We start from the raw sequence: 924,216 nt of genomic DNA, 5'->3' as shown, positions 1-924,216 counted from the left end.
CACTTGATAAATGTTCCTCTGCTTCAGCCGCCGACCTTCTCAGCCAACAGACGACGTGTTTCTGTTATATTAAAAACACTGAAGGTGATTCATAAAATCTACCGCTTTCCTTCTGCTTTAACTGCAATAACTAACATTAATCCACCACCCTAATTCGTGTAACATATTTATTTATTTGTTCCTCCCTGTCACAGTCATCTGACGCCCCGGGAGGATCTGTTGGCTGTAACGTGGCCTGGGGGAGCATTCAGAACAGACCAGAATAATCATGGCCAACACAGAGGTGGTTCTGTGAGGCCTTCTGAGGCCTCCTGGACCTCAGCCTGGACCTCCTGTTGGCCCGAGGTGCCCTGCAGCACCGTGGTTCTGCTTCATTAAATGCCTTCATACAGCGATTAGAACATTTACAGCCCCAGAGCCAAATCTACCAGACGTTTTTATATGGAACATCCTCTAATTATAAAGAAAAATACTTTAGGTGACCTTTACCGGTTCCATTTTTGTGTTTAAAACCTTCACTGAGAATGCGCTGCTGGAGATTCTGAACTGTCCATTTTACTTTCGGATTATAACATTTATTTTACTCCTTTGTTGGCTGTGAATCAGAAATGCACAGACATGCTTTCTCTATTTAATAATCTTAGCATGATAAACACCATCTTGCATACTCCGCGCACATATATTATCACTGCCGGTTCCCCTTCTGTGGAGGCTCCTCCATGTTTCTGCAGGAGGTCAAATCTCCGGTTCTGACACAACATTTGTACAAGAAATCTTTGGAAATATTTGCAGATGCGAGGGAAGAACAGGGAAGAACACCGAGGAAGAAAGAGCCGGGCTGGAGTCTAACCTAGACGACTGCGCTAATGCTAACCTGTTTTACTCTGACACGTCTGTTGTCTTTGGATCAATGAGCCAAATTAAAAACATCTCTAATCTTTAATGAAAGTGTTGCCCCAGAAATCCCCAAAACCCGGTAATCAGTGATGTTTGGTCTGTTGTGAGTTGGGAAAATAAAAATCCCAGTTTCTGTGTATCTTTAGATCAAAGCAGACCTCCTCTCTCAGTCCGCCCTGGCCCCTGTGCTCGACACAATACTGTGGACGCCACGTTTTGGCGATGGACCAGAGGGAGAAGAAAAAAGTCTTTTCAAAAAAGCACCCCTCTTCTTTCCCTCTCTCTCACTGTCACTGTCGAGGAAGCCGGCTCTAATCAGATTTTGCTGGGGCCCGGGGGGAGCGAGCCTCTGCGCGCGACTGCAATGTCAACAGCAGAGATTTGGAGCAGCAACAACCATTACTTTATTGGAAAAAGGCGCTAATTGTATTTAGGAAGCAGGATTCGCCGTCAAATCCCAATTAGGATTTGCGCCATTTACCGGCTCTGCAGAGCTCCATTAACTAAACAGATGATTACCGAGTCAACCAGGATGCAGCATCGCAATTCCGGCGCTCCGCGTGCTAACTTCAGATTACATAATGAGGTGTTCAATTTTAATATCTCAAGGAATTGGCCTGGGGGTAACGCCATATTCATCTCGTCTAAATTTAGACCTCAAAGCTGATGCTATCGGCCGCCCCATAAACGTTGCCCAACGGTTCAGGGATTCTTCCTGCAGTCGGGGGTGGGAATAATCGTTAGGTTTGTGCTGCGTTAATTGAACGGATAGCTATCTGTGATTGTGCTGCCCCTCGCCGCTCCTCTGGGCTCCAGAGGGCTCACGTTGGGAGTCGGTTGGCTCGATTCCGGCCTCCGTCTCTGACCTCATCTTCGCTTCCTGTCTTCAGGCGTGTGGCTTTTTTCCTGGGGCCCACGTCAGGCACGCTCGAGCGGCAACGCTAAATCGACGTCTGTGGGTTTATTGACTGTAAGAACCACACGAGCCATCCGAGCGCTCCAATTTAGGCCCCGGAGTAATTTCATTTATCCCACTGCAGGACGCAGAGAATCATTACTGCCTCGTAATACTGATATATATTTATGGAAGGAATTAGCTGTGGGATGTGATTCCGGCTCTTTCCGAGTAGTTTTTCTAAACCCATTCCAGGAACATGTACGCTGGGTTGACCGGAGACTCCGAGCTGCTCCGGGGTGCACGTGCGATCCACTAGTGGATGGATGTGTTTGTGTAGAGCTCAGATCACACGTTAGCTTCACCTGAAGAGCCGATAACTGGACCAGTGATGCTAAAGAAGACACAGCGGGAGCGTTGAGAATTGATGCTGATTAAAGAGCACATCAAAGCAGCACATCAAAGCAGCACATCAATGCTTCCTGTGTGTTTGTCAGTGAGGGAGCTGGAAACAAGTCCTGTCTTTCTCAAGCTTTCTGCCGAGTCATTGAAATTTGCTTCCTCCCCAAAGTTTCGGTTCCTAATTTTCCCGTCGGCGTGGGAGACGATTATCTGACTCACTGGGTTCTGATATCGAAGTGGTTCGCAGGTGGGCTGAAGACGAATTTCACTGAATATCCGGATTACAGTCGTCATAGTTACGTGAAATAAGTCCCCGCGTAATGAACGGCTCATTTATTTGAATTATGGCAGCTAACAGCTAGTGCTAATGCTACAGTTTTGTCCAAAAAAAACAAGTCCCCGTGTTTGTGCTGTATAAGAATAAATATTAAGCACAGAACTGCTGATCTCAGGTCAAATTGGGGGAAGATTAGAAGTCGAAATGTGAGGGTGGGTAATTAGCCGTCCTGATAAAAACCCTTTGAACTATATTGGAGGATCTAATGAGCGTGTTCTTCATAACGAAGCGGCTGTGACCTCGCAGAACATGCAGACGCGACCTGTGCAGCAGTGACATCCGACGCTCCACCTGCGCTGCTGGATCCTGGAGGAGTCTCGGCGTCTCCTCAGCGTTCCGCATTAGCCTCGCGGAGGGCCGGAAAACAGGTGATGCTCCAGGATCAGCGCCGGTTCCTGTCAACAACCGAGCAGCCGATAGGGAGCGTTGTGTTAGCGCACTAGCCGCATGCTACCTGCAAATAACGGATGTTTGCTTCATTTGCTTGTTGGGAAAACTGTAATTCCCAGGTTTTCTTTCAGAGTTCCCGCATCCTCTCCGTCCTGATCCATCACACACAATTGATTACAGGAGTCAGCGTTCTGTGCATCCAAGGCTAATGTTTCTCACCTCGTCGAAGCGGAGACAAATGAGCTTGTTTAGCGTGTGAGCCTCGCGCCGCCCATCGTTTCTCACTCATCTTTTACGGAGTTTGATGAGTTTGCGTCTCAAAAAAACTCGTCGCTTTGCAACTGTTCCGATCAGCTCCCAGCCGTCTCGTGTGATGGATGACGTCCTCAAAGTGCATCCGTTCACATTTCGCTTCGAGCTCAATAAACTTGATCCTGGGCAGGAAATCCAGCCCCCCCAACTCCCCTCCCCCCCCCACCCACTGCTGCCCACAGCTCAAACTACCGACCAGGTCCCCTCTGTTTACTGTATTATTTGGTATTTGGCTGTTCGACTCTGCTCTTCCTCCCTCCTCCTGGGCTGTCGCCTGATTGGATGAGGCCTCTCACCTGTGTCTCGTCACCTCCCACCTGTGTCTCTCCCGTCACCTCCCACCTGTGTCTCTCCCTCACCTCCCACCTGTGTCCCGTCACCTCCCACCTGCGTCTCTCCCGTCACCCCCCACCTGTGTCTCTCCCGTCACCTCCCACCTGTGTCCCGTCACCTCCCACCTGTGTCCCGTCACCTCCCACCTGCGTCTCTCCCGTCACCTCCCACCTGTGTCCCGTCACTCCCACCTGTGTCCCGTCACCTCCCACCTGTGTCTCGTCACTTCCCACCTGTGTCTCTCTCGTCACCTCCCACCTGTGTCTCTCTCGTCACCTCCCACCTGTCTCTCTCGTCACCTCCCACCTGTGTCCCGTCACCTCCCACCTGTGTCTCTCCCGTCACCCCCCACCTGTTCTCTCCCGTCACCTCCCACCTGTGTCCCGTCCCTCCCACCTGTGTCTCTCCCGTCACCTCCCACCTGTGTCCCGTCACCTCCCACCTGTGTCCCGTCACCTCCCACCTGTGTCTCTCTCGTCACCTCCCACCTGTGTCTCTCTCGTCACCTCCCACCTGTGTCCCGTCACCTCCCACCTGTGTCTCTCCCGTCACCCCCCACCTGTGTCTCTCCCGTCACCTCCCACCTGTGTCCCGTCACCTCCCACCTGTGTCTCTCCCGTCACCTCCCACCTGTGTCTCTCTCTCGTCACCCCTCTCCCACCTGTGTCTCTTCCCTCCCACCTGTGTCCCGTCACCCTCCCACCTGTTCTCTCTCCCGTCCCTCCCACCTGTTCCTCCCTCACCTCCCCTGTGTCCCGTCACCTCCCACCTGTGTCTCTCCCGTCACCTCCCACCTGTGTCCCGTCACCTCCCACCTGTGTCTCTCTCGTCACCTCCCACCTGTGTCCCGTCACCTCCCACCTGTGTCTTCCAGACAGTTCTGGGTCATTGAGTGGTCCTAATGTTCTCCGGACATTCCCGCCAACGCTCTCTGGATTCCTTGGATCACCTGGAGCTCCTTGGTAAGTCTGAACAGGTCGTTTGGTCTGGATTTGGGTCAGAACCTCGTCTGCTGTGGTGTTCAGGGGCAACAGCGGTTCCTTTGGATTGATTACCCACAGTAATCAGCTTAATTATTGTTATTTCACTTGAATGGGGTTTTTCTGGTGAACATTTAGTTTGCTGAACTTTTCAGCTGTAATTGGGCCTCCGAACACGTCTGGATCCAGATGGAAATTGAAATCTGGGATTAGAACTCTTTTCTTTTCCCTCACAAATTGAAATCCTTCCAAAAGTGCCTCTGTTCTCCATCTGCTGCGCGTTGTGGGAGCTGTAATTGAAGCTTAACGATGTTCTTGGATGCTCTTAGCTCACATGGACGAAGGAAAAAACCCAAACCCTGACCTGTGGGAGCTTCTGCTCACAAATTCCGAAATTTTATCCCAGTTTTTAAACGTCAGTGGGGAGAAAAAAGCATGTTAAATCAATTTCACTGCAGGTGTTCGCCAATTATGGCAAAAACACTAGTGAGGCTTTTTTTTTTTTTTGGAAGGACGACACAGAGTCAAATAATTTGCTTCCCCGTGTGAAATTAGAATGCTTTGATTATTAAGTGACGATTAAAGTTCAGTACCTGAACAGTCCCACAGAAGGGTGCGTTTATTCCTAATTTGAGCGGTGGTCTTGCTGCCTCTCCTTGTCTGGGCCCAAATCCACACGGGGAGCTTCACCTCACCGGTAAAGGGCCGATTAGGGAGTTTCTCATGTCACGTGACCATTTTCACTCCAAAAAGAGTGAGAAGATGTGGCGTTTGCTGTCCGGCTTCACCGCAAATGTAGCTTCAAATGTATTCGGTACCAGGACTCTGCACTGTGGACCAGACCGAGGTCAACGCCGGCTGACTCGCGTGTACGAGCGTCTGCTGGACACGCGTCTGCTGGACAGGCGTCTGCTGGACACGCGTCTGCTGGACACGCGTCTCCAACCTACTGAGCAGGATGACGATGGGCAAAAGCAGCGTTTAGCATGTTAGCAAGCGTGCTCTTGGATCACAGCACAGCGAATTTGTAGCTACTTTTCCCCCTGCTGAAAGTCAAAAAATAAATAAGGAAGAAGAACGACTATCAACAGAAAAGGAGGCTGCCTGCACTCGGGTCTGGCTCCGTCTCTGTTGATGCTGGAAGCTCTTCATATTAACAGGAAACCGGGCTGATGTTTACCTCCCCAACGCCGATCCTGCCAAACCTGCTGCGGGTACAGTTTTCCCGTGTGCGGGAGATTAACAGATCAGCCTTGGAGCTGAGGTTGTGCGCGTTGGGAGTGTTGTTGAGGTGTCGCCGTGGAAACGTGGGATAATCTGCCGTAGATGTCCTTGAATGCAACACAATGGGTTAATGAGACCTTTTTTTTTTAATTAAGATGAAAGACGGAAGGCTTCATTTCACGAGATAATGATGCTCTTATTCAGTTTCCTGTTAGTTTCAAGGTAAACATGTAAATTATACCATGAAATTAATCTTTAACATGAAGCCTGGAGTTAAAGGAAATGTAATTATGTTTTAATAGAGTTTGGAGCATCTAAGAATTTAGTTTGAAAGCGTGAAAGGTGTATTATTCGCCACGCAGGCCTGATGAGGCGAAGGATTTGAGACCCACTTGCAATATTCTAACGCATCAATTATTTGATATTGCCAAACAAATCCACCCTTCGTGATTAAAGGCCCAACGTTCTCCGAGCGCTTGGCTGCAGAGAACTTTAGGTTTCCGTGGTGCCTGAAATCAAAGCGGCTTTTAGATGTTTCCACTGAATAGCTGGAGCAGAAACTACCCAGATGTTGTGGAACGAGTTATAAAACCCTCTGGAGGGGCGGACCGGACCGGGAGGAGGTCTGCTCACGTCACTGTCGGGGGCACAGTTGGTGCACGTCCCCTGTAGCTGAACACCACCGGGAGGTTTCTGCACCGTCGGCAGAAAAGCTGTCGACCGATACGGCAAAGTTGTCCGGTTTTAGGCGTTGCCAGTCGGCATCAAAGCCCCTCCAGCGAGCATAATGGCCGTTTCCTCCTCGGTGTGGAGAGCTGGGCGCGTCACTGTGTTGCTGACAGGTTTCCACGGCAGCCAGAGGCAGCTGCGTTGATTCCTGATTCATTTTTTTAGAGCCACGCTGGTGTGCAGTGCTGACACATGCGCCCCGTTTAAAGGGACTCTTGTGACAGAACCCGGAATCACGCTTGAAAGGTACCGAGCTGTTGGCTTTGAAAGAGCCGGTTTAAGAGTTGTTGAAGGTTCAATCGAACCCACTCAGCATCCCGCCGCCAACGAGGATCACAAGACGCCACGTTGAGCTTAAACCTTTCAGCCTCAGGACATCCTTGAACAGAATGACTGTATTTGTCCCAGTAGCCACGGTGATGTTTATTATCCTGTCCACAGTGTATTCCTGCCTCTGGGACAGGCTGGATGGGGGGGGGAGGAGGCTCACCAACAGGAAGTGACATGGACGGTTATGGTCAGCTGGGGGGACGGTGTGAAAAAGTTGATGCGACTTGTAAGTTGCCACAGCAACCGCTTCTGTCAAAATGCATTTAGTCATGTGCGTAATTGTACTCGGATTTCCTCGCGCGCCACCTCGCCGTCCAATCGGGACGCGCTGCTGGCAGAGCGCCACGAGGAACCAGGCTGCCCCTTCATGAGTCAATGAAGCGGAAACTGAAATCAGCGGGTGCAGGAAGAAAAATCTGCAATCTGTTCACAGCACGCTAACTCTTCATTACTCCGCAGCAGCCTCGACAATAGCAGCTGAGTAAACACCCGTGCTGTTTGATACCTGCCTGCAGACACGAGCACGAGAGTGTTGCACGTTTAGAGCGTGGTTTATAACCGACACACACACATTTACAGCTGAATCTGCTCCACGTGGAGGAGCCGGGGTCATGTTTCGGGAAAACTGGATGCTCCTTCTGAGCCAAGTCAAAGCCAGTGCCGAGGTTCATGGGCCAGCGTGACACGCGGTCCCACATGACTTCTTTTGTTCTGTCGCATCCTCATTAAGGTGACAGAGCTTCCCATCTGTTCTCCGGCATCCCCAGGGCTCCCAAATAAAGCTCAACCTCATCATTTTCTTTCTGTGTGGACCAGAGTTGGAGATGCGTTAGAGCTGTCAACTGTCAACAGTGGATTTGGCTGCTGCAGAACCCAGAAGAGGCGAATGTTTTGACTGTGCTAACTAGCAGAAACACTGTGCTAACTAGCATACACACTGTGCTAACTAGCATACACACTGTGCTAACTCGTATGCATTAAAGAAACTTAAGATATGTTGTCTTGATTGTAGTTAAATGTTAATTATATAGTTAAACTATTGCAGGAGGTAGAAATGTGCCTCTGTCCAGCCGTCATGTGACTCCGCTCACATTATCTGCAGCCTGCAGGGTTTGGAACCACAGCGGCGCCGCGTTCAGGACTTGTGTTTTCTGCACATCACCACAGCTCAGGTTGGAAATTTAGTTGCTGCTGGCACCTTTTTTAGGCACATTCCTGGCAGCGTTTTGTTGGCAGTGGTTCCTGAGCGAGCTGAGCTTTAAACCGATTCAAAAATTCAGATTTTTGCATTTTGAACTCCAGACGGATGATTCGCATATCACAGATGAACAAAATGGCTGCACGGCAGGGCCTTCAGGGGTGGATCGGGAGTGCTGCGACCCTCTCAGTTGGTGTTTACAATTACAGGAGCGGAGGTCGGTTTGCATATCGATGAGCTGAGAAGGTGCTCTTTGGTTTTGCTGCGCTGAGATCTGTTTACTAAGCAAACGGGTTTAATTGGGAGGAGCGTTTTGCGGGTGCTCTGGGTTAAAGGGAGGAGGGGAGGGGTGTGTTAATATTACGTTCAAGTCTTCAAAATAATTTAAATTAAACAACAGGTTGTTATTAGCCCCAGCTTGTTTCAAGGCTCTAACGTGATAAGCCAAGGAACGGCGCTAGCACCCTTCACACGTGTCGGGATTCACTGCATGTGACAGCCGGCGCTCTCGGAACTAATTGAAGGAGCACAGAGAGCTCCTGACAAAGAGGAACCGGGGAGTTATCGACTAAATGTTGACGAGACCCGAATGGAAACATGCACGCTATCAGGCAGGAAGGGGCTCGGGACGATCAATGGTGTGTTAGTGGGAGCAATCTTTGGCTTTAACTCTTCATATTCTCTGTAAGGGAGTAAAATAATGTGGTTTTCTGTGACCAGCAGGGACCAAATAAGGTCCAAAAAGATGGTTCTACTGTCTGTGTTTTAATTATGCAAATGCTCACTTGAAGAACGGTCGTTTCCACTCAGAAGTGTTCCTGTGGACACATCCTGCACCAGTGCAGGAGGTGCACGCCTCCTTTTATTTCATTTTCGTGATCGTTTTATCCCTTTCGGGGTCACAGGAAGCTTGCTGGAGCCGATCACAGCTGGAGCCCTGCAAAAATACACCCCTGCGAGAGTTGTCAGCTCACTGCAGTGCCCTACGTGAGCAGTGGGGGGTTCGGTTCCCTTGAGCAAGGTACCATGAGCACACCTGATTTATTCATTTTAAGGAGACTTGCAAATGAAAATCTGGTTTATTTTTATGTTATACGGAGACTCATCCATTATTAATTGACAGATTAAGTCTAATATAAAACCATGAGCTACCATTAGCGCCCGGGGCAGGAACCGCTTTGCTGTGGATCTTTTTATCCCATTATTGGTTTTATTATTATAATAATCTTTGCTTTTTTTTATTGTGTTATATGCTATGTGATTGTTTTATTGGGCCTTTCATCTCTACAGGCTCAAATAGCAACCATCGTGGTTTTCATTATGCTTTCATTTTTAGAGGCAGGTGTTGTGCAGTGGCCATTTCAGACTTTTTCCTCAAAATTAAAATTGTGTTCTTCATATTGAGCTATTTTTAAAATTGTTAGGCCCCAAAGTTCTTGATTTCATTAGTTCCAGACCAGTTTTAGAACTATTAGATGGGTGGCTTGAAACATACAAAATAAAAGCACAAACAGAAGAGCAGAATCCAACCTGAGTGGGGGAGGAGTCAGTGCTGAGGGAGGGGTCAGTGATGGGGGAGGAGCCAGTACAGGGAGGAGTCAGCGCTGGGGAAGGAGTCCGTGCTGGGGGAGGGGTCAGTGCGGGGGGAGGAGTCACAGGAGAGGGACTTCAGGATGATCAGGCAGCAGTAAACCAGGAGGTCGCACAGCTGAAACACCAGACGGGAGAGAAACAAACTAAAATGAAAAAATACATCAAAATCCATTTTTCAGAACTTAATCAGTTTTGGTGTATCCCACAAGCGTGGCCCCATGTGGCTCCAACAACACAGAATATTGTTCACTGAGGAAGCTCGAACTGCCGGCTGAAGAAACCCCCCTTTGTGCCCTAATCCTACTTTGCTGAGTGTCCTCTCCTGTTCTCTGGGATTTACGGCCCATCTGCCCTCTGGGAGGCAATAATGAATAAGTGGATTGTGATATTTGATGACAGTTCCTCGTGTCCTGCACCAAAATGAGACTTCCTGTGCGATAGCCATCTTCCTGCTCTCGCTGGGTCAGATTTTACATTCAGAGCAGGTAGAAGAACCCCCCCCCACCCACACACACACACACACACACACTATTCTGTGCCTGATGCAATGTAATGCCAGCTGTTACCTGAGTCTGAGGTACAAGGACGACTGATATCGGAATTTAAACCTTGCCTTATCTATTCCTCGGCCAACTTTTAAATATCTAATGCAATTATTCTGCACACATTTACGCCACAATATTCAGACTAGAGGTTTGCTGGCATTTTTAAATGTGTCTAGACATTTGTTGCATGTCAGCCAAGCTCATCGCTCCAAATCCTACTTGTAATGACAGTCACACTGACCTCAAGTGATTGCACAAGTGTGTCCATCCTCTGGAACATACGGCCTCCACCAGCACGTGCCCATCTTTGTGGTGGCCCTTGTAGCTTAAAGGGCCACCAAGGAAATGAAAACTCCTTCCTGCAGTGCACAAATCACTGCATTTTAATTAAAAACCCTCTCTTTGTTTGTCTTGGTTCTCAAACCCAATAAGTGGGCCGGCAGGTTCTTCTTGGGTAAGTACTGAAAGTACTGAATCCTCCCATTGCATTGATTTTGAGCACCCTGTGCCCAAAGTATCCGCTGTCCATCCTCGGTTAAACGACTTGAATAGAGGGTGACATTTGCTCCTGAGCCGTGCACTTCCTGTCCGGGCGTTTGGAGCCGGGGAACGTGATAGTCAGGTGACCTGGTTGTGACCTGGTTGTCTCAATTCTTGATGGAGAAGGGTAATAACAGGCAGGATTGCTGCCAGCAGGCAATGATCCACGCCGGAAATGCGGCTTGGGGGGGCAACAGTGTGCAGTCGGGGTGCATATTGTCTTCCTGCTGCGCCCTGATGAGTAATAATGCAAATGCTGCGCTTTCTGCGCTCCAATAAGACGAATAACTTGGCCAATAAAGACTGTCTCGCCCAAAGAGAGGGCGGGGGTTTGGATGTTGAGCGAAAGTGGAGCTCATATCGAATTTATTGGGCAAATCTGGGGGGGGCTATCGGCGAGAGGGCAGGGGTGGTTAACAGTGTACACCCGATGCTACCCGGAGATTCAGAGATGAGTGAACAATCCAATTTTTTATAGCGCCTTACACCTTTTATTTTGAATTCCATTATATTTTTTTCCCTGGTGAGTAAACAGAATCCGATTTGAGCTTCGGTGTAACAGGCCCCCCAACGCTGAGGTGACATTACTGAGCTGTGAGACATGATCAGGACGCAGCAGGAGCCGCGGCGACGGGGGACCACAGGAGTTAACGTGGAGTAATCAAACTGCACCGAACGCAGCGGCTTTAATTGCATTTGCAGTTATTGTTGAGACGACGCACAAATAACTGTCGTCGTGGAGACGGCAGATACATCCAGAATCAGATTGCGCAGGCAGAAACTGCAACAGTCTGTGGGATCAAAGTATCACACTGGACCTGCCTTTAATCAATATAAAATAAAAGAAGGCCGACAAACAGTCCAGCTCGCGCTTTATTCTGATGCTTTGATGTATTTACAATATTTGCCGGAGACGTGTGAAGGAGTCAAACCCGCGCAGGAGGAAAGAACGGGCTCTTTATTCAGATATGAGGAGAATCCCTGAGATTATTTATTCTGCTGAACTTGGGTGGAGATGCAGAATGTTTGAACATGTGACCTTTATTCATGGAGCTGGTTTGCAAATCAGAGCTGCATTTTTAATTTGATAACACTTTTGTTAAAGATCGGGGGGGTTGGACACGACTGGCACGAGCTGCGACTGCTCAGGGACACAGTTTCAAATCAACTCAAGTCTCTCGGATCATCATCCACACTTTTGGAGCTTAAAAATATCCCCGTCTGCTGTTTGAGCCGACTCTCCTTCTGGACCACAGGACGTCTATTTATGGTCTGCATCAGTCTCCCGCATGAGGTGAGTGCAGCATCGACCTGCCCAGAGCTTTGATAACATCTCCACTCCATCCGCAACCACCAAATCTGAGGGAGGGTCATTGTAAATGGGAGAGAGAAACTTGACGTGTGCGCCCAATGGTGCTCTAACAATCAGTAAAAAATACTTTTGCTCGGAGAGCTTTTCTAAGCTGCTCTTGGAAGAGCTGCGACCCTTGTCCTGCTTAGGCAGTGTTGTTTTTTTTTTTTAGATCCCAGCATTTTGAAAAATCAATAGGCCGTGTTTAAACTCATCCACGTTCACAGTGACGTCGCACGTCTGAACCTGAGTTTGCGCAACATGCAGCCCGACTGCTGTCGCATGTGATCTGCAGAAACCAACGGGGACGATTTTCCGGTGGTGCCTTCAAGCCCAGCGGGGACTGTAAAGTGACGTAAACGGGCCTGACAGCGACGTCTCCGCGGCGACAACGTTAGTCTGCATATTTGAGTGAAGCGTACCAGACGGGCCAACCTTCCTCTGTGCTTACAGGTGGAAAACGGACATTTTTGGCTCTGTTTGGATATGCCTGGTGGATTAGCTGCACACCATTAGGCAATGACTTGACCCCAATCTGGCCTTCTCAAAGCTGCCCGCTCGCTTTAAGGTGTTTTAAAGGCCACACAAGTGATCAGACTAATGAAACACTTTCTGTTGTTGCTGAGGGGAATTCATGGATTCGGCTGTCGAGACGAAGCGTCGAGGGTTTGGAAGCACTCACACACGCCTCAGCCGTCACAAAGCTGGTCGATGGGGGAGAAGTGAAAGGAGAATTATTTGCAGATGTTGGTTTGCAGTTGGATGGTGTAAAAAGCTACCTTAAAAGGCTCAAATTGCTCAATTGTTATAGTTTTCCCAGCATGGATGGTTTTCCCCAGGAACAATGTGGTACCCAAGAGGAACAGAGCAGAATAACAACAAATTCAAACGTCTCCATCACACTCATGTTTCTTCATATATCGCAGAACCGGCAAACGCGTCCTCTTCATCCTCCTCCAATGTGCAGCGCTGAATCTGGATTCAGATGCAGTCTTTTCCACGGGTGCTGGAAGCCCTGCGGGCCCTCAGATTAGGAATGCAGCTCACTCGCCCGCTAATTACATGCAGATTTTTAATGGTTACTTTTGAAGAGCCAGCCATTCTTAATTAAGCCTAAGCTGATGCCGCCAAGCTTTGGATTGGAGTTCAATCCCTCATGTTTTAACACATTTCCACCCTTAAATTGAATTCGGATCATAATTCTGTTCAGTGAACTTTTTTTTATTGGCAACTAAACACAACATAATTCTAATTCTGATTATTAGACAAACAAAAGAGTAAAAACAGCTCAGCCGGTTCTCTGTTCTGTCTTCTTGGCTCCAGGACCTTTATACTACCTTCACCTCTGTGTCACGTTAAAAAACAACAACTTCACTCTGTTACTTACACGTGACCTTTTGTGCACTTGACCTGAGATGAGACCAGCAAAGCAAACGCTTCAGGTGTGTGTGTGTGTGTGTGTGGGTGGCTGTTGCTCTCTGGGTGACCATAACCGCCTCACACCTGAGGCCATCTGTTGCTGTCTTTATTGCGGATCTTCTCTAACTGCCTAAAAGCATTTTGTTCTTTGCCGTTTGCGTCACATCGTCGCGGTTTTGAAGAATTGATTGCAGCGCTGCAGTAAATAGTTTATAACCAGCAGCAGGTCAATAAACATAGTAACAGTAGTAAAACTATTATTAGTGATGGTAAAGGAGATGTAAAGATACCCCAATAGCTGTAAATGGCAGAACCGTGCACATGCAGGCTGAGAAACTCATTGCTGGAGTGAAGAATTGTGGACGTGACGGTGACACTTGGCTGGTTCTCTCTCACACCTCAGAATCTTTTTAAAATAATGCCTTCCAGCAGCTTTTCCTTCCTCCTCTTTCCACTTTCATCCCATCTTCCTTCTGCTCTGCTGGCAAACAGCAAGGAGAAACGTGGAACAGGCTAGCAGTCGCTCGCGCAGATATAATCTACACGTATCCCTCAAGAAGTGAAGCGAGAAACCGGTAAATCACCCATTTTCGTTTAGTTGGGAATATTAAGGAAGAAACTGGGAGATTTCACATGAAAGCAGCTTTTCAACTTTGTACGAGACCATGAAATGTCAACAACCGACTTTCTAAATGCCATCTGGCTTTGGGGTGATGTTAGCATTCATGTTTTCATGTTGGAAGCTTTGAGCCCTCACAGCTTTCATAGCGCAGTTGTTTGAAGCCGAGACATTTAGACAGTGCCGATACTTTTCATTCGCACTGATTTAAGTCACAGAGACAGACGTGCAACTGATAACGTTTCTTTCAGTGTTTATTACGTTTGATTTAAGATTGGGAGAAAAATGATATGAGGAAAACGGTTGAGAGCAATAGCTTCATCATAGTTATACTGGAAATGTTTGCAGCAAAACGGCAACTTCTCTGAGGGAAGCGTCGCCTCATACATGCGCCTCATCAATTATGGAGTTCGTTGGTGTAGTTTGAAGTGCAGCAGGAAGTGGAGGCTCCTCACGATTGTGCTGAACCCCCCCATCCTAAGTCAGGAGGGTGAGAAGGACATAGAAATCCAGTTCAGTGGCTCCATTGAACTAAACCCACGGACAATATCATCAGTGAGTAAATCACTGGTGCATTCTCTGAAAGAGCAGCATTGTTGTGCTGATTGGGAAACTTTGCTCACATTCAACCTGCTGTTTTAAAAATCAATTTTGTACACTGCGGACGTGCGGCAAAAGCAAACGGCGTTGTCTTGTTCCAAAGGTCAGGCGGGCAGGAATTATTGGCCGATTTCATGGTCAGCACACACACAATCCGGTACTTTTCTCCTTCTGCAGTCTCCCATCATGGAGAAATCACAAACCAGCTCCACAGAGGTTTGCGCTACTAATTTTTGGAATCATTCAAAACGACCTGCTGTTGCGTGACTTTGCCAGCGGTGCAAAGGTCATAGGTTTGTAAGCTAAAGAGTGTGTCTCCAGCCGTCCTGTGTTTGTGTGTGTTTGGAAGCAGCTGTTTGGATTCCTCAGGAAGCCTGCGGACGGGTCTCTCCTGCGTTTGACCCTGAGAAAAATCTAATCCTCATACCAGCTTTCTGTCCAATCGGGAAAGTGATTGGCTTTTTTCCCCCTTTCAGCCAGCTTTTAACCCTGATGATTAGCCTTCATCATCTCCCTGTGATGCCTCTTCAGGCATTTTTTTTGTCCATTTGTTGCTTTTGATTCGGGGTGTTGAAAGAAAGAAAGAAAGAAAAGAAAGCTCATCATTAGCTTGTGTCTTATCTGCTCTGTATTTTACCCCTGTGATGAGGCCTGTCCCTGGGATTTGGCTGATAATGATTGGTGCAGCAGTGTCGGCTTAATGGCTTCTCTTTATGTCCAGAGTCTTTGATTCCTCATTGTTGTCGCTTAGCAGACATTTAAGGGCTAAAGGCCTGATTGGTGCTGGATCCCTGCGAGTAGTTTTGAATGTACATAACAAGGCTTTAGCTCTGATCCGCCCAGGAACATAGATGTGCAATTTTTGCTTTTAGTTAGAAGCAATAACTCAACTTATAGGTGACATCCATCAAGCCTTATTCAGACTCAGCGCTTTCATCTGGACGTTATTCTTCTGAACTGATCCACGGTGTGATTGGCGGATCATTAGTGGAGGTCAGAGGTCAGCAACTTCCTGCGCTGGGAGTCAGTCTGAGTGTCCTGATATCAGAGGAGGATAAATGCATGTTTCCTGGATGAACCAGTACGTTGCCATGACTGTTTAATATGTCCTATTTGCATCTACATTAGTCTCCGTTCATTAATGGCTTTCAATATTTAGCAAGCAGTGATCAACCTAATTTATTTTTCCAGCATATTTAATGGCTCTGCCTCAGAAATGTTAGATTCCTACTTGATGAAGAGCAGAGTGATGATGTGAGGACCAGAGCAGTTGTTCAAGTCATTGATTTAGAACTAATAGACTCGTCAGACTCAACAGACTTGTTTATTTAAAAGATCATTAAACCAAATGTTATGACGTCTGTTCATTCAGCCTCCATAACGACAAGATCCACCTTCTTCTCAAACCCCGGCAGCTTTTTCCTTTAAAGTTAAAGAACAATCTCTCTAAAAATCCCGACGTTTGTCCCCACTAAGGGAAGGTGCACGTGTGTTTACGTTCCCTCTTAATTGAGCACCAAACGCAGTGTTAAAATAGCTTGTGTGAAACCAAATGTCTTAACTAATGATAACCCTAATTAGCGAGTGTAGGAAGCCTAATTGGCTCTCAGCTTGACTGGAAACTGAGAGCCAATTATCATCGGCTGTCATAGCCTGAGAGATCCTAATTGACTGTGATCTCCTTGATCTGGGGATATCAGAGTACTTGGCCGTGTGAGCCGGCGCTCCCTACACTTCAATTAAGGCCTGATGGTTTAAATCTCAGCAGCTCTTGTTCCTGTTCTGTCGCTGCAGGTTGAAGGAGGCTGAAGTCATCGTAGCTGACATGATATGAAGGCGGGTCACCCTTTCATTCAGTCTTTAATTATGACCCTGCAGGAACTTCAGCGGATGGCAAATCCACTTCCTATCGCTCGAGGGAGCGTAAATAGTGACCGGGCCTCTCTGGGATACGGATATCTGTGTGTTACAGCGAATAATGGAGCAGCACCCAAACCTGCCATCGTTAAAGAATTGATGCCGAAAATGTAATTATCGCTCGCTCGCCTGAAGATTAAAATGAATTCCTGCATTCCATCATCGCATTAAAAGAGGAATTATTGGATTTGATGGTAATGAAGCGGTCTCGGGTTCACCGGCGTGTTACAGGTCACAGCCAGGAAGGTCGGCTCAGTGTTTATTGGCTGTCTGTGGTTATTGGGATGTTGATTGAGACGTCGGCACCGGCTCGAACGGACCTTTTCTTTTCCACATCCTCCATCGGTCGCGCTACGCTACGCTGCCTTCAGCTGCATTGTGTTTCTGGAGCATCCTGGGCTCAGCGACTCCTCTGAGCCATGCAAATAAATTTGTTCCTGACTGATGTTCCATGCATTTTTCATATCAGGGCTGTGCAAGAAATGACTGAAAAGTTTCCTCCCCCCTCCAACCGTCCTCTGAATCCCCAGCAGCGCTCTGCCTTGCCTTCCCTGCACCCTCTGCCTTCACCTCCTGCTCATCTCTCCATGCACACCTTTCCAGCCTCTATCATTGAAATCAATGGAATTGATTCTCGCGGGGTTAATGGATTTTGCTGCCAAGGTGAGGAGGATGCACTTTAATCATGGAAGATCTTAAATATTTTATCAGTGAGAGCCAAAGGTTCAGAACTGCAGATGACTATGTGGAGGAGGAAGCAATGATATCGCAGAGGGGTTCACCGCACGCCGCTCCGGCGGCAGGCCCTAATTTTCATGGCGGAGAACACCGACACAATCGTATCGGCGGGCGGACCGAATCTAGTCTGACCCTGTATTATCGAGACATTCTGACAATGATCCTCACCATTAAATAAACATGATACAAACCCACTGTATCCTGGTTCAACCCACAAGTTTATTACGGGAGGCCAGAGTTCCTCCTGCTCCCCTCGTTCTGCTGAGCTGACGGCCTTCATCCCACATTCCATTTAGAATCCAGAATTTTCCCGACGCCCCAGGTCGACTCGGTACTTTCTGAGACTGTCCGCGTGGGGGATTATGGGATGAGTCGTTGAGAATCTTCTCCTGTTCTTCTTCAAGCTTAGACTGAAGATCGCATTATCTATCACAGCCGGTGATCGTACCTAGAGGAACCCCGTATATGATCAATCAGAAAACCAAAGTCATTATTTTTTCGTCTCTTGTGCAGACAAAGAAAAGCTAATTACACCTGGGAAATAGCTGGAACTCTAAATTATGCATCTTACATAAGGGATCTGAAGCTGTCTTCTGTTAGAACCTAATGAGTCCACAATCACACACTCCTGTTGACGGGAAACCCGTGTTTCCCTCCAGCGTGCAGGAGTCATGCTAAAGCTAAATGAATCCAACTTTCCAGCTCAAAGCATGACTTTTCCACAACCATTTGCACATGAATCATATATGACTTCCTCCAGGCGCATGCCGTCCCCACATGAGCAGAAACACACGGCTTTGCATCGGGGCTTAACTGACAGTGGGGAAGCGGCTCAGGCGTAACCCAGTCAGCAGAGGGTTTGGAGAAGACGTCTGCACCCCGAGACGTGCTCCGAAATCCCCCAGTAAAGATCACAACAGTGATGGCATCACTTTCTCCCAGCATGGTTCCCATAGGCTCGTTTCAGTTCCGTTGAAATCGGCACACACGCCAGACCTGAATGCACCAAAAGGATCTTTGTTGTTCAGAACTTCAGCTCAGCACTCATGCAGCCTCAATATTCTGAGATCTATTGAACTTACTGGTGTGGAGAATTAATGCTGTTCCCTCTCTGGAAGAAAAATAATTCACATTGTTGGCGTGCGGGTTGAGATGCAGGAGAATGTATGGCGGTCCCGCCACATCCCCTCTGCGCCTCATTTACCGAGCTCCACCATCAGAAGTTCTGTCTAATAAACTCGGACTAAATGAAGACTTATGGCCCTGTAGATGCAGTTAAAAGATGTATGTTGTTTTGAACTTTTCGCTCCTTGAGGAGACACAGAACATGGACAATTCCTCAGCGTTGGTAAATAATTAGCCTGTTTTTTCCCCGGCGACGGTCGCCTACGCTCTAGTTTTTGTGTTGATGCAGGGACGCGTGCTCGAGGGTTCCGTCTGAATTAGAAGGAATAAAGAGCTTAATGGTTGTTAAACGCTTTCTACAAATGTGCAAATCACACAGTGAAGTGTCTCTTCTATCTCCCTTGACTTGGAAAACAGAACCCTTTAAGAGACGCTAGCAGCACAGCTATTCTTCCCATTCATGAGTGTTGAACGCCCAAGAATTTGTGCCCGTTTAGAGCTGCAGATATGAACCTCTGCCACCAGAAATGGATATCCCCTCACCCAAAGCTCCTTTTTCCTTCCTCAGGGTTCCCTTTTTCTTCCATCCCATTTTTGACTGAAGAAATGAGCCTTTTTTTCCCCCAATCCCTCCCTGGGAAACAGATTTTTATTGACCCCTGATGTTTTGCTAGTTTTGAGACATCCTCTCAGTCCCATTAGTGTCAACAGTTCGCTTCATTTTTAGAGTTTGAAGGACTGAATTCCTTTTTATCCCCTTGCTGCCAAGCGGGGTCAGACCTGCATCCCGTCCAGTGTGATGACCCATCAGAGACTCTGCAAATCTGTCTTTTACTAATTAAAGCTGCCGTGAGGCGGCCATGCTCAGCTCTGCCCTCAGAACCCCACGAGCACGTGGTGCACGTGGAGCTGTGGATGCTGCCGTCCCGACAGCAGGCGTACTCGGCTGGATCAGAGGCCGCTCCTCTCAGCTGTCTTCTTCCTCCATTCTCGGTATCACGCTGGCACAGATCAGTGTGTGTGTTTTGTGCGTGTGTTTTAGTTTGCTGCTCATGCACGAGGCTCTCACCTCGCGTCCCCGCTGCGCCTCAGATGCCGACCAGCAGCAGCCGTTGAATCAAAGCTTTCCTCTATCTACAGGACAATCTCTCTGCTCCTCACCTTATCTGTCCTGGAAGCAGCCTGACCTTTGCAAATGAAACTCATCTCTGGGCTGAGCCCTCCTCCCTCTGCAGTTTCTTCCTGCCGCTGCCGGCAGTTTCCTGTGGAAAATGGCAAAAGACAGAAGCTCTCCCCCCATTAATGTTTAATCTGGAGGATGCAGGGATTGTTCTGCGTCAAGATCTTGCGTTGACGGATCAATCCCCTAATCTGCTCGGCCCTTTTTCTTTTTTTTTTGCCACTGGAGATCCGGCGAGAACCGGAGGCCGGTCTGTTGGGATCTCTAATCCCTCCTCGTGTGCTGACTGACATGTGAGTCACTGGCGTGTGGAATGAGAAGTGCCAGAAGATTTGAGGGAGCAGGTGTGGATTTTATGGCTTGTGGCTGACTTAATATTGTGCACAGCAGCAGATGACAGTATTTATGTTGTGTGACGCGAGATTTATGACTCCGCGGTCCGCTTGGAGATCTGACAACATCATCGCTTTTGAGATTCAATCCTTTTGATTTAATCTTGAATACATCCCCTGCCTATCTTAACTTGAGCTGCAGATTTATTGTTGTGAACACGGAGAGTGAAATATAACAGTTTACATGTTGATTTTTGTTAATCTAGTTTTTATACAGTAGTAACAGCAGTTTCTCCTGTCTGGGAAGCCTCCGCTCAAGCTTCATGCCTGAGTAGAACAATAAAAGGATGGACTTGTTTGTCCCTTTATTTGGAAAGCACCACAGCCTTAAACATTTCATAGTCAAGGAATATTTTGTTTGGAGACCACTTTGACTATTTTTTTGTCTGAAGTTGTGCAAAGACTCACTTCATCAGGAAGAAATCCTGCAGCGTGAGCTCCTCCTGCACACAGACCTCCGGATGTCTCGCCCTGTTTTTCTGTTGCTCATTCTCCATCACATGATAAACCGTTCCCTAAATTGCTCTTGTACGCTGAGGCACCCAAAGCCACTGACCTGGTGAAGAGAGATGACACACACAATACGACTGTATATAATAATTAATATCCGTCACCTAGCGCACAAGTTTGGAATTACAGCGACTGTAGGTCACCTTTTAAAATGACCAGTTTTCAGACATTGTTAAACTGTTGGCAGTCTCATGTATCCAGGTCCTCCACCTGAGCTGGAGCAATAGACATCTTGGGTCTGAAGTTGAGATGTATTTCAAGATGTTTGCAGCAAAAGTCAAGCAGCCTTGAGTGCTACTTTTCCCCCTGTGTCAAGAGACGGCTCTGAAACACTCGTTCCACAATGCATGGTTCTTGGAACAATCTTAAGAATAGAATAAAGGCATTTCTCAACAGACCGAACGTGCAGAATAGTGAATAATGGCGTGAGGTTCCATCAGGACCGACCTTTCCTGAGAAACATCTTTGCCGTGAATGCACTGTTGGAATGTAAAAAAAGAACACGCCCACTCTTTTAGTGCCAAGGTTACCTGAATATGTGAGCTTTCTTCAGAATGGTGAAAGATTAGAAATAATAATGGCTTTCTCAGCTTTTCCACAGCTTTGTTCCCAGCACTTTAGCTAAGAAGAGCACGATTTGAGCTTAGCCAGGTGAATTAGTGAATAAAGAGGACTCCTTCATGGAAATAACACGCAGGCTTGAGAGACAATCTAACGGCACGCTCCAAAAAGCTGCTTTTCCATCAGTCTTGTTTTCGTGTGTATGGTTTTAATTTGGCCTCAGGTTTGTCTGACTAAACACAAGCAGGCACGTCGAGCAGTCTTGCAGGTCCATTATGCGTGGAGCTTCCAACAAATCCTCCTCTTTCCAGCAGTTTTGTGTGCAATATTCTGGCTGCTTTAGATTCTCCACCTCCTCCGTGTTTCCTTCTTCACAGAACAGACATTTGTTCTCACTTTTATATTTTCGCTCATTTAAACAGTAGAAGACTTTAAAAGAAATGTTTAATTGGTTGGATTTAATTGTGATTAGGGTGTTTTTAAGCGATGTCGGGCCCATCCCGACCACAATTTCCTGCCCTTTTGTTTCTGTGTTAATCTGATAATGGGGCGATGGCGTACATTAACGGGGGCACGGTGGAGGAGAGCGCTGTGACCTGAGAAGAGGAAAGAAAAATCAATGGTTCCATCTTCCCTTCCTCTCTGACAGAACTGTCCAGACAGCCATGGTCCTCACCAGGCCCAGCAGAACCAGGCGCTGCCGTTGAAGAAAGACATTATCTTGAAGATGAATCACAGGAACCTGGAGAAGCTTACTTCAGCAGAAGTTCACATCTCCAAGTCCAGTTTTTTTTACTTGGAAAGACTTAAAGGTCTGAAGGTGTCTTCCCACAAATATGGAAACTTACTATGATGTGATGGAGGAGGCTGCATGTCCCTCCGTGATCGTGGAAGCGGGCTGAGAGTCTTCACCACGAGGGTGCGTGGGTGGAAGGTAAAGTTTGTCCCTCAGTGGTGGTCTGAGGGGGCAGAAACCATCACCGTCTCGATATGTTGAGAGGAGGAGGAGAACAGTCCCCAAATAGCTGACTGGATTAGAGCCAGGTGTGTGTGTGTGGGGGGGCAACCTCTGCTGTGAGCTCCAGCCTTCTCACTGATAACCAGATGACTAACCCTCACCCTCTTGCTGCACTAGCCTATATAGCTGCATGGTTGGCATAAATACATACCAAAACAAACCCACACAGCTGCTTTTTGTGCTGTTATTTATGTACATCACCCCCCCCCCCCCCCCCCCCCCCCCAGTCAGCAGTGAATCCCTCTGCTAATACTGGGGAGTTTATCACTGATTCTAATAGGCCTGAAGTGCTGCTTAAACGGGTAAATGTGAGGATTTCTTTTCCCAGGCTTTGGGGCCAAATAGCTTAAAATGGTTTGTTTTCTTCCATCCCTTCAGCAGACTTGTGCGATTTGCCGTCTCCAGTGCGTCGTCTATTGATTTCCTTTTCCCCGGCAGTCCCCATCAGTCAGGCCTTAATAAGACAACACGTGGCCCCTGTAAGAGAAACATATTAGAATGCTAATGGTCCACCCTAAAGCTCGGTCCACATCTGCGCGTGTGCCCGCCGCCACGCTCTCATTAAAGCAAGCAAAGACATTAATCCTGGTGGTTTTGAGGATTAAATGGAAACGGCAGGATGAAAGGATGGAAACTGCGGTAAAGCGGGAAGACGAAATGTTGTGAGTTCATCTTGTTGCTTCGCTGGGGACCAGTTTATCCTGGCTTAGTTTCTTACACCAACCCTGATCCCAATCAGGCGCCTGGACAAAAGACACCGGCGCATTACCTAAACCCCAAACTGAGTGGAAATAAACATTACCGACTGGTAATATCAAAGAGATCAAAGAGAGAGTATCAAGTGCCCGCTGCGTCTCAACAACTCGGTGGTGGTTCATCTGCACATGCAGCTTTGGAATCGAGTTCTGTGCTTGTTCGTCCTCTGCAGTGGCAGTGCAAATCCTCCCGGATGAGGATCGCTGCAGACTGGGAGCTTTGCTGCAGACGCACTATTTACAGCCGCATTTGTTTGTGATCCTCCGTGTTTGGCTCCAGCTGCCGAACCTCTGAGCGCTGTGGAGTCAAATGAGTGTAGAGAGCTGCTCGTGTTGTTAATGTGGGACCTCCTCAGCTCGGCATTTCTGTGTCTGGATCCAAAAACGGTCCAAATTTTGTTTTAAACCTTTTGGGTTTGAGGTCTTTTACATCACATTTACACACGCACACACATCCTCGCATTTCTATCTGTGTGGGGACTTTCATAGACAATACATTAACCAGCTGGTTACCCAAATCCCAACCATCAGAACTTTGACATAATCTCAAACTCCTTTGGAGCGGTGAGGACCAGTCAGACAAATTCTTGCTTTGCTAGTAGAACAAGTATTTTAGTATTCGATATGTAGCACTCTTGGAGTGTGGGAGGACACCAGAGGACATGGAGTAAACACACGCGGGGGCGAGGGAGAACGTGTCAACAGCAGTTTCAGATGTGCAGCTAAAGTTCCGGTGATTAGCATTTCCTCTTTAGCACGCCGCTCCCCTCAGACCAGACGACGGAAGGTGTTTGATGGACCCAGTGTTGTGGCTGGGAGGGGTTTCTGCACTCACACAGCAAACGCGCGTAAACGTCATTGAGTTTGCTTCTTTTTGTCCTTCATCAGTGACCTGTTGATTTAAACCAGAGAAGTTTCCTCATTCTGGAGAAACTCGAGGATGACATCATGCTGCACTAAAAATACTCGCTGCACTGTGAGCACCTTCCCTCCCTCCCTCCCTCTCCTCCCTCCCTCCTCCCTCTCCTCCCTCCCTTCCTCCCTCTCCTCCTCTTCTCACTCGTCTGCCATATGTAACTTCCAAAATCACATGCTGCGTGACGTGATGCTGGCCCCTGCCATGTGAGCCTCGGCAGTCGGGGGCTTGTTAATAGTTTTCCTCCTCGATTCAAAACAAAGACGGAAGGATTGATTGTGAGGTGAGAGAGGGGAAGAGGAAGACAGGTGTCAGAAATCAAAGGGAGCCCTGCTGGGATGACTGGATGCAGGAGTGGGGGGGTGGGGGGTGGGGTGGGGGGGGGGTCCTGTGTTGTGCTGTGCACTCGGTCCTGGTGCTGCATTGACATTCTGGGATTGATGGATAGAGCTGCGTATTGCACATAACATCAATTTTGTCCTGCTTTCTCTTTCATTCCAAGTCGCGCTCTCTCATCACTCCTCCCTGTCCCTATTCCTCTTCTTCCATCTTTCCCTCTCTCCTTGCTGCCGCCACTCCAGGTCCCCCCCCCCTGCTCGTCCCTCCCTTCCATATCGGTTTCCAAAAGGCAGCTTTAATGCTGCCAGAGAGCGAGCGCCGTGTGAGGCAGAGGGAAAGCGAGGCGAGTGCATCGCTTTCTTTCTGACAGCTTCTGTGCGCGGCGAGCCAGACTGGACCGGCGTTCTGTGGAGAAGGTGGGACAAGAGTGGCAGAAGCAGGTGGAGGAACTGAGGGCTGAGCTGGACAGATGGAGGACAGCAGCCAACACCTGGAACGCTGCGTGGTCGACATGAGAGAGCTGAGCGCCATCCCTGAAGGTGAGCTGACCACACCACATCTGTCTCTGTCTCTCTGTCCTCTGTCTCTGTCTCTGTCCACTCAGGTCCTCTCTCCTTTAAATACTAAAAAAGCTTTTTCAGCTTTTAGCAGATGTTTTGCCTATTTAGAATATCGCTCTGTAGTTTTGCAATGACTGTTTCCCCTCAATCCACCCATACACAGTGTGTGTGTACCTGTACACTGTGTGTGTACCTGTACACAGTGTGTGTGTACCTGTGTGCGTGCGGCTGCATGCACACGTGTGAGTGTGAGGGAGGATGGAGGTGCCGACGGGAGCAGGAGAGAAACTGTTTTAAATGCATGCTAATCAGGTGAGTGAAGTCCCAGCCAGTGGTGCCCAGCTCTCCTGACTCATGCTTGTGTTTTTGAAAGGGCTGCAAAAGAGAATTCAGTCTTTTCCCCCCACATTGTGGCCGAGAATATTAAGTTTTACATGCAAAACATCAAAGACGCGCCTCAGATTGTTTGTCCCAGACTGATTTGAGAGTATTAAATTTGCAGGTTTTAATTGAAGCATTCTTGTGACTGGCTGGGGAGAATAATGCGCTGCCCTTGAATGCAGCCTCCTTTTAGCCAGATTAGGCAGCAGTTGATTGAATTAAACAGCAAAGAAAAGTTTGAAAAGCATTTTGTTGACATGTCGGTCCGGGCGTGTGTGTGTGGTGGGGGGGTGTCGACTCACTGCAGCCGTAATTACTTATAGAATAAATGTCGCCACTAATGAGGACTGCTGGCCATCCCAGCAGGAGAATGCTAAAGGGATTAGCACATCACTGTAGCCACAAAACCCCTCTCTGCATGCGTAATGCCTCAGCTAACCAAAAGGACAGATGTTGCACGCGTGCAGCCCCGCTGAACATTTGCATTGGCGTGCAAGTTCAATACCAGCAGCTCCCCCACCGGGAGCCGCACAAAGAGGAATGAGAGTGCAAATTATGATGCCTTGTCTCCATTCACAGAGAGAACGCTCGGGACGGCTTTACCGCGCACACGCGTGCTCATAACGCACGCTCTCAACGCACGCTCTCGCAAACACGCGTGTCCCACGCAAGTGTCTCGGTGCTGGTGTGGTTTCTTCTGGCATCCTGTAGATAAAAAGAGCCAAATGCACGGCCGCCGCACTGGGATGTGCAGATGATCAGTCAGGAGGTGAAAGTGTTTGTCTGCTAATGTTGACAGGAAATGAAAGTGGAGCGACACACACGCGCGCACGCATGCACGCAGAGCGTGCACACCGTTGCGTTTTGTCAGTTTTAACATCACGGAATTGCGAAGAAAGCGTCTCCCTCCGTGGCCTCCTTGAACAATCACTATCCATCTCCCATCGACGCGACAGTTGAGACGTCCTCAGCACACCCAGCTGATTCACAACACTTCATTAAGCGCTGGCAACAAAACCATCTGTCGCCTCTCAATCTCCCGGGGCAGCGATGGGACGATAACTCACTCCCCCATTCAGCACCACTTGTCCTAATAGGCTGCCTGTTTGTGCAAACATCCGCCGAGTTAGTGGCGCCTTAACCTGTCTGATGGCTGAATCGTCAGAGGGGATTTGTAGGCTGCAGAGGAGAGAATTGAAAACTGGACAGATGGAGTTCTCCAGAAAGTTGGGGTGTGTGTGTGTGTGTGTGTGTGTGTGTGTGTGTGTGTGTGTGTGTGTTTAAGAACCAATGCGGGCCCTGCTCATGGTGGCATTGAACTGCACCGTAAAACAACCATATACGTAAATCATGGTATTATGTGGAAATCCAAAGTGAATAGCAATCCAAACACAAACATGATTTGGTCTTAGATCTCATATCTATTCATGAAAGAGATCAGGAGGACTGATTGGAGAACCTGTGCTACCTCCACTGCAGAGGGCCTTTATCTTTTTTGGGAATTGCTTGATTTCCTTTACTGAACTGGTGTTTGATGGCGGCCGGAGCAGCGACCAGGAGCCGCTTTGACTGCCCACCTCTCCCGCTTCAGCAGGAGTGAGCGGGCGTGCCGCGGGTGGGGAAACGGCGGAAATGGAAGCGAGTTAAACGATCAGGGGCAGGAGGGACCGTTTAAGTCCCTGCCCGTTAATTAACTTTGTCATTCCAGAAAAATTGCCACAGCCTAACAAATTACCCTCTCCTCTTGCTCAGAGCGTCTTTCCCCTCTATGATACCCCCCCTTCCTCAGATGGAGGGCAGGTAATAGATTGGAGGTGCACTCAGGCTGTGCCATTCTTTCTGGAGCCAGATGAAACTGCAGTGTAGCAGGCGCGCGCACCTCATTTGCAATGGCCCCTCTGTGAATTGCATCTGCATGCGCCGCCTTCCCGCCGCCTTGCCGAGCCCATTACCATATTCATAACACCATGGATATCGGTTTTAAATACCACACCTGTTCCACTTTTCTCCACGAGCAGCAAGTATCATCTGAGAGGAGACGCGCAGTCATTTCAGTGGACAAGGAGGGCGCTTGACCTCTTCCCGTGAGTGAGTTAGCATGGATTGTTGACAGGCACTCACTCCCGTTAGCATGATTTGCTGGTGATTTGAGGAAAACAGTTCCGCTCCTCTTCGCTCTTTCGCCAGTAAACTGCAGTACCCGATATTGTACCCCGCCAGTCAGCGGCAGAGCGCAGCAGGTTTCATCTTCTCTCTGTAGTTCAGGGGTTTTGCTATCGATGTGCTGGGTGAACTGGCTCATTCAGGCGCTTCCGAAGCGGCGAAGAGGAGACCCTGCAGCTGTCACTGTCCCAGCCCACCCAGCTCACGGACACTAGGAACTTTAGCTGCTGATCTAGTTTAGTTTGTGGACTCTGCACTTTTGGCTTGCTCGTATGCGCAAAGGTTGACAACAGTTTCACCCAGGCTGCATCAGCCCATTGTTAGCAACTCTGACGAGCGCAGTCGAAGACAGAAAAGAATCAATACAATTCCTTTTTTTTGATGTAGATATGGAATGCTCTACAAGTGGCTTCTGCTTTTTAAGCAGCTCCCGCAGCAAGTGTCTCTCAAGCTGCTACAGAGAAATTCTAATGATTCTGGGACTTGTGTGCATGTTATTCATTAGAAGTCCCACTAACATTGTTTGTTTTGCATGAATTCAAATGAACATTCTACAGAGACGCTACAAGACAACAGAAGTGAAACAAGGAAAGGGGAATTATTTCTGATTACGTGAGTTTAATAACAATCCAGCATCTTTAGTGGATGTTGTACAATGCCAATAAATTGTACATTCGTCCTAAAGGATGTTGTGAAAGCAATAGTGGAACTTTTTTTTTTTTTTTTATACCAAGGTGAGCCTAATTTGGCACAGCACTAATTACTATCCTCTATTATAATTGTCATCCACTTTCACTCTCTGCATTTAAATAACATCTTGGGCCTTAAATGGCTGGAAATTTCAAGGTGGGTTTGGAAATCCTATATTTTAATGATATCTTCATAAATGGTACTCAAAGGTCTGGTCAGAAGGCTTTGGTGGCATCTAGTGGTGAGAATGCACATTGCAGGAATAGAATATCTGTCCTGCAGGAGCTACAGAGGCTGCTAGGGAACAAAACACTGACCATCGGTGCAGTGGAGCAGATAAGTGGTCCGAAGAAAATGTCTTGGAAAATCAGTCAGCAAATTCATAAATAGAAATCTTTGAGGAAAAAATGGGTTTCAGTTTGGCCCGAAACGCTGTCTAAGATAATGGTGGAAGATGGCTGTGAGACAGGGCTGTCAGTCTGCTGTCAGAGGGAGAAGAAGATGCTTTGTCTGGGTTTGGGCCAGCTGAGGCAGCCTGAGCTCAATCCCAAATTTGTTCTGAACTTAAAGGGGGAAAAAAATCAAGTCTTGAAATCACAGCAGCATAATTTGAAGGCTCCTCATTATATGAAATAAAACCGCTAAAGTCGAAGCGCCATTACATTTGTAAGTATTGAAAAGTCACGGTTCATTACTGGAATTGATGAGCCTTGAAGGGGCCAATTGCACCCGAGTAACCCAAGACGAGGGAGAAAAAAAACGCTTTTTCAGGACTTTTTGAGCCCCTTAATATGTCGCACCGAAGTACGAGTGCTTGGCCTCCTCGGCGTTGGACCAGCGGCACGTCGGCGCGTGATGAATGAGTGACGGCGGTAATGACGGAGGATCCGAGCCATCATGGCGGCGCACGTCAGCGTGCGTTCAGGCCTCAAGGACAACCCGGACAGCTGTGGCAATGTGGCATGTTTGCATACTGTGGGACGCTGCAGGTAGAGACCGGAGGCACCAAAATAATACTTTCGTATCGGAGTATCGCCAGCATCGTCGGTCCCTGAAGGGTGTAAAACAGAAGTCACTGAGGTTTTGGAGTCTACCGTGTGCTTACTTGAATAATGAGCAGCGTGATAATCGTTTCCCGTTCCCGCTGTGTGGCGTCTTCAGTCTCATTACAATCTGCTTTGATATGGCAACAAACCCCTTTGATCCCTTTCAAATCTCAGCTTTGCGTCGACTCTGCTGAGCGATTTAACGAGTACTTCCTCTAACTACCCCGTTTCCTGTTTCTGAGGCGTCACGGCATTTTCCTTGATTCCCAAAAACATCGGCAACCGTGGGAAACCGATGGATGTGCCGCTCGACGCAGCCTCCGGCGAGACGCCGCACACGCTGAACGTGGAACACGCAAACGTCCAGGCGACAGATTAGCCGCGGCTGTCATGGCATAGCCGCATCACTGGGGATTAGAAACACGTCTGATTTGACATTGTGACGCAGAACAGGTGCAGCCCTTCTGCTTTGATGTGGGCGTCAAAGAGCCTTTGATTCCACTCTTTTGATTTCTCACCTTTTCTCAATTTTCTGTCAATATTTCTATTTCCTGTTCCGATCAGAGCAACAGTCTGAGGACCATGATACCTAATTTTCAATTTAAGCAGGTTAGTCTGAGGTACGTGTGAATATTCCCTCAGGTCGTCTCTTACGGCTTCATCTTCCCCTCTTTGTTCCCTCTTTGCAGGTGCGGGTCAAAGCCTGAACATGCCTCAAGTGGAGCTGAGCCTCGGTAAGTTCAAAAGTCTCGTAATCACGTTGTTTTGACGGTTTTAAACATCACATGGTGCTTCTGTAGTCAGCACACGGCTGCAGGTTGCTCACTGAGCATCGGCCTCCGTATTATTTCCCCCAAAAACACGTAAACATGGACGTGTTTTTAGTGGGTTTAGAGCTGCACAATGTTTCCCACCCAGAGTGGAGACAGAAGGAAGAAGCAGACACACTGGCAAAAGGGCAGCTTTTGAACTTTTCAATGACATGGCCTCATTCATTTTTAACCGACGTTTCAAGCCGGAATTCTATTTCCAGACAATTTAGAGTGGCTCAGGTTCTGAGAAACAAGTAAGGAACTGTTGTCTCCCTGGTGTTTGTCTTTTGGGATCGGTGCAACGAAACGTGCCCAAGATGTGGTGATACTGTGAGCAAATGAAACTCGTTGTTCAGAATACTTATTTTACTATCAAAGTGAGGACATTGTGCGACTTTACATCTTTAATGGGCCGGCTGAGGGTTAAGGTTTTCATTAGGTTGGCCAGTTAGTCAGGATGGTTGGGGTGAAGGTCTGGGAAATGCACCATGTCAGCGAGAGTCCTCATAAACACAGCAGTGCAAGTGTGTGTGTTCCAACTACATGTTGATAACCTCATCATTCCTAACACCCCCAGCTGCTCCACTGTCATTACATATAAATGGAAAAAATGACAGTGAGCCATAATGACATGTCAGAGTGTGTGTGTGTGTGTGTGTGTGTGTGTGTGTGTGTGTGTGTGTGTGTGTGTGTGTGTGTGTGTGTGTGTGTGTGTGTGTGTGTGGCACCAGACTGTTTTTATCTAGGCAAACATTCACACGCTCATAAAACGGGTTGTAGTTTCATGCGCAGCGATCCTGGCAGACCTACCTGCATTCTGTCTGCTTCCTTAAGCGTCTAAATATCGAGTCTGTTAAAAATGACACCCGTGGGTTGCCGCTGGCGAGCGTGCACGTTGGTGTAAAAGAGAATTTGAATGTAAATTCATTGTCATGGTGCAATTCAGTGCTGACATCTGTCAGGGAGCAATACCGTAACACCGCTTAAATTGGCCCATTTCAATGTTTGCCCTCTCATGCGCGCATAATATACACTCCGTCTGTCAAGGCTTCCTTTTCATTTTATATTTCTTTAAAATGCATCAAGATATGCACATATCTTATTAAAAACGATTGTTGACTTTGACAGAGGAATTAGGGTTAGGGTTAGGGTTAAATAAGGGTTAGGGTTAATAAGGTTAAATGAATCCGACCCCCTTCTACGTGATTCCATGTGCTCATTATGGAGTATTTCCAACTAAAAATGAGCTTTATTATCTCATTAATATAAATTGTAACCAAGCACTGGTGCCACAGTCAATGACAATGACATGCTGACAGCCACAGCGTAGAAATAGGACTTTCATCATTTCGCAGATTTCTTTTACACAGCAGGGGGGCGAGAGTGACTTAAATAAAAACACAGGACGGAGAGAGAGACTGTCTGCATCTGGCTGCCCACACAAACTGTTTAGTCGCTTGGAAACAACAATCGGGACGCAGCGAAGGGACGCAGTAAAACACATCAGTGTAACTAATGGCTGTTTTGAACGGGAACTACAAACTTGGTGGCTAAAAGCACAGCAGACGACCACGGGTCCAGATTATGGGCTCAACCTTCAGCGCAGACAGGCTGGATCTGGGAGGGTTGTGATGGTGCAGCACTGTGGTCGTGTGCAGAAGCAGCGCCAAAACTATTGGAGATAAACGCCACCGCTAATTAGCATGTGATTAGCCTAAGACTGTGGCTAAACATGGTATTCAGCTGAATAAGGATGTGGTAACGGTTACGGGGGCACTCCAGCACTTTCCATCACCACTCAGACAAACAGCTGTTTATGGCGCCCCAGAAAAAAAACAGTAGTTTAAAAAGAACAGATATAATTAGTTGTGAAATATTTGAAAATGTCAGCCGCTGTAAATGGCAACAAAGCACAGCACCTCAGACCAAATCCCCATGTTTTATTTACTCGTGTGCTTTTAAGCCAGTGTTAAATATGGAATGAGAGTCGATGTTTGTTCCCGTAAATGTTCTCCGATCGTGTCTACTGTTCACTGGGAGGAAGTTTGTGACCGCACTGACACCCTGAAACCCACTTAAAGAGAAACCGAGACGGTGCACAGGTATTATTAACACACGGGGAAGTGATGTCACCGCTGTAACCAAGACGGGCTGAACTTTGCGCATCACAGCAGCACCTTAGCTAACAGGTTGCAGGTCCATTTCCTCCTGCGTTTCCTGTTAGCGCTGCCCTGATAGGCATGCTGCAGGTACTGCGCTAATCTGACAGGTATTTCCAGGTCTCAGATATTTTGTCAGTGACTCACTGCTCGACGGTTTTTGTCTTAGTGTCAAATATGAGAGGCTCAAGTTGCAGATCTCTGCATACAGCAAATTAAAAGATGTTATCCCCCAGCTCTGCATGCAGCTTTAGCGACTAAAAAGATTGTAATGTTCGTTTGAAGCTGCTGAAGAAGAAAGACGGTGAAATGAAACTGCAACTACAACCAGAGCTGGCTTACACACACACACACACCCACCCACACACACACACGGAAATGCTTGCATTTGTTGAGCAGCTCATGCACTGAATGGTGAGGATTACCTGTGGTGTCGTCTGTGTGGAGTCTCAGGTGGAACCTGACCAAGCTTCATCATGTGGGAGCCGCGGTGGGTAGAATATAAAATGTTCCGTTTGTTTTCTGACAGATCGTCGGCGTAAATTGACGTAATCCCGCATTTTATTCCAAACCCTCAGGGCTCAGCATTTTAAAGGGCACATTTAGCATCAGCAATTAATGGCGATAATGTTCTATTTCTGCAGGAGTAGGAGCAACAGGGGCGCGTTTGCACAAGTGGCAGCTCGACAATGAATGTTTAACATAAATCCTCACAGTATGGAATCCCTTTACCTTTCGTATGAAATGACAAAAGCCTTTCACATGCTGCTTTTTAGTCTTGACGGTAATGAGTGCGACTTTTTCCACCACCTCCACTTGCAATGAGGCGTGAAATGCGGCGGCACGTGCAAATAATGTTGTCAAATTGACTGAAGCGTTGAAATGGATCCCACGATGAACGGCGAGCCTCCTCCCGTCTCCCGCGGAGCTTCCGGGACTCCCCTCACAATTGAATATAATTGAGGCTCATTCAGCGGCCCGGAGACCCGCTGCAGTTACCAGCCAGTTCTGCCTAATCCATCTCCAAAGAAGTCGACAGATTTCAATCAAACAAAATACATACAGCATAGCAGGTGAGGTCCCCCAGGATGGGCAAACATTACTGCCTCATTTTCTCAATTGTTATGGTAATTTAGGAGCCGCTCTCGTTACACTCTGACGGTTGAATCACTTGCGAGTCAAATCATTTTAAATACTCTTCTAATAAATGGCTACAGATTCATTCCTGCTCCCTCTGACAGACTTCCTTCCTCAACCTCTGAACGCCGCTCTGAGGGACTCCTCTGTCCTTTTCCTGTACCACCCTCTTTTATTGCCGTTCCCGACCCCCCGCTGCCACCGCCGTCACCAGCCTCGTAATGGCCCCGACCTTAGAGGATGGGAGGGGGCCAGGCAGGAGCTGCATGGCTGGGCAGTCCTGTTACACTCACCAGGGTCGCTGCGGTTACCCAGGAGGTGACCGACAATGGACGCAGGAGTATCACATCCTTTTTGTGGCTCTGCAGAGCCAAAATAATGATCGAACTTTAAAAAAAGAGACGCTCAGAACTCTTATGAGCATAGAGACCTGCACCTATGACATGAATGCATCAGTTGTGAGTAATAAGCCCACATTAGCGCCTCTGAGTGCGTATTTGCTTTTTTCCCACCGCGAGAACTCTTTTACCGCAGCCTTTCCTCGCGCATAAGCACGTCAGAGCTCCTTTAATGTCAGTCCAACAGACCCGGTGCCAGCGTCTCGCAGAGAAAAAGGGAATGCGGAATCAGAGTAGCTGCGGACGGATCACACATGCATGAGCTCGGCTGTGCTGCGAGACGTTCCGAGTCGGCCGTTTTTGAGGGCGGAAAAAAGTGGAAGCTGTGAAGAGAACCTGCGGCCCAGTGTTGCCACACTGTCAGATTGTGCTTTTGCAACCCCCCCACTCTGCCTTCACTCTAGAAAATACAATCATGTCCAACTTTAGGCGTAATTTGATCTTGTCAAGCGATTTCTTGGGGGGGCTCTACACATTCTGGACCGTTGGGAGGGTTGTTGTCGTGGAGGCGGCCACCGTTCTGACTATTTTACCAGTTCTATCAAAACTTCAGGGATCTGGACTGTCTGTTGCTAATATTTCCTGACTCTCTGGATCCGCCACCCGGCCACTACCATGTCGGGGCGTGCTGGTCACACCTGTGGGCACTTAGCAGTCTAAAAGTACAAGACACGCTTGTGTCAAACAAATGGTCGTTTAACCGTCTATACGATAGTGAAATGTTCAGAATCGACTTTAACATCCGAAAACCCGTCTCATCTCTACAGTAGCGACTCAACCCGGGTCCATGGAACCGGTCCCATGGACCCGAGAGGCGCCCGCAGTCTCTCGCGCTGCTGAAGCCTTTAGAGCGTTTGTGCTTTGGACAGTTGGAGTCAGTAAAAGCAATTCTGTTATTTGAATATGAATGAAATGATGCACGATGATGAACCTTCATTCGGACAGATGAGTCGGCGACGAGCATATTGCTTTTTCCAACGAGGACCTTTCAGTGCGGTCGAATGCAGACATCCATCACACTCACAACGAATTGCTCTTTAAATTGGCAAATAAATGACAGGACGCCCCCTTAAGCGAACATTTTTTAAAGATTACTCGCCGGCAGTCGACCTTCAGCTCTGTTTTCCCTCTCTCCTTCAGGCTCTTCATTGTCTCTCAAATATTCCAGAGAGGAAAGTCGGCATCTCTCAGCTTAATCCCAAATTCCTGCCTGCATCACAAAAAACAAACGTGAAGGACGGGGCATTTTCAAAAGGGCCTGACTCATTCAAACATACGTTTTAGACCGGAAATTTCATTTTAGCTTTTCCCCCTAAAAAACAAAACAAAACCATCAAACATGGAATAAATCACCTCTAAACTGGAGGAGAATGGAGATGTACATAATGTTTAATACCCTTCTTCTTGGCAGCTTTGTTCTGGCTTCTCGGTAAAACACCTCCCACATGAACCCCTTTCATCTCTGCTCGCCTGAACATTCAAATAAGGAATAAAAACCCCACCGAGATGCAGCAGGAATCATCTGCCCTCGTTCACCCCGAGTGAGATTGTTCCTCAGACGAATGTGCGAAGCTCAACAGGGATCAATCGCTGGTTGGTCCACGATGGCTGCAGAGGGCAACTCTTTCAAAGCGTCCATGTTTACACTGAAAATGTCGTGTTTTTGACATATTTATGTTCCAGAAATCGGTTTATCTGAGTCGGGAAGGTGAGCGTTTCCTGTTCAGGATGTGATGGTTTCCTACAAAGGAACCAAGCGTGAATCGCTTTCCTGTCCTTGAAGGAGCTGCTGCGACACCTTTGCTGCAGATTAAATGGCTTTCAGCTCTGCTCGCGCTCCTTTGTTGTCTTTGCGCTCCCAGATTGAGGGCGGTTGATTTAATATCAGGGCAAAAACGGTTTTAAATTATTTTACTTAATTCATAAACCAGTAACATGAAGAGGCTTCTGACCAGGTCTCCTCAGCCTCATCTGGGTGTCAGGAAACATAAATATTGGGGGGTGGGAAGTAACATCCGTCCCTCAGCCCAACTGCTCACCCTTTCTCCACTTCCTTTTTCTGTCTCTCCATCCTTCTTCACCTTCTTTCTCCTCTTCCAGCCTGTAATGATCTGGTGGCCTCAAGCAGAGACGGGAAGCCCAGCGCTTTGGTCCAGGTCTCTGTCATTGATCCCCGCAAGCAGCACGTCATCTGCCATGGCTGCACGGAGATAGTGGAGGTGAGGAACACACACACACACACACAACACACACACACACACACACACACACACACACACACACACACACACACACACACACACCCTTCTCTCTCTGGGTCATTGGGTCTTGATTCATGCTCTGTCCATCTCCGCCTGCACTCTTTTTCAACCTTTTCTTCCCCCCTCTGACCCACTGAAGTGGAAAAGACGGCGAGCGTTAACCTTCCGTTTCCTCCCCCGGTCACACATCTGCCGTGTGACTGTGACTCTCAGGCTAATCCGCCCGTGTGTTGGTGTCCGTCACTTTTAACTTTTTAACTGCTTCTTTTATCACCTCCAGCATGTCGGAGCTGTTGCAGCCACACAAGTGTTTCTTTTTGGGGTGGGGTGGGGGCACCAGCTGGCCCTTATCCTACCATGAATAGGCCCCCACCCTATCCCATCCCCAACACACACACGCACAGACACACACACTGAGACAGACTTCTTTCCGCAAATGAGGGCAGATTTTCCTCACACTCATGACTTTCTGGCGCTGAAGTTGAAGCACGTCGCTTTTCCCCCCTTCAGTCCTGTCATGGGAGCAGCGCAAGTGTGTGTGTCTGAGCGTGTGTGTGCAGGAACACAGGATGTGGTAGGACACAGTATGCTGGCTCAGCCAGCTCTGGAGACGCTCGGACTGCTGCTGGAAGTTTAAATTCATAACTGTAGTTCTGGATTTTGCAGCTGAGGATATGGAATGCTTTGGACTTCACAGGAACAGGGTAGGTGCTGGTTCAGTCTGGTTCTGGTGTGATATGTGCGTGTTATTGCTCTGGGTTGTGTTAGAAAGTTGGGTTGCAAGTTGATGGATGTGAATCACCCCTGAAGCTGGAGGGGCTCTGCGTGTCTGTGAGCACCGTCCATGCTTGCTGAGCCATTCCTCACATCTGGAGACAGACCTTTTGGGATTCTTCTGGCACCTTCCCACAATGTCAGCTTCCAAGATCCTCGCCTGGACTCCGTTGACGCCGTCTTTGGCTTCGGTCCTGCTGCACGTGTGCTATAATGATACCCACCGTGCATGAGTTTAATAGGGAGCATGAATGATGAAACGTGTCTGCCGCCGCTGTGAAGCTCTCGTTACCCCGACTCATGAATCACAACACTGGGATCAGATAAAAAGAGCAAGACGTGAAGCAGCAAGATGTCAGGAAGTTATTTATAGGAGAAGTCAAAGAATATTTCCAAAGGAACATGTCACTGGTATTAAGCACCTCTAGCTTATCGGTGCACACTGCTTCTCCCTTCACTGGTGCTGAAATAGCTTTAATATAAGAGATCCACTATATGAACAGTATAGATTTTCATTTAGTTCCAGTGTTGCTGTTATGCTCTTTCCTTTTCTTCTCTTAGGTGTTTTTTCCTCAAGACTATATTTCAGAGAAATGGAAAAAAGCAGAAACTTACTCTTTCTTTCAGTCTTCAAATTTTAAACGCTGCTCCGTTCACATTGAATTTGGGTTTTAAGGCTCCTTTGAAGCGCTTCATTTTGGGATGGATTTTTTTATTTGACTGGATTTCTCACCTAAAAATTCATAAATGTCTGTCGTGCTCTAGCAGCCCAGCTCTTACTTTTGTTCCATCTTCATTTTTTAGATACAGCTTGAGTGTCTTTTGTCAGACGAGTGGGTCTCACCTGCTAACCAGCTTCTACTGTAGCTTCAGCCTTCTTCAGAGCTGATCTGCTCAGTGTGACGCATGTCTAAAACCAGCTGACTGGCCGGGGAACGTTTCATTGTAACGATTCTTGAAGAAGTAATAACTAAATCATGGGAAAAGGGAAGACCATCCCGCCGGATGTATATTGAGATAAGGAACGTGGGATCAGCACCATCAACCGGGGTGAGGGGGCTTAAACCCCCTCGCACACCTGGGGCTGCGTCCTTCAAGGGGCGGCGGAGGATGGACGCACGTGTTTTTAGACATCACACTGAGCAGATGACGAGGGCTGAATGTTCAATCCGAAACTTGTTAGCAGGTAAGACGACATCTTTATTCACTCCTCCTGTCTGACACGAAAGAAACTGCAGCGATATCAGACGCATACTGCGGATGCTGTTCAAACAAAAGCTCGATTCTTTATCTCAGCAGAGAGTGTGTGTGTTTCTGCGTAGCTGCTGGATCTTAATCCACTGTCCATAAAACAGAAAAGAGCTGTGACAACATGAGTGGAAAATCGAAATCCCGCCAAAGCTCCGCAGTAGCAAGCATCTTTGAGTTGAAGATGGCAAGAAATGTCATCCAGCTTTTAGTGGGAAAATCCCCCTCCTAAAACGGGGGCGGTGGGTTCAGGAGCGGCGGCACTCTGGAGGATTTTCCACCGCCGGTCTGGTCCAGCAGAGGAGAACCAGACCTGGAAGGAGTCCAGGAAGTTAAGTTTGCTTGTTTGTATGTCTGAGTAATTATGAGTGGTCAGGAAAAAAAAAAAAAGTTGCCGGAGGAATCAACCCCCTCCCACACACACACACACACACACACACACACACACACACACACACACAGACGCCCTCTAATCGTTCAAACCGACCATTCCACTGAGGTTTGCCACCCGAACGCACTGAAAGAGAGAGTGAGCAGCTGTCTCCTGTAGCATGTGTCGGCCACTTGTATGACAGACGGCTTCTTTGCGTGTGCGTGTGTGTGTGTGTGGAGACTGGATCAGTATTTCAACTCAACCCATCAGTAACTCTAAGACAGCTGAGCCTGCCAAGCATGCTGGTAAGTCTGAATGAGGCCTATTCAACCCCCCTCTGTGTGTGTGTGTGTGTGTGTGTGTGTGTGTGTGCGTGTGTGTGTGTACCTGGTTCTGACACAGATCCACTGCTGCTGAATCAGACTGCGTTTTCGGGGGCCGTTGAACAGAACCCGCAGAGATTCGTCAGGCTCGGTTTCACCGTTTCAGTTCTTCGTCCTCCTCCGCCTCGCCTCGATCCCTGGGCGCGCACGGCCAGGATGCTTATGTATTCCGTGAGCTCGGCGCTTTGATTCCCAATCTCCTCGCTTCTCTTCATTATTGGCGAGAAAGCTCGGGGCTTGTTGATACACCGGTCTTACCTGAGCGACGGTTTTACAACCTTTCAGATTTTATCTATGAATAACAAAGCGCTGCGTTCAGGCAGCAATCAGCCGCCGTGCTGTTGTCGAGGGCACGTTGGTGATGAAAAGATTAATGCTAACACGCCGGCAAAATCGAAAGCCAATTTGAAATAAAGTGTGCTGTTCCAACCCAGGGTTTAATTGAGACCTTTAACAGGCATCCAAGGACTGACTGGGTAACTAATTTTGTGGTTTGGACCCGGTTGTTTCATCAATACTGAGTTCCAGCAGCCTTCGTGGCCCCTCTTTGGGTTATGACAGTTGTATGCAAACGTCAGGCAACCACTTCAGTTGCTCAGGCTCCTCTAGACTTATTAGAGTGGAGTCATTGTACATTTGGACATAAATGTTGGTATTTATGATCACAGCCGCAGACGTTTGACGGCGTCTTTCTAAATCAGGGGTGCGGCCGTCTGTATCTGCCAGCCCGTCTCTGCCGGTCTCATTATCACTCCCCAGCCTGTCCCCAAACCCTCCCACAGGGTAGCGTTCAAAAAAATAAATAAAAATCCACCCATCAGTGCAGAGGAAGAGGAAATCCCCAGTGTAAACACCAAGTCCTTTGATTCGCGGCGCCAAATAACTGAACAATCTGGCCAGAAATCCCCCCTCAGTGCACGTGGAGAGAAAAAAAGACTCGATTCTGGGAGATTGTTCAGAAGTGCAGGTTTGAAACAAACACATTTTTATGGAGTAAAAGGTTGGTTGTTATGCAGCTAATAGTGATCCTGCCTCTGACACTGCAGAGGTGCCTGACTGTTTCATATCCAAATACCATTAAAGCTCTTATAAGTGTGAACATTTATACAGCGTGATGGAAGCAAAGCCTCTGTGGGCCAAGTGCTTCAAATGGCTTCAAAACAACGGCGGGGTATTGTCATTCCAGGAATATCGCGCATTAATATTGGCAAACGTCGGCCTTTTTATTTATTTAAAGTCCAGCCAGTGGCGGACGTGAGTGCTGGTTTAGTCTCGGCATCGTCCTGCCAACCTGCCTAAATATCTGCTGCTGCCACGATTCCAAACAATAAAGAGGGCAATTGTGTCGCAGCTCCAGGCACAGCCACCGGTCCAGGAGGGCTCTATCCTGCGCAGCCAGGAGAGGCAGCGGGGAGGTCGGGGTCACGCCTGGGGGAGGGCGAGAACAGGCTGAGAACAGCTGTTTGCTCATTTACCACTTTTCTGCATTTGTCTTTCAGCTCTTCTTTCTGTTGAAATGTGTCGCAATGCAGATGCCCCCCCCCCCCCCCCCCCCCACACACACACACACACACACACACATACGTGTGTGATCATGAGTATCCCACTTTTTACATGTCCTTTTTCCTGACAGGCCAGTAAAGACCCCCTGTTCCTCACCGGAGTGACCTTCCCTTCTGACTATCCTGCCTGCCCAGAGACGCTCGTCAAGCTGACGGTCTTTGATGCGAAGGACAAGAACCAGGAACCAGTAAGCCAAGAACTCTTATGCCACCGTTGTGCACGTGAAATAACGAGGACCAAAATACACAGTTAATGGACATGCCTCACACTTTCAGTGGGCTGTTGGGGGGGGGGGACAACATCATCTGTGGAACATGTGAGAGGTTTGTGTCAGAACTGAGGGTTTTGAAGGAACTGCCAGGTGACCTCCATCATACAAAGTGCTGATGTAGCATAAATGTCGCTTCCATCGTGACGGTGGAGTTGTGAACTAAATCTTTTATAAATGTGGGGGAATTGAGGTTTCCTCTCACGCCACCTGAGTTCTTGTGCCATCTGTCCGTCTTGTGAGACCAGTTCATAACTCATCCTCTTCAAAGACTTTGTTTGTGACATTAACATAAGAGATGTCCCCTCAGCTGTATTAGTTGCCGTGTTGTTATTTGTGTGTGTGTGTGTGTTGTTGTCGTGTCTCGACACAACTCGCAGCAGAAGCTGATAAACCACACTGGGCTTTATCTTCCATCCAGCAGCAGGCGTCCGGTAGTGAGACTGATGACAGACCGAAGTGATGAGATTCTATGTTTAGCAACGCGACGGTGTTGTCAAGATGCCAAACACACACACGCACAGTTTGGAGTGTCAGTAAAATAAGTTTGGGACTTGATTTGGGTGCAACGCTAGCCTGAGGCAGCAGTCGGGGGAGAACTGAGACCCTACATTGTTCATAGCTACACTTTTTCATGTTAAATGGTCCTAGATTAAATTGCGTATTTGAAACGTTTAGCCAGAAATGGTTAGCGTTAGCGTTACTGGAACAGTCAACTGAAGTGCAAGGGTTTAGAACAAAGTGCCTCTTTGGACTGCAAAAATAACTTTCCTGGTTGAAAACAGTCATTTAAATTTTAATATACTGCAATTTTTTTCGCCCTGTATTTTATTTTCACACGAAATCAGAAAATTTGCATGAAATGATATTTTATCCAGCTTTTCCCAGAGTCAAGTTCCTGTTTATGCGTGAAAACTATGCTTGTCGGAAAGATGAAAGACATTAAAGAGAAAATTCGGCATCATCGTTAAGATCCCGGGCGGGCCATAAACGACATGCTCGTGATGAAACTGTGTTCATGGCAGTTTTGGTTCACTCTGACATGCAAACTTACCGCCTGTGATGGCTACAACCATAAACCCAGCTCAGCTCTTTCCTTAAAGGGATGGCGCTCTGACTGGTTAGTTGTCTATTACGCACCACCGGATATTGACTTGAAGCAGAACCGTTAAAAATCCTGGCACAGAACCCATTTTTTCACCGTAAAACCGAGTGGAACAGTGTGGAATCAAAATTATCATTAGCAAACAAGTGTTGTTGCTGTTTGGAGCGCCGGCAACCTGCCCTGAGACTGGAGCCGCTGCAGACAGCGCTCCCCCTGAAGCTGCTGGCCTCAGATCCTGTTTCCTGGTAACAAAGTTAAAGAGGGGAGATGAGGCCAAGACAAACTCTGCTGGCAGTTATAGACCGACACATTCATCCCGCTCCAGCTTCTTTCACAGATCACATTTGTTCACCAAACTCGGCTAAAACTGGCGCCGAGCACGTTCGGCACCACGGTCCTCATCAGTATCTACAAATTAAAGGTTTATTGGCGTGTGTCCTTTTATTAAGATGCGTTATTAGAGGTGCAGCTGGAACTCAGCCTCTTCTGTCGAGTAAAAAACGAAATTCCTTGACTTTATTTTTCTGACCACAGCAAAAAGCACTGTTTGACCTTTTTCAGGTTCAGCGGAGGAACCAATCCTGGAAAATTATGGAAATGATGATAAAAAGGCGGAACAAGAACAGACCTAATGAGTCAAAGCTGCAGAATTAAATTAAAGTCATTTGGAAGTTCTACGGGGGCGTACCTGGACTCTGTGCGTCCTCTTTGGAGATAAAGCTGGGTGAAATTAGCATGAAACCGCAACCCAGCAGTTCATTCTGAGGCGTGTACGTGTCCGTATAGAATATTTATGTTTCGGAACACCCCCGTGAGCTGATGCAGCCTAAATTATCAATTCCTTGCCCCGATCTTTCCTAGCAGTGTTTCCTGTGCTCTGCTGTGGGAGGTTTCAGTAAATTACGTGTGGTTAAGCGAGCTAATGATGCGAGGTCACACATTTACCACCAAAATAACCTTAACCTTTGCATTTAAACCGTCTCCTCAGTCTCACATTGTCCCTCTGCACTCGCTCTCTCTCTCTCACTCAATGTCTCTCAACCCACCTGGTGAAGGCCACCTGTGTGGAACCTGCCTTCTAACAGGGAGTCTACAAACAATTTAAAACGGTTCTTAATCAGCTGTAAATCTTTAAATCTGATACGAGCAGTCACCAGACCAGATGAAATGTCGCTGATGCTCAGTGTTTCATTCACATTTTCCAGAAAAAAGGACACCAAAGGTGACAAGGATGACCTTTTTGAAGGACATTTAGAAGTTGCCATTTGCCCCAGCAGAGCTTTTGTCATGAACTTGATATTCCTGTTGTTTTTATACGGGGTTCTTTTTAATTACTATCGTTATTTTTACCCAGTTAGCAGTGTTTGTCTGCAGCCTCGTTCGGCTGAACACGGCGTTCTTGTCTGGGCCTCATTAGAGCCCATAAATGACACAGACATGACCCCGAACATGACAGCCACTTAGCAGAGCAGGAATCGCTCAGCCGCATCACAATTATGCATGTGAACATGCTCCCACGGAGTGTGTGTGCACAGAAATGTGTGTTTAGAAAAATCCCCTTGCAATAGTTTAATCCCGTATCTGTGACTATCATTATAAAAGCTAACTGAGCCACACATCTGCCATCCACCAGCGTTCCGAGGATCACAGCCTCAACGAGAGACGCGTTTCCCCCCGCCTGGACTCTCCTCAGCTTAGATATTCTGAGACGACAATGGCTGCAGCGCCATGAATATTTGACAACACGCACAGGGCTACGATAAGTGAGAGCGCGGAGGTGTGAGTCAGAGTATGGCCAGGAGAGAGCTCTGGCGTCCACCCCCCCACCCCCTCACCACCACCCACCCCAAGCCCTTGTTGTCAGGGGATGACAGGCTCTGACATCTGACCTGGAGCTGAGCTGACGGTGGCTCCCAGGGGCCATAAACGCTCCAGCTTCCAGTCTGATTAGCGATTCTTCACTTCTCTTAAAGGTCCAGATTATAGCGAGCCTGTTTTTTTATCTTACTTTTTGCTCAAGTGAGCAAAATAACTTAAAAAAGAAGTAGCAAAAAGTAAAGATGGCATCTGCCTTTTAATGTGGTTAAAGGCTGAAGTAGAAAAGGGCATCTGCTTTCAAAGTGGTGGCTTTTATGGTTTCTAAACATGGTGGTTATTCTCATCAGCAGCAAGAATCTTGCTCTTTTTAGTCGGATCAAGACCTTGAGTGGGACTCAAAACCAGAAATTTTAGACATATTCGATGGTTGTAGGCTTCCTCCCTGATGATGGACACGTTTGTTTCTGTCTGCAGACGTGTATTTGCTGTTTAGAAGATTGAGACGGCGATCTGTGAGCTCCTCTCTCATCCTCCTTTACGTCGTCTGTAAAGTGAACGTGTCATTTCCTGTTGCGGCTTGGGTCATTGTGCGAAAATTGCCACTCCATTCCTCCATTTAAGGGAGGCCAACTCGGTCTGGACTCCAGTCTTAATTCCATGAGACGACGGTTTGACTCAGAAGGTCAAGGTTCAGGTGTCCTGATTAGGACCGGACCTCCTCTCGGGGTTCTATCGTGTCACAGAGCAAACGATAATAAAGTTAGCCGGACTGAGGGCAGGAATATCGAGCGCTGTGCAGTCGTGGGAACGGCGCGACGAGCGTGTTGCTGAGCCAAAATGTGTCGCGTCAATCAAAATGTTTGGGGATTAAAAACCCAACTGGAATAATCAACGTGCACCTTCTTGGCGCAGGTGCCACATGTTGAATGGCTGTGACGGCGTCTCTGAAAGATATTATCCAGAGATTAATTTATACCTCAGGAGGCCATTTGGGGTGGGGGGGGGGGGGGTGGCGACCGTCGCCCGCTGGATCGTCGCTCCACTTCTGAACTGCCGGAGTATGAAGACTCGCAGCCCGGGTTAATCCTGCCCCCGTCAGTAACCGCGATGCGGGAAAGGCAATGACTTGACGTTCTTTTGGCACGGCTGCTTGCTTTTAGCTGAATGCCTGTCAGCGTGGTGGGATTCTAACCCCCCACCCCCTCCCTTCAGTGCCAGAGTTGCCAAAAATGAAAAGGAAATGGAGGCAGTCAGAGCGGCGGCGCAGGCGGTGAGAGGCATTTAGGGGACACAGTGACCACACAAACACACGCGCAGGATCCAATCTCGGAGATATCCAAGAAAGGTCTCGCTAGTGATTTGGTGGATGGCTGAGCAGTGATAACCTGGGAGTAACGGTCCTCAGATAAGGACCGTCTCTTCTCTGATGGCTACTTTGCCCCCCCCCCACCTCCTCCTCGCCATCGCAGTGGCAATGTCATCCAATGTCAAAGTGCTCAAAGGAATGCCGTTAGGGTTGACGTAGTCAGATCAGTCAGGGGACCCTCTCCTCCTCCCGTCCCCCCCCTCCAGCAGGGCCGTCTCCTGATTTCATTATTTACCGTCCTCACCTGCTGCTCTCTGACAGCTTAACTGATGGGAAAAAGGGTTTTGATTGGCGGCTTTAATGGCGGCTTGTCTTTTATTGTCAAATCAAAGCGGTAAATGCAGAGCACGCTGATTATCAAAGGCAGAGATTAATTTATACCTTTTATTTGCCTTATTTTCCAGTTAATTGCGGAGCCTCGACGAGCTGTGACATTATTATCGCACCTGCGTGATGCAGAATACAGATGTAGCAAATGGACGTCAGCTCGTAGCTCTTTACAGAAAAGATGAAATTGGATGGATGGATGGATGAATATATCTGCCGGCTGCTGAGACACTCGAGTGGTTTAGTCGGGATTACGGAGCGCCGCCGTGGTGGGAATGAGGCAGGATAATATCTACTCTTCAAACTGCTCCACCAATATAGTCGCTGGTTGCCGGCCCAAAGGCAAATTCCCTTCTAAGATTAATGATGTAGGGAAAGCTGCAAATACAACATCTGGCTACGGGTCTCGGCTGCAAACAAGCAAACAAGCTCCCAAAACATCCACGGTAACGCCTGTCAGTCACAACGACAACAGGAAATATGTGTGTCACTGGCGGGGGGGGGGACACTTTGGCTGTAACTTCATAGAGCCGCTTGAGGATTAAGACTTGGTTTTAAGGACTAGAACTAGGTTTAGGTTAGGGTGAGGGGTTAGCATTGAGTTGGGATGTCTAGGAAGCATGGGAATGCATTAGGCCGGGCAAAGTCTTCACAAAGATAGAAGTTCAGGCCTGAGTTTGTGTATAATAACACCCTGACTTCCACCAAAGGGTTTACGATAACATGCAATGTACTCACATGGCTATAAACTATATTTATGTGCATTTAAATTCAGATTTCACCAAGCAAAAACAAGAAAAACCCACCCGATTGTGCGTTTGAGGAATTACAGTTCAACTCAAGTGAACCTCCAGCTGTTTTACCTCTTTATTTTCTGATTTATGATAATGCGGCCTAGAGCCGGGCAGTCTTTACAGCTGGTTACAGCACAGGATAAGGACAGTTTTTACACCACCCTGTGTAAATATACACTCCTGACAATAAAGAACTACACGGCATCTTCAACGTTAAAGCCTGAGATTGCCCTCAGCTCCACCCCCTTTATTACACGAGGAAAGGAATAAAGTTGCCCCAGTAAGGCCAAGTAAGAACGCCGCTCCACCTGCTGAGCAATGGGCTCCTGACGTTCCCCACTGGGATGATTTCACTTTGACAGGCTCCAAAAGCTTCAAACCACCTTTATGCCCTGTCGTATATTTCCGTCAAGCTGCTGCAACCGTGAATATTTACACATGTTGCAGAAATCCTCCCTGAGCGGAGCCGCAGACACAGTTGCCCAACGTTGTCTTTGCCTGTTGCAACTCTGGGTGTTGAGAGAGAGGAACAACAGCGCTGGACCCTTCCTGGGGTTACCCAGCAGCTCAGCAGCCCTCCCAAACACACCAGGAACTATTTGATATGGAAGTGCACCTTTTCCAGAAACTTGATCTACCCCCCCCCCCCCCACACACACACACACACACACACACACACCTCCCCAAGGTCATATTTCTCTGTAATCATTTCAAAATGTATTATTCATTTTAGACTTTAATCAAATAACCCTGACAATCCACCCCGTGGTATCCTTCCACCCCCTGGTATCCTTCCACCCCCTGGTATCCTTCCACTGAGTTAGCAGGTCACGGTTAAACGTGACGCTTTCCTGACTGTCTTTATCTGTTCTCCAAAAGTAGCTTATTATTTCTTGAATGGGTGGAGGTGAGAAATAATAAAGGTGGGTGGGGGGGTTACGTAAGAAAATCCCCTTTCTGCCTGGCTTACTGTGAGGTTTCGCAGTGTAATGGTTTCCTTTGAGAGCTGGTGGAAAGCGCTGATGTGTGTGTATGAGTGTTATTTTCCACAGCTAACTATGCTAACGATTAGCTTGCCAGCCCAGCCTGTGTCCTTTACAGTGTGTATAAGTGTTTGTGTGCAGATGTGTGAGTCCGTGGACAGACGCCATCCGTAGCCGTTGGCCCCATCTTTCCGCACAGACAGGGTGGAATTAAAACCCCAAAACCGATTGAGTAATTTATGCCCCCCCCCCCCCCCCCCCCCCCCGGTGACGGCCGCTAATCAACATTAAAGTAAATCATCATTGTGCATCAGTCTGCCTGTTTTTGTTGAAGAAAAGAATCAATCTTTACTTGCGTCTCCTCCTCTTTTCGCGGCAGATAAGGCAAACAAGTACGGGGCGGAGGAGTCCTTGTTGCCGCTTTGGAGTCGGGTTCTGTTGGAGTACATTGAATTTTATGATAATCAGAAAGCTTTTAAACATCTCAGAGGCATACATCCCCCCCTGGGATCTACCGATATATTTGTTTTGATCTCGTCCCCCCCCCCTCACCATTCATATGCACAAACAAAACAGCAAAAACAAATTCTAGATGTATTTATCTGCATCTTTTACCCACCAAGGACAGATTTGACTTCCAAGCCGTGCCGTCAGAGGGGCCCGTGTTGTGTTGGTAGCGTTCCACATCAGCTGGCAAACGTGTCTTTTAGGCAACAAATACGGCCGCTGGAGTGCTGAGGAACAGAAATGGCTGGCAGCTGTTGCACTTCTCCCACTCTTTCCTCCGTCGTCTTGTTAGCAGAGTCAAGGTGGTGCGAGCCGCCTGAGTGACCTCCTGTGTTTGGATTCAGCTGTGTACGTTAGAACAGAAGAGACGCCCGGGGTGGCTCCAGCCTCCCACGCTATGCAGTCGCCGTGCTCTGACACGACACAGCCGTGCATAATTGATCCCAACGGCGGCTCCGACTTCTGACGTGGTAGCCGGGGAGCGACCTTCATCTGATTAGCGTTAGATTAGCATGAGAGCGCTACCGTCCTGTGTCTCGTGTGGCCGCGTGAAGCGTTGATGGCTGAAGATGAGGCTGGAGCTCTGATGGATAAAGGCTCTGGTCCCTGCTTACCCCAAAGACGCTGGCCGAGGCGTACACCACATTTGAATGTACAGCTTATTTGGTTCCGACCCCAGTCTGTCTGGGACTGTTAACCACCTCTGGGCTGCACCACTGATCTCGGTAATTGTCTCGCACTCTTCAAAAGGAGCAGAGATTCGGTTTGATCTGCGCTGTTTACTTTCACAGCCCCTATAGCCCTGCTCTCTGAAGAAGAGGGCTATTAACCACTTCAGGCATGAGCTGGCATATTAGAGCGCTGCTCCTCCAGACGGGTGTGTTTGTGCGCTTCTAAAGGAAAGAAGATGTGGTCTAGACTCAGCCACAGCCTGCAGCCTCAGAGGCCTTGGGGCAAGCTAGCGGCTTCTTGCTATTACACAGGGATAGGGAATAACATCCCGCACATTCCCTGTTATCTGTCCATGGATATTCACCGTTGTTGTGTACATAACCACAGGTTTGTTTTAGCTGTTTTTCTTCCGCTGCCAAATGCTAGGAGCCTATAATGTGGAAAAACAGCTAAAATAGCGCGACAAACAGGATGTCAATGGATCACATGCTTCCTTCCTCCCTCGTCATGCAGCCCGTCGAGCTCGCTGCATTTGCGGGCTCTGAGAGGTGGACGCTACGAAAGCCACAACCTCCATCAGGGCCTCGGTGGGCTGAGCAGCTAAGAATGTAGGCCGTGATGCTAACAGAGGAGAGGAACTGAGATTCCACTTTGTCAATTCTGCCTCGACACTCACATCTGCAGAGGGGATTCCAGCCGGGGCAGAAAAGTCTGCGGCCCGTGTAGCAAACCGTGTTCAGAGTGGTTTAGGAAGCCTTGACAGGAGTCAGCAGCAGGATTAGCCATCAAAGTTTATGGACTAGCAAATAGCGTGCATGTGTGCGCACGTGTGTGTGGCTGTGAGGAGGCTGGAGCATATTTCCACTGTCAAAACTCCAGCCTCCAACAGCTCTCGCTCCCGTGTGCAGGTTTGTCTGTAGGCCCGGAGCCGAGCTCGAAGGCTCCTGCCAGAAACTCCGACTTTCTGAGTTGTCCGTGACTCGATGAGGCAAGCGCACGCTGCCAAAACATCATTAAAAGTCAGGAAGAGCCGGGACAGAGCGAGGACGATGACAGACGCCGGTGGGAGGAAGGGCTCCTTGTTTGGGGGCAAGCATTGACAAGCTGAAGAATGTTTGCCAGAGCAGGTAGGAAGCCTGTTTCCCTCCCTCCTGTCTGTCCACGCACGTGTCACGAAGAAAGAACATCCACTTCTTTACAATCCTGCAGCTCTGTTGCTACTTTTTAAGATAGACGTGATCTAAAGGGGCCCATCATTCAGTGAGTATTTACTCATCTTTTAGTCTTCTTTGTTCTCATCATCTTCAAAGCATTAAAAGGCACATTAGCCTGTGTGTTTTTGCTGAGGGTACATGAACGGCTCAAGCTATGAGGAAGGGGGAGGCTTCCACTTCAGGATTCTTTGTATTTTCTTCCAAATGTGTTTAGATGATGTGTCATTTATTGAGAGGAAAGGCTCCAGCTCCCCTAAAGTCCAGCGTGCGTTGAAAGCGACTGTGATGGTGATTAAGTGTGTCACTGGAGCTAATGTTTCATCACAGCTAGCTGTGTGTGTCCCACAGCTAGCTAATTAAAGAGGCGAATGCACGAAATATTGACAACACTGCACCAAAGTCCTCATTCTGATATAAAAGTATTGATTGTGTTTTTTAAAGCATTATGCATGCTAATGCGTCCCTTGTTGCCCCCCCACCCCTTTCATTTAGTTTCAATATGGATTCCTTTCTTCTCTCCACATGTTCTCCTGGAGATTTCCTCCTGATAAGACCTATCACTGAATTATAGAACTATAAATTTAAAAGATGGAAAACTACGCCTATAAAGAGCCCGCTTCAGAGATTTTACAGGCGGCAATCGCGCCGAGGCAGAAAAGGGTGATTTCAGTTTCACTCTAGCAGGATCTAAAAACAAACCACATGCTAGTTCTCCCTCAGAAAAAGATTAATCTGCCAACAAACAAAAAAAATCACACATCAGGGCATAAGATACAGAACTGGATCCTTCAGTACAGAAGCCGACGCTGCCGAGGGAGCCCCGATGATCTCCTGTCCCTGTTCTAATGATGCGCAACTGTCATCTATTATCCAGCTTCTCTGAGCCGACAACACGCAAATTCTCCGGCAGCAACTTTGGAATCGATAAAAGGAACACGAGGGGCCGTGACTACCATAACTACTGTAACTACCCAAGAAGCTTTCCTAGTGGTTGGGGGCCGGGAAACATATCGGCTACATTTTAGAGGAATTCTGACAAACCGTGCTCGATTCCAACAAAAGAGAAGCTGCTAGTGGCTCTTGTTCAGAGAGGTTTGCCTACGGATTGGCACAAGGTCCACCAATAATGTGTGTGAACACCAGATAATGCTCAACTGGCTGAGAGTGCTGGTTTGGTTTTTCAGGAAAAAAATGGAGGAATTTAAATGAGCTAAGCTTCTCCCTTCGCCAGCGCCAGCGTCGGCTTTATCTCACCGCGGGGAGCGTGCGCTGCCTTCATCGGGCGATCCTTCCTCCTGCTTGTTGGGAGCTTCAGGAATTTGAACTTGGAAGTACAACTTGACACGGAAAATGTAATTACAGTTAAATCTCATGCCAGAAAGACTCAAACGCTGTTTCTGAAACCCGTTTTCAGCCTTTTGTTATGGTCATTTTGCCCACATGACTTGCCTCCTCGTGCTAATGGCGGCGGCAGGAACGCTTAGGATCAACGTTTCCCACAGACTTCATTCCCCGCTGCGACCTCCAGGGTTCAGCGTGTGTGTGACGACCCCGACGGATCGCTCACACACACCATTACGGGTCTTCAATCAGCCCTGACGTGCATTTTTTCAGTCTGAGAGGAAAACTCCACAGAGAGACCCAGAACCTTGTTGTTACGGGTGACCGTTAACCACTGTGCGCTATCAAAGGCTTTTAATTGGTGCACGAGTGTGTGTGTTGTGTACCTGTTGTAGGTGATAAGAGTGTGATCTTTGTTCTCCCAGAATTACTCAGCCTCCCGCGTCAGCGCAGGTGAATTAAACCCTGCTAAATCTGGAGCTGCTGCCCGGTTAAAGCCCCCCTCTTATTGTCGCCGTCTGCCTCTGCCTCCATCCTTTCGGCGACGGCGTTGGTCTGCAAACGCACTGACGACCTGTTTCGAAATGGCCCTCGTGCACGTCCACACGCCGCTACACACCACACGTGGTTGGAGTTCATGTGGGCTCACTTTCCTGTAAGCTAACTGAGTCACAGGCTGAGGTGTGACACAAGTCTCTCACCCCGTCCTGCTCTTTTCCCTCCCTACAGCTCTGTCGTTCTATAGAGCCGTCACCCATTAATTGTTTGTCTTCCTTCCTTTCTGGCTCTGCAGGGGACTGCTGTGTTGTTCTAACCTCCTCCCTCCTCCTCCTTCCCTGCTCCACCTCATCTACTTGGATTTGTCTGCTCCCTTCCCTCTTGTGGTTTCTCTGTGTGTCTCTCTCACTGTGTTTGTGTGTGTCTCTCTCTCTGTGTGTCTCTCTCACTGTGTGTGTGTGTCTCTCTCTCTGTGTCTCTCTCACTGTGTTTGTGTGTCTCTCTCTCTCTCTGTGTCTCTCTCACTGTGTCTCTCTCACTGTGTTTGTGTGTCTCTCTCTCTCTGTGTCTCTCTCACTGTGTGTGTGTCTCTCTCTCACTGTGTGTGTGTCTCTCACTGTGTCTCCCTCACTGTGTTTGTGTGTCTCTCTCTCTGTGTCTCTCTCACTCTGTGTCTCCCTCACTGTGTGTGTGTCTCTCACTGTGTCTCTCTCTCACTGTGTTTGTGTGTCTCTCTCTCACTCTGTGTCTCCCTCACTGTGTTTGTGTCTCTCTCTCCTCTCTCTCTCTCTCTCTCTCTCTCTCTCTCTCTCCCCTCTCTCTCCCCTGTCTCTCTCCCTCTCTCTCTGTGTCTCTCTCACGGTGTTTGTGTGTCTCTCTCCCCTCTCTCTCTCTCCCCTGTCTCTCTCCCTCTCTCTCTGTCTCTCTCACCGTGTTTGTGTCTCTCTCTCCCTCTCTCTCCCCTGTCTCTCTCCATCTCTCTCTCTGTGTCTCTCTCACCGTGTTTGTGTGTCTCTCTCCCTCTCTCTCTCTGTCTCTCTCACCGTGTTTGTGTGTCTCTCTCCCTCTCTCTTTATCCCCCCCCCCCCTCTCTCTCTCCCAGCAGTAGCAACAGTGTCTCTCCGCAGCTCAGCCAGGTCTGAGCCACCGAGGCTGCGTCGCTCCTCCGGCTTTCACGTGTCTGCGTGTTTACAGTCTTGGCTGCTCCTCAAGGCGTGAATTTGTCGCGCCCGCTCGGAATTTCTCGAACCGAGTCCTGGAGTGGGGGGGGCTGTGCAGGAAGATCACTCCGGTGCCCGTTAAGAAGAGGACACAGCATCTCTTTACCTCCCTTTTCCCCTCGAATGTCAGCCCGTCTCTTTGGCTCAGCCTCACTTCATTTATGATGTCTGCGCCTCCTCTCGCGCTGTCTCGCTGGATTACCCGCCTGTGTTGCAAGGATTGTGTGCAGCAAAACTGTAAGTGGACTTCCTCATGTTTTTGCTTTCGCCGAGTGTCCCCCAGCCTTTCAAGTTCCTGCATCTGCGTTTTGCGCCTGAACGCGCGCGCGCTGGCACGTTGGTTTAAACGGCGCGTCGCGAGATCTCCGGTGACTTAATTAGGGCAGTTTGGAAAGTCCTAACTGGAGTGAAGCAGTAGCGCCTCTGTGGCGACCCACCGGCTTCCACGGTGCGAATCTGCCATGGATTTCTCGCCTAATGCGTGCGTTAAGGCGCGTGTCAGAACCCGAGCGTGCGTTCTTCTGATATCCTCCGCAGCCTGCGTGCGTGTGACAGATGAGGAGAGTTTTAGGGATTTAGTGTGTGTGCGTGTGTGTGTGTGTGTGGTGTGTGCGTGTGCGTGTGTGTGTGTGTGTGTGTGTGAGTGAGGAGAGAGAGAGAAAATACACCCACATCGGCCGTTTATCTCTGCCAAGTGTCATATCGAAACTGTGGCTCCTTGAGGTCCGCAGACAAGTGCACGTCAGCCCTGCGTGCTAACCGCAAGTGTGTGTGTGTGCGTGTGCGTGTGCGTGTGTGTGTGGTGAAATGCTGGCCAGCAACTGACACTTCATTTTAAAAGTGAGCGGAGGTGATCGTACATCAAAAGTCTCCCTTGTAGTTTGATGCCAACGTGTTCAGTGGCTCCAGTCGGGAGAATGAGCCAGAAGACGGATGGAAAAGGGAGAGAGTTATAGCATGTGGGGGGGGGGGACCATCGCAATCAATCCTCCATGATCCTGGAAGAGCATCATTTGTCTTTTGCACCCCCCCCCCCCGCGCCCCCTCCCCTCCACTCATTTGCGCAGCCAGTCCGGCCGGAGGACCGAGTCTCCAGAGCTTCATTACTTTTAAAGTGTTGGTGTTGAAGGGCCATAAAAAGATGCAAAGGGATGGATTTCCAGCACCATTTACAAGACGCTCTCCGCCGACGTGCGCGTAATGGCCACGCGGAGACACAACTTTACGCCGCAGCCTAATGGCCTTCTTTCCTGCTCCGAGGTTATCGGGGCGAGTCGGGATTGGCTGTGATGCATCAGTGCTGGGGAAGGATGCCGGGCTCCTCATCCTGCTTAATTCCTGCTCGGGGTTGTTCGTCTTGGTGAATTTGTGCTGCTTTGGAATTTCAACATGATGCATGATGTTGTTTTTGAACAATAACAGCCGTGTTTGCTCTCATCATTCTCTTTTTGTGTACATGCAGGCCCGAGTCTGTTTGCCTAATTATAACTGAGCCCAGACTGTCTCTGTGTGTGTGTGTGGTGTGTGTGCACGTGTGTGTGTGCGCGTGTGTGTTTGTGTGTGTGCGCGTGTGTGTGTGGTAAGAACGGCGGATTTTACTGTAAGTCTTTGGGCATTCATAGGAAGTGGCAGGAAATGCTAAGATAATAGAGGTTTGAGAGAAAAGGTCAGCAGACAGGATGACCTTTTTTGAATCTGATAGAGGGCGACGGCGAGTCGAGAGCAACACGGCGGCGGAGCCGACAAACGAGATGTTTTTAATCCAAATATTATCCATTAACTTGTCATTATGCTAAACAGCACATCGCTAATTTGTCATTCGGTGCACACCTGCCAGGTGGAGACGTGGCCCCCTGACACGCGTCACGTGTCCACGTGTCCCAGCTGACAGGTCGTCGCCTCGCATAAAGCGCACGTGAGAGTCCAACAAGAAGATTGAATGCGCTGTAGGTTAGCGTTAAATCCACCTCTGAAGTTGTTTCTTCCTAGAGTAGCTTTTTGTTTTCAGTGATTTGGACTCTGAGATAAGCTTGTCGCCTTTCACGCGTTTAAAAGTGATTCATAAAGCGAAAATAAATGATTCATGAGGGGAGTTACAGCAACAAAGTATTTGGCAATGCGAGATCAAAGCCGCATTACGCCGTATTACGCCAGCATAAATCTGCCTCCTGTCCACCGGCGGCCGTTCTGACGTTGGTAATGAGAGACATTTTTGGCATTTTGTAAACACGCAGGCTGGGATTGATGAGTTCGGAGCGTTCATCAGTCATTTCAAGTAATATCAATGGCGTGCAGTTCTGCTCGGATGTGCGACTGGAGCCGGGCGCCGTCGCCACATCTGATCGGGTGGACGCGTCTTGCTGTTGGTCCTGCAAGTGTCGAGCATCTGAAACATCTGACAACTTATTCCTGGGGTGTTTGGTGGGGTTTTCTGCCATCCTGACTAGAAAGAGGCTGTCGGAACACAAAAACCTCTGCTTTCACGTTCGCGGAACCATCACAGCCGCTTTCATCGCACGAATAAAAACAAATAAACGGGGCTGAGCTGTGCGAGCAAATGAAAGAAAAGGAACACATCTGAGGGACGCGTGCATGTGCACTTACTCTAATGCGTTTTCGTCCCTGTTCTGACACCGGAGCCACTCTGTTCCCGGTTGCCTACTTTCTCAGCTGGATGCAGGCGCAGGAATTCTCTGGGCGCGTTTGGCCTTGTGTCCGCCGCCCTGAGAGCCACTGTGTTGCATTGCAGCCTTTCTAAGAATGAGGCCCCTCGCTGTTATTGATGGGCTCCTCACCTTCTTCGCTCCGGATGACCCAGTTCTTACCCGCCGACACCCCGACGTTAACGCCGAGCCTGCAGCGTGCGGCAGGAGCGGCGAGGGCGGGAAGACGAGCCTTCAGCCAACCGAAGAAAACAGCAGCTTGGGAGTCTATTTTAACTTTTTATTTTCGATTTAGTGGAACACTGAAATTCCTCTTGAGGGGAACTCACCCAAAGCCCTTGAAGAGTGATCGGAGTAAAAACTTTTCTCTCAAATGCCAACCGTGTCCTTGTTGGCAGGATTAGCCTTGCAGATCAATTGTGCCGCTTCTTTTTCTGCATATCCGGAATTACCAATAATTGTCAACATACGATACAGCGCCCCCCTCTGGAGGGCTAAAAGTCAATGGGTCAACTAATTAAACACGGCAGTTTTAATATGGAAGGAAAACGGTGATACCCACCTTCAGTTTGCTGTCTTGTTTACAGAGCTGTTTCCTGGGCAGCGCCACGTTTGCCGTTAGTGATCTGCTGAGGGCCAAAGATGAACGCCTCGCCTTGAGTCTCAAGTAAGTACATGTTTTCGTTGCACTTGATTTGTCCTTCCAGACTCAGCAAAACTCTGACCTCACCGCCACACGAACGGGTCTTTTCACAAAACCGCCGTAAATATTAACACGTTTGGACGTTGCTGCCAGAAATATTAAAATAAATGAGAATAAAATCCATGTAATCTAAAGAAAACATGCACATTTCATTCAAATAGACGCCTCTCATTTGTCTCCCAAGGACATTTTAGAATATTCTGTACAAAATAATGTAATGCTGTAAATAATGGATGCTAATGCTAACTGTCAGATGCACCTGATGTCAAATTCAGACAATCAGCACCTTTAAAAAGCAGGATTATTCATTTTGCACAGCCAAGGTGATTTTCTTTTTAATTTCCTTTTCAAGGAGAGGTTATCAAACTCCTGACAAATCCGATGCGGCTTCCATCTTTGGAAGAACTTGACGTGATTGCAAGTTTGATGCAGGTCTATAAATACATGCCCGCCGAGGTTTAGCCAGCAGGAACCGGTATCTAATTATGGTTGTGTTCTTGTTTTTGCGGTGCTTTTTGCTGCAGAGCGTTCTTTAATTCGAGGTCAGGTGAGTCTTCATGCATTATTCAGCATGACAACACGGCAGCAACTCTTCACCTGAGTGATGGAGCTTAAATGGAAACTCGGCCCTCAGTTTTCATGCGACGTGAATGAAACCAATTATCGCCACCAGGAGGCGGCGCAGATCAGCCCGCCGTAAAAAAACAACAAAAAACAAACCCGCTGGTCTCATCGGAGGACGGGCTGTGATCTATAACCCTCCGTCCCGTCAACAGCCCCATCTGCGTGCATATAAACAAACGCATCAATATTTAACTGACGGGCAGGTGGTCTCCTGCAGCGGCCGCGTGGAGAAAAGGTGCGCAGCTCAGGAGCTAAAAGAGATGAATTGCTCGCAGATGGGCGGACTAATGCAACATCCTAATGGCTTCACCTCCTGACAGGAGCAGCAAGGAGCCCTTCCTCCCTTTCCTTTGGTTCCTTCGGCCCAGGTGCTGCAGAAGTGTAGCGTCGGAGGTTCCTCCCGGGTTTTTAATGGTCCCATAAAGGAGGTGTCAGTAAAACAGCCCGGACGGCACCAGGTTGAATCCCATCCCGCAGCGTTTCTGCACCACCCTAAAAGACAATCGGAATAAAAACTGAAGCCAGCAGGTGCAGAAACGAGAGATTGGTGAGAAGTTCCAGGAGAAATGTGGTGAAGATGAAGTCTGCTCCGGTTCTCCTGAGTCCTGCAGGTGATCCGGTCCTGTTGAGTGAGACCTCGTTTCCATGTCTGCCATGTTTGTGTCGTTGCACCACCCTCCGTCTTCTCCTGGTCCAGGTCACTGGTTAATTGGTTAATTGCGTGTTCACGGACACGCCGCCGCCGCCCCCGCCCGTGTGAGCGGGCTGCGGGTTATTTTTTTCCCCTCCGGTTGTCACGGCGCTCTGCTGCTTCTGCTTCATGTTGCCGCTCGGCTGTGGATTGTTTCCCCGGGATAATCTGATGTCCTCCACTCCACTTGTTTTTTAAATAACAGAAACATCAGTTTTTAAAATGTCAGCAGCGCTCCGGTGTCTCGGGGGCGCTCTTATCTATGTTCCAGCTCTCCCCCTTCAGATTGGGAATATTACACTTCCAGGAACATCTTGTACGGCGGCGGTTCCTAATTTAAGGGTTATCGATTTTGGGCTTTTTCATCGTGTGCGTAGAGCATTACGGGACACACACTCGGCGTTCAACTTTGGTTTGGGGCCCATAATGTTAGAAAAAGGATGCCGGGTCGATCGCGTTCATCTGTTTAATGACACGTGCACATTCTCCACTAACGCCCCAAGCTGCGCCACTTCCTCCGTCTGTCTCTCTGTTTTAGACGCCAAAGAAAAGCAGAACTCTCGTGTCTCACCTTGGCTGCAGCTGATGTCACCTCGTCAGCCTAATTAAGAGCTCCAGCTCATTTCTGACAGATCCGGTCCGAGCCAGATCTGAGGCAGACGCGCTTCAGCTGCAGAGGCGATGAGAATTAAGCTGGGTAAAATAGTTTATCCCGATTTAAACATACCGTCTATACATTTGAGGTGGGAGGGGGCGGGGTTACTGTTTAAACGGTACAGAGACGGGAGCGGGTCCTGATCCAGGGTGCTGCAGGGTGCAGAGCCGAGCGCGTTACTCATTGGTTTGTTGGACCTGTGGACGAGTTGTCGGGTCACAGCTGTCTGGTCAGCGCTGCAGCCCCGGCGGCCCTGAGGCTGCGGCGTTGATGCGGCGAGGTGCTTTCAGGCCGCGTTTTGTGGTCATTACAGTTGGATGCCGCAGAAAATGCTTTAATTTGACTTGACTTTGCTCGGCCGCGGGACTACTTTATCTCCAGGAGATGACGATTGATTGCCCAAAACCAATACAAACACGAGCGGCTCCTCATCACAAGCTTCACATTTATTTTCCTGCAAAGACCAGACAGAGAAAATTGGCCTTTGACCGCCGAGTGCTTGTGACTTTTTGCTCGTCCCTCCAATGAAGTCCGCTCACTCGTCTCTTATTGCCTTAAATTTGGCATTTCTCCGCTTTCCTCGCGACTCGCAGGCGTTTTCATCCAAGAACAGTTACGTTTATGACAGTTTATGTGTCTTGTTTATGATTTGATGGCGCCTGACACTTTGCAGCAAGATTAAATGAGTGTTGGACACGCGGACTTGGCCCCCGGGGAGGACCGGGGCTCGCTGGTATCAAGGTTACAAGAGAATTGACACTCTTACACGAGAGACATGCAGCAACATTAAATACGTCTTTGAAATTCGGAACCGCAAAGAGCTGATTTTGGTTTGAAAGGGAATAACTAACGACCCTTTGGGTTATTTCGTGTAGTTGGCTCAAGTTTGCCATAAATGAATATTGTCGCTCTGAATCGGCTGGAGACCGACCCTGCAAAAGATCTGGGCTTTTAATGATCTGCTGACCTGAGTAAAGTGGACTTTTACCCTGAAGATCCGGCACAACCTCACAGTGTGCACGTTTTGCTTTCCACAGTCGGGGGAGGGGGGGGGGCGGTAGAAACATACAAGACACGTTGTGTAGGTGTAGGTGGATGCAACAGGAAGGATGTGCTGCTGTGAGCATTTCCACGTCGGTGCCACTCTGCTGCCGCCTCGTGCGCTCCGCTCCGTCTGAACTGATGACACGTGCAGAAATTTGGAGCCACCTGGCGGTTTTTGCATGCGTGATGAAGAGCGCCGAGCGCTCCGGACACTCGGAGAGGAAGAGCGCAGCGGGCCGAATGGTGCCACTCAGTGCTCCCTCCGAACGAAACGAGCCGTCACAGCCTCCGAGTAGCCTTTGCCCTGCTACACACACACACACACACACACTGGCTGCAGTAAATCTCCGTTCCCGTGTTACATAAACTGACTCTTGACCTCTGACCCCCACGGTCATAACTCACAGGAGCTGCGATGATTTTCCGGTCGGGGCAAAATCTTGGCTGATCTATGACGAATGAGCGTGATATAAAAGTCAACACGACAGTCGCGCTTCTATTACGTGACGTTTAGAGTGTAGCTGTCCAGAGAGTTGCCTGTTCGGCTTCATCCTCATCCTCTCCCGCTGTTCCTCTCTCTTGCTATCTCTCAAACCTTCTCCACTCCGCTGGGCGAGGCCCTCCCCGACCCAGTTGGAGTGTTGATTTTGATATGAACTTATTTGCCGGCGCGCATGTTTGCGCACACACCCACCGCTGTGAGGCTCCATTATCTGATCCCAGTGCCCGTGCAGCCGGAGCGCCGTGGCTTTTTCCCTCTCACCCCCTCCGCCGTGGCATTTTACCACAGCGGAGTCCTCGCTCCTGCACGGCCCTAATTCCGAGATTGCTGACTCTCTGTCCCTTTTTTAGGGCCTTGCTAGACCCCCCCCCCCCCCACACACACACACACACACACACACTAAAGATCACCCCTCTGGTCCATTTAAACTGAACAAACACTGTTTTGTGTGTCTATAGTGGACCTTGTTCATGTAGAGTCAAGGTTGTATCCTTCCGCGCGCCCTCCGATGCCTTTTGCACGTGCAGTATCAACGCTACCACAGCAGTGGGCGGACGCCGCTTCACATCCCTCCGAAATCCTTGCGACAGTGACCGTTGCTCCTCTCTCCAGGACATCATTAACAAACTGGGACTGGTGAGCTTGTGCTGGGCTGATGATCGCGCACGTTGCGACCTATTTGTGGGCGTCGTGCCCCGTCGGAATTTACCTCGCGGCTCATAATGGCTAATGTCCCACATTTACAGTTTAACAGACAGGATTTATTGGCCCTCAATAAACGGCTCCGCTGGCTGTCAGCGGAGTCGGGCGGGAAAAGACATCCATCCGAAATGTCCAGCAGGAAATAAACAACATATTAAACGCACCACGCGCATATTCTTTTTAATTTATCTGGGGTGTTTGGCAGAATTTCTGAAGGGAGGACCTGAAAACTGAAGTGACATTTTTGTGGTCTGTACTGTTTTATGGCCTCTCTGCAGCGCTGGGATGTCGGAGGTATTTGGCTGATGGGCTTTAGTCATATTTGTTTCACAGCGTTTGCTGTATATCTCTTGTTTTTCAGGACGCATGGGAATAAATCTGAGGCATAAATTTGGCTTTCATGGGGCTATTGATGCTTCCTGCTACAAAACTGGAAGACTGTGGATTTGGAGGAGGGTAATTAATGAATGGAAATAAGAATTACACTATATTATTGACCCAAAAGGAATTTATCTCACACCTTAATCCAGAAAAAAATAAATGTAGATGACGACATTGGCAAAATGGTGACAATAAACCAAAATTGAGACACTTAAACACAGTTAAAGTGGTGTTGTTTGAAACATCTGATGCATGTGGACGAAAAAATAGTCACCTGATTGATTTTTATTCCTATATCTCAAACGATTACAGTTTCTTTGAGAGGTGGAAAAAACAATGATGGCGGTTTGTGTGTGACTCAGCGACGTCAAAGCTAGGCTAACGGCCCGGGCGACCATCTGCACGCTGGCGCATTTTAATGAAACGCTTTGCGTATTTTATCACACCCTCCCACTGATGCGATCTTTCCTCCGCCACTCTGAAGCTACTCAACAAGCCGCAAGGTCAAACTCTATACTTTAGCACAATTTCACACGAGTGTTTCTACCGTCGGATAATCAAACGCTGATGCGGTACTTATCGTCAATGGGTTCACCCTCGCACACGGGATCTTATACTCACGGACTGAATTACAACGCATGAAGTAGACGCACACCCCACATATGCTTTTAAATGAGCTTGGAAAGGCTGGGCTGCAATAAATGCACATTTGGCCTTTCTTGTTTTTCCTCCCTCGGTACTGAAAATGCTTTTTTTCCCCACACGGGTCTGCACAATCCGAGCGCTCCCCAGGCTCCACTGCTCACGGGCGGATATGAAAATAGCTGCAAAGTCGCATCAGAATGTAAGTCTGAGAAAATTAAAAGAAAAATGGGCAGTGGAGGAAATTGACAGGCCGCCTTAATTATGTATGTTATAACATCAGGGTTGGAGCCAATCCTGGGGTAATGCGGTTAGCTAAACATAGTAAGCTAACTGCACCACACAAAATCTATTAGTCTATGAGTCAATCATAGTTCATCTCTTTGCAGTACGACACATGCACACGGGTCAATAGGACGGGAAAATGAAATGTGTTAGGAGGCAAAGATGAGGGAGGGAAATTTAATAATCTGGCCCGACATGGTTCAGAGGCAGGCTGGAGGCGCGGATCGCTAAATGACAGGAGGGCGATAATGAAGGGGAGGACGAAAGCAGGTGTATGAAATGTGTCATCCTGTTTTTGTTTCTAAATTGTGCTCTATCACTGAAGCCCCCCCCCCCCCCCCGCCACTGTGGTGGGGCGAGAGGCAGAGAGAGCTGCATGAAAGATGGCTCCATCTATATTATGCTTATTGATGTCACCTTCATTGTCTTTAATAGACATGTTTACATTTCTTCCAAGTCCATTGATTTTCCTATAAGAGTAAAACTTGGACTGCTGCAGTCGGATGAGTTGGGACTCGATTATATGCGCAGGCAGATGTCGGAAAGGTTGGAAGAGCGGGATTTTGTCCGTTGACCTTGACATTCTGCAGCACGCCGATGCTCGACCCCAGCGATTGTAGCGTGATGACGATGTCAAAGATCCCCGGCTGGGCGCGCGTGCACGTGTGTGTGTAAGTTTATAAGTATTTGACTGCGGTTGCTCAGTGCTGCGGTGTTCCATCAGCAGGTATATCACAATAAAACCAGGGTGCAGATTCGCTTTTATGGCGCAGAAGGAAGTAAATGTCATCCCAGTGTGAGGGTGGAAAACCCCCGATGTTCTTCATAATCAAAATGAAACTATAGTTTTTCTGTGTACGTGCAGATCTGCAGCTGTAAACTGATGTTATCCTCATCGTCTCGTTACCCGCCCACGTCTTTGTCACAAACGAGGAGGCCGAAATGATGTTGTTCACCGTGTGACCTGCAGGTGGCGCTTCCGTTTAAAACGTTAGCTCATAATTACCTGCCTGTAAAAATCCCCCTTAGGGTCATTTTTCAAGGGGCGATGGTCCCGACCGCGACAGACGTACTCCGGGCGCATAATAAAGAGCCCCCGCCGATGGGGTCAGGGGTAAACTGGGGGTTGGGCTGTGCTGCGGGGAGCATTCCCATTATTTGGTTTGCTGCTATTTACATAAACAGTTGCAAAGGTCCGTTGTCTCCGCGCGTGTGTGAACGTTTAGTTTCTCTGGAAAATGTGGCCATTTCCTTTATTAAATAACCCTCATGTTTCTGTAATGATGTCCGACCGCTTTCATGGTCAAGGTCAAATGTTTGTTGTGTTCTTTTAACTACAGCACAGAATTCTGGGTTATTTAGCTCCCTAGACTATATTTTGTGTTACTTCGGAGACAGAAAGTGACAGGAAGAAACACCTCGGCTGAGAACAACCCAGAAACATTTCCTGCCTGAAGTTTGGGCTTATATTCGCTTCTGTTTTAGCGTCCAGGAAAAGATGAGGCACAGACTTTCTATTTTTATTACTGAAGACATACAGCACCGGGTACACAAAGGTTGTTTCTCCAAAATGGTTTGGAAATTTGCAGGAGTTAGAGAGCTGCACAGAACTCCCTGCCAGTGTTTGAAGCACATGAGTAGTGCAAATATTATGAGACTGAGGCCAGATTGAAATGTTTAACTACATTAATAACTGGCTAGTGTCGTCATGGTGCCACCAGTTCCCCCCTCAGGTCCCTTCCTGTTAGCACGCATGCTAATATATAGCTCCTAGTATAACCGTCTATTACTGACATCATTGGTAAATGAATGAATGGCAAAGAGGAGCTGCATTAAACCATGATCACACCGGTGCTCAAGAGCTCCTCAGAAGGGTAACTAGCACAAATGTTGTATTCCAACACACACCTGCTAACATCAGGTGAAGAGCGCCTCTGAGCCTGTTGTTTACTTATACAGCTCAATTAAACTGATTGATTTGCTTTTAGGCAGCGGAGGTTCGTAGCTCAACTCCTGTTTGACTCTTTTATGTCGGACCAGATGTTAGAATCCCATAGAATCCCACACGAGCAACCGACATTTCCCTCTGACTCGTGGAGAGGCTCATTAGCTCCAGGAGAAACTAAGCCCACACTAACCCCCCTGCCCCCTTGCACATGTTCTCCGTGTCTTTCCCTCTGCTGTTCTCCTCCTACAGCTACAGTCTGCATCCATCTCTGCCGTAACCTGTAACAGCGTGAGCGAGGATTCGATGCAAAGAAGGCTCGGCTGACTTTGTCTCCCTTCCGATAAATTCAGACTTTCTTCCTTCTGATTGATCTCAGGCTCCCTCAGAGCTCCGCTACGCTACAATGTCAATTCACTGACGTAATGCAGCTGTTGGCGTCCAACCTACACGCCGAGCAGCGGGGACACAAGCTGAATAAAGGCTCTAACATCTCGGGGTGAAGTCAACAACACTTGGTGGAAGCTCAGCTCCTGGTTGCTTGTCTCAGGTCTGTGATGGACGGGTGACCTGTCCAGGGTGGACAGTCTTTCAGTGGATAATGAACTTTCGGATGCTGCTGGACCGATTCCAACTCTCTTTCTAATTCCAGTCTCGTGTATTCACCCCTAAAGAGATGGAATCATGCCATCTTTGGCATTAGCAGTCGCTCTTACCTCCGGTAAGCACGTCAGTCGTTGGTGGTTTGGAGAGCTTGAAAAGAAGAAATTGTTGGAGAAAGATGAAAGAAAAGTCTCCCTCTTTGTTTGAAAAAATAATTAGGAAAGCTCACTGGCTCTTTGTTTGGGCGCCGGATACACTCCTGAATCATTTACACATAAAACAGACGCTCTCTACGCCCATCCGTTTCTGATTCTGACGCCTGTCTGCTAATGCTAATGCGGCCTGCGCGTCTACAGTTTAATCCCCAGCACCAACAATAAAGGATGATAATGCAGTATTGACGGAGGGAGCGGAGTCCAAGGTCATCGCCCGTATGTGCACACATTCGTCTTTGTGTCGCTGCCTGTCTGACCCTTCCCACTCAAATGTTGTCCTGCGCTCCTCCACTCCTTTGATTTTTCTCTTGTGCCTCGCGCTGTTTGCCACCCACGCTCATTGTCTGAATTGCCGAAGACAGAATAATTTCTCTATATTGTTCTCAGCGTCGTATTCCTGAACAACCCCAGCACACCTTTGGAGATGCACAGAAGAAATACATATTTAGACGTTACATAGGTGCCAAACCCTGATGAATGAACACGGCTGGAATATTTGAGTTCCGAAATTCCTTGTCCTTAATGGGTCGAGCTGTTACCAGTGAAGATCTACTGTACATCGATGTGACTGAAGACAAGTGCTGAGCGCATTTTTTGTGGTAACCACAGTCAGATGTGGCACCGCCTGGTCCTTGTTCTCCAGGTGTTTTGTGCTGGATTGTGTGGGAGATGTTTAGTTTTTGGCTTCATTCCCATTTCACGCACTTTTCCCTCCCTCGGTAAATTGTTATATGGCAAATCACCACAAATAGTTTGAGAAGACATCATCAGAAGACATCATCATTACAGTAGTGATTATTCTAGAAGCCAGTGGGCCAGAGGCAGAAGTACACCCAATTAGCCTAAAGGAATATTAATGATGAGAGAAGTTTTTGGGAAGTCCAAAAAGGCTTCCTCGTTTTCTCTTCCAGGTAGAAGCGCTCTAGAAAGGGAGGGATTGTGGCTTTCATCAACAAGTCAGGGCCGCAGCCCAAAAGTGAGGCCATTTCTTAAACATATCGCATCCTCCCACCTTGCTTCGAGTGTGAAAACAGCCGTTTCTGACACTGCGTAAGCCGCTAACATAAAAGCAAACGTAGCGTGAAGACGGCTCCTGTCACGGAGGAATATCCCAGTGTGTGTGTGACAAAAGTGGAACAAATGGGATGCATTAAAAGTCACAAATGGTGTGCAAGTATGTGTCCGGCCCCTGACACGGCTCCTATTATCACAAATGTGTTGTAGCAAACTGATTCCTACAACGGCTGCTGTAAAACCTTCGGTCCCACCGGTGTCGGCTGAATAAATCCAGTTTGGTTGAAGATTCGAGGTCAGGTTAAGCCCCCAGGCGAATGTTGGAAACGAGCCTGAACGAAACTATTTTCCTTAAATCGTAACTATGAATGTGCTTCAAATAAACACCCCCCCGCCCCCCCCCCCCGCCGCCTTCCCTTCCCCTCAATGCATATTTTTCAAAGTTAAAAAGAGGAGAAACATCCCGTGAATGTCTGCGGAAATGAGATTTAAGAAGAGCTTTAAAAGAATTCACTGACTTTGCTGAAGGCAGGATGTTCCGGAACCGAGAGGCCCCGACCGTAGAGAGCGGGATCGACTTAAAGACTCTTCGCAAGAAAGGACGCGTTTGTTTTTTCTGTCAAGGTGGCGAGCATAAAAACGAAGTCCGTTCTGCTGCGTCGACCTCGCGGGCCCTCCCACTGCACCACGCATCGCATTCTCTTTCCCACATTAATACCCCACCCCTGTGTCTTTTTACCCCCCGCTCTTCCATCAACAACGTTCAGAATATCCGCATCCCTGCCGCGTCGGGCGATGACATCACCCGCCAGCCATGGCTGCGTACGGCTGCTGAAGCGTCGCTCCGTTATTACGCTCCCGTCCCAACATCTGTCCTCAGTGAAAACTAGCCAGGCCTATATTTAGCGCACCGTCCAGCTTTATATAGGTCAACTGCCCCTGCTTCTCTTAAGGCGCGGTCTCGTTGCCCGTGTCGATTCCCGGCCGTTATCCCCCCCCCATCGCCACCACCACTCCCATTCCATCGACCTGTAGAGCTTCATAGTGTCCTGAAGGAATCCTAAAAGCTTAAATGCTGGAGGACCTTCCCTCTTCTTTTGTATTTATGGTGTTTTAAAGTGAAGCCGGGCGGCTGGTGGGAGCGTTTCAGGTGTGTTTTCTGCGCCTCTGTTGCGGTTCAGATTTTCTCCGCCCACGAGCAGTTGAACACAACCCTTTGAAGGCGTACATGAGGATGGCAGCTTGGTTATTTTCACTTTTGTTTAGTCTCTCTTTGACCGTTTGGCCATCTGCCGGAGCGTGTGCGTAATCACCATCATTACCGTAGATCCTTCTTTTTTCCTCCGTTGCTCAATGTGAGGTTGTGAACGTTTCACAGCTCTGCCTTTGTTTTTGTGGTCGATGTTTAACATCTTCTTGTCTGCGCTGATGTTCTTGACATTCATCTTTCTCCATAAATGCACTTTGTAGCTTTCTAAAATAGAGGTCTAATGCTACGTCAATAAAGTCAAGAGGACAAGCTAATAGAAGCCAGTGCTAAAAAACTATTGGATCGAAGTTGTTTGTTAAGGGGTCGTCCGATGAAAAACAAGTACTGTCTAAATTTCACAGTAAAGCTCCCCGTTGCTTTAAATGTGAATGTTGGCTGTTTTCAGGAAGTGTAAAATGATAGAGTACTTGATGGTTTACGGCCTCTGTGAGTTGTAAATTGCATGTTAGCGATCTGACAGAACCTTATCAGCTCATGCGCGTCAGGCTAAAGCTAGCTTTATTGTCTGAAGCCTGAGGCCCCCGACCTCCCTTCAATAATAATAATCCCAGGTATTGAAAACAAGGCTCACTTTTATCTCCCCCATGGGGGCAGCAATTTTAGGTGGAAGTGGAATTTTTGGAGGGTTTGTTGCATTGTGTCTTTCGGGTTTAATGAGCTGATATTCAGTAGAAGATACAGTTTCTGTGAAATAATCGCAGCATTTGAAAAGTGCATCAGTGTTCAGGGGCAAGTGTCCTCACATCAGCTCCACATCTGGAGGCTGCAACTGGTCCAGTCACCCTGGGATCTTTTATTCAGGCTTCTCTGTATTATTTGTCTTCGACTTAGTCGAATGCCCCAATTCTTAATTACAAGATGGACTGAAATTATTTAGAGCACAAATTTTAGCCTCTTCTCGGCTGGTTGTTGTCTTGATTCGAATCGCAATCACTTGATGCAGAGATCTAATTGGGATAAAGATTTTTAATGGATTGTTGGAATTTGTGGTACATTGCAGGGACATCATCAGTTGCTTTAGGCAAATTAGGGTTTATTATGTTCTCACATGAGAAAACATGCTTGCAAAGTGCAAACAGCCCTCCAAAAACATCAAATATCAGGCACTTCCCTGCTCACTAATTATTTTTCGCACACATTGCAGAGATTTTGAGCCAATTATCTTTGTCACTTTAACAAAGCCGCCTGATGAAGTGTCATTAAACTGATGCGTGGCCACAAAAATGGGGGCTTTGCGAGCCAAGAATGATCTGCAAATTTGCGTCTGTGCCGGAGCCAACAGGCGGTAAACAGGAGGTGAAGGAGGGACGGTTGTGCGTAGGAGTTGAGCTTATTTACCCTCCGCAACTCCGTTCCCAGCCTTACCAGGACGTAATTGCAGGTCATCTGCTTAAAACGGGACAAAAGTTCCGCAAGAGACCAGAAATGTTCCTTTTTCTCGAAATTCTTAGAAAGGCCGCACGTCGATCGCACCGCCAGATTGAGCCGCTGAAGAGTTCCTTTGAATCGAGGGTGGGGATGTGTCTGAGCAGGTGTATAGCAGGGTGTAAAAACACACAATACGCCTCACAAAGGTAGGAAGCTCTTGTGCCAGGGCAGTTTTAAGGCGCCCCCCCCTTTACTCTTTCAATGGGATTTCATTAGTGGATTGCAGCAGGCTAATCTAAAGAGTAGGAGGCCGCTGTAACCCCAGAGGTTTACTGACGGAAGACTATCACTAAATGTGACACTTGTTAATCTTCATTTCCGCAATTATGCGCGGGGCGCCGCTCGTTCAATGTCAGGGTGACTTTCTTCCGCCGCGCTCCAGCCCTCCACTGCAGGGAGATCGTGTCGAACGTGGGCGACAGGAGTGATGAGCACAGACGTAAACACGGAGACAGGTGTCTTGCGGCGGACGCTGATTAGATTTCTAAAACCAACCTATGTTATTCTCTTTGCTTTAGGACTGCAGCAAGACATTAGGTGCTAACTGATGCTCCCAGGACCCCCCCACCCCCACCCACACCCACACACTCACACCTTTCCACTCATTTTCCTCCCCATGTCTCTTCTACCCTTTCCCCGTATCCCTATGGTGCGATTAGATATACTCCCTCCTGTCCAACAAAGATGGAGCGCCCCCGAAAACATCCTTTTTTTATGTTACCTTCACTGTCTGTGCGTCCCTTCCCCCCTCCATCAGGGTGGTGTGTCACACCCCCCCCCCCCTCCACCACCACCACCACCACCACCTCTTTCTTCCCATCCAATATTTTCTCCAGCTGGAGTGGAACTGAGCACATTATGGATGGGTCTGTTAAGGTGATCATCTTGCCCGGGTGATGCCCAGAGACCATTTTTCTTCATTTCGGAGTGTCTGTCTCGCTGCCAATACTATGGATTTTCTATCAACTCCTTAATCATGGCTCCGCGATTGGAAAAGTGACTTGTCGGGCTCAGTGATATGAAAACCTGAGGGATCAGTCCTGTGCCTAGCAGGGCACACAGATATGAGGCAGGCACTTAAACGGCATGACGAAATGTTCCTTCATTCAACCCCACCAGCGCCCCTCTGGAGCAGGCTTGGCTTCATTCTCTATGCACACTCTGCCTCCAACAAGAAATAGCTGCAGCCCAAGAAGTCTGTCTCAGATTCCACTTTTTAGTCCAACAGCTTTATTTTTCCTCAAAATGGAGGGTTATCAGGCAACGAGAAAACGTAGAAAACTTTGTTCTTTACTCGCCGGTTCTCTGCAGATTTAATAATGACCAGGACTCGTGTTTCCACGCAGGTCATCTGATGGTGTGAGCACCGCGGGAACAGTGGTGGTGAGCCGACTGAAGATGGGAGAAATGGAGGAGGCTGACATTGACTACATCAGTACGGAGAAAACCTCTCATAAGGTAGGAAAAAGTCGGAGCAAAGAGGAAAAACAGGAGTCTCTCTGCTTCTTCAGACACCTGGTGCTAATGCAGGGATTAGACAGACACCGCTCCAGTCCTCCAATGGGATTAAATTAACTCAGTAGAACCTAATCAGGGTTTAGAGTGTGTGTCTGTGTGTGTCTGTGTCTGTGTGTATGTTGTATGTACAAAAGAACATGTGTTAGTCCTACAGCTTTGTCTTATTTGACCAAGTGGTAGATGTGGACACATGAAAATGCACAAACACACACACACACACACTAATCTCATGGCATACTCGACTCCAAAGTGACACATGTAATCAGCGTAGAGGAATGGAGGGCTTCTGGAGTATTCTTCCTCAGTCTCTGATAGGAAAGTGAAGATTGTGTCATCTGAAATGGGCTGCCGCCACACCAGAAATGAAGTTGTATGTACTTTGATTTCACTTGATTTTCCCTGCACTCCTAATGGAGCCGAATTTGTCAAGGCAAGGCGTGCTGGAGAGGCAGTGTGGGGTATTAAAGAGGAAAGGAGGACCTTTAATGATGTTTCTCATCTCTAAAAGGCTAGCACTGATTTTTCTGCTGCCGTACCGCAGCTCTGCATGTAGCACGGGGGCTGTGTGTGTGTGTGTGTGTGTGTGTGTACAAGTGAATCACTGTCTTTATATAATTGACCAAGAGCTTCTGCATGGCTGACTGGCTTTCTCTCCTGCCCGGCCTTGTCTCTGGTGCAGGGAGGTTTCCTGCTAGGCTCCAGAGTGTCACAGACAATCTGCCCATGTCGCCTTGATGAATGTGTTGCCCTGTCGGTGTGTGGGTGTGGGTGTTGTCACACAGCATTTCCCCCTGCGCGTGGTATTTCTGTAGTGGGAGATAAGGCGAGGAAGCAGAAGAAGGTGTATGACAGACATCAGTGAGGTCTCGCTGAAGACTGAAGAGTCGCTCACAGGAGAGTTCTTCAATTTAGTCGCGCTTGCCTCGTTCCCTCGGCACGAACGCGGCTGTGTGTTTTTGTGGGATGGTCCAAGGTGCTCGTTTGATCCTTCCCCGGTGGGTTATGAATATCCTGCCAACCTGGAGAGATAAAATCATGCGGCTGAAACAAGAAAGGGACTCCAGGCATCTTTGATCTGGTCTCTTGTAGTCATCAAAGACGGAGCGATTGAGCACATGCTGAGGACAATTACAATGGGACCCCTTCCACAGCTGCGGCCTCATTGTTAATACGTTGGCTTGCTTTTATTTTCCCACATAGCTGCCACATTCGGAGTTTTCCTGCCTGTCCTATTGAGCGGCGAGGGGAGCTGATGGAGGCATGCTAACAGGTTGTTGTTTTCTAGGGGTGTAAATGGCCCACAAGAGGACGTGGCTGAGCCGCGGCAGGCAAACGGACTATTATCTGTCAGAATTGTTTTGATGAGGACTCCCAGACGCAGGGCTTCAAGAGGCATTTATCATTTTCAGTCTCAAAGGCCTTCTTTTTTTTTTTTTCAGGCAGTCTTGCCTCACGAAGACACGCGTTTAAAAATGAAAATGTCTAAATATTGCAATAGATCTGTTGTTTGGGTTTTTTTCTTATATTGGAAAGCAGCAATTAGGAGTAAGAAGAGACAGAAGCTGAGTCCATCTATCTTACGATGGTGTGATAGCTTACTGTGTCTGTAGTTCATTAGCTGCAGCTGTGGGGGCCGTTTCTACCTTTTAACGTGTGTTTTATTGATCCGGCCGCAGGTCCAAGACAGCCTGAGCGTCTGTCAACAAAGTATCGGCAAATGAGTCCACACACCCACAACATCGCCCGACAAATGCAGACAAATGCTGCACATGTTTGCATACGAGCAGGAGTCTCAGGAACTGGAAGTGAAGTCCCGGCTGCTGTCTCTCTGTCCTCAGCCTTTATTCCCCCCCCCCCCCCCCCACACACACACAGAAAACATGCCCTCAGAAACACCCACAGACCAGCACAAAAAAAACAACTATTAAAGTTGGTGTTCAGAGGAGTCGCAACAATCTCCCACTGTGCCGCTACAACACCCAACTCTGTTAACGGTTTGCTGCAGAAAAAGAGCAAAGAAAGAGGGGAGGAGAGGAGAGAGGAGAGGAGAGGAGAGGAGAGGAGAGGAGAGGGGAGGGGAGGGGAGGGGAGGGGAGGGGAGGGGAGAGGAGAGGAGAGGAGAGGAGAGGAGAGGAGGGGAGGGGAGGGGAGGGGAGGGGAGGGGAGGAGAGGAGAGGAGGAGAGGAGAGGGGAGGGGAGGGGAGAGGAGAGGAGAGGAGAGGAGAGGAGAGGAGAGGAGAGGAGAGGAGAGGAGAGGAGAGGAGAGGAGAGGAGAGGAGAGGAGAGCCCAGCAGAGTGCTCGATGCAGTGGAAACTGCAGAATTTAAAGGATAAAAATAAATAAATCCGAAGGTCAGAAAATGTTATTTATTTATTTCAGAGTTGGAAAACATCATTATATAGACACACGGTGATGTAGATTTAAAAACTGGCTGTTAAAAGAGCTTTTTCTGTCATTTAAATAAAAACAGTGTCGTTTTAATGTCATCTTTCTGCACAAGCTCACATCACTGCAGTGTAATTTAAAACACATTATGAGAGAAGGATCCCCCCCAGGACATAAATGAAACCACAGGTAAATCCCAGCAGGTGTTTTCCTTGAAACGTCTCCTACTGGGACGCACGTGAACTCTGTCGGAGTTGAAAACCGGAGCTGATGGCATGAAGAACAACGCACTTTTTTTTTTAAAAAAACTGCCTACACTGTCGCAGAGCCCGAGAAGCCATCCGAACTTGTTACTGAGTCACTTCATCGCCGATCCACATCTGCAGTTCCTCAAAAACAAAATGTGGAAATGCTGCTGCCTGGAAAGTTTGCATTTACTGTTCTCCTGTGTGTCTCCTTTGTCTTTCTAGTGTCCCGTGGTTTGTGATTCAGCTTCTCATGCCTCCATCACCAGAGAGAATAACCCGCTAACAGGCCCAGGTATGGTTCTTGTTGTTTGAACAGAACAAGGAAAAGCCTAGAGTATAACCTCTGCTGCAGCACAAGGCTCCAAATGCTGTCGAACACCATTATAAATCCAGCTCGGGGGGGTGAGACAGATGGTGGCAGATATAAGGACAGGTTATAATAACACCTGCTGTGTTGAGACCTTGTTCTAACAGGCTTCTGTTTTTCTTCCCATGCTTCCTTCCTTCCTTCCTTCCTTCCTTCCTCTCTTTCTTCACATTTCAACACCTCCCTAGTGACCCCGCGCCTGTTGTCATGGCGTCGGTGTCGTTTAATGTCGCTTGCGTGATTAGCCCCGTGAGGTGGAGCCACTTTTGCAGGTGCACATCTGCAACCTGTCAGAACAATACCCTCCCCGCAGACCCCCGGGCTGACTAATGCATTTTAACCTTCCAAGTTTCAAACTGAGCATACAATGAGCAGGGAAACGAGGGGGCGGGGGGCGGGCGTCATTTTCCTGAGAGGTGTCAGGGAGGGAAATCGAGGCTTCTGATTGGTGGTCAAATTATTACGGCAGCTGGAGGGGGGGGGGGGTGTTTGGGGTTAATCTGCTTCTCCGATAGCAATCAAGTGGCAACTTTGGCTCTTTCCTTGAAGCTTTTATCATCGGCCTTCTTTCCTTCGTGTCTTCCTTCCAGATTTTTGCACTTCCTCCAATCCCAACATGAATCTATCAGTTCTGAGGAATCACTTGGTTCATAGCTGAGAAAAGGGATTATTTCAGCTTTATTTATCTTTAGCCACGGCCATAAACGTGAAAACAAGATCTTTTTTGTGATCTTTATTAAAGTGACCCGTTATCAGAATGAGCTCATGATACATTCAAGGAAATCAGTAATCAATCATCTTTGTGGTCCATTACATGCATGGATGTTGACACTATCACTGAGACAGAATATTTGGTTATGAATAGGCAAATATGCTTCATACTTAAACTGTGAAAATGAATATAATGTGACATTTCTATCAAATTCAACAGAATAGGACATTTTTGTTCTATTCACATATTTCACGGATGCCAAACTGGAAGCAGAAATGAAAAGTTGATAGTAAAAACAGCAGCGGGTGAATGCAGTATTAGTATACTTGACAGAAAATTGACTTTGTGGAATATTTAAAAGTGCTTTTATCAGTCCATAATATCCCGGGTTCGTGCCTCCGACCTGCCGCTGCAGCGAGGCTCCTTGACCCCGTCTGCACTGAAAAGCATCGCTAAACTCAAACCCTTGAGAACAAATAGTAGAGCAGTGGGATTAATGGCTTGAGCACCCACATAGATGACTTTGAAAGAAGGGACGATGTGGGGGGGGGGCAGGTGCCGCGCCGTCGCTCTGTCAGCAGGTGGCTCCGTCTTTCTGGATCTCAAGCAGGGAGATTTTGCCGGTGCCGTGCATGCTTGACTGCCTAAAGCGAGGCTGCCAGCGTTTCACTCCTGGTGCTAGAGCTCCTTCATGTTGAGTGACTTCCTTTATGACTGCAGCACTGGAAGAGAAAAGTGGTAGTAAACAGTGTTCAAGGCATTTTTTATTTTTTGCCCTCTGCTGCCAGCGTGCAGATAAGAGCATTAGAGCAGTTTTCCCTTTCCGGGTTTTGATTGTTGCTATTAGCTCCTCTGTGCAAGAATTTAGACGGAGCCGCATCTGACTCAGTTTAATAGGGTTTGGCGTTAGCATGCGAAGTTTCAGACGGATCTTCCCCCTTTTGTTTCCCAATAAACAAGTAATTAAAATGGAAATGGGGAAAACAATAAGGCAAAGATTAACGGCGAAAGTGTTCAGGGCTGCCGCTGGAGTGTGAAAGGAGAGAAGGCCTTGGAAAATGGAAAAGCTTCATCTCTGGCACAAAGCTTTATTGATCATCGCGTTCAATCTGCGCTTCACCTCGTGTGACTTTTGACTTTCATTGTGCTGTCCTGGGTACGGACCGCTGTCAAAGCTGCTCTGTTGTCTCTTTTGTTTAAAAAAGAAAATGTTAGTATCTTCTGTAACTGGGACCTGGGCCATTTTTAATCTGTCGGATGCACCTTTATTCTCTCCTCTCAGTATTCAAGAACCCGATATGCAAGGTCTACAGATTTCAAACGGCCGACAGCAAGTGGATGCTGGTGCGCGAGCAAATGGAGGAGTGCACGTTGTCCTTCAGCGTGCCCAAACAGCTGCTTTCGCTCTACATACAGGAAGACACCAGCAGGTATGTGACTGATCGGAAGGCGTCAAAGAACCGGCTCGTTTCCTGCGCTCGTTCGCTGCACCCTCCTGACCCAGTTCACCAAAGTAAATGATTATTTAAAGTTCTGACTGTGTTTGCAGAGGAGTAAATTATTCAGCTCCGCTTAACACTTCAAAAGCGCCTCCTCGGTCCGCGCATCCAAAAACGGCGTCACTGCAGACTCGTGCACACCTTTGCCGAATATCCCGCCGCTGTCACTGAATCAGACAGAACGGCTCTAGAGAGGTGATTTATTTCCGTCCTGCTGGAGCCGCGGTGCCAACAGTGGCGGCCTGAAGCGCAGAGACGCAAAGTGAATTTGTTGTGCTTGGTGTAAGCACTTTTCATCGCAGCTGCAGGTCGCTGTGATGTTGGCTGCTTTGCTGCAAAAGCCTGCAACTTTTGTGCCCCTGTTAACATCTCTCTCTCTCCCCTCCCCCCCTTTAATAATTAAAATTGATCCACCGCCTCCCCATCTCCTTGTTGTGGAGTGCAGCTTCATTAAACACATTAAATCCTGTTTAAACAGTGTTATGGAGAGAGTCCAGTCCATTGGAGGATGCAGGCTACAGTATTAATGCACGTGGGCCTCTGCTTGTGCATTAATGTGCGCAGCAATTCAGTCAAAGGCTCCTTATATCCTAGTTTTTCAAGGATGATCATGCCTCAAATGGCCCCTTGTTCTGGGTAACGCTCGCTCAAACACTCATGTGCACCCACAGATGTACTTTAAGGTATTTTTATAGTAGTTTAAGTCCCCTTTGGCACAAAAAGAGATTTTTACTCGGTTGGCAGGTTTAATTTTTAATCAGTGTGCACCTAATGGATCGAACAGAGCTTTAATGACTGGACGAAAAGACAAGATTTTCTGTTGGTTAACTGGCGTTCGGAGCTCAGTCACGTTTACAAATGATATTCTTTCAGTTTTTCTTTTTTTTTTACCTTCTTTTGGTTCGTTTAATTTACAATTAACTGTGCACAGTTAATGAAGGCACTACAGGCACTAAAACTCATCTTCCATATATAATGTTGGTTTATTATACTCATCGCAGTTCAGGCCCCCGTGAGCTCTGCTGTTGAATGTTTTTCGAATAGCAAATTGGTCTCGGGGGAGCGACCTGGCTGGTTCGGGGGAGGTCAACAAGCCTAAAGGAGAAAACCTGCAGACTTTTTAGGCTTTATGTGGTTGCCCAATCTTTGGAGTCTCACAAAACCGGGTATAAATAGCTGTACTTCACTCTGACCCTAAATCAGCCCCCTGCTGAGGCTTTTTTGTGCAGGATAAATTGATGCCATCAGCGAGGCTCGGCTCCAAACTGGCTCGATACCTGCTGGAACCGGGCCCCCCACCCCGGATCAACGTAAACACAGTTCGCTGAGCCCCATTGGCTCTGAGCGTCGTGTGGCAGTCGTGGCTACCACTGGGCGGAGGATGGATGAGGTCATTTAAGCAGCTCTTCAATAATCCCCTTTTAATGTTGTCCTTCTCTGCTCCGCCCTTTCATTTAGAGTAGTCCGCAGCCACGTCACAGCGGCGGCTTCATATCTGAACCGGACGCGGCAGCCGAAACAGCGGAAGATGGTCGGCTTGGCTATCTTTTTTCACCCCTGCGTTAATTTGGTTCTTCCCTCTGTTCGCTTTGAGATCTATAATCTAGGGCAGCTATAATCTTGCTCTAGAAACACAAGAGGCGCTTGTGCCTTTCAAGATATTTAAGGGCAGGCGGCTGGTTCGTCATTAATATGTATTCCAAGCACCCAGGTCCATTTCATGAATGCACATGTGTAATGATGCTAATAAAGAGAGAAAGGCCCAGGCCCGGTACTGATTCCAAACTGAATAGTGAGCTAGTGGGCGTACCGCGTTATCAGTTGCGTCTCCCAGGCACACGTGTGCGACACATTCTTAGTATTAAGATTAATAATCCAATCTGTGCCCCAACAGAACATCTGTTTCAGTCTGTTTCCTGTTTCCGTTTAAAGGCGCCATCTGATCGGTTTATTTGTGCCCCAGACACACACGTGCATGGCTGAAATACTCTGTGGACGCCCCAAAATCATTTTTTTACAGCCAAACCAGCAAAATCAGGCTTTATCCGCTACACATTGTATTATTTTGTATGTCCTGGATGATCCGCGAAGCTGATCAAAACAGGTATTTTGACGCCGTCCTCACTGTTCTTGATCTCTTTCCCGTAAGTACCGCAGTTGTCTAACGAGAATAATCGTTTTAGTATTCAAGGTCACTCTTTTGGATGGAGCAGTTTCTCAAAAACTCAAGGTTCCATTTCAGTCCTCTCAGATTTCATTAACCCACAAGATTTTTTGAATGGGCAGCAGAACTTAGCGCAAAATAAACATGTCAACATGACTGGTCGTCACTCTGAAGGAGCTGTTATTGGAATTCGAATTCTGTTTTTAGAATTGTTTCGCACAACAGCGCCCCCTGTTGTTTCTTCCCGTGACATTACATATCATTCCATAACGAATCAAACAATAAATCTGTTTCAGATTGAGTTGCCTCAAAATTGATTCAGAGCAGTGAAACAATTTCAAATAAAATAAGCAAATGGTTGTTTCTTTGTGACGGCGGCTGGCCTCGATTATCACGCTGAAAGAATGTCGGATATTTGAATCACGTGAATCAAAGTGAAAACACAATGTCACAAACATAAATAACTGCTTAGCATTTGTGCCATTACAAAAGGTTGTGAATTCATTTGACTATCACAATGACTAAAGACTATCGCAATGTTTCCATGCTAATTTCAATAGTTTTGCCTGGTTTTGTATAATAAATTCACCTAATCCTACTAAATTATCTCAACAATCAGATTCTTGGATGTTTGGGGAGGCCGCCTACTTAAGTCGAGCTTAAACGGTGGCGCAGTCCCCGCATAGCAAGAAGTTTAAGGACATGATGTTCAGTGTACCGAAGTGTTTGCTAATTAATGGAAAATCTCTTTAAACCTTTGTCGCAACAGTCGCATTTGTTTCATGAAAAACTTTTTTCTGCGTGATTTTACCTGGCTGCTCTGAGAAATTAAAGTTAATGGCCCAGGTGACCCTTTTACACACACATCTCCCCTTCCACTTCTGTGACCTTCACTCTCTCAATACAATAGCAGTCTGATTAAGGAGGTGATGCTATATCTCCCCCCTTTACTTAAAGAGAGCATCTGTTTCTCTGTTAGTTTATTCATTATCTGCCTTTAACACCAGGGTCATCCTCAGTGACCTCCACTCAGACTCTCTGGCTAAAATAACTTTCTGGAGACAAAAGAGCAGCTTGATACTGCAAGCTGCTATTAGCATTACCCGACAGGTGAGATTACCAGGTATAGATTCCTTTAATGCAGTCTTGTAGTGCACCACGTTGTGCCATTCTTTATCTGCCAGAAAATTGGCCCCTTTGATCGGGGGACCGTGATATGAGATTAGAAACAGCTTCCACTGAAGCATCTGAAGTGTAACATACGTTTTACTGATATCATCATATACATTTCTGGACTTAAATTAGACCCCAGTACGCAGGCGGCCACGTTTTCTTTCAAGAACTGACACCATTCTTTCTCTGCTTTATTTTTTATTTGCGGCGATGCTTCTCCCTATAGGGGAGATTTCAAGCACTCCTTAAAGTATAATTTCACAGAACCTTGAAAATACCCAGGCTGACTGGAAGCTGCCAGCAGGAAGCTAATTTCCCCCTTAAGATTAACTCACGCTGCAACCTTGTTTAGAAGCATAAGGAAATTGACAACAGATGGAAGGAATATGTGTTGTGTTTCCAATATCCTAGAGAAAACAGTAGCGTTCCAAGTTCGTTCTGTCTGTTCCCACGATAGCTCGAGTAAACACTTCCAGTCTGGATCCAACCACATCAACTTTCGCCGTTACCCAGACGACGCCCAACTCCACCTCACCCTCTGTGCTGCCTTCAGGTTGCACGAGTCAGAGCGGTCCTAAATGCATACTCGATAATTACCTTTCATATGTTACTGTTGCTGACTCTCTGGACGATTTCAACTGCAAACAGTTATAATCGGAACAATGTTTCATCCCAATAAATAGTCCCCGTGTCCCAGTACCGCGGGGCTCGGAACCGCTGGAGAATTCCAAGGTGTTTCTTTATTTGTGTGTAATTTGGCTAAGCCTCATTAACATACTGTTGTTTTGATTAGACACGTGACCTTGGATCAGTTTCTCCCCATTGTCGTCTCTGGCGCTGCTCTGTATTGAAAAACTTCAAAGGAATCTAAAAATAGCGTACTCACCTGACGGTACACGGTGAAAATAGATAAGGGGTTTCATCACCTTATATTTTGTTGTATCGGTTGAACTACAGCACAACAAAGAAGTAAATACTACATTATGCATTCGCGCAATTATGACCAGCCTCGCTAATAAGTTTTTTTTTTTTTTTTAACCGTGCCAGCTTCAGGTTGAATAGACGTATGAGGCCTAATCATTGCCAATTGGGCTTGTTATCATCATCAAAAGCGACACGTGATCGCGTATTTGTTGTTCTGAATATTGAACCTCCCTCCCGATCATTTCCAAGGTGTCACTGCAATTAGATTTTTAATGCCCGCTGAAGGGCTGGATTCTAAATGACGTCCGTCCATCTGATGCAGCTTTCATATGCAAATACCGGGCCAGCGCAACAGCTCGCTGCAGACATGTTCTCTCCTACAGGAGGAGGATTGAGATTATGGCCTCGAGCTGAACACCGTTCAGTAAGGGCGGGGGGGGGAGTAAATTGCCCCAGTGACAAAAGTAGATCCTATTTTTATGGAATGAATATTGGAGGAAGGTGCAGAGGACAGATCTGAGGTGACAGAATGCATAAGTGGGTACCAGAGACATGTTCAGGAACCTGTTTTGGGTTCAGCACCAGGACCTGTGGGACGTTGTCGTGCATGTCTGCTTCCTTAGACAAGCTTCAAGTTGTTTGGAGCAACTAGGCTGGGTTTCTTTCGTGCGGGGAAACTTGAGAGTTCAGGCAGTGCGGATGTCTGCGCCTGGAGAGGTCCAGAGGATGTTTGGAGGTGAGCAGGAGGAGTTGGTAGGAGACAGCTTGAAGGTTGATGGGGGCGAGAATTGTGGACAGGTTGGAGCCTTTTTCAAGGCTTTGCTGGAACTCTCAGACCGGATTTTGGTGCTCTCGTCCAGGCAGGAGGGGCTGAAGGTGGGTGATGTGAGACAGATGGTCAGTGTCTGGAGATGTTCTGAAGGTGAACGTTCTCCATGTTTTCTCCAGGCACCACGGTTTCCTCCCACATTTAGGGTCGATTATTTATTTTTATTTCTCTGTTGTGACTGATTGAAGAGTTATTGGTAGTTTAATGAACACAACATACTACAGACGGATGAGCCCGATGAGAACGTTTATTTGACAGCTTCATTATAATCACAGATTTCGAGGGTGAGAAAAATCAAATGAGGGCAGATTCGTGATGACTATCTGCGATAATTAGAAAACTGTTGTGTTTTATCTGCAGGGTGCAGGACCTGAGGGAGCTGGGGGAGCTGTCCCCTCACTGGGACAACCTTAGGAAGGAGGTGATGACACGATATGGAGGAATTATCAGCTCATACCAGGAGACTCTGACTGAACTGGACAAGATTACCGGTATGAGTGCTTCATTTGTCCCACGTGATGGTTCATATTCCCTTTTTCTTGCCTAGTAAAGAATTTAGTTATTTCATGTGGCCATTTGTCCTTAGATATTCAGAAATATACGTTCTATTGGGATATAATAGCCCCACTGAATATAGAAGTAGAAGAGCAGAACTAGAAGAGCAGAAACTGAGGGACTGCCTGTATTGTGATCAATCATCAGTCTTTTGTTTGTCGTTTTTCTCGACTGTCATTGGTCCGTCCTTCCACAAGATGGATCATTTAGCCTTGAAGTCACTTCTCACTATTTGTACAGAGGAACCTTCACACCCATGGCAACTATATGGTCCTGATTCTCCTTCAAAAGATTCACCAGGGAGACACTAAATATATTTAAGGTGTCTTTTCTCTTGTTGCGTCACGTTGCACTGTTACCTGGCTTTGACTTTTTGAGCTGTGATGCAGGAAATATCAGGAGAAACACTTTTAAATTGTAGCTAGAATAGAAAAAATCTTGATGAAGAGGGCGATGAAGGCAGAATCAGTGTGCAGGTTCAACCACCTCACTCAACCCGTTTAATCCATTTTTAATGATGACCTGACCTCAGCAAATGGTTCAGATTCTCTTAGAACTGTATTCCATTCAGAAATGAGTCATTGGTGTTCTGTTTACCAGCCAGAGAGCCAAAGGGAGGCAAAACCCACTCCCACTAGTCGCTCTTAAACTTTACAGATACCTGCAGCGTAAAGTCAAATATTATGGTTCATATCCCTTTAATGTCTGCGTCAGCTTCTGCAGGGTTGTCTCCGGGTAGTGATGGTCCAAACACGCATGTTTCAGGTTAGTGAACGTAGGAACACTGTGAAAGAGACCAGCTATTCTGTAACAAATTCCTCAGTGTCCACTGACAGTCGCGACACCTTTGTTCAGCTAGCTGCTCGCGCAGCATGTGTCCAATCATCCTCTCGCGCTACAACATATCTGTGAAGGGATTAAAGGCCCCCGCTGTGCCAGCACACGCTGAAGAGACTAGAATACGCTAAAGAAACCTGCTCTGACCTTATGAACATCATTTACGCGTCCATTTTTTCCCCTCTGGTGTGGAGTTCGTGGCCGTTTTTAATAGCAGGGCCCTGATGAAAACAAAGGAGGACGTTTCTCGGCCTCTGAACAACCCGTACGACGACATTAGAGTGGCGAGGAATGACAGGAAGTGTTTAGAAGAAGCAGATGTTGGCCAGCGCTGCCGCTGCGGCTGCCCTTCTGTCACACAGTTGGCCCACCTGGGCAAACAGATGGGGATCCGATATGACTAATTAATCTAATCGCAACGGTCACCAGCTCAATTAGCTCGGTCCCCTGAGCTCGACCACATCCACGAGAGCTCGCTGAGCAGGAATAACTGCCGAACGCCACAGACCATTTAAGGACTGGACTTGACCACATCAGCGATAGCAACGGTTGTCCCCTGGTGGCGTATTTGGTGAAGAATTGCACAGACTGTAACTAAAAAAATACTAATATAATTTCAAGGGTTGAAACTTGGCACTAAATATTACCTAATACATTGGAAATTCCAGTTTTCAGTTGTGAAACATAGCAGCCGATCCATTAACAGCTTTAAAGCTGACCGGATCTTTTTCTCTGAGGGTTTGGAAACAACAGACAGCTTCACTGTCAAAAGTGTTAGCTAACTAATGTGTGCCACGGCGCTTCAGCACATCAATACAGCAGCGTTTATATCTGACACACACAAATAAACGTTATCCTCTTTGACATTAATTGCTACGTGCTGCTCTGTCGATGCGTCAGTAATTAGGCTCAGACGTGTTGCAGACTTTGCTTTTAACACAAGGCAGATCTGTAAATACTGCAGAGTCAAGTACGTGACAAATGCCACCGCCACAAAATTTTAATTGGCCTGCTTGAGAAAAGATACAGCAGCAAATTAATGAAAGTCAAACCTGCTTAAAGTACTGTTTAGCCAGAATGTATCTGATTTCTATAGACAAGGCCAGAAAATGTCCCCCAGCCACTATTTTGATATGATTTATTTTCCATTTGAAAACCAAAGATAACCTTTCAACATCCTTCCGTTGCAGTGCTTCATGATTGAAAATCTGCTTTATTGTCATGCTGTAGGATCAGAGACTTCAGACTGGGTGTCATAACTGTTTTCTGGGTCCTGGTGTGTTTCAGGTCATTCATTCAAGCCGAGCTGCTGCAAAGCCCAGAAGTCTCTGGAGTTCATCCCGATAAACTTGCACACCCAGAGGATGAGGGTAACGTGCCCAAGGAAAACAGGTATTTCCCGACTTTTACAATGCCAACAAATCAACAGCGTTCAACCCTGCTGACGGTGGAGACGCACCGCCGCTGTGGCTCGTGACGTTTCGCCTGAAGGATGTTTATGACGATGCCTGCTGGCACCCAAACATGGCAGTCACTCGCTATTGCCGCTGAAAATGATGCTCTGTAACAGCGTGTGTTTCGTGTATTAAGCCCAAGCTGGATGAATATCAGCTGAACCAGTTTAAGCCAAATGAATTATGATAAATCCCTCATTTTTAATGGTGCTGGTAAAGCTTCTATATAAGCTAGCAGGAGTTAGGACTGGGGTCCCTGAGTTGCAATAGATGTGTACCAATTGTGCGAAGCTTAAGGTGGTGCTAATTATTTAATGAGCTGAGACTGGGAACGCGGGGCACGAGCGCGCCGCGGAAAGTTCCTGCACAGTTTCAGGACTCCACGGTAATACTCACTAAACATCCTGAATAATTAAAGGACAGCACTATTAATGGGGATTGTGCCATTCACAATGAGCTCAGCATTTACGGAAATGGGAAGTAAGACCGCGCTCACTGATACGAAAATGTGTAGAAGATAATAGCGAGGCGTGATGCCTGCATTTTAAAATGGACCTCCACCATTTTATGCCTCACTTATTGCACCCACCAGCAGAGTCTGCAGTTCACGCTCGGTGATGTGTTGGAATCACAGTGTCCCTGCGTAGCCCCAACAGCCTGACGCGTATTTATTTAGTCTGCGCAAATGAGTTTTTAAAAATAAGTCCTGGCCTGATGTTGTTCCTCATCAAAGAATTAGAGATCAGGTTCCTCTCATTTTAAGGCTACATTACATAAACACCTCACCCACATCGCCGTTTCCAAATAAAAATGTGGTAATGTGTCCTCAGAGGACATTATAGCCGAATCCAGACGTGTCTGAGTGCATATGTATGCTAGTATTTGCATCACTGTGGGTCTTAGCTCGCGTCTGCTGCATGTAAATAAAGCCCATGCTGCATTTCTGTTTGGAGCCAAAGATGCTTTAGTGGCTTTATTCGCTTTACCTCTTGCTCTTCGGCGAAGGTCACAAGTCCTTTGGACAAATTTTGATGTGATATAAAGGGTTGTGACACATTTTCTGAAGCTCTTCTTTTCTTTTGCTGCTGTTTGTGTGCTCAGCATAAACTCTCCGTGGGCTCCGACTAGTTGTTATTAGGTCATCGCCATGGCTTAAAGGTGAGACGTACCTTGGCCTGAGAATGACAGTCAGAACATTAATGAAGCCCTTTGTGTTGCAGCGCAGGGAGACGCCTCTGTGTCCTCGGCTGCGGCTCGCTCATTGGCCGAAGCTGTTGTTGCCCTGGAACTGTCTCACTCTGTTAAAGCAACAAAGTGCTGCCTCACTATCTGCGTGCAGGCTCCGTTTCATCCGTCTGCCGTGTGATTGACGGCAACCTGCGGAGAAACACCCTAACACGAACTGTAGTTCCTCCAGGAAAGGCCGATAAAACCAGGAAAGTCATTCCGCCATTAAACCTGGCAGGAAAAGAGAGAGAGAGATCAAGATAAAGCAAGCTTTAGAGGAGTTTGTCAACTCAATGATAGACACATCGATAATTACCCTCTGTGGGCCCAATTCACACCTTGAATCTGATCCAGGCAGCTTCAGTGTGTGTGTGTGTGTGTGTGTGAGTGTGTGTGTGTGTATGCTCTAGTATGGCTGCATGGTGAGGTCCATAATACAGAATGCTCAAAAATTCACTGTGTGAGGATTAAAAGTTGGTTTAAAAGGAAGGTTAGGTTGGGGAGAGTAGAGTAAGGGGCTGAAAGGTGGAATAGGTGTGTGTGTGTGTGTGTGTGTGTGTGTGTGTGTGTGTGTGTGTGTGTGTGTGTCTGAGCCAGAGAGAGAGAGATGCAGGACTCACCCTCCTGCAGGAAGCACAACCCTCTTGAGATTCCCGCTGTTAATTAAGAAAACAGCCTAATCTAAATTTATAGCAGGTTGACATCAAAGTCAACACCAGAGACAGAATCACGGCCTCACGTCCCGTGTTTCCTGTGTCCTCTGTTGTCCAGCGTGCGCTTGACTTTGCTCGTCATATCTGGCCCTCCCCCCCTTGATTGAATAGATTCATTTGCGTTGCATTTTCTTCCTCAAACATCAACCTGAACCAGATAGGAAGACTTTCTTAATTGACCTCTGTTGTGTCCTTGCTCAGTTTTACTCCTTTTGCTTCAACCACTTTACATGCGATACAAATACAGAACCTTTGTCTTTAAAAAATATGCATTACGTTCATACAAAGAGACATTTCTGTGGAATATCTGATACCTTTTGTTGACTGTGCTGGGGGAGAAAAGTGAAAGCTTCTATTTTTACGCACACGACTTGCCAAAAACTATAATTTCCAACAAAGTCAGTGTGAGGCAACCTCAGATAAAAGCAACTTTTAATTCTAAAAGCTCAATGGCTGCATCAGAATCACTGGCTTTTACTGGCTGATTCTGTGTTTGTGATTGCTGCAGGCCCCCGTCGACGCTCTAAAACGATCCCTTTCGCAACTTATTCCAAACACTTCTGTTTATTGTGCCATAACCTATATCACCCGGCAACGAGGACAACCTGATAACGAATGAAAGAAAGACTTTGAGCCCGCGTCGTTCATCTGTTTCCTGGAAACGGCCGTTGTTCGTCTCTAAAGTGACAACTGCAAAGTGTTTCCAGCTTTGAAACGCCCGTGCTGGCATCGGCGAGACGATTGTTTTCTTAAGCGCTCATTTGGATCAAATAAAAGGATGTTTTGTCATTGTTAAACAGGATTGTGTAATGGTTAAAGCATGAATTAGAGCCGCCACAAACAACAGCGTGATGGAGAGGCGGCCTCGGCCTCGGCTCTCTCTCTCCAAACAGCATCTTTAGTGTCTGCGGGGAGAGCGCGGCGTAATGGAAGGGCAGAGCAATCAAGCGCAAATTGGACATCGTACTTGATGTTCTCAAACCTGCCATTGTGTCTGAGTGCAGTGCCGCGCAGGTGAAAACCAATTAGGGGAATTTTGGACATCTGAAAACTCAACAGGCCAAATGTGTGCGGGGGAGGGGGATGCCGGGAGTGGAGGCAATTAACGGAAAAAGTGGTGGGTAGCCGCGAAGCCCTGCGTCTCCCCTCTGTGGTGCTGTGTGAAGAGACGGGCCACCACACTGCCAATCACCCCCCATCCCGCAACCCTCCGACCCAGGCTGCGCCATTGCTGTCTGTTCCTCAACCTTTTCTTTTTTCTCTTTTTAAAGCCGCGCTTTGCTTCAGATTTAGCTGCTCTCCCGGAGGTGTTCATTAACTGACCCAAACAAAAATATTCACCCCAACACCCTCCACACCCACCCCCACACCTCTGACTTCAGTGTCCGCTGCACCATTACCGAGTCCAAGCACGGCCTGGTGGACGCACCTCCACGCCTGACGAGCAGCCTGCAAAGGGCTTGTTTACTTTGGACGGCGAGGTGCAAACGAGATCGCCAGTCACTGACTGGTTCATTACCAGTGACCAGTGACGGAAGTGAAGTTGAATTAAATCTGAAATATATAATGTTTGTCCGCGTGTCTTGTTGTATAGTCGAGGCTAAAAGTCACTCTGACAACTAAATTGAGGTCGGTTTCTTAAGCATGACTTGATTGATGACGGCATTACCGTGAATCCTTCTGATTGGCTGATCAACTTTAGAGACTCTTTGCAGAAGGGGGAGATGTGGGGTAGCTGGCACATCTGGAAGCCACACGCTGTGTTTGAGTCTGCAGCGTTCTCACGCCAAGTTTCTCTCCTCTCTCCTCTCCAGACGCCTCCTATGACATTGTCACGGCCGGCGCCCCTGCGGCACATTTCCAGGGCTTCAAGTGCGGCGGTCTGCATCGCCTCCTCAGCCGATACGAGGCAGAGAAGAAGAGGTAGGAGCATCATCAATGTTTCCAGGCAGTGGTGGTAATTTAATAGATGGTGCAGGCTCAGGTGGAAACAGGCTTGTATTGACACAGGAATTTAAGTTGGGGATAATTGATTGTGACAATCACATCCGTCCTTGGCCCGGCGCCGTTCCCCCAGTGTTATACAGTTACTTACCGACAGCGAGGGCTCGCGCTGGACTCGACCACAGCTGACAGCTCAGTTTGACCGGAGGCAACAGCCTGATGGAGAAGCTCTGTTGATTCTGAAGCTCTCTGCTTCTTTTAGCTGGAAAGTGGGTTTTTTGGGGGGTTTTTGTTCTTGGAAAGCGTAGCAGATTAACTCATCACCAAACAGCTGCCAGCTAGCGCTCCCTCGGAAAACGCTTTCAGAATGTAAAATGCTTCCGGACCGTTATTATTTTTGCCAAATGGTAAGAGGGGTCGGGCCACGGGCAGCAGAGTTTAAACAAGTTTTATTATGGTGGCAACAGGATGAAAATGCAGCGGTCTTTCCACTACAGTAGTGGCGGAATCACACTCATTGATGCTGTATTTTCACTTGTGTTTGCTTGGTTATATCAACGTTTTATTGGGTTGTCTGTCCCTTCAACGTGTGGCCCCGTCTTTTCTTGTGATCTCCTCAGACAACCTGAATGGAACCGTTCAGACCAGCGTAGCCGCTAACATCCACACAGGCACACATTAATGCTATTGCTTTGCTTAATTATTTGGGCACGTGTCCTTACAGTCATCCGGTTGCAGACTTGCGTTGCCAGAACCTTTTCAAAGCTTCGATTGTAAGTATAAAAACAGCCTGAATCAGTCTGGCTTTGCTCCGATGTGCATTAACTCCCGTCTCTTTGTGCCCAGACTGGCAGGGAGCCTCTCACATTGATTTTTTAGTTGGATTGACTTCCGAGCAGCTGTGATTCAGCCACCTGATTCATTACTTTCCTTCTTCCATTGCCGACTGTAACCAGTAGGTGTGCAAGCACACAAGTGAGCAATATAAGAGGCACTGCTGTGATTCTGTTTTACAAAATGTACTCGAGCCCCAACCATATACAGCGTGAGCCGAGTAGCGTCCCACAAAATCGCCGCTGCCCTTTAGTTGCCCGGCAAGGGTACGTGTCACCGCAGTTCATACGGTCACTTGAGTGATGCTGGAAGAAATGAAAGGTGATTTTTCTCAAAGCTCCCCATAGAGCGCAAAGTCATTACAGAGCATGCCAGATCCAATTAGTTACAGAGTTTGCAGCCCTAAAAAGAGGGTAAGTAAAGCAGGATGGAGGAGGCTGTGGTCTGGGTATGACGTGGATAAGTTGATAAGGTTGATGGAAACTTTAAAAAAAACAGGGTCTTCTGCTGAGAAAAATCTCCTTTTTTTCATTCTTTTATGTTGAAGTGCACAAGTCAGTTTGCGGGAGATGAGCTTTATCTGCTGGCGTGAAGCCTAACATGGACTCAGTCACGTCTCTCGCCTTCAGGGAGGATTCTCAGGGGAGACGGAGCTTTTTTTGTTTCATATTTGACTTAGCAAATGACTTACTGTAGCTCAAATTTTCCAATTTTCCGCCTGACTAACTGGCGACGTCCTGCACTCTCACACATATTTGACCTGGACTACAGTCAGTCGACGTCAGAAATAGAAACACATATGAAGAAACGTATATAAAGAAATACATATGTGCAGAAGGTTTGTGATAAAAAGTAATTATTCCTCTTTGTGAACGTGCACTACTATAGAAGGGACTCCGTAAATCACTGTGACCCTGTGCACAGATCCACTCCAGCGGCGACAGAACCATTTGTAAGAGAGTGAGGTTAGACACAGAGACCCCCACTCATTATAATCCTCTCAGTGCATCTCCTCGCCCTATAGAAGACTGCCTGTAATCACATTTGATTAAAAGGGAACATCAGCGAGATGTGAGACTTGGCTTTTCAATGCTTTATTAATTTGTCAAAGAGAAGACGGAATGGGATTAAGAAGGCGGGTGGGATGGAAAAGGGAAACCTGAGGAAAGAGGTGTTACCGGGAGGGCAATGAAAGAACCATTCATCTTTGTTCCTTGGACACAAGATGAGAGCGAGAAGGGATTCTTTCCAGATCCATTAAAGCCTAGACTGGCCAAACTTGGCAATGACGGGACGAGACAATGCAGTTTATCTCTCGGGACGGGCCGGGAAAGAGTTTAATCGATATCTGCGCTTAGCATTCCCGCGGAAACCCTGCACATGTACAGACGGGGCAGGAGCATTTATCTTTCATTAATTCACGTGGTCCCACTTAAACGGCTGTTTCAGAAAGTCGCAGGATTTTTATCCCTTTTTAATTGGACCCCCGTAGACGGAGCCGCCAGATTTGCTGAGGTGGTCTATTCTTTCATCACCAGCCTTTCCCGAACGATCCTACTAATCTGCATGATGATGAAAGGCGCCGTTTGGGAGAGGGGCTAGCATCCTAGATGCCTGTTTGCGTAGCATGGGCGGAGGACTTCTGTCTTCTATCCGGTCTCCTGGGTCGGGCGGAGCCGCAGACGGACAGGAGACGGTTGAGACGACGTCACACTTTAGCCGCTTCTTTGGGCCAAAGCTACACGAGGCCGGTTGTCCAAGTGAATCAGTCTATCCAGGCGTTAGTGTGTCGGGACACTGGCATGTGGCTGGGACTTGTTAGCTGTTTGCCTGCTCCAGGTTGTATCAGTGATGAAGAGGGATGCTGGCAGTGGCCTTGAGGCTTATCTGCTCTCAGATCTGTCGAGCCTGTGTCTGAATCACCCAGGAAAAGGTTGGCTGTTACTCTGAGAACTGCTGGGAGATCAGTGCCTCGTGGAAGATTCAGCAGATGGAGTTGCCATTTGCAACAATCTGTGCAGCAGCAACTTCCAGCAGATTATACAGTGTTGCTGCTGCGTCCGCGTGGATGAAGTCCCGGACACAGAAGTCTGAATAAAGTGCTGTGACTTTGGCAGTCACCTGAAGAGCTGCAAGACTCCGCTGACTTTCACCCTGCTGGGCGGCGAGATCGCCATTAATTTCCTTTCCACTATTAATTAGACGTGCACTGAGATGTGCTGGTTTAATAAGGCCACTGGGCCCAGCGGTTTTCCTCCTCTCATTACTGCTTCAACCCATTTCTATTGATCACTCAGGAAAGCTGGGGAGAGCTTCATCCTAGCAACGTGTTGCTATCCTGGTGAAGTTCAAGCTTTACCTCCGCAGCACATACAGTATGTGTTGGTGACAGGCTTCTTCTTTCAGGCTGTTTTAGTAAAACCTTAAGGAGACGACAGGCGGTAATTTCAGGAGTCCCAGGACTCGGTGCCGAGGGAACGTTGGTGCACCTTTGGTATTTTCATGGCTGGAGGCACGTGGCGTACCCAGGGCGGACATGGAAATGAGATGGGATTAAGAGGAATCCATTATCATACATTATCAGGGAGTGTGTTGGGGTCTGACTGCAATTGCTCCTAAAAGCACCGCTCCCCTCACTGCAGCGCGCTGACGTCATGTAATGGAGTCTGGAGGAGCTTTGAGCGAAGCAACCCTTCTGACAGGGGTTATAAATGCAACTACATGCAATATAAATGCCCCACCGGAGCTACGGAACAGCTCAAGTAACATTCCTCTCAGACAAAAAGCACCAACTATGTGAATTATCTTATTTAAACCTTTATATGAGTAGGCAGTCCCACTTGAGACAGTCTCCTGTATATTTGACACAGTTAATTATACTTCTACTAAGTCAGACACACGAGTGTTTGACGGCAGCCATTGGCTGAAGGCTAAACTCAAGATAACTTGCCTAATATGGGGTAATTATTTAGATATAGGCTTTATCTTTATCAAAGGTCAGTGTTTTTTACATTTTTGTGAAAGCTCTGTCAACAATGCTGAACTGAGACCATAAAGAAACATGCAGCAGTTTGATTTATTTTATTATCCAGAGACATATAAATAAATACCCATTAAAATCTTTGATGGCCAGACGCATTGCATTACTCATTTTATGAATGTAATTAAAAATGTAGATGTCATTGTCTACACTCAGTTATACATAATCCAATGAAGGCATGACCTACATCACTGGTTCATGCATTTAACCAGTGAAAACCTTAAGTTCTTCTCCCTTTTTAAAGGATTTTCTGTTATGTTCAGGCTCAGTACAGATATATCTCGCTACACAGCAAAGGAATGTTATGATTACATGAAAGATTCAAGATGGTTTGATGAGAAAGAAAGACAGAATTCCTTTAAAGTTCAATAGTCTCTTCACAGTTTCAGCCCAAAGAGTAAATAACTTCCTATCTTGTGGTAGATTGAAAGGATTTTGGAACATGGAGGCTTTTTCACGCTTTTGTTTCCAGGGTTTTGTGTGAATCAGCTCCAGGCTGCTGATGTGAGACCTATTTCAGTGGGCAAATTATCAATTTTATTGTTGATTTATCAGTGTTTGTTGCACTTGGGTGGCCTCAATCCGAGGGTGAAGACGTTTGACAAAAATGCAATTTTAACATTGTTGGATTTTTATATAGTGGATTTCTTAAATTATTATTCTTCATCCATTTTACTTTAAACAATGACATTATGAATGGGAGACAGAGTCACACACACACACCTCCCCATATTCCTATCTTTGTGTGGACTCCTAAAGATATTACCCCCCAGACCCTAAGTCCTAACCCAATTTTAACCTCAACCTTAGAGCCTTGTCTTAACCCTCTATCTGTCATTTTGATGCTATGGGGAACACCTCAAATGGCATCATTTTGTAAAAATGTCCTCACTTTGCTAGTAGAATGAGAATTTTGGTACTCTAATGTAGCAAATACAAGATCACACAGGTGCACACAGAAGCAGCTCCATAATGTGTCTGCACGTTTATGCCGTTTTCTACTCTGTTGTGGGTTTAATAGCAACGCTGAGGACACAGTCAACTTTCCCTGCCTAAACCACCTTTAGTCTAGATCAATTTTGTCCTCTAGTAACAAGTGGCAGTTGTACCTGTTCATTATTGTCTGCACTGGGCCTGTAATGGGATTGGATTTGTACTTAAGAGTCAACAGGGCTTTTATCGAGTCTGAGTAGCTGAAGTAATTGTAAGTGCCCCACAACTTCTTCTTTTTTGCCCACTTTCTGAGGGATGTCTTATGTAAAAGGGCCATAAGATCATTTCCAATATGTAATGGGGATAATTGAAGCTTTTATGCAGTCAAAGGCTTTTTTATTCGAACAATAGATTAGCCGGGACCATTACAGGTGCAGCTATGAAAGCAAGCAAGAAAGGATTCGATACCTGGTCTTGGCATCTTGGAAAGTCTAAAGTGATTAAAGTGATTCTGTTTGGGGATGAAACGTCTGGTCCACCATCAGTGTTGCACTTCCAATGCAGGACAGCCTCCAAGCCCACCCCCCGGGTTTAAAAATGGTGCAACCCATTAAAATGGAGGCATCCGGAGATGGAGGGATTTATTTCACCGCCCCGGAACGCCACACCACCAACCCTAATGAGTCCTTGTGATTTTGAAAGAAATGGTGTTTGTAATTTAAACTGTAATGGAGCAGCGCTGTGTGTGTGTGTGTGTGTGTGTGTGTGTGTGTGTGTGTGTGTGTGTGGTGTGTGTGTGTGTGTGTGGTGTGTGTGTGTGTGTGGGTGTGTGGTGTGTGTGTGTGTGTGGTGGGTGTGTGTGTGTGGGTGGGTGTGTGTGTGTGTGGTGTGTGTGGTGTGTGTGTGTGTGTGTGTGTGTGGTGTGTGTGTGTGTGTGTGTGTGTGTGTGTGGGTGTGTGCGTGTGTGTGTGTGCGTGTGGGTGTGTGTGTGTGTGTGTGTGTGTGGTGTGTGTGTGTGTGGTGTGGTGTGTGTGTGGTGTGTGTGTGTGTGTGTGTGTGTGTGTGTGTGTGAGTGGTCCACAGTTTGCTGAGTATCGCTGTCTCACTTAGTGATTCCTTTGATTAGCTTTGTGCTCGTGGGTGGTTGTTCTCCAGGGGTCTAATTAGCTATGATGACAAGGCCAAGATTTTAACTTTGGCCAGTCAAAGATGTAGTTAGTGGCTAAAATAGTGTTTTTTGGGGGTTCTTTGGGCCGTCAGATTTCCTCCGTTTGGTGCGTCAGGTAGCTGCTGCCACACAGGGCGACTTCTACAGAAGTGCTCAACTCCCTCTCTGAAATATATTCAGAGGGCTGAAGAGAATTTCATATTATGCCAGCTCTTTGTATGTGCCCCTCCTGCCCCCCCCCCCTCTCTATCTCTTATGTCAATTATGCCTTAGGATCTGGCTCTGGGGTCTGGCCTACATAGAGGCTTGCAGAGCTGACTCTAAACTAGCTGAGAGGGTTGCAAATGACTGCCTCGCTCCTCGCCACATCTGATGGCAGGAAGTCAACAGCAGCTCATTGAAAGTCACTGGAACTTTACCCGAGGAGAATGTGTGGTTGGTGTGATTTGCCCCGAAACCAGGACCTGACAAAAGGTGTTTTTGTCTGAGATTAAATAGCTCACTGGAAACGTGGAGGGGGGGATTCATTATTCATGAGGCAGAAATGGGTTGACTGGACTGCAGGTTGAGTTTGATGATTCAGGCCGAGTACCTGGAGAGCACGGCTGCATCGTCAAGGCGACCAACTATCAACACGGGTTGGAAAACAGAGAGGGCGCTAGTCATCACCGCTCCGGAGGAGGATGGAGCTGAGGCTGAAGCTGCGGTGCTAAAGGTGCTCGTGTGTCCACTGTGGGGCATCTTTCTCTGCGTGGTGACCAAGTAAAACAGGCTCAACCCCAAGGCTGTTTGAAGCCGTGACGCCACGTTAACGACGAGCGAGTTTATGACAATTGATGGAAGCATTGAATTAGTTTTGGCAGCTCGTACCAGCATTCATCTCATAGGTTTTGGAACAAAAGGAGAGTGGCGTCTCCCCTGCCAGACGCGTTAAATGTATTGGAAAGTGCGGATTATCTCCGTTAATCTCATCAGGGCTCTTTATTTGAACTAAGCTTCACAGCGAATAAATAATCAGTTCTAATGGTATTATTGTCCAGAAAAGGCAGAAATGTTTAACAGCAGTTGAAGAAGATTTTCTGACTAAAATCTTCACTAATCTAAGCTGTTTGGGGGCGACCAGATCAGATGTACGTCTGCTACGTGCTCGTGCATGATGCCTGACTGGACGTGCGCTGTTGTCAGTATTAAGGTACCTTCTGCACAGGAGGTCATATGGGAATCTGATAGCTCCCACTTAATGAATGTAAACCATCAACTCTGATCCTGAGGCAATCAGAATTGAAGATTGAAGTGGTTCTTGTGGACTGTGAATGGAACCCAGCGATGTGGACGAGCACTAAATTACAGTTTCAATAAGATCCTTCATTTCTCTTTGATTAGAGCTCCAGGAAGACTCACAAACCTGATTTGATTCTATTTTCTCCTCCCGTTGCCACAGCTTCAGCACTGCCTACCAGTGCATCTACTACTCTCCGGAGCACACAGCCAAAGCCCAGGAGGTACTCGGCACCGTCGATCTCCTTCAGCCGCTCATCGTCTCCCTGGCGGACCAGCTCCTTCAGGCTGCCCAGGAACACTCTTCGCCTGGGCTCAAAGATGCTCTCAAGAACCTTTCTGACAAGGTGAGGCATCCCCCAAACCCTCCACCCACTCTCACTTTTATCCATCTCTCTTCACCTTGAGCGGTTGCAACTCTCAAACCCGCGTCTCTCGCGGGTTATCAGCCGCCATCAGGTCACGCCCCGTCTGATTAATCCCGAACCGGCTTTGGTTCAAACCCCAAATAAAGCGCAGCTCTGTAAAACCCACCAAGGTAGAGCTCTCTACCCAGCATGCACTGCAGGCAATACTGGCATTTCAAGAGGAATCCAAGATATCATAAAAATGCCACAGCAACAAAAGTGAATGGCAGCGTTGAGGCATTTTTATCAGGATAATTAATGAATTACATCTGGTGCTGTCAGATTGCAATCTGTTGTGGGAGAGATTGTTTTTGCCACAGTGGAATAGAGCGCAATCAGCCTGCTTAATTGGTACATTCGCTCTGTCACCACTTCCTCTCATCCTTGATTAGACACACACACACCTACGCTGAGATTTCAATCAGAGAGCGGCCCTGTTTGAGCTGACCCAGGCAGGGGTTCATTCGGCTAACGCGCGCCGCGCATGTGATGGAGGGCAGATCAGGTGATGCGACCCCCCCCACCACCACCACCACCACACCCAAAATGTGACAAAACACTGTCACAGTCAGAGCGCGCCATCTTGTTGTGTGTGTTAAGAGTCAAACCTTGAGAGAAACGGGTCAAAATGGGACGTCGCAGTCAAAATCCAGGCAATGGAAGAAAAAAGAAGTTCCAAATCATTTGCTGCCTCTTTCGTCCTCGGCTCAAGGTGCTCGGCTCGTGCAATTATTGATGCAACTTTCCTGTCCGGAATCTGATGCCTGATCTTCATATGATCTGGGGCAGACCATAAGCTCTCCATAAGCCCTACATGAGACGGTGGATCTGTCGAGGGCCGTAATAATAATTTCATTTCATTTCATTTTAAATGCACTGACGAGCTGAGAGTTTCACCATGTGTGACTGATTATGTTAAATTATACAGTGTGTAAAAAGCATGTACAAAAGAGCGCACGATGGAGCGGAGAAGTGCCGTTTTTCATCTGGAATCTATTCATCCAACCTTTCGCGTGAAGGATGACGGTTTAGAGCAAAGGCTCTATTTTTGACTCAAAATCCACTCGTCTGGGCTGAAACCAGTGGAAACCATTTGGGATGAATAGATTCCTTCGCTTTCAGATCCGATGTAACTTTGCCTCCCCGCTGCAGTCGAGCCCGCAGAGGAGTTTTCTGGCTCACATGCCTGTTTCCAGATCACATCAAGGAGGCCCAGCAAGAGGATCTATCCCGAAGGAGGCCCAGCGTTTCAGATCTGGGAGGCAGGTTGGTGTGGAGGAGTGTGGAGGAGGGCATTTGCTTTGGTTTAACCCCGGCTATGAAAATCAAGGCGTGTGTTCTCCTCCACCTGAAGGCGTGCTGTTGTTTCCAGATCCAGCAGTCATTAAACTGGCGGTTTTGTCAGGACTCCTGCGCGTTACTGGAATGGTTTTGATCCATACGCTTCCTTCTAAAGTTACCTTCCGGACACCTGTAGCGCCTCGCTGAGAAGTACAAATGACTTCAGACTGTTTTAAACATGACAACTACAACCCCAATCGTCTGGGGAGCGAAAATGAATAATATATGTTCTGGTAGATTGCTAATTAACACTGGGGTCAGATAAGCAGAGTTCAATTTGAATATGAATTTCCATTTTGATATCCCATGTTCCTTTTAAGTGGCATTTAGTTTAAGCACAGCTCCCCCCCACCCCTTCCCCAAGTCACTTAAACATTGTTATCTTTCAGAATGATGTTTACTTTGTGTACAATCGCATCAGAGAATAATAATTCTGCCACAAATGCTTTTCTCGGGCAATTACGCTTGTCAACTTATTCATAGATTTCAGCTCTCACGTTGCTAACTCACAGTAATGGCGCTCGTTTTCTCCCACGAATGGCAGTTAAAATGGATATGAATTTATCACAGCTGTGGTTTTAGTGTAGCTGTAATTTGCTATTTTTCAGCTGCTGCATTCATCAAAGGGGCCGTTTCCTACCGACCAATCGTCTTCCTATCGTTTGAGAGCTCCAGAGCAGAACACTTCAAGCAGAGTTTTGCTTCCTAAATGACAAAAACAGACGACGGGACAGGAGGAAAGTTGTAAAAATGAAAAGAAATGTAGTTTCTGTCATGTCCAGTGTGCAACATTATGAAAAATCTATTGTCACAAGCTGAATATGATCGCTTTTTAGCATGCCATAGCTGGAATTGGTGTTTTTATTCCTTAAGAAGAAATACACTAATCAGACATGTTCATGCAAGTCATAACAGCAGTAGCTCGGAACAAACAAACTTGGATATGAATTAGTAATAGGTATGCATATATGTGTGCGTGTGTGTAACCTCGCTGGCAGGAATTAGAGACATATATCTTGTCTCAGCACAGTCTAAGAGACCTCGTGTTGTAACGGTTTTCGTTTTAACGCACGGGATAAAGAAAACCGGGGGGGAAGAAATGCCACCTGTAATCTTTCATTATAGCTGACATGTTCTTTGAAAAATGCATCGGCTATTTCTGCTGACAAGCCCATTTCCCAAACACTCCCTGCAAGTTCATTATTCAGTCGGCCTCGGGGATCCGAGGGCAGAAGACGTGATTGCGTGATAAATATATGTATCCAGTGACCTCATAGGTTTCTTTTCGCAGATGACTCGGGCTGTTTTGTTTGCCGGGGTAATAAAATTGCTTATTGCAGCTCCAACTCAATTACTCTTGAGAGCCCTTATTCTTTCAGCGGCAGACGCGAGGCTCCTTAGAACCAGGTCCATCGGCGACATACAGTCGCTGGTGTGTTTGAGACCAAAAGAGGTGTGCTCCTCTGAGAGGCGCGCCAGAATTTAGAGGAGTAATTGAATTGTTTGTTGTTTGCTGCCATTTGCGTCGCTGCGATGCCGTAATGGAGACAGAGGCGGGTTTCTTTTTTTCCCTTCTCCTTTGTAAATACTCCCATCAAACAAGTATTTTCTTCCAGGCGCCACACGCTCACTAAAAAGAAAAAGAAAATCTCTCCCCATCTCCACCTAGGCGCAGTCTCTCTCCATCCACTCAACCTCTCACCTTTTCTTGGCCTCTCTCTCCTCCACAGACGGAACAATTCGTCCACACGCTTAAGGATGAACTGGTCAAGAGCGCGCTGCTAGCGCTGCACGCGGCGAGGCCGGGCTACGTTTCCAAGAGCCAGAAGCAAACCCCCTCGCAGGGAGGACAGCGACCAGGCCACAACCATCAGAGCAGCGGCCAGAATCAGAGCCCAGCTCAGGGGCTCCCTGGCCACAGCCCGACCACATCAATCAATGAGAGCGCCACGGTGTGTAACAACGTGGAGGGATCACAAACCACCGCTCGAGGAGAGGGTGGGCCCCTGAAACACCAAGACTCCATCCCTCATCATAAAGAATATGATGAAGAGGAGTGGGTGAGTGTGGATTTTACTTTTAATGAATTGAGTCTTTATGAAACCCAAGTACGTAGAGGCTTACAATGTCTCGACATGAGGAATGTAGGAGCAGAAGCTGATTTTTAGTGGTCTCCATGCCGATGAATGTATCCCGCGTTGCTTCTTTTCACTGCAACTGTTTGCTTCTGCCACACTGACAGCAGGAGATTACCATGATTTCTGCACAACGGCACCCAATTATCTCCTAAAATATTCCCCACTTTTATATTCAAACCATATGTCTGAAGCAACCAAAATACACCCAGCCACTTACAGGACGCAGGCGCGCAGATTCTCACATATGTACACACACACACACGCACACACACACTCACACACGCACACACACAGTGTAGAAGCATCAATGACATCAACAGATGGAGCTCAGGAACAGAAAGAGAAAGCTGGAAACCATCCAAACATTTTGTGAGTAATATTGGGCCATCCGAACGGCAATTTCCTGTCGACCTTTTGAAACATAAAGCCGAAAAAAAAAAACTTTCCGCCGTATGAAAATACTCTCTGAGGTGCTTGCACGTTTTCTTTTTGTTACAGTTGCAGCCTGGGAAACACATAATCAGCAGGAATCTAACTACTAATGATGCATTCTGCCCCTTTAGGACAGAGTGTGGGCCAGCGTGGCCAAACGGCTCAACTGCGTAATTGCCATGGTGGACCAACTGCGGGAGGAGGACAACAGCAAACCGGAGCCGGTCCCTGAGCAGCAGCTGGCTGATGTCATCACATCGCACAACCCTGGTAATTATTGAGTTTGTAATAAGGCTCGATTAGATATCAAGCACTGGGGGGGAAGACACCTGGCTGCAGGCATCTGAGCTCCTCCCAATGGGGAGGAGGACAGACAGTTTATGGTGCATCTACAGCGGCTGAAGTGGCACCATGGTGACCGTCCCGGGGCTGTTTGGTGGGCTGGTGTGAGATGGAGCAGCTCCTGTATCCGACTGCTGGTCCAGTTGTCCAAGACATTTCCTCAGAGAAGCACCTCCCCAGGGAGCCATGATGCAGTCAATCCGTCACCCACTTAATTTGAATGAATGAAGTGTTCCCTCATTTGCTTCGAGGAGACTTGGAGGAGTTTGTGTCTATGCAAATAAATTGATCACAACAGCCGAGGGAATAACAAACCTGCGGTTGTTGTAGCTTTGGCAAAAGAGAAGAGAAAGTTGATGAAAACACTGTTTGATATGCAGAGCCACTCACTGTCGACCACAATCTGCCCAGTCTTCCCTTCTGCCCAATGAAACCCTGCTGCAAGCTTGTGTCTAGACAAGTGTGCAGCCCGCTGCAGCTGCCAAGTGGCGCACAGAGAGGAGAGGCATCAGTCTGACCAGGCGACAAGGAGACGAGCTATGTGTGCGTCTGTGTGTGCTTGTTCTCACATACTTCATGTTTACAACCACAATTTGTATTTCACTAGAAAAATGGGGTTGGCGGTTAAGGTTGAGCAGTTAGTCATGATGGCATGCGTGCATGCAAGTGTGTGTGTGTGCATGACATCCTTTTTAAGACAATGAACAGGCTGCGACCAATTGTGATAATGCTTGTCTAAATACAAACAGACCGAATAATGACAAAGGCTTTATCTCCGTGTTAAAGCCAGCGAAGCGCTCTGTGAGCGCCCCTGTGTGTGTGTTGGGGGGGGTTAGACAGGTGGGCTGACAGAGATGACAGCTGGAGTCGTCCTCTGTGTAGAGGTGATATTTGCAGAAAGAGATAAGACATGATTTCTCTGGCAGGGAAAGTCTGATGTGCTTAACGTTCTTGGTCAGCCCTGATTTTGTATGTGCGTGTACGTGTGTGTGCATGTGTGCGCGTCTGTTTATCCATCTGTGTAGGTGTATTTCCACATTGAACACCCAAAACTTTTCAACAGATTGTCACTGGAGAGAACAAGTTGTGGTGGGGAACCAGATGCCCACATTTTTGACATTATTGGGCCAACACTGCCCCCTGTTGGCAGACAAAGAGATCAGTCTGTACGAAGAAAAGTGTAGACACCGTGAAGTCACACTTGTAGTGTGACCCAGTTCCGATATTCGTGAAAGCAGATTACGAGTATGTTGTGTGACCAGAAGATTTGCCTCTCAAGGGGTTGACTGTCAAGCCGGGCACAACCTGGGAATTTAATTTCAGAGAGATTTCTGTTCTGTTCGAAGCTTTTTAGTTGCTTGTCCATCTTTTTGGCATTTACCACAGTGCACATCTGCACACAGTTGCTTGCCAAGAAGCCACTCTCCTCGGCATCAATGAATCCTAGTTTTGTCAAGTCAATTCATCTAAAACCATCCAAAAATACGATTCTCCCGACTGGAGCAGACAGAAGAAGGAAGAAGGAGAATCTACTCTGTCAGGTCGTTAATCCCACGTAACAATCTAAATGGGTGGATGGGCTGATAAATGTGCAGCCTCTTATTTGACAGCTGCTCTCGCCCAGTATGACGTCACTGCACAGGACAGTTTGACAGTAGACCTCCGATTTATTATTTTATTATTAGATTTATAAGTACATGCAGATCACACACACACACACACACACACCACACACACACACACACACACACGTTCCGATCACAGCTATCGTCGCATGTCGTCCTGACGTCCTTCCACCTCTCTCCACAGGGGACTGGAGAGAACAGCTGCATCCTTTGGTGACCAAGTTGAAGGATTGTGTGACGGAGGTGGTGGAGAAGGCGAAAAGAGCCATGACCTTCGTTCTCCTGCAGGAGGCAGCCTGTAGCCTGCCGCAGGGCTGCCTCCTGCAGCAGAGGAGAGACGTGGTCTTCAGCCAGGCGGTAAGCGGCCGCAGCGAGGCGACGCGAGGTGATCTGGAAGTGCAGATGCGGTTTTACCGTCGACATTCCACCGCACCGCTCAATCGTTCACAACATGCCTCTTACAAAATCCTTTGAAATGTTTTAGAACTCTGCAACGTGTCGGTACTCATCGAATCACAAAACTGTGGTACAAAACATATGAGTCACACCTCTGTACGATGTGTGTTGCTACAGCTGGCAACCCTGGCCTGTGGCTTTGTCATGAGGCTTTACGCAGGAATGCAGGACAAAGGTTTCCTGAGGCAGCTTCACCAGGTTGGCCTGGTGGCCCAGTTCGAGAGCCTCCTGAGCACCTACAGTCAGTAGCATCTTTGTCGTGTGCTGCAGTCATCTGTGATGCAGTGCACATCTCACAGTTGCACTTTTGAATCTGTTTAAGGCGAAGAGATCGGGATGTTGGAGGACATGGAGGTTGGAATCGCGGACCTGCAGAAGGTCGTCTTTCAGATCACAGAGGCCCAGACGGATGACCTCGGTGACCTTGAACCTTTAGTTCGTGGCAGACGGTAAAATGCTTCTTTTTTGTTGCTTCTTTTTCACTTTTGGGGGTTTCTTTGTGTCATCATATTGAGCTTTTAGGCCATGTATAACTCCACAAGGGGTTTGTGACTACCTTACCTACTTTTCACATGACTTTTTCAACGATTAAACCCCCAGGAAGCAACAGGAAACCACAAAGTGAAGTGCCATGTAAGAGTTGCTTAAAAAAGGGATGTAAGAGTTGCTTAAGAAAAAAAGGAGTGTTGTCCCTGCATGTCAGCGTTTGTAAGGCTGACTTGACTTTAAAACCATCCGCCCGTAATTTATAAAGGTGCTGCTCACGCCAACATTATCTGAGCCGTTAGCAGCTGTCACCTCGTGTGCAGGTGTGAGATTTCTAGAAGAACAAGTGGAGTAAACCTCAAACCTCTGAAGCAGAACCGTCTTGAAAAATATCTCTTTCCTCTTTCCTCCCTCGAGTATCAAGTTGTCCAACTTGCCCGACTTGGAAAGACATGTTGAACTCCGTTCCTCTGTCCTTTTCCCACATTCAGAGACCATTTCACTGTACAAGTGCCATTACCACGGCTGGTATTCCAGGTCTTGCCAGAGGAGATCAGGGAGGGCAAGCCTCTAAGGGTATTTCCAGTGCTGTTCAACGTGGGCATTAACGAACAGCAAACCATTGCTGAGAGGTACGCACATCATTTAGTCTTAAAGTGGACATGATGCCAGATGTGATGGTGACATCTCTCTTCTCAGGTTCGGAGACATTTCCCTCCAAGAGAGAATAAACCAGAGGAATTTTGAAATTCTAGAGGCCTATTTTAAACTATTAAGCGAAAAGGTGCCAACCGAATGTGAGTTTTGTTCCCCTCCTCGTTCCTCATGTTTTCCCCCAAACTGTCGACTCTTCAGTCTAGGGGCTTCGCTTTTGTTCTGTTTAAGTCTAACTTGTGTTTTTGTTTTGACTTGGTCCTTTTCTGCGGGCAGGTCTGCCGTGTTTTCAGACGCAGACGGACATAAAAGAGTTACTTGAAACCCTGGGTCAGAATGTGGTTACGAAGAAAAGAAAGAATGTGGAGATTCTGTGGATTGCTGGAACGGTGAGATACGGTTAGATACTGAAGATGCACATTGAACAATGCACAAGCTAAACATTGTCAAACCATATCTGCCCAGGTATGTGCGATCATGGAGTTCGATATTGAAAAGAATCTAGATGAATGCATGGATAGGCTGCATTTTAGCTAATTTTGCTGTAAGTTAGCACGTAGCTTCTCACTGTTGGGATACATTCCTGTATGTTCCCATCCCAATAGTGGTTCCAGAAGGCCTTCACACTGCTCTCATACATCGTGACCTACCTGCAAACATCAAAATGTACGTATCCGGTGTCCCGGTGAATTGCTGATGCCTCCTCACTTCTCTCCAGATCTGCCGAAGGTTAAATGGCATCAGGTTTACTAGCTGCAAAAGTGCCAAAGACCGGACATCCATGTCTGTCACATTAGAGCAGTGCGCCCTCCTGCGTGACGAACACCAGCTCAGTAAGGATTTCTTCATCCGAGCTCTGGACTGTATGCGGAGGTAAGAGCGAGAACACGCAGCATCCGACTCTTCTGAATGTAAAGTTTTAAGATTTATCCCATTTATCTGTCACCGTGGATACTGCAAAGAAGGATAAAGCTCAGGGGTCTTGAACTCTCAGCTTGTCAACAGAGCTGCACATTAGATGCTTTAAATGGAGAATCCAGATTCAGAAACCCACATTTAATACCATTTAGCCATTTAATCTGTAGTGTGGTGAGTGGCTCACTTTTGGATATAATTGGTCCATGTTGATGCAACACTTCTAACAGAGATTTTAAACGTCAGATGCCTCAGGCCTGCACCACACGACCAGCAAGAATTATTTATTTCCACCCTTAAGATTCATGGGAAAATTCATCAGTTTCTCAGTTTCTCTACTGCCTTCAAAATAGAGCAAATCACACCAAAGTAACGTCAGCACGTAATTTAGGGAGTTTGTCTCTGATAAGTGTGAAACTCATCTGAACTCATAACCCTCTCATGAAACCTGGTGCTCGTGCAAAACATTTTCCACTTTATCACTGTACGATGTGTGATGCAAACATGTTTACACGACCTTCAACCATCCTCCGTCGTGGAGGCACGGGCACATGCACAGCTGGAAGTCTTCAGAGTGCAGAGAACTTGTCCAAATCACACAAGCTGATCAGATCAGAGAGGCTTGTGCTGCAGATGTGCACACACCCAGTGACTTCATCAGGTTAAAGCATCAGTCAGATATAAGGGCCTAAACAAAGCCACACAACATCCACTCAAACACACACTCTTGCACACACAGACACATACTTACGTACTTCTATCTTTGTGAGGACTTTTTTACCCAGCTCCCTACTCTAACCTTACCCATCCCCACACACCCCTGACCCCTAACCCCTAACCCAGTCCTAACCTCAGCCTCATTTTGATAGAAGATTGCATAATCTGGTGCTCAATATGTAGCAAGTAAAACAACAACAACACACACACACAACTTTTGAGGACCTTTTGGGAAATGAGGACAGTTTGGCTGGTCCTCAAAAAGATAGAGTTTCACTTTGTGTTTTTGGGTCCTCACTAACCTCCAAATGTAACACAAGCAGCTTTGCGCACTTGAACAAATATATCTTTGGCTGCTCTAAACCAGAAAGTTAAATCATGGATAGTTTTCTGGTGGAACGGAGTTGAAAGATGAGGAGGGAGGTGCATTTCTGGTGCACTCTCTGCTACAGAAACACTCTCACTGGAAAAGCTCTACAACCTTTTCACAATTAATTCAGGTCTAATTAAACCTCTTTGGGGTCAATTGATTTAATTTCAAGAAAAAAGTTCAAGCTTGAACTTCAAACCAATTACCTTTCATTCCTACTGACCAACAAGTTTTTACATGTTACTTGACTCAGTCTTGGAAGAACGCGCTTGTGTGTGTGTGTGTGCGTGCGCGCGTGCAGGTGAGAACAGTGGAAGTGGTCCTCAAAAATATAGAAGTAGAATCTGTGAGGGGAATGTCTAATTATGATTGCAACACTCATACATCCGGAACATGCGTAGCTAATGGCAACTAAAGTTCTAATGAATCAACTCTTCACCCACTAGCATGTATCTTTGCTTTGGACATGAATGAAAGCATTATCAGGCCGATCCGATCATAAGAGCTCGCATGCATCTCTTTCCCATCCTTTCCATCTCTTCCTCATCCTTGTGTGTATTTTCTCTCTGCACTCTGTGACTAAGTGGACCTTCTGGTGCCCCCCGCCCCCCGTCACGACCAGCGACGGGTCAGCTAGTGGCAGAAGTCCCACTTAGATGCTGTCTAACCTGTACTAACACCACAGTGTGTTTTATCTGTCTCTGTTGGTTCTGTTTCACTCTTTACGGGGGCCGCCCTGCAGTCGGCTCAACCAGGGGGACCTTGGGCAGTGGGAGGACCCCGAGGCTGGCGCCGTCACACAGAACAAACCAGCATCGCGACATTTTTACCCCATTGCCCTGCTGCTCGTCAGCTCCCATTTACTGGTTGTGTGGCTCATTTTAAGCCTTGTTTTTCTGCTCGCAAAATATCAATAAACTGCTGCCAATGCCATCTCTACTCACTGCTTATTTCCGTGTTTGCTGGTTATTTTAACCAAGGTGGTGGTGGAGGGGTGGTCTTTACCAGATGAGGTTAATCCCAGATTAAAGAGGGTGATCGGGACTACTAACTTTATTTTCCCTGTTGCAAGTGTAGACTATAAACATTTGAGGTCTGACTGATGCTCATGGATGGATGTGTTAAGTTACGCACACGTTATAACCGCCATTACAGCCTGAGGCACATCTTTAATTCTAAACTCATCAATATTTATAAATGTAAGAAAAAGGGCCTCCGTAGTTCCCAAAACAGACAGTGATATGGCTCAAATGCAGAAAAGATTAGGCTGGCACTAGGTTTTGCAGGTTTGGACCTGCTCACGCAGAGAATTTTTACACTTGGGAAGTAAGAGCTGAAGTATTTACTAAAAGCTATGTGCTATGTGGTGATTACTTTTTGATGTATTTTGTATAAAAACCAGAAAACTTGAAACATCTGATGCCATATCTCATAAAATGAAATACTTTTTAAAAAGACGGGGGGACAAATATATGTGTTTTTGCAAATTAAGTACTAATAGAATAAAAGTAAAGAAATGCCATTAAACATGAGAGAAGGCAGCGATGTATGGGTGATTATTATTTAATGTTCTGTTCTTGAAAAAGCCTAAACATTCTTGGAATAGTGCATTAAGTTCATTCTTCTTCCAAAGCCACTTTTTATTTAAGTGTTGCAATCATTGTCTCACATCACTCACTTCATTTCCTTTTTTTTTCATTTTTCTTTTCTTTCCTCCCTAATTCCTCTTCCATATTTGGTCACCAGAGAAGGATGTCGGATTGAAAACGTTGAAAAGAATATTAGATGCAGGAAATATGCCTTCAACATGTTGCAGCTGATGGCCTTTCCCAAGTGCTACCGACCACCTGAGGGGACTTACGGCAAAGTTGACTCTTGAAGACGTTTTACTGTCAAACCACAAACATATCAAATGTTTTGTTGCATCTAACTGCTGGACTTATAAGAATATAAATATTTTGCTGTCTGTTGAGGCTTCACTTGCCCCGTTTTGCTTAATCCTCGGCTCATTTATCGTTGAGTTAAAGCACCTTTTTTCTTTTTTGGCCCAATGATGGATAAACTTTACAACCATCCAAAATAAGCAGCTTGTAGCCATGTCGGGTGCAGGCTGGACGAATGCTTATTCCCACACCGAAATAATAATATCTGTGTAACGTTTAAGGACAACTGTAGCTTTCACATGACGGCATGTTCTCTGTCCCCAGGTCCTTCATATCTGCTGTAGACATTTTTATTTATCTGGGCCCAAATACTGGTGTCGAATCAGAAGCTGGCATTTCCATCCTGTTCTTTTTATATATCTCAAGATTCAGCCACATGAACTGAATTCATGCTGCTGGACTAAATAATTTATTTTTGTACTCATGAACGACTTTTATATTCCAGTGGTCATCTTGAACTGTAACGCATGAATTTGGAACTGTTTCGTTTTTGCCCGTGAGTGAAAGGTGGAAAGAGAATAAAATGGTTTAATCTGGGTATTTTTGACTGTTTCTCTCAAGGTGCGGAGGCACTTTATGATCCTAAACTGGCAGCGGCCTTCCTGAAAATCAAAGGTCACTGCAATAAAAATGTAACAATTCCGTGAATAATAAATTAGAACATCATCATCCTAGTTTTATTTTATTAGCAGATTCACATGGACAGAGATGAAGCCATCAGCTCCATGTTCATCACGTCCACTTGTTTCCTGTTTACAACGTCTGTTCCTGATCAGTATCACATGTTGACCAAATCCCGGTATTCACTGGGACAGAGGCAGGACACACACACACACACACACACACACACACACACACACACACACACTTGTAGTAGGAGCAATTTCAAGGACCTAGGGTGTGTAAATCTAGTTATGGATGACAATCCCTCAATGTTGTACAAGATTAAAACTATACAAAACTGCTCGAGTAAAACACAGTACAGTTAAAATCCATACAATAATAGTACAACATATAAGAAACAGACATGCTAAGAATCCTCCACAGCAGAGAACAGGTGGGTCTTTAGCTTTGATTTCAAGACATCGAGCGAGCACTCTAGTCTAATGTGTTCTGGACAGCATCGCTGCTCCGAATGAGGAAGGCCATCAGACGACATCTTCACCTACGGAACACAACAGTCCAGTCCCCTGGGAGTGCAGAGTGCACAGAAATTCACTAGTTCTGCTCAAACACAATGGTTCAAAGCCATCTTCTACTTTAGAAAGAAGCAACAGCACCTTGAAAACCGCCCAGACCTGCGCTGGAAGCCAGTGAAGTAAGTGTTTCCTTCGTTATCAACCTGTCTGTCTTACTCAAAAAGTTCTACACTGATTTCAGGAAATTATAATTTAAAATAAAAACCAACCTATTATGTTTAGTTATGTAACCTTGCTTATATACATATATATAGGCTGTAAGTCCCAATATGTGGGGAAATGTCGGAGGTCTGCGCTCTTTTATAAAGCTTTTATTACAAGCAGGATTGGCTCAAGCTTTATGACCTTTGAGCACCTCCACACAACAGCGGCAGAGAGTGCCGCGAGGGTGGTTTGAGGTTTTCTATAAAATGACTAAATAAAAGAGGAATGCGTCGGTTGACAAAAACATCGCAACAAAAAATACCAGAATATACAGATGAAAGGATGTGCTTACTGGACCGAGTGGGGTCGCTACAGAATTCCGAAGCAAATTCCAGAGTGTTTATTGGTGAGTTTAATAAAATAGCTCAGCAGCTCACAAATACATGAAACAAGAGTATAAAAATATATCATAAATATCCACAAATCTTACAAATACTTCTCATTTACATTATATTACGTGTTCTGTATTACATTCAATTCTTCCAAGAGGCTTTGTAATCTTCCCAAGAATATTGTAATATTTCTGATCGCGTACGCTTCGCACGGTGGACAGCCAACCTGGGGGGAGAAGAGAGGCAGCAGAACTTTACAATCAGGCTTAAAAACGCAAAGGGTACAAATGAAAATCAAAGGCCACTTTCTCTAGTATTACAAAAACACACATTTAATCACAGGCAAAGTCCACAGCTGTTAATTCTAATGCAAGAAGGCAATGGTGTCACTTCCAGCAGGACTTACGGAGTTGTCAGTCGGGAGGATTTCATTAAAGTCACTGATGCAGTTGGCGTTGTTGTCCATAATTTCCTCCTCACTGATGACCATTATCAACTCCAGCATGTAACATCTGAGCGACATATTTTTACATTGCTTCTGCAAGAGAGAGGAAAGCGCCTCAGCACAAAGGATAATAATGGACCGCTGGTCCTTTTTGGTGATCCACTTCAGACAGGTGCATATTTAACATTCTGATTCTCAGCTAAAAAAGACAAATGTTAAATGGTGTGACACTTCGTGTGTGTGTGTGTGTGTGCGTGTGTGTGCCTGTGTGGACTGGAGATCGGTCCAGAGTGCATGCATTTCACCCAGTGACTGCTGGGATAATATCCAGAATCCTACACAGGACTCTCATTAGGAAATGGGAGGATGGATGGAGGGATGACCCCAAATCTAAAACCCGAGGTACCCCCTAAGAAGGTCCATGAGGTGGTACCCCCCACCCAAGTCATGATGGGGGGGGTCACGAGAACATTTGCTCAAGAGCACCATGAAGACAGCAGGTCAGACAAAATGGCCTCCACAGGCTACTTCGGCACGCGGGTTCTGTTGTAACTGGCAGGACCAGTACTGCCAGTACAGCCCACCACGGCCCATCTGGGATCAGCCAGAGCTCAGCCCAGAGATGCTGGAGTGGAGCAGGGGAAGCGTCTGTCAGTCAGTCAGTCAGTCAGTCGTCGCGCTGGTGCAGCAGGTTATGGGTTCCTCCCAGAGCAGGTGATCCCTGGCATTGTGCCGACAGTTTTCTGGAACCACCGACTGAAAAGGAACTGAGCCTTTGAGTAGCCTGCACAACAGGTACCATCAGTCGGTGCCCCTGGCAGATTTAGAAAACTTAAACTGTGCAAACTATAGCCACCCTCCCAGCATTGTTGTGTTTTGGGTTTGTTTTTTTTTTATAAACTTGTCAGCTCCTCTAGATCAGGGACTTACTTTAACACTGTTGGCCGATGGTGCATACAGCATCGCGTCCGAGTTCTAAAAGAGAGCAAGAGGAGAGAAAGAGGAAATTAGCCGGACGTCGTCGCCACTCCAGGCAGAATTTAACGTACGTTAGTGGCGAATAAGCCAAAGCGTTATTTGATGTGGTACCTTCTCTCACCTCAATGGCGGGCCTCAGCGCCTTGACGCAAATTTGAACTCCCCTTGTTTCGGGTACGGAAGCAGCGCACGTGTACGGGCTCAAGAAGCTTGAAGACGGCAGCAAAACAAGGGTTATTGGAATGTGCTCAGTGTGAAGCTGACGTTCACCATTCCTATGACGTATTTACTTGGCCTCTCTGTTGCTGGGTAACCGGAAATGTTTTCCCATCACTGTCACAACATGCCGTTTATTGAGAATTACTGAGAATAAATCTAATATCTGTCCTTGTTTTAGTGGGACTGGCAAAGCTCTCTTACCACAGGACAAATAAATGAAACCAGACTTGAGCTTTGAGGATCTCTCTGCACAGATGACACGATGACTGGAAATGGACGCCTATCTGGAAACAATACAAAGGCGTGTTAGTATGTTGTCCTTCTGGTTGTGCGTCAAGTTTTATTGAGGCCATAGAAGACAAAAGCGTTGTTGCAAGATATCGCAGATGTATTTAATCATTTTGCCACAAGTGCTAAAAGTTTTCCCTCCTGCAAATTTGTCAAAAGGAAAAGGATTCTTTCTTTTTTTTTGCATCAAAGAGGCGGCTGAAGACAGAGAATTGCGGACAGGCAGCAGCCAGGAAGCTGCAGCCAAGATTTGGCTGCTTCTGTTGAGGGAACTCTTCCTGTCAGGCACAAAAATACATGGGGGAGATGTCCTCAGTTCAATCCTGCGGGTATTTTTCTACAAACCACTGAGGTGGAAATAAATGCATCTCAGCCACAGCCCTGAATGCCAGCTCTCAACTGCACAGAATCAGAATCAGAGTACTTTATTGATCCCTTTAGGGGATGTCCATTAGGGAAATTAGCACAGCTGCTCTGACATTGAGGTTTGCTTGATTGTTGTTAACATTTTTCAGATATTTGAGCTCTGAACCTCATCAAATAACAAGATGATTAACAGCTGTAGCAAAATACTGTTTATTACACGCCATTTGATTCTGGCGCAGCGTTGGCCATACAATTAAACTTTATTTGGAATGAAACTTTAGTTTAATGGCTTGTTTGAGAAAACAGCCAAGAAGAAAATGAGTGTAAGTCATATTTAACCCTACATTTAAACCACACATGTCAGTAAGACGGTTGATTCTGAATATCTGCCGAATCAATGCGCCTTTCATGCATTTAGGAATGAATCCCAACGTATGTTAATGCAGCCGCGGTTGTTTGGAAAGACGTGCGCATGTGCGTGTGTATGTGCAACGTGCGAATAATCTGTGCGGAGCGACACTTGGAAATGCCTTTAACCGCCTGCGCGCTGGAGGGGCAGACCCTTGCGTAAGACGACCTTTGACACAAAGGCACCAGCACCCAAAGTAAAAGCGAAACGACTTCTGCAGCACAATCCTGTTGCGTGATTTTGACCAAGAATAACCACGGAGTTCCTTTGCAATCACGTGGTTTTCCCAGAGCCCGCACCCGCACCGCTGATTCTGGAAGCGGCTCACCTGACATTCGCGAATTTTGACACCCGGCAAACGTATTCTCTCAGTCATGCCCCCTCCCTATCATGGACGTGCAGAGCTGCTGTGTCGTATGATAAAAGTTGGACTCACCGCTCGCTGCTCTCCGAGACATGTCTTCTGGACCATCATGAAGTCTCTCATCTGCGCAGCTGTGGGTCCACAACCCAGCGGGGGGGCAGGTGACCTTCACATCTTAGCATTTTACACAGTGCGTATGAAGCTCCTCGGACAGTCAAGATCGGACACCGGTGTGGCTGAACTCTAGACTGTTGTGCGCGGTGTGGTAGATCCAACACGCCCAAAGAGAGCGACGCAAAGAGAGAGGGGGGGGGGGCGCAGAGGGGGAGGGGGGAGAGACGCAAATAGAGAGGGAGGGTGGGAGGGGGGGCGGAGACGCCAATACTGTAGAGAGGGTGGGTGGGAGAGAGAGAGACGCAAAGGGGAGATAGTGCGAAGTATATGCATGTTTTATGGCAGCATCTTTTCCCTGTGCACATTACTGAAAGGCATTTCCGTTTCAGATGAGGACGCTGCGGAAATGTGTAACACAGATAAACAGTCTGACTTTTGGACCAATTGGAACTTCTTCAGACTGTGTGCAGGAGCCCCAAGATGATGTGCAGCAGTTAACTTTGCAGCTTAAGGACATAGTTAAACGTCATCATCCAGGATTGATCCTGACATTTGGCCCTCTCATCAGGTTATAGAACATGAGAGCAACAGGGTCACTTTTAAAGTTGTGCAAGGCAACTGAAGAGCTTCAAAAATGTCTTTGACCCTGATGATGCGAGTATGTGATGGTGAATTTCTTTCACAGGACCACGTGTACTCTGTCAAAAGGGAGCCTGGAAGATTAGAGTGCAAAACTGTAGGTGACCTTATTGTGGCCTTTATCATCCTATGTAATAGATGGATGGCTGATTGTTCCATTGAAGCACAGCATCTTGTCACACTAAAGACATTTATTTCAGTGCTTAAACTGTCTCATGTGTCTCTTAACAGGTGGCTGAACCACAAATACCAAAAAGATGAAGTTGTCAAGTCGGTATGGAGACGTTGAACACACTTGGAGCTGCAACGACAGATTAATTAAAGTACATTACAGGAGACTCTCTCACTGGCATTAAAACCCAAACAAGCCAGAAGACCGGTTCATGCTTTGGCCCATAATGGTGAGTCTAATCCAAATCTACCGGAGCAAACATGTCTGATATTATTTTTAAAGCAGCCATTTTGATCTAACTTCCTTTAACTCTTCAGTTGTCATCAATCTATTAATTTACAGAAAGTAAGGAGAAAAATAGTCAAAAAAATCATCACCTACAGGAAACCTTTATTCACCTGCACCAAACTGGGTAGACGACGCTCAGATACCCTGGCAGAAGCTCCCTGAAGAGTCGGTCCAGGATTTGAAAAGGATAAAATAGGCAGAGAAATGATACAAGTTGGTGGTCTCCGAGATGATGAACACTTGTAAGAACCCTAGCAGGCGCAGCACCACAGAGATAAAGATAAAGAAACGCCAGAAAAAAGAGGAAATGTTCAAGATACGTACGGCTGTGTCAACTGGCAGCCGAAACATTCGCCTTTTAATTCATGCCCGTCATTCTTAGGGTTCTCAGGCTTTGCAGTAGAGACACACATGTTGATGTTTGACCAGAAGGTTGTTAATGATCTCATCATTTCCTTCATATCTGCCATTTGCCTGATGTTTACATCCACAACCCTGCAGAACTGACATGGACACCAAGGTAAAATCTCTCCCTTTTATAGTATTAGAATATAAAAACCATTATTTTATCGCCAAATCAATGTTGCAGTTATACACAATGGTGTTTCTTCTTGATAAATCCGGAAGGAAGGAAGGAAGGAAGGAAGGAAGGAAGGAAGGAAGGAAGGAAGGAAGGAAGGACTTTATTGCCAAGTATGTTTTGACACATACGAAGACTTTGACTTGGCGTTTGTTGCGTGCAGTGCAGACAAAATAACAATAATACAGTAAAATAAGAATAAAGATAAGGAGATATAAAAAAAATCTGCATATTTACAATAAAATAAGCAAAACACATATTTAAAATCCAATATGAGGAACTGAAACGTGTCTTGTGCAGGGTGATGGTGGTGCATGGTGCTGCTGCATTGCAGCGGCCCCATAGAGTCTCTTACTCGGGGAGGGGGCGGGGGCAACGTCTGGGGGGGTCCTGGGCCTTGTTGAGGAGGCTTGGTTCATTCTTCACTAGGGGAACTTTTACTCGCCTCAGCATTGGTTTTCAAATTTTACTTTATTTTCCAACTGACGTTATTGTCGTAATAATAATCTGCTTTGAATATTTGAGAATTTTTAAATTTTTTGTCCTCCTCTACCTCTCCCAAAATGGTATTCTTTGATAAATTGTTTATAAATATTTCCTCCTCACTTCACTCCTCTCCCAGGCCTCCTGCTCCACCCTTATTACTCCTAAAGAGAACTTGAACGTCTTCCTTTCCGCCTCCAGCTGTGCTTGTCTGTCTGTGCATTACTTGGAAACATTTTAACCTTTTTGCAGGTCAGTCGAGCAGGTTCAAAGTGCACCTGACAGGTTTTTTCTTTTTCTCAGACACCCATTGGTGACCTTAAATGTCTCATACAACCTGTTTGTGCACCCGTTCCTTCCTGGACTTTGATCTTTTTTGCATTTTCTATGACTGATAAGAATTGTTAAATGGTCTAAGACTAAATGAGATTATAAATGGGCTCCTCAATGAGAGAAATTGTTTTGTTTTGAATAGCATTTCCTTCCACCTTTTGTTTACCACTTTTCTATCCACAAAAAACATGTCAAATGGGAAAGCTGCTCGATCTATGGCTCTCATTTGTTGCCTCGGCCTGTGTCGTTGACCTTTTATACCCCCATGATTAAAGGTCTGCTGTCAGGCCAACAGGCAATCTGATAACTATCTTCCTGACTGTAGCAGAAGCTAAACATGCCATCCAAATCATTCCATCAGTGATTTCAGTCACTTAAAAAAGTCATTTATTAACTTTAAAAAAACAAAACAAAACGTGTGTCTGGATGGTTAACACAGTGGAGATGTCACTAATGGAACCTTCTGTTATTCTGACCAAGATGGGAACAGTTCATTAAAACGGGAGAGACAGAAGAAAGCAGATGGATCAATGTTTAGACACAGGTCATGACGATGTGAAGGACTGGTTTTGTAAACAAAGCCTTTTAATTACGAGCTGCTACAGGTCTCTTAGCAACAGCACATGCACAAACACATTATCCATGGTGCATTTGTGCAGGAATCATCTGAACATTGACCGTGAACCTTTGTTACCTGCTTCTAAAAATCAGCTGCAGCAGCTTCAATAAAATCGCCCCTGAGAGCACCTGGCTAATAAATGCTGCTGTAGTTTCAGCTGAGAGCATTATGGGTAGTGAAGTCTTCAGACCCGTTGCCAAAAGAACTGAGCTGTAACAGAATTGGAGCATCACATTTTACTGCTGAGGGAAATAAACTGCAAATACATTCCTCCGATCTGTGTTCAGATTTATTTTCAACTGAATACAGTAACAGTATAGAAGTTTAGTTGCTATGGTGATCCACCTCACCCTCGTCACCCTCTTATTGACGATTTGAACCTACGTGACCGTATGTTCGGGCCTCTCTGCTCTCCATCTGAACTCAGCTGCTCTCACCCAGTTTAAGACCAGCCATGGAACCAGCAGTCTTTTCTTCGGCCCCTCCTCCTTCTTCCTCCTCTTCCTCCTCCTCTTCATCGTCATCATCATCTTCTTCTTCTTCCTCATCCTCCTCCTCATAGTCGTCGTCCTCGTCCTCATCTTCCTCTCTGTAGTCGTCCCTTTGGCCTCCAGATGCCAAGTTCTTCCAGTAGGCGTCGTATCCCGACGCCCCGTTGTCGTAATCGTCGTCGTATTCATCCGCACCCGCCTGGCGTCCGAACTTCAGCGTTCGGGCTGCAGAGGGAGCAGACGTGGCGTTAGCATCAAACCTCAACATCATCAAACGGTCATGGAAAAGCAAAAGTATGACACTCAAGCCTGTCTAAATGAATGGAATTTGAACAGTCAGCAATAAATTCTTTTTAGGATAAGTGCCGACACACTGGTGGTCTAACCTTGAATCACAAATAGAGATGTGCAGAGGGCAAACTCAAGTTATCTTTTTAATACTGATGGCGGAAGAGACGACTTGATATAAAAGGGCCTGTTCACAATGCCATTTTGGTGCAGGAAATATTTTGCCAAATAGTCTGAGCCTCCTTCAATTTCCACCAAACATCCTTTTAGCTGGAAAACAAAGGCTCGGCTCCATGTGTGCAGCTTACTGGACATGCTGAGGTCTTTGGTCTCCTGAGTCTCATGACCACATTTGGGGCAGGGAGGGGCTTTTCCTTTCTCCTGTTTGTAAACTTTACTCTTGGCGTGCTCATCGCAGAAGCAGGCCTACCGGAGCGACAGAAGCAAGTTAAAATTAAGTACATTTTAACAGAAAAACATGACAAAGGCAGAATTTGCACCTGCCAGGGAGCAAAATGGATTTTTCTTTCTTGTGACTGCAGTCCAAACATCTAACTATTAACACAGAAAGCTGCAATTTTCCTGACTGTGACTGTAGCACATTTGTTTGAACGAAACTCACTTGTCCCACATTATGTTGACATATATAGCAAACATTAAATGTAGGAATGTGCTACTACTACTGTTGTTATACAGTGACCCACTTCTGTATTTTATAAACAGGGCAAAAAAGGGGAAATGAGTTTATTTTGGATGGCAGCCACATCAGTCCACTGAACTGGTCTTTTAATATTGTTTAGTGAGATGATTTCCACTTTCAAATGTGTTTTTCTCTAGTTTCCAATTGAGGCGTGTCATCAGAAATGGACTGGATCCAAACTATGCAGCGAACTGCTGAGAAGTGTTTGTCTGCAAACACTGGAGGAGCAGATAAAATAACAAGAACTATAAATGCAATCCTTTCTCTGAACTGTGCTTTTTCCTCACCTTACAGCGCAGGCAGGAGTGTTGGCCCAGTCTGTTGCAGGAAACACCTAAAATAAATCACGCTCAGTCACTCAATTTCACATGCTAGAATTCCAAGTCTGAATGACATTGTTAATCACATGAGATTCACTCACATTTGAATGTTTCTGCCTGAAGGATTTGGCAGCTCGCCTGGTGCTCAAACTGATCGTCCTCACATAAGAAGTTCTGGCAAAAGGAACAGCGGAAGATCCGTCCCCCTGTACAGTAAATAAGGGAAGTCAGTGGTGAGTTTTACCAGTACAGTTATATAAACAGGTGTCCTTTAATGGAGGGAGGTGTGTTACCATGATCCCACACGCTCCTGTCACACTCGATACAGTCAGCATCAGTCAGCGGACACACGCAGGCGTGAGTGCTCAGGCACTTCCTGCTGTGACACACCCAGGCTTCACAAAAGTCACATACTGCCCCCTTATGGACACAAAAAGGATGACATGGTCAATAAATTACAGTCTGTAATTTCACATCCACAAAAACTCAGACATATTCCAGGGTTTAATAGTTAATCTGAACAAGTAAAATCATTTCATATATGAATAAAATACAATTTTGGGGCTTCAAAAGAAAATGTTAGAGCCTTATATTTGTTTGCTTGTTATTCTGATGAACTATTATACACTGGATTATCTACTTGGACTCTTCTTTTACAACATATTACTGGAACATAATGTTATCGCTGCCCAATGAAGTCAACATGCTGACAGTGGGATATGGGTTACCTTTATAACTTAATGAATTAATGATCAACTCGTGGTATAGTGCATTCAATAAACCGAAACCAAATAAACCAAAAGCAAACAAGTCAAATTATTATTTTATTTTCATGCTTGTAGAAATTATCTAAATACTGACAAAACCTACCTGATGACTGAATGCACAAATGAAAAGAGTTGTGTAAGACATGAATAAAAACTTACCACCATGGCCATTCCGGTGCTGTGGATCCCAGGATGTTTGATCACACAATCTGATGATTTCATGCACTTGGTTTTTCCTAATGATAAATCATTCAATGGTTCACATATATTTTAAAAGTGCTTTCAAAACCATTTTAATACCAAACATTGTGAAATATTCTTACTGTGTCATCCATTACTAAACCACTAGATGGCGGAAAAGAATAGCTAAAAATTATATTCTCAGCTCTCATTTTAAAATGTAAAAATTGGGAATTTGGTTTCTTTTGATCTAGGATATGAAATATGCCCTTCTGTTAAAGAAAAAGAGACTAACAGCAGACAATCTGGAACTTGAATTTTACATTCAAGCAATGTAGGACTATGATATTTAAGCTGCCCAGAATTACAAATAAAATCATTTTTTACAGGGTTTCACAATACTAACAACATTTGTCTTGGGAAACAACACAGCCCCATCACACATGTAACATATTTAAAATCAATGTCTGCTCACGAAATGGAACTAAATGTTCAAGGAAATAACCTGATGCTAAATTTACAAACAGCAAACAGAGAAAAACTAAGTGCTGAAGTGCTTCTAGCCACAAACAGCAGTTTACTCACCACAGTTAGCACAGATTGGCAGCTTCTGCACTGCATTGCAGAAGTAACAAAATGCTCTGTTCTTCTGTTTTCTACATTTCAAAAAGAATGTACTGCATTAATTGTAAAAGAATACAACCTATTACCATATTATGACCATCACAAGGAGATTATGTATTTTACTGTTGTATTATAGTAGCACTTTATGGTCCTATCAGCGCACGTATCAAAAATACAGTTTTGTACATGTTAAATATTGCAAAATAATGGCAAAACTACAGCAAAGTACACGTAATTTGTAGATATATCGCTTTCAAATTAACTCTTCATTGTGCACACTAGCATAGGTTTATGTAATGCAGGTTACTTACCGCTGACATTTGTCACAATCCTACAAAATAGAAGTATAAAAAATGTGTTTTTGCAGAGGACAATGATAATATCCCATGGGTGTGTATGTTATAAATATTAATGGCGGGCGTATTTCCATTAGCAGCTACAGAAGCGACATACCATATTAACGTTGCAGGGGTGTTTGGCCACTTCAACATGATCCCGGTTGGCTCGGACCTGTTTCTCTCGTTCTTTCCGATTCTCTGCTTTTTTACGAGCACCCGTTTTCTTTTTGGGCATCTCTGCTTCACCAGGAGGAGACCAAGAAAATTTGCTTTGTCGCTGCAAAACGCAGAACATTAAATGCGATTAGCTTGTGCTGAATATGCGTAGGTTGGGTTATCTTTACGAAAGGAAACGCCGCAGTAAGAAATTGTATTTTGAGTGCTATGCTATGTACACGGCAGCGTAATTCCATTATGTACACCACAACTGAAGCAGTAGAATCTGCCAATGTTATAAATCGCATTAAAATGTTGGTTTTTTGAGTGATGACATTCAATTTCTGTCAGGTGAGCATCAAGCTGAAACATATGAAAAACACAAGTTGTCTAGAAATTAACAAATAACTTTTGTCAAAGTGTCTTCACATCGTATTTAACCTTCAAACGCCTAATGTTTATCTTTCTGATCGCCACATTAAAATGTCATGAAAAATGTATAAGCGTCATTTGCAGGGTTGTTATTTTTACCTCAAAATACCAGCACGCCGACTTCCTTTCCGGCGTCCGCTTGACAAATCTGTTCGTCTGAAACGCATTATGGATATTATGTTCCGACTAGCATTTCCACAAAACCTATACTATTCGTAGTTTGTTGACGCTGTAAGGTTTGTGGACACTCGCGTTAAAATGTATTTCATTTCTTTTCTAACTTTGTTTTTGATTAAAATAAGGGAGTCCGTTTTCTCTAAATTTTGAATTTAAATGACGTGTTGAAAGCAAACATAACAATATTTTTAAGGAGCGATATTTTTAAGGAATATTTTTAAGGATGTGATGTGTTGATATTTTCATAACAGTAGATTTAATTCAAGTAAACACAGATTACATTTTAGCTATTATCTGCCCTTTATATTTACACAACTTCAATGTTATTTCAAAGCTTCTCTCCCCCCTCGTGCCACGGAGCGTCGGTCGTTTCGGCCCCGCCCAGATCACGTGATCCTGAGTATGGAGCCAATCAGAGCAGAGGACTGGAAAAAGATCAACAACACAAGAGGCTTGTCCTCTGCTGCTGGTGCGTGGTGGATCGTCTTTGCAGGGTCCAAACCCGGCACGCTTCGTCAGTGCAATCAGCTGGGTAGTATGAAAGCCGAACATTGTAACCCGCCAGTCTAATAGAAAGAAAGAAATGGGTCGACACTGTGGAGCAGACTAGGAGCTCATCGCCAACCCTCAACCAGCCGCACAACCACAATGGCACCATCCGTCGTCCGAGCGTGCCGCAGTCTGGCTCTCTCGACGTGGCTACTGTCATTTAGTTTCGTTCACTTACTGTGCCTGGACTTCACTGTTGCAGAAAAAGAAGAATGGTACACGGCTTTTGTCAACATGTCGTACCTGGATCCGGTCAGCTCTGAGGTCAGGATGGAGAAAACCGAGTGCGGTCGGTACGGCGAGCACTCGCCCAAGAAAGAAGTCAAGGGTTTGGTCCTGCTGCCGTCCCTTCCGCAGGACAGACAGGTTTGCGACCCAAACGTCAGGTTCCCCACGGTGCCCCAGAACACCGCCTGGGTGGCGCTGGTGGCCTCGGGGAACTGCACGTTTAAAGAGAAAATCCGGAACGTCGCAAATCTCAACGCCTCTGCAGTTGTCATCTATAATGTGGGCTCCAGCAGTGCCAACGACACTATAACAATGTCCCACCCAGGTAAGAGACACGAAATGCATGCAAAACCGACCCCGGACCTTATCTGGACAGGATTTATTCTATTCATTTTCTTTGGTTTAAATGAAAGTGTGTTATCAGTCCCGCGGGACCTCTTCCTCTCAGTGTCATTTCACTAACAAAAACTGCTTGAATTCCATCTGTTGGTGGTTTTAACAAAGTTAAACTGACGCCAAAACAGTATGGATGGACACTTGAATGATGAGCTCAACACCGCCTCCAGATTTTGGCTGAAATCTGGAGCAAAGTCAGAGTTGCTTGTTGGTGCATCCGTCTCTTTTCAGCAGCTAAAAGTTCCCTCTGTCGAGAACAAGACCATGGCATCGACTTGAAGAAATATCCATTACCTCCTCCCTCGAAGTTTTTCTCTTTGCATCTTTGGGAGGACAAAATCTCCCACTATTATGATGTTTCTGCCAGTGAATAATTTGATTTAAATAACGACCCCAAACCATGAAATCAGCCACTCCTAACATTTCTCCTGTTCTCCATTTATGAGTATTTATACTTCATCTGTTTGGGCTTGTTTCTGCTCAAGTTTCAGTTGAAAACATCGAAAATAAACGTCCACTCTACACCTGAAATCTCCAGCCCTTTGTCCTGCTTTGGGTGTCTCGTGTGACATGGATTCAGGTCACACTTAGGCAGGTTGCTTCTTGTTACACAACTGCCCAAACCCATTTTTATCCACTAAAAAGTGGTTTCTTTACATAAACGGTTGTCATTTTAAGTACAAATTGAATGAGCAATGTCCATTCTTGATCACCTAATGGCACAATGATCTATTGATTAGATAGTTACATCAAAATCTGGCCTTTTGGATTATTTGGATTTGTTTTAACCATTGCTTAATACATTAAACTGATATGTTAAACATTACCAGAAATATGAGATCAAACTGAAGAAACACAGAGGAGCTTGATAAGTTCACTGATTGGAAAACTGTAACTTAGAGACTCACAAATGGATACACGTGCGTCACTTTTTCCTGTCCTCCGGAAACACGATGTGTACTGGTGTTTTCACCTGTTCTGATTGAAGTTTTGCACGTAAGACCAGAAGATTGAGCTCATCTAAATCTCACAGATGGCTAATCTAAATTAAGGGAACCTTAAAACAAATCATTTCACTTTTAATACCCCTAATGTGTTGACTGGAAGTGAGTGAAAAGTTCAGAGAGGTGGTCCGAAGCAGCTAAAACACCGTCCTGTTGCTCCAAAGGCTTTTTTCACTTCAACAACTTATAAAAGTTGTAATAAACTACTTTAACAATGGGCCGAGGAGCAGTTGACAACCAATAATCTGTAATATTAATTAATCCATGTAATTATGTTTCTTTTTATAGAAGAAATCTGTGTGGAAATGAGGGGGGGATGAATTGTCCATTCGATGGAGCACATAAATCTTTTGTTATTTCTGTAACCGGACTGATCTGCTGGTTGCCAGGCAACAGCCTGTGACTCAGGCAAATCAGTTCTCTTTTAATTCTTCTGTGTCAGTTTTATTCCAAAACAACGTTCACCTCAGGCTTCTGTTTCCAGGCTTTGATGGATGCATCCACAAAAACTCAGAAATATTCCAGGGTTTAATAGTTAATCTGAAACATTTACACCCTCTGGATCCCCCGTGCACCATTTATTCCTCTCATCTTCGATCTTCTCAGTCATCCTATTTTAGCAGCAGCTATTTTTGGCCACTCTGACGGCATCACGGTGAGCAGGAGCCGCTAAAGCGTCGCGGCTCAGCCAAACCTCGCGTGTCTTCTCCTTTATTTCTGTTGGCTGAAGCTAAAGCGGTCCAAATTTACAGGGAGATTTGGATTAGTTACTTCTGGGCACAAGAAAATATGTTTTGTGTTTTCACAGAAAGGGAAAAGTCATATTCCAGGTTCAGGAATTTAACTTTTGGAGTGGAGTGACCTTAAAAACTATACTTTAGATACTTTTACTGGGCAAAACTGCCAACTAGTTAGTTTAAATATCATAACATATTCACACATGTACCAGCCGTCCATCCAGCCTCATTTACCCTTGACCTGGGTCACCCGGGAGCAGATCAATCCCAGTGGTGACCAGGGGGGAGGCAGGAGGCCACTCTGGATGGGTCACCGGCCCGTCACAGGACACACACAAACCAGTCAACCAGTCAGTCGAGTCTCTACTCTGTCATCAGTGTTTTGTTTTGTCGGGTTTTATTTAATCTTGCTAAAGCAAAATGACCCAGAAACTCTCCACCCTTATTACCATAAACAGACGGTTTAACTGTCAGTTTCAAGTTCTGCCGGTTCAAATTCTGAGGGTTTGCTTCTTTAAATGGTGATTTGTCTCTCCGGCTCTAACTCTCTAACCTCTTTTTTTCCAACATTCTCTCCTTCGATTCCTGCTTTTTGCAAGACAGGGTTAGATCAAAGAAAAGCAGAAAAGACTTAAACAACCTTCCTGATGGGAGTTTTGTTCAGTGCCGTGGAAGACAGGAAAGGATTTATGGTTTTATGGTACATGAAATAGTCCTCGGTCCTTTCGAACGTAAATTTGCTCTGACATCAGGGAGGGGGAGAGGCCTGCCGCCCTGTTCTGCAACATATTACATGCATGTTCAAACACAGCTCTTGTTTCCTCTGTCAATATTTGCAGACGGTTGGACTGCAGGGGATAGAAGCATTATCCTTCTGTTTCCGAGGGTACAGAAATATAAAGCTCAAACGGTGGCAGTACAGGGAAATTCAGCGATCAACCTCAACAGAATCTGCTGTATTCTGTTCTGGTACAGCCACAACATATTTCCTCAGATGGACATTTTGTGGGGAAACAAATTACCGCTGAGGAATTCCTCTGTAATGGCCGCATATTAACTTTGACCTTTGGCTGCACTTCTACCAGGTGGACAACCTCAACGCAAACCCCTCAGAGTGCTGCTCACAAGGCAATCAGGAGTTTGACTAAAGGCCTGAACTCTGAGTCATCCAGAGCACGAAACGGCACCAAACATCTGACACCCCCCTTCCCACCACCCCCACCCCCACCACCACCGATGTGTTTGGCTCCTTCAGAAGTCGAATAAATGTAACTGTAAATTGATCAGCTAATCAGAGAGTTGTTGCCCCGGTTCAGTTCAGAACTATAATTTATCTGATTTCATCAAATAAATCATTGAATGTTTTTAAGTGACACATATGAAACAATATTATGTAACGTTTCCAGGATCTCACCTGGATCTGTTCGGTGACTGCAATATTGCTTTTGTATTGTGACTACATAGGCTATGTTGATAGCAGCGGCATTGCCACAATCAGCTGCTCATCGATCAGACCTGGAGCTGCTCTGTCACCTTTGTTGCTTAGAGGCTTTAGCCGGGGGGGGAGTTAGAAGTATTAGTTAAGCTTAGCCCAGAAGCCCCAGATGGGAGTGTTCTGTAGTCTGACTGTTTTCCCTGTGGGTCTTTTTGTTGTTTCTGTTAGTCCTCTAATGCAAACAGCATCACCCTGCAAAGAAAACGGGAAGTTTCACCTCAGATACACAATCTTTAGAGCCCAAGTTTTAATAATCCCATGGCAGTTTAAATTCTGCCTCCTTATTTTCCCTAACATGCTTTTTGTCATTAGTGTGCTTAAGCTAATGCTACTTCTGTTACTGTTGCCACCTTTAATGTTGGCAAAGGTTTCAGTGGCTGTCAGAGACCATCACTCATCTCCTAGGCATCTATAATGCTCCCGGTGTGTGTGTGCAGGCACAGGCAGCATCGTGGCCATCATGATTCCAGAGCCAAAAGGTCGTGAGATCACGGCCTTGCTGGAGCGGAACGTCAGGATCACCCTGCACATCACCATCGGCACCCGCAACCTGCAGAAGTACGTGAGCAGGACGTCGGTCGTGTTCGTCTCCATCTCCTTCATCATCCTCATGATCATCTCCCTCGCCTGGCTCGTCTTCTACTACATCCAGAGGTTCCGCTACGCCAGCGCACGCAACCGCAACCAGGTACGAGCGAGATTCAGCAGAACAAACTTGGCCCTTGGTCTTTGTATTTTGTTTTTGTCCCTTCTGCTTCCTGTGAGGTTTTATGGTCAGAGGTAACCTGACAGCTGGCTGAACAGAAACAGGGTCGAACCGGACAACACATCAGCCGCCACAGCCGCCAGTGTAAATACGTTGTGTTGCCATGTTTTTATTAGTCCTGGCTGCACCTGACACTCTTGTGACGCCTGCAATCGCAGTTCATCAGCAGTTCTGTTATGATAGGAGCCAGCGCCATGACGACCATTGTTTGCCTCTTACTTTCAATTATTTTAATTTATCCTGGCCATATTGGCCTGGCGCTCCTCTCATTTATGCATCAGTTTGACTGGAAAGATTTTTTTTCCCCCTGTAAATTGTTGTAAAAATAAATAAAGGAGTGCAGTTTATTGCTGTTTGTATAAATAATCTCCAGGAAGCTGTGTTGAGACGATCAGCACCTCTGATGATGCACTTTCTTTCAGTCTTCCGGCACCCTTTGTGGAGGTCGGTCGACATCTGCCATCTCCTTTTTAAACTCGGCTCCCTTCAATGTTCCTTAGTTTACAGCCGTTGCAACAGTTTTCATGACTGTTGATGATTCGTTTCCCTTTAAAGACCGAAAACAAGTTCTCTGTTTTCTCTTTGTTGTTTTGTTAGAGACGTTTAGGTGATGCGGCCAAAAAGGCCATCAGTAAGCTGCAAGTGCGAACCATCAAGAAAGGGGACAAGGTACGTGAAGGTCACCGCAGAGCTTTTCACCCACAACATTCTTTGATATATGATTTGTGTCGTGTTTCAGGAGACAGAGTCAGACTTTGACAACTGTGCCGTCTGCATCGAAGGCTACAGGCCGAGCGATGTCGTGCGGATATTACCGTGCAGGTGAGGGTCGCTGGCGTGACCTTTGCCCCATGCAGAATAACATCAGGCTTTTTCCGCCATTAATGTTTTATTCGTGTGGCTGATGTTCAGGCATGTCTTCCATAAACACTGTGTTGACCCGTGGCTGCAGGACCACCGCACGTGCCCCATGTGTAAAATGAACATTCTCAAAGCTTTGGGAATCCCGGTGAGATCCGGATTGTGGTTGATACGTTTTAGGCTGTAGCCACTGGAACACGCCTAAAGCCCGGTTTGTCTGCTTCCAGCTCAGTGCAGACTGTTTAGACGATATTCCTCCAGACTACGAGACGTCCGTCGGGGGTCCGCCCACCAACCCCATCAGCGCGGCGAGCGAAATCACGGTGAACGAGAGCTCGGTGGTTCTGGATCCGGGGGTGAGAACGACAGGTTTCGAGCAGCTCTACGCAGATGCTCCTGCAGAAGAGGGGAGCCACATCATCGACAGCAGTAAGTCCAGACCAAACAAACACTCTTAACTCTTAGACAATAACTTCAAAAATGGTCTCTTTTAAGAAATTTAAATGTATGATAAAATGTTTGTTTCGTAAAAGTATTTAGAACACTGCTTGGCATGACAAATGGGTTCCAGGGACAAATAAACTTCATAGAAATTAGGATGTACTAGTTTTGTAGTTTACTAGTTTAAATTTGTCTTTGTACATTGTTAATGTTCTGTATTTATTTACGTACTTGTTAATAATGTAATAATGGTGTGTAATGGCCTTTTCTAATGTTTGTTTTGGGATTTTCTAGTTTAACACTGGTATTTGACACTTATTGAGTCAGTTGTATCAACATCACAGAAAGGCTATAAAACCGCAACGGCGGATGATAAATCAAGGAAAAATTCAGTCAAAGGATTAAAAAAGGTTTATTGAATTTGTGACTCTGGAGGTTCGGAGTCGGGTTTATCCAGTGATGAGGAAAGGTGATAGAAATGAGAATCATGTGTTATTTATGCTGCCATCACATTGGAATTCAGAGATTCATTGGAATGTTGTAGCCGGTCCCATAAAGACCTAATAAAACAGCCTGGTGTCCCCCCCTCCTCAGGTGAGCAGCAGCCTCCGCTCAGCAGCGACTCGGACATGTCCATCGTCATGGGAATGGAGGTGGACATGTCTGATTTGGGCCTGTCCCTGGAGCCTGAGAGCGAGGTTTTTGCTAAATCTTGAACCCCCTGAACCTTGGACGAGAAGGTTCATGCATACAGGACCCCCACCACCTCTGTCAACACCTGCTCATCTTCTCTCTGTCGACCCGACGGCTACTCACTCTTCCCAACATCAAAAATTCACATTAAAGTCGCCACTTAATCCGCACGGGCGCCGAAGCCCGCGGACGTGGTCAGAGGAGCAGCGTGGGTGCCAGCGTGCTGCTGTTACTCTCCCAACAAAACTGAGGCAGTTTGCTTTTGGTGCAAGATCACTGCCAACACGCGTAACTTTGATTGTTGCCATGGATACCAAGCACATGTGGAGTCAATATCAGCAGCTCCTGAGAATTGATGTGAACTCCTACCAGCAATTTTTCCAAATGTAGTCATCTGTAAATGCAGTCAGAGGTCTTTGAGATGCCGCTGTCGTGAGGTCGAAAGCTGTCGCTTCTGATATCTGTTTGTTTTAAGATTGTTGTTGAGAGGAAACAACCAAACACCAGGCGACTTTTCTGTCTTTACATTTGACAATCTCGTCATCCACGACTCGTTTGATGTCACCAGCTGCACTGCCCAAACTGCTGCTGCTGTTGTCCATCACTGCCTGTCCAAATCTAACGCCGGTGGAGCCGGGCCGGTAGCTCAGTCGGCTGATCAGCAAGGGTCAAATTCCACCGAAACCGTTGTGGTGACGCGCTTAAACGACAGTCGGAAAAACCAGAAGGGCTTTAACTTTGATCTCTACAGCTGCGGAGTGTTTGAGTGACACTGTTGTCTGGCCCAGTTCTGGCTCAGTTGGGTCCAGAGGAATTCAGGCCGTAAAACTTCTTTATGGTTACACGGAGATGCGATCAAAGCACAGGCCTTCAGGTTTCAGAGCTTCTCCATTTTCAGGTATTCCGACACGGTTTAGTCGCCATAAATGTCAGCGTAGTTTCCACTGCCGCGTTCTTCTGAGACTGGAGTTTGTGGACATCATCGGAGAACCTTATCCTCACTCAAATGCCCTAATTGTTTTCGAGACCCCCTAAAGGGCGCTGCCAATAACTGCCGAAGGTTCCACTTCACATGTTTGCGAGACTTGTAAAAGCTGAACGCGGCTTAAGTGCATCTGGATTTTCTGGTTTAGAGGGACAGTGCAGAAAACTGGACCTGACTGTAAGAAAATGTGCTGGGCACATGCACGATGGCCTTAAAGAAGGAAGTGTGTCTGAACAGAAAGCGATTGTGCCATTGATTAACACAATCTTTTTTTTGTTTAATAGAGCCACAAAAGCAGCTTTGCTACTCGTTTCCTCTCTGTTGCACACACAGATGGGGAGGCTCTCAGAGGCGGCCTTCAGTTATGTTAAACGTTTCCATGTGTGTGACAGGAAAAAGTGATCGGCTGTTGGTGGGAAGTATTAGGAAGCACATATTCTGGTAGTTAGATGCCTGACAGGACAGACAAATCCAAGTTTCACTGTTGATAATTTCGCTGGACAAGCATTAGGACTCACTGGTAATTTATATTGCTTCCTGACAGTGAAGGCAATATCTGCCAAATCTTCAGCAAGCAGAGGAACCAATCAGATGAGTGTGGATGAAAACCAGATTGCCTCGGTCCGTTCCACCAGTTTAATCGACTGGTAGACAGAGAGAGGCTGCCCCAGCGGAGAGCAACGCCCTCTGCAGGCCCACCTGGCTTTTTATGGGAATGGAAGACGAGCCCAAACTCTTTGCGCAGTACGTCCAAGTTTGGGCTGCGTGACTGAAAGCAGAGTCGGATGGAAGTCTCCTCCATGTTCTGGCCTCATGCACTTTAGATCATTCCATTTTGATTCTTTTATTTTGGTCAAAGATGGCATCTGAGGCCTGACCTTTTGTTCAACGGTGTCATCAGGTGGAGGTCACTCTGGGTGCTGAACCGACTGATGCGGCGGAGGTTCTGTCCTTCTCTATCACCTTCGCACCTTCGCCAGGACCCGTTGGCAGTTGTGGGGTCAGTAAATGTGTCTCCTCCCTTGACCCGCTGCGGTCCTCTGTCTAATCCCAGCCTTTAGAAACACTCCGTCCATCCCCACGTCCTTGCAGTGCTGCAAATGCATGAGGAACAGATCCTTCCGCTGGGCTGCCAGTAACTTTTTCCATCATGTCCTGGGAATGTGTTGCATAACACACACATGTGCACCAACACAACCACTGAAGGTTCATTGGAATTTAAAGGGATTTCCTTTATTTATTTATTTTTTAAATTTCCATCTTGGCTTCTTCCGCTGGAATTTAGAATATTTACATCTGGACAGCTTTGGTGCCACCTTTTTATATTTCATTACCAGCTTGCACCAACAGGCGTCGCTGCAGTGTGCGTGTGTGTGTGTGTGTGGTGTGTGTGTGTGTGTGTGTGTGTGTGTGTGTGTGTGTGTGTGTGTGTGTGTGTGTGTGTGTGTGTTCTAGGATCACTTACGAATGCATTGTCATTTCTCTCTATGGTGGCTTTGATGGTGGAGGACGATTGTAATACTTGCCAGCACATTTATAGGCACCAATAATCAAGTATCAGTCCTCCTGATCTGGTCTTTTGTTATCTTATTTTAACATAAATAAAAGGATGATACCTGCAGCAGAGCTCTTAACTCTGGCTCCAAACACATAAATCATTAATTTATTAATAATGATGTCACGGATAAAACAGTTTATCTTCCTTTGATTAATCCTTCATTTTACTTTAAATTGAGGGGTGTGTGGTTTTGGAAACTTTGCTGTATTTGCACTTTATCCCTGCAGAGAATGTAGAGCAACTATACAAGGAGATCTTAAAGGTACAGATTTGAGATTTGAGGGCTACAGTATATACATGATACACTGCTCGTTTGTTGCTTATTATGGGATTTTATTTGTTTTCTCTACTGTGTGTTTGTGGGGTGGTGGTGGGAATGTTACATTGTACACTTTACCCAACACAAATAACAGCATTGGTATTTTGTGATATAAAAGAATTCTACATTTACTCAAAGTCTCTGTGCTTTTCCTGGACAATGAAAAGTAAAGTGTATTGCCTGTCATTTTAGAACTACACAATTTAAAGTGGTTCCAATTGAGTAAACAATCTGTTTGAACACTGCAGAATGAAGCAGCCGCTGGTTTAAAAATGGCATGAAATCTGAATATTCATTTCAAGAACGATTGTATTACTTGAGCCACTATTCTATTCAACATTAGATTCAGGAGGATCATTAGGTTTAGTTTACATGGAAGCAACAAATGTAATTTTCTCATCTGGGGCAGTGCTACGTCACAGATTCTCTAATATGGAAAAGAAAATGTGAAGAAAATTGTGTTAAACTCCTTAAGTTAGGCATAAAGGGGGTGGGGCTGGATAAATGACTTTCTGTGAGACAGAAATATACAGGTTGAAATAGGAAATAAGTATTCCAGATAATATTACTGTTGAGAAAAATAACACCACAAGGGAGTGTTCTAAGTCTGTTGTTATTCTCTGTGATGATGTGTGTTCTAAGAAATCTGGGTTTTCTGTCTGCAGATGATGAAACAGGGAGCTGTAAAAATAGAAAAGTGGGCAAACAAGTTGGGTTTTCAGTCATTAGGATGAAGTCGATGCAAAGTTGGGAGGGGGGTTAAGTTAAAATTGAAGAATCAGACAAAACTGCAAAGAGTTACAAAAAAAATTATAATGGAGTTAAATGTTCGTAGGAACAAAGTCAAAGTATAAGTAAGCAAAAGTTAATGGGAAAGTGGCAAGACTCCTAACCAGACGGTGGCGTTAATGCGCCGAAACGTTGTTTTCTAACCGCTATAAACGGGACGAAGAAAGTTGTGTTTTGGAGAAGGTGATGATTTTATTTGGGAAATGGGGGGTGGTGAGCAGTTGAGTGAATTTCTGCGGGGCACAATTGTCGGTTGCCACATGTGTAACAAGTCGATCCGTGAGATCTCCACCATGCTGAACCTGCCGCGGTCGACCGTTGTCTCCGTCCTCCTGAGGTGGAAACGTGAAGGGTCAACCGTGGCTCTGCCCCGGAGTGGCCGACCACACAAGCTCGCAGAGGAGGGCCGACAAGTGCTGCAGGGAAAAGCGATGGAATCTGGCCGGGCACTCCCGGCCGAGTTTAAGACTGCCTCCGGAGCGAAGGTGAGCGTCAGGACAGCCCCCTGGGACCCCAACTGCAGTTAAAATGGCCGACAAGAGCGCCACCATATATTCCGTCTATAACGGAAGATCCTGGTCCTGGTTGACGTTAGATTAGCCAAAGAAGGTAGCCTTAGGCTGTTTCCGAAACCACACACTCGTTCCCTATTCACTACTCACAACATGGGGGACATGGATTAAGTGAACTACGTAGCGCACTCAATTCAAAGTTAGTTTTCGGACACTACGGCGCACGTAAAATGACGTAATGTTGTCGCATAATAATAAGAACCGGTAGCCGGGAAAAGTGGCCAGGTCCATTTGATTATTTTAACCCATCCGAAATACATTCAGCGGTCATTTTATGAAAATGCAATATTTTATCCGATTATTATCTTTATATAATAATAGATGAAAATATTAATGCAAATAATTAAATAACAATCTCTTATAATCTAAAATAATTAGTGTCCAGTGACATTGTCGGGCCATGAAATGATGGTACATTCTCAAGTCACTGTAGTGAAAACATTTCAAGAAAGGACATCATCATCATCACAAAATGGCTCCAGAAATAGTTTTTATCATCTTAAATATTCTTTTGCTGCGATCCCGTCGTCTGAGGAGGAACAGACAACTCCGAAGGACAATTTTGGCTCTATGTCAAACTGTAAGTGAGGGAGGGGGGTAGATGTGATGGTAGATTGATTGATTTTCACATTTATATTGTGATATTTTAAGATGATCATAGTGAAAACAATCATAAACTACACATCGAGTTCTTATTTCCCAGAAATCTCATCTAATTTATCAAACAGCACAGTGAAAATTTCCTTTAAAAAAAAAAAAAAAAAACTTTTTTCCCTCCAGAACGAGCACCCATCACATTATTGTGTGAGGAACAGGCATGTTCTACTTCTGACAATGTACACCGATGGCCAAGCTGACCTCCGCCCAGACTTCCGTCTCTCTCGGTCAACGGTGGTCAAACTCATCGATGTCCTGCGCTCGCCGTTTGACCATGGCTGGGGTCTGGAAGTGGAGGTTTTAGTTTTCCTTTTCTGGCTGGCAAGCGCAGCCTCCTACCGTGTGGTGTCAAGGGGATTTTCAATTCCACGCTCCACAGTGTATGACATTGTTCACAGGATGTCAGACAAAGTTCTGTCCCTAAAAAACCGGACCATCAAATTCCCAAGTCTGGTAGACATTCCGAATATCGCTGCTGGATTTGAGCGCCTGTCTGGATCACCGGCGCTTCAAAATGTGGTGGGCAGCATTGGCGGGTGCCACATTAGGATCAAGCGCCCAGTTGCAGATGCTCACTGTTATTTTAACAGGAAGCTTTTCTACTCCATCCAGCTCCAAGCAGTGTGTGACCACCAGGGCCTTTTCATAGACATTTTTACAGGTTACCCAGGCTCTGTCCGTGACACGCAAGTCCTGAGAAACAGCCCTCTCTATGTTCAGGGACTGTACCCACCTGAGGGGTATTGTATAGTTGGGGATGGTGGCTATCCCTGTATGTCCAGGCCTATAGCCCTGGTTACACCATACAGAGAGCCAGTGACGAATATGATGGTGGCCAGGTTTAACAGACATCATGCAAAAGCCCGTTCTGTGATAGAACGGGCTTTTGGCATTATGAAGACCAGATGGCGGGCAATATTTCTAAAACCTCTGGAGGTGAAGCCTGCATTTGCCACCAAAGTCTTTGCATGCTGCACCATTCTGCACAATGTGTGCTTGCAGAATGGTGACAGCATGGAACCCTCAGAAGAAGCACTTGGGCCAGATGACATTGATCAAATGCAGCCAGACCTACAATGTGGAGAGCAAATTAGGGACAGACTGGCTGCAGCCCTGTCAGCGCCAACCCATCTCCCACCAGCTCTCCAAGAGCATGATTACATTTAGGACTGGTCTTCATAATCCAGCGTTTCGGAGCATGATGTCTGTTCAACCTGGCTGCCATCATAAAGTCTTTTTTTTCTGGCTGGTTCCTTGTAATTTCTATCATTTTTGGGTTCCATTTTTATAAATACTTGTTTAAAAAATCCCAACAATAGGATAAATGCAACTTTTCTATGTGTGTGTGTGTGTGTGTGTGTGTTTATGTAAATAGTTCTTTTCAAAATCAAAAACTATCAATTAAATTTAAACTTTGAATAAAGCATTTGTTACCAAACATATGATGCCAAGAAAGCAATCTTTGATGGAAGTCGACTTGGTTTAAACACGTTAATATATTCTTTTTTACATTTTATCTATCAGTTTCTTCCACTTCAATGAATGGCTCTCCTCCCAGGCTGAGGCAATGAGGCATGGGGGCTGAATGGAGGGCCTGCCACCTATTGCCTCATCCATGAGAGAGAACTATTTCCATCTGTCAGCTGTGACCTCCCCAGATTCAGTGCCAGATCCTGTTGCTGGTCTCTGAAGGTCCTACAGATAGGGAATAAGCGAATAATTCAAACTGTAATGCAACATTTGCTATGATTATTAGTCTGTCACATTTAGACCAAATTTAAAACAATTATTACAAACCTTGTAGGTTTTTTTTAAGGTTCTCCCACTTCTTTGCTGCTCGTGCTGGAGTCACCATTCCAGTGAGGCCAAATTCCTTCAACACAACTCTACAAATTGGAATAAGGGCAGAAACAAATTGCAGAAGTCCATCAGTGTAGTTTCTGATGATAGTGTCATTTCTGATTGTGATCACACCAGATCCCAAGTTACAGCAATAAAATACAGTCCTTAATAACATTTTGCCACCACCCACTCCCATCCTGCTGCAGCAGAAAACCTCTTCCCAGAGAACAGGTGGTCCTTCTCCATCCGGCATCGGATCAACTTGCTAATGTCATCGTCACTCCCTTAAGAAATCAATTCAAGCCATCAGTCTGCGTTATATTAATTATGATATAATTATATCATTAATATATATATATTATATATTATTAATCGTTATATTATTAATCACTCCCACCTTAAATAAGTACCTTAAATTTCCCTTTGAAATGCACAAGCTCTAGCAACGTAGAATTATGTTCCGCTAAAGTGAGAGAATTTGACGCTTTAGTATGAAATGTTAAACAAACAGCGAACAATACATACATTTGTACATTTGTTTACCCGCCATCGATAGATTGCCACGTGATACCGTATTTTCCGAGTTAGGGTGCATCGCTTGTACACTACTTTTCGCAGTGCATTGTGGGATACATTGAGTGCACTACATAGGATACAGCGATGCTCACTAACATTTCGGACACTGTTTCAAAATGGCGTCCACACTATTGAGTGCACTATGTAGGGTATAGGGGGTGGTTTCGGAAACAGCCAAAAGGTTTTGTTTTTAAGGATTTGGCGATTTTGCATATTTGTGTTCCTCACACACATGCATATCTATATATCTCCCCCCACCAGATGGACATTACTGCAGTTGAGAGAGGCAACAGGCTGAGCTGCACCATGGCGTCGCCATCGGTGTTTGGGTGTCCTCTCTGCCCCAGATTCAGTACCAAAAGCCGAAGTGTCATCCAAAGGCACTTGCTAAATCATGGGGCAAAAGCAGTCCACTACAATGGTATGTTGATGTAAAGTGTCTTTTACTTGTAATTTTGAATGATTCTTGTGTGTTTGCACCACCTAAGATCATATTTTAACCATACTGTCATACTGGGTTGAGCTCATTGTGGATACGTTTAGCAGAGAACGCAAGTTACCAAGAGATCTCTACCTGTAGCACTTGGCAGGGTTGTTTCACTTCTTGAACTATACATGACTGTTTAAAATAAGGAAAATACATTGGTGGATGTTGAGAAAATATTAGTTTTTGCAGGTACTTCCTGAATTTTAAGACAAATTACTCTCCCTTTTTAGAAAAGATCGTCTGCAGATGCAATCTTCCCTGCATAGATGGAGGCCATTTTCACTGTCCATTTTGTGGAACTACAATAATCCGGAAAGACACCATTACAACACATCTTATAGAGTGCAAATATAAATGTGATATGGCCCAACTCCGGTCGGTTCCACCTTCTCCGCCCTCACCAGAGACCCACCCTACCATTTTCTCATCATTGAGTCTGGAACATTCATACTCGCTCCCACCTTCTGTATCAGCTGTGAAATTTGACCATTCCTACACACTACCAGCATCCCCCAAGACCTCCACAGTCACCGCAGATTTCAAAAAAGCACCAGGAGAGCCAGATCCAACCTCAGAGGATGCCATTGCTCCAGAGGAAGAAGTACAGTGGTATGAGAAAGTTTGGGCACCCCCTCTGAGGTTGTGTAATAATGGACTCTGACTTCACTCAAAATTATCTTGGTGGCATGTCCTTCATTTGCCCATAAGAGCCAAGTGTGAGCTTGATTTCCAAACACAGATTTTAAGTATTCATAGGATGCAATTGAATGAAATTAAATCAAATGTAGAAAATAGGCTGTGCAAAAATGTGGGAACCCTTGTCATTTTGTTGCTTTGATGGCCTGTAACTAATCATCACAAGATAAGTGGACACACAAAGTTGGTTTGGTGAGCTCGTTAGGCCTTGAACTTAATTGGCAGTTGCATCCGATAATGACAAAAGGTATTTAAGGTGGCCAAATGCCAGTGCTCATTCTGTTTGACTCCCCTCTGAAGAGCTGCAACATGGGAGCCTCAAAACAACTTTCTGATGACCTCAAAACCAAGATTATCCAGCATTATGGTTTAGGGGAAGGTTACAAAAAGCTGTCCAAAAGATTCCAGCTGTCAGTTTCCACTGTCAGGAACATTGTGAGGAAATGGAAGGCCACGGGCACAGTTCTTGTTAAGCCCAGAAGTGTTCGGCCAAGAAAAATTGCAGAGAGGCAAAGACGAAGGATGGTCATGCTGTGGGGCTGTGTGGCCAGTGCTGGTACTGGGAATCTTGTTAAAATTGAGGGTCTCATGGATTCCACTCAGTATCAGCAGATTCTTGAGAATGATGTTCAAGAGTCTGTCACAAAGTTGAAGTTGCACCAGTGTTTGTGTGTTTCAACAAGACAATGACCCCGAACATTGCTCAAAATCTACCCGAGCATTCATGCAGAGGAACAAGTACAATGTTTTGGAATGGCCATCCCATATGAATATCATCGAGAATCTGTGGGATGACTTGAAGCAGGCTGTCCATGCTCGGAATCCTTCAAACATCACTGAATTGCAGAGGTTTTGCCAGGTGGAATGGGCCAAAATACCATCATCCAGGATCCAGACACTCATCCAGGCTGTTATTTTTGCAAAAGGAGGCTCTACTAAACACTAATATGATTTTTCTATTAAGGTGCCCAAATTTATGCACAGGCCTTTTTTGTTTTGTGGCATATTGCACATTTTGTTAACCCAATAAACCTCATTTCACTGCTGAAATATGATTGCGTTCATCAGTTATTTGATATATCAAAATTAAGTTGTGAATTAAAACACCCAATGATTGGTGAATAAAAATAATGCCAATTGTCAAGGTGCCCAAACTTTCTCATACCACTGTATCTGGGGAAGTGCCTCCAACCCATCTGAAGTGTCCGCAGTGCCCAGTTGTTCTGTACAAGAGGAATTTATTTATACATATCCAAAGAAAACATGGCCAAGCAAAAGACATTAGAGTTTCACTTACAGCCAACATCTGTTGACTGAAGTAACAGCCTCTAGTTATTCTTTTGCCTTTATTTTCTGGGGGCTCGTCACAGTTTTCCAGCCCCGCACACTTGCTCACGTTGATTTAAACAAAATGTGATCAAAGCTGATGGACGCACAACAGATGCAGGTTATTTGATAAAAAATAAACCAGGTAAAATGTCCTTTCTCTGCTGGTTTGTCATTGAAAATAGCTCACTGGAGACGACTGCTTGTGATGTTAGTCACACTTTGACTGCTCTTCAACATGATCTTGGCTCATGTGATGTTTACGCCAAATCAGCCCAAGTAATCCCATAAATGTTACGTTGTTGTGTCTGGACTCGTCATAAAGGCTCATTTCTATCTCGCTTCAGGACAGAAACATGTGGGGCCAGGCAAGTCCGAGGCCGACGCGTCTCATCAGGCTCCCAGGACAGTGAGCGAGCTTGGCCAGCACATACCTGCAGACCAGGTGCAGTGTTTTTATTCCAGCAATCCTGTAAAGTCCATATTCCCTTTGAATGACTGCACAAACCCGCCTCTGGGACGCTCCCAACATGTGCCAGGATGTTGTCAGTGGAAAACCAGATTTGAATGGCTGCAGATTAGGAGTTAGTGCTGTTAGTGTATCATGTGGAAACTGGGTTCCACCCCCAAAAAAACCCCATTGGGCTACGCTACAAAAACAGCTCAGCGATGATCTTTTCCTGATTCACAAATTCCAGAATATGAATTAGTGCTTTAGGTCATTGGAAATGGTGAATTAATTGTGTTGGTATTCAAGGAAATGTATTTTACTATTGATAAACCAGCAGGAGTAAATTCTTTTTTCTTTTTTTTTTAAGAATCTTCTTTCTTTACTCCAGATGCAGAGCCATCTGGCTGTCCTGCTATGTAACCTGAAGCCCGCAGCATCATGTCTGGAGCTGTGATCACATGTGCCAGCTCGCCAGATGAGCGTGAAATCATCAATCCTCCCAGCGGAGCTCTGCTAGGAGCCAGAGTCCCTTTTCAAGGTTTTTCAGGTACAGAACCAACATGTAATGACCGTGACGACCTTTTAAACGAGGGTGTAAACCCATCATTTCGATAATCTGGTGTCAGTGTCTGAATAAGTGGGACCTTTACGATGTCAGCTGTGAGCTGCATTTGTTAAAGTTGAATGGAGAGCAAAGTCGGACCTTTAGCTTCATTTAGTCGATTTGTTTTTTCCAATTTACAGGTGAACCAGACAAAGAGCCGCATCCCTCGCACAGTGCGGGAGCAGGTTCAACCAGACCTCTTCTTTCAGCCAAGTGAAGACTGAGACGCCCTCTGCTGGTCAGACATGGACACTGCTGCCACAGAAGATCGGACGTGAGCGGGGTTCTGCCAGCAGGGGGCGCAAATACACTGTCGTGCTGAGGCACCTTTTACAGATTGGGGAAGCGTCTTAAACCTCTCTGCGCTTATTTCCATAAAAGCATTGACGGGATTCTTGAAAATCCCTTTAGAGAAGTGTACAATCTCCCCAGAAAGCGAAATCATGAGGTAGTTTTACCTAAACTGCATAAGAAATGTGTGTAAGAATAGGTCTTTGTTTCAAAATTTCCCAACATCTCGTATTTGCGTCAGATGAGTCAGTTTTCTGCATCTGTATAGACAACCAATGATAGGGTTTATCTTTTTGAGACATGTTTTCTGATCCAGTCTGCTACCGACCTTTGTTCTTTAGATTAGATTATAAAGTGGATGCATGCTGCTTTGTCAGATTTCTAATTCAAAAGTGTACTCGAACCGTTAGAAGGGGAAAATAAATGTCTCTCATATCAAGATGTCTCCCTGCCCCCCCCCCCCCCAGGCTTTTAAAGGTATTAGGGTTCCCTTCTTTATAAAGGCAGAACTGAAAAGTGCAGATAAAAACAGAACTGTTTGGGGGATTGTTGATGACAGTCAGGTGGTTTTAAAGGTTTCGTTTGTGATTCTACCACCCCTGCAGCAAAAGGTCCCTGCGTCTGATAGCAAACCACTCTGGAGGTTCTGTGGGAGGCAGAGTTCCCTGCAGGGGGGCGGTGAACCGACCACAGTGTTCCCCCACACCCTCATCTTGTTTTTGAAACTCATCAGAAACCCAACAAGACTTTCTCCCCCCAGCTGTCGGATAAAACCTCACGAAGGCTCTGTGGGCCAGCATCTCTGCTGTTGGAACCACCCTCAGGCTTTATTTTCTATACAGGATTAAACTCCCAGTATGAAGGGAATTAATACTAAAATAAACACCCAAGTGGCTGCAGAGCCCGTGTCAAACTGATACTGATCTACTTCTGCTTTATTGCGCAGGTTAAACCAGTTTTTTGAGCAATATTAAAAGGGAAACATGATGAGGGGTTTTTGTTCTTGCTGGAGGTCCCTTAGATAATCCGATTTACCTGGATTTTCCCGTTGCCATGGTTCCATCTTTTTCATAAGAACAGCTCGTTTCAATTACGCGCTTAAACCACAACTGAACCATGACTTGTTTTTAAATAACTATCCGTCCATGCGGCCCCACGCCTCCCGCACGCTGACGTTGCACGCACGCTGTATTTGTGCGTGCAGCGGCGGAGGAAGACGAGGAGGAGTGAGAGGAGACCGCAGCGTTCCTGTCGGGTTTATTCTTCAGCCGTCTTGTTTTCAGCGCGCACACACGACGCCTGACGCGGCACCGTGGAGCGCACACGCACACAGTCCGCTGCTGGTTCTGATCAGCTGTGAATCGGATTATTCGGAATAAAGGCCGTGCAAACAGTTGCACCTGCTCCGGAGCAAAACAAAGACGGATCCGCCGCTGTGTGACAACCGACGTCCAGCTGACTGTCCCGGGAGAAGCCGATTGTTTAAGAGCCGGGGGAGGAGGCCGAAGCTGCAGGAGGAAGCTGGCTTCGTGTGCGGGAGCTCGACATTGTTGGCCCAGTTCTGGACTGGCAGCCTCAATTTAAGCGACGCTTGACGCGCGTCTTATTTCGCCTCGGTCATCAAACAGGAGGAGAAACTCGGGCCTCTGTAGGTGTTTTACAACGCTAAATTAGCCAAAGTCACGCGCGAATCAGTGCTTTAGATCGGCGTCGACACTCCTGAGTGTTCAATGTTTCCCTAAAAACCGGAATTATGTGGATCAGTCCCGAGGATGTGTTGCTGGCGGGCGCGTTATGGATCACCGAGAGAGCCAATCCATACTTCATCCTTCAGAAGCGCAAAGGCCACGGAGAGGGAGGCGGGGGGCTGGCAGGTGAGTTAGATCAAGTGTCCGTGATGAATCAGAAATAATTAATGACTGTGATCAGGTTTGGTGGATCACGTGACCTGTCAACTGCCACACGTGGTTTGTCACCTGAATGGGCAACAGCGGTGTTTGTTTTGGTGTGTTGACACCTTTGAGCTGTCGCGCTGACGGGGGACAAACGCGCATGAGAGACGAAGTCCAAGAGATCCGCAGCCTGGCGGGTCAGAATGTGAGACATTGGACTGAGGTGACCCCTCATTTAAGGGGAAATGGCTTCCGCACGGCCATGCGAACAATTGCATTTGCGGTGCTTCTGCAGCCGCTAATGGCCAGACAACTGAGCACGGTCTGTTTCCCTGCTGAATCATTCCTCCTCTTCCCTTTCTCACTTCAGCTCCTCCCATTCTCTGCCTGGTTCTCCCAAAATGGGTCAGACAGCAAGCAGGGCAGAGGAAAGGCAGGTTGGAGCCAGTCTCACAGTGCGCCTTTCTGTTTTCTCCTGAAACTCGGACTTGTTGGAGCTGAACCACAGCTGGCTGCAAAACGGAAAGACTTCCTTTTTTTAACAGAAACTGCGTATGAAAGTCAAAATATTCATGTCCGAAGATGGGGTTTGTTCCAGAATTAAAATATAACCCAGCCCCTGCACGTGTTTTAGCTCCAGCATTAAATAACACCTACAAAATCTGTTTTATAGATGTAAATTTGGACATCTTCCACTTGTCTGTTATGGCCCTGGTGCAACATGCATTTGGAAGGTGATGTCACTGTTATTGAGCTTGCCGGTTGGCAGTGGGTGCCAGTTTGTGCCCAGTCACCCTGGCACGGTGCACATGCACTTCTGAGGAGCGGTGAAACCACCAGGAGCGTCGAACGCAGCAAATCTGCAGCTCAGCATCCGGTGTCGGTACTGGAAGAGGCTTTAGAAAAGTGCCGACACTGTGAAAATGCTGATAATTTTAGGAAGTTATGTAATTTTTCTCAAATTTCTGCTTCGTGCTCAGTATGCTAACATGTTTCCCTGCCCTCATCAGAGCTGTCTTGTCTGGAGACCTGAGGCCAGTGAACCGTCACCGTGGTGATCTGGGGTTGAACTGTGAAGCTCCTAAGGGGGGTTGATCTCGGCCCTTGTGGGACTGGGTTCGACACCGCTAAGGTAGCTGCACGAACTGCTAGCAGAGCAGCAGCTATAGCAACAGAGTAACATTAGCTAACATCTAGCAGACGTTGTGGTGGATGTTCTGCCCCCCTCGCGGTGGTTCTGAGTGTGTTGGGATCATTATCTATATTTTCCCACAAACAAAAGTGCAGAAAATGGAACAATAAAAAGTGTGTGTCGGTCATTTGAGTTGTTATGTAACCTGTAGCCGCGGTCCTGGGATCAGATTACACAATAATCCATATCAAACTCCGCATTTCACAATCAAGCAGGTCGTTACCGTTTGGAAGGGTGTCGGCCTGAAACAGCCGTAGATAATCTGTCAACGCATCAGCAGATCTGTTGGGATGTTCTGATGGTCTGAACCGCTCAGGTTGGACACTGGGCCTTTTGTCTGCATAGCAGCATCGAGCTGGTTTTGGTTGAAAGAGGATGTAAAAACAGCAAAACCGCTGTTTTTGTTCCCCCCTCTTGGATGTTCGGGAGATGCTGAAGCTGCCTCAAGTTTGGAGAAGTGAAGCTCATGAGCCTGTTTTGTTCTCACGGGAGGGTGAGATAATAAACGGAACCTTTGTTACGTGACAGCATGATGTTTGTTTGTTGGTTTGTGGCACCAGTACATGATGGCAGAGCCACCTGCAGTGTTACTGGTCTTACTGGAGGAGCAACGCTGGTGGTCTCACCTCAGTTTCCTGTTGAAACCATCACACAAGACTGTGTTAACAAAATGCTGGAGGTGAATTTCACGGCTGTTTTGCAATTCCCACATCAAACCCAATGTTGTTCGCGACCTCGTTACCTTTTGCGTTCCACTTTTGATTTTCGACCTTATTTTGTTTCTCTAAGAGGAAGTAGCGTTCACAGCCCACGCGGAGTGGTTTGTCTCTGTTACTGAACGCTGCATTGTCTCCTTAGTTCCATGATCGAAATCCAGATTACGAGACGTTTTTCATTGTTTTTAAATGTTTGCGGCGACAGTGAATGTGTTGTTCTCATGTGAGGAGACGGTCATAAGACAAGCGAGTGACGTTTGTTAGCAACTGGGATCATTTGACACGGCTGTCGCCATCGTTCCGGGCCTGGAAACAATATTCTTCTTGACTACATGGTGTAGAAAGCACCGATGATGCCAGCGAGGGTGATAATCCGAAGTCATGTCCCGAGTTTGTGTCCTCAAAGCACAATTTAGGAAACGGCTGATCTCGTCTCGCTTGTCTTTGCTCTCACCTCTCCACACCCACTCATCCTCTCGCTGTCTGACTCATAGGAAGTCTGTTCCAAAAAACAAAAATAACTCTGCTCAACATGAAGGTGCGGGCCTCCGAGCAGAACCACCTCAGAGAAGAATTTAAAAGTGGCTACAAGCGTCAACGGCCACTGCTCTTTGTAACGATTCTCAAAGAAACAGAAGGACGCACCTATGTTTTCCTGTAGGTAGGAGACAGAGCAGGTAAGCTCCAGCTGCAGGTGAGGGGCAGAGTGGAGGGACTGAGTAAGTTGTATTTATCATCGGAGGTGATCGCTGCTCATCCACGGGTTCAATGACACCTCAGTCATGAGTGTGAAACCAACAAAAAAAATACAGGAACCTTCTGGTGTAATGGGTCCTTTTTTGCAGGTTCTTTAAGGTGAATCATGTTTAAAACTGTCACAGGATGTTTTCACCCTTCCCCCCCCTTTGTTTAAAGCACCTAAGATATGCACTTGGGTATGAGCAGGGCCTCTGGTATGATTACATCTGGTTATTTGCTGTGACTGTGGTGCGTTTGGTGTCCAGGACACTCAGTCAGGAGTTCAGACTGTGAAGGTTTGTTGGTTTTGACCTGTAAAGGTGTCTACTGGTATCTTTTTTGAAACCAGAAGTGTTTCTCTGGACTCTTACAGGTCTACTGGTGGGAACCTTAGACGTGGTCTTGGACTCCAGCGCTCGTGTGGCACCATACAGGATCCTATACCAGACTCCAGACTCCCTGGTATATTGGACCATAGCTCATGGTGCGTATCACCTTATTGAGTAATAGATATGTGGCTTTCAAATAATTATCAAATTAAGTCAAATTTCAACTCGCAATAGCTTTATGCTGCTGAACACCACGAATTACATCATCTCCGTTAATCTGCGGGATTAAGAAATATGTAACACACCAAAATGTGTAAATCTGCTCCAGCCCTTTCTCTTTTTCCCTGCGTATTCGCGGCACCGTGCACCAGTACTAGGAAGTGCCTCCACTGTTCCTCTAATGAAGCCCTGAGTAGTTTCAGTGTCATGTGGCCAATGTCCTTCCAGAATGACCAAATATTCAGGTTCTATTTCAGTGTCCAACCTGAAACGCGAGTTATCCAACTTTTCAGGTCTTTTGACTTTCTGGTGTAAAAAATCTTCTCATGTTCTCCAGAGGTATTAAGTTAAATTAAGCCCTTAGATGTGCACGGCAATGCCCTTACATACCGTAATACATGTAATATGTCCCCTAAATTATGGCAATCCATAAAAATGAATGGCATTAACAGAACACTACTTCTTCACGTTATTCGCTTTGTAAAGATGTTCAAATGGGAGTACCGCTCCGCTCTTCTGACATACGTATGTGCCCCAGGCCAGAGCGGAGATGTTTGGCAGACGAGGATAATTCAGTGAGCGTGCACTTACTGCCATGCTGCTCATGGGATAATGGTACACAGCGCAGCAGGCGGTTTGAGCTCAAAAAAGAGCTTTAACATTGTTGATTACTGATGTTTGTTGCCATAGATCCATATTTGTGTTACCAACAGAAAAGACGTCACCCTGCTCAATGCTCTGACCCCGCCCACTCACTCCTGCCCATCCTCTAACCCCGCCCCCATTCATGCACAATGCTGGGACCCCGCCCCCTCATTCATGTTCAAGCTCTGACCCCGCCCCCTGCCCTTCTCAAGCACTGACCACACCTCCTCACTTTTGCTCAGTGCTCTGACCCCGCCCCCTCTCTGCTCTCCAGGAAGCTCTCGCAAGGAGATCACGGAGCACTGGGAGTGGCTGGAGCACAACCTGCTGCAGACCCTCTCCATCTTCGAGAACGAGAACGACATCACCACCTTCGTCAAAGGAAAAGTCCAGGTAAAACCGGAACAAACAAACTTCACAGTTTTCTGAGAGGACTGAGTTTCCACACGTCCGTCTGTGTCCACGCTGCCGCAGGGGATCATCGCGGAGTACAACAAGAACCATGACGTCAAAGAGGACGACGACACGGACAAGTTCAAGGAGGCCAGCGCCAAGTTCCGGAAGCTGTTTGGGATGCCGGATGAGGAGAAGCTGGTCAACTATTACTCCTGCAGCTACTGGAAGGGCAAAGTCCCGAGACAGGGCTGGTTGTACCTCAGCATCAACCACCTGTGCTTCTACTCCTACCTGCTGGGAAAAGAAGGTTGGATTTCTCGTATTTCACTCGTTTTATCCTCGTGTTTTTGGTTTTTTTCAAGAATTATTTTCTCTTTTTTTTTTTTTGAAACGCTCAGCCAAACTAGTGGTCCGTTGGGCGGAAATCACTCAGCTGGAGAAGAGCGCCACCCTCCTGCTGCCCGACGCCATCAAGGTCAACACCCGGGTGGAGGAGTACGTCTTCTCCGTCTTCCTGAACATCGGCGAGACCTTTAAGCTGGCCGAGCAGCTGGCTAACATCGCCATGCGGCAGCTCCTGGACAACAAGGGCTTCGAGCAGGATCGCTCGCTGCCCAAACTCAAGAAGAAGTCGCCCAAGAAAGTCTCGGCCCTCAAGCGGTAAGCAAAGAAACGTGTGTCAGGTGGGAAAACCTGGGCGGTTCCCTCATGAATGCTGAGTTAGCATGTTTAGAGCTAATGTGTTCACACCCCCTCCAAGGGTGCTAAAAATGTTGCTCAGCCATGTTGCTGCACCTTGTATTGAACTCTGGCATCTGCTTTTATTGCTTAGCGATACGTTTGCAGCACAACAAATTCCCAGTGCTAAAAGTATTTTGATACAACAGCTCTTTTGTTCCCCAGCTGTCACTGCAGTATTCTGGGAAGAGTTTGAGGACATCTCTCCGGTTCTCAGTTGTTGTTGTTGTTGTTGTTGTTGTTGAGCAGACCGTAAATAGAAGTTCTGATCTTTAACAATGAACTTTTACAACTTAAGTGAGCCTGATTGCAGGCTTACTGAATAGTATCAGTTCATCTTGGGCTGTTCTTACGTAAAAGCCACTACACAGATACTTTATTATGTAGATTAATCTATTTATCTTTATGACGTACCACCAGCGTGAATAATCCACTGTTGCCACGTACCCACAGACATGAAAGATAGATGAAAAGCTCAACTAAAGGTTTGTTGGTCACAATCAAACCTTGAACTGTGCCCCCCCACCTTTCTGCAGGGACCTGGATGCCAGAGCCAAGAGTGAGCGTTACCGGACGCTCTTCCGTCTGCCCAAAGACGAAAAACTGGACGGGCACACGGATTGCACCCTGTGGACTCCCTTTAACAAGATGCACATCCTGGGACAGATGTTTGTTTCCACCAACTACATCTGCTTCACCAGCAAAGAAGAGACGCTGTGCAGCCTCATCATCCCTCTACGAGAGGCAAGTCTGATCATTTTGAATAGAGGCTGCAGGTAGACAGCTAGCAGTTTAGCTGATGACAAGCTAATGACGGAGCCGACCTCTTCCTGTCCACCCTGTCATGTCATATGCTAAATATCTTTGTGCTAAAAAACGCAAGAATGCAATTTCCTTCGAAGAGCAGGACGTATTTGTTAAATGCACTGTGCTGGGTTGCCAAATAGTTCAGATACTCTTGATAAAATGATGAAAACTATAAGGAAATGACACCGCATTACTTGACTAACAGCATCATCCGTACTGCCAGTTAGCTTCACTGGTCAGCGTTCATACAGTTTAAAATTAGTCATCATGGTTCTTGTATCCATTCCTGTCTCAGACAGGGTTGATGCTGCTATAGTGACGTGTTTGTCGTGCTTGGATTTGTTGAATCTGGTCTCAGGTGACCATTGTGGAGAAGGCGGACAGCTCCAGCGTGCTGCCCAGCCCGCTTTCCATCAGCACCAAGAACCGCATGACCTTCCTGTTTGCCAACCTGAAGGACAGGGACTTCCTGGTCCAGCGGATATCCGACTTCCTGCAGCAGACCACCTCTAAGATCTACCTTGAGAGGGAACTGACCAGTAGCCTCAACAGCTCGGACGATGAGGTGAGCCATCGTCGGTCCCACCTCAAATCCACAGGAACGCCATCAGTGGAGATTGACACTAATCTGCCTCCAGCAGGTTTACTCCCAGCATGGATCTCTGCTCTCCAGCAGCCCACAGAACAGTTTGTGCTCCGAAGGGGAGCGCTCCTTCAACCTGAACGACAGCAGCGTGCCCACGGCCACGCAGGCCCTCATGACGATGTACCGCCGCCGCTCACCCGAGGAGTTCAACCCTAAACTGGTCGGTTTTACCGTGTCGAACTACAAATATTTAGTCCTAGTTAGCATTGGATTTCCTGTCGTGACCTCGGTGTGTCGTGACGTCTTCTGCTCAGGCTAAGGAGTTCCTGAAGGAGCAGGCGTGGAAGAACCACTTTGCCGAGTACGGACAGGGGGTGTGCATGTATCGGACCGAGAAGACAAAGGACCTGGTCCTCAAGGGGATTCCCGAGAGCATGAGAGGAGAGCTGTGGCTGCTCTTCTCTGGTGAGGAATTGGCCTTATGCAACGAGACAACAGCCACACAACCGCCTTATCTTTATTGACCCTGATAACGCGTCAGTCAAATGTCATCAGCCCTATTTTATTACCGTACTTACCTTACTGTACTCAATGTCTAGCTCAATTGTAAGAATTCTTTATGAAGTCACAACATTATGGCCACTCCACCTCCTTCCTGAAGTGCTAGTTGCACCTCAGATGACTGCTGTCAGGGCTGCACCTCCCTCGCTATAGTCGGTCACATGAGCTTTCCTTCTTTTCAGACTTTATCTGTGCTTTATTTTAAGAGCAAACGCCGGTGGGTAAAACCAGCTGACTGAGCTCCATCATGAACTGGTTTACTGAGGTTTTAGGGATGTTTGCCTGGAACAGGGGAAGGATAGACACAACAGTAGACACCAGAACAGGCCTGCCCGTCTAAGTGTATGGTCACATGTGGGTGTAAGGACTCGCACTGCCAGAAGAGGGAGACATAATTGGACTACAACTGTTGAATCTACAGATTTAATCCTCCGTAACAGTTTGATTTCTGCATCCAAGGTGCGATCAACGAGATGGCCACACACCCTGGCTATTACGAAGACCTGGTGGAGAAATCGATGGGCAAATACAACCTGGCAACGGAGGAGATAGAGCGGGACCTGCACCGCTCGCTCCCGGAGCACCCAGCCTTTCAGAATGAGATGGGCATCGCCGCCCTCCGACGGGTCCTCACCGCCTACGCCTTCAGAAACCCAAACATCGGATACTGTCAGGTATTAGCACTCGGAATTGCCAGACCCTCTGAGCCGGGCTTCATTTTCTGTTCTCCCTCCCTCAACGCTGCAGGCTATGAACATTGTAACATCTGTGCTGCTGCTCTACGCCAAAGAAGAGGAGGCTTTCTGGCTGCTGGTGGCGCTCTGTGAGAGGATGCTGCCCGACTACTACAACACCAGGGTCGTAGGTCTGTACACAAGCGTGTTTCTATGTTGGGGTCATTGCGATTACACCTTCTGACTGACCGTCTTCTGCTGTCCTGTCAGGAGCTCTGGTGGATCAGGGCGTGTTCGAGGAGCTGGCCCGCGAGCACGTCCCTCAGCTGTACGACTGTATGCAGGACCTCGGGGTCATCTCCACCATCTCGCTGTCGTGGTTCCTCACCATCTTCCTCTCCGTGATGCCGTTCGAGAGCGCCGTGGTGGTGGTGGACTGCTTCTTTTTCGACGGCATCAAGGTCATCTTCCAGCTGGCGCTGTCCGTGCTGCACGCCAGCATCCATCAGCTTCTGGGCTGCAAGGATGACGGCGAGGCCATGACGGTGCTGGGAAGGTAAGGGTGGAGGGACCAGAGGGATCAGAACTGCCACTCTGAGGGCAGGTATTAGCATTTCCGTGACGCTGTTGTGACGTTTGGTGTATGTTTAAGATACTTGGACAGTGTGACCAATAAGGACAGTACCCTGCCCCCCATCCCCCACCTTCACTCCCTGCTGACAGACAATGGGGAACCACACCCTGAGGTGGACATCTTCAAACTGGTGCGCAGCTCCTACGAGGTACTGTACCGACCCTCCCGAGACACTCGCACATTTCCCGTTAATCTGATTTGAAATGTTCTGGTTTTACTGGTTTAATGTCTCCGCCCTTCCCGTTTCCTCGACATTGCTCCAGAAATTCGGCTCCATCCGCGCAGACGTGATCGAGCAGATGCGTTTCAAACAGAGGCTGAGGGTCATTCAGACCATCGAGGACACGACTAAACGCAACGTGGTGAGAATTCGCCCGACGCTCCGCGTGAATGTGACGAAGGACGTTATCGGACACTGAGCTCTCTTCTTCGTATTAAACATTTTAGGTCAGAACTATCGTCACGGAGACCGCCTTCAGCATTGACGAACTGGAGGAGCTCTTTTTGCTCTTTAAGGTGAGAGTCTGCACGTTCACAATTTACACATCGGACGACAGAAAGGAGGGCAGCGGTCACGGCGCCGCTGAGCTCAAGCCACGCTAACGAGTTCTCGTCACGCCCCTCCTGTGGATCCAGGCGGAGCACCTGACCAGCTGCTACTGGGGCGGCAGCAGCAACCCAACAGAGCGCCACGACCCCAGCCTGCCGTACCTGGAGCAGTACCGCATCGACACGGAGCAGTTCAAAGGGCTCTTCAAGCAGCTGTTCCCCTGGGCCAACGGCGCCCAGTCGGACCTGCTGGCCGTGCGCTTCTTCCGTCTGCTCGACCAAAACTGCGACGGGCTCATCAATTTCCGAGAGTTCATCAATGGCCTGGGTAGGAGGAACGACGTGCTTTCGTCACTGTTAATCGGGGCCGTTGCTGCATCTCAGATGTTCTTCGCATCTTCTCAGGCGTTCTGTATCACGCGGACCTCATCGAGAAGCTGAAGCTCCTCTACAAGATGCACGTCGTGCCTGGTGGGTGCGCAGCAGAACCCACAGTGCTCGACAAGTTGACCTGCGGATTAACGCTCTTGTTTCTAGTGACTAAAATAAAAGAAATGAGGCTTTCATGAGACAGATTGGTTAAATCTTTGCTTTTTCCCCCTCCGCCCCCAGAAATCCCCCATGAACAGGAAGAGCCAGATTCTGCCTTTGAGGCCACGCAGTACTTCTTTGAAGATATCACCCCGGAAACGTCGATGGGTAAGGACCTGACCTTCCTGTTGCACAGTCTGATCAAGATAATGTGTGTCTAGATTGCAGAAACCAGACAAGTCTGTTGAATCCCCTCTGCTAAATCGTGGCCCCCTTCTCCTCTCTTCTCAGGTCAGGACTCAAAGTGCAGAAGTGAGAAGGATGACGGCTTCGTCAGAGTCACGTTCAAGACTGAAAAAGGTCGGCAGTTGTTTCAAAATGAATCAAATCAGATTATAGTGTCCTCATTCGCCAACAACAGATGAATCAAAATCCCAGTTTAATCCTGTTTTTGCCGGCTGTCATGGAAGCGCCGCATGAAACTTGATATGCACGTTGGGTTCTTTGCCCTTTTTACAGTGAAGAAGCTTAACACTCCTGAATATCGCCACTATCTGAAGCTGTGGAACGAAGAGACCAAACCTAAGCGAGAAAACACGAAAGATCTTCCAAAACTAAACCAGGTGAAGCTGTTTTTTTACACTTAACTTGAGAGAAGCAAACCAGTGATGGTAAAATCTGAGCGGTCGTGGTTTTTCTTTTTCACGCCCAGGCTCAGTTCATCGAACTCTGCAAGACCTTGTACAGCATGTTCAGCGAGGACGTTGCAGAGCAGGAGCTCTACCACGCCACGGCGACCGTCACCAGTCTGCTGCTGGAAATGGGAGAAGTGGGGAAGCTGTTTTCCTCATTAGGCAGGAAGGAGCACGACATGGGGGCCAAATTGGAGCCGAGGGTGTATCCCAGGAGCGCCCAGCAGGTGGTGTCTGATGACATGTTCCAACAGCGGGAACAGAGTGGCGACTTTATACCTACAGGCGAGAAAAGTCCCTGCGAGGAGGAGAAAGCGGACGACCTCCCGGCCATGCACGACATCAAGCTGGAGGACTCGTCTCCCAAAGACACGGGCACGTCGTCCGCCATGCTCATCTCAGACGACGACACCTCGGTGTCGTCCTACTCGGTGCTCAGCGCCGGCTCCCACGAGCTGGACGACAAGCTCCAGTGCGAGGACATCGCAGATGACACGGTGCTGGTGCGTCGCGACAGCGGGGTCGCCGGGGAAAGAATGAACCGCCCCACGGGAGGCGGAGCCCAGGATGGAGGGCTTCCTCACAGCGCCAGCATTGATAAAGACTGGGCCATCACCTTTGAGCAGTTCCTGGCCTCTGTGCTCACCGAACAAGCCCTGGTGCATTATTTCGAGAAGCCCGTGGAGGTGGCGGCAAGCATCACCAATGCCAAGAACATGTGTAAATCAGGGCGCCCCCTGCTGTCCATGAGTGACTATGAGATCTCTCTGTCCGGCTGATGACTTCATGTGAGGAAGTTGGACATTGTAAAAGCGAAAAATGATGATTGGTCCTTCCCGGGGGAGTTTTTAAGGACAATGAAGGTAAATGTAAACTGAGTGTATGATAGAATGAATCTTAGCAAAGTATTTTACCAAATGTGAAGGAGTTTTGTTATAACAGCCAGATTCCATCGGGAGGAAAACTGGACGTTAACGTTAAGATTTGCTCCTATGAAACCAGTGTGACCATGTGGTAGCCGTGCTTTTATGCATATGTCCATCTTGTAATCACGTTTTAAGCCACCTGTAGATTTAAGTCCACACAGATGCATAACAAATCCAATAGGGATGACTTGGTCCGCGACCGCTCGACACATCTGGACCAAATGTTGCTTGTTCACTTTACAGTTACTGCTGTTAATCACCAGTGTTTGTGTAGTGTAAAATCTCTTCTGAGCAAACTTGATGTAGTTCTAATCATAGATCGCTCATTTGTGACGGCCTGAGAACTTTGCGCGGAAACAATGTGATAATTACACTAAAACTAATCAGCTGAAATCAACAACCTGCACTTTATTTTTATTACCAGTTCATTTGCTTATTTTTCTCACCACTACCAGTTAAATTGTTTATTTTGCTTTTCTTTTTTTTAAAAAGTTTTTAGCTTTCTTGTGTACTGTTTTTATATTTTGATATCAGTTGACTGTAAATCTTTTTGTGTCCAGGTTATTTTACAAGTATGCATTCTCACCCATTCCGTCTAATAAAAGTACTGCATAAACTGAATCAGTGCAAGTCTTTGACTCATTTTTTTAGTCTCCAAGAAGTCTGGATTTTTGTTTGAAATGAATGGGAAGGGTAGGGTGGTCGGTAGCTCAGTTTGTTAGGAACCAAGCTGAGAAGCAGAAGGTTCTCAGTTCAAGCCCCGGTACAAAACCTGGAAGATGCTCTGGTAGAAGGGACGGGAGGCAGGCTCAGTTCCTGCAATCCCCCTCTTCACCACAAGGTGGCGGAAAACTACGTATTTCACACGCAACTCGGGATTTTGTCATATGTCATGAAACCTTTAGGTCACAGCCTCCAACCCAAACATAACAAGAGCAACAATAAAGAGGCAATAAGTAATTTAATTACTGTACACAAAATGTAGCACCAGAAAAGTCTTCAAAATCAAAACATTGACAGTACAATCAGTTCGACTTTCAATATAGTTTTGTCCTATCTAAGGTGCTCATCAAGTTTTGGAGCCTCACATGTGTGGAAACATTGATTGCAGCAAGACTGAGTATCACATCACCTCGTTGTCCCTTTGCAGATGTGCGTTTCTGCAGCATCGGTAAACGGCTGCTCAGGATTGAATCTTGGAAAACCCTGGAAGCACCGTTGTGAAATGGGCTCATCCCTGCTGCCAGACTGCCGAGGTCAAGTTCTTATCTGACCAGAGTGAACTTCAGTCCTTAACGCACGTCACTACTTTCACCCAATTGCTTTACGAGGTGTTTTTCAATAAATGTAACGGCTTTAAGAAAAGATTAAGGAATAACATTAAGTAGAACACATGAAGAAGAACGTGCTATACAGAAACGCCCCAACAGGACCTTACATGCAACCTGGTTCCGATCAGCCAATCAGCGGACAAGACTGTCTCAGGTCTTCACACGCCTCCTGGGTTCACTGGCAAAGCGCAAAACAAGGTCTTCCCCTGCCTCTTTTATGACCCGTGTTGCTGACACACACTGTAATTACGTAAGAGACAACACAGGATAACAGAAAAGTCAGGTTATTCTTTAATAAATCAGCCAGATCTGCACTGAGATCTCTCAAATCAGGAATTTGAGTTTTCCATTCACAATAATGTGGGAAATTGGAGGGGGTTTGTGTTGCAGAACAGTTGTTTTTCTGAAGAGTGTCTGCAAATTGAACATTGACTCTCTGACAGCCGTGGACTTTGATTTGACCCGTGTGTCCAGAAGCTCAAAGCAACGCCTCTCCTGGGATGTCATTAGAAAAAAAAAAAAAAAAAGCAAGCCAGCAGCTGTTCTATAAATGTGGAGCAAAAGATGCATCTTTCCTTTCAGTCCCGTCCTGTGTGGATTATAACCTGGCCTCTCAAAGTCTGCCCAGCAACTGAGGAGCTCCACAGCGTGAGTATATCCTCGCACGCCTCGCTCTGGACGTGTAATAAAACAGGAGTTATTGTGGCGCTGACGCTCGGGCTCCTAATCCCTGCGCGCATTTTGTACCTTGCTGCAGTAACGTCGACCATGGTGGGACTCAAGCCCTCGGACGTTCCCCCTCCGCTCGGGGTCAAGATGGCGAGTGCCGGGGCGGCGGCGTGTATCGCCGACATCGTCACTTTTCCTCTGGACACGGCCAAAGTCAGACTTCAGGTATCAGCTCACAAACGTCCGCCAGCGACTTGACTTTCAACTGGGGCCTCTTCACTGCCCCAAGTCAATACTGCCGGTGCAAACAATCAGATCACGCATGCAATGCTGATTTTGATCTTGACTGCAAACTGTGACCCCCCCCCCCCCCAGATTCAGGGAGAGAAGACGGCGGTGGAAGGCATCCGCTACAGAGGCGTGTTTGGGACCATCAGCACCATGATCCGGACAGAGGGGCCCAGGTCTCTGTACAACGGGCTGGTGGCGGGTCTGCAGAGGCAACTGTGCTTCGCCTCGGTCCGAATCGGCCTCTACGACACCGTCAGGGACTTCTACACCGGCGGCAAAGAAAGTGAGTCCATGTGTCCAGGAAGGAGAAAAAAAAAAAAAAAAAGCATCTCTTTAGGTTCAGGCGCCCAAGTGGTGCTGACCTCCATCAGGTTTAAGTCCAAATTGCAAAATCACACGTGATCCTGATGCAATTCATCCTCCCCTCCCCCCACTCAAATTCTGACAAAAATCAATGACCCTAAAGACCTCCTGCACCTACCAGAGGTGACAGCTGCTCATACAGAAGCCGAGCCAGAGTGTCACCTCTCACCCCTTCCTCCCTCAGACCCCAACGTCCTGATTCGGATCCTGGCTGGCTGCACCACGGGCGCCATGGCGGTGTCCTTCGCGCAGCCCACAGACGTGGTCAAGGTTCGATTCCAGGCGCAGATGAACCTGAACAGCGTGACGCGTCGCTACAGCGGCACCATGCAGGCCTACAAACACATCTACCAGAACGAGGGTTTCCGGGGACTCTGGAAAGGTGCCGCTGGAGAGCGTCTCTCACCCGAGCTCCGCCCCATCAACGCGGCCGCTGCGTCACGGTTGTCTTGTGGTTTCTCCAGGCACGCTGCCCAACATCACCAGGAACGCACTGGTCAACTGCACGGAGCTCGTGACCTACGACATGATCAAGGAGGCCATCCTGAGGCACAAACTCATGTCAGGTGTGACACACAAACACATCCTCACATTTCTATCTTTGTGGGGGCTTTTATGAACAAAATACCAGACTCCGTACCTAACCCCAACAACCAGCCTCTTAAAGCCGATTCTGACCTCAACCTTAAAACCCTTAAACAGCAACGTGGCCCCACTTTGGTGGTGGAGTATTTCGGTATCCGATGTGCAGTAAATGTGAGGACAGACACACCCTCCCACTGAGAAGGCTGAATGGGCAGACGTGGACAACACCTTCTCCCCCTTTCCCCCTCCACCACAGCTGATAACAGCATGTGCAGTAATGTTGATATATGGCTGTACCGGGCAGCATGTTGATGGGCGTTGCTGTGTCTGCTTAGGGGACAGGCATCTCCTGCTACCTGTGGTGGACCTCAGGGTACTGCTCTTGGCCCCCATCTTATTCCAGATAAACATTTACCCACATGAATATGTTCCACGACTACACTATAACTTTGGTTGCTTGTGAACACTTACAAATGAAGATGACTCCACTCCCTTTCCGCCGACAGATAATCTTCCGTGCCACTTCGTGTCGGCGTTTGGCGCCGGCTTCGTCACCACGGTGATCGCCTCCCCGGTAGACGTCGTCAAAACCAGGTACATGAACTCACCACCGGGCCAGTACAGGAGCGCCATCAACTGTGCCTGGACCATGATGACCAAAGAGGGGCCCACAGCTTTCTACAAAGGGTGAGTTCAGCCCACTGGGCACCTTTGGACTTTAATAAAAACTTCTTTTTTTTTTTTAAATCACTGTCTGTGTTTTGCTCTGTAGATTTGTGCCATCGTTTCTGAGGCTGGGGTCGTGGAACATCGTCATGTTTGTCTCCTTCGAACAAATCAAGAGAGCCATGATGGTCACGAAAAAGAAGATCGAAGCCAAAAACTGAGATTCCCTCAATATCGTGTTTAATGGAAAACTTGAAGCTAGTGGGCTGAATCAGATACATCAAACCTCAGCTCCTATTCTGTCACGATAAGGAGATTCCTTCAAGAGTTTGGACGTTCTTGTGTTGTATCAGTTTGACAACGAACCACTTCTGAACAGGAAAGTTGCACTTTAATGCAAATCTGCCATTTTGTCTCTATTTGGCAGGTTACAGTACGACCCCTGGTGGCCATAAAGAGAGGTAACAGGTCGAGGAAACGCTTTCATACACACGACTTGTTTACAGACCATGTGCCTTTTTTTAAAGCTCTTATTTCCACTACACAAAGTCCGCACTGGAATGTGTATTTATTAACTTTGAGGTGTTGAAAAATAAAGTTTGAAAAACCCCAACTCGTCCTGAAATATGCAGATCACAAAAAGCGGCAGACGACTGTTGGTGACAGAACACGGGACATATTAAAACGCTCATTCTCGACTAACACAAATCAAACTCCTGGTTCCTACGTCCTGAACGTGACGCCGACACATAGACCCGCTCACACAGCGACCCAAGATGTCACCAAGTGCTCAGAAAGTGCTTTTAACGGTCAAAGACGCCAGATTTTTGTCCATATCTCTTGGTTCTCCCTCCACAGAGATGAGACTGGAATATTCCTGATGTACGATGGAGGTGGATTTGCGCTCCACAGACTAAAAATATTTAACCATCAAGACAAATATTGTTCTTTTTTTGTTCCTCCTGCCTGGTCAAACAGTGACACTGTCAGCGGGGAGGTCGAGGAATGATTCTGAAGAGCGTTACTTTTTGCCAGACTGCACAGTCAGTCTGAGACCAACATCGGGATCCTGGAGGAGAGTCTTGATTTTATCGTGGAACTTTTCCCTGTACTGGTTGAAATGCATGATGCTCTCTGGTTCTTCAGCCAACCAGAATTTATCAAACTCGTACGCCAGATAGCCTAGGAGAATAGAAGCATTTTCTCTTTAAAGTCTCTTTAAAGGAAACGAGACAAAATAATTGAAAGGGAAGCTCTAAAGTGCTCACAGTAGAGCTGGTGAAAGTGCTGGAGCTCAGGTGTTCCCTCCACTGTGTTGTAGAAATGAGATTTCAGCGCTCCGCTTCTCAGGAGGCTGTAGGCCATCTCTGTCAGGTTAATCCCGACTATGGCGTACGAATACCTGTAACATGGAATGATTGATCTCAGCAGACGTGTGAGACCGAGTGTGTGGACATCACGGGGACAGATCTGATGGTTCACACAATATTGAGGTTCTTACCCCAGTTTAGGATGGTTGGCGTGGGACAACACCTGACGAGCCTCTTCTGTGTAGTTTTCACTGAAAAATCTGCAACGGAACCGAACCAACCAGTCTAATCAATGTGTGAACTCAGATGCGATCTCACTCCCGACCACTAGATGTCGCAAAAGAGACATTTAGACTTCAAAAATAGCAATTAACTCTCTTTCGTTTGTTATGAATTTCCAATGTGTTTCTGCTGCTTTAAAATGGTAAAAATTATATTAAATATTAATTATAACCCACACAAGGTTGATCAGGCCCAGCATGCCCATTCCTCTGAAATCAGTCTTGGGGTCATCTCCTTGGAAACCAATGTCTCCCCACTGTTTGGTCATCCTGGACTCCAGTTTGACCGTAGGCATCAACAATCCCCACAACTGTATTCAGAAATTAGGCGATGGTTACAAGCTTTTACCTCTTCAGGTGTTAATTAAAACACTGAATTCTTTTGGGGGTGGACTCACATTAAATAGCATGGCTTCATGATCTTGGTCTTCTGAGTCGAAAACCTTTTTCCTCAAGTCTTCTACAGACACACACAGGCTACTGTATCCTGTTATCTGCAGCAGACAGACATGCAGGCTTCCCTTGAACCTAGAAATGCAGAGGATCAACAAATAAAACCCATCACTTAAAACTCTGAATCAACAGAATTGGGGAAAATAAAAGAACGGTGGCGCACAAGAGCGATAGAACAGGAAGTAGCCTTACAGAGGATCTTTCTGGGGTTTGATATTCTTCACTTTGATGATTTCTTCCACACGCTGCTCTAATTTGTCCCGATTGGATTCCAAAGCTTCTCTGAGGACCTGGAGGAACAAGAGAAGAGATCGTGTCAGGATATTAAGAGTCAACTAACCACATATTGAATGACATTAAAGCCACATAATTTTGTTGTTGCCCAGCATATTTGAAGCGGCTGAAGTGGCTGAAACATGATTTGGTAATTCAAACGTTCCTCTGACTAATCCAGAGACCCAACACTAACACTTTCTTACCTTGCTCTTTGATGAACGGAGAGAATGCTCTACAAGGAGCACAGAAAGGCAGGTCAAAGTCATTCCACAGGGGGAAAAAAAAGCAGACAAATACAGACATTTGGGATTCTTGGACTCACCCGCCCTGGATGTCCTTGGTGCCCCTGGCTTGTAAGTGGAGCATATTCTCTGCAGCTCACATTGTCCCGTAACTTGTCTGATGAGCCATTTTAGCCAATGTCTCAGAAAGGATGAGTACACATAGTGCCAGATGTAGCCCAGCATTTTCAGACCCTGGAAAGAGAAAACAGACAAACCATTTAATGACCTGAGCAGAAACCTCATTCATACAATTACTCATACACATTTTACACCAACATTGAAGCATTAACAACTCACATTAATCATAAATATGCATAAATCTGTTGTTCATGTGGTATTTGTACATTTATATATATTTCTATATCATGACGATTGATAGATTTTGTAGTGTATATTTAAATACTACAATTGTGTTGATGTTAATGCAAAATTTAATCCTATATGAGCAGTAAAAGTCTTCACTTCTTCCAACTCCTTTTTTCGAAAGGCGCTTTTTAAAATACACGTTCAAAATAAATCAATCTCTTCGTGCAACCGTGTACAATCTACTACTTCTGCTCATATTTGGAACAAAACCGTTTACTCTCATTTAGAAAAGAGAACAAATAAAAAGAATGTCGGTATTTTCCTACGCAGAATTCGCCTTCGTCACTAGTTCCAACCGAGGGTCTTTGTTAGCATCACAATGGCCATTGTTCAACTGGGCCAACATATGCAATCCATTTATTTGTTGAAAGCAAATAAACGTATAATTTAGCCGCAAACACGTTTGACAATGACAAAAATATTTTATCAGGTAAACAGGTAGACGCCTACAGCACAAGTTAAGTAGTTTGATGCTAACGCTAATATCAGTGTAACGCGTCAGTTCAGTTTGTGACTGAAAGGTGAAGAGTTTATTGACGTTGAAGACTGTCCTATGGACTTTAAAGATTTGGCTGATTATGGCAGCTAACTTTAGTACCCGATAAACTCCCATTGACAGACAACAGGTTGGAATCCTCAATGCTAGCTAAATAAGCTAACGATTCATGGTACGAATAGGAATCTGACGAGCTCATCAACAAACAAGAGCCCCAAGATGAGGGTCAAACTATTGTTAAAGAGGCAATATGTCAAACAAAGCTGGTATTTTGTCCAAACTTACACTTACTCGCAATCTATCCGCCGTTAGGTGGAAGATAGCAACGCCTCCCCTGCCAACGAGCTCTTCTGCGTTGCGTTCACGGGCCCACCAGACATGTAGGTCATTTCACCGTCTCTACATTAATGTTGTATATCTAAGCTTTTAGAGTTGATGAATATGAAAAGTTTCATTCAATATATGTAATCACTTGATACAAATACCTTTTTTATAGAATATAACCTATATTTGAAAAACAAAAGCATCCCAGCCCTGAGTTGAATTGAAATCTGAAAATAAATTAACGTCATAAACGTAGCAGACGTCCGGCTGACACTGACAACCGCCGCAACAGCGCCGCCTAGTGGTCAAACATGAATCCAAGAATGGCTCGCAGTCAGTGAAACAAGAAAAAACAACAGGTCCAGACCTTTGGGTAAAAAGGTACATTTTCACTAAAAAGAATAGAATAGTTTCACCAGACAGACACAAAAATCGTGTTTGAAAATTATATTCTTGCTAACTGTTACCACACGATGGAGCCAGATCTACATATACACGAACTGCAGTGAAATCGAGCCTAGAGCACAGTGCAGAGATTAACAGGAAAAAGATCACATTTAAAATGTAGTGTTAAGGTAAAAAAAAATAAAATAAAATAAAAACAACAACAACATTTCGTAATTTACGCATTTTATGTATAGCTGCAATCGTTTAAATTTAAGACATTGTCTTTATAATATTTTACTAAGTTTCCCATTTTTACAAGCCTTTGTCCAGATTTTGAATTTGTTTTTGCATAGGAAAAACACGTCTGTCATCCACGAGAATCGTTTTATTTCCAGCCAAATTTCCCTTAATTGGATCAATCTGATGTAATGATTGTGCAGCTATTGTAAGACGCAGTAAGTCATTCTCCAAATGTACAAACACGTTAAACCTGACAAAACAGCTACTTGAACATCTTGATTACTAATGGTTGATTTCTTTGTTTTTGTTTTGTCTGGGGCGTTTTTTTTAATCAGATCCCGTAAAAGAGTCTTATTTTATCAAGTTTGTTTACAGTGGTAAACAGTTTCTCACTCATTGATTTCTACAGACAGGGCGGAGAACAGTAGCAACCCGTCCTGCTGTAGCGTACAATATTCCAAGCTGCTAGGAGACGAACGGACCAATCAATTCGCAAATTGATGCTCCTGAGGAGTCCTGCGGTTTATCCAGCGCTGCCTCCTCGCTCCTCTCTCATCTTCAGCACCTCCACCCCCCACCCGTTCATCCATTCATCGCTTTACGCTGCCGCACCACGTTGCCTGAAGCTGGACCAGCTCGGTCTGCGAGATCACACACACACACACACACACACCACACACACACACACACACACACACACACACACACACACACACACACAGAGCATGAGAGGTCCATTTTGTGAAGGCTGCACTTTTGCATTAAAGACCTCGGAGGGAGCCGATAGCGCCCGTGACTCATTGCGCACGGCCGGTGGCGCAAAGCGCTTGAATTTTTGCGCTCTTCTCCAGAGGATTGATATCCATACTCTGCTGGAAGGCGTGGCTTGGTGTCAGCGACACGGGCTTGATATTCCATATTCATTCCCAGCCTCGTCTCGCCGACACGGACGCGCAAATCTGCACCCCGAGCTTGCGGGTTCGTAGGGCGCCTTTCAAGGTAAGCCACCGGGCTGGATCCCACCAGACCGCGGATTCCTTTGTGTCAAATGTTGATTTTTTTTTCTTTTTACCCGCAAGGTCAAAGGAACTCGGCCGATATTAGTGGCCACCGGGGCTGGACAGGACTGGGAATATAGGCGATATGCATGACGCGGCTTAATTGGCCCCCGAACATCGCAGGCGTCCCTATCATGTGTGTAATGTTGCGCATGAATTGTCGCTGCTGCGTGCACTTTCAGGGCTTTCAGAACTGCTGCAGGCAAAGAAAAAGAAAAGAGAGAGAAAGGGGGAGAGGCAGCGATGGAAAGGCGTCAGTGCATTTGAATATGTCTAATTACGGACATGCTCCATAAATATTTACACTTTAACAACAGACTCGTGAATACATTGTGGGACAGCACACACGGGCCACACCTGCCCCTGACCCAAAACAAGAGGCCTCCAATTGAATTCATGCATCCAGGATTGCCTAAATAAGAGAGACGGGATGATCTGTGCTCCATTCCAAATGAGCTCAGACCCAGACATGACCTGATTAATCAACCCTAAAGAGAGATTATGGTGCTTATTTTTCTGGGAGAAATGAAACCAAAAGATGGGGCTTCAAAATTCAGTAGAGCTGCTCAGGGAGGCAGCAGCTCACTAAAAACAGCCGCGGGGGGAAAGATGTTTCTGTGTGGATGCTGAATGAATGAAGATCCACGGGAGCTTGTTTGGATGGAGCCGAGATCCCGTTTAATTCATGATAACTGATAACATAATTCATGATAACTCAGGCCTGCCATCAGGAGGTTGGTGAAAGTGCAGGTTAATGACTCCATCGTTGATTGCAGGATAAAACTCAAAACTCTTTACTCTGTTTTACTTGTAGAGCCTGGACTGAAAATGAGAATAAAATCAGGATGAGCTAGCGTCGTTTTTGAAGGCTCATCATTAGAATCTGTGTTCAATGTCGCACAGATTGTGATATTTACCTTTGCTCTGAAGTGGAGCATTTCAGTAACTTATCAGGATTCCACATATGAATGAGGCTTTTGGTGACACACTTGTAATAATAATCACAAATATTGTCTGCAAACACTTTAATCACATGAAGCCAAAGTCTCATTTTCACACTTTTCTTATGTTACTTCCTGATTTGCAAACTTTCTTTAATTGATGTTGTTTTTTTCTTGCCTCTGGGACTCCTCTCCTGTTTCAGTTAGCTGAGTGGTTCTCATTTGGAAATTGGCTCAGCACCGTAAAAGACACAAGTCGAATAGAGCGAGTTCCTCAAAAATGTTAATGCTGAACTCATTTACTTGGAGTCTCAGCCACTACACAGACTTGCAGCATTGTTCTAATTCATTAATTAGGTACAAAAATGTGCATGAATGCTATTTTATGTTTATTTTTCTGTTAGTTACATACATTTATGCTAATTTCTGTTTACAGAAACTAATTTGAATGCTGGTGCAGTTCCAGGCACCACCTGGTGTGATTAATTCCGTCATTAGAAGGATCTGAAAGCTGGAAAAGAGAAGCCCAACTAAATATCTCCATCTTCCTCTTTCAGGAAATTGCAACCGACATTTTGTTTTTGGTCTTTGGATTAGGACCATTTTTGAGAGAAGCGGAGTCGCTATCATGGGAAGTAACCCAAAAAGGACAGTGACGGTCCAGATGGTGCCTGTGGCGGACACGCTGGGCAATAAAGAACCGAATGCAAACTGGAGTAAAGAGTCCAACTCCAGACTTTCCCAAGTTTGCGTCAACCCCACGCTCACATCTCCTGACCTCCACCGCGACGGCGTGTCCCTGAACGCCTCTCCCACGGACGCAACCCCACACCCTCGTGTATCGACCTCCGCTGTGTCTGAATTGGGCGTCGGGGCTCTTTCCCAGAAACCAGGAGGTGAGACGGAATCGGAGCTTGTTACAGGTGGAGCGCAACAAATGTCTGTAACAAGCCAATCTGGGAGTGAGGCGGGAGGCGGCCCCAGGGATTCTAACGCTAATATGAAGATGTTACGCCTGGATGATGAAAAGGAAATCTGTGGGGCCGCAGTGCCGTCTGCTGTTTCAGCCTCAAAGGTCAACGAGCAGGGTAGAGACTGTAGCGTAAGTGCAGCGAAGGAAGAGCGTCTCCCAGTCAGGGAGGACAATAACAAGTACGTCTCTCCTAAAACTGGAAATCTTAATCAACCCCCTGAGTTACGGGACGCCCCGATTCAGCAACAGCGAGATGATGAAAAGAAAACCTCGGTCCCCGTAAACAAGGACTGCGCTGTTCCTCACATGCTTCGGGAGCCAGATCACATAAACAGCTGCCCGAAAATCAGCCCACGGGAGACACCTAACCGTATGGCGCATCCTGCAGCACCGCGGGGCTCCAGGACAGCCTCATCGGACGCCAAAGGGCCACAGACGGGGCTCGCAAATAAGAATTCAGTACCCCCAGAGACAAATTTACCGCCTGTTACGAAACCAACAGTCTCTTCAGATAAGACTCAGTCAGTGTCTCCACAGATGGACGCCTCTACTCCGCCGCCGGCTAAACAAAACATGGCGGCATGTGGACAGGTGGCTGCGGATGTCATCCAGCTGCACACGGCCGTCTCCAATGGGCAGCAGCACCATTGCAAGCAGTACAGGGAAGCGTCCACCATGACCTTTCCCGCATCATCCACCCCGGTCAAACAGCATCACGATATGGAGGTCCAGGCCGTGGCTAACACGTGCAGCAAAGCCGTGGCCACAAGTCCGAGCCTGTTGCCCTTCTCTTTGAGCCGCAGGCAGAGCGGCGGTGACACGACCAGGGAGGAGGAGCAGAGCGTGGCTGTGGTCTACCAGGCAGCCCCAGGCGAAGTTCAACATCAGTTGCACGTAAGATCCCCCGATACAAAGTCAGAGAGGATCAACGTTGAGGCCGAGATGTGCACGAAACAAAATATCAGCTCAGACGCTAAAGACTCCGCCACCAGTCGCTGCAACACTCAGCCTGTCTATCAAATCAGCATTGATCAGAGCAACCCGACGGAGCAAGGAGAGCCTGGCAGTAGTAGAGTAGAAGTTCAGGCCCCTGCAGTCAAAACAGTCACTACAGAAGCTCTCAGATCAGGAGCTCCTCAACAGACACCTGCTGCTACCAAGGCTTCATCTGCAGACAGCAACAAGGCAGCGGCGTGTCAGGCTGTAGCCGCCGTAGCTGGGCCCGAGCGGGCTAAGACAACTACGTCAACTACAACGGTAAATGCTGCTTCCAAGTCAGGCGTCCCGAAAAACAAGGCTGGACGTCCTGAAGAAAAATCTGGAGCTAAAGTCCTGCCGAAGGAGGCGAAGTCTGACAGGCGGAACGTTGAGCCGGAGCGAAAGGAGGAAGAGAATCAACAGTCGGGGAAGGAGGGAGGAAAGAGCGTCCACGACGTCGTCTGGGACGAGCAAGGGATGACCTGGGAGGTGTACGGCGCCTCCGTGGACCCGGAATCCCTCGGGTTTGCCATCCAGAGCCACCTGCAGTGCAAGATCAAGGAGCAGGAGAGGAAACTGATGGCCCAGACGTCCCTCCGCAAGTCGGTCCCTGGCGTCGACTCGCCGCGGCACCGCAGGAAGAGCAAGCGGCGACAGCCGAACATTTTCAGGTCAATGCTGCAAAATGTCAGGCGGCCCAACTGCTGCGCGAGGCCCCCGCCCTCCTCCGTCCTCGAGTAGCACATGACAGAACGAGCCAATGTCAGACTCTTCCCTTTTTCCTAGAGGTCAAACTATTTGTCCTCCCTTCGTCATGATCTCAGTGCCAAGTGAAAAATGACCAGGGTGGCGATCCCTGTGAGTATCCCGAAGTGTTGTAGCATAAAGAGTCAAAATACGTGTGATGTTTGTGATCAAAGAAGCTAGCAAATAGAAGTATAAAAAGAACAACCTGAGACTTATTTTCCAGATATAAAGTAGATATTATAAGAGATTTTTTTTGGATAACAAAGGCAATGATATGGCAGTGCATGTGTATTAGTTGCAGTGGCTGTTATAAAGGTCCTGGTTCTAGGGTAGACATTTTGCTTACCGTCAGAATATCCCTGCAAATATATTAAACTAATGTCAAATTATATTTGGTGCGTTTGTTATCTTTGAGAGGTATTTTTGGCACCCTTTATAACGGTCCTCTTTTATTTTACTTCATCGCAGTTCTTTACAGTGAATGATGCCACCCTGCATAAAAGGACTGTATTCGCTCATGCACCCTTTGATCTCTGTTCTTTGGTTTTCTATTAAAACTGCGAAGCTCTACAGTAAGTTGAGACGTTGACGTTCTTTAAAAAAATACATCACTGAGTTGCGGAAAAAATAAGCAAGTGAAGGAGATATTGTGTTGGGGGGGGGGGGGGTCGGGGTGATAGCACAGCATGTAGCATCGGCGCTGTCCGCAGGAGATGTGGCGCTGCGACGGGCAGCAGCTGCGCATGGAGGTACAGTAGAGGCACAGTGGGCCGCATAAATTAGTGTCAGGACTAACAAGATCTGTATCGAGGGAATCGAGTTGATTTAGAAGTGTTGGCCGAGAGGAGCGAGAAGCTTAGCTTCCTTTATGCAAATGGAAGATCAGAGTTCTGCTTTCTTCTATGCATCAAAGAGATGTTTTAGAAAATAAAAGGTGCAAAGTATAGTTAGAGTTATAGTTTAGTATGGTTTTCCCAGTATAACATCAGGAATTTCAGGATAATCGGCGATGATATCCAGTGATGTCTCGGGACAACCATCAAAGTTAATCCATCAAGGATAACGAGGGGTGAAACTAGAATAAAGGACACCAACATGCAGTTTAAACATTATTTGCAGCCTGAGCACCGCCGTCCTCTCCAGGAATCCCTCCATCACATCAAGTTTTTGGTGTTGCTGAGGTTGTCAGGGAAACACCTCTATTAAGAGTGACTGATAAAGACCCGACAGGTGTAGCAAAACATGCAGGAAATGCCGATCAATTCCGCACTCGACAACAGGCAATTAAGCCACACGAAATCCCTACATTTTGAAGCACCCTATAGAGTGGCTGGACTGTCCTCCAATCAATGCCATGTGACGCGGTGAGACGTCATGTTATTGATTATATTGTAACAGAATGTTCCAAATGGGCTTTTTGTGGTTCGTTTCACACCTGAAGGCCAGTCTTACATCTCAAATGAAAGCGAAATGCCCAAATGGTTACAGTAAGTGTGTAATAACAGTTTAATAACCCTCTTGATACTGTAATCAGCACTATCCGCGAGAGCCACAGTTTATGGGAAACACTTCAGTGGAATGGTTCTGCGCTGAGCTCATGTGACTGCTGTTATTGTCCTAACAGGCGTGTCACTTCCTGTTAATATCAGTGATAGTAGAGCGAGAAAAAGTCCTCTGTACTCTTAATCTCGCCGTTATGAGATGTCACAACCTGTAAAGTAGTTGCAGCCTGATGAGCCTAATCCCAACGCTAGCTTGCGCTACGTATACCCTGCACAGTTCCCACTGGACACACTCAGAGTAAGAGGTGATTCACGCTTCTACAGGTGCTTTACAAGGGCGACGGCGATGACGTTGGATGGGAAAGTGACCTAGGTTAATGACAGGTTAACATGGTTTTGTCCAGCCTTTTTTCTGCCTCTTCTCTTCTTCCTTATCTTCAATTAGCTGTGTTTCAGTCCTAATGACACCCTCCCCACCCACCTCCCCACCCAGTTCCCATTTGGACGTGCATATTTTATTTGGCCACAGGTGGCGGTTTGCGCAGAGGGAATCTTATTTCTCCGACATTAAACATGGAGAGAGGTTTCAAAGACACGGGGACAACCCCCCCGCTGTTACATCCTTCAGCTCGCCTTTCAAGATGTGCTAGCTCCACGCCTGGCGAGCGTATTTTAATTGAGTCATGTCTTGCACTTATATGGGAGAATATCTGACCGCTGCTGCGGGGCAAAAGCTTTTGGAGTGCATGGAAAACCACGCAACAGGAAGAAACCTTGAGCAGAACCCAACTCTTAGGGGAAGGTTTCCCTGCCTAAAGGCGGACGAGAGATAGATACAGGAAAGGGGGCTAGAGGAGAGGAAGGAAAGGAGAGGAATGGGAAAGGAAAGGAAAGGAAAGGAAAGGAAAGGAAAGGAAAGGAAAGGAAAGGAAAGGAAAGGAAAGGAAAGGAAAGGAAACCAATTCATTCTGTTTATTGAACAACATAAAGCCGAATAAAGTTTAGACTACTGGAGTGTAAATGTAGATCTGAAGATTTGGAGATATTCCCGCAATCCAAAGACATCCACATTGATGCGAGTGTGTGTGTGTGTGTGTGTGTGTGTGTGTGTGTGTGTGTGTGTGTGTGTGTGTGTGTCCTGTGATTGACTGGTGACCTGTGCAGAGTGTATTTCTGCCTCCCCCAGTGGCTGCTTGGAGTGGCATAGAGTGATGTGCTCATCCTGGCTGCAGTAAAAATGATTTAAACATGATTTTAAAAGCTATTTTATCGAGGTGTAAAGTATTTATGGGCTTTTAATGTATAAAATAATCAATGATGTAGCAATTTATTGCAAGGTTGAAGCAATGTTAGATTTTATCCAAGTCACAAAGATGCTAGCGCTATCATAAACCTGCGCCACCTGACCCTCTGAGCGTTTAAATCAGATTTATGAGACTCTTAACCAAAGTAGATGTTAATGAGTAGAAATCATTTTGCATCCCAAGCATAAGTTGACGTCCTGGTGCGAGATTCTGAGATCTAGTTGCAGTGACCCACTTAGCCTTCCAAGCACATTAGCATCCTCGGCTCACACCGACGCCCTGCAGGTGAGATGCACTCGACCCTACTGCGGTCGACAGAGCGAAATCTGTCCACATCGCAGATCATCTGCGGCACATCAGACGCCCTTCCGTCATGGGATTAAGTGTTAATTACTCAGTTCAGACGGCGCTCTGAGATAGTGGTTAATTAGCGATGGCTGGTGATCACAGAGCTGCCGCATCGTTCCACAGAACTCCGGAGATTTAACAGACAACTGGCTGTTCCCATTAAGTGGTCAGCTACGCCGCTCCTCCTCTCCCTCCATGCTCCTCTCTCTTTTGTTCATCCAAGCATTGTGTTAGCCCGATAGCTGGAAGTGAGGCGCGTCCTCTGGATGGCTGCCCTGGTCCCGGTGGAATATGTGGCCTACATTTGTTTGTGGTGCTGCACTAAGCTGCGAGAGTGTGTGTTCCTTTATCAAACCCTTCCACTCATTCAGCCCATTCCCATTGCTCCCACTTCCAGCCACATATGTCCTCACACTGTCCGTCATTCTGCGCATTCAAAATGTGCACATCCGTAGCATTTTGAAGCCCATCAACGATCGCATACATTCATCTCAACCCCACCCACCACCCATGTGCACAGATTTGGCACACACACAGCTCTACACACACTCCGTATGCTGTGCATACACAAAGGTCACCTTCCCTTGACTTCATTAGAGACTTCTTTATTATGGCGGCCAGATGTGCCCATAAATCACAGGTCCCCCGGTGGAGCAAGAAGATCCACAACAAACTGATAAGAGGTGAAGCAGCGAGGAAAGAGAGGAAGAGGCAGGCGTCGTCAGATGAGGGGAATAATTCGTGCACGGCATCACAGCGCCGTGACTACCGATAGCGTCTCTGCTCATCAAAGCCAAAGTAACGACGCTGTCTAAAAGAAAAGGAATTCTTCTCCACCGTTCCGGGTAGTGAGATAAGCAGCTTATTGCAGCATCGCTGGATATCTGAGGAAAAAAGTTAAATCTTTTGAAGTGAAACGGGGCTTTTCTCAGCTTTTCTCCCAGCTAATGGGCCGGTTCTGGTGCCTGGTGTGGAATTTTCTTACATTCTTACCGCCATCGTAGTTTATTAGCTGAAACCTGTAATTTTATTTGTGTTGGTTTGTCGAAAATCCACCCAGATGCCGTTTAATACAGTTTAGTCTGAAGCTGTTATCGTGAAGACGTCTGTTCAACCAAAGCTTAATGATAATAAATCACCTCCTGCCTGGTGTTGCACCTGCATCTTATTGTGTTTCCCGCTGAACTTTAACTGTAAATCAGTTCCGCGACCCCTCTCAGGTGGATTAATCCCCATTTACATCTGGAGCCGTTAGTGTCAGGGATGATCACCTCCATGGTGACAGTTATGGAGTTCCAACCTTTATTCTAGAGTACGAGGTTCCAAAATGAGGGCTAACAGGCAGCCACTGGCTGACAACAGCCAACATAAAACAAGCACATTTCTAACAATATTATTGCTTCCTTGCACATTATTGATATGACAATGTGTGTGATGTCTGTGTGATGGATCAGGCGTTGGACGCCGGAGGATAAATCACCCTGGTGTGAAATTTTTAATTTGTCCTGAAGCCATGGCCAAGTCGCAGTTGCAGGTTTTAGAAGGACAGGTAGTGCTTTAGAAAACTGGTGACGATGATTCCAACAATTTGAGCTAATAGATGAGAGCATAAATCTGCTGTTCTTCAGTGGATTAGCTCGTGAATCACCTTTGCTCCTCTGGAGATGGCAGGCATTAAAGGGAATAGCCAAATAAATGAGATAACATCTAATGGAGGTGTGCGAGAAAAAGGCCATTAAGTCTTTTTAGTAAATGATAAGGGTGTAAAGTCTTTGTCAGCGGTGACCTGCTGTGGCTGCTGCTGTCAACAGTAAAATGGCTGACTTTCCTTAATCTGTGCATTAATGCTGTGGGCATAGCTGGGAAAAGCACATCACGCAGCTCAACGCCGGTTCGGATTTCCACCAACCATCAGACGTGACGTTCTTTGGAGGTCTGGCGAAAAGACCCCTGATAAACCTAATTGGGACACCAGCGCTACTCATTAACCTGCTGTCGTGATACCGGATGATTTATGGCTCCGTCTTCTACCATCCACAGCAGAGAAGGGGCGCACGTGTGAAGGGGCTCAAGGTTCATCTCCTCAGTCAAAGTTCACCTGTGTTAACACGCCTCTGTGCCGGCGTTAAGTCGGAGCACCGTTGGATGAGACACAGTCTGGTGCACCGTTACTGGAAAAAAAATGAGCAACCGGGAGAAACTCCTCATATTCCTGTTTGTGCTCATGACCGGGGTCTGCGTCGGTCTGGTTGCCATCTACTTTACTAATGAAGCTAATGCCCCAACTAACGTCGAAGGTGAGTGTGAGACATGTGCAGTTTACCAGCGTGGTTGATGGCGCGCTCAAGCCTCCCAGATAACCCTAAAAGGTCCGAATATTACAGCAATCTCATTACACGGCTGCAACATTGTTATTTGGTCATCGAGGTGTAACCTGCATCCACAACCAGGTTATGATTGTTTTAATGGAGAGCAGAGAAGGACAGCGAGAGCGGGGAACGGAGAGGGAGAAAATCCAGCGAGAGATTCCCATCGGAGACTGCGCTGCTGACGGAAGTTGCTGTCATTTCGGCGTCGCAGGCTCTTTGGCTCAGAGATGAATTTCCCCTGTCGATGTTATTGACTGGGAGACTTGATTCATTGAAACAGGTTGTGGAGGATCAGCACACGTGTGTGAGGGCCCGCCTGTTGCTTTTAAAACCCAGCGAGAGTTTTTGTTAGCTGAGTGCATCCTGATGCACAGCGAAGTGGCGCTACACGGGTCATGCGATGGTACTGAACGGTTCCCTTATCTGTCACTTGAGGTTCTAAATACAGCATTCATCAAAATTGTTAGCATGCTAGCTCCTTTCCCCCCCAAATAACAAAAGAAATGATAAAAAAGTGAGTTGTATTATTAAGTATGCGCTCTTCATCGCATATTTCTTCACCTCTTCATTTAATATCAAAATAAACTCCACTTCACCCAGTTCTCACCAATTACAAACGAATTGCTCCCACGGTTTTAAGCCGTGAGGTTGTCGGTGACAGCAAACGCTCGCAGATATAGAACACGCTCGCATATGACGCTTACATTATTAAAGGGTTGGCCCTTCAGCTGCGTGAATAGAAGCGTGTCTTTGTGGAGAGGACGGTCGGAGGCTGCTGACACTTGATGAATGAGAGGATCTGCTGCACTTTTTGTTGTGGTTAAACACAGCTGAGCTCCAGAAGCTGCACCATTAGCAGCAGCCGGGGAGCACGATGCCACTGCAGACGAGGACGTTCCGTACCATCCCTGCGCCCTCTGAGCTGTCTGCATCGATTCAGGATCCTCCTAAAGGTCGTTTATGGGACCAAGATGTTTAATTCCAATGTAAAAAAAAAAAAAGGATAAACTCTTTCACCTTTGAGGGTAGAGTAGTCTTTTGATTAAAGACATTTGGATTTAACCAGTTTGTGCTTGAATACCCAGTTTACTCCTTCTTCTCCTGCTGTTTTATATTGTAATTGTTGTCTGATTATTCGTCAGCCGACAGCTCATGAGTTCATCAAATTGAGCCTTTTTTCTAAAAAAAAAAGTACAGACGTGGTCGTCGGCCCCCTTTAGCCTCAGCTAAATTAGAAAACCCTAGCATGCTAACGTGCTAAGCTCTGCGGCGACGATGATAATGGTGAAACCCCACCAGTAACGAGTCTTTCTCCTTCGTCACATCCTTCCAGGGACAGACTCGGGCTGTGGGAGCCCTCGGGATCTGTCTGCGGAGTCAGGAACCTTCAGCAGTGTGAACTATCCCAACAACTATGACAATGGCAAGAGTTGCTCCTGGCACATCACCGTGGACCCGGACAAGGTGACCAGAACCATCTCAGCCCTCCAGATGGTTACATTTGCCTCCAACGTTATTAGTACTACTATCATTATTATCAAGAATGGTGCTGTGGTTTTTACCAAGACGGAGAGAATGTGGTTCTTTGGTTCTTCTTCAGTTGGATAAGTCACATGATGTCAAAGGGGGCGTGGCCACAACTGAGTGACAATCCTAGACCAAATTAAATCAGGCTGCAGCTCAGACAGACGACAAAACCAACTGGCCAGAAAAAGACTCTTTTCTCAAGAAAAAGAGGGTTTTATTCTTACTCGTAATGTTAAAATGAACAGGCCACAATAAGAGTATTTCCTTAGAGTTAATGGGAACTGTCCTGTGTAGCAGCTTCCCCTTTGTCTTTAACTGTGTACAATCCTTACAGGTTGAGCCACACCAACCTTATCTCTCCTATCTGCCCCTGGGATCGAAAACAAAGAAGGATGAAGCACATCTGTGTCTTTTTGTTGCAGGTAATCCATCTGTGGTTTGAGGACTTTGCTCTGGAGGACACCCAGCTGTGCACGAGAGACTTCATCACACTTCAAGACTCTCTGGGAATCATCGGTAAATCTGGGATTAATTCCAACCTAATGGGAAAAGGAAGCGGCGCGGCTATTCAGCTTCCTGCTTTTGAGCCTCTGCGAACAGAGTCGCTCTTTAATTGCCTCTTCCTCTGGGCGCCAGGGTTGCACGCTTATGTCCCATGTGCTGTTTGCAGGTAAATACTGTGGCGGTGTCACACCGAGGCCGCTGGTCTCACTCTCGAACCGCCTGACGGTGTACTTCAACACCAACGACATGACAAACAGCAGAGGTTTCAAGGCTCATTACAGAGCCGTGGCTCCAGAGCTCACGTCAGGTAAATCCATTTCGGCGGGAAAATGACCTTCACCCCCGGAATAATGTGGTGGCTGTCCCAGAAAAATAAATGTGGGAATGAGGCGCAGGCAGAGGTGGATGTAGAGGGATTGTACCTATCCTTGAAGTGTGTGTGTGAAGCTGAAGTACCCTTCCTCCTTCCCGCTGCCAGAATTAGTCGGAGCTGGCGGCGCTCTCCAAGGTGACCAGGGGAGTGTGATGACCCCCGGCTTCCCCGGGCAGAACTATATGGACGGAGCTCTGTACCAGGTACACAGACACACACTCAAATCTGTTTGTTTTTCCTAAATGTAAAGTATAATTTAGGTTGACATTCAAGTTTCTATTCTATTCTGTTCTCTTCTATTCTGGGACAAGCAGCAACAATTAAAGGCCACTTTATTGTATTACCTGTTGCTCGTCTCTCCTGCTACTCAGTAGCAAACGCTAATAATGTTTTAGTGTATTTAAGCGCAAATGTTGATTCACCTCATAAATATACAGTTGTCTTTTCTGTCAATAAATATGTACAAACTCATGCATGAGAAAACTTTGTCAGACCTAACTTGGTTTATGTTTTTCCACCTGATTCCCTAAGCTAAGCTAAAGGACGCTAAGCTGTAACAGTGGGTTTTTATAGTTTTGGTTTACATTTTTCCCAAGAAGGCCTCATTAACAATGAGGATTTTAACTTTTTAATTTTTTTTAAATCCATCTAGCCTTGATTTCACTGCCAGGATTTGGTATCGTTTTATTTGTCTGTCATCATAATTTCATCACGCCGTGTGTTATTTTAGAGCACCTGTCCAAACAGGATCACCTGCTGTTGGAGTTAAACCGGGCTAAAATTCAAATATACACGTCTGCACATCAGACATGCCCCTTTGCTGTGTTTCTGCATGTAAAAGCAAATGTGAGGGGGAAATTAGCACGCGGGTTTACATGAATGTCGTCTGTCTGTGTTTGACCAGTGGAGAGTCACGGTCCCCAAAGGCGAAAGGGTTCGTCTGACATTTACCTCCTTTGACCTGGTCCCAGAGGTCTGCGGAGACTTTGTTCAGGTCTTTGACGGCTACACGGCTGGCTCCTCTTCGCTAGGTAAACATGACATTTCAGACCCACTCCCAGTATACAGAGAGGCACACGAGAGGAATCCCGAGGAGTTTAAAATGGGCCCTGGTACCATCGCACATCGGTATCACAGGGAGCCGTAACTGAGGGGGCGGAGAGATTTGTTCGAAGCGAAAAGGCCGCGGTTCCAGATAAAGATGAGCAGAAAGTGAAATACATAGAATGTCTGGAGTCTCTTTTAATCTTGTGATTCTTCCTTTTCTTTCTCCAAAGGTAAATTCTGTGGAAAGACGAAGCCGAAGCCGGTGGAGTCCAGCGGCAACACCATGGCGGTCCGCTTCAAATCAGACCACCGGCTGACTTCCAAAGGCTTCAGCGCAAACTTCACCAGTTTCAGCCCGAGTACCGGCACAACCACAGCCCGGCCGGCGACAACACCCTCCCCTACATCGTCTGGTGAGGAGTCTCTCCAAATACTTTGGCTCAAAGGGTCAAAGGTCATAGTGAATCAGTGACGGCTACATGCATGCTGAACTTTTAAAGAACCTTTCAGTCAACACAAGACAATCATGGATTGAAGGTCCCATCTTCTGGGCAGCGTAGATGATTATTCAGATTTTATGAGCCAGATTCTGATGAGAGCCGCTAGAACTGTTGTCATAAAATGCTGCTTGTTTGGTCTTCTGTGGAGTTTGCTTGTTCATGTAGGGTTCTATGAGTTCATATGGGATTTCTGTGGCCAGCCTCCATGACTAATAACACCAGATGTATGATGCCCTTCCAACATGTTGATTGCACATTTTCGCTGACATCACATTTTATTATCCGGCTGTCCGATTGTGCCCCGTTATCTCAGGAACCACCATAGTATCGGCAGTTATTGTCTTTAAGTTCGGGTTTTTCAAATGCAGCTTGCAGCTCTGACCACGTCACCATTCCTCCCTGTTTCAGCCAGCACGAGCTGTCTCCTGCTGACATCATGATTTCTTCTCTTATTTGCCAGGAAGCGGCGGCCCAGTTACCCTGACTGGGCGCAAAGGGGCGTTCCATTCCCCCGGTTTCCCGAATTCCTACCCCGCTCAGCTGAAAAGCTCCTGGAGGATCTCCGTGCCCAAAGGGTTTCTGGTGAAACTGCAGATCACCGACATGGCCGTCACAGGAAACACCGGCCAGTGCAAGGACGACAAGCTGGTCGTCTCAGATGGCTACGCCACATTAGGTCTCGTGCACTTTTTGAAGTTTAAGAAAATCTGCTGCGTGTTTACTGGATTTTAGCTGGTTACTCACTTCAGTAAACTGGGAATAACTTGTGATTGCGGTTCTGTACAGTGTTCCCTAAAGCTGCTTTATCTCTGGGGTAAAAGTACATCTTATCTGTGAATGCACGTCCATGAGGGCGATGAGCGCATTCGTTGTGTATCCTTTTACTTCAGGTGTCCTTTTTTATCTGCTAAAAGAAACTGTTAAAGATCTGAAATCAACACATTGTAAATCCTTCCTGATGCATCTGAAGGGTATTGTTAGTTTATATTAACTATTTTTATTGATATTGCTGTGCAACTATGTGTCTTTGTGCTGTTTTGTAGTAGATGTTTCTAGCTTTAGCTGAAATAGGCAATTAATCCCTGCTGGGAAGTGTTTTGATGCAGGCTTTCGTAGCTCCGACTGAGTTTGTGAAGCTGTTTTTGGTCGGTGGCTCATCTGCATAACCATCCATCAAACTGCACAGTATAATCAGCATAACAGCAGCTATTTATTAGCCTTATTTGTACAGCTGCATTATCTAAGTCCCGGCTCCATCGTCTCATCCATCTCCATCTTTCCCTTTTTTCCCTCCTGGCCCGTCTCCATCTCCAGGCACACTCTGCGGCTACATCCTCCCCCCCGTCCTAGTCAGCTCCGGCGACACGATATCTGTCGCATTTCAGTCCGACAGTCGCCTCACGGATCGAGGATTCTCTGCCAAATGGGAGGCTGTGTACCCTGAAGATATCGCAGGTACCAAGGACACCCACGTGCACGCGTACACTCTCCACCATAAAACTTTCCACGTTTTATTGTACTAAATTAAATTATATATGATCTACTCTCATGTACATTAAGTTAAGTTACAAATGGTTAAGAACAAATGGTATAAACGGAACCAATGAGTTCCTCTCTCTGTCGTCTGTTAGAAATCCAGGGCTGCGGCTTTTCTTCCAAGGAGGAAACGGGGGTGATCAAGTCCCAGTTCTGGCCCAAGAACTACAAAGGCCACTCTGAGTGCATGTGGAACATCGCTGTGCGCCCTGGGAAAAAAATCACTCTGAAGTTCACCCACTTTGACCTGGAAGCCAGAGATATGCTAACGTCCAGATGCTACGATAACGTCATGCTTTACGACATTAACGGCTTGACTAATGTGCTGAATAAAAAGCACGGTAGGTCATTTCTTGCACCCTGATATTTGCATCCGTGTAATTAAACATAATTATTTGCTTGTGATATTCACCAGTTTGCTCTGTGTTTACTAGGCCCATTTTGTGGGTCAAAGCTGCCGCCCACCATCCAGACCTCAGGCAGCAGGCTGCTGATCCGCTTCCACACTGACTTGTTTAATGAGGGCAAAGGATTCCGGGCCTACTGGACCACAGACCCCAGTCAGCCCGCTCCCACCGAGCCACCGGTTCCACCAAACCCCTGGGACGGCATCCCTATAGGTGGAGTATTCAAATCGTTTTGACTATAGTGTTTGCTGATGTTTTGAGCCATTAATGGTGCTTTTTCTACCTGTGATGCGGCGTGTTGAGGTGCGGTACCAGGCAGTGGGCGGGGCCAAACTGGCCCTTTAAAACGTGTGTAAAGTGAGAGAGGAGAGGAGCTGCTGTTTAAGCAGAGCTGCAGCCTCATTATTCCATCTGACATAATCTTCCTTCCACAACCCCCTCCTGTCCTCCTCCTGCCCCCCCACCCTTCTGCATCACTGTAAATCGGTGTTGTACTGAGAACATGAAACGGCTGTCACCTGATCCTAATTCTTCACCCGGCGACGAGCCCCAGGTGGCCCAGGCTCCTGCCAAGCCAATTGCTGAAATAGAGTTTTATAGATGGGCTGCTGCTGCCACTGGGGTTTATTTCCCCCCACCACCACCCACACAGGCTGTGACCAGAGGTGTTAGTCAACGAAAAGACGGAGCGGGACCCTTGGATGAGAATAAGTGGGGCAATTTAATGGCGACCTCTCAGGTGACCATTTCAGCTGCAGGATGGTTGCAGATCTGCAGGAATATGTTAATATGTTAATGCAGCAAAAAACAGTTATCTTGTAGCCGCAGATGTTCATATCCAGGCTCTGCGGATGCCGGAATGATCCAAACTCATACATGAGCAGACAGCCAGGTATGAGATTAAAGTTTAGTTCAACTCTCATTTCCCAGACTGGCCTAGCTCATGCGGGAAACCGGCCATCCCTCCTTCAATCATGTCACGCATCGTGAACGGGGAGCGGGCCAGGCCGCACTCCTGGCCCTGGCAGGTGTCCATGCAGGTCAGCAGAACCCCTGGGTAATATAGACATGCACGTAAATATCACATCTCTGCCTAACGCCTTGGATGTCTGTTGCAGGTCTGGCCCGAGAGCCGTCCAGAGCCCAGCTTCTCCCACATCTGCGGGGGTACCCTGATTCATAAGAACTGGGTCCTCACGGCCGCACACTGCTTCATCAGGTAAGCACAGCCCTGAACCTTGGAGCACAGGCACAATGGGAAAATGCACGGTGTCGTTGAGGAATGCGCTGATCTGCTGCCCAGATATGCTGATAAGCTGCAGCGGTGGAGCATGTGCCTCGGCAAGCACAACCTCACCTACACAGAGCCTAGCGAGCGCTGCTTCGGTGTGTCAGGCATCTACCGCCACGAGGATTTTAAATACCCCACGGTGCCCTCGGTGGAGTTCGACATCGCCCTGGTGAGGCTGGACAGAGATGTGATTCCCAGTGACCAGATCTCGTACGCCTGCCTTCCCTCCAAGGAGGAGGTGCTGCCTGGAGGCAAGAAGTGCTACGCGACAGGCTGGGGAGATGAGACTGGTACTGGAGATGCATTTACACTTCCATTTGATTCTTTAGCTGCCTGTTCAGTGGATACTTCAGTCTTTCATATATGTTTGGCGCCCCCTGCTGGACAGATTTGCTGTATATGAGTCTCAATATGTCACTCTCATTCAAAGATTTTGCCAACGATTCTTCTGCATTCATCAGGTAATTCTCAGGACCCTAAAGCTGCCGAGGCTCTCAACCAGGTCGCCTTGCCAGTTGTGCCATACGAGACCTGCAAAAGGATGGATTACTGGTGGTTCCAGGTCAAGACCTCCATGATCTGCTGTGGTTTTACCCTGCCTGATGATCTCAAGTCTGTGTGCCAGGTATGAAAATGGACATGCTAACAGACAGTTGTGATGGCAAAAGCTGTGTTTGTGATGATTCTACTCACGCTGGGGTTTTTACAGGGAGATTCAGGGGGTCCTCTGGTGTGCCAGGATACTCTCGGTGCCCCTTGGGAAGTTCATGGCATCACCAGCTTTGGTCCTGTTGGATGTATCATGAACAAGAAGCCGTCAGTATTCACACGCTTGTCCGCTTACATCCCCTGGATCGAGAATGTCATCCGCAAGGAGATGTACAATGAGCACAGTACGAACCCATTTTGCTCCAAAGTTAGATGGAATCCAGAAAATCTCTTGCTTCTTTTCACCTTCTGTCCTCTCTGCTGTAGCATCTGGCTGCGGGGGTCCGAAGGTTTTGAACGGCACAGGTGGCAGCCTGTCCTCTCTGGGCTACCCTGGCAGCTACAGCAACAGAGCCAGATGCCAGTGGATCATCCAGGCCCCCCCGGGAAAACTGGTCCACCTACGATTTCACAATTTCTCACTGGAGGAGAGCGAGCTCTGCATTAATGATAAAGTCAGCCTCTCGGACAGATTAGGAAGCCTGGGTACATAAAAATAGATTTGTATTGCGTCAAATACGTGCATTTATACCCCCATTCTTTCTTTTGTATACTATAAACTGATATAAAAGTGTTGAAAATGACATTTAAATGTCCTGTTTACGTGCAGATGTATCAGCACTGTGTTCATTTCTCTCCAGGAACACTCTGCAGTCATGTCCCACCTGAAGCCCTGGTGAGTGATGGAAACACACTCCACATCAGCTTCTCTTCCAATGACAAGGTGGTGGACACGGGCTTCACTGCTTCCTGGAAGGCAGTAGATCCAACAGAGGGTAAGGTGGGAGGAAAATGGGGCAAGAAAACCCACAGGGAAAAGCCTTCACTTACCATTCGTCTGTTTCTCTCTCTTCCCTGTGGCGCACGCACACACACGTCAGCTCCGTGTGGAGGCAGCTTCAGCAGCAGCCAGGGTGAACTCAGGTCTCCTAATTGGCCGAGCGACTACCAAGCTCAGTCTGTGTGCACGTGGCGTATCGAGATTCCTTCAGCCAAAAGCATCCATGTGGCCTTCACCCACTTTGAGTTGCAGGCGGCCAACCTGTTTGGCAACTGTCTGGACTATGTGGAGGTCTTCGATGGAAAAAACATGTCATCCTTGGGTTGGTAACCGTGACTCGGCTCTTCTTCTGTGAGTTTTAAGACCGTGGACACAAACCGTGTCCTTCTTGTGCTGCAGCGCGGTTCTGCGGATTCGCTCTTCCGCCCAACGTCACTGTTCCGAGCAACACGGCCGTCATCCGCTTCCTGAGCGACAGAAACAATCAGCAGAGCGGTTTTCGTGGTTACTGGACCACCGATGGCGGTTTGATCCCGACTCTACCACCTCCCCCCTCTAATCCGTGGGACAACATCACTATTGGTATGTGTAGCGCCTTTTTAATGACTCTTCTATCATCTGCACCTGCATTAATGAATGCAAGGGAGTCCATTTCTGACCTGGTTCTGTAGGCACTACATCTCTAAAGAGAGCTTACCACAGCAGTTTCCAGCTCAGGCACTCCCCCCTCCATGGGAGCTTCTTCACAGCTTATTTAATTGTGAATTCTCTCCTCACAGAGTGGCCATTAAATTGTGGAAACCCCGCAGTGAAGCCAAGAATAGCCACCCCGAGGGTGGTGAACGGGGAGGAGGCGGTCCCCCACTCGTGGCCCTGGCAGGTCTCCATGCAGGTACAGCCGTCTATTCTCATGTGCCTGAGATGGAAGAAAGTGTCCATTTTGATCAGATGTGTTCCTCTCTGCAGGTATCGGTGTTTTCTTTAACGCCTTACCTGCACAACTGTGGGGGTTCTCTGATTCACGAAGAGTGGGTCCTGACTGCGGCTCACTGTTTCATGGGGTAAGACGCGAACCGTCGCGCAAACATAGAGATAGCAGCACGATACGATCAAATATGTGTGAAAATGTGCTGACATTGCAAAACAATAAGATCATTTCCTCCATTTCACCTTTGATTGGATACTTTCTGGTGCCGTCCAGGCTGTTCAATAAATCCTCTGACTGGCGTATGTGTTTGGGAAAGCACCATATGAACTCCTCTATGGACGTTCCCTCCGCGGAGGAGTGCTACAAGGTGGACCGCATCATCAAGCACGCGGGGTTCGTCTACGAGCAGGACAAGAGCGACATCACCAACGACATCGCCTTGGTGCACCTGGTGAAGCCGGTCAATATGACCAGGGAGATCAGCCCCATCTGTCTGCCCAGCCCTGGGGCTGTGATGCCGGCCGGGACACCCTGCTTCGTCACTGGCTGGGGAGACGAGAAAGGTGGGAAAGTAATTTTCTCTGTTATCGCAGCACAAAAAAACGGATGGATGGATTTTTAAAAATGGAATTTATCTTTATTTTTGGCTTTTTTTTTAAGGTAACCTGGTCCCCATAGTGGCTGAGAAGCTCAACCAGGCGGCCCTCCCCATTGTTGACTTTCAGACCTGCAGTAAACCGGCCTATTGGTGGGACACCCTCAGACCCTCCATGATCTGTGCTGGGTACGAGTCCCCGGACGAGCTAAAATCAGCCTGCCAGGTGAGAAAACACAACCAAGAGAAGAAAATGATGTGGGTCATGTTGCTGGGTGGGGAACTCTTCCTCTGTCTTATGTAAGCACACGCATATCTAACTGATTTGTGCTTTACGTAACACCGAAGTGTTATTGTTTGTGATCAGTCAGCCTTGATTCAAGTTGGCTGCCTGTTTCTCAGCCATAATTCGACACAGACAGAAACATCGGCTGGACAGAATGAGCAATGGTGCGAAAGGCCTGTCGGGGAACAACAGACTTCAATACTGCTTGTGTCTCTGTCCTGCAGGGAGACTCCGGTGGTCCGTTCTCCTGCATGGATGCAGGAACTAACACCATTTGGGAGGTGCACGGAATCGTCAGCTTTGGGCCTTTCGGCTGCATCAGGGACAAAAAGCCCTCAGTCTTCACCCGAGTCTCTGCCTTTAACGAATGGATTAATGACAACATCAAGAAGTTCCTATACGAAAGCAAGGGAACCTTTTAAGACTCCTGGGTGGGAGTATAAGTAGGACATATTAACATATTCTTGCACCGCTTACATATCTATCAATCGGTAGAGTCACGTTGAGTGGGTCAGCGGGGTCGGAGGTCAGTATGCAGCTCTGAAGGCGGCGATACCTGTATCCAAGAATATATTTAATTTGTTGTATATTGTATTATAATTTAATAAAACTATACTACCCATAGAAATAAATGATTTTTTCTGTCTCCATCATGTTTTTCCCCCTTCAGACCTCTTCTCTTTAACTTATTTTCAGCTACTCAGCAAACATCTAATGCACCTGCTTTACATTATTATATGTTTTTGAAAATAGCCGTTTTTATTTACATTGACACCTTATAAATACAAATCTAAAAGTATTGTCTACAAAACCGTGCTCGGTAGAGGCCCAGTCAGATTTTAGTGACCTCTAGCGGCGAGAATGCGCATTACAACCAAATACATGACCGACAATCTGCAGCGGCTGCTGGGAAGCAAACCATAGTTTCCCGCGACAGTGTTTGTTTGTTTGTTTTATTATGCAGAGTTTGAAAATTCATCTGTAAACGAAACGTTTTATCTCTACATTGCAACACTGATTGCACATTGCTGTCTATTGATACGACCAAATATGTTTGTATTCAGGTGTGTTTGTCTGTTCTGGGCTTCTGTAGAAACATGGCAGAGCAGCGTTCTAGCAGCCACGGGGGCGCCTCAAAATCCACGTAAATGACTTACTCTTAAGTAGATCAATCCACCTATGGGTGCATTACTTATTTTATAGAATTAAAAAGCACGTATAGGTTTATCATAATCAATTCAAACAACCACAGATTACTAAAACTCTTACATACGTCAAATCAGTTGTTGGACGCGCTTCTGTAGTTCTTCAAATATTATTTACAATCTACAAAAAGCTCAATAAGAAAAAAGTAGGAAAGAAAACTACAGGGCTGAACACAGCCTGAGTGCAAGCGCACATTCAAAGTTTTTTGGAAGCCCCCAGGTCACATGACCAGACTCCTCAGCCAATGGGAGAGCTTGGCTCAAATTTCAGCTCAGGAGAAGAGAGGGGGAATAAAGAGGGAGGAAGAGAAAGAGAGACCAGCACTAATCTGTGCCCCTGCACCGGGCGGCATCTTTATGGTCTCCTGTGTGTGTAAGTGTGTGTGTGTATGCGTTTTAGATGGCAAGGGCTAAGGAAAAAGTGGATCCCACCACTGGGAGAAACCCAAAAATGTGTCCTGTGGGAGAGTGAGGAGAAGAGGAGAGACACCAGCAGTTTTCCACTCATCCCTCCTCCTGTGCGGAAGAAATGGGGGCCGGAGCTCTGACCATCTGTGTGAGTACAAACTCGGCCAAGTCTTCACAATCTCTCACGCCGTTTAAATGTCCCGAGGAGTCCAGCAAAGTTGGTCTTTGTTTAAAGGAGCTCTGTAAGGTTTTCCAGCCCCGGTGAGGTCACCTCCAACCGCCTTGTTTTTACTTGCACTGCTGGAAATCTGTGCTGGTTTCTCCTCACCGAGCAGCTGTTGCTCCTGGTCTTTGCTCCCAGTTGTTCCAGTGACCACCCACATGGGGACGGAGGAGGGGGAGGAGGTGGGGAAGTGGTGGCGGGGGAGGCATGCTTGGGCTTGCTATCTTCTTCATCAGCATGTGGAAACAGACAGGAAGATGGCCGTGCTTGTGCTTCAGGCTCTTTTTTTTTAAGTAAGGGCTGTGAACACACTCACACTCACAGTCTGACCACAGTTTCGAGGACTTGTCCCAAACCCTCAGGTCATCAGGAGTGTGAAAAAGTCTCCAAGGTGGAGGAAGGGGGCCAGTGTAACCAAATGGGCGACATTAACATTCATTTCCTTTGGCTCGCACTCACTTTCATTAAAAAGAAAATCCCCAGCAGAGCCATTAAATGTCCGTCCTAGTCATCCAGGAAATATCTGTCTTCTTCAGGAGCTCCGTGGTTGCTTGGTTTTTCTATGTTGTGGACGTTACCAGGGAGGACAATGAGCTGTCCTCAACAGATGATTACAAGTGGGGAAAAACACCAGTTGCCATCTTTTATCTCCATTTTTAGATACGAAGGAGAAGACTGACAGGAAGCCGTGAACGTGTGTGCGTGAGACAGACAGACTTAGGGGACATCTGTTCGGTATCACAACCATACTGAGCTCAGACTGGCTTACAACCAGCAGGAGTGCCATTAAGGGACAGATTGTAGAAGTTAATCAGTGTAAAACCATGACAGTGCATGATGGTGCTTCCTGGGGATTTCATCATGGTTCTGTAATTACAGGGAAATGCAGAATATGGTTGGATAAAACAAAACAGCTCTGCAGGTCTTAGGAAAGACGTTGTGCACCTCAGTTGTCTTGGAACAGTCATTAGGATGGTGCAGGGGGACTTTTTATGCACCCAATTAAGATTCCTGAGCCCTGAGCATTCACACCATCTGCGAGGGAGGGGGCCTTTCACCAGCCGACCCGACCTGACCGTGGTTCTGGCCCGTGTCCCCTGGAATACGTGCGCATTCCCATCGCACCGCTCACTTCTCCCAAACTGTAGACTTTATTGTGATGACGTCATAATCCGGGGGCCTCCAGCCTCTGTGTTCGGGTCAGTTCTCTCGTGTGATGCACTGGACTCCGGAATGACCGCAGGTCACATGACACGTCAGTCGCTATGGAGACAAGAGCAAAGACTCTGCTGATCATCCGGAAGTGTTTCCTGCCTCTCACACAAGACCAGGCCCAGGTTCAAAAGTGTGAAGTGGATTATATTTAAATGACAACTCTATGCGCGCGTGTGTGTGTGTGTGTGTGTGTGTGTGTGTGTGTGTGTGTGTGTGTGTGTGTGTGTGTGTGTGTGTGTGTGTGTGTGAACACTGTGTGTCTGTAAATCTATATAATCAAGTTTCTAATGTGTATTAAAATATGAAATATGTGATAGGTTTGTTTCATAGTTTGTATGTTTGTTTACTGACAGCCTAAACTTAGATTTAACACTGTAAGTCATCTAGTGCAGATTCTTTTTGATGCACCTCTTGAGCGCTTCCCCCATTCTTGATTCCCGACAGTGACGCAGGTGTTACACAGGCTGTTTTATGGACATCTGTTTTTTTCATATCTGCCAATCATGTTTGCACACTTCTACCCCTTAAAGCTGTATATGACTGCTGTATGATTGATACTACGTCCAGCCTTCCTGTCCTGTTTGTTCAGGTGTGCATGTGTGTGTGTGTGTGTGTGTGTGTGTGTGTGTGTGTGTGCGTGCGTGCGTGTGTGTGTGACTCTGCCTTTGACAAAACCTGTCGCATGGTAACCTGATATTTGTCGTAGCAACACACTTCACAGCTAAAGCCTTTAGCTCTCTGCACACACAGTATGTGACAGTATGGCTGCCGGAGGAGGTGTGTGTGTGGATGGACTCCTCACACACACCTCCACTAACTTACACTGTCTAATCTAGACAGCCAAGCGAGACTCCCTTCTGCAGGACGCTTTTGGGCACCTCACCTGATGGATTAGCACATGCTAATTGACAATATCTGCTTTTCTCCATCCAGCACAATAAGACAGCAGTGCTGGTCACAGAGGACATGAAGAAGATGGTCCAAATACCCATCCTCAGACCCAGGCCAGCCAAGAACACCAAGGTGTTTGGAGCACCCCTATCTGAGCTGCAGGACAGGGGCCTGGTGGAGGACGGGGTGCCCGTGGTGCTCAGGAGGCTGGTGGAGCACCTGCGCAGGCATGGTGAGAAAAGTTTGTGGAGATTTGTTAGCTGCTCCATGCTACCGTGTTTTTTATTCATTATCTGCCATTCAAGAAGAAGAACCCCACTCATCATAAATTTCAAATTAGACACAGTGATTCTGATTACAACATCTCTCTCAAAACTAGTACAGGAAAATCTGAAATTTAAAATAACATGATTGATTTAACATCTTAACAAGTGTCACACTTGACTAAGAGTCAAGTGTCACTCTGCACTCTATTTTCACGGGTTTTAACTATGTGGAAGAAATGGCTTTTTGTGGTCTTTCAGTAATGTTTTATCTACAATGTTTAAGAATTGGTCGAGCAATTTTAACTACTGTATCTCTAAATCGATGCCACAGTTTCCCTTGTGTTAGACGTTTTTTTATATACTGGGTCAAATCAATATACTTATTAAAATGTAGTTACCCAGTTTGACCGCAAGATGTCAGTACAATGAAGGGAAAATTCTTCTTCGTGGCCAGCGTTCAGTGGTTTATGGAGTTTTATTTAATTTCAAAATACTCTTTTTTTTAACCACAGAGGTTGGTGTGATGTTTAAAATTAAAACTACTACGGTTTCAATTGGACTGAAACAAAGTGTAAAAATTGACAACTTTGCCATTGTTAGATCATCCTCTTAACATTTGATATTGGAGATAAAGTTTCTTAAAATCCAGAGCAGAGGGTCATTAAAACAGTCAACACACAAACACTTCTGATGACCTGCCAGAGGCTGAGGGTTGATCACAGCTTTTATACTCGAGGGGGGAGGCGAGCAAGAAGAGGTGAGGAATAAGAGGTGAGAGCAATCTGGACAATCAGGAAAGAGAGAATAAAGATGCTTGAAGACACCATGGAAACAAATATATCTCAAACGAAAAATCAAAGTTGCAAAAAGGATTTGCATTAAGTTCATTTGATGTGATCCCTTCTAGAAAACAGCCCAAGCTGCACTAAACACAGAAGCCAAAACTGTATTAGAAACAATATAAAATCCCACGGAAGACAAACATCCGATAAAGACCAAAGATTGGTTGTTACGCTCAAAATTCTGAGCTGGACACAAGAATTTAGGTTAAGCAGAAAAAGAAATGCTGGAGGAAGAATGGGGGGGGAAATTCCATGAAAACTGATGTTTTGTTGAGACTGTTTCAAACTGTGACCTCAAAAACAGTTGCAGGACAAAGCAGAAACGGCAGGCGACTGACAGCAGGACCGTAGACAACAATCTGACACGTGTGATAATGAGTGGACGCACGTTCACCGCGCCTTTCTGTCACTGTGCAGCTCTGCGTCAGGAGGGTCTGTTCAGAGTGAATGGAAACGTTCGTGCTGTGGAGACCCTGAAACAGCAGCTGGAGGCCGGAGAGGACCTGGACCTGTCTGGATCTGATTCATGTGCAGTGGCCAGTTTGATCAAGCAGTTCCTCAGAGACCTTCCAGGGGGTCTAGTCAGCACAAGAGTCCAGCAAGCACTGATACACCGCTACCATGGTGAGGGGAACTACACCGTCTGGTGTGAGTCCCTAAAGTGTGTCTCTAAACTGTGTGTGTGTGTGTGTGTGTGCCTGTGCTTGCTGCATACTGAGTACCACAATTAACAATCTACTAGCGAAGTGAGGACACTTTTGGGAAGTGAGGACATTTTGGCTGGTCTTCACATCTTCAAAGGTTTGTTTGAGGGTTAAGACATGGTTTTAAGGTTGAGGCTAGAATTGCATCCTCACAAAGATAGGAATACAAGGATGTGTGTGTGAGTGTGTTTCTTTATATTGTCATTTCCTAACAGTTAACAAAGTTCATATTAGAAATTGAAGTGTTCTCGCCTCTGAAAATAAGACTTAGCATGTGTTCACAAATTCTACATCAAGAGAGCGGTTGTAACCTTACGTGCGCCCACTCACGTACGTGCACGCATCCTGATGGTTTGCGTCATTCATTCATCGGGGATCAGCGGCCATATCCGCTTATCCAACTGCGACCCAATTATGCAGTAATAGCATCAACATAGTTTCAGGTTCTTTGCTGATGCATTGCTAGTTACCACAACTCAAGATCAGTGACCACTCAACCCCCATCACCCAGATCAGTTGAGAGGCTTATCTATCATTTTTAGGTTTTGTCTGACAGAACCACTATATTTCCTGAGAGCCTGACCTTTGACCTGTCTCCATTATTTTGAATCTGAAGAGTGTGGCGATGACGTCACGTGCTCGGATGTGAGAGATCTGCTGCAGCCGCTTCCAGACATGCACTACCATCTCCTCAGCTACCTCTGCCGCTTCCTCACGCTGGTGGAGTCCAACCACAAGGAAAACCGCATGACCGCCTTCAACCTCGCCACGGTTTTCGGACCAACCGTCTTCCAGTGAGTTCCACCATTTAACCTGCTGTAAGATCAGCCAGCATTATTATATATGGTGTTTCTGTAAAGGTTCGCCATTAGTTGCGCTTGTTTTCTAGGCCAACAGGGGGCGATGTAGCTAGTTTAGCGCCAGTAAAACCATCGCTATAGTAAAGCATCGCTGGTGATGATAGTAGTTACTATGGTTTGTTGCTCATGTCTTACATTTGAGCTGACATTTGACATCAGTTTGGCTTCTGATATGATTACATTAAAACATAAAAATAAACTTCCTGACCCTCTGGCGTGGTGGCTCGAACGCATCACCAGGAATACACGGATGATGTTCTTAGGACGGAAAAAGATCTGACAGAATACAGAGGCTAAAATCTTTCCTATACTCTCTCATACATCCTGTTCTGTTCTTCCACGTGCATGTGTGTGTGGGTGTGTGTGTGTGTGTGTGTGTGGGTGGGTGCGTATGTGTCTATTATTAGGTGTACATTTAAGGCTCCATCGTAGCTTAGCACAGCTGTTCAGTGTCATCAGATATTCAAATACTGAGCCAAAAGAATTTGACTTGTTTCTCACATTCAAAAAAGCTTTTCAGTTCTTCCAGAATGTTGTAAAAAATATATATACAAACACCGCCCCCCCCCCCCACACACACACACACACACACACACAAACACACACATCCTGAAGTCCACCGGCTGAAGTCCAGTGATGCTGCAAGGGGAGCATCTGTAATGTTTAAATTTACAATAGTCTAATTTGTATTGTTCGACTCTGCTCTTTCTCTCCCAGTGTATCTCCAGGGATTGACGCCATGAAGGATCAAAACGTCTGTAACAAAATCATGGTCAAGCTGATCCAGAACTGCACAAGCATATTTGAGAGCAGCCCGGATGCAGAGAGCAGCCCAGAACGTTCCACCATCATAGTTGTGAAGGTGTTGTTCTTTTTATAAGATACATTTATTAGTGCTGTCTTCATGCCATGTCCAGCTACAGGTCACCTGTCGAACTCGGCAGGTAGCTCCGGTGGTTGAATGAATAATGCTTCTGTGGCTCTTTGCTGTATTTTGGTGATTTGTTGGGTCAAAGAAGGCCCAACACATCAGTTAGCCCCTTAAACTCCCTCTCTGATGGCCCTTCAGTGATGCCCTGCATGTTATAGGCCCTACAGAGGGACAGGCCGCTGAACCTGATCCACCCGTTTTGCTGGAACTCCTCCACCAGCTTAGCAGATCTGACCCTGTTCCTCTCATTGGACCCCTCAATGTGGTCCTCCCAGGGGACAGGTGGCTCCAGGGAAACAACCTGCTTGGAGTTTGCTGAGTTGAGGACCAAATCGGGCCTTCAGTCGGAACTTCAGTTGTTTTCCCAGGTCATCTCTGAGCGCCCAATCTGGAGGTGGTTCTGGCAGGAACTGGTGGCATCCTTTCCTTTCCCCAGCAGGACGTGAGGTACGATGGGCCTTGGCGTTCCACAGCTCATGAGGTTTTGCTCCCATCTCGTCCAAGCTCCCCGCTCCCCTCTGCCACATTCCAACATCTGGCTGGATCGCACCGCCTCCACTGCACAGCTTCGCTCCCGTTTCTCGTTCCTCCCACTCGTGGATCCCCGAGGGTGTCTCTCCATAGGCTGATCCGTAGCTTCAGGACGGTTCTTCCTCTCAGATGATCCAAGATGGGGCTGCTAACCCCACTGCCCCGTTGCCATCTCTCCAGCTGTCAACACTCTATTCTTGGTTGTCAACCAGTCTGGTGGAAACTGGTTGTTCTGGAATGCATACTGGGAAAAAAAACCCTCAATATACTGTATATTTTAACTTTTTTCAAAGCCGTCTTGAAAAACATTAAAGATTCTCCCTTTAGGATTTAACATCAGCATCAGTTGGTGAGAATCAGATGATAAAACCTGTCCTCGCGCTCATACTGGCAGGTTTATTCCAGTTTGTCCTCTCAGGGCTACTGTATGTCTATTTCTGGGAGGACAGCCTTCACCGGAGGGGGCAGCAAACATCTCCAGTTCTGATTGATGATTGTGTTATTGAAACATGACTTGGGCATTTGATGCCACACTGGGTGATGTTTAGGATTTATCTCCTGGCCCGTTTGACCTTTGGACTCTCTCTGACGTCATCAAACGCAGTCAAACTCTCCTCTGAAATCATGTTTACTGTGCAAACCATACATTTAAAAAAAATATATAATACATCCTGAATGTTATGGATCCGCTGTGTACAGCAAAAACTCTTTGGGAGATTATTTTTCGTAGTCTCGCATGTTTTGCAGCATCATGTAATGCTGACTGCATTGGAGAGGTCAGACTGTCCTGACCTGTGGGAAACTCACTGAAAGGGGATCCTGCTGCTCTTAAAGATGTCCAAGTATGCTTAAACACGGAGACGCATGCAGAGAAACACACGCCGGGGTCCCTGGACGCTGAATACAGTGCCGTTGAAAGCCATATAATCTGAGGTGTAGCCTTTAGCATCTCACAAAATACATATGAACAAGTGTTTATGTTGAGTACGTGTGTGTTTGAGGATGGCCGACCCCTCGGGACTATTCTGAACACTGTCGTTAAGGCTGACGGGAGAAAAGTAGAACACGCACCAGAATTGTTCTACAGTGAATCTAAAATCGTGTTTAGCTGCAAAAGTGGCTTTTAAAAAAGCCTTTTTTCCTTTTGTTGTGTTGACGATGTGGATTCTAAAGGTGTCCATTGTCTTTTGTCTCCTCTCTGGTGGCAGGAGGTGAACTGGACGGACACAAACAGGTTACCCAGCCAGGCCAGTGTAAACACAACCCCAGCAGACTCCAGGACAAAGATGCAAACTCAGGTTGACAGCAGCTTTTCTGCCTGTTGATGTTGTCACTGCGCGCGGCATTAACCGCACCAAAAAATGCGGGCGCCCCTCAGATTCCCCCCGCGCGGCCCTTAACACCAGCCATGTGATCCTGGTGACGTGCTCGACATAACGTGGTTGTGTTTTGGGAAAAAGCTGTTTTCCGCCGTCACAGTCGCTCTTCTGTGTTGTGCATTTCTCTGCAGGCTGGAGAAAACGTCCCCCCACAGGCTGCGGACCCTCTGAGCACATCCTGCGCAAACACTCTGCAGACAGGAAGGAGGACAGGAAAGGTACAGAAACCACCAACACCGCGTTTCATACCTTTTCCTCCGTCCTGCCGTAATGCTGCCGATTAGCCCGAATCTGTCGATCTGTCAGCCGGCCTGCATCCTCGGTCACATGACCTGATTTTATTAAAGGCCATCCGCTGCAGGAAACAACAGCTCTCCTATTTGGAGTCGGAGATAAACGCGCTCTGCCACCGTGTTGTGGTCTTAAAACAAACGACCTCTGCTGTGCGGAGCTGCAGCTGGTCACAAATTCAATTAAATTTGAGGCGAAGAAATTTCCTGTTTGTGCACATGGTGACGACTCCAGGCTACAACCACTGGCCACATCAATGAAGTAGACTTTATTAGATAAATGTTGAAACCAACGCCCATTTGAACGTTTAAGTCGGAGCTTGAGATCCTTTTCCTGCATTTGGCTTTAGCCCTGGACAGGTTGAAGTCTGATCACAGCAGTTATTACTTCTTTTTATCTGCTAAATGTATTTATGCTACATTCAATGTTTAGTTGATGGCTCTCGTGTTTTTATTTGACTCTCTGAATCTCGGCCTGACAGCCATAAACCAGTTATGAGACTGGGAGGACTGGGCCATAAATGACAACTGTTTGTTTGCAAACACTGAATGAACGGTGGATTATATCACATCTCTTGTTCTCTGCCAGTAGTTCCAACTTCTAAGATTATGACTTTAGTGATAATCTGATTGGTGCTGATAGTCTTCTTTTATTGGCCATAAATAACATGACAACAGAACAACCCCCCCTCCCAACCTGCGCTTCCTCCAGAATTCAAAAGGCAGCTCTGAAAGTTCTGACTTAATGATTCATCAAATGCTTCATCACAGGCCATTAATATTAACTTTTATTTCCCATAAAGAAGCTCATAAACAGCTTTAATCTCAAGGTGAAACACACCTCGGGCTCGGCGCTTGTTGCTTTCTAACGGAGTGTGTTTTCAACCGAGTTCCAATCAAACATCAGCACCTGAACTGTGGTGAGATATTAAAAGTCAATAGATTATCTTTATTAATCTGTCATTCAAGGATCCTGGACAAACAAGCCCAGTCAGGACGACCTAAAAACACTTATGATATCATAAAAACACAAGTATGAGAAGAGCTTATTTGTGTTAAGGATAACAGCCACGATGAGCTTTATAGGACCTTATTTTAACACTCCTCCTTCCCTTTGTTGTTTAATTATATACAATTATGATTGTATATGAACCTTAAATAGTTCTTGTAGTGGAAAAATGCTAAAGTTTTATATCTTAGTCCCACGTCAACGTTATAGACGCCCGTTTATTTCCTTATTTTGGCATTTCTGGTTACTTGACGTTGCGCCATTGGAGCTCTTTATTATGCAAGTGCGGATCCGCAGAAGAGGAGCGTAGAGGCAGCTTGATGGTTAACATGGCTGAGAAAGACCTCCAGCCAGTCCTGAAGCTATGGCTGGCTGAGTTTCCATGACTGGACGTGAAATCATTGACCACATACTGCCTCACTTCACGGCTTTAACCTCATTCCAGCGAAGCCCATTATACAGAACATTCTGGATTCTTCCAGCAACTCACGCCTGTCGTGAATGTATATACCTGTATTTGACGTGTGTTTTATTTCTCGCTAGTCTTAAATCTATAACGATTCTACGTGTTTTCCTATGATGCTGAAGTTCATTTAATTAAAAAGCCCTGAGGGATAAAATCTATACTGACCTTCACAAAGATGCTTTTGGGCGCCGAAAGTTCAGCCATCGAACGCATCACTGAGCTAACAGAGAGAGCATCTATAGATTTCAGAACAGGCCATTATGTTAAGAACTAAATGGAACCATTCTGCTGGTAATTGGTGTAAAAACTGAGTTTGGCCTTTTAGATCAACTGGTTTAGCTACAGATGAGCTGTTTTTTTTGCCCCAGTTGCTTTCACCTGTAATCCATAGAGGACCCGCTGACGTCAGCCTGGCTGCATCATTACTGCTGGTTTTCTGTTAGGTCTCACAGTTTATGAGCAACCATTACGGACGGCTTTGTGGAAATACTATTATTCTCTCTTTTTATTTGAACTCCACAAAAATGCAGAAGGAATCTGTTCACAATGTTGCTGTGGTTAAATTAAGGTTATTTTCTTACACTAAAATTAATGGCGTGCGCACTTTATATCCACTCGGGGTCAGTACGGTAAGAAAAAATGGCTGTTTGTTCAACCTTAACCTCTTTTTAACCAGCTCACCTGTTTTATGGCACCTTTATGGCTCCCTGATTGACCTCAGACAGCCACACCAGGGTTTTATAGTAATCGTAGGACGAGTTCAAAGTTTTTTGTGTGAGTTCGTGTGTAGTTATCAAGTTACCAGTTTGTGCTTTCCAGTGTTTCCCCTCACACTTTGCAACGTTCTCTGAAACAGGTGAGAAACGGGGAGACTGACGCCAGGGTTCAGGTTCCTCAGCCCCGCCGCTCTGCTGGGTGTCCCCGTGCAAGGACGCTGTCCATACCCATAGTCCTACCGCTGACCTCAGAGAGGAGGTGCCCTGGCACAGAGGCGGCTCCAATCTCGCCGACGCTCCCAGACACGCCAGACGCCGGCTCGGCCCTCGGCCACCCAAACACAGAGTCGCATGGCAGGTCTGTGTCTCCAGATGATTTTAAAATAATAACTCCATTCCAATGAAGGTCGCAAAGCAGACGTGCACTCCCGCAGCACTAACTCTGCCGTCACTATTTATGTTTCTAAAGGATATTAAATATTTCCTTGGCTTCATGCAGTTATGTCACGTTCAAAAAACGAGGTTGCGTTCCAGCCGTGCTAAACAGGTTATACCCACTGTTTGTGTAGGTGATGCAGTGGAGGGTGAAGGTGAAGAATCCTGACAGTGACGGGGGATCTAAAGCCCAGAAACCGCAGCAGCGCGCTCTCGGCATGCAGACATGCTTTTTATAAGACGTTGAAAGTGGAACCAGCCGGTGTCGAGTGTCCTCAGTCCTGGAATAGCGAGGCTACAGCTGTGTCTGTTGTTGAGGCTGAGGCCGCTTAGACCCATGCAGCGCTGAGGCGTAACTCTTAGCCGCGGCTACACCTGAGCAGTGTGGCTAAAAAACTCTTCGATGAATTACAAAGTGCGATAAAAAACAAAAGTTCCATTTAATGTGGATTCAGGAATAGAGATACCAGAGAGGGATTATGCTGTTTTGTGGGTGCTGGGACCTGCCGCAAAGACACACCGGTGACCTTTCAGAGTGTAAACCGTGTCAGCACCAGATCTATTAACACATTACATAGAAGTTTAACATGATATACCAGAGGTGCATGTTACCAATATATTAAGTTACAGCTTCACACATTAGAAACCACTCTTCTTAACTATATTATGCAATGCTCCTCGATTGACAGCTTGATTTATGGAAATAGGAATAAAAATATATTACAAATGTACTATTATGTCTTCACATTGTAGACATACAGCAATTAATGTTATAGAGGAATCTGCTATTGGTATTGTATGTGCTCTGCTGCCCATAGCAACAGACATGATGTGCACAGTGTCCATAATCAGTTTAGCGTCAGATGGGGAGCCCAGTGGTACAGACAGACCCCTGTAACTCTTCCTGTCAGGAATACTCCTGTCAGGAATATTGGGTAATTTGACCTGTCCGGATTGGAAACAGTCTCCACCGACGAACCGTGCTGATATTAATTCATTGAGATTTCTTTGCAAGAGCCAGCAGAGCCAATGAAATGTGAAACATCCAGCTTTCCCCACGCTGGCAGGACGGGTCAGGTCACCAGTAAATCTGGCAGGTGACAGATACATGAACAGCGAGACACGGCAGAGGGTGATCTCGCCTGGAAGGGAGGATAAAAAGGCTAAAACATAGCGACTGTGTCTGCACCGTTGTCTCGTAAATCTGTAAAACTGCTCAGTCAGGGCACGTGAATGCAGAAAACGGGTTTTAGCTCTTCTGTGTCACACGTGGATGTGCTCTCACCTGCGCCTCAGATGTGACACCGGCCCCTCTGGCCATGCAGGTGACATGTGCTAACATCGCGGCATCATGTGAATTTATTATATTCCCACGGCTGCATAGTGACCCAGCAAGGATGCATGCTGGCCTTTGTGTGGGGTTGCCATGGCTCGCTGGTTCTTGCGATGTAACCAGCAGGTTTCTTATGAGCCCGGTGGAAACAGATGGGAGTGAGGAATGTCGCGGTGTGGTGCGAGCGCAGGTTCCCCTGTGGGTATGACGCCGCTGCTGGCTACCTGTCAGCAAGTCTCAGCAATCAGCCCGAAGGTCTGGAGCCATTTTTACAAAGAACCTGATTGTTGGGTTAAAGTATTTGTTCACCGCTATTCCTGACAGGACGTCATTTCTTGCATTTGGATTTTTGTTCTATTAAGGTTCCATTTTGAAACAAAGTCCCTCTCAGCCCTCGTTTGAACCATCAACCAATTGAACACGCTGAACCAAATCGGCTGATCGATCACTGCCATCACTCAAGTTCCTTTCAGAATTTTGTGTTCCTTTGACATAGTGGATTCGCCAAAGTGTTACGGCGGTTTTCCGGTTACCTCTGAGAGATCCGGCTTTTTCCCGATTTTCCCCCGCAAAGCTTCTTGTTATTCCTTTAGTAAGGTAGTGGGTAAGCAGGATTTCCGCTTTTGCAATTCACAACAGCAGCGAGGCACACATGATATTAATACGCATGCCAGACTGTATAACACGACTTAAGAACCCCCCCCCCCCCGCCCCGCTGTGGTATTTTTATTTTAGTGTACTTTACCTGCAGACGTGATTCCTGAAGCTTGTGTAATAGAACAAAGCTTTGACTTCTTCTCCCCCTGAAACCTTAATCCTTTGTTATGATCGCGACGTAAAGAGCCGACGTAGCTTCCCGCCAACGCCGCGGCTCCTCGCGCCGAGCACGCCGTGTTCCAAAACACAGCTGAGAAGCAAATATCCAGCGATTGGTCAATAAGAAGCCTGTTTTTCTGTGGTTTCAGGAGAACCCCGGCCCAGCGTGTTTACAGCCTTTTGACCGAGGCACGTCGGACGAGCCTCATCCGTCGATGCGTCGATGAAACACTACATAAAATATCAGTTTGATTCAGGACAACCTCTTCAAAATATTGATCCAAAGCCAACCGGAGCCGGTGCAAAACCGCTCTAATCCCTTAACATACATAATCTGATTGATAGAGAGATGTATGTTTGGGTGCTTCGCAGGTCTGAGAAGACTCGTTGGTCAGCCAAGAAAATCAAAGCAACATTATTTATCCAAGAAAATAAGTCTTGAGCTGTCCGATTTGCTCGGGCTTTCCCGTTTCTGCCTTTAAGTGTCAGGATATGGAAATATGAAGCAACTTCTGCGCGCGCTGCCAAGCCCGAGTTCCTCTTATTGTTGCCTAATTACAGCTTGTGTTGCCGGCTGCTGTCCCGAGGCAGCAGATTGCCGATACTCTACAGCGGCGGCCTTTCCTGGTTCACAATAATCACCAGAGACAAGTTCCACAAAACCACTCAACTGTGGCGCAGCGTGGGTATTATTCTGCAGACAAAAGCCAGCCTTATGCTCCTATTTTGAGCCCATGTGACCCGCAGGGAGGGGGGGGGAGGGGTTGGGGGCCTGATGTTTTTAAAGACGTTTTAACCGAACACTTCCATTAATTATGTGTGTTTGTTTTCATCTCACAGCCCTCGAGGAGAAGAGAGGCCAATATCTCCTTTCTACGTGAGGTAGGTGCTCTCTGTTTGACCTGGTAGAAAACAGTCGGTTGGGTCAAGTTTGGGGGGGGGGTGGAAACAATAGAGCCAACCTTAGGATAAATGCTGCACTGGGTGCACATGCAACAGCGTGCTCGTCACATGTGCCTTTGTTGTGGCAAACTTGAATTCCAGGGGGGGGCTTCTGCATTCAGAACCTCCGAGCGCCTTCATTAATAATCATAATTATACATTAAATCAACCCCCACACAAGGCAGCACAGCAACCCTCACATTGGTGGTTAAAACACACGCCAAAATATCAGAGTTGCGAGGAAGAAACGGTGAAATCTCTGTCAGACAGCAGAACGTCAACGTCAAGCCAAAAACGACCCTTGGGTTTGTCAACAGTGGAGTCAATACGGGACATCGAGTGCATGTTGGAGACGCACACATCTGCGTTTTCTGGACAGGCGGTCATCAAAACCTCATCGCCTCATTTCATTTGATTTAAACAATAAGACGTGCAGCGGCGCAGCAGGATGCACCCGTGGCTATGAAGCCGGGCGGGACCATTAGGAATCCACGCACAGGGCGTGTTCTGTCTTAAGGAAGCGGGAGGCCTGGATTCACTCTGGGATGGAAGAATAATCATAAAATGAACAATAAACGGTGACTCTTATGACCAAGAAAGGGCCCACATGTGCATGGGGACAGTGTGTTTGATCATGTGACCGATGTGGGTCCACCCATAGTAATAACCCTTTAATCTAAATCTTTCTGTTGGTGTAACGGGCTGGTTCTTCAGTCGGGCTACTGAGTATTGATAAATGCTGAAGTGTTTGTTGACTAACCTGACAGGTTTCTGTCGTGTGTATTAAAAAGGTTCCTCAAAGGAACTGATAGGAAAGAAGGAAAACCTTCCCAGGATAGTTACAGGAACCAATGATTTGATTTAAATATTAACTCTTTTAAGTCGTCTATTCCCAGTTCAAACTGCATTGAACGTAAATGCAGTAATAACGGTGACTGAAATCCATGCTTGCAGTCGATCTACGCTTCCAGTGACTGGGTCAATACCCCAGTACACCCATCAGGCTGCTGTCGTGACTCCACAGCCTACGTGTTCTTGGTCACGCACGCGGGCAGATTTTCTCCTTGCACATTCTTTACGCACGCAGGGGTTTAATCTGAGTCCAGTCCATGGATAATAGATCAGCAGCCTGTTTTGAGCCTCAGTCAAGTTCTGGCTCAGATCTTATTCTAGATTACGTGAATGGATACCTTTGGGTGCACAGTCCAGGGGATTAAACCAGCACAAGCTTCCACTCTGGAGGTGTTGGCATAGTTTCCTTGCTTATTATGAAGAACTCTTGACTTTAAAATGCTAAAATGCGCAGTAAAAGCAAAGGCAGGCCATGTTGTCCCCGCCATTATTTACATTGTAACTGTCCAGGATGAAACCTATATAGACTTTAAGCTCTTAAACTAGCACAGACCACACAAACGGCGCCTTCGGAGGGCCTAGATCGACCAGTTCAACAGACTCTGGGGTCTTATGACCTGGAAATCATCAGTCAAATGGGTTTAAACCTCTGCACCTCCCCAGATCAGCGCTTCTCAGTTTATGATTTATGGGACGTTACGGTGACTTGACAGGAGCAACAGTTTTCCTTTTTAACGTGAAACTACTCTAAATGAGTCAAAACTGTCTCAAATCTTATTTTGGATTTGGATCTTCATCAAACCACTGTTTTGAATTTCCTTCTCTGAAATCTGACATTTATTTAACACTCAAGCCCCAGAGTGGGTTCAACCCCACCAGGTCTTTATGGTATAGAAGGAATTACGCAACAATGTAAATCCTGCAGAAGCTCACGGACCAGCCTGTGTGAGATTACGTACCTGGAAATTAGGACTTAAGTAAAACAACCGCGCATTGCTTTTATTTTGAAAGTATGTTTCATCCCAACCAGGCTCCTTCTAATGAAGAGAGAAAAGAAATGATACAGAATGGAGGGATTTTAACATTATCTGGACGTGAAAATCACTTGCCTTTACGGTGGCCACGTCATTTTGTCGCCATGGCGCCCTGGGAAGCCATCTTTATTGTCAGACCATCTGACACGGCCATGTTTTTAATACTGCGCTGAATTCACATTTAGAAGGATGAGCTGCTGTCAGGAGGTATTTATAGCTCACATACAGTTAAGTTTAGTGTGTTATTTGAGTGATGGTTTAAATGGAGGACAAGTGGACGCGCCAGCGCCATTACAGAGAACCGGAGTCTATATGAGGATTTAGTTTTACACATTAAGTCGGTCTTGGCCAAATTTGTTTATCAATTGTTGAAAAGAGACACCGATCCCTCAGGACCCGTAGTGGCAAGAACAAGTCTCTGGAACGGATGGAAGGTTGCGACTTTTCCACTCGTTCCTGTTACGCAATCGACATTTTCTTCACCTTCACACAAAGGTCTGTGGAGCCGTTCCACCTCCAGCCCCGCACGCCTCATAAATTTTAGGTATTATTGTCTTTAAAGGCCGCTCAACAACTGTAAGCTGTTAAACCATTTTCTGTAGCGTTAACCTGATGCATCCATTGCCAGGGTTATTATTAGGTGGGGGCAAGTATATCTACCAGTGTACCCAGAGATAATTGAGAGCTTCAGTCTGGTGCCTCCTCTGAGGACATACGCTGACATAACTTCTATTCTTATTTCACAGCTCCGTTTGTCAGCCTCACAGTCCCAAATGTGGCTCTGCTCTTTAAAACAAAATACCTGAACTCATCCCCTGTCAGCCCGCCTCCTGACAAACCCTCGCAGCTTAAGCTGTCAATATTCCCATTCCCATCGTCACGCCACTGTTATCTCTGACTTTATCGCTGCGGATTACGGAACCTCAGCCAGGTGATGCTTTGACCATCAACAACACTGTTTACAGAGTCCTCCGGGTCGCCCTCATACTGTAAATATGTGGAGGTAGCTGTATTCCAGGAAACAATGCCGGGATGTTTGTGAAAGTTGTAGAGATCTGTTGGGTAAATTACAAAATGACGTGGACACTGGACGGACGGACGGACGGACGGACAGATTGATTGATTGTAAATTGTCCTCTCTATAGTGGTTGTCATAGAAGCACGCTGGTTGGTGGGGGGGGGGGGCTATAGCATGCATGCTACACAGCTGAACATACCAGCCGCTCATGCACAGTACATGCTTTGATCACCTGGAGCCAGAACCGGAGCCCAAAGGGATATCCAGCGTTGCTTGGTGACCTGTCGTGACCACCTGTTTCTGCAGTGTCAACTAACCCTCTTGTTCTCCACTCCTCCAGTCCCCACCTGTCTCCTGCTCGCTCCAGACCAGATGTGGTGAAGTAAGTGGAATTTCTCGCCGCGTGCGACGCACAGTTGCGTCAGCAGATTTTAAAGGATTTGGTTCTTTGTGAATCATTACTCAACTGCGGGGTTTTTTGGGGGTATTTTTACTGTGAAAGGTTCCTGAACGGGACCATAAGTTCAGTCGTGGAGCAGCACCTCTTCAGCGTAAACCCCACCAGGGGTCAATGTTCGGGTGACTGTCAGTTGACCCCGCGCCCGCCAACTCCAGGTGTGAGCACGAGTGCACGACAGAGGCGTCGACAACGGAGGGAGCAACAGGAAGAGCTGCTCAGACGCAGGGAAAGAAGCAGGTACCGTCACGGTGTTGTTGCTAGGTGATGGTACCAGCATGCAACTGTTGGAGAAACACACAACGGATCTTGTCACCGCAACATAAAGTTTGAGCTTTTCTACCCACACATGTTAAAGGAAATTGTAGGTTGTTCACCCCCTGTTGACCTGTAACTCTGATCGCGACACGCAAGACGTACCTTCAAATTGGAGGCAAATAATAGGAATTTTGTTTGAATTCAATATTAAATCTTTATCTCGTCCCGCTACAACTCTGCGTTGTATGTACTCCATGTTGTAACCTTGTCCACAGAGACAGTCATAACAACTGGAGTCGTGGTGGGAAGAATCTAATCCTTGTTGATGGAGATTTGCTCCAGTCTGATTACTGGCTGACACATGGATTAGGGAAGCGCATCAAGTGAGATCAGACCATGTCAATAAGAGTGTTGACAGTAAATAGGAGCTAAATAGAATTAGCAGTGAAGCTAAACAGCTCATTAACTGCCAGAGAAAGTATAAATGACTGAGGTGGGAGGATGACCTTGGGGCTTTTTGGTTTGTTTGCAGCAATATTTCATCCAATGTCAGACTGATAAAGTGCAGAGGGAGTGTGGTTGAAGACGGTTTTCTCTTTCTTCCTAGTTTTCTATCCAGGAACAGAATCGCCCCAGAGCAGGCAGAACCCAACAAGGAGAACATCCCCTCCAGAGAGGCGAGGATTTGGGACTGCGCGGGGGACGAAGCGGGCGGCGACAGCGGCAGCATCAGCAACAGCAGCAGCGGCCACGAAGAACCGGCTCCCCAACCCAGGAAGCACAGTCCCACCTTGGTGCCGCTCAGCAACAACCAGGACGCCCGCGTGGTGAGTCCGTTTTTGCCACGCCGCCGGTCTACCTTTGACGGTCCCCAGGTGGGTTGCGAAAACCGGCACTGGATTATTGGTGCACCTTGATGAGTTTGTTATAAAATGAATGAGACTCTTCTTAAAATCTATTCTGCTGCACTGTTACAACAAGAATGAGGCCGAAATGGAAACTGAAATCAAAACCTATTGCAATTTTTGAAGAAATGAAAGTTAAAGAGCTCCAGAGCCAATGGGTTTAAATCCTCTGATATTCCCATCGGGATCCAGCAGTGACCATCCAGTCTCCATATATACATCTGATAGTTGGATCGTTGTGCACGCTGGGGTCATAAATTAGACACTCTTGGAATGATGTAAGGTTGAGGCACGCGTTCCAACCAGCCAACTGATGAAAGGAGTTTGATTGACTCTCGATCTGCGGTATCCCCATACTCACGTCCTTACATAACCGGTCAGATGAGTCACGATGCCTTGACACACATCGAGCGCTCGCCTGCCATCGCCGGCTCGGCCGCTATTGGCTGGAGTGTTTCCGCTGAGAGGTTGGCTCGTGGCGGTCTGTGTCTCGGGTGGTGCGAACAGCTGCCGCATGGAGTGTGAGCTTGTTAAGTTAAGGGAAGCTTCTGCCTTTGTTGCCCATATTCTGGAAAATGGGCATCAGTGCAGAATGAAATACAGCATTTCACAACCTTATTTTTGCTTGGTCATCGTCATCTTGTATTGTTGTTACATACTTGCTCTGAGCCGGTGTGGTGGTTGACCTGGCTCCATTTCTGAGCTGTTGAGGGAGAACATTACTGTTGATGTCTGGGGGTCATGTCGGCCTCCAGACGCCACCCGTAGTAAAGAGGAGGCTAATAAAGGGAATGGAGATTGTAATCGTTGCAGCCGCCAATCAAACGTGCAAATAAAGACAGCCCACTGTGACTTTTTAATCTTGTGGGTTGATCATTCCCCCTTTTTTCCAGGATGAGGACTGTGCTGGCGAGAGAACAGGGACAGATCCCATGGAGACATTCCAGAAAGGGCAAGTATCTTATTTTAATTCGGTAAAAGCCTTTTATTTACATTCATGCAACCACAGCATCACACTCTGGCAAAGGTCTTTCATCGACGGTGTCATTGTGTTTGACTTCCCAGAAGTTACACACCAAGGAAAGAAGGCCGCTCTTCTCAGCAGCAGGTACAGTTTTCTTCTGGTCTTTTGGGTTTTCTTATCATGTTTCCTCTTTTTATAAACTGGAGAGTCCTTATTTTACACAGGCGGAAGGAATTTTACAATGTTTTTATTCCTTCCTTTAGTAGTTTTATTCCCTATTTTATACTGCAAATTAAGTTGCTGGAGTGATCATTACTGCGAACTTTGACTCCAAGTAACTACAGAAGGCGACGCTCATATTTGGAATATTATATAATATAAGAGGAAGTAGAGACGTTTTGTCGCCATGAGCTTCCACGCGAAAATAGTATCAATAAGCTCACCTGCTAAGCAAATAGCCCACGGGCCCATTTTTATTTTAAATCAGGCTGTAGGTTAAACATCTCATTAGTTAGTTCTCCAGATACACACCTGCCTCCGTGTTTTATCACCTGTGCATCCTATCAGGATCGCAGTAGTCCCTGTAAAACAATAATTTACCTGATTTTATCTGTCACGCTTTTTACCTTCAACCCGAGGAAAACCGATAGCAGGAATTGCTGCATACGGCTGTAATTGTAACCCGCTCACGTGTGCAGGTTGCATTTTCTCTGCTCCCCCCCCCCCCGGCGTCTCAGATTTGCCCCACGTACTGTAAATAAAACTTTTAACTCTCTTTTGGGTGGGCAGGAGGAGCTGAGCACCACCACTTGCCCCTGACAGAGACCAGGCAAAGTGTGTGTGTGTGTGTGTGTGTGTGTGTGTGTGGGTGTGGGTGGGTGTGGGTGTGTGTGAGGACTAAAATATGCATTTTGATAGCGAGTGAGGACATTATTTTGGAAGCAAGGGCGTTTTACCTAGTGTTCACAACTTGAACGGTCTGTTTGGGGTGGTGGTTAGTATAAGAATAAAAGGCTGGTAAAACTGAAAGTCTTTACAAAGAAGTACACATTTGTGTGTGAATGCGCATGTGTGTGTGTTCTCGGTGTCTTGTACAATGCTATGCGTCGATATCGAATACACAGTTGTGATGGTTCGGGTTTGGGTTAGGAGAAGGGGGTGTATTGCTTCTTGAAAGTCCTCGCAAATATAGAAGTACAAGGATGTGTGTGAGAGGGAAAGCAAGCAAGAGAGGGACAAGTCATACTGCACACACACGAAGGGAGGAAGCTTACATCAGCACAAATCCTGCTTGTGTTTGTGTGTGTGTGTGTGTGTGGTGTGTGTGTGTGTGTGTGTGTGTGTGTCTGCCATAGAGTGAGGACCAGAATATGCTTATTTTGGGAAGTGAGGACATTTTGGCTGGTTGCTCACAACCATGTGTCTTTGATACCTGGTTCGAGGGTTTAGGTTAACGTTGAGGTTGAATTATGGTTAATGCCAATGTTTTATATCAGCAAGAGTCCTCACAGAGATAGAAATATAAGTGGATGTGTGTCACGCTGGACAATGATTCAGCTGTATTTGTGGGAATTACACAAAGTCCTTTCACCATCACACACACACACACACACACACGCACACATGGTGTCCCTCCCTTGCACCAGCTGGTCATCTCCTGATGACGTAATTGTGGATGGAGCGTGTTTTAAGGACACAGATGTACTGTAACATCTGTGCTGTTTAATCCGTCGAGCTTCTTCAGGGTCTGATGAAGTGGGCCTCTACTGAGCGCTAATCACCAGCTGTTCCTGCCGGTCATTGATCAGCGGATTGATCAATCAGTGAAATAATTAGGCGTCCGATCAAATTAAAATCCTTCAATGAGCCATTTGCACCTGAATGTTTAACAAGGGACAACTCGTCTTCATCATTGCTTCCTGCTCTAATTTGAAGTCTCACATACAGAAGAGTCTGTCTTCTTGACGGCCGATGATGCAATAGATCAGGACGTGCATGTTCCCAGAATGCACCAGGCTGAAACGGTACACCGATTACCGTCTGCTTTATTATAGGTTTGAGTCAGGTTGGCCGCTGGTTGGGCCCCCCTTTGAAGTGTTGGGAATTGTGATACACAGTCAGGGAGTGTTTGCTGATGGATTCGTTGCGGAATGTCCTCGCTCAGAAACAAGAGGGCGGGGCTTGATGGGTCCTGACGGGAAGGCCCCGGGGTAATTTCAACTGGTAGATTATTTTAGTCAGCACGTTCCCTTCGTGCTGCACGTTGTAATCTCTTACAAACCAGCCAAAAAGAACTGTACTCAAGAGCGAGCAGCTGTAACCAGATCCAAAATGCACCCCTTCCTGTAAGCTCCCAGTATGAGCTCCATTAGCGCCGAGTTTTTCCTAAAAATAGCCTGATCCCACACGCAGGAAGGAAAAGGGGACCCCAGTGTTAGATGTTTTATGGACACGTTCCGCGTATGGCCGGCTGAACACGTTCTTTCTCTAACAGGACTCTGATGATAACGTGGTTTGATAAGAGCGTTTTGGACGGGAGTTTCATAATAGTTGATAGAGCAGACAGACATGAGGGAGGCCGGGGGAGATTGTTGAGCAGAAGGTGGTTGTATTTTGGTTTTTAATCTGAAATACAGAATAACCAAACGAATGGAAAAGGTAACTGTACTGTGTGTGGTGCTTCATCTGTTGTTTTCCCTGTTGCTATCCATCACGACTATCAGATAAATATTATATTTCTATTACAATTTGAGGTTTATTTTATTATCTTCGTGCTGTTTTCCCACATCACCCCCCCAGCAAGGTGTCAAGTACAATTCTTTGCACATCTGGGAACACAATGGAATGAAATCCATTTTGAAAGATGAAATCAACAGATGAAACGTGTAACGGATCTCGAAGCTGTGTTTACCGGACGTGAGGCATGTGATACCTCTGTTTTAATCTGCATGTTTGCTTGCTTGCAAGGAGGGAAGGAACAGAACGGGGAAAGAAAAAAAAAACAGTCAGCCTACGTGTGCAGGCTCACATCCCCTCCCCACTGCCTCACCCCCCTCCTCCCATGTGCTCCTGCGAAACAAACAAGTCCAGGGCGGAGAACTGCATGTGTCAGGGAATTACAACTCCTATTTATTTTAATCGCCAAAAATGACTATGAATAAGTCGATAAAGTATAACCCGATTCCTTTTGTCATTTCTAGATGTTAGAGTCTCATAAATGCTGAAGGGTTGCTAAAGGAATCCGATTAAATTTGGGTATCGTCCGTGCAGAACGCGACGTTTATTGCGTAGAAATAAATAGTAGATTTAAGTTTTTAAAAAAAACTCGATCGGTAGTGAGAAGAAGGAAGGCGAGGAAAACTACTGTAAAGAAGGGGGGAAAAACAAGAGGAGGAGGGAGGGAGAGAAGGAGGGATCTCCTCGCTATTCCTCCCACGGTCGGAGGCGTGTGGGCGGAGGTTCTGGCCAGCGGCAGCAGCCAATGACAGCCGGGGACCAGCCCCCTGTGACGGGGCAGGCTCGGCCCCAGAGTGCGTGCCCCAACTTAAAGAGTGTGTTCACGGGCTCGTCCGTCGTTGCTGAGCGCTCTCTTCCTTCTGCTCATGGTTGTCCAGACGTTCAGGATGAAGATCCAGGAGCCGCCCGTCAGTTGCGACGCGGGGAGGGTCGGCGGCGGAGACCCGGACTGCGACAAGCCGAGCTGCGAGGACGTTCCCCGGCTGGACCTGACAGCGCTGACCGAGGAGAACCACTGGGGAGGTAGGCCGCCCCGCAGTCGCGCTCACCCTCGGGCCGCATGCTCCTCGCACATGCAGGACCATTTTTATTCCGAAACATGTTTTCCTTCGGACTAAAAGTGTTGAGCACCAGCTCTTCACATGGGTGTCCGGGCAGCTGCTGCACAAGCTCCGCTGCTCCGCCCCTCCGCGCACCTCCTCCTGTCTGCCCTGCAGGATTTAACTTGAAAAGATCCGCTTAGGACACCTATATCTGTAGGAGGAAGACGTGCGTGGCTTGCGTGGCTGGCGGTAGAAGTTGTTCTAGTTGTTCTCTGGATGTCTGCAGCTGTTTGCAGTGGTCAACCATTAACAGGCAGCGGTTGGGATGGTGCTTACAGTCGTGCAGCTCCAGAAAATGATTTGAAATGATTCCCACGTCTCCAGGGACAGTGCTGGGGTGGGGGGGGGGGGGATGTTGTCATCTATGTTGGCCCCTCCTCTCGGTCCCCCAGTGTGTTATTAATGTGTTTGTTTCCGCGCGCAGATGGAGAGGGTCACTCCTTTAGAGGGTTGTCACACATTAATGGAGGGTCAGAAATGAAATGTAAGCAGAAGAACTGGACACTGAAATCAAACAGGTTTCCAAGGAAACGCAGTTACAGAACGAACCTTGTTGCAACATGTCCTCACATATTTGGCCTGCAAACACTCCTTCCTCTATTGTTTCCTGTTCCCTGCCATGGCGGCGGGACTGAGGAGTCAATCTGCCTGTTTGGAAATTCTGAAGTCCGAGGGCCACCTCGGCCCTCCGCGTGTTTCCGTGGAGTTTTATAGTGGACAAATGTGATGGATGGGGGGGGGACAGGTTTGAGAAGGGGGGAAGTGTGTGTCAAAAAGTCACATGTTGTCACATGAACAGGAAGTCACTGATTTTGGCCTCAGTTTCAACCTCCTGGGAGGATGTAGCGGAGCGCCGTTTTTTTTTTTTTTTTTTTCCATGTTCTTCTGGAATGTCACGGTAGAGCCTGGCGTGTTTTTCTTGGTCGGTTGCCTCCATTGAAATTGTGCTCCTGTACATTCTGTACTGTACACACAGCTGAGCTGACGAGCATGCATGACTGGCAGTGACAGGTTGGTCCAGAATCCCCTCGGACCCGGTGCCAGCGACGGCTGGCGTGGAGGGTTCAAGCGAGTCATTGAGATGGTGAAGCAGACCTACAGTAAGGGGCTGGCGGGTGAGCAAGGTTGTCCCACAGTGGCGCACGACCTTTGTCCCAGTACACTCGGTGCGAGCGCCTGTCACAGTGACCCGGTGATGTTCAGTGGTGGCGAGGAGGGAAAAAGGCCCGCCGGGCTTTTTCTCTGTAACACCAGTTAATAGAGATTGAGAGAAAAGGGGAATTACGGCGCCATGCTTTCTTTTGCGGCGTGACAATGAGTCACGTTGCTTCGAGTGCGGGATGAGCCCAACTGTCTGGGCGACCTTTCCCACTGCCTGGCAACGTCCTCCAACTCGCAACAACCTTTCCAGAAACCGTTCCGGTCGTCTGTTTAATCCCTGACGGCCAGCGAGGGGGTTGATTTAGAAGATTAATTTTAAATGCCGGGGAGCCTCACGGGCTGCCACCAGGCCCGACTCGGCGATCCACCTGCCGCGGCGCGCTACTCGCTGCAGCGCACGTACGTGGAGGGGCAGGTGGTGGCCCCCTGGACTGGGATTGGAATCTCAGATGAGTTGTTTTAGGAGTTTAAGAACGGGGCGTGCGCGTTTTCTCGGGTTCTCTCCGGCAGCCTGGACGTTTGTTTTCTCTTCCTCCTCCGTGGCGGCTCCCTCCTTTTTCCAGGAGCTCTCCGTACTTCCCGCTGGGTTTGTTTTCCCCTTTTTCAGAGAGCCTGATATTCCTCCGTCGGGTCTCGCTCTCGTGCACGCGGAAGCCACAACCTCATCAGTGGGCTCCTCGGGAGTCCTCCACCCTGACCTTATCCCACAGAGCACTGGGGCATTATTAATAGCCCCTGGATTGTCCTGTTTTCACTCTGATGGCCAGTGGAAACCGCAGAGGTGGAGTTTGTGCACATCTCACCAGCAGTTGTGGGAAAGGAAAAGACCCCCGTAGGGAGGGGGGGGGATTGCCTTAAACATTTTGTAGAGCTGAATCAGGAAACAAAAGCTGCGTTCATTCAGGATTTGGATTTAGGTTTACGTATATCCTCCCTCCGCTAAGTTGTCTTTTTTTTTTTTTTAAACTCTGCTTTTGAGGTAAAAGGTGTCTATTTTTGTCCAGCAGAGCCGGTGCCGGCCTACTCTTCGCTGCAGAGGGAGAACACGGACCTCGAGGAGCCGCGACTGTCCCCTCACGCCGGCGGCTTTCTGATCCGCCAGCTGTTGGAGGAAGACAGCGACCCCATGGTATCGCCCCGCTTCTACGCCTACGGGCAGTGCCAGCAGTATGTGTCGGACACCGAAGTGCCCCCTTCGCCGCCGAACGCACACTCGTTCATCAGGTAGGACGCTTGCCGCGGTTTCGCCCGTCCTACGGCGCGTGCGGGCAAAATTAACGCCGCGACTCTCCGCAGCCGCCGGCGCAGCTCGTCTCTCGGCTCCTGCGACGACGAGAAAGAGGAGCTGACGACGGCCCAGCTCACGAAGAGGATCCACGTTCTGAAGAAAAAGATCCACAGGTTCGAGGAGAAGTTTGAGGAGGAGCACAAGTACAGGGTAGGTACATGAGATGTGGGAGTAGGGCATGAAAACGCCCGAGCTTGGCTTTAAATTCTGCTTTGACCGCTTTTCAGCCCTCACACGGCGATAAAGCTGCAAATCCAGAGGTGCTCAGATGGGTAAACGAACTCTCCAAGCTTCGCAAAGACCTGAAAGGTGAGCTTCTCCTCTCATGCAGGGCTAATGTCACCACTGTGTCTGTGTACGTCTGCTGTAAGGCTAATGGTGCTCAACAGAACACAAGCTGATGAAGTCGGAAGAGGACCTGCAGCCCCTGACCCGCCAACGCAGCAACACGCTGCCCAAGAGCTTCGGCTCGCAGCTGGAGAAGAAGCCAGCCCAGGAAAAAGTGCCCAAGCCTCCCGCGGAGACCACCCTGGAGACCATTTTAAAGAAGCTGCAGGAGAAGAGGGGGGAGGTGAACCGGCCAGAGGACATCAAGGTGAGCCAGCGACCACGTCTGCACGCTGCCGTGCAGTGGAGCTGCTGCAATATGCATGTGTGCTAGCTTGAGAACCTGATAGATTCAGGTCACTTCTGAAATCCACTGACGCATCGCCTGTCCCGCTCCTTGCAGGATATGACGCGAGAGCAGATCGGGGCAGAGAAAGTGGCCCTTCAGAAAGGGCTCCTCTACTACGAGAGCATCCACGGCCGTCCGGTGAGTGCTAACCCCCCCCCCAGAAGTCCTCATCTCCTCATAAATATTTTGGCTCCTCTGGCAGAATATTTTCTAACTTCAGCATGACCCAGATTGCAAGTCATGGGTGAATAACAGTGTTTCAAGTGCGATTAGCTTTAACGGGGCTAAAACTGAGCAGAATGGCGTGTTTCCGTCCTTGATTTTTAATCCCCGTTGCCAAATTAGATGTCCTCCCTGTGTGTGACCTTTGTTTCACCTCCGCCTGCCGAGTGCTCGCTCGGTTTGGGCCCAAGTGCCTTTGCCCTCGCCGTCGTGAGCCAGTTCATGTGCATTAGCGGTGTAGCCGGTGAGGCAGAAGGAGGCTAACAGTCTTTTTCCGCTGCAGGTCACCAAGAACGAGAGGCAGATCATGAAACCCCTGTACGACCGATACCGGCTGGTGAAGCAGATCCTGTGCAGAGCCTCCACCATCCCAGTCATAGTAAGTATCCAGAACCTTCCACCCCCCCCCCCCCCCCCCCCTTCCTTCTGCATTGATTGTCGCAACGTCCAGACGCTCGCGGGGTCGTAATCCCCAGCTCACGTTGGATTCAGTCCCTGTTGTTGGGCCCGGCGACGGTCGTGCCACAGGCGTTTTATCCACCTTTCAGGGACCTAAGTCCGGCTTTAGCAGCTCTGTGAACCCCTCCCCCGTTGTAAAGGAGCTCAAAAATGGCAAATTGAGTTCGCAGGACATAACGTCATGAACCGTTGAGGGTCGGAAATGATGAAATATCAATTTTATCAGACAACTGAGGATAGAATTAATGCCTCTTTGTTGCATTAGCAGTTGCGTAACGTAAATCTGCATTACGAACATGCAGTTTTTACATTATATAATCTGCTCTAATCCCTATTATGAAGCTGTCGCCCTGTAGTTTTGCCAGAAAGCACAAATTATGAGTATTAATGTCGCAGTTTCTTTTCTTTTTTTTGTATTAAGCTAGAAAAATGTCGGCAGTTAGATGGGAAATCAGTTTAGCTTTGGCTCAGGCAGCAGTTATCAGTCAGAATTGCCTGATAACGTGGGGGGGGGCCTTCGCCGCCGCCTCTGAAACCTGGCTCAGCGTGGCTAACGCCGCCTCCTCCTCCTCAACCGCAGGGCTCTCCCTCCAGCAAGCGCAGAGGACCCCTCCTTCAGCCCATTATCGAGGGCGAAACCGCCCTCTTCTTCGATGATATCAAGGTGAAGAGCTGCTGCTGGTAGCCAAGTGATCATTTGCCAGCCCCCCCCCCCCCCCCCCCCCGCTCACCTCTCCCCTCCAGTTGCTTCCTGTTGATTGGACCGCTGCCTGTTTCTTGTCACCAGCGCCTGCAGAGATGCTGAATCAATAGTCGAGCGGAGCTGCTGTTTGAGTCGCTCTGTGATTGTTCCTCCAGTGTTCGAGTTAAAGGGGTGGGCCGACCGTTGACCTCCTCCTTCCCCACTACCTGAAGGCAGACATCCTTGTTTCTCTCCGTCTGTTCAGTATTAGCTTGGAGCTATGCTAATTATCACTACGTGTGTGTTGTTAATGCACACAGCTGAAAGAAGGGGTGTGTCTTCACCAGTGGACTGGAGGAAGAAGGTCAGCAGTTGGCCCTTTCCTGTAATAACAGTGATTCTGTTTTCTTTCAACTTGGGTCTGCAGTGGCTCGCTATATTTAATATATTCCCCGAAATTCTGATGGCAAATTTAAACACGGAATTGTTTTATTTCCTAGTAGCTGCTGTGCTACATTTTTGCACAGATTCTATCCTCTAAAAGAGTCTACAGGACATTTTGGGTTAAATTTAGAAACAGGGTCTGGTGTAACCACGTAAACGAAACCCGAGTTGCAAATAAATCAGAATGCTCCACCAACTAATCTAATGAAATTGTATTTTTCAGCACAACCTGCCTGATGTTTAACATCTACATGTTCATTTTTGGTCTGATTCTAAGTTTTGTGAAGCAGCAGACTGTGTGAATTCCTTCATTAACTCTGCCTGTACATTAATAACCAGTGATGCATTATGGGGCTGCACAGTGATGATTCATAACCACTGGCGACTAACACCGATTCCCCCTGCTGGTAGCTGGACGCTAACGGTGCCGCGCCGAAGTCGCATTGGATGTTGTTGACGTCTTTCTTCTCCTGCAGGAGGAAGAGGACGGCTCCGAGGACGACGGGGACTCAAAGACGCAGTTTGCCGTGAGCGTCCACACCGACGTCAGCGTGCTCAGCTTCCTGGACCACATAGAGGAAGACGTGGACGGTTTCATTTCGCCCGTGGATGAGCTGTCCACGACGAAGACGACGGACATGAGACTGTCCAACCTGCACTCCGCCACCACGTAAGTCACCATTCCAAATCCAGGCGCTTCTGGCGCGCTACAAATGTGATCCAGACTGTCTTCCACCGCTGAATTACGCAATTGTCAGTCATCGTTATGTTCCCGAGAGGTTTTCAATGTTTTGTTTTTGCCTCTTTTTCACAGGCAGGAGCTGGTGGAGCAGCTCCAGGAGGCGCGAGAGGAGAAGAAGAGACTCCGCGAGAACCTGAAAGAGTTCGAGGACCAGTTCTTCAGACAAAACGGAAGGTAAAAAAAGACGTTCGGAAGTCTTCCTGTGCTGCTTTTCCATGGAAAATTGTGTCAGTGTAATTACACAGTTCTCATTGCTACCCGTCTTACCATTTGTGGTCTTGTTCCCATAGAAACGTGCAGAAGGAGGACCGCTCCCCACTGGCGGCGGAGTACAGCGAGTACAAGCACGTCAAAGCCAAACTGCGTCTGCTGGAGGTCCTCATCAGCAAAAGAGACTCAACAAAGTTCATCTGAGAACAGATTTAACAAACGGGACGGAGGACAGATCCAGGTTTCCATCCGTGCTGATTTCTTTTTATTATTTGGCTTGGAGGGATGACTCTGTTAATCCGATCCACTGAGCACTTAATGGATTTCTAGCCCGTCGGCGCCCACGGTGACACCCACTGCTCTCGAAGGAGAGCCAGGATTTTTGTTCTCAGTACTTGATAACGCACACGTTAGCCCAAATCACAATTTTCACCGCTAACGGTTCATGGAAAAAAAAGCTCTTTTTCACGTTTTTGCTGTAGAAGTCTTAAAAACGCAAGTAAATAGTTTGAAAAATGAAAATTATTGGTGAAGAACTTTGTGGTTAAAAGTTGTAAGTTTTTGAGGGAGATGTTACAAATTGTCTAACTTTAATCAGTAACAGTATTGAAGATGTTAATCTTTATAATTCGCCGATGATCTCGTGCTTTTCCTCTAAAAGTTGAGTATTTTCTCAATATTTTCAAACCTAAGCTGTTCAGAGGGCAGACTTTGACTTCTTTAAGACATTTAACTGGACATATGATGCACGGTTTTGTTTTTCTCCCTCTTTTGTGTCAAATAAGCTATCGCTCATCTTTGAGTCGTTGTTGGCTGCGTTCTTCTGTAAATATGGATGTTTGTATGTTTACATTTCTGCGAGTGAGTTCGTGTCCTTTTTCTCCATAGTGATCAGTGTAAAATTTTATTTTTACTGAATGTCAACACTGGCCAGGCTTAATGGATTTTGGAGTGTGTACATTTTAGTACATAAATTGTATTTGTATTTTGTATATATTATAAATGAAATCATATTTTTACTGAGTCTCTGGGTCACGTGGAGTTTGTTCCTTTTAGAAAATGTGCTCAATAGGTGATTTTGGAAAGCAACAGGAAGGAAAAGTGCCTTTTCCAAGTATAACTTTATTTTAAAAAAGCCTGCTGGAGCGGCGATCCTTGTCTAGACTCCCAACAAATATACAAAAATCACATTTTCAGTATTAAATCTGAGAGGGGGAAAGAAACCACAAACATTTGCATAGGAATGAAGAGAAGAAATCAACTAAGTGGGACTTAAACTGATCATGTGAGCACATGCCATCGGAACCAAACCGAAAAAGTCCAGGGAGACCTTCGGAAAAGCAACCACACTTTTTACACCATCAAAGACATTTAAAAAATATGTATTTTCATGTAAAGGATCATACATGTCATGCCAGTGCACACCCAGATTAAACATTCTGGAAACATTTTAATATCAGAACTTTTTTATCACCCGTCTTTTTCATCAGCTCATCCGTACATTTCACCAAACTGAGTACAATCACTAAATTTTGAACATATTCAGTTAAAAAAAAGCGTTAACCTCGACTCAGGATGCCACACTTGTTTAATATGTCACTACGAGCAGAAGCACGTTAGCTTTTCCCAGCAGAAATGCGACAAAATATTGGTTCGATTCCATTCAGACCAGTAACTTGGCCTATTTCCAGTGAAGGTTAAAAGTAAGAAATCCATCACGCGTGTTCAAACATTCCAAATGTGCAAAAACTATTCCTCACTGCTGCCAACCAGATGGTTCTTTAAAGGAAAATTTAACCTGAATATCAAAATCAGACTCTGAACCAAAATACTGCGATGGTGGTTTTTAATTGGTTCCAGTTGGACTCAGAGCAGAACTCAGTCGGGCCCTTTTAGCATTAATGCTAAGCTGAGCGGCCAACATTTAAACACAGAAACCCTATTTTTACACAGACGACGTCCATAAAATCCACCTGGTTTCGGATTTTCTGGTTTGTTGAAGGCAACAGCGTTGAATCTCTATTCTAGACAAATTCAGCTGCCGTCTGACTAAACAGCTCAAAGTAATATTGTTCTGATGTGCGGCGTCCTCCACCACGCAGGGCAGGACAGCCTCCGAACATAAAAGGATCAGTGGGATCAACACGCTTCTTAAAGACTAGATCTGGTTAAGGTGGTATGTACATACATACACTATATACACACACTATATACAATCCATGAGTCAAAAAATAACCGCTCTGTTTAATAAATTAACAATTGGGAGACAAATATCTCGACAACAACTGAATTATTTTAAAGGTGAAAAATAGAATTTAAAGACTTTAATATAAAATACACAGCTGTGCAAAAAGACAATAAAGAAACCAAAGAATAGTCACAGTTTCTCAACCTTATCTGGCCTTTGATGTTTCGGGTCTGCAGGGTTTTTTTTTTGTTTCATTCTGCCTGTAAAAGGTGAGAAACGTCCCAAAGTAATTAAAAACAACCAGGGGTCATAAAAGATTGGGTCTTCTGTGGCGCTGTATTGCTGTTAAAGTGCCCTCAGACGTGGGCACGGCTCTTCCCCTCAGACCAGGCTGAAGCCTTCGTACTGCTCCACGGCCTGGGTGAGGCGACAGCGGAGGATCTCTTTGGTCTGGTAGCGGGGCATGTCCAGCAGGTTGTAGCAGGTGTGGGCCACCGGCAGGTAGTGCTCCTCCGCCGTGGTGGACTGGATGATGATGCGCAGGCTCTCCATGCCGTGGATCGGAATCCGGTCGCTGCCGGTGAGGAACACTGCAGGAGGGACAACAGGACCGAAGCGGGAAATTCTGTCATTAGTTTGAGGAGTCTGTAAATAACCAAGCTGCAATTAAAAATGGTAAACAGCTGCTGCCAATAGGGTCAAGATTCTGCTTTTACAGTCCATCCCCTAGACGACCAAGGAGCAGCAGGCTCATCCATACAGTCTTTATAACATGGAGGGAGAGAGCGTGTGAGGTAACCTGTAATTACACTGTCACAGAGAGCGAATAATGAGGTGATGAGAGACTTACACAGGAACTGCTTCTTCTTCTCTAGTGAGAACTCATGGAAAACCTCCCAGAACAATCTGACTGTTGGATGAGTGGCTGTAAACTCGCCTTTGTAAACGGTGTTCTGAGAGGAGAGGAGAGGAGAGGAGAGGAGAGGAGAGGAGAGGAGAGAGAGGAGAGGAGAGGAGAGGAGAGGAGTGGTGAGGGGGGGAGGGGAGAGGAGAGGAGAGGAGAGGAGAGGAGAGGAGAGGAGAGGAGAGGAGAGGAGAGGAGAGGAGAGGAGAGGAGAGGGAGAGGAGAGGAGAGGAGAGGAGAGGAGAGGAGAGGAGAGGAGAGGAGGAGGAAAGGAGAGGAAAGGAGAGGAGAGGAGAGGAGAGGAGAGGATCCAGGGACAATAAGGACAGAGAAGATACGAGAAGAGATGAGAAAAAATGAGAAGGAAGGGGGGAGGGGACAGGGAGAAGGGGAGAGAAGAGACAAGAAGAGACCAGAAGAGGGGGAGGGGAGAGGAATTGTTAGTATAAAACATCCTGGCATCTCCGACGGCTTTGAGATAAAGACAATAAAATTACTGACACCAATCAGATTTAAGTAGTGCAAATGACTTAGAAATAGGTACAAAGTACAAACACACAACACCATTAACATAAAAAACAATCTCTAATCTTCTGTCGGGCTTTTCTCTTACACATCCATTCCAGGGAACCCAGTTCCTGTAACATGAAGGTGAACGATCATCATCCTTAACTGTTCTTTTCTGAAATTGTAAACTGATCCGCTTGTATGTGATGAAAATCTTGGGTTTGTAAAGGTGCGATTTAAACAACTTGTACTTCGGGGTAATTTAACAGGGGATGTTGGTGACGCCGTATCTAACCCAGACACAAACCTTCTCCATCACCTCCCAGTTGTAGTTGCTGTTGCCCACCACCATGGCCATCAGCTCACAAGGCTGGAAGAGCGACAGGATCTCCCCCCCGCACACCTTCAGGAAGCCGGTGGAGAAGGCGGTGTACTGCTCGCTGGCAGAGTCCCGGAAGATGTAGCGCAGGTAGGCCTCCACGAACTCCTTCCTGATACACAGACAGCACACGCCCGTTACAGGAGCGCTCTAGAGCGGCGCATCTCAACTGGTTCCTCCCAAAAACTCAACTTATAGAGGAAGAACTTGGGAATGAACCCCTCTTTTTTTCCCCAACAAGCTCATAGAAAAGGGAAAATGCTTGACTTTACTTCCAGCTCCATGAAACTGATGAGTGTCTGGAAAATCAGGAAGTAAGTTGATCTAAATTGAACTACTGATTTAAAAATGTAAACATGCAGGGGTACCTCAAAATGGCAGGTAATCTAGATCTATAGTGCAACAATCAGATCTTGTATTACTTTTGCAACTATTGTTTTATTTTAAGTGTGTGTGTGTGTGTGTGTGTGTGTGTAGGGGGGGTTGGTTGGCCTACAGCCATCTGGCACCAGCAGCATGCATGGCGTCCTGACAAGTCCTCTACACAAACACAGTAAACACGGCAGCGAAACAAGGACGATATCCGCGAGGAATAACAAAGCAAACCAAACAAAAAATAGGCTCTCGAGGCTTTTTAACTGTGAGTTTTCAACGCAAAACATGACCTTCAGTCGGGACACCGAGCCCAGGGCGGCAACAGCTGTGTGTGCGCACCCATGCTAATCTCAGAGCTGCGGCGGGACGCATTAAAAATGCATTTATCTCCCACAGAGAACAGTGTGTAACAGAACAAAGCATTTAAATGGCCTGAAGGACGGCTTGGTCAATTCATTTTCATAAATATGTAATTGCTACCTAAAACACCCAAACAGGTCACGCGATGGTTTTTCATACAGCGTCACCTGTTGTTTTTGTCCACGCCGATGCTTTCTCCTCCGGGAACAAGTTCCTTCACTTCAGTAATCCCGTAATTCTCTCGAGTGATCTAGAAAGGCAACACAACATGGAGTTTATTGCAATTGATTTTACATTTAAAGACTTACTTGCAAGATGCTCTTGGATATAACGCTGCTCTGTTATCCATTATTCAGGTCTGTAATGCATTACAAGATGCCTGCCCTTCATTTATAGAAATCTTCACACTTCTGTATAACGATGGTAAGAACCCCAGAGGGGTTGAACTAAATGAAGCTGTTTCCTCAGGCTCAGCTCCCAATTAAAGAATTACTTTAGGACAGTAGGATACACAAAACAAATATAATTAGTGAAAATTCCAGCTAAAAACCTTCCAAGTTAAAACAAACTGACAAATCATGTTATGACCATGTACAAATCTTCCACGCCAGTAGGGGGTGCTGGAGTGTTTAGAGGTGAAAGACTAACCAAAGCTTAAACAGATGATTGATTGATTGGTTGGAATTAGGGAGGGTGTTTCTTTTAAAGGTTGACACAATCAGAAAGTCCAATGAGAGGAATTACTTTGATTTAAAAAATTATTTAGAATAAGAAAAAAAAATATATATTACAGCAAAGGTGAGAAGAAATGCCTCCTCCACATCTTCTCTGTCATAGTCCATAAGTTGTTGCAGACTCCTGAACAAGAAAAAGGCAAATGTTAGATATAAAGCCAATAAAACGTTACGAGGTAGAGCAGTCGCTAAGAAGTACATTTAGGATAAAAACTACTAAATTGTACCATCATTGTGTGTATGAGATCGTGATGTTCGAATGATTCCTGAAATATCATCTGTTTCTTAATTTAAGGGAAAAGGAAGCACTTTAGGATTTGTTGTCAGCGTTGCCGTAGACGACGGGAGCGCAGGACGTGCGGCCCCACACGCAGCTTTCAGGGGACTAATCTTAAAATCAATACACGGCTGGACGCAATCAGCTGCTGAGGAAATGCTGACACTTCCTGTCTTGGTAATGAGGAACCCTTTCCCAGAGGCACCCTGCCGCCTCAGTAGGTGGAGGCGTTATGCAAGACAGCGACGTGCTGTTGCTACCTGACGGTGGACGTGCATTTGTGTGCCTGAACAGATAGGGACATTTTGTTTTACGCAAGTTCGAGAGACCTCTGGGGTCGGAACACTTGATTGCGATCTCATTATGAGGCTTCCGCTAGAATCAAAGCCGAGTTATTGAGCTGTCATTAGGTGTCTCGCTCTGAGAGGACACGTGACCTGGCCTCGGTGGGGGACAGCTCCTTCAAGTCCTCCAGCGTGGGCGACACATCCAGCAGCTTCTTGTAGAGAGCCAGGGGGAAGTGAAGGTCCACCACTGTGGAGTTGTAGATGGCCAGGCCGCAGATGATGCCGATCAGGTGGAACCATTTCTGCTCTACGAAGCACTGAGAATCATATAAACATCTCTGTAAGCTCCAAACCGCAACATTTTAACTTTAACATTCAATGTGTCTCTAAAAATAAACAGGTGACTCTGTGTACTGGATATGACCCACAGGTTCCAGTACACCAACACTGACTTTGAACAGATTGAGCCCTGATAACGATCAGTGTTTTGTCAACCTCCAAGGCCGCCTAACTATGCAGTTTTGAGCTGTGGACAATATTCCAAGGGCATCGTCTCAAATTCTGCATGGATGCTGATGTCAACAATACTCTTAATGTTGCTGCAAAGGTCTGAATTTAGGGCTCTGAATTTAGTCTTGGCATTATTCATCTAGTAACAATAATACTAATAATAGGTGGCACAGGAGGTGCTGGGGTCCATCCCAGCAGCCTGCAGGGCTCACCAGTTCACCACAGGACACACACCATTCACTCACACACTATAGTCTCCAAACCAGGTATCGCTCATGTTCTGTGACAGGAGGAGGAAACCGGGCCATGAAAACGGACTTACTTTGTCTGAGAACCACAGCAGGTTGGACTCAGTGTGAAAGGTGAACATGCCATAAACCGGATCCATGAGCTCCTTTAAGAGCAGCAGGAAGAACTCTTTTGTGACTCCTCCTGCATCCACGGCTTCCTCACCATCAAAGATCACCTGGGTGAAGAAGAACACGAGCAGGTCAGAAGAGCCCCCAGGCTTCCTTCCAAATGTTCGGGGCCCTTTAGATGGTTCCGTTCCGCTCTCACCTTCAGCGGTTTCTTGAGGTCCACGTCAGAATAGGAGGTGAGCTCGCGCAGCGTGTCACTAACCAAATGGTTTCTCCGCACGTGGAGCACTAAATAAGGGTTCCTGGCGAGCTGAGGTTCCAGGGTGAGCAGCATAAAGACATTGTGCAAGTTTGCACCGCTGACTGCCATCTTGGTGGAAAAAAGGATCCAAACTTAAATCGAAATTCATGAAACCAGAGGCGAAAAGTTGTCCTTTTAGGCCGGTACCTGCATTTGCAGTTCAGCATCTGTTTGCAGCATGGTTGTCTTGGCTTGAGCGTTCAGTAAGAACGGGTAGGCACACAGGTTCACTGAGGGAAAGTCGGTCTGCACAGAAAGATGTTAGCGTGCTGGGTGAGCCTCCTTTCAATCCTTAAGCTTTAAATCACGCCAGTTGTTAACGTCAAGTACCTGTGACGGAGAGGGGGATTCCACTTTCTACAAAGCACCGGAGAGAAAGCCGTTTGTGAATTTGGTTCAGATACACTTGAGTCAATAATAATCAAATAATAATTAATATTCGAAGCAGCAGCAACACTCACTATCTGAGCTTTACTCAGAAACCATTTGAGGTAGTCTTCCTGGATGTCCACCATGCTGGTGATGTCAGGGATATAAAAGTGGTTGTACTCCACGTGTTGGGCCTTTAAGTTTACCTGGATGCACGGGACAAACACCGGAATCACTCGAAGGTAGGGGGCTACTTTCAAAATAAAAGCACGATCGTCCTAAAAAAGAAAAGATGACGGCATTTACAGACGCTGTAGCTGAACTGCTAAATTACCTTGTGGAGTTTTTCCAGCAGCCTCAATGTGGCAACAAAATGGTTCTCATAAGAGACGGGGACAAGGAGTGTCTTGCCTCCTCTCAGCAAAAACACAACGATGCTCTTGTACATATCGACCATTCTGGTAAAAACACTGTCGTCCACGAAACACCACCAGTTATCTGCAGGGAAACAAAGGAATTCCAGCACCGCGATGAAGCAAAGCTGTCCGGATGAGACGTCCTCTTTAAACTCTGGAGGTCATTTTATCATCCAAAGAAAGAATTAATGGAAAATCCTATTTTCCCCAGTTATTGCTGTTCTCATTTGGGGGAATATCTGGAATATTCCTCACTGCGATAAGTCCATCAGAGGGGATTTATTTAAGGGGAAAGTGGGGAAACATTAGGTGTGATGTCACGTGGCGCCACAGACTTTTATATAAGTGTGTTACTTAACAACAGAGGCAATTTCTGATGGTTTGAGGAGTATAAATATAGCCTTCAGAGCAGGGTGTAGTGTAGCCAAGCACATGATTATTGTACCCAAGACTTTGCTGGGGTTGGCGTCCAGCCGCAGGATGGCCATTGCCAGGGGAATGGTGAGGCGGATGTAGTTCTTGGAGTCCTGCAGGGCTGGGTACTCAGACAGGATGAGGTAAATCCTCATGGCCTCAACATCGGGAGGGGATCGCGGTAGCTGGGGGATCAGCACGCTCTCAAAACTCTTGGTGGCCTAAACAGAGGATTCAACACAGTAATGAGGAGACAAATCAGAGAAAACATTAAAACGCTGCCAACACCGATTTTTTTTTATTTTAAAAAAAGCTTGTTTTGCTCTCCGCTCTGCTTGGATCAGGTTGGCAGCGACTGAATGTAGGGAGAAGGTTTTGGTGGTTTGGAGAGCTGCCTCGATATAATTGATGGGAACATTTGTGGGTCAGTTTGTCCGGGACTTTATGTTTTTTTTTTTTTAAATCCATGCTGTTTATTTCAATGAAAGACATGTTTTTCATCCGCAGCCACAAACTTTCCTCTCTGAACTGATTCCACAGAGGCAAGAACACAGAAAATGCTTTTTATTTTAAGGCAAATTCACATCTGAACTGTGTCCTTTTAGGGAATTCAGACAGTTTTGCTATAAACATTAATAGTCATACAGCAACTTCATTTTGCAGTGTTATGTGGCTGTTTATGCTCTTAGATCATTTTTGTCTGTCCAGATGTTGAAAAAGCTAATATTTACCTCTATAAACATTTGCACTTAGATCAACATTAGCAGAGAACTTCAGTCAAGATGCTAAAACACGACTGAGCGGACAGGTTTGTCCCTACAATAACTGCCTTTCCTGTTGCTGGGTTACATCCCTCGGCAGTGAGGAACAGAAGAAGCCTGAGCCGATACCTGCTCCAGTAGTGCAGAGAAAGCTGGTGTGCTGAGTGTAGCAAAGAACATTCTGACCGAGTTGAGATCGATGCCCGGGATCTTTGGGTTGGTACTAAAATGAGCATCATCGCTAAGAAGGCAAAAAAAAAAAGAAGAAAGAAACAAAACAGGGTCTTTAATACGAATCTTAATGCGTCAGAGATAAAGGAAGGTTCACATGAATCTCGCTGAACTCTAAACTGTCACTGTTGAATCCCTTATCACACACATGTTAGAGATAGTCTGGAACAGTTGTTATTATGCTTATTTTCATTAGGGTGGTGTGAGAAGACAGACAGGCTGGTCACTGGAGAGCAGTTTTGCCTGGTCAGATAAAATGAAATATCCTGATAGTTGGTGATTCACCTGTGAGGTTCCCACCACATCACTTCCCATGAGTCTGCATTACAATAGGGGCTGATTGTGGCCACTTAAATATAAACATTCCTTCTAAAATAGTTAAGCAGCTGGTTGTCATTTAAAATTTCTTTAACATGAAAACAAATCATACAAATCATAACGGAAATAAAATCACCCTCGATCCGTCTGTTTGTGTACTGTACTAAGGGTAAAGGTTATAGTCTCTTCGGTTGTTAAAGATCTGATTTAATTGTACTGAATGTAATCTCAATTTGTTTTTATTGCAACTTTATTGACCTTTATGGGTGCTGATGTTGGTATTTTTATTAAAATACCCCTTAAATTAAAGTCATTATTCTACCTTCTTTGTAAGAAACCTTCCTTTTAAGCAACTGAAATGAATACAACAGGAACTCCAGCACTGCTAATGTTCCCAAAAAAATGTAGTTTCCATACCTTTGGTCCAAGAAGCTGGCGTTCCAACAAGCTGTGGAGGAGAGCTGAATGTTGATGTCACTGTGGACAAAAAACGATCAAAGGATGTCGTCAGGTTGTATGAGATTAGTTTAACTCTACCAAATATTGTGATGCCAGCAGAACTAACCTATTCAATAATATGATGCATTGACACATTTGACTTACTTTGTGACACCAGAATCCTTGTTGCACATCATCTTTAACCTCCAGGAATTCAATCGCTCGTAATTGATCGGGGAGATTGCGTTGCTGATGTTGATCACTCTAAAATCTTCTGGATATTCAGAATTCTGCACAGAGAAAGCAAAACTAGACCGTCTGCACCCACACTGTGTGTGTGTGTTATTGTGTGTGTTCATTTATGGGGGACGCAATACACTTTTCACTGGTGACGTGAAGGCATTTTGTCTTCACAACTTCATGAGGTTAAGGCCAAGGTTGGATTATGTGCATTATATCCTCACAAACAGAGAGGTACCAACGTGTATATGAGTCAATATCAATGCACAGTGAATAATGTTGCGTGAGAAAAGAAGCGTTGACGCCAGCGCCCCCTGGTGGCAAATTATTACGCAGCATTACCAATGAGGATAAAAGAAAAAAGTGGCTATTTGGAGCACCTTGCTCAAATTTTGTTATTTGAAAACATTAACTGTTCATAAAAAGAATAAATCTAAGGAAAGACAACAGCAATATAGACATAATTACATACCTGATCATTAGAGTACAATAAAAAGCTATGGTCTCCTCCACAGGTGATTTTGGTCACTGAATATTTTTTGGAGTCTAATAAATACATAATGACAAGAAAAAATGGTAAGGTGTCCAACATTTAACTCAAGAATATTATTTATTTATCTAATGTTATTTTCCCCACAGAATTGAATATTTACAGTATAAATCAACCGCCCCCATCCCGCGTCCTATGTTTTATGGAAAACAAAGGGCCTTTAAGGTTAAGACATAATAGTTTCAAGTGACTGTACTATTTGTCCACAAAAGTTAGAGGATGGCTCATTAACACAATTTCCAGAATCAAGTTGCTGGAATCCGATATAAACGGAAAAGTCTTTGTCTTACCTGTTCCATGAATACTTCCCGACAGGAAGCTGGTCTTCAGAGGATAGGGGCTTTTGTCAGCACTCAGTACTCCTGTGCCGAGCTGACCATGGCTGTTACATCCAAATGCATAAACTCCACCAGAGGAAGGCGCAAAGGCCAGAGTGTGGTGCCTGACAAAAGCAGGATTTAGATGCAGGCCGAAATAAATCACGGCGCTCTGAGTTTAGAACAGCCGGTACCTGCCACAGGTGATCTGGGACACCTCAGTACCCATCAGCTCCAGCACTCGTCGGGGTAGAAGCTCATTGGCGGTGGAGCCGTGGCCCAGCTGGCCCCACGAGCCATCTCCAAAGGTAAACAAGCCTCCATCCTGTATAAGTGACAGCACACAAGAGCGGAGCATAAACCATTAACCTATAACCATTAATGTAAACACTCTGAAGCTGAGCTATATTCTCACCTTGGTGAGAGCTGCTGTGTGCTCCTCCCCACAGCTGATGTGAACGACTTTTTGAGATCTCAGAAACTTGATGTGGCACGGGACAGCCCGGTCTGACAAAATAGACCAGACGTCACGAATGACACTCAAATAAGGCAACAAACAGGGACTGAAACTTGTGAGGCAGCATTCAGTTTGCTAAATGTGCACATTCAACACATGGCAGTAATCATAGTGATGGAAAAAACAGTGGAGTTTAGATTTCTCTAATATTCTCATGAGGTATTTCCAAAAAAAAAAGATGGCCAATTAATCACTCAGCACCATTTCCTCCCAGCAGGGAACCCACATAATAAAACAATACGTTCACCGTAAACTGCTAGCCTTTTACTTGACACTACATATATTGTGCATAAAAAAATAAAACTGTATGCATTAAACATCCAATATTGATTGTCTTCCATTAATCTACGGTACCTTGAATATCATTGAGACCCAGTTGTCCAGCTTTGTTCTTGCCCCATCCAAACACAGCTCCGGACAGAGAGAGGGCAAAGCTGTGGTCTCCGCCCGCGGTGATCTTTGCCAGCGGGATCCCTGCCAGAGACTTGAGGGGCTGTGGAAACAGCTTGCTGGGCTCACCCTTCCCCAGTCCGAGCTGACCGCTGGTGTTCTGACCCCACGTGAACAGCTGGCCATCTCCAGGGAAAAGAACAGCACGGTTCATTCACGCACCGCAATCACTTCGGTCTCACGAAGAAAACCAAGCTGATGAAGTCTTTCCTACCTTTAGAAAGTGCAATGCAGTGCTGATTTCCACACATCACTTGAGCTATTCGGTGGTCGCACAGCCTTTTGATCAACCTTGGGGGGGGGGGGCGGGAATGATACAGACATTTACACTTATTAGGCCGTAAGATGCGTTGAAAAATAACTAAACACTTAAATATGTAGAATTTACTTTCACTTTCCTTCCCTCATCACACTAACATCCTCCAAGGCATGCTGCGGCGTTACCTTGGTATCCGAACTGCCGTCTCTGTGGTTCCTAATCCGAGTTGGCCCTCTTCACCTGCTCCCCAGGCAAACACCTGGCCCTGCTCATTCACGGCCAAAGAATGGGCCTGACCACACGACACTAGCGTGATCTTCTGAGTATCCAGAGCTCCAACAAACTCTGGTAAGAGGAGGAATATTAAAAAAAAACAGCACTATTCATAAGCAGCAAGGAAATGGTCAGAAATACATCCTTTAATAAGAAATACAATGATGCTGTAGGAGTCAAACAAATCACAAGCATACCTGGAGTTATCCCTGGTTTATTGTGGCCTAACTGTCCACAGCTGTTAGACCCACATGTGTACACGCTCCCATCATGCAACAGGAACACTGAATGTTGTCCTCCGCAGACTATTTCTTTCAGGCCCCTGCCAGTGAACACGTTACAGTTTCTTGGCTCAAACATGGGATCCCTCTCCACTCCAATACCCAACTGCCCATCTTTTGCTTTCCCCCAACACAGCATGCTGACAAACGGGGAGGGGATGAGCGCCAAACTATAAAGGCAGCAAGGCAGCGACACTCAGATGGAGGAAGACAGGTCTTCAGGATTGATTGCAGCCCCGTTTTCTCCTCTTTATGTAACATCCAACCCTAGAGGAATGAAAAATGAGTTAGGAATGAATTATAGTGCCATTACTCTGTAGTCCTGACATGTATTTGTCTACTGATTTTTAATGTGTGGACCCCTGCTCTTTAAGGATAAAGTAAAGCCAGTTTTAGAGGTGGGTGTGGCTGAGAATGATGCATGTAAGATAACACAGAAATAGACATCGCACAGACGGTTAAAGAACTTCTAGTTAATCCCATTTTACACAGCTCTGACCAGTCCAATCCACAAGTGACACATGTATGAGGCCGACTAAGTTAGCTTAGAACAATAAATGCACTTATACAAGACAGGTGACAACGAAAAACATATTCGTATCCTTGAGCTACACTTACAAAATGAACGCAATGGAGTCTGATAATAATTACATAACATGCACATAAAGGAACTTTAAATAGAACCAGTCACCGTGGTTTCTGTGTAAAGTCCAATATAGGCATATGGAATTAACGGGCACATAAAATTACTTATTTGATCACTTTGAGTCAAATAGTCACCAAAAGGTACGTCATAGCCCGGAAAAGAAAACGTACCTGTCTGTTTACAGGAATAAAAATTGCTTTGCGGGTGACTACAACAACACTGAAAGATGAGGGTAAAACATTGAAAGCTCTACAGCAGCTTATTGTAACACGCCATATTTAACGGTACTATCACTTTTGGTATTGACAGGAATGGACAGGAATTAGCTTGTTGCTAAATTAAGCTAGCTTCCTTATTCACTCGCGCATTGTTACGATGAGGAGACATGAATGAAAGAGAAGAAAGTACGTATACAACTATTGTTCATTGTTTAATTAAACCAGACTTCCAAGCAATCCAAAACAACAACATGAAAGCCAACATTAAACCGATACATGAAAACGTTAGCTTTTAACCTTAGCCATCTTTATCATCGGTGAATGTCATTCCGATCGCAACAAAAATACTCTGCTCAAACGGTATTTAAGCGTGACTAAAATCGCATCCTGGAATTTAACTGGTTCTGCAGAAAAACCGTGTTGTTTACCTGTAGAGATGCATAGTGAATCTGGGCGTTTGCTTTCGATACAGCTGGGAACCAAACCAGGAAGTCGCGATGCCTACGTCACTGCCCAGAAGTCATGTGACAGACACCTTTTCTTCTTCTCTAAATACCAGGCGTGTCCTTGTCCCATATATTCCACCAACCGTACTCATCCCTATTAATATCCCAACCTGCAGAACATTTGTATTCCTTCATATTGCTTTGGTATTCAAACGTAATAGCCGCTGTTGAATCTGGACAAAAAACACTTTCTTCCACCCAATATAAACCTAGAATAATGCTTTGAGTACTGATACTTGAACATATTTTACACCAAAGGTCAAGCTGTTTAACCCATGTTTAACCCATGACGGAATGCCCCTGCATAGTGTGTTCACTGTTGTGTTTATCCACCTGTTACTTATTGTTTATGCCCACGGGATTTAGTGTGCCCCGGTGGGCGTCCACATTTCCCGCGCCCTGATTGGGCGCCGACGTCACTGGTCCTGTTTGATAACAGCGAGGCTGCGTGCAGAGCGTGTGTTTTCATCCAGATTGCGCGTTTACAGCAACGCACCAAAAGAGGGGTCCATTTGTTTTAGACGCTACAGGTACGATACGCTTGACTGCCGTGCCAAGGTGACCGTTTTTGAAATCGTGGACTAATGCGATGTTCCTGCGCTAGCTACTGCTAACAAAGCAGCTAGTTGTCGTCCAGATAGCTAACTGTAACGTTGATGCTAATGCCGATAAAACGAAAAGGCGCAAACTCACGTCTGCGTGGGCTTATTGATTTAGTTGAAAACAGCGATTATGTGACATTGTACCTCCACGCTAGCCTGGGTTCTTCTGGCTCGTAGTATTGTTTTGTGTGGGTTCGATTGTAAACATGAAACAGGTTAGCGAAAGAAGCTAGCGCAAATATTGCATCATTCATTCACCAAAGGTGGATGTAAGGTTAATCGTTGTTCGTTTCCAATGATTCTTTTACTCAAACGGGTTTCACTTATCGTGTATTTGTTTTTGTGTTTTATGTATTTACAGAGATCTACTTTATCTTGATAGTAATCTTTAATCTTGATCGTTTGCAGATGAAAATAACCCACTGTTGAGCTAACGTCGTATTCATTTTGATCGTTTTAGCCCGCTTCGTCTTGATCCCCTTTTAATGGAATTCAATTTGTTTTCATTTCATTTGGGAAATAGGTTGTCTATTTATTCGGCATTAAGTTTATTCCATTGCTACGAGACCGTTTCGAAGCAATACAGAATACAAGACATTAAAATAAGCTGTGTCTCAATCAATCTCCCCAGCATTGTGACAAGGAGTCCTCCAGAATCCAGTGGTTCCACAGTGTTTTGGTGTCAGGGTGATGTCAGCGGCATGTCTCCTGCGCCTTGGAAGGTGCAGCGTTCTTTTGCAGAAAGTAGGAGGACCGTTTCAGCAGCACAACAGCATCCAGCTCACAGGCTTCCGGAGACCCCTTTACACCCCCTCTGACAAACGCCACAGCAACATGCGCTTTGATGCAGACGGCAGCGGCCGCCCCACTACTTGGGATTCCTTCGGCATCTGGGACAATCGCATTGACGAGCCCATCCTGCTGCCTCCCAGCATTCGCTACGGCAAGCCCATTCCGAAGGTCAGCCTGTCTAAAGTAGGCTGCGCTTCCCTCATTGGCCAACGCAAGGAGAACGAAGACCGCTTTCAGGTCTCACAGATGACTGACAATATTATGTACTTTGCTGTGTTTGACGGACACGGTGGGCCAGAAGCAGCCGACTTCTGTGAAAAATACATGGAAAAGTTCATCAAGTAAGGACACGGGGCAGTATTGCGTATCTGTCACGTGAAGTTCAGCATTCTGAATGTTTTCTCTTGTGTTTTTCCAGGGATCTAGTCACCGAGGAGTGTGACCTGCAGTTAATTTTAACTAAGGCTTTCCTTGAAGTCGACAAAGCTCTTGAAAAGCACTTGAACTACTCACCAAATGGTAAGTTGTTTTAGATGCAGATTAATAGTCTCTAAATGCTTTGTTTCTTTCATGTATTTCACAGTACAATCTCTTCACTTTAATATCTTTTATTTACTCATTTTCTTAACCCTTTTAAGGCGCCGAGAGTTTCGATTAACACGGCCAGACTGTCTTTTCTATGAGGCTGCACGATTAACAACGAAAACGCATGTTTACTCTCACTATTAAAAGAAGACGGTTCACAACCATCTAAGAGAATTCTGTACCCACTTTAGCCAAAATCCCACAGCTCATCCTTTCACTCTAAAGCAGAATAAACCAGCTAAGATTAAAAAAAACCCAGCTCATTAACGGAGATTTCAGATTCACAGAATGGTGGCAAATGAAAGGAAAAACACTGATATAAGGTTAAAGACCGTGCAGTTTCAGTTCTGTTGTGTAAAAAGGGCATTGATAGCCGTTCGGGGGCAGTTTGACATCATTTAAGCAAACTTTATCATGATTACGGTTATCTGGTGTCTCTGTTAGTGGCCGAGCATCGGCCACACTTTGAAATGTCCCAATATGCCTGTGTGTGTGTGTGCATGTTATCCACGGCAGCTGCTGACCCAGCTAAGAGCTGGAGGCCCTTGGCACCAATGTGGATGACCAGAGGCTAGAATATTGAAGGAGAGTCCAGCGGGTCCTAAATCCTGGACTACTGGAAGGTTCCCTATCTTTCTCTCACTCCTCTCTTTCTCTCTCCCCTCTCTTATCTTCTGTCACCAAGCGTATGCAAAGTTTCTTGTGAGACAGAGTGTTGGTTTGAAAACTTGTATGAGAGACATCTTTTTTTCCAGAATTAGATCGAGTCCCTGAGATGCAGCATGTTGCAAAACTCCTAGTTTTAGCATCCACTTTAAATCCACTCATTCATACATTTTAATAGAAATTCCATTACATTAAACATGTACAGTTAATAGGCTAATTAATCCACTGACTGGGACTCTTGGGATGGAACGGTTCACGTAAAGATGCTGGTTTGGTGTCTTGGTGTGCAAAACCTTTATGGGGGGGGGGGGGGGGGGGGATACAGGAATGATCAAGTGTTGGAATCCAAATGCAATCCTTCACATCATCCATACGATACTTGAGCGTTTTTTTAAACATCATTTCCTGTCTTTGCTTCACTCAGGGGATTAACTGGGGTGAATTTGCAAGTAAACTAAGAGCCACATTTGTGGATGACCATAGTTCACTTGTTTGGAGTTCAAAATGAGCTCTCACACCCACCCAAATGAAGCAGACTGTCCTGGGGAACTAAATCCGGGCCGTTTATACCAGAAAGCTCGGGCGTACAAATGCTACGACCAGCGAAGCCTGTAGACGGGAACCTCGAGGGAGACCAGTGAAAGACTACAGGGTAAAAAGCCCAGTAATGACATCACAGGCTGACTTCATATTCTGGAGCGTTTAAAAACGTCATTAACCACCTCAACCTTGATACAAACAAGACTCCGGACCTCGTGAGCTGTTCCACCCTCACCCGTCAGTCGTTACTTACCAATTTAAACATTCGTATCTTGAACCCGTTAAAGTAAATGATCATATTAACGTCCTTGCAGCACATTAGTAACCCTCCATCAGTGCATGCAAATGAGAAACAGCCATCTTTGTTGCATTTTAGACATCAGGATCATTGCTGGACATTATAAGGGTCACGTGTCATTGATGTCTTTAGGTTCTGCTGTCAGTAAACTCTGCTGAAACAGTGCAACCTGCATGTGTGCCCCCCCTTCCTGTTTACTCCTCCTTTAGTTCCCTCGGTTCGTGACTCCCCACCCCCTGTGTCGTTGTCCTAGCCCGTGTATGTGAGTGTGAGACGCACCGCGTGCTTGTTGATGTGGAGCTGTGTGTTTTCGCGGCACCTTCGTCCTCTCATGTCTTCGCTTATGTCTCTGTAGTACCTCGGATAAACCCGGGAACTACCTCCACCGTGGCGCTCCTGAGGGACGGCATCGAGCTGGTGGTGGGCAGCGTGGGGGACAGCCGCGCCATGCTGTGTCGGAAGGGCAAGGCTCTTAAACTGACTGTCGACCACACCCCCGAGAGGAAGGACGAGAAGGACAGGTAGTGAAAACAGAACAGGACAACATTATGGGGGTTCGTCAGTGGACGCAAGCTCATTCGTGTGTTTCCCTGCTCAAGAATAAAGAAAAGTGGCGGTTTCATCACCTGGAACAGTTTGGGACAGTCCAACGTCAACGGGAGGTTAGCCATGACGCGCAGTATCGGAGACTTTGACCTGAAGAAAATGGGGGTCATCGCTGAACCAGAGACGAAGAGAATAACGGTGAGTTTGTAAACCAGGAAGCAGCGTTTTAGACATCCTGACAGCACAGTGATGAATGTTGCCTCTTCTTCAGTTGCACCACTCCCACGACTCCTTCTTGGCGCTGACCACCGATGGCGTTAACTTCATCATGAACAGCCAGGAGATCTGCAACGTCATTAACCAGTGCCACGACCCCAAGGAAGCCGCCCAGAGAATATCGGACCAGGTGAGACAAAACCAAGCAAGGATGACTCCTGAAAACAAACCAACAGGTGGGCTAAGGTGCTCTCTGCTTCCCTCCCAGGCTCTTCACTACGGTTCAGAGGACAACAGCACAATTATCGTGGTGCCCTTCGGCGCCTGGGGGAAGCACGAGAATTTCGATTCCAGTTTCTCCTTCAGCAGAGGTTTCGTGTCCAGCGGACGTTGGGCCTAGACAGCCGAGGACGGACCGAATCCACGAGTGCAATACAATCAAATAGCCGTGCCCTTGGGGAAACAGTGCTTTGCCAAGAAAGTAATCACCGTTTGTGGGAGTTTTATTGATCGCTGCATGATATTTATCATTTATTCTGTGGGGACGAGGCAGCAGTGAATTCCTAATGTGCACTTAATGTAGAACATCTGTACTTACCAAGATTTGCACACTAGCGAGCCAATGATCTTTCAGGTGCTAATAGCCGAGTGTCTGACGTGATTTCCTGTCAGGAAACATGTTGCTTGTCCTGCAGAAGTTATTCTTCCAATTGACTTATTTAGGAAAAAAAGGCTCCTAGTGACGCCCAAGTTTGCACTTTTTATTTTTTAATGGATCACATTTTACCATTGCTTTAATTTTGGAAGTGCATACTGGAAATAGCTGTTAAAATGGATGACTTACTGTATGGGATTGAGAGGATGTTGCAGCTGCTAAAGCATCTGGATCAAGCGTCAGGGTAACCAGTTTAAAGTCTGTGCATCTACTGTGAAGGGAAGGAACGTCGTGATAGGAAACAACCAAATCTGTGGTCCGTAGCGTGGAGCCTCTCAGTATTTTTAACACCCTCAAAGGTAACATGGAAGTCTGGCTCCTAAGATTAAAGCTTAGGTTAATATTTCTGCCAATTGAATCATACCTGGCGATGATCTGTAGCGATCCTAAATGATCCACTCGAGGGGTCAGCATCTACGTTTTGTATATAATTCTATTTATGTCCATCGACGGTTGAGCTGATGTGTCTTTTCTTCCTATCTTTGTCTCACACACACACTCTTGGAGGAGTTTGCATTAACGTTGCGTCATTCATTGGTTGTCTTATGCGTCACTTCCTGAGAACAAAGCACACTTAATGCAGCGTTACGACGTGTTTCGCCCTGAGCCATGTACGACAGTGTGAATGTTTGCTTTTAATGCCCTCCATGACTAAAGAGCACTCTCGTACCCTGTCGGGTGTAAGCTGAAACTCTCCTCCCTCCCTGTTCTCTCACTCTTCCTTCATATTTATCAGTGTTGACTTGTCATAAACCGGTTGTGTATATATTGTCATCTTAATGTTTTTTGTGTGTTTTTTTTCCCCCACTCATCCGTCTCAACACTTCATTAATGTGTTTGGGACCCAACTGTGACTTTTTGGTTCAAACTGTTGAGGCACTTAAAATAAAAGTGAAATATATACATTTAAGTCAATGTGTCCTGTTTAATGTGTGAAACGATGCCAAACTTCAAAGTATACATTAATATATGCATTAAAGATATGGTACACAATGATTTTCAAGAAATGACTTCAGTTGACCGACACACACCACGGTACAAATAAAAATATGGTTTTATAAAGCTGTAATAACTCATGTTTCCTTTTAAGCCACTGTAGTCTGGGTTGGTTAGTAAAGAGTTACAACCAGTGTGATCCCAGTATCGTGTGTGTGGGGCCAGTGAGGCACCTGTCCCTGCTGTCATGAGCTTATGTTGGTCAGCCTGAACAGTTTCTCTGCTCTCAGGCGGCAGCAGCGTCTCTGCAGGCTGCTGATCGAGCACCAACCTGCAGCCTTCTCCCAGGTCACAACCAGGTAAACAAAAACAGCCTTTTTTCTGTTTTCTAGTTAATAGTTCTTTAAGTTTGACAGAACTCTGCAGGCAGATGATGGTGTGTGTCGAAAGAGGATTGTGAATATCAGTTGTGAGGTCAGAAATTAAATGCTTCCATTAAAATAGTGATCGCAGCTTTGTGGATTTTGGTTGAAAATCTTACCAGAGATACTTTTTAAAAAATGAGAAACGAGGTAAATGGTTTCGATATAAGACAGCATGATCAAAAAGAATCAAGTTATAATCAAACAGCATTTGCCTTTTTCCTTTGTCTTCAAGCTTTCAATTAAATGATATCAGTGGAGCACTGTTGCAGCTCATACTTAAACAAATCAAAGCTAAATTATGCTGATGAATATCCATTTTTTTAATTTCTGTACAACTTTAAAAAACAACAAGATAAAACTGAAGCTAAAATAGAATAGGATCTGCTTTATTTCTCATTAAACAATTGTATAAAAAAATGTCGAATCCAGATTAGTCCGCCATAATTATTTGGAAAATTAGCAAAGATCTTTAAGTTGAAGTTATGGCGTGTATTTGACTGTAAACACGTCAAGTTAAAACCTTGAAATATTGTCACATTTAATAAAGCCAAAATTCTACAGAATATTTTTTTACTATATATATATCTAAGAGAAATAATATTACAATAATGTCCTCTTTTAGATTAATATTAATTATCGTTTGACAATTTATTTATTTATTATTGTATTTGATTAAAGTTTATCCAGAAATGTAAAATACAAATTTCATAGTTGGGGTGAAATCTGTGGTTTTGGGTCGCGGTGACGTTAATTCACAAAGATTCTTGGTTCAACTTGGGTTGTGGCAGCAGGGACGATGATGGAGAGAGCCAATCACATCAACATCGCCATGATAGACAATATCGACATCAACGGGTCCGCCGGGTCAAAGGTCGCGGCGGCCGCGGACCGCGGCGGCCCGCCGCTCGGCTCCACCGTGAGCTTCCACGACATCCGGTACAAAGTGCAGCTGAGGGGTGGAATCCTCGGAAAAAAGGAAAGCAGCGGGAAGGAAATCCTCGCTGACCTCAAGTTAGTTCCATGTTTTGTTGGATCCAAAATTCCTGTTGTTGGTAGGATGTGGGCTCTTTCTTGCCCCTTCTCTCCACTTCCTGGTATTAAATACATCTGACATTTCCCATGGAAAGAAAAAAATACTAATTTCACACAAGTTTCTGTGCCTTTTCCTGCCTCGGGGTTAATTAGAAGATATTAATCATGGTTTCTTGCATATAATCTCTCTGATGCGCTGAAGAGCAACGTGCCAGAGAAACGAATTAACGCCGTCACGTGAGGCTCTGCCGGCGTTTCGTTAGCTCATAATTCTGTCTCGTATCATTTAATGGAAGAAAAAAGGTGCAACTTTGGTTCCTACATATTATTTTAATTGGGATAAGGGGGAAGGATTTGTGAGGGGAAACCTTGTGATGGGGCGATTACATTTTTTTTACGTTTAAAAAATGATCAAATCTTTCAACATTTGAATGAAACCACCTATGTCAGTTTGTTTGTTTGTTTGTTTGTTTGTTTGGTTTTTAAGTGGCATCATGAGACCGGGCCTCAATGCTATTCTTGGACCGACTGGAAGTGGGAAATCCTCGTAAGTGTCCCAACGATCTAAATTAAATGAATAAAAGTCACAATTATTGCATTTGTGGCGTTAACACCCCCCTCACCCCCAAGGTTCTTAGATATTCTGGCGGCCAGAAAAGACCCCGCAGGCCTCTCCGGGGAAGTCCTCGTTGACAGAGCGCCGCAGCCGCCAAACTTCAAGTGTCTCTCCGGCTACGTGGTTCAGGTCCCCGATTCCTGTCTTCCTTTGGAATTCTGTCACCTCTTTTACCTAAAACGCTGACTCCTATATTTCTGATTTGTCGATGTTCAACATTTTGATTTTAATTGTTTTGGCAAATTCTGATGCCGGAAAGCTAAAAGGGAAGTTTTGCAGGAGGACGTCGTCATGGGAACCCTGACGGTGAGGGAGAATCTACGTTTTTCTGCAGCGCTGCGGCTCCCCAGCTCCGTTCCTCAGAGCGAGAAGGAGGCCCGAGTGAACCACCTCATTAAAGAGCTGGGCCTCACCAAGGTGGCCGACTCCAAGGTGCGTCGTGGCAACGTCTCCTGTTGTCTCGCTCAGATTGAAACTGGGAGGAGGGACAAAGGGGAGATGAATGCAGCTTATAATCACCAAAATGACAACCAGTGAAATAAAGCTTCACCTGGGTGGATGTTGTGCCTCAGGTGGGCACTCAGGTGACCCGGGGGATCTCTGGAGGAGAGAGGAAGAGGACGAGCATCGGCATGGAGCTGATCATCGACCCCTCGGTGCTCTTTCTGGATGAACCCACCACGGGCCTGGATGCCAGCACCGCCAACTCCGTCCTGTTATTACTGAAAAGGTAGGAAAGACACGTCTCAGCTGCTAATGTTGTCAACTCTTAAATCAAAAGCATTTCTTTGAAAGGATCATCGGTACAGGTTGGCCCTAGAGGAAAGTGTCAGGGGTCTAACTGCATATTTTTGAGCAAAAGTACACATAGAATACACATTATGAACATGATTAGGATTACAACTGTAATTAAACATGCTTATCTTTTAAGGATGGCCAGTCAAGGCAGAACCATCATCATGTCCATCCACCAACCACGGTACTCCATCTACAGACTGTTTGACACCCTGACCCTGCTGGTCAGCGGGAAAATGGTGTACCACGGGCCGGCGCCGAATGCTCTGGACTACTTCGCCAACATCGGTGACTGCACAGGAGGTCAAAGGGCTTATTTTTCCATTGGTGTCTATTAAACATCCATCGTCTGCCCTGCGTTCAAGGCTATCTCTGCGAATCGCACAACAACCCGGCCGACTTCTTTCTGGACGTTATCAACGGAGACTCCATCAGCGCAACCATCCCCAAAACATCTGACGGTAGCTGCATCAATACTAACAATAAATCAGTCCAATGACACATTTGTAGGGAATGTTGAGCAGTTAATGAGAGACCATATCAGGTATCAGTGCACCTTTAGATAGGATCTCATGTTCATTTAATTATATTTAAATTATATGTTGTTTAAGGGGAAAGTTTGGACTTTGAGGAGCTCAGCAGTTCCAGGCAGAGCATCGAGGAGCGTCTGGTGGAGGAGTACAAGAACAGTAGCTACGCCAACAACACCAGAGACGAGCTGGACCGCATCCTCCAAGAAAAGGAGTGTTTCCCGTGCACAAAGTCCCGAACCATCACCTACAACAGCCCCTTCTTCCATCAGCTCCGTTGGGTGCTTAAGAGAACCTTCCAAAACCTCATGTTGAACCCCCAAACATCAGTGGCACAGGTGATTCCCACAGTAAATTGTGTTTAAATGCAGGAATATGGTTTTTGGAGGTGCACTATGACGGCTACATTTACAAAAAATTACAAAACAGTTACAGTCTTGGAAAGGAGAAGAAGAGTCTTAAAGGAGACATTTAGCCCTCTCATCAGCGCTGATAATAAGATAATTAGCCAGTTTAGCTTAGCATCGTTTCATTCCACTTCTTATTTATGACACTCAATTAGAACACAAATTTACTCTTTAAAACTGACTTTAAGTATTCAAAATACTCAAAATATTGTATAGTACACTTTCTTAGGTTCAAAGTTTCAAATTCAATGTTATACCTCTTGCACTTTATTAATTACATATCTTCTTACTTATTTATTACCGTTCCACTAGAAAATTGACACTAGAACATTGTCAGTGTTGCTGTGATCATGACTACAGACAAATAGAGACCAGAGAGGTCATCGGTCACCCCATGGCAGCAATTAGTCATTAGAAATCTCCTCACTTTAAGAATTATTAACAGCTAATTGGCCCTAAATAAGTCAAAATAATCCTACAAGAGGGTTTCTAGGTAGCGTGGGGGCCATAATCGGCTTTGGTGACTGCTCTGACCCTACTCTTGCCTCTTTGGGCCTGGATCTGAACTGATATCATATCTGAACAAAGCCCCTTGGCCCTGATCTGGGACTCATCACATGATGGCAGGATGACCTCTCGCTCGGCCGCAACGCTTTCACACGAGGGGGCCGCGGGGAATGAGGTGAACAGGGCTAAACCGTATCAGCTTATCCCCTCACCCTGGGAACCACTTGGTCCTGTCATAATCTGTTAATTGTTCAAATTGAACTTGTGTCACTTTCTCACTCTTTTCTGTCATCTCCCCCCTCCCACCGGCATCCTGTGATCTACTGATCACAGACCACCTTTAATTCAATAATCACGGCCCCCTGCAGGACCCCACCCTCGTTGTTCCTTCATCTCCAGATTATTTGTCCTTTTGTTCCAATTTTTGGTTTAAAAATGTGGTTTCGGCACCACTTTACGTAGAGAAGAAAACCGAATTTTAATAGTTTGTGTGTCGAAAAAGCCGATCCCGACATTTTAAACTTTATTCAATTCAGAGTTTATAAGCAGGGCTCGCTTCACGGTTGCTGCTGTTGTCCTTCTGTGCAGGTGGGAGTCCACATTTTCCTCGGCCTCGTTGTCGGAGCCATCTTTTTTGGAGTCCAGGACAATCAGAGCGGCATCCAGAACAGGTCAGAGTTCCTGAAAGTTCTCCCCTCATCTCCTCATTCTTATCAATGCTCGTCACAGAAGGTTGTTTATAGTTTTATTACTGTTTATTATATTTTTAGTACAAATTCTTTCCTTCCCTCTCCCCTAACTGTCTTTTTCCTACCTTGCTGACCATCAACAGGAGGGCCCCCCCTATATGAGCCAGGTCCTTCTCAAGGTTTCGTCCTGTTAAAAAGAGTTTCTCCTACCACCCTTGCTTGTTTGGTTGCATACATATTTAGATATTTTGTAGGCCCTCCTCTGTGGATGCAAGAATGCTGCTCCTCCACTTTAATATTTTGACCTATTTTGTTCCAGGGCACCGCAGGTCCAGTTACATATAAAAGTATAAACCTGTAATGTGCGCATGAAGGTTTGCTCCACACTGCTAATATCAAAGTGTGAAAAGTAGAGCAATTCCTGCACACATAATCCTCTTACCGCGTTATTATTGAGCAGAACCTGGTACACAATAGCCCAGTGAAGCCCATCAGAGGTCCCGATAGTCTCCTTCCTTGTTTCCGTGCATGCTTCAGTGGAATATGAGGCCCTAATGTCATTACATTCATGGTCAGTGCATTGGCAGCCAGGCAGACATCAGTGTGTTTGGCTTAAATGTCTGCAGTTTTCAACTCTCCCTCCTTTTCAGGAGGGTGGGGGGAACACGTTGGTGGGAGTCACCTTTTAAATCCCTGTTCTATACATCTATGGTGCCATAATCTGCACAGGGCTGGCTTTTTGGACAGACGATAATCTTGGGATGGGGGGGGATCGTTTTTATTTTTGTAAATCAATCAGTGTGACCACTCTTTCCTGATTAAGGTCACGGGGTGGGGGATTAGGGTAAATGGGTAAGAGGCAGGAATAAACTCTGGACAGGGCGCCAGTCCAGGACACGCACAATGCTGAGCAGTGCCCCCTGCTGGACAGACAGCGTAATTAATCCAATAGCCTAAACTGAATCGTAACATCTAACATATTAATGACTGAAAGACAAATTAGAGGAGGGTGTCACATTCATTGTCTTGTTTTTTATGTCTGCAGGATGGGTGCCCTCTTCTTCATCACGACAAACCAGTGTTTCAGCACCGTGTCCGCAGCTGAGCTCTTCATCATCGAGAGGAAGCTCTTTGTGTACGTAACAGGATGCTGATGAATTTATGCTGTTCATTCAGAATCTGTATGGATCACGTGGGTGCTGGTTGGGTTTTGCGTCTGTGACAGACACGAGTACATCAGCGGCTACTATAGGGTGTCCGTCTACTTCCTGGCTAAAATCCTGTCTGACATCACCATGCGTACCATCACCTCAGTCATCTTCAGCTCTATTGTCTACTTTCTGATCGGTATTATTGGCACCTATCTATAAATGAACAATATGCCGTATGACAGAGGTTTAATCGAATGCTGCGTGATTGTTTCTGCTCAGGTCTGAAGAGCACAGCCTCAGCCTTTTTAGTCTTCACGCTGACGGTGACCCTGGTGGCCTACACCGCCACGGCCATGACCATGGCCATTTCAGCTGACCAGAGCGTCGTGGGTCTCGCCAGCATCTTCATGACCATCACCTTCGTCTTCATGATGGTAAGACTCGAGACAAACACACATCCCGTTCAGGTTCGGATCTGCAAAGGTGAATTCCGCTTGCGTCTGCAGATTTTCTCGGGTCTCCTGGTCAACCTGCCCAGCATCAAGGACTGGCTGGCCTGGCTCAAGTACTTCAGCATTCCTCGCTACGGCCTCGCAGTAAGCCAAGGGACAGGAAGGGAAGAATTACAGTGTGGCAAATAAAGTGCAAATCAGCCAATTAAACCCAGACTGAACCAGTTGACATGAGTCACATAATGATACAGAAATCAGACCTTGTTTAATGTGTTCTTAGGAACTTTTCCATAGTACCAGTATGTACTGGTTGGTACTGGTCAGCCCTTTCTCTGATTCTGAGCACGTGTGATTTCTTTGTTCAGGCCGTAAAGGTCAACGAGTTTGTGGGTTTGACGTTTTGCAAGGAGGCCGTGACAGGAAACAGCAGCCTGGCGGCAGCGGCGAGCAACAGCATGAACCCGGCAGGCCTGACGTGAGAAAACCTGCTGCTTGTCGTATTTTTACAGATGAAAGCGTTTGATCAGCTTCGCTTAATGAGACGTAACCGCACGTCTGTTCCAGGTGCACCGGCGAGCAGTACCTTGAGTACCTGGGAATAGAGTACTCCACCTGGGGCCTGTGGGTGAACCACGTGGCCCTGACCGCCATGATGCTCGCTTTCCTCCTCATCGCCTACCTGAAACTACGATACATCAAGAAATTCTCTTAAAACTGCAACTCTAAATCTTCTGCCTTTCACAAGCTTGACTAAAACGTTTGCTCTAAAAAACGTGCATTACTTTTTACAGGCGTGCGTCTTTTGAGCGTATGTCAGCATTAAAAAATCAAAATCCCGTCCGAAACAACGCGCACGTGACATAAAACCCGATTACACAATCAAAACCGAACCAGTGTTGATACAGATTTGGAGGAACAGATTTAAGAGCATGAATATGCTTTTGGTCATTTTATTCATTAGAATTTTCTATCTTTGTACTTTTTCATTTCAGATCCAGACTTTTGTTTTTAGAATGATTATATCCATACTCACTCTTTTCAAAGAAAGAAACAATTTTCTATTTTCTCTATGTTGTATTTATCTATGAGCATATTCAATGATTTAAGACTGCTTGTTATGTTTTCAAGAGCTTCTTCTAATGCTGCAATAATAATAATTTAGTTTGTTGTTAATTGTATGCAGTCTGGTTATTAACACAATGATAACCAAATTACACTATTAAATCTTCACCTCATGTATTGAAGATTATATAAAACTATATTTTTGAAAAATCTCCGCCATGATTGACCCTGATTTAATCAAGATGAACCCTTGGTTATAATGGGACTTATATATAAAATAAGAATTACAAATACAACAAATTCATGTTTTATCAAAACTTTATTGTTGCCATAACAGATTAAAGAACAAGATTGTAAAAAAGAGGAAAAATTACCGTACAACAACAATAAATGCATGGGTTTCCCATGAACAGTATGCACTCCAAATTGAAGTTTGTTTAACGTTACAATATATATATACATATATATATATCATAAAACGATAATGAGATATTTAAATTGCATCCCTGTTGTAAAAATGATGAGTAAATATGACAGAATGTGCCACACTTGTACCTACTCTGCACTAAAATGTTGGAAATAATCAGCACTAGTGGTGGTTGTGGCCCAGCTGGTGATGGTGTAAATGCTAAAATGTGATTAAAGGTAATAAAAGCAGCTGGGGAATGTTTCTTGTGAAGTATTAAAATCACACGCGGTGTATTCTGAGCAGAGGTGAAGCGTCAGTTCGTCAAGTTTTTACAGTTTAGGGAGGAATTTGTGGCTGCTTCCTACTGGAGCCTTGTTCAGTAGGAACCTCAGCATTAGAGCTGAGGTGCGTTTGATTGTTTTCACACCCCTGTAATACTGAGTCTGAACACGCTGGCGCCTTTCTTTGGGGTTTGTCCTTTTCTGCTGAGAAAAACAGTCCAACATCTTCATTTATGTGTGCCGAAGTAAATGTCTGTCAGGAGTTGAACATCCTGTCTGAGGTCCTCACACGTGGCTGCTTCCGTTTGTGACCGTGTCGAGGCCGTCGGTGGACATGGATGAAGATGGACGGGGTCGGGGCCCAACGGGAGTGGCGGGCTGTGGGTGGCTGACCTGTGAGCCCATATCGTCACACTCCCATCGCTCCAGTTCCTCTCTCACCAGCCTCTCCATCTGCTCCCTGTGGGCGTCTGTGTCACGTCCCAGACGCTCATCCTGACAGCAGAAACATGTTACTGTTAATCTGGATTTACTGGAACCATAACACGCAACATTACTTATAATGTACACATGTAAAGCCAAAATTCCTACAGCTGCGATCACAGGATTGACCACATGGGGGCAGCATAAACAAACTGAAATAATAAAGTGAGTTCAATAATTATGGCTATTGTTTAGTTTACAAGTCTGAATCTACATGACTGTGTATTTATAATTTCGACAACACGATCAGATAATTTTTTTCAAAGTTTACTGACCTTTGTTATGTGAAATTATTGACACCATAGATGCATCAAAACGACCTCTCACCTCCATGACGCCATCCAGCAGCCTGCCCAGCACGTCTCTTCTCTTGACCTTGGCCCTCTCCATGGCTTCTAGCTTCACGATCACGGCATCGATCTTGGACACGATGCTGCCGATGGAGTGCTCCATCCTGTCCACACGTCTCACCAGCCTGCAAGACAGAGTGTCATGAAAGACATCGTACTGGCCTCATCCTTTAACATGTAAAATACAGTCCTGAGAGTACGTGAAAAGCAGTTGCTGTTTTCTTTTTCAACCACATTATTTATGACAGCAAAAGCTACATACACTTGAAATTCTTCATAGGAAACGCCGCCTGAGCTGCTGCCACGGCGACGAGAGCTGTGTCCGCTGTCCTCGTCGTCGTCCTCCTCCGAGTCCTCCTGCGTACGTGGGAAGCTCCGCCCACTGATGGGTCGAGTCAGCGAGTTGCGTTCCAGCTCCAAGTCCTCCTGCCATGAAGCACCCATGTCATGAAAAATGTGTGTTTCAGTCCAAACCGCGGAATTGTGACGTTGTCCCGTCACTCACTCTCTCTTTCTCCAGGTCGTCTCTCATTTGCTGGTGTTCGTGTTCCGTCAGCTCCTGATCGCCTTCCTGATCGTACTTAGCAAAGATGGCCTGAATCTCTGCATCCGTGTGGCCCTTCCTGAGGGCGAAGACACTCATGAAATATGAACATTTCCAAGGAAATATTGAGTGAGAGAATCAGAAGAGTTTCAGGTTTGTTTTACCCTTTCAGATCCTGACGGAGTTCGTCCAAATTCAATTTGCCGCCGGCCTGACGTAGACTGTCAGTGATGTCATCTACAGCTGTCTTCTTCAGCCTCAGCTTCATCAAAGCTTTGTTACATCCCTGAGAGAAACAGCGAGACCGATGCACCAAAGCCACATTAAAACTCCCCTTCAGATCCCAAACGATGGTGACTGAGATTACAAGAAGAGATTAACACCTTCTTAATGAAGTCGGTCATTTCCATCTCGGACCGTTGCTGCGACATGTCGGCCTTCACCTCCGAATAAGTGTCATTGATGATGGCGAGGAACATGTTCTGTATGGACAGAAGGCGAATCGTGAGGGGCATGCAGCAGATCCACACAAACTTGGTAGCTCGCAATGGTCCGGATAGTCCTACCTACCATGAGAATGAAGAAAATGAAGAAGACAAAGGTTGTGAAGTAGATGGGTCCAAGCACTGGATTGGCCTCTTCAATTTCTGAGAACTCAAAGTCTCCCAGAATGATCCGGAACTGAGTGAATCTGCAGACGGAAAACACAGTTTAACGACAGGAAGCAGGCTTTCGTGCATCTGTGCACTGTTGTTTTTATGGTCTCACATGCTGGCCTGGAAAGTGCTGAAATCATCGACTTGGGTTCCAAACACCAAATAGGCGAGCTGAGCGTAGGCCAGGAAGATGATGAAGAACATGATGGCGAAACCCACAAGGTCCTTGGCACAGCGAGACATAGTGGTGGTGAGCTGACTCATGGTCTTGTTGAGGTTGATGAACTTAAAAAGCTGAGAGGAAAAGAAGGGCTCGTCATCGTCAACACCAACTCTGCTCCAGTCAGATGGACTGTGAAGCAGATGCGACTTTATACCTTCACCCAAGAAAAAAAGACAATGATGGCAGCCACGTTGTTGAACTGGACCTGCAGGTGGGCTAAAGACCCAAAGCTGGGGTGAGCAGTGTGGTTCTCCAGCAGACCTTTGAGAAGTTTTCCAACCATGGCTGTTCTGGTGATGTTCATGATGATGGCAATGACACTCAGCTGCGAAAAGAGCAGGAATTTCTCACCTCAATCAATCGGGACTAAAAAAGTGATCCTATAATATGATGTCTGCTGCATACCACGATGATGAGAACATCCAGGCAGTTCCACAAGCTCCTGAAGTAATGGAGACGGTGGATACGGATCTCCAGCACTTCCTCCACTATGTAGTACAGGATGAATAAACTGAACGCCACCTCACACAGGCCCACAAAGTAGTCCCAGCTGGACATGTATCGAATCAGACGCACAGTCTGGAACTGCCAGGAGGTCAACACCCCCCCAGTAGCAGGAAACTCCACCAACAACCTGAGGCATGCAGCAAGTGTATCAGATTTTCATTCTTCTCCGGGATCTCTGTAAAACTGCGCTTTTGCTTCTCACCTGACAATACAAAATAGGTTGATGTTTCCGTTGTAGACGGAGAAATCCAGAAACACGGCTCTGGTTCCTCTGTCCAGCCACAGGTGCTCTCTGAGAAGCTGCAGCTTGGTCATCGATTCCTCTTTTGTTCGAGACAGATCTTGGTAGTAGCCCCCACCTCCGTACTTAGACACCTGTCCCCAGTAACTGCTCCCGTTGACCTCGGTCTCGCTTGCGTACACCCACCTATGACACAGCAGGAAGTAGAGCAGCACGTAGTCATCGGGAGTAAGTCAAATATTACACAATTATGCTTCTCTTGGACTTACGCGGTTCCATTCTTGGGGCCAAAGGAGGCAGTGTCCTCATTAGATGGGGTGTAGAGGTTGTAGCATTCCAGAACTTCTCCCTTCAGGTCTTGGTGGATGGAGCAGGACTCGTTGCGAACTTTGACCTGCCGCAGCCGCGGTACCCCAAGGAGGAGGTTCTCATAGTAGATGAGGCTCTGATTCTCCGGCAGGCTCTTGTTGTTGTACCATACTTCCCAGTACATGCCATTGAGGAAAGGCCCCTCTGTGAACTACAGCCCGAATGAGCATGCGAATGACGTCAGGCGATATTTTCATCATTTGCTTCTTAATACCGTCTCTTTTTTGGCTAACCTAAAAATGTATGAGCTTAACATGTAGATTATCATATAGATTATATTAACTAAATAGAGTTGAGGCAGTTGTCTTCTCTTTTCCTGGTTTTAGGCTAACTAGATGCTAAAGTTAACATTATATCCATCGAAAACTTAGGAGAGAAGAATTAAAGTTCTCAACAAGAAAGGAACTGGTACATCAGAAATTGTTCAATGGATCCTAGCTGAAAAACAAAAAAGCATCTGAAGCATTTTCACCTTCCAGAATTCCTCCATTGTTGCCAGGCTTCTGAAGGTGGCTGGATCCCCAGGAGACAGCGGCGTGTCCAGGAACAGCTGAGACATGACTTTGGTGTAATAGTACATATTAGCACTAACCATCCCATAGGTCACTGTAAAGGAAATGACAACATTGGGAACATTACAACTAAAGCGAATAGGTTGAAAACCAAATGAAACTTAATTTGGTTTCATTTGAGCGTTCTGTTCTTCATAGTATTGAATATCTACGAGGAAGTGCATATGGAAACTGCTTTTAAAAGACCAGCTCTGGCTGCCATAATCCACTCTGCTAGAAAGCCATTTCCTGATCCACCCAAAACCGTAATTTGGCTCTTTTGTAACTGCAGCAAAGAGGAAAGAGCCGAAACTTCCATTTCTCTGCATCCTGCGGATCCTAAATGTTTGTTTTTTTTTGCCGCCCCAGCATGCAGCCATCCCATTAATGAGTGAGAGGTTTGAATCCACTGTTATGGGTTCTAAACTCAGCTGCCAAAGGTCAGGTCAGGCTGGCTCAACGTTCAATATTTACCCACATATTCAATAAAAACTGTTTAGAAAGAGCAGAACAGGGTCAGGACTGCAAGATTAATATTGAAATAACAAAATATAAGGCAATGAAATGTGCAGACACATCAGTCCAAGGAACAATAATAATAATCAAGGACGTGGACTTATGTTAATACCGTAGGACACGTCAAAAGTTTACTTACAGATACAAATAGTGACGAGGAATGCGATGTACGTGATCATCTCCCTCAGTATGTTCCGGAGGTACCTTTCACGGCTGCTGTCCCTGTCCTCCATCAGCTCGGTGCCCCACAGAACTGCAGACAAGAAGTTCTCAGCTCGGTTGGCGACAAAACGGGAAACTATTTACATTACAGATGCCTGAGATGTTATCAATGTAACATGTAAATAACAATGAATTAATAAGACGTGGTGCATTTTGGATTTAAGAAATTGATCAGGTCGAAAATATGTCGTCTTTTATAAACATAAATAGTTAGAACTACCTTTTTAATAGTGAGTATTGTGCAAAGTAGTGGTTACATAACTATGCAGCCTCAAGTTGTTTATTTAATAAATATGTTTTAAAGACTTAATGTACAGATTAATGCATTTTTATGCGCAAAGATTGTTTTTCTTCTTTGGTTAAAAACGTATAAAGCATTAAAAAGCGACTGACTTCTGATCTTCTGGAGGATTTGCTTCATGCAGCTGCGTCGCTGGTGACTCTCCTGCTGTTGGGTGTCCACCGTCGGGGTCGGGTACAGTCCTCCTCGGGGAGCGTGGGTGCCGCCGCCGCCGCCGCCGCCGGTGAAGCTTCCCAGGCCGCTGCTGCAGCTGCTGCCGGAGGCCGTGGAAGCGGACCTCCTCCCGGGACTAGCCGGAGGCCAGTCTGCTTCCATGATCCCATCCTCGTGCTCAAACCCGGGGTTATCTCGGCTCCACGCTTGTCTGGATGGCGGAGACGGAGTGCCAATCACTCCCCCGAGACCCAGGTCTTGGTGCCGGATGTTTTCCATCTCTATCCCCTCGCCGGACTCGAGCCCGTGCGGCATCCTGGCGGCCGGGCTCTGCTGCGGTCGGACTCGGGATGAACTCATGGTCCAGTTGTGTGGGAAAGTTATCCGAGCATCTAAAGGCCTTCCCTGACTTAGAAAACTTTCATCCTGTTGGTGTTTGGGTGAAATTATACGCAAAATCAGCCAAATGGATCAGTGAAGTCGATGCTGCGCAATCAGGACTTTCCGTTAGTTATCCTGCTCGTCATAGCAGCACCAGTGGGTTTAAATCTCACCAAACTGCTGGAATTCTTTCCTTTCGTCTCCAAAATAGGCCCGGATATGTACAAAATGTCCTTATAGCGTTATGGCTGCGTCACAAATGCTATTTTATGGTGGCGGAGGCCAAATTGAGATGTTTAGGTGGAAGAAGAAGGAGCCTTTTCTCGCCTCGGGACAGCCATCTTGTTCCTGAAATGTTCTCCCCCAAAAAACCTCCTTCTCCAAAGTTCTGGACTCGAATTACATTAGAAGCCACGGCGTCGCATTAAATAATGGAAAAACCTTTTCTTTACCGACAAAACCAGTGGAAAAAAAAAAAACCTTTTATGACGTCTTTTCCTAAAACGAATAACTTCAATATTTCTGTTATTATATCGTCATAAAAGTCTCTGACGTGATTTTTAAATAATTGTATGAAAGCGATCAGAATAATAATAAAAGGTTTTAGACGGCATTTAAAGTACTATTAAATTGATTACGTCTTTTAAAGTCTATGTTTGGGTCGGGGTTGCTATGACAACGAGGAGGCGCTCCAAGGCCATCTTTTCAGCAACAGCGCATCGATTTTCTTTTGGTATTTCTGAAATTGTAACAATCCACGCTATTTCTCACGTTTTGTCTTTTTACACAAGCACAAGGATTTATAATGAAATTACATGTTGACTGTGAGTAATTTCTAGTTACACCTTTGTACCAAGAAAGAAATTGGTCAATTGTGTGGTAACATGTGCTAAAGACACGTTGCCATTTATAAATCCTTGAAAGATAAACTCAAAGAAACATTATTATTCCTAACAATAACGATAATTCTAATGAAACGATTTTTTTAAATTCAGAAACCGATTCAATGGTACGTGCTTTTTCCAAAAGGTGTAAATGCACCATTCGACCACTTGGTGGCGTCTTATGCCCGTGCATGATTAACGAGGATTGGTGCGCGATTTTGTTCCAAGGCAAAAATGCATGAATGAAGGGATTTCGTTGTGTTGGCAGCTGTCGACACTTTCAGCCCGTTCACACCATAGCAAACCAAATTCACACACAATTTGAAGCTTTAATTCAAATTTAGAGCCACAGACCAAACACGTATGTAACATATACTGTATTTGATTATGTGGTATAACGATGTAAATATGGCAAGATTGATTCTAGTAAGAAAAATACCTAAGTTTATTCTAGATCAGATCGACATTTATTCTGCTGCCCAATTTAAGTTCCAGTTAAATTCACTGCCAGACCAGAATGATACGCTGCATTTGAAAATTTAGAATCAAGACGGTCAATCAATAAGAGTTATTCTTCAAAATACGTCACTTTAAAATCCACATTTCGGTGTGTGCAAATTGCATGAAAGAAACAAGCAGACCATTAACCCACGTACTGTGGGTTCAACATATGCATATACATTAAACAGGTAGCTGTGATACAAGGCTACTAGGTAGGTCAAAGTCCCTCTGTCCTAGATCCGGAACGTCTCCATATGGAATCAGCTTTTCCTTTGCCCATTATCAACATTTCCGGAAAAAGTAATTAAAAAGTATTCCTAACTTGTTATTTTGCTAAAAGCCAATCAACAAACAAACAAACGCTTTCATCGCCATAGTCACAAGCGCGCAGTGCAATATGGGAAATATCATGCCCAGCGGTTCAATGTTTGGGGGCGTGGTCGCCATCCGACGTCATAATTTATGCTGCCCAGTGTAAAGATTTAATTGGCTGCTTTTCTGTGATGGGGGTTCCCTGCCCCAGATCGCAGGGGTAAAACAATAAATACAAGCTATCGTTACGAGTCTTCAATCGCTGGTACAGCGGAGATCCGAAACTGTTAGAGGAGGGGAAAGTACTACAATATACTTTTTGGCATACATTTCCAAACAATACATAAAAGATTATTTATTACATTCAAGGCTTTCTACGTAGCTAGGTCATTCATAAGGTAAGTTAGCCATTTTTGATGCTAAATTAGCCATGAGACTGCAGGGAGAGCTAGCGTAAACCATAGAAGTTGACGTTAGCTGTATTGTACAGCAAAACCACGATTAATTCGTAGATCGAAAAGATTAGTTAATTGATATTTGCTGTGGGTGGTGGCTATACACATTGTCCCTTGTGCCATCAGTTTTTCCAGTAACGTGCATTAGTAAGATGTCCCTTTGTTTAATACAAGATAGCATAGCACTTAACTCGTCTCATGACGGTTTTGACATTCGTGGGTAATTTGTGGGCAAAGTCCGAGTTAATGGCCGAACATATTTTTACGTGATGTTATGTTGCAGAAAGACAGATTAATGTCAATATATGAGCCACGATTGTATGATATCAATACACTATATTTGAAAACTACATTGCTTATCACCAGACCAATGGATTTACCCATCTATTGATGCCCTCCTCTATGAAAGCACTACAAAGTGACGCTGTCAAGTGTTTTTTCCAATGTCGACAAAACCACCGAAATGATAATCATGTGTGATAAATGTGCACATTGTGAAAAATGAGCGCCAGTGATCTGACAACACCGGGTGTAGGAATATCGACGACGCCACAAGTCGGCTAACGGTTGCTAGCTAACCAAAAGTGTCGCGAGCTTGGCGTTGCTTTCAAGTATGCTGGGCTAATATTAGCTTGTTAGCAAGATGAGGGCCGACGTTTAAATTCGTGTTTTTAACAGTGTAGACAAGGCAACCTTGCTGACAGTGTAAATACGCGATGTCCCGGAAATGAATATAAACTACGCATAAAATACACAAGGTGGAAAGCAACGGGATAAAAATGATCATGCGACAGATGTGGGGGGGTAAACGGCTAAAAGGTGTTAGCGTTGACATAAAAGGCTTTGTTGCTTTGTTGTTTACATCAAATCCTTTGGCCAGTTATTCACAGCGCAAAGGCGACGCGTGCCGCGTATAGAGGGAAAACTCCGAGGATCAAGGATTTCGGTTGGTTTTAAGTTTCTTTTCTCCTATCAAAACACCTGCACCATTCGCTCGTCCATCTACCCGTAGCCGGTTTCCCTCTTTGTCTCATTGGATGAACTTGATGGCGCAGTTAGCTTGTGTGGTAGCCAGATAGCTAAACCATCAGCTGTGGAGAACCTACAATAAGATTCACGATTAGAAGAAACCTTCGTCTGAAATGGTGCAACGACTTGGTGTTGATGCGAAAGTCGTGATCGACCCTTCAGATTCACTTTCTGTATTTGTTCCGTGAAAACGGAAGCTGCAGTGAACATGTGTTCTAATAATGATAATAATGAAGCTGCAATTGAAAGTGGTTTTTTTCCGTGTATATCTTTTATCAAATTATGACGTGGAACCTAAATGACCTGGCATCCAACAAAGGTTATGTGAAAATTTGCTTAGAATCCCCAGAATCTGCTCAGGCTCTTACTGAAACCTTTGTCTTCATTTTCACTTTTCTTCTTGGATTCCTGTCGAGCAATACGAGCTGCTTTGATGTTGCTACCATGTCTAAAAGGAGTCACATTTAGCACGATGCCAATAACTACGGTTATGTCTGCCTATATATTTCAGCACTTATAATTGTTTACCAAAGAAATGGTGATGGAGAAGCCAAGTCCCCTGCTTGTAGGGCGGGAGTTTGTGAGGCAGTATTACACACTGTTGAACAAGGCACCAGACTTCCTTCACAGGTAGGGAAGATACGGGATCACGGTTGATACTAAATGTATATGTGCTGCCAATAGGTTGACTGTCATATTGTGCCAACCAGGTTTTATGGAAGGAATTCCTCTTATGTCCACGGAGGTCTTGACTCAAGTGGAAAGCTGGCTGAAGCAGTGTATGGGCAGGCGGTAGGGGCAGAGATTTTAATAAATACTCTCAAAATGTGCATCATTTATTGAAAAAACACACAGATGTCAGACTATTTAAAGGGAATTTTGTTACAAAACCACATATGCTGTTGTTGTTGTCAGTGCAGTGTTTTGATTTTGTACTTTTTGCATCTCTTAGGAGATCCACAAGAAGGTTATGTCCTTGCAGTTTAATGAATGCCACACCAAAATCAGACATGTGGATGCTCATGCCACGCTCAATGATGGAGTTGTGGTGCAAGTCCTTGGAGAGCTGTCCAACAATGGTCAGCCCATGAGGAAGTTCATGCAAACCTTTGTTCTTGCTCCAGAGGTGAGTACTTCTGCATACATATATATTTATATAATGATGTATAACATATTTGGGGACATAAAATTGTGGTTTGCTTTAGATTTTTAAATATATTTTTCTTTTTTCACGACCTATTTCTGCAGGGTTCGGCGGCAAACAAGTTCTATGTCCATAACGACATCTTCCGTTATGAGGATGAGGTTTTTGAAGACTCTGAAGCTGAAATTGATGAGGGTGAGCTGATTACAACAAACTAGCACTTAGCCAATCTTTGTACTCAAGGAAATAGGCGTTTTGATGTATCATTTTAGAGGCAAAGATATGCTTTTCACAACCTGTGACTACAATAAACCGTACCCTTGTGTAGCTTGGTGGGTCAAAGCATGTGATGTCACATCTGATTAGTATTTATATCAACGCTAATGTTCATATATGACTCATGGGGTTGCTAATGCTGTTATCTTCTGTTTCATTTCCTTTAAGAATCAGAGGAAGAAGTTGAAGAAGAACCAGAAGAGAGACAGCCATCGCCTGAGCCCCTACAAGAAAGCCCCAACAGCACCACTTATTATGAACCTCACCCTGTCACGTAGGCTATAACATCATTGTCTGTTTTTTTAAAAATATTTTATAGTAATGGACTTTTGCCAACTGTAGAAGTAATTTGGTGCTGGTTTGTGTTCAATAGGAATGGAGTAGAGGAGCCCATGGAGGAGCCGGTCCCAGAGCCTGAGCCAGAACCTGAACCAGAACCCAAAGGGGAGGAGACAAAGCCCGAAGTGGAGGAGAAGGTTCTGGAGGAGATGGAGGAGAAAGCACCTTCCCCTGCACCTGTGGAGTCTCCACCAAACATCCAAGAGCCTCCCAAGGTAAAACGTGCTCATTAGCATCTATGAGCATAAATTCACTCAATATTTATCTTCCCCAAAAAAGGAAAAATTGAAGTCCACAGACCAGTTATTTATCTGCTTATCTGCCACTTAATCATGCAGAATTGACCCATCGACACTGCAGTATAATGGTGACTGGCTGCATTATTCTATTCCTCATCCAGGCTTTCTCGTGGGCATCTGTGACCAGCAAAAACCTGCCTCCTACTGGCACCGTCACCTCCTCTGGAATCTCACCCCATGTTGTGAAAGCTTCCAGCTCACAGGTAACCTTTGTTGTATGCTGATTACATTTTTTTTCCCCCAGAGAATCCTGCTGTCCACATGTGTGTAATAAGGAATGGCTTTTTAAATTAAATTACTGTGCTAGTTTTTGTTTTTGTGAAAGGATATAATAGATTGATTCATGCTTTATGCAGCCCAGAGCTGAAGCCAAGCCAGAGATGCAGAATGCTCCTCTACGGCCCAGAGACCAGCGCACTCGTGACAGATTGACTTTCACTCAGCGGGGTCCCAGACCTGGTAATGCTCCTGCTCATTTTCCACATAATGTTGCATCACTGTCGCTCAACTTTTCAAGTTAGTTTGTTTGTAACATCTGCAATTTTACCATTGTTAGATGGTGTTCAGTCTTCAGACTCACAAGCAGGAAAATCCCATTTAAGCTTTGTCAACAAAGGTAAATGTTTGTCACTCGTATGAATTCGACTCGTGCGTATTTCTTATTTTTTGAGTCTGTTTCGTGTGAGCTGATCTCTGGCTGTAATCCTGTCCTGCAGGTGGAAGGGGGGAGGCCGACTCTGGAGACCTGGACAACAGGCGAATTGTCCGCTACCCAGACAGCCAGCAGCTTTTTGTTGGCAACCTCCCGCATGACATTGATGAAAATGAGCTCAAAGATTTCTTCATGAGTGCGTTTTCCTTTAAATAATAATTAAAAAATGAATAATTTGCCAGTGCGAATCGATACCAGGTGAAATGATGCAATTTCTTTTCTTTCTTTTAAGCGTACGGAAATGTGTTGGAGCTTCGGATCAACACCAAGGGCGTTGGCGGGAAACTGCCCAACTTTGGATTTGTTGTCTTTGATGACCCTGAACCTGTGCAGAGAATTCTGGCAGCCAAGGTGGAGGCAACGTGCACACGCACTATTGTCCTAGATATTCTCTTGTTTCTTACGGAGCGATTTTGTCTTTTTCCTCTTCACAGCCCATCATGTTCCGAAACGAGGTGCGTCTCAACGTGGAGGAGAAGAAAACGAGAGCCATGCGTGAACGAGAAACCCGCAACGGAGACGAGCGCCGGGACATGAGGCGCGGCGCCGGCGGCTCGCGGAGCTTCGTGCCGAGTGGAATGATGCGTGACCGCGACGGAAGGGGACCCCCTCCCCGAGGCGGCATGGCCCCCAAAATGGGCGCAGGCTCAGGAAGAGGCTCCGGGATCCAAGGAGAGGGCCGCTTCACGACCCAGCGTCGCTGAGAAGTACTCCGCCTGCATTGTGGAAGTAGTACCGTGTTCTTCATCTTCAACCGTTCTCTGAAAGAAAAGAACTTTTCATGTATAGACATAACTTGATTTTGGTTTTGTTCTTTATTCCCTCTTTGCTTTGGAATGTGACACAGCCTGTCGACTGTTTGTGAAATAGACCAAACAAATAAGCAAATAACCAGTTTCGCTTATTGTGAGTTGAGCCTCCTTTCCAGGTTTCTTAAGAATTCACAAACTTAAATTTGTAAGCTCACGATAAAATGGCAAACCAACAGGAGTAGTCTGCCACATTAGGAGGGACTGATAAGACTTTAAACTTCGACAGTACAGCCCAATATTGGAAAAGAGATTACATGCCTCCACTTAAAGGGAGGCGCTGCTTCATGAAATCCCTATTGCACATTTGATGTGGTCGTTTTCTGCCCGTTACTGTTGAAGAGTGAGGTGCAACGTTTGTGCAGTTCCGAGGGAAAAGCTTGCCTTTAACTTTTTCCTTTGAAGAGACCACTGCTTCAAAATTGCATAATGCGCTCCTCAATATGCACCAATGGGTACTTTTGCCGTATTGCATTGATGTCCTCGCTCGGACCGCCGCCGGAGAGACCCATTTTGTCTCGGAGTGATACGGCTCCACCGGGTCAGGCCTGGATTCAAGCCTGTCAGCTGTGACCAATGTACTTTTCTCACCTTTGACCCAAAACAATTACTGCTGGATGGACATGACGACAAACAAATCTATGTTGTATTTTTTTTCCTCATTTCTAATTTACAAATGAAAATCTCCAGTCCTTGACTTTCCCAAACGAACGGGGGGGGGACAGAAGGATGTTCAAGATACAAAGTGGAACAATAGAAGAGTGGTGTTAAGGATGGCTGCTCGCTCTGTTTTTTTTGTTTTTGTTTTTCTCTCTAATTCCAGGTTTATTTTTCATCTTTTCTCTGCCGGCTAGACCATGAGACTGGGACGGACGATGCCTCCCTCTCGCCCCGTCTGAAGTGTGGAGGAACAGAGTAAATGTGCAGCATAAAGGATAGTTTACTGTATGTTTGTGTATATTTTTATTTCTCTGTTTAATAAGTGCATGATGGTGCCTTCTATCTCACCATTTCCAGTCTTACTGAAGTGTGGAGTGGTTCGGAGCTCGCCGCTCTTTCTGAGCTACTGTGTAAGGGCAGCGGGGACGGGGGGAGCAGTATTTACAAAATTGAACTTTGTTCAGGTGGTTACTTTATTTTTTCCATACTGTTTACTACCGACGTGGTCTGTTTTTGTTCCCAGTTTTGTACATTTGTTGTCTGGTCGCGGTGTCACAGAGACTTTTGGTGCCTCGGGTTCTGACATTAAATGGTTTAGGCATTCCTCCAAAAAGGTACATTAAAGATGGTGACGCAGAGTGTTTGATCCTTGGTTTTCATGCCATCGCTTTGTTGGTTATGGCGGGAGTCTGTCGGATATTTCCTGTTTGGGGTTGTCTCCATTGATGGCAGCAGTGCCAGGATGTTGAAAAGATCCATTTTCTGTTTTAATTCTCTCTCTGCAGCAGGTTGACGGGGGTGAAACTGACAATAGTTGTGCTCTTCAATAGCTGGTGCATTTCCATTGTTTGGATTTCTCTTTTCTTTTTGATGCATACATCCATGGCAGATTCCCTGTCTTGTTTTTTTTATTTTTTTACCACTTGGTAGGGAGGGAAGACCTTATGTGTTAAAGAAAAAGCATTTTTTTTTTTAATCATTACATTTTTCTTGCACTGATTTGGAAGTGAAAACGATGTAGCATTTTTCTGGACGGACAAAGCAACGAGGTCTTCCGTGTCTGGTAGTTTTGCACTAAACCCAACATTCCCGGGACAATCGTGCCAGTTTAAAGACAACCAACATTTTTGAAAAGAATAAAAAAAAAAAAAAAAAAAGATTATGAACTATTGGCACTGCGGACCTGTCCTGATATTCATACGAACCTGCCACACATTTTTCACTGGGCTGGTCATTATTCTGGGGGGGGGGGGGGTGCTTGGTAAAAACAGCTCTTCTGAATGTCTATCAGGTAATTTACCATGAGCACTTGACTGCAGTCACTTTTGAACAAAGGAAGTGAAGAGCCGACGTGCTTTGGAGCATTTCTCCGCTTTTACATGGTTGTGGGGTTAAAACTTTTGCGCATATCAATTTGGGTTCAGGTTGTCCAACTCGACCTTCCGCACGTTAAGGAAAACTCCCGCGGCTGAACACGCAGTAGAGTGGATCATCTGTTCTTTTTCTGAATCGGAAGTCCCTCCTCGGCTTTAGCAGGCGTAGTAAACAGTTGGCTGCCATCTTATTCTTTTAACTGTGTTTACTCTTGCTAGTACAAAAGTGTTGCAATTAGATTATTTTTTTTTTATTTGTTTTTATTTTTGGATGTGTTTCACATAACATACAATAAACTACTGATATCAGCACTGTTCCTATACATTTGTCATGTTTGCAGCTTCTTCGATGGGGTAATCTCAATAAGCAGCTGCTGTTGCACAGTGAAAGGGGAGAATAAAGGCTGCTGTTGCCCTGGGTGATGCCATCTGGCAAACACAGGAGCAACCATTTGTAGGAAGGTGGTTGGTGTAACAAACACGATTATAATTTGGGGCTTTGTGTGGGGTTTTTTGGGGTTTTCTTTTAGGTTTCTGTTCCAGACCTGTCAACTTGAATGTGGAGTAATGTATTACTGTAATATTAGTTGCAAAACATGCATTTGTTGTACAGTTTGCTCCCAGGTATGTTCATCAGTTATAATTTATACGATCAACTGTATGCCTTCAAATTGCATCACTGTCTTGTTGATATGATGAACAGTTGACATTCAGGAAAACGCCAGCCAGATAAGGTAAGGAACTCTGGAAAGAGACCCCTCCCCCCCCAGGCCTGGGACTCCCAAATCTCTCCCCAATAACTGATGTTAATGTTAATCTTTCTTACTGAGTCAACAAAATTCTACACCAGCCCAACTCTCTTGTACAGTCTGACACTGGCGTGCTGGATCTGCATCAAGGTGCCCATATGGCCTCTAACGTCTTCCTGACCCGTTATCTTGATATGTGCAAGAAGATGCTATCGCACTTAGAATTTGTCAAAAGGAATGTGCAGGCACATAAACCACTACTTTACCTGCTGAGCGCCTTGACATAGAGGTCCTTGACCTCTGCCCCAGTACCAAGCCAGTCATGAGGTATTGTAAAGAACATACAATTGCATTCTACCTCACACTTAATTCAGTATTATATATATTATAAATGATATCCGGCCTTTTCCTCTACACTTAAGTCGTAAAAATGGATGGTTTTGTGAAACTGATAGCGACTGTTGTGGCTTTCCTTCCCCTTTAAATAACTGCGCTCGCGCTTGCTGATAGGCCACGTATCGCCACGTCTGCGCGCATGCGCAGCACAAAACACTTGTTTTCCGGGGTCAGTCGGCTAGTACACAGCGAAAAAGGTGCTTTTCTTCATATTTTCTCTTGTAATTACGCAGACATTGTGCGGAGCACTGAGGGGACAGTCTGCTTTTCCTCAGGAGGAGAGTCGATTTGTGTTCCACACTGAGCGGACGTCTGTAAAGATGAACTTCTTCAGAGGAGTGATGGGTGGGCAGGCAGCCGGGCCGCAGCCGTCCGGAGCGGAGACGGTAAGGAACCAGCCCGGCTAGCTGCTGTTAGCTTCGCTTCTTACTATGAGGACGTGTGGAGACTCCTCACCAACGAAATCCAAGTGTTAGCGCAGACTGATTGTGGTTTATTTTGTTTATTAAGGTTCTAGAATGCTCTCCTGAAACTAGTTTAGCCTGCTAATCAGGAGGCTAATTGGGCTAACTCATGTAGCATAGCTGTCAGTCAGCAGCTGGGCTTTCTGGCACATTTGCTGTTTATTTTAATGCCTAGGAATTTAGGAAATCTAGGAAGTTAAAGGAGAAAAACAGACATTCACGATTAGCATTGGGGAGCCTTAGACAGTCAATTTAAATATACAAACAATTCACATCCTGCTTTGCAGGATTCCTGAGGGGCATTTAAACCTTGGGAAATCTGCAGCATTTTTCGTTTTGCCATTTTTCTTGTGGACATAAAAGAAGAAATTCCTGGGATTAAAAAGACCAGCCTGTTTACTTATTTGCAAATGTGTAATTCTTCCATTGACAGATCCAGAAGCTTTGTGACCGGGTGGCTTCTTCAACACTCCTAGAAGACCGCCGAGATGCTGTCCGTGCCCTTAAGTCCCTTTCTAAGGTGCAAAGACTATATTTAATATATACTATATACACACACACGCACACAGGTTCTGGGTTTTTATTTTGGAGTTTGCACCTTCTCTCTCTGCCTGTGTGTGGTTTTGTCTACCACAGTCCAAAAACATGAACATTAGGTTGATTTGACACTCTAATTTGCTCCTAGCTGTGACTGTAAATGGTATATATTCCTGTGATGGACTGCTGACCTGTACAGGGTTTATTCTTGCCTCTTACACGGTGATCTGTGCATTTTTGTGCAGAAATATCGCATGGAAGTTGGCACACAGGCAATGGATCACTTGATCAACATACTGCAAACTGACAGGTATGTCCATGTTATTACTATTTCATTGAGAAATTATTTCCTGCTGGTTGCTGTGTAAAAGTAAATGCAGCTTAAGATGCCTAATAAATATTCCTATAATAAGTTAATCTTCCTGTTGATTCATCAGGTCTGACTCTGAAATCATTGGTTATGCTTTGGACACATTGTACAACATCATCTGCAGTGATGAGGAGGAAGAACAAGGTACTGGCTGCTCGCAGTATCGATAAGGAGAATCATTTCAAATTATGAGAGCCAGCTTAAATTGGTTGTTGTGAATACTGCTAACTGCCTCAGTTGTTGCCCTTTTAAACGCGTCTAAATTCACCTCAGCTGGATGTTACACAGTTTCCTCTCTGAGCTGTGTTGTGTAAAGATTATCATCTCTCTTCTTTTCCATGTTTTTAACTACAGATGAATCAGAAGGTAAAACTCTTTCAGAACTGTGCATGACCACCCCCCCCCCCCCCCTCCCCAGCACAAAATCAAATCTTCACATTGGTTTTGTTGCAGAACAAGTGCACATTAACAACTTTGCTTTACAAGCTGATTGCAAAAATTGGAAAGGCTGATGTGTTCACCCTGCTCAGCCAGCTGGTTCTGCACTTTTTCTGTGAAGAATTATGCAAAAACTTCTGGGTCAATGTTTTGTTTTGTTTTTTAAAATCTTAACTGACACAGTTGCATTTGCACCCTTTCCTCCCTCGTAAAGGAATAGAAGTGTTTCTGTGGATGGGCAGTACTGGAACGATCCTTCGCTATCGTAGTTATTTCTGACAGTCTAGAGATGTTTGGCTGGTGATGACAATGCTTCACTAATCCCATCACATCCTCTCTGTATTCCATGTCTCATTCACCTTTTGTCTTCCTTACATTTTAATGGCTGGTTGGTTGCTCCTGTTCATTTTTCAAACCTCATTTTTACCAGAACCATTTCATTAAAATTATATTAGACCATCCTGCTCATTCTGCATCCTTTTGCAAACTGTTGTTTGTGAGTTACAAACAAATAACTACCAGTTTCATCATAGAATTTACTTTTATACCAATTAGCAGTACCTCTGAAATGTATTTCACTACAAGAGTGTTAAAGGTCTGCATCAGACGGGGAAAAGCTCAATCAAAGTTGGTTTATTGTGATCTATAGATTAAAGATATTAATGGCCGACATCCACCTCTATTTCCAAGTAGTATTGACAGTAAATTCCTTGAGGGGGATCCTGTTGTGTTTTCTGTGTATTGTTGAGTCCTGCTTCACTTGAAACATCCCTGACTCGAGCCTTTCTTCACAGATGAGAACACTCAGAAGCAGGTAGATGACCTGGGCGCCCAGTTTACAGACCACTTCATTCAGGACCCAGAACACCTGACTCTTCTTCTCACTCTTTTGGAGGTCTTGGACCTTTTCTATTCTCAGAAATATGTATGTTGTAACATTTCTGTAAATGGTGGCTTGATGTTGTTGTTTATTTTAGGAGTTTGACTTCCATGTGCGGTGGCCTGGGGTAAAGCTGTTGACTGCTCTGCTAAAGAACCAGGGGCCACAGGTCCAAGGTGTCATCCTGGTCAGCCCCATGGGTAAGTTTCTCCCTGCATGTTTACATCCGCTCGTTTACTTAGAACTGCAGGGAAACAATCCCATCAGTCCTTAAATGGATCGATGATTGAATCTGATAAGCTTTGAAACAATCAAAAAAAATTCCAATTTGAATGAAGGAGTCGTGATATGATCTTCATCTTGAGTATGTCTCTGTTCAGACTTTGGTGTGAATAGTTTGGCCAAAGTGAAACCAGTATTAGATCTCTGAAAATCCACCCTTGGGCTGGAAATTCTTGTACTTGGTTCTTTTTCCATCTCGGGGCTAAACTGCATTGTATGTGTCCACCTGTAGGTGTTTCCAGATTAATGGATCTACTGGCAGATTCCCGAGAAGTGATTCGAAATGACGTGAGTATTTGTGTTTGCCACTGAATGTTCTGTGAACCAGTGCAGTGTTTAGAGCATCTGTGTAAGTTTCATTCTCGCTTGTCTGTCGTTCCAAATGTGCCGTCCTCAGTGGTGTTTCCTGAAGATCTCTTTTCGTTCCCAACAGGGTCTGCTGCTACTTCAGCAGCTCACCAAAAGCAATGCTGCCATTCAGAAAATCGTGGCGTTTGAAAATGCTTTTGAGCGTCTCCTTGATATCATCACAGAGGAGGGCAGTAGTGACGGAGGTAGAAGGAGTTTCTGTTTCAGCCGGGGGGGGGGGGGGACACAGGCCCGCTTGTCTTTTGATGTAAACGTTCTCCGTGCAGGTATTGTGGTGGAGGATTGTTTGCTGCTGCTGCTCAACCTGCTGAAGAACAACAGCTCCAATCAGAACTTCTTCAAAGAGGGCTCTTACATCCAGAGAATGAAGCCGTGGTTCGAGGTGGGCGATGACAACTCGGGCTGGTCCGCACAAAAGGTCACCAACCTTCACCTCATGCTGCAGGTAAAGCAGAGCGGTCGTGTTTGTCCGCCTCCGAGGCTAAGCTTTAGATCCACCCAGCAGGGCAGCAGGTGTGGTTTCACTGAGCGTTCTCCTGTGCTCTCAGTTGGTTCGAGTCATGGTGTCCCCTGTGAATTCCCCCGGAGCTACAGCCAGCTGTCAGAAGTCTATGTATCAGTGTGGTCTGCTGCAGCAGCTCTGCACCATCCTCATGGCCACCGGAGTGCCAGCTGACATCCTCACTGAGGTAATTGCAGTTCTACAACCGTAGCTGTCGACGGTGAAGGCTCACGTGAGGCTGTCAAACCTGACCCAACCACTGTTTTCAGACCATCAACACCGTATCGGAGGTTATCAGAGGCTCACAGGTCAACCAGGACTACTTTGCTTCTGTCAACGCTCCCTCAAATCCGCCGCGGTAAGACGGGACGAGACCCCCGAGACATTAAACCTTCAGTATCCATCCGATGCTGCAATCTCTTTCCCCGACTTCCGCGTGTCCGTAGGCCGGCCATCGTGGTGCTGCTCATGTCCATGGTGAACGAGAGACAACCGTTTGTCCTTCGCTGTGCAGTCCTCTACTGTTTCCAGTGTTTCCTCTACAAGAACCAGAAAGGCCAGGGAGAGATTGTAGCCACGCTGCTGCCCTCCACCATTGATGGTAATTCCGCCTTTGAAATGGAATTATCAGCTGTGTGCAGATGGATCTTTGTCCCAGTAGACTCCACTGCAATGACCACTTAACTCCATTGTAGTTACTATTATTCCTTCCTCACAGCGAATTCCATCTCAGCGGGGCAGCTGCTGTGCGGAGGCCTCTTTTCAGCAGACTCTTTGTCTAACTGGTGTGCCGCCGTGGCCTTGGCTCACGCCCTGCAGGACAACCTCACCCAGAAGGAGCAGCTGCTGAGGGTCCAACTGGCCACCAGTCTGGGAAAGCCCCCCGTGTCTTTACTGCAGCAGTGCACCAACATCCTCTCCCAGGTAGGACGCTGCTCACGAGACGCTCGGCTCAGGCCACAGAGACGTTAACGGTGTCCGGGTGCACATGTGTAATCGCGCTTTTTTGCTGCAGTCTCCTCAACATCAGTGAATAGAACAGTGTCACATTGTTGTGGTTTTACAGGGAGATAAGATCGTCCGGCGGGTGAGTAACGTGTGTGTGCTGTGTCTGTGTGAGCTTTGAGCTCTTGGGCGTCACTTGTGCTGGTTTTTTGGCCTGGCATCTGCAGTAGGGGTCTTGTTGGCCCAGTGTTTTTGGGGGAAAGGAGGGGGTCAGGGGATTCTTGCTTTCCTTTAACTCTTTACCAGCACTAACGTAGCACTGTGATTCACTTGGTAATAAATAATGAACTTATGGACGCTGTCTTATGGATTCCACTGCTGTGAATGTTGGAAAATGAACGAGTGCAGGAGAGAAACAAGGTGTAGCTGCTGTTTTTTGGGTTTTTTTTTCAGATGTAATGGAAACAACTACCCTTGTTTGTAACCTTTAGCCGTTAGCCTTTAGCGTACAGCCTCTGATCCTCAGAAATATTTTAACTTGAGTTTAGTTGAGTTACATTATGATGAAGGTGTCTGAAAAGGGTTTAAACATCTGAGGGTTCCAAAACCCTTCTACTGAGATTGTGCAGATCTGTTGGATGATCATGGATGTTTAAATATTTGTCTATTTCATGTACATGCAGGAGGTGGATTATTCCAACAGATAGTACAATTTACATTTACCGAGGATCAAATTCTCCAGCTGAGGGTTTTTGGACTGGATTAGAGACTTTGGATCAGAACTAGGTTGGCTTTGAACATTGGTGTTTTGGATTTCTTGAATGGGGCATGCATATTATTCTGTTTTTTTTTTTTTTTTTAGTTTGATAATAGGTGAGTGTCTAGCCAATTAAAAGTTCATTGTCTTGTGTTTTCTTTTTAATTTTTCATGACATTCAATTTGGAGACTAAATCTGAAAAGGTGACTAAGTTTTTTAGTTTGGTATTTATTTATTTATTGTTACCTACACCTTTGTCGCTTGGGCCGGCATGCATTGTTGATTTGAGTAGAAGAAACGCGTCTGCTCCTGTTAAAGCATGTTGGTTCCTTTATATTTCACATTCCCATCAGACAGCTTAAGCCAGAGAGGAGAGATTAATTTCAATGCATTTCTGCAACAGCGCAAACTTCATGTCCATTAAATTCTGTTGCAATTTAATGAAAGTCACCCTGCGTTTTCTACAGCGAATTGAGATGATTTCATTTTTTTGCCGTTTCCTGTAAACGTTTAAACTGACATTTGTAGTCTGTTGTGCATCTGGATCTCTTATCGTTGCTCGACCTCCTTGTTTTCCACTTTGCATCAATGGAAGCTAATTTTCTTGCTTTGCATGTGCGGATAGCTGAAAAAACAGTGAAATACAGATTTTTAGAATGCTTTGAATGTCATCAGTCAGTCAAATGATATATTATAAAAGTTGTAACTAATGTAGAAACAAGTTTTGTAGCTTCTTTAAAGGCTTTATAGACAAATGTTGACTCATTCATGGAAACGCTGCTCGCTCTTTTCAACATAACTTTATTTGAATTTGAGTGTTTTTCCCATACCAGATTATTTTGTTATAACAACATTAACAACTAATGTTTAATGTGGTTGGACTGGATTGATTGTTTTCTCTATTTTTGGACCTTTTTTTCTGTATGGAAGAAAATCACTTCACATGCTGATAGAAACAACTGCTCCACTGGTGTTTTGATGCTTAGATTGCCTTCATTCAGCCATAGGGCTTCTTTAATTCCTTTTTTCCACCTCCTCATGTGCTCTGCAGGGCAGTAAAGTGCAGACCAGGGTTGGACTCCTCATGCTCCTGTGCACATGGATCAGCAACTGCCCCATAGCAGTCACACACTTTCTCCACAATCAGGAAAACGTTCCTTTTGTATCCTTGAAATGGCACGAGCCGCATTTTAAATATTTGAATGTCTTCAGCATGGTGTTACGTTACGTTACGTGAAATATCCGATCTGCGAAGGAACGAGAATCATGTTTCCAGCTGTTTTTGAATGCATCTTTGACCGACTCCTGCAGCTGACAGCACAGATCTCCGAGAACCTGGGGGAAGATGAGCGGCTGGTGCAGGGTCTGTGTGCGCTGCTTCTCGGCATCTGCATCTATTACAACGACAACTCGCTGGAAAACTACACCAAGTAGGCATTGACCCTCTCAAACACACCCGTTGTGTTTTCACAGGCCCGGATCTGACGGTTTCAGCAGTACCGCAAAATTCAGTATTGTCATCATCTCAGAGTGCCTCCTCTGTCCTCCTCAGAGAGAAGCTGAAGCAGCTGATTGAGAAGAGGATCGGGAAGGAAAACTTTGTGGAGAAGCTGGGTTTCATCACGAAACATGAACTTTATTCTCGAGCGGCTCAGAAGCCGCAGCCCATCTTTCCATCTCCAGAGCAGATGCTGTTTGACCACGAGTTCACCAAGCTGGTCAAAGAGCTGGAGGGTCAGTGGGAGGCACATCGGCGGCTCGTGACGATTTCCTGGTTGGGGTTGTCATTTACATTCCTGCTGCTTATCGTTGTTATAGGTATGATCACTAAAGCCGTTCACAAATCCAGTGAAGAGGAGAAGAAAGAAGAGGAGGTGAAGAAGACTTTAGAGCAACACGACAACATAGTAACTCAGTATAAAGAGCTGATCAGAGAGCAGGTAAACGCAGCAAAGAACTGTCTTTTTTTTTTTAATTGTCCAGGCGCGGGACGCTGGTGCTGATCATTTTATTTTGACTGTTCCATCTTCAGGATGCTCAGATCCAGGAGTTGAAGGAACAGTTGTCGTCCATGACGTCCCAGAACGAACAGATGCAGGCCACCATGACTCAGCAGCTGTCGCAGATCCAGCAGCACAAGGATCAGTACAACATCCTCAAGCTGAAATTAGGTGGGCTTCACCCATGCACCCCATGTAACTTTGGGCAGAAAGAGAGAAGTTGTACACAGGAACAGCACATTTTGACTGATATTGATAATCAGGATATTTATTTTAAATCAAAACCTTAAATTATGGTAAATGTCTTTAATATTTCTGCAATTGGTGGAATTATTTTACTGCCACCCTGGAAAAAGGTTCCAAATTTCTATTTGTGTACCAGATTTTTTAGAATTTAGACGCTGAACTGCGTTTTCCTGTCAACATGTGCGCTGCAGTGTGTCGCCCCCTGCTGTTTGGGAGACAGCATGACAACTTAAGTCGCATTCCATGAAATGCATAAACTAAACACAAAATTCTAATTAATGCGATTTTAAGAATCTCAAACATAAAAATTTCTTGGTTAGGCTGAGCTACACTTCTGTGTATATATAAAATAAGCACAATACCATGTCTTCAGGTAAGGAGAACCAGAATCAGGGAGAAGGTTCACAGGTGAACGGGATGCAGACAGAGGAGCTGACGCAGCTCAGAGAGGACGTTGAGGAGTTGCGCAAGCAGAACGCGCTCCTCCAAACACAACTTGACGACAAAGACGCTCTGATCAACAAACTGGTTAGCAAATATGAAATTAGACCAGTGGAGCGGGTCAAATCCATTCTGGATATGACCATCGAAGCAGTTTAGATCATTTGTGTGTTTGTTCTTTAGAGGTCAGAGGCGTCACAGACGGCTGAGGGCTCAGCGGGAGGCTCTGACGGCGCACAGCTACTGGAGGTGAGGAACCATTTGGAACAATGGATGTTTTGCCAGAAACCCAGTAAATGCTCATGTTTGACTGGAGATGAACTCATATTTTGTGGATTTGACACAGGAGCTGGAAGCTCTGAGGAGTCAGCTTCAGTCTCAGTCTGCAGAACTCAACCAGGTGAAGATGGAAAGACAGGAACTACTGAGAAGAGCTGAAGCTGGGGTGAATATCCTGCAAATCTGGCATTTTGTGTCACCCCCGTGATGTTTAGTGGACTAACACCCTCCTGGCTCGTGTCCCTCAGTCGTCTAATCCCGAGAATGATGGCTCCATGGACGGCGCCAAAATGGCAGAGCTGGAGAGCCGGCTCACCACACAGCTGACCGAGATGGAGCGACTCAAAGTTCGTGGAACGACTTAAATTTGGCGTTTGTCGTGTTCTGTTGTTATCGTCTCTGAGCTCTCGGCGTTCTGTCGACTCAGGCTGAAGCCAAGAGCTCGACGGAGAGCCGGGCGGAGCTGGAGCAGCAGCTGGCCTCGTCCACCAGCACGGTCGCCATCCTGCAGACGGAGAAGGCAAAGCTGGAAACGGCAGTGCAGGAGTCCAAGAAGGAGCAGGACGACCTGCTGATCCTGCTGTCCGACCAGGACCAGAAGATCTTCAGCTTGAAGCAGAGGCTCAAAGATCTGGGAGAATCGGTACGAGCGTAGACTCTGATCAAAAGTTAGAACCTTAATCAATCGTTCAAAGCTGATTGTGATCGTTGCACGTGCAGGTGGAAGACGAAGACGACCTGGATGCCAAGGATGACGACGAGGAAGAGGAGGATGATGACGAAGAGGAGGACTAGAGGGGGGCAAAAAGGCAGAATTAAAGATGGAAACTCATGTCAGCAGGGCAACAAAAAGAGAAGACTGCGCAGAAACCCAACTGTCACTTTCTCGCACCCGTCAGTTACGCAACATTTCCTCGTGTTCCGGATGTGACGGATAAACATGTGAACACGTCGGTGCGTTCATCTCCGCTGCCGTATTCCCGCTAGTGTGGGATGAGGTTCTTTTTTTTGAGGTTCATTCGCTGTAGTTTAATGTAGAGTTAAAGTTTCTTCTTCACACTGTGTAAAAAAAAAAAAAAACAACAAAACTGTAGCAACAACTACACGGAGACAGATTCGTTCCTAATCTGATTTTGTCATAAACACGCCGGCGACCAGTCCTGTTCTGCTGCTCACATCAGGAATTTTTACAGCGCCGCATCACTACCCCCCCCCACCTGAGTCTGCATACACACAAGGTCCATCTCACCTCCAAAACAATCTACTGGCTCTACAATATGCTGCAAAACACTGACTAAAAATGGCGAGAAGGTTATTTTTGCAACTTCTTTGCCCAGTTTTGGCATCCAGCTTGTGTATGATATTGTGTAACTTATCGATTTATGAGCCACCTTTAGATGAATAAAGAATCTATTGATCTGTATGCCTAGTAATTGTAAATTAAATTTTACTAAAACTGCGAGCACCTTTTTGCGTCTTATTTTTTTTTTTAACTTTTTGGCTCTCTGTGATATTAAAAGGGCCACAGCATAGAAATAATATGCAGTGACGTACTGTACGACAAGCTGAATAATCACCTGATTACATTCTGTCAGATGCTAGAGAACTTGTCTGCGCAGTTAAATTTCTGTTTGACTGTTTGGAGCCTTTGGGGCACAACAACACATAGCATAGCCCCACCCAGACAGGCTAGAGGACTTTTCAGTTTACCTTCTACTCCACCAGTTTTTGTGTAACTTACCTACTCTTGATTTCATGTAAATACAAAAAAACATTCCATCGCTCCCTTTCATAAACCAGACTGTAGTACCACTGTTCCAACACTAGGGGGCACCCTGAAACCTGGATCATCGTAAACGGCTGCAGGGGGATTTTATCCGCGTCACACGTTTACCTGTGCACACCTGCAGCAGCACACAAGCACGCGGACACCATACGTGAGCCACAAAAACGGCCCACTGAGCCTCATGTTCTAAAAACAGTGGCACCCTCAACCCCAACGATTTTAATACACGAACTAAAGCAAAAGTCTGGTTTTCCTCCTTTAGGAACGACAGGTCTGTTGGGCTGGACAGGTGAAAACGAGCACGCGCGTTTCCGCTTCACTTTCTACGATAACGACGGACTTTAAAAGTCAGCCTGGATGAGGATGCTCCACATGAACCTGCCTCCCCCTTCCCCCCTCACCCCTCCCGTGTTCCTTCGCATCCTGTCCTCGCATCCTCCCCCCTCCTCCTCCGGCTGCGCGTTTCCCAGTTCCCTCCCGTCCTCGCCCCTCCGCCCGCAGGAACCATATGATCCGTTTGTAACGCCGCAGGTTATTTATTTTTTATAGGGGGGAGAGTCTCCAGGTAGAGCCATGACTTCTAAATAACCAGCATGCAACAGACCCCGGTATTCTAACTCGACGCCGCCAGCCGCATCGCACCGCGCCGCCTCCACTTCCTCCATCAGCCGCTCCGCTCGCTCCTCTCCGGGGGGAAACTGCCACCACCTGCCGACGCATCGAGCGCCACATGACTGTCTCGAAGGTGAGTTCGCCTCGCCGCTCCTGCTCGCCTCTAGTCTCGCCCAACTAGAGCGTGTTTTCCCGGAGAGAGTTTCCCAGCGTGGGCCGGGGCTGCAGCTCTACCATGCGGCTTCCTTCCTCTGAGCGGGCGGCCAGGAAAACACCGCTCCAGGCTCCGCGTGGGTCCGGAAACCTGGCGGCAAATTTAGCGCCGCTGTGAGGACTCTCCTCTGGAGAAGTTTTTAATTTTATCTCACTAGCAGCAGAAGTGCTCTATTCTAAACATACTACAATGAAGTGAAACAGCGATTAGTCATGAAAACGTTGTGGGGTTTTTTGAGTCATGTTCTTTGCATATTTGCGTGTGTTTGAATGATCTTGTGAATTTGTGCAGACAGCAAATCTCCCACTGGTCTGTGAAGGTGTTCCTCAGCTGCCCATCTCCACAGAAGCACAATCTAGATATAAAATACTGCATTGGTGAATCCTCTTAGCCGACTTGGGAAGAGTTCTGATGCTGTAGTTCTCCAGGGAAAGTGTAAAGATGATTTTCTATTTCTCATTGTGGTCGTAATAATCCTGGGTGCATCGTTATCGAAGGCCACGCAGCCATTGTACCTTCCCAGGGTGTATCGTAGCCTCTCATTTGATGTCACATTCATGTCCCCAAACACATCAAGTCTTATGTGAAATCTATTATCTGGGCCCAGCGGGTGGTTGTCTGTCCTGCCCATCCAACAGTCCCACCAGATGATTTGGAGCTATTGTGCGGTCTCGATGGACATAAACAAACTAAAGACAAAGAAAATCAGTTTGAGGGTTCTGTGGTTAACGACCCGGGTTTAATGGTCACCGCATGCTGAACAGCGGGACACACGGAGGCTCCTCCACTGTGCACGGTGCGTTGGTGTACGCACATTTTCGCTATTGCAGATTATGTTTGCTGGAAATGATGTATCATTGCTGGCATTTTTCCATTTTAATATTTGGATATTTGTGTTTGAAACTGACCGTGGCTCACTAAAGTAGGTCTCTCGGAAAAAGACAAAGAAATGAGGAAATTTGTGATGGTTAAACAGCATTTTTTTCATATCAGCTGTACATTTTGTCTATGTTTCCTTATGTGTTGGGCGGTATAAAGATAGAGCCGTATCAGACTGTGCACACGTGCCTTTTGAATCGAGTTTGGGTTATTTAAACGCTCGGACATCTAAACCCTAAATCTGACACTTGGGAGAGCATAATCCCAATCCCCACTTCCTGTTTCCACCAGTGGATTCTGAGGGGAGGCTCCTCGTGATGCCACAGATAGAAATGAATTCTGTTTGGTTTTTGTTGTAAATATTTGGCCTTGGCTGGTACCTCTTGGCAGTGTTTCAGTGTGAGTCAGGGCGAGCCTACCTGGCCGGCCCACACTGGTTAAACCGCTTCTCCTTGCAGATATTTCTGATGCGTTTGTGATATTTAAAGGTCCTTCTCTTGCTTACTTTCATTTGTTCTCCTGTCGCCAGTAAAACCCGCTACGGGCGTGCCCCTCTGCCATAAAACGTTAACTTTAATCTCTGGTATGCCATCGCGCTGTAACACATGCCAGAGATTTCCCCGGTTTGTCCAGACGTGTGTCCATTGATGTGTAGAAGCTCGCCGCCGCTTTAAATCCGTTTTTCTGGTGGTATTTTTTTCCCCTCCGCAGAATTTGACGTGCAAAATGTGATATTACAGAACAAAGACCTGCGCTTGCTGCTGTTTCCAGGTATCAAAGTCCAACCTGCTGTAAAATCAGCGTGACGACATATAGGACGACGGTTCTCAGGAACCAGACTTACAAGTCAGAAATAACCCGACTTCCCTTCAGTCACAGTGAACTCTGTTTCTTAGGAATGCTTTGAGGAAATCAAATAATCAAAGGTTGCTGGGATTTATCTCGATCGTCCATTAATCTCCAGGTTCCCCCACACTAACATCAGCAAAGAGACCTCCTCCACTTTGGCTTAAAGCCTCTTCACTGCTCCCAATCAGGGTTTTGATTCCGCTATTTGTTGCATTTTGGATGAAGGTAAATCTGGTCAACCTGCTGTGGTGATGCTGGGAAACTGAGAAGAAGTTTCCAGTATAGTTAGTAGTGGCTTCAAGTTAGGCGTCCCCCAATAACACCTGCATTTATGAGTCTTTTTGGAGCCCCAAAATCTCCGATTCCCAGCGGGAGATCCTGCCACGCCCTCTCTGCTGCTTCACTTCATCATGGAGGCTGAATGAGCGATTCCCCTGAGGTAACAGTGGAGAAGCTGGTGAGGCATCATGGCTCATCCATGACAATACTTCCAGAACAAAGCCCACGGGGGTCTCCGGCGCCGACCGGCATCTCCTGATCGGGTGGAGTCTGCAGTGTTTGTCTGCCCTTTAATCTCATCTCTTTAATCTCATTGTCTCTTAAACTACGAACAAACCAGCCACTGCAGCTCTGCTGTGTGACTGGGGTTTTATAGAGAATCTAAAGGGCCGAGGCTGCCAGCTTTGATGTTTTGATGTTTCTTATGGATGATATCTGTTGACAGTTGCAGACTGTGAAGGTGGCGACCAAGCTGATTTGGACAAATGTCCTCATGTTTGAGTCGTCACGGGATTTAGTGGACAATCTGCTGCAGGGTGCTGAGGATGATGGTGATCACTGGCGTCCCCACGGTGGTTTAGAAAGCCTAAAATGCTCTTATGTAACGGGAGAGTCTGCACATGACAGCCGGACATGGTCACACACAGATGACCGCCCCCCCACTCACACACACACACACACACACACACACACACACACACACACACACACACACACACACTCACACACACACTTCAGCTCCTGGTTGCTCTTAAACGACACAGGTCGGCCTGAGAAGGTTTGCACGCGCGGTGACGTCGCTGTCACTCCCTCGCGCTCTCAGCGGGGTGCCTGGCACGTTTCTGACACGACAGCTGTCCGACCGTTGGAGGATTATCTGGGGCTGCTCACACGTGAGGGATGGAGGGGGATTACCTAAAGGGAGGGACGGGGAGAGGCAGGGACTGGATTTGCTCAATGTCACATCGGGATGCACATCGGGACACAGAAAAATCTATTTTGTTGCCCTCCGGAAAATCAGAGGGGCTTTATTTGTACTGTGTCTTTTACCACTAGATGTCGCCAAATCCCACACGCTGGAGCTGAGGTATCTACGTATGCCAGAGCTCATTATTATTTACAGGTTAATGAATGTTTATGGAAAACTTCGGCTTCTGTCGCCGCCCGTAGGAGAGAATTCTGACCGTCCAGCAGATGGACCAGCAGAGAGTTATTTATTATTCATGAGGACATCTTACGACGGTGCTGTCCATTGATTCCAGAAGCTTTTAAGTAGCTTTAATGGTTGAACTGGACAGAAAACAAAGAGCTGTCAGAGCAAATGAATTCATTTGCTTTACAAGCATCGCCGTGCACGCCAGCTCCAAATGACTCTGAAGGATTTCTTGCCCAGATATGCTCTGGCACATCATCTTCTTTGGCATCTTGTTGTTGTCAGCAGGATAGCATGCTGAGGTTAGCATTTAGCCCAATCTTAGCAATCACCTGCACACTGCGAGCACGCGCACAGCAGGTTAATGCAGCCAGCTGATGGGTTTGATCTAATTAGCGACGACCGTCCTCGGCTCTGTGGGGCAGGGATGCAGCAGTGCGTCGTCTGTGCATTGTTTACCAGAGAGGCCCAGCCTATATAAAGACGAGCTAATCCCCCTGTGTCACAGAAAGTGAAACTCACCTTGACTACTGTTACTATGGTTGGGATGGAAAGAAGGCTTTAGCCTCTGACCCTGTATATTAAGTGGTCCGTGAGCAGCTGAATGCCTTTTTTTTTTTTTTAAAAAGGGATCACTCAGGATTAGTTGTGTGCATTAAATTTGACTTTCTGCCATACATTTTGTCCCTTTACCGTACTATTTCCCAAGGCGTGTTCTTTACAGCTAATTTTAGACTATCTAACCCAGTTTTGTTGCCCTTCACTTTGATGCTGAATATATCTAACCGTAGAAGCCGTCCAAAACTAAGGCAGCATAATCAAAACCCTCTGCAGACACCTAAAAACAAGTGCTTATATACTAATTATACATATATCCTATGATATGAGGCAACATTTCTTTTTTTAGAGACTCATTCGTGGTTTAATATGTGACCTGTACACGCATCTCAGAGCTGATGTAAGCAGGTATTCAAGGCTTTAATATTACGAAATGGTAGCAGGTACCAACAACTGCGTTTCCACTGAGTCAGAAGTAAAGAATGAAGTGCCCTGCAGGAACACGCTAACCCGTGCTTCAGCGCTAACCTCAGCGCGTGTCAGGATCGCATTGTATTGTTCTGAAACGAGTTACTCATCTTTTGCTCAGCGCGTCGTTTCCCGTCTGATCCCGATCCACCTCAACAAACAACTTCCTGAAATGAAAAGACCCCTGCGTGGGACCTTCTCGCCCTCGGTGACCCGCTCAGCTCTGTTGCCACAACTGGAACCTGTCCAGACAGAGTAAATCATGATCTGTCGTTGCTCCGGGTGTAATATCCCATCAAAGCGCCACTGTTTTAACTTTACAATACTTTTAAAACATTAGGCTACATTTCGCCAGGATCTTTAACCTACAAACAACTTAAAAACTTTTGTGATGTGGTACAGGGGCAATAAAAGTAGGTAATTATGCGGCTTAGCAACGGTGCAAATCGATTTTCAAAATAAAAGCAATTCTGTCAGTAAAATGCAGCATGTTTGTTTTATTTTGATGTACAATATAACCATTTTGGTACCTATTAATCTGAATGAAAGAGCATTTTACGCAGGTATCTTTTCTGATGGGTTCCTGACCTCTGACCCATGATCCGGCTGAAAGAATCGGTGCTTTTATTTTTCAGATGTTTTATTTTTCTGACTTCTTCGTGGGTTTGTGGTATTTGTACTCGACCTCAGATCAACTTTTTAGCAGAAAACCTCACATTCCTCAGATCTTTTCTGTAACAATCCACCAAATCTGCAAATCTGCCCTGTTAATGTCACCCCCCCCCCCCCCCCCATTCCAGGAGTAAAAAGGTGTTTCCCACATGTTTAAACTTGAGCGGTTTAAATGAGCCTGTCCTTAACGAAGGGTTTTGTGTAGCTCCAGGCGACTTGTCTGCTTCTGTTCACGCGAGCAGCCGCTCGATTGAGGCTGAACCGTTTGCTTCGTTTTTGAACACTCACCTCTTAAAACCGAGTAGTGGGGAGGCCCAAACGGTCCTCCCGAGGACCCCCAGTGCGATCGTACTGTAACCAGGTGTTACGCAGCCAAAACACAGACGGATAATCGGTCCGAGGGAGGGAAGGACGCTACGAATCCCCCGAGTCAAAGGCTTGGGCCTATTTTCTCACAGCAGCCACCTATTAGCCGGCGACCGTGTGATCTGTGATTAAAGAGCCGACCTCGCGCTCCGAGTAATGAGCGCTTAGGTCTCCCTGCCCTGTCCTTACCAACACACACTCACACACTCACACACTCACAGAGGAGCACCACTGCTGAAGTGGTCAGAACCAAGAGCTGAATTAAGGAACCCCCCCCACCACCACCTACAGCCTTGCCTGTTAATCTAGCCATGACTCTGGGATTAAGAGGAGACTTGTAGAAAAAGATCTGACAGGGCTTATAACCCATAATTTCTAACACCTGCACCTGACCACTTCCACTTCCTGAGTGACCGTTGGACCCCGTTGTGTGTTTTAGGGATCCGGCTGTTATCAGGAGTGCAGATTTGTGAAGATCCAACCAGAACTAGTGCAGAGTGTTTTACTACGTATGTGGAAAAAAAATCGAATTCCGTTTCATTCACCTTTATTTTTTTCACTTATTCCAATTTCACTTTTGGTGTAACACAAGGTTTGAATCTCAAACGGGACTTTAAATCCAATCTATTAAAAAAAACACTGTTTTGATGGTAAAATTGTAACCTTATTTGACAAAACCAAGCCAAAGCATTGCCTCAGGAGTGGTAAATAGCCGCGTTAGCGAGAGTAGGTTAAAGCTGTGACGCGGGCGTGCGCGCTTACGCAATAACATTGATCACTCTCTGCACTCACATTCGACTGTTTGAGGGCCGATCGTCGGTCTCCGGCTGCTCTGCCTCGTCATTGATCCGGTCCCGCCGCGGCTTCTGACGCCAACATGTCATTACGTAAAGCGCCGCGTTGAACACGGCTTCATGCACGTCAAGTGTTTGGGCCGAAGACTTTAATGGAGACATGAGGACAGAGACAGTCCAACAACGTTGCCACCTCGGGATCGACTTCCTGTTGCTGTCAAATGTCCCCGTTTTTACTGAACTAGGATTTTCCAAGATAAGAGTAGACTAAATTAAACCAGTCGTGTAGAGGACACAGACTGGGACGTCCTTGGCTCCCAATCTCTTGCATTGGTTTTAATCTCTAAAGGGACATTCCGCCAACTTCAGGAATGCAGGATTTGACTCCGACGGCCATGAAGAGCCGAGGAGCGCGGATTGATGTTTGAGTTTAAAAGTGTATCTGAGCTGCAGCTCGTTACTTATTGAGCAACCAGGTTGTTGGAGGAGTATTATCTGGAAGTTGGATTGAGCAAACACTCCGGAGGAGTGAAGAGAGGGAGAGGCCATTGCAGATTACCTGCTTCCTTTCTCACTGGAGTCGCCACCCTCTGAGGGAGTGTCCTCACACACACACACACACACACACACACACTCCTGCGCTCGCCTCCTGCTTGTTCACACATGCGTTCTGCTTCATGCTGCACACACAGACACGCACACTCCGAGGCTCCTGTTTGGGATTGTGGACCTCAGAGGAGAAGCAGCTCTGGTTGGGACAGGACGGCGTGCTCGTGTGTCTGCCTGCGATGGTGCACGTGTTGAGCTCATCCATGAGATCTTAAAAGAACGGTGACATTCAGCTGCCTTGAGATTTTCTATTTTATTTTTTTCCATTTTGTCGTCCATTTTTTTTTGTTTTCCATTTTGGGGATTTCTCATTTCCCGGGACGCGGCGTCGGTCTTCTCACCTCCAGGACTCGCTGCCTCTCGTATCCGTGGCGATTCGCTCGACAGGGTGAGTTCGCTGAACCCGCAGTTTGACTCTATCACGGTCTCTTGCACAACTTCAGCCTGCTGTGTTGTTGCTCTCTGGGCTTCTTTTCGTGTCCCCCAGGGATCCGTCCCTGCAGGTGGACGTTCCTGTTGATTTACCTTTTTGACCTGTGTGTGTGTGTGTGTGTGTGTGTGTGTGTGTGTGTGGTTCTAAAGTCTGATATTTGCATGAGGAATATGATATAAAAACCTTTTGTGTCTGTTCAAATCAGGTTTATCTCACAGCTTTTTGAGCTGACACTATTGTTCAAAGTGCTGCAAACATCTGGACGCCCACATAGAACATAAAACCACAACGCAACTGCTCTCAAGGCAGAAATTCACCATTGTTGTTGGGTTTTATGCAACAGTATTCTACTTTTTGTAGTAAACACATCAGCATTTACTCACTGCACGTCCTCAGCTGTCACGTGATAAATGAGATCCCAGGGCAGCGACATCGTTTAGGATATTTGTCTGACCCCTTTCACCCATTTATCCTCCGACACCGACGTCTCAGTCAGCGTCAACCCTCTGTGGCTGCGGCCACCTCTGGCGAGGCTACGGTAGCTTGTACCGATCCCCTGTTCCGCTGCCAGGGTGATCCCCTGGGATCCCCGTGACCTTTCATCCATTTTGGTTGCCTGATAATTGGGCTGTGCTGCTGTATTTGCTCTGTCAGCTGTGTGGAAGGACCGGAACACATGTGGCCCTCCTCTGCGGTCTCGGTGAACGTCGGGATTTGCCAGGTGTTGAGCCGGTGTTCACTTTCCACCATTGTTTAGTCCCCCACCTTGTAATACGAGCTAAATGAGTCCCCTCAGTGTAAGGGGCACTTTTCCCCAATTAGGTTCCTGTTGGAGAACCCAGGTTTTTTTCACGCGTGGTCTGAGTCACGCGGCTTTCTTTTGCATCTGTCGGTTGGTTTTATTTGTATAATCCGCACCTCACCCCCCCAGGCTCCTGTACACGTTAATCATTAATTCGCTTTTATTCATGTTTTCGTAAAAGAAGCTTCCTGGAGCGAAGGACTACTGTAAGCCCAGCTGCTCTGCACCTCCAGCTTTCCAAATGTGCGCTCTAAAGCGCCAGAGCAGCTATCGGTTTACCGGTCATCCGATGACGAGTCATTTGTGTGTGGCGGTGTAAACCGAGGGGAAGTGCGCCTCGTCCACTCAGATTTGCTCCGTTATTCTCGTCGTGGAGATCTTGAGTTTCACTTTGGATGTTTGTAAAATATGATCCGCTGCTGCTTTTGGTTCGGGTGATTTTCGAGTCAGGTTGGGGGTTGACGAGGTCAGAGGTCAGAAGTCCTCGCAGGCGTATTGACGACAGGACCGTTATCATTTTAGAATAGGCAGATTTGATGCTCTGGGACCGGCGCTGGTTAAGTAACCCACATTGTGACACCAGTAATCTTTGAACTCTTCCTCCTCCGTCACAGAGCCCTCAGAAGTGGCCGCGAGCCTGATCGAATAAGGAATTAGAGATAAAGACCAGAAGTCCAGCGCCGCTATTTTTGTTTTTTTTAAATCTGCTTTTTCATTTAAGCTTTTTATAGCTCCGTTATTACGGTTCCAGCCGTGACTCACTGTTCCCAGACGACATGAAAAGAACTGTGCCACCTTTCTTTTTCTTTCTCTTTCTCTTTCTCTCTCTTTTATTTTGACAGGTGAAAAACCTTTGCGCATAAATCTTTTTTTTCTTGCTGTCACTGATGGGCTTTGATCAACGAGGAACCGGTGTAAAAATAGCAGAGCGCCACCGCTCTCCGTGACGAGATCTCTTATTTCTCTGTCTCTCTCCACCTTTATTTCTCCCCATCTGTCCACCTCCCCAGTTCCAGTCTAAAAGCAGGTTGCATTCTAACAGGGCTGATCCCAATCAGGGACAGATTTGGAGCCGCTGTTGCGACACGCGTGGTGTCCCAGTGTGAAAATATTGACAGTGACAACAGCAAACAACAGCCGGAGGAATGTGTGTGAGATAAGGAGCGCACGTCTCCTGACACTGGAATGACTGATGGATCCTTTTTCAGATGAAATGTGGAGGGGAAGTTGTCACAGTTGCAGCCTCTTCCTCTCCGGTTCTGGATGGTCATCAAGCACAGGGGTCGTTGTTTTAGCGACACAGACGCTACATATCAGCTTATTTTACATTTAGGCTGTAATCATTTTATGTTTTGTCTTCTGTGTCCTCACGTATGATTACGGAGCCTTGAGGAAAAACCTTCATCGTTCAGCAGCTTGTTTTCATACAAACTTCTACCCATTTTTTCTTTTGCAGTGTTCTGCCGAAAGCTGCTAATCCTCGACAGTAGAAGCTGTCGCCATGGTCACATCGATGTGTTAAATGATCTTGGTCTTGTAATGAAATATCCCAGTATGACGGGGCAGAAAGTGAGGGGGGGTGAGCCAGTGTGGATCTCCACCTGAGAAGCGCCGTCTCTTTTTAACCAGATTTCCTCCATCTCCCGCTGAGCTCCCAGCCACTCCCAACACCGCCGCCACACCCGTGGCGCCCTAACCACATGTTACTTTTGTCTTCTCGGCTCCGATTGTGCCTTGTGGTATTTTAAAAAGCTGTTTATTTCAATATTGGGTCATCATTTGGTGTCGATATTTCGGTTCCCCCCAGTTTGGCTGCACAGTTTCTGCATAAGTGTGTGCTCTAAATCCCATTTGAGTCCATTTGTTGTGTTAACATGTTGTCCATCAGCCTTCTCCACTAGTAATTCATAAGTAATGAGGCTACAGCAGGCGTGCTGGGAGCCAGGCGGAGCAGCAGGCCAGACACACTGGCTGACTGGGCATGCTCCCAGTGGACCAGCACCACTTATCTCTCACAGGAGTGATGAATGCATGTACACCAGTAACAGACGTGGAGGCGAGATGAGTGGATTTCAAAAATGAGTGATTGATCTCTCAAGCTTGAAAGAAGATCTGTGATCATCTTTTCTTTCCAGGAAATATTATTTTACATATGTAAAATATGGTTGGACTGATGTCACAGCCTCTTCTTAAAATCACCTTTGCATTGATTTGTCCATCAGGAGAACAACTAGAGGTGAAATGGAAGTTATATCTCCTCCTCCTGTGCCTTCTCCCCCCTCTTGCAGATGACATGGCGTCCTCAGTACCGCAGCTCCAAGTTCCGCCACGTGTTCGGTAAGGCCGCCACCAAGGAGAGCTGCTATGATGGCGTGCCGATCACACGCAGCGTCCAGGACAACACCTTCTGTGCCGTCAATCCACGTTTCCTGGCGGTCATCACCGAGTGCGCCGGGGGAGGGGCCTTCCTGGTCCTGTCCGTCCATCATGTGAGCACCTCTGTGATGTCACGGTTGTTCAGAAGTGCTTTTTTAAAGCGACACATCCGGTTTTACACTCAGCGGCCCGACTGCTCCTGCCATTCACCCGGTGACGAGGTCAGATCGGAAGGAGCCGGGTGTCCACCAGCAGGCATGGACGTTAAAGTTCCTGCTCTGATCGGCTAGCCGCTAACAGCTGGAATTCTGTCGATCCCAAACATGACCGTTATTGTGCAAAAGACAGACCCCAAGAGAGGGGGCAAAGCTCCAAAAAAATGGGTTAGGGCAGAGAGGGGGAACTTTTCCTTTTTCATGAAATTAAAAACACATCAAAATATGCGAAGACGTGAGGAAAAAATGAACTTAAAGCACAATAAAACGACATAGTTGGACAGAATTGTCTAGAGGTGAAGCGACACCTTTTCTTTTACTCCTGCACAGCCCTGCTCTCCGTTTATAAATAGAACTGGTGCAGCCAAGCCAAAAGAAACACCCCAAAATACCCCCCCAGCAGCCCATTTACTCAGTAGTCATGTGCTTTCTACTCTTCTGCCTCATTTTTCTGTCTTATCGTCCTCCTCATCCCCAGTTTGAACATGAATCACTTGCATTTATCGAGCTCACGAGATAATCGCGTGACATTTAAACGGGCTCTTGGTGGAAAAACGCCAGATCCATCATTCGTGGTGGCGGCGGGCGATCGCCAGGGTGGGTGGGAATTGCACACAAGCTCAGGAATGGCATAACTCACCGTGTGACCCCCGCCCTGCTCACCTCCCCCTCGCTTCACTGCCTCGAGAAGGTGCAACTTCGACCCTCGCCGCGCTCACTAATGCCGGCGGCGGCCGGACACACCTTAAACAGGCGGGGGCGTGGCCCACAGGTGAAGGAAGACGAGGATCCGCCAACATAATTAGCGCTCGTGTTGAGGCAGAAAGTCCCGTTGGCAGTGATACAAATCAAAGGTTCTATAGATTTAATGTAAATGTGCCTTAATTGATTGGCTCCTATCTCACTGTGGTCACGTTTTTCTCCCTCAGACGGGCAAAGTGGACCCCCACCACCCCAGAGTGTCGGGCCACAAAGGCAACGTGTTAGACATCAAGTGGAATCCCTTCGACGACCACTGCATCGCCTCCTGCTCCGAGGACGCCACGGTTTGTCTATTTCCAGGATGACCTGCTGACTTTTAAAAAATTTTTTTTTACAAGAGCATGTTGCAGCAGGGAGATAATTTTATTGCCTCTCCGTTCGACCTTCAGTAATAACCCTGAGTCATTCCACACATTCCTCAGCTGTGAGAGAAGAGAATAAATCTCCACACAGTAAGAGAAAAGAACAGGGGCTCCGGTGTTGGACCGGGGTGGCACTCGGTTTTTCCCGTGTAAAGCCAAGAGTCTGTGAAAGTGTGAAGGGAAAAGTTTAGGTTGTGTTTAAAGTGCACGGTGCCGTGAATGAGTAAGTGTGTTCTGCCGACAGGTAAAAGTGTGGGAAATCCCCCCTCATGGTTTACTGAAGAACCTGACGGTGCCGTGGAAGGAGCTCCAGGGTCACAGGCGCAGGGTGGGCCTCATCGAGTGGCACCCGACCGCCAACAACATCCTCTTCAGCACGGGCTACGACTACCAGGTGAGCTCAGGCGGCTCCCAGAAACCGCTGACACGTCACGGGTCATGTGTCTGCCGCGGCCCGACCTTCTTATCAGGTGATCGTAAACCTCGTTTACTGTTGCTGGGCAACGCAGCGGTTGTTGCTGCTTATTTTATGAAGCATTGTAAACAATGCGACCGCACCTTCACACTGGATTCATGATGGCCAGCTAGCTCGATATAAACGTGTTAAAAACTGTTATTCAGGCGTTATCTAATCATTTATTGTAGTTGTAGCACATCGGTCGTAATGATGAAACGCACTCGCAAGGCCTGTGGGTCCTAAATGTGTGTGTGATGTGTGTGAACAGGTGATGATCTGGAACCTGGACTGTCTGGAGCAGGTGATAAAGAACCCCGTGCGGACAATCAGCCACCACACAGACGTGGTCCTCTCCATGTCTTTCGGGACAGACGGCAGCCTCTTCGCCACCACCTGCAGGGACAGAAAGATCCGACTCATCGAGTCGCGCTCGGGAAACCTACTACAGGTGAGTGCACGTGGCTGTGTGTCCACGTACGATCCCAGACACAGATTATTCAGGCTCTGAAAGAGTTGAACAGTCGTCACAATATGGCGTAAGGGCAAAAAATTAGCATCCAGCATGTGAATGTATGGAAAAGCAGCTAATAGTGTTTAAGTGCTGCTCAGTCGGGGCTCTCGCCCAGAACCATCCGGCCAAAAGTGACACCTCTAGGTGCAGCAGGCCTGCTACATCACTTCACACACCTCTGAATTGCCAGCCAGTGACACACACATTCAATTAGCCCGCTCTGCTCTTTTCTCCTGCCAAACTGAAGCATTACATCACCACCGGTTAGCCGTCGAGCTAATAATTCGCTACGCTCTCGTAAAAATTGACGTATGGTGCTGTACCAGATATTTACCTCACTGTATGCCGCGACTTGCAGGAGGCCGGCTGCAAGACGCACAAAGCCAGCAAGGTGCTGATCCTGGGTAACATGAAGATGCTGCTCTCGACCGGAACGTCGCGCTGGAATGAGCGGCAGATGGTTCTGTGGGACCAGGTGAGACCCGCGGCATAATCGCTCTCGTCAGGGGCAGAGTCCTGTGACAAAATGATCCACTTTTCTTGCTTTTTGTTGTTTTTTCACCCCCGATTACTTTCATCCACACGGAGGTGGGTCAGGTGTCAGAGAGCGTCCCCCCTATGACAAGATGACGCCTGAACCTGCTGCGTTCACTCTGGGAAAGGCACAAATGATCTCAACCGAGTGAAAATGGCAAAGAAATGTCACTCGTTTTGAAAAATTAGCTCAAATTAGCCTCTTTTATGGAATCAGTTACTTTTCCAATGTGTCGCACAACTCTGCCCTCTGGTGGACACCCTGTCCGGGATCCCTGAGAGGAAGATCCAGCTTTTCTCCCCTTGATTGTGGTCAAGTCATGAGCGGTGACGTCCGCCAGTCTGTGGCCGGGCGGCACGTTGTGAAGGTTTATTGTGGGCGGGGGATTATGTCCGCAGCGTGGATTAGGGATTGAGAGCTCAGGTTTTTTATCCTTGATGCAGAGTGCTTTGAACAGATTTGAGTGAAGATTTTTATCAGTGATTTTTACCCATGTTTCTGAGTGTTTTGGTCGTTTGTGTATCTTCCTAGGATGATCTGTCTGCGCCTTTGGTACAGGAGAACCTGGATGGGTCGTCGGGAGTCCTCTTTCCCTTCTACGACCCTGACACCCACATGCTTTACATTGCTGGAAAGGTGTGTCTCTGAGAGCTCGATGAAGCGTCCCTGCATCCGTACACGAGACGATATAATGCCTCCTTATTGCTCCCGTCAGGGTGACGGAAACATACGGTACTACGAGATCAGCTCAGAGAAACCGTATATCCACTACCTTACAGAGTACCGCTCTAATTTACCTCAGAAAGGAATGGGTGAGACACACACACACACACACACACACACACACACACACCGTCTCACCTGTATAGAATGGTGACACCTCTCATCCAGCTGCAAACAAAGCGGCTGTTCAAATAACGTGGACAAGATTTGAATAGGCAAACGAGCCGCCCATAAATCATCGGGCAACACGTGCGCCTGCAGCTGCAGGTGTTTAAACACGGGCACCGTTCGAGACGTCTGATGCTACTATTGAATCCTTTATTCTGTGGCCTCGTGCTGACATCGTTGTCTAATGGCATCAACCACGCGGCTGATGAACGGCGTCTCAGACGGTGCGTCTCCCCTCAGGTGTGATGCCAAAGAGAGGGCTGGACGTCAGCTCCTGCGAGGTGTTCCGGTTCTACAAACTGGTCACCATCAAGAGCCTCATCGAGCCGCTCTCCATGATCGTGCCGCGCAGGGTGAGAGGCGCTGACTCCTTCACCGAGGAGCCGTTCGTGGCGACTCCAGTGTTCACTCTTCCTGCGTTTGCTTCCAGTCGGAGTCGTACCAGGAGGACATCTATCCGATGACAGCTGGGAACATGCCGGCCTTGACTGCAGGGGAGTGGCTCAGCGGTACCGACAAAGGTCAGTGTGTCTTTGTCTAAATATATCACAACACACAATGTATTTGTGTGTTGTGATATATTTTGTTGTTTTGTTTGTTTTTTTAAAAACGACTTTTCTTCCCGACTTTTCTTTTGTCTTCCAGGCCCAGTGATGATGTCGCTGAAGCCCGGAAGTCAAGTAGCGGAGTCGTACCCGGAGATGAACAAAGGGACGGACGGCTACAGGGGGCAGAGCAGGTCGGCCACGGCACAGCGCGGCTACATCCAGGACCAACTGCGAACCAAAGAGGGCGCCGAGGACGGCAACCGCGCGGCGGACGACGCGGGCCAGACGGCCGTCGTCAACGGAGACGGCTACTCGCTCTGCTCGCCCCCCAGGACGGAGAACGAGGTACGGGGACTGCTCAGGTTCGTCTGGGAGGGCGATGCCTCCACTTCTGGGTTTAAAACTTGCGTTTTTATTCTGTCCGCAGCTGCTCATGAAGTTCCACAAGCAGCAGGAGGAGATCCGCCGGCTGAGGGAGCTGCTCAACCACAGGGACGTGCACATCAGGCAGCTGGAGCTGGAGATTAAGAACATGAAAAACTCTCACAACTCACTTTAAAGCTCCACCACTGTCCAGCTTTAGCCCACCGCTCCCCTGGAGGTCCTGACCCACCTTCTCCCCCCCCACTGAGCCCACTCTCACTGCACAGGGGTGACTTTATTTTTCCAGGATTCACCTCAAACTTTCTTTCCTCCCTTTCTGTCCATTCCACAGTGCACATTCTGTTCTTGTACATACACTTAAACACTTTACCGACTAATTTGCACCCGATGTTTCCTTTCCCTTTTTGATTTTTACGCCGCACAGCTATGCAAGTTCATCGCTCTTTTTTTTTTTTTAAAGCTTTTTTAAAAATCCATTCTGGAATATCGGAGAAAGAAACGGATGACGGGAGCTACCTTGACTGAATGTCTCTGTTTGTAGATGCAAACATCCCATCTGATTGTAAAAACAGAGGCGGATTTCTGTTTTATTCCTAGTGTGATTCCTACTTCCTCCCCTCCGCTAATATTGAAGCTACTGTAAGTGAGGTTTTATTGTCTGCGTGGTTGGATGCGTTCCCCTGCTGCGTATCTGTTTGACTGCTGGACCTGAGGCCGCCTTTCTCTTTGTTTGTCCCAAATTATTGCGATCAAAGAAAACAACCTAATTATGTTCTTGAAATCCTTATTTTTAGAGCCACTGTGAAGAAAGATTTAAAGCCATAGCAGGGCCGTAGACCTGCACCCCTCAGCTAGATTTTAATGTTTTTTTAAAATAAATTATCTGGAGTTTTTGATCAAATTAAACAGTAGAAATTGAGCAATTTGAACAGAATAAAAAGTTGTAGTAAATGGTTAATTGTTTTTAGTGTCCGGGTGATAATAATGGGACAGAAGGCCAAAGAAGCTGCCGTCGGTCGTCCCCCTGAAAGCAGTCAGGAATGGGTTTTTCCCTCAGGGAAGTTCTGGCTGGTATTCCTGATTTTAGCCATATTGCAGTCAGATTATTTTGTCCTTTTTGCTGTTTTTAGTGACCCAGAACAGACGGCGTAAATGTGCTCGCTTTAAGACATTCCTCCTTTCACGTTTTCATGTTAAGAGAACTCGTTCAAACCAGTGCGTGATCGATAATTCCGGGATTGTCGATCATAAACTGCCAAAATCTCACGAGCTCAGTGACGACTGTCAACGCCGGGTGACCCTGCCACGCCGTCCTGCAGTTCAGAACGTCGGGCATCGACACCTTCCCTGCACACACGCTGCTTTTCTGACTGCATTAACACGCCCTGACCCCGTTTGCTCAGGAGATATTTCATGTTTGGCCTGATGCAGTTTCGTACTGTAAGTAAGTGTTGCGTAATCCATCATTTTAATCCAGGATTGTTGATTGTTGCCCCATTTGAACCACTTTTACCAGTCGGGTGTTATCTAAAATCACTCTTATGCGAGAAATCATATGAATAAACGGGAGGTTGTAGCTGATTTTTTTCCTCTTTTTAAAAAGGGGTTTAACAAGTGAGAACGTTTTTACACGAGTCGGCCGCTGCAAGACTGAAATAACAGTTATTGTGTCTTTATCATATTTAATCAAAGAGGTGTGTGGAGGATAAGTCGTTGATGTTATTTTAAGGTGTGTGTTTACGGAGGGCCTTATAGGTGCAACGGGCTGCCTCATGAGAACTTTAGATCTGCAGGGAATTTAAGTTTTTTCATCACACTGGACCAAAATCACAGATTCTGACCTCTTTATCAGCGTCACCTTCCCCGTCGTGTGAGAATTGTGTTTCCAGCGCTTGATTTCATGGCTTGTCCTCGTCGCCATGGTGCTCGCTGCAGACGATCAGGGTTTTTGTCGTTTCTTAATGAATCGCTGTGATTTGACTACAGAGGTCTCTGTATTCAACCAAGCTCACCTCTTATATCCCTGAGCCCCTTGTAGCGTTCCCCGACTCGCCCGGAGCGGTCATATATTTGTTTTAACTGTTAAAATCCTTTCTCTGTAAATGTAAAACATGCTCACAGCGCTTCCACAAGTGCTTTTTCTTTTTAAATCCCTTATTTGCCTCTGACAGAACACAATATTTACCTGCCTGTGATAAAATAAAGAGCATTTTCACACCGTTTGAAGGGCTGTGGCTGTCTGTGGGTCGTGTGCCTGTAGCTGAAGGGATCCTCTCTGGCCTGTAGGCTCATGCAAGCAGCAGGGAAGCAGTTTTACTAGTCTAGAATATTGAAACAATTGGAGCCAATGCAAGAAAACACAAAAAAAATGGGTTTCAGTCAACTTTGTGCTCAATAAATCTGATCTAAAACTGGACTCTGGTGGTTCAAATGGACCCGTTTAAAGACCAACCGACCAAAATTCCGCTCCTGAACACCAACCAGACCGAGAGCAAAGCACAAATTGTTAACATTTTATTTACAAAGTTGGCTTTTTTTTTTGTTTGTATTTTTTTTGTCATACAGAAAGTAAAAATGTAGCTACAACCTTGATTTGTGCAACAGGCAGCCACACTAAAAATCATGGCTCGCTGGTTGCACAGCTGCTATAGCAATAATTTTATTGGGAAAAAAAATAAGGGGGGGGGGGGGGGATAGACAAAAGAGAAATAATAAACTCAACAAAACAAAAAATCATTCAGCAAAATATTAAAAGCACAGACCCAAAAACTAGATACCAGTCCCAAAGTCCTCACACGAGATACATAACGAGGGGGTCAACAGTGAAATTGTGGAATGCTGAGTGCTGGGACGCCTGAGAACCTCGGGGCGGGTGGGGTGGGGGGGGTGGAGGGTTGTTGGGTGGCTCTCGGTTCCATGGGGAAGGGGGGGCTTGATGACAATGCAGCTCCACTTGGCCCACCCTTCCAGTACAGTCTTGCCCCAGTAAAAAGAGCTTAGAGCGGGAGGGGGGGTTACAAATGCGGTGCAAGCTGTAGGAGGGTGGAGGCCGGGGCTGGGTGGAGAAGGGAAACTCGGTAGAAGCTCGCTCCCAGCTTTGCTTTAGTTTAATCGTCGTCTTCATCGTCGTCCTCGTCGTCTTCGTCCTCGGGGTCCCGCTTTCTCTTCTCGCCCTTGCCGGCGTCTGCTTCTGGGGGGGCGGGGGGGGAGCAAAGCGGTTCGACGCACCCGTTAGACTCTTTATTGACGTCAGTTCAATATTAAATATTCCCCAGTCTTATCTGAGTGGTTTGAGTATGTTTAACTGGGCATTAACTGGTCAATGACATGACGCCTCTAAGTAACCAGCAGGGGTCAGTAAATTCTGTTAAATTCAAGACAATAAATCTGCTATTTGTTGGTCGTTGACCTTGAAATCTGAAGGTCAGGGAGCTTCCAGCAGCTTTCCCGATTAACAGGATATTAGCTTTGTGGAACTCTTCTACAGTCAACATTGGCTTGGTCTTGTGGACTGCTACATACCATCATCTTCGTCGTCGTCATCGTCGTCCTCTTCGTCCACCTCTCCATCCTGAGCGAAATCTTCCTCCTTCAGAACAAACCAGCCCGATCAGAAACGACTCCAACTTTAATCCAAAAGGCCGAGGACAAAATAGAGAGGCAGCGCATTACCTCATCTTCTCCGCTGACCTCATCATCGTCCTCCTCTCCTTCCACCTCCTCTTCGTCTTCCTCGTCGTCCTCTTCCTCGTCAAAGTCCTCTTCTTCTCCGTCCTCGTCGTCCTCCTCCTCTCCTTCTGCAACGCAAACAGAACCGTGGGTCACCGTGGCGGAGTTTCCCCCAGAGGGGCAAACCGGGGTCCTTACCTTCGTCTTCGTCATCGTCGGTGCCGTCTCCGTCGACCTCTCCGTCCGAGTCGGACGCTTCCCTGTCCTCTATGTCGTAACCATCCAGGTAGGTGAGCTGGGGCAGCAGCTTGAACACGCTCTCTCTGTAGTCGTTGAGGTTTGTCACTTCACAGTTAAACAGGTCCAAGCTCTTCAGGTTTTCCAGCTTTTTCTGCCACACGTAGCAGAGAACGGAGTATTTATTACAACAGAATATCACTTCAACACCCCACATTGCTGCATCCTTGTTGCTTCATTGAGTCATTTTAATAGTAAATACAGTCATTTCTGGCAAGTTTGAGCTCTTCCGAACCACTTCGCGCCTAAAAAAAGAGCTGTGAGATAAGCTAACAATAGAAAGACAGCGTGTCCGGCGGGTACATACCAAAGGTTCCAACGTGCTCATGTCTTTCAACTTGTTGCCACTCAGGTTTAGATGTCTGAGGTTGGGGAGTTTTTCTGCTAAAACATCAAGGCCGCTACTGATTCTGTTGTCGCTCAGCTCCAGCTGAAAGACAGCGAAACACGGTGGTTATTCCAGATTGGATCCACTGGATGCAACATGAGGACCAGGCACAAAAGGTGGTTACCTTTTTGAGTTTTGCTAGTTTGGGGAGGTTGGCGACTGACACTAAACCGACATTTATCAAACTGAGGAACTCCAGGTTGACAAACTCTTCTGTGAGGCCTTGGATTTTTCCTTCAGTTGATCGACAATTGTCCAGCACAAGTTCTCGTACCTAAAAAAAAAACCCAAACATTTATTTGATGAGGAGTCCCTTAAGTGTGACCATTCTCATTCATGCACATGTCACAATAATAACAGCCGACTGAATTTAGAATGTGCTTAAATTATCAAAGAAATAAAGTGATTGTGCGGACACGTGTGAAAGAAAGCAGCATTTCACAATGGTCTTTATTAGGGGGGGGGGGGCTCTGCAAAAATAATCAACACGTTGGGAAGTTGTCGCGAAACATTAGAAAACCCAGTGAAAAGGCGGAGTAAGACTGGCTCCATTAAAACCAGCACCGGTTGCGCAATCCAGCGCCGCACACGCACTTGGAACACGCACACAAAAAAAAAAGTTGTTGACAAACGGCAAAGAACACGACTTCTTGCTTTAAAAATCGCCTAAATGGACACCGTGTCTCCGCCTGAAACACTCGCGGGTCGTTGTGAACTTCCTCTGCGGACGGTGGCTGCGTGAAACAGCCCCTTTGTGCACACGCACGGAGCCGCGGCGGCACTAATGGTGGGCACTAATGACAAACGCAATGATTTTCGGCGCGCTAGCTTGCTACATGCTAGCCGTTGCCCCCTTTTAAACGCTGCCGTGCCGAGGAGCAGCCCGACGAGCCCGTCCGCCCGCCATTAGCAAACCCAACAGCAGCGGGAAGGATTGCGAATACACCCCTCGTAAAGATGTGACTTTTTTTCCCCTTAACGCCAGCTTTCAGTTTGGGAAGTGGAATATTCTTTGTCGTCGAGCGAACGGCCGATACCGCCCGTTTATCGCAGGGCTCGGCGTCGTTTTCGGGGCGAAATGGCGAAGGGAATATATTGAGAACGGAAATTTAGTAAAAACAAAGATGGAGACAGTTCCTTTCTCCCAGAGCTTCAAAGACGACAGAATGACAACATGGCGACTCCTGAGATACAGTATACAGTCCTCTGAACACTCCAGAGGCACACAGTGGTATTTGGAAAGCCGATTAACCGCTATTATACACCACCGAAGACGATTTTTTTCGTGTTAAATCAGGGTTTTATGCGTGCATGAGTCGAGCCGGGACGCCGGCGGTCGAGTGTTTGAGTGCCCACGCAGCAAGCGAGGCGCACCGGATCTCCGCGTCATTCGAGCAGCCTGGCCCGGTTATTGGAGCCGCCGGCCAACGAACCCATCTGTTCGGCTACAAATGCTCAGCTCCGCTCCGAGGGCGACAGATGACGGACAAAACTCGGTGTTTTGCGCGTTAGGAGGGGGTTATACATTTGGACATTTTGGCGTGTTTGGAGCAGCGTAGCCACGGGGGGAATATGGCGGGAACGAATGCGAAGTTAGGGGGGCTGCTGTCTGGTTGGGACCGCCGATCGTCGCGAACCGGGGCGGCTTATTGGGATAAATATGCGATGCTTGGACGGGGGGTCAAAACACTCTTTTGGATGGCGACACAGGTCGCCAGATATTTTAAGGGGAATTTGGCCGCGGCGCGCTCGACTCTAAACTTGCGATTTGTTGCAGCCGAAAGGCGGTTTTGGCCAAAACGCGGACGCCGGTTGTTGCTAGTTTATATTTTCGGCCGATCGGTGCTTAATTGTCACGGTGTGGATGACTCGTGAATCAAGTGACTTTTGTTGTCTCTGCTGGATCTGGTCGCTTCGGATCGCTGCTAATCTACTCCGCCAAAAAGAGAGAATCTTTCCACGGTTCCCCGGCGCACCTTTGACGCGTTTACGGTCGAAATCGGGCTCTCTCTTCTTTCTTTCTTTTTTTTTTTTTGCAGCCGAACGCATCGGAGTTGTAAAGAATAATCCGGAATTCAAAACGCGCCCCGTTATAGCAGTTAGGCTAGCAGCAAACATGGCTCCCAGTGTCTGTATTAAACGTACCGCTCGGGATGCCAGACGCGCTACGGTTCGAAATGGTCCCGATTTGGCGTTAAAAGAAGTTTACTAATTGTGTTCCGACGAAGGACCCGGGCTGGATCCTGCGTGCAGCGCTGAGCAAAGAGGCTACGAAACGGTTAAAGCGCCGCAATAATGCCAGCGAGCAGGGGAATCGCCGTCTCAAAGTAACGATTGAATTTTAGCTTTCCTCGTCTGGTTGCCACATACGCCCAAACCCGAACGGTTTGAAGAATAAGGCTGTTGTGCGAGTGTTTTCCGCCCTGCTACCAGCGCGAAAAGGGGGCAATGTAAAGCCCATGTGGTCACCATTGCGTTAGCCGCACAGGTCACTCGCAAAGCAGAAAAAGTAGCAAGCTGGCTAACGAGGCTAGCCAGAAAACTAAGGGATGGTTTTAAAAAGCACGACTCACATCAGACGGTGTCCTGTTTCTTAGCTCCAAGTGGATCCTCCTTTTCATTTCCATCTCGCCCTGGGAAAGTTAAACTTTTCTCTCTCGGGTTTTGGTGGGATCTTCAGTCCGAAGGCAGAGATGCCCTAACGGAGGGAGAATATAGGACTGTATAATGAACTGAGCCTAACGCTAAGTTAGTCGGAGAGAGGAGAAACCATGGAGGGAAACGGGACTGAAACAAAATATATGCTCAACAGCGCCATCTGCGGCCGCAGACGGCCATCGCAGCTACAAATGCATTGCAGTCACCAAACATGACGCTGCCCCTTAATGTGCTCTGGTGCAGTTTATTCCTGCAAGGAATGTGGTGTGTTGTGTTTGTTGTAGACGCGCTCGTTTGTGCGCGGGCGTGCGTGCGTGTGAAGCGAGTCGCCCGCTGAAATACACAAAACATTTGTAAAAAAAAAATATAATAATAATAATGTGAATGTGGGTTATGTGGTGAACTTTGTCCGATTAAAACTTAATAAAAGTTCAGTGACCTTTGGTGTGTCTTTTTTTTGTGTGTGTGCGCGTTTCGTTATGTTACAATGTGGAATGTGAGGCACGATTCTGAAACATTTCTTTTGTTTTTTCCCCAAAAACGGGTTATTGGTGCGATTATAACCTGTTGTCTAGCGGCCACAGGTGAGTTCGCTGCTTTGTTTGGGACGAATTTGATCAATAAAGGTCATGATGAATGAATCGAGTGGCCCCTTGGTTTCATTGATGCCAAATTCTTTCGGACACGTGTGTTTGCCATGCAGTAAAGAGAGCATTGTATATTCAGGGAGAGGGACGTTCCCTCCCACCCACCCCCTTACTTCCTGAGACACTAGACCCTTAAACGTGGAAGCCAAGGCCTTTATATTTATCAGTTTCCATTGGTGACGATTAGCTTTGCTTCTGAAATAAATTCTTTGTCAGTCTGCTGAAAGATTAGTTAAACAAGAGAAGTAATTCAAACTATAATCCCACCCATCTATAGCTGGGTCAGACGTATTAAATAATCCATATTTGGGTATTTAGGGAGTTAAATGTGAGCTACACAAGAACCATTTGGATAAGAGGGGAATTAAATCAGTGTCTAGCAATGTGGCGGTGTCGCCAGAAGAGGGCGCTGTAGCACCTGCTTTGACGCGGGTTCCATTGTTCGGCCGCAGGGGTGTGTGTGTGTGTGTGTGGTGTGTGTGGTGTGTGTGTGTGTGTGGTGTGTGGTGTGTGTGTGTGTGTGTGTGTGTGTGTGTGTGTGTGTGTGTGATAGAGAGAACAATCATCTGCTGCTGGCTGACTTTCACTGACTCCACAACTGACTCCATGTCGGAGCTGACGTGGGTGTGTTTGTCTACCATAGTTCCAGTTTCTATTCAAACATGACATCTGGAGGGTCGGCTCACGTCAACGCCATTATTGCAATGGGGAAAATAAAAATGAAAAACAGGCACACAACATGAGTAAACCCGAATAATTCTGACTGAACTTCAGTTCTGATATAATCCTCAAAGTGTGTGTTGCGGAATTCAAACGGCAGAACCTCCACACACCCCTCAAACCCCCACAGTGCTGCAGGCAACTGGCAGTTAAGTGTTATTTTCTCTGTTTGACAGGTTCTTTCTTCGCCAAATAGCTCCTTCACTTTCTTTCTCTCTCTCTCTCTCTCTCTCTCACACACACACACACACACACACACACAAAACGGGGCTCAATGTGTTGTGAGCAGATTGAGAACACACCCCAACTGAGCGTTTCCCCACCTGTGAGATAAGGCTCCTGGATTTAATGTTTTATCTAATCTCTCAGAAAGAACACTTTATTAGAAATAAATGCTGTTCAAGAACCCTGTTAGAACTTTATGAAGCTTTACTGGTTCCACACTTATCAACTCTCCAGCTTTGTCAGAGTCAATGTAATCACCATTTCTGTGCAGTTACTTTGACGCCATTCTGCACTCTTTGATGCCATTTTCTACATGTTTTTTTCCTTTTCTTTAATTACCGGCCCACATCTTCACTTTATTGCCCCCTTTTCTGGCACAGACAGTGTAGATATTTTCACCCACAGCAGCGTCAGCGGGCTGCTTTTCTGTCTCCGTCTGTGCCAACCCCTCCAGCTTTACAAATATGATAAGACCCAGACTGCAAGAACTCTCCCAACTCTATGGTAATGGTTAACCAGATAATTCATTTGGGGGTGGGAATAGAGAACAGTCAGACGTTAGTCTGTAGTCGCGCCATAAATGAGTTCAAGTCATTCATAGCCGGGACGCAGCATGGAGGATCCCTTTCAGCAGAAGAGAAAGGAGTCGCCATATAAAGACCAGAATGAGGAACAAGGTTAAATTTCATGTTCTTTTCTTGTTAATTGCCTTTTCTTTTAGTTTTTTCTGTTAAGTTCCTTTCGCTCCAAACGTCAAGGAGCTGGGTAATTCGTTTGCAAGCACTGGCAGTTCAGATATTTTAAAGCTGAAGAAAAGGTCCCTGAAGTGGTTTGATTGCGCCATTTGCCTCACGTTTCTGTTTCGCAGGTGGGATCCGGCGACGTCTGAGGGACAGGGACCTTCTCAGGAAGAGGAAGGCCGAAGCAGAAGAGAAGGAGACTAACCAGTGGGTTTATGGGTAAATTTATGGACAAAGTTAGTGCAGTGACCTACATTTACAGTGGCGCCCATCTGGATTTGCTCTCACAGGTTTACCAAATTCGGTGTCTTGTCTGTAGAAATGTCTCTCATCTGCTGTCCTGCATATTGTGTCAACCTTATCAGCCGCTTATCGTTGCTCTGCTTTAAACTCGCGGAGCAAAAGGAAGCCAAAGGTTGCTCTGGTGTTTAAGTTGACTGGTTCCCGGTCAAGGACTTTGTACTATTATGCTTTGCTCACAAGCGCTAATATCAACAGCCACTCTTGCTGAGCTTGTTCTGCACTTCCAGAGAGGAGAGCCCGACAAAGAGGCGCACGGGGAACAACGGCGGCGCGAAGAAGAGGGGGAGGCCCAGGAAGGCCGAGCCTGAGCAGGAGATATCTGCCGCTCAGGAAGAGGCGGCGGTGGCAGCAGGGCCTGCAGTGGTGGCGTCTGAACCTGTTCAGATCAACCCAGATCAGACCTTCTTCACCCTGACTGCCGTGGAGTCCCAGGCGGCATCTGTCACCGCTGCTCCCCTGCCAGTGTTTGGATCAGTCCAGAGCTTCACCCCTTCTACCAACCTGACTCAGGCGCCCTCAGTTCTTGCCGCAGCTCCCACCAAAGTTCCAGGCGAAGGTCAGTTCCCCGTCCAGGTAGAGACTCCAGCTTCAGCTCCAGATGATCCGGTCCTCATCCAAGCCCCTGCCCCAGCTGCACCTCCAGCTGCAGATGTCGGTCCTCCCGCAGCTCCCAATGAGATGCAGGAACAGGACAAGGAGGGCCAGGTCACCATTGAGGATGTGGGCCCAGATGAGGAGGAAGATCTCTCAGTCTCCCAAACCAAAAGAGCAGAGGAAGGTAACCAGGTGGAAATATAGACTTCCAGAAGATTGTCTGGTGCAAATGTTAAAATAGTAAAAGATCTTTCACCTTATCCGTATTGCTCCTTTTTATTTTTTATTTTTAGATGTGAAAGAAACAGCATCAGCTGACATGAATGAACAAAGCAAAATGCCCTCAGCTCCCAGCTTCTCCTCGCCACCTCCTCCACAAGAATATGTGTCGGAAAACTTGCTCTGATTCACTGTGTACAAGTGTAATTTTATTTAGAGGAACCAGCATTCGCAGTTTGAATAAGTACAACTGTGGTTAGCATGTTGAAAAGACCAAACATGTGGAGACTCACTTTACAAATGTATAGATTCATTATTTATGAATTATTTTATTTTGGTGTGTGCTTAAAAAGAAAGTCTATAAAGGTCTGTATGTTCCATTCTGTCTTTATTAGCATAAAAAAATAGATTTATTTGTTTAAAGTATATACATGCTAATAATCTCTGTTTCTCCTATATTTTAATCCTGGATTTATTTGATTGCATTATTGTAACTTTATAATATACAGTATGGAATTATGTGTTGAGTTTTCATTGTTATCTCTACCAGTCTCTCAAATACAGTTGAGAAATAGTGCAATTAATAATAGAGCATCAAAAACAAAATTATATTTCTCAATGTATAAAAAAGGGTGACTAGCTCAATATCTTCTTAGATGTATAATTTCTAGGGAATAAGAGCATTTTGACATTGAATATGTACATGAAGCTAAACTATATAGTTTAATAGCTTGTTAGTCCGGCATTCTGTTTCATTTGGTATGGCGTGCATATACACTATATAGTCAGTGTGAATTTGAAATTTTTGCAAAATGAAAATGATCTTGAAGTTCTGTTATTTGTAGCTGCTCCTTCAAGATATTTGAATACATCTTTTTTAATGTCATGAAGTACATTAAAGGGGTATTTAAACCTTGTATTAATTATAGTATTATTGGATTAGCAGTTTAAATGCTCCATAAACTGTTTTGTGATAAAATTCCGTACATGCAGGTTAAATGTACAGTATTTGTATCTTGAAGAATATTGGTTTATCTAAGCCTAAACCGAAACACTGCAAATAAATTTCTGTCAAAAAATACATTTAACAATGACTGACATCTGCTGGACACGTGTAGTATTACATTTATATAAATAATATAATGTTGGTAAATTAATTTCTGCGATTTAGGTATAAATGGGATTCGTAAGTACTAGAAACGGTGCAAGAGGCTAAACGAAATAATATTGGAATATTTCCAAGAAATGCATTTTATTTTTTCGTAATGTCACGTGAGACAGCCTCACCGGAAGTTCAACGCGTACTTCCGAACACACGTGAGGGGCTGTGTTCGTGTCAGTGCGGTGTATTCCTGCTTCCTAACACTTAACTTATTGAACAGCTGTCAGTTTCATTTTAAATCTGTTTCTTTAATCGCAAAAATGGGTCCCGCGGGTGATTGCTGCCGCGAAAACATCGACAAAGTGAACCAGCAAGTTTCTGTGATGAGAAAGGAAATCAAGAATCTCAGGTGTGTTTACGTTGCGTGCAATGATTTACTTAAAATTAATTGTGCCCCAAAACTTTGGCACTCTGTTCTTCTAAATAAATCCTAAGTGTTATTTTGATCAGCCATAATCGTTGGCAAAAAATTGTACTCATTTATATAGTTAGTAAGTATTGTTTATATATGCGGTGTGTTTTGAACAGGCAGATGTTGGACAGCGCAATCAGAGCTAACCGCAAACACATGATGGCCATTCAGTCCAGTGTGTCAACGAGTGGACTCAGACAGTCCTGGGGAGAGCAAACAACACCCTCACCTGCACCAGATCTATCACAGGCTGCATTAGAGAGGGGTAATCTTTAATCCGCAACACGTCCCACAATTTAGGCATATCCAAAACATTCAATATACATCACAGAATACAAAACACCCTTTCTCTTGTCATTTAGCAGATAGATATCCTTGTTAAAAACAGAATTTAACATAATTATTTTGTTTTCTTAAGTCAGTATAACTCCAACTAGCATATCTCATTTTCAAACAATGGTCAGTAATTTTAGAACATGTTTATTTTTTTAGCTGTGTAGCATATACATGTCTTTTTCCAGTAGTAGCCTTTTTGAAAAGTATTGATGAAATCATCTGCATTGTTGTAACATTACAGGAAACGTCCAGACAGTCCCCATCGGTTACATCAGTTCCTGTTTCTCTGTCAAAAACGCGACCCCGAGACAGCCGACCATCTGTGGGCCCTCCAGGGCCGAACTGCGCATCCAGCAGAGTGTCTTCAATAACCCTGAGCATTCTCTGTTCGGCCTGGAGCACTACTCCCACATCTGGTAGTACACATACAGTTGCTTCATTTAGTGCATGAAAGTATCCAAGGATGAATTGGTATGTGCTAAATTGCATTTTCGTCAACACATTCGGGATGATCGCGTGTTGCTTACATGACTGCCTCAATCCAACCGTCACTGGACAACTGAAGTGCATATGAATGGGATGGTGTTCTCCTCAGCCGACTAAGACACAAAGATAACGTGACTGGAAATCGATTCGTTCCGGCATGAATACGTCTTAATTGGAGTTAAAATAGGAAACGCACGTGTACGTGCTTCACAAACCCCGCGCTGGCATATGACCCTGGAACACAAGCATTCAAGAAAGCTGTGCATCTTATTAGTGAAGCATACATTACGTACGAGATGAGTAAATCTGTATGATTACCCATCTTCCTGTTGTTAGTAATGCCGGTTTGCAGCCTAACTCCAGTTGGTTATTATGTGGTGCAATATGTCAACTGTAAAGAGGACTGAATTAAGCAGCAGAAAGGATGCATATCGCCCCCTAGTGTTGAGGAGGAAGACATCTTCCTGTCTTCACATTCTCCGTCGCATGTAAACTGGGACAAGGGCCAAATTCTAACGAGATGCCAAATTCCAATCAGACTGCATTTAAGTGTTGGATTTCGCTTCACTTTAAGAGTTTTTAAAACTTCCTCCGTGTTCACATTTTCTATTCCCACTGATCATTTTCTGTTTTCTGGTCTGCAGGATTGTCTTTGTCTTCCACAAAAACGGACACCTCAGTTACAAAGCTAAAGTAAAACCTCCAAGACTCGATGGTAAGAAGGTTGGAGTATACTCAACACGCAGCCCTCATCGACCGAATGCCTTGGGCCTAACTTTAGCTAAACTTGATAAAGTTGTCGGTAAGTGACATCAACAAGGCAAAAACATCGGAGTAACTTCTGCTTGGCTGAAACAAGCTCATCTAAAATGTTATTTTACAGGTGATACTTTATATCTGTCTGACATTGACATGATCGATGGCACTCCAGTATTAGATGTCAAGCCCTACATCCCAGAGTACGACTCCCCCCACACCAGGAAGGACCTGGACCCACAGTTGCATGATTTACCGTCATGTTCTGCGTCAGTAGATCATAAATCAGATACAGAGCCTCTATGTGATTCTAAAAGCAAAGAATTTGGTGATGAACACATGGAGGATCTGTTTTCAGAAGGCGTCCGTGCCGTTGGTCCACTTTCATCTCAAGTGGCTCCTCGGTTTTCCCCCAGCAAAAGCTTAACAAACGTGCTGGAGGATGTCAAAATCTATTTGAACCAGAGTGACTGTTGTCAGGTGGGTCATGCGAGCGAAGATAAAGCTCCTGTCCCTCCCAAAACTGAACGGCTGGAGTCAACTGCGGGCGATCTAACCTTTGGAGAAGAGGCCTACAGCACCATCGCTGGCTGGATCAGAGCGCCCCCTGTTGGTAGTCTGGAAGTGCGATTCACACCAAACGCAGAGCGAGAGTTGGCGGAGTTCCTCCCCTCAGACTTTGCAGGTCAGTTAAAATTTACACTGAATCACAAACACGTGTATTATTTTTGTCCTCGAGAGGGCTTGATTATTAAAATGTCAAACATTTTTACTTGTACTTTACTGGCGTATTTTTATTCTGCTAAATTAATCTCAAAATGTGCTGTGATTTCAAGTATTTTACTTCTCTACTTCCATTTAATAATGTCACTTGTGACTGAAATATGTTTTTCTATTTACCGGTACACAGACTTTTCTGACTCAGAATTATGACATTAACCACACTATCTCGGTCCTCTTCTATAGGAAGCCACTAAAAATTTAATAGGAATTTATCCATAACCACAAATACAATGTCAACTATGCAATAAAGAATCATAAACGTCATCCCCTTTCCGTCTAACAATGCGACATGTCACACAGGGTCTGGAGAGACCAACAAACCCAAGTTCAAGTTTCTGCACAGCACAGAGGAGGCGGCTGCTGCCATCAGCGGGGTGCTGTCAGCTGATCCAAGGTCCGTCTATAGGAGGAATCGCTGCAGAGACAGACTCTTTTTCTTTACCTTGGACACAGCTCACGTCACCTGCTGGTTTGGAGACGGGTTTGCTGAAGTGCTACAGGTGCGACCTCTTCCTCAACACGATGTCTCAGGAGCCTCCCTGCAGATGGGTCTGGATCTGTCAGAGTCCTGAGAATTTATGTGTTCTCATCTGTCAAATGCGATTTTTGTGTTTGACCTTCTAGCATTTTTAAAGATCGATGATATAAATTGGAATATATTTTAAATGTTGTTCAGCTTAAAGATTTAATATCAACTGTATGTAGTTATAGTAGCATTTTAATTTAGTTTCAGTAATTTGCACATTTATTGATATACGTTTGATCAAGAGTTTTTCTTCCCTGGTGGTGTTTCTCTGAAGCAAATTATAGCTTTACTGGTCTACAAAAATGTTGAAATACTTGGTTGTATTCATATACTCTTACATTAAAATACATCATTTCCACCATCAAGTGCTCTTCATTTTGACCAAACCAAACTAATTATGGATGAGTAGATACTGGACTTTTGTTTTGGATCAGTTGTCTTTTTTTGAGTGCAAGATTAAAGTTCATTCGAATGCATCAAAAATAGATAAAAAATAAATCGAAATGTAAAAATAAATGTAGTTTTCATACAGTTTCACGCACCAAAATAAACTATCGTTGCCTCAAACCCAACTGTGCAGTACCAACGTCTTCCCTTAAGAGGGCGACAGTCTGTGAATTAAGGCATTTAACGCCCGCGTAATCCCTGAACCACAGAAGAAGAAAAGCCACCAATCAGAGGAGTGACATTTGTGTTTTGAATGAAACGCGGTTGATGGAAGCTCAAAGTTAAAAGTGATTATCTTCTCATTTTTGGAAATAACTTGTTATAACTGACTAGAAACTATTGTGGGGTAAGTGTCCCCTCTATTCTTCCTCAGTAGACCACCTTGTAAAATAGGTTCACGTCATTAATTTAACGCTGGTTATAATTTGAGTCAATATAGCTCCGAATGTGCATTACGATATTTATGACGTATATAATTTTGTTTGCTTTTTCATTTTGTTGGGCTGCATTATTAGATTAATTGAAACTATCGACATGAATGTGCTCCGGAATTAGCGCTGATAAATGTACAAATTAAGTTTTCCTGTCAGAACCCGCTATCCGAACAGCGTAGTTAGCCGAAGCGCATATCTTGTGTTTACATAATCTCAGTGTAATAACTCTAAAAGTAACAAACTATCTGTATTTACAGTTGCACGTTACTCCGTGGAAATGTCCTCCAGGATGTCAAGTTCCAGTGGGGACGCCTTTGTAAGACTTGTATCTTGTGTACGTAGAGAAGTGAGCAGTAAGTGATCTAAGCATTGGTTACTTGTGTTGATGCAGCCTTTAGGCAGAGATGGAGTCCGGACCCCCTTCAGGAGTCTGGAAAATGAAGCGATGCCAACTCAGTGGTCCAAACCCAAACCTGTGCTCGGTGCAGATGTCAATCTGATGAAGGTTAGTGAGGTGATCATATCTGGCAGTGTGCCTGTTCGTAACAGCCTGTGTGACACCTTTTATCATTTATTCTAATCACCAGGGAAACATGCCTTTGTCTGACCCAGAGTCTTTTTTAACCAACAAAGAAATACCAACAAGTGCTGCCAATACTGATTTGAAAAATGCTGAGATAACCTTTGAATGTGGAGATGTCACATATAAATCCTTCATCAGTGCTGGCGGGGAGGTTGAGATTAGAGACTTTTCATTATTGGCAGAAGCGAGTTTAATGTTGCCCCTGGATCAAGGAATGAACAACACTTGCGAGGCGGAAGATGTGGACAACTCTGGCTGTATGATAGATCAGTCATGCTGTGCTGACCATGTAGATCACCCTTATCACAACCCGGAGATGAAAGATGCTCTGCTCGTTGCTGACAAAGCAAGTGAAATCTCTAGCTCTCCAAAAGATTTGGGAAAATTGAAAGACGAAAGTGCCACAGAAGATTTTGCCGATGTAACTTGGAAATCTCTCGTCTGCGATGGTGGTGGAGTACAAATTTCGGACATGACTACGATCCCGGATGAGATAGTTCCCAAGCCACACCTGCTGTTTTCTCCACATTTAGAACGCAGCAGCTTAAATACAGCAAATTTGTCTGTTCTCAACCAACAATATGAAGTGGAACCTGTAGATCATCCCTACTGTGGTACAACCCATGATGCTGTTCCATCCAGTTCCTCTGCAAACGAAAGTGTTTTCGAAGAACGTTCCAGAAGGGTGAACGACATCACCTACAAATCCTTTAACTGCACCGGAGGTGAGATTCAGATTTCCGATGTCGCTACACTTGAGTCCGAGACTGTTCCTCTACCAGCTGGACAAACTTCAGCCTGCAGTGAGTCATGCATTTATGGAGCTGATCCAAGCATATCCACCACGGTACAAGATGTTCACAACCTTAGTGAACATTTAGATCATCCATACTGTAATATCGAAGCGGATCCATCTCCCTTGATTGACAGCTGCGTTCTTACTCATCAAACTCTTCCTGATGTCCCTGATGCTCCCGAAGAGGCGTACCGTAACAGCCCTGATTTATCAGGTGACCTGACTAAAAATCCAGCTTGTGTTAAATCGGTGCCTTTAAAGAGCTCTGGAAATGAGACCGAAGAGTCGGATGATATTCTGTTTACTCAGAAAGGTTCTGCTCGGCTGGAGGACCAGGTTCTCATCGTCCCGGGTCTGGATTACAACATTTTAAATCCTGCCAACAAAAAGGATCAAAATGGAGAAAACTCCGACAGATTGAGCAACAAAAACACTGACGTGTTCGATCCAGAACCTTCCGAACTCTCTAAACCTTCGCAGCCTCATAAATCCTGTAAACATTCGGTTCATAAAGCCTGTAACTCTCCAATGCTAGAAAAGGACACTGTGTTGTATCCATCACATCCTGAAGCAGAGTCATCTGGCTGCAGTCAGGATGCGGCGTCGGAGGGTAGTTCCATGCCTGTAGAAGAAAATCGGAAGTATATATCTGAGGAGCACGTGGACATCGGACCCCAACAAACCAGCGAAGCAAAAGACAGCGCTATTGGAGCATCGGCAAATGCTGCAGGTCTCTGTAGCTCTGCAGAAAAACCTGAGGCAGAAATCATCTCTGATGTTTTAAAGGTGCTCTCAGAGTGCCCCTCGGTGGCTTCAGCTCTGCAGCTGGGACAGCTCAGTCCTGTTGTGAGGAGAGCCTCTGTGTTTTTATTAGAGGCTAAAAACGCTCCATCCGTGGACCAGTTTTTGACTGATGACTCTGCCCTCGAGGCTGACAAGAGCCTACTGGCAAATGTTAACGTCAACCCTGCAGGATTATGGGCCGAGCAGCTGATGAGCCCGATGCCACATCCCCTGCTCAACTCTACAGCGGTAGCTGGCCAGTGCCAGCCAAGCCTGGTCACTGAACCGGTGCAGAAAGTGGCCCAGAAGCCACAGGTGCAGAATCCAGTTGTGGACGCTCCTTTGATTCCAGACGGCCCTCTTCAACAGCAGCTTCGACAGATGGCAGAATTCCTGCTTTTAGCGTCGGGAAAGATCAACCTTGGTCCTGGTTCTGCCACTGCACCACTTCTTCCTCCGACTGTCTCCGTAGTCCCGAAAACTCAAGCAACTCCAGTTGGATCCCACAGCATCTGCGTGGGCACCAGTCCTGTGAAATATAGAGAACACAGCGTCAACACATCTGGCCAGTTTGAGAGAAAGAGGGATTTCTCTGTGGTGGATACCTGCACTCTGACTGACCCACTCCTGTGGAAGTAGGTGTCATCTCTGGATTACCTGCCTCATCAGTATTTGACCCATCATTGTGAGATAACTCACCTGTATCTTCTTAAAACTTTTGTTTCTGTGCTGTCAGTGTACCACCCGGAAGTCTGGAGAGTCTTCCCAGAGAAGAGCTGGAGCAGAGGTTGAGGTCCAGCATGATCATGGTGGAGGCACTTGTTCAGCAGCTGGCAACAGCCAGAGCGTCTGTGTGCCCTGCCGGCCCTGCACCTTCGGACCTCAGAGAGAAACTAGTGCAGACGGACCACACTGAACTCAGTCAGGTGAACACACGGTGTAGATTCCTGCTTTTGTCTGTGGTCATCCGTTGATGTTGCAAGGTCAATGTGTCTCTGTTAATGGCTTATTTATTTTTATGTAGACAACAATGCACAGAGACCTGTACTTGGAGGCTCTGAGACGGATTGGTGAGCTGGAGTTGGATGGGAGGTCCTTACAGAACCTCACCGTCTGTATGGAGGACATGAAAGTCACAATGGTGCGAACATTATTTACAATTGTTTAGATGAATTTCTCTTCAGTGGTAAAATCTTTGCCCATAATCACAATGAATGTGTGTGTCTCCGTCCCAACAGACCTCTCTGACCTGTGACACAGAAGCTGCGCTCACGAGCATGAAGCAAATCGAAGATGTTTCCAGAGAAGATCATCAAAACCTGGTTACACACGTGTGTGAACGCGTCTAAATCCTGTGATGGCGCCGTGCCTTTGTGAGATTATGGTCTAATCGTGGAATGGTGTGGGTTTTTTTTCCTTTGTTGTTTAGTACGGTCAGATGAGGTCCGTGTTTGAGCGAACGAAACAGGTGCACATGGCAATGATGGAGAAGGCCAAAGGAGTTCTTCAGCAAAGGGATGACATGAGGATGCAGATGGAGGAAGCTTTCAGAGCCAAGGAGGCGGTACGTGCTGAGGCAAACCTGCTTAGTTGTTTATCTCTGTTATTAGGGAAACATTGCCCTCCTTATGTTGCTAATTTTATTTAGCATATGTTTGGTCTGATGGAAAATGTTAACAGGGTCTGTTCCTTTTTGGTTCATTGTTAATTTGCAGCATGTTTTCTAGTATTAGCATTGATTTCTGAAGTTGTGGCTTCTGTTTTTAGGCTTTTGGTGTGATGGAGCAACTGAGGACACACTGTGCCAAAGAAATCTCTGAGCTGGAGAGGAATTTGGGCTCTCAGCAAGAACTGTCTGCTGCCCTAGATCAGACTCACCCAGAGCTGGTAACAGATCAGGGAGACACAGAGGAGCTCTGTTTATCCAGCAAACAGTGCTCCTGTAATCATTTTCCATCTTTGACCCAAATATCCGACCAAATACCCGAACAACATTAATAATGTGGGTTGGATATTTGGAATTGTGTAAAAAGTGAATCAATGAGAAGAAGATTAAAATATTGTGGTCCATTTACGTTAAAAATCTCCTGAGCAGCAAAGCTATAACATGAATATCTGGAGGATGAGTTAAGTTTAGCAGGTCACAGTTCGATCAAGGGTTTAAGCTAGGTTTGAAAGAGAAATTTAAAGTGGTCTCCTTTCCTCCAGGTTGCATTAAACCAAGACTACAACGACACACTGAATTCTGCTTCGGACGTTTTGTCTGAAACCATGAAGGAACAGGCCGGTTTGACGGAAGAAGTAGGTTCGGCTCTTGTTCATTTGTGTAAATTCAACTGTGGCGATTGTGAGCAGGATGGTTTCTTATCCTTTGGCAGCTCTGCAGAGTCAGGGGCCTTCTGCAGAAGGCGGTCCCCATGCTCCAGCAGCTGAACGAGAAGGCGGCCGCCGCTCTGAAAGAGCGGGACGAGTGCACGTTGGCAAGAGATCAAGCTGTGGAAGACAGAGAGCAGGTCCCACTGCATCCTGGAACTGTGACCTGATGGTGCCTGGATAATTAGTGAAATTAACTTCAGTTCTGCTTGACAGATGGAAGACGAACTCAACCAGACTAATTTGAGTCTTCAAAGTGCCAGAGAACAGATCGGTGATTTGAATCTGCAGGTGACAATTTTGACAACAGGTAAAAAAAAAAAGAACTAAACTTGAAACATAAAAAAAGACTTTCTTCCATTTTCTAAGATGTATGAATTTAATGTAAATTTTCTATGAAAAATTTTCTTTGTAGAGATGGGAGTTCTGCGCCAGAAGCTAAATGAAAGGGAGGAGGAGCGGGGTCAGCTGGAGAGGAAGGCCACAGAGCTGTCGGCCACCGTTTCGTCCACTCTGGCGTCCTACGCCTTCCTGGAGCAGGCGCTCGCCGCAGAGACGACAAAGTAACCAACCCTTAGAGTTCACGCATTTCCTGTAACAACACAAGTCGCTACTTTTTAAACACACAGATTATTAAACGTTTCTGTGTTCAGGTTGCAGCAGTCATGGAAGGACATACAGGAGGCCAAAGAAAGAGCAAACCAGTAAGAATTAGTGAGAAGACTTGTTGGCAGTCGGTTTTATTTTTTTTAGAATGTAAAAAACAAGCTTGCATTTGATATCTTTATATCACATGCTGGTGTACTTTGAGAAGCATTTAATGCTGCCATGCGTTTGTGCTAATGCTAACTAATGTGTGTTGGCTGATTCCAGGTTGGAGACATCACTGGTTCAGTCAGAGCGGCGTGTGTGTGAGTTAAGTGGCGCTCTGGCTCAGAGAGAGGAGCAGCTCGGTCAGCTGCAGACCCTCTGGCAGTCTCAGAACACAGAGATCCAGCAGCTCCGCGATGTTTGCACACAACTCAGTGGCGTCCGGGAGATGAACGAGGTTGGTGTCTGAAACTGAAATCAGTGTTTAGTTCAAGATGAGTCATCATTTTAGGTGTTGCATTTAACCGTGTGTGTGTGTGTGTGTGTGTGTGTGTGAGGCAGTTCCTACAGATGGAGAATGAGTTGGCGAGGGAGCAGATGTCTGAAAGTGAGCGTGTGCTGAGGGCCAACCTGCAGGGGCTTCGGGAGAGGAACTTTGAGTGTGAGGACCTAAAAGGAGAGCTGACTCAACTTAAGTAAGTGCAAATGAAAACTAATCTGTAACAGAAAGCGTCGTTTTTCTTCCTCATTAAATGTGTGTGCATGCGCGTGTGCAGGCTCCACAATACAAGATTGCAGGCTGAGTTAGACACCACCAAGTCCAGGGCCGCCGCTGCAGAGCTGAAGCTAGTTGAGAAGCTGGAACAGGCCGGTACTGAAATCACTTTACTGCATCACACGCTGAGAGGACTGACCGATGAGCTCCATGCTGCCCTGAATGAGCAGGTAACGCCTCAATACCTACGAGACTTTCAGTCAAGCAGAATGCACTGTGTACAGCACGTTCCCCTTTGCCTTATTTACCTCGTCAGGGAGCGGAATCGCTGAGGGGCAAAGATACCGAAGGACCCCACAGCTCAGGGCGACGTCACCCCTCCAGCTCTTTTGTGGACAGAGTCATGGTTGCATTAACTGTGGAGGAGGAAGACAGAAACACGTCTCCAGCGGAAGCCACAGGTACAACAGTTCGTTTCCAATATGGTGGTGGAGCTACTGGACATGTCAGGCTGTTTATTGGTACCAGGTCAGTCTGAGTGAACTCTAAATACCAAGCTGTTTCTCTTAAGGTTCTTCGGACCTTCCCGAGCCTCCGCTTGGAGCTTTATTTAGCGAAATGAGCGCCTTCACCCGCATCACAGCCGTCACTCCGAAGAAACACGTAAACTCTCCGAGAGAGTTTGAACCTGAGGAAGACGAGCAGAGCAACTTAACTGAGCTGTTCACCGGGCTGGACGGCACCGTCACGGAGCTCATCAGCACGCTGAAGCTGGTACGGCAGCGTAAAGATGCTGAGCTGGAAGAACTCCGGAGCACCATGTAAGTGATGGAAATGTAATTCAGGCTTTTAATTCATTAATTCACTACACCGGTCTATTCTTTTTTAATCTAAGCTTATTTTTGTAATTGGCACATTTTAATGTTTCAACTCTTCACAACTCGGCAAACAAAACTCTGCTAAAATGAATCCTTTAATCATGTGTTGTTCCAGTCGTGGCCTGCAGGTGGAGCACGAGGCTGCAAACAGCAGGCAGCAGGCGGAGGTTGTGGAGCTGAGACATCAACTGAACCGCCTCAACAGCCTGGTTGAGAGGGGCAACCAGGCTCTACAGCAGAAAACTCAAGTCAGAAATGTTCCTCTTCACCTTAGAACTGTTTCATAGGAATTAAAATGTGTTTGAAAAATTGCTAATTATGCTGAGAAATCTGAGGAAACCACTCCTGAAAATGTTTCTTTTTGGACAGGATGAGAAAACTATTGGAAGGCTAATGTCTGACATCCAGGAAACCCAGGAAATTCTAAGTAAACACAAGGCTGAGAGTAACGTGAGGCACAAAGTTTATATATTTTTAAAGATAATTAGAAATACCGGTGGCTGCAAGTATGATTATTTACAGGAAGTACGGAAGGACGTGGTAGAGCTCCGTCGTTTGCTCCAGCAGGCACAGGTGGAGTGTCAGTTCCTGCGGGGGGAGTTGAAAAAAGCGGGAGGTCAGTTGGTTCTCCCAGCACATTTCATGGAGGAGAAGCTCCAATTACTGAAGGAGGTATGGCTGTTTAAAAGGCTGCCGCTGAGGAAAGTTCATTTTCTTTAATTTATCCAAATGAATAAAAAACAAATTCATCCTTCCGAAGGTGGAAAGACTGAAGTCCAATCTGCAGGAGGCCGAGCAGGCCAGAGTTAAACTGCTGGAACGAGCGAAAAGACACGTAAGTACAGAGTGTGTGTAGAGTATTGTGACCGTGAGGCGTCCCCTCGGTGATAGCTTTGTGTTTAGTGCATCTGGGTGAAGGTTTTGTTTCCTCTGACAGCAAATCATCCACCAGACCAACCAGCAGAAGAGTGAGAACGAGCTGCAGCTCCTGAACAGCATTCTCAACAAAGTCAGAGAGGTGAGCCATGCTCTCTCGCTCTTTTCTTTCTTACGGCCTGTGACGTGTCTGGGCTCACCGGCGTTTTCCTGCGCAGGCTCTGCTGTCTCTGCCAGACGTGGTGAAGAACAGCGAAACCCTCCAACAGCTCGTCGAATACCTCGGATAACCGCACAGGCCGTCGTTCCCTGTGATGTCTGTATTTATCTTAATGTTTGTTTCTCCTGACTTTAAGTGTTTGTACGTCAGTTTGGAATTAATTAAAAAAAAAAGTTTCTTTAACGGCTTTTCTGTCGTCTCAATGGTAAAATGCACTCTGATATTCACAGTTCAAAGGTTGCGACCCGTATTTGCTGCTGTCACTTTGATCTGCGTTGGTGGTCTCACATGAATCATTTTAAAATTGTTCAATTTCCACTCGCTAACTAGGTCGTCATTTAATCCATACAGATTTTCAGATTTCAGATGTACTCCAGATTAACTGGGACTCTTTGTTTAAAACAACACACATCAGGCCTCATCTGTCAACAAAGCTTCTCTCCATCGAGATGCGTCCTAACACAAGTCCCGTCCTGTCGTCCGAAGGGGGTTTCTGGTGCTGAGATAAAGGACTCTGACGAGTCGACTGTGGGCTGAAATATCGAGTTACGGCTCAATTCATTTTCCCGATTAGTAGAAGTGTGTGCTAGATTAACTGTGTCTGCTCAAGTGCTCTGTTGATGTCTGTGCACGATAATCAAGGCCCGGTCACGGTGGCTGGTATCAGCGTGGCTCCAAACAACACTTCAAACCAGCCAGGCTGAAGCAAAGAGGGTACCAAACAAAAAAGAGGGACTTTCCATGTTTTGAACCAGTATATATGGTTATATCCTGATAAATTATATTAATAAACTAGCTAATAACAGCATTGAAATGCCATCTTGGTGTTTTCTTAACCAGCAAAAGTGCTACACAATTCTGTTTATTTCCAAAAATGTCAAACAAAAGTTCTTCATACAAGCCATTTTTTTTAACATAACAATGCCGAAGACCACAAAGTACAATAATTTATTCACGTGTATTCAGCGATAATATCATGTGCAAGTTAAACTTGCACGTTCATAACAAAGCTCACAGCCAGACGAGGCCGAGGGAGAATTCCCACGCGATGTGAGGAGGTTGCTCAGAAATACACTGCGAACCTGTAACCACGTCGCTACGGTACCGGGTCGTGTTGTCAAATCACAGTCGTGTTGAGTCTCCTTTGATTTTTGTCTTTCACAAAAAAAAAAATCAAAACAAGGTGTTTTTTAAAAAAATAAATCGTGCATGTACATCAGTAAAATACTCATATCGCAGGCACAAATCTGTCCATATTTCCTGGGTAGGTGGGGTGTCTCAGGTAACCCCCTGTGCTGGCGATGGGACCCCCGCCAGCGGTGTACTGGGAGAAGGAGCCTAGCTGCACTGGGGAGACTCTGCCGTAGTGGTCTACGGAGTCCGTGGGTCCGTGGGACGACGAATGAAGGCGTCCCGCCACGGCGTACCCCTGGGTGTGGCCCTGTCCGTAGGAGCTCTGGTGCGTGTGGTGGTGCTGGTGGACATTTTGTCCAGAGTAGGTGAAACTGGGGTGCGCGGCCGAGCGGGACGATCCAGCGCCGCACGTTTGGCCCTGGAACGCGGGGCCCCCCAGGTTGCAGGGGTTGGATTCGTTGGGGTGGCCCTCTGGACTGAAGCTCCTGCTGCTCTGCTGCGCCGCCTCTGGCCCCTGACCTCCCATCATCCCGGCTGCGGCGGGATTCCCGATGATGTTGTTGATGCTGAACATTCGAGCCTGTCCGGGACTGAACCCCGAAGGCGAGGAAGACGGGTAATACGCCGAGGGCAGCTGCTGCCCGTAGGCCGGCCCGACCGCCATGTTGGGGTAGACAGAGTTGGCGTACGCGGCCGATCTAGCGATCTGGACGGGGGAGAAAACCGGGGGCTCGTGCATGTAAGAGGTGTAGGTGCTGAAGTCGCAGCGCTTGAAGCGCTTCCGGCGCCTCAGGAAGCTGCCGCTCTCGAACATGTCCTCCGCGTTGGGGTCCAGAGCCCAGTAGTTGCCCTTCCCCGGCCGGCCTGGTTCTCGAGGGATCTTGATGAAACAATCGTTGAGAGTCAAGTTGTGGCGGATGGAGTTCTGCCATTTCTTTGAATTGTCTCTGTAGAAAGGGAAGCGCTCCGTGATGAATTTGTAGATCCCCCCCAGAGTGAGCTTGCGGTCGGGGGAGTTGGCGATCGCCATGGAAATGAGCGCGATGTAGCTGTACGGGGGTTTCCCCTGCTGGAGAGGTCTCTTCCTCCTCCTGCCCCGGGACTGCTCCTCTGTCTGCTGTGGGAGGTTGGAGGCAGGCGGGGGGTTCTCTGCCGAAGACTCCTTCTCCACTTTGACCACCGGCATCGTCATGGACGGTTGAAAAATGTCCCGTGAAAGGAAAGAGAACTATGCCTCAGCACTTCCACAGCTAATGCGCCACAAACCAGGAGCAGAGTCCTGCAGGAAAGATCACACTCACTGTCTCCGGGTCCGGATCCAGCTGTTCTTCCAGCACCGGGGGCCAAAACTTTACAAAATTCTGCGCTTATTCCTCTTATTCCCTCCTTCTTTCAGGTCCGATTGAAGAGCTGCGATACGCAGAGCACCATGTTGTTTGAGGTGTGTGTGAGAATGAGTCACTCAATGTTACTTGAAGAGCCACTTACCTCCACAGGGCACCTGAAGGGCCACGCCCCCTCCAGCATCACATGTTCTCCACATACCTGAGCTTTATTGGCAACTATTGTTGGATAAAGTCTGCATGCGCTGTGGCGGAAAGATCAATGTCAATCCCACCGGAGATTTCAATTTAAGTTCACGCCGGGTTAAAACGCACCCAGAAAGTGATAATTGAAGGGGCAAATGTTAGGTTTGGGCAGTTTATGGGGAGGAGAGCAGAGTTTGCTTTTGTAGTTTCTCTGGGCAGAACTGTTTAAACAGATGCGGTTTCTTCTTATATTCAAATATTCCCTTGAATCTAACCTCAATTTATTTTGATAAGTCCAAAATGATCCAGCTTGTTTTGACGTTTCACACTAAAAGGCCTCTTTAGTGGCAACTTACCCGCCCTGTTGTTTTTCTACGCTGCTTCCTTGTTTGTTTTGTGCCAGTGGTTGTCCAAGCCAGCTGTTAAGAGATGTAAATGCTTTTCATACAAACGCCGTCCAGTGATTCCAGCATGCAAACTACGGCCCCTCGGCCCCAGAGACGGGAATAACCAACATGGAAATCTCTCCGATTTCGACTGTGGAAGTTTTAAAGGTGGAAGTCCACTGAGTCAAGCTACAAGCGCCGGGGTTTTATTTTGAAATCCGCACCTATTCTTGTGTGACCAGGCAGAGACCTCAGTGTGAGGAGCTCTGGTGGTGTACGCAGGTCTCAGGTTCACCCTCATAAGCGCTTAAACAAACAGAGGGTGGTGGGAGGGGGGGGGGCACTCAACACCAGGCAGGGTTAAAGCTGCAGGCGTGTGTCACAGCGGGGACTTGTTTGCCGTAAACCAGCCGATGAAAAGTTTAGTCCGGCGGTGAAGGAAGAGCCACGTCTCTCCTGGGTGGACCTGCAGCACGGCCTCACCTGACGGGTTCACGCGAAGGGCCACAAAGCTGCAAACCTCAGTCTCACGGATGAATTTGACTAATTTCATTAAATAAAAGTCAAACTCATCACGTCTCTTTTTGTTTGGTTGTTCTTTTTTTAAAATTTCTTCCTGTGTCGCTACATTTATTTTCATTTAATTCACCTTGTGTTTCCACATTTATTGGCTCTATTCTATGGCTCCAGAAAATATTTTTTCCAGCTGTTTGTTATTATTCTTTAAATCATGCTTTTACTTTTAAAGCATTTTGCAATCAGAACACTGCTGCACTGTTTAAATGTGAAATCTCTTACATTTCTCACAGGCTGAAAGATTCAACAACGCAATTCTGAAGGCTAAAATAAAATTCACAATCCAAAACCATTACAAATGAACACCAGAGCGCTTAAATAAGAGGATTCTTAGCTTCTGTCTGCCCAAAGGGATCAAATGTAGCATTTTTTGCACATGCGATCACTGGAAACGGATTCAAACTTGTTGCCTGTAACAGTAGACGCTCGTTGCGGCGCCTCGGTGTGACTCCGGCGTTATGTTGCTGCTCTCGCAATCATGTTTGATAATGTGCTTTCTTTGCTTCATTGCCTGACAGATGTGATGTGTTATTTGCATTAGGCCTCACCCTCGCTCCATGCCAGCTCCGTACGCTCTCTGACAGAGGACAATTAGTGGTGAGTACATTTGCAGGTAGCCGTTGTTGCTGCAGCTCGCCTCGTAGCCGCCATCGTTTCCACACGCATCATAACTGGCACTCAGACAGCATCTACTGTTAATATTTGTTCCCCAGCCTTTTATCTCCATGTTTGTGTGGCGGATTGAAAATATTAGCCGTGCTCCTCTGAGGTGACTCTGCTAACATTGACCGTGGATGGCGTGTGACGGCGTCTCGTCCCTCTAGCGTGCTCTGGGCTGACATGTGACATGTTTGGGCTCAAAGAAAACAACAGGGGGAAAAAAGGACGTCGAAACTAGCTCACTCCGGTGTCACTCTGAAGCGCTTGATTGCACGGTTTCGCATTGGCCGTAACTGTTATGGACGTAAAACCATCTCGGTTTCAAATATATTTGACTGTGTATTCGGTTAATTAATGCTACAGCTGTCTCCTCTGACCTCCGCCAGGACCTTCTAGGCCCAAAGACCTGACTGCGAGACACACTAATTGCATATTCAGACATTTTTGATGGAGGCGGACGCCAGGACTGACGCATGCGCCCGGGTAATTTGTAGAAAACGAGCCGACTTCGAGGAGAACAGTAAGGCCATGACACCGGCGCCGATTCTCCACGTCCGCTTTTCGTTTCTGAAGCGTACTCAGCTTAGCCTCAGCAGCCGAGGACCCGCGTTTGTGCCGCCACGAGGGGCCTCGAGCGAGCCGGCCGCTTCAGCCGAGGCAAATGAAGAGCTCTTCACTTTGTGTGGCGCGTACGCTCCCGGGAGAAACGGCTCTCTGCAAACAAAGACAAACAAATCAGCCATTTGAATGTGAACACTTGGCTTTAGCCATCAGGTGGCTGCATGTGTCCAGGTGTTGTTTAACACCCAAGGATTGACATCAGCCAATGGGACTCTCCGATATAAATATGTTGCGGGTTTGTTTCGTCAAAGATTTGTTCAAAATACCGGTCGAATTAATCAATGATAATATAAGTTTAATATTTTAAATAGTGGGGATGTGATATGAGGCTTGTTCATATTGTTCATATTTGAAATTTGTATTTATTATTGTGTGTGTGTGTGTGTGTGTGTGTGTGTGTGTGTGTGTGTTCTCATACGCGCTACATAGTGAGACCAACATTTGCATTTTCACCTGCTCCGTGAACCTTCTGGGTTTTGCTGGTCCTCAACTTCAGATGTCTCTGAGTATTAGGACTTGATTTAAACGTTACAATTGGGTTTGGGTTAAGGGCAATGGTTGGGGAAGGGGCTGGGGGTCGCATGCTGTCTGCGCAAGTCCTCACGGAGACAGAAGCGTGTGTGTGAGAGGGGTGTGTGACAGGGACCCAGAACGCTGACTCAGTCGGGGTCCAGGAGAAAATGCAGGTCTCTTGTTTGCATTTGCAGCTGCAGGCACTCGGGGAAGATGCAAAGTCTCGACGGTTGACTTGCTCCAAACCCAGAGCAGTTTACATAACTGAAGCACTGCAGTGGTCGGGGAGCCTGCCGTTAAATCAGAGAGTGTGTGTGTGTGTGTGTGTGTGTGAATTCTATAATGTGGTGCTTATTTTTTAAACTTCCAGGATCACTTTAATCTCAGTGCTCTCTAATATGTCACATTTGGCAGCCGGAGCAGCGCTCAAACCTCAACATTAACAACAAACATGGTGTTTAATTCAGCAGAACTCTCATCTGATAAACTGGTAGAGCGATGCTGATGTTGGAAGCCTCGTTTTCTTCTGCTGCCTCTTACACCTTATTTCCTTATTATAACAGCTCAACGGTTCATGTCTTCATTGGTGGGAATCAATCATATGACCTTTGTATAAACTCTATATCCGTTATTTGACTTACAGGTGTGAACAACTTTGTGTCAACCAGGTGGGACTGTTAGTGTAGCAATAAACCCTCATAGATAATCAGCGGGCTTAAAAAACCCCACTGTGGTTGGTTTAATTCCTGCTCACCGTTACAGGACATAATACTTACACACTTTGCATATTTGCAACCTTTGTAAACAGTCATTATTATAAGATTATTGGGAATCCTGCTTTTATTAAAAGAAACAGCCTGTATGGAAGAGCCGTCCCTGGCTGGCATCTGCTCTGCTGTTAGCTCACCTTTAAGATTCTTTTTAAAAAAGGGGATTAAAAGGCAGAGAAAGGGTTGAAAATCTGCCTTAAAAGGTTGTTTTTAGTTGTTTTAGGGAGGGAGGGATCCCACCGAGACAACCATGACGACTCAGAAGGTGGTTAAACCGTTTCGAGGTGACACAAGCGGATGCACGTGTGTTCAAATTACACATCATTCAAATCTTCACGCGAGGCTGTTGAAAAGACGGTACAACTAAAAACAAGTGGCAAACTGAACATCACCACCCCCAGGATCCGCCTTTGCGGCGGATCCTGGAGCTGTTGAGGTCAGAGGTCTCCAGGAGGATGCGAGAGCTCCTCGACTGGGGGAAACCACACAGGACGGAGACGTGCTAAAGTAGAGTTTGTGTTTATGGACTTGAAGGTCTGGAGAAAACCCACAGAGACACTGGGGGAACATGCAAATGAAAGAAAACCCTGAACAGGAGTCAAACCCAGAACCTTTCTGCTGCAGGGCAACTGTGCGAACCACCGCAGCGCAGTGCCTCCCGCTGTCATATTTATAAATTAGCAGTTTGTTGCCAAGAAACGTCAACACGGCCGGTTTGTAAACTAGTTTCCAGTTCGTGTCAGTTGCACCAGCAGTTTCTTTGGAAGGCGGCGCGTTTAATTGTGAGGAGATTGGCATCCATGCCCGCAATCAGTTGCAGATCAGGTTTTCTTTCGAATGACTCTGACTCACGCACGGAGTGAGTAAGCCGTCTTGATAGGGAAGATCTTTTTTTCTTTCCCAACACCGCTCACAATTAAAGTCAAGCTTGGCTGCGAATGTCAGCATATCTCTGTCAGTTGGGCCCTGTTAGGATCCGCGTGTCAACACCTCATAGATGTCTCAGCCTGCTCAGGGCCCAGGCAGCCACACATGAGCATTTTTACCCATGCCTGCACCTGAAAGGAGCCACAGTTGCACAATAGGGTTGCATGTAGCGCGGTTATGGCCGTTCAAGCAGCATCCTCCTTATTTTGTTCTACTTCATTAACACAGATTCAGTTCTGTCGGCGTGTTGGGGGGGGGCGTGTGAATGTGTGCAATCAGAACAAAAGCCCTGTTACTGACTTTCTATATTAGCATCAATGTTGCATGATGTCTTCTTGTCCATGCTTCAGGTTCATTTTGGGAGTTTTAGGGACTGTTCAAAGAATATTGATGCCATTCCTGACATCAGGAATTATATTTGTCCTCTGTGTGATATGATGGTGAATTTTCTCCCTCTGTTCTTGAGGAGAAACACACAATCACACACACTCGACCCCTTAATTCAGACACCGTCTTCGATTCCACCAGTTTGGGTTGGGAATCTTTCCAAATGTGAGGTGCAACATTTCTAACCTTCAACTATTGCAGCTGTTTAGCTAATGTTGGCTAAACTAGAGCTAATCTAAATGCATGCTGTGTGCACGGTGAGCTTGTCCAGATTACCTTTTTTCCCGATCTATCATTATTCGATCATAAACGACATTGCAGCCGTTCACCGATGCATGACGAGGCTTTTGTCTGGCGCTGCTGACAAGCTTTCACCGCCGCTCAAATCCGCCGATTCCTCGGACGGAAGATACAAGAATTCATTCATCCATCTTCCACCGATATCCTGGAGCACGCTGCTGTGTTTTCTCAGCTGCCAATCTGCTGACATGTCTTTCTAAAGGCGGGCAGGTGAAGCTCGCGGAGGGAGGCATCGGCGATCCAAAGAGCGCTTTTGTCGTTGGCCGACGCTCAATCTGTTGATTTTGCTGAATAAATATGGGAATCGTTTTAATTTTAAAGACTGATGAATAATTTTTTAAAAGCGCTTTGGTGAAAGAGTGGCTGATACCTCTGTGCGGTGGAATGCAGGCTTTTATAAAGAGCAGACACAGGTGTGACACAGAAAAATAATTTAGACATGATCAAGAATATGAACGATAAAGCTGGAGGCAGTGTAACAGGCTGCTGACATGTTTAAGCAGGTATATCACCCAAATGACTTTAGAACTAGCATCCAAATTTGAATGTTGCTCTCCAGTTTATGCTTCCCCCACCCCTACCCTGAGGATTGCCTCCTATCTCGGGGTTTTTAACATTTTTTGGGGGCGTTGCAAGTCTCTGACAGCCTGATTCATCCTTGTGAGGTGTCATGAACCCCAAAATATTTACAAGTCAAAAGATATGACCCTACTCGCAAATAAATGTTATTTCTCTGTCTTCTACGCGTGCGGAGCCAGCGAACTTCCAACAAACAGCAGCTCGCTGGATAATTGCAGCGCGTCTCTTGAGAGAGAAGCGACTCTGCGTGTCTGAGAGACGTTGGCGTGACCACTCAAACAGGATGTGGTGCAGAGCAGTCCACTTGTGTGTTTGTGTGCAGGAGAGAGGCAGAGGCTCACTGGGCGTCGCTGGTCTCACGCATACCTGTATGAGGGCTGTTCCAAGGAAGGCTGCCCTTCTGACTCAGCCTTTAGTGGTAGTTGGTCCTGCAAGACAGGCAGCAAAGGAACTCTAGACTGGTATGCAGCTCCTTTCCAGTGCCACCTGGGTGTCTGTTAATGTGGGATTTGTACCTCCTCAATCACTGACACACGTGGATTATCTGTACTTAGAGCAAAAAGCCGACACAAGCCACATCTTGTGGGGGAGCAATCAGGTGCACCAGCGCCGCAGAATGTTTCTCTGCGTTGACAGAAGCTGCAGCCAGAATAACTGCGGTAATTACACCCGGAAGCAGCGTTTGATCTTGTTCGTTATCACAAACATAGAGATGGTCAAAGCACACCAGCGCCCTGAAGTAGGTGTTCCTAACATTAGCAGGCCAGGGCGATGTCATGTGGGTGATGAGCGGGTGCGAGCCCGGGTTAGAGGTGGGTCAGCCGTTGTGGAAAGATTACGTGTGAGCGTCAGCCAGACAAAGAGGGAGAGAGCGAACACAATGTTGGTAATCTCTCCCGGCATCAGGAACCTCCTCGGCTGTGTTTGTCTGCGTACAGGTGCAGGTGGAGGTTTTGCCCCAAAGCAGGAACTTTCCTTTTCTTTGTGGAGGCTTTCGCAGACGTTTCCCGCTCCATTCATCTGTCTCGGCTTTACGTGACATTGCGAGGTTGAATTGTGTCGACGCACGCTCATCGCAAATTCGCTGTTTATTTTTCTTTTTCCCCCCACAAACTATCGTGCTTTGTCAGGGTTCGAGCAGCCAGACATCGGTGGGGAATCCGCGCAGGCGTTGGGGGCGGAAGCCTCAATCGTTTCAGGAGTCTGAACGGTTTGGTGGGGGTTCGTCTCTAATACCTCCCAAATGTCCGTTTTGAAACACTTAAAAACAAGCAAATAGCTGAAAACTTTGTTGGTTAATCTGCTGTAAATCATTAAAAAACAACACTTGGATGTTGATTTTCCTTTATTCCATTGATAAAATGTTGGTATGAATCACGATCAAAAATGGTGATTTGGATACTCAAACAGGTAAAAGTGAGCGTGGGTGATGAGCTGGGGGTCATGTTCAATGGCCCGGGTCACAAAGGTCACGAGGCTCAGTAAGACCTCAGAACACCGGAAACATGTTGCCATGGTCACAAACAGCCGCATCCAGCCCTGCATCAGGAAATATCTGGAATACTACAGAGACCCTGATGCAGATTGGATGGTGGCGTTTGGGTTTGTGGAGCTCAAACTGCCGGGTTTAAGGAACTTGAGGCCAAACAGGCCAGAACTTGACTGACATGGATAAAGTTCCAAAGCTTATTTTGGGTATTTTTGAGTTCTGCTTTCAGAATTCATTCAAGCTTGTTGTTCGATAATGACACGAACCATTTACCAAATCTGTTTTAGGGAGGCAGCGTGCTCGTGGGAACAGCGTTCCGACTCCTGACGAAATTCTGGAAATCTGCAGAGTTGGGCAACAGGTTCTCGGCGCTCCACATTCGTCGCATTATTCTAGCAATACTGTGCATGTAAGAATAAACCCGCATTGTTCATGAGGACAATGCGCTGCTGCCAGGCCAGTTTTTCTTGAAATTTACATTAAAAATATAACATAATTAGCATTTGTATCTGTCTTGCTGCATTCTAAAAGGCAAGGCATTTAGGATGGATAATAGATAGACAGAACGAGGCCTGACACACTAATCTGCAGCTATACATTAATAAGCAAGTGATCCAAGCATGTAAATGTAATTCAGGCGACATCTGAAGGCTAATAAACAGGGATCCGTCATGCATGCAGAGGCTTCAGCTGCACAAAAGCTGCGTGATGGGTGTGACCGTCTCTGGGATTAAAGCGGCAGAACAGATCCAGAAAGGGACAGGTTTCACCGCTCCTCCTTGGCACAAGGCAGACGGGCGATCCTTTGAGTCCACTTCTCAAGGCGCGCAGACTGAGCCTGTTGGAGCTGACGAACCTGTTTCCTTTTGCCTTTAATGCTTCTTTTAATCCTGGGAAATCATTTGATTTGTTTGTGCTTCAACTTATTATTTATCATTTGAATGGTGTGATGGATTTGCACAGCAAATGCTGTCGCACGGCGCTGTTTTGCATGTCCCGCGGCGTGCCCCGACCCCGGCCCCCGCTGGCGGCCAAAGCCCTGAACTCCGGGTCTCGTTTCACTCCTTCACAAGCGAATACCAGAGTGGAGCTCTCGCCTCCGTGAGGGAGTTTAGGCTGAGGTTGATGAGCGCCGTCGCCTGCCAAACCACCCGCGGGCCAAAAGCCTGTTGTTCACACGCCGCACGACTGTTGTGCGCTGCTGTTTAGGTGGATGCTGCACGTCACCAGTGACGGGTCCCGCCGCCGAAACAGCCGGCTGTTATTGCTTTATTCACCCGTCAGCTAAACGGAATGGTTTAACTTCAGCAAAATTGATGGACCTTTCACATTTTAAAAGTCTGCTTTTTTAAAAAAAAAAAAAAAATCATGTCACTTAATATTTTGTTGCCTTATTGAAGCAACCAGTGTGTGTTGCTCAAACATTCGACAGGCTGGAGACTCCACATGGAGCGTGTGTGTGTGTGTGTGTGTGTGTGTGTGTGTGTGTGTGTGTGTGTGGGTTCCCATTAGCTACTGGGAAAGTGTCCAGCATTCCATAACAAGTTAGCATTTAGCAATAATAGCAGCATGGCCGATTAAATACTGTCATTTACAAATTATACGCTCGAATTATTCGTGTAAATATAGTGAACTGGTGTAAATATAATTTACAAACAATAAACCAGCCACCATTAAACTTATTTTATATCCATGTGAAGGAGAGGTCTCTCTTCCTCACACCCTCCAGTCACTGATGCATCCGTCCGTATATTCACACACAGTCTGTTCTGACCCTCTAAGCCTGACTGACACTGACCCCGGTGGAAGGGGCGGAGCCGGAAACTCACAGCCTCGCAGACGAGCCTGGCGTCAGACCCCCGCAGACCCTTACACTGCCATCAACAAACACCCCCCCACACACACAAACACACACACACACACGCACACACGTGTTGACACTGACATATTTGTTTGAAGCCCCGCCCCCTCCATTGGCTCCCTCTCAGGGCTGCTGCGGCGGCCATATTCCTGCCTGACCTGTCTCGCAGCCTCATTTGTCATCTCCTCTCAGCGCCTGTGCGAGCGTCTCTGACAGACGGGGGAATTAGCTGCTTCTGTCTGGTGTTGAGAGCTGGGCTTTCCTGTTGAATAGAGAAACTATGTAAGAACACCACAGGAAAACATGTAATGACACACACTGGCATACTCCCACCACCAGCTGCGCCTCTGTGTGTGTGTGTGTGTGTGTGTGTGTGTGTGTGTGAGAGAGAGACCTCTTCTCTGGTTTGTCATTACTGTTATTGAACCGTGTTTGTTCTTCTTGAGGGGGTTTCTTTTTTCAGTTGAACTGAATGAAACACTGAATTCGATATTCCAGCCACTTGTTTTCTTTCTTCACCCTCATCCAGATTCGCTGCCACCTTCAGTTGCTGCACCCTTGTGGGTCTCCGTGGTGGTCATGTGACCGTCCTGAAGAGTGGCTCATGTGTCTGCCTGAGTGGGTTTATCAGAATTCCTCTCATCATGTAGTCACATGATCAATAGTGGCCAATGAGGTCATCAGTATTGTTTCTTCTCTGCCGTCATCCTGATGCCATTTTAACTTTATTTCATCTCCCCCGAGAGTCAGAACGAACCAAATTGTGGCTAATTCGACCAATGGCGGCTCGCTGATGGTGGAAGCGGTGACCTCACCTCACCTGAGTTCATTTTTGAGCTTAAGGCAACAGGTTCCGCTCCTGTTTGCTCTGGGCATAAATGTCCTTCTGCTGTCAAATGAATGTGGAGCCGCCAAATTTCCCTTTGCTCACAGATTTCTCTTCCAACTGCAAGGCTTTGAGATCAATTTGGGCATCTTTTCTAGTGTTTTTCAGCCGTTGGAGACAATGTTGGCTTCTGAATTTCCACTCGGCAGTGGCAGAACCAGTTCCGATCGCTGCTGGGAGGCGCCGAGGTTTAATAACTGCAGACTTGTTCCACGTACGCACCGTAACTGCGGGTGACTTGTGGTCCGCTGTGGTTGCAGGCTGGCGCAGATACACACGCAGCCTGCCATTCATGCGTTTAGCGCTGCGGCTAATTTAAGTGTCAAACATGATGGAGTGTCTGACAACCCCGCCTGTTTCAAATGTGTGTGTGTGTGTGTGTGTGTGTGTGTGTGTGTGCAGATATAAATGGCTTCTCACCCACAAAGTAAGGGAATTGCTGCATCCATCAGATGGACAGGCCAGTTTAGCTGCCTTTTGTAGGCTCAACCTTTGAGATCAAGGCTTCAGTAGCTCATCATCGGTGTATTAGCGAGTGTGTGTGGATGAATTGTGTGTGCAGACACACACACACACACACAGGCTGCAAAGGATCTGTGGGCCAGTGTCCAAGCAGCCCACCCACCAGGAGAGACGCTCCGAGGAATGCTTTTTACTGGATTGCCTGTCTCCTCACGCACCCTCCACGATCGAGTGTGTGTGTGTGTGTGTGTGTGTGTGTGTGTGTGTGTGTGTGTGTGTGTGTAAAATGGATGGTTTGAAGGCGTTTAAAAGGTCTCAAACCTTCAATATGAATTTTATGAATAGACTGCAACATTCCAAACTGGGAGCTGTGGGAGATGCCCAGTTGCATTGTGGGAGATGCCGACACCCGAGAAGCCTTGTGGTGACAGAAAAAATCAATTTCTGCAGGACAAGAGTGTCTAAATCATTATGGGCTTTCAATTATTTAGAAATGATTGACTTTGAGTGAATTACACTGATTCATACTGGACCTGCACACCAGTGTAAAATGGTTGTTTCAGAATATTAAAACAATCATCTTCTGCTACTAATAATATCAAACGCCTATATTATCTACAATGGGTCAGTCCATAGAGTCTTAAGTATATAGTGGATCTAATGAACCGACCACATTAGCAACACCAGTTTGTAGTTAATATCAGGCTGGAAGCATAAAAAAAGTCCCGTCAAATGAAAACAAATTTACCATTAAATTCAAACCTTTGATGGAGGCAATTGGGACTGTAGCATCATCATCTGGTGCATCTGGACGACCTCGATGACCCGCCACAGGCTGGATTCTTTCATCATGCAAATGTGTCCAGTGTCTCCAATGTACACGTCTGCTAATTCCAGAACACCGTAGTGCTTATTGTGTTTAGTTTTATCTCACCTGCACTATAACAAACAAAGCCCAGGCTGTGTCTATATTTGCAGTTCTTAGCGGAGTGCCAGGTCTCAGGGCGTGTGACCGTCACGACGACACGCTCTGATGCAGATCTAAAGACCCGAGAGGCTGCAGGATGTTCCAGCAGACCCCGCTGAACCGTCTGTATGTGCACGCGTGCTTAAGCCAGAATGACACGTGGAGCGTGGACGTGCACAGAAGTTGCAGCCTGATTGATGTTAAATGCTGCACACTTCTTTGCCCAAATCGTGCATCTTTGCACTCGTTTTATTTTGCACAAACTGGATCCTGGAATCTGTCTCACTGGTTTTTGAGTTGTTTCTAACTTAAAAATAATAAAAAACCTCATTTACACCTTGTCTAAAAAAAAAGACAGATACTCCTCATGAGAGTGAAAAACAAAAGATAGATAAATTAATTAAGCTGAATGAAGTTAGTGAATGTTGTTGATCGTTTTTTAGTATATTATTTAAAGTCCAGGGTTAAAACACGGTTATTGTGTTCACTTTTTGTTACTGCCCCCTTCTGGTCAAATCTGGTCATTACATCTCTAAAAGACACCAGTAAAAATATAGTGTATATACAGTATTTCTGCACATATTTAAATAAATGTGGAGAAACGTGCGGTTTGGCACGTTGTGTACCCACACTCCCTTTAAGATCTACGGGATAATTTAATCATAATTCCATCTGAATGTGTTTGGATTGTGGATCCCAGCTGATCCGTCTGGGATCAGTCGTGACTCTGCTGTTGTTGCACAGGATGATTCAGTCTTTGTGGCACAAAAAGAATCTTTTACCTGGCCTACTTTCCCCCCTCAGCTTGGACTGCTGCAAGATGAGTCCAGCGGGAAGGAAGGAGCGAGATGAATAATGCATCTGTTTTTCTGCTCCCTGCAGAGTTTAAACACAACAGCAGGAGACGTCAGCAGCAACTTAAATGATTCTATATTCAGATTCATTACCTCCAGAAACTGTCCTCTGCAGCCCGGAAATGAAAGCCGCGACAGACATAAACCAGTTCTTGGTATTTATTTGAATAAATTACACCGACTTGTCACATTTGTTTCTTTACATCAAGCATACAGTCTTAGAATCTGATGTGAGAATAACAGTAAACCCCGAACTGAAATCCAAATAAAACGGCGACAAAACCCCCCCAAACAATCATGTGCAGCACAGAGAATCGCTCTTGTCACAACGTTTCTAGATAATACACCGCATATATATGTACAGCTATACTGTATGTGTTTACTTCTGTCACAGTTACAAAAATAAGATACGTTACTGTCGATGCTCGACTATACACACAAGGTGAAAACAAAGCACAGAAAAGCTGTACAGTCCTCATTGAGGGCAAAGATACACACAATTGTTTAAAAAAAAGCGAAAGAGAATCAGAAGGAAGGAGTCGCGTCACCTTAAAAAATAAAGAAATACATAAATAACCTTCACACCGTAATTATTCTGTCTTGTGCTTCCCTTTAAAAAAACCCAAACACGCAGGATGTCGCTTGATTTTTGCATAATTTATTGTAATTATCCAGTATAACGAACAGGTCCAGTGATTAACGAGAGATCCGTGTTTTTGAACACTGTCAGAAAAATTGACCTCCTCAGAGGCCCTTCACCCCCCCCCCCCCCACACACACACCACCCCCCACACACAAAAGAGACATGCACGTGTCTAACAAGGTGTTTTTTGTCGCTTTTTTTGTTAGAAAAAAAGAAGAAGAAGAAGATATTAGTGCTGCACAGTTTTCTGCAGAGGTGTTAGTTACATCAGCAAGGCTGCAGAGAAGAACAGGCCGGGATGACGAGCACGCGGGACGGTTCCGGTTGGGGTCGGATCACCGACAAATAATACTGACAACTTTGTTTCTGAGGTCAAACCGCACATCAAGAGGATGAGACAGCAACAGAGGAAAAAGGGTTTTCAGCGCGGGTTTGCATATTTCCCATGATTAGAGCAGCTCGCTCCACACAACAGTAAATACTGGTTGGGTTCTGTTAGCGGTGCGGGCCCGACTACGGCTAAATGGGTCTGGATTGAGGCTCCAAAGCTAATCTACACAGTTCTAATGGGACTAGCGCGCCGCGGAAAGTGCTGCGCAACAGGAACGGCGCTCAGCCGAGCGGTCAAACCCTCCAGAATGATCATATCACAGACACATCAAGCAGTTTTCACGCCTCAACATCACAACAGTGTTTTGTTTTTTTAGGAAATCGCGTCACCACTCCACAAACCACTGGCTCAGGTACGTAAAGTCACACAGGTTAGTCTATAGACCCCCCCCCCCATGCAAATACCAAAAATACTCCACCCTGCTGCATTAAAACCCTGTTGGCCACTCCGACATCGGCGCCATTGCTGTTATTTATTCACTCATGTAGCAGGTAGCTTTGGTATCTAACTCACGTACGGGCGCTCGCGCCCAGGTGTTGCTAGGTAACGAAGAGAAATCAATAAATCTGTCGAAAAGAAATGAAGTCAAAGTAAGCTGAGAGAGGTTGCTGAGAAATGTTTGGGTTTTTTCTTTCTTTTGCAGAAAAAGCTCAGGAGGTGATTAAAATCAGCAGATTTTAGCTGCTGGAGCATCATGAAAAGCCTCTAAATGGTATTTTTTAATATATTTCCTAAGATTTAATGTTCCTTAAACTGCTGATGGACGTCTGATTTTCCCAGATTCCTAACGTAGAATATTTAGTTCAGCTGCTGCTCAGTCTCTGCTCGACTTGTTGCTGACGCGAGGCGGCGCTCAGGTGGGAGGGCGTTTGGGTCGACGGGTCGCTCTGAACACTGAGAGGCTGGAGGCTGGTGGCGGCGTCCTAGTGGGGCAGCGGCACCAGCGTATCCACGTAGTTGATGGGGAAAAAGCCGGAGTTTCCGTGCAGCATCCCCTCGAACCAGTTGTCATCGATCTTGTTGGTCAGGGTGATGATGTCGCCCTCCTTGAAGCCTAGCTCACCTTCGTTCTCGGGGTCGAAGTCGTAGAGGGCGCGGCAGCAGGGCTGATCCATCGGAGCTGAGCGGGAGACACCAGGAGAACGGTGAAGCGGGACGGGGCCGCCCAGACCCAGTCCTCGGGGGCCGCGATCCTCCAGGACTGGGTCTGGATATTAATGACCGGAATAAACGGGTGTGAGATGCTCACCTGGAGATCTGGCTGGAAGAGCGAACGCAGGCAGGAGGAGCAAAACAGAGACAAACGTGAGTTCCCGGAAGTCACAAAACGGCTCATTTAGCATTGAAGAAGATAGTTTAACATTTTGGGAAATCAATCGTTTCTTTCTGTTGAAAAATAGCGTTTCCTGTCGGAGAAGCTTCCCAGAATGCTGAACTGATCCTCAGACACCGAGTAAAGAAACGGGCGGAGGCAAAGGAGAAAGCAGAGATTAGACAGAAGCAGGACGGCGGCCACGGAAGCAGACTGAGGTCAACGCCCACAGATCCACTGAAAGAAGTAAGAAGGGCGGAGGAGAGAGTTTGCTCCTCTTCCCAAGCCGCCGGCGCTCACCTGGAGATCTCGCTGCAAAGGAGGGAGAAGAGAAACATCAAAGTGAACAAAGCGTTCGGAGGCAGCGTGTAAGACGGGCGAGTGATGAGGCGACGGATGAGAACAGAAGGTCACTGAACAAAAGCAGAATAAAACGCAGGTTAGACGACAAACGGCGGGCGGGGGGGGGGGGGGACGCTCGTCTGCCGTTGGCCGTTTCTGGAGGTCTGAGAGGACGGCGCCAACGGGAAAGAGCGAGTGACAGAGAATGAACCAAAACAGGTGGTGGTGGTGGTGGTGGTGGTGGTGGGGGGGGGGTGATGGAGAGATAACGTCGTATCTCTGGGGGGGTCACGTTTTTTTTTCTCACCTGGAGACCTTGCTGCAAAAGGGGGAGGAGGAGGGGCGGGAAGAGAGCAGCGGAGGAGGGTTTTAAAATGAGCGTAAAACGATAAGGAATGAGTGGAACGTCAACAGAGGGCGGAGCTGGCTCACCTGGAGACCGCGCACCTGAAATAACACAACGACAACCTTGACGTTAGGAGCCACGCGTGGGGATTCCATTCATTCACTCTTTCCCTCAACATCTCGGCTGAAGCCGCTTTATCCGAGCCCCTTTGCACGCGTATGTGTGGCGCTAACACATGCTAATGCTAATGCTACTGTTTAAATAAAAGTTGCCCTGCACGCCACTGGGGACAATCTGCCCCAGAACCAGTCTGAGTGCATGTTTGTGACACTGGGGTCGCGGGATCAGGGTCACACCTGGGGAGCGGGCGCCGTGGATCCCTCCGTTGTGGTTCTCGCTGATGGAGAAGTCCAGAGACGTGCGCGGTTTCGGAGCGAACTCCTTCCGTGGTTTGCCTGAGGCTTCTCTTATTCTGCGGAGTGTAAAACGTGATCCCTCAACAAACAAGTGGAATCATGAGAGAATTCTGCGTGTTATTGTAGCTAAACCAGCTAATCCGGGTAAACAGGAGCACTGACCGCTCATCGATCTTGCTGGAGAGCTGCGTGAGGATCTCAGCGGAGCGGCTGTGGTACTCCAGCTGAGCCTGGACCAGCGCGGCCAGCTGACTCACCTGCTCGATCTGAGGAAAACCGACACCGGGAGGTCCGTTACCGGCTCCGAGCACTCATATGCTAATGAGCTTTAGCTCCTGCGCCAAGGCTACATCAGCATTGTGTGTATGAGGGGATGAGGTGGGCTTACGTCACACTCCAGCAGGTTGAACATGCTCTGCTCAGCAATCTCTTTGGAGTCGTCGAACTTCTCCAGCGCCTGCTTGAGCTCGTCCTCGGTCACCTTCCCCTGACGCTTCTTCTTGTAATCAAAGTCCAGACGACGACCCTCCAGCTTCTTCAGGTGATGCTGCGACGGGACACCAAATCAAAGTCAATGAGAAAATCCTCCCCGGCCCACGTTCTTTCCTTCTCACCTGAATCTCTTTCAGGTCCTTTTCGTGGAGGTTCTGCAGCGGATCGATGAAGTTCTGCTTCACCTCCATGTCCAGGGCGTCCTTCACCTCCCCCAGCTCACGCATGGCTTCCCCGATGTCCACCAGAGCGAGACCTTGAAGGACAAAAGCGCGTTTAGCCTCCCGGCTGAGATTAGCGTCTGCGGCTTTCTCCTTTGTTTGAACTCGGTGCAAAACAAACTTCAGGCACCTTGTTAAAAATAGACCTGGACGCCCGCGAGGGAGTCACATGATCCCGCCTCGTTCTTGTGAGGCATAAAAGACGTCTCTTTGATAATCTGCCACAGCTCACCAAAGCTGGATTCTTCTCCGAGCTCCCGGCCGAACTTCTGCATGGACTCCCCGAGGATGGCCTCGGTCTGGGTGTAGCCGGGACCCTTCTCCTGACCCCTCATACGAGACATGGAGTTCATCATGCTCATCTTAGCTCGGGTGGCTGCGGGACAAAGACAGCGCGTTCGGGCTGGAGCTGGTTCTGTGGACGCATGTGTGTTTGTCCAAAGAGAGTTTTGTTTTGTCACCTGGGTTCGGCTGCAGGTACTCGGTGGTCTTGGTCATGATGTCCAACACTGCCCGAGACGTGGTGTCCACCCTCTGGAAGTGGGGAGACAGGAGAGCCGAGGTGAGAGCGGCAATGACTAGAGACGCATCTAAGAAGCAAATATTGAGACTTTTGTCCTCGGTGGGGACGATTCAGCCTTGCCTTTTCCATCTCAGTGAAGTCATCGTCGAGCTTCGTTCCCTCAGCCCCGCCGACCTTCTCGCTCACTTTCTGCAAAAGAGACCCCAAAAACAACACGTCAGCCTCGGAGTCTTCACCGTCTGTGACATGAAAAATTAGAGAAGAGTGAAAATCGGAGCGCCTATTTCTATTTTTAATCTATTGAATCTAATCTTTCATTTTCCCTCTGAGACCAAGTAAAACACGCTAACGTGAACGTGAGCTTGTGCAACTACTGTATGCGGACACTAGGGGGAGTATGAGCCGCTACATGCTAACAGTCCTCATTAGACTGGGAAAAGTTCTCCAAGCAGGGGCATTAAGAGCAAAATCCCCCTGGCTGCTGTCCTCTCTCTCTCTCTCTCTCTCTCTCTCTCCCTCACACACACAAACACGCACACACACACACGCACACACACACGCACACACACACACACACACACACACACACAATGATGCTAAAACAGTTACTTCCATCAACCAGCTCTTGGCGGCGATGCCACCAGATGGCTGGAGGGGGCAGCCTTCTGACACAATCAGGGCAGGCGGTGCCCTCGGAGGACGGGCCGAGGAGGACAACGAGGTTCTGGAGGATGTCAGGAGCAACAGAAGCAGCCCCTCCTCCAGCAAAACCATCAGGGTTTGCTCTCTTTGGGGCCACACGCCAGACTGTTCGTGAACTGGCGGCTGAAAAGGCGGCTGAGTGCGACCAGCAGCGGGTAAATGAACCAGTTAAAGCGAGATGTGCGGAGGCGTGACGTGATGATGTCAGCGTGGGCGGCGGCTTAAGCCTGAGCCCGTGACAGTAGTTTCTGCAATGTAAGACTTCCTGAGGATCGCTGCTCTGAGTCATCTAACAGCAAAGTCTCCTCTGATCCCACTTAGCAGGAAGCTCAAACATCGTGACAGCACACACACACACACACACACACACACACACACACACACACACACACACACCACACACACACACACTCAGAATCTGTAACTTTCAGTCCATGCTGCCATCTCAGCTTTGATCTTGAGAAACAAAGCCGGAATCAAAGACGTCTCCTAATTTGGCGTCCGAGCGCCATCGGAAACACGGGCTGTCATCGCCGCGCTCACACCTGGGACGCCAACGGCGCCGCACATCATTACGGCTATTTTTAGACGTTTGCAGAGCCAGAACGCTGCCTTTTAGACGCTAAATCTCCCACAGTCACGTCAGCCAAGCGAGGCCTGTGAATAATTGAGGAGCCCACCAACATCAAAGGGAGATGCTCAGTCAGATATAATTTATTCCACAGAATTCTCCAACCTGAGAGGTTCAATTCCAGAGACTTTTGATGAAAAGTGGAATTGCTGACCCACACTCACAGCCTCTGAGGCTGCTTTCTTTCTTTTTAGCTCAGAGAAAGTGCAATTTATTAAAGCTAAGTGAAGGCGTCGGACCCTGCGGGGGCACGTCTGGGTCCTGAGGGAGCGACGGTGATAAAAAGCAGGAAGGAAAAGGCGAGTTGGTGTCCGACAGCCGTCGCCGCGGCACCCTCTGGATGCTGGAGTGTGACGGCTGTACGTGATGAAGAGCTGGAGGAGAATCCTGTCATGACTGAATATGCAAGAGTGGAGGAAGGGCTAACCCCCCCCCCCAGAGAACCCATCTCCTCTCCTCATCTCCTCATTGCTCGTGCTTCATCTCCACCAACCCGTCCTCTCTTCCAGAGGACATCCCAAGGTGATCCGCGCAGAGGCGGCCAGAACTGAACCTTATATGGATTAAACAAAAAGGGAAAAAAAAAAACTGCTCCTGGCTGCCAGGAAGTGGTCACAGTGACGCTGGAGTGATGTCAGAGGCCTCTACGTCACCCCCAGAAGGCTGCGTGGACCTATTTTCAGCTTGTGACCCTCCCGAAGCTGCTTTTATATTCAAGGCTGCTTCTGAATCCTGGGTCCTGTTTCACCATCTGAGGAATAAACGGACGGAAGCCGACGGCTGAGCGTTAAGACGAGTGCTCGTCCTTCAAATGCCGTGTTTGCTCGCCGCTGGTCAGCGTCTGAGGGGGGAGCGTGCGCCGCCACCAGCCAGGGGACGCAGAGGACCTTCCGTTAGCCATGTCCAGGGGGCCACTTCTCGCCCCTCTGACTGCGAGACAGGAGAGATGCCCTCATGTTTCACCCTGACACGCCCAGCGAAACGGGGATCCAGAAAACAAACCTTTCAGGTCCGATTCACGGTTTCTCCCTTATTCCCCTTTTCTCTTCCACCCACAGCGGCACTAATGGAAGCGGATTAAAGAGATGTGCAGAAAATAGCCCTTGTCAAAGGCTGCAGGCCGTCCTCGCCGCTCATCCCCAACTCTCCCACATCATTCCAGGGGTCATCCTGTCCTCGCCTGCCCCCACCGGACCCTTTAAAAGCACCGACGGAGCCGCTGGAGAGCAACGCAGCTCTGATCCTGACATAACACCTGATGCTGTACATTCAGTTAATCACCTGTTAAAGAATTCAACCGCTTAAAATAGTCTGGAATGATCAGGGAAGCACAGCTACTGGTCTGCTCCAGTTTACATCCAACCAGGGGCTCAACCTCCCTTTACAAGGAAATTCCCTGAACCTTAATCTGTTTATCAGACTATCATAGCGCTGGAGGGGGGTTTAATCTGAAGAAACGATGCTGCCTCGGCAGAAACCCAACCTGAAATCGTGAGAGCGTAAAGACATCAGCGGCTAATGCTATTAAAGAGGTGAGGAAGAGACGCGCCCCAGACATAAAAAGTGTCTGATGTCCAGGATTAGAGCGCCCTCTCCAAGCCCAGAGCAGCAGAATCAATAATCCATCACGACTACACAGAGGCTGGAATCAGACACCTGTACCATTCGATGCAGTTATTTATACTCCTAAAATGTCGATGGAAAAGGTTTTTTTCCCAGTTAAAGTTCTTCTCCATCCCCTCTTCAGTGAAAACATGCTCGAATCGCACCTTCGGCAGTTAGATCAACACGCAATTTTTCCCGCCAGAGAAAGCAATTTCCAGGAAAATAAGGCCGGTTGATGCTGAGTGACGACGCGCTCTGGCCGGAGGCGATCATTTTAGTCGCCTCCTGCATCTAGAGCCCATCAGAGCGGTTAAAGTGTGATGCTAGCGCACGACGCTAACGTCCCCGGCGTGATCTCGTGCCACATCGTCCGCCGAGCGTTATTTTCTGTCACAAACGCACTGCTAGCTGTTAGCATCGGTCACATGGCGCCCAATGTGAGTCAGTGGAGGAGTTCGCTGCCTGCTGCCGATCTCCACCCCCCCCCCCCCCTCCTCCTCCTCTCTGGCTCACTGGCGTAATCCTGGCCGGGCACACGGAGGGCCGCGCTTTAAATACGCCCTGGGTGGAGGAGGGAGATTAAAAATGACAGGGGTGATTAGCGAGGCTATTAGGAGGACGGCTCCTGCTTCTGGACAATAACGGAAGGATCTGACTATTCCTGACGGCATTAAAACGTCCCTGCGCTGCACTTTAAGAGTCCACAATGTTAGCGTGTGGCGCTAGTCCTAAAAACAATGGTGGCAGAGGTCCTTGCGAGGGTTTTATTCCCATAATAGATCCCTGAATACCTTTTTAGGATTACACCTTCAGTATTAAATAAAGGTCCTCCGTTACTTAAGAAAGCATCCAGGAACACATCAGCTGATCCCGTCTGGCCGGATCACTGGAGCCTATTAAGGACAAAGGAACTACAAACCCTGACCTACCAGTGAGTTTATCACCCTGTCGGGACTTTCGTTTACATGTTTGTTTAACCACAAGGTGGCGATGTGGGTAGCTTTAGAACAACGGAATTTACCGACTTTTTGATATTTAGAGTTTGAATTTGATTAGATCAGACAAGCTCTCACGGGATCCTGGAAAAATGATTTATTTTGAACTCCTGGTGTCCAACGCATCATTCTGGCCCGACTGCAGCTGTAATCCCGTGGGTCATCCAGGTGGCGTCGGAGAGGACGGAGGACGTGGCGCCACCGAAGCGGTCGTGGATTTTAGCCCAGACGGGGACACATCAGACTGGATTAGCACCAGAGCGGGGTGGGGGTGCGTCCTCTGTCCTCACCAGCATCAGCCGACTGGTTGGCTATGCTGCTTCACTGACCTCTAATATCCCTGTGTGTCTGTGTGTGTGTGTGTGTGTGGGGGGGGGGGGCTGTGACCACCGTAATCTGTTTGGAAACCAGCTCTTATGTAACAGTGGAGTCTGCAGCCGAGCAGGAAGGTGAGGGGGACGCCAGCTGGCGTGTGTTTGCATTCAGGGATGGCGTGCACGGGACACAACATCAGTATTTTAACGAGGCATCGCAGCTCCTGTCCTCTTGGACGCTTCCTGAACGTTGTTCTGGTGGCACCTCCCGCGGTTCTCCTCAGGAACCACGAGAACGTGCGAAAGGCTCGTCAGCACCTCCCGCCTCCATCTTGTGTTCACTGTGCTGCTTTTGTTCGTGGTGGTTTTGGTGGGACTTTGTCCTCCTCCTTTAACTGCATAAGTGATCACTTTAACTGAAAATTTCGCCATTTAAACTGGAATTTTCTGCCATTTTACTGGACACTTAGACTTTCTTGTTGGCTTTGTTCGATCTGAATTCCAACTCTGCCCAACATTTTCCTTCAGGTTTAATCAAGTCATTGGTACGGTGCCAAATATCAGCTATCTAACATTAAACTTGAAATATATACTAAGAACAACACCCAAAAAAACCTCCTGGTTCACAATAAGCAACAGAAATATAGAAAGAACCCTCATAAATGTCGACCAGTGAAGCCTGGACTGTGGGGGAGGAACAGCACCTTCTGCATAAACTGAACGTCGGAGCGTTAACAGACCCTGAACTCAACACGCAGCCTCCAGCCGCACAAAAGCAGATTTATTATCTTTGCTGATGAAGACAAACGAGCCCCCCCCTCCCTCCAACCGCGGCCGCCGCGGCGCGACAGCGGAATAATGATTCGAGGGAATCGAACGGCCGAGCTTCCAGATCCAAATCAATACGGGGACACGGAAAAAAAGGAAAGCTGGACGCGCAGAGACCCAAAGACTGAATTTCCATCTTTAAATGAACGATATGGATGTATGCGAGCACGTGTGATGCGTCCAGAGAAGAATGAAGCGGCGCCACGTCCTCCAGCGGATATCGACTTCCTGCTTCACATCCCATAATACTGATGGATACCATTAAGCCTCATTTCTAAGGTGCAGAGTAAAGATCTGGATAGTAGGAGTGTGTTACCTGTACAGAACCAATATATACATCATTATAGTCTGATTATATGGGTTTAATGCATAAAAATCTATAACATGAACGAATGTCAAGTGTGGGTCACATGGTACGCGGTCACATGGCGGCGCGGTCACATGGTACGGTCCGGTGGCCTGCTCCGGCACATGCGGCACGTTTTGGAGATTAGTGATTCAGAGTCCACACGACTACGATATGATACGAAGTCACGGCGCTCCGATTAATCCCGGCGTAATCCCTGACGTGGCGCTCGGCCTGAGAGGAGCAGTCCCAGCGCGCCCCCTCACCCCCACCCCCCAGGCTGAGGACGCATCCGCCCCTTATCCCGCTTCATCCCCCGACCGTGCCAGTCCAGAAACTGGGAACGCTGGCGGGCGGGTCTGGAGGAAGCTCCAGCTCCCCCCTCTATGGGACTCTCACACCTCCCCGTCTCACTGCTCTGCCGCCTCTGCTCGGGGGTCAAAGGTCATGAGCGGAGGCGCAACCGTCCACATCCACCCTCACAAAGCGCCAGGTGAGGCCCACGAATCCCGATCCTCGGCTCTCTAGGTTCCGATTGGCCCGTGTCGCAGGATTCCGGGAAATGGATTTGAGTTGCACTGGTGTGACCTGATCTCCGAGCCCGTTTACCCGGCCATAAAAGTCCGATCCTTATCTGATTTCTGGGGTCATCGGGGGTTACGCAACAGCCGAAGGTGACACTGTTTTACCATCATCACTACGATGTGGAAAGATGATGGAAGGATCTACAACCGATCCGTTTGTCCGTCTGCACGACCTCTGAGATCTTAGAGTGAGATCATTTCTCCTGCTGCAGCTGCTGTGGAATGTGGCCAGAATATTTATATTATATATATTATATTTATATTATATTCTGTGTGCTGATTACTGGTGCTGGAAGGGACGGAGGGAGGAGGAAAAGCACAGCGGAGATCAAAGGATCAAAGCTCAATAAGCAAAAGGCTCAGACTATTCAAACAGAAACGCTGATTCCCGTCTCTTCTGGGTGAGGACGTTCCAATGAGTTCAGCTCAGCCCAGCTTTCATTCGTGTGGCGCCCACAGCGTCCGACCCAAAATAGTCCCGTCCGTCTGTCATTCACCCCTGACGTCCCAACGCAGACGGGGCAGTTTTCCAGCTCCCGTGCGCGCTCCCGGTGAGCAGGGAAACCAGGCATTAAAAATCAATCCTACAGTGGGAAATAACAACGGAGCCTTAGAAACAAACTTTCTGGGGTGATTCCGTCACACTCTCCTTCCTGCCGCCACCCCCCCCAACACACACACACACACACACACGCACACACGCACACACACCACACACACACACCACACACACACACACGTCTGTTATCTCCCAGCTGGATCTGCACTGCAGGCCTGCAGAGGATCTGTGCTGGATGAGTCACACACTCACAATCTGCTGCCCCCACCCCCACCCCCACCCCCCCGCCGGCATCCAGGAACCTCGCTGCTGACCACGCGCACGAAGGCACGCATGCACGCATGCACGCACGTGCACCTGCGGGACGCACACAGGGCTGTTTTCTGATGAAGTCTAAAGGTAGAGTTGCTTTTAAGAGCACACACACACACACACGCACACGCACACGCACACACACACACACACACACACACACACACACACACACACACACACACACACACACACCAGGGAGGTCTCTGCAGAAAGGGGGATTTACTTCAGTGAATCACGAGTCTGCATAAAGGAGAGAGGAACGTGAAGCGGATATTAGCATTCAGCACACACAGAGGGAACCCTCGGCTCACACCAAGGCCCACGACCAATAAAGGATCTCTGCTCCACTCTCAGACAACTAGAGAATCGAATCCGTTAACGCCTCTGCAGGAAGAAGCGATGGAAATCAAGATGGCTGCCAGGAAGTCCCTGCCGATCCTTCCTTGGGAGGAGACCCACGCAGGGAAAACAGACAAAAGGAGGAATTCTTGCAGCATCGTGGGTCAATTCTTCAATTTCCAGCTGCATTTTTACCAGAATAAGTCAAAAAAACAATCTCTTCACCCCCTGGAAATGTGTCTCCGCCAACAGCCTGTGTTTAATTAACGTTTCTGGATCCCCTCCGCCCAGATAAGTGAGGCTTCCTGCAGCTCTGGGATTGAGCACTGACTCTCGCCAGGGGAACAGAACCACAACGGAATCTGCTGTGCACGTGACTCATCTGCCTGGAGGTGTAAATGCATCACCTTTGACAGGACTGATCTTTACAGAAGTGTAAAAAAAAAGCTACGTGGGCATAAATAAAGAATTAAACTCATATTTATTTTAGTGGGTTCGCATGAACTTCGCCCTTCATGGTCTGTGCTTCCAGTTTTTTTATGAATAGACTGTTTATTAAGCCTCTCTATCACCCCAACGTCCTTGGTGGGGACACAGAGAGAGAGAGAGGGAGGGAGAGAGAGAGAGAGAGACATAGAGAGAGAGAGAGAGAGAGAGAGAGAGATGATGTCTATTAACTGAAATGTGACTGCACTCGGTTGCAATAAATTACATAAAATGTACATGAGGCTACACTGATGTTGTCAGAGCACGTGCGGGGGGCATGCGTGCGTGAGAATGTCCCCTCCCAGGTGTCCTGTGCTCCACACAAGGCTGCCCATGTTATCAGCAAAGAGAAACCCGAGGACGCGGATCGGTGCACCTGATATTCACGAGGCTGCAGCCTCTAATTTCAGAGGTTATCGGCTGCAGCACAACCTGCCTTTTACTTAAAAACTTCACTAAAACAGCCCAGGAAATGAGAAGTATAAATCCAAGAGAATTTGTTAGCACTGTCTCACCCCCTCTTCCTGTGTGTGCGCGTGCATGTGTGCGCGCATGCGTGTGTGGGTGCTGGTATTTGACAGCCAGATTGGTGTAAATCTGGACTCGGATTACAGGACTGTGGCACAAGAAGAGAGGGGTTAAAGGAGCCTTCTGCCACTGGGAGGTTGTATTTATGTGTGTGTGTGTGTGTGTGTGTGTGTGTGTGTGTGTGTGTGCTGAATGAATCACAACAGAAGGCTGCAAAGGCACGCGCGAGACCGTGCGCAGCTCCGACCACAGCGGAATAACTAAAGCTGCACAGCAGTGGCTGGTTCAGGCCTCCTGGCTGCATGTTCACACTCTCTTCATACGTGCACACCGGAAGTCACATCGCTGCACGCGTGATCACACGTACGAACGCTTGCGCAGCAGCGACTGTCACACACGGAGATGCATTTGAGGCAATGAGGAACATCTGCGGCGGGGGGGCTAATGGGCTTTAATAGTCTCATCATGCAGAATTAGCACAATCTGTGAGGCGAGCTAACTGTCCCCTGCTAACTGTCCCCTGCTAACTGTCCCCTGCTAACTGTCCCCTGCTAACTGTCCCCTGCTAACTGTCCCCTGCTAACTGCTGTCCACAATCTAAGCCTGATAAATCTGAGACGTTTGAGGTTTGGCCTGATTTTACATCCATGAGGGCGACTCTGCAGGAGTCCTGTAGTTGTTATGGTCGCGACCACATACGGGCACAGAAGTTAAAAGGCTTAGTAGCAATTTTGGATTCTGATTCTGGGTTGAAAATCCACATTTGCTGTTATTGTCCACGTGTCTTCCACCTCTGTTGTATTTTAACGGGTCTTTGGTGGTCTGACGGGGACGATGCCCCGTCGGCCTGACTGTCGGGGGTTAGATATTTAAATAAAGTGGATAAAGATGACCTTTAAGGATGTCAGTCGACGTATCCAGGAATTTAGCTCCGATGTTGCAAAACTGATGGATTATATAAGATGAGAATGAATAAAGTATGGCTTTGAAGCCTTTTTGTCTGTTCTAGGCTCCTGTAGAAACATGGCAGAGCCATGGAGGGGGGACCCCCGACTGTAAAAACAACTATTTTACACCTCATGAACAAACTGTCCCAAAATTATGCTTTTTTAAGATGATGATTTAAAAAAGCTGAATATTTAAACAAAATCCAACTAACTAAATTCCACACACTGACCACACCCATGACCAGGCACAAGGAGAGCAGAGGAATAACCCTTTTAACCACATTAAAGTGTATGTCTATGTGTATGTGTGTGTGTGGGGGGGGGGGGGGGGGTCGAGGTGGGCCCCCGCTAATAATTCATGAAACGTCACTTTCCTGGGCGGCCTCGGCCAGTTTGCGCGCATCACGTGGTCTCACCTCCACCGTGTGTCCTAACCTGACAGGCTTAAATCACCTGAATGCCCCCCCTCCCCCGCACCTTTGCGGGGCGGAGGGGCCACGATTTATTTAATCACCGATGTCCCGGGATGGGCGTTAAATGCGTTTAGAGGGCGGCGGGGTCATGGCGTGCGGTCCCTGCTCTGCTCGGAGAGGATTTCCGCACTTAACGATTGCATAACGGAGTTCCCGCTGAGGGAACCGCTGATTTAAATCTTCCTCCATTCCAGGGAACAACTTGCGCAGTCAGCGCGAGCGGCCGTCATGCTCTGCGGCTCGGTGGTTGTTTCCCCCCTCCTCGGAATGTCATCTGAAGGGTATGTGAGAGGAACTGACGTCCCCCTCCATCATGCCACCTGCCTCCCTGACACAGAAATACCCGCGATGCGGGAACGTCAGCGCGCTCCCGTCGCAGAGATGCTGTTGGTGCAGCGCTGCAGCACGACTCTGCACCGCGCGCCCGCAGGAAGTGATGCTCAGCCCATAAATCACCATCAACATCTTACAAACACCCCACGTCCGGTTGCCCCGCGACGAAAGGACCTCTTAGATCCGGTGCTGGTCGAGCTCTTACCTGAGTGGCTTTGTGGAATTGCTTCTTCAGCCCCGCTACAGACATGGTCGCTACACGGTGATTCGAGCCGAGAAAAGGAAACCGCTTCTGTCGGGGAGGGGGGGGACCTCGGTGCTGCTGGCTGCTGAAGGTGATCTACAGTCCTGCCTACGCTCGTCTTCACCGGAGGGATCTCCTGTGAGAGAGAGGCTGACTGCGGCTCCGGGCAGGCGATTGGATGATGGAGGCACATGTCTGCAGCGGCGCTGACGTCGGAGCCGTTAAAGTGTCCGCCTCCCCGGCTCAATCACGGGGGAGGGGGTTGAGAGGACGGGGACAGAGCTGGGGACAGAGCCGGGGACAGAGCTGGGGACAGAGCTGGGGACAGAGGGGACAGAGAGGGACAGAGGGTGTACAGAGCGGGGACAGAGCCGGGAGACAGAGATGGGGACAGAGCCGGGGACAGAGCCGGGGACAGAGCCGGACAGCCGGGACCAGAGCCGGGGACAGAGATGGGGACAGAGCTGGGGACAGAGCCGGGGACAGAGCGGGGTACAGAGCCGGGGAGGAGAGCGGGGACAGGACGAGACCCCGGGATCCCCTGGAATGGAAACAATACCTGATAAAGATGGAGAAGACGCGCGAGCGTTCCAGCACTCTGGACAGCTCCGGCTTTTCCTCGCGCAACAACACGCGCGCGCGCGCGGAACACTGGTGGCGTCACCACACATTTAAATATAAACGTTTTTCATTTTACTCAATAGTAACTTTAGTAATAAACAGGTCAAATTTCCGGATTTTGGTTCATAAACCAACTATGTCACTCATAGACACGCGTGTAAGGCATTGTGTGCTAAGTTTAGCATCCAAACGGATTCTTTAGTTCCCTTGATTTAAACTATGCATATAAATGTTGCGGCGGGGCCCCCTCCATCTTAGCTAGCCCCCTCCATCGTTAGCTAGCCCCCAACATAAACAGACCTGAGAGAGAACCTTGGCAACTCTCTGGTCAACTAATCCCGTTTGGGCATAGGAATTAAACTTGATTTCTACATGTAAAAACTCAGATGGATCGGAAACACTCGTGGGACACATTTATCCACATGTAGTTTCTCAGAACTAAAATGAACATATCCTTGAAAAACCCTGAAGAAATCCACCTTCCAATAGGCCTCTCGGTACATTTGCGCCGACAGAGACTCTTATTATGAACATAAACTCCACTTTTGAGCTTCAGACCAAAGTGAACATAAAACCAGTTCATAACACAAAGCTGCCGAAAAGCTTCCGCAGTGGGAAACATTTCAGTAGATATTTAATAGCACAGCTACTCAGACTGGGTCCAATCTGTCACTGATATTTTTTGGCTGGAGAGATTAGAGGCCTGCGCCAATCTGCAGGCCTAATGCGAGCAATGGCTCCGAGTTAAAGCTAAGAAGTCACCTGCAGACATTCCAACAGCTCAGCAGCAGCCCCTCCACGCCAGATGGTTGGTGCGATTGTGGGGGTGGGGGGGGGGGGTTACCGGCAGAGAAGTGTCCCATATGGCGACACGAGTGCCAAAGCTGTGGCTGTAAAACATCCACATCCAAAAAAGCCCAGGCTAATATGGCGCCGCAGGAAGGTCTGCATGTGTAGTTCTCGAACATCAGCTTTCATTCAAATACAAGACCTTTAAATTCATCGAGTTTATTCTGATCCCGAGAAGCTGTTTGTGGTTCGCTGCATTGATTTAATGCACATGTAGGAAGGGGCTGGTTGTCTACAGGGCTCATCTGATGACAACTAGTATAAAACCTGTAAATAAACGTGAATATCCCCGCTATGGTTTGTTAAATGTAGACAATCAGAAGCAGAACCTCGTAAAACAGTAAAGGATTAACACTTAAATACTGCACACATGACTCCTCTTTTGCAAATATGTTTTAAATACCTTTATAACATGGTCAACAGCAGATTATATAAGGCAGGTCATTCGAGCCAGACGCCTTTCATGTGTTCGTGGCGCCATCTTGTGGCTTGTTTTTCAAAGTTCAACCGTAACTAAAATTAATACGTACTTCAGACACTTATTCAGCTAGTTTAAATCCTCACAAAACGGAGGTAGAAATTATTTCCGTTGCTTACGCGAGACTTCTAAAATAGACCACAAAATCACGGGCTGAAAACGAAACGTCAGTTCATGATGGCAAAGAAAGACATGTTCAGGCAAAAATCCCATAAAAAAACTTGTAACATCTAAACCAAAATATAAAAACATATTTTATAAACTCCATTTGTACATATTAACAACCTTAACTCGGGACACACGCGTCTCAACATGCGGTATTTTACCCCCATCTAGTGGTGAGAAATGATACAGCACCCATGACTCTTGTGACCCGCTTCTGGTGAGCTCTGCCGTGGAGTCAAATATAATAATTATAGACATTACTTTAAAACCAACACAGGTTTAGTATTCTCTGAGCTGCTCTTATCGGACTTAATCAAATTAGCAGCGGATAATGACGTCACTGCAGTTATTGGAGCGCCTTTCCTGCTTGTTGACCTCGATGATAGAGTTCCTGCTCCCACAGCATAGAGTGATCTCTATGTGCTCCCGTGGCCTGAGGTGAGTGTCCACATGTATTAACCCACAAAACAATAAATCTCACCTGTTCTGTGCAGACAGACGGAGGAAGCCCTCCTGTGAAATATGAGTGCTGCCATCAGCCTTATTAGGCCGAGCGTGTGTTGAGAATTCACCCTCATTCCTTCGACAGCGCCCACCCAGGGAGTCCATGAAGGAAGAAATGGTGTTTATTTCATTCTCATTCTTTTTCACTGGCCACGTTCTGTAAACCAAGTGTTTTCATTGACCTCTAAGGCTCAGATCCTGAAGACACAGGCCTCACCTTCTTAGTAATCTTTAAAAAAAAAACAAAAAAAAACGCTAACAAGTGGTTGTGTTTTTATTCTGGCACATGTGTCACTGCAAATAAATATCTAGCGCATAACGGGCTGCGGTCGGGCGTTCCTGCGGCCCGCCGATCCCTCGAAACATCCAGCTCCACTCAAACATGCTAATATACCTGAGCTCTGGTCTAATTGGTCCCAGTGATGCTCACCCTGCTCCACCTGTGTTCACGGGAGGCCTCCAGCCAGTCCTGCAGTCAGGGCCCCCGCCACTGTGTGCCGGCGCTAATATTATGCAAACAAACACTTCTTTTGTTGTTTGGCACTTCTCGCTCCGACCCGCCGGTGTGGGAGAAAAGGAGAAAGTAGGGAAAGGGGTGAGTGCGATGGGAGGTGAGGGGTGCTTGAATTCATTAGCGTGATTACCTGAGGTGCGCTACTTTACAGGGGGTAATCTGCCGGCCCACTTCATACCCTCCAAACTTCAGCCGCTCCACTAATGAGCGCTTGGAAAAGTTAGTCAAGGTGGAGAGGTGCTTTCAGGAGGCCCAGGGAAGGTGTGATTATAGATGCTGGAGCGGAGAAACAAAGGACGGGCCTGTATTAGGATCATGGAAGCGCTTTCGCACCTTCGCTTTTGTGTCCACAGGAAAGTTTAAGACGGGCCGGCGCATTTGGAGAAGCAGTTATTTGACCAGAACGACGGATTGGCCACGTTTTCTGCTCCACCGGGAACTGCAGGGACGCACGGGAGTTCAGGCGGTGGCATCCAAAGAGCGGCTCCTGTCTGAGGTGATGCCGAGGACTCCAGCTTTCCTCCTACGCCGCGAAAGAAAGCGGATTAGAGGACAGATCTCCTCCTCTCTCGTTCCCTCTTTTGTTTTTCTTCCAGGCCGAGAGCTCAGGCCGTGGCTTTGCAGAGACAGCCGCCATGAGCAAGGCTTAGGACGGTCCGCCGGGACCGAGGAGACCGGGTGTCAAAGAACAAGAAGAGTGCAGGAACCGCTCGCTTTGCAGCGGACAAGAAAAGGAGGCGAGGAGGAGGAGGGAGAGGAGGATGCATACGTGCGGGGAACCCGGCGCTTCCTTTCGGCCTTCAAAACACAGCTTTAGTCCCCCGAGTGGCTGGCCTTTTTATCTGCTCCCTAGCTTCCCACGGTGGGCCGCATCCACCCATAATCTGCTGCCGTTTCATGTCTGGAGTGCTGTAGAGGAGGATGAGGGACTTGTTCAAGTGAAGATCAATGAGGTTGTATACATGGCATATGCGCGCCAGGAGACCGGGATTCCTTTCCTCTTTTTTTTTTTTTTTTCCTTCTAAGGTGGCATCCAAAATGATAAAAAAGAAAATTATGCATGCGTGTACCGGAGGAGCCGCAGCTGTGATCTCAAAGTTTAAGGGGGAAAAAAAAAAAAAAGACTCTTTATTAATCCGAGATTTCGGGAGGGTCTAACTTTTGTTTCTGATCCTGCTCCCGGTGGATCAAACACGAGGGGGAGACACAATGAAAGCGGTAAACATGTTGCATTATAGATTTGTCAAAAACAAATTTGGCTTAATGTCACAAGCACCTTGTTGTGGAGACGGTGCCAAGTGTCTCAGCGTGCGTGGAATCAAAGCCAGCCGACGTGTTGGCAGCGATCGCCGCAGAGAAACTGTGTCAGCGAAGGAGAAGAAGCCACCCGAGGCTCTTTTGCATCCACGCCGCAGCTGCTGACGAGCTCTGCGAGGCTAATTGAGCCTCCGCTTCTCCCTTTGTGCTCCGGCTCTCCTCTCCTCCTGCTCAGCAGCGATGCACAACAAAGCAGCGCAGCGACACGTGTCCGTGGGTCAAACCGTGACCCCCCCCACCCCAACCACCCCCCCCTACTGTCCTGGAAAAGACAGGGTGATGAAGAGGGATAAAGGAGGACGGAAATGTCAGGAGCTGCGAGTGTTGGAATGCATAAAAGGGGGAAAACTTTGCATTTGGAAGTATCAAAGGATCAAAGCTATTCCCCACAGGAACCGCCCCCCCCACCGCCTTCCTAATGAGAGCCGAGCGAGGGAAGAAGGGAGAGAGGCAAGGACAGTGAAAGAGAGGAAGAGAGGGTGCCACCTTGTTCCCGCACTGAAAAGAAAGAGATGACTCATAGAGGGGAGACATCAGGGGCGGGGGTCTCAGGATCACTGTAACGTCTTCACTGGGGGGGCCACAGAGGCAAGGCCAGGTTAATTAAACCCAGGGGAGCTGGCAGCCACGGTGGTGGTGGTGGGGGGGGGGGGGGGGGGGGGGTCTGAATATGTCACAGGAGCGGGTGCCGCGCCAGGCAAACATGTTGACTATGCAAGAGAGAGAGCGAGCGGGGGGGGTGGTGGTGTTGGGTGGGGGGGGGGGGTGATAACTGTGGCAGTGACGCTCCGCTCCTCTACACCCTGAACACCATCGGATTTCTCCCAGTTATTAATGTTTGTCATTAACTGCATTACGCTGGAGGACAGTGACGGCGGGGTGGGGGGGGGCAGGCATGTTATATGGGACAAATATTGACAATAGCTGGCTCCTGGGTATCAGAGAAGAAGAAAAGATGCAAACTATGTTAATGAATGGTAATTAACCACAAGGGCTCGTCTCTCCTGGATCTTTGCTAAATTGGTCCCCGAGTTGCAGCCAGAGACAGTCCTGGCCTAATCCTTTATTATAAAAAGATAAAGGAAAACGACGTCATTAGCATATACTTGAGAGGGGAGGGGGGGGGATTCAAAAGTGGAATTATTCCTTTTTAATTCCTGAACGTGGGATTCCTCACACTGTTAATTACACACAATAAAAAGGGAGAGAAGGCAGGAAAACAACAGGAAAAGGTAAAACTCCGGCGAGCGTGTGGTCTCTGGAGCGGGAGGCAACTCAAGGACAGGGGAGACCGCCGACGAGCTTTCGTATTCCGAAGGAATAATAAGAGGGAGACGGATGAAAGGGGCTGAGGTGGGTGGTGTGAGGGCCGGAGCCCCCGCCTCTGTCTGCCCGGACCCCCGTTAATGATGTCAACAGCAGGGGTCACATGTTACCAACAGGACCTCCGCTCCGACGGTCGGCTGTCAATCACGAGCAGGGGTGAGAGGGGGACGCCACCGCCCCCCCCCCCCGGTCCCCGATCATCACCGCTCGCTACAGACCGAAGAGGGGAAACGCTTCCTGAAAACAGCTTTTATTGTCAACACTCAAAGATATTTTTCAGGAAAATTCAAATTGAACACAAAATGGAGAACAGGTTCTGATGATGTCATCAATCCTCCGCGGCGACGTTACGTGGCTCCCGAGAGCGGCGGAACCAGGTCTGAGGAGCGGCTCCGCCCTCGTGCACGCTCAATATTCCGCTTCCTCAAAGTCCCGGCACCTTCAGGTTCCCGAGGTGCCAAATAAATTAGGGAGGTTTCAAATTTAAAAAAAAAAGAGAGAGAGAAACCTTAAAAATGAGTGTAAGCATTCGCCTCATCACCTCAGGCCTGTGCTGAGAAGCTGTGTGTGTGTGCGTGTGTGTGTGTGTGTGGTGTGTGTGTGTGTGTGTGTGTGTAAATTAGCCTGGTGTGAACGGGCCTGTCTGACAGACACCGATCGCGAACACAGATGTCGAGGGCTCGTTCTCGCACAAATGTTGGTGCTGCTGCCCTGGCCCGGCCCGGCCTGGCTCGGCTCGGCTCCCACAGAGAACGGACCCAGGAGGAAGGGAAGGGGGGGTGAAAGGGGGAGGATGACAGTTTTCCCAGCCTCAGCCCAGGGAGTCAAGCTTTTTCGCTGACTGGTGTTGCGAGCGCGGCCAGCTCTTCTGTCAGCACTTTCCTCTCCTTCATCTTCACACGCAGAGCCTCCATTAACTGGCCGACAGAGGGGATCTGCAGGGGGGGGGGAGCATGTGGGGGTGCCGGGTTAGAGAAAATGAGGAAAACATACAAATGCAACACCATTGCACAAAAAAAAAGAAAAAAAAAGGTTTTTTGACACTGCTGAAACTTCAGGAACTGAGCTTCCACCCAACTCTTCCTCGGATAAATCCTCCTGATTTAATCGTTTAGAAGAAGTCGACATTTCAGAAACAGACACTGAACGTGACGCACGTTCACGGTAGATTTGGCAAAGCCAGGATGAAGCTAATGAAGATTCCTGGATAGAAATAAGGAGGAATAACTCCTGCATTCCAGAGAGGCTGAAGTCATCCCAAAGCTCCAGCAAAGGCCGGAATATTCACTTCCACTCACTGGATTACTTTCCCGACTCGTCACCTGAATCTGGAATGGTGAATCAGTTTAAGGTGAATAAAGTAGCCTTTTTATTCTCGTACTTATTAAATATTGGAAGTAGGGCAGCAACTGTGACCATCTTATCAATGTCCGATGCATCTGGAGGACTGCCCCAGAAATCCTGAAAAATCCCCCCGGTGCCCCCTCCCCCGACACAGTCCTCTTCATTAAAAGGCACCACGAGCAAGAGCACCAGGCCCCGTGTGTGTGTGTGTGAGAGTGTGTGTGTGTGAGAGTGTGTGTGTGTGTGTTTGGGAGTCAGTTCCAGCAGCGGTGGATGCATCAAACACGCGCTGCTTTTCCTGAGAGAGCGACTGCACTCAAGTAACTGCTGAGACATCTCCCCCTGCGTCCGGGCCCCCGGGACGGCACACACTCGGTCTCACATGCACACGCACCAAACACACACCAACACACACCAACACACAAATGCACAATTTCCTAATCAGCTAATTGCACTGAGAGGGACTAGCTATGCAAACAAACCCACTAAAATAGAGACTTAGCCACAAGAGGAGGCTCCATGGGACAGCATGGAGACTGGATCATTAAAAATGCCGATATGAGAGTGCGGGTAAACATCGCAAACAGGTAAACATGAGCTAAATAAACTGATGATGAAACTGAAAGAATGCTCATCAAGTGTTTTCAAAGCAAAACCTTGGGGCCTATTTACGTGTAGAAGACCCGACAGGGTTTGGGTGAGTTCCGGACTTTGGTGCCGGCTTCCTCTCCTCTGGTCTGACGGGGTCATCGTCGCCAACTGGAGCCTCGAACTCCACAACAGGGAACCTCCGAGTCAGCGGAAAGACGTGAAAAATGGGAAATGACTGCGGAGAGAGGGAGTTTCCAGAACGTTTGCTTCTTGATGCGCGTCCTACAAACCACCCGTCATTCCGATTCATCAACAAATACAGCGTGATTCGCCCCGACCCACTCTGGCACAATGGAAGCTCACACGCAGGTTACAGACAGGACGGGCAGCACCATCACGGCCTTTCATCTACCCGCTGTGTTTGCTCGGGCCCAGTAACCCTCAGGACGGTTGTAGGTAAGCTATGATGCAGCTGCTCTCCTGGATCCCCTGGGCTCCTTAAGGCAGCGTTAGCAACGGGCCCTAATGTTATGCTACAGTTGATTTAACGGGGCCCCTGTCCCCTTTGGCTGAGCTAGCCAACACCAGCTACATAACTGTTATTTTGGAAGAGGCCCTGTCCCCTTTGGCAACGCTAAAAAAAAGCTACTGTTGCATTAAGTCATGCTAACTCGCATCTATTACTATTCAACAGGCCCCCCAGTGAAGACCTTTGGTCCAGGTATGATTTCATGAACATGTTTTAGAAGGGAACTGACACATGAAGCCACTAACACTGACAGGCGTGTGTGTGAGAGCGAGCTGGTGTGTGTGTGAAGACAAAGACAGGGGCTGCAAGCAAAAGGTGTTTTCATGAGCCAATTAAATGACATTGCTATTCTACAGCCTGGGGCAAACCTCAAGGCAAGCAGCGGCTCAAAGTTGAAGCACTCCAGTGACCATTGTCTCCATGTGGCACCGCACGCGCAACCTTTATGTTTAAATAAAGATTGATCATTCCAGCTCTTTTCTCCTCTCCCCCGAAACAAGTTAGTGCAATTAGCTCCGAGAGCCCAATTTGTGAGTGGCTGCGAAGCTCACGTTGAGCTGCCGAGGCTCCGAATCGTGACAGAGAGGCGTCACGAGAGGCAGAAACTACTGAAATCACTCAAGATTTAAGCCTTCATTTTTCCTCTTTTATTTACTCCGCGTAGCCCAGTATCACTTTGAACCAACCACTAAACGTCAGACACTGATGCTAAAGCTAACCCTGACATTTAGCATGTTATTTTAAGGAATTTAGCATGTTATAGCTGTTAAAAAGAGATGCTATTGCACCTTAACACGCAATCCTAAAGAAACACGATCAGATTTCGAGAGCAAGGATGTGAATAAATGAACAATAATAGTAGAATAAAATCCCAGAGCAGGATTTAGATTGTACCCACACGACAGCAGCGAAGGGTTCTTGCTGGTAATCTCTGTCCCAGGCTGCTGAGCGGATTCCCAATCTAGGCCACTTTTCAAGGTGAGCGAGAAGTAGTTATGCTAGTTTTATCAAAGAAGAAGAAAACAGCTCTTTGATCTTTGATCTTCTCACTTTTGTTTGAAAATCAAATTGATCAAACGGGGGAATAATAACAACAACAACAGCAGCATGATAGAAAAAAAAGGGAAAAGCACAAAGGCATCAGGCTAAAGTCTTGCATTTGATTATCTGATAATGACTCTGTCACATTTACAAAGAGGAGCTCAGGTAAGGAGATCACCACCAAGCCTATTCTCTCCCTCTCCTTCGTAATTACCCACCCCTGCCGTGGAGCAGATCCCTCTCTTTCCTCGCCGTTGGGCCACTAGAGACGGATATGAAAGGGAATTGGACACTTGGGGCCACAAATACCGTAATTAAAAATCTCTCCTTTTCCTGATACGTTGTTTGGGAACATCGTTACGTGCGTTTGTTAGGGATCTGACCCAAATACACCCGCGATTAAACACAGGGAGGCCCCGGGTCTTTGTTTCAGGTCCCTACTCATTAGGTGTGAAAATGAGGTGATGATGGGTGTATATAGTTAAAAAGGTGATCTCCATAGAGAAGAGGCGCATCCTTTAGGCAGGACCGGAGCGATCCGATCCGCCCCGGCTAAACGTGAGGCTCGCTAACGTAGCGGGAGGCGGCCGCGGTGGCAAAGGGCCAGGTCTGACAAACCAGCCCTGGCCGCCCTGTCAATCGCTAAATGAAATGAATAAATAATAAATAAATCAATCTCAACAGCAGCTTCCTCCGGGGAATGCCCCCCCCCCCCAACTCCAATGACATATTTACAGTACAAAGGCTCTGCTCCAGTCCCCCTCACGCTCATACAAACGCACACGCAGAGACAGAAAAAGAGTCGCTGATTTAATTAGCTCAATCATTAAATGGGGCTTAATTAGAGTCACTTTCCTTTGGAGAGGAGCGTGGGACTCGCAGACGTTCTCTGTCATTACGGAGGCATAATGAGCCAGGCGCAGACAACGAGCACCAACCGGAGCGAACTTTTGCACCGCCGGTCTGGTTGTTTGTTTCGCGCAGCACTTTTAACGACGAGACGCCTTTTTCTGGAAGCGCCACAGCGGCGACGAGAAGCTGCAGCAATAAGATCCACTGCTCCATGCAAATGAAGTCATTTAGCAGGAAAACGTCACTCCCCGAAGCTCAATAGAAGGTAGAAATTACAGGAAGGCTCTCGGCCCCGCGGTCCCCCGATAAAAACCTCTGATGTTTATAACCAGTCCGGTCCAGATTGGTCCGGCGGCTCTCCGCTGCCTTAATCTAATGTTCACCTGCTTGTTATAGTTTCCAGGCTGATAAGAAGTGATGCCTGTACGTCTCCCTCGGGCGTGATTGTGAAGTAAATATTAGCGGGCCCTCTGCGCCGCCGAGATACCAGTAAACCAAACCACTGTCCTCTCGTAAAGAAATCAACGCAGTCAATGACTTTTTAAATGTTTCTGTGCTGTCATGAGGCCTGAGATGAGTGTGTGCACGTACAAAATGAGTATGAAAAATGATCTGGGGGGAACGCTGTGTTTGCACGCGCACGCACGCACGCACGCCTGCGCGCTCGTGTTCATTATTGGCCAGCAGCAGAAGCCAGTCATTTCCCCGTCTTCATAAAGACTCGGCCCATTAAATTCTACCTCCAGTCAATAATTAGGACTCTACAAATAAACCAAAGGCAATTAAATCAATGCATCCCCGGGCCGGTGCCTGGACCCCCGTGGCCCTTGTGGACACTCCATCTTCTCCGCTGGCCCTGTGCACGGTGGGCTGCAGTGGAGCTAGACAACTCGCCCCCCGGCCTGCTCGTGATTATTAGACCGCGCCGTCCCTCGACCCCGGTTCTGCTCACGGTGGCTCTCCACCGAGATGCGCTCAGTTTGATATCGCTAACTCGGCGGTGTGGAGGTGCGGGAGGAAGTGGTTGATTCGGGTCCCGTGGACACGGCGGGGGGCCGCGAGGGACCTCCGGGAAGGGAAGGAGAACGCCACGTTTTCCCAATGACGCGTCTTCATTCCTGGCGGCAGTGTCGCGGACGTCTCTTTCTTGTTGTGTTGACATGTGACGGTGCACGACAGCGATGCCGTGCACGGAGACACTTGTTCGCAGGCGCGCGCTTCCACCCGGTGAATGATGGCTGTGCTATTGACAGGGCCACTGAGATAATAAAGTGCTGTCCCTCTGGCAGCTCCATTAGGCGCTGACAGTGACAAGATGAGGCTGCCGTGGGACCGCAGACGTGCGCTGGAACACTCTACACATGTAGCCAGACACGTGCACAGCTGGCTCATCCTCATCTCGGTGACAGCCAGCCTGTTAAGGACACGAAACTTGCTCTCAACTGTCCTTTGATTGAGTCTATTTCTGTCTCGCTGCCTTTTTAACCCGAATATCCAGTTATGTGTGCGTATGTGTGCGCGCGTGAGTGAGCGCAGCTCTGGGGTGAGATCATATCACTATTAAGGGAGTGTGTTATTAGTGTCATGGGCAGGGTGACGGGCCCGGTCACACGTGTTCTGCCTCTCGTAAAATAGTGGATCCTCTTCACATTAGAGTCTATAGTACAGGCATATTAAGACACTTATTAGGCCGACAGAGGTGTGCTAAAGGTGTATTAAAGGCCCTTCTTTAGTTGCTGTACACGCAGAATTATCAAAAACAGGCCGAGATCCACATCATGTGCCTCTTTGAAAGCGATATACTAAAAACTCGACAAGAGGAAAGGGTGAGAAGGAATAAAGAAAGTGGGGGTAAAGAAATAAATAACAAAAAAAGAGAACAAGATGGACTTGAAAGGGGATAGAAGGAATCTGCTGCAGTGAGTGGGGGGGACTGCGGAGGTCCCAGTGGTCCCCGCAGGGACCTAGGGGCAAGTCTCAGCCTTGTCATACCCTGCTCTCCTCCTCCTCCTCTCAACACAACGGCTCCCCCCTCCTTCCACCACCCCTGTTCTGCCCACGGAAAACGTCGATAGCAGGCTGCCGGTGCCGAGGTCTCTGGTGGACACTAGCTCATTCTCCTGGCATCGACAGGCCCACCAAATCAATATTTAGTTCCCCACTAACAAGCTGCCTCGGGGTCTGAGCCAGAGAGAGAGGGAGGGAGAGAGACGGAGAGAGATAAAGTGATGAATACAGGACAGTGGAAGATGGCAGAGAGACAGAACAGGAACTGAGAGCTGTCCAGCTAGAAGGGAAAAACATGGATTCACTACAGTGTATGTGTGTATATAAGTGTGGGAGGGGGAGAGTGAGGTGGAAAGGTCAGGAGAAGATCTGGGGAACGAGAACAGTGTCTGGTGTGTGTCGCGGTGCGGAGGCGACGCATGAGTGCCTGCGGCAGCCACTGACAAGAGCACAGATGAGACACACACACTCGACTCTCTCAATCATACACATATAACTGCAAGTGGATGTTGACAGCACTTGAGTAAAGCACCAGCACACACACACACAAACACACACACACGCTGGGAACACAAAGACTTTACACCCTCACAGTCAGGCTGGAGTATGTTTTCTTTGTTTTATCTCTCGATTCATTGCTTTTAAAATGTATTTGAGAGAAACCCGTGTCAACCATTTCTCACACAAAAATAACACTTAATACACAATAATCCGATTATTGGTGAAAATATGAGATCAGTAAGCCCGACCTTCTGATGGAGGATGTGCTTGAAGTGGTCCAGCCACTCCTGGTCTTTCACACTCTCTGAATGGGCTTCCGTTACCTGCAAGCATAACAGAAACTGAACATGAGTGGAACAGGATGACACACCGTCATCAGAAAAACTACTATTAGAATCCTGCTTGAGGGAAGTAGACCTGTCCACCATGAAGCTCTCAGAGGGAGGCTGCCGGGATGCTCTTGTATGAAACTCATGTCTAAATATCCAACAGAGTAGCCGCGCTTGTTACCTCTAATGACAGGCCGAAGAGCCACGGCGTGGCCAAGTTGGCCTTATTGCGGCTACAAATGATGCGACGTGCCTGGCACGGCCTCACAGGGACCCGGGGAGGGCAGGTGCATGGCTGTGCAGCAGCATCCTAAAGTACCGGCAGACTGGTGAACTAACAAGCACACAGACCGGAGGTGGCGAGAAATACGTCAAGGGAAACTTTATGAGGACTTTGACAGAGGCAGCTTAGGTGGCGACTTTCATCCAGAGCTCCGTAGAGATCAATGTGATACTGGAAGCAGGCGTAGCGACAGTTGCAGTATGAAAAGAATCGTTGTGGGTTGTTTATCATCCTCTTCAGTCTTGATTGGTGTTAAAGAAGGAATGAGAAAAGCATGAGTGATTTTAGCCACAGTCCTTTCAGCTCTGATTAGGAACATTTCGTGTCAAGTGAGAACTCTTCCTTGTCACCTCCTGGGCGGAGTCGAGCTGGAAAGGGCTAAAATTGGTTTCAAGTGTGAGTAAGTGCCCTGTGCAACCTCTCCCATCTTCTGATTGAAGGGAGAAAGTCCCAGAGGACGTGAGCTTGATTGTTCCAGGGAGGTGTTAAGTGATGACACGGCTGGGTTTGATCCAAGGCAGGGAAAGTTTTCTCCCGAGCTGGAAAAGTGAAAACTTTTAGTGAATCTTTCGTTTAATGGTTGTTTTCAGGAGAAAGAAACAAGTTGTGCCAACTCAATCAAAGCTGCGGAAATATTTGAGAGGAAGACCAGCGGCTGGGAACCTGAAGCGAAGACCTTCAGCCTTGTTTAAAGTGTGACAGGAGTGTCTTTGCTGGACCTGAAGTCAAACTTAAGTTGACCTTTTAAAAAAAATAAAAAACCCAAACCATCAGCCTCATGGTGGCAGAAGGCACAGCCCGTCGAGATCTACGGTAACCACATATAAATACGGGTCGATCTCTTGCCAGTCGTGCAATTTGTTTTCATGCTTCAACAATAAGATCCACAACCAAGACTGAGCCCACTTTTCTCCAGATCGTTATGTCTTGGTGCAGACAGGGGCTGACAGGAACAGGATTAAATATATTTGACCACACTGTTTCGTCCCGGCGGACAGTCCAAAGTTAAAGTAACTCCTTACACCTCATCTGGTCTCCAGTGACGAAGCAGATGCTGGAAGCAACAGTCCGATATTGACGTCCCCCCCACCCAATTCTCTGGTGCAAATCTGCCCAAAAATTTTAGGGATGTTTCAAATATTTCAGGACAGATAATCTATTCCAGGCATGTGAGTGTTCTGGACACAATCGTTAATGGATGTAGAGCCTCAATTTAGTGTTTGTATGGCACGCTGACCCCTACCTGGTCAGTGTCCATGATGTCTGCCAGATCGTTCTCAGACATGTTGAGAATGGAGGCAGCGATGGACTTGGCTCTGATCATAGACTTGGCTGAGAGGCCGCCCTTCGCAGCCACAGCACCGGCCTGCCTCTGCCTCCTCCTCCTCATCAAGTGCTGCTTGACCTCTTGAACGTCTAAGAGTATTTCACTGGCCAGGCCCTGAAGGGGGAGTGGAAGGAGAAGAAAAAGAGAAGAGAATGATGAAATGGATATAAAAAAACAAGGGGGATAACTCTGCCGATCAGATGAATAAATGAAATTGATCAAGCATGTGCCAGAGAGACCTAGTACATTATGGAGGAATATTGAGTTTGAAACGCTCAGATTCTCTTCGGTTTCGCCTCAAGCTTCCTTGCAGAAATGTGGACCTGAGGGTTTGCTGCTCTGTCGATTGAAAGCAGAGGGAACGCGGCTTTGATACCAAACGCATCCCAAAAGTTTGCTAAAATCTCCACAGACAGAATCATCGCATCAGAGAGTGAGAATGAGACGGGGTAATGAAAATACATTCATTTATTTATTTGCTTTCTCACAAGTCCAACCGTGCAGCACAACACTGTAAATAATTAAGCTATGAGGGGCAATTTTAAATGGTACCCGTGTGAGTGTCAAGCGAGAACGGGCAGACCTGGGATGGCACAATTGTCAGGCACTAAATGGGAGTTTGCTCTAAATACAGAGAGACAATTAAATGTTAAAACTGCCACTGTACACGAGGAAGTCAATAAAGTAAACTCCCCTTTGCTTCATTTTGAGCTTATTGATCGAGGCAATAATCTTCTGTATCATTCCCTTGTAAGCCTGCTGAAGAGCTGACCTTGGAATAGATGGTCAGATGAGGGAGAGCTGGAGACCAGAGAACTCACAAAACACAGAAACAAATTAAAAAAACGTATAACTCTGACAGCAAACAATTCAAACCAAGCAAGAAAAAGGTGTGTGCATCAATAGATACAGCAATATAGAAAAAAAACAATGAACTGTATTATGCAATGATGCATGGAAAAATCCTTTTTACCCAAAAAGAAAACCTATTATTTTACTTGTAGGGGTTACCAGAGTGACATTAAATTGACCTAAATCCCACAGTCCAGTAAGAAATTAAAGGGTTAATTTATCACTCATCTCAGTCCTGGGAGTGTCTGAAAGATCTGCAGGCATTCACACACTTTTGCGAGCAAATGCATGTTATTCATATAGAAAATGTACAGCATGTGTGTTGGGAGCTCTCAGCTGGGCTACGATCACTATCACTACCGCCAGAAGGACGATTTAAGCAGGGTGAGGATTAGGGCATAGAGATGAAGATCAAATCAGCAACAAAAATGTCTCCCCTTTAACAGCCAGCCACCTTTAAACCGCTCTACACACGGGGGCACAAGGGCTGCTGGAAGATATGAAGAGCAGATTGTGAGGGGAAACAACTTTATTTTTATTATGCAGCCACAACAAAATGTCCTTTTCTTTTCCCAATTAGCAATCATTTAATCAAGCACCTTCTTTCTTACAATGCAAATAATCAAATTAGTGTTAATTCAACCAGACTTTTAATAAGGCTTCATATCCCAGACAATAATGATTCCAACCAAAATTGCTCCAATATTGAAATTCTAGCAGGAGGGATACATGGCAAAATCTTTAATCTCAGGGTGTGTGTGTCTGTGTGTGTTTTGGAGTAGTCACTGCATGCAGGGTCACTGTTTAGCAGTTCAACAAGCAGTGCTTACAGCCTGGGGCATGCACAGGGGCCAAAAGGGTTTTCTGGCACACAAAGAAGACTCGTACACAAACACACACGACACATCAAGGCACAAAGAAAAAAACTAAACAACAACAAAAAAAACCCCAAGCTCATAAAGACACAGACTCAGACACACACACGGGCACACATGCAGCCCTCCGGTCCTGATCAATACATGACAAGAGTAAATCTCCTCCGGACGTCAGGCAGTCCAATCAAAGGGCTTGGTGTTCTTATGGAGAATCACAGGAGCCGGGGGAGACAAACAATGATGTGAATCTTCCACAACAACACAATGGCTGCACCACCCTAAGGTTATGGGAATGCTGGAGAGGTGATACATGAGCATGAACCGTGCTCCCCTACATGCGTATGCATGGAGGCTTTTAGAAGTCTCTACTTTAGGTCACATGTAAGTTGCATTGAAATGCCTTTTTGGTGTGAAGTTAAAGACCTGAAAAAGGCAAAAAAAATGTCTATTTATCAAGGCGATGGATTAAGCCTTCCACTTTTTGTTACAGTATAAATGAATAAAGCCTGGGCTAATTTTATTATCTGGTTTCTTGAAGCTTAATTACCATATCAGCCTAACCTGTATGAAGGAGTGAAGCTGCTCCAGCTGAGAGGTGGCCTGGCTTAACTGTCTCTGTAGCTTGTCCAAGGCATGAGAGCTCTGCTGTGCCAACCCTTCCATTCTGTCAGTGGCTGTCTTTTCCAGATCAGCTAACGCCTTTTCACCAGCTGCCAAACGAGCCAGTAAGGCCTGCACACGCTGCTCCTGTAAAGAAATGCATAGCTGTGTGAATGTAAACTGAAACGGAGCAGCAAAATACACATTCAAAATGATTGCAATTTTAGCGCCATCTCACCTTTTTTTCTACATCCTCCTTTAGCTTTGTGCAGGAGGCCTCATGCTGGCTCTTCTCAGTGGTAGCGACACTTAACCTCCTCTTTAAAGACTCAATGAGGGCTTTTCTGTTAGTGGCTTCCTCTGATAAAGTTTTAACCTACACAAACCCAAGACAATAATGTGCCACATTATCTGAGTATTCCCACAAAAAAGTAAAAACTTCTCCATGAAAGGAATTCTCCTAGCGTACCTTCTTCTCCAAGTCTTCCACCTGCCCGCGGTAACTTTTCTCCATCTCCTGCAGGAACTTCAGCCTCGTCTTCAAGTCCTCCACCAGCTGCCTTTTCATGTTAGCATCTCGCTCCGCGTGGCTCGTCCTGAAAGCATAATTGACGGACCTGAACAAGGACTCTACAGGCATATATGTGTCCACGTGCAGCTTCCACAGCTGGCAGGCACACTGTCCCTGTGCAGTGAATCAAGCGTGACAGCTTATTATGACAACTAAATACGCTGGCATGCTGTTTGGTTAAAGGAGGAGGGGGGAGTGAAATAAGGACGCATATATAATTCTGACGGGCACACGGTATATTAGAACAAGTGGCAGGGAACGCCACATTAGAAGTGACGGGGGAGTCTTTTATGACAAACAGCAATTTGAATCAGCACCGACGCTACTTGAAAGGCCGCAATCAATATTTAAATGTTTTTGTTTGTTTTTTTAGCTCAAAGCGCATTAATATAGTGGCTTGGGTAATTGTTACAAAATGAATAAACAGGAAATGCAAATCTAAAATGAAATGTTCTGTGATCTGCCATGCGCTGGTAAAGAGAGCCACACTTTGTGGCTTCGGTGCTAGAAACATGCGCCTCGGATCGCTTTCTACTTTAATCATCAACTGTATTGACATGATAAATACTCCAGCACGTGGCGCAGCCATATTCTAGTAAAGGCCCTGTGTTAAATGGGCTCAGTATGTTAGTATATTTTATTCCGTTTTCATAAAAGGCAAGTGTGAGGCATTTTTCATGGTTGTCTATGCCTCGGGGAATTAGAACAAATAGAATAAAGATCATAGGGATGCAGTTAATTAAAATGCTTTTTGCCTTTTTTTTATTTTAAAGCTGTAGTGGATCGCTGAACTCCCACACGCATCATGGCTTCTGTGTGTTAAATAAACAGATGATGCAACTCTTGAGCAAATGCTTTCCTGTAAGTAAATGTCCCTGCATCCCAAGGTGGATGAACGCCTGAGGGCGAACTGGCTAAATAAATGTGAGCTTGTCCTATCGGAGTGACATTAAATTAAATGAGAGTGGAGTCTAGCCAGGGGTCTTTGGGGGAAAGTTGCGCTGGCTGGTTACCCCATGGAATTGGCCATTAATGAGAAAACCCATATTGAACCTTTCAGATGACTGTCTAGTGTTGACTTAAAGACGGAGAGGAGCGATAATAGCACACAGCGGTTCCCTCTGCCTGAATGCTAATGGCAATTAGAGACAACATTTATTTTAGATGTTCTCTTCCCCTGAACCCCAAAAAGAATAGAGGATAAAAAAGAATGAGGGATACACTGTGCTCCTGCCGCCCTGTGTGATCTCTATTTATGAATGTTAGCGGGAAGAGAGGCACAGAGAGCCAATCGTCAGCAGGTTTGTTCTCTTTTTTCCATGCGTGTTGGCAATATTGTTCATCAAACATGCCTGTATTGTAATGATAACAGGCGGCGGTCTGAAGTTTTTGTGAATCTGAGAGTGAGAGCGCACTTTTCTGTGTATGTTGTTAGGCGCTGGTGGACGTTTCATGTGGCTGATAGACAACAGGGCTAAAGATGAAAGAGGCAGCTTCATAAATAAGGCAGGGCCATAGTGCCGGATATTGACTGAGGACATGCCGCTATACTTTGAAATTCATTTCTTTTTTTCCCCCCTTCTCTTCTTTAAGGGGCAAAGCAGGCTTGCTCCCCGCGCGTGTGTGTGCTGAGATGTATATTTCAGAAACGTCTAGACATGTCTTTCATTCTGAGAAGGGGTCCCTCCATGCAGGCAAAAGGAATGGGAGGATAGAGGAGATGGCGAGTCAGGTTGGAGACTGCGAGCGAAAGCGCGATGAGAGAATGAAGCCGTCGTTCAAACCTCATCTGAGGGGTGTTTCCTGCCGTCGGGCTGCGATCCACTGTGCTTTGGTCGCATACAAACACACCACATCCTCACTGCGGTTGTACACATGCCTGGGATGCATTATTGAGGACGGCAAGCAGAGGACACAGCGGACAAGACAAAGACAGCAAGGAGGAGAAAAGCAAAGTTGTTCTTTGTACATTTCTCTGGGTTCAGAGATGAGACCCTTATGCAGAAGGATAATGTCTGCCTTTCACAAGGCTGTTGAAATCCCAGCACTTTCTCTAAGTGAATATGTACATTCTGACTATCTAATGTAGCAGCAGCTACAGTGGGTGAAGCATGGAACTCATTAGGGCTTGTGGCCCACAGGCCAGTGTGATGCTGTGTGGGTTTAAGTGTCATGGGCCAAAACGGTCCCTCCTGCGGCACGAAAACAATCAATACGCTGCTTTGATCAGCACTGCTTCAGCTGCCCACATAAGTAACACCACACTACATGACACACAAGACACCCACACGTGCATGCGCATCCATTTCTCGAGTCGTTTCTATGCAGTCACTCATGAGAACGCGCATAATTTCGTAAATGATTCCCGCAAAGGGGAAGCGTGCATGAGCGGAGAGGAACAGACAGGATGCCGCCACATGGTGGATTCAAGCACTACAGATGAGAGGCGCAGGGGATGAGCCGAGAGAAGAGAGACGCGGGGAGATGGAGAGACAAAGACCAAAAGAAACGTAGAAAGGAAAAGGAAACGGCAGCGATCCCAAGCTGGGAAAAGAAAAATGTCACGAACAGAACCAACTAATTAAAAAAAAAAAAAAAAAAGAGTGAGAGACTGACTTGTCCTGCAGCTGGCGGAGCTGGTCCTCCTTCTCCTGGAGTTGGCCTCGCAGGGCTTTGTTAGCTGCCACCTGCTTTGTGACCTCTGCACTTGTACTCTGGGGGCAAAGCACAAGGCGCATGTGTTGGTTAATGTAGTTGGGTGTGTGTTTGCGCGCGTGTGTGTGTGTGTGTGTGTGTGTGGGGGGGAGGGTTTCACGACACGGTTGATGACAGGTCAGGCGCAGCATGCCTCCTCATTATAGCTACAGCGGGAGGGTGGAAGGTGCTAAAAGAGGTTAAGAGGAAAGCAATATTTTTCTAACTGGATGAGATATGGGTGGTAATTAGAGAAAATAACTACTTTAAAGATCTATACTCCTGAAGATGCTTTATCTGCGGCTTTGCATAAAAAGAGTCTGAAAATTCAGGAGCAAACATGGTGTTAATATTAATGACTGCCTTTTATAGTGTGTTTTTAATCTCCTGTAGCTCTACATTAAGCTTCACAGTGACAGGTTGGCTTCTGATCACAAGACTGATGGAGATTTCAATGTGCATGCACATTTTTGGAGTAAAGGGCCCCCGTGACCCTTGAGGGAACTATACAAGCACCACCCTTCGGTAACCACGTGCATTCACCCCTTCATTGCAGCCCTCTTGTCTGCTCCGCGCTGCCACCTGACATGAGTTCCGTTGCCGTGTGCAACGACAGCAGCAATCTGCTCGGTGACGCTGACGAGCAGACGCTGAAGAGGGTGATAATACTGTAACACCCCTCACATCTTATTCCCTATGATGTCGGGCACGTCTCTACTGCTGTTTCCCATTACTCGTCAATCTGACAGGGACGCTGTAATAAGATCAAATGACAAGAAATGCAAATTCATGTCCGAATCACAACTAATTTCAGGTGATCTGGATGTACATTTAATATTTTCTTTCAGGGGATTTTATTTAACTCATCGATTGTGCGCTTAAGCGATTGCGAAATTACATATCATAAAAGTGCATTGCCGCTCCAAAAGGATTGTGATGCTGTGATCATAATAGCAGCATAGTAAATTAATTTTAGAGCCAAACAGGATCAGAACTCCTTTCCTTGTTACTGATGGTGTTATTCACTCAAGCTTCGTAGTGCACAAAATTGGAAATGAACATAATTCCTAACAGCATAATCCTATTAAGAGATTTACCTAATAAGGCGTGCACAATAAGACAAAGGATATGGGCAAATCATTAACCCACGAGTTCTGCCTGTAACTCAAACACCAACCTTTACTTTAGCTTGGAGTTGTTTGACCTCAGCCTCCAGGGTCTGGGATGCAGCATTAGCTGGTGCGGGCGCGGCCCGGCCCTGACTGGAGCATTCTGGAGTTACTGATACTGTTGGCGCGGGCTGTTGGGGGAATGTGCTCTGCCTCCACTGCTTCAGCTCCATCTCCAGAACCTTCTTCTGCTGTTCCTTTCCCGTCAGGTCAGAGGTCAGCTTCTGTGGTTTGAGAGAGATGGATTTATTGGGCAAGGGGTCTGCTGAAGATATTAAAAACTGAAACAACAAAATAGGACACTTCATTGTAAGGTGTCTCTGCATTACTTGGGGAAAGTACAGCAAGCTGACTTTTAGTGTAATGTTGGTTTTTAAACAAATAAGAAGACAATATGTTTGAATGGTGTATGAGTTCGCCACAGGCGAGCCACACACTGCTTTACAATCTCAGACGTGATAAAGCTCCCTCTTTTATGCTAATTAGGAGAAAGATTATGCTGATGCCCAGTCAATAGGGTCTAATTCTCACTGTGATTGGCATGCATAATAAAGCCATCCTGCACAGTCCAAAGGCACTCTGGGACAGAAGGAATTCCACCTTTGGCGAGTTATTTATTTTGGTGTGATAAACACAACATCAAGCCATTGTGTAATATCTAAAATAAATATGTTTGACAGAGCTAAAAGCAGAATTCTGTGTGATTGTTGAGAGTCAACTTTGGGAGTAAACACACTCTCTTTCTATCTTTCTTTCTTTCTCTGAATCACTTTGAACATTAAGGATACTCAATGACATAAATATGAGACATGATATGTAAAGATGTATGCAACACACAGAGTAAAAGCTCACTCCCGCACACACAGACACACTCGAGTGAAACCACAGATTCCCAGGGGCTTGCTCTCTGCTCTGCATACAAGCAGGATATTGATATCTGGTTGCTGGCTGACACCTTTTAATAGAATCTTTCTTGTTTTAGGTTTCCTCTGTAATGTTGAAGACACACATGGCATATCCCCAAGAGGGGTGAGAAAGAGAGAGAAGTAGGTGAGGAAGAGGGGAGGATTGAGAGGGGAGGTGTAGAGAGCGAAAAGTGAGGCATTGGCTGCGGTGTGAGAATCAAGAGTGGCATTGATGGCACTTCCTGTAAGACAGGCTTTGATTTCACAGGCCATTTTCAGCCTGGCTGAGAGATGACACTGACACAGACTGATGTGCCGGTTGTCCATTAATCCCGAAGAAAGAACACCTCCCTCTCGGCTGGGTAGTGTTCCCACTGATAATTAGCAGGATAAAGAAAGAGGCCTCTGAAATAGCCACAAAACCAGAATGCATAGGCTGTTGTCACACATGTGCATATGCAAGTAAATTTGTTCTTATATTTCAGTCTAGTTAAACATAAACCCAAATGTATGTAGCGTTAAGGTGTATTCAGTTTTGCCAGATTTATCCCTAATCCAGTGATAATCCCATCAAGGTACATGTTAGAGGAGGGTAGGGAACCCTACAATAATGAGATAAAGTAAATATGCTTGCTGATGTCACAGAACACAGCAAAGCAAAGCAAACAGGACAAAATTACAGTCAAGAAGAAAATCCAAACAACAAAATGATCCTGTATTTAGATGACACGCATGACTAGCGCATTAAAGCAGGAGCTAGGCAGGGTAGAATTAGGAGTGCATGCTTCACCTGCCACCTGAATTTCACAAAGCTTCTCATGCAGCTTAAGAGGATGATTCTGGTTGATGACACCTGGAGTCTGAAGTCTGTGACAGCAGCGGTCTCGTTTCAGTAGTTTTTGGTCATCGGTAATAAAAAAAAACAACTTTAAAATACAGTATTACTATACAGCAATATAGCAACATGGCCAAATTCAGTTGTTACACAAACGTCTTCACGATAAAGATGGATGTGGGGTATAAAATACTTTACACACCTTTACTGAGGTTGCACAACACTCCCTTTGAGGTTTTACCAGCACATTCAAATGCTTGAAGTTGTCTGGTTTGCAATCCTCTCTTGTCAACTTGTCATTTTTTGGCCTATTTGCCGGGTAGTTAACTTTTCTAACGTACAGAATTACTTTGATGAAAATGACATCGTAAAGGATTGTGAATAAATTGTGACCTTTAAGGTCTACAAGGTTAAAACACTGAGAAACTAGTCGTATTCAGAAAAAACATGAATGCACCTGTGGGGATACGTTAAAAGTGTCACCATGCTGTTCAACACATGTTGCCTTTAGGCTGGAACACGGAGCGCTGAGTGCAGCATGAGAAAGCACTTTTAGCATCTCGACTGCATGTCTGTTTCACCAGCAGGGATTTAAGTAGCAGCAAAATGTCACTTCAAACGAAACTTTCATTGGCAGTTTAGGAACATACGAGTAACACTTAAAAACTGCGGAAACAACAAGAAAAAGAAGCGATGGGAAAGTAGGATGGGAAAAAATTGAATCAAAAAGGGAAAGGCAGAATGTCCGAAGGACCAGTAGCCACGGAAACGCAAACAAGTTTCTCTGAAACTGCCACACTACTTCTCACATGACGGCCCCTGTGCAGGCTGTCTTAAGCCAATTACAAATGGAGGTTTAGTTAGAGAGTTGGCAAGCAAGGACTGCTTGGAACAAGCCCAAAGTCCATCACCTTCTGCCCTTTCCAGAGGCCAACGGGATCTTACTTTGGTAAGTCAGTCAACACCAACTTTCTCTGATGGAGTGGTATTAATACTGCAAGAGGAAAGAGGAAACAAACAGGAAGACAACAATCTCCCCTCTTTTCACTCATCCAAGTTACAGTGTGTCTGTTTGTGTGTGTGCACATGTGGCTTTACTGCTGTGCCCGAGTCTAAGGTCTCGATGGGCCTCAGCAATCAGATGTCTTGTTGGGAGCACGAGGGCCACCTCCTAGGTAGCAACACTGAGAGGGCTACACTCTGACCTTTGAGCACAAGTCCAATATAAACTTTTGGCACTGTACACATCAGATGCACATGAATAATAAGGTGTGGAGTCAGCCACGGCTGGCTGTTGCTACAGACCAGTGAAATGATTGTTTCCTGCATTAATGACCATGTCTGTGTAGGATGTGTGTGTTATATGTGAGAAAACATACTGTTAAGTCATGCGGGTAGTGTTTTATTAATAGTTTATACTAAACAACCACGAGGAGAGGGAACAGACACATATATATGGCTCAGGACAATTAGTGTGACAGAGAACAGGCTTCTTGAAACATTCAATGGCACAAGACGACAGCAGTCAGACAAGAGGGATATATTCCTCCTCTCAGTGGGAGTGGGAGTGACCTCAGCAGACAAGGGTCGGCCTGTCAGCCACACTTGTTAAGCATGATAAGGGCAAAGGACCTGCTGCCGCCGCGCTCACAGCCCCGAGCAAACACCGAAAAAAGCCACAAAGATGGAATTATTCCCCCAAGTTACCTGTGTGAGCTGCTTACTGCTGCTGAGTTTTTCAGAGAGGGAGTTGAGCTGTGCTCTGATCCTCTCGTTGGCCCTGTGGAGCTCTTTGGCTGAAAGCACGGCATCTTCCTTTGCGCGCCGCAGTACGTCAATGTGACGCTGTTGAGACTCGATACGCTGCTGCAGAGAAGAGGAGGAGGCGGAGCGGTGCGGCGCCTTCATTAGCATCCTCTTCCTTCTCCACCTCCTTTTCGCTCCTTTTGTCCCATGCTCCCAGGACTCATGCTGTTCATGGTCTAACAGGAAGAAGTACATGCAGTAGCTTCAGATTTAACAAGGGCCAGGAAATAAAAATCCATATTTAGAAGCTACTGCTGAGAGTTAACAGTGGTACAGTATGTACATCGTCAGTGCTAAGATGTGAGCCTCAATATCAAATGTCAACTAAAACCTCTTAAACTCTGAATTGGTTGTTTTCATGCCGTATCAACAAGTGATGCCTTTTTTTCCCTTAAGTAAATTCATTTTTATTTAAAGTTAAAACGCATCCTACCTTGTGCAAAACCACTAGGTTGGTTCCTGTTGGATTCTCTCGCTGGGGCCTCTTTGCTCGACACCAGCGAGCATCTGTAGGACTGAATGAGCACACAAACCAGAGACCGAGATGAAAAGCAGCTGTTAAACCGAACACAACCGCTTGACATGTTGCGCTTCTTAAAACGCAGCTCATAATGACACTGTGATCACACGGGCTGCTCAGTTGGAAGCGACAGGACAAATCAGCCTTGGCTTTAATAATTCACCTGAGCACGTTAAACCGACTTTAGATTCGACGCTCCTCAGCTCGGATATAACTCCTGACAGATGCTTGCAAATGCCGCCTTTGTTCAATCACACCCTCAACACCCTGATTCACTCCTACAGCGTGACATGTGTGTGTGTGTGGAGTCATTTGAACTTATAGGTGTGTATGTGTGACAACTCCCAATTGCAAATCGTTTGTAGCGACATCAAAGAAGCCCCCCACCATCACTACATCCCTCCTTTGCTACCCGTTTCCTTTGTATATGGGGTCAGGTAGGATTTGATCAGTGCCAGGTTTGATCACACGGTGTCTTGCAGACAGCAGAGAGGAGATGAACCCTTTGGTTTGTGACATAGCGTGCCGCGAGGAACCCAGGCTGTCATAGAGATAAACCCAAGAGAAGCTGATGGGCGTACTTAGCAGATCTGGAGCCAGGGAAACTAAAGGGGATCTGAGGGTGAGCAGACTGACAGCTCCCTGGATATGTTAACAACTCTTTCTTCCTCTCCGTCTTCTGGAAAAGGGAAGCAAGGACAGGATACAGACTATCACCAAAGGTCCCCCTCTATACTCTCGACTTGACGGACATATCTCTTGCGGGTTTGGAGCTGCCATGTCCTGCCGTGAAGTGGTTTGACATGGACAACAGAAGGGTCTGGACCTATTGATTTTATGGCATGGAGACAGGGGAAAAAGATGCACCAACAACCACATTCTGAATAGCCTTTTTAAGATGGACTCATGCAGCTACAGCCCGCTTAACTACGGTTTTAATGTTTTATTAATCTGATCATAGTATTAATGTAGTCTGGGCCTCTCATATTGATGAACACATGAAAAACCAAATGTAATTTCTTTATGTTTTTCAAATCCCGTGAACACTACAGCTGCTGCATTCATTGTAGACAGCATCTGAGCCCTGGGGTGCTCAAATATCGCACTTTTTCTTTGGGTTGGAACTGCAGAGTGAGGAAGTGACTTCACGACATTCACATCCAGAACAATCTGCAAGGAAACCACTCCAATACGGGATTAAATATATGTAACAATGAACATTCGTGTGCAGACAAACCTTCATTTTTTGTCCGTGTGTTGTCCCCGAATGCACACTGTTGAGACTGTCCACAAAGCCTTCCCCACTGTCACTGCAGACAAAAGTGAGAGTGGTTAGTCCAGTCCAGAAGCCAAACCCCAAAGACACGGTCCTAATCTACCACTGCTGGACACAAACGCCAATTTACCTTTTATGGTTGATTTAGTTGACATCGGGGAGGAAATAAATAAATAAATAAATGTGCATTTTGACCCCACCCTTCTTCCAACAGAAAATCAATGTCCCGTCCAATTTCAGAGCTGGAAGTGTAAATGTGGGTGTAAATGAAGTAAAAGTGCAGCGTGTGATGCTGATGGTGAATGCATCAACATGTATGAGAGCGGCTGTGGCCTTCATTAGCCTGCTGTGTGTGACAGACGTGTGTGAGAGCCACGGCTGAGGGGAGCCAAGCAAAGTTGCATCTGATGGACGCACGGAGAGTGCTTCCTGACACACACACACACACTCTGTATCTCTCCTAAACACACACACACACGCGTGCACACACAGGTTTATTGACAGTGACCTTTGACGTGAAGGTGGAAGCCAGTGACATTTACGCTGGTGGGTTTATTAAGGTGGGGCCTGGGAGAAGCAGCAGAGGTAAAGACCACAGAGAGGGAATCCAGCCAGAACATGACAGGGCTGAGGGCTCATAGTTAGGGTTAAACCTGGTCTGGACGGGGGCACAGGGACTTGCTGGAGCTCACTTATCCTTGCCACTTTGAAGAGTTCTAAGAAAAACACTAGCTCTCTCATGCTGAACGTCTTTTTTGTCATCTGATATTCATTTCAAATTACCGGTCCTTTAATGGACTGTCAGCTCATATATTGATGAAATCCATTCACACGTGGAGGTCAAATAATGAAATCACTGACTAACTCAGAGGATCGAGAAGTTTGTCATGATTCTGCGCAATTAAAGAGGAAAGGAATGCCAAGAATCTGAAAGCCATTTAACCAAATTGTCACTGAACTAATGAGGACGGTGTAATTTCTCAATCAGATCAACCGATATGGATGTTGAACAACCTAATGACAAGGCTAAGGCATGTTCACATGGCTGTTAGTGACCTAAAACCAGTGTACTCACCATGCCTCCGCTCCATCCTGACTCTTAAACAAAAGTGCTGACCTACCAAAAATGGCCAACTGCCTCCAGCAGCACACAACTTGCGAGTGTGAGCCAGAGACAGGCATAAGAAAAAAACAAAAAAACAACCCAAGGAGCACCACAACTCTGACATCTTTATTTGGCATCTTCTCAGGCCAAACCTCCTAAGGCAGAAATACTGCATTTCCAAGAATGCCTACGCCAGATATTCCTTAATAAGACCACTGTGATATGAAAGACCCTGAAGGCTTTACAGTGACAAATCAGGTGGCCGCTGTTTAAATAAGACAAAATCTGAGTTAAGACCCCTTCCTCACAAATCCATTTAGATCCTTCTCTCAGGTAAAAGCTATATTAGATTGCTGCTTACTAGCCACATGGAGAGGGCATTAGGAAAACAGGACATAGCCTCACCGAGAGCCTGCAAAACGGCCTTGTGTGAATACCGATGGGGGTGGATTACAGCCTGATGAATCTGTCGACGAGTCGGACAGGGAAAACGCGAATAAAAGGAGGTATGCCGGGGAGAGAAATGGAAGGAAAATAAATATCAGTGATTGCTCTGAGTGCTCCAAATGAAATCATTCCAACCATCACTCAACCATTGCTGGCTCAGTGGCTTTTTTGCATAAAACATACATGAAATAATTACTGTCGATGGTTCTTAATTTATAGGGTGTTAAACAGCTTGTAGACATCTGGTACGGAGCCGAGTAGGGTCATTCAAAATTTATCCAACTAAATTAAGTCTAGCAGAGGGAAGAGGTGGGTGGGTGAGATGGGAAGGAGGTGTGTACGTGAGCGTGCTGATAGAGGGAGGGCTAAGGGTTGGGAAAACACACACTGGTGATCTGATGTGTCACAAAATAAATAACAGGACTGTACACAGGGTGAGCGCCCATAAATATATGGTTGTGAGTATCTAGCGGAGGTGGGTGGTGCTTGCACAGGAATCCTTAGCGCTGTCAGGAGGGGGGTGGGGGGTTGGTGAATATGCAAAGGCCTAGTAAATTAAATCAAACTGCCAAACTGTCAATTTTGGGTAACGTGACTAGTGCTTGAAAATGGCATCACTGGAAGGTATCAAGGCTTCTGCGGCCCCCTTTATCCCTGGGCTTTTCTGGCATGGGTTCAACTCCGTGTAGAGAGGTGGCTAATTTTGCATGCAAATTTCAGTCAATGAGCTCCAAGCAAGGCATCCCAGGATATTTCAAAGGATCTGACAGTGGTTTCCCCCCCTCCTCTCTTCTCCTCTCTATCATTCTTGCTCGCGATCTTCTCTTGGATTCTGAATACCAACTAGACACACAATGAAATTCAATCACCCATTTGGTTATGCTTTGCATACGCACGTTGTCCCCCCGATACTGCGTAGCCCCCCCATAATTCAGCCAGCCTACCCTCTCCACTGCAACCACATGAAAATAATGAGGCAGTGAGACTGAGCGTAAGAGTGTCGGTGTGTAAGTATCATTACCTATCTAGGCTTATGTCCTCCCACTCGTCCTTAGCAGGACTGGGGCTGCGGCCTTGGCAGCTGATAGCTTGATTGCGACTGACTCTTCGATGGCTTTTGAATTTGACCTTGCTGCTAATGTTGCTAGCGATCCCGCCTGCCCGTGCTTGTCCTGTTGCACGGTTTTTATAGAAATCCCTGGCTGCTCTCAGGATCCCCAGATCCTGTCTCAGTTTGAGCAACTGCCGTTGGAGCGGGGTAGCCTCCTTCTGTGCGGCAGCCAGCTGGACTTCTAGAGCTGCCGTCTCACGGCGATGCTGCTCCGCCTCAGATAAAGCTGCCTCTTCACGGACGGCTTCCCGGGTTCGCAGATGCTCCAAGGACGCCTTGAGTGTGCAGCAGGTTTTGGTCAAGTCTTCCCTCGCCTCAAGTAACTGCTCCTTCTCATCCCTTAGTAACTCAGCCTCCTCCTCCAGGGACATCATCCTTCGCTCCAGCTGTTCAATCTGAAGAAATCACAGATAGAAGGCCTCAGTGGTATAGCTTTTTTACCCCTGTATATTTAGCATTTTTACATTTAAAACACAGTAACTGTACTATTAAAATGGCATATGGACCTTCCACTTTCCCCACTGCTATATGGAATCAATGCATATATTCATTGGACTCAAAAAAGTAAATACAAAGCTGAAAGATAGTGGTGTGGGAATGTGCAGTAAAAGTAACACACATTAAATTGCTCTGAGATATTAAATTTGGAGTTTGCAGTTGATGGCTTCACCACAAACTAGTAGTTTAGGCAAGCATGCTAATGAAATCATTGAGGGCTGTGCAGAAACCACCTTGGGTACTCATAATTGGATTCACACTCCACAACAAGATGGTGAAATTCACATAAATTTTGCGATTACATGCACAAATTTTGAAGCAGAATGTTGAAACTCACAGTGGAGGTATGATTTGCTAGATGACATTTGATGTAGCAGCCATCAGGATTACCTGGCCATCATAGTGGCACACACTCAGCCTGGTCACCCTTAAGGAGGCAACAACTACGAGCCGTCAGACTTCCTGTTAGATCTTTGTTAGAGACTCTTTAACGGAACAGCTTCCTACTGGGTTCGTGCCTGGAGGCAATATTCCCTGTTATTTAGTCCTCACTGTGGCTGCTGCTGTGTCCTGTTGCCTTTCAGACAAAATCACATGCCCATCCCTGCTTTTGACTGCTTTTTTAAAAGGATATATGCATAAATATACGCAGACCCCTGACATCTCTGATCTATAACTTTAAATCACCCCCATGCTGTATTTGCTGAAGTACTTACATTCAGTACAGTAACAATTATTTCTTATTTCCATCTTGACTTTTAAAATGATGGCATGACCTTTCCTCTTAAGTCTAGCATTTTCCACAGTTATGATTCTGTCGGGTTTCTTTCATTGGCACTGACAAAGAACTTTTAATGGCGGTCTAGTGCTGTACCTTTTTAAATGACTGTTCCAGTCGCACAGAAGAAATAGAGGCTTTTTTTGGCGCGCTGCTCTTGACCTCACGCTTTCCCACTTTGTGCAGCAATTCTGCAGGCAGGAACAAAGCAGATTATTGTGACACAACCCATCAAACTTATGCTGCTCGTTCAAAAAAAAGAGAAACTCACGTCAGAGGGTACATTAAGTCAATTAGCATTATGAGGGTCCTGATCTTCCTCACAGGGACCCGGTTCCTTTTTCTTTTCATCAATCAACTCAAAGGGACCTGGAGCGAAATATTCCCTTTATTCGCTCATTTTAAAATCTTAACCTGTGTTCTTCCTTCAGCGGTCCACAAAGAGGAAATCAGCGTTCAAAAGCACACGCAGACACATGCAATGTGCAACCTCTCTCAGGGGAACCAAAACAAACAATGAAGAGCGCTGGAATCCCTCGCGACCACAAAGCCCCGGGCTGCACAGCTTTGTAGTCAACGGAGTTTCCCCAGTGCACAACTAATCTCTGTAGACTAGTATAATTCTTTAGTTGAGGAGTTCAAAAGTGGCCGTGGCAGACGTGTTGTATGTTTTGAGCTTTAGGATTACAACACCATGAATACAGCAGTGACTTGGGATGTGATGCACACATGTTGCACATTCAGAGTCCGACCGGTGTAAATGGGAATGTTGTGATGGATGAGGATGATGGAAAACACAAAAAAAAACACAGAACTTTGTTCCCTTCACTTTCACGCAAACGTGACGAAAATCATTTATAGGACGTGGCCGGAAATGCTGAGCATTCAGGACCTGATCTTCTCAGGTCAGCTCATCTTCTGGACGGTGAGTTAAGACAAAAAAAAAAAAAAAAGCGTGGAGAAAAAAAAAAAAGCGTGGAGGAAGCGTGGCTCCCCGTGCCTTGCGTTGGAAGTTTGTTACTCTGAATTAGCCGAGTCTTTTGTCTTCTCGGCGCGTCACACTGGATCAGACGCAGCACCAAATAGGACAGGAGGGCTGCCGGGCTCGATGGATACATAACCAGGTTGGGAGACAATTATCCCGCGCCGGTGCTGGTGGCATGGAAGTTGGCACCTCAGCGATTCCTTGATAAGAAGTCGCGGTGGCTCCCCAGTCACATGCTGTTGAAGGAGGTCCTGGCAGCGCAGCATATATTAACGTCCCTCCCACGTGCTCTCGCCGGCTGCAGTACGAGAGCTCCTATTCCTTTCATCTGCTGCCTTTTGTTAGCGTGATCTTGGCGTGAGCACTTCAAATCTCACTCCCTTTGATCGGGCCGCAGAGTTTCCTTTGCAGCAGATTTTCTGGCCATTAATAGCATTTTCTTAATATTGACATGAGTTTTTGGTGACCCCCCCCCACCCCCCAAAAAAGTGACAAACTCAAATGGCAGTTCAGACAGTTTCATGCCAATTTAAATACTGACAATATGGACAATTATCCTATTTTGAAACGAACCATTAAAACTGCTTTTTATACAGTGAATATTAAAATATACAATATATAAATATTTAAATAGAAGTAGTCGAAAAATATTGTACAAAGACAATTTCTGTTTCAATTCCACTGTGCATTGATTTACAGCAATGCACCGTGGGTATGTAAATGGGTTAGAATCAACCAGCAAACGACACCAGGATAAACTCGCCATTTTGAAGGATCTTACGTTGGAGCATTTCTCCTGACTTGGCTGTCAATAGGAAAGGATCTGCTATTTAAATTAGTGTCAGATACTTGTAGCTCCACCTGACACTTTATTGGTTGTGAGGTAAATTAAAGTGATCTAGAACAGATTTGTTATTGAACCAGTTAATTAAGACCGGTGGACTCAATGGACTTAGCCTGACAAAAGGTAGCAGATTGGATTAAAAGCAGCGCGTTACAACTGTGCGAAGGATATATGCAGGACAAGATGGATGCCACTTGAACTTCCAATCAACTTGCAAGGAGTTGATCAAGTCCTAATTGAATTGTCTTGTTGAATCCACCGGGAGTCATCTAATTAATTCTCCTCACACGTGCACATGGCCCAGAGGTAAAAGGGATACTTCACATGTGTCCTCTCGTTCTTTCTATCTTCTGTTACAGGTGAAATTTCTGATTACTAGTTTGGTACAGAATCATTCACTTTCTCTATTTACCCATGTGCTCATTAGCAAGACAGAGGTGGAGCTCCTTGACGGTGGCCCGGTCCACGGCAGCCTGGACTCGCAGCATGTCCAGCTCCTCCTCCAGGCTGGTTCTGCAGACACGATGTTCACACAGCATGTCAGATGTGTCTTTTTTTCCCCAAAAAGAATGGAATGAATATTTCAAGAGCTCACTGTGGACTCTTATGGCAAAAACTTGAAATCTGGCACGCTGGCTTTTTTAGCACCGACTTTGACTAATTAAAATGCTTTATAATTCATTAGGAAATCAAAGTGACAAGAAACATGAAAACAACAATGTAGTGTGTGTATATGTCGGTGAGAGACACACACAAAGAAAGAAAGAGAAACAGTCAGACTAGAAGGTGTGCACAATTACCTCCCTGCAATTAGCTTGATTCCTGCTAAAGGCTAATTATGTGGAGCCATGCTTGAGACTTTGCACTTTCAAGTTATTATTAGGACCCCAGCTAAAGTCTACAGAGGATACGCACAAGCCCGCTGAGACGAGCACACCTGAAACATACACCTAATTTCCCTCCCCTCTGCTCCAGAGAGTCAGAGAGAAGCGCTAAAAACAAGCTCCTTCTACTGTAGTGGCATTCTTCCCTGAATTAACCTCATTACAGGAGCAGGTCTTCTGTCCACTGGGAAGTGCAGCATGGCAGATACACTCCAAGTGTTTAAGGACATACAGGGCATTTGTGGCATGATGTCATTTTAATTTTACTTCATTTAAAATCGATCCATTTTTTTTTCCTGTCTACATTAACCAAGGCAGTTTCTTCCCCAAGTATTTGAAGAGAAAAATGATTTGGGAAAAGTTATCGCCATCGCACAGGGAAGAAAAGTAATTAGCTTTTCAGCCCACGCAGTCCAGCAGAGGCCCGGTCCGATGGCTGACCGCACGTTAAATAAGTCCAGAAATGACTCTCCCTCAGGGGGGTTGAGGAAGCAGATGGATATGTGTCGCTCCTCTATAGATTTTACTCCATAAATGAACTCAAGTCGATGAGGCACCGGCATTGCCTTATGTGTCCAGGCTGCTAATGGGACAAATGAGCTGAAATATGCAGTATGTGGAGGCTGCTGGTTCCATCTCGTGTTTCGCTTTTATGTCTTTTCACATGCTGATAGTATTGATGCCAAACTGAACTTTGCGTGCAAAACATTCAATTTTGTTGAAGGATGAGCTTCTATCACGGAGGGATGAAGGATACGATTGCATGTGGAGCTCGTTGGAGAGACGCCTCCAGTTTCCCATCAGAACGCTGTAGTAGAGATCATATAGTTCGTATAGTCGTACTCAGTGATTCTGTCCAGACAGAATTAGCAGAGGTTTTAAAAAATGCCAATGAATCAGATTAAAGATTTGTGTTTGGGCTCATCCTTATTTCATTTGGAAAGTTTTATAGATAATGATAGAAAAACTTTGAAAATATAACTTTTTAAAAAGCTGCAGACCTTTCACAAATGATTCCTTTTGCTTTAAATGTACATACTAAAGCAGAGAAGATGAAGAAAAAAGACTTTAACTGTGGGTGCAGGCAAGCACTAGTCCAAAAAAAGGGAGTTAAATGCAACTTATACTCCTCTGTAATGCTTCACGTCTGAGTGGTTCTGAGTACAACTGTAGCGCTGGGCAGCTCCAGGCCACCGCGAGGGTTGTAATAAAAGCAGGGCATGAACAGACTTCTGACAAATCCATGATGAAAATGATGGATTTGTATATAAACTGAGTCTGAATAAACTGTCCATTTTGGAATCCTCACACTGAAACCCACTGAGCATCCAGATAATAATCTGAAATTAAAAAACAGGCTCTCTGAGGAAAAACTCTATTCTCCACAGTTGTTCCTGACATTCAGTAAAACAAGGAAGCTAAATCCAATCAAGCTAGCATGCTAAATTTCAATCCCCTCGCCACTTGAGCAGCTTCACCTAAGGTAGAAAAACCCTCAGTTTGGATGAAGGTAGAGCAATTTTATTGAAGAAACTAAACTAACGGCAACAGACAGGTGTTCTGTTTGGTAATGAGGTGGTCTGAAATTTAAGCCTGCGCCTCATGCTGCTCCTTTGGCCTCATTTCTGAAAACATTTTATGTCTTGGGCAGCGCTAGAACTTCAGCCCAAAGCGATCCGCTCCGTGTCATTTGATCTCGACTCCACCTGCGTTGTGAGGAACACAGCTTAAAGCACAAACTGCCAGCCTCCATCCACTAGGGTTTACAACACAACATCATCTGCAGCCATTGTGTATTCACATCCCAGACTACTCTCGGGTTCTCGCGCGGCACATAAAAATACACTGGAAGATTAGGGAACGGGGTGAGGGAGTGAAAACACCTCTGGCATTTCTATCGCTGGGGAGAGAGTCTTGTTTTGCGGGGCTTTGGTGGGTGAGTCCCCGATGGTTAAATAAGGCTAGTGGGCTGTTCATTCATGGAGGGAGCTTGGGTGGATAAGTCACTGTGGTCAGCAGAAACGGGGACTCCCTGGAGGAGTTTAGAAGGCTCACAGCTATGTCTTGTCTGCAGGTGATGCAGCAGCGAGTCTTCAATGATACATTATGATATAGAATGATGGCAAGAAATAAATGGGCACCACACCTTGGTAGCACCAGGTGAAAAAACCCAATATTTCCAGAGCATCCGCTACAAATATCCACATAAATGAGCAATAATCTATTTAACGAGGAATGAATGGATCCAATATTTTATATTTCGGGAGATGTGTTTAAGGTATCTGCATTTTTGTGCTTTAAAAGCCTGTGGAGCATAACTAGCCAATCAATAATTATTTTACAAAGTAATTAATGAAGGAAGAAACTTGTGCCGTTTGGTTTAAAAACATGCATAAATCATTCTGTTTGTGTGTCCCTCCTCCAGCTAATTTCTGGTACATGGGGCAAAAGACTCTCATTACTTCTATTAGTTATTAGCGAATCGAGATGAAATGGAGGAAAAGACGAATGTGAAGGCCATCAGGGTAAACTTTATTAAAATTAATTAGAGTCAACGTCGTTTACTGGGGAGCACGACGTCCACGATAGTCACTCTCTATAGAGGAACTGCAACTGCTGCCACAGCGCAAATGATCTCGGAGGCTTTTTCCTCGAGTAATCGCTAACTAATTTATGCTTTGATGTCATCGGAGCAAAGCATCTTAAGGCCGAGAGCGCTCTGCATGTGTTTATTCTGTTTATGGGGCCTTAATAATCCCTGCCTCTTTTCAGCAACAGACCTTTAACAACAATTATCACACATGGACACGGAGTGCTGCAGACAGATGCATAATGAAGCAGATACTGTGGAATGATCCCACTGCGAATTTTATAGCCCACCCTGTCCACAGTTGCTTGCCAGTTATCTACATCAACCAGCAGCGGGACTGCCGAGCAAGTTTTAATGGGCTGACGAGGATGAGACGCGGATTTCTGTATCATTAATGTGTCTATCAACAAAATAATGATAATACATGCATCACCGGTGGTTTCCAAAGCTTTCACAGCTTACCGCTTTGTACTTTTGATCCCAAATGTCGTTCCTTCACAAGAAAAGAATATGAGTAAAACTATTTACAAAAGTAAACTTCACCCAAAGTCACCGTGCAGCAGTGGCGACTTGGAGAGGTTGGTTCGCCTCATTGAACTGCTAACTGGGAGGGAGTGCTCTATAACCTCTTAACATTGTGGGGACCCACTGTGCAGGAGTTATCCCAGCAATATTCATTCTTGACAAATGGTCATTGGGGGGGCAAGACGGTGCTGATTTGGACAAGGTGAGAGGGAGCATCTGTGCATCATATTATGACAGTGAAGAAGAGAATGGGGGATAAATTGAGAATTTTAGCACACACATTTAAACACTTCAACCATCAGCAATTTAAGGCTTCACAAAGGTGCCTCCATTTGGTCCTAAATGTTTCAGCTGCCGGGAGTTAAATCTAAATTAGCAATTAGTGGATAATGTTGCCTGGTGTAACCTTTCTTCTAACACGGTCAACAGAACAACAAGCAAAGACTACACGTCCCAAGAGTCTCCAGGCTGTTATGCCTTCATGATCTTGTTACTGCAACACAAAGACAAAAGCACTTTTGCTATTTCAGTTTCCTGACAGCAAAAATTTGCATTTTAGAGATGTTAAAACCGAGCCTATTCCCACAATAAATACTGAAGAAAGCCTGTGGTAAAATGAAGTTGGGCAGTGACTAAATGCGTAGCTTGTTGAGTAGAATTGAGGATGCAGATGAGTGATTTAAACCAAATTACACCCATCTGAATTTCCCAAACAACATGCTATGAGCTAGCCTAAAAATATTATGCAAAACTGTCTAATATTGCCAATGATTAACTTTAGACAATTAAATCTGCATGACATTTTGGTAATATTAAAATGTGAACTGCCAAAAGCTATGGGTGTCCTGGAAGATAATGTTGTCTTTACTTGAAGTTAGATGACTTCAGCTTAGTTTACTTTGAGTAAAGGGGGGAAGGGGGGGTGGGGGTGGAGGCGATAAGGTAGACCTGGTCAGGGGCACATGAAGGGGATCAACGCTAACCCTCCAGAGGACGGACCTTTTACACAGCTCAGACAAAGCCTGGCTGTCCGGCATCCCTTATGATTTCCCTTGCAGGTCAGTTTCAAGGACCCTGCATGTTCAGCGCAGCCCGTTAGCCCCACCTCTCTGCTCCACCCCTGCCCATCCGTTTCTCTCTTTTGCTGTACTCAGCCCCAGTCGTGGCCGGGCGGACCAGGCAGGCGGATGGACATCCCTTAACAACATCAGCGGCACTAGGGCTGCTAGTCTGTAATTAGCTCGGACAGCTCAGGCTTGGAGAGAGGCAGTCAGGCTATATCATAATGAGTTCAGCTGGGATTAGGAGGACAGGGCAGGGGGGAAAGTAGGAGAGGGAGTGGAGGGGGCAAGTACTAGAATTCTGGCCTCAACCCACCTCACTATCGCAGACGGCTGGGGGGTGGCAACAGGGAAGTCGGGTGGGAAAGGGGGAAGAGGAGGAGAGAGAAGAGTAGGCTGTCGGAGAGAAGAGGAGAAGGCGAAGGCTAGGAAAGGGAGGGGAGGGGAGGGCTGTGGCTCAAGGCCAAGCTTTGTGAAGCATCATAAAGGGTCAGTGTTAGCAGTTGGGTTAGAGGGGCTTCTCAAGATCAAACGAGACAATGGTCATACAACACCTAGAGAAAGACAGAGGAGGAAAGAAAGATGATGAAAAAAACAGAAACAGGCAACAATAAAACAAATGAACACAGAGAAGAAACCATGAAGGTGTCAGCATCTTAAGACATTACTATGTCATGTAAATCACATTCACACACGCTCCGATGGCGTGTGCGGACACGATGAAACATGGCACTTACTTCTCAACTGTGAGCTTCCTGGTGAGATTTTTGAAGTACGTCAATTCGTTCCACACGGCATCGCAGTTCTCTTGTCTCAGCTGCCAAGGTTCTGCACGCTGCATCTTTCCACCAGGCCTACAAACAAATGGAACAATGGAAGAACAATGGAAAAACACTGTACATACCCTTATACATTACCTTGGCATCTCTGGGTCAACTCACCTGGGACGACACGGCCCCTCACGCTCGCACTGTTTTTTATTATTCAGCCGTCATCAGTAGTATTTAAATGAGCAGCCTTGACTTTGACATTTCAGTGGCAAATCATGTACACGCATGTTTTTGAGAGCCCAGGGCACAGCCCGTGTGGCAGGGCGGTGGACCATTCCCCGTGTGCCATGGAAATGTAAATAATGGCAAAAACACACTCACAAACGAGGTCATTCAAATATCTACACCTCACTTATGAATACTTAATGGCACTTTGTGCTCAGTGGCTGTGCCCTCCATTGAATTTGCCTTCAATTCTCTAACACAGACACAGACACACACACACTCACAGTCCCTGCAGCATCCCTACACACCACAAACTCATCAATCATTTCAAGCCTAACGCATTCGATTCCAATTAGCCTTTAATTTGCAAACTGAAATGGCATTTAGTAAGAAATCAGAGATTGCCAATGCAGTAAATGAGAAGAGAATGACACCTTTTTCTTACACACTGACAGAGACTCAAACACTTAGGTGGAGCAGTAGTGGAGGGCTCTTTTTTCTCTGGTCATTATGGGTTATGTAGACACAGCCATGCTACGCTAATACTAGTTAAACCCCGAAGCCTGGGACTACCGAAGTTGCCGAGAAACGGCAAATGTTTTCATTTAATACTCCTGATGCCCCTGTGAGCAATTTAGAGCCCTTGAACTTATTCGCAGTGTATGTGTGTGAGTTGACTTTGGTTCCTTTCCCAGAGAGTGGAGCTACTTAAAGGATAATCTCACTTATATAGTCACAGATTGATAGATACACCTTGACTCATTCTATTGCAGGTACCTGTGAACATAGGAGCTGCGCCTGGAGAGGGAGATGAACATGATATTTTGCCCACACTCAGCTTCAATTGTCTCAAGGTGATTTGAGAAGTATGTAATTTACCAACAGCATTTTTTATGAAAAGTGTATGAAGCTTTATTAAGTCACGCTAACACTTTATACGTTTTAATTTGTTTACAGTGGGCCTGAAAGCTGTTGAACGCAGAGCCATGAGAGAGCGATCTTCTTCAGGCCTCAGAGCTTCCCCTCGATGATTTTCCTAGTTTCCATTATTAAGCGGGAGGAAATGGAGAGAACTTTTCCACGATGCTGTGGCTAATTGCTCTGATTCAGGGGGAATCTGTTTATGGGCGCAACTTTGATCTGAGTACGGATGCTTTAATAACCTTTAATTTTATTTGCTCACCCCCATCGTGCCTCGGCTGATTAAAAAACTTTTTCCCTTTTCGAATATAAATAAGACTTTGGCCTTTTTTCCCCTCCTCCCTCGTCCACATGGCATTTTGGGAAAATGTGGTGGTAATGGTGAATGGCAGGATCGCTGCACTGGACTGGCCAACTGTTTTCAATTTGCATACTAATGAGGCAACGGAAGCATCGTGTGCTTGACGACTGGACGATAGTTATCTCCTGGGTGTGGCGAGCAATCACAGTGACAGTGATCAAGGGTTTGTTATCCACAAACAGTTATTTACCGTTAATTTAATATTTGATTTTGGTGGCGAGAGAATATTTTTTTGACATGGTGTAAAATAAAAAGATGAAGGTATAGCAAATTTAAATGCAAATTAATTTTTGGTACAAAACAAAAAAGCTCTTCTAAGAACAGCAGGTATTTGCATCTGAGTCTGATCTTAGTCCTGTAAACAAAGGGGGTAACTAACCCCCGACCCCTTTCCAAAAAGGCAGCAGCAACGCAGCATGGAAGCTACAGGGGAATCCCTAACGAGCATGAAATGCAATGAGACTCGGTGCCTATCCCCGCTGACTTGTTAGGGCCCCGACTTCCCAGCACTAAAGGGAGTATTTAAGTCATTTTCTATTGTGTCTCATTCACACTGGCATTACCCCGATGGGTTCGGATCTATTTAGGACTGATGCTTGATGCAAAATGAATGCGGGATCATAACATTGAGTGACTGACTACCACCATAGAAGGCTGAGACTCAAAGGGCAGAGATGCCCTTTGAGTCAATATCACGTCAACTCGGTCTTATTAAAATGGACTTTTGGTCTTCGAAGCTTTCTTAACCAATTTTCTGTCATGGAATTTCTCAGAGTCAAGATGTTTCGTACAGATACTGTTTTCTAAAGAGCAGCTAAAACGTATAGGAGCGGCACAACTACTGTTGGGAGTTTACATCTCTCAGTCCTGTTCCCACTGTCTCAGACACATGCTGCTGAGCTGACATGAGCCGGGTCGAGCCTGGCACTGAAAGAGCTCCCCTTCTCACTCCACTTTCACGGACTCGTATTGCACAGTTGTTTTCTTTAATTAATCCGGAGAGAAAGGTTGAGGGGGTGGTCTCAATTGCTCCACATGGCCACCAAGCATATGTAAGTAGTTGATAGAATAAAATAATAAATGGGCCGATACTATTGGAGAAAAAAGGTGCAGGCTTGGAGGGTGAAGCAAACAAAACCTTCAAGTGAATGCAGCCTTTTTTTGAGTGAAAGTCATGTGGTTTCTTGTGAATAGAATGTGTTGAAACAGGAAATGCCCCTCTTCCCTCCACAGGGCTTCTCACACACCTTACACCCCCCAGGACCAGACACCTCCAGCCTATGACTCTCACATCCTAATGAACGCTGGGGGGGGAGAGAGATGTAGAAAAGCACACACAGACTTGGCACAAAATGGTCCATCCAGACGGGGCTTAAGACCTCAGAGCTTTACAAAGACAAAGGGAGGAATTTCATACATTTTCTCAAAACCTCGCATTCAGGGTTTTGTCTGGCAACATTTGAGCAGCAATGACATCCTAATACTACCTGTGAGAAATTTCTAACAGGTTAAGCTCTGAAACATCTCTTGCTGACGGTTGATGATGTTGTCCAAGTTCCTTTGTCGGGTTTTATGAACGCTACATAAAACCTGCATGAGTGTACATTATTTTCTTACAATTTCCACATCTATCACACAGCAAGACATAGTATACTCACAGGAAATTAGACTTTTCCAGCTCTCTCAGCTGTTCTCTGACAGTCTTGTAGTGGGTTTGAATAACACAAATACGTTCCCGGCGATTATCGTGAGCTCTTCTCAGCTCCTCATTTTCTTCCATCTGTAAGACACAGGGATCTTTATCAATTTCCCAATATATCTAAATCTGGCACACCCTTACCAACAGCATCAGAACTCTTTCTCTAATGATAAGGAGCTCGTGGACAACTGAAGCATCGCTCAAAGACAACGTATACACGGTGAGTAAATGGGCCAATGTAAGCCTGAGCAGAGTTACAGACACATCCTTTAACCAGCACGAGAGTTACTGATGACCAGCACGACTTACAGCAGTGGGGTGTGCACTGGTGGGCTCGTTACTGACACTTTTGTTGACAGCTATTACAAACACAGCGAGACTGGAATCTAGCTTTAAAGAAGGAGCACGAGAAGACAACATATAGATTTTTCTTGTCAGGGGCACCCCTCCTCCCCATCACATTGACCTTAACAGAGTGGGCGATGGAGAAAACACTTTCAAATAGGACAAACAGAGGTGGAGAGAGAGAAAACGACTGAGGGGGAGGTGAAAATAGGGGGAAGAAATAGAGTGAAGAGAGAGATGAGAGCAGAAAGAAAGCAAAAGGGAAAGTGGAAGGAAGAGTCCAGGACAGGTTTCTGCTTGAGTGGCCAGGGTTAGGGAGAGTTGTCGAGCGCTTTCTGAAGGGAAGGAGCTTGTTTACTGCTGATATGACACGGCTGCCCTGCAGAGAGGGAAATGCGAGCCCTCAGCCCTGTTATTATTAACAAGGACAAAGAGAACAGAGTGAGCACACAAACATGCACTGGTTACAAAATACACACAGACAATGCCCGTTCGGACTGCCAGTGTGACAAGTATAGATTTTCCCTGGCGTGGATTATTCACAGAGGACATCGACAAGACATCCTCGACCTCTTCAAGCTGCCCCAACCTCTCAAAAACAAGGCTCTAATGAAAGGGGCCAGACCGGGGCAGTGTTAACTGGTGGAACTAGGAGCCGGGGGAGGGAAAATAAAAGTTGAAACTGACTGATGGCAGGGAAGGAACGAAGGATCGAGCAAGTGGCAGGGAATTAGCCACATCATGGTTTTCTAGGCTCCTTATAGAGTTTCCCCTGGGTGACGCGGCTCTGGTCATCGAGCCGCAGACCCTTGCGTACCAATCAATACACCCCCTTACTTGGCCAGCATACGCATGTCTGGATGTTCTCAAGCTGAAAAATAATTACGCAGCAACAGATATTGTTTGCTTGAAAGTGTTCAGAAGGGGGGGGGGGGGGCTGTTGTAACGAGAAGTGTTTGTTTGTCTGCTGCTGTTAGTTACTAAGGTCAACATGTCAATGGGACAGGATGGTAAACCAATAGACAGGATCCACATGACAGCAATGAACTGGAAACACTGGAGTAATGGTGAGTTATTAAATGAAACTGATGAAAGGCCTCTTTCTCAAGTTCAGATCCAAACAATAAACCCTGCTCCTGACAAACCGCCTCATTAATACAGTCACAACTTTGAGCTGCCATTCACAGTCTCGCTCTCAATCTGTTGTTAAATGCCCCTCCAGCAGTAGACACGTAAATGGCTGGCACCATTAACCAGAACACTCATGCGTGTCATATAAATCTATGTTAAGCGTTACCTGACTACATTTCTGCCGGTGAAGTAACACTTTAGATCTGACAGGAAAATGATGCCTAATGTGCTCCTAGAACAGCGTTCTAAAGGAGATGACCTCTGCATAATTACATAGTTCCTGGTTGACCTGAAAGATGGCAAAGAAAAGGAAAGCTAACAAGGAGGGCAGGACAATGGCAAAGGAGGATATGCTCATTTACTCGAATGAAATGACATTTTCTAAACTCAAACACAGGCAATAAAAAACACGTTTTACCAATTTTGAGTGTTGATAGTGAACATGAAGTTTAAATACCAAATACAATCAATACTGTTCAACGGAAAGAAATCGCTGCCTCTGTCCAGCTTCAGTGTTTCACTGTCTGGACTCATTCTGTTTATGTGCACACGGGTGTAAGTGACTGTAAGAGAAGGTCATGTAAAAGGCAGCTGCGGCATTGGTGCAATTGACCCTGTGGAGACTATGACCATTACCGAGCTCCAGACCTCTGGACAGCTGATAGCAGCAATCTCATGTGAAATAATGGCCGTAGGAACAAGCTGTTATTATTAGTGGTTATTTAGCAATTTTGCTATGATGCAAGACAACTGCAGACAACGTCATGTGGAAAAATGGCTGTCAGAGGTTTAAGACAGAAAATGCAGAGGTAATGTGAAAAAGGGAAATACACATTATACAGTAAGACATAAAGAAGATCTGGGGATAAAGGGATTAAGTCTGATAAGAGAAGATGAGAGGATATTAGGAGTATTAACTAGTTACCTTCAATTGCAACAGCTCTTCAAGGTCTTGAATCCTCTGTTCTGCTTCTCTTCTCTTCCCACTACACAATTCCACACTGCTGGCTGGGGACAGAGACCTAGACCGCAGCACAGGTGCTTCCTAGGAGAGATAAGCGAAGGTGCATTGGCGTGGAACCTTGACTTATACAGAAGCTCACCTGTGAAATATTAAAGATCTGTAGAAACACTCTCTAATGCTAGTTTTGTAATTATCCACATCTGCTACATGGGTCTTTTATCTTGTGTAAAACATGAATATCATCTTCCTCAGTACACATTTGGAAACATAAAAAAATGCACAGTGGAGCAGCAGTCCACATGAACTGGAACCAAAGGGAAGGGAATCTGTGTATGTGTGTGTGCATTCGGAAACAGGAGTTGCAAGCTGAGAGCGCCAAAGGTTTCTCACTGCGACTGGCTAATGAGTATGTTCATTTCCATTTACATTGTTTCTTTGACAATAATGATGTCCCATTAGGGGAGACTAAAGGGGCTATAGATTCCAGAATGTGCTGGGCTTCATTACAAGAGGTGGGCAGGGAGGCTCCTCTAATTGCTCTACTAGGGGCCTCCAGGTTACACTTGATAGGACAACTGGAAGAGCCGACGATTGGGGAGGGGAGGCTGCTAGCCATCCTCTCCTGTAGAAATAAATAAAGAAGTGAAGAAGTGCTGGGCCCGCACTGTAGAGAAGCAGTGGGAACAATATGCTAGTGGAATATGAATATCAGAGGTTATGAGCCCCCCTGTGGTGCCAGGCAGAGCTGACCAGATGGCAGGCTAAAATATGCAAAGAGACTAAACATACACCACTACTTGGTTTTGAATAGATGAGAAGTATAAGCAAGGGAGTAAGTAGGTTTATAATAGAAAGCACCTCATACTAAAAACTCTGGTAGCTAAACAAGATATTTAGTACATTAAAGTTATGAAACTTTAGAATTTATCCCCCCTCTGCATAAACCACCTGTGGATTCCCGTATTATGTGTGTTAATAACACAGGCCTCCACATTCCATTCAACCTGACACAAAATACTAATTGCAGGAAGCATGTCTTCGGGGCCAACTCGGAGCAAAAGGACTTCACCACAAGTCTGATGTCAGCCGAGATCACCTTCAGCACCCCATAACCCCGCAAAGGACAAGCAATCCTAAATTCTGGTTTCATGGTCTATCTGGGTGTTTTGACCTCCCCACTGGCCTAACTGGTCTATTGATTTCTATGAACACCTTGATTCCAACTTTGAATCTTGCAGAGGAGAGGGGAACTAAAACTACGGAAAAACACAATTGCTATATGATAATTGGGAATCTGCCCTTGGGCTGCAGTTGACTTCGGTGACCTGTGGTGTCCGGCTGCTGTATCATGCCAGTATTAGTGCCAACCATGTGTTCAAACTCGGTCTTAATGACTCTATGTAGCTAATTAGGAGATGGATCTGCATATTTCTGATGAGCAGCGGTCCAGTTGGCTTAGTCTCTGTACATGAGGGAAAGAGTGAAACTAAAAGAAATTCTAATAATCTATACAGCACCACCGACCGACAGCAATGCGTGACTTTTTTGGGGGGAGGGACTTTATTGTTTGTCTGTGTGGGAGAACCAGACATGAGAAGCCATAGTGTAGTTTGTCTTTGAGGAAAACTGGTGATGATGGCAGGGTGACAGTGACAAATGACGGAGATTTTCTGCGGACGGTCTCAGTGGTGCAGCTGGACTGCTATCTCACAGAAATTCAGGAGAATAATCAAGCTATTCTCTATGTGTGGGAGGTGTTGTGACAATGTCGGTAATGTTTTCCAAAGTGAAACAAAAACTGGATAGTGGAAAGAAATTGATGACGTTGTGTCCGGGTTTAAATCAGCCCAGCAGCTAAATGACCGCCATGATCTAACCTGTGCATCACATCCTGAAATGGCTTCGTAAACATGAGGATATGAGGAGGGAGGAGGAACGTGTACTGTAGTGGGGATGGAGAGAGATGAAGAAAGCCTGGATGAAAGAAAGTCAAACATCTGTAACACTTAAAATATCAGACATGCATCCTCTTATGAGATTTACAGGATACACAGTGTGAAGATGATGAAAAGAGAAAATAATTAGTCACAGAGGTCAACTCCGTTTTTGAGGGCAAACGAGGAGTCTTGCTATGTTATGAGGGTTCACAGAAGTTCCACTGCGTTCTACTGAAATCAGCAGGCCACCTGTGATCCACCTCCGAACCAGCCATGCTGGTGTTTGATACTGTACACACAGCACAATGCCATCTACACTTCCACCCCTACTTTCATTTGCAAAGAGAGCTTTACACCAGTCACGGATCTGCTCCTTCTACAGCCAAACAGATGCTAACCCAGCTACATGGTGCATAACTGTTAGCACAGGTGCCAGTATTATCGGGCCAGCTTCTTTACAGCAAGCATGTACCACCTGTACGTCGAGAGAAACAGTGGAAAGTCATAAAATTAACAAGATTATTCTGTAGCACTTACAGTATATATCAGTGAGTGTCAAATGAGGCGAGTCTCCTTGACTGTTATGTGAATAGACCAATCAAACATATTCAAGCTGCTTTATAAATATTAATGGGAAAGGATTTTCAGGACAGACATTGCGAAAACACATATACAGGTACATGCAGTGATGAGTCCTGTTTCCTTAATTTCTTTAATAGTGCAGCCCTCAAATAGGGTTTGAGCTGGAATTTTACAGGTCTTGTGACTGAACTCAAACTCTTTCGTGCACAATAAATGACTTGGTCATGCACTGATGTAACATAGGCGCCTACACCTGAGGTCATGTGAGTCCTTTAGGATTTTTTTTTTTAATTTTGAGAAACATGGGAAATATTTGAAAAAGTTTCTGTTATTTAGATTCATTAGTATGTCAGCTCAAATGTGCCTGAAGGCAGCACAAGAGAGAAACCTGTAATTTGATTCCACCTCAGCCTTGATGACTCAGACTCGTGACATGGGCGAAAAATGTCGTATTGATGCTGATTTGTTTCTTACACATGCATTTTTCATCATCTTGGGTGAGCTGCTGAATCCTTAAAAAAAGCAACTGAATGCAAGATGATACATGAGGTTTAGGAAGCAAAAGGATGGAATCCATGTTTTGATTATTAATAAAAACAAAATAACAAGCATATTTGAGTTTGACTCAATATAAAAATATCTACATAGCAGAGCCTACTGAAAAGGGAAGGGGGCTGTTTGTGTTCTTAATTTATTATTTACATATTTATTATTACATTACGCGTATTAAGAGTACAAATTGCTAGAACAGAAACACCTGGATGGACGTTCTAATGAGGACAGTTGAAGAAATCCAACAATGTGTCTTCAAGCCAGATTCAGAACGAGTGAGGCCATCTAGAAAACATGTCCTGCCAAACTTATGAGAGGAATACTGAGAAGATCAAAAGCTTCTTTCTTGTTCATAATGTACTGCTGAAGCGGTAAATTAGCCAGTGCCTGAGCCTAAGGCATGCGTGAAACTAGCAGCACACGTCGGTCTGGTCACAGTAGGAGGGTGGTGTGTGTGTGTGTGTGTGTGTGTGTGTATGTGTGTGTTGAAGAGTTCAAGACAAAGGTTGGCAGAAACAGGGTCAGATAAATCACATGATTCTCAACAGACCATTTCCGTCATTTCCATTCTCTATAGCTTTGATCTAATCTGGGTGAACAGGAAACAGTGAGGTGTGTGTATGTTTATTCATCCCCCCCGCCCCCCCATGCTGTATTAGTCATTACTGGCTGTACAGTATATACTACGGTACTTTACCTGTCTTCGGACGGAACTATTGGCTCTACGATGAAGGATCTGATCCTCTTGTCTGAGATCTGGTCCTTGGGAACAGCTCCGGGGAGGGTCGGGCCAGGACGTCTCAACCTGCTCTGATGCTGCCGTCTGTGAGAAAAGCAACGCAGAGCGTATGTGAGCTGCAGCCCATCAGTTATATTTCATGGTGAAAATCACAAGTGAAAATTCGAAGCTTAAGCAACAGCGTGGAGATGATTTCATTGGGAGCAAATATAAACCGCTTACAGACCTTTCTGAGATGTGGGCAATTATTACAAATCCAATTACACCAACATTAAAAAAAACGAGAAACACCCAAAAATGATTCAGTCTGTGCTAAGACCAGCAGACGGGACATCACTGTAAATGGCTCATCACCATCTCTAAAGTTATCGAGATACAAATTGCCAGTGTTATACAAACATATGGCATCCATTTAGGTGAGGTGAAGGTTCTTCCCCCTCGCAATTCCCACGACAGCTACAAGATCATCGCTGGCATTACCATTGCTAATTCTTCCCTCCTTTTTTATATATAAATCGTACATCTTGCTGTTGGCCTGTCTTTACTCCATCCATGTAAAATTAAACCCAAACAAACCATCAAAACTCAAACTAAATCCCGTTGGCTCACGCGTTCTGCGGTTGTGTAGGAGGAAAGAATTCAGTAATAAAAGAAAAACTGTGAGGTTTAAGCTATGTTAAGCTTCAGAGGTTTCAGATTGAAAGAAGCAACATTGGATAAGGTGAACTTATCTTTATACCACTTGATTCTGTCACCTTAGTGCATAAATTGGCCCCAAATCTTAAAAAGTGTTAAACACTCGAATCCCTGTGTGCGCCCTCCAAATATCAAAAACGCCTCTAATCTAAACTGTGGACTCGGCATTTTCGGGAAAACGGTGTTTGGAGTAAAACTGCCGAGGAAGTCATCACCTTTTTGCCAACAAGTCCTGATTGCATTATCAGAAACCTGGCATCTGGGCGTGACCTTGTTAACTGCCAGGGTAATCAACTTTAACCAAAGGGGAGGAGAGGGGATGATAAATTATTAGTGAGGAAGATTTTGTTCATGTTTTATTAAATTGGCCTGTCAAAAGGGGTTGGTCAAATTATCTGGGGCCTCGTTTATTGGAGGCCGGCCATATTGGCACATCTGTTACAATTATTTATAATTTCCAGCGAGTCAGGAGGACGAACAGTTTTTTTCGGCATCATCTTTATAAAGTACTTTAAAAATGATCCTATTTAGGAGAGTCGGAGAATTTCTTTACTCACGAGCTCTCCCCTCCTGGTCCTGAGCTTATTCCAAAAACAGAAACTGACAAATAAAATCAGCAAAAGATTAAATGAAGTAAATCGAGCTTTTCAGATTTAAAGGTTTATTGAAATGAATGGACGCAGAATAAGCAGGGATGATTAAAGGAGCATGAGAAGGCATCCAGGTGCAAAGAAAAAAAGGGAAAGGATGGGGGGTGGGGGGAAAGCCAGTCTGGTAATTACTGAACACGATTAGGTTCTTGGGGGAACTTGTCTGGCACTCATCGCTCTCATTGGTGAGGATGCGGCAGGCAGGACCATATGGAGCGAGGCTTGTGATTGTGCTCCCTGAAGCTCGTGACCCGTCTGCTGCCGAGCCCTTGAGCTGAATGTGAAATGAGACTTGCCAGACCTAATGTTCTACACATGCACCATTTATGCCACAAAACAAATCTGATCAATTTTAATTATGTCACAGCTATAATCAGGAGGGGCCCTGCCGCGCAAACACGCACCACTACATCCGTGCACATACTCGCACAGGCTGAGAGGTCCGTGTTAGGGGGCACGCACCCCCACCCCACCCCACCCCACCCCACCAGACCAAGTGCACTTTGTAAACATCACAGTGATTCTTCAAAGAAAACATGCCACAATACACAGGAGTTCGGAATAACCGGGAAAGCGACTTTATAGAAGGACAAAGCGCGGTGGCTGGGATGTCAGGCACATGTGTGTTATTGTGCGTGCGTACATAGCCTGAGACCTCCCACACAGTCTCCTCGGGCCGAGTGTTTTACACTCGAATGTGTGAGCGGCCGTATCTGCCGCAGCGCACGGCTGTTCTTCATTAATGAGGTGAGCTGTGCAGCAAAGAGGTTCCCATCTAATGAGAGCAGTTGAGATGGAAAAAAAACACACACACAATGCTGGATCCTGTGTCATTAGTGTGGTCCTGGCCCTGGACATGGCCTGGTTCCAAACACACACAATCGTCTTGACAACACTTAGTGAAAAGAACAGTGGAGTGTCATTTTAAAGCAGTATTAAAAAACAGAACATGAGTTATCTCTAAAAATATTGCTCTGTGTGGACTGAAGAGGGATATAAACACACAAGCAGGGTACACTAACCGTTTAACTCCTGACGTTTAGGCTTGAGAATGGGGTTCCGAATGATAGGAAAAACAACGTGTAAAAGTATTTTAAAAAAATCCACAACAAGCTTTTCATCAGTTACCTGCGGGCTACAACAGTGCGTAAAACAGCACTGAAAATACATTGTACATAAAAACACACAGAAAACCCTCTGGTTGACCTCTTCCTCTTTGACGGGCTGTTGGTTGGAAATTATTTTCAGATTGTTGTTTTAATGATGACTATGATCAAAAGGAAAGCCTCACCTAAGCCAAACGCGACCCTGCAGAGAGGTGGGTGTATCCGTGCAGGCGTGTGTTTGCCACTACTACTTTAATTACACGTCTAAAAGTCCAAATTATAAAACAGAAGTTACGAACCGGTAGCGCATTTTAAAAACTGTATTAGCCTCCCCGCGCACTGTGATAAGCCACCATTTCTTCTGTGGAAAATACGGTGTAAAATAAAGAGTTTCAACAATGGCACCAAAGTCGCAGGGACTTTTATATTGATAGGAAACTTTGCTGGATTGAAAGAGCTTGCCTAATTTCCCCTTTCCAGTGCTGATGAGAGTGTAACCAGTGCTTTGAAAGAGCGCCCATTTGCCCGTACAATTACCAACTTACCACTCATTTACTGTGGGGCAGCCTCCAGAAAGCCTGGGGTCTGTTATGGATTATAATGCTGGTCTTTAATCACCGCAAAACTCCGACAATGGCCAAACACTGAACCGGTGTAAAATTTACTGATGCGGTTTGGAGACATCTGATGATTAAACGTTCATTTTAGCGAGTTTTTTGTGGACTAATGAGGGCTGTGCCTGCTCCAAGACTCGGATGGTGACTACCCAAACTGGCAATGCCATCCTCCCAACTTGGCTGTTTGTTTAGATTGTATCTCACTGCGCGTGGGGGTCATCCAGTTGCTGATAACTGTCCAGGCCCTGGAGCTGAAAGATTGGGGCGCAAGGCCATTTTTCCATCCGTGATTATGGAGGAACCATTTCACAATTTTTGTGCAGACATCTATATTATTTACTCTGAAAATGTTTCATATTTTCTGCACGTGTAGCCTTAGCAAATCGATTACTGAGGCTACAGACCAACTGACCAAAAAAAGGATGATTAAACTGGATAAACCTTTATTATTTGACATCCTGGCAGAATCTTTCATTATTCTCAACATTAAACATGTTAAGCTGGCAGTAAAGCCTTAACTTGATACAAGACTGGAAGACATACAACAGCACGGTGCGGAAATACAACACAATGGGTGTTATTCCTTTCACCCGCCCTACTCCTTTCTCCCCCCACCACCTTCCACAAAACCACCGTGGGAGGGGTGTTCAAAGCTGCTGCTCTGGTCCGTATTCAAATGAGTGCTGCGTTTCCCTTCGGTGCCCCCGTTGCGATCAACACTTTGATCACCTCCAATGGTAACTTCCACCATAACATTTAAAATTAAAATCAAATCTGCCCTAACAAGCTAAGCATTAGAATTTAACAGGTGTTCGGGAGGAAGTTGTTACAGAATTTGCGATTATGTGCTCAGATACACACACCTTCATTCAAACACACAAGCTCGCAGACACGTACCTGCACACAGACGCACAACCTGTCAGTGAAATTACAGAGCGGGAAACAGAAAGCCCTCCTGACTGAGCGCTATACCTTGGGATACCTGATCTGTTCACTTTGATGTCAGTCGGTAAGAAAGTTAAAGAAACAAATCAGCCAGAGAGCAGCTACATGTGCTCAGCAAACAAAACTTAATATTAATTCCAACATAGATTATTGTGCACCGAATTTCTGTAATTACACCTCAGGCCTACAAATATGATCCCCCCCCCCTCCCGTTCAGCCTGACCTAGCTGTAGAAAAGGCCCAGGGTAAAGGGTCAGTGCAGCATGCATGCACACTCGCACATATATGCAGCGTGCATACATACAAGCCCATCTTCTCTAAATGTCGTATTAATTACTGGGGGAACGCTGCAGCATTGTATTTAATTACTGGCTAAATGATGTATTTATATTTCGCTGCTGGTTAAATTAGGAGGGTTAAGTGAGGCAGCGTGATTGTAACTCATTTAACATTTGAGCTGATATCTTTTAACTTCCACAGTCTGGGAGCAGCGTTATCAGAAGTACCAACAAATTAAATAAAACCACTAGAGCCTACAAGGCCAAAGGAACTACTGCTTCTGCAATAATATCACCAGTAATTAGCATATTATAACATGTTCTGGAACTATATGAAGCACTTTAGGACCCAGTTGAGACAAACGTAAAGCCTGAAGCTAATGATTGATTGATGAACATAAGCTTGTATCAAAGAGTAGAAAATATGGATACGCACTTTGCCTCTCAGTCTTTGACACTCTGTAGTCCACACATCAATCAGCACATCCTATGAAGCTGTTAAACTGTGACAATTAAACTGTGGCAGCAGCATTAACCAGAGTCTCCACTGCCCTGAGGTGGCGATTCAAAGGCACTGAGCCGGAGCCCAAACGCCACATTGGCTGACAGAAGCACAAATGTAACTCCGACATCACCTTCAAGAACATTATTGGACTAAATCACCCCTCTCCACCTCTTACATATCTTTGCTATCTGACCGGTGTGTGATAAAAGGTTTCTCAGGTGGTTGGGTGGGCTGATAGAAAGTGTCGGTGAGGGTCCGGGACCGACATCAGAAAACTGACATGAAAGACTTGGCGCTCAGACATGAATAGGTTGAGGATGAAGTAGAGAGGTGTTAAAAGAGAAATACTTACAAAAAGAAAGCTGCTGGAGGCCACGCTGGTGCCTGCCAGTTCTTACTGTGCTTACTAATCAACCTCCATCCTGCCTTATATTTACAGTTACACTAAACATTTGACTGACAGATGGATCACAATGACACTTTTTATGGAACAACTTTAAAGCATCTGTTGCTGTAAGGATTAAGAAGGAAATCACTGTTTAAACTAAAAAAAAAATTCAAAGCACCTGATAAACTTTAAAGAGGCTTCTGTTGAGGACAAAGACTTGTAATTACCTTAAAGTTGGTTTGTTTGGCTGACGAGGGATGGATGGTGGTGGGTTCAGCCTGCTGCTGCAGCTGGATTTGTTGCTGCTGTAGCTGGGACCGAAGCTGCAAGGTGTCCTTGTCCCTCTGCGCCAGCAGAGCACACGTCTCCTGGTGACTTTGGCGGAGGTTGGCCTCGCTCGAGACGAGGGCCTGGTAGCACTGACTCAACTCTGTGTACAGCTACCCACCGAAATAAACATAAATAAAACAGTAGAAAAGGCAGGAGGACACCACAAGAAGATTCACATTCATTTCATAAAATTTAGGAACAGAGTAGGAAAAGTCCTTTCCCATTTAGATAGAGGCTATAGTGACTCAGCAGAGGGTATAATAATAGTAGCTGAAATGAGATTTGAGGCTCTACATGTGTACAAATGTGCGATTACCCTCTGATAGGACGAGGCGTCAGCAGTATGTGCTTCTTCTTGGTTCCTCAGGACTTTCTGTGTATCCAGGTTGAGTCCTTCCAGTTGCTTGATCAGTTGGCTCTGCTCAGCTGCATGTGCTGCACTCTGTCTGTAGAGCGTCTGCACCTCTGCATAGTCACGTCTACATTCACACATAGACAAAACAAGTTATATGAATTTATAAGATGCATCGTGATTGTGAGACATGATGTTTTCTCGTTTAAAAATCACAACATCAGAGTGAAACCTGTGCGCCCCAAGGAATCCGCACAAAGCGTTTTACTAACTTATAAGGACACCTTTAATCGCCGAGCTAAAACCTTAAGACCGGTCTCCAGCCCAGGTGTGACTGACACATCAGAGTGCCTCTGGCATTAAAACAGAAAAGTAGTTAAAAAAGGTTGAGCTTACCACTAAGACTCCTACAGTTCTCACAGTTTTTATCATATCGACTAAAGCTTAACCAAAGCCTGCCCCGTTTTCCCTTTTCTTCCTTTTTTAAAGCACATGCACTATGCAGGGCTTATCAAGTGGCTTTATGTGAGCCTGAGTGGGAGAAGCCTGTGACACCCACAAGCCTTAGTGCGGAGAGCGGCACGCATTTTGCTCTGATATAATATGCACATATAGGCTGTAAGCAGATAAAAAGAAAGAGAGAAAAGACTCTAAAGTGGGATGTTTTCACCGTACTGAAGTTGAATGAGTTGGGCCTCTGTTGCTGCTGCTTCCTTTTCTTTAGAGGAAAGCTGGTCTTCCAGGTCGCTGCAGTGGCTCTGCAAGCCGGACAGCTGTTGCCAAGAGTTGTGCAGTTCCTCTTCCAGTTGCTGATGGAGAAGAACAAAACAACAGATGCAGGTTCGATAAAATAAGTCAAAGTATCACGAACCATTGTCGATCAAATTCGATAACCGCGAGGACTCAAAAAGCACGTTTCGCAGGAGGCCATCAAACAAGGTGTTGGACAAGTTACAGACAAGTTTAATTAAGAAAGTAGACGAAGGTGAATACCCTAGCATGTCTAAAATGTGTTGCAAAGCATCATCACCACTATAACAAATGACAAAAGCTCATTCACTCATTCAACACTTAGGAACAAAAAGAACAATGATCCAGATCGTCTGGTAACTAATTAAAAAACAAACACCAAAAGGTGGTTTAAACAGCAATAACTCATTTAAATTTGGGAGAGCGCGAGACTGAAACGCCGTAACGCAGCAGGCATCGCTTCTCCATCTCTGCTAGTTAATTTTTCATCGCTGCGCAAAGCCTTTGCCGTGTCAAACAAATTGGCATGATGTATCCACAGCATCACCCATGTTCTCCATCTCCATATTTCAGAATTGAAGTGTGATACAAAAAAAAGAAAAGGAACAGGTGGAGTGTCTTAGGCTGTGATGGATGTGCATAGGTGAGTTCCTGGGCTTCATCCAATCCAAGTGTAATTACTCTGCAGCCCTGACTTATTCAAGACTTTCTGCCTGCCATCATTCAACTGGCGTACAAAGCGTTAGCTTACAAGGGAGGACGAGGGGTGTCTTGGAACTTGGGTTTTGAAAGGCAAATGACTGGTGTGAGGAGATGTCACCCAGTAGATTGATGAAATGTCAATTAGAATTCGAGGAAATTGGACTGTTTGAATGTTTGAAGAGCCACTTCGCTCTCATAGTTGTTTACAATCCCCGCAGAGGCTGAGGAAGGATACTCACAAAACTCCTTGGTTAAAGTTCAGGAGGAATTAATGACAGAAACATCTGTGATTCATTCAGCTACACACAAATGTTTTCACAAAAGTTCATTATAAGTTTTCAGCCATCTCAATTCATTTACCACCACATAAGTGTAACCTCCGCTCTCTCTCTCTGCTCGCTGAATTGTAATTTTTCTTTCCTTTGAATGTGAACTCCGCAAAATTAAATTATGCGTTTTTGATGCCTTTTCATATTCATATGCTGAGGAAGAAAAAGGATGAAGGATCAGACATCATCAGACAGTTCAAGGAATGCAAAAGAAAAAGATGGTGTGTTTTTTAATGGCGCCGTCTGTCCCCGCGCTCGTACCTTGACTTTGGTCTGGGCAGCATCAACCTGCTCTTGTTGCCTGTTGGCCTGCCTCTGTTTCTCCTCCAGGTCAGCTCGCAGGGTGGCACAGCAGGACGTTAATCCCTCTTTCTCCTTCTCCAGAGCCAGCACCACCTGCCGTTCCTCCTCCTCCTTCATCCTGCTCTCCTGCTTCAATTCCTAGATAACAGAAGAAGGAGAGCAGAGGGTCAGGAGGGCCAGATAAACAGTAGCGACTGACGGAGAGAAACAGAACAGGCAGGGCTTCAAACTGAGAGATTAAAAAAATGTAAGAGACAAATACAAAAGGAAAAAGCAACCTGTGGGGCTGAGACTGAGATGAATATGTAAACAGCAGACTGACTTGACTGCAGACGCCCCCTATATGGGCTGTTGATTAGCCAAGGTCACCTGGTGCTGCCGTATGACCGGGCCCACGTGGCCAGATGCTGGCGAGAGGCGAGTCGTGCCGCAAGAGTCGGGCTCACGCAGGTGCAGGGGCCAGTCTGTCGACTTTAATGACAGGCTCCTAATGAGAATGGTGAATGCTCCAAGACCCATTAGACTCAACCCAGGTCTCCTTTGATGCTGTCCCCTACAATTTCTCGCCATGAGACCTCGCCAAGACGGTATGAGGAGCATTCCTTTATCAATTAATCATACCCAGGTCCTATCTAAGCATAATTAGGGAGAAGCCACACTATTACATGCACACTTTTCACTTTCCCCCACTGAAGCAGTCATTAAGTATTAATCTGCAAGTTAACAACCAGCTTTCCTCCCTCTCCATCCTCCTCTTTCGTACACATACACAGGGACTTCTCAGCTGCCAAGAATTCTCTGTTGGAAATAAAAAGAAATAAGACTAAAGGGAGAATGGGATGGGACAGCTTGGTTAAAAAGACATAAGAGGAGGAAAGAATCCAAGACCCAGAGACACAATGCTCCCGGGATGACTCTTCTTCTATCCATTCTCAGTGATTCTAATGCCAGTGGTTAACGGCTCAGGGGACCTGTCGTGTTCAGTGGTACACAGAAAAAAAGGCTTTCCACCTCTGAGGCCCACACCCATCAATCCATCCATCTTCTCTTGCCCACCTCATATTTGTTCCACCAACCTTTAGTTCTTGACCGTTATTGAGCGTTTGTTCTCGGAGCGCCGTCAGCTCCTTCATCAGAGCGCTCTGATCGTCCACTGTCGTCTTCTTCGGCGCCAGGCGTTCCATCTCCTGCTGTTGCGCCACCACTTTCTGCGGGAGACGGCGAGAAAAGGCACAAACACAACGAAAAGGGAAACGGAGCCACAGGTTACATCATGCGTCCAAGTCTTGGAAAACTGGGTTTTGTTCTCTCCAGAGTCAAAATTAGGAAAAGTTAAGGAGTTCAAAGATGCCACTCATTAAAAGTAATTTAAAAAAATCTGTAACACTAAAAAGAGTGGTAATTACGAAAACTCCCAATAGGGTGTTATATTAAATGTCTTATTAACGTTGTACAAGAAAACGTTCAAAAATTAGGTTTTCATCGACTCAGGAGTTTCTTTGAATTTGCCGTTACATTGTGGTTACAGTCAAACTGATTTATTAAACGTGTGTCACAAAATATTATGCTGGCATTGCTTTGCTTCATGGTTTTTGGTAGCCTTTGTGGCCTTAGCGAGACAAGGCTGGCTTCTTAACACTGCATCAGCTGGGGTTTGACATTGGCCTGGTAATCCACAGCCTTCTGTGGGTACCCCCTCTTCTCAAATAACACTGTGCTCTGGGATGCAATTAATTGCCATGTTGAAGGGGGGGAATCACTCAGATATATCCAGATAGTGGATTTAGCGCTCCTCACTACTCTTAGCTTGCTGCACTAAGAACAGAGGGGCTTTAATAGAGATTTATACTGGAGAGCGGAAAATAAATTCAAACGTTGATAATGAGTTAGACAAGAACAATTTGAACCCCGCCAGTGCTCAATTGATAGAAAAGAAAAAAAGAGGGGTTCGGCCAAATTAAGAGGTCTCGGACAGAAAGATTAGCATTTGAAATTTCCCAGTGCAGTTCAAATATGAGAGCTAATTATGTTACAAAAATGGAAAGGTGTGGAAAAAAGGGGGGAAAAGAGCAGCAGATATATATAAAAAAAATCCTTATCAAAGTTGGACAGTGAAGATATTAAAAGGAGAGTAAGAGCCTCTGCGGATTCAGTGGACCGTGGTTCACAAGTCAAATCTCAATCTCGAATCCAATTATTCACTATTTGGGCATGTATGGCTCAAAAGTGCAGAAATGATGACCAGTGACACAGCACAGACCCATAAATGAGACTCCCATATAGGAAGTTTTCTCACTTGTATCATCATTGATCATTTGTATTGGAAAGCGCCTTGAAACAATTTTGATTGTATAAGACGCTATATAAATAAAGATTGATTTGATTTGATTTGATTTGATTTGATTGAGATAACAACTTTGGCTATTTCTTTGACAATTTTTTGTAAAAATAAATCTCGGGACTGATAATTATCAGTCCTGAGATTAACTTCGCAGCCCACATAAAGCAACACAATACTACAGGTCAACATATTTATAGCCGCTCAGGATCACTGATTTTTCCAAGAAGAAATTCTGTATCACTTTTTCTGATTACATGTGTGAAAACAACTTTATTGGCTTCAGTGATGAAAATCGCTTACATCTACATAGAAACGCGACGTGATGACGTGATCTGGTTTCATACAGGCGGTAACTATTGCTCGGCTGAGGGAGAAAAACCACCGGCTGATGACTCCATTGCAGCCAGTCTCATTAAGTATGAACATGACTCTCAGTGAGGGACACTAATGAAGGGGACTGACAGTTGATTCAATGAAGTGATGATGATGATGTAGAGAAAATTAGATTAGTGGCGTTATTATTGTCTGCCATCATCTGATCAAGGAATATTGTTCAGGTTGAAAAATGAATAAATGAGGAGACAAAAGAATTAAAATGATGGAGGTGTTTAGTTAAACATAGACGAGCTGTGCTGCTGATGAGCTTTTACATGTAATAAGTGAATTATTTTTGAGGATATATGCCACAAAGAAAAACCATACCATACCTGTTCCAGCTCCTCTATCATATGGTCTTTGAACTGGAGGATCTCCAACACTTTCCTGTCTCTCATCTCAGCTTTGTGCTTTTCACTAGTAAAAAGAGAGGAAACATATTAAGCAAGACAAGAGTTGCTGAACTTTTTTTCTCCAGCTCACAATCACCTCTTTTCTCATAATGAACTTTTAGGGGAGCCATATACAAGCTGTCATTTGGGGCCCCGTTTGTTTCAACTACCTCAGGCCACCAGGGGCCACCCATTCCCTCCACTCATCACTTGCTCTTCTGATCATCCCACTCCCCTGACAGACACTGAAATAAGTATGCAGCATCCCCGAAGGAGCCGTAATGCAGGCTGACCTCGGTACACTCCTCCTTCTTGTATACTGGGCTGTGTTCACCATGTCCTGAGCATCCAACCAATCACTCTACAAGATCCACACAGAAAGGGGAGGGCGCATGGCAGTTCCCAGCGGGCACCGGCGCTTGACTGGAGTCGACACAATTACCATGTCAATATCCTCCTGCGCATCAGGTGATACGATACACACACACACTCTCTGGGTGCATGTTATCCCCACCAGTCACAGGGGACCAGAACACTTTGATGGGTTTTCTTCTGGGCCGATAAAGAAACTGAAGAGGGTGTGGAAAAAGGAGGCCCTAGTATTGAAGAACTCTCTGCATGCTGCTGCACTGTGATTTACCCCATTAGTGCTCTAGTAACAACTCAGACTGAAAAAAGTTAACAGTGGAGATAAAATTCCAGAGGAAGCTGAGGCGGGATACTCCTTACATCAAAAGCTAATTGAAAGAAAATTGAAAGTAAAATATTACATATATCCGATGGTAAAAACACCTAAAGCTCTTATTTCCTTTCCAGAAATTTCCCATGCCACTGTGTTTGCTGTGGCTTAGCCACTCTGCCAAAGAGGTCATATTTTATCTCCCAATTTATCCGATAAAGGCGAGCGTTTGGCAAGAGTGTTTCAAGTGTCAGCGATGAGTGCAGCACAGGAAGAGTGTTTTCATTAAAGGGTTTCCATGGCTAAACTGCTAGACCGGGGATAAGACGGCTTAAATCAGCATCTGCACCAGATTCCGTCGTAACCCTAGTAGAATGGCCGAGGTGCCTTAAACACCCCTTCAACGACTTTCACACATATTTCCCTTCACTTGTGAGATAAAGGAATTTTCGGCTGTTGAGCCTTTCAGGTAGCAGTCTGAAAAAATAAAAAAAATCCACTCACCGCTCAACCACCAGGCTGACAGCCTGGGTCAAGTCTGGATTTGCCACTTGCAGGCGTTTCCACAGGGACCACACAAACTCCTTGTCTGCCTGCAAAATTAAAAATCAGCAAGTCAGCAGCACCACGGCCTAATACAGATAAATATCTTATGATTAATTTGTCTGAAAATACAGCCAAACATGGAAGGAAAGCAACAGCATGTGTCAGTGCTTTTTAATAGAAAACAAAAAAAAAAATGAATGGGACGCTCGACGACATTAGCATATGACAGAAGGGATATCCAATCAATAATTTAAATAGCCGGACTAAAATCAGTTTTGATCTGGCCTGCCTTCACTAATCATGATCTCTTAAGGGGAATCATCATCGCTGAGATGTGACCTTCGACTCAAGGGGAGCAAGCATTGACACTTGTCATAATGTACTATTTATGACTGGGGAGGGCCGGGATCCAAATCAAAACACAGCAGTCGAGCTTGTGTTTCCTTTATTAATCAGCTGCGCTCCGGATATGTTTTCCACTACAGCTCCAAAGTAACTAACCCCAAAGAAACTCAAAACTGATGACAGAGACAGTCATCTTCAAGTGTAGAAACCCAGCCAGGCCCTGACACATTTCCAATTCAAATTGTCTCACTGGTTTTTCAAACATTTTTAAGCTACATTACATTTAATGAGGGACATCTAAAAACTACATTTTCTGACATTAAAAGACAGAATTATACCAAATCGACCTAATACAAAATTATCTGATGAATTATGTTCACATCATCATAAGATAAAAGTCATCCCTCCCACTGGAATCTACTGGTCTCCAATTAGTACATGAATTTTAACCCCCCTCGCAAAAGTGTCTAATCAATTATTTACCAAAATGGCATAAGCAGACCTTGATAAGACCATGATCTGAACATATAAAGTGGAAGGACCGCAGATCTCTGTATGCATCACTGGGGTGTGTGTGTATACAGAGTGGGAGCTGGGTGGAAGGGGTAGAGTTCGTGCAAGATCAGCTCTGCGATGGAACTAACGATGAAATTAAAGACAGTGCGGTCGACTCGAAATAGGTGGTCTTCCTCCGCCTGGCCCGTGGCTGCTATTAGCAGTTCCACTGACAACTGATGGGCCTGATTCCTAATCAAGAGCACTCCGCCGTCATGTAGGTACTTAAACATGCACTGAATTTGTATTGGATTAAGGGTTAGTAATTAAACATGAATGTAGCCACTGCGATACCATGGGCTAAACATACCAAAGACAGCCACTGGAATTCAGCCACATATTAATAAAATTAGTGAGGTCTACGAGGAACATTTGCTGGCTGAGAGACGAGTCTTTGTAGTTAATGGTAGTCCTGAAGTACATCTTGCCAGAGACTTTAGACATCAATCGTATTCAAATGTTGCAATTTAAATGGTACACTGCAAGAGTAAAGGTCCCTATTAGATACACACTTTCTGATGTTCCACACAAGATCAGACCACCAAGGGTGGCCTCAATGTCGGTTCAGTGTCATTCAAGGACAGACATTCTGGAGTGAGGTTTTTAGCAACAATACAATTTATATTTCTTGGGAAAATGATGTGGATGCGACATACCGTAGATCACTTTTGGGAACACTCAAAACAGGCTCCAGAGAGATAATTATTTTATTTGTAAAACTGACATTATTCAAAATCAAGAGTATTTTTGGTGTCAAAATACGCTGGATGCTACAGCCGCAGTTGTGAGAAATGCTGTAAAAAGTTCCTTCATGTTATTAGGCACCACCTGGTGGTGAATACATATCAATAATCTCTCACATCCACTCGGTTACAGTTCAACAATAAGAGGCTAAAGGCATCTTAAAGGCATCTTGAAAATGCTAAATCTTATACTGCACTTACGCCCTGCATATTTAATTAATTCAGTGAGATAGAGAAACACAAAAACCAGCTGTGAAGCTATGTACTCTGGTGAAATTAAACTTATAATGATGAACAATATTGTAGGGATAATCATTGTGTAATAGAAATAATGGATATAGTCAACCACGGGGGGAGAGACACGTTGTAAATAAACAAGATCTAACTGTGGAAGCTGTACATGAGATTGTGTTACACTTAACTGCATCTCAGTTAATACACCATATGACCAGCTATCAAATCAGTGTTTTACACTGGTTTAAACAGTTTGTTATGGATCCCAATGAAACGCTGTGAAATGAAAACATATAGGAGGAAAAGTGAACAGGTAATCTTTAGTTAGTTCGTTTCTATGCATCAGCTAAATATCCTAACTAGTGTGCTAACCATGTGTCATTACTGCCTGATCTAAATGGTTGTAAATTTGACAATTTCACGCTATTGTGCTGTGTCTCTTAGAACGACTCATTGTCACATGTCCATACATACCTGACATTGCATTAATTCATCTGATAGAGACTTCACTTGTTCCTCCAAAGTCATGCTTCGATCTCCAGACATTTTGGGACTGAAAAGGGCGACATGGCATCTAACATTTAGAAGAATCTTAAGGATCCGTTAGCAGCATCTCTGTTCTTAAACACAGCTCGCCTGTCGTTAGCTACAAGAGACGACTTTAGCATACTTGCAGACATTTAAACACGCTGAATGCACCTTTAAAAGTAACTTCAAAACTCGTTGCCTCTTACCCGTGTCAATATGCTTCTAACAACGTAGTCAAACAGAGGTTTTGCTATTTCCCACTAGGCATGTTGTTGTGGCTATTCTAGCTAACTTTAGCCACGAAAGCACTCTCAGTTTCAGTTTCAAGTGGGCTGCTGCGTCTAGAGGGAGTTTAATGTCAAGAGCAACGTCAGAAGACACTACTAATATTTCTTAGTAGTTTGGGGATCTCACTAACTTCCTCATGTATGACAACGTTGTCAACAACTACAGAAACGCTCAGGTTCATCTGTTCCTCCCACGTCCACCTTATTTTCAAACATACCCGCCGTTTTCTGTTTTCTGTCGTAATCGCTTCGTTTTACGACAGCTACTAAAACATACGGCAGAACTGATGTTTGCATGAATATACAGTATAAAGTTCCACGGAAAAATACTTAACTGTGTTTAACGGAAACTTATCAAGAAAATACAAGGAGAAAAAAGTCTATAGTTTGGAGAAGAAAGTTTTATTGAATGCTATACTATATTGAATTTATTTTAAGAGGGGTTTATTTATACACCTAAAATGTAATAGTATTTAATTTTGCACCATGCACTATAGATTCAACCCATACTTGCACGTTTTTGCTGGTCAGTTATGAGTCACTGGATAGATTCATGATCAGATTTTGTGGTCAAATTTCTACATTATCAATAAAAATTTTAAAAAAGAAATAATCATTTATGAAAAGGACAGGAAACTATTTTATGATTAGAAATGCAACTGTAATTTTCCAATTTCAGATATGATTAGTCCAGTACACACATTTGGAAGGTCGCAACAGGATTATCAAACCTGTCGATATGTTTACACTCAAACCATTCAATACAATGTAAGAGAATACATTTGAGCAATTAGCCTATAATGTTTTTGCCTTACCCCAAAAAACATGTATTTGATTGAGATCTTTCATGGAAACAGACTGCAAATCCTTTAAATAAGAAAGATTAACTGTATTTGCAAAATAAATGATCTAACACTGTTTGTGTGTGGGAAAAACAGCTGAGGTGAATTTTCGAAAAATGACAAATACATATGATATCTATGAAAATGTGTAGTGTCGTGATTTTGATATTACAGACATCCGCTGGATAGATCATACATGCATGTGCTGTTTGATAGAGCTGCAATTCTTAAAGATCAGCACCCAAATGAATAATGGAGGTATGATATTGATCTTTATGTAGTGCTTTATCTTCAAAATGTTGTTGTTCTTTTAATAGACACACTTATAGCTTCCCCTGATACTTGCCTTGTTTTATATGCTTTTAATGATCTGTTGTAAGGTCAAAGGCATTATGCACATTGGGATCATGAATCCATAATGGGAGCTTTTGAGAACCTGATGCAAGCTGGAGAAAATGAACAAAGACATGAAGGCCCATTTGACATCTGTTGCTGGTGAGACAGGACAACTCCACATTGTGTGGTTAATGTAGTTATGTGTCTATCTAGACCTGCAGCGCTGGGTGAGGGAGGAAAATGAAGAAATATGAGGACTGGCACTCCCCTTCAGCCAGACAAATGTTTCATCTGCTCACTCTGTTATGAACACACACACATGCACTTGACACGATTAGGCTGTTCCTTGACCCACAGACACTGCCTCTCATTAAGATCCTCATTTGCAGAACAATTAAGAGCCAATGAACTGATACATGGTGCACAGCATCTGCCTATTTATTCAGACACAAAGACAAAAATGGGCAATGGCAAAATTACAGGTGCCATTTTCCATATAATGACCGTTGGAGAGTGAGTCATCGTGCCAGATCATGTGCTTCATATGAAATCACATTACCTCTCTTTACTGCAGACTTTCTGTGTAATCTGAGGGATCCCTATCTAACTGTTGCCTCTTCATGGCCAAATATGTGCAGCCTGGCCCCACAGACTTCCAGTGACTTGCATGTTCCAGAGACATGTCCCACCATGTTTTGACAGTGCCTGTTTATGCTCCTTTCAATGTGTGCACCACCCTCTTTTAAGTGTGTGTTGTCTGTCCCAACCTGCTGTCCCACTAATGACAGATTAATCCAGATCTGAGAGCATTTCATGTATGCATAAAAGAGACAGTACGCCCTTTCATATTGCCAATCACATACTTCAGGCGCCTTCCCCCTGACTCTCCTGAATGAGAAATACAAAAGTGGAATCCCTTTTTTCATCCTTTTTCTAAGTACAAGTAAATTATTATAGATTTAATCAGGAATCTTGCAAAAAAAAACCTCAAATATGTGGCCTAAAATCCATAGACATGTAGTGGGGAACAGTAATAAAATATTGTATGGATGCTAATTTCCCCAACACATCAGGTGGCACCATTATGAAATAAGAGGTAGATATCGAGACAATCTGACAATGCTGCTCTGTCAGACTCATGCTAAATTGAGATGAGAAAGAATCTGATATCTGCTGACATAAATCAGAGCTCTAACAATATTTTAAGCCACTGACTCCTGTGATCTGTGGAGGGTTTTGGGGAGAAACGCTTGAGTGATTACACCAACCCATCTGGCTACTTTTCTTGTCATAATAAATATCAGTAATATCATGCGGCATTCTGTTCACAGCTGGTTTTGTTTTCAATCTTCTGGGGTGCTCTCGAAAACGAACTAGGCTGGAGCTGCGATGGCACAGAAGTGGCTTTCATTTCTGTGAATGTAAATGAAACCAACCATCGTTTTATATTGGCCAGTGGTTAAAAATGTAACGGGCCAGCCCTTGAAACAAGACAGCTCTTGCATTGACAGTCCCAGCAAGCGCGCGTTTTTCACCTCTGTGTTGCCTCAGAGGAATGACATAGAACTTCCGAGGGCTGGGCCGCATTTAATCTAGCGCAGGAAGGAGTGACAGCGAGCTGTGATCATGCAAATGCGCCCGGCATGAAAAATTCAACAGCCAAATGACAAGCCCCGGTGTGCCGATGCTGACAGAGGAAGGAAGAGAGGCGCAACGTGACACTCCACAGAGAGTTGGGAAAGTGCAGTCTCCGCCCGCCGCCTCAGGTAAGTGAGGATATTGTCTGCATTAATGTGGCCCCGCTTTGATGCTGAGGGATGGCAAGAACCTGGGAAGTGCATGAGATGACAATAACTACTAAAGAGTCACAAGTCCCCCAGCTTTAAAGGAACATTGATTGTACAAATGCCAGTTGGGATGTCAAACCTGCACAGTGTTTAGTACAACATCACTCCCTCTGCATGGTAATGAGACACGTTCCAACATGTGAGAGTTACATTAAGTCTTTGAGCAATGAAGTCACCTCACAACGCGCTGTGATGGCTCTATTTGTCTCATGTCCTCTTGTTGAATCGGAGGCCTTTTGAATTGGACCTACCGGCCACAAAAACCATCTGAAATCAGCAAAACCGACATTTTCAAGCTTGTTTGTGAACATTGCTATTCAAGTGAGGCCCTATGGAGGGATGTTATATTGTGCCTGAGTCCGTGGGAGAATTATCAGTCACTCCTGACCTTGAGCACGAGCGTGCTCAATGGTGTGAGACCTTGGACTGCTTGAGAAAACCCCAGGACAGAGAAACCATTGATTAGCACTTTAATTCCTTATTTCCAACATTTAGAAATGTAATATCTGCGCACACAAATTGGAAAAGAACTGACTCAAAAACTCCTCTCATGGGACCCTTGGCACCGAGACATCACTGAACTCCCATAAATGCCCCCCCCCCCACACACACACACACCACCACCACCACCACCAAACTCACGTGCAGTATGTACAAGCCCCCTCGTTCATGTCAAATGTGGACCTTTGTTTGACTCCCATCTGATGACCTTCTGGTCGCGTCTTCAACAGACAAGAGCCCTCATAAAAGAGGAATTGATCCATGTTGGCCTCTGAGAAGGAGCAGTGTTTACGTATGTGTGTGTGATGGGAGAGTGTGTGTAGTACCATGAGGGCCACACTCACTCGTGCAGAGATAGTGTGCCATCTCAACCCCTGTCAGCTCCCCCTGGGTCTGTGGGAACAAGGAGTTGGGCTATTTCCCTGGAGCCCTCCACCGGGGAGCTTGTCCTTTGCTTTTCAAAAGGGTAAATTAAGGTGGTGAGTTCGTATTTAAGTTCATATTTCCCAGGAGTACAAGTGAGAAGAGCAAGGACATGGGACATTGATCGTCATGAGTAAATGTTGGAAAACTGCTTTTAGATGAGAAGTATTTGTCGTACTTCCAATGTCTTCACTCCCTCCAATTTAGAATCTCAGAAAATTCTCTGAATACAATTTTTGTTTGCATTTTTAAGAAAATTAACCCTTCTTATCTATTCAAATATGCGATGACTTAACCTAGTGACTGTCTTCACTATTATAGTAAACCTATCCTTAAAAACTCTCAGGGTTCACGTCGATGATCAAACTGACCCTGCAGGACCTCTAGTGGGAAGAACTTAATGAGGACAAGGACCTCTGTGGATTTGATGGATCCACGAATGCTGCATCTGATGGCCCTCCCAGGAGGGGGAACACTTCAGGAGCAGGTTCAATAGCTCATTATCAGGGGCCCTGCTGGATAATTAGTGAGCAGCGGGATCCTGTCACAGGGACAAATAAACATATACTCCACTTCCCTATTAGGCCGCCTTTAGTGGCAACTTCTACAGCACAAATTAATGTCAATGTCTACTTGATTACCAAGGTGGCGCAAGAAAATGTGCTCAGCTACACTGCAAGAACCAGGGAAGAAGGTGTGAATTATTATGCAGAAATCCTAAACTGATGTTGGTTCAGACTGTAATGCAGGTCGCCACATCAATACAGCTGGGCAGGATCCAGCCAGTGGGCCTCAGAGGCTGGTTGTGGAGGTGTTCCATGTTAAAATAAACATAATAAATATCGAATTTCTTTGCCATTTTGTGTTATTAAAAAGGTAGTAGCCTATCACTAACTGAAGGTTTTATGATTCTGTTAATGACATGTTTTTATATTTACAAAAATGCATTCACAAATTATATACTTTATATGTGACTTGCATTTAAAAAAAATAATTAAACGAAACTATCAGTTTTACCTGTAAAATTTTCATTGTGTTGGCTTTGAGAAGATTCTTTTGCTATTGTTACCTACAATAACCTGAAACGAGGAGACACACATCTGAGTCATTCCTAAATGGGATATGGGAATCTTAAAACTGAGTAAACCCCACATATGATTGAGATGAGAGTTGCAATCTTTTCATGTCAATGCATGCAAAAAAAATAAATAAAAAGAGTTGACCACCTGCGCAATCACTCAAATGATTTTTATTTTGTTGCAGACATATGTAATATCTCAGTTAATTAGCAGTTTAAGCCCTCCAACAGACAGGCATATGGTCCTCTGCTCTCCCATGGCCTTGGCCAAGGAATGAATATGCATATCCTGGGACCTCAGAAGCTTGTTACCCTGGAATGAATTCTACACAAGCCTAATCCCTGATCTATTATTTACCCCTTGACCAAACATGCAAGTGGGGCTTCCAGACGCTTGACTTGATAGAAATGACTGCTCTGGGACTCAGCAGCCCCCCTCACCCGAGCGGAGTCAGACTGAGGCAAGCAGCGACTCTGAGGAGCGCGGTATGTCTCTCTTTCTGCGCCACCCCCCCCACCCCCCAACCGCGCGCGCACAAACACGCACGCCTCCTTCAACTCTTCACTCTTGAGATGTCTCACTCAAATCTTGAGCAAATCTTCCTCGCAAAAACAAGCGCGCAATGAAACTTTAATGAGCGCGCCCACTTCTGACGGATCTTAGGGACACGGCCCCGAAAATCAGTGTCACATCATCCCCGACAACCCCTTGACTAATTGCGCGCAAGACGCGTGCGTGTGCGCAAACAAAGTTGAGAGAGAGTGAGGGAGAAAAGTGAAAGTTTGGAAAAGTGCGAAGCTGATCGCCGCTCAAATGCTGGTAGCGTGGAAAAGATGGCAGAAGAAATGTGAATTTAAGAGTTTTATGGCTGATATTTAAAGTTTATAGGCCCATTGTTAACACGCAAATCCCTCTCTGGGCTGAGATTTCGACCGCTGTATATCGGCAGTAAATACGCACGGGATAAATTTCCTCTCCTTGCGGGGGGTTTCGCACATTTTTCACCAGCAAAGACGCGACTCTTCCTCTTGACACAACTCACTTAAGCAGGAATTACGCTCAGGTTACAGAAACACTGGTTTCAACTCGGTGAGCCAAAGAGCGGCAGCCGCCCGGACCCGTCCGCAGACTCTCTTCGGCGCAGCGCGCTGACTCTGCAGAAGGAAACCACCGGGGGAGTGTAAGAAGGCGTTATTCAGCTTTTCTCTCAAGGTAGGACAAGCAGTTACACCCCAGCTTCTGGCTCTCAGCGATCCCCGCTGTCTCCGCTTGAAAAGAAGAGGGGACCGAGTGTCGCGGTGGCGTTCCTCTTCCTTTCCAAACGTCTTGACGCGCGTTTTTTTTTCGCCCCACAGCGACGCAGCTCGGACGCAGAGGTTCCAGGGGGATAAAAAGTCTGACTGTTCTCTCCCGTTCTACCTGAACCAGTCGTAAACGGCGATGATAACTTTGTGAAAGCGACGCCGACGGCGAATCACTGGCGACGCGTCTCGAAGAGGAGAAAGTTCCCCACTTGAGGGCGAAATCAGACTTTTCGGAGGACGCCAAGTTCGAAAAGCGCCAGCAGCCGCGGGGTCTGTCAAACACAACATGCAGCAATGGTAAATATGTAATTTCTGCCTCTTCTTATTTGAATAAATCAGGTAAATTTCCTAACTGTAGGCAATTATGGCTCTGGCAACTTTTTTTTCCTCCTCACAACTTCTGCGCTGTGAACTCATGAGGACATAAAGAAAGTTAGTCGAGGCATTTTCTTGAACAATTGTCGACTTTATAATTATATTTCCATACTCACGTGTCTTATACTTTCTTTACAAGACTGCGTTTAATATAAATAATCCCTACTAACCGAGCATTTTAGTTACTTTTAAGTTTTGTTCGCGCTCTTCTGCGTTTCTCATTAAATCTCTTCAAGACGAGGCCTGAAACAAATCTGAAAACTGAAGTGAAGGAGTCAATGTTCCATTTAAATAATACACGTTAATCGTATGTAACTTACATTTAATTCAGAGCTTTAAACTGTTGCCTAATTCTTTGCTTCTGACAGGACAAACAAGCGACGTTTTGCTTGATTTCTTTAGGAGGAAAATGTTGAAAGCAAATAATCAGGAGCAACTTAATTTACTTTAACTGAAAACTGGGCTGCATATGCAGATTCAGACCTTTTATACACTCATAATTCATTGTGAAGTGATTCATTAGCCTTTGTGTTTTTATATTCAGAAAAAACATTTTTATTTAATCTGGGCAATAAGTCAAATCCTCATTTTACTTTGTTATTTTCAGGTCTCAGACCACCTTTTTTTTACAGTTTCTTTTGCAGCAAAAGCTACATTATTACTTCTGCAAAGTTTTATTGATTACTTGAATGGTCTGTTGTCTTGCTTCAGTTGGATTCTGAAGTGTTTGCAGGGGCCTTTATCACGTCTGTTTGCCCCTGTCGGTGGAAATGGGAGATTTTTAGCAGTTTCTTTTTAATGGCGTAATCCAAGCTGAACAACAGTGTTTATTTGACAGCCTAAATCTATTTCCTCTTTATTTGACATGTCGTGGCCGTTCGGTGGGTAAACTGTGAAACAAGCAGGGGAACACGGTCGCATTTCATGCCAGACGCTGCTGTGTGGACATATCTGAATGCTTCAGGAGACATTCTAGATGCAGGGAGAGGATGGCAGAGAGACAGCGACACACAGAGAGAGAGAAAGAGAGAGGGCGCGATGAATTGCTTCACTTTAAAACACCACAATAGCACCTTCACACCTTCATCTGTAAAAATGTGCACGAGAAGGATGCCTGGTGAAGTATTTTGGCCTCCTCCGAGTGTGTGTCAGTGGTGTTTCATAAGCCTGCAACTCCAGCAAAGAATGCCAATTTACATTCCTGGAGTGTCATTTCATTACTTTTATCTCCACGTTGCTGTCTCCTGGCCAGGCTCGTCAGGGATATCTGTTTGCTTTAAGCGTCCTTTAGATCCCGACAAGTCACACGAGTTAAAGCGCTGATGCTCCTTTATGTCTGCATCTCTGCCTCTCTCACGTGTGTCCCATAATTATAGTGATTGGCAGAAAATAAGTGCCGGTGCGCTGCAGCAGGGAAACTACATAAACCATTACAGTATGTACACTTGAGACGCAGGGAAAAAAAAGAAAGGTGATCCATTTGAAATAATGGAGGAAAATGTCGAGGTAAATGGCTTCGTTATGCACTGAGCGGCGGGGCCGATTTGTCCTACGGCGCCGCGGCTACGTGAGGTTAAAGAAAAAAAGTTAAAGTTGTCAGCGAGGTCGTGATTCCTTTGGGTCTGCGAGAATCAAAGAGGAGAAAGTGGTGTGTGTGTGTGTGTTGGGGGAATGAGACACAGTTAGCCAGTTCAATAATCTGCTGGACAGGTAGGCCTGTGATGCCCCTCCCCCCCCCCTTAGAGAGGCCGCTAATGAAGAGAAAGGCTGCTTAGTGGTGGTCCGTCTCTGACCCCTCCAACCCTCTCTGTCCCCCCTGCTGGCTTCTGCTGATTACTGCTCACATCCAGACCTCTTCCCTGCTCCTCTCTGCCTACTCCATCCACTCCATTTACTCTCCTCCACTTGCTCTCTCATTCTCAGCCTCTTGATTCGAAAGGAATTGGTGTTAAGTGTGTAAAGGACATTTGATCGCCACTTGTGGGGCAGATTTGCACGTTTTCCCTTCTGACAGTGCCTTTTCTATTGAAAAAAGAAACAAAATGGCACGTTCCCAGGGCTGCATTGTCTGCTTTTGTGCATTTGAAGCTGCACGTTGTGTTTATTTACAGACTTTCGCTCGTACCAGGCATCCGGAACGCTTTGTTTCAGCGAGGCCTCGGCAGCATCGCCAACAACACCTCTGCAGCACTTTTACATTTGTCAGGAGTGGCTCATTTTTGTATGGGATGGTTCCGCTCCTCTTCATCTGTCTTCAGCCTCCATGATCTCTTGAGTGACTGATAGTGTGTCTTGGCAGTGATGGAAAAAGTAATATTTTTAAAAGGTTGGTGCCGGGACGGGGGGGTCATACATATGGTGGTGGCTTTGGGTTTTTGGACACTGTATTCTAAGCTGGAGGCTCCTTAACAGAGATGCTGTGAAATGTTAAAACAAATTGGATCGCAGAGCTTCTAATTTAATAAGGAGCACAGTGTGAGGCGTACTTTATTTAAAACAACATAAACACAGCAGATGTAATTACATTTTTCGTCCCTCAGTGCACAAAGTTAGAGACTAAACTGTGGCACACATAGCCAGGAGAACGCTCCGATGTCCTCCAAACACCGCAACTGGGTATTCTTGTGAGTCCTGCTTCCCAAATCTTACCAAGAGGTTCCTAATCTGTCAAACGATAGCGTGCTCTCGGTAGTCAAATGCTCAATCCAGGCCTCCTCTTGAAGATGGGAGGCCAATCAGATTCGGGTCTCGCTCGTGTTTAAACTGTAAGCAGATACTCGTACTTACATGTGCTCTTTTTTTTTTTTCCTTTCCCCTGCAAGCTTCGTTTCACATGCTAATCCAAACACGATCCTATTCCTTAAGGAAGGAATCGGGGGAAACTTTGGTCTCGGTGCATGAACACACCCTGTGTGTGCAGAAGCCACACGCCGCCTCGGCCCCTCCTTCCAAGATTCTTGCGTTTACGGTCGTAATCTGGGGTGGCCGTACGTTGAGAAAAAATTGCAGCAAACGGTGTAAAATGATCACCTCAGTGCCACCGGACGGCCGACATGATTCACGCCAGCGCTACGGAACAACGAGTGATACAGGACCTGTGTAACAACCAGGAGTACAGTTGTAACCAAATGGCTCAGTTGGGAGGTATAGAGTTATGTGGTATAATTTATATTTTATAGTCCCTCCCGCGCTGCAGAATAAAGCTGTTCGATTTTCTTCCATGAACAGTGAGTGAGAAAGTCTGAGATTTCACTTGTGATGGAAACTCCAGACGCTACTTTGTTCCCAGATTTCTCTTTGTGTTCTTTTCTTTTTTTCCCTGTTGAGTCTCATTTCTAGCTTTCAGTTTTCAGGCTTTTCTTTCTTCTTTTTTAAAAAAAAAATACACAGCATCTGGGTGTGCAGCGCCGCGTGTTAGTGGCTCATGCATCAGCGACTGAAGAGGCACGGAAAAAAGAAAAAACCTCCTCAGGCCATACAGACTGATTTGATTAAAAGAGAATAATTTGCCCTAAAGGTGCATTTTCTCTTTCCTCCAAAAAAGCTTGTGGAAGATATCTTATATGACAAGATAAGTGGTGGCTCATGAAAAATTCCTGAGGTGAGGGACGTACAGTAGCACGTAGACTTGTGAAATATGGCCCCGAGTGCAAATAACTGCACCTGACCGAGATCCGCCGTCCTGCTCCTGAATCCAGACTTTCACACTTAAAGCACGACACGGTTGGGTCGGAGAACAGTTTATTTATTTTTCAGTCATTCACTTACAAATGTCGTCTCCATCGTGGGAAAGTTCTTGGGAAACACAAGAGCCGCGTCTCTAGTGTAACCTGCGTTCAAAAGTAAACATTTATTTGAATTTATCTCAGTGCTGACCAAATAAAATCGAAGGTGGTTTTGATTTATGGGCCATAGTAGCCAGTTTCTGTCGATGTGATGGTAAATGAGTAACTCAATACGAGCAACACTCTCAATATTTTGAGGCCGCTCCTCAAAATAACTGTACTGTATGTCAACATTCCCCCTGAATGATTGGAAACTTTCTCAATATCCCGACCTAATATGTCAATATTTTGTGCCTGTGTCATTTTCTTTTTGACTCTACCTTCCAGTCGGCGTCCGGCTCCCCGACCGGCACTGTTGTTGTGATTGCTACCGTAGAGATTTAGCGGCTAGTGTCCAGATGCTCTTGCACGCATGTGGCGTGTTGTGATGTTTTGAGCTAACGTCAACACCGCTCTACATAAACTGGTGCAAGCGGTGCACGGCCAGTGGAAGGGAAATCTGACTGGCGTAGCCTGTTACCATCAAGACTCATGGATGCTTAATTTACTTCTGTAAACATGCTCTTACGGTGCATCGGGGTACTTTAAATCGGGGAGTTATAGCAGGAAAATGCTCCTGAACTCAACTGAACTATACAGCTAAGTTTGAATCTAACCATTTTGCCTGTAGCATCACAGGACAGCAATTTTTCCTCTGATTTGCAGGCAGCATTATGACGAAGAGAGCTGTAAAAGGCGTAACCATTTAGGACATGTCACAGCAATGATGCTGCGCTAATAAATCCCAACGAAGGAGAATCGCTCGGTCTCGGAGGATTTTGCGCGCATTTGCGTGCACTGTGGTGAATTTACACTACGGCCTCCGAGGAAGAGCGCTGGCATTATCAAATGCCGTAAAATAATGTTTTTGCGGGTAACAAAGAAAGCCCTCATCCGGCGATAGAGAAGATTAAGTCTAAGTACGCGGCGCAATGGGAGGAGGTCAAGTGGGGCTTCCCATTACTCCGTTTGCACACATGCTTTCAGAGTCGCACTACAAGAGGTTGCAAAACTGCAAGAAATTGAGAGGGATTTTTGGAGACTCACTTTAAATTTCGGTTAAAACAAAAAGACTCCATGAACCTGATATTTACAGGCTAATACTGATGCTGTCTACATCCCCATCATCAAGGCGTCGGCCGTCTTTCGTAGCTTATCCAGAATTTATCTATGGCACTGCAATACATCACACGCGGGAATGACACGTCGGCAGTCCAAACCCGTGATTGTTAGTGACAAAGTTGCTATTTATGGTGGTAATCATAGTAATTATCCAGCCGAAGGATAATGAGATTGTGCGTTTGTTTGTTTGATCTTCGCTCACTCTTCCTGTTTGAGGGAAACTTGATCCTTGTTCGCCGCGTGAGGAGACCACATCTGCACGTGTGTGTTAACCCGTGTGCTTACGATCGCATCTTTGTGTTTTCACTCGCATTTTATGTGTGTTTTTGGAGCTGAGGGTTAGTCTGCTGACAGGTAGTGTGTGTCAGGAGGGGGCAGGGGGGGACAGTGGCCCTTTTGAGACAGACATAAGATCCGAGTCTGAGAGCGAGGCAGCGAGAGAGAGGGCCTCTTTCATGTGACTCTGCATTCCACCAAGGCACAGGCAGGCAGAGGCACAAGACAAGACATGCGTCCCCACCCCCCCGTCACTCCCCCACACCCCCGCTACACCCTCCCCTCTGTACCCAGCCTCCACCCCTCCCCTCTGTCAGTGACCTTAACATTTATCAAAAAGCCCCATGCTGGAATTCCTCTCCAGCATCTGTGTGTCGGTGCCAGAGTCCAACGCGTCCATGTACAAGACACGGACGTGTGTCCTTGTGAGGACATGGCGTGGTGTTGACCTGCTTGTTTGAAATGACCTTGGACAAATTAGATGATGCAAATAAAAAACAAACAAACATTTTTTTGCCTTCATGAAACCAACTGTTGCTTGGAGCATTTTCCATAGATGTCCCCGGTAGGCATCATAAATGAGTGCACACACACACACACACACACACCCTCACACACACACCAACTCTCTCTCTTCCTTCTTGTTTCTTTATTGTACCTCCTGTCACTTTGTCCTATTCATTTAACCTTTCATTAGAGCGAGCAGACAGCCCTGTGTGTGTCTGCACAGCTTCAGGAACAATGCCAAAAAAGCCCCACTGTCACAGTTATTAGATTCCTCTGGCCACCTTTTACCCCGGCAACTCAATATTGAGAAAGCAAGGGGGGGCGGGGGGAGACGGGGGCACGAGGGAGGTGGGGGACACACGGGGGGATGAATAGGGGGTTGCATGGTTGATGCTGCCACCCAGCTCCTGCAGAGAAAGATCCTCTTGACTTGTCAAGGACATGTGGCACATGTTGATTGTAGGCGTCTCTCAGACAGAACAAGGGAGGGAATGTTTGTCACAGTGGAATAAGAAAGTGAGAGACAGGGGAAGAGAGGAAGAGGCGCAGTGTGACTGTCTTGTGCTGTGGTAAGCAGCACCCTGGAGGAGGTGAACTGAAAACACAAACTGTTTTTAATGGCCAACTTTGTCCCCGAGGAAGGACAGAAAGACCAGTGGCCTGTCCTACTTCCCTCATCGCATCGCTCTGTTTCCTTTAAGCCCTCCGAGGGGTCAAAATCAAAATATTTATAAAGTGAGTATTTATGGATCTATCTATAGAATAACTTGAAAGCTTCGCTCCATATCTAATGTTTTTAACCATTTAAATCAGAGCAAACAAAGGACATAAATGGATGTTAGCAGGGCTAAAAGGGATCAGTGCCAGGATATTATTATAGACATGATATAGACCTGAATATCACATTGATTAGGTTGAGTCTTTGAGGCTGGATTTCTTCTCGTCTATGCAGTGCACATTTACCAGTATGAATTAAAGCCAGTGAAACCTGATACACGCTTTAACTAGTCACGTTATGAGCTGTGATTGAAGGGAAGCGGAGACAGAGCGTGCGATATGGGACACAACAACATTTCCTGGAAGCCTTTTCTTTCAACTCTCCAAACGCAATCAAAGACAGAGAAATATAAAACCTGCACATAACTGATTCATACATTACTGTGCTTCTCCTGACCATCCACAACAGAAATGTAAACATCAAACTGAAACACCACGTAGATCTCAGTCCATGGAAACGTCAGGTTGGAATCTTAGCAGCTCTGCTCTGTCCTAGACGTTACTGGGAGGTAAAAATAAACTATAAACATTTCTGTGAGTTCCAGTCTGTAAAAGCACTTTTCAGGAGGGTTTTTGATGAGGTGACTGTTCACTGCGTAGTTTATGCGTAGTCAAATTGAGATGGTAATGCATTCTGAGTGGTGAAAGAAGAAGACATCATTACCTCTGTATTAATTCTGCACCCTCTTTTAATACTGAAGGACTGCAGACTCTTGAAGATCTCTGTGCAAGCGCGTTTCTTTTAGGAAACAACCCACACGATATATAGAATACAGTTTCTTTTCAACACCCTAACTTACCTGTAGAAATAACGATGGCGACTGCTTACCTCTTTGGAGACTGAGCCAGAACACCCAGGTGTCCCCTCCCCACACACACTCCTCACCTGCCCTGAGGAGGGAAGGCCAGTCAGTGTGAACTCTGACCATCAGGCGGCACTCTTGATGAAGTCCATCTCTCACTTCTGTCACCTCTTTGCTCCGAGATCTCCCCCTCCCTCTGAGGCCGCCGGTCGCTCCGTGTGACTGACTCTTTATTACCCTCATCCCGCTCACTTAGTTAGAGCAGCGACCAGCAGCAGTAGTCAGTCTTCCATCCTCCCTGTCACCCCCCTTTTCTTCCTCCACCTTTACCGCCTGCCTCCAGGCTGTCCATCCACCTGTCCTGTATCTCCCTGCTCCTCTGATTGGACTCGCCTACCTCCTCCCAGGGCTGTAATTGATGGTGGTGTTATTGTGTTCCTGTCTGTGACCCTCAAGGCTCCCTCCTGGTCAGGACTATTTCACCATCTAAGAAGCCTGAACGCCCATGTGCGTGTGCACTTCTCCCTTTTTCACGTGCGCAAATTTGAAACTAGGGTTATGCATTCACTTCCCCTATTTAAGCAATCAAAAGATCTGTGATTGGTTTTCAAGCTGCTCTTTAAAAAAAAATTCAAAACAATCTTGACATCCAGGCATGAACCATTTTGTCACATTGAATAAAGGACAATAATTCCTTAGAACTCCGCGTTCCCTCTTAAGTATAGTATCTGTCCTTGGCCGCCACAGAAATCTGCGTAGTGGCTTTGACTGTGTTCTTTGTTTGGTGGTCCTTTATTCAAGCACATTTCAATACAAATTTTAAACTATTTCTCAAAGTAATTACAAAGTGCAGGCTGGAGTAGTTTAAGTATCCGGAAAGAAAAGAAACTCACTGTTGTTGAGAAGTTCTGATTCTTTCATCACCTTCTTGGGTCTACTTGTCACCTGTAGAATATTCAAGGTACTTATCCTTGCAGATGGATTTGCGTATTCAATTTTGCATTCATTTTGAAAGAACTTGTCTTGACGATCTGGAGATGTTTGAAACCTTATGTTTGAATGTGAACGGTTGAGAAACCTGCCACTGAATTCACGCATGAATGTGACTTTGTGTTTGTCATTGATGTGACGCTCTTCTAAGTGCTCTCTTCCACAGAACAGGGTGGATTTCAGCTGCTAAATTAACAGATGTAGAATTTATTTTAACTAATGATTTAATTAACTTTATTTCTCTTTTGGTCTCTCTTTGTCCCAGCATCTGTCTTTTCCCAATCTGAGTCCCCGGTCTCTCCACAGCATGGGTGTTGTATTTATTACCCTCTAAGTAATCACTTTGCTTTCGCTTTTGATAGACTGTTATTGCTCTAACTAGCTAAGGTCCCTATAGGTATTTGGAGGCTTTCCAGTTTTATTAGACAAAGGCTTCATTATTCAAGGCCAGCATTAACTCTAACATTGGATCCATTTGCCCCCAGGTCACATGTATCTAGTTGCAGCCAATTCATATTATAGCTCTCGCACAATTAGTATTTACTACATAAACATCCTCCCTTGTCAAGAAGTAAAGAGTTTAAAAAGACAGGTGACCACATGGTTGTGTGATCCTGAAATGATCAAGTTTTCATCACTGTAACAATCTAATCTCTTTGATGGCACTTTTTATTATAGTGAATGTGTCCATCTAGTCCAACATGGCAGCGACGCTGATGGGCTAATGACCCCAAGCACTGTCTTTGTGAGTGAACTTAACAGTCTTCTTTTTGTGGTTGCAGATGTCTCTTCATCAGCAACAGTCTCATAGTAAAACTGGTTATGAATAACATGTCTGAATGAGCAAAGCAGCAAATTCCCCCATGAACTCACCCCTTTGCAGTGCCTGCAAGGACAGAATAGGTCAGATCTTTGATTTTTCCCAATTATTTTGGTAATCTTGCTGACAAATCAAGCAAAGCTCACCAACAGACCCTCCCTTTGCTGTGGTGGGCCGACAGGGCCTAATGGGAGTCTTAACTTTACCTGCACCTGCATTAAAACTACATGATTTTAAACTTTCCTCAGCTTCATAAGCACTTACTTCCTCCATCTAGCTAGGCAAACCGGCCTGCCATCCATTGAGATCCCCAAGCATCCCGAGGAACGGTGGATGCCAAAGTTGTGGCCCAGAGATTTCCCATTTTGATTTCTTCCATTTTGCTGTTGCGTGTTTTTTTTTTTTTTTTAATTTCTTTGTAGCCACCTGTGTCTCCAATATGGTGCTCATCACTCCTAATCGATGGCCCCTTATTGGGTTTCTGCGTTTGGTCAAATATCTTATCGCTCTTTCGCCCCTCAGGCAAGAGGATCCAAACTAATAAGAAATCTCCTCGGTCTCTCGGGTTGAGTCCGCAGATGAAAAAAAAAAAGATTAGTGCGAAGATGCTATGTACCTGTGACCCAAACTGGATTTTTAACAAGTTCACAAAGTTAAAATGAAAGCTTCCGACCAAGAAGTTAACTAGCATCGCATTAGCATCCATGCTCCCCGTTTTAATAGAGTCTTTACTCAGTTGCGTCAGAAGAGTAGCCGCGGTTTCGGCCTTTCCACTCCACCTAATTCCCAGCAACAGCAACATAATCCCAAGATGTTTGTTTGGTTTGCTTTGTTTATCCTTTTTCATTCCATCTAATCATGTGTGCTGTTTTTTATTGTCACAATTCCATGTTTTGCTGTTCCCAACTTAACCCTCTTTTAATTGGAAAAATACTGTATAACAGGATATTAAACAATGGTACATGAACCTCACATGTTTAAGTAAAAGTCCTATTTGTGTGTCCGTATGCCTAATAAGACCCTAAATCTGATTGGTCAGTGATAAACATGTAAACTGTGTAAGATTGTTCAGAAAGAGAGCGTGTGAAATAGATGGAGGAGAGTGTCTCTAAAGAAAAGTGAGGCCGACAGAAAGGAAGAAAGAGAGTGCCATTTTGGAATTAAGCTGTTATTACTCCGACTGGTGCACTGTTTCATGATTACTGATAGATGTTTTCAGCACCATAATTATTTGCCAACGCAGAAGCAGACGATGTGAGAGGACCGCGCTCTTTCATCCTTACTTATGTCTGAAGATGACGCTTGCTAAACCCTAGAATGGCAGAACTGTGGTCGTGGCCTTCAAAGTAAAAAAGGCGTAATTTTAGCAAAATGGAAAATGGAATTTCTCCGCTGGACCTTAATGGAGTTTTTTTTTTAAATTCATTTGTGCATATTGATGTTCCCGTATCTGCACGAATATCCACGTTTACAGCATTAACGTTGAAATTACCACTAATTCAAACATGTTTTTTTAATGTTTTAGCACATAATTGTGATTAATTGGCGACATCTGCAGGCATAAGGTGAAGATCTATGGACGATGAGACAGAACGCTGTCATTATTGTCATGTTGGGAAATCTGTGCACCTCTTTTGGTCCCAAACTGAGGATTATGCCACTGGTGTTTTTTAGTGTGAAAAACAGTGGCGGCACAGAGGAGCCACTTTGTTGTGGTGTTATTGCACCATCTGTTATCTGACTATACAGCTACATTCAATCATCTACTGACAGTCAGCATGGTTTCTTTTAAGCATGACAACCAAAATCTTTCCCAAATGTTAACGATGGACGGGGCTGATGGGAAAACAGATGTACTGTTTCTGTTATGAAAGGCGCAGATGAGCTGCATCTTGAACTAGTTTTCTTGTTTAAGTTATTTCTGACTTTCACCTTTAGCTGCCTCTTTGCTCTGTGGCTCTATGGTTTTCTGTGATATCCAGCAACGTGGCCTTTAGCCACAGAGTAAATACAAAAGCAACAATATGTTTATGGGACTTTTGTTAAGAAAGTTGCAACAGGCAACATTATAAAAATAATCAGAAACAACTGAAACCTCTGAAGAAGACCTGAAATCCCGAGCGATATGGAAGTCACTTGTGGAAAGCTCTGAACGGCACCGCTGCGTAATTTGCTTGTTTGTGTAAGGGACTGTGTGTTTGGAGCTTCCCTCGCTTCATTTTTACCAACAGGTTGACTGTGCGATCTCCTTAAAAGGTTTGGGAGTTCACCGCTCCAGCGCGGCCACATGAAGGGCCTCAGACACCCCTTCTGCTCCCGCTCAGAGCGAAGAAAAATCTCTTGACGCCGACCCAAGTAAAAAAAACAAACAAAAATGTCTTTTAAAAAGCAGTTATTTACACTGCGCTATATATCTGTTTCCGATGGGCCATCACCCTAATGGATGTCGGCTCTGTATGGGATGTCATCTTCCAACGCTGGCCATTACCCAGCATCCCTGATCATTTTAATAGTCCCTCCATACTGCTCGTTTCTGACTCCGCAGTCATTGGACAAACCCCGGTGTCCCTGGTGACCTGAGACGAATACATGGAGGAGCCGCTGTGGTTTTCTGTGGCCTCGCTCCGTATTGTTTACCGGGTCTGCTTGATTGCCCTCTGTCCAAATCAGAGGGTACAGGCAGGCAGGGCAAGGGTCTTCAGGGACACACTGCTGTGTTGTGCGCTGTCCCGACGTGCTGAGAATATTCACTCAACCCTCAGCTCTGAGTGGTGGTGGGGGGACCGATTCATAGCTCAGTAAACACAGGCAAACACACATAGTAGCAGTCATACATTTGCACACCGGGGACCATATGGTTGTGCATTAATGTCGGCGCACGCATGCGTGTGTGTGTGTGTGTGTGAGGACACCGTGGCTGTCTCCACGTCACAGATAATTACCCCCTGTGTGACTTCGCCTTTCATCGCCTTCCCCATTGACAGTGGCGCTTGGAGTTACAATACAAACAATGCTCTATTTAGCATTAAATAGCCAGATATCAAGTGTGAATATACACAAACCATGCACTCTTTCATTTGCTTTTTAATTACTTGTTTCCTCTCTCAACATCGCTGTAGGCCACATGGCTCGTTGCAGTTGGCAAACATTTCTGCGGTGAGAGAAAAAGAGAGCAACTTTTTCTTTTTCGTGCTGGTAATCTTTATCCACTTGTGCTATTAATCTGTTAATCCTCATAATTAGGCTAATTTGACCCTCTAACTTTATGCAATTGAACCTCGCCGGCCCGATAGTGTGAATATTCCGATAGCAAGGTTACATATCACAGCTAGAATTCAATAAATGATAAAAGCCAGCAAAGATGTTCAAGCTTTGAATACTTTCTGTAGATGGAATCTCATCCCTTAATCTGGCATGCAGCTGAGGTGTGTGTTTGGTGGACTCTTTCACGGCCATGGTTCCGGGTCTAGTCGTCAAGGCTACCGCAGCTAAACATGAGAGTAACGGCATTTTTTAGCAGAACGGCAACAGCAAATAACAACAAAACCAATAAACGGGCAGGATTAACGCACACTGGATGTTCACATCTCTGCAGAAGAGATTCGTCTCATACTTTGGTTAGTTAGATGTAATTGAAAAGACTCGTAATGAGTTGAATGTTAAAGTAGCATTAAGAAAATTATTATTAATGACAGAAAAGCTAAGTGGCCTTTAAGCGTGGATTACAAGCATAACAACGCGCCTCAAGCTTGATTACTTTAAATGGACATATCTACTGAAAATAACTGCCAAGATTAAGCTTTTACTAATCAGCCCAGGCTTTCCACTTCTTTAATATTATCTTCTTTAAACATTCTCAAATATGAACAACGCCGTGACACGCGGGACTGTCTAACACAAGCTAACAGCAGCTGCTGTCCGCGCTGGACCTCAAAGGTAGACGTGGAAAAGTTTGCAAACTCATTTTTCTGTTTTTAAGTGCAGCTGAAATGCAGAATTGGCAACTATAGAAGTATATTAGCAGAACCCAGTGAGTGTGTTTGTTCACGTAAAGGCTCTGGCCCTCTCTCCGTAGCCTGCTGTGACTTGACGTTGTTTGGACCCATCTCCCCGGAGACCCGTCTCCGGAGCCTTCCCACCCTCCTGTTCGCTTCTCACGATCATGGGAGTGGACAGCTGCTTAATGCAGGAGTGTCATCGCTGCAGCCCTCTGATCCTCGTTGCAATTGAAGGGTCTCTGCTACGCGTGAACGCAGCATTCGACGAGCTCCAGAGCTGCAGTTCATGATTACAAGACACACCATATTAGCAGCGCACAGTCAGAGTGTGTTCTCTCTAATCCATCCTACTTTCTCCATAGCAGAAATCTTCACAGTCGCTCCCCTTTTATTTGAAAATCCCGTGGTTTAGTGACCCAGCGGGTGCCCCCATGGCCAGCAGTGGTCACCTGACAGCAGCGTAAGCGGTTACCTAATCATCTTTTCCTTTCATACACTCTGCTGGAGCGCTCCTGTGCAGTGCACCTAAAATAACAGCAGAGAAGTTGGAATAATACCTCACAGTGGAAGTTTTATAACAACACAAAAGGTACTCCAGGTCAACTCACCGTCTGATGCGCTAGGCTCTTAAAGGTACAGTTCTCCACCGAAACAAGTCCTTTTCCTTTTTCCTCTGACACTTCAGAGATGCAATTTTAAATTCAAAATTGAAGTAGACAGAAGCTGGCGCGTCGTCTGGCTTTGCTGCTGCGTCTAGACAGACTTTTTTCAGCTCTGACCTGGCCAGAACTGGATGGCAGATGTGGTAATCTTAGTTATGGCCCTTATTGCACAGGCCAGCTCTGATCTGGGATCAGGCTCAGTTTCTGGCTGGGCTGTTGACGCTCATTTGGCATCAGGTCGGTCTAATTTGTCAGCGTCAGCAGTTTTATATGCATATTAACCAGTGACTTAAAAGTCACACAAGTTTTGCATCACGTTTCCGAAAATGTTCTTGGTTGGAAATGTGACTGGCTGTGTTGTTTCTGATGATGATATTCAGCCTGTGGTTTAGTTTCTTCTCTGGTTTGGGGTTTTTTGTGGAGAAGTGGAAGACAGCACACTTTTTTTTTGTTTTATTAACCAGACCTAAGTGGTTAAGAGCTTAAAACCTACTGCAGGCCAGCAAACCGCCACCATCTGCATCAATACAAACTGTTATATTTTGAGGGAATCCACCCTTTAAATATGCCAGACCCTGAACCTGGAGGGATTATGTGTACTTGAGGAGATCAGGAGATGGACCCTTTGCACATGTAAAATCCCCATCTGTCCCCCATTTTTGGTGCCTCTGTCTGTCCTTCCTTTCTCTTTCCCTTCCCCTCTGTCCTCCCATCCTCCCTTCTCTCAGTTCATATTTCAGTTTGCTCCCAGGAGCTCACAGGTCTGTGCCAGACGGAAATTCACTGAGGCTGCAGGAGCCCCCTCGGAGGCCACACTAAGGAGGGACAAGAGGGTAACAATCAGTCCCAGTCCTCCCTCGCTCCGTCTCCCCCTTCCTCTCCCCGTCTCCGCTGTAACCAGCCTGCCAGGCTACACGGGTCCTCAGGGTGACTTGATCTTGGCTCGGGTCCCTCAGTGCAGATCCCTCTCCTCTCCTTCTTCACCCCCAACTCCTCCTCTCCCTTTTTCCCCTGCCGTATCTCACCCCTCCTCCTCCTCCTGTCTCCTCCTTCCTTTTCCAACACGTCCCCCAGGGGCACGACGGTGAGGCCATCCAGTCCCGAGCTGTCCATCAGCGAGAGTGTTTACTTGCGGCGTGACAGCCTGACACATCTGGAGTGCATATTCACTAGTGTTCACACTCCTTCCCTCGTTCACTCATTGCATAGACCCTGACGGTACCACCGGCAGCCCAGCACCTCATTTTGGGGCCTGATGTTGTTGTGGCCAACCTTCCACTTCCACTAAAATCATTTTCAACCAGCAAAACTCAGTCAAGTCTCACCCGTTTCTTCTTCCTGTCTGTGTGTGTGTGTGTTTGTGCGTGCGTGTGTGTTCATGCCTTTGCTCACCATCCCCCCCCCACGGCTCCTCTCAGTGAAAACTAATCACAGAAGCTCGTCTGCATCTTTTCGGAAACCCATGACTACTGGCCTAATGAAGTGACAGTCTTTCTTCATCCCATGGCTCCCGTCCCCAGACCGCCCCCCCTTCCCGCATCTCACCCACTCCGTCTGTTTTCCCAACATTCCTGTGCTGGTGTGTGACTGTGACGGCTTGTCATCTCGCAGGAATGTCCCGCTCTCCCACCTCGGCTCCTCGATGTGGCGTGAAGCATTTGCTCCTGGTTTCCGACTCCGCGCGTGCACGCCTGCTTGAAACGCTGGCTTTAAAAACGTGCTCATGCAGATGTTGTCCATTGGGCTGCATACCTACGCTTGGCGTGTGGCCACAATAAGCAGAACCATTCTCAGATAGTCCCCAGCTTGTTTTTCAACCGTAGAAAGTGTGCACAGAGATGTTTTATCATGTTGCCTCTGGTAAAAGGAATCTTTTGCTTTCAGTTGCAAGGAATTCTCTTTTTCCCGAGCATTTTAGAGAAAAAAACAACATTGTTTAACCTCCGATCGGTCGTATTTTAGAGTATATACGGTTGCAGGGCATCTGCCAGGAATAAAGAATTAAGGGCTCTACGGTCACATAGAAAATCCAGTTTTACATGAATGAGATTTTGTAACACAAAGCACACGCAACATTTATTTAGGATTTAGCATGTAGAAGGGCGCATAATGACTAGCCCTTGATCCAGGCATGTTTTCTACTCTACAGTCTACATATGGGGACTTATCGGAGGCCTAATGGCACACATGAAGGTGCCACACTCAATGACCCGAGGCAGAACTTTCACTGGGAGGCAATAAGGGGGGATATTGTGTGTAGGTTTACATTCAGAGCCCAGGCGACATCGTGTCCTGATTGGCATCATCCACTGGAAAAACTCCGACCCCGTCAAGATCCGCTCGACGTCTGCACATATGTGTGATTATTTGTCTGTCGGCGAGCGTGAATGTGAAGGAGATATCACCGCGCTCTCATGTTTATTCAGCTCAACGCCTGGATGACCGGGACTTATCCGCCGTCCTGATTACCCTGCCTGGCCTGCCACCATTAATCCTTCAGAGACACCAGGCCCCCTTACACAGCCCCTATCTCACACACACACACGGGTACAAACAAACACGTGTGTTCATTTTCAGCAGGTATCAAGGACACACATCCTCTCCACACCCTTACTTTTGAAATAAAACTATTATAGTCTCTGCACTGATGGCTCAGGGTTGTCCTCAGGGCAGAGCGCCTGCATCTGTGTGCATGACGCTGCTTTTCGTGTGTCATTTACGCCTCCAGGCTCCTTCAAGGCTTCTCGTCTGTGCCTCGGTCACCATTCCCTTTAATTCCCAGGAAATATTCCGCACATGTCCGTGTGTAAGGCAAATGTAATGCACAGGGGGAAGCCATTAATTTGAGTCACAGCGCTTCCTGTATCAGTTCTTTTATGTCTCTGCAAAGGACTCCATAATTTGTGTTGGGTAAAAATGACTGTAGCGGGGTTTTTTCCCATAACAGCTACAGTTTTCTTAGGAGACAAGGCTGTTCTGGTAAAGAGACTTTTGGAACAAAAGAGTGTGTGAGCATGCATACATGCGTATGAACACCGGATTCAGATTTTTTTTTTCTTCCAAGTAACAACCCCTGGGCCAAGACATAATATTGACCGTGGCTGTATTCCCTATTATGGTTTTGCCCATAATGAAGGATGCAGATTAGAAAAGTAGAAACACATTGGGCCGATAAGTAGCCTTTGCCTTGCCATTAAGGAGGGGGAGCGCTCTGTTCTCACTTCATCTCAATTCGGAGGTGCTGTGGCGACTCAGGAGAAGATGATGCGCGTGCGAGTGCAGTTTTAACTGCGGCCTGTGCGTGTTTAGAGTGAGCAAGCGGCGAGTGTGTTTGGATTCTTAGGAACGACGAGGGCTTTCTTTGCCAAGTCCCATTTGAATTTATACTCAGGAGGGAACCCTCTCATTATAAACAGAAGCTCCTGAGTGCACATATGTGAGCGCACAAACATGCGCTCAAAGAAGAGGGGGGTGGCGAAATATCTCCGGGATAATTAAGCTAGTCCAGAACTATGTGTTGTATGTGTCTTGGGAGGATATTTGTTTTATCGTGACTGTGCGCCATTTGAAATCGCCTTTATGAGTTGAAACACCTGTTGACGCTGCGTTTCTTCACAGTTTCCTTCTCCTGACTTTCCTCCTAGTTCTCTCTGTTTCGTTTATATTGGGAGTGACCGTTTGACCACCTGAGCACACACACAGTCACACACACACACACACACACACCACACACACACACACACACACACACGTATGCGCAGATACACACACACACATACTGACTCTCTCTCCCCTCCTGTCCCTGTCTTCTCCTTTTTCCCATAACAAATAACAGCACAGAATTCCCCTCGCTTCTCTCCTGGGGAATTTTCATTACCGCCCAGTCCCCCTGCCCAGAAGGACTCCCCGCCTTGAACTGTTCAACAGCTGTGGCGTGGACACTCTCTTCCAAAACAGGCCCACTGTTCACAAACACCCACTGTAGTCGGGGCGGGTGGAGGGAGGAACTCTGTGTCAACCTCCACAGCTCAGGAGACCTTGCTTCCTTCGCATGCGGCCCACCTCAGGGCCCCCTCGCCTGGGGTGAAAGTGGCCCGATGCTGGACTCTCACCTCTCCTTCTATTGAGATAAGAGCAGCCTTCACTTGGACTGTGCGCAGGAGAGAAAACATGTTGGAGGAGATATCTAGTTTCTAATTGCCTTTTTAAAAAAGGTTTTGGCCATTTTTTTTTATCAGTGTCCATGCATGTAAATCTTCCCACCCCATGGACACTCCGTGTCCAGTCAGATTTTCCTCAATGATTGCGAAACTTTAAGATTCAATAGTGCATCTGAAGTTGCAAAAATTGTTAACATTTGGCAAATGTAATATATTTAGCATCTCTTTGGGGAATAGAGTCTATAGAGTCTAAGAAGTGTAATGGACTAAAATCTAATGTTTACCACTAGATAGATAGATAGATAGATAGATAGATAGATAGATAGATAGATAGATAGATAGATAGATAGATAGATAGATAGATAGATAGATAGAGAGATAGATTCTGTAAAAAATGGCATGTTTTGACACCCACAGTCAAATGCAAAGCAGCGCACATTAAAATACACTTCATTAAAATATATAAAACCGTGAGACAAGCTGCCTCCGATCCCCGCCCGGCGACGCTCATTTCTGTCGAATCAGCGGAACGTGATTTGGTGACTGGAGGGTTTATGCGCGCGCGCGTGCGTACGTGTGCGTACATGTTTTCGTGCATGCATGCGTGACAAGCTCCTATCTCAGGTCTGCAGTGGAAGAAGTTACGAATATTTGGCAGGAGTGACAGTGGAAGTCCCCAGCCCTGGCCACAGCTCTCTCTCTCTTTCTCTTTTTCTCTTTGTGAGTGCTGTAGTGAAAAGGTCCATTTGAAGCCACTGGAGTTAGAATGGGATCAGTGTGTAGGAGGTGTTTGGAGGAAGGACGATTATTAACATGCAGAGAATGGCTGACCACAGAAATGGTCCAACTGTTCATCAGGAGAGAGGAGAGTAGCTTCTCCAGAGAATTGCTCAAGTTTCCACCTTGTTTCTCGGGAATTTGGCCGAGCTGTGTCGGTGCACGTGTTCCACGTTTTGACACCCTTCAGTTCAGCAACAGTGGCACGTTGTGCTCGGTCAACACAGATCATCTAAGCAAGTTTTTAGTTTGGTGGATAATTCCGTTCCACTTTCCTTTCCGACAGCCTAAGTGGGGGGACCTGGAGCGCAGTGGGAGGTGTAGCTAAGCAGTGGTTCATTTGGCCGGGAGACACCTGGCTGACAGGAGTTGCTCAAGAAACCCTATAAGGCTGCTGGTTCTGACCTCTCACCCCCGTCTGTAGACCCCCCCACCAATCTGTCCACATTCCTTTCACCAGGATACCTCTCCGCCCTCTCCATCCTGTCCCGGAGGAGCATGTCTGTGTGTATGCGTGTGTTGGAGGAGGTGGCCTACAGGCCTCGCCTCTGGTCGCTTTATTAAAGTATGTTTTAATTTTCCCCTGTGCTCCTGTGAACCTCTGCATCCTGGTCCCCTCTCCATATCGCGCGCACACACACACACACACACACACACACACACACACACACACACACACACAGGAGCTCCTTGGCTTATTAACGGCTCTCTTGTCTGTCAGAGAGTTGGGCGGGAGGGGCTTGATGTGATCTCTTCACGTGGATTTTTTTTAAACTAACTTTAAATAGAATCACACACTAAGACACACTGTCACACAGGTGCACAACACATAAGTTCTATATGCATATGAGGTAAATATACAAGCGCTGGCATGTGTAGTTAGAGCACCCCCTGTGGGGTCTCAGGGTCAGACCCACGGATCAGCCGACAGAACGATAGGGTTACATTTTATGACCCATGCACGGTTAGGGTGACATTATATGTTTGTGGCATCACAGATCTAATAAACCTGACCTCTGAGTGTTCTTAAGAAAATGAAATGGAATTTTCACTCCTTTGTGATTGGGAACGTTTCTCCACATCCAGAGTGTATCTCTATAGCCCATTTCTTCCATAATTTATGAGTCTCGCAGGGCCCCCTGTATATTATTTCCTGAGTCTGTCCTCTGTTGCTGTATTAAATATGGAGGGAGGAGCAGGAGCCTGTCTCAAAGGAAAGGGAGGGGAGTCGTGTTGGGCTATCCTGAGGTCCTGGTTTGTGATTCTGAGACCTCGGGCCGTCACTGAGACTCACAGCAGAGGCTTCAGTGCAAAGCCAGGGGGGTGTATGTGTGTTATTGGCCCTATGCCTGCGTGCATGTGGGTATACAGCTGAACTACGGGATATTTCTTATGTATGTGTTTGTATATATAGGTATATACTGTATACATGTGTGTTTGAATGAGGTGGATAAACTAGTCTGCTTTATTTGTGCCACTCATGAGTAGCTTGTGAAAAATGCATTGAGAGCTTGGACGGGCCAGCTGGTGGAAGACAGGGCCGAGGGAGGGAGATAGAGGTGGGAGGGCAGAGGGAGGGAGGTATGGAGTAAGGGGCACAGCTGTAGGGGATTAATGCCCAGAGTGGAGGAGCTGGAGCTACAGCCCAGGAATGTTCCCCAGCGCCCCCTCAAGAGGGAGGGAGTGCAAGGGAAGAGAAGGGCACCGGCCTCAGATGTGTCCTGTGCTGCGCAATCTTTATGATTGCAGGAGCAAGGGGGGGGTGAGGGGGGGCAGTATTTCATCCTTGTCATTCTTATCCACTATCTCAATCTACCCCCACTGCCTCCATCCCCAGCACCACCTCCACCCACGGCTCCTCAGGCACTTTGGTAGTGATCAGTCCAAGTTCACAAGACTCCTCTGCGCCCTGCCTATTTTCTGTGTCACATTCTTTGTCTTGTGAGTGCTGTGATTTATGGACTAGCAGGAAGCAGTGTGCATGTGTGTGTATGCATATGTGTGTGTATGTGTGTGTGTGTAATTGCATGGGTACAGTCAGGACTTGAGAGAGGGACATCTATCACGCATCCTGAGGCTGTCACTAAAATATCGATCCATTTTTTATCTCGTGAGTACTCTGGCAGCCCAAAGCTCCGAGTGTCGTAGGAAATGATAAAGATGATAAGGAAAGTTTTTTTTTTTCAGTCATTCCCTCCGGGAAGAACAGCAGTGCAACTTATAAAACAAATGCGACTAATTCCCTTATAGCCCGGAGTGTGATTTCATCCAAAAGTCAGTGTAACGATACGACACCAGGATGTTGTGCTCGTCCTCCACCACCTCTTCCCAAACCTGCGTTCATCCACAGACGTTCACTTCCTGTCACTCCATCGCAGCTCCCACCACTGACAGTTGTCAGAGGGAACCCGCTTATTATCCCGTGACGTGTTCAATGGGGCTGCACTGATCTCGCGGTGATGACTCTGACGAGGTGACCGCGGCGTTTGAATGGAGCGCCTGTCGTTGCAGCTGCAAACCTGTCCGTCCATCGTCCTCCTGCTTGTTCATCCGTGTCCTTCTTCCTCCCATTTGGAAACCACTCCACCTGGTTCGGACAATTACCCCACGTCCACTCGTCTCCCCTAAGCTGCCTTAACTCCTCTTCCAGCCACTTAAGTAGTGATGTGCTAAAAGGGATGCTTCAGCCACCATCTGACCCCTGGCTCTATTATTACACGTCCGGAGTTTTGTTGACAGCCCATAAAAAAGCTGTACCCGCTCATCGTGCGTCTACACGTGCAAAAGTGGCTAAAAACCATCCTCTGCCTAAATGGAATTTACCACAAGTGGGTGTCTGTCCATTATTGCCTCCGTATGTTCGAGCCCTTCTGGATCTGTGCGTTTCTAAAACTCACATCCAGTTTTATCATTTTAATAAGTTGTCACCTTCAGCAATCCTTCCTGCTCCGGAGCCCTCGTGTCTCTGGAGGAGCGTTGCCACTCTACGGCAGTGTGAGCTGGACAGTTTGGGTCAACTGGAGCCTCCTCTGGTTGAATTGTCCCTGCTGTAACTGGTTAAAATGGAAAAGGTTACATACATATAGGACGAAAGGGCTGGTCTCACGGTTGCTGTGGTCATGAATTAGCCTTCCCTCCACAATCTGCTCGCACAAGAACAGTCGTTTTTATAGCCGATTCAAGCAAAATCACAACACAAGTTTTCGATTTTTCATTCCTTTTCACATTTTTTGTTCTTTTCACGTTTTGTTCTTTTCAATTGGCGCTGCCTCTGCTGCCGCAACAGGAGAATTTCTCCCCTGTGAAAGAAATCAAGGTTCTCGGTTTTTCTTGTATAACGTGTGTGCATTTGTGTGTCCGTGCATGTTGCCTGTAGCGGAGCCAGGATGTCACCATGACCTGGTCGCTGAATCGTGATGAGGAAGGGAGGATCACAAAGAGTGAACGATAGATTTGTCACACTCGTGCATGTGCGCACGCATACACACACACACACACACACTACTTTAATATTGCAAACAAAGACACTATTGTGTCTTAACTGTAACTATTACTGTGCTGAGTTGAGTTGATTCAATATTAAATATGACTTATCTGTGTGGAACACTGCATTCAGTGACTGCAAACAGCATGCTTAGCTTAGCTTAGCTTATGTGAATGGAAGCAACCTGTCTCTAAACTGCTTTGGGTAGCAGATTAGCTATGAATTTAAATCTATAGTCACAGAATGTTAAGTAGCGGAAGCCACTCACCTGAAGGGATGACCTGAGGATCACATCAGTCGTGTATCTGGAGCGCTGCAACATCTTACCTTGATGCTAAGATAAGAGAAATTTTAATTAACCTGGTGAAATGTCCACCATTACAACCGTAACACATTTGTAAGAATGGCGCCGCACGAGTGGCGGCTTGTTACAGTAGCTCCGAGCGTGTTTACATGTTTTAGTGTGTTTTTCTACTGTACAGAATTTTGGTATTTTGGTAGTCTGAATATTCTTTAGGGCTCATTGCTGCCTCTCACAGCATAACCATTACTGCAGCCAAACTTAGCTCCAAACTTTTTATTTTTTGTAATGCACTCAATCAGTGAATAAGCACAGTTAAGTAGTCGTTGCAGTTAAATAACTAAGTTAATCACCACAAGGCCACTGATGTAAGAGAAAACTAAAAAAGAAATCACCTCACAATCATAATATAAACCACATTTTAGAAAATCAATGGTGCAGTGGCATAACCGGTTTCTTTGTAGTTTTATCACTAGATTACTCCACCATTACATGATTGATGTCAAATCCACCTTGACCAGAATATCTAATACATCTGGTGCGCTTGTGGACCGACACTGAGCCAAGGAATTTGTCCAGGGAAGAACAAACAACAGAGGGAAAGTAGAAGAGCGCAAAAGGATTTGAACAACGGCTGCATAGGTAAAAAACGGTCACGGATGCAGTGTTGAAATGTCTGTTCGAAGGTAAATGAGGATTCAGATTTAAAAAATAAGAGTAAACAGCTGGAAAAGTAAAACGGAGTTGCTGGAGTCTTTGGGTGGAGTGTTTTTAGGTGTCTGGCTGTAACAGCATGGGTCTCTCCCCTGACACCTCTACAACTTATCATCCCCGCATTCCTGCACAGGGACACTCCCCTGCCCACTGACACTGTGTGTGTGTGTGTGTGGGTGGGTGTGTGTGTGTGTGTGTGCTGAAAGGGCACATTGGCCTCCCACTCCCAGGACATCTGGCAGCAGAGAGAGAAGATTTGTGTAACACATGTTTGTGTGTAAGAGAGAGGATGAGTGAGGCGGAGAGCCCGCCGAGTGAAGAAGTGGAAAAAAAAAAGACAGGAGAGGACAGCGAAGCGCTGTGATGCATCCGTGAGAATCTCACACAAATGCAACTTCCCTTTAACACCTCGGCAAGGTCTGAGGTTGTGGCAGAGACTGCAGCAAACATCTCAGGGATTTCCTGCCATTCACAGCAGCTTTTCCAATCCAACTACAACCTCACACACTGTCCACATCCTCCAGGCTTTTGATGTGAGGGGTGTGGCTTCAGATCCTCCATACTTCATTAAAGCGTACTGTGTGTGTGTGTGTGTGTGTGTGTGTGTGTGTGTTCAGATCTCTCTCAATGTCAGTCCTTGCTGCAGAAGGTAGGTGTGTTTTCACAATGCAGCACCTAAAAAGCAAAGTGTTAAAGATCAGCCATGTGATGTTATATTCACGGTCCACACGCGCCTGTTTGAAAGGAGACTGTGGTCCTGCTGTATTCCTGTCTCGACCCAGACAGCTCCAGGGTTTCACCTCCACACTGGAAAATAGATGTCTTTCTCATCACCCTCTCCTCAAATGGTGGCTTTCTTTATTTCACCAGCTGGGTGCTGTCAACGTGTAGCTTCTGGTGTCACCAGAAGACACCATGGCACCACAGCTCCAAGGGGATCACTTTAAACAGCAAAACTACAAGCAGGAAATGGATAAATGACGCTTTTTACAAAGGCAAAAAAGTAGTGAGATATATAACTTTGCATATAGCTACACGTTTTAAGTTGCCATCCAGCTGTTGGCTAGCTGTCGCTAATTGTTGGTGATTGTCTCCACTTGCTCCAGTGTATCCTGCGTCTATGCACATGATTTTTTTAATGTGTGTCTATGTGTGTTGTGTGTGTGTGTGTGCCAAGCCCCTGTGCCCTCCCATGTGCCCTCCCCTGTCTCCACGCCTGGATGCTAACCGCTAGTGAAGGCCAGCCAATTATCCCCAATCAAGCTACCCTCTCTGGAACTGGCGGCGAGAGGAAGCTCTCACTAGAGCTTATACTAGTCATTATGGGGCACATCCTGACATTAACTTTCTTTCTTTCTTTCTTGCTCTTAACTGGTGTCTTAATGCAAACGACAATCGAACACGCAAACTGAAAGCACATGGTTGCCTATTCTTGCCTTCCTAATACGGCATTAAGGAAATTTGGGGCTGATGGTGGAGGGAATACCTGCAGGCCAAGCATGACGTCATTGGACTACACAGGATGTGTGTCTTTTTGTGTATACACTGGACACGATACACATCATTTTTAGCTCTCTAATTGACATAATTAATTTCGTAGCCCCTTAACCGAGCCTAAACCCAAGCTAACAATAACCTTAAACCAACTCTTAACCCTCAAACAGCCCTTTTAAGTTGTGAGGACCAGCCCAAATGTCTTCACTTTGCAGATAAACTGTGTAGCCTGGTTCTGTACATGAATACAGAGGCTGAGCCTAATTCTTCTTATTTGACCCTGTGCTGCGTTCACTAGTAGGGCTCCAGTCGTGCACTGCAGGGTGACATTGTCTCTTCACGATCAGCCAGATCAGCAGGCGAGGTGTGGTAGCTGTAGGTGATCCACTTCATTCTGCTCCTGTCTTGTTGTGACAGGACCCACATTAAATAGAAGGAGTCAGTGACGAACCAGTGACAGGCCCAACCCTCCCCCCTCTACCTGTGTGTGTGTGTGTGTGTGTGTTACTATCCAGCAACCTACGTATGCCTTTTTCCCATCTCGCCCTGGGACCCAGCACCCCAGGGGCACTTGAATGACACTTTTTTCCCCAACACTAATCAACCGGCGACCATGTAACGTTAATGACAGTTATAGCCGCGTGTGTTTTCATTTCATTTCCATATAAAGTGCTGACGTGTCAACGAGCAGGGACCTTTGTGCCCACGCGACGTCGGCTTATCAATCACCTTGCGGTGCCATTTCCAATCCTCCAAGTGATATTTCTGCACCAATTAGGTGGTACATGTGTAAAAAAGTGAGAGGCTTCCAACGCTAAAGAAGCACTTGTGCCTGTGTGTTGCGTGTGTGTTCTTGAACAGTGTTTGCACGCGCTGATGTATGTCAGTGTGAGCATACAACAAATGCAGCTATCTGTCCGCACTTCAAGCCAATTAGGCGCGTCATCCAGCCAAGATCCGGAGCCTAAGTTGAACATCAGCTCCCTTTATTTTTGAAAGCCGCATCTTAAATTAGCGAGCACCCCCCCCCCCCCCCAACACACCTAGCCCATCCCCGTCTTTCCCTCCTTTGCTCCTGTGAAGACACAGAAGCCTCCGGGGCCCTGAGATGTCTCCACATGCTGGAAATTGAATCAAACAGCATCAATCAGGACACTTTTCCCCCCCTCCACCACCCCCTCCTTCACTCCATCTTTCGTCTCCTTTTTTTGTGTCTCTTTGGTGTCTCCAAGCACCCAGATATACAAACACCACCGCTAGGAAGCACAATTGCTTCTAAGACGGCGGCACTTTATAGTTTAGTGTTAGCTCATCTACATCAGACAGCAAGAGGCGTTTTAGTGCTCTATCAGCCCGGTATTTTCTAAACAGCATCTCACTCTTTCTCTCTCTCTCTCTCTCTCTGTTATACACACACACACATACACACGTGCAGTGATATTATTATCCTCCTCTTCTGTGGCTCTATGCTGTAAAATGAGTTTGCCCCAACTCCATTAAAACCCGCGCCAGCCTCTCCCCTGATGCCACTGCCCTATTTGCATGTGCTAGTGAGCCACTCCACGGAACAAAGGAGCTTGACTCTTCCTTCTCCTCCTCCTTCGCTGCGTCCCACCGGAATGTGCCATAAGTGGGCAGATGACATTCACGGGGAGAGGCTGCAATAAAGCGACTCTCCCCCGTCTCCTCCGCCACTCCCTTGTCTCCGTGCCACCCCGTCAGAGGCGGAAAGTGGATATTGCGAGCGACACGGGCAAATCAGCAGTAAATGGGCGCTAATTTGATTGACATCTGGGCTCCTGTCACCGAGGCGGGCGAGGACAAAATGGCGTTTACCCACCACCCAAAAAAAATAAAAATAGAGCCAGCTTTCAACCAAATCACCTCGCGTCCGGTGGGGCCTGCTTCAATCGTCCCTTTCTCCCTCTCCCCTCCGTTCCTTCTGCGCCTCCCTCCCCATCTCCCACCACCCACCGCCGACCGATTTGCCAGATTCTAATTGTGTGTGTCCTTCCTCTCCGTGCAATTTTCCCATTACCGCCACAAGAGCAGCCGCACGGCTCATCTGAAGCGGGGTTGTCTCTGAAATGTGTACCTCCGTGTTAACCCTTCGCTAGCCTCAGAGAGCCTCCATTAGCGCACGCTACACAATAGGGAATGTGTTTATATTGTGACATTTAATAAAGGGAGCAGTTTTACACATGCAGGAAAAGCTTCGTGTCTGTTTGTATGAACTCAACAGTTTAGCAGGACGTTGGTTAACGATGAAACTTTCTGTGCTGGTTTTTGCATGTGCTGCTGTTGCTGTGTCCACTTCACAAAGGTAAGTGCCCCGACGAGCGTTTCTCTACTTTCTTTAAAGCAATCGCTCACCTCACATTCATTCGTGTGCATGAAAGACGTGCATGTTGACCGACGCTCCCGTTCAAGCATGTTTAGTGGAGAAGCGTCCCGTTTCTCCTCTGGTCTTCCACTTTTGTCTTTGTCTTCTTGCAAACAGAAGAGGCAGAAACAGAAAAGGCTAATAAGCGCTGTGTCATGTTTGTGTGTTGTGTGCGTGCGTGTGCATGGGCTGGAATGTGCATTTCTGCGAGCGTGCACATATTTCCAGACTTTGATTGCGCCTCTGAAAAAAAAAAATGAGGAAAGTTTGCCATTTACCAACAATGGAAGACAAGTTTGAGCCTGTAGAGGTGCTGATTCCAGCTTTGGGAGTTCCAATTGGAGGCGTTAAGGGGCGTTCAAGTCCTCGTATTAGATGCCGCTCAGGTAATTAAAATGCTCATTACTCCTCAAACCCTATTAGATTCCCTTTTCCTACCTATATCTACATTTTCATTATTACAAGTTCTACATCGTTCCAAAAAAAAGGAGACAGCTCGGGACTCTTGTGTTCTCACAGCATTAAATAAACCGAACGGCGTTTTTCCCCCTGTACAAAAGCTGCTCGGCGTATTGAATATTCTGGAGCCGCTGCAGATGGATCCCGGATATGAGCCTGTAAGGAAACAAGGCTGTCCATTAGTCAGCAGCTGTGAAAGTCTAAAGAAGCCACCCCTAACCTTAATGGCTTCTGGGAACTAATTGCTGCGCTGCTTCCTCTGTATCTATTCACAGAGATGTGACACGCTTCCACCGAAGCCACTCGGACCACTTTCGTAACCCAGTTTTTCGTCTTGGAGGGGGCACGGGCTACAGGTATCGCTCCAATAGAGGCAGATCCAGATAAAGATGGGAGTCTAAAAGCTCCTTTATGGTTCCTCCATCTCTTTCCTGCACTCTGGCTCTTCTTTAGCTCTCTCCTCGCCCTCTGTGCACGCTCCTGGAGGTACGGCGTCTTAATTCACCTGAGTGTGGGAGGGCCCACCTTTCTAATGACCGCCCTGCAGACTCAGGAGGGCACCTAATGGTTTGGGTACTCTGAATGTTCCAGGGACTAAAGTTCCGACCCTTTATTTTTTGCTTTCTTTCTTTGCTCGACCGAAACCGGGCTCCTTTCTCGCAGTGTGTCACGGTGAGGGTCCTTGCACGTTTTTTTTGGTGCAGCTTGTGTGTGATTGAGAGGGAGACGGGAAGAAAGAGAGATGGGGATGAATGGAGAGTCTCACAGGCCCCGCAACTCAGCCCAGGTTAATGGAAACCATTATCACACACAACCACTCTGTCTGCACAATCAGAGCCGCTCGCTCTCCGAGGGAGGCACTTTGTCACACTTGTACACACACGCGCGCACTCACAAACACACGCGCGGGATACATCTGTGCCATCTTTACTAGCGTCTAATGTAATGATGTTCCTCAGCCTGCACAGAAGAGGCTAATTGTTTTAGCATGTAGCTGCCACACTTATTTTGAGCGCTGTGGAGCACTCGGGGTCATTTTACTGAGATGAGTCAGAAACTGTTAGCAAACAGCTCTGACTCAACCTCCCCCCCCCCCCCCCCCCACGATGCCCCCCACTTTTGTTCTTTTCTGCAGTTTTCTCTCAGCTTCCTAGGCCCAAAAACGCTTTCACATCAAACACCAAATGCGGCCCAACCCAAAAAGGTTTTTTCTTCCTAAAAAAAAAAAGGGAGAGAAAAGAAACAAAAGCTGCGGGTGACACAGCACAGATTTGCCTGCTACGTTGGCTGCGAGGCGCTAGGCAGCATCAAACATTTAAAAATACACGAGGAGCGCTTTAAAGAGCCCAACGCTCCTTCACTGTTGGGAAAATAAAAACAAAAAAAAACGGGCAGTTTTTAATCCTCCCACGGCGGCTTGATTGCTGAAGGCGCAGCGAGGTGAAATGTCACATGATCCATCGCTGCATCGGCCACATGTGAATATCTGCATGAAACTCAGCGAGACTAAAAGTAAATCGTATCGAAAATCCAGCCGTGTTTTTTTGGTGGAACCGTTATGGATTTCCTCTGCCCGATGGCAACAGAACAGAAACGCTCGGAAAAATTGGTGTTTAAAACAAAAAGCGGATATCCGCCACCACGTTTTATGGCCTGGATCAGACCCGCCGAGCGTTCGGTGCCGTAGCAAACTCCCAAAACTCTTTCAAGAAATATTCTACAATATTTAGGTAATGATAATAGATAATGATGTGCCCCACTCCTGGCAGCCCTGAAAGGGAAAATAATGATGTAGTATCAGTACCGCAATCTGTAATGTGGTAATCAAATTAAAAGTAATTAATCATATTATTCATCACCGAAGCACGTAAGCTTGAGTGTGATACGATGATTCCCGATTTTCTTATCTTATCATGTACTTAAGCCCAAGAACATACTCCTCGACTATTGAGAATAAACATAAAACGTATATTACTGAGCCTGAAGCGAGTGCACCTTGGGTCAGGTTAGCTTCTGTGTTGCGTTGCTACTATATCCTGCTGCCTGTCAGCCAATGAAAGCCCAGAACGAGTCTTCAGATGAGCATTCGCCGTCGCAACATGAAGCCGAGCGCTTGAAGTGTCCAGCGGACCTCGATTTCATCAACGGCGGATGGCCTTGGTCTCCCGCACGTGCCGCCTCGCGCGCACCGTAGCTGTTTACGTACGGACACATGCCGCCGCCTGCGCTGCTCCTGCCTCAATCAGGGAAGAGTTTCCCTCCACACACACACACACACACACACACACACACACACACACACACGAGTGGTTCCCCATATAAACAGTTTACAGTGCCTCCTCTCTCTCTTGTGCAGACGCAAACCAAAGCGTCACTGTTGTGTTCAGCTAATCCTGCTGTTTGGGCTCTGTTGGCGTGGCGACCACTATGCATGACCAAAAGGAAATTGTATGTGTGTGTTTAGATAAGTCACCTACATTACAGCCCCCCCCCAGCCAAACTGTTCTGCTGGCATATCAATCAGCGTGTTTGTCTTCCGTCTCTGGGAATCTCTCTGCTCCTCTTCAGCTCATTTGTTTAACTATGTTTGCGCTCGTTTTCTTGCCTCTTGATTGAGGTTGACCCGACCGTCTTCACAACCTCCCAGCAGACACACACACACACACACACACACACACACACACACACACACCACACACACACACACAGATCTGTGTGCAGACTGTGTGGTTTTGGCCTCCATTGTGTAGCAGCAGCCCAAGGTAGGCGATGTTTGGAATAAGTGTGTCCTGCCGTCCCGCCGAGCGCCGTTGCTGCTGGATCCCGACCCGCTCGCACCGCAGACCTCTCTAACACTACATGCGGAAACACCGGCGGTTTAGGCACAGAACTGTGGAGGTCTCTGATTTACCAAGCACTCACCACATCCTCCATGCGACTCGGTGACTTCGCCTGCGGGGATATGATTACTTTGGTTGGGAATGCAACATTTGGGGGAAAGCGGTGCTTGTTTTTTTATAAAACGGGGCCTTCGTGCTTGTTGATGCTATCCCGCGCAACGTTTGACCCCCATACGTTTAGCTCTTGTTTTGCTTCCAGTGTGCAGCATCTCCATGTGGGTTTTGAACCAGATTTTCTTTCTTCTTTTTTTTCTCATTTGATTTTCACAGAGGTGCTCACAGTTGCCAAACACTGAAGTCCAGCCAACTAGGGCGCACAAATAACAGCAAGCAGAGCTATCTGATATCTGATGCTAGTTCAACGTTTAAAAGTCAGTGTGGTCTAGTTAAGGCAGTGGAATAGCTGTACGTTTTCCCACATTTCATACCTTTTGGTCAATGAAAGAAACACATGAGATGCAAAAACATATTTGTAAAACGTATTGGCTGCTTGGTTTTTTCTAAAGCTTTCAATAATAATTCTAAATGAGGCATTAAATGTCTTTTTCAACCACAGCGGAGGGAATTTAGCATGAAAAGTGGGCTGCATGGTTGTCCCATCTGAATCCCGGAAGCCCCCCCGCCAAAAAAAACTGTTTTTGTCTTATTTGCAAAAGGATATTCTCAAAAACATAAAGGTGAAAAAAAGTTCAACCAGTGGGAGGAAAAATGTCCGCAAGAGTGAAAAAACCCAAAGCAAAGCCCGTTTTTCTGCGTTGAGTATGTGATGAGATCAGCAAGAATCCGAAGAGACGCCTTCCCTGTTTGTCTCAGCGGTCCCAGCATCATTACCTGCCCCGGCGCAGCCCACAGCCTTATCTAGAGTGGCAACTGCACTGATGCAGTGACATTCACTCCTCCGCCAAACACACACACACGTGCACACACACGTGCACACACACGTGCACACAATTGCTCCCTGAGGATCCTTTTGCAGTCTGCTGCACAGCATATCTGGTGGCAAAGGGATGATAGGAAGGTATATCTGTAATGTTTATGTTCAGATAATGAAATATTATATGACACCAGAGCCGCCCTAAAGATCTGATAAAGTCAGAAGAGGGCAGTCAAGTCTTTCTGTGGTTCGTATACACACATGCGCGTGCACACACACTCACACACACACACCTGCGAGGCATGCCAAACGGACCCGCATGGTGCCGCCGCTAAATTGGAAACTTTCGACTGACGTGGTTGATTTTAATGTGAAAGCTCACCCCCCCCCCCACCCACACACACACACATTTAAACTACTACTCAAGTGGGAAAAATGGTTATGCAGGTGTGTGTGTGTGTGTGTGTGACTGAGTGACTGACTTCATTCATTTTAGTGTAGCCCACGACTTTTCACCTTGCCGGGCTAACATTTAGTGGTCTTAGTCACATTAACGCTTTGAAACACACACACACACACACACACACACACACACACACACACACACACACCACACACACACACACACACACACACACACACACACACACACACACACTGCTATTAAAACTCTAGTAGATCCCTGTAAAGATCCATTTTCATGCAGTTGGCTCCTTTTCTGTGCTGCTACCGAACATGTTCTTCGTTCTTTTCCTTCTTTCTTTCTTCGGGTGATCTCTTTGTTGTTTAAAGTGCAGTCCATTGTAGCCACAACCACATGCGGTTACATGCGCAGAGCGTGTTTTCTTTTGGCAGTAGAGCCTGAGGATGATTATTTTTGTCCTTTTTTAGACCCGTATCCATTTATCACGGGCGCTCCCATAGATCTGCCTGTACACAGAACGGAGATGGAGGGAAATAAACATGTTATATTACACGCTTGGGGTCAAAATTAAGGGATCCTGGTCCCAGAACCCAGCCACCTGGGAAGCCCACCTTTAAACAATTATCCCGCAGGGCCATTTCTCTGGTTGCATTTGCACGACTGGTAGTTACTGTGAAATGATGTGGGCTGGGTCAACACTGACATCTCTCACGAAAGCAAAGTCCGTATGTGTTAATTGGATGATGTTAGCTATTAGGCACAGAGCTGACCCTCTTCGGTGGCTTTGTGTGGTCTCGTGCTGTGGGCGATGCTCTACAGAAGCCTGACAGCTGAAGCTGCCAACTGTACAGCGAGGAGACGCAAACTTTGCATTTTCAGTTCTCTGCCACCTTTGTTTAATTGCCTTTATTAACGTGTTAGCAGATGTTAGCATTTTTTGACACTGTGAAATGATTTTTTCCCTCTAAATCTAATTAAAACCTGCAGTTTTTAATCTGTCTGTCTAAGCAGAGGTAGTGCGTAACGCCGTAATGTCAGTCGCACCCGCTCTGTGTAACCACACGCAGTAGCTTTGTGGCCTCTGCTGGTCATATAAATGCAAAAGTTCAACATATGTTCTTGCAGCTATTGTAAATGATTGTTTCATTGGGTTTTTGAAAGGGTTTTATGAAGTGCTTTTATATTTTGAACTCTTTGTGTGCGTGAGTGAGAATGAGTGAGAGAGAGAGAGAGCGAGAGAGACCATGGACAGGTCCTATATGGAAGCAATTACTGGCAGTGAGGGCCCTCAGACACCCACAGTGCCTCTCTCTCCCTGGGCCAAGTGGAATTTATTTCCCTCCTCCCTCTCTCCCTCTCTCTCTAAATTACTTGCGCATGAGTCCCAAAAAAGGGGCAAGGTGAAACCGCTTTTTTGTGTTTTTTCATTGGGAACAAAACCCCTGCGCATATTTCGATTCACATCACACATTTCCCATTTGCGCAAACAAGCCCTGAAAAAAACGCCGCTAATTAGAGCGAGCCCGACGCGCGCGCTCCCGCGTGCGCACGCGTGAAAGGAGAGGCCGTCTCCAGTTGCATTTCTGTAACATCTTTAGTTGCTGCGATGGCTATTTAGCATGTGCAGCCAGAGCCGTGCAGGGTTTTGGGGGGTCTTTGCATCATGTGGTTTGGATGGTTCAAGCTACCACGGTGGCCTTTGTCGTTCAGAGCAATCAAGGACGGGGCAGGATGGCGCTTTCGGGACATCCTAATTTAGACTCTTGCGCTTTAAACACCGAGTGGAATTGAGTTTAGAGGTGAAACGTCCAGAGAAAAAAGGGGGAATAGAGTCAAAGATAAAATGGCAGCCGACAGGATTGCAGTTGTCAGGGTTTGGAAAACTTTGTTTCCTTCTCCTCTCGTTACAGTTAAGCCCTGTCCTGTCTTTCATGTGTGTGTGCGTGTGTGTGTGTGTGTGTGTGTTTGAGTGTGTGTGTGTATGGGGGGTGGGGGGTGGAGTTAGAGCCCTCTGAACAGAACCTAAATGAGATGAATAAGTTCAGACTAAATTGGCAGCTTGCGTCCAAAGTGATTATTCTTTCCTTAATGTCTCCTCTTTGGAATGGGAGAAGACTTGGCTTAAACGGGGAGACTGTTGGGTGTGTCGAACCAGGCTTTTCCAGCACAAAGAAGTGACGAGTGATGGCAGCCAGAGTTTACTTGTCAAGGTTTTTTAAACACACACACACATACACACATACACGCTGCTCTCTTCCAAAAGTTTGTCCCTCACCGCACGCTCCTTCGAACTTGGCCCACGACAAGCCCTCGCATTCCCTTCCCATGAGTCCTAGCGTGGCTGCTCCGCAGGAGGACCCTGGACTGCTCTGGTCGGGAAGCCTGAGCCCACCGTCGCGGCAACCTGGGTTTGCTTTACCCCCCTCTTTTTGAGAATTCCCTCCGCTCCGATAGGACCGTGCCGTCCCCGGCAAAACGCTGTGCCAGAGCGAGCAGCTGGACGGACGGGTGGGAAAGTCAAACGAACGCGCGGATCGCGTTTCAGGCGGATAAATAATCGCACTTGTCTCCTTTTCACCGTACAGGCATTTATTAAGAGATAAGAAGCAAATCTGAGTGGGCGTGCTTGTAACATGCTGCCAGGTTCAGAATCATAAAGCGATGCGATCGCGGATGATCCGTCGAGCTTTCCAATTCCTGAATTTGTCTGGATCGCTCCTCCCTGATAGGATCCGTCGGTCCAGGGGTCAGATGCAGGAGTTGCGATGGAAGCAACCCCAAGCGTCGGGTTTCATGCCGCGGCAGTGTTTTGTGTCTGCCAACACCCCGACGCTTGTGTTTAGCCTTCGCTGCTAGTTCTGCTGTCGAAGGAATTTCACAGGCTTGGGTAATTTTCGGGTTCGATCCCCGCTCCGCTCTTATTCGTCTGTAGGCCCCTTTTGCTCTGTTTCACTCGTTTCTCCCTAAAGTTGTTTGTGGTATGGCAGTAGACATCTGGTGGTTTTCATACCGGCTGTATTTTTCCAGTGTTAGGTATCTGCTGTTTCACCATAATGTTATAAGAGGCTTCCTTGGATTTAAGCATCCCAAAACCTGAAATGGTATAAACATTAGCATCATTCTAGCTCATTATTTTCTAAGCCTCTGCTACAGTTGTCACCGTTTCTACCTGATGCTCGTTGCTTTGGTTTTTTTTGGATTTGTGTTTCCCGAGCATATTTCCGTGCTGCGTCTGCCGTCCGTCTACGTCTATGCTGGTTTTTCCAGCCCCTCTCAGTGTGTCCGGCTCCTCCACCGTGTCACAGCGCTGTTAATGGCCATTGCTGAGCCAGCAACATTCTAAATGACACCCTCCTCCACTCGATACAGCTGCCCTGCAGTTACACACTCCCACCCCCCCTCCCACTCTTTCCTCCCCTCTTAAGCTCAACACCAGTGGCTTACTTCCCCCGTGCGAAAGCGAAGCGGCCTCTCGTCAATTTTCCCCCCTCAATATTTTCCACTCAGCGTGCCTCTTGAAAGAAGCACTTCTCTCGCACTTTGAGGCATCTCCGGCCGAACGGCGAGCGGCGGTTTTCGGCTTCTCGGCGGCGGGGCCCTCAACAGCAGGAGGATTCGTGTTTCCAGCGTTCATCTCGTTGCTCGTCTTTATCAACACGAGGTGGCTAACTGACGACCAATGGAAGCCAAGTTGGGTTTGGCCTCTGGTTGACAGCCGGGCTGAGTCCTGGAACCTCCTTCTCTCACCAAAACAGTGTTTGACAGGACTATTACAGGATTTTTTCCCCTTCAACCTCACATGAACCTGGAAAGGTGGGCGTCTTTCCTGCAGACCATTCATACCTGACCCATTGTGAGCATCAGCTAATTAGCCAGGCTGGGGCGGGAGTGGGATTGGAGGGGAGTTTCCTACCTCCTAAAAGATGGTAGTGGCAACAGTTTGGCAGCAGCTGCTCGTACCTGGATGGCTGTAATTATTCACTGGTAGAGTGATGCCTTCCAGGGGCTGAAGATTGATTAGGTTTGATATGCGACTTAGTGTAATCTGTCTTTGACTGGGGCTCCCGTCCAAATTGGCAGGAATAACCAAAAAGAGCCGCATACAAGGAAGTTGTTTCTAAAGAGAGAAGAGAGATGATGAAGACACAGATGAAGATTCCGAGCATGTTCTGTTTCACGTCTCTTGCGGCTGCCTTTGCCAAACTAGAAAAAAACCAACCCAAATAAAGCCATTAAATCAGTACTTGATATTGTCAGCATGACTGTGTACTTAGTCTAAAGTGTTAGTTTTCTCAGCACATTTAAGGGAATGTTTTCCTTTAATGGCGCGCTTCTTTTGTCAGCCAGGCCAACGAGCGCCATCCTAGGTTGTCTCATTTTCCGCGACTAAAGTGTGTCTTCGGTGAATCCTCTGTGTGAGCATGGCAGGACTTAAAAGGCTCTGATTAGGCTGTTGTGTCCCACAGGTTGGCTGGATATAAACTCGTGACACACTCAGAGTACCCGCGTGCACCCCTGAGATCTCTCTTTGTGTTAATTAAAGGAGTCTCAACTGCAATTAGCAGGCTTTGCAACGAGCATACCCGCAGACAGACACACACGCTCACACACACACACACACACACACACACACACACACACACAGAAACAGACACGTCCGACTGCGAGTACATTTATTGGCCCACAAACGCGCTTTACAGATGCTCCGGCTGCATTTTGCTTTGGGTGAACCGTATCGGATTTTCTACGCTGTCTGCTGGTGGTCACTTAAGGTCAGCTGTGAATTACACTGTCAAGGGAAGGTTAAATACTGCAAGAGAGCAACGCTACAAAGAAACACATCAGACATTACACAGATAACAACAGTAGGAACTGGGCTAGAGACGAGTGGCGTGGTGCCATAAATCGTCTTGTTGTAAGGAAAAAAAAGTCAGCTCTTGCGGTTCAGTTAATTAATGTCGCACCACCAAGAAGATTAAAAAAAAGAGCGCATTTATTTAAAAATGTTGATTTCTGAATGTGTGTTATTTAAGTTATGGAGCGGCAAAATGTGTTTAAAGTTACTGAAATCCAAAAAAAGGAGCAGCTTCCTTCACCTTTGTATTCAGGTGATAACATCACTTCCTGTTCCAGTCCCGTGATTGTTGCCATGATGTTTAGTATATGTAGCTTTGTAACGTAATACAGTATTGTAATTGGTCAACGCTAACCCATAATGTTAGATAAGGTTGAGGTTTGTGTTTGTGACACCGGTGTCGCCATGGTTTCCTGTAGGCCAGTAATTATTTATGTCTTGAACCTGGTAAGAACACTTTGGTCCATTCAGTCGTTACATCACCTTCCTCAAAGCTCCATCTAGAACGTAGAACGGGGGTCCAGGGTGGCGTTAACCGATCTCCTTCTGTCCAGCGTCAGAGCCCAGATGTCCCAGTGTGCTGCTGCCGTGTCCACAGGAAATCAAGGCCAGGTGGACCTTAAGTGAGCAAAGGTCCTCTTTGGCACAGTCTCGCTGGGGGAAATGGTGGAAAGAACAAGTGCACCCGATTCCCGGAGCTTGTCAGAGATTAGGAGGAGGACGTGCACGCGCACACACGCACGCGGCCACCTATTTGCTGATGTTCAGACAGGGGAACGATCTCACAGTGATGCTGTCAGCTCTGTGGCAACGCTGCTCCGCCACTCCTGGCCCGTGTTTACTTATTTATTTGGAGCGATGGCTGCCATGACAGGGCCACTCACTCTCAGAAAGCCTCCCGGGCTCAGCGACGTCCCTTCAAGCAGTAGCGTAAAAATTTTAAGAGCCCCGGGCCTGGTTTGACAATTTTGACGCGGGTTAGCGTGTACTCGAGTTGTCGGGTGCATTCAGGGGGCTAAGCGTTCTAATGCGTTTACGGGCGCGTGTGCATCTCAAAGCGAGCGAAGTGTCACTTAATAATTTAGTCGTTGGTTTCGTCCCTCTCGCCATCCGTCCATCCATTCACAGCCCTTTATGTCTCGCCTCTGGGGATGCGGCGGCCATCCCTCTGCCTCTCCGGGAGTGATAGAGCGAGCAGAGACAGGTGACAGAGTCTGCGAGGACAGATTGAAAAAGAAGCGAGGCAGACAGCAGAATGATCACAAGGCCTGAAAAACAGGCGCGAGGTGAAGGAGCTGCAGGTGATTCCTGAGCGACTGGAAGATAATGAACATCAGACACTTCCTTTTTTCTTGAAACAAGCTTTATTGCACCCAGGCTCTCGTGTTCATTACTTGTATTAAAGCAATGCTGACATGACAAGTGTAATACATGCCCACACTTATCACACACACTAGGACACACACACACACACAGCGCTGCCTTTCTGGCATCTACGCATGCCAGATGTGGAGCGATCTTTCTCTCATCATTGTTTTCAGGTTAATAGATTCTCATTCTCTGTGGAAAAACAGGAATCAAACGCCAAACCAGCTGCTGTGTGTGTAATAATCAAGTCATGGAGCCGCATGTATAAGGATGTCGGTTAATATTCAAGTGCTTGTGACTTTTGGTGCCACTGGCTTCCTGTAGACACACACACACACACACACACACGCGCGCACACACACACACACACCACACACACACACACACACACACACACACAGCTAGGCTGAGAAGGGTGATTCCTCTGGTCATTTTAACAATGGATGACATCATTATTAGCTGGAAGAAATTAAAAACAATACTTTTTCCTCTGAAGCAGCCCCTCTGAAGCAGCACCTTTATTTGCATAAAGACCAAAAAGAGGAACTGCAGTTAGTGACTTTTATGATTTACTGTATTATCAGACCAAACTTGTGACCTTTTATCATCTTTAGAAATGACTTTTCAATATTAAGAAGCTGTGTATAATCACAGACATTCCTCTCAGCTAGCAGTCCTCCTCTTCTCGTTCTTCCTATTGTTATAGAGAAAAAAGAAAAAGACTTCTCAGTGATTTAATCTCCCTTTCAAATCTTTGTTTCTTCATTACCTCAGTTACCACTGGGTGAATTATGGGACATTAATTCAGGCTTTTCTTTTGTCATTTCTTTGGCTGTGAAAACGTACATGTGTTTGGGTGTTTGTTGTGTTGTTAGCGGTCATGTCCCTTGTCACGTGTGTGTGTGTGTGTGTGTGTGTGTGTGTGTGTGCGCGTGCCACAAATAAAGGCTCCCCTGGCTAATGTAACCCACATGGAGTTTGGTTTCACCTCCTTCTTAGCTCAGCATTCTCTGTTTTTAATGGACTATGATTCAGGTGCTTTTAAGCTGCTTCCTGTCATTGATTTTTTTAAAAGATAAATAGTATTCACTCTTTTGGTCAAAATATCAGACAAGTAAATCCTAATTTCTTCTCCAACTCATCTTTAAATGAAGTTGCGCCCACAAATATCCCAGCACACATGGTATGAAACATGACTCTGCAAATAAAGCTGCCTATTCAGGCTGTTGAATTTAACAGAGGCGGTCACGCTGAGGCCCTCCTCTCCCTCCTGCAGGCCACTGGCGTTCATACACTTGAATACATCACCTGTGACATAACGGACAGCTTCAAACAGTTGGAACATTTGCCGAACTTACAGAATGTCCCAAATACAAGTTGGCTTTGTCATAGAAATTGTTTCCCAATTCAGGAGTTTCTCAATAAATGACTCATTTTTAAGGAAGTCTGGGGATTTTCCTCATGGACCGACAAAAGCATTGCTTTTTTTTGTAACGGCCTCGTTAGGTGTTGTGTTGCATTTGCAGGTCTGAAACTGTAATTTGCGCCTAATGAAACATAGCAGGTCACGGTAGTTGCTTCAGGGGGAGCTGAATCGAGGCCTGGACCACCCTTTGTACTCCTCTGGTCCAGTTCTCCTCAAAACTGTATTGATATTTCACGTTATTCTATGTGGGCCTCGCGAGAGGAAACTGTGCACTCAGTGTCAGAAAGAGCAGAAAGTTAAATGAGGTAGAGTAGAATAATTTGGAAGAGGTCAGATGGGATAAAAAAAAACAGAGGAAGAGTAAAACCAGTAATGAGAGATGGGAAGTTTGCAGAAGGAAGAGAAGGACTTTGTCAAAGTCTTAGGGTTGGTTTCGGGGGAGATTAGGGTGGTGGAGACGGTGATTGGGGGTGGGGGCAAGGATGCCACAGCAGCGTTCCGGATGGGCAGGCGGTCTCCTCTCTAGGGGGGGGTCGGGGGAGGAACGCTGTCAGGGAGCCTGGCAGGTAGAGACACAGCGCCCTGTGACTGGGGGAGAGCACGGGTCAGTGAGAGAGGACAGGAGTGAAGGGGATGAGGCGGCAGAGGGGTGAGGTGGAGGCCTGTCTGATGAGGTGAGAAGAGGGAGCGGAAAGAGGGGGAAGACATGCAGCAACTAAATGAGGGTGGATGAGAAGAGAAGCCAGAGATGATTAGAGCGGAATTATCCATGTGTGAGCGCGGAGTTAGCGGAGGGAGGAGAGAGGAGGAGAGCAGAAAGTCTTCGTTTCGGGGTATCCTGACATGAAGTGTTCTGAAACTAGTGGACAGACAAAATGGAACTTCTTCTTCCCCTGTTTTCTTCTGCCATCTGATCCGTATATGTTTGATTTTGGTCCTAGACGAGCTTATCTCTGGTGCTTTCCTACACCGTGTTCCCAGTCATGGCTCTCGAAACTCCCACCATAAATCACACTTTTAGCTAATAAGGGCCCTTTCTGTATACGTTCGCCCTACAGGAACCATAAATAGCTTTAATTGTATGAAAGCATTTAGGGAAATTCATTCCACTGGAAAGGTTCTATATACATTGTGGGATATTGGCCTATAGAAAACACCACACACACCTTTTTAAAGGCTCATAAAGCTCCATTAATCCTCCGTCAATGACAAAAAAACGAATCGCTGTGTAAATGCAGGTGATTCTAAACATGTTTGTTCCAGCAGAAGGTGCAAAAAGGTGCAGGTTAGCGGTTTCCTTGGTACCACTTTGGCACCAGAATCAGGGACGAAGCTTCTAACGGTGTTATTATAAGGCGAAATGCCTCTCTGACCCTTGACCTCATGAGTGCCGAAACAAACCTCACATACGCATAATGGAATACGCATCTCTGCAAACTGCCCTCCTACCTATTGACCCTCTCTGTCCTGTAACCTACGGTCAAACTGACTGACAGAAACCCATAAGACCTCCACTGATGTTTTCTTTAGGTCCTCTGTCTTTTCCCACAAAGGTGCGCTTGTTTCGCGGAGGCCGGGCCGCAGCGATCAGTGACACAGACAATCATGTGGCTCTCCCTCATTTTTCTCAGACCCCTCAGTGCCCTCATCTGTATCTCACTGTGTCTGTTTTTGACTCTCCTGGACTCACAAGTGGAGGGCTGTTCCCGCCGGTGTCATATGATGTCTTGTGGCCCTGTAGTGGTAGCACGAACAGTGACACTTCTATCCCCGCGCCATCTGATCTACACGCCAGCCCTTGTCACATGCGCAGACACTGTCTGCCCGCACGGCGTTAATTCAGGTCACTCAGCAGCCTTCAGCCATGTGGACTGTACATGTCCTTAGTTCAGGAGATGGAGCTAAAGGAAATCAAGATAAGTGGAGGAGATTGGGATGTTAGGGGTCATCAGGCCGGCGCTTCAGCAACAAATCCCCCCAGTGAGGTTGAGACACTCGTATGGTTCAAACTGGAGCTTCTGTGTGGCGCTAATGAAAGAGAAACACAGCAAGATGGACGGAACAAACAGCCTTTTACTGTAAAATCACCTGCTCTGATGGGCTGAGCTCATCAATTCTCAAATGCACTTCATCCGCTTTAAGTGAGGTGATGAGACAAAGGCTCCCAAAATCTGATGTCAGTCTCTGCACGGTACACATGGGTCGGAGGAAGTAAAGGTTCCCACAATCTCCTGTTCCACTGATAAAGCGTATCTCTGCTCACAGCCTCTTTTCGGAGAACGCTGGTCTCCTGACAAACAGCTACATACTAGGAATCAAAAATACAATCGCCTCCATTATTATTCTGTGTAATGATATCAAGAAAAAATGAGAATGAGGGGATTTGTCAGTAACCTTGGCAGGAGCGTACTGGGAGTAAACATGTTAGCTGAACTGGAAGTCAAACATTCCAGAGGAGCCGGCTGAACGTGGAGAGTTCCGTTTTGGAGGGACAGAGAGCCAGGCTTGCCTCCTTACTTGCTAGCTCGCTAGCTCACTGTTGACCAGTGTTGAGGTCTGTGACATTGTAGGTCAAACTCTACAATAATAAATCGCCATGGGCCGTTTCTGTCGGGCCTGAAAGCTCTTTCTATCTAATCTTTGAAGCTCAATGATATTATTTTTCTAAATGTAACTTATGCATATATTATTGATGTGTTAGCCTCGTGTGCACTCTGGCAACGATCCTGTCGCTGCACAGCTGGATGATCTCCGTCACAGGGCTACATCTGTCACCAACCAGCAGAAGGTGAAAACTACCTCAGATCATATATTAACGTCCGACACACACGTACACCTCGAGGACTGGGGCTCACACACTCCCACCTCACCCTGACACCCCTGCTCCCCATCCCTTTTTTTTTACCTTTCCCTCTTTCCCAACCTCACTTTTCCCCCTAATGAGTTGCAACACTGATAACGAGCTTGATGATCTTCCATTGATTCAGCTATCACTTGCTTGTCTGGTAATTGATCCGTAGCTGAGCCTCTAGTTAATTATATGGGCTTCGACATGGGCCCTTACTCCAGGGGGAATTCTCAAGTCCTGCACAATAATAGTTTTAATAAAGGTGCCTGACGATTCCCCGCATGCCTTTTTTCACCCTTTTCTGTTTCCCGGCATCTCGTATCTTAACAATTCTTTCTTCCCGCCTGCTCCCTTCCTAAATTTCCCCCCATTTCCACTATTTTTCTTCTCTTAGTTTTCTCTGTCATCACAGCCATTACCACCAGCAGCTCAGGCGAAGGCGAGGGGATGGGGATTGGGGGGGGGGCAAAGAAAAAGGGAAAAAGAGCAGGAGAGACGCGAAGCGAGAGTGAACAATATTGGCAGAGTCCACTTCTCCCTCCCACAAATAACAGCCATTAAGCAGCCAGGTCAGACGCTCAGCCACCAGTTTGACTCAAAACACTGAGAGCCACTTGACAAACCCGCAGACATTTACGCAGAAGAGGAGAGAAGCCGAAGATAGAAGGGAAAAAAGGGCCTGAGCACTAAATTGTCACTTAATATAATTAGTCCAAGCCTGATGGATTTTTTCCCCCCCAATAATTTAAGAGTGGAACATGTGACATGTGCTTTTGATGGCAGAGCTGCTTCTGTGGCCTTTGACAGCGCCCAAACCAGCATGCGAGAGATAAAAAAAAGACATCCATGGAGAGGTTTCAAATCATAGGTTCCGCCTGGTTTTCCTGTTTTTTTTCATCCACACACACATCACGACTGACATCAGCAGTCAATCAACATCTGCCCAATTCCTTCCTCCTTTCTGTCATCCACCGACGGCAGAGCAGAGCAGAAAAAGCCCCGTTTAGAAGATTCCTCTTGTTTTGACAAAGTACATATAAAATATTTCCATTTATTTCCAGTAATAATTATGAATTATCATTTGTACCCATGACCCAGAAAGAATGTGCCTCTCTATGTGTAAATTTCAAGGTAATATTTCATTAGTTTTCTATCAAAACCGATCTCGATATGGATTATTGCAGCCATATTTTAGCACAATGGGAGAAAGTGGTGAGACATCATTCCTTTCTCATGTCAGTGCATTAAAAAGGCAGAAATGATGAAGTCCAACCATTATTAAAGTCTCTTTTGCGCTTTCTCTTCATTTGCTGAATCAGTTCTTCCATAAAACATGTGTTTTCAAATGCTACAATAACTTCCTGGTGCATGAGAGTGTCACCCTGGAGAAAGGGGGTCACGCTTGCAGAGCAACCTTGGGCAGAACATCGCCTGGGTTGAACTGAAACTGTAAATCTACATTCGTTTTTCTCAATTAAAAGGATGAATCTTTTAATAAAAAAATAGATAAACAATCAACAGGAGACGTTTTAAACTTGCGGTACCCAAAATCATCACAGGTGAAAATAAACGTACCAAGACGACGTCAAACGATATTTTTTGGGCGAGAATACGCTCCTCGGTCCCTTTTGCACAAGCGTAACGAGCGGCGCGATAATCTCGGCGAAGGTTAACGTCATTCTGTCATTAGAGCGGCGTGCAGAAAGGCTTTTAACGGACTGACCGAGCACCTGCCTGGAGCAATTTACAAGAGAATGTGAAGTGACTTTATGTATGACAATCCATTTATTGTAGCCCGGGAGAGGCGGTCGCTCTCTTCTGGTGCTGTCTGAAAGCCCACGGTGACGTCTCCAGCTCGCCGCCGACGAAGGCACCTGGGCTGTCATTTCTCTAATGATGGAGGGGCGAAAAGACGAGGTGGAGAACAGGAGAGGAGCGATTTAAGGAGAGGGGAAGGAGAAGAGGGGCGGGGGGCTCCATTGTTTGAGATGTGTCCTGTGCCGTGTCAAAGGGAGGATGGATCTCCTTTGGCCCCCACTTTTTTTGGTTTTATCCTCCTGTGTGTCTTTTTCTCCACCGTCTGCCTCTCTTTACTCCTCCATCCCTCAATTTATCCCCTTACCTTTGCTGCTGTGGGGACCAATTTGGCTAAAATGGAACCTCTTCCTCATTTTTTTCTTAATTAAAATCTGGGAGTCTCTGCGGGTGGGGGTGGGGTGGGGGTTAGGCGTGCTCGTGTGCGGTGGTGGCGGAGCGCCTGTGTTCCATTAGTCGTTCATTAGAGCGTCTGAAAATCAAACAAAGACACCACATTTCTCAGAGACGCATTTATGGATAGATGTTGTCGGCTTTTTTGGGGTGTGTGTGTGTGTGTGTGTTTGTTTATTCTGGTTTAATTGCTGCCCCATAAATCAAAAATAGATCCACTTTCAGCCAGGAAGAAAGAACCGTTCTGTTGGGGAGAACCTTTCTGTTTTCAGGATGCCTTTTTCAAAACAAAGAAGCAGAATTGCTAACAATTGTGTGTCTTTTCTTCAAGTTTTTATGTCTTTTTATGATGGAAAGAAAACTCCTGATATATGTATGAGTGGATGTGTGTGTGTGTGTATGTGTAGGGTCTGTAGTGCGACTAAGTTTCTTTGCGTTGTGTTGGCCCCTCACTGCAGAAATGGTAAAGACAGGGAGAGCTTGCCCCTATTTTCTTACCCATATCAAGTGTGTGTGCGTGTGTGTGTGTGTGCGGGTGTGTGTGTTCTTACATGCACACACGTCACTGAACATAACAGTGTGGAGCTGCACAGTTAACTCGGTTAGCTTGCGCCGGCCAGACACACACATGCTCGCTCGCTCGCCTTACACAGACACCGTCCCTCTCTCTCTCTCGTCCTCTCTCTGCCTCTCTTGCTCTCACTTTCACTCACTCACTCACTCTCACATGCTCTTGCGCTCTCTCTCTTTCTCTCACACACTCTCACACACACACGCGCGCACAGACGCTCGGCCGCTCGGCTCAGTTCCTCAGTGGCTGCAGCAGAGTACAGAGGAGTAAGAGAGAGAGAGAGAGAGAGAGCGGCTGGGAGAGAGGACAGGCGGCACGGACAGGGACAAAATCACAAAGAGAGAGAGGGAGAGAGAGAGAGGGAGAGAGAGAGGGAGAGGATTGGGAGGCAGGGAGAGCTGGATAGCTGGTGACTCACTCCCACACCTCATCTTCACTTTGCTGGGACAGGAACAGAATTGATGGTAAGAGACCGTTCATTCATTTCTTGGGCTCGGCTCAGCATTTCACAGCACTTTTCACGGGACAATTGTAACATTCTTGAGAGGCACTTTTTCTTTATCTTTCTTTCTTTGCCCTTTTTGTGATTATTGTTAATATTTTACATTTGTACAATTGCACACATATTCTGCTACTTTATGGTTGCCGGCAAAGTGTTTCTTCTTATTGTAAACAATACATTTCTTTTAAATTGACAAAACTGCCAATGCACAGATCTGACCGTGGCTTTATGTGTGCACGTGTTCAATAGTTGTGATAAAAGTGACCACTGACCTCAACTTTCTCATATTTTCCTGTATATTGTAGTTTTATATATCTGTGGCTGAATGTGTGCATGCATGCATGTAAACATGCGCTTCCTTGTATGTATGTATGTGTGTGTGTGTGTGTGTGTATATGTGTGTGTAAGTCAGTGGTGACTCCATGTCCAAGTACAAATCTGACTGACAGATGGATTAAAGTGAAACCGAGGCCATAGGCTGCACGCTAATTCCCACCACCAGCCCTCTTTTCCCCTCCACGCTCGCTCACCTCCTCATGAGCCCCCTCCTCACCTCCATCCTTCTCTCCATCCTTCCCCACATCCAGCTCCCCGTTCAGCTCTTGTCCGAGACGAGGTCCCTGAGGAAATCCGTTGCTTGCCGTCTTTTCTCTCGCTTCTGGAGTATTAACTCTACACACACACGTACACACACAAACACACACTCCTCCAGTGGCAGGACCATCAAGAAGCCTCACATACATCAACTCCCTCAACTCCTATCTAACTGTTATCATCACGCTTGAGAAGCAGCACCTCCACTAGTCAAAAAGCAGTAAAAGAGACCCTCAAACAGAACCCACCTTCCTTGACTTTTTTTTTCTTTTCTCCTCCTTCACACTCCCACATCCCTCCTGCCCTCCCTCTCTGTCTCTTCCCCTCTCTGACTAAGTCCAAGGAGGCAGAGTTGGATGTGAGAGGAAGCGAGTGCGACACCGTCCCTCCAGAGGCCAACACGGAACCAGAGCCGCCCAGGTCACCTCCAGCCGAGGCTAACGGACCCACTGGCATCGTTTGCTCAACCGCCCCCCGTAGCAGCTACGGTAACAGCAGCGCCGCCAGCAGCAGGAAAACAAGTGGTCTGGGTGACATTAGCATCGTTAGCAGCCGTGCTGAGGGAGCAGGCGAGAGCTCCATGCAGTTCAGCACCAGACCGCCTAGTGCTGAGCAGCCAGGCTTCATGGGGACATGGCAGCAGCAGAGCACTGACAGCAACCTCCTCTACAGAATGTCCCAGCAGGTACGTCAGTCCATCTTCGCTTCGCTCATCCTCTCCGCCTCTCCCTCTGCTCAGGCTCCTTCTTTTTCAGCTCTCATTCAAGGATTAAACTTGTATTTTTTTTTGTTTTGTTTTTTAAATTCTTTCATTAGCATGTACTGATGTTGGGACGTGTTTTGCTTTCAAGTGTGAGCGTGTGTGTGTGTGTGTGTGTGTGTGTGTGAAAATGTGTTTTTAATGTGTGTCAATTGTGTGTGAGGGTGAGAGGCAGGGGCAAGGGTGGTCTTTGGCATATTTAAAATTAAGAGAGATTTATTTTACCGCATGTTTTGTGTTTTTCATCTTATCTCATTTTCATGGAATTATAGTTGAATTAATTGCACCTCATAAAAATAAGTTTAAAAAAACTACAATGAGGTGCATTTAAAAAAAAAGAAAAATAAGAGCCTCTTTTAAAAAATGAAAATATTAATAATCTAGGATATTTAGTTTGCCATTTGATGGATTGGCCCCTGTCTGGATTAGTTACATATATGCTTATGTTTCCTTAATTGCTCTGCGAGCGGTGTGGAGTTTAAAAGCACTGTTTTGGTAACCTCAGTGCCGATAAAGACTGGAGAAGGGGTCCCCCTCAGGGACCGGCTAATTGACTTCATGTGGCCGAAGGAGTGAGCCCCATGCGCGGCTAAAGAACAGACGAGGAGCCGCGAAATAAGCGCAGACGCGCCTGGAAAACTGACGACAACAACACAAAGCCCGCGCACGCCGAGCCAAGTTTTTCTTTCGGACATTTCTCGGCCGTTATCACGGACGTCACTCTCAATCTCACTCCTGGTTAGCAGTTCCGTTATTAGGGGTCGACTGATTCTCAGAGCACCCCCCAAAGTTAGAAAATATTAGCAGTCGCGTCGGATAAATGTCAGGTAAGCGGAGGAGAGGCGAGTGAGAGTTTTACGTTCGTGTGTGCCTGTGTGTGCGCGTGTGTGTGTTTGTACTGCGTGTGCGTTTGTGTGCGTGCGCGCCCGTGTGAGTGGGAGAGAGTGAAGATAGAGGATGGTTTCGCTGGGTTGCAGTTAATCATAGCGGGACCTCCGGGCTCTCCGTACCATGCGCTCGCTGTTACGCACGCAGGCCACAGCGGCTCTTGCGCAAGAGCCTCTCCGGTTCTGTGTCGTGAAGGATGAGAAAGTTCCTCTTTCACCTTAACCATGTTTACATCCCCGCACTATGGATGTCACAGAGGCGTAATTGCGAGGTGTAAGAAAACATATTTTTTTGACAAATGAATGGCACTTATCTAACCCTAACCCGTGATTCCTCCTGCTGGCTTGGAGTCTCTGGCGTTAAATTACATAGAAGAACCGATCTTAAAACATGTTTTGACTAGAAATTGAGGAGCCGGGAGCGTAGCGCGCTGCTTTTCGGTCCTCCTGGTAGGAGGCAGGTGGATGGGCCCCTTCGCTCAGCACCTGCTGGGACCCCCGCGTTTGCATCCCCAGCCCTTTTTACAAATGCGCACCGTTGTTTCAATATAATCAGCTGTGGGACTCGCTGTTATTTATCCTTCCTCGCACCACTTAGAAGACATCTTCCCATGTTTAGTAGGCATGACATAAATTCTCCGAAGGAAGCCCGTTCCTTGACAGACTCGACTTCTTGGAATCTAACCGATAATGACTTTGTGTTTGCCGAGGCTGGCGCACCCTGGGGTGTTGGGGAAGAGCAATGCGTGATGGACTTGTGTTTCAAAATCTCTTACCCCCCCCCTCTCTCTCTCCCACCGTTAAAGATCAGCTAAATGGCACGGGGGATGTGGTGTTTTATTGTTCTTAGGCCACATTATATTTCCATGATCGATGAAGAGCCGCGGCGCTTTTGCGCGCTGCGCTCTGCAGATGTTGGAGAGGAACGCAGGCAGCCGTTTTCCCACAGACACATGTGAGGTGTTCAGCAGGTGCCTGCTCATATTTGTGCATCCGTGTGTGATGAGAGATAGAGCCGGATCGAATTTTTTTCTTTTTCTTTTTATAAATCACTTTGTCATTTGATCTTTGAAGCGTTTCTTTTGACATTTCACGGTGTTTTCACAAGTTGTTCCCCGGCCAAAATAGCAGCAGCTGCTTCCTTCAGCGTGAAGGAAATTACTACAATAATAAAAACGCATTAAAAAATAAATAAATAGAACAGTCTAAACTTTTTAAACGTCAGTTTACTATTTTGGAATTAATGTAGGCGAAAAATAGAGAATTACTCTGACATTTTTCAGGTGTTACAGTGATTATAAAAATAAATACAACTGCAAATTAAAAAAAAAAACCTGCCGAAAATTCAGGCGAGGTTTATTTTATCTAATTATTTTTGCAGCGGGATTGCGTTGATGTTGAATCAAATGCTTTGATTAGCGCTACATTTTTTTTTAACCATATGAAATTAAAGTCTGCCGATTAAATCACGCCTGAAACTGATTAACCCTCCCTTGGCATAACAGGCCTTTAAAGGATTTTAGTAAGTTTCCCCTCCCCAGTCTAAACCAGTGTTCACAGCTTTCATGATCCACGCAAATGTCACCATGAAACAAAACCAAGAGCGTGCTCTTAAATTGAAATCGATGAAATGGATCCGATAAATGCTGCTTTTTCCCCCCACCGCAGCTTCCCAGTGTTCAGACGTCGCGGCGCATTCCTGAAAAAGGGAACTTTAGCAATTGTTTTCGTGGTGGGGAAAACGCAAATATTAATTAGGAGGTGAGTTATTTCCTGCGCAGCGCGGAGTGAAAATATTTGGAGGCTTAATTGACCTGCTGCTGCTGAACACGCGTGGCTCCGAATATCGACCCTTGCAAGTTAAAAACCCCAGAGTTAAGTGATACGACGAGCCTAATTGGTTCATCAGGGATAATTTCTGCACAATACAAGCAGCCGCAGGCCGCTTCTTCCCCTTCTCCCCCCCCTTTACAGTTTTCTCCCCCACTTTAATTCGGAGGAATGTGAGAGCAAGTCGAGGTTGGAGAAGCTCGTAAAAAATGTGCCTCCACCTGAGGATCTGACGCCGCCACGCAGGCTCTGAGCACGGATCGGAGGGAGAATAAGGATAATTATGTCTTCAATTAAACCGTCTCTAAAATAGCCTCTTCCTTTTCTTTTTGCAAGGGTGCTGTAACGCGGCTTCCTTTGAAGTGCGACAGGTCGACAATGGGCCGAGACCTGGAAGAGGTACAGTGGCACTCCAGCTCCTGTCTGCTCACGCTCACACGGTCACGTCGCTGCAGCCGTGCACGATGCACAATTAGACACTACAAATTATAGGAAAAAGAAAGATTCCAGTCGAGATAAGATCCCACTTCTCTTTTTTTTGTCTCAACACATTAAAAAGAACAGCATTTCTATTCATGCATTTGCAAACCTGAAAAAAAAAATCATTATCTTGGAAATAATTACGTAATAATACTTATATATAATTATATCTATATAATTATAATTATATATTTATTTATACACAGTCCAAAATATCTGCACTTTACATTGTTTAATACCACGCAGCTGTTTTTAGAATAAGCCTGGGATGCTTTTATTTATTTATTTGTCCCTTTTCTGCACAATATCTTCATTGTCGTGTTTTGCATGGATCAGTCCTAAATTCCCCTGATTCCCCACGTTTGATCCGGCGGCGCAGTCCATGCAGCCGCGCGCGTGCACGGTGGACCTGCAGCACGATGACAGGCGAGTCTGTGGAATGATGCGCTGGGCCTCGCTCGGTTTTGTTTTTTATGAGCGTAGAAATGAGGTTGATATTATCCTCCTCGCCGCAGATCACAGAGCGCCCTAATCTGCCCATTAACACAGCGACACACTGACAGGGCTGAGTGTGTGTGCACGCATGTCTTACACAGTAGGGTACGGGCGCCTTGCATATGGGTTGCACATGCGTCGTTTCTTAACCTTCTGTGGGATTGAGAGGCAGTGATCTGATGCATGTGTGCAGAGTTATCCGCAGCAAAAGTATGTGTGCGCGCGTGTGTGTGTGTTGATACACTCAACTGTTATTATTTCCACGTCTGTCTTTGATGGGTCGTTGCACACAGATCATAAGGATGCCTATATATGCAAGTATCCGATATCAAGTGTGTATATGTGTGGAAACTCACTCAAGTTGATGCTTATATGTGTGTGTGTGTGTGTGTGTGTGTGTGTGTGTGTGTCCAGGCTGTTGTATCTGCGCTTTTGCCATTTATTTTTCTGAGTAGGTGGCTAAATAGTCAAATGCCAGTTGTGTGACCGTGTGTGTGAGAGGGAGAAACGGTGCAGATTTGTGGGTGTGTGTCCTCTCTCTTCCAGAGCGTGTGTGTGTGTGTTTGTGTGCTCCTGTGTGCTGGCTCGGGCTCCATGTGTGTGTGGGTGCGAGGTGAAGCGTCTCTTGGCTGGCCTTGGCTGGAGAGCTGGGGGAGAGCAGAGGTGAAACAGGAGATTTGCAGGAAAGACACGCACCACTTCTCCCATTACTACTTTTTCTTTTTCCTCTTCTACTGTGTCTCTTGTCTCTCCTTGCACCTCCTCCTCTTCTTCTTCTCCTCCTCCTTTCCTTCTTCCTCCTCTGCCCACCTTGTCCTCTTCCTCTTCCTCTCCTAAAAACGTGTCCACCCAGCCAGTCTTGAAACAGATTGCTTGATCTTCATCTCTCTTCTTGAAAAAAGGGCTCTTGAGGATGAAACCTGTACCGGAGGACAACTTGTGCTTCAGTCCTCTGACCATTTGCAGTAACACAGAAGGACAAATAGTCCTAACGATTGATCATTAGTGGCGTCTGATGTCTGTTTAATCCTCCACCTGAGGAAGCTTAATCTGGTGTCTCCGCCACCGGCTGCACCTGACTCTGATGGCAGGGGCGCGGATGGCTCGCTGCCTCTCTGCCGCCTTTCTGAGGGGGGGGGGGTCGCTCCTGTGGGTGGGAAGGTGGCTGCACCCGCGTGTTGACTTCCCATACTCGAGTGCACTACTGAGAAGCCATCGAGTTTGGTGGAGTAGGAGGATGCACGAGGTCTCATTCATGCTGCGCTCGCCGCTCTATTCATGCAGGCACCAGCCGGGAAGACGTGACGGCTCGAGTCACATGTTTGGATTTCTGTCTTGCTGCGTCGTGCGTACATTTATCTCTAAATTAAATGAACACATACTGGATTTCACTCCATTCCTTGCTCTGTTTTTAAGCTTATACATAATCGATTCTCGACTGACCATTTCTGATCATCCGCATCTTCATCTTTAGATTTGATACAAATCCGCCCCTCGTATCGCCGCGATCATATGTGCGCCGGGTCACTCCGTGACCTCTGTGGAATGCCCTGCAGGAGCAGCAGTGCTGCTTAAGCGCCGACCCCGAGTTTATGTGTGAGACCCGGGGCAACCGGCGATCAATAAGCATCATGGGAGCATCACTCATGGGTTCCATGTCAGCTGTTTTCCTGCTGTTCCTGAGGAGACAGTCCTCTTTTTTTGCTCGGCGTGTAAAAACGTGGTGTTCTGAGATTCTCACGGTCACATTCTTTTCGTTTTAATCATTGTTGCCTTCCGTGCCTTTTAGGTACAACTGTATTTTCCATGTGTAGCATAAAGCCGAGTGGGTCTAAATTGTGCATTTCCTCTTAATGTCTTTGGATTTGTGGATATTTTTTGATGCGTTGGCGACCCTTGAGCGGCTGAGCAGCACTGTTTTCACTGTTTATTCTCTCTTCTTTGGAAACGGGCTGTTGGTTATTTGTCTTTGGGTAGTTTCCTGCAGCCGGGAGAAGTTGCTAGTGTGAAAAGGAAGCATGTGTTTGAACGGCCAGTCGCTCAGGATGTCACCACCCTGCCACTGGCTAATGAGGGGGACATAAGTACAGGGCAAAGGCGCAAATGCACACACACACACACACACGCACACACACACACACACTGACACAAGAAGAATGCAGCAGCTGTCACCAAGGGCCGGGCAGTTATGAAGGGGTTGAAAAATAATTGCATGTGTGCGCATGCAGTGGCACTACCGAGGGTCGGGGAGGGGGTTCAGAAGTGGGAGGGGCCAGCGGCAGAGGGGATTGTCACAGGTGACTGACTAAGGTGAGGAAAGGATCAGAGAATTCCAGAGGAAGGGGATCGGAGCGATATTTTCAGCCGCGTCCATATGGCAGAGACATTGTTGAGCGGGGCTGTTCTTCCCCGTTGTGTTTCCAGAGGAAGGTGACAGTAGGTGTGACCCGTGCTAAGTGACAGGAACCGCGCCGTACTTTCACCGCGGCTTCTCCCTTTTCCTGTTATTCCTCAACTCCTGTTATTTTGTTTTCCCTGGAGCCGTGCCAGCGCAACGGGCAAATCGACGGCCCACTATTTTTACATCCGTCTTAAGGACCCCCGTTCTGCTCGCTCTGCCTGCCAATTTGCCCCATCAGCAGTGGCAGCAGAGTGGAGCTCTCAAGGCAGCAAGCCTTTCATTCCTCTGCCGGTGATGTGGCTAATGCTGTCACTGTTGTTTGAAAAAGCACTCAGGCTGGATTGCTATTATTATTGTTAAAACCATTATTATCATCATCAGGCTTATTTATGGTTAAAGATAATTACAGTGATTTTGTTCAGGGTTCACAGCTGCCTGTGTCTCTCTTCTAATGTGACGTACTGTTGAGTGTGTGTGTGTATGTGAGTGTGTGTGTGTGTGTGTGTGTGTTGTGTGTGTGTGCGCGCTCACGGGGGACATTTTTTAGGTCCCCTGTTGGACATGCTTTAAATCATATTAAAATCATGTCAAAAACCATCTGGCTGAACTTTTCTAAGAGGACAGCCTAAAGTGTGTTAAGGTCGATGCTCAGCAGTGCCCCTGCTGGCTGGAGCGGGGATTTCAGCCACTCCTTCACACACGTCGCTCCCCATGGCGTTGCAGCGTTTCAGAGCTGTCACACACGCTCAACACAATTATTGTCTGACGGAAAAATATTAAGTCTCAGTTTTAAGTATAAGTCTTAAAAAAAGAAAGAACAAGAATACAATTTAAAAAATAATTTATAATTCTTTGGTTATGTTTCTAAAATTCCCCCTGACCTTATAAAAAGTTACTCTATGTAATGTCTCATATAGATGATTGCACTCACTGGGAACTTTTGTCATTGTGTATGTGTGTGTGTGTGTGTGTGTGTGTGTGTGTGTGTGTGTGTACTCTTTGCAGTTTGCTGGTTAAATTATCATAGTTGTTGTGGAAAGTAAATTGTTTTCCGGCTATTTCACATGCGCCAAGGTAAATTTGTTACCTCCCTTAATGCATATGTTGAACTCTGCGGCTCCTCACACGTGCGTGCGTGCGTGTGTGTGTGTGTGTGTGTGTGGGTGTGCGAGAAGAGAGAGAGAGCAGGGAATGAGATAGACTATTTTCTGTTTCATTTCGTTTACACTCCCATGTATTTTTTGCCGTCTATCTCTGCTCTGTCTCTGACTTACTGTGAAGGTTTGATTGCTGAAGGCCCAGGGAGGATTTTAGGGAAGTTCTGGAGAAGGGAGGCTAGTGGTACAGGCAGTGGTGGGCTTCAAGCCAACGTACACCCACGCAAACACACGCACACACTCAGTCCCACATACGTGCGGCGGATTTTTTACCCTCCTATTGCACTTTCTTGAAGACAGTTTGGTACTCTTTGTCCAAACCATTTTGTCATTCCGGTTCTGCTTGAGCTTAAGCCAATTAGCCCCATTTTTTTCCTTGTGTGCAAAGTGCTGGAGCAACACGAGGAATCATTTGTTTATGCTCTCTCTTGACTCGGCTGGGCTGTTTGCACCGTTGAATTAATCGCGTTTAATGGCCACTGTTAAACGCAGCTGCCTTGGCGTCCAACAGCTCGTGTTTTTCTGGCCAACCGAGGCTTTTGGGTGGCTTCTTGTCGTCGGTGTGTGTTTCTCCTTGCTGGACTTTTCATTTAAAAATGACCCCAGCACACGTGCACACACTGCTGATTTCGACCCGCATGCATGTAACTAAGCGGCATTTCACTTCACCACTTAACAATGGCTAATGTCAGTTAACGCACAAATGATCTAATTAGCCTTCTGTGATGCACATCAACTGGTCTGCCCCTAATTTGAGAGGTCACCGTGCAAGACCCGGTCCCGCCACGTGGTTATCGCGCCACCGTTGGCGCTGTGGAAAATATAGAAAAAGGGGAAAAAAAGATGCAAGTTATGGTTGTTTTGGCTGCACACACACACACACACACACACACACACACACAGTCACATACAAACTGGTGTTGATGTTTTGTCTCGGAATGGCCCAGGCTGCCTCCTCCAGCGTGAGGAAACATACTCAGGGATAAGTGCTCGATCAGAGCACCGTTTCCTGGATGATGTCTGGCATTTTAATATTTCATGACATTTAATTCGTTTGCTGTGTTTTCTCTAAATACAAAAAAAGAAAGAAAAATCTCCTCCTTTGTTCGTGGCGTTGCTTCACAGTTTGCTGATCAGTCGAGATTTGTAAACGGGTGGCAGGGAGGGATTTATCGCCGAGATTTACGGCTACTTCTCTGCACGGCCATTAAGGTAATAAATTTAGCATCTTGTTTGTGACTTAAATGGGGGCCTTGCCCGGGCAGGCGATCCTCAGGTGACCAGATATAACTCAATAACATCAATATTAAAAAATATCTCAAGCAAACAGCCGTGAGATTTACGGCAGTCGTGGAAGAAGGGGGGAAAAATGAAGTGCTTAAAGAGCAGTCAGGCTTGCGGCGTCTGAGCAACCGTTATGACAAAGGAAACGGAGCCGACCGCTGGAGCATCAGTCAGCAGGTGACGACGAGGCTCTCTGAGATCAATTGGTAATAGGCTGAAGTCACAGAAGCGATTAGAGGCGTCGACTTGCCTGTGTTGTAAATGCTGTCAGATCTGTTAAAGGAAGCCTAATACCTCTCAGGTTGAAAGCTGTAATAACATCAACCGTAACTGGATCCGCGGGGAAGTGCAAGTGTGTATGCGGGAGTGGAACAGGAACAGGAGGAACGTGAGAGTGTTTCATCGTGTCTGTGTGTGTTTGTGTTATCTGAGTGTGTGTGTGTGTGTGTTTGTGAGTACGCGTATACACCTTCGAGCCGTGCATAAAGGCGAGAGCCGGGGGGCTGCTCCCGGCATTTTTTTCGGCCACCAGATGCCTGTCACTGCTTTCAGAAGGAGAAATAAGAGCGGGTGGTGGGGAGGGGACAAAGGGGAGGGGGGAGCGGGGCCGGGGGGTAGGCGGGGGGCACCAGTGTTCGAATCATGTCACGTAGCGCTAATTCATCCAGCCTCATTAGAGAGAGGGAAGGGACCAGAGGGCCTCTCTCAGGACAGGGCCCTGGCTCAAACACACAGCCCCACAGATATATGCATACACACATTGTCTTGGTGTTTCTCTTGCACATACTTACACACAGATGCAATTTCGCTCCCTCCCTGACACACACACACACACATACACACACAGGAGCAGACATACACAGATGACACTGGCACATGGTGCTGTGCGGGGGCAGTTTGGGGAATAGAAAATTGCCTTCTCAGGAAGGCCCCGGCCAATTAAGGACCTGACCGTATTGAATGTCAAGTGTTAATTTGGGCTCGCCCCCCTTCCTTCAGTCCCTGCTGCCCCCTCCCCACCCTCAGCCTTCAATTTCCCAGCAGTGATGGGGCGGGGGGGGGGGGGGGGGGGGGGAGTGGTTGCCCGTGTCTGCGTGTGTCCCAGAGATGAGCAAATACATGTCAAGCCAAAGTTGATTGCCTGCTTCGTATTATGTGTCGCAGGGCAAGTGGCTCCCGCCCCACCCCACCCCCTCCCCTCGGGGGACGCCACGATGGCAGGATGAGGAGGAGAGAGGGAGGATTAACTGTACCGCAGCGATAAGACTTGGGGGGGGGGGAGGGTGGTTACACTGGGGACGATGGCGGGGGGGTGAAAGGGACAGACAGGGAGAGAACGAGGGCACAGGGTTTGTTTGATCTCACAGGACTGGGTGGTGACTTTGGAGTCTTTTAATTGCCTTCATTTGCACAGAGGTGATGTCGCATGCAGGCGCCCTCTGATGAAAAGTTCAGGCAGCCCTCTATTCAAAACCAAAGTTTAAAAACTTCATCGCGGAAGGATTTGGTATCGCTCTCCTGGCACTGTCCTGGGGCAGACGCGGTTGTTTGGGAGGTGGACTGATGGTAAATGCCCACCTCCTTCACCTCTGATCTAATAGACATCCACTTAGTCTTAATGGGCAGATTCCCTTTCTCCTCTGGTGATGACTGTTGCACTCTTTAAAGGTGGAACAGCTTGCTTGTCTTTCCTATCACCCTTCCGCCCCCCCCCCATCCTTTAGCCACCACATAACGTGCTCACTGCTCCTCTCTTTGGAGTATTTTTCACACAAAAAAAATGAATATTAATGAATGGCTCACATTCAGGCCAGAGCCAACGCTCCTTTAGCACACGCCTCTGGCCAAACGTGTTTGTGAGGGGCCCGTTGTTTTAGATTTCCACTGTTGTCTGTTGTGCGCGGGCATACGCGCCTGATTTTGGCGGTGTTGTGAAATTGAATAGAGAGAAGGCGAGTATTGATCATTTCCCCCTGTGTGTTATTACTGCCTGCTGCTGCTGCTGCTGCTGACAAAGGGAGCTTGAGACACCTGCACAAACACAACTGACATATGCATGTGCACATTCTTACATACAGAAGTCTTATTTCCTCTTTTTTGCACATCTTAACAACAGGGTGAGAGTGTTTTTATAGAAATACCAACATTATTGCCCAAAATGCTTTGAGGAAAAAGCTGGAATATGTCAACGACGTCTATGCTTCAAGGGGTCTTTTAAACAGAGCCACTATACATACTTGCGGACACATTTTTGCTCCTTAATATTCCTATCTGTTTTGCCGATCGGCTCTAAGTGATAACATGTTTTCAGTTCACAAAGGTCGCAGCAAAGTGTAATTCAATCAGTGATCACTGATATCCAAACAGCCACCCACAGGGGCCTCCGGGGCCCGAGCAGCGGAATGGTCTTAAAACCCAGCCTAAGTGCTCCGTCTCGGTGAAGACGGTGATGTCTGCGGGGCCTCTGGAGGTCTGCCGGTCAGCCGGGACTGAGAGGTCTGTCAAGCCCTAATTGATCACCCTGACCCGGAGAGCTGAGGACAAAGGGAGAGGGGTGTGGACGGATGCATTAGATAAGGCTAAAGGGGAAAAAAATGAAGGGTTAAATAGAAGAAATTGTACAACCGCCGGTTCAGTCTCTCCAGATTGGCCATTTTTCCCCTCCGGATGATAGATATGGTATGCCCAGAGTGTGACACAGATGGATACTGCAGGCGTCTGGGCTGATATAGAGTTATAAATTAACACATTACTAGCCCTTAATGTGGACTCCTGTGGAAGACCGCACAGCAGCATCACCAGCCCTCCAGGTACACACACACACACACACACACACACACCACACACACACACACACAACACACACACACACACACACACACACACACACACAGAAAACATGCTTGCATTCTCACTGATGCGTCTAGCTGAGCTCAGGGTGCAGATTGTACTCTTCAAGTGGCATTGATTTGTTAAAGTGCTGAATTAGCACAAGTCCAGCTGCTGGTGCTTCAACTTTCTTGTCTTCCTTTCCTCCTCCTGTGTTTTACAATCTGCCTCTCTTTACATCTCCTCCTCTGTTGCTGCCATTGTTTTCTGATTAACTCCATCTCCCCCGTTCCCTGTCTACCTCATCCGCATTTCCTGATGATTCAGCCACGGGAGTTCCTATAAGCTTTGGTTGTCCCTGCGAATGCCTGCTTTTCTTCCTCCCTCCTGGCTGGAAGGTCCCACCAATCCTTTTTTCCCCCCCTTCTTTATGCGGCCCGTTATATACTGCCAGCTAAGACTGAGATGTCCCTGAGTTGGCGTCTGAAAGGGAAGTGGTGCAAGTGTGTGTGGCTGGGGAGTGGTATTAAATAGCTAGAGTTACGGAACAGTTAATATCCAGAGCAGCAGTAGCCTGCACATTGTAAGGCCACACACCGTGACAAGGTCCAGCTCAGCTCGCTGTATTTAAACCTCACCCAGCTCCCGAAGTGCAAACCCATGGCTTACTCGTCTACAAGCTAACCGCAGTGAATTCCGCTGGTGACATTCCACTGGAAACTGAGAGCTATACAGTAAGGGTCACTGCCCCCCCCCCCCCCTCTCTTTGTAGAGCATGTAGGAATCTGCTGAACAACTTGGACGGACTGTCCATGTTTCCGTGTCCTGGTCCAGGCCTTTAGCCAGGAGGTGCAGACTTGTTAGTGTCTGCTCCATTATCGCCTGTCACTCCTGCGTTTTTATGTTAGGTTGTTTAAAAAAAAGGGCCTGGACCAATGAGAGTGAGAGAGGGACGTGGAGAAAATGTCCCCCTGTCTTTTTTCGCTTGCAGTGGCCCAGCCCAAACAGTTACCATCTGGTGACCAGCGACTGACCCGTCTCTTGACTCATACGCGTAGACGTATACACAGCCAGAGCGCTGGACCGCATCCAAGTGGTGAGTGAGTGACCATCGCACTCCCCTCGTCCTCCCCTGCTGCGCGTCCAACTCATGTGAGACACCCCCCCCTTCCCCGCCACCGCTCCGTACGATTGGTCGGTGCAAAGGCTGGTTTGCCTGCAGCTCGAATAAAACGCTTAATAAAGCGCTGATCCCTGCGCTGACGGAGTTAATAGAGGAAAAAAAAACCAAAACGCAGAGCATCTAAACAGGAATCCAGGTCAGACGGGGTCAAATGTGTCCAGAACACGAAGACATTTGCTTGGCTTTTAAAATACAGCCTGCGTTTCTGCATTCTGACGTCTCTGGATAATGATAATTAAAGTCCACACGTTATTTCACGCTTGTCTTTACTGGTTTTGGTTTACAGAAAAGACCGGTTCTGTGTGTATGTGTCTGTGAGTGTGTGTGTGTGTGCGTGTGTGTGTGTGTCCTGTTTGTTTGGGTGACTGAAGTGCGAGCACTGAGGTCAGAGTCAGAGAAGAAGTGACACATGCATCACAGGGTTGTGACATGCCAGGGTCACCTCAGAGGTCACCTCGGCTGTCCAGAGAACACACACGCTCCTTTTGCTCCTCTCCTCAGTGTGTGTGTGTGTGTGTGTGTGTTCACAGGGAACGCATGTCACCGTCCCTTTAAAGGAAACAGGAAGCTCGAGCAAAACGCAGCTCCTGGCCGATGGAGTTGGGGGAACAGGGACTGAATGGATAGCAGGTCACAGGCGGGTCCTGAATGTAGTGAGAGTTTGTGACTGTGTGTTCTGTCCTGTCAGGTTAAAGCGTGTGTGTGGAGGGAGGAAGAGAGACAGACGGTGTCCTGGAATGGTTACTCAGTGAAAAAAAAAAGAGGGGGGGGGGCTGGCGACAAGATGAACAACGCGAAAGGAGCACAAGTGGAGGATCTCAGCAAGAAAAACACTTAAAGTCAGGGATAGTGAGTAAGGATGCTGGGGGAGGGGGTGTGTGTGGGGAGGTTGAAAGGGGTGACAGGGGAGAGCGGAGAAGGAAAGGGGGGGGGGCGTGCGGGTTAGAACGGGCGGCTCGCCTGAGGCTGATGCTTTGTGACAGTCACTTAGAAGGATTTCACTTCCCCTAAACTGTGGCTCGCAGGAAGAAACACCATAAGTTGGGACAATTATGGGCTGAAGGAGATACGACGGGACACATGAAGGGGGGGGGGGGTAGTGAAGCCAAGAGCCGGGCGGTGGGGGGGGGCATGCGAAAGCTGCATGTTTTGTGGAGAACACAATAATGTAATTTAGTTGCATTTAGCAGATTATGTACAAGCTGTTGAAACACTCTGTGTGAGTTTTTACACGTGTGTGTGTGTGTGTGTGTGTGGTGTGTGTGTGTGTGTGTGTGTTGTGTGTGTGTGTGTGTGTGCCTGCATGCGCGGGGGCCGGGGAGGTGGTGTTCTCGCTGGGTGCACGCCATGTCAACGAGGGCTGGCGTCTCGCTCCTCATGGTACCGCGTGTTACCGCTCTGCCTCCCTCATTCCTTCGCCTCATGTCTGCAACTTAACCTGGTGGCGGAGGGAAGGAGGGAAGGAGGGAAGGAGGGAGCGGGAGAAAGTGCAGAAAAACAGCCTTTTTTAAATACCCAGAAATCAGTGGGGCGTTTTTTCTTCATACTTCGCATGATTGGAGTCTCATTTTTTGCTAATAGCTCGGTCTTAGCACTCACGATAGCGTGCTAAAAGTTATTTTTTTGCCGTCCGGTGCGGTACGTTGTATCACCCCTGTACACCAAGAATGTGTCTGCCAAGAATGTCAGTGTAATTTTGGTGCGAGTGGATTCCAAGAAATACACTTTTCCTGTTTCACTGAGTCATTTTGCTTTCAGCGCTATTATGTCCTTTGCACGAGTGCTCGTGGAATTATATGTGTTTCTCCGTGGCTTGTGACACCTACGGTAACAGTCCGACAACAGCTCCCTTAATTCTGTTTCCACGCGGCGCGTGTGTGTGAGTGTGTGTGTGTGTGTGTGTGTGTGTGTGTGTTCACTGGGTCATGAATAATGACTACAGCAAAAAGACCTTTCATTTTGAAAAATAGAGCATACCTGACCGCCCTATGATGCCATCTAGTCAAACATAAACAGCCGTTCGTCCTCCTTTTTTAAACGTCCTTGAAATGCTTTTATTTCTTTGAGCGTTGATCAGACAAAGCGGTGGGAGGAGCCTGTGTGGGTTATAAAAGTGAATCAAAGAAAGTTAGGTTTTAAATGCCCCCTTTTGTTCCCCCCTGAGTGTGGACACGAGCATTTACCGCTCCTGCGAGTGTTTGGGAAGTATTTCCATCAGCGGCATCTGTCTCCTTTATTGGTTGGAAGGAAGGACGTCCAGCAATTTCTAGAAATCCTGATTCATTTGCAGTTTTCGGGCTCAGACTCTAGAAGTCATCAGTTGATTGCACTTTGGCAATTACTGAGCTATTTATGCAAATGTTTTCGAGACGATAACTCAGGATTTGTCAGTAATAACGTTGCTCTTCATCTTCCCTCACCGGTTCCTCCTCATCGTCATGGGAGCTGGCACTTGCTGAGCTTTGGTCTACCGAGGTTTGGAACTAGCTTCTCTCTCTCTCTTCTTGTCTCTCCTCTGGTATCACTCATCCGCACCTTCAGTCGGGATGTGATAGAGGGCCGTTTGGAGGGGCAGACCAGGACAGCGATTGACCACGAACACACCTGGGAACCCCGGCTGTCAAAGAGATGGCAATGAGGAAAACCTTGTCCTCACCGGTCAGGCTTAATGACGAATCAGAACTTATAATCGATCACGTCGGGCCCAGAATTAGGAAAATATGAAGAGGATGCCGAGCTACGATTAGCAACAGCAAGTACAGCTTTGCGCTATTTCCGTGAGGAAAGTGGGACACCAAGCAAGCTGTTCATGTTTGTGTTGAAGCATAAACTGTCCTTGTTAAGCACAAGCCTCATCCCGCGAGCCCATCGCTCAAAAAAATCAAGGCTCTATTTCCTGCGACGGGTCAGCGGAGGTCGTAAGCTAAGTGCCGCAGCATCTACAGAGTCAATAAAAGTCTCATATCTGTCCACGGTGACCCTTAGTGTGATCTATTCTCGGGGAAAAGGCGGCTCGTGCCAGGTTGTGATCTACTCCTAGATCAGGCGGATTCACGTGTAACTTGTCCGAAGTTCTTCCGTCGCTCAGCTCCTGCGGGGGGGCTGGAGAACGTGTGTTCTGGTGCTGCAGCTCACCATCAGTCCGCCCGGGCCTAAATAATTGATCTCTTCTGGCTCTCCCTCGATCTCGTACTCTGCCTTCATGTCGCTCTTTGTTACCCCCCCCTCCCCTCCCGCCGCTCCGCCTTGTCTTGCATCATTTGTTTGCTTTGAGGAGCTAAATCTTGTTTGCGCGTATTAATAAGTCAGGGCGGATTATCCCCCCACCCTGCACCGGCGCCGCGACCCCCGTAGTGTCTTGGCTCCCGTCTCCGCGTACTCTGTGTTTGCAGTCGGGGCGGGTCTGTTTGCAGAATAACCCCCCCCCCCCCCCCCCCCACCTCCTCTACCACGGAGGCCTCGTACGCCGGGCTAATTAGATTAATTCTGATGCCTGTAATGATTGCTCGCCATATATTTTTAATGACTGGCGGATATCAAAGCGTACTAAAGCATGCTACCAGCCAAGCCCGCTCCCCCATTGCGTCGGTCACTGTTGGGGGGGCAACAGCTTATTGAGTGTTAGCGCACCCACCATTGTGCAGCGTGTGTCCCCGCAGGCCAAGAAGGAACATGTGTTGGGCTTGGCCTCCGCCTGGCCTCAACAGAAGACCTGGAAAAACAGAATCAAAATAAATAAATCAGCATCCGCTCGATGACTTGACGCGGGGCCGTTTCCCGTGGCCGTGATGTAGACGCCTCCATATGCAACTGTTCATCCTCTCCTCTTCCCAACGTTGAAGCAACTGGAGAATATCGGAAGCGGGCCAAGCTCGGGTCAGGCCGCGAAGCAGATGCAGAACAAATTTTAAATCTGCATAAAATAAACAGTGTTGCCTTTACCTTTGTTGCTGCGCCGCTCCCATCTGAACCCCCCCAAAAACACGCCCCCTGTTCCCGGCTCAGCCTCGGTTGCCGTAAATCACAAGGCGAACCGTCTCCGTGGAATGTCACCCGGCATTAAGCCGGCTAACACCTCTCCCTCCCCGAAAATTTGGGTTTATCAACCCTCTTTATGCATTTAGGATGTCGCTCATCTTTAATAGATGATGCAAGTCTCTTCCCTCTTGCCTTCACCTCTCTGGTTCTCGGTCCCCGTAAAAGGGGGTATAAATATTTGAGAGGTGAGTAGTTGAAAAATAAAAGGGGGGGGGGGGGGTGAAGGAGCGTAAATCTGAAATGAGAGATGCTGAAGAGTAAAGTAGGAATGGAAGAATGGAAGAAGTCATTCAGAAGTTATTTTACACTTCTGGCCCTCTGATTTTCTGACTCTCTGGGTCGATAAATATATGCAACACACACACACACACACACACACGCACACACACACACACACACACACACACACACAGACTGGGTAGATTTCCATAAAATATTAAAGGAGGTGTTTCCTGTAATTATAGCACTGTTTGCCTCAGAGCCTGATCTGTAATTAAACAGGATCGCACACGCCAAAGTAAAACACGCACAAACACACCTCCGCTCCCACACGCAGGCAGACGTGCACGCGCGCGCGCGCTGGAGGTGCTGGTTTGTGAGCGGATCGCTGTAATTCATACGCTCATTACACATGCTAGAATTTGTTACACACACGTGCACACTCAATGGACTCATTCATAGACAGGCGCTTGTACACATGAAGGCTGGAGCCAACACACACCCTCCACCAACACCCCCCCCCCCCCCACACACACACACACACACATGCTGTAATATCTTTCCTGGACACCCTATTGTGATGTTATCTCCATAACCATCCATATATTGATCCGCCTCCCTGCTTCCACCTCTTTTATTCTCGCTCCATCTGCCCCGTTTCCGCCCCCCCCACCAATCACCCACCCAGCCCTTATCTAATCTGGCGCAGCAACTAATGGCGGCCATGAACAAGCGCCATAATGTGCTCCGGTAAGCCGTTATGATGTGAAATGACCCTATTGATTGGCTCGCATCCCCTCTGACAAAAAAAGTCATGGCGGCAGTCACTTATTATTGTTAATGAGCTGTGGGATGGGCCCTAAGTGGCGGGCGGGCACGCTTGCACGCAAACACTCACGCTGGCGTGCAAATGCCCACCCGCTCATTGCGTGGGCGCCGCTCCTACCTGTCTGGGACCGCCGTGACGAGCTTTTAACGGCCGCCATCGGCGTTGTCACGCCGCGCTCTCGATGACTGTTGCATCTGTTTCTGCATGTGTTGTACACACCTGGTCCCCGTGGCGAGCAAAACGCCACGACAGACGAGACGGCTTTTGGGAGGTTTTGGGTCGAAGCCCACGTGTGAGCGAGCGTAACAGGAACTGTAGCAGCACTTGTGGGGCGGGGGGCGGGTGGTAGCACGCTAGCACGTCCAGGCCACAGGCGTAGATCTGACGCCGTGTAATCAGAGTTAGTGCGGCGATGTGCCTCATGCGGGAAAAGAATCCTGCTTATTGTGTGTGTGTGTGTGTGTGTGTGTGTTGTGTGTGTGTGTGTGTGTTTTCCAAGCTGGCAGCACCTCTCGGGGGTGATCCGCGGGACACATCCAATCAGACGCAGCGCATGTGCGACACATGTTTTTTTATTCAATCTTCTTGTCTTTTCATCTTCCGCCATCACCAGAACGCTTCCTGCTATTTTCTTCCCGACTCGGGACAAACGAATAACAGATGTGAGGGGTTGGGAACGCACCCCCCCCCCCCCCTTCACCCGCCCACCTCCACCCGCGCCGCGACTCGACTCACTCGTCTGCGACAACCTTTGCACTCTGGCGCCCCCCCCCTCCCCCGAAGGCGGCCCATCCCTCGTCCGCTATGCTGGGACGCAGCGCTGCACCCATCTCCCACCCGCTCCCACCGGATCATTCCGTTAGTCTGACACTATTTGCTTCCTTTGTTTCCGCGTGTAACCTGAATATTTTTAGCCTGCGTGTGCAGATGGGCCCTGGACCTGGGGGTCCCCCCGCCAGGCGGTGAATCATTAATTTAGTTGACCCTGATGACAAATCCGGGACAAACGGAGCGAATCGTCGTTAAGCTGTTTGTCAGTGAAGCCGAGAAATGGGAAAAAAAAAACCCACAAAAGTGCTGGAATCTTGATCTAAATGTCCTTCTTTGACTTTTCTGCGCACATTTGTGCATCACACGATCCTCCGGCGTTCCCATACAAATCAATCCAGAACGCTGTTCACTTGAGCCATAACTCAATACATTTGCTTATTTATTAGATCCTCCAACAAATAAATCAATGGCGCGTCGATATTCCGTGCTCGTGAGATTTATCCTCGCAGGTCCGCAGCTGGGACGGAGGATCTAGCGAGGTGTCTGGGAAGAATCAATATTTTCATATGTAAGCTAGCAAAATGAATGACCTAATACCTGCAACCAGAAAGATCCCTTTAACGGCATAATCCTCACGCTGTTCCCCGGGAAGGCACGTGCGCGGGGATCAATAGAAGGTTTAGGCCGCGCGTGCGCACACCGGCGCGGAATATTTGGCTCGTCCTGCGCAACAATCTGCAAAATTCGAGAAAAGCGAATAAACAAACGACGGCGTCCTGTAACCGTTTCGCCTAAATCAGCCACGATAACGGTATTAAATTGGCAGTAATGCGTTCTTATTTCAGGAATAACTTATTCCTATTCCAGGTGATTACGGCTGATTAAATAAAACGGAACCCGCCGCATTATTCCCATTATTCCTGTGCGGGACAAAAAGCAGCGCACGACGTTTGGCAGTCCTTAAAAGCAGCAATCAGTTACTGTCGAAACTCCAAGAGCGGAACACGAGAGGAAACCGTACCTGCACGTTACACAGCGAAAACACATGTTGGAGCCACAATCTGTAATTACAATGTAATATGTTCCAGTTCACCACTGCTACACTTGGAGATTTCCTGCTCGGATCACGTAGCCGACCCGCGCCGAGCTTATCGGCCACAATGGCAGGAAAGACAAAGGCCGTGGTGCTTTCCTAAAAGAGTGGCACGCGGGTGCACGGACACGCTGGTACACGTGGAATTAAAATGCCATTACTTAGCCGGAACGCCGGGGCTCGGCAGCACGGGGGAGCGCCGGGAACGGGGAAAGAAACAGAGCAAAATGGTGCTTAATTCTTTCATTATCCAAATGAATGGGAATCACGTCGATGCGTCGGGACGGGGCCGCGCATCTGTCTCGGAATTAGCTTCGCAATTACTGAGGGAGCTAATGAAGGTGGCGCCGCGGCGTGGCGGCGGCTCGCAGCCTCGCGGAGGGCGTTTGATTCCGTTTGAAGTACAGACCTCTGAGGGCGGCCTGGTCCGGTGCCAGCTGACCTTCTTTATCTGACCTCTGACCTCTGCTGTGGAACTGGGCTTAGAGCGGATTTGTGCGTTCCTTGCTTCCACTCAACGTCCCGGTGCTCGCCACCGCCCTGGGATGGGATGACTGATGGCGTTCCTCGCCGGTGCGGCGCTCCAATGCATCTGATCAACCGTAGGAGGCAATAGCAGCCGAGGGGGGGGGAGTGGTGAGGGGCATGTAGAGGACAATCATTAGACTGCGCGGGAGGGGGGCCGCTGATGTGCTGGGACGGGAGCGGGAAGCTCGGCGGTCCCCGAGCATCTGGCAACGCCGCGCGGGGCGCCACGGTCCCCGTCATTAATAGTGATGAAATCATTTAAGCTATCAGAAGTAAACGAGCCGGATAAGAGACACTTGCTGTCTGGAGAGGCGTCGTCTGCGGGAACCGCTGGCACCGACGCGCAGGGGGGGCGGAGGTTTACTGGGCGAAGGAGGTAAACTGGGCTTACTGGGACGATGGTCCTCCATCACAGATTTGAAACATTTCCATAAAACGCTGGTTAAAAGCCGTCGTTTGTACCTGGTGGAGGAAAAAGGCTCATTCGGCACCACAGAAATAATAAAAAAGACGGAGCTGTTGTGTTGACACGAGGAGCACGAGGCCCAGAAACAAGCTCTCACCACCGAATGAGGGAAACAGTAAATGTGGTTCTCGATCCAGTTCAGGTTCTGCTCAGGCTGGACAACAAGAGGGACAATCATCCCGTCCAGGCGTCTCGTGTCCATTCATGTCCAGCACGTCTGCGCCTCTGAGGAACCTCCGCTCTCCCTATCGGAGCAGAGGAACCGTCTTCCTGGCCCGATGTGCCATCATTAGCTCCGCAGCGAGCGGAGAACCGAACCTTTGGCGAAGTCTGCGATAGAACCCGAGCACGTGCACCAAACTGGAACCAGATGAACCCCGTCAAGGATGTGCGCTGCTCTTTCTCTTCCCTCTTGTGTCCGGGGAGGCTGCGGGTTTTCTCCGGATGAATCCAGAGAACGGTGATTTTATGCGTAATTATATATGTGGCTGTGCGTGCACAGCGTATATGCACGCCCTGTGTGTGTGTGTGTGTGTGTGTGTGTGTGTGTGTGTGTGTGTGTGTGTGTGCATGGCCTTTGTGTGGATCATGTTATGGCCTACACAAGTACTGAGGCCACAAAGGAAATCCGCTGCCAACATCAGCACAGCGACTGGCAAGCAGCCACCCCCCCCACCCCCCCGAGGCTGATGGGATGGAGTTTACATCCAGAGATGAAGTGGAGGAGGGCAAAATCCACAAGGGTCGCCCCGGGTTGGACTCTATATGTCAAGTTGTTCCTCAAAAAAAGGAGCAGAATCCGTCAAAAACGCTTCTTTAAGTTGTTTGAGCGGAATTAAAGGCAACGTCTGGACGAAGCGGCCCGCTCGTCTGGAGCGCCGCGCTGATGCGGAGCAGAGGAGCCGATTTACTGACTCCATTAGGGGGCCGATGAGAACATCACAACATGTCTTGTGGATCAGGGCGCGCTGCCTCGTTTGCTCCTGGGGAGACGCTGCGATATCCTGTTACTTCCTGACTCAGAGGGGACAAGTGGGCTTTTTCCATCACACTCCCAGACAACTTGTTTCCATGTGTTGACTTTCTGTTATATAATGAAATCGGATCGTTGGACGGCTGGATGTCTGGTTACACTGCGCAGATGTACAATAGTGATTGGTTTATTAGCCTTATAAACATAATGATGCTGTGTGTGTTTTGTTCTTTGGAGGAGCAGCGGACAGGAACCGGGCCGGGCCTGTTTCTTATTCTCCTGGTGTCTCTGCTCAGTGATCTGTTATGTTTGTGGTAACTCATCTGAGTCAGTGTTAATCAGCTACATATATTTTCTAATGGCATAATGTAGGATTTGAGACGAGTGCCAGAAACCGCCCGGCTCAACCGCTAAGCTAGCCGCTCTCCCTCTCCTTTGTCTTGTCGTTCTCCTCTCCAGCACCGCCGCTCCATCAGCGCTGCTGCCTCCTATTGACAGAGCAGTACATTCTGGGCATATCTGGGGGATTAAGTTGCAAATTTAAGCAATGGGAAAATCGATGGTTCCTCTTTTAATTCATGAGAAAGGCTGCCCGGTGGAAGAAAGGAAAAAAACGGGAGGGAGATGCTAGATCCCATCATCTGGGGAAAGATGGGCGGTAGGAGGAGGAGGAGAGGATGGCGGCCCGTAAATCTCTCCATCAAGCAAGGACACGACCGATGTTGGTGGCTTACCCGAGATAAAACCAACCACAGAAAAAAGTCTTTCTTTCTTAGCCTTCCGGTGGCATAGACGGCTAATGCTAGCCTAGAGTAGTGCTAGCTACACGGGCACCTTTGCATGTCTGAAAATTCAATCGGAATCCAGGTTTGGGCGTCCGCGCCGACCCCGGTCGGCAGCGCCGGGACGCCGCCAAGCAAAACACATTTCAGCCTCCACAGATGTACTTTTTCATACGTGCTAACTATTCCAGCCGTTTTGTTGTGCTCTGCGGAGATTTCCCGTTTTTAAAACTTTTGCCCCGACAGAGCAACGGCGTAGCACAACGAGCTACTCGTCCGTGCTCCGAAGGAGCAGAGCGGCGTGAGGAGGAGGAATAAAAAGAAAAGAACTTGCAATGGCAGCAGAAAGCAACAACACACAAAGACAAGTCACTCGATTTCCTGAACATCAGACATTCCTGGCAAAAATTCCATGAAGTCATCACATCGGCGTGTTTTATGGCTCCTCTAAACAAGTCACGTCCATCCCCAGGTTACATCCCAACGCGCCGTATACCCTGCTGACTCCGGGGAATCAGATCTTTTTTAATGAACGGCTCAATATCTAATTCATTAAAGTGGCGGTTTTATTTGATGCTTTCTCCTTACTCCAGCCCAAGCGCGTGCAGGAGGATGTAGTTTAGACGGCCGCCGTTGATGGACGTCCGGTCGCACTCGCCCGCCTGCGCGTGTCCCTCGGAGAGACCCGAGGGCGCCGCTCGATTGTGGCTCCCTCTCCGGGGGGGGGCGGGAGCAGGAGTTTTACGTGGTTTGACTGCTGAAGGTCGGGAGCGGTAATTGGCCTTGTGCAAGGGAAAGTCCCACCACCCCCCCCCCCCCCCCCCGACCATGAAAAAGCCATAAGGAGGCATGTCGGGCTTTAGTGGCCGCATTAAAAATGTCGCCCGTGGCTCTGCTTTGTGCACGTGTGCGTATATTTCCCACCAAACACCGTTAAAGGGAAGAGATCTTAGAGGTTATTCCGAAACCACTGTTCTTAAAAAAATAAATAAATAAATCGTTTGACAAAAAAACCCTCCCAGAGAGACGGAAGCTCGTGATAATCCATACTCTCATCCGTACTCTCATTAGGCTGCTGCTCTCTTGTCCCCTCTGGCTAATTTAGCGCCGCGAGGATGAAGCTAGCCGCGTCGGCACTGATGGAACGCCTAAAAGATGCACGTGTCATTCACCGCGGCAGACATGTTGAAGCGAAACAGAGGTCCTTGGAAATATGAAGGGTCGGGATAAAAGTGGACGGGGCTCCCAGGATTCGGCCTGGGGGGGTGATGGCTGAGGGGGTGTCAGGTGCGCGGCGGCCGGCGTTGTTGTTACACAGAGGGCAGCGCCACAAGTCCGAAAGTATTGATTTCCCGCCTTGTCGGGAGGCAGGGAACTGTCATGTGGAGAGCGCTGACCTTGGTACGCACGCCAAGACAACTATTCCCCCCGGCCCCCCCTCGGCACAGATAGGAGAGGATGCAAGGCGGCGGCGGCAGGCAACAAACAAGGAGTTACCGAATCTCTGGAGGAGGAAGAGGAGGAGGAAGAGACAGGAGGTGAGCTGGAGAAAAGAGGAGGGGGGGGGAAAGAGAGAGGGAGCATTCAGTAAAAAAAAAAAAAAGGGGGGGGGGGGGGGCAAACAGTCAAAGCCAGGGCCAGTTCCCCTGAGTTGTCAGTGGGCAGCCCAGTGTCTGGTTATCACGCTGTTTGAAATGACAATGGCTTGACTTGTATTTTCCTCCTGAGACCCAACTCAGATCTATAAGTCGGGGGAAGGTGGGGGGGGGGAGTTAGAGGAGCAGAGAAAAGAAAAGGCTGGTCATAAAAGGGAGAATGTGAGGGGGGGTAGGAAACTCCTAGCAAGAGGGAAAGTGCCAACAAAAAGGCAGAGGAGTGACAGATCGGCTCCTGTTGCTGCAATCGCGGCGTTTGACAGGAAGGAAGCGGAAGAGCCGCCGCCGCCGCTCAGGAGACGTGTTTTTAATGTGGAGGCTCCATCAGGCCTTGACAACAACAACAACAGCAACGCTAAAAACAAGGGCTCCCTGTCACCTGCAGCTACGCGTCGGGGGATCATCCCCAGCTGCTGAGACGGGCGGAGAAAACGCCGGCTACAAAGAGCCGGTTAGATCAGGGTGACAGACGCTTGAGAGCGCCGGCTTTAGTCGCACATCTCTTCCCTCAGATCCAAGCGTTTTGCTAACAAGCTCCGCAGCAAGTTCCCGAATATGAGGCCACTTTTTCATGATGAAGCGCTCTGTGTAGAGTTATAACGGAATCTATTCACAAAGTCTCTTTTTTTCCCCCCTCAAAGAAGCGGAGCCCTAATTGAATTAGCTGGCTTATTAGCGTCTGACATCGTAAGCTCGGCTATAAGGGAGGAAGCGGGGACTTGGGAAGTGGATTTAAAGAGCAGCATTGCTTTTGGTTCTAATTTTACACTCTCCCAACACACATTATCCGTCTCCGCTTCAGCCAGGCCCGGATATGGTGATGCTAATAATGTGGGTGCAAGGGGGTTTATGTGGCGTGTTTGCCTCTACCGCCGAGCCGGGGTAGCATCAAAACCACGTCAGGGGTAGAAATACGTGTGTTTTGCTAGCTTCATCCTTCATTCCCAGCTAAGAGTGAGGCCTCTTCCTCATTAGCCTCTGAGACATCTTTGCTCAGATGGCCTCTGTTGAAATCTGGTCCGCGTTAATTGCTAATTACTTTGGCTTTGTTATTTCGGAGGGCTTCACAAACCCAACGAACCCACCAAACCTGCTGTGAACTGACCGCGCGACAACAGAAAACCTCGACCCTTTGCCTTGCGATGACAGTCGGCTTCCTTTGGGACCTTGTAGTTTTTGCCACAGTGGCCCGAGCATTTGAAATGGCAAAAATGTTTATTGCACCTCCTTGAAAACATAGTCCGACAACTGGCAGAGGCCAAGCGAATAAACGTTAGCCTGCGCAGTTAGCCCCTCTGCTCTTGGGGGAAGCACAAAACGATTACAAGCCGCTTGAGATAATGACAGATCGTGCTAAAAGGAGCTACTTTATCCACTCATCCACCTCTCTTTGGGAATATCACTCCGCGCGGGCCTGGGGTGAAGGCGGACGTGCCCTGAATGCCCGGCCTGACACATGATAAACGTGTGGACAGGTGACCAGAGCGCAGCAGGCCGTTCCTCATATTCCAGACAAGCTAGCAAAGAGGCCACTTGTCACTCTCACCTTGCATAAATCCAGCGAGGGCGGGGGGAAGCATTTTGACCCGTGTCAACAGGTATGCTGAAATGCAGGAACATCTAAAGATACCCACAACATGACAGCTCCTTTCCCCCCTCATGCCTTCGAAAGCGCTTGATTGCCATCTCTCCAACATCGACTGTGGCCTGAGTAGATATCCAATATCGCGCTGAGTGCTAACGTCAGTGGCTAACGTAGCCGTGTTAGTAGACAGCAACATTTGTGCTGGGGGAGGGGGCTTGCAAGTCAGATAAAACACACAAAAGTTGTTAAAGCCAAAAAAAGAGGAACTTTTAATGGACATTTAATAGTCATTTATTTGAATGTGCTAATGGTTGATAGGGTCTTCTAAGCTTCTGAGACATTAGCAGTGCGCGGCTGCATTCCTCTTGTTTCCATCCTTGTTTTTTGTGGGTCTTGCCTTGTATCTATCCCAGGTATTCCCTACTGCCCATCACATACTGGAAATGCCTGGTTAAGTGCTGTTCTGACATTAGCTGAGTGTAGTCACAGCATTTGGCCTGGGGACAAATGCTAGAAAAGCCCTATAAATATGGATGCCACCCACCCCTCCTCTTTCCGCCCGCTCTCCCCCGGCTCCCTGATGAGCCTGCACGGGTCTGCGTGTGTGTATGTGTGAGTGTGTGCGGCACGCCGTTTGCTCTGTCACATCATGTCCCCACTGTTTGTTTACTCACACAGACAGAGATACACTCGCTCGCCGCCGGTGCACGTCGCCTAAACGTGCTAGCCGAGTGCCAAAGAACTTGCTAATGCCCCAGTTCCTCCTGTAAATAATGCATCCACCATTGCCAGACAGCTAGCCTAGCGCATTGGCCCCAGCTGACTGAGCTATTTCATAGGCTGATGGGTCTGTTAGCCTGCACGTCACTCTCGGTTTGCTCGTGTGCGTGCGTGCGTGTGTGCCGGTGGGTGTCACAGCCACCTGCTGTTGCATCGCAGAGCATCACACCCAGAGAGTTCAGCGTGGCGTGAAAATGGAGGCAGCCAAACCAGACCTTTTTCCAGCGCACCCGCCTGTGCCCGTGGCACCGTGGGTGCCCCGTGGCTGCACCGATGCCAGCACGTGTGGGGCTGCAGGGAGGCTCTCCGTAGGGAGGAAGTGGGCCATTAGCACAGTCCTTGCCCCAGCATTTTACTCCACTTCAGTACACATCACAGAAGGCCGCCCTCTCACTAAGTAGCTAACACATGCTAATTAGTCTGGTGACAGAGCCAGTTCCTTCTAGCTTTGGGAGCATATGTGCAGTTCCAGAGCAAAGCTAAGTGGACCAGCGACTCTCATTTGGCTTCCTTTAATGTGCTTTGAATCAAAGCAGGACTGTCCCACTTTCGCAGCTCTTTTTTGCCTACCTGACAAACTCCATCGAATCCGTGTTCGCCCATCAGTCCCGGCTTCCGCACATTCCACGGTATTGCGCCATCTGCCAACCCGGCTCGGCTGCAACAGCTTCATCGTCTCCAAACACGAACCACCGCAGCCTTAATGAAACTTAATGATGATAGTCATAACACAACAATGATCCAGTGGTCTGGAAAACTAATCAATGTGTCTTTTCTCCTTCCCCTAATGACCTATGAAAACAAAGCAATAAAAGGGCGGCGCCTGTTTATTTTGGCTAAAGCGGCGGGCTGATAAGAGCAGGCGTTAAGATGGACGTTAATGTGGCCAAAAAGGGTCGAGAGGTGGACGTTGGAGGACGTTTCCCCTTGGTGGGGCATTTGCGGGACCAGTTAAAACCAGTTTTCCTCCAGTCTGTTAGATTTGTTGTCGCAGTTTACACCAAAAGAAACGCGAGAATTTTTTTTTTTTTTCTGAGACTCGGACAGAATTCCTGAATAGAAATGAATGTTTTGACTTTTCCTCCTATTCCCAGGTCGGATCCTGTGAATTCCTAAACACAAAACACATTCCCACATGACAGTGTGGGGGATCAGTGTCAGGTGGATTACGTGGGATGATGGGGGCGATGTGGCGGATTCCTTTCCCCCCCGCTCGGTGGAGAGTCTGCTGTCCTGATTAAAAATTTCAGCTCCACTGCCTTTCTAATTAATTAGCGGGGCCACTCAGAAGAGCGCGGCGGACCAATTAGTCTGTAGCAAGCTGATGATGCCTATCGCCGCGGCAACGCCGTACAGCTGTCGCTCAGCGCGCCGCGGACGGCTGGGGACGGAGCCTCAGGTGCTGGTGCAGGTTCAAACACACTGCAGATGCCTGCACACGTCCGGCATCGTAGCGCTACTGCTAATAAGGGGGGGCAGCCACAATAATTAGGTCTCTGGTAGATGAGTTCTAAATAGAATATATGATTTAATGCAAATAACCGTAAATAAGTCCTCAGTTGGAAGTATATCTAAAAGGTTTCTGGCTAAAAGACTCAAATATTGAGAGCACATTAACGTTTCCTGTCCTCCAAGAGTTCAACCACCTTTTTATCCCGCTGAAAAAAGCCAGACGCGATCCTCTTACTTTGGACCTAAAGTGAATTCATCCTGTGCGCTGACCACAGGGCTGGGTGGGTTGGGGGGGGGGGGGGGGGGTGGGTGGGAGGGGGGGGGGGGGGTATCTGTGTTTCTTCGGTGAGGTGGCGGCGTTTGCTGACGCTGTGAGAACGGGCCGGTTGTGAGAGCGAGGAAGCTCATTTCCACTTCAAGGTTTGGTCTGAAACATGGCATCAGCAGGCCTCGGCTAACTTGCCGTGCACGTGTGTGTGTGTGTGTGTGTGTGTGCACGGCTGACGGTCACGTGTAGCTGTTAGCGGCGCATTTGCGTGTCACATCTTTGTAATGCAGTAAAATGCGCTGATAGCGGCTAAAAACAGACACGAGCTAACAATAATGTGGAGCTTCAAAGCTGCTGTCCTGCAAATAGTTCAGTCTCACATGTACAAATGTGTGTGCGTGTGTGTGTGTGTGTGTGTGTGTGTGTGTGTGTGTGTAGCTAGCACCAGCTCTTGCAAAGACAAACAGTCAATACTGAAGTGGCTGATTAGCATGAGGGGGATGAAGACTGGAGGGCTCTCCAGAGCCACCCTTGAAACACAGAGAGGATGTCAGACCCCCCCCCCCCCACACACACACACACACATTCCGTCTTCTTCATTAGGTGGACGCCGAGAGTCGTCTCACATCGCGCAGACACACACCCGAGGAAGATGCACGAGCGAGAACAACAGTTGTAGCTATTAGATCGGCGTGTCTGACATTTTGTCGACATAAGTAATTAATTTAGCCTTTCTATTGGGAAAGTCCAAAGAGCCCAATTAACATGGCTAATATTGCTGCATCGTGTAAAAACCCACTTTTCTTTAATACAGAGGGAATATTCAAATGACTCGCCTTCATTATTCAAATGTATAAGCAGAGTCATCGCTGGGGAGACGGACGAGACGGGATTCAAACTCTCAGGAAACAGAATGATTAGCAATCTTCGCTTTCTGCTAAGCTATCAAATATTTAGCGCCTTTCCTTTATCTTGCTTATCTTTATTTGTGTTTTCCTCCTCTTTTTTTTCTTCTTCCCATATCCGCACACCGGCTGCACACTCCGACCTGGCAGCCAGAACCGCATCCCACGGCTGCAGAAATGGATTTCGACCAATAATGTTCCTCATTTAGAGAGCGAACCCGTGAAGGTCGGCGGCGGCTTTAATACAGCTTCCGTTGATGCCGACCTGTTTTCCAGATCGCCTTTGTGGAGCCTCGGTATTTGAAACTCGCCGAGTTATTTGTTTTTTAGCAAACTCGGGGGCCCCCGGTCCTCCACGTCCTGGGCCCTGGGCTGCGCTCTCCCACTCGTATAGCTGTAACAAAGTCAATATTACAAAGAGGTAACACATGTCGAGGTATGTTTCGGGCCTGCCCCGGTACTGTGATCCCAGCCCGGGACACACACACACACACACACACACACACACACACACACACACACACAGGGCAGCATTTCCCCGTCACATACGTGAGACGCGCGTGTGGGTACGGCGATACTGGCGAGCGCGAGCGGCGTCTGAGTGTGCGCCGGGGCGAGCTGGGAGTGTGTGAGTGCGAGGGCCGGTTTGTTTTGTTTTTCCCTTACTTCAGCACATCTGAGAGAGCTTTTCTGGAACTCCTGAGCCCTGTCCAAACAAAGATGGCCCAATGTGAGGGATGGAGGGGCGGCGGGCCGCCGAGCGCATGAATGCTTGTCTATGTGTGTGTGTGTGTGTGTGTGTGTGTGTGTGTTTGCAATATTTTTTGGAGTAAGCTGGGACCAGGAGGGCCTTGCGAAAAAAAAAGAAAAGCAAGAGGAGGGAAAGAAAACCGAGCCCCTGAGAAAGGCAGCTGGAAACACGGAGACTTGCGGTCTTACCCCCCCCCCCCCATACTTCTCCTCTTTGTCCCCCACCCCGCTCTCTCTCCCTCTCTCTCCCTCAATCTTGGTCCAGCTGCACTCAGATGTGTCTGCTCTCACCCGGCTCCCCCTCTCACGCCTCACCCCTGTACTCCCGACCTCAGTGCCACTGCCAAGGAGATGTGGGGGGGGGGGACTGGGAGAGCTGGGAAGAGTGTCGCAGCTGGTAATACTTACTGGCCATTTTACCGTGGTAAAGGCATGAGATTCATTAGCCTGCGTGTTTTGGGCCCAGCGCTGGCTGTGTTATTGTTAGGATGTGGTAAAATTATAAATATGGAAGGGTGAGAGGTATTCCGGGGTGGTGGGGGGTAGGGTGGGGGGGGTGGCTGGAGGGATCCAAGTGGAAGAGAAACACGCCGCTCATTAACTGCTCTGGTCGCACATCAATAAAAAGGTCCGTCACCATGTGTCCAAGTTAGGAATGAGGACTGATACCGATGCCGGGATCCCGAGAACGGATCGGCGGCTTCGTGGATCTCGCCGTCTCCGTCCCGCCCCGTCCGACCTGCCCCGCGTCTTCCCTTTGACCCCTGCTCCCGGAGCGCCGTCTAGCCTCCACTTCAGCCCCCCTATCAGTGAACTTTGTAAGACAGATAAAGACTAAATCACCCAGACAGACTTTCCTTTGGTCACACACACACACACACCACACACACACACACACCACACACACACACACTAAGGCTCACCGTGTGGCTCTGGGAGTGACACTTGTCGCTGCCGTCCCGTCGCCATTGGCTGAATAATGCGTGCCCCCCCCCCTCCGTCTGTATCTATGTCTTCTGCTCTTTCTGTGTCATTTTCTCGAGCCTGTAAAAACAAGCAAAAGTTCCAGCTGTTTCTTCAGGAGTTTGATCTAAAGAGGGAATCAGGAATCGGGAATCAGGAATCAGGAATCAGGAATAGTGACTCTCCTCACGATGCAGGCGAAGGTAAATGGCTGCACACACTCGTAGAGATCTGCCACCCAGGTGACCTTTGGTGATGTGCTGTTGCGGGAGATTTCTCAAATCAGCCACTGCAGCGTAATTGTGTGTTTGCACTCGCGCTCGTGCGCAGGCCCGGCTGTTTACACGTGAACCGCCGCGCCGTCACGCTGTTTGAGCAAAGCTCCGAGGAAAGAAACAAACATCACCGGCCGCTCGTGCGCCTTGAAAACCGGCCAGTCGCTCTCCGCTAAAGCTCTGTGCAGTTTAAAAAAAGAAAAAAGGGGAAAAAAAGAGAAAATCGCGTCTCCAAAATCTGGAGGTCGCTCGCCGAAATTAACGCCGACTGTTTTCTGTATTAAACATTTTCAAGGAAAATTTAAAAAAAAAAAAAAAAAAAACGAAGAAAAAAAGAAGCGATTGGTGAGATTACATCCAGGAACTCTTCCAAGGCTCCTCCAGCTGGGAGCTGCTCTGAGTAGGGGAATTCACCGCGCGCGCACGTGCGCGTGCTCGGTGTGTGAGCACATGTTCGCATGAGAGGGAATGTGGGAGAAATGTGTGAGTGCTGGTGAGTCGTCGGAGAGGTCCACGGTCCCACCCCAGACCGGCGCGATGACTAAATGGGAGTTTGGGGGAGGCTCAGCACGACTCCTGTCGTCTCATCACGTCTGAACTCCGCACGCGCGCGCGTGTGTGTTTGTGTGTGCGTGTGTGCGCGTGTGTGCGTGTGCGTGTGTGTGTGTGTGTGTGTGTGTGTGTGTGTGTGTGTGTGTGTGTGTGTGTGTGTGTGTGTGTGTGTGTGTGTGTGTGTGTGTGTGTGCGTGTGTGTGTGTGTGTGAGAGGAAGCGAGCTGCATCGCCCACGCTAGCGGGTGATTGCCAAGGAGATGTCCCCGCGCAGTCAGGGGTCAGCAATATGTGTAAGCTCTTACAAATTCTTCTCTGGTAGAGAAGAAGGTTGATGTTGTCGGTCGGCTTCTTTCTCTATTTTTACACCCCCCCCCCCCCCCACTGAATTTTCTTCCCTTCTTTTATTCGCCCTCCCCTTCTCGTATCAGACTTCAGATCCTCCCACCTCCGTTCTATCTGGATTTGGCGTGCTCTCGTACAAGTTGCGGCGACCGGACGCGCCCGGTAGGACAGGGATCGGCGGTTTGCCCCCCGTGCGTCACCCCCCCCCCCCCCCCCCCCCGCTTTGATTCCCCTTCCGCTTGCTGTCCAGGCGCCCGTCAATAACACCTAATAAAATCTCTCATCTTTCCTGCTCCCCCCTCGTCACCTTTCCTCTCCCTCCTCTACGTCCTCCCCACCTTTCTAATGCAGCCCCCCCCCCTCCCCACCACCCATACCTACCCCCTGCGCTCCCTTGCCACCTCCCTTCGCCTTCTTCTCCCTTCCTTTTCCCTCCCAGCCATCTTGTTTGAACCTGGCCTGGAGCCTGTGCACCCTTGAGGTCTGTCGCTGGGCAGACGGTTTCATGTCCGGCTGGGGAAACGCTTTGAGGAGGGTTGAGAGGAGCCGGGGGCCTCGAGCCGGGGGCCTCGAGCCGGGGGCCTCTGGCTGGACCTGCTGTCTGCACAAAGAAGAAACCTGCTGCCCCTCGGGGTTTGAACCCACAGTAGTCCAGCGTAAAACCATGATGCAGCTCTTCCTCCATAGGCTCTACGCAGATAGAGAACATACCATAGGACGGCTGGAGCGCAGGTTTTTGGTTCTACTCCTGCCTCATGGTGGTTTGCTCCCCTCTCTCTCGCTCTCTATCAAAACCAGCTGGGTCCTTTAGCCGACCACCACGTAAGCGAGCGTGACGGTCCTGAAGCACAGGCGGGTGTCTATCATGTGATGGAGTCGTGCTGAGAGTTTAGTCATCCACCCGACTTCAGAATGTATCAGGGCGGCGCTCCCCGCCAGGAAACGCACTTTCCCGCCACCGTTTCAAAGGGAAGAGGGAATGCCGGCGCGAACCGGAGCGAGGCGTTCCTCATATCTGACACGTAAAGACACCGTCGAACCCTCCGGTCAAAGTTTAGAGTGGACGTCATCGGAGGGGGACGCAGGGTGATGATATCACATCTCCGCGGTTCCTTCTGAGGTCCAGATTTATGGTGGCGATTAGTGATGCCGGGAAGAAGAGATTTGATAAGGCAGGGGGCGTTTTTATGGGGACACGTGCACTATTACCTGCTCTCTAGGATCACTGTGTCTTATTTGGACCAATCTCTCAAACTCCACCGGTAGCAGGAAATGTCCTCTTGGAAACTTTGGGTTTCCCTGGCAACACCAGCACCAGGTTTGGTTGATTCCTCATCATTCAAGTTTGTTGCGAGCAGCGTTCGCTCAGCAAGCGTGCGAAGGAGCGAGGCGACGGCGCCAATTGGTCCGAGTTGAGGAGAGGAGCGAGGCAGGAACGCCGGGCCCTGGCTGTGCATACATACATGAAAACACATGCTTCTCTCCTCCTTCTGTAATCCACCGGGGACTCACGCCCCATTTGGTTCCCATTAGCATAGCTCTGGTCGCTCTGCCCCCGTGTCAGAGCCCAGATGCACAGCTGCACAAAGGACAGGGACCTCTGGCTCCGCTGCTGCCGTCCGCCGCGCCCAGAACCAGAGCTGACACGGAAGAGGGGCCGTGGGGACTCCAGCGGGAGGACACGGCTCCTTTCAGTCGGCTCCACTTTTCCCTGACGCGGCGCAACGTTCCCGCTATTAAGCCGGCGCAAATGTGTGCAGTCGTTGTTTATTTTGTCTCATTTTGCGAGGCAAGAAAGCTATTTGGAGTCACATCCAATGAACAAATCAGAAAGGCAAAAATTAGGCTTGGCACGAGGTATTTGCTCCCCTGTGTTTTGTGGCGTGCTACGTCTGACTACAAAGACTTTCTTTATTCGGCTTGTTTTATTTGTCACCTGTTTCCAATATGGACGCTGTGAAGTCCTGATCTATCTGACGGAGCCGCGGCCTGGCTGCGTGACATGCGGAGCGGCTGTGCCTCTTTTCCGACACACATTGGCCGCACATTTCTGGCAGGAAATGGACGGCGTTTCAGCAGCTAACCCAAGGATGAGATAATATCTTGTGGGTGGAGGAGAGGACAAGATGCTCCCAGTGTTTTACAGTGACCCAAAGCAGAGACAAATCCCGATCCCGAGCTGCCGCCGCGGAGACGAGGAGCGCACGTGCGCGCGCGCACACGGGGTTTTCATTTAAAACTCGGCTTTGCTTAACTCACCAAACAAGAAATGCGGTCTGTGGCTGTGTTGAACATGCTAAAGGTTTCAATTAAAGGAGGAGGAACAATCCCCACCCGGAACAATCCCCAGCAGCTGTGGGGTTGCTTTCCGTTGTCCGCTGTCAGCAGGGACTGTTTAATAGCACTTTTCGATAGCATATGGTCATAAAGTCAACTTTAAAAAAAAAAAGACAGACAAGTAATACAGTTGTACAGGATGTTAGTTTAGGATCAAGCTCAGCTCTTTGGTTCGGTCGTGGCCAAGGGGCCGTCTCTGTCTGTGTGTTTCGTGCTCGGCTCAGTTGCACTCATTTGCATGGATCACTATTGATCCGGAGCCCTGTGGTTTGTCATTCCCACTCTCTCTCCGCTACTCCCAGATAGCGGGTTGAAACCATCTCAGTCTACATTTTTCCAGCCCCTCTGTCCCTCCAGCAGGTTGCTAATTCAGAGTCCTTCCTGATCTGCCGCTGGCCTCTGCAGACTGTCAGTGTTTACACAATTGGGCCGGGACGGGGGCTGCGGGCCAAGCAAAACATGGACGAAACATCAAGCCTCCAGCTAAACAACACGTAGCAGCGAGACGCACACACCCCAGGGCTGGAAATGATGCCTTTCAAACACGGTGGGCAGCAGATGTGAGAAGGTGTTGACGACCGCGACGCTCTAATTGCTGTAGTGATCCTTCACTCGCTAACCGCTTCGGCTTTCGTCCTCTTCCTCTCCGTCACCCACTTTCCTCATGAGCCACAGAGGAAAACCTGGCGAGATGCTAGCGCGCTGACTAATGCCGCGTATCTGGCCGGGGGCCCCCGATAACGCGGCCTCCTCCCCCGGCCTGCTGTGACAAATATGTGGGCGCCGGGCCCAGACCCGTCCCTGACCAACGCGGGTTAAACCGCGGCCAAGCGCGACCCAGATCAGCGCTGGCCCAGGGACGGGGGGGATCTGAGCCTCAGAGCCATGACACGTCTTTTTAATTTTGACTGTCTTGTTTCCCTAATGATCCACACATGCAGACAAAACTCGCATCATCGGATTATCCGTGACGCATCTGTCTGCCGCGGCTCGTAAAATTCCTGCTCGCGATTGCGTATGATGGCTTTTATCACAAACATCCCCCGCGTTCCCGTTCTGCCGCATGTTCCAATGTGGATGTGTAACAATGCACAAATCATGCCTAAGAAACACCAGGCGTGGCGCAGCCCCCTCCCTTCCCATTTATCCCATCAGTACCTCCTCAGTCGAGGTTTCGGGCTTCTTTAATGTGTCTTAATGCTGCTGTCTGCTTAATGGGCCAGATTTGAGCGGTGCCGCTAGCCGGCATAATAAGTCAGTGATTAGAGGGCGCCTTGTCACAGCGGCAGCCTCGCAGACAGTGGCGTGCTCTAATTGCCGTATTAGACGCCCCTTAACTATCTTGTCAGCTGTCAGGCCGCAGCTCGTAAACAGAGGAGGCACATTTGATATTTGTAATTGTTTATTTGTGTCGGGTGCTGTTGCCGCCGCGCGGAGTGCTAATTAAGGAGGGGTGACATCACGCCGCTAAATTTCAGTAAAAAAGGGGAGACCACAAAGTCTGAAACAGGCCAAATCATTCCCTGGGTAATGGCGTAATGTTTTTATTTAGAAGGCAAAAACAGGAGACAACAGTCAAGAAGGACATTTGTCAAGGGACAGGACAGAAGTGGGGACGCTTTTGGGCAGAACTGGCGCCGTGGCCTCGCCATCATCTCCACGTGCGGCGCGCCGGCGTGTAATCCTCTGAGACGTTGCGGATTGCCGTGCCTGCACCTGGAAGGCTTAAAATCGCCGTCGAGCCGAATAATCTCTCTCTCCTGTCTCGTTCGGTGTCAAGCGGCGAGGTAACGCGGTCGGAGCGGTGTAATGTTGTGTTTAATCTTGGATTAGCCCATGCTGGCTTTGACACCTCCACTTGCTAATCTGGTTTACAACACTTTAGGGTGAGCGAGGGCGGATTCTGCTAGATTTTATGGTCCTTTAGTAGATTATGAGCGAAGTGAGCGTTACATGTGGAATTACAGGATTTTGGGCTAATCCACTGGCTGGGTTATTTACTGCTGGTGAGCAGCTAGCGGATAAATGTTCGCCGGTTGGTGTGAAACGTAAATGAAGACCAGAAACGTTGACCTCTGCCTGCTCTCTGCTTCCTCTGCTCTATCTGCGAGTGCTGGCTGCCTCTGATATTGTGAAATATTGATTTCTGCGCCTGCAACCTTTGTGATCGGATCAGTGTCACTTTATTGTCACAGAATACGGCGAGATAGCGCACTTAGCGGACCGTACGTTGACACGTTGCTCCGAAACTGAACCTGCTGCGTGATGAGTTCAGGATTTGTCCATCTAACACACAGGCAGGGACTCGGCCTCGTATGCGCCTCTTGTCAAACTCGTCTCTTTTATCCCGCCGATTTAAAAAAAATGAAATTTAGAGGTCAGCAGCGGACGGCTAGCGCATGCTAACGCAGAGGAAATGAATTATTTGATATTTGAAGGATAAGTGTGCGTTTCTTCAGGAGTGTAAATGTCTCCCCGTCCCTCCTACAGCTGCTGCTCGCTTTGCACATCAATTCATCTCGATATCGCAAAAAATGTCTGATAAACAAAGTCCTGCCACGGCTTATGGAGATTCATGGCGCTGGCTCCTTTGCTCCTCGTTCACTCCTCTCGTTCCGTTTTTCTGGTTTCGGCGCATGAGAGTAAAATTTACGGCTCCCAGCTGCGACGCTCATTTGGATGAAGAAGCTGTGTTCATTTGTGCACATTTCTGTGTGTATCATTCATTTCCTCCGCGCCGTTGAAAATAGAACCGTGAAAAACGCGAGGCAGATTAAAGGAAGTGCCGCGAACTGCACCTGAGTCGGGAGGGGTTTATTTATTCGTAGAGGCCTCCGATGATGATGCCGCGTCAAGTCTGGACACTTAACCTCTCGGTACTAAAAGCTTCCCGGGGTCAGGCTGAGTGCGGCTGACTAATGGAGCCTCAGTCAAAACAAGTTTGATTTCTGCGTTCGCAGGAAGGAATTCTGGGAGATGCAGTTGCTGAAATCGTAGTTTGGTGTTGGTGTGTGTTCCTACCACTGTTGTTCATTTGTAAAGTGTCACTTTTTAAGGGCTGCTGCTTGAGACAGTTCTGGTGCACGTGATTTTGCTTCGTCTCTCTTGACGTCTCTTCTCTTCCTGTCTCGGCAGGCCATCCGGTGCACACTGGTCAACTGCACGTGCGAGTGTTTCCAGCCCGGGAAGATTCACCTACGGACATGTGACCAGTGCAAACACGGCTGGGTAGCCCACGGTAAGTCATGAACACCTGTGTTCTTTTATTTAATGCCACCATTAGGTGGTGGAAGTTAAATAAAAAGTCCTTTGCGTGAGTCTTTTTCGGTTGCCACGGTTCAGTTTAGCGGCTTTGGAAGTTGTGTTTTTACACGGCAGATCAAAAAGGAGGAGGAATGCGACCGCAACGCAGATGAGGAGGCGAGAGACCACACGTAAAGAGTTTTTCTAGCAGAGCGGGAGGAGTACAAAGGGGTGGAGATGGGGTGATTAAAAGGAAAACACCTGTTTGGCTCGCGTCAAAGACGGGCCGTGGGCCTCTCAGCGACTCGCCCAGGACCTCATTGGCTATTTTTAATCTCTCTCTGAACTGTCAGGCAGCCGTCTCTGCCCCCCCCTCCCCACTTTTCATTTCATGTCGACACTGGCAGAGTCTCTGACAAGCTGTTTTTCATTTTTTATTATGTCCGTGTCTGCCTGCGCTGTGTTGTCAGGCGAGCCCCTCCTCGGCAAGGAAAAAAGCTGTCCCGGGATCAGAGAGAGACCCGACCAGGTGTCACCCAGACAGGCAGGGGGAAAGAGGGGGAGGTGGGGGGGGCTGCATGAGGTAAGGCAGAACAGAGGGATTGAGATAGAAGGGAAGAAAAAGATGGTTTGAGCGGAGAGAAGGGGAAGGGGTGACTGAGGATGTCAGGAGGCGTGTTCTGCTGTGTTCGCTGAGGAATAGCCGACATGCTAGCTGCGCGTTAGCAGATGCAATCTGAGGAAAACATCCCGGGACAAAGCAAGGAGGAGCGGGAACACTTGGCCCGTTTGTTTTACAGCGTGCAGTGTGAAAAGCGGACAGAGGAGGAGAAGAAAGCGGGATGCAAGGTCATCGTAAATGTGAAGGAGATCACATTAAATCAGAAGAAAAGCAGATAATCTGATTATTGTCATTGCTTTAATCTGATTGATATGCTGTTATCGGTTTGTGCTGACCGTGCAGCAGCTTCTAAACGAGGCTCCGCATGAGCACCTTGATAGTCATTAATGGTGTGTGTGTGTGTGTGTGTGTTTGTGTGCCCATTCCCCCCTCCCTACACAGCCCTGGACAAGCTGAGCACCCAGCACCTGTACCACCCGACGCAGGTGGAAATCGTCCAGTCCAACGTGGTGTTCGACATCAGCAGCCTGATGCTGTACGGCACCCAGGCCATCCCGGTGCGGCTCAAGATCCTCCTGGACCGCCTCTTCTCCGTGCTGAAGCAGGAGGAGGTGCTGCACATCCTGCACGGCCTGGGCTGGACCCTCCGTGACTACGTCAGGGGCTACATACTGCAGGTGAGTGAGCCAAGACCAGGACCGGCCCAAATTTTAGGGGTGTTAGCAAACGTGGGGACGGCGTCCACAGAAAAAAGCCTCGAGCACCTCAAACCCTTCCACCACATTTTCCCCAGCCTCACGGCCACTTGGCCGTGCGCCCCCACCCACCTGAAAAACAGAAAGGGTACGGAAAAGTTGGAGAAAATGTCACGCCAGCAAGCTATAAAACCGCGGCGGCGTGTTTGTTTTCTCCGCCTGTGCTTCCCTCCGCCGCTCCCTCCCATATAATTGCAGTCAAGCACATTTCTCAATCAAAGGTCCAGAGGTTTGGGTGTTGAAACCCAAACCAAAGTGTTCCTGAACAAATTAGTTAAGAGTGAGTGAACATGTGCATGTGGTTAGCTCTCTCTTTCTGTGTGTGTTTGTCTGTGTGTGTGTGTGTGTGAGAGCGAGAGAGAGAGAGAGAGAGAACATGTACCTATTTGTATGTGCCTATAGTTAAAGTTGTAAGTGGAACAACATGGTTGAAGAGGTGGTTAGTATGTGGAAACTGCATCTGAAGGAATGAGCACACACACACACACACACACACACACATGCACGCACAGGAATGCAGATAGAGAGATTAATAATGCCTTATAAATGGAAATATCGGTTTTACAAATTTTACATTTCTTAATTCATTAATATTTACTTCTGACATTTATTATTAGGCAGATTCTCAATGTTATCAAAAAAATGTATTGATTAAATTAGCATCAGGTTGCTCTACAAAACGCCAAATAAATCGGTGTTAATTTCCCAGAAACACTTGGTTAAAAAAAACAAAAACTATTCCGAGCATATTTCCCATTTTGCTCGAATAAGCAATAACTGAAATTATTGATTAGCAAAAACTGTGTCCGGCTACTTTCATTTTGGACTAATTCAATAATCAGCATCCGCTCCGACATCATTTCTCACCGTTTTTCTTACTCCCCCCGAGAAGCCGAGCGCCCTGTTTACATCAGCTGGTTCTAATAGTGGGTCCGGTTGCTCAGCTGCTCGCGCTCATGTCACGCTACTGCCTAAATCCGCTAGATCTCCTCAGAAGGGCTTCAAAGGGGCCGCGGCTGTCGAGAAGCAGCCAGTCACTTAAGGACAGTAAGTAGTCATTGTGCGGCCCTATTAGCTTGTAAGTAGCTATGAAATTCAATCATCTTCCCGGAGCCTCGGGGCAACGCTTTGTGTCAGCGGCGTGTTCCCGGCTACCGCTCCGCGCTAAATGAGAGCTAAAACGGAGCTAACAGAACGCTTTATGATAGGTAATAAATTGTCTCTTTTTAGATTGATGTCACGGGACGTTGTTTGAGGAGAAATTACGTTTCCCTGATCCTGGCTGTCAAATGTTCACTTTTACCGATTTAGGCTTTGAAATATAAGCGTTTAGGCCACAGGGGGGGCGAGTTAATTCCTATCTTAACGAGAGATTTCGGTAATTATTCAGCGAATAAATACTACTCGATGAGGCTGATTTAGAACATTGTTTTACACTGTGTGTGTTATTTCTGTCGAACCTGCAGCTCGTCTAACGTGTGACAGGCAGGCAATGGCGGCGGGGGGGGGGGGGGGGGATACAGGGACGTGAGAAAAGGCGAAACACAGACGCGTCCGCCTCAGCGTTCCTTCTGTCCGCCAGCCTAATTCAGAGCAGAGCCTACGGAGGCATCCTCGATATTTAAACACCAGGACAAGAGCACGTAATCCACTCCTGGAATGGCTGTCTGTATTCAGGTTCCAGCGTCCGTGGCACCCGCCGACCTGAGAAAGGCTCGATTATGGCCTGTTAGCAGCGTTTGTTAGCTTCCATATCGATGGCGGTCAATGTAAAGCAGCTAAAAATGAAAATAAGAAAATAATAAAGCAGAGAATCTGTTCAAATTACCAGGGAAAAAAAGTCGACCCCATCATTTCTGTCATTGACTGCAGACCAGAAAAGGTCCGGAGGTGTGACTAAACGCCTGCGCACTTTGCAATTTACCTTTGTAACGCTGAATCGACCAGATTAATCCGCTTTATTAAAAGCTCATTGGCTCATCGAGCTGTTGGAAGTCCTATTTGTAAAGGAGACGCCTCAAATGTGACATCAATAGCCATTAAAATGAACAGATGCCTTTGTCTGCGTTCCCCATTTGTAGCCGGGCCAGGATCCCAGTCTGTGCTGGGAGAACGATGCGTTCAGGCAGGTAGGAGTTTTCAGACTTGCACTCAGAGCAGAGGGAGAGGCTCACTCAGGGGTTAAATGAAATCTATTTTTACATCTGCGAGCGTCGGAAAAGTTCGGGGGTCATTTTTTACACAGTTAGTAATATGAGAAATATCAAAATTTATGTTGCGAGGTTTTCTCATGACGGTGATAAATGAAGTCATCTGTGTGTCTGTTTCTACCGTTTGCCGAGCTTGTGGATTATCAGTTTAATCCCAGGCATGATGTGAACAACACAGACATGTTTATTCATGGCCAGAATTCCTTGCCCTTCACTTTGGCTCCGCTGCCCTCCCTCCCTTGGACTCATCCCTCTCTCGCTTCCTAACGGTTGATTCCGGAGCCAGCGTGCACCAGATCACCCCCCCCCCTCCACCAAAGCCTGTCACTGCTCACTCTCTGTTTCGATACAGACAGATGGAATTGCTATCAGCGCTGGCTTCCATCCCCGTCTCAGCCTCTGTCTCCCACACTCCACGCCGTCTATCCCGCCTTCCTCTTTCTTATCCCTGACCAAGTGAAAAATAAGTCGGGAGCGAGAGAGCGAGTGGAAAGAGGGCGGCCGAGCGCTTGCAGCCAACATGTGGGCCCGAGCCCAGGGTTTTCCTGAGCGACATTCTCAGTAATGTTCTGTCCTTGTAGAACATTGGGCTGCCTCCACTTTTATGAGATGTGGTTTTCCTGACTCCACACAGCTTCCAGGAGACCCAGATGGAACCGCTAACAACCCCCACCGCCGCCGCGCAACCACACGCACACACACACACTCGCACAAACAACGCTCACGCACACACGGTCTCAACCCTAATTGCGCACGCTGGGCGGAATGCTTATTCAAACGCACACTCGCACACACACGGAGGCCGCAAGAATCACACTCGACCCGCCAGAACGGGCTCCGTTCTCAGATGCCTGAGCTATCGGAGCAATAAAACACACCCTATACGTCTAGTTGTTCGGGGAAATATGTTGTTTCTGTAATGAGCGTGATGATTAGCGTGGAGGAAGGTGCTGGAGGGCCTGCTCTCGTTTAAAAAGAACACAACCCAGCGACTGTAATGTTGTACATGTGTACTTACACATGTGGAATAGGAGAGGTAATTACATGGATTAGGGTGCGACAGCGTTTCTGTAAGTCAGGAAACCATTTCCACTCGCAGGTGGGTCTTGAGGCCGACCACTTGGCTCCTCCGTCGTGGCTTAGCGAGGTATTTCTTGAGTTAGAGTCACATTTACACCCCCCACCCCCCTTGAAATCTCAGTTTTCTGCCTCTCACTCCTTCAGCTGTGAAGGGCACCACGTTTTCGCCTGAGAAACTTCCATTTTAGGCAGTGGGGCTCAGCGCAGGAGCCTTTTTTTGGACCCGATCCCCCTCTCCGATCCTCCATACGGCACACTTGTAACCTCTATTCTCCTGCTGTCCTCCTCCCCACCCTCCATCACCTCCTAGCGCCTCCCCTTCTCTCAGAACCTGTTTTCTGTTATCACTACTTAATGCCTCACCCCGGGAGATGGACGAGGGAGAGAACATTCTCCAAAGGTGGAATTTCTTACGTTCATATGGTTATGATTTGGTGGGGAGGTCAGGCTTGGTTTTTTTTTGTTTCTGGAAGGCTCACGGTTGCTCTGCGCCGGCCGTGCTGGCCTTCCAGTACTTCAAAGGGCCCCGGTGTGCTGAATCAAGGTGATTCTTCCCTCCACGAACACACATGCGTACATGCACGCGCTGCCCGGTGCTCTCCGTACCTTTACCCCCCCGCCCCCCCCCCCCACGTCTCAATCACTTCCAAAGAAGCCGCAGATAAAAGGCTGTGATTCCAGATTAGCGGAACATCCTGAGCCAGGAATTAAAACACGTAGCAAATTAATAATAGAAAATAAACACACACAGAAATACTTTATTCAGAATGCACAATAAAAAAAAAGAAATCTAAAATTATGCAATCCTGGAAGAACATCCGCGTCTCCCCTTCGCCAGTGTTCCCACAGCTCCCGGCGCTCCCAGCCGGCTCCTTCGCCCAAAGCTTTCCCCAAACCAAATCCTCCGTCCCTCACTTCTGAATCCTCAAACCGAGCCTCAAATGAATTCAAGCTGGAGAAGCAAGGTTACAAGCAGGTTACATCGAATGCAGGAATTTGGGATCTAAATCCCCTTATATTGGATTTGGAAGCTAGTCTGAATTTTGCCATAGGTTCCAGGAGACCTCACATCGAGTTGAAAACCGTGGAAAAACACAACACTGATAAACGCGGGTATGAAGCCACCGATTGTCCAGGTTTATGCGCCTTCGTTCAGGCTAGCAGTTAGCATTCAATACCCAAAGCCGCTATGCAATGCTAACGCTTTCCATACAACACGGATTATAATCACGCAACACTTAATATTCCCGGCTCAGTCCAAACGCCATCGGGGACTTGTCGTTACCGTCTCTACGGCTGCGTCTCGGCGTCCATCGAACCGGCGAAGTCGAGCCCTCGCCACGGTTACCATCTGACTGACGAATGTGTCCCCAGTCAGAGCACGTGGATTGACAGATATGTTGATCAAAGCCAGAATGTGGAACTTAAAGGCTAATGCATGCATCACACTCGGAGCGTCAGGAAGAGACGCTCACGTAATTACGGCACATTTGTAAATCCCTTTAAAGCATCCATTACATGCTTGCATGTACATTTGAATAATTATTAAAATAAATAGTTGCAGGAGCTGAGCAGAATTTAAAGATCATGAATATTCCGATGTGTGTGTGTGTGTGTGTGTGTTTGCATGCCTGCGTCTGTCAGTCAGGGTCCGATCGGGAATAAACGTGCAACCATGGGAAGTGAAAATGATACGTGCGACACACGTGGTCGGGACTCAGCCCCGTGGGACCCTGGAGGTCCGATCAAACCGCACGCCGCTAGGCTACACACACAGTACACGAACGCCGCCTTCTCAGCCGTCTCCCTCTCAAATCCCAGCGATGAGGTCGACTTCAAAGGCCGGCGGCCAATCCAGCGGCTTTAACCAAAGATGCTGGTTTGATTCGCCGGCTGCATCTTTCCCACACCCGGGCGCACGCACGCAGACGTTTATTCACATATATTTGAGCGAGCAGCCCTCGCTGTTGCCTCTAAGAGCCATTTTCCACTGTTAGAATTAGAATAAAGATGAATATTCGGTCCGAATATCCTAACCCTAACGGGGGCCTCACCTACCTCCATCTGGTTCCTCCCTCCGTGTGACGCGCGTTACGCTGATCGAGGCAGTGGGAGCTCTGGTTTGATTTTCTCTTTTTACCCGGTGCCAGTGGCCCCCTCGGAGGATTCCACTCAACAGGTCCTCGCCGCTGCCCTGCTGCGGCTGAAGCTTCCCGAGGGAGGGCTTCCGTAGTCAGCCGTGAATCCTAATTGAAACTGGAAATCTGCCAGTCTGCTGATCAGACGCTGTTTTTTCCAGGAGCAGTACCAGCCTCTCCTCTTTGCTGTTCAGAGGACCCTGCTGTAATTGCCTCCTCAGCTTCCTTCTCTCCTCATATCCCTTTTTTATACATTATATTATCCTCTCTTTCCTGTGCCCGGTGGAGGAAATGGCCTCCGAATTCACAGGGAGCTGCTGGGGCGCCGTCGCTGCAGAGGGAAATTGAATTTTACTTCAAGGTCAGCGACACTAATGACGATGTGGGAAGGTGTTGATCTTGCGGAGCGCTGGTTTGTCAGGGAGCACCAAAGTCTATCGATCAGCACGGGAGATGCTAGTCCCGTATTGATTGTCACACTGAATTGTTTAGGAGAGCGGAGGAAATCATTAGTGTGGTGGAAGCAGTGATTTGGGACCAGAGTCACTGTCCTGTTGGATGCTGGATGCCTGAAAAAGGAAGCTTGTTGGGACATTCTTTAGGTTTCCCAGTTAAATAATGAACACGCGCACCACAAAGACGTGCTGAGCTGAGTGTTATGCATGTATCATAGCTAGCTAGGCTAAAAAGATACACACATACACACGGTACGTGCGAGGGTTTCAACCAATCACTTGATTCACCACTGCTCGTACGCGGGATGGTTAGTTCTGGATAGATGCCCCGTGGTGTGAGCGAACGTGTGTCACTTCCCCCACAAATGGAAACATTTAGACGCTGAAGTGTGTCCTGAGGTGAGAGCTGTGGAAGCGCTCGCTCATAAAGTAGCGGGGAGGCAGCCTTTGGAGGAAATGAGCGCGGCAGACTGATGGAGGGAGAGAGGAACGTGACACAGACTGGAGGACCTCACACACACACACACGCACACACACACACACACAGGTGACTGTGTGTGGATCATCTGTCACCATATGTGGCTCCAGATGTGCATCTATGGGATATTGAAGTGTTCCGGGTAAAATGGATGTTTGTTACCGGTGTGTCTCCTCTTGCTTGGTCTGGCTTCAGTCGACCTCAAACCGTTAAGGGGAGGTCGGCAGTGGGGGGGTCAGAACAGAAGCAGGTGGTGTTAAAGAGACGATGGGGAGAGGAACCCTCGACTTTCACCATAAACATCCCAGAAAACCTAGCTGAAGCATAGGTCATCAAGGATCTTAATAGGGGATTAGAGTTAGCATGTATCGAAAGCTTAAGGGCATTTTGTTTGTTTGTGTGTTTGTTTTATCTCCCGGCTAAGCCAATAAACAATCCCAGCATTAAGTGGCGAGCAAATGGAATCAATTCATCCACTTTTGCGCAGATGAGTGCAGAAAACGAGGCGTGAAGCAGCCGCTCCCTGTGTTTGGAGTTGCTAATTAGGAGCCCATTACAGGGCATCTCAGCATGGCGCTACCATGATTGTTTATTAGAATTTCACCAAGGTGAGGGAGAGGGAGAGAGAAAGAAAAGAATAGCGGTAATAAATGGATAATAAATGGATACGTAAGAGACACACACATGCACGCCTGCTGAATGCCAGCCCTTGGGCCTCCTGCAAAAAAAAAGAAGTCTTGTAAAAATGGGGGGGAAGTATAAGCAACATGCACATGCTTGGCTCCATCCTTTTAAAGACTGTCTTATTAAATGGGTAAGTGGCTGAGTGCTGGGACCACCGAGGGTGCCGTGCTGTCACTGGCACACTGCTCTTTGTGGGTTTAGTGCTACAGGCGCAGACAGGATACGATATAGGGTTACCAGAAACGAAGCTTCGACACCTAAAGACACATCTCTCGCAGATGGCTGGTCCTGGAGTCTGTCTTAAAAGTTCCAGACCTGAGTTCCAGGCTCACCATAACTCACGTTCAGCCTCACGCCGACTGAACCCAAGCTCAGCCGGTTTGGTGCGTCCCGGGTGCCCGACTTTCGGAAGATTTTTAGCCATTTACCTCTGTGTTAGGCTGCGATTGGATGTTTACCTTCACTGGAACTTCTGGTTTAGGCTGTGTGTGTGTGTCGTGTGTGTGTGTGTGTGTGTGTGTGTGTGTGTGTGTGTGTGTGTGAGTGTGTGTTAGCATTAAGCCAACCTTCTCATCTTCAGGATCTGGGGGCTCTGTGCCAGCGGGCTCTTTGGTGCCAGCCGTTGCCTTATCACCTCCCAAGCACACACAAGCCAGTGCGCACACGCCCGCGAGCACGCTTAGTCACACGTGCACTTTAAACAACCTTGCTGCGAGTGTTTATGTACTGGCACTTTCGTGGAGGCGTACACGATGATCTACCCTCCACATAAACAAAGATAAGAGGAGGAATGGTCAGTGCAAGGCCCCAAGAGGTACAAAGCTATTACGGGGAGACCACAGCCGCGTGGCTGTGCGCCTGTGTGCGCCTGTGTGCGCCTGTGTGCGCCTGTGTGCGCCTGTGTGCGCCTGTGTGCGCAGGTATGTTGGTGTTTATGCAGGGCCAGTCACAGAGCACCACCCTCGCAACACCATTTGCCAGCGCTGCTGCTAGCGGGAGACCGCCACCGGTACCGCGAGGTGTTAAAATCCTCCTCGACTAGCTGTCAAAGCCGTTGCCACCAGCCGTCAGCTCGTGAGGCCTCAAGAGTGATCCGACAGCATAATCACAGCACGTCACCGAACAATGTGCCAAAGGCGGCCTGACAACGTGACAATGGCTTTGTCAGCCTGCAGCGGTTCACACGGCGAGCCGGCTCACACCTTTGCCGAGCGCTGCAGCCTGCATCTTGATCCCCGACAAGAATCCGGCCCGTGGAGGCGACACGCTACAAAGTGTTTGCCCACTCTGCTAAGCTGACAAACCTAATTACCGTGGTAAAATTCCCGGGATCAGTCCTATATCAGGTCTCCTTAGTGCTGGTAGCTAGTTACCCTCAGGACAGAATTCCAATGAGGACCAGCTTTCCCATGTTGGAACGTGTGTTTTTAAAGATTGTAATTGCTCAATAACTATTGGAGCAGATCTATTTTAACTATTGAGTGAGGTGAAACCTTTGAAATTTGCCACAAATCGTCAAAGCCTCTTTACAAGTCCACATTTAGACAATAACATTTCTGGAACGTTTTTAAAGGCGGCAGCGGCGGAATGAATTCTTTGGTGTGATTACAACATCGGGTCCTCCAGCTCTTTAAAAAAAAGAAAAAAAAATATTGCAAGAGAGCGATTGTTGTTATCAGAGCGTACGACCGGCCGCTCTCTCCCTTTATGGGCATGTGTAGCTACACTAGCTACCGGCCTCTGCCTTTTAAGTCGAACCAGGTGTTGCACTTATAACGCAATTTTGTATTAGCGCGAGGAGCGCGGCTCATACTCCTCAGAGCGGCGTGTTTTCTTTGCAGATTCCAGTCTTGGCTCCGAGACCTGCAGCTTGTTACATGTGAGTTAGAGAGCTGAGGGTGGGAGCCATTAAAGCTACTCTGATACGGGTGTAATTTAGACGTGGACTTGCTAGGGGTCAGGTACACTTGTTACGAGCCCGTGTTGGTGCTTCCAAAAGCAGCGGAGGATCCGTGTGTCGCGACCCTGATGTGAGTCCCATCCTCGCCAACCGGCTACGTGCGTTAGCGCGGAGGCGAGTTTTATGGCACGCTGTATAAAGTAAAGATCAGTCTGGGGGTTGATGAATAAAAGGGAGGCCACGTCTCGGTCCCTCTGAAGTGCCATCACTCAAAGCGGAGTCCTGCCATACTCGTTATTTGTCCTGCTTTTTGTCTCTTGTTCCGTCCATTAGACACATGACGTCCCCCCTTTGGCTCTTCTCAGTTTAACACACATTACATACAATTTACTGCCAGGGACTCACGTGTGTGTGTGTGTGTGTGTGTGTGCCCGTGGTCAACACGTGTGCTCGGTCTGCATGGCAGCGGCCACATCAAACCCATAAAGCAACGTTCCTCGGAGATGTTACCCCATCCATCCTCATTCTCCCGTCGTGATTTCAGCACAGGGAGGGGGGGACTAAAAAGTCAAACATTTCAGAACCTGAAAAAAATTAATAAATAAAAGCAAAGGCAGGCTACATCTGGCTCAATTTCTCTACTCAAGGCTTCCAAGTATGTGTCTGGGGATGAGATCTGGTGGGACGGAGCCCGAGTCGGCTTGGAAGCAGTAGAAACGGGTGTCACACTGGAAATTTATACAGTGCAGTTCAGGGAGCAACGGCTGTAAATTGACAAGTGATGCTTGTGAGCAGCGTTAGCCGTCTGTTTCCCTTTCTCTCATCTTCTGTCTTTTCCCCCGCTCGCCTTTTCTTCTCCGAGCATCGCTATTATATCTTACATCTGCGCTCGCCCCGAGCATTATTGTTAACGGGTGAGAGGAGCAGAAACAAGTCGGAAGAGCGTAGGGGGAGAAGAGGTAGAGACGTGCGAGAGATGTGCTTGTGTTGCAAAATGAAACAGTGACAGATGGAAAAAAGGAGCCGATTTGAAGCCAGAATCTTTAATCTTGGTGTTTTTCTTGGATGAGGGTGACTCCTTTGTCCCGTTCTGGCAGCGAGGAGAGGCAAGTGTAATCAGACTCAAACAATATACATAAACACACCGTGACAAGAAAAAACCCCCAATCATGCGCTCCAAAAAAAAAAAAAGAAACGTGCACTTATACCATTAATTATAAAGTCGGTGATTTCTGCCTGGAAAAATGCTTTAAAAATATAGTGGCGCTATTAGTGGGAGTGTGAGTCTGTACCCGCACGTCCAAGATCTGATGGGGTTATGCTGCTGTATAAATGTCTGTGATGGGGGGGCACGCTTGTTATTAATGCAGGGTCCTTTTTGTATCTGTCCCTCTGCCCCCGTTACCTTTGGAGGGACGGCCACCGTCCACACAGGGCGCATTGCTAACAGAGTTGCTAACATTGTTGCTAACAGAGCATAGCTGAGTGTGTTACCCCCCCCCCCAAAAAAAAGCTTTGATAGCATTGATTTTAGTAAATCTGCCAAATCTTCACCTTTATATTCTGAATAACTTTTTGCTTTTTTGTCTCTCTGAACTGTTTTAACAAAAAAAAAAACACGTCTGCAGCAGTTTCACACGAGCTTCCATTTTTACTTTCCATTTCAGGAAAAATACGTCCCAGTAAAGTAAAAACGACAGAAAAAAGGAATCATCCCCGCGTTTCTGCCTCTCCCCTCCCCGTCGGAGTCGGCGCTCACAGTTTTCAGATGTGACATATGGTAGACTCCTCTCCCACCAGCCCGGCCCTCGCGCCAATTGAGAACAGACAGATGCTAAGACCACTGTGACAGCTCTGTCTTTTTCCATCCCTCGCTCTCTTTTTTGGGGCTGTAACGATCCTCTCTGATATGGGAAACATGCTGTCACATCTGGGCCTGACAGGGAAACAAAGACAATGGGGGGGGGGGGGGACAAAGATAGGTTGAGTCGGGTGCAGATATAGAAAGTCTCACGCATGTGTTATGTGTCACGGGCCCAGGCATCGGTGAGGGTGCTGCGAGGATGATGATGCCCCTTCGGGGTGACAGCACGATGAGATGGGTGCGTAGCTGTAGCGCTGTACCCACCCCACCCCACCCCTCCCCTTCCGCTCACCTCCCCGCTCTCATTAACCTCACCTCTGATTGCCCCCAGGACTCCCTTGTGCTAATTAGAAAGGGGGAAATATGTCGTACACACACACACACACTCGTGGTTGCTCAGCTGACAGAAAGCTGACAGTAGGTGTGAGAATGAAAGGCTTGTCTGCTATTGTGTTTCATCAGTTGTGAACGTGTTGCCAGGCGCTGGTTAACCCCAGCAGGTGATGGCGAGCGGCCCCCGTTGATCCCTTTCACAGAGGCAGCCTTCATCTCCGCGATGCTCGCCCCTAAATTGGCGCTCGAATCGGAAAGCGAGTGTTTTTCACGACTCGACACAATTACGGGATGAAACTGTGAAGCGGTCGTTCCATTTCCCCCCGCCAGTGTCACGTTATTATCACAAACAATTAGAGCGCGGTAATAAGCGCTAATAAAACTAATGCGGCGCCCGCGTGTTAATGAGGACTGACCTTTGTGACGAGAGACACACTTTAGCCACACAAAGACCGCGGCTAGCTCGTAAAAAAGAGGAAAAGAGGCGTGACATCTTGATTTAGGGGGCATTTTTTGTTCGGGGGTGACGTTTCTGGTTGAAGAAAGGATTTGTGTTCCCTCCCGTGTTTTGCTTTTTTTTTTTTTTTTTTACGTTACATGGTGGAAGGTACGAGCGGCAGCAGACAAACATGTTCTGGGACTTGTACAGCAAATAGGCTTTTGTACCTGGACCCGACCCGGGGAGAACTGGGAAAGAGAGGAGGGGGGGGTGGGCGGGTAGTGGAAGGGAGTGTGGTGGGGTAATAGAACCAAAGAGAGGGTATTTAAGAGCACTTGAGTGCCGGCGTGGACGTTGTCCCTCGTCCCAGTGGACAGATCCCGGACCCTCTGCACTGTGGCATGATTTTTCACTTTGGAGAACATCACTCAGCCGCCCGCCGTCCGTCCCCCTCTCATTTACCCCCCTTTTCCCCGTCACTGCGTGCTCCAGTGGCTCCATCATCCCCTCTCACTCATTCTGACACCGAGCGTGCCCGCACCGCGCACACACACGCGCGCACACACACACACAATTTGACCCATTTGCCCCCCTGCCATGGGTAGTAAATAATTCCATTGTGAGAGCCATTAGCAAGCATCTCAGGGGTTAAGGGAGGAAATACACAAACAGTCAGATGGGCGATTAGACAATAAGAAGATGAAATGTCGACTATTGTTTGGTTGCTTATTGTTTCACAGAGCTCACATTAGACCTGAGGCTGATTTATACCCTTAATGTCCTTTTAGATGTCTGTCTTTTCTCTCCCATCATTACCAAAAAGACAAATAAATCTGAATTTTAACACGCCGAGACACACGCTCCTTTTCCCGTGCTGCTGCAGCTTCCTCTGTTAGCACAGTTTGGGGGTCAGGATCCCTGAAAGCAGAGGACAGAGACATAAGTGGACCTGTCTTCGGCTCACATGCTGCGTCCCGACATCATGATGGTGCATTTGCACAGAACTGCAGTTTTCTTTCAATGCTCACCATGAAAACTGATTCTGGAACCAGCGCCAGGCGCTCATCGTGCACAGACGCCTTTCGGGACGTGATTTCGCCAGCTCTGGTATCGCCACACCAGCCGGTCCTGCCTGCAGGAACCTAACGTGTCCTCCGGGCTTGAAGTTCAGCCAGTGTCAGAGGGTTCCTTGTATTTTTCCACCGGCGTGTCAGAGGATTACACCGCCTCACACGTGCACACCCAGGACATCAAGGCAGCGCAGCGTAGTGCCCGCCTCCGTAAGCTGGGGCTGCCTTGCTCAACACACCGCTGGCACTCGCTCCACAGCCGCCTGCAGGGATTGCCAGTGGCAATCATGGTGCAAGCGTGCGCGTGCGAGAGGTTGTTTACCAGGAACACAACACGTGTTTCTTGTTGGGTTCACGTCCGGGACATTCTGAGTCGGTCTGCGGTGACTGCCGCTACACCTATGGTGGGTTAAACACGGGCTACTCTCTCTTTTCTGACACTCTCCAGGTTTTTTTTTTTAGCCAACCGGACCAATTTTGATAAGACCCAGCATAGTCTCGCACCCCGTCAGCTAATCGTCCCTCAATTCAAACAGTTTATCGGTAAAAGAGGAAAGAAAAACACCTTAAACAAACTGTTTCATGTAAATGGGTAGAAAGTGAACTGAAGCTATAACGCGCCAAGCACATTAGCCAAGGAGAAGATATGTCATATGTGAATTATCCCTGATCAATATTTAGAGTTGAGTGATACGGTGAGTCCTAATTAGGCCCCCCCATTCGACCAGGCATTCACCTCTCTCCCACCTTTTCTCGACTCTGCTCACCCCCCCTCTCCGTCTGTGGGCCCGCACACACAGACAAAGAGCGTATACTTACACACAGGCAAGGTAACAGCTGCGAGACCTCTAACCCAGACGACTCTCGTCTTCCGGATTGATCAATAGACAGAAAAATAACATCAACGGCCCATTGCACTCGCTTTCATTCTTCGCTAATCATTATTTCAACGCTATATCTCTTGGCCCTTCCCCTTTGTCTTTTGCAACAGAGAGGGAAGTTTATTTCCCACAGCGCCTTAGAATTCCCACAAGCCTCTATGCCCCCATTTTACCTCCAGGACACAGCCAGACACCCTGTTAGAGGCTATTACTGCCGTTAGCACCCTCCTCCATCCCAACAAGACACAACCTGGACATTAGCTAATCTATACTTATTGCATCTGGGTTCCTCTCAGAGTCTTGTAATTCACATGGAGACATATTAGTGCGACATATTAGGACTGCAACAGGTCCATGAGGTGTGATGCTACACTGGCGCTAAATTGACTTAGCCCAAGTCTCACGGGTCATCGTGGGGTGATGTTGTAAGCTAACAACTAGGGCTCAGTCTGCGTGTATTGAGTTTCTGTGATGGCTGTTAACTGGTGGTGCTACACAGGACAGGGAGGGGGTGTGGACGCTGCTCTGGCTCATTGCTTTTACTGACAGGAACCCTACAGACCACAATGCTACAGGGATCAATAGTGCTGCACTGCACTGTCAGACCAGGCCGAATCCAAACACAGACTGATTACATTATACGTGGCCTTAAATCTGGACAAGCAGCCCGGGCTACCGGCACATCGTGCATATTCTTGGAAGCTCAGACATCTGAAGAAGTGGCCGACACGCACATCCACCAGGGTTATGTTTTTGTTTGGCGATCCTGGACCCGAGCGTCCAGGTGGCCCTCTGAACAAACAGAACAGTGGCTCGCTCCACTTCCCCCGTGTCACCAAGGCCAAGTCCAGACATTGTGTTGGCCCGCCGCGCCTGCGGACACGGCCACTCGCTCCTCCGGGGATTTGTGGCCGGGTCAGGGAGTTGACATTTTTTAAAGGAAGCTGCATGGAGAGTTACCAGAAGTTGACAGTCCTCCTGTCACGTCCCAGCGAGGAATTCCAAAACCTGCGCCGTGCACACCTCTCACTACATGAAACAATGAAGCTGTTGAACGCTCCTGTTCCTGCCTAGCAACACCGCAGCTGTAGCTTCACGCTGTAAATCAATGTGCAGTGAAATAGGTGAATAGTAAAATTAACTATAGGTGTAAAATAAAGCTTTGCCTTGTAAATTATGCCTGTTGAAAAAAATAAAAGTACAAATCAATCATGAAACACCAAAAGCTACATGAAAAGTGAGTGTGAATGAATATTTGCCACAAGGGGAAATGGAGAGTTTGGTGTACCGAAGAAGAGAAATCAAGTCAAATGAGTGTTTTGGGGGCCAGATGTGCTCTAGATGGATCAAACATCTGCTGCCTCTGCAAGGCTTCAACAGTCTCGAATGACCCCCATCGTCCAACCTTTCCTACCATGAGGCCTCATAAACCCTCTCTTACTCACTATCTGTCCCTCTCATATAGATCACGATTTGTTTTTTAACTTTAACTACTTCTAAAATCATGTTCAACGCGCAGCCTCTGTTCCTGTTGCTTCGCGGTGCGGCGTGTTTTTGATGGTCCAGAGCTTTTCTCGCTGTTTAAGTTACAGTATAAAGAGGCAGGGGCAGAAAGTAATGGTGTTTATTTTTGCAGTAGGTAATCACCATTCTGGTACTTATGACAGTAGACAGACCCAGGGACCTGGAACCGTGCCCCGGGAGACCTGAGAACCACTTCCCGTTGTACTCACATGATCTCACACACACACACACACACACACACATACACATGCATATGCAAGCACACATAAACACGAACATCCTCTGGGCCGCTGGCAATCGGAGCCCCTGGGCCACAGGGATAGATGTTTTCTGGCACATAAATTGAAGTCGTGTAAATTATGTTGTGGCCATATTGGCACACTCTTCTTCCAAGATGAATGAGCAAAGCTCCATGCCAGGCAGCAATTCCAGGCTGTGCTGTTTGTAATCTGGGACCGTTTTATTTACAGTGTCTTATTTGACTCCGATATGGTGTCACTTTTAATATCATTGTTCTCAAGAAAACACCACCCCATATCAGCGAAATATGGAAAAATCTCTTTGCTGCTGCTTTACTATTAACACGTTGTTTCTAATTTACCAAGCAGATGCAGAGTTAACTTGACAGGCACAGACTCTTCAGGGGCACCAGACCCCCCTTGTGGCCTTTCCTCTATATGTGAGTCAGGCCGGCGGTGTTGGAGTGGAGGGAAGCTACTGGAGACTGAGGCTCCAGTTAATGGTGTTGCATCTTCCTGGCAGCATGTCAATAATGGCTGTGATCACATTAAGTAAAGAGTCCATTAGCTTATTTTCTTTCCTCTTGCATCCTCCACGGCAAAAAGAACAGAAGAATGCTGAAAAGCCCCCCCCCTCCCCGCCTAATGTGCAGGTTTACCTACATTTACATCCTGTATCCGTGCACATGATTACTAGGAGATGATTTTGCACACATATATAAAGCTTTTTATTTTGAATGAAACATTTTAGGGTGTTGTTACAGGTTTTGTAACCCTTTGCTTGATTATAGTCTTCAGGATTGCTAAAGGTAGAACAAGCTGGTCCACAAATCAAAGGAACAGAATGAACAAACCCAGACAGGAGGAACACGTGACCGCTGTGGTCAATGAGCGTGTGCGAGTGGACCCTCTGTACATCAGCCTCCTGCCAAAATAGTAATCAAGGCAACGCACACAGACAGACACACACACAGGACGGACAGACAGACACTGTGCTGCCTCACTGCCTTCCATTGGCCTTGAGGGGGCACAGCGGCCCCCACATCTGTCTCCCAGACCCACGACAGACCTGGCTGTTTGCAGCCAGACCCAGCAGATCACACAGATCATCTTCAATTAGTGTGAACCATCAGGCTGCCTCAGCTCCTCCCCTCTTCTCTGAGGCTAACCCCTGAGCTCAGCGCTAAGCCCTCCGAGCTCCACGCACCCACTGCGGCCAGGGGTCCCGGGGCACAGCTGGGAGAGGCGGACCAAAGTTACCACGTATGCTTTGTGAAAAGGGGGAATCGATACTTCCGTCTAAATTCAGACGTCGCGCGTGAGGGTTCGCGGGAGAAGTTCTTCAGAGGTTCGATGCCCCGGTGGGTTCAGTGGGCCGCTCCATCTGTACGCCTCCTTCACCGTGTTTACTTTTCTGTTTAAAAACATAGAGGGACAGAATTAAAAGGTTGACCTGAAACACCAGATGTGCCAGATAGTGACACCAGTCTGTGATAAAGACCTGCAACCAGGCGCTACATCTCACTCGGGTCGATTAGCGAGCCCTCGGCGACCGCTAACACACAGTCATAAAATTTTAACCAAAGCCAGGAGTTAAATCAGGTGGAGGGGTGAAGCAGGGTGTCCTGTGGCCCGTTGGTTGATCAGTGTGTCTGGCCGCTCCACACTCACTCACTCCAGAGCAGTCGTCCCCTTCAGCTACAATACGTCAACCCGGGCAACATTAGAGTGAGTGTTAATTAAAAGGGTGCTATTATCGGCGCTTCTGGTTCTTCACGTGTAAAATAAAACTTAAAATATTGAACATTCTGTCCTGCTGTGCCAACACATTCCAAATCGTTGGCTTTGTTTAAGTAAAAGATACAAAGAGCATTTAAAATAGCTGTGAACATTTTTGTTCGATCAAAGAAAAGGAAAAAAAACAACAAGAATTTCGACAATTGCAAAGGAAATGCGGTGAAGTCCTGGATGTTTATTAATGAAGCGAATGCACATGAACCGAAGTCACACTGTAGAAATAAGAAGTTCCTTTGTTGTATAGAGCTTAAAAGAGGAGTTTACTCTGATCACAGAGTGCAAATTTCAACCTCGATGAGGTCCTCCTCCCACATCTCGACACATCTCTGCTACCGATTTTCCTGTGGTCCATCACAGGAGAAGAAGTAAAGCCGGTTGTTCACATATGACCCCTGACCTGCCACTGGGGAACCAATAGGATAGAAGCTTGTGTCTTAGGAGCTCTTGCCCTCTGATGTGATGGCTCCAGGCAGTGGGCTTTGCTTGAACCCATCCCCCATGGAACCCCACGCCACTAGATCCTTTGCATTATTCATATGGCCTGAGAGGGGTGTGGAGAGAAACAGAATATGGAAAAGGAAGCATCAAGGTTCAAGACCTTCTCAGATCACAAGGAACTTCTGCTTAACCTCCCTTGAAGTGGCTAACACAGGGATAGAATGTTTTTTTTTTTTTGTATGAGGAACTGGATCTGAAAGAAGGAATGGAGATCAATGGCGGTTCCCCAGAGGGTTGGTGGAGATCGCCTTCACTGAAGGTGATGGGTGAATCAATGCGGTTCCCATGGTTCTCGCTGCCATTGTGAGAACTGGGTTCCCCGATTGCGAGTGAGGTCGCCCGTTAAGTTACGCCGACGTCCGTGTTGAACCGGTCTGGTGCCATTCGATGTGTTCCAAAAGGACAACAGGATGGATGCTGTGGACGACGCAGGTGCTGCTGGAGCAAAGCACTTTAAATATACAGGCAGCGAGATGTTCAAATGATTGTTATTCATTCTACAGAGCCAAGCACAGCATCTCTTTCCAAATCACTTACCCTTCGAGTATAATAGGTGAGGATTAGTGAGAAGCATATAGATGATAAGCTCTTAATCCCAAATGTACACCATGCCAGCACTGCTGCACAGCCCATCTTTTAATAAAACCCTGCAAATAAGTGGCTAATTGCATAATCGCCTGATTTCTTTTAAATGACGCCGGCGCTGCGGCCTATGACAGGCCCATCACTCGCTCGTGCTTGTCGGCAGCAATTTGCATGGTGGACACGCCACCATACGCCCACACACCTTCCAGTGTATCGGAGGCAGAAAAAAAAAAAGTTAAAAATGCATCGCAGAGGCGGCGGGATGAATAAATACACCCATCGCTGGGTTAATTCTAAGAGTCAGGCACAGCAAATAAACTAGCAGCGGCAGGCTGTCCACCAGACAGAGTAGGTACTCCATCGTCTCTCTGCTGTAATTATTGGCTAATAGTCATTAACCTGGCAAACAGAGGTTTAGCAGTATTGTTTAAAGGAGTCTGTGATGCATAATGACAGACTAATATGTCATAGCACTGGGGGAGATGAGGGAGGGGCGGATTAATGAGATTTTACTGGAGGGAGTGTGCACCAAGAGGTGGGGCGCGCCTGGAAAATATAGGGGGGGAGAGGGGGCCACATTAAGCTAATTAGGAGATGAGTGCCTACTTGTAAAAGTGCTTCTAATGGCATATTTGTTTCTCTCGCAGCACCATAAGACTAATGCAGGGTAGAGTTGTGAGACTCGCGGCAGTGAGGGCGACCCGACTGTGTCAACACGTCGTGGAGTATCCCTGCATTCGTTCGCCACTTGCTTCCCTTTTTCTGTGTCTTATGATGTGGAAGTGGGGGCGCGGGAGTGCACGTTTGATTTAGAGGCTTCCCATTTAAATGAAGCTTTGGTCATTGACCCGCATATAACATTGGTCTTAACATTATTCTTACACCAGCCCCAAAAACATCAGCATGCTCAACTAAACCACGTTTCTTAGAAGCGTGTGTCTTAATGAATGTTATTTATATCTTTGAGCATTATGCACTATAAATCCATTTAAAATGATCAGATGTAAATGTTCAAACAAGCATGACAAACGTGTCTGTTGTCTCTTTTCTAGAGAATATTAAAAGGAGCCTCCACTTCTTAAGAAATGTGGTTGTGCGACTGTTTAAGGATTCACTTTTGAATCTTCCTTTATTATTTTTTTTGTTTCAATTAAATCAAATGGAAGCACTAATGCCCAGATGGCCACGCAGTGTGAAATAATACGTAGTGCCCAGGCTAGAATTTAAAGTCGTACCTCTGGGCAAAAAACTCCAGAGCACACACAGAATGAAAGTGTAAAATGTTTTTTAATGTATATTTAACAACAAATACCCCAGTGACTATTGATGCTTGGTCTCAAAAGTGTGTGTTTCTCCAGTATATCTGAGGGCGCCTTGTGAAGCCCTCACTTTTATTTTTCTGTTTTTCTGCTCATCTTCCTCTGCGCCTCTCCCCATCCTCTCTCTCTTTAAACATTTATCTTCTGTTTTCTCCTTACAGGCCCTTTGTGCTTTGTGATGTTGGTTTTTACAGCTTTTTACTCACCAGAGTTGCCATTTATCTTTTATAGCTGCCAGCAGCTAAGAGCACAACTGAAACGTTGCCATTTCACTGTGACTAATTGTCACCGCTTGCGTTACTTCCCCGGTGTCACATGTGGCTTCTCCCACAGGGATCTGTCTGTGATAGCACCTATTTGTTCTTCAGCCCTATCTTCTGCCAGCAAACGCACACGCTGCATCTCGGCGGGTGCATGTAGGAGCAATTGTCTTCAGTGGAAATTTCAAACCTTTTGATTTGCTTGCTGCTAAATGTGGAAATTCTTTTAACATAATAATGAAACGTAGATATCACAGATATATCACAGGGTTTCTGTAAATGTTCACCTTGTACGGGCCTTTGAGTTTCACGCCCAGAAAAAAATCTTGCCCTCAGAAACTAACCCCTGATCAATCTTTTGCTTTACCACACTGATTATGCACAATCAATAATGGTTTGTGTTTCTGTCTCCTCTCTCTTCTCTGCTGGGACATCCAGGATGCTGCAGGCAAGGTGCTGGACCGCTGGACCATCATGTCCAGAGAAGAGGAGATCATCACCCTGCAGCAGTTCTTGCGCTTTGGGGAGACCAAATCCATCGTGGAGCTGATGGCCATTCAGGAAAAGGAAGGTCAGGCGGTTACGGTTCCCTCCTCCAAGACAGACTCCGGAATTAGGACGTTCATTGAAAGCAACAACAGGACCCGCAGCCCAGGGCTCCTGCCCCATCTGGAAAACAGCAGCCCCTCCAGCATTCATCATTTTGAGAATATTCCCAACAGCTTAGCCTTCCTCCTACCCTTCCAGTATATCAACCCAGTATCTGCCCCCATGCTTGGCTTGCCCCCCAATGGCTTGCCTATGGAGCACTCCGCTCTCAGACTCCGCGAACCAAGCCTGCCAAATCAAGGGGAACCGGTAGAGACCAGCGAGTCGGAGGTGTCGCTGTCACCCTTCCGTACAGGCCAGAGCCCTAGCCGTGGAGTGATGGGATCCATGAACAGTATCGAACCCAAAACAGAGCCCAGCAACAGGGCCTCGCCCATCTCCCCCAGCCCCTCCAGCCAGCAGGGTCAGCAGCAGCAGTCGCAACAGCAGACGCAGCAACAGCATCAGGGTCAACAGCAGTCGCAAAATCAGGCTCAGCAGCCCAACAGCTTGGGCGACCACCAAGTCCACCACCAATTTGTAAAGGACGAGCACTCCAAAAGCATCAGCCACGCTTCCTTTAACTCCAAGATGCACCGCATTCGTCGCATGGGAGCCACCTCGCGCAAAGGTCGGGTGTGCTGCAACGCATGTGGCAAAACCTTCTACGACAAAGGCACACTTAAGATACACTACAACGCCGTGCACCTGAAGATTAAACACCGTTGCACCATCGAGGGCTGCAACATGGTGTTCAGCTCGCTGCGCAGCCGCAACCGCCACAGTGCCAACCCCAATCCGCGGCTGCACATGCCCATGCTGCGTAACAATCGCGACAAGGACCTAATCCGAGCAAATTCCACACCTGGCACGCCTGTCATTTCGAGCTCCAAGAGTGGCGGCTTCACCCTCACCAGCCCTGGAAGGCCACCGCTGGGTCTGACTACCCCACCGGTAGACGCTATTCTTCAGTCACCCCTGCAGAGTCCACTGGTGTTCCCCACTCTGAAGTCAGTCCAGCCAGTCCAGCCAGTGCCTCCATTTTACCGTACGCTACTGTCCCCCGCTGACCTCGTCAGTCCTCCAGTGTCGCTACCCACCAGCCCCATTTTGCCCACCACCACAAACAGCACCACGCTGATGGACCAACAGCAGCATCTTCTGGCGGCTGCAGTCGCAGCTTCAAACCACAGCGTTCACATGTCGGACGCAGGACCCATGTCTCACCGCTTACACGGCGCCAACCACGACATTAGCGCCGGGAACACGGACCCCACACCCAAAAAGAAGCCCCGTAAATCCAGCATGCCAGTCAAGATTGAGAAGGAGGTGATCGACGTGGCGGACGAGTACGAGGACAAAGATGACGACGATGACGACCACCTCCACCACAACCACCACCACCATCAGTCGTCCCTCCTTCACAACAGCATCAAAATGAACGGAAACTGCAACAGCAACAACAACAGCACCGGGAACCACAGTGGTGGGAGCGGACAGCAGTCCCCTTCCCAGGACGAGATGAGCCCCGGCCTGGCTCTCAGAGGCCTGATGAGGCAGAGCGAAGACGAGTGCCAGGAAGGCACAGGTAGCGACAGCAGAGGGGGCCACGACCTTCAGGGGTCCGGCGAACTGCGCTGTATGGACAGCTTCACCTCTGAAGACCAGGATCACGAGAGGGATTTTGAGAACGAGTCCGAAACCTCTGATTCCAAGATGTTCTACCGGGACGAGCTGATAGATGTGGACGAACAGCAAAAACAAATGATCGGCGGGAAGGGTCTTGACAGGGACCGGGACGATGACGGCGGCGAGGACGCCCATTTAAGAAAAGAAATGGACGGCAAGGGTCACGCCACGCCCTCCCCTCACCAGCCCCCCATCAAGATCAAAGAAGAGCTCAATGATCCTACCTATGACATGTTCTGTATGGGCCAGTATGGCCTCTACAACGGAGGCATGGCTGCAGCTGCTGCCACCGCCGCCACTATGGCCGCTCTACACGAGAGCTTCATCTCAACGATGGGCTACGGTGCCAGCCCACCTAAATTCCCTTCATCTCAGTCCCCAGAGGGAGACCCACGCTCCAGCCCCGACCCCAAGATCTGCTACGTGTGTAAGAAGAGCTTCAAGAGTTCCTATAGCATGAAACTGCACTACAAGAACGTGCACCTCAAAGAGATGCACGTGTGCACTGTGGCTGGCTGCAACGCTGCCTTCCCTTCCCGGAGGAGCCGAGACAGGTTCGTGATATTTTTATTTTAACGATTGCAACAGCCGAAGGTAGGTCCAATAGAACTTTGTAGAGCTGTGGTTAAATTAATTTATCAGACATGAACAATCCATATTTATTATTTCTTTTCCTTTGATCTTTAAAAAGGTTGGCATTTAACTAGCTAGGCTATCGCTTAACACCTGCTAACAAATTTAGCATGGAACTGATTCAGGGACATCTGTTCGGTGTCAAGTCAGAATTCAGAAGTCAAGAGTGTCGGGATGAGAGACACATACACACACATGTAGTCGTGCACCAGGCCTTACCCCGGAACCAGCTGCAGCATGTTGTTTACCTGCCCTCAGTACCTCACCTTGTCAGAGGGAGATGTGGTGAATACATTAACATCCGGAGCAGTTTGTCAAACCGCTGCATTTATTAACGCATTAGAAGGTGAGGGCACCCGCGCTCATCCGGCTTGTTAGCACGTCTCGGTTCCAGTCACTCCTCAGAGCAGCTCTAGGTGAAACAGCAGGTAAATGATACAACACACACGAGAACTCTAGAAGATTACTCCAGCCCCTGGCTAGCATAGCCTCCCTGGGATTAGAAAGAATACTTGAGCATCTACTCTGGGGAGTCACTGTTTAGAACAGTATCCCAGCCACATTCTCGGTAATTGCTCCTTCTCAGTCCAAATCTGCTACATCTTCTTTAATAACAATGTAATTAATATATTGTGGCACTAGCTTGTTCACCCTCCATTCATTAGCCGCGCAGAAATAGAAAAAAGTAGACGTCAACGTAGAGAACAGCATATCAGCGGAACCCATTCTACAACCTGGCTGAGTCTGCACACCCAGTTTAACACATTCCAAAGTATTTACAAGGAGATAACCCGAAAACTATTTGCAGACACCTTATCTCTCTGTAATTAATTATACTAACGCTGTTAAACAGGTGTTATAATGCATAAACCATTAACCACCTTATCTGAAAGCATTGCTCTAGATAGCAAGTCTGCAGCGCTTTAACACAGGCAGCGGATGGCACAGAAATGCTGTAGGGCTTCTGGTGTGCTCGTATTTTTACAGTGGTAACTCGTGTGTGTGTGTGTGTGAGCGTGTAAGAGAGAGAGACGGGGGAGTTGAGATAGTTTGATGAGTAAATGCCACCACATAAAAGCCTTTTCTAACACAAAGTGACAGGACATGTGGGAAACTGAGATAACGCCGCAGCTACGAGGGACAATCGCCGCAGTCAACATAATGTATCTTTGATATAGTATTGCCCTGGTGAGTGAGAGCTAAAGTGCACTATTGTTTCCATACTTTATCTGCAGGGGTTTGAATTCTTTATAGCATATGGGACATATTACTCCTTTGGTTCAAACAGGGAACATGCAACAGAGGAAAGGACAGTGCGTAGCTGGAGAAATCCTGGGGCTTTGAGGCAAGTCGATACATGCGCTGGGCCCTCATCAAATATGTCCCCAGTTAATCCTCTAATGGCAAAATGTATAGTTTGCTTTAATGGTGGCAATAAAATGGAGATAATTTAGCTGTTGTCATGAGAGTATTAGCTCCTGAAGATTCATACGCAGAACTTGTTGGGGAAATTAAATTAAATACAGATTATTAGATGCATAAAGTAGCTTTCATAATGATCTGCCTCAGATTTGGAGGATTCATTTAAACCATCCCCTATTGCGCAACGCATAGTTCGGAAGAAAGACTTGATTGTCTTGCTCTCCCTAGCTTTCCATCACCCTGGTCCAAACACCTCTGCAGAGCTGATTAGCTCATTGACCGAGTGGGAAGCCAAAGTCACACAAACACAATCGGACACCAGCATCAAAAGCTCTGATATCAAAGCGGAAAAGGAAAAAAAAACAATAGAGGTCATTTGATCTACAAAGAAATGCGCCTGAGAGCCGGCAACATTGTCAGAGTGAGGGCCTTTGCACCGCAGACCCGGTTTGTTTCTGTCCTGAAATCATTGGAACGCTGCAGAGACACTCAAGTCCTTGAACTTGATGTCTGACTTTCACAATAAGATGCACGTCAAAGTTCCAGTAAGGTTTCTATTTCCTGTCAGACGTGACGGCACCTGATTTTTCATCAGGTAACTATATTGTTTGCGTCAGTCATTTGATGAGTTCTTCATTTATGTGAAAGATAAAGATTTTCTGTGAGATGTGTCTATTTCTGACTGAGGAAGATCAGAGTTTACAGCGGGGCCTTTTGCTCGCATCCTCCTTGTCGCTCGCTGACAGCAAATAAATGCTCGCATATTTATTTTCTGGCACGAGCGGCGCTGGCAGTGTTGAAGAAGCTCCGTGATTAACAGCTGGAACCACGCGTGCGCCACTAATCATCTCGGCCTCGTCAATCATATCTCTGAACGCAACAACCAGACTCGTTTTCACTTCCTTACTCTTCGCCGTTCCTACGTCGGGAGAAGGTGTCCTCTCTCTTCCGCGTTCCCGCCGTGCGGCCGCCTGTGCTCCCTTCGCGGGCCACAGAGAGAGTGAAGGTTAATTACGTTGGAGAGTCTCCTTCCTCCCTCTCCTTCCTCCCTCCGTCTCCCCGTTGTTCCTCAGGCCCCTTCCCGGCATGTGGCCCCGGCTTCGCTGCCTCACAATCAGCTCTCTGTTTGTCTCCCATAAACAAAGGCCGCTCTGCTCATATGTTAGGAATCTCCCGCTAAACTGTCTAAAGATTAGAATGATTGTATATCCTGCAAATTATTAGATAAAAATAAGAGAGCGAATGGAAGAATTCCACTTGCGAAGACATTGTGTATTTCACTGATCTTGGATTGTTTGCAGCATGTGCTGCGGAACAGGCCGTAACGCCGAGCAGATGTAGCGGTGACAAAGAGTGATAAATGCTACGATCGCTTCTTTCCCCTCCCACTTAGGCCTAACCTCATAATACACGTTAAATGACAGGGAAGACAAAGAACTTCTTGTGTCTGTTTAGTACCACTAAGCCCTCCATCTCATTTACACATTATGAGTCATTTAGACGACATGCGCGCGCGGACACGGGCGCGGGCGCTGACATCCAAAAACAAGGGCAAGGGCCATCAGATGCACCAAAAGATGATTAACGCCGGCTGGGACGGGCGCACGCTCGCTCACAACCTCCTCTGCAGTCAAAAAACGGCCTCTCCCGAGGCCTCCCCCGTGTTTTTGGCAAAGATGAGACTGTCAATTGAGTTGGCCAGCCACATTACCAGCCAACAGGGAGGTAGAAGGGGAGGATGGGGGGGGGGGGGGTAGAATGGAGTTGGTTTCTGGGGGTGGGGGTGAGGGCTAGGAAATGAAGCATAAAGCCTAAATTTGATGAATGAGAGGATAAGTGAATTATGCCCACTGTGTGTGGATTTAGAGGACTTACTTTGAATATGTAGGACAGGGGTTATAATAAAAATAACGTTTATGCAAATGCTCATATACTGAGCTCTTTGTCTTCTTTGTGTGTGGTTCAAAGACAACACAGCAGAGGTAAATGTGATTGTTGCAATAATGTGTTCTAACAAAGTGGTGATGCTGTCTGAAATGTCTGACTTTCCATATCCTAAGGTGAGATAGTGATGGTTAAGTTAGAGCTTATTAGCAGTGTGACGGTGTTGTTATAGAGATGGAGACATGTACCGAAGGACCTGCCTACCTGAGCATCATCAACAGCATCCAAAACCTGCTCTTTAATCCACTAAATATGGCTCCCGTGGAGATGGCCTCATATATTCACCACTGATTAGGGCATATTTCAGACTCCGGCCGCTCACAGCCACGTATCCACACATGCGTTTGAGTAAAGAGGGCTAAAGCCCCAGAGACAATGAATCATGACTCCCATATTTTTGCCATAAGCTAACGCCATATGGGTGCAACTGTACTATCAAAGGATGAAAAGAAAGAACAAAGGGTCCGTGTGATCCGTTTGATCGAAGTTCCACTATATGGAAGTACTATATTTTCTGTTTTCTCACACACACGCAGACAAAAGAATGTGCAAACACTACACGCGTGCAGTGACAACCACGGCCAATCGATTTGCCATGCTCTCTCTCTCTCTCCTCGATGCTGACGATGCTTGAGTGGACGGGTTCCTGGTTGCCTGGTTCACAGAAAAGGGTCCCTTAAATGAATGTATTTTTACCTCTTGCAGGACAGTGTCGGATAGGGAAGTAAATAATTAAAGGAAAGGGACCCTTTTTGACTGCATCAACCCTGCCACTGCTGGTAAGCTCTACTATCCATTGTGACTCCATTTTGCCTGTCCTGCTAAGGACAACAGTTTTTTTTTTTTTTTCAAATTAATTTTGTTTTCTACACATGTGCCCTCCCTGCATGGAAACCCTTCACATTAAAGGCTCAGAGTGATTGCATATTATCCTTATTTGATGTCAAGTGCTGAGCCGATGCCAGAGGAATGGGCAGTATGTATGTCGTACCCGATATCGGTCATACGTGGCTTACGTTTTCTTCTGTTTTGCAGTTTTGTTGTCACGTATGTGGAGTGGGTCCGCTTATTTTCCGACTACTCGACAAGAAACTGGAAAGAAAAAGTTGATTTTCGCAAACCAGTTTTAGCTTTGCATCCTTTAGCATGGCTTTGTATGCTAACCCAAATCCTCACTAATCTTGTCCCGACCTGGCATGGCACGCGATGTTTGGTGTCTGTCATCAGCTGCGCGATACACTTTGACTTGTGTTTGGTGGGGGGGGGGGACGCTCATCTTAATTAAATGCAGCGCCACGTGAAAACACGTTTGCCGAGATGCTCAATTAAGCCACCTCTGATAGGGGATGAAAGCGGTAATGCTGTCAGGGCCCTCGTGCTAATATGCTATCCAGTTCTCCTCGATTATCGCATTACCACAGCTCGAATCAATTGATAAAGTCCCATTCAATACGGTGAAGTATTTAATTGAGTTAGACTCTATTGGATTTGAGAGCTGAGCGGTGCAGACGCGCTGACAGTGATAAACACTCGCCGGACAGTCCGCCGGCGTGATCCGACGGGATTGTTTTGAGGAGAACTGCAAACCGAATTTCGGTTCCTGTAAGACCTTCTGTGTCAGCAGAGACTCAGGGGACATCAGACTTAAGATAGCGTGTGTAAAATGTAAATGTTCAACAGTATCACATGTGCAGGAGTGCTCTGAATGAATGAATTCTCTCTATCTTTTAGGCACAGCTCCAACATCAACCTGCACCGCAAACTGCTGACCAAAGAGCTGGACGACATTGTCCTGGACCCCCAACTTATGCCACTGCCCAAGGACTTGAGAGCCGAGTTACTGGCCAAGATCTACGCCGGGCACCACATGGGCTTGGACCCTATGGCCGGGATGGGCATCGGAGGCGTCGGCCTCGGACCCACCGGCCTGAACTACAGTGACCGTTCCCCCACAAACTTTGAGTATCCCCACCACCCTCTGAACCAAACCTTTAAAAACTACCACGCCAACGGCTTCTCCAGGGGCCAGCCAGATGATTACATGGTGTTGGACCTAAGTACTACATCAAGTGTTCAGTCCAGCAGCAGCATCCACTCTTCCCACGAGTCAGACGAGGGCAGCGACGAAGGGATCCTTCTGGATGACCTGGAGGAAGAGGGAGAAGAGGATGAGGAAGAGGGCAACAGCGAGGGGGAGGACGGCCCTCAGCGTGCCGGGACGCAGGGACGGCCCGGGAGCGGAGAACTGCGGGGGCAAAAGCGCGGCGAGGGGTTGGAAAGCTCCTCCTCGCCGTTCCTCCTTTCGTCCACCGGGGGCAGTAACAGTGGGATCCTCTGCAGCATCTGCCATAAAATGTACAGCAACAAAGGGACCCTGCGCGTGCACTACAAGACTGTGCACCTGCGTGAGATGCACAAGTGCAAAATCCCAGGTTGCAACATGGTGTTCAGCTCCGTGCGCAGCCGTAACCGACACTCACAGAACCCCAACCTGCATAAAAACATGCCCTTCTCTACGATTATAGACTAAAGGACTCGATACCTTTCCCTGCCGTCTGTCTGCCCCGCCCCCCTTCTCTCCTCATCCTTATTCCTCCTCAATTTAGCCCCGAACGAGGGCTGCCGAACGCAAGCTAAACGCCTGTACGTCTCCTGCCCGTGCTGTAAGTCAAGACATTTCGATGACCCTCTATAAGATACATTGACTCTAAATACAGTTTATTATCGTGACCTTTGACTTTAAAAAGAACAGTATAGCATTCTGACGCATGGAGTTTTCTTTGTAAACCAGCTCCATGTCTTTTTTGTTTGTTTGGGTTTTTTTTTTTTCAAAAGACCCGCCATCGTTCCTTGCAGACGCCTCCTCGATACTTTCTCATGTCCGTCTCCAAAGAATATATTCAAACTCTTATTTGTGACTTTGCTTGCAGAAACGATAGTGATGACGAAAAAAAAAAAAAGAAAGAAAATCTTCTCGTCGTATTTGTGTAATTATAGCTTTTAAATGAACCCCTTACAAAAGCATGACAGCTTCATTTGTAAATAATGTCCCAAGAGGCTTTTGGTGTAAAAGAATTGTGTTGATGGTTGTTTGCTTCTTTTCTCCCTCCCTCTCTCTCTCTCTCACTCACTCTTTCTCTTTATGGTTTATGTTACAGTCACGTACAGCTTTCAGCTATAGGCAAAGCAGAGGTAGCATCTTATTAGCTTCATTTATGTTAGCTCCAAAGACAAGTTTTAAGCGGAGTCCTTGGGGGGACAATGAGAATATCATGTGGATACGCAGAGAAAATTCACCGGCATGCTTTTTTAAGGCTCCTACACTGATATAGTTCTCTGTATTTCAATTGATTTTTTTCCCCTCTCTTTTGTTTATGAGCTTTAGTAATTCAGTTTTTGCACTTTTCGCATCTATACAGGGGATGTGTAATATAATGAGGACTTTTGCAATGGGTAGATTAGGTGGTTGTGGGCCAGCGATGCTCCGGCGCCCACGGAAATGTCAGTAAAGTACTTGTGCCATCTACGTTTTGCACGTGCTCCACTTCACACGTGGCTGAAGAAAAACCAGACGTCGGATCAGCTCTTCAACTGTGACCAAACCAACTTCACTTAAGGAACCCCCCCCCCAACAACAAACTAACGTGATGCACTTCTTAGTCTTACCTTTTTTTGCCTGTGATTCTTTTCATACGAGTTTCCAACGACTCTGCAAAAGCAACAAAGGGGAGGGGTATTTATTGGTTGGTGATGTACCTTCATGAAGATGTTGTGGAGTATAACAACTCTTTTTTTTTGGTAGAAAGAGGAAAAAATAGAAATGGTTCATGGGTTTTCTTTCATTGTCAGTGTGTGAACAATACCACGTGTTACTATATTTGACAGGTGCTACTCACAGAGGGACGTATGCAGTGTTAAGTGCTCCGTATATCATTCGTAACATCCATAACGGTGTTTTCTTTCATTTGTTCACAATGTAGATATGGCCTGTTCCGATAAAATATTCCAATTCTCCACCTCGGCCACGCGTTTACAGTTTACAGCCCCCCCCCCTTTTCTCAGAGAGAGCGAGACGGAGCACTGGTGGAGGTGAAGGGCTGAGGAGAGAGGAAGGGATGACAGCAGCCATCATTAAAAATGTGCTGCTTTGCCGTTACCTGGAGGCGTCCCCACCACCAACCCCCCCATCCTTTCCGTCTAATAACTCACTTGTCACTCCGTTACACTGCGAGAAGCCAAGGCTGCTGACGAGACGGCGCCATTGGCAGGAGGAGAGGAACGAAGGTTCTCAACATTTCAATTTGGCTCAGGCAATTTAGCACAATTCGGCTCCTCTATTCATTTTCCAGACGCGCTTATTGTTATTCGGGGACGTTACTAATTAAATTCAAATCCTTGCTTTGGTTCCCTCTCCCTCTGTCTGTCAGAGAACAGTCATTAAACAACCGTCTGACTCCATTTCTTCAACCCGCCACTCACTTCCCACCTCCACACCCCACAGCGCAGGTCCTACAGGGACACACACTAATAGTGTATGCTTAAGTTCACTGGACGGCCATGGCATAGGAAAAAGGGATGGGTAATTGCCTGTTTATCCCAAGTGAAGGGAAAATTGAGTACAGGAACCCCTGCCTTCTCCCCGGAGTGGATTTCACAGAGGCGCTCGGTGCCTCATTCACTCATTCGATCCCCCCGGCCTTCGCTCTAGCAGAAATAAAAAAAGTGCTACTCCAGGAACCCCGCTGACAGCTGTATCGGTAGCCACTCTCTCTCTCTCACACACACACACACACAGACACACACATGGAGGAGAGTGACACACACACTCGCCTATGCTTCCCAGTCCAGAAGGATGACGCAAAATTGCTAACTTTGTAGCGATTGGAAACGAAAAGTTCTCTCAGCACATTAGGTAATGTTTGCTACCTAGCATTAGAAATAGGACAGTGATATGTGAGTGAGCATTAAGCTAATCCTGGAGCTACATACTCTCCCAGAAAGTTGCACAATACTGTTAGCTTCTACACTTTCTAACATGAATCCACAAGCTACTTCTTAATGTCCTGCTTATCCATTTTTCAAGCAACAGTTGCGGAGCGTGACCTCTCTAGAGGTGTACCGAAAATCACAGGAGAGATTCTTGTGCTACATCCTTCTCTCACCTCCTACAGGCACTTTCTGTGCTTGGCAAGCTGCTGATGATACCAGCAGAGCTCAGAGGCTGAGAAGAACACGAGCGGGTAGGCAGAGGGATAGAAAAGAGGGAGAACGGGCTTGGCAGCAGGAAGAAGTCTGGCCGAAGCCTTGTGGCAGTCACTTAACAAGGCGCGGAATGCTGGGATAGGAGGGGGCGGGAGGGCAGCGGAGATGATCACAAAGTCCGACCTCCCCTGAGAAATCCCTAATTTCAGTTTTTGCCTTTTCGCTCTTTACTTCTCCGGCCGTATGCGTCCAGGCGCGTTCGGCTACGCCGCGACCGGGCCGCGGATCCACGAAAGCACATCCAGTCCTGCGCCTCTGCAACCCTGACCGCCGCAGCCAGTCTTTAATATTTGATGATTTGAACGTCTGTTATTCTGCCATTCTGCACAGCAAAGAGAGGCTGAGCGCACTGCTGCGGCGGCTAAACTGTACAACCGGCGCAGGCAAACAGGAAGTGACACTGCATGCTATCTTGTCCAGTTCATGTAGCTCATGTGGGACTAGACGTTAGATGGGTCGTCATAAGAAACACGCAGATAGATGAAACACACACACACGTGGGCTTGTACAGATGGTTCATCATAGATGTGTTATATTCTTAAAACAAATATACCCTTGTTGATTTGAACTGGAACCTGTGAAATGATCCTAAAACATGTACTCATATGTTTTCCATGGTGCCAATTATACTTTGCAGTCTTAAAATATGAATAAGCTTGAAGCTTGTGGTTTTATTTTCGTTATCTCTTGTGGATTTTATTTTTTTTTTTTTTGGGGGGGGGGTTCTTTATGTGTGAGTTGAAAAGCCCAGAGCGAGGGCTCTGGGCACCGGCGCTCGACAGCATTGCATGGCTGCACAGTCACACTGCAACAAACAACACTCAAAATGGTGGAATTTGGAAGCCTCGTCAAAACTGTATGTTACCAAAACCGGTGTTTCCCATTTGAAGACGGGAGGAAAAGAATCTCCTTTTGAAAAGACTTGTTCTTTTTTTCCCTTTTTTTTGCCTCTCTTGTATTTGTTTCTGTATCATAACTGTCTATGGTTTTTGCATAAAATGCATAAGGGTTTTGGGATGTAAATGGAATTTTATTCATATTTTGTCCAAATACCTCTTGTAATTTGTATCAGAATTCTTGTACAATTTTTATATTAAAGATTTATCAGTCACTGGCATTCTGTCATTGCATTTTATAGACAACGGAAAGGAGAAAATGCATTTTTAGCAATATATTCAAGCGCCATAACAATGTGTCAATCAAGCCGGTTGAACAGGACACCGATTTCAGCAGGTTTTGCTGGGCTCGTTAATTACCGTGATAAAAACCACCAGGGAAAAGGCTATCTTGACCAATTAGTGGACGATTAGATTAATAGAGTTATTAAAAGATGTAGTGGTTTGAGGAGGAGGAGCTGTTGGTTTAAGCAAATTATGGCGATGGTCAGCGAAGGAGGCGGAGGATGTGCTCCACATTTCATCCCATCCCGTGAAATTAAATTAAACCGGCATGGGAATGTTTAAAGAGGAAACAGCATTTGATAAAAGGTTCATTTCTGAAAACTGCAAAGGCTTTATTTGAAACTTCTAACGGTGCTAACGTCAGTCAACGGAATGATTGTTAAGCACAGCTGGACATCGATGTGACGCCGGCGACAAGATGCTGACAGCAGACAAATGCAGGCTCGCGTCTGCAAACTGACCTGAGCTGACATCATTTGCTGCGACTGGGGCTCAGATTACAAATTGATAGGAGCTCCAGCAGGATGTCATGTTTGCTCTGGTGACCAACAGGAACATAATGCCTGTCCCCACCCCTCCCAACCCCATCACAGCCACGGAGTGACACAGGTCCTGTTGACCTTGAATTAGACACCACTCCTCTTTTTTTACACACCAGATTTTGATGTGATGACATCGCAGCATGTACCACACACACACACACACACACACCTCAGTGACATAATGCATTCTCTTTAACAGCCCTTAAATGTTATGGGGACAAGCCAAAATGTCCTCACGTCCCAAAAATGGCTCTGGATTGGATATACATGTGTGCACACACGTACTTGGCTATGGACACTCCACAACAAGGATGACCTCCCTGCCTCTGTTTTCCAAAGGCGACAGGTTGGCCTGACAAATACACTGGCCCTCTGATGACCTTTGAGAGGTGGAGCTCTTTGCTGTCAGTGTCATGGACGGAAGAGAGACAGACAGACAGACAGACAGACAGACAGACAGACAGACAGACAGACAGACAGACAGACAGACAGACAGACAGACAGGGAGAGAGAGAGAGAGAGAACTGAAAATCCAGGGATGGCAACGTTGAAAGATCAAAGCTGTCCATCGGCTGTCCATCAGTCCTCTTGTCTCACTGAGTCCCGAGTTTATTCAACAGTCTGCATCGGTCATACGTTCGCCCCATTTCTCAAATGTATTTCATGTTTGAGCTGATTCAGCAGAGATTTAAACACTAATAGTGCTGCGACTGTTCACTTTAACCTTTAAACACCTGCGAGTGCAACTTACAAGAATAATACATAGATCCAATTTCTGCTATCCAGCAACAACAGAGATTATTTTGCAAAGTTATTTTATACAAATTCAAATGAAAACTGTCTTTTTGTGGTAGAAAAGCTGTCAGAGAGAAGCGATTCTAACACAGAGAGAATATGTGAAATCTTGTACAATAAGGGGCTGAATATGAATCGAGTTGTACTGCAGCGGCGCCCTTCAACGCTGACAAGCTGTACGTCTGTAAAATTAGCCCCAGAAAGCCTGCAGATGTAATAAAATGCATATCATATTTGTTCTAACGAAGCATTTTGTGTGAAATTAGAAGAATATGATGAAGATACATTTGTCGCCAAAAAGAGCTGCAAAAAATGATTCTATGTGCTGGACACGGACAAAAGTAGTCACGGACGGGCAGGTTTGACACCGATGTCCCTTAGAATAATCTGGTAAAGTACATCTACAGCATATATTAGATGTGGGGATTGATTTAATTTAATTTTAAAAAATAAGGGGAAGTGATTTTACGGACAAATTAATTGCAGCGACATCCGTCCCAGAGGTCCTCTCCAGCCCGGTGACCTCAGGGATGGATGTCGGATTGACAAAACATGGAATGTGCCTTCCAAATCTCTCCATCCTTTCACCAGAATGCGTAATGGAAATAATTAAATTGGATGTTTTGGGATTAAAAAAAAAAAGATGCCAAAAATTCCAACACGGTGAGCAGAAGCGTTCGAGACAACGAGGGAACGACTTACCAGGGAAATTTAAAATTTAAAGAACTAAAAGAGACGGCGACTCCTGGCTGGGGTGCGCATATGTTTAAGACTCTTTACTGGGGTTTATTGATTTGGTTCTACACCAGTGAGGCCTGCAGTGCTGGCTAACGCTATTGACGAGCCATCAGTCTTGTCCAGAAGTGTGGAGGCATGCAGCTCTTTTCCCCAAGACCGACCGAGGAAGGAGAAGGGAAGAGGAATAAAGAAGGAGAGGGGAAAAACATCAATGGACAGTGATGGAGAGCGAGGAGGAGGGTGAAGATGCAAGCGCAGCAGACAGATTCCGACCCCCGTTCATGGTTTGGGAACACTAAATTAGAAAAAAGACAAAGGGGATGAGAGAAGGAGAAACTGTAAACAGCCACATCGATCCAGCTGGTGTTGGGCAAATCAAACCATTACAGCCCCATGCCCTGCGGTGGAGGGCGGCAGGGTAAATACCTGCACACCTTCCCAGTTAAAGGGAAGTTTGCAAGGACACACGCAGGATTTTTTTAATTTGGAGCTGCTATTTAGCCTCTTTTACTGTCTAAAATTGGACATGCAGCAGGACAAGAAGGAGTTAATTCAGAGGTGGGTGGAATGAAAAAAAAACCCTCTGGCAACCCAGGGACAGAGGGAACGCTGAACTCATCACAAACCCCTCTCCTGGCATCCGCCAGCACATAATGACCCCAACAAGACGGGAATCCCTTTTAATTAAAGTGAAGGGAGATCAGTTAAGCAGATGGTTGCCGACAAATATTAGGGGAAATAGAATGTTTAATGGCCTGTGCACTTATCGCAGACTATTTTCCACACCCAGCCCCAAACTGATAAACAGGACAGAGCCTTGTTAATCAACCTTACAACCTTTAAAGCCCAAGATAAGGGAATAATTCGGGATCTTTGTAAATTAGCTTGAGATGTGGCTAAGACTCTGGCCCCCTGCGTACGCGGGGCCAGGGTGTCGGGGAGGGAGGAGAATTTCTATCAGTATAATAGCCTTGCGCCGTGGTGAAGAAGTTTAGGGGGAAAGTACTTTTTTCCAGGGGATAAAGGTATTTTTCCAGTATTTTCTTGAATTTTTATTCTCCTTGCGGTTTGACCCTCTTGCCACCATCCTGCTGCGTTCTTATCAGTGACACCGGAGAGTCGCCCGCCTCCGCAGAAATAATCTAAACAGGGAGGCGGGGAAACGGCAGCCGGGGCCGGTGGCCTGGGTGAGGAGGTTAACTGGCCGTCACCCCTCTAAATCAGACGCAGGAGGGGGTGGCCTGTGTTTATTTTGCAGATGATGGATCGAGGAGGAAGGGATTATCGGCACTGGCAGCGGCCCTGCGAGAGCGGTAGCAGGTACTGCGAGAAAAAAGCCCCACACAGGCTGAGTGTGTGTGCAGCGGCTGTTTTAATGCACGTGACAGGGGCTGCTTTAGAATTGTTATTTTAATTCCGGTTTTATCAGGGTTTATGTTGGTGCATCCTAACTGTATATACATTTACCTCAATATGCTGACAATCCCTGACTTTTCCCAATGCAATAAAAAGAGAGCACGGACAAGTGTCGTCCCGTCTTTATCTAAATTAAAAACACACTGGCTGAACTCAGCGACACCGCTATCCCACCTCCCTCCAGCCCCTCTCTTCTCAGTCACACAAAAGAGATCATACTTCATTTAGACAAAACTGAGAGCGTTTCTTTTCCCCACACTTTTTTTTTTTAACCGGTTAAGCTGTTCTAAGATTTGTGTTTTTCCTTCCTGGCCTCTTGGAAAAAGGACACGGATTGAAGGTAATTACACAGAAAAAGCAGACATTTATCAGTGCCTGCGGTTTGGGACCTTAAATGGTCCTGCTGACAATTTTCCCTTACAGTAGGCCACTCTTGAGCAGGCGAGTTTCTGGTCGGAGCCCCAACGCTTGGCTCGAAGGCGCAGAGTGCTGCCATATGTCGAGACTCGCCGCTGCCAGCAGTAAATATGCTGAACAAGGCGACTCGAACCATGAACTCCGTGCCTTGGCAGAGGGTGCGCGCGGCGGCTACTTGCCGGGGCAGCGTGGAGAAGAGAGATTTCGTGATTTCTCTACCTGTCTCCCCGTCTGCCGGGGCGTCAGATTGAACATATATTTCATCCCTCTGTCTCTGCAACACACGCACACAGATGCAGACTCATATTATCTGAATCCATGGAGAACATCCCAGATTGCAATGGGTCACACCTGGTTATACTAACTCCCCATCTCCCCTCTCTCTCTCCACTCCCCAGTTCCCACACCGGCGGCATCTGGAACCTATTGGCGGCAGAGTCACACCGAGCCATAAAGCCCTCAAAGGCTCACAAACACACTAGGGTAGAACGTCAAACAATGTTGGCCCGACAGGCTGCCAACAGACACAATGCATCTTGAACCTGAACAAACCCCAGTGATCGTTTTTTATCCTGTCCGTCTCTCCGTCCGTCTCTCTGAACTATTCCTCTCTCTTTCTCACAAACACCACCTGGGAGTGAGTCAAAGGAGAATTTTTACATTTTTACCCCTACATGGAACTGCTACTTAGCCCGAGAGGGCTAAATGCGGCACAGGCGACTGAGACCGTGGAGAAAGTTACTGATGAGGCCAAAACCTCGCTGTCAAAATAACTTACAACAGAAACATAACACTCATTCCGATTTTAGCTCGAGCTAGCTGAATAAATTCAAGGTCTTAATCAGACGCCCTCTTCAGTCATCGTAGCCTCCTTACGGTGTCACCAAAGGGATAATGGCCGCTTACGCCGCCGGGCCGCTAACGTGATCTGTCCTGGATACGATCTCCGGGAACATGAGCGAGGCCGACCGTCACAAAGCCATCCCTTCAGGCACGGAAGGAGCAGGGGGCTGGCGTTCTGTCACCGTCGCGTAATGCTATCGATTCTCCATATCCGTTACCAAGGCTGGAACGAGCATCTCAAATTTGATACGCTTTTAACAGGGGCCAAGTTCTCCAAACAACACGGTAATCAAAATGGTGAAAAAAAAGACAGCTGAGCCGGCAAAGGCTCAGCAGTTGGGCAATTAAATAAGAGCAAAGTGTTGCATCGTGTAGTTTTTCTGGCGGCTCCCTTACATACTTTATATATTGCCTTTTTTCTCCCAACCATGGAATTTTTTTTATTTCTGTGGCATTAGGAAAAGAAAAAAAAAAACACATTGGCCAGAGTTTGGGCTGAGAATTCTTTTACTGGAGCTCCAACTGCCGCCTTTGATACCAGCTGAAATAGTTGGTATTTAGAGGTGAAAATGGGCTCGTGACGTTTTGCAGGGAAAGCTCCTGGAAAACAAAGCAGCAACAAGAAAACAACAATGGCACTCTGTTATATCAGGAGAGGAGAATGTTGTTTTTCCCACAGAGGAACTCTGAAGTGTGCGTCTGAACCTTTAGCTTGGGAAACCTTTAGCTGACTGTGGTGCCACTTTCTTCTCCAAGAACACCGTAATATATCCACATTCTATTTGATAGTGGTCAGTGTCCCAGTGTTGTACTCCAGATGCCCATAATACAAAATAAATGGTTGGATGATTACAGAACAATAAATACATCAGTTTTTATACCAATTTGCAGCCATGCCAACAACAGAATTATCAGTTGGGATGAGAAGGGTGGATTCTGCATAAGTGCTTCGGTGGGCAGAAGTCCAAAGCACCCCAGTGCGGAGTCTTACCTCTTCACTGTCAGGCCCCAGGGTGCTGTCGAAATTAACTGGGACGAGAGGATTGTGAGAGGGATGACCCTTTCCCTATTCACCCGCTTCTTCCTCCGCACACACTTCATCACACATACACATCTCGAACGGCAAATGCTAAGCCTCTAAATCTGATAAGCCACCCTGGTGGCTCCTGCGGCCAATCCGCGCAGAGAACAACACGGTCGGTATCAGGAAGCTGCAAAGCTCTCGTCAAGCGGGACTCCAAAGCACTCTGAAGGCCCCTGCTAGCACCCCCAAAAGCTGGCCTTTCTTTTAGCATTTCCTCGCCCCAGCCCAGCTCCTACCCTCTACCCCCGTGCCTGGCTGATGTCATTATTGAAGTCTTTGGCGTGCTATCTGAGGAGTAAGTTACCATTGACAGGTTCAGAGCCTGGCTGGCTCCCCCGTGAGAATTCATGACTTTGAAGCTATTGGCCTTAAGCTGCAAATTATTCTTTTCAGGCTCTCTCTGCACTACCTACGGCTCTAATCCACACCCTCCTTCTCCTTCTCGAGCTCCGCCATGCAGTACCCACTAGTCTGTGCACACACACATAAAAAATACAGACTTACACACACACACACATAGAGAAAGTAAAAGCAAACACATGCTTATGTATCTGGATACATTCCTGGGAACACATACTTCACTGAAGAGTTGACCCCCCCCCCCCCCCCACACTGTACTACAGTACAGTTAATAATACTAACAGGCCAGAGCAGTACCAGGCACCAGGCAGCACGGCAAAGATCCTCTCAGCCCCAGCCCATCCATTCCTCACTCCCTTCATCAGCACTTAGCGGACATCTGCGCAGTGCCAGCGCTCTCCATATGCCATGGCGGTCAGAAGACAAACGACCGTGTCAGTGCAGCGGCACGCCTGCGTGTCTGATACCACACAGGAGCGCCGCGTGGGTGTGGTGAGGGACGGAGGCAGGAAGAAGGGCCAAGGCCGGCCAGAAACGGGCCGCCAGAGAAAGAGGCAATAAGTTATCTAAACACATGGAATAGCAACGCTTAGTCGGGACTGGTGCGACTGCAGAGGCCTGGGTGGAAAAATATTTGCAGGTCACATTAAGGTCACAGTTAATAACAGTGATTACATTGACGTGGGTGTAATCACAATGGTCTTTTTAGACACCGGGCTGCCACTTTTACTGTCTTGACACTAAGTTATATCTTATATAGACGCTAAAATAGAATGAACTGCATGTTTTAATGTTAATGAATGGCCGGTTACAACAGTGTAAATACAGGCTATTAATATGCACAGCAGACTACATTTGGTAATCATATTACTGAGCTGTTGTGATATAATGTAAAGATCAACATTCTTTCCACTGCAAAATAAGAGCGATAAAAACGAATGTGGCAGGTGACTATAATAACTCAGGAACACATACGAGTTGAACTTGTCATAGTTGAAACCCAAAGCAGCGCATGACTCACATCTCACCGTCATACCCGTGTTCCAAAAACAAATTCTGTGTCCAGCACAGGCTGGAGAGGAATGGGAGGGGGGGAGGAGGGGGGCTGGAGGTGGGGAGGATGAGAGATGAGAGAAGGTGTGTGTAGAAAAGTAGGGGAGGAATAGCAGTATTCCCTGGGTAGTAGGCTCTGGCAAAGGAACTGAGAGGTGTTTTGGCTTGTGTTACATTCGGGGAGAGAGAAGCTTCTCCCAGAAGGAGGCTATAAAAAGACAAAGGAGGCAGGAGGCCATGTGGAGAGGCTGTTGAAAAGGAGAAAACACTCACTTCATAATCCCACCACTGTCACCATCACAACAGCTTAGGGAAGAGAAGCAAATGCACACCGAGAGAGAGAGAAGAAACGCTAACAGGTACGATGCACGGCTGCTGCTGCTGCTATTAAAAACTGACACAGTGAAACACTAAAGTTTCTCAAACTTCACTGGTCCAGTGTTGCTACACACACCGTTATATCGGATGCACCGGTACCGGCATCAGATGTCAGATATGGATTCACATGACTGGATTGTTAAAGCCCAGTTAAAGCCATTTAGATCCCAGAGACATCTCAGCTGTTCATATCGTAAATTACTGAAGCCCATCAGCGATGACCTTGTGATTGACAACAGGCCCAGCCAATCAGCCAAGGCTGATGTACATCATTAGCTTCCAGTGCTAAAGCTAGCTCTAGAAGAGCATAGGTGGGTATCCGGAGGTTAAAGGGTATTAATATCACTTGTATTAAAGGCCAAGCTAATGTGTTCAAATCTTTGCAGTGAGTTTATTACATTACACCATTTTTTGACATTTGCATATGCAGTGTTGACAAAGCAACGCACACACTGTGAATCATACAGCTCATTGCCCGGATACGGCTCAGATTGCGGACCCACAATTACATTACATGCACGCGTGATGCAAATGTCCCAATGCACGATTAAGCAAGAGTCTTAGTCAAGCAGAGTTCAAGAAGCGTAGCCTCATGCGCGCACAGCTGGAGCGGAGCAGTTATTAATGCCAGCAACATATGTAAAAGATAAAAATATAAATCAATATCTTGAAGGAGGCGACCATACACAATAGTCTCGGGAGGGATGAACACTCGCGGAAAACAAAGCAAGGCCTTAGGCCGTAAGTCACACACTGACAGTTCGGTATATGTGAATTTATAAAAACAAATACATGCAAAACACATGGTTTCACAGAAGGAGCGCTAAACATGGTCTCCTTCTGCCGATCCCCGAATATCTGACCCGTGAGGTAAAGTTGTCTGTCTTTTGTGAGCAACAAGGATAAAATGTAGATCTGAATTCCTCACACAGTACAAATCAAAATCAAATGAATCCAACGGCCCTTCCCTGTTTTAATTTTACTCCCGTCTTGGCCACCGTGGCCAAAGTGTTCTGCGAAAGCATGAAAGCCCGGCGTGATTGAAGGGGATGAGACATGAGAACCAGAGGAGAGAGGGAGGGGGAAAGGACGAAGAATAAAAGAGAGAATGTGCCACATCTAATTCTGAATATTTACGTGTAAAATGTGCTCTGCAGGTTTTTGTTTTTTGGTTGTTTTTTTTGTTTTTTTTCCTGTAGCAGGTCCATGGGAATGCAGTTGTCTGGCCCGGTGCCTGGGTAAATGTGTTCCCTATGTGTTTTCTATTCCGCTGTGTTGTCTTCACCAGAGAGAGGAGCAACTGGCTGAGCATCAGGAGGAAGGTGCCTCTGGTTTAAAAGAGGGATTTTTTTTTTCGTACTGGCACATATGGCTACTGAGAGAGCGATGGGGGCAGAGAGGTGGTGGGTTTGAAACACTAAACCATGGCTCTGTGGTTCAACCTGAGTGCGGGAGGTCCAGAAACCCCCCCCCACACACACACATCAACCCACTCCCACTTCATCTACACTCACACCTTCACCACCGCTACCATTAACTACCTTTGAAACATCCCGACTGGCTTTTAAATAGAACCACAGAGGGTAAACGGCAAATACGGGGGGAAACTAAGCATGCCCAGAAGGGGGGGATGTGGTGAATCGCTGGGTGTCCATGACCTGGCACTGCTCGCGCCCTCCAGCTCATTGTTCTTTGCCCAAGAAATCCTTTATAAGCCCATTAGAGAGTGAATTTTACTAATCAATTTGGAGTGCCTCGTACCAGCAAACAATAGCGCTGGGCTTTATTGCCGTTTCAGGCCTCCTGGTGCAGCCCTCATAGATTCTGTGGTCAAGCTGTTAGCCATTACACTGATAGACATGCACACCTCTCTGCATCTGGATTTCTGCAGCTAGCAAATTACACGTTGTTGTTCTTTTTGACATATAATGTTTTTGTGTAATCAGATAATTGCTCTACCCTTAATCGTGACCCCATGCATGTTCTTTTCTGTCTCCGCTTCATCAAGCTTTGAAAACAGGTGACATTTTAAAGGAAAGTATCAAAAAACAGACATGTACAATATAAGTGAGAGTTGTTAGGACTGTGCAAAGACTGGAAATAGCTCAGTGGGAAACCTGCCTAAATCCCCCAATTGAAAAACACGTGCATACGCGCATAAGACATTTCCTGTAACATGTTCTCTGTGACAAGAAGCTGTCAGAGTCTAAACGCTCGCATGTGAAGCCAGCCACAAATTACGGGGAATTTGTCAAAGACTTGATGAAGGGAGGAGATTGCCTGATTGAGTCATGTGGTTGCATATTATCCCCCAAATCAGCCAGCATGTGTTCCGCGCTCACATCTGCACAACACTCAGATCACCGGCACGTCGTAGCTCTGCCGCTTATCCTAAACTTCTGTACTTTACACCCTCTCAAGGGTGCTAACGTTTTTGTCAGGAAAACAACTGTAATCTAGTGGCCGGGGTGAAAACATGATGTTTTGAACAGCAGGCCTTTTTTCTTTGTGGACAACTGTGCCGACACCTCAGAAATCAATCCTGTTCCCATTTATATGCATATGTACATCCTGCAATGCAACGCTGATCCTTTAATGCACTTCTACTACTTTACAGATGTTTCCTGCGTATGCGCCATCTGCAGTGGCTGGGATAATTGTGCTGCTAATTGTCATGCTCGTTGCTAACAACACACAGTTGTGTGTTGTTCATGGTTTCATTCTGGACTCAGTAACTCAATAGGGATGATGAGACAGAGCATTGGTCTCCCATAATGGAATTAAGCAGAAAATATTGTGTTTGTGTCACGATTTCTCGTCTGTTAGTGGTCCCACTAGTGTTTTCACTTTCGCCCACCCTGCTACGGGGTCTCTTCCTGCGCCCCCCCCCCCCCCCACCCCCCAGGAAACCAGGAAACAAACAGCCTCGATTTTACACTCTGCAGATGAAACGCATTAGCGAATGCATGGCAAGGGACACCAAATTGAAAAAGCCCTCCTCTGTTCCAGCGACATCAGCATTTTTTCCACAAATTTGCAATTAGTCTTAAGGGCCGGTGTAAATTAGGTCTCCTGACAAATGAGCTTCTGGGACAGGACACGAAGTTTCAATAAATCTGAGATGCTGCTGCAGGCACTGGTGTCCTCTTCCACCTCAAAATCGGGAGAGTCCCAACAGACAGCGGCGGGGGATCCGGAATAAGCCCAGGGAGCAGATTTCACTGCAGGGATCCAAACGCCCAAGCTGCCGTATCTTTCCTGTCGGTGCTCGGCGATGGAGACCGCACCGACGGAAAGAAAAGACGTTTAAGATGGAGACGTGAGAAGCGGATGGGTCCCGAAAGCCCTGATAAGGGGCCTCTAATGTGGGTAAACTAGCACTGATGTCTGTGTCTACACTCATAACTTCACGGATGAGACCACTTTACACTGAGACACTGAGAGCGAGAGTGCCGCGGTCCCGTTCAGGGGAGTCTAGAGTTGCGTCTCATCAGTGTTTAAACGTATTAGAGCCGGGCCTGCACTGTTGCTGATTTGATCTGCTGCCTCGGTGGAAAGACGTCAAATATAAGGTTTAACTTTTTAAAGACTGCGCAATTCTCCCTGCATGGTTATTGAGGATGCATCAACTTACACATTTGGCCACTGCACGGGAGGCCTCCTGGACAAGTACGACAGTTAATGGAGCCAACGGAGGAAGCCTGAGCAGGGATCGGGTTCAAATGGATTCCTAGTTATTGTCCATTTAATCCAATTGGACAAAATAACACGCCACAATAAAGTGCTGCTTAAGGTCGAGAAATGCGTTTAAAGTGGAGGCGAACTGATGACAAAGTGAGGGAATGTAGGACGGGACGCCGAAACGCATTAAAACCCCATTTGTCTGCATTACCTGTGTGGAAGCGAGCTGAAAGTTCCACAAGTAGGAACAGAGGGAGAACAGTAATGTGGTGGCAGGAGGGACTGCTTACTGGGTTACACGCAGATGTAGCCCACGATTGAATTGGGATTTGGATACTTGGAAAGTACAGATTGAGACATCTGCCTCATGTTACAGAGTGATGCGCGCACTATCAGATTATGTGACCGTGCACCTGCTATTCGATCAGCTCGCGGTGCCGGATGAAGAGCAGCGGCGGGGGCTTCGAGGACCGGGCCAGACACGTTACCGGCACCTTGTCCACCGGTCAGAACATCGTCGGGTGGTTCGATGAATTATCTCAGGTTCACTTTGCTAATGGAGGATTCTCTTTAGATTAATCACTGTTTCAGCTCCCACCGCACAGTTTGAGATCATTGCGATTTCACATTTGTCCAACGGCGAGCCGATTGTTTGAAGAATGCGCTCGACGGGGGCCAGTTTCCATGACTGCAACAATAAATACAGCCACAATCGGAGCGAGAGAAAAAAAAGAGAGGCATTAAGATCATATCTGAAGCAAAGGAAGCAAAAAGTAGGCAGGTAGTGATATGAAAGGAAACACAAGGACAATATGTTGAATCAAAGATAAGTGTGTTCTTCCTCCCCTGAGAAAACTAACTGCAGCCCTGCACTTCTTGGCCGGCCCTGTTTTGCAGACACTATTGACGCAAAGTAAAGCTGATGATTAAATTACACGTGTTGTGGCAGTCTGGAGACCCTTGGAATCATTAGCACATGTATGCGAGGGGAGAGAAGCGGCGGGACGCAGCTCCCATCGCGTTTGAGGCTCTCTGTGCGACGCGGGTTGGCGGCCCAAACCATAATGTCGGCGGTGTTAAAGACAGGAAGCTGGTGATTCCTGGACGGTGATTTGCGAACATTCTTCCTGGATAGGATTCCGCACAGTTTTCAAGAGGGAGCCATAAAGCAAGATGGGAAAACATCAAGAGTTTTTCCAGTTTGGCATCTGCCCATCCATTACAACTATAAAGGCTCTGACACAATCCCTTTGATGCGCATCGCTGATGCACGCTTCGGGGGCTTGTGCGGCTTGCATGGGAACGGTCTATCTAAGTGACAGCTCTACAAGCTCTCTGCAAACACACTCGCGCACGCACACAAACCCAGCAACACAGCGTTTAAAGCCATCCCATCCCACTCAGTGGGAAAATTGAAAGACGCTCCCCGATAATAAAGGTCTCCGCCGGACCTGCGTGACGCAACATCCCATTCATGTAGAAAAGGACTTTTTAAACGCAACTAACGGTCCATTATCTGCAGCGCGCTAACCTCCAGTTTAGGGATGGAATCCATCTCTAGCTCCCTCCCTGACTCCCAGCTCGGCCGTCCAGTCACCGCCCTAATTGAGTCAGCGCTCCTCTGCTGCTCGGACCTTATCGTATCACGCTTTCTAATTGACCTGCGCTGCCTCATAAGACAATGCGCCAGGAGCTTGACAAAAGTTATTAATTTTCACTTTGTCCAAGGCTCTGTCCCAATTAGGTCCCCTGGCAGAGGCCGACAGGGCGCCTAACACGATTACAGGACAAGCTTATTAGTCTGCAGCGGTGTGGCGCAGCGGTCGGAGGGCTCAAATGAGGGCGCACAAAATATTGGGTGATTACCGCGAGCAGGCAATGGCGTCGTGCACCTGCGGTCGAGTCGCTGATGTGGTGAGTAACCTGGTCACAGATTTAAGATCGATACAAAATGCAGATCCCCGAAACCGAGTCGACGGACCGGCGCGAGCCGGTTGAGGCCAATGGCATCGCTCCACTCTTGTCCCCCGGCCAAGCCGGTCTTAACTGGGAGGAGAGTGGACAAGCTGAAAGGGAATGAATCACACCAGATTAAGCGTAATTGCTCCAAGTCCATCGCAGTTTGTTCCGGAGGCTCTTTTGTTGTTCACTGCACCACCTGACACAATGAAAACTGCAGCTAAATTCGGGGAAGAAAGGGGGAGAAACCAGCAAAGCGTTGGCCCCTGTTGTTCTGCTCATTAGGTTTAGTCATATGTGGAACCACTCTCAGCATTACAGGCCTGATGGAAGATTAGATTTCAGCAGAAACAAGTTTCTCACCCCTCCTGGAAAGTCGCTGATGCAACTTCAAAAGTCGCATCTGCAGCACGCATCCCAAGACCCCTTTCAAGTTTGGTTACAGCGCTGTCATGTTCAATCAAACACTGTTGCCGAGGACGAAGTTCGGAGCAGTTTGATGCCAGCTGCTTAAAAACAAGTGGGGTGAAGAGAAAAACAACAAAAAAAGAGTAATTCTTTAGATGGTGACTTTAATAGCCCCGAGTGCAAAATTACCCACCACCATGCCCATGGGGGCCATTTTAATGGCAGCTCCCAAAGATGGGCTTGAGCCGGCACGATTAAGGTTACCCTTCATGATCAGAGGCAGGGCAATGCAAACATTTAGTCCAGGAAAACATGTGAGAGGCTTCGCACAAAGACACCCGCACACTCAGCAACTCGCTGCCTCGGCCAGGGGGCCTCGCCCGTAGCTACCTGGCTAACAAGTCCAAAGTCCTGTGGATGAGAGGAGAGTGACAGCAGCCTGGCAAGCTACCTCGCTCTGATTAATATTTCATCTTGGAACTTTGGCCCTGAGATGTATCGTTCTTGCCTGACTCTTAGATGACTTAGTGCTGAGACTTCAAAACGAGGGACTTTAAATCTGTTTCTTGCAGCTTTTCCTTGACAGCGCGTCAAACGTTCTCACCAACAAAGGAGGCGCTCTTGTCGAACGCCGTGTTTCCATCTCTGGGCCCGGATCCGTTGTTTCGATGAAGCTGTAATAATTTAAGGTGTGCATTTTTTGTTTTTTTGGGCCGTTATGGCGAGAATTACGCTTGAAATCCGTCGAAAACGAGGCTTCGTTCAAGATTTTAGGCCCGAAATTGCAGCGTTTGGCAAATTAATCTTGCATTCTGCTCTGTGCTCATCCATCACTGGTGGTTTACTGGAAGAAATCTGGGCGTAAATATTTCTCTTATCAGATTTTCCTGGCAAGCGCGCCTGGTCTATAGCACAATCTATCATACCCACTTACGGCACAACATAACGAGGCATAATAAACAAAGTTAACCCTCATTTGATTATTTTCGCGTTGAGGAAAAATGCATTTCTCATGGTTCAGGTAGGAAAAGATTCATGGGAGAGAGGGGGCTGTTCAGTGTCCTCAACTGGTTTAAAAGGACTGCGATTAAATGTGGACGCCATCGCTGGCCGGGCTGTTGTTTGGCGAGGGCGAGACGTCTCCTCCCGTCAAGGCGGCTTATTAAAATATTTGCTCCACTGTCACTTGCAGAAAAGGAGAGGTGGAGAATGCGCAATCAATACGCAGCAAAAGCAAAGTCCAATTATGTAAAAGTGTAAATTATAGATTTGGTTAGATGCCAAGGACATCAGCATGCTGCTCTCCAGCTCGTGCACACTCTCCTCCTCCCTCTCCTCGCTCTCTTTCGCATGCACATGCAGAGGCAACTAAGAGGGAAATATGAAATTCTAATGTTTTGAGCCACAAGCTATTTCAAGTGCAATGTGACTAGATGGTGTACATGTGAGACCATATTCAAATTTGGACTCTTCCAGCATCAGGGTGCACATTTTTATTTATTTCTTTATTTTTATTTTTATTTTTGCTGAAGGTTTATGAAAAATGCATCCATTAATTCATTATTTCGATTGAACCTGAATTATAACAACCCGACGCCGAAACACAACAGTGATTCTGTCTGCCTCAAGTTTATATTTCCATAATTTAATTGAGGTCACCGGAGCAGCTTTGAAGGAAGTCAAAAGTTATGGGGCACAAGCGGTGCCACATGTTTGCATCGACCTTTAATTTTGCAAAATATGCTTTACACAATCCTCGGCTTCCTTGGGTCAACCTCGGTGATTATTCATAGCGGGGAAAAAAAAAAAAAACCTACTCTGTTGACTCTGACAGCCACATTCCTCTCCAGCCTCCTGCGTTTCAATTTGTCTTACAGCAAAAAGCCCTTCCGTTTTTAAATACCAGGCAGGGCTTTTTCCCACACAGGTCCCGCTAAGGTGAAGAATCCCACTTCTGCCACCACAGCGGCAGATACGCCAGGGTCTTCCGAGAGGTTAAAGCATTCTGCCGATGTTGGAGGAGGAGAGATGAAGCGAGGGGGGAGGGTGGAGACGAGGGTGCCTCCGACAGCCAGTCCCTCACAGCGTTCGCCCCAGCCTCTGCAGCAAAAACAACACTCGCATTCCTAACAGCGAGTGCCAGGTGGTCACAAGATGAATTCATCGGGGCAATGCATAACGCAAAAGGCAGAGATTATCGCATCGCTGCAGCCCCGGGGCCATGGCAGCGCGGACTGATTGGAGACATGGAAGGAGGCCCAGGAGAGGCGCTGGTCTTCCCTCTGGCCAGCGGAGAGGTGTCGGTCCACTCCTGGGAGAGATGGAGGAGGGGAGGGAGGGCGGCAGGGAGGGGGTGGGTGGTTGAGAGTGATGGTTCACCTCGCTACAGGCGGCTCTCCCATCGGGGCAAGTGCAAGCTAGGAGAGGCCCGAAGGCCGCACACACACACACACGCACAAATATGCACTTGCGTTGCCTTTTCAGAAGACGCAAACACACAATGATCATTTTCCAAGATCCTTGGCAACATTTTTTTCTAGTCATGGGACTTGGAGTCCCAGCAAGATAAAGGTTAATATCAAACAAGAGTTCTTGTATGCGTGGCCACAGTAACCCTACAACGCTGAATAGTTAAGTTTGGAGTAGTTGTAGTCCTGTCTTGGTGTGTGTGCGTGAGCGTAAATCAACAATAATGCGCTCCGTTCACCAGTGCAACATAAAAATAGAGATACTACTGTCATTCACGATTCCATCAACATGTCCACATGTGAAGTATAGGAATGCTAAGGGGCATCCGCGCTGCATATTGTTTAGAATGCGCTGGATCGGGCAGGAGGTTTATGTTCGGAGTCAAATTCTTTCACACTCGAATCAAACATGGCAAAGTTTGTTGCTAATGGCTGCATTTCAGCCATTTCAAATAACGTTGCTGAGATATTTGGGAGTAACTCAACAGTAGACAGAAAAGGTGTCAGAACAGCAGTCTGCACAGAGATCAGATTTTACTTCTTTTTCCTCATTTATATGCTATTGTCGATGTGTCTTGATTAAAAGATGTGTATGGTTTGATAGTTGCAGCTGTCTTCATTGAGAAAACGCTCAAAACTCTGGTGTTACAAAGGCCGGAATCTTCTGAAGCTTGGTTCAAGTTCCATGCCGGCGTTATCTGTAAGAATATGAGTTTAATCTTTTGAGACCGAGTGTGATACAGTGCAACGCTAAAGCTAGCAGCAGAGAGGCTGTTACCGCAAGCAACACGGGCTGGGTGTGTGGCTGCAGCTGAATTCAAACTGGAAATAACGGTTGAATCTGCAGATCTGCCTTAGTAAATACGGTAAATGGCATCCTGAACACAGAGCTAGCTCACTCACATACACTCAAAAATGACACTGCTCATGCTTGCATCCAGCATTGCTGCTGTAGCATGTGTGCTTTATCAAATACTCACATAAATTATGGTATGTTGGAGGAGAAGGGTTTGAGATTGTGTCAGATCATGAGATAAACTGTTGGGATCGATATCAAAAGCAAACCGTGGCCATATTCTCAACAATTAGCATCACGCTAATGATTTACCTATGGACCGCGATTTCACTGAAGAGCCGCCAGACAACGAAAGGAGCCGTCGAGAGGGATTTTCAAAAAATTCTTAATAATCTGAAACACGTAACAAACATTTTTCACATCAACTTAAAAGCAGTATAAAACATCTGGACAGTCATCTTCTCAAACAATGCATCCCAAATGAATTCATTAGATGCATGTGGAGAAAAATGGATTTCATGTGTCACATGTGTGTCGGCCATGTGAATCTAATATTTAAGGCCGAAATCTGTTTGAGGACACATCTGATGAAAGCAATGAAATGTGATGGTTACCCGTGTATGGTTTTGGGAACAGAGATTACATTTGTGGGTTTGCAGGCAGCTTTCTTACAACTAGAGATCTTAGAGGGAAATTAGCAACATGAGGTTACATGCTACGTGTTTCTTAAGCTAAATGCTATAATGCATCTTTTAAATGGATTTTCTGTTATAAGCCATGTCGGAAAACACGATTAATTCATGTTTATGAGCAACAGTGTGTATTTTTACTCACTTTCACGTGCTTTTCTTTCATTTACACTGGACAATGTGCGCTACAGAAACATCACTGATGACTTCCTGGATGCTATGGCCCTTGGAGTTTGCCTTCCAAATATCAAAGCTAACTGAACAGAGAGATGACATCAAAGCAGCTGACAACATTGAAAGGCTGCGCCGTGCAATTTGCACGTCGCTGCATTCCCCCTTTTTTCCTATCAGCGTTTCTTTTTCTTATTGACTGGCTAATTTGGTCGGCGGGCCCCTGTGAGACTCCGCAGCATCGGCCTGACAGCTTTATCTGCTCGCCTGAGCCCGGTGACAGCCGCGTTCCGGCCGCACGTGCGCCTGCCTTTGTGTGTCCACGTGCGCGTGTACAGTGTGTCCTGCGTGTGTGTGTCGTATGTCGTCGCGTCAGCAGCGGTTGCAGGGGTTATCGGGCGGGTGGGGGGGGGGTCTCATTCTCGGTTGCATTAGCGCAGGAGCAGGACTGGGACACATCAACATCTTAATCAATATGCAAGAGTCAATTACTGGGGAAGCGCGTGCTTAAGCAAGATCTGATTATTGGGTTCATGTTCAGTCCACCAAATGGACCCAATCAATGCGACGTGATATGTGCTGTAGCTCCCCCCTTCCCCCGACTCCCCCACCTTTTTTCCATCACCTCCTGTCACCCCCCACCCCCCCGACATTCCTCTTGGACACTTGAGGAAAGGAAGGAGGCTGATCAAAGTGACATAGAGGAAGGATTTATGTGCCGGTGCGGCAGCTGAAGGGACCGTGCTGAACTTGTCCAGGCAGCACCAGGACCCAGATGAAAAGGCTGGAGCCGCTTCCAGCTCTCTCTCAAGGAACCGGAGAATAAGTCATACACGGACATGATTTAGGACGATGGGGGGTGGGGGGCAACATCTCCACTGTATTAAACCAAAGACACGCCTGATTGTGAGTTTCACCTCTCCGATGGTGGCTTTGATTAGGCGCGGGGTGGTTCCCACGGAGTCAGGCAGTAAAAGTGATCAGGCTTTTGTAACTCGGGCTTTTAATTGTGGTCCAGCTCTGTGTTCTGATTTCCAAACGTCTGCATCTCTTCTGCACCACCCTGGAGTCAGACACTGTTCGCCGTTTTCAGGGGCTTCGTCTTTTTGGTTTTGGATCTTGTGGGTGGTTTTCTTTTGTTTTGTATCTTTTATTTATTTATTTATGTTTGGTTTTTTTTGCCTTTGCTCTCCCTCTCTCGCCTCATCGACTTCTGGCTGTCATATTTGCTTTATTGAAGATCCGTTCGGGGCGCTGCTGCTGTCTATAGCTCGTCAAGCCGTCAACTCTTGCCGGGGCCTCCACGCAGAGACGCCCCGCCACACCTGAGGCTGCACAGAGCCCCGCCCTCCCGTCAGCCTTTACTCACCTGAATGAAACAGCTTCACCTGGAAAAGGTGCGACACAACAAAGGAGGGACGGAGCGCGGGAGGGAGGCGGCTGGTGCGAGGCAGGGTGGTAGGAGAAGATCAACTAGGCAAGAAATCAATAGCTCAGAGATTTTTAACTAAGGTTTTTTTTCCTCTCACTCTCTGTCTTTTTTTATCTCTTAAGCTGCCAAACATCACCAGTGAAACTTGCACGAGGCAGCCGTTGCCAGAGGGTGAATCATAGCAATATTGATTTGATTATGTAAAAGCTTGGTGGAACCTCAAGCCAGATGCAGAAATAACTCCTCACCTAGGTCCTGCGGGAGAGTACGCACACTGGTTTGGAGGAGAAAGAGAGCGGCCGAGAGGAAGAAGGGAAAAAAAGAAAATTGCTAAAAAACCGCTGCGGATGAGAGCATGATCACCTCCCTCACAGCTGAGATGGAGGAGTTTTTAATTTCAAGACTCCTTTTTTTTTGTGGCGCGCCGCCTCATGTTATCAAGCTTTGTTGCATGATAATTAACATCATTCCAGTGCGGGATTAGGAGCTGACAGTTGGGAAGCCTTCGGAAGAGCAGGCACATCAGATCTGTGTGTGTGTTTGTGTGTACGCGCGCGCGTGTGTGTGTGCGCTACCAGACATTACCAATGCAGATAGAGAGGGAAAGAGAAAAGGCGCATCCTGCTTGGATTCTGATCTATGGCACCCTCTTCTGGACCACCAATCTATGAGTAGAGAAAACAAAACTTGAAATTTCAAGTTGATTTTCTGGATCACCAACGCTATCGAAAAACAGATGTCCAAACAGCCAATTTAAATATCTTATTTTGAGACTAGATGTGTGAGTTATTCATTTAAAGTAAAGAGGGAGGCGCCGCCTGTGTTTATATCTGCTCTTCAAGGGAAGAAATGAGGGGGGGGGGGGCATTTTTTTGGCAGGATTTGTGACTTTGCGACTGCAACAATCACATCTTCAAGGTTGAGAATCCCCACGTAAAAGGGGAGCAGAGCCAGGTGGGATGCGGAACGCTACCAGGGAGACACTAATTGGGCCACCTATATTCCACAGTGCATTATGGGAGCCTCTGATCACAGGGTCTGTCTTTAACTGGCCTAAATTATGATTCCACCTCAGCGATCCTTCCTCCTCCTCCTTCTCCTCCTCCTGTGGAATGACTGGAACATTGTGGCCAGCGCTCATAATTGGCCTGGGCTGGTATCTCATGTAAAATACTAATCAGATCACATGAGTGGTGGGAGGGTCTTCAAAGGGAGATGGGGTTTCACGGAATCTATTTGAGCGTGTGATTAGGTGGGTATAAAATGGGCCAGAATAACAGATCTCATTAAACTGGACTGCGAGACTACCAGGGCTTTTCTATTTTTTCTCTCTTAAGCTTCCATTTTGCTCATCTGGACCTCCGATGAATTTTAAAAGGCATCTGTCTTCTTGATGCAGAAATAAAAAAAACAAAAGGGTCCGAAACAGGAGATTATCCCACGTTTCCTGCAAAAATGAAAGCGGGCAGCATTAAGGGAGCGATAACTGATATTAATAAAATGTCATTATGATGTTAAAAAGATGAGGGTTTTTCAATGAAACTTGATCCTTAAATCTTTGGATGTTGTTTGCGGCGCCTCGCTGCTCCTAAAATACCAAACCAAATGGGAGTCCAGCGTGATATTTATTCTCAGGAAAATGGAAAACCAGCTATTTGAAGCGACTTTGTCCAGAATTGAATTTCTCCTTCGCTCTGAATGATTAGGCATTAATGTGATTTAGTGTGAAGGAATGCACGGTCTCTCCTACCTAACTAGCATCGACTGCTAAGAGTAAATATCAATTCCAGATGCACATAATCATATTACCGGCCTAATCGGCATTGATTTGTGACTCGCATCGAGACAATAAGTGAAAAAAAAAGGCTTTGTGCAGATAAAATAAAAGGCGTTTAAACAAAGATGAGCAGCACAGAGAGTCTTGAAGACTCTTGAATTGTGTCTTTTCCAGTGGTGGTGGTGCAATGCAGGTACTAGAACAGTTGGCTATTACTCCATAACCAGCGTTCCTAATTAAGCTGGGTTTTGGGTGAGAAGCCCTCAGTCACGTAAGCTCCGTCTCCACAACGAGGACGGTTCCCATTCATTTGGAGGATCTCCTAATGATCACTCCCACACTGTACTCACGCCATGCCTCAATCAGCATATTCCACAATCAATTCTGAATGGATTTCCATTGGCGCTGATTACTTTAATAACTTCAACATATCTATTAGCAGACGTGCATGTGAACCTACCGCTCAGCTAGAGGGAGGAAGGGCATCATTTTCATGAGGGCCGTCGTCGCTTTGCTCAATAACGCTCCAGCGGTTCACCTTCCGGCGCCACAGGTAAATCTCAGGGCAAACAAAACCCACTCGGCGTCCTTTCTCTTCCATGTCCACGAAGATCGCGAACAGATCTCTCATTACATCAGCATTTGAACTCTGCAGAGTTCACACACACACACACACACTCCCGGCTGTGCGAATTCATCTAATGACTTCCTCGCACAGATTGAGAAAGCCACCATTTTATAGGGAAATAAAACCTTAGAATGGGAACATTTCTTGGCCCCAATCCCACCCCAGACATGTTTCAGCCTCTGAGAACCTGCCTGATATATGAACTGCTAAAACGGTCCCCGCTAAGCTATATAAATGCGCATGACAGCTGAAAGCACTATTGGAAAATCAGCACCAACTTTATATATGTGTTGCACAAAATTATATTGGATCTTAATTTGTCTCTTAAACATCATCACTCGTGGAAAAATGATGAATGAAAAACCAGATGACGGATCGCAACGTGCGTCTCCAACATTCAAGGGGCGACTGTCAAACGGAGAGGTGTTTGTCTCGTGTTTTATGCCGAGGGACCCATTACTCATGGATAACAGGCCATAACCCCGAGTGCACAGTCGCCACACCGAGGTCCATCCTGCCATGGTTTATGTCACATGTGCAACGTATGAATATTTAAGGAGGCTGAAAAAGACATTTTCCTTAGAATGACTTCACAACGTGTTAAATTACTATGAAAGGACAGTTACGGGAGGGGACTTCGCTCCATATTCATGCATCATTGTCAGCACACACAAACACAGCGGCTGCATTTGTCATGCCCGCTGATAGGAGCGACTGCAGAGTGTCATAAAATGCGCATTTGTCACGGCACATAGCGGTTTGTCAGGAGGCCATCATTCATTGTTCATAATGCTCCCCCTCTCTCTGCCTATCCACCGACGTTAATGTTGTTTAAATGCCCAACGGAGCCGCGCCGCACCAGATAGCATCCATCTCCACCATTCAGTCAATCAGTACCTGCGAGACCCCAGGAGAGCCCCCGTATTAGGCCAGTTAGGGTGCTTTCTGGTCTAGTTAGAGGATTAAGCCCTCCTCTGCAAAGACTCAATGGAGCGAGCCACAAAAGGTAGGTAGCATCACTGAAAAGTATTACTTTTCTCTCGTGGTTTTCACTTGTGTTCCTTGCTCCCCGGGCACATGTGAAATGCGGTTTAGGTTTGTTTGGGTGGTGTCTACGCCTCAAAAAATTGCGCATTATTACACCAAAGAGGGTCTGGCGTGCAGTGGGAAAAAAAATTACATTTTGTGTAAATCCAATTAGCAGTCTGAGATCAGACACTTGTCCCTGTTATGGAGACTCGATGGGCCGTTGAAGCGTTTCTTTCTTGCAGATACGAATAAAACTTTTTTTTAACATTTTATTTTAAAAAGGCTGCAGAAAAAAAAAGTAACCGCTTCAATTAAAGGCCAATCCTCACTTAGGGCAGAATAAAAGTACTGTACAAATAACAATAAACTTTGGATAATGGCCTGAGGATGCCAAAGAAATCCCCCCATCCTCCAATTTTTTTTTATTTTATTTGTGGTTGCATTCGCTTTCACCGTTTCAGGTTTTGAGGTCGGGCTTTTTAAACGTTTCACAGCTGTGTGAGAGGAAAGGGGACATCGTCCTGAGGTGCTCGCAGGCATTGGATGAGGGAGCGGCTGTGCCAGCTCTCAGGACTTGGATTCATTAGCCGCTTTAGCGGCGCAAACATTCCCTTAAATGGTGGTGAGGCCATGTGCTGGCAGGGACCCGCTCTCGCCTTGTTTCAATTAAACGGAATCAAACATCGCAGGTACGCTCGGCAAAGGATCTTTATTGAACGAGGGGCAGGGAGGGCGGAGGCGGTTTTCTAAACGCCTGCCCCGCTTCGTCTGTGAAAGCTGGCCTCATTTGACTCAAACACCGTTGTAAAAGTTAAGAAAGTGGTAGGTTGGCAAACAGTTGTGTTTTGAGCAACAATGTGATTTCTTTAATCTTTAGCAAAACCGTTTTATGTGGAAATTAATGACGCAGGCCGCTTTGATTCTCTTCGACCTGTTAGCCTCGTTAAGATGTCGGCGCAGGTTGGAGCCGGATTATACGTGTCACTCCCAAATGCGAACGTGTTTCATTATGAGAATTGGAGCGAGGAATTCTGGACGGACGGGGCCCACGTTTAGATTTTCCTTGGTAATATCTGAGTGCAAGAGTCTGCGAAAACAGCTAGCGATGGTGTGACAAGAAGTGAAGCTTTTTCCCGTTTCTTCATTTCGTCACATCAGAGGAGAAATGCGGGAGAGGATTATGGAAAACACGGAAGCAGAGCTGTGGCTTCATGCGTGCGCTTCCCTGCCCTGTGCCCCATCCCTCCCCTCCCCAGTCAAACTTGTTAATTTTATGTGAGCAAAGTCCTGCTATGACATGGTTATAAAAGTTTATAGAGTGTCTTGTCAGCTCTTTAGCAACATCACTTATACGTTGCCATGCCATCCAAAATCAATACCATATTTTTCTTCCAATAAATAATGTAGCCCTTTTTCAGGTCCAAATGCACACATTGACAGTTTGCCGCAATTAGGGGGCGGCGGCAGAAGTAACTGATGACAGTCCCTCCCTCCCTCCCTCCGGCTCACTTGGGATCAGCAGAAAATGAAGACGCAGACACCACTTTGTCACCGACGGAGGGTGGACCTGGAAATGACTCCTAATGGAAAAAGGGCTCGCTGAGCCACCACTGCATCTGCTGCTCCAAGCAGTTTCTCCGGGCCAATGGACCAGCCCCAGTCAGTCTCCAGCTCTCTTTATCTAAGCCCTTAATATGCTCTGGGCAGCCTGCAGCAACCGCAGGCTGAGGTCAGGGCAGCTCGGTTGCAAGAGTGAGCATTTGTGTGCCTTCACTTGCGTGTTTGTAGAGTGTGCGACGGTAAAATACTGAGGAAATACTACAGGGGAGAAATGTTTTGATCAGAATGAAAAGGAACTGACAAAGTCCAACCACCGAATTTTACCATAAAGTCTAAGAAATAGATATTTCATATATTAACTAACTTGTTTTTGTCCACCATACTACACTTTTGTCCAGATTCCCAAAGTAATTGTACCTATATGACCAAATCTTGAGGTAGTTCTGGATAAAACGGCTCCAGCCACTCGGGATGCTGTGTACGCTTTTCCGTTTTTTCCGAGATATTTTATCTACCCCCCATGGCTCCTGAGATTATACCTCACAAAAGGACTTTTTTAGCTCTTAAATTACTTTGGAAAATTCAACAAGAGATAAAAGTAAGTACCAAAGCTGTCTAGCAAAGAGATTATGTGCTGTGCTCGCGGATCTGCGGGCACTTTGTTCTGGGACAAACTTTCGGAATTATCCGTTCCAGGGGAGCGACGGAGACGGCAGAACGAGTGTCACTGCAACGTGCAGGTGTCTCCAAGTGATGGAAGGAGCTCTGGGAAACATTTATATCTCAAATCCACTTTATCGACCCTGGCCCTGTCAGAGCAGAGCTAACAGTCGTAGGGGGATTGGAGGAGAACGAGTGGCTCCTCGCACACATGCTGACACCGAAGGAGCCTCCGGCACTCACTCTTCCGCAGCGGCTCTGGAACTCTTTATGGTGATTGTTTTATCAGCGTTCCTGTGCCTCCCCCGGGAGGCCGAGGACCAGGGAGGATGACCCTCATTTTCTGAAAGCAAAGTGTTCAGTATTGATCAGTAGGAATGAGCTGCTTGTGACACGGGTTAATTTACTGCGCCCAGGAAGGTTCATTGTTTCCTGTCATTCCTGAACTCATCGCGCTGACCTTTCCCACCCTGTCTTGTCACGAGCCGCGTGCCGTGAGTGGACGCACGTGCACGGAGGAGTACACGCGATGTGCTCGTCTCCACTGCTCGCGACGACGACGGAATTTCAAATAATGACACAAAGGAGAGTGTTGAGCGGCGGAGATTTAAAAACCATCCAAAAAAAAAAAACAGGACAAAGAAAAAACGGCTAATAGCTCAAATCGTACATTTAAAAAACAAAACCAAGATCTCATGAATCCCCGCTTTGCTCTCTGATAATTCATCGATTATGCACCTTTCCGTCTCATCCATCCAGACTGAAAGGTGTTCGATATCCAAACAACTTTAGGTTAGATAAAATCAATGTCCAATTCATAACCTGGACGTGGCGTGTTGGGAATGAAAGGTGAAAGGTGAACATTTGCGGGTGAAAAGGCCATTTTAGTTACACCGAAAGGTCAAAGCCTTAATGTAATGCTCAATTGCGAAACTTATTAGGGGCACGGCCCAACAGACAACAGAGTCAGGAGGTAATATCACTTAACGTGCCACCTAAAACAGAAGACAGAACAAAAGAGATGTGCAGATCTCTACAAATAACGCTAAAGCAAAGAGAAAGGTCCCTGCTTGATTGTATTGTTTTTCATTGTCTTTGGTGGGAAAATTTGAAAAATTCCAAATAAATATGAAATCATTTACATTTGGTACGGCAAGATTTATAACCCTCATTTCAAACTTCACACTTCTGTACATTATATAGACAAATAAATCATTTTATTGATATTGATGCATCAGCAGTAAAAGCAAATGAAAAATAATCAGGTTTTAACTACAATACAGGTGGACCATGCATAAAAAATATATGGTAAAATAATTGTCTACGTGTCTACAGTCCAAATGGCATCAACGCACACACACAAGAACATGGAAAAGTGTGTCTCGTGTCCCAAACGAGGCTGGTTTTATTTATCTTACATACTTTACGCAGGATGTCGGTGTTCGGGGGTTGAGGGTGGGAGGTAATAAATCTGTGAGGTGTCATCTCGCTCCCCTCCTCTTAGCCTGGCATCTGCGAGCGCTGTGCCACTTCTGATTAGTGCCGCCTTTCCCCTCCAGAAAGCCAGCAGACAGGAACAAACTGATTACTGCCCATCTTCCGGGGATTGTCGACACCTAACAGGAGGATTACATTAACATATTAACGGGCGTCCCTCACCTGCAACCCCGCTAACATCGCCCCTATGCTGCCTTTATTTTTCCATCAGGGGGTGTGGTGCATTTCATCTTCACATGGAGAGCAAATAAATAAGGAAAGGATGGTGATTCCCCCCTCTCCCAGGGTGCCCGATCTGTCATCGATGATAGGTGAAGAGGAGAGGGGGCGCCTTTGAAGTTTTTCCGACATAAAAGGCGCAAATAAACGCAAACACATCCTTTCAGCTACTCACATGAAATTAGGACTCGCTGAAGACAGGGGTAGGAAGCTGGCCTCCGCAGCCACACCTAATCACCCTGACGGCAGCAAAGACTCGAGTCTCCGCTCTGCTGGGAACATCAGAATCAAGAATGAGGATGGGGGGAGGGTTCTTCTTTTTTTTAAGAGGGTACTTTCATCTGGCACAGCTAGATTTGCACCATTTTCAACATTGGTGAAAAAAAGTGGGGAAGTGGGGAAAGTTCTGCCGCCCCCTGAAATAGGTACGAGGAAACTTTGAGTTGGGTGACAAATGCAAAAGCCCCGATTGGAAAATTCTTGGCATGAGCCTACAGATATTCATTAATATGGATCGATTACAAGGCAAGAGGGGTTTGTCCCTCCTGTAAACGTCCTCAGAGCACAAACAGGACGGTAAGTGCTTACTTGACATTCGTTTTTGAAGCGCCGCACCAGACATCATGAGCTAACTGTCAGCGGATATAAGGGGATTTAGATATTCAAAAGAATGGAGATTTAAAAAATTAATGGTGGGAAAGGATTTGCCTCCATGTTCCGACAACTTGCGAGTGGAATATGACTTTCAAAGAGTCAAGGAGACAAATTGCTTTTTAGAATAAAGCGATGGTGAAAGGGAAAAAACAAGCTGTGAATATTTAATGGCGCCCCACCCTCTTAAAAAAAACCCAAATCAATATGGCGGGAGCAAACATAAAGAGATTCATACTGTGGCGCGGAGGCCGGGAAAGGAGGCAGGACAGGTGTCGGCGGCACCGAGTTTAGGTTTCTCTTGACATTTCTGAAGGTTAAAAGATTGTAACTGTCTATCTGTGTCAATCACTTTGCTCAAAGGTCACAGCAAGTCTATTTTTCATTAATTATACCTTCAGATGTCTTCAGACATCTACCAGGTCCAACTCCCTGAACAAGTGCCTCAGAAAGGTTGTAGACAGGAATACATACATAAATTTATGGTGTATGATTTACACCCAAGGCCCAATCAGATTTCATTTCAGCCGATGATATGTTTTGGCTTCCTGTAATTAAAATAAACAACTTAAACTTCATTGCATCGGGAACTCTGAGGCAGGTGGACACAATGATGCAACAGAACAATGTGGTACATTCTCAGTGTCTTTATTTAAGCCAAACTAAAAACCAGGCAGACAAACCTTGCAGCAGAGGTATAAAACCAGCAGGCAAAATCTCAAAATCCAGGAAATAAAGGTCAAAACACAAGAACCTCTCAAAGAACTGGGCCCCCACTTACTAAAGAGACCAGACAAACTGGCAGCAAGAGGAAGAAAGACCCGGCTTATGTACACGAGAGGGTGGCGGGAACAACGTGACACAGGTGAGACCCGTAAGGGAATTTACCGAGGCGGAGAAAGAACAAAAGGGAGTGAGTTAAAATAGAGACAAATCAAGATGACGAGTGTCGACATAAAACAAGAAATGAACGAAACAATGCAACAGATTCAAATCCTTCATACATGAGTTATCTGGCCTTGTGGTTGTCACATTGCCCCAATGTGTGGAACACTGGTTTTTACACTCTGGCATTTTATTTATGTCATTTAAAAGTGATTTGTGCTTCTATTTGAATGGAACAACAGTATACCTCTCTCAAACACACAAAACTGTGGAAAATCTCCCAAAAACATGCTCTGACCAGGATTCCAGAACCATTAAGGACTACTTCACTTGTATCCAGCGAGTCTTTTACTCCCTTATTGGCCAAACTTTTGACCGCCATAAATAAGGTTGTAAAATGCAAATGTGAGTCGGCTCAACTGTCGTATTGCTGTTGGAATTTTGAATTTTGCTTAACTCACTGAAGGGAATCCTCGCAGAGGGAATTTTACAGTTTCCCTGTCCATTACTTTGGCCGTCACCTCTGACCTACCGCGGCGCGCTAAATGCTTTTCTTGTCTTACCATGCGAAACAAGGCTGAAATAACAACGCGTCTCTACCGCTCAGGAAGCATGTAAGAAAATGGCACACAACCTAAGTGAACAATAGTACGTGCACTCAGAGCACCTTTCAGAGCATTCCCTGAGCAGGATGCTCCACCGCTGTGACCAAGCCCTAAAGTGAGCGCCGGACTCTTCTGAGGCATGAAATAATAATAACATCCCACTTCCGTCTCTTTGGCGAAGAGCTGCTGAGGAAAGTATGTGAGGGCCTTCTATTGTCACCAACCACCAGAGAGATGCTAGTATCCCCGAGACTTTAATGGGTAAGACAATAGGGCTGGCCTAAAAAGGCTTCTCATTAAAATTTAATCAGGGACTTTTGTCTCTCCCAATATGTGACCATGGGTGTGTGTGTGTGTGTGTCCTCGTGTGCTTATGTGAGTGTAAGTGACTACAGGGACAGGTAACTGCACTCAGCCCATCTCCACCCCCCTAGCTTGTTGTTTGCCTCAAGTTCATCCCTCTTTTGTACCTTGGGAGAGTTATTTCCTTTTCTCCCAGGTGTGTCACTATCCTCCTAAACCACCCAACCACATGGCAACTGCTTGAAGAAAAAAAAGAAAAGAATGTTAAGGGCAAACCGGATTAACGCCACGCTTGACGGTCCGGGGCACTTAACAAACACCGATGCACTTAAGGGAGCCCACAGAATGATTTGTGACTGAACAAAGAACTGGAGGGATGGAGCCTGGGCATGACCACAGGACTGGTATAATATGTCATCTACCGGAAGAGCTATCAGCTCAGCCTACTGGAAAAGGAGGATACTCCCAAGTGCTGAGGGTAACTTCCATAGTGTCAAGCTCCTGTCCCACTTTTGTGACTGAGACAAACCTGTTTACCTTTTTGGGGGGATTACGCAACATTTCCAGCGCATGTAAGAGTCTTGCATTTCTGAGGCGCCCAGCGCGCAGAAAACTCTTAACAAATGATTTTTTTTTAAACTGTGTTGGCTCATAGTTAAAATACCCAACTGCATAAGCGCTTAATAATTTTAACATCGTGCAGCTTTGGCCTGTATCGGCCCATCCTCTGCGTCTCTCTTTTGAATGGTAGTCAAATAGTGTGAATTCCTAACGGCATACGATTATGTCAAATAGTCCTATTATCATTCTGGTGGTAATGATTAGCCGTGATGCTTTATTAAAACCCGTAGGTGAAAGGGTAGCGCAGGAAGTGCAGCGCATGCTATCAAAGTGAATTGGCAAGTCATTAACCAGGGATCTGCACACACACAAAAAAAGATTTAAAGCAGGAAATTAACAAACAGAATTCATTGTATATATCCATATTTAATATGGAATGCAAATGTGATGTACTGCCTCTAATTCTATGCATGCATAAGCAGCATTAAATATGAAATAGTTACTACTGGGTCACGCCGGGTGACACTTTGTTCCGAGGCTTCGTCATTGATTACCTCTCGACGTCTTCTAATTGTTTCTTCAAGGTGCTGTGATCCCGAGTGCAAACAAAGTTCTACATATGGATTTCTATCCAATTAAGGCTGGGATTATTCACAGGGGGTTCACCCTTGACAGCCTGCAAACAATGACATAACACTGGAAAAACATTTTTGAAACAATCAATGAGGAACAGCTAAATGACGCCGTCTGCATGGTAAACGGCTCTCTGGGAATCGCCCATAAGGCTCTTAAGAGGTCCGACATCAAGCAGAGTGACACGCACATGCATAAACACTTCAACGCCGCCCCGGATCGCGGCGTCTCCAAGGCAGCCTGTTCTGCAAAAATTCCATGGCGCCACGAGAAGGGAAATAAGCAGGTAGGGAGTCGGGACCAATGGGGAACACTGTTCCAAAGGAATGGCTTTATGGAAATGAGGGTTAAAGGGAGCATTGTCCGTCCTGTGATACGGCGCTGATGAAGCGCTGACACATGCCCCCCCACCCTCCCCAGTATCCTCCAACAAGAATCCATGTTATATGAGAGGGGGTCACCGTTCACCCTAATCACGGCCGTGACATGACATGCTGTAGGTTGCCCCTCAGTGTTAAATATTTATGTCAGCCTCGCCGTATTGCCTTGATGGCTGTCAAGGCTTTGACACGAGCTCTCTCCCTCTTTTGCTCGCCCTCATTTTGTCTTTCTCTCGCAGAGTCTATTCAACAAATTCAGCAAAAACAATAAAATGGCAGACAACTAAAACAAAATAACAGGGAAGCACAAGGCTGTGGTGTGGAGGTGGACAATAACCGGTCGAATCTGTGAATGATTTACCAAGATTAACACACGCATGCGGTCTTAATGTTTTAGTTCTTATGAATGACGTAAACACATGTACGTTCTGTCACTTTTGTAGTCGGAAAGGATGTTTTTTTCACACATTTCAAAGCAGTTTGAGGTGACTGTGATCGCTTGAGACGTTCTCCTGCTCTCGTCTTGCTGGCTCTCCCATGATAGGTGTCAAAGATATTCTAATGAATGTCAGAGTACGTTTCAGGGGGCCATGCTCCGTACAAACCACTGGAGTGGCCCATCTTATGGGGCTGTGAAACCCCGACACTCTGAGCTCCCCACCACTCTCTTCATGTTCAAGAGGGTTAAGAAGATTAATCAATGTCAATGTCTTTTCCCTTTTGAAGCCAATAAGGTGCACACTGTCTGGCCATGCCCAACAGAACATCACTTTGTTCCGTCGCACTGCCGCCCCTCCGCTGCCCTCGCTGACCCCCCAGCAGTCCCGCTTGTCAAAGTCAAGGGGGCGTTTGGCGTTTGGTAGAGACTGGCCTTCCAGATACCACTCAGCTCCGCCCTGCTTGACCTATTCTCTGATATTTGACCACTCGGTTGCAAGACACTTGCTCTTTCGAGCTGAAATGTCACTGGGGCGTCTTGTCAGTTCACAGACACCTCGGCCTGACAAGCGATTTTACTTTGGTGTGCTACAAGGCAGAAAATACTGGGCCACGGTCTTGATGCACACAAACTGTCAGCTAGCCATCAGGGCGACCTGGTACTGATTCAGTGGCCACGTGTTGAGACACAGGAAATGAAACCTAGCCTGACTTTGCATGATTCATTATTGAAATCCTCCTGATGTCCTCCTGGTGGGCGATATTGTTACATAGTAGTCCTTTAATTTTCTAATAAGGTGCAAAATGCATTTGCTTGCTAAGTTTGCAGGTATAAACATAGCAGCTGATCTAAAAAGGGGCCAATCAGAAACCCAGAACCAGGGGAAAGTACTTCCTCTTACGTATGTACTCTTCTGGGGGGAGAAGATTGGGTTTAATTGGAAAGATTGGTTTAATTATCTGGGTGACGCAGGAAGCGTTCCTATAGCAATACCTGTGACGCATCAGGGGATAACCTTCCCCTCGCCCTCAACTTCCATCTTCCCCCATTCCTCCCCACCCTGTCTTTTGTTGTCATCTCAACAACCTCTATCCGGTTCACCTCAGAGCCTTTAACTAAATCAACACGTACTTCAGGTAAATGAGCAGAAGCACCCTTCTCCTTCCTCTGACCGCCAGTGGCATCGCAGCATGAAAGGGAGAGGCGGGGATTGGAAGTAGCAGTCACATCATTTCTGGTTTGCGCAACCTGCTCAAAGTTTGCAACTAAATGCTTGTCTTCAGTCGAGCTGACAGGGGAGAAGTGGGCGCTCAGTGAACCATGGCCGGGCTGCCATGAAATGACAGGAATCATTGGCATACATTTCAAACAGCCTTGCGCTATCCTATTAAAGTGCCACATCCCCACTTTAAAACAGACAAGAAGGAATCCGCTTTGATAGATAGAGACTAAAATGGCTTATTGATTTTTCTCAGCCCTTTTCTTTGTTAGGAACTTTTAGAAATTAAAACCTTAACTTATCCCTCCTTTTTTTCTTTTAATTAATGATGGGCAAAAAAAATTAATAAAGCAAGCACCCTTACCTGTGACATCACAGCATAATATTCACCTTATGTAATAAAGAAATGTTCTCTATTTTAATATGGAATCTACCAAAAATTATACAAACTATAATATTTGCATAATTGCTATCAAACATTTATAAAAAAAGATTTATAATTACTCTCCAGTAGTATCCATTAATACAAGGGATTCTATATTTACACTTTTATCTGTTCTATTTATAATGTGATCCCTAAGAATAAATTGACAATGACTGGCAATTTAAAAAAAGTCATTTATGAGAGAGCTATTTTTCACAAATTGACTGCCTATTGCCTTTTAACTTAACCACTTGACTTGAGTCTTTATTGTACATTTAACCCATTACGAGTGGGGAAGTAAGAGGACGTAATGGTCCTTTAAGCAGTTTACAAAGCTGTTAGTAGTGATGCTGGGAGTCATGAAGCAGAATCAGACAGGAGTCGAACATTTGGACAATGGTAGAAATGTTTTTGGAATTAGATTTTATAAGTGTATCTGGTTGCATTAAGCCGATGCCGGGGTTTTAGGTGATACTCGTGAGGTTCGGACTGCACCGTTTATAAGAAACGTTCAGTAAGTGCTAAAGACCAATTAGAGGATCTCTCCAATGAAACACATCCAACTATTTTGTTTCAAAGAATATTCTGAGGAGCACTTGTGCCTGTGAAATTCAGCGGTGCGGATTGCTTCGATGCATTACTTTATAAATATTATATGGCGAGATAATCAAATTAAAATCATTATTTCAGAGCTGCCTGAGGCACACTGCTCTTCGTCCAGTGTCAAAAGGTTCCTGTCTAGCTGCAGGGTGGAATATAAACATCCTTTTATCAAAATCAACTGCCCACAATTTGGCAAAAATGCATTAAGTTAATAAGCAGAAGGCGAGCGTAGGAGCAAGCCGACACAGAGTGATTCACGGAAACAAGCCGGCAGGATTAGTCTAATGGGCGACTGCGGCTGGACACAGTCCTAACAACCTTGTCAAATGCTTTGTGCCTTACAGAATAGAGACTGTGTTCTGGCCCATCAGTTTCATAAGGCCGACATTATGGATCGTTGAGTACGTCGAGCAGCTCGTGGCAGAGCATCTGCTGCCGAGCCTCATTCCCACACCGGTCGGCACAAATATCACCTAAATGGTCATAACCTGGTGTAAAACACCATGATCTGAGCGCCGTAGCCCCCCTCATCTATCATGCAGTCTTCTGCAATGAAGGTCTATTTGTCATGCTGGGAGTGGGGCACAGAGTAGCACTTCTGGGGGTGTGAGTGGTACTAAACGTGGGGTCTCATTTCCATCTGACAGTGTGACGGAAATTGAATGTGAGCTGTAGGAAGATAAATGGGCATTTCACAAACCTCCGACACTATCTGTGAGAGCGCTCTGATCCTCTCCCCGGGGGAATCGCCTTAAGGTGAATATTCCAGGGGCTCTTTTGTTCAATTCTCCTTAAATTTGTCGATAACTTACCACATCCACACGTCGCCCTTATATTTTTTCTCCACAACAAATCTCTTCGACGTTTCATTATTTATTTGGTTTTTGTTTATTTTCTTGCATTTTGGTCATGCTTTATTCAAGACATCCAAGCAAAAAATGACGAAAACAGTGAATTCTTCATTTAGAACCACAATGTTATTGTAATGGCAAATTTTTATTTAAGGTATATTCTCCATAATAATCCTCAGTTGTGGCAGTATAGGGAGAGAAGGGGATAATTAAATGTAATTGTGTGTCAGTGTAGTGTAGTAGACACAATTGTGAGGGGTTGTGTGGTTCTGTTTGTGTGTGTGTGTGTGTGTGTGTGTGTGTGAGTGTCTCCCTAACAGCCCCAGAGGCCCTGCTTTAGGCCCGGTGACAGGGCTCTGTCTCTCAGCCACACTTGACTGGGTCCCACTGACACTCAACTGTCAAGCCGGCGAGCCCTCAACCACCGCCCTAACATGCTCTACAGCTTCACCCAATTAACTTGCTTTCACTTGACATCGCGGCAAAGAGCTTCATAATAGGTGGTCAAGGTGCAATGTGTCTGCTTTCGCCCCTCTCTGACGACTAACGGCGCGCATACACACACATTCAAGTGTTGCCCCAACGACCCCCCTCCCTGCCTCACGCGTCTCTCAATGCTGTTGTGCCTGTGTGGGTCTAGCAGGCTGCCCCCGCCTGCTCACTGCGCTGTGACAGTGGGAGAGCATTGATCCAAGCGAGGGGGCTGCACTGAGGTACAAACAGGCTTCCATGGTTACCTATGTGCACTAATCCAGCAGCAAAACTTTGCAGAATGGAACATAAACATGCACATGCAGAGACATGTGCCCGCATGGATGCCCGTGAGCTGCACCGAACATGCACCCATGCATTTAATTTGACGTGTGGGCATGCGTGGTTTTTTTTTCTTCTTCAAATGTGACCGCGCAACAATGTGTGTGTTTGTAAAGGACTCTGTAGCTTTCTCCATCTCTCTTTCTCCCTCTTTCTATTAGGCATTCGCTAAGTTGGACACCCAGCCAGACTGGGTGAAGGAAGGAAAGTGATTTGACCCCCGACTGCGCGTTTGGGGAAGTGGGTCTTGAAGCATGTCAGCCATGCTCAGGCTCCACTTCCCCTCTGTGTCCTTCCTATTTTTTCCCTAGTGCCAGGCCTAAACTTTGAAAACATCCACCTTAATAGGACCTAGCCGGCGAGAGCTACTCTTCCATCTATCAAACTGTGATCCAAGGTGTCAGCCTGGGCCGGCTTTGACAGAATGTCTCCGAACGAACAGTACAATGGTGTTTTCCTCCCAAGCACTCGGCTACTCTAGTGTAGCTTCTTGGCTGCCAGGCCTCCCCATCCCGCTACACCACCTCTCCCCCAGTTCGCCTGCTTGATTTCACCTCATAGAACACCTGGCAACAGTGGGCTGACTGACAGCCACAAGCTAGCCTAATTGTGTTCTTTGGCAATTTAGAGTACGTTGGGTTGTTACACTCTTGTATCTTATCTTAAGATGACCCTCCAGGAGCCGGAGAAAACATAGGTTGTCTCATTATTAGTAAATCATGAGGCGTTATGAAGCGCCCAGGTCTCCAGTGATAAAAGTAAAAGCAGAATGTATCCTATCGGTGTATTTCTCTAAATTTCCTGTGCAGTGCTTGAATTCCAGAGATAAAGTTTTACAGCCCTGCGGTGATTTGACACAAAACAAAGGCCTCGTACCCAAAACTCCAAATGGTGCATGCAGAGAAAATAAATATTGGACTTAAATTCCCACAACATAACAATCCCACTTCATCCTATTCTTCATGCTGCCCAAAATAATACAATTCATAGCTGTCAGGCCCTATGGCATCCAAAATTTGAGAAGCATCGATCGAGGATATTGACCATTCATCAGATGCAACTCCCTGCATCTTCACGCAGCGCACTGAAATTATATCTGCCCTCCCTATTAAACAATAGGCTCCCCAGTGATACGCATTACTGCATGATAAGTAAAAACAAATATGTGAGTCGAAAATTAACATCGGCAACCAGGAAACATGAATAGATTTGTTCCAATAGCTAAACCAAAATGAAAGTACTGGAATCACAATGAAGATACGCATTGTAGGCAATTAAACAGGCTCATTTAGTTTGAATTTTGTAACATTTAATGATCCCAGACCTTTACACATTCAGCTGTGCCCCCAGGCGTGCTGACATCCACTCAAAAGACAGAGTGTAAAATCCGAGAGTCTGAAAGCTGACTTTGGAGGCCTCCGTGTTGTTTAGTTTAGCCATCTGATTTTGTATTAATACAAAGTTCGGGCTGTGTTAGCACACTTGAACCGCCAGAATCTCTCTGATGGCTTCCACAGCTGAGGCTTTGTCCAATAAATTAAAAATAACACAGCCCGCTCCGTGCGAATCTGAGATTCTTGTGCACCTCGGACTATTTTAGGTAGGGAAAAACACAGTCCCCTCTCAAGGCCCTCAGTCATCTGGAGAATAGGCATGAGGTTTCATCCAGGGTTTCGCTGCACATCTGCGCTGAAATGGAACGCTGGTCCCAGCGTCTCACTTCTCCTTGCCCAAACGCACCGCTCGGAATTGTTTGTCATTGAGTTTGTATGAAAGGACTAAGGATTACCAACAGGAGGAATCGTAATTTCCAGTGTGTGTGTGTGTGTGTGTGTGTGTGTGTGTGTGTGTGTGTGTGCCTGACATGACTGTGCTGGTGCTAAGATGGCAACATTTGTCCATCTAACCATAAGTCAACACATCGGTCCACACTGGGTTGAAGTGGAAGGTCTCTTGGTGGTTCTCGCCAGAGCTGGTTGGGACACGTGAACAAACCAAACCCCCCACACACACATACACAGGCTGAAACCCACACATATCCTTGTCTTCAATCTTTTTGAGGACTTTCCTAGACCTAATACATTCTCCGGCTCTGACCCGAACCCTGACCATCACTTCTAACCCTCTATCACTAATCTTAACCTCTAACAGATTTGAACTTAAAACTTAAAACCAAATCATAACCCTGAAACTGAAGTTCTGATGACTGGTAAAATGTCCTCATATGTCAAAAAAAGTCCCCCCTTTGTGCATAAAATGCTCACACATACACACACGCGTACAGTAACTGGCCTCAAGGGCATGTCTGCGGTTTCACCCTCTAAATAGTCACTTTTGCTCTTCTCTTTAACATATATATCCACAAGGAAAAGCTTTGGCAGAATATTATTAACACTTAATCATTTGCTCTGACCTAAATGGTTTCTTTATGATGGTGGAAACAGCAGCTATGAGTTTGGTTTTGAATCTGGACGAATGACAGAAGTGTCCTCAGAGACCACTCAGACACACACACACATGCACGTGACATGCACTCACCATAGCATGTAATAAAATATGCTCCATACAACGTTCACGTCGGGGCAGCACTTTTCCTCCAGCCTTTATCTGCAACTCACTCATGTGCATTACTAATAAAACCGGAGCTTAGAGTAAATATTTCTCCAGCAACCCCTCAAGTGTTACTACCTGTCTCAAACCCTATTTTATGATTCATATTTCATGCCATAGCTGCTTCCTTTTGTGAATCTTCAGTTTATATCCGAATAAGCACTCTGTTCTCAGGAGTATCATTAGACTAAGATAAGCATTTAGCTTCAAGGAAAAGCCTTTGATATGAAGGCCTCGCTGTAAAGTAGAAACGTGGAGGGAAGGACTCATTATTTTTTGGAATAGAATGCATCTACAGCTGTTTTTTTTTCCAGACAGCATCAAATCACATTGAGCATTTCCTGCATTTATCAAAAGTGAAATCTAGTCTGCCACCTCCTTTAATTGAGGGACTTGGAAAGCGTGTCTGGGGAAAGACCAGAGGAGTGTTGTCACCCAGACATGTCCTCACTGCCGCAAAATGCTGAACCTGAGAAACCTGAGAGCGCTTTTCCAAAATCCCCCGTATCTGGGGGGATATTCTGTGTGCAAAACATATAAATCCGGGTCCAACTGTTGCACGGCACGCACTGCGAGCCTCACAACGCGCGCTGGCCGTCGCCGCTGCCAGCGTTGATTGCTGTGATAACGCGCTCTGAGTGGGACAGTGTTGGTCTGCTTTGAGTTTACCGAGTTAAATAAAGAGTATCGTGTCATATTTATTACAGCAAGGCTCAAAAGAATTAGTCAAACATCTCAGTTATTTGCAGGAGGTTTAAATCTGGACTACTCCTGATTGTTGTTAAACACAGATGGGGGAGCCGGGAGAATCCTCGGCCATTGTTTAGTTAGTTGTCTCCGCCATTTAACAGTTGCGTTCCATGGTCGTGCAACGATTTGTTTTTAATTTACTTTCTCTGCCCACAGCTTACATTACCTCTCCATCTCTCATCTTGTTATGTGCGTGGAGGGTGGGTGCAGACTACTTGTGAATGAGTGTGTGTTCTTGCGGATTTATTTATTTGTTTCGGTCAACCACAAGCCAGCAAGCTGAAGACAGACCGCCATTTTGGGTAAACAGTGGTGAAACGCGAGGGAGAGGGGGGCGAAGGAGAGAACAGAGGTGAGAGAAGAGGGAGGAAATAAAGGATGTGAAGATTTGGAGGAACAAAACAAGTTTGTTGCGGATAGACAGACAGCGCGTGTAACCCCCATCCCCACCTGGAGCCTGTCCCCGGGAATTTAACACCAGCTTTAACATCTCAGCGGGAGGAAAAGCACACGAGGGAGGGGCGTCACAGAAAATACTTTCCCCTCCTTCTTCGTGTCAAACACAGGTCTGTGTGACTTGTCGCCTAAGGGACATGTTGACATCCTCCCACTTTCCCCGCCAGTCACATTCGCTCAAATCGCAGCGACGCTCATAACACAAACAGCCTCTCATTCCCGGAGACACTGGACGCCTTTGTTGCCTGCCTCTGGGTCAGTACTGTTGCAGGACCCAGCCTGTCCCCATATGGAAGCTTTTGGTCCCAAGCCCAGTTTGATTTCCCCCCTCTGCCTTCTTGATTAAAGCAAGCTGGATATTTCAGCAGAGGTGGAAGAAAGCAGGGAAGGGAGCGTGGGGATCGTTTGACAAATTTTGGACCCAGTTCCAGGCATGTCCCGCAAACTCGTTCGTCTTTCTTTCCCCCGCTCCCCTTCCGTCCTTCATTTTCTCAACGTTTTATCTTGGAGCTCTACCCCCAGAACTGAAAACTGTCCTCTTTAAAGGGAGCCATTGGCAAAGTCTTTAAAGAGCACGTAAATCTAAATTAGACCCAAGGATGTGGTGAAAGGGCCCAGTAGTTGCTAACACATTCACAGTCACCAAGCTGGGTGACACAGCGGGGGGGTAAGAATGTGGGACAAAGTCTACCGGCAGGCTGTAAAACGCAGGACCCTGAGCAAACATAAATGTCCAGTCCAATAAAGTGAGTTTTGTGACTTTTGGAATTTTTGATGAGGCCGAGGTATTTTTGTGCAGACACCTACAGCGTAACGCCGCCACGCGGGCACCGACACTGCCGATCGATGCGAGCAGCTGAGCAGCAGATCCATCTGGGCCCACTTCTTTGTACAGTCCGTCAGGCGCTGCCCCAGTGTAATGTTGGTGAGTGATGAGTCAGAACGCTGTGGTTTTTCTGGGGATGCAGAGAGCAACAATAAGCTGAGCTAGCCCGGGATGGTTGTCTCATGATAATGACATCATGACACAGTGAGTAGGAGGTAAAGAGCAGAACAATAATCATTCATCCCCATCAACCTCTGGCTCTGCAACGCAAACTCTGATTGATCTTCCTTCCCACTTTCTGACAGCCACGCTGGAATAAACAACAAGGTAATGCTTAATGCACACATACAGTGAAATAGCACAGTGCTGATGAAGATAATATCGCAGCATCTGCTCAACTTTTAGGGATGTTCTCAGAACATACATGTGCAAGGATGGGGGTCTGAACTTATGCTGTAGCCTGTGTGCACTTGTAGAGATAAAATGAAACTACAAACTGGCTCAAATGTCTGCCTTTTTTACTCTGGAGGCCTTAAACCAATTTATACACCGACTTCTTCCACCTCCTCACATGCAGCCCCATGATGTTTAAATTAGAGAGCTGTGGCGAGGGGGTGGGGGGGAGCCCTGTAAAGAAGAAGGGAAAAGGGAAAAAAAAAAGTTTCCTGAACATAGTAGAAAATTATTTTCTCTGGACAGTTTTAAGAGTCGACATCCTGTGCTGGAGTTCTCTAATCATCACCAGCGCAATTTACAATCAGAACACACAGCGAGCCAGTTCAGACCAGCTCATCTGTTGACTTTGGCCCCGGCTGAGCTTCGCGTCCTGCTCTCGGCGTGTTTGTGTGCCTGTGGGTGTCTGTGTGGGCCCGTCTGCGCGCTGTTGCCACTCGAGATTTGGGTGACTCGACGCTGGGCCTGGACGAGGGCGGGGTGAACCTCAGCGGGGCTCGAGGCGACCGCACACACGCATATGTTCCCTGTCTCTTTCATGAGCACACTTGCAAGCTGTTCTTTTTTTTAATACAAAAGACCCACTCCATAAAGTGTCGACTGAACAAACATGGGAATGCACTTGAGCGTGCATGCGTGCATAACTGAGATTTAGGCATAACTGAGCACTTGATATGCACAAATACGCACGTTACCGGGAGACTATTAATGGAGACTGTTGAAGCACAAAGAGCTTGAACTGGACTTTGAATAAATGCACATCACATTGAGGTAAATCTGTACATCTGTGCAATTAGAGCTGTATAATCATTCAACGTGGCTCCGGCTCAGAGTGCACAGCCCTTGTCTGCATTCATGTGAGTGCCACACTCAGGATATTCTCCCACCCACGGTTCCCTTGGCTGGCCTTCGCTAAACCCGAGCCCAGCACGGGGCTGCTGTGTTGCCGCAGGGCTGAACACAGCTCACTGTGTGTCTGCCCCCTCACAGCCCCAGACTGTCCCGACCAATGTGCTTCTGATTAGGTGGCTTAATTACAGCTGTAAAAACAATGTTGATATAAGCCTCAAAATTGCACTGTGTCAAATACTATTAGCCGTCATTGGACCCCAGCCATTGTTATCCAACTCCCCCGTTTGACCCCCACCCCTCCCATCGCCGACCCCCGCTCACTGTCTATTTCTAGCTCCTCCCAAGCTTTTCCTCACCCTTCTGATTTTTTTTCTTCATATTTCCTTCGCTCTTTCATGTCACACTCAGAAACACAGGCGAACTGTGAGACGCCAAATCTTCCACAAAGAAGCGGCGGCGGTGTGTTCGGTGACCTTGATGCCGACAGGAAAAAAAACATGAAAAGCTCTCTGGAATGTCAGAATGAATTCTGAAAACAATAACACGCTAATTAAAGCTGAAAAGAAAGAATTAAAGAAAAGTGATCCACTCCAGCTGAGGAGTGTGTTTCACTTTTGTGTGATTGACTCTTTGGGTTTGGGGACTTGACCTTTTATACCGGTCTGCTGTTGTCCTCGGGAAGGGGGGGGGGGGGGATTTTATTCCCCTCTCAAGGGAGTGAGTGTTTCTAGAGGAGGGTGGTCAGAGAGCCTGGGACAAGACACCAGACTGTGTGCTGAGCTCTGTTGTGTCAGTGACAGTGACTGAGGACCGGGAGTTTAAAGTGTGCCAGAAGTCTGGTCCAGGGAAAACTCAGCAACACCATGAGCGCAGTCAAGGAAGAAAAGCAAAGAAGAAACCTCAAATATTTTAACCTTGGGTGGTCCAAGCTTTCGAGCGGTTCAGGAGAAAGTCCCTTTTTTGTCTGTCTCCATCCTTGGGGCTGATTCAACAGCGATTCTCCCCGGAGCCAGGTGTTGTGGATGAACTACGGACATCCATCAGGATCAGTTACAGCAGGCAGCGGAGACCAAAAGAAGTTTGCAGATTTTGACAAAACTGCCACAGAGTGAATTGAGGGACATGCCAGGGCCGGGTTCCAAACCCTGCAGGCCTCCATCCTGGCCCGCCTCGGCCTTGTGGCTTTCTCAGCTGGAACTTCAAGGTTGCTCTAATGCATAATGCCTCGTCCCCAAATCCAGACTTAAAATGAAAGCGAGGAAGCTAACTACGCATTCCCGTATCGATTCTCGCGGACAGGCCAGGGTGTGTCTCTGCACTTCCCAGCCTTGAAAGGCTGTCTTGTCGCTAAAGGTGGAGGCAATCCAGTATGCCATCATTTAAATAATTGATGACTGATTCCTGAGTAATCAGTGTCCTCACAAGACAATGCATTCTCTCTCCCTCCCCTGGTGGAGAGAGAGAGCTCGGCCTGTTTTTGTCCCGGTGCCTTTAGCAAAAGGTAAAAGCTTTAATGCACTGAAGCCACTGGAAATGCTGCAACTGAAGGACTCCCACTGGGATCAGCTGGGATGGTGTGTCTTTCCTTATGATGGGGGCCGGTCAGAGTGGCCTTCCAGTAAGTGAGGGAGAGAGGGAGAGAGACACAGACATGAGTGTGTGCATATGAATTTAGTAGTGCACATCTAAGTGTGTTTTTGCTCTGTCAGATATATACTCCAATATGAATAAAGTTGTTTGTGCTCCCGAACAGGAACGTTTTCTAATGTACTAATGTGTGCGCCTGTCCTGGAATGCACGCCCCCTTCCTCTAAACGGGAAAGCAGTAAGTTAATGGTCTCGACACACTTTCCCCCTCCTCACAAAGCAGCCAGACAGGACAAGGTTTTTCTTTGGGGCGAGGCGCTCATGGTCCTTCCCCCCGGAGAAGCACCTGACAGGAATGCTGAGCCGGTCAATCGGAGCAGTCGCTCCATAAAGTCGCGACCGGAACATCGCGGGTTGAGGTTTTTCGGCAGCAGCAGGACCGGAGTGTATATTCCACAATTTGTGCACAATTGTTCAGTTCACAGTTTTCCATCTCTTTTTTTGGTATAAATGTGTTAATGCAAATTTCCGTACAGCTCAGAATCACGTCCAGTCAACTAGCTAAGAGCTTTGAATGCTTTTTTTTGACTAGACAAAGTTAAATTGCAGTTCTGGCCGGGGTTCAGTTCAGTGTCGCCACTGAAATGTCTTTTTTTAATAGTTTGCAGGTAAATAGTTCCTTGCGAGACGCACCTGTCCACAGACTCACCTGAGGTCTTATTTGATCTCATTTCCTTTTTTAAACTTTTGAATTTGGTCTATTTTACATGCTCCATTTGGTTAACACCTTTAGCACCAAGCGCTTTGTTTTATACACTTACTACTTTAATGCTTGTTTCAAAACCACCAATATTAAAGCTATAGTATGAATTTCAGTTAACATTATTTTCAGTTATTTGCCGACAGAGCACCTTAGAAAGGCAACTGCTGGACATTTATCAGAACAATAGCTGGTAATTAAAGCGCCTCTTTCGCTTCATCGGGGGAATCCATTCGCGAGGTCGCCGCTGTCGTGTCTGTTGCACGGGGACTGCGTGCACGTGCGGCTTTTGTGCAAGGAAACACTTCCATCTATTCATGTACCCATTTTGTTATCTCACCAGCACGCTCTTTGTTTTGTAAGTATATTCTTATTATGTACTTGTTTAAGTCTCCTTCCTCCTGAAATTCAACACAACTTATTTTATGATTAAAGTCTGTGGATTTCCAAAGAGTAAAATATGTTGTAAACTGCATTTAAAACATGAACTTTGATTAAAATGCAACAAAAGGAATACAATGCTTTGGCTTTTTGCCACAGCTTTCATTAGTCTGTTTTAAATTTGCTTCAAGAATTCCACTGAAAAGAGTCTTATGCCGTTTTAAGATGATTTGTAGCTATATTCTCATATGTGAGACAACACATCACCTCTGGGCCCGATAATCTCGTGGCGCTGTAGTCAAGGTAAATGTAAGTTAGAGCGGGGAAGTGCAGACATGGTTCCCGTTCATCCGCTGAGATGTTTGTGGGAATGAGATAAGATCATTTCAATATCAAAGGCATATTTTTGTCTTCATTTGCATTAAACACGGGAGGGAGGAAGCACATTTGAAGCTAAGAGGAGGTCCTTATCCCGATCAATCAAGACGTGTTACTCCTGCAAAACCACGTAATTAGAAAATACCCAAATATCATCACTTCTGAAAAGTATCCAATTACGATTTCTTTTTATCCCCCTGCACACGCCTCTCCTGTTTTCATTATACGGTGACAGCGAAATGAAACCCTGTTTAATATTTAGTGATGAAACAGAGGAGAAACTCTCTCCTCTAACTCACGTCGGGGAAAGTAAATTGAAGAGACAGCGAGGGTCTCGTGGAAAACGCCCAAAGTGTCAACGCCGCTGCTTGAATATGGCAAAATTGCTTATTTTCAGTTTCATCAAGATCAAGCATCCCCCCCCCTCCCCGGATGTTTGTGAAGAGAACTTGCATATTCATGGCCGGCTTGTTTTGAGAACCTGTCACCGAGCCTCTTGCATAGCGCGCCCGTTCGTGCTGGCGTCAGAGGCGAAAACACTCCATCAGGCCTAAACGCCGTCCGGCTGACACAGTCAGGTGATAGAACTGACAGCCAATGGAGTCGGGCCCGGCAAATGGACCGGGCGTAATAACCCGCTGACGTGGGGGGTCACCTTCTGTCACACACACATCAGAAGAACAATGCACCCCTCATCCTATTCCTATCAAATACTGCTACGCTCACACAGACATGGCTTCTATCCTCCCACTTCTCCCCTTTGGCTGGGCTAAATCCACCAACCCCCCCCCCCCCAACCTTGGAGTTGACCTGCCTCCAACCTAGGGTGCTGGGTGAGCGCCGGACATCACTTCTCAGACACGAGCAGCTATAGATTTAGGACTTAATCTCGGCTACTTATAAGGTCAATATGATATTGAAATTCATGGGAATAATTTGCCTTCTGCTTCCAGACCAACCTTCATAAATCTGAGGGATTATTAAACAACTCAGTGAGGTGTTCTGCTTTTTTTTCCCCCTTTGTTTGCTGCTTTGAAAGTTCTGGCTCCCAGCCCGTTCCCTGGGCGGGAAGTGGGGGGGGGGGGGGCAAAATAGGTTATCATAGCAGGTTTCAGCCCAGATCCATGTTCTAACTATGCATTTCATGTGTTTTGGTGCGTTCTGGTGTATAATACTGTGTCAGTGGCGTTGTGCACGCCGCTTCCTCCTCCCACGCCACGGCTGCTGTGTTGCCCCCTCCTCCCCGGCCTTCCTTTTGCTGCACAGCCTCTGTACGCGGCGAGCTCCGCGCGGTCCCCGGGGAATCGCCCATGTCAGTGCATTACTTTATAAGTGGAGGCGCTGACTGCGGGGACTCTTTTGATACATATTCGCATACAGTACAAACACAATTGATCCTGGAAAGGAAGGGGGGGGGGCACCAGAGAGAGATTTACACATGTATAACAGATCACAGGCCTTCTTGGCGAGTAAGAAAACGCATGTTCACGAAGGAACAAAACGCCTCTTTGATAAGGATGTGACAAGGAGCGGGTTTTCCCCGGAGCCAGTTGGCGAGCGGCGAGCGCTATCAGCCAACAGGTTCCGGTGGAGAACCATAGCATTAGAATCTCCGCGTGGCCTCGCGTTGGGCGCAATGCAGCAGGCTGTGTTCATTATGTTTCCTGTGTGTGTGTGTGTGTGTGTGTGTGTGTGTGTGTGTGTGTTTGTGCATGGGCTGATTTTCCCCTTAGGGGTGTAAAAAAATAATGGCTCTATCTTTTGACAGCGTTTGCAGCTCAATTAGAAAGAGTTGATGTCAGTCTCCGCCTGTGTGGGCGCCGCCGGCTCGCCAACATGCTCGCTGCAGCTAGAAGTGGGTTGTTGTCATCCCCTTCGCCACGAGGAGCCGGAGACCTCGGGTCGCCCAACAGGCAGAGGTTAAACCTCAGCACCGGCTTTCTCTTAAGACGCCATAAATATTCCATCCACTCGCCGCGCTCATTAGCAAAGGGAGTGATTTGCTCGCTTTGTGTTTTTTCAGAGGCGCCGGAGAGATCATACAAAAATCAGGGAGTGAATAATCGATCCCGCCTCCATTTCTTTTTAATTTTTTTTTATTTTTCTCTTCTTCTTGGAGGATTGGACATTTGTTGCGTTCAGAAAAATGCTTAGATGTGGATGGGCGCTCTGACAGCAGTCAATGATGTTTGAAACCAAAATAAATGAATTGGAATGGGTTGGGGGGGGGGGTTCAGTGAGAAAAGGGCCCTAATGAGAGTGATCACAGATGCCAAGACCCAACCCTTCAAACAAAGGCAGTTTGTTCTTTCATACAGTGGTGGAAACACAGACCTTAAATATATTCTCTTTAAAGAAAAACAAAACAGGCAGTGGAAGAGAGAAAGCCCGCGCTGACATTTCACTGCTTGTTTGTGATCATAATTACATCATTCATGAGCGTAAATCTGAGGAGCTTAGAAAACCACGAGCAATAATTCTGCTCTAATTATTGGCAGCTTGATTTTCAGACTATATACTAAATTATTCCACTGTCCATATTTAGATGAGTTGTGCAAATAAACAAGAGAGTGAGTGAAAAGTCCTTCTTGGTCTATTTAAACCCTCCCCTGCAGGCTACAGTATTTACAAGGAAACGGTTATCATTTAGTCTCTGTTGCGGATCAAAATGTCAAGCTCCAGAGAGAATCTGAGCAGTGCTGTTAGGGCCAAAAGTGCAGTTTTAGAGCCCCGGGATCTGAGAGGGAAAAAAATGATTTGCAAATGCCCAAATATGTCTAATTGACCTGAAATCTAGCCTGTGAGCAGGAACTGTTTGAAATCGATACGGAGAGCGAGAAGAATATCCTTGAAGGAACATTTCAGAAGCCCGCACCGCGTGTCTTCTGCGGCGGCATCGCGAAGTCGGCAAGAATCATGAAAAACAATCAAGAAGTCATCAAAGGTCGCGCAAATTAAAATTACAGCAGTTGCTGCAAATTAAGGGAGTGTGAGGAACTGCTAGCAGACCAGTTTACTTTAGGCGCTATTGTGGAAAATCTGAAAATCCTCCGCTCATGAAAGCCATTTGGGTGTGAATTTGCACTAATAGATTCACTCTGTATTTGTTTATTGCGTGTGCTTAGCCGATCAATAAACAGTATTTCCAGCCTTGATTGGATCCACAATTAGCTCTAGGAAGAGTCGACTTGACGGTGGGAGTGATGGATCCGAGCTGTCGTTCTATCGGCCCCACCGTCCCCTCCGCTGTCCAGAAGCAGCGTGGGCGAAGAGGAGGCGAAGAGGAGGTCCCTCCCGTGTGGCGTCCGGGCCGTGACAGCACCCACACGCTCTTTGACCCGGGAGGAAGGGAAAACAACATCAATGGCAATTCCCCTTCAACCACATTAACTGGGATGAGCCGGGTCCCAGCGAGCCCCTCTGAGTGGACTTCGCATTGATTGCAGAAATCCATGAATAAATTTAGCACTAATTGATTTTTTCTTCTTCTTCTTCTTCCTCACAAAATAAATCTGGAATTTTGAGACGAGGTGGTGAAAGTAGCAAATTCTGCCTCGGAATGGAATGTTGAGAAACAGCTTTATTAATTTGGGGAGGGGGGAAAGGGATGCGGAAGCCAGACATGAAAATGTCGCCTGTTAGTTTTAGCCGACGACTGAGGCAGTGAGGGAGGAAGTCGTGTCGCACGGTGCTGCTTCCCTGTTTCCTCCCCGAGTGCTCGGTGGTCACAACGTGGAGGGAATAAAATGAATTGAATAGAACCTCAAGATTTATTCAAGATCTGTGTGCATGTTGCAGTAACTCCAAATTTTTCAACTGCAAAATAAATCCCCCAAAATGTGAATTTGATGGCTTTAAATTAGACTCAATTTAACAGTACAGGTGTTGTGATATAGAACTGCATTTCTTTTCTTGGCTTGCTGGATCTGCTTTAAACGCAGAGTACAGTTTAATCTCTGCACGCTGGTTCTGAACTCAATAGATTGAGTCAATATATTTTTTTCAGCAAAACACTTGATAGTTGCAATTTCTCTTCCTAAACTCAGCTGGAATCACTGCAGAGCCAAACATCCTTTTTTCCCAAATGATTAATTGAAGGTAATTCTGTAATACCATAATAGTAATAATAATGCCCGTGCTTTGCTTCAGAAACTATTGTCAATTTGAAGCTGTCCACTGAACGCCTCAGAGTTCCTCTTGATTGACAAAGCTGGTATTCAGGTGTTATACTGCCACCTACTGGCCGACAGGTTCCTCAGAGACTTCCAGCCTGTCGGAATGCGCCTCACTGAGTCACGCGTGATTAAAAACATTCATTGCGTCTTTTCATCTCTGAAAATATGTAATTCGACTCTATTCTATTCTGGAGCATCTATATTACCTGCACAATGTCCATCGGCTTTTTTTAAAATCACCCATAGCTCGAGAGATGTCTGCGCTCTGTTGTTCATCCCTGCAATGAAGAACGTGGGGGGGGTAACGGAAATGTTTCTTTTTGTGTGATGGATGAGTTGTGCATATAATGGCTGGGCATTACATCTGCAAATAAACCAGACTTGACATTGCTGTGCGCTGAAACATCTGGGATGCCCCAGAGACGGGATCAAAGGCCCGCCGCGTCCTTGGACTCTATCTGCGCCAAACACGCACGGCGAGCCCAAGAATGGCGATCCAGCACATTTCAGTCATCATCATCTGCGCTTGCTGTGTTTGTTAGTCATCAGCTATTTCTGTTGAGCAGCCATACCCCTCTGCACGCCTTACCGTCATGGACACCGCGGAGACGCTTCCAGCGCACCAAGATTCAGCCAAATTAGATTTGTAGTTATGTTTTTTAGTTCTTTAATCAATCTCCAGACTGATTGATCCTCCTAGACGTTTTCCAACTGACCGACAGACTAAAGAGCGCGTCCTTCCGGCTCTCCTCTAAACACTGCGTTACTATTACCTGGGATTTGTTTGGAGACAGCCAGCCAAGTGCGTAAGCTTAATTAGTCGAGCTGTATTCATTCGAGTGCATCACAATGCCCTGCACAGTAGTTACGAGAAGCATCTGTCACCTAAACTCGCATGATTTCTCAATCCTGGCTCTCAGCAGAATAAATGTAATATAGTTTTTGAGCCAAATGGAAAATCCAAGACAGAATTCTGCCCGTGTTGAATGCTTCATCCGACATTCTGTGATTAATAGACACTGTTTTAGAGTTCTTAAGAGTGTTGAAAATCCCATTTTACATTAACTTTCAATATTTTGTCTTGCTAAGTGAGTGTTGCAATTACACAGTTATTAAAGCTTTTGATAATAAATTCACCGTTAATTGGCTCCAGCCTCTTTTTTTTTACGGTGGGGTGGTACTAGAGGAGTTAAACACAGTCTAATTGCAGGGGAGCAAAGCATGTCCTGAGCACCGTGTTAATTTTTGTTGTGGCAGGAAAGAGCAGAATGAGGTAAATCGCCTTTTTTCCCTCTCGCCCAGGTTCTTGAGTTTCATTGTGTTTGCCATTTGTAAATCTCCCCAAGGCTACGCATCTGCTGCTTTCAGCGTGCAACACCGGGGGAAAAAAATCTGGATGTCACTTTTGTGAACCAGCCGTGCTGGAGAGAACGTGGGAGGGGGGCGGGGGATGACGCAATCAGCAGGGAGAAGGTTTGGGCGGCGGGGCTGGGGGGCCTGGCGAGGGGCAGGTTGCAGGGATCGCCCGCGCCTCGGCAGATGTGCCTCTGTGTCACTTCACATCTGCGGACGAATGAATCACCCGACAGATGTTGGGAGTCAAGGCCAGGCTGTCACGCCAGCCACGCAAAGATGTGCAGGAGCGGGACGCGGTCGGGACGCGGTCGGGACGCGTGGCCCCAGCAGGGGTCAGAAGGAGCCGCTGGCGTCCACCACGATGGGAGCACTGTCAAAGCAGGTTTGACCTTTGACACCCAGGCCATGCACAAAACCACCCTCACTTCCTGCACCTACTGTCATTTCAGGTGGGACCCCAAAATGTACCCGCTGATCCTCCATCATTTTGTTTCCCAATGAGGATGGGGGGGTCTTTTATTCTTAAAATTAAAAGGTAACAAGAACATGAAGCACCTGTGTAAGAAGCGAGTGGCTGGCGGTGCGGGGAGCTTTTCAAAAAGTGTCGGTGGATCTTTGACGAACATTCTCGAGGCCCTTTTTCGCCTCTTTTGGAGAAACCCAGGCAGATAAAAGGAAACACTCGGGTGGATTAAAGTGTTCAGAACGCATCAGCATCAAACCACCAGAGTTTTTGCCCTCTACATTTTTCAAACACAGTCAATAGATCTAAATATTTTACTGTACCCTGGACAATTTATTGTTTGATGTTTAAAAACTTGTGCGGAATGAAAGAAAATTCATTAAAGAAGATGGGCCCCAGAACGAGGCCCTGCCATGAGCCTTGAAAGTCGAGTTTAACTGGGATATTGATCATTCTCTTTCTTCTGTGACAAAGGCCACCAGGGACGCTGGAGGTGTCGGTGGATAGAGGCACTCTGCCAATAACACCAGACGTGTGTGTGCGTGTGTGTGTGTGGTGTGTGTGCAGGTGAGATTATAGAAGTACTCTGCTGACAAGAAAAACAATATTTTAAAAAACAAAAAAACAAATATCACTTTCTTGATCCAGAAAGAAGATGCCACATGCAAGGTGTGATCTGATGGCTAGAATCATTGGGGTGGACTTTGACGAGCAAATTCTTCCGCCTTGATACTTTGTGAGCAAACACAAAGTAAATAAAGGAGGAACAAAATTAATTTTTAAAAGTAAATAAATAAATATATAGCCGTCTGACGCCAGAGGCTTTATTCCAAAAACATTCAAGCATATCTGCAGGTGTAGCTACGCTCTTCACGGCTGAAGTTCCGCAACCCCCAAACACTCTTCGCACAAGCTGCAAAAACAAGAGTGAAGGAAATCTGTCGCTGCAAATATATCCTGGAGACATTGTGCACGGCCCAGGAAAACCAATCTGCCCATTCCAGTTTAGATTACCAGCAAAGATAACTCCTGGATTTTTGGAAACATTCTTGACATGTGGAGCCAGAAAAACCACGACATAATTAATCAAATCTTTAGAACATGCAGGACGGTGCGTGCTTTCTTTTGGATGTTGTTTTTCTCGGCGTGTCACAGACTTGGGATTAAAAGTGTCAAGTTGTTGAAAATCAAAACCAAAACTGGCCATGATCGGGTAACACAAGGCTAAATACCTGATTTTGTAAGTAAAATGTGACAATTTTTGCTCTCCCCACATCCTGCCTTGTGTCCGTGCGTATCAGCACCATACAGAAAGGCCCAAACTCATTATAGATCTGATTTGTGGCTGTATCAGGGAATCTGAGCTTCATATATCAGTTTCAGAAGCAGATTTTCCTCCATTCCGTCAGCTGGGGCAAATAATAAAGGTCAGTCAGGAGGCTCCTCCATGGCTCCGTGTGGACTGAGCTGGAGCACCCTCTGCTGTTGGCTAAACATCAACGCATACAATCATTATTCACTGTTCCTTAGAAGGCTAAATGAAGTTTATTTGTATTTATTTTACTTTTATTCTATCTGAGAGAATCTGGTGAGAACAGCTCCTCATTGACAATAATGAGCAGACAGGAAGTTGACTCGCAGGGCTGAGCCAAAGTGCTCTGACTGTTGGTTCTTGACCTTTTCCCACTTGAATAAAGCCAAGCGACCGAGCTGTGTTAGTATGTGATTGGAACTGACAAAAATCAGGTAGATTACAGGAACATGCTGAGTCTCTAACCTCGATATTAACTATTGAGCTGCTAAACTGCCACTGAACATGTTTAAAAGAGGAAACAAATTATGTTCCTCAAAGCGTTTTACTGTGCATCACGGAGTAGTTTCACAGTTCTCTGAGAACACACACACACACACACACACACACACACACACACACACACACTCACGCACACACACACACACACACACACACACGCCATGTCTCTGCAACGCTTGAGCGATGCTTGACTGAAAGCTGTCAGGAAAAATCTCAACACGGGCCAGTTTCCAAGGCAACGTGTAACACCAGGAATCGCGAGTTTATCATTAGGCATTTTAAAATAAATAAATAAATAAATCATGTTCATTGCCGTGCTCGTGAGCAATGCCGGTCCCTTTGTGCCTGCGCGCTAATATACAGTCGTGCCCGCGTTTTATCGGGGGGTCAGGTCACAAACCGCTGTTCTCTCGGATGAATACGAAATGCTGGGATTGGTGGGTGGAGGGCAGATTCAGTGTTTGCCATGAAAACATAATGAAAAAGTTTAAAACGGAATAATGTTTGCACTAAAAAGAGCAGAACTCATTAATATTCGCTTCAAGTGGTTTCGGGGGGGGGGGGGGGAGTGAAAGTTACTTTAGAAGGTAGCCCGGTTAGCAGCTGAATTATAGTGAGACAGGGGGAGGTGATTCGATGTACTTATACCCTCAGTGCAGCAGTAAAGACGCCCTTTCCAAGTTTATAAAAAGAAAACACAGACAGAACCCAGCGGGGGGGTGGAGGTGTGATCCTTTTTATTGACTGACACGGCTGACGAGGGCTCACCCCGCACTTTGGCAGGAGGGCGGGCCGGCGCCCAGAGGTGGCACCCGCCAGGGTACGTGGAGGGGATGACACGGTCGTCCTTCATAGAAAATTCCGCGCGCGGCTTTACCCTCGGCTGCCCCGTCAAGGTCCGCGCTCGCTCCTCCGAGGGGGCCGAGACGGGGTCATCGTGGATGATGCTCGCCCCTGCGCCAGACGTGACAGCACAGCTGGGCCGCTTAATGACAGAGGGGCCTGGCCTGGCGCGCACCTGCCCATCCTGGATAGGCCAGGCGACCTCACGGGGAGACGGGGGGCCATCTTTGCCGTGCTGGATGGACAGATGTTCTGCAGAGGAGACAGCTGCACTACAGGGACCCCTCCGTCTCTCTCCTCTCCCCAGTAATTGAAAATCATGTAAAAGGTCAATTGTGTGGTCGTGGCTGTCCCTCTCTGAGCGCTGGTCCTTTCAGCCGGAGCAGGACACAAACAACTCGGACTGGATGACAGCTTTTGCCGTAATTACCGCCTATTTGGCCACGGATGTCCACGTAATGACAAGATCTGTAAACATTCTCAGTGAATAAATCTGCATGGACAAAGAGGTGCTCGCCATCTGTCGGGGCCCGTGAATACGGGTCCTTGTGCGAAACCTAATCATTGGTTCCATTACACAGACGCCGTTGTAACATTTGGGCTCCAAATGGGGAATTTGCTGGAAGGAGGGGGTGCACGTACCACTGATTGACATTTGGATGAAGGGACGTGGGCCTGGGGTCAGGGTCGGAGCGACCCTGTTTCTGACGAGAGCTGGCATGATAACCACCAAAGACCTGTATCCAAAACTAATCGGAACCAGCTACAGGCCGCTCTAGAACCTCTCTAGACCTTCTGTGAGCATGTCTTTGAGTTGGATCTATCTTCAGAGAGCCTAGTCGCATGCAAATCTGGTTTTGGTGTAATGAGACAAAAGGAGTCGCATCAGAGCTGGAAAAGGTACAGAAGTTTGGCGGCAGAGACCGTGAGAAGAAGTATTTAAATAGATGTTGTCAGTGCTGCACAGGAATAGCCAGCTGTTTATAAATGTGACATCTCGTCACAGATTTATTCCAATGATGTGTGAGCCTGACGAGGTTTTTTTGATTTTTAACAAGGACCATCTTGTCTCACCAACAAACATGTGGTTCCGAGGGGAAGGCTTTAAAATTTTAACAAAAACAAGTGCTGCGACTCGAGTATCAGCACAAACAGGAAGGAAATCTGTTCCATAAACTCGCCTAAATGAGAATGTTATCAATTATCCTCTTGTCTACAGGAGGAACGAAATGAAACTGTACAAGACGCATGGTTCTGGTTTGGCTAACCGTAACCCTCCGCCAATAACAATGTTACCCGCAATCACGATCCAAAACCACAACGCACTTGGCGAGGCGCGCTGTCACAAATTATGTTTTGATTCTGACCAAATGCAGCAGCTTCCTGTCTGCGCTGTTTCCCCTTACTGTCTGTTTTAGTGTCTTCAGCAAGATGCAAACTGCGGGACGCCATATCCACCGCAGAGGGGTTATTTAGGAACATGTCAAGATGTTCCTAAATAACCGGGACTATAATCCAGATTTTAGGAAAAACAACCCTGAAATTCCGAACCCGTCCTGAGCGCTGTATTGTTTTGCCTGTTTTCATTAAAAAAATAGGATAAAATAATCTATTTGTGCAGGTTTTTAATGACAGCGGCTGCGATTTCAAACGTGAGCATGATGCTATGATCGCGCCACTGGGACGTGAGTGTAACCGCATGTGTGAACCGCACATTTCAAAGGCGAGACAGCTGCTGGGCCTGTTGAACTTTTGCTTGTTATCAAGAGCTGAGAGTGAAATGGAGAGAATTGATCTTTTGTCTGCTGGAGGTGCACTCCCTTGGGCTGGGCCGCTCGCTCGCTCGGCTCTCTCCCTCATCCTAACCCCCCCACCACCACTTTCCTCACCCACCTGTCTCTCTGCGTGGCGGCTGCCTCTCCTCCAGCTGACACTTGTCCTGCCGTTGCTGGGAGAGATGTGCGCCGGGCTGCTGAAGCCAGGATGGATCTCCCGCCTTTTCCTCATAAGCTTCACATCAAAGGTGGGGGGTGGGGGCCATCGTCATCCTCCTCAAGCTAACAATGTTTGGTACGGCGCAGGGATGAGGAAGGCAAAGTTGACAGTTTTGCTGGTGGTGGGAGAGGGAAGTTTTGCTCAGCCGCTGCTCATTGTTACGCAACGGCGAAAGTGCGACGCCCTGATGCTACTAACAGCAGCGTTGTTTCACTCTTCTCACAGACAAAAACCTTTTGCCCCCCCCCCCACAAAAAAAAACACATCTGCACACCTTCGTGTTTTAACTTTCCAGTGAAAACAGCATCCACAGAAAAGGCAACAGGGCCGGAGACAAGCATAAAAATCTCTCCTGATTGATAACGTTGCTGTAAACTGGACTCTGGAATGATAAGATTAATGATTTAAAGCAAAAAAGAGAAGATTGTATCTCGATGTATCCCCGAACGTCTGGCTGATGACAGCTGTGAGCCCGCCTCCTACAGATTCAAAGCTGGAGTTATGTGGAAAGAATGAACCTTATTCCTGTTGTATTTGTCTCACAACGAATGTATGCGTGATCGAAATGTTTGAAAAATGAATCCCTGAAATTCCTTTATTGCTATAATAGTGGATGTGTGTGTGTGTGTGTGTGTGTGTGTGTGTGTGTGAGTGGTGGGGGGGGGGCTTAGCAGCAAACATGACAATTTGCAGGTTAGCCAATTTTAGGAGGCCGGATGGCCCCATACCCTTGGGGGGGGGGGAGCAGGAGGAAGATGGATCAAGTTTAATAACAAAGGGTTCTAATTGCCCTCTGCACCCCCACCTCGGCGCTGAACTCTAATTACGGTGAGAATACAGTGCACTGTCACCCAATATTAAGTTGTTGGAGAGAGGGACGGGCAAATCAATGAATGCTTTGGCTGGGGGGGGGGGGGGTCGAGGAGCAGAGGCGATGAAGAAAAGTGTGATGCCCCCGCCGTTCAGTGGGAAACGGCAGCACCCAAAGCCCTCCTGGCTCATGAGAACACCGCTGGGAGGGTCTAGGAATGATTGCGGAGCAATAATCCTGAGCCCCCCCCCCCCCCCTGCTGCTGCCAAATACGTGCACACATATCCTAAACACTCAAACACACACATCCACACAACCACGGCAGCAATGTAGCGCCCCACCCTCCCCACGGGCTGCCCGAGCGCCCCTGCGTCTAAGAGGAAAGGTGAACACGGTCACCCTAATTACAGGGGCCCCTACTCTCTCACACACGAACACACACTCACCAGGCATAGCTAAAGACAGGCCAATTAGGGCGAGAGGGAGATAAGGGAAGTTTTATTTGTATACTAATTAAGCCCCTGATGAAATTCAAAGGGGAGGTGGTAAAGGGGATTGGGGGGTGGGGGTGGGGGGGCAGATGGGTAATTGTGTGTTGGAGAAAAGGTTGCTTTAGGTACGGTTATCTGAGAAGCGCAGCCTTGAGATAGTTGCCCCCCCCCTAATCCTGGACTGAACCTCGGCGCTGCTACGCAAGGTCTCTGCTAATTTTTTCGGAGTTACATGTGAAATGACAGGAACCGACAGCAACTGCTATTATGGTCTGTTTGCACCTGTTCCAGGTTAAATAAGTCATCATGCCACAAGATTCTTTTTCTCCCCTGGTACTTTTGCCGTGAATATTAGAGGTTATACCTTCTGGATGCTAACAAATGTGTTCTGTGATGCTGTGATCAGGGGGAACAGGGAAAATGAGATTTCACCTAAATCAGAAGTAAACTTTGCTCCTTCGATTGCCGTTGGGATGCTATAAATGGCCTTCATAGATGCCAAATTAAATCTCCAAAAGCTTTAATCATCTCCACCATCACAGTCGTGCACAGCTGTAACACACAGCCATCACTTCTCCTTTAAGGGTTCTTGTTTTGGCCTGGAAAACATTCAAGGATCCAGGTCCATGCAGCAGACATGTCTCTATAACGTAAGGAATGTCTCGATCTTTGCCCCAAGGTATTTAAAGCTGCCATGTGGTTGGTTTAACTAACTCCTGCAAATTGTTGAATACTCCGTAGTATTTTTGAAGCACAAAATAATATATTTGCGCAAAAAAATGCATAAAGAAATACCTTAATGTGCTTTTAGAGGAAAGGAAAGTGTTTCAAAATACATAAACTGCATTATTTTTTTCAGCAAGTCAAACCCAAAAAAGACTAAAAAATTCGATACAAATCATTCAATACCTTATGTGCAATGTCTCCACGTTGTAAGACAATAGTCAGTTAAATTGTTATTACAGATCAATTTAGTATTATTTCCAAACTTTCATCTAATTTTTCATCTAAATCTCACATCATTATTTTTTTCTTCCAAAATACTCAAAATGTTTCAATTCAACAGTAATTTCTTTAAAAGTTAAAGCATTCTAAGGCGAAAAAGCTCCCAGAAAACATAGAAGGAGCGTAATTAACTCTATATTGGCCATGTTAAATCATCATCATCATTACCAGTTAATCTCGACGCACTCGTGTAAAGATCCACCTGGCGTTCAACCTCTGCATCAGAGGCCGCGTTTCATCCCTTATTAGAGATTAGCTTCACAGAGACCCCCTGCGCCGCCTTGTCACAGTAAAGCCACGCTGGTTTAGGTATCAAAGTGGGTGCCCCATCGAGCTTTAGCTGAGCTGCCTTTTTATTGGCCTTGAAAGGCGGACCTCATGTGGCCGGATCTTCAAAAACTCAAGCAATCGCAGCGATTTGACAGTTCGCAGCAGGTGCCGGTGTTGCCCAGTTTTTCAGAACCAATTCTTTGCTATTCTATTTTCGAGCGGTCGGCTGCACCCCGACTTTAATGATGTAATTATCCCGCTCCAAGTTCTCAGTATGTGCTGTGTACCGAGTGATGATTAGTGATAAAGGGAATTTGATATGACCCTAATCAGCCAACCAGAGGCATCATCATTCACCGGTGTTACTCAGTTGTAAAGATTGGAGAGTTTGGACGTGACGATTAAAATTCTAATAGTGTTTCTACTGACGGATGCAGGATATTATACATATCACATCCATGAAAGCATGCGATCGCCTCATTTAAAAATGCCCAGATTATTGCAAGCTCTGCTTTTAAAACTCAATGAAATTGTTTCAAACACTGTGTTTTACACTGTTGATTACTTTTAGTGGCTGGAATTTGAAACGTAGGTTCCTCTGACAAGGAAAGATTGACGGGTTTAGCAAACACCATTTATGTGTTGTGGGTTTTTTTTGTGTTTTTGCATGGGAGAGGGGCACTGGGGGGAAGGTTTAAATAATTCATCCACGTTAGAACCATTAAGAATATCCATGTGGACACTTTTTTGATGTTAAAGACAGTGCATGAGCACGGCTGCTCCATATCTGGCCTTGCTCACGGTGTCTCTTTTCCCCCGAAGCGACAAAGATCAACCAGCTCCGGCGCTAATTCTGCACAAGTGTGAAGTGCACGCTAGGCTGTTGCCGCTGCAGTTAGCAGGCTGCAGCCACTGTTGGCGTTTACAGCTCTGAGAGCAGCCAGAGTGCAGAGCAATTCGCAAAATAAGTCTTGAAGGGGCTCTTACTGTCCACAGGATTGGAGTTGTCAGTTCAAAACTTTGATTAATGTCCGACTTTTACCTCAAAAGTTTAACTTCTTGACGAGCTTGTACCACGATAGACATACAGAAAAGCCCTTGTGAATGTTGCCACTCTCTGTTTTCCTATTAATTCATATGAAATTAATGTTGTTTACTCATTTTCTGCAAACACATCAGTCCAATCTTCATCCGTCTGATGGTTCGCCCCCCCCTTGAGTCACACAAAAAGGAAGGGGGAAAAATATATATTTTGGAGGTGATGCAAACCCTGGCAACAACCACAGGGTCAGAACAGGGTTGTGAGATCTCAGAGAATGATCTATCATCAGAAATCTCCCAGAATCCTCCGCTGTGTATACCAGACAAACATCGCGCGGCGTGAGCATTTGAATGAAAGGTAATTCGACGGCGTGCTTGTCACGGATCGTGAAGAGCAGCGTCTGCCTGTAACCGTTGCCTCCTCCAGCAGGAGAGCCTCCAGATCCACTTTCGTGGTGTTTTCCCATTGGTTGCTTCAGCTTTCAAGGCAGAGGGGATGTCTGAGCCCCCCCACGGCGAGGCTGAGATTCTGAGAGGATTGGGATGGAGGTGGAGGCTCAGTTTTGGGGTTGTGGGGGTTTTTCCTTCCCACACAGGCTACAACGTGCTCGGCTCCCAGATGCAGCTGCTGCAGGCCCAACAGCTACCCTGGACCCACGTGCACTTTGGACGTCCGATGTTTTGCAATTCGATGAACTCTAGAACGAAATCTGGATGAGGTACATTTCACTGCCCAAGCAATTGATCTGAAAAGACAACCCATGATGCCATGAAAGTGTTAAACATCCGTTAATATTGTGCTGCTTGTTCCTGCAGGCACCGCTACCTTGACTGTGTTGGACTCTACTTGGTTTCTGGCCTCTACCAGTAGTGCTCCTGGGGATTGTTTGCTCTTTTTTTTTTTTAACACAACAGGGTTTTCTGGAATGTTTCACATCTTCTTTTTTTTTTAGAGTGGTGCGAAGGCAGCAAGAAAATTCAATTCAGTTCAATTCGACTTTATTTATATAGCGTCTTTTACGATCAATATTGTCTCCAGGCGCTTTAGAGAAATCCAGGAAAAACTCCTGGAAGAAAGGTGACAAAATGGGAATGTTCCATTTGTTTGTGAATAAGTGCTAACAGCATTTATTGTGATATTAGAAGCCTTTTTAGGACCTTAACTATCCTACCGTTTTGTTAATGTACTTGAAAGTATATTTGAGATAAATGTGTAAAGTTGTCACAGGGTTTCCAACACAGGAAATAGGATAACGACCAGACTTTGACCTGAACAGAACCCTTTAAGAATCCTGACTGGGAAGAGAAAAAAAATAATCAATCGAGTGAATTGATGATGGTCAAAGTTGTGAAAATGGCGACAAATGCGCATCGACCGCCTCCTCGTCCATATGTCCACCTCCATTTGAAACATCAGAAAGCTGAGATTGTGTCCAGCAGCCACGAGAGATGTTTAGCTGCAGGCCGCTGAGGACGACAGCGCCCGCTCAGAAAACTGCCAGGGAAGCACAATAAGGATAATTAGCACTGAGACCTGTAGCCACCCATCGCTCCAGCAGCAGCGGCCCCTGTATCCCCCGGACGGCTCACCCCCTTCATCCTGGAGCTGTGCTTAACTCATCTTTTCCCCCCTCGGCTCACAGTTCAGTAAACGCTGCATATAAGGAGATTGGTTCCAAGTACTTGGACCTTAGCCTTTGTGCTGAGAGTTAGATGTGAAAAGCGGCTTCCTAATTGACATTATTTTAGTCTAATTTAAGGGTTTTCCTTTTTGTAAAAATACTTTTTTACTTTGCTTCCCTCTAAATCCAAAAAAGTTTCTCTCAATTATGAAACCAGGCGCCACAAAAACCTAGGTGGTTGCATGTTTCCCTAAAATATAAATATATGTATATATAATGCACATTTAACATTAGCGCTTTTCTCTCTCGGCCTCAAAAGTCCTGACTGTCGGAGGTGTAAGAAGCATTGGGGTAAAATTGACTTTGGATGGTAAAAAAAACAACATTAAAAGCGAGGTCATTTGGTATTTAGCAAGCTATTACAGGGCCCGCGACACTCCACCATTATCCCGGCCCTTCAGCCATGTTACCACTGTCTGAAAACAAGGTGGTGTAATTTAGAATGCATTTCAGGGCAATTAAAATTTCTCCGGCACAATTACTTATTCCCCCAGCAGGGCCGCCTCAATCAGTCTACGTGTGTAATGGGTTTATGGCCTTGGCGCGGCCGGCTTGTCCTGCCTATCTGCCTCATGCTCTTCTCAAGGCTGTGGTTATTAATTGTGGCTAAAGTTGATAAATAAAATCACCAGTGCTCTTAATGCTAATTAGTGTTTGAGATAATATTTATGATTTCATAAGCACATATTTCTCCAAAGGCTCAAGCGCCGTGCCCCCGATCCATCGGTCATAGGCTGTCTTGGATGTAATCTATCTTTAGGGGAAAGGGGGAGGCCGAGAGAGGGGCCAGAGGAAACACAGGCAGTAAATACTAATAGTACTTAGTGGGTACTATGGGAACAGGAATATTTCAGCCTATTTATTGAGCTGGGCTTCTAAGCAAAGACGTAAATTTTTACAGGGTAGAATGTGATAAATAAGACTTCAAAATAAAAATGGCAGCCACACAAAGAAAGAGGACAGAGGGGACGGAAAGAACGTCTTTTTCCAGTGCGGATGGAAATAAAGGGCTGTCGTTTCAAGAGAGTGGGTTCGGGTGTTGCTGGTTAAGAGTTGTGCTGATCCTGCGTGGTGTCATATCTGGCGCCGGTCCCGAGGGCGTGTTTGTCATGTCACGCATTCATAATGGTTTCCTGTTGTTGTTGTTGTTAAACGCTCACCTCTGCTCCGGTCCGAGTGACTTCACTTCCTGCCCGTGTGTGCTTCCTGTGCGACCCGGTCCAGATTTGTTTCACCTGTCCCTCATTATCCCCCCACCCCCTCAGTATGAGTTCATCGGTGTCTTTCGGGCTTGTTTCTGGCGTGGAGCTCTCCCAGTCTTTTCTGGATGTATGCACATGTTTCCAGTATCCTGCCTGTTTCCTGATTCATCCTTGTTGGATGCGTTTCCTTGTTTGTGTTGATTTATCTGGTTTTGCCTCATTGTAAGCTTTTAATTTGGTTCGTTAAAGTGTATATTCAGGCCCGAACGTGTCCTGTTTACCCAATCCTGGATATAACATGCATTAAAAAGAGTGGGACCATGATTCTATGATGTAAAAAATTAATTTTGATATGTTGATTTAAGGGTGGCACAGGTCCAGGGTCCATCTCCCCCCTGGGGAACCAGCGGCTTTCCGCTCTGGAGTTTTCACGTTCTCCTCGGATTTGAAATGCACAGCTTTGTTCTTCTGTAGGAGCTAATCCCTCAGCAGCGCTAAAGGTTGGTATTTTAAACAGATGTGAGTCAGAAAGCAACGTAAAGTCGATTTATCAATTGAACATCAAATGACATGAAATCGTTTCTTGGCCTCAAAAAACTTTTTTTGCCCTGAGTTTTGTGTTCGATCGCAGCTCCGCCGTGGATTTTCCTGCTCTACTTTGTAAGCCGCAGTGTGCAGCCCCGATGCCTTTGACAGGCACGCCTCTCCCTCGCTCGCCTGCGTACACGGGCATCGCCAGGCACTTGGGCTGTGTGCTTTTTAAACATCACAAGGCGCCGGTGGCTCGCTGCTCGGCCTATTGATCCGAGCCACCGCATCAAGGTGAGCATGGGCGCTGCAGAGTTCGCCGTGGGACCTCATCCTGAAAGAGCTGTCCGTGGCTCCAGGCGATGCCCCGAAGAGTGACAAGTGCTGAAACGGCTTCAAGAGGGCCTAACAGCGGCCTCAGCCCTTTCTAGTCCCTGCATCAAAGGGGAGAGCAGCCTCTGGCAGTTCACCCCCCTCTCCCCCCTCTGTTTTTCCCCCCTTCGGTCCTCTGGGGTAGCTGGACCTATTCTCCTCTCCCAGGGCCGTCAATGTCAAAGCATGAGTGAGTCCAGTCAAAGCGCGTCCCCCACACTTCAACGCAGGCACACACCCCCTTGTTTCCCCCTCCTCTCTTTGCTTTAAGTTTTCTCCTTCCCTCTGATGCGCAGGTCCCGTCCCCTCTGCATGACTGGCCCGTGCTGACAAGTGGAAATCACAGAGATCCTACTGGCAAACGATGGAAAGTGAAGAAGACTTCAGAAATCTGTACCCTACAGCTATCAGTGTCCTGAACTCCAAGCATGCCTCTTCTGTTATATTCTATAAAAAAAAAAGAAAAAAAAGTGGTGAGATATGTTCACAAAAATTTAAAGAAGGGAGGTAAGAAAAAAGAGATTGCTGGATGGAGGAGGGTTTTTTTCTATAACTTTCTAAGATAAATAAGTGATTGGTAAGAATGAGCTGTACTTTGCCAAAAGGGACCTGGAGTTTTGCCCTGTGGGCATGGCAGCTTTCATTCTCCTTTTTCTTCCGCTCATATTCCCAGCCGGTTTCCGGAGCTATGATTGAGTTCCCCATATTGGAGTTATATCTAGCAGCCAGACTTGTTTATCTGCCGGGCCTGATAACTGCACGGAGCGCGAGGCAGGGAGGGAGGGCGAGGAGAACCGGAGTGGGAGGAAGATACGGACGGACAGACCTGTCATATATTCTCATCTCATTCTCATTGATTTAGCGCAGCTTCATCAATGGTCGGACCCAGTCGCAGCTTTTCTTTATTTCTCATTAAACCTCTGTAGCTGGAGTTAATCTGCCAAGCACGTGTTTGTCAAGGCGATGGCAACGTAGTCTTACTAATAGAGTTAAATTTAGTCTCCGACACCAGGCTTCAGAATCAGTATTTAACATTATTTGACTCCCAGGTTGTCAAATGATGTTGCTCCCGCTAGGCTAACCTTCAGTTACCCTTCTGCGTGACGTTTGGACACAGTTGGTTCCAGTTAGGCTTATACAGCATAAGGAAAACGAATCCAGCACTAAAATAAAGTGTTTCAGCCAGTATGTGACAAATGAGTTTTCAGCTTTATTTATACAGCGTCCCCCTGACCCCCAAACAAGCAACAGTGGCAGGAAAAACTGAGAACTTAAGTTTGGATAAATATCATTAGGACCCAATCAGGAACCTCAAAAACACACCCAACATTACAGGATTATGAGATATTACTTGTTTTTGTTTAAATCATCCCATTAACCCATCATGATAATGACATTTTCCACTTTAACTCAGGAACTTAAGGCATATAGTTCAATATAAAGACAAATAATGACCTAAATGTACACAAATGAATGTAATTAAAAAGCTATTTAAATGTTTTTTTGTTTGTTTGCTTGCTTTTTTAAATCACTGATACTAATTAGAGTCACTCTGCTGAGGGTTTACACCTGTGAATCCCATGTGAGGTGAATCACTGCTGTTATCTGAATATTAAATGAAACGTAGGAGCAATAAGTCGTTTAAGGCAACAGCCAGTCTCAAATCCCTCTTAAGCTAAAATGTCACAACATCTTGAAGACTGTCAAGGACTCGCTGCCGAGTTCAGTTGAAAGGAAACGGAGACAAAGGGAAGGTTGAGAGAGGGGGAGAGAGGAAAAGGGAGTTCCACGGGAAAGTGAAGGGGAGCAGCCAGTGCTTGCTGGACCCTGACTGCGTGCGAGGCCTCAATTATTCATGCGGCAGTGCACATGTCAAGAGCCCACAGACAAGCACAACAGCAAGGCCAAGCGCAAATCAAACAGCGCATCCATGGGCAGTGCCCACAATGCACCTGGAGGAACACACCTCGGCCCGTTCCTCTGTTGTTTTCAGATAAACAGAGAACAAGGCTACCTGAGCACTGCCTGATTCTCCTCAAGAGTCAAGAGCTGCTGGAATCATCTTTGTTTATGTGTTCCCCCCCTCACACACACACACACACACACCCTCCTTTTATTTACTTGCTTCTCTTTCTGCAGAGATCTTCGCACCGGTGGATTCCATCTTTTCAAGGTTCATTACCTCACCGTTTCATACGCTTTAGCTATCGTGTCCTCAGAGTCCTTTAAGTCTGCTGTCTCTCTTTGCTGGTCCCCACACGTCTACATTAAGCACGGCTGTGGTTTGCCTCCTCTACTGCTGGAGGTTAACAGATGGCTCCAGACTTCTATTTTCATCTTGTCTCAGTGTATCGACCGCCGTCTCACTGTGCTCTTTTTTTCCGTGCGCGTCTCCCAAATCTGCGTCCAGCTTTCTTCCAGGCTTCTCCTCATTGTATCATTGTAGTCTTCATAACTGCACAAAAGCACGTGGCTTCAAGGAATCTCCAATGATCATTTCCCGACAAATGAGGGGAACAATGGCTCAATTAGTTCTGATCTAGTCTAGAATCAACATGATCAAAATTGGACTTTGAAATGAAGCTTTTTAAAATACAAAAATATTGTGTAACTCTTCAAAAAGTCAGATCCTATTTTGCCTTGGAAATATTGTAAATAAAAATGAAAGCTTATGATTGCATTTTCCCGTCATTGTTAGTACCAACGTGTTACACATTTTAAGCATTTTATCTGAATGAGGACATCAGCCATAAAAATAAAAATAAGCCCCGATAACCTGACACTCTCATCCAAGTGTCTATTTGATTTTTATTTTCTTCCACAGCTGATACCCCAGGCACAATGCATTCTGGGACGGCTGCCCATATCTTTGAGAACCTAGCTTGTAGTTTTTCAGAGCATGGGTGCAAATAATATATCATTTCTTACAAAAAAAACCCAAAACGTTTTTACTTTTCATTATAATCAAATCTACAGGTTTCTCAGTGCACAGTGGAGCTCCATTGTGCTCATTTCTGTTTTGTTGTTTTTTTAAAAAGGAGGTCAAAATTGTAATAATAAACACAAATATAATGTAAAAGTGTTCTGCACTTGAACACTAACCTTACCGTTCCCTTTAGAGGCAATTATGACAAGCTTTCCTGTCTTTGCTGACTCTGAAGAAAGAAAAATGTATAGATTTTGTTCTCTAATGACTACTGCTTTATTCATTATTTAGAAAATGATTTGTAAGAAACTGATGGGGGGGGGGGGGGGGGGGGGTGAGGGTCCGCTTTGATTAATATTTGCAGTAATTTGCACAGCCTAACTGCACTGCCAGGCTGGAGTTAATCAAGCTCTTTCTGAGGAGCCGGTGGCGCAGACGCGCGCAAACACACACGCGCCTTTTCCCCCCACATCGCCACAAACAAGCAGAATCGAGCAAACACAGTCATCCACGCCGGTCTGCTGTGCGGCCGGTGAGAGCCAGCGCAGCGGCGTGCTGCCCTGCGATGGCACCGGTGACTGCTTTATCAGCATCGCATCATTTATGTTGCCTTAATTAGGTCCCCATGGTTGAAGCTGGCTGGTAGCAGTAGCCGGTCCTACGAAGGGAGAGTGGGAGGATGGAGAGAGAAGACAGAGGGAACAGAGGGAAAGATGGTCCTCACAGACGCAGTCACGCTAACGCGCCCTCAGCACTGGCACCAAACTGAGTCGGGGGCATGTCATAATTAATGTTAGTGAATTATTAATGCAGCTGTCCTTGGCTAGCTTGCGTGTGTGGCTCTTGTGATTTTTGCATGTTCAGCCGCAGCCTCCTGCGATTTTCACAGCGCAAACATTCACTCCGGGCGGCCTCTTTCAAATTCCTTCTGCAGGGAGGACAAATGTCATCTGAAACCCGGAGCAAAACTCAGCGGCCGCAAGGCCCCACAACAGCCAGCCTACCTGCTCATTAGCTCGGAGCCCCGACCGGGGTCAGGGGGTCAGGCGGGGGAGAGTCGCAGCATGCCGAAGCGGCGGTGCACAGGGGCCGAAGCGCAGGCAGTCCTGCAGGCCCCACTGTTGCGTTATTAGCTCACAGGCATGCTAGCGAGGGCCGGTACAGGTCACACACTATATGATCCACTGCAGCTCCTTGGAGGATGCTACACACTCTGTAATGGACACAGATGGTACGCAGCGAACAGCAGAATAACAAACAGGGTAAACTCAAAGAGAGAACCTGCAAGATAGAGGAGAGAACCTCTCTCTCTCTCTCTCTCTCTCACACACACACACACGCACACACACACACACACGGTGAGTGTATTAAGATCAATATTCACAGATCCCATCAGCAGCCAGGTTCTCTATATTACGTTCAATATTCCTCCAGGTGTAAATGATTCACTTTCATTACTTTCCTTCAAAATTCAGTCAGGCACACACACAAACACACAGGGACACGCATTCAGACACACACAGTAACACAATTATTTCCTCAGTTGTTTTAAACAACGCATAATGGTGCAAATATACTATATAGTACTTCAAACAATGGAACATTTATTTTTTACTTTTTCAAAATATATTTGGTTGTTTGCGGCTCCATTTTATGTCGTCCTTTCACAATTTTAGGATTTTACATTTATTATTTAAATTTGACAAAAACACAAAGCCACTTTGGAAAGCAACAGAACACAATAATATTACTAGAAAAAACTTACATTAATTAATTAAATAGCTGCACAAAGGCCTCCAGAAGGACCTTGTGTGTTTCTTCTTGAAACTGATAATACCAAATAACATTATTTATCTAAAATAAACAAAGTTAAGTGATAGTAAAGGTGCTGCGGAGCTTCACTACTATACCCATTAATTATGCTGAACAAGTTCCTTTAGGCCTACATTACAATGATTCATGTTCGTGGTTAGAGAAAAATCCCCCCCCCCCCCCAAAAAAGCACACATGCTCAGTCACACGCTGGTGTGTTCTAATCCCTAACTAATCTAATCTCAGCTGATTTTATGTTTCAATGTTGCCACATCTGTGGCGCGATTTCAGAAAATAAAAGCATTTCACATCCAGTCAGCAGCATTATTTATGCATCTGAAGCAATGAGGGGATAATTATGCTTTTTGAACGCACGTTACCGAGACACCGAAAGGCCTGACAAGTAGCACTTTTATTTTTCCTTTAACACACCCTATACAGAATGTAGTTAAACTCCCCTCAAGACATTTAAATTGCTAATGACCATATCTTCAATATCATAGAGACAATAAATAATTTAGACAAGTGTCCAGTCGGCATAATTCATTAACTCGGGCTCAAATCCTCCTTTATTTCCAATCTGCTTAACCTTGAAACACTTTAATCCGTGATGTTAAATGTGATATAATTGTAATTATGGCAGCAGTACTGACTATTTAAACCAGATCAAGGATGAGAAAGACCGCGGCACTGATAGCCACAGCGGTAATCAGTAGAAGGCGAGGCTTTAAATGGGCCAAATCCTCCGGGACCAGCGTGGCCCTTGAAGAAGAGCTTAAGACTCCTCTTCAAACGTCAAAACGGGGAGGGGGGAAGCACGATACTTTCTAGGTTTGTTTCAAACCACCTCTGACACTTACTGCATGTGTTTACGCTGTCAGGCGCCTGTTGTGTTTTTACTGTAAAATTAATTCATTTTGTCCGACAGCGCCGCTGAAGCCAAACGCAACCCATCGCAACGCCGCCCGCTGCTTTTTGTGCATCGGCGTTGTCCGGGCGTTGGAGCATTCTGCGTCACTCTTGCATCAGTGAGTTTTGAATAAAGAAATGTTTTCTCCCCGGCGTGTCTCCGGAGGTCGGAGTGTAGCCCGGACGCAGGTGGAGCCGGGGTTGAGGCCTGGAAAACATGCGCCTCGGAGAATTTACTGTGTGGTCGTGAGTCACTGAAAGTGCTGTTTGATAGCAGTCTGGTATGAGTCCAGTTGACTTTGACCGGGAGTGTGAGCCGTGAAGAGGGGCGCTTCTGTGCGTGGTGGTGGATGATGGCCAGGACGGCCGCCCTCCGTGTTTGTGCTGCAGCGAGGTCGACTGTCAGCGTGGCGTCTGCACAGCCACCTCAGCCCGGCTGCTGAAGAACAGGAAAACCACTGCAGGGAATAACAAGTCCAAGAGGCTGGATAAATCAGGTCTCTATCCACAAAAGTCTAGAATCAACATGAAGAATGTCAATGTTTGCTCAGGAGGAGAAAAAGACAGAAAGACGTCTTAAAATATACATTTATTCAGAGTCTGTGCGAGATCAAACAGCAAAATTGATCTTCTCTTCCCTCAACGCTTGCTCTGCTCCCTCCCTTCAGTTCCACCACTCACCAAGTATTGACTTTCCACACGGGCCATCGCCGTGACGACTCCAGGCTGGCCCGCTGTCACCTCTCCTCAGGCCAGAACTCGCACTATTATGGGATAGGGTTCATTTGACTGCCTTGGGCAATGATGCGTTCAGGGCAGAGCGCACGCACACACACACACACACACACACACACACACACACACACAATCATTAACTCCTCAGCTGGTTCTTCCCACTGTAGTGAGCAACTTTGTCAAGGACCAATATCACATCTAACAGTCTAAAAGGACAATATACCCAGAATTACCCAGAATTCTCTGGTTGGCAAATGGCTTCAATTTACTAAAGATAGATAATGTGAGTTTAGTCTAAGGTCACAAAATGATGTTACCCTGTGTTAACACCAAGAATAGAATAGAATAGAATAGAATAGAATAGAATAGAATAGAATAGAATAGATATTTCAATGAAAATAAATACCTTTTTGGTCTTGTGGGACTATTTTCTCCTGCGGATGTATACATCTGATTTGAAAGAACATATCTAAAAAATTTTAAAACACTGATTGATCTGAAAAGTTATATGCTGAAGTGGGTACTAAGATTTGTTATAGTTACACTTTCTTTGGACTTCTTTTTCTTACTTTTTTGACTATCTAACGCTTTCACCAGACAGAAAACTTCTCTAAGTAGAAAAGTTTTTAAACTTTAGACGTTTATGCATGTAACACAGTTAATTCATCCACCTAAAGGAAATATGTTTATATTGATAATAGCATTCTCTATTTGATTTTTAATTTTATTTAACAGATGATCTCATAAGTGAAGATGTGCTGTCTGGACGGTGGCTGTGGCACAGATATGGATACGGCAACTCCGACAGAGGCAGAGTTCAGATTGGCCGGAGACGAGGATCAATACCACAGGAAGAGATAAAGCCAATGATGGGCATCCCAGACATCTGACTGAAGTAAATTACAAAGTAAATTACATTAAAACCTCAGGCACTCCTTCAGCATTAAAAAAAAAGGTGTGATGGGAGACAGGGATGCGGGTGGGGAAGGTTTTAAGCTAGAAGTTGGCACTTTAGCTTTGGAGTGGCTCCAGATACATCAGGATGTTTGATTTTACAGATGAAGGTCTGCTTAGTTATATTTGTTGCCATTACAGTACAGTTTTTCCACTCACCAATGTATTTGTAAAAAGATATTTACATGAAGATGATGTTTATATTTGGGGACACATCTTACATTGTGGCGTTCTAATTATTATAGATGCTGTGTCTAAATCAAGGATTATGACATGGAATACAAATATTATTCCATAAAATAATCATAGTGAAGCCTGCATGAGTGTCAGAGTCCATTTTTTAGGTCTGTATGTTAATGGTGTTTAAAACCTAACAAGGTTCGATTGAATGCCAAACAGTTCACTTCTACATTGTGAACCTATTTTAGACCAAGCAACTAACAGTTCTAAGAATATAAAAACTGTGAAGTGTGGTAAATAGGCCACAGATGTAGCAGAAGCAGTCTTTCTTTGCTCCATCTCCTTGACACAATGCCTCGCACCAGAGCCAGCGCGTTCACAATCTCCTCCGCAGTCCGTCCTGATGGACGTCCACCTCCCCCAGCCTGTGGCATGACAGCGTGCACGTAGGTGACCGGTGGGTGGCCCCTTGTGAGAGCCAGCCTGGAGGTCAGCCGGTCCCTGTCCCTACGAGGCAGTCCTGCCGCGGGTCACCTGCTGCCCACTTCCCCCTCGTTATTTATCTCTCGCTGACGGTTCATTCCTCTTCCTGTCAAAGCCCCTCCTCTTCTATCACCCCACTTTCTTCTCTCGTCTGTTGAGTTTGGCACGGAGCCTCCCATGCTTTCGCCAATACCGGCTACCAGGGCCAAGGCACGCTGAGCCGACCTCGTTGCATCACCCTCATCCTGGGTCATACGACATCCAGGTTCAGGAGCCTCCCTAATGATGGAGGCCGGGCCATAGACCCAAGAGTGCAAGTCCAAAGCGTGTGAGTTGCTCTGACCAGCTGGAGGGGCGTCTCTCAGTGGTCCGGCGGAGAGGTAATTACTTCCCCAAGTTGGTCCTGGAACTGGACTTCTTGGCCCCTTAAATCTCCCTGGACCGGCTGGGACGCAGCACCCCCTTTCATTAGGAGGTTGAGGCTCAAAAACAGACAAAGTGAAGGCCCTCCTTTGGCCAGTGATAAATTGGTCCACCTCGCGGGCTGGGAGGGGGTGGAGAATGACACTCAGAGGACATGGAGGGAATGAGGAAGTCACAAATACAGAGCAAGAGAGGAGTGATTCTCCAGGATAAAAATATCTCAAGCTGCGAGGGCTGAAGAGAGCTAGCATAAGGGCCGTCGCGGTCATTTGGCCTCGTACTTAGGAGGATCAGTGGGAGTTTGGACATCAAGGACGCAGCCTAAGGTCTGACCATGTGGTGGGTCCTAATATCAATGTCCCATGCACTGATCAGAGGCAAATTATCACTCTCATCTTTGCGATAATGTGAAAACTGGCCGGCCTTTTTCTGTACCGTCCACTACCTCCCAGGGATCAGAGCTGGTATAAAGCGACAAAGTACGTAGGAAAAAAGCACTGAGCGAACGCATAATTAGCAAGCGGCTTCATGTAACCACCCTTTGATTTATAATTCAGCAATAGCAAGAACCCCTGCAACCCAAGGCTAGCGCTCCTCTGAATTAGCCCAGCGACTGGGAGAGGCTGCAGCAAGAGGGGGTAGAACCTGGCTAATTTGTGCTCTGTTTGAGGTGGGTTTAAAAAGGGGAAGGAGACGTGAGGTCCATACCTAGAGCCGGTGGGCATGGGATCACAGAATACGCCACACAGGCTTGTGCAGGTTCCTCTGATGAGATGAAACAACGAGTGAGGCGGTAAATGGCGGGAGAACTTTACAGAGAAAAGTTGCGATGAAAGGTACACACAGACTGATTAGCCCACAGCAGCATGTGCTTAAAGATCATTTTACGGTTTTCAACCTGTGCCTGATGTGGCTATCCTTGGGAATAAGGCGCGATTATTCCCCCTCCAACTGCATCTTTGATAAGAGAGGCTTTTCTGTCAGCAGTGGCCTCCTTTTTCCTCCGCTCTGCTCGGTACATGCTGGATTCTTTTTGGCTCCCCACGGGTCCAATGATCCCCAGATCATCCTATATTCTGACGCCCTCATAAAGCTAATGTGCTGATTTTACGTTTTCAACCTGCCATGATCCCCCCACAATCCCCTCAGTTCCCTGCGATTCTGCATTCACACTCAAGCGAGGATCCACTTGCCGCTTTGATCACAGTCCCCCGTTAAAGGTTTAAAACGTCTCAATTCCTGACGATTGTTGGGGCCTCTGTGGTTTACTTTAAGCATTTCCCCATGCCCCTTGTCCAAATTCACCGCTGCTAAATGAGGTACCCTCACTCCCAGCTTCCCATCCCAGCGCTGCTTTCAAGTTACCCCCGATTGGGTGCCGCGGCTGTAAGCCCTAGATTTTGTCTCCTCCATCTTTGTCAAGCCCATTTGCCAAATACAAAAAAGAGCCAGTAAGCTAGGTCTTCATTTCTGCTCTCCGTTGTAATCCTCAGATCTCCCACTCTCTCAAAAATCAATGCAAAGGTTGAGATGAGGTGAAACCGCCTTCTTAACTCATCGGGCTGGGGAGCGATAAAGTCTTAGGATCACTTTTTTGCAATCACTGTGGCTCCATGATGAAACTAATTGTCGTATTACGTGCGGCCTCGCTCAAAATGTCCTTTATCAACAAGCGGATAAAACAAAAGACCTCAACAAGATGCTGCTAGTTTGTAGTGCGTTACTTTTCTGAAACACAAATGAAGTGGAGTGTGTTTCCCTTCTGTTTTGGCAAAGAAGTACATTTATTTTCATTTCTTTTGGATGCCTCCTATCTCTGTTTCTATTTATCTTTATTTTCTGATTTTAGCTCTGTCTTACTCAAGGAGGAAACACCCTCGCGAGCTGAATTTATGTTTTATTTTTGTCATTTTTCTTTACACTTTTTAAAGAAGTGTTATATAGATCAAGATTCCCCGCAGATCCATTTGAGTATTTCATTTACAGCACATTTAATTGAGCAAAGTGATTTCACATACTTCTACACCTGGGCGCGTTCCTAAGATGTCATAAAGAAGTGAAACCTGCTGCCTGGGGCAGGAAATCTGCAGTCCAGCTCTGACTAATGTCAGACTGACGGAGGCTCCAAAACAGTTGGATGGGATGTTCCTCTACAACCCTCTGCCCCGCGGTCCGCCGTCATAATTAATATGTTGTTGTATCAAAGTTGAAGCTTTTGCCTCTGAAATGTCCCACACCCGCCCCCCCTATTGAACACCTGACCTCCAAGCAGCTGAAGGTTGCTCTGAAAACTTGGCACGGCCTCGAGTGAAAACATCTGCTTTCCTCGCAGGCGCGGACCGGCGCGGACCCCAACGTCTCAGCCGGCTCCCACGGCTTCGAGAGCAGAGCCTTTCTTCTGTCCTCACACGCTGACCCCCACATTTATAACCCCGCCGCTGCTGCCACCACAGCAGAGAGCTACTCAAGCCTTGGGCTGGCGGCCTGGGCCTCTCCATCACCTCTCTCCCCCCGTCCGCATGTAAGACCATGCCAGTGTGGTCACTTTACTGCTGAGAGGACTGCTCCTGTCTTGTTATCCCCTCATCACGGCCTGCGGAGAGGAGGGGGGGAGGGCAGGATGAGACTGGGGGGAGGCGAGGAGGGAGGGAGGGGGGAGAGGAGGCATCTGTGCTGCTCCCACAAAGCGGCGACTGTTGGAACATTGACAGAAGCATCTGTCACGGCCTGCTTTCACACACTCACCTGCTGTCCGAGGGCCCGACTGTCTTTCTCTCTTACACTCTCTCACTCTCTCTCTCTCTCTCTCTCTCTCGTTTTTTCTCTCTCTATCTTGCGGAGTGTGTGAAGCTCTCGGACGCCTCCTTTGGAAGTCCTCAACCGTAATGAGTGAGAATCTTTAATCCCAGGTCGGTGGCGGGGAAAGAAATTGAAAGTAAGTAAACAGTGCCTGACTAGTATCATCTAAGAAAATGAGCTTTAAACAGAAAAATGTTATGAGGATTCAAAAAACATGTGAATCTATTTTGCACTTCTTTAAAAACTAATGCTGAGTCTCACATATTTCACTAAGAGAAAAGATTTACTGTCAAATGAACGCAATTAAAAAGTTGTAATTGTAGATGCAGTTCATCCACATAAGGGACATGCGACAGGTACAAGGATTAAAAGGTTTGTAACTTAAATGCCCCATAAGTTGAACATGTTGCTATATAACACAGTCCATCCTATATGTGTTTGGATTTCATGCTGTTTTGGTTTAAAATAGTTTTTTGTATTGCATCTATGACCACGGGTTATTTTTTTAAATGACTATTATTTACAATCAATTTTAAACACCAGTTCATTGGATTTTAAATATGTGATGTAATAATAAATTCTGTGAAAATGCCTAATTTCTTTAGCCGGGCATCTGTGATAATGTGTAATAGCTGTAGAGTATAATGATATTATAGGACAATAAATTCTATTGTTTTGCACAACTCTTCTGCTCCTTTTTGGCCTCAGATCATCGCGTCCTTGCCACCTTGAGCAGCATTTCCTAACTGCAGCTTTGCTAATGAATGCACTGACCTGTCTTTTGCAACCAGTTTATCTTTCTCCAGTGGCAACCCTGTCCATCCCCCTAACACGCTGAAGGGTTGCCAGCAGTAAAGGGAGAGATGCCAATCCACGGGTATGACACGTGCATAAAACACACGCAAGCTCAAGGACGCCATCCCTCACGGAAGTCCAAGAAAGGTGCCCTTCAGCTGATGCCACACAGGAGAATTTAAAAACAACTTCTTTTCTAGAAGTTCTATTCTGTTTTTTGTTTCTGTTTCGATTCTTCTTTTCCTCTGTATATTTCCAAAAATGGCCAAAGGACAGCGCCAAAGCAGGAGGACAACTGGTTCTGGTAATATACAGTATGAGCCTCTGTAGGCATGTGAGCAAGGATCCATTAAAGAAGAGAGGTAGGTTAACAAATGAGCAAGGAAAGACAGCGAGACACCGCGGCCCTCCGAGACGGAGTGGTTTGGGATGTTCTGCCAACAGCTCGTCTGCCGGGGTGAAGGATACACACTCACATTTGTGTCCGCACACTAAAACACTGTCATCTCTCTCTCTCTAGGTCCGTCCCTGGTCTCTGTTTGAGCCATGTGTCTGAGCAGGTACCCCACTAAGCTGGCCAGGGTCCAACATGGAGGTCTCTCACCTCGCAGGCTGGGCAGGGGGCCCCACCAGCTCCTGTGAGTTATTCTTGGACCTGGGCTGCATAGCGCCCATCTTCTTTTGTCTACTCCACTCTCCTATGGCCTTTGCTGCCTCCCCTCTACAGGACCCTGAGGCTGATGAGCATGTCCTTCAACTTTCAGGATCATCTTTTGTCTACAATGCAGTGGTGCTATTCATGGACGCGGCAAGCTCGTGTTTTAAAATATATTTAAATAGTTATAAATTTCGTTACACTGGAATATTGCATTATCTGTATGAGTGAATGAAACTAATAACACAATGACAATAATTCTGAATACCGTAGTCATCATTGTTAGTTAGACAATGTTTAATTCTAAACGGAATACATTGTACGAAAACAACAATTTTATTGGCGTACCAGTGACAGGCAGTAATACGCCATCTGTCCACTGGAGGTCAGTGTAAGAGAACAGCTGATTTCAATTCATCTGCCAAAGTGATACAAAAAAAAATTACATTAGCAAGTTAAAAAATGGCATATTTTTTGCCATTAGCGACAAAAAATATACACATCTGCCCACTATATATATAGTTATTAAGTACAAGTGCACAAGAGAAGAAAGCTGGAAAAGTGGGCTGCAGGTTAATTTTAGGTATTTTATAGAACTTCACATAGTTCTATGCATTTTGAAGCGGAGAGCATCATTAAAGTCTGACGAAACACATTTAATGTGAAATAAATTGACAGACATGATGCACGAAGTGAAACGACCGAGGCCGGCAGGACGGTGCGTGTATACACGTCAGAGAAAAGTCTCCAATAACACCAGAAATGGTCACTAGATTTGTCGCTGCTCGCATTTTTTTTTAAAAACGATTCGCTTAAAGTGTCACAAAATCATAACTAATGATCATGTCATAACTAAGTACAGCAACAAAACTGACAATACTGGAAAAATTAGATTATATGTCAGTAGGTTCCGGTGTTTGGAAACAGCCAATAGACATTAGACATGAAATACGCATGCGCGGTGGTAAACGCCCACTTTTTTCAAAGACGTGTGCTGCGGAAGGTCTTTGCGGCCGGAGAGATCCAGTGTTATTATTCTCATAGTAAGCCGAATTAATATATATTTGTAATAACTTCAGATCAGCGTTTGAATAAAATGTATTTTTACCTCTGCTATTTCTGAAATTTGTACTCAGCTAATGAAAAACAACACGTGTAACGAAGTACAATTAGATTGAACTCCCCCCATTTTTTCACCTGTTGGTACAGTCGGTCGACGTCCTGCGCGGGATTGAAAACGTGCGTCTGTCCAGGAGGAGTGGCGCTGTTTCTGGTAAATAAGTGCTTTCCTTCGACAACTCTACCTAAATATCTAATACACCCAATCTGGAGTTTTTATAGACGTTAGCCGAAAGTGGGCCCGATAAAAGGTAATTGACATTGGTTCGGCGACTGAATTGCTGTATGTTTGTTAGCATCCATTGATCATGTTCCTGTGTGTTCAACTAGCTTGTTTTCCCAGCTTAATATCAGTAACATTAACCTTCATATAAGTTATCATCCACAGTGTTTTTGTTGCTGTAGTCTTGACGAACTTTAGTTTTATTTAGGCGGTGACACTGTGAATATGTTCAACGTGTGTCTTTTTTATTTTAAAAAAACAGGTATTTATTAAACATGGCTCGAGATTGGAAGCCTGGTGATCTGATCTTTGCCAAGATGAAGGGTTATCCACACTGGCCTGCAAGAGTGAGTCTCTCCTGAATTTTAATATGGAACCCAAGACACAACGAATGCCTATTGCATATCATGTACAGCAGGTGTGCTGTTAATATCCGAGGAGCAGGAGATTTGGCTTTTCGCTGCATTGTTTTGCTCTTGTGCTACATTGTGCTGATGGATCTGTTTTTGTCATTTGTCTTGCAGATCGATGAGGTTCCCGATGGTGCTGTGAAGCCATCCAATATCAAATACCCCATCTTCTTCTTCGGGACCCATGAAACGTTTGTAACAGACTGGGAAAATAATATTTGGGGGGTTATTACTAATCAGTACAGCAGGACAACTTTCAATATAACGTGTTTGTGTGGTCACAAACACGTTATATTGAAAGTTGTCCTGCCGTTACCTCCATTCTGCTACTTCAGTATGACTACAACTGAAACTGCACGCTAAAGTGCAATGTCAGTTTTTAGTTTGATGCAAACGTTCGGTTGTGGCATTTTAAACGTATAACGCTTACCTTTCCGTTATGTTGCTAGATGTAGGATTTTAAGGTTACACTTCTGTTTAAAAATAAATAAATAAATACTGCTACTACATTATTGCTAGATTAAAAATATGTGCCCCAGTGCCTGCCTGTGAGTTCCTGATGTTATAACAGTTTAATTTTCATACTTATCGTTGATTTTTGACAGTGCGTTTCTTGGCCCAAAAGACATCTTTCCGTATCAGGCCAACAAAGAGAAGTACGCCAAGCCCAACAAACGCAAAGGCTTCAATGAAGGGCTGTGGGAGATCGAGAACAACCCGAAAGTGGAGCTTACTGCACCAAAGGTAAAATGGCGGTGTAGCGCTTCAGCGGTGACGTGGCAAATGTAGCCATATTAAACGGTCCTTGCTTTAAAAATGCAGTATTAAGAAAATCCACACACACGCTTGTTTGATGTAACGCATTTCTACATTGAGAGAAAGTAAAACTATAGTTACAATTAAAACAAGCTTGGTTAATAGTGCAGTTATTGGGACTTCTTGTTAACTGACCTGATCTATACATTGACATTCACTTTATTTGCTTTAATTAAATTTTGCCTCTCTGCGGGAAGCCGGTGGCCCAAGACACTTTTGCCAACAAGAATTCCGACAGCAGCCCCGAACGAGAAGAGGACGGAGATGACAAGGTGACATGACGGCTCAAACTGAAGTCTGCGAGCACATATCACGACTCCTGCCATGTTCCTGTGCTGTCAGCTTCTCTCTTCTTTTGCTGTTTTTTTCTACTCTTTGTCAGATGAAACATCCGCTTAGTTAATATTTAAAGCCCCTTGTCTGCAACAGAAGGATACTGGATACCTTTCCCCTTTCCCCCACCACACTGCATCCTATGATGTGTCTTGGGTGCATTCAGGTCCCAGGAAGTGAGGCTGAGAATGAGGAGGAGGAGCAGGAGGAAGGGGCTGTGATCTCTGAGCAGGGTCCTCAGAACCAGGATGTACGTACTTTGCATGTTGGGACCCTTTAAAGCGGTGAAGGTGGCCCCGTTCCCTCCCATGTGGGAAAGCATGTGACACGAGTTCTGGTGGGAGGTCGTGGTCTCGTCTTGATGTTTTGAATAGAGTTCCTTGTTCTGGGTTCGGTGAGGTGATTTACAGACAGATACATTTGCAGGGATTGAAGCAAAGAATCTGTTAAAGTCTTGATTGGTTTGGATCCAGCTGGGGTTTTTTCCTGGGATACTAATTCTATATGTGATTTCCAGAAATAGCATTTGTCTTTCTTTTTCCTTGATATCAACACATGTGATCCACAGTTTCTGTCTATCCTCTCTACATATTCAGCAAGTTTCTGTCTGGAGTTCGTTTTTGATTTTCGCATGCACAACTTTCTCTGTTCCGGAGAAACGGACTCGTTTATGCATCTAATGAGTGTTGACTTTTATCTTTTTCTTTCTGCTTTTCTAAGCTTGTCCAAATTCCTCGTGTATCAAAACATAATATTAAATATTTCAGTTTATATCAATCCATGTATCTTTAAATCTGTTGAATTGGCAATTGAGTTTTCACTACGTGTTATTTGATATTCTTATTTGTGATAGTGGAATTTGGACACATGCTTTAACTGATCTAAATACTGCATACAGTTTGAATGACAAAGATGTGTAATAAAGTTTATATTTGGCGACATGAATATAGATTGTAAGAATTTTAGTCTGTATTTCCAGTACAGAAATAAATAGTGTTTACATGTAGATATTACAAATTGAACTTAACTTAAGAAATATGAATATAAAATGGTTACACTCCGTACCGTTTAATATTTTAAAGGTTGTCCACTTTAGATGCGTATTTGTCTTTTTTGTTGTCTGATTTATATAAAAATAAGATATTTGATAATTGAAAACTAACCTGTTTTTTATTTTTGGGCGTGGAACAGAAAGAGTCCTCTGATGTACCTAAGGCCAAAAGAGGAAGAAAGAAAAAGGTGGGAAGTTGTATTATCTGGAGTGTTTTAACTTGATTTTGAATGGAGAAAAACGGTTGAAGATGGGTGATTGATTTATTTATTTTTAAATCTGACATTATGTTTTCCTTTTTGTTTTTGTCTCAGACTGATAATGAACAAGAGACTGAAAAGGATGATGCTCCAGGAAGCCCCGCTAGTCACTCAGGTAGTCCTCCTCACTGCTTCTCATTTGTTCTAATCATGGATGGATGGAGGTACACAGTTAACACACATCAGACCAGATATTCACGGCATTTATAGATGTAAGACACTATTGATTATCTAGGATATATCAGCATTCCTGTGTGGTTTGTTTCCTGATCAGGTGGAGAAGGTCCAAAAAGAAGAGGCAGGAAGCCCAGAAGTGAGAAGCTACTTCTGCTTCAGGAACAAGGCTCAGGAAGCGACATGTAAGTGCACACGCACTTCAGATATTGGAGGCTGTATGGCCACCTTTTAAAGCTGACGTGGCTTGGATAAAGTGTCAAATCGTCACTCAGTGTTGCAATTTAGGCCAAATTTCTAGGCGTATTTTTAGTTTGAGCCATCTCCGTGGCATTTTAATGTAAATTTTGTCATTTTGCTAATAAACAGGGAATTTATACACACAAACAGACACACAACCCTTGCAGTTTTCCAGGATGCAGCTGAGCCTAACCCCAGCTACCTTCATTTGCAGGGACTCTGCAGAGTCTGACAGAAAGAGAAAGAGAGCAGCAGAGGACAGATCTAAGATGGGAGAGGGGGAGAACAAAAGGGAGGAAGGCACCATAAAAGATGGCGACGGGAGGGAGCCTGATGCCAAGAAGAAGAAACAGTCGAAGGATGACTCTTCCTCAGACTCTGACGATGAAGACGAGGACGACGACGAAGAGGCAAGTGTGCAGATGTGTGATGCAGCAGCTGTCTGTAACAAAGAGAAGAGTCGGTACAATTGGCCCTTTCTTTTAACCCTAGAAAACCAAAGGCAGAAAGATACACTCAGAAATGGACAAAGAGATGCGCCGGCTCAGAGAGTACGTACAGCATTTGTGACAACTGCAGTTCAAACACGTCAACCTTGATTACTTGATGTATATATTTTTTCAGTCAAAACAAAGATGATGGGAACAAAAATGATGAGAGGGCCGGCGTCAAGAAGAAAGGTCGGCATCCAATTCAGAAATGCCGCTGAAATGTACCTTTAACCGGAGCCATGGCAACTAGATTCATCGTTTATTTTCTTGTGCAGAAATATCCACTGACCTGAAGCTCCAGAGATTGCACAGTGAAATCAAGATTTCACTGAAAATTGACAGGACGGTAAGGTCATCGGTGATCAGGGGTTACTGGATGGGTGCAGATTTTATTTTCAGAGACAGATTCCCCTAGAAAAAGTGCATGTGTTTAGATAAACGAGCATATTTGATGGACTCTTCCACTCACTCCTCACCAGGATGTGAAGAAGTGCCTGGATGCGTTAGATGAGATCGGCACCCTGCAGGTCACCACTCAGCACCTGCAGAAGCACAGCGAACTCATCGCCACGCTGAAAAAGGTTCCTTCTGTCGTGTAAATGTTGTAACTGCTAATTGACTGAGGCTTGCCTTAGACTGCTGTGTTACCGTTGCTGTGATTCTATACCTTTGACTTTATCCCCGTGTTGTAGATTCGTCGGTTCAAGGCGAGCCAGGACGTCATGGACAAGGCCACCATGTTGTATAACAAGTTTAAGAGCATGTTCCTGGTTGGAGAAGGTGACTGTGTGCTCAGCCAGGTGCTCAACAAGTCTATAGCTGAACAGCGACAGTTTGAGGAGGCGAGGAAAGGAGCCTTGAAGAGGGCAGAGCAAACTAAAGAGAACAACTCAGGTACTGTTCATTTTAGTGCCCCTCTTCAGTCATTTTAAATCATTTCTGAGGATTTGCCCGCTGCTGACGCCTCTCATGGGCTTTATTTGCACATGCACAGGATTTGGCAGTCATCACATTAAAATCAAGGTTTGCTGTGAACTTAAAGATTGTTTCCATGTCAACCCAAGTCAGGTCCCCATAGTCCAGATGTGGATTTGGCACCTAAAGGTTGCTTTAAAGTTGAAATGCATATTTTATTTTTTCGGATTTTTAAAGGTTGAATCTATGGAAACAAACGACAGTGTAGCATCACAAATGCAACCCACTCCACGTTGTGTGTCCGCTCCATCCTCTGTCGTCCATCGAAACACTCCGGCTGCCTCTTCTGTGCCTCGCCCAGTGCAGCGTCAGGAGGCAGCAGAAAGCACGGTGTCACTTTAGTGAAGGAATTTACGTATGATCACGCAATATTACCACTTTGTAGCATAAAAAAGAGAGATTAACTGCGCTGTGCTCCACCATCTGGCAAAAATAGAAGAAAGTCTTGCGTATGTATATATGTTAACCTCTCGCCCAATCTTAGGCCAATCTCAGTTTACAGCAAGTCAGAGAAGCCATTTATCTGACATCATTAGTGTTCATTTGACTGCTGTTTGTGTAGTGTAATTTGTGGCGTGTAATTCCATCAGTGTCCAGCTGGTGGCAGCTTTTTTCTGAAAGTGCTACGGGGAGATATGGAATAGGTAGATGAAGGAGGCAGAATGGTACCAATTTGAAATCTTTAGTTCACCCCAGTTAAATGGGATGAAAACCAGTTCCTCAAGAAGCCTGGCCTTTGGAGCAGGCCTCTTTTACAGGAAAATCTCATAGAATTTAAGGTCTGCTGCTTCCTCCTTGGCCAAATGTCTCCATTTACGTACTGTAGTTCGGCAAAAAAAAACTACTCTCTGTTTAGCAAAGCATGCTAAATGGATGGAAAATCCTGTTTTTCCTCAGTAACGTCTGAAGCTCAGCATGTGCCATCACATGCTTCTGTGTTCACTCATCTCTGTGGTGCATTAAGATGTGATGTACGGTAGTCTTTGTCTGTCTCCCTCACTGCCCTTTACAGACAGGATGATGAATGGTAATACCAGTCCCGAGGAGAAGAAGCAAGAGGTGGAAGGAGAAAAGCTTCCTGAAGAAACCTCAGTCGGAGAAAACCACAGGTGCATTAAAATTTTACAGACCTTTCTCACAGTGAAAGTGGAAAATAAAGAAAAGGGTCCCGGCTCTGTGTGAAACATCTTATAATGATTGATCAATCTGTTATAAAAATAGGACACAGTTATATAATGGGTCATTCAAACAGAAAACATTTTGTTGTAGTAAGAAGCCTCTTCCTTTTCTATGGCTAATAATCGTGTTTCACACTGCTAATGCACCCTGAGCACCTTGTGGGCCTTCTTTCTTTTTATTTGGTTCTAATATTCACACATCCTACATTTTCCCCTCTTAATTCTGCTTAAAGGTGTGTTTCCAATTCTGTGTTAAAGCATAAATGTTACCTTAAGAGATATTTTCTCAGGAACTGTTGGCACCTTGTCTCATGAGAAGACAGCAAAAAAACCAATTACTGGGATTCAAGCCATGTTTTTGTCCTACCAGGTAGGATCTGCTTTCCCCAAGGGAAGTACAATCCCAGGTGAAAGGGTTGTCTACCTGTATGATGGAAAACTTGGCTTGAATCCAGTCCTCAGACTGGGTCTTCCCATCCTTGCTCTAGACCACCTACTAAGTAAACTCCAAGAATTATGAACCTTCCTGCTGCTCTAAACAAAAACGTTACAGCCAATCAGAGTGCAGTGCTGGGTTTGTTGAGCGACTTCCAAGCTTGTGCATGATAAGTGGATGAGGCCTAGAACATCGATGATGGAGTTGAAAGGTTTCTGTTCTGGCATCCAGGTCAGATTCCTCGAAATTTGTCGATGAATAAATGACCGATGGGGACAAGGGACACTAGCCCTGAAGCAATGCACTGTCTCATTCATCCGCTTTATAAAAACAATCAAGCATCTTTTCAGAGGGGTGTCCAGATGTTATCACTGAGCCTGTTTACCATAAAGGTCCAATAAGTGAGAGGGAAGTAATTGCAATAATCAGATCTGACGCGTTGCCTAGAAATCCTGGAATTGCTTTTTAAACTTGTTTCAGGTTTAAAGTCTTCGTGTCATTTTCTGTTTTTTAAGTGCCCCAGCACCTCAAGAGGAGGCGACATGAACACTCCCCGTGCACGTCCAGGAGAGAAGATATGCTGCTGTACCCACAGAACCTTAGCTTAGATCCGTCCCAGTTCCTCTGATCAGTGCTTTACTTCCTGTCTCGCGCCATTGCCCAAAAGTTTCCGTTCATCGGACCTTTCCTCTCCTGTGACGACAGCCTATTTTATTTTTTTACCTCGTGCAAAAAAAAAAGCAAGGATGAAGAGTAATAACCAGTAGCGTAGCTGCACTGTGAACATAATTTAGCTGCTTTCAGTAAAAGTATGATTTGAATGTTTTCATTGATAATGCCAGTAAATTTAGAATTTCTGGATGCTTTTCAGTTTGAAGAGAAACTCACCGTTGTTCTCTCAACCATGGCTCGGTGTCTTATTTTTAAAGTTTATCATTTTTAAAATAGTTGTAAATAAGAGTATTTTTGTCTGTTGTCCTGATTTGGCATCTGATAATAAAGTAGCTCATGCATACATTAACGTGTCATCATTGATCGGGGGGAGTTGCGTCACACTAGACGAAGATCTTGGACGAGTTCCATAACTTTATTGAACATCGTGGCAAATAGAAAAATTTAAACTGGTGTGTGAAATCTTACAGAATCAAGACGTCAACAAAAAACACTAACTCGCAGACATTTCTTCAAGAAATAAATAAACTGTATCATACAGCATTAAACCGGCGTTCCGAGAGGAGCTTTAGTTGAAAGCACCACGGTCCACAAATGGGAAGGCCTGGAATTCTCCCAGCTTGTTTCCCTGGGTGTCATAGTGCAGCATTCGGAAGCACTTGTCGCAGAAGAGGCAGGGGTCGCTCGGAGCCAACCGGTCGCCGGTGGTGAACCACCTGGGGAGAAAGGAGGATTCAAAGTCCTGATTTGTTCACGCGCTTTGACTTGGAAGAACAAAAACGCACCTTCCGATGAAGACGTGGCAGACGCTGCACTTCTGCGTGGTGAACCTGTGCTTGTGTGTGAGAAGCGGATACAGTTTCTTGTCCAGGCAGTCGCTCCTGTGGGCCAGCCTGTAAAAAATAATAAAAAAATAAGTCGTTCGTGACATGAAGAGCAGCTTCTGCGAGCGTCTCCGCTGCACGAGGAGATTCCCCTGCCACTGCCCCTTTTTTTTCGCCAATTCTTGGAACCAGATTAGCTGCAAGGTCTTGTGAAGCACAGTTTAAGCCGACAAGAGAGGGCTTTATGTCAGATCTCGTAACGAGCACAGTGTCCTTCAAAATTCACGTCTCATGACAAAACCACCATATACTACGGCCCGACAGAATGAAGGTAGAGGACGTCATGGATTTGTAACAGCTGTGTAGATAATCGGTCAGATCTAGTATTTCTGTCTGCTCATAATGAGGCAAAACACAAGTTTGCGTGAGCAGAAACACTTAGTTGCAATAAAACTGGTTTTGACCTGATGTCCGTGATGATGATGAGGTGTTCGCAGTCTCCCTGGTGACAGTAAAGGTACGGGAAGCCCACTTTCACGTTCAGATCCACGAACCGCGTGTCCTCCATCTTGGCCTGGCTGAAGGGGGGGAAGTTGTGCGACTCTGCCCATTCGATGGTCGTCCTGTGACGGGAGCAAGCGCGGCTGACGTAAGAAGCTCGTCTGATTTTCAACCTGCTAACATTTGAAGCAGTTTTCCGCGACGCCTGCTGCGCTCTGGTTACGGCTCTGGGTCCTTCTTAGTAACTTAGAAGCTGAAGCGTCATCAGCTCCATTGTGTATCCTGTGCTGATGTAGAGTCTTTGATAGTTTGCCTCCCAGCGGCAAATAATCATCAAGGAAATCTGATTCCTAGATTTCAATATTACCACATTATTTTTTTTATAGGAATACTGATTAGAACTGAGTAGATACATTCATAAAACAAATGATTCGAAGAAAATGAAGTTGATTTTGTATCAAAGAATCACCATCCTACTCAGAAGTCCTGCTTGGATAACTTCAGTGTGGTTAAAAGCAGATTGAGTTCAATGATCGTCGCGTCAGTTGGGTTAGTAAACCGTAATATCAAGGATCAGATTTCTGCCTTGATGACCTCCCTTGCTAACATTCTCGGAAGAGTATCGAAACTACCATGGCAACAGAAGACTTTCTGATTCACTGCAATGTTCAAAGAAAGTCGCAGGAGAACAGACCTGCTGATGTCCACACACTCTGGGAATCGCATGTCATTATAAAACACTCCTTCAAAGTAAAAGAACGCCGACTTGAAGTGATCCTGAAACAGAAAAGAGGACTTCAAACACCATCAAGCTGGATGCCGACATGGCATTTTGGGACAAGATTGTAAAACCTTTTCTGACCTTGCTTAAGAACGAGGGAGCCGCGTCCGGATTGTTGCTGAACTCTCCGCACACCTGCAAGTCACTGACGCAGCAGATAGCGTCCCTGAGCTCTGCCAAGGTGTGGGAGCCCATCATCAGCAGAGCTGCGTGAGGCCTGATGAAGTTGAACTGCGGTGGGAAAGGGACATTAGAAAGCTGCGCAACATCGTGGAAGGAACTGCGATGGCGATACCGCACCTTCTCAATGACATCTGGGTAGAAAACGTTGATGGTCAGAATGAGCTCTCCCTCTGGGACCATGTCGTCCACCAGTTCTGGGTTCTTGCCAATGGTCAGACGCTCCTGGGGGGTCAAACATACAAGAAAGCATGGATTCAAAGGCCTGCAAGGCTGCACGGTGATATAAGATTATTCTGATTGCCCAACAACCCACCAGTTCATCCGCGTAGAGTTCGTGTCTGTTCTTGAAAAACTTTTTAGAGGCTTTGAGATCCTGCTTCTCCTTCCGTTGCCTGTCCAGAGCGAACAGAAGAGCATTGAAATGTGTTCATGTGCCTTTCGTTCTGACCCGACATGACCAGCGATAAAGAACAGAGCCATACACAAGCGTCTGCAGCGTTGAATCGGGAGGTACAACCTCTGGATCCACTTTTGCATCGTCGCAACGGAGAGACTCAACACTAGAAAGAGAAAAAAGAGGAAATTATATATTCTAATAATCGAATCACACTAATGTACAATGTTAGAAACATGAGTATAGTGAAATGCATGGAGGGATGTGCCCCAAGATTGGAATTTACTAACAATATCTACTTAGAATCATCTATTAAACTTCCATTTTAACAGCTGTGGCTTATTGAATAATACACAATAACCCACAACACGGTCACAGGAAATACCTATAGCATTTTAATGCTGCTGTATCGTTAGCGTCGTATCAACGCTGTCTATTTATCTAATAAAAAAAATAATTACGAAAATTACGAATCTAAGACAACACAATTGAACATTATTTTACTTGCAGACGGATTTCAGCTCCATCATGGTCTCGGCATTGACTCCCAACTCTTGAGCAAACTTGGCGTCGAACGCGTCTTCGTCCTCCACCTGGAAGGAGTAGTCGCTCGGTTTCAGTCTATTCAGCCACTCTGTTCTAAAAGAGCCGATATGAAAAGCTTTGGTGTTAACGTCTTGGTACTCATAATCTGGAATGTTTGTGCTGGGATCTGACGGACGCCTGGACGCCGCCATTTCTCCTGAACGCGTTTTGCGTGGAGAATTGTGGGTATTGTAGTTTTTATTTAGTGAGGAAGCCCACTCTACTCTACGGTAACTGCTGTAATTGTTTTCCCTCTCATCTTTTCATTTTCGTTCTAATAAATATGTAATAAAATATTCTTATTTTAATTCTAAAGATTAATACTATGCCCAACACTACTTGATAACGTAGATTTCGAAAATGCCCAATTATGGTAGTCACAGAAAAACATTTACATTTACCACGTTTTATCTAATGGCCTCAACAGCTATCATATTTTTTTCAAATTTCATTCATTTGTGAGGAAGCACACAAGTGATCGTGTGGAATATTCGGAAGCCAGGAATAGGTCAAAGACACAAACTGAAGAAAGACTGCATTCACCGATAAAATAGTCATTCCTCGTCATGCTTTAGATGTCTCGGTTGGAATTAATTACACAGACCCAACCTTTTCCACTCAGACATCTTATCTCCTACTCAGCTTTTCACTGCATCATGTGAATCTTACTGGAGAGAAGAGGGCCAGCAATTCTTTTTTGAATTTTGGCTGTCAAATAATTGTGTGACAGAGATACTGTAGATTCCAATGCAGTTTGTGTGTGTGTGTGTGTGTGTGTGTGTGTGTGTGTGTGTGTGTGTGTGTGTGTGTGTCTCTGTGTGTGTGTGTGTGTGTCTTTTTGGCCTGGCCAGGATGTTTTCCTGCCTCTGGTACTCCGCAGTTCCAGAATAATCAACTAATTCTCCTTAATCTCCTCTCCAGCTAGTTTGGAATGTGTTGTCAATTTCCAATTCTTAATGAGCTTTTTAAAAACATATAGCCTGGGCTGTGTTAGCTGATGTTAGCATTTTGGCTAGAATAACTGCTGCTACATAGACAATGTGCAGGAAAATGAAAAAAAAATTAAATATCTTTAATATAGTGTTGCTTGAATCAAACCAGAGTATAATGCAGTAAAAATAATGGGCTATGTCCTCTAAAACTACTAATGTGTCTACAAGTGTCCGGAAGTCACGTGACCCAAAGCTATGTTGGGTCACATGACTGTTTAAAAGGGCTTGTGCCCCTCTGGCCGGGCACTAATTCATTTCACATACATACATCATAATCCTACTGTTTTTATTTGCACTTTGTAACAAAAAAAGATCATTTATTTGAGTCAAATTCCAAACCTTGGGAGTTGGGAAATGCTTGAAGAGGCTTTCCTTTCTACGCAGCAAAAGGTTCCATCGCCTCATCTATTCATTTCGTGACATATTATCTTCAACCACTAGAGATGATTTAATGGGCAGGGATATCACATGTGCACGGAGCCCGAGCAATGTGTGCCAATAAAAGCTTTTTGGGATGAGTAACACACTGGTCTGAGAGCAGATGAAGGAATCTGGACAGTAAAGCAATTGATGATTTTTAATGGTGATGTTTTTCACTCGTTAGCTCGTGTCGCACGGTGAAAAGGGGATATTTATAGAAAATGTAATGCATGACCCTTAAGCATGAAAAATGTAAACAAGGCCTCTGGCATGGTTGATGCACAGCATTCCATAAGATAATCAAAACACGGTTCCGGCTGCTTATAACACTTCCGGTATTTCTAGTTGGATTTGTAATGTTGCATGAAAATACTCTGACTTGCACTTTACTAGTGTCAAAGCTTTGAAAGACACAAAATTCTTGAGGCGGCGATGGGGATTGTCTTGTTTTATGTTGTATTTTGGAGTTTATAAAATGACATATCTTGGTGATAATGAATCGTTTCTTGTCCTGGAGTGACCCGGCTGTGTTCTCTTCCCGTTGAGTGGGCTGACTTTTACTCATGGTTAGATTACAATGAAAAATGTCTACTCGTAAAAAACCGAAATGCAGTACCGAGAAATGTCCGTGCACGTAGCAGAGCCGCTGGACCACATTTGGAGGATGGCTTTCAGCAGCCTCAACCACTCCCAGCTTTTATAAATACTCTGACGCACTACAGTGAGCATTCTGGGAGTCAATAAGGCGATCGCCTGACGCAGAAGTACAGAATATAAAATATCCTTAATATCCTCCTGTTTTCTGCTACATACTCTGACATTTACAGGCACGATGGAGAAACCTCAACAGGTAGGTTGTTTTACGTCTCTGGCCTGACGGAGTTGGACGATTTGTGACATTTTTACAATGCAAAACTAACAAAGAAGAAAAAATGGGAGTTCTGATCCGAACATGACGCAAATCCAGAGTTTTGGCCTATTTCCTCTTGAACTGATCATCTTTCATATCGGTTTTGCTCTTATTAAAGTGTTTCTCACCTTCACCAACTTTTAGGGGGATCTGAATCATTCCACTACAGAGGGAGCGTAAGTGAAATAAATTTTATTGAATCAGCATATTTGAATATTCCAACTGCTCTTTAATACCAAATTGTGTTTTGACTCCCGATCCTGGGTTTTTAAAGTCGATCATGCTTGAAAGTAGATTTTTTTTAAAAATTTGTATGACTAAATTCTCTATTTTGTACGGTTTATTATGCAATTACGTGTGATCATAATTGAGAGGAAACGCACCATGCGCACGATTGCAGGAGTGTGAATTGTTGTTGGCTCATTCAGGTCACCAGTCATAGATCTGGAGAGTGCTTTGAAGGACTGCTCCAGTGCCCTGCAGCTCTTTCTGAACAACCGGTTTGCAGATGCTTTGGCCCTGCTGAAACCTTGGTAAGTACCGTAAATCTCTGCTTATCTAGTTTTTAATGTTGCGCAATCAGTCAGATTTTCTCCACTACTCTGATGTGTCCCCTCCAGGAAGTCGGAGAGCATGTACCATGCGATGGGTTACAGCAGCATCTTGGTCATGCAGGCTGCCATGACCTTTGAACCAAAGGACATGGACGCTGCCATGACATCGCTGAGAGAATCCCTGCAGACGTGCCAAAGGTTTCAGACATTTTCGAAGGAAAAAAAGAAAGAAGTTTCCTTATTTTGATGTCCTGCGGTGTTACCGTTTGTTGTGTGCTCTTTAATGTAGATTTAGGAAGAAAAGTGGCTTCATGGAGACCATAGCAAGCTTTTGGTATGGACAACCAGCTGAGAACTCTACTGAGGGTAAGGAATGAGCTTCCTCTGTCACCATATGTATCTTCAATGTTGTCATGAACTAAAATAAAGTGAAAGTGTATGGAACTGCAACATAACAACACAAATGCAGGAAGTTCTCTGAGGCTTTTTGTCATAGTTCGTGCATTGCTTTGTAAAATACTGGTTTCCAGATACAGCACCACTTTTAAACTGCATCAGTTTAAACTATATTGATACTATATTAAAGCTGTATTGATAAAATGACGTCCCTCTGAAACATTTTTTGTTTTTGATGTATCATTTTAGAAGGTAAATATTGCTTAACTGATGCTGTCAATCCGGGGAGAGCCAACGCTTAAGCACCGTATGTTTCCACTAGGGGGCGTCCTACTAATCACTGCAAACGGCCAGTCAGGCTTGAACTTTTGACTTTATCAGTGATGGTTTGTCTATCAATTAAAGTTTTTTTAAATTTATTCTTGGCTTGTAATTTACTTTTAGATCATAGCTATATTGTAAACTGCACCTGCATTATTTAAATGTAAATATGTCACTGTGAACAGAGGAAATGCATGCGGAACTGTGCTACGCTGAAGTCCTGCTCCAGAAAGCAGCTCTCACCTTCCTGGATGAGAGTCTCATCAGCTTTATCAAAGGAGGAATGAAAATCAGACACAGTTACCAGATTTACAAGTGAGGACGGTGATGGTGGCTTGTGTGGGAAATACAGGATATTCAAGGCTGCAAGATGTTGAATACATAAGATGTTATTTTCTAAACCAGGGACTGTCAAGACTTATCAAATGTGGTAAAAGATTTGGAGAAACAGAAGAGCACGTATGTTCACTTCAAGGGAGGTATCAACATGGGTATAGGATCCTTTAATCTGGTGAGAACTCACACACCCAATTCAAATATTGCTGTTGCAACTAATATTGACAAAATCTTCCTCACCTCTCTCCAGATGTTGTCTCTGTTGCCATCCAGAGTCATCAGATTGATGGAGTTTCTGGGCTTCTCTGGAGACAGGGTAGCTACGATCAGTCTGCCACATGACTTTCTCCGGGTTGTTTAGCATCACACTAAACACATCATGATGACTTCCAGGAACTTGGTTTGTCTGAGTTAAGAGAAGGAGCCACCAGCAACAGCCTACGCTCTATCCTCAGCACCTTAACTCTCCTGATGTTTCACCTCTACATCACTGTGATTCTGGGTAAGAACACTGCTGAAGGCCTTTCCTCACCTCCATTCCTTAAAATTAAAATCAACGCAGCAATTTTTGCCCCTTTTTCCTCCGTCAGGTACTGGCGAAACGAACCTCGCTGAGGCCGAAGCTCTGCTAAAGCCCTATGTTGAAAAGTTCCCTAATGTGAGTTGACCCTTGAAACTTTGTTTCATAAAAATGAAGCCATGCTTCATTTAACGTATTTGCTTCCTCCTTGTCCACAGGGGGCCCTCATGCTCTTCTACACCGCACGGATCGCGCTGCTCAAAGGCGACTTCACATTTGTGAGTACTTTTAACAGCTACGACCTTAGCCGACGAGGTTCTTCTTGCGGCCCAATTAGCGGTGACACCTGCTCCTCTGCAGGCCCAGGAGAAGTTCCTGGCGTGTATTGCAGCACAGGAGGAGTGGCGCCAGATCCATCACCTGTGCTACTGGGAGCTGATGTGGGCCTACTCCTTCGAGTTAAGGTGGAAGGAAGCGTATCGCTACGCTGACCTGCTCTGCAAAGAGAACAAATGGTCGCAGGTGCAGCAGCCAGCACCAGCTCTAAATTGTTCTCGTTTCTTACCCATGATGCCCTTCTGATTTGCTCCTCTTTTGCAGGCTGTTTATGCGTTTCAAAAAGCAGCCATCCTGAGCATGCTGCCAGAGGAGGAGGTGACAGCGCTGGGGGAGGACGTGGCAGAACTCTTCAGGTGGGAGACACAGAACCGCTGTTTGCTGGCGGTAATTCACGGGGCATTCTGGAAACTGTGGGACGCGTCTTGCAGGCAGGTGGACGGTCTCAGGATGAGGATTGCAGGCAAATCCATTCCGACGGAGAAGTTTGCAGCAAAGAAGGCGCAGCGGTACAATTCCCCCCACCCCGCCAAGCTACCTGTCCCTGCTCTGGTGAGAAAACTCCTTCTCACCCGCTGCTTCTGGATAATCTTCTCCAACATCCAACATCTGTCCTCCGTCTCCACAGGAAATGATGTACGTCTGGAATGGCTTCACCGTGGTCGGCAAACGACCCGGTCTGACCCAAAACATTTTGGCCACATTAGAGGAAGCAGACGAGCAGCTCAGAAACGACCCAAGTAAAATTTCCTTCAAGACTTTTAGTTTGCCCCACGCACTTTTATGCACAGGTGTGAAAATAGCAACCTGTCATTCCACATCCAGACCCCACAGAGTATCACCTAGACGACCAGTGTGTGGTCCAGCTGCTGAAGGGCCTGTGTCTCAGGCATTTGGGGCGTCTGATCCAGGCTGAGCACTGCTTCAATCACGTTATTTCCAGGTGAGGTCATCTCGACTCCCCTCAGTTGAAGACACAAAAAATTAACATCTCATATAAAAAATGCCACTGGAGTCGATTCTTCTGTGCTGTAATGATAACCTGTGTTGGTATGACAAACAGGACAAATAGCTTTAAATAATTATATATTTTGAGCATTATAGTTCATTTTAATTATCATCCCTTTAAAATATCTAACTTAATCTGGACAATCATTTTTATTTATGTCTCCCGGCTTTTTGGTGATGTAGTACTCATTTGTCGCCACTAGATGGCAGTGAAATCACCCATATGTGTGCACCAATTGTGCTGAACTAGGTGTTTTGGTGCAGACAGCCCAAAAATTCAATTTTTGTGTATGAAACCGGTAGTAGGAGGTTAAGTAGCGTGTTCCAGTGGGCCAACTTTCATTTTCTGCTCTTTGCAGTGAAAACGGTATCAAGCACGACACCTACCTGGTGCCCTTCACCATGTTTGAGCTGGGCCTGTTACACAAACAGAAAGGTGACATCAACATGGCCATCACTGTGATACAGAATGCCAAGTAGGTTTGGGGGTTTTGTAATTAACATCGAAACAAATTTTCCAAACTTACATTTCCCAAACGGTTCCATGTGACTGCTTTTCCTGATTTCAGGGTAAACTACAAAGATTACAACATGGAGTCCCGACTGCACTTCCGCATCCATGCAGCGCTCAACAGCATGGGCTCCTTTTCAGCCAAACTCCCTCCTTCTCGCACACCTGCTTAAAGAGACATCGTGGGTTTGAGGGGAAAAAGCCCCATGGTGGTAAATTATCTCAGTTGCCTTTACTATAAATTTACTTGAAATCTATCTGGGCAGAAAGCCCCTCAATTACTGTATTTTGCCTATATTTTACAGAACAGAGCTATTAATATAATATAAATGTATTCATTACCTCTGCCTATAAGAAATTATGTGACAGCCAGCATTTGTTTGATTGTTTGTCTGTCTGCAAAGTTGTTTGGTTTGGCCTTGTTACGGATTATAAATTGAGGATAATAAGCACGAAACACATAAAAAAAAAGAAACAGGCAAGCACATTTGGAGGCATTCAGCAAAAATGACAGCTTTTATCCACTGTTGAGGGTAAGCCTCAACAGAATTGCTGGTTGAGGCAGAAGATTATTGATTACGGTTAGAGAATCAAGTTGCCTAGAGAGAGAGGTCTTATTTACAGGATCTAGAATGGGCTTTAGGTCAGAATGCACTAACAAGCTAATATGTTTTATTCACAACTTTGAGGTTGGGCAAGAAACTAAGGTTACAAGTGCAGAAAAGTAGAGCGCTAGTATTCTTGCAGTGAATTGATACCAGTTGTACAAGGTTACAAAGTATTATTGCTGCTTGATCCTGTTTCTGCGGGAGGCAAGTCGCGTCTCGGCTTATCCAGATGGTGTTTCCAGGTGCAGTTCTCTTAACATTAGGTGGCGCTGTTGGACCTTAACTCGTAACTCGCTTTCTCGCATCCTCGAAGGAGGAGAAATGGAAACAGGTGGGGATGAAAGGGACACAGATGGCAGACAAACACTCATGGAAATCATGATCATCATCAGAAAAATAACACAAAATGGAATTGGTAGAATAACCGAAAATCAAAAATGAATTAACAGCAAGTCAAAGTAACATTTTCCGAACAAAACAAAGAAGTAAAGACGGAATGTAAGAGAGCGTATTATTACAAGATTGTGTCTCCCTCAGGGGGACGTTGGACATATTTTCTGTCCTGAGGACGTTGGTTTGTAAAATGGTGCTGTATAAATAAAGTTTGACACTGAAACTGCACGAGCCTCCATCAACAACATGCTCATTGTTAAAACATTATACTGTTAAAACTCATTAGAAACATGAGGGTACAACATTGTTGATAACACTCGACACGTTTTGTTGTGTTCTATTTAAACTGTTCCTTTATTGAGGATGTCACATTTTGTCCTTATAGATATTCTGTTTGATAAACATTATTGGCATTGACGCTTTATTCCTGATTTTTGTACGCTCACTCCTTCATCGGGTCATTTGCGTGCGCTTTTCTAAACTCCTGCCTAATATATATGTACTATTTAAAGGCTTTAATTGCAAAATTAATTCATGATTAAGTCAAGATTTCGGCAAACTGCGGCGCGCGCTCTAACCACGTGCCGTGACTTGATCAGCTGATCGTGCCGGAGGAGGAACAGGAAAAAAGATGGAAGGCAACAGAGACGAGGCTGAAAAATGTATACACATAGCAACGAAAGCTCTGGAAGCCGGAGACAAAGAGAAGGCCCTGAGGTTTCTCAACAAAGCAGAGAAGCTATATCCCACTGAGAAAGCGAAAAGTAAGGTCCCTAATGTTTGGGGGTTTAAGTCGATCTGGGCTAACTGAGCTAAGTGTAAGCTAGTGTTAGCTGACGTCTACTAGTCCTGCATATAGTAGAGCATACTATTGTTATTTATTATTCAATGCCCACTGCTACGTATATGACTAGGAACTGCTAAATGGGAATGGCAAAGGGCTTAAAGGCAGGAAATTAACACTAGTCCGAATTAACTGTGGTCAAACGAGGCCTAGATTTCTCTTAGCTCACACAAATTAAGGCATCTTCTCAGCAAAGCGGTGACGTAGTCTAAGTTATATGATATACATGTTTAGGGATAAACACACGGTGTCAGCCCATCGAGCTCGGTATATAAAGGATACCTTGGAAGGACGGGTTTGGTAACAGTACATTTTAAACCCACCATTCATTCGGTTTGTTAATGCTAACTGTCAGCGCCTGCAGCGCCTTGAGATCCACGATTCGTGACCGTTAAAACCGTCCTTGACAGCTGGGTTGTGCACGTTAGGCGTGTTGTTGTTGCAGCTGCGTAAGGCCAGTAGATTTCGAATGAACACCGGTTTGGGTCAGCCGACCCACTGTGGACGGGCGACGGGTGCTGCTCTTTTCAAATGCAACCCTTTAATTCAACGATTGACCTAGTGAGGGCTTGCAGGTATAACGACAGGCTGTCCGTGCACAAAGCTGATGGTTATAACATGATAACACGAGCTGTAGTTGTAGTTTTGCCCCCAAATTGTTAAATTATAACCCGTCAGTTATACTGGAATGTAGTGGACTCTGGTCTTGCCTGATTGCATGTCTATAAAGCAGGGAAGATTTCCGGCACTCTACACAAGATGCTGGTGGATAATTGGCAAGGTTGGATCACATAGATATTACTGTAACAGCTTTCATATTGCCATCCCTGCGCACTCCAGGATTGCGAATTCTGTTCAGGATTTACATTGTTGGAGGGATGGATTATATGGATTATACTGTTGGAGCTGCAGGCAAACATGGGAGCATTATTACGCTTCATGCACTTTACAGACCATAACTGGACATCTCATTTTGTTAAAACACATCACTTTCCTCAGTTCTGGTTTATTTAGGTGATACAAATGAGGTCAACTGAGTTCAAATTGAGGGGAACACAACTTTTGGCTCCTCGAAGAAGGAAGATATTTTAGTTGTGGAATTCCCTTATTGTTTGCTCCATGTTGATATCGCGTCAGTCAGTTTCACGCCACCTTTTTCGCCGCTCTTCAGAATTACTAGATGCTTTGACGAAGAATGGAAGCTCAGCGGGTAACGGTGCATATCGGAGAAGGCCGGCAGAGACCTCGGAACACGCTGGTGCTCATCAGGATAAGGAGGGCCAAGAACCTGGAGCGCTTGATGCCTCCAAAGGCTTCACAACGGAGCAAGTGGAAGGTGTGCAAAGGTGAGAGGTGTTTGGATCTTTTTTTTTTTTTTTACATCTGTATTTCACCCTAACCCTAACCCTAACCCTCTTTGTCTGTTAGCTGCCTCATTTGAGCTGCTTTGATGTGCTTTTTCACAAGCGGCAGCGCTGATTCTGACTTTCGTCTGTCGATGCAGTAATGTCCACACACTGCCGTTACCATGGGAACCCTCTTGGCTTGACGTTATACCCGTGAGGGCAGAAAGTGAGAGATAGAGTTGTGAATTAGACGCCAGGTAACTGCAGGACGGTCTAATTTTAGACCACAAGATAGGAGCGAGAAGTAAACCTCATTACACGGAGCGCCACTGGTTCTAAACGATGCTTGTGTTTGTACACACATCTGCTGCTTTTTATTATGCAATTTTACCAGTGCTGTTGCACACACACAGGCACTCACTTTATTCCCTGCTGCGTTGTACATAATCTACGGGGAAGGGAGCTGTTGCATTTAAAAAAACAAAAGCATTACTTTGAAGAGAAGAGGGCTGTGTCAGCACTCCAGTAAGGAGTAACATTTAACATTAGCTAAGTTTAGCTATTGTTAAACCTCTTTTCGGAAATAAAAATGGACTTAATCTGATATGCTCATTAATATGGAAGGGGTGATTTCTGTCAATATTTTTAATTTCCGGCACCATATAATAAATATTCTATGTGTTCAAAATGTATGTGTGACTGAACGGCTATAGGATCTTGGTTTAAACATGTACATGGTCCTTGTGCTCTTCCGTTCCTCCAGGATAAAACGGTGTAAGGACTACTACGAGGTGCTGGGAGTTGGTAAAGATGTCGGCGATGAGGAGCTCAAGAAGGCCTACAGGAAACTGGCGCTCAAGTTCCATCCAGACAAAAACCACGCACCCGGGGCCACAGAGGCTTTTAAAAGTACCATTTTAAGCTTCAGTTCTGAGATTTTTCTTTTGCAGTTTGTGGGTTTTTAAGCGGTTCTGTCCTGCCAGAGATCGGCAACGCGTACGCAGTGCTGAGCAACCCAAACAAACGACGGCAGTATGACCTGACGGGAGGAGAGGAGCCCAGCAGCCCGGGCCACTCGCACGGAGGAGGCTTCGACTTCCACAGGGGTTTCGAGGCCGACATCACTCCTGAAGACCTCTTCAACATGTTCTTCGGAGGCGGCTTCCCCTCCTGTGAGTGAGCCGCAGTGAGCAGACTCACCGCAAACGGCCATAGATGGAGGACCCGTGTAAAAATATCGCTGCCTTGTCTTTGTCTGCAGCAAGTTCACACACCTTCAGCCACAGCCGGAGGAGAAACAGCCATCAGACAGAGTATCAGCAGGAGAGGACGGAGGAGAGGGGAGACGTACGTGGATGGGCTTTATTTTAATAAATGCTTGAGGCGATGGCTTAATAGGCGTGTCTATTATAAATCAAACAACCGTTGTGTGTCCGTCTCCAGGGTGGTTTCTCAATGTTCATCCAGCTGATGCCCATCGTGGTCCTGATTCTAGTGTCCCTCTTGAGCCAGATGTTGGTCTCCCCCCCACCCTACAGCCTCTACTCTAGACCGTATGTAAATGACTTTGGCTGCTGCTCATTAATGTCTGCAATCCTCATCCAACATGGAGATCTCTGCCACTGTCAACACTTTACCTCCTCCAGGTCTACAGGGCAGACTGTAAAACGGCAGACTGAAAACCTGCACGTGGACTACTACGTGACCAGAGACTTCAAGTCCGAGTACAAGGCCTCGGCGCTGCAACAGATTGAGAAAAACGTGGAGGAGGACTACGTGTCTAACGTCAGAAATAACTGCTGGAAGGAGAGACAGACGAGTAAGTAACCACGGCGGCAGCGATACACTCCCAAATCTGGGCTCCTAAATACTTTTTAGCTTTCAGTCATGTTATTTTTCTGACTTTTCTGCCACAGAAACAGACCTGCTGTACGCTGCAAAGGTCTACAGGGATGAGCGGATGCGTAAGAAGGCAGAGCTAATGACCATGGACAACTGCAAAGAGCTGGACAGACTAAATAGCATATTCAGAGGCGGATGAGTCCGATGCTTTTCACAATCAGTAACTGTCTATGAATAGCTGTGTATGTTTGTTTTTTAAGGAGTCTACACTAGGAGAAAAGGAATGAAATAATATAGCTCTATTATTGAACTTTTAAAACCCCTCCCTTCCCTCCTCACATCAGCCTGATTCCAGGAACTGCCATGTTACATTTTAAAGAACCAGTCTCAACACTGTAAGAAGCTCCAGACCCCTCTTTTTTTTTTTACTCTGCTTATTTTTTGTTTTCCTGACAACAAAAAGGACACTCGATTGTAAAGGTATGTGCGACAAATAATGGGAACACAAGTGAATTGTGACACGGTTTGGCTTGGCACCTCTTCGGCATTATCAGACGCTTCCGCTCGCTGCTCTCCTGCCCATTTCCGAAAGCACCGAAGGACCAAAGGATGGAAGTCACGTTAAACCTCACTTCTACACATGAGTGGAAATGGACCATTCCTGTCACCTGTAGAACATTTTTGAATTTCAAAATGTGAAGACTGTTGGGGCAAAATATTGAAGAACTTTAAGATATATTCATAAATTATTGTACATTTTCATTTTTGAATGTTTGAACATTATGCTGTTATTTAAGTAACTATAAAGAAAACGGTTTTGTTCACCTACTTATTTTAAATAAAGTAAAAACCATTACCATAGACTTTGTGTGCAAAATTTATTTAATGGGTGTTTGAACAAGTAACGTCCCTCATTAAATCTGTTGGTATTTTTAGTTAAACATATTAATTTGTATGTCTGTTTTGCCAGAGTGAAGATATTATTGTGAAGCGATTTGGTTGCACTTGTCAAGTCTAGGTGATATAGTCGTCGTTGTGGCCAGGGTTCACCACCAGGGGGAGCCAGAGTAATTTTCCTCGAAATTGAACCGGATGGAAAAAGAATACAAAATTAAACAGTAGGTATGCAGTAGGTACATATTATACATGTTGTGATTAAGATTGTATTTCATTCTACATTTGATGTAAACTGTGCGTTTCCGTTTAAGACGTAAGACGTTAGCCTACGTAGAGACGTGGAAATACGTTAGCTGGCGTCACCAGTCATGTGACAGTGTCTAATCCGGAAGCGATAACAGCAACTTGAGGATGAAGTCTTGTACCGTCTTGATACTTGCTTTTAGTTAAATGCCAATTAGAATCCATTTCATGAAATGCCCTGAAGACAATATTCTGCAGGTTAAATATTCCGAAACCAAATCATCGTGCCGGTAAACGTGACTGAACCGGATTATGAACATAAACAGCGTCGTTGGAGTTTTTTTCTTGGCTCTGTTGCGGTATGTCTCTGCCTGCAAACATGAACCAGAAACTCCAGACTGGAGAATGACTTTAAAAACCATCCGTAACGGAATACACAGGATCGACACCTACCTGAACGCAGCGCTCGACCTGTTTGGAGGCGACGACGGGCTGTGTCATTACAGGTGTAGTGACGGTGAGAGAACACGTAAACGATGATGTTTTCATTATTTACAACAGCTTTCCTTCACTTTGCGAGGCGGTGTTGAGAGACAGAAACTACTGTCGACATTGTCACTGCTTGAATGGCAAAGGAAACCATTAAATCATCAGGGATGATGTGGTTATCTATGTAGAAACAAGATAATCTGACGGGAATCGTTTTCACCTTTGCTCCTCTGTCACAGGTTACAAACCGATTCCCCGTCCCGGGTACAAACACTCACCTCCCAATGGATGTGGATCTCCTCTGTTTGGATTTCAGGTAGGTTGGCCGGGGATGCAGATGCATTTTTTGCCCACCTATTACTGAAATATAAGCCCTTTTCCACAGGTGATAGAAAGTTGCTACGCCGTTTCCAATAGATGTGCTGTCTGTTGCCTTTTAACAAAAGCCCCCGTCACACTTGTGTTTTCCAGTTTGACATTGGTATCCCGTCCATGACTAAATGTTGTAACCAGCATGATCGCTGTTATGACACCTGTGGGCGTGAGAAGCACGACTGCGATGACCAGTTCCAAGACTGTCTGGAGACCATCTGCAGGAATGTGCAGAGGACTCTGGGATTGTCTCAGAGTGTCCAAGGTAAGAGACAGAACCTGCCGTGTTTATTTAGGTTCATTTACAGTTATCCATATAACATGTCAGTTAACGTATAATCAATATACAAATCGGATGGAGTCAGATATTGTAACGTCAGTATTTATCAGTAGGTATATCAATAATTGTCATAAAGTCATCATTGAAGGGATGGATGACCTGTGCACAATTTATGTCACAGAAATACCAAACACAAACATGGGATAGAATAATAGGATACAGAAGACAAATAGAATCCTACACGTGCACAGGTAACAAAATGCACGCACACACAGGCACATTGCAGCATACGGTTAGAGTAAGCCCACAGATTGATCAGAATTTAGAAATTGGAATTAGATCTGATCTGGACTGGAACAAGTCTGAGAAGCAATATGCCATGTGGCCAGCAGAGGGCGCGCTGGCTCATTAGTAGGTCATGCATGTGTAATCTCTAAAATGGATCTGGATGACGCTGATTTACTCTCATTTTCCAGTAGCACTTCCTGTAACCACACCTTTTTTTTACCTGTCTGCAATTGTGAAGATATGATTATCTTATTCAAGGATCTGCTTTAACAACGGCTTTTCACCTGTGGCCTCAATTTCCACTGTCTTTTCTCTCTTTTCTTTCATTGCAGCCTGTGAGTCTGCGGTGGCTCTGCTGTTTGACGCCGTCATGCACTTGGGATGCAAACCTTACCTGGACAGCCAGAGAGAGTCGTGTGTGTGTCATTATGAAGTCAAGCGGGAGCTGTAACGTCCCCACAGCATCAAGACAGTGAAACTGACCCAACTCCTAATCTTTAAAGCTTGTTTGGACTGTGTTGACTTGTCTGCATCGTAGAGATTCAAGTGTAGAGATTCTTTTATGGACTTCCTTTGTGGGTAATTATTTATATTTTGTGTGATATTAAGTGTAATATACAGTAGTTACTATGTAGCAGCTTGCAATAAGACTGTTTTTCATATTTTCCTGACTTTTTTTGAGACACATGATTTGATAGAGTTATGAATAATTTATTCAGGTAGATAGTGGTAAACACTACACATGAATATAATGCATAAATACAGGTAGGATCTTTCTGTTATTTAGCCTATTTCAAATGTAAATATGAATAAATGTAATATATTTTTACTGTCATGTAAAAATATACATACTGTAAAGAATGAATAAATGCACATTTGCTTGAATAAAACTGTTAGTCTTTCAGAATTAATGGGACATAAGGGAAAGAAGAATAGATTTAGTCTGCATGTATGCTCATTTTATCAGACAAAACTACTTGGAAGTAACACTTTTGTCTCTTTAACGGCAACTTATATGATGTTAATGTCGAAGTTTCTTGAATACGGTCTAATTCTTCGACGGTTTATTAAAAAGCCTCGAACATTGGATCATTTCATGAACTCTACCGTGGCATAACGCGGAAGTGCTAACGGCTGCCATTTGACTGACAGTTTTGAGAGCCAATCGCATTTACGGCTTTTCACTTCGGACCAATCACGTACGGGGGAGGAGCCATGTAGTCCTCGTAGGGACATGACAAACGAAGAAAAGTTCATTTGTTAGTGTCGTCGGGGCGATCTCAACATGTCAAACAAGACAGAAGACATTCCTGCAGGTAAGATCTTAAAACACACTAAAAGACTCTAATCCACATATGTGGGATCGTTTTGTGGAAAACAGACACACACACACACACAAACTCATTGCAAGTACTTTTTGTTTGCTGTTTTACTCTGTTTCATGTGCGATTTCCGTAAGACTTCCACGCCTTTACACCAATTCTGCGACAGATCTGGCGTTTTTCTTGTTGCACGTTTGCCTTTGGGCTTGTCCTGTTGGTTTTAAAATAACAGAATATCATTCTCACATTCACAGGAAGCGATGCTGAACTCGGCAAAACAGCAACAGACAGTTCAGGTGAGCCAGTTCAAAATCAAAAGGTTTGCGTTTTTGCGATTTAAACAGCAGATACTTTGAGAGTAAAAGCGAAAGAAAACTAGTTTTGTGTGGAATTAAATGTAATAAACGGATTAATGATTTCCAGTATATTGTTTTATGCACGTATTCGAGCTATAAATACGTTTTTTTTGTGAACACACCACCTAGATTTCATAGAGAATGTTTCAGATTATATGAGTTATTAGCCAGGTTCATCTCATAAATTTGCACCTGGTCAAAAGAATGTAAAGACACATTTTGGTGTATAAAACGCCACCTTCAGCACATAGTTTGACCTACTCGTGAGCAGGGTGGAGGTGTCTGTTCGTTCAGCAGCCTTTGCCATCTTTCTCCACCTGTCACCAAACTATTGAGGGCTGGAAGGTCTATAAGCTGCCTCAACAATGGCAGCTTGACCCCGAGCCGCCAGCGTCAGAGCCACTCTTGCACCTGTAGTTGTGCTGCTCAACAAAGGGGCGAAAGTCAGAAAAGCTCGGTCACCCTTTGCCTTTCTGGCAACGTGGTGGGAGTGAATCGGTTTTCCGGGATTATATCCCACATCTGCAGATGGTAAATTAATGTGTTGGATTTCTACAGCATGCACGGGGGATCTAAGTGAGACTGATGCCATCTCTGGAAGGTAAACTCCCTGAAATTCAACTCCCAATTCCGACCTGACTCGGTATTCCGACCAAATATTCAGCCATGTCTTCCCCCCCGAAATAAAATAGCATCGGTTTTCTGGATCCGGCAGAGGAGTACAAGATGGACAATAAACGACGAGGCCTCGCGCTCATCTTTAACCAGGAGCGCTTCTTTTGGCGCCTGGGGTTGAGGGAGAGACATGGAACCAATGCTGACAGCTTCAACTTGCAAAGACGGTATTTCATCATGTTGGAGTTTACAAGGGTACCACAATGCTTAGCTACTAGTATATTCTACTGTGTAACCTTGTGTGTCACATGTTCCTCCCAGGCTGAAGGAGTTAAACTTTGAGGTGAAGGTTTTTGACAACCACAAACAAGCAGAAGTCCTGGAAATAATCACCAGTGGTGAGCTCCGTCCTGGACAGACTGTAATGAGAGTAATAAGACGCTTCCAGTCCATTCTCACTATCATTTTGTCTCCCCAGCTGCCAAGGACGACCATTCAAACGTCGACTGCTTTCTGGTGGTCTTCCTGAGCCACGGAGAGAACAATCACATCTACACCTATGATGATAAGATCAACGTCCAGGACATCGCGTCTCTGTTCAAAGGGGATAAGTGCAAGAGCCTTGTGGGAAAGCCCAAGATTTTTATTTTACAGGTAAGCGGAGTTCCGCTCAAATCCACGTGCGCGTGTTGGAGCGTGTGTGATGCGCCTGTGTGTCCGTCGCCAGGCGTGCCGCGGAGACAAGCACGACGAGCCGGCGACGGCTGCCGCTTTTGACGACGTGGACAGCGAGTTGAAAAAAAACGAGGTGGAAGTGGACGCCAGCGCTGTTTACACCCTTCCTGCCGGGGCAGATTTCATCATGTGCTACTCAGTGGCTGAAGGTGAGATTGTTGTGGGTGGCCTGTGTGACCAAGGTAGATGGCATTACCTTGGTCAGCAGCTGTAGGCGGAGCGATGTCCCAAACTTTAGGGCAGAGGTCGGCAACCCAAAATGTTGGAAGAGCCATATTGGACCAAAAAAACAAGAAACAAATCTGTCTGGAGCCGCAAAAAATTAAAGCCTTATATAGGGCTTATAATAAAGGCAACACATGCTGTAAGTGTCTATATTAGCTGTATTAGCCTACTTTCCAAATGATAATAAGGCTACAAATACATAATGAGCATTCATGATTAAATGTTTATTTTCCCTGCAGCGCATCCTGGAGAGAATGAGGCACCATGTGACCGCTCTGCTGTGCGATGGAGCTTTAAGTTTAACTTCCATTATAATGAGATGTTGAAATTAAATATTTATTATACACATTTATACAGCATTGGAGAACTTTAAGAATGTTTGTCACGTTTTTCCTCCTGCAGAAATTATATTAAAACAATTTCCATTTTCATATTTTTGAAAAAGCTCCAGGGAGCCACTAGGGCGGCGCCAAAGAGCCGCATGTGGCTCCAGAGCCACGGGTTGCCGACAGCTGCTTTAGGGGATGAGTTGTCATTGATAAGTAACGCCCCTGTTTTCCGTTGTCAAGGTTACTACTCCCACCGGGAGATTGTGAACGGCTCCTGGTACATCCAGGATCTGTGTGAGCTCCTCCGCAAATATGGAGATTCTCTGGAATTCACAGAGCTGCTGACGCTGGTCAACAGGAAGGTGTCCATGAGGAGCGTCGGGTACTGCTCCGACCCAAACGCTATTGGGAAGAAACAGGTGCCCTGCTTCGCCTCCATGCTCACCAAAAAACTCTACTTCCGCCCAAAGAAGTAAGAGCAACGGTCCTCAGGTGTCTAGACATGTTTTAATGAGCATTTGACCACAGTAAATAACCGTTGATCCCTCATCATCATCAGTAAAATCAGTAACAATCAAAGGAATCACAAGCTTGCACTTTTTAAGGGATCAGAACTGCAGGACCCATGTGACCACGTCCTCTGTTGACCTGTTTTTAGTTCTTTTATCTGTTCCTGTGGTAAAACTCACCCAGGACGTTTCTGGAGGCTCAAGTCAATCGGGTGTTATGTAATGTTTTGTGAAAAATGTCCTCGAAACTCGGAGCATCTCATCGTTTTTACAGAAATTGTTTTTTTGCTAAATCAAAAAGGGAATCATGTTTGTGCTGCAATGAGCCTTTACAGCAGTGACACTAATGATGCGTATTTGCACCCAAAATGGCGACAAAGACCCGTGTGGGAGGAACCTCAGGGAAGCATTTTTGTCTTAAATCGTACTGTGGATTTGAAACACTTTTAGCTGTGTCACATGATCACCTCAGGAAAACGGCCCACCCCATCATTGTGTATGTATCAGGATCAAATCTGCTGTGTTCCTGATAAAGATCATGTTTTATATATTAAAAAAATCCTGTGTGTGAAAACATTTGAGTCATGTCTTTATTTACACAAGGTCAAAGTTAAAAACTGTCCTAGAAAGTGAACTAAAGTTAACTTTAGTGGCTTTAGGCAGCAGACGCTTCAGTTTCAGTTGTCTTTTTATTGTTTCCATGGACGTCAGCATCCCTATATGATACATACATTTATTATCATGGCTGTAAACAAAATTTGGGAAGTATGTGGATTCTGCGTAAAAACTCCTCAGTATCAGAATAAAGTGGTTAAAGTCTCTTTGCTCATAAACTGTGGTCTTGCCCGTTATTCATGGCTTGGCTTCAGCTGGATCTGATCCAGTGGAAGCTGAAGTCGAAGAGGATTTCTCAGTCGCTTTAGGTCCTCCTCCACCTGAAAATCACACAAACACATCCAATATTTACTCAGTCTTCCCAAAGGAGGTGAAAATGAGATGTCTGAATCCTGCTGAAACAACTCTGAAGTGTGTGTTAATAAAACTAAAATTGTTCCTCTGCTGTTCTCGTGTTGCTTTCAGCATAAGCATCTATCCCACCTGCAAACATTCAGTCCTGAGCGCTGAAATAAGTATCCTGTATATGCTTGTTGGAATCTTAATTAGGAGTCAGAGAAGCATGAAGCTGAGTGGTTGGAGCAACCGTGTGGAATTTGAAAAAGGAAAATCAGCCAACCTGAGCCAGTTCATCCTTCAGCTCATTATATTTTGCCACGTTGAAATTCTTCTTGGTGGCGGCCTTGTGAAAGTACTGCAGGAACTGTCGGTCTTTAGCGTCCGGGTAGATGTAATCCTGAGGGAAAGGGTGAAAAGAATTAAATGTAAAGAGAAAATACCGTGCTGTGGATATGATGCTCAACAACAATCTAAGATGTTCCACATATTGACACTAATTACGTTTTAATTCTTGTAAATTGAGAGGTGTTGGTCTGGAAATGACCCAGTATCTGAATGGTTAGGAGCGTTAGCTTAGCATAACATAAAGTTGATGTTTATAACTTATTCAATCTAGCAGCATCCAAATGATGATGAATTGTGAAATCTAAAGTGAAAGCAAAGATCGAGCATCAAAAGTGATGTTTTCTTCTGGACTTACCTGTTTGGTTAGGACATAATAGGAAAAGGCTCCCATGCTAGTGGCGTAGGTGATGAAGTAAGTGACGGGCTCCATGACATCCCATGAATAAACCCACCAGGTGAGCCAGGCCAGAGCCCCCCCCTGCACAGAGAGCAGCGCCAGGCCGACCCAGAGGGCCTTGGAGGAGTGGAACTCTGCTGTGTGAGACAGCTGCGCCTTCATCTGCACGGCAGGAAGAAAAGAAGTTTGGCTACGGTGAACACCTGTGCAGACGTTGAGACACGTTAGCCTACCTTCTCCAAAGGGGACAGCTGCTGTTTGAGGTTGTCCATTTTCTCCAGCAGCTGCCTCTCCTTCAGCAGGTGGTGTTCGGGCTGGTGGATGGCCGTGTGCAGCAGATGCACAATGTTCTTTACGTCCTCCAGTCCCACGGCATGTTCACTGGACACGCACGCTGTGACGGAGGAGACGACAAAACGAATGAGGAGGAGATCTACAAGGATGGGGCAGACGAAAGGATGGCTAGGTGTTCACCCTTCTCTGGAGATTTGACGTCATAGACTTTATCGTTGACGATGAGCTGAAAGTCCTTATCCAGCAGCGTGTCGATCAGCGTGGTGTTGGCTACACGCTGGCCATCTGTCAAGATAATGAAAGACAGTTTAATACTGCAAAAAAAAAAAAGTATGGCCGCGTTACAGAAGCTGAGAATTTATTACAAGCCGCAAGAAAGCGCTGACTTCATTCAGCAGCATGAACTGCTCTTGTAGCTGTAGATCTAAGGAACGATCACTGCAGGGAAAAACAGGATTTTCCAGTCAAGGGAATGCAAGTTCCACCCGAGTTGCATTACAGACAGACGAGCTGAGCTTGTTGTAACTGGTAGAATGAAGACGAGGCCTTTAGAATGGGACTGTATAGAACTTTTAAGAACTCTAGCACATTTTCAGATTTACCAGATATCTGTATTTTTTAATATTCCCGCGGAGATGCTTTAGTGCTTTAAAGCACCAAGAAAGAATTGGTGCTCGATGCGGGCATGCTGCTGCTCCTTGCCTTCCGACACCTGTTGAACAAGATCGCAGCAAAAGCGGTTTGAGCGATGTCGAGAATGTCATCGGTCCAGCGCGCCCAGACCCACCCTGAGAGAACACGGAGGCGGTCACCCCGGGGTCCTCTCTCTGCATGTCCGCAATCAGATCTCCTACGCTCATCAGCATTGGCTGAAGGAAGAACCAACATTTCTCCTTCCTGGAGGGCAACGGGACCTCCAGGACCAAACGGCCATATTTGTACTTCAAGGCTGCATCTGCAGTATAGGAGAAACAGTGTTACAATAAATGTTAAGCATGGCGTAAACCGATAGGACGTGTGTAGTGACTGTATCTTACCACTGGGGGTCGCAAGTGTGCTGCAGAAAAGTGCTTGACAACTTGCCAGTAGAGCTGGTCTCTGTTGAACCTGAAGTAGAACAAGGAGAGGCAGATGTTGTCTTTATTTGTAATAAAATGAGCATCCCACCCTTGGTAAACTGACAGTGACAGTACTGTATGTGTAGGGTTGAGTGTGCGAGTATGTGTGAATGTGTATGTGTATGTGTGAATGTGGATGTGTATGTGTGAATGAGTATGTGACATGTGCATATATGTGGGGGTGGGAGGGTCAGGTTTTCACCCTCTGTGAGGCTTTTCTTTGCTACTTAATGTATGAAAAGTGCCACACAAATAAAGACGGTTTTATTGATTGAAGCATCCTGGCAGAAGAATATCCAAACAGCCTTCGAGAGTCGCCCAGGAAGTTGCACTAACTGAGCATTTCCTGGAAATGTTAGGCACTATCAGGCCATCCAGAAATGTTTCCCGAGGTTAGGGAAATGAATGCTTCTCTTGTTAATGATTTGGCAGAAGGTCTCCTCATGAAAATGCTAAACTGCTGAAGAGAGCATCTTTCTGCCGTCCCTGTTCTGTTGCCAAGTTTGCACAAAAACTCATATTTCTACTTAATATTTCAAAGTCCCTGGTGGCGTGAAACAAAACAACCACTCGGTCGCTTCCTTCCCCCAATTTTAAATCACCGTTATGTTAATGATGAAGCTGGGAGCCATCCGTCTGTACTGAGGACGGTGGGGTCGAATCGCTTCCACAGCTGACTGATCTGAAGGTGGTTTGTATGCGACGTGCACGCTACGCACATAGCACGGCGCCATAAATCATCAGAAAGCGGCTACCGTGGCAGAAAGGCAGCCCGAGAAACGTGTCATGAATATCGGTGCGCAGGGCTGCTGGGTCAGTGTTACTGGGCCTGCGTTATTAAAGCGGACTGCGTTAGCACTTGGTTTGCCCTGCACGGGGACAAATCAGGTCTAATGTGGTGTGTAAGGACGCCCACCTTTAAATGATGTCTGTATATGTGAGAGAGCAGCGGAAAAATAAACCACCGGCACAAATGACTGCGTATGTAATTCATATGGTATTAAAACGACCTTTCCCGTCCTTTTAAATGAAACTAGACATGTGTATATTAACACCTAACACCCGTATTATTAATCTATATCATAACTACTTATTTCTCTGATGCGTAACCGTGTCCACAAAGAGAGACACACCCTCAAGAAAAATACTGCAACGACTGGGGAGAACCAGACCGTAAGTTGCAGACTGAACAGAAGCAGGGAGGAAGCGGGCCCCCGGCTCCTGTTCAGCCCCCAGACACGGAGCAGCCAGACCGCAGGATGGGTCCTGTCATCACACTCCTACAGACAACAGCAGCCGTATCAAAACAAAGCACTCCTCCCAATTAGCCAGCCAATCTACAGTCCAGCAGGCAGCAGCCGGCGCCGTTTATCTGCCGTCCTTCACACGTTCGGGGGGCGATTCGGGACTGCGGGGAAGCGACGCTCCACGCTCGCCGCTTTCCTTCTAATGCTCTTTCTCAGGATGATTCCGATCAGATGTGTTTACCCCTCGAGCTATGGTGTTTTTTTATTCGCACAATGCCGAAGGGAGAGAGCGTGCGAGGGAAAGGAGTAGGGAAGAATGCAGGCTCCGCTGCACATGCTGCGCAGCCTTATTTCATCGCCTTCTCTAGCAGCAAGTGGCTTCATTAGGAGTCCTGTCACAGCTGAACCATGGCCTGGTGCACCCGGAACTCCAGAGGGCTTCACCCCCACGCTCACTTCAAGGCTTCAGATATTAATAAACGAGATTAAAGTGATTTTATTCTGCACATTTATTTACCGTACTCGCAGACAGGAAGGAAAATGGAAGCGCGATAATGGACCTGAGGAGTGGGGTGAAAGATGAGGGCTGCCAAGGCGGGAATTGGAACCAGAAGGTTTGCATCGCCAGCACACACCGCCAGCACCGCGCCATGAAAATCACCCGCCTTCAGAGAGTTAATGACCCGGACAGGTATGAGCAGGAAATACAGGGAAGGGACAAATCCATTAGGGGTTGTGTCGGGCCCTCCAAGAGCACATTTATCCGCAGTGCAGGCCTAAAACGGGCATTTTCATGGAAATGAATGCGATCATTCTCTAGCCTTCAGATCTCTGAGATGATTCAGGAACGTGCGGTTCTGAGAAGCTCCATAAAAGCCAGTTTCAGCTAAGAAAAAAAATATATGAAGAAATTTATTTTGTGCATTTAATTGGAAAAACAAGCCTTCCAAGGTCCTGGAAGTACAATAATAACATACCGTATTTTCACGACTATAAGGCGCACCTAAAAGCCTAGAATTTTCTAAAAAATCTACGGTGCGCCTTTTAACCCGGAGCGCCTTTTGTATGGATTACGGTAATATTGGTTAATCGCGGCTACCGTAGTCAGTAGGCGTGGCCGAGGTAACAGCAGTAAATTCAGTCCCAAACCATTTCTGTCTGTAAAGACCCCAAAATGGCTCCTTGCAGGAGACGCACTTTTGACGCAGAGTTCAAACTGAAGACTATCAGTCACGCAGTTGAACACGGAAATAGAGCAGCGGCAAGAGAATTTAACGTGAACGAATCAATGGTGCGGAAGTGGAGGAAGCAACAAGACGACCTGCGCCAGGTAAAGAAGACTCAACGGAGCTTCCGAGGAAACAAAGCAAGAAGTGGATTAACAAAGGAACTCCAGCCGCTAAATATTGGTGTCAACGGGGCATTCAAAACTAGACTGCGAACTGCGTGGGAGCGGTAGATGACGAACGGCGAACACACGTTCACCAAGACGGGGAGACGGCGCCGAGCGTCATACGTCACTATCTGCCAGTGGATCGTAAATGCCTGGGCATCGACCGTGGTCCGAGCTTTCGGGAAGGCAGGGATTGTCACTGAAATGCCGGACAACACCAGCGACACCGACCCTGATGACGACTTTGACGAGACGGAGCCAGCCATGTTGGACACCGTATTCGCACAACTGTTCAATTCGGACACCGAAGAAGAAGAATTCGAGGGATTCCTGGATGAGGAATGAACTGATAAAGTGAGCTTTACGTGTTTCTTTTGTGTGTTTACAACTTAACAAGGCTGGTCATACTGTGAATATGGAAATTACCGTTTGAACAACGTTGTTATATTGCTATTGTTATATTGCTATTGCTATCGCTTTGCACTACTTCGAGAGTTCGAGTTACCGTATATTGTGTTTGCACTAACGTTTGATTTACCGCAACGGTACTACGTGATAAAAATGTTGCACTAAATCGAAGATTTATTAAACTCCACTATCCACTTGTGATAAAAATGTTGCACTGCCTGTTATAACTCGCTGTTATTAAACGAACTGTGTTACGCGAAAACACTACGTCACTCGGGAAAAATAATACAACAGCTGTTTATTCGTTTTGGGAGTGAATAGAGTTGTTAGAACGACGGTTTGTATTCTATTAATAAAGTTTGACTGACTTATCTGGCTGTTTTATTGACATTCCTTTTAGCGCAGCTCGATCTAGTGAACGCGTCATGAAACCACAGGCACTACGCAGTTTCTATGCTATGCGCCTTATAACACGGTGCGCCCTGTGTATGAAAATATTTCTAAAATAGGCTGTTAATTGAAGGTGCGCCCTATAATACGGCGCGCCTTATGGTTGTGAAAATACGGTATATTATTTTAAATAAAAAAAATACTGCAACGTGAAGTAGATTTTCTGGAACTGGCCAAGTGAGACCCATGCCGTCCGTCACCCTGATGGGTGCAGGGTTTTAACATGGAAAACGAGATTACGGAGAAACGAACAAAAAGAGAGATCACATTTAGTTCCAAAAGAGCGGCTTGCGCCTGAGGTCCTGCACACAGCTCCCAGGACGTGGAGACAAAACCCGACGCTGCTTTGGCGGAGCGGCGCCGTCAGTAAGAGCTGACGTCGGAGTTCAGCGTTCATACATCAAACCTCATTAAAAAATATGTGGCACCGTCTCCTGTTTCTGCATTAACTAATTAAAAGGCGACGGAAACGCTGACACCACGAGTGGTAGAAAACCAAAACTCCTCGACCACCAGGAATGGTGCAGTTCATTTGTGTCCACGATGTGTTGATAAAAGGAAGTTAGAAAAATGAGAGGAAAGCAGTTGTGCCAGCTAAAAGTGGAGCAGTTAGGACGATGATGAGGGTGCTTTCAGCATCTTAACAGTATTGAGAGTGTAATTACGGTGGCTGTTAATAAACCTATTGATCTCTGCCCACGCAGGGTCGAGCAGAGGCTGCGGCCGACCCGATCGTTCAGGAACGTGCGGTCGTTCATGAGCAAGCGCCCATGAACAGAAAGAATCTGGGGTTGGACGTCTGCTAAAGTTACAAAAAAGGTCAGATTTAGGGGAGAAGTACGATAAAATACCATGAATGATGGTTTGTAAGGCCATAAGACCCAATCACAGAACAATACATGTAACAAAGGTGATGGAATTCTTCTGAAAATGTGTTTTCCTGCTGCGTGGATCCATTTCACCCAGTAACTGAATTCATCTCTGAAATTTGTCTCATAGAGGCAGATATGCAAACTAGTTCTCCCCCAGTAAAGCAGTCGTCCTGCACTGACTCCAGTTATTTTGCATTTGTCGGGGAAATGCTTCTTTGTGGGTTTCTGCAGCCCGTCTTGATTTAATCACAGAAAGCCAGAGTGAGATGAATGATGATAGCGTTCCAATTGCTGAGGACAATAAACACCCGCTCTCCCTGTAGATTATCCATATTGATCAAACAAAGTGATCTAGGCAGCATGCTCCTGTCATTCCACCCCCTCATTTCTACCAAACAGCTGCGTGGAGAATTGGGGAGAGACGTGAGGCAGAGAAAGAGACAGGAATCTGCAGGATTGTGTTTTAGGGCGACACACCCAGATTATGTTTGTCTCACGAGTAAATGCAGTCGTCCACAGTGATGATTCAGGCTGTGGAATTTTCCACACTGAAGCAATGAGGATCCGAGCAAAAGAGGCGTGAAGGAGGGGCATGCCCGGCTCCGGCGCTGAGGAAATGGGGTTGCCACCTCTGATGAAATGAAGCCTCTTCTATCTTACAGAATATTGCTACTGCCAGGCTAAATAATAATAAAGAGCAGCTCATGGAGTCAGCTGTCACACGAAACAGCCATTTTCACCAGCAGAATTGTGCTTGTTTCAGCAGCCCGTGGCACATCGCCGGACTTATTGTCTTATATTTCTATGCCTAAATTACAAACAGGACGTGAGTAAAGTGCCATAACAGCAGCGGGCTCCAGTATGTCGGGGAAAACCTGCTGGTGTTTTATATTTAACGTGGCGCAGCACCATGTTGCACATCGTTTGTCTTGTCGAGCGAGCTGAGCAACACGGCTACACCTCATAGGGAGCAGTTGGGGCAGTTAGTCTGACACGAAAAACGCTGCAATCCACTTATCTTTGGTATGAAACGCACAATGGTTCCGCCTTGTGTAAGAGAGTATTGATTATTCTCACTGAAATGGCTGCAAATCCATCAAAAGTTCCTCCTGGTGCTTCAGTGAGCGCCATCACTTTAAGTCCTGCTCGGCGTTCCAGTATTGACTAAAGCAGAAGAACGACCTGAAAGCACTCCCCCGCAGTGACATTGAAGCCAAACTCCATAAAACTCCAACGCTGAAATCTGATTGAATTGATAAATTTCCCCCAGGAGCAAATTTGTGCTTAAGAAGCTACAAAAGAAGAGTGTCATTAGTGGTTTCCTGCACGGTCAGTCGATAATGGCTCATTTGTACAATGCATTAAATCAAAATGACAATGAAATGCTACTACCACTGACCCCTGGCAGGTACACACAGCTCCAGCTGATGCTAGATCTAAACGGATTTCCTTTAATTGGTTTTTTTCCTCTGCTGTTAAATAATTAGTGCATCTGCCACGTGATTTGGATTCCCGCCAGTGTGTAATGGCTTCCTAATCGAGATCCATGAAAAAGGGGAGAGTAGTTCCTATGATGTTGACCCACTGTCAAACATAGAAACACAACACAACATGCTGAATCGGAATGAAAACACCTCTGTAGCATCTCGAGGACTGTGGTGAATCGCAATGTTGTAAAAATAATTCACCCAAAAATGTGATCCCCCCTTGGCTATACCAGCTTAGAGTTGAGCGCTTAAAAGTAAAACAGCAAAATAAGGGATGAGTAAAGTCGGCGTGTCATGCTTGTCATTTTGTATTGAGCTTGATGGTGACCGCCAGAGATTTGAAGCATCCAGCATCCCCTCAAGATTTAGCTGACCTCTGCAGGTTCTTGTCAAGGATGGCCGATGCAAGATTTCATTTTTAAAAAGGCCTGTCACGGGTACCTCTGGCTCATACGGAAGGCAGCGCACAAAGCAGTGTGGTTTCCTGCAACATTTACTCTGCAACGCACTCACATCTCAGTGCAATACATGTGTGCAGAGATACAGCACACATGCACGAGAGGAAGCAAAAGACTTCTTTAAAAACACATCACAGGCTGTAAGATAGAGAAGAGTGACTATCAGCACAAACCTCATAGAGGGAACCATAGTGTTTGATGATGCGTTCAGGGACACCTTTGAGTCAGTCCGACATTTCAAGCATATAAACTCTGCAGAGCTACTAAAGGTACTGCTTTTCAATTATCTAAAAGAAAACAATCGGTTTAAATGTGGCTTTCGACAAGTAGGTCTGAAGAAATAGTGCACAGGCATTCAAAATATTCAAAGTTAAAACAAACTGCTAGGGTTTTGCGTCCAAAATAGAAATTAGCTTATCGACAAAGCATCAAGACAGAGCTACTCGACTTAGGTAGCAACTGCGAGAAATCCGCAACGAATAATGTAAGACAGATTAATTAAATGTTACATTTACCTGGTGAAGCAGCGGAACCGGACGAATAGTTTTGTGACTGCGGTAAAGAGGGCGAATACTTCCAAAAAGTCTCGTCGTAACTTTACCAACCAGCCGCACTGAAGCCATCGTCTCTTCTGTCGGTTACGGCGGTCAGCGCCGCTGTTGGGGCATTACAGACGGGGTACAGACACTTTTTTCGCGTCGTGAGAGGTTCCGGTTCTGAAAAAGCGGTTGTTTTGTGGAAACGACAACAGATTCGGCGGCGGGCGTGGGACAGACAGAGAGGGAGGGAGGGAGAGAGGGAGGGACGGCGGATGAAGGCATGCCCAGCCCTGCCCCTTCCCCTTCCCCTGCTCCTGCCCCTGATCCTGATCCTGCCCCTGATCCTGATCCTGCCCCTGCTCCTGCTCCTGCCCCTGCCTGCCTTCCTGCCTGCGCCGCATTCCATTTCTTCCGTGGGTCTGCGCTTCCTTTTTGTTCTCGGCACGAGCCCCCGCACTGTTCTCTCATTAACCCTCCGATATGGAACAAGAACACGTGGAAGTTTGGTTCCTACTCAGCCATAACTTGGTGAAACCGCCACGAACATTGGCTTTTATTTGTGTGTTTCGTTTTCTCCCGTTTATTTCTTCCTCTATCTCTCTCTCTTTTTGGGGCCTGAATGTGTTGAACTAGATGCTGAGCCCAGTCAGCCTTAAACTCTTAAAGGTTCGCCTGAATCCCTCATGTAAACACTGTTGTAGCAGATGCGCATACAGGTTTGTAATTGTATTGTTTAGTGTATTTTGTCTAAAGGCTAACACAGTGACCTACACTGTACACCCTTAGTTTTCTTTGTTGTTTTTGCTTGGCCCTCTTACCAGGTTATCATTTTAAATGAGAAGCTGTTCTCAACTCATTTTACCCGGTAAAATAAAGGTCAAATCGTTTTTATTTGGTGAGGCTAGAAGCATGATTGCATGTGAATCTCCCTTCATAGGTGTGGGAAGGGTGCCTGCTGACTGCAACACATGGATAGGAACTGATAAAAACTAGGCTCAAAAGAACTGCTGCATATAAATATCCAGTCTGTTTTGCCAGGGCTTCATTTGCTGTTTATTATTTGCTGTCTTCAGTTCTGTATCCAGTAAGTAAAAACCTGCTCCATTGGGTTGAGATAAAGTGACTGACTTGGCCATGGCAGAATATTTCATTTATCTGCCTTCAGAAACTCTTGGCTTGCTTTTACAGTAACATTTGGCTCATTACTTCAGGCCTATTTTCTGTATTATAGGTGGATCCATCATGCTCCTTCTGTCTGGAGACACATCACGAAAAAGTCTTTCCATTGTCATATGGGCATTACACTTTTTTAACTTGTTTTTAACATTAGGGTAACTGAGCCCTGTTCTGTTTTTAGTGTGACTAACAGCTGAGATTTCTGTTCTTAGTAGCTTTATAGATCATAAAAGATTCATAGCCACAGCTTTACTTGTTCCTGGTTTCAGGTGTTCCTTCAAAAGTTTTACACATATATCTTTTATATAATGCTGGGTCAGGGATTGTTCTATAGGCTGCAGGGGTGTGGAGTACCACAGATGCACACAGGGTAAACTGGAAGCAAGCCTGAGGATTGTGTTCTAGTCTAAATAATACATCACTTCATTCTGGATCCCCAATTCTGAGTTTTAAACCAATCCCAACAATGGCAACAGTAATGGAAGCTGCAGAATAATCAATCACCCACACGCCTCTGGCGTTGTTTTCCTTTGGGGTTGTTTGTCACTGTGGAAAGGACACCCTCAAGCTTTTAAAAATGCCTTTAGAATAAAAATCACTTCAAATGAACAAAACAAACAAACTTAATATCGACTATTTGTTTCCCCATCTGCTCTCCTTTTTCATACTTGGTTTGTGGGCTCCAGCCCGTTCAGAGAAACACAACAAAATGCCTACGATTTAATTATTCTTCACCAACTCATTACATTTGCCATCTGTTTGGCTGTAAATGTTTGACTCCACTTTTTACTTATTGAGTCAAAATGGATACCAGTTGTTCATGGATTCCGTTGGTCTGCATTGCAGGTTCCTTACCGACATTCAACTGGGATGAGAAAGGAACCTGCTCACGGACCTGCATCCTGGGACAGGGAGACAAACAGCATCTTCAAGTTGATAAACTGGTGAGTTTTGGAAATTATGTGGTGGATTCTTGTAGATAAATGCTGCCACCTTGTGGATTTAATGTGACACTACAGACGCTACACTTGTAAACCAGTAAAAAGCCTCTCTGACTGGACTTTCCCCAAAATAGGAATGTAGATCTTTATCAAGTATTAGCAACAATTTGAACAGGCTGATTACACCACGCATTGGGGTGGTTAAATCTAATAGCTGGTAAAGCTACAGTTCCTAAATGATCATGAAGAGAAATTAATTAGAAAAAAAAAGAAATCACAAGTTTCCTGCAGCCGTGTCACGGACAGAGACGCGCACAACCTTGGACAAAAGCTTTTCTTCGGGTATCCACTGGCCGAATCTCAAAAGCTTCTGTAGGAAAAACAAAGATATAAACGTGGGCAAGTCAAATCTATTAAAATCAATTAAAGAACTTAGAGAAGAAAATCCTCACGCCTAAATGTGGGTGTGTGTAACTCGAAATTTTAATGATCATAATTACCGGTATTCGTCCAACTGCCTGTTTAAACAATGAATGCGCATGCAGGTATGTGTGTGTATGTAGCAGAAGAAAGAGGAGAGCCGTCAGAAGCAGAGGCACTGGCTGCTGTTTGAAGTGCGGGGGAGCGCAGGGCTGAGGTAATTGTGTCTGACGGGCGGTGATAATGATGAGGCGCAGATCAGATCAGACCCTCTGTCTCCAACCCCCCCCCCCCCCGCTGCTCGCCTTCACTTTCCCCTTCTTTGCTAATTGACCCTTGCCCGTGTCCCCCGAGCCTTTTTGTTATTATTTATTAATAATTCATCACTAAATAATTCACAGCCTTGAACCTGCAGCGTTAATTGATGCTGAGGTGGGGCTGCCAGTGCAGGTAGGTGTTTGGAGAGAAGAATTGGGAGGGGGTGTCAACATAGAGCCGATGGGAATTGGGTCCGTCCCTAGTTGTAAAGGGAAAATAAACAACAAAACAAGTTGTCTCTTGTCAATAGGAATGCGTCAGGTGACTGCTGTGCATGTGTTTTCTTCTATATGTTGCATAGTGAGGCCCAGCAGATGCATTTTTGCCTGCAAAATAAGGATATTTTTACTTTAATGTCTGTTTTCCCAACGCTAATGATATCACATAGTTGTTGATTCCGAGCTTCAAAAACCAAGGCGTGATAATGAGAACATTTTCAGAAAAATCCGCGTTGAGCGTACTTTAAAACTACATTTCAAAACACAGATATAGGAAATAGCAACGAGCTGAAGATGCTGAAGCTCCAGTGCAAAGTATGGCGGAAAAAAATGGGCTTTCCAGTATTTGTGTCCGTAAATTTAAAGCAACAATCAGGAAAACCACAGCAGACAAAACATGGCATTTTGTCATCTTTTAACATATAGACTGTGTGTGTATATAATCCTTGATTTTATGCTGTAAAGCCTTAATCGGTCTCCATCTTTAGCCTGACGATCTGAGAGTGTCCAGTAGGGGTCAGCAGCAGACCAGCACAGACGTCTCCAGCATATTTGTTGAGCTCCAGTAAATTTTGAATTGCCTGCTTTGTTTATGTTAAATTATTCATGCAACCTTTCATTAACACTCTAAACAAATACAAATTGCACATCATGGAGGGAACCGTTGCAGTCACTGTGTGCCAAGGCGTGTTTTCCAAAGAAAACGCCTGCTTGCTGCTTTGTAAACCTGCTCGCTGTATATTATTGCAGTGAGTCACACACTCTTTCTGAACCCCCCCCCTTTCTCTTTCTACTTACTGAATACTTTGTAAGTGGCCAGAATACATTGGCGGCATTCCTGTCACCCATGGGTGAAGACGACGTCACGCCAAATTCCTCGTTTAGCTGAAGACAATTGCAAAGTTTGAAATGTGGACCACTTCACAGCAAGTCAGAAAAGCCTCTTCCTCCTCTTTCTCCCACTCGGTCTTCATCAGAACCCAAACACCAGCGCTGTGTCAGGTCGCCTGGGTGATGCTCATCTTCAGAGCATTGCCTCGTTGCTGAATCTCTTTTAAGCAGAGTAACACATCAGGAGGTGGGGGGGGGGGGGGGGGGGAGTAAAGAAATCAAAGCTGGGTGTGAACCAGCCTTTTAAAAGTTTAGATTTTATTTGTTGGGGGAATTTGGGGGAACGAGTTTGCGGTTTGAAGAAAGGAAGAAGAAAAAAAAATCAGTAGTTTGTGTTTCTTTTGGGAACGGTTCATCTGAAGCTGTGGACACGGTCCGTACAAGTCTCCCGCTTCCACGGAGCACACAGGCTGTCTTTCATGCCGCGGCGGTTTGGGACCAGAGAGGAAGGGCCGGCAGAGAGGGATCTGTCTCGCTGAGCTCAGAGCGCACGCTGCATGTATTTTTGTAGACATCACCGTAGACTTCCCTTAATCTAAGAGTACATCAAAGCATCCTCCGCTCCTCTTCAGCGAAATCCTTCTCTGGTCCTTATTACCAAAGTGCTCATAAAAGCCTTAGGGGAGTCGGAAAGAAGGGAGGGAGGGGAGGTTTGTGTGTGTGTGTGTGTGTGGGGGGGGGGGGGGCATAGAGGGGAAAAAATACACAAACAAAAAACAAACATGTTTGCTTTTATCTTTCAAATAACTATTTATGCGAGTACAAATGAGCTCTCGGAGAGGGGACCGTGTTGGATGATGGTGGCTGAAGGTGCAGAGACTCCTGCTGAGGAAGAGAACAAAAGGGCGACGCCGAGCAGATGGAAGTGTTTCTGTGACATTTGCCAGGATGTCATCATCGCTGGTTTGGCTAAAGCTGCAGGTTTTTAGGGTGGGGGGGGGGGGGGGGGCAAAAAATGAGCTGGGGAAGAGTGAAGAGTGGGGAAGATGTTTTCTGATTCAAGAAAAGTGCCAGCGAACACGGGTTTAACAAATGGCGTGCACCAGGCGGGTTTGATGTCCTTTTGATGGCTCTGATGTGAGCATGGAAGTGATGGGACTGCTTGTGTACTCCAGCGGGGCCGCGAGGCCGCAGAGTAAACAGGCTCTCCGTGGCGCGGGGCGCCTTTCCGTCAGGATAGAGAGCCTAACCCCGTGGAGATCCCAGAGAGTTCTGAAGCCAGAGATGGTGAATAATAGAACAAAGTCAGGAGGAGTCTTCAGAGAGGTTCCAGGGCTCTTCACCATCCCTCCATGGCCGGGATAAGAGGTGTGCAACAGAGAGCTCCCTGGTAGCTGCTTCCTTAACTCTGGAAACTTGCTTCACATTCATTTGTTGTTGAATAAAGTCTCCCAAAACTGGGGGGAAATGTAATTAGAACCCGGCACAATGACAGCCACATGTAATGACATTCATATGACAGCCTCCTAATCCTGTGGGATCTCTCTTTTTTTTTCTTTTGACTTATAAAAAATTCACCACTGCCACCCCCCGTCTCTTCTGTGCGTCTGCAGCGCCGAGAACTGACGCGCGGTAAATGGAGGAATATTCAAAGGCAGGCCGGGGCCGCCCGTCTCCCACAGGGGTCCTCTTTTTACCCCCTCGCCACTGCCGAGAAATCAAAACTCCGCGGACGTCACACGGGCCGATTGAAGTCGGGCGTCTGCTCCGGAGCGGGCGCTCTCCCAATGATGGCAGGCTTCATTAGAGCTGTCAGTCAGGCCCTGGCGATGGGGCAGAGCCGCAGGGCACCCTCGGGGCCCAATCAGCGCCGGGGTCCCCAGGAAAGGGCCATCAAACAGCCCTATAAGACGACGCCGTCACCTCGCGTCCACGGGCTCCACGCTCATGCCCCCATTGATCACGATTAATAGCGCAGCTCCACATTTGCAGCTCTGTGTTTTTGAACTCTGAAGCAAAGCCGCAGTCTTGTATTTTTAATCACCGACTTCCCATCGGCGCGGCTATGGAAATGGGCACCACGGCAGTCTGCACGGGGCGATCTCATCGAAAGCGTAATGATAAGGAATCAAAGTTCTCTCGCGAGCACCGGCCAGTGGGAAACAGGAGCCAGCTGTTATTTCTGCATCATTGCGGGGCTGCCTCTCCCTGCGCGTTGCAATTACAATGAGTCACGTGACGCGCTTGAAACAACAAATGAGCCTGGCGGGCCGCTTCTCGGTCCAACAATCTGAAATCCTGGAACAATAAGATATCCACGAAATCGCGGCGCACCATTCAAATGCAGGAGCAAACAAACCCCAGAGAAAACAAAGCGACCATCTTTGAAGAGCGCGGCGCTCCGACGGCCGTAGTTCCCTTCAACAATATACAGAAGGCAATATTCTCAGCACCAGTGTGTTATTCAGAGCGCTCCTCCAAATATTTGGAGAGAAGGAGGGGAGATGAAACACGGGTGGAACAATGGGACTTTGGCTCTGTTATGGCGTCCGTGCACCTCGCCCCGCCAGCCCTTTGTAGTGTGTGCCGTGTCATGTCCATGTCCCCAGTCGGTCCCCCCTCGCTTGTTGAGTCCAGGTGGGGTCTCGGTGACCCCCCTCCCCCTATTCCCCATCCCATATCTGCCTATCTGACACACACCTGCTCTCTCTCCCTCTGCCCCTCTCTCTCTCAGACACGCACACACACACGCACACACTCGGAACTTTTTGTTTCCAGGCGGTCCACGTGCAGACTCGAGAGACAGGAAGGGTTGTTGCGTCGCTGGACTTTTAAAGTATTTTCAAAATTATTTGTGAAAACCTCCGTCTGGGATCGGATAGAAGTCTGAATTTGTCCAAACCATTGACTATGCCATAAAATTAAGGCTCATAACATAGTAGAGAAAAATTCAGTTTGATCTGCTCCCTTTAATTTATGTACAGATGATAAGGTATTCTGAGGATTAAAAGAGAGAGAGAGAGAGAGAGAAGTATAAAAATATGGCTGTAGTCACCACATTATCTATGCATAGTAATTGAATCATATATTATTGATTACAAACAAGAACAAGACTGCTACTGACAAGCACTGCTGATAGATGAATAAGGATAAAGGATGTTGCTAATTTATTCCGGCTCTCTTCTATTGGAAATTGGTAAAATATTCTCTCTGGACTGCAGCAAGTCCTGAAAGTTGGGCAAAAAGTTTCCCTCATTTCTCGCTATTCTTTTTTTTTTTTAAGGAAATGCCAATAAAAGGCCCAAAAGCATCTGATTCGAATGTGGGAAGACATTAAATTGTCACCCAAAGACATGAGATCAAGTCTTCAGCACACGCCAGTCACTTAAAGTGCAATTCCCAAAGTGGCCACTTGGTGATGCTGAGTTATGTGAGGAACAAAAGTTTGTCTGGAACAACGAGATTTTAAATTAATTCATGATTTCTGTTTGAGATATTTGGCTTTGGGCGCAGTGCTGTTGCTTCTGTTTTCAGTAAAAGGTGATTATTAGCACGTAAGAGACATTTTATCCAGTAATCAAAGGCAAAAAAGGAGGTCTGACCTATATTCAATCTGTATTAGCTCCAAAGCAGCACGCGCGCGCACACACACACACACACACACCACACACACACACACACACACACACACACACACACACACCACACACACACACACACACACACACACACACACACACACACACACACAATTCTGATTTTGTTTTATTATGAGACATCCCTTTCTGTATGGGGGTTGAGGGGGTGTCCATGGTCACCGTGTAGAAGCTGTGTCTGATGGAGGTAATCCTCGGTGATCTGCCCTAATCTGTCACAGATACGCAGCTGAAGTGTAGAAAAGCTGTTGGAAGAGTGCAAAGAGGGGGAAATGGGAATCAGAAGGTGGGGGGGGGCTGGATTATGGCGGTACGTCTGCATTAACTCACTGGCCTTATCTCTTAAACGCTCTGCAAAAACAGCTTTGGCGTGTACAAGGGAATGGTGCAGTGTACCAGCTCATCTGTGTGTGTGTGTGTGTGTGTGTGTGTGTGTGTGTGTGTGTGTGTCATGGGTGCTGAGCTTATTTTATGGCAGCCATACAGGCCTGATACATAAGCGTATATATTTTTATAATATGGCTGCAGAGTTCTTATTCGGAGCCTCTTTAGCTCCTGAGACGCATCGTTCTCACACTGAACCCTCTCTTTCTCCCTCTCTGGCCGGACCACTTTAGCTTCCCAGAATACTCTTACTGACTCGCCGTCCGATTGTCCTCCCGTCTGAGATCTGTGCGCTTGCGACATATTTCTTTCCTGCCGAAACCACGGGCAATTATGGTTTACACGGTTATAGTGGAAAAATAACTAATTACAGGTTGTTGCGGATGAGACTGGTTCACATGTCGAGTCGTGCCCTGGGTTTTTTCGAGCCTGATTTAACCAGCCGAACAGGCGTGCACACATCCTTTGTGGTTATAAACACATGCGCTGGCAAATTCTCTTTTTAACACAGGAAAATGCATCACAATAAGGGGGGGAAAAGGGAGTCTTAAGAAACTGATGACACTTAAGACTGTCTTAATGCCCGGAGCACGCACGGTCCTGCGCTCGTGCAGTTTGTCATCTGCAGTCCTGGGAGGGTCACCTCTCGGGCCTGAGAGAGCGGCTGTGTGGATGCTCTTGTGTTTATGTTTGGGAGATTAGCAATGATGAAAGAATCCCTTTTCAAGTCTGGGCTGGAGGGGCCTCAAAACTCCACCCTTTCACCATGCGCACACACACACACAGACACGTGCAAACACTTGCTCACGCACATCCACCCAGCTACAGACCTTTGTTACTTACACCGGCCGGTGCATCTCCTTCAGTTTATATTTGCCGACAGGTTTCCTTAAATGAACTTAATTCTATATAATTGATCTGGTTTCCACTCGGGGTCGGGGAGCTGATTCCTGCAGTATGTTAAAGATGTGCAACCCTTCACCCTGGTCCACCCTCTACTCCCCGGACCCCCTTTGAATGAGACTCCCTGTTCTTCTCTCTTCTCCCTCGCTTCTTTCCTCCAGTTCCCTCACAGACCTCCGTTTGGGCTTCCATGCTGTTTCCACTTCTCGCTTCCTCGTGGCGTCTTGGAATGCACCGCCACTTGGTTCATTCACAAGTGCAGCCTTCTCCGTCATCTTCCTTGTCAGTGGAGGAACCGTTTAACTTTGAGTTTCCCGAAGGGTTCTTTGGCAGGTCGGGACAAATGTACACTGTCAGAACACGCTTGAGGTGAAACAAAGATATGTTGTATGCTTAAATAATTTGTTTCCCATTACCCGTGCGCAGAGCAGGGGTTTCCAAACACATTACATGTAGGTGAAACGCTCTCTTCATTGAGGCCTCGCACCGAAATCATGATCTAAGACTATTTAGTCATAGTCCCCGGGTCCCATTCACTGTTGAACTCCTCCTTTGTCTGAGTCCCAGCAGCCACAGGTTTGTTTGACCAGGTATCACACGCTCTATTGTGCAACTGTATGCAGAGGCCGACTCGGTTTTCTTTGGCCCGTTGACGTGACGGTTTCACTCCCTGCTGAGATTCATGCTTCAAGGACGGCTCATGCTTTCTTTACTTTGACTCAACAGCTCGATACTGGCCACCGTGGCCTCTGCATCGGGGCGCCGTCCCAACTTCCTGTGCTCAGAAGCTGTGAAAAGGGTCCTTTTAGGTGGGGAAGTAACGCAGGTTTAACTAATGAAGCATAAATCCAGATTATAGTCATTCTGACTTGATTGGCTTGATGATTTGCTAGCGGAAGCTGCCAAAATGCTGTTCAGAGAGCAAAGAGAGTGTGTGGGGGGGAACAAACAGAGAGCTGAGAGACATATCAAGGTGGAAAGAAGTGAAAAAGCAATATGAAATGCTGTCATAAAAGCCGCAGTAACGAGCAGTAAACCTGCAGGCGCTGGCCTGGTCGCCTGGGTGCAACCTGATATGGCGTCTTCGTGACAGCTGCTGACTTCGGTTCGTGTGTTGACTCAGAACCCGTCGAGAGGTGCGGGTGCGTGGATGCCGCTGTGTGTGTGTCGCCGTTGTGTTGCGGTGTGGGGTCGGGGCGGGCATGCTGCAAAAATGCCACAAGGCAAATGATACTCCACACTTGGTTCTGAGAGTTGTTACTCGCGGATTGAATTGCACGGCTACGTGTCCATCCCTACACGGGAGAGACGTCCTCAGCTGTCAATCACTGCTGCGGAACTCAATTAGCAACATAGGGAAGTGGCGTCCGTGGGAGCTAAACAATACAAGTACTGAGATAAATTTTGGATTTTTGAACGTCCTCACAAGAATTGTGAAACCAGTAAGCGCGGTCACAGTCAGGGAGGAACCATATGGCACTACCGTTGACCTCTCTGTGTCTTCCTGTCCCCTAGCTGAACCACAGCGTGAAGGGACCCTTATCTGGTCATAGTGGGCGGTGGGAATGGGAAGGCTTTGAAGGCACGCTTGTGTGGCGATGCAATCAGGCAGACTGCTGTAGGGACGCAATCCCCCCACACCCAAGCCGTCCCATCCAATACCTTTCCTTGCCCTTCTCCAGCTGTTCAACATCCATAACATGATGCTTATGAAGCGTTCTGAGGCTCCCTGGCTTTTGTCTGAGTGGGAGAAGCTCCTGGAAGGGCCTTGGGAATCATGCAGGCGCTATCACGTAGAGTCTTCCCTATTCCACAATCACAAGAAGCATCAAGCGATAAAACACTTTGAGAGACCTCGGGGATTTGTTGCAAATTTTCCACCCTGGACAGAAAAATAAATAAAGATTATCTTCTAAGACAATATGATCCCACTGGTCTCCCCTTATACCCTCGACAAGGACATAGATAATCCATATCTATGCCAGCTATCACCAAAAAAAAAGAATCAGGGCTTCTGATTACATGTTGGTAGATCCTAGACATGCATAGATGTTTTCAATATGCTGTGAAATACATATATAGGTTGAGTCAAGTCATAGTGTGGATGTTCCTTTGTTGGTTTGTGAAGGCTGGTGAGGTTTTAACAAATGCTCTGTTGTGTTGTCTGGCTCTGGTCAGACTCTCAGGTCGTGGTGCGGTCAGCAGCTGGTAACACCATTCAAATCTTAATTAAATGTATGCCACTCTTCTCTATTCCCCACCCCACCCCAATTATTCCCTTTGTTATAAAAGACATAATTTCATCAAGCTAAACACTTTGATTCTTTCATCTCTTGCTAATATGTCGTGCGCCAGCATTGTAACAACATTCTACCACTCACACATATTGATTTGGATTAGGCTCAGTCACGTTTGGGGATTGCGTGAATTAGGCCTTTTTTTTCTTTATACTGCGTCCCCCCCCTCCCTGTCACATCTCCATGCTGCCTCCTTACAGGCCCTTTGATGTGCCTGCTTTAATTTGGAGCTTAATGGAATCTGCGGTACTGCTCTGCCTATCAGTGGCAGAATCATAGATCCCAGGGTTCATTTTGGCATGCCTCCATTCTCGAGAGTGGGTGTCAAGATAGCCGTGAAACAATAGGGGAGGGCAGTAGCCCTAGGAGACGGAGCGCACTTTTTAATGCAGATTCCAGAGTATCGGAAGTCCTGTCAAGCTATTGCTATCAAGCTATCTTTGGATCGGGAGTATACAGCTGCTGGGTTCCCAATTCTAAAACAAAAAAAAATACGTGGGCTACATAAAAATGCTAACAGCTAATGTAGTTTACTCAATCGCTCCAAGACTATTAATCATAATGAAACCCAGCAACATTGGTAATCTGGGGTCTGAACAGACTGAACGTTAAGTTGTTGACTGACTGCAACTACAAATCAGACTATTCAAACATCATCTACTTATCCACTGTTCTGTTTTAACACATTCCCTACATGACTGCATGCGCATGTCTGAATTCTGAAAGGCCCTATTTGCCAATTGGCTTTTGGAAATGAGCCTCTTCCAGATGGAAAACAGCAGAATTTAAGGAAATGGTTGGAAATTGGCTGCAAAGTCAAGCTGGTATGATTTGCGGACAAACGCTTTGGCATCTACGACTACACGTGTGCCCCCTGATGGTGAAAAGATGACGCTGATTTGATCCATATGCCACATTTTCACATGTGAACACTCATTTGTTTTTATAGCTCATAATATCCATCCGCCACTGTGTATTTTAGCTTTACTAATTGTTTGCTCAGTCTGACCACACACCACAAGACTTTAATATTGTGTTTTGTAGGCAATTTCAGTAGCAAGTCTTACTATCCTCAATGTTAACCACACATTTGATCAGTTATAATGGATTTTAATTTGTTTTGTTTTTTTTACCAATCTGCCAAGACCTCTTGCTATCCACCAGTAAACTGGTTGAGCTGGACTTCTTGATTTCATGTTTTTGTAGTCATGCTAAAACTTTTGTACTACCGTACTCAGGTTCTAAACTCAAAGCAGCCTGTGCACCCCCACCCCACCGGGGAAGAAAAAAAATTCTCCATAGGATATAATGCTTCGAGGGAGCTGTTACCAGTGAATGATGATAAAAGTGTGGCCATAAATCAATTCTTCATCCCCATCAAAGAGATCTTTCAATTGCTGTGTGTACGTTTAACTAGCATGCTAGTTAAAAAAAGACAGACAGACAGACAGAAAGAAAGAAAGAAAAAGAACTGCTGTGGAAAGAAGACAGGATCTAGTATCTGAGGTGTGATGAGGAATACGCCCTCAGCTATGCAATACGCAGTCCTCAAAGACATAGTCAAGTTGAGGCGGTATGTTAGCAGGGGGAAATCCCCCAGTACAGGGTCTTTTGCTGCTCTGCACATACTGAGCTTAATGAACTCTGCTGCGTGTAACAGCACATACGGGAGCTGCGTTGGAGGTGCTTTGGGTCCGTCTTTCATCCATCGTTGCATTTGATGTTGCACTCGATCATTATGTTGCAGGGAGAGTTGTTTTTGGTCTTTGAGGCCTTGTTTTGGATGCCTTGGCCTTTTCCTTTAGAATGCATTAAAATCCATCACATTCGCTGAGCTTTAAGGAGACTACAGATGTTCATATGTACAATAAGCCTGTGGCCAGCGATAAGACATTTTGATCAGATGCCATTATATCAACTTCAAGGGGATTTTACCCACCGAGCCCCCAGGAACGAATACCAAGTGGAAAAACCCAACCTATAGACATACACCCAGATATGTATGCATCTACAACTGTCAGTGACATATTTAGACGTATTAAAAGTGCGAGCGTTAGCTCATCCTAGAATTTCAAATGAGCATGAAATGCCTTTTGATCTCCATTTTCTGTAATTGCATTAGGTTTTTCTCCAACAGTTTACCGTGGAAGCGCCAAAAACGGTCTAATGAGCACATTTAGATTTCGAGATGAAATGTGATTTTATTATAAATGGCTGTAACTGAGCTTCATTGTACAAAAAATACCGGCAAACATTTTACTCGGGGAAAGTCTTTTTTAAGTCGGTGTAATTAATTGTCTGAAACAGCCTTCATTTCTAGGGGTCATGTTAAATATTCTTTTTTGGTTTTTTGGTGGGGCATTAGTGTATTAGTACATACGCCTGCATTTATTTGATGTCTGAAATAAAAGGCATTCACCCAAAGACATGTATTACTCTCAACACCATTGCAGTTCAAAGCTATAGAGTATACAGTTTTGCGGAGGGGGGGTTGCTTACAGTGTTTTGAGGGGCTCCTCATGTCGATCAAAGCTGCAAAGTTAAACCTTAACTTTGGTCAAACTCAAATTCCAATACCCTCGCAGGCATGTAAACAACATTTGCTTTGTTTGTTCAACGTACCTCGTGCTGCATCAAGTTAGCAATCAGCTGCTCTAGACAAGCTGCCGTTGCCGTGGTGAGACCGCTCGCTGTCAATCCTCTCACGTCTCCATGAATCAACGCGGTGATATTTAAGAGCCGTGAAGATAAAGGAACATGAGCAAATTGCCGATACCATAAAGCTGTTTACAGGCCGTTGGGCCGAGCTCTCTCAAGGCTTTGATGTGCTGACACACCAACCTTTATGGCCGCCGGTGGACATGCTACCTTAGTCTTCCCTCGCTTCAGGACTCCAAGCCCGGCTGCTTCCGTTCTCGCTCATAAATCGATGTGTGTTACAGGCGCAACAATGAACCCGCTTTATCCCAGCTGTCGGTTCCATTCATGTTTGCCTGATGAGCAGGCTGCGGAGCGGCACACCACAGCTCTCTTGGCTTCACCTGTGCAGGAGAGGCCTCTCCCTCTGAAGTCGGCCTGTAAATTGACTTGCCTTTTCGGGCTTTTGACCCCGATGTCTGATGTAAGACCCAGACACCCACACATCAAAGGGAACGGGGGTGGGTGGGAGAATTGATTCCTGTTTTGGAGAAAATATTGACTTTTGGCTGTGAAATGATGAAGCATCTAGCTTTGTATTACCCCATGACATATTGCCGTAGCGGTGTTTCAGATTAGAATGGCGTGAGTGATTTTTTAATAATCTCAATAATCTATGAATTATTATACAAATAGCATGATAAAGCCCATTCTTGTAATTAGATATGGGTTCTCTTTTGACATCTCAAAACTTTTCCAGCCCTTTTATTTGATCTCTTTTGATGCGTGTTGCCAACTATGTTCCACTAAGAGTAATTCATTTTCCCAATTTGAAATGTTACAAAAACATAGACACTTATTGCTTGAGAGCTACATTAATTTGACTATATAAAACCGCATTACGTACTCAAGAAAGATGCCTTTGTTTATCAACGCCGACCTTTGACAAATATTGGGGCGTCAAAATCAGAGCCTGACCTCAGATTCCAGTTCTCCATTTTTGACATGCTCCAAGGTGAAGATGAACCCCACCTTGAAAAAGGAGCTTACTGGTCCTCCTAATTGACATGAAAGCAGAAAATCTGTAAAAAAGGTCATTTGGATCAGCAATTTTAAGGACCGTAGAGTAGTTCCTTTGGTGTGAAAGGACCTATAGTCATACATTTACCCTTAAATGTAAGGATTTACCGTTGTTCCATCCAATGTAGAGTGTAGGGGTGTTGAGTGGCGCCTCCCTGCAGCCCTGTATTTATAAAGGAGACCCAGCTGTTATCAGCGGGGACAGCAGCCCCCTGCTGTTTATCCTGTAGGGATATTATGCTGTAACATAAACATACCTGCACTAGTTTGGTGCCGGGGTGTCAGACAAAAGCCCACAGCACTCGCAGGAAAAAAAAAACAAAGTTCAATTCCCGTCTCTTAGACCTGCAGGTGGTAATTTTACCAAAACTGTAGGTCCGGATGACGATTTATATTAATGGGTTCTCGTAAAAACTCTGTGAGAGGAGTCGCTGACTCATGCACACTGCCAGGAAGGAGTGAACCGGCAGCCAAAGCGATTTTATTTCTTCAAATGTGCAGTTTGGTGGTGCAAATCATCGCACATATGTGTCAAACAATTGCAAATATCTACCGGTTTACTAAAATACTGCATTACATCATGTGTAGTCAATCACTTAAAGTGTGCTTTATAGCAAAATTAAGTTAGCATGAGTGCTGCCACTAGATTCTCCGGTTCTCAAAGACACGCTCACACAGACCCACACAGCAGTACACGTTCCAAATATAATATTAAAGCTCTTGTTGATGCAGCTTTACTCTCACACATGCAAACATCAGCGCAGACATCTAATGGCACTATCAAAGCTCCAGATGATCTTTGTTGTGAAAAGTTAGTTGAGACTCTTGAGCCGTCTTCAAGGTTCAGTCAGCCATCGCACTCAGCGAGGAGCTTGCGGGGTGGAAAAGCATTTAAGCTGGATTCACAGTGGGGATCTGCACAAAGCGCACTCAGAAGATGGCAAAACCGAGTATTATACAGCTTTCTTTGAAGAGTGGGAAATACCAGTTGTTATGCTTCCCCAAAATAAGCAGCGCGGCACTCTGCGGGTTTGTACCTTCAATTTTTCTCCTTGTACAAATCAAACTAAACACGGGGGGAAACGCAAACACACAGACGGCCATGCATGAGCACACAGGGAAACTCTTTGAGATTCGGGGACGCGCTGTATACATGAAAAAAGCCTCAGTGATTTACTGTACTCAGGCACGCTTGCACCCGCTACACACACATGGCAAACCACTTCCTAACCCTTTACCACTAACCAGAGAGCAGCAGTCTGTGATACGCCGCTCCTCCGACTGCTTTCCTCATAATCGGCGGCCAGCTGCAGACTTGATGCCTTGCTCGGAGCCTCGGGGAGAGAAGTCTACCTCAGCCTACCTCACAGGTGGCTGGCTGGCCCGCTGCCAGAACAGAAAACAGATATGAAAGATAGTGCCTGCGAAGGCGTCACAATCCGGTGCAAAGCACACACACCAGCGCTTGCACACGTACACACAAAAGGAAGGATAATTCCCCTGGCCACATGAAAGCGGGAGGCAATGGGCAGAATGCCAGGCAGCACTACCTGGAGACAAAGGAGCAGCACCTCTGAGGGAAGGGGAGGGGGGGGTTGATGTTCATCTGGGATTCAACATGCTGATGGATCCCGCCTGTGAGGGGGAGAGGGAGACATGCGCGTTTGTGTGCGTGAAAACAGATGAATATATTTGAGCCCGCGAGCGCTGCAGGCTCCCAGCATGCCGCAGTTTCGTAGTCTGCAATTAATCTCCCTGACATCAGGCCTCACCCTGGAGGCAGAGGCAGATATCTCTCTGGTGCTACTGATCTCCGCTGCGTGGCGGGCCCGGGGGGCGTGTGGGCGGCCGCGGTTCACCCAGTCTGCTCAGGAAGGAGGGGATCCACCTGAGACATGAAGCGCAGCTCACCTGGCAGAGTTGACAGCGTGATGTAACAGGAGTTGGGCACGTTGGATAATTAGCAGCCACCAATCTCGCATTGGCCTTGGAGGAATCTTCACGTCTGAACATTCACCTTCTTTTTAAAAGCCTGGAATATACTTAACCGGTTTCATTTGTCCATTTGAAGCTTTTATTTCAAACGGGAGCAAAACACTCTTGGCAACAAAGTTAAATGCCAGAAAGGTCGACTGGGATAACCTCTTGCCAGCGAAGGTCATACCAGCGTTATATAATAGAGACTCAATGTAAAGTATTTCGGCTGCAGGTGCCTCTGTCGCCTGTGTTTCCTTCGTGCTAAGTGTGTTTGCACATACGACAAACGGTCCAGGATTGTGTGTTGTGGTAATGTCTAAAGGGGAGAAATGTCAGGTGTTGTATATAACTACTGCAAGGAGAAAGGGCAGAAAAAGGGGGCTGATTTAGGATAGTTCATGTGTTTGAATAATGTCAGTAGTGGTGCCATATTTATGTCCCCAAACGACCACATTATATCTCAGTTGGAGTTAATTTACTTGAACTTTACAATGAGCTTAAGTTTATAATTAAAGCACTACAGTCCTGGCCCAGTAAGTTGTGGACAGGAAACAGTGATTTGGAAACTAAAGACTCTGAACACACATTTGTACTAGGTCAGCATGTCCATTATGTCATTTTCATAATGCGTTTGCTAAAATAGCGTTGACACGTTGAGAACTGCTTCCCACAAACTTGGCTCTCTGTCTCCTATAATTTCAGGCTTTTTGGAGTCCAGGCAAAAGTCTGGACTGTTCGGGGAACTGCGGCGCATGAGCAGAGCACCGGAGGTTCTGCTGAACGCTGCCCCTGCCTGCAACCTTTTGCTCCTGTTCTCCCTATTGAACAGCTGATGGCAGGTGCCCATGTAGTCCCGCGTGCGCATCCTGCAACGTGCACCGTGCTGCTCTACATCAGCAACAAAGAACTCGTGATGCACGGATTACTACACGGAAGCCGCACGCCGGTTCTGGTTGGGCGCGGCGGCGAGATGGTTGGCTGCTGCGCACCGCCAGCCTCTGTACCGTCCTAATGATGTTGTCTGCACGCTGAGGGGTGGGGATGCACGAGGGGGGCGGGGGTGCAAGCAGGGGGAATCTGGGGGAGGGAGGAGGGGGGTTGTTACTTATCTACGCTGCTCCACAGCATTTCTCTTAATTAAAACTCCTATCTGTGTCTTTGAAGTTCATAATGAGTCAGTTTGGTTACGCGGAGGAACCGGGAGAAAATAAGGCCAGCGCTGATATTTATGCTGTTATTTCTCCACTTGTGATTCCTCCCGGTATTCAGCACCACACTGAGTGTGTGTTATTGCGTGTTATATCAGAAAACGGGCATTGTTGCCTTGTTTTGTGTTTGGTTATTTACACGAAAACAACCCACAGTAACAAATGGAACAGTAACTGTAAAGAAATGAGGCTGATATAAAAAAAAAGCAAAATGGAGCGAGCGCTGCTCAGTTTTTCATCGCAGAATGTGAAAGGGGTTAATCTTATCAATGTCTGCTCCTCACAGCTTGTGCTGATCTCTTTCTCTCTCGCTGCACACGTCTGCTTTCACATGCCTTTCAGATTACAGTCAAATATTACAGCCCGTGACCAATCTCCAATTAACCAAATGTTGTAGGGGTATAGTATCACCCTTGGCTCCTTTCATGCTCTTTTAACGCCTTTTCAAGGGGCTTGAATATTTTTCACTTCGAAACTACGAAATTTCATTCTCTTAAAGCCTCCTCGCGCCGCCGCGTTGCTTCAATGGGAGCTTAACCTAAATAAATCAGTCTTCCTGTAATGTATTCCAAATCAGCTCGGAATTAATCGAACCTCAAAAACTGTATTCCAATCAAGAAAATTACCCGAGGAGCTTTGTGCGGCTGACCAGGGCTGAGTATTAGATCCTCTAATTTCCCCTCGAGAACCGCCGGGGCCTCATCAAGTCGTGCACTTTTGCAGCTAGACGCTCTCCGGCGGCGGTGTCACTCGGACGGATCTCTCTCGTGTTTACGTGCGCTGTCGGGATTTTAGAGTAGATGACACATAATTACAGGCTGAAACAGGACACTGTTGTAGTAGTTTCCCCCTTGTCGTAACCAGTGGACCTGACTGAGACAAGCGAAGATTTTTTTTAGCAAAACCCACACCGGGAGGTGTTCCGGACCACTTGTAACCACATTCCTTTGATAGTGAGAACTCAAATGTGGTCCGATCTGTCAACTAAGATTATATAATACTCCATCTCTCCCTCATTCTCTTGAGGACACCTTTACAAAGGCCAGAGGCTGTGACTTTTATGTTCAGTTCTTTGGATTGTTTGCAGTACATTGGTAATGCTGTGCTCTTGTGGCTGTTTCCAACATTAGCTCCAACAGTTGCTACGATCACGTGTATCGTGCAGCACAATGTCCTCCATTATTGTTCATCTGCTACTTCACACTTTGTTGCAACACTTACTTTAAAAAGGCGAAGACAGGAATTGTAAAGAGATGCGTGGAAGGGAACCAGCATGTGAGGGGCTTTGGCAGCATTGACGCTAAAACATCAGTGACTCATCTCGGGAGGGCAGAAGTCTTTTCTGCTTCTCCTTCTGCTTTTTTCTCTTTTTTTAACGAATGTGCTGCGAGGTGTTGACCAGCCAGAGTCCTCATTTGGACAGAAACATGATTCTTTTCTGTAGTTGTCTTAAAGTAAGTTCTTTCTTTCCTGAAGTCATTTTCTTTTCTGTCAGATCATCTTCAAGAATAACTCCCTGAACTCAATCTTTTTCTATTTATCTGCACCCAAACATCTTTTCCTCAACTCTCTTAAATTCGACACCTTCTCGGTTCCATTTTTAAATAAGAACTTTGATGTCCAGATAATATACATTGGATGTGAAACTTGTTATTTATTTTGACTTTTTTCCCCTCTCGACTCTGACGTACTTCAAAAGAACGTTCAGATAGTGTGAATGTTTGATGTCATCAGGTACAAATACTGCGATGCAGATTCTGGTGGGGGGCGGTAAAAATGCTCAGTACCTCAAAATGAATATACTTTTAGATTTGGATAGATTAATATACATTTCTGATATACATGCCCAGCAGTGTGACCTGAAACGTGACCTAATTGCCACTGAATATTCTGATGTTCTACCTATTTGCTGCTAATAGTTTCCCAGCTGGAACAGCCTTGTATCAAGTCAGCTAATCATGAAGTAAATAAAAAAAAAAACAACCTTTCTTCCACTAAGTGACCACTTGTTGAGTTGGCTATTGTGGCAGCACGCGAGAGGGTCTCATGTAGCCAGGCTTCCTGTCCTCTCTTTGTCCTCCTCTGATGACCCTTCATAAATTGAACTAAGTGATCCTGTATATCTGGGAAAAAAAGGCCCAACTCTTTTGGATATTGTGCTGTTGCGTCTGACCGCAGTTGTTGCTTAGGTGATAATATACACGTTGCCATTCAGTCCTTTAATTATATTAAAGTGTTTATTAGCAGCTAAAAATAGGAATTAAAAAAAAGGTGAAACGTAGATGTGTTTATCATCGCTATCTCAAAGTCCATGGCTCCAGCTGATACCAGATTTTGCAGCGCCCCTATTACTGATACACACAGCCTCGGGCCTGGAAATTGCCTTTTTGTATCCAGGGGCAGACTTGAGCAGAGCGTCTCGAGAAAATGCATCTGCAAGGACACAGAAGTCCACTTTAGGTCCAAACCTTTGATCCTTAAGAGACCCCCACCTTCTTTTTACCCCTCGGGTGAAGGCATCAGTGTAATTGAAGATCATTACCAGCCCACAATGCAACCCTCTCAGCGACTGTCTCCATAATGGAAATGAATTGTGCCGTGCGGAGCGGTTCGCATCGGCAGAAAATGGAAGCCAAGAGGCGGAAGGAGCGAGGGATGCATTCCAAATTGAAATGAAGTGGAAATATCATGTCCGCGGTGCCATTGGTTAGCCAAGGAGCTGAAACGAGCAAGATTACTGGCTTACATTTGTAGCTCCTCAGTATTTTTTTGTTTTGTTTCGCTGAAGTGGGGTGGGGGGGGGGGGGGGTTGCGTGTGTGTGTGTGTGTGTGTGTGTGTGTGTGTGTGTGTGTGTGTGTGGGGTGGGGGGGGGGGTGGGGTGTGGGTTATGCGCGCACTTCAAAAGAATTTGCAACAAACCTAATTCATCTGAAGCGTAGGATGAGCTGGTAAGAAAGATGAAAGATGAAAGTGAGTTGGCATGGAAACAGAAAGCACATCAGCGCTCGCTGGCACACAAAAGGGCTCCCTGTGTTGCATGTTGCATTTCTGCGGGAAAGGATCCAGAGAGGCTTCAAGTGCTATCATGACCTTACACACAAAATTAGCCAATTATGACTAACTAGGTTGCCCGATTTTTACTCCTTTATGAGGCCGCACTCATCGTCTTATTCTCTATTTTTACCTGTAATCTGGAGCGCAGCATCAACGTTTCTGCTACACACCAAGTGTATTTTAGACGCACTTTCTTGAACTCGCAAGATCCGACAAAACACTTAAAAAGACTCGTCTGTTGTTTTTTTTTTTGGTTTTCGACCCCTGGCTGTCCCCGGCTCTCTTATCACGTTTCATCTTCCTGTCGAAGCAGGTGAGCTATTAATTGGAAAGCGGGGGGGAGCCCATATATCTTTCGTTCCATTTGATCTCAGGTGGGAAATTCCACAGGTTGCTACTGCGCAGACCAGATCTACTGCCACCACACACACACGCGCGCATGTATACGCACGTGAAGTTCAGCAGCATGAAAAGTCAGCAAAGAATGCAAAGAAACCTTTAGAAAAAGGTTATTTTTCTGCAGTCCGCAGCATCTTTCCTACAACAAACACATTCCGCAAACATTAAAGCAGACAATCATTTCCAGAAAAGCAAACTCCGTACAACACGGGTGCCTCCAAACATTTTGCGGCCAGGACGTTTGAAACAAAGAAGGCCTCCAAACAGGTAAACCGCCAGGACACACTGTTTACCGTTTTATGTTCTGTGTCGGTGGAGGAGTTTGATCTTTTTCTCCTGTATATCCCGCAGTGTCACAAACACAATGCGGCGTCTCTGAGCTTCAAAGGCCCATCGGTGACAGGTTCAGGGGGAAAAGATCAAATATTCATTTCCAAGACACAGAATGGAAAAATTTAAATGAAATACAGTGAAAATAGAGAAAATAACTGCTCGTGTCACTTACTTGACAGGGACTCGCCTGCAAAAAGGAAAAAAAAAAAAAGCTCTTGGGTCTCTTAACATTGTTCCACTGGGGAAATGCATTTTTCCGCAGAAAGTTTCCGTCTTTAAAATTATTTTGTTGTTTGACAGCAACCAAGAGTCTGATTTTAATAATTCTTGTCACTGGGAAACCTGCACTGTGGCATTTTTTTTAAAGCTCCAATTAAAAGTTTTAAGTCAAAATTTGTTGTGGCAGCACATGTTCTCCATCAGCTTCCCTTCTTTTTTTTTGCATCAACAAAATATCCCTCTGGGCCCCATGCGGCACGCCCAGAGGAGAGCTAATTGAATTAAACTGCATTAATATGGCCCCCTGTATGTCCTACCAACCAGAACATCGCTCTCTAATGCCCTCATGTTTACGATTATATGGGATATTGATTCCAGCACTTGAAAGAGACGTGTGTTTTATCGTATCATCCAAACAGCTCTCTCATGGTTGCTTGTTTACAGCGAAACCCGGACTAAATTGTAAACACAGATAGGAGACACACGCACCAAAAATTCCCACAGCAATTTGAATACCAATCCCCGGCAAAACAACCTTTTTACTCTCCCGGCGCTCGTGCGGAGGGAGCCCGCTTCATCTCCCTCCTCTTGCCTTGTTAACTGATATATTGGGCGGGTTGCAAACTGCCCGCTCCCCCGGACCGTTGGGTCGATGTAACAGCGATAATGAACGGAGCTGACCCCCGCGAAGCCCCCGATCCGGCGAAAGTTCACATCAGGAAGGAGACGCTCCCTCCACTTCTGTTAAGTGTGTGAAGAGGTGGAAGGATTTAGAGGATTATCGTGAGCCTCGCCGGGCTGGGACACGCACGGGGAGCGTCTGCTCCGAAAAGTCGGGTTATAAAGAGGATCACTGCTGCCATTATTGCTTAACTGATGTCTGTTTTCTTGTATTTTCAGTTTTTAATAGACATAATGCCATCACCTTTTAGTAAGAGGTCAAAGGTCAACTCCAGCTCCTGCTCAGTCGTCTGGACGCGTAAGTAGCAGCTGCTGTCATTCATGCGAGTGCAGATATCGCAGCATCTCTGTACCCACAATGATTTCATATCAGTTTGGTGTGTGTGTGTGTGTGTGTGTGTGTGTGTGGGGGGGGCGTTAGCGGTGAAGGCTGCTACAGGGGTAAAATCAGCACCATTTCTGTATTTAACACTTTAAAATGCATCCCTGGATGTTCTTGATGGCGCCACATATGCAATGTTTGCCGGCGCCGTAGTCATTCAAAACAGGGCGAACTACTTGTGTGGCTGGAGGATGTGTCAGTTTACTTTTCTGTCTGACTCCATTAATCACCCTCGCCGCAGGGAGGCGGGATTAGATCCTTTGATTGTCATATTCCATAGCTGTTAATCTTGCCTCCACCCTTATTGGTGGCTGGTCATGGGACTGGGGCTCTAATGACAAATGCATACGTTCCACTTTTTCCTCATCTTCTCTTTCTCCTCTACGTCTGTCCTTACATTTTGTGTACGTGCGGATGTGAGAGACTTTTCCAGCAGAGGGGAAAGCGAATGGAGACCAGCCGGCACATGTTGAAAGGCACGGCTGCTCTTTAATGTGGCTCCAGCTCAGGAGTCCTGGGCCTAATGAGGTGCCGTGGAGGCTCCGCTGCTCCAGCTCCCATCGCCTACACACCAGCAGCCCACATACCGCCACGGCTCGGGATCATTAAGGAGATGCTCCCAAATTTCTCTGGAGACCCTGAAAGAAAGGATTTGAAACCCCCCAAAAAAATGAAATACAAAAACATTGGCATGTAGGAATTTGGGTGAGAACAAGGTTTTGGTCGCCAGCAGCCACACCCCACATCAAACACACCAACACACACTGACACGATTCATTCTTGACCAACGGAGTCAGGTTTCACTTATAAACGTGTGGGCGTGATGGGAAAATTTTACAATTTACTCCGTAGGAAATCAGTGTCTGTGTCTATGTACATACAGTATGTATACGGTGCTACTGTGTGACAGTGTTGTACAGCCCAGCGAACAGGATGAATAATCCCGGCACCATCAAAGGATCCTCATCTCCGGAGCTCAGGCCATGACACATACAGCGAGTCTCCAAAACTGTCTCATACCCCCTGGGGACAGCAGAGGCCGACAAGAAAAAGCGAGAGAAATAGAGAAATTGGAGGGGGGGATGTGACGGGAGAAGAGAAGGCGTAGAAGCCGAGAGGCGAAATTGGAAAGGGGCAAAAAAAGTAGATGACAGCCGGTGGTTGAAGGATGGGGATAATGTGAGCTGGTTCAAGTGCTTTTTATAAACTTCTCTCTGGGTTGACGAGGCCGCCTGGGTCAGCAGGTTGACTCATCACTCTGTTTAACGCTGTTTGGCTGAGTTCATTTAGCAAAGCGTCAGAATGACTAATGAAACGATATAAACAACAGTTAATTTAACAGGAACAGGACTTTCAAACCTTCCAGGTTTAAGTACCGCTACTGCATAAATTATCTTAAATCCGGGTTTGACTTGTCATCAGTCTGTTGTAGTTGTATGGATTAGGATCTGGATCAACCGTGAAGTCAGATCTTATAATTAAAAAATACGTTTTTTATGATATTTATTTTACAATACAATCAAGATTGCAGTCATATTTGCCTCCCCTCTCCCTCCCCTCCTCTCCTCTCCTCTCCTCCCATCCTCTCCTCTCCCTCTCCCTCTCCCTCCTCCCTCTCCCTCTCCTCTCCTCTCCTCTCCTCCATTCCCCCTCTCCTCTCCTCTCCTCTCCCCCTCCGCTCCTCTCCTCTCTCCCTCTCCTCTCCTCCTCTCTCTCCTCTCCTCTCCTCTCCTCTCCTCTCCTCTTCAGTCTCCCTCTCCTCTCCTCTCTCATCTCTCCCTCCCTCGTCCTCTCCTCTCCTCTCCCCCTCCTCTCCTCTCCTCTCCCCTCCCCCTCTCCCTCCCCTCCTCGTCCCTCTCCTCTGTCCTCTCCCCCTCCTCTCCTCTCCTCCCCTCACCCCTCACTTCATCTGATAGGGAAATACAGTGGATCACGGCTGGCTCCATGCCCACAGATAGAGAGTCTCCCCTGTGTCCTCCCAGCACTACCTCAGATCCCGTGCCAATTCTCCTGCCCTGCCTCTCAGGTCAGATTTGGCTGCTCTGCACCCCCGCTCTCTGTCCCCTGTGCTAGCTTCCAACCCACCAACCCTGGCACAACCAGTCCCTCTTTTTCTTGCCAACTTTTAAACAAACCAAGGAGGATACAGTACACTTCTCTAAGAGATGGACATGTAATTAACCCTGTGACCTAGGAGCCTTGGTGTTTCTAATACGTGTCAAAGTAAGCTTACATACATGAATCTTCGCCGAAGGGGGGGTAAATTAATGAAAAACCACCCATTAACCCCTGCGGCTCACTGGCTGCTTATTTAGCCCGAGCTTCTGGATGGATCTCAACGAGGACTCTTTACAGTAGAGCTGTAACAGCCAGACAACAGAACAAATGTGTTGCAATAAATAGTTAAGTAATCATGTTATAACTCCTTCTTTTATGTTTGTTAATTACTTTAGCTTTCTCAAATGTAAAGGGAAAACAGTGTTCAACATTGCTCATCAGTAATTACATAAAGTCGAAGCCGCCGCCGCTGCCTGCGCGAGGCGACATCTATTCACATGCAGATGTTACCAAATCCTCCCCTTGTTGGTTTTCTTCTTCTTTCCAAGGATTGTTCATTTTGTTTAGTCTCCCTCCTCACACAGATCCCTCATCCTTCTGTGTTTATGTCCTCGCCGCCAAAAACAAACAGGAGGTTAAGCCCAAATGTAAATGGTGGAGAAATAAGCAGCGTGCCGTCCATGATCAACCGCGGCATGCTCTGACTGTATAAATGATGACTGATGAATATTTCATTGTAGATGGTATATGCCCCCCCCCCCCCCCCCCCACCAAGATACCCAACCTAGCCAGAAACAAAAGGCTCAATGTGCTCATCCATTTTTACTCGTATCCTTTTCTCACTGTCTGCCCTCCCGTCTTTTAAAACGGGCTCACAGATGCCCCATCAGCGGGGGCTCCCTTTCATCATATGCTCAATCCATTGCTCACCATTTTTTCCGCTTTCATCCGCCTCACAATAAGTCGGGAATGGTGGCGACATTACGCAATAGGCTGTAACACTATTACCTCATTGTCACACTTTAGCGTTGCGGCGAAGGCGGGCAGTATCTCCCAGCAGCGTACGACGACAAATTCGAAATTCTCCCTCACGCGAGAGGGGAGAGGGAGACGCGCCGCGACTTCCTTCCTCTGCCAGGCAACCAAAAGTCACACTCGGGCTGTTTGGCCACCTCTAATTATTTCATGCCCCTTGGTTCTGCGTGAGCAGGACGAGATCATGGCAGAGTGTTGGAGAAGAATGAGGATGATTGACAGCCAACTCCCATCCCACAGGAACTCATTAGGCTTGCTAAGAGCTAGTGGGCATGCTCATGCTGCTCCTGCCTACTTCTTCCTCTGGTCCTCCATTTAGTCCAACATTCACTAAGTTGGAAAAAGAAATGCCTGAACTCGGCTGCAAGCAGAGAGTGAACTCACTGTGCTCTTATCTCATCTGATCTGAGGATCAACTTAGAATTTAAGTTTTTTTTTCTTTTTTCGGCTCTGTGCTCTTTCATTTTGAGTTTCTTTTCATTTTTTTTCCAATGGTTTCTCAATTCATCTCAGCTCCTTTTTGCATTTTGGTTTCAGAGTGTTCTCCCTTTTGCTCGCTGTCTTGGTGCGCTCTCTTTCTATTTCTTTTTGGCCTCTTTTCCCTTCTTCTCCCAGGGTGATATAACGCAGCGGTGTGGGTTCTAAGGAGCCCTTGAAGTATTGGCTCCTCTGAGAATACTTTAAAAGGCCATTTCATCATGTTCATGAAGCAGCACTTGAGACCAAGCTCAAATATGACTTTATGAGAAAGTAGCATTTTGAACTCCCTGCAAACTTTTGTTACACCTTTTGCACTTAAATGCCACTTTTCCTGTGCTTTGGATACTAGCATTTTAATTAGAATGTTAATCTTTCAAGGGTTCTTTTTTATTTTGCCATATCAATGTGTTTTTAATGTACAGAAATGTATCACTTCTATGATCAAGCAGTGGCCGTCCCAGAAGGGTCGAACAGCCCTGAGACTTAATAATAAAGACACACCCAACTCTTCCTCTCCTTCTAACTGCATTACTCGGACCTTTCAGTTTGACATTGTGCTGTATTGTTGGCTCTTTTACAGTTAAAGTTAAGCCCTGAGGTAGGAGAGAACACTCACAATATAGACATAGGGAGAACATAAGAAAGAAATAGAACAATGTGAATCTCCATATAATAAATAAGGCAAGAATTCCTTATAGATATGGGGAAAAATCTATATTAACACTTAAATGCAGACTTGAATTCAACTTTAAAATGTGAATGACTGAATGTTGGACTTTGACCCTAATTTGAACTGTTCTTTTTATCAGAACCCAAACGACAGGCTTTAAACACAACATTCCTTCATCAAAAAAGAAAAAGAAAAGAAAATCCCAGAATACTGCAGGGTGCAAAGACACCTACGTAAGGCAAGTCCAAACTTCCCTTTATGTACTGACAGTTACAGATGGAACAATTGGCAGTGGCTGACCTAGAAATGTGTTCAAATAAATTTCACAACCTCGCGATTTGTGGTTCGCTGTTTCCACTAATGTTGCCTTGCATTTTGGACTTGAGGTGAAGATTTTGCTTTCCAAACGAACATTTAGATGGTTTTGTCATCAAATAATTATGAGAAAATTCACAATATTGGACACCAGGTGCAGCGGGGAGTAGTTGGGCTCCACATAAAAGAGCAACTCTACATCCAACTTGAGCTGTGAGAGAAACCATTGATTCTTTTTGGGCAGCTTAAATGTTTAGGTATTTTGGCCTTCTGTAGGTAATCCTGGGAGAGAATTAAATATTGTAAAGTTATTGGTTGAAGTTGGCTGGATTTATAATTGCCCCACGTTCTCCACCATCGGCTCATCTTCATATCATTTTTTTTTTTTTTTTTACTTTGAAAAGAATCTGTTTAATTAGTTAAAGAGGTGGGGTTAAAAAAATCGACATTTTGTTCATTCTGAGTCTTTGGGGCTGTGCATCATCATCGCTGATGCTGTGAATATGAAGAAAGGATGATGGTAAACTTGCAAAGCTTCATCTGTGATTATTATTATTCGTGACATTGTTTGGCCTGGGTTTAGCAGAGAGAAATTAATGATGGATGTCAGATGTCCATAAATACAATCTTTTTTTGGTGCCAGGCCAATAGTTAAGTATAAATTAAGCAGAAGGCATAAGATCAATGGGGCCTGTATCTCTCCAAAAATCCCCATTGCCTTATCTTCTGTTTGATGTCTTTAGTAAAGAGCTCATTCACACCAGAATCAAAGAGCTGTCATTTCGCTCGCAGTAAGAACAGATAATATCTTCATGCGGGACTTTGGGTAGCGGTTACTTTTTAAACCTTTAGTAAACTAGGAGGTTTATTTGCCTCTTGCCTCACTTGCTGCTGACCTGCGATGTTGCACCACCTATTGACTTTAGTCGGAGACGAGGGAACAGTCTCGCGGGGGACTTGAACAAACATGCTGTGAAAGATGTGATGCGTACGGCTGAACACTGACTACTGTGGCACATTATACTACATTAGCATTATACATGCCAAAGTATAGATGATTGTTGCGTAATGGTGTGTGATGGGACAGCAGGGTCACCGTCACACACTCATTTGGGGGCAATTTTGCCGCTGTACCTCCTGTATGACAGTATTATACATAACGCAGTGAGGACCATCATCAGTATACCATCATCAGTATTTAATAGAGATAACAAAAGAATATATGCTGTCTTATGATGTTCTGTTAGTGTGAGTATCAGAGAGGGCTGGTGTGTTACAGCACTCTTGTGTGATCGTGGATTTTAATCTGCTGCACCCAGAACTGCTTGACCAATCGGATCTCTTACTCCGGCATGCTTGAGGGCGACCACAAAAAAGACGAAAAACAAATAAACCCTGATCCGAAGTCACTGAGCCCAACAGAGCTGACAAGAAGCTCTCTGGAGCAGACCCCAGTTCTCCCTCACTTTCTCCAGACCCTCCCTCTTCCGCTCCTCTTTGACTTTCTTCTTCTCTCTCTTTCTATCCCAGGGCTCTGTGCCGCTTCCCCCCAGCTCTCCCTCGGTGTCACTCGGCCCATCTGGGCTGTCTGGTGGTGTTGGGTACATCGGTCCCTGTCAGGGGAGCTCAGTGGGGCCCTGTTGAAGACACAAAGGGCGGATTACTGCAGCTGCCAGTCACACTAAGACCCGCACAGCAGCTCCTCGGAGTCTATTCCAGTGTCCTTAACCCTCATACCCAGCCCTATCACAAAAGGACATCATTAGCCGTGGCACAAAGGAGCCCCATCCTCACCACGTCTTAGGCAACGCCGCCAATCAGGGCCACAAATAGTGTGATTAGCCAAGATAATATGCGTGTGTAATGCGCGCCAAGGCAGTGTCATCTGCTCAAAATAGGCCCTGTGTGTTACAGCAGCTTTGTTTCTAAGGAGCAACTATGGCACAAAGTGTCCTCTCATGAATTATTGATGAGCATTCCACCCGTAATCATATGTTACAATAGTACAACAATGGTCTATTTATACCTTAAACTTTTATTTCTCTGATGAGGGCATCTATTTAATGGGATGATCGCATTTGGGCTTGATGGCAAGAACAAACGATTCCCTCCTGCCGATACGCACGTTTCCATTTTTATTTTCTTCCTATCATCTCTGCCATCGCTGAGGAGGAACTGCTGTGTTCTGCTGCATCGCTCTGCTTTTAGCTTATCTCCTGCTGTGATTCACGTCCTGGTTGCCTCGAATGGACCCTTAACGCGCTCCTAATGTACAGGACATATTCAGTGCCCCAGCACGTATTCTGAGGGTCCGGAAATATCAGACGGCATGCTCCAGTGCCAGACAGAAGCTCCCTGACTGATGGAGAAAATGAAATGCTTTATTTGACCTCTTCTCTCTTTGGTCATCTAGTTCTATTGAGGCAGCATTATGGACTGTTTATGATGAAAGCCTCAAAATAGCCTTTCAATCTTGGCAGAATCTCCCTGACAGGATGCTATATTTTCTTTGGATGTCATGTAGTTCTGGGAATTGTAAAATATTTTTGAAATTATGGTTTTCTGATGGGAACTTTTTCATGACATGCTAAATGTGAGCTGTCAGACATGGACTCACTCAGACTTTATCCAAAGGTAACATTTCAGAGCCTGCAAAGCACTTGAAATAAAATGCTCTGTATCTTTATATGCGGTTAGATTTGTACATCCAATCCAGTTAAGAGAATTCCCAGCAATGTACTTACAGTATACTACAATGTATAAAAGGTGGTTAGCATAACAAAACCTTAAACAGGTCTGATGAATTCCATATGTGACTTGAACATCTGCCATCCATAAATATCAATATTTTCTCTCATATTATGTCAGGAACAATGAGTGTCTAGTCAGAAATAGCCAGAGACAGAATAAGAAAAAAACCAAAGATTTTTCAAGATAATAGTTTAAAGCCAGGCAGCAGACTTTAATAAAGGGTTTAACACACAAGCTAACCCTAACCCTAACAAAGGAAAAACTAATAATAATAACAAGGTTCGAGTGGCCTGATAATTGTGCTGACCTCGCATTGTTATCATTCTGATGCCATAATTGGCCTTATGTGTTTACCATATAATCATGTGTTATCTTAAAATGTACTCGTATTTCCTGTTAAGCTTTAGATCAAAATCATTTACATTGTGATTGACAAGCCAGGACCAGCACTTCAGCTTTAAATTAAACCCAAAGACGCCAGAGAAGGGATAGAAAAGTACAGTCTCGAGTTTTACCAGACGGGCGATTGAAGAGTCTCATAATCACATTAACGGGAAGCATTTAAAGAAAGAAATTAATGTCAGGGCGCCTATTACTTTAAATGCATGTTGACAAAATAGAGTTTTACATATCGCCTTTTTTAATCATTGACCTTTGGAGCCTAAAAACAGTCTTTGAGTGTGTTAAATTACAGTATAGGCTGTTATGAAAAAGAAGCCCACCAGCTTGATAAAGAGCTCGCTAATGTCTTTCAAGTCTAGACTGCTGGCCGTCTACCAAAGTGAGGAAACGATTTATGTGTGGTGGGAGGACGTTTTCCTCGCGGGAACGTTGGAGGAGTCACGTGTGTTGCAGTGGCTGCGCTCTCAGGAGCCACGCATTGGCGTTCCCAGGATTTGGACATTCCGCCATGAAAGAAAAGACAAATGGAACAGGAAGTAGTTCATAAGGTATTAAACTGAATATAAATTAAATTAAATATATACATATGCATCAAACTACATGGAAACTGTTACACTTCATGTCTTCCGCAGCAGTCAGCTGTTGAACATCACATTATGTGGTTAAATACAATTAAACAAAGGTGTAATGTTGACTGAATCTTCACTGTTACAGTCATGTTTGTTTTGTGTGGAGAGCTGATAAATCAAAGAGGAGGCAATTACACTAGAGCAATTAAAAAAAAAAAAAAACCCAGAGGTGGAAAGAAGCCACCACATCCTGAACAAAACACTTTTCTTTAATTTATAGTTTAACAGATTTTGGGGGGATATTGCACGGATGATTAGAGATGTCAGTCAAAGGTGAGACAGCTCCTGGCCGAACATCCTTCCTCTGGGATTTTGCTGTTTCAGAAATGTCCCGGTCCGAAGTTTAGCGAGACTGAGGCCTGGAGTGGAGGTGACGTCCTGGTGGCGCCTTTCAGCGGACATCTAAAGTTCGCACCCGTCTCTGCAAATATCACCTGCAGCTCAGGCTGCGGCTGAAAACAACCCCTAGTGGAAAATAGAACATGTGCAGGTTTAACTCGGTAATAAAGGGTGAGTTGGTGTCTTTCTGACCCCCCCCCCCCCCACCAACACCACCCCCGAGTACAGCACACACCTCACTGCAGTCCTGCTTCCTCCAGTTTTTAGGGAGGTAATTAAAGATGTCACAGAAATTGTGTTTTAATGTTAATAATCACCTCTTTCATCAAAAGTAATTAAAGCAGTGACAGGATAAGTAAATCACTTGTCTCCTCAAGAACATGCCTATTCTTTTTTTTTTTTCCTCCTTATTTTTGCCTGAGGCCTGCCAAGAAGAAATGATTCATTTGCAACAATTTCTTCTTGATGGAGGAGATGGGAGGGGGCCGGACAACGAAACGAAATGAGTTGTTTGCCTGCTTTTAAAGGCGGCGAGACGCTGCCTGTCTAAAAATAATAAGATATAAAAAACCCACTCTGATCTGATGCTTTTTAAATACTACAAAGGAGGAGCAGAGCTGAGGTGCCTAGCTAAACCTGTCAAATTGGCAGCGTGTGTCTGCAAATATATTCCTTTCTAGTAAAAACTCCTGGGAATCGTGGACATTTCCTCTGCGAGACCTGAGGAAAAATCAATCAACGCGAGTAAGTATCACACTTCAGCGGTTTTAACAGTTAATATCCTTGTTTTAGGCTGCCGCACGCAGGAAATCGGCTACCATCCTGGTTAAACATTGCTCGCTGGGGCTCCTCACAAAAGCCCTTTTCAGCTGGGAGCCCTCACAAATTAAATGGAGGCGAATTTACATTATAATAAATGGAAATAGCAACCTGCCTGCAAACATAAGCCAATCAAATTATCGGGTATCACAACTGCTACGAATGCACAACAACAACAACACTCTTTTGTGTTTTATTCACAGCCCTCTATAAACCAGGTGTTTTTCAGCACCCAAATAATTAGGCGGGTGTCTACAATCAATTTTAGACTGCATTTAAACTTATTTTACCTTTCTTTTTAGATGGGCTCAAAAGGACAATACATATTCTTGTGCTCTCTGTGTGGCATTCCAACATTTTAGCCAATTTTGCCTAAAGCTAATGAGCAGCACAGACCAGTAGAACAACATCATAAGTGTTCGTGTCTTCAAAAACATGTTAAAGTGCCTCATATTTATCTCACCCTCATATATGAAATAAGAAGCTGAAACAAATATGCTGAGGCACGGCGATGTGCAAAATTCCTCACTGGTCTGAACAGACACACACACACGGAGGAAACCCAAGCTGACTGTGTTTGCTGTTTAGCCCTGTGTGTTTTGGGGATGAGACACCCAGGCTGATAACACAGGGCCAGAGATACCATCGGGCTGTGTTTGATCTCAGGCAGAAGAGGCCGGCCGCGCCTGGGTGACAGGGCAGATGGTGGAGTGTGGTCAGCGGGTTGTGCTGTGTGCTTGATTACAGACTAGATGGGGGACTCGTGACCTCTTAGCAGGTCAGCTCTGACCCCTGCCCTGGACACAGCAGGCCCCCGATGCGCTGCTCCGCTTCTCCGGGAACACAGTGGGAGGAAAGGGGTAGCCTTGTATGCTAAGTGAAATGGACCACTTCCCCTTTAGTGCGGAAGAATGTAGCTGCGCGGAGCATCATGCGGAGCGCGGTGGCTGGGGTCCTCCAGAACCCCTCAAATTACACCGGTCCTTCCAACAGCGCCAAAGTCTAATCTGCTCATCATGGACTATCACGACAGCAAACAATAGAAGCCCAAGATACCAGTGGAGAGATGAGGGGATTTCCATTTATCCCTGCAAACTGATAGCCGTTGTGCCAGTTGAGTGAAGTTTGTAGGTAAACACCCTCACCATCGTTTTCCCCTCGAGCTACCGGGGGTCAGCCGAGTGTTAATTTGCCCATTTGTCTTAATGACTGACAGCAGGACAGGGCTCCGTGCACTCAGACATACTGAGACGCCAAGGGGAAAGATCACTCTCGGAATGACACAGCAGACGACTGTTCTTTTGGGTGAGACAAGTCAACAGGCTCGAAACGTGCATGTGACATGGACAAGCTGTGCTGAGGACAGAGAAAGAGAGAGAGAGAGAGAGGGAGAGAGGGAGAGAGAACTTGAGAGTGGTCTCTGGGGGAAAAGTGATCCCTAACTAACCTTTATTTATTGAAGGGGCTTATTTGACCTTTTTCTTTTTCTTCATTCTGCATCTCCGACTGGAAAGGAAAGGAAAAAGGGTGCAGCCAGCTGACACTTGTAGTTGTTATTATAAGGTGCTAATCTTAGTCACTCTTTCAGTTGGAGCAGTTGATTGGAAGTGGTGCGGCCGGTGGATCAGGCCCTTCCGAGCTCACCTTGATTGTCTTGGCTTCAGAATTGATATTACAAGATGTTCAGGTTGAGGCGTGACGCTGGATTCAGGGTTCTGTTGCACGGTACTGTGCAAAGCTTTCTTTAGTGTTGGGCGTCGTGTTGCAGCTTCTACATGAATCACTCGTGCTTGAAAAAGGGTCAATTATCTGTCTCTAACTGCGAGAACGTGATGATGTTACCAAGCTATCATCAGGTAACACCTCGGCCAATAAACTGGGCCAGCACTCAATGCTGATTAAAAAGTAGCACAATGTCCTTTAGCCTTAGGGATTCCTCTTCTGTGTACTTAGCTAATGGCAACGATAAGCATACACGATGGTTATTTGGCGTGCCACCATCATATTATTTGTATGTTTTAAAAAATCCATTCTAAAATGTCTAGATCGTGTGATGCTATTAGCAGGTATCAGAGTTGATTTCAAAGCGCTCCATTCTGTACGTAATAAAGACTGTTCCAGCATCCCCTGTCTGAACTGGACGTAGCTGTAAAACACACAACAGATTCCCTTCATCCTGCATCAAGGAGCTCACTTTATCCTAATCACAGTTTTGTCTGACAGCATCGCCATAAATCAGCAGATTATACATCTGCCCCTCTTACCCTCAAGACACTTTCCTCTCCAGCGCGAGGATGACTCACCTTGCACCAATCAAAGAGCAGCTCAAATAATCACTCACCTCAGACCTCCCATGTTTTTGATTTGCACCTTTGATAAATGTTGTCTTTTCTCTGCTTTAATTGCTGGTTCTTTTCATCATAATTTGATGTTTGTTTCCTGTCGTTTTCTCGGAGATGGCTGCGAGCTGCAGAGCTATAATTTCTCCATCAAGGAAGTTGTTATGGATGATGAGCAGGTGGAACAGAGGCGGGATCCTACCTGGCAGGTGGATTTGGTAAGTGCTATTGGCAAATTTTACCGGGCTGATGCTCAGACACACTCACAAACCAGACGCCCGCGTTTGCGGCCCAGCGTGCCAGCGAGGGGTAATTAGGGTAATTTCTGTTTGAAGTGTTATGCGTTGCTATGAAAATAGAACAGATAAAAGATGAGACAATAATAGATCTAAAGAGAACCTTGACTGAGTGTTGTTGCTACAAAAAAGCATTTTGTTTGACAGAATTCGTATTGTCTTCTAAATGGATATGCTACATAAACTCTTTATAAACGGGGTGGAGGGGACGTCTGCTAAATATGAAATATTTCCATCGCACCACAATTAATAAATTTATTCCCATCTTCAGATTTACTGCTGATATTAATGTAGACAGAGAGGCCATCGGAATCTGCTGATAAATTATGCCCTGTGTGGATATACAGTAGTATTTTTCCCTTATATAACGCGTAAAATGTAGTATCTAAAGTGAGAGACAACTGAATTCAGGTCACTACGCAGCAGGAAATCTTCCTTTTTATGCGAGATCCAGAGGGGTCACTCTTGTGAACTCATTAGGAGAGAAATGCTAATGCATCTCTATTTCCCCACCTCTCTCTTTTCTCTCCTTCCAACTTTACAGGGGATTTTAACAATCGGGGCGGCGGCACGCGGTGTTGTGATGTCGAGGGAAAAGCGTGTAAAGTGGTTCTGACACCGTCTTCATTAGAGGAGCTGTCATTTGTTGCCTTGTCATGGAGCTGCTAAACTGTAATCACCGCACAGCAAACAAAGGCCCGTCTCCTACTGCAGAGGCTGCAAACAGTGTTTATTACATAAATGAGAAAGTGAGAGGAAAAAGGAATATTTCCTGCTCTGTGACATATGTACCCAAACAAATGACCCCTTTTTTTAACTAATGGGGCCACTAAGCGACACGAATGGCTTCGCTGCAGCGGTCTCTCATCTTGCAAAAAGAAGGGTTTAAATAATGAATTTCTAACCGACTGTCTCATTTCTCTTTGAAGGCTGAAAGTCTACAAGACCTTTTGGAGTTTTTTTTTTTTATTTTTTTTTAAATACCCATAGCAAATTCAATCTCTGACTCTTGTTTTTTTTTAATTCTCAGTTTGTGGAGGACAATGTGCAACCACTAAAATTGCATTGTGTAAAAAGTATAAATACAATTAATGGAAATGATTTAATCTTTAATCGTGTCTAGCGTTTTGGACCGTTGAAGATCGTCCATCAGCAGCTGTAGAAAAAAAGGGATTATCTCTGTTGGTGTTGTATGTGTGCAGGTATTTAAGGTAAATTCCACTTTTTGGCATTGAAAGTGCTCGAGCTGAAGCCCCAAACTAAGGTGTTTCTATTTTCTAAAGCTACGTCAAATCCTGCGAAGAATCAATTTTTACAATACCGATGAATCCTTGAAGGGCCTCAAGGACCCCAAACAGAACATCAGGATTAGAGTCATTACAAACCAATTCTTGAATATTCTAGGCCTATTTCGTAGCATCTCACAATGCCAGTAAACCAAAGCCAAAAACCCCCAACTGGAATCAGGCAGGTTTTTCTTCATTTAAACTGTTTAATTTTTCACAGTTCAGATCTCTTCACCTCTTACCTCGGCCCCGCAGGCCTGCAGTGTCTCTTTTTAGTTTTCCTAATAGGCCTACCGAAAATCATTTTTTCCTTTCCCCCAGTTTCCCCTCTTCTCCTAATCTTCTGATTAAAAGCGTATCAAAGGTGAACGGGGTAAATGATGGGAAGGGAAATGAAATACACGGGGCCTATTTCAAGCCAGTGAGAAAAGCCTGCTGGATGTGTGCAACACGGCTTCTGATTGGCGGATAATTAAATTACGGAAGTATCGCAATTAAACTACAACGCGCGCGTTCAACAGAGGGTAACAGTCACAGTTTACACCTCGTTAGAATTATTTTGCCCTCTATATACGTTTTTTGGCCGGAAATGAGAAATAAAGTGTTAAAGGCTTTATTGAAGTTTGTTGTTGTTGTGTGCCAGCTGTGTGAAACGTGTGTAATTAACTCTCTTTCACTGCTGGATTTGTGCGCGTTTGCTGGAGCCCGCAACGACGCGCGGGCACGGGCGCGTGCTGCGGGGCGCGCGCGTTTTCCGCTACACTCTGGAATGCAGCCAGTCCCGACTCTTTTGAATCCACACTGGGTTTCCAAACCCGAAAAGCCTTTGATCTCCCCCCCCCCCCCCGTCTCTTTACCCGGAAGAGAACCCCCTCTCTTTCTCTCTCTCTCTCTCTCTCTCTCTCTCTCTCTCTCTCTTCTTGTCTCTCAGTGCCTCTCTCTCCCAAACTCTCTCTCTCTCTCAGCTGGGATGAACGCACACGTGGAAATGTTGGCCCGACTCCACACTCGGACCAAATTTAGTCATACAAAGGAGAGGGAGTATGGAGGGGGGTGGTGGTGGAGGGGAGGGGAGGGGAGGAGTGTGTGTGTGTGTGTGCGCGCGGGGGGGAAGGGGGGGGGGTAGACAGGGATGAAAGAGCCAGCCGCCGCAAGATCAAAAGCAGCCGCAGCTCCGCCCCGCTAACCCCACCTCCGCGCTTTATAAAGATCTGCCTCCCCATCCTAACTTTGATTCTCACGCAATCTCTCAGTACTCAGACACACAGAAAGCATTTCCATTCGATTTTGTGTGTGTGTCTGGCTTTATTTCACCCCCCCCCCCCTCACTAATTTTCCTCATTAAAACGTATGTCTTCCTCTCCCGTCTCCCGTTTTCCTTCACATAAATATCCCCCGTTAATTATTTACGCGCCACAGTCAGCGCGCCTCTGTGCGGGTTTAGACCTCTGAAAAATAACAGACGAGTGCCCCCCCCCCCCCCCCCTTTATTTTTATTGAATTAAAACATTCGGATGTTTGGAAAACACGGAAATCAACTCCAGAGAGGCGAAAACAACGCAGCCTGATGGAATCAACAGATAAATAAATACACCTGGGCGCTGGAGGAGCGCTTGGAATTCTCCCTCCAACGTGGGCTTGTTTGGGTGCAGTTTCTCCAGACTACCAGGTTATTGCCACTTCTTGCGTTTGCATGAATTTTCCACCTCTCCCTCCCTCGGCTCCACCAGCTTAAGCTCATCTCGTTTCCCCCTAGTTATAATTCTAATTTTTATTTATGGTGATCGTTTGCGCGCATGGCGCATGGGTGCATGTGTCAGCCTCGGCGCTTCTCCTTTTCTTCTTCCCCTCCTGTCTGCCCATTTGTTGGGAGCTGGGTATAAATCTCTCTCTCTCTCTCTCTTCTCTCTCTCTCTCTCTCTCTCTCTCTCTCTCTCTCCTCTCTCTCTCTCTCTCTCTCTCAGGAGGAGTGTCAATCGGTGCGCTGTCAATCACAGCTTCGGCTTCCCTTTCATCTCTCCTTCCTCCCAATGACTGAAGAGGGAGCAGGAGGAGGAGGAGGAGGAGGGCGCACAGCTACATTACCAACACACACACTGGATACATTACACTTTTGGAAGCGGTGCTGGAGCGGTGGGAAGCCGAAGCGCGACGCATTTTTCTCCGTCTCTCTCAGATTCTCTGATTGTTTTATGACTTTTGCTCTCCTTCTCTTCACGCCCGCCCGCTCCGAGGATGGATTCTGACGCATGATCGCGGCGCAGCTCGCTGTCTGTCCAAACTGTCTTTCCTTCCAAGTAGCACATCCATCGGTTTTTTTTTGTTTGTTTTGGTTTGTTTGTTTGTCCTGTTCTTGTTTTTACCTCCAGGCGGTGTTTCTGGTTTTGTTGACCTCATTTTTTTGGTCTCCTCCAAAGGACGCGGCAACTTTTTCACCGGATCGCCGAGGAAATATTTTGTTCTCACTTTTATAAATGTTGTTTTTTAGAATCGATTGTAACTGGAACATATTCGCCTTCGGTGCGTGTTGACTGAAAAGAAACTTGTGATGAGATTTTAACTCGTGGTTTATCGTTCTTTTTTATTTTTTCCTCATGACATTGAGGCGTGCGCCGGACATTCCGAGCCTTTAGCTCCGCCGGGGGTTTTTTTCCGCTTTTTGAGATCCATTCTTGTTTTTATAGTCTAAAGGCTGGTGGAGGACACTGGCCACACTCCTGTTGCTTCACTGAAAACACACCGGCAGCGTGTTCGCACGCCGTCCCCCCCTCAAGTGACTCACGGTCTTCCCGAACGAAAGGGGAGACGTCCCCCCCCTTCTTCCCCTCCACACACTCAATTACGGGAATTCCACTCGGAGATTTCTTCTTTGCAGAGACAAACGGGCAGATTTTTCAAAAATGCCCCAGTTATCAGGCGGCGGCGGGGATCCGGAGCTGTGCGCCACGGACGAAATGATCCCGTTCAAAGACGAAGGAGACCCGCACAAGGAGCAGATCTTCGCCGAGCTCAGCCACTCGGAAGAGGAGGGAGACCTGGCAGACATCAAGTCATCTCTGGTCAACGAGTCAGAGAGCAGCCCCAACAGCAACAGCCACGATGTGAGTGAAAAAAAGTGTGTGTGTGTGTGTGTGTGTGTGTGTGTGTGTGTGTGTGTGTGTGTGTGCTTTGTTGTGTATCAACACTGAGGAGCAGCAGAGGGGAAACAATCAGAATCAACTCATGAAAAGATTTACAAATTGTGAAAAGTAAGTTACAATAATATTATAATAATAACTTTTGGGACATTTGTTTTGTGACACTGTGGGCTAATAATAGCAGATCGATTGTGCCCAGGCCTAAAATAAGTGTTATTCTATTAAAGCCCTGCACAGTTTGAGCACAGCCGATAATTCGGCAATATATTTTGCCAGACAAGTTAGGATTTATGGCAAAAAATGACGGTTGTTTTTTGAGGATACGTGTCGCCTCCATTGTGATTTGATTTTATTCTTATTTTGAGTGCTTAAATCCATCTTGATCAGTCCATTAATCCTAATTTTGCAAAATTGTCCAGTAAAAATCAAAGGTTTAGCAGGCTTGAGTAAAATATGCATTGAAAACATTTATAATTGGACTTTAAAAAGAAAACAAAAGAGGGCCTGGTGATTGCAGCCCACCTAAAATAATAATTATTGTAATTTCCAATATGCTGACATATAATAAAATCCCATATTACCGAAGCCAGTAATATCTAGACAGTGTTACATTTACCCACACGATGTACGTGTTTTCTGTGTTTTAATGTAATATTCACAACATATAGTGTCATTTCCCCTATAAATTGTTTTAAACCTTATTTTTTAAGAACAAGAAATGGGTCTGAAGCTACGTAATTTATGTCTGTACCGAAAATTTTTAAAAGATGGGAGGAGAGGCCTGTTGGAGGAAAGCGTCAAATGTTGAAATGCGTTGAATTCATCGGCTATGTAAACGATCCTCGATGGAAGAATTAATAACGCTGAATTTTTCATGTTTCTAAAATCCTTCATCTCAGACCGTATGTTTCTCATTCATGAGGTGGCGTTCCAGCGACACGTTTAACAGCCACAGAGATGGAATAGGTCAAAATTCCTTTCAGGTTGTTTTTTCTTCCTGCATCCTCCTCTAGCTGAGCACTGACTTGAGGGAGCAGGACTGCAGCCTCCCCATCTTTGAGCCAGCCCAGTGTTTTGTCATTAACCGCAGTGTTAATGAAATTTCGGGATCATCCTGAACGAGGCTGCGCACGTTTGCCACCGAATGTCCCGGAGACGCATAAGACGGAGTCTGAATGTTAATTAGGGATTCTGTAAAGTTCCTTCGCTCAGCCTGAAGCAGTCCCGAGGGGTCTGAACTGGAAAAAAGAGCCCCCGCCCTCTCTGATTTTGATGCAAAAAAAAATAAAAAATAGCTGTTTTTTTTTTGGCTAAATCCATTTCCACAGTTTTTCCTTTTTATGCAAGGCCTTTATTTTGCATCGCAGCACAGCTTTTAATTCACAGCACACATTTGTTCTGTTGAATTTAGTCGACATGAAAATGAGAGTGGAACTAAGGTATTGAAAACAAGTTAATTTATAAGATCCTTGAGGACACTGAGCTTAATTAAGTGCTTCTTTGATGCTTTGATGCAGACTGCTCCATCACCCATCTGCAGGTGTGTGTGTGTGTGTGTGTGTGTGTGTGTGTGTGTATGCGTGTGTGTGTGTTCACATACATATAAAATCTTAATCAATAGCGTCACATTTGTTGATTTTTTTTTAAAATTGAATTTATTTTGTGTTGCAGGGAGTCAGGCAGTCCCAAATACCAGATTCATATCATGAAAAACACAGAGACCATCAGGAAGATGGTAAGTGACACTTTCCTCCTGCCATAGCTCATCAAATGATGACAACGAGTACATATACATTCAATAAATCGCTCCAACTTAAACCTTTTGCCCCGGGTTAAACTCGGAACAATCGGAGGTCAAGCTACTTGCTGCCTTTGTGCCGCAGGCTTTGTTCAGGTTATTGGTGCTCTTGCAACAAAATCTGGAACTGCTCTGCTGTATTTATTATCAGCGGAAGCACATTAATGGGCGCGTGCACCACAGTTTCAGACACGACCTGGAGGCTGGAGCGGTGGTTGGGATGATGCCATTGTTTAGAGGAAAGGGGTGAGTGAATGGAGAGCGCCACCTCAAAACCTTTGGCGCCTACACTGTGGAGCTTTGCCTTTTTAAAAATGGGGGATATATCAGTGGCACTGCTCCACTATTTGGCCCCCGTCTGATCAGAGATCCTGATTCTGCACCACTCAGACTGATAGTGTCTGATCCAGGTCTTGTAGGAACATGCCTTGCCTTCATTTGTATAGTCGTCCTTTACCTTCCTCACAGATGAGGGTGTTTGCTGGAACTGAAAAACCTGGAAGCTGAACTGAAACGCTGGAAATACTTTTCAAACTAAATTCACAGTCCTCAGCTTTATACCCGAAACTAAAATGTAATTCTGCGTTTATTGTTTAATCCGGTTCTCCAGAATACACCAGCCTCTTATCTGCTGTGTTGCATGCAACATGTTGCTTCCTGCTGGGGGGAGGGTGGGGGTGGGGGTGTGGTGGGGCGCTCCCTTCTCTCGATGGCTCTTGTAGCCTGACCCTGCTGCTCCAGGTCATCGTTATGGCTTTGAGGAGAAGTGTGGCTCCTCTTTGTTCGCCTTTCACTCTTGAATGGAACCCCCGTCAGCCCAAACACAGGCTTTCTTCACAAGAGGGTCCATGTTGCCATCAGTCTGTGTACCACAAACACTCCCCACCCCACCCCTCCAGGCCTTGTTACACAGCTCCCAGTTGAGTGGCGAGTGGCGTTCCATTCAGGCCTCTTGTATAAACCCCCCCGATCGGGCCAAAGCCATAGAGGAACAGTTGGGACATCGCCTGTTTTGACACAGTCTGTATGTTCTTCTAATTGGTGCTAATTGGCACAGAGAGGCTCCATTGTTCCGCTGCATAATACCGCCGTCTTTTCCAAGAAGGGAAGAAAGGGCACAAACAAAAGGTCGGGGCGAAAAGGGGCACGGGTCAAAGCGATGGCTAATGATATCATTATAGCATCCTCACAGGCAGGCAGCACCATCTGATCATTATTGCTGTAACATCTACTGGCAGATGAATGTTAAATGACCCCCCCTCCCATTTGTGAGAATTCCAAAGATTTTCAGTCTTGAATGGGACCAATTTTGATTTTAAATCTGTTTTTATCAGGGAAACTTCAAGACTTGTACAGTAAAGGCCATCCATACTCAGGCTACCCAAGCTACTCCATGATGAGCAACATGGACGCTTCCTACATGAACAACGGCTCCCTCTCACCGCCCATGCCCAGAACGGTCAGTACCAGCTTTTTTTTTCTTTTTAAATGTAAACATCGATATAGTTCATCGCGTTATAGGATATAAAATGGTGCTATTAGCAAGAAGAACCTGAGAACAGCTATGCTGACAGCTCTTTCTGCCTTAGCCAGATACATTTAAGTGCTTCATATTTTGTTTTTTATTATAAAAAGTATCGTGAAGCCTTCATATCAACGCTTCGTTCAAAGCACGAGCCGCAATAGCGTCCCCAGTGCTTCCATTTATTTCTCAGGTAAGCCCTGCGATGTTTGTGTTGTTGTGTAGTGTCCCCGCTGTCCAGGGCGCGACCCCCTGGAAGGCAAATGCCAGCCATACTTTCAGGATTAGCGTGAGATATACAGTATTTCTCATCTTGTCTAAATCTTAAGCGCGGTATGTCTACATGACCAACGTAAGCCCCCCCCTAATTAGCCGTGCATGACAGGAGGCCTGAAGGCAGCACCGGGTCTCTGCGGCTGCCCTGCAGAGGAGTTTGTTGTACCATCCAGGGGCGGCACAGGCTGCTGCACATTTTGCCCCTCTAACGGTATTAATTTCAGGCCAGCTGCAGGTCCCTGCATGGCGGCTTCCTGTGTCTGTCCCGTTTGCAAATTTCTCCTCTCAAGACAGACATAAAACGCGGGGCACACCAGCAGCTGTCCACCCTAATCCTGTTTTGTCCATGTCTCTGTCTAACACTCGTGGAGACGACCAGCCTCGGTCTGGGTTTGGTTTGGTTCCTCCGTACAGGAAACACTCACACATGGTGCAGGGGAACCAGCCGCTCTGGCTGTTGTGCTTCTGAAGCACATGTGGGCTTTTTTTTTTTTTTCCTTCAGGAAAGTTGTAAAATGTGAGTTTTGTGTTATTAAGAGAATCGGCTGTTTGGACGCAGATATGAGTGCATGTGCTGCACGAGAGGGAACGTCCCTTCGACATTGCAGGGAAAACATTTTGAATGGAATATGCCTCACACAAGTATGGAGACCGGCTAACTGTATGAAAGGAAATTACCCCTCGCTACAGATGAATTAGAATTAAAGTCACTCTTTCGATTCGTCTGCCACGGCTACTTTCAACTTCCAAATTCACCCCCTTCTCCCCATCTTCAATCGCCATTTTTTATACCTTTGTCTCATTTAGCCAATCAGAAGGGGCCAGACTCGGCGAAAGGGTGGCGGAACGCACGTCCTCTGGCTCTGACTGATGTCTGCCTGCTGCCTGCGCTGCTGGCCACCGCAGCCACAGTATCTGCAGGCCTGGGATCGGTTTTCAATCAGATCAAAGGCGCATTCCCTCTTTTATTCTCTTCCATCCCGGCCCCGCTACCGCCCCCAATCCCCGTAGTTTAGATTGATATCCATTGACCATGACATTCCTGCACATGCGGCCGGGTCATGATGGAGCTGTTGGGAGTAACTGATTATCAGCAGATTTTTAGGGTTTCTAGCTTTTACGAGCTGCATCAGCTGCAGGAGTTGTGGTTTCGCTGCCAGGGTGCACGGTGGTGTTCAGTTGCACTGTGGATTTAAAACAAAGTGGGACACTTGAAAGACCCGGTGTTGTTTTATGCCGAAACCGATGTTTATGAAAACCTATAGCTGTATTTAGGAAGTGTATATACAGACTCTCTGGTTGAGAATGTAGATCTGGACGAAGCGCTGTGTTTAATGTACATAGTGCTCCCTGCTGGTGCCTGAATTACCTAATGTTATGTAAAACGACACGCACATACGTAAGCTAGTTATGTAAAAACAGAGGAGGAACTTGAAACCGAATCAGAATAATTGGATGTAACACAGGGATGTTTGTTATTGTTTTTTTTTAAGTTATAAAAGGGTCACATTATTTGTATTTTTGTTTGATGTGCGATTCCGTTATTTTTCTGAGCACGACCCATAAATTTAAATTGCCTTATGACGTGTGGAGGAATACATTTAAACTTACATTTCTTTTCTTTGTTTTTTTGGTCCCGTCTTAAATGCTGGAGCTTGGTAAACTCCGGCGAGGATCTTTAAATCCCAGCCTTTTGCATTCTCCTCTGAGAGCCTTGTATGGCACGTAGCAGACGGCAGCGATACAGCACAAGGTTCCTCACCTGACTGTAAGGATGTGCTGGTGAGCTCCAGCTGCATTAGAACTGTCTCATGTGCTCCCCGAGGAGTGGGATGGATAATCGCTGATCTTTTTTTTTTTGAGCTATGCTGCTGCTGTGCTAGTGGGGCAAGAGTGCGCCTTCTCCTTTGCTTCGCACTCCCTTTTTTTTCCTCTCCCCCCTCTGGACCCTCAATTGCAGATCCTCATGGCAAGGAAGGGGGAGGGAGTGCAGCGCTGTACTCTGCTTTGATGTAGTGGGAACGTGACGGATCTGCTAGCCAGTGTCTCGCAGCGTGGAATCACTAACCCAGGCTTACCTAACGGGATTTGGTGGGACCGCTCTGGTGTCCCTCAGTGCCATGTGTGTCCTGAGCTCATGCCCCCAGTGCTACCGTGGAAGATCCTTGTTAAAGAGAACACTAAATTTACCAGCAACCCTATGTGTCCACACATAATGTTGTAGATGGCAGCTTATGGGACTCGGTGTGGATTTTTCTCCACTTAATGTCTCTCTTTCGGATGTAGATGCTGCACATTTGCTGTAGAAATCAGGGTTCGTCCCTTCAGTAACAGCATCATAATTCCGGCTCAATCTTGCTTCCATATGAATGAAAGTAACAGAGACATAAATATAATTGCATCATTGAAGGTGCTACATATATATACATATATACTAATCATATAAATATATACCATCATTTTCTTCAATCCGGTAACCTGCATATCAAAGAGGCGTCTTGCGTTTGATGCCGGAGTTAAATGTGTGCACGTGCATGAAGGACACCGATGGAAACCTCGGACAAAAGAGACACGTGACGCTCGTCACAGGCTCTTTGTAGTGCCGCTGGGTTGCGGTGTTCTATAAACATGGCCATTAACGCTGCCTGGTGATGCTGGTTGACACATTGATTCCATATGCACGGCTCTAATGACACCATGTGCTTGCAGTTGCCTTATCTCTGGGGTTCATCTTGGCAAATGGAGCACAGTGAAGTAATTGTCTGCTGGGATGGAGACATTTTGGTTGAATTGACTTCTTCTGATGGTTAAAGTGGAAGAAGAGAGTTCTTTTTCTGTTTTCAACTGATGTTTGACACAAATGTGTGATTACTTGGAGTACCTGGCACTTCATTAAGGAGCAAAATCCACAATAAAATCACTAATGTAGTATTAAACTACATCTGTTGTGCAATGGACTTATCCCAGTACTGGCCCTGCTATACACGTGTCAGCATTGTAATTCAGTAAAGCCGACATAAACCCATGTTATGACCTCAAAACAGATGAGATATGACAATTAATCATTGGACTCATGTGCACAAATTGAGTTTCTCTGAAGTGACATAGTCATGCACCATGTACTGTCACACATCAGCCCCAGATGATGTTTATTTTGAGCGCGCTTTGCTCCTCAAAGTGAATAGTTGATGGCACTTTCTTCATTCCCCTTCCTCCCACTGAACTGGATGAAGCCTAACCAGTATTACTTGTGCCGCCTGGAGCCAGCCATCCAGCCATCCAGCCAGCCAGCCAGCCAGCCAGCCAGCCAGCCAGCCAGCCAGCCAGCCAGCCAGCCAGCCAGGCCTCCCTGTACAGATTGCTGCTGAATCCCACAACACCTGCTCAGAGGACTTCACTCTTCACCAGCAGCCCGCCCCTGATCTCCAGGGGTCAGTTGAGGGCCTCGCCAAGGTTGTCCCTTAAGCCCAATTTTTGCTTTGAACTGACTGGGTGTGGACTTCCTGCAAGGGTGGATCAGAAATGGAGAATAGAGGGTGGCATGTGTGCATGAGTGGAGCTTTTTTTTTTTTTTTAAACCAGCAAACTGTTTATGATGTTATGACTGCACACAGTTAAATAGGCTGGTGGGTGGAAACATTCAGCTGGAGTTCTGCATTTGAAATGAATCTTCAGATCCTGCTTTGCAGTCATTCTATAGGTAATAAGTGCTTTTAAGTAGAAGTTTAATTTGGATTTTCAGGCCAGTCTTTTCATCAGCGCTGCCTTGGAGCTGATAACACTGACTTATTGTTGTCTGCGAGTCGTAAAACAAGTAAAATCATGAGGAGCTTTATTGACTTCATCCTGGTGGCTAACTGGCGCGTATAGAGGGGAGCAGTGTTCGGCCAGTATACTACAGGAAAGGGAACAATAGGAGCGCAGGAGTGAAACATGGGTGCAAATCATGCCGGCTGTGTCAGGACTTCAGAGAAGCTCAAACAGCGCTCACTTTGTCCGGAGCCATGATCAATAGCAGCTCTGTATAATGTTGGTCAGTCTTTGCCCCCCCCCCCCCCTCCCCCCTTTGCTGTTTCATATTTTTCAGAAGCTCATTATTTCTTTCTGTCACCGTGGGTGTGAGTGTTAAAAAGCCTTACAAGTAATGTGTATCTGAAAGTGCTGAAATATTAATGGTCCCCGGTGTAGGAGGTTGGTATAGGGCCTGCGTAGTTACAGTACAAAGGGTGCCTTCTCCCCACCAGGCTTTATTAGCTGAGCTGGTAAATGAAACGATGGCTACAGCGCGCGCGCTCCTCTCCCCTCTTTCCTTTGTATGTGTTTTTGTTTTTGCACTAAGCATCAAGCTGTTATCTCCTTGCCTGACAACTTCCAACACACGCTGCGCTGTTTTTATTTTATTTCGCGCATTCGCACACGTGCAGGGGTTTGCGTCGCAGCGTTATGCTTTCTGTGGGAGGACAGAGGGGGGAGGGGGGCTGTGCCATCAGTTCATTTTGTGTGGTCTTGGCTATAAAAAACACCCTGTTCTTTGACTGTGAAAAAAAAAGCCTGTCTTTAATTTTTGGGAAACCCATAAAAGTTTGTCGCTCCTTTCATACTGGCTGCGGAATTGAAAACAAATGCTACATTCTTTCCCCCTTTTCTTTTGAACTGGCCAATTATAGAGTTGTGAAAATAAAAATCAGTCTATAGATCTTTTTACCCCTTCTCTTTTCTTTTCCTCGCTTGCCTTATTCCTCTCTTTCACCCCCCCCCCCCCCCCCCACACACACACACACTTCTCCCCAGTTGTTTTTGAAGAAACCAAGGGGGATCACTGATGTCAAAGTCAAAACCAAGAGCATTAAGAAAACTGGCGAAATGCAATACAGCTGCAATCCGACATGACGCTAGAAAATAGGACTGAGGAGCAGAAAGCCTCTCTCCCGTATTCCCAGGGCGCGCAACTGCTCCCGGCCTTGGCTTTGATCTCTTCAAAGCCTCCTGCCTCCTACTAGATGGAGAGTCTTGGCTGACGCTCGTGAACGCTGGAAAGAGGCAGGGGGGAACGAGGAGGGGGGGGGGGGTTCTTTTGGAGGGGGTGGGGGATGTCGTCTTTTCCTTTCGAGGGCTGAAATCAATCATGGTGCCGAGGCAATTATGTGTAATTCAACCCCAGCCAGATTAGTGACTCTTGTTACCTGAGCGACCAGAGCTCTGTAATCTGTGAGACACACCGGCCTCTCCAGCAAAGGAGTAGCCAGGAGCAGGCGAGGACACTTGAGGGGAAGGAGGGGAGAGGTGCTGAAAAGCCGTCTGCTGTCCAGCAGAGCAGAAAATGAGGGTACAATGGTGTAATTACACTTGCAGATGTAGCCATATTTACGACAAGGTAGATAGAAAGAACTATAGGAATGGGCGCTGATCACCATGCACCATGCTAGTTAGCACGCTAACGAGCAGGGTCATATTTTAGCGTTGCAAAGATGTTGGAAACCTCGCCTCCAATAAGCCTCCTGTCCTCCCCGGCCGTCGGCTGCCTGTCCTCCCCCTCCTATGTCATATCTCTGTGCCTCGTGCCCTTCACATTTGGTTTCAAAATGCAAGCTTGGGCAATGCTCCAACCCCGGGCGCCCAATTTACTATGGCTGGAGAATAACTTGGTGGCTCCAAGTCACTGAGGGAAAACAGCAGAGCCGAACGCGGCTCTTTCCCAGCTGCTACACTTTGTCTAATCTGTGCAGCTCTGTCAGTGTCTTAACACACTGCAATGGAACAGTTTTCGCCCCGCATTTTTTTTATGTAGCGTAGTGAGATTTACCCCAATTATGTTTGCTTCTTTTTTAGGCAAATCAAGACCATGGTGGGAGCTTGATGTTCATAACTAATGCCACCTGGCATATTTTATGAGATTATTTTCTTGTGTTAGTTCTATTTTAAGTCTATGATTTTTTTGGGGGGGTTCTAATCCATTAATCGTTGGTTGGACAGAGGGCAGGACAGCAATACAGCTGCCCGGGATTTGATTCTCCCCCTGTGCTCTATCTGTGCTGATGTCACAGGGATGGGAACAAGGCTGTTACTTCTTCAGCAGTCACTTGATGTAGGGTGATGAAACCCACAAAGATATCTAGTAAGAGTGTGTTTGTTCATCTGATGAGTTCTCCTTGCCCTCAATGTTTCTTTTGATCGTTGGACTGTTTGGTTATTTTGCCTGTGTGCCTGAAACCATGAATTAATTAGACATGCCATCCCACGGTAATGGAAAGTAGCTGATCACCGCCTTTCACATCCACCATAGATTTAATCAAACACGGAGTTGGGAAGGTGTAGCTGACTTTAAAAATATAAAGGTCACGCTGAATGGATTATGTGGCATCAATGGAGCCACCGTCCGGCTCGGCGGGAGCCCTCAAATCCACCGGCAGCACTCACCCCTGGCTCTGGGGCCAGGTGACTCTTTTCATGTCCCCCAATGGAGACACATCACAGAGGCCTTCTCCACTTTGTGCTGCCCATCATCAAACAATGCATCAAAACATCAAATCAATCCACCCCCACTATATCCCCGTCCTTTGAGATGAAAGGTACCGGAGATGGTGAAAGGGCCCTCCGCGCCCACATTGGAGATATACACTGCTGGTTCTACCAATGGCGACGAGCAATGCCCTGTAAACCAAAGTCATGCTAACCTATATTTTCCAGTCTGTTTTGAGCATATTTGGTCATCGAGAAAATTGAGTATTCAATTCTGACATCATAGCGTTTACATTTTGGGAGCCGAGTCCCTCTTGTGCTGTCATCTACGAATAAATGTACTAGGAGCCAAATTACAGCCACGTTGCTCACAAAATATGTCTTAGCGTTCAGATTAGCGGCCTCAGGTGCATGAATGGACCCTATAATGTTGCTGTAACCATATGCCCTGAGCTTAAGGAGTCCCTTTTGTGCTGCTGCAGCTCACTATTACCATTTCTTTAGAGGTATCAAGGGATAAGTAGGTGTTGTACTTTGCCATGTTATACGTGGTCATTGTTTTGTTTGTAATAAAGCTCACAAAACCCTGGCACAAAGCTAATTGACAGGGCAGAGTTTTCATGTGACCGTTCTGATCCTTGGAGAGGTTCTTGAAGTGTTCCCTGCATCTGCGGGGATGGAAGAAAAGCCATTTGTTTGGAGGGGGGATCAGATTTGAATAGCTTTGTGCTTTTCATTCAGACCCTAACAGGGGCGTGTGCGCCTACCTCGAACGGAGCCCTAAAATGTGCGGTTTCATTAATGAGTAATTCCACACTGAAAGGCAGTTGTGGGTAGTCTTTACCAGTTAATCCCTTAATATGTGGAATCACACCCAACCAGCGGGCTTCTGGCATTGTTGGCCATTCATGGGCTGAACTGTTCGCGATGTGATCCACGACCATGAATGTCTCGTCTGCTTCTGTTGCGCGAACCTTGTGTCATTGTGCACGCCACCCAAAAATGGTGAATCTAATTTGCAACCTGATATCAAATGCAGCTTTGTCTGGGCGCTTGTCTGATTATTTGAGCCGCTTATTTTCGGAATGAGGTGAATCTGCGTGTCCTTTGATGTAGAAAAACATCAATCATGTGACTCGGGGGGGAGGGGGGTCAGATCAAGGCCAGGACACAGGTGTCATGTCACCTGAGGCAACGTGACCTTTGCATCCCTTCCTTTTCAAAACATTACACCACCTATATGTTAAGTCGGCCGTGAGACATTTAGCAGGATATTTTATAGCGAATTCTTCTCTTCTTTGTTGCACACTGTCGTCTGATTCGCGAACCCCTTGGCACCCCCTTCCCCCCCCCCCCCCCGTTCTTATACATTCTGTTTGTGGGTGTGAGTCTGTCTGAGTGAAATACAGAAGGAAAACTAGGTCAGTACTCTCCCCAGCTCAAGCAGAAGCAGCTCTCATTCAGATCACCTCCCCATCCACATATTCCTGGTGCGTGCCACTGGAAATACCGGCAAGCGCGGCAGTGCCGGCGCACCACGTTGATGTCCAGCGCTCTCGAGCTAGCTTGGGAATTCTGATATTAACCCCTCCCTGCCTGTAGATGCCACGCGAAGCGTAGCATTGAAGCCGTTTTGCTGTGTCTAGCGCTCATCTCCACAGGTAGAGACACACAAAGACCCCCACCAGACTCTATTTTCCCCCTCAACGCTGAGCTTCCAAATCCAAACTGACAGCCATTCATGCCCAGAATACCTGGGCGAAAGCTGAGAGGGGGAAACACTATCTAGGTGTCGCAGGCAAATCCGCTCTTGTTCAACGGATATACGAAGCTCCAGCATGAGGCGACTCATCAGCACTTTTCTCTCCATTCTGGCTGCATTTCTCCACCTTTCCTCAACATTTCTGCCATTGTGCTGCGGCCACGCAAACTTGGCTTGTGCTGCGTTTATTTGTTATTTTGCAGATGCACAGATCAGGAAAGTGAAGACTAGTCACAGCTGCGGCTCCCATGTTGATACAGTTAGACACTGTAACAGTGTAGATCTAAACCAGGTGGCTCTTTCATGTCTCTGTTGCGCCAACATGTCTCAGTCGGTTCGAAGGAAGCGGTGCTACAGAAAGGTTGAGTCTTTGTGGATGGGTGCCCAAGAGTGAGTTTGCAGGCTGCCTTTTGTGCATGTGTTTGCGGGTGTGCTCGCAGGCCTGCTGACAGTGGCACTTCAGCAGAATGTTTGCCCTTTGCTCAGTCCTTTGATGTGACCAGGTCCTGCTGTGATAATGAGCCCTGTGCCCTGCCGCAAGGTGAACATCCTGTAGTTTGCCCAGGGCTCTGCCAGAGCTGTGGCCCCGCCCCCACAGCGCCTCCACCTCCACACACTCTAAGAACACAGCAGTGGAAGAGTCTTTCACTCGTCTTGGGTAGCCCGAAGACGTCGGCATCCCTCATGTGACACAAATGTTTCAGGATTTACACCTGTGCCGACGCGGATTTAAGCTCGGGCTTCGGAAAATTGTTTCAGTTTAATAGTACTGATTTGAATAAATCCAATGAAAAGCAAATGAAGCAGGTTTTTATATTGCAGTCAAGTATCAAGTGTGTTTATTTCATTTTCCACAATACGCTGTGACATGTCAGTGAAGTTAGATGATTAGTGGTCCCTGTTGACTTCCTTGCTTTGCTCTTTATCATCTCGGGCTCAGACTCACATAAGCTAAAGAGTAACACTCAACACTCTCCTATCAAAGAACTTAATCATTTCTAATGATCCATAGTTTCTTTTTAAAATGGCTTTGTGACACCTAGAAATTATAGGTTGAACCCTTTCAAGAGCCGACAATGTACATTCGCCTGGGAGAGGCATATCTTTGCACAAATTATCTTTTGCCGCATGTTCAGAATGTTAGAGAGCTAGCTAGCCTAATTGGTTTGCTTGGAGCACATGCTTTTCATGCCAAAACCGGGATGATGGGTAATCCACTCGGCCCTATTCGCTTGTGCTTACTGCTCAGTGTGTGGTACTGTAAGAGAAGAGAGTCATCTGTTATAGCTCTCTATAGATTGTATTAAGTTCACGGCGACTGCAGTCTGATTGCTAATCGATGTCACCACATTGTGGTGTGAGTAGTTGTGTGTGTGCACACTATGGCATTGGAATGGAACTGGTTTGGAGAAGAGTTAAACCAGTTCTGCAGCTCATTACTATAATGATTAATTCGTTAACGTATATGTCAGATATTTTTTTCAGGTTTACCAAAGCCATTTTTTGGGGGGGGTGTTAGATCCTCTTATACATCATTGTGTCTTTTCATATCAGTTAGCCTTTGCCCTCGGTGTCACTTGCTTTCTACAACTTTGGCTCTCTGATTAACACACACTATTTCTGATTGAAATGGAAGAAATGGGGGGGAAGGGAGAGAGATATGAGGGCTTCACAGATGTAAAATTCTCCCCAGGGTAGGCTTTTCCTGTTATTCGTAGCCTCCTCCACTCCTGTCCCTGTAGTTGGCTCCGCTTGTTCGTTTCGTTACCCGGGGCACGTGGCGCTCCTTCGCTTGCTGACGGCCCAGCTTTCTTCTCCATTAATTGGGTTTCGTTACATTAAGCCCCCTGGCCAATAGTCCATCTTGCCCATAAAACATTCCATTTTTAGCGCTCCCCTCACAGCTGGTGGGGTTCAACCAGCTCGACAAATGGTAATTGGTTATTTATTTAAGCTTCCTCAGGTTGGTCTCTCTGGTTTTGGTGGGAGGGGGGAATACAGTCCCCTTTTTTCTGTACTGTAGAGGCACAATGAGAGAATGTTTGCGAACTTTTTGTTGGCAAAAGGTTGGACAACTTGCACTCAAACACACCCCATTGTGAACACCTGGTCTACGGGTGACTGTAGGATTTTACCCTTTGGCACACCCTCACTTCATACTACTTTTGGATTTATAGAGGCTTTCCGTCCCTAATCTAGCCTACTTTTTGATCACATTGTCGATGAAAACAGTAAACAGGGATAGCAATTATTGCTTTTAGGAGCGTAATATTGTTAATAATTTCAGCAGCCACAGGGAAAGAGAGAATTTTATTGGAAATTAAAGGTTAACTCTCGATTCGTTTTTGTAATCGCAGAACTGGTTTCTTGCCTAATGCGTTCTCTTCTGTCCCAGGCCTTATTTTCTAATCCTTTTCTTCCGGAGTGCAGAAAATCACATGAGAAGATGAGGTTGGTTTTGGGGGTGAGAAAGGCCTTTTAGAGAAGATTTAACAGCATGGGAATCCATAGTCACCACTTTAGCTGCCATCTCCCCAGCTGTTTGTGAAACACCTCACATGGTTTCTACACACTTGATTGTAGCTGCAGGCACGAAGAGTCCTCATTGCATATAAATTACAGAAGTGGGAAGCGATTATTATAAAATTCCCGCTTTCCCTTTTTTCCACTCCACTCTGCAGAAGTGGTATAATTGAGTGGAGCACAAAAGCTGTGCTGCGAGGGGACGGAAAGAGAGGGGGATGCTTAAAGGGCAATATGGCAAGGATAGTGAGTGCACCTACCACATAGACATGTGTACAAACGCATGCAATCCATGCTCAGAAACCATGACAAGATGTTGGTGGAACCAGACAAGCTCCCAGAAACCCGTGAGCTGTCACTAACATCCTCCCCCGGAGAACAAAGGCAAAAGAAGTACCAAAACAAAAAAACAGAAATGAAACATCCCAGTTCCATTCCCCCGCCCCCATTTTCAGATGGCACGCCAAGTCACTGGCTCCCCATGCTGCAACACACTGGAGTGTCTCCTCCATTGAGGGCTCGCTGCCAACTCCAGTTCCGCACAATGTATTTCTCTTAAAACCACATCTGAGTTGTTCTTTTAGAAAGGCTGGCCAAGCCTGGATATGAAATTCCAAATGGAGTGTTTTCTTTTCAATCCTTGCTGCCTCTCCTCTTTCACCCTCCCTGAGAAATATGAATAGAAAAATCTTAAGCCTATTATTTCTCCTATACAAAAAAAGGGGACCTCCAATATGGCCACCATCCGTGGCAACAGTGTCCCAACTGCTGGGGACTTTGGTGGATGAGGGGGGATCAAATTGCTGCGACGTGGCATAACCTTCACAGCTGTGGTCATTTGGTGTCTCCGCGACTTCCTCCAGGAAATTGGTAGTGTACTGAAGTTTTTGTGTGAGAATTTGCCAAAATCGGAGCTTTGAAGTGGAGCTCTTTGGGGAAAAATTAAAACATTGTGGCTCCGCGATGGCTTTTGGTGTGTAGCAAATGTAATTTCTGTCCAAAAGGTTTTCATTTAACCATGATATAGTGTGAAAGCTGTGTGTGTGTGTGTGTGTGTGTATGTGTGTGTGTGTGAGTGTGAGTGTGTGAGAGAGATGAAAATTTTAAAAGGTGCCTGTCCTTCATTCAGAAAGTAAACCACGGGAAGCTACTGTATGGCAAACAGTTTATGCAAATATGCACCTTAGTTTAGCCATAAATTGTACATTGGTCACAGAGGTTTTTCCTTGGAGGATTTTGCCACATTGGATGCAGTCTATTAAGAAGTTGAGAGAAATGGGATTTGACAGCTGGAACTGGGAAAAGCACACAGAGCTCTCTTCCATCGCATTTTTGCCGTTATTTTGCTGGGTCACAGTGTGCAGTGTGAGAGACTTTTGTTTCCAACTTACTTTTTCTTTGTGATCTTTCAGCTACAAGTTTGAAGGGGGGAATGCAGCTAAAATGATAATCCCTCAGGCTCTTATCTCATTCCGTCGGGATAACAAATGGGAGTGGAGAGGCGTAAAGTAATATGGGTGAGAATGCTATAATTTAGCCCCTGGTGTAGGCATGTCACAGACTCCCTAGTCCTAGTTAGTCCCTCATTAGGGTTAGCGGCCCTTTTTAATAGGGCCTCCCCTTTGTGGAATGAGTTGAGACACTCCCACCCTAGCAGATTATCCCAGCACCTTTGACTCTTGCCGACCACAGTTAGAGAACTCACCTGAACTCATGTGAAAAGTCGCTCCAGCCCAGATTAATCCTCCTTTTTTGAGAAGGATTTTGGCCCTCTTTGTTTATTCAGGCAGGTGTCGTGTGGATTCACCTAGGCTAAATACTTGTGATCGAGGGAGACTCGAAAAGCCCTGGGAGAGAAGATTCCTGGTCCGATAAGAGTGATGCAGATGATGCATCATACGGTCGAGGATAGCGAGACCTTTTTTTTAAATCTGAGGCGCATACTGTGAAGTGCACATACTGTTCTCAGTGTTCTCAGTCGGGTCGTTCTCAGAGGCTGGGGTGGCGGGGTGGGGCGGTCGGCCTTAAATTGAGCCCGGTGCCAGTCTGTGAGAGGGTCAAGGAAATGTAGACATTCCACCACCTTTGAGTCCAAGAGTTTTCATGTGTATGCATGCATGCGTGTGTGTGTGTGTGTGTCTGTGTGTGTGTGTGTGTGTGGTCGAGGAGGGGGGGGCATCAATCACACTCTGTACTGGAGGAATGTCACCTTGGTCTACAGCTCACAAGGACTAGCATCTGAAAACTGATAAACTCCAGCTTATTTGGTCTGATACTCATGTGCATTCTTAATTTAGAGGATTGTCAGAATCTCATAAGAGACCCTCTAATGCGAAGCTGCCCTATTCGATGCTTACGGTCACGATTTGGTAGGAAAGGTTTCTTCACCGGTTCTGATGTGTCCGTGATATTTCCTGCTGAGGTGATACAGTGACTCCAGTTCAGTTCAGGCTCAGATTGTGGCTAGCAGATTTAGCGTGGCTAAGCATTACCATGTGTTGCGTGCAGCTGAAGCATGTAAGTGCTTTTGGCTCCGGGGGTTGGGTACCCGGGTTTTTGGGGGCTTGCTCATTCTATTTTAGTTTTCAGGGGAGGCAGCTTCCTCTGACTCATTCAGGGACAGGGGGGCTTTGGCCAGGCCACTGCTGACGTGATTACCCCTGCAATAAGTACCGCTGCAGACATCTGTCTCACTCGCGCTCTCCCTCCGTGACCGGCCCCCCCTTCTCCTCCCCCTCCATCCCTCATATCTCCTTCCCCCGGCTCTTGCTCTGTAATGAACTCCCCTTATTCACCAGCTAATGACTGCCTTTGATCTCCCGCCTAAGACCTCTGCTGCAGCTCTACCCCGCGAATCTCTTTTTCTCTTCCCCTCTCGGTGCTCTATCGCTTGTTAATTTCTATTCTCCCCGGCTCCAGTTTGTGTCTCACTCCCCCTTTCTGCCATCTCAAACGATCTCACGCATCTCTGACAGGTATTCCCGCTTTCTTTTGTGAAGGAAAGCTGACTAAACGGGAAGAGTTTGAGGAAAGGCGTATGCCGCTTTGAGGTGTACCAGTTGAACGGCGCTAGTTGGCGAGGGGCCGCAGTGCACGTAGAATAATTTTGTCAATGCGAACAGGAAATGTCACCACTCTTTCATGTTCTTCTTTAACCTACTTGTATTTCTCTTCCACAGTCCAATAAGGTTCCTGTTGTGCAGCCATCCCACGCAGTCCACCCGCTCACCCCCCTGATCACGTACAGTGACGAGCACTTCGCCCCGGGATCCCATTCTGGTCACCACCCCCATGATGGTAGCAACAAACAAGGTAGAGGACAATACTGTCAACATTCGCCTCAACAACTGTCTCACTAAAAGTTGGTTGAATATTCAGCATCTTCTCGCCTTTTATTGTCGTCATCGACAGATCAGAAGTGATTTCCCCCCGTAACTAAAATCTTTTCCTACTGTGACAAGCTAACCAGAACATTTTTAGGCGAACAAGTGTTGTGGAAGTCTAAATTTTTATGGCCTGGCAAGTCTGACCATAACTGATGGTGCAACAACAAGATTCTTTTTCTGTTATAACAAAAAGGGAAATCTGTTAATGTGATCAGTCGCACGACGCGCAATATCTGTTCTGCTTGGCAGCTACAAGCATAATGGATGGAAACACAACCGTTTAAGTTTTTATTTTTAAACCTCGCCAAAACGCCAGGGGATAAAACCAAGATCGCACAAAACTCAAAAGGGATCGCGGCATGGTCTCGATTGGAACGCGCCGGCGGGACGTCACGGCGAGCTCGGCTGCCCTCTCCGCCTCTCGGTGGCGACATCAGGCAGAGCTCCTCCACGGCTCGGACGAGCTCCGCATAGCTGGAAACTGTGGCAGCTTTGCGGCGACGTGAAGAGACGCGGGCTCGCTGCGTGGTTTGTTTTTCCGGCACCTTTTCTGTTCTCCCGGCTCACCTCTCCTGCGGCTGCCAGTTGAAAAGGAGGAGGAGGGGGGGTGGGGGTGATCAGACGGCAAGTAGGTGACGGTGATGAGTCGGGGAGGTTTTGAGGGAGCGGTTATAAATAACGATCTGAAAACCGAGCGCCCACGAACGCAGCACGGCGAGATGAAGGTAGCGAGATGTTTAAAGAAACTGTGCTCCACATATGTCGGGAGGATCATGCATCGCTTCTTAGGCAGATCTTTTCCTACGGCAGCAGGAAGGAGCGTTGTTGACATGAAATACAGTCCCTACTGAGCTGTCAAAGGCGCATATTTAATTTTCAGAAATCTGTTTTCCAGTGCTAAAGCTGAGATAGTTGCCATTTTAATTTTCTTTTATCGTTTCCTAACCTTATACAAAATAAGCGTTGCTATATTTGATATTTGCTCTTGCAGCACAACTGGATCCATGTCCAAGTGATCTAATTCCAGAATTAGCTGCAAATGATTTCCCTAGGCATATTTATGCATGTGAGGGTGTACCAGCAGAGTAAAGCTGCAGCCCCTTTAAGTCGTCCCCCCCACAGACACACACACACCCACCACCACCCCCATATCGACCAGTTTCTTCTTTAGTGGGCTCAGACTTTGATCTGCTCATTAATTATGAAAAACAATCATGGATTTTCTCATTATGAGCTCTAATTTGTGCCAGGCTGCAATGCAGGATGGAAGGTCGAGAGTGGGTGTGTGTCTTTGTGTGTGAAACCTGAAGGCCTTATTTAAGGCCTTTTTTAAGATAATACAGAGAGTCAAATATGAATAAAATTACGGCGAGTTTTCCCCATATGGACCTGTAGAGATTTCCTGACTGTCGGTAAGAACACGTGAACAGAAGGCGTCTTCTAGGCATGAGTGACAAGGTCACCGGGGTTCCCTCCTCCTCCCTCCTAACCCTCGCCCTTTGCCTCCTTTCCTTCTGTCCTCAGGAGGGCCCTCAGGAGTGTTATGTGGTGGATTAGTGGGCAGGGGGTAGTGCTATTCACGCTATGACTCCAGCGTTGCAACACTGGCTTTGCAGATATCGGCCCCCTGCTTGCCTCGCTTCTCTTGGGGATGGAGGCCCCTTCAGACCACAGCCCAGAGAGAGGGAGAAAAGTCTGGCTCCAGCAGGGATTAGAGCATGGTGCTAATCTGGAGGCATTTGCCCTCTTTTTGTGTGTTTCAGCACACATGTACACATATCCTAGCTGTTCATATCTGAAGACTTTAAATGTCGAAACGCTGCTGTGAAATATCATTCTCCAGTTTTCTTGGTTAAATCTCAATAATACTAAGGACTCTTTGACCTTGAAACCCAGAAGGAACAGGCATGTTGGAGATATGGGAGCTTAGTCCTGAAGATCCCTTGACAGGTAGTGTGAGTCAATCTCCTGTTTTCAAGGGGAGATGCAGCCTCTGTCACAAAGATGATGCCTCGGCTAACTAGCTTAAAGACATGCAACCACACTGAAAGATGTCTAGCTAAGCAGAAAAGATCCTTCTTTTTTTACTAGATGATAATGTGAGGTCAAGAGGTGCGTTCAAGCCCTCTGTCCTGCTGTGAGACCTGGTGAGAAAGCAGGAACGACAGCAGTTGGGTAAAGCCAGAAACTGCACATTTCTTCAATATTCTTACATGCTTATGCAACACAATTCAAAGTTCCTGCTATCAAAACACACAAACGCCAAAGGAGGGTGCAGCATGTGTCTATTTGATGGTCTGTTTTCACCTGGGGAAGGTGGCAGCTCAACCTGTAGGGGGCAGTGCTGAGCAGCAGAGATTTCTGGGTTCAAGCCCCCTGTTGCAGACAAAGGTTAAAGGTGTGCCAGGACACTTTCAGGGCACTGCTGAGGTGCCCACAAGCAAGGTACCAGACCCCCAAATACTCAGACAGCACCCTGCGACGAGCTGGCGTGTCATCCTTCTCTGTATGCAGCGGGGACCCCGCAAGAAATAGGGCTGCGTTCTCAATGATTTATCTAATGGATTTGCATCTCTGTTCTGGGATTTGGAACAGGAATGCCACGGCAACACCCCGGACCAGACATGGCCAACTTCTACTCCCTCTCTCCCGGAGGAGTGGGACAGATCACGCCGCCGCTCGGATGGTGAGTAGCAAAGAAACGAAAGAGGTCGATTTATATAAACGAGGAGCGGTTGCGATCTGGTGTCCTTGGAGACGGAGACACAGAGACAGAGACTCGGGGAGACTGCTGTGGACTGAATGGTGTCCACCTACGAAGGGCTGGTTGAGGGGGGCGTGCAGCAGGCTGCTCCAGCGCCGTGGCGTGAGGCGCACTGCTACTCTGTGTGCCCAGCACATGTCAAACACATTACAGCAAACGTGCCCCTGCATATCCATATGGATGCTTAACCCCCGCATCAAAGTCCTCTGGGCTCTCTGTGCTAACTGAGCTTCACTTATGGTGCATTTTGTGTCTTTGACCTCTTTTTATACCTTTTTTTTTTTTTTTAAAGGCATCCATATGACATCCAACTATACCATCTTCCTCCTTTCCTGCCCCCCATCTGCCTCTGTTCTTCCTTATTATCTCTGTGTGTCAGCATTGTTTGTGTGTAGGCATACACTGAGTGAAGCCAGATGGAAGGTGCACGATCAGGCACCGGTTAAAGCCCAAGACTGTCTCCTTGAATCCCCCCCCCCGCTTTTGTTTTCCAATTTTAGAAACTTTTTACCTTTATCCCAGCTTGTTATGATTGGAACGGCGTTACTGACCAGGATTTAACAAAAATATCTCTGAAAAGTGATCAGACAAACGGTGATAAATGTCTCTCGGAGGCATTAACGTCTGACTTTGATATTTCCGGGAAGATGTCGGTGCTAAATAAAGATCAAGAGGTACAAAGAACTGCAGAACCAAGTACAGCTGACAGACATTGGCAGCGTCTTCCTAAAATTAAACAGCTAACATCAAGCTTTGTGACACTTCAGGAACTGCTCCCATCCTGCCTCATCCCGATTGTCCTCTGTAATTAATCCGTCTGCTGTCATTACAGGTTCTCGCACCACATGGTGCCCGGCCCCCCAGGTCCACATGCCACAGGGATCCCCCACCCAGCCATCGTCAACCCACAGATCAAACACGAGCCTCTGCACGAAACAGACATCATGCACATGTGAGTTTTAAAAACGTGAGGCTCCGCCCCCCCCAAACCCTCGATTTAGGCGACAGACTTCCAGGTATTTGCACGCACCGCCGCTGCTACCGTAGGGTCCTCGCTCGCCCTCTCGATTCGAGCTGATAAGCAGCCCAAGCCCATCGACTGCTGATAACGGGCCCAGGCCTCGCTTGGCCTCGGGGACCACGGCACACTTAACCAGCAAGAGATCCGTGTCCCACATTATGAATCCGTGTTCCCAGTGTGCGCCGAGCGAAGTGAAGTGAGCCCCCCTGAAGTGGTTATGGCCGCTATTTCCATTATTCATGGCCACCGCAGTACTGAAGCCTGCACTATTAACAAAAGAGTCTCTTCTGAGCGCGTGTTGATTTTAAGCCACTCCAGTGTGGACGAGGTTTGGTTGCCATTACTGACAAAGTAAACTCTCCTCATGAACTGCAGATGATTAAAGAGGCGGGGGCCAACGGGGGCTGAGAACAACCAGAGCGTCTCTGGTTTTGACGCGGGCAGGGCCCCCCCGCTAATTGACGTTTGGATGTTTTTATCTTTCTGTGAGTCCGTGCTCTTTACCTGCGTCTGCATTGTTACACTCTTGTCTTTTTAGGAAGCCCCAGCACGAACAGAGAAAGGACCAGGAGCCCAAAAAACCGCACATCAAAAAGCCGCTAAACGCCTTCATGCTCTACATGAAAGAGATGCGCGCGAATGTGGTCGCCGAGTGCACGCTGAAGGAGAGCGCTGCCATCAATCAGATCCTGGGACGGAGGGTAGGAACCTTTCTACCTTTCTGAATCGTGAGCAAAAGGGCGCAGGAATCCTCTCTCTATGAACATATCTTCTTTTTATATACTGGTTGTGATTATTGTCATAATGATAGCCCTGACCAATTACCTCCCTCTCAGCAGCACACATGCAGACGGCCTTTTTAACTGACATGTCATCAAATTGGCTTTAATAAAACAGGCCATCTTAATGGCATGGTTGAGAATGACAAAATTTGTTCCTTTTGAGGATTGGGAAAAGAGCGGAACCACAGAGCCATGTTAAAAGCCCTAACGAATAGCCCTGGTGGTTTAGTCAGCCGGCCACAGCAAAGCCTTGTTTGGGGCCTCCATGGGGTAATTGCTCTCCAACACAGTTTGAATAAAAAGCGCTGCTAAATTGGAGCCAGCGTTTTGATATTGGAATTGATTTTTTTCTTCTTCCTTCTTCCATGTTAATCTCTTCATCATGTGTCCCACCTTCTTTGGTTCTCTTCTGTGCCACTTTTATTCCTATTCCAACATTTGGAAGGTTTTATTTTTTCCTTTAGAGCTGCACACTTTTTTTCTCTAACAGAACATGCAAGCGCATGCCAGTAATTGACTGTCTGCTATTTTTTTCCCCCCTAATCTCCTTTGTACCAAAACAGTGGCATGCGTTATCTCGGGAAGAGCAAGCTAAGTATTATGAGTTAGCCCGCAAGGAACGGCAGCTCCACATGCAGCTCTACCCTGGCTGGTCCGCTCGAGACAACTATGTGAGTATCAACAGTACAGATTGTCAAAGGTGCGTGTGTGGGTGTTGTTTATGTTGCTAGTTTAAATCTCAGAACAATTTGCTCCTGAAATAACAACACGCACATTCCTGTTAAATAGTCAGCGCCAGGCTAGCTGGATTCTTTGTCTCGGCTTCACTTGTAGCTCATATTAGCGGTGATTGACTGCCGAGTTACCGGCCGTTATCATATTTTGGAAATTTGCTGTTGCCACGGCGAGTTTAAAACTGCCTGGTAATAGTTTTGCTAGTCTCTGAAGTTCCGTATCAACGCGGAGCGTTTTGATAGGCACCTGTTAGGCTGAGCCGAGGAAGCTGATTCATGCACGCAGTTTTCAGCCCCAGCAACATTTCAGGGGGGGGTTCAGCTGGATTTAAAGATGCAACTGCGTGCGTCTGTTCTTGCACACGCTACACGGTAAAGACCAGAATGCACATTTCACCAGCAGAAGGGAGGACATTTTGGCCGTTTGGAAGTCAAGATATGGTTTGCAGGAGTTACATGATTAGTTTTAATGGTTAGGGTAAAAGGCTGGGAAATGTAGTTTTCACCCCCCCAATGAAAATCCCACAAATAGAATGAATTAATTGTGCGTCTGTCCCACTGTGTGTGAGTGTGTGAGAGAGTGAGAGCACCAGCCTTTGTTTAAAAAGTGTGGCTCCGGCACTCACATTCACTCCACCACTAAAGTGCTTTTGTGGTGTTTATCTGCCTCCCCTCGGACACCGACAGCATCCCTCATCCTTCTGCCTCCGCTGCTCCATTGTCAAAATGCCTCGCTGATTGGGTGGGAGGGGGGAGGGGAAGCACATCTCACAGGAAGTCAACTAGTCCTATTTACTCATACATATGTAGGGAAATAATGTAAAAAAATCAATCTTTCAATGCTATGCAGTGACTTTCCCTCCCAAAAAATCCCGGACTGGGTACCCGGATTGGCATCGGGAGCATGTGGCGTTCCCAGTTTTGCTGCATACCCCCACATTCATCCTTTCTCTCACCCACTCTGTCGTTCTTCTTCCCTCTCTGCCACAGCAGTGGAAGCCAGATTAGCTCATGAATAAGTGGATTAGCAGACTTTGCAGCAGGAAACCAAAGTGCTCCTCATATTTGACTAGAACGACTCTACACTGCTATCTATACCCATAGTCTCCCCCCTGGGGATTTAGCAGGAGCTATAAATCCTCGCACCTTTCCACTAGCTTGCTTGAGACGGAGCGGTGCCTCTCTCAGTCACGTAGCTGGGCTCGCCTAATTACAGTAGGTATTTTTAATTGCACGCCATGTTAATGTTTGTCATTAGAGGGACTTCAAAGGCAGACGGGCCACAATGGCAGGACAAGAGCGTCTCTCTCCGAACAGGACAGCCTAGCTTAAAAAAACATAAGAAAGTGAAAAAGGACAAGTCCAGGATGTCTCCCGTCCACCCGGCCCGTCCCTCTCAGCGTGGCTGTTTGCTCGTGAAGCCCGGGGGTCCAAGGGATGCTGGTTCGGGTGCCCGGCAGGGGATGAGTGAACATGGCAGTCCGCAGCAGGACATCAGAGTGGTCTAGTGAGCGTGAGTGCTGGAGCCACACTTTATGTGTTCCTCTGTATATTTTCTAGGGAAAGAAGAAGAAGCGGAAGCGGGAGAAGATGCAGGAAACGGCTACCGGTGAGTGAAACCTGCCCTCGCTGCCTCCTCCTCCTCCCCCCCCCCCTTCTGGACATGTTGCTTTGCGACTGACGCGCCATCTCCGATACAGCGCTGTGTTACCGCTCCTATTAGAGCAGAAACTACTAACGCAGCGCATTCTTTCACTTCATCTGTGTAAAACTTCCATTCATTTCTCCCACCCCCCTCTCTCATCCCCATCCTAACACATTACACCTACTTTGGGATTAGTCTGTCCATTCTCTAGAATGCTTACCGGGCCAAGGCTTTGCACATTTGTTTGCCTGTCGCTCTTTAGAATGTCTCTCTGCTTATGAGCTCTCAGCTTGCAACTGTGATCCATTCAGAATAACACCTGTACACTCTATAAGACTAAATGGATGGTATAGAGTTTCATACTGTCCAAATACCTTAAAAAAAGAATTAAAAAAAGATGCAATTTTCTGCAGGTACAGGCCAGAGAATGAAAACGGCGTACATCTGAGAACAATGGTAAGACAAACCCCTCCCCTCCCTGTCTGACTTCAGTATGTGTCAAGTCTCTTTAAACTGCCGTAATCGCTGACTTGAGAGTGTGTACTCACAGACTAATCCTAAAAAGGTCCACCCTCACCTCGCCATAGTCACTGTGTCAGTGGTGTTAAGGCCTAAGGAGGGATTGTTGCTTTTGTGTGGTGTTTGCTCAATGGCCTCGGCACAATCGGCATTGGGATTTTCTCCGTCTGGGAGCGCGTGCGCGCTCTGGCTTCTAATCAAGTCTGCGCGTGTGTTGGATAGCAGGTCAGATGATGTGTCAGCACTTTCCTGCCCATTTCTGCCCCGACGTCTGCTAGACAAACGCAATTGCTGAATTAATCACTGCGTTCTCATCAGCCGGTGAGATCAACACAGAGCTGAGCGATACAGCAGTTTTATCAACAGTTTACTTTGTTTTTATGGGAGGGGGGTGAGCTAATGTGTCAGATTAGCCCCATATGGACCCCATGTGTCGTCTCTCTCTGCATCTTTATGCAGCAGAGCGGCTTGTTTGGCAAGAACATAATGAGATGCTATTCCTTAATACGATTTCATGGTATCTGGGATTTCAGGGTGCCTATAAGACCTTCCCCACAAAGACACTCCGCAGTCATCATTTACACATTTTAAAAAAAAAAAAGCCCGATATGTAGAGGTAGATTGAATCAGAGGACGCGAAACCCTCGGTGAAATGTCGCCCCTCTTCTTCCCTTTCTCTCCAACGGATTAATGTTCCCAGCGTGTGACCGAGGCGACTCTATTCTGTCTGTTCCTCTCTCTCTCCGCCGTCCTCATTCCCTCCATCCTTCCCTTCCTCCTCCTCACTGCGGGTCTGGTAGCATCCTGTTGTTCCGCTCCCTTTCGGCTGCAGGAGAAAAAAAAAAAGGGGGGGGGGGAAGCGGAGCCTGGCAGATGTGACAAATCTGCTCTTACGTGGAAATCACCCTGACCAGACAAAGGTTTTTTTCACTCGACTAATTCCTGACCCAGTGGCTCTCGCTCGACCCAAAATTAAAGTGCCACCCTTTCACCCCCCCCCCCCCCCCCTTCCTTTTTTTGGTCCTGCCGTGGCCAGTTTAAAAAGCGCAGCGCAGCCGAGCGCTAAAAAGGACTTTATCTCTGATCCAATAATTAGCAGGGCCTAGCCGCAGCGGGATGGACACCCTTGCTGATTCTCAGTGACAGCCTTAAACTAATATGCATAATACCAGGGATACTGCCGCAACTCCCCAAGCCCTCAATTTATGCAGATCCCGAAGAGCTGGATTGAGGTTAGCTTGGTTTCGTCAAAAAAATATATTCTATATACATAAGTGAACCAACATGTCTGGGCAGATTCAATGGAAATAGGGGGAAATTGACCCATGACCTGTTAATTGTAGGAGTTCTTGCTGTTTTCTGTGTCAAACCAGCATCTTTTACACCTCCTGCCCCCTTCCTGATGAAGGGGCAGGAGACAGACTGGACAAAGGTGGCCTTTAAATCTGGCGTTCTAGGGTTATGGCCTGGCAGACGCTTGTTCTCTGCTGCTAACAAATGCTTCGAGGCGCATTATACCGTGATTTCTCGGAGTGTTTAATGACGCTGTGGCGGTTCTGGAGTATCGATATGGCCGCGTGGAAGGTGAAGCCTCCTTGTCTCCTCGTGGAGCTTTGCCGCTCTCGGATGTGTGCAGCCAGAAGTCAGCTGTCAGAGTCTTTGAGGAGCGAGGGAGGGAGCAGCAAGTCTGTTCGGCAGAGGGGGAAGCTGGGAAAAAGGGGCCGGAAGAAAATCCTGCTTGGAGTTTTCTCTCTCCCATTCGGCTGCCACTCATTCTCCAGTCTCCATCGCGTCTTTCCTTATTTATTGCCTCTTATCTTCCGCCTGGCCCTTTTCGCTCCCCGTGCGCTCTCCTCATCCTGCACGTGCGTTGAAGCAGGCGTCCGCACACCCGGCTGCAATTAGGCAAGATTCAGCGTCTGCCTCCATTTCCCGACTCGTTTCAATTTGGCACCGAGCCTCCGGGCCAGTGCGGCACAGCCCAGTGCCTCCACACTCCGCCTTATTAGTGACCCCGGATAATTGGCGAAGAAATCCAAAATTCAGAAGAGGAAGGGCGGGGGGAACGGACTTGGGGTCTCGCTCTGAGCCGCGCGGGGATATAAAAGGATGTTTTTAAAACTGTTCGCCGACTCTTTGTGAAATTATGGGAGGAGGCAGACTCGGGTTTAAATCGGAGCGACGCCCGGCTAATGTTTCTCTGCTTCGGAAGTGGAATCGGAAACGTTCAGCCCCCCCCTCGTTATTCGCACTGCCTTGACCTCCACAAAGCCCCTCTGTGATGAAAAACGACCCGCTCAGCACTCTGCACCACGTCCCGCGATGGAAGGCCGCGCGTGGGGTTTTCACTCGAACCTTCCTCATCGTCCCGGCCATGGAAAGCTCCGCCGGCACTTTTCAGGAAAAGGGGAAAAGAACCATTAGGAAGGTGCTGAGAGCGTCCGTGTTTACACGTGAGAAAAGGCAGCTATGGCGCTCCCATTGTTTAGACTGGGCCCTCCAATTTGTTTTGATTGAGTCACGGGCTCATTGTGTTGCGGTCTGGCCAGCTGCAGTAACAGCATGAGGGTCCAGTCTTCTGCTGCTTTTTGTGATGTCTTCTCCACTTCCTCCCTTCCCCCCCCCCCCAGCAGCCTTCGTTTGAGAAAAGCGGATATATGTGACCTTATAAAACACCCCCCCCCACTCCCCTCGTGCGATGTTTATCTATGAATGAAAGGCCCCCAGGTAACACTGGGGCCGCGCAGACAGGAAGAGGACAGCGGGACTGAAGGAAGCCGTGTTTATTTTTATTTCGCTCCAGTCGGCCATTGTCAAAGCGCGCTCGTCTTTCACCTCACCTCCGACTCGTCGCTCCTCTCTTTCCACGCTTCTCCTTTTCCTGCTCCTCTGTTCTGCCGGGGCTCATAAGAGCCGGCGGAGGCCTTTGAAGCGAGACCACAGCAGAGGGAGCAGTCAGCAACCCCCCCTCCCTCCCTCCCTCTCTCCAAAACATCCCCTGGCTTAGACCGAGCTGCGCGGGGGCACGCGGCCAAGCTTCAGCTGCCAGGGGCCCCCAGCGATGCCGCCTCAGATGTGGGCAACGCCTCCCACTACACTCCCCCGTCTCATCCTCCCACACCCTCCTGAACCAGACTAGTTTCGCCCACAAATGCCTGAGGTTTGGGGTGAATCCCCATCCCCCCCCTTTTGACCAAAACCAGACCCACCCTTTGCCTCCCCTCCCACATTTAAGACGGACGGACTTCCCTCGTCTTTCTCCTCGCCCGTGTAGTTCCCTTTCTAACGATACCACCTCCCTCGAGTCTGTGTCTGGACTGGGGGGTCAAACATTTCAAAGCTTTCTCTATTTCAAAACGGCTACTTTTTGTTAAAGGTCTCCCAGTTAAAGAAACTGCTGACACTCCGAAATTTTAAGAGCTTCTCTGCCGCCTGTTTACAGAGGAAGCTCCTTTTCAAACGAAGTTAGCTCTGTAAATAAGTTCAAGAACAACGGCCTCCTTTACTCCTTCTGTTACTTTCAAGTTTTTTGCGCACTAGATGACACCGGACCACATGGATATGTGAATGTTTACGCTTCCAAAATGTAGCAAGGACAGCTTCGAATTCGTTCTTTCAAGGTTGCCCTGGGATACATCACGTCCGCATCAAACCCGGATGTAAATGGGAATGCGTCGCAAATCAAAAGAGCTCTGTGGGCTTCATTTTCCTCTCCTTCAACTTCATTCCACTTGTTAAAGATTGTTTTCAATCCAACCAACTGGCTTGACCTGGTGGGTGGATGAAGACTGAAACTTTGGGGTTTTCTGATGCCTCTGTCTTCATTTATAGTGTGAACAGTGACATCTGGTGGTTTGTGGCAGTAATGCAGTCTCTCAAGGGCGACGGTCTGAGCTGCTCTTGGAATCTGCAGTAAAAAAAATCCATTAATTCAGTAAAAAAGAGGGGGAAATGAGCTTGAGAAGACTAATCGGATCTTAATGGAGACACTAGAGATGCACACATATATCAACATCTGCATCATCACAGACGCTGTAGTGAGAGGGATGGGACATCGACCTGAATATGTGGATGAGGTCATAAACGGACCTCAGTGTGAAGTAAACCAGGCTTCATAGCTTTCTTTAAGCATCTACTCTTCCCTGAACTGGAGACTGCTGAGAAACAAAGAAAGTTGCAGCACGCTCCCTCATCGACATTGTTTGAAGGGAAAATGCAGTTTTATGAAATCTGTCCATGGACAAGCGGGAGACTGAACAAGTGGCATTTTCAGTGGGAATTAAGGTGACGTGTAGCTGATGACAGAAGTGATCCATCACAATCACTCCAGAAAGTGTAACTTTTGACTTTGGGAGCAGATGATTCAAACAACTTATTCGGCATTTTTATAGCTTTCAACCTATTTTCTTCTTCTAACCCCCTCAGTCAGGCCTGTGCTGGAGACACTTGGCTTCTTTTCACTGTAATTTGTCGGTGGTGTTTTCCTTTTTAATGGCACTGAATGAACCCCCAGAGCTGCGTGTCAGGAGGGAGGAGGAGGGAGCCCAGGAGGTGGGTGGGTTGCTGGGTTTGGAGGTTAGGAGGCTATAAGGCAGGTGGACCCCAGCTGCAAGCACTTTGATTTGGCTCGCGAGGTGAAAGCGGCGATTGAGACGCGAGGCCGTGCCAGTTATCTTAACCTCCCACACTTCAAAAGCCGGGCGAGGGCATGTCCGACTTTTCCCCCTCCTCCTCCCTGTAGAGGGAAAGGAATGGAGCGGTCGGCGTGAGGGGGCTAAAGCCTCGCTAGCCCTCTGAACAGAGGAGCGTTTCATTTCCTGCAAAAAAAAACCCTCAAAAAACCTCCAGCCGGCATTCCTGGGGAGGGGAGGGGAGGGGAGGGGAGGGGAGGAGAGGAGAGGAGAGGAGAGGAGCGGAGAGGAGAGGAGAGGAGAGGAGAGGAGAGGAGAGAGAGGAGAGGAGAGAGAGGAGAGGAGAGGAGGGTCAAGTTGCTCCTGAATCGCAGTGTTTGTGTCGGCTGGACCTTGTGAAGTGCTGGCCCCGTGCCCCTTACAACCAACCACCACACAAACACCCCCCCCCCCCCCCTGCTCTTAGCGCCAATCCCCCCCCCCCCAACCCCCAACCATTGCACATTTGAGCACTCAACGCCAACTGGCCCTCAGGCTTCCTCCCCAGGCAGGAAGGCCGGAGCTTTTCATGTCTGAGATAGGGGAGGGGAAGGAAAAATGCTCCCCAGGAAATGGGGTGCAGTACTGGGCGTGCGGGTCCGGTTCAAGATCCTTGGATGAAAAGAGCGGGAGCGCGGCGGAGGTGAATAAAGGCGACAGGGGCGCTCTCTTTCCCTCCAGGTGCTCGGCTGCTCTCGCCCCCCAGCTCAGCTCAGGGTCAGGTCTCCTCGGGAAAGATGGCCTCTGTCCTGTTCCCTTTTATCCACATGTGGCAAAAAAATCTACAGCAGTGTGTGTGTGAGTGTGTGTGTGTGAGTGTGCAGCAGGCCTCAGCTGACTTCTCTCCTACAAAAACACACTCTTGGCTTTGCCACAAGGGAAAAAGCAAACTTAATACTGTTTCTTTTCCCGTTCTCATCTTCACAAAACATCCATCTTTTTTAGTCGCAGGAGGCATCCATCCACCTCTGTCTCCGCCGCTCCCCTTTGATCACACATTCTATTTGATGCTTCCCGGGTCTAAAATAACTCCTTGGCTTGTCAATAACTGAAGCTAACTTTGTTACGTTAGCTCGAGCCCTGATCACGGGGAAAGAGAATGCTTTTTTCACCCCTCCCTTTCAGACTTGACAATTTCCCCGTCAAGAAAAGGAGCTCGCTCTGAGATCCCTGTGAAGTTGAGTGAGCAGACAGGTATCGCTTTCACGCGCGCACGTGGATAAATATAGCAGCGGCTGGGTCTCATGTGCTCTGATGGCTTTTAACGTCGATAGAAATAGAAAGTTTGGACTACCTGGTGGGTCCGTTCGCTCGCCCGGTGGCCACCTACAGCGGCGCCGCTAATGTCAAGCAGGAACGACACAATCGGGGTCGCCGACGTGTGAGAGCGAGAGGAGGACGGAGCCGGTCAGAGGAGGGCAGAGACGAGTGGAGCGCTGCCAGCCGGGTCACAGCAACCCCCCCATCTTAGAGCAGATCAAAGCGAGGCCGGCCCACATCCTGTCGGTGACCTCTAACCCCTCCGGAGTTCAGGCCTTTGCTCTACTTTACAGCGAACGCTTTCATTCAGCCAGCCGGAATACTGGAAGACGTAAAAACTCAGTTACTTGGACGGAAATGAGCCGACCTTCGCTAATAAATGACTCGTTTGAGGCCACTCGACCCGCTTCCAGTCGTCCTGACCTGAATATCTTTAGTCTGAATGTGTATTTGATCGGCCCCCCGTTGATTCGTCTCCTGTCTTTCTTCTTCTCCAGGAGGAAAACGTAGCAATTTCTCCACGTGCAAAGCAAAGGCAGCAGCTACTGGGCCTCTGCTGGAGATGGAGGCCTGTTAAGATTCCATGAAGACCCTTAAACTTCCAACCTGAAGCCTCCAGTTCTCAGAGGACCGCCCCCACACGACCCCCCACTTTGCCAACCTCACCTGACCCCCGCACCGCCTGACCCTTCCCCCTCCCACGAAGGCGCCTGCTGTAGAGACACTGAACTGAACAAGACAATCACGTTTAGTAGGAGCACCACCATGTAAACCACGCCCCCCGGACCGCCTCGGTTGTGGCGTCCGTCTCTCCTCGGCTGTAATAACGACACTGCACTGAAAAAAGAAGAAAAAAACGCCAAAAAAAAAAAGAATCAGCGACACAAACTCCTTCACTGCACCGCCCAAACACTCCAAACACTCGCCTCCGAGCTCGTGTAATTTATTTGTATCCTCGGTTCTTTTGGGTTCATTGGGCCGAATATTCGTTCCCGGGGCACCTCCACCTCCGCCCCAACCACCACCTCCTGAGACCATTTCTTGGGCCCTCGCCCAGTCGACCAAACACCTCTTTTTACACTGCACTAAAGGAAGATGGAGGGATCTCATCTCGTCTAAGAAACGTCCTCAAGACGCCATTTTAGCTCGCCGTCCACCACTCGGTGCAAAAAAAGGATCAACGCTTTGATTTGCTTTTCATTTTAGACTTTTATTTTGAATGCTTTTTTGTATTTTGAACCCTTGTTTCGATTTCTCGGTGTATATTTTAGTGTTTTTTTTATTTTTTAATATACTGGTATATATATATATATATAAAAAAATAAGCTTTGGACACAGGAAAGCCATTTTTCTTGTTGAAGCGTCTTGCAGAAAATTGAAACTTAAGGCTTCTTTTGATAACTATTTGTAACAAATAGTGACCTCGAGTCTTGCTCAGATGTAAAATAATGCTCAGTATGTGTACTTTTTAAAATCTGTCAGGATATGTCAATTTTCTTGGTATTTTTGCAGGCAACATTAGGACAAAAGGCGAGAGTGTTAGCTCAGAGGCCTATATTTTATTGTTCTAAACACGTGACAAATGAAACAGATATATATATTTACCCCAGCACTTGGCAGTCTCTTTTCTTGCAATGGACCTTTGTCTTTTCTCTCTGGTAGCTAATAGTGTGGTCTTTTGCCATGTTGTTTATTCCATGCAAGCATCTCTGTAACATTTTGATTTCAATGTTCTATTTTAGTATTACTTGATGAATTCTCTTTTTTTAATGTTTTGGGTCGCTATCATCTTGGCATAGCATTTTGCTTCCCAAGTGGTCATATTTGAAATGTTTCAACGTTTTGGTTTTTTTTTTCCCCCCCTTTTGTAAGAAAAATAAAAAGGCACCATTGGCTCATTTGATCAGTCGTCTTTGGAAAAGATGTGAAGTCAAGTTTGAAGTAAAACATGATAATGGTCTATTTTAGGCACTTGTACAAATATTCTCACGGCGAAACAGCGCCACCCCGTGGCCACAATAAGTTAGACCAGCCAGTAAAACCAATTCAAAATTCTGCCAGACCTGCACAATCTTTTGTGTTTTTTCAACATTAATCTGAGTTATTCTATAGGTAGACTCTCTCCAGAAATGAAAACAGACATCAAGTGCTTTATCTGATTTAATCTCGAGCATACGTAGTAAGATGGACCTTAAGTGTAAGGTCTGCAGGCACATTCTCCATTTCCTGTTCAGCAAATTCGCTGATCAATGGTTTCTGACTTATTTCTTGGTGAATATCCCCACAAGGCCGACATTACTTGTATTTGTAAAATCCTTCTCCAGTCTTTTTGCCCAATTTGCCCTCTGCGACCAATTTGTTGAGCATCTCAATCGGGGCAAACAGCGGGTTGCTGGGATCCTTCGCACTCCAACCTGTAATTAGAAAGAAGGAAAAGGGTTTGGCGTTGACCTCATCGTTTCAGTGACCCCAACGCTTTATTATTCCACTCACCATCGATAATGAACTTGATGGTGTCCAACCCTACGTAATCCGCCAGCTCAAAGGGCCCCATGGGGTGGCCTGCGCCCAGCTTCATGGCGATGTCGACGTCTTCTTTGGATCCATGACCTGACGGTGACCCCAGAACAAACATGTTGCTCAGAGGAACCTGGGAAGTCATCACGCCATCGCACGCCTGACAGCTCTGTTAGACTTTAGCTCATTAGCATATTTTTATTACTTGATACTTCTTGATGTTACGTGATGCTGTGTTTAACAGCAGCCAGTAGACCCTGTATTTAAAATGGATATGGTCGGCAGTCAGGATGAAGCACACTGAGGGAACCTGCAGCCTAAAACTGACTCCACATGGACATCCCATGCAGGTGCACGTACCTCGCTCATGTAACCGGACGGCCTCGACCAAGTAAGGAACAAGTAGGCGGTTCACAATGAATCCTGGTGTGTCCTGCAGAAAGAAATATGGGGTGAAGTTGAGAGGGACTTTCTGTGGGCTTTAAATCGGATAGCACCTCATACCTTACAGGACACCGGTGTCTTCCCGAGCACTTTGCTGAAGTTCAGGAGGGAGTCAAACGTCTCCTTGCTCGTTGCAGAAGTTGCGACAACCTAAGAAAAATGCCAACTTTAGTGAGTGTAAATCTAGAGGTTAGCAATAGTCCTGGCCTTTGCTTGATCATTCCTCCCCCTCATGTTTCACCTCTACAAGCTTCATCATGGGGACAGGGTTGAAGAAGTGAAGGCCGCCAAATCTGTCCAACCTGGAGGTGGTGCTGGCGATGTCGGTGATGGGCAGTGAGGACGTGTTGCTTGCAAATATTGTGTGTCTGGAAAAACACCGTGCGTGAGAGCTTTTCCATAAACGGTCTGTGTGGTGGAGCACAAATGGGACAGTACTCACTCTGGCGCCACCTTGTCAAGCTGATGAAAGATGTCCTGTTTGATTTTCAGATTTTCCACAATGGCCTCCAACACGAGGTCCGACCTCTGAGCTGCAGACCCAGAGTCTGTGGACGTCGACACATTCTGCAGGATCTTCTGGATGAATTCTTCACCTGCCTGAAAATGCAGCATCCTTCAATAGTGCCGCACATTTGTCTCTCTTGCTGCCTTTACTTTTGAATACTTGTCCAGTGATTTACTCATTCTTACCTCTGGCTTATCAGCAAACTTCTTCTTCACTACTCTTTTCAGGCTACCTTCAATTCCTTTAACAGCCGTTTTAAGGATGTCGTCACTCGTGTCCACCAGCGTCACCGAGTGTCCAGTTGCAGCAGCAACCTTTGCAACGCAGAATAGACATGGACCACAGGTAGACAGTGACGCCTTGTGGCGAAGTTCTATAACTACAGGTATTTCTGTCATAAATGTCAGTCATATAGGACATTAAATTATTACATCGCGATCTAAAAGAAATACAATTAACTAAGCACATTAAACTTAGGTGGTAATGTAGGTAATGACGTAAAGAGGGACAGACAAGAGGCAACACAACTTCTTAAGAATAAATAAACGACAACAATACACTGTCACAATATGCAACGTTTCTGCAAGTCAATTATTTATGAACTATATATCAACAACTATAAAGCCAAATTAAATTGCACTTATGCAGCAAAATGCATGCACTTGATAATAAAAATTCCATTACGACGACACTTAGAAAGTGTTTAAATACAACAAGTATTCGATTTTGCTCTTAATTGCGTTGTGCATGTTTTTTTACAGTACCACTGGAAGTTTTATTTTCGCATATGTTCTCTACTAAGGTCAATGTTTCAATAAATATCATGAATAAAAAGAAATACAACATAAACCAGCTACTTAAGACTCTGAATGTTTCACTCTTTCCTTTTTTTAAATAAACAATTACTGCGACTTTCTTCTCTCAAAAGTATTTCCAGGTAAAGGTCACGGCTGTGGTCTATTTCCTGTTTGGTAGACCTGACAATCCTATAGCTAAACAATAAACACCCAGTTAATACAGGAGCGACTTAAAAAACACCCTTGGGCAACATTTTCCCCTGCACCTGCACACAAGTTAAATGTAATAAAACAGAATAAAATGTGGCGGAGACCACGGAAAGGGGTATTAATACCGGTGTATTTGGTTACGTCATTTATCATGGACCACGCTGCATTATTTTTGAGAATTGGAGCGATTAAATTTAAAAACAAATAACCACGCATGGTTACAGTTAATGTCATGACATCTGGTTAACTGTGAAGAAGCTAAGTTGGAGCTACTTAGCTTAGATCCGTCGCTTACCTGAGCTATTCCTGCACCCATCTGTCCTCCTCCGATGATTGTTACATTTTTAATGACAACATTCCTGACGGCCGAGGAGGAAAAATGTCTGCAGAGCTGCCGAGTGAAGAAAGCCATGGTTTCTGTGACACTGCGATCAGGACTTCAGTGAAACAAGCTCGACTTGGAAAGTAGGTGGAAGGTTGACGATCACGTGTCCAAGCTCCGGTCCTTCTGAGCCAATCACAGCAGTTGACGTCATAAACAAGGGACCGCCTTTGTTCGTGACGCCAGTAGTAGTAAAATTATATGCATAGCCTGATTTATACATGGAGCCAGGTATTCAGTATTTGTGGTTCATCTCAAATCATAATCTGAATCGACCACTGGCTAAAAACAAGCCATTTATGTCATTAAATCATTGCAGTTGCTCTGCTAAGGGGTCACGGTGTTGTTTCTTTACATGTTGAGCCTAAAAACAGATCTTAAAACAAACAAAGCACCACAATTTCTGAAATAAACCTGAAAAGAAAGCCTTTTTATTTTAAAAATCTATTCACGGGATCAAGCAGCAGAAAAGAATCAGCGCTGGTTCTGCCTCTGGCTCATCATCGAGGGTTTATACACACAGTGTAGGGGCAGGGCGCCAGCGTCAGGCCAAAACGCCCCTGCGCGAGGGGGGGGGCGAGGGGCTCCCTCTGGTAGTCTGAAGTGGAAGGTCTGAAGTAGGTTGGTGACAGTCAGGAACAGCTCCATCTTGGCCAGTTGTTCACCCATGCACACCCTGCGACCTGAAGGCACAAAAAAAAAACAACATAGGTTGCACGGTCATAAACAGAGTTTAGAAGTCGGTTTAGAACATGACCATTGGGAAGCACCGGCGATCATCTGAAATAGCCTACCAATTCCAAACGGAATGAAACATTCTTTTCGGAGTAATGTCCCGTCTTCGTCTAAGAAACGTGTGGGGTCAAAGGAGTCTGGATCATCCCACTCAGTAGGATCTCGATGCACAGACCAAAGGTTCGGCAAAACAACCGTCCCCTTGGGGATAGTGTAGCCCATGAACTCTGTAATAGAGATCATCAGTAAATAACCTGATCCTGTTGAATTAATAAGCATCAGTATTTATCTCATTACATCACTGTTTCTTTAAGTTAAATGTCTGAAACCTTGGCTTCACCAAACCCAAAAACAAGGCTCAGGCGGTGGGTTAAGGTTACCTATTGTTTCAGAGGTCATGTGAGGAATCGCCAGAGGAACCACAGTGGTCAGTCTCTGCACCTCCATGATGGCGGCTTCAGTAAAAGGAAGCTTTCCTTTATCAGACAAGGATGGGGTGCGGAGTGGCCCCACCACTCCATCGATCTCTGCCTGGACCTTGTCTGGAATCAAAAGGGAAGAATTAAAGACAAATAATTGTGCTTCAGCAAAATTGTCTTGGATCCATCAGAAAAAAAGATATTAACTTTACCTTGGATATCGGGGTATGAGGCCATGTAGAGAATAACCCACAAAACAGAATTAGCGGTGGTGTCAGTACCGGCAATGAAGAGATCTCCTATGATATAGAAAAGGTAATCTTCTGTAAAGCCACTGTCCACGTCTCCAGCCTCCCGCCTAGCCGATATCTCCTTCAGGTACATGTCCGTGAGGTCCCTCGGGTTGTTGGGATCCAACGTTTCCTGGTGATTTGCTATAAACCTCTTGAGAAATGCTGTGATGTCTCGTTCCACCTGCCGTAACTCCCTGAAGACCCCGAACGGCAGGTGGTAGAGCAGTGGAAAGACGTTGATGAGGACCGCGGGGCTGTTGACGCAGATTTCCAACCCTCGATCCATCAGGCGCAGCATGCTACGGAACTCTTGGTCATCGTGATTGAAGCGGTGACCAAGGACCAGGGAGCAGATGACATTTGACACGGCGTTGCTGATGACTGGAGCCGGGTCGACACCGGCGCCGCCGGACTCCTCCTCCAGTCGCAGAAGCTCGGTTTTGATGTTGGTGAGGCCTTCCACGATGCACGGCTCCAAGCCCAACCTCCCCAGGCCAAAGTTTCTGAGTGTGCTGAGGCAGAACCTGCGATGCTTTTGCCACAAAGGGCCGTAAGGTGCAAATACTATTCCTGAAATTTAAATAAATCACAGAAAAAGATCACCTCAGGTCCAAGGACAGTGGGTGATGTATTGGGTTTTCATTATTATATAAATAAATTCATGTCAACCTGTATTAGCAGTCAAACACTCCTAATTATTACCTGATCACAGCATCTATTTACTTTATAAATGTATGGTTTTTAATTTTATTTTTACCTTTGCGTTTAGTCATGATACTGATGGCAGGGATGTCTGGTCGGTCGGAAAACACGTCGGGATGGTTCGACAGAGCATCTCTGACCACTTTGTAACCATTTAGAACGACGACCAGCTGACTGCCGACGTAAATACTGTACACATTTCCATAAACCTTAGCTAGCTCCGTCAGAACTGACGCGGCGTTCTTTGCGGGTCCTTCTGCTTTTGATCCAAACCTTTTCCGGATCGCAGACGGGACGAGAAAGCCACCAAAGTTACCGACGACCGGCCACGGCTTCGGACCTGGGGGGATATTTGCGAATCCATGCCTTTTTTGATAACATTTAAACAGGTGGTGCAATATTATCATTATTACCAGAGTGAGAATGGAACTGCTCAAACTCTGCAGCCATGACAGCGACATCATGTTGGCAGAGTGAAAACAAACTGCAACAGTAAGCTTGTATCACTACCCCATTTTTCAATGTGGTCGTTTATTAAGAGGGAAATCAGAAGTAAGAACGGGTCGTGACAAATATAAACACTTCCTGTTTTGATGAAAACGCTGGTGCAACGTCACAGGCTTGCCGACACGCTGATTGGCTGACACAGGTGTGGCCTTCTGTGATTGGTTAGATTGGAAGACTATGCCCAAATCTTTGCAGTCGGTTCGCAATGGGATCGGTAGTTCAAAATAAATACAAACCAGGAGATGATTTTTAGAGTTTTTTGGCCAGTGACGCAGCGTGTTTTTATTATTTTACCCTCACAGACGCACACAGCCATCGTTTGTCTATCAGCTTTAATTAATTAAAGATTCTAATGCAGAGAACTCACACTCAGGCTCAAAAGTTAAAAAACTCAGAGTGAGCTGAAAGTTCTCATTGAAAACTTGGGGGGAAAAAAACCCAAAAACAGGGCCGCACTGGAACGTTGCATTTTAATAGAATCTTACAATGTTGCAACTACAAGCTAGGACATGTATCCTCAAGGCCACTTAAATGAATAAAAAATAATAATAATTAGAAAAATACACACAAAGTATATTTTATATAATAATGATAATTTTGGGATACCTACTGACATTGAACACACTAAGGCACCTTGTGACTGGAGCATACTGATATCACACTTAGTTTAATGTATACATGTTAAGAGTAATGGAAGAATATTTAAAATAACACAACACAAATGCATGAAAACACAATGAGTCTGCACATAAGCTACAAACAAGTTCACTGGAAACCCACCAAGGTATCTGTCACAAAATCAGTAAAGGTTCTGCAGATGTTACAAATAAATTACACTGATAAATAACACAGACACAGCATGGGTTCTTTTAGATGACTGTGTATAAGACTGAATAAACTGAATCCACCCAGGTTGTTTAGCAGCTGCATTATGGCCACCCTTGTTACTCCTCTCGTGTGCTCTGCACCATCGAGTACTTCTTGCAGGGGTTCTTAAGGCAGTTGGGGGGCCAGGTGATGGGCCAGCTGTAGGAGCATGGCACCGCCGTTTGCACGTTCCTCTCTAGAAAGTTGAAGAGTGGGTTCCACCAGGTGTTGGTGAGGTAGTTGTTGGGCGAACATTTTAGCGTCTGTCAACAGAAACAAAAGGGTTTGCTACACTTTCCTGTTGTGGATTGTTGTGCACGTTCACACAGCGGCTAGAGCGAGAGATAGGGAGATATCTGTAATTGAGAGCATACATTTTTAAATACGCAATCATAAAACAACAGGCCTCGCACTCAGTCTCTCGCTTGTGCTCAGCTTTCTTGCTTCCCCTGATCACTCATTGTTGTTTGTGCTGATTTTCTTCACTCCCACCTCCAAAGTTCCCTTCCCTCTCAGCCAATTTTATGCAAACAACATCAGAGAAGCCTGAAGACTAAAAGCATGTTTTTACGAAACAATTGTTAGATTTATTTTTGTTTTATTGCTTAGTCATGAGTTAACATCAAGAACGAATTTGATTAAGCAATTGTAGTAATTAATTAACTTATTTATTACTCAAGATGTTGAGTAAGACATCAATCACAGTAAAAAAAAAAAATCTTGTGTCTTGTTTCATACACAATATGCAGGCATATTTATCAGCAATGACATTAGGCGTATGATGTAAAATCTGGATGTCCTGCAGTGTATTTCATGTATTTGTGAACAAACACATCGTAGACTAAAACAAGGCTTCGAAATGCTGTTTGTGTTTTTGCTGTTTGCATTCCTCTTGTCAAAGCCGGCCACTCAAATCTCCCTGTACATGAAATAAGGGACAGATGTCTTTGATGATAATTTGAGGCTTCAACCATCTGAGCTCAAGAAAACAACTGGGCGTCCTTCAAAAATAGTCTGTAAGTACAGACTGCTTTTTCTTTTACCAGTGTTTTCAGACTGAGACGTGATGAAGGCATAATAACACCAAAGGAAGAATTCTGCAAAAGACTACAGAAGCCTCAAATTTGCTTTACAAAGTCTTAGCAGCATCGATTTGTTTGGAAGTGGGATGAAGCAAGCTAAAAAGAGAGATTGCAGCAAGCAAAAACTGCAATACCCCATAATTGAATGGTGATACGCTCTCGCCAAAGAAAATAACTGAAGTTTTTATTCATCATAAATCTAAATGAGCCTCCTTGCTGAAGACAAATGATGCAGGAATGGCATGTTTACTGTTCGGAGACACTGTTACAGTAACGCAGGGCAGCGTTGGGTTCACACCTGTAAGTTGGCCATGGTGTGGTACCACCAGAAGAGTCGGGAGGTGATGAAATAGGCCACGACCACGTCCACGCTGTAGTGCTCGTGCGCCACCAAGATGCAGACCACACCCACGGCACTCAGCAGCCAGCAAATCAAATGGTACCACCAAAACGACCGTGGCGAGTCTAGAGGGAAAGCCGGGGAGAGACAGCATGCGGGGGAAATCTTTGATGTTCTTTTTTTCCACATTTCTTTTTTAAAAAAGCCATCTGTGGTGTTCAGCACAGATTTCAGTGACAACAAGTTTCCAGATTTAAAATATGGGCATAAACATTCTGCTGTAATGTGTCATCTTAGCCATCAAGTTTTGAAATGTGGAAAACTTTACAAGTTCCCATTTGTTAAAAGGCCACAACACGAGTCTTCAAAAGAAGACACTCCTCACCCCAAATTGTCCATTAAGTTTAAAGAATGAGTGAGCGATCAGCTACAAAACTGTTTAAATTGAAATTCACCATTATAAGCTTCACAAATGCACAATTTATCGAATCTTGTGTGAGTCAAGGCATTAGTGTGGAAAAATACGATACATACAAGAGTGCTTGAAGGAAGAAATAGTGGCGACTCTTCTCTTACTGGGATCTTTCTAAGCCCAAATATTTATAGCACTACATTACTGTAGACAAGTGATTATAAAAACCAGTGCCTTGAGTACTCACACTCTTTTATAAACAGGTAGGTGAGCGTTAGCATCACAGTGTGTCCACTGTAGAGGAAGTCTCCACATAAGAGATGGGAGCCGGTGATGGACAAACCTCCTCCTGACACCAACTGCAAAATTCGCTGGAGTTTTGCCTGGGAATCTCCGTGGAGCTGGGAGAAGACAGAGAATAAATCTATAAGTTTATGCAAGAGACTCCCTGAACTCTTTGAATCATACGACTGCATGCTGCTCACCTTAGGAGCACAGGTCATGTGCATGCCCGGCACAGGCAGTGTGGTTATGTACATAGTGACACAACGGTACAAGTAAAGAGTGCCGATGAGGAAGAAAAACCGTCTGCTTGCTATTGACCTGAAATGACACATTTCAGACATCGTAGATCAAAAACAATGTGCATTACAGATTGAAAATAAAATGCATTTGCAGATTTTCTTCAGTTCTAGGCCACCAAAGTCAATATTTGTCACTGACACAAAAATATGAAAAATAGAAATGACTACCATCTCCAGACTTTGGAGACGCAACTGTTAAATCAAGGAAATGTGCCTTACTTGTATCTGAAGAAGAACAGCTGAATTAACCAAATGGTCACCAGCACCATGCCATTGATCTCCGTGACAGTAAACGCCCACTTGACCCTGTCAATATAGTCAAAGAACTTGTCAGGAAGAGGCGGGCTGACCTCTTTGGGGGGGACTCTCTCGTGAACTACGGTGATGATGACTGTCGTGAGGACCAAGTTAAAAAGGGCATAAAAGAAGGAGATCGCCGTCTTCCACCACTCCATGGGCAGAGGGTTCACCCTGGACTCTGGCACCGAGATCTTTACGTAGTCATTATGCCTTCCCATGCCTTTCCGAAAACCCCTCTTTGTGTCCTCGGCCACTGGGACGTGGACCGGACACGTTTTACCCCCCGTCCCCTTGTTGCCGGCCTCCATTTCTGGATTGAGACTGTCGCGTGCAGCGTCCCTCGTGTCGACAAGCTCCTGTGATGCCATAAGTGCCTGCACCTGTCCATCCACAGACACCACTCCCCTGGATTGACGCTCTTCACCTATCATCAGAGGAAATAAAATTGGACTTGGAGGTTTTTACGAGGTGCATTTCATAAACATGGACTATTTGGGAGTAACAAAACCTAATGTGAAGAAAGAAAAGCTACAGGTACATCGAAAATGTACGACAGGTAAATGTTCCGAGTTATAAAACTAGTTTTAGATACAAGTTACCAAATGCTTGCAAATTTTCCAGTAATTATGTCTGAAGTAATTGGATATTTCACTCAGAAACAGTTTGAAGGAGCACTTGAATCAGCCAGTGGAAACATGGTCCAACAGCCAAATTAATGCAATGAGAAAGTGGACAAACTGCCATTTACGTTTGTTTCCAGGCTAAGGGATTAGACACAGATAGACACTATCTTTTATTAGTAGCTCTGGATTCCATTGTGACTGAAAAGCACTTTCACAGTTTATAGCAGACAGCTGTTGTACATGTGGCTGTGTGAGTTAGCACGGTGCGTTATATTTTCCTCTGCGTGGACATTCAACAGGACAAGCCAGACAGTTGTCTGCCAGCCTTTCCGCAGCACTGCTTTGGTTTTGTCCCTAACAGACAGCGGCTAGAGTCAAATCCTCTCTGTCTCTGCAGCCGTTTTACATCCCTCGCTGAAGAAAAAAACCTCAGAAGTCAAGAAAACCATTAACAATATCAGAAGGGCTATAATCCACATCATCCCAGGCTCTCTGCTTCCTGAATAGTGAAACTGAAAAGTGCATTTATTAGTGATGTCACAATGGTTCTTAAGATGTCCGGCCACACTAATAAAGCCTTTATTCAACAAAATGAGACAGAATTACTATCATTATTATTATTATCATCATCAATAATAATAAAATAAGAAGAATATTAATGTGTAGTGGGAGTCAGATGACACCCAGATGGGAGACTGGATGGAGCACATAAGGTTCTACAGTGTTTGTTGTTGAGCTCTCACTCTTAATGACTGCTGAAAACATCAGAGCGATGATCACTTTCCTTCTTTCACGTCTGAAAGGCTCGTCGCCCCTTTAACGGCTCCTCCATTAATGGATTTGAGGATACTGAAATGCATCACAATAAATGTCACCTGGGACACACAGAGCATGACACGTGTGCCTGGAGACAAACATGGACAGATTGCGGCTCTGCAACAGACAGCCAGAGGATCGGTTTACCTGAGATCAATAATTTTTGGGGGAAAATATTATTACAGTGCAGGAAGCTTGCAGCAGAGTGTCCTCCAACACAAGATCTAGATGCTATTGCGATGAGAGATGGATCACACAAATGTCTGTTTAGTTGAAGAGGTCGGAAAGTGTGTGCAGATGTACTGTACTGTGGATTTGTGCAGTATTTAAATAATGATACATTTGAGGATGAGGCTTTTCAACATAGTGCTCAAACTAACAGAGAACTCTGCAAACTATCATCAAACTTTGATTAAATGGGATTTTAGACCACACCTCCATGTATATTTTAAAACATTCCCTTAGTAAATGTGGAGACTGAGCAATAAAGCCAAATATATAAAGTATATTTTGAGACTGAGGAGTAGAAACCGTAAAAAAAAAAAAAAGCTTTTATTCTGGTGTACTGGATAGATGAAATTGTGGGCAGGGAGCGGCAAAAGGAATTTGGGTAATACGACACGGCCGGCGAGCACCCAGGGTCCCTGGAAACGCTGCCTCGAAGCTTTTTAGGCAGTCAGCCTCGATTAAGGTCCTTTGAAAAATGTAATCGCTCTTAAAAAATGTACCTGCTAATGTCAGATTGGAGTCTCTCAATGAGACACAATGTTCTGATCATCTGAAAGAAACACACCCATAGTTTGTCAGCTCGCATTTATCAGTCACAGCAGTAATCTCTTCATTCAACGTACATACAGGAAGCAGCACCTGGGTCTGCATCACTCGTGCTTTTGCAGGGTCCATGAATGAGACGTGTTTTTGTAGTGGGGGGTGGTTACAGTGACTGTGCAACTTTGTCAGAACAGAAGCTTGTCCCGTCTCATTCATCATCAGCTCGCTGACCGAGGTCACGGCCCGCCCTGGGCGGCGGGCGAGGCTTTGCCTTGATGGACATGTCGTAGATTCACATGAACGTCAGCATCCAGCAGAGCACCGCGCGGCAACAAGGTGATCATTATCGTTCACGGCGCTGTTGTAGCCGATCTGTGTATCTGGACTCTGTTACACAGGTTAATTTTTTAAATAATGAGACTCTTTTAACCTCTGCCCTCAGACTGCTGCTCTCACCCCCCTCTTGGGACTATATTTATAGAGAAGCCTATTTGATTCTCAGGGTTTAGAGTTGACCGTTCAGATAGCTACAGGGAAGTGAATCCATCCAAGGTAGACCGAGGACTTTGAAAGACATTATTAATGGCATTAGTAGTGCACCAGATCACATTTGTGTCCTAAAGTGGCTGTGGAAGCATCATTTGTTAGAAATATTCATTTTACTTTCCAAAGCTGTTGGCAAAGGGCAACATTCATATCTTTTTACATTGTATTTATTCTGAGCTTCTGATACAACAGATCAATACTTCATTTAATAAAAATGACAGGTTTATTTTCAGTGTGAAAACACTGGAGGTCAACAGAGCGTCAGCTTTCCACTGGTCCTCTCCTCCCCAGAGATTGTCACTGTTTTCCCATCCAGTGCTTGTAAAAGGATGGACAGTGATGGAAAAAGGGTGGAGAGGGGAAAAAAGCCATTTCACGTGGTCGTGGCACTGTAATGGATAACTTGCCAGCCTCCACTCTCTCAGGTTATTTCAGGAGGAGCCACCGTGTAGCCTTGAAGGCTGTATTTTACTGCACGGTCGCCACGGCTGGACTCAGTCCCGAGGCCTTCGTAATAACACGCTTCTATAGTTGTCCACTCATTTTAGTTCCATGTCTTGAGTACAGTCTACTTCAAAGGGACAGTTAAAGATGGTTAAATACACAGAAAGACATGGGAACAGCATTAAAGCATGTCCAGATTTCAAGACTGCTAATGTTAAATTCTGATGAAAGTGAAAGTTTACATTAAAAAAAACCCAACATTTACTCCAAATGTTATATTAAGCAGTTTATTTAAAACAATAGAATAACTGAATGTGCAGAATATGGCTCATAGATTGTACTAGAACTTAATCTAAACATGGACTTTGCACTCAAAAGTTATAATCATTCATATTAAAAATACTATGTTTGTTAAACTGATCAAGTCTGCACTATGAAAAAAGTACTTAAGGAACAACTGAGTTGCTATTACATTCTAATTACTTTCAGGTTTTATCTTTGAGCTTTATGTTATTAACGCAAGGACTACCACAGTAAATGACTTGTTACTTCAGAACAGTGATTATTTGAAGAGTTAGGGTTGGGAAAGGTCAGGGTTTGAGCGTAACAACACTTTTTGTTGCTTCTTCCTGCAAAGACACCCAGTTTTACTGTTTAAAATAGTCACACTTGGAGTCTCCTCTACTTTTCTGCATTAAATAACCACACACTGGTTATTGAGCGGTGGGTGGACTCGCCAGTAATGTCAGGTTCACTTCTGGGTGTCTTCCCTTCCCAATATTACAGGGCAGCGTTTGGCCGCGTCACATGTGTTATACAGCTGGGTCTGAAGTTTACTTTTGGAGGGTAGCACAGTGGCGCCCCACACACAGTTCCCATTAACATGTTACAACATATGAGGCTCCTGGGTGGGGCAACAGGTCATTTCATGTCCTGTAATTAAGCCCTCTTGCTTTCATTAATGTGGCTGCCAATTGACAACTGAATTATTAAAATTAAATTAAAGCCACAGCTGTATCCCAAGAAGTAGACTGTGAGCCACTCAGTGTGTGTAGAATTTTGCATTGAAACAGTCAAAACATCACCTGATGCTCACGGTATAAAATTTTCTTCAGTCCACTATTATCAAGCTAAACAAAACCCCCATATATAATAACGCATTCGTGCGTAAAAAGATGAGCCTTCTACTATAAACACTTCAAAGGCAGGAAATTCACAAATGGCCTAAATGTGTTACTGTCTATGCAAGACTGGGAAAAAAAGTTCAGTGATCAACAATGCGACAAGAGGACGGTTAAGATCATAATAGTCCATGGAAATTTCCGAAACAGCACTAAAGCCACACGCAGGAGGCTGGCGATGAAGAGATGAGGACACAAGTGCACAGTTTAGAGCATCCTACCTTCCTTCTTCGGGCCTCCTAGATCGTCTTCCTGTACTTGCAGTTCCTTGAATGGTGGATGCTGCGCCCCGGCTGATCGCTGCAGTGTTCGGGTTAGACTGCCTTCTACTAAAGCGTGGAGCTGGCTGTGGAGACAGCGCTCCGCCTCCCCGAAACCGCACAGTTTTTTTTTTTCGTTTTTTTTTTAATTTTAAAAAAAAAATCATTCCATCCTTTGAGACCATCCTCCTGCCAAAAAAACTCTGCGTTTAATTCAGAGTCCTGTAATTAAGAACAGCGCATCGGCGTTGGAATGGTTATAAAAAGAAAAAGAAAAAGAAACACACACGAAGAGGTTGTAATTTCGTGTATTTTATGCATTTTTATACTCATAAAAAGCCGGATTATTAGTTGTAAAAAATTTGCCTGCGTGTATTAAAATTAATATGAGCAAATAGATCATTTTACATTTTGTAGTTTGCGTTGGTCGGTTTAATTTAAATATAATTTATGTAGCCATGACAACAAAATATGAGTATAGTGCACAGTCATTCAATCGGAGTCTTTCTGAGCACATATGAGTCATATGTCGTCAGCGGCCGCGCGGCCAAGACGCTCAGAGCCGCGACGTCATCGCACGCCGCGGAAAGCGGAAGTGACGTCACGCCGCTCTGGGGTTACGTGGCTGTCGCCGACTGCTCTTCCTGGTTGCGGCGCCGCAGCGCTCTGGCACACGTAGCTGCTTCCATTCATCGAGGCTAGCCTGCAAAAGAAAGATAAGAAGGGTGACTTTGCTCACACCCCAAAACACCCCGGTAACGCGTTATTTTCGTTGGATATTAAGCTCGAGTCGGCTGCCGTTGCTAACTATGGAGACCTGTACCAACTCGCACAAGAAGCAGAAGCTTAGCAACGCCGCCGAAAACTGGGTGAGTGTTGCAACTTCGTCATGTTTTAACGCATCCATTTCTCACTTTTCGTCTCGAAGCAGCCACCAGTGAGCTAAAGTACTCACTATTAAGGTGTTACTGATTAGTCTAACTGATCTTAGTTTTAGAAGGACGTTGTCGGTAATTAGCTGCGTCGATTGTGTCTAACCGATCAGATGCTAATGTTGTTCATTGACGTATAGTTGATTAGAAACTCCACTTATCGACTCAAAATATAGCATCAAACATACATAATATCTGTTTAATAGCCGACATTAACTTATTTGCATATTTAGGTTTTGCTTTTATTACCCAAGTAATAGAAAACATTCGATTGCCATCCATTTACGTTCACATAGGGTTGATTATTTTGAAATAGTCTTTAAATCCAAGGTTTTCTTAAGAGCCTAAGGCTGACTTGACATAAGATCTGTATCATTTCAGGGAATGCAGCGAGCCACCAATGTCACCTATCAGGCGCACCATGTCAGTCGCAACAAGCGTGGGCAGGTTGTTGGGACAAGAGGTGGATTCAGGGGATGCACTGTCTGGCTGAGTGGTATGACCTGGGCTTTTATTCGAGAAATTCCCTTCTACTTCTGCTCATTCTCCATAATGTTTACTGACACTTGTCTTGTTTGTTCAGGTTTGTCAGGTGCAGGGAAAACCACAGTAAGCATGGCATTAGAGGAGTATCTGGTTTGTCACGGGATCCCCTGCTATACTCTGGATGGAGACAATATCCGCCAGGGGCTGAACAAGAACCTGGGATTTAGCCCAGAGGACCGTGAAGAGAACATTAGACGAATTGCTGAGGTGGCCCGACTTTTTGCTGATGCTGGGCTGGTGTGCATTGCCAGCTTCATCTCTCCCTACAGCAGGGTGAGTGAACTTTGGAAGACGTTCTCAGCAGTCTTTACACAATTACAGATGACGCCAGTTAGAAGTATAAGATGGACCTCACCGTTAGTCTGAAGAAATTGTCCTACTTTTGGTTATCAGGTGAAGTGCTTTTCTTTGGATTTCATCCTAACCACGTGTCCTAATTAAAAATTTGCTTATTTTTAGGATCGGCTCAATGCACGAAAGATCCACGAGGCTGCTGGCCTGCCTTTCTTTGAAGTGTTTGTCGACGCTCCACTGGATGTGTGTGAGCAGAGGGATGTGAAGGGACTGTACAAAAGAGCTAGAGCAGGGGAGATAAGAGGTAGGATTAAAGTTAATACTGTCTGTATGCATGTGTTACGGGACTCCAAAAATCTCTTGGCTGTGACCACAACAGTAACATTTTGTCTGATGTACAGTGATATTATTTTTGTTTATGTTCTTAAAGGAACGATGAAATCTCTGTGTGCATGTTACGACAAGAGCTGGGTGAACACTCTTTAGGGTTAGGGTTTATATAGGAGGTATCCAGGATTTTAATTTACATATTTTACTTATTATTAGGTTTTACTGGAATTGACTCGGAGTATGAGAAGCCAGAAGCTCCAGAGCTGGTGCTGAAGACTGACTCCTGTAGTGTGAATGAATGCATACAACAGCTTGTTGACCTACTTCAGGAGAGGGTGAGGATGAGAAAAGCCTCAAGCACAAGTGTGCATTGTGTTCAGAATAAGAGGCACATTTTAAATATCTTTCATCGTTTGAGAATTTCTGTGTGCCATATGAGATTCCTACACTTTATACTTAAAATTTAGACATGAACAAATACCACTGTTCTGTCATTCCTCGGATGGCCACTGTGCGGCAGTAATGTCCCATTTCTACATAAATCACCACAGATGCTCTACTTAGAATTCAGTAATTGATAAAAACAAAATTCTATTACAGCAAAATATTTTATCTTTTCTATTGGAAAAATCAATTTTTTATATGTTAAATCTGCAGGACATAGTTCCTGTTGATGCATCTTATGAAGTGAAAGAGCTGTATGTTCAAGAGAATAAACTGGATCTGGCCAAGGCTGATGCAGCGACTCTCCCTGCAGTTCAGATTGGAAAGGTTCGTGGTGGTTTTTCTCAGTTATTTATAAATGTAAATAATTAAACAAAACTAACTTTGGATTTCCCCACTATATTTTTCAGGTAGACATGCAGTGGGTGCAAGTGCTGGCTGAAGGCTGGGCCACCCCTCTGAACGGCTTCATGAGAGAGAGAGAGTATTTACAGTGTCTTCACTTTGACTGCCTGCTCGATGGTAGGATATTCACTTTTATTTTAAAAATAACAGTGCGGAGCACATAAAGTCATTGTTGCTATTCTTACAAACGAGCACTAGGTGGAGATGAGCTCATATAAAATGAATCTCCCATTTTAGCAACGTTTGACTCATTGCTCACCCTTTATGGTACAAAAATATGTCATTTTTAGGCTTTTGGTTTGATTCCACTTTAGGTATTTAAGCTTATTAAGACAATTCCAACACAAAGTGTGGTTTCACATCACATGGTATTTGCTGACATACATCCTCTGGACACAGTTTGAATAACCATCAAAATTATGCAGGAAAATTACAAGAACATTTATTTTTTTTGGCACAAAGGCTCTAACCCCAGGGCACTGAGGTGACTGCATATAACAATGTTGGCTATGTATTCAGACTGTCATGTGGTTGATTTTAGTTCCTACCAGGAGGTTGACACTAAATGAATGGCAGTGAAAGAACTGACCCCCCTAACTTAAACACCTGAATTGGTTGGGAAGCTCGCAGCATGTTTGACTAATCAAATAATGTGCAAAAATAAACGAGCCGCGTGACTCCTTCGCTCAGTCATTTGACACACACTCCCAGGTTTTTATTGGAACCAGCTGGAAGTTCTAAATGGTGATGGTGAGAATGAGGTGAGGGTCCAGGCAGCCACAGTCATCTTCACCGCCTTCCGTTTCCTCTACATTTGCTCAGATGTAGAGTAACACACGTGTTTAAAATCTCCCAAATCTGTGAACAGAACACTATGAATCATAAAAAAAAGGATGGGTTGAGCTTGGCCACACTTGAGGGGGATATTTCTCCACGAGGCCCTTAAATTGCAGCCTTGAAGACTCACAGAAGCCTGTGGTTTCAGTGTATATTCCACATTTAGCCTGAATGGATACAACATTGAAGTGTAATTAGAAAGACTGTGCTGTGCCGTTGATACCTATCCTTTGATTTTAACCTGCTTGATACAGGGGTGTGTTTTCAGTGTTCCTGCACCTTTAATCAGGGTTCTGGACTGTTGTTTCTCATTATTTACTGCCACCTAATTGATCACTGACCCACGGAATCATCTCCTCTTTCTCCTCTGTTGTGTCAGGTGGGGTCATCAACTTGTCTGTGCCCGTGGTGCTGCCGGTGTCTACCGCAGACAAAGAGCGTTTGGACGGCGTGACGGCCGTGGCCTTGGTTTACGAGGGCAGGCGGGTGGCCATCCTGCGCAACCCGGAGTTCTACGAACACCGCAAAGAAGAGCGATGCGCGCGACAGTGGGGCACCACCTGCAAAGACCATCCCTACATCAAGGTGAGCCGGAGTTGACGCGTCCCCATTTTAAAGCCGCTGCTGATACGTTAGAGAGCAGCTGCAGATGGTCCGTATCAGTGTCGGGGTAATAAACGCCCTCCACTTGTCGTGAGAGAACACGGAGCTCTGGGCTGAGCTGTGTATGGAAAGTCTGAGTCGGAGGAGCAGTGGAGCCTGTCTCAGCTGTCAGGATGCCCAGTGTAATCACTTTGTCTTCTTAGTCAGCGCTCATTCTGCAGGTGTTATTTATTTGTCCTACAAATTTAATTTGGTAGCTCATCAAGCAACGGAATCTTTGGCTGCGCTGACATGTAAATATTCCCGAGAATTTGTTATAACCTAACAATAAATACAGCAGGTTTACTGGCTTTCTTGTTATTTTAGGCTTTTTTAAAGATATAGACAGGGTCTGGTATCATAAACACCATTCTCTAATGGCAGCACTGGTTCTGTACCCCTATAGTCTGTGTCAGTCTGCGTCCACTCTCATCTGCCACTGTGTGTTCTGCTGTGTCTGTTGTTAAAAAGCCCGAGTGTGCACAAGCGCATAAATGTATATTTTAACTTCCAGATCCGTAAGCAGTCAGTTCCACTTCTGCACGGGTGGTACTGGTGGTTCTTTGACCTGTCCTCTTTTGCACAGAAAGGACACGCTTCACATCACACAGCACTAATTCACCCGTTTCCTGTTTAGTGGACCATCACTCAAACAGGAGCCCCTTCCTAGGAAACAGGAGTGTAATGGCTGTTTATTTAGTCGGAGCACTGAATCCCAAAACACACCCTATTTTTGTGTCCTCAGTGTGATCAACCCCGGTAGATGCTAGTTTTAAATCATTAAAGAATAAGAAATGGGATTTGTATGTGCGTTTTACTCCTCAAACAGACAAAATCTAATGGTAATGGCATCCTTTTATTTTTTTCTGGATTCTTCTCTCTTACCATTTTTACAATGCTTGCTTTCTGTGTCCTAATTCTGGAGGTGTGTTGCCAAGCGCGTGGACAGTGAGCAGTGTTATCAGGAAGTTGATGTCCAGTTTATTAAATGCAACAACCAAAAGGTGGAGGTGATCACATAAATGAACAGCAGGTCCTGTCTGGATCGTTCTGATCACATTCTCAGACAGAAGATTTCAGTGTTGTTTTTCAGGATACCACCTTCGCCTGTGTTCTTACTGAGACCGTAACAGCCCATCGTCCTTGTCTGTGTTTCAGATGGTGATGGAAAGTGGCGACTGGCTGGTCGGGGGTGACCTGCAGGTCTTGGATAAGATCTACTGGAATGACGGGCTGGATCAGTACCGCCTGACTCCGGCTGAGCTCAAACAGAAGTTCAAACAGATGAATGCGGGTATGAGCCATATTTCTGTTGGTGCTTGTTTGGTTCCTCGTGTTTATGCGGAGGTGATGGGAAACAGACTCTCCAGTGTCAGAGTGTTTAGAAAGTTCTCCCTCGCTGGATAACTCTGTCACTTCACTACATTTGTTATTTTAGTTTAGTCTTTGGAGATGCAGGGAGTGACGCGATTCTTGCCCTGATTGCCTCCTCCTGTATATTTAGATTCGGTGGTCTGACTCTCGGCTTGGATGCACTGCGGCCTTTTGTTTGCGTTGTTCGGATGCGTTTCTTCACAATTTGACAGTCTTTTCATCTTCTCTTTAGATGCCGTATTTGCGTTCCAGCTTCGCAACCCAGTCCACAACGGTCACGCTCTCCTGATGCAGGACACCCACAGGCGTCTGATCGAGCGGGGCTACCGCAGGCCTGTTCTGCTGCTTCACCCACTGGGAGGGTGGACCAAGGACGACGACGTGCCCCTCCCCTGGCGAATGAAGCAGCACGCCGCTGTGCTGGAAGAGGGCGTCCTTAATCCAGCGTCGACCATCATATCCATCTTCCCTTCACCCATGATGTATGCGGGGCCAACCGAGGTGATCCTGATGGGGAATGTCTTATTTGTGGTTAAACGCTTGAGGTTACTTTTATTAATAATACCCCCCAAAAAAGAGGGATCAAGCTTTCTTTTATACTGACAGTGCAGAGGACTGCAGACACGCCGCTGTCTGCAAATTCCTGAGGGGAATAAATGGCAGGAGAGGGGATTTATAATGTCTTGAACAGCATGGTTTTGTGTTTCCTGCCATATGTAAAAACCACTTAGTGTGACTGAGCATAGCTGCGCAGTTTGCAAGCTTTTAATTATTTACTTATGATGATGATAATGGGACTTACAGTTAAGAATATTGAGAGCACATTGGAGGCTGATGTTTATTATTTATTAGTTCATTAAATAATTGATTGAACTTGTTGTTCTGTGTTGGGAGTTCAGAGAGCCAGGCTTTAGCATGTAACATTACTTTTCTTTACTGTTTCAATAACATACAGAACACGAGTCTGGGCTGATCTTATGACTGCAACATTTTAAATACAACTTCTCTTTTATCTCTCTTCGTTATCCTGGTTTGGAAACAGTCTGTAAACTGTGGACCTGTGTTGTTTCCTGGTTTTTCTCGCACATGTGCAGGTTCAGTGGCACTGCAGAGCTCGCATGGTAGCCGGAGCCAACTTTTACATCGTGGGCCGCGATCCTGCAGGTATGCCGCACCCCGAGACCGGAAAGGACCTGTACGAACCGACCCACGGGGCCAAGGTGCTCACCATGGCGCCGGGGCTCATCACTCTGGAGATTGTGCCCTTCAAAGTCGCTGCGTACAACAAGGTCAAAAGAGCGATGGACTTTTACGACCCCAAAAAGTGAGTCACGGTTTGTCATGGTCATGAATTTTTTCTTCTTTTGGTCCATTTAACTCTGTTAGAGTGTTGGAATATTCTTGCGGTTTTGAGTTTCAGGCCACGCTGTCAAATTAAATCAATATATTTTTTTTTTTGTTTCTTCGTTTGTAATGACTGTTGACCGAATAAATAACAAAAGAGATATTTAATTATCTATCTAAAAAAAATTACAGCCTGACGAATTTTTGCTCTTAAAGTGCTGTTAAAGTCATTAAAAAATAATCGTGAGATCTTTCAGCTTCTTTCCCAGATTTGAAGCAGCTCCTTCCATTATGTTACACAACTTGCGAGTTTAGCCAGGAATGTTGAAAAACTAAATATGGCCGGGCTAATCAAAAGGTTGGCTTTGTTTTCCATGATGCATATTTATAACATTAGGTCCAAAGCAAGTTGTTCATCAGGAACATCTAGTACTTTTTATCCAGGTTTCTTTAAAAACAAAAACGTTTTTAAACTATGACCAACCGTGTGTTTAGGCTCCCAGCACTTTGAAAGTATGGCCATGTTTAAAAAAAATAATTAAAAAAAATCACTCTGTTTGCTAAACATCACCCTTTATTTCCACATCTGGGGAATTCTTAATCATAAATGGGGGGGGGGGGCGTGATCCAGACTTCAAAGGTTTTATTTTATGAAAAAAAAAATAAAAATCACATGAAACTAAAGATGTGTCACGCTCTGAACGCTTTCAAGAATAAAGCTTTATTTTTTATTTCATAGAATGTAGCTGCGTGGTTGCTCGTTTTACGCCTCCCTTGGTGGTAACCATCCCGCGTTTGTTTGTTTGTTATTACTTTTTTGGCAGTTTAATGTTGCTGACAGGAAGATTTGCAGGAGTCTGCATGCTGAAAAGGCCTGCCTGTGTAAATAGCCTTGGCTCATATCACAACCAAGCTGTTCCTAATTTGACACTACTGTCGTTCTCCTCCATAGAACTCTTATTTCTCACCCTGTCAACTGTTGGATCTTCCCTCCTAATCTCTCCTCAATAACAACTGAAAACTTTTTAATTGCAGAAAAGAGCCTTTCTGAATGTGACAAAGTTCTGTTGCTCAGATGTGTGAAATGTTCCCATCTGGATCCTCCTGGATTAACACACTTAGCGCACACTGACAGTCGTATTAGATCACCAGCACATCAAACACATGTCCAAACTACCACAAGGTTACTACCAATAAACAAATCCCAGCCAGAGAGTGTGATCCCTGCTCTCACTTTAGTCACCCACGCTCCAGGGGAGTCGTGGTAGCGACTCTATTTATTCTTTCTTTCCTGCTTTCTTTTTCAGACACCAGGATTATGATTTCATCTCAGGCACGCGCATGCGACGGATGGCCCGCGAGGGAGAGAACCCTCCAGACGGCTTCATGGCACCGACAGCCTGGGCTGTCCTGAAGGAATACTACCAGTCCATGGAGAAGGCTTAAAGCTTTTTGCCTTTTAAATGGGGAAAAGGTTACAGAAATAGCCTGGTTTCTACTTGTGTTTTGAAATGGGGAATACTGGGACCAGTTCTGTGTTTGAAACAAAGCTCTTTGTTGTTTTAATTGTATTGTTTTGTTTTAACTCTGTACTATAATTTCACTAAACCTTTGCTACTCTGTAGTTAGAAGAGAAAGAAGTAATATTGTTCCAATGAGTGTTATTCACTTCATGTTTTAACCACATTGTCCACACACATGCACACACAGTTTAGATGCATTAAGGTCCGCTTGTGAAGTGCTGTTGACCAACACTGAAATGTGATTGAGGAGTATTAGCGCCATCTAAATAATGAGGTTAGTGCATCTGCATCACTACTGAATGTTTGGAAGGTGTCAGTCGCACAGACTTTAGTGTCCACACGTTTTTGATGTGAGAATCGAGTGCCTTTTGAAATCTGGTCTGAATTAAAGCATGTGTGCACTCACACACATGCGCGTGTCCAGTGTTACACTGAAGCTGTCGAGGAAGGTAACATCATTGTTGCTGTTTTTAATGGGATATGCAAACTTGCTATTTATAATGCCCTTTTTTTACATGTTTGTTTTTGTTCGTGGTCTCGGTAGTGAGGTTTTTGTTACATTCTCATCATTTACGTCTCTCTCCTTCATGAGTTTCTCTCATTTTCCACATCGTGATTTATTTCAAGAGCCGGACGGTGTAATCGTGATTGACAGATGCCATCGAGGGATCAGATTTGTGATCTTCCTTGTCTAATAAACCGTTTTTAGCAAAAAGAGCAAATTGTTTGGGTTTCTTTTTATGTGATTGTTCACCTGTAGCTTCCTTGTGAAGGGTTCAATATCCCTCAACCTGGTTTTAAGTGATGACGCTGAATTTCATGGACTTTAGGAAGTTGGGGTGATCTCGTGTCATCAGAACTTCCTGAGTGTAACAAATAAATGACAAAAATATGTTTCCGTCCATACAAAAAGGGCCTGTTGAATGTTGTGACCTGCCATATTATCAATCAGCTGGATATTAAATGTGACGGAGCCTCTGGTGGGTCTAATCAGACACGGATTTACCCACGCTGCTGACGCAGAGGGCTGCAGCTGGATTCCAGATGCAGTGAGAGTGGAAGTTAACAGCCTTTAAAATGCCAGTGGTCAGAAGTACCCTGGATCTGGGTCATCTAAACCAACTGCGAGATGTAACGATGATCCCTGCAGGCAGCACTTTTTCTGATGCCAGATCGTGTTCAATCTCAAAAAGTAATCAAGCTGATTCCTCTGGAATACTTCAAAAGATCTTTTTTTTTCCTACACAGAATCTGATCAAATGATGAGAAGTTCTTTTATTTCTTTTTTTTTTTATAGGTCCGGAGGACTGTTGGCTGTTTGGATTATGTGACCATCAGTACCTTTTGATAGCATCTCGCTCCAACGGAAGCGTCTCTTCCTCAACTCTTCTCTTGACTCTTCATATTTATACAATAAGAGGATGTCAAAGGTCAACAAATGGGCCTCCCTTATATCAGCAAATCTTGTCATTATTTTCATAATTATTCAGTCAGAAAGGCTCTGAAAGCAGCCAAGAAACTCCTCCAGAACTTTTCTGCATGTGTGCAGGCTCCCACCCGGATGATGCACGCTCAGATATATCAGCCAGGTCAGCTCGGTGCTTTTTTACAATTAACTTTGCGGTAAAAATGTTGCACAGCGGCCTTTCGCCTTTATACTTGAGCTGCGTAATGTGCGCGCCGTCTCGTAGAGACGCTGTCATCGCCGCCGTTCCCGTGCCATTCACCGACCGGTTCGGGCCTGACACGCACTCCAGCTGCATTTATCTCCAATTTCCTCTCATCTGGTTTGACTCACGCTCAAAGCCAGTCGTGATAAAACAGGATTTAGTTTGCAAAATACAGCGCGTGGTGGGACGCGGGCTAAAGTCCAAGGTAAACCGTGGTTGTCTGCCATGGCGCTGAGGTGTGCGCATGGCAGGGCCGGGGCAGAGAGATCTGGCATGCTGTCGTCTGGGTCTTTGTGATGAGGATGGAAGCGTCATCTGGACTGCCAGCTTCGTGTCTCCTGCATTTTTTTTTTTTTTTTTTTAAAAACCCATCTGTGGTCAAAAAAATAAAAATGCTGACATATGGTTAACATACTGCCGACATTGAGCCGCGTCTTCTAGTAGAAAGAAAAGCTGCATCCAGACAATAAAAAGCAAGCGTTTGGTGAAATATAGCTGATTAAACTTGTTAAAATTGTTTTCCATACAATCCCGTGATGTCATATACTCCACAACTGACTATTACAAAGCCAAAAGAGGCTTTAACTCACCTTCAACTGCATGAAAATATCACAACATAGTGGCAGAGGTGAGTTAAAATAGCACATTTATCATGCTGCCATCGTATTGCACATCATTCTCTTTAATGTTGTAGACGCTCCTTAAGCCTTTGATATTAGATTCAAAGGACAGTGATAACTACAAGAACAAGCCCTTGCTAATAAATCCTTCCTATTGATTCTTCTGTTGTCAGCCCCCCCCCCCCCCCCCCCCCCCCCATGTCATAAAGCTTCAGAAATATCACCCGATGAGCCAGAGGCTTTGTGTAAAGAGACAATATGGCGAGCACAGGATCGTGGATCAAAGGGAAGCGTTTCATAACTTTGGATGACTGCAGAGAGAGGAATGTTTGGCTCGGGTACCTTCCGGTAATTCTGATAATTCTGAAGAAGAAGATGAAGACAACTGACCCCTGGACTGGTGCTCCAGGGCTCCTCTTTAGTCAGAAACCCTCTAACTCCCAGGACACTGCGATTATTCCATGAGAGGAATGTGAGCCAGGAATAAAGTCAGACATCTACCACATCATCTGAGGTGATAATATATAACATTAAATGTACAATAATGTATAATGTTTCTCAAGAAATGCGTTGAACCAGCCTGTCTAACCTGGGCACCTTCACCCCTCTGCTGGCTGGCTGCAGTAATGCTCCCAATCCCTCGATTACATCAGGGAGGAAGGCCGAGCATAGACGAGGAAGCATGCGAAACTATCCGCAGAACAGCGGAAAATTGTAATTACAACGTTGGGATAGGTGTTTTGTCTAATTCATGTGGGCGACGGCCATCTTAAAATAAACCGTCCCAGGTTTCCAGAGTTGTTTATCCGCTCAGAGAGGGCCGGGATGAGAGCGGATGAAAAGCGAGGGAGCCACTCGCTGTTGTTCAGACGCACGTCACCGCAAACTGAATCAAGGATTTCGTGTCAGCATCTGGTGCCCATTTGCAGCGTTTGTTTACATGCACAGTACAGTGGTACCTCGGCATTTTACCGGTTGCTATGCCATATTTCGGACTGCCATTTGGGGTTTACTTGACATGAAATGATACCCCGACCGAGCAGGTGGCCCGACAGCACGGGTCAGAGTGAAAGAAGCAGAACTGAAATGGCAGCAAATCCAAAAAACTAATAAAGACTCCAAAACGAATGCAAAATCCTCTCCTCATCCAATTAATCCCTAAATTCTGATCATTTTTGTACATTTCTATAGTTGTGCAGATGCCCTCCTAAAACATATATTTATACTTTTGAGGTGCTATTATTATATTTTAGATTTTGATTCTAATATTTCAAGTTTTTAAAAAATTTTGGTGAACTGTTGGTTATCTAACAAAACGCGGTTTCAGTGCTCTTTTATTGCACGTTTGACAACTTCTTTATCCATTTTCTCTTGTGTTCATCTGTTCACCAGCACCGTCTCCAAATGCAGACTGAATATGTCTGATTTTAATTCTTAAACTTGTCCTTCTACGTCTCTTGGGCAAGCTGCTCTGGGGAGGAGCAGCCATTTTATTACCTACGACAGAGACAAACAGGCGGCCGAACATCGAACCTCTCCTGATTTGATCGGCCAGGAATGCACATTCAGGTCCAGCTTCGATGTAGAAAAGATCGCACGGCAGCAAATCGTATTTAAGCGAAAGGCGAAATGTTTATGTGATCGAATTAACAACGTGTCCGCTCAACTATTCCAGCGTGAGAGCGAGCCAGGACAATAAAACCGACTAGGAAACACACGAGCGCTCGCTCGCTTATTGCTCTTTGGGTCCTAAAATGAATATCGACATTTCTCCTCAGAATTTTCCATGCCCTGGATCACTCACTCACACACACATACACACACTCCCCAGCTCCATGGGGTCATTTCCTCTGGTCCAGCTAGTGTTGACCCTTCTCATATTCAAGTTATAACTCATACCCCACAGTTCATTCTGAGTTCACACGCCACGACATAACAAGTGTCTGTGATTGTCTTCCAGCTGTTGCGCCTGCCATGCTGCTGATGTGGTTTCAGCCTCTCGCTACAGAGCTTACTCATGCCTCGTCAAGCCGCCCCCATCTCCCAGCCATCAGATGCGCTGCTATCCGATACCGTGATTGTATTTGTCTTGGACGTCGCTCCGGCTTTGATCGTAAATTCCCAGTAATTCCTCTGGATTCCATCCGACCCTGCGCAAACAGCGCGTGCAAGAGTAGAAGCTGGTGCTGCGGCTGATGGGAAGCCGGAGCCTGCAGGAAGACCCGTGGCTAGATAAGTGGCCTCGAGGACGTTTGCAGCGTGCATGTCGGCTACCTGCGTGTGACGGAAGGCTTGGACAGCATGTGTTCGCCGTGGGGATTAACTGCAACCCGACTGCTGGAAATTGTTCATCGCAGCCTGGAAAAAAGCAGTAGTCAGAGCTGACAACAGCCCGAGTGACTCACGCTGACCCTTGAATAGCAGGAGCTATGTCATTAACCGGTCCCACAGTGTCTTTTGTTTACTCCAGACACACCAAAAAAACCAAAATGCTACGTGCATGCATAGCTATGGTGCGTAGAATTCCCCTCATACTGTACTTCCTGGTTCAGAAACCTCTGTCTCTGGCTTCAAAGAGCGAGGTTCCAGAGGAACTTTGGCACAGTTATTCAAAGATATGGTTGCAGATGCCCTCCAAATGTTATTTATGACCATAAAACCTTTAATGGTGTCATCTAACCCTTCCAGCGGGGCTCAGGAGGTGCCGTGAAGGTGCCATTGATCCTCGGTGACCTGGAGCTAAAAATTCAACGTTCTCAGGGATCTATTAACATGTATCCCAGCTAGCAGCTTTGATGCCTGTTTTAGTCTGACTCCTTGCCATTTCACACAGTTTCAGCTTATCAAATCAGCGCCTGTTACATCACACAATCATTTGGAAGCAATTTCAAAGCCGGTGTCCTCTGGTTTTAGGTTTGGACCAACATTTGTTGCCTTTTCATTGAGGCTTTCACCAATTTCCATGATATTATGTTCGGTATACCCACCAAAGCAGTTATACTTCACTGTATCCTAACACATTAAAAAGCTACGAGCCCCCTCATTTGTTGGTGTAATTACAGGATCTCAGCATGCAGGAATGGGGACCGTTCATGGAAATAACTAAAGTAAATGAGATAAAGACTGGGATAAATATCCAGGATCCATATGTCCTGTTCCACCCTTTCTTTGTTGGCTGCCTGTTGTTCTGTGTGGGCTCCAAAAAAGAAAAAAAAAAATACTAAAATCAGAAGAAATCTAATGCAGCAAAGTGCCCCAAAATGGATGTAGCAGCAAAGACTTTATTAAGCTGAATTTAATTTCATTTTGTTTATTGTCCACGATAAAGCAAAGCATTTTTTCCTGCCCCGTGTGGTTGCAGTTGTTTGCCTGAGGCTCAGTTAGTCTCTCAGATGTGTTGCAGGACCCGACCTCAGCGTTTAAACAGCATCCTGCTTCAGCCTGCAGCCAAGGACCTCCCCGGATGAAACACGTTCTCTGCTTGCAGTCACACCCCCAAATACATTTTCACAACATGTTAATTTGGATTATTTTCTGTAATTACGATTAGAATTCAGGCAGTGTTGTTACATTCTGTCTGGGTAATGTTAGATTTGAAAAAAAGGGGGAAAAAAATTCCAAACATGACCTGACCCCACATCTGTGTTTGATCTAGACGCAGCAGATTTATGAATTTGTTTGTTTCTTGTCTCCATTCTTTGCTCTGGCATCCACCTGCAGCGGGACCTTTCCTGCCCCATCGATACGTTTGCGTTATATATAATGTGTTATTGTATTGCTCTCGCTAAAAACATAGTCAATTGTACTAAATCAGATTTCCCAGACAAGGATAGCGCGGTCGGAATCTGGAAACCGCCGGTGTAGGTATACACCTTAATCGGATCCAAACCAGCCCGGACCAACCGCATAAACGGCAAACTAAATCGGAGCCAGACTCTAATGGGATCAAGGAAAAGTGCTGAGAGCTAAACTGACACACGTTTTCTGCCAGAAGACACAGTGGATCCAGTTCATGCTGTTCCACCTCACCGTCTCAGCTCGGCAGGAGACCAGTCACCCACTCGCTAACTTGTTTGTTGACTCTTTGATTTGTGATGTCACAGGTCGCCAAGAAAAGGCCCACCGCTGCGAAATTGCCACCTCAATATCAGAATCTGGCACAGTTTGGTCGGTAAATCAACACACACACACACACACACACACACACACACGTGTCAGAACAGTCTCCTGTTCATCTTCCGTCCTTGTTTTTCTGGATCTAATAAATGGACACAGACTCAGACAGCTGCAGCGACTGATCTGTTAAAGATGATCTGACAGCTGGGATCCTGTCCTGTCTATTAAGATTAATTAGGCTTTGGGAATAATTCCTGCACACACACACATGCACGTGCGTGTGGTGTTTACTTGATTATCTGCAGTCTGTGTATTGTCAGGACATTTTACAGCTCTACTGTTTGGGGAATACTGATTTTGGACCAAGTCCATGATGGGGGTGATGGATTAAAGATTTAAAGGGCACGTTGGGTTAAAGGTCTCACCATATTCGCTCCAGATCAACATAAAACCCTGTGAACCGAGTTAGCAGGTTGAAGCCCAACGTGACCTGCCATCTTCCGCTGTCTGTCTGTTGCGCTGTAATCTGCTGTACTTGTTTTACGCATGCTGCTAATTATTTATGACAGTTGCCTCAAACTACCCGACTCATCAAATGATCACCCTGATTCAACCAGTCACAGGAAGCGACTGGTTAAATCAGCTCGTTTCGCCTCTGAAACCTGTTAAGCCAACAGAAATCATTCAATAATTCATAAATGAACAAATAGTAGCTTGCTATTTGTGCTGGTATTAATGGGAAAAATATTTATTTAGTATTTATAATTTGAATTTGATCCATCCATCTGTCTTCTAGCCACTTTTCCCCTTGCACAATAATGGCCCAGACAAATGAAATCCAAATGCAAATGAGCAAAACGAAAGTCAAAATACCCACATTTTACATGCATTTTTAGGACTGACCTCACTGGTTCATGATATAAAACCTTTTTAAAAAAAAAAAAGATTTTACTAGTCCATAAATAAGGAAATGAGGCATCAAAGTTCCTGGAAAATATCTTTATTATCCCTCAGTGTTGGACAACAGTGAACTTAATGAGGATTAAAGCTTCAAATTGTACATATGACATGATGGTTTCTGTGATTTGCTGTAGCTAGAAAAACTGCCCTTGGACAAGAGGAACCATTCGGCAGGTCTTTGGGGGGGGGGGGGGGGGGGGGGGGGGCTGAGTGAGGCTGGGAAGAGAGATGGAAAAGGGAGGAGGGAGAGACGAAGGTTTGGAAAAGGAAAGCTCCAATTGCCCAGGTTTTACTGGCTGCACTTTTGTATCCCACCATAACTCAGAGGGCTTTGGATCATCTATGGGAGGTTTTGGTGAGAACTGAGATACCTCAGGTTCTGCTTTGATTGGACCCAAAAAGTAGGAAGTCAGGTGTCGGTGTGAATGGGTGAGGAAAGCACAAGGATGTCCCATGCTTTTGTTGTCTTGGTAGTTTCTTTAAGTCTGGAGCTACAGTGAACCCAAATGTCTATAACTGTCACTGTAGATCACTGACTCTAGCAGATCCCCCTCCCCCACTAAGCATCTCTGCCTCGCTCCTTCTATTGTGGTGTCACCCCCCTCAAACCCCTTCCCCCCGTGGTCATCAAAGTCGTCTTCATAATTTGGACCAACTTTGGAAAATCGTGCAGCGTCAGCATGCTGTCGTGTTTAGCTTAGCTCTGTTTGGGGGCCTCTCACACACTTCTGTCCACGTGATAAAGCCTGAGAGTCTGGAGCCGATTTAAGTGTGTATTGTTTTCAGAGGTAAACATGCTAATGACAGGGCCGCTCTAGTCATGGTTGTCATACCTTCCCTGCCAACGGACCTTTTCAACTCTTTACCCGGGTTCTTGTCGAGGAGCTCTTCGCCTGTGATGAGCTGGTTGAAAGCAGATGCTTCGGCTGAGACCTTTTTCTTTTTTCCCTCTGTGTAATTTGATGAAGTTTGCAAGAAACTGATGTATTTTCAAAGCCAGCCTGCGCTGTAATTATCGCCGATGAGGTAATAAAGCTGAAAGGGGAATAAACCAAAACCTGTAGACACAAAACATCCACCTTGCTGCTGCTCCAACAAATAACCGTAGATTTCCCTGCTGCCAAAGGCCTCTCACGTGTTTGGCTCGTGCATTAATTACAGGCCGATAGATACACACACATAGATATAATTGGCGTATTCATAAATGACAGGACGGGCTGCTCGGAAACTGGCAGCCAACTAAAGCCTGATTTAAAACAGCTTGAGCAGCTTGTGCACCTCTGACTGCTGTCGCGGATGAGTTAGAGTCGCTGCTGCTGCTGCTGCTGATACTCTTTAGTCCCACTGCTCAAACATTGCTCGGATGCTCCGGCAGATCGAGATTTGTGTTCTGTCAAAGATAAAATCCCTGGGACTTCTCGTCAGGTTGGAGGACAGAAGGCGACAGAACTCAGCACATAAAGTCAAGCAGGCGATTAATCGTTTGTCCTTATTCATTAATTATTGATTTCCAGCTGGTGGTTATACATCTTTAATTAGCCAGAGGTCAGAGGTCGGGAGGAGAGGAGAGGAGAGGTGACGTATAGAGAGGAGAGGAGAGGAGAGGAGAGGAGAGGAGAGGAGAGGAGAGGAGAGGAGAGGAGAGGTGAGGAGTATAGAGGAGAGGAGAGGAGAGGAGAGGAGAGGAGAGGAGAGGAGAGGAGAGGAGAGGAGGGGAGGGGAGGGGAGGGGAGGGGAGGGGAGAGGAGAGGAGAGGAGAGGAGAGGAGGAGAGGAGAGGAGAGGAGAGGAGAGGAGAGGAGAGGAGAGGAGAGGAGAGGAGAGGAGAGGAGAGGAGAGGAGAGGAAAAGAACATCTTTGAATGTGCTGCGGCGAGCTTGTGGCTGATGCTCCACAACTGAAAGAACACTTCAGGCCATCTTCTTGCTGCAGGAGGGCAGGTAATGGATGCAACCTGCTACAGACGTAAACAACAGCAGCGGTCGTCCTGGCAGAAATAATCTGTAATATGCAGTAAACCACATGACGCCAGGCTGGGCCGTTTAACCTCAGCCACATCAGCGCGGACAAACGACCTTCCACCGCCTGCGAAAGGTCAGGAACGACGCACTGGAATGCTCCTCAGCTCTGCTTTAAGTTTAGGAGATATTGGGTTTGTTTTTTTGGGTGGGAAAGAGATAAAGTTCCCCCTTCTCAGTGCTAACACCTACACACATCTGGCCACAACTGGTAATAAACACACAGCATGGGGAGACATGACGGCAATAAAAATCAAACATTTTAACACTTTCGCTGTCTGCTCTGACTGACATATACATGTTCCATATGTTCCACATGTTCCACATGTTGCACAGGTTCTCCAGCTTCATCCCAGAGTCAAAAGAAACGTGCACATCCAGTTGATTGGAGACTCTAAAGTGCTGCTGGGTGTGAGTGTTGGTGTGAACGGTGTGATGCTGCCTTTCTCCCAGAGACTTCTGGGAACCCCCCCCGAAGTTAAATTTAGAGGTCCACAGAAGGTAAATGGGTGGAAGGTCCCCCAAAGATAACCTGCAGTTCGAAAAGCAAAACATCTAACATGGTGCTGGAGGAGCACGGAATGATCTGAGGCCGGGCCCACCTCCGCGACTCCTCAGACATCACAGGTTCTGGTACAATGGAGGATTGTGTGGCCGTCATTCAATCCAGAAGAATGCAGATGAACGGAGAGCGGGAGGTCACGGCGAAATGATGTCACCGCAGCTGCTGCAGGAACAACAATGAAGCGGCTGAATGACACATTCACACACCGGTTCGCTGCTCGCCGCTGTCGTTCACATGTTTGCCTCCTTAAGCTCCACGTCACGGTGTCTGATGAAACCTCCGCAAACAGAAACGAGCTGAAGGAGAGAGCTTAATGTAAATCAGCTTCAGAGGAGTTCAACGCCCACGCATCCACGTCGATAAGGAGATACTGTAAATAAGTGATTTTTTTCCAACAATAAGTACAAGTGTGTATTATTGTGAGTCGGGGTGGATGGAAATCAGATGTGAAGCAGCTCTAAAATCCTCCCCGACAGAGATCATTTTAAAACAGTTTTAGTTGCCCCGGTGACACGGCTCAGTGGGTCTGAAGCTGCCTCGCAGCATGTTTGTGTCCGGCCTTTCCACCTACAGCACACTGTATATAACCTTTGTTATAAAAGCAGTGACCATGCTGATTACAGGCTATACAAACCCTGAAAAGCACTGTTAAGTGAGTTCCAGGCCTGAAATTGTATACAACTGTAACTCCAGCAGACATTTTAAAGCTGCACTTTATGGCAGGAGCTGCCATGTCGCTGCCCGCGCCAGACGCAGCGTGCGTGCGCTTAAGACGCCATTACTGTCAAACCTCATCGCCACTCCTCGTGGTGATGGCAGCGCCGTTAATTAAGCTGACGTTTATCCACGCCGTCCACACGCCTCCGGATTTCAATAGCGCCGTTAAAATCCCACAGACGGCACGATCCGATGTTTTATTTTGTTTTCTTTGACCGTATTGAATGGGTGGAATATTTGTTAAAATGACAGTTTTTCATATGCACGCGGTATTTATAGCCCGCGGTGGTCAGACACGTTATAAATCGCATCTGGGGCGTCAGCCGCAGGCTGCTCTGGTGAGTTTCACCCTGCAGATCGTGTACCTGGGGCCTGTGTTTTTATGGTTTTATGCTTCAGTCTGAAGGATTCCATCAGACACATCAACTCAGTTACCATTGACAACTCTTTCAACCCCTCCTGCTAGCATAATGTGGCTGTCTGAGTGTAAAAAAATGAAAAAATCTATCATATGTGCTGTGATGTGAGCCATGAATTAGCTTTTTTTTTCTCCCTCTTTCACCCTGGAATCTGCTGGAATGTCTGCAGCCGTTTCTCTTATGTCAGCTGTCTGTTGTGAAATGGCAGCAGAGCGGAGCCTCTAGAGACGACTTCAAAAAGTCAGCGTTCCTCTCTGTGTGTCACCACTTCCTACAGCCCGAGGCAACGGGAACAATCTTTGATTTAGAGGCAGGAATGTCCTTCTGGGCCCTTGATTACCAGAACCCTGCGCACTTTAATGTGGTCAGCGTTCTGCCAGAGACGGGTCACTGTTATCGATTAAATAATCTGCGTCAGTGTTAGAAAGAAACTGCGTGTGTTCATGTTCTCGGCTGATGGCCCGACCCTTTTGGAAATGGCCTAATCCATCTTGCGGGGAAATGAGAGAACCGGGACGATTATCTGTGGCGCAACATGTCCTCTTTTGAACGGAGCCGCGCTGATGACTCGCTGCAGACCCCGGTTCATCTTTCTGGAATGCCCCTTCGAAAGAGAAGTTGTGATTAAAGTGATGATGTTAATGAGCCGGATCAGAGGGAGGGGGGCGAAAATTTGATTCGGGTAGTCATAATAGGTTTTTAGCTCTACCAGCTAAGAGCTGTTTGACTTGCAGGGAAGTCTGTGGAAATAGTCCTTTATCCTGTATTACGTCCTACAAATAGCTACCAAATACACACATGGCAGAGATTAACTCATCAGAAATAATACTGGAGCATTAATGACAAAGTAATTACCTCTGCTCAAGTCTTGTTTATACAACTTTTGAGCTGTAATGGTTCAGACAGTGACATTTTTGGTTGAAAGTAACATATGACATCAAAAAAGATGATTCATTCAAGCAAAAGCAGACACTCTTGACCCTCACGGCCTGTGTGTTCCTGTCCATCACACTGACGTTTCCCCACAACTTATGTTATTTTAGACACAACAATGTTCTGGTATCGACAGCAGGAACTAAGTCAACGGTTGTTTTGCTATAATTGGCCATTAGAGGCCCTGAGAGCTCTAATTTAATTTGAGGATGTGAGTTGTAATGAGCTCTCTCTGTCCAGTCAGGTCTTTATTAAAAATGTGTTTACCTGAATTGTTAAAGGCCTTTAATGTTTTGGATGCTCCATAACTTTGTGCCGTTGACCTGTCATAGACCTTAACTTAACCTTTTAGGGGTCTTTTTAGCTGTTATGCTCAGCTTTTGTTAGGTTCAAATGACCTAAAACATAAGAGAAACAAATGAGGCAAGGACAACAACTTTAAGTTGGACGGAGAGATGTGCTCAGTTACAGATCTCCAACACGTCCTGAGGCACATCTTCCGCCATCCTTCTTTTATTGAGATTAGGAGGTCCCTAGTTACACAGAATTCAAATGTGCTTAAAGGGGGGGGAAACACAAGATAGCAGGTCCCATACAAAGCAAAGACTGTAAACCATAACGGTGAGAATATGCATAGGTCTTCACTGATTTGATTAGTTTGGCTCGCACACATCATGTTCTTCCATATCAGACAGATAAAAGAAGAACAGCTCCTGCGTCACGCTCTGCAGCTCTATCTCCAGTCAATGTCACTTCCTTATGGCAGCTGCATTTCTGTCATCCTTGAACAGAGGGGTACAAGTTCACACATCAAGCATCACGAACATTAAGCACTAACAAATAATAAGAAACATTAAGTAATGAGAAACAATATAACAAGAATAAAGAATATAACAAGGTAAAAGCAAATAAGAGATACCTTTATTATAATGATTCTAACAGCTTTTGAGCCTCACATGCTTAAACAGACACAGAGTTCAGGATATAGATGAAGAGCTAAGGTGAATTTAATGCTAATTGTTTGGCCAATTTTGTTCTTTTTTTCTTTGACCCAGTGAAATGTGCCTGCAAATTTGGTCTTTTTTTGTGCCTCTGATCGCCTCCACTTTTATTGTCGATGTTTTCCAGAAACAAGACATCATGTTAGAGGTTTAAAGTTAGGCATGATATAAATCATGCTAAATAAATAGGACGCAGTTGTGGACATGATTGCAAGGCCAATAGCTTCCCTGCCTTGTTCGCCTTGAATGAACATTTGTTATTTACAGCCGCAGTGTGATTAATGGCTCCATCTTGGATTTGATGTAGAGCAAGCACAGCCGAAATCCTTCACGATTTCCTCCATAATCCATCGCCTGTGTCTGCGAAAGTTCCGCCAATAAATGTAAGAGCAGGCATCTGCTTTGAAAAACAAAAACAACCCCTCGCGGATGTACTTTACTTCCTCCAAGATGTTCAAACGTGCCATTTTCAGGAAGTGCCGACCTGCTTCCTTTGGCCCATTAGCAGAATGGTTAGCCACCTGCCCTATGACCTCCACCGTGCAGCCGCAAACTTCCATCTGCGGTTCTAATGACCTTCTAGAGAAGGGCCACACTTTCTTGGATCATTTGTTTATCAGCTAGTCGGGGTGAAATCCACATTCATGCTGGGTTTTGAGTCACGTTAACGTTAGCAGGGTGTCGCTAAGCTCCCTCACCGCACTAATGCAGCGTGATTTACAGACGTGTTGCCGGGTGTTTGTGGGGGAGAATCCCATATTTCGCACAGAACATACACAGCCGGGTTTCTGAACAGCTCTGTATCAAAGGCTGAGTCCGGGTGGGCTGACTGATGTGTCGCTCCGGCGCACGGCTGCGGGTGGCCAACCAGCGGGGCCAAGCCAATCCCACACTGTGTGTTCCATTAATGATGTTTTCAGTCACATGAAAGAATCTATTTCAAATCACTTTAGCCCCAATCCAGTCATTTTAGTTTGGCTTCGGGACCTCACACAGCACATGTTGTATCTGACTACTGCATGCATAAATGACTTATTGTTTGGTTTGTGATTTTACAGTCATTTGACAAGGTTCAGTGGGTCTTGTGGGAGTTTTGTGAGCAGATATCTTTAGAAATTACACAAATAAATACAATTCATAGCCGCAAGCCTCTCGATTCTGGTATTTAGATCCAATTATGACCCAGTCTGCAGAGGGCATTTGTCAGTTAAACACTGCTAATGTGAGAGAAGTCTGGACATTTCCAATTTTTCTGTATTTCAGTTTATGTTAACCAACATTTACATGTTTGAATGTACTCTGTTTGTTTGGGGTTTTTATTTTTATTTTTTTAATGTGCAGCAAATATCACCCGTATACAATACGCACCTACCATCCTTGGTCATATATAGACTGGCGCTCATGTTTTTGCGTCTCTACAGACTTTTAAAATGGAATGTAGACAGCCTCTGTATGAAAGGCTGGATGAAGCCGAGGCAGTCTGGTCTGACAGAATATAGAGCAGGAAATCAAACGTCCATTTGAAAAACTGTCAATGTGAATCCAGATTGGGGTGCTGCAGTACCCATAACTACCAGTAGACGGCAGATGATGTAAGAATTAGACTTTAAAATAGAAAAGAGTCAAAAAATGGCTGTTTTCCTTCAAAATGTGCCTCACTTCCATATGTACTATATTACTTACTGTTATTACTGATATTACACTCTTCACATGATTCCTTTATGCATATTTTTTTTAATAAATATTTTGATCTATGGCTGCCAGAGCCATTTTTAACATCAATCAAACACAAAGAGATCTAATTTTGGAGCACGCCTGCATCACATGTCATCTAAAAATAATCAGGAAGGCAAGTTACAGTCACATTGCTGACATGACCGCGTTAATGGAGGAGGTCATAAATGCCTGATGTCAGATGGTGAGTTTGGAATAACTTCAGTCTCTCTGAGTCCTTCAGCTTTTTCCCCTCACAGAGAACTGATGTCGCCTCTGTCTCAGTTATAAACAGAACATTGAGCCTCTCTGTCTCACTATAGCCATTCCTTTTGGCCTTAATTACAAAGTCCTGCATTTTTATTGTTACACTGTATAAACGGATTTTTTTTCCCCTCACAGGGTAAATGAGGGCTGTATTTGCCCTGCAGCTCCACAAACTCTCAAAATGCCCCTTAGAGAGCTCAACTTATCACCAGCTCCTCCTTAGTTGACTTTTTAAATGCCTCAGACGGGGCTTTTTTTTGTGACATCACAGCATAAGCATTTGTACTTAGATAAAAGATGTTTCACCAAGCTGGGGGCAACAGATAAGGACTATTTCTAACATAAAGAGAATTAAAGGGGCTTTAACTTGCGTACACCAAGCCTGCTATCACATTATGATCACCATGGACTTCAGTATAAAAGCTAAACTATGATTGATATCAGACACAAGATCAAATATGCCAGCCTGCATCTTTAATGCTGGATCAGATATGACGCGATCGGCCCATCAGATGAACCGCTGGGTTTGTCTGAAACGCCACAAAGGTTGTGTCATCGGCGTGAAATAAAAAAAGAATCGCCTTCTGGCGGCCGTGACGATGCGAGCGCATCAGATAACGCCATCCCAAAAGTCTTTCCATTGATGTGAGCCAAGGGAACAATCACAGATCTGAGTCAGCTGAGCAGATTTGCCCTTGGTGTACTTGCACCAGCATCCCTAAAAGACCTCCCTCATCATAAGAAGCTTGAGATTTTACCTCAGAGTTTTTTTTTTCTTCACCAACACATCACTACTCTGCTTTTGTTTTGGCCAGACCAAAAAAAGGTTGCTCTACTCATTATTGTCTGTTCTCAGCTCGACTTGGAGACACCCTCATCAATTCTGGGATGGGTTTACCAGCAGATTTGGGGGTCTATTTTTGTTTAATCCCAATCATAGATGAGCCCACATCAAGAACGCCCATTAATAATGGCTAAAGATGTGTGTGCGCAGTAAAGCACTGTGCACTCAGGTGACAAAGGTGGCGAAAATAGCAACACTTCATAGCATCTACAGTTACACCAGACAAGTCCAATACTTCCTCCCACTCCCCAGTTCAGTTGGTCGCCCTTTGTGCTGGACAAAAGAAGTTGACAGGTTGAATTGGAGGCTGTGATGGATCGCTTTTGAGGTCAGAAGCCTTTGCCGGTGTACTGGTTTCATCCCAGCCCAGTCAAGCTCCCAGGTTTGAATAGGTAGTTCCAAGTCATGTGAAGACTAAAGCATTATTAGGTGAAGAGTCAGAGAGTGATGGTGGGAACAGGGAACCAACGGTTCCCCTGAAAGGAGACAGGAAACACACCTGGCCCCACCTCGCACATTTATTAGTAAATTAATCCAGTTTGGATTTGTAGGTGCATTGTGGGTATTTGTTATAAATTAGAACTCTGGGAGCGTTGGAAAGAAACCGCAGCTCTTTAAATACTGTAGAAGGCTCCTCCGGGGCATTAAATGTGTGTGTCAGAAAACAACAAATTGAATTTTTTCTGGAATTATCTAAAATCAATTCAAACTTAAATCGAGCGCGATTACTGTAATCACACTAATATTTATGCACAAACGGAACCAGGAAAGAGGCAGAGACCGCACATGTTTGAAATTTTCTGCTGTTCTTCTTTCCTTTTTCGGAGATTAAATGGATTATTAGAAAACTTCCACGACACGCAGACACTCCCCCCCCCCCCCCCCCCCCCCAACAAAACAGCAACGCATTTAACTCTTGTGTTCCAAACGTACCTGTCTGGAGCTGAAAGAGATCATTGTACCCCTATCATATTATCCAGCCAGCATGGATTTAACTTATCCAGATGGAAACACAAACAAAGGGGCTTCTTGTAGCGCAGCTTTATCAGAAGTGGCATTTGCTGCGTCACGGAGGATGTCTGACACAGACAGCCATGATTTTAAAGCAATTCACGCCTATTTCGATTTCTTTTTTTTTTTTTTAAATTGATATCTTTTAGGTGCTTGAGCGCAATGACGCGCACAGGTTACAGTTGCCTTTAAAAATTGCCGCAGATTGTTTGCTGTGATTCTGGAAACAAACCATCAGCCCACAGCACCATATCCACCCCCCCTCGAACCGCCATAATCGCAGTGAAAGGGGGTCATGCGGCCAGTTAAAGCACACGCTGTATAATTTTATAGCCGTCTCCCACCGGGGCTCCAGCGCGGTGCCGGTGCGGAGGCGACAGTGAGGGCGCAGCAGCGCGCAGATCAGTTTCAGTCTTTGTCAATGGGGACTGGGGGCGGAGGAAGCGCACTCATTAGAATCCTATAAAAAGAAAGTATCTGAGATGTTAAAAGAGCCAGCCGCAGGACCGGGCTCTCATTCACAAGCAGACAGAGACACGGGAGCGTTCTCTCTGACCTTCCAAGCCTCTGCGCGGTTATCAGATTCAGCTTCTAAAGTGGAACGTTTTCTGAATCTATCATTTTATGGATCGAAGCCTTCATCCTTAATCTGAGTTCCAGGGGAGCGAGGACACTGAAATTGCGCGCAGTTGCCACTTAGAAACTTCTCATTTCTGCGGTTCATTCGAGAACATTTTGAGTTATTTCCTCCCGCTCTAAGGATGCTCTTCCTAACCTGGAATAGATGCTGCGTTGTGATGTTTCTGGTTGCGATATTGAACATGGGGACATCCCAAGTCTCGGAGACGCGCCCAAAGGCGAACTCCATCAAGCCCGCTGGGCTGGAAGACGCGCCGACACCGGCCACGAACCGCTCCACGACGGCCCACAGTAGGATCACCAAGAAATACAACATTCTTAAGCAGGTATTTTGATTTTTCATTGCGTTATTTCAAGAATTGTGCCAGATTTACGGGGACGCCTGGGATTTGGTAATTGCAATAAAGCCTCCTCAATATCAGTTCTTGGTCGTTTTGAATCGATTTAATCTTCAAAATAATTTAATGGCCCATTGGCAAAAGTTTGAGTTTGGAACTTCTCAGGGACCGGACCCCTCATAAAGCCTAATTGGCTCGCAGACCTGACGCCACAGTCGGGCGCAGCTGACTTCCACAGTAAATCATTAATGTCAGAAATGTGAGAAAAAGTTAACACGTGGGGTTTTTCTGTCTGGGTCTCGGTGCCGTTAAAGTGGTCCAGACGCATGCTGGGATTATGAGATTCTGCGGGGCCTCAGAGGGACACACTAACCAACTTCTTATTGCCCACTCAAAGAGTTATCAGTGCCTGCTGCTCCAGCCGAGGGCCACGTTACTGTAGTCCGAGCCCGACCGGGCGGATCCAACAATATTAAAGACTTGACTCCACCAACACAAAACAGGTTTTGAACATTATGAGCAGCGTGAAGAATGGAAATGATAACTGCCTGATGTAGCTGTGAAATCTCTAATCACCAAATCTGACCTCCAGGCAAACATCTGATTCTGAGCTGCTGGTGCTTTTCGATTGTTTCTGAAAGATCCACATCCAATAAGATCATACATCAGCGACATCGCCATTATTTGTGGTTGATCCAGTAATAACGCAGGAGTGTTTAAGCTGCGGCTGAAGGCCGCACGCTCATCCAGTCCAGGCAGATGAAATGATGCAAAGGGCTCTTTCTCTCCTCGGTGAAGTGTGGCGATCCGACCTCAGGCAACTTTGCCAGACCTCAATTTAAAGGCCCGCTTGCCTCTGCGCCCCTACGATAATCTGCTGTGGTCTGAGAGAAGGAAAAGCAGGGAAAAGTGGCCAATGCAGACGGCTGTCGCTAAAGTAAAAATGTCAAGGTTTAGGGTCTAATGTGTCTCAGCGTTGACATGGGTTAGGCTTAGCGGGTTAGCATGCGTGGAAGAGCGGGCGGGTCCTTTTTCAGCAGATCTGCAGCCAAGGCAAGAATATATATTTGATGTCATGAGTGATTCTTTTAGTGAGTCATTTCCTGTATAAAGTTCTTCATGGTGGGACGCACACACGCAGACAGACACAAGCGTCCTCATACTTTTTCTCTCACATTTACATCCTGAGAAAACCTCAATATCCTACGCGTTGATTTATGGACGTGTTGTCACGCTGCGGCTTAATTTGATCCAACTGATGTGGATCGGAGGGCTGACTGGCGGCCACGGCTGAGGGGTCGCGAGTGTGACAGGTATGTGAGAAATGCCGCTCGACCGCAACAGTGCGATACAGCAAATGTCATGAAGCAAGACAGAAACGATGTTTCATCGATCGCATCGGCCTGCCTGTAAAACTGACAGGATGCACGGCTGTTAGTCGCTGACAGCCGATGCTTGTGGGTGGCGTGTACGGCCCCTTGGCTGGGGGAACCAGCAGAAATGAATAGCACACGGAGGCGGCGCTCACCACTGTAACCTCTGATCCCACAAGGGAACCGACAGCGTGGCGGCACTCAGGCAGGTCGCGTCTGTTAAACATCAGCAGCCGGTCAGTCTGAGTTATGTTGTTGCTGAATTTAATTCAAGACAGAGATTGCTATAACAAGCAATCTGTGAGGGCTCGGACTATAAAAGCAGAACCAGGTCCATTTGCTCTCTGTCCCACCATCCCCCGTTTAAACTAAACGACTGTTTAGAGATCCTAATGAGCTGAGGGAGAGAGACATAGACAGGAAGAGAGAGAGAGAGAGGTGTGATTACTTGTTAGCGCTAAGCTCAATTTGAGCTACACTCTGCTGGACTTTCCACTCCGTAGGTCCCACGGGCCCAGTGAGGGCCCGACACTGGGGCCATTAGAGGCCTCTTGTGGAAAACCACTTTCCTTAACTGTAATTGGACTTGTTAATGAAAGAGGCCTCCTCTCAGTCCACAGGGTCACACCTTTAAACTCAGCAAAAAAGCCTCCCTCCTGGTCCCACGGACCTTGAACGGACGAGCCCGAGATCAACTCAGAGTGTGTTCTTAAGGAACGTCTCCTTTTTAGAGCCTTGGGACGCCAGCGAATGGGTCGTGGCCATACGCGCGCGTGTTTAGAGCGATGAAAGACGCCATTATCTGACGAGACGACACGCTTTTCAAGAGTGCTTATGTGCAGCCGTCCCCATGTCATCCGATAGTGTCTGTCTGCGCTCACACGGCGCACAAACTGTTTATTCAGCGACATCGTTTATTTGACTCGGAAAGGCCCCCACTCATTAGCACAATTCCCAGCTGCGGGTTTACATACCTGATCTCTGCCGCTTGAGTGCAATCATGAGCCTGTGTGTGAATGACTAAATAACTACTCTCTATATGTTTAGTCACAGCTGCAATCCTTTATACCAAAAGTGTAAAGGAGAGGGTTCAAAGAAGATGACGGTGTCTCCCTACAATCCCAAATCTCTTTCACAGAGACACCTTTTAGAGAATAACCACACTTCCCGGACACCTTCAATGTTGGAAACTCGTATTTTAGTTGTGTAGTTGGTTGATTGTTAGAGCCAAATCTTCCTGTGAAGCGTTTCTAATTGGGCGGTTTATTTTATAACGGTGCCCAGAGATCGTCCCCCACGTTGAAACCCAGCGTTTGTTTTTTTTTTTGTGGCGACTGTCGACCACCACCAACTGTCCTAAATCGCCTCCCAGAATAAAGCCCTTCACTTGGTCTCACCATTCTTGTTGGTGGCCTCTTATGTGTGAGGCTGCACCCTAAGAAGGGAGGTAAAGCTCCAGAAGAAGATGAGGGGCAAAGAGAAGCTGGAGGGGCTAAAACAACAATAGTTCCCACAGAAAGAGTGGAGTCCCATTGATATCAGGACCTTAACTCCTCATGCACGTGCAAAAGGTCTTGTTTTGATGCGTTGCTAGGCGCTTCCATCGAGTTATATCAGCCCTCTGGAATGACTTCGAAGGTAAATAAGGGACCAGAAGACCAAGAAGGAGGGTTCAAAGCCCTGCACGTCCTGCTGTAAAACTGCAGATTGTTGTTCCCGCACACTTGAGCTTCCTTTTCAAAGCCCCAGCGCTTTACCAGCACGAGCGCAGCACGAGACAGGGCCAGGGGGCTTTGCTGATGGCTCTGTCTGTCTCTTCCTTTATCGTCTCACCAGCATACCAAGAGAGGTCGCAGAGTACACAATTTGCAGCCCACTTCCAGAGCAGGATCCCAAGCCCTGCTTTTATGTATGAAGGCCATCTAGGGAAAAATAAGGGGAGCGGGAGTTCAAAAAACAAATAAATGCATCAAGTGAAGCGTCATGCCTCAGAAGTTTCAATAGAGGCGTTTTAAAACATTACAAGATAAGCCGAGATGTCAGCCGTGATTTCTTGGTCAACCTTATATCATTAGGTTTCAAAGGGCTGCCTCGGCGCGTCAGCCAGCCGTGATGGAAAAGGAGATCCCCGTTCTTCTACTCCTCCACACTCCCTCCCTTCCAAATGCCTGATCCAAGCCTGCTGGCCAGAAGGACAGATAGAAATCGGAGCAGGTAGTGTGAAGCAACGCTGCACGTGGCTCAGCTCATTTGTCTTCATATTTAGCTCACACCACATTTTTCTTGTCAGGGTTGCACTTTCTTGAGTTTCTCCTCAGACCACATTTCCAGCTTTTTTTCCCCCCCACCTCAGATGTCAATAATTTATGGACCCCGAGCATGCATTTGATACAACAAAGGACATTTCATCCTCACCTTTTGAAATAGGAGCAGGTGAAAAGTCTTGATTTGATTATCATGGTAGTAAACTCAGAGTATGAGATGTGGGGAAAATGGCTTCAGTCCCACCTTTAGTGGAGACTCACGTCCAGCCAGGTAGCGAATGGTTTAGCTCAGATTTAAAAGCTACCATGAAATTTCAGTTGAAAGATCTTAAACTCAACACATTAAAATTACAGAGGGAAATGGTTTTAAAGACTCTCAAACCAGATGGAAAACCCGTCTCCTTGATTAGATTACTACCTTACAGTGCATCGGGGAGCGATAGAACACTGGCATTTAAAAAAAAAACATAAACAGACTTCCAGCTGGTTTGGGTGTGTATTCTAATATTTTGCTCAAAATGGATTTGTATCGTTATTGTCAGTTGAGTGGAGCAACTGGGTTTTTTTTTTGGAAAAACAAGGCTTTGAAACTTTTAATAAAGATCGAAAATATTGCCTCTGATTTCATCGGGGCTTGTAAATTCAGCTAAGTAGATTTTGGCGTTTGATGAGGTTATAGAGGTTATAGGTTATAGCGAAGGAATGCTCTTATCATGAGATTGCCATGAAGGGTTTTGTTTGAGGTAAAAACATAGATTGTTTAAACTGAAATGGGTGCTGACAGCAGAAATGTTGAACTGTAATGAACACAATCATGACATCCTTGGTTCCGCTCTCAGATTTTAGAAAGTGTCTTCCAACGCCACAAAATGCGGATTCGAACACTGTGACGATCTGACAGTAAAGGTGTAAAACATCTATATTCCCTCAGGTTTTACAGCCTCTTTTTTGTTGCGGGGATCCACAAATTAATTACCAGGCTTCCAGAAAGTCGTCCGAACGCTCAGGACTCATATTCTGGCTGTTTTTTTCTTTGTTACGTTGCATTCATGTGTTTCCAACCTGACAGACTCGGCATGGCCTCCGTCCCACCCTGAAGTACGTGCATATCAAGTAACGGCTCCCGGTGTGATGAAATCCTGATTTTGCTGAGTTTTGACTGCAGCGCCACATGTGTGTGTGTGTGTGTTGGTGTGTTCATGTTTGCCTGTTTTTTGAGCCTCCCATCTCCGTGCTCCATCGAGATTGCTTTTATTTCGTCTAAGGATCTCCCTCTTTCTGAGCCCTTCCTTCCCGTGTTTGTTGTTCCGTGGCTGTTCAGTGGTAAGCCACGCTGGATTAGCTCTGTCAGTTAGCTGTACCAGCTAAATGGACCGCGGCGGTGCCGCTGGCGGTGGCGGCGGCGTGCCAGCCAAACATCTTATTCATTCATTCCGCACTGGACATAATTTACACAGTCAAAATCTGTTTGCTGCTAATATTCATATGTGTGAATATGTTTTGGTGTTTGAACCATTTATGGGTTTTTTTCAAAAAATCTTTCTATGAATTTGTCAAATCAACACTGTGTATCATATTAATAATTTCTTTCCGTCCACGTGTTGTTGGAGAGTCCAAAAAGCGAAACAGCGAAGCATAAATAGGCCGAGGACTCACAACACCGTCCTTGCAGGAGCCTCCCGATGGTGGAGGAAACTGCCTCTCACAGCATTCTGGGAAATGTAACCTGGCTGTGAGCACTAGAGCTGCCAGCTTTAACCACTTGATGAAGGAGAACGAGCCCCATACAGATTTAAATAAATCTAAACGCACTTGTTTTTGGTCTTCAGCTGCACAGTTGACAGTGACAAGGATCTGGGATTTTAAAGTTTTTTTAAGCGCATTTTTTAGTATATACTGAGCATCTGCTTGGAAAATTCAAATATGTGCAACATTTGGAGAAAGGCTTGCCTTTAATTTTCCAGCATCAGATGAGGGCCTGAGCCTGAATAATAATGTTTCCGTTCCGCTCTGTTTTCCTCTGCTTATCCGGGTCTGGGTCACGGGGGCAGCTCAGTCTGCTCCACAGAAACACACAGGAATTCCTGGGCTAGGAAGCGAGGTGTCGTCTCTCTGGGCTGTCCCGGGATCTCACCCCCACCTGCATGTGCCAGGAGTCATTCTAACCAAACGAGCAAATCAAAATGTCACTGTCACCGGATAGTCTCAACCTTGTTTTAGGAGTTCTTTTGTTATTTGACACAAAAGATGGCACATTTTTCTCCAGTGTGACAGGAACTGCACATGTAATAACTGCCTATCAAGTTAGCGGTTCCAGTAGAGCATCCTGCCGATGGGCTTGTTATGGAAAGCTTAATTATAGTTTTTCTGCTGTGGACATGACATGTGGAGGTTCTGCTCCGTAGAGTCGTGGTTTTCTTAAGTGTGGTCAGTTCTACTTTAGCCGCCACGTACTTTAAATGTCCTCTATGTGTTTTGCAGAACAACTGTTTTATGACCTTTCACTTTAAAAAACGATGCAAAATTGTCCATAACTGAGCATAATTATCTACAGTAATGAGCCCTCAATTATGTCTGTGCGCTCATAAAGCCTTTGTGAAATAGTGTGGTGGAAATGTTAATAGCTGTTTTGTCTGGAAACCCTACAGAAAAAAAGACAACTCTGAAAGAAATTTGGATCTGTAGAACACGGTGTCCACTTAAATGAGGTGCAGAGGGACTATAATCTCCTCCAAACAACCAAGCAAATACTTTCTCCCTAGCGTGACATAAGCGTGCAAAGATTTGACTTGACTTGATTACACGTTATTGAATTTAGTCTAAAACATTAAAATCAGACTGCACCCATAAAACCTTACAGCGCGATGACACCTTTATTTCTCAAAACCCCAGATTTAAAAAAGTACATAAATACAAGTACGGTAGAGCAGCGTAATATTCAATCTTCTTGGACTGATTGACTTAAACTCAAATAAAACACAAACCAATGCAAGGGTTGGTCTAAAATCGGGTGTCTCTACCAGCTCAGGCCGGGTTCGGTTCTGGTTTCGGTTCTCTTCAGCCTGAACACAATAATGCTTTCATTCGGCTCATTAACTCCTCCAGGTTTCATTTGTGACCCGGTGCAACTGTGGTGCAGGCGGGGCAATTAGAGGGGCTGCACTTACGTCTTTAAGTCTGGGTAATCAGAGCTCTGCTGGGTTGCGGCCAAAAGAAATCCACTCTGTTGGTCCTCCGCGACAGCTTGACTGGGAGTCTGTGGGCGCAGCTGAAGCCCCAATGTGGGAGATGCATCAGGTCCCGAGTTATGAATTTATTCGTGACAAAGATCTGGTCTTTGCCAGGTGTATCCATGCAGCAGCGATAAGGAGTGCAGCCTGGGGAGCTACTGCCACAGCCCTCACCACGCTCCCTCTCGCTGCCTCAACTGCCGGCGGAGGAAGAAGCGCTGCAATCGGGATGCGATGTGTTGCCCCGGCAACCGCTGCAGCAACTGTAAGTATGATGGGTTGCCCTTCCCCACCCAGATCTCCTGCCAGGGATTCCACCCGTTGGTCTCCCTTAATCAATAAATGGCGCAATGATGTTTTCAACCCAGATCAGTCTTCAGAGTCAGGAGCCTAATTTAATGACTAAAAAACACAAATTACTGTCAAATCGTTGTGATTAAAGTAACCATTTTAACCACGAGGTTGAGCAATGTTTAGCAGTGTTGCTTTTGTTTTCCACTCAAGCTTCCTTTTTTCTCCCTGTTTCTGGCAGACATTTGCGTCCCTATTTCAGAGAGCGTGCTCTCGCCTCACATCTCACCTTTGGACGAGCACAACAAACACCCCACCAGGGAGCACAGCTGGAGGAAGAGTGGGAAGATGCACGCCAAGCACCCTCTTAAAAGTGAGATTTATTCTTCTGTCGTTAATGGAAGAAAGACACTCGCAATCTGGGGGTCAACAGAGTTCACGGGCACAGCTATATGGTAGCTAACACCTGTTTTAGCCCTTGCTCAGTGCCACCTTATTCATCTTATCTTACAAAAAATTACTGTTCACCACATATGTAACCTCAAAACAGCAGGCTGCCACCCTAAAATCACTGTCTCCCCCCAAAAAACCTCAACTTTAGTTTGATTTAAATTGAAGTAGCTTGTTCTTGGTAGAATACTCGATCAGCATGCGGTTCGTGTCCACTGATTGCTCCGTGTTTGTCTAACACGGCCCGGCCATAACGCGAAAGGAAGTGAATTACGAAGAAAGAAACTCAGCCCGACGGAAAACTCAACAGCTTAATGAACAATAATGATACATTTCCTTTGTTTTATTTAACCGTGACGTCAAAATGCTGAAAGATTTTATTTCCAGGAAGGTCTTTTTATGTCTCTGGTGAGAGCCCGTCTTTTTTTAAATGGCCATCCATCGTGTTTTTTACATTGTTTGGAGATGCACTGTCTGCTGGTTCACCACTAATTGCCACTTCTCCTTGACTTCCTCTACCAGGGCACGAGGGCGACGCTTGTCTGCGCTCATCTGATTGTTTGGAGGGTTACTGCTGTGCCCGCCACTTCTGGACCAAAATCTGCAAACCGGTGCTGAGGCAGGGCGAGGTGTGCACCAAGCAGCGGAAGAAAGGCGCCCACGGCTTAGAAATCTTCCAGCGCTGCGACTGCGCCAAAGGCCTTTCCTGCAAGGTGTGGAAAGACGCAACCTCCTCGACCAAGTCCAGGCTGCACATGTGTCAGAAGATCTGAAGCGGGGGCTGCTGCTGTCTGCGTAGGGGCCTCCGTCTCCGTGTGTCGGGGAACGTTAAAAGGATTGTTGCTGCATTGAAAGGCGTGAAAGGCTGAGACTCACCATTGACAGAACAGACTGTGTGGCTACAAAAGGCTCAACATTGAGCACAAACCGAGCGGGTGGGATTGCTGTAACGCGTCTGCTGTGAGTGGTCCTCCCCTGCACCCACATGCACCCTCCCTCGCAAGCACACATGCACCTCGCGGATCCGCCAAATCAGTGAGGTCATGTTGCGCTGTAGTCCGCAAATACAGGAAACCCAACCTTCTCTTTATTTTTCAGGGAGCAAGAAAGTTAGCTAGAAGTTCCCTTGATAGGTGTAAGCCAAGATTATTTAAGACAAGCCATATGATATTTTAGTTTAGGTATTCTTGTGTCAGGGCTGGATCTGAATTTTCAGTCACTGTGGCTCCCTCATCTCTCCTGTTTGAAAGTCAGACATGTGCGACCAGTAGGCACAGACCAAATACCAGTTTATTTGGGGAACCAAGTGCATACACTGTTTACTCCAGAGCCGAACTCGCGTTACTGTGACAACATCACGGGACCTGAACGCAGCACGCAACGCTCTAAAACCAAAGAATGCGAGCACATCGACATCAGGGCGATGAGTTCCATCTGCAGCCGGCGAGGAGATGGCGTCTCCGCGGCCGTCTGCGGAGGACTCGTCCGATCTGTCGGGCACGGCTGGAGGCTGCTGCGGTGCAACTGTGAGGGCAAGAACAGTTGCGCCGAGGTAGTCTTCTGTTGCGGCAGAATCCAGCGGAAGTGCAATGTTTTTCTGTTTACAATGATCGGTGACAAGAGGAGGCTAATTAGTTACAAGAATGCTCCAAAACCTGATGTTTCTGTCAACACTTCCTGTTTTTCCATATGCAAACACTTGTTACCCACATAGTCAGTATAATACATGTTTATTTTGCTTTAAGAGCATCCACTACACATATTTTGTAACCATTTAAAACTATCGATAAGCTCTTATATTGTAAATAGTTCTAAAAACAAATGGAAATGTATTTAAGAATCAATGTATATCATGTACAGACAATACAAATATGAATGTTAAACACTTGTCATCTTGGCAAGAAGTGTAATGAGGGACGAAACAGGATGAGCACAGCTGGAGAGTTTAAATCAGTGTAGCTGGAATGATGCATTTATATGTATAGGTAAAATAAAAGTAACGACACTAGATAGTTTTGGTTGATTTTAGAGAGGGAAAGCATTAAAAGGAGAGAGACCAGCCTCTTCATGACCAGTATAGTTTGTGTAAATGGTGTGTATATGAAAGTTATGTGCTACTAAATATTGTTAGTGTTGTAATACTTTTCCTTTTGTCCTTTACTTTGTATTTACAATGATCATTGAATAAAAGAATGTATTTTGTACCAGGAGAGTGGGTTTTGACTTGCAGTCATGAGTTTTAGAAGAAGAGAAATCCTTTATTGGTCCCCAGAGACACGTATCAGAAATACCCCCAAAAGGAGAAATCCCTCACGGGGCAGTTATTTGTTGAAACAAAGTGCATTTTTTAATTTCGGGCTATGGGTCACAGGCATGACGTGAAACCACTGGCAAGGAGGCGTATTTATATGATTGCACACATGCACACAACACAAACAGGAGCCAGTGAGTGAAGGATACCATTGGCTCAATGAAATAAAACACCAACAGGCCAAATAAACAACCAGGAAAGAAAAGGAGTAAAAACTAAGAAAATAAACATTATTAAATCCCACGTTTGAAGGAGCGAGTGACCTCAGAATGAAGACGCGCATGTGCACTTCGCGTACAAAACCAGAAAAACCTTTCAGCATTTGGTGTAATGCAAAAGAGCTTTAAATAACTCGTCACAACCTTTAAATTCAATTACTTTCTCCATCACGATGAAATTAAATGGTTTTTATTTGAGAGAAAAGAAAAGCTGCAGTACTTCCTGAAGCTGGTCAATGGTCACCAGAACTTCAGAACAACTGTGTGAAATTTTCTTCATGACAAATTAGACTTCATAGGAGCCATAGAGTGATGCCTTGCAGATGTGAGCTATGGACAGTGAGCTCTGGAATGCTCCATTTATAGCACCATTGTGCACCCTATCTCTGCTTCGGTAGATCGTTTTATTGCACATTGTAAAAGAAATGAGAGGTCTCCGTTGCATCACCGAGCTCGGTTAGCATCGCCGCCACTTCAGGCAGTGTTGGATGGGCTGAGAGCTCCTCCAGGAGCCGCGTGTGTAGACAAAAATTCGCCAGCTTTAAAACACTACAGTTTAATTTCAATACGCGCCGTTAAGGCAGGTCCCATTATGGTTTTCCGTACCGACCGAAAAATGCATCAGATGTCAGCAAAATTGTGGTGGGGCTGTCGTTGAATGTCTATTTCTGTTCAAAGTAACATCCTACGTGTCGGCCGGGGGGGAATTGGTCTTTGATGTATCAGGCCAACCTTTCATGTTTCGAGTGGAAACAAAAGAAAAATCAAATAAAAGCCGTTGAAAAGCTCTCTGCAGCAATGCTGCGCTGGGCCTTTGAGGGCTTTGTTCAGGTTGCCTTAAATGCACCAGATGTTGAGATTATGCGGATACTGGTGACTTTGATCCACGGCAATGTTGTCTGAGATTTACAGTATTGTGCAGTAGATTTTCCAACCGCACTGTCGGTATACATTCACGGTATATTTCTGTTTAGGTCTGGTTGGGGTTGTAATCCCAAAGCCTGGTGCTCCTCAGCGTCTGCAGCTACCATCAAATATTTGCTTTACGTGTAATATTCTATAGCTTTGAAATAGTTGCTGGGGCTGTTTTGTTTTGTCTGCGCAAGCTCGCCATAAATTATTAAATAATACATATTTTCCTGCACAGATGAAACTAGGGGGATGTCTGGGAGTTCCATCTCAAGTCAATGTGTTCAACAGATGTTCAGTATTTCTTTTCTTTTCCTTTTAAATAAAGTGCAGACTTCTAAAGGTATAGCCATCGAGCCACGGTTCTCCCCCTTTATCCCCCCATATTAACATCAGAAGACGCTTCCCGATGCAGGTAGGGAGACGTTTTCCACATCGTCCGTGGATTACGCGAAATTCTATCTTTTCTAGTTTCAGACGAGAAATTGTCGCATCTTCTGAGCGGAAAGACGCATTTAACGCGGCTGTCGTTTATGGTCCCACGGGTGTCCACACATGTGCTTTTGATTCCAAGTAATGACTCTACCCTACCTTTGTTTGGATAAGGTTTCTATTCGCTGAAATATTGGATGCCTATTTTATCTCCGCAGACGCTGGAAAAGGTACATTTTGAGGCGTCAGGTCTCGGTGGAAAGAGGAGGTAGACGGAGACAGGCGCTGCTTTTCTGCAGCTCCAGGCCACCCACGGGCTCTGGAGTCTCCACCAAAAAAAGAAATGCTAATGAGAGAGTGACTGTCGCTGGCTCTGCACTTTCCAGCGCGTCAGCAAAATACACAAATGAAGACGTTCACACAGACAGGTTTGACTGCCCGTGAAGTTAGCCAGCTACAAAAATATGCCCATGATTCAGTGGAAGGCTTTGATTTGATGCCCGCGCTGGCGAACGGCGGATCGTAAATGGGACTCGGCTTCGCATGGCTCGTATCATTCACGCAGAGGCCGAGAGGGAAAGTTCTCTCAAGCAAAAAAAGAGGCTTCATGACTCCATCACGTGTACTCCTGCGTCTCGGGGTGCAACTCAAACATGATGTAACATGATCTAAATGCCAGGGGGCATCCATTTTGCTGCAATCATTGGACAAATGTGGCTTTTATTTGTCTCTTGCTTTTATCTACATTCACCAAGCGCGCATTCTCATCTTAAACAAAGCCATACTTCCATAACCCCCTACAACATGAGGGGGGAATTCACGTTGGCCACAGGAAACGTTTGGTGGATGGCCTGGTGACATTTAACCAAAAAAGTCAGGATTTGTTGGGAACCTTTACCCATGAGGGACCCAGAATCATCATCCTCATATTCTTTCACAGGAAGTGGTAAACTCCATTAAAACACCGCCCATTCCACAAACAGATTTGAGAAGCACAAAAGGGAGGGATTTGTCGATCTAACGCTTACATGTCACGTTGGTGGGGAGAATCAACGTCTTCTCTGTTCAGGAGAGAAATATGAAACAGAAAGTTACTGTTTTGTCTTTCAAGTTGCAGCCCTGCAGCATCAATACAAACACATGTAAAATGTCCTTGACTTTGCACAAATCACACACAAGAACAATGTTCCTCTCTTTTTAAGAGCTGCATCCGCCTCTGGGGGTCCCTCCAGAATCAAGGAGAGGTCAAATCCCATTTCATCAGGATGTTGGTGGGGAGCGTTCCGGCTCCTCCCACTCGTCAGGCTCCTGATTATGGCCTAAACCTGCGTTACAGCATGATGTCCTGAAAGTTGGTTTAGGGAATACCAGAGTCTCTATGGTGGTGCAAACGGAATCGACTACATGACAACATTGCAGCTTCCTGCACCAGGGAAATAGGAGTTTAACCCAGAAACAACAGTCAAACAACTACTGCATAAAACATTAAGCTCTGACACACAATTACAACCGCTGGAGGAAAACAGTCAACAGCTGGCTTAAAACACTGAGCGTTCTGTTGGAACCATCGACAGCTGGAAGGACAGAATTGGCAGAGAAACCGCCGAGTTCTCACTGAGGAGTTAAAGACTTGGAAGGCAACAGCTGAAACATGGCGGCGATGTAATCTCTCAGCGAAGCACCTGTAGGCGAGGGGTGAAATTGGACACTGGAATGATCCGCGGTAGGTCACGCAGCCGGGGGAAGATGCTCCTGAATCGCCCAATAAATGTCAAAGGTCAGAGTCAGGAAGGAGGACAGGAACTATGAAATATGAAGCCTCTAATAGAAAAGTCACAAGAGTGCTGAAAAGAATGGGCAATTGACCAATAAACAGAGAAAAATAACGGAGCCCTTCCTCAGGTTGTGTAGAAAAAACAGTTCCCGAGCTCTAGCTTCACCTCCTCGTATAGAAAACCCAAAGAATTTGGCTGTAAGATGCAAAAATACGTAATATCCCCCCAAAAAATTGCACCATCTGCAACCGATTCATATTGCTGGTATGTCTAAGCATCCCTTGCTGCTCTGATGCTCGACACCAGAAGGGCCGAGACAGCTGGACAGCTGTTGCATCATGTGGACCACCACTTTCATCTCACTGCTTTTTGTGTGCAGACGGTGATGTGAGCATTTCCTGAAGGGGAGGCCGAGAGATCACACGTGAGAAACACTCTGCGTTGGATCGTGATGACAAATATGGCCCGTGTGAAACCCACATGTACAAAAACACGCGCCTGAGGACACTCAATAGGAAAACCTCTATACTCCCTCAAAAACAAGTCTTCTTTAGCAATGGGAGTCCAAAATATTGAGCGATTTAGGTGACCCCTGACCTTAAATCACATCTTGACTAAATTTCCCTTGAAATTGTCCCAATTATCACTATTAGAAACGCCACATTTTTAACTCACGGCAGGTCGAATCGCCACAAAAGAAAACTGCTTCTTGACGCGCCAAACCCGGGGCAGGTGTTTTTGGGCCATCGCGCCTGTATTTCTATTTAGCGATTAGTGGGTTGTTGGGGTTTTTTTTGCACTTTTGGACGGGCAAACATTAGAAATGAACAGTTCCATATGACTCGCCACTCAAGAGATTTGCTCGCACGCACCTCCTGAGACGATTCAAGAGGACAAATAATCTGGATGTTAAACAGGACACCCGGATAATCGCATGTCCTCACGCTGATGGTATGTGTTCAACGCGAGCGTTGCGTCCTGCAGCATTTCCATCAGCATAATCGGCCTATTTACACCTGCCCAGCGCTGATCTCAACGCTCTTCGGGGGTCGTGACTTGGTTTTTTTTTTTTCAGCCTTGCAACATCTGTTTCGGCTTCCCTCAGCTCTGCCCCCGCCAGATTTTGAGTGATTAAAATTATGAGAGCCCCAGTGGGAACTTGTTGTTTGTTGGTATACATGGTGATTTTCTTTTCAGGAAACAGGGTGGGGACTCTAGCCAATTTAAAGAATGAGTAATTGTGAGGGAAAGGCCACCCTGGCAAGTGCAGGGCTGAATACTGGAAGACAATGTAAAAAAAACTAGCAAACCTGTCAGGTTTGATTTGAGGTACAACAAAACTCATGTTGCCTAGTTTGATGTCTGTTGTTAGTTAGTAATCACGGCTAACTGTCCTGCCAGAGACGTGTTTATGTGTAACCAGTTGGGTTTCTGTTACAATCAGAAATAAAGCTCCGGCTTCTCTAGGCTGACCTTCTGTCCTCCGCAGGACCAAGACGTAAAATGTAGATTTTCTGAAATGATCAATCTAACTGTCTTCCTAAAACGTAAGTTAGTTTTTTTGAAGTCATTTTAGGTGAGTCTCAACATCCATCCATTATACAGTAAGTCAGAACGAGGCTTTGGACATTGGTGCTGGTCCCCCGCTGCCCGGGCCTGTGCAGGATAGACCAGGAAGTGAAGCTAGAGGAAGTCTAGCTAAGACCCTAGCTGAGAGGCCGTGTCAGAAAGGTGTGGATGGCATAGCAACAGTAGTGACTTAGCTGAACGGTTGGTGACCTACTGCACAGAAGAGTTCTGGGGCCTCTATACCAGTGAGCACCCAGGACATTGGCAGGTCTTGATCTGTGACTATGTGACAAAAAAGTTCCATACATCATCTGAAAATACAGATATAATTTCAAATCCAATTTCAAATATCTAGTGGTTCTGTACTTTGTCATCACTGCTAGCTTATTAGCACGCAACACTAGCAGAGTAGGTAGTTTCTGCTGCAGGCAGCTGAAGATCTCTGTACCTAAAAGAACCTCAGAAGTGTCATGCAAGGCTGGAAAAATTTTCTTTTCGCTGTGTGAAAAGCCAGCTGGAGAAATTTCCTAAACACCAACCACAAAAATTGATACTTTCAGAAGCATTTAGATTGTACTGGACAGTTGGACAAAACAACTTATTATGTAAACGTTATTGTTGGTTACACGGCATAAAGCCAAGCCCACACAGGGCTTCTTTTTGGGATGAATATATAACATTTATTTACCAAGAATAATTTGTAAGGTTGTAATTAATGCTTTCGGTTGGACAGTCCTCGTTCAACCTTGTCCTTAAAGGCTAAAAGGTGTGATGCTCCAATCTATCTGCTGTTATCAAGAGCAGATTGATTTCAATGCTTATGTGTGTTTCAAATAAGCATTAAAAGAGAAAATTGCCTCATACTTCAAACTCCTGTCGTGACAATTAAAACAAACAAAATCTGCAAGCAAACGGATACATTGTCAACACACCAACACAACGGGACCAAACGTTTTCTGCCGAGGCCAAAAACTTTGTGCTGTTTGGTCGTCGCTCTGGTGGCCACAGTGAGACGAGCCGAGCTTCAACTGAAAAGGACGACTCGGAAAGAGAGGAAGACTGTAGCATGTGAATGTGTTTAGGCTGGAATGCAAGATATGCCCTGTCAGATTCGCAGCTCCGCTTTGATCAGCCCGCGCCCCGGTGTATAGAAACTGGATCGAAAGATTTGTGTGGGTTTTATTGGCTGGAGTCAGTAATGGATGGCAATTCCTCAGTTCAAAGGCTGGTTTTGTCCTGCGTGGAGACGAGGGCCACGAACGCCTCCGTGGCCAATATCCTAACACAGGTTATGTATTAGGTATGAAAACCTGAGTGTCTTGTTGTCATGATCCAATATAAAGCACCGTGGCCAACCTTTCATAAATCATGTAATTTTATGTGTGTGTGTGTGTGCGCGTGTGTGTGTGTGTGTCCAGAGTAAAATCACATGTAGCTAAACTACATGCAACAGTCACCTGTGTGTCTGAGGTTAAACGAAAAAAAGTAATTAAGAATGTTATTTTTTGGTCATTTGGATTTATTTTTAATGTATTTGTCAAAGCTAATATGAGATTTAGCATCTACTGCTGGCCTACGCCTGTTCTGGTTGGTGCTCCGGAGTCTCAGGACGCGTTTGGCACCGTCCGATCAGTCTGTGGCGCTCTCCGTCATCGGACCGACACTTTCCCGTGCGAAATTTGCACACGCGGGGACGAAGACACGGATGCGTCTCCGTCCGCCGTCTGTGTCAACCAATGGGGCCCTGGAACCCGCCACGATCGCAGCAGGAGATCCATTTGTCAAACAGGTAAACCCGATACTGGGCGTCATTGTGCTCCTTTCAGCAGCTCCAAACGATGACACTGCCCCTCCCACTCCCAGAGGACAAGCTTTTACCCCCACCCATCCCCGGCTCACTGTCGTCCCTCATCTCTAAAAGGAGGCTTTGTCACAACGTCTCACTTTGTCAGTTTAACTTGATAGTTACCATTGAGTTCTTGTGGGTGGTAAAGAGTACAATTTCCTCTGGCTAGATAATAAACTCCAACAATTACTGGAACCTTCCCATGGCGGATCCGTGGGTCCTTTCTCTATTGCCTGTCCTTCTGTCCATGAACCCTTGGCTCTCTGTCTCTCCGTCTCTCTATTATCAGTCGATCTTTGCCTTCCTCCCGCCCCTATGTGGTGCAGATGAAATATTCCACGATTCCCCACCAACTATGATTTAGCTTTACCGCTCTGTGGGAAGCAGGAGCCAAATGACTCTGTAAGCAATCAAGGCAAAAAGACAAACACATGCCGCATCCCAAAGTCATGCAAGCTCCATCGTGATATTTATTTACACCATGAGATGATCTGGCTTTGCTAAACATCTTCTTCACGCACCCTTAATTGAGTAAACTGTTGACAATACTTTTCAGTTCCCGCTGCAACGTATTTATGGAAGCTTTTTAAAGTCATTTCTGCACAAATTGGATAGAGCAAATATAAATGAGGCTGGATGTTGCTGAAATTGTTTTGGATTCCTCCTGGGGAGCTTATCCACAGTGGCCAAGGCTGCAGTGCATCCACTGAAGGCTGCTCGATGGGTGGTTTGGACCCCGACGAGTTTCTGCGCTCAGTCAGTTCCAGGTTGGAATGAATCCACTTAAAGACGGGGGAAAAAAAGCACGACTTTATGTACCAGGGGGAGATTCGAACGCACATTTGCGACTTATTACACATTACAGCTGAAGGAAAGCATTAATAGAGGTGAACCCAGGTGTGTCCGCACATGTAATGAATGCAGTTGGATTCGATTCAAGCATGTGCAGCACCATTAATCAGCTGCGTGTGTTTAGAAGAGAGGAAATGGCACGACATGAACACAGAGAGCAGAATGGGCGAGAGCACGTGTTCGCATTAATCCCATTGCTGATGCTTTTAGCAGGTCGAGCAGAACTACAATAATTACAGACCGCTGCATTTCAATCTGATGATGACTTTCGGTTTGTACGCTGACCCGTGGAAAGAGCAGAAATTAAGATATACAGTAGTGTTCTACATCTTCTTCTGCCAAATTCCAGCGTCTATCCATCCCTTCTCTCCCCTTCCGGGGTCACGGGAGGGCAAATTTCACTGTCTGGTGAGTTAAAAGGAGTTTTTTCTTCCCCGTGATGCTACTTAAGGGCCAATCTTGATTGCATCAGATACTATATAAATAAAGTTAAATTGAATTCCCTGAAGCCGAGCAGCCCATCAGGGGGAGCTCTCCGGATGTTAAAAAGCATACATTTTGGATCAGAATGCTGAAATATCCCTTTTTTGTGCTCCCCTCACTGGTCTGTCTGTCAGTCTGTTCCATTGCAAACACACACCCAAACTGTCCGGCTGTCCCCCGAGGGCGCTCCTTTAGCAGGCTGCCCTCGCTGGCTCTCAGCGGCGTGCTCAGGAGGGACCCGGGGCATGAATGAACGACCTGGAAAGCTCCCTGTTTCAGGTGACAGGTGCGCGGAAGTGGAGCTGCAAGCCAGGCCTATTATGCCCCCTGACATCCATTCATTAGTAAAAAAAAAGAAAGAAAGACATTTGGGGAAGAGGGAGGACAGAGGTTTGGCCCCACCCAGCCCGCTCGGCTCATCCCCCACCCTCCACGCCAGGGACACCACTGATGTGACATCATGTCTCTGTCATAGAGTAGACTGCATTGTTGTCAGTGGCTCCCTCTGACTTTTTGCTTTCCCTGCTCCCTTCCTCTGCCCCCCCCCCCCCCCCCCACACACACACACACCACACACACACACACTCCCTCCCTAGTCCCACCCCCCCTCTTGTCCTCCTCTCTTTTTGTTTTGTTTTCACCAACAACAAAGGGACGCCAGAGTCAAGACTGGAGACATCCTTCCTCTCTGGCCATTAAAAAAGACACATCCCCCCCAACACACACACACACACACACACACACACACACGCTCAGCTCTCACACACACACATGCTCACAATGTGCTCAGATCTTTACATTGGCTTTGTATTTGCTGTTACAGCAGCGTCCATGTGTGCACCATGAAGCGGCCCGCTGCACTTCCCTCCCTCACGTACATACACACACACACACACACACACATGCACACGCAAAATGCATTCACAAAAAACAGACACATACAGACACCAACCCTACCACAAAACTGGCTGCCAACCCATCATTATCAACAGCTCGCTGGGAGGTTTTCTCAGACACTGGAGGCGACGTCTCACTCACTCCTTGATTAACTGCTACCACCCAGATTCATTTACCATAGCTGATAGGAAGTGAGGTCCTGTGTGGGCTTGATAGGGGGATGGGGGGGGGGGGGGGGGTCTCATAAAGTCATCTCGTGATTTCCTTTCATGACATAACTTTTTTTTGCCTTCCAGATTGGGGTCAAGAGCACTGGAGAGGGGAGAAAGTCGACCTCAAAAGGTGCATAGGTAAGATTAATGACAGGAAATATGACGTAGATGTAGCGGCAACAGAGGAATCGGCTGTTCTATATTTCCTATATTTCCTTCCTGTTAAGGTGCTGCGTGATCTATGCTGTTCTGGTGCAGCGTCCTCTGGGGTCGCGCCACTTGTTGGAGACAGTGATTTATATCTGAGGGCGCGCTGGACGTGCGCAGATGGTTGTGGGATGCGTTCAGGGGCCAGTTGTGCTGCGACATGCTGAAATCGGAAAATGAAGCCAAAAATCCGTATATGGCAAAATAAAAAAAAAATCTGTTTATCCGCCGAGAGGCCTGTTTTCTGCTGCTGGAATGCGCCGCTTGGCAGGTGAAGGGAACGTTTACCAGAAACAATATCCGACGCTGTCGTGACAAATTAACAGCCCCCTCCTACCCCGCAAGACATTTTACAGGCTTTGATGGGGGGTAGAAATAAATGCTGTATTTGAAAAGTTGCGCCAAAACCAGCTTGATACTCGGGCTGCGCGTTCAGGAGATTTATGGACCGAACTTTCCCTCTTGCAAACAGCTCCAACGAGGCGTGAGACCGTCAGTGAAGTGCACTTTACACGCAGCGAGCTCTCCCTGACATTAACGCCCTTTGTTCTGTTTCCTCTTGTAATTCTACTTGTGCATAACTGCGCAGAATGATTGCTTCCCTCCTTTCCTCTGGCAACGCGCACATGACAGGCTTGATTACTGCTGAGTCAAGCGCAGAAGGCTCCAACTTGCGGCGTCGCAACGATAAAATAAAAGCCTGTCGGGAATCCATAGCGGGGCCCTCGCGTCCAATGACTGCGTGTCTGATCTAGTTAAGGGTTCTGCAGCGCACTGCAAGCGTCTTGGCGTTGGCCTCCGTCTTGGCTAAATCAGTCCTGACAAATCGCAGCGGGAGCTTCACAAAGATCTCTGTCACCACCAGAGCGTCAGTGAGGAATGGCGCTTCCTGTTTTAGGGTTTGCATGCTCACCTCCTGGGAGCCCTGGACTCCCTGGACACGCACATTAGGTCAGTTGGTTACCGCCTGCAGGTCTTAATGCAACAAAAGAGAAAAAAAAGGAAGATATTTGTGTCTCAATCCTGGTTAAATAAGCTATGACTTAAATCGCAACACTTTGAGCCAGCGCTTGAACTGACCCAACATCAGTGTGCAACAGAAATATTTGCTTATTGGACTCGCCGCGGTGTTATGTCACACGATGGCGAGTAACAGTCCATTTCTTGTCTCATTGTTGACTCGATGGGTTACACCCTGGAATGACACGCAGGGATTTTCTCATTCTGAAGCGCTGTCTTTGATTAGATTTGATAGCCGTTTTGTTTTCCCTCCACGGATGACATCGCTCCCTTTCCAAACATGTGGAAATGAACGTGCGACCTGGAAATGAACGTGCGAGTACAGCCTGCGAGCCTTGGGGGCCCACAAGGATCAATCCTGCTTTGGAGCCGAATCCGATGCCACTTTTCTGCAGACTGGGCGATTTCAAACGGCGTTTCAAGCATCCGTCAGCGGCGGTCGATCCCGGAGTGATGACAGTCAACCGTTGACCTCTAACGTTTGTCATCGTTTTCTTTTTCACGACCCCGCTGACCATCAACCGATCAGTCTCCTCGGGCCACGGCTGACTCCCGAGACAAAGCCAGCACACTCACACGACTCCAATTATTATATCAGGTCTCCGCTTTTCAGGCTTAGAAGGATGTTTTTGTGTTTGTTTGAGAAATTATGGGCGTCCGGTCTGCAAGGGGGGGGGGGGGGGGGCAACATTACCTGGGTTACAAAATAGAGCAATCACAATGCTTTCACAATGCTTTTTGTCTCTCTTTTCACGTACCAGTAGCGCGCGGTGCAACCTGACCCTCCGACTCTTTTAGCGTTGTGTTTACCTAAACGTCTCTGAGGGACAGGCCGCGGCGATTATTGAGTGGACATCCTTTCAACGTTCCACTCAGCAGCAGGATTCCCATGCAGTCAAAAGCATTGTTCTTACACAGGCAGCAGCTTAGACACACAACTCACACCAGACTGTCCTTTGTGTATTTTTTGTCTGTTTGTTCTTTATCCGTGTAAAAGTTCTTTGTTTCTAAAATAAAAAAGAAGTCAGTTGTTGGACTGAAATTGGCTCTTCTCTGAGGTCCCACCAAAGATTGTGGTTCCATGCATCATCTCGGGGGTTGCTTTTAAGAACTCGGGATGTCGTCGACGCAAACCGAGTTTGATTTTTGTCCCTTTCGCTCTGCCGTTCTTCGCCCTCTCTTGCGATTCAGCACATTGGACAGCTCAAAGGGAGATCTGCGCGTTGCTTCGGATGAATCCTCGACATCTGGAGATGCCACATCGCTCCCGTTAATGACACCAATTATGGTCCTCCAAACATCTGCGTACCAGCTCCAGAATTTATGTGGATCTGCGCCTGATGGAGGAGACAGGCGACGTCCTCGCGATCAAGAAAAATGGCTTGGAATCATTCAGGCCATTAATCCCAGTGACATTTTTGTTTACCCCTGTAACCTAATCTGAGGCCTTTTCTGAGATAAGATCAGTGGACGAACTGGCTTCTTACTCCTAAGTGACTCTGTGAATATATCTCAAACAACCGCCAAATGACTGATGGGGTTTCAAACAGAGGTCACGGTAGTGAGTTTAAGGTCTGCTATTTGGCATGTGAGACTTATTAAGCATTAGCTAACAGCGATTGGCTTGTTAATCAACGCACATGCTGAGTGGTGCCTGGTGGTACGGTTCAGGTGTTGGGGGCTTTTTTGATGTTTGACACTGTGTGATGGTGGATTACTGCATTGATACCCAGCATGTGTGAGAGGCGAACAAAGAAAATCAGCAGAAACACCTGTTTAACATCTGACTGCATTGTTTTAGTAATAGGAAAAGGCATTAAAAACCATATGGAATACACGCTTCATCTCCACGCAACACTAGAGTGATGTCGCCTCCTCATTCACAAATATCCAGCTTGGCGATGGCGCATGCGTGTTTTTAGGATGTAAACCTTTTTTTGGGGGTTGGGGGGTTCAGGGTGATTGTTTGCATGTGCGTGCGGTTTGATGGTGATTCAGCATCAGGATGTCAAAATGCTGCATCAGCACTTTGCATCCTGTCCACCAACGAGGGGGTTTCCCCCCCAAAAAACAGCAAGTAAGCGCAGCGAGTGTTAAAAGGACAAAAACGAGACATGGGGGCGCGGTAAGGACCGCAAACACCGGCTCCCCCTTTAATCTAGTGCCCTTTAATGATGAGGAATCGAGATTGCACGATGCAGCCCGTCGACTTCATCAGCTCTACTTTCCTGTGACCGAGACCAAGACAAAGTCTCTCGACGTTCTGCTCAGCCATTCACGGAACTAAAGCCGAAAGGCCTCTGAGATCTCTCAAAGTTCCCAGTCCCGTCACCCTTTCTTGACATCTTGGGTTTCACCTGTGGATGCAGCCGCACAGCAAAGCCCTCCCTGAAACGCACACAGCCATGCGCCGTCAAGGAAAATGAAGACAAACCCGAGCTGTCAGGCAGAGCTCGCCGGCCTTATCTCGTCTGACACGAGGAAGCGTTCCCGCAGGCCTGTCGAGCGCCAGAAGACGAATGGGCTAATCAGGACGCAGTCTCCAGCGCTGCCGCCTCTGGGGGGGTTCCTCTGGGGTCAGTGTTTGTGCGAGGTGTTTTGGTTTCCAGCCTTGGGCGGACTGGCAACCCGGTGTGTAATCCGGGCTGACACGGGCCTTGCAAAATGTTTTGAGCTACGCCGTTTCTCCACCATCTGTGAAGACAAATGAGTTTATAAAAGTGAGCAGCGCAACTCAAAACACATGTCCCAGCAGCCTTTTCTTGCTGTTTTTCTTTTTTCTTTCTTTGGCAACAGGTCGAGCAATTAGTGAAGCAAACCACATCCTCATTTCCTCTGCTCTGATAGACTTTTTTGAATCAAATTTCTGTTTCCGATACGGCCTTTCATCACCTCACACACCGATAAGAAGCGCACGTCTCCATGTATCAGCTCCAGCATGGACCAGCATCGCAGAGTGGATGAGATAAGCACGCTCGGGATAATTATGAGGTCAACTGCTTCCTCCTCCTCCGCAGCGCTGCAGCAGGAGGATCGCAGGTGAACAGAACTTTCCCCTCTCCCTCTTTAGATGTCACGAGTGACAGATTAAAGGGTCATTTATGAGGATGAGGGTCAGCTCAATTGAGCTCTTTGTTGGCCCTGGGCTGATGATAATTTAGTGGGTGGGTTCTGCCCTCCGGTGGTCAGCGACAGCAACACCTCTCCACACAAAATAAATAAAATTTAAAAAAAAAAAATCCCAAAGAGTGCGTCCCCTCAGATGTTCCAGGGCTGAAACCACAGCGGTGATAATTCCTCACCAATGTTTATTTCCAGCACTCCTGCTTTAATTACTATTGTAATTTAGATTTTCTTCTTTAGAAGGGTTCCAGCGGCAAGAACACAGCATAGAACCTGTTCTTTTCAGACAGCTGTGGGGTCATAAGTTCCTGTAAAAAGGTCAAGAATAGTCGGGGGACTGTATAATTGAGACTGTGCATCTGTATTTGAACGTTTCCACAAATATGCACGCTTGTACTTCATTCTCAGCATCTTTTTATACACCCATGTTATTTGTTTGCCGCTCTGATTGGAATTGTTTTGAATAGTTGAAGAATAACTGGGATTGATTTCCTGCTTTGAGTCGAACCCCAAAGGCACCAGAACTGGAGAAAACCTCCAGCTGTTTCCTTCGGAATTAAATACCCATTTGCGTCTCTCCCTGGGAATTCGTAGATTCTCATTGTTTCCTGTTAGAAAGAGGAAGAAGGAAAGGGAAAAATAAAGGTCACAGCAATTCAACAAGTGAAGACAGCCTGCAGGAGTTTATCCACTATCCACTAATATTTACTCCGGTGAGATGATGTGCAGGAACGCTGGCCTATACATGAGCAGTGTTTTCAAATGTTCGGAGCAGGCGGGCGACGAGAATAGATCTCCACCAGCTGAAAGAAACGCTTGGATAGCATTGTTCACTGCGAATGCTGCTGAAGCATGAAGCCACACACAGAGGAGCCTTCGAGAGCTGCCCTTTCAACTGCAGCCAAGAACTGTCCACGGAGGATTATCTTCCCCTCAGTTCTCCGGCTTTGTTTCCATCCAAAACATGTTTTCTGTCCATCAGCCGCCATTGTGAGACCCAAGCTGTTGATTATTTTAATTTGTGGGGTGTTTGTTTTTTGATCATCTGCTGGCCCTCGTGGTGATCGCACACGTGTTCCGCTGTGACGCAGCCGCGAGGAATGTTGATGGTGTTAAGATGCCCAGTGCTGGTCAGAGACAGGACGGACGAATGTGATCAGAGAAAGTCGTCGTGACTGTTCGGGGCCTTGAACCCATGTATTTTTAATGGAGAAAAGAATATTATAGGAAAAAATGTAAACCTCCTGTTGGCACTATTCAGTTTGGATGTAAAAAGTAACCTGATGGCCGCCAGATCTGTTCAGCCTAATCAATATTCGAAAAAGCATCTCAGGAAGCGAACGCACCACGATGCGAAATGAATAAGAACAAAAAGAGTTGCGCAACAAAGCAAAGCCAATCGCACGGAGAAAGGTTGGAACGATGGCAAACCTTCCCGGGAGCCCACCAGAATTTACGCCAAGAGCGTTTTGATGAGTCACCCAGGAGGTCGTAAAAGAGTCCAGATGAGCATCCAAAGGGCCCAAAGGCCTCGGTCGCCCCGGTCGAGCTCAGCGTTCCCAAGTCCTCGCTGTTTAAAGATGGCATCATGGGAGAGTTGCGAGGCACAAACTATCGACGATCGAAATAAACCAAGAACATCTGACAAAACAAAAAGGTTTACAGCCCCACAGGACTCCTGGGATGGCGCGCTGTGGATTTCGTGAGTGAAAAATATTTTTGGAGAGGACAAAACAAAGCCTTTCACAAATAACCCAACCTGCTTTCAGGGCCTGGATGATTTTATCATGAGTGATGGAACCACGGCCTCTGCTCGCCCATCAGTTATATTTAAAGATCAAAAGCACGCAGGCAACTCCAAATCATCTAAATGTGATCAAACGAAACCTTTGGAGCAGTCTTATCTGGTCAGACTTCAACCCAAGTATGACACTTGATGTAATTCAAGGAGGGAAAACCCTTGGTGTGAAATAAAAAATGGTTTTGCAACTGTGTTCCTCTGAGAGGGGAACCACACCCGTGTGAACACGGTCCCGCTCAGGGTTTCTCCCTGTTGCTCGCACTGGCTCAGGCTCTTGCGTTCAGTAGATCGCCTATCTTGACAGTAACAGACGCCTTCTAAATGAAGTTAAATTGAATTTACCTCAGCCTGTGATGAATCACATTTGACCGGATGGGTCGTGGAGTCTGAGATGTATCATTATGCTACATTAAACAGCTTCTGTATGATGCAAAAATACATGAGAACTGGAGGGTTTGGGTTTTTTTTTTCATTTTGGAACAGGATTTCTTTTACTTTTGGACAGGAGTCCGTGTTTATCCAACAGTCTGACGGAGATTTTATTGCTACACAATGAGTTGCGTCAGCAGCCAATACATCATTTGGAAAACAACGCTGGGCAAAAGACAATAACACATTGATCAAGTTGACAGGAACCTACACACCTCCAAAAAGGGTCTTGAACCAATCAAGATACACGCCATTTCTGGATTCACACCAGATCGGGTCTCGCGGAATTAAACGGCGAAGCCCGGCGCTCCAAAATAAATCCTGACGTGCATCCCAGAGGTTTGCATTCTTTCATAAAAACCTGTCACAGTTTGACTTTCACGCCCTGCTGAAATAACTGACTGCTTGGCTCCAGAAGTGAGGCATAAACTCTCGCGGCCTCAGCTGTTTCATGATGTGTGCTGTTGGGTCAATCTTCTGCTCAGCTCCGTTAGCCAATGTTTGGAGAAAAGCAGTATTAAATTTGCCTGTTAGTCATAGTCACCAATGCGTTAAGCTCCAAGACACGAATAGATTTATTTGGGTTTTTCCAAAAGTTTCGATCCCTCTCTGCTGGTGATCTGATTCAGTCATGTTGTGCCGTGTTGTGTTTCAGTGCGTCCACCTCTGTAAAGGGCACGGTGAGGATGGATCACCTGCGTCAGAGGGGAGGTTGGGGTAATGAAACAGGGGGACTTCTAGGTTGTTGTGCACTTAAATCCAAATATCTGGGATGCAGAGCAACGATGAGAAGGTGTCAATTCCAAAATCCAGTCCTAATGGGCCACAGACCTGGTGGGATGTCTGTCCTACCTGGTAGATGCTTTTACCTGGGGTCCCACCTTCCACAGAGGAAGAACCAGATTTACCCTGGTAGGACAGAAAACCTGGCTGGACTACACCCCTCAAAGACTGGGTCTGGGCACCCCTGGTGCAGGGCTTAACGTTCTGCATATACAGATATAAACTGAGGATTTCTGCATTTTAGGCCCCCCAAAAGCTTCATATGAGGACACAGGTTTAAAAGGGTCCTTTAAAATAAGTGAGGCCTAATTTGATAAATCACTGAGGTCCGAGTTTAGGACGGCTCTAACAACCTGAGTGCGCCCCCTTGTGGAAGTTGTCAAGCACGTTGCTCAGTCTCCAAAAAAGAGAAAAATTATAAAAAGAATATGTTCTTTGATCATCTTTGAGCTGGGATGTGTGCTCTATTTCGTTGCTAGGAGACAAAACAGATTTTTCTTGTTTGATATTGAGAGTGAAACATAGCTTTGGACAATAAAGCTGATGGATTCCAGAATTCGAGATGTGGCTCGAGATTTGTCAAATTCAAAATGTTTGGGAACAACTGCTCTTTTATACGCTGCAGGAAGAAAAAAAGGTGAAACAGAGCACAAGCGCCAGAGACAGAGTAAAACAGAGGACTGGCCCTCGGAGAGCGCGGCTTTGAACCATGACAGATGTTTTTGTAGCGTCGATGGCCTTAATTATTGTAACATTAGAGGCTCTGGTGCACATCTCTCAGCTTCGTTTGTGGAGTCCGATACTCGCGGAGGTGGGTGTAGCCCTCTCTTTTCAAGGGGACAATTAGATAAAAACAATGAAACCAGGAGTGCAAGGCAGAAAGGTCTCCCCAGAACACTTTTTAAAATAAATAGCCCTTGCAAAGTTTGGCAAGATGATCTATTTTCGTCAGGTTTTGCAGCCCAACAACCCCGATTTAAAGTACGTGTGACTGAGGTTGTGTGTACCTGCCAGAGCCGATCAAGTGCTCCAGTCTTAAATACTGAAAGCGAAAACAACTTACAGAACCGTTTTACTGGTTAAATCCACTTTATTCCCAGTGGGGTCATCTATTCATCACAGCATTCGTCCCTGTGCTGCCAAGTGAGGCTGCTCTCTTTTATTATTTGATTCCACTGTTGTTCATGGTTTGAGATTTGCACACTCCTTTGCCGGCTACTTCGAAGGCGGCCCCCTTGTAGGTGGCGACGCACTGGTCATCGGTGCGCAGATCTGGCTGCACCTGTTCCCAAACCTTCTTCTTGGGGTTCAACTCTTTGTCTGGTTCACCTGAAATGCACGAGTCAGTTTGATACATTACTTTTCTACAGACAGTGCAGTGCAGTGTCCATGAAGCTGTTTGGTTTTTTAACATATACTTAGAGGAAAAAGCAAAATCTACCATAAGTTTTAGCTGAAGATGCGCAGGCCGTAATAACTCTTTGTCAATATAGTAAAACTTCCCAAAATGAATGAAATCAGGGAAAAAAAACATTGAAAACATGAATTAACAGCAGGATCGAATGGGGAACACGTACTTTGTTTTCTTTAACAGAAACAAGGATGCAAGTATAGGAATATTCTAAGATTATATATATAACAGTGGTTACTTAGTATGGGTTTATCATTTCCTCAGGTTTTCAAACAGTCACGTCTGTTTTTCCATGTGCATGTGACCAATTATTGCCAGAGGAGCAGACACTGATTACAATGTCCATTTAGTTCTGCAATATATCTTTTAACCTATAAATAACAGGGTCTGGAGGCAATGATGTTGCAGATTCCCTGATTAGAATGGTGGAAATATGTAGATACTTTATATCCCATCTGAGGTTATAATAGGTTGTCTGTAGATGGTCAGACTAATTGGTAGCTGCTAGCATGCTAATTAAAAAAAAAAATCATTAGGACAATGCTGTTAGTGGTCACAATCCAACATTTTTCCATTTCCCAGCTTCTTTTTATCCTTGTTTCATCTTCAAGTAAGATTTGTCTTGTTTTTTTTTAAATTTAGCCAGTGAAAGTAAGTTGGGCATAATGATTAAGGAGCAGCTGGGAGAGTGGTCCTGCAGTGATGAAAGTGTTGGCTGTCACAGCTCAGAGGTGGCTACATGGATGAAAGATCAGCCAATAACGGCGCTCAAGGGCCATTCGCACACAGACCTTGAAAGTCCTCTAAGCTTGTGGGGTCTAAAAACACATCAGGACTGGTGGAGAGCAAAATTAACCGACAATCCTCTGCTTCATTTCTTCACCTTGAGTGTTCAGAGACACCTTTGATTAATCTGTGGTCGAGGCGGAATGAACTGGGTTAAGTACCTGGAAAACCCTGGAAAACTATTTTGTCTCCAGCAACTGCTCCACCTGGAGGATCCAGGATTTCCACTTTGTCTGGGGAGCTGGCACACATGACCATGGCCTGGGACACCACACCTCTCATCTTGGCTGGCTTCAGGTTGCAAAGCAGGATGGCCATACGGTTCTGCATCTGCACAGAAACACCAAGAGGCACGTTTACAGCTCTGAAGACAAACCAGAGCAAAGTCAAAGTGTGCTGCAGTTCTGCTTTACCTGGTCCAGAGGTATGTGCTTGACCAGTCCACTGACCACAGTCCTGGGAGACGCTTCCCCCACATCCACCTGCTCCACGTACAGACTGTCGGCGTCCGGATGCTTCTCGGCTTTGATTATACGTCCCACGCGCAGATCCAGGCGAGACACGTCCACCTTGGCTTCATCTTGGCTCGGGGTGGCCTGTTTCTTCTCCGCTTTATCTCCTCCTAGTGCAGAAGAAAGGACCGTCAGCCTGGATTAGAATGTGTTAAATCTATATTTAGTTATATTTAAAGAGAACTGAATGTGGAAAAGAGGATGATGGGAACAATGCTGGACATCTGTCTGGAATCAGATTTAAGTCCCACCCCCCACCCCCCGTAAATGAAAACAAAGTGATAGGCCTCGGGGTTGCATGCAGGAGCAAATGACCCATAGATTAAAAAAAACACAAATAAGGAAAAAATTAAATCCCTCTCCTCCTCTTCCCAGAATCCTGTGAAAGCTGGAATGATGATATGATGATTAATAAGTGATACGCTGAGCGGAATGGATGAAGCCCCCTTTCATTGTTTGGTTTGCTCCACTTTACGCTGATCAAATGTTCCCAAAGTCTTTAATCATGTGTTCAAGCCCCAACCTCTCATTTTCCACTCCTCTCCCCAGTGTTTGTGAAGTGACGACAGTGATGTAACATCGCCGCGGCTCCGCCGGGGTTAAGCGCGGGTCTGGAGGGCGCACGTTTAGACGAGATCTTCCTGCAGGCTTCTCAGGAGGAAAATAAAGAGGAAGCACTCGCGTTGTGCAACTGAAACGTTGAGACGGGATCACGGATTCTTGACACCGGTTCCATGTGCAGCTTATGAACCGGGAAACCCAATAAAAATACAGATTTGCTAAGAAGTGCAGCCCAGTGATCTTGATCTGGCAAAGATACTGCTGCCTTTCATTGAGTATCAGCCGATACTGGAAAAATATGTTTGGAGAGAAACCCCCGCTCCAACTGCTGCGGGGAAACTGAATGCGAGTGCTGAAATAGAAAAGGGGGGGTGGCGAGGATGATGGGATATGCTGGCTGTAGGACGCAGCGACCGATCTGATGGGGTAGAGCCCGATATTCAACTCTACCTTTTTTCTCCGGCTTCTTCTTCTTGTTCTCTGCTTTAGGTGGGGGGCTCTGGACAGCGGCAGGTGGGGAGGCGGCGGGCGGCGGTCCAGATGCTGCGGGAGGCGCCGGTACTGACTTGCACTCCACTGAGGAGTCACCTGATGTCATGGTCACGCAAACTAAAAGAAAGGGGACACAGAGGTTTGATCTCCAACACAACACACTGGACTAACATCCTGCTACCAAACAAGACATTTAACTCGGAGTGTGTGTGTGTGTTTTGTTTTTTTTGGGGGATGGGGGGGGGTTGGCTCTCCTTGTGTAAACTCAGTGATGGCAAAATGACAGGGAACCAAGGAAATGGAGCCATAAAACAGGGGACAATGTCCTGCAAAAGCGCTCTAAAAGCAAGAACCCCTCATTGAAAGGCGCCGTTGATGGAGATCCGACGGGATCTAGAGCCCGAGTCTGACAAACACTGGCACCCAAGGGTCACTGTGCTGCTTTAATTATCCTAATTCTATGTTATGCAAAGAGCCGAGACGCTGGAACACTTAACAAACGAGTGTCTGCATGCCTTTACTTTACAATAACTCTGCAGAAGAAGCTGATTCTATACTCTGAAGCCCTAATCCTATATAATCGACATGCTTTCTGACACCACTCGTCTTTTGTGTTGTTTCTATTGCTCTTCTTCTATGGTTTAGTCATTAGAAGGCACAGAAGAGGCCACTGGACTGTCGTGAGGTTGAGGTTTCATAGCTATTCCATTTCTTCTTCTGATACCTGAGCTGGTTGGAATAGAAGCCTTTTTGGAATTCCTGAAGGAAAACTCAGGAGAAGACAAATGATGAATGATAATTGAGAATAAAGACAGTAACTCAAATCCTCTCTGAACGCCTCGATTATACCAGACGAAAGCTGTCTAACCCCTTCAGTTTGACAAAATTTGACACCGATTTATCTAGACAACAAAATATAAATATACAAGTATTAATTCAACTCTGAAATTGCCATTTAAATTTGGCCTTAATTAGAATTTGCTCATCTCAATAACAAACGGGCAAAGCTAAACATCACAGAGCGCTACAGTGCACAACACCACACTGAGCTGTTTCTCTAGTCCAGATCATTCCTTCCAGTCTCCTTGTCATCCTGCAGCTAAAATCTGAGAAACATTTAATGTGTGTTAATGCTCCAACGTGTTTATCTTGAATATCAGCGTGTGTGTCAGACCCAAAACCAACAACAGATACCGTCTCCGTCACTTGGAAATTGAATTGAAGCGTCCTGATGAAGTTGGAAACAAAGACACATTTGATTACAGCGAGCTGCAGCAACAACGCCAAGATGATATCACCGATAGTAAGAAGGGATTGTTACCATAGCAACAACACAGGAACAACATCAGCCTCAAAGGCAAACATACGCTGGCCCGGCAGTGGAAATTTCTGCTGGCCAACACGACGTACCTCCTCTTAGCCTTTCTTTTTCCAGCAGCTGCTTTTTGAGTTCCTCGATGTCGTTCCTCAGTTTGGCATTCTCCACCATCAGTTTCTTCTCTTCTCTGACACTGGCCTGGACCACTGCACCAGGAAAGAGCTGCGTTACCTCTCAGCGCTGAAACTTCAGTCTCCCTCAGGACGAAAGCTAACGCGCGGCTGACGACGGTCAGAAACCAGGCGGCAATTATCGCAATATTATAGGAGGTCTGACCCGAGCCGCGTGTGTTGGCACGACATTAGGTACAAGAACGGGTCAGCAGAAGGTTGGGATTTTAGTTGATTTACAATTTTTTAATGATTTCTGATTATTATAAATGAGTTTGATGATCTCATTATTGTAAAGCGTAAAGAACATCTTAATTTATGGATTTCTAACTCATTTTTGGTAGTCAAGTAATGATTTTTCTGTTGAGGGTAAAACAAAACACAATCAGAGCATCATCCTGCACTTTGATCCAGAGGTTTAAGATGTTTTATAGTTTAAACAACATCTTTTCTAATCACTATAATGATCAACAGATTGATAAAGTGAAGGATGATGAATGGGGAAAGGTTCCAAACCCGCGAAGCGGAAAGCACGTAGTTAAAATCACGGGCTTCTCGTATTTGGGCCCTCATGTCTGTGAGTGTGACAGGAATGGCTGATCATCATAATAATCAGATTAAATCACAAAAACAATCATGATTTGTGGCTGCGTGACTGAAAATCCTTTTTTTTTTTTTTTAACGTCAAATATTTAGTACCTCCAATATTAAAGAGAGTAATCTAATAGATTATAACAGGACTCTATTTTCAGTAATAAATGGTGGATAAGGATGGTGGATTCTTGAAAGAATTCTTTAGCCAGACTAGGAAATAGACAAATTAAGACAAGGTATTTGCAAATTGATCATCTTACTGGCTTTCTCCTTCAGCAGCTGGACTTGCTGTTTTAGGTACTCGATGATCTGGTCAGCTTCAGCCGCTCGCTGCTCCAGCCTCAACAAAGGATTATGAGCGCTCATCCTGAACAAGGAGCGGGCTAAAAACCTGCCAGAGGAGGCAAAAACAGCCATGTGAAAGATTTAACTGCGGCAAAAGTCTGACAATAGTTTGGAGAGAAGTAAACAAAGTCTGATTTTTACACAGCGAAAACACCGACTACTCTCTAAGAAGACAGTGTGGCAGGATGAAACCTCTACATATCTGCCTTCAGGAGCTGCCAATTAGATTTTCCTATAAAAGCAAAGCTGGATTAATCAGAACAAGTTGTCAAAATATGGTTCTCTCGTTGCGCAATATTAGCAGGGATGGCACTTCCATTAAAAATATTTTCTTAACTTACATTTATTGCTTTTTGAAAAACAGAACTTTTCATGTTTTTGATTAAGTTTAGAATTTATGGTTCACAGTGATCTGTCACCAAGTGAACTCTAGCTTGCAAAATCTTCTAAATCCCATCTCTATTTAATTATAACAAATGGCGAAAATGAGAAGGGACGTGCACAGTGTGCCCTTTAATCTCAACTTTCGGTCCACATGTGCATTCAGTTCTGATGACTCGGTTCAAAAGCAGTGAAGAACTGTGGGCCAGGCAGCTGAAACACCAACGGACACCAGTTTGGGGTCAACTTTTTTTTTTCTTTCGGTGTTGTTGTTAATGGTGTTGAACTGAGCCAATTACTTAAGCCGAGAAATGGGGAGGGGAAGGATTTTTACATGGCCGAAGCGTGGGGAGGAAAACGTCTTCCACTTATTTCAGGGAGGCACTGGAAAACAACAGCTGGCCACAGATGAAAACAAAATGTTGGGAAATGAGGAAATTAGAAACACAAAAGAGCTGGAGTTGATAAAAATCAATGATCAAAGCATTTTTGGGGGTAGAAAAAGACAAAACTGCTTTCCTTTAAATAGGACCAGTGGTGAAATTTTTTTAAGCAAGGGCCAAAATAAAGCTGAATGCACAAATCTTTTCTTCTATTGAAACAATTGTTAATTTACTTGTTGACTGTATATTATAAATATGCATGCTTCTATTTAGAATAGGGGAAAAAATGTTCTTGCATCACCCAGGATTGTCTGTCCGCTTTGGCTTCACAGTTGGACTGGACATGAGAGTAGAAATGCACAGCATGGGATCTGATTTCATCTATAATTAGCAACATTCTAAAATCTGTTTCGTTGTGTTAGGCAGGTTTCAGTAGCTGAGCCAATGTTACAGACTCCATTAAAGCACCGGATTGCTGTGGCAGAGATGAAATCGCTAAGATAAAACAGCTTTTTCTTCACAGTAAATATGCAATATAAATGTAAATGAACATGACAACAGTACCTAAAGTTCCTGGTAGAACCCACACACAGATAGGGACGTCAACAGGATATTTGGTATCCCATTTGGCAGTTTATTTTGAAACTACTGAAAGTATCCACATGTATTTATAAGTTACAGAATGCAAAAGTAACAATACTAATGCTATTACCATTAATAACAGAGGACAGCATTCAAAATCTCTAAATTCAACCCTTGCATATCCTAGGGGTAGGATATACAATAACCACAACCGGATAAACATTAATTGGAAGAAGATTGCTTGAAAAATATGTGTTAGAGTTACAATTATTGTTCATTACATTAAGAGATTATTAAAATAGTGCTAACAGAAGCCCAGGCTAGATCCAAAAATAAAATAACTGTAATAATCAACCAAATATATCGTTGTAACAAAGGTACTTTCACTAAACTTTGGATATTTACATCAAAACAATGTGACTCGATAATGACAATACAGATTTAACTGGAACCCATTAGCAGATTGTCCTCATATTCTGGAGTGTCTATTTTCTACTCCACTGAGGCAAGGACAAGTGTTTCAAGTTAAGTAAATGAAACTGGTTTGAATTAAACGCTGCTATCTGGAAGCTAGTATTTATTAAGTAAAATATCAATCAAAGCCGTAATTAAAATGTTTGTATTATGAACTTACATGGAAGGCTGGTAACCACTGAACACGTTTCCCAACCCTCCAGCCGGGGACTTCAGACGTTTAGGTCCTGCTGTCGTCGAAGTTAATTGTTAGTCAGGCAGTTAGCAGTCTGCCGCGGAGAGATCGAGTTCGGCGTGGAGGAATAGATCTCTATATCATCAGCGTCTGACACGTCCCGCTATCATACGGTTAGCATATGTTCTGTAGATCAATGCTTTTGGGGGCGATAAGGAACCAAAATATATTGCCTGTTTGTAATTTCTATTCATACAAAAACAATTTAACGACTATACTATAAATTAAACAAATAACAGCTGTTTAGTGCGTACAAATGTGTATAAGGTTTCTTTATTGCTTTCTAAGTGCAAGTGTGTCTGTTTTCGCTCTGTTATGTTGTCGCATTAAAATTACGTCACAGGTCACGTTCACTCAGCTGTGCGGAGATAGAAAAGAAATTCATTCGAATTTCCCCACCATTGATTTAGAACTTATTCTGTCCAAATGAGAGCACAGGCTGTCCATTAAACGTGAGTACGCGCAATACTGATCATTAACAGAATTAGGTATTATAATATTGTTACAAATTGTTTCTGTAAATGTCTAATACTAAATACTGTGCTATATGCTTTCTGTATTGACACTGCGGCGACGTTCATGTCATTCAAAGCGTTTTGTACTTATACTTTATATTCTGCATATAGATGAGGTAAATAGTAAAGATCTGTCGTTCCCATCACCAGTTCTCGACCCAGTGTCAAGATGAGCCCCCTCAGAGACGCACAGCTGGGGGCTTTCACCTTCTTTGCCTCAGCTCTACCTCATGATGTTTGTGGGAGCAATGGTCTCCCTCTTACCCCCAACTCCATCAAAATCCTGGGACGATTCCAAATCCTCAAGACTATGAGCCATCCCAGACTTTGTCAATATGTTGACATCTCCAGAGGCAAACATGGTATAAAGATATGATGTATTTCTTTTTCTTAATGGCCTGATATGGCATTTTGCTATTTATCTGTTATGCTCTTCAATGTTAGTCCATCAATAACTTGTTTTATATCATACATATCGTTATGATATTATCCTAGTTCTTAAAAAGTTAAAACATTAAAGAATTAGGAGCCCCTTAAATAATTGACTTTATTTTTTTTTAGATATTATCTTATTGGACAGAATTGCTAAGCTTGCTAATTGCTAAGAACACCATTTCGTTGGGATTGTTTTTGCATTCACACACAAAAAGCGAAGTTTATTAATCTTAATGCATTTGAATTGAGTCAGTTGCCTTTTCCCTGATGTTGACATCTTAATATACAGCATCTCTTGTTGTCTTCCTGCTTTGTAGAACGGCTGATTGTTGTTGCCGAGCACTATGAAAGCAATTTAAGTGATTTTCAAAAGCAGGGAAAAGCAGTCAGGTAAGATTATTATCATTCTTCTCCTCGTGTTATTGAACCACATGATGGTGGAGGTGAAGACTAGCATCATTTGTTCTAAAATAGTAAGCTGCCATCTACTGGACTCTATTGGTATTTCTCGCAATTAAGTATTGAAGTTGTAAATAATAAATTTCTTCCATCTCTACTGGACCCTTCAGACAGGCTGGCTCATTGGTGGTTTTGTTTTTGGATGTTCTAGCCCAGAGAAGGTGCTACAGGTCGCCTATGAGGTCCTGGAGGGTCTGGAGTTCATGAACAAACACGGTCTGGTTCACAGGGCGCTTGGCGCACACAACGTTCTCATGGACTGCAAGGTCAGAACCAGCCGCTCTGTGTATCCCCCCTGTTAACGTTTCATTGGACTTTTAATCAGTGAACTGAATGATTACTTCTTCAAAGGCTTCCCATTTTAAGACAGATTATGTATTTTCAGGGAAACGTCAAGCTGGCGAAGTTCGGCCTTTATCACATGACTGACCACGGAGCTGATGTAGATTTCCCCATTGGGTACGCCCCCCCTCCCCCAACACACACAAACAGTTTGTCACAGGCAGACATGCATTTTTTCCTCTCTGGAACTTTTCAACTGCTGAAACTGAGTTATGCGAGCTGTCTGTTCAAGGCCAAAGGTTTCACTCTGTCTGCTTGGTGTTTGTCCGACCATAACATTGATGCATTATGGGCTGTTTTCTTTTATATGAACAAGATGTAGATTTAAAAAAAATTGGGGGAACTTTATTGTAATCTATTCATCATTGTGTAACCAAAGATGTAGTAATTCCCATGAATGTCCGAAAACCACGTTGGAAGATAAAGTTGAATACACGTCACCTAAATAATTAAAGGTTGCTATTAAAGCTGGAAAGACATCTCACCTTTCTTACATTAGGAGTACAGGGTAATCTTATTTATAGGCTTGCTAAATGATGTGCTTATCTGCACTGCAATCATCTCCCAGGTACCCAGCATACCTTGCTCCAGAGGTAATTGCTCAGGGCTGTTTTCACCCCAGTGACTCTTCCCATGATGAAGCTCCTCTTCCCTCAGGACCCAAGACTGATGTCTGGTCTCTCGGGGTTCTGCTCTTTGAATTATGCGCAGTAAGAATTCTTCATGAATTGCTTCATACTTTGTTTACTCGGTTTGAGACAAACGTCCTCTCCTGTTGCTGCGGCTGTATTTCAGGGCAGACGACTCCTGCAGAATATTGATATAAGTGACAGGCTGAAATTCATTCTGAACTTGGGTGAGTGAGGATATATATATGTGTATGTGTGTGTATAGAATTTATTTATTTTTTTAACTTGGGCACGGTCAGGCTGAGTGAGAGCTAACACTGTTTGTCATTCCCAGGCTGCATGGATGACATTGTCACCGTCCTTGCCGAGGAACACGGTTGCCTGGATACCATTAAGGTAGAATCTAAATCACCGGCTTCTTTAAAGCTCAGAGGTTTCGTATCTATATGGAGATGATGATTAATGTTTGCTTTTATATATCTATTTTTTTTATCATATAAGCAGGTCATTAAGTCATAATATCCTTCTGACTGAGTTTATGTTAAAAATGATTTACCTGTATTGCTGCACTGCTGATGATGTCATCTTTTTTATTAGGATCTGCCCCCGAATGTTCTCGGGTTACTGAGGAAATGCTTGCTTTTTCTTCCATCTAAAAGGTTAATACAGATCTCCAAATCAAACAAACTGTCGAGTGTCTTCACAGAAGTGTGTTTTTCATCTATACAGCAGTTGTGTCAGTTTATTTATTAAAGACGAAGATGTGATTCCTTCTCCTCCAGGCTGACCCCTGCAGAGCTGCTGCGAGACCCCATCTTCAGCGGAATCTCCTGCCTCTACACGTCCTTCCTCAAACCTGTTAGCCTCTTCTCGTCCTCGCTGCGCTGTGCACATCTGGAACTCCCAGAAGACATCAGCGACCTCTGCAAAGGTCAGCAGCAGCCACACAGAAATCCACGTGTGGACTCTCGGGCTCAGGCTAACTCAGCTGTCAGTCATCAGGGCCTTTGACCTCCTCGACCAAATGCATTAAGATACAATCTCTAGACACAAAATTCGAGCCGCCGTTGCGACGACGCTGTTCACATCAGCGCAGACTGATGTCTTTTCTGTGGTTGTGTGCATTTGTTAGATGATGATGAAGAAGATTACCTGTCTGAGCGCGCCATAGACGAGGTGTACCACCTGTGGTGCTTGGCGGGGGGAGACCTGGAGAAGGAGCTGATCAACAAGGGGATCATCCAGTCTAAACCTCCCATCTGCACCCTACCCAAGTACAACATTGCACACATACTCTTTAGAAGACTGATGGTTTTAATATTATTGCATTGAAGCATATCTGAAGGGGAGAATGTAAATCTGCTCTGCAGCTATCATAAACACGCTCCCTTCTCATTAAACAAAGAAAAGAAAAGTGATACACTATCCCTGAAAGAATCTGTTGAAGTCTAAAATACAGCTGGACAAGCAGTAAAATGTGCAAGACCAAAAAGATGAATTCACTCTCACCCGGTCCTCAGTTTTGTCCTGGAAGACGGGGAGTCATTCGGCCAGGGACGGGATCGTAGTTTCTTACTCGACGACACAACAGTGACGCTCTCGCTCTGCCAACTCCGAAATGTGAGTATGGACTCAGGTCTTGTATTCACAGAATATGTGTTTTATTGTAAGATTATATGTAAGATTCAGGTGGAAACCTATTGAGTTTTTTAATGTTATTCTGTTACTCTAATTTGCAGAGACTGAAGGACGTAGCAGGGGAAGCCTATTACCCTCTTCTAGAAGATGAGTAAGCAGTCCCTCTCTGTTGTTCCTCTCCTCCTTCCCTCAGACCTGGCTTCAGCACCCTCTTTATTTTGGTAATATCTTATTCCGTCCACCTCTCCCTTCTTCAGGCAGTCGAGTCTCCCCCAGTCCAACAGCAGCAACGAACTGTCGGCCACCGTCACGCTGCCGCTCATCATCCGGGAGAGAGACACAGAGTACCAACTGAACCGCATCGTCCTCTTTGACAGGCTGCTCAAGGTCTGTGCTGGCATGCAAATTCAAGTCTGATCCTCACGTGATTCAACTGAGACATCACTGTTTTGTGATTTGCATTTTTCATCATCAGGCTTATCCTTACAAGAAGAACTTAGTCTGGAAAGAGGCCAGAGTGGATATCCCTCCTCTAGTTCGAGGGCTGGCTTGGGCCGCGCTGCTCGGCATTGAGGTGCTGGAAAATTAGAGTCCAGAACTGAGTTGAAAAAGTGACGTTTTAACATCTTTTAATGATTTGTTGGACTCTGCACAGGGAGACATTCAGTCCAGATATGAGAGCATCGACAAGGACACTCCCATCCCCACAGACAGACAGGTGACATCCTCAAAGACAGCAGCCGTAATCTCCTGTATCCCTGTGGATTTGGTTCTTTAGCGGTAGTTTTGTGTGTGTTGCTGACAGATCGAGGTGGACATCCCACGCTGCCACCAGTACGACGAGCTGTTGTCGTCCCCCCAGGGTCACATCAAGTTCAGGCGCGTGTTGAAAGCCTGGGTGGTCTCCCATCCTGACCTGGTCTACTGGCAGGGTCAGTCAGTCATGTCAGCCTGGCGTGTCCTCTGGCTGTCTCTGTTATTGTTTTGGATTCTTGTTTCCCCTTCTCACGTCTCCTTGCAGTGAATGTAACCGAACACTAGGTGGTGCTCACGTCGCGTCACACCTCTGCTTTTTCTTTCAGGATTGGATTCACTTTGCGCCCCATTCCTGTACTTGAATTTCAACAACGAAGGTCGAAATCTCTATTTTATCCCCTTAAATAGGTTTTTCAACCTTTTATCTCTAATTTCTTGTTTTTTTCCCAACAACCCCAGCTCTGGCCTATGCCTGCATGTCTGCCTTCATCCCCAAATACTTGTACAATTTCTTCCTGAAGGACAACTCTCATGTCATCCAAGGTAAGAGAGCTGGCAGTATGTGAGTTGATCACACAGCACTGATATCTTCTCTCAGCTCTTATCTCCAGCGATAAGCCAGACTGATCTGTTTTGGGGTTCTCTTTCCATCCTATTCTAATGATGTTGATATCGGAGTAGAGCTTTGACAGACTTTCTGATAAACAGAGACTTTCACAGATGTGTAAAAGGAAAAACTGATGAAAATATGTCTATTTCCTATCACTGCACCTTCTCAGGGCAGACAGGATATGCAATATTCCCAGTGTGTCTCCACCCTGACAGGGTGCAGCCCTGAAACCAGCGCTTGGAACTAGATTTACCCAGTCCTTCATCCTATAGGACTCTCATTGTTGGGGTCATTCTTGTCTCCACTCAGGGTTGCACTGATCTTATCTGTAGGCATGTTTCTGCTTCTGTTCTCGGAGCACCACACGGTTTATCACCCTGAACTCGGAGTGAACTGCAGCTCTCTGACCAACCGTAATATGAAAAGGCAGGATGGGCACGTTGAGTTTGGAGTCCTGAAACCTGCCACCATAAATCAGAGCTATATTTACCTTCTTAGTGTCATTACTCCGCAGGTTTGAGCGGCTCTGTTTTTCCCAGGATAAACGAGCGGCTCTTAAATAAGCTGCTGCATCAAACTGGACTATTTTATTATTATGGGTGACTTGAGCTGCTGTGGTTTTATTACAAGGTTTATAACTGTTAGTGTCATTCTTACATTTGTCCAAAAACTTTTTTCGTATACTTTTTTAGTACTTTTCCCTTTGTCCCAGTTTATTGTCCTTTGGACCTCTTCTCAATAATGATGTATTTTCGCTCCCCGCCTGAGTGGCCTTGGCTTTTTCTCTGTCCGTGCCCTTGCTGACTTCTTGAAACTTAATTAAAGGTTGAGCTCAGGAAGAAGGAAAAAAAAAATTGCTGCCATATCTCACAGACAGAAGGTGAGACTGGGACAGAATTTCACCTTCGCTCCGGCGTCGCTCGGAGTGACTTTGGCTGCTTTCGCAGCCGTATTTCAGAACTCGTCGCTCCTGCTCAGCTCTCATAAACAGTGTCTCTCACAATTGTCTAGCATGTGCTTGGTAGCTTGAGTTCCTCCAGCCTGTGTAACACCGCTCACTAAGTAATGTACGGCTGTGAGGCGGTAAATCTGCTACACTTATTGTCTCCACTGTAGCCGTCTCTCTTGTTAATGTGCTCAAATGCCACAGAAATCTAGCAGTTAGACTTTTTTTGTAACTTGTGGTTCAAAAGCAAATTATCATCAGCTGGCACCCAGCATCAGGCCCTCAGCTCAGTGTTGATTAAATTTCTGCCTCCGTGTTGTTCCTAAGCTGCGAAAAACTAATTTCAGCGCTTCTTAATGGAGTTTGCAGCTGAGTCACATCATTTAGAGATAGGGAAACAAATGAAACTGGAGCCCGCAGTGAAATGTCACATGTGATTCTTACGTGACTGATAAAGGCCCCGGCGCCACAGACCTCCTGAGCTCAGCGGGGAATGCAGCCATTAGCTTTCTTTTTCCACTGGCCGGCACCCCCGGAGAGCTCACTAATGTTTATCTCCCTGTTCAGAGCTTTCTGGTTGACTTCCAGGCTAAATAAATTTGGACAAACAACATTATGCTTCCTAAGTTCCAGTTTGACATTAGATGCGTTTGTTTTTGATGCTGTCTGGTGATTCAGCAGTATTGATGTTATAACATTTGCTCAATGTTTGCACCCCCCGTGAGTTGATATCTCTTAAAGCCCTACAGTGGGTTGTAAACTGTTAGGAATCACATAAACAATGGCTGATGTATTGACCCTTTGCCCTTTTGCCTGTGCTGCAGAGTATTTGACCGTCTTCTCCCAGATGATTGCCTTCCATGACCCGGAGCTCAGCAACCATCTGAATGAGATTGGCTTCATCCCAGATGTACGTTTCTCACATACATTCGTCCCGACAGGTTTATCGCACCCTCCTGACGTTGCACATTGTTTTCCGTTGTATGTTTACCCTCAGTTTTGGGTTCAAGAACAGTATGAATATACAGCTTTTGGACAGTTTTCTGTCCACCATTGTGGCGAGGGTCGCGTTCTCCCCATGGTCCAGCAGCGGTGATAAATATCTGCCGGGTGGGCTTAATGACTGTCCTCTGCCAGACTCAGCTTATTTCTTCTGCTTTCCCCACTTCTTTGTCTGGCTGCACAGCTCTGCTCAGTGAATGACAAGGTTAAAGTCTCTCTGGGGTGTCAGTCGGCGTTCTGATGAATAACCAACGCATGGCCTCTGGAACATTATCCAGACGAAAGAGACTCAGATATTTGCATCTTTAGAGGTTTTTTTGTATTCGGATGGAGAGTGAAAGCAAAAGGAGAGCTCCTGCTGATGAAACCGCTGCTTACGGGTATTTTTGCTCCTTAAAAAAATACAAAGATTGCTTTGAACAGGTGCACCTTAACTGTGTTCCTCCCACTCTTCAAAAAACCCCAATACCCTCCACACGCCTCAGAATTGTCTCACCATTTTAAAAAAATTGGTTCTAAAGCCAAGATGACATTGGAACAGGCTTTGTTGACACAGCTGATGCTCTTAGTGTCCATCCCAGTAATTAAATGCAACAAATCACAAAGTCCCCTTTTCCTGTGAACTTGGAGGCCCGTGCAGACTGTTGCTCGGCTAATGAACACGCCAACAGACCACCAATGTCATTTTTCATACATACATGCCAGAGTGTGGCTCTATATACCTTCCAGAAGATTTTCTTTCTGCAGCCAGACGCAAAAGTAATCCCCGCCAGCATTTTGAGGGCTGAGTTCCAGAATTGCCTGTGGGCCACCGGCAGAGGATCAGATTGCTCGTGGCCAGCTGTTTAATTCAGACCATTCTCAGTTTGGCCACGCATCCCCTGGTGTCCTCTGCCATTTACGCCTACACTAATGCAATCAGGCCATTCTAACAGCGCCGTTGCCGAGCCGCCGAGTTCTAGTCTGGAACTGGGATGCTCTGCAGTTCCGTCCCAAAACAAACACCCCCGGATACACACCAGTTCTGATAAACAGTCAGCAATTAACTGTCAGTGAACCGGTTGCGATAAGCTCTGGATCAGCTTCAGGGCTCTCATTTACACCACTGCAACACCGGTGAAGCACTATTGTAGTATAAAAAAGGTCTAATAATGCCGCTCACGCTTCATTGAGCGTATTTGTCATGCGACACGATTGTGGTGTGCAGAAGAGCAGCTCAGCATGCTGCAGCGAACAGGAGCTTGTTGTCAGGCGCACAGAGCACGTCAGAGACAGCCACACACACTCTCCAGTCACACACTTTCACCACTTCCATGCTTGGACTGGGTAAGGAAGCTCAGCAGTCAGACTAATGACTAAATTCCTCAGCAAATTTGACATTTCAAAGTCGATTCTGAGACTGAAGGACGCTGTGATGCCGTTTCTGACATTCACCTCACCTACAAGCGCGACCTCAGTGAGGCTCTCTTCCCTCAACACTCTGATGTGGCGATTTTTAAGTAACAAAAACCCATTTGTGTGAATAAAAATTCACAAGCGACTCCCTCCAGTTGGTGGTGGGTGCAGCCAGAGTAGACGCGTGCATCTCCTGCATGTCATTTTCAGCTCCAGCACATGTAAACCCCCGCAGTTTTTAACATTGTTAAAGCTAACGCAGTCTTACAGAGCCATGACAACACCAGCCAGCAAGTCCCAGGTCTCCTACCAGATGGTATATACTGTATATCTGTGTGTGCGTGCATGTGTGTGTGCTGTATAATTTCATTTTTATGCATTTCCTCTTGGGGGAAAATGTGAATTTTAGAGGGAGAGAGAAGGTTGGATGATCAGACTGGTATAATGAGCCCCATCGTTAACTTTCTCCCCATTGTGTAAAAACCAAACTCAGCGGTTTGATCTTAAGCAGAGTTTCTGTTGTTTTTTTTACGAGGCCCCAGAGAAGAACGCCCAAGTGTGCTACATTTCTGAAACATAAATTGTCCCTCGTGTTCGCCTGCAGATCATCTTTTCATTTGTTTTCTTCTAAAAACAGAGTCCACTACGACAAAAATGGGCTAACATCTTTCTTTTTGCCACACAGCTTTATGCCATTCCCTGGTTCCTGACTATGTTTACACGTAAGTAGCCTGGTTTTATACACTGTTGTGTGTTGTTGAGCTTTGACTTCAGACAAATCCATTCCAGCGTTTCCGTTCTTTTTGTCTCTCAGTGAACTTTAATTCACCCGCTAATTAATGAAACTGGAGAACAAAAGTCTTCCCGTCCTCGGACATCTCTTTTTATTTTGTTTTTCTTTCATCTGCATTCATGGAATTACCAGAAACTAGAATGCTTATTTAAAACAGAAGCTTTCAACTATATGAGTAATAATTTAATAAATTCATTATTTATAAACTCAGTAACTGGCAGGAGATGGTGTCAGAACTGTCTGATCACTAAGCTGGAATTTTACATTAGGTGCGACCCTGCATCAGGATGTTTTGTTCTACACACACACAAACGCAGGGGGTGTGATGTGTGACCCTTTTACTCATCGTCCGACCCCTGGAGGGGGTGGATGGGTTCAGTATTCAGACTCGTCCCTCTGACTGTTGATGTCCTCCATCCAATGTGAGACAAGGTTGGATGGTGACGCCCTCAAACACACTGCACTGTCACAAGCAGTGCAGGGAGCTTCCATTGCACAACCTGCTGATTTACAGGCTGTTATGATGGCGGGGGGGCTCTCGTGTTTTATGAGTGTGTAGCCTAGACTTAATATATTTGGGAAAATGCAGGAAGGCTCACATAAAGTCCAATGTGACCCTCCATTCAGAGGGTCAACTATAGGACTGCATTGGTTTTCCATGAATTTTATCATCATTTAGACAATAAACAATTTTCATATACAGATTTGTGTCTCATTGGAGGATTTTTGAATGTTTCACATTCAGGTAACCTTTGGTTATTTTAACTGTTGAGGGTCATGATATTAGCATTCAACTCAAATTTGCTGTGGAGAAAATGGACTGAACTTTAACTTTTGGCTTTACCATATTTGGTTGTGAAATTGGATAACCGTTTAAAAAGACATGAAAGTTCAATGGATGACTTCAAATTGAGAGGGACTAACAATAACCTGTTTATTACAGTATGTAAGCCAAGGCATTAGTGGTGGATTTCACATAGGTGTCTGGTTCTCTCCTTTCATACCTGGATTAGGTTCACCTCTTTTTGTAGGCAAAAGAGGTGAACATTAAAGGTGTATCTATACTGTAATGGCCCCACTGTGATTGCAACAAAATCTTTAACATTAGTTTGATTTGTTCATCCTTCTTTTAGATGTGTTTCCACTACACAAGATCTTCCACCTGTGGGACACGCTGCTGCTGGGGAACTCCTCTTTCCCCTTCTGCATCGGCGTGGCCATACTGCAGCAGCTCAGAGATCGCCTCCTGGCTAACGGCTTCAATGAGTGCATCCTGTTGTTCTCAGACCTACCTGGTGAGAATTTACCGGGGTTTATCTGGGTACATTTCACTCTGTGGGTAGACCTAATCACCACATCTATCATTTATCTTCTACATGTGTACAGAACAGAAAAAAACTAGCGTAAACCTCATGTAAATGATGTTTGTCAGCCTCCGGCTTTGCAGGACTGGACAGTTCTTCATCGCCTGGAGCGCCACGATGTGTTGATGTGCGTGAGTTAATGATCCTCCAAGTATGCAGCTCTGCACTTGCTAAGCTGCCGGCAGGGTGCATGCACACGTTGCCTGTTCAGTACGCCCACATCACCCTGTATTCTTCTCAGTTACCGTCTCCATTCAGGGGGTCAACTGTAGGATTAAAAATTCACATTTCTGCCGTTACTGTTGAACACCCGATCAGGAGCCTCCCCTCGAATATTATACTTCTTTAAACAGACTCAACCAGGTTGAAATGTCACACCCGAGGGTTTGAAACCTGCAGGAAACCTTTAGCTTTGTCCCCAAATGCTCTGGAAGTTTTAGAGCATAACCTATCAAACCTTAAGTCAAGCCAAAGGTACAAGAGGCACCAACCCATTTTATTTTTTTAACTAAAAGTCAGCAGAGGGTTTTTAAACCGTCAACTTTCATAGCCGATGCAAGAGAAATAATTCTGCCTCCTTTTTTTCTCCAACCACTGGGGAAATGCATGTATAAGTACATTGCACTGTTGTGTAAATATAGTCCTTTAAGCAGCTTTCGAGGCAGACGCTGACACGCCGTCTCGGGATCTTTGATCCGGGCGCAGCCCGAGAGAAGACGACTCCTTTCACTGCTGCTCTCTTTTCCGCGGCACTAAAAGTGATTACTTCAGCAAAGTGACTGTGACACAGAATCCCAGAGCAGCATTCATAATGCATGAATCCAGATTCAACCTCTCACCTGAGGGATGCTTCCAAGTCCACCAGTGGTACAAAACGCTTCCCGTCCCTCTTCCAGTCATTACAACATCTCTGGGCTTGAGATCGTCAGGAGACGTCACAGTAGGCACACTCTCTGTAAACAAAGACCCTCTTTTATTTAGCTGCACGTCACCATTTTACACTGCACAGGTCCGACATGTGCATGTGGAGAAGGAGCAGGTTTTCCTTATAAAGTTAAAATATGTTGGCTGCAGTCAGCCTCTCTGGCACGGTTTCCTGAGAGCAGCTAGCGCTGCCAGCTCGTGGCCGTACATCACTGCCAGCCTCATTATCGCAGCTTGTGTATACCTGCGGAGTTACTGCTCTTTCTATATTAGGAAGGAATTCTGGGCTGTGCGCTGACCTCACACAGCACTTGTTTTCTTTGTGTTCTGCCACACAGGGACTGCTCATCTATACCTTGTTAAAGAGCGGCTGCTCATTCTTCTAGCTCTGTAAAGACAAACACTGATATTATACCATGTTTAATCCCTAAAGATGGATTCTGAGCATCAATCAAGAATCTCAATGATCCAATGATTGCTCGCTGGTGGCGAGGCTGTATATGTCATATCACATAGGCACGCACAGTCCTGGCTTTTTATAGCCGCCACCTGCAACTTTTCTCCATCCAGCCCTCAGAAATATAATGCAATTATCGTCAGGCTGACATTTGAGCAGATTTCACATGCTGCACAAGCGTCTTACCACAGGAACGGCACGCAAAGGGCCCAAAACATACACCCAGCTGCTGGCTGCACATCAGAAAACGGAAAGAAACTTTCTTGGCGTGTTAAAAAAAAAGGAAACCTTATTCAAATGACCTTGTTCCTCTCCAGTCCTGCCTGAAACTGCTGGAATAAAAGTTGATGGTCACAATAACGTTACAGGAGGGCGGCTTTTAAATGATTCAGATACACGCACTCTTTATTCCTCCTCTCAGGCACTCAATAAGGCCAGTAACAATCATTCTTAGTGACAAGCCTATTACACATAACACCGGGAAGTCTATAGGTGCCAATATTCCAACAAAGAAGAGAGGTTTAGATTTATGGGGGGTGGAGAGATCATAAGGTCACGTTCAACCCGCTTCTTAATGTGTCAGAAGAACTACGTGTGCTATAAATCAATAGTCTTCTTCATTTAGTTTCACATTAGAATAGCCCCCCTGAGTCCCCAAGCTGCCATGGAAGGCTAAAGAAAAGCTCAGTTATTCCCGATTAAGCCTGCAGGATGATTCAGACTCTGAAACAAAATTCAATAGGAAATGGCTAAAAGTTGATGCAACATTCAAGATTCAATAGGAAACGGGTAAAAGTTGCTGCAGAACGCTGCCCCGGAGCCAGCGATATATTCCAACCTGCCAGTTTGCCGATGAATCCGATATTGTGATTCTCATTTACCGGCTGGTCCGTAGCCTTCGGTGATCTATAACTCGATCTTGTTTGGAGACCTCATCGATTCACGGCGGACCTGCGGGACTCCTCGCCTGACGGAAAGTGCACGTTTACTGATGATGCAGCTGCATTTGGCTTCACGGGACATTAGCATCTGTCTGAGCGGGCAGAGCCGGGAACAGGACTGATGAGCTGTAGTCAGAGACGTTCGGGGGGGCTGAAAGGGCTCGAGGGGGGGTTGCCGAACACAGGGACACCTGCGAAACATGAGCGGAACAGAAGCAGAAGGGCTTCGCGATCAATTTTCTATTTTCTATTCATAGTTATAGTCTAAAAGAGAGTACAGCCCAAAGGTTTGGTTTTAGTATTTCACACAATTCTTCTTAAAGTTAAATGTGCAACTGGTGACCTTTCCCTGCTGGTTAACTAAAAATCGTGTTATTCCCGTTACGGATTCTCCCATCCTAATTTAAACACCTTCGGAAAGGCAGGAGGGTCATTATTCACAAAGCAATAGCATTTCAGGCATAATTACTCTTGTTTCTTTGTAAATGGAGGTAGAATTTTACAGGTTCAATACAACCATTTGGCATCATCTGCTTTGTTTTCTTCTTTCTGTTTCCAACAAAACTTTATTAACTTCATTTAGAACCCAGGATTTGTTTTGCCTGTCAGCTGCTGCTTACTCCATATCAGCACTGTCACAACTGCTTATTTACTTATTGATCCAGTTTACATTTACAGCAACGATGCTCATTAATAAAGAATAGAAGCAATGACAGCTTAGCCACTGGGACTTGTTTTCAACTGGATTTGATGGGCAGGTGAAAAAAAACAGTAACAAAACATAAAACCCATTAAAACAATTTATATTTTGAATTAATCAGGTGTTACAGTTGCCATTTATTCTGCATGTTCTGCTTAAAATCATAGCAGGAAGTGGGACATAATCCTTTACTGTGGGCCACCACAAGTGGCGCTCACTGTGCCTCATTGTTGCTTATTGATTCCATTTTTAAAAAATGGAATCAATAAAAAAAAATGACTTGAAATCGTTTCCAATCTTCATTTAGCTCAATCGATATCTCCACAAACAAAGGTGTCCCTGTGTTTTTTTAAATCAATTTACTAAATTCAGCAATGTCTCAAATAATCTGAAGTACCTTTCTTTTGTGTGAGAAAAAAAAGTTCCAGATCATCTCAAACACTCAAAATATGTCTGAATCCCCTCTTAAATAGTTTGTCCTTGGAATGCCCAGTTGAGCTCGGGGCTCGTTAAAACCAAGATCAATCTTCCCGTCACCGTTCCTGCCTGTTTTAGCTGCCGCACCAGCTATTGCGCGGGGCGTTCATGGCCCTGGGGAGGGAAAATAGGCCCCCCCCGGCTGCTTGTGAGCCTGTCTGTAAGGAATCTCAGACCACCTGTGTGTTTTCCGCTGGAATGAACCTATTACTGTGTCTGTGAGGTCCCAGCCCACGAGAGCTGACAATCCCTACAGCTTGATGGTGCTTGGGTGTGTGTGTGTGTGTGTGTGTGTGCGGAGGGAGGGAGGGAGGGAGGGACATCTATTTAATTTCACTTGAGCTTTGGCAAGGCGCAGGTCATGCCAAAGAACACTTATTAGCCGGATTTCTTATTATCCCTGAGAAAAGGCGAGTGAATGAGAGGCTGTCAGTGCAAAGGAGTGTGAAGGGAAGAATTCCTAATTTACCCAAATCCTTGGCTAATCCAGTGAGTCCCTGTTCCATAATCCTCTGTATTTTCCAGCGTGAGCAGTAGGAGATGGAGGTGCACCTCTGGTGATGCTTTGGAGAACACTGGGAATCCACTCGGGTTAAAGAGCTGTGATAAAGAGCGGGAAGTTATTTTTGTATCTTAAACTGAGTGGACGCTTAAGAGCTTAATGGGAACAAAATGCCAAGGTCAAGCTTGGTTTTTGCAGCTAAATCTCCCACTCTGCCTTTTTCATAATCTCCCATTATTTATGTGTTATTCAAGGGAAAGACTCCCGCTTTTACCCTCTCATTAATTCATTATCTCAAGCAGTTGTCACTTTCTGCCTTATTCTTTTCAAGTGGAACGTCTTGACCACTATTGATCTGCATTTCTTTGAAAATTCAGCGCAGTGTTGAGATAATCCAAGGCATTTTCCCTGCCCCGGCGCTGCTAGCAGGCTACGGCTCGAGGAAAAAGTTGAATTTTCCTGAAGGAATTTTCCTTTTAATTTGGTACGGCGATCAATTTGGTCTGGAGGGTGAACCGATTTAAATTCAGAGGTCAAAGGTCACCGCAAAATGAATGCTTTGCATAAGATAGGAATAAGACTCCCTTTTTAGAAAGAACATGTCCAGTTATTTGCTATTCAATGACTTGATGCCGCATATGGAATATTTAGAATGGATAAGGTCACGATCGACGTGACCTTAATCCACCTTATATAGAAATGCATTTACGGACTTATTCCCTGCGTGGCAACACAAGCTAGGATTAACTCACACTTTCATGCGGGAATCACATCCGTTCCGATCAAATGTGAGCTTTTCCAACTTTTCCTCCTTTCCCAGCCAGTTCAGAGAGGGTTTTTGTTTTTAATTTTATTTGAAAACCTCAGTCGCTGCAGTTTGCTGAAATACTCCGACCAGCCTGTCAAACACAAGTAACCACACTGCGGTACCATTCATTTACCTTCCTTGGCCGTGATTGTGCATTGCAGTGTCACTGCGGTGTGCGGTAACCGCTCTGTTAATCATTATCAAACCAATCTGGGCAACGCGCTGCAGATGAAGCTATAATTTAATCACAAAGTGACACGTGGGTGTGTCCCGGAGTCAGAGTTACATGGGGTGATTATCCTCAGTCACGCAGGTGATGAGGACTGGATGGCGTCCTGAAGACATGCTTGAATTGGGTGGTCAAAGCTTCCCGTGACTGCACCTTTTATTAGACTTGTGTTGGCACAACACAAAGGGAACGTCTGGCAGTCGCACACATCACACACGGATTTGAAATTCAGCTGTGAAAATATGAGGAAATCCTCTGAGATGTTCTGACGCTGATAACAGAGCACCTGGAAGATCTAATCATGAGGGATTTAGTCACCTGGACACGTGTGTCTTTAAAAGTAGAGCTACTTTGTCCATAAGTTCATGTTTTCACAGCATTCCCCCCCTTTGTTGTGTAGAAATTGACATCGAGCGATGCGTTCGGGAATCCATCAGCCTGTTCTGCTGGAGTCCGAAGAGCGCTACGTACCGACAGCACGCTCAACCCCCGAAGGCAACCACCGACAACGGCTTCGGCAAAACGCCAACATATTACAGCTCTGAATACCAGGACATGCCCAAGACCGACCTGGTGAGTTTTACAAACAAAGCTTTTCTCTGTCAACACTGAATGAAGAGGCAGCCTGTTGGAATGTTTTTCTTGGTGTTTTTCCTTGTGGGAAAAAGCGTTTCAGCTCAGCTCAGGTTGTTTTTGCTCGTAATAACTGGGTTAACGAGCGACTTCGGTTCCATTTTACACTCCTCCAGGCCTCGTCACGGGTCTTAATATAAGTGCTTCATGAGGATAAAACAGGACTTAACAGGAAATGAATTCGACGCAGGATTGGTCTTTGCTGAAATGCCGTGCAAAATCTGCATTTCAAATCAGTTAATTTTGCATTTTTAGAAAAATAAATTTTAGATTCGTAATGTTAATTAAAAATAATGACTCATACTGGCATTATCTTGTATTTTGTACCATAATGGATGTTAATCGGAAAGTAAATCCATGTTAAAATTTTATGTCAGGGTAATGTCCTGTCTATCAAAATTCATGGCATTTCTTAAAACCGCCATTATTTAGTAACGGTACAGTTCACATAAAAATACCCCCCCCCCTCCCGATTAATGCATTTAAAGTGTCTTCAATTTTTATTTAAAAAGGCTCTATGACTTGAACAAAGCTGCACAGTCAGCTGTTTTCAAGATGTCTTCACTGATGCTTAATTGACCTTCACAAAGGCCGTTTCATCACCACATTATGCCAGTCGTATCTGTGATCTCTCACTCTGCTGCTGAGATTACAGGAATAGATGGGCGGAGGCATTGATCCATAGCACGCACCCGTGCGCTCGCACGTGCATGAGCGCGCTCGTGCGCACTGGAACTTTGCTCTCATAATTCTCAGCTTGTTATTCCACATGCTGACGCAGGTTAGTGCCTCACCTGCAGGCTGAAAATAATCGTTCATAAATTTAACAGAAATAGAATTTGGTGTGTGTGTGTGTGTGTGTGTGTGTGTGTGTGTGTGGTGTGTGTGTGTGTGGTGTGTGTGTGTGTGTGTGTGTGTGTGTGTGTGTGTGTGTGTGTGTGTGTGTGAGAGTGTGAGTGTGAGTGTGTGTGTGTGTGTGTGTGTGTGTGTGTGTGTGTGAGTTATGGATGGAAAACAGGCTACTTCCTGACAAAAATCTGTATTTATTAAGTAATGTTTTTTTTCATTTCTAAGTTCAACCAAGCTCAGATGCTCTTGATTATAAACCATCCTCAACAACCTTTTGAAATAGGTTTATTTGCCTCGTCAGACAGGTAATCTGTGGGAGCTTTGGGACAAACATCGGGAGGGTTATTCCACTATTAGCCTTAGCAGTTCCTTCTAGTGATGGGACGAGCGACACTGGTGCGTCAACACTGTGCCGAGAGCTCAAGAGTGAAACCCCGTATCGGTGCATGTATTGCTTTAAGAAAGAATCACGTGACCGATACAGGAATCGTATCGTTTGGATGTGCCGTGCCAAAGTGTGTTGATAAGGAAACAAACGGTATCGACATGTCGTGGGTTTGATGGATGGAGTTTTGCAGTTGCGCAATTATGGATCGTTCTAAGAAATTTTCCACAGTGTGGAATTTTGATCTTGTGACTCCAAACAAGGGAAATGTTTTTCTCCTTTGAGCATTGGCAATTGGCAGATACTCGTGAGAGAACCAGAAAACTGATCCACATCTGCATCAACTTGCACTTAAAACTCTCTGCTCACCATCGTCATCTGCACCGTGTGAAAGAGTATTTTCTGAGGCTGGGGAGCTGGTGTCTAAGAGGAGAAATCGCCTTGGAGCAAACTTTTGTTCCTCAATAAAAATTCATAAACTAATCACTTTTTTGTATTATTTCATATGATTTAACAGTTAACAAAAAATGTGTGTACATAAGTAAAAAATTTAACTCTACTGCAGGGGTCACTAGTGGGTGACCAACACAGTATCAATACAGTGCCGACACAGTTTGTGTAGTGTGTCAATACACTCCTTGAGGTATCATCGTCCCATCACTAGTTCCTTCACCACGTCTGGTGTGTGTTTAAGACCGCTGCTTTGTTGAAACCTCATCCAAAACTCACGACTTTCTAAAGGGTTTTACTTCTCCCTCTTTCCATTTTCTCTGTTTAAAACCAGTCTCACTGGCAGAGAAACAGCCTCGCAGCTTAATGTGGCCTTTGATGCATTTAGAATTTATATCTTCTCACCTCCAAACTCTCTAAACAGGCATTTGTACATATACCTAATTATTCGTCCAGTTTGGGGATCTGTAACTGCTTGAAAAAGCTCTTTTGCCGACTTGTTTAATGCACGTCTGCTACTTTCAGATCAATGCTGAGCTCCACGGCCTTTGCAGTGTTTGTTTCTACTGCTGTGCCACACAATCAGAGATGGATCAAAGTTCTTTTTCAGCGGAACCAAAAGCCAGCGGCAGATAGAACTCCAAAATCAATGAATTAAATGAATGAATTAAAAAGCAACACTGCCAATGCAATTCCATTCTGGAAACAAGGTTCCGGGAGCTCTTTGTTCCACGGTGACGGGATAAAATCGCAGCTTCTGCATCTCTGACATGCATCTCCGGTTCCACCACAGACCAGAGCTGCTGTCGTTTGATGTAATCGAGGCTTTTTGACAGTGGAAACCGACGATATGTTGAAGGAAGAGGATGAAATTTGTAGGCTGTGAAAGGACGAGACAACAGTTTGAGCCACGGAACCAGTCAGGATGGATTTCTTGGCCAAGATTGTGCACTGCAGTGTAACCGCTCTGTTAATCGCTACTACCAGTCTCAGCAGAGTGCTGCACATTAGGCACAACCGCGTTTTTGTGGTTTGCGTCTCATATTTCAAGACAAACAACTTGAGCAACGGTTCAGATATCTTCTTCAGAACCATTAAATAGGAAAATCTTTTCATAAAATAGATAATATGTGTGTGTGTTAGAGCATAATGGTGTTTTTGTGGTTTGTGTGCCGTGTTATGATTATCAACGCGCAGAATAAATGGCACGCGGGTGTGTCAGAGTTACATGAGGTGAATATTCTCAGTCATGCAGATGATGGGAGGTGTGGAAGACATTCTCAAGGCGTCCTGTTAGTAGCGTGAAATTAACAGCTGTTTATCAGTGTTCAATCTGAGACCGATTTGCCTTCGTTTCCTTATTATCATTTTCAATGTGTAACTAAGCTTGTTAAGTCTTATTATTCCCATCACAGGGGAAATGAAACTCAATAATTTCAGCGTGAATTAAATACTGATGTCTAAACAAGGAGATTTGCCCTGTCGCACTAAATTTACATTCTGATCTCCTTCATATTTAACCAACATTACATTAAATTGCACTCTAGACAGAGGGAGATACACAAATAACAGCACACTTTATCAGTGTGTCCATGCTACCAGCATTTAAGCTAATTGGCTGGAGTACAGATAATTGGACAGTTCTTTCTTCTTCCTGTGAAGCTAGAGGGCAGGAAGCAGTGGAATCTCTCTTTAGGACATTAGTATTATTATGAGTCATTGGAGCTTTTTTGTGGAGATTTGGAGGTAATTTTGTGGGGGGGTTTCCACATGGTTTAGCTTAATTATCATGTGAAATCAGCATGTTGTGGGTTTATGGCCCACCAGCTTCTACAGTGAGCAAATGGAGCTAAATAAATATTTCAGTCGTCTTTATTTGCCGTCTCCCTCCGGCTGTTTAAGCCAGCGTTGACCTTCTCGGAGGAGATGCAGCATCCCTCTCCTCCAGAAACCCTCACCTTTAAAATAAAACTGGCTGAGCATATCTGATGTATTGGTTTGTTGTTGCCAGCCTTTAATCTGTGTAGATTCTCAATCATCCTGAACTGAACTGAACTGAAGAAGCCTTCTGGATAGAAGGCGAAGCGTCTTCAAGGGAAGAAACCCAGTCCAGTTGACATAGAAAACTACCTTGCAGCCTTGAATCATGCTCAGCCATATTTCTGCTGAGAGGTTTTTTAGTCTTGGTCACCACCGCCAACCAGAAAGCCGCCACGCCAGAAATAGAATTTGGTGTGTGTGTGTGTGAGTGTGAGTGTGAGTGTGAGTGTGTGTGTGTGTGTGTGAGTTATGGATGGAAAACAGGCTACTTCCTGACAAAAATCTGTATTTATTAAGTAATGTTTTTTTTCATTTCTAAGTTCAACCAAGCTCAGATGCTCTTGATTATAAACCATCCTCAACAACCTTTTGAAATAGGTTTATTTGCCTCGTCAGACAGGTAATCTGTGGGAGCTTTGGGACAAACATCGGGAGGGTTATTCCACTATTAGCCTTAGCAGTTCCTTCTAGTGATGGGACGAGCGACACTGGTGCGTCAACACTGTGCCGAGAGCTCAAGAGTGAAACCCCGTATTGGTGCATGTATTGCTTTAAGAAAGAATCACGTGACCGATACAGGAATTGTATCGTTTGGATGTGCCGCGCCAAAGTGTGTTGATAAGGAAACAAACGGTATCGACATGTCGTGGGTTTGATGGATGGAGTTTTGCAGTTGCGCAATTATGGATTGTCCTAAGAAATTTTCCCCAGTGTGGAATTTTGATCTTGTGACTCCAAACAAGGGAAATGTTTTTCTCCTTGAGCATTGGCCTTAACCTGCGTGACACGGCTGGCCCCCGTTCGTCCCTGCTCAAAACCGCACATGGCTCGCCTCCCCGCTCTAATTAGCACATCAATAAACAGAAATATCAAACTCCTTAATGGCCGCTCGTTATCGCGGACGCACACAAATCATTCTCCCACTTTTATTAGCACGGTGGAAAAGCAAAGCGTCATCACCCCAGTGTTCTGTGTATAAAGCGAGTGATCGGGCGGTGTGTGTGTGTGTGTGTGTGTGTGTGGAGGGGAGGGGTCGGCAGCCATGCCTCTGGCTGTGAGGTTTAATGAATTCATTTTGCAGCACAGGTTCTGGTCACTGCAGCCGCCCCTCTGTGCCGCCACAGCTAATAGTGTCTTTTTTACGGTTCAGCATAATTTGGGCCCTTCCTGAGTTAAAGTGTGGTGAAGCCATGCAGGAATTCAGCTTGTAAAAACACAAATCCTCCCCTCCCTTATTCGGTTTACGCTGCCACACTCTATAGATTTCCCCTCATCCAAGGCTGATCTCTTTTGACCTCTCCTGACTCCCTTTCTTGTAGTCTCGGGAGCCGCTGGCGCTCTCTGACCTGAAAACAGAAGTCTCCCCCAGGATCTCGGCGGAGGACTTGATCGACCTCTGCGAGCTGTCGTCAGCAGGCCCGGCGAAGAGGACCAGAGCCGGCAAGCCCAAAATCATCGCTGTCGACATCCGTCCCATAGATGAGTATCCTTCAAATGGAATTCAGTGGCTCATTGAAGTATTTCATCATCTCAAACAAGATGGCGTCCTAGGTTTCATTGAGAAGCGACGATGAAGAGTAATGACGAAGCCCGATGGGACGACGCCGGCTGGCTGCTTAGGGAATTCTCTCCGTTGAACGTGCGTCTCCGTCGGGATAATCGGTCGATGGTTGGTTTTCTAATGTCTCCAGCCTGTAAGGAAGAGTCCCACCCTGCTGAGCGTGTATGGAATGGTACTTTTCTTAGGGGTTAAAGGGCCATTAATCAATAAGGATTAGTTAATGGAGAGAAAATTTGGTAATGGCAGGTCCTCCGGCCAAATTCCAACGCTGACAGATTTGCTCCTGGGGTTAACTCGCGTGGACAAAAGGGATTTGAGCACTTTGGCAGGATTTGGCTGTTTTCGCCTTCATTGTGATCTTGAGCAAAGCCCTGTTGTGGGTATCTACTGTCATCAAAGGGGATTAAATGAAGACCCTCTGTGGGGTAAATCAAGGCAATCTGTAGGTCTACGAATCTGTTCTGACATTGCTGGTTAACAGCACTCGTAGCTCCGCTAGGATTCAGCCCTTTACGGCTGGTCTCAGGACCGTTCCATCCTCCTTAACACCACTGATTCCAGCTTCAGCAGAGGCCATATTTCTGGGAGCGTCAACGTGCCGTTCAGCTCAGCGTTCAGCCCTGACGGTGAGCTCCTGCAGTGCCCCACATCGGGAATCCTCCACAACTACAAAGGCTGCGTCATCGTGGTCATCAGCCACGCCATGAAGACCGCGGCCATGGTGAGACAGCACCCCCACACCCACCCCCACACACGCGCCTGACAATGTAGATTGCTATTTACGAGTTGCACTACTTCTTGTTGCAACCCTTGATTTCTAAGACATTTAGTGGGTAACATTTGCTCGAAGAGCAGGAAACAGTCGCGCGCTCGTGTGGAGCAGTGCTGGCTTATTTTATAGCAGCGTGGTGTCTCACAGAGGCAATTTACTGAAGGTAAACACTCTGGTGGTCTGTGTGTAATAGCGCTGTGCTGCGGTGAACACGGCTTCAACCAGAGGTGACCGATTTATCAGCCCATCTGTCCCGCTGCCCTCACAGGTCTGCAGGGATTTAATGAAGCCAAAGTCACAAGTTAAATGGATTGGTCGGCTGGAAAAAGTTGGATTCAATTTGTGGCGGCTTTATCTCTTCATTTTAGCACAGTGGTTCGCCCACTGCTTAACGCGGCGATAGAAAAGGCTCTGATAGGGGATTAATGCGCCCAGATATGTGTTTTCATAACTTTTTCTATATTAGATCTCGCAGCATGTGCATGAATCTGCTGCGTAAGGCTGCTCCATCCATCATCTGAGTGGGTTGCTGGCGTCACACTCTAAAATGCTATTATGTTGCATTTGCATACAGGAAGGCAACAAATCTGCTTTGACAGCTTTTGCAGTACCCGTTATCGTCAATAGGTGTCACCAAATCGCGCATGCGGCTCCCTAAACTGGTCACAGACAATAGTGATAAATAAAAAGATTAAAGAAAAAACTTTATTATGTACAATTAGCTGTGAAGCATCAAGTTTTGAGGGACAGGTGAAGGTTTCATCATACAGTTTTTGCAAATATTTTGTCCCCAAAGTTCATTGGTCCTTTGTTCCTCTTCTCCACCTGATAAATTTAGAGCCTAAAAATGTCTTCGTTGCAAATCGTTGCACAAAACCTACTTTCACCTTTTTCTCCCCCTTTCCTTTCTCACAGTTTGCAGCACACCTGGTCAAAGTAGCTTTTCCACGCGTTTGCATCCTGGACGGAGGCATCAACAAGCTGAAGCCCACCGGCCTCCTGACTGTACCTTCCCCCCAAATCTGACCACACCTCCCCCACCTCACCATCGCTTCAACTAAAGTCCACAATAAAGGACCTGCTTCGCACCCCAGGACACAGGTTCTGTCTCAAAAAGTCGACTTCTTTATTATCCAGGAGCAGCTCCGCCCTGATGAACAGAGTGGACATTTTGACCCCTGACCCCTGCGACAGCACTGCATTGGTCATGTTTCTGTCACGTCTGCCATGTTTAATGTTAATTTACAATTTCATCAATGTTTTAACTCTTATGTTGCTTACATTCATGGGGCAGGAAACATGCCAACACACGCTGTGGTGCATCAAGAAGGTGCATTGAAATATTCCGCCATTGGCCTGAAAGCAGCATTTATTGCTGTTGAATATCGTTTACAATGGTGTTTTTATGTATTTGTCATTTATTTCTGTGACACTGCAATTTTTATTAAAACCAATCAGTCATTCTTGGAAATCTAATGTCTCCTGTGTTGCGCAATGTGGCAACTGGTCATACATGTTAACATTTCGTCACTGGAGCTAATCAATGCCAGCCGGAGACACTCCTGCAGAGCTATATAAGCAGGGCAGCAGGTCCTGTAGCCTAAGTAACAGAGGTAGGGGGAAAGTCAGTTCTCCCATTTTGCAAACATCCCAGCAAAACGGAATTCCTTTACTCTACTTTGGCTTTGTTTTCACCATTTTACCAGGATCCTTCCGCAGTGAAATATGCTTTCCTATGACGTGACCGTGTCCACTGCCGACATCGTGGCCGCCACCACTTTCAACAATGTCTTCATCAAGCTGGTGGGCGAGGACGGAGAGAGCGAGCGCAAGTGGCTCGTCAACTTCAAAGGTGCTGCAGCTTTCATGAAGGGAATGGTAAGTCTCAGATTTCTCTTGTGAACAACCTGGCTCAAATGCGAGGATGTGCTCTGCCACCACAGGCCAGAAAGGAAGCCCCCATCATGTTCTTTAAAAGGGCCTCTCCTCATTTTATCTTTAGGTGTCTAAATTTACAGTCCGCTGCTCCGAGTCCATCGGGAAGCTGGTGCTGATAGAGCTTGACAAGCAGGGCCTCCCGATATTTCCTGAAGACTCGTGGTTCCCTTCCAAAGTCGAGGTCAAATCCCCCGAAGGTGACGTCTATGTCTTCCCCATCTACTACTGGATCGATGACAACCAAGTGCACCGCTTCAGAGAGGGAACAGGTTTGGGGATTCTTTTTTTTTTTTTAGATACGAGGCAAAAGGGGCCAATTGTGCTCATTTTCATGCTTTTTAAACTTTCACTTCACTCTTCACTCAAGCCCTGAGAGTCTTTGAAGACACCCACCCTCTGGGGAAGCACAGTCGAAAGCGGGAGCTGAAGGAAAGGGAGGAAGACTATCGGTGAGAACCCGTGTTCGTCCTTTAACGCAACCACATTCTGCCTTTCAGCAGATATGTTAACCAGTTTGCTCTTTTCTTCCAGCTGGGATGTGTATGCAGAGGGAATTCCCCACATCATGAAGGCTGATGGCCCCTCTTTCCCTGCCTGCTGAGGTCCGCTTCTCCTTCACCAAGACTACAGAGTTCTTTTTTACTGCCGCTGCTGGGTGAGAGCATTGACCTCTGTGTTTTCTCTGTAAACGAGTGTTTATTAATTCTGCAGTGAATTGTGGTAGGTTCAGGGCCTTCTCATGCATCCTAGGTGGATGATCATTATTACTGCTGTTTTGAATCTAGACTGACTGAGCTGCAGCTGAAGGGTCTGGACGACTGCGAGGAGAACTGGCCCGATATCGACAGCATCGATCGGGTGTTTTGTTGCAAAAAAACTGAGATATCAGGTAATTTCCTGATGAAGCGTGATGTTGAACCGATGCTTTTGGTGGGCTCGGTGATTCAAAGTGCCACCCTCTGCCCAGAGTATGTTCAGGACCACTGGAAGGAGGACTCTTTCTTTGGCTACCAGTTCCTGAACGCCGTGAATCCCACGATGATCCGGCGCTGCTCAGTGCTTCCTGGAAACCTTCCTGTCACCGATGAGATGGTCTTCAGCGGTGGCCAGTTCAGACTGGAGGAAGAAATGCAGGTGACTGACCTTTGATAGATCTGAAAGCTGGCAGTTCAGTGCATCCACTGACACTCATAGCGTTCCACATCGGCTTCCCACAGAAAGGCAACATATTCCTTTGTGACTACAAGAGCCTGGATGGCATCAAAGCAAACACCATCAATGGGAAGCAGCAGTACCTGATGGCTCCGCTTGTGCTGTTGCACAAAACTCCAGATGACAAGCTGATGCCGATCGCAATTCAGGTGAGATGACCACAATATAGAGTAGTTCAGCTGGATGCAAACACACAGGTAACAAGGCAACCTAGCGCGGTGGCTAATCCAAGGAAATCCGAATTTGGATTCCTTCAACATTTGTGAGGACGCTTAACCCGATGGCCTGAGCCACTTCATCGCCCTTCTCGTGCAGCTCAAGCAGATCCCAGCAGGAGACAATCCCATCTTCTTCCCCAGCGACTCCGAGTACGACTGGCTGACGGCCAAGATCTTTGTCCGGAGCGCGGAGTTCTCCGAACATCAGCTCAACGCTCACCTGCTGCGCACTCACCTGCTGGCGGAGGTCTTCGCGGTTTCGCTGCTGCGCAACGTGCCCATGGTGCATCCTCTGTACAAGGTAACTGGGAGGAGGGTTTGAACTGATCGCTGTGGTAATAATTGCTAACTGTGTGAACTGTTTCTCAAAGCTTCTGATCCCTCACACTCGCTACACTCTGCAAATCAACTACCTAGCTCGCCGTCGCCTGATAGCTGAGACAGGAGTGTTCACGGAGGTAGGAAAAATGCAACACACCCGCTTTTGTGCAGTAGGACGGAGAATTTATGGCACACTCACTGTGTTTAACTCTTAGTTTTCTGCCACTGGTGGAGAGGGAATGATCACATTCCTGAAGAAGTCACTGTCCTCAGTGACCTACAGCTCCCTCTGTTTACCGGACAACATCTCCGAACGTGGGCTGGAGTCTGTGCCGAACTTCTACTACAGAGATGATGGGCTCAGACTCTGGTCCATCATCAACAGGTGAAAATACTATTTCCCATTAAGCAGATTTGCTGCTTCCCTACAATGAAAAGCAATTAAAATACTTTGAGAATCTCCATCTTTCTAGTGCAGGTGAAGCAGGTAGAATAATGAAAGATGGAGTTTTGCAGCTCAAAACTGTGGGAGGAACTTCTCACGATCACTTTCTCTGAACTGTCACAGCACAAATGGAGCCACATCCTTCGTAGGTTGTGTTTTAGGCTGCTAATAAAATGATTTTTCTTCATTTGTCAAAGGTTTGTGCAGGGAGTGCTGAGCTTCTACTACAAGAATGACTTGGAGGTCAAGCAAGATTCAGAGCTGCAGAAGTGGATTCAGGACATTTACGAGCACGGGTTCCTCTCTCAGAAGGACACAGGTGAACTGAAGGCTGCTGTCTCTCATACGAGCTTTGATTTCCTTTTTTTCCTAAATAAAGAATGCGCCCTTTGTCCAATTTTGACAGGAATTCCACAGAGCTTCAGCACCGTCGCGGAGGTGGTGAAGTTTGTCACCATGGTCATGTTCACGTGCTCGGCGCAGCACTCGGCTGTCAACGGCGGGCAGGTAACCTTTTAAAAAGCGTTTGGCTTCTCGCTCCACGTGAATTCCTGACTGACACAGATCAACAGTCATGTTGCGCAACTGCCGCTTTTTCGTAAATCACTTTCGCCGCAACGTTACAACCACACGTGGCAATCCGTTACAATGCTGAAACATTTTGCTTTCAGCGAAAGAAACACGCAAGCGGAACCTTTCACAATTGCCTTTTACTGTTTAATAGTACGACTACGGAGGTTGGATGCCCAACAATCCCATCACTCTGCAACTTCCCCCGCCAACCACAAAGGGGACCACGAGCGAGGCCACCATGCTGAAAACCCTGCCTGATGTCAACGCAACGGTCCAGGGAATGGCTACCATGTGGCTGCTGAGCAAGCAGTCCACAGACTTTGTAAGTCCATCTAGCTTCATGTTGCTACCATCTCCCAGCCAGCCCCTCCCTCGCTGACATAAGAAACCAAATGATCTCTTCAGGTCTCTCTCGGCCAGTACCCAGAGGAGCATTTCAGTGAGGAGATCCCCTTCACGTTCATCAAGGACTTTCAGGCTGAACTTCGACAACTACGTGCTGAGATTAAAGCCAGAAACGTGGACCTGGAAATACCGTACACGTACATGGATCCAGGAGACATCGAGAACAGCGTGGCCATCTGAAGGTCCTGGAACCGAGGCCTGGATTCAGAATTGTATTTAAATGAGAGCAACGGAGGAATTGTGCTTATCTATCTCTTTGTGTTTGTCTTTTGTGCTATTTAAATAAAATTGGACAGCCTGGAAACAAGCCTGGACCTGCACCCTGTCTATTCTTGTGGCTCAGCTGCTTGTTCTGAATATCAAAAACCAAACATTAGCCCCATTTTGTCAGTCTCAGTTATGGTGCTATTTCTGTATTTAAAACATACATAATGCGCACCGTATTATTAGGCGCATGCTGAAACACACAGTAAAAAATATCAACGGAAGTAAAACAGTGAGTTTCGACACATTTATTGAACAAAATTCATTCTTCCGCCACAAAACCAAAGTTTTCATCTTCTGTATCTGAATTAAAAAGCTGCGCTATTTCAATGTCCAATGTCCCAAATTCCTCTTCTTAATCATCTGAATCGGACTCGCCGACCGGTTCCGGTTCAGCGTTGATTTTGTGAAAGCTCTTCCAATACATGAAGACGGTATCATAGCCCATGTGTCTACAATCCACCCGCATATGGTGGCATAACCTGCCCGCCGCTGCCTCATAGTCGTTGTGAAGGAGTGTTCGCCTTCCGTCACCCAGCGCTCTGTCCGTTTCCGTGGCAACCGAGAACCGTGAACGACGACTTCTCGTGCCCCGTTGTGCGTATCGCCACTGTGCCGGTCCCCTTTTCTCCACTTTGTGGGTCAAAGGGATGGTAAAAGTCAGAGGGATCTCTTCCATGTTGGTGATGTGGCTGGGCGCGGTTATCTTGTCGCGGCAGTAGGTGCGGAAGATGGCCGCCCTCTCCTGGTTAGGGTTAGGGAAGATGGCCGCCCTCTCCTGGTAGTCCGCGGGCAGCCGCTGCGCAACAGTTGTCCTCGCGCGTATGGAGAGATGCCGCCGCCTCATAAAGCGAAAACACTAAGATTGCTCGATTGCCATTTTCAGCCGCATATTCGATGGCCTGCAGTTTAAAGTAAGCCTCATTCATACGCGTCTCGCTTGACCGGCGCCATTTTAGGGGATCCTTATGCGTAGGTGTGCCGCTAATCGATTGGCGGAGCGTTTACCGTAGTGAACCCACCAAAGACGCACAGCAGATTTTGGAACTCAGTCCACACACAAGGCGCTCCATATTATAAGGCGCACCGTCCATTTTTGAGAAAATCTCAGTGTTTTAGGTGCGCCTTATAGTCCTGAAATTACGCTTATATCCTATATAAGCAGGGCAGCAGGCCCTGTAGCCTAATTAACAGAGGTAGGGGGGAAGTCAGTTCTCCCATTTTGCAAACATCCCAGCAAAACGGAATTCCTTTACTCTACTTTGGCTTTGTTTTCACCATTTTACCAGGATCCTTCCGCAGTGACATATGCTTTCCTATGACGTGACCGTGTCCACTGCCGACATCGTGGCCGCCACCACTTTCAACAATGTCTTCATCAAGCTGGTGGGCGAGGACGGAGAGAGCGAGCGCGAGTGGCTCGTCAGCTTCAAAGGTGCTGCAGCTTTCATGAAGGGAATGGTAAGTCTCAGATTTCTCTTGTGAACAACCTGGCTCAAATGCGAGGATGTGCTCTGCCCACCACAGCCCAGAAAGGAAGCCCCCATCATGTTCTTTAAAAGGGCCTCTCCTCATTTTATCTTTAGGTGTCTAAATTTACAGTCCACTGCTCCGAGTCCATCGGGAAGCTGGTGCTGATAGAGCTTGACAAGCAGGGCCTCCCGATATTTCCTGAAGACTCGTGGTTCCCTTCCAAAGTCGAGGTCAAATCCCCCGAAGGTGACGTCTATGTCTTCCCCATCTACTACTGGATCGATGACAACCGAGTGCACCGCTTCAGAGAGGGAACAGGTTTGGGGATTCTTTTTTTTAGATTCGAGGCAGAAGAATACGAGGCAAAAGGGGCCAATTGTGCTCATTTTCATGCTTTTTAAACTTTCACTTCACTCTTCACTCAAGCCCTGAGAGTCTTTGAAGACACCCACCCTCTGGGGAGGCCCAGTCGAGAGCGGGAGCTGAAGGAAAGGGAGGAAGACTATCGGTGAGAACCCGTGTTCGTCCTTTAACGCAACCAATTCTGCCTTTCAGCAGATATGTTAACCAGTTTGCTCTTTTCTTCCAGCTGGGATGTGTATGCAGAGGGAATTCCCCACATCATGAAGGCTGACGGCCCCCTTTCCCTGCCTGCTGAGGTCCGCTTCTCCTTCACCAAGACTACAGAGTTCTATTTTACTGCCGCTGCTGGGTGAGAGCATTGACCTCTACTGAAAGGAATGCTGAGTGTTTTCTCTGTAAACGAGTGTTTATTAATTCTGCAGTGAATTGTGGTAGGTTCAGGGCCTTCTCATGCATCCTAGGTGGATGATCATTATTACTGCTCTGTTTTGAATCTAGACTGACTGAGCTGCAGCTGAAGGGTCTGGACGACTGCAAGGAGAACTGGCCCGATATCGACAGCATCGATCGGGTGTTTTGCTGCAAAAAAACTGAGATATCAGGTAATTTCCTGATGAAGCGTGATGTTGAACCGATGCTTTTGGTGGGCTCGGTGATTCAAAGTGCCACCCTCTGCCCAGAGTATGTTCAGGACCACTGGAAGGAGGACTCTTTCTTTGGCTACCAGTTCCTGAACGCCGTGAATCCCACGATGATCCGGCGCTGCTCAGTGCTGCCTGGAAACCTTCCTGTCACCGATGAGATGGTCTTCAGCGGTGGCCAGTTCAGACTGGAGGAAGAAATGCAGGTGACTGACCTTTTGATAGATCTGAAAGCTGGCAGTTCAGTGCATCCACTGACACTCATAGCGTTCCACATCGGCTTCCCACAGAAAGGCAACATATTCCTTTGTGACTACAAGAGCCTGGATGGCATCAAAGCAAACACCATCAATGGGAAGCAGCAGTACCTGATGGCGCCGCTTGTGCTGTTGCACAAAACTCCAGATGACAAGCTGATGCCGATCGCAATTCAGGTGAGATGACCACAATATAGAGTAGTTCAGCTGGATGCAAACACACGGGTAACAAGGCAACCTAGCGCGGTGGCTAATCCAAGGAAATCCGAATTTGGATTCCTTCAACATTTGTGAGGACGCTTAACCCGATGGCCTGAGCCACTTCACCGCCCTTCTCGTGCAGCTCAAGCAGATCCCAGCAGGAGACAATCCCATCTTCTTCCCCAGCGACTCCGAGTACGACTGGCTGACGGCCAAGATCTTTGTCCGGAGCGCGGAGTTCTCCGAACATCAGCTCAACGCTCACCTGCTGCGCACTCACCTGCTGGCGGAGGTCTTCGCGGTTTCACTGCTGCGCAACGTGCCCATGGTGCATCCTCTGTACAAGGTAACTGGGAGGAGGGTTTGAACGGCTGATCGCTGTGGTAATAATTGCTGACTGTGTGAACTGTTTCTTAAAGCTTCTGATCCCTCACACTCGCTACACTCTGCAAATCAACTACCTAGCTCGCCGTCTCCTGATAGCTGAGACAGGAGTGTTCACGGAGGTAGGAAAAATGCAACACACCTGCTTTTGTGCAGTAGAACGGACAATTCATGGCACACTCACTGTGTTTAACTCTTAGTTTTCTGCCACTGGTGGAGAGGGAATGATCACATTCCTGAAGAAGTCACTGTCCTCAGTGACCTACAGCTCCCTCTGTTTACCGGACAACATCTCCGAACGTGGGCTGGAGTCTGTGCCGAACTTCTACTACAGAGATGATGGGCTCAGACTCTGGTCCATCATCAACAGGTGAAAATACTATTTCCCATTAAGCAGATTTGCTGCTTCCCTACAATGAAAAGCAATTAAAATACTTCAACAAATTTGAGAATCTCCATCTTTCTAGTTTAGGTGAAGCAGGTAGAATAATGAAAGATGGAGTCTTGCAGCTCAAAACTGTGGGAGGAACTTCTCACGATCACTTTCTCTGAACTGTCACAGCACAAATGGAGCCACATCCTTCGTAGGTTGTGTTTTAGGCTGCTAATAAAATGATTTTTCTTCATTTGTCAAAGGTTTGTGCAGGGAGTGCTGAGCTTCTACTACAAGAATGACTTGAAGCTCAAGCAAGATTCAGAGCTGCAGAAGTGGATTCAGGACATTTACGAGCACGGGTTCCTCTCTCAGAAGGACACAGGTGAACTGAAGGCTGCTGTCTCTCATACGATCTTTGATTTCCTTTTTTTCCTAAATAAAGAATGCGCCCTTTGTCCAATTTTGACAGGAATTCCACAGAGCTTCAGCACCGTCGCAGAGGTGGTGAAGTTTGTCACCATGGTCATGTTCACGTGCTCGGCGCAGCACTCAGCTGTCAACAGCGGGCAGGTAACCTTTTAAAAAGCGTTTGGCTTCTCGCTCCACGTGAATTCCTGACTGACACAGATCAACAGTCATGTTGCGCAACTGCCGCTTTTTCGTAAATCACTTTCGCCGCAACGTTACAACCACACGTGGCAATCCGTTACAATGCTGAAACATTTTGCTTTCAGCGAAAGAAACACGCAAGCGGAACCTTTCACAATTGCCTTTTACTGTTTAATAGTATGACTACGGAGGTTGGATGCCCAACAATCCCATCACTCTGCAACTTCCCCCGCCAACCACAAAGGGGACCACGAGCGAGGCCACCATGCTGAAAACCCTGCCTGATGTCAACGCAACGGTCCAGGGAATGGCTACCATATGGCTGCTGAGCAAGCGGTCCACAGACTTTGTAAGTCCATCTAGCTTCATGTTGCTACCATCTCCCAGCCAGCCCCTCCCTCGCTGACATAAGAAACCAAATGATCTCTTCAGGTCTCTCTCGGCCAGTACCCAGAGGAGCATTTCAGTGAGGAGATCCCCTTCACGTTCATCAAGGACTTTCAGGCTGAACTTCGACAACTAAGTGCTGAGATTAAAGCCAGAAACGTGGACCTGGAAATACCGTACACGTACATGGATCCAGGAGACATCGAGAACAGCGTGGCCATCTGAAGGTCCTGGAACCGAGGCCTGGATTCAGAATTGTATTTAAATGAGAGCAATGGCGGAATTGTGCTTATCTATCTCTTTGTGTTTGTCTTTTGTGCTATTTAAATAAAATTGGACAGCCTGGACCTGCACCCTGTCTATTCTTGTGGCTCAGCTGCTTGTTCTGAATATCAGAAACCAAACATTAGCCCCATTTTGGCTTCACTACCCTTTTTCGTCTCGAGGATTAGCATCAATTTCCAGTTTATTTGAATTATTTTTAAGATACGAGCACACTGCCTGTGTTTCAGACCTTTTGCCCTCTTGCATCATTGAGTTGCTTTTAATGTCATCCTTTCAGGATCTATTTGCTAAATCTTATTTCTGGCCTGGGGAAAAGAGATGAATTTGGAAAAGGATACATCAACTTTTTTTTTATTTATTTTTTTTTTAAGGGCTGGCATTATCAACACACCCTTTTCCTTCAGCTCAGCACATCACACCCACCATCCATCAACAAAGAGAGCAAAGTCTCACACACGACAGTAAGGAAGAAACACAACAACCTGCTCTGTAAACTACTCCCAAATTCTGTTTGATTAGCATACTTGACTGTCAGCGGCGTCTGCAGAGGGTATAAACACTGACCTCAGCAACCTAAAGCTCCCTGGAGGCTGCAACTGGTCCTGCAGCAACAAGCTTTGAGTAATAACCCACATGTGGTAAAATGAATAATTCAGTCAAGGCGCATGCATAAAGTAGAGCATCAGCTGCCTTCTCGGGATCTGTTTGCACTGAAAGAGGGATCAAAGTGTGATAATAATTCTTCTGGGATGTGTCATTAGTGTCTTCTCTTGGTCAAAGTGACAAATTCATAATTTAAGAAATGTCTTTCGTTAACATGAATCGTGTTCCTTGGACTTTCGTTAGATTTGTTACTGTTCCTGCTGCAGACGGGGTTTTTAGAGGGTGGGATTGTCAGACTGGATTGCTTTGAACCACATTTGTGACCCCAGAGCTCCAGAAAGACGTCGGTCAAAAAAGGTGAAAAGGGAAGATTTCTAACGGTGGTGGAGAATTTAAACGAGTTCTGCTCCATCCGATGTTGTGGGAAGGTTCCGATATGACGAGGGAAGCCGAGCAATGAAAATAGACACATTTCTATAATAAATTATAAAATAGATGCATTTTCAACAACCGGAGCCTTCAAATGCTCCCTCTGGAGCGACTTTGGGGAAAGGGCTCATTATTCTTCCCGAGGAAATGCTCAGGTTGTCGCCATGGTAATTTTCATCTGCTCCATGTTCTCGGGTTCTGTTAAGGTCAATGTGAAGTTGCCATCGAATGGACGGCGTGTAAGTGACAATTCAACTATTATTGTGTTTTTTACAACATAATTTTAAGTTGCCATGTCACGAGAAGTTGTGTTGATCCTATTTAAATATTATGGGGATAACGTGAATCTATCCACCTTTTAAGGTAACCAGTAGTCAAACCTTTTCTGCCTAGTGTCATTCATTAGTGTGACCTTTTTGAACCCATGGGGCGCTCTCCCTCTCCTCGTATGCTGGGTGAGCTGACCCCAGCTGCTAATTACTGCCCAGTGGACCCAACCCTTCTCTGTGGGGGGTCACAGAGGTGTGGGCCTCCTCGCTATGAGAAGAAGGTTTACCGGAATGTCCATTTTCAGCTCGTGCACAGTTCTGTCCACCTGTGCTTTAACTCTCATTTCATCCACCATCAGCTCTGCTTTCATCATTGTCCCACGACTAAAGAGCTTTTAGCTTCTTCCTGCCAACCAGAAACCTGGTCTTCAGCCCTGACTACTGTCCAGAGGACACGACAACCGAGACCTCCGTCGTCTCTTAAACCTCTCAACATTAAGTCCCATTTTTTTCCTGTGAAAGCATCTGCTCAGACTGGGCCAATAGCTGTAGCAAAGGTTTCTGACTGAAAAAAGTCCACCCTGCAGGTTGCTCCAGGACACTAAGACTGACTATTCATGCTATATTTCATCTAAACTGTTCAATATTGCTATCTGTTAAAGGGAAGAGATTTTTTTCTTTCACCTTTGCAACAGAAGAGGAAGAGGAGCAGATAACTGGTAAACAGCCAGAATTTCAGTTATCGCTTCAGTTATAATAGAAGGACTAGTTTAGACCTTTTTGACCTTTGTGAGCTGCCTCTGGTGGAAATAAATCTGGTTATTCATATGGAGTTTCAGTCCAGCTGGGATGAAGGAGCTGACAAAGACCATTTGGTGAGTTTGGGTGGGATATAAAGAGAGAAGAAAGGAGAAAATCATTAGCCAGAGGTCTGAATGTACATCACACCAGATTGGGATAAACCTTCCATGCAGGTTCAAGGGTTGCTCTGTATCCATGGAAACTGAGTGCATTTATAAAAGTCGCTCAAACCCATTTGTTTAATTTTGTTCAGACCTCATTTCCTGTTAATGCCTGCTATTATTTGACAAATGTTCAGCATGCTTTAATATGATTATATAAAAAAGTGCAGCATTTAAGTGCACAAAGGTGGATCCTGTGTGTGTGTGTGTGTGTGTGTGTGTGTGTGTGTGTTTCTTTGCTACATATTAAGCATCAAAATACTCAAAATACAAAGGGGGAGGACATACAAATGAGGACATTTTTGTAGCTTGGAGCCCACGCAATGTCAAAGGACTGTTTGTGAATTAGGCCCGGTTTTTAAGGTTGAGGTTAGAGTTACAGGTAGTTTAGGGTTAGGGTTAAGATTAAGGTTAGGGTTGGCTACTGAAAAATGCCATTTCTTCCACTTGACCAATAATCCTACATCCTCAGATTCAGTCACATGACTTAAGTTTGCTCAGACTTTCTCAGCAAGCTCGATGTACTTTCATACATTCAAGTTATGCAGACTTTTCATGCAGACTTTTCAGGCGCAACAGCAGCAGTTCATTGAAATGCCGTTTGTTTGACTCCCTTTTTTTACATTTTTAATGCAAAATTAATGCATTTTTTACCCCTAAGTTTTAAAAAGAGTCCATTTCTGCAGTAAGTACAGAACGCTACATTACAACATAAACTACCCCCTCAAAAAAGTGTTTTACTCCTGGTTTAAAATTAAATTAAACCGCTGATGTTTGAATTGGCCAGTACTGTGGGAAGTACATTAACATGCTTTAAAAGAAAAAAAAATCCTGCTTTAAATTGTCACTTTGAGCAGTTGTTTGAAACCATTTAACCAGATGATAAGAGAATTTTGGTGATTGGGTTTAAACCATATTCTGTTGTTGTTAAGATAGTAATTAAAAGCAAGTTGGTGAAGTTGTCCTGTCTTTAGGGGATTCCTTAATAAACAGTTGTTTGTTTGTTTTTTTCCCCCATATTTTTCTAAAGTCATTTACATAATGAAAAGTTTAAATGAAATCCGTGAAAAATGACTAAAGGGACCACCCCCAGAATTGAAAAAGAAAATTGGATTTCTGAGTAAATAGCCACAGCCAAATCCAATTAAACTGAAATAAACAGTGGCTGCTACTGTGTTCCATTTTGAGTGAACTATTCCTTTAAAAAAGTCACTGACAGCTCACCGACGGCTGACGTGAACGTCGACGTAATGGAGAAATCAGGCATTGGTTCAAAACATATCAAGCAAAACGTCATTTATTTACACTCCGCTCTGAATTGATCCGAATATGGCAAGTGCACCCATGCTTACAGAAAACCTGCCCCCCCCACCCCCCCCCCCCCCCACAGCCAATGCCCTTCATTAACGCAGTATGACACGCGGCTATGCATTTCCAAAATTACAGACAGAGCGTTATAGCTTAAAACATAAACACACTTTTTTTTGTGCACCTTTAACACACACTTCTGGATACATCCATGAAACACTGAAGTAGCGACCACTAGAAAACCCACTCGTAAGCTAGGCCTTGAACCAAGAACGCAAGAAAAAACACATGTAGCTTTTTGGAGTATGTACACACAACTACATTTACAATAGTACAATCTGTGAAAGCCTAAAAAGTTGTCGGTATCAACATTATAACAAACTGCACTTAATATAACAAAGCGCATCCTGTATTATAGAGATAAATGTAAGATTTGCAAGTGCCGAAGAAACAAAATTATCAACAATAATAATAATGTACTGATTCTGTTTGACACCTTTCAAGTATCTGAAAATTTGAGTTTAAATATATTTTGGTGCTTCCGGATAGAAAAGGTGCTGAAGGATCTGTGAGAGGACGAATGCACATCTGGGCACTTTCACTTGGCACAAAAAGAGGGAAAAAAGTGAAATTCCGACGTAGTTTTACGCAGCTTGGTCACACAATGACATGGTTGGTACCCCGCAATTTTCAACCTCTGAGATTTTTCCTCACTCTCTGATGATGTCCCATATATATATATATATATATATATATATATATATATATATATATATATATATATAAATAATGATCAGGCTCTGCAGGGTGCAGCGTTTTGTGGTTGTTGTGGCCTAAAATGATTTCATGGCAGCTTGTAGGAACAAAAAGAGTCACAGCGTGGGGTGGGGGGAAATCAGAGTTTGATTTTTAAATTACGGTAATTGTCATGTTTATTTCCCTCCTACCTACTCGTTTTCTGGAAGTCAACGTCTAGACACGCTGCGTTTCTTATGCACACAGGGGCGACTGAAGGGTTTGGTCGAGATGAAGTGAAAGTTTAGTTGCATTTGCATCAGCATTCAGAGGGCCCAGTACTGACACCCAAACTGTAAAACAATAATACACAACAACTGACAACGGAGTGTTTTTTTTCCAAGCTTCAAATAAAAACATGTTCCTGCTCTGATGTTTAGCTAATGAACATCAACGGTAGGCGTAATGATTAATGTGATAATTAACGTGGATGCGAATGTGGACCTCACGTTGCTGGACGGTTGTCGGGCAACGATCTACGTGCAGATTTTTTGATTAACAAGGCGACGGAGGCTCAGAAATGGTGGCGTGCTTCTGGGACGCCCCTACTCGCTGACACTCACCAGAGCCCGCCATTCTGCGTTTGTGGATATTGGCGGTGGCAGTCGTGGGACGCGGGGGTGGGCTGCATGTCAGTGACTGGCCAGGCAAAGTGAGGGGTTTTCACGACAGAGTCACTTCTCCTTGAGATGATTCTCCCTCTTTCGCTTTTGCCCTAGTCTGATGTTAGAGTCTCCTCAGATTGTGCTCCTCGGTGCAGCTGCCTTTCCTCAGGGTGATGTCGTCCACGGCCATCTCGCCGACTCTGCCTCGCCTGCGCTCCCCCTTCAGGATCACCTGGGGAACAGCAGGAAGGTGCACAACCAGTGTCAATTGCACCACCTGAAACTGCCCTGTGATTTAAAACCTCTTGTCACACTCACACTTTCCAGTCCCGTCCCCCACAGCGTGATTTGGGTGTGCCTCCAGCCGTTCCCGCCCGTCCGTCCCCACACTGCCGGACTGTCCTGCTTTCCTTTCTTCACAAACACTTGCAGCATGCCCACGTGGTGGCCTGCCAGCTTGTGTCGGAACGACAGGCACAGATTGCCGTCGTTCCAGGGCTGCGTGAGCGGGAGGACCAGCTGAGCCCCTCGCCCCGTCCTTTTGTTGCTCACCTCAGGGATGGTGAGGTATCGTCCACCTGTTGAGGTCGAAAATAGCGATCGATTATTGGAAAAATAACCGTAATCAAGCGGTTTAAAGTTCAGCGAGGACACAGGCGGCAGGAGCTCGACACCTGCCCTCCACACCACAGTTCAAAACTCCTGCTGGGACACAAATAGATTTTTCAGTATTTCTGGAAACTACACTGGGATTTCAAATAGATTTTTAGACAATCTACCAACATCCCCCCGAAATATTCCACTTGCTCGACTTCAGATGATGAAGTCTTTTAAATTCTATGAGGAATGACACTCATTTATTTCCCCTATAACAACATAATGGTAAAATACCTGCAGCACACCGATACTTAACACTCCACCTTTTGGCAGGTTGGTGGTGTCAGAGCACATTAAAATGATTTATTTCTGACTGTTAGCGGAAGTTTATAGTGCCCCAGATAAAAAACAATTGGGACCTACTCATGTTCGGCCACATAAAAATCTAAAGTGCCTCTAGATAAGCTATTAATTGTGATGTATGTTGTTTATCTAGTAGATATGGCGGGGGTGTGATATAAATATGGAGCTGTTGTCCATCTAACATATACAAATTGAACATATTTTTTGTTCAAATGATGCTCACACAGAATTAAAGCTGCTGCTTTTCTGACATCACCAACCAAACTGGGAGAAGTGATCCAAGCAGCATTTTAGTTGTCTTTGGTCAGACCCGGTTCAAGTGAGTCTGAGTGTGAGAACGTCTGGAAACAAGCTGGTGCCTGCGAGACGGAGCCAGCTGGCAGGAGCAGCCAGATGTAGTTAGCGTCAGCTAAACCGGGCCAGTATGCTGCGGTGTTTAGTCTCCACGCTACCTCTGCTTGATCTCCTCGACATAATTCATCACGTTTTCTCCTCGACTGAACCCCAAGAAAAACAGTGTCGTGTTCCCGTATGATGTAAGTCAAAGGTAGAGAGCGGTCGTGTAATCCACTTCTCATTTGCATGGCTTTGTAGCGCAGAGCTCTAATCTGCAGACGCGACAAGCCACTTCCCCTAAAGTCATTTCATCTAGACCTGTAATTGAGTACAAGTGCTCAGACTGTGTGTGTGTGTGTGTGTGTGTGTGTGTGTGTGTGTGTGTGTGTGTGTGAGAGAGAGTGTTGTATTTGCTAGTAAGTAGCAAAGTGCCCATTCTTTGAGCAAAGTGAGGACATTGTTGCAAAGTGGGGGCATTTTGGTTTAAATTGAGTGTTAAGATGTGGTTTGACGTAGGGATGGTTAAGGTTAGGAAGCTATGAATTCCTTTACAGTCTATGTAAGACAGAAATATGAGAGAGTCTGTGTGTGTGTGTGTGTGTGTGTGCATTTGTGTAATATTATTAATGCTCTTTTTCTCTTCATATCCCTGAAACAAACATACGTTCCTCCAGTTACCTGATGGATCGGGTGTCGTCTCCCAGTGCACGTCTCCGTCTTTGTCCCTGATCCAACCACAGAGGCCGTCATCAAAGGAGCAGCTCAGATACCCCGACTCTAAAGAGGGGAAAAAAGACACTATTCAGAGGAGAAGGTGCACAAATGTAGAGAAAAAGGACCAAATAAGACTCTTTACGAGGACACGGAGGCACAACGGAAGACATTTCTGGTCACTTCTGAAGAACTGTCGTGTTCATTTGAAAGAAGGCTGCAGAACTTCCAAGCAGAAGTAGCAGAAGTACTCATAAAAGATCAAACCCGATTTGCAGGCGCTGATCTAAATGCGCATTTACATGCGCGTGCATATAATACATCATAATAAAACTTCTTGATGCCTCGGCAGCAACATTAAGGGAAAGCGGGAAAAAACAGTCGTGGCATCATTCGAGCTTTCTTGCGCAAATTGGTTCAGGAGATGAGAACAACATCCATCATTTGTTCCTGAAATCTGTTTTTTTGTTTTTTTGCAAGACACTTCACAGTTCATTTTCTGAGCCAATGAAAAAGCCGCCTCTCTTGGTACAGCGAATGAAAGATTGCGCACAAAAAATAACGGTGGAACTGAATCATTAGGCGCGTTCATTTGCATAGAGCAGTGGATCAGATCCAGCAAATGTGACAGGACACAGGGAAACAGCAGCAGCGCTAGTGTACACTCATTAAGAGAAGAGTTCCGGAGCGCCGTCGAATCCTCAATCACTGAAACAGCAAACAATGTGAAAGTGGGAAAAGCCTGGCTCCAGTCAGGCTGTGAGCCGCCCCGTCAATCACACGACAGTGTCCATGAGAGCGCCGAGGCGGACGCATGTGCCCTTCAAAATAAGTTCTTTTTCAAAATTAAAGACATGTCCAACATTCAATGCGCATTAAATATTATTTGCTTTTTTGACCAGCTATCTGAGACCCATCCAGAACGGGTCCGTGACCCAAAAGTGGGTCCACCACTGGCGTCTCCGCCTCGGCTGTAGAGCCGAGCGCCTCTTTCCCTCACGTGGACAGAAGAGGCGGCTCGTTCGTGACAACCTGAGCCTTACCTGGATCATCCTTGGCTTCGTCCGCCGTGTTTCCGAGCTCAATGTCAAAGTCGATGTCGAGGACGGTGTTGCGGTCGTGGTTCCGTGGGACTGGGGAGCGAGGTGAAAGACACTTGTTTAGCTACAGGATTAATGCCTATATTACATTTCAGCGGCGCGCCGGCTGGTGGCCACTGTTTGGCTTTGTGTTATGAGTCCGCAAGGAGGCATCAATGTCACGGTTTAGCGAGCAGCTCTGCAGGAAAAACCCATAATTGTACTCCAGAGACCCGGGGAACCACCTGAACTTAAATATGAATTATTCTGAGGAAAAGGGCAATGGTTCATCTGACGCAATGTGTGGGCAACTGTTGCTGCTATATAGGAGCGTTGATATATTCACACGCATACAAGCGAACAGCCAGTCCCTAAATAGCCTCGTTCCCTCCCCAGTGGGGGTCACGCTGTCTGAAATCCTATAAGTCAAGCTGTCTCATTAAAGGTCAAGTGGAGTTGGCAAAGTTAGACTAGACTGTACAGTAGGATAGTCGCTCTGTTACAAAAATAGACTCGTCCACTTTTTAAAATCTGTCCGGAGCATTTGCAGATGAGCGACAGCAAGTGTCACCGCCAGGAGACGGAATAATGAAAGCTGATATCAAGCTTTAGAAATAAAACTGAAGTTGCACCGGCGAGCCAGCGGCCACCCCTGGGTGGATATCCTGGATGGATTCTTGCCCCCGTGCCATGAATGCGCTCTAACCTGCACTTGAACTGTCAGCCCCCCCCACGGACTTCAAAGTTCAGTCAGCCGGAGTACCGACCGTGCCCGTCCCCGCGCTGGGTCACAACCAGCTGCCAGACTGAGACAAGGGGTCCGGGTCGTCTGTCAGACCCTGCTTTTAAAAGATGAGGAAGCTCCCATGTGTACGGCTGGGTGACGCACATGACTAACAGAGTCGAATTTAGAATTTTGTTATTTCAATATAGAACATTTAGGTAATCTTCTCCTGGTTTCCCACTTGGAATCATAATATCCTGAAATTCTTCATCCACAGTCAGAATTTCCAATATAAATCAGGGGTGCCCAAATCCAGTCCTTGAGGGTCCAGCCCGGTTTTCTGTCCCATCTACCTGGTAGGAAGGAAATCCCGGCTGGACTCAGCCCTCGAGGACTGGATTTGAGCAGCACTTTAAAGTTGTTTTGCTTATTTTAAGGTCAGACTGTGAAGCCTGACTTGAGTCAGGGTCTCATTAGGCCTCATTAAACAGCACTAATACTGTATTTTTCTCCCAATTATGGATTGTTTTTACGGTTTCTAAAACCAGCCTGGGGGCTTGTAAAATCCAGAATAGCAGTTAAAATCATTGAATTCTCCTATTGATGGTAACACTTTTGGCTCGTGGCACCTCTGCAGTGGTGGGGTTAATAGTAGCTGCAGTAAAGGCAGAATGGGAGCCACCATTTTCTCTGCTTCTCTGCTATGATACCATCTCCTGGGACAGCTGACCGTAAAGGCCGACTCAGGTTTTGTGCTGTAGTTAAACTGCTATTGGGTCAACAAACCCGGAGAGACATTCTCACCTTGTCCAAGTGCTGATCACCGATCAGTTTGGTGATAAGGAGTATATGCAAGTACATGACTTTAAAATGGCCTGGAGCCAGTTTCAGAGTCACCGGGTTTGAATTTATTTTGAAAATGGCCTGTCTGGCTGTCCAATAGCAAGGTTTATTGTTATTAAAATTACCGAGCCACGTTTGAACAGATCTAGACATGCAAGACATTTTATTTCTATCTTTCTATCTTCATCGTTCTCTTCATCCTCACACTCACTATTCACATGTGTCTGGGCGAAGACACCAAACAGCATGGTACAGTGTAACAACATGGTTCTGGCTGTATAATAACCTTTTTCTAATATCTAAATATCAGGACTGAGTTCCATCCTGAGGTGCCAGCTTTACAGGTGCAGTGAACCACCTGTATACCTGCTCCTCTATGCTAATGGCTACCCAAGCTTCTCATTGAAGATTTACGCTTGATACACTGAGCGGTAAGAATCTGCTGATCCAATTTAAGGCAGAAAAATCCTCAGAGCTCTTAAACTGGTTTTCACAACAGGCCTTGAAAATCAAATAAAACTGCACACCTGCTGTCAAGGTGCTCTTCATGCCCTAAGACTCTCATCATAGGATTCCTATTTCTTCATCACTATTTAAAAAAAAAAAAAACTCCCAGCAGCGTCTCTCCTACCTGTCTTATCTCGGCCGAACCATCTGTGGAGAGAGCACAAGTTCCCCGTGTGGTGTGAACTATTAGATTGATGTCTTCCCCGAGCAGGCCAGACAGGTGTTCGCGTAAACTTCTCTTTCCTTTTTCCAATTATGTGACGCCATCTGGCAAATCAGGTACTGTACTCTACCTCCTCCGTCGCTTCTCGGCCGGGCAGCTTAATGTCAGCGTTGATACCGGCTTATTTTACGATTACAAGAGCGCGCGGGGAATTTTAACCTATAAAAGTGTATGCTGCCAGAAAGGTCAAACTTTGCAGTGGCAACACAGAAAAACAACTAAAGTTCCTGCCATGTATGATATTACATGTGTATTATGTATATTAAGTATGCAGATTTTACAGATTTTGCTAACATTATACATATATGTCCATGTGTGTGTGTGTGTTCAGTTGACAAGGATGAATTGGTTAAATATACCACAGTCGTTGACCCCAATGTAAACAAAGAGGTTTACCCACTCAGCAAATACGTGAGGGGGGCTATTGTCTTCCTGACTTTGAGGGATGTCGTTAAATTTAACTACCGCTGAAAACAGTCTGGTGGCTTCCTTTACATCTCTTCTCTCATGGTGGAAACAGAGGACAGACTAAACCTGTCCCCAAAACCCTAATTTGACACAAATTAGCTCGGTAATGCGTAAAGTGCAGCCTGGCTTTAGGCTCCCCACCTTGATCAAAGGGATTTTTCATCTTGGAATTGAAAAAAAATTGGAATTTTAACATTTTTAACATGTGCTGATAATTGGACAGGCAACGGTTTTTGTTGGCAAGCTAAGCAGGTAGTTGGATGTCACGGCAACAGAACCTGTTACATTGAAGAAAATATGTTTCAAAATATGTTTCACTGCATCTCTGAGCCATTACAATGAACTGCTGTAGCTAAAACTACCGAGCTGAACAACAAAGGACAAACCTTGTGTTACCCCGATTGGCCTCAGGACCCATTTGAGCTAAACATCAGAGGCCCGACCAGCTACTCATGTCTTTTATTTTAAATGTGAAACCGCTGTAAATGGAAGGTGCTTTTGGAAGTCTACCCGGCAGAATGTAAATCCCCAATTCCCCACATTACTTTCGAAGAACAAAAGCTTATTATGATTCGCAGAATTGGCTGCGAAATCTCCTTCATGCTGTTGAAAAGCAACAAGCCTGGAGCTAATGCACAATAACTCCCTCTAAATGTTCCAAGAATGAAATAAAGAGAAACACGTTAATAGTTCTTACTGTGGACATCGCCTCTCTGTTTGGTCACCTCCTTCTGGATGGTGTTGTCCACTGGCGTGACCGGAGGTGGGGGCGGCGGGGGGATATAGGGCTTGCGAGTGGGCGCTGGCGGCTTCTTGGTTGGAACAAATGGCTTCCAGGTCAGAACTTCTGGCCTGCGTGTGGGAGGGGTGACTCTCACAGTGGGAGGAGGTGCTTTGGTCGTTGGTGTGGGCATGGTGGTCATCTTGGCGGTTGTAGTTAGTTTGGTAGTTGTAGTTGCTTTGGTTGTAGTCATCTTGGAGGCTGTAGTCATCATGGCAGTTGTTGATTTGGGAATAACAGGGAAAACTCTCTTCTGTGTAATGGGGGGGCGGAGAGTGGTGGTGGTTCTCTTCTCGTCCCTATCGGGGATGTGGTTGTGGTGGTTTGGGGGAATTTTTTCCGGTCTCGGAACGTCAATGATCACCTTCGGAATGGCTGAAATGGGAGAATGTAGATAGACATATGAGCGTTTACTGTCCAGCACATGGCAAAGTTGGCGTTTGGTTATTGAATCGTTCATTAAAGACAGGAACAGCTTTCCAGATGTGCAGGTTTCACAAACGCAAAGAGAGACCCCCCCCCACACACACACACACACACACGTTCAGACTATTTCTTATGTGGAGTTGGAGGTCGTTGCTGTCTATGGTGCGTGGTTTAGGGCTCTGTTCACTTGATGGATAATTCTTTGTGCCCCCAAAGCTGGAGATCACACAGGCGTCTCCCGATTCCAAAACGCTTGCCCTTCTCCTGCCTCATTGCTGCTCACATCCGTCATTTGCGAGGGGGGGGTGGACCAAGTGGTGGGGTTGTTCCTGAGTGAGGAATGGGAGCGGACAAAGCCAAGTGGTCGGACCTCAGTTATTGCCTTCTCAGGTTGCAGGCAACTTTGATATGTGACACACAAATAGGATATTGAAAGTCGACTCCCGGCGCACTCATGGCTCACACCCCCGGGGGCAGGTGACAGGGTGAAGCATTTGCAGTGCGCCACGCCGCAGGCTTCCCCTCTGCTCTGTGGATGTTACGCCAGTCGTGTCAGTTAGATGCTTAAATAACTGTGGAGAATGAATGACCTTGTGTCAACTGAACGGCTCTAAAAAAAAGAAAAATGCAGCGTCGCGGACTAATGAACTGAGGATCAGCCGGCAAAGCTGCGGGAAACTGTCATATTTCACATTTGACTCTTCCGTTTTCCTTGATTGACCTGGACAGATGTCAAAAATTGAGTCAAGGCTGACGTGATGAGGCAGCAGAGTGATAGGTTTTGATTGACAGCCCCTACAAAGAAAGGAATTTCGGCTTCTCTGCCTGGAAAGCTGTTCCTCCTCCCTCACTCCTGTTTTCCGACTTTTTTTTTTTTTAAAAGCTAAAGTAGGAAAAGAAAACAAAAAGGGTGAGGCCCTGTTCCCACTTGCACAAGTGCAGAGCAGAGGCTCGGGTTTTTGTCCGTGGGGTCCTTACGTTTGCAGTCGTGGCCCATCCCCCTGAAGCCGTCCCTGCATTTGCACTTGTATGAGCCTGCCGTGTTGTAGCAGGTGGCGTAGCCGCTGCAGTGGCTCCGGCCTGAAGAGCACTCGTCCACATCTGAAACATAATGGAAACTCAGCGACACGCAATTTCTGAGCAGGAGAAAGGATGCAGGGGTGTGGCAGCAGGCAAGAGGTTTAAAGTTGATGTCCTTAAAGTCTACACACTATGCATTATTCTTCTGAAACTAACTTTAGCCCTACCATGAGCAGACTTTAGCTCTTCAGCAGTTTAGAAGAGAGCTCATTATCCCATTTAAATTCCAAAGGTTTCAATTTATCATTTATTATGTATTTTCTTTGTTCTTCAGCTCTGGAGTGTTTTACAAATGCAAAAGAGCTGCATAAATAATTCTATTTCATGAGACAGCCGCTACCTACTGTTCTATATAGCCTAATGAGTCTAATTTTAAATGCATTTGTAACATCCTGATCAGCTATATAATAAATATAGTTGGGCGACTACTGAAATTGGCCCATGTGGTAATGATGTTCTGTTAGCTGCATTTTGCTGCAACTGTTTTCCTTGTCAAATATTTTCGGTGCAATGTTAGCATATTAGCATAGGCCGCTAATATGGGCTTGAGCAAAAACTGCTTTTTTAGCACAGATGTTTTTTGGAAATTTTTACTTCTGGCTTTGAGTGCTCCGAATACAGCAGATAAGACAACTTTTATTTATGTATTTATTTTTAAAGCCATGTTAAACTGGTGTTTCCCTTATTTATCTCTGTAACGTTCTGGAACAGTGGGATAAAACTGCGGGCGGCGGTACCTAAGCACTGGTATTTCCCATTGATGTACTGCAGGTCAAAGCCTTCGTGACACTTGCAGATGTAGCTGCCGAAGGTGTTGACGCACTTCCGGAACCTGGGACACACCGCTATCCCCGTCGCACACTCATCCACGTCTGCAGGACGGAGAACACGCGTCAGAAATGCCAAACACATTCGCACGTTTTCACCCAACACGCTGCTTCTTGCTTGAAAATAATGAAAAACCTCAAGGTTAAACAAGGCAACAAATATCTGTATTCGCACCAGAAGCCATTTTCACCTTCGGAGGTTAATATTCACTTATGAACAAAATAATCTTTTGGATTCAGTTAGCAGGAAAAGACATCTTCTAAGTGTTTGTTGATCTTTTTGCTGGCCATTGCTATTCAGACCGAGCTGCGTGAAGAAATTTGGCTTAAAATACTGAATTCATTTCAGTGCAAAGCTGCTGATTAACATGTGCGAGGACTGGGAGGACGCGGAAAATATGGTTTATTACAAACTGCAGCTTTACTGAGAGAGCTGTGCTGAATAAACATGAACCTCACACTAAAGAGGTGTGTTGACCTGCTGTATCCTCGTCTGCTCTTGAGTTTCAACACAGAGGTTTTACCTTGTTTCAAGATGCTGCCCCCAAAAAACTAAGAAGAATAAAGTCTCACACAAAACTGAACTTTCTTCACCTCCCTCAGTTTCCTCTTCACCTCCTCCCTCTTTTTCCTCTACACCTCCTCCTCTGTTTCCTCTCCACCTCCCTGTTTCCTCTACACCTCCTCCCTCTGTTTCATCTACACCTCCTCCTCTGTTTCCTCTCCACCTCCCTGTTTCCTCTACACCTCCCTTTGTTTCCTCTTCACCTCCTCCTCTGTTTCCTCTCCACCTCCCTGTTTCCTCTACACCTCCCTTTGTTTCCTCTTCACGTCCTCCCTCTGTTTCCTCTACACCTCCTCCTCTGTTTCCTCTCCACCTCCCTGTTTCCTCTACACCTCCTCCCTCTGTTTCATCTACACCTCCTCCCTCTGTTTCCTCTCCACCTCCTCCCTCTGTTTCCTCTCCACCTCCCTCTGTTTCCTTTCCACCTCCCTCTGTTTGCTCTTCACCTCCTCCCTCTGTTTCCTCTACACCTCCTCCCTCTGTTTCATCTACACCTCCTCCCTCTGTTTCCTCTACACCTCCTCCCTCTGTTTCCTCTACACCTCCCTCTGTTTCCTCTTCACCTCCTCCCTCTGTTTCCTCTCCACCTCCCTGTTTCCTCTTCACCTCCTCCCTCTGTTTCCTCTCCACCTCCTTCTGTTTCCTCTACACCTCCTTCTCCCTCCATTTTCTTCTGTGCCCTCCCATTTTCAGTACTTCCATTGTTCCCTCTAGTTGAGCACTATTTGCGCCTCCTCCCGAGACTTCCCCACCTCCCGTTTTTACAGCCCCTCTCTCAGTTATTTTCTGCTCCTGCTCGTTCTCCTCACAACACTGGAAAACAGCTTCTGCACCCTATTTTCTTGCATTCTTTGAGTTTTTCATTTTCGGATCGTCCTCTTTGTTCCCTGACATGAAAAAGGGGAGGGAGGCGTAAATGCACATGACCCAAAGAACTGAACAGAGGCAAGAAGGCAATCACTCATTTCCTCTTTTAAAAGTTCTGGTATCAGTATAATTAGTTTTTCCCAGTCAGACAGAGTAGCACACACATTATAATAGATTTTAATAGCATGCTTGCATGGTTGGCTGTCATCGCCCTATCAAAGCTGCTGGTATGGTAACTGTTAAATGGGTTGGAACTTGCTCTGAAACTCTCCTTTAAAATGTGGCTTTCGCAGGGATCCTGAAACAGTCTATTAAAGGAAAGTAACACCTGTAAACAGGCTCCTGCATTCAGTCAAGCGCTGATTCAGACTTTAAGGTTTGGGAGAGCTCGGTCTGGACCAGACTGCATTTAAATATGACACATGTGGCTCAGCTTCTTCTGTTCTCATCTGATGAGCACGTAATGAAAGAGAACCGAGGGTGGGAGGAGGGACGGGGAGAGACCCCTAATCAGGATTCATGTGTTACCAACAGGAAGAAATAAAGGGAACTTAGTCACCGTTTCAGGAACAACAACTGCCGAGGTCCTTAAAAGCAGACCCTTATTGGAAAATTTGGATCAGCTCAGAGATTTTTTTTCTCCTTTTTGTGGTTCCCAATTTGCTTTTTAACTGAGAAGTTGGTTTTTGTCATCTCTGCCAACGCTGTTGAATTTAATGATCACTTGCCAGTCGCGGAGGCTGCGAATAACAAGGTAAAAACAACATTCTTGCGTGTGTTTTGTAACAGTTGCGCATGGGAGTGAATGGTAACATCAGTCTCAGATGTCACCCCTGGGGGGGTATAACAAGAACATACCCATGCAGGTTCTCCCGTCGGCAGCCAGTTGCAAGCCCGGCGATGGACACTGACATCGGACCTCCCCTTTCCGCACCTCGCAGCCATACTGGCAGTTTGCCATGCCGCAAGTACGAGCATCTGACAGACAGAAGAGAAACACAACACATATTAACGCCGGTGGAGAAAGGAATCCCTTTTTTCCTCTCTCTGGCACCCCTTAATCCTCACACTCTGGCCAGTGTCGCCAGCCTTCTCTGATATTAGTCAGGCTGACCCCCAGGCACCGACGGCATAACAACACATACACTCCCTTTATTAGATTCCTGTGCTGAGCAGCCTTTCTGTGCTTTACACCTCAGCCAACTTCATCTCTCCCCACCACAGACTGCTAATCCATCTAAGTCGTACTGGGGGTGCCTGTCCGCAGCCGCTCCGCAGCGGTGGAGCCATGCCGGGCAGATTGAGGCCCTTCAAAACAATGTTTTAATGGAACCGATTTTGCTGACGCTCTTTTAATAACCTAGCACCCTAAAGGGGAAATTAAAATGAGAGTCCTGCTGCCACCGCTGCCACCTCTAGCTGCCGCCAGCGCTCCGGAGGACAGTTTGATGACCGAGGCATGCCGGGCTGATTAAATGCTACAGTGATCTATTGATCGGAGCAGGAGGGGGGAGAAGATTGATAAGCTGTTTGATGCCATCACACTTGCATCGAGCACGACAGCTGAAGGCAAAAAATGATTTGATTTAAATATTTGACCAGCGGTCACGGCAGCCTACAATTTACAAAGCATTCTGCATTCTGAACACCTCATGGAAACTATTTTAAAAATGCTTTCACTAAATGGCGTTTTCGTCATATTTTCTTCTATTTTTTTTTTTTAACGGTCCTTCAGTGAGGAGCTCTTCAGACTCCGCTGCCGCTATAACAAGGCAAATCCGCTTTAATCAAAACAGCCGATCAGAGGATTCCAAGGCTGCTGTCAGAGGCACTTACATGAGCGGGGGAACCTATTTCACAATAGCTCGTGCCATCATCGGCGCCTTGCAAAGTTATTCCCATGAATAGCGGCGCAAAGGACAGTTTTGCAGAAGTATGCCGAGAAAAAGGAAATATGTAGAGCAGGACTGAAAACATCCCTCTTTAGAGACGACAAATCAAATACAGCTGAAGTGGCCTGGGCGTAAGTCAGGGGGGGAGACGGACTCACTTCCACAGGTTCCGTCAGGCAGCAGCATGTACCCGTTGAGACAGTAGCACTTGTAACTCCCGTAAGTGTTCATGCACCTGTGTTTGCAAGGCCGTGGCTTCAGCCCGCACTCGTTCAGATCTGCGGAGAGACGGAGACAGAGTCAGGACACGGCCAGACAGACAGACAAAAAGAGGGAGAGGGAGCTTCCTATAGGGGGGTTAAATGAGCCAGGGGTCAAAGGTGAGGAGGTCAATCACGTCAAACCTCACTCATCCGTGTGTGTGTGAGTGTGTGTGTAGATGTGTGTTTGGGAGGAGGCTGGGATGTCATCAGGGAAGTGAAGTGCTTCCATGTTCTGACAAGCCTGCCACCTCCTCTTTGATGCTTTAACAGGAAGCCGGTGTTGGCCGTCAACCTGCCCATTACCTGCAAGTGATAAAAGATGTTATTACAACCCCCCCCCCCCCCCCCCCCCCAGCCTCACATGGCTGTAGCTGCTCCAGCCAGCGCTCTCTGAAACATTCTTTTAAATGAAAGCAGGCGTTTAAGTCGAGAAATCCGACATTCAACAGCACGTGAAAATCCCATTAGAAGAACGCCGCCGCCCGACTTTGATGCAGACGTTTCTCCTGGGAGAAACGAGGGCGACCTGAGCTCAGCGACCGTCAAACGCTCATGCAAATTCCAGCCAGTCGCGCAGCAAACGTCGTAAAAAGCCGACAACAAGTGTGACTAACAACATTAATGGCATCTGCATCCCATTTAAGCATCGAAGCTGCAGCACCCCGGCGAGACGCCTGATGCGTGAAGCCTCGGTGGCATCAATGACACACCTGCACGGACGGGAGACGCCACTAATATTATTAGTTACACCTGCATACTAAAGTCAGCCCGCCCTTCTGGAGATTGGTTTACAACAGCTATATTAAATGAATATATTCATGTTTATGCCATTTTTTTTACTCTGTTTGGCTGAAATCTTATTTTACAGAATAAAAAATGGAGGGAAAAACAAGCCACCGAGTCATTTTAACATGCCATAGCAGGAAACACAGAGGCGTGACTAATAGCATTAATCACTTCTGCTCCATGTTTTGGTATTTCAGCTTCAGGGCCCCCGGTGACTTACAGTAACTCCTGAACGGAACAGAGACGCCATTAATCATCATATAGAAGGCACTGAGTTACAGTGAAACATTCGAGTGTCATGTCAACTTTGTCCATCACCAGAAGTGTTTCAGCTGCTAAACTAATCGTGTTTATTACTATTTTGTAGAACGGAATATTGCTTTCAAATAGCTAGCTGGAGCCAAATGCTAATCTCGGGCTAGTTGTAATTCATGTGGGGTTGGTTGTACCATCAGTGGATTCAACTATTCAATCTAGAGTAGCAGCAGTTCATTTTTTTTAGAACATCTTAATATAGCTGCAATTATTCCACCAAGGCACAAGTTGTAGATTCAAAATTACAGGAATAAAAACATTTAAAGTACATAATACATGCTTTACTTGCACTAATTATTGCACATTTCCAGTGCGTGATTGTAATTACTCTTAAATTTGTTGTCTAAGTGCCTTATTTGTGTGTCTGAAAGAAGGAGTCTTTGTGCATCTTTACAGTCATGCTTAAAGAGAGACAGGGATTATAAAATAGCCTCGAGTAAAGCTGCTCCGACAGGGAGATTTTTCATTTCAGTTGGCTTCCATCCGTGTTTTCCTCCGTCTGCTGCGTCTGAGATTAAGTTTTCCTCCTCGAGAACGGAGTGTCACTGCTCCTGTAGAGATTCGCAAAACAAGTTGGTACTGAACTCGATCCAAATCCCCTCCGTGACGGCCATCAACTGTCTGGAGATGTGGATTTTTACCGAGTTTTAATACGACAACAATTTGTGCACGGACAGAATAACACCGATTTGGTCTGTATTACACACTGATGGCTCATTAACGCTGAGCTTTTCACTTTTCTGGGTGTTTAAAAAGATCATAAAATATGCTGCAGTTGCCTTTATTTTCAGCGTGTGTCACAGAACAAGTCTTCTCTTGGATGAAATTGGAAAACCTAATAAAAATCTTACCAGTTTGTTTCAATAAGTCAAAGTTACTTCTTGCATTTTTTGCCAGAGGTGTCTTCCTCCTCCCGACCTAAATGTTCGGTCCCTAAGGAGTGCCATTCCTAAAAGGGATGGATCCAACACGAAGCTACGCAGGAATCCATCACTCTGGAATGATGACAGGGGCTCGGCAACATATAAATAACCCGGGCCGTGAATATCACCTCTGCTTCCTCAGCTATGGAGAAGCATCACAAATAGATTTCATCTTGTGCCACCCAGGACCGACCATTTCCATCTCTGCAAATAAGGCCGCATTCGGCTCCGTGCAGATACAAAGGGCGCTCGCTACATTCCTCCTACGCTTAAAAAAAGTCCCTCAGATGAATTAGGATGAATGAGCTGATGCCCAGATTGCACATACGCAGGCTTCACCTCCTATAAATGGCAGCTCCAGGCTTACTAAAGCCACGCCGGGTCTATGAATAGATGGACCCTTCTGCCCGCTGTCATATCAAAGCGAGTGCCACAAGGCTGTACGTCACAAACACTCATAAATTCTCGGGGTAATTTCGTAAATGCAGTTGTGGCGCGAGGGGACACTCTGGTGAAATATTTACGGCAGAACTTTCACTAAATGGGTCCGGTTTGTTTGCATTAAAGCGGCCCCTCGTGTTACGTCTGGGCTTTTCTCCTGGTTATGCGTTCACGCATTCCTAACGGCAATATCTGCACGGCCAGAAATGCAGCTGCAATGTCACACCAAAATGAATGAAGTGAGCTTGCGTCACATGCGTCACATTACACCACGGCTGCATCCGTGCTGCTGGTGAACGCCCCGAGAAGGAGGCCTCTTTTGTTGGAAATGGAAATCATTCCCGGGTCCGTCTCATGTTTCTCACAGAATGCGACTTCCTGGTTTCTGTTTCTGGCGAGATAACAGTCATACCTGGAGGCACTTGAACACGCGCATCCCCGGTCTTTTAATTAACGGTATCAGGCCTGTTCTCGCCTCTTTCGCTCTGCGCGGTAAACAACCAGAATTCTCAGGACTGAGATTACAAAAAAAAAGCACAACAACGCCGTCCATTGTGAGCGGAGCAGAGAAACGGGTCTCAGCTCGCTTGACACACTGAAAAATGAAAGAAAAAATAGCTAAAAAATGTAAATGAGGGATTAGGAAATGGTCACATTGTCAGAGAAAAGCAGCTCTGTGAGCATCAGCACATGCCAGATTGGAGACGCAGCCAGTGCCTGAACTACTGGTGGGGGGGTGGAAGACCAATTGGACACAGACAGCTGAGAGAGGACTCAGAGGAAAAGGAACATCAGCGATAACAAACATGACCTCCGATTGACGGACGACCCCCGACCGCAGGAGCCTGGGCCACAGTAGAGGGGAAGAGCCCCCTCTCAAAGCGAGATTGGCGCGGAGGGGTGTGTACATGTGGTGGTGATGGTGGTGGGAGGGGGGTGGGGGGTCCAAGTCAATGATGGCTCTTGAGCAAAAGGAGGCGCTTTTAATTCCAAGTGCTCAGCAAACTGGAAAGAAAAAGGAGTGAAAAGATAAAGAAGCGGAGACGTATTCTGGTGTTGTAACATGCTCGGCATTCAGCTGGCACATCTACTGAGAAGCTACTCTTATTGCATCCCATCTGCCAGAAGAGGACAGGAAGCAGCAAGTTGCGTGACACCCCCAAATCCCCCCTGCATCCGCACAGTGCGCCGCCATGCATGTTGACGAGCTGTGCAAGAGGAGAAGCCGCTCGGGGGAAGGTTGTTCGACGAGTCTCACCCTCCATCACTCGTGAGGCCGGCTGATGGTCCAGGGTACGAAAGAGGGGGAGGTGAGCGGCCCACAGAGGTGGGGCGAAATAGTCCGGCGCTTCTTCTTTAGGTTGGAAAAAATTTGGTTAGAGGGGAAGGGGAGAGGATGGATCGGGGGAGGGGTTGATGTAAGATGCAGTGGTAAGGAGTGGAGAACAGAATGAATAAGAGAGAGAGAGAGAGAGAGAGGGAGGGAGATGCAGTGAGAATGAAAAGTAATGGATTAGAACACCTCTGACCACACCGCATTCCTGAAAAGTAAGGAGGAACATTATGCAGCAAAGAGGATTACACTTGTGGGAATTGGACATGAGTTGAGTATCGGGAGGGAAAAAAAATAAAACTCTAGGGCAGCGGGAACAATGTTGTTGTGTCCGTCTCCTCTCTGCATTACCTGTTTCTGTCATGGGGGTGAAACGGGATCTGAGAGAATCACACTATCTTACGGATTCAGCGGATCCTTCCTCAGTTTTGGATCCGGAGGTTTGCAGGTAAACGGGAATTACCGTTTAGAGGAACAAATTGCCACTTCGGCCCGAACCTCAGCTTCGGCCTCGTCCTTTTCAGCCCAGGTCTTCTCTCTTTTAGCCATCAATCAACCCCCCTGGGAGGGAGCTAACAACACGTATTGTTATGAGACGGGAACAAGATACCGCCACCTCTAACCCCGGACGCTCGCCAACTCTGCACGCTTCAAATCATTTGAGCTTGGTCGCATTGAGGGATGTGGAAACTTGAACTGAGAGGATCAACAAACCTTTCACAAGGCATCAGGGATGGATATCGATTGTAGGTCACTTACTAGCTAACAACAACAACAACAATCAGCTAACCTGTGCACAACAGGAGGGAAATTTTCTTAATTGACATCAGATGTGTGATCATATTTAGGAACATTATTAGTGTTTTTCTATAACTCTCTTTTCTTTAACTTTATCAAGATTAAATAAGGTTGGGAAGAAAAATAAATATACTTTTAAAAAGGCTCCATCGTCACCAAATTAGTTGCCGCGAGCTTCACACAATCTATGTAATTAGGTCTTTTTCTTGGAGACATGGAGGCTGCTCAATATGTCAATCAATGCCATCCCTGACTGGTCAATAATGCATGCATACGCTCGCTGCCCTCTCTTTAAACTGCAATCAGCTTAGGCCTTGAAAAATCTAAATTTAAATGAGCAGGATCGATTCTGCATGATAAAATTACACAAATGTGCACGTCTCCACAAAATCTTTATTTTAATAACACGAAAAACACTTTTCAATTCGAATTCTAATTATTTGGTTTTCGATACCAGGTCAGCCAAGGTCAAAAATGCCCTAATGCCTCTTTAATTAACTCTTTATAAAAGGTAGTTTGGAAAAAAATAAACAAAATTCTAAATGATTAAAATTTTAACTGGGGGGAAAACACACAGTAACAACGGGGACGCTTTAAATTCTTGCAGCTGCCTCGGTGTTTGATGGCCGGGAAGATCAACATCGACGGATTTCTAAAACTAACACCCCATAATGTGGCCGCGCACGCCTACACGAGAGGTGAATTCGCGAGAAGATGAGGAGAGCGGTGCAGGTAATCACATAAAGTTCAGCCGAAATGAAGACGTGAGAGGGCCAGATATTAGGTAATATTTTCAAACAGATATAGAAACCAGTAACGCACTAAGTTATAACGGCTTATGAGACTATCAGAGCTGAAGCGGGACTCAATTTAGAGTCAGAGAAGAAGAAATAGGCATCTGGAGGCAGCGCGGCCTGCGCTCCCTCTGATGTCTGAGACTTCTCCTGCAAAATCCTTTCAAAGTGTCTTAACAGCAGGTCAACTGGCCCTAATTAAGTCCACCTGCACGGAGTAATCATCTTATTAAAATGATTGGATCAGCGAGGGGAGCGTGCTGCCAAATTGCCGAAGAGATTATACCCATAATGAGTTTATTTGTGCAGCGAGAGCACATTCGTCTGTCCTCGCCGAACTGACGGCCACCAGCGATCCTCGGCAGCACCACGAGAAAAGGCTTTTTTTAAACATTGTAGATGGCGACCAGTCATAAAGGAGTCTTTATTATTGCTGACAGCGGAGCAGCAATTCCTTTAATGGCTGACACGAGGACGCGCTTTTGAATGATGAGTTATTGAGATTGTTCAGCATTGGCAAAGCTATGAAAGCGAAATCAGCACTGATGGTGTTCTGCAGGTGGAACGAGCCGGTGCTGAAAGCAAGGCGTGGAGTCGTTCCATCAAAGCGGCCCCTTAAAGTCTGGCACAAAGAAGATATGACTGATTCTGAGAGTCGCTATGGTAACTGCTTGTGTTTACACATGTGGTCCGTCTATGCTTGTTTTTGCTCCGGGTCTCAGACGTGCCCAAGACGTTCACCGGTGTTTCCCCCCTCGGGGTCACGCGTCTGTCTGCACCTCCCACTCAGACATCAGTTCCTTTGTGTTTGCCCGCCGCTCATGCAGGCTTGCATGCAGAAGGTCTGCATTTTAACGCTCGATTAGCTATCTTCCTTCAGGATATCAGCTGGCTTCCCGTCAAAGCCATTTAAAAATGATGTAGCGAAGCACCATTAGGGTCTAAATTTGAATGTGTGGATTTACTGCCTTCGTGATTGAACAGTAATCAAATTTTTAGCAGATGTAGGTTGAAGACGTCACGTGTGCGGCTTCAGTCACCACCAGCTGCGTTGCAGCAGCGGAGCAGCGGCGTGGAGCATTTGTTTACTCGTAGGATTTCTGTGATTTACGGTCGCGTCTTCTTGATTTGTACGCCTCTGTCACGGTGCCTTCCTTCCCCGCGCACTCTCATCATGTTCAGAATTCTTACACGGGATAACGAGGTGTTTATTTTGAGAAGTGACCCAAATTCGCTTTAGACTTTTAGCGTGAGAAGTTGCGCCGACACAATCTGCTCTGTGCAGCTTCCGTCAAAAATAGATTGGGTGCGCATTCTCCTCAGAGTAGAGCACAAAGGTGCTTCTGGGACAGACCGGATAGGTGCCCTGACGCTGCAGGTGGACGGACAAACATCATACATTAAAATCTCTCACTTTAATTCATGCGTTAGGGGTTGTGGTCTGAAAACAATTGGTCCATTCTTATCAAATACGGGAGAGCTGAATGGTTTGTTGATGTGATTGGATTCAAAATGAATAGAATAAAGAAATAAGCTCCGCCTCCATAATTGTTGTTCGGACGCGAGGGCTAGCAGCAGATAGCAACCAGGCCAAAGCTCGTATTGGCGTCAATGAAAAATTCTTTACTGTGTTTGAGTTCATCAGGTCCATCAGTTCAGGTGTTTGCCAATCAGCTCTGTGTAAATCATTTTAAACCTTCAAGATAAACACGGAGCGACATAAATCGATGTATAACGCAGCCTGAATTTCAACAAGAAGCTCCTACAACTTCTCCGTCCTTAGATTGGTTTCACTCACTTCTTTCAGTTTAGAACAGAAGCCAAGGTTATCTCCACGACGACAAGCTCAAAAAGGTCAAGTTTGTCACTCGGAGCCGAGCAGTGCGGCGAGCGCTTTGAAACATCTACAGCTTATTGGACATATATACGGGCTTGATGGGGGCTTGGAAGTACAGTTTCATTTCGAAAGGTCTTGGAAGCACATTTGCCAGATAAGTCTGTCTGAACGGTTGGCACCAACGTCTATTGTAGTTGGATCTGGGACACTGATCCTTTTTCTTCTTTGCTTTGTTGAAGATTAAGACAAAGTGCAGCCGTCTGGCCGGGTAGACAGGAGCCACCTACAGCCTAGAAACGCAGGATGAGTCATTTGGAACATTCCGGAAAGGATTTCACCCCCCCGCGCCTCCCCCCACCTCCACCCCAACCCTTGTTTTTAATTACACACTATCCTATTCCGGACTTGGGGCGTGAATTCCACGTGCGTTTTCCGCCGGGGCCCCGTGGACTAACAAGGACGCGTTGATGAAAACACACAAAACGTCGGGGTCTGCTCTCGTGTCGGATGCCCTCGGCCGAGCCAAGTCATCTCAGGTTAGTAATTGAGATGTTATCTTCCCAGGAGAGGATACACCCCCACGCGCGCTTCCATTCCAGCTGAATCCTTTTCTCCACCTCCTCCCCCCGGGATCAAAGCACATCTCCGCTCCTTACCTGCGAGGCAATCCAGCTTCCACATTCATGAGTAAGTGACAGGTTTGATACGCTCGGTACGGTCAACCTGCCACTGCACGGGCCTCCGCCTCAGAGATGAGACTATATTCTGACACCCCACCCCCACAACTCCCCCACCCTGGCTCTCAGTGCCCTTGCTGTTGAGAGACTCCCACGCTGCTACAGAGAAACACCCGTGTTGTGTGGTGCAGAGCTCCAGGTGAGGGCTTACCTTGATTGCAGGTCTTTCCCGTGAAGCCGGGGTGGCACTTGCATTTGTCGGGTCCCACGCACTCGCCGTGCTTGCAGCCAGGCTGACACAAAGCTATTCAGGGAGGGTTCAAACAGGAAGAGAGAGAGATCAGAGCGGCATCCTGGAAGACTACTTGTACAACATCAAAACGACAAAGCACTTAATCCGGCACCGTCTTGACTCGGCTATACGTTATATTTACTCGGCGTGGCAGCTCTATTTACTCGGCAAGACAGCACGAGGCCGCTTTCATGAAAATAATGGATTTGCTACATTGTCCCTGTGAGAAATGACTATCATTTCTAATTAATGATGATGGATCAACCATCATCATTAATCAACTCGACCCACGCCCACATTCAGCTGCAAGGGATTGTGGGAAAATTGCTTTATCTTCACCTGTGGCATCCCGCCCATGGGATGACCAAGGTGAAAAATAGTTCCCCCTCCAGCTGAATCAATTATAACACCCCAAACAGTGGAGGGTAATTAGTGGTGCAGTAAAAGGCAAATGCACGTGGATGATAGCGCTGTGAGTGTGCGTTCTGTCTCAGTGAGCTGGAGGTCTGCCCCCCTTATCTGACTGTGCTTACTGCAGCTTGTTGTGGAGCACCCCCGATACACTGGGCCCAAGCCAAGTGTTACTAATTTTCATTAAGAGCGTCATTTATTTTGTCATAATATAGAGAAGTTAGAGGGCTCAATTAGCGAGGATGGAGCAGCGTGCGTGCGTTAACTTTTATTTGCAGTAATAAGGCTGCGGAATCCATCAGGTTTTATGCCCGCAGACTCACCTCGGTGCACAGTGTGAACTCCACCGTGCCGATTTAGCTGAAAACCGAACACGCTGCAAACAGGTTTGAAACCGATAAGAGCAAATTATGTTAATGTTGCAGTGGACAACCGAAACATTCATGAAGGACGCTTAAAGGTAACGAACCCAGAACACTTAGTTGTTGCCACAGAAGCCCCCTTTTTTCCCATTTTCCTTCCAGTTTACACATTTCACCCCCAACAGTTCAATTGCTCCATTTTTTTCAGTACCTCGAGTTAAACATCTCTAAATAATGGCGCTTTTTAGCCACCCCTTTGATCATCAAAGCTCAAGATTCGGATTGCTGGAAACATGAGCAGAGTTTATGGTATCTGAGATAATCAAGTTTATTCCAGTACTTTTTTGGGCAATAACATCTCAGTAGTCGGGTTTCTGTGACTTTGTTCAAGCTGAATTTAAAGCCACAAATGTATTTGAATCCTTTAATTAGATCTGATAGCATCGCCAGACTTGGTTCACTTTATATGGCGACAATTAAAGAGAAAGAAAGCATTGTTGGCCTGCTTAGAGTGGCCTGTAGTACGAGTCCGGGTGTCAACAAGGTGACTGTTTGGAAGGCTGTTCTGGTCAGGAAATGTGAGACGCTTGTGGTGTTTTTAATAAGAGGTCAGTCGAGTGCAGGGCTTTTGTTATTTTCCTACGTGGGGCTCGATTAGCTGCATCACAAGCGGAGAGTTCATGGGAAACAGCCGGCGTTCATTCACCACCGCGGACGACTAAAAATGGCGACAGCTGGAAGGACGAACAGAGCACGTGAGACCGCTGCCCTGTGACCACCATCAAGACATAGAGGGCGACGCCTTCACTGGGTTTCTCTTCTAATGCAGCTACTCTGGATGATTAATAACTGTTAGACGGCCAAGTCCAGTCAAGCCGGACCCCCGGAAAAGAATGGGATATTAACGTGCATTATTCACACAAAGGGACTGATTATTTCATTACGCTGATTGTTTTTTACACCCTAAATTTGACTCAGGCGTGTGTTTTGGATGTTAGATCTGGTGATTATTTAGGACCTGATAGTGGGGCTCGGTCAGCACTAACGTTAGCGTTATAACTCTAAGGCGCTGACAGCTCATCTAAGGCATGAGTGTGAAACTCAAGGTCAGGCGCCCTGAGCCGGCTCGGGCTCTCCTATTGCATCACAAATGACCTGATTCAAGCACACACAAATGATGATTCTGATCCCAAATGTACGTGTCCGGCTACCTCTCCTCAGGCGTCATTAAAACTATAGTTCCTAAGAGAAAAATGGCCTGAAAAGAAGTCTGCTGCTATAAATGTGCGCGCGTCTGTCGTTGGCTAAACTTTAAATTGCCTAAGAGCCCATTTAAAACGGTTCACCCCCTGTGACTAAGGCCGACACGTCTGATCTAATGTCGCAACTTGCTTCATCTCATTCTCTCTTTTCTTTTTTTGAGTGAAGCGAAAATGCCATCCTGTAATGTCACCGTGATACGGTGAAGTGTTGAAAAGTGTCGGCCCTGCCGTCCATAAAGCTCGACCAGCCGTAATATTAAAATCACCAGCCTGGCATCAGCCCTTCTCACCCGCCAGTCAGCCTTTCGGTTGGGCTGGTACCCGGTACTGGGACCCTGGCGAGGGTGTTCATGGCTGAGTTTCCTATCAGATAACTGAACGATAAGGAGATAATTGTGTGTTGCTGGCAGTTTTTTGTTTATATTACCGGTGGAATGCATGGAGGTTTTCATTAGTATGCTGTTTATTGACAAAAGGGGAACGTTGGCATAATTGGTGTTAGCCAGGTGAAACGTCTGCAGACTGCAAGCTGTTTGTATCGATTTGAGCCCAGAGGGAAGAAGGTGGCTGCTGCCAAGAGGCGCGAGGCGTTAGTGGTGCTGGATGAGCCCAGGATTCAGAGGAGGTGCCCCTAGCAATGCATATCTGCCAAGATTATTTCAATAGACATGTGGGGCTAACCTTGGGGCTGGCATCTTATCCTGGTTACTCTGTGAGTTAAGGCGAAGACAGCTGCAAAACAAATAGCCAAAACAGAAAAAAGGGGGGAAAAAAGGAGGCAATGCTAAGTATATGGAAAGAAAACAAACATGATGTTAGATGGCAGCGTTTGGATCATATTAACAAGTCAACTTTTATGGTATTAATAGCAAATGAAGACAGTCTGGAGCCACACGTGTTCCCTGTTGTTAGTTGGAACCATGACGGTGTCAACAGTGATGAGATCTCGCACACAAACATGGCGGCTAACTGCATATTTCCACTACAAGGCAGAGTGAGGCCGACACTTTTTAGAAAGGAGCCGTCTTTACAGCGCTTCTTTGTGTTTGCTGTGGTGCAGATGAAAACGCACTGATTAAAACGAGTCCAAATAAATGAGCTTAGTGATCATGAAAGGAAGCTGCACAGGCGGATCCTGAAACACCCTAACAGAGATATCACTTTTCTGCTTTCATCACACACTTGTTAGCTCCAATTACCAATTGAGAAGCCCTGTCTTAATCCGACCGACACCATCTGTGGAAACAAAGACGCCGCTCAATCAAACCAAATCCCGGTCACAGCGGCTTGAATCCGAAATTCAACAGGATCTCCGGAGAAATTGTGCTGTGATCTGTTTAATATGGAGGAGAAATCCTACCCAGAGAAACTGTCTTTCTTTCAGGGTAGGGCTTTTTTTTCACGAGGATTTGAGAGGAAGTTAACAGAAAGCAAGGGAAGCCCTTCAAAGATGTTCAGCGACACGGCTTTAAAAAAAATCAAATTGATTCTCATGTAATTATCATATTAATGTACGAGTTCAAATTTGAACAGCTCTGATTCCAGAGCGGGAGTCCCGTTCATGCCAAATATTGGCATTGTTAGTGCGTCTGACTCTAATTGTCTATGGGCCAGACCCCCAAGTCAAGCAGCCGTTTTCTCTCGCTCCTTATGCACTACTTTCCTTAACAAGTACTTGTATTCCCTTCAGATTTCAGCCTCTTTCTTTCACTCTCTGTTGTGGGGAATTAAATAGAAACCACTGTTGATCCATTATTACTTTGGTTGAAGCGGCACAAACCGTTAGCTAAGCTCTTTGAGTGAGAAAAACTACGATACGATAGCTCTGATCTTATCTCTTCTGTCAGCGCAAAACCCGAAATCTGTAATGAAATCGTCTGAAACACATCCAGACAATCATAGACACACGCACACACACATGCACACGCAGGCACACACACACACACACGCAGGCACACACTCCTCGGGTTAAATCAGCACTAGGCAGACCTGATGGAATACTGATGGTAGGCCGAAGCGAATGATTTGAACTGTGCACTCATTCCGGAGCATTTGGAAGCATTAAGGCGGCACTCTCTGAGCGACTTAAATCACCGGGCCGATACGGAGCTCTCAAAGAGAAGAAAATCAGGATGGTTGAGTGGAAGTGCTGCAGCAGCTCGATACGGCGGTTAAGCTCAAAGTTAGCTCGTATTTTTGGTTTGGTTTGATTGGGTGTGGAACACGTGGGACTCCAGAACGACAAAGGAAACATGGCGACACACTGCCGATTGTTTGGTCCAGGGACAGACTGCTTCTCTATCACACGTTACATAATATCATAAGGTTTAATCAACGCGCAATAAATCAAGATGTGTCTAAGAGACTTTGTATAAGCAAAGTGCCTGAAGGTCATTTCTTTCAACACTACATCCTGAGCTAATTTTCAGTAGAGTGGGAAGTCTGAAGCGACGAGAAAGCATCCTCTGCCATCCTCATCCAAAGAGACAGATCGGCTCCACCTTTATTTTCCTAAAGAAAGCTGTAAAGGCAGAGAGCCCAGCAGAGACACACTGGGAGGGTTCTGGGCAAGAAGACGGCTGACTCCTGCCAGGATTACTGTCGAGTCTGGCCCCGTGTCCAAAAACACAACATCAAATGATACAACCGAGCGGAACTGGGCGCTTTTGGACCAGATCGCTGTGGAATAGATTGTGTAGTTCAAGCGTAAACCCTTTGAAGAAAAGGTAGGAGGTTTTTAATCAAGGCGAACTCTCATGGCGAAGACAGAATAAAACCTCTAATTCGGAATCATGAACTACAAATCCACAAATTGGTTTTGGCACAGCTTGTTTGTTTTGATTCTTGTTGTTTTCAGTAGAAAGGAAATCATGTTTCCTCATGGAGTGGAAAGATCTAAATTTAACATCAGCGAGCTCAAACACAAACACGAGTAATACTTGCGATGAAATACCGGAGAAACAGCACGACCTTCAGACCCAACAGGCAGTGTGTGACACGTTCCACAAAACAGACATGAAATCACGTAAATCAATATGGAATTTTAAATAACAATGGATGGGTGGGGGGGGTACATAAACAACACCAGATTATGGAGATCATAGAAGCATTTTAGGTCTTTTCCACAGCAGGTCAAATCAGCCCCAAACTAACAGGGTTCAATCGTCCTGAGCGTTTATCAGCTCATGTGGAGTTCAGGTTTCTCTTTGTGTCCTTGAAAATACATTTCAGAAGCGGAAGCAGACGACAAATTAGACGATTTAATGAACAAAAGAAAACCGATGCCATCGCCAAGGAGACCATGCCAACATAGTTCCACAGAGAGGGCGATGGCACCGCCTACATAATGGCGCTGTGTGGCCATAATGTGGAGCTCGGATTTGCCTCCTCGGGGGTGCTGAATTTTATTTTCAGGAATTTATGTGCAACAGTGGAAAGTATCCACATGCCAGATAAGAAGAATTTAGAGAAACCCCAGAAACCTCCAGTTCAGCGGCAACCTGTTTCTCGCCATTTGTCATTTTTATGCAAATGTTTTCCGCTGCTGCTCTAATTGTCGTCTTCGGACAGCTAGAAACCAGGTAGCTTTTCTCGACCCGCCTTTGACAGGGAACAATTGCAAAACTGCAAAATGCTTCCCAACCTGCGGTTTGGAGGGCTCCTGCTGTGGAATAAAACCCGCTAGTTTGTTAGCCCCGAGCAAAGCGACTACACCAGCGCAGGCGCCAAGCCAGAACAAATATGAAAAACCGCCTTCGTATGTATTCACACCTCCCCGGGTGGCATTGCAGCGGAGAAGAGGAACTTCCCATGATGTAACTAGCTGGGAAATGCTAACTGTTAATGTCCCCCCGCGTGTTTGTCTGACACAAGCATGCAGGCGTGACAAGGTATGCCCCGCGAACCCTCAAGATGGTGTCGGCACCCGCGGTGAGCGTGCACACCCCACCGTCCCGTGTGACCCCCTCGCGGCTCCTCTGGCCCTTGACTGTGTCGACATGCAGGTGCGCTCTTTCCCTTCTTATGCATCGAAATACCCGTCGGTTTAAGCAGCCGTTGCCACCATCAATCTTTGCTCAAAGGCTGTCCCAGCTGGCGACGCTCCATTAGCGGTGTGTGTTTCTGCGGCGACAATGAGCGCGTTTGCGCCTCCGTGTCCTCTAATTGACAGTGACAGAGCATCCCCTCCTCCTAACAGCATGTCTGACCCCAGCTTGAGACTTTTGCCGAACGCATTAGCTCCTTTTCGGCCCTGAACCCCGGCAGCAGCGTCATCAGCAGGCGGTGGTGGCACTCACGCTGGCAGTGACCCCAGGAGCGGCGCGTCCAGCCCCAGCAGCAGTCCACCCTGGCCCCGTAGCGACACAGCCCGTTGGAAGAGGCCATCTGTCGTGGCCACCTGTAGAGGACAACATAATTAGTTTGCAGGGAGGGAAAAGGCCCTGATATAAGACGGGGGTCTATTCAAATTAGTTTGGACTGAGGCATCCAATCATTTACAGGATTCGCTCCCGTGTTGTTTTCATTTCCGCCAGCGTCTCGGATTTTTTGGGACTGGGGTGAGACGCCACTGCATTTCCCTCTGAGGTAAATTTGGACATTCTGTACAAATAAACCTGGCTTGACTAATCAGTTGTGACATTTTAAGCGTGCATAAGCTCTGAAACTGGACCGGCAGGCCTAAAGCTGGTCACATATATTTTGGAATGCTAAAAAAAACCCAACAGCTTCCTTATTTCTTAAAGCAAACCCAGAAACAGTAAATAGTTTGAATAGTAATAAATTAAAGCAGATAAACCCTATAAAGTCCAGAATAGCAAATATCCTATAATCTCCCTTGTGTCTTTTCGTGAATTTGTTTTCACGTGTGGCGTACATCGAGCGCCGCCAGATTCTCAGCTGTTCTGCCAACTGGGTCGCCACATCCCTTTGTTCGGCGTCCCCGCGTAGCTTCTCGGTGGCACAAATGTGCTACAAATGCTACAAATGTGTTGCATCAATGCACGGGGATTCAAGAAAAGTTAGGTGTTAGCAGAAGCTAACTTTGAAGGCAGCTAATGGGGTCTGATAAGGAGCACGGTCCTGCCTTTTAACCCACGTGGCTCCATTTAAGATTAATATCAGCATCAAAGGGGCCTTTTGGACATTGGACAGAACAAGCAGGTGTGAGTTCAGGTACAGGTTATTGCTAAGACTTGCAGTTCTCCAAAGAGACATTACAGCAGGATGTTTTTGTTACAGCGGGCTTTTTTTTCTCCCCCGTTCAGAGCGAGAAATGGCTTCTTGGCAGACGTGAGCGTGCGGATTATCTTAAAAAAAAAAAAAAAAAAAAATTCTGCACCAAAGCTCGGCACATCTACGGAGGGAACGGGATGAAGAAACAAGTCCATTTAAGGACACTGATAGAAATCCAAGCCGCATACTTTGAAATCCTGACTGAGAGATGTTACTTCGAATTACACAACAATAAAAAGAGTGAGCAGAGGGAAATTTGCCGCAGTACAAAGCCTGAATGGTTGAGTAACGTTAAGGTCAGCCTTAGTCCGGACAGATCGCAAAGTTTTAGGTAGCACGCTGTAGCGAAAAATATGTAATACTGCAACAAAATAAATGTTGTTGTCAGTCTGCTAATATTCACCCTTTTAACCAATGGTGCTTTCTGTTGTGGCTTGATAAGAGAGGGGCCGTTACTCAGCAGTCAAGGCACAACCATTGCCACTAGCCTCTGTTAGCAACTCTGTGCCAGAACGAGGAAAATGCTAATGTCTGCCTCCGCTGCCAATCACCTCATTGAAGGGGGAAAAAAGACGCTAAGTGAGAGTGGCAGATCCGGCGAAAATATTTGTCTGCTTCCTGGCAAGAGGAAAAGCAGTCGGCCGAGGAGAAAGTCTGAGCAAAGCGGCAAGAGAGGACAGCAGAGGAGGGAAAAGAAAATGGGAAGGATAAAAAAAGGAATGGAGGGAAGGCAGGATGCCAGGCTTTCTGCAAATGGCACACGCCTACACTAACACGTTGTGCTGGTGCCGTAAACTTGTTCAACAAAATAAAACAAGAGCATGAGTGGGTGCGTGGCCTCCTCGTGGCTCCTCACGTAGCTTGTTAAAGTTAAAGCATTTCATTGTGACGAATCCCAGAAGAAAGCTGCCGGGAAAGATGGAGTGGAGCCTTCGAACTTTTGCTTTTCACCCCCCCCCCCCCCCCCGCTCCCACATCTCTCCCTCCCCTCTTCGCCAAATCGGATATGAATATCAACAAAGTCACATGACAAAATACAGGGCAAAAATATCTCTTCTCAGAGGAGGACTGGGATGCTTAGGGGGTCAACGTCAAATGCTAAATACAGTTGAACAACCAAATTAGCGTTTGCGTGACATTTTCGTTTTATTTTTGGAACTGATATTTTCGCTAACACGATTGTTCCCGATGCCTTCGATTGTAATCGTATACGACCTATGTGAATAGACTGTGCATGCTCTTTATGGCCTCCTTGGGGGGGGTCTCCCCCCAGACCTGGATTAGGGCATCTGTGGTGTGCCTGTGCTTTGACTTGGTGACGGCGGATGCAACCATATATGAAGTATCAGAGGTCTTGCACCAGGCACCAGGAGCCCGGTGGTTTGACAGTCGGTTGAAGAATCTCCTCTCGGCCAGCTGCACCTTTGGCTGGCATCTCTGCAGCCCTCTCAGGATGTGCCCCCCCCTCAGCCCACCAGTGAGAATAACCAAACTGGAGGATGTCCAGGGAGCTGATCATTCCCCACGGCGTCTCCAGACTCTCTCGCATCTGTCACATGTGATCAAAGTAAACCTGCTGTGATCTGAACTGGGCACCAGTGATAATCTACATGGTGATGCTGCCAGTCTGGGGGGGGGGGGGGGGGGGGGGCATCCACACAAGTGGCCTGCTGGAGCTCGTTATGGCTGTAGGACAGCAGGTCCTGTGACGTGGTTGATACCCTTCCGTGGCCCCCTGCCTGTCTCCTGTGAACCATCTGGACATGGCATGAATGGATGTGCCATCTTGGAGGAGATGTACTTCCAGGGCAACCTCTGTGGACTCCGGTGGGAAGAAATCTGCGGGGATTACACCTTTTTTTTTACGGAGCAGTGGATGAACGCGTTGGGAATAGCACCAATCTAGCATTCACCAGGGTACCGATCACATCTACTGTTGCCACGCAGCCCTAAACTGGCAGAGCTGAGGAGCTATTTAGCTTCTCTGGAAGATTTTAAGAGGAATAAATAAATAAATCTATGAGCAGCACACTGAAAATGTGGGATTAAAAAAGGGTGTGACATTCGACTGAGCAAATATCCTGAAACTTGAGCATGAGCTTGTGTAATCTCTCAGCAGATGTTGAGCCAGCAGTTTCTGGAAGGCTTGTTTGGGGCTGATAGGGAGAACCACGGGTCCTGGGCGATCTCTCCAATGAGTTCTCCCGAGCACGCACGCATATGAATATAGAGCACGCGTAACCGACCTGCAGCCCCGTTTGATGCTTGGTGCCAGATTTAGCCGCACAGCGACACAATCAAACTCATTTTCCCTGCATATTTTAAGATGTTTACCAAATACTTATTGACAAATTGCTAATGGAGGAGTGGAGGTGACCCCACGGAGAAAGGGAAAGCAGTTGTCGTCCCCTGAGACGAAAGCTCGGCTGGCACGTCAGATGAATGTCAGCACCTGCAGTTATTACCTCCAGGCTCTGAATAATGATTCGAAATTGCGCTAAGCCTTGAAGGGAACTCGAGCAGATAATTATTACCCTTCAAACATGTTATGTGACACCTCAGCTCAGGCGCTGCAGACAAGGCTCTTCAGACGTAAGGCGAGGATTGATACCGGACCGTTGGGGCTTCCTTCTTATTGTTTAACAAATGACCCGGTTCTAGCAGTCGTCACAGGGGAGACCCCTTAAGGATTAAGAGAGTGTGAACACTATTAAAGACACAAGGAGCATGTGGAGGCCTGCGGATGAATTAAGCCCATTACCCCTCCCTGACGTCAGGTACCAGTGGGTTCAGACGCGCCGACACCGACTGCTACACGGGATGTTGCGCGATCATGCCTGAACCTGTCAGACCCGGCTGAAGTGGCGAGTTCGCAAACCCGTAAGGCGTCTGGTGGCCTAATGAACGGCGGCACGTGTTGCCAGACATGCAGCGAGGCTGCCAAGACTATCAGATTAAGTCCCGGCACCGTGCGGAACACTGACGCGCGCTTGGTGTCAAGATTTGAGATCACATCAGAGAAATGGCCACCGTGCCATCCAGGACTACGCCAAGAGTTTAGTCTTGTATTTATTATTACACAGTTGAATATCAACACAATGCTAAGTCAGAGCAGAGGGAAGACTCTTTCTCATCTCTGTTTATCCAAAAACCACCCGCTATTATCCAGTAATTAATTTGAGGGTATGCAAAATACCAGCTTCCTCTGCTGTTATTCATTGTTGTCAGTGCAATGATCTTGATTTCAGGCTCGTGTATATTAAAAACTCACTTCATCAGCATAGCTCTCTTCCCCAATAGCTTATAAATTCCTCCTCCTACCTCTGCAACAACACCACAAGCAGCCGGCGAGCAAACAGGTTTTACATTTTATTCTGCAGAAAACTTCAAATTATGCACAAATAGGTGTACAAGAACATTGATTTCTTTTTAGATTTCTGACACATTTCTGTTTTCAAATGTTCTAAATGAGGTTAAAATGCACATGATGGGTTTCTTTACTACTTATTATTGGTTTTGTAAGAGCAATCAGGTTGTTTCGTGAGCTCACATCCGGAACATTTATTTAACTGAAAGGGTTGTATTGAGTTTTTGAGGGCCGATAAGCCGGAGCGAACACGTGGCTGGCATCAGTTAAAGACAACTGAAGCGCAACACTGTCAGAGTAAACATTAAAGCAGAGGCAGCAGAAACAGTGTGAAGGACAGACCCCCTTTTTAACAGAATGGCGAGTGCGAGTCGGTCCTTAATCTCAACTCTCCGTCTTTGCTATGTCAACCTCGAGATTAAAACTGTCAGTTTCTCATCAAATTAGCTTTCATTTAGAGTCAGGGAACACGTCCATTATAAATACAGCCTTCCTAAAATGAAACATCCAATAATATGCCTCTATACTCTATACAAATGATCTGTTAAACCTTGTAAGTCTTGTTTAGTCAAACAGTTTACGTCTGCATGAAGTGTGTGTGGCGTCCTCCAACCAATAAGACCAAAATAGCCTGTTGGTCCAATTCTCTGAGGCGTCGCAGGAGAAGGGTTCCAGCACGAGTGCCATTGCTGGCAGCGGGGGGGCCGCAGCTGCTACTGTTACTTGGGCAGCGGTCGGGTTAACAGACAGATGTGGTTTCAGCATGAAAACGATCTCCTACGGTCTGCGCCTGGAAACGCCTCGTTGGCTTTATCCTCATTCTGACACGGAAGATTTCGGAAGCTATTCCGGATGCACTGACCAGTTTCAACTACTTCTGCGTGTATCGATAAGCTGTCTGCTATTTCATCTTTATTTACCATTAGCTACAAATAAACAGCAGGGTTTGATTTTAAATATCCGTCCAAGGGACGATGTCTTTGTCTTCAGGTTGCTGAGATTTCAGTGCTTATCCCAAACCCTGCGAATCCAAACAAGACCCAAGTGTGCCGACATAAACTGGCTCCAGACTATTATTTGGAAGCTCTGGTATGTACTACTTACCACCTGACAGCTCGCTGTCAACACTGGCTAACAATACGGCCTAGCGTGAGGGCTGGGGTTTATTTTAGCTAACGTCTTGGGCTGCACGGCAGGAACTCTGCAGTGCTCGCTGCAAAAGAAAAAAGCGGCAATGAAGAGCCGCGCAATGTTGTTTAGCTACTAATTTGTTGCCAAGCATAATGTATGCAGCTACAGTATACGGTGGAACGAAGCGATCCCGCCGGCAACGACCGCGAAGGACCCTTCAGGCCTCGATGGATCAGACTGGAACGCGCTCTAAATGGCAATAAGTGAAAGGGACCAGGTAATAAATGGCTTTTCTGCTCCTGCGCGGTCTCGGGGGGATATTCTGGAAATGAATTAATATTGAAGAGGGACTCGGGCTCAGGCGAGTTTATACCCATAAAAATTGGCAAATTATGGCCACGTTGACAGGCCCCTCCATCAGCCCAGGAGTTAATAACATGCAATATTATGCTGCTAGATGGGAGTAAATGATAATTACACAAAAGACCCTGCACGAATTAAATGTTAAAACCCCCAGACATCTCATTGAAACATAAGCTGCCACATGGGCTCAAGCAATGGTGATGAGAGGAGGGGCGGTCAAAAAAAGCAATAACATCAAATCTGACGATTTACTTCTCGCCAGGATCCCAGATATTCAAATCTGCGCCCTTTGAAACATTTTGGAACACAGAAGAAAGCTGATCTGACAGAGCCAAGGAGGCCGGGGGTGTATCTCCAGATGTCAGACTCTATCAATAGGCAGGTGAAATATGGCTGAGAAGTCTGAAAGGGGTTTTCTTTTTTCTTTTTTAAATATGCGTGAACTCAATTTCAATAACAATTGTGCATTGAGGGTATATATACGTATAAAAAAGAACAGAACGTGAAACATGAAAGAAAACCTTGCTTTGTAGTCTTTGGAGAAATAAAGTGACTGCGTTTTTTGTTGAAGAAATTTAGCAGCGGGGGTTGGGGTCTGTGTTTGAACAGACTTCAGTCCGATTCTGGGGGGATAAAAACGCCTCCGATGCTGCGAGGAAGTGACTCCACAAGCACCGCAGTTTGGAACCACGGCTCTAATTGTCATTGGAGAGGCTGCCAACATTAATCATGCTCCCCCTTCAGATGCACCTATGGGCAAAGGTGTCGGGCACGTTTCCCGGGCCCTGGCACCTCTCCACGCCTCTGTCTTCGCATACTTGGCTGGGTCGTGTTTGAACACGAAGCAAGGGGAGACGTGCTGTCATTTTAGACCAGACAAGAGTCGCTTCTAGGCTTTTTCCTGCACGTGTAACCAAAAACAGTGTTTTCAGGCCGCAAACATGTGAACAATTACCCCCCGTGTCACAGTTTTAAAGTTTTAAGACTGGAAAAGGATGCGCATATGCGCGTTGGGAGACACGTCTGCGCAATCAACACGTTTCCAGTCGGACCGAAATGCAGCTCCGCACTTTGGAGGCGTAAATACGCAAAACGCCGTGGGAGCTTGATCCGAACTCAACGACGGTGCTGCGCGTCCTTACCTGCCGTTGAAGTCCGCACTTGCTCCAAAGCAGCAGCAGCATAACATCACCAACTTTATCCATAAACCCATGATATCGCGCCTGCGGTTGGTGCTTCCAGTAATCCAAAAAGGTGAGGAAACCACGGAGGACGAGGACGGGGTTTCTTTGACGCACGCTGAAGGCGCACAGGTGGGACGCGCTTTGCCGGCGTTTCTCCAAACTGGTCGGTGTTGGAGTGGAACCAGTGCGCAGTCTGGAAGTGGCGATGTTTCTGTGCGCGTGTTGGTGTGTGGCGGAACGCACTCTGTCGGGAAGAGAGCGCACAGCTCCCGACCCTTCTTTCTCCGTCTACACAGACAAGTTCAGCCGGCGGAGCCTCCAGCCAGCAGCCCCTACTGCAGTCAGATCTTTATCTCCGCGCTTTTTGTTCCCGGACGACCAGCGGCAGATAATCCCCCCGCTGCGTATCCGGGACGGAACGCGACGTCACGACCCGAGCAGCCAACAGGAGCCTCCAGACGCAGCTCGGAGGGGCTCATGCTCCGCAAAGGCTCCCAATAATTGCGCGCAGCCTGCTGAGACACGCAGGTGCATCGGCCACCCAGGTAGATGGTGCTGAATTTGGAGGAGGACGGAAAGATAAGGATAACAAAACACCAAAATGGGCGTTTGAGACAGGAGACAGCGTTGCAATTAAGGCAGAATCACTTTATCGGGGCTGTAATTACACCTCGAAAACAGCTTTTCATTTTCTTCTCAAACATGTTACAGTTGAGACTGGAAAAAAACACAGCATAAGAAAGTATCGTATTTCTCCCAACACCTGACGTCTTCTCACCACCAATTACGGTAATTGATTTGTGGGAATAAACGTTTTTATTGCTGCTCCAGGTGAAACGTGAAATCACCGAGTTCCACGCATTGTTTTTATATTTAACAGCACTTTTTGACTCAGGGATGAGCCGGTCACCTCCAGAATCAAGAACAGATAATATCTATCTGCACACAAAGGCTAAAAAAAAGATCAGATTGGTGCAAGCGACTGATCGACGCGTCAGCCCTCTGGGCCACCGTAGCCTTTAATGTCTCATTGATCAAACAAAGCAGAGTTATCTGGCTGATTGAGGATAAGAATGTGGTTCAATCTGTGACACTATGTTTGTGAGGACTTTCACAGACGTAAACACCCCTCGACCCCTAACCTTTACCCTCAATTCTAACCTTAAAACCAAGTCTGAAGTCTGCAAAAGGCTTTTCTTTTCCGGTCAGCTGGTTTCTCCAAATGCAATGGACACAGACTCTGAATAACAAGAGCTAGAACAGTCAGTGTTCATTGGATTGATTGCTTCTGTACTCCCGCTTGCATCATGCGTGGCTCCGTGCCCACAGCTCTCACAATTTAAGCCACTCAACAGAATAATAATAAGATAATAAGGAATAAATGGAAAACGGCTAATTCTCTGTAATGGAGAGGAGATTAATGAGTTGCAAGTTTGGCGTTCACGCTGGCTTTGTTGAGTCCCGTCAGCGGCCCCGTGATCAATATCTGCGGGCCGTCCAGGGGCCGGACGCCTCAAGAATGAAGCCGCTGAAGTTATGCAGTAAATCATCGTTTTCATGACTGTGCAAATAAAAATGTGATGATGAATCACATTTGAAAATGATCCTGATCACGGAAACTGTTTGAGGGCCTTGAGGGAGTTTTCCTGTACAAACATGTATTAACTGTTTTATTAAGCAAACATGTTTCCAGGATTTTGTGACGATTTAAGCGCAGCGGCGCCGTGGGTTACTGCTAAATTTAACTCACATCTGAGTAAACAAGGCAACGCTGGGCAACAGAACGCGGGAAAACGAGGCCAAAAAGGCCGATTCTTAAACGGGAAACCTGCGGATGAAAGCCAACATTTGCAAAGTGGTTTATAATCAATAAAAACCTCCGCTGGGTGCATCGCTGGAGGTGCAGGAAGCCTCTGAAATCACAATAAAAAGACACCTCTTCAGCTCATCTCACCCCCCACCGTTTTCTAAACAGTCACCTTCCAACCCTGCGCTTCACAAAAGTCTCTCAGCTTTACGCTGGATTCACTTCTCTCTTCCAACTGCCGTCTTTCCAATAATGTCGGCTTGTGCCGCGCCACTGGCGCAAATATCCCCATTTGAAACGGTTCCAGCGTTCGGAGGGAGCCGCGTCTGTGTCCGCTCACCCCAGGATAGATTGGTTCCCCCGGCTGAATTCAGATGAGGGGCTGGAAAACCCACCTCGCCTCTCGTCTCCTCCTTTTCTCCCCCCCCCCTCCAGCCGTCTCAGGGATCCGCAACAGGCAGCCGAGAGTGACAGACGGAGATTTACAGTAAAAAACAAAAACAGGTAACTGTTTTCAGCTGCCTCCAGTGAATGAAACCCCGCGGTGTCCCTGATCCTGGGAGCGGCCCGTCTGATGCTGCCAACCTCTCAACAGTTTGCATCTAATCAGACGCCGACCTTTTCACCGCCGCCATAAAATATTCAGCGATACGGAACATATGAGGGAAAGCGAACGGCTTTCGTCCTTTATGAGGGATAATCAGTTCCCCTGTAGAATAATGGCAAATGCGCGCATTTATCTCTCAGGGCGGCGAGGCGATTACTTCTCCAGCCCATCCCCAACAGCTGATTTTTGTTTTTTACCCAGAATCCCTCTGAGGACGTGGGAAAAGCCCGCCGGGGGTGGAACGCAGAAGTCCGTCCTCTCTTTACAAAGGCAGCGCGTGGAGGGAGGAGGCGGCTGGTTTTGTTTGTGGCGCGCAGCTCCAGCTGCTTGTGTTGATCTTGACAGGTTGATATCACAGTTTAGGGAGAAGACAAAGCCAATGGAACAGTTGGAGGGGGACTGGAGCGCTTTCATAATTGAGTGTTCTTAACTACAGCGAGGGCTGCAGTCGGCCCCCGGAGGCAGGCGCCCATATGCTTGTCATTTCCAAAAATCATGGCGTTGTTGGCACGGCTTCGGCCGGAGGGAGACTGCAGAGTAAACAAATGTTTATTACATCCATCTAAACAGGCAGGTAAATGTTCTTTATGAAATGGAGGTAATTTGGTGATACAGTTCTAAATATGAGCTCCTGCTCGGCTCAGCCCACTTGACTCCGGCGGCCGTCCAACCAGCATGTTGTTCTTTGGCGAGCAGCTTTCGGGCTCCATGGTCATGACCTGCACGGAGTACCCGTGAGTCTCGGCGGCCCAGGAGCGGTCCAAGTCCACCAGCCCCATACACTGTTTACCTGGGGGGGACCAGAGTGGAAAAATGTGCTGATTACAGTGATAATCAAGTTGATACTTAACTGCCCCTGTTGTATTTCAATGTCTCATAATGTCTTAAAATGTCCCATTTAAATATTGAATAATCAATCTTGACAGGAGAACGTTCACATCTAAAGGTGAAAGTCAAATTTTAGGCTAAATATTAAAAAATATGGAAGTAATGGAAGTAGCCAAATGTATCAATAGGTTCATTCAGTGTTAGCTCTGTGCTAACATTAAAGGGATTGTCACTGACATGCTAACAAATATTAGCGCGACAAGAAAAACAAAACATGAACTCTTAAAAGGAATCAGCCAGTTAGCTTTTACATGTACAGAAGGTGCTGTGACAGAACATTTGTGAGTAATTTAATTAGAAGGTACTGTATGTTTATGTTAGTCGATGGAGGCGGGCAAATCTTAAATAAATATCTGACAATCTGTAAACGAGGTATTGTTTACATTGCTGGAGAGATACGGGTCCCAGCTCTGGTTTATATCTGAGCTTCGAAAACAGACAGAAGCTGTGAACAGAAGCATATCAGAGCATCGGTGACAGGTAACGGCGGGTGTGCCTGAAAGCTTTGGGGAGCTGGCTCAGGTTCAGCGGGGAGCTGAGATAAACTGGAGAGCCGCCTCAGCGGAGAGTGAAGCGGCCCTCCCGGAGCTTCCAGGATGACTAAAACACCTCCCTCCGAGCCCGACAACACCGACGCTGCAGCTGTTTGCCGCAGCTGTTTTCGTCACGTTGGAGGAATCCCCGTGTGAACGTTTTTAACAAGACTTTTTAACAAGTCCAGCAGCGTTTTTTTTGGATCACGCCGTTAGAAACACAGCACAGGAAACAGGGTTTAGGATTTAAGTGGGTCAAACTGTTACCGAGACAAGAGTGGAATGAACTTTTAGGTGTTTTCAGGAGTGTTTTGGTGTCCTACCTATGAGTCGCCGTTCTGGAGGGAGCTGGACAGCAGTTTGGTCTGCAAAGCGGCAAAGAATCATGTGTTCCTGAAACAAGACAACATGAGCGCTGTAAATAACAACAAGGCCTCGCACAAACTGCCTTTTCTTCTTCTCTGAACGACCCGTTAGGTTAAACTGTACGGTGACATGCACAGGCATGAATCAGCCCCGCGTTCATCCTAAATGTTTATGCCATTACATCCTCACATCCAGCTGTGGGGGAGCCGAAATGAGCACGTACTGGGACGGAGGCAGGAAAACCTTCCAGCAGGTCTCATAATTCACCGTAGGAGCTCAGGTGCTTTACTGCCGTTTCAGCCTCATAACTCAGCAACCCTGACGTGGCTGCGAGCCCATCACTGAACCATGTGAACCCCTGCATGCCGTAGGTTCTGCATGTTGTGGGTTCTATTAAAGCTGCATCTCATGTCGTCACTGAAGGCTGCTTATAGGTGCCCATTATGGGCTAAACGAACGCTGCTTTCAATGGAAAGAAGCTGCTGGCGAAACAGGAGAACAGTTAAGGTTTTTGCCCCCCCCCCCTCCCGGCACGTGGATGAGGTCACAAAGTGGGTGCTTAAAGTTGGAGCTGAGGGCCGAATATTTCACCCCATTAGCTGTTTATTCCAGCGGAGCGCCATTTGTTAGCGCGCAGACTGGAGGAGTTCACGACAGACTGAAATAGGTTTTCTATTTTTTTTTTTGGATGATGCAGCTTTATTTCTGCCTTTTCAGCTTTTGAGAGGGTGTTCGGAGGGGAGGAAGAGTATAAATGGAATATAAAACTTTCCCGCTGTGGGGAGATGGGAGCCACGGCCTGTTTGGGCGTCTCTAAACCGATATGGTTGTGCGGTCTCGTGTGTATTCAGGAGCGCAGACGGGAAAAAAAAGAAGTTGGAAGCCATCCACTGTTGTGACATGTCAACTCTTGAGGTTGCCATGGTGAGGACGTGCAGAAACCTCTGCACAGACGTTTCCTGGGGGCACTGACAGGCCCCATTTATCATGACGGGCCCTCCGGTTGGGTGCTGCGACTGAGCTGGAGTGATGAGGACCTGTAGAACTGTAACTGATTTTATGAGTGGATGTCTACGTGTGTGGAACGGTGCAAACTAGCATTTAGAGGATTTACATTCAACCTGCTTTGATTGTGTTGGTACTTGTGATTTTTCAGGCACTTTCACACCAGAGCTGTTGGCTCTGCTTTAAATGGACCAGAGCAAAAGCTCAACTGAACTCTGGTGCGGATCAAACAAGCTAAGTCTGGTACGCCTGGGTCTCGGTTCACCCGTAAGTGAACTCTGGTGCGTTACCCTTACAGTCTAAATGCAAGCGGACTCTCTAGCTAAGCCGGGAGTGGAATCGAACCAAAGAGAGATGGATATCCGTTGTCTGTCCCAGCCGATCGCTGAGATGGGGTCAGTGTTGTAACCGCGTGATGTTAAAGTGAACCAAACCAAATGAATGATCGAATGAGTCCCCCGAACTATCCTGAGACACTGATGACACGGGATGCCTGGGCGGAACGTACCATCTGAGGAGGATTTGAGGGAACCTCAGTGGAGGGACGGAGTACAGACAGAGATTTAAAAAGCCTCCGACAAGCTCCGCAGTTGTAAAATCTGCCTCTGCATCAGTTACAGATGCAGGATTCTAATAACCTGCTTGAAAAACATTCAGAAGATTTTAATACATATAAAAAAAATCCTTATTGTATCCATAGAACAGTCCAATAAAACAATGACCCTGTAAAAGTGAGCTGTACTTCAGGGTTCTGCACTTGATGTTGTGCCTGAGAGCAAATAAAAACCAGGAGAGAGAAGGAGCTGAATGTCATTTCAAAGCCTACCTTATAGGTCAGAGTTCCTTGGAACCTTTTGCTGCAAGACAGAAAAACAAGAGATGCTTTAATGTTAAAGTGCAGTTAAAGATTTTACGCGGACGAGCGTAATCGCATACAGGACGACGGAAACTGACTCAAGTTTCTCTTGGTGAGAACGCGGGACCCTGTGGGCGAGCGCTTTGTTTGAGGTGGTTAAACGCAGACGATGATCGCGGGAGGGAGGGGAGTGGGGGGGATGGGGTCAGAGGCCTGTTGGGTCATGTGGAAGGAAGCCTTGCTTTAACTCAGACCGTTCCAGCCTCACAGTGTGGTTCAATTTCACAGCTCATAAAAAAAGCTGTGAACTGCCCGGAATGTCTGCACCTGCAACACACACACACGCACACGCACACACACACACACACACACGCACAAGCGCGAGTACCTGGAACATGACCTAAGGGGGAACACACTAAAAGTAGCTCGATGAAGACTGATGCCGTCAGGTGTGTGAGCCCATCGCGCCGCCTGACTGCGTGCAGAGTTTGTCTTCTCGCATAAGCATTTTTTTTTTAATGAAATATTTGGGAGGGTGAGAAGGTGAATCGGCAAATTAAAAAGTGTAGAGAACGGTAAAAGCATTCCTCCCCGAGGCTGTTTCTGCCTACTCAGAAAACAAAAAGCAGTGCTGCTGATTATTCTGTTCTAACGAGGCTGCAGAGCGACGACGGGACTTTTTCCAACTCAGAAATCGGATCCGAATTCAAGTTCAAGCTCATCTCGGACCCCCGACGATCTCGATCGGCGAACGATAAACCTCTGATCCAAATGATCCTGTTTCTGATCTCCGCGTGGTAATTCCGGCGATCACAGTTGCTATGACGATAATCCACAGCAGGATTTTGTATTGACGTTGCAGCGTTAGAGTGCCATTAATCAACGTGGTGCTGCTATGGCAACGGGATCAACAGTTACAGTCAGGCCTCCTGCTTCACCTTCTCAATGTGGCTGTTTGCTTTTATTATCTCCAAAAGCCAGAGAGCGATGCTTTTCCAGCACAGCTTAGAATTCTCTACGACACGGCTAAAGAAAAAGAAAAAAATAAATAAACGGAATGTCTCGCCGCTCTTTGCTTCAAGAGAAGCGGGCTCATATTGAATGTGATAAGGGGAGACCCGGTTCTGAATGTGATGTGACACCGCGACGCCGCTGTCAGCAGTGATAAGACGCATGAAGGAAATGGGAAAAAAAGCTTTGACAAGATTTCCGAGCTGTGCTTGTGCGTAGGCATTAGTGGCGGCGACAGTGAGCGAGAGAAGCCCCTCCCCCCAGGGAAAAGCGTTCTAACCGGCAGGAGCCCAACAACAAAGTGAGGACAAAAAAATAAAGAAAAAAGCTGAAACGACATGAGGATGAAATGGAACCCCGAGCGGCCAGACACGAACCTCTTCGGGAAGGTGAACTTGACCGCGTTCTGGATGAAGCCGTAGCAACAGGGGCTGACCACGAAGGCGGCCCCCGCTTGGACGCAGTGCTCCATCACCATGTCCGTCGCCACGCCGCACGCGTGCAGGGCGACCTGAGGCGAACAGATAGAAACAAAAAAACAAGTCAAGGGGAATTGAAAGCATGCACTCGATTTCAATTAGGGCCTCCTAATGGCTGCTGTGGGGGACGCTGGAGAAAACGGGATGAATTTGTGCTTCGGGAGCAGAAGCACGGATGCATCAGGATGTCCCGATGAGGGGATAAAGGCGGGCGTGATGATGACCGACTCTCTGTGCATTAGGGCGATTATGTGGGGACCCGGGTGGAGACACAAAACTAAATATATAGAAACTCATCTGCAGCCTTCGTCTCCAGAAACACGTCACGGTAGAGTTTTAATATCTTAAACGTCTTCTTAAATGTTCCCTAAATTTCCAAATGTCTCCTTGATTCAGAGCCGTGCAGACGCCGATCTGGGAAGAACAAACCCAAACTTAAAATGAGCAGAATGTCTACAGACCGATGGAGACTTGATAACTCAGCATTTCCTCCCCCATCTACCCGTTAAGGCATAAAAACCAGAACCGGGGATCCTTTTTTCCGAGCAATTTGATGCCAAATATTCTATTACGCAGTTTTTCGTGGCATCAGGGATGAAAAGCGGCCTGTAGTGGTGCTTCATAATGCAGGAGGAGGAGAAGAAGAAGAGCATATTAAAGATAGATGCTACACCTGTCACACCTTGGAAAGAAGATCTCCTGATTCAGGCAGCGGGCTTGTTCTTGCCCAGCTACTTCATGTTTGACATTAGACACGCTTTGCTACATCTTAATTACATTTTGAAACCCTGAAACTTAAGAGTCACCAAATCATGGGAATTAAATATACATAACACACACTCAGCCATATTTTAAAAAGATAATTATAAGCTAATAAGAATGAAAAGATGTAGAGTCCAGAGCCCGCATTATCAATACAATGGCTTGATATGGACTCAGGCTGGTTAAACACGTCTGATAACCCCCCAAGGCCAGCGTCTTACCTGAGATGCTAATTATTACTGGATAATGGGAATGAAAACAGGTGTCGGGCCGGCAACAATCCAACCGACAGCCGTTCGGTATTTCAATCGCAGCCAGCAGAGCAGAGGAAGAAAAGATTTTAGATCTCTCACCAATATGCAACAGACCCAAGGCCAGCTCTAAGCGCCGTGATGGATTTTTGTATTTTTTTTCAGGAGAAGAGAAGCTGCAGTGATCCCCTCCCATTAGAGGAATAATGAGGCTTCATTAGATTCTGGCAGTTGCATTCTCCTCCGGTGCTGTTTGGGTCGCAGTCACCACATGTTCACATGGTGCAGCTTGACGCTAATGCTCTTTTTAATCAACAACTCCCCCCTTAGAAACGGTGTGGTGCAAGCTGCAGAGCTTTATAAACACAGTTGCATCACACAGCTTTGAACAGGCTTAATGGCAGCCTAACTAACACCTCGCAAATCTGCGCCTCCACACTGGCCCCACACAGACACCGTACCGGAACCCTGATCCAGCCAAATCCACATTTCAAGCCCATCTTTTTCCGAGGCTAATGTGTGCTGCTTCTATTTCATCTGACATAAAACAGAATAAAAACTAAACAGGCTGAACACCCAGACCATCCAAGTGGACACAAGAGGAACAGACCCAGGTTAAAGCAGGGACGCAGACGTTTACGCTCCCAATTAAACCCAAGATGGGGACATGTATAATGAGGAAAGGACACAAATCAATACATGTGACTCATTTAGGTATGATAATCTGCCCGGGAGAATGAGGCCACAACAGCAGCTGAAGCTGCAACATGATTCTCTACACAAAGAGGACACCTGTTTCATGCATATTCCGACCAAAATGTGCCGAGCGTTGGAGACTGGGCTGGAGGAAACAAACGCCCACGTGTTGTGAAGAAAAAGAAACTTTGCTGTTAATATTCTGCCAAGTAGAACGGGTCTCAATGGAGCTCTGAGTTAGCGCAAAATGCTACCGCTAATTACAGCGGGTCGTATATTTCTGCCTGTCCTATAAAGAGCTGAGGAAGACGCTTTTGGGGAGGCACAAAGAAGATGCATCTGTCCACAGCACAGCGATGAGGACACACGGAGACCTGCGTTTTGACTGAAGCATCCCATAATTAACCACGAACACGGCTCATCAGACTGCACATCAACTATGGACGATGAAGGGCGGCATAATTAGGAGATCAAGGGGTTCCAGTGGCGCGTGGTATGCAATGCAGCATTCTCGTTAAGGTTAGTCCCATTAATCAACGGGGTTGAGAGCTACTAAAATATTTATGACACTATTGCAGGTAGCCGTGCAGAAAAACACACATTTACAAAGCAGGATGATTAAACACAGCAAGAACAAGTGGGAGGAACTGCAGCTGCCCGGTTCCAGCCAAAACTGAATCCTGCTCCAAAATGGAAAAACACAACAGAAAAATAAGAAACTGGAATGATTTCACCTCTTCACAGCATGATCTGGAGATGGATTTGGCCTCTCACACACCGTAAAGTGTGACAAATTACCAAGCAACAGGAACTGATTGTCTGGCTATAGCAAAGGGCAGAAAACGGAAGATTGGGACAGGCAGGAGACAGATGGTGCTCGGATGAAAGACTCACAAACCACCCTAATTACACACAGTGTCAGAATTACACAAATATATTAGAGAGCTGTTATTATCCCAACAAATTGTGTGTCTTCTTACATTATTCATGACGCTTTTATTGTGAAAGGGATAAAAATTTTAAGGCAAGCAAAAAAAAGCGGGGACGTTTGAAGGCATTAAAAAGGCTTTTAAGAAAATGATATTCTACTTTCCAATATTTATCGCCACTCTAAATGACGAGCACAAGAAGAGAACAGCAAAAAAGAAAAAACAAAATTAAACTTAAGAGCTTTTAAGGCAGGACACATAAGACTTTTGTCCTTCAAATTCTGGCTGAAAGTATCTTTAACAGCGCCAATAATCAGAGGGACGATGGTGAGTCAAGATCGGAGGACTGAAAGGTTTCTGATTAGAAGCTTCTCTTCTGGAAATGAAAGGCCATCTATTCGCACTGACAAAAATAATTGCACATTGACATTTTCTCCAAAAAAAACTAAAAAAAAAATCTATGAGGGAATGGCATGTTTCTGTGCGACACCTGTAGACGAGCGCCTCTGAAAAAGGTGCTTCCTTCCGTTGAATCTGTAGCTAAAGCGTAGCTACACCGCTAGTTTGCGTCTAGGCCGGAAACACAGCAAAAGGAAAAAAGAATCACACACCGACACTTAAGCTAGCTTGCGAGCAGTCCATGAGCAAAAGTTGGTTGTAATAGCTGGGTTTCACCCATAGAGGGCAGTCACTCTAACGTAAATGAACTTTGACCAAAACGTGACTAATTAATGATGCTATTTCGTAACAAAAACATGTATTTTGAGCAGAAAAATGGGATTTTGCAATGTAGCTACACTTTAAGGTGTGAGTTCGGACATCTGAACCCAGCAGAGGTTGTTTAATTACACGCCGGATTAGTGGGCTTTCGTTTTAAAATCAAATCCAACGTTGCACCGCTGCAATGAGCGCAGTTCAGAACAAGCGTTTCAAATCCGCTACAGCCATAATCAAAGTCAAACGCTTTCATTGTTTATTTGCCATTAGTTACACCCTCACGCCTGCATCTAATCACCACGATAGAAACCAGCGTGCATTAGTGGGTAAAAGAGATTTCCCTGCCACCGGTCACTTTGTGGTGTTGGGAAAGTGGGAAAAAGCCTTTTGATTTGCAAGAATTAACAGACAATTCACTGCGGAAAGTGCAAATGGCGTCTGAAATATTAATAACATCAACTTTGAGACAAAGAATAATAATACAGCACCACTGTGGTTGCGCTTCTGTGATGATAATAATAATTTCACCAGCGTGCCGCTGCAGATAGTATTGAAATGAAGCATCTCGCTTAGAGCTTTAATTGACTTTCGCCATCATTGAAAAGAACATTTTCGCTAACTGAGAATACATTTATGCCAACTTTTATATTAATAATTTCAATTTTGAGAATAGTGAGATGGCGATGAACAAACAGGGATGGTTTCTTTGCTCCGCTCACCCCGACGTGAAAGGCTCCAGTGAAGTAGTCCAGGTTGGCCTGGATGAAACCAATGTTCTTCAGGCCCAGCTCGGAGCCGCGGCTCTGAGCCCTGAGCAGCGACTCTTCCTTGTTCTCGATGAGGACGACCTGAAGGCCAGAGAGAGATGTTTGGTTCATATCTGCGTTTATTTCAGGAGGAAATAAATGTGAGATTTATCAGCAAAAGGGGGACGAGCAAGCAAAACATCCTAATTTCAAGTTCAAATTTTCGCAATTCCAAATCCAAAATCCCAAACTCTTGTCAGCTCATAAATCCACACTCCACCTGGCACTCTGGGAGCGCGTGAGCCAGGGCGATTCCGACGTGACCCTGTGGGAGAGCGGCAGCGATTATACTTCATCCATGTGAGACGACTGCAAATGGGCTCAGCAGCAAACATGAACACGCATTCAGCCGGGCGTCTGAGCGTGCGTACCGTTCCGCTGCAGAAATCCACCACGGTGTTGCTTGGCCTGGCGAGCTCCGTAACCATGGCGACCAAGTTATTCAGCTGCTGCCTCTTCCTGACTGTGCGGACATCTGACATATTCCCTGAAGGAAGAAGGTAAAAAAATTAAAAAATTAAAATCAAACATCTTTGCACGAGGACCTGGACATTAACAGTTTTTTTTTTAAAGAAGTAATTAACCTTGAACACAGACACCAACACCATCCGGCAGCAGTTACAGCTCATCCTGTTCATTCAAATCAATTCCAAAAGCTAATAACGAAGCACAGAAAGGGAGTCAATTTAAAGAACACTTGCTAAGAATCCAAATAGCCATTTATTATCCTTTAATGGCCTTTGCGCAGCCTGAAATGCCACCCACGCACGACTGCTAGCATCATGATTTACAGCCGGCTCAGGTGACGCTCACAACGTGCAGGTGAAGACAGCAATTATCTCATCGGCACATTTACAGCAAACAGGCAGCACAATCTTTTAATGCCGGAGAAGACAGAGACGGCAGGTCCGCAGTGTGCGAGTAGAATTCATTGTGACCCCCCCCCCCCCCCCCCCATTTTTTTTTTTACACACAAAACTTTGAGTGCTGTAGACCCAAAAATATAAAATATAAACTCGAACTGTCTGTGAGGGAAGTTGCTTTGTCCTAAATGCTACTGCAAGAGTGCAAATGGGTTCTTAGGCAACCAAAGTTAGTGCACGAGTCACAAAGGTCAGAAACAACTAGGCCTCATTTTTTAAACAAGTTTAAAATAGTTCATGAGAGTGAACTCAGATACAGAAGAATCCTGATTGATTATGAAGTTCAAAAGCATTATACAGTGCTGTGTGTGTGTGTGTGTGTGTGTGTGTGTGTGTGTGTGCTTCTACACAAAGATGAATGGTTTTGGTGGACAACAGGTTCAGGTCAGCCCCACAGGCTACACTGGAGCAAGTGGGTGGAGGCAGGAGAGTTGGACCATGAGTCTTTTTCATCCTCCCTTGTTTTATATTCTGTTCCAGTCGGAAAAAGAATAAATCATTTCTCAGTTTTCATGCCACAGGTTGCCGTTAAAGCATTATGCTCTCTCCATTTTAGATGAACATACAGAACTGGGAAAAGGCGAAGGACACGCCGCTCCCCTAAAGCGATGCCGCGATGCCTCGTCTCAGGGTTTATACTCAAAATGTGACGTATACTTTTATTTTGACACCACAAACAGCTGCTCTTACCCACCGAAACAGAGAGGACCGGTGGATTCTCTAAATTATCGACTGGATCATATTTCCTGGCCTTTCCTCACTCTGATGAGATGCAACCATCTCCCCAGTCTAGTTAAACACTCTACACCCTTTGGCCAGGCTCTAACGGGCAATTGAGCAGATGGTCCATCTTCTGCCAATCCATCAGATTAAATGAGCAAAAGCACTCCATGAATGCATCATTTGGTGTATTTAATGTCCCGTGGGCTGATTTGACATCCATCACCGTGGTATCATCAATAAATAAATAAACTCGGCGGCGTCTGAAGAAAGCACGGCTTTTGCATTTCAGCACAAACTCAAAAGAGAAGAATCAATCACGCACCGTGTTATTCGCCGCTCAGAGGGAGAGCGTTCCCCCACCCCCCCGGCACCCCCCTCTCATTCCCCCCCTCATGCATTCCAAATACAGCGACTGTCTTCCATCCATATTAAGGACACACCGCGACCGGGCGCGCCCGCCGCTGTCATCGGGCCGGGGATGATGCGCCGCCGATGGTTAACCCAGCTCTCATCTGTCGCCGCGCTGTAAACGTGCACGTGCATTTCAACCGTCATTAAGGAATTAAGCCCTGTTTCCATCCAGCTGTAACTGTGTGCGGAGAACAACTTTAAAATGAAAGACTGCATAAACACACACTGCTAACGTGCGCGGTTTCAGGCAGGTTTGCTCTGCCTGAACGTCTCACAGCTCTCGGCTAAGGGAGACGGAGGATCCATTAGCCCTGATATCCTCAGATGCTGCGAGATTCCTACAATAACTGCTGCTGCTGGCACCAATCTTTAATCTTTTCTTCCCCCCCGATGCAGCAGACCTGCCCCGGCCCTTATCAGGCAGGTCCATCACACAGATTAGAATGTAAACACGCGGCTGTGCCACTGGAGGGGGGCTCTGGATGGGCTCGGCAAGCTATTTCCATCCTCTTTAACAAGCAAACATGAATAAAAATTCCATTTACATTATTTTTGTCTTTTTTAAAGCATGACCTCCACAAACCTGGCCAGCTCCTTCTCTGATCTCTCTTTGATTTAAAGTCTGACGTGCTCTTCATCATTCAAAAGTGACTTCCTTGTGGAAGCTATGACTGATTCCCCAGGCATCCGCACACACTAGGTCTATTTCCAATGTCCTGTTGAAAGACAACGAGAGACACGAAAAGACAGGGATTACCACGATTACTGCGCTAATGGTCTCGGCTTCTCTGGTCATTGTGATGTGTTAAAAGCGGTTAACACCCACATTTGTAAAAGTTAGACTGCACTAATCTGGTAAAAGGGTGAAAGTTTAGCACTCAGGTTGGGGGTGGATTTATTGCTGGTCCACATTTGGAAACACGGGGGAACTTTTTCCATTAGCCGAATTCTCATCAGGCTGCTCTGTTGTTATTATGGCCACTTTTAGCCCCTTTATTTCCCTGCAGAAACTTTAAAACAACAAACAGCACATAGTGGCCAAAAAGGGAATCATTCCACGGACCTGGCGCATGACCAGGTGTCATTTATAATATGTGTACAAGATAAAAACAGTGGAAGTTGTAAAAGGTGTCAAGCGCCTAGTTTCACGTCGGGCTTAGACGGCTCCGTGTCCATCGTAAGCATCAATAATAAAAAAAAACACCTCATGGAGCAGTTAGGAGATGGATGACGGGACATTTGACTGCATGCGCTTCATACTTGAGGCACCAGAATTAAAGAGCGACGTGGCTGAAGCTGGGATTGCACGAGCGCGAGCACATCTGCGACCGGAACCCTCACCTGATATAATTCTACAATCTGGCATGTACGTGTGCTCCGATGGAGTATGCAGGGTGTCCCAGAAGTGCAACGAGATCAGTTTCAGAGGTCTGATCTTTGCGTGCGTGATCCTGGGGCCATGCCTTTACACGGGCCCCACAAAGGGTGGTTGGTGAAGCGAGCTAGAAACACGAAGGTGAGGTGGATCATTATCTTCTCCACCTGACCTCTGCGTTCTGCTGATCCCATCACGCTTGAAGGCACGACTCCTGCTAGACATGAACGCGTCGCTGATCAGAGAGATCATTTTGCCGTCTGTAAATTCCTGGGAGGGGCAACGCCGACGTTTTCCCATCGCGGGAGCAGTTCCCGACTTCGCCGAGTCATCAATTCCCATTTGAGAGGGAGGTGGCGGTGCTGTTGCAGCAGGAGAGTGTCCACGAGTCAGCAAATTCCAAAGATAACCTAGATTAATTAATCCAATCATTTTAAATCAGACATACAGCAACATGCGGTGCGTTCAGCTTACCAGCGTTTCAGTAGGATAAATGAGTTGCAGGAAGATTTTTTTGTCATAAACACCACAAGGAAATGGGAACACGAATTATAACAGCCAGAAAACAGAAGCTCAACTTCGATCTGTCACACGTCTTGTATCAAATGTCCCCCAGCCTCTCACGGATTCATTTTAATAATATTAACCAGCAAAATACAAAGAATCCAATCATCCAAATCATGGCTCCTGCCACTCAGACATAGGAAAAGAACATATGTAATTACAGCAGCGCATTAAACATCCTTGAAGGCAGCAAATTGTTCGATCGGTCGAGACCATCAAAGCTCCATTATCAGTAATTTCCCTCGCAGAGAGGAAAAACTGACTAACAAACTCCGATAATTGCTGTTATTCTAGCTCTAATCTTTGCTCTCACGAGTGGCGCAGAGAGGCTTTCAGTCGATAGCTTTCATTAGCTGCTCAGGGACAAACATGGGAGCGAACATTGGAACATTTGATCATTTCTGGCCCTGGATACTGTATATGAAGACCGACTGTTGACGAGTTCTCAGCCCCCCCCCCAAAAAAGAGAAGGAAAATCAGACAGTGATTCTTCGCCATGTTTGCACAAAACGGAGAGGAAAACAAACAGGAGGGGTAGCGACGAGCCCGACGAGAGGGGAAAGGGCGGGGGGGGGACGCCTTTTGTCAGTCAAAACATGAGCAGACGTAGCTGTGGGCTACAGCCTGCATAGTTAGCCAAGAGTCACGGTCCCTCCCTCAGGTCACAGCAGATACCTGCGCGTCAGCACTCTCAGGAGCAAAGCAACACTTCAGTCTTTCGGACTTCTTGGGGATTTTGTGGAATAAAGCAGCCGTGTAGAAATTTGCTGCCATAAATTCCCTGCAGCTGAAGCCTCAGAATGTTTCTCTTTCAGATCGGAGGGCGGGAATCTCAGCCCAGACGCCGAAGGTTTTCCTCTTGCGCAACATAAGAAAGACAATAGTTGTAGGACTAAATCAATGTTGTGATTTCCATTGCTGGGAAATGGAGATTATTCTTTACTGTGTTGCCAAACACACATTTATGATGGCAACAGAGCCTAGTTATCCTTTCTTTCCTTTCCCTGGAATCTGTTGATGACTATAACATTGACTGAACATTTTCCCTCTTTTGGGTTTAACGATGTTTTGTTGGTGTTGTTTACTAGACCTCAGTGAAGTGGCTAAATAGTGTTTACAATCCTTTGCTTTAAAAACCCGAGGACTTGGTTATCGATTCCTCTTGTCAATTAAATAGTATTTGCCGCGGGCTAAAGGAAAAATAACCATTTTGGCCGTTGAGAGAGGATTTAAACGACTGCATCGCTCCTGACCGAGACGTTCGTATCTCAGTTCGGGTAAGACAGAAAGGGCCCGAGGCTCGCCGGGAGCCGACACGCTGGTCAACGGCACAACACTTTTATTCCGCTTGTGCGCTTTTAATATAAACGTCTTCAACTCCACAGATGCTGAAAAACAAACACCTTTCTTTGGAAAAAGCTAGCAGCTCCTGAAGTGAGGGCTGCACCCCAGAGGGGCGACATAGGCATCAGTTAAGGAAACACTGGATCGCTGTGAGGTGTACACACGATCCAGAATAGAGTAAAAGTGACATGCAAACCTAATTTGGCACGGGCGGAACCAATCTGGGCGCGATTCGAAATTCTCTTTTCTCCACTGTATAAATGGAATACATATTTTCTGAAAATACAGTCTACAAATGGCTTTTTTTTCTTCTTTCATGTTTCCTGGCTCTCTTCCTCCCTTCACACTCACTGCTGGATTTCTTTCACACTAAGTAGCCCATTTATATTCCGTGCACACTCCTCCCTTTCATCCCTCGCTCCCCGCAGCCTGCGAGAGCTGTCAGAGTATGGCAGTAAGTGCCGCGACGTTGGCATCCGCGGAGGGCAGTGTCAACATCTCCGGGCCTGCTTCTTTTGTGAAATCTCCAGACCAATATGACTTCTAGTCCTCATCTGGTGGCGCTAATTCGAGGGTAAATAAAGGCTGGTTGGAGTCCAGCCAGACGGCGCTGCCGCCGCTCCTCCCGACTTTCTTCGCTGGAGAAGTTGCCAAAGCCCAGAGGCCGCTGCTGAGACAAGTAAAGGGATTCTCCCGACAACGCTGCACATTAGCACTTCGCTCCACATTGTCTGCACGCCCCACAAACTTCCTCCTTGGAGAGAAGGAAGTCAAGGTTTTTTCTTTGTTCGTAAACACAAAATCCGATGTTCCGTGAGGATGTTTTGGCACAAGCTAGGCGTCGTTGGTCTACACGCAGAGGAATCCCCAACATGTTGATCCCCACATCGATCCTTCATCCGGTGAATGGAATTGTGGGATTTTGAGTCATTTCGCGCCGCCCATGCGTTAAAATCTTGAATCCGATGAATCGCGCAAACTAATTATTCTGGATTAACGTGGTAATTTTGACAGCCCCGATCAAAACCTGATGGATGAGAATGACGCAGGAACCTTACAGATTTAGGAACGACTGAGGAATGGAGGCTCCCACGACCTGGGCGACCAATATTTATGATTAAATGTTCTGCCGATGCAGAAAGAGACAAAACACCCCGGCGCACAGCAACTCGCCCGTATAACGGTGAAAGCTAACACCGTGCAGGTGCAAAACAAAATGGCTAAAAGCTCCTCTGCCGAGATGCAGAGCTGACACAAATGAGACGCGGTGGCGAAATCCTAACAAGGCCTTCGACTCGGCCACCGGAGGGAGGTCGTCCATATGAGAGAAACATATCAGGCAGAACAGGAGAAAACCAAGGACGACACATCATTTATTAGTGTTCATCAGACTCAGACCATAATAATAATCTTCAAATTCCTTCCGACGGGATGGATCTACCTGCTGGAAAATATTTTAATTCCGTTGTCAGGATTTTGTGAAATGTCAAAGGAAGAATAATGAAAAGATGGGAGAGACGGTGGAAAAAAAAGCTGAAAGGTTACTGACCAAGCGAGAGCGGCGGCACGGAAACACGATCTGCACAGGCAAAAATGGGATGAGGCCAAATAAACATAGAAACTGAGGAAAAAGGTGGAAAGAAAAAGAAAACTCCGCCAGAAGCTTTTTCCTCCGTTTGATCACGACTCTTCAGGTATCTATTCAGTCTTTGAATGTGTAATAAGTAACATCCAGACGTTCTGAAAGCTACACGCTCCTGCTTTACCATGTAGCTGTGGTGGAATGCTCCATCATCCTGTAATTCAAAGTAAAAAACTCCTGGTCTACGGCTGCGCCGATTACTCCCATTATCTCTGAAAATGCTCCTTATCAATGGCTGCGTTATCGGCTCAATCTCTGAAGCGCCAATAGCTGAATTATAACACGGTTTATTACATTCAAATCTCTCACCGTCTTCCTTTTCTTAATCTTATCTCTCGAAGACTGAAAGAGACTTTTAAAACTGCGTTTCAAAGGAAAAGCCTGTGGAGAAACGAACCCGATCCACATTCAGCTGAAAATACTAATCAGCCACTAATGATGAAGCAATAGTTCAATGGCACGAGTAACGAGGCGTAATCTGAGGCCCGGCGAAGGCTGGCCGAGGGTTATCCCAACTGGCTCCTTCCTCCGTGTTAGCACCGCGACACCTCGCCTAGAGATTAAAAATGAATATTCATGGGGTGACATTTCAGCCCTCTCCTCTTGGAGTCGGGCTGGTGGCTCTGCATTGCAATGGGCGGCAGCTCCGACATCGCTGCAAACACTTAAACTCAGCTTTTTGGGGAGGGTTTTAAGTTGAATTTTAGAAATAAAGTGCCAATTATCCCAGTAATTGGAAGTAACAAAGGCTGCTATCTGCACCTCCGTGGTTACGGCTTATCTTTAAATCTCCAATTTAAGGGCTCTAATGACTTCAATTAATCAGGAACGAGGGGAAGGATTTGAGGGTCACAGCCTCCTGCCTGTGCGCCAACAGGAAATATGGACTATAACAGGCTATTCATGGAAATAGCCGCTAATGCTCGGTCAGGAAATTTTCCAAATCGTTTTCTCCAAATCACAATGTGTCGGAATCAAAAGGTGCGCGTTGGACACAGACATTATAGAATTCATCTGAATTGCTCAGATTTCAACCAAAAAGCCCCTTAAAAACACCTTCAAATATGGACTATCCAATACTACCTACGTTCAATACCCCACAATAACAAAATAAACACATCCATTCGGCGGATAGCCAAAGAAATTCTGAGCAGACAGAGAAAAACAATGAATTCATGAAGAAACTGTTTCAGTTTGAGTGCAATATGGAAGGCAAATTGACCTCGCTTTGAATATTAAGGAACGGATCTATAGCGGCTGTTCTCTCCAGGAACAGTTTTGTTCATGTCGCGTGACCAATGGCGGGCTGGGATTTGTTTAAAGACCTCTGGCTCTGACTCGCTCCACATTCCACTTTATTAAAAGTTTTGCCTGTAATTACAAAAGCGATATTTCAGAAAAGCCGGAACCTGTCGAAACTGCATTCCTCACAAAAAACTGGAGCCCGGAAGCTGCAGATCACATTCTGCTGGATGCAAAAACACGTCCCCTGACATTAAAATTTAATGACTTTGGTGATTCGCCGCCTTCACCTGTAGCATAAACATGAGGCTGATATTTGCACTCTTAAGGGAAATGTCAACACAAATGTGGGCCAGGCTGCTGTGAACGGAGGGACGTCTTCGGCCTGACATTTCTGACGGCCACGTTTTCCAGGCATTTTATTAATTTACAGCTTCATCTAAACTTCAGAAGTGGTGCAAGTCACCAACGATTCAAATCAATTCAGAAGATTTACCCTTTATTAAAATTGAATTTGGTGGTGTTTGTAAGCTGGAAAAATAGGGAAAAATATCCTACTAAAGCCCCTGGAGTGCCACATCCAGAGAAGGATGCCATTTTCTTTTGTCTGACAGTGACAGAAGAGGTCAGACTTGATGACCAGAGCCTCAAATAGAGACGTTGCCTATGAGCCGGATGACCAATCAGGTGCATTGAAACGTGCGCCGAGCTGTTGCCGAGCGGCTGGATGGGCCGAGATGTGCGTGAGTGCCAGGTGTGTGGACCGGGCCTCAGGCTAAACCTCTGTCTCCCAGCAGATCTCCGCTCAGGCTGACAGCTGGACAAGAGATTAAAAAAAGCTGAAGGAATGGCGGCCACAGTGTGGGTTCACGTAAAAACGGAACTGTTAGCTTCATCCCGCCATTCAAAAAAACAAACAAACTGGATAATATGACAATCAAATGATGATTAGGGTATCTTGGAGAATAAGTGAATCAGCAAAGATAAAATGGTGCGGAGTAAAAAGCTTTGAGTTTGAACAGGGACCTTGTGGGGAAATGTTGAGTTTCTGACCCTTACATCATTAGCCAGGAACAACTCTGGGCAAATATTTGACTTTTCCTCGCTGAACACACGGAAATGATTAAAATACAACAAAATGTTCAAAAAGCTGAACATAAACTACCAGGGAAACCTAAAATCCTCCGAATGGGTACGTTAATTGCTTATTTGTTTTTGCTTTAAACTCACTCCCACCACTAATATATTACTTTACAAAGTTCTGGTGGGGGTTCTGGTTGCAAACCTGTGCTATTTACACATCCAACACCTCCTGTTGCACTCCAAACACACCTGAGGGGGGTCTTACAACACTAAATGCTTATTTAATAGCAGCAGTACAAATAATAATCTCTGCAGCTCCTCTTAATAAGAGGAGCTTCCATAAAAGTGGAAGAAACAGCAACTCACATGACTGAACCTAATTCACTGTTCATACTTAAATATTTATAACAACAGTTTTAAATTTGATATGGCAATTAGGTATTGTCTGCAATGTTTATATGGCAACAATGAAAACTTCAGAGAAATGGTTTTAATGATAGACGGAGACATGCAGATCCAAAATGAACTGAGTTTATGAACAAGTGATGATGATAATTATCAGCAGAGTCATAAAACGTGGGCCGAAAATGTACATAAAGAAATACTGAAGAATGAGTGAAGCTTGATAACAGCAATGGAATAAATATAAAGAATAAAGAGAAACTTCCCCCAGAAATAAATGGGCTTTGACATAAAAATAAGTAAAGAGCTTTTAAATCTCTGCTTAATAACAGTGGGGTGGAACGCCTGAGGGGACATCACACCTGAACAGGAACACGTTCCTGCATCTGTAAAAGCTCGTTTTTACTAACACATGAACGTTACATCCAGTCAGTGACAAAATGCTTAAAGTTGTTTTTGGGGATTTCCATCTGTGATTCATTGTACACAAAATGTTTCTACTCCCAAAGTAATATTAGAGGCATCTGGAGCCTTAACGCGGCAGATGTTTAACACGTAATTTTCCCAAAGACTGATGAGCACATTTTACTTTATTTGCTTTGCTTTTATGGCAAAACATTTATCGGCTTCTTTCCCTTTTATTCCGACGCACATATTTCCCTTAAAGAATAATGTGGAAAGTCTGTTCACAGACAGATTAACATTAAATTTCCATTCCATGGTCCCATTTAAGGCAAGCTGCACTAAATTTATGTACCTCAAGGAATCCGTTCGTACAGGAGAATGTTTGATATTTTCCAGGGCGGCGTGAAAACGTGTGCAAAAAAAACTTTTCCAAACTTTACAAATCCCAGTAGACACCAGTAGTGTTCCTCCATCCCAAATTTCAGATTTTGACTGAACGTGATTGTTTTTTTTAAAATCCTTTGTAATCTCTGCTACTCATACCCTCACATCGGCGTAAAAAACACATACAAACCTACGATCATAGATAAAACTCTTTAGAAATATTAGAACGAGGATATCTCCAAACAAGGCTTTCTTGGGCATGTCAATCAAGTCCCTGCTGTTGTCAAAGCAACCTGCCAGACACACACGGTGCCCGTTTTCCCTCCACGTTTCTGCTGAAACCCAAGACAAAGACATGGGAACTCGTGTCTCTTTGTACCAAAACAACCCCCCGAAGGCCTAATCGCAGCACGTCTGAAACATGACAGCTATGCAGCTCTTTGCACCAGCTCTTTTTATAGACCTGATTGTCTAACGTCCCGTCTCACCCCTCCCCTGATAGCCCCACGTCTTTCTTCACGCCGTCTCACCACTATCTCCGTCTCTCGGTGTCACGCACTCCATCATCCCAACCTGCTTTATTTACCGCCGTCCCGCCTCCCTTTACTATGCGAGGCAGATGAGACACGGTCTCCTCGAAACAATGCCCCCCCTGTGTTGGCGTTCCTGTTTACCTGTCTGCAGACAGCCCTCAGCCCTTCGCAGGGGGAAGCTAAAAACCTAAACAGCTTCCATTTACAGGGCTGCTATTGTTCCTGTCTGCATACCTGAGCATCAATCTGACACTTCCTTAGCGCTAAATTCCAAACATTTATGTAAAAATATACACGGTAGATTTCTCTGGCGCGGACGCATGACTTCTTCATCCGCTTCGTCTTTACAGCTTTGGCTCAAAGCCAGAATTCTGGAGGAACCCATCAGTTTTCCGGGCATCTTTTTTGCCTGTTTCAAAGCCATTTTGTCAGTATAAACTGAAGTCTGATTTCTCCTTTAGGGGTGCGGATGCATGCAAATTAATAAGCTCCACTCTAATCTGTCAGTTTCAGTTTATATTGGAGAGTCAACCCGAAAAGTAAATACTCACTGGCTGAATATGCAATGAGTGCTGCAAGCACGCATTTAGCAGCAGCAACCGTTAAAGATTACTTTTCTAATAATACTGCAGGTATGGAAGCAGTTACACGGGTTCAACACAGGTGTAAGTCTGGGCGTTTGTACGTGTTGTAGGTTTAAACAGATAAAAAAGCCCACACATCACAGTTCCAGGTATTACATGCTTTTGGTTTCTGCTCCTCCTTAATTACACGGGAGCGAAAATGCCTGGAACTGAGCTGATGCTGCGGGAGTAGCATTCAGCAGCACCGTTCATCACACCGAGTGTGGCCTAAAGTGGGACACCTCGGATTTAGACCGTCTACTTTCCTCGCTCTCGGAATAACCGTGCTGCCCGAATCGTGGAGAGCACTTGTGCGCGGATGTCGGTGATTTTCTCTGAACAGAAACGGAATATTAAGTCGCACTCTAGCGTGGAACGAGTCCACGCGACGGGGAAAACTGGGAGGTGGTTTCGGTGCGTCAACTGTAATCCACCGCGCTGTACTTGAAATGGAAGCACGGCCGTTTCGGAAGTTTAAAAGGCTGCATTTCACTTCTATTGCAGACACGATCGCCACTAATTCATGAGCTCTTAACCTGCTGTGTGAACAATATAAGACTTTTGAAAAACACCTACGAGCATTTTGAACTGAGATGATTGTTTAAAACTTACAATACACCAAAAAAAGGTTACAATGAAACACTCTGTTGGCACTTTTTATGCTGCTTAGGTGCCGTAAAGCCAAACTTGATGCATTGGTACATAAACTGAAAAGAAAAAAACATTTTGGGAAAAAAGGGAAACAGCAGATGGATAAAGAGTGAAATGAAGCCAGAGGGTGTAATGATGCCTTCAGGCCAAAGCCAAAAATGATTCCAGTAACACACTTAGAGGCAAAACTCACACAAACCCTTTAGAAACCTGTGTGACACCGGCGTCGCCGTCACGGTCTGAAAATAACCTGGTAAAGCTCACTGATCCACTGCTAAAAGGTGTCCTTGCAAATATCTATGGGAGGAATATATTACCGTTACCGTCGCGTTGCCATGGAGTGAAGCTGCTGTCGAGACAGCAATACGGCGGCGTGATAGAAGCATGCACTTGTGGGAGTTTATGAGACCAGAACTGTGCATATTTTTCCCGTTTTTCTGCATCCCATGAAGGGTTTTTATATAGATTATTATATCAGGCGAACATGGAATTGAATCCCCAACATGTGATGTTCTGAGAATGTCCCATTTCTCTATCACAGTGGAGCAAAACAACAGCGGTAAAAGGTTCAGCAGCAATCATCTGTTCACTGGTGATTATCACCGCGCCTGCGTTGAGTCACGCTGCTGTTGTTTTTTTCCCTCTCCACTAAAATTTTACAGAAGACGCAAAGGTTGATTTTAGCTGTGACTCTCATAATTGTAACCATGGGAGTAATGGAAAAGAGCCATTTACGGGAAGACTTTGACAGGTTCTTTTCTGTCTAGTTATTTCTTCAGGCGGCCGTCAAAAGGGAAAAGGAGGTGAAAAAGGACATTAACATAAAAAAGGATGAAAATAACATGCTTCCCAACACTAACATTACTACTTATTATAGTAAGAATTTTAAAAAACGAATATGCAACAGCGCATGTGTTCAACACCATACAGGTCAGGAGTCAGCAACCCTTTTACAGGATCTTTACAGCTCCTGCTGCGATCAGCATCCATCCCATGGATGTCCGTTTGTCTCATCAGCGTCTGCATATTCTATTTCTGTCACAGACCTGCCTGTACCTCGCAGCATAAAGAAGCTAATGCATCAAGACGTGCTCTTCATAATTCATCATCACAGAGAAGCTCACAAACAGGAAGCTCGGCGCTGTCTCGGTAACTGCTGGGGTTCTTTTGTTGGGGAGGGGAACGGGCCACAGAAGTCAGGCTTTTTCATTAATGTAAATGATTCCACAGTCCTCCTGCTTGTTTTCTATAAGTGGATGAAAAGGAATCAGAGGCCGAGGATCTGTGTGGAGCCACGACACAGGACGTAGAATATTTATGAATGAGGGATTTTAAAATCAATTTAAATTAAGTGCAAAAGGGGTAAAATGAGAATAGGTGGGTGCTAGAGAGAGTCAAGGGTCATGACTTTACCTTCGGTGGGGTTGATGGCCTCTGGTAAACCGTCCCACGGGAGAGTCCAGTCGGGGCGAGGATGAGGAGCAAAGACCGCCTCGATACCATTTTCCTGCATGCCAAAACACCACGAAAACCCAGATTACCATGGAAATGTAGAGAGAAAAGGCAGAGATGAAGAGAATTAGCCTTGTTCATGACCTTCCCTACATATTTCTCATCGATCTACAGCTGAAATAAACAGCCTTGGTTTTTTTCTTCAAACTTGGCCTAAAGGACAAAGGATTTGTGGGATATGATTGAGTCCGTTTCAATCGGACCCACTCCGGATGATGGCCACAACCTGATGCTGAGACAAGGTCCAAGTAGGCAGAGTAACAGAAGAGAGGAACAGAATTTAGAGAAAAATGCTCACATAAGAAAAAATGGGTTAATATTTAAGTTTAGAATTCATAGCCTCTGGATCAGACATTAAAAAACAAAACTGATTTGGAGCAGCTCTGTTGACACAGGAAAGTCTGGACACATCTGGCATCCTGCCTGCAGTGCAAGAAAATCTCAATTGCTGCATTTCAGTTGGAATTAGAAATAAATAAGTACTTGTTATTTTAGCCCAAACTCACCAATCTATTCAGATGCAAGGATGGTGGAATAACAACAGCTTTATTCGTGCAAATCCACATGTTTTATTCTGAATTCTAAGCTCTTAAGCTGGATATTATTTAAAGCTTGATATATCAGCTGATATATCAGGTTATGAGTTTCATCCTCCGCTTTGAAATAAAAGAATTAACTTCATTTTAGCTGCTTTGCACATTTAGCTAGTTGGACAATTCACGACTTAGCGCACTGATGTATTACCCGCTGTCAGTTGTGCGGTCAATGACAAAATGATCAATTTGTGAGAAATAACAGTCAGATTCTGCTGCAGGATCTGAAAGGGGGGTTGTAGGGCCACTTCTGTGTACACGTGAATGGTGCTTTGCACCTCCACAGCTCACTGCACAGCCAGTGTCAATGGGCTCCATCACAGTTTGTTAACTGAAGTGAAACACAGGGGGAGTTAATAAGCCACGGGAGCTGTGGAACGGGCTGGGAGTGGGAAAAAAAACCCCGGCGCCTCCGATAAGCTGCGGCTCTGTGTAGGGAGGTGAAACATTCTTAAAAATTCAACCATTAACTGCCTCACTCTGACCCTGACGCTAACCCCACAGTACCTTACCCTAAACCAAGTTTTAGCTCTCGCTTTGTAAAAGGTAAGGATAAAAAAACCTCCTCAAAATGTCCAAATGAAGTGATTTGAAGGGCAGATTTATCCTCAAGAGAGCAACACATCCAGGCACATGCACTTGGCTAAGACAGCACAACAGCTGCAGTGTAGACATGATGATGGCGACAGGCAGCCCTCCTTTAATCCCTCTAGGCAGGGAAAGAATGGTAGCCATTGTATGCTTTGTGTAATTGCGTGTACACACATTCTTCACAGTTTAAATGTCTCACTTCAACCTGCCGTGAAAACTGCGTCCGTGTCCAACCGACTTTGTATTCAATGTCCATCCCACCCGGCACCCTTCAACCCCACCCTCGTCCTCTCTTCCTGTCCATGCTTCCCATCGCCACTGATATTGAGTCTAAGCCAGCCAGAAATCACAGAAATGTCTCAGCAAAGAAAAAAAGAGCAACAAGGCCAAGAAAAAAGTCTGAAGATTCTACAGTGAGTGGTTAGTCAGCCTTAAGAGGGTTTTCATAGAAAGCTATATGAAATTATTTCCCGGAAGCTAGGCCACAGAAATCTGCGAGGGCAATATTTAGTGCACTAAAGAGCTAAAAACAAGAGAAATATGTGTGAAAATCTTTGTCTTGCCCTTTTTTCCTGAGGGAGCGGTGTTGCATGGACACATTATGCTAATGCAGTGTGTTCCTGCTCCACACTATTTTCAGCTATTACCCAAACTACTTGGTTTGGCTATAAAAATGTTATACGTCACTAAATTCAATGCTTTTATTGCACCTACAACTCGCATTATAACGTCTGCAAAAAAGCAATCGACTACAGGCATCGACTGACCATTACTGAATTGTGCTTTTTAACAACTTGATGTGAAGAAATAAAATGATAGTCCCATACATGGGGATAATTCTTTAAAGAAATGTTTCTAGATGTTTCCAAATTGGCCTTACAAACCACTTCTGTGAGAAGAATCACGTGCGCAGACAGGCCATCTCTGCCCAACAGGTTATGCTTGTTAATTGTGCTAGAAGAAAAAAAAATTCCACACTCGTAAACAAAAAATCATCCTGAAAGCAAAACACCAGCTACATTCTTGGAGGCACAATTAGCAAGAACTTGAGTGTTTGAAATTACAGGGATAACCATTAACAACCAGTTAGGGGCTGACAAAAGACACTTGGAAACTTGAAGCCTGCATCTGTGTGTTAAAGAAAATATGTCTGGACACCAGAGAGATGTGGAGCACTAGACACAAAGGAGGAAAGGTAATTATTTACTTTAAGTTTAGTCATGGTGGGCCTGGGTCCACCAACAAAGGCGGGCTGCGTCAACATCCCATGGCCTTCGTTCTCCTCCACTTGGCTAGTGGGGTTGTCCTCTGTTGGCGACACTGGGGAGTCATTAATGGGCGCGTGGGGGCTGGAGAAAGCCATACCGCAGGCTTTGGCTGCCCGCAGGACCCCGGGTACTTCCTGAACATTGGCGTACCACCGTAGAAGGTGAGGGAGTTGAAGCAGAGCACTCGCCTCACAGGCTTGGAGGGAACACTATCAAAGAGAAGAAATGGGGGGGGGGACAAGAGAAAAACAGGGAGATATTGATTAAGTGACTCATCTGGCCTGTCATCTCCACTGGGGCGAGAAGTCAGGTTCCAACACAATTCACTGACTACGCAGCTGGACAGACAGGAGGGGGCCGGCAGGAGAAACACATCAAAACTTTGATGGCAGGAGGGAAGAATGAAGTCAAAGACAGTAATGAAGAGCAGTTTAAGTGCATGCGTGTGTGTGTGAGGGTGTGTGGAGGACAGGAGAAGGGCAGAAGGACACAGACAGACAGTAGGGGGGACTCCGTTGGGCCCTCACAGTCACGTGCAATGTGGCTGGAGATGGCCGTTAACAGGAGACACGCTAGGCTGAGTGTGAAACTGGAAACCAGTGGAGCACAGCTGACTGCTGTGAGAACTTCAGTTTGTTCCCACCGTCCAGGAATAAGAGGGCGGCAGCAGGGTGAGCTGGAGGCTGAGACCCACTTCACTTCCCAATCAATAATGATGTGTGATTGAACAAAACAAGCGCTGTGCTCTCTGCAGACCACTCTGGACAGCTGCTGCCAAGTATGCACCAGTTACACAACCAGAATGTCTGCAGAACTCTTACTGCAGTTTCCTTTTGGGTTACAAGTTTTCGAGTCTCGATTTGTCCCAGGGATGAAAATGTTCCCAAACCTAAGTCATCCCTCCCCTAAACGGTGTTATCGCTCTTTACCAGGTGGCTCTGGCACATCTGTGAGAGCAAAACCTGCACCAGCTCCGATGTGGAAAGTTTTCTTATTTGAAAATTGTTGCCAGGATGGATATGAAAGGAGACGTGTGCAGACTGTTCACCCTGATCAAAGAATTGAAGCTTAAATCACGCATTTGACAGGCAATCATAATAAAGATGCTACATACGTAGAGTGATGGGGTTTTGAAGTCACCTGTATCAGTCCCATGAACAAAAACACGCATTGTTTTGGTGGAATTGTCAGGAATTAGCTGAAAATCGGTGGTGTCTCAGTCTGGGGCTGAGAAGCAGAGGGTTCTCGGTTCAAGCCCCGGTGGGGACAAAATATTGGAGGTGTTCTGGTAGTAAGGGAAGGTGCTAGACCACCTTCCAATCATTGCAGAGGTGCCCTTCAGCAAGGTACCAAACCCACAAATGCTTCGACCACATGACGGTGAAAGGGCAAAAGCGGTTTACGAAGTCTTTCGGTATTAGGTCATGAGGTGGGAGCAGGATGAGATGGGCTCTTACCAGGTACAGGTAGATGCAAGGCAGCAGCACCACGTCAGTCAGCGTGAAGTACAGACCCTCAGCAAACACGTGCTCCAGAGGCGGCAACTCGGTGGTCTTCACTTTCCTGATCTCAGAGTTCTCCCTGGTGGCCGCGGAGGGAACTGAATCCACCGACAGCTTGGACAGAGCTGCCCTGAGCTCCAGAGATGATTGTTCAGAGTCCAGGCTCCTTTTGCTTTGTCTCTGCTCTTTGAGCTTCTGTCTCCGGATCTTGTCGTCATTGTGGACCTTGACGGGCTCGCCAAGCCTGCGCTCCAGCGTGAGGATGGACGGTGGAGGCTGCTTCTGTAGACTCGTGGGGGTTTTCAGGTGCGCTTCAACAGCAGATGGAATATCAATTTCACAGAGTCTGGTCCATTTGCTCACCTGTGCAGGAGGGGGGAAAAATATCAAAACGACTTATTTTTTTAATTGAAGGTTACATTTAAATATACTTAAAAACTGTCATTTGGTTCACATGAAAGTACAGAAAATAGAGTTCATATATTACCACAAAAACAGTCCTATATATTAAAGTATATTGTATCATTTAAATTCCAATAGCATTAACCTGTAAAGAACACTAATACAATAGTAGAAGTAGAAGTACAATAAGACTCCATAAATTGCTGTGATTATTACTGAATTATTCACACAATTAAATAGAATCTTAGTGTCCAACATCAACTTGCCACACATTTGAACTTTCATCATCATGCACGACAAATACAGACATATCTGTCTTCTACAAACCTCGGCACAAGCCTTTAAACACGTCTTCTTGAAGCCCAGCAGAGCCATCACATCCTTTCTAGAAGGGTCAGCCTCCAAGGTTTTGCTTATGATGTGTCTAAGGACCACAGCAAGCCCTGCTCTGCACAGACTCCCAGTCTCGTCCAGGACAGCAGGCAGACGACAGGCTTTCACTAAGAGAGGCAGATCTTCGAATTGAATGTCAGACACATCCAGAGCTGCTGGCACGTGACTTTTCAGAGGCTGGGAGCCCCCTTCCTTTGAGGAGACCAGAAATACTTTGAAGGATTTGCACTCGCAGTAGGACAGCAGGAATAAAGCGATGGACGTATGCAGGGGGAGATGCGGCTCATCATCTTGGAAGCCAACCTGCAGATAGAGGCTAGGGTGCTGCTTTACCTCTGTAGCTGTCATCGTTAAAAGTAAACAGATAATGCAAGTAAAATCTAGTCAGCTTTAAAACTTTGAGTCATGGATCTTCCTACGGCCAGTTGCAACAAACTATACACTTAAATCCCCGAGCACTTTCTGCGAATATAAAGGCATTTATAAACGACCCCAACAGGAATACGGATATGCAACACAACGACTTAAAATCACGTTGTTCTGTTAGAAATTCGGCTTCTTCTATCCTTGTTGCGACGCTAAATTGGGTCACGGCGCCTACTACTGTCTGGTAGTAAAACATACTCTATTACAATAAGGAAAATTCGTAAACTTACACTAATACATAGTATTTTAAGTATATATTTGTGACAGCTTGAATTAAAATTCAAAGACATTGCCAAAAATAGTGCAATGCTTTAAATCAATCAAAAATTACCCATGCTTGCTTCCTGTACATTCCGGACATATTTAAATGTCGCACACAGATATGGCCACAGCCGAGGCAATAAATTATGAATTCATAATTATTGTGTTAACCATTTAAGGAATATTACTACATTATCAAAAAAATGCATTTAACGTTGTTTTTAAATACATTCCAAATTAGATGTAAAGTAGAGCTGTTACGTATTTATCGTGCGACGCTGTGACGTCATTTAAAGCGCGCTGATTTGATGTCCGCTAACGGGTTTTCGGGGTATTGGTGAGTTAATTTGAAAGTCCACTCGACCCAACTAGCTGTTTCGTGAATCAGGATCAACGAGTAACCGAGTTATTTCAGTAACAGCCTGGGCTTTTCCGGATGCATCCAAAAGGGAAATTGTCCTTCCCCATATCCGTTCCGGCGTTTCCTTTTGTCTGATGTACCTATGAAACGTCGCTTGTCAGAAGAACCAAAACATCGGGTTTAAATTTTATCCAAAGTCGAACGAGAGGTAACGCAATCAAGCTGGAATCTACAATATATTTTTCTTTACAGATTAGCTATTTAAAAGTCCTGTTCTTTCCTTGTTAATAATAACGCCATCAAATGATTAAAACATAATACAAATGTCTTTACACTTTGAGGACTTGTGTTAACATGTCATAAGCAGCAATGTGTCAGTCAGCGTTAGGCATTTATAGTTCAGTGTTGATTGTAATATATAAAGTAATTCAACATCATGTGCATCTGATCTGATGATTTCAGAATTCTCGCCGTTGAAGCCATGGCTGGACCTGTCAGTCTGGAGTTGGATCCGGTCTTTTTAAAGGGTCTGAGTTACCTGCACTCCAAGAGTAAAGACTCGGCTGAGAAACTCAAAGCTTTACTTGATGAGTCCCTCTCCAGAGGAAGTGATTCCTCTTACCGTTTATTACAGAAAGTAAGGATTTAAAAACCGCACACTTCTTAACATTAGCACCATAGTTTTGACCGATTTCTCAAATCTCCAGTCTGTTACCAACAAGTATGTTGGGACCTCGTTTGTTTGTTGTGCATTTCAGGATATGGATACCAAAGGATCACTTTCGAAGCTGAGCTTGAGTAAACAGGACTCAAAGTCTTCTTCAAGTTCATCGTCCTCCAGCAGCAGCAGCAACAGCAGTAGCAAATCCAGCTCAGAAAAGAGCAAGAAAGAGGCTGAGAAAAGGCCTTCTGAAAAGGTACCGGACACGTTTCTTTCAAACAAACCAATCCAATTCTAGTGATTTTTTGATTTTTTTAATTTTGCACTGCTGGTGATGTCAGTTAGCTTCAGTTTAGTGCTGGTTAATTGATTAGGAAAGTTTTTACCTGACACATACTTGTCAACCATTTGCTCATTGAAACTGGGAAGTTAAATAAGTGATAAGTTGGTTACTCTTTTACTGTTACTCGGGTGTGAACTCTCTCTCCGTTCTCTCCCTCTCTCCCCCCTCTCTTCCACACAGGTCCGAGTTGATCTGGTTGACGTGGACCCTCCGAAAAAGCCCCGTTTGGAGAAACCAGAGAATCGTTCCTCCCCTATTACAGTTCAGACGAGCAAAGACCTCCTTCCAAACATCAGTGACTATGACGAGACCAATGCGGATGACTTTGCCATGGAAATGGGCCTGGCTTGTGTTGTTTGCAGGTCAGTCTGGATTCAATTTGAATGCTGCTTTAACATTCGTGTTCATACATTTTACCTGCTGTATTCTTCACCGCCTCAGACAAATGACAGTGACGATGGGAAACCAGCTGGTGGAATGCCAGGAGTGTCACAACCTGTACCACCAGGACTGTCACAAGCCCCAGGTGACGGATAAAGATGTGAATGATCCGCGGCTTGTTTGGTACTGTGCCCGCTGCACCAGGCAAATGAAGCGCATGGTGAGGAACCACTCGGTGAATGATGCATCTACCTGCGTAGGCTGTCAAAACAATAATAGATGTAGCAACAAGTGTGTTTACAAACCTCCTCCAGGCCCAGAAACCCCCACAGAAACCATCTCCTGCCTCTGCAACGTCGGCGCCAGTCGTGAAAGACCCGCTGGTGAAAAAGCCAGAGATTAAACCCAAACCTGACACAGCCAGCACCTTCCAGGCCTTCAAACGGACAGAAGTAAAGGTGTGTCTCCACGAGTCAGAGAAGATGCTCAGGGCTGCGGAGGGAGTCTAAACTTTGGGTTTTCCAGTTAATAAGTTATTTCAAATGATCGGATATTGACCCAAAAATCTGGGAAATAAACATTTCTTTGTATTTTATTTTAAAATGAGGTTCATTTTATAGCTCCACTGTTTATGGTTTCAGGTGTCCGCCACATCAGCCAATCCCACTGGCAGCGGCTCCTCCTCCGGCAGCGGTCTGACAGGTTGGGCCGCATTTGGCGCCAAGACGAGCGCGTCTCTTTCTGCGGGCTCCAAAACGGGCCCCCCTGGTCCCAGCGGCAGCAGCCATAAGACACTGACTCCATCTGGCCAGAAACCTGTTGGCCTGTCTGGGCTGGCTGGAGCCAAGTCCACCCTCGGCGGGGCAAAGATTCCCGGGAGTGGCAACGGGAATGGCTCCAGCCAGGCGCCACTGAAGCCGCCGCCACCACTGACGCTTGGCAAGCAGCCGCTCAACCGCTCCTCGAGCGCCGAAAACCAGGGGAAGGGGTCAGCCTCATCAGGGGGCAGCTCACCGGGCAGCAGCCAGGCGAGTGCGGGAGGAAACGGAGGAGGCAATGGAGGAGGTAACGGGAACAACGGCTCCAAGGCGGCAGCAGGAGACAAAGCACCGACATCCCAGGAGTCGCAGTTTAACGCCATGAAACGTTTACAACTGGTTAAGAAGAAAGCAGCACAAAAGAAACTGAAGAAATGAGGAACCTCGAACAGGAGGGGAGGACGGCCATGGAGAAGAACTTTAATGATGACAGGCGCACCCTCAGATGCGCAACTGTGCCTTGTTCTGTCCTAACAAATCAGTCCATTAAAAAGGCGTCCGTCACGTTTTATCAAAATTAAATCTTTTTGTAAACGGTCATTCTGTTTTTCCTTTTTTTCCCCTCATTTGAACACAAGTATTCAGCAGGAGAAATGGTAAAAAGATCCCATTTATTCGAAGCATAATATTTAAAATATAAATCAGGGATTCCTTCATCAATTATTTCACATGAGTAGGTTTTACTTCATTAATAAATCACTTCATATTAATATAAACTCTACAACACTGAAGTAGAAAAAAAGTGCTCAGAACAGTGCGCCATGTTCTCCTCCCATTCCAAGATCCCTTGAACACTTCATGACACGCTTCATGACCCTGAGTTCCTTCAGCTCCGATTTTTTTTCCATGCGCGAAGATGTTTTACAGCCGCAACTTTTCCAAACTGCTGAAGCGGAGATGTTCCCGATTGGCAACATAGAAAATCTCTACGCGTAGGACATCTTGCCAAGGTAGTTGGCAGGCACGTATCCCCTCTGCCCGTTGCACTCGGCTAACCACCAGTCTTTGTTGCCCCCAAGGTCAGAGAACTGCAGGATGCGAACGTGCTGGTACTCCTGCAAGGTCAGCTCCTGGTCAGAGCGGGCCTGGAAGGCGTACACGGCATAAAACTGGAACAAGAGATCAAATATGGGAGAGACAGGAATTTATTCTAGGAATTGATTTTGTTGGATTAATTCGGGATTTTGTAGGATTCATACTAAAAAAAAGGATCATGACTTAATAGTTAAAAAAAATATAGAGGTTTTCTGTCTTTGCAAAAGTAATAATCAAGATACTTTAAAATGTTTTCTACAGTTAACAGTTTTATAAAGTATAAGGCTAGAGGAGCTGAGAACTTCACGTGGTTAAATAAAGTGTTGCACTTTTATAAAATTCCAACAGGGGGCACTGTTATATCGATTTCTTGTTGGAATATGTTTATCCTTTATTTAAAATAAACCTTGCCAACAATCATGCTGTTTCCAACACACCTGCTGAGTGTCGTTCTCCAGCGTGTCCTCCGTGTCCTCGGGGCTCACTTGATCTCCCTGTAGTCCAGAGAGCGTTGAGCTGCTGTCGGTGGTGTTGAGGTTAAAGCTCCGCAGGCTGCTGCTGCCGCTGCCCGACACGAAGAGGCTGAGGTCGTCAAAGTCCTCGTCCACGCTCACAGGTTGCTGCTGTTGCTGCGGTTGCTGTTGTTGATCCCTGCACATCTGGCCCGACCGCTGGGAGTCTCTCAGTGGATTGTAGGGCTTGAGGAAGGTGGAGTAGACGTAGCCTTGAGAGCCTGATGGGGATGCAAAAGGGAGAGTTTGTCATAAGATGGTAAATTAAAGTAACTAAAGATCATGTTCTGTATCTTAGGAACATTAGAGAACCCCTCCACCATGATAAGGTGAGGAACCGATCCTGAATCTGTTAATTGACAGTTTTCATCACAAAAACTACAATTCTGCCATTGCATCCACAATTACTGGGTTAAACTATGGTATGTCTTTCAATAGAATGTAGGCACCAGTTCCATAGAAGAAAAGCTGTGCAGCATCTTGTGCTGCATCCTACAAGTCTATGGAATGTCATTTTGGAGACGAGGAGGCGTGTAATAGAGCCAGAGAGACAGAGGTGCATCTGGAGTTGTGAGGCAACCTTCAGCAGAGCCAGGCAACGAGGTCCATCACCAACAACCTTGAATCACTGAAGCTCCTGGGACTGATTCTGGTGTGCTGAGGGTTTGCTGCGTCTGCAGCCTCGTCTACTCACAGGTGCTTTCATGTGATATCCTAATGCCCTTAATGTGTCTGACAGGTAGTGTGTGAAGTGTCTGTGCTGAAACACACACATCCTTCTACTTCTGTCTTTATGAAGACTAGGCATAAAGCGTTACCCAGCTTACCCTAACCCACAACCCTAACCTTGATCCAAACCCTAACTTAAACCCAATTCTATCCCCAACCTTATAACCGCATCTTGAACCTCAAACAGTCCTTTGAAAGTTGTGAGGACCAACCAAAATGACTTTATTTTCCCAAAATGTCCTTATTTTGCTAGTAGGATGGGGACTTTGCTACTCAGTATGTACAACACACACACACAGACACACACGTGCTTACCTCCAGTGTGAACCAGCCAGCGGCTGCTGCTGCCCGATGGGTCCGTGTCCTCTAGCAGGGCCACCAGCTCCCCCTCCAGCAGGCTGAGGTCCTGCTCCTGACAACCATTGCATTTCCTCTTCAGCAGGTAAAGGCTGCTGACTGGGTGTTCTGCCAGGAGCTTGGCCCGCTGGTCCTCCGTCTGATGCTGCACCTCTGGCATCTGGAGGGGAACAAAGTCCAGAAAGGAGATGATATGAAGCAGCCCTGGCCTGTGAGCGCTGGCATTTCTTATCATTTTAGGAGTGCAAAGGGGGGACTTGAAAAGGGCACTCTGGAATATGCAAATCTGCATCTGGTTCCCATTCCCCACACATATAAATGAATAAATCACAAAGGGATTGAGACCAAGCGGGAGATTTCAGTTGCTAAGTGCCTGGTGCAGCCCTCTCTGTCCTTCTATGGTCTGAAAAAACATCCCTTTTGCAAGCTACACAAACAAAACTGCTGGGTTCTTACTGTCATTTTTTTGTCCCGTTGTCTCTCGAAGCTGACCTTCCTCTCCATTAACTTCTGTGCGTTATCTTTGACAAATGTCAGATTGTTGAGCTCCTCCATGATGCTGTTCTGCACCTCGGCGGTGTTCGACAACGGAGCCTGGAAAGTATGAAACGTTTGGGTTTGACTGTTAAAGCGACCAAATGAGCAGAGGTTCTGAAGTTTTGTCTCGTGAGTTGCTCACCGGCAGCTGATGAATGGACGGCGAGCTGACGAGGATTCGTTCCATCAGTCTGCGCAGCAGAGTCACGATATTCACCACGGAGTTGGTCAGGATCATATAGGCCGCCGCGTTGAACCGCTGCAACTCCTCCACAAGCATGGCGTTGAGAGCTTCGTAGTCCCTCCTGGCAGGTCCGGACGTGTCGTCGGAAGGAGAAGCGGTGGTGGTGGAAGAGGACGAAGAAGAGGAGGAGAAGGAAGAGGAGCGCTCAAGACGGCTGGAAGAGGAGCGCTCAAGACGGCTGCAGTAATCCAGCAGTTTGTCGTAGCGCTTCTGGATGAGCTTCTGTGGGCCCGTGAACATGCCCTGCAGGGAGGAGAGCGGTGCCAGGACCGAGCACTCCATGCTGTCTTTCTGGTGCAAGAGAAACCAGCATCTTTAATTGTACCCTAAAATGACTCCACATAGAGTTTTTTTGTTCAATACTCACAAAGTGCTTGTAGGGATCGTTTCCATTCGTGTGTGTAGAATTGATGACTCCATTTTTCTTGGGCTCCTTGACGATGGTCTCCATGTCCTCGACATTCTGGACGGCCACAGACACGAGCTCCTGCAGCAGGTACGGGAAGACTTGTCAGAATGTCCGTTAAAAAGAAAAGAAAGCCTGAACGTATTGGCCCAGAACCTCTACCTGAGTGTGCTGCAGGTACCAGTGGACGTTCTTGACCAGCTGCCTCACTGCTTTCTCCAGGCTCCTGAACAGCTTCTCCTCTCTGTCAAACGTTTCGTCTCTCACCTGTGGAGATCGAGCATCGCGCCTCAACGTCGTCCTTACTTCAACAAAACTGTCTTTCTTTTGGCCGGAGACGTCTTTAATCTACCTGTGGTTCAACTCCGGTGAGGATCTTGAGATATCCGGCAAATCGGTCGCCCTTTTTACGGATGGAGTGGATGTTGAACTTGTTCAGTTTGCCCCTCAGCGTGCTTTCGTCCTCCACCCTTCTATACTTCATCACTGCAAACAGAATTAGAAAGCCTTGAGTCTAAGGACGCGCCTGGGTGCCCGTTTGTGTGTGCGCGATCTCACCGATGTCCTTGCGTCTTCGGAATTCATTGATGTTGACGTTGATGATCTTGGTGGTGGTGAGGGCCTCCTGCAGCGGCCGGTAGTCTGGGTGGTCTTCGGGCGTGGCCTGCCAAAGCTCGCCGAGCAGCAGCGGGTACTTCATAACTCTCTGCACTGGTTTGATGAGCAGCGAACCCATGTCCAGCAGGTTGGGTTTCCCTCTGCGAACAATGACCGAGGTGTCACAATTGGACTTATTTTCTCTGGAGCATTGTAGTTACCGATTTCCTGTTTTTATGTAGTTTTGGATGAGCACATGTTTACTTCCTCATCTGTGAGGTTCTGCCCTGGTCTGATTTGATTGGTCCTTTCAACCTTTTCTCACTTGTATATTTAAGCACCCTCCCCCCCCCCCCCCACACACAACAACATTTTGTCCACATAGCTCTGTTTTGGATCACCACCATCCTGCCCAGCAGCTACAGCTGTGGCTTGCCCCCTGCGTCAGGAACGCCCAGTCAGAACTTCTTTTTGTCTTCTCTGTTTTCAGGAATGGGTTTTTCTTGTGCTTGCAAGACACCAGCACTGGTTCTTTGGATCCTTTCACTTGGCATTCAGTTAATGATTTGGTAATCCGAGACAAGTCACCAGTGAGTGTTTCTGATGTGAAGGGGACAACAGCAGCAGCAATGTTGACACACAGTCTGGATGAAACCCGATCGAAGCTCCGGTTAGTGGTTCTTCCCAAACAATGGTGCAAAAAAGGGAATCTTCTCTGATTGTTTGCAGTGTCTGTGTCTGTTTTCTGACGTCCTTTAGTGTTTCTAGTCTCGTCTTACGTTCTTTCATCTGATTGAGCATCTGATTGCTAAACTTTGAACTCTTCTCTTCTCTTATGTTGTGTTTATTTGTTGCTCAGCCCCTCTGTTGGATGTTTTCTGACAACCTAACTGTTTATTTTTAAGATGAAATCCAGTTTCACGTTATCATTTCATCCCAAAAATCAAGAAAAGGCCAAACGAATGAAGCGATACTTACCCTTGCTCGTAAATTTTCCTGTAAATACAAAGATAAGGAAACAAAGTCACATATTTAATGATAAGCGGTGACATGCGACCGTGATATTTACATCGAGGAAATGACTCACTTCAGAGCTGATATACACGTGGCAAAATGCTGCTTTATTTCATCCTCTTTCTCGTAGGATTTGAGCGACGTGTTGGCATCATCGTGATGGTAGCAGTAAATCTTGTACACATCCTCTATTGCTGCTTTCGCCTGGATGAATATTTCCCCTTCAGACAGAAATGAGATGTAAGCTTCACAGCAGAATAAGAGGCCGAGCAGTCGTGGCGGACGGGTGAACGCCGTTACCTATGACGACTGCCTCTTTGTCAAGCTCGGCAATAGCCTCGTGCAGTCTGTGAAGGAGCGCTGCGGACACCTCACACACAGTTTCCATGTTGGTGAACATCCTGTCCACATCAACAACCTGGCAGGACACGAGCATCGTAACGTCAGTTGGTTGTCATGGAGACAAGTTAGGCAAAAGTTGTGACGATCAGCGTTTACCTGCAGATTCCTCAGAGGCTGCACCACCTCTCTGATGCACAGCTCCAGGTCTGTGAGGTAGTCTTTTTCTGTCTGCACCAGCTCCTGGATGACCTTTGACCTGCGGTTCATCTTCCGCATTCGAATTTCTTCGGGGTCCATTACCGGCGAGGTGGGTGTGGACATGTCGTGGGGCGTCATTTTCTCTGAGAAAAAAATACATTGCGCACTTTTCACATTAGAGAAAATAGTGCCTCGGCCGCGATGGTGCGGCCCGTCAAGCCGTAAGTTCACATTTTTTAAAAAAGACCTTCGGCCTTTGGGCTGATGCTGCACGCTCAGAAAACCCAGCAACCATCACAACATATTCGTCTGACACTTGTGTATTTGACAGTGATCTAATTTATTTAACTTGACACCAAATAAGCTCACTTTACAAGTCAGTCAGGCCTCTCTCTCTCTCTCTGACTCTCTCTCTCTCTGACTTTGCATGACAGACAGAGGGGGGGTCTATTCAGAGGGAAGAGGGATGCTTCCGTGACACCACACATGGTTTTCTTCCCTGGAGTGAAAGGTTGGAGCGTGGCTGGGGGTGGAGTTTGAATGTTTGTGTCAGGTTACGGCTCTGATCGAGGCGCTGATGTAATGCTGCGCCGTGCTCAGGCATTCCATCTGCTCCCCCTGCCCACGGGGGCGAGCGTCTGTGGGTGTGGTGCAAACTGAATAGACATACCTGCGCAACACCTGTGTAGACATTAACAACTGTGAAAAGATCAATTATGCTCAGCTATTTAGCTAAAATTGGTGATAGAGCTTGACATAATTAGAAAATTACAAATCATTCTGGGTGTGGTTTTTGAGGCCTGTGAAAGCTGATCTGCTGCACTTGCTCATGGATGAAAGGACATTTCCGACATCTCTTTAAATGCAAACTTGTAATCCTCTCACTCTGCTATCATTGGTTATCGGTTTTACATTGAAATAAACTTCTTTGATTTGACAGCTTGAGTGCATAAACCCTTAGTCCCACAGTTAATAATTAACTGATCAAAGCCTACAACAATAGAACCCACTGGGTGAGGCTTAAAATACATCTTTCTGCATTCCTTTTTTTCTAAAATAACAGCAAAGAAACAATCATATGTTAAATTTCTGACTGCTTAACAAATAAACCTGAGGAGGAAACCTTCACTCGCAATGTGTGTATAAGGAGGGTTGGATTTTTAGCCGATTCCTGCTACTTTCAGTCTAATTATGTGTAAAAGTTGAACTGGAGAGCAGCATCCTCCCCCTCCGACACATCTCAGACCCACACAGCCGTAATGTTGGGTGAGGTCTGGTTGCCGGCACAGGAGTTCCCATGAAAGCGGATACATGCTTTTCTCTATTCAGCCCTGTTGAAAGAAAAAAAAAGATCCAACCGGCAGACCCAGAAGTGAATGCGCGGCTTGGTGTATCGTGTGACCCCCCCTGCTGTGAAAAATGGCATGTCGGTGTCTGCTGTTCAGGAAAACTCCAAGAATTATTCTAACCATCCACCATCCAGCTGTTTTAATGTTTAATTTAAGGGAACCACTTGGAGTCTTTGTTTTATGAGCATCCATTCATACAAAATAAACAGGGCTTTGTGTTGGTCAATCATTGCCAGACCCATCATGCTCATTTACTGTAAATAATAAGACGTATTGATTGCATGTTGCCATGACGTTGCACCCCGACGAACCTGTCTGACGAGCAGATGAGAGCTGGCTGTCAAACTCATATGTTTCCTCTTTCAGTGAAGTCATTGTTCTGTCAATATTTGCAGTGGTAATACCACAGCGCATGTCTGTTACAGCCCGTCAGGGGGGGACCTAAAGCCAGGCCGGGCGAAAGAGTGGTTTACCAAAAACAGATCCGTGACCTTCTGTTTGTTTTTGACAACCTTGATGCAGGTTTGTCATGAAAATGGCAACTACAGACGGTCTGTGTTGCAGGTAAAACACAGGCGCCGCTGATAAGGAAGTTGCGAGACTAAGTCAGTAGGCTATGCTGTTCTACTTTAGAAATGAGTCACGGCGGCACGTGACACCTATTGTTCATGGACATAAAACAGGAACACTTGCATATTTTATATTTTTTTCATTTTTCTGGCAAGTCATCCAGCCGGTGGCACTGGGATTTTGCCTGAAGTGTAGCATTCCCTCTCGCTAGCTTCACCCCGGGGACAGGTGAAGCCAGTTTTTCACAGACAGGATTGCCTGTGAGATAAAAAAAAAAAAAAGCCCGCGTCAGCATTTGTGATGAGGCAACCTTCATCTGAATTAATGATTTGTTATCTTGGCCCCAAGCCTTCCGGGGTGCCGGAAATGGCTACTTTTCCCTTGAAAAAGAAGGAGCGAGCTGCGAGGCCATGCGTGTCACACCTCCGGAGACTTTGCCGTGACGCCCCGATGACGATGGTCGGCCCGTCTCTGTGCCCTGATGGTGCCGGGAGCCGGTGTTTACCTGCAGGTCTGGAACATTTTTCAAGCCACTCCTCTGGGCCTGAGTTTGAAGCTCAGTTTGCATATGTGGCTGCGTCCCTGTGGGAGTATCTCCCGCTCAACACATAGTAACACAACAGGTGCCTGGTGTCCAGCGCCAGACAGTGATGCACTTGGGCTGCCTGTGGTTCCTTGGTTGTTGACCCTTAAATCCCGAATCTCTGGTCTAATTATTAACTTCCTGGTAACATATCGACAGTCATTAGAGTTTTGACTCCTCGTGTATGTCTATGCATATTGTTGCCATAGTTTTGACCCCTGGGGAGGTCATTATATGTGGTACCTTTAAGTTTAGCGCTGTACTCCGTCTTGTCAGACTGACTCCTCCTCACCAGCGTCCCCAGGTTGATGTCGCCCTTCACTGTGTCTTCAGCCACGATAGTGTCTGTCTTTCTCCTCTCCAGGTAGCGCAGGAACACAGGTCTGTTCCTCCTCTTGATCCCCTTATCCTTTTCCTTCTCCTTCTCCTTCTCCTTCTCCTTCTCACCTCCGCCGGCCTCACTGGGATCCATGTTGAGGCTGTCAGTGTCCCCTCGCCGCTTCCAGCCCAGCTGAGAACAGGGAGAGACAGGCGGGAGAGCCTGGGAAGTGCACCAGGTGTAATGTCCACTGTGCACTAAGTCCCAGCTCTGCACAGGTAATTTAGCCCCTCCTCTTTGTCTACCTGTCATGAGAGTGACAGTATATGACCACGCCCCCTCCCTCACTCTCTCTCTCTCTCTCTCTCACTCTCTCTCTCTCTCTCTCTCTGGATCATATGTTTTCCCTTTTTGATGTTCGGGGGGAGGGAAAAAGGTTTCAAGGCAATTTACAGACAAGATCACATGATCAAATATTGAAAGTGGAGTACAAGCAGAGAAAAACATATGACGGAAAGAAAATGTTTATGTAAATTCACAATTAAACATATTACATATGTAAAAAAGAAAAGTGCAAAAAAAGTAAAAAGCTGCCAAACAAGAAGAAAGAAGAAGGAGAAGTTGAGGTGGAACAGTTTCCTAAAGGGAGCTGTAATATTGGACATTTAAGATGTATCATAATGGCTAAAATCCGATGGATCACATGGAAGCTGCAGATTAACAATGATTAATCACCATTCAAAAAATGGGCCTGACAAATTCAATTTGTATTCTCTGCTGTTTGTTGTAGGAATGGAAGGTTTTTAGTTTTAATCTACACTTAATACCGTAGAACACAGAAATATTCTTTGCTGTTTTGTTTTGTTTGTTGCAAATTTATGAAAAAGAAAAACTAAAAGCCAAGCCCTCTCTGGGTGGGAGTGTGGGTGACTAGATGGCTGTTCTAGCAATACAGAGGTTGCTAGTTCAATCCCATGCCCATGTTGAACATGAAATAGACCTGAAGCTGTGTCTGATTGAGTGTGATTGGTTATCTAAGGTGCACGTGGCCCCAGGTGAGTATTCCCCAGGTGCTCTCAGAGACACTACAAATAATTATATGTTTTATGACTGAAATCAGAATGTGAATATGTGTAAACAAGAGTAAAGCGTCAGCATCTTCTCTAAATAACATCAGGTTTGCAGAATCATCGAACCGTGTAGTCGACCAAAGGAGTGGAAACTCTGCGCAAACTTGCAACTGAGCAAACAGCTGAAGCTCCCGTGTTTGTCTCAGTGACGTCATGTGACTCCGGGTGTGGCTTTTCATTGGTGCGTCCCGTGATGGACAAATGCAGGACACCTGCGGACAAGACACACAAGACATCCATATTTGAATAAGATTATAAGCACAAGAAACTCTCTTCTTAATGAAAGCTAATAGCAGAATTTACTTTTTAATGTAGAAACAAAATCGTGGAAAAAATATGCAGTCTGTTAATGAAATCCGTTTTTGAGACACATAGCTTTTTTTAATGAGTGCTTGTTAGATAAAAGACAAGAATGTGTGCCTCAGACGACTGATGGGTCGATCCGTGCTGCTCTGCACTTGAGGAATGTCGCTGAGGATTCGCCTCGCAGGCAGAAAACAATCAAAATTTCAAATATTTACCATCCATGTCCATCCACAATCACTGTCAGGTCATGTGACCTTCAGCCCTTGGCTGTAATGAACAACTCATTATATGACGTGATGGTTATATTTACATGTTCTGGGTTTGATCTGTGCTCAGCAGCCCTGAACCCTCATGGCAACAGTGTCAAATGCAAACATGCACTTTAAACCATCGTTTATGATAGCCGTAATGGGCCTATTTGTTTGAATATGGAGCACTGTTGCAGCAGTAAAACAGGCACATCAAGCAGTCCGAACGGGGTGCGTGTTTGTTCAGGGCCGAAAAAATTCATGTGGACTTCGATCTGGAGAAGTTGACAAATCCGCTATCATCGGGTTCAAAAACATGACATCATCGGGCTTATTTACTCACGTGGAGATAGAATAGAACCCACATGGTGCTTTGCAATAAGCAGCAAGATGAGGACAGTGGGAGTGAGGACATTTGAGCTGGTCCTGACAGCTTTAAAGATCAATTTGAGGGTTAAGACTTGGTTAAAGGCTCAGGTAGGAATTTGGTTAGTTAGGGTTAGATGTTTGGTCATGAAGGTTAAGGTGAGGGTCATTTTGAAAGTGAGAGTCCTTCCAAAGGTAGCATAAAGACTCCATAATCATATGTCAAAGATATATTACTGCTTTATAATTTATTATGGTGCATATTTAACTAACAGAGGGAAAGGGGCGGGATTTAATTAGCTTCTTCTCACTCCTTTTAAACATAAAAACGTGTTTGTTTTTCCTCTCGCTTTAAAAAAAATATATTTCGAGTTGTTTTATTACAATGTGTGTGCGAGCTTCACCGTCATCACCTGCAGAATATTTTGCATTGCAAATATACATTTTCAATCTCTGCCTGTAAAAAGAAAAAAGAAAGAAAGAAAGAAAGACACCTTTTGTCACCAATAGGTGTACGCTGCACGATTGCGAGTCAGAAATCGATGTAGGCTGCAAAAAGATAAGAAAACAAAGCAGAGAAAATTCCGGACGGAATAGGACGCGCCCTTCTGGTGGTCGGTGGAATAAAGCAACCCAAAACTGGACAGTTTGAAGGTGCATTAAATGTTAATATGAACTGTAACACTGACCAAAAGCAAAACTATGCAACAAATTTCCTTTTGCTTTCTTTCACATTAATGCAAAGTCAACGGAGACAGCATCTTCATCCGTAACAGCCACAATGTTTTCGCGCCAGACGAATAATGATGCGTTGAAAAGCCTATATTAAAAAATTAAATCACATAGATTTTCTATTATAGGTTAGTATACTGTGGTGAGTTAAAAAAACAACAACTTAGATTTAGGTGACTCGAGAAGTAATGACCCCATCCCGACCCTGGGTGGCAGCAACGGGCTAAACACTGTCTAAAAGAACCAAGACTGATAAAAGACGCGTGTTTTTGTTCTCTGCTGACTTCGTCAGCCATTAGTGTGGGATTGGGACATTGGTGTGCACTTCACAAGACACTGAAGGCAGCCGGACGGTCACACGGACCAAGAACAGCCACAGGCTGACGTCATGCACGATTATTAATGCAAAAAAACTGTCGCCATCTTGATTTTACCCCAAATCCATTGCATGTAGTGCAAATGTTGTTGGGGCACAACGCTATAAACAGGTCATTAGTCCCATTTTAATATAAAATCGGCCGTTTAAAACTGTCAGTGCGAGAAGATCTGCACGGTTTTATATTCGTTAAAGAGCATGATTTATTCTAGCTGGGGATTTTTCCTGCACTGTTCTAAAAACAACCCGTTCCTACGCGCTCCAAGCGTCATCCATGCCCCCGCCCCCTCCCTCACATGGACCTCGGTGGGGGCGTGGCGTGGGGGCGTGGTTTGCAGGCGTCTGCGCATGGAAGAGAAAGAAGTGGGAACCAGGAAGAGGAATCTGACCGGTCACCCGAGAAGTTTTTAGAATGAGGTTGCTGCTTATTCGCTGCTCTCCAGGACGCTTGCTCACGGGTTTAGCTTCCTTTTCCACCCGTCACAACAAACTGGTTCCCCAAGTAGCAGCCGCGCCTCACCGTTGTTTTCAGAGACACATGATGCACTATCAGACAGAGGAGAGAGGACACCCCAACTGTACAGACTACCGCATTTATTTTAGTAAGTCCCGCATCGCCGTGTGCTAAGCGTTTATTTGCACCTCATAGATGGTTTTGTTCCAGCCTACCATGATCCTTACAGAGATGCTAACGGGTGCAAGACTTGCAAGTGCAACCATGTAATAACACAATGTGTAGCTGTAGATATTCCATTTTGTAACATTCTGTAGCCAGTAATGAGTAGATAGGGGAAAGAGTTTTCCCTTTAAATCTTCACGTGTTTCCTGTCCGTTGATTACGTAGGCAGCACGAGGAAACTCCATCCGGTAAATAAGTAAAATAATGAAATTAAATATTTTACATTTAAAAGTCCTTGCATGCAGGACGTGGGGCCTGCATTACTGGTTTTGTTCCTGGTTTCCTTAAATATCCCGGGGATGTACATTATGCATCTCTTATTATTGCAGTATTCACATTTACATTTTAAAAGTTGCATAAGGCCCCAATGATATGTAATATAACATGTTTTGCAGCCATCCCTACAGTCAGTGTGTGTGTGTGTGTGTGTGTGTGTGTGTGTGTGTGTTCTGAAATTTGGCCAATCTGATGGAACGCTGCTGCCCTAATATGCCATATTTGCAAGGTCACGACTGAAGATGACCTCACAGCTGTGTCTCCTTATATTGAACGTAAACATATTGCATTAACTCAAAAAAAGAGTATCCCAGATTAAGCAGATTTATTTAATATTCCTGTCTTTTACTGTAAATATCTATATTTAACTTTCTATTCTGTCGCAGAAACCTCAGAAGGGAACTATATTTCACCGTTCCATGACATTCCTCTCTTCGCCCATTCGGAACAGGTAAAGCTTCGTCACGTACATGTTTAACACTGGTCATTTTTGACATCTAAGTCCGCCATTGGTGAACGTTTAACTGTAAAATCATGACAATACCCTGCTATTATAATGTGCAAACGATGGGAAATTAACGGTTTAGTTTTCTTTGAACAGGATAGTGATGTGCCAGCGAAAAAACGAAAAGAGAGTGAGACCGAGGTAGAGTGGATTCCATTTAATCTACTTTTTGCCCCTAACATGATCAGCTCACCATCCTCACCCGGATCCCATTTGATTGCATTTTCAGTTGCTTTTTAACATGGTTGTCGAGGCCCCTCGATGGTCAAATGCCAAAATGGAGGTAAAAAAAAACAACCCTCAGACTTTATGCGTAATAATACAAATTAGCACCCAAATGTGAAGGCGAATGGTGTAAACACGCGTTTTTTTTGTCCAGATCGCAACAAAGGAACCCCTGAACCCAATCAAACAGGATACTAAGAAGGAAAAACTCCGCTATGTTGCCAACATATTTCCCTATAAAGGATACATTTGGAATTATGGGGCGCTGCCGCAAGTGAGGAAATTAAAAAGTGACCTTTAGTCCAGTCTGCTTCTGCTCATGGTTGCACTGGTTTCCCTTCTGTGTTCCTGTCGCCTGTAAAAGACCTGGGAGGACCCGAACCACACGGACAAAGACACCAAGTGTTGTGGCGATGATGACCCCGTGGATGTCTGTGAGATTGGTACTCAGGTAGGACTGCGCCATCTAGAGCGGCTCAGTGTTCCTCACATTATCACTAACAAGCAACCTGTTCTGGGCTTTAGGTGTGTTTTCCAGGTCAGGTCATCCAAGTGAAAGTGTTGGGCATCTTGGCCATGATCGATGAGGGAGAAATGGATTGGAAGGTCATCGCCATTAACGCCGAGGATCCAGAGGCCAAGAAACTCAACAGTGGGTGTTTTCTTATCACTATTTGAAGAAATTTGTTTGAAGTACAGCAGCTTAGATACAAATTTTATCGTACATATTATTTAATTTTCCATTGAACTTTTAATGAAATTCAAAGTTAAACTAAATATCAAGACGCAATTGAAACTATACTGTCTTAAGGTTTAATATGGTGTTATTCGCAGGTATAGACGATGTCCGCAGGACACGTCCTGGTCACTTAGAAGCCACTGTTGACTGGCTGAGGAAGTACAAGATGCCTGACGGAAAGCCTGAGAACAAGTTTGGTTTCAATGAGCAGTTCCAAGGCAAGGTACTACGAGATCAACATTTCTGTAATTATAACGGTACATGTTAACTTAAATAACCTTTTGCCCTCAATAATATCTATAATTCTGATGTTCTGCGTCCTTTATTCACTGCAGGACTTCGCTGTTGAAGTTATCAAGACCGCCCATGACCACTGGAGGGCGCTAGTGCAGAAGCAGAGCGATGGTGGAGGACTCTCATGGTAATTTGTTGGAGGTGAAACCCATCAGTGCTCACATGTGCCGGAAAAACACGATAAAACTTTCCTGCATTTTCTCTTTTTCATTCAGCAAGAATGTTTCCTGCTGTGACAGCCCTTTCAAATGCAGCGCAGAGGAGGCCAGAGACACGGTCCACTCGGTGAGAACTTCTATATTTCAGGGTTCTGTGATGATGTAATGATCTGGTATAAGAACCTGCTGAGTTTGGTAACTGATCATGTGACGTTGTACACCCCCAGGCCCCTGCATATGGCAGCCCACATCCCATGCCTCCAGAGGGTAACTATCCATCACCTTCCTCATACGGCCTTTGTTATATTCAACAGTTTGTGTTTTCTTTTGCAGCAGTGGATAAATGGCATTATGTCTGAAGCCCTGAGACAGTGTGGACACCAGTGGACTATGTTAATATGTTATAACTTTTATAAAAGCCGTTGTGTGTTTTACATACATGTATTTTACAGCTAAATCTTACATGCAACTTCATTTGTTGATTTAAAAAAAAAAAAGGTTTGGATTAATACTATGACCGCATGATCCTGGGTTTTCTGGTGCTAATTAAGTAACATGTTGATTTGTTGTAATGTGGATTCCATTTCAGACAGATTTATGACATTTCTATATAAAAGTTTCTTTCCAAAATAAACCAGTGCAATCATGAGAACGACTCTTTCTGTCCCATGACTTTTTGTCAAAAGCCCTCAGGATAAAATTCAGACATAATTTAGATGTCAATATTAACTCGGAAGCCTTAAAATTCCTTTAAATAAATATAAATTTTATTTAAAAAAAAAAACACCCACATCTCAGCAAGATCAGGAATGATATAATAAACAGCTTTCAAATAAACTGCATTCAGTACATTACAATACTTACAGTATTAATAACCGTCCTTAATTCATTTTTTTTAAGCATTCCAAACTTAAGCAGAACAAATAAAGCCGAGAAAATAAAATGACAGGCAAAAAGTTGCACATTTTTGATTCCTTTTAGTGTCTAAATGCAAAAAGACCAGGTGTGTATCAGCTGCTAGCTTAACCTTTAAACTGAGCACGTGTTGTGTACTAGCCAACACCAGAAAGTCATTCAAGTAATGTTGACTCACTCAGAGACACTCTGAAGCTTCTTCAAGTATGGCTATGCTTTAAACCCGCTATACCTTTGACACCTTTGCTTTTTAACCACGCCTTGCTACTGTAGCTGGGTCCTGTACAATGAAATTTTTTATTTTTTATTTTCATGTAGCCTTAATTTATAAAATAAGAACAGGTAAAAATCATTTCTACTATCTAAACAGGATAGACCTGCAAACATTTTTGTGACAGTGGGTGCTTGCTTACAAATTTGTGGACAATCTAAGAAAAGGGGGTATTTTTTTTTAGGGGTGGTGCATATTGCAGGGCTATGGGTCAATTTTACAGAATAACCAGCATCTACATTAACATTAATGAGTTGTAATTCTTCAATACACGTTCTTGTTATGTACAAAGTGACATAATTTATTTTTTAAAACACATTTACAATCTGTTTAAATAAACATTTTGTAATTCTTTGTTACGAATTGTTTTTTCCTGAAAAAGAAGAATTGAAGTGCTTTGAGAAAATAGGTTGAAGAATATGCTGAAGATTGGGTAACATGGCGGTAATTTCATTATATCACATTAATTAAATCAGACAGGAAAAAGGAAATAATTATACAAGTGGTTATAAATAAATGTAACTATACACTGGCACAAAGATGTGCAACTATGTTAATCACTGCCCCGTTCTTGCCTTAGCAAAAGCAAATGAGTCAATGTCACACTTTCCCTTTAATCAAGTCAGTGCATATATGTTTAAATTACTCTTAAAAGGTAGCCACTATCAGCTAAATAAAGTTAAAAAAAAAAAAATGAAAGAAAGCATCTTCTTTTAGTCTGTTTTAAGTCTGAAATTGGATTCAGGATGCAATGGCAAGTACCCGAAATAGGAAAAAGACAGGATGAATACAGGCCACGGAGATGTACATGAAATCAACATTGACGATATCCCTGATTTTCACGGTAACATCAAAGATTTAAGTTCAAGTAATACTTTCTAACAAAGCGGTAAGAAAGTAAGAAATGAACTTGTCTGCCTTTTGGTGGCCCGGAGTTTAACAGTTATGAAAGTTGTTGTAATATACAAGGAAGAAAGAAAATATGTTGATTCTATTGCCAAACTAGGTTTTGAGGTATATGACAGGTATGTGCTGTACATTACTTTAAAAGCCTCATCACTGTTTATCTCACATTTTTCTAGTAGGTTCAATAGCACCTCAACACAGGAAATCAGTTGAAACCCAAAGAAATACATTGAAATAGGCTTTAAGCATTTTTTTTAACAACGCAAAATCTATAACAGTCATTAAAAAAGGGATCTTAACTTACTATACAAATTTCACCTTATCATACAGTTACAGATTGTAATAATTAAAAACCCCAAAGCAAGCCAGCTGCCCTCTGAAACTGATGCTGAGCTTACCCTGTTTCATATTCCTCAGTGTATAAAAAGCACATTTACTAAGCACCACAGACATAATAACACATGTAATATTCACAGTCCAGGTTTGTTCAATGAACCTAAGGTATCCACCATTAACAGTTGCTGACAGAAAGGTAAATCTCAAGAAAAACAAAAGAAAAGACATAATTGGAGATTTTCTTTTTGCTTTAAAATGTTAAAATGCACCATTTGAATGGCTCGATTGACAGTTTCAATGATACAAATGAACGAGCACCAACACAAGAAAGTTCATTTTTGCATAAACAAAGCAGTTAATTGCTGATAGAACCGATGGTTATAAATTCACGTTTTAGTGGCAGCTACTGATTCGGAAGGCTAGGTTTAGGAATACTGTATGATCGCATTTATAATTTAAATTTATTAACATTTTTAACTTAGAAAAAGTTAAAAAGTGTTCAAAGACACAGCCCATAAACCCATTCCGTGCCGATGATTTGCCATTTGGGTGAATATTTCAGTGTCTTATGCTGACCTAAGTGTTCTGGTTATAGTGTGAAGGCATTTTAAATAGAAGTACAAACATTAGCACCGTGACGTATGCCAAAATGACATCTCCAAAATTCTGTAGGAAAGATAAAGCCACCCAAAATGAAACTGATTAAATACAAATGTATCCTTGTTTATCAGACTGAAAGCACCAGATATTTTGACAAGGTGTGTGTTGCAGAATTTGCCACAAAAATGCATCCTCAGTTGGGCTACGAGTTAAAGCTTGATAGTTTCAAGACCTGATCTGAATGGTGAGTTACTGTACAGCTCATCGGATTCCTAAGCTTGTTTGATAACCTTACAGACAGGTAGGAGTGTATCGATGAGGCCAGTGTTGTCGTTTTCTTTGACATGGTTAAAGCACCCTCAGTTGTCCAGTAGAAATGTCCTACACAAAATGACTGTAAGGCCCTGTGACCTTGGTGAAGGCGTATGGAGCTGTATTGACCCAAGTGTTTGTTGTGCATGAAGCAGAACCTTCTGCGAGTGCTTTAATGAAACGCTTGTACGGAGGTTCCGCGGTTGATTCGGATGACTCTGGGTGCTCACGCTTAACCCCCTTCTTGCCCTTGCTTGGTGTCCCCTCACCGCCATTTCTCTCAGCATCTTCCTCCTTCTCCCGAGCCTTCTCTGCCATTTTAGCCTCCCACATCGCCAGGCCATGCTTGGCCTCATTCAAATTTTTGTGCTGGTAGAAGACCAATGAGATGCGCGTTGGATGGTTACGGTCTGGGTTTTTGATTGGCGTTGTGGCGTGAAGCTCGCGTTTTGCACACTCGATGAGAACTGAACCATGACTTGGTGCTACAGCCACACCGCCAATTTCAGGATCCAAGAAGTTGTGCTCATTGTCTGACCACAGCTCTGGCTTTTGGGGAGTTGTTGGGGTCTGTGGCATTCCAGGCTCCTGCTTAATACCAGAGGCCACAAGTCTCCCATTAGGCAGATCCAATCCTGATTTTGTGTCAGAGTTCAGACATCCAACACCAATCTGAGAAGAAAGTGGATGGGAATTTGGATGAGGAATACCTATCTCTGTCTTGATTTGCATATGGAAAGGATCTTGGCCTGGGGGTAAAACTTGAGGACTCCGAGATAAATAGGAATTTGGGTAACCTCCAAACTGATTGCCTTTGCTGGCAGCAGCTGTGTAGTCGAGACCTTCATGCGTTGACGGTGTTCTTGAGAGAGGGTCCACCAACCGAGGATCTGAGGCTCCATTAGCACCATAAGGAGAAAAAGGTCTCACAGGTGTAAGAGGCCTAATGCCACAGGGGTTATAACCATTTACCTGTAAACCTGCCTCACCATACACTGGTGGATAATTTACCCCATAACGTTGATGTATACCATACTGTTGTTCTGAATTAAGCGCAGGACGCTGTTGTCGATACATGTCCAGTTGTTTTGGATTCGGAGCGTAGTATGGGTGGAAATTGTCAAGCGGCATTCCACCATTACACTGGTAGCCAGCATATGGACGATTCGATCCATTCATATAAGAATTTGGTACACGTAGCGGTGAGGTGAAAGGGCTAGATGGTGTTTGTGACTGAGGGGAATACATGCTACCTGGCTTAGAAGTGCTTGGAAATAACATTTGGTGATCAGGGAACCTGGGGTAACCGGCTGCATTCATTGAGCCTGGAAAAGGAGACCGGATGTTTTCATGCTGTAGCTGCTGTTGCTGGGTCCCAGATGGGTGCATTTGATGACCTGACTGAAGAATGGCTCCTACAGCACCTAGTGTACAGAAAAACAAAAACAAATATTGCTTCATATTTTGGAAGAATGTCCATACAAAAAAAAAACAACAATATTTATTCTAGTGAGAGAAAAGTATAGCCTACCTGCCATAGAAGCATTCAGACCTGGATTTTCACAAAGGGCTACTTTTGTCTTGGCCAGCAGGGCTTTCTCTTTTTCATTAGCGCTGTCTAGCATGGCATTCTTGTTTGCAGCGGCCTTCTTAGCATCCAGCTTTTTCTGTCGGCAAGACTTAGCTGGTTCTGCTAGCATGCGCACCTGGCGACGGAAGGCACTGAGGACTTGGATGGCGCCTGACTTGATCTTCTCCTGTTGACCCTCTTCACTGCCAAATTCATCGGTATTTGATGCCTTATAAAGTGGCAGTACATGAAGCTGCTCATCATCTGGTATCTTTCCAATCTCCCTGTTATCCTCCTTTGTTAATGTACACACCTGAAACAATGATGGACCAGAATCTATTATCCGCAGTCTTTTAATTGAAGGCTGGTATCAGTATTTTGCATTTAGTGTTTGCAGAGGAAAGTGCCCCCTTGCGAATTTCTGCTTACCACAGTGCTGCCGCCTTGCATGTTGTGAAGGTCTCTGTGAGCGTGGGCACAGAAGTCCATACAAGCAGTTACCCCAGAGAAGGGACGACCCTCTTTGTGTCCAAGTCGACAATCTTGTCCTCTTTGTTCATGTTCCACCTGTGCCCAAGAGTAACAGGACTGAAATTATTATTTCAGATCATAAGAAATTGTTCTATTTAAGAATCTAGACATTATATGGGTCAGGCTACAATCTGATATTAAGACCTAGCTCTGACAGACAGACCATCATTTGCAAGTTTTTCAGTTGTAGCCAGTGAAAAACTGTGAATCTGATGCTCACACTGGAAAGTCCATATAACTGCAACATGACCAATTCATTTTTTAATCATATCTTTCTGCTGGAAATATTTTGTACATAATGTAGGTTTGAAGCCTCTAAGCTGAAGTTTGACCTGTGAACTGTTATTTACAGAAGCCCACAAAACAAGTTTTAATAATTATTTTTACACCATATTTCCACTTTGCTGACTTGAACTTTTGTGATTACCTTATCACAATGTTGTGGTCTGAACGTGCAAATTTAAATATTTGCACTGTCCACTTAAACTTACCTGGTTCCCGTATGCCTCAGGAGCCAAAGATTTATACAGTGGAGCTAACAAGGTTGCCAGACTTTGAAAATTCTGCTCTAATCTCTCCTCCTAAAATAGAAATAGAGCTCATGTTTACGTCAGTATGTGTAATATAGAAACCACACCACACATTTAGAATGACACGATATATTTAAAGAGATATATGAAAGAGTGTAATACCTCTTTCATATCGTCTCCTAGTAGTTTGAATTTTCGTGGATTTTTGCTCCGGGCAAACTTGCATCCATTGTAGTACATACTCCAGGAGCAGCCAAATGAGAATGACGCTCCACAGGCTTCAGGATTGAGCCCCTGGCATGCACATGTCCTCCTGAAAGATTAGATATTATTATGCTGGTGTCCTTCCAATGAGAATCAAAACTTGAATTCTTTTTTTTTTTTGTGGCAAAAACAGTCAAGGCTATCGAGGGTTTCCACTCACTCCTCATTGTGGGCGCAGCGTCGCTGGGTGAGAGCTCCATGCTTTCGTAGAGTGTCACTTAGTTCATGGTAGAGACGGTCAGCCAGGCTGGGCAGAATGCCCTCCCACACCAGGATTACCACAATGATGCAGGCTGTGTTACACATGTGACCTGTACGTTCCCGTACGAGCACCAGTATTTTTTCCTCCTCGCTGCCACGCCGAATCACCTGTCACAAAACACATACAGGAATTTTTCTGTATGTTGACATTTAGGATGGAATAAGATGTCATGTTCTAACATCTTAAGAAAATATTCTTACCCATTTTGCTATTGGGCATCCCTGTGTACTTTTTCCTTCCTTGCCAGTGTATACTACTTTCTCAATCCTAATGGCAGAACCAGTTATACCAGACCTTGAAAGCAAAATAGAAAGTAAAATAGCAGCAAGTAGTTAAAAGCTCATATTTTATGCACATTTTAACTTCTCATGAAGTTAAATATGTATCTAACCTTTTTTCCATCAACTCCCGTATACCCGGAACACTGGGGGCTGACCCCAAGTGAGTGTAGTATGGACCTTCATCCTTTTCACTGATTTGTTCTGAATATCAGAAACAGGCATTGATTAATGGTTACAAAGAGATTAACTGATGTATTTTATGACCTCATGTCTTAATACTCACCAACACAGTGGCAGGATGCAATGTCATATTGTGTTTTCAGCGGAGTATCCAATAGATTCTTTATGGGGGTGTCCAATAGCTTGATAGGAGAGTCTAGAAAGCTTTGTAAGAGATGTTCTTTCTTAGGGGTTAAATTAGGGGCCTTTTTAAGGGATACTTCCATCCCACCTAGCTCAGTGTTGGTTGATAGAACTGTGACAGGTCCAGATGATTCTACTTTCACTTTGTTTGAGGAATTGATAACTAGAGATTTCTTTTCAAAAACAGGTGAAAGTTGGTACTGCCTCAGGTTTTGTTCCATCGATGCCAAGATGCTTCCCTGTCTCTTGTTTTGTTCACACAAGAATTGTTGGTTCTCCTGCTTGATTTGGATTCCACCCATTGCGGATTCTTGCATCTGTAGGTTCTGTCGCTGCTGTGATGCACCAGGTAGGTCAAATCTCGGTTTGTTTTCCATTCTCATGGTCCCAAAGTTATGTCTGGGGTCATTAATGCTCTGAAGGTGATGTGGAGGACCTTGACGCTCCTGCTTTTGTAACAGGTGTGTACGCAGGGCTGTGTGCCTCTGAAAGCTTCCATGAGGCCCTGTAGGTCTCAGAGGTAGTTGGGGTCCTCTTTGGAACTGAGTGCATGATAACTTCTGTTCAGCTTTAGGAAATATCTGTGTTGATAGTTGTTGATTTTGCATGTTCTGTGGCAAGTGAGGTTGTGACTGTGTAGAGGTCTGGGAGATATCTGCATGGTCAGGCTGGTGGCATTGGTTGTTAGGCCGCTGTGGTTGAAATTGCTTGAGGTTATTAGTGCCTGAGTTGGGTATGGGTGAATAGAGCCTTTGTTGTTGTTGAATTTCTGGTGAGGTATTGTAACTGAACAGAGGATTGTTAGATTGACCAGAACTATTTTGAAGAAGCTGGTTAGGCTGAACCTGATGATGACCTGGCTGGGGCTGACTGCGAGGTCTGTAATCAGGAGATTTGAGTTGCTGGTCATCAAATTGTGGTGGGTGGGACAAAGGACGCTGAAGATGACAGTGCTGTTGTTGTGGTGTTGCTGAAAACCCGGCTGACAAAATGTCCCGCAGGTCAGGGTCGTCACATAAGTGCTCTGACTGCATTGTATGCTCATTTGGAGGGACAGTATGCTGCTCTAGAGCTTTAGAATCTGTGTGCTGCCACTCAGGGGCAGTATTGTGCTGGGTTGGAGCACAGTGCCTTTGTGTTGGGATACAGTCTTGCTGCTGTTGTTGGAAGCTGTTAGACTGCTGGTTGCTATCTGTAAAACTTCTCTGTGTCTGGAATCTTTGTGTAGGTTTTGGCTCCGAAAGTTGATTGTGAACCTGGGGGTTAACTATCTGTTGGTCCGACTGGAGCTTAGAGGGGAATTCTCTCCACCTGTCTTGTTCTTGTACCTGGGATAACTGGTCACTTGCTGGTTGTTGATGTGAACGTGAAGACTTCAAATCGGGCCACCCTCTCTGGTGCGGAGTCGAAGGTGATAGGTTAACTCTTTGCTGAGCATTACTCTCCATTCCATTTTCTAAATCAGTAGGACTTGGCTGGATGTATCCTGCTCTGTCCTCTGGAATCCTAGAATTTTGTTTCAAGGTCTGAGTTTGAATTCCATATTGCTGACCCCTGCCCATGCTGTGATGCTGTCCATTACTCGGTTCTTCTTTTTGGCCCATCTTTTGTAGTTTAGAGCTGTCATAGGACTTGTACCCACCTGTCACTGGTGGTTGCAGTTTAGCATTTCCTTCCAGAAACTCCTGGTTCATTTCTGGATATATTAATTGAGGATTTGTATCATCTGGATAATGTTGTGGACCATTTTGGTGTTGTGGTGAACCATTGCCAACATTTCTAGATGGAAACATGCCAGGCAGTTGTCCTGTGGACATTTTCTGTTCAGAGTAAGATGATAGCTGCTGTTGAAACTGTTGTTCTTGATGCTGGCGATCAGCCTGAAACTCTTTGGAGTATCCATTCATTATATAGTTGGCCGAGTCGTAGTTGTTTCCTCCTTCATTGTTGCCCGATGCCCTCAGCTGCAGTTTTTGTGAGTTGGGGATCTGGGCTGAACCAGGCGATCCTGAGGTTGAGGAATGGGATTTAGCATCTTCACTAGGAAATTTATTTGCAATTGAGCCATTGACAACAACTAGCTGTGGACTAGATGCCTGTTGTGCAATTGACACTTGATCAGGATAGTAATGAGACAACGTTTTTTCTAGAAGGTCTCCAGGAGTATTTTCTGAGGTTGAAGAGGGTGAGCCAGCATTGTTTGGAGTTGATACCTGTTTACTCCTTGGTGGCCTGAAAATATCACCATTAGGTAGATGACAGTTCCTTTTGTCTAAGAGAAGGTCTGTCTGTTGGGTATTGCACTTGAATTCTGTGGCCTTAAAATCTGGAAATGCGTCTGCCAAATTGGAACTCACGTTATCATTTTCAGAATTTATTTTAATTTTCTTGTGTTGGTGGACACGTATTGCCTGGTCATCGAGTGCATGCTTCAGCTCTCCATTGATCAGTTCCCCCTTAATCATGTAGGATGCTTGATCAAACAGGCCTTCTACCGAGGCAGGGCCATTGCTGTTCTCCCTTTGCCTTTTCATGGAATTAGCACCTGTACCGGGCTTATAATGGTTCCAGTTTCCTTCCCCAGAGATTTGCAGAGATTCTCCTTCTGTAGATGGACCCCCATTCTGAAATTTGTGAGAGATGTGTGATGAGCCAAATTGTGCTAATATTAAGCTTTCTTCCGTCTCATGTCTGGCCTGTTTTCTTTCCATCTGGCCTGCTCAGAGTCCATCCACGGGCTGCCCTCCGTCAGTCCTGTAAAGAAGAGATGAATATCGGTTAGATGGTATATAAGTTCAAATTTCATATTGTAATACATTTATATCTACTACACCATAGATTGTTTGCAAGGGAGGAATGACTGTCTGTTCATTTCAATTTGTAGCATAGCAGTAATGAATTACAACCATGGGTTTCCATTTTTATACTCCAGTATCACTCATACTACTTTCTTAAAGATTGATCCAAGGATTTCAACCCAAAATTCAAACCTTAGCACATTTTGTGTCCATATTGGAAACTTGCAGCTGTTTTTCCTCCCAATTATTTATCTTTGCCACCAAAGCAAACATATTCCAGCAATACCAGCATAGAACATCTCTTCCTAAAATTCAAATGCATGTCACATCCCAGGCATTTGCAAAACAATTGCCATATGCAGGAACAAAGAGTTGCAGTATAATCCATCATAATTACAAGCCACTCTCCAGCAGATGCTTAATGAGTGACAGCTGGCGAGCAGAAAAAGGTGCCTCGTATTGATATATCTTCTGTAGATAGGCGATTTATCAGACACCTGAAAGGGTTGAACCGCAAATAGAAAAACACTTTGAAATTTCTAATATACTCATTCAAAACAGATCAATAGTTGCAATATCCATCTTTTTGCTGTTTACATGTTATTTCCAACTTCTTATAAGCTCACTATATAAAATGAAAGAGGTTTCTGCACATGGGGAGAAGAGAATAGCCAGATACTGTAATTGAAACATGGAATATATATGGAATATATTAATTGGAATGGCCAATCTCTATCACAGGGCTTGAGTGTCACATCTGGAACTGTTTACGGCTGCACAGAATTCCTGTATAAGTGCTGTTTCCTTAAATGTGATGTTTTGACCAGAGCACAATGGTATGTTTAAGTATTCGCAGTATTTGTTGAGTAAGTTGTTAAAGTATCGGTCGTAGCATGGTTGGACTTTTTACAAATACGGCGCAAGGAAGTGCTATATCAGGGTAAATGGGCTTGGAGATACAAGCAACTCTTCCTCTGTCAATCACCCCTCCAGGACATTAGCAGCCCAGCACTCAAGCAAAGTTAGAGTGCTAAATCTCCCACTAACGAGCCAAGCTGTTACAATGGCATCTGGGAGCTGCTGCTGTTGTTGCAAGATAACCAGCTGTCTTTTAGCAGGTGGATAAAGCAACACGTAGAAAAGATATATTGCTTGTGTATTTGCTACTCTGAGTCTAAGTTACCAAACCAAATTGTTTTTCTTTGATTCTTTTATTTTGTGCAAGCTATTTAGAAATCCTTAAAAGTTTCCCTCCTTTTCCATGGGGAGATGGCTTTTTGTGTGACAAAAATGCAAGTCAGGTCCTAAATTTGAATTTGAAACAAATTCTGCAGGATTCAGGCCTGCCACACACGGAGGCACATGAGCCGCTTGAGCAACAAGTTGAAGGATTAATCTCTGTTTCGCTGCTGTCAGGCAGAGATAGATGCAAAGAGCCAGAGAGGGATTTCAACACCACCTGTGGCGTAATAAGGATTGACGCCCAGCCATTTTGTAATTATGACAGTTATTAAAACTGGAATCATTTATTCTGAAAAACGAGCATGAGAAACCCACGTGGGAATTTTGAAATTCACACACTCCCAGTTGATGAATAGAAAATAGGTTGTGCATTTTGAATTCATACGTAACATTTACATGTGTAGCAAGCCTTTCAAATTTCTCCCGCCGAAATTGTGAAAAATCATAGTTTTTTGGAAGAAAAACATGCAGTTAGATAACTGAAAAACACACTGGTGCTTATGAACTACTAATCTTGGATAAGAAGGAAGTGTGCTATATTTGCCTTCAATAGTTTTAGAATACTCATTAATTAATTAAGTCATCATTGTACTAATTAAAACCCAGCAAGGATATTCAGTAAATGTCATACAACCTATACAAAGAACACAGCAAGTGTCAAAATAAACAGGGAGATAATTAAGCCACATGTTTGCACTTAATACTTGTCAGCAAAAAACTAGTGAACCAGTGCTCCAGTTTTTAAAAACCTAATATAAAACAGCTGATCCCTAAAATGGTAACAATGAGGTAATCAGGCGGATACCACTTTCTGACCCCATGTGACTATTCCTTTGTTTTGTCTGGCCCTTTGTGCAGTCTGTAAATCAGTAACTCAAGAGGTGAATGCAGGGGCTAAGCTGCTTTCATCGCAGCTCCGTTCCTGTGGGACACTCCAGGCTTTACAAAGGACTGAGCGGAGCCAAACAGCTTGTCACAGTTGGATACACCCACTGACCGAAAAAAAAAAAAATCTTTGCACACCCAGAACAAAGCCAAAGATCCCAGCTGAGTGTGCACGCACACACAAGCACACAAACACACAATTATGCAATGCCAGAGTCTAGTTTTTCAGGCGACTATAAAACATGTGGAGATACCATTTAAATATAATTATTCATGGCGTGCATTTCAGTGGTAAACCTTTTTTCCTCCTTATACAGAGCGCTAAACTGAAACAGACGCATAGTTTGGAGTCCAGTGTTGGACCTTCCAAAAATGCCTCATATGTTCTAGTTATCTGTCTAAGTTGCAAGTATCAATCAGAGACGAACACGCTCTTCTTTGAACAGAATTCCTGTCGAGCTCTTTTCTTTGTGTCTGTAGTTTGGGTTTCCCTCCCTCTCCTGTGGCCTCACCTCCAGGCTCCTGCCCTGTAATTACACATTTGGGTTCCTCACTCCCTCTGTCTGCTATGATCAACTTCCCTTCTGAGTTGTCTTATCATCAAACCTCCGATACTGTGACTCAGACTGCTAAACGAGACAACTATTTCCCAAAGTTGTCTCTTCGGCAATGTGTTGCTGGTATTAATAAAACATTAGTTGCTTTAGTGCTTTGGGGCATGGGGGGGGGGGCAAGGGTGGACTCTTGGACACTGTAATGAGTGTTTTAAAACAATGGACATGCTGCAGTCAGTACACATCTGGGTTAAAAGGAGTAAATAACGTAACAATTGACACTTTTATCAGTTGTTTTTGGTACAGCTTCACTGGCCAGACATAGAATACACACCCTGTGCGTGTTGGTATTTCAGTTACTCAGTAATAGAGTTAAACATTGTGTCACAACTTATTTAGGTTTCTAGATATTTTCTTTACTGTTTATTTTCCCAACATCAGTGTAAGAAACCTCAGTGTACTCAATTCAGTTTTTGTTTCCAGTGAGAGCCAATGAAATATGAGAGCTACCATAGTTTTTGGAGTTTATTTGGCGTGACTTGACAGCCGTATGTGACATTCACCACTAACGACAGCTGCTGGGAAACTCTGCTGCATCCCTGCACGTTCGCATGGAGGCAGCCATGCTAAAGAGCAGTGGCTGTTGGAGAGAGAGAAAGCAGAGCGAAGTGGGGCTGCACCATAAATCAATTGCACAATTACCAAACCACACCGCTGTAGTGCACAATAGTCCGAAGAATAAGCCCCAAACTCAAGTGCGCTCTTCCTTTTCTGGGCAGAAACGGGCTCATTCGCGTTTCCTCTTTGAAAGATAACGCGGTAACACAGAGCATGCATCCAGTACTCAGTAAAGATACGATCTGTATTTAAAAGAGAATAATTTTAATATTAACATTGCCAGAACCTCAAACCAGCTGCTATTCTTAGCAACTTAGTCATTTAACTGCCACATTGACCATATTGTACAATACCTCCAGTTCTAAACTTGCGAAATGACGGCTTCATTTCTAAAAGCAGTCATTGTAAGCAGAACCAACTTGCGATATGTGTTAACAGTCTAATCTTTCCTTATTTTGTAGTATCGTTTGCGTCTTCTCATGTAGTGGAAATATGAAAATAACTGTTTATGTTGACAAACTGGTGTTGGTTCACTGCGTATGCAGCAGAAACCATATCCTTAGCAACACAGACCAGTGTAATTAGGTCAGTTGACTCGCTTTGGACAGAGTTTAAAACTGCTCTTGTAAATATGTAGCTGAACTCGCTGCTCCGCAAACCCCTCGTGACCCCCGACATTCTCACGTGGCTGCATTCCAGCTGTGTAAAAGCTATGGTGTCACAAACGCTCTTCAGAAATATTGTTAACCATGAGTCACTTCATTTTTTTTCAAATGGTATCATCATTCTGCCTTTTATTCGGGCATGTTTTGGTCTTAAGCTGCAGTATGGATCCAAATTCTGATCATCAACTCACCCCTGATAGAAACACTTACCGGATTCAAAGCAGTGATACGTTATGATCCTTCCTGGCATAAGTTTGCCAAACACACTCATGGATTTGCTCTGTTGGATTTGTTGGGAGAGGCTGAGAGTTGGATGGGAAATCCTAGAAGTCACACATTTCAGTGGGTACTCTCGAGTAATAAAGTACCCAATTCTGCCAAGAGGCAAATGGTTTCTGTGTCTGCAGGCCAAAGTTTAACTTTTTCAGAATGCTTGAAAGTCGTTGTTCTACACCAGTGCACACCAACCTAATGACGTTCCATCGGCCTTGTTAGGAGCCACTGAACCAAGTCAGCATGGTCTCCTGTCTTGTACCAGTCACCAAAATGCTTTAATTGCTGAACCTCGTTAGTCTGTTAGTTGGTCGGCGCCTGTGACCAAGACGGTAGTCTCTGAACGGCAGTTTTGATTTACAAACTGCTGCCTGAACACAGCCAGCTGTAGCCAGAGCTACAGTACATGAATGTGTGCCCACATTTATCAAACACACTTTTTTCTTCTCCTTGGGAAAAATGTCCTATTGATGTTTGGGAATTTGATGGTAGATGAAACGCTTCACACCAGCAGCTTCTCCTGCTGGTTTAAAGGCTTCTTTAGGATGTCAGTGGTCTTCACCATCAAATTTTTACCTCATATCCAACAAAATAAGAAAATAAATAAAAACCAACAGCCTCTTGTGTTGATTTTCTCCACATACCGATATGAAGAGCATATGCCCTGAAGAGAACAAACAAATTCCTGTAGATGTAGAGTGGAATGCAGAAGCCTGAGATCTGGGTTGTTTCTCTTGACCAAAAATGTTGCATGAATTGAGTGTCTGAGGTGCTTTCACACAAACTGAGGTCTAGTTTTTCTGTCAGTTAGAGGAGTGCAGCTTCCTGTTGATGCTCAGTGAAGCCTTATAATTAGATAGTGATGCAATGAGGGTTGCATCACGGCACCATTTTCTTCCTACTTCTTTGCTTTCCGCTTCCAGGATGACTTAAAAACTGTGTCTCTGCAGGTAGAGCAACTAGCTGCAAAGCTGAATGTTTTATTACTGGCTATATCTACCATTTTCTCTGTTTCCTAGAATGGTGTTTTACATGAGAATTAAACCCCAAATCTATTCAATTAAGCATAAACACAGAAGACATAATTCTGTGGAGAGTTTCCTCCCTAAAGAGAGCCTCCACCCCCTCTGAAAATGGAGACTGTGCAATTTACATTGTTCTTTATGCAACACAGATGTGGTCGACTAGTGGAGACTCCTAGACCAGACCGTTCCTCCACAGTTTTGTCTCAATTAGACTAATATTGTTATTATTATTCATATTATTGTCATTGTATTATTATTATTATTTACTTTCCAAAGGTCAGACATTAAATTCCTACCTCACCAAGCATCCATAATTTAATATTATGCAGTAATTAGGAATTAATTGAATATTAAAATAAAACTAATCCAAATTGATAAAGGTAAGTTTCGCCTTGGAGACAATGAAGGGGCAAAAAGTATTGTCAGTAGACGTTACAGAAGTTTGAAATGTCAACAGAAAGAAATTTCTGATACAACTTGTTCAACAGGTATTTTTAAATGAAAGCAAACACGGATGAACTCAAGAGTTTTCTCGTAAACTCTGCCTGCTTGGGTTCGTCTTCTTTTCTATCAGCTCTGGCTCAGCCTGTTGCTCAGTGTTATGGATAACATGTAATGAATCGTCTATTCACTGGTTGTAGAATTTCTTAAATGATATTTTTTTTAAAAAACAAACTGGACCAAGTTTTTTTTAAAGTTTTTTTTTTACCTCACCACAAAACTAGGGAAATGTGTCTTCTGTAGGTACGCACTTCAGACAATGTAAAATGGTAAAATGTAGACTACAACCTCATTTAAAAATCAAACAAAACACAATTTCAAGAATAAAGATGGCAGTTGAGCAATAGTTCCATAAACCTGCTGGGCCAGATTCTTTTTATCTCTTTGTAAGCTATAGATGCCTCGCTAAGAAAGCAACGTTGGTCGATCTGACAGGGTGACTATGGAGTAAATGTTTTTAAGATCTTTAAACGACCTCACCTAGCTAAAAAGAAACCCCATAACATCCCTCCTCAACAATCCTTTCTTCCATGTCTGTTTTCCCTTCCTGCCCCTTTGTCTGCCCATCATCAATACATCTAACTTGATGAATTGTGTGCCGAGCAAAGTTAATTTCTTTCAGAGCGACTGGTGGCCATGGCAACCATCTTATGAGCGCTCCGCAGCCCATCTGGTCTAAACATTACACCAGCACGGCTGACTGCAGCCTCGTGTGCTTTGCTGTGGTGTGCACATGTGCTTAACCCATTGATCACCCATTGGCCACTAAATCAATACTACCGCGTCTTTGGAAGCCGGCATTTCAATTCATGTCTAACGGCACCTGTAAAAATTGCAAGTCTGACTGCAGTGTCATTCCAATAATAATAATTTAAAAGGTGAACCTTTCTTCCAAATGTTTCCTTTGTTTGCAAATCAATGAATGCTTCGACTCCAACATGAAGAGAAAAACAGCAAGCAGAGCAAAGGGAAACACTAGCCGACAGAATGTAAAGCACGGCACACAACAAGTCTGCGTGAGGATTATAATTAGAGCTCTCGTGGAGACAGATTCTGGTTTCATGGAATGCTGAGCCATAAAAATATACCTTGAGCAAATACAGATTTCATTGTCCCGTTGTGTTTCATCCTCTGTTCACATGAGATGAAACCTAATATTCTGTAGCCGTACTCAGAACTTATACTAGTACTGCTACACTTTACAGCTTACACAATTTATTTATAATAGTCATTAAGAATTCAAGGACTGTTCAGTGAGTTGGCATGGTCGTAGAGAGGAACCCTTTTGGGGCATCTTTTTAGCCCGCCCAGAAACTGTATCGGAAATGCTACAGCGTGTTATTGTCACTGAGCACTCCATTTAGGCTAGACACCAGCTGCTGCATTTCTGCATTCCACTTACGAAACCTAATATTGAGCTTGAGCCACTTGAAGCCTTAAGAAGTAGTTACTGATGTCACCCAAAGCCTTTGGTGGAGTTACGCTTCTAGATGACATTTAGCACCAGCTGTCTGTCTTTGTGTTCCTTGTGGAGACAACGGGGGACCATTGGGGTCTAACCTTTTCAATGACCGATCTTAGCACAATCATCCATATCTGACAGCCATTTTAGAAGAGAGCAGACAGCCATCAGAAGCTGTTGTTTAGAGCACCAAATACCCCTTCAAGGTTTTGCTGTCACGACACAGCATTGTAGATCCCTCGGCAGCCACCATGGTAGTCTCTTCTCAAGATATTGTTCTAAATTACTTACACAGGAAGATGACCTTACATTATTTTGGAGCATCATTTTCCCTTACAATGAGACTTAAGGATTGGTATAAAATGTTTTGATTATCTATTCATTGTGCTGCTTGCTGCTCTGCTAGCTGTTACTTCTGTTTTGTAATGTCGCTGGAGGTGCCTTTTGCCAGTTTGGCAACCTCTCTGCCTTATCTTAAACTCAAATGAAGTCATTTCAGGTTACAGGAAGTTGCACTTATGTTTTATGGGGTTTAATGAAAACCACTAGGCCCTAATTGTTCTAGACATTTTCCCTCTTATTGGCGTAGCCATGTTACTATTAGTGGTGTGACTTAGCTCTAAGACATCAATGTAAAGGGATCTAATAAAAAGATTTACCATCACCTGAGCATGAGATAGTTGCAGATGGCCCGCTACTCCCGTCGCTTTCCGAGCACATTTCCGGTTGCACAAGTCCTCTAATTAGCTTGTATTCTCAGAAATTAGGGAACTTACTATCAAAATGATGAAAAACAGCGTTTCGTGTCAAAGCGGAAGACACTTAGCTCCGTCAGAGGTGGGAAAAGATGCTATTCGCTTTTAAGCGGTTACGTAACATCTCACTTGCCTCGCTCTCCGCCAAATGCCAGGATAGTGTTTGTAAACAGAGCGCCCATGTGCGAGTGGTCACGTGGAGAAAGCTTTTGAGTTGCTGCCCTCGCAGCCTCACCCCCGAGGTAAACCCTGACATCAATATGTACTCACAGGGCCAGTGACGGTCCCTCCGGCGGTGTGCCACTCCGGAATCTTATCGCCCCGTAATTACACCTCACGGCATAAAACAGCCCACACAACTCGTAGGAGGGAAATATGAGTCTACAAGTCATATTTGGTCTGCAAATACTGATAAAGTTTTTATAAGTCAGATCGTAAAATGATCATCCCTTTTACACAGTGGTGTAACACTTTTTGACAAATTACACAAATGCTCACTAATACCCAGATTCCATCAGAGAAGCCCTGGATGTTCGACGGCTTCTCTTGAGCTCCCAGTGAAAAAACAACCCCCAACAAGAGACAAGAGAAAAATCAATAGTGCAAGAAATCAATACACAGTACCACGCCATTTTCTCTCAGGAAAGCAGACAAGCCATGGCCAGCCAAGCAGCCAGCAGGTTTAATCTAAAATGTCTAACCTGGCATTGGGACTGCTTTTTTGAATCATTTGTGCTGTGTCCTAGTTGGAAATATGATGCGTGGGCTGGGCTGAACGGGGTCAGAGGTTAGGGCTTGGATAAGAGGTTGGGTATTGTAAGTGGACAGCATTGTTGTGGAACGCTATGGCAACTAGACTTTCTTTCCAAAGGTAATATTGTCTCTGGCCTGGGACTGACATAAAGGACTTAGGGCCATGACCAAGGAGCAACCCAACCACGCAGCTTTATCTGGAGGTGTGGATGGATAAGAAGCTATGTGCATGTGATTGATCTGTGTGGCCCTTCCCCCACTCGGCCCTGTAGTGCCTTTTACGTAGAGACTCATTTAGTCACCACCAGCAGGATTGTGTTTATGAATATTTTACAATTTGGCACAGCTATGTATTTGTAGCTATGTGTTTGTAGTGAATGCACTGTGGCTCTATTATAACCTTGTATATTATATCTATCTTCTATATTATATCTATCAAAATGCTGCACCAAATAAACTAAGAAAGGTTATGTCACATGAGCTTTATAGAGCTGTTTTAAAAAGCTAAAGTTTGCGAGACAGGCTAAAAAAAATACAACCAGTGTGACCCAGTTTGATCTTTGGAATGAGCATCCACTCCACCCACCTATGTATACACACATGCAAACGCACGGAGCACCCGATGTCACGCAGTCACAACATACTCTGGGAATACTACGGCAACCACTCGGGTTGGAGAGCTCATGTTGACAACGCGTAGACACTGACCATGCCTGCCCCATCAAAACACAGCCGTGCCATTGCATCAGTGCTGCGTACCTCCACGATTGGTTTGGGACTCATCTGATAGTTTATAGCTGTGTTTCTCCATCATAAACAGGTCTTTATTGTTCAGATAAGATATTTGTGACAGCAACCGGAATACACTCTGCAAGCATTCTAAGACAAACGGTCAATTCATGAATTGGAAGGGAAACGTGCGATTAAAAGCAATGTGCTTTCAAAGTGAAGTCATGTCAGTTTGAAAACTGTCAAAGCACTTCTCTTAGCTGCAGTTTTTAACCTGGGGGTCTGTGCTTTAAGGGGCTGATGGCACTCATGTATACAGACCCTTTAAAGGTGTGCTATTATTTTCCACCTTGCAGGCTTACCTTTAAGTTGCTGTTTACCTGAGGCCATGTGGTGACAGCGTGACCGTATTCAGGAGAATACACAACCCCAATACACAAACTGAGGAGGATCTGTTATACTTTAACGGGCCATTCAGATGCTAATCGAAGCGAAGCAATTTGGCTATTAAAAACACATAACAACCAATTAGCAGTTCCTTAATTGCCTAGGCTTTTGGTTGTGTTATCGCTCACAAACATGGAAGTTTTTATTTATTGGTTTAAGGATAGTCAATAATAGAACATTGCCCAAATGAAGATCCATGGCATCATATCTTAAATGTATAAAGATATAGCGCTGCTTCACAGTAGAAAATGTGCAATACACCTTAATTCTTTGACTTCTGTGAAGATGTCATGACTCATAATCCTTCACTGGCTTCATGCAGTCCACAGTTTTGAAATAAACATTCTGGTTTGGGTGTGTGCAACTTTGCTATCGGTGGTTTTAGGCTGTTTCAAGCAAGGTCCTCTTTGAAACCTAATTTTCACTTCTTTTTAAAATACCCATAGCTACCAACACACATTGCATTTCCACTTACATTTGATACATTAGGACCATCCACGCGTATGACATAGGTACATGTAAGTATAGGTACTATAAAATACATCTTGCAGCCCTGATGTGAGCGGTCTTTTGGTTTACTTCTGTGATTGTGCACCCATGTGCAGATATGTCCTTTTTTTGTTTAAGTGCTAAATAAATCATTTTTCAAAGGCTGTTTTTAAAACCAGACCTTTGATTGCTGTCAGTCGCACCACTTCATTAAAAATAGAGTAGCCCTGCAAAAGAAGGGAAAACTCCAGTTGTCTGAGAAAGCTATCACTGTTTTCAAGCAGCAGTCATGTGTTTGGCCTCATGCGATCCAAAGAGGTAAAACCTGCTCAAGAATTCTTGTTCACCCAGTTAATGGTGCAGTGGGATCGAATTTCATTTTTCGTCAGAGCTTTCTGAGTTCGTCCATATATACTGTGTCACTACAGTTCCCTCCTGTGTTGCCTCTCCTTGGGATTTGCCTTTGTGTCTGATTGTCATTCAGTGGTGAAAGCAAGGAAAGCTGATTAAGAGATACACAAAGCCAGAAGCTATTCCAGCTACACTGCTGTGCAGCCGCACAGCTCTTACGGCTGGAAACATCCAAGAGGGACTTTTACTCTTCAACACACGGTCTCTTAAGACAAATAATACACACAGAGTCCAGGGTATGCAAATGAATAAGCAAATAAGGCTAAAACTGGCTAAATGGGAAGGTTAAAAACATCTAGTGTGGTTCTGTAACATCAGATAACTATAAATAAATTTTAAAAATTCAAGCAAACGCATACAATTGAAAATAGTACTGGAATACATCTTTTCTAATCAGTGCCAAATATAAAAGCAAGGTTGAACTGTTGTGGAAGGAAATTCAGCTTCATGCTGGCATTTAAATTCTGCTGAAAGAAGAAAAAAGTCCTCAGCAAGCAGTCTAAATTCTCCATCTTCCATGATGCGTTTAAAAGCAAGCGAGATAAGTGAACACAGAGCATACAAGAAACCACAGGATGTCCCCTTCAGTTACAGCCGGCAAAAAAGAAAGAAAATCGTCAGCCATGTTGGAATAGCTTTATCTAATATCCCCTCCTTATTATGTTGGCTCTTGCTTTTACGGTGGGGAACATTTGCTATTCCCCACCTGATACATAATAAAGCAAGTATAAGCTGCTAAAGGGAAGAAGAAGAATAAACATTGTGTGAACATACTAAGCAGAATCTCACCTTGTTTTTTTAATATTCCTCCACTTAGAAATTCCAACAAACCGTCTGGATATCCTCTTTAACAAATCCTAAAGGGCAGCCATCTTGCCTCTTTCTGTTCTTCTATGAAACAGACTATCCTCCACATCAATATTCATGGAAACCAGTCTGACGTCAGCTCTCATCATCAGGAGAAGCCGGGGTGTCGCTGTTTGCCGGCCCGAGAAGCTCACTCATATGCAGCTACGGTCGCGTAGAACAAGAGAAGATGCTCCCAGGAGTTAGTGTGGGGGGAAAAAAAATCTTGCTTTCTCTGGCAGACACAGATAAACACAAGCTCTCTTTCCCGTTGCCTGCACAAAGGCAGGTTTTCTTTCCCTCCACTGCTCCCTCCTCTTTTTTTTTCTTCTTCCTTCAGCCGCACACAATAGTGAACAGTATATGATGGCTGCCCTGAAGCACTGGAGTGGATTCAGAGCAGGACAGGACTCCTCCCCCAGTGCACTTTGTGTAGAATATTGCACTCATTTCGCTTCTGCCTCTGCCTGTGGTAGAAAAAATGCCTCCACCCCCTTCCTTTTTTCAAACAGGAAGCTGAGTGTTTCAGGGGGTTTTTCCCTCCCTTTTAGATCCATCTACCAATGACTTCCTTTTTTTTCTTTCT

General features: G+C 46.1%; 46 protein-coding genes and 2 long non-coding RNA genes across 110 annotated transcripts; 30 read left to right on the top strand and 18 right to left on the bottom strand.

Annotated features, from left to right (window-relative positions):
• The first annotated feature begins 24,443 nt into the window (after positions 1-24,443).
• inpp4b (inositol polyphosphate-4-phosphatase type II B) lies at positions 24,444-105,742 on the top strand. 9 transcript variants are annotated; one of them, XM_057035061.1, is made up of 22 exons: positions 24,444-24,684; positions 29,675-29,719; positions 35,592-35,710; positions 40,164-40,280; positions 55,457-55,536; positions 68,920-69,031; positions 71,948-72,017; positions 74,087-74,234; positions 79,754-79,884; positions 82,073-82,177; positions 85,994-86,102; positions 93,540-93,723; positions 96,855-97,184; positions 97,826-97,964; positions 99,846-100,018; positions 100,235-100,358; positions 100,440-100,566; positions 101,095-101,235; positions 101,303-101,400; positions 101,534-101,646; positions 101,976-102,130; positions 104,002-104,192. In XM_057035061.1, the coding sequence occupies exons 1-22, from the start codon at positions 24,615-24,617 to the stop codon at positions 104,174-104,176; spliced, it is 2,865 nt and encodes a 954-aa protein (XP_056891041.1). In that variant the 5' UTR covers positions 24,444-24,614; the 3' UTR covers positions 104,177-104,192. The 9 variants fall into 9 exon arrangements, with proteins under 9 accessions (XP_056891041.1, XP_056891043.1, XP_056891042.1 ...); XM_057035063.1 differs by lacking the exon at positions 104,002-104,192 and adding an exon at positions 105,006-105,742 and having other exon boundaries at positions 24,448-24,684; XM_057035062.1 differs by lacking the exons at positions 24,444-24,684; positions 29,675-29,719 and adding an exon at positions 32,306-32,446.
• Positions 105,743-110,357: 4,615 nt separating this feature from the next.
• LOC130527029 (uncharacterized) lies at positions 110,358-111,413 on the top strand. Its single transcript, XR_008950919.1, has 3 exons — positions 110,358-110,856; positions 110,991-111,160; positions 111,274-111,413. It is a non-coding gene; the product is annotated as an uncharacterized LOC130527029 (long non-coding RNA).
• Positions 111,414-113,505: 2,092 nt separating this feature from the next.
• Positions 113,506-161,109, bottom strand: znf330 (zinc finger protein 330). Its single transcript, XM_057036866.1, has 10 exons — positions 161,104-161,109; positions 117,058-117,221; positions 116,916-116,935; positions 116,566-116,636; positions 115,960-116,036; positions 115,327-115,453; positions 115,135-115,239; positions 115,001-115,047; positions 114,322-114,439; positions 113,506-113,950 (listed from the first exon to the last, which is right to left on the bottom strand). Exons 2-10 carry the CDS (start codon positions 117,175-117,177, stop codon positions 113,658-113,660), a joined length of 978 nt encoding a protein of 325 aa, XP_056892846.1. The 5' UTR covers positions 117,178-117,221; positions 161,104-161,109; the 3' UTR covers positions 113,506-113,657.
• Positions 117,890-136,469, top strand: rnf150a (ring finger protein 150a). Of its 3 annotated transcripts, XM_057036863.1 has the most exons (11): positions 117,890-118,809; positions 122,554-122,804; positions 123,480-123,551; positions 123,622-123,704; positions 123,795-123,891; positions 123,971-124,172; positions 124,779-129,013; positions 132,437-132,596; positions 132,893-135,129; positions 135,524-135,682; positions 135,880-136,469. In XM_057036863.1, exons 1-7 carry the CDS (start codon positions 118,356-118,358, stop codon positions 124,898-124,900), a joined length of 1,281 nt encoding a protein of 426 aa, XP_056892843.1. In that variant the 5' UTR covers positions 117,890-118,355; the 3' UTR covers positions 124,901-129,013; positions 132,437-132,596; positions 132,893-135,129; positions 135,524-135,682; positions 135,880-136,469. The 3 variants fall into 3 exon arrangements, with proteins under 3 accessions (XP_056892843.1, XP_056892842.1, XP_056892844.1); XM_057036862.1 differs by lacking the exons at positions 117,890-118,809; positions 122,554-122,804; positions 123,480-123,551; ... (5 more) ...; positions 135,524-135,682; positions 135,880-136,469 and adding an exon at positions 129,881-131,195 and having other exon boundaries at positions 128,652-129,013; XM_057036864.1 differs by lacking the exons at positions 117,890-118,809; positions 122,554-122,804; positions 123,480-123,551; ... (6 more) ...; positions 135,524-135,682; positions 135,880-136,469 and adding exons at positions 129,144-129,680; positions 129,881-131,195.
• On the top strand, positions 137,139-149,476 carry tbc1d9 (TBC1 domain family, member 9 (with GRAM domain)). 2 transcript variants are annotated; one of them, XM_057036858.1, is made up of 21 exons: positions 137,139-137,904; positions 140,942-141,052; positions 142,036-142,154; positions 142,236-142,464; positions 142,556-142,817; positions 143,432-143,639; positions 144,061-144,267; positions 144,344-144,508; positions 144,603-144,753; positions 145,309-145,523; positions 145,597-145,714; positions 145,794-146,079; positions 146,176-146,305; positions 146,421-146,519; positions 146,605-146,673; positions 146,794-147,034; positions 147,112-147,177; positions 147,319-147,405; positions 147,529-147,597; positions 147,757-147,860; positions 147,950-149,476. In XM_057036858.1, the coding sequence occupies exons 1-21, from the start codon at positions 137,784-137,786 to the stop codon at positions 148,706-148,708; spliced, it is 3,816 nt and encodes a 1,271-aa protein (XP_056892838.1). In that variant the 5' UTR covers positions 137,139-137,783; the 3' UTR covers positions 148,709-149,476. The 2 variants fall into 2 exon arrangements, with proteins under 2 accessions (XP_056892838.1, XP_056892837.1); XM_057036857.1 differs by having other exon boundaries at positions 144,341-144,508.
• Positions 150,673-153,373, top strand: ucp1 (uncoupling protein 1). Its single transcript, XM_057036867.1, has 7 exons — positions 150,673-150,834; positions 150,944-151,080; positions 151,231-151,429; positions 151,694-151,891; positions 151,974-152,075; positions 152,601-152,781; positions 152,867-153,373. The coding sequence occupies exons 2-7, from the start codon at positions 150,955-150,957 to the stop codon at positions 152,979-152,981; spliced, it is 921 nt and encodes a 306-aa protein (XP_056892847.1). The 5' UTR covers positions 150,673-150,834; positions 150,944-150,954; the 3' UTR covers positions 152,982-153,373.
• elmod2 (ELMO/CED-12 domain containing 2) lies at positions 152,979-156,763 on the bottom strand. 2 transcript variants are annotated; one of them, XM_057036869.1, is made up of 9 exons: positions 156,518-156,763; positions 155,403-155,556; positions 155,284-155,312; positions 154,997-155,094; positions 154,750-154,879; positions 154,529-154,662; positions 154,262-154,330; positions 154,029-154,162; positions 152,979-153,942 (listed from the first exon to the last, which is right to left on the bottom strand). In XM_057036869.1, exons 2-9 carry the CDS (start codon positions 155,545-155,547, stop codon positions 153,782-153,784), a joined length of 900 nt encoding a protein of 299 aa, XP_056892849.1. In that variant the 5' UTR covers positions 155,548-155,556; positions 156,518-156,763; the 3' UTR covers positions 152,979-153,781. The 2 variants fall into 2 exon arrangements, with proteins under 2 accessions (XP_056892849.1, XP_056892848.1); XM_057036868.1 differs by having other exon boundaries at positions 156,512-156,734.
• gprin3b (GPRIN family member 3b) lies at positions 157,708-162,450 on the top strand. 3 transcript variants are annotated; one of them, XM_057036860.1, is made up of 3 exons: positions 157,708-158,176; positions 158,257-158,371; positions 159,734-162,450. In XM_057036860.1, the coding sequence occupies exon 3, from the start codon at positions 159,805-159,807 to the stop codon at positions 161,866-161,868; it is 2,064 nt and encodes a 687-aa protein (XP_056892840.1). In that variant the 5' UTR covers positions 157,708-158,176; positions 158,257-158,371; positions 159,734-159,804; the 3' UTR covers positions 161,869-162,450. The 3 variants fall into 3 exon arrangements, with proteins under 3 accessions (XP_056892840.1, XP_056892841.1, XP_056892839.1); XM_057036861.1 differs by lacking the exon at positions 158,257-158,371 and having other exon boundaries at positions 159,613-162,450; XM_057036859.1 differs by lacking the exon at positions 158,257-158,371 and having other exon boundaries at positions 157,755-158,176.
• A 4,565-nt stretch (positions 162,451-167,015) lies between these two features.
• On the top strand, positions 167,016-178,512 carry zgc:154142 (uncharacterized protein LOC555481 homolog). The gene is made up of 25 exons (XM_057034668.1): positions 167,016-167,358; positions 168,698-168,861; positions 169,347-169,440; positions 169,595-169,735; positions 169,907-170,004; positions 170,706-170,832; positions 171,079-171,261; positions 171,809-172,024; positions 172,663-172,803; positions 172,980-173,225; positions 173,319-173,504; positions 174,222-174,331; positions 174,410-174,510; positions 174,595-174,872; positions 175,044-175,207; positions 175,292-175,475; positions 175,558-175,776; positions 175,932-176,066; positions 176,172-176,393; positions 176,471-176,653; positions 176,851-176,963; positions 177,038-177,132; positions 177,273-177,562; positions 177,660-177,820; positions 178,105-178,512. The coding sequence occupies exons 1-25, from the start codon at positions 167,211-167,213 to the stop codon at positions 178,300-178,302; spliced, it is 4,197 nt and encodes a 1,398-aa protein (XP_056890648.1). The 5' UTR covers positions 167,016-167,210; the 3' UTR covers positions 178,303-178,512.
• An 874-nt stretch (positions 178,513-179,386) lies between these two features.
• Positions 179,387-209,577, top strand: fam13a (family with sequence similarity 13 member A). Of its 5 annotated transcripts, none has more exons than XM_057035245.1 (25): positions 179,387-179,641; positions 181,865-182,054; positions 183,348-183,554; positions 184,251-184,428; positions 185,212-185,356; positions 187,165-187,254; positions 187,467-187,553; positions 189,957-190,174; positions 193,241-193,282; positions 196,587-196,628; positions 196,749-196,943; positions 197,569-197,788; positions 198,760-198,818; positions 198,935-198,974; positions 202,445-202,589; positions 204,835-205,054; positions 205,127-205,268; positions 205,346-205,427; positions 205,508-205,713; positions 205,849-205,932; positions 206,300-206,395; positions 207,056-207,139; positions 208,078-208,271; positions 208,416-208,517; positions 208,634-209,577. In XM_057035245.1, exons 1-25 carry the CDS (start codon positions 179,615-179,617, stop codon positions 208,755-208,757), a joined length of 3,219 nt encoding a protein of 1,072 aa, XP_056891225.1. In that variant the 5' UTR covers positions 179,387-179,614; the 3' UTR covers positions 208,758-209,577. The 5 variants fall into 5 exon arrangements, with proteins under 5 accessions (XP_056891225.1, XP_056891223.1, XP_056891224.1 ...); XM_057035243.1 differs by having other exon boundaries at positions 198,932-198,974; XM_057035244.1 differs by having other exon boundaries at positions 179,388-179,641; positions 198,932-198,974; positions 204,838-205,054.
• Positions 209,578-209,655: 78 nt separating this feature from the next.
• herc3 (HECT and RLD domain containing E3 ubiquitin protein ligase 3) lies at positions 209,656-222,992 on the bottom strand. The gene is made up of 25 exons (XM_057035248.1): positions 222,861-222,992; positions 221,485-221,835; positions 221,200-221,359; positions 220,970-221,046; positions 220,660-220,881; positions 220,204-220,295; positions 219,983-220,113; positions 219,762-219,913; positions 219,394-219,467; positions 218,847-218,971; positions 218,661-218,720; positions 217,824-217,935; positions 216,965-217,154; positions 216,438-216,601; positions 216,196-216,309; positions 216,065-216,091; positions 215,882-215,980; positions 215,633-215,803; positions 215,397-215,540; positions 214,715-214,881; positions 214,058-214,124; positions 213,434-213,516; positions 212,460-212,643; positions 211,592-211,694; positions 209,656-211,331 (listed from the first exon to the last, which is right to left on the bottom strand). Exons 2-25 carry the CDS (start codon positions 221,705-221,707, stop codon positions 211,123-211,125), a joined length of 3,150 nt encoding a protein of 1,049 aa, XP_056891228.1. The 5' UTR covers positions 221,708-221,835; positions 222,861-222,992; the 3' UTR covers positions 209,656-211,122.
• A 352-nt stretch (positions 222,993-223,344) lies between these two features.
• Positions 223,345-228,808, top strand: ppm1kb (protein phosphatase, Mg2+/Mn2+ dependent 1Kb). 2 transcript variants are annotated; one of them, XM_057035263.1, is made up of 7 exons: positions 223,345-223,468; positions 224,172-224,673; positions 224,751-224,851; positions 226,777-226,942; positions 227,021-227,165; positions 227,239-227,373; positions 227,452-228,808. In XM_057035263.1, the coding sequence occupies exons 2-7, from the start codon at positions 224,231-224,233 to the stop codon at positions 227,581-227,583; spliced, it is 1,122 nt and encodes a 373-aa protein (XP_056891243.1). In that variant the 5' UTR covers positions 223,345-223,468; positions 224,172-224,230; the 3' UTR covers positions 227,584-228,808. The 2 variants fall into 2 exon arrangements, with proteins under 2 accessions (XP_056891243.1, XP_056891244.1); XM_057035264.1 differs by having other exon boundaries at positions 223,347-223,496.
• Positions 228,809-229,069: 261 nt separating this feature from the next.
• abcg2d (ATP-binding cassette, sub-family G (WHITE), member 2d) lies at positions 229,070-237,170 on the top strand. Of its 2 annotated transcripts, none has more exons than XM_057035257.1 (16): positions 229,070-229,193; positions 230,051-230,270; positions 230,779-230,838; positions 230,922-231,036; positions 231,187-231,339; positions 231,480-231,637; positions 231,839-231,990; positions 232,068-232,163; positions 232,314-232,570; positions 233,735-233,817; positions 234,881-234,970; positions 235,061-235,182; positions 235,266-235,420; positions 235,493-235,582; positions 235,804-235,913; positions 236,003-237,170. In XM_057035257.1, the coding sequence occupies exons 2-16, from the start codon at positions 230,056-230,058 to the stop codon at positions 236,148-236,150; spliced, it is 2,004 nt and encodes a 667-aa protein (XP_056891237.1). In that variant the 5' UTR covers positions 229,070-229,193; positions 230,051-230,055; the 3' UTR covers positions 236,151-237,170. The 2 variants fall into 2 exon arrangements, with proteins under 2 accessions (XP_056891237.1, XP_056891236.1); XM_057035256.1 differs by having other exon boundaries at positions 230,048-230,270.
• On the bottom strand, positions 236,801-243,297 carry pkd2 (polycystic kidney disease 2). The gene is made up of 16 exons (XM_057035255.1): positions 242,861-243,297; positions 242,246-242,732; positions 241,770-241,883; positions 241,036-241,169; positions 240,464-240,714; positions 240,156-240,380; positions 239,852-240,080; positions 239,601-239,771; positions 239,336-239,517; positions 239,138-239,258; positions 238,951-239,049; positions 238,732-238,853; positions 238,529-238,646; positions 238,286-238,449; positions 238,001-238,148; positions 236,801-237,685 (listed from the first exon to the last, which is right to left on the bottom strand). The coding sequence occupies exons 2-16, from the start codon at positions 242,664-242,666 to the stop codon at positions 237,476-237,478; spliced, it is 2,709 nt and encodes a 902-aa protein (XP_056891235.1). The 5' UTR covers positions 242,667-242,732; positions 242,861-243,297; the 3' UTR covers positions 236,801-237,475.
• Positions 243,298-244,568: 1,271 nt separating this feature from the next.
• Positions 244,569-251,801, top strand: g3bp2a (G3BP stress granule assembly factor 2a). 2 transcript variants are annotated; one of them, XM_057035262.1, is made up of 13 exons: positions 244,569-244,782; positions 246,380-246,498; positions 246,579-246,660; positions 246,821-246,994; positions 247,117-247,207; positions 247,463-247,562; positions 247,662-247,842; positions 248,028-248,129; positions 248,283-248,385; positions 248,483-248,542; positions 248,643-248,774; positions 248,871-248,989; positions 249,073-251,801. In XM_057035262.1, the coding sequence occupies exons 2-13, from the start codon at positions 246,404-246,406 to the stop codon at positions 249,340-249,342; spliced, it is 1,509 nt and encodes a 502-aa protein (XP_056891242.1). In that variant the 5' UTR covers positions 244,569-244,782; positions 246,380-246,403; the 3' UTR covers positions 249,343-251,801. The 2 variants fall into 2 exon arrangements, with proteins under 2 accessions (XP_056891242.1, XP_056891240.1); XM_057035260.1 differs by having other exon boundaries at positions 247,457-247,562.
• An 896-nt stretch (positions 251,802-252,697) lies between these two features.
• On the top strand, positions 252,698-262,598 carry uso1 (USO1 vesicle transport factor). Of its 5 annotated transcripts, XM_057035249.1 has the most exons (27): positions 252,698-252,822; positions 252,901-253,011; positions 253,523-253,609; positions 253,872-253,936; positions 254,064-254,140; positions 254,351-254,362; positions 255,229-255,329; positions 255,412-255,514; positions 255,829-255,884; positions 256,030-256,150; positions 256,232-256,410; positions 256,514-256,654; positions 256,737-256,825; positions 256,914-257,068; positions 257,186-257,391; positions 257,534-257,554; positions 259,222-259,332; positions 259,482-259,600; positions 259,723-259,904; positions 259,989-260,110; positions 260,203-260,341; positions 260,790-260,944; positions 261,041-261,106; positions 261,204-261,302; positions 261,385-261,483; positions 261,564-261,779; positions 261,857-262,598. In XM_057035249.1, exons 2-27 carry the CDS (start codon positions 252,946-252,948, stop codon positions 261,929-261,931), a joined length of 2,862 nt encoding a protein of 953 aa, XP_056891229.1. In that variant the 5' UTR covers positions 252,698-252,822; positions 252,901-252,945; the 3' UTR covers positions 261,932-262,598. The 5 variants fall into 5 exon arrangements, with proteins under 5 accessions (XP_056891229.1, XP_056891231.1, XP_056891233.1 ...); XM_057035251.1 differs by lacking the exon at positions 254,351-254,362; XM_057035253.1 differs by lacking the exon at positions 257,534-257,554.
• Positions 262,599-263,378: 780 nt separating this feature from the next.
• Positions 263,379-280,873, top strand: coro2aa (coronin 2Aa). Of its 2 annotated transcripts, none has more exons than XM_057035258.1 (12): positions 263,379-263,667; positions 273,899-274,099; positions 275,131-275,247; positions 275,570-275,719; positions 276,051-276,230; positions 276,652-276,768; positions 277,360-277,464; positions 277,544-277,640; positions 277,960-278,072; positions 278,150-278,240; positions 278,365-278,612; positions 278,695-280,873. In XM_057035258.1, the coding sequence occupies exons 1-12, from the start codon at positions 263,653-263,655 to the stop codon at positions 278,824-278,826; spliced, it is 1,566 nt and encodes a 521-aa protein (XP_056891238.1). In that variant the 5' UTR covers positions 263,379-263,652; the 3' UTR covers positions 278,827-280,873. The 2 variants fall into 2 exon arrangements, with proteins under 2 accessions (XP_056891238.1, XP_056891239.1); XM_057035259.1 differs by lacking the exon at positions 263,379-263,667 and adding an exon at positions 270,402-270,763.
• Positions 280,874-281,152: 279 nt separating this feature from the next.
• anp32b (acidic (leucine-rich) nuclear phosphoprotein 32 family, member B) lies at positions 281,153-285,884 on the bottom strand. 4 transcript variants are annotated; one of them, XM_057035268.1, is made up of 7 exons: positions 285,579-285,884; positions 283,130-283,279; positions 282,925-283,047; positions 282,519-282,711; positions 282,342-282,448; positions 282,174-282,240; positions 281,153-281,838 (listed from the first exon to the last, which is right to left on the bottom strand). In XM_057035268.1, exons 1-7 carry the CDS (start codon positions 285,630-285,632, stop codon positions 281,759-281,761), a joined length of 774 nt encoding a protein of 257 aa, XP_056891248.1. In that variant the 5' UTR covers positions 285,633-285,884; the 3' UTR covers positions 281,153-281,758. The 4 variants fall into 4 exon arrangements, with proteins under 4 accessions (XP_056891248.1, XP_056891247.1, XP_056891246.1 ...); XM_057035267.1 differs by having other exon boundaries at positions 281,153-281,841; positions 285,579-285,883; XM_057035266.1 differs by having other exon boundaries at positions 282,324-282,448; positions 285,579-285,881.
• A 1,790-nt stretch (positions 285,885-287,674) lies between these two features.
• trmo (tRNA methyltransferase O) lies at positions 287,675-293,933 on the top strand. 4 transcript variants are annotated; one of them, XM_057035239.1, is made up of 9 exons: positions 287,675-287,932; positions 288,124-288,202; positions 288,526-289,076; positions 289,186-290,622; positions 290,802-290,950; positions 291,263-291,437; positions 292,152-292,309; positions 292,391-292,948; positions 293,347-293,933. In XM_057035239.1, exons 4-9 carry the CDS (start codon positions 290,534-290,536, stop codon positions 293,616-293,618), a joined length of 1,401 nt encoding a protein of 466 aa, XP_056891219.1. In that variant the 5' UTR covers positions 287,675-287,932; positions 288,124-288,202; positions 288,526-289,076; positions 289,186-290,533; the 3' UTR covers positions 293,619-293,933. The 4 variants fall into 4 exon arrangements, with proteins under 4 accessions (XP_056891219.1, XP_056891218.1, XP_056891220.1 ...); XM_057035238.1 differs by having other exon boundaries at positions 288,124-288,214; XM_057035240.1 differs by having other exon boundaries at positions 288,124-288,214; positions 288,526-289,084.
• A 307-nt stretch (positions 293,934-294,240) lies between these two features.
• Positions 294,241-302,455, top strand: spag5 (sperm associated antigen 5). The gene is made up of 25 exons (XM_057036509.1): positions 294,241-294,365; positions 294,711-294,769; positions 294,845-294,958; positions 295,041-297,250; positions 297,352-297,541; positions 297,640-297,756; positions 297,854-297,946; positions 298,045-298,179; positions 298,383-298,502; positions 298,824-298,916; positions 298,994-299,128; positions 299,205-299,298; positions 299,404-299,551; positions 299,642-299,692; positions 299,862-300,036; positions 300,141-300,274; positions 300,356-300,524; positions 300,611-300,755; positions 300,866-301,115; positions 301,288-301,420; positions 301,542-301,622; positions 301,695-301,844; positions 301,933-302,007; positions 302,110-302,190; positions 302,267-302,455. Exons 2-25 carry the CDS (start codon positions 294,731-294,733, stop codon positions 302,336-302,338), a joined length of 5,004 nt encoding a protein of 1,667 aa, XP_056892489.1. The 5' UTR covers positions 294,241-294,365; positions 294,711-294,730; the 3' UTR covers positions 302,339-302,455.
• A 659-nt stretch (positions 302,456-303,114) lies between these two features.
• foxe1 (forkhead box E1) lies at positions 303,115-305,046 on the bottom strand. Its single transcript, XM_057036510.1, has 2 exons — positions 304,891-305,046; positions 303,115-304,812 (listed from the first exon to the last, which is right to left on the bottom strand). Exon 2 carries the CDS (start codon positions 304,592-304,594, stop codon positions 303,497-303,499), a length of 1,098 nt encoding a protein of 365 aa, XP_056892490.1. The 5' UTR covers positions 304,595-304,812; positions 304,891-305,046; the 3' UTR covers positions 303,115-303,496.
• Positions 305,047-317,316: 12,270 nt separating this feature from the next.
• Positions 317,317-497,720, bottom strand: sh3gl2a (SH3 domain containing GRB2 like 2a, endophilin A1). Of its 7 annotated transcripts, XM_057034542.1 has the most exons (13): positions 332,046-332,233; positions 321,976-322,044; positions 321,794-321,866; positions 321,565-321,708; positions 321,234-321,367; positions 321,008-321,166; positions 320,782-320,885; positions 320,560-320,675; positions 320,290-320,304; positions 320,165-320,176; positions 319,816-319,827; positions 319,453-319,464; positions 317,317-319,323 (listed from the first exon to the last, which is right to left on the bottom strand). In XM_057034542.1, the coding sequence occupies exons 1-13, from the start codon at positions 332,088-332,090 to the stop codon at positions 319,127-319,129; spliced, it is 1,092 nt and encodes a 363-aa protein (XP_056890522.1). In that variant the 5' UTR covers positions 332,091-332,233; the 3' UTR covers positions 317,317-319,126. The 7 variants fall into 7 exon arrangements, with proteins under 7 accessions (XP_056890522.1, XP_056890520.1, XP_056890525.1 ...); XM_057034540.1 differs by having other exon boundaries at positions 319,816-320,304; positions 332,046-332,239; XM_057034545.1 differs by lacking the exon at positions 319,816-319,827 and having other exon boundaries at positions 320,165-320,304; positions 332,046-332,235.
• cntln (centlein, centrosomal protein) lies at positions 337,655-395,026 on the bottom strand. Of its 2 annotated transcripts, none has more exons than XM_057034538.1 (27): positions 394,715-395,026; positions 394,455-394,533; positions 392,062-392,150; positions 390,819-390,903; positions 388,847-388,978; positions 387,729-387,908; positions 386,362-386,495; positions 385,651-385,813; positions 385,232-385,444; positions 379,778-379,903; positions 375,971-376,090; positions 373,529-373,650; positions 370,331-370,447; positions 364,946-365,046; positions 362,801-362,895; positions 361,339-361,823; positions 358,727-358,799; positions 357,403-357,484; positions 356,871-357,145; positions 353,432-353,647; positions 352,177-352,274; positions 349,459-349,585; positions 349,228-349,365; positions 348,951-349,136; positions 346,579-346,776; positions 344,972-345,046; positions 337,655-338,793 (listed from the first exon to the last, which is right to left on the bottom strand). In XM_057034538.1, exons 2-27 carry the CDS (start codon positions 394,524-394,526, stop codon positions 338,683-338,685), a joined length of 3,813 nt encoding a protein of 1,270 aa, XP_056890518.1. In that variant the 5' UTR covers positions 394,527-394,533; positions 394,715-395,026; the 3' UTR covers positions 337,655-338,682. The 2 variants fall into 2 exon arrangements, with proteins under 2 accessions (XP_056890518.1, XP_056890519.1); XM_057034539.1 differs by having other exon boundaries at positions 394,455-394,534; positions 394,738-395,026.
• On the top strand, positions 400,348-519,517 carry bnc2 (basonuclin 2). 6 transcript variants are annotated; one of them, XM_057034533.1, is made up of 8 exons: positions 400,348-401,035; positions 401,179-401,424; positions 447,961-448,308; positions 451,437-451,499; positions 485,630-485,732; positions 486,801-487,036; positions 507,307-509,699; positions 514,876-519,517. In XM_057034533.1, exons 2-8 carry the CDS (start codon positions 401,422-401,424, stop codon positions 515,672-515,674), a joined length of 3,945 nt encoding a protein of 1,314 aa, XP_056890513.1. In that variant the 5' UTR covers positions 400,348-401,035; positions 401,179-401,421; the 3' UTR covers positions 515,675-519,517. The 6 variants fall into 6 exon arrangements, with proteins under 6 accessions (XP_056890513.1, XP_056890516.1, XP_056890515.1 ...); XM_057034537.1 differs by lacking the exons at positions 400,348-401,035; positions 401,179-401,424 and adding exons at positions 446,152-446,991; positions 513,850-513,923 and having other exon boundaries at positions 514,876-515,015; XM_057034535.1 differs by lacking the exons at positions 400,348-401,035; positions 401,179-401,424 and adding an exon at positions 424,454-424,645.
• A 75,772-nt stretch (positions 519,518-595,289) lies between these two features.
• Positions 595,290-603,046, top strand: psip1a (PC4 and SFRS1 interacting protein 1a). 4 transcript variants are annotated; one of them, XM_057036462.1, is made up of 18 exons: positions 595,290-595,368; positions 595,535-595,598; positions 595,930-596,014; positions 596,192-596,268; positions 596,683-596,821; positions 597,091-597,165; positions 597,393-597,476; positions 598,418-598,465; positions 598,592-598,652; positions 598,812-598,896; positions 599,166-599,361; positions 599,444-599,502; positions 599,576-599,631; positions 599,718-599,788; positions 599,922-600,023; positions 600,135-600,336; positions 601,430-601,526; positions 602,547-603,046. In XM_057036462.1, exons 3-18 carry the CDS (start codon positions 595,943-595,945, stop codon positions 602,575-602,577), a joined length of 1,455 nt encoding a protein of 484 aa, XP_056892442.1. In that variant the 5' UTR covers positions 595,290-595,368; positions 595,535-595,598; positions 595,930-595,942; the 3' UTR covers positions 602,578-603,046. The 4 variants fall into 4 exon arrangements, with proteins under 4 accessions (XP_056892442.1, XP_056892443.1, XP_056892441.1 ...); XM_057036463.1 differs by lacking the exon at positions 595,290-595,368 and having other exon boundaries at positions 595,536-595,695; positions 597,323-597,476; XM_057036461.1 differs by lacking the exon at positions 595,290-595,368 and having other exon boundaries at positions 595,539-595,695.
• Positions 603,047-603,099: 53 nt separating this feature from the next.
• snapc3 (small nuclear RNA activating complex, polypeptide 3) lies at positions 603,100-606,156 on the bottom strand. 2 transcript variants are annotated; one of them, XM_057036466.1, is made up of 9 exons: positions 605,891-606,155; positions 605,475-605,552; positions 605,306-605,384; positions 605,110-605,214; positions 604,891-605,040; positions 604,723-604,805; positions 603,992-604,150; positions 603,489-603,596; positions 603,100-603,419 (listed from the first exon to the last, which is right to left on the bottom strand). In XM_057036466.1, exons 1-9 carry the CDS (start codon positions 606,121-606,123, stop codon positions 603,272-603,274), a joined length of 1,143 nt encoding a protein of 380 aa, XP_056892446.1. In that variant the 5' UTR covers positions 606,124-606,155; the 3' UTR covers positions 603,100-603,271. The 2 variants fall into 2 exon arrangements, with proteins under 2 accessions (XP_056892446.1, XP_056892445.1); XM_057036465.1 differs by having other exon boundaries at positions 604,891-605,214; positions 605,891-606,156.
• Positions 606,157-607,892: 1,736 nt separating this feature from the next.
• LOC130527744 (tetratricopeptide repeat protein 39B-like) lies at positions 607,893-613,502 on the top strand. Its single transcript, XM_057036459.1, has 18 exons — positions 607,893-608,233; positions 608,438-608,469; positions 608,722-608,826; positions 608,914-609,045; positions 609,137-609,213; positions 609,750-609,879; positions 609,970-610,075; positions 610,151-610,216; positions 610,294-610,402; positions 610,491-610,558; positions 610,639-610,698; positions 610,781-610,942; positions 611,021-611,112; positions 611,188-611,308; positions 611,385-611,496; positions 611,582-611,699; positions 612,124-612,240; positions 612,334-613,502. The coding sequence occupies exons 1-18, from the start codon at positions 608,216-608,218 to the stop codon at positions 612,446-612,448; spliced, it is 1,740 nt and encodes a 579-aa protein (XP_056892439.1). The 5' UTR covers positions 607,893-608,215; the 3' UTR covers positions 612,449-613,502.
• Positions 613,503-613,864: 362 nt separating this feature from the next.
• On the top strand, positions 613,865-618,169 carry dnajb14 (DnaJ heat shock protein family (Hsp40) member B14). 2 transcript variants are annotated; one of them, XM_057036469.1, is made up of 8 exons: positions 613,865-614,040; positions 615,292-615,466; positions 616,230-616,375; positions 616,450-616,638; positions 616,728-616,813; positions 616,910-617,019; positions 617,113-617,285; positions 617,383-618,169. In XM_057036469.1, exons 1-8 carry the CDS (start codon positions 613,908-613,910, stop codon positions 617,505-617,507), a joined length of 1,137 nt encoding a protein of 378 aa, XP_056892449.1. In that variant the 5' UTR covers positions 613,865-613,907; the 3' UTR covers positions 617,508-618,169. The 2 variants fall into 2 exon arrangements, with proteins under 2 accessions (XP_056892449.1, XP_056892447.1); XM_057036467.1 differs by having other exon boundaries at positions 616,728-616,821; positions 616,912-617,019.
• Positions 618,170-618,570: 401 nt separating this feature from the next.
• Positions 618,571-620,767, top strand: pla2g12a (phospholipase A2, group XIIA). The gene is made up of 4 exons (XM_057036483.1): positions 618,571-618,965; positions 619,177-619,253; positions 619,409-619,574; positions 620,210-620,767. Exons 1-4 carry the CDS (start codon positions 618,761-618,763, stop codon positions 620,326-620,328), a joined length of 567 nt encoding a protein of 188 aa, XP_056892463.1. The 5' UTR covers positions 618,571-618,760; the 3' UTR covers positions 620,329-620,767.
• Positions 620,768-621,086: 319 nt separating this feature from the next.
• Positions 621,087-624,542, top strand: LOC130527755 (caspase-6-like). Its single transcript, XM_057036481.1, has 8 exons — positions 621,087-621,193; positions 621,454-621,495; positions 622,114-622,156; positions 622,248-622,397; positions 622,492-622,568; positions 622,649-622,824; positions 622,898-623,054; positions 623,700-624,542. The coding sequence occupies exons 1-8, from the start codon at positions 621,163-621,165 to the stop codon at positions 623,933-623,935; spliced, it is 912 nt and encodes a 303-aa protein (XP_056892461.1). The 5' UTR covers positions 621,087-621,162; the 3' UTR covers positions 623,936-624,542.
• Positions 624,543-624,638: 96 nt separating this feature from the next.
• Positions 624,639-634,210, bottom strand: LOC130527753 (calcium uniporter protein, mitochondrial-like). Its single transcript, XM_057036479.1, has 8 exons — positions 633,907-634,210; positions 626,996-627,065; positions 626,746-626,913; positions 626,139-626,243; positions 625,898-626,058; positions 625,623-625,826; positions 625,203-625,319; positions 624,639-624,903 (listed from the first exon to the last, which is right to left on the bottom strand). Exons 1-8 carry the CDS (start codon positions 634,012-634,014, stop codon positions 624,817-624,819), a joined length of 1,020 nt encoding a protein of 339 aa, XP_056892459.1. The 5' UTR covers positions 634,015-634,210; the 3' UTR covers positions 624,639-624,816.
• Positions 634,211-672,479: 38,269 nt separating this feature from the next.
• On the top strand, positions 672,480-706,625 carry lef1 (lymphoid enhancer-binding factor 1). 8 transcript variants are annotated; one of them, XM_057036477.1, is made up of 11 exons: positions 672,482-673,565; positions 675,273-675,336; positions 676,734-676,858; positions 691,121-691,253; positions 693,923-694,013; positions 694,924-695,043; positions 695,642-695,813; positions 696,458-696,565; positions 698,198-698,237; positions 698,687-698,729; positions 705,220-706,625. In XM_057036477.1, exons 1-10 carry the CDS (start codon positions 673,365-673,367, stop codon positions 698,719-698,721), a joined length of 1,089 nt encoding a protein of 362 aa, XP_056892457.1. In that variant the 5' UTR covers positions 672,482-673,364; the 3' UTR covers positions 698,722-698,729; positions 705,220-706,625. The 8 variants fall into 8 exon arrangements, with proteins under 8 accessions (XP_056892453.1, XP_056892451.1, XP_056892450.1 ...); XM_057036475.1 differs by having other exon boundaries at positions 672,483-673,565; positions 698,195-698,237; XM_057036474.1 differs by having other exon boundaries at positions 672,484-673,565; positions 698,189-698,237.
• Positions 706,626-706,869: 244 nt separating this feature from the next.
• Positions 706,870-709,711, bottom strand: hadh (hydroxyacyl-CoA dehydrogenase). The gene is made up of 8 exons (XM_057036480.1): positions 709,494-709,711; positions 708,377-708,505; positions 708,126-708,283; positions 707,925-708,051; positions 707,744-707,833; positions 707,600-707,672; positions 707,216-707,332; positions 706,870-707,136 (listed from the first exon to the last, which is right to left on the bottom strand). The coding sequence occupies exons 1-8, from the start codon at positions 709,608-709,610 to the stop codon at positions 707,018-707,020; spliced, it is 930 nt and encodes a 309-aa protein (XP_056892460.1). The 5' UTR covers positions 709,611-709,711; the 3' UTR covers positions 706,870-707,017.
• A 269-nt stretch (positions 709,712-709,980) lies between these two features.
• Positions 709,981-712,559, bottom strand: LOC130527745 (cytochrome P450 2U1). The gene is given in 6 exon segments (XM_057036460.1): positions 709,981-710,161; positions 710,163-710,263; positions 710,375-710,542; positions 710,696-710,857; positions 710,947-711,597; positions 711,785-712,559. Coding segments are annotated over 6 exon segments (1,572 nt in total). The 5' UTR covers positions 712,194-712,559; the 3' UTR covers positions 709,981-710,080.
• A 129-nt stretch (positions 712,560-712,688) lies between these two features.
• Positions 712,689-720,611, bottom strand: sgms2a (sphingomyelin synthase 2a). The gene is made up of 6 exons (XM_057036478.1): positions 720,424-720,611; positions 715,741-716,245; positions 715,423-715,540; positions 715,185-715,338; positions 714,484-714,650; positions 712,689-713,366 (listed from the first exon to the last, which is right to left on the bottom strand). Exons 2-6 carry the CDS (start codon positions 716,187-716,189, stop codon positions 713,181-713,183), a joined length of 1,074 nt encoding a protein of 357 aa, XP_056892458.1. The 5' UTR covers positions 716,190-716,245; positions 720,424-720,611; the 3' UTR covers positions 712,689-713,180.
• A 448-nt stretch (positions 720,612-721,059) lies between these two features.
• On the top strand, positions 721,060-729,855 carry papss1 (3'-phosphoadenosine 5'-phosphosulfate synthase 1). The gene is made up of 12 exons (XM_057036458.1): positions 721,060-721,331; positions 721,776-721,890; positions 721,978-722,213; positions 722,400-722,538; positions 722,781-722,899; positions 723,222-723,335; positions 723,419-723,530; positions 724,630-724,835; positions 726,051-726,186; positions 726,499-726,767; positions 727,361-727,590; positions 728,918-729,855. Exons 1-12 carry the CDS (start codon positions 721,272-721,274, stop codon positions 729,054-729,056), a joined length of 1,875 nt encoding a protein of 624 aa, XP_056892438.1. The 5' UTR covers positions 721,060-721,271; the 3' UTR covers positions 729,057-729,855.
• Positions 729,856-746,458: 16,603 nt separating this feature from the next.
• Positions 746,459-756,781, top strand: dkk2 (dickkopf WNT signaling pathway inhibitor 2). Its single transcript, XM_057036531.1, has 4 exons — positions 746,459-746,951; positions 753,945-754,095; positions 754,363-754,494; positions 755,094-756,781. Exons 1-4 carry the CDS (start codon positions 746,748-746,750, stop codon positions 755,342-755,344), a joined length of 738 nt encoding a protein of 245 aa, XP_056892511.1. The 5' UTR covers positions 746,459-746,747; the 3' UTR covers positions 755,345-756,781.
• A 6,607-nt stretch (positions 756,782-763,388) lies between these two features.
• Positions 763,389-767,573, top strand: LOC130527599 (uncharacterized). Its single transcript, XR_008951080.1, has 3 exons — positions 763,389-763,574; positions 766,160-766,213; positions 766,303-767,573. It is a non-coding gene; the product is annotated as an uncharacterized LOC130527599 (long non-coding RNA).
• A 6,935-nt stretch (positions 767,574-774,508) lies between these two features.
• On the bottom strand, positions 774,509-781,753 carry aimp1a (aminoacyl tRNA synthetase complex interacting multifunctional protein 1a). The gene is made up of 7 exons (XM_057035437.1): positions 781,608-781,753; positions 779,543-779,673; positions 778,611-778,724; positions 777,159-777,317; positions 776,049-776,257; positions 775,797-775,965; positions 774,509-774,767 (listed from the first exon to the last, which is right to left on the bottom strand). Coding segments are annotated over exons 1-7 (951 nt in total). The 5' UTR covers positions 781,610-781,753; the 3' UTR covers positions 774,509-774,600.
• A 138-nt stretch (positions 781,754-781,891) lies between these two features.
• tbck (TBC1 domain containing kinase) lies at positions 781,892-805,765 on the top strand. Its single transcript, XM_057035433.1, has 26 exons — positions 781,892-782,134; positions 782,348-782,559; positions 782,950-783,022; positions 783,243-783,357; positions 783,477-783,550; positions 784,002-784,143; positions 784,229-784,289; positions 784,397-784,458; positions 784,660-784,721; positions 784,845-784,993; positions 785,195-785,336; positions 785,583-785,682; positions 785,802-785,851; positions 785,958-786,087; positions 786,176-786,274; positions 786,356-786,418; positions 786,506-786,632; positions 786,783-786,833; positions 786,916-786,999; positions 788,837-788,922; positions 791,095-791,131; positions 792,336-792,497; positions 798,005-798,177; positions 803,281-803,444; positions 804,084-804,243; positions 805,210-805,765. The coding sequence occupies exons 2-26, from the start codon at positions 782,367-782,369 to the stop codon at positions 805,318-805,320; spliced, it is 2,670 nt and encodes an 889-aa protein (XP_056891413.1). The 5' UTR covers positions 781,892-782,134; positions 782,348-782,366; the 3' UTR covers positions 805,321-805,765.
• A 121-nt stretch (positions 805,766-805,886) lies between these two features.
• On the top strand, positions 805,887-809,726 carry LOC130527198 (hydroperoxide isomerase ALOXE3-like). Its single transcript, XM_057035436.1, is given in 15 exon segments — positions 805,887-806,172; positions 806,297-806,501; positions 806,600-806,681; positions 806,764-806,812; positions 806,814-806,887; positions 807,018-807,121; positions 807,200-807,366; positions 807,450-807,593; positions 807,760-807,963; positions 808,034-808,120; positions 808,199-808,368; positions 808,626-808,747; positions 808,835-808,935; positions 809,153-809,323; positions 809,407-809,726. Coding segments are annotated over 15 exon segments (2,013 nt in total). The 5' UTR covers positions 805,887-806,019; the 3' UTR covers positions 809,587-809,726.
• Positions 809,727-810,864: 1,138 nt separating this feature from the next.
• Positions 810,865-814,714, top strand: LOC130527197 (hydroperoxide isomerase ALOXE3-like). Of its 2 annotated transcripts, XM_057035435.1 has the most exons (14): positions 810,872-811,131; positions 811,257-811,461; positions 811,570-811,651; positions 811,733-811,855; positions 812,005-812,108; positions 812,187-812,353; positions 812,438-812,581; positions 812,748-812,951; positions 813,025-813,111; positions 813,190-813,359; positions 813,626-813,747; positions 813,835-813,935; positions 814,153-814,323; positions 814,407-814,714. In XM_057035435.1, the coding sequence occupies exons 1-14, from the start codon at positions 810,979-810,981 to the stop codon at positions 814,584-814,586; spliced, it is 2,013 nt and encodes a 670-aa protein (XP_056891415.1). In that variant the 5' UTR covers positions 810,872-810,978; the 3' UTR covers positions 814,587-814,714. The 2 variants fall into 2 exon arrangements, with proteins under 2 accessions (XP_056891414.1, XP_056891415.1); XM_057035434.1 differs by having other exon boundaries at positions 810,865-811,131; positions 812,005-812,353.
• Positions 814,715-818,188: 3,474 nt separating this feature from the next.
• On the bottom strand, positions 818,189-854,141 carry npnta (nephronectin a). Of its 4 annotated transcripts, XM_057034671.1 has the most exons (14): positions 853,639-854,141; positions 846,699-846,799; positions 843,082-843,132; positions 840,285-840,377; positions 835,893-835,988; positions 832,065-832,184; positions 830,873-830,992; positions 828,493-828,627; positions 827,654-827,776; positions 826,166-826,624; positions 822,668-822,757; positions 821,592-821,690; positions 819,936-820,195; positions 818,189-819,849 (listed from the first exon to the last, which is right to left on the bottom strand). In XM_057034671.1, exons 1-14 carry the CDS (start codon positions 853,707-853,709, stop codon positions 819,739-819,741), a joined length of 1,929 nt encoding a protein of 642 aa, XP_056890651.1. In that variant the 5' UTR covers positions 853,710-854,141; the 3' UTR covers positions 818,189-819,738. The 4 variants fall into 4 exon arrangements, with proteins under 4 accessions (XP_056890651.1, XP_056890654.1, XP_056890652.1 ...); XM_057034674.1 differs by lacking the exon at positions 835,893-835,988; XM_057034672.1 differs by lacking the exon at positions 843,082-843,132.
• A 2,484-nt stretch (positions 854,142-856,625) lies between these two features.
• On the bottom strand, positions 856,626-884,647 carry gstcd (glutathione S-transferase, C-terminal domain containing). Its single transcript, XM_057034676.1, has 11 exons — positions 883,894-884,647; positions 883,120-883,527; positions 881,602-881,871; positions 879,112-879,205; positions 865,765-865,880; positions 865,614-865,658; positions 865,307-865,435; positions 861,131-861,264; positions 859,713-859,743; positions 857,839-857,908; positions 856,626-856,884 (listed from the first exon to the last, which is right to left on the bottom strand). Exons 1-11 carry the CDS (start codon positions 884,305-884,307, stop codon positions 856,712-856,714), a joined length of 1,884 nt encoding a protein of 627 aa, XP_056890656.1. The 5' UTR covers positions 884,308-884,647; the 3' UTR covers positions 856,626-856,711.
• A 276-nt stretch (positions 884,648-884,923) lies between these two features.
• ints12 (integrator complex subunit 12) lies at positions 884,924-887,750 on the top strand. The gene is made up of 7 exons (XM_057034677.1): positions 884,924-885,215; positions 885,470-885,644; positions 885,766-885,924; positions 886,192-886,373; positions 886,453-886,612; positions 886,707-886,850; positions 887,034-887,750. The coding sequence occupies exons 2-7, from the start codon at positions 885,489-885,491 to the stop codon at positions 887,586-887,588; spliced, it is 1,356 nt and encodes a 451-aa protein (XP_056890657.1). The 5' UTR covers positions 884,924-885,215; positions 885,470-885,488; the 3' UTR covers positions 887,589-887,750.
• Positions 887,751-887,801: 51 nt separating this feature from the next.
• arhgef38 (Rho guanine nucleotide exchange factor (GEF) 38) lies at positions 887,802-896,265 on the bottom strand. Its single transcript, XM_057034670.1, has 14 exons — positions 895,927-896,265; positions 893,140-893,324; positions 892,942-893,059; positions 892,715-892,862; positions 892,606-892,623; positions 891,589-891,788; positions 891,383-891,516; positions 891,193-891,297; positions 890,992-891,111; positions 890,523-890,915; positions 890,300-890,437; positions 889,802-890,003; positions 888,683-888,978; positions 887,802-888,319 (listed from the first exon to the last, which is right to left on the bottom strand). The coding sequence occupies exons 1-14, from the start codon at positions 896,153-896,155 to the stop codon at positions 888,137-888,139; spliced, it is 2,469 nt and encodes an 822-aa protein (XP_056890650.1). The 5' UTR covers positions 896,156-896,265; the 3' UTR covers positions 887,802-888,136.
• Positions 896,266-899,478: 3,213 nt separating this feature from the next.
• Positions 899,479-902,688, top strand: ppa2 (inorganic pyrophosphatase 2). Of its 3 annotated transcripts, none has more exons than XR_008950929.1 (12): positions 899,479-899,762; positions 900,502-900,566; positions 900,717-900,761; positions 900,850-900,903; positions 901,000-901,119; positions 901,210-901,296; positions 901,371-901,497; positions 901,680-901,841; positions 901,920-902,005; positions 902,094-902,163; positions 902,264-902,303; positions 902,370-902,688. XR_008950929.1 is itself a non-coding variant. In XM_057035163.1 (12 exons), exons 1-12 carry the CDS (start codon positions 899,573-899,575, stop codon positions 902,393-902,395), a joined length of 1,035 nt encoding a protein of 344 aa, XP_056891143.1. In that variant the 5' UTR covers positions 899,479-899,572; the 3' UTR covers positions 902,396-902,688. The 3 variants fall into 3 exon arrangements, 2 of the variants coding, with proteins under 2 accessions (XP_056891143.1, XP_056891142.1); XM_057035163.1 differs by having other exon boundaries at positions 901,680-901,807; positions 902,373-902,688; XM_057035162.1 differs by having other exon boundaries at positions 899,480-899,762; positions 901,680-901,807.
• A 93-nt stretch (positions 902,689-902,781) lies between these two features.
• On the bottom strand, positions 902,782-923,997 carry tet2 (tet methylcytosine dioxygenase 2). Its single transcript, XM_057035161.1, has 10 exons — positions 923,574-923,997; positions 909,098-911,931; positions 908,925-909,015; positions 908,734-908,827; positions 908,432-908,640; positions 908,170-908,320; positions 907,969-908,058; positions 907,376-907,513; positions 906,908-907,259; positions 902,782-906,800 (listed from the first exon to the last, which is right to left on the bottom strand). The coding sequence occupies exons 2-10, from the start codon at positions 911,886-911,888 to the stop codon at positions 905,446-905,448; spliced, it is 5,271 nt and encodes a 1,756-aa protein (XP_056891141.1). The 5' UTR covers positions 911,889-911,931; positions 923,574-923,997; the 3' UTR covers positions 902,782-905,445.
• Positions 923,998-924,216: the final 219 nt, after the last annotated feature.

Source organism: Takifugu flavidus, chromosome 6 (assembly GCF_003711565.1).
Source record: "Takifugu flavidus isolate HTHZ2018 chromosome 6, ASM371156v2, whole genome shotgun sequence".
Lineage (NCBI taxonomy): Eukaryota > Metazoa > Chordata > Actinopteri > Tetraodontiformes > Tetraodontidae > Takifugu > Takifugu flavidus.
This window is presented reverse-complemented; position numbering and strand designations above follow the sequence as displayed.

What these genes read in the sequence shown, in the direction of transcription:
- dkk2 (XM_057036531.1), top strand. Translation starts at nt 746,748, where the DNA reads ATGCTCTTCCTAACCTGGAATAGATGCTGCGTTGTGATGTTTCTGGTT. An exon ending in AATACAACATTCTTAAGCAG is followed by an intron (nt 746,952 to 753,944) that starts GTATTTTGATTT and finishes GGTCTTTGCCAG; the next exon opens with GTGTATCCATGCAGCAGCGA. An exon ending in CGCCAAGCACCCTCTTAAAA is followed by an intron (nt 754,495 to 755,093) that starts GTGAGATTTATT and finishes TTCCTCTACCAG; the next exon opens with GGCACGAGGGCGACGCTTGT.
- sh3gl2a (XM_057034540.1), bottom strand. Translation starts at nt 332,090, where the DNA reads ATGTCTGTAGCGGGGCTGAAGAAGCAATTCCACAAAGCCACTCAG. An exon ending in AATTCCACAAAGCCACTCAG is followed by an intron (nt 322,045 to 332,045) that starts GTAAGAGCTCGA and finishes TCTCTTTTGCAG; the next exon opens with AAAGTGAGCGAGAAGGTCGG. An exon ending in CCACGGCGCCCGCTCCCCAG is followed by an intron (nt 320,305 to 320,559) that starts GTGTGACCCTGA and finishes GTGTTATTTCAG; the next exon opens with GTGCGCGGTCTCCAGGTGAG.
- pkd2 (XM_057035255.1), bottom strand. Translation starts at nt 242,666, where the DNA reads ATGAGTTCATCCCGAGTCCGACCGCAGCAGAGCCCGGCCGCCAGGATG. An exon ending in GGCCCCAAGAATGGAACCGC is followed by an intron (nt 240,381 to 240,463) that starts GTAAGTCCAAGA and finishes GCTGTGTCATAG; the next exon opens with GTGGGTGTACGCAAGCGAGA. An exon ending in CTCCGTCAGGATCTGAAAGG is followed by an intron (nt 238,647 to 238,731) that starts GTAAAACAAACC and finishes CTTCGCCCTCAG; the next exon opens with GAAGGGCCACACGGATGCAG.
- g3bp2a (XM_057035260.1), top strand. Translation starts at nt 246,404, where the DNA reads ATGGTGATGGAGAAGCCAAGTCCCCTGCTTGTAGGGCGGGAGTTTGTG. An exon ending in TATGAACCTCACCCTGTCAC is followed by an intron (nt 247,563 to 247,661) that starts GTAGGCTATAAC and finishes TGTGTTCAATAG; the next exon opens with GAATGGAGTAGAGGAGCCCA. An exon ending in TTTAAGCTTTGTCAACAAAG is followed by an intron (nt 248,543 to 248,642) that starts GTAAATGTTTGT and finishes CCTGTCCTGCAG; the next exon opens with GTGGAAGGGGGGAGGCCGAC.
- ppm1kb (XM_057035263.1), top strand. Translation starts at nt 224,231, where the DNA reads ATGTCAGCGGCATGTCTCCTGCGCCTTGGAAGGTGCAGCGTTCTTTTG. An exon ending in TACATGGAAAAGTTCATCAA is followed by an intron (nt 224,674 to 224,750) that starts GTAAGGACACGG and finishes GTGTTTTTCCAG; the next exon opens with GGATCTAGTCACCGAGGAGT. An exon ending in CTTGAACTACTCACCAAATG is followed by an intron (nt 224,852 to 226,776) that starts GTAAGTTGTTTT and finishes ATGTCTCTGTAG; the next exon opens with TACCTCGGATAAACCCGGGA.
- LOC130527197 (XM_057035434.1), top strand. Translation starts at nt 810,979, where the DNA reads ATGCTTTCCTATGACGTGACCGTGTCCACTGCCGACATCGTGGCCGCC. An exon ending in TATTTTACTGCCGCTGCTGG is followed by an intron (nt 811,856 to 812,004) that starts GTGAGAGCATTG and finishes TTTTGAATCTAG; the next exon opens with ACTGACTGAGCTGCAGCTGA. An exon ending in CTCTGGTCCATCATCAACAG is followed by an intron (nt 813,360 to 813,625) that starts GTGAAAATACTA and finishes CATTTGTCAAAG; the next exon opens with GTTTGTGCAGGGAGTGCTGA.
- ints12 (XM_057034677.1), top strand. Translation starts at nt 885,489, where the DNA reads ATGGCTGGACCTGTCAGTCTGGAGTTGGATCCGGTCTTTTTAAAGGGT. An exon ending in CTTACCGTTTATTACAGAAA is followed by an intron (nt 885,645 to 885,765) that starts GTAAGGATTTAA and finishes TGTGCATTTCAG; the next exon opens with GATATGGATACCAAAGGATC. An exon ending in AGAAAAGGCCTTCTGAAAAG is followed by an intron (nt 885,925 to 886,191) that starts GTACCGGACACG and finishes TCTTCCACACAG; the next exon opens with GTCCGAGTTGATCTGGTTGA.
- snapc3 (XM_057036465.1), bottom strand. Translation starts at nt 606,123, where the DNA reads ATGGCGGCGTCCAGGCGTCCGTCAGATCCCAGCACAAACATTCCAGAT. An exon ending in GAGTGTGTGGACATCAGCAG is followed by an intron (nt 604,151 to 604,722) that starts GTCTGTTCTCCT and finishes CTCCCGTCACAG; the next exon opens with GACGACCATCGAATGGGCAG. An exon ending in ATCATCATCACGGACATCAG is followed by an intron (nt 603,597 to 603,991) that starts GTCAAAACCAGT and finishes TATTTTTTACAG; the next exon opens with GCTGGCCCACAGGAGCGACT.
- trmo (XM_057035239.1), top strand. Translation starts at nt 290,534, where the DNA reads ATGGGTCCCGCGGGTGATTGCTGCCGCGAAAACATCGACAAAGTGAAC. An exon ending in ACAGGCTGCATTAGAGAGGG is followed by an intron (nt 290,951 to 291,262) that starts GTAATCTTTAAT and finishes GTAACATTACAG; the next exon opens with GAAACGTCCAGACAGTCCCC. An exon ending in GAGCACTACTCCCACATCTG is followed by an intron (nt 291,438 to 292,151) that starts GTAGTACACATA and finishes TCTGGTCTGCAG; the next exon opens with GATTGTCTTTGTCTTCCACA.
- gprin3b (XM_057036861.1), top strand. Translation starts at nt 159,805, where the DNA reads ATGGGAAGTAACCCAAAAAGGACAGTGACGGTCCAGATGGTGCCTGTG.
- cntln (XM_057034538.1), bottom strand. Translation starts at nt 394,526, where the DNA reads ATGTCTGGAGATCGAAGCATGACTTTGGAGGAACAAGTGAAGTCTCTA. An exon ending in ACGCCTCGTCCTATCAGAGG is followed by an intron (nt 385,445 to 385,650) that starts GTAATCGCACAT and finishes TTCGGTGGGTAG; the next exon opens with CTGTACACAGAGTTGAGTCA. An exon ending in AGGAGGATGTAGAAAAAAAG is followed by an intron (nt 349,137 to 349,227) that starts GTGAGATGGCGC and finishes ATTTCTTTACAG; the next exon opens with GAGCAGCGTGTGCAGGCCTT.
- npnta (XM_057034671.1), bottom strand. Translation starts at nt 853,709, where the DNA reads ATGGGTTTATGGATAAAGTTGGTGATGTTATGCTGCTGCTGCTTTGGA. An exon ending in TGGGAAATACCAGTGCTTAG is followed by an intron (nt 827,777 to 828,492) that starts GTACCGCCGCCC and finishes ATTATGTTTCAG; the next exon opens with ATGTGGACGAGTGCTCTTCA. An exon ending in GATGGGCCACGACTGCAAAC is followed by an intron (nt 826,625 to 827,653) that starts GTAAGGACCCCA and finishes CTCCCATTTCAG; the next exon opens with CCATTCCGAAGGTGATCATT.
- zgc:154142 (XM_057034668.1), top strand. Translation starts at nt 167,211, where the DNA reads ATGAGCAACCGGGAGAAACTCCTCATATTCCTGTTTGTGCTCATGACC. An exon ending in GGAGATGTACAATGAGCACA is followed by an intron (nt 175,476 to 175,557) that starts GTACGAACCCAT and finishes TCTCTGCTGTAG; the next exon opens with CATCTGGCTGCGGGGGTCCG. An exon ending in AGCTAAAATCAGCCTGCCAG is followed by an intron (nt 177,821 to 178,104) that starts GTGAGAAAACAC and finishes TCTGTCCTGCAG; the next exon opens with GGAGACTCCGGTGGTCCGTT.
- tet2 (XM_057035161.1), bottom strand. Translation starts at nt 911,888, where the DNA reads ATGGAAAGAAAACAGGCCAGACATGAGACGGAAGAAAGCTTAATATTA. An exon ending in CGCTGCGCCCACAATGAGGA is followed by an intron (nt 908,321 to 908,431) that starts GTGAGTGGAAAC and finishes CTAATCTTTCAG; the next exon opens with GAGGACATGTGCATGCCAGG. An exon ending in TAGGAGACGATATGAAAGAG is followed by an intron (nt 908,059 to 908,169) that starts GTATTACACTCT and finishes TTTCTATTTTAG; the next exon opens with GAGGAGAGATTAGAGCAGAA.
- fam13a (XM_057035243.1), top strand. Translation starts at nt 179,615, where the DNA reads ATGGGGGCCGGAGCTCTGACCATCTGT. An exon ending in TCCAGACCAGATGTGGTGAA is followed by an intron (nt 196,629 to 196,748) that starts GTAAGTGGAATT and finishes TTACTGTGAAAG; the next exon opens with GTTCCTGAACGGGACCATAA. An exon ending in GCTTCGCAAAGACCTGAAAG is followed by an intron (nt 205,428 to 205,507) that starts GTGAGCTTCTCC and finishes GGTGCTCAACAG; the next exon opens with AACACAAGCTGATGAAGTCG.
- tbck (XM_057035433.1), top strand. Translation starts at nt 782,367, where the DNA reads ATGAGCCCCCTCAGAGACGCACAGCTGGGGGCTTTCACCTTCTTTGCC. An exon ending in TGCTCTTTGAATTATGCGCA is followed by an intron (nt 784,144 to 784,228) that starts GTAAGAATTCTT and finishes GCTGTATTTCAG; the next exon opens with GGCAGACGACTCCTGCAGAA. An exon ending in CCATGAAGACCGCGGCCATG is followed by an intron (nt 804,244 to 805,209) that starts GTGAGACAGCAC and finishes CCTTTCTCACAG; the next exon opens with TTTGCAGCACACCTGGTCAA.
- rnf150a (XM_057036862.1), top strand. Translation starts at nt 128,732, where the DNA reads ATGGGGGGTGGTGAGCAGTTGAGTGAATTTCTGCGGGGCACAATTGTC. An exon ending in AGACTGCCTCCGGAGCGAAG is followed by an intron (nt 129,014 to 129,880) that starts GTGAGCGTCAGG and finishes TTTTCCCTCCAG; the next exon opens with AACGAGCACCCATCACATTA.
- tbc1d9 (XM_057036857.1), top strand. Translation starts at nt 137,784, where the DNA reads ATGTGGATCAGTCCCGAGGATGTGTTGCTGGCGGGCGCGTTATGGATC. An exon ending in AAAGTCTCGGCCCTCAAGCG is followed by an intron (nt 142,818 to 143,431) that starts GTAAGCAAAGAA and finishes ACCTTTCTGCAG; the next exon opens with GGACCTGGATGCCAGAGCCA. An exon ending in ATCTTCCAAAACTAAACCAG is followed by an intron (nt 147,861 to 147,949) that starts GTGAAGCTGTTT and finishes TTTCACGCCCAG; the next exon opens with GCTCAGTTCATCGAACTCTG.
- LOC130527753 (XM_057036479.1), bottom strand. Translation starts at nt 634,014, where the DNA reads ATGGCTTCAGTGCGGCTGGTTGGTAAAGTTACGACGAGACTTTTTGGA. An exon ending in CGGTTCCGCTGCTTCACCAG is followed by an intron (nt 627,066 to 633,906) that starts GTAAATGTAACA and finishes GTTCTACTTCAG; the next exon opens with GTTCAACAGAGACCAGCTCT. An exon ending in CGTCAAATCTCCAGAGAAGG is followed by an intron (nt 626,059 to 626,138) that starts GTGAACACCTAG and finishes CCTCCGTCACAG; the next exon opens with CGTGCGTGTCCAGTGAACAT.
- foxe1 (XM_057036510.1), bottom strand. Translation starts at nt 304,594, where the DNA reads ATGACGATGCCGGTGGTCAAAGTGGAGAAGGAGTCTTCGGCAGAGAAC.
- LOC130527755 (XM_057036481.1), top strand. Translation starts at nt 621,163, where the DNA reads ATGTCAAACAAGACAGAAGACATTCCTGCAG. An exon ending in GACAGAAGACATTCCTGCAG is followed by an intron (nt 621,194 to 621,453) that starts GTAAGATCTTAA and finishes TCACATTCACAG; the next exon opens with GAAGCGATGCTGAACTCGGC. An exon ending in CCTGGAAATAATCACCAGTG is followed by an intron (nt 622,569 to 622,648) that starts GTGAGCTCCGTC and finishes TTGTCTCCCCAG; the next exon opens with CTGCCAAGGACGACCATTCA.
- uso1 (XM_057035249.1), top strand. Translation starts at nt 252,946, where the DNA reads ATGAACTTCTTCAGAGGAGTGATGGGTGGGCAGGCAGCCGGGCCGCAG. An exon ending in CCCTTAAGTCCCTTTCTAAG is followed by an intron (nt 253,610 to 253,871) that starts GTGCAAAGACTA and finishes ATTTTTGTGCAG; the next exon opens with AAATATCGCATGGAAGTTGG. An exon ending in AAGAGCTGATCAGAGAGCAG is followed by an intron (nt 260,111 to 260,202) that starts GTAAACGCAGCA and finishes TTCCATCTTCAG; the next exon opens with GATGCTCAGATCCAGGAGTT.
- dnajb14 (XM_057036467.1), top strand. Translation starts at nt 613,908, where the DNA reads ATGGAAGGCAACAGAGACGAGGCTGAAAAATGTATACACATAGCAACG. An exon ending in CAAGTGGAAGGTGTGCAAAG is followed by an intron (nt 615,467 to 616,229) that starts GTGAGAGGTGTT and finishes CCGTTCCTCCAG; the next exon opens with GATAAAACGGTGTAAGGACT. An exon ending in TACAGCCTCTACTCTAGACC is followed by an intron (nt 617,020 to 617,112) that starts GTATGTAAATGA and finishes TACCTCCTCCAG; the next exon opens with GTCTACAGGGCAGACTGTAA.
- arhgef38 (XM_057034670.1), bottom strand. Translation starts at nt 896,155, where the DNA reads ATGGATCCCAGTGAGGCCGGCGGAGGTGAGAAGGAGAAGGAGAAGGAG. An exon ending in ACGATCCCTACAAGCACTTT is followed by an intron (nt 890,916 to 890,991) that starts GTGAGTATTGAA and finishes CTCTTGCACCAG; the next exon opens with AAAGACAGCATGGAGTGCTC. An exon ending in CTGGCTGGTTCACACTGGAG is followed by an intron (nt 888,979 to 889,801) that starts GTAAGCACGTGT and finishes CATCCCCATCAG; the next exon opens with GCTCTCAAGGCTACGTCTAC.
- inpp4b (XM_057035061.1), top strand. Translation starts at nt 24,615, where the DNA reads ATGGAGGACAGCAGCCAACACCTGGAACGCTGCGTGGTCGACATGAGA. An exon ending in GCTGAGCGCCATCCCTGAAG is followed by an intron (nt 24,685 to 29,674) that starts GTGAGCTGACCA and finishes CCCTCTTTGCAG; the next exon opens with GTGCGGGTCAAAGCCTGAAC. An exon ending in CCTTTAGTTCGTGGCAGACG is followed by an intron (nt 100,567 to 101,094) that starts GTAAAATGCTTC and finishes TCCCACATTCAG; the next exon opens with AGACCATTTCACTGTACAAG.
- lef1 (XM_057036470.1), top strand. Translation starts at nt 673,365, where the DNA reads ATGCCCCAGTTATCAGGCGGCGGCGGGGATCCGGAGCTGTGCGCCACG. An exon ending in CAGAGACCATCAGGAAGATG is followed by an intron (nt 675,337 to 676,733) that starts GTAAGTGACACT and finishes TGTTTTTATCAG; the next exon opens with GGAAACTTCAAGACTTGTAC. An exon ending in ATCAGATCCTGGGACGGAGG is followed by an intron (nt 695,814 to 696,457) that starts GTAGGAACCTTT and finishes GTACCAAAACAG; the next exon opens with TGGCATGCGTTATCTCGGGA.
- hadh (XM_057036480.1), bottom strand. Translation starts at nt 709,610, where the DNA reads ATGGCTTTCTTCACTCGGCAGCTCTGCAGACATTTTTCCTCCTCGGCC. An exon ending in CCATGATGAAGCTTGTAGAG is followed by an intron (nt 707,834 to 707,924) that starts GTGAAACATGAG and finishes CATTTTTCTTAG; the next exon opens with GTTGTCGCAACTTCTGCAAC. An exon ending in CATCAAGTTCATTATCGATG is followed by an intron (nt 707,137 to 707,215) that starts GTGAGTGGAATA and finishes TTCTAATTACAG; the next exon opens with GTTGGAGTGCGAAGGATCCC.
- spag5 (XM_057036509.1), top strand. Translation starts at nt 294,731, where the DNA reads ATGTCCTCCAGGATGTCAAGTTCCAGTGGGGACGCCTTT. An exon ending in AGGACATGAAAGTCACAATG is followed by an intron (nt 297,757 to 297,853) that starts GTGCGAACATTA and finishes CCGTCCCAACAG; the next exon opens with ACCTCTCTGACCTGTGACAC. An exon ending in GCCAAAGAAAGAGCAAACCA is followed by an intron (nt 299,693 to 299,861) that starts GTAAGAATTAGT and finishes GGCTGATTCCAG; the next exon opens with GTTGGAGACATCACTGGTTC.
- bnc2 (XM_057034533.1), top strand. An exon ending in TCTACAGAATGTCCCAGCAG is followed by an intron (nt 448,309 to 451,436) that starts GTACGTCAGTCC and finishes TCTTTTTGCAAG; the next exon opens with GGTGCTGTAACGCGGCTTCC. An exon ending in ACACGGCTGGGTAGCCCACG is followed by an intron (nt 485,733 to 486,800) that starts GTAAGTCATGAA and finishes CTCCCTACACAG; the next exon opens with CCCTGGACAAGCTGAGCACC.
- gstcd (XM_057034676.1), bottom strand. Translation starts at nt 884,307, where the DNA reads ATGACAGCTACAGAGGTAAAGCAGCACCCTAGCCTCTATCTGCAGGTT. An exon ending in CTTGCATCTACCTGTACCTG is followed by an intron (nt 881,872 to 883,119) that starts GTAAGAGCCCAT and finishes TCTCTTTGATAG; the next exon opens with TGTTCCCTCCAAGCCTGTGA. An exon ending in TGGATTTCTGCAGCGGAACG is followed by an intron (nt 865,659 to 865,764) that starts GTACGCACGCTC and finishes GCTCTCCCACAG; the next exon opens with GGTCACGTCGGAATCGCCCT.
- pla2g12a (XM_057036483.1), top strand. Translation starts at nt 618,761, where the DNA reads ATGAACATAAACAGCGTCGTTGGAGTTTTTTTCTTGGCTCTGTTGCGG. An exon ending in CTCCTCTGTTTGGATTTCAG is followed by an intron (nt 619,254 to 619,408) that starts GTAGGTTGGCCG and finishes TGTGTTTTCCAG; the next exon opens with TTTGACATTGGTATCCCGTC. An exon ending in ATTGTCTCAGAGTGTCCAAG is followed by an intron (nt 619,575 to 620,209) that starts GTAAGAGACAGA and finishes CTTTCATTGCAG; the next exon opens with CCTGTGAGTCTGCGGTGGCT.
- herc3 (XM_057035248.1), bottom strand. Translation starts at nt 221,707, where the DNA reads ATGCTGTGTTGGGGGAAAGCAAAAGATGGGCAGTTGGGTATTGGAGTG. An exon ending in CTGCATTGCACTTTCTAAAG is followed by an intron (nt 220,882 to 220,969) that starts GTAGGAAAGACT and finishes TTTTCCCTGGAG; the next exon opens with ATGGCCAGCTGTTCACGTGG. An exon ending in ATGCTGAACTGCAAATGCAG is followed by an intron (nt 215,804 to 215,881) that starts GTACCGGCCTAA and finishes TTTTCCACCAAG; the next exon opens with ATGGCAGTCAGCGGTGCAAA.
- ppa2 (XM_057035162.1), top strand. Translation starts at nt 899,573, where the DNA reads ATGAGGTTGCTGCTTATTCGCTGCTCTCCAGGACGCTTGCTCACGGGT. An exon ending in GGTCAAATGCCAAAATGGAG is followed by an intron (nt 900,904 to 900,999) that starts GTAAAAAAAAAC and finishes TTTTTTGTCCAG; the next exon opens with ATCGCAACAAAGGAACCCCT. An exon ending in ACATCCCATGCCTCCAGAGG is followed by an intron (nt 902,304 to 902,369) that starts GTAACTATCCAT and finishes TTTCTTTTGCAG; the next exon opens with CAGTGGATAAATGGCATTAT.
- abcg2d (XM_057035257.1), top strand. Translation starts at nt 230,056, where the DNA reads ATGATGGAGAGAGCCAATCACATCAACATCGCCATGATAGACAATATC. An exon ending in ATCGAGAGGAAGCTCTTTGT is followed by an intron (nt 234,971 to 235,060) that starts GTACGTAACAGG and finishes CGTCTGTGACAG; the next exon opens with ACACGAGTACATCAGCGGCT. An exon ending in TATTGTCTACTTTCTGATCG is followed by an intron (nt 235,183 to 235,265) that starts GTATTATTGGCA and finishes GTTTCTGCTCAG; the next exon opens with GTCTGAAGAGCACAGCCTCA.
- aimp1a (XM_057035437.1), bottom strand. An exon ending in AAAAGAAAGGCTAAGAGGAG is followed by an intron (nt 777,318 to 778,610) that starts GTACGTCGTGTT and finishes CCTTTCTTTTAG; the next exon opens with TTTGCGTGACCATGACATCA. An exon ending in AGTTTTCCAGGGTTTTCCAG is followed by an intron (nt 774,768 to 775,796) that starts GTACTTAACCCA and finishes CGTGCATTTCAG; the next exon opens with GTGAACCAGACAAAGAGTTG.
- coro2aa (XM_057035258.1), top strand. An exon ending in CCTGCTCCGAGGACGCCACG is followed by an intron (nt 275,248 to 275,569) that starts GTTTGTCTATTT and finishes TTCTGCCGACAG; the next exon opens with GTAAAAGTGTGGGAAATCCC. An exon ending in CCATGATCGTGCCGCGCAGG is followed by an intron (nt 278,073 to 278,149) that starts GTGAGAGGCGCT and finishes GTTTGCTTCCAG; the next exon opens with TCGGAGTCGTACCAGGAGGA.
- papss1 (XM_057036458.1), top strand. Translation starts at nt 721,272, where the DNA reads ATGGAGACCTGTACCAACTCGCACAAGAAGCAGAAGCTTAGCAACGCC. An exon ending in TCATCTCTCCCTACAGCAGG is followed by an intron (nt 722,214 to 722,399) that starts GTGAGTGAACTT and finishes GCTTATTTTTAG; the next exon opens with GATCGGCTCAATGCACGAAA. An exon ending in TGTATGCGGGGCCAACCGAG is followed by an intron (nt 726,768 to 727,360) that starts GTGATCCTGATG and finishes GCACATGTGCAG; the next exon opens with GTTCAGTGGCACTGCAGAGC.
- LOC130527744 (XM_057036459.1), top strand. An exon ending in CATTCCACTACAGAGGGAGC is followed by an intron (nt 608,470 to 608,721) that starts GTAAGTGAAATA and finishes TGGCTCATTCAG; the next exon opens with GTCACCAGTCATAGATCTGG. An exon ending in ACTGTGATACAGAATGCCAA is followed by an intron (nt 612,241 to 612,333) that starts GTAGGTTTGGGG and finishes TCCTGATTTCAG; the next exon opens with GGTAAACTACAAAGATTACA.
- ucp1 (XM_057036867.1), top strand. Translation starts at nt 150,955, where the DNA reads ATGGTGGGACTCAAGCCCTCGGACGTTCCCCCTCCGCTCGGGGTCAAG. An exon ending in CGGCCAAAGTCAGACTTCAG is followed by an intron (nt 151,081 to 151,230) that starts GTATCAGCTCAC and finishes CCCCCCCCCCAG; the next exon opens with ATTCAGGGAGAGAAGACGGC. An exon ending in CCCACAGCTTTCTACAAAGG is followed by an intron (nt 152,782 to 152,866) that starts GTGAGTTCAGCC and finishes TTTGCTCTGTAG; the next exon opens with ATTTGTGCCATCGTTTCTGA.
- psip1a (XM_057036462.1), top strand. Translation starts at nt 595,943, where the DNA reads ATGGCTCGAGATTGGAAGCCTGGTGATCTGATCTTTGCCAAGATGAAG. An exon ending in AAAGAGGAAGAAAGAAAAAG is followed by an intron (nt 598,466 to 598,591) that starts GTGGGAAGTTGT and finishes TTTTTGTCTCAG; the next exon opens with ACTGATAATGAACAAGAGAC. An exon ending in TCAGTCGGAGAAAACCACAG is followed by an intron (nt 601,527 to 602,546) that starts GTGCATTAAAAT and finishes CTGTTTTTTAAG; the next exon opens with TGCCCCAGCACCTCAAGAGG.
- sgms2a (XM_057036478.1), bottom strand. Translation starts at nt 716,189, where the DNA reads ATGGCATCACAGGAGCTTGTCGACACGAGGGACGCTGCACGCGACAGT. An exon ending in ACATGACCTGTGCTCCTAAG is followed by an intron (nt 715,339 to 715,422) that starts GTGAGCAGCATG and finishes GTCTTCTCCCAG; the next exon opens with CTCCACGGAGATTCCCAGGC. An exon ending in ACACCATGGCCAACTTACAG is followed by an intron (nt 713,367 to 714,483) that starts GTGTGAACCCAA and finishes TTCTGTTGACAG; the next exon opens with ACGCTAAAATGTTCGCCCAA.
- elmod2 (XM_057036869.1), bottom strand. Translation starts at nt 155,547, where the DNA reads ATGCTGGGCTACATCTGGCACTATGTGTACTCATCCTTTCTGAGACAT. An exon ending in ATGAAGCCATGCTATTTAAT is followed by an intron (nt 154,663 to 154,749) that starts GTGAGTCCACCC and finishes TTCTGAATACAG; the next exon opens with TTGTGGGGATTGTTGATGCC. An exon ending in GCCAACCATCCTAAACTGGG is followed by an intron (nt 154,163 to 154,261) that starts GTAAGAACCTCA and finishes TCCATGTTACAG; the next exon opens with GTATTCGTACGCCATAGTCG.
- anp32b (XM_057035265.1), bottom strand. Translation starts at nt 285,632, where the DNA reads ATGGAAATGAAAAGGAGGATCCACTTGGAGCTAAGAAACAGGACACCG. An exon ending in TGAGCACGTTGGAACCTTTG is followed by an intron (nt 282,712 to 282,924) that starts GTATGTACCCGC and finishes TACGTGTGGCAG; the next exon opens with AAAAAGCTGGAAAACCTGAA. An exon ending in AGGTCAGCGGAGAAGATGAG is followed by an intron (nt 282,241 to 282,323) that starts GTAATGCGCTGC and finishes TTTGTTCTGAAG; the next exon opens with GAGGAAGATTTCGCTCAGGA.
- znf330 (XM_057036866.1), bottom strand. Translation starts at nt 117,177, where the DNA reads ATGCCCAAAAAGAAAACGGGTGCTCGTAAAAAAGCAGAGAATCGGAAA. An exon ending in GATTGTGACAAATGTCAGCG is followed by an intron (nt 116,637 to 116,915) that starts GTAAGTAACCTG and finishes TTTGAAATGTAG; the next exon opens with AAAACAGAAGAACAGAGCAT. An exon ending in CAGGAGCGTGTGGGATCATG is followed by an intron (nt 115,240 to 115,326) that starts GTAACACACCTC and finishes TTTACTGTACAG; the next exon opens with GGGGACGGATCTTCCGCTGT.